Raw genomic sequence first — 1,153,433 nt, 5'->3', positions numbered from 1 at the left:
ACAGCAGCACTTGCAGTGTAGGTCCTCTCCTGTCAAAGGTCAGGTATCGAGTGATTGAACAGAGAGAAAATGGCGGTGACGTCCGCGGCGGTGCGTATCATCACCGCCGGCGCACCTGTTCATTGGCTCCTGGGACCCATAGGGTCTAATGTTAACCAATGCAGCATTGCGCCGCAGTCTACGACCGCCTATCGCGAAGGTGTGCAACGCCAGCGCAGTCACCTCACAATCCCATTGTCCCACTTTAGAGGTCAGGCATCCGCCATTTCAGGGGCCCACATGGCTTCTTTTACTACTGCGTCACACATAGCTAGGCCTACACTCAACACACGTACAGGAAAGGTTTTGTGTTTGGTGTCGTGTTCTGTGTATCTGGGTACATACCTGGAACTTTGTTGACTCTGTGGTCGCTGTTGTCCTTCCTAGGCACCGTCAGCTGGGACATTTGAGAAGATGGCAGAATCCTCCGGTGTTCCGACCGCTGGTGGACCTGTTGACAATGGAGGAGCGACATTTACTCGTCACCTACAGGTTTGACCGTGCCACTATCCAGGAACTATGTACCCAGTTGGAACCAGACCTGATGTCACCAATCCGCCATCCCACTGGAATCCCCACTGACGTGCAGGTGCTGTCAGTGCTCCATTTCCTTGCAAGTGGCTCTTTTCAGACGACAGTGGCCATGGCATCAGGGATGTTTCAGCCTATGTTTTCCAAAGTGCTGTCCAGAGTGTTGGCTGCCCTGCTGGAACATGTAAGGAGATACATAATTTTCCCTGAGGTGGAGGATTTGGCTACAGTGAAAGGTGACTTCTATGCCCTTGGACATATCCCCAACATCATAGGTGCTATTGATGGTCCCCCCCCACAGGAGTGAACAGGTGTACAGGAACCGGAAGAGTTATCATTCCATGAATGTACAGATGGTATGTTTGGTCGACCAGTATATCTCCCAGGTAAATGCTATGTTCCCTGGCTCAGTGCATGATGCCTACATCCTGCGGAATAGCAGCGTCCCTTATATGATGGGTCAACTCCAGAGGCACCGTGTGTGGCTATTAGGGGACTCTGGTTACCCCAACCTTTCCTGGCTATTAACTCCAGTGAGGAATCCCAGGACCAGGGCAGAGGAACGCTACAATGAGGCCCATGGGTGGAATAGGAGGGTGATCGAACGCACCTTCGGCCTCCTGAAGGCCAGGTTCAGGTGCCTCCATATGACAGGTGGATCCCTATTCTACTCACCAAGGAAGGTGTGCCAGATCATCATCGCCTGCTCGATGCTTCACAATCTTGCTTTGCGACGCCAGGTGCCTTTTCTGCAGGAGGATGGTCCAGATGACGGTGTTGTGGCAGCTGTGGAGCCTGTGGACAATGATGAGGAGGAAGCTGAGGAAGAAGACAACGACAACTGGGAGTCAGTCATACAGCAATATTTCCAGTGACACACAGGTGAGAACATTTTCAGTTTTTACCATTACATTCACTGTCATACGTCTTCCTCTATCCTGTGTGTAACTTCATAGCATTATTTGGTAACTGAGTTGTACCTTTCCATTACGGTTTCACAGGTGTGGTTACCAACGTGTGTTATCTGCTTGCATCCTTCAAGGACTTGTGATGTGTGACATAGGTATGTTGGCTTTACAAATAGAAACGCATTTTGACACTGTCATTGATAATACATTTGACCAAATCACAGACTGACTCCAGATTTTTTTGTGGTTCAAGGGTGTTTATTGAAGTGCTCAAAAATGGAGGGGGGTTGTAATATAGTGATGGGAGACGGTGGAGGAATGTCCATGGCAGAGTCCAGTCCATTGGTCACACAGGTGCACTGGCCATATGGGCAAAGGAAGTGGAGCTGGGGCAGTTAAAGTATGGACAGGGTAACAAAGTGGGACAGTGGGAGGACAATCAGGGTGGTCTCATTTCCTGGCGGGGGCCTTGCCATCTTGCTCTGTCCTGTTCCTGGATCTCAGGGACCGCTTGCGTGGTGGTTGTCCGTCTGCAGGGGGTGGGGTGCTGGTGTGGTGGTCCTGTGGCGGGGCGTCCTGTCCACTAGCGCCGGCGGAGGTGGTGGGCAGTTCATCGTCCTGGCTAGTGTCAGGGCCCCTTGGAGTGCCACAGTGTCCCTCAAGGTCTGCTGTATGTCCTTCAGCACCGCTACGATGGTGCCCAGGGCGGAGCTGATGGTCCTGAGCTCCTCCCTGAACCCCAAATACTGTTCCTCCTGCAGGCGCTGGGTGTCCTGAAACTTAGCCATTACCGTCGCCATCGTCTCCTGGGAGTGGTGGTATGCTCCCATGATGGAGGATAGGGCCTCGTGGAGAGTGGGTTCCCTGGGCCTGTCCACTCACAGCAGCCCTCCCAGTTCCCCGGTGTTCCTGTGCCTCCGTCCCCTGGACCGTGTGCCCACTACCACTCCCCCCAGGTCCCTGTTGTTGTTGGGGTGGTGGGTTATTCTGGGTTCCCTGTAGTGGTGGACACACCGCTGATTGACGTGTCCTGGGTAGAAGGTATGGGCCCGCTGGTTGGGTGCTGTGCTGGTGTTACCAGAGGGTGGAAGGTCAGTGTTGGGCTGTGCCTGTGCCAGGGGAACCCACTGTCCAGAGGCCGACGATGGTCCGGGCTGGACCGGGCTGGTCATCAGGATCCAGAAGGGCAGAGCTGCTATCGTCACTGTGGGCCTCTTCTGTGGGTGGAGTGGAGTTGTCTGGACCCTCCGGTGTACTGACAGTCCTTTGTGATTCTGCAGGGGCATAAGTGCATGATTATTGCATGTGTGTGTGTCATGGTGTGCAATGGGTGGCTCACTGTGTACACCAGTGCAAGCATTCCTGTGTGGGGGCTTGTGTGATGATGGTTGGGGGGTTGTTCTGGGTATGTGCAGTGAGCATGCTTTGGTGAGGGGTGACCATGCTTAGTTGTGTCATTGAGGGCTTGGTGTTGGGATGGGTGGTTTGTGTTATTAGTACATTTGTGAGGATTTGGAGTGATAGGGGAGGGTGTGAGGGTGGTGGTGTGTGATAGCATGCAGGTAGGGTGGGGGATCTGATAGTTAAGATTTGACTTACCAGTGTCCATTCCTCCACTGACTCCTCCGAGGCCCTCTGGATGCATGATGGTCAAGACTTGCTCCTCCCATGTTGTTAGTTGTGGGGGAGGAGGTGGGGGTCCGCCGCCAGTCCGCTGAACCGCGATGTTGTGCCTGGAGACCGCTGAACGCACCTTCCCCGTAGGTCGTTCCACCTCTTCCTGATGTCCTCCCGATTTCTTGGATGCTGTCCCACAGCGTTGACCCTGTCGACTATTCTGCGCCATAGCTCCATCTTCCTGGCTATGGATGTGTGTTGCACCTGTGAGCCAAATAGCTGTGGGTCTACCCGTAGGTTTTCCTCCACCATGACCCTGAGCTCCTCTTCGGAAAACCGGGGATGTCTTTGGCGTGACATGGGGTGGTGTAGGTGATGTGTGGGGTGGTGTATGTGGTGATGAGTGTCGTTATGTGTAGTGGTGTGTGGTGTTTTGTGCGTGGATGTTGTGTGGGTGATGGTGTTGTGTGCCTCTGTGTGGTGGGGTTGTCTATTCTGTGCTCTTTCTCTCTTGCATTCGTCTCTATTTTTTATCGTAGGGGTTTGTGGGTAATGTGGGTGTGTGTTTTATATTGTGTTTGGTGTGTGGGAGTGTTGTTTGTATGTGTATCAGGTGTGTGTATTTGGAATTGTCCAATGTTTCAGTGTTTTGGAGATGTGTGTGTATTTTGAGCGTGGAGGTGTGTACCGCCAATGGAATACCGCGGCTGAAAGACCGGCGCGTGGATTCGTAATAGTATGGGCGTGTTTCTGTTGGTGTGGAGGTGGAGGTTTTTTTTTCGCCAGTTTAACACTGACCTTTGTTGTGGCGGACTTGTGTGGGTGTCTGAATTTCGGCGGATTCCGAGAAGTGGGTCATAATAGCTGTGGCGGGATTCCACGGTCGCGGCGGTGTATTGGTGATCTTCTGCACGGCGGTAAGCGCCTATTACCGCTAATGTTGTAATGACCCCCATAGTTATAAAGGAAGAAAACAGAACCACCATTTTCAACCTAACAACATGATGAAATATGATTGGTGGGCAGTACGAGATTTGCAGGAAAACAGTAGTATTGTAATTAAACCATCTGATAAAGGGGGCAACATAGTTGTGATGGACCGGAGCAAATACTGCCAAGAAATCATGAGGCAGTTATTGGATCCAGAAAATTATGAGAGATTCAAAGAGGCTCCAATCAGGAGAATTATGGAGTTCTATGATAGATTGAACTGATGGCATGAAAGAGGATTGTTGGAGGATGAAGAATTGTTGTATTTGAAGAAGACCCATCCGATACAGCGACCATACACATGTTACCAAAAATGCAGAAAATTAGCAGCAATCTCCTGGGACATCCAATAGTTCACTCTTGTGGCTCCTTGCTAGATAATGCCACAAGATTTATTGATATCTTCTTGTTTCTTTACATAGCAGCACTTCCATCCTATACTAGAGATTCCATGGATTTTTTTAGACGAATAAATGGTATACCATGGAAGCGAGAATATATAATGGCAACAGTGGATGTCGTGCCTTTGTACACTTCTATAAAACATGAGGATGGATTGATGGTGTGTGAATACTTTTTACGAAGTAGATCATTGAATTTAAAGGAACAATGCTATTAGAAAAAAATACATTTTGCCTAGCTACTAACATTTTTATTTTTGAGGGACATATTTCATCCAAAAGAAAGGTACAGCTATGGGCATGTCTTTTGCACCAATTTATGACAACTTAGCAAAGGGGCATTGGGAGGCTTAATATGTGTGGACGGAAGAGAAAGGCAAGATACTCAAAAAGGTCATCTTGTGGATCTGCTTTATTGATGACCTGTTCCTAATTTGGGAGGGGGAACAGGATGAGTTGGAGACATTCTTAATTTTTTTAACTCACAATCCATATTTGGGAACAGCATAATGGGGAACATGATGGTTTGAGTTTCTATGGGATCCATCATGTTAGATCTAATGTGAGAGGAGAAGATCAAGAGATGGCCCTGAGAAAATCAGAGTCGAAGTGAATCATCACAATTGGAACAGAAATACTATAGGGGCTGAATGCAGATGTTGAACTTTATGTACATCTTTGAATGCAGGTTTTTTGTGATGTTAAAGTTTAGTATATAGACGTTCAGTGACTGTAATAAAGCAGGATGTGTACTCGTACTCTCTCCCCTCTCTGGTATTCTTCCCCTTTTCTTTCTTTTTTCCAATCTCTTTTTTCTTCTTCTTTTTTCTTTTCTTTCTCTTTGCCCCCTCTTTTAAGTTGAAGACTGTGATTAGTCAGTATTTCACAATGGTGATAGTTCATCTTAGATGGTATGAAGGGGATGCAGATTGAGTGTTTACACATCATTGGCTGTTTTTTTTTCAGATGAAGTGGGTAGTGTGACCATAGAAAGGATGTGATGTTAGATCTGTTTTTTAACATAATAAGAACATGCCAGTACTTTACTGTGTGAATTATAGATATGCATATGGGCATGAAGTGCCACCGACAGATTAAATTTGACCTCAGCTTTAATATCTTATATTGATATTGGTTATTAATATGCATTAAGCATTTTTTATCAGTATGCATTGAGCACTTTATTGCCTATTGCTTCTTGTTATCAATGTCCATCCAGTACTTTACTGTTCTAAGCCATTAACTCTTTATTACCCACTCCTCCCTGCTTTTCGCTATCAATTTGCACTTAGTACTTTACTGATTCTTGCCCTCAATGGGCATCCAGCATTTGTTTTTGTATGGGGAGATTTGATGTAATTATTTCCTGTTTTTTACCTTCATCCTTCATATATATCAACAATGTATATTTTTCAATAATATGATACTATACATTTACTATTGAGGGAATGAATTGGCAAAAATTGGATGAAGCGACTGGCCAGATTTAGTAATATAAAATGACGCTCCATCACGTGATGGCCCAGTCGAAGGCTTCCCGCTGAAATGCGTAAGCCTGTTCATATGTAGCACCTTGCACTTTGCACTTTTGTGATGAAACAATAAGGATAATAATCTTTTGAAAAAGAAGCATCAGGTTTGTACCAGGTTGTGCAGTCTGCTGGTTCTGCCCAAGTGAAATGGATGGAAGACTGAGGCAGTTGATCTCAGGAAGGAGTTTCATATCATATATATGTATGTAGGTTTTAACAAGAACCATTGTTTGAACCCACTTTTTTTTGTTACAGATTTTTAATACACCTAAAAAACAAGATCAAAACATTACAAAAATAACCACAGCAAAAAGGCTTCACAACTCAAAAACATGTGGACAAACGTGGATGCTAAAACCAAAAAAAAGGGTGGTTGTTAATGGTATCTAAACATTCAGCCACTGATGTGGAATTCAAGCCCACTGGCATGTGGCATCTGAGGCAGTCGGTTGTCATATATACAAGGTTGGAACCCACAGCGGGAACTGTGATTATGCCTGAGGTGGAGGATGCAGGCAAAGTGGCAGAAGATGTTGAAGCTCCAACAGAAGTATTCCTTTTGTGAACCATTCTCAGTCAGACAGTGTGAACTGACTGGCGAACCATTCTCAAATAAGATCTTTCATGGATGGTGTTTAATTCCTTCCATATTGAGCTTGTGCCGTGGGAGTACTTCTTACTGGTACCAAGGGATAATTCCTTGCCACATATATTGCACTTTGCAATCTGTGCTGTGACCTTTTTCTCTCCTGAAGGAATGGTGAAAAACCACCACACCTCACTTGCTACCTTGGGAGGAGTGCTGCCATCATTTTCTTCCTCCTGGAGCATCACAGGATCCTCTGATTCCCTGGAAGGGATTGATGCAGCTATTATATCCAGAAGTGCAGTTCTGAACAAGAGAAAAACAGGAGGTATAACTAAAGCTGTCTTCTACTGTGTACTGATCAAAATCAAGAAGAAGGTTTTGGGTTGGGTTTATTTCAAAAATAGGTGTGGTCCTTATGTGGCCAATTATAAGGGAAGGTTTGGGTGTGTCAAAGAGCGAAACAACATCCTAGACACCACCCAATCAGGCTTCAGGTGCAATCACAGCACAGAAACCATCCTCGTCGCTACATATGACATCTGCTTGCTCCTTAACCACAGCCATATAGCAGCCCTCATCCTACTGGACCTATTGACATGGTCTCACACCTCGCCCTCTGCTCCAGGTTCCACGCAACTGCCATCCACGGAAAGGCTCTACAATGGATATGCTCCTTCCTGCCTGTCCAAACAGAGAGAGTCAGACTCCCGCCTTACCTGTCAGAACCTACACAGATCAGCTACGAAGTTCCACTGGGCTCCTCCCTGAGCCTCACACTTTTCAACATGTACATGGCCCCTGTCACATCCATCTTCAGGGACCAAGGACTAAACATTGTCTCATACTCCAACGATACCCAGCTGATCACCTCCCTGACCGAAAACCCAACTACTGACAAGAAGAATTTCCACAACGGATGGAAGCCGTCGCTGCCTGGATGAAGGATAGCTGCCTCAAGTTCAACTCTGGCAAGACCGAGATCCTCATTCGGGGACCATTCACATCAGAATCAGACAACTCCTGGTGGTCTTCTACCCACAACACTCCCCGTCCCCACCTCAACAGACGCAACATCGGCATCATCCTGGACTCATCGTTCACCTTGACCCGCCAAGTCAACTCAGTTGCATCCTCCTGCTTTCACACACTCCGATTCCTCTGGAAGATCTACAAATGGATCCCAAAAGACTGCAACAAAACCGTATCCCATGCCCTGGTTACCAGCGGACTCAAGTATGGCAACACCCTCTACACCGGTACCACCCAGAAGAACCTCAAGAAGTTACAGTGCATCCAAAACGCCTCTGCCAGGCTCATCCTTAACATTCCCTGCCAAGCACATATCTCAAATCATCCAAAGAGACCTCCACTGGCCCTATCAAGAAGAGAATTAACTCCAAGCTCCTCATCCAAGCTTACAATGCCCTCCACGACACAGGATCAGCCTACCTCAACCACCCCATCACCTTCTACTCCCCGGCCAGACCTCTCTGTGCCGCTCAACAAGCACTAGCCACCTTACCTCGCATATGGAAGACCTTGGCTGGTAGACCTTTTGCTGACCAACAGGAAAGAGCTGGATCACCCTGCCCCTGCACCTCAGGCTACCCCAGTTCAGGAAGGACCGTAAAACCTGGCTCTTCAACTAAAGTTCAGAGGACAAACCCCCTTATTGCCTTGAGACCCTTACGGGTGATTAGTTTCACTTTATAAATACTGATTTGATTTAATTTGAATTAAAAACACATAGAAATTCACTTAAAAAAACAAAGGATACAGGGACTATAACTCATGCCCTAAGGTAACTATCACTCACACCCCACCATGCACAGTTTTTTCCTCAATAATTGTACTGCAAATGTTACATTGATATAATCAATGTTGTTATCAAATATTTCATGAGTGTTGTACTATGTGAGGTAATTAGCAGTGCAGGGCAAAGGTGTGAGTTATAGTTACCTTAGGGGAAGAGTTATAATTACTTCAGATAACCATAACTATAGCTGTTGAATTTCTATGGTTTTGTGTGTGTAAATTCAGAACTTAACCATAACGTCCCTGTAACCTTTGTGTTTTTAAGTGAATTTCTGTTTTTTTATTCTATTTTCTAACTATAATGCCCCTTTAACCTTTGTTTTTTTCAGTGAATTTCTATGGTTTTTTTTAACGTAAAATAAATATTAATACAACGCCTGCCATGCAAGACCTTTGGCTTGTGGGCAGGTCCTGTGGCTTACCCCCTGTATGCACCCAACTCTGTGACATACACAGCCTTCAGCTGTGCATGCCAGGGGCTGAGACCTTTACCACTAGACCACAGGTGACTCTTTACCATGGACTGTCCAGACATATGTACAACAATCAACCCAAAGATTTTGAGTAGAAGAAGATGCAAATGTTCCATCACTAGGAATGTATAACATTCAAAACGGGTGTAAATAAACAGACACATTGCCATGAGATATCAGGGTTTGAACCTTCAACATACTGAGTGACAGTCCAAAAGCTTTACCAGTAGGCTAGAGGTGACTCAGTTCTGCTGTGCATCAAAACACAGCTATGAATTTCAAACCTTACATCTTGCTAGTAAGACTCTTTGAAGACATTGTATAGAGACTGTTGCAATAACATGCTCTTTCCCTTGCTCTATTCCATCCCATTATGAGATGAAAGAGAGAGAGAGAGAGAAAGTGAGACATTGAGAAGGGTGGGAGAGAGGCATTTACAGAAAGAGATTGCAGAGAAATTTTGAGAGGCAGAGAGATTTTTAAGACTTTAATGAGTGAGGTACTTAGAATGAGATATTTCTGGACAAAATGAAAAGAAAAAATAATTTTGCAAGTAAAAAAATGGTATGTACCTTACATATTTTAAGTTGAAATTGTATTAAAGCAGGGAAATGACCACTGGCACACCTAAAATAGAACTCTCAACCTTCAGTGAAAGGGTCTGAGATATTAACCATTAGGCTACGAGTGACTCATTATGCTGCAGTGTCCAGACATATCTGTGCCATTCAACCCAAACATCTTGATTGGAAAAACACATAAACGTTACATCATGGGAATGGTTTTACATTCAAAACACTAGTAAATATATAGACACACTACCATAAGATACCAGAATTTGAGCCTTTAATCTATTGTGAGACCGTCCAAGAGCTTCACTAGAAGGCCACAAGTACATCTGTCCGGCTGTGCATAAAAATGTAACTATAACTTTCAATCCAAGTATCTTGCTAGTGTTATGCTTTTCAGTCATTCTATGGATAGATCATTGCAATAAAAATCTCTCTCTCTCTCCCATCCCAGTATGCGACAGAAGAGAGAGAGGGAAAGTGACAGGACAGCGGGTGGAGCCTCAAGGCCCCCGCAGTCCCGGCCTGCTCCTGTGTCCTGCGCGACCCAGCATTGCTCCTGCTTGCCGGAAGCTGCTTTAAATAACAGCTCCCTGCTTACGGGAACAATGTTTTCATCTCTTTCCCTACATGCATGATTGCATGCAGGGAAAGAGACGAAAACTCCAGATTCAGCAAGGAGGAGCTGTTTATCAGCTTCCGCCTGCTGGTTGGGAAGTTAGTGTTTACTTTTGCTTGGAGGTAGTTGTCACAGCTCCTGCCAAGCCAAAGCAAGCACCTAGCTCCCGAGGGTGGATGGCAGTCCCCTGGGCCATAAATGACTCTAAGGGGGGTGGTCACGCTTTTCTGTAGGTGGTAAGGGGTTTATTGGAAATCTTATTGGCTATTACAGAATCACTCTTCAACAGATGCCAATGTTTAGACAAGATTTTCCTGACTAAGTAGTGATCAGTGTTGTATTTGGTGATGAATCTCAATGTACTTTGGCCCTACTTGCACAATTTCTTTGGATGTTTATTAAACAATACCACAGCATGTAAAAGCTTCTCAAATCTTTGATGGGCTGTTTTCGGAATGTTGTTACTATATTTTCTCTGTGTAAATGTGTGGCCCATTTCAGTACTGGTGGTTCTAAAATATATATCCATATTACAAATGTGTCTCGCTCTTGAGTATTCTTCATACTTAATACCTTTTTAGACTATCTTGGTGTCTGCTAGATGCATGCAATGTACAGTTCCCTGCTGTGGGCTTTCTATGTATATTAGGTGTAATCATGCCATTTACTATTGCTAGTGCTACATCTAAAAATCCACAATATGTGGCACTGATCTTACTCATAAAAACTCAAGTTTAACCCATTCCTATTCAATGCGACAACAAATGTTTGTACTTTAACTGGATAACTCTTCCAGATTACAAATAAATCATCAATGAAGTTCACCCCCAACATTAAATGTGAGGTTCACCTTTTATGTTCTAAATAAGCCACTCGGATAGCTTGGTCTTCAATATTTCCTTTAGGAGCCATATTTCACCACCAACCCTCTAAGTAGTAGTCAACTCAACTGTCCCTCATCCTTCAAATCCTAGAATTCTCACTTCTAGAATATACCTAATGCGGTGACATACTAAATTACTTCAGCTGGGTGATAAAGCTGACATTCTTCTACTTCACATTCCATTCCCAAATTTACTTAACAACCACTATAAGGTAATGTGGTACATAACAGCCACCTGATCCTCCCACCATCCCATGCGCAAATTTGCTTAGCTGGGGGCAAATCTGGTCCCCAGCACTGTTCCCTGATGTTGCTCATAAACTTGCCCATCAAAGAAGAATATATTTTTGGTGCGATAATATTCTATCATCTCACAAAGCATAACATTATGCTCATAATACCTTATAGGTCTAGCTCTCAGAAAGTGTTTCACAACGCAAAGTCCATCTCCATGGACTATTCTGGCATAGAGCGTGTGACATATAGCTTCATCATCATAAAGATATCCTTTTCCCACTCAAAGACAAATATTCTTTTAAGGAAGTCTGTTGAGTCCTGAAGGTATGAAAGTAAACTGGCTACAAAGGGCCTTAAATAGAAATCAATAAACTTGGATGTATTTTCTAGTAGGCTTTCTTGGGCCAATATGATCATTCTCCCTTGTGATTTGGTAGAATCCTCATGGTTCTTCGGTACTTAATAGAAGATTGGTAGTCTGCGACAGTCGTTTCTAAGGAATCTCACTTCATCATCATTTAACAGTTCTCTTGCATGCCAACTCTTACGTTTCTTGTGATAATCATTGATAGTATTAGTGTATATTGTCATATTGATTTTATTTCTAGCAGACAATGTCATTGAGGTGGGGATATGCCTCCTCCAAGTACATTTCCTTGGGCCACAGGATGATGTTACCAGACTTATCGGCACTCCTCACCACACAATCAGCATGATTAGTCAATTTAGACATAAGTTTTCTGCTCTCTCTTTCTCTGTTTTATAGCATCTACAAATGTTTTTTTTTTCCTTGGAATGCTTTAAGTCATTGATCACAGCTTCCGAGAAAAGTGTTATGCTATCTGGAATGATATGGGACAAAGGAGGATTTGGGACTAAAGTAGAATTCACCCCTGCCAATAATTCCATACCCATCTGTTCTTCGATAGACGTAACATCAGGTACCACACTTTCACTGCATTCCCCCTCAAGTTCAACTAGTTGTTGAAATAAATCAACATCTTCCACTAATAGATTACTTTCTCGTGCCAGGCTACTCAGGGGTTTGCTAGAAGATGTTATACCCTTTCTTTGTTTTTCTTCAAACATCTTGAGACACCAAAGTTTTTGAATAAAAAACACACATCAATTCTAGATTGGGCGTGATCAAAAATGAAAGTCCCAAAGACAAATGTTGTGTCTCTGCTTCAGAGAACATCATCTCAGTCAAGTTAATTCCTGTATTGGTGTCCCCTTTCCCCTGTTTTCTTTTGTGTTTCTTTTTCCTCTGTGTGAAACCTGACAGCCTTATTGTAGTCTTTCCCCATCTTTTTGCCTTCCTCCTCCAATGTACTTAAAAAGTAGAACATGCACTTTTAAGCTTAACCTGTCCTAGTAGTGAAAAACTCTCTAGTTCGTTTTTCATTTTTGCAGAGCCTATCTCTCCCATAGGTTAGTATTTGGATTACATTATTACAATTTATGTGTGCAATTTCCATTTGGGGCAAGGTAGATATTTTGAGTTTGGTGTCCCTAGACTCACAATTTAAAATCACAACTTATGGTGAAGTTGGATTTTAAGTTGCAAGTCTAAAAATTCCACTTTTAGAAAGTGGAGATTTTCTGTACTTAAACCATTCTGTGCTTTCTGTCTGTCTCCAATACATCTCTTGGGAGGGTGACAGCTACGCTTTGGGCTTTCCCTTCAGTCAGCCACACACAAAGGGAGCTTAGGTGTGCCTGATGTCCCATTCACTTCCTGATGGCCCATCATGGGGCTGATGGGTCTCCCTCCTGCGCTGGATGGGAGGGAGGAGCTGACACTTTCACCTGAAAGGACTCGGCATGTCCCTGCACTGGGCCTGTAGTGAGTTTAGACCCAGGACAGGATAGGAAGAAACCTTGTGCACTTAAAAAAGTCTCCCCCACTTCAAAGGCACTGGGTATAGGTACTGGTCCCCTGATACCACGAACACATATACCTTTGGACCTGTGACTACTCTGCCAGGAAGACGAACTGCTGTGCTGAAAGGACTAGTTCTCTGCTGGACTGCTGTTTTGCTGGACTCTGACTTGCTGTGCTCTTGGCTTGCTGAGCTGTCTTGCTGCCTGGTTTTCCCCTGCCTTGGTGAGAAGGACTAGACATGCACCACTTGACCCCAGAGTGTCTTCAAGGGCTTGCTGGTTTGCCTCCTGTTGCCTAAGTCTCAGAGGCACAAAAGACTAGAAGCCTTGTCTTATAACCCTTGAGCTCATCTGCTGGTGAGTCTGTCCTGCCAAGTGGTGCCACCTCAGTCCTAGGCCTGTGGAAGTGGATCTAGGGTTTTGCGCCAGTGTACCAAACATATCCTCTACAGTGAGAAGTAGAATTAATGCATTGCCTCTTGTTGCGGGAACCGGATTGGTGCATTGCACTCAAAACCACCACTCTGGATATGAGACATTGACACTACCGCATGGAGAAGATCAACGCATTACCTCTACAGCGTGGAGAAAGCTGGTGCATTACATTCAGAACAGCCACACTTTGAAACCAATGCTTGGCTCATGGGCCCAATGCACCACTGCAGATTCATAGAGAAATTCAGTGCAAAACCTCCTCTGCGTGAGGATCAACAACCCATCTTGCTGTTGCGACCAGGATCAAGGTACCCTTGCACCATGGCCTGTGCGGGTCCTGTTTCCGGTCTGTGCACCATCGGGGGAGGCCTAAACTCTTGACTTTGTCCAGATCTAGCTCAACCCATTCATTCTTGGACAGCTATTTGCTTCTAAGCACTGTACTCGCCTTAAATCCTCTTTGTTTTGGCCTTGTTTTATTTATAAATCATAATCTATTTTTCTAACCTAATGTGGAGTGTTGGAAAATGGGTTATTGGTAGGGCAGGTAGGTACCTACACCTAGCAACAAGCCACAAACCTCCACAAAAGTACAGTTAGGTCTCAGTAAATTAATCCCAGCTCTACCCTTGGTAGCTTGGCATCGAGCGTCAAGGCTTAACTTAGGAGACAAAGTGTAAAGCATTCAAATATCACAAAACAGTAATTAAATAAAACACAGGAAACAGTTTAAAAATCCAAAACCAATTTATAAAAATAGCTTATATTTTTATCTTTAAAATGACACAAAAACGATTAAAATCGGTTCAGGGGAACCGGAGATATGAATTTTTAAAGTATTATTATTTTCTAGCGCTTAGAAACGAAAAGCGCCAATCGGGTCATCTGGTTGCACCAGGACCGGGGCAAAGTCAAACTTTCAGGCCGACCGCGATGGAGCCCTCCTCGGCTACAAGTCGCGGGAGGCCTCGGTTAAAAAGTTACCTTCTGACTTAGTCTCTTTTTCGATGTTTTTCTTCCCCGGGACGAACCTGCCAGTTGGATCCGACCTCCTGGAGCCCTTGTCCGGATACGCGAAGTCGGTTTCCTCGGTGGTGATTTTTACCTTCGGACTTAGTCGTTTTTTCGAGATGAAAATCCTTCGACCGGGGTAAACCTGGATCTTGATCCGACGTCCATGGAGCCCTTCTCGGATACGATGGCTGGGAGGTCCCGGTCAACTTTTTACGTTCGGACTTAGTCTCTTTTTCGGATGTTTTTCTTTACCGGGACGAACCACGAAGTCAGGCCGGGTCGCGGTTGAGGCAAGCCGGCTAGAATTTCCGCGTCGGGTCGGTCACTTTATGGAGCTTTTTTCTAAAAATTCTCCAATCTTCTCCAAACTTCTGGGGCTTCACCCAGATGTTCTTTTAAGGTTCTTTTGGGGTCCACAGCTCACCCCAAGGGTCCAGAAGTTCTGTGATGGTCCTTGGGAAGTGCGGACTTCAACTCCCAGAATGCACCTGGCGCAAACTCCTTTTTGGCCACTGGACAGTGGTCAGCTGGTCACTTTTTCAGGAGTTGGTGCAGGGGACTCTGGTTGGCAATTTTTCACCTGTAGCAAACAGGGAGTCCCTCCTTGAACCAGTGGAAGCCAGGCAAAGTCCTTCTTGTGGTGAAGCCCAAGTGTGCAGCTGGTGCAGTCTTTCTGAGTGCAGGGTCCAGGTGCAGGCCAGGGGTCCAGCAGGGCAGTCCTTCTTCTCCTTGTAGTTCTTTCTTCTTGAAATTTGGTGGGGATCTGAGGCGTGGGTGCAGGTCTGCCAGTTTTATCCTTGCTCCTGGGTGAAAAGCAGGGGGGCCCTGGTCCTCCAATCAGGGACAGGGTCGTCCCCCTGTGATGACCACTTCCTGGGAAGTGTGGCAAAAATCCATCCCAGAAGGCAACAGTCTCTAAAAATCCAAAATGGATTAATCTGATTTTTAGAGGAGAGATCTGGCTGAGCCCACCCACTGGTGTGGCTAAAAATCATAAACACACCCCTCTCCTGCCCTCTCCTAATCTAATCAAGGGGGCACCTAGCTGTCTGGGGTTGCAGGATGTGGGGGTGTTGCTGGGTGCTCCAGATGTCCTTCTCTGCCTTTGAAGACCAGTTTGGCAGCCCTCCCCCTTCCTGCTTCCCCATCTGCTGAGGGGAGATTCTCTCCCCCAAGCACATTCCTTTGTGTGAAGTCAGGCCACTTCACACCTCATTAAAGTAGCCTGGCAGAAGCTGCTGCAGGCTGGCCAATCAGAGCACAGCAGCAAAAACAATGCAGAGCTGAAATTGGCAACTTATTAGGTAAAGTCTAAACTTTTTACCTGCACTAGTTATATTAAATCCAACAACTGGAAGTTGTGGGATTTATTATAACAATCAATTTGATACCAAATTCTTGGTATGTAACATTTAAGGAGACTTTAAAATTTAAAATAAAGTCTGCCCATTCTAGCCTATGAAGGCCATTTACTTCAATGAGGGAAAAACGAATTTGGCTGTTTTTACCTCACCAGGGCTTATAAATCTATTTTTATAAAGTCCCTGCTTATAGTTACATGGCACCCAGCCCTAGGGGCACATAGGGCACACCTTAGGGGTGACTTATATGTAAAAATAAGGTAGTTTAAGACTTTGGAAGTACCTTTAATTCCAAAGTCGAATTTGCATATAACTTTAATTTAAAAGCAGCCAGCAAGGCAGGCTTGCTTTTAAAATGACACTGGGCACCTCAGCAATGCACCTAGGTGTGCACCACCTATGCTGTGGTCCCTAAACCTACATGCCCTACCATATACTAGGGACTTATAGGTAGGTTAACTTAGCCAATTATAATTAGCCTAATTTGCATATCCATTTTACACAGAGCACAGGCCCTGGGACTGGTTAGCAGTACCCAGGGCACCATCAGAGTCAGGAAAACACCAGCATAAAGTGGAAAATGGGGGCAAAAAGTTAGGGGGCCTCTGCAATCAGCCCCAGTTTCTCACACAACCCCCCCCCCCAGCCCACACTCCCAGGAGACTCAGCCCAACCCTGGGAGAGTCTTCCTGGCTTGTTAGGCGAGGAAGACAGTGAAGAAAACTGGCTGTCCCTTTGCAGGGCCTACTCTGCCTTATATCCTCCTGTCAGGGTCACTCCCTCTGGGTAGTGAAGCCATCCCAACAGTAAAAGGACCCAACCCAAACTGAAACTTCCCTCTAGGGGGGTCTTCCTCCTCTCTCTCTGCCAACTTGGGTAGTGAGGTGCCCACCTCCCCTACTCCTAACTTTGCTAGGGCAAGACCTAGCTTACCCAAAGAGGTCACCCAACACTTGAGCAACCCCACCATGACCAACAGGGTCAGGGGGCCTACTTTGCTATTGGCCTTGGGGTCTGCCTCCCAGGCCAAGTACAGTGCTGCCAGGAAGGCTAGCACCCAGCAGAGGCTACTGACAGCTGTCAGTACCCAGAACCACACCCTAAGCTCTCCACTGACAGGTGGCTGAGCTGCTTTAGGGGCATCTTTGGGGTCCTGGCACCCCTCTTGCTGTCTAGAGTGGGGGGCTACCACCTCCTGTGGCAGACACCCTCCTTCCACTCTCCCTTCTGTCAGTGCAGGGGCAACACCTTGCATCTGGACAGCTGCCTGACTACTCAGGACTTCCTTGGGGTCAGGTGAGGCCTCACCAGTGCCAACTCTGGGCTCCCCCCCTACTGGGGCAGAAGGCCTTTGGCTCCCTGGAACTCTCTTTAAGAGTGGCCTACCCTTCCTTTTCTTCTTTCCTTTTCTTGGGGACCCCTGTCTCCTAACTGTAGGGACTGACTCCCCAGGACTTTGGGTTGGGGGCGCCCTGGGCGACCACCCCATCTGTGACCAGACTCACCTCTGGGAGGTCATTGCCCAGGATACAATCTAGGGGAAGGTCAGCACTGACTACCACCCTAATCCAGTCAAGGATACCCTCCCTCTCTAGGGGCACTATGGCTATAGGTTTGGAGGTGACCTCCCCTGTGGCTATCCTGACTTTCTTTGTCTTTCCTGGGACATACATGTCTGGGGTCACTAACCGGTCACTCACTACAGTGTGACTGGCACAGGTGTCTCTCAGGCCAGTGGTAGGGATCCCATTCACTTGAATGTGGTGGAAGTGCCTACTCCCACCCTCAGGGATCACCAGCTTACCATCTGGTCCTGTCTCCCAGCACAATGCTAGGAGGACTTCATCATCTGAGGAATCCTCCTCTATGGCTACACTGGACAGCCCAGTGCTAACCACTTTCTTTGGACAGGCTGCATCTCCTCTGAAGTGACCTGTCTGCTGACAGTCAAAGCAAGCCCTACTGTCCAAGAGCTTTTTTAACCCTGGGTCTCCCTGTCTCTGCATGTCAGATTGGGAGTGGGATTTACTCTCCTCCTTCTTAGGGTTCTGGGGTACAGAGGGAGTCTCTGTGGTGGGCTTACCACCTCCCTCCTTAGGTTTTTGGGGACCTGTCCCCCCCTTCTTGGAGTCTCCCCCCTGGGATTTGACAACCACCCTGGTTCTCAACCACTCATCAGCTGCCTCCCCTAGCTCTCTAGGGTTGGTCAGCTTAGAGTCCACTAGATGCTGGCGTAACCTTTCTTGGATACAATTGGTCAAGATGTGCTCTCTCATGATCAGATTGTATAACCCCTCATAAGTATTTACTTTGTTGCCAATAATCCAGCCCTCTAGTGCCTTTAGTGAGGTGTCCACAAAGTCAACCCAAGACTGGGTACTGACCTTCTGGGTGTCCCTGAACTTCATTCTATATTGCTCTGGGGTCAGACCAAACTTCTTGGCTAAGCACCTTTTCATACTAGGGTATGAATCTGCCTCCTCCCCCCTTAAGGTCAGAAGCCTATCCCTCCCTGAGTTGGGGACCAACTCCCACAAAAAGGAACCCCAGTATTGAGGCCTAACCCTTCTCATTTGGAGTGCCCTCTCAAAGGCCTCCAGCCACTTATCTATGTCATCCCCCTCTACATAAGCAGGGACCACCCCCTTGGGTAATCTGGGGCAAACTCCCCCACCCATGGACACCTCAGCTTCTTTATCGCTGCTTCCATCTCTTTTTTTCTTTGTATGCCCACTTTTTCTTTTCTAGGGCCAGCTTCTCTGCTTCCAAAGCTATGTAGGCTAGCTGGGCTTCCAGCTCTCTTTCCCTGATGGATGGGTTCTCTCCTCCTGAAAGGACCCTCTTCCTACCACTAGCTTTGGGTCTGCCCCTAGTGACTGTATCCATTGAGGTCCGTTCCTCCTCTTCCTCACTTGGGGTCTGATGCCTTCCCTCCCCTGAGTGGTTAGAGTTAGCATCTTCCTCTTTTTCTTCCTCCTCTGGAGCTTCCTCTGTCTCTACCTCTTGTGCCTCAGCCCATGCTGTCAGGGATTTAATCAGGATTTGCTTCCTGAGATCAGGGGTTGCAGGCAACCCCCTCTCAATACACAACCCCCTAAGCTGGACTACTGTCAGTGTGGGTAGGCTAGCCAGATCAAGCTCCATGGTTCCCTAGTTTTGTGTCAACAAAAACTTTTTGCAAAAATTGGTAACAAGAATTTAGAAAAATTACAAAAATTCAATAATTGAAATTAATCCCAATTAATTTTAAAAAAAAATTAAAATTAAAAATTAAAAACAATTTTTGCACTAGGACAATTTAAAGGATTTTTAATTTGTTTTATCTAAAACTGTAACGTGATATTGAACACAAGTACAGGATCCCGTCGCTGCTTCCAATTATGTTGGAAAATGGGTTATTGGTAGGGCAGGTAGGTACCTACACCTAGCAACAAGCCACAAACCTCCACAAAAGTACAGTTAGGTCTCAGTAAATTAATCCCAGCTCTACCCTTGGTAGCTTGGCATCGAGCGTCAAGGCTTAACTTAGGAGACAAAGTGTAAAGCATTCAAATATCACAAAACAGTAATTAAATAAAACACAGGAAACAGTTTAAAAATCCAAAACCAATTTATAAAAATAGCTTATATTTATATCTTTAAAATGACACAAAAACGATTAAAATCGGTTCAGGGGAACCGGAGATATGAATTTTTAAAGTATTATTATTTTCTAGCGCTTAGAAACGAAAAGCGCCAATCGGGTCATCTGGTTGCACCAGGACCGGGGCAAAGTCAAACTTTCAGGCCGACCGCGATGGAGCCCTGCTCGGCTACAAGTCGCGGGAGGCCTCGGTTAAAAAGTTACCTTCTGACTTAGTCTCTTTTTCGATGTTTTTCTTCCCCGGGACGAACCTGCCAGTTGGATCCGACCTCCTGGAGCCCTTGTCCGGATACGCGAAGTCGGTTTCCTCGGTGGTGATTTTTACCTTCGGACTTAGTCGTTTTTTCGAGATGAAAATCCTTCGACCGGGGTAAACCTGGATCTTGATCCGACGTCCATGGAGCCCTTCTCGGATACGATGGCTGGGAGGTCCCGGTCAACTTTTTACGTTCGGACTTAGTCTCTTTTTCGGATGTTTTTCTTTACCGGGACGAACCACGAAGTCAGGCCGGGTCGCGGTTGAGGCAAGCTGGCTAGAATTTCCGCGTCGGGTCGGTCACTTTATGGAGCTTTTTTCTAAAAATTCTCCAATCTTCTCCAAACTTCTGGGGCTTCACCCAGATGTTCTTTTAAGGTTCTTTTGGGGTCCACAGCTCACCCCAAGGGTCCAGAAGTTCTGTGATGGTCCTTGGGAAGTGCGGACTTCAACTCCCAGAATGCACCTGGCGCAAACTCCTTTTTGGCCACTGGACAGTGGTCAGCTGGTCACTTTTTCAGGAGTTGGTGCAGGGGACTCTGGTTAGCAATTTTTCACCTGTAGCAAACAGGGAGTCCCTCCTTGAACCAGTGGAAGCCAGGCAAAGTCCTTCTTGTGGTGAAGCCCAAGTGTGCAGCTGGTGCAGTCTTTCTGAGTGCAGGGTCCAGGTGCAGGCCAGGGGTCCAGCAGGGCAGTCCTTCTTCTCCTTGTAGTTCTTTCTTCTTGAAATTTGGTGGGGATCTGAGGCGTGGGTGCAGGTCTGCCAGTTTTATCCTTGCTCCTGGGTGAAAAGCAGGGGGGCCCTGGTCCTCCAATCAGGGACAGGGTCGTCCCCCTGTGATGACCACTTCCTGGGAAGTGTGGCAAAAATCCATCCCAGAAGGCAACAGTCTCTAAAAATCCAAAATGGATGAATCTGATTTTTAGAGGAGAGATCTGGCTGAGCCCACCCACTGGTGTGGCTAAAAATCATAAACACACCCCTCTCCTGCCCTCTCCTAATCTAATCAAGGGGGCACCTAGCTGTCTGGGGTTGCAGGATGTGGGGGTGTTGCTGGGTGCTCCAGATGTCCTTCTCTGCCTTTGAAGACCAGTTTGGCAGCCCTCCCCCTTCCTGCTTCCCCATCTGCTGAGGGGAGATTCTCTCCCCCAAGCACATTCCTTTGTGTGAAGTCAGGCCACTTCACACCTCATTAAAGTAGCCTGGCAGAAGCTGCTGCAGGCTGGCCAATCAGAGCACAGCAGCAAAAACAATGCAGAGCTGAAATTGGCAACTTATTAGGTAAAGTCTAAACTTTTTACCTGCACTAGTTATATTAAATCCAACAACTGGAAATTGTGGGATTTATTATAACAATCAATTTGATACCAAATTCTTGGTATGTAACATTTAAGGAGACTTTAAAATTTAAAATAAAGTCTGCCCATTCTTGCCTATGAAGGCCATTTACTTCAATGAGGGAAAAACGAATTTGGCTGTTTTTACCTCACCAGGGCTTATAAATCTATTTTTATAAAGTCCCTGCTTATAGTTACATGGCACCCAGCCCTAGGGGCACATAGGGCACACCTTAGGGGTGACTTATATGTAAAAATAAGGTAGTTTAAGACTTTGGAAGTACCTTTAATTCCAAAGTCGAATTTGCATATAACTTTAATTTAAAAGCAGCCAGCAAGGCAGGCTTGCTTTTAAAATGACACTGGGCACCTCAGCAATGCACCTAGGTGTGCACCACCTATGCTGTGGTCCCTAAACCTACATGCCCTACCATATACTAGGGACTTATAGGTAGGTTAACTTAGCCAATTATAATTAGCCTAATTTGCATATCCATTTTACACAGAGCACAGGCCCTGGGACTGGTTAGCAGTACCCAGGGCACCATCAGAGTCAGGAAAACACCAGCATAAAGTGGAAAATGGGGGCAAAAAGTTAGGGGGCCTCTGCAATCAGCCCCAGTTTCTCACATGGAGTCTGTGTTATAGTTTAAGTATTGTACATATACTTTACACATTGCCTCTTAAGTTAAACCTGACTGCTCTGCACCAAGCCTCCAGAGGCTGAGCACAGGATCATTTAGGGAGTGTTGTGACTTACCCTGAGTAGGATTGTGGTCCCTGCTTGGACAGAGTGCATGTCTCTCCCAACTGGAGACTCAGGCCCTCATTGTGACCCTGGCAGTAAATCCCGCTTACCGTCACCCTGACAGCCGTCAACTTACCGCGCGGCAGCGGATATCCATTCACCATATTATGACACACACACCGATCTGAAGGAATACAGCCACATACACAAATCCGCCAGCCCAAAGGTCAGTGTAAGTGGCAGTATCAAAACCCACACCATTAAGCTAACAGAACAATGCCCATCACATTAAGACCCTCGAATCACCACGGTGGATATTCAACAGTGGTAAACCATTGGTGGTAAATACTGCTGCGCTCACAATGGACACCCACAAACAAAACAACACTACATTGGACAATTCAAACAACACACACCTGACACCCATACACACACCTCACCTACACCACTATAAAGCACACACACACATTACCCACAACCCTTTACGCATACCAATAAGTGCCACAAGACTGACACCAAGACCACTGTGACAACTAGACACACACACCACATACACTCATACATCCCTCACGCACCTCACTTCACACATTCCAACATATTACCAAACACACCCTCATCAACACACATCACAGATTATCCATGGCACCACAAAGGCACCCCCGTTTCACTGACCAGGAGTTAAGGGTCATGGTGGAGGAAATAGTCAGGGTAGAGCCACAGCTATTTGGAACACAGGTGCAGCAAATATCAATAGCCAGGAAGATGGAGTTATTGTGGAGAATCGTGGACAGAGTCAACGCTGTAGGACAGCACCCAAGAACAAGGGATGACATCAGGAAGAGGTGGAATGACCTACGGGGGAAGGTACGTACCATAGCAGCAAGACACCAGTTCGCTATCCAGAGGACTGGCGGTGGACTCCCACCTCCTTCCTCACAACTCACAGCATGGGAGGCACAAGTCTTGGCAATACTACATCCTGAGGGCCTGGCCGGAGTCGGAGGAGGACTGGGCTCTGGTAAGTCAAATTTCATCAATTATCCCTGCATGCAATCACCTACCCTCACCCTCATTCCCATCACTCCACTCCATCCCACACATTCCACCATCAAATCCCACTTATCCCAATACCAAGCCCTGCATGCTGTACCAATGCATGGACACCCCCTCACAGCTCTGCATGGACACTCACCACTAAAGCATTTACAGCATAGGGAAACTAACAATCCCACCAAACACCAACATACACAAGTAAAAGCTGGCAGAGCAACACCAACCATAGAGGGGAAGCCAGGGATGTACAATATGTCATACACATTAACCATAACACATCATTTACATCCCCACAGGTACCTCTGCCAATGTCACTAGAGAGGAGGTGCCAGCACTATCCAGTCCCCCAACAGAAGAGTCCCACAGTAATGACAGTAACTCTGATCTTCAGGATCTGGATGATCTACTTGGCCCATCAGGGACCACTGGACAGTTGGTTACCCAAGCCCAGTCACAGACCACCACAGAGCCTCCCCCATCAGGAAAAAACACCACTTCACCCACCCAGCGTACCCAAACCTCTGTCCCCAGGACACGTCAATCAGCAGTGTTCCCCTCTGTACAGGGACCCCAGGTTACATCTCGCACACAAGACAATCAGGGACCTAAGGTCTGTGGCAGTGGGCACACGGTTCAGGGGACAGAGGCACAGGCCAACAGGGAAACTGGGAGGAGTGCTGTGCGCCAGGGGAAGGACAGGACCAGGGAACAGACTCTCCAGGAGGCGCTCTCTGAGATTCTGGGAGCCTGTCAATATTCCTAGGACCTGATGCCCCAGATCCTAGACAACGTGCAGGAGAACACGTGGCTGCAGTAGGGACAGTATCAGGGGATCGAGGAAGACTTGCAGGCCATCAACAACATCCTGATCTCCTTAGCAGGGGTGCTGGCAGACATGGCCAACATTATGAGGGAGGCAGTGTCACAGCAGCGGGCCCCTACCACTAGCCAGTCATCTGAACAACCTTCCACTTCTGCCTCTGCTAGTGGACAGGTGGTCCCACCACAGGACCCACAGGCCACCAGCACCCTTCCCACTGCAGAAAGTGAACCACCCTGCAAACGTTCCCTGTGATACAGACAGAAGCCAGAGACACTTGCCAAGACCCCTGCCAGGAAATGAGACTCTCCTGATTGTCCCCCTTGTGTCCCACTCAATCACCCTGTCCACCTTGAACAGCCATTGCTCCTCTTCCTATGTCCCATTGGACAATGCACCTGTGCCACAAACAGACTGGAACAATACCCTGGACTTTCCTCCATCATCACCCCATCCCATTGCACTTCCCCCTCTATATATTATTACTACAATAAACACCTTTTGATATAAATCAATTTTGAGTATGTCATGTATTTCAAATATGAATTGAGTGAAACAGGTACAACCATTGCAAATTAACTGTACATAGAATGAGCACAGAATCAATGACCTGTAGCTGGCTGATGTGATCACACCAGCATCACCAACATCTGCAAAATGAATAGCCAGAGGTACCAGTAAGTGGGCATAGAAGTGGGAAATACCAGCATGCCAATGCCACACAGAATACAGTCAAAGTCATAGAAATGTAAAGTTGCACTGTCTCACCTGTGAATCATTGGAAGTACAGACGGATCACAGATGTTCTGTTGTCCACATCCTCATCCTCTGCCTCCTCATCCTCACTGTCCACAGGGTCCACTGCTGCCACAGAGGCATCTCCAGTCTCCTCCTCCTGCAGAAAAGGTAAATGGCGTCTGAGGGCCAGGTTTTGCAACATGCAGCATGTTACGACTATCTGGCAGACCTTCTTGGGTGAGTAGCACAGGGATCCACCTGTCAGAGGGAGGCACCGGAACCTGGCCTTCAGGAGGCCAAAGGTCCTTTCAATGATCCTTTTGGTTCGCCAATGTGCCTCATTATAATGTTCTTCTGCCCTTGTCCTGGTATTCCTCACAGGGGTCAGCAGCCATGATAGGTTTGGGTAACCAGAGCCACCTGCAAATATTGAGGGACAACATTTAGCCACACACTATCCTATATGGCCCACACCATAGGCATGCACTGACATATAGTGGGTGGGAACCAGGGCTCACCTATTAGCCACAACCTGTGCCTCTGTAGTTGGGCCATCACATTTGGGATGCTGCTATTCCTCAGAATAAAGTCATCATGCACCGACCAAGGATACTTAGCACTGACGTGGGAGATGTATTGGTCCACCAAGCACACCATCTGCACATTCATGGAGTGGAAACTCTTACGATTCCTGAAAACCTGTTCATTCTGGCGGGGGGACAAATGCAATATGTGTTCTGTCAATAGCCCTAATTATATGAGAACATTGGCTGTGACATTCCTGCTGCCAAGCCCACTGTCACTTGGAATTAACCAGTTGCCAGGAAATGGAGAACTGATAGCACTTGCACAAGAGGGGTGGATCCCAGTGGGCTGAAGGATAGCAGATATCAGGTCCGGCTCCAATTGGGCACACAGCTCTGTGATTGTGGCCCTGTCCAGTCTCTAGGTGAGGATAATGTGCCTGTCGTCCAGTGTAGCCAATTCCACCAGGGGTCTGTGTACGGAAGTATGTCTTCATCTCCTATTCATCTGCAGAGGTAGGTATCTAAGGGACAAAAGAGTGAGGAGGCTATCACAAACTGAACAATGGAACCACAACAGTAGTCTGCAATATGTAAACATGTTATGGGACAGTGCAATTTGTCAAATATGTGTCTATTTATCCTGTGATGCAGCGTTATTCCATAGGCCTGTCCCCCCCAAAATGGCGTCCGCCTGTCCTGTGTGGAGGGACAGGTGGAATAGAGGTAATGCCACTGACGTTGTGCGCCGTGGCGGTAGGCGGTCGGGAACTGCCATGCAATTCCACATTGGTTATTATTGGGAACTATGGGGTACAGTGGCCAATGGTGATCTACGCCGGCGGTGATGGTATGCACCGCCGCGGACGTGACCACCATTTCCTATCATATTTCTCACTTGTTTCCTGACCTTCCATAGGAGAGGACCCACACTGCGTGTGCTGCTATTACCTGTGTCTGGAAGCTACCATGGCCCGTGTGACCAGGAAAAGGGCCCCAGCCTTCACTTCTGAGGAGTTGGAGAGACTGGTGGATGGGGTCCTACCCCAGTACGGACTGCTGTATGGGCTGCCAGACCAACAGGTGAGTACACTGTGGGCACGATGTATATGACATGAATGCATGAAGTTGTGTGTGAAGGCATTGTGTAAGGGGAAAGGGATGTCCTCTTGGCTGGGTACACATTGTGTGCTGGGCTATGTGTGTGCCAATGGTGATGGAAAAGGGTATGGTTGGCCATTCGTGTTACTGGATGGACTGTTTGTCTAATGGTGTTGCCCTGTCTGTATTGCCTCTGCAGGTCAGCGCCCATCAAAAGAAGGGTATATGGCATGCCATCGCCAAGGAAGTGCGGACCCTGGGGGGCTATGGCAGGCGGAGCACCCAATGTCGGAAACAGTGGGAGGACCTGTGACGCTGGGCATGGAAGACCGTGGAGGCCCAGCTGGGGATGGCCTCCCAGCGAGGAAGGGGTGCCTGTCGGACCCTGACCCCCCTGATGGCCCGCATACTGGCAGTGGCCTATCCAGAGCTGGATAGGAGTTTGGGGGAATCACAGCAGCCACAAGGGAGTGAGTACAGTGGCCATCATTGAATCTCACGGCTGGAGGGGTGGTATCCAGGTGGTGGTTGTGTGTCAGTGGGTGCCCCTAGGTCAGGCCAGACATAGCAGCGTAGGTCTTCTGGTGGCTAAGGGTTTGAAGGGGAAATACTGCCCACTAGCTTGTTAGCATCCACTACTGGTCAGGGCTGCGTGGGTCCCAGGTGTGCTGCAGTTGGCGGTGTGTGCTCCTCCTCATGCCTTGGTGGCTAGCAATATCACTGATAGTGCAATGCATAGTGCGTAGGCCTGTACCCTGTGTGTGAGGGTGCTATGTACACCAATGGTGGTGTTGGTGCTGACATTGACCCAGTGTATCCTTTGTCTCTCTCTCTCTCCCTTTCTTGTTTTGTCATCCTGTCCTTATGTGCATTACCATCATCTGGCAGAGGAGCAGAGACACCAGCGACAGAAGGAGCTACATGCCACAGGACCCTGGAGGCAGAGTCCACCAACGGTGAGGGCACCAGTGGGATGGAGGGCGAGGGGAGCACCACGGCGAGACTGGATGGGACAACACCGTCTCTGATACCTCCTCCGATGAGAGCTCCCTGGTGGTGGCGGACACTTCTGTGACCACCCCAGCTACAGGTTCAGCCGCCACCCCTGTACCAGCACTGCCCTCCCAGCAGCCCCTCAACGAGTTGCCCGTGCCCACTCACCCAGGAGGGTGGCCATCTCCTTTGCCCCAGGCACCCCGGCCCTGCCCCAGTGAGCCCTGCTGCTCTGAGTGAGGAGGCTATTGACCTCCTGAGATCCATCCCTGTTGAGCAGTTAACCATTGTGAATGCCATCCAGGGGTTGGCAGCCCATATGCAGCATTCTAATGCATTCCTGGAGGGTATTCATGGTGGATTGGCGGCCCAACAGAGATCGATCCAGGCTCTGGCATCCTCTCTGGTGGGAGCCATTGTCCCTATTTCTACCATCCCTACTCCAACTACCTCTTCCCAGTCCCATTCTCCTCAACCCCAACCCACCCCAAGCACACAGGCAGACGAGTATGCACACAAGACAACACCAAAGAGTGTCACAGGCAAACACAATCACCACACTTCGTCCCACAGGCACTCACACAAACACCATCCAGTTGCAGATACAACTACATCCACTATTTTCACTGTCTCCCCCTCTCTCCCCTCCTCCTCCTCCACCTCCCACCTAGTTACGTCCACACTGACACCTGCATGCACTATATCATCATCTACTACCAGCGTCATCCCCACACCAAGCAGAACACACACCTCACTGGCAGACACCTCCACAACATCCATGCACACATCCCCTGTGTCCTCTCCCACACTGTCTGTCCCCCCTCCTAAAGTACACAAACACAAGCACTCAGACACCCAACGGCCATCCACCTCACAACAGCATACAACCCATGCACCCGCACCCAAATCCAGCAGACAAACACCTCCAACAACCACTCCCTCATCCTCCACTCCCAGTACTTCTCCCTCAAGCCCGCCCCAATATATCTAAAAAGCTTTACCTTTCCCAGATTGAGCTCTTCCCTACCCCTCCCCTCCGTCCTGCACATATGGCCAGGGTTTCAAGAACCCAGCCATGCACCTCAGCCAAACAGTCCACGGGCCCAGTTTCAGCAGCCCCTACTGGTGGTGGAAAGGATTCCAGGCCCCAAACACTGAAGGGGAAGGAGCCTGCACCAGCTTCCAAGAAGGGGAAGGAGCCTGCACCAGCCACCAAGAAGGGGAAGGAGCCTGCACCATTACAAATTACACAAGTATATGAGAATGATCAGTAAGGATAACAGTTAGTCCAAGAACACTGAGAACTATGTATAGCTCGAGTTGTCTAGGGTTTTACATGGTATGTTCATTGCAGATTTATATTAAAAATGTGCCATAGTGTAGGTAGCTATCTAGTATGCTAGTGGTATAGATATAGATGTTGTTTCAGTGTCATTTTCATGTCCTGGAGAAAGTGAGACGTCCAAATAGCAGATGGCAAGGAGTTTCAAAATGGCATGGGCCTAGCAGGTGGAAATACTAAAGCTGGAAGAGTTACATGATACCTTTGTTGTGATTAAAAGGTTGTAATTAGTGGATTCGAAGATTACATAACAGAATTACCTTGCCAACGTGTTGGCTACGTAGCTTGGAAACATACTGTTGATTTTGTAAAATTATTTGAGCTCTGTGCAACACTCTCTTTTTGGAGTTTATTCACCCTAATTCGTGACCCTATGGGGATGTAGATGTGTGTCTACGTATACTAAATAAAGTAGAAGGTTAGAAAGTTTAGAGTCGTATCCGAATGAGTATAGGACTAATTAGGTAGATCGATCAGAATATTACTGCTTTATTCCAATTTGCTGACTTCTAATGAGAAGGTGATTGATTCGGCAGTGTTGTGTGCAATAAATACGTGGATGTCATGTATTTGTTTATTTATTCATGCATTCCTCGATAACACTGAAAGCTGAAGTGCATGCACACTTTACATGAAACAACAAAATGCATCATTCAGCTGACATGGAAGTGGTTGGAAGAAAACACAGTTTGAACAAACACAAACCAATAGCAGAGCTAAGATAGTTTGGTTGATTCCAGAATAGACCATGGTGAGACAAGAAGCTAGGTAAAGACAAATTAATGGATGGAAGTGGAGAGGAAGTATGTAATCGTAAAGTGTTTCTACATGTTGCAGCAACAATTAGTCGCAGACTCGCGGTGCATCACACACAACATGAAAACTACAATTTATTTGATACTGCAATCAATAGCCTTGCTCATCTACGCACCAGAAGAGTGGATCCTACCTTATCACTCTTTTAGAGAGCACTTTGAGGCATCAACAAGAGGTACAGAAACCACTATACTGTAGAAATGCTACAATACAGTACATAAATGGACGATACAGTGGAACACAATCCATGGTGAAAAATGTCGTGCCTGCCTCTGTGCCATTTTCTGATACTGTTGCACTCCAATTGTATAACTAAGTTGCTTCTTATGTATACAAGACTCAAAAAAGGTCTTGAAGAAAAGCCATCAGGGCTTACTCCAACAGCTGGTACAGTGTTTGGAACTAAGATAATGAATGACTGAAGCAGTTTCAGTCGATAATCCCAATGTCCTGACAAAAAAACAACTTTTTTAAAAAAAAAAGATCCTTTATTTGCAAGTAAGCAAATAGTACAATTACAATGAGAAGGAACACACAACGATATACGGTCCTACATTACAGTGCTGAGATACTGCCCAAACACAATTATTGAAACTACGCAGTAATGTGCTACGCTAAAGATGTGATGGAGTCAATGTTATCCCGTAATGAAAAGTTGGATATCCTCAGATGTCTTTTGTGAACTCCTAGGTTTAACATGTGCAACGTGTAGTATAGCGTGTCAAATGGGCATACGTACCCAGCACAATGCTACAATATATCAAGCTTAGTACGCTACTACCTTCAAATTATACATATTGAGATATTGACTTCTGAATTCTTTTGCCTACAAGCATAATATCAAACTACTCTATCACACTATTATCCAGTAGTTTAACGTCACATTTTCAGATGGTTGGAAAGCAGTGCTGGGGAGCAGAGCGTTAATGTCCTGTGGGGAAGGAGATGCAAACGGACAGAATTAAGTGATCATGTTATAAAATGCCGTTGTTTGATTATGATTTGGCATCGATATGCACATGCACACACAGAAAATTCATCACAAAGACTGCCTTTAATGAAAGCCTTAAAGGATAAGGTAAATAACATGGCGGAAATGAAAACTGAATAAAATACTAGAAGTTGCACAGAGCTCCCTAAACTTGGCCAATGTTTTCAGTGGGAGCTCAGCGAAGCTGAGTTACTGCACGAGTTGTCTTGCGGCGCTCTTCCAAATTAGCACTGCCCGTAGCAGGATGGACTGCATCCAACATGTCTGTTCGGCATCTCTTGCCTGTCTAACTTTTTCAAACTTTACACAGATTAGTGGAATAAAAATAACCGAGGTAAGAGACAGCCAGTTTCAATTCCTGGGGTCAACTAAATCCTGCAAAAAACACGTCTTCTCTCTTGTGAACCACAACGCACAATTTACTCCAACGACAAAGACGGGAAAGTAAATAAATAAGTAGAAAAGCATCACATTTTAAAGTCAACGTGCTAAGCTTTCTGTACATGACGGAAACATTGAAATCTAATGATTCGTGAAATATGTATTTTGTGGCGTAGCTAGTGTGCCACGGGAGCTAATGCAACGATATTGTGCCTCTTACTTCTAGTTGTTAGAAAAATATATCAATAACTGGGGTGCCGAGGGCCTCTGAGCGCTCTTGAGCTGCAGTGACACTACCCGCGCTGCACTATTTATACTTATGTCCCTAGGAATATCTTCGGCAGAGGCCATCGATTTAACAGAATGCCAAGGAGGGAAGAAGTGGCCTCAAGCCCTCATGGACAGTCCATGACAGAAGTGGAGTGAGGCTTGGTTTAACCTTCCTCCTCACAGCCTTCTATTTACTACCAAGGAGTAGGAGACAGAGCTAGGAAGAGGTCGAAGTTTCCGTGAAATAATGGGAAGAACAGTCCCATGTTTCTTCTATTTTAGAAAAAAACTGCTCAGACACGGCAACAGATGCAGGTGTACCTATTATATTCGCACACTCCTTCTGCATTCCAAAACTTGCCTTTTAGCAGGCACCGCTGTGAGCCTCAGTAGGCATTCTGATGTCCGCAGTCTTCTCATCATTATTACTCAGTTTTTTTTCTTAAACCAATTGTTATTGTTTTTCTTCATAAATCCAGCAGTACGTCTTGCATTCTTACATAGCATAGCAACTTGTGGTTTGAGCCTAGACTGTCTCTTGAGCAGTATACATCTACTTAGAAATTATTCGGGTTGTCAGATACTAATCATTCGATAATACAATGCGCTTCAGTCTGGCAGTTCAAGCATGAAATTAATATCTCATGACTTACTCAGGTTTAAGCACAAATTGTCTTTTAACATTATCCCCAATCCCTCACCCCTACATGACATCTACTACCTGTATGAAGAACACAGCGATTACATACTCTGTTTATGATATTGTATTCTGTGACATGCAGTTGTGTTACGTATCTTCACGCATCGGGGATCTACAGATACATCCCTGGTTGAGGCTCATGTGCACCATAACCTGCTCCTTACCATATTCCCTCATCTTCGGTATCTATGACATTCAGAAGGTTAGTGCTAAACTCAGGATTATGCAGTTGGTGGCATAGGTGGCCTCATCCATTCTCTGTCTCATTATTGGTGGCTGTCTTGAAAGATTCCAAGAGAGTATCCCATTCTAGCACTATGGGGGGTTGTCGCACCCCTCTGTATTCCTCCAGACAAAGGGCGGTGCCCTCAGCTAGACTCCACTCCCCCCCCCTCCGCTCTCCACTGTGCTGCTGACGATACCGTTGCTGCTTTCCAGCGCCTGGTTGGTAAGCGCTTCACCAGCAGCAGGGCTAAATCAGCAAATCGCGATTTCACCTTCCTATTCTTAGTGTGTGAGAAACGACCCAAAAGGCAAGACTCTGCCGTTCACCAGTCATCCCTCCCCGTTACCTCCTCAAGTATCGATCTAGTGTGGGACCAGTAATGGATTATACTAGGGCAATTCCAAAACATGTGAATTAGCGTTGCCTCTACCGCATTGTATCTTGAGCATGCCGATGACACCACTGGTTATAAAGTATGTAGAATATGTGATGTAAGACATGCTCTATGTAGTATTGTGTTTTGTATGAATTTAAATCTGGTGGTTCGTGATACTGCCTTAGGGTATGCCAGTATGGAGGTCCACTCTTTGTCCAGAATATCCAACCTTCTCCCCCATTTGGCTCCCAGGGGCATCAGAAGCCTCGACAGATGTGCTCAGAGACCCTTATAGAGCAATCTTATTAAGTGTTTCCCATGTCCCGTGGTATAAATCGCTTGGATAAATGTATGCATTGGGGGTTCAATTCCATTTAGTGTCCAATGGTCTCTGGTGTAATGTAATAGGTTCACATGTAACAGAAATAGTGAAGTTGGCAAGTTGTGTTCATGGGAGAAGTCTGTGTGCGTGAGCAGTGTACGGTCTCTGAAAAGCTCCTCCACAGTTTCCACTCCTTCCTGTGTCCATACTTGTATCCTATCTTGGGACAGAATCCCAACATTTGTGGGGAGCCCAGTATTGTAGTATTTGGTGCATAGGGCTCTATGTCATGGGTATATCTCAAGGTAAGCTTCCAGTATCGGAGGGCTACTCACAGCAGGAGCAGCAGCCTGTCCCAGGGGGCAAGACCCGGGGCTAATCAGATAATTAAGCTGGACCCTGCAGAGCATTGACTACGTAAATTCTATTTCTTGTAGTTTCCAACCAGCCAGCCAGTATGCTAGCCACTGACATTGTCCAGCTATACAGTAGGCCTTAAGGTTTGGTGCTTCCATTCCCCCTGTTCTGTGGGCATCTGCAATTTCGCTAAACTAATCCGTCGTCTCCCTGACCCCCAATTTAAGTCAATCAAGAGAGAGTGTAGTGATTTAAAATAAGTAGTAGGAAACACAACTGGCAAGTTTACAAAATAATACATTATGCATGGTAACATTACCATTTTTCCCAGTGCCAGCAAACTGGCTATGAACATCGGCAGAGTTATCCAAAACTGAATCTACGATCTAAGTGAAGTTATAACTCTGTAAATTGCCCTCTAGGAGATCTACAGGGGTCCTGAATATATGTGCCGAGATAGCGGAAAGTGTCTAGTGCAACTTGTAAGGTTTTGTTACCAAAGTCAATACTGTTTCCTATATCAGTCTCTCAGAATGTAAATGCAATTGATTTACTGTAATTTATTTTGAGTCCAGATGAGGGCGCAAAGTCTGCAAATATCTGTGCTTATAATACGATCTCCCCAGTGATTTATTATGAGACAGATTTTCAATGGCTTCTCGTATTTCCCCGTGCGTAATCTGTGTCCCCCAGGGCCTGTCTCTCGTTGTCATTGAGCACTGGCAGGGTAAACTCATGTAGGAAAGATCGAAGCTTCGATCGATTCAGTGGTCGGGGAGTAGAATACAGGTCTGTATAAAAGTCTCGGAATGCTGTGTTAATATCTTTCTGAGTGTTAACACTGGATAATTGAGGGGTGAGCATGTGCAAAATGGGAGTGGCAGATGGCGCATCTTTTATCAGTCATGCAAGTAATACGATTGCTTTATCTCCTTCACTATGTGCTCTAGCCCTGTATGCTTTATGATCCACCACGCGCATTCGTTCAAGAAATTGTGCATGTTCAGTCCGGGCCGTCTGCAACATCTGGGCTTGGGGGACGTTGAGCATACCTTCTGTCTCTATGTGGCCTAACCTTTCCTCTAGGCATGCCAACTCCTTCCCTATTGTATCCGAGTGCCTACTCCCATTGTTGCCCTTCTGAACATTTCCTTGAATGCTTCCCAGTCTACTAATGAGAAAGAAGCTGTCCCGGTATTTTCTTTAAAGTAGTTGGTTATTACTATAGCTACCTTGTCTTTAAGCACTGCATCTGCCAGGAGTTGTGGTTGTAACCACCACATAGGGATCAGAGTGGGCAATCTTCCCCCTTGACAGTGTCAATTCTGGCAGGTTTTGATCGGACAATGTTTTTCCCAAGCAGGAGGTGTGGGGCATGTGGGTCTGTAGAGTCGAAGTACAAAGTATATAGTCCAGTCTTACGTGTTAACAATGTGAAAAGGAGTATAATGAGTATTCCCGCATCCCTTCATTCCTTGCACGCGAAATGTCAGTTAGTGTTCAGCCCTGTATCCAACCCCGTAGCACCTCCGCCTGTCTATGTGGACAGGTGCCGGCAGTGGGGGGGGGGTGGAGCGGTCGAGAGATGTGTCCAATACTGCATTATAATCACCCCCCAGCAACCAAGGTAGGTGTGCCCATTGTATTAGGACAGTCAAAAGATGTGCCAGAAAGGTATCTTGTTCGGTGTTTGTGGCGTAGATACTTCCTAGCACCACAGGCTCTCCATTTAAATTGACCCTGAGTAGCATGTACCTGCCATCTTTGTCTCTTTTCGTTTCTGTTATATCAAAGGGGACTCCGGAGCGTAGCCATATGGCTTCTCCATGGGCAAATGCAGAATAGGAAGTGTGGAATAATTGTCCTCTCCATTTTGTATGTAGTTTAGCCGCCTCATGTGTAGTCAGGTGCATCTCTTGTAGATGCACTATATGTACTCTGTGGCGGTTCAATTGAGCCACTATTCTGTGTCTTTCATGTATAGATCCCATTCCGCGTACATTCCAGGTGATCAGATTATAGCTGCATGTGGATGTCATTGTATGTCCCTCATTTACAAGAACTGGCCTCATCACATATATCTCAGCTGTGTGTAGTGTACAGAGTTTGTGGTAAATGTGTAGAAGTCCTAAGAGTAATATCATCAACATTTCCCCCAATTATTTTCAATTCTGGGCTGAGCATGAACTCACTTAGCCAAACTCATAACAAACAAGAAATTCCTAAATCATACTGTAGAACAAGCATTCGCTAATGGGGGGGGTAATAGGCTATGAAGCAGTAGCTTTCGCAGTGATAATAAACAGTTCAACATGGTGTTCTGCTCATAGGGCATGTACAGGCCCACCAGTCAGAGTGAGAATGCACCCTCCTTTGAGGGTAGGGCCAGATTATCCAGTGGAGGGGTCAGCAGTTACAGTTCACAGCAGTGTTTCATTATCTCAGCAGGTTCTGGCTATATCAGTTTCCTGCATGTTGTGTATCGTGGGAGATCAGTATTCCGTGTCTTATCTTGTTTCCTCTGCAGCGTACGCTGATCCAGGCAGGTAGACATCAACATTCGGTATAGCGCCCTTATTGTCTCCTCTATCATCCTATAGTGACTCTCATGTCATAGCGCCATCATGGTCACAATCGTGGGCTGTCTGGAGTGTAATCAATGGGAACAGGCGACACTCCCCTCCGAGTCTGAAACTATGGAATTATCCACAGAGGAAGCGATGATGGGAGGGGGAGATCGGGCTCTCTGTATAGAATATGCAGTTTGTATTGCTGCTTTTTGACTCTCCAAGGCCTGCATGAGTGTGGGCCAGGTACTTTCCTGGCATGGGCGGCGGAGGGACCAATGTTTTCTGCACCGCAGTCTGTGCTTCTTTGGTGGAAAGGAGCTGGAGGACTCCCGGTGTTTCGAGTGAGGGAAGGTCTGGTCTCACCAATCTCATGCCGTCTCAGAAGAGTCAAAGAAGTGGGTTTTTTGATTATGCATTGTTAGACTCTGCGCACTTTACCACTGCTAACCAGTGCTAAAGTGCATATGCTCTCTCCCTTTAAACATGGTAACATTGAATCATACCCAATTGGACTATTTAATTTACTTATAAGTCCCTAGTAATGTGCACTGTATGTGCCCAGGGCATGTAGATTAAATGCTACTAGTGGGCCTGCAGCACTGGGTGTGCCACCCACTTAAGTAGCCCCTTAACCTTGTCTCAGGCCTGCCATTGCAAGGCGTATGTGTGCAGTTTCACTGTCACTTCAACTTGTAATTTAAAAGTACTTGCCAAGCCTAAAACTCCCTTTTTTCTACATATGTCACCCCTAATGTGTGCCCTAGGTAACCCCTAGAGCAGGGTGCTGTGTGGGTAAAAGGCAGGACATGTACCTGTGTAGTTTACATGTCCTGGTAGTGTAAAACTCCTAAATTCATTTTTACACTACTGTGACGCCTGCTCCCTTCATAGGCTAACATTGGGGCTGCCCTCATGCACTGTTGAAGTGGTAGCTGCTGATCTGAAAGGAGTAGGAAGGTCATATTTAGTATGGCCAGAATGGTAATACAAAATCCTGCTGACTGGTGAAGTTGGATTTAGTATCACTATTTTAGAAGCGCCACTTTTAGAAAGTGAGCATTTCTCTGCACTTAAATCTTTCTGTGCCTTACAATCCACATCTGGCTGGGTTTAGTTGACAGCTCCTTGTGCATTCACTCAGACACACCCCAAACACAGGGTACTGAGCCTCACTTGCATACATCTGCATTTTGAATGGGTCTTCCTGTGCTGGGACGGTGGAGGGCCTGCTCTCACACAAAGGACTGCCACACCCCCTACTGGGACCCTGGCAGACAGGATTGAACTGAAAGGGGACCTGGTGCACTTCTAAGCCACTCTTTGAAGTCTCCCCCACTTCAAAGGCACATTTGGGTATAAAACAGGACCTCTGCCTTACCACCTCAGACACTTCCTGGAAAAGAAAACTTGTAACCAGAACCTGCATCCTGCCAAGAACTGCCTGGCTGCCCAAAGGACTCACCTGACTGCTTTCTTCAGAGGACTGCTGCCTTGCTGTTGCCCTGCTGCCTTGCTGAACTCTTGCCTTGCTGCAGAAGTGCTCTCCAAGGGCTTGGATAGAGCTTGCCTCTGTTCCCTGAAGTCTCAGGACCAAAAAGACTTCTTTCTTTCAACTGGACTCCTTGTGCGGCGAAAAATTCGACGAACAGCTTGTTCCGCGGTGAAAAATTCACCACACGCCGACCCGGGACGACGACGCTCGACTTCGCAAGGAAAAGATTGACGCGATGTGGTGCGACCGGAACTTCGACGCATGGCCCGCCTGGACAACGCCGTCCAACTTCCAGAGAGGTAATTGACGCAGCGCCTGCCGTGAGGGAGAAAATTCCCCGCACAGCCCACCGGAACGACGCGCAGCCGGACTACAAGCCCAGGATTCCACGCACAGACCCCGAGGTGTCTGAAAACCCTGAGACCCACAGAGGAGACCTGTCTGCGTGCCAGAAATCGATGCAACGTCTTCCCCGCGTGAAAAATAATGACGCAAGTCCGTGTGTGAAGGGGCGAAAACAACGCACTCCCTTCCAGACCAGGGAGCAGTGTCACTGATCAAGGCCTGACCGCAGAGGAAAGGAGAGAGGAGAGAAAGTTTCAATTGCAAATGGCAAAATTAAAAATTGAAAAGAAAGAGAAGCCAAACAAGCTGAGGCTGAAAGAGCAGCCAAGAAGATTGAAGCTGAGAGAGCTCTGGCTGAAAAAAACTTTTGTTAGCTCATGAACTGAGTCTCAAGTAGCTGGAAATGAAGGCAAGACAGTCTGAGTCCAGCAGTGATGGTGGCAGCATACATACAGGACCTGTTGGAGAAAAAAAGGTTTGTATACCCAAGAGTGTGGTGCCCAGTTTTGTGGTGGGAGATGATATTGACAAGTGGCTGGCTGCCTGTGAAGTTGCACTAAGGGCTCATGGGGTTCCTGAAGGGCAATGGGGGGGCGGCCTTGTGGTTTTATGTACCCCCAAAGGGAAGGGACACCTTCTTACACTAGACCCACGTGACCACTATAACTATCCTGTCATGAAGACTGTTTTACTGGCCAAGTTTGGACTGACCCCTGAGAGATACCGTCAGAGGTTTAGGGACAGTACCAAACTTTCCACACAAACCTGGGTTGACTGTTTTGATTTCTCCAATAAGGCACTGAATGGTTGGGTGCGGGGCAGCAAAGTAGATGATTACAAAGGGTTATATGACTTGATTCTGAGAGAGCATATGCTCAGTATTTCTTTTACAGCGTTGCGCCAGCACTTGGTAGATAGTAAGCTGACTGATCTCAGGAAGCTTGCTGAGGAGGCGGACCTCTGGGTTAGCACCAAAGTGTCCCGAAAGGTATCTGGAGTGGACACCCACAAAGGTGGTCAGGGTTCCCAACAGAAGAAAGAGGGTGGAGATAAACTTACAGATAAGGAACTCTCAAAAGGCCCCCAAAAGAATTCCCAGGGCGGGGGTGGCAACTATTCCTCTTCCAGATTTGGGAAAAAGCCAGGGAATGTTGATAAATCATCAGGGAAATTCAACCCCAAAATGCTTAGAGTGCTACCAGTATGATCACTCTAAGGGCGACTCCCAGTGTTCCAAGAGAGCACCATCCACTACTGGACAGACACCTGAGTTGACTAGTGTAACGTTCAGGGGGGAGACAGACCCAGATAACTTTGGGGAGCAGGCAGAGGTTTCCCTAGTATCCCTGGGAGAAAGAGAAATGATGCCCAAAGCCCATATGCCCCAAAATACTTCAAAGTATAGGCAGTGGGTCACCATTGATGGGCAAAGGGTGGAGGCACTGCGTGACACAGGAGCCAGTATGACTACAGTCAAGAGTCAGCTGGTGTCAATTGAGCAGATAGTCCCTAATACATTCCACCAGGTCATAGTCGCTGACAATCGTGAGAGTCCCTCTGGTTCCCTCTGGTTCCCTTTGAGTGGGGGGGGTCTCTGGTACTCTGAAAGTAGCTGTGAGTCCTGCCATGCTTGTAGATTGTCTGTTAGGCAATGATCTTGACCATACTGCTTGGAAAGAGGTAGAGCTCTGATCCCACCTGGAGATGTTAGGTTTGCCTGAGTGGGTCTGCATGACCACATGGTCCATGGCTGCCCGGGAAGGGAGTCAAGGGCGTCAGGAGCCTGGAACAATGGCCCAGGCAGCTGCAAAGAGGAAGGGCAAGAGGCACGGGAAACCCGCCTCAAATGTTCTCACGGTGGTGTACGGGGCCCCTGAGGAGGAGGAGGCCCCTGAGCCAACTGGGGAGGACATAGCTGACCTGGGTAACCTACCTGAACTTGCTGGCTGGCAAGTAGAGGGTGGGTCAACCAGGGCAGAATTCTGCAAGGCGCAGAAGGAATGCCCCACCCTTGAGGGTCTGAGGCGACAGACCACAACCCAAGCAGCAGGTGCGCCTCTGGCACTCACCATATATACTGGGAGAATGATCTCCTTTACAGTGAGCCTAAGGTTCCAGGTCCTGGGGCAGCCCGTGTACTGATGGTCTCCCAGTGTTACCGGGCCTTCCTACTGGGTCTGGCTCACCACATCCCCCTAGCAGGACACCTGAGCCAAGACAAGACCTTTAACAGGCATGTCACCCACTTCCATTGGCCCAGAATGAGGATAGCCTCAGATAACTTTTGCAGAGCTTGCCCCACCTGCCAGGCTAGTGGGAAGACAGGGAAACAGCTTAAGGCTCCCCTGCTCCTATTCCCGGTTGTTGGCACCCCCTTTGAAAGGGTGGGCATTGACATTGTTGGTCCATTGGACCCCAAAACTGCCTTGGGCAACAGGTTTATCCTGGTTTTGGTGGATCATGCCACGCGCTATCCAGAGGCAATCCCTCAAAGAACAGTGACTGCACCGGTGGTGACCAGAGCCCTGTTGGGAATATTTACCCGTGTGGGATTCCCTAAGGAGGTTGTGTCTGACAGGGGCACAAACTTCATGTCTGCATACATGAAGTCCATGTGGGATGAGTGTGGGGTGACCTACCGGTTTACCACCCCTTATCATCCTCAATCCAATGGGCTTGTTGAGAGATTCAACAAGACCCTGAAGGGCATGATTAGTGGCCTGACTGAAGCCATGAGGCGTAAGTGGGACGTCCTTTTACCATGCCTGTTGTTTGCTTACAGAGAGGTGCCCCAGAAAGGGGTGGGGTTCAGCCCCTTTGAGCTTCTCTATGGTCACCCTGTCAGGGGACTTCTAAGCATTGTTAAAGAGGGCTGGGAGAAATCTCCCAAGACACCTCCCCAGGATGTGGTCAGCTACATGCTGGCCCTCCGCAACCAAACCCAAATCTTCTGGAAGCAGGCCAAGAGTAACCTCGAGGCCAGACAAGAGGTGATGAAGGAGTGGTATGACCGGAAGACCACACTGGTTGAGTTCTCACCTAGAGACAAAGTTTGGGTGATGGAGCCAGTAGAGCCCAGGGCTCTCCAGGATCGCTGGACTGGGCCCTTTGAGATCAAGGAGCGTAAAGAGGAGGCCATTTACGTAGTGGACCTCAAGACCCCTAGCGCTCCCTAAGGGTCCTCCATCACAACCGGCTCAAACCTCACTTTGAGAGGTCTGAGGTCAGTATGCTCCTGGTCACAGATGAGTGCATGGAAGAGGAGAGTGAACCTCTCCCTGACCTCCTCTCTGCCAAAGAAGGTGACGGGTCAGTGGAGGGTGTCATTCTCTCTGATTCCTTGACTCTAAGCCAGAAAGGAGACTGCTATGAGCTGCTGGAGCAGTTCTCCTCCCTGTTTTCCCTTACTCCTGGACTGACCCCCTTCTGTGTTCATGACATTGACACAGGTGACAGTCCCCCTGTGAAGAACAAAATGTACAGGTTACCGGAGAAGGTGAAGGCCAGCATCAAGGAGGAGGTCTCCAAGATGTTGACTTTAGGGGTTATTGAGAAATCCAGTAGTCCCTGGGCCAGCCCTGTGGTTTTGGTTTCTAAGGCTACTGCCCCAGGTGCAAAGCCAGAACTCCGGTTCTGTGTGGACTACCGGGGTCTCAACTCAGTCACACGGACTGATGCTCACCCCATCCCCCGAGCTAATGAGCTCGTTGACAAACTAGACGCTGCCAAGTTCCTTAGTACGTTTGATCTTACTTCAGGGTACTGGCAGATCACCCTAACTGAGGGGGCTAAGGAGAGATCATCATTTTCCACACCTGATGGCCATTACCAGTTCCAGGTGATGCCATTTGGGTTTAAAAATGCCCCCGCTACCTTCCAGCGGTTGGTTAACGGGGTCCTAGCTGGCAAGAATGCCTACTGTGCAGCCTACCTGGACGACATAGCTGTCTACAGTTCCAGCTGGGAGGAACACCTGCTCCACGTCATGGAGGTGCTTCAGGCTCTGCGACAGGCAGGCCTGACCATCAAGGCTAGTAAATGCCAGATTGGGCAGGGTTCCGTGGTGTACTTGGGACACCTAGTAGGTGGTGGCAAGGTGCAGCCACTCCAGGCCAAGATTGAAACTATCAAGGCCTGGCAACCACCTAGAAAAAAAGACTGAGGTGAGAGCCTTTTTAGGCCTCACTGGATACTACTGCAGATTCGTCAAGGGCTACGGTACCATTGTGTCACCCTTGACAGAACTCACTTCCAAGAAACAACCCAGGTTGGTGAATTGGACAGAGGCATGTCAGAAAGCCTTTGATTCTCTGAAGAAGCCATGTGCACGGCCCCCGCCAGGTTGTTCCGCGGTGAAAAATTCACTGCACGCTCACCCGGGACAACGCCGCTTGACTTCGCAAGGAAAAGATCGATGCGGCGCCTGCGGTGCGACCGGAACATCGACGCACGGCCCTCCTGGACAACGCCACCCGACTTCCAGAGAGGAAATCGACGCAGCGCCTGCCGTGTGGGAGTAAATTCCACGCACAGCCCACCGGAATGCCGCGCAGCCAGACTACAAGTCCAGGATTCCACGCACAGAACCCGAGGCATCTGAAAACCCCGCGACCCACAGAGGAGACCTGTCCGCGCACCAGAAAATCGACGCAACGTCTTCCTCGCGTGAAAATAACGACGCAAGTCCGTGTGTGAAGGGGCAAAACCGACGCACACACCATTTTCCACGCATCTCCTCCTCTGCAGCCCTTTGCTGAGATTTTTCACTCCAAACCAGGTACTTTGTGCTTGAAAGAGACTTTGTTTGCTTTTTAAAGACTTAAGGCACTTTATATCACTTTCCAGTGATATCCTTACATTTTCATATTGCATCTTTTATCGTTTTGACCTGTAAATACCCAGATAAATATTATATATTTTTCTAAGCACTGTGTGGCGTATTTTTGTGGTGCTATATTGTGTTATTGTATGATTTATTGCATCATTACTTTATACATTGCCTTCTAAGTTAAGCCTGACTGCTCAGTGCCAAGCTACCAGAGGGTGGGCACATGATAATTTGGATTGTGTGTGACTTACCCTGACTAGAGTGAGGGTCCTTGCTTGGACAGGGGATAACCTGACTGCCAACCAAAGACCCCATTGCTAACAAGCATGATCCGTAACCGGGTCGGAAACAGCAGTGCGTAGGAAAGGCCCTCTCCTCGGAGTCACTCCTTTATGAACTGAAAGGAGGTTATCCGCCTTTGGACTGCCAGTGTATAATCTGGATATAGGGACTCAAGCATTATTAATAATGAGAGGTTCTGCCTCACGCGCTATATGCAGGAGGGAGTCATGATATCTGTGGTTCAGCACACAAGCCACTATTGAACAGGATGGTGCCCCTGGTGGAGGTCTTCTCTTTGGGACTCGGTGTGCTCTCGCCACAATGAAGAAGGCCGATAGACCAGTTGTCACTACGTTTCGCAGCCATGTCTCCCCATACTGTGCGGCATCTTGCCCTTCCTTGCTCTCTGGTAGGCCAATTATGCAGCTATTGCTGTGGCGCGATCTTCCTTCTGCATCTTCCACCCTCTCCTGTAGGGTCTGAACCTGCTTCTGTAATTGTTTGATCACACGCTCACTGTCCTGCTGTCCAGGTACAAGGGCAGCAATGTCCGTCTCCATGATTTTTATCCTGTCCGCCAGTTTTCGGTGTTCATCCTTAAGAAGGCCAAGTTGAGTAGTGATGGACCCCAGTCTTTGCTCTATTGTTAGATGCAACTCTCACATTTCTTTCAGGATCACATCCAGTTTGTCTATAGGGTGGTCCATGAGTGTGGGCTTTACATATTCTTCGGACATTGATACCCTAGAACTTCCCAAATGTGTTGATTGCTGGCCATGTTCTTTTGGGTCTATGTATTTCTCTTTCATGTGACCCATAGCTAAGTGCTTATTCGGCCCCCCAAGTGTTGCAGTCTCAATGCATGGTATACACTTTAAGTGAGAGGACCATACAGTTCCAAATAGTTCCATATATCATGCTCCTCTGATTATCACCTTACCTCAGGCCAATATAATAGGCCTTCAGGGTTAAATATTCAGTCCATTCGAGGGGCGGAGGCGCAGGCCATTCACATGCTGCCCCTCGTGTCCACAGATGCTTAACAATCCCGGTGGGGGGGGGTAAGGCTACAGTCAAGGCCCCCACCGCTGTATCTGGCTCTGATCCACTCACTGCTAGGCTAGAGATTGGTTCGGCTTGTTGCGGCCCCTAGCGGAGTCTGCCTTGTCAGAGGGCTGATTTTGGGCACTCACGGGCCCATCTCCACGCACCACCTGACTCCAGGGCCCCTGCTAGGGATCTTCAGTGGCAATGGGCCATCAGTCCTCTTGTGGCCTCCCAAAACCACCCCCAATGTTCTCTCCTCCTTCCCCCTTTTTGTTCCTCAGTGTGCCATCCTGTCCAGCCTCACAGTCACTCGTAATACAGTCACTCTCAAGCTGCTCTGTCTCACCGTTTCTGTCCTTTGTTTCACGGCTGCACCACACGCCATCTCACTCTGGTATCGTGGGCAGCCTCCAGGGACCGTTGTGGTCAGACAGATTTGCGAGATTTGGCTGGCCCAGATTTGTGCTGCTGGTAGTCTGTCCCGGCAGCGTTTATGGAGTGTCCCTCTGAGCATCGGATGGCCCCTCAATATGCCAAACAATGTGTGGCTGGGGGGCCCTGATCGAGAGCCCCAGGATCAGACTTCTGCCATCTTCGGCGGTTAGCCATGACCCACTATTCCACAGTTTAACATTCCTCAAGCAATGAGGCAGGAGGGTGGTGTGTCTCTGTGCCCCATTGGCACTGTGCACACCTTCTAATTTCTCAATTTTTGCAATCTAAGTATTGTTCCGAAATGTCTTGGCAATTTCTCTAAGCACGTTTCATTCTCATTGGGATTCTTCTGAAAAAGTGAAGTCCATACCTTTTCAGGTGTGTGGCGCTTGCCATTCTGGTCCTGTGGTCTATTTTGGTGCAAATACAAGCCAGGAAATAGGATTATGGCCATCAGTTCACACAAGTCCTTATTTTAATCCCAACATATTATGGCAGCACACTCCTTCAGCACTATAATGCATACCTGTGATCCTCCCTCAGCATTCTGGTCTCAGTTAGGCCTGTGTGGAACTCGCTGAGTTTCACTCCTTTGAATTCCACGGAGTTACAGAAAAACGTTGCAAGATTCCCCAGAGTTCGGTGAGCAGTTGGAATTCATCATGTTGTTCTGCCCTCTCTGATGTTTAGCACTAGAAGATTCTTCCATGCTGTAAAATTGGCACAAGCGACATCACAGAGCATTTTAGATGATAATGCTTCTTTCTGCCATTCAAGTCAATTTTCTGCTTGAGCGGCAGCTTTCACAACATGAACAGTCACGACCTGCAGCGTGCTCCCATATTGAGAAATTTCACTGTGTGTCATCCTAGTGTCTGAAATTCATGCTAGGGGATGCAAAATCTTGCTCATGCTAGCCAACTTAATTTGCAAGCTGCACATGAAAAAAACACCATCATTTTGCAAGTTGACATTGTTTTGCTGGAACTTCACACTTCAAGTGGAAGGGGCAAAACTTTACAAACCCTGCTGGCGGAGCATAATTTTGTACCCACTCCTGTTCTCAGTAGCCCTAGTAGTATTCCACAGTTTGATAGTAATCAAGCGAGGGGGGGGGTTGAAGATGAGGGGATGCCCGGTTACCTTACCTCATTAAATGCATTGCCTAGCTTGCATGTTTCTTCAAGCAGCAGAACTATCACCACATCAGCCTGAGAGCAGGGAATAAAAAAGGTTCTTGAGCCAAGGGCTCTGATATCTTCATGTTGAACCTGCCACCACTGCCATAGGAGCAGTAACATCAGATGTTGAGCTGCAAGACTTACATCACAGGTATCAGAGAGGCACAAAGCAACCTGTTAACACCAGACACTCTTCATCTCATTACTACCACCCACCATTAGAAGATTCCTCAGTGGCTTCTGGTGTAAATGTTTCAAAGTATAAATGCTGTAAGAGGCTTTAAGTCACCCCCCCACAAGCTGGCTAAGCCTTCATTGATTGCCAGATTGTTGCAGTGAGGGGTGCCAACCTTTATTTCTTTTGATTAGATAGACACCAAAACATTGAAAAACACAGTAAACCACAAAACTGCAAAGGATTGATTAAGCCTCTTTCTGTATATGCTTCTAGTGTGTTTCTAATTGCTAAGCCATTTCAGACACATTTCCTAACTTCCTCTTTCCTTGATATATAACTCACCCCCTACAGTGAGTGAAGTAAATCAGGTGGAATTGCTACTGTTTGTCACCACTCCTTGCTACAGTCTTGCCTAAAAGCTACACTGACAGCTCAATAGGAGTTTCTACAGTAATGGTTACAATATACCAACATCTATAACTGTTTATTGATAATTAGGTGTTCATGCCTGTCTGGTAGCTTGAACCGTCAATCTGACAGTATGGACCTCTTTATTTCTGTATGACTGCTACAATCCATTGTCTGTCATAGAGATGACGGGCATAAGGGGGTGAAAGTGTTTAATGTAATGAAGAATCATTATGAATATCATTGGAGGTAGTGGTTGGAGGTGCTACTAGGGTACACCCAACCTACCACTACACTCCTTCACATATGTGGCCTATGTATGTGGCTGAAATAGAGGTTATTGGTTTATTCCGTTGTCAAAGCTCCAGCCCCATCTTTTTAGTGCAGGCTGAGTTGCAAAATAAAGCCCACATCTAAACGCATCCATAACCACAAGGGTGGTTCTAATATATTACCTCAGCCTTGCAACTCATCTGTTAGAAAAGTTAACCTTATACCATCACAAATTCTATCAGATATGTTAATCACACAAGCACCTGCTGTAAAGCTTTGCCGCATCACCAGATGGCTTGAATACCTAGATCAAGATCATGTCTACCAGTATTGACCACTGGTTGGATCACCATCAAAGTGCACCAAGAGATCATAGCAAATCAACCATTGAAACAATCACAGAATTGTCAATTTCCCCTTTGAACAATAACAATGTATAGTCCCAGATGGCTTTAGTGAATAATAACATGACTTCTCTTAGATGCAAAACACACCTTGACTCTATATCTTCGAGAAGAACTGAAAACATTGACTCTATACAACAGAATTCTGACTTCTATTGAATTGCTCAAATAGGCATATCAACAGAAAATATGGAAAATCAGCTTTGACCAAGATATTGCCAATAAAGGTAGAGCCAGGCATCATAAAAACATTCACTATTGAGAAAATTATGGACACAGTATAATTAACACAACTTGAATTTGAAAGTAAACTATTGCTGTCGCAACCCGATCGGAGAATGGACAATCAGGTAATGGATTTACTGCCATTCATTGAAAACATCAGAGACATTAAGGGTCAGATTTAAGTGAAAATGACGGTGTGCATCACTGTGCCAAACTTGGCAGCATCGCACACCATCCTTTTCAAAACACAAGGATGCGCCGTATTTATAATACGGGGCACCCCTGTGTTTCCCTATGTGTCAGCGCATAGTGCAACAATGGCTGTGTTGAGGGGGAGATTATTTTTGCGCAGGGAGGGACACCATCCTCCACAAAAACAATCTTCAATGGCATTTTGCTCCTTCTATGTTGGCTGAAAAATGCACAGCCAGTTTCATTAGCATCACTTCAGAAAAACTAGATAAGATGAATGTTCAAATGGAGAATGTTGCTGCAGCTATATATACACACTAGAAACTCAGCTTTCAGAGATTGAGGACTCACAATTGCAACAGCTAAAAGAGTTATCACATTTCAAATGAGTTTGATCTATCAAAGCTAAAACTAAAAGATGCCAAAAATTGATCTCATAGGTCTAACCTTCGTATAATTGGAGTGCTGAAGAACAATGATGAACGATCTAATCTCATAGAGATTGTCACAAAACTTGTTAAAAAACATTTATTAACTGGGGATCTTCCAGGTTTAACAATTAACATAGCACACTGGTTGCAAAACAAAAACCTGGCATTAACCGCACACAATCCTGATTAATATCATGAATAAAATATTTAAAGGATCACTTTTCTCAAGAATAATTCAAAAACTGGAAATACAAATTGCTGGTCAGCTCCAACTTTCCACATTTCCTAATGCTTCCAATGAGACCTTCAAGAAATTCATGGAATTCCAGCAGTGTGTTGAAAAATGTTAAAATCAAGGTGTCCAAGGACAGTTCCTTCACCAAGGGAGATTGAAAGTTTTGTGGGGTAAAAACTTTCGATACTGTTCAGATACCAAAACGACACAAGCGCATCTGAACTTGGCCCACAAAGCAACTGCCAGCCCAACAGGATGCTGGCTCACTGTTCTACCCATTCCTAGCTGCAGGAACATGATTGAGATTACTTCTAGATGCAAAACAAGGCAACAAGCATGATATTACTTTGGGGTGGTATCAGATGCAGCTCTGAACCTATTCACAGAGGTGGGAGGTTGAACTAGGAATAGGTTAAAACTATTAACCGAGGCCTTCTCACTCGTTTTTTCTCAACAATCTTTTTATCAGATGTTCTTGTCATTGGTGACTTTACCATGAAGAATAAACAGGTAACATTCCTCCCCAAGTCCTGCATGACACCATAGAGTTATAATCCCACTCGCTTCCATTGTAAAATGTTCACATAGCTTAATATCATTTGCCAGTTATAAACTACTTTCAAGGAGACACATACTTACATCTCTTCATCTTGGAAGGCATGAGTCCTGCCGACAACACTCTTTTTAGTTCCTCCAATAAGATACCCCGCTTGCTCACAAAGACTGTGTGTACTGCCTTATACATCTGATGTTCCATATTATTTAGTGGCTACACAGGGGCGAAGCTTGATCAATAAGAATGGAGAGTGAGGGGGAGTGTAAGCATCAGATTTCCCAACAAACACTCTGGCACATAATGTTAAAATACATTATATGACAAGAAGGGCACATGAGAGGAGCTTAAGGGGCAGTGGAAAGGGAGAGGAATGGGGATTTCTAGAGGTACTAACGGAGAGAAAATTAAATATTAACCAACATTTTAAAGTATTTCCGAACAGAGAGAGAGCGTGAGACTGAAAGCACATGCACCCAACTATTTACCACTGAATACATTTATTAGAGGGGTGCAGCACCCCAAACACCCTCTTGAAGCTACAGGGGGGAAGTGACTACAGTCTGTGGTACCTCTGTTCCACGGAAGGAGTTCAATTTTTTTTCCCGTTAAGGGGAAATGTTAATTTCACCACACCAAAACATTGTAAGACTGTATACCATTCTTGTTCACTTGAGCATTTAAACCCGCAGGTCACAGGTCCAATATCAGTATCTTAATGGTTGGGTAACGGATGGCCCAGTATCTGAGTTAAAATTTTCCTAATCTCCTTCGAGAATCACTTTATCGCCAGATAAAGAAGAGCTGTAACCTAAGCGCCATATCTTCTTCAACAGTCTCCCCCTTGTGTTTGAAAGGATATGCTTCAAGGGGGCGGGTGTAGTATGAGCCATACATTACTTTATTATGAATCTCCCTATTTTTTACACTTATCAGTATTTTATGAATCTCCCAGCTACGAATGTCCCACTGTTTGTGTTCTAGTGCCGTTCGTGTTTCCAAATATGCCCTTTGAAGCTCATCTTTTGTTACCATAAGAATTCTGAGCAACCATGTAATCCCTTCTTTCTCACCTATAATTTTCTGAATTTCAGTCTAAAATAGCAGCTCATGTTTTTCTTTTTTTAAAGCAACGCAATGCAGCAAACCACCTTGCTACCCTACGCTGCATGAAAGGACAGGAATGCATAGTATTTAACATTATACAGCACATTTCCTCCCTTTCCTAGTGCTGGCACACTTTTGCCTGCCTGCTTCCAACGCAAGCACCCTTGCGTTATGGTGGAAGAGTGCCTGCATTATAGACAGGATACCTTCCTGCACAAAAACAATCGTCAGAGGTATTTTCCTCTTTCTACATGTCTACAGCACACGTAGAATGATGAACAAACAAGGAAAAATAAATACCTGTCTCCTTGTTATGCCTCACCTTCGGAGGCATAGCAATTTAGACGCATTTCCAGGTCTACCACTAACGGTAAATCTGAGTCCATGGGTGGATGCATGGGAACACCGAAGCTTCAACCATGGAATGCCTCCCTGGGCCAGAGCAACTCAAGGCAGTGATTTGTGTTGCCTTGTGTTACTCTAGATTTATCAATCCACACAGGACCACGCTAGCTGGCCTGACATGGCTTAATAAATCTCACTGAGGTCGCCTTTGTGCCCCCTTGTGTGACACAAAGGTTACACAAAACCTAATAAATCTGGAGCTATTTATTTTCTTTAATGGCTTCTGGTATACATTTTCAAGTTGTAGACCCTAGTGTGTGATATGGTAAATCACTGCCGGGAGGGACAAACCTGGTCTGCCAAGCACCAGCAGAACATTATCAGCATTTAAATAAGTTTGTGCTCATTTGGGCTAAACTGTGTCCCCATAAAATCTTGTGAGTTATATGTATTGCAGGAAAATGGTTTTATGCTCAATGCAAAAAGTAAAAGGGGCAGAGGGTGCCCCTGTCTCAAGCCACTTTCCAGTTGAGCCTCTTTTCAAAGGCCCCATTCAAAGAGATTCTTCCCTTTGATATTCTATAATTTGCTTAAAACTTGTTCACAATTTGGGTCCCATACCACTTGTATTAGCATCCTTATTAAAAAGAACCAACCTCCTGGGTATAAATCTTTCTCTAAATCTAATGGTACGAGAACTGCAGGTATACTTTTGTGCTATTTTTGTGGCCTAGTGGATTGGCCTGTATAGGTTGTCATGTGGCTATCTGCTGGCTACAAATCTGCTCAGAAATAATAAGTTTCAATTGCAACATTTTAGAGTAAAATTTGGCATCTATAATGTGCAATGTAATATAATTGGTCTGTATGAGGAACAAAAATCTTATGAGTTTATCAATTACTGTACTATTCACCTTGAGCATTGAGGGAGTAATCTCTCCTTTATTTGTACAGTAAAGGGCTGTTAATCTCACGCACAGTTTGTTACAGCATGTTTTAATAAAAAATACCCCCAAAAAATTATCTGGTCATGGGGCCCTTGCTTTTTTTTCAAAATCATTATTGCCATTTTCAAATTTGCCTTTGCTAATTTGGGCCTCTAAAAGTTCCCTGTGAATTGGTGACATTTTGGACAACTGTGCTAGCTCAATGTAGGTCTCTTGACATGTAGTTGCACTTTCTAGATAATGCCTCACAAAATGTATGGAATCTCTCAAATTTCTTATCCTTCCTTATCAACTTCACCAATTGTGTTTTATGGATCACTTTAACAAATTTCCTCTATCTCTTGGTGCACAGCAAAGGAGCATAGGGGGGTCCTCACCTTATCCACCATTTTGTACATTCATTGTTATAAATGTAATGACGTCAATCTGGCTTATTAGTATAAGGCATATGTAGTTGATCTCTAATCGCCATCAGTTGGCATTTGAGGGCCAGTGAAGGGGTCATATTTATAGTTTGCTTATTCTTGTATCAAAGGGCATAGCAACTGCTGGTGTGGGGAATGTATCAATTTAAAATCTTAGTTTACTGCTATCAGGGAAAACCCCCGCCACCTATTCTCTTCAGGTCGATGGATCTTTGACGTTGATGCAGATTAATCAGGAGCTGTACATCACCTTAATTAATCAAAACAGTTTCTAGTCTATTTTGTCAATAAAGTGAATTTGGAATGAGTGAAAGGTTTTATAATTCAAATTGTTTTTTTAGAAGTTCATCTTTATTAAAGTCTGAAGATAAAGTTCTTTAATCTCAATCATTTTAGTTTTGTTAGAAATCAATAATCAAATAAGTAATCAATAAATCACAACAATATGCATTCACATTTTCTGTAAAGGAAAGAGCACCTATTCTAAGAATGAGAAGAAAAAGTTGACAGCCTCAGAAACCCATAAGAGTTCTGAACTCCAGGAAATCATAAGGCATAAAGTTTCAGCATCCAAGTTCAATTTAATAATTCAATAACCAATCAAAGTAGAATTTTCATAAAGAGAGGTTCAAGAAACACGTTAGAGATTCCAACATGAATGGCATGGATGGAAAAGGCAAAGAAGGTGTCAAGTGTATGAGGTAATTGTAATATCAGTGTGATATTGAAACCAAAACACGCCTTCAAAGATGCCTCGAGTTATTTATTCATTGAGTTTCACTTCTTCTCTCTAGAAAACATCCCGACCTCCGCCTCTCTCCGCAACCGTCGTCCGCCCCTCCTTCGCACATTCTCATCTCGCTCCAACTCCTCATTCCTCTCCTCGCGCACACACAACACAGACATTCCAAAACTCGCCTTCTCGCGCTCCCACCCGGATCTAGGATATAACACTTCTCCCTTCCTTAACCAAAACAACAGTAACAGAACATAAACCTTTTTTTTTTTTTAACATGCAAACTAATTGTAAATAATTACTGTATTTTGTACAATAGATTCTTCACGACAAGTTATAGTCTTTGAGATATGACGGAGGTTTGACAGATCTGTTCGATCTCCTCACATCTGAACCGCACGGCAACTCTTCAGCGATATCCTTCCGACTACTTGAGTCTGATTTCTGCGTGGAGACTCCAATGGCCTTCTTATGAGACACATTCCTACACAAGGAATTGAGATTTCCTCTAAATTTCACAATTCTATTCAAATTCCAAACTCTATTATCATCTGTTTTCACAGCATTAGTAAACAACTTCACAACCTTCATGGGACCAGAGAGTTTTTTTTTCATTAGAGGATTTCTGATAAGAACATAATCACCAACATGAACTTCCGTTTTCTTCACAGCATGGGTTTTATCAAAATTAATTTTACTCTTCACCTTCTTTGCACACTCCCTGGACCTCCACTCATCATTCACCATCATCCTACCCCTGCCATCAAGTAAATTATTAACCCAAGAAGGTTCCAATTCAGAGTTTACACGCCTCCCTCGAAACAGAGTAAAAGGTGTTTCCCCTGTAGACGTATGAGGGGTATGTCTATAGAGATAAACCTTTTTTAGCACTTCTTCCTTCCAATTCAATTGGTTATCTTTTGCAATTGAAATCGTTTCTTTGAGAACTCGATTGAAACGTTCCACCATACCATTACCCTCGGGATGATACAACGAACAGAGTTTGTGTTTGACACCACACCCATGCAAAAACTCATTCATTTCTCCTGAAACTAACTGCACTCCATTATCTGTGAGAATGGTAGTGGGTAAGCCTTCTTGAATTATTAACTTCTTGATAAATTTAATCACCTTGTTAGTTTCGATACTACCAGTAAAATTTACCTCAGGCCACCTTGAAAACATATCAATAACCACAATCACGTATTCAGCCATACCAGCACTATGAATGGGTCCTAAGATATCAAGTGCAATATCTTGCCACGGTCCTTTTGGAGTTTCCTTAGTGACCATGGGTTGAACACGAGGTTTCAAAGCTTTTTCACTCACCGCACACTGTAGACAATCTCTGACAACCCTTTCAGCTTGCATGTCCATTCCTGGCCACCAATAGGAGGAACGCAACCTCTCTTTGGTTTTAGATATGCCCATGTGACTATCGTGAGCCTGATTCACCAATTGACTCCTCACACTTCTAGGAGGAACCAACCTCGTACCTCTCAATAACAGTCCATCAACACAAACCAATTCATTTCTCACATTCCAAAATTCAGCACTTCCACCACAACTTTTATTTTTAATCCTCCAATCATCTTGTATCAACTTGATGACATCTTGTAGCACCACATCTTTTAAGGTTTCTTCACGCCATTTGACCTCAGGGATTATTTCAAAACTGACTTCACACACTTGATCAAAACATTCTGTATCATCACCCTCCAGACATTCACTCTCATTGTTCTTACCTTCTGTAGAAACCAATCTAGACAAAACATCAGCCGACAAGTTGTGAGAACCAGGAAAATATTCTACAATAAAATCATATTCCTGTAACCCAACAATCCACCTAGTGATTCTACTAGAGACAGCATCAATTCCCTTAGAGTGGAGAACTTGACATAAAGGTTTGTGATCAGTCCGCACGACAAAAGAACATCCCCACAAAAACTTTTTTAACTTCTTAATCGCCCAAAATACCGCCAGTGCTTCCCTCTCTATCACAGAATATTTGCTCTCAGCACCTCTAAGACTCCTAGAAATGAAGACAATGGTATTTTCAGGATTTAAACCACCTTGTTGTAAAACTGCTCCCAACCCTTTGTTACTGGCATCGGTCGTCAAAATAGAACGCATATTAGGATTAAAATTCTTGAGTGCAGGCGCTATCACCAAAGACTCCTTGATACTGCTAAATTCCCTCTCACACTCTTCATCCCACTTGAAATCAGTACCCTTTTTTAGCAAACTTCTCATGTGAAAACATGAACTGGCAAAATTCCTGACAAATTTACCGTAAAATTCAGCCATACCGAGGAATCGCACTAGTTCCTCCTTCGAAGTGGGGGAAGACAAACACCGAATAGAGTCAACCAGTTCTTTCTTGGGTAAAACACCCCCACCAGAAATAGTGTGCCCTAGATAATCAATGGCCTCCACTCCAAACTTGCACTTCTCAGCCTTTATTGTTAGACCACTTTCTGTTAACTTCTTAAGTACCTCTCTGAGTCTTGTCATATGTTCTTTGAAGTCCTTACCATAAACTAGTATGTCATCTTGATATATACATACTCCACACAAACCTTTTAACACACGTTCCATCAACCTTTGAAAAACAGAAGCAGCAGAGATCAGACCAAAAGGTAATCGTACAAATCTGAAGGTGCCATATGGAGTAATGAAGGCTGTGTAGTTTCTACATGATTCATCTAGTTCGACTTGATGATAAGCCGATGTGAGATCTATTGTAGAAAAAAACTTAGCCCCTGAGACTGTAGACAGCAATTCCGTAATGTTAGGAAGAGGATACCTATCCACAACAACACACTTGTTAAGCCTGCGGAGATCCACACAAAGTCTGATCTGGCGATTAGCTTTCCTTGCAATAACAATGGGGGCCAACCATTCTGTGCCCTCCACTTCTTCGATTATTCCTTGATCCTTTAGTTTCATCAACTCCGTTTGAAGATCATCCCTTATGGAAAAAGGTACACTACGAACTTTGCTGCAAACAGGAACAGAACCAGGAACCAATCTGATTTTGTGTGAATAACCTCGCATGCAACCTATCTTGTCACTAAATAGATTTCTGAAGTCTTGACGAAGAGTGGAAATGAAATCTGGAACTACTTCAGTGTTATTTATTTCTCTCACATCCGGCAGATCCTTAAGAACAATAGAAGGAGAACTATTGGGGTCAAGCATCACTCCCAAATCTTTTTGATGCCACCAGCTAATTATGCTATCCCCTTTTTTTGAAACATACACCTTCCCCGTAGCAAATCGTTGAGCATATTCCAGTACACCTACGAAGTAACCATGTAGCTCTATGGGTTCACCCCCATAAGCGCATGGTCTGATGTCAGGTTCGAAAAGTTGAACTTTCCCTTCTAGATGTTCCTGATACAGTTGATTAGATATTATTGTTATTTTGGCGCCAGAGTCAAAAAGCATTAAGGTTCTTGCTCCATCTACTAATACGTAATCTACTGGACCCTTAATTTTGCAGTCAGAAATCTGTAAAACAATCTGACCACACTGGAAGTCATCAACTCTCTGAGTTTCATCAAGGTCAATATCAATGGAGTTGACAGACTTCTTAAACTTCCTTTGGTTGCACACCGCAAAGAAATGACCCTTCTTCTTGCAGTAGGAGCAGGAAGCTTTAGCAGCCGGACATGATTTATCATTGGCAAAATGTCCTTCTTTGCCACATCTAAAACATCTTTTATTGTTAGCAGACCCTTGAAAGGAGTTATTGGGTCTACTATCTTTCCGCACTACAGAAACTTCCTTATACTCTTGTTTCTTCATGACATCAACACACTTTACTGAGTGTTCAATTCTCTTTGCAAGTAAAATGACATCATCTAGATGTGGATCATCTAACAACCATAGTTCGTCGCGTACTTTATCCATTTTGCATCCTAGCATGAACTGATCACGAATCCGTTCATCCAAAGTAGAGCCAAACTTGCATGAGGAGGCCAAACGTCTCAGGTCTGTTAAGTAATTCTCAACTGTTTCTCCTTCAACTTGTAGTCTCCTACCGAAATAGTACCTCTCCAAAATTGTGCTGATTTTCGGTAGATAATGTAAGTCTAATTTTTTAATACAAATTTCATATTCATTTAAGGCAATAGAATCAGTGTCAGGAATATCTGGAAGATGGTCGAAAATCTCTTGACCCTCCGTACCTAGGCAGTGAAGTAACAAAGCAGTCCTCCTTTCAGTACTAAGTGATGTACCACAAACTCTAGAATATCTTTCAAATACCTTCTTCCATTTGCTCCAGCATCTCCATGAGTGGAGAGAAAAAAAGGTGGAGCAGCAATATTCTGCATTGTGTTGGGGAGAAAAACAATAATATATATATAATTAGCTAGTGTAACACTAGAGCAAAGAGGTTTGTTTCTGGCAATATTGCGAGGCAGTCGAAGGAGAGATGGCACGCACGAAGGAACGGCAAAAAAACTGCGTGATGGCAAAGAACTCCGAAATTAGCACTTTATATGACTTCCAACGATAAGAAATAGAATTATCCTGGACATGGGAAACGCTGAAGGATTTAAGTTTCAAAAGCATGTAAGTTGCTTTAAAAAACGGTTAGATATGCGCTGGCATCTGCCTGAGAATCCTTCTGACATCAGCAAGCATTTCTGTTGTCTTAGTAACCGTGAGCTCGAGGAGAGCACCATCTGCGCTCAAATCAAAAGTATGAAAGACGAACGAAACACGTTTGAAAACAAAGAAAACCCTGAACTTGTAGGCAGCTTACGGTTACCGTTCACGCAAGTTCATTGACATCTCCCTTTTCCTTCCGTATATGTCTTCTCCAGTCAGGATGTTTTCCGAAGCTGGCGTGGGAAAAGCCTCTCGTCGCCAGTGTAATATCACTGTGATATTGAAACCAAAACACGCCTTCAAAGATGCCTCGAGTTATTTATTCATTGAGTTTCACTTCTTCTCTCTAGAAAACATCCCGACCTCCGCCTCTCTCCGCAACCGTCGTCCGCCCCTCCTTCGCACATTCTCATCTCGCTCCAACTCCTCATTCCTCTCCTCGCGCACACACAACACAGACATTCCAACACTCGCCTTCTCGCGCTCCCACCCGGATCTAGGATATAACAGTAATCTTCTCTAGGAATACACATTATTAAAGACAGGTAAAATCATTGTTAAGCGTTCCTTTTGAGTCTTTCTTCAGTTAACCAATCAGCTTTGGATGGGCCCATGGGAATGTGTTCAGTCCCTGATTTTTCACAGGGGCACAATATACTTCAGACAGCAACTCTTAAGGCTGCAACTATGTCGTGTTCTGTAAATATTTAGTGGCGTTTCTCATGATTCTTCCTCCCATTCGAGTCCGCATCCCGGTGTGTGAAACTCAATTTCAAACTTTCTAAATGTAAAGTTCATTCATTAGCTAACAGGGGTCTTTTTATAAGTAAGAACATCTGAAAATAATTTGGTGCAACAACTAATCATTGTCAAATACAAGTGTTTTAAAAGTTCAAGCCTTGTGCTGATCCTACAGTTTGTTTTCATTTTAGTTAACTACAACGTGCATTGTTTCAATGTTTCAGGCCTAGCACATTTAAGTATGATTGCCTAATACAATTTTGCATTTAACACACATTTTAAGCATCATTTGCTTTGCATGTTTTTCCAGCCTTATTTCTCAACATTTTTAAAATGTGTCCTCACTACCATTTGACAATTTTACCACCCCAATAGCATTCAAAGGAGCCATTTTCCATGCTTGCACCGGGGCCCATGGCATCCTTGCTAAGCTCCTGCCTGTCTCGATTCCATTTCTAACTCTAATAGTCCATTACCCTGACTTTCTTAAGAAGGGCAGCAAATGCAATGCACTTCTGTCATTTTACCATTTTAAAAGCATCCCATAGTGTTACATTAAGATAGCTCACCTGATTTGTTGTGAGTGAAATAGGCATCAATATGTTAGGAATGCTCCTTCCTGAAATGCCTATCCTGCAACAGAGATGGTTGCAGTAGCCATGACAAATGTTGTACATCTCCATGTATTTTCAGTTTCATGTGAATGGGCCCATGATTAGAGACTGAATTTGAGCCTATGTCAACTGAAATCATCCCGGAAGCTAGGGCATTGTTGATTAGGATGTTGTCTATGTGCAATTGTGACTAGTGAATATGTGACGGAAATGTATATTCTGTGTCGTCAAAATGGAGTTCTCTTCTTATGTCCGATAGGTCCATTTCTCCCATCGATTTCTTAACCATACATGGAGAAGGCCCCCACATGCCGTTCCTTGAATGTTATGTCTAGTTGGGGATCCAACAGGGCATTAAATTCCCCCCAAAAGGGTAATTACTCATTTTGCCTTTGCAAAGTTTGACAATAGCTGTAATATTTTCCCAGGAAGGTATCTTGTGCTACATTAGGTGCAAATATTGTTGCAAGTGTTATTTCCCTAAGGAGCAAATATCTGCCTTTTTTGTCTGTTTTCTTATCCTCATTTACAAAGTGGAAAGGTCTCTTTATTAGGATTGTAAATCCATTATGTTTGGTAGGTTCAGAAGTATAATATGCACAGGGATATGATCTGTTTCTCCTACTATGTTGCTCAGTTCTTTCATATGTGTTTCTTTCATGTAAATCCCATCCGGCTGTGAGACTTTCAGATAGGACCAAATGGCATATCTCTTTGTTGGCTCATTCAGCTCTTTAATGTTGAGGGATGTAAATTTAATTAAATTAAATCATGTGATTAAAGTTGCCTTTTCTTGCTTGAGCAAATGACACTATGAGGACCTCTGTGTATACTGTACAGTAATACTGTATGTTTTATGTTTGGACCACCCAGGATTTCCCCCATCTAATCTTAAAACTTAATACCCAATTAACTAACATTTTCAGAACTGTCCTCACTCTACAAGTAATTCGGGAGGATCTCTCCCTTCCCACTTCCTTCTCAGTATAGCCCATAGGATCCCCTCCTATCAGGCACCTGATTCTTTAACTCTGTGGAACAATTGCAATCCTCTTCATCCCCTTCCCCTGCCACAAACCCTGCAAGCTTCATTGGTGTGCTTTTAGGTCCAAGAAAAACCCAGTTGGGAATTAAAAACATTTCTATTGTCGCTTCCTCTTGGCATTATAATGTACCACTACCCTAGATATTTCATTATTCACTCTGTGAGGGTACAAAGCACTGTCCTAAACCTAAGCCTTAGTCTCCATTTCTCCGGACGTAGTTTCTTGGCCATGCCTTAGTGTGAGTCATGTACATAAGAAGCAAGGTTTAGGTACTTCTAGCTTTAGGATTTTCACAACCTTGTCTCTTTTTGTCACTGCGGTCTGGATTCCTGCCACCTACTGATTGACTCACGTAGTTCTCCTTTCTCTTGTTGGGGTCAGTTTTACACTGTCTGTTCTTGTTCTGTCTCCGTTCATAAGATATTGACTATCTCTTCCTTAGGTTTCACCTTCTGGTCTTACTTTTGTAATCACATGCTTTGCTGCAAGGATAGTCAACTCTATTTTATTTGCTCCTTTCATAAACGTACCATGATATATTTAAATTCTACTCTCTTTAGAAGCATTGTTTGAGCTGTATCTTGAAAATATTTTAATTAGCATCTGGAAAGTTATTTTTTTGTTTCTTCCTGAAGCTTTGTAGTGAATCCTGGTTTGTTTTAATGGGATAACAGGAGTTAGCTTAGCCTTTGGCTTGCAGACTTGTGCCCCCATCACCTAGTGACTTTTAACCTACTTAGCTTGCTCTGTCTTAGCCCATTTAATTATTTAATTCATCTAAGATGGCTGCCTTGTTTATAGTTAGGTCACTTGTTATGCTTTGCATTATCAGTGCAACTGCGCTAAGGCGTCAAGATCAAGCGACAAAGACAAACAAACAGTAGGTGTTCACACTTAGGGATTTTCCCTCTCTATACTTTCGAGGGATTCGTTTATAATAATTGCCGTCCCAAGCATGTCTGTTATCTATTGTTTGGGAACACACCTACGTCAGGGGTCCTGGTAGATCTCTATAAATACATCACACTTTAGACAGATAATGAGAGGGATTCCGACCAGAGGGCATCGCCACCATCGCTGATACCGATGCTGCACATCGTCTTGACGTTGACACAGTCTTCGTGTCCCTGCGGAGTCTGAGATAGAGATCTCATTCCAAGGTAATAAGGGTTGGGGGCTCCTCTCATGGACATGGCATTGGCAGATTAGGTTTAGCAAACCCAGCTCTCCTTTAGGTAGGAGGTTAGGCCTCTCACATTAGGGTATTAGGGCATATTACATCTTGTATGTCTTTTACATGCATTGCAAGACGGTGGGGGTCTTTGTAATAATGATTCTCGTCTTCACAATCCTGTTTCTTGCATTATTCATTATCCTAATCATTGCAGCCCATGCAACATATCGCAAACTGCAGTTGTGTTAAATAAAAACTATTGAAACTTTACTGCACCTTTGTCATTACCTGTGTTTGTATGAGACATGATATATCTGTGAGAAAGGGGTAATCTCCGTTTAACCACAACACTCCCTGAGATGTCTTATTCTCGAGTCCATGCATAAAGCCTGACACAAGTCACCTTTTACTATTGTGTTTCTGGTGAGGTGCTGCTAGTGAGCCGGTAAGGTTGGGACAACAGTTGCGACTTGTAGGATAGGCATAGTCACCTAAAAGCAAAAGAACTGTCATCCTTTAACCAGCAGTCTTGCCTAGAGCAAGAGTCCAAAACTACGACATGGTGCCACCAACAATGGTGTTTAGGCACTAATTTATGGATACCCCAACTATCACTGTCTCACAGACAACAGGTACCCTAAGTACCATTATAGGGAGACGTCCGTGGTCTTTGGGAAATTCCTCCTCAGCTGAAAAGGTAACACTTGATTAAGCTGGGGGTTGTTCGAGCTCGAACTCATAAAAGGACTTATTCTCCGCATTTTTGGTGTTCCATTTGCTAAACAAAATGTCAGATGCCATTGACATTCCTGAAAATGCTAGACAAGGTCTAACGCAACATTTATTAACGCATGGCCTTACAGATGAGGACAGGGATGTTACTGTTATAATAGAGGCTAATGAAGCATACCAAACAGAAACATTTTACTGTTGGGTCACCTTTCCTGAGGTGGACCAAAGAAAAAATACATTTCACACATATGAAATTGCAAACTTACCTCCACAGTACCGAGCATACCAGTATCAAGAAATATCACTCACATACCAAGAGCACCAGAACTGATTTGAAGGCGCCCTATCACATGTACTACAAAGAGTGAGGCTAGGTCCCTTAAGTAATGACGGACCAACGTGGCCTATGTTTGCCACATACACACCTCACCCAGGCATACAAAATATGGCAATAGCCGATCTGCGAGACTTAAATACTGGGCTATACAAAGAAGAGGATGCCTATTGGGGCATCCCCCAGTTAGTGTCAAACAAAAGACCTAGATTGAATAGAATAGCGCACCAAGTTGCTGATATTACACTAACACACGGTCTCCGAGCTTGTAATGGTCGCTCCCGCTCAGACACTAACTTGCACCCCACTTTTAGGTGCAGAGCCCACAGGAGCCAGATTGACTATATTCTACTTGACATCCGATTGTGGGGCCACATGTCTGATATGAGGGTACAAGAGCACGATGAGAGTGACCATGACCCACTGATTTTATCGACCAGAGGCCTACTGCCTTCGCTTGAAGCTCCCCATTCCAAGGCATATGCACAACCGCTCGCCCTTTGATATGGTGCAGCAGGTGCAGTGGCAGTTGTCAGAAATCCACTAAACACTGATTATTGCTATATTTTACCACTAAACAGGCAGCCATAGTTACCTTGCAGTTAAAAGGGACTTGATTTGAATGGCACAGCAGGTGCAGTGGCACCCGGACCAAAAGTTGTCATAACTCCACTAAATACCAAGTATTGCTATATTTTATTACTAAACCAGCAGTAATAAGAGCAGTTATCTAGCAGGTACTAGGGCCATGACTTCAATCGTGCAGCAAGTGCAGTGGCACTGGCAACAAAAGCTTTAGGAACCCAACGTAAAACGATTATTGCTATATTTTACAACTAAACAGGCAGTCACAAGCGCAGTTATTCTACAGGCAACAGGATCACTATTTGAAAGGTGCAGCAAGCCCAGTTGCACCGGGTCTAAAAGGCAGCAACTGCAGAACTCCTCTAAACACCTAATATTGCTATATTTTACAATGAAACAGGCAGTGATAAGTGCAATTACTAGGGTCATGATTTCAATAGTGCAGCAAGTGCAGTGGCACTGGAGCCAAAAGGTGTACCCCCCCCACTAAACACTGATTATTGCTATATTTTCCTGCTAAACAGGCAGTCACAAATGCAGTTATCTTTCAGGCACTAGGGTCATGATCTGAATGGTGCAGCAAGTGCAGCGGCACAGGGCCCAAAAGTTGTCAGAACTCGACTAAACACCGAATATACTATATTTTACTACTAAACAGGCAGTCACAATTGCAGTTACCTTGCAGTTAAAAGGGACTTGATTTGGCACAGCAGGTGCAGTGGCACTAGGACCAAAAGTTGTCACAACTCCACTAAATACCAACTATTGCTATATTTTACAACTAAACAGGCAGTCATCAATGCAGTTATCTTGCAGGCACTAGGGTTATGCTTTGAATTGTGCAGCAGATGCAGTGGCACCAGGCCCAAAAGTTGTCATAACTCATCTAAAAATGTGATTTTCCCATTACATCAATTAATTATATTATTTCCCTCTCAATTCATTTTTCAAACTTTTGCTATTACTTACCCCCACTACACCACTTGTAACAGCACAATATATTGCCTTTTTGTACATAAACAAGCCATAACACTTTAACAGGCTTTCTGTAACTCATATTGTACAAACAGAAAACAGTTTCTTGTTAATCACATAGGCGAAACCTAATGCATTTACCAATGCTTGTTAAGCACTCCAGTAGCTCAGCCCTCTCAGTCATATCTATGAGGCAATGCAAAACCACCCTACGTGGCTTAACATGGCTTCATAGATATGGAGTAAGGCACAACAGCGCAAAGCCTTGCATAGCCATAGTCCACGTCAAGGAGGCATTCCATTTACCTTATGGTGGCTTTTTCAAAACAATACTCGTAGATCGTGGCATATTCCCAGATTCACCAGAATCTGTAAACCTGGGAAGGTGTCATAACTGCATGCCTCCCCAGGGGAGGCATAACAAGGAGAAAAACCTTTATTTCTCATTTGTGTTTTTATGATTTGTATTGGTGCTGCATTCTGCAGCACACATAGCAAAAGGAAAATGTCTGAGTTAATTGTTTTTGTGCATGAAGGTGTCCCTTCCTGCAAAGAAACAATTGTGCTAACAACACAGACACCCTTGCACCATGGTGCAAGTGTGCCTACATTAGTGAAAGGCATCAATTTGTGCACCTACAAAGGCAGAAAGGACAAGAATGCCCTGCATGCCATTAATACCCCCCCCAGCCCCCAGCACCTTGAGACCCTTCCGGGTGAGTAGCGCGCTTAACAAATTATTGATTGATTGAATAAAGACCAGTCCTGCCCTTTGCTCATGATGCAGTGTGCCGCAACAAGAAGCCTTGCTGAACTACGCTGTGCCAAAAATTATGAAATGAGGTCAACAGAGTTTGGCACACACGTTACGTTTGTTTGTCAGTAATGACCTGGAATTCCCAATGGCAACACTACCTACACAGTGCTGGTGGGCAAGAAGCTCCTGTGAGGCTGTCATGCGCTGGCCTGTGTGGGCTAATGCCAGCCCAGTGTTAAAATGCCTCAGTGGCATAGTTCTTCTTCTTAACATAGTTTGGCTGATGAATGACAGTTTGACCCTAAAAAATATGTGACCTGCAGAGTCATTTGCTAAAAGTCATGTACTAGTAAAGGAGACACAGCTATAAACTCACAAGCATAGGTGTACTTACAAGCAGCTCCACCCACATCAGCTCCAAGGTAATCCAGGAGGTCAGCGTCCCGGCAGACCACGTAAGCCCGGCAATGCTTCGGTTGATCCATCGTACATTCAACCTTGAAGATTTGTTGCATGTGCGGCCACACCATCTCCCACGAGTATTCCTGTCTTGGGTTGGGTAGCCCTGGATGACCTGGCTTCACTGGCAATCATGTGTGGGAGGTAGTGGGTTATGAGTCACAGTAACCAACTGAACTCTTGCTCTGGCATGTTACACATGACATGTCCCTCTCCAAAACAAAATTACCCCAAATAACAATAAACTGTCTAAGAAACTAAAACTACCATTAACAATACAGAACTCGAAAAAAACAGACCCCCAACAATACACTGGACTAAACAATACCAATAACAATTACAATATACTAATTCATAATGCAAAAGTTTATTCTGGCAAATAATGCCACAAAAATACAAAATACATCAAAACTGAAAAATGGGTCTCATTTAGTCATCACAATCATTAAAACATATAAAATATCTAATGGTCATTGTGTACATCTCATTAAGCAGTTCTATAGAACAAAAACTAAAAGAACCTTCAACCATAGGGAAGTAATTTGGGGGGACAATACCAAAACAACAACAGCCTTTGCCTGGTATTGAGAACACTTTTCTTCTCATGATCCAAGCTCACCCCAGAAAGTTTGCTACAGTGCAAGCATAAAAAAGGGCAAGCATTAAATCTTAACATTCTGAGCACAATGCAATAATTTTTTATGCCCGGTTGCTTACACAAAGGTTTAGACCAGGTCCGATGAAGGTACACATATGCGTCTCACAACCATGGAGTATATAAGTTAAAGTAGGAACCAAAATTCTTGGGCCCTGATAAGTCCAACTGCACAAGTCCTCATACGGTCAAGGAGCCGTAAAGCCGTCCGGTAACCAGGAAGACAGAGTCAGCTACTTTAACTTATATACTCCATGGTCGTGAGACGCTTGAATTACGAGTCTAAATTCAGATATGAACCCAACACAGTTTTTGGAGTTATTTCATTCTTACCAACTGGCCTAGCGGTCTAGCCTTGAAAAAGTAATCTGTGTGACGAAACATGTGTTGGCTGTGTTTGGTGAACGTTTTTTCTGAATGAAGCAAACTGTGTCTTCAATTAAAGAAACTTCCTTCAATGAATTTGGGATACCTATGTATTTTATCTTCAACTTCATCAGCTTACCTTGGATACTAATTCATGTTATTTGATTGTGTTTTACTTCTGTGTTCTGTGGTCCCATATTGCTTAGAGTTTGAAAGTGCTTGTACATTTAAAATTCAAGAATTCCCTGGTCCAAAATGCATTCGCAGCTGGATGATGAACCATCTGAATTACCCAGCTCCAACAAAGTGTTTTTTTAACTGCTCTTTTGAGGGTGCACAGTAGCTAATCAGAGATTTCCACCAATTTTTAAAATCAAGTAAGAACAGTAGATTTCTAATTTGAGTCAACCAAGAGATTTTACTAAATTTGTCTATCTGCTTGACTTCCAACAAGGCAAAGGCATGGGGAAAGTTCTGGTGTAGTCCAATTCCTCCTCCAAAACAATAACGATTGTAGCCTTGCCTTATAAACTATGGCCCTCATACTCATGTCTAGCATAATGAAAAGTAGTGGGGTGCTGATCATAAGCTGAACCAGGTTCCAGAGAAACTTGTTCTCAGATTTTATTAAGTTTGGGTAACTCAAAACCATAAACGGGCAGTCCCACAGCTTTGGCCTCAAATATTTGGAGAGCAGGGGGAATGGATTTACTAAAGTATATAAGCCGTCATTATGACCTTGGCGATCAGGTGACTTCCACACCGCCGATGGCTATAGTACCATCACCAGGCCGGCGGTAATAACCACCAAATAATGACCATGGCAGTGATCCCTCCCATAGACAGCCAATGTACCACACCAACCGCCAGCGCGGTACGACCACTGAACACGGCGGTAGCCACCTACAGGCCAGCCGAAGACAAGGATCCACCCACCATATTATGAAATAGCATGCCGCAAGGATGTTCGAGGCAGTAGCAACGCCACCAAAAGCCTGGCAGAAACACATCACATAAAAGAAGACCCTCCAGAGATACAGAGGAGTCCACGGCCACCATGGAAACTGAACTGCAAGTCTTCCTGATGCTGTACCGTGCCATGGACGTCCTGGAGCACCAAAGCTGACAATGACGACGACAGTGAGTACAGCCTCCTAGCACACAAAGGAGAGAGGGAGGGAGGATGGGAGGGGAGAGTGGCACACACACACACACACACAATACATACCATACACACACAACACACACCCAGAATAATCTGCAGAGTAAATTTACAGCAACAGAACCCAGGAGCAAAGAAAGATAGGACACATACATCTGGTCCAACTACTGTAATGATGTTGGATAACGAGCGTAATTATAAATAATGTCAAGGTACATATGTACAAGCATATGCTGTAGGAGGCTGGCATGGCTTATAGTGGGTACCTTGTGGTATTTACACCCTGTGCCAGGTCCAGTTATCCCTTATTAGTAGAATAGAGGTGTTTCTAGAAGCTTAGGCTGATAGAAGGGAGCTATGGCAAAGCAGTTTAGGCTGAACTAGGAGACATGCAAAGCTCCTACTATACCACTTATATCATATAGCACAATATCATAAGAACACACAATACTCAGAGTTACTAAAAATAAAGGTAATTTATTTTATGACAATATGCCACAAGTATCTCAGTGAGTACCCTCAGTTAGAAGGTAAGTAATATACACAAGTTATATGTAAACAAACCCAAAACAGGTAAGTAATAGTAAGAAAAGTAATGCAAACAGTGTAGAATTACAATAGAATGCAATAGGTCAACATAGGTCTAGGGGCAACACAAACCATATACTCCAAAAGTGGAATGCGAATCACGAATGGACCCCAGACCTATGGGAGCTTGTAGAGGGTCGCTGGGACTGTAAGAAAAGAGTCAGGGTGTCCAAGATACCCCACCCCAAGACCCTGAAAAGTAGGAGTAAAGTTCCCCCAATACCCCAAAAGGACACAATAGTCGTGATAGGGGGATTCTGCAAGAACCACAAACACCAGCAAAGCACTGAATACGGATTCCTGGACCTGAGGACCTGCAAGGCAAGGGAACCAAGTCCAAGAGTCGCGATTGTGTCCGGGGGGGGCAGGAGCCCAGGAAACCCCAGATGAAGGTGCAAAAGGGCTGCCTCTGGGTGGAAGAAGCCGGAGATTCTGCAACAACAAAAAGGGCTAGGAACTTCTCCTTTGGATGGAAGATGTCCCACGGCGTGCTGGATGTTGCAAAAGTGTTTCTATGCAGAAATATTGCAAACATGCCTTGCTAGCTGCAAGGATTGCTGTAGAGGTGTTTGGGTGCTGCTTGGGACCAGGAAGGACCAGGATATCGACCCTTGGAGGAGGAAACAGAGGGGGCACTCAGCAACTCAGAGAGCCCCCACAGAAGCAGGCAGCACCTGCAGAAGTACCGGAGCAGGCACTTAGAAGATTTGTGAACTGGAGACAACTCAGAGTCACAAAGGAGGGTTCCACGATGTCGGAGTCCAACTCAGAGGGTTGAGCACTGCAGGATGGAGTGCTGGGGACCCAGGCTAGGCTGTGCAAAAAGGAATCCTTGGAGAAGTGCACAGAAGCTGGAGCAGCTGCAAATCATGCAGTACAAAGGTTTGCAGTCTAGCATGGGGAGGCAAGGACTTACCTCCACCAAACTTGGACTGAAGGAAGACTGGACTGTGGGGGTCACTTGGATATAGTTCCTGTGTTCCAGGGACCACGCTCATCGAGATGAAGGGGACCCAGAGGACTGGTGATGCAGGAGTTTGGTGCCTGCGTTAGCAGGGGGAAGACTCTGTCAACCCACAGGAGATTTCTTCTGAATTTCCAGTGCAGGGTGAAGGCAGACAGCCCTCAGAGCATGCACCACCAGGAAGCAGTCGAGAAAGCCAGAAGGATTAGGCGCTACAATGTTGCTGGTAGTCATCTTGCTACTTTGTTGCGGTTTTGCAGGTGTCCTGGAGCAGTCAGCGGTCGATCCTTGGCAGAAGTCGAAGAGGGAAGTGCAGAGGAAATCTGGTGAGCCCTTGCATTTGTTATCTGAAGAATACCACAGAGGAGAGACCCTAAATAGCCAGAAAAGGAGGTTTGGCTACCAAGAAAGGAGGATTGGCTACCAAGAGAGGTAAGAGCCTATCAGAGGGGGTCTCTGACGTCACCTGCTGGCACTGGCCACTCATAGCAGTCCAGTGTGCCCCCAACACCTCTGTTTCTAAGATGGCAGAGGTCTGGGACACACTGGAGGAGCTCTGGGTACCTCCCCTGGGAGGTACTGGTCAGGGGAGTGGTCACTCCCCTTTCCTTTGTCCAGTTTTGCACCAGAGCAGGGCTGGGGGATCCCTGAACCGGTTTAGACTGGCTTATGCAGAGGTGGGCACCATCTGTGCCCATCAAAGCATTTCCAGAGGCTGGGGGAGGCTACTCCTCCCCAGCCCTTCACACCTATTTCGAAAGGGAGATGGTGTAACACCCTCTCTCAGAGGAAATCCTTTGTTCTGCCTTCCTGCGCTGGGGCTGCCCAGAGCCCAGGAGGGCAGAATCCTGTCTGAGGGGTTGGCAGCAGCAGCAGCTGCAGTGGAAACCTCCGGAAAGGCAGTTTGGCAGTACCCGGGTTCTGTGCTACAGACCCGGGGGATCTTGGAATTATTGGGGTGACAATTCAATGATCTTAGACATTTTACATGGCCATATTCAGAGTTACCATTGTGATGCTATACATAGATAGTGACCTATGTATAGTGCACGCATGTAATGGTGTCGCCACACTCACAAAGTCCGGGGAATTTGCCCTGAACGATGTGGGGGCACCTTGGCTAATGCCAGGGTGCCCACACAGCACACACTAAGTAACTTGGCACCCAACCTTCACCAAGTGAGGGTTAGACATATAGGTAACTTATAAGTTACTTATGTGCAGTGAAAAATGGCTGTGAAATAACGTGGAAGTTATTTCACTCAGGCTGCAGTGGCAGGCCTGTGTAAGAATTGTCTGAGCTCCTTATGGGTGGCAAAAGAAATGCTGCAGCCCATAGGGATCTCCTGGAACCCCAATACCCTGGGTACCTCAGTACCATATACAAGGCAATTATATGGGTGCACCAGTGTGCCAATGAGAATTGGTAAATTTAGTCACTAGCCTGCAGTGACAAATTTAGAAAGCAGAGAGGGCATAAACACTGAGGTTCTGGTTAGCAGAGCCTCAGTGATACAGTTAGGCACCACACAGGGAACACTATGAGCACTGGGGTCCTGCCTAGCAGGATCCCAGTGACAAAAGGGCAAAAACACACATACATACAGTGAAAATGGGGGTAACATGCCAGGCAAGATGGTACTTTCCTACATATGCCCATTGGCCAGTCAAAGTACACAAATAGCCACAGGGCAACTTCCAAGGGCCCAACTTGACCTGACAACATTGGCACTCCACTCGGCAGGGGCATCATGTAGATGGCGGGCAGGCACCTCAGGAAACGGGGAGGGTGTGGGTTGTGTGAGGACCTACACATTGGGAGGGGGCTCCTTGCCCACTGGTTCTGAAGGGTGTTCCTTGCCCATTCTTTCTGGAGGGGGCTCCTTGCCCACTGGTTCTGGAGGGGGCTCCTTGCCCTCTGGTTCTGAATGGGACTCCTTGCCTACTGGTTCTGGATGGGGCTCCCTGCCCACTGGTTCTGGAGGGGGTCTTTGCCCAGTGGTTCTGGAGGGGCTCCTTGGCCTCTGGTTCTGGAGAGGTCTCCTTGGCCTTAGTTTTGGGAGGGGTCTCCTTGGCCTTTGTTTTTGGAGGGGTCTTCTTGGCCTTCGTTTTTGGAGGGAGCTCCTTGCCCTCTGGTTCTGGAGGAGGTTCCTTGCCCACTGGTTCTGAGGAGGGCTCCTTGCCCACTGGTTCTTGAGGGGGGTCCTTGCCCACTGGTTCTGGAGGGGGTTCCTTGCCCTCTGGTTCTGGAGGGGCTCCTTGGCCTTTGGTTTTGGAGGGGTCTCCTTGGCCTTCTTTTTGGGAGGGGTCTCCTAGGCCTTCGTTTTGGGAGGAGTATCCTTGTCATTTGTTTTGGGAGGGGTCTCCTTGGCCTTCATTTTTGGAGGGGTCTCCTTGGCCTTCATTTTTGGAGGGGTCTCCTTGGCCTTTGTTTTGGAGGGGTCTCCCTGGCCTTTGGTTTTGGAAGTGACTCCATGGTTTATGGTTTGGTTGTTTGTTTGGGAGGGGGTGGCACTTTAGCCCTCCGTTTTGGGGGCAGAGGAGTGTCCTTAGAGTGTGGAGCCGACTTCCCACTCATGGGCCCCTTAGTAGCAGCTGGAGACTTTGGGAGTGGAACAGTGTCAGACTGGGTGCTGGAGGTACTGGGCTGGGGGATGGGACGGGGGGAGGGAGAGGGAAGAGATCAGGGTGGGAGAGGAAAAGCGTCTTAGGACCAATAGGGTGGGATGTGGGAGGAGGGATGTGAGTGGAGGTAGAGGGACTGGTTGTAGGAGGAGAAGGTGTGCTGGACTTGGGTGCAGGTGCATGGACAGTGTGCATGTGTGAGGTGGCTGGCTGTTGGGGGTCTGAGTGCGAGCGTTTGTGTGTCTATGGAAAGGGAGACAGGGTGGGGAAGGACAAACACAACGTGTGCATGGATGTTGTGGTGGTGTCTGCAAGTGAGGTGGGTGTGCTGCATAAAGTGTTGATGGTGGTGACTATGCATGTGGTGTGTGGGGAGCATGTCTGCAGGTCTGCTGTTGTGGTGACTGTGCAAGGCTGTGCAGGTGGCAGGTTCATGGACTGTTGATGAAGTGCATGGAGGTGTGAGTGTGGATGTGTCTGTGAGGGAGGAGGAGAGGGAGACAGTGGACTCAGTGGATGATGTGTGTGCATCTGTGTGTTGGCTGTGTGAGTACTTGTGGACTGAAGTGTGCTGACTGTGTTTGTCTGTGTGAGTCTTGTGTGATGTTTTGTGTGCATGCTTGTTAGGATGTGTGTGTGGGATGGGTTGGGGTGGGGAGACTGGGACTGGGAAGTGGTGGTTGGAGAGGGAATAGAAGAACCAGGGACACCTGCTGCCGTCAGTGAAGAGGCCAGAGCCAGAAACTATCTCTGTAGGGCCGCCAAGCCACCGTGAATGCCCTCCAGGATGGCATTGCATTGCTGCATCTGTGATGCCAGCCCTTGGATGGCATTCACTATGGTTGACTGCCCTATAGAGATGGATCTCAGGAGGTCTATAGCCTCCTCACTGAGGGCAGCAGGGCTGACTGGGGCAGGGCCTGAGGTGCCTGTGGTGAAGGAGATGCCCGACCTCCTGGGTGAGTGGGCACGAGGAACTCCATAGGGGGCTACTGGGAGGGCGGTGCTGGTACCGGGGTGGCGGTAGAACCTGTAGTTGGAGTGGTTCCAGACGGGTCCACCACCACCAGGTAGCTCCCATTGGAGGAGGAATCAGAGTCAGTGGTATCAGCTCCTGTCCCCGCCAGGGTGCTCCCCTCACCCTCCGTCCCACTGGTCCCCTCAGCATCAGTGGACCCTGACTCCTGGGTCCCGTGGGCTGCAGCTCTCTCACTCGCCTGTGCCCCTGCTCCTCTGCCAGATTATGTTAATGCACACATGGAAAGCATGACAAAAGGGGAGGGGGGAGAAAGAAAGGGAGCACAGGGTCAATCACACAAATGACAGCACAGATGGCATACACATTACTGTCACACACTGAGATTGAGAATGGGCAGTATGGACCACAATGGCATAAATTTGGCCAAGTACCACTGCAGGCAGGAGCCAAACCCTGCCATCTGCACACCAACTGGGACCAACTAAGCCCTGTCTGCAATGGAAAGCCAGTTCCCTAGCTATCAAAACATGCATTTCACCCAATTAACCTAAGCTGGACTATGCAGCAATGTCTAAACTGGCATATTGGGGCATCCACTGACTTGTACCCTGCACCCAAATCCCATGCCAGGCAACAGAGATGGTTCTCAAACACACAGTATTCACTCCCTAGTGGCTACTGTGATGCCCTCAAGAGCCCATCCAGCTCTGGGTATGCCACTGCCAGTATACAGGCCATGAGGGGGGTCAGGTTCTGATGGGCACCCTCATTGGAAAGCTGTCTCCAGCTGGGCCTCCGCGGTCTTCCTGGCCTGGCGTCTCAGGTCCTCCCACCGATTCCTGTAGTGGGTGCAATGCCTGCTATAGAACCCTGGGGTCTGCACGCCCTTGGCGATGGCACGCCACAACCCCTTCTTCTGATGGGCAAAGACCTGTAGAGGAAACACAAACAGAGGGACACCATGAACCAGACTATCCAGCCTGTCACACAAGTGGCCTACAAACTGCATTTGCCCCTCATCAGCCACACACATGACCTGTATCTCTGCATCAACACTGCCACCAGCCATATCCCACCAAATGACACGCTGCCAGCACACACACACATCTCCATGCAGCCATGTAGCATGCAACATACCAATGGTGTACTCACCTGTTGGTCTGGAGGCATATACAACTGCCCATGCAGGGGCAGGGGCAGGACCCTATCCACGAGCCTCTCCAACTCCTCTGACATGAAGGATGGGGCCCTTTCCCCTATCACACAGGACATGGCAGGTTCCAGACACAGGTCACAGCAGCACACGCAGTGCAGATGTCGCCCTGTGGAAAGCCAGGAATTAAGTGAAGAGATAGAAATAAAGTGGCGGTCATATCAGCGGCAGTGAACACCGTCACCACCTCCGTGGATCATCATTGGTTCCCATCTCCACAGAGGGCCATGTTAGCCAATGAGGAACTGCACGATGATGCAGACCGTCTCCCTCCATGACCCGGATGCCGGCAGAGTGTGGTCACTTCCACCTGTCCCTGCATACCGGACAGGCGGTTGCCATTTTCTACTACTAGTACACATGTACAGAATTAAAAGTGTGTTATTGTAGTCAAATGTACACGCCTAGACATTTCCAGTGTCCAACATACAGGCATGTTCTGTGTACACTGTTGTAGTGTGTTCATAGTTCCTGTGTCATTCACTTCTTACTTTTGGGCCCCTTAGGTACCAACCAGTGTGGAGGAGTTGGAGGAGGAGGCAAGCACCCATGTAGAGACCCCTCCTGGACTTGGCTACACTGGAGGACTGACACATCACACTCACCTATCGTCTCGAAGGGCCACAATCATAGAGCTATGTGCACAATTGGAGCCTGATCTGCTACCTACTATCCCTTGCACAACAGTAATACCCTCTCTTGTGCAGGTACTCTCAGTGCTCCATTTCCTGGCAACAGGCTCTTTCCAGGTGACAGTGGGTTTGGCTGCAGGAATGTCACAGCCAATGTTCTCTATTGTGTTTGCAAGGGTTTTGGCAGCATTGCGCACATGTGCAGCTACATTGCATTCCTCCAGGTAGTTGATTTACCCACTGTGAAGGCTGGATTCTATGCAATAGAACATATCCCACATGATATTGGGGTTACTGATGGGACCCATATTGCCTTAGTACCCCCCAGGGCCAATCAACAAGTGTACAGGAATAGGAAGAGTTTCCACTCACTCCATGTCACAATGGTGTGCCTTGCTGACCAGTACATCTCCCACGTCACTGCCAAGTATCCTGGGTCAGTGCATGAAGCCTTTGTTCTGTGGAATAGCAGTGCCCCACAGCTTATGGCACAGTTACAGAGGCACAGAGTGTGGCTTATAGGTGAGCTTGAGTCTCCACCCAATGTATGTCAGTGTATGCCTTCAGAAGTCATACCATATTCCATTATGCAGGGCTAATGTGTGTCCCTCACTTCTTGCAGGTGATTCCGGCTACCCAAACCTGTCCTGGCTCCTGACCCCTGTTAGGAATCCAAGTACAGAGGATGAGAATAGTTACAATGATGCTCATGAGCATACCAGGAGGATTGTTGAAAGGACCTTCGGTCTCCTGGAGGCCAGGTTCAGGTGCCTCCATCTAACAGGTGGATCCCTATGCTACTGCCCTGAGAAGGTCTGCAGGATTGTTGTTGTATGCTGCATGTAGCACAACGTGGCCCTCAGACGGCATATGCCCTATCTGCAGAAGGAAGGGGGTGACAATGCAGTTGTGGCAGCAGTGGACATTAAGGACAGTGAGGAGGAGGAAGAGGAGGAGGGTGTGGACAACAGGACACATATGATTCAGCAGTACTTCAAATGACACGCAGGTAAAACTGTTGAACTAAACATTTCTCAATTTCAGTGTTGTGCTGTGTGGCTGTAGCATAATGCCAGTCCTTACCTTTGCATCCCACCTGACTGTCACCTATGCCTTCCCTTATTGCAGATGTTGCTGTGGTTACAACAGTGTAATGCTGTAATGTTTACAGACTGCTGAGACACATTTGTAGGATGGATCAGGACATTTGCACAGGATCATGCAGCTCATTATAGTACAATACATTGTACATTACCTTCAGATAAAGCACTATTACTCAAGTTGTGTCCAAGGATGTTTATTAAAAATTGGTATACAATGTAAAGTGCAAAAGAGCGGGCTGATGGTTGGTAAAAGTCCATTGTAGTGGGGCAGTCTTTTTGTTGTACAGGTCCAAGGGGAGCAATGACAGTTCTAAGTGGACAAGGTGAGACAGTGTGACACAAGGGGAACAATCAGGAGGGGCTCATTTCCTGAGGGTGGCCTCTGGCATCTGTCTAGGTCACAGGGACCGTTTGCGGTGTGGTTCACCTTCTGCAGGGGGGGGGTGCTGGTGGCCTGTAGGTCCTGTGGCAGGGCCCCCTGTCCACTAGCTGAAGCAGATGTGGAGGGCTGGTTAGTACACTGGCTAGTGTAAAGGGTCTGCTCGTGTGCTGTGTAGTCCCTCATGATGTTGGACATGTCACCCAGCATCCCTGCAATGGAGACAATGGTGGTATTCAGGGCCTGCAATTCTTGCTTGACCTCCTGGTGGTGTTCCCCCTGCAGCTGCTGGTTCTCCTGCACCATGTTTAACATCTGATCCATCTTGTCCTGGGATTGTTGGTAAGCCCCTAGGACATTAGTGAGTGCCTCCTGGCCAGTCGATTCCCTGGGCCTGTCCTCCCCTTAGCGCACAGCTGTCATCTGACTGTCCCAGGCCCCCTGTGCCTGTGTCCCCTGAAAGGTGTGCCCACTTCCACTGACCCCAGGACCCTCATTGACTTGCCTATGAGGTGTGGACTGGGATCCCTGTACAGGTGGGCACACTACTGATTGATGTGTCCTGGGGACAGAGGTATGGGGAGATTGGGTGTCTGTTGTGCTGTTGGATTTTGAGGGGGGAGGCTCTGTAGTGGACTGGGTGTGGGATGAGGTAGCCGACTGACCAGTGGTCCCTGATGGGCCAGGGAATTAATCCAGTTCCAGAGCTCCAAAGTTGCTGTCATCACTGGGGGCATCTTCTGATGGGGGACTGGGTAGACGTGCCACCTCCTCGCTGCTGTGATTGGCTCGGGCACCTGTGGAGATGTAAGTGGTATGTTATGCGACATGTCTGTAACATATTCTGCATTACTAGCTTCCCCTATATTATTGCTGTTACCCTGCCACCTTTGGTTGCGAATGGTGATGGATTGTCAGATTGTCAGTTCTCCATGTTGTGCATGCATTGCTGGTGGGTGTACACGCGGGGCTGGAAGGGATGTGCATGTAGTGGGTATGACATGCAGGGCCTGACATTTCATTTTGGCAATTGTGGTGGTACACTGTGTGGGATGAAGTGGGGTGATAGGTGTCAGGGTGAGGGGTTGTGGTGGCATGCAGGTATGGGGGGGTGATAGGTAGTAAATGTTGACTCATTAGTATCCAGTCCTATGGCTACTCCAGTGAGTCCCTCAGGATGCAGGATTGTCAAGACTTTCTCCTCCCATGCAGTCAGCTGTGGGGGAGGAGGTGGGGGTCCACCGCCAGTCCTCTTGATGGCAAGCTGGTGCCTTGCTGCAATGGAACGCACCTTCCCAAGTAGGTCATTTACCTCTTCCTTATATCGTCCCTTCTGTGTGGATGTAGTCCCACGGTGTTCACCCTGTCCACGATCCTCCGCCATAGCTCCATCTTCCTGGAAATGGATATCTGCTGTACCTGTGCTCCAAACAGCTGTGGTCCTACCCTGACTATTTCCTCAACCATGACCCCCAACTCCTCATCAGTGAAATGGGGGTGCTTTTGTGGGGACATGGGTGTTGTGTGGTGTGCGTACGTTGTGCAGAGGGTGATGTGTGATGTGGTGGGGTGTGTGGTGCGTCGGATGAATTGGTAGTTGTGATATGTGTGTGCAGTTCTCTTTTGGATTAGTGTTGCAAAGTGTAGCTGTCTTGTGTTAGCAAAGAATTGTGAGTGATGTGGGTGTCTGTTTTAAAGTGCTGTTGGTGTGTGTGTGTGGTGTGTGTATTTGTGTTAGGTGTGGGTTTTTTGTTCCTGCCAATGTTGTATTGTTTTGAATTTGGGTAGCCATATCCACCGCGGCGGTGCTCACCATGAATGGTTTACCGCCGTTGAATGTCCACTATGGTGATTCGTGGGTCATTATTTGAAGGGCGTAGTATTGGTGGCATAACGGTATGGGTGGTAGTACCGACAGTTTATCACATTCAGTGGGTCTGGTGGATTTGTAGTTGTGGCTGTTTTCTATCAGTTGTGTATGTATGTTTCATAATCTGGTGGACGGGTGTCCATGGCGGTATGCTGGTGGTGGTCAGCGCAGCGGTATTCGGTATTTACCGCCAGGATCATAATGAGAGCCATTAAACTAAGATGGGCATTTTTGCATCAGCTAACATTGGTGCCTCAGTCGAATGTTGGAGAAGTGACTGAACCACCTCATTCAAAAAGAGAGAGAATAAGGTGGCGGCTATCACACAACCCTGCCTAACTCCATAAACAATACAAAAATGATCACTAAGTTGACTCTGGCTACCCCACACTACTCTAGCATAGCTTCCCTCACTCAAGTGGATAACCAAGGCAAGGATAGCAGGAGGCATGCCCATGTTCCTGAGAACCTCCCATAGTTTATGTCTGGGGACAAGGTCAGAAGCTGACTTAAGGTTGACAAAAGTGACATATGGGCTGCCTGTACTAATTACACTGTCTTCCAATAAATAAGAAAAAAATGATATATTCTCTGGCGAAAGCCAGATTGGAAGGGGATCAGTATGTCATTGTCATCAATCCACACTTGGATTTTATTCCGCAGTACCCTAGAAAATATTTTTTGCACACAATCAGACTGATTGGGTGATACTTAACAAGCAAACATCTGTTGCTCTTCTTATAAATTGGAATTACATCCCCACTTTTCTAAAACTCTGGAATGGGGGCACCCTTAGCAATAGCATTCACCAGTAAATATAGGCAATCTATCCAGCCTATCATGTATGAAAAGATCGACAGGTATGCCATCCAGACCCGCAGCACGACCACTGACTGTGAAATCCAGGGCATTAGCCTTATCCTCATTATCAAAATAACTGGGCAGTCATAAAAATGTATAAGGATAGAATCTCCTTCTCTGGAGTGTATACTACTCACATAATATAGGTGGTCATTACAACCCTGGCCGTCGGTGTTAAAGCGGCTGTAAAACCGCCAACAGGCCGGCGGAAATAAAATGGAATCACGACCGTGGAGGAAACCGCCAACATAGACAGCCACTTTAACACTCCGACCGCCACGGCGGTGCAAACAAACACTGCGGCGGTAACCGCCAATGCCAGGCGGAGGACAATGTACCGCCCACACTATTACAACCGACCAATCCGCCACCTTTTCCGGGGTGGATTCACTGCGAACAAAAACACGGCGGAAACAGGACTTCGAAGAGAAAACACTCACCTCTACACACCCCACGAGGAATCAGGATGCCATGGAACCCGAGCTCCAGATTCTGCCAGCCTTTATCTTCGTGCTCCTCTACCAGGAGCACGAACGCCATCGGCGAAGACCATGGTGAGTACTGCACCTACGACACAGGAGAGGGGGGAGGGAAAAGAGAGTGACACTCACACGCAACACCCCCACCCCCATCCTCACCCACTACAACACACACACTAATACGTCATGATACATTACAGTTACAGCCCCCAACCCCTCCTGGAAGAATGCAAGGACAAAAGGAAATGAGTCGAATAACTGTGGTATATTCAATTACATACATCAAAAATATTTACAAATACTGTATATACATTTATACTATATACAATTATATACACCAAGGACACAAGTCCAAGGGATTCCACCATCATAGTCCGTGGATCACTGGGCCCAAAAGGCATGGACGAGGCCCACACTCAATACCCGAACAAGGCGGAGAGAACACTGCAGGGGCATCAGTTAGAAATAAAACAGGCACCTCGGGGAAGGGAGGGGGGGCACCTCAGCCGGTTAAGTGCACAACGCCAGATCCGCGAGGGGGCTCCATGCCCACAGTTCAATCCTAGGGAGTGCAAAGCCACAGTCTCTCAAGTGGATAACATTCTCCACTGGTTTCTGGAGGGGGCTTTGTGCCCATAGTGCTTCGTCCTGCCAAGGACTGAGGTAGTGGATGTCTTTCTCCACTGGTTCTGGAGGGGGCTTTGTGCCCAGAGTGCTTCATCCTGCCAAGTACTGAGGTAGTGGATGTATCTCTCCAATGGTTCTGGAGGGGGCTTTGTGCCCAGAGTGTTTCATCCTGCCCCTGGCGGACTCAGTAGCGCCGGAATCATTGACGCTCACTGGCCTGCGGTGCTGCTGGTGGCGGTGTCCTGGGCAGCGGTTCAGCTGGTGGCGGTCTTGTCCTGGCCTGCGGTGCTGCTGGCGGCGGTGTCTGGGCAGCGGTTTAGCTGGTGGCGGTGTCCTGGGCAGCGGTTCAGCTGCTGGCGGTGTCCTGGGCAGCGTTTCAGCTGCTGGCAGTCCTCTCATTGGCAGCGGGGCTGCTGGTGGTCGTCTCCTGGGCAACGGGGATGCTGCTGGCGGTCCTGTCTTTCGCACCGGGGCTACTGGTGGTTGCCTCCTGGGCAGCGGGGCTGCTGCTGGCGGTCCTGACTTTGGCAGCGGGGCTGCTGGCGGTCATCTCCTGGGCAGCGGGGCTGCTGCTGGCGGTCCTGTCTTTGGCAGCGTGGCTGCTGCTGGCGGTCCTGTCTTTGGCAGCGGGCTGCTGGCGGTGTTCTCCTGGCCAGCGGGGCTGCTGCTAGCGGTCCTGTCTTTGGCAGCAGGACTGCTGCTGGCGGTCCTGTCTATGGCAGCGGGGCTGCTGGCAGTCTTCTCCTGGGCAGTGGGGCTGCTGGGGGTCTTGTCCGCCGTGCTGATCTTCCCAGACTTGCCGGTTTTACTGTGCCGCTTCCCCACCTTGGATGGTGTTGCAGCTGTCTCCACACTCCCAAATGTACCCCTGGGAGTGGCTTTGGTGGCTGATTTCTTTTCCCTCTCCCCCCGGGCACTGGCCAACTTTTTATTCTTGACAGGTGGGGGACTGTCTATGCTGCTGCCCTGCTGCCTGGTGCACTCCACAATCCGGTGACTACTGGCACCACTGGTCCCGACCGATGTCGTGGCTGAGGTGCTAGGTTGGGACCTCGAGAGTCGAGCCCTAGGAAACTGAAGGGGTGGGGGAGGTGAGGGAAAGAGGTCAAGGCTGGCCAGGAAAAGTTTCTTAGGAACACTGGGATAGGTAGCTGGAGGGGGTTTGGGAGTGGAGGAAGAGGTTGTGGTTGTAGGAGGTGTAAGTTTGATTACTTTGGGTGAAGGTGCATGGGCTGGAGGCTGTTGTGAGGTGAATGGCTGTTGGGTGGGTGTGTGGCTGCGTTTGTGTACCTTGGGAGGTGGCCTCACAGACACACTGGGAGAGGACACAGGGGATGTGTGAATGGTAGTGGGGGTGATGACTGCACGTGAGTGGGGTGTGGTGGTGTGTGTGCTGTGATGGACGTAGTGGCTGAGGATGTAGTGCATGCAGGTGTGAGTGGAGACGAGACAGGGAGGGAGGAGGGAGACGAGGAGGAGGGGACATAGTGGAGGCAGTGGATGTTGTTGTGTCTGCATGTATGTGATGCTTGCGTGAGTGCCTGTGGGATGTGTGGTGCTTATGTTTGCCAGAGCATACCTTGTGTGTTGAGGTGTGTGCATGCTGGTCTGATGGTGTGCTTGGGATAGGCTGAGGTACAGGGGTGTGGGTCTGGGTGGAGGAAGTTGGAGGGGGGAGGCTAGAGACAGGGACGATGGCTGCCATCAGTGCTGAGGCCAGAGTGTGAAAAGCTTGCTGAAGGGCTGCCTGACCAGAGTGAATGCCCTCCAGGTATGCATTGGTTTGTTGCAACTGCCTCTCAACTCCCTGGATGGCATTCAAAATGATAGACTGCCCAACAGTGAGGGACCTGAGGATGTCAATAGCCTCCTCACTGAGGGCAGCAGGGGTGACTGGGGCAGGGTCTGAGGTCCCTGGGGCGATGGTGATGCCCACCCTCCTGGGTGAGCGGGCACGGGGCAAACGCTGAGGGGTTGCTGGGAGGGCAGTGCTGGTGGGGGGGGTGGTGGCTGTACCTGTAGATGCGGGGGGCACAGATGGGGCCACTGCCGCAAGGGAGCTCCCATCAAAGGAGGAGTCTGTATCGCTGGTGTCAGCTCCTGTCCCCGCCGTGGAGCTCCCCTCGCCCTCCGTCCCACTGGTGAATTCGGAGTTCGCAGTCTCGCCCTCCAGGGCCATGTGGGATGCAGCTCCCTCCTGCTCCGGTGCCACTGCTCCTCCGCTGGATGATGCTAATGCACACAAGAACAGGGAGACCACAAAAAGGGGGGGGGGGAGACAGAAGAAAGATATGTTCAGTGCATGCAATACTGCTACCGTTGGCGGACACGACAGACACAGAAGACCCCTGCACCACGCCGCGCACTTGGGGTCCACTATTCAATCCCTGGGACATGGCTTACAAGGCTATGGCTGATTTCTGCACACATGGATGTCACAGGAGCCTGACTAGGTGTAGTTGGCACTGTACACAGGTAGGGTGGGGTGCCACAGGGCCTGCCTGAAGAAGGGAACTTAACTACCAAACTCGCCCTGGCCTAGGGAAACCCACAGCCCACCTCCCCGACCCAAACACCTCCAATGCGCGCTGAATCAGCAGAATGAGAGTGTACTCACCCCCTTGTTGCTGCTGTGATGCCCTCAAGCGCCCATCCAACTCCGGGTATGCCACCGCCAGGATCCTGAACATCAGGAGGGTCATGGTGCGACCGGCACCCCTCCCACGTTGGTAGGCCATCTCAAGCTGGGCCTCGGCCATCTTCCTGCTCCAGTGGCGAATGTCCTCCCATCTTTTCCGGCAGTGGGTGCTCTGTCTGTGGTAGACCCCCAGGATCCGGACTTCCTTGGCGATGGCACGCCAGATGTCCTTCTTCTAGTTGGCACTGACCTACAGGAATTGTACAGGGGAAAAAGAGAAGTAATTACCAACTGCACCGTCATAGTCACTGGCCCGCATCCCTACCCTTGACATGACGCACATGCACTCACCGTTATTTCATGCACGCCTCATTCTCACCCCCCCATCTTTCCTCCACCCCACTCCACACAGGCATTGCCCATACAGCATGCTCACAGTGTACTTACCTGTTTGTCTGGAGGACCATAGAGTAGACTGTACTGGGGGAGGACCCCATCCACGAGTTTCTCCAACTCCTCTGTGCTGAAGGCAGGGGCCCTTTCCCCAGACACACAAGCCATTGTCTCTTCCAGACTGAGGTCACTGCAGCACTTGCAGTGTAGGTCCTCCCCTGTTGAAGATCAGGTATCGAGTGATTGAACAGAGAGAAAATGGTGGTCACGTCCGCGGCGGTGCGTACCGTTACTGCCGGCGTACATCGTCATTGGCTCCTGGGACCCATAGGGGCCAATGTTAACCAATGCAGAATTGCGCCACGGTCTTCGACCGCCTACCGCGACGGTGTACAACGCCAGCGCAGTTACCTCATATCCCCTTGTCCCACCTTACAGGTCAGGCAGCCGCCATTTCAGGGGTCCACATGGCTTTATTTTTTACTGTGTCACACACACCTAGGCCTTGCCTAAACACTCATACAGGCAAATTTCGATTTATGAATATTTTCCGAGTAAGCTGTGTTTACGTACGCTGTTGTCCTCCATAGGCACCGTCGCTGGGGCATGTGAGGAGATGGCGGCATCCTCCGGTGTACAAACCGCTGGTGGACCTGTCGACAATGGAGGAAAGACATGTGATCATCACCTACAGGGTTGATCGTGCCACAATCCAGGAACTGTGTCCCCAGTTGGAGCCAGACCTGATGTCATCTATCCGCCATCCCACAGGAATCCCCCCTCAAGTGCAGGTGCTGTCAGTACTCCATTTCCTAGCAAGTGGGTCTTTTCAAACAACAGTGGCCATAGCATCAGGGATGTCCCAGTCTATGTTTTCCAACGTGTTGTCCAGAGTGTTGTCTGCCCTGCTGAAACACATGCGGAGCTACATTGTTTTCCCTCAGGTGGAGAATTTGCCTACGGTGAATGGTGATTTCTATGCCCTGGGACATATCCCCAACATCATAGTTGCCATTGATGGGACACATGTGGCGTAGGTCCCCCCACGCAGGAGTGAACAGGTGTACAGAAAACGGAAGAGTTATCATTCAATGAATGTGCAGATGGTGCGTTTGGCAGACCAGTACATCTCCCATGTTAATGCAAAATTCCCTGGCTCAGTGCATGACGCTTACATCCTGCAGAATAGCAGCATCCCTTACGTGATGGGGCAACTACAGAGGCACCGGGTGTGGCTATTAGGTGAGCACATGGACCCAAATCAATTAGAATAGTTGTCTGGGTGTGTGGATGTCCCTATGAGTTAGTGTGTGTCTAACAGTTGTCCCTCACCATTTGCAGGTGACTCTGGTTACCCCAACTTGTCATGGCTAGGACAAGGGCAGAGGAAAGCTACAATGAGGCCCATGGGCGAACTAGGAGGATTATAGATCGGACCTTCGGCCTCCTGAAGGCCAGGTTCCGGTGCCTCCATATGACAGGTGGTTCCCTATTCTACTCACCAAAGAAGGTATGCCAGATCATCGTGGCCTGCTGTATGCTTCACAATTTGGCTTTGCGACGACATGTGCCTTTTCTGCAGGAGGATGGTCCAGATGGAGGTGTTGTGGCAGCTGTGGAGCCTGTGGACAGTGAAGACGAGAAAGCCGAAGAAGAGGACATCGACAACAGGAACACGGTGATCCTGCAATACTTCCAGTGAGACACAGGTAAGAAGACAACACTGCCTGCTACATCTAATTTAAATCTAATACCTCTCTACTGTCTGCCCTTTTCACCCAGTGTATGGTTACTGAGTTGTCACTTTCCCTTACGATTTCACAGATGTGGGTCCCACTGTGTGACATCTGCTTTGTTTCCTCATGGACTAGAGCTGTGTGACATAGGTATGTTGACATTACATTTGAAAGAGCCTTTTGGCACTGTAATTGCTAATACACTATTTCGAAATCACAGACAGACTCCAGATTGTTTTGTGCTTTAAGGGAGTTTATTTAAGTGCTCAATATTGGAGGGGGTTGTAAAATGGTGGGGGGTGATGGTGGAGGAATGTCCATGGCAGAGTCCAGTCTATTAGTCTCACAGGTGCATTGTCTAAAGGGGCATAGGAAGTGGAGCTGGGGCAGTTGAAGGATGGACAGGGTGACAAGTTGGGACAAATGGATGACAATCAGGGTTGTCTCATTTCTTGATGGGGGTCTTGGCATCATTCTCTGTCTTTGTCCTGGATCTCAGGGACCGTTTGCGGGGTGGTTCTCCCTCTGCAGGGGGTGGGGTGCTGGTGTGGTGGTCCTGGGGCGGTGCCTCCTGTCCACTAGCGACGGCGGAGGTGGTGGGCAGTTCATCGTCCAGGCTAGTGTCAGGGGCCCCTTGTTGTGCCACAGTGTCCCTCCTGGTGTTGACGAGTTCCTTCAGCACCCCTACAATGGTGCCCAGGGTGGAATTGATGGATTTGAGTTTCTCCCTGAAGCCCAAATACTGTTCCTCCTGCAGCCGCTGGGTCTCCTGAAACTTGGCCAGTACCGTTGCCATCGTCTCTTGGGAATGGTGGTAGGCTCCCATGATGTTGAAGAGGGCCTCGTGGAGAGTGGGTTCCCTGGGCCTGTCCTCCCCCTGTCGCACAGCAGCCCTCCCAGTTCCCCTGTGTTCCTGGGCCTCTGTCCCCTGAACCGTATGCCCACTGCCACTGCCCCTAGGTCCCTGTTGTTGTTGGGGTGGTGGGTTAGCCTGGGTTCCCTGTAGTGGTGGACACACTGCTGCTTGACGTGTCCTGGGGACAGAGGTATGGGCCCGCTGGGTGGGTGCTGTGCTGGTGTTTCCAGAGGGGGGAAGCCCTGTAGTGGCTTGTGCCAGTGTGAGGGGAACCGACTGTCCCAAGGTCCCAGATGGGCCGGCTGGTCATCTAGATCCAGTTGGACAGAACTGCTGTCATCACTGTGGGCCTCTTCTGTGGGTGGAGTGGACATATCTGGACCCTCCTGTCCGGTGACGTTGGGTAGGGGTCCTGCAGGGGTATAAAAGCATGATTATTGCATCTGTGTGTGCCATGGTGTGCTATGGGTGGGTGACCGTGTACCCCAGTTCTTGCATTCCTGTGTAGGATCTTGTGTGATGATGGTTTAGGGGGGTGTATGAGTATGTGCAGTGGCCATGCTTTGTGATGGGTGTCCATGCTTTGGTGTTGCATGCAGGGCTTGGTGTTAGGATGGGTGGTTTGTGATAGTGGGACATGTGTGAGGAGTAGGAGTGATGGGGGTGAGGGCGAGGGTGGGGGTATGTGATGGCATGCAGGTAGGGTGGGGGGATTATAGTAGTAAAGATTTGACTTACCAGAGTCCATTCCTCCAGCTACTCCTGCGAGGCCGTCAGGATGCAGAATAGCCAAGACCTGCTCCTCCCATGTTGTTAGTTGTGGGGGAGGAGGTGGGGGTCCGCCGCCAGTCCTCTGTACCGCAATGTGGTGTCTGGAGACCACGGAATGCACCTTCCCCCGTACGTTGTTCCACCTCTTCCTGATGTCATCCCTATTTCTTGGGTGCTGTCCCACTGCATTGACCCTGTCCACGATTCTTTGCCATAGCTCCATCTTCCTAGCTATGGAGGTATGCTGCAGCTGTGATACGAATAGCTGTGGCTCTACCCGGATGATTTCCTCCACCATGACCCTGAGATCCTCCTCAGAGAACCTGGGGTGTCTTTGCCGTGCCATGGGTAGTGTGGGTGATGTGTGGGGTGGTGTGTGTTGTGATGTGTGGGGTGATATTTAGTGGTGTGTTGTGTGAGGTGTGTGGATGTTATGTGGGTGATGGCGTTGAGTGCCTGTGGATGCTCGTTTGTAGATGGTGGTGTCTCTCTCTGGCCTTCAGTTGCAATTGTTGTCGTAGGGGTTTGTGGGTGATGTGGGTGTTTCTTTTATATTGTATTGGGTGTGTGGGAGTGGTGTGTGCAAGTGTATCACGTGTGTGTATTTCAAATTGTCCAATGTGGATGTGTTTTGTAAATGTGTGTGTATTTTGAGCGCGGTAGTGTGTACCGCCAATGGAATACTGCGGTTGAAAGACCGCTGCGTGGATTCGTGGGTCGTGATAGTGTGGGCGTATTCCTGTTGGTGTTACGGTTGAGGATTTCTTATCACCAGTTTATCACTGACCTTTGGTGTGGCAGACTTGTGTGGGTGTCTAGATTTTGGCGGATTCCGGCCTTTGGGTCATTATGACCATGGCGGAATTCCGTGGCCGATGAGGTGTGTTGGTGGTCTTCTGCATGGCGGTAAGCGGCTTTTACCGCCAATGTTGTAATGACCCCCATAATTTCGAAAAATTATCTACACAATCAGTCAGAGCAATATAATTTATAGAAGGAACAGCCTGTCCATTACCCCCACCAATTTAACCAAAGACAAAATTTTTGCAGAATCCTCTGCTAAGCTGACCTCTGTTAAATTTTGCCATTTTGCATCTTCCCATTCCCTCTTTGCTTTCTCTTGAGCTTTCTTTTATGCTTTTCTCACAATAGCTGCTAATAAATTGCGTGCCATCCTACACATCCTTCATTAAACTAGGAACAAGTTCTGAGGATACTCGCAGGTCTTGTGGGTTTGGGAACAAAACAATGAGACAAAACATGATTGAAAAAGCATTATGAAGTTCAGTGATGAGTTTGGTGTTAACCCCTACATTAGGATCTGCACTCATTGAGGTCAGGATTTCCTCCAAGTCATATTGAATCGTCAGTAAGATCTCAAGGTTGCTAATACCTGGCACCATTTGAGTCTGCATATCTCATTTGTCGAAACCACCACTTTAGGGCAAATATGGAGGAGTGTGTATGCCCAAACCAACCACAATAATGTATCATATTAAGGGACAGGGGTTATGGTCACTTTCCAGTCGACTCCTCACCACCATATCTTCTACCCAATCCAAAAGTCTCAGATCCACTGATATATATACAATGCAACTTGTGAGTAATGGTCTATTAAATATACCCCCCCCCCCCAGGATTCTGACCTGGTCTGTCCATTTGTGGCCCTAAGCTCATATTCTAAGGACAGAGCTTTAAGCTGTAGTGCTGCTTCTGTCTACCTTCGTATAGAGGTTAAATTAAGCATTGGAATTTCTCCCCTTTCATCTCCTTCAGGGACTAAACTATCTTGCGTGTTATCCAACAGCTCATATGCAGTATTAAAGTTTCAAGCTAGAATCAGCAGAGATTGCTGTGAGTGCTTATCTAAATTTCCTCAAGTTGCTGGATAGTCCTTGCAGCCCACCCACCCCAACCCCTCTTGAATATAGATTGTAAATTTCTATAGGAGGAAACTTTCCGTCACCAACTGTATGGCAAGAATATCTGGACAACCTATTTAAATTCTAAAAAATGTGCAACATACGATGGGACTATACCAAATCGATAGCCTCCCTTGAAGATCTACTAGCTAAGTTAGGAAGGGCTGGAATGAAAATATTTAAATAGTCTGGTTTAAAAATGGGCTTCACACTCCATGTTTTCTGGAACAGGCAAAGATCATGCTTTTCAACAAAGGTGTTGCAATCAGGTAAAACCACCTTGGATCTTATGTTCGACAAACGTAATTTTACCTTTTACTTGGTGTTCTTGGGAAGGGTAGACACGTGCGAGGAGGTATCCAGCCTCTTCATGTTGCTGGTATTTAGTCAATGGTCGAAGCCTGACGTAGAATGAAGTACAGCCTGCGTGGTTTTGTGTAGGTCATTTACCCCATTCCTATGGAGCAACATCATTACGAGCAACAATATCAATGTTTCTGAAAAAGAAATCGCTCACTTCATTTTGTGCTTGAAGCTCTAGAGTGGCCAATATAACACCTGGGCATCCTTCACACGGAGGTAGTCAGTCAACAATACGTAGACGTGCCCATTCTGCAGCCGAGTTCCCAAGAGTGTGAGTTGGGTATTGGGAGCTGTCATCCACCCAACGATATTTAAGGTGAATATTTGGGGAAAAAAAGAGATGATGTCCTTAAATCATAAGCAATCAGACTATCCACCAAATCCTTCTCCCTAAAAAACTGTTTGATATTATCAAACTTTGCATGTCTCACAGAGTGCTTTCTGGTGTCCTCCTAAATAACTGAAAGACAAGCCCTCACCTTGCGAAGTCAATGTATTGCTCAGTATGATTCCGGCCCAACGTATATATATATATATCTCCATCAATGTTTAAAACCAAATGATCAAATGCACTAAAAGCTAAAACAAATGCAACTATCTCTAAAAATTGGTCACTTATTAAAGAAATAAAGCATGAACAATCAGTCCAACATGGCCCATGGTCTGTGCAACATAAAACCAGTGCTGCTAGGCATCCATTACATCATGCCTTGAAAGTCCTAACTGCTAGAGCCAGTAGAGGTGGCACAGTCTAACAGCTTCTGGGCCCTGATGGGCGTGTCTTTGTCAGGGCATGTGTCTGGATGTGTTTCATGCCACGGTTATGATGAGACTTTAAGTATGTGTGTTGATGAAGCTCACCTGGGCCCACCTGCTGCAGCGCTTCCTGGTAAGTGTAGTCACCAGCACATCCCAGGCATGATGAAAACAAAGAAATGCCTCATTAGCGAATAGGTTAGGGCAAGTAGAAGTCAGGCTGCAGCCTCAAATGCCCAACCGGTCAGATTGTGTGTTGAATCTGTACGATACTCTAAACAGCAAGAAGAGTGAGAAGATACAGCCTGCCCCTCTTCAATAGCTTCAATTATCATAAAACACAGAACAAGCTTATTATCATGTCTGCCTAGTGTCATCCATGTCAATTAACTATCATTCATGAAAAAAATATGGGTTTTAAGAAGAACCCTCAACATAGTTGGTGGTATGCTTCATCATTGGGTTCCCGCCTAGGAAGTGGAATGCATGTTAGGTGTGCTACAAAGCTTTATTACGGCAGAACTGGTTTTGATCTTCAAGTGAGATGAATGTGTCCGTGAAGGCTTTAAAACTACCTCCAGGATATCCACCCAAAAGGGGTTGAAAATAAATATGTGAAAGGACTCCTCGGGCAGGGTTAAAAACAGTGGTGGATGTCCAGTGAGAATTAAGTAATCTCACACATCCTGATGATTGGTCTAGTGATTGGTCATCATGTTTCAGCCAATAGAATGCGCTAATAAACTCACGTTGGCTTTCTTCAGGGCCATGTTTTTAGGGCTACCTAAGCCCTAAAAAGTGTTCGCACATACTAAGGCATGACACTGTTGGGTGCTCTTTATGTAACTTACTATCTTCACCCTCTTGATTCTTGCATCTGTAAAAGAGTAACTTTGTCATGATGGCTATGATGCATATAGACATGGTGAATAAAGAAAGCATTCCAGAGAAATGCTCTGCATGTGCATTCACAGTGTGGCATGCATCATGCTCCACATGACACAGGCCAAATGTGTTTACGCTTTTTTGCACATGTTTTGTCTTTAAGTGTGCATAGAGTGCTCACTGTGTCAATATGTGCAAATATGTTCGGCCGAAGTGTAATATCTGATTAGAGCGCTCTTTACTTAATAATACACTGAATTGTAGTGACCAATTGTGCTTTGTGGCTCTTAATGACTATTTAATAACAGACATGCCATAAGGCAGAAAACCACTACTATGTGGCATCATGTATCACTCGGAGATGCTGTCACCTCTTCTGATGTCACAACTGACCCACCATTCCCGGTGATTTCAAATAAATGCTCCTAAGATGTGACCTACTAATGTTGCTCCCATTAAGGGCACATGAATCCCACAGGGGGACGACGCCTATAGTCACACTCTGTTGAAAAACAATTGAAGGGCCATTAGTCTAGTATCCCTCTTTAATGAGGCTGTAAAATAATTGGCCTCCTGTCAGGTCCTCCTCCCTTTTCCCTGACTTACTCTGTCAATGTCGACCATCGGTACCCATATCTACTGTGGGTCTGCATGGGATCTGAATCTTGTCTGGTCCCGGGCCGTGTCACATAAGTAGAGGAAAGGAGCCTCCTCTGACTTCCTGTGGCTCACGCATCTGCCTACATGAAGCCAGAAAAACAGCTATTCTGATTGGCTCTCAGAGGTGAACATATGTGGTAATCAAAGAGATCCAACGTATTTTGGTGAAAAGCATGTCTATGTCAGTTTTGAAAATACACTATATATAAATCAAGGTTTCTCTGATAATGGCTTGAACTACCCCATGTCTTGCTCATGTGTAGTTCATAGAGTTATAGTGCCATACGTTTATTTGGTGTACTTGATGCAATTGGGCGTCCAGGCAGAGGGGACCTTTTTTGTGAATCTTTGGGAGTGTCTAAACATATAGTATTCTGGGATTGCGAAGTTGGGCTGCGTCATTCTGGTTCGGCTTGCGGTGAAACTTTCACCGCAGTGAAGGCTGTGCGTCATTTCTGGGAAGCTCTGCGTTGATTTTCACCGCACAAGGAGTCCTTCTTGCAGAGATGAAGTCTTTTTGGTCCTGAGAATTCAGGGAACAGGAGACAAGCTCTATCCGAGCCCTTGGAGAGCACTTCTTCACCACAGCCAGAGAGCAGCAAGGCAGCAGGACAACAGCAAGACAGCAGTCCTTCACAGAAAGCAGACAGGTGATTCCTTTGAGCAGCCAGACAGGTCTTCTTGGCAGGATGCAGGTTCTGGTTCAGGTTCTCTTCTCCAGGAAGTGTCTGAGTTGGTAGGTGAAGAGGCCCTGTTTAAATACCCAAATGTGCCTTTGAAGTGGGGGAGACTTCAAAGAGTGGCTTAGAACTGCACAAAGTCCCCTTTCAGTTCAATCCTGTCTGCCAGGGTCCCAGTAGGGGGTGTGGCAGTCCTTTATGTGAGGGCAGGCTACTGTCCTTTGACATGCAACTGTCAGGCCCTCCACCCTCCCAGCCCAGGAAGACCCATTCAAAATGCAGATGTATGCAAGTGAGGCTGAGTATCCTGTGTTTGGGGTGTGTCTGAGTAAATGCACAAGGGAGCTGTCAACTAAGCCCAGCCAGATGTGGACTGTAAGGCACAGAAAGATTTAGAGCAGAGAAATGCTCACTTTCTAAAATATTAAATCCAACTTAACCAGTCAGCAGGATTTTGTATTACCATTCTGGCCATTCTGGCCATACTAAATATCACCTTCCTACTCTTCACAGATCAGCAGCTACCACTCAAACAATGTAGGAGGGCAGCGCCAATGTTAGCCTCTAAAGGGAGCAGGCCTCACAGAAGTGTAAAAACGAATTTCGAAGTTTTACACTACCAGGACATGTAAACTACATAGGGACATTTCCTGACTTTTGTCTACGCAGCACCCTGCCCTCGGGGTTAACCAGGGCACACCTTAGGGGTGACGTATATGTAGAAAAAGGGGAGTTTTAGGCTTGGCAAGTACTTTTAAATGCTAAGTCGAATTGGCAGTGAAACTGCATACACAGGCCTTGCAATGGCAGGCCTGAGACAAGGTTAAGGGGCTACTGACGTGGGTGGCACAATCAGTACTGCAGGCCCACCAGTAGCATTTAATCTACAGGCCCTGGGCACATATAGTGCACTCTACTAGGGACTAAAAAGTAAATTAAATAGCCCAATTGGGTATGACCCAATGTTACCATTTTTAAAAGGAGAGAGCATATGCACTTTAGCACTGGTTAGCAGTGGTAAATTGCGCAGAGTCTAAAAACCAGCAAAAACAGTATCTGAAAAGTGGAGGGAGGCAGGCAAAAGTTAGGGGTGACCACTCTAAGGTTGTCAGGTCTAACAACCAATGTAATCAATGTATTGCCTGTGAATATTTGCAGTGACATGCTTTATGTGTTTAAATGTGTTGCAAGTGTATGTTAGCAGTACACATATGAATGACTGTGTACATTACTGGCGCCCTAATACACACTTTCTCTGTTTGTGCAATGGCACACCTTACAAGAGGTGTGCAGTGTGAAAACTGAGAAAGTGCACCCTATTAGATTGAATCCAATTCCCCCAGGACTGCTGCAATCTTGCACTGTCCTGGGGGCAGGAGATTCAAGTATAAAATGGAACAGCTTTTGTTCATCTGCTCTGAGTTGCACAGTGCAGGTGTCAACCAGTCTGCAGTTTTATAGGGGATTACAGATCCACTTTCAGGCGAGTGCAGTGAGTGTCTGCACCCACCTGCAAGTGGATGTCTGGATGAGATCATACGACCACCTTCCCCCTACTGAGGGCTGCCTTCAGGGGTCTTACAGTCTGTTCGCCTCCTGACATCTTCTTTGTCACTGCACCCACCTCTTTATTATGGCACAGATGCAGATGCAAAGGGTTCTCGTCACACCTTTGTCACTGCACCCACCTCTTTAATATGCACAGAGGCAGAGGCAAAGGGATGTCCTATTTGCATGGGCCACGCCCCCTGCAAAAGAGGGAACACGTTCTGGTGACAGCGCAGGCACTATAAGTGGCCCAGCATTATTGTTTTTTCATGAGGGTCCACACAAGAATCTGCAGCCCCTTCTGGCATTCCAAAGTACCCCAGGGGCTCACACTGCAGGTGTAAATGCCCGTTGTCCCCTCCTGCACTCCTACAATACAGCCCCTGGTGTAAATCCTGGGGCACACAAAGTAGCAGTTTCACATTATCTAACATGTGAAGGGGCCTATTGACTAATCATCGACACAAACCAGGGCAGCAAGCCAAGTTGATGTGTGGTGTTGCATGAAAGGGAGAGGCCCATATATCTGAAGATGTGGAGCATGGTGCCTGGGTGCCGGCATTGCAAGGAAAATTGTTTCTGTGCAGGAAGGAATACATTCCTGCATAATAGCTAGCTCTGAAGGCATTTCCCTCTTTCTATGTGTGCTGCAGAGGAAATGACAAGGTAACAAACATATTTCTCATATGTTACGCCATCCTCTGTGATGGGAGGAGAAATCACAACGTGGTACAAACCTTAGAAAATCTGGGATTGCATGTATTCCATTGATGGATGCATGGGAATGTCCATGTATCACCCGTGGAACTGACTTGCATTTCCTTATTTTTTAGCCCACACAAGGTGGTGCATATTGCCCCTTGCCTGGCTTTTAAATTGTCTACTGGCTTTTTCTATCATGGAAGGGCAACAACAGTGGTGTAAAGATGGCATGGTATGAAATGTAGCAGGAAATTTCTGTGGTAGGTAACATTAGGAGGCTCATATACAAGGGTTGTGCCTGATAGGAGAGTCACTTTTTTCAAAATTGGGTGGCACAGAAGTCTCACTTATGCTGAAGGTAAAATGCAAAGCCACCATGCATGCCTTGCCATGACCTAATAATTATTGAGTAAGGCAAGGCACTGTAAGGCTGTGCATTGCTTAACTCTGCACCAAGGAGGTGTTGTATGTGCCCTGCAGTGGGTGTTCACATGCAACACCCATGGAGTTTGACACTGAGCCATGTTATCAGACTCAAAAACAGCTGGGGCCGCCCAAAAATATTACACACCCCCAAAAGTGGCGTAGCAAGGAGAATTTTAAAAAACTCTCCTTGGCTTTTCCATTTACATGTGTACTGCATTCTGCAGCAGATAGAACATGCAAAAATAATTGTATGGGTGGTTTATGTGCAGGAAGGTGCAGAGAGAAAGAACTATAATGCAACTTGACATCAGACTGGGTGAAGGTATAGGCCTTTTCTACAGCACCAGGTTTTCATCCATAAATTTACATGAGTCATCCTGAATATTCATTGGTGTTGCCTAGCAACCCCTACCCCCCAACAAGGCCCCTGCAATGCACCCATGACACAGAGTAAACCAACGCAGCCTATTGAGATGCCTTCATTTACTCCATAGCAATGAGGCCAGGAGAACCCATACAGGGTGACTGAGCATGGGCTCATGGATATGGTTGAGAGGCTTGTGCCACCAGATGTCCAAGAGTAGTGGGTCACCAGGGGCACCAGGATGTGGTATGTACATCTCTATACATTGCTATCCTAGGATATCTTGTGGATGCATTACACACTCGGGTAGTGGCACACTGGCTGGTTCAGTCAGTCTATGGTATATGTGCCATTCAGGGGGCAGATTGATTGTCTAGATTTGCAGTGGATGTATCTATGCATATATGACACAAGCTGATATGTGCAAACCAACAGTTACCAGAGAATCATTACTAATGACCACCATATCATGTTGTGGTACACAAACATCTGCTGTATGGGCTTAGGCCTGGAAGGATACGTGTGGCACATGCACAGTGCCAATGCTCATTGGTGCTTGCCCCACATCTGTGTCCACATTTTGGTTATTATGAGGCCAGTTTGTGTAGTCAAAATGAGTCTGATTTATTCCAAAGAGGTATATGTTTGCCATTAACATGCATCACAGTATGTTTAGATATTGAGGGGTTACTTGAACATAGGATGTGGGTGTGCATTCATACAAGATGGTGACTTGAGCATTTATTGACACAATCTGTCACTATGACTTGGAATGCATTAATGCATGGTACCTTGGCTGGAATCACCTTGCACTTAGTCATTGCTTCTGGGAAAATGTTTATTACACTAACTCTTTGTGTTGTTTCTTTAAAAACACACAAAAATGTAGTAAAAATGTAGTCAAAGGAGTGAAGCCATTGTTGGTATGAGTGCATGAGTGCAACTCACCAACATGGTGAGATACATCCTTGCTTGTTCCAGTTGTATCTTTGCCTACTGGGGCAAGTGTGAAACCAGTGATACTAGGTAGCCAATCTTGCACTGGCACATTTGAGTATTTCACATTTATATGTGCACTGTGAGATGTCACAAGGGATTTAATATGTGCTTGCAGACACTGATGTAGCATATGTAGACTTTAGGGTTAGACTGTGCCCCCATGCATATACTATGTGTCTCAGTTCAAAGTCTTTAGACTATGAGTTAACTTTTCTATCCTCCACAAGTATGAGGCTCTACACATGGCTAGCTATATTACACACCCACACAGTTGTTGCATACTATATACTTTAACACATCATTTTGATTGTAGTTGGAAGTCTGATGGTCATTAAACTTCAACAGAACACATTATCATAACCTGTCAAAGCTGTGCCTAACTCCAATCTTTTTTGGTGTCTTCTCAGTGGACCTGCATTTGGCACAGGTTGTTGGCATGCACACATTTGTGGATCTACAAGATGCTGTCCAGCGCTATTTGTTACACATTGGTACATACCTTTGTTGTGTGCCAATTATTAGAAGGTGTGATGGGAGTGTTTTGCAGTTTAGAGTAACTATGAGGCGAAATTGAGAACACAATGGCAGCATTTATAAATTATTTTGCATTTTATTACACTTTTTTCATGTAGTCCATTTATTTGTGATAACTTGATGTGTCTCATGCATCCACATAATTTTTGTGTTTGTTCTCACCTTCCTCATCATCATCCTCTGGGCATTCATAGTCCTCATTTCCCTCATCTTCGGGACATTGGTCTGCACACATATGGTGTGCAAAATGCAGCACACAAGTATTATCTTAAATACCAAAGTGGTGGAGTAGAGCAATCTCCCCCCAGGGATGTTAAGACAGCAAAAGCATGACTTAAGGATTCCAAGAGTCCACTCAACTATGGACCAGCTCATGCACAGTGAATGGTTGTAGCTCCGCTGGGCATATGCCTGGATGACCCACAGCTGCAGACCATATCCTTGGTCAGCTGAAAAGATAGGAGTAGAACAATCAGTCAATGGTCGTGATTGTTGGTGTGCCCACATTCATGTACATTCTGTTATGTGTCCTGAATGACTCATACATTTTGCAACCAGTATAGGGCATGCAGTGACATTGTTTGGCATACATGCACTTTCATTTTTGGTGTGACTGACACTGTACTACACATAAAGTATACTGGCCTGTGTGATACACTTAATATTTCTAATACTTGGGAGTACCAATGCCTTAAATATGGTGAATCTTTCCTAGTAAGGGAAGTCAGTTAGCCATTGAGGAGACACTTCTCTCACAGTCCTCTATTATGTTTGTTTGAGAATACTACTGGCATTTCTGAAGTAATACATGTCCGATGTTACAAAACTTAGCCAGGACAGATGATGATGTCTCATTCATTCACACATATTTGGATGTAACAGTAGTAGTCACTGTTGTTTATTAGCTACTGCCACAGAGAGATTATTGTGTGCATGTCATTGTGGTACATGACATTCTACATATGGCAGTGCATTGTGTCCACCGTGTTGATAGTACACAAGGGGAGAGATGTATGGGAGTCTTGCACTGTACAGTGCAACTGGTAAACTCTCAGAACTGCACTGCCTCACTGATTGAGGACAGTGTAAGACATGAAACAGTGTCAGGTTTGTAGCCTGCATTGGCAGACAATGGGCAGCACTGCACCAAGACAGGCACATTATATGAATGCTGAATGTGTGACTGCCTGTCCTATGAGCTGTACTTTGTGCATGAGGGTCTACCTTGCTGCACAGTCTGAACCTTTGGAGGACTGATAGAGTCTGTTTGTGTGGCAGAAACTGGAGCACACATAGTATGGCACGTGTGTATATCTAATGACCATTGTAATTTGCCATGGTACACATGACCTGGGAAGGAGCAAACATTTTAAACATATCTCAGTTTCACAGGCATTGGATACATGACATTTCTAATGACCATATGAGTGACACCCAGACAACATAAATGAAGGCCCTTCCTTCAACAAAGTATTTTACATTATGTTAAATTGCTGAGGATCTCTACATGATTTTGAAAAACATACAGGGTCTCAATTACAGATTATTGCCACAGGGCAGTACAGGGAGTCACTTAGGTTCAGTGCACTGCATCACAAAAAAAGGGCGTGAATGTGCCATATTAATGAAATACGGTGCATTGGTGTTCCTTCTGCATGTGCGAAATCTCCGATTGGTGACTAGTACCAAGACATGCACTCTTGTACCATAGTGTAGGAGTGTCTGTGCTGTGGGGTCAAGTGTTTTTATGCAGTAAGAGACACCTTCCTGCACAAAAACAAACAATGGAGGCATTTTCCTCTTTGTATGCATACTGCAGAATGCAGCACACATAGAAGGAGTAATTAATGAGGAGAAATTAAGTTAATCTCCTTGTTATACATCCCCTGCAAAGGCACACATCTTTGACACATTTCCAGTTTCCCAGGGCCTTATAATTCTGGGAATGTTTAAATCCCATTGGTGTTGCACATGGAAACCTAGTGTAAGGTTCATGAAACACATCCTTGACACAGAGTAAGGCAAAGCTGCACTTGGCACTTCCTTGGCTTAGTCCATATCTATGAGGCCATGAAAGGGTATGTAGGGTGATTTTGTGCTGCCTCATGGGTATGATTGAGAGACCTACTCCACCGGAGCATCATGAAAATAGATGCTCCAGCATTACAGGCTTCTTGTACCCGAGGCCCACAATGGCTTAACAGGTCTTTACATGTGTGACTTTAAGGGTTGTATTGCACATGTGTCATGTAGTATGGTGCAAGTATGAGGCCCACAACTGCTACTTATGCACTGTCTTATTCACTCAACACAAATATGGCTATTTTATCCAACATAATTTACTGTCATGAGGTCAGTCATGTTCTTGAGATGTACTTACCAGCTAGTAGGCCATTCATATATCTCCCATTCTGGAACCGCTCATTTATTTTGGAATGTCTGAAGATGTATGCACCATGATCACTCCCAGGGTACATTGCCAGCACATTGATGGACATCCCCAGATGGTCCAGTTTTCCATGCACGTTGATGGAATATGTGTGTTTCCGATTGCGATACAGGTGTGATGTAGTAGCAGGAGGCACCAGTTGCACATGAGAGCAGTCCATTTCCCCAAACACATGTGGAAATACAGCAATGGCATAGAATCTTTGCTTGTTTTCCAGTTGTTTTGCTGTTTGTTGGGGAACATGAGGTACTGGGATGTGAGGCTTATGATGGCATTGAGAATGGAGGGTAAACATGTGGAAAGAATGGCTGAGATATTCCTGCCACTCTGTCTGTGGTGGTGTGGAATGAGTTAGAGGCCAGCATGTGGAGTACTGCCATCAGCTTGGCCTGCAGAGGGGTGCTGATGCACCTCTCGGATGTTGTCTGCAGCCTTGGCGCAATCTGGTGCATGAGCTGGAGAATAGACTCCCTCCTGAGCCTCTAATAGGTGATGACCTCCTCCTCCCTAAGGTCAATGAGGGAGTCCTTTGTGGGTATGACCGCTTCTTTCTCCTGCTTTGCCTTCATGTTGCTAGTGGAGGTGGGGGTGGTTGGGGTGGTGGGGTCCGTAGTTGTCATCTTTCTGCTCCCAGCTGCAGTATGAGTAGCTCCATGGTGTTGTTGAAATTACCAAAGTACTTTGAGTAAGTCCTGCTTATGTGCCAGTGCCAATACATTATTTTTATGCCTGGGTTGCAAACATGCAGGAAATTTTGGACTCTGCCCATCATTTGCCAATGGTGCGTCACTTTCCTAAAAACTTGTAAATATGGATGTGTCAGTTCTGCATGGTATTTTAAGGGGGAATGTCTATCTTGCATTTGATTAATATTACCTGACAAAGCCAAATGTAGCACAAGTAAAAAATAGCACATGACATGGGAAAGGGACAGATTATGCCTAATGCGTCACTTTGAAAATATGGAGCACTCAATGCACTGCTGCTGTGTCAAAATAAATGACACAGAAGGAGTGCACGCTCCTTGTAAATATGCACCTTAGTGTTTGTGCCTCTTAGTGGTGGTCTAGTTGGAATTCTCTGCTACTGGTCCCAATGTATGACTACTCCTCAGGGGAAATGATGTCTTCTGAGCTGGAGGCTCGGAGGTGATGACAGGTGTGTGGGAGCTTTGCTGGTCCAATTTATTCTGTTGAGGCTGTGCCGATGGAAATTAAAGAATCTTCATAGAAAGGATTAGACGACTCCCTAATGGCCCTACATGTATCCCTAAAACCACCCTGAACCACCCCCAAAAGGGAATCCTAAGATTGATATCTGGCAGTTCATGAGATCATTGTGCTCTGTCTGCAACTGATGTTGTTACTCCAGGGGGGTAATTGTTTTTTTTGGAGGAGAACTATCATCTGCCCCATCTGCTCATCATGTCTGGAGGCTGCACCAATGATGTTCTAGCCCATAGGTGTGTAAACAATGGAAATCTGTGGGCTCTCTCATCTGAGACAACCCAGGCCTACTCATAACTTCATCCTGTGACCTTGATACAGTGTTTCACCGTACAGTGGGTCCTGGCTCAACAGAAGATGCATTTGTTATAATACATACAGGAGCAAAGGCTTAGGTGTATACTACAGAACAGGTGGTGGTTGAAGGGCAGTAGGGGGTATATGCAACAATAGATTGTTGAGGAGGGGCCTGCAGTCCGATGATAAAAACCTGATGGTCCAGGCTGTTCCTCCTCACAATCAAGTCCAACAGGAGATGTCTGTCCACTAAAGGGTTCTGCAGGCATTGGAATGGTAGGTGGAAGATTATCAGTGTTTTGATGGGGTTCCCCTCTGGCTGATAGCCCTTCAATGATAATGTAATTAACAAAAAACTAACAATGAAAGACAGACATATGCCCACTCACATTTAATACATATCCTGTAGTACTTGTAATACAGTGGAATGGATGCCCATCAAGTTTGTCACTGAGTATGTTGTTTATAAAACTCCATATGTTGGCCAGAGTAATATTTTAAACGACTTAAGTTTTGTATTATACCAACAATATTTTTGTTACACTACAACATTTGCTTTATTACCTGTTTTGGAGATTTGAAAATCATTGCAACATGTTGGTGTAACATGCCAAATGTATCTGCTCTCGCGCTAAATGACAAACCCATTGCCTAATACATGAATGTCACAAGTAGTTTGGCTTACCAGTAATACCTCAGCAAATAAAGGTTTCTCATTTTGTCCATGTGTGTTAAACTTTTATTAGATGGGTACCACCCCTGGTGGTATACCACAGGTGAGACAACAGAGAATGGGACAAAACTACTGTCCTTCAGGCAGGTAAATATCCCATTTAATATTCCAAGATTGTCATGACAAAGTGTTTCTAAATGGCTTAGTGTGGTTATGAGGGTACCCATGAGCGAGCAACTATTTTCAGAATTTTTTTAATTTACTCAGAAATGTAGCATTCCATAGTGACCAGTAAACACATGATTTCCAGAAAAACATTGGAGTCTGTCAGAAGAACTTAAGAAAGTGACACAGTGTTGACATGTTACCCATTTGCAAAGTGTAATATTTACAAAACTGTTTATATAAAACATCCTTAAAACACTTATGTATAGACAATATGGGAGAATAAAGTTAAATAATTTACATTGGAAACATGACCAGCTTCATGGGATCTTTAGTGCTCTCTCAAACCATGACCAAAAAGATGTAGGCCCTAGGGAGAAGGCACACAGGATAAATAAATAGCGGTGTTGTTCAATAAATGTTTTGTTAAATGTAAACACATCACGCCAATTAGAATTTTGTAAAAGAGCTACAAAAGGAACTAGGTTAACAAGTATAAAGATGCAAAAAAAAAAAAAAAATTCCTGCCATGCTAGGTTCCTTTGACAAGATCCCACCCTTAATGGGTCAGACAATATATGTTTTTATTTATGCTTACCATTACTGTTGAGAGTAAAGAAAATGTGGTACTCATAGTACGGTTCTGACATCAACTTGAGGTAGGTTGATTATCACATTATATTGTGAGCATGAATTGAAGATATCTTAACTTCACCCCTTTATTTGTAAACATTGTAGGCCTCAATGCAAAATTGAAACATATACTTTAATTACACTGAACAATATAAATGTTAATGACTGCAATACCACATTTATATAGAAACAACTATAAATAGGAATATGTAAAATCTGTGTGATGACATACAGTGAATTACATACAAGTCTCCACTCCACTAAGAATTCTTGCAAAACCTTCAGTGTGCAGAATTCTATAAACCATCTCCTCTAACAGATAGAGGTTCATGGGCCCTATGTGGGTGGGTTTTAGTCACCAGATTTGCGTAAACCTTCCCTTGTGGTGCCTCTCTTCCCTGAGTACTCCAAGTCATGCTTCCCTTGTGGCGCCTTCCAGTCTCAAGTACTCCATGATTTCCCACCCAGGAAGCCTGAACCAATGACTCTCCAGTTCTGTTGCTATGAAAGTTTAGTCTGTTCTTTGTACCTGCAGATATCACGTTTCGTTTTAGGATAGTTGCGCTTCCACTGTGAACCACTGGATTGAACGATCATGCACTTGGAGTTCTGATGTACTTGTTTATTGTTGCCAATTACCATTTGTACCTGCCACCTGCAAGGCCTCATATTTGTTGTATTTAACACATGATTTTCCCCAGATTCATTGGAATTTTCCACGCTACCAAGTGGGTACATGCCCTTCTAGAGCAACGCAGCTTGGCCCAGTCCCCGTCCTGCATACACATCATCCCTCCACTGACCTACTGAGTCACCAGGCTCTTCCAGTATTCCAGACCTGTGCAAGTTTCACCTCTGCATTCTCCTTCTGAGTCACCTGGAACTTCCAGCACTCTAGTCTTCCAAGCCTTGCTGATGATCCCATGAGCCTGGCTTCGGCAACACTTCTAGTGTCTTTCTGCATGAGCTACCATTCTGCCTTCTCTTAAGCTTATTGCACTGAGCCCCTGGCTGACTTTGGATTTTAGTTAAAGTGCTAGGCAAGGCTAAGTACTTTCTCATCAGTTTAGTGTGCACTAATCCTCCTATAGTATTAAGCAGGTCTGATTTTCAGCCTATTCAAGACTATAGACTTGTCTCTAGTTCCCTTTCCGCGATTTCCTCCAATGCTCCTTTGTTTGTGCTCATTCCAGACTCTCCCTCCAACCTTGACACTTGAACAGTTTTTTGTTCATGGAGTAGAGACTTAGGGGGTCATTCCGACTCCCGCCGGCGGCGGTAACCGCATGCCCGGCGGGAGCCGCCGAATGACCGCACCGCGGTGAAATGACCGCGGCGGCCATTCTGGCTTTCCCGCTGGGCTGGCGGGCGACCGCCAGAAGGCCGCCCGCCGGCCCAGCAGGAAAGCGCCTTCAACGAGGAAGCCGGCTCCGAACGGAGCCGGCGGAGTTGAAGACGTGCGACGGGTGCAGTGGCACCCGTCGCGATTTTCAGTGTCTGCTTGGCAGACACTGAAAATCAATGTGGGGCCCTGTTAGGGGGCCCCTGCCATTGGCATGGACACTGCAGGGGCCCTCAGGGGTCCCACGACACCCGTTACCGCCATCCTGTTCCTGGCGGTGAAAACCGCCAGGAACAGGATGGCGGTAAGGGGGTCGGAATCACCATGGTGGCGCTGCAAGCAGCGCCGCCGTGGAGGATTCCCTGGGGCAGCGGGAAACCAGCGGGACACCGGCGGTTTCCCGTTTCTGACCGCGGCTGTACCGCCGCAGTCAGAATGCCCATGGAAGCACCGCCAGCCTGTTGGCGGTGCTTCCGCGGTCGTTGGCCCTGGCGGTCGGTGACCGCCAGGGTCAGAATCACCCCCTTAGGGCCTGATATAGAGTTTGGAGGACTAGTTACTCCATCATAAACCTGACGGATATCCAGTCAGCCGTATTACGATTCCCATAAGATATAATCATAATCATAATGCAGCAGACAGGATATCTGTCACATTTGTGACTGAGTGACCCAAGCCACAAAACTCTAAATCAGTCTCTAAATTCTGTGTTTCTCTATTAAACAGAAGTATCATGAAAAATGTTCCTTTGGAAGCAATTGATATCTTTATGAACCTTGGACCTGTAATCCGTGTTCTTAGTATAGCTTTGGAGTGTCAGTAACTCCAACCTATATACTAAGTGTAACCTTGTTTCTAACATACCTTGGGGGTGTTTCAAACTCCAGCCTATGTATCAAGTGCAACCTTGGTGGTGCCAGTAACACCAATCTATGTTCCAAATTTACTGCAGGAGAGTCAGAAACTCCAACCTATATACAGAGTGTAATCTTGGGAGTTTCTGTACTTCCAATCTATGTACCAAGTGTAACCTTGGCAGTGTCATTAACTCCAACCTATGTATCAAGAGTATCCTTGGAAGTACCATTAGCTCCAACACATATTTCGAGTACAACTTTGGGAGTGCCAGTAACTCCAACCTACGTACCAAGTGTGAACTTGTTTCTAGCATACATTAAAAGTGTCTCAAAACCTATGTATCGAGTGTAACCTTGGGAGAGTCAGTAAAACCATCAATCTTCCTAGTTTACTTCAGGAGTGTCAGAGGCTGCAATCAGTGTTTCAAATTCTTCCTTGAGGGCCCCAGAAATTATTGTCCAAGAAGTTGGTTATTCAACTCTCATGTTATTGTTTTGAAGAAAACTGAAAGTGTTGGTTGCTGAAGCAATGCATTGTTTGTATGTAAAGGCTTGCAAATGTATTGATCATAATGGCCTGTTCTTGTTGTTCCCAGTGTATGGCATCTTCACAAAGCCAGAGGTGGTAGTCCCATAAACCACTACCTCTGTGAACCAATACACTGGGAACAAAAAGAAGTGGCAGTTAGCATAAATACACTTGTGTTAGAAATGGGGTCTCTAGTTGGCAGAGGTATACACCATTGACCAAGTAGGGACAACAATCTTAGTCAGGGTCAGTCACAACACAATCCAAATCAACCTGTGCCCAACCTCCAGTAGCTTGGCACTGAGCAGTCAGGCTTAACTTAGAAAGCAATGTGTAAAAGTATTTGTGCAGAATTTATACAATAGCACAGTGAAAACACTACAAAAATCCCCCACACAGGTATAGAAAAATAGAGACTCTTTATCTGAATAAAATACCATTGAAAGGATGAAAATCCAAAGTACAAAAGAAAAGTTATGAGTTTTTAAAGATGAAATCCAACTCAAGCACCTAGAAACACAATAGCTCCAACTGAGGCTATTACAGCGTGGTTGACGGAGTCATTCCAAACAATTTAACACCATCAGTGTAGGTCACAGAGTCAAATGGACCCCCAGGTACAGTAGCTTTTGAAAATAAAGAACCAGGGCGTTGCACGGAGTCAGAAAGAAACGTCGTTGGAGTCAGTGTGGCATCAGTCCCTTACAACTTTCGAGGAGATGAGGCCTCGGTTCTATGCAGCAAGGCAGGTGGAGTTGAGGTATTGGATTCGTCTGGATGCAGGGGGAGCTGATGTGGCGTCGTTTGCGATGTGTCGATTCCTTGTGACCCGGTGGGCTTGCTGGTCCGACAAGACATGATGTGTCGACTTCTCAATGTCGCGATGACCCTTAGTGACATCAGTGGAGTCGCGGCAACGTTGATCTTGCGTTGCAGGCCCCAGTCATTGCATGCAGTGAGGTCCATGGAGCAGGCTGCGGCATTGCTTATGCCACTGAAGTTGTTCCGGAGTCGCTGGAGCTGGGAACTAGCAAAAAAACAGTAGTTGAAGTCTTTGCTGTCCCTGAGACTTCATAACAGGGGGCAAGCTCAATCCAATCTCTTGGACAGCACTTTTGGGGGAAGGCAGAGTCCTTCCAGAACAGTCAGAGGCCAGCAGGGCAGCAGGGCAACAGGAGGGCAGCTGTCCTTCTCTGCAAAGCACTTCAGAGAGTAATTTGGGCAGCCAGGCAGGTGTTCTGACAGAATTCAGGTGCAGGTCCAGAAGTGTCTGAGTTGTGGGGCCAGAGGCCCAGTTTATATACCCAGAAATGCCTTTGAAGTGGGGGAGACTTCAAAGAGTGGGTTTAAAGTGTACACGTTCCCCCTTCAGCCCAGTCCTGTTTGCCAGGGTCCCTGTGGGGCGTTATCAGTCCTTTGTGTGAGGGCAGGTGACTGGCCTTTGAAATGTAATGGTCAGGCCCTCTGTTCTTCCAACCCAGAAAGACCCATTAAGTATGCAGATGAATGCAGATGTGACTGAGTGCCCTGTGCTTGTGGTTGTCTGGGTGAAATTCACAAGGGAGCTGTCAATCAGGACCAGACGTTGATAGGAGACAGGCTGTAAGGCACAGATGGTTTTTAAGTGCAGAGAAATGCTCACTTCCTAAAAGTGGCATTTCTACAATAGTAATATAAAATCCAATCTCACCAATAAGCAGGATTTTCTATTACCTTTCTGGCCATACTAAATATGACCTCGTTACCCCTTTCAGATCAGAATATACCACAAAAAGATGTATGAGGGCAGTCGTGTTGCTAGTCTGTGAAAGGAGCAGGCCTCACAGTAGTGGAAAACAAATTTAGGGTTTTTTCACTACCATGACATATAAAACACATAATTACACATCCTGCCTTTTAGCTACATAGCACCCTGCCCTTGGGGTTACCTAAGGCCTACCTAGGGGTGACTTGTATGTAGAAAAAGGGGAGTTTAAGGCTTTGCAAGTATTTTTGAATGCCAAGTCGAAGTGGCAGTGAAACTGCACACAGACCTTGCAATGTCAGGCTGGAGACATGGTTAAGGGGCTACTGATGTGAGAGGCACAATCAGTGCTGCAGGCCCACTAGTAGCATTTAATTTAAAGGACCTGGGCACATGTAGCGAACTTTACTAGGGACTTATTAGTAAATCAAATATGCCAATTGGGGCTGAACCAATGTTACCATGTTTAAGGGAGAGAGCATATGCACGTTAGCACTGGCTAGCAGGGATAAAACCAGCAAAAACAGTTTCAGAAAAGTGGAGGGAGGCAGTCAAAAATGTGGTGGCTGTCCACCCAAAGGCTGTCAGGTCTAACAACTTGCAAGCCTCTACATACAAACAATGCATTGCTGGTCCCTTAAATGTCCACCTTCGTGTACACAGAAGATCTCAGGAGTGAAGCATCCTGTTGAGCAGTGTGGTACCATCGCTGAGCAGATCCTCTACTGCAAGTTTCTGTCCTTCTTATTTTATCCCTTGCCCTTCAGGATGATCTAGGATCTAAGAGTTCTGTCCCAGGATCGTGCATCATCCTGGGAGGGGTTGGAGTTCCAGCGTCTGCTCCAGTGTCATCTATGTAGGTGGGACCAGGTCAGTGTGTGACAAAATAAAACATACAAAATTAAAACTAAGTTTTGAAAAAACTAAGGTCCAGCATTCCTGGATCCATGGCTGTTTGAACATTTGTAAGGCAAAGTATTACTGGTTAGGAAGAGGTCTATTTTACAGTGTGGTCTCCAGGTGTGATTAATTTGTACATCAAACTCAGGTGTGCTTGACGTATACATCTGAAATTAGTATTAATTAGGGCTCTGGCATTTTACTTTAAAAAAATATTTATTGACTGTCCCAATTTTGCAGCATTCAAATGTAGAGTATTTATTTATTGTTTAAACTGATGTTTTTTATCACACTGTGGTAGGCATTTTGCAGTAATCCCAGCAGAGAGGCTAGTAGACTTGGGCCCCTAATCATGGTCACAGGCAAAAGTGTTGCAGAGCTTCCTCTCCTCACACAGCCGGTCTGGCTGCTCAGCAGATGACAAACTTTTGAGGTCTCATACTTCCCAACTTATAGTCCTTTTCCAGGCACAAAATGTAATTTAGTGTCTGGGTATTTGAAGTTTAATGTTAGGGTTCTGCTTCTCTGAAACAGACGTATTTCCCCTTTCTTCTTCCTCATGAAGGATGGCAGTCACAGCAGACAGGACTCCAAAGCTGATGTTCATGGGAGTGACCAGAGTTCACATCTGTATTTCAGCCACAGAGATATGTGCATTAAAAGAATAAATCCAGGGCCATCAGCCCTACTCTTTATTACTTTCTTATCAACCTCCATCTCTCTCTTCCTCCTTGTGATCTATCAGTGAATCAAAGAGCCCCTTGAAATGCATAGAGAGAGCCGGTCTCTCCCATCCTCTAGTGCAGATCCTACCCAGCTTACAGGAATGCAGCAATACCAAAATCTGTCTGGAGGGATTCCTCTACTCCTCATGTTTTACCCAGGAAGCCCTGGGCTTCCCAAGATGCAGCCTAAGATCCTTTATGTAATGTACCAGTACAGCGAGCCTGTAGTGTCACTCCAGTGACACAGAGAAAAATTGACCTTTTTAATACCACTGATCACTACACGGTATACACAGTGTACACCTTATACTGCCAATGGTATTAAGAGTCTCCTTTCCGCCAGGGATTGCCTGGCGGCAACACCACCAGAAAGTCCCTGATGGAAAGGATACTGGTGACAGGAATTAACATTCCTGTTGCCAGTATGTGTCTCCCCCACCTCCCCGAAACAGCCATGGCCCTCCTCACACCCCCTGAACCCTGTAGACACCACCCTCCCCTGCCCCCCGAACCCAGGGTGAGGCCCCATCCACACATGCACACACCACACAAACACTCACACATCCAAGCACACACATTCACACACATCCACACGTCCAGGACACCCCCCATTGACATGCATTCACACATTCACACAGATACATGCACACATACGCACACAAACACCCTCTCCTCCATTCACACACACTTACATCCCCATTCACGCACACAACACTCAACAGCCCCCTCCCCTGTCAGACGAAAACCTTACCTGCTCGCAGTGGGCGTCCAGGAGGGAATGGAGTCCTTGGGGCCTGCTCCACAGGCACCGCCCCATCACCACAAAACCGCCACGCCTATTACAAAGTTGTAATATGGTGGGCGGTGTTGTGATGAAGTGGCGGTGCCAGTGGAGCAATCTCCACTAGACCGCTGATCGCCAGTATGGCTGCTAGCAGCTCTCCGCCTAATTTATGGCGGAGAGCTGCCAGGAGTCATAATATGGCTGTCTCAAAACCACCATCACTGGCGGTCTCCCGGACGGGGTGACTTTGGCGGTCAACTGTTTTGTCCACCGAAGTCATAATGAGGGCCTATGTCTCTTACGGTAGATGGCCTAGTCATCATTGGGTTCAACATCTTTCAGATTCTTTTTTCCATTGTCATGATATCATCTCACACACCTCAATCTGCCTTGACCAAATACATTCTTGAATGAAATTTACAATTCTTAAGAGGAACTCCCTCAAAAAAGTTCCTGCTCCTCATCTATGAACCCAGAAGGATATAGGGGGTCATTCTGACCCTGGCGGTCCATGACCGCCATGGAGGAGGGCGGCAGAAGCACCGCCAACAGGCTGGCGGTGCTTCCTGGGTGATTCTGACCGCTGCGGTAAAGCCGCGGTCAGAAAAGGGGAGCCGGCGGTTTCCCGCCGGTTTCCCGCTGGCCCAGGGTATCCGCCATGGCGGCGCTGCTTGCAGCACCGCCATGGGGATTCCGACCGCCTTCCCGCCAGCCTGTTTCTGGCGGTGTCCACCGCCAGAACCAGGATGGCAGGAACGGGTGCCGTGGGGCCCCTAGGGGCCCCTGCACCGCCCATGCCACTGGCATGGGCAGTGCAGGGGCCCCCTAACAGGGCCCCACAAAGATTTTCACTGTCTGCTTTGCAGACAGTGAAAATCGCGACGGGTGCCACTGCACCCGTCGCACCCCTGCAACTCCGCCGGCTCCATTCCGAGCCGGCTTCATTGTTGAAGGGGCTTTCCCGCTGGGCGGCCGGCGGTCTTCTGGCGGTTGCCCGCCAGCCCCGCGGGAAAGCCAGAATGGCCGCTGCGGTCTTTCGGCGGGAACCGCTTGCCGGGCGGCGACCGCCGACCGCCGCGGTCAGAATGACCGCCATAATCTGCAAAATTGCTCACCTGTTCCAGGCTTCTGCATCTTCGATGAGATCATCACACATGCTAAATCTCTGTGCTTCACCCTTGACAGCAAATTACAATTAGGCTCACCCTTAAAAGTGATGGCAGGAAGTTTCCAGTAATATTTAAAGCTAATCGTCATGTCTTGCCTTGACTAGTGTAAATGCTCACTCCAAGCTCTTCCATCAATTGGCTGTACTCCACTAAGGCAGTCTTCCATGTGGCATCCGGACTCATCTGATCTGCAAAGAAAACTGAACATGTAATAGTTATGCTAAGGTATCTAAAATGAATACCACCAGTGAGAAAGGGCATCATTAAGAGGGAATATATCTCAGGAGTTTATTTTTCTTCTTCAGGGAGTTTATCAGTAGTGGTCTAGGGGCACACACATTAAAATGCCAGAACTTTGTAACATTGATAATGGAACAAGACATTATAAAATGAGCACACCACCAAACATGGGAAATGCCCTCTGTATACAAGGATAAGGAAAAGTGCTATATAAAATAGACTGTTATTACTATTAGAAGTAGTAGTATCACTAACTTCTTTCAAATTCTTGTATTATTTTCATTATTATGATTATTATGATTATTATTATTATTATTATTGTAGCACTAGTACACAACCACAGGACATGCTACTTCACACACTCAGAACAAATGCAGCTTGTGAAATATGATGATGGTTATTATTATTATTAATATTATTATCATCATCAATGATTGGACAATTATACACTAATAGAAAATCCAAGAGAGTTGCAGGAAAATGGACATAACCATTTAATAATAGACACTGACCGGTGGACAGTGATACACAGTTACTGGGGCACTGTTCTAAGGACAATGACACAAAATAAGCACACTATTGATTTATACAGGTGTTGGAAATGGCCCTTACTGCAGGGTTACCCCAAACTTTTTCCTTTCTGCTCTTATTTTTCTGACCCTCCTTTTGTTGGCTTTAGGACTCTTGGTACTTTGCCACTGCTAATCAGTATCAAAGTGCATGTGCTCTCGCCCCTAGAACTTGGTATAAATGGCTTACACCTGTTTGGCTTATTTAGCGTAAGTCCCTTGTAAAGTAGTATACCATGCACCCAGGGCCTGTATATCAAATGCTAATAGTGGGTCTGCAGCGCTGATTGTAGCACCCACAGAAGTAGCCTTTCACATTTGTCTCAAGCATGCCTTTGCAGTGCCGGTGTGCGCAGTTTAGTGCCAAATTGACTTGGCAAATCAAACTACTTGCCAAGGCCTAAACTCCATTTTTACTACACTTAAGTTACCCCTAAGGTAAGCCCTAGATAGCCCTATGGGCAGGGCGCTGTGTATGTGAAGGTAGGACATTTATTTTTATATGTTACTTGTCCTAGTAGTGACAGCCTATTTTGTTTTTCATTACTGTGAGTGCTGCTCCTCTCATAGGTTTGCACTGGGAATTCCCTTATATACGTCTGAGTGGTAAGTTCTGATCTGTAAGGAGTACTTTGGGCATGTTTGGTATGTTTGAAATGGTAGTGAGAAATCCTGCTTACTGGTGTAGGTGGATGTTACATCACTAATTTAGAAATGCCACTTTTAGAAAGTGGACATTTCTATGTGCTTCTAACTCTAGTGCTTTGCAGCCTAACTCCAATCCACGTCTTGGGCAGAGTGACAGCTCCACTTTGTGCATACTCTCCAGACAGCCACCAATCAGGGAGAGTTAGGTGTGACAGGGTTACATCTGAATTCATCTGCACACTGATTGTCTTCCTGGCCTGGGCGAGGCAGAGGCAGTTCACACTTTATACTTGCATAGGCTGTGACCTCCCCTCTCACAAAGGACTTGTTTATCCCCTACTGATGTCTGGAGCCAGAGTATAGGAGGAGGGAAGCACCTGGAACTGGTCAGACCTTGCTGAAACTTCCCCAACCTTGTAGAAGCAGGGCACCAGGGTAGAAGTACAGGGGCTCTAACATCATGATATTTAGATCACTTTTGGAAGTGGGACTGAACCTCTTTCAGAAGGACTGCTGGACTGCATAAAGGACCCATCTGGACCCTTCTTCTGTTGTTGCTCTGCTGCCTGGTATCTGCTGGGTGGCACAAAGGGTCAAATCTGGATTGCTTTTCTGCATGTAGCCCTGCTGCCAGCTGTACCCTGGACTGCCAAAGCTATCAAGGGAGATCACCATTGTAGCTGCTGGTTTTACTGTGCTGGTCTGCCTCACCACTATCGTCTTATTTGTGTCCGCCTACAAATGTTCTCTCAGGGGCCCTTGACTTTGTGGAGTGCTGCATGCTACCTCTTGATTGCCCTCTTCAGTGCCAGAAGAGTGCTACCATCTCCCTGTCTTTGGACCAAGCTACCACGTGGTCAGTGCTTCTCCCAGGCTCCTGAGATATAGCACGTGTTGAGTGCTACCTTTGTTTTCTTCTGGTTAAATTATAGCGCATGGCTTATCTACAAGTACTGCGGGCACCATAGGGCTGAGAGCTGACCTGTCAGGATCCCCCCGGGCACTCCGGAGTAGCCCTGAGAGCTCATGTGATTGCCGGGGGCCGGCAGGACCTCCCCATGATTCGCGTGGGACAAGTGGTGGGTGCTGATTCACTGAGAGCTTTGTGTCTTTCTCCTTCTGGGGGACTGCATGGCACTGAGGCTATACTCTGACCCCCCTCAGCAATCCAGTAGCCAGGGGCACTGTGGCCAGGGGGGAGAGGCCCTCACATTGTGGACCCTCACCAGGACTGCTGAGTGCCAGACAGAGAACATCTTGTGGGTCAAAGCATACACTGGGGAGGCCCTAAACTATTGGCGATCTTGTAGAGTCACTGGTCCCAGGCTGCCTGCCCCTCCTGCCTGCTCTAGGTGCTGTGTACCATGAGTCCCCTGCGGGTGATGCCCCTTTAGAGAATGGATTTGTGGATGTTACAGGGCTGCAGCTCTAGTACTGTGTTTCAGACTGTTGTACTAAGGTGATCGTAATGCATTTAAGAGGTAAGACCACCACTTTTGCATGCTACATAGATATTCCTGGCAGCAACATGAAACCTGCTGTATTACAGGCAGTAGACATGCAAGGGCTTCTGCAGTCTACTCTTTTCCCTAAATAACTTTCCTTCCAACCAGTCTATCAGATAACTATCCTATTACTCCTAATGTGAGTGCAAGTGAGCTGCTCTCGATGTTCAAGTGGGAAACCTTTCCTGACCCATGTCTGTAGTGCAAACTGAAAGGATGCATGGGCTGCATTTCATGCCGCAAGGGTGTGTTGTATATCGTCTTTGGTACCTCACTATCAGAATGGCGGATGCTATTGTAGTCCTTACATGATATGCTCAACCCTTGTGATTTATGTTGCCTTGTAGTGATTGATGTACTTTGTTTGTCTTACCCCAAGGGCTTACTGGTGTTCACTAATATGATGGTATTATGAGACCGCTTTTAATATAACTGTTGGCATTTCATAATATAACATCATGTTCGCTGCATACATTAGTAAGATACTGGGAACTACTCTGTAACTGCACAATCTGCATCATATTTATGACTTGTGTGGTTTTGTGACCTAATGGCATACGTACAAGCTAAAACATATAGTTTTAGATAACCCTGTGTGGAGTCTCTTTTTTGGTGTATTTATTGTGTCACTGGTGTGTTGGGCAAACGGTCTACACATTATCTCTTGTGATAAGCCTGATTGCTTTATGCCCATCTACCAGGGGGTGAGCACAGGTAATCTTTGGTGTGTAACTTATTTGCCCTGACTAGAGTGGTGGGTTCTGCCTTCCTGGGGTGCATACCCTAGCCAACCAGAATCCCCATTTCTAACATCAGGCCTCACCACACATATGCTATGTAAGAGGATAGCTGTACTTAAAATGACCAAACATTAGCTAATCAGTTATATTTACATACTTTTAGAATTCCCAGATTATAATGCCGGTATTGTATGAATTTCAAAAAATATTTATTTCACTTTTATCACTCCATACAGAGAATCACTGTATGTCTTAAAGGTTCTTTGGGCATAGATTCTTCTTCACCCCCATGGAGAGGTGAAGGGGGCACTTCACTATTAATTTAATCTCAATATATTATTTTTGCCCTTCAGTCCTATTATATTCAAAGATTTGAAAACGCGTCAGCCGTAACTGCCTAAACAAAACATGTGTCTGCTGGTACATTTGACTATTGTTCACTTCTTCATGATAAATAAAAGTTTTGAAACCACTTCGAACTGACCCAAGTTGAATTTTATTTTTCTCCATCGTTCTCGGAGTGTGGATTCCACTATAGCTGGCATCTGAGCCCAGGGGTTACAGTTAGTGGTTACCAATCCAGCAGCCACACCCACCCAGGGGAGTCCCCAATTATTCAAGGGCACAAGACCTTCTAAAAGGGATGGGTGATTGGGGACTTGGAACGTTAAGAGAATAAGGAACAAAGGATTCAGAGAATACTCCTTTTTTTGCCATCATATACCTTAGATGTCTGGCTGGATAGAATACATTACTACTCTGGAATACGCAATGTAGTCAATAGTACTGAGAATGTTGTCTCTCTATTGTTTAATCAGAATTTTCTGCTTCTGGGCATACAGTAGGGCTTTCATTTAAAACCAGTGCCTACCTCGAAGTTCTAGACTGCCTACCACCAGGGCCCCACATTTAGAGAGAAGAACCGTGAATACTTTTTATTGAACAGTCATACAATGGTGTCAGTCATATCTGAATAGGAGGCCTTTAATATGATAATCTGAGGACACTTAATGAGCGAAACCATTGGGGTCAGGCGTACCTTGGAATGGGAGTAGACCAGCATAGATAATGCCGTCCATAATCTAGAAATATAACTCTCATGTCCTCCCCCTTCCCCCCAATGAAACCTAAATTGATGGAAAAGAGTATGAAATATGTTGAAACACAGAAACATCTTTGTGCCCTGATGCACAAAGAATCTGTGGTCAGAGATAATGTGGAGATAGGCAGAATAGGAGGTTACTGCCTGGCTAGTACACCCTGAGAACAGATGTTTCAGACACATCAGGAACACATATATACACCCAACAAGGCGTTTATGAGACATTTACACATGACTAAAAGCACGTGTATAGCCCACAGAGTCTGACTGCAGAAGAAGTGATTGAGATTTTCTGGGTACAGCAATACTCACCTACCAAATGAGAATACAACAACATTGGGAGGACCAGTGATGGAGGAATAGGTCTAGGATGCTTTGAATGAATTAGTCAAGGGTAAGGCACTGGGTATGAATGTTCTATTTATTGAATTTTACCAGACTTTTTTCACCGTTGCTGGTATCACTCCTGTTGGAGCTATACACTACTCCCAACATCTCCAGAGACCCAGTATCCATCCTTACCCAGGCAAAAATGCAGAAGATGTGGCCTCTTACAGGCAATTTTTGATGCAGAACCTGGGTTATAAAATCCTTTGCAAGTCGTAGCAAACTGGTGACAGCCTCATCGTCAGCTCTTAACATATATGGACTAAAATGGTTTCATTTCCGAACACCAGAGATTAGTTTCGGATTTTAATGTGATTGTAATGTGAACGGTATGTTTAGAAGCTTTGCATTCATGTTAGAAGAGGACTCACTACCTGACATGCAATTTCTAGTATATGGAGCATTGGATAGTTCGGTGAGACACCTCTGGCTGCTGGGTGGACGACCTTAAGGAATGTTTGGAGCCGAGTGGATACTCATATCTTGGCTTTATAAATCACTTCTATCTATAACTTTAAGGCCCCCTATAGAATTTAAGGGCTTATTAGGATGGTAATTTTGTCCAGGATACTTACAGATAAAGAACAAGAAAAACATTCGGAGCACCTCCTCCTGGTTCTCATTAACACAAAGTTAAAATTCCCTCAATTTAGCTATGTAGATGTGACCTGTGTGACTCCCCAGAAATTACATTTCATAGAAGGAACGAATGACAAAAGCTGAATGACAAAAGCTGCCACAGGTGTAACCTAATACACACTGATATTTTCCATATGGTTTGGGATTGCTTGATGATAGCACATTTTTGGAGAACAGTGGTTCCCAATCTGGAGATGTCCTAGGAAAAGATGCCCTGTACTCTTCTTACATATGTCTCTTGGAGATCTATCCTCACATTAATACGGGTAAAGTTAGTAACAGATCTGGCATTAGTGCTAGCTAGAACGCCAGTTGCGATGCACTGGCATTCTCCTGTGGGACACATGCACTACAAGTGGAAGAAGGAAGTTGAGAGGTGGGCAGTAGCCAAGATCTCCATGTTACGATATGAGAAAAGGTGTGGAGTTTTCAAATGACCCATAGCAAACCAATGGATGGACATTGTGTTTGGATTCCCAAAAACATATTATTAATTGGCACAGTATTATATTTAATGTGGCATTACTCATTTGAGGAGTGTCCCTCCCCTTTTTCCTGTCATACGTTGAAAATTAGTCCACATACTCAGGATAAACTGATGCAGCAGGAGCTGCCCAGAAGTTTGAAGCCTGGAGCCTGTGACAAGGCGCCAGGAGCACATAGGAAGTTCAGGTGCGAAGTGCAGAACGCAGAGTGCAGGACGCAGGGCACTGTTGCCGAGTGGAGCTCGTAGGGATAAGCGAGTCATATGCAAAGCAGGTGAGGCGCAGGGAGGGGAAGCAGCCATGGAAGTCCGGTGCAGCCCGCCTCATCCCCAGCCAGACTCGGCCTGACTCGACCTTCTGCATCTACCTGACCCTAATAGAGTCTTGATCCACCTGCACTTACGCCTGCATCCGGTTCCAACCTGCCCGGCCCGGTCCGGCACTTCATCACTTGAAGAGGGCAGGCAATAGAAGGAGCGTGTGCCCCAAGGCCTGTGGCCTGCAGCTGTCCAGTTGTCCAGCTGCCCTCCCTACATATCAAGGGGAGTTGAAGGTGAGGCAACAGCGGCATGGGTACGGGGGATTGTGGAGTGTGGCATGCAGATGCTTAAGACCCCCACCCTCAGTCAACCACCGACCGTGCCCCAGAAGGGCCAGTGGGCTAGCACAGGCCTTAACATCAACTAGGTGGAGCGTTGAGAGGCACAGTAGCATCTACTTCTGGTTCCTGGTCAGCACAGCATGTCAGGGAGCCGAGCAGAAGCCCAGCGGCAACAGCGTGCGCCATGCAGCACTCTTCATGCCGGAATCCCCAGCCAGCAGGGAGAAGCAGCCCGAGTGCCAGAGAAAGCAGCCCGACCGACGCACTCCGCCAGAGAGCCCGCAGCAGCAGCAGCCCTCTTCCGGGTGAGCTGTTCCGCCCGGTTCTGCCTGCCGGAGCCCCAAAGCACAGCCCTTGCAGCAGCAGCGGCTCCCTCTGTGGCCCCTCTGCGGACCCCTGCGGAAGAGGCCCAATCGTGGATGCGGCTTATGGGAGGCAAGGGGGTGAGGGGGCACAGGGTGCACAGGCACAAGAACACCCCTTCCCCTCTCAACTTGGGAGTGGCCGGAAGAACAGACACGGTGCAGGGGCTGGGCTGGCCTTCTGCTGCTGCCCATGCCCTAAGCCTTAAGCCATCAACTCTCAGCAGGCCCGGCATCTACGAGAGGCAGGTGAGCAGCAGGTGGGGAAAAGAGACGTCTTCAGGTTCCGGGCAGCATTGCCTTGATCACCTTGAGTGCCCGCCCAGCTCCCCAGCTCCCCTGCCATTGCCCTTCAGCCAGACCTTGACCCCATCCCCTGCCCTGCCCAATTTGGACCTGGACCCGGCCTACATCATGACCATGACCTAGGGTCACCCGCAGCCTGTGGAGTGTTGTGCAGGACTGGGTAGGAGCCTGTCAGAGTCACCAGATCCTCAGGGTCTGTGCACGTTCCCAACACATCCACCACAAGACAGCTCCAATACTCTGATTAGAATGTCACAGAGTCTAAGAGAGTCCAAGTGGGGAAAAGGGGATTAGTTAGGGAACAGCTGGGAAGGAGACCTGTAGGAAGCAAAAGGTTAAAACACACAATATCAAGATTATATCATATTAATCATTACTAGGTTATGACTCTAAGCATTGTCATACTGGAAACATGAATAACTTAAGCATGGACTAAAATAACTAGGCCTCAAGATGATTGTTTATCTGTGAGGGAATCAAGAAAGATTAACACAACTTTCCAATGAACCACTCAATGAAATGTTACACATGAATTAGAAAAATCAGAACCTTCTAGAATTACGCTTTCAAATTCAAGTATAGTCTTTTGCATGAGGATCAGGAAATAACCTGAATGATTTCTATAACACCATATGAATTGTACCTTAGGGAATTATTATGCACATACAATATAACATCTAGAATTTTAACACTTTAGTTTTCTTAAAATGCAGGAACATGAATTGCGCACATTGCAGAATTTTCACAAAGGTTTGTAAATGCCAATGAAATGACTGTGCACAATAAATAACATGAGTTAGACTCGAGAAATGAATTGCGCATCTTGCTGATTCGAAGGCCACCAAGTAAATGTCATGAAGTGGTAGCGCACAATGAACATCGTGATTTAAACACAAGAAATGAATCATGCGTATTGCTGATTCGAGTACCACCAAATGAATGCCATGAAATGGTAGCGCACGATGAGTAGCATGGGTTCAACACAAGAACTGAATTGCGCGTTGTGGCGTTTCGAATGTCACCACGCAAATGCCATGAAATGGTAACACACACTGTATATCATGAATTAGACACAAGAAATGAATCGCGCGTCTTGCCGATTCGAATACCACCATATGAATGCCAAGAAATGGTAGCGTACAATGAATAGCACGAATTGAACACAGGAAATGAATCATGTGTCTTGCCGATTCGAATGCTACCTACTAAATGCCATAAAATGGTAGCGCACAATGAATAACATCAATTGTGCACGAGTAAAGAATCGTGTGTTTTGCCGATTCAGGTTTCAGCATGAAAATGCCATAAAACTTCGAGCGCACATTCACACACATAGGAGCAAAATCGTTTTATCTTGCAAATTAGGCCCAAGAACTCGAAAGCCTTCGAGAACGGGGTCAGGGGCCCAGCCCGACCTCCGTCTTACCGCCCTGATCAAGAATCAGCGACAAAGTGAAAGGGCAAGGCCTGGAAGATCAAAGTAGGCCTCCGGAACAGGAGCTCAGGAAGTTGCTGCTGCTCTGCACCGGGACCTCTGAATAGTGAGCACGTGGACCTGGGCTGTCTCCCTTTTATGGAGTCTTGGCCCAGCTCACAAACCACACCCAGGCATGCTGCAGAAAAAGCTTCTAGAAGGCTCTATAAAGGGACCACACCCTGACACACTCTGAAAGCCTGCAGCAATAGATTGCAAATGAACAGTATTTAATAAGCACCTTAAAAATGAGTCCCCAGGATTGAACTCTGCAATGCAAAAGGTTAAATAACAGCATATCAGCACAATGCATAAATTATGTTATCTTGAAAGTGCTGGGTTTTTGTATTCTAGTCGCCCGTAGAGCACGCACTGCCCTGGCGTTGACTGACCCCGCAGCCCCTGGGGGGTTGTGCAGGACTGGGCAGGAGCGGTAACTGGGGCTGTGCTGGTCATCGGTCCCTGGTCCTCAGCCCCCCACGAGCCTGAAGAGGCCTGAAGAGGCGCAGCCATAGTGCAGCGTGTTGTAGAGCACCATTTCAGCAAATGGCAACAGCAGCAAGCAGCAGGAACGCCATGGGACCAGAGCACAGACGAACCACAGACAACTCTAAGCCACCAAGGAACAGGAAGAGGTAAGAGTCAGCCTTGCCAACTCCGTTGAGTGTCAGCACAGGAACCTCAATTCTAATTTTTTACCACAGGCCAGCGGAAATCACAGAATAGCAGGCACTTGGAAAGCCTGCTTACCGGTCTCTACACCTGCTTGACCTTCAAAAACACAAGGAAATAAAGTGTCACGACATTCATAATCCAAGCAGGTTCTGCAAGCTAGCAGCTGGAGAGTACCTTGGGGCAAGTCATCTGCATCAAAAAGACCCATTGAACACTTCCACTGCTTACCCACCTGCCTGCAGCCTGTCCAATATTGAAGGCCCCCCCGAGTAGACTATTCCACCACCCAGGATACAGAAAGACCGATCAGGAAAAGGAGTATGAGGTCAGGCAAAGAACAAAGCAATGTCACCAATCAATGCATAAAGCAAAAAAGAGGAAAAGGAAAAGAGAACTGGCTTTGCATGAAGCAGAAGCAAAAAGGGGAGCGAGTAGCGACTTGTACCACCCCACTCCATGCAGGAGGCAGACCCTAACCAACAAAATAGGCAGGGGTTCGGCAGAGCAAAACTCCAGCGTGGAAGAAAGAAACTGGGGAGAACCGGACTTTTGGAAAATTGGTGCCCCTCTAGATGCCCCACTCAGTCATCACAAGAGAACTGACTACTTCATTGCTGTAAGAACCCATGCCACTGAAAGAAGGTTTGAGTCGCTGGCACCAATCCAACTAAACTTAGGAGGGGGCACATCACCCATCCATGATTTGCAAATGCAAGGAAGCGCCGGAATGAAAACCAGAGTGAATCTACCTGCCTCTCCTCCTCTATCTCCAACAGTAATGATTATGAGAAAGCAGCCTATGAAAGTAGATGCCCAAGCATAGCCCAGGTAGCCTCTAAACCCGTAATAGGAGCCCCCCATATTCTCAGACAAGAGAAAATCATAAGGAACACCTGCCCAGGTCCCGCCAAGTACCACCAGACATCCAGCTCAGCTAAGATACCTATTCTGGACTCAGAGATGGTAGCAATCATGGAAAATCTAGAACAAGATTCCCAGCAAGGCGGATCATTGTGTGAAAGCCCCAAACTCCACTCCTTTCCGATATATGGCTGTGAAAGTGAGGTACAGGAGCTCTAGGATACGGAACCGCTTTTTTCACATAGTACATCAAGGGTAGAAATAGTGAAAGCTTCACAGAATGACCCCCATAAAGCAAACACAATTGAAGGAGCTTCAAGCGGGGACCAAAAGTCTAACTCACAGTCACAAACCCCGGCGGTAAGCAGGGCAGATGAAATGTGGGCTGCAATCCCAAATTCAATGCAAGCAACGGTCATGGCTCTGCAGTTCCACTCAAATAAAATGGACATCTAAGTAGACTTGTTAAATACAATGGCGGTATTTGTTTCCGGAATTGACAGCAAGGTGGGAAAACGAAATGCCATGATAACAAGGGTGCAACCTAAACAAACCAATGATCTCACTCTCTGCTCCTGCAAGGAGGTGGTAGATAAATTATCTCAACTGCTGCTAATCCTAGAAGGAATACTGAAAGAAATTTCCTCTACCCGAAATGATCAACCCCCTCGCTACTATGCTAACATCTGTACCACTTGCGCAGAATCAAGAGGAGATGCTCCACTCCCCTCAAATGCCCTCATCGTCAACCATAGGAGAGAAAACAATTCTGGCTGAAAGTAATACTTCAGCAAGCCTCAGTATGGAAACCTTGGAGAATCATCTTCCGTCACAAGCTGCAAACAAGCCCGGGAACCCTGAGAAACCCATAACGTCAATTTTATCAAAAAGAGAATGAAAACAGGCAAAAAAAGGAAGGAAGTCTGTGCGATCTCACCATCTAACTACCTCAAAAGACACCAAAATCATCCCAAATGAACCAAGCAAGGACCACACGGCATCAAGTGGAAGGTATAATAGAGACATCTCTGTCCATGCAAGTACAAGTACCAACATAAAAGCAGACGCAAAAACTCTCCCTGATTTAGCAGGTGCCATTCAGTCTTTGAGGCTGCCCGCGACAGTTGGCAAATATAAGGACAAAAGAACAAGGCCCCAAAGGGATCAGCAGAGTATAATGCTAAATACCACTATGCCTGGTCATCTCAGCCAACTATCACAGGTCAGTTCAAGAGCAGCAAGAGAAATGAACATGGTACTAGACAGTGTGAAGCTGGCTACAAGGAACAAAACAGGCACGCAGAACAAAAACCAGTCCTTTCAAAACAGGTACGAACAATTACGAACCAAATTACCAGCTGCTTTGGATTCCAGAATTCACCTCAAAGGCCCCCACAGATGTTCTCAATCGCTCTACTATTTTAAGGCTCATAAAAGCACTTCGGGACCTACAGCATGTGGCCTCGGATGACATTGTGACAATAAAATGTATTCAAGCAAGAGGCAACCAACATACAGACCCAACACTTTCTATCTTTTCACCGCCGGACCTCCCCAAACAGATTATGGAGAGGAAGGACCTATTGAAACCCTGGGGTATTGAGGTGGTCATCATTAATGGTGAGCAATATCCAACCCCGCTACGAGGCTCTCAACAGCTGGAAATGCCTAAATGCACATGGTCTGTTTTGCATGGAGCACACACTGCCATCCATCACAGCAGAGTCACTGAAGAAATGATTAGTGACAGGAGACCACCCACGACTTCACTGAGAGTTCAAAAATGGAAAGAAGAAGGGAGGAAAAGAGTGGTTTTAGGTCAAAGATAGCATCCTGAAAGGGAATGGGCAGCGACAGCATCACCCCCAGGAACAATGGGCAACAGCTGAATAGTTAAAGAACAACCTTCACAAGGCGTATTAAACATCTGTTCATGGAACATAGGTGGCCTGCAGGCAAAGATGGAGGATCCAGCAGTAACAAATGTTTTTAGTTCTCTTGATATTATACTCCTACAGGAATCCTGGGTGAATTAAACAATACCTTTAATAGGATTCATGGAATACCTAAGCCCAGCCACAAAAACCAACAGGTCTGGCAGGTCGAATGGAGGCCTAGCAACCTATGTTAGCAAGAGCATCCTGGCAAAGATCTCAGAGCACAAGGAGGAAGATCTACCTTTTCAACTAGTCAGGCTTGATGGATGGGGAGCAAATATACAAGAACCACTGATCTTAGTCAACATATACATATATTAATCCAAAAAATAAAACAGTTGAAGCAAATAAGTTACTAAACCAACTGATAAGGATAAAAAGCACAGTACAATCAGCATACTGACTAATTTTGGGTGACTTCAATCTCTACCTATTCCATAACTCTGGTGAAGATCATATCCAAACAGTGGCAATGGTGCCCGGACAAACCTTCCCAATAAAATGCAGGATAGACAAGTTAGGGGAGAGTTTTATATGCACCTGTGAATCGGTTGGCCTTTTTGTGCTAAATGGTTCGAAGTCGCCCGTCATCTCTCCAGCACGGACAAGATCCTCCGGGAAAACTGTTTCTCACCTAGACTACACACTGGTAACTCCTGCTTTGTACATGTTAGTGATTGACTTCAGCATTATGGACCGCGTGGAAAGTGATCACAAGCCGCAGGGAATCAGGATTTGTTCATCACCATATAAGCCAGAGGAAGCGGTAGCCCCAGATGGGGGGATTGGCACTGAAAATCTAAAGCGACTTAAATGGTCATCCAACACTATTGAAAGCCAAGCAGAAGAGGCTCTACTAAGGCTAGAATCAATGGCCATGAACGGGGCAAAATTGACAATGGTCTGGGAGAACTTTGCCACCAACCTAATAAACAAAGACTCCTCAGGAAATACAAGAAAGGGAGTACAACTGAATTATCGCCAACGTTTACACTTACCACAGCCAGCCCGCAGAAGAAAAGCAGTTGTAAGTAAACTACTAAAGCAACTGTGTAAATTCCCAGGCAATGGATCATTACTGGCTGCTCTGTGAGAGCAAAGGAAACTACTTAAAAGGGACCTATGGACCTTTAAAAAACATCAGCAGGAGACGCTTTGGGACAAACTACACTTTACATCCAAAACATCTGATTCCAAAAGTTTTGGGAAAATTATTAATACAATGGATAAAGGTCCAAAGTCAGCTAATAATGCAAACATATCAGAGGAAGCGTGGGTGTGCCACTTAAAGTCTCATCTAAAAGAGTTGCCCACCAAAGAAGGTCCGTGAACCCAGGGGTTCATTAAAAACCGGGAGCACGATGCTCTGGAAGTTTTGAAGATCATGGCATCAAAATTAACAAAAATCATTGGGAAGTTGCGAACTGACTGTGCACCTGTCCCAAATGGTCTACCCCAGGTACTGTTTAAACAGGAAACAGAAAGATGGGCCAATTTCCTGGCTGCAATGTTCAGTTGTGTGCTCACAACAGGAATTGTTCTGGCAGCCTGGAGAGGCTCTATTATCCCCCCAATGTACAAGGGAGGAATCGCGGCTTCCCCAAGCAATTACAGATTAATCGCTCTCTTAGATGTTGACCTCACACAATTCTCATCTTGTGTGCTAAAACACTTAGAGACTTGGATTGCAGATAAAAACATTCTGCCCTTAAATCAAAGCAGCTTCACCAAGCACCAAGGAACTCTAAAGAACCTTATGGCACTGGGACTGACCACTAAAAGAGCAAAAGCAACCGGGACTCCCATCTACTTCTGCTTTGTTGACTTTAAAGCTGCCTTTGATTGTGTCCCTCGTGGCAAACTGTGGGCCAAACTACAGCTTTGGGGGTTACCACCTACTATTTTAAATACCATTGAAATGATCTACTCTGATACATGGGTGAAGGGTAAACTGGGGGGAGGCTCTAACCTATCTAGGGCAGTTAAAACAACAGTCGGCCCCAAAACTCTTTAACTTGTACATAGCAGATCTTTCTGCCAAGTTAAATGATCAATCATTCCATTCCCCCTCCCTGGGTGCCCGACAGCCATCTAATATGTTATAAGCAGATGACCTATTACTAATTAGCAACACCAGAATAGGCATGCAAAAACTGCTAAACAAATTAGAAGAGTATGCAAGAACAAACAAATTAGAAATCTACTATAACAAATCTAAAATGATTACTCTAAATCGCAGCCCCACTAGCCAGTGTAAATGGTACTTGAATGGAAAGACCTTAGAGGAAGTAAGCTCATACAGATACTTAGGAGTGGTACTCAATGCCAGATGTAACTATGCGCTACAAAAAGAAGCAATAAAAAATAAGGTGCAGGCTCTTGCTCACGCCTTTGGCAAGCTCTCAAATTCAATCTGTGGACATGCTCTGAACCCATTGACAGCCATAATAAGAGCAAAATTACTGCCAACCCTCACCTATGGGGCCACAATGATGAGGGGGATAGAGGTAGCTCTCCTGGATAGGCTTCTGATAAAGACATATAAGTGTGTCTTTCGGTTACCAGGGCATGCCTCCCCAGCCCAGGTCAGACTGGAATTTATGTTGGTCAAGCAGTCACTAGCCCATCCTGCGGCATATATCAAATGCTGTTACAAACTGAGCCACGCTCCAAAAGGGTCATTAGCTAATCTAGTCTGGTAGGAAATTATTTTAGAAAGAGGGAATAGTAAATAACAAAAGATATCCGGAAAAGAGTAAACGTCTTTTGAACTTAAGTGAGGTATGGGACCAGTTCCCTTACTCACGGAAAATCAAGCAGCGCTTTCTAAGGTTCAGGCTGGGTGAAGTTCCAACACGAAACCTCATGCCAAAATGGAAGAAGGGGCCACGAATAGGCACCCATGAGTGCCGCCTATGTCAACTGGCAGAAGAAAACTTGGTGCACGTGGTCTGCATTTGCCCAGCTTTGGCTGTTGAAAGAAAATGTTTACTGAAAAAAGATCTAAATCGCTTAGGGATCAGATCCTTCAGACAAGCATTAACTGAAGCAGTCAGTCCACGAAACACCATATTGAATATCAGGCTGGTTCAATTTTTGGAACTGTTTTCCTCCAAAACTTCATCTGCCGAAACAAGCCAATGATAGGGAGGGTGCCAATTTAAACAAAATCCATCTACTACTTCTGAAATGCATCGCAGAATGGAAGGTTCTTAGGTAACATTGCTGGGTAAACAGCCAGCCCGGGAATAAAGTTGTGTAGCAACAATCGGAATTAAGTAGGTGCAAAACAAATCTATAGAATGTATTAAACTATTTTTACCTCCTAACTTTTATTGTAATATAAATGTCTTATTGCACCAATATTGTTCTGTTAAATTTAATGTAGAAGGAATATTTTTTATGGTTTATATTAATTAATAAAATAAACATTCATTTATTCATTCAACTTGGGAGGTGGTCCAAGTAACTTCACTTACAACATATTCGATAGCTACATTGGACTTCTTAAGGTCGCAAACACCAGACCACTCTAAATATACAAAGATGATAATTGTCAAAACCAGACTGAGTTGTTGCTGTTAACATTTTTAAATCAGTTTCAAAAGTTATTCAATTATTTTTCACGAGATTATGGGGATTGGAGATCTACCATGTAGTGTATATGAAACCATTTATTGCTTTGGAAGTGAACATGTAGACACTGGTAATCGAACTCTCCTTATTCATACGGTAATAACACTACTCACTATACTTACCCGCTTGCAAATTGTGAACAATGTAAAACTCAATAAATATATGTAAAAAATATAACAATTTATTACGATATTAATTGCTGCATTACCTAAAGGTAAATGTCTGCCTTTTGGATTTAAGTTATGTGCCCTACATTTCTCGTGGAAATGCTTATCCATTACATTTTCGAATTGTAAAATGTTTTCATTTAATACAACGCTTACTGCCGCAATAAATCATACATTCCGAAATAACTTACAAAATATATGTCTTCAATAACAGTAACAACGAACCTGTACACCCCTCATTTAAACATTTTCCAGTAAACATTTGCGACAACTGTTTTGACCAATCTACAGCATTTTTTCGTAAATCTGGTTGCCGCATCGCACGTAGGGTGACATTTTGGGCAGGCAGCAGTTTAGCACAGCATTCTACTGCCAGGCTGCACACATTTCTCCCACCACCTCCAGTTAGGTCATTTTTAGGAACATTTAGGTCGCCTTATCACACCATTTCCTCCTGTTGGAGGCTATGTGAATAGGGAGGTAATGCACATATTGTGATGTTTTAGGTTTCTATTGTTCTACACTGCAGGTGGAGTTGCAGGGTGACCCAAAGCACTTTGGGACAGAAGGCAACCACAAGAATGAGCCCGAATGGGTTTCATGCCAATTCCCCATTATGGCAGGATACTGGAATAAAAGGGTGCCGCGTTAGTCCCATGGTCATTTGTAGCTTGAGCAAGTGGGGGCTTGACTGGTAATGCTCATTTTCCTAAACTATGGGATCCAGATGCAGGAAGAACTTCAATAACATAGGGTGAGATATTGTATTTGTCTGGTGTTCATTGGCCAATCAGGTGGGCAGTTGACCTGGGTCATATGGCTGGTTGCCCTTCCATTGCTCGTAAATTCACTCATTACATTACCATATAAACGTGCAACACAATTCTCTCGAAATAAAACTAGGATGGGCGCAGTCATTTGCCTGTACGCTTTTCTTTTCCATACATTTATTCAGGGTATTAGGTGGGTGAACTTGGCTGTGGGATATCGGCGTCATGCTTACGAACAGAGAAGTAGCTCAATGCTTGCTCGGTACTCCCCTCGTAGTTTTCCTAGGCTGAGATTGACTTACAAGTGTGCAACCTTGTGCAGCAATCCAGTACAAAAATAAAGTAACAATAACACAAGGAAGCTAGAAGGTCATATCTGACACCGAGCCTCGGAGGCTGCGTTTATTCCCCTAGAAGTGATCTGCATAACAGTGTCAGGTAAGGTTTCAATGGTGCCTGCACAATGCAAGCGTGTACGTAATTGACACTTAATCATTGTGGCTACATTGCTGCAGCATGTGCCTTCTGTGAATAATTCTAGTCAGACAGTATCAGTCATGTGGTTTTGTGAAGACCGCAGGGACTAGAAACTAAAAATACATCTACCACCTGGCACACCCCACACAAAAATGGAATCAAGAAGACACTGTGGGCTGGTTAATCCCAGTCACTACTGTGACACACGCCTGCTGAAGTCTTCATTTTGAATCTTTGGAATAAGCATGTCGTTGACGTATATTGTATTGCTCCCAAAATGGAATTGAAATCCCTCCCGAAACGCAAAGGCTGCATACCTAAATATACAAGGATTTACTATCTTACACTCTAAGTAACTTTGACACTGGGACTACATTCTGCCCAAATCCCCTCATTAGAATCGTATCAGAAGAAGAAGGAATGCTACTTTACTAGCACAAAAGTATTAAAAGAAACATGATAAAATAGTGGTTCTAGATCAATTTTCGGAGCGAGGGTGCTGCCAGTTTATCTGCACCAGTTTTAAAAAACACAATCTTAATGAATGAATGAGTGTATTAGTGAAACATCTTCAGCCAGACAGCGTGGGAGGTACCAACATTTCTTTTTATACAAATACGTTTTAGTAGTAAATTTCGAAACATTTTTCTAAGTATATTTCTAAATATATTTGCCATCGTGTTTTGATTGAGTCTGGCCATTTTATAGCGAGCACGTTTTCCACTGCAATTGTAATAATCACAACATATAGCCATTGGAGGGCCACCTCGGCCTACATACAGGCCAGGCCTTAATGATAAATTACTGCTCAAGATGATCTGATAGGGGCTTTCAGAATTCATCTACTGTATTACAATTTTCAGCAATGCCAAGGTATTGTAGCTATACACTATAATTGAGTTTATATGCCAATCTCCATTGTTATGTCACGTTTGCAACATATTCCACCAAAAATGCATTTATACAAAGGCCAACTGTATAACATAAATAATGTGTTGCGGCAAAAGTAATGCTCATCACGGGTGTGCAGTCCAAATAAATAATGATCATTGGCAGAGTGTAGTCCTGTTAAAAAATAAAAATAAATGCCTTGCCAAGAAACAGTAATGACATAACATACACTTAGGCACACATTTACAACAAAGTGACGGTGGGCAGCACAGCAAGTGACCTTGCTGCGTTGCCCTGCTCCACAGGGAAAGGGCAGAAATGCACTGTATTTACAAAATACGGTGTATTTCTGTCCTTACCCCCTGCTCTGGTGCCCTTTTGGCTGCCTAGCGCCAAAGCAGGCACTCGTGAGCCACGGCGCAAGAGTGCCTGCTTTGCATGTAGTATTGTTTTTGAAAAGGAAGCAACTTAGGGCCACATGTACGAACGTTTTGCGAGTTGCAAATCGGTCGTAGCTCTATTTGCGACCGTGCAAAAAGGGAAATGGTATGTTCCAATGCCATTTCGGAGTCCCAAATAGCGATGCGACCAATTACCAACTCGCAAAAATTGTGACTTGAAATTGCGACTCGCAATTAAGAAATCGCAGATTGCGAGTCCCAAACCGAATATACAAGGCAGTCGCAAATTGCGAGTAGTCGCAGAAAGCCCGTTTTGCACACTCAGATTAGCACTGATTCCAAACAGTTGGTAACCAGAACCAAAGTATAAAAGGAGACCCAGAAGGCATCAGGGTTTCTCAAAATGGCTGCACTATACGTGATTGCATGGAGGATGCGAGTCCAGGCTGCCCAGCAGAGGAGAAGGAGGCAGAGACAGGAGAGGATATACCGAATCAGGCAGACCCTATTTCAACAAACTGAGGACGAGATTTATGATAAATACAGACTGAGCAACACAGTTATCTTAGAGATTATTGAACTGCTGAAACCTCAGCTAGAACGCCAGGCAATGCGTGGCTGCTCTATCCCCACACATGTGCAAGTGCACTGCTCACTGCACCTCTGGGCCTCGGGTAGCTACCGGGGGTGATTGTTGTTGCTGGTGGGGTGTCCCAAAGTGCCCTGTCACGATTCTTTAGACGGTTCTTAGATGCCATACTCACACACATTTCCAGATACATATACCTTCCCAGGAATGAGTAGGAAATTAACAGCACCAAGTTGGACTTCTACACAATTGCCAACTTCCCCCATGTAATAGGGTGTGTGGACGGGACACATATACCAATTTACCCACCAGCAAATCTGGAATATGTGTTCCGCAATAGGAAATGTACCCACTCACTAAACATCCAGGTGGTATGTGATGCCCATAATATAATTACTGACATAGTGGCTAAATTTCCAGGGAGTACACATGATGCATACGTATTCAGGCATAGTGGGATACACCGACGCCTAGAACGTGAAGAGTTTGGTGAAGGATATTTATTAGGTACTGTGTAGTACACTCCAATATCTTAAATACATGTCACTGCATAACCATGTGAAGCCATGCTCATAATTGCTCTTTTGTCACACAGGTGATGGTGCATATGCTCTGAGGCCATGGTTACTCATCCCATACCTAACATCTGCCAATCTGAATGAGAGGCGCTACAACATAGGACATCAGCAAACCAGAACTATCATTGAGAGGACCTTTGGCTTGTTGAAGTCACGTTTCTGATGCCTGCACAAAAGTGGAGGGGCACTCCAGTATGCCCCAGAGAGTGCATGCAAGATCATGGCAACATGTGCCATCCTCCACAACATCGCCACCAGACGTGGGCTACATCTCACCCTTGACGACACAGATTCGGAGGATGAGGAGCAAGAGCTACCACACCGACAGCCTGGGGATAGTAGCATCGCATTGGAGGGCAGACCGTGACGGGACCACATTGCAACTCACTACTTTGACAAGTACGTGGCAACGTGACAACACTCACAAATGTAAGACACACATAGCCAGGTTGTGCAGTACAAAAAATAATCCCTTTAATGTCAGGAGTGTAATAATGAACTGTTGACGTCTAAACAACAAGAAAAAAGCAAAATGTAATGTCTGACACATTTACATCATGTGCCTCAGGCAAATCCCAGCTTAGCAAAATCACATCCTCCTGCGACTACGGCCACCAGGCCCAATCCTGGTTGGTCCCCTGATCCTTGGCGGGGACTGCTACTCGGCAGGATGCTTGTATCTGAGGCAGAAATGCTGCTCATGCTGGAGATGTCCTCACGATCCTGAGGGGTATCGCCAATGACCCTTGCTGCCTGGGTGGCCTCTACTAGGTCCACTGCATGACTGATGCACCCTAGTCCCCTTGCTACAACACCGCCAAAATGCCCAAGTTCCACCTGTAGCTTTATGGTGCGCCTGGTAGTAGTGGTTGTAAGGCGGCCAGTAGACTGACTCAGCCGGTCCAAACGGGCAGCAGTGTTGCACTCTATGCACCTTGCATGGGCCCTATCTGCCACCATTTCCCTGACCAGGTCATTGATGGAGGTGGAGAGGTTTGCCATGTTGTTATTCATGGTGGTGAATTGTGTGTCAACATTGGCAAAACCCTGTGAGAGGGTCTGTTGCAGTCTGTGCAGGTTCCTGTTCATTAACCGCATATGTTTATTTTGCAGGCGGTGACTGCTCAGTAAGGATGCCTCCAATCCTAGAAATTGTTCACCTGTGACATCCTCCTCCCCTGCTGACTGTGTTTGACATCGCCGTCTCTGCCCAGACCCAGCTGACATATGTGGCTGACTCACACTCATCTGTGGCCCGGTGTTAGGTTGCCTGTCTCAGAGTCCATATCTGTCTCCTTGGTGGTCTCACGTGCATGGTGGACAAGTGGTGTGGTCATGCACTCCCCTGCTGTTACACTGTCTGCCTCATCTGCTGTGATAGTGGCAGATTCTTCTCCCTGCACAGTAGAATCATTGGTGGGTACTTGTGGGAGACCTGTGGGACACCAGGGATACACTGTCAGTGCCTCTCATATGTGTGGTGTATCAAAATAAATATTCCTCAAAAGTTGGACTACTGTACTACATTGTCCATGATGCATTGTTCTGTATGTTGCAATATAGGCATGGAGCAAATCTGGAGGCTGCATGCTTTTGTGTACTGTGGTTGTGTGCATGGTGCATTGAATGGTATAAATAAGTGATCTTTGCCACTTACTTTTGGATGTTCCCGGTGCAGAACTATCCAGGTTTCCAATTCCTACCACCTCCCACTCCAGAGTGGTCTCCACCATGCTCTCAATGGCTGTAAGAGGTGGTACTGTGGATGGTCCTCCTCCAGTTCCGTGCACCTCCCTCATCCGCTCTGTCACCCTTTCTTTGGTCCTGGACCTGAGGTCGCACCACCTTTTGCGGACGTCATCAATGATGCGATGGCAGACTCCAATCGCATTGATTTTACTCAGAATGTCCTGCCAGATCTTCTTTTGTGTGTCAGGGCCACTCATTGATGCCTTCTCGAACAAGACCTCATGGTGCAGGTAGCACTCCTCAGTCAGGACCTCCAGCTCCTTTTCTGAAGACTTTAGTTTCCTCTTCCTCCCAGCAGTGGGTGTCTCCTTGTCCTGAGCTGACATAGCTGTAGTTGCTCCTCTCAGCTGGGTGTGCCTCTGCTGTCTGTGCTGGGTAGACTCCTCCCTGTTCCATGGGGGGTACTTCCTGGTTCGAATGTCATCACTCAGAACCAGGAAGTGTGTTTTCTCCTATTTTATTTGCACCCGCTCGCAATTTGCGACCCAGTATAATTTGCGATATCACAATTTACAATTTCACAAATTGCGGTGCGGCTCTGCACCGAATCTCAAAATGGTATTGCGATTTCTACCAACATCCCGTTTTGTGAATCGGAAATAGCGATTCACAATGAGTCACTATTTCCGACTCGCAATTCTTTAGCTTCGTACGTGTGGCCAAATGTTCCTGCACAAAAACGATTGATGGAGCCATGTTCCTCTTTCTATGTGTGCAGCAGGATGCATCACACATAGAAAGAGGAGACAGTGAGGAGAAATAGCAATATTTCTCCTCGTTACGCTTTCCCATGGGAGGAGTATGGTTCTCTTTTATGTATTTCAATACTTTTTTTATCTGAAAAACGAAGAGCCTGATTCAGATCTTGATGGTACCACTGCCAATCCACATCGGCTGTTGGCCCTAAGAGATCAACAAGTTGGCACTCTTCCGCCCACTGTATTTAGATGCAAAGAGGCTGAGCCCAAGACTGCCATGATGGAGTCCACTCCATTTACCTAGGTGCTTCCTGCAGTCAATGTGGACGAGTAGGCCCTCCGTTGCCATCTTGATGGTGGAATCCAGCAGGGCATATTTAGATTACACAGTTATGCTGACGGTGTTTCAGCAGCGGGTTCATGGCGGTGGGAGTCCATTTGCAGGACCTGTTCAATATAGTACTATGGCCATTGGTTGGATGCTAGCAGACCACACCTGTTCTATATTGAACAGTTGTGAACACCTGCAAAACACTCTATAAAACACACTCCATTTCAGACCATGATCCTTTGCCAACACACTGCAGCAGACCATTTGGATGCAGGAATTTTGCCTACAGAAGCCAGGGTTTACCTCTGTGTTTTTCATCCTCTGTGTCTTTTAATCATATTATTTTTGTGGATTATCCATCGTGTTTTTGGGCACTAGTTTTTTTTCACAATTATTCACTATGGCACAGAGGAGAAATTCACGTTTCACTGAGGGAGAGTTGTTTGTCATGGTGGAAGAAATCATTAGAGTTGAGCCACAATTGTTTGAAGCACAAAAAACACCCAAATCTCAGAAAAGGCAAATGTTGTCCAGAATAGTTGACAAAGTGAATGCTGTATCTAACAATCTGCACACACAGGAGGAGAGTAGGAAGAGGTGGAATGACCTGTGTGGGGAGAGTGCATTCCCTGACCTCAAAGTCACCTAGAGGCCCAAAGGACTGGTAGTGGTTCTCCCAGCCCCTTCTTACAACTCTCGCTGGGAGGAGAAGGTCTTGCACATCATATATCCTGAAAGCTTGGGGGTGTCTGGTAAGTTGCACTTAGCAATGTCTCAACAATCACAATTGGAGTCCTTCCCTTAAGTTAGACATTTCGAATGGTTCAACACCCTTAGCAAAAAACAAATACCTAAACTTGACTCCACAAAATATCTTATTTCAGACCATTTACCAGCATCATGGTTGTGTCACTCTTTTTAAAAATGTGCAATATGTTTAGTCAGATTGAGTGTTGAGCTCCATGGATCATGTAGGAAGCTGGCCTGCCTTGTAGTGGGTACCTTAGGTACTTACACCTTATACCAGGTCCAGTTATCCCTTATTAGTGAAATGTAGTAGTGTTCTAGCAGCTTAGGCTGATAGAGGTAGCTGTAGCATAGCAGCTTAGGCTGAACTAGGAGACATGTAAAGCTCCTGCAATACCACTATAGTTACACAGTATTTATACACAATAAAAGACAATACTCAGTGTTACAAAAAATAAAGGTACTTTATTTTAGTGACACAAAGAGAAAAATATCTTAGAGGCAATACTCCTTCTGGGGGTAAGTTTTATACACAATATATACACTAGAGACCAAAATCAGGAAAGTAAATGGTCACAGAATAGTGCAAACAGTAGAAAATACCACAGAATGCAGTAGGAAGAAAGAGGCCTAGGGGCAACAAAAACCATATACTAAGAAAGTGGAATTTGAATCCCGAATTCCCCCCAGGAAGTGTAGTGTATAGAGAGGTGCTGGGAGTGTAAGAAAACCACAAAGGTGAGTAAAATACCCTTCCCCAGAGCCCAGGAAAGTAGGAGTAAAGTAGTGCAAGTTTCCTCAGGACACATTACAAGTCATGATAAGAGTTATTGCAAAAACCAAGTAAGACTGCAAGCAACAAATGGTGGATTCCTGGACCTGAAGACCTGTGAAGAGAGGAGACCAAGTTCAGAAGTCGCAGAGGATTCCAGGGAGGACAGGAGCCCCTGCCAACCTAGAAGATGGTGCAAAAGAGGATTCTCCGGTTGGAAAAAGTCTGCAGAAGAGCTCCAAGGAAGATGGCTGCGTGTCCCTGCATGATGCAAAGGATGTCCACGTAGAGATGTTGGAAGCAGGTGAGTTGCAGCACTAGATTCGTCCAACAAGCCTTGGTTCAAGCAATGTTGCGGTTTGCATCAAAATCGCGCTGCCTGGCCCCAGGAGGGACCGGGGGCCTCAACTCGGACTGAGGAGGCAGAGGGGGCTCCCAGCACTGGAGGGAACCCACAGATGACCAGGCAGCACCCAAGGAGGTCCCAGATCATGGGGACAAAGAAGGTGCAAATTGCGGTTGCTGCAGCACTACAAAAAAAGGTCCCATGCCGCCAGAGAACAACTCAGCGAGTTGAGCAACACAGGATAGAGTGCTGGGGACCTGGGCCAGGCTATGCATGAAGGAATCTTGCAATTAATGCACAGAGGCCTCTGGAGGTGGAGATGACGTGGTGCAAAGGGGTACTGTCGCAAACGGGGAAGGCAATGATTAACCTCCTCCAAATTTGGACAGCTGGACCTTAGGACAATCTGTGTCGAAGAGGTCCACCACCTGTGTTCCAGGGAACACACTCGTCACCAGGAGAGGAGTCCCAGAGAACCGGTCGTCATCTTAGAAGGTGCCTGCTGGAGCAGGGAAGACTCCGTCACTCCACAGGAGATTTCTTCTGTCCTTCTAGTGCAGGGTGAAGACATGGATTCCTCAGAGCGTGCACAACTTGGAAACTGTTGTAGTTGCTGGCTGGAGCTGAAGTTGCAGAGTCACAGTAGCCTTCTTGGATACTTTGTTGCAGTTACGGTGGTTCCTGGAGCAGTCTGTGGTTGATCTGACGGTCAGAGGATGAAGCAGGAGTTGCAGAGGATTCTTGGTGGAAACTTGCAAGACAAATCTGAAGAGGAACCCACAGGAGAGACCCTAAGTAGCCCTGATAGGGGAATTGGATACCTAACCAGGTATGCACCTATCAGGAAGGGTCTCTAACGTTACCTGCTGGCCCTGACCACTCAGAGATCTCCAGAGTGTCCCCACACCTTGGAAGACAAAATGGCTAATGCTGGGGACACACTGGAGGAGCTCTGGGCACCACCCCTGTGGTGGTGATGGACAGGGGAGTGGTCACTCCCCTTCTCTTTGTCCAGTTTCATGCTAAAGCAGGGACTGGGGGCCCTGATCCAGTGTAGACTGGCTTATGCAAGGAGGGTACCATCTGTACCCTTCAAATCATTTCCAGAGGCTCTGGGAGGCTACCTCTCCCAAGCCTGTAACACCTATTTCCAAAGGGAGAGGGTGTAACACCCTCCTCCCAAAGGAAATGCTTTGTTCTGCCTTCCTGGGACTGAGCTGCTCAGACCCCAGGAGGGCAGAACCCTGTCTGTGGGGGGGCAGCATCTGTAGCTGCAGTGCAAACTTCAGAGAGCTGGTTTCGCAGTACTGGGGGTCCATGGTGGAGCCCCCAGGATGCATGGCATTGGCCCCCCAATACCAGATTTGGAATGGGGGTACAATTCCATGATCTTATACTCCTTACATGGCCATATTCGGAGTTACCATTGTAAAGCTACACATAGGTATTGACCTATATGTAGTGCACACGTGTAATGGTATCCTGCACTCACCAAGTCTGGGGAATTGGCCCTGGACAGCGTGGGGGCACCTTTGCTAGTGCAAGGGTGCCCTCACACTTAGTAACTTTGCATCTAGCCTTCAGTAAATGAAAGTTAGTCATATAGGTGACTTGTAAGTTACTTAAGTGCAGTGAAAATGGCTGTGCACTATTTCACGCAGGCTGCAGTGGCAGTCCTGTGAAAGGGTTTGTCTGAACTCCTTATGGGTGGCAAAAGAACTGCTGCAGCCCATAAGGATCTCTTGGAACCCCAATGCCCTGGGTACCTAGGTACCATATACTAGGAACTTGTAAGGGGTGGGGGGTCCAGTGTGCCAATTGGAACTGGAATATGAAGTCACTGTTTAGCAGAACTCCAGTGACATGTTTCAGCACTACTGACAGCACACATATTAGGACACAAACTATGAGCACTGAGGTCCTATCTAGCAGGATCCCAGTGAGACAGGCAAAACACACTGACAAATAGGCTTTTCACTATGAGCACTGGGGTCCTGGCTAGCAGAATCCCAGTGAGACAGTAAAAACACACTGACACACGCTCACAAACAGGCCAAAAGTGGGGATAACCATGATAGAAAGAGGCTACTTTCTCACAGATCATCCCTTGTGTTTGCTCAGTTCCTTGCTTTCTATCAGTGTATGTTGTTCTACCAAATACAGGTCCAAAAACTCCATCAATTTGCACAGGAAGGTATATTTGTAAGTGGTATTTTCACCTATTCTCATCATACCCATATGTGTGTACATGTTGTAAATGTGTGTTCATCTCCACCATAGTCATTCAAATAGATATGTGTAACTCACCTTTTAAACAAGTATTGTCTATGGTGTGGACAGATGAGTACAACTACCCTAAAGGCCAGTTTTTATGTCTGCAAACCAATAGTATAATGCAATACAATGTTGTAACACCGTCCTTTAGTTCCATGTGTGCACACATCTTAAAAACTTGTACATTTGACAGTTGTCATGTCATGCTCTGGATTAAAATATCACTTCTTGTGTTTCTCAAGTATGTTGCCATCCTCTCATAGCTATGCTGAAGTGATGGAAGCACAATGCATAGTCTTTTGAATCAAAGATTTCAAACACTGTGCTGTGACAGTTTGAATAGAAGTAGTAGCCATACACAATTTGCTTTACACTGCCAATATGATGACAGTGACAGTTTCAATTTGAAGCTGACCCACATTGATACCAATGTTTTGTATCCTGCTAGGTCTTGGAATGGTCCATTATTCCAATGTACTAACAAGTGTGTTAGGTTGAATGTCTGCTACACTTAACGTACAATTCAGAAATAACACTTTTGCATTTCAGGATATCTCAACAAAGGTAGCACTGGGTTTGCCATCTGTGGAAATCAGCCTGGATTTTTAAAACAATGAAAATCACACAAATGCCTAATCAGTCTATCACTCTGTTTTTTTCTTTTTTAGGTTGGCCCATTTGTAGATAAAGACACATAAAATGCACAAACTACATTAATAGCATATTCTCTCATTCCGTCACAGGTCCAAACACCATCTGCCAGCCAATGCTCCGTCACTCCAGACCAGGAGCAAGCCTTCAGTGAGGACTTCACTGCTGCAAGTCCGGATGATCAGGAGCTAGCTGGTCCATCTGGTCTGTCTGGCTAGAGGGCTCCAGTGAGTCACACATGGCCCATGCCTACACCTCCTGCCCCAGCTGCAACACCATTTCAGCATGAGGACACCTCCACTTCCTGTGCACTGAGAAGATATACATCAATCCTGTGCCCCCCACTCCTGGCTGCTGTTGAGCCAACATCAATACCTTCTCCAGTTATACCAGGATGCAATGGGATGGGGTACACTTCCTCAATGTCACAGGGTAGTGCGGGTAGGGGTCATGGGAGGGAATCTGTGGACATTGTCAGCCAGACCACCATTGAACTAGTCTTGGGACCAGTACAACAGTCCCAAGACGTGATGGGCCTAATTGCAACTGAGCTCTGGTAGATCAAGGAGGTGCAGAGGGAGCTCATGTTGGAAATATGCAACCACAATGAGAATATGAGCTGCCTGACTGGGGCTCTTAACGACATCTACCACCATGTGAGCTGAGGTTTTCCCATTCCATCTGCCCCTATCGTATGTATCTCTATATCTGGACCACGTATACTACTGCTAGCCACAGACAGGGAGTCCGTGCCACATGAGGAGTTTTCTCCTCACACCCCAGTCCCTGCACCTGTGCCCCCCTCCTCCGCAGAGGGGATGGACTTCCGGACCACCAGGAGAGGATGGAAAGACCGCCACCACCACCTTCAAGAGAAGCAGATCCTAATTTCTTCCAGTGTGTGTAGCCTTTCGGAGGACAGATAAATTGTATACATAGTCTTCAAACTGTTTTTGGCTCTACTACCATACTTTCATCCATCATGATAGACTTTTTTTGTTCATTTTCTCATTTTATGGTTCACCTTTGTGTTCTTTTGTGCCATGCAAATACATTATATGAAGACAAAGTAAAATACTTGTTGGATTTATACTGGCATTTCATTTGTCATGTCTGTCTTCCATCATCATGTTGTCAAACCTTTCGAACATTTTTTTGCTAGGAAGGGCCATAAACACTTAAATAGACTGGTTTAAAAGTGGGCTCCACGCTCAAAGTTTTCTGGAACAAGCAAGGATCATGCTTTTCAACAAAGGTGTTCCAATCAGGTAGAACCATCTTGGATCTTATGTTCCACAAAAGTAATTCTACCTTTGACTTGGTGTTATTGGGAAGGGTAGTCACTAGCGATGAGGTATCCAGCCTCCCCATAGTGCTGGTCGAGGGTCGAGGCCTGAAGTAGAATGAAGTACAGCCAGGGTGGGTTTGCATAGGTCATTTATGCATTCCTGTGAAGAAACATCATTAGGAGCAACACTTGAAAGGTTTCTGACCAAGAAATCTCTTACTTCACTTTCTGCTTGCAGCTCTACATGGTCAATTTAACACCTGGGCATCCTTCACACGGAGGTAGTCAGTCAACATCACGCAGAGGTGCCCTTTCTGCAGCCGAGTTCCCCAGAGTGCAAGTTGGGGATTGGGAGCTATCATCCACCCACCAATATTTAAGGTGAATATTTGTGGAAAAAAGAAATGACGCCCTTAAATCATAAGCAATCAGACTATCCACCAAATCTTTCTCCCTAAAACATTTTGATACTATCAAACTTTGCATGTCTCACAGAGTGCCTTCTGGCAACAACTATTTCCTGCTGAATAACTGAAAGACAACCCAATGTATTGCTCAGTATGATTTCGGCCCAACGTCATCTATATATGTCTCCCTTAATATTTAAAATCAAATACACTAAAAGCTAAAAGAAATGCAACTATCTCTAAAAATTGGTCACTTATTAAAGAAATAAAGCATAAACAACCAGTCCAACATGATCCATGGTCTGTGCAACATAAAACTAATGCTGCTAGGCTCCCATTAACTCATGCCTTGAATGTCCTAACTGCAAGAGCCAAGAGAGGTGGCCCAGCCCAACCTCTTCTGGGCCCTGATGTGTGGATCTTGGCCTGGGCATGAGCCTGGGTGTGTCCTGTGCCACAATTATGAGGAGGCTTTAAGTATGTGTGTTGAAGAGGCTCACCTGGGTCCACCTGCTGCAGCGCTTCCTGGTAAGTGTAGTCACCAGCATGTCCCAGGCATGAATAAAACAAAGAAATGCTCCATTAGCAAGGAGGTTAAGGCAAGTAAATGACAGACTTCAGTCTGAAATGCCCATCCGATGAGATTGTGTGGTATTTGTACAATACTCTAAACAGCAAGGAGAGTGAGAAGAAACAGTTCCCTCTTCCCTAGCTACCAATGTCATAAAACACAGAACAAGCTTATTATCATGTGTGTCTGGTGTCATCCATGTCAATTAACCATCATTCATGAAAATAAATATGGGTTTTCAAGAAGAACCCTCACCCCTCAACCTAGGTGGTGGCATGCTTCATCACTGGCTTCCCCCCTAAGATGTGGAAGGCATGTTAGGTGTGCTACAATGCTTAATTACAGTAGAGCTGGTTTTGATCTTCAAGTGAGATAAATGTGTCAGTGAAGGCTTTAAAACTACCTCTAGGATAGCCACTCAAAAGGGGTTGAAAATAAATGTATGAAAGGACTCCTGGGGCAAGGTTAAAAACAGTTGTGGATGTCCAGTGAGAATTTAGCAATCTCACACAACCTGGTGCTTGATGTAGCGATTGGTCATCATGTTTCAACCAATAGAATGTGCTAATAAACTCACAGTGGCCGTCTTCAGGGCCACGTTTTTAGGGCTACATAAGCCCTAAACTGTGTGTGCAAATACTAAGGCATGAGTCTCTTAGGTGTTCTTTATGTAACTTACAATCTTCACCCTCTTGATTCTTGTATCTGTAAAAGAGTAAATTTGGCAAGATGGCCATGATGCATAAAGACATGGTGAATAAAGAAAGCATTCCAGAGAAATGCACTGCAGGTACATTCATAGTGTGGCATGCATCATGCTCCACATGACACAGGCCAAGTATGCTTATGCTTTTATGCACATGTTTTGTGTTCAAGCATCCATAGAGTACTCACTGCGTTCCACACCACACCTGTCATACTATGTCGATATGTGCAATTTTGTATGACCGAAAGGTAATATCTGATTGGAGCACTCTTTACTTATTTAATACACTGAATTGTGCTGACCAATTGTGCTTTGTGGCTCTTAATTCCTATTTCATAACCAACATATCATAAGGCAGAAAACCACTACTATGTGGCGTCATAAATCACTCAGAGATGCTGTCACCTCTTCTGATGTCACAACTGACCCACCATTCCATGTGATCTCAAATAAGTGTTCCTAAGATGTGACCTACTAAGGTTGCTCCCATTAAGGGCAATATGGATCCCGCAGGGGAACGACGCCTATAGTCACACTCTTGAAAACATATTGGAAGGCCATTAGTCCAATATCTCTCTTTAATGAGGCTCCAAAATAATTGGACTCCTTTCAGGCCCTCCTGCCTTTTCCGTGACCTACTTGGTCAGGACCGACCATCTGTATCAATACCTACTGTGGTCCTGCATGGGATCTGAATCTTGCCCTGGTACCGTGCTGTGTCGCATAAGTAGAGGAAAGGAGCCTCCTCTGACTTCCAGGGGCTCACTCATCTGCCTACATGAACTGTCATTTGGTGAAAAGCAAGTCTAAATCAGTTTTGAAAATACACCATAAATAAATCAAGGTTTATTTCATAATGGCTTGAACTACCCTGTGTCTCGCTTACATGTAGTTCATGGAGTTATAGTGCCATATATTTATGTGGTGTACCTGATACAATTGGGCATCCAGGTGGTGGGGACCTTTTTTGTGAATCTTTGGTAGTGTGTAAAAATATGCATTCTGGGATTCTTAGCTCAGAGAAATTCTGATTCATGCTTCAAAATATCTCCTCTAGCTTCAACATCTTCCACAAGAGTCATGGACTTGTTCTTCAATTCTGAAGAGGGATCTTTGGCTAAAATTCTGTAGTTCTTTTTATCATCTAAGAGTTTCCTGCACTCTGCTTTGTACTCTTCTTTATTCTATAACACCACTCTCCCCCCTTGTCTGCATGCTTTATGATGATGGTGTCATCCGATTGTAGTTCCTTCAATGTTTTCTTCTCCTCTTTGCAGCAATAATATTTGAGGCCACATGACCATTATAGGACACTGTGGCAGTATCTTGTACAATGACACAACCATTATTTAATGGTGTGCTAAAAAATGCTATCAACTATGAGGAAACACATCAAAGCTACCTTGACTGAACACAAATTGAAGATTTAGCTATTGTGAAGAAAGAACAGTATGCTAGGGCTTGACATACAAATGTAGTTTAAGCAAGGTAAGTGGCACATATTGCCTTGATGGCACCATCTCACAGAAAACAGGTCTGATACAATCTCCTAAACCTCCAATCTATCAGAGTGCAAGTTGTCTGTGTACAATATCTGTCCAATCCAAGTGAGTGTCTGTCCCAGATCAACACATGTTCACTTTGTACTTTCCAACAGCAACATATCACTGCAAATGTCACATATTTGAAATGTCCAAAAAAGATGACATGGTGCAGGAACCTGAAACAGAATATCAAGGGATAATTAATGATTTCACATATTGAATTTGACTCAAATGACAAGTTAGGAGGTCACACATACTTAGCACAAGCACAGTTAATCTATGGCAACAGACACAGTAGTTAATGTAGGGAAACTCTAATCCACTAACATCTTTACCCTGGACTTTCCTATACTGGCCATTCCTATAAAATTACCATTGCAGAGTGATATCTTTCCTATATCACAAGCTGTTCGGACAGTGGAGGTTACAATTTATAAAGGTAAACTTGCAATCAGGTGAAGAAGTGGTCAATCGCATCTTTTAGTAGGTCAGCTCCTTCTTCTTCACCACTGTCACCTTCATTGGGCATTTCAACTTCCTCTTCCGGTAGCTCTTCACTGTCTCCTTCCTCTGTGATTATAAGGACGTTCCATCATAGGGCGATGTTGTAGCGCATGCAGCAAGCAACTGTGATTTGGCACACCTTATCAGTGAGTAGAGGAAGGTTCCACCCATCTTGTCCAGGCACCTAAATCTGGCCTTCAGCAGCCTGGAAGCCCACTCCACTGGCCTCTGTGTTCATCCATGGGCTTCATTGAAACTGACTTCCCCTGGGGTTGGTGGATTCCTCAGCAGCGCCAATAACCATAATCTGTTAGGATATGCTGAGTCTCCTACATGGAAACAATACATCAACTGATTAATAAATATCAAGCCATTGTCCCTTCCTAAACTAGGATTCAGGAAAAGATCCTCAAGTCATATTGTACTTAACAGTAAGCCAGGCCCTCTCTGGTCCACTTTGTGACATTGGCAGGGGCATGGTGCTGTTCTGGAGCACAAATGGATCATGTGTTTACCCAAGAAAGCAAGCACACACTCTTGAGATACATAAATCAGGTAAGTAGACAACTTGCACATTGATGGAAAGGAAGTTCTTCTTCCAATTGTGGTAGACCTGTTTACTTGCATGTGGTGGCACAGAGGCAACATGCATGTCATCTGTTGCTCCAACCACATGTGGTAGTCCACCCAGAGCAGGAAATTCTCCCTCCACAGTGGCCAAATCATGTTGACATGGGAACTGGATGCAGCTGTTGATGTGTTTCATCAAAGAATCTAGGACTTCTTGTAGCATATCCCTGAAAGTTGGTTGGGGCATGACCCAGTATACTGCCATAGTGCATTGAAAAGTGCCAGTTTCCACAAAATGAAGCACTGCCACGAGTTTCACTATTGATGTTATTGCTGTTCAATTCCTATTGTAAGGCAAGAGATCAGACTACAACTGCTTACACAAATCCAGGATAGTTTGCCTATTTAGACAATCTTTGTATTATATCCCTTTTCTCCACTGTGGCAATGTCTGGAAAGGGGCTGAACACCTGAAACCATTGTCTCCTACCTAGGACTGGGTTCAAAGATCTGCATGTATGGAAAATAAAATATCATCTTAAATGGTCACATTGTACTTTGAACATCAAAACACATCTTAAGTCTTGGTAACATTAGGAATTTCATTGTGTAATACATGTACAAACATTGTTATCAAAAGTTTGGAACTTCAAAAAACATTTTTTCAAATGCCTCTGTTATTTTCTTAATTGTGTACAAATAATACATTTGAGATGTATTATTTGCACACCATTTTTTTCAAAACACAACATCGATGCCAAACACAGTCACAGCTCATATATTATTTTGTCATAACTAGCCAAGAACAAGTGTTGTTCATATTTGAGATTTATAAGTACACTAGCCTCAATTGTGAGTGCTAGTGATGCACTAACAATTTAAAAATGCCTAGCTTGACACCTTGAAATTGTGGGCACATGAGCTTCTCATCAGGACATTCGATATACAACAGCCATATGCGGGAGTTGACTGTGTAGTAGGTGGTACTCTCCATGATTCTGGTCCCTGCCTTAAGCTAACATGTGTGACGGCCACGCACAAAAGACAATGGCTGTGTCTGTCTCGGTCACAGATCATGTCCGCTGTGCACTTGTATGCAGCGTATTGAAAAAAAGCTCATTTGCCTCCTAACACTTCAGCCAACAAGACTTCCTTGTTTCCTTGCTGCTGTTACCAACCTCTGGGAGATAGAATGCCAGGCAAAGCAGGTGACAGGGCCGCTGCCTGCAGCATGGAGGAGCTAGAGCTCTTGCCTAGAGGTCCCATCCCTCTACATTCAGCTCTATGGGACCCCAAGAGGAACAGGTACATGTCTGATTAGGAAATGTTTGACTAACTTACTTCTTTTTTTTTTTCCACAACCTACGTTGTCCCTCATTACGACATTGGCGCTAAATCCTGCTTACCGCCGCTGTGACAGCCGCCAACATACCACCGCGGTGGCGAATATCCATTTGCCCTATTATCACACACACACACTTAACCCCCACTCATGATTCCCCCACCACACTCACCACCTGGGCCCCCACCACAGACGAAGAAACCGAAAAAACCATGACCTCCATCCGCTCCGGATCCCCTACGACCCCTGCCCACATTGCATCTGCAACAAAGCCAGCCCAACTATCGCCCCCATACTCCGCGACACAAACAAATCCTCCTTTGACTCTGCCACCTACCCAGACCCCTGGAAGCACGCGGAAATCACTGCTCTCCTAAAAAAAAACAAAGCCGACCCAGAGATCCTCTCCAACTATCGCCCCATGTCCCTCCTCCCCTTCCCCGCCAAGGTCACCGAGAAACTAGTCAACACCCGCCTATCCCACTACCTCAAAGAAAACAACACCCTTGACCCCTCACAATCCATGTTCCGCAAGAACCACAGCACGGATACCGCCCTCATCGCATGCACTGACGACATTGGGACCAAAGTCGACAAAGGTGAGACCGTCGCACTCATCCTCCTAGACCTCTCCGCAGCCTTTGACACTCTCTGCCACCACACACTCCGTACACGCCTCCACAACATTGGAATTCGCCACAAAGCCTTAGACTGGCTCACCTCCTTCCTCACTGACCGGACCCAGAGAGTCAGCCTCCCACCTTTCCACTCCACCACCACCAAGATCATCTGCGGAGTCCCCCAAGGGTCCTCTCTCAGCCCCACACTCTTCAACATTTACATGATCCTCCTAGCCAACATCTCCGATCACACGTTATCACCATCCTCTCCTACGCAGATGACACCCAACTCATCCTCTCCCTCACTCGCAACCCCACCACCGCCAAAACAAACCTACACGCAGCTCTCCGCGACACCGCCAACTGGATGACAACTAACCACCTCAAGCTTAACTCCAACAAAACTGAGATCATCATCTTCGGCCCCAACAAAACCATATGGGATGACTCCTGGTGGCCCACTTCCCTGGGACCCGCACCCACCCCCGCAAACATCCTGGACCCCTCCCTCTCCATGACACAGCAAATCAATGCTCTTACCTCCTCCTGCTTCCTCACACTCCGCACTCTAAAAAAATCCTTCAAATGGATTCCCCCAGAAACCAGGAGGACAGTTACCCATGCACTCATCAGCAGCAGACTAGACTACGGTAACGCCCTCTACGCCGGCACCACACTCAAACTCACACGCAAATTACAGAGAATCCAGAACACAGCCGCGCGCCTCGTCCTTGGCCTCCCCCGCCACAAACAAATCTCACCACACCTCAAAACCCTTCACTGGCTCCCTATAATCAAGAGAATCACATTCAACATCCTCATCCATGCACACACATCCCTCCACAACACCAGCCCTACATACCTCAACGAAAGAGTGAACTTTCACACTCCCACCCGCAACCTCCGATCAGCCAACCTCACCCTAGCCACAGTCCCCCGCATCTAACGCACCACCACAGGAGGCAGGTCATTCTCCTACCTCGCCCCCAAAACCTGGAACTCCCTCCCCACCAACCTCTGCAAAACCAAAGACCTCCTGCTCTTCAGAAAGAACCTCAAAACATGGTTGTTCGAACAGTGACCCTCCTGCCCCTCCTCCCCCCAAGCATCTTGAGACCCTCACAGGTGAGTAGCGCGCTTTATAAATTTTTTTGATTGATTGATTGATTTTGACACACCAATCCGACAGAATACTGCCACATACGCAAATCCGCCAGCCAAAAGGTCAGTGCTAAAGTGGCAGTATGACACCCATACCATTACACCAACAAAACAACGCCCATCACAATATGACCCACGAATCACCATGGCTGACATTCAACAGCGGTAAACGATTGGCAGCACATACCGCCACGCTCAGAATGGACACCCAAATACAAAACAACACTACATTGGTCAAAACTAAAACCACACACCTGACACTCATACACATACGTATCACAAAGAGTACACAGTTCCTAAATACCAGATATAAAGGCACAGGTTCCGATCCGATACTTTTAATATTTAGAAGTGCAGGCCCTCACACGTACTTTGCATACATCCAACGTTGGTTTACTTACAAATTTACATAGTTCACTTGCACTCTTTGTATTCATGGTATGGGCAATATTGATCTGTGTTCAGAGGTCCATCTCTTTACGAATTTCTTTTGAGATGACACTATTGGCTGTTGTGCATAGCCATGCCACATGCCATTATCAGAGTTCTCTTTTTTGATCTGTGCTTGTTTAACAAAACGACCAGTTTATATATATAGATGCAAAATAGGCTGACACCTTCTGTTTTTGTCTTCAGTCCACACTTTTGGGATTAGATCGATATGTACCCCCATTGTTACTAGCCTTTTTAAATTTTGCATGAAGTAAACTTGGGGTAACCATTTTTTATTACAAACCATTAGTGTGATCACTGTTGAGTCAGCATTTTCCTTTGAACAGACCTCACGCAAGCCCATTCTTTCCCTTTGATCTTTTTAGAGTCATGTGAATCCTAAGGTCCGCTTGATCCCAAGGAACCCGTTCCATAGGAGGGGAGGGTAAGGAGTATAACTTCATGCTTAATTGTGCATGGTTTTCATTGGCGACACCTACTGCACTGATGTTCACCACACGATGGGTGTTCTCAATAGATTAACTATGTTTCAGATAACAAATTGTTTTCTTCTCTACACAGGTTCACTTATTTAGGCTTTACACAGTGTAGTGTCTATGTAAGTAATTTTTACTTTTTATGACCCACAATAGGCATACAGCACAGCAGAAAGATTGTTGCATTAATTGGTCCTGATGAAGGGCCGTACGAGCCGTATAGACAACAACGGCGCGAAACATGTTGACCTCATATATGACCATACACTTTAACTAGAGGGAAGAGCATCCCTACTAGCCTTTTGTTCTTTTTTGTGAGTGGGTGATCATTATTCCCGGTCCACTCCAGATTTGTTTTCAATATTGACCAAGGTCCCCCATCTCAATAAAATTCACTGTGAGGAGGCCCTTAAGCCAATTTTAATTCTGTTCTTTTTTCTCTTCTGCTTTTCTAAAGGGTAGGTTTAAAACTTTTTTCTTACCCTGCCTGTTGGCACACGCTCTGGGGGCCCATCAGTCATTGCAGTGCCGGTCTGGTGTGAAGCGGGCCCTATGGTGAAGCATGACATCCAAGGGATTTGTGAGGGCCCGTCCTTTTAAATATTAAAAGTATTGGATCTGAACCTGTGCCTTTATATCTGGTATTTAGGAACTGTGTACTCTTTGTGATCCGTTTAATAGTCTGGGAGGCCGTACACTGGACCTTATTTAATCTCCTCGTCCCTCTTTTCTTCTTTTGATACTCATACACATACCACACCCACCAACCCACAGCACTATAAAACACCCACCCACCTTACCCACAACCCTTTCCAAACAAAAATTACTGCCAGGAGATTGACACGAATAGCGCAGAGACAACTAGACACACACCACCTACACCCATACATCCCTCACGCACCCCACATTACACACCCTACCACATTACTCAACACACTCTCACCAACACACACCAACACCCATATCCCCACAAAGGCACCCCGTTTCACTGATGAGGAGTCAAGGGTCATTGTGGTTGAAATTGTCAGGGTAGAGCCACAGCTGTTTGGAGCAAAGGTACAGCAGATATCCATTGCAAGGAAGATGGAGCTATGGCAGAGAATCGTGGACAGGGTGAACGCCGTGGGACAGCATCCAAGAACAAGGGACAACATCAGGAAGAGGTGTAAATACCTATTGGGTAAGGTACGTTCCATTGCAGCAAGGCACCAGCTCGCCATACAGAGGACTGCCTGTAGACCCCCACCTCCTCCCTCACAGCTCACAGCATGGGAGGAGCAAGTCTTGGCAATACTGCATCCTGAGGGACTCGCTGGAGTAGCCGGAGGACTGGACACTGGTGAGTCAATATTTACTACTTATCACCACCAATACCTGCATGCCATCACTCCCCTTCACCCTCACTCCCATCACTCCACTCCATCCCACACACTGCACCTACACATATGACTAACCCCAATGTCAAGCCCTGCATGCTATACCAATAAATGGACAGCCCTCCCAGCCCTGCATGGACACCCATCACTAAAGCTTGCACAGCATAGGGAAACTAAAAATCACACAATACATCACCATACACAAGCAAAAGGTGACAGGGCAACAGCAACAAAGAGGGGAAGCCAGGGACGTGCAATATGTCACAGACATGAAGCATTATTCATCACTTATATCCCTACAGGTGCCCCATCCAATGCAGGGGTAGAGGAGGTGCCGCAACAAACCAGTTCCCCAACAGAAGATGTCCACAGTGATGACAGTAACTCTGGACTTCAGGATCTGGACCAACAACCTGGCCCATCATGGACCACTGGACAGTCAGTCACACAAGCCACTCACAGTCTACCAAAGAGCCGGCCCCCATCAGTATCCAACACCACAGCACCCACCCAGCACACCCACACCTCTGTCCCCAGGACACGTCAATCAGCAGTGTGCCCACCTGTACAGGGACCCCAGTCCACACCTCATAGCCAAGACAATCAGGGACCTGGGGTCAGTGGAAGTGGGCACACCATTCAGAGGACAGAGGCACAGGTCAACAGGGACACTGGGAGGACTGCTGTGCACCAGGGAGAGGACAGGACCAGGGAACCATCTCTCCAGTAGGCACTCTCTGAGATCCTGGGAGCCTACCAACATTCCCAGGACACGATGGGCCAGATCCTTGACAATGCGCAGGAGAACAGACTGCTGCAGGAGGGACAGTATCAGGGGATCAGGGAGGACTTGCAGGTCATTGACACCACCCTGATTTCCAAAGCAGGGGTGCTGGCAGACATGGTCAACATCATGAGGGAGGTAACAGCACACCAGCGGGCCCCTACCACTCACCAGTCCATTGATCAGCCCTCCACTTCCGCTGCAGCCAGGGGCAGGAAGACCCGCCACGGGACCCACAGGCTACCAGCACCCCTCCCTATGCAGAAGGTGAACTACCCCACAACCGTTCCCTGTGTACCAGCCAGAAGCCAGAGACACTTGCCAAGACCAGCGCCAGGAAATGAGACTCTCCTGATTGTCCCCCTTGTATCTGACACTGTTACCTTGTCCACTTTGAACTGCCTTTGCATCCCTTCCTATGGCCCCTTGGACACTGGATCTGTGCTACAAACAGACTGGAACAATATTTCATTAAAAGAGCTGGTTGACAACAGAAAACCTGATAAAGACCACAATTTCCTATAATGTGAAGTATTGTACAGGTGCTCTATACATTCTGAACATACCTGTTGTCCAGTATGTATAATGGAACAAGAAAACTTGTACCAACGAAGATTTTTTTATGTCTAATATGAGAATGGAGCACACATGTGTAAAGTTCATGAGCTATTGTCTCTATTCACGGATCCTTAGATGTAGAGATTTTAAGCAACACACATATGTAAAGCAAAATGTGGCATCAATGTAACAAGTGATAATTCGTCCAAGCAGTGTATAATTTGGAACTCTGCACTTCGGAGTGGCCGGGAAGCCGCGATTCACACTAATAAGATACTATACATTTTGGACCTTTGACTACTTCTTGACCATACAGGTTGCTTTCATGACTATAAATACCGAACAAATATCAAACTATTCACTTTATTGAAGATTAATAAGCACAGAGTCGTTGTGGTTTCGCAAGAAATTTGGAAATCCCAATTTGAATCGAACTTAACAAACTTAAAAACAGCAAGCCTTGATAAAGTCCTTCAGAGGACGAAACACGTGTCGGCTGAATTTGGTTGAATTTCAAGATCAAATTTCTCATTTGGATGGAAAGACAAAAGATCAAACATCTTACCAACTGAATTGGGTTGGAGTTTCAAGATCAATTATTCTGTTTGGATGGAAAAGAAAAAGATTAAATGTTTTACCATTGATTTAAACATGTAATGTGTGAGGCAACACTGTTTAGTTTAGGTGTAACACTAGCTTTGTATGTATTAGTTTTATCACAATTATTTATACATTACTTTATGAAATTGTGTCATATTTGCATTTTGTACATTAAAATCTGTTAATGAAACAACATATATATTTTTTGCAATTATCACTTGTTACATTGATGCCACATTTGCTTTAGATATGTGTGTTGCTTAAACTCTCTAAATCTAAGGATCCATGAAGAGAGTCAATAGCTCATGAACTTTACTCATGTGTGCTTCATTCTCACATTAGACATAAAAGACTGGAACAATACCCTGGACCTTCCTCCATCATCACCCCATTCCATTGCACTTTTTCCTCAATATCAGAGCACTACAAGAAATACCCTTGAACACAAACTGACTACTAGTATTTTGTTTTGAAAATGTGCATATGTGGAAACAGTCACATCTAGTGCAAATGGTCTTATCACTATGATAGCATAGAAATAAGGACCTTTAGCTGTCTGTAGGTAGCACATCAGTACACAGTTGTTATATCACCCTCATCTGTAAAATGACCAGCCATAGGTGACAGTAAGTTGAGATGCAAAGGACATTAATGCCATCATGCTACAACCACACAGAATACACCAATAGTCATAGGAATGGTCAGTTGCACTGTCTCACCTGTGTGTCATTGGAAGTATTGACGGATAACTGATTTCTGTTGTCCTCATCCTCATCCTCAGCCTCTTCATCCTCACTGTCCGCATGGTCTACTGCTGCCATAGGGGCATCTCCAGTCTCTTCCTCCTGCAGAAAGGGTACATGGTGTCTGAGGGCCAGGTTGTGCAACATGCAGCATGCCACCACTATCTGGGAGACCTTCTCAGGTGTGTAGCAGATGGATCCACATGTCAGATGGAGGCACCTGAACCTGGCCTTCAGGAGGCCGAAGGTCCTCTCAATGATCCATCTGGTTCGCCCATGCGCCTCATTATAACGTTCCTCTGCCCCTGTCCTGGCATTCCTCATAGAAGTCAGCAGCCACAACAGGCCTGGGTAGCCAGAGTCACCTGAAAGTATTGAGGGATCACATTTAGCCTCACAAAATGATTCGGGGATGACACCTGAAGGCATACACTAACATACAGTGGGTGGGAACCAAGACTCACCTATTAGCCACACCCTGTTCCTCTGTAGTTGGGCCATCACATTTGGAATGCTGCTATTCGTCACAATAAAGGCATCATGCACCAACCCAGGATAAGTAGCATTGATGTGGGAGATCTTCTGGTCTGCCAGACACACCATTTGCACATTCAGTGAGTGGAAACTCTTACGATTCTGGAACACCTGTTCATTCTGGCATGAGGGACAAACGCAATATGTGTACCGTCAATCGCCCAATAATATTGGGGATATGTACCATTTCATAGAATCCAGCCTTCACAGTGACCAAATCTTCCACCTGTGGCCAAGCAATGTAGCTGCACATGTGTTTTACCAGAGCAGACAACACTCTTTCCAGCACGATTGAGAGCATTGGCTATGACATTCCTACTGCCAAGCCCACTGTCACTTGGAAAGAACCAGTTGCCAAGAAATGGAGCACTGATAGCACTTGCACATGAGGGGGGATCCCAGTGGGATGAAGGATAGCAGATATCAGGTCTGGCTCCAATTGGGCACACAGCTCTATGATTGTGGCCCTGTCCAATCTATAGGTGAGAATAATGTGCCTGTCCTCCAGTGTAGCCAAGTCCACAAGGGGTCTGTACACGGGGGTGTGTCTCCACCTCCTATTCATCCACAGTGGTAGGTATCTATGGGACACAAGAGTGAGTAGGCTGTCACAATTTGAACAATCGAACCCCAACTTCAGTGTACATAGTGAATTTATGTTATGAGAAACTGGGAATGGCGAAGTATGTGCTAATCTAGTCTGTGACGCAGTTAATGTTGATATGACCGTTGCCCCCCCCATGAAATGGTGACCGCCTGTCCTGTATGTAGGGATAGGTGGAAGTGAGGTAATTCCACTGATGTTAGGCGTAGTGGCGGAAGGCGGTCTTGCACTGCTGTGCAATTCCTCATTGGATAATATGGGGCTCTCTGGAATCGAGTGGCCAATGGGGATCTGAGCCAGCAGTGACGGTGTACACCGCTGTGGACATGACTGCCATTTTCTATCTGATTCCTCACTTGTTTCATGACCTTCAACAGGAGAACACCTACACTGCAAGCTCTGCTGTGACCTGTGTCTGGAACCTACCATGGCCCGTGTGACAGGGGAAAGGGCCCCTGCTTTCACTTTGGAGAAGTTGGAGCGACTGGTGGATGGGGTCTTACCCAGTATGGACTGCTGTATGGGCCTCCAGACCAACAGGTGAGTACACATTGGGCACAATGCATGTGGGAAGGATGCATGGAGATGTGTGTGAAAGCATCGTGTCCTTCAGGAGGCGAGAGGGAATGTCTTGTGGTGGTGTACATGGTGTGCACCTGGTGATGTGTGTGCCAATGGTGATGGAAACGGGATTGGTGGGACATATGTATGACAGGCTGAGTTGTTTGTTTAATGGTGTTCTCCTGTCTGTATTGCCTCTACAGGTCAGCACCATTCAAAAGAAAGGATTATGGCATGCCCATCGCCAAGGACATGCTGACCCTGGGGTTCTATGGCAGGTGGAGCACTCACTGTCGGAAACGGTGAGAGGACCTGAGACTCTGGGCACACAAGACCGCAGAGACAGAGCTGGGGACGGCCTCCAAACGAGGAAGGGGTGCCCATCGGAACCTAACCCGGCTGATGGCCTGCATACTGGTGGTGGCCTATCTAGAGCTGGATGGACACTTGAGGGAATCACAGCAGCCAGAAGGTGGTGAGTACACTGGGTATTATTAAAAAATGAGGCAGGTGGGGTGGGATCCAGGTGGTGGATGTGAGTTAGTGGGTGTCCCTAAGGCCAGGCCAGACATTGCAGCATTGATCAACTCTTGGGTAATGGGTGTATGGCAAATGCAGGTAATCCAGCTTGTTAGCATTCCATTTCAGGCAGGGCTTTGTGGGTACCAGGAAGGGTGCGGTTGGCAGTGTGTGACCCTCATCATGCTGTGGCATCTAGCCAAATCACTGCCAGTACAATGCATAGTGCTCAAGTATGATCCCTGTATGTGACGGTTCTGTGTATACCAACTGTGGTGTTAGTGCAGTAATTGATCCAGTGTTTCCTTTTTCTCTCTCCCCCCCTTTTTCCTTCTGTCATCCTGTCCATGTGGGCATTAGCATCATCTGGTGGAGGAGCAGGGGCACCGGTGACAGAGGGAGCTGCATCCCACAGGACCCTGGAGGCAGAATCCACCGACGCCGAGAGAACCAGTAGGATGGAGGGCAAGGGGAGCACCATGGCGGAGACAAGAGATGACACACACTCAAATACCTTCACCGATGGAAGCTCCCTGGTGGCGGACACCTCTGTGACCACCCCAGTAGCAGTACAGCCACCACCCCGTACCAGCACCACCCTCCCAATAGCCCCTCAGCGAGTTGCCCATGCTGGTTCACCCAGGAGGGTATGCATCTACTTCGCCCCAGGCACCTCAGGCCCTGTTCCAGTGAGCCCTGCTGCCCTGAGTGAGGAGGCTATTGACCTCCTGAGATCCATCTCTGTAGGGCTATCAACTAGGGCCTTCCAGGGGCTGGCATCCCAGATGCAGCAATTCAGTGCATTCCTGGAGGGCATCCACAGTGGATTGGCGGCCCCGACAGAGATTGATTCAAGCTCTGGCCACCTCTCTGATGGCAGCCATTGTCCCTGCCCCTGCGTCCCCCTCCAACTACCACTTCCCAGTCTCCTCAACACCAACCCATCCCATTCACACATACTGACGAGCATGCACACAAGCCAACACCCAAGAGAGGCACAGTCAAACACAGGCATCATACTTCATCCCTCAAGTACTCACGCAAACACCAGACAGTTGCATACACAACCACATTCACTGCCTCCACTGTCTCCCCCCTCCTCCTCCTCCACCTCCCTCCCAGTCACATCCACACTCACACCTGCATGGACCGCACCAGCATCACCACACCAAGCAGCACACATACCTCACTAGCAGACACCTCCGCAACACCCATGCACGCTTCCCCTGTGTCCTCTCCCACCCTGTCTGTCCCATCCACCTCACATCAGCATACTACCCATGCACCTGCACCCAATTCAAGCAGACATACACCTCCTACAACCACTCCCTCAAACTCCACTCCCATCCCCCCTTCTCCCACCCCACCGTCCCTATGAAGCTTTTTCTTGCCCAACTTGAACTCTTCCCTCCCCCTTCCCCCTGTCCTGCCCGTAAGAGGAGGGCCCTAATGACCCAGCCCAGCACCGCAGCCAAACAGTCCACGCGTACAGTGGTGGCACCACCTAGTCATGGTGGTAAGTCAGTGAAGGATGCCACTCCACCAGCCAAGAAGGGGAAGGATCCCACACCTCCTGCCATGAAGGGGAAGGAGCCTGCAGGTCCTGCTTTGAAGGGGAAGAAGCCCTCAACTCCTGCTCGGAAGGCTAAGGAAAACGTACAACCTGCCATGAAGGGGAAAAAGCCCTCAACCCCTGCCAGGAAGGGTAAGGATTCCACGCCCCATGCCATGAAGGGGAAGAAGCCCTCTAATCCAGTGGAAGCTGTCAGGGTGACACCTCCACCAGCACCAGAGGTCCCAGGGCCCCCACCGCCAGCTGAGGAAGTGCATTCCTCACCACCAGCAAAGGCTGCCCAGGAGGCACCTCCATCTTCCACCACAGTGCAGCCCTCGCCACCAGCAGAGGCTGCCCAGGAGGCACCTCCATCTGCCACCACAGTGCAGCCATCACCACCAGAAGAGGCTGCACAGGAGTCACCTCCATCTGCCACCAACGTACAGCCATCACCACTAGAGGAAGCCAAGTATGCTACCCTCCAGGGGCTGCTGTACAAGGGGCCCCCTCCAGAACCAGTGGGAAAGTCACCCACTCGAGTGACTGTGGCCTTCCACTCCCCAGCAGAGAGAAATTGGCATGGAGCCCCTTCCAGAACCAGTGGGCAAGTCACCCACCTCAGAGACTGTGGTCTTACAATCCAGCAGAGAGAAATGGGCATAGGCCCCCTCCAGAACCAGTGGGAAAGTCACCCACCTGAGAGACTGTGGCCTTGCACTCCCCTGGGCAGAGAATTAGGCATGGAGCCCCCTCCAGAACCAGTGGGCTTGTTCCCAACTTCGGCAGAGGTGCCCACCAGCCCCCATCCCCTGAGGTGCCTGCCCACTTGCAAACTGATGCCCCTGCAGAGTTCTATCCGGCTGAAGTCAGGATTCGAGTTGGGCCTTGGACTGTGCCCTGTGGTCATGTGGGCCCTTAGTACATTGGACTGGGCAGTGGCCCTTTGTGTACATTTGTACATATGTGTGTCACTGACAATTCAATTATTTATTAGCTGTTGATATCAATACATTCACCTTGGTGCATTCTTGTTGTCCTTGAATTATTCTGCTATGTATTGGTGCAAATTGTTTTTCGTGTGCAGCTGGTTGTGTTTATGGTGTGTGTGTGTCGGGTGTGTGTTGTGCGTGTGTGTGTGTCACTCTCATTTTCCTCCCTCCCTCCCTTGTGTGCTAGGCGGCTGTACTCACCGTTGTCGTCTTCGCCAGCGTTGGTGTTCCAGGTGGAGCATAACGTAGAAGAGCATTGGAAAGACTTGCAGTTTGGGTTCCATGGCGGCATTGTTCTTCCCTGTGTCTCCGATGGTGAGTCCTTTCTCTTCTGTAACACGTTTCCACCAGGCTTTTGATGGCATTGGTACTGTCCTGAAAAACATGGCGGATTGATGTGTCTTAATATGGTAGGCAGTACTTTGTCTTTCGCCTGGCTGTTGGCGCTATCGCCGCGGTGAGTGTTGTTTCCGCCCTGGCTGTTGGTGTGGTACATTGGCTGTTTATGGGAGTTATCTCCGCCATGGTCATAATTTGGCTGTAGTTGCCGCCAGCCCATTGACGGTACTACCGCCACTTTATCACTCACTGCCAGGGTCATAATGAGGGCCTTTATCCCTGTGTGTTCATGTGTGAGGTGTTGTGGTTAGAGCGTACTGAATTGAATCATTTTGCTGAGCACAGAATGTTGTTTGTCACTGTGCAAAATGTCTGTGCATGGAAATGTAGTCACAAGAAAGGAGAAGCTTTATTATATGTCCACGTAGCACACAATTCCAGTTTTGTCAGACAAACAGCAGGCCCCTTATTACCAGTTACCAGTAGACAGTGTACCAGTAATATTAGTGACAACATACAGTCAATATCAAAATGATAGTGATGTTAAGGGGCAGAAAATGATTTAAAGTAGTGGAGTTATCTAATGCTGTCCTGTCAAGTGGGATTGCAGCCCATATTGTGGAATAGTGTGTTCTGTGTGGTTTCATACATATCATGGTGTCACATATAGACAAACTTATTTCCTGTGTTGCAAGTTCAAATGCCACAGGCTCTTAATCATCAACACAAGTATGTCCCATTCCTACACGCCCCTGTTCATACATTCACCAAATCCCTGCTCTTCCTGACATATAGCTGTCCTTTCATATTAGCTTTAGTCACTGTATGCGATGCAAATTATGGGTTCTGAGTCTTAGAAATGTAGGCCTGAATACAATGTAGCTGTGCGTGGGGTTCTGTGGAAGGATTGTACGGGTTGTTTAGCCTGTAGCAGCTGACAACGATTAGGAGTATTCAGGAGTGAGTCTTGCAACAGTAACTGTTTCAGAGCCATGTCCTAGATGTTGTTTTGGGCCTGAATTAGTGACATGAGGAGATAGACAGTGTTGAAGGTGCTCAAACCCTGTAAATCAGTATTTCCTAGGAACCTCTAAATGTTCTAGGAAAAGGTGGAGTTACTGTTTGGTGAATGCATGTGAGCGATGCTATAAAATTGTGTCACAGCACTACTGACAAAACAAATCAATGAAAACCTCTCTTCTTGTTCTTTTCTAGTATCCATATATGTCAATGCCCATCAAAAGCGGGAATATGAAAGGACATTGTCAAGAAGGTGTATACCATGGAGGAGATTAAGCAGCGCAGCCTGCATGTCAGAAAAGGTGGGAGGACAAGCGACATTCAGCGCGCAAGTCTGCACAAGGCCAGATTGGGCAGCCCTCCCAACAATCCAAGCGAGTGTGCCACACCCTGACCCCGCTAATGGCCCGCATCCTTGCAGTGGCCTTCCCAGAGCTTGATGGGCAGTTGAGGACCCAACAGCAGCATCAAGTGGGTAAGTTGTTGTCTGTTTTTTTGTTTACATTTTTTCATTTCCATCAATGCTGTATGACATCAACATGACGGTTGCTACACATCCAACTCAAATGAGGAATTCTGGAGGTGTAAGTTAATCACATAATATCTGATGCTGTGTCTGGTGTATTGCTTTGTGCTGAAGGTTGCCACGAGATTTCTCATCACAAGCCAAGTACTGTTATGAGCAGAAACATGGCTACATGCAAACAAAGGAGTACCAGTATTTTCTCTATTTCATGAGGGACAGTTGGATCAAACATGCCCCATTAATTGATTAAGTCAGGTGGTATGCTCCATCTCCAAATTGAGTAGGTCATGTAGGTCCTGTTGCTGGTGATAGGGCGAACTGCGTACTTATGATGCCGTTAATGTATCAGACTTGACATTGATAAGTTGGTGCTATAAAACAAAGACAATAAGCATCTACTCCAAAACGAATTCAAACCTGTGTGCAGTGGCATCATTCCTTACATGGAACATGTTTGAAACCTGTTTGTATAGTAAATTTTTATTCAGTTCATGTGGATAGTGGCAGGTTGGCATGACACCTTTGTCCTTTACAAATGTGCATGTAAGGCAGTGTGTGTGAAACAAAGTGAAATTGTATACCAAACTGTACTGATTGCAACAGACAGGAATGTATCCACATTGGTGAGAGAGTTACACATCCCCCAAATAAGATTTTGGTGTCCATAGTTATGTCCAGATGAGAAATCAATCATGGTGAGAAATGTGACTCTTAAAGGGACTAATGTAGATGGAAGGTTACATCACCTAGATGTTGTTGGATCCCATCTTGAGAAGTACATTCAAGGCCAACACATGGTTCTTTTGGATATGTGAATATATTTTAGCTCTGGACTGCAATGGGTTAGAAATGTCTCATGGCCTATGTGTTTACTGATGCTGTTAAAGCCATTTGTCACGGAAGGACTACAAGTGGCTAAGCTATAACAGCATACGTGATATAAGAGCAGGCATGGGGAATTTCTAGACTAAGAGCAAATGTTGTGTGATCAAAGTTCATGTCCAATTGCATTTGCACAGATACCCTCAAACTGTTCTATCTGTCTTTTCAGCATTGTCTGGGCAATGCGAAGGTGACAGCGGTTATGTTAGTGGGAAGGAAGCGGGCCACTGTGCCCCTGGTGTGGACACCATGAACACTGATTGAGCCAGTGGTACAGAGGGCAAGGGGACTGGCACAGAGGCCATTAGTGACTCTACCACTACTTTGGAGGCCTCCAATGAAGACCAGTCCCTAGTGGTGGTGGACCCTGGAGCAACTGTTACACCGGAGTTGTCATCTGCCATCCATGTTTCTTTCTCCACCCTCCCTCTTTCTTACCCCACAGTTGGCCGTAGCAGCCTCACTAAAAAGGGGTGCATCACCTTTTCTGCAGGCCACCCCTGCCCCGGTGTCCCATGCTGCAATCAATCAGGAGGCTGTTGATCTTTCAAGGATAATCGCTGCAGGCCAGATCATATTACTGAATGCCATCCAGGAGCTGGCTGGCAAGAATACCCAGATTCAGTGCACTGTCTGGCCTGCAGCAGTCATTCCAGGATCTTGCTTCAACTTTGAGCACAGCCTCACACCCCAACCTTGTTCCCAGACTCCCACCCCTTCCCAATCCCAAATCCCTCCACCCAGCCCTATCCAAAATACTGTCAAATACTTTCATGCACCCATTACAATGTTCAGAAGCAGCACATTCTCATACTGAAAAAGGAAACACAGACACACACTTGCAGACACCACACACCCCACCACCACAAGCACCACAAGCATATTTGTAGTCAGCACACCCACCACAACACAGAGACACACACCTACCACCAGCACTCCTGCAGACACCGCACACACAATGAATCAGACATCCACATCACCACCAGCACATGCACAGTCAACACACCCACCACTACACTAACACCATCACCCACACACACCGACACAACTAAAACACACACCCTCTCCACAACAGACAAATACACACACATATCGCACACAAACACCCACCCACACTCACCCACCAAACATACAATCAGTAAAAAATGCAAATCAAAACATAGAGCACATCCACCACATTTTTCAGACACCCACTCCTTCAATAGACACAGTCAACACAGACACAGACACTCCATCTTCCTCCCAACTTGTAACAGTAAATATGATACGCCACACAAAAATTCAACATTTTCAAGTGGACATTTGTTAAGAATTTTCATGGAAAATCATTTCCACAAGACTAAAGCAAAAGGCAGGCTTCACATTTTCATTTTTCTGACACTAGTTCCTAAGTTATTTTTTCTTTTAATGGAAAATTACTTTCATTCCCTGTGAAAATTGGGGATTTTCATTTATGCCCGTCCCTTGTTACGTGACCCACTCTAGGATTATATATAATGTGCGTTTAGAAGTGCAGAGAAGGGGTAATTCATTGAAATGCCTGTGATCTCTGACAATGTTTTAACTTTCCCATTGTATTCACCTCTAACATGCTTGAGACCCTGATGTTAGGCTTTCAGGCATTTCTGCACTTAACAAATAAACTACCATAAACTAAACATCCACGTAATTTGCAATTAACTCTGATACTCTCTTGGGAATACCTATTTGATGTCGCTGATAACTGCTTCTTTTCCGCACGTTTTGCAGAAATGCCACAGTTGTAAATCAATCACTTCACTCAAAAATCTTGAAATCCCTATTTTGTGAATTAGAAATGTGAAAATATGGATTCTATATTTTATCTGTATTGCTTTCGCTTACAAGCATTTAATAATCTCCATATTCAGTAAAAAGTAAAACTAACGTGCGACTCTGTGGAGGGAAGAGGGGTGGGAGAGACCCCTATCAGTGCCAGGGAAGGAATTCCCTGGCACTGACAGTGCCTACTGCCATGGATTTTGTGGCGGTTTCAAACCACCCGAAATACATGGCGGTATGCAGGGTCCTGATACCGCCGGTGGTCTGGTGACGGCCGCTGGGTTGGAGACCGAAGTCTCCAGCCCAGCTGTCATCACCGCCCTGGTGGTCAGAGTGGAGAAGTGGTAGATGACCATGGCGGTAACTGCCATGGTCATAATTCCATTTTTTTTCTCGCCGGCCTGTTGGCAGTATTACCACCACTTCTCCCCAGTCCGCCAGGGTTGTAATGAGGGCCATTGTTCGTTTTTTCAGATTTCAAGAACATGCAGACGGCTCTGATGCCAGGGGATTACTCTGGGACCTTCTCCTCATGCAGGCAGGGGTGACACCCCACCCCCCCTTGAAATACAGTGGAGAAACCGAGTGAGCCCCCCCCACACTTGGCCACATCAGAGAGGACATGCCCTCTTATTGCCTGCTTTCTCTGCCATGATCAGGTACCATAACTCCTGACCACAGCCCGTTCCCATGGTCCATACACCCTTGAAGGGCATGAGATTTGCATAGCTGATGACTTCTTGTGGGAGAACGACAAGAGGAAGGCCTTCCAAGCTTTGCTGCCCCAACTACGGAAACCGGACATCAAGTTTGGTCTGTTCGAACCAGCCCACAAGTGGATCACGAAGGATGGCAGGTACATGGACTTTTTTTTATCACAGGGCATAACTCTCCTTCCTGGGCAATCTATCAGGACAAGAGATGGACTACACACCTTTGGATTCACCAACTGAAACTCAGCCTTTAGGCAAATGCCCCCCACCACAGCTGGTGGTCATTGGGGTTGCAGTAAAAGCCGCATTTGAGGCAGGGAGCTGGACCACCTTTTCCTAAGATGGCAAGGACTTGGTCCTAAAAGCAGTGGCTGCTGTTATTCAGGACAGGGGCTGTGACAAATCCTGCTCTCTGATAAAACCCAATCAGCCTGGGATCTAAGACATATTCTGAGAAATATTATTTTCTTGCTGTGTTTGCCCCTGCCACAGCATGAAGAGACCTACTGCACCCGCAGGATGGATGGCTGAATATAATACTACCATCTGCATATCTCTCCTCTGCTCTTTGTGAAAGATGTGTCATATTATGTCTACTTATGATTAGTTGTATTTTGCAGTGCTTGGCTAAGCGTTGCCATGTTCTGCTAAGTTATTCATTGCTGTTCCTTGCAAACAATTTCTTGTCCTTTTTATATACTGCTGCTTGACTTATTGCTACTGTTACATGTTATGCCCCAGGTGTTGTCCCCCTGGTTCTAGGACTTATAGCAGGACCCTCACTTTCCTTTTCCTTTCCCCCCCATTATCTCTATCCATCACCACAACTGCTGTTGTTCATGCTCTCTTCCCCTTTCTTTCCTCCCCCTCTCTCCTTTTTTGGATTGCTGGTCTCCTACACCCTCCCTCTCTCTTCCCAGCAACATGGCTCTATAACTTACCCAATTCATTATCACTTGACCCGTGGTACACAGTAATTGACTTCTCCCGAGGATTCTACTCTTGGTTCGTAGCCGGATTAATCTCCTTTTCTTTTTCCCCTTTTTTCTTGTCTCTCCCTTTACCACCAAATGTAATTTTTTCCCTTCTTCTTTTCTCCTAAATTTTAACGCTCAGCACTTGTTCCTACTTAAGTTTTTCTGCCCCCCTCCTGAACTGGAGGGGGTCCTCCTTTTCATTTTTCTCTTTTTCTTTTCCTTCCCCTTTCCTCAATTTCTTTTCTCTTTTATTTCTAATCCTGTTCTCTTCCATCCCTTCTTTCTCTCCCACCCCATGGTCCCCCAGATGCCACCTAATCACAATAGTCAACATTGTCCCACCGCCCCCCCCTCCCTGCTACAAGTCTTCTCCAGGAATGTTAATGGACTGGCACATTTTTTAAAACTTAAGAAGGTGTTATCCGATCTGCAGTCTAAACAAGTTGATGTGGCCCTCTTTCAGGAAACCCACCACTCTCAAGCAGCTTCTGAAAAGTTGCGCTGTGATTGGGTAGGATGAGTAGTCCCCAGCAGTTGCCCAGCCGCATGAGGAGATGAGCTCAAACAACCTAGTAGGTACTGCATCACAGTTCTTTTATGCAGATCCCTGCCTTTCATTATTACCAAGACATGGATGGATCCAGAACCTTTGCTAAACTTCAGCTTGGAGTGTGGACACTTTGTGTCGCCTCTATGTACACACCTACAGGATCCAGGAGCTAATTCTTTCTTCAGCTCAGCCATCTTCTTATGGAAATTGGGGACTCCCAGTATCTCATGGGAGAGAATTGGAACCTGTCAGCAGAAACAATACTTGACCGCACTGGTTCATCAGATATAGGTGATAATGCAGATTGGGCCCTTCTAAGGAATGTTATTTCTGATCATGGCCTTCTTGATCTCTCATGACTTTCTGATCCAGAGGCCCAGGAGTATACTTTTTATTGCCGTTTCATGGCACTCAGTCCCATCTTGACTACTTCTTGGTCTCTCAGGACTCATGGATCCTGGATGGCATCTGTTCCAACCAATCCCCAATCCTTTTCCTGGACTAAGGATTTTCCCCTTGTGGATATAAGCTGTGGTGTTTAAACATCTTGAACTACTGTACTACCCAGGACAAATCTCAGCTCCGATCCCATGTTGCCACTTACCTTGAAAGTAATAGGTGGTCTGTCACTTCCCGCCAAGTCCTATGGGCGGCTGCTAAAGCAACTATTCACAGCCAGCTCATGAGAGATGCAGCTCTTGTCAGTGCTCTGATGACAACCCAGAAGAGGGCCCTGGACGATGAGATTGTGTCCCTCTCCCGCTTCTAACTCACAATCCTGTGTCCCCTCTTTCACGCTGTTTGGAGAAAGCCCTTATGGACCTCAATGCCCTGTTCACCTCTAAAGCTGTGGATGCACTTCAACGACTTAAAAATTGTCATTCTGAGCAAGGCGAGAAGATGGAATAGTTGTTGGAGGCCCAGCTACACCTACAGGAGACAGCACTTGCCATCTCAGCCATTAAGTCCATGGATGGCACTATCCTCATTTGCCCACAAGACATATTCAACAAGTCTGAGAAATTTTACTGGACCATGCAAACAACAAAGGTGACGGACGACCCTGCCCATCTGGAGGCCTTTTCTGATAGTGGGCACCTTCGTAGCCTCAGTGAGTATGGCAGAGACTAACTAAAGCAGGAAATTAGTAAAACAAAGATTGCACAGGCCATTTCTAAACTCCCTTTTCACAGGGACCCTGGAGAAGACAGCTACCCTTCAGAGCTTGATAAGTGTGTGGGCGAGAAAGTGGTGGACTCTCTAAACAAGTTCTTTTGTGAGGCCCAACAAGCAGGCTATCTCGGGTCCATCTCCAATAGGGTGGTAATAATGGTCCTTCCTCAGCTGGGTAAGACCTCCTACTCTGCGGAAGCTACAGGTTCATTACCCTGCTTAACAGGGACATCAAGATACTTGCCCTGGTGTTGGTGGCTCGCTTCCAAGCGGTGATGCCATCTTTTTTCCTTGAAACACAGGTAGGGTTCGTCCCTGACTGCTCTTTCAGAAATCACCTCAGCACACTTGCTCATGCTCTGTGGTCAGCGAAGGACCTACAGGAAGAAGCCCCTACCTCTCACTGGATGCCAAGAAAGCATTCAATAGGATTGAGCAGGGATACCTTTTTGTGACCCTTCTGCAATATGGTGTGGGGGAGGGCAAAGATTGTTGGCTTCACAAAATCTCTACTACCCAAGATAATGGCTGGGGTTTTCTCTCAGACCCATACCCAGTCCAACGGGGGATCTGACAAGGCTGCCCCCTGTCACCCATGCTGTTCCTTCCTGCCATGCAGCCCCTCATATCCTCTTTTCGCCAATCCCCGCACCTCATCGGAATCACCATTTCTGGTGGGACATTCACCATTTATTTTTACACCGATTACATATTGTTTAACCTCTCTCATTCCTTCTTGGCCCTCCTAGACATTCTCTGTAGATTTGCTCTCTGGGTATTGAGTTTACAAAAGTGAGTCATTACCCATATAACTGCTGACCACTAGTGTGTCAATATCCGCTTGCCCCTTATAAATGGAAGTCCTCATGCCTTAAGTACTTGGGGCTTTACATAAACTTAGGACTGGACGGCATAGTGGTGGATAACCTTGATCCCCTGCTGGCATTTATGAAGTTGGTCTTCAAGAAGTTGACCCACCCCGGACTCTCATTATGGGGCAGTGTACAGGCAGTTCAGATGTGACACTCCCATGATATACCTACGTCCTAGGCATGTTACACCTACTGGTCCCTCTTTCATTGCTGCATTCTGTAGACCGGAATATACAGTCTTTTCCTTATGGGACCTCCTGTCCCCAGTTAGCTAGTAGCAAACTCCTGGCCCACCGATCTTGTGGGGACCTGGGCCTCTCCTGGGATGAGCACTACACTCTGGCCCTGCACTTACCACAGCTCACTTGCATGCTTCCCTGGACTCCGGATCCACTGCAGTGGGTACTAGTGGAGTGCATCCTGCTGAGTTGTCCACAGGGACTGCATCCACTCTACAAGAGTAGTGAATCTATGCCGAGCCCCACCAACCCAATCACTGTAAGCCATGGTCAAATCATGAAGGCGAGCCCACTTCCGCTTAGGAGTGGATCTTCTTCTTCATGACCATGCCCTCCTATGGGGCAACTCTGGCATCTGTATAGGCGGCAAGAAATGAACTGGGTGACGTGGCATTCTGCAGCCATTTGTAGCTCCATCAAGTACTCAAACAAGGTGTCCTTAAATCCTTTGCGTCACTCCACAATGAATTTGGACTCCCATACCATCAGTCCTCAAGATATCTGCAGCTCCAAAATGGCCTCAATTGTCACCGGGGTGTGCAGTCCAGGGTCCTCCAGCCATCTCCTGTAGTATCCTAGCTTGAATGTGGGGCTGTTTCTGTGGGGTGATATCTGGCTTTTATAGACTCTTGAGTGGTCATCTTTTTCTCCACGGCCCTTCTAAATAGCCTCTGCAACACATGACAAGCCAGACTTCAAATAGAACATCACCCGGAGAAATGGGCAGATCCTCTGAAGGCATTGGATCGTGGGGCTCAGGAGGCACGACTGAAGGTCTGTTTCATTAGGTCATTGCATGACTGACTCTGGCCTCCCATGAAACTATGGGCACCGGCCCATTGCCTCATGTGAATTGCTATTGATGTTCCCATGACCAAATGCAATATGATACACATCCTCTGTTATTGCCCTTCGGTACAACCTTTTTGGTAGTCAATCTGTACTATGCTGAGTGAGACACTACCAATCACAACACCCGTGCCTCTTCCCCAGATCCTTCTACATGATTTCACAACCTCCTAGTATCTTTCCTGCTTTCAAGGCCATCTACTGCATACAGTTCTTGCCACAGCTAAGATTTGCATTCTCTGCCACTGACATTCCACCAACTCCGCCTCTCTCATGATGAATGGCTCTCGAAAATATGCCAGACAGCTTCCTATATAACCTACAGGATTAGACAAAGACCACCCTCCTCACCTGGGGGCCTTTCCTTTAGGATGATGTACACTACCGCTTAATTGAGAGCTCCCCTGTTACTAAAAGGGTCACAAGATATTATATCATGATGACACTGCCCTTGAGATACCCCCTGATCATGATCCTTGAGGATGTGTGTCTAATTCCGCCACTATCCTCTCCAACTTCAGCCTTTTTTCTCTTTCCCCTTCTCTCCCTATTTTTTCCACTTCTCCCCCCTCCTGTGGACTTGAGTATGGATCATCTGTGTGTTTTACCCCTATTTGTTTCTTTTTGTTTTGGCACGTTACATTTTTCTGGCCCCCCTCATCCTGCTGACTAATCTGTGTATGAATGTGGACCCATGTGCCTTCCTTGATATTGCCCTTCCTTGTCCTTCAAGAACTCCAGCCTAGTGGGAACACCACAAAATATATACCTAGCACTATGTTTCATCTTGCATTGTTTTATTTCCCTGCAGTATTACTATTCCACATATGGTAACTTATGATCCCCGTCCCTCATTCCACTATACATTGTTTTGTTTCAATCTTCCAGCAAAGAATTGTGAAACAAATAAAAATAATTAGTAATTTCTAAATGCAGCAACACACTGCTTAATTCATGTAATACTGGCACTTTTGGAATGCAAACGTAGGCTGCAAAAGACTACCAGTGAAAGGGCTAGACTCCTGTCCATCATCTTGAGATACTCACTCCGAAACATCTACGGGATAATGCAGCCCCAGCTTCACCCCTACTTCCAACGCTACTGCAGTAAAACAGCTAGCTGTAGAGGATTTGCACCCAAAACCCAACATTAGAAAAATATTTTTTTGTATCAAACCATTACAACTCAGTTAAATATTTAATTTTAATACTTTAGTTGGAACAGAAAAGTCACTGAGTGGTGATGACATGCACCCCTGTCCTTAGTGCCCCAGCTACATGGATATATGGACCACTCGTACTGATTTTTAGATCAAAGCCGTCTGGTTTTCTAACGCATCTTGGGAACATTCGGAAAGTTTCCCTGGGAATGTATTCCTCCCATTGCTTACTATTGGCTTTGTAGTTGTAAATCTCATTTACTTGCTTTCTATTTGCTGGCTTTACATGTTATAGGATATCCAGTTTGGGTTTGTGCCTTCCGTGACGAATACCCTATTTACTGTATTCTTCCACTAGTGCTTGCTTTCTGTAAACAGGCCTTTAAACCTTGTCCTTCTCTTGTCACATTTCTATGCATTCAAAGACAGAGGTCAAATATTAGGATCTGTCTTCCAAAACAGTTTGGTGTTTACTTTTCTTTCTCTCGCTTCAAAGTGAGAGGATTTATGTGAGAATCATACTGGCTACTGGAGGTGTGCTGGTGGAAGGTTGTACAGTATTATTATTTTTTAGCATGTAAAATGTAAACTCCTTTTCTGAGTGCCCCTGCTGCAATAATCTCTGGAACCCTGATGCTGATGTTTGCTGTCATGGGTGAATATGGAAAATGCATGTCAAAGAACTGATGCACAGATTGCAGTCTTGCTGGACAGGCAGACGGGCCCAAAGCGCTACCCTCCTAGTGGTAAAAGGCTACTGCCTTTGCCAGGACATAAGTAGCAGGTGCACAGTAGTGTCCGCATATTATGTTGTGATCTGTAGAAATGAACTGAATTACCTGTGTTCCTGGAGCGAGGCTTATCGACTCACTCGTGTAAAGTTTTGCTGCTGTGTGCTTAACTCACCTTTGGCCTACATCACGTTAGTATGTAGTGCTGTGAAGTGTGTGTGTGTTGTATGCATGTGCTGTGTGTATGTGTGCCTGTTAAGGGTACAATACCTGCAAGATTCTGGCTTCCATGTTGGCGGTAGAGACATCCCTCAGAAAGATTTTTGGATTGCTGCATTCCTGTGAGCTTGGTGTGACACACACAGGAAGAAGGAGAGCCAGGCTTCCAAGGGTGATATTTGATTCAAGGAGACGTCACTGGAAAGAGGCCAGGGCATAACTCAGGAAAGAGATTGGACTGATAAGGAAATCATAAAGAGTAGGGCTGAGTCTCTGGATTAAAGTTTTGATGCATCTATCTCTGTGGCTGCATCCTGGAACAAGGTCACTCCTTCTGTGACTGCTTCCTGGAAAAGGAGCAGGGCAGAGGAGAATGCATTTCCAAAGGAAGCATGTCCCAACACAAACTTCTAAGTCTCAGACATTAAGGGCCAGGTGTAGGTATATTCCAATTTGCGACTTGCAAATTGCGAATCAGAGCAACTTGCAACTTGCGAGTCGCAAATTGGAATGTAGGATGGTGTCCCTGACACCATCTGCGACTCGCAAGGGGGTCGCTAAGGCCCACCTCATTAATATTAATATTCACAACTTGAGACTCGCGGCACTCACAGGGATGGTGGCCTGCTGGAGACAGCAGACCACCATGTCTGTGACTGCTTTTAAATAAAGCAGTTTTTTTTTTGTAATGCAGTCCGTTTTCCTTAAAGGAAAACAAGATGCATTACAAAACTAAAAAATGAAACGTTTTCGTTTCATTTTTTCAGATCAGGCAATGGTCCATAGGACCACTGCCTGCTCTGGAAAAATGTTTTTAATGCCATTCACAAAGGGGAAGGGGTCCCATAGGGACCCCTTCCCTTTTGCGAATGGGTTAGCACCCATTTGAAACGGATGATAACTGTGATTGCTTTGCAACCGCGTTCGTGGTCACAAAGCAATCTGGCATTGCACTGCGACTCGCAATTAGGAAGGGGACTCCCCTTCCTAATTGCGACTTGCAAACCCGTTTTGCGATTCTGTAACCAGGTTACTGAATCGCAAAAGGGGTTTTGTGCATTGCCAAGTGCAGTTTGCTACATCTGGCCCTAAATCACTTTTGTTGTCTGGAAATAGACTATAAAAAGGGGAGCTTGAGGCCCCTAAACTTGTCAGCTGTCAGGAAGACAGATGGGCTGTGCAAGGAGGGGAAGCCCTGAAAGACTTCTGTCTTTGAACAGGGATCAAGGAAAAGGCCTGGCAGTCTCCCAGCTGGATGAGGGGACATCACCCAATGACATCCAGGATCACCTGCCGCTGGAGCCTGGATCACCATTGCCTGCCTGCTTGCCAAGGCCAGTGAGCCATGTGAGGAAGAGATGAGTGCTTGAGGGATTGAGCTCCAGTGGGGGTTCCTGTCAAGTGGATCCTTTCAGGGAGGTTTGAGGAAATGACTGCCGTGCCATTTTAGTAGTTGCTTATGTGCAGGTTCATGTCAGTCACCCCTGTAAGCCACAGGGAGCTGTCGTGAAGTTAGTCATGAGGTTTTCCGTGCAAATCAGCCGCAGCTCATGTGTGGTATGTAAGTCAGTGACCCCGTATGCCAGAGGGGGCTGCCCCGAAGATTGCTATGGAAATTGAGCTGTCCCCCTGTGTGGAGCTGAAAGGAAGAGAGTGAGCCTCTGCCTGGTCTCTTAGCTTCCAAGGAGAAGATGGGTCTGTGGAAGGAATAATCCTTTCCCCTACTCTGACTCCTGAACAGCAGAAGGACTGTCTCCAAGTGTTGGAACAGTGTTCCTCTCTTTTCTCCCTTACTCCAGGGATTATCTACTGGTGTACCCATGATGTGGACACACAAGACAAACTCCCTATCATGAACAAATCTTATAGTTGTTGGATAAGGCGATGGCCACCATCAAGATCGAAGTCTCTAAGATGCTGGAGTTGGGGATGATAGGACCCTAAGGTAGCCCCTAGTCCAGTTCTGTGGTTGTGGTACCAAAAGCTGCTCCTCCGGGCACCATACCTGAACTGAGGTTCTGTGTGGATTAGAGGACTAAACTCTGTTATAAAGACTGATCTTCACCTCATCCCAAGGCCAGATGAGCTCATTGACCTGTTAGGGGCTTCCCAGTGCTTTAGTACCTTTATCTTACATCAGGGTACTGGCAGATGACCCTAACATAAGGATCCAAGGAGAGGCCAGCCTTCTCAACTCCAGAGGGCCACTATCAGTTGAGAGTGATGCCCTTTGGATTAAAGAATGCTCCTGCCACCTTCCGGAGGTTGGTGTACCAGGTCCTGGGAAACATCCTTTATGCCGACTTTTTTATAACGAAGTCCTGGTTAACGAAAGCGGAACAAAGCTTTCTTTAACCACGACTTCGTTATTTTGTGCCTTAACCACGCATGTCCTGAACAACGAACATGCATGGTTAAGGTACAAACAAGGGAGTCGGCTGAGGAGGACGACGCAGATGACGAGGCAACGACTCAGGTAAGTGGGGTTTTTAGGTTTTGGGGAGGGGGTGGGGGGTTTTAGGTTTTGGGGTGGGGTTGGGGGGTGGGGCGTTTTTGGTTTTGGGGAGGGGGTGGGGGGTCGGGGTTTTAGGTTTTGGGGTGGGGTTGGGGGGGTGGGGCGTTTTTGGTTTTGGGGAGGGGGTGGGGGTGGGGGTCCGGGGGTTTAGGTTTTGGGGTGGGGTTGGGGGGGTGGGGCGTTTTAGGTTTTGGGGAGGGGGTGGGGGGTCGGGGTTTTAGGTTTTGGGGTGGGGTTGGGGGGTGGGGTGTTTTAGGTTTTGGGGTGGGGTTGGGGGGGTGGGGCGTTTTTGGTTTTGGGGAGGGGGGTCGGGGTTTTAGGTTTTGGGGTGGGGTTGGAGGGGTGGGGCGTTTTTGGTTTTGGGGAGGGGAGGGGGTGGAGGGTCGGGGTTTTAGGTTTTGGGGTGGGGTTGAGGGGGGTGGGGTGAGGCATGCAGGATCAATGGGTGCCTGTTACTAATGACTTTACCAGGAATGCCTTTACAACGAAATATCGTTGTTAAGGCATTCGTGGTAAAGGCATTAGTAGTAACAACGAGGTCGGTGTTCCGACCTCGTAGTTTAGGCACCCGTTGTTTTGTCAGTCGGCATTCCGTCGTACAACCCCAGGTCCTTGCTGGGTTGAAGGCCTTCTCAGCTGACTATCAAGGCCAGTAAGTGCCGGATAGGGCAGGGGCCAGTGGTGTAGTTGGGACACCAGGTGGATGGGGGTCAGGTGAAGTGCCTCCAGTCCAAGATTGCAACTAATATGGCCTGGTACCCCTCCCACCCCCCCCTAAAAAAACAGGCTGAAGTTAGAGCATACTTGGGCCTCACTGGGTACTATAGAACTATTATCAAGGGATAAGGCACCATTAGTGCCCCCTTGACTGATCCAACCTCTAAGAAGCAGAATTGAAATGTGCTTTAGACAGTGACATGCAAAAAAGCATTTGGCTCTATTAAGCAAGCGATGTGCACAGCCCCTGTGCTCAAGCACTCTGACTTCTCAAAGGAGTTTATCATTTAAACAGATGCCTCAGAACATGGCATAGGGCAGTTTCATCACAGCTCAATGAAGCAGGCCTGGATCAACCTGTAGCCTTCATCTCTAGGAGGTTACTTCCCCAGGAACAGAGGTGAAGTGCTTTAGAAAGAGAAGATTTTTCTGTGGTTTAGGCCATGAAGAAGTTGAGGCCATACCTGTTTGGCACTCGCTTCCTGATTCAGATTAACTGGGGGCTGCTCAAGTTGCTTATGCAAATGAGGGGTGAGAATCTAAAACTGTTTAGGTGGTCCATTTCCCTACATGTTGTGGACTTCAGGGTAGAACACAGACCTGGGGTAGCCCACACCAATGCTGATGGGCTATTTAGGGTTTTCCGCCTTAGTGATGAGAACTCCCTAGAAGATGGGTAGCTCTCCCCACTTTCAGATGGGGGGGGCATGAGTTAGACCTGGCATCCTTAGGTTAGTCCTAGCCAGGACATTTTGCCTTTCACCTCCTTTTTTGTTGCTGTACCTTTTTGTTGGCCCTAGGACTCTGAGCACTTTACCACTTATATAACCATTACTATAGTGCATGTGCTTCTCCTCTAAACATGGTAAGATTTGTCTATCCACAAGTGGCATGTTCAATTTACTTGTAAGTTTTTTGTACAGTGGTATACCTTATACCCACAGCCTATCAATTAAATGCTACTAGTAGGCCTGCAGCATTGAGTGTGTCACCCACCTCAGTAGCCCTTAAACATGTCTCAGGTCTACCATTGGAGAGATGTACATGCAGTTTCACTATCAGTTCAACATTGCATTTCAAAACTCTTGCCAATGCTTAAACTCTCCTTTTCTTACATATAAGTCACCCCTAAGGTGGAACCTAAGTAAGCCAGAGGGCCGGGTGCTATGCCAGTAAAAGGCAGAACATGTACTTTTAAATGATGCATGTCCTAGTAATGAAAAACTCACAAAGTTGTTTTCATTACTGAGAGGTCTGCCCCTCTCATAAACCAGCCTTGGGAATTCCTTCATATACTTTTAAGCTGTATTTCCTGATCAGAAAGGAGTAGCTGCATCATATTTCATGTTATTAGAATGGTAATGATAAATCTTCTTTACGATTAAAGATGGATTCATTATTACTATTTTATAAATGCTGCTTTTAGAAAGTGGGCATGTCTCTGCTCTCACTGCTCTGTGTGCCTGACAGCCTGTCTCCAAAACATATCTGGTCTGGGTGACATCTACAGTTGTGCATTCTCTCCAGACACCCACAACACATGGCACTCAACTGCATCTGCAATCATCTGCATACTCATAGGTCTCCCTAGGCATGGAGGATGGGAAGGGCTCACACTTACAGTTCAAAGGGTAGTAACCCTGGCCCACACAAAGGGTTGATTACCCCCAGCTGATAGTATGGAGCCAGGGCTAGGTTGAAAGAGGGGCCTGTGCACTTCAGAGAAATTCTATGAAATCATCACCCACTTCCCTGGCCCTGACCTTCTGAAATTAGATCACTACTGGACTTGGGAAGAACTCTGCTGGAGTAAATACTACCATGCTGTAAGGATTGCCACTCTCCCAGGACTCACTGTTCTAAGGAACTGCTTCTCTGCATTGCTGAGCTGCCCTGCTGTCTGTTGATCTCTGCTCTGCTGAGGACAAGGACTGGACCCATCCTGCTGAACCAGTGTGTCTTCAAGGGCATGCTGGCTTGTCCGCTGTTCTTGCTCACTCTCTGGGACATCAAAGACTGCTTGTAACTCTCCTGGTGCTGCTGGACTCTGCCATCTGTGAGTCCTACCTTTGCCGCAGGTACCCTTCTCCAGTCCTGGGTCTCAGAAGTGTGTTGTGAAGCTAAAAGATGCAAAAATCAACGCATTTCCCCCAGTGTGGGAAATAAATTGGTGCATCGCTCATCGACAACAACGCAGGGGCTGCCCGACGACACCAGATTCACAGACTGCCCAGCCTGTTGATGATGCTCCGTGCAGCTCAATGGCAACATATCGCATTCACTTCCATAGAGCCCGATTACAAAGCAGTGCCTGAGTGCAGTAGATATATAAATGCATCATGCCCTTGCCGTTGACTCTTTGCTCCATCAAAGGTGCTGTTTCAGTGGCCTCTGACGATTATGTAACCAGTCTGGAGTGACTTCTAACCTCTGTTTTCACATTTAGGGCCAGATGTACGTACCATCTTACTTGTCGCATACAGCCCGATTTGCAGAATCAGGCCATTTGAGACAAGTAAAAAGCATTTAAGTATGTACAGACCCTATTTTGTGATTCGGTAATCTACTTACCGAATCACAAAATAGGTTTGCAAGTCGCAGTTAGGAAGAGGAATTGCTTTCCTAATTGCGAGTCGCAGTGCGATGTAGGATTGTTTTGTGACGGTGAATGCGGTCACAAAACAATTGCAGTTAGCACCAGTTTCAAATTGGTGCTAACCCATTCACAAACAGGAAGGGGTCCCCATGAAACCTCTTCCCCTTTTTGAATGGTAGAAAAAATATTTTTTCAGAGCAGGCAGTGGTCCCACAGAAAGGAAAATGGGCTGCATTTAAAAAAAGAAAAACTGCTTTAATTAAAAGCAGTCACAGACATGGTGGTCTGCTGTCCCCATCAAGTCCCCAACCCTGTGAGGACGGCCATTCTCAATGGGGTCGCAAATTGTGACCTACCTCATTAATATTTATGAGGTAGGTCATTTGCGATCCCATTGGGAATCTCAAACAGTGTCATTGACACTATTGTACATCAGGTTTTGCGACTCACAATTTACGAGTCGTAAAACCTAATATTCGTACATGGCCCATAATCTTTAAAAATTTATATCTCAACTTTTTCTTTCTTTCTGCATTCTTTTTTTCAGCTTTCCACCATAAAAGATTGGCAAATAAATATCTAAAACAATGCATATAATAACAATACAATCTTTAAAACATTTAAAACAGCCAGGTTAAAATGAGTTACCCCATAGCCTGCATGGCTTCAAATCAAAACTCACCTCCCTCTGAACATTTATACATTTCGTAATAAGCTGTAGTTGGAAGGCTGTAAGAATCAACTAATTTCACTCAATTCATTGTAATTTTATATCATGTTGCCTTTCAATGTAGATGACTTATTGCCTGTGCCACGATATTTCACTCAGAAGTAAAATTTCATGTATCTAGATCTGACCAAGCATGTACAGCAACAAGGATTGAATACCATAGATTTTGTTTTGCCCACATTTATTTTCAGTACCCTCTGAGCACAGAAGTTACTAAACGTATCCAAGATCTTCTGAATGCCCATGGGTGACTTGGAGAGGAGAAACGTGTTACCCGCAAACATTGGGTCTGGTACCTTATCAATATTCAGTCTGGAGGGGCATCATTACTGCATGAGTTCAGGTGAGCAACAAGGTCAATTACAAACAGGGTGAAAAGTGTTGGAGCAAGGACACAGCCTTGTCTTTCCTGTCTGTTGTCTTACCCCTCTGCTCATGAAGTCTTTCTATAACTGCAGAAATAGCATGGCACACCCATATTGGACAATACTCCATGACATTTTCCTGGGGACTAAGTCAAAACCAGACACAAAATCTACAACACCAGATATAATCTGCCTCCCTCAAGTGCTACAGGTTCCCAGTAAAGTAGCTACAGCCTACACACTTGATCGATGGTAGAAGTGCCTTGGTAGAAGCCATCTTGCATGGGCCTTAAGATCTCATTGGCCTCCATCCACTCTTGCAGCCTTCCTGAGATAACTGTAGAGTATAGCATTTGTGTGATGTATGTAAGGCTAATAGGCCTGTAATTGATTGGCATCAAGGGGGAAACCTGTTTATAAAGAAGAATTTTTTTAGCCCATGCCCAGGAATATGGATTGGGCATCTGTACTAGGGTGGCACTGGAAACCAACATGAAGTATCCACCCCAGACTTCTATTTCTGCCAGAAATAAATCCCCAGGTATTTTATAAATGCCCAGGGCTTTATGAGGGCCAAGTTTTTTAATGGCCATACGTACTTCATTGATTATGATAGCTGGGTAACCCTTATCACCACAACTCTAGGTTAACTTGACTCCCTACCATCCTTGGGGAAGCAGCATCACCTTGTGCTCAGTGTACATACTTGCAGAGTGTACATTCCAAATATCTGCAGCAATAGTATTCTCTATGGTGCCAACACCCTCTGCATTCCCAGTGGACACAGTATTCCAGAATGAAATATGATCATTACGCTTAGAGGCACTAAGTAAATCTTCCCATCTGCCCTGGTTCCACATGCTTTTGGCACTAGTGGTGTTTTATTTATATGTAATTCTCATAGCTTTAATATGAGTTGTACCCTGGTCCTTAATTGTGCTGATTAAAGACTGTTTGGCTGTTCTGCACTGTTTGTTATACCACATGAAGGGTTGCTTCTGGCCCCCATTTTTTTTACTTCTAAGTAGAAGTGTTGTTTAAGTTTACCAAGTGAGTGAGGCCACTAGAGGGCCTCCTGGCACGATGAGTTCAGGGACCTATAGTCCCTTTCAAGCAGTGCTGGTGTCTTTACGGGCATCCCGTGAGGCACGATCCTTTCTGGTGCAGATCTCCTACCCCTGCAGGCATGGCCACCAGAGCGACTCCTGGCGTAATGACTCCTGGGCCCTGGAGTCCCTCTCAGGCAGTGCTGGTGTCTTTGCGGGTGTCCCATGCAGTTGGATTCCTTCTGGTGCTTTCTAGCACCTGGTGCAGAACTCCTCTCCCCTGCAGGTGTGGTCACTAGAGCGCCTCCTAGTGCGATGAGTCCTGGGACTTGGAGTCCCTTTCAGGCAGTGCTGGTGTTGTCATGGGCATCCCATGCAGCAGGATTCCTTCTGGTGTTTTGTAGCGCCTGGTGCAGATCTCCTCCCCCCTGCAGACATGGCCACCAGAGGGCCTCCTGGAGCAATGAGTCCTGGTACCTGGAGTCCCTTTTAGGCAGTGCTGGTGCCTATGAGGGTGTCTGCTGCAGCAGCATTCCTTCTGGTGCTTTGTAGTGCCTGGTGCAGATTTGCTACCCCCCTGCAGGCTTGGCCACCAGAGAGCTCCTGGCATGATGACTCCTGGGACCTGGAGTCTCTTTCAGACAGTGCTGGTGTCTTTATGGTTGTCCCGTGCAGCTGGATTCCTTCTGGTGCTTTGTTGCACCTAGTGCAGATCTCCTCCACCCTGCAGGCAGGGCCACCAGAGCGCCTCCTAGTGCAATGAGTCCTGGGGCATGGAGTCCCTTTCAGGCAGTGCTCATATCTTTTAAGGGTGTCTCAACCTCTACTTATTGGATTTTTGTCATTTTGGTCTTGTTTTACTCAGGTAAATATTCTCTACTCCTCTAAATGTGTGGAATCATGTTGTGGTGTTTTCATTGAGTTACTGTATTTTAAGCATGTTGCACAAGTACTCTAAACATTGCCTCTTAGGTTAAGCCTGACTGCTCTGTGCCAAGCTACCAGAGGGTGAGCACAGGTTAATTTAAGGAGTGTAACTGACTTACCCTGACTAGGATTGTGGTCCTTACTTGGACAGGGTGCATACCTGCCAACTAGAGACCCAATTTCTAACAAGGCAGGAAAAGATCACTCCACAATCTTTTGCCCAGTCACCAAGAAAATGTAAAATGGCAGCCAAGAACACAGAGGCAACTCAGGACCGCAGAATTCTGAGAGATGTGTGAGCCAGTGGAAAAGACATTCCATTCCTTTCCATAGCTCAGAGCTCACTTCAACCTTTGTTAGATCGGCAAATTAATGTGCAGTTTATTTGGAGCAATGTTAAAAGGGTGTCATATTGCTGCGAACAAATTGCACATTCGCCCACCAATCTGTGACTCTTCTTGCCAAATGCGTGAAGGATTGATATCACTGATGACTTTGTAATCATTATGACACCATACTATAGGGTTTGTGACCTTGAAGTAATTTGACACGCCACACCTGTAGATACATTTCTATTCACCTTAAAGGAATTGAGCTCTTAAAGACTTCACATGACATACAAATGTGTCAAGGGTGATAGCTGTACATTTGCACTGTATAGAAACTTTCTGTCCGGCCCTATGCTCTATACTGTGGTAAAATACACCACATACACCCCTGAGATAGGCATAATAGCATAACACCTTATAGCCAAGCTCACACGACCAGTATAAGATAAAAAGCTCAAAGTGGGAAACCTCTCCCTTCTACAATATACATGAATCTGCAATGCCTCAAAATGTTTAGTGAACTTCTAGAAATAAACCTGTACAGGTTATAGAATGTACCTGCACCACTGGATTACATCTATATAAAATTGTCACATAGACATTTATCTAGTGATGCTTAATGTATTGCCAACGGCAGCTTTTGCCTTTCTCATAGATTTTTGTAGAACAGGCTTTGGCTTTAAGCCACATTGACTTTCAAGCATACTTCTGCAAGCAGCATCAGGTGCACACAGCCTTTACATTGTTTAACATGAAGTGCTTCTTCCACCAAAATCTTTAGTGATTTACAAATGGTGCATCATATAATTTTTCAAATTCACAAGTACACTTGTCTCCAGCGCTTATGTAATTTTCATGCTATCAACATACCTGTATACACTCAGTAACTCTATTTCGTATGTGACTATGTTGTTTTCACTGATGTCATAAGGGATGTCATCAATTACTTCATTTAACATGTCACAAGTGATGTAACATGTGTGTTAATAAGCAGTGCATGGTGGAGTGCAGGGCGCTTTAAGATACTAGTGCGCATTTTTCACCCAATTTGTATCGTACCACTTTCTTGTCTTTCCATACTTGGCCCAGTTTTTAGAGTCTGCAATGGCTCGACAATTGCAAAGATTCTAGGAAGCAAAAACTGCTTGTATTTCTTACACCTAGGTTTCAGACCACGAAAAAACATTGAATCGACTGTTAATGAGCTGTGCTGTTATGCTTTTAGATATCAATTGACACTGTTGAACATGGTTAATTTAATTGGCAGTAGTGTGAAGTAGCCACTAAAGTTTTGGAATTAGGTTTTGACAGATAGAGATGGTATTTTTATTCTTTTTTTGTCTGCCTCCTGCATCCGACCCCGTGTTGCACAACATAACTCATTACTACGCTCAACACCTCTGTTAGCCTCGTTGCTAAATTATTATCTGGTTCTGAATAACTTTTTTTTAACTGGCTGGATGTAACTTAACTTTCTAAAAGTGAATGGTGCTAAGATTAATGTCCTCATCTGTGGGGACAGTTTAAGGAGGGCCTAGAAAATCTGACTGAGAATGCAAGGAGCATTCTGTTTTACTGCCCCATTTCCAGAAAAGCGAGACCACTTCGTTATATCAAACATGAACAGCGGAAAAGGAGTGCCAGTACGAACTTAAAAGTTGCTCTTGCTGCCTGATACAGACTTGTGCTTACTTACCATTGGCTGCCTGTGTATCGGCTCATTACACATAAGGCCTTATGCATATTCCACAAAGTTTGTTCGTGTTTTGTGGCCTCACAGTCAGACTTCTTCACCCTGTAACCACTCTGGTGCACTAGCTTCAGTATGTTGAGACTCGAGGTTACTCATTTGACTAAGCAATGAAATCGCTAAGACAGTTTGTCACCGTTTGGGCTGACTGGTGTTCTAAATAGTTGAAGAGCTGGAGAACTGATATTTCACCAACTTTAACAGTGGCAAATGGAAGCTTGTGAAAGAAACTGTAAATGCATGTGCTCCTTTTGGCTGGAAATATAGAAGCTTGTATTGACATATCTAAAGTAAACAATTGAACATATCTCAATAACATAAACAAAGCGGCGTAATAGCTCAAATAAAACATAACAGGCATATCACAACAAAACAGAACACAACACAACACCACCAGTACAACACAAAAAATTACATTGCAATAATGAGCACAAAAACACAAAAAAGAGTGTACATCACTATAACCAAACTGCAACAGAACAAAAATGCACAAGCATTCTTGTAACACGTTGCTACCTCCTGAATCTTATTTTCACGAAGCGACAGTAAAAGATGTTTGCACCAGGCTCTGCCTTGGAGGCAAAGATGTTTTGTGATTCACCGACCACAGTTTAAACTGTCGAACTTAGAAATTTTACAATTAAATTGAAAAATAATGACATTTGTAACAGTCCGTGTTTCTACGGATAGCCTGCTTTTCAGACAATTTGTAGGAGTAAGAATGAGTTAGTAGACTCGAGTATGCATGTAAAATTTACAGTTCTGTAGTCGGAATTAGGTGAAATTCCTAATGCTGGACTTTTGAAACTGTCATTCTGTGGCGCCTGTAAAGATCACAAGATATTTGCTGCCATTTTCTTAGAGAGATTCTGCCAGCAAACTCTCAAAATAAGTGAAAAAACTCTGTCGTGAAGAAATTCTAAATCAGTAAACAAAACAGGAGTGGGTACAGTGTTCAAATAAACGTACAGCCAAATAAATCACATAGGTAAACAAACGCATGAATGCATATTTAAATATTAGTCTTATTTGAAATTGATGAATTCAAGAAAGAGACAGAGCAGGTGAGATACAATAACACAAAAAACGCATTTTCTGAAAGATGTGTGTGCTCATGAAACTGTTCTCAGGGCCTGTCGCATGATGCCTGTCGTCCATTCAACTGTAATAGATGCACCCAAAATCTTAGCAGGTTTCTGTTTCTGGTGAGCAGAAGGAATTATGCACTTGATATCTTGAATGAAATGCTTACCTCTGCATTAAAAGCGAGCATTCTAAATAAGATAGGCCTTGTTTTATGCACACTATTGCACGAAAATCCATCCTGCCACCAAAAGAAGGAATACTAGGGTTGCTGTCACTGCTTTTGTATGAAGATCATTTAGGGCCTCATTTACAAGGCTTTGGCACAGGGCACACCCCAAGGATTCCTGCTACACAGCCCTACACCAAAAGAAAAGGGCAGGAATGCGCCATATCTCTGAGATATGGTGCATTCCTGACCCTCATCCCTGCACTGGCATACAATGGACTGTCATGCGCTAATGCAGGGACCCTTGCACCATGGTGCTTTTGACACATTACCTGGTGTTCGACATCTTGTAAATCTGGGAATGTGTCAAATGCTATCGTTGTTACATGGGAATACCTGCCTTAAGGCCCATGACACCCCTCCCTATCGCAGTATGAGGCAACACAGCGACTTGCACTGCATTGCCTTTTTCCACATCTACAAGGCCAAGAAAAGCCAAGCAGGGTGGCTTTACGTAGTCTTGTAAACATGGAGCTGCAGTGTGCATCGCAGGAGCATCAAACACATGATATTGCAGTGGCCCACAGTCACTTGTAAATAAGCCCCCTAGTCTTCAGCAGGTATTCCAGTCCTCTCTAGGGTTTGAAAAATTATATCAAACACATAAAAAGGTGATAGGTGAAATGCTTGCAATTTTTCAATTACCAGTGAGTACACTATGCACTTGGATTTTTTCCATCAACTTCTGTGTTGTGATTAATTTGTAAAAGAATGAGTGCCAGAGCTATTAAATATCAGCACTTAAAATACCAAGGTGCGCATGACTTTAATCCACCTCAATCCTCTTTAATCCACCACAGACACCCATTTCCCTTTTATTTCACTAGTTCAGGTTTCTGCTTTCTTCTTTGTGATGACTTTTCTGTCTTTCACTTCATCTGTCTTCCCCCTTTGCATGTTTTTCTTTCTCTTGTTCTCTTGAAAGGTCTTGTGGTACCTAAAAAGAAGTACTGGTGGACCCTACCGACAACCACTTGGTCAAATTAAGCAATGCTTTTGTGTGATTGATCCTTTTGCCCATGGGTATGCCGAGATGTGAGTTCCTTTCTTACTGTGACATAGGAGCTTAGCAATACTTCACTGAGAAGGCTTAATAAGGATAAAACTGGTTTGAGGTTGCTTGTGTTTCCTTCTGGAGGGTCGTCACCTGGCAGTTCAGGATAGACTGTTTCCAAGATGAGAAGAGTATGTACTGATTTACATAAGGCAGGGCTTTGTACAAAGTGGCACAGTGGGTAAAAACATTGGGAATTCCTTCCATCAACGTTCGTGTGATTGTTGAAAAATTATAAACAAGATTCCCGTATTTAACCGGTTCTGTGCCTTGGACGAGATGATCTCGTCCAAGGCTACAGTTCCCCTGTGCCTTGGACGAGATCATCTTGTCCTAGGCACAGGGGAACTTGGGGGAGCGCTAGCGCGCCCCCCGTGCACCCCCCTCCCCCGCCCCCCCCCCACGGCAATCTGAAGACGTCAGCGCGCGCACAGCGCGCTGACGTCATCTATTGTTGCCGAGCGCGCTGGAAGCCATTTGCTTCCAGCGCGTCTTCGGAGAAGGAAGTCTCAGGTGAGTCCTCTCCGTTTTTGGGGGGCGGGGGGTGGTGAAAACAGACACGGGGGAAAGGAAAGTGTTTTTCCTTTCCCCCTGTGCCTGTTTTCATAAGTTTCCTGCTCCACGAACCTAGCCACCAGGGATTTTCTTTTTTGTTTATTTTGGGGGCGACCCCTTGGGCAAGGGTCGCCCCCCCCGGGCAATTATTTTTAGTATTTCGGCCCCCTCGGGGGCAGATCCGCCGATTTTTTGGCGGATCTGCCCCCAGGGGGGGGCGAAAACCACTAGACACCAGGGATATTGTTTTTTATGCTTATTTTGGGGGCGACCCCTTGGGCAAGGGTCGCCCCCCCGGGGCAATTTTTTTTTGTATTTCGCCCCCCCCTGGGGGCAGATCCGCTGATTTTTCGGCGGATCTGCCCCCGGGGGGGGGGGCGAAAACCCCTAGACACCAGGGATGTTTATGTTTGATGTGTATTTTGGGGGCGACCCCTTGGGCAAGGGTCGCCCCCCCCGGGGGCAATTTTTTTTTGTATTTCTCCCCCCCCTGGGGGCAGATCTGCCGATTTTTTGGCGGATCTGCCCCCAGGGGGGGGGGCAAAAACCACTAGACACCAGGGAATTTATTATTTGTGTGTATTTTGGGGGCGACCCCTTGGGCAAGGGTGGCCCCCCCGGGGGCAATTTTCTTTTGTATTTCGCCCCACACTGGGGGCAGATCCACCGATTTTTTGGTGGATCTGCCCCCGGGGGGGGGCAAAAACCACTAGACACCAGGGATTTTATTTTTGTTGTGTATTTTGGGGGTGACCCCTTGGGCAAGGGTGGCCCCCCCCCAGGGGCAATTTTTTTGGGTATTTTGCCGCCCCCTGGGGGCAGATCCGCCGATTTTTTCAGCGGATCTGCCCCCAGGGGGGGCGAAAACCACTAGACACCAGGGATTTATTTTTATTGTAAAGTTTTTTTGGTGGGCGACCCCTTGGGCAAGGGGCGCCCCACTGGGGGGCTATTTTTTAGTATTGTAGGCCCATCTGCCCCCAAGGAGGGCAGAAACCACCAATACGGCAGGGATTTTTTTGTTTTGTGCTGGGGGTGCCCCCTTTGGAAAGGGTCGCCCCCTAAAAGGGGGCACAGAGGTGTTGCCCATTTCTGCCCCCCTTGGGGGCAGATTGGCCAATTTATTTACGCCCATCTACCCCCGAGGGGGGCAGGATCCACTTAGGTACCAGGGACAACTTCTAAGTTCTTGGTGGTGGGGTGTTTGTCAACTGGCAAAGTATTTGTATTTGTGATTATAACAATTTATTTCTTCTTTTTCTTCTAGTTCAACGCTTTTGCTTCCTTTGCTGTGGATCTTTGCGGTTTTGGCAGTAGTTGTCCTGTGGTTTGCATAGTTGCATTTTTTAGATAAGTGAAAGCAATTTACTCCAAAGGAGTATTGTTGACATGCATGAATGACATGTTTGTAGGTGGTGTACTAAATGCAGTATTGTGTGTTTGACATTGTCCTTAGATTTGAGCACAGTGATGTTTGTGTTGTCATATGTCTAATTTGCTTTTTTCTTTTTTCTTTTTAGTGGGATATCATTGGTGATTGCTTTGTCTGTGCTGAGTAGTTGCTTGGTGAGTAGCTATTTCAGGCAACTGAGTGGTATGTTTTTTGTAGTACATAACTCTTTGTGATAAAGCTACACTTTGTTTATTACTTATTTTAGTGCTAGTTGTTGTTGGCAATCCATTTGTTGTTAGGATCATGGCTAGCCGCAAAGTGACCGCTCAGCAGGTTGTTCGCATGCTCTTTGAGTCGTCTTCAGACCATGATTACGACACTGACTCTGCATCTGAGGCAGAGGAGGAAGCAGGAGATTCTGGGAAGTGAGTTTTCTGTCCGAGAGTATTCTTCTGATGAGGAAGCTACTCTCAGTGCAGATGAAGGGCCTGTGTTAGAGGAGGACATTGATGTGCCAAGAGTGCAGCAGCCTGGGGCTGAAGGGTTTCCCATTGGAAGACCTGACACCTGGATTGCCACAAACATGGAGCAGCCACAGTTACCTGCATTTACTGGTCTCCCAGGGTGTAGAGTTAATACGGAAAACTTTCTGCCTGTCCATTTCTTTCACTTGTTTATGGACGATGTATTTTTGGAAGAGATTGTTGAGCAGACAAATGTGTATGCAGAGCAATATTTGCGGAACAACGCTGCCAGACTTAAGCCTCAGTCTAGAGCTACTCATTGGGTTCCCACATATCTGGAAGAGACGAAAAGGTTTTTAGGTTTGTCTTTTTTGATGGGGTTGATCAGGAAGCCGTCACTGGCTTCTTATTGGTCTACTAGTCCCTTGATGGCAACTGCTATATTTCCTGCAACTATGACACGTAATCGGTATTTGCTTCTTCTTCGTATGCTGCATTTTGTAGACAATGCTTTAGCCTTGCCACGAGATCACCCTGATTGTGACCGCCTTTTTAAGATTAGGCCTGTCCTTGATTATTTTGTAGATCGGTTTTCAGAGGTCTATGTTCCAGGCAAAGAGATAAGTGTAGACGAGTCTTTGGTCCTTTTCAAGGGGCGTTTAGTTTTTAAGCAGTACATTCCTAGTAAGAGGGCACGGTATGGGATTAAATTGTATCTGCTGTCAGAAAGCAGTACAGGATATGTGTATAATTTCCGGGTCTACACTGGTAGGGATTCCAGTATTGACCCTCCTGGTTGTCCGGCCTCTTTTGGAATTAGCGAAAAAATTGTGTGGGAACTTGCTAGACGGCTGTTTAACAAAGGTCACCATTTGTACGTAGATAATTTCTACACTGGAGTGCAGTTGTTCAAGGAGTTGTTTAGGGTGGACACTGTAGCTTGTGGCACAATCCGTTCTAACCGGAAAGGCTATCCAAGGGAGCTTGTCTGTAAAAAACTTGAGAGGGGACAGTGCAGTGCCTTGCGGAATAATGAGCTGCTAGCTCTGAAATTTTCAGACAGGAGGGATGTGTACATGCTATCGACCATCCATGATGAGAGTACTTCCCCTGTGGCTGTTTGGGGTCAGGTTGCGGAAGTGCGCAAACCTGCGTGCATTTTGGACTACAATAGGCACATGGGTGGTGTTGATAGAGTAGATCAGAGGTTGGAACCTTACACTGCTCTTCGTAAGTCTTATGTGTGGTATAAAAAGTTGGCCCTACATTTATTTCATTTGGCAACTTTTAATGCCTTTATTGTATACAAGGATTGTTCACCTGAGTCAAGGATGACATTTGTTAAATTTCAGGAGTCGGTGATAGAAAGCCTTATTGTGGTTGAACCGGCAAGAGTTCCTAGAGTAGAAGTGGTGGAGGATGTGGCTAGATTGAAAGATCGGCACTTTCCAGATCACATTCTTCCCACTCCCAAAAAAGACATGCCCACAAAGAAATGTAGAGTATGTGCCCGGAGATTAATCCGGAGGGAGAGCCGGATGTACTGCCCTGAATGCCCTTCAAAGCCTGGGCTGTGTGTTCCCGGCTGTTACAGAAGTTACCATACCCCAAAAAAATTCTGGGAAATACCTTGAGCGTAAGCTGTCTGTTTTATATTTTCATATGTTTCACGGTTGGCATCTCTGTCATGTATTTAGTTAGAGCTTTTGTGTTTGTAGTTTTGTGCTTATTTTATAATTAGTGGTTTCTTTGTTGTTTATAAACAAAAAAAGTGATGGTGGTGTGCTTGGGGTGGCGCTTGGCTGGCGGTGTGCTTGGGGTGGCGCTTGGCTGGCGGTGTGCTTGGGGTGGCGCTTGGCTGGCAGTGTGCTTGGGGTGGCGCTTGGCTGGCGGTGTGCTTGGGGTGGCGCTTGGCTGGCGGTGTGCGTGGGGTGGCGCTTGGCTGGCAGTGTGCTTGGGGTGGTGCTTGGCTGGCGGTGTGCTTGGGGTGGCGCTTGGCTGGCGGTGTGTGTGGGGTTGCGCTTGGCTGGCGGTGTGCGTGGGGTGGCGCTTGGCTGGTGGTGTGCGTGGGGTGGCGCTTGGCTGGCGGTGCCAGCCAAACGCCAGTCCACACTCCCATCAGCTGGTGTGATTCTTGTATCAGGCATGTGGGCGTATGTAAGTGATGGGCCCTTGAGTGGCGCGGTCTGTCGATGTGAGTGTTGTAATGTGCTGGGCCCGTGGCTGGCGGTGTGAATGGTCTTGTCCGTGTCATGTATGAAAGGTGTGTGAATGGACTGTAAAGCGGTTGGTGCCTTGTCGCGGCTTTACAGCTCACGAGCTGTGAGTCATTGGTTCACTTTTTTGCCTTTCAGTTATTAGCAGTGCATTTCATTTTTGTGAAATCTCTTGTTAATAAAATTTGATCCACTGAACCATCACTCACCCTCGTGCCAAATCCAACCAGTATGTGTGGTAAAAATGACAAAACCTGCTCTGCTGTAATCAGGCGTCGCAGCACACCTGTGACACGCTAGGTGCCTCGGGTGGGACCCCAATGATGAAGCATGCCACCAACTTGGTTGGTGGGTGAGGGGTCTTCTTCACATAACCTAAGTGTGTTTCTTTTCACAATTTTAGTGTTTGGCACATCACGGAGGTATGTGCACACATCAATATGATATATTACAAAAATACCTGTTTTTGGGGGGGGAGGGCCCACCTATGTTTTTGGTCCTGGGTGCGGCCTTCATCTAGGGAAACCTACAAAACCCAGATTTTTTTTAAAACTAGACACCCCAAGGAGTCCAGGGAGGTGTTGCTTGCGTGGCTCCCCCAACATTTTCTTACCCAGACTCCTCTGTAAACCTCAAAATTTGCATAAAAAAGCACATTTTGCTGACTTTTCTTAGTAGGATCACCGCTCCAGCAGAAAATTCCTACTCCCCAGTTTTCCCCTCAGTCTCCCAAGTAAAATGACACCTCACTTATGTGGGTCCCCAAAGCAGAGTCTGTCTAAAGATGTATAAAAGAATATGCCTTTATAAACTTGCTGTGCTATCCCTTCTATCTCTTCAAGTTTTGGGCCTTATTCTGTTGCAGGCACCTGGCCCACCCACACAAGTGAGGTATCATTTTTATTGGGAGACTTGGGGAAATGCTGGGTGGAAGGAAATTTGTGGCTCCTCTCAGATTCCAGAACTTTCTGCCACCGAAATGTGAGGAAAATGTGTTTTTTTAGCCAAAGTTTGAGGTTTGTAAAGGATTCTGGGTAACAGAACCTGGTCCAAGCCCCACAAGTCACCCCATCTTGGATTCCCCAAGGTCTTTAGTTTTCAAAAATGCACAGGGTTGGTAGGTTTCCCTAGGTGCCGGCTGAGCTACAGGCCAAAATCCACAGGTAGGCACTGTTTTCTTTCAAAAAATGGGATGTGTCCACGGTGCGTTTTGGGGCATTTCCTGTCGCGGGGCTAGGCCTACCAACACAAGTGAGGTATAATTTTTATCGGGAGACTTGGGGGAACGGTGTGTGGAAGGAAATTTGTGGCTCCTCTCAGATTCCAGAACTTTCTGCCACAGAAATGTGAGGAACATGTGTTTTTTTAGCCAAATTTTGAGGTTTGCAAAGGATTCTGGGTAACAGAACCTGGTCCGAGCCCCGCAAGTCACCCCTCCTTGGATTCCCCTAGATCTCTAGTTTTCAGAAATGCACAGGTTTGGTAGGTTTCCCTAGGTGCCGGCTGAGCTAGAGGCCAAAATCTACAGGTAGGCACTTCGCAAAAAACACCTCTGTTTTCTTCCAAAATTTTGGATGTGTCCACGTTGCCGCTTTGGGGCGTTTCCTGTCACGGGCGTTAGGCCTACCCACACAAGTGAGGTATCATTTTTATCGGGAGACTTGGGGGAACGCTGTGTGGAAGGAAATTTGTGGCTCCTCTCAGATTCCAGAACTTTCTGCCACAGAAATGTGAGGAACATGTGTTTTTTTAGCCAAATTTTGAGGTTTGCAAAGGATTCTGGGTAACAGAACCTGGTCCGAGCCCCGCAAGTCACTCCTCCGTGGATTCCCCTAGGTCTCTAGTTTTCAGAAATGCACAGGTTTGGTAGGTTTCCCTAGGTGCCGGCTGAGCTAGAGGCCAAAATCTACAGGTAGGCACTTCGCAAAAAACACCTCTGTTTTCTTTAAAAAAAATGGGATGTGTCCACGTTGCGTTTTGGGGCGTTTCCTGTCGCGGGCGCTAGGCCTACCCACACAAGTGAGGTATCATTTTTATCGGGAGACTTGGGGGAACATAGATTACCAAAACAAGTGCTATTGCCCCTTGTCTTTCTCCACATTTTTTCCTTCCAAATATAGGAGAGTGTGTAAAAAAGACATCTATTTGAGAAATTCCCTGTAATTCATGTGCTAGTATGGTCACCCCGGAATTCAGAGATGTGCAAATAACCACTGCTCCTCAACACCTTATCTTGTGACCTTTTTGGAAATGCAAAGGTTTTCTTGATAGCAATTTTTTACTCTTTATATTTCAGCAAATTAATTGCTGTATACCCGGTATAGAATGAAAACGCACTGCAGGGTGCAGCTCATTTATTGGCTCTGGGTTCCTCGGGTTCTTGATGAACCTACAAACCCTATATATCCCCGCAACCAGAGGAGTCCAGCAGACGTAACGGTATATTGCTTTCGATAATCTGACATTGCAGGGAAAAGTTACAGAGTAAAATGTAGAGAAAAAGTGATGGTTTTTTCACCTCAATTTCAATATTTTTCTTTTTCAGCTGTTATTTTCTGTAGGAAACCCTTGTAGGATCTACACAAATGACCCCTTGCTGAATTCATAATTTTGTCTACTTTTCAGAAATGTTTAGGTTCCTGGGATCCAGCATTGGCTTCATGCCCATTCCTGTCACTGACTGGAAGGAGGCTGAAAGTACAAAAAATTGCAAAAATGGGGTATGCCCCAGTAAAATGCCAAAATTGTGTTGAAAAATTGGGTTTTCTGATTCAAGTCTGCCTGTTCCTGAAAGCTGGGAAGCTGCTGAGTTTAGCACTGCAAACCCTTTGTTGATGCCATTTTCAGGGGGAAATCCACAAGCCTTCTTCTGCAGCCACTTTTTCCAATTGTTTTGAAAAAAACGAAATTTTCACTGTATTTTGGCCAATTTCTTGGCCTCCTTCAGGGGAACCCACAAAGTCTGGGTACCTCTAGAATCCCTAGGATGTTGGAAAAAAAGGACGCAAATTTGGCTTGGTTAGCTTATGTGGACAAAAAGTTATGAGGGCCTAAGAGCGAACTGCCCCAAATAGGCAAAAAAAGGCCTGGCATAGGAGGGGGAAAAGGCCTGGCAGCAAAGGGGTTAATTTACTGCCCTATTTATTTTAAAGTGTCAAATATGTTACAGAAAAGCACGGTTTATTGTGGTGACTGTAATGCATGCATGTTACATATTCCTAAATTTGTGGCAAGAGTGTAAAAGTGGAAGGAAGTAGTGGCACTGTAGTAGACTCTAAGATTCAAGGGATTATCCATGGTCCACCAGGATACTAACTACCTTTTCATCTCTAGTTTATGATTTTCAAAGACCATCTGGTAGTTCCACAATTTCTGCACCTAGTTACAACAGTTCAACAAGTAATGCGCCACATCACCGCAGCAGAGTGTGTCGTCCACCATGCCATTTCATAGACTAGAGTTTGTTAGGGTCTTTTTTTTCAAGGTTTGTAAAGCTTTACCATTCAATCAGTTGCAGGCTATTATAATTTACAGTTTCATGAATTACCACATTCTATTAATTGTACTCATTTCACTTTTATACCTTATTTTTTATTCTTTTTTCTTTGAATTAGTTGATTTATTGCATGCATGCCATGCAGTCTTCATATGGAACATCATGAAATCAACAAGAGGACGTTTTAAGGCATGGTTAAAATGGTCAATTACCCAGATACCGCATTTTGTAAACAGCCTCATGGGAAATGTGTAATAATATTTTAAGTTGTACTGGACATGGACCGACAGCATATGTCTTGCCCCGGACCCCCAAAATCTTTAAGACGACACTGAGGGGCATATTTATACTCCGTTTGCGCCGGATTTGCGTCGTTTTTTTTAACGCAAATCAGACGCAAAACGAACTCCATGGCATGTGTGCCGTATTTACACTCCCGGGCAAAAATGACGCCCGGGAGTGGGCGGGTCAAAAAAAATGACGTCCAGCCGTTTTAGCGTCGTTTTTTAGCGCCTGGTCAGGGCAGGCGTTAAGGGACCTGTGGGCTCGGAAGGAGCCCAGAGGTGCCCTCCCATGCCCCCAGGGACACCCCCTGTCACCCTTGCCCACCCCAGGAGGACGCACAAAGATGGAGGGACCCATCCCAGGGAACTTAAGGTAAGTTCAGGTAAGTATATATATTTTTTTTTTGTGGCATAGGGGGGCCTGATTTGTGCCCCCCTACATGCCACTATGCCCAATGGCCATGCCCAGGGGACATAAGTCCCCTGGGCATGGCCATTGGGCAAGGGGGCATGACTCCTGTCTTTGCTAAGACAGGAGTCATTTTAATGGGGGTTGGGAGTCAAAAAAAATTGCGCAAATCGGGTTGAGGCGAAAATTTTGCCTCAGCCTGACTTGCCCCATTTTTTGACGCCCAAGCTCCATATTCCCCTACGCCGGCGCTGCCTGGTGTTCGTTATTTTTTTTGACGCACACCAGGCAGCTCCGCCGGCTAACGTCATTGAATAAATACGGCGCCCGCATGGCGCTTCAGAATGGCGTTAGATTTTTTGACGCACAACTGCGTTGGCGCAGTTGTGCGTCGAAAAGTATAAATATGGCCCTGAGTATTCATAAAACTTGGATGAGAGAAGAGAGAGCGGTTGGAAGCCTACCTGACGCTGTCCCATTTACCTTCATGTTGTGCCACAATAAAGCAGGAATGGATGTCTAAGCATTTGTGAAGTACTGTAGTTTCACTTACTCTCTCACAAGAGGCATTCCAATGCAAATGGGCCAATAAGAATGATAAAGTGAGTACACATAGGTAGGCTTTATATGGATTTGTGTCGCTTATGTTGGCCGGGGTGTGAGATAGTCCCAGAGTAACAAAAGTAGAATTTACGAGTAACGTGGTCTTTATAACACTACAGAGCACACATTGTTAGTGCCCATTTGGGAGAAACCCGTCTCACTAATGTTGAAACCTGTGCTATACTAGTTCCAGACAGATAGTAGCATTTGGGGCATTAAATCAATCACTGATCTGTCTAATTGGAACTGGAACCTGTGATCAATATATTATTAAAGAAATAATTGCAGTACATAAAAACATTCAATGCGATTTCTCTCTGGGATTAACATTTTAACATCAGCTCTACTAACAATAAGGGGTGTATTCTGAACTGCATCTTGTAGTGTATTTAGTAGTACTACAACAGTCCCACTCTTGTACTACAAAATGCTATTCATAAACCTACTTGTTGAGGCTCTGGTTCCACTACAGACTCTCCTTTCTTTTCTATGCTGATTTCTCCACCTGAGGAGAAGTGGTGCCCACAAACAGAGATATACATTTTATGGATCAATTCTGTTTATTCATGGCCATAGCAAAGCATGAGCATACACAGCTGTTTGCCTTCAACCCAGAGGGCTGGCAGCGTCAATTAAGAGCAATAAGATCAAAGCCAACACAGCTGTCCACCTACAACCCTGTGGCTTGCAGCGTTGCTAAGACATTTATAAAATAACAAAAGAACACAAATATCCCAAACAACAACCCCCTGCCCCCAGACTCCTTCATGGGAAATATCTGCAGTGGTCTACGTTGGTGGTGTGGCAGACTGAGTAGTGGACATTTACAAGTGCATGTCAGCATATAAAGCTTATGTGGGGGATGAGCAAAGTATTGACTCAGTCACTGGGAGTAAATAGAGCAATTTAAGATAGTTTGGGCAGGTTAACTCATTGAATTCAGAGGGAAGGATATTAGTGAATAATGTCCGCATGTCGTAGCAGGAGTCACTTTTCTGATCAACAGCTAGAGACAGTTTTTCTATTCCTAGTATGAGCCATAGTTTATGGAGCCAATCGGTATAGTCAGGAATCCTATCAGAGCCCCACAAGGAGAGGATCACCTGGTGGGCAGCCCCTAATGCTAGAGCCATTTGCTTCTCTTTCAGTGGCCAAAGTGGGTAGGTGAGGGAATTAGGAAGCACCAAGATAGTATAGGCAGGGAATCTTGGGATCGCATTATTAAAGGCTTTGTCTATGTCATCCAGTATACTCTCCCAATAGCGAACCAGTTTTGGGCAATGCCCAAGAAGGTGAATTAAGGTGACAGTTTGCCCGCATCCCCTCCAACACTCTTGTGAGCAGTCCAGGCTCCATGCCTGAAGTCGTGCCAGAGTAAGGCAGCAGTAGGATACTATCTTGTATGCCGTTTCGGTACTTGCCATGTTGTGACTTGATCGACGGACTCTGCAGTAGATGTCCTCCTAGTCTTTGGCAGAGAGAGTCCTGCCAAGTTCAGCCTCCTATCTGTTGTGCTCATAGGCTCGGATGGTAGTATCCCCCTGTCAAATAGGGTGTAAAGCTCTGTGATGAAATGCTTGTCATCTTTCCTAAGGGATACCCATTTTTCGAAAGGTGTAGGGCCTTCCCTGCGTGAGGTCTTATAAAGGGCTGAATTACCCAGTGTCTTATTTGTAGGTATTGGATGAGGTCTGCCTCTTATAGGTCATAGTCTGATTTTAGTTGTTGAAATAGGATTATCCCTTGTGAGTCAAACATGTACCCTATGCATTTGTGTAGGAGGCTGGCCTGGTTTGTGGCGGGAACCAAAGGTACTTACACCTTATGCCAGGTCCAGCTATCCCTTATTAGTGAAATGTAGTCAGTGTCTAGCAGCTAGGCTGTCTAGAGGTAGCTGTAGCTGAGCAGCCAAGGCTGAACTAGGAAACATGCAAAGCTCGTACAATACCACTGTAGTCACACAGTACTCACACATGAAAGAAAATATTCAGTGTTACAAAAATAAAGGTACTTTATTTTGGTGACACAATTGCCAAAAATACCTTAGAGACTATGGGGGTGATTCTAACCCTGGCGGTCGGTGTTAAAGCGGCGGCCAACCCGCCAACAGGCTGGCGGTAAAAAATATGGGATTCTGACCCTGGCGGGAACCGCCAACACAGACAGCCACTTTAACACTCCGACCGCCACAGCGGTACAAACAAACAGCGCGGCGGTCACTGCCAACAGCCAGGCGGCAGCCAATGTACCGCCCACACTATCACAACTCACCAATCCGCCACCTTTTCCGGGGCGGGAGCACCGCCGATAAAAACACGGCGGAAACAGACTACGGACGGAAAACGCTCACCACTACGCACTCCAGGAGGAAGGAGGACAGCATGGAACCCGAATTAAACATCCTACCTGCTCTCGTCTACCTTCTCATCTACCACGAGTACGAAGTCCGGCGCAGACGACAACGGTGAGTACTGCACCTACGACACACGGGAGGGGGGAGGACGAAAGGTTACGGGCACACACATATGCGACCCCCCCCCCAACTATGTACACACCAATGCAGAGCAACAAGTCACAGTGACACCACCCAAACACCCCAGAAAAATGCTAGGACATAATCAAATTTGGAATAAATATTTATGTACCAAAAAGCTCCTGAAAATTATCGTACAACCATGAAAGATATTCACAACAAAACTAATGACATACACATCAGTGTATAACTGAAGTAACAAGTCCTGCACATCCTACGAATTCATCATGTCCGTGGGCCAAAGTTTTGAGAAACAAGGGCAAAGCCCACACAGGAGACCTGAGTCCTTTGGAGAGAACACTGCAGGGGCATCAGATGTAAAAACTACAGGCACCTCAGGGGGAAGGGAAGGGGGGGGCACCACAGCCACATGAGTCCACGACGCCAGATCCACGAGGAGCCACCATGCCCACTGTACCATCCTGGGGAGTGCAAAGCCACAGTCTCTCAATGTCTCTACAGTGGGTGGGCTGCCCACTGGACCATCCTGGGGAGTGCAAAGCCACAGTCTCTCAATGTCTCTACAGTGGGTGGGCTGGCCACTAGACCATCCTGGGGAGTGCAAAGCCACAGTCTCTCAATGTCTCTACAGTGGGTGGGCTGCCCACTGTACCATCCTGGGGAGTGCAAAGCCACAGTCTCTCAATGTCTCTACAGTGGGTGGGCTGCCCACTGTACCATCCTGGGGAGTGCAAAGCCACAGTCTCTCAATGTCTCTACAGTGGGTGGGCTGCCCACTGGACCATCCTGGGGAGTGCAAAGCCACAGTCTCTCAATGTCTCTACAGTGGGTGGGCTGCCCACTGTACCATCCTGGGGAGTGCAAAGCCACAGTCTCTCAATGTCTCTACAGTGGGTGGGCTGCCCACTGTACCATCCTGGGGAGTGCAAAGCCACAGTCCATCAGGTGGATGACAGTCTCCACTGGTCAAGGAGGAGGCATGGTGGGCACAGTGAACCATAAACAGTGATTGAGACAGCGGTGCCCAGCGGAGCGGTGCTTGAGATGAAGGGCCCAGCGGAGCGGTGTTTGAGACGGCGGTGCCCAGCGGAGCGGTGCTTGAGAAGAAGGGCCCAGCGGTGCTTGAGAAGAAGGGCCCAGCGGAGAGGTGGAGAGACAGCGGTGCCCAGCGGAGAGGTGCTTGAGATGAAGGGCCCAGCAGAGCGGTGCTTGAGACGGCGGTGCCCAGCGGAGCGGTGCATGACAGGAAGGGCCCAGCGGAGCGGTGCTTGAGATGAAGGGCCCAGCGGAGCGGTGCTTGAGATGAAGGGCCCAGCGGAGCGGTGCTTGAGAAGAAGGGCCCAGCGGAGCGGTGCTTGAGATGAAGGGCCCAGCGGAGCGGTGCTTGAGAAGAAGGGCCCAGCGGAGCGGTGCTTGAGATGAAGGGCCCAGCGGAGCGGTGCTTGAGAAGAAGGGCCCAGTGGAGAGGTGGAGAGACAGCGGTGCCCAGCGGAGCGGTGCTTGAGATGAAGGGCCCAGCGGAGCGGTGCTTGAGACGGCGGTGCCCAGCGGAGCGGTGCATGACAGGAAGGGCCCAGCGGAGCGGTGCTTGAGATGAAGGGCCCAGCGGAGCGGTGCTTGAGATGAAGGGCCCAGCGGAGCGGTGCTTGAGAAGAAGGGCCCAGCGGAGCGGTGCCTGAGATGAAGGGCCCAGTGGAGCGGTGCTTGAGATGAAGGGCCCAGCGGAGCGGTGCTTGAGAAGAAGGGCCCAGCGGAGCGGTGCTTGAGATGAAGGGCCCAGCGGAGCGGTGCTTGAGATGAAGGGCCCAGCGGAGCGGTGCTTGAGAAGAAGGGCCCAGCGGAGAGACAGCGGTGCCCAGCGGAGCGGTGCTTGAGATGAAGGGCCCAGCGGAGCGGTGCTTGAGACGGCGGTGCCCAGCGGAGCGGTGCATGACAGGAAGGGCCCAGCGGAGCGGTGCTTGAGATGAAGGGCCCAGCGGAGCGGTGCTTGAGATGAAGGGCCCAGCGGAGCGGTGCTTGAGAAGAAGGGCGCAGCGGAGCGGTGCTTGAGATGAAGGGCCCAGCGGAGCGGTGCTTGAGATGAAGGGCCCAGCAGAGCGGTGCTTGAGAAGAAGGGCCCAGCGGAGAGGTGGAGAGACAGCGGTGCCCAGCGGAGCGGTGCTTGAGACGGCGGGGCCCAGCGGAGCGGTGCTTGAGACGGCGGGGCCCTGTTCAGCGGTGCTCTTCTGCACCGCGGGCCCTGTTCAGCGGTGCTCTTCTCCACAGCGGGCCCTGTTCAGCGGTGCTCTTCTCCACGGCGGGCCCTGTTCAGCGGTGCTCTTCTCCACGGCGGGCCCTGTTCAGCGGTGCCTATCTCCACGGCGGGCCCTGTTCAGCGGTGCCTATCTTCACGGCGGGGCCCTGTTCAGCGGTGCTCTTCTGCACCGCGGGCCCTGTTCAGCGGTGCCTATCTTCACGGCGGGCCCTGTTCAGCGGTGCCTATCTCCACGGCGGGCCCTGTTCAGCGGTGCTCTTCTCCACGGCGGGCCCTGTTCAGCGGTGCTCTTCTGCACCGCGGGCCCTGTTCAGCGGTGCTCTTCTGCACCGCGGGCCCTGTTCAGCGGTGCTCTTCTGCCCCGCGGGCCCTGTTCAGCGGTGCTCATCCAGCAGGTCAAGGGAGCCAGACCTGGCCTGGACTCCCGGCTCAGTCGCCCTCGGACCGTGACGTTTCTGGACCCTTCGGGGACGGACTCCTGGCCTCCTTAGTGTCCTCCTTCCCAGCTGGGATGTGGCATGTGGGGTCCACCTTCTCCGCGCTCCTGCTGCCCTTCCGCTCCTTTGATGGGGCTCTCGGGCCCTTGCCTCCCCTAGATGGTGTGGGTGGTGAAGTGGCCGCACATTGCTCCTTGGGGGCAGCCCTGTCGGTCCTCGCACGGCGGCCCTTGTTTTTGCGGGTCCTCTTGCCGGGGGGGGGGGCTGGACGTGTCCTTGCTGCTGATCGATGTGTCACTGCTGGCAAAGGGTGGGCTCCAGAACCCATGCACAACAGTGACACCCGAAGCTGGGCTGGTGGTGGCTGCGGTGCTCTTGGGACTCTTTGAAGATGGATGGGGGAGCTCATCGGGGGGAAAGAGGTCAAGGTTAGCCAGGAAAAGTTTTTTAGGGCCAAGGTAAAGGGTAGGAGAAGTGGAGATGGAAGTGGAGGTAGAGGAGGTGGTTGTAGGAGAGTCAGGTGTGCTGTCATTGGGTGAAGGTGCTGGTGCTGTAGGCTGTCGTGAGGTGGATGGCTGTTGGGTGGGTGGCTGCCTGCGTTTGTGTGTCTTGGAAGAGGGGGTGACAGACACAGTGGGAGAGGACACAGGGGACGTGTAAATGGCAGTGGGGGTGGTGACTGCACGAGTGTGGACTGTGCTGGAGGGTGAGGTGGTGATGGAAGCACTGGCTGATGTTGGGGTGCATGCAGGTGTGAGTGTAGACGTCACAGGGAGGGAGGAGGGAGACGAGGAGGAGGGGGACACAGGGGTGGCAGTGGCTGTTGGCATGTCTGCATCTGGGTGTTGCTTGGGTGAGTGTTTGTGGGATCTGTGGTGCTTGTGTTTGGATGAGCTGCTCTTGGGTGTTGAGGTGTGTGCAGGCTGGTCTGATGGTGTGGATGGGATAGGCTGAGGAACAGGAGACAGAGAAAGGCTGGAGGCAGTAAGAAGAGGGAGGCTGGAAACAGAGACAATGGCTGCCGTCAGTGCTGAGGCCAGAGCAGTGAACGCTCGTTGATGGGCAGCCTGACCCGAATGAATGCCCTCCAGGTACGCATTGCTCTGTTGCACCTCCCTTTACACACCCTGGATGGCATTCAAAAGGGTCGTCTGCCCAACAATGAGCGTCCTTACCAGGTCAATGAGCTCCGCACTGAGGGCAGCAGGGGCAACAGGGGCAGGGGCTGAGGTGCCTGGGGCGAAGGAGACGCGCGCCTTCCTGGGCGAACCGGCACGGAGCGAAGACTGAGGGGCTGCTGGGAGGGCGGGGCTGGTGCGCTGGGTGGCGGCTGTACCTGTAGAGGCGGGGGGCACGGATGTTGCCGCCACCGCTAGGGAGCTCCCATCCGAGGACGTGTCGCTTTCGCTGCTCTCACCAGCGGTCCCCGTCGTGGTGCTCCCCTCGCCCTCCGGATCACTGGTGCCCTCGGTGTCTGTTCCTGGGCCCACCGGGGCCTTGTGTCCTGCAGCTCCCTCGTGCTCCGATGCCAAATCTCCTCCGCCTGATGATGCTAATGCACACATGCACAAGAAGATGAAGAGAAAGGGTGGGGGGAGAAAAAAGAAGACCAGGTTGAGTGCATGCAATGTCAACACCGTTGGCGGAGAGGACAGACACAGGAGCCTAATGCACTAAGCCGCGCATTCGGGGTACACTACTCAGTACTACTGACTAGGACAACAGGCCAAGAGACGTCAAACGCGCACATGAGAGATGCTGGACCTTCAATGGCTGTACTTGTCACCCTACTGAGGTGGGGGCCGGGGGCACAGGGCCATGCCTAAGGGAGAGGACTACACTACAGAAAGCGCCCTGGCTTAATGTCACCCACAGCCCTCCTCCCCCACCCAGACGCCTCCACTGCGCAGAAAGATAGGAGAATGTGCTGATACTCACCCCCTTGTGTCTGCTGTGATGTCTTAAAGCGCCCATCCAATTCTGGGTAGGCCACCGCCAGGATCCGGGACATCAGGGGGGTCATGGTGCGACTGGCACCCCTCCTAGGTTGGGAGGCCATCCCCAACAGTGTTTCTGCGGTCTTCGTTGTTCCGCGGCGGATGTCCTCCCACCTCTTGCGGCAGTGGGTGCCCCGTCTGTTGTGGACCCCCAAGTTCCGGACTTCCTTGGCGATGGCACGCCAAATCTCGATCTTCTGATGGGCGCTGACCTATTTGACATGTACAGGGTGGAAAGGAGGAAATCATCAATGACCTGCATGTTAGATGTGATTGGCCCCCCCCACCAACTTTGCCATATGGCACATGCTCTCATCTGTCGAGCATTGCACTCCTCATTCGCCCCCCACCCCACCAACTTACATCCACCCCAATCCACACAGGCATAGCCCATTCCATGTGCACCCGGTGTACTCACTTGTTGGTCTGGAGGACCGTAGAGTAGCGCATACTGGGGGAGGACCCCATCCACGAGCTTCTCCAACTCTTCAGACGTGAAGGCAGGGGCCCTTTCCCCAGTCGCAGCAGCTATTGTATCTTCCAGACCGAGGTCACAGCAGCACTTGCAGTATAGGTCCTCTCCTGTGGATGATCAGGTCTCGAGTGATTAAGCAGATAGAAAATGGCGGTCACGCCCGCGGCGGTGCGTACCGCGACCGCCGGCGCACTTCGTCATTGGCTCCTGAAACCCATAGGCTTCAATGTTAACCAATGCGGCTTTGCGCCGCGGTCTTCGACCGCCTACCGCCACGGTGTGCCCCGCCAGCGCATTGACCTTACATCCCATTGTCCCACTTCACAGGTCAGGCAGCCGCCATTTCAAGGGCCTACATGGCTTAATTTTGACTGCGACACACAGGCCTAGGCCTTGCATTGCCACACATACACGCCTTTCAACCCATTGCCATTCTTTAACTGTGCAAGCTGTCTGTACGTACCTGTGGTTTGGCTGACTCTGTGCTCCATGTTGTCCTTCCTAGGCACCGTCCGCTGGGACTTGGGATGAGTAGGAGGAATCCTCGCGTGTACCGACCGCTGGTGGACCTGTCGACAATGGAAGAACGCCATATAATACTTCGATACAGACTTGACTGTGCCACTATCCATGAACTGTGTGCCCAGCTGGAGCCAGCCCTGATGTCCCCCATCCGCCAACCCACAGGGATTCCCCCTCTGGTGCAGGTTTTGTCAGTCCTCCATTTTTTGGCAAGTGGGTCATTCCAGACCACAGTGGCCATGTCATCTGGAATGTCTCAGCCTATGTTTTCAAAGATTTTGAGTAGAGTGTTGTCTGCCCTGATGAAACTAATGCGGAGCTACATCATTTTCCCAGAGGAGGGTGACTTGCCTACAGTGAAGGGTGATTTCTATGCCCTTGGACATATCCCCAACATCATTGGTGCCATTGATGGGAACCATGTGGCTTTGGTACCCCCAAAAGACGATGAGCAGGTGTACCGAAACAGAAAAAGTTATCATTCGATGAATGTCCAGGTGGTCTGTTTGGCTGACCAGTACATCTCCCATGTAAATGCCAAGTTCCCAGGGTCAGTGCATGACGCGTATGTGATGCGAAATAGCAGCATCCCCTATGTGATGGAGCAGCTACAGAGACAACGTGTGTGGCTAATAGGTGACTCTGGTTACCCCAACCTGCCTTGGCTACTGACCCCAGTAAGGAATCCCCGGACCAGGCAGAGGAACGGTACAATGAGGCCCATGGGCGAACTAGGAGGATCATCGAAAGGACCTTTGGCCTCCTGAAGGCCAGGTTTAGGTGCCTGCATATGACTGGGGGATCCCTGATGTACTCACCAAAGAAGGTGTGCCACATCATCGTGGCCTGCTGTATGCTTCACAATCTGGCATTGCGACGTCAGGTTCCTTTCCTGCAGGAGGATGGTGCAGATGGTGGTGTTGAAGTAGCTGTGGAGCCTGCGGAGAGTGAAGAGGAGGAAGACTCAGAGGACGACACAGACAACAGGGACAGAGTAATAGCACAGTATTTCCAGTAGCACACAGGTAATGATCACCCATGCCATTTTACATTTCCTGAAAGCCTCCTGCATCTCAACTTTGTCGGTTTCCCACCAGACCTATGAACATGATGTTTGATTTTCCCTTCCCTTTTCTGTGCTGTATGAGCCACTGCGTGACCTCGGCTTGATTGGCCCATGGACTAATGCTAAGTTACCTCGGTATGTGTAATTCACAATGTTCACAATACCTAATTGATATGTAATGTGTCATACATTTGTAAATAAGACAGGCTGAGTCCTGATTGATTTCAGTGCAATGTGTGATTTATTATTAGTGCATAGATATTGGTACATGATAGTGAAACAGTGATGGGTGGGTGTGGAGTAATGTCCATGGCGGAGTCCAGTTCTCAGTCTCACAGGTGCATTGTCCATATGCCTGTGGCAGGATGGAGCAGGGGCAGTTCAAGGTTTGACAGGGTGGCAATGTGGGACAGTGGGAGGACTTCAGGGGGTATGTGATGCTGGCGGGGGACTTGACATCCTACTCTGTCGGTTTTTTGGATCTCAGGCTCCTTTTGCGGGGCGGTTGTTCTTCAGCAGGAGGTGGGGTTCTGGTGGGCTGTCGTTGTGGTGGGGCCTCCTGTCCACTAGCGCCGGCGGAGGTGGTAGGCTGTTCCTGTTCCTGGCTAGTGACAGGGGCCCTGTGTGATGCCACATGGTCCCGAAACGTGTCCTCTATGCGGTTCAGGGCCTGGACTATGCTCCCCATAGCGGTTGAGATGTTGCTGAGTTGGTCGCTGAACCCCATGTAGCGTTGCTCCTGCTGTGCCTGGATCTCCTGGAACCTGGCCAGTACCGTCGCCATCGTCTCTTGTGAGTGGTGGTAAGCAGCCATGATGGTGGTGAGGGCCTCTTGGAGAGTGGGTTCCCTGGGCCTCTGCTCCCCCCCCTGTCGCACAGCAGCCCGCCGAGTTGCCCTGTTTCCCTGGGCCTCTGTCCCCTGGACGGTGTGCCCACTCCCACTGCCCCCAGGTCCCTGTTGTTGTTGGGTTGGTGGGTTACCCTGGGGGCCCTGTAGTGGTAGACACACCGCTGCTTGACCTGTCCTAGAGACAGAGGCATGGGCCCGCTGGGTGGGAGCTGTGCGGTTGTTCCCAGAGGGGGTTGGGTCTGCAGTGGCCTGTGTCTGGGTGAGGGGAACCGACTGCCCAGAGGTCCCCGATGGTCCGGGCTGGTCGTCAGGTTCCAGGTCGACAGAGCTGCTGTCATCACTAGTGGCCTGTTCCGGGGGTGGGATGGACATTTCTGGTCCCTCCTGACCGGTGTGTTGTCGTTCGGGTCCTGCATGGGGTAAGAGGGTATGGTTATTGTTTCTGTGTGTGCATTAGCTTGCGTTTTATAGGTGCCCTTGTCCCCCAGTGCTGGCATTCCCTTGGGGGAGGTGTTGTGAGGGTGTTTTGTGGGGGGGGGGGTGATGGGTATGTGCAGTGGTCATGCTTAGGTGATGGGTGTCCATAGTTTGGGGGTGGCATGCAGGGGTTGGTGTTGGGTGGGTTGTGCTGGGGAGACATTCTCAGGGAGGATGTGTGCTGGGGGGTTGGGGGTGAGGGTGGGGGTTAGCATGCTGGGGGGGGGTGAAGTGGTTGGCCTTGTACTTACCAGAGTCCATTCCTCCGTGTACTCCAGCGAGGCCATCAGGATGCAGGATGTTGAGTACCTCTTGCTCCCATGTTGTGAATTCGGGTGGAGTGGGTGGGGGTCCCCCGCCAGTCTTCTGCACTGCGATGTTGTGTTGCGAGACCATCGAGCGCACCTTCCCCCGTAGGTCGTTCCATCGTTTGCGGATGTCCTCTCTATTTCTGGGATGCTGTCCCACCGCGTTGACCCTGTCCACGATCCGCTGCCAGAGCTCCGCCTTCCTTGCTATGGTGGTGTGCTGGACCTGTGAGCCGAAGAGCTGGGGTTCCACTCTTATGATCTCCTCCACCATGACCCGGAGTTCTTGGTCCGAAAAGCGTGGGTGCCTTTGTGGTGCCATGGGGTGGTGTGTAAGAGGTGTGGGGTGGTGTATGTGATGATGTGTGTGTTGGTGTGTGGTGCTATGTGCTTCTATGTGGTGTGTGTGATGTTGCGGTGTGCCTCTGTGTGTCTGGCTCTCTATTCTCTGATGTGTCTCTCTCTCTCCTTCGTCTCTGGTTTTTGTTGGTAGGGGTTTGTGGGTGATGTGGGTGTGTGTTTTATATGGTATTGGATGTGTGGGAGTGGTGTGTGTATGTGTTTCAGGTGTGTGCCTTTCAAATTGTCCAATGTGGTAGGGGTTTGTAAAGGTGTGTGTATTTTGACCGCGGCGGTGTGTACCGCCAATGGAATACCGCGGTTGAATGACCGCCGCGTCGATTTGCGGGTCATAATGGGATGGGCGTATTTCTGTTGGCGTGGCGGTGGAGGTTTGGTCTTCTCCAGTTTACCGCTGGCCGCTGATGTGGCGGACTGCAGTGGAGGGCGGATTTTCGGAGGTTTTGCAGTTGTGGGTCAGAATGTCCGTGGCGGCTGACCGCGGCCGCGGCGGTATTGTGGCGGCCTTCTGACCGGCGGTAAGCGGCTTATACCGCCAAGGTCAGAATGACCCCCTATACTCCCTTAGGAGGTAAGTAATATACACAATATATACACCAGTATCTGAAAACAGGTATGTACACAGTCAGAAAACAGTGTAAATAGTGAAAATCACAATAGGTTTCAATGGGCCTAGGGGGAACACAAACCATATACTAAAATAGTGGTATGTGAAAGTCGGTTTCCCCCCTAGGCAAGTGTAGTGTGTAGAGGGGTGCTGGGAGTGTACGAAAACATCAAAGGTAAGTAATAGAACCCAGCCCAGGAAAACAGGAGTAAATCACAGTAAGTTTCTTGAAACACACAAGAAGTCACAATAGATGATTATGCAAGAACCAGAAGAGACTGCAAAACACCAATGATGGATGCCTGGACCTGAAGACCTGTGGAAGAAAGGGACCAAGTCCAAGAAGCACAGAAGAGTCCAGGGAGAACAGGAGCCCCTGCTAACCTGGATGAAGGTGCAAAAGAAGAACCACCGGTGAGAATACAAAGTCAGTTAAGCACCAAAGAAGACAGATGCAGGTTCCTGGTTGGTGCAGAAGTTGTCCCACGCCAGATGGATGATTGCAGTCTGGTTTGCGTTGCTCGATTCAACCAACAAGCCTTGGAACCCCCAAAGCTTACGGTCAAAGGAAAATGGCGCTGCCTGAGACCAGGAGGGACCTGGTGACCTCTACCCAGAAGGGAGAGACAGAGGGTGCTCTCAGCAACTCATAGAGCCCTCAGAAGGCCAGGTAGCATGCACAGGAGTCCAACAGCACGGGGACAAAGAAAGTGTAAATGGAGGCCCACGAAGCATGACACAAAGGGATCCCACGCCACTGGAGAACCACTCAGGAAGATGTGCATCACAGGATGGAGTGCGGGGGCCTGAGCTGAACTTTTTGGAAGGTCACACATTAACCTTGGCAACTGCAAGTCACATGGTGCAAGGGGGTACTGTCTTGAGTGGGGAGGCAAGCTCTTACCTCCACCAAAGTTAGACAGCTGGTTGTTGGGACTGTTAGGATCACTTTGGTCCACAACCCAATTTGCTTGATCCACGCTCGTCGTCTGGAGAGGGGACCCACGCCACCAGTCGTCACTGCAGAGAGGTGCCTTCTGAAGCAGGGAAGTGACTCCGTCTCTCCACTGGAGATTCCTTCTGTTTTTCTGGTGCAGGCTGTAGACTGGCAGTCCTCGGAGGATGCACAACCTGCAAACTGTTTCAGTTACCAGCAGGAGCTGAAGTTACAATGTTGCAGAAGTCGTCTTTGCTTCTTTGTTGCAGTTTGTAGAGTTCCTGGAGGGTTCAGCTGTGGTTCCATTGGTAGAAGATAAAGTAAAGGATGAAGAGGATTCCTGTTGGGGTCTTGCAATCCAAATCTGAAGAAAGACCCAGAGGAGAGACCTTAAATAGCCCTGAAAGGGGGATTGGTCACCTAACCAGGTAAGCACCTACCAGGTAAGGATTCTGAAGTCACCTGCTGGAACTGGCCACTCTGATGCTCCCAGAGTGCCCAACCACCTTGGAATCCACAATGGCAAAACCCAGGGACACTCTGGAGGAGTTCTGGGCACCACCACTGGGGTGATGATGGACAGGGGAGTGGTCACTCCCCTTTCCTTTGTCCAGTTTCATGCCAGAGGAGGGGCTGGGAGTCCCTGGACCGATGTAGACTGGATTATGCAAAGAGGGCACCATCTGTGCCCTTCAAAGCATTTCCAGAGGCTCTGGGAGGCTACCCCTCCCATGCCTGTAACACCTATTTCCAAAGAAAGAGGGTGTAACACCCCTCTCCCAAAGGAAATCCTTTGTTATGCCTTCCTGGGCTTGAGCTGCTCAAGCAACAGGAGGGCAGAAACCTGTCTGTGAGGTGACAGCAGCTGGGGCTGCCTGGAAAACTCAGACGGCTGGTATGTAAGTACTGGGGTGCACTGTGGAGCCCCCAGAGTGCATGGGATTGTACAATCAATACTGAAATCAGTATTGGGGTACAATTCCCAGTTGTTAGACACCTTACATTGCCATATTCAGGGTTACCATTGTGAAGGTGGACATAAGTATTGACCTATGTCCATTGCACCTGTAAAATGGCATGCACGCACTCACGAAGTCTGGGAAAATGATCCTAGATGACGTGGGGGCACCTCTGCTAGTGCAGGGATGCCCTCACACACAGGTACTTTGCACCCAGACTTCAGGATTGGAAGGCCTTACAATGGGGACGTATAAGTGACCTGGTGCAGTGTAAATGGCTGTGAAATGGTGCATGCACTGTTTCACACAGGCTGCAATGGTAGTCCTGTAGAAGCCTTTGCATGGGCGCCCTATGGGTGGCAAAAGAAATGCTGCAGCCCATAGGTATCCCCTGGAACCCTAATGCCCTAGGTACCTATGTACCATATACTAGGGATTTATAAGGGGGCACCAGTATGCCAATTTGGGCTGAAATACTGGGTTACCAGTATGTAGTGACAAATTTGGGAACAGAGAGACCATGAGCACTGGGGTCCTCGTTAGCATGATCCCAGTGACACAGTCAAGCATACTGACAAAAACTGGGAAACATACTGACAAGTAGGCCATGAACCATAAGCACTGGGGTCCTGACTAGCAGAATCCCAGTGACAAAGTCAAACACACTGAGAAAAAGGCCAAAAATGGGGGTAACCATGCTAGAAAGAGGCTACTTTCTCACAATTTGCGGCCGCTTTCTGCCCTTCGCTAAAACCTCTTTTGAGCATTCCTGAAGTAAAATCCGGGTTATGCAGATTAAGGGGGTTATTCTAACTTTGGAGGAGGTGTTAATCCGTCCCAAAAGTGATGGAAAAGTGACGGATTTACCACCAGCCGTATTACGAGTCCATTATATCCTATGGAACTCGTAATACGGCTGGTGGTATATCCGTCACTTTACCGTCACTTTTGGGACGGATTAACACTCCTCCAAAGTTAGAATAACCCCCTAAGTTCATGGGGGAACGGAAGGAAGTCAAGCCAGTTTTGGTCGGTATGGCATTGCATACTCTGAAGGCAAAGACGGTCACTGTAAAGGAATATAGACCCCTTGCCCCGCGCCTACGAGGGAGCCATGGCTCTTTCCATATGTGGGAATCCGCTATGGACTGGTCCATAAAGCACCAGTGTTTCTCAGAGACTGGCCAACTCCATTCCACCAGGAAGCACAACTGAGAGGCATGATAGTAGTATGTTAGCATGGACACAGAAAGTCCATCTTCTTGCATTGTGTGGTAGAGTAGGTGTTTCTGAAGGTGGGGTTTCTTCCCATCCCAGATAAACTTTTTGTGTTCTAATTGCAGGGATTGGAGTGCATGTTTCAGGGGGGCTAGTGAGAGTATCTCAAAGAGGTAAAGAATTTGAGGAAAGAATGTCAGTTTCTGAGCCGATATTCTGCCATCCATGAAAGGAGTAGGTAGTGCCAAGAGGTTAGGTCAGCAAGTATTTTTTAGGTAAGGACATCATAGTTGATTGCTATAGTTTTGGAAACAGAACGAGCCAATGCCTGAGGTTTAGAATCTGGGATTTTTCATGTTGACTTTAAACCCAGACACATTCTCAAAGGCTTGGAGCTCTGCTACAAGTGCAACACTGGGTCATTGAGAGCAAGAATAACATTGTCAGTGTACACGCTGATGAGGTGGTGAGCTCCACCAAAAGGTATCTCAGAGATTGCTGGGTTGGCCCTTATTCTTAGTACCAATGGATCCATTCATAAGGCAAACAAGAGGGGGAGAAAGAGCACCCCTGAAAGAGTTGAGATATCACGCCATTGACACTTACTGACACCCACGCAGTGCTGTAAACGCTGCGGACCCATCTACAGAGTTTGTCTCTGAGTCCGAATGCAAAGTCTCAAACAGGTATGGCCAGTATACTCTATTAAATGCTTTTTTGGCATCGATAGAGAGACAAAGAGCCTCCTTTTGGTATCTCTGGATGTTGTCCATTGGATGGAGAATGTGTTTGGTGTTGTCTCTGCATTGTCGGGTGGATATGAAGCCCACTTGACCCGGGTCGACCAAGCCTGGCATTAGAGGATTGAGGCAATGGGCTAGAATGCTTTCTAAAAGTATGGAATCAATGTTCAGCAGGACGATCGTTCTGTAGGACCTACAGAGGACTGGGTCCTTGCTGGATTTTGGAATAACTGAGATCGAGGCCTCAAGCATGGTATTTGTGAGGTAGCCAGAGTTATAAAGGCATATAAGCAGTGGGGTTAGGTCTTGACAAAGTACATCATAGAACTGTGGCCAATAGCCCTTAGGCCCATGGTATTTCATAAGCGATGGCTGAGATTACCTCCTCAATCCAGATGGGTTTCTCCAGATCTTTAGGGTCATGGTGCGAGAGGGGGGTGAATGAAATTGCCTCACGGTAGCCTGAGGTGTCACCACCAGGTTTATCAGATGCTTTGTATAGTGTGCTATACAAGTTTTGAAAAGCTGATTTGTGCATCACTGCAGGCCTCGGTGTTCGGGCTGGTTCGTATTAGTTGGACAGATCCTGTATGGGTTTTGTCCCAAAGGCGATATGCTAGCATGTGGCCGCAGGATTGCTTCTTAGGTAGAACGTACACTTTAGACATTCCCTGTCTAGGTCCTGGCAATTGAGGAGTAGGCACGCCTTTCCCAGTTCCCTCGATATTCTTGGGGCCCTAGTACATTTGTGTATAGTCTCAAGTTTTAGGACTTTCTGTTCTAGACTTTGATGTTTCTCCTGCCATTGGCAGTTGTCAGCTGCTGATATTGCTATGAATTCCCCCCATAGTACTATTTTAAAATTCTCCCAAATAGAGTAGAAGGATGGCTCCCCAGTTTCATTGCTCTGGAAAAAGTAAGCAATCACTTTGCGCACCAACTCAATTGTGGACTTGTATTGGAGTAGGATATCTCTGAGTCACAAGGGCGAGGTCCAGTCTGACATAAATCAAGCCCTAAAATAAGGGAGAGGGGAGAGTGGTCTGAAAGGGACCTGGGAGCAATAACTATTTCTTGGATGAGACATCCAAGCCCTGGAGTTGGTAGAAAGGGTTTATACAGGCATACATTTTGTGTGCTGTGGAGTAGTATGTGTAGTCTCGTGTGTTGGGGTGGGACAGTCGCCAGACATATTGTAGCCCGCAGTCTGCCAACCAGAAAAGGCCTTGGCTCAAGATGGCAGCGGTTCAGCTGAAGAGTTGGCCAGAGCTGTCCAGGTCAGTGTCCATTATTAGGTTCATATCACCTCTGACCAGTACAGCAGCACCGGGAAAATGGAGCACAGGTGTGAGGGCTCATGTAATAACCATCTCCTGGTGTTTGTTGGGTGCATACATTTTAGAAAGTGTAAAGTGAAAGGTGGCCAACTGAAACCTATAGGCCAGGAGTCATCCCTTAAGTTTGACTACTTTAGACAGAATCTCACCCTTAAAACCTCTAGAAAGAAGAATCGCCACACCCCCTTCTTTGTAGAGCATGAGGACCATAAATGGAGTGGGAACAATCTGGACTGCATCCAAGGTATGTCTTTATAGAGCAAGTAGGCCTCTTGTAGGAGGCATATGTCATTGCCCAATCTTTTGAATAGTGATAAGACAGCAGCTCATTTGGTAGGATTATGGAGGCCTCGCACATTGAGGCTTGTCACTTTAATTTACAGGAAGGCCAGAAATGATAAGGGTCTCTGGTAAGCTGTTCAAAAGTGATGCTATGAGATGGGGAGTAGGAGGCTGGTCTGGCTGGATGCTGTCCATCTCAGTGTACTGCTTGGCACCAACAGCAGGCCATGAGGAGTGAAGGAGTAAAAAACAACAAGAACAATCCCCAGAAAACAATAATAACATAACAGTAACCTTAAGAAATGTGAGAAAAGGCCTCTTTTGACATGGTTAACCCCATGCGTTTTGCCTGGTAAATGATGTAGCCTCAAAGTTGTTAGTGCGCAGGGTCCCTGCTAACCAGGTTCCCTGGGCCAGATCTCTTTTCCCCAAATTGTTGTGATGCATTGGCACAATGGGAGAAATCTTTAGCTGCCACTACACGTCCCTAGTAAATGGTACTTAGGTACCCAGGGCATGTGGTACTAAGGGTAGGCCCCTGAAGACAGCATCTCTGATTGTGCAACCCTCTTGGGCCATTCATTCAGATGCACCCAGCACTGCCATTGCAGACCGAGTGCCCTGATGCAATCCCAAAAGACACACTTGACATGGCACGCTACCTGTATGCCCTGTCCACTGCCCAGTGCATGTAGTATAGGTAAGACATCCTTCAGGTAGGCCTTCCAGCCCTGCGGAAGGGTGCACTACACCATATTTGAGGGCATAGCTGCATGAGTTATATGCCCCCACTGTGTCCTTGTGAAACCTGGGACTTAGTGAGTGAACAGAGCATCCATTTTGAGTTCTTGTGCTGGACACAGGTCAATACGAGTTTCACAGCTACATGATAGTCACTTTGAATGTGGGTTCTTTGGTATCAACCAATTCTTAATGATAAATCCAACCGAGTACCAGTATTGGATTTTTTGCAAAATGTACCCAGGGGTCACCTTAGAAGTGCCCCTTGCAAGAGCTAACTATCCTGGCATGGTTGCTAGCCAGTCACAACCACCCTGCCACCATCAGGAAAGAGTCTGAATCCCTGGGGTGAGGTATCCTGCTCTCTGGGATTTAGAACAAAGCCCTCCCTGGGTGGAGGTGCTAACACCCCCTCCCTCAGGAATATGTGCTTAACTGCTAGCAAGCTTCAAAGGGCTTACCGCACATTGAAACTCAACCCCCAGGCCTGCTGCTAGCAGCAGATCGCTGCCCTTGTTGCAACTCCCACTTTTGGTGGGAGCAATGACGGGAAACCAGACAAAGGACAAAAAGAGTGGTCAGTTCTGGCTTGCACCACCCCTAAGGTGTTGCATGTGAGGTGACCCTTCCATTTAATTTTCTTCCATCTTGCATGGAAAGAAAATAGCCAATTAAGTGTAGGGAAGTGACCACTGCCCACAGGAAATGGTCACTTAGTGGGTGTAGCCACCCTAAGGTAGCCTACCCTTTGTCACTACTAGGTGCCTCCTAAAACGCCCCTTAATTACAGTATTTAGTGGGCCTCGAGAATGCAGCGGGCATCTTTGAGCATTTTAAATTGATGGAGCTGGTTCTCCCAGCAAAAGACCAGCCTGAAGGGGTGTCCCAGCCATAGAACACCTCTTTGGAGACCTGGAACTAAGTGACTGGTTGAAATTCCCTTCAGCGTTGAAGGGAGAGTATTGAAATAGCCTGAAAAAGCCTGATGGTGTGAACGCTGAAGTGTATAGGTTGTTTGGCTTTCTTCAAAATGTCCTCCTTTGTTTGAAAATCATGTACACAGGCTAAAATGTCTGGTGGTTTGGCATTGGGGGCTAGAGGTTGACTAACTAGATGTGCTCTATCTAGCCGCAGGCAGAGCGGAATAGTGCCTGTGTGTATCCTTGGATATATGAGCCCTCAAAACCCACAGGAATCTCTCTGAGGCTCAAATTATTATTTCAAGATTTATCCTTGAAGTCCCCCGTCTGGCCTCAAAGGTCAATGTGGTACTCATTGAGATGGATGCTCTCCTGTTGCAGCATTTCCACCTCCTTGCCTCTCTTGACTATCCTGGGAGAGGTCCTTTTTAAGGTCCTGGATATTGGTCTTCAGTGAGTCGAAGAAGGGGGCTAGGAAGGCCTGAGTCACCAGGGCCTGGTCTGAGTTGGAGGCCTCCTCCTTCTCTGTTTGTGAAGGGTGGTGCGAGGTTGAGGATAGTTGTTTGGAGGAGGCTGATGTGGAGAGGGTGAGCATATCCTGCACTGGGTTTTCTTGTTTGTGTTTGCCTACTCCCATGGCTGGATGTGTGCTCTGTCGTCTATCTGGGCTCACCTCCAGAAAGTCCCTCCTCAGGCAGCTTTACACAGTAAGGACCAGGGGAGTGGTAATCTGGTGGCACCTATAGGTTCAGTGGAGCATGCAATGGTCTTGGGCAGTGGTGGGAATGCAGTGAAGTGCCCTCGATACACATAAGGCCTTTCCAAGCTTCCCTTGTGAGGTTCCCTGCTGAGTACTGTCCCCTAATCTTGGCTTCCGCATTCCCTACACTCACCATGGCAGGTGCCGTATGTCAAAGTCCACCCAGGGTGGGTGGCCCACCTATGTCAACGAGGTTGCATTGCTGTATAATATGCACACACTGAGCCAAGTTCCAGGTACCACCAGGACAGCTTAGACAACAAGCCCATCTGTTTCATGCCCGGGGCCCTCAGCCCCTTCATTGTTGATGGGGGTAATTTTGATGGTAGAGGCCCAACGGGAGCCTCTTGTGGCCTCTGCCACATCCACAAGCGAGTGCCGCTCTCACCAGGGGCCGGAGAATCTGTGGGCCCAGGCTTCCAAGATGCTGCTGTTGAGTGGGACCTGGGCCTCCGTTGCAGCATAGGAGTCACTAGAGTGACTGGGCTGGGCACTGTTAGGTGCTATTTTCTGGGCGGCCGGGCATCATAAGGGCTTGGTAGGTACCTGGAGGCAGTGACGTGCCTCTATTGTGGGCCACATTATGTCTATGGGTGCTGCCGGGGGCCTGCTTGCTTGCCCAACTACAGCACAGTGAGAGGAAGTGGTGTGGTGTGGCCGGCACCTCAGTGCCTAGGTGGTGAACAATACCAGGCATCACAGCAATCAGCAGATGTCCCCAAGGGTCAGCGCATATATATATATGTATGTGTGTGTATATATATATATATATATATATATATATATATATATATATATATATATATATATATTTTCATTCTTAGTGGTGGCTGCCACCAGGTAGTTATAGTTAGGACCTAGTTTCCATAGATGGGATATTTTTTGTTTTGCCAATTACTTTGGTGCCACTTGACAAAATGTATACTTTGGTCAGCTCAGCTCCTGTCTTGAAAGTTTTGAAGTGATCTGTCAAGTGGGGGCCCAGAAAAAAAGGGGGGGGTTCCCAAACGCGTTTTCCCCAATAATCTTTCCATGGAGTCTTTAGATACATCTACAGCCCAAACTGCTGAACGGAATTACACCAAATTTGGTCAGAATCTAGATCCTGTCCTACAGATTGTGCTTTTTGTAAGTTTGGTGTAAATCCATTAAGTAGTTTAGGAGAAACTGAAGGTAAAAAAATATAGATGTCTAAGGATGTGGATCCTCCACAGATCTGACTGTCCCCAGCAGATATCTGATTGGCTGCCAACACTTCAACAAGGAAAACACGGAAAAAAAACACAAAGGTCCAGGGTAGGAACACCCTGAACCCTTAGCTCTGGTGCTGGGGTCCCAGAAGAACCCCTCCAGGGCTTCAAAGCATTTGTGGACTTTTGCGATTTTTTTTTTAAATGGGTGATTCCCCACCCTTTTTGTGAAGCCCCCGGCTGGGCCAAGTCCTGGGGGCATGAGAAAGTTAGGAGTGGGGTGCACAGGGCCCCCTTGCTGTGCCTGTCACAGCCCCGTATAATGCCACCTCCATGGGGCTTCTATCAAATTTGATGTGGGGAGGGGCTGCTCAGCCCTCCTACAGGTATGTGGACCACCACCTCCCTGGGGCTAAAATGAAATAATGAGGGGGTCTGTTTCAGATGCCCCTGCAGTCCTGGGGACCGCCACCTCCTACGACTTAATGTTAGTTGAATATGGAGGGGCACACACCCCCACAGCCCCTGCATCACCACCTCCCCAAGATTTTACATATATATAGTGTGGGTGCCAGTAACACCCTGTAGCCCCAGGGACCATCACCTCCCTGGGGCTTTAAACAAACAGAATGCAGGGGGGTTGCATTCTAAAAGCAGCTCCCGCCTTGTGGGAGCAATGCCGGCTACCACATAATGTGGGGATTCAGCTAAGACCGTGAGGGCCTTCAGGCTCCCCCTTAGTCCTGTCACTCTCTCTCTCCTATCCAGTAATGGAATGAAAGAAAGAGAGAGAGATTGTCATTGCAATGGTCTCTCCATGCAATGACTTGAAAGAGTTAAACTAGCAACAAATGTTATAGTTACTTTTACATGCAGAGTGGAACAGAGTCACTTCTGGCCTAATGGTCATGGTCTTGTGCTATCACTCATTAGGCTGAGGTACAAATCCTAGTATCACTTGGCAGTGTGTTTGTTTATTTGCTGATGTTTTGACTGTTAAACCTTCTTAGTGGTGGAACATTCACGTTTCTTTCCAATCACATGTGTGGGTTGACTGTTATAGGTATGTCTAATGGTTAAGGTCACAGTCCCTCAAACTAAAAGTTCAGGGTTTCACTCCAGGTGTGTGCATGGTTCTTTTCCTTCTTTACTTTCTTTTAAACTTCAAAAGGTTAAGTTCATACTGAAAGGTAATCTCACTTTTTTAATTGACAAATACATTTTTCTTTTCAATTTGTCCAGAAATATCTCATACTAAGTCTATCATATATCAAAGCCTAAACAACTCCCTTACTGTCTTCTCTCTCTCTCAATTTCTCTTTTATAACCTCTTTCTCTCACTCACACACCTATTCAGACCCTTATGTACCCACTCACAGACTTGCTCTCACACTCACATACCCACTCACAGACCCACTCAGACCCTCATGCATCCACTAACAGACCCACTCAGATACTCACACACCCATTCTAAGCCCCATTCAGACACTCACGCACCCACTCACAGACCCACTCAGACTCTCACACACCCACTCTAAGCCCCATTCAGACACTCATGCACCCACTCACAGACCCACTCAAGTTCTCACAGACCCACTGAAACCCTCACCCACCTACTCACAGACCACTGAAACCCTCACCCATCCACTCGCAGACCCACACAGACGCTGATGCATCCACTAAGACACTGATACACCCACTCTCACACCCAGACAAACACTCTCACAGCCACTCTCTCCACCAGATTCAACCTCTCACACCTATTCTCACACCCAGAGAGACAGGCCACCACCAAATCCTGCCACATAAGGCCAAAGGGTCATGTGCAGCGTGGGGTAGGGTGGTTAAGGGGGTTGACCGCAGGGTCTGGCCACTGCTCTGGCCTTGCAGCCAACTCCCAACATGACGGGTGAAGGCCGGTGCTTATAGGGTGTTGACTCCCATGGCCAACCACCACTGTGACACAGCCAAAGGCCGTTCGCAGCGGTGGTTGTATTATTGTATATTAATGAAAATTACTATACAATAAAAAAACATAGAAATTCACTGAAATTATTTGAAATAACTCTAACTATGACAGGTGAATTTCTATGGGTTAGTACATTTGAAATGTGAGCCTAACTATAACGTCCCTGTAACCTTTGTTTTTTTCAGTGAATTGCTGTTTTTTTTTTTTTATTCAATTTCCTAACTATAAAGTCTCTGTAACCTTTGTTTTTTCAATGAATTCTAAATATATACATGTGTATATATATATATATATATATTTTATTTTTTTAGGAAGCCAAAAGTTAAAGTAACTTTATAGTTAGATGGCACGTCTAGTATCAATATAATATTTTAAACTCTAAACATTTACCACTTATAGTCATGATTAATGCCCTTTTAAAAAGTAGGCGCCCCCTTGGGTGGAGTCTCCAGGGCCTAATAAAGCTCAGGGAGGGAAGCTGTGCGGCCTCCTCCCCTTTTATATTGTATTTGGCAGTGGGGGGTGGGGTTCCTGGGTATATTAGGGCTTGTGGTAGGGATGCCACCCGGCCCTTCCCTTTTTTATTGTATTTGTGCTGGGAGAATGGAGCCCCTGGGGCCTATTAGGACTCAGGAAGGAGAGGCTGTTTAATTGTATTTGGCCCTCGGGATAGGGTCTCACATGGCTTTTAAGGCTTGGAAGGGAGGTCACAAATCCCCCTTGCCTTTTTCTTGATACTGGCCCCAGGTATGGGGACCCAAGGGCGAATTAATGGTCGGGGATAAGGCTTGCATGCCCCTTCTCCTTTATATATAAGGTTTATCCATGTCCAAGGTAGGATGTTGGCTTTCTGTATGGTAATAAAATATTACTTTACATTTAAAAAATAATGCAGAAATTTACTGAAAAAAACAAAGGTTAAAGTAACGTTATAGTAAGGTGTGATAAAAAAGATCTGTTTTTGTTTAATAAAAACCCATATACATTCTCTGAAAAAATGAAGGTTAAAGTAGTGGTATAGTCAGTGGCAACATTAATGTTTTGAAGCCAAAAAAGCAAACAGAGCTAACTGTAACTTGCACCCCACCTTGCACTGCTTATGACTTCACATATTGCATCACTCATGACATGTTACATGGCATTATTTATGACATCACTGATGACATCACCGATGGTATCTTTCAAGCTTCTTTTGTATGCATTACTCTAGTAAGAGCTCTACACTCTATGCAACACTTGACAAAAAATACATTATTCTCTTATAATAACCAATATCTAAATGTACTAATTATCATACTACCTGCAGCATTCATACTGACGATCCACTAGCCTATCTTATGAAGCAGAAAAATCACATGTGCATTCGTTAGTACCTGGTGCTCACAGTCTTCCATGTCATGTAGAAAACACTCTTTTGTGATGCTTGGGTGGCACTGTGCACTGCACCATATTTACAAGGGGGGCTCAGCCACTTTATGTAGCCAACGCCACCTTGTATATACAGGCCCCTCCGATGCAGCTATCTGCGGTAGAGGGTTGTGCAATGGGTGTTGCTGTGGGCATCCCACAGCAAGACCAATTGTTTTTGATGCTGCCCAAGGAATTGTAAATCTGAGGCACCACCAAAAACTAACGCCACCCGAGGGGTAGCAAAAAGCAGGGCATGCAGGGAAGGAAACACAGACTCCTTGGAAGAAGAAGAAAATATGGCCAAAAAGGAGAAAAAAAGAAAAGAAAAAGAAAGAAGAAAAAGAAATCCAGGAAGCAGGTGAGCAAACTATGGGGCGGCAAATGAGCGTGGCGTGACCCAGCACTCAAAAAAGGACTCCTAGATCACGTCATGGCCCAAAAAGCAGGTTGCGGCCCAAAAAGTGGCCCGCCGAAGGACCAGCCACCTGAAACGCAGACCGCCAATCCGACCGCGTCCCGCAAGGGGGATGCCGCTAGTCTCCATGGCGTCACACCCCAGTGGTATTCTGCAGCATGCTTACAAAGAGCAAAATGCCATACATGATTGTTTATGTGCAGGAAGGTATCTCTTCCTGCACATAAACAATCATTTCAAAATGACACTTCTGCAGCACCCACAGAAGTGCCAAATCCCATTATTGATTGTTTATGTGCAGGAAGGGACACCTTCCCACACATAAACAATCAAGCCCATCAACGCAGACATCCTTGCACAGTGGTGCAAGGGTGCCTGAGCTGGTGCTAGGCCGTTCAATTTAGCGACAGTGCAGAGGACAGCACAGGGGAGCGCCGTATTCAATTAAATACGGCACATCCCTGCGGTCTGAAAATGACAGAGCGCTGCACTGCCAATTTTGGTGCAGCATGGTGCTCTGTCATTTTCCTTTGAATGTGGGCTCTAGTTTTCTGCCAAATTTGGTATAATTCCAATCAGCCATTTTGGTTATATGCAACAAGAACTCAAAGGTTACAGCTTTGTTTTAGTTAGGAAACTGTACTTATTCTTTCCATCCAAACCAGACTTAAAATAAACAAACAATTAGAATTCTACTGTTATTCCTACAGTACAATAGAGTGGAGTAGAGTCTAGTTACATAAAGTCAAATAGCATAGAGTTAAGTGGTGTAGAGTGTAGTTGTGTACACTGGAACAGCATATAGTGGAGCACCGTAGAGTAGAGTGGGAAGTCACTCTTCATTTGTAGTTAGGATTCCCAGAGATAGCAATTCCTGGGATATTTGCTAGGTAATAACATTCCACATGTTTGATGAATCTCCATGAAACTTTGCAAACGTATTCCTTTTTTTACATTGGTGGATGATGCAAAGGGTTGTGGAGGTTCATTAAGGGCGTACAAAGAAAAAGGGGGGTCCCAAAAAGCGTTTTGGCACCTATACATTTTCCATAGACTTTGTACTCACACATAGTGCGAAAAACTGCAGTGTGGATTTGAGTGAAATTTGGCAGGAATATAGATTAAGGTGAATAGATTACTCTTTTGGGTAGTGCCAGCAAGTAGGGTAAGTCATTTTTATCTTATACATTATTTTAACTTAGTGATATGTTGCAGCGGTCGTTTTGTGGTATTTCACGAAGGTACTGCAGTACTTAGCAATGAAAAGGTATGATGTGATTAGCTAATGCCTTAATTTGCAAAAGTTAAAGGCAGCCACTTTGTTTTAGGGCCACTTTACCTGTGTTCTGGTTTAGGAGCTTTGGTATGGGTAAGCATTAGGTTTTAGGATTTTCCTCTATCAATTACTATTTAATTAAACTGGAAATAGGCAGGGAAATTATATTTAGTTTCTATATATTTTATATATTTTATTAATACTTTCATGGAGTATTGCAGTACTACCAATGAAGTACTGTGGTACTTACATTTTTTTAAATAAATAACATAACTACATTTTTTTTAAAAAGTGTAATACACCATATTTCATAAACATAGTGCACTACTGTGTATTTTTTTTTACATAATTAATTCTGTATATAAAAAGTGCATGTAGAATAGTGCAAATACAAAGAAATCAATGCACAACTTAAAAACAATTTAAAAAAGGTACATTTCGTCAAAGAAAATGGTACATGCTAGATAATAGTTCAGTACTCCATAAACGTTTAAAAAATATATATAAACATATGAATAAATGTCCCTACCTATTAATACTTTTTATAGTGGTAACGGGTAAGGAATAATAAGAAAACATACGTTTTACCTATAATTAAGGTCCTGAACCCAACACAGGTAAAGTTTATTTAAAAGAAATATGCCGCTTTTTAACTTTGTAAAGACAGCCATTAGCCAATTATATACTGCCTTGTCATCTGCATGCACTCCAGTATACAGTGAAGTTACTGTGGTATACCTTGGCATAATATATAACTTAGGGCAAGATGTAGTATTGCATTGTATTACCTTTGCGTCATGCATGACCTCACATGAGCAACACAATACTTAAGTTACATTTACAAAGCAACACAGAGTCACCATGCTTAGCCCTGTTTTGCTTGGCAAATCTGGAGAAATGAAAAATAATGTAAATCACTGTTTTACATTACTCTGCACACCATATTGTACATTCCTGACAAATCTGATGTACATCCATATGACACTACTCTCTACTCTAATCCAGTGTAAGCCACTCCAGTCTATGACACTCCACTGTATATCACTCCACTGTGAACTACTGCACTCTATTCTATTCCACTCCAACCCATTATATTCTTTGCTATTCCACTGTATGCCACCCCACTACACTCTACACTATTCCATTATATGCCACTTCAATTAATCCTATTATACTGTTCACCACGCTACTCTATTCCACTCCACTCTATGTCATTCTACTGTATACTATTCCCCTCTACCCCACTCCTCTCTACTAAACTCCACTGTACACTATTCCAGTTGAGGACCTTCCACTGTAAGCTGCTACACTCTAAGCCACTCCACTGTATGCAACTCCACTCTAAGTCACCCAACTCATTGCTATTTCACCCTACCACATTCCACTGAATGCCATTCTACTGTGTGCCACTCCACTGTATGCTACCTTACTGTACACTATTCCACTCTATGGTGTTCCACTAAATGCCACTCCACTCTCTGCTACTCTACTCCACACTATTCTACTGAATGCCAGTGCACTATAAGCCACACCACTAAACACCACAGCACTGCTACTTCACTGTATGCTACTCCACTCTGCAACATTCGACTGTGATCATCCAGTCTACTCTATTTTACTGTATGCCACTCCACTCTACGCTATACAACTGGAAGAAGACATTTCTTTATTGCCAATTAATTAACATGAAACCAAAATGCATGAGCTAAAACATTGATAAGAATAGCGAGTGATACGTTGAGACAACTGACCATAATAAGAACATTGAGCCGTGATCGCATTAGGCGCTGCATAAGATCAAATTAAGACCAATGGTTAAATTAGAATAATTTGTAATGTTAAAACTGGGCAACAGTAAATGCACAGGTGGTAACACCGAATGACCCAATCATAGTTGGGGGAGCATTTCATGTTTCCGCATACAGAGACTCTCTACTTAGGGTGACCGTGAGATAAAGTGATTAGTGCTTAATCATAAGGAGTGAATCTAATTAATGAAAAACAAAGTGCTGTATTACAAAAGAGACTGGGGATGAGTAGCGTCACAGGCCTGATGTCGAGCAACGACTAAAAATCAAAGAGTATGGACCACATGCTAATCACTGCAGCTTTTGTTTTTCCACTGTATGTTACTTCACTGTATGCTACTCCAATTTGGGCACTCCATTGTACACCACTCCAGTTTAAGCTACTTCACTGTACACCACTCCAATGTATGCCACTCCACTCTACTTCATTTATGGTATTCTACTGTACGCAATTATACTATTGCACTCCACTATATACTATTCAAACTCTATCCCATCTTCACTGTATGCAATGCCACTGTATGGTATCACACTGTATGTCACTCCACTCCAATCTATACTACTCCACACCACTCTACTGTATGCCACTCCACTCCTCTCTATTCTATTCCACTGTATGACACTGCTACTTCACTGTATACCACTACACCAGTCTACTCTACACTGTTCCACCAGTTGCAACTAAACTCTATTTTGCTCCATTTCATACTATTTCACTTTACTCAATTTACTGTACACCACTACAGTGTATGCCGCTTCATTGCATGTGACTCTACTGTACGCTATTCTACTCTACAGGATTCCACCCTGCGCCACTCCACTGTACGACACTCTACTCTGTGTATTCCACTGTATGCCAATCTACTGTATCCCACTCCATTCTATGGTATTACATTCTATGCCACTCCAGTGAATGCCTCTCCACTGTATTACACTCCACTGTACACCACTCCTCTCTATGCTACTCTACTGTGTGCTATTCCACTGTATCCCACTCCACTCTACTCTATTCCTCTGCGCACTATTCCAGTGTATGCCACTCCACTGCATGCTAATCCAGTCTATGTCACTCCACTGTATGCCACTCCACTCTACACCACTTCACTCTTTGCTATTCCACTGTACCCCACTCTATTGTACGTCACACCACTGTACGCCATTCCACCATTCACCACTCCACTCTATACTATTCTACTATATGGAAGTCCATTGTATGCCACCCTACTTTATTCTATTCCACCCTACCTTTTTCCACAGTAAGCCATACCAGTGTATGCCCCTCCATTCTACAGTACTCCACTGTAAAGAAATGGCTCCCTGTTGCAGTTACCCCCCACTTTTTGCCTGATACTGATGCTGACTTGACTGAGAAGTGTGCTGGGACCCTGCTAACCAGGCCCCAGCACCAGTGTTCCTTCACCTAAAATGTACCATTGTATCCACAATTGGCAGACCCTGGCATCCAGATAAGTCCCTTGTAACTGGTACTTCTAGTACCAAGGGCCCTGATGCCAAGGAAGGTCTCTAAGGGCTGCAGCATGTCTTATGCCACCCTGGAGACCCCTCACTCAGCACAGACACACTGCTTGCCAGCTTGTGTGTGCTAGTGAGGACAAAACGAGTAAGTCGACATGGCACTCCCCTCAGGGTGCCATGCCAGCCTCTCACTGCCTATGCAGTATAGGTAAGACACCCCTCTAGCAGGCCTTACAGCCCTAAGGCAGGGTGCACTATACCATAGGTGAGGGTACCAGTGCATGAGCATGGTACCCCTACAGTGTCTAAACAAAACCTTAGACATTGTAAGTGCAGGGTAGCCATAAGAGTATATGGTCTGGGAGTCTGTCAAACACGAACTCCACAGCACCATAATGGCTACACTGAAAACTGGGAAGTTTGGTATCAAACTTCTCAGCACAATAAATGCACACTGATGCCAGTGTACATTTTATTGTAAAATACACCCCAGAGGGCACCTTAGAGGCGCCCCCTGAAACTTAACCGACTATCTGTGTAGGCTGACTAGTTTCAGCAGCCTGCCACAAACCGAGACATGTTGCTGGCCCCATGGGGAGAGTGCCTTTGTCACTCTGAGGCCAGTAACAAAGCCTGCACTGGGTGGAGATGCTAACACCTCTCCCAGGCAGGAATTGTCACACCTGGCGGTGAGCCTCAAAGGCTCACCTCCTTTGTGCCAACCCAGCAGGACACTCCAGCTAGTGGAGTTGCCCGCCCCCTCTGGCCAGGCCCCACTTTTGGCGGCAAGGCCGGAGAAAATAATGAGAATAACAAGGAGGAGTCTCTGGCCAGTCAGGACAGCCCCTAAGGTGTCCTGAGCTGAGGTGACTCTAACTTTTAGAAATCCTCCATCTTGCAGATGGAGGATTCCCCCAATAGGGTTAGGATTGTGACCCCCTCCCCTTGGGAGGAGGCACAAAGAGGGTGTACCCACCCTCCGGGCTAGTAGCCATTGGCTACTAACCCCCCAGACCTAAACACGCCCTTAAATTTAGTATTTAAGGGCTACCCTGAACCCTAGAAAATTAGATTCCTGCAACTACGAGAAGAAGGACTGCCTAGCTGAAAAACCCCTGCAGAGGAAGACCAGAAGACGACAACTGCCTTGGCTCCAGAAACTCACCGGCCTGTCTCCTGCCTTCCAAAGATCCTGCTCCAGCGACGCCTTCCGAAGGGACCAGCGACCTCGACATCCTCTGAGGACTGCCCCTGCTTCGAAAAGACAAGAAACTCCCGAGGACAGCGGACCTGCTCCAAGAAAAGCTGCAACTTTGTTTCCAGCAGCTTTAAAGAACCCTGCAAGCTCCCCGCAAGAAGCGTGAGACTTGCAACACTGCACCCGGCGACCCCGACTCGGCTGGTGGCGATCCAACACCTCAGGAGGGACCCCAGGACTACTCTGATACTGTGAGTACCAAAACCTGTCCCCCCTGAGCCCCCACAGCGCCGCCTGCAGAGGGAATCCCGAGGCTTCCCCTGACCGCGACTCTTTGAACCTAAAGTCCCGACGCCTGGGAGAGACCCTGCACCCGCAGCCCCCAGGACCTGAAGGACCGGACTTTCACTGGAGAAGTGACCCCCAGGAGTCCCTCTCCCTTGCCCAAGTGGAGGTTTCCCCGAGGAATCCCCCCCTTGCCTGCCTGCAGCGCTGAAGAGATCCCGAGATCTCTCATAGACTAACATTGCGAACCCGACGCTTGTTTCCTACACTGCACCCGGCCGCCCCCGCGCCGCTGAGGGTGAAATTTCTGTGTGGACTTGTGTCCCCCCCGGTGCCCTACAAAACCCCCCTGGTCTGCCCTCCGAAGACGCGGGTACTTACCTGCAAGCAGACCGGAACCGGGGCACCCCCTTCTCTCCATTCTAGCCTATGTGTTTTGGGCACCACTTTGAACTCTGCACCTGACCGGCCCTGAGCTGCTGGTGTGGTGACTTTGGGGTTGCTCTGAACCCCCAACGGTGGGCTACCTTGGACCAAGAACTGAACCCTGTAAGTGTCTTACTTACCTGGTAAAACTAACAAATACTTACCTCCCCTAGGAACTGTGAAAATTGCACTAAGTGTCCACTCTTAAAACAGCTATTTGTCAATAACTTGAAAAGTATACATGCAATTTTGATGATTTGAAGTTCCTAAAGTACTTACCTGCAATACCTTTCGAATGAGCTATTACATGTAGAATTTGAACCTGTGGTTCTTAAAATAAACTAAGAAAATATATTTTTCTATATAAAAACCTATTGGCTGGATTTGTCTCTGAGTGTGTGTACCTCATTTATTGTCTATGTGTATGTACAACAAATGCTTAACACTACTCCTTGGATAAGCCTACTGCTCGACCACACTACCACAAAATAGAGCATTAGTATTATCTCTTTTTACCACTATTTTACCTCTAAGGGGAACCCTTGGACTCTGTGCATGCTATTCCTTACTTTGAAATAGCACATACAGAGCCAACTTCCTACATTGGTGGATCAGCGGTGGGGTACAAGACTTTGCATTTGCTGGACTACTCAGCCAATACCTGATCACACGACAAATTCCAAAATTGTCATTAGAAATTGATTTTTGCAATTTGAAAAGTTTTCTAAATTCTTAAAAGACCTGCTAGGGCCTTGTGTTAGATCCTGTTTAGCATTTCTTTTAGAGTTTAAAAGTTTGTTAAAAGTTTGAATTAGATTCTAGAATCAGTTTTAGTTTCTTAAAAAGTATTCCAACTTTTAGAAGCATAATGTCTAGCACAGATGTGAATGTGGTGGAACTCGACACCACACCTTACCTCCATCTACAGATGAGAGAGCTAAGGTCACTCTGTAAACTAAAGAAAATAACAATGGGCCCCAAACCTACCAAAATACAGCTCCAGGAGCTTTTGGCAGAGTTTGAAAAGGCCAACCCCTCTGAGGGTGGCAACTCAGAGGAAGAGGATAGTGACTTGGAGGAAAATTCCCCCCTACCAATCCTATCTAGGGAGAACAGGGTCCCTCAAACCCTGACTCCAAAAATAATAGTCAGAGATGCTGGTTCCCTCACAGGAGAGACCAACACCTCTGAAATCACTGAGGATAGCCCCAGTGAAGAGGACATCCAGTTAGCCAGGATGGCCAAAAGATTGGCTTTGGAAAGACAGATCCTAGCCATAGAAAGGGAAAGACAAGAGATGGGCCTAGGACCCATCAATGGTGGCAGCAACTTAAATAGGGTCAGAGATTCTCCTGACATCCTAAAAATCCCCAAAGGGATTGTAACAAAATATGAAGATGGTGATGACATCACCAAATGGTTCACAGCTTTTGAGAGGGCTTGTGTAACCAGAAAAGTGAACAGATCTCACTGGGGTGCTCTCCTTTGGGAAATGTTCACTGGAAAGTGTAGGGATAGACTCCTCACACTCTCTGGAAAAGATGCAGAATCTTATGACCTCATGAAGGGTACCCTGATTGAGGGCTTTGGATTCTCCACTGAGGAGTATAGAATTAGATTCAGGGGGGCTCAAAAATCCTCGAGCCAGACCTGGGTTGACTTTGTAGACTACTCAGTAAAAACACTAGATGGTTGGTTAACTGGAAATGAAGTGTGTGACTATGTTGGGCTTTATAATTTGTTTATGAAAGAACACATTTTAAGTAACTGCTTCAATGAAAAGTTGCATCAGTATCTGGTAGACCTAGGTCCAATTTCTCCCCAAGAATTGGGAAAGAAGGCAGACCACTGGGTCAAGACTAGGGTAACCAAAACTTCCACTGGGGGTGACCAAAAGAAAGGGGTTACAAAAACTCCCCAGGAGAAAGTGGGTGACACTAGAAACAAAGAAAAAGAGTCCTCTGTAGGCCCCCAAAAACCAGAACAGGTGGGTGGGCCCCAAGACACAACCCAAAACAAAGGTGGGTACCAGGGTAAGAACTGGGATGCCACTAAGGCATGGTGCCACAACTGTAAACAGTCTGGGCACCACACCAAGGACACTTCTTGTCCCAAAAACAAACCCCAGAACAAGATTCCAGGGGTAACCAGTGTAGCCATGGGAGATGACTCCTCAGATGAGGAGGTCTTCATAGCCTTCAACTGGAAACAGGGCCCAACAGGTGAGTTGGAGATTCCAGAGGGAAGTAGACACTTCCACCACCTACTGGTGAATGGAATCCCAACCACTGCCCTGAGAGACACTTGTGCCAGTCACACTATTGTGCATGACAGGCTGGTGCTCTCAAACCAGTACATCCCAGGTGAGACTGCCAGGGTAAGAGTTAGCCTAGACAGGGTCACTAAGAGGCCTGTGGCTTTAGTGCCCATAGAAGTGGGTGGCACTCTTAGCTGGAGAAGGGTAGTAGTCAGTACAGACCTCCCCCTTGATTGTCTCCTTGGAAATGACTACCCAGAGGTTAGTCAGAGCCCAAGAGAGGAACTGGTCCAGTGCCAGTCCTCTCCCAAGGATTCTGGAAGTCCTGCCTCTGCAGTAAATGCAAGCAGGCCCCAGAAGAAGAAGAAAAGAAAACAGAGTAGGAAGGGTGGACAACCTTTAGCCAAGGTTACAGCAAGCCGAGGAGATTCTGCTCCAGTAGGGGAGAACTCCAAAAATGGCCCTGATAAAGTCCAACCTGACCCACAAGAAGTCCTGGCTAGTCAGGCAACTGTTAAACCTGAGTGGGTGGCTCCTCAGCTAACAGAAGAAAGAGTGGAAGAAGGGTGTTTACTACAAGATGTGGTAACCCCCCACTCTAATACAGCAGACAGGCAACCTGAACCCAAAGAAGCCTGTAACTTAGCCCCTTCCCTTTTAGGTGAAGAGCTAAAGGTGTGGTTCTGGGCACTGACAGCTGTCAGTGGCCTCTGCTGGGTGTTAGCCTGTATGGCTGCACTATCCTTGGCATGGTGGTCTGACCCCATGCCAAATAACAAGTTAGGCCCCCTGACCCTGTTGGTCATGGTGGGGTTACTCCAGCTCTGGGTAACCTCTTTGGGTAAGCTAGGGGTGACCCTGGCTAAGATAAGATTAGCAGAGGTGGATACCTCTGACCTCAAAATAGAGAGAATGGGTGAAGACATAAAAAGCACAGACAAGAGGCAGTTCAGACTAGGTCCTATCACTGTGGAAGTGGGTCAGTTCCCCAGAGGGAATGACCTGAACAGGAGGATGTAAGGCAGAGTAGGCCCTGCAACAAACCAGCCATTTCCTCTACTCTTCCTCGCCTGACAGACTAGGAAGACTCTTCCAGCGTTGGCTGAGTCTCCTGGCCTGTGGGCTGGGGGGGGCTTGTGTAAAGAAATGGCTCCCTGTTGCAGTTACCCCCCACTTTTTGCCTGATACTGATGCTGACTTGACTGAGAAGTGTGCTGGGACCCTGCTAACCAGGCCCCAGCACCAGTGTTCCTTCACCTAAAATGTACCATTGTATCCACAATTGGCAGACCCTGGCATCCAGATAAGTCCCTTGTAACTGGTACTTCTAGTACCAAGGGCCCTGATGCCAAGGAAGGTCTCTAAGGGCTGCAGCATGTCTTATGCCACCCTGGAGACCCCTCACTCAGCACAGACACACTGCTTGCCAGCTTGTGTGTGCTAGTGAGGACAAAACGAGTAAGTCGACATGGCACTCCCCTCAGGGTGCCATGCCAGCCTCTCACTGCCTATGCAGTATAGGTAAGACACCCCTCTAGCAGGCCTTACAGCCCTAAGGCAGGGTGCACTATACCATAGGTGAGGGTACCAGTGCATGAGCATGGTACCCCTACAGTGTCTAAACAAAACCTTAGACATTGTAAGTGCAGGGTAGCCATAAGAGTATATGGTCTGGGAGTCTGTCAAACACGAACTCCACAGCACCATAATGGCTACACTGAAAACTGGGAAGTTTGGTATCAAACTTCTCAGCACAATAAATGCACACTGATGCCAGTGTACATTTTATTGTAAAATACACCCCAGAGGGCACCTTAGAGGCGCCCCCTGAAACTTAACCGACTATCTGTGTAGGCTGACTAGTTTCAGCAGCCTGCCACAAACCGAGACATGTTGCTGGCCCCATGGGGAGAGTGCCTTTGTCACTCTGAGGCCAGTAACAAAGCCTGCACTGGGTGGAGATGCTAACACCTCTCCCAGGCAGGAATTGTCACACCTGGCGGTGAGCCTCAAAGGCTCACCTCCTTTGTGCCAACCCAGCAGGACACTCCAGCTAGTGGAGTTGCCCGCCCCCTCCGGCCAGGCCCCACTTTTGGCGGCAAGGCCGGAGAAAATAATGAGAATAACAAGGAGGAGTCTCTGGCCAGTCAGGACAGCCCCTAAGGTGTCCTGAGCTGAGGTGACTCTAACTTTTAGAAATCCTCCATCTTGCAGATGGAGGATTCCCCCAATAGGGTTAGGATTGTGACCCCCTCCCCTTGGGAGGAGGCACAAAGAGGGTGTACCCACCCTCCGGGCTAGTAGCCATTGGCTACTAACCCCCCAGACCTAAACACGCCCTTAAATTTAGTATTTAAGGGCTACCCTGAACCCTAGAAAATTAGATTCCTGCAACTACGAGAAGAAGGACTGCCTAGCTGAAAAACCCCTGCAGAGGAAGACCAGAAGACGACAACTGCCTTGGCTCCAGAAACTCACCGGCCTGTCTCCTGCCTTCCAAAGATCCTGCTCCAGCGACGCCTTCCGAAGGGACCAGCGACCTCGACATCCTCTGAGGACTGCCCCTGCTTCGAAAAGACAAGAAACTCCCGAGGACAGCGGACCTGCTCCAAGAAAAGCTGCAACTTTGTTTCCAGCAGCTTTAAAGAACCCTGCAAGCTCCCCGCAAGAAGCGTGAGACTTGCAACACTGCACCCGGCGACCCCGACTCGGCTGGTGGCGATCCAACACCTCAGGAGGGACCCCAGGACTACTCTGATACTGTGAGTACCAAAACCTGTCCCCCCTGAGCCCCCACAGCGCCGCCTGCAGAGGGAATCCCGAGGCTTCCCCTGACCGCGACTCTTTGAACCTAAAGTCCCGACGCCTGGGAGAGACCCTGCACCCGCAGCCCCCAGGACCTGAAGGACCGGACTTTCACTGGAGAAGTGACCCCCAGGAGTCCCTCTCCCTTGCCCAAGTGGAGGTTTCCACGAGGAATCCCCCCCTTGCCTGCCTGCAGCGCTGAAGAGATCCCGAGATCTCTCATAGACTAACATTGCGAACCCGACGCTTGTTTCCTACACTGCACCCGGCCGCCCCCGCGCCGCTGAGGGTGAAATTTCTGTGTGGACTTGTGTCCCCCCCGGTGCCCTACAAAACCCCCCTGGTCTGCCCTCCGAAGACGCGGGTACTTACCTGCAAGCAGACCGGAACCGGGGCACCCCCTTCTCTCCATTCTAGCCTATGTGTTTTGGGCACCACTTTGAACTCTGCACCTGACCGGCCCTGAGCTGCTGGTGTGGTGACTTTGGGGTTGCTCTGAACCCCCAACGGTGGGCTACCTTGGACCAAGAACTGAACCCTGTAAGTGTCTTACTTACCTGGTAAAACTAACAAATACTTACCTCCCCTAGGAACTGTGAAAATTGCACTAAGTGTCCACTCTTAAAACAGCTATTTGTCAATAACTTGAAAAGTATACATGCAATTTTGATGATTTGAAGTTCCTAAAGTACTTACCTGCAATACCTTTCGAATGAGCTATTACATGTAGAATTTGAACCTGTGGTTCTTAAAATAAACTAAGAAAATATATTTTTCTATATAAAAACCTATTGGCTGGATTTGTCTCTGAGTGTGTGTACCTCATTTATTGTCTATGTGTATGTACAACAAATGCTTAACACTACTCCTTGGATAAGCCTACTGCTCGACCACACTACCACAAAATAGAGCATTAGTATTATCTCTTTTTACCACTATTTTACCTCTAAGGGGAACCCTTGGACTCTGTGCATGCTATTCCTTACTTTGAAATAGCACATACAGAGCCAACTTCCTACATCCACTCTATGCTGTTCCACTCTATGCCAAACCCCTGTACAACACTCCACTTGACCCTATTCCACTGTATGCAGCTCCACTGTACACCACTCCACTGTACCCTATCCCACTGTATGCCACTCCACTGTATACCACTCCACTCTACACCACTCTTTGTAAATCCACTGGAGAACACTCCTCTGTAGGGCACTCGCCTCTACGCCACTCCTTTGTACACTAAACCACTTTATGCTAATCTGCTCTATGCTATTCCACTGTATGCAACTCCACCGTACGATGCTCTCACTCTATGCTATTGTACTTTACCCTATTCTACTGTATGCCACTCAGCTGTATGCCACTCTACTCTACGTTATTCCACTGCGTGTCAATCCATATCTATTCCACTCAATTCTATGTTATTCCATTGTATGCCACTCCATAGAATAATACTCTACTGTATGCCACTCCACCATACGCCACTCCACTCTACACCACTCTACTGTGTGTTATTCAACTCTAATCCACTCTGCTGTACCCAACTCCACTCTACACAACTCCAGTGCACACTATTCAAGTGTATGCCACTCCACTCTATGCTACTACACTCTACATTACTCAACTCTATGTTATTCCACTATAAGACACTCTTCTGTGCATCGGTCCACTGTATGCCACTCCACTGTTCAGCACTCCACTGTACACTAGTACGCTGTCAGCCAATCCAGTCTATGCTATTCCAGCATATGCGACTCCACTCTACGCCACTCCTCTCTCTGCTACCCAACTCTATGGTAGTCTACTCTATGCCGCTCCACTGTACAACACTTCATTCTATGCTATTCCACTATATGCTAATCCAACTCTATACCACTCCACTAAATTCTACTACACTGCCACTTCACTGTATGCTACCCAACTCTATGCCATTCCACTGTACGCCACACCAGTCAGGGCTATTCCACTGTATGTCACTAAGCACTTCACCACTCCTCTCTATGCTTTTCCATTGTATGCCACGTCACTGGACGCTACTCCAGTCTATGCCACTATACTGTTCGCCATTCCACTTTACGCCATTCTACTATATAGTATTCCACTGCACGCTATCCCATCAGTGGCATGCACGTGTACACCACTCCACCGTATGCTTTTCCACAATACCCCATTCTGCTGTATGCCACTCCAATAGAGTGTCGTAGAGTGGGGTACAGTGTTGTAGAGCAGAGTAGTGTACAGTGGCATAAACTGGAGTGGAGAATCATATCGTGGAGTATCGCTGCATACAGTATCATGGGGTAGGTGGTCATGGGGTAGAGGGTCACGGTGTAGAGTGTTGTGGCATACAGTGGAGGGGAATAGAGTGCTATGGTGTAGAGTGCTGTGGCATATAATCATGTGGAATACAGTGAAGTGGCATATACTGGAATGGCATAGAGTGGAGTGGCAGAGAGTGGGGTGACATAGAGTAGACTGGCATACACTGGAATAGCGTACAGTGGAGTGGTGCATAGTGGAGTGGCATAGAGTAGAGATACATACATTTGAATAGCATATAGTGGAGTGGCATCAAATCAAATCAAATCATTAGCATTTGTAAAGCGCGCTACTCACCCGTGCGGGTCTCAAGGCGCTAGGGGGGAAAGGGGGGGTTATCGCTGCTCGAACAGCCAAGTCTTTAGGAGTCTCCGGAAAGCGGAGTGGTCCTGGGTGGTCCTGAGGCTGGTGGGGAGGGAGTTCCAGGTCTTGGCCGCCAGGAAGGAGAAAGATCTCCCACCCGCCGTGGAGCGGCGGGTGCGAGGGACGGCAGCAAGTGCGAGGCCAGCGGAGCGGAGGGGGCGGGTGGGGACGTAGAAGCTGAGGCGTCTGTTGAGGTATTCCGGTCCCTTGTTGTGGAGGGCTTTGTGTGCGTGGGTGAGAAGACGGAAGGTGATCCTTTTGCTGACTGGGAGCCAATGCAGGTGTCTCAGGTGTGCGGAGATGTGGCTGTTGCGGGGTACGTCGAGGATGAGGCGGGCCGAGGCGTTTTGGATGCGTTGCAGGCGGTTTTGGAGTTTGGCGGTGGTCCCGGCGTAGAGGGTGTTGCCGTAGTCCAGGCGACTCGTGACAAGGGCGTGGGTCACGGTTTTTCTGGTGTCGGCGGGGATCCAGCGGAAGATCTTGCGGAGCATGCGGAGAGTGAGGAAGCAGGCGGAGGACACGGCGTTGACTTGCTTGGTCATGGTGAGAAGAGGGTCCAAGATGAAGCCGAGGTTGCGGGCGTGGTCTGCGGGGGTCGGTGCGGTGCCGAGGGCCGTGGGCCACCAGGAGTCGTCCCAGGCGGACGGGGTGTTGCCGAGGATGAGGACTTCCGTTTTTTCAGAGTTCAGCTTTAGGCGGCTGAGCCTCATCCAATCTGCGACGTCCTTCATACCCTCTTGTAGGTTGGTCTTGGCGCTGGCGGGGTCCTTGGTGAGGGAGAGTACAAGTTGGGTGTCGTCGGCGTAGGAGGTGATGATGATGTCGTGCTTGCGTACGATGTCGGCGAGGGGGCTCATGTAGACATTGAAGAGTGTCGGGCTGAGCGATGAGCCTTGAGGTACGCCGCAGATGATCTTGGTGGGTTCTGAGCGAAACGGAGGGAGGTAAACTCTTTGGGAGCGGTTAGCGAGGAAGGAGGCGATCCAGTCCAGGGCCTGGCCTTGGATCCCGGTGGAGCGTAGGCGGGTGATTAGGGTGCGGTGACAGACGGTGTCAAAGGCAGCCGAGAGGTCGAGGAGAATGAGGGCGACTGTTTCACCGTTGTCCATCAGGGTTCTGATGTCGTCTGTGACTGAGATGAGGGCGGTTTCCGTGCTGTGGTTGGTTCGGAATCCGGTTTGTGAAGGGTCGAGCAGGTTGTTGTCTTCCAGGAAGGTGGTCAGCTGTTTGTTGACGGTCTTTTCTATTACCTTGGCTGGGAAAGGTAGAAGAGAGATGGGGCGGAAGTTTTTCAGGTCGCTTGGGTCAGCCGTAGGTTTCTTTAGTAGGGCGTTGACTTCAGCGTGCTTCCAGCATTCGGGGAAGGTAGCAGAAGAAAAAGAAGAGTTGATGACGGTCTGGAGGTGCGGGGCGATGATGTCGTCGGCTTTGTTAAAGATGAAGTGCGGGCAGGGGTCCGAAGGGGCGCCGGAGTGGATAGAGTTCATGATGGATTTGGTTTCTTCCGTGTTGATGTGGGTCCAGTTGTTGAGGGTGATGTCCGGGGAAGCGGGTTCAGTGGTGTATGGTTGGGTCTGGTGTCCGAAGCTGTCGTGGAGGTCGCTGATCTTGCGATGGAAGAAAGTGGCGAGGGATTCGCACAAATCCTGTGAGGGCGTGACGGCGTTGGCGCTGGCGCTGGGGTTGGAGAACTCTTTGACGATGCTGAAGAGTTCTCTGCTGTTGTGGCTGTTTTTGTCTAGTCTGTCGGTGAAAAAGTTCCTTTTGGCAGTGCGGATCAGGTGGTGGTGTTCGCGTGTAGCGTTCTTGAGGGCGGTCATGTTGTCAGCGGTGTGGTCCTTGCGCCAGGCCTTCTCAAGGGCACGACAAGTTTTCTTTGATTCTTTGAGGGTGTCAGAGAACCAGAGAGGTTTTTTGGTGTTGGTCTGTCGATGCGTGCGTTTGAGGGGAGCAAGGTTGTCAGCGCAGTTGGAGATCCAGTTTGTGAGGTTGAGAGCTGCGTCGTTGGGGTCGGTGGTGAGGGTGGGTTGGTTGGCGGCGAGAGCGGAGAAGAGTTGCTCTTCAGGGATCTTGTTCCACTGTCGACGAGGGATGGGTTCAGTGCGGAGGTGGGAGGTCTCGCGTCGGAATGTGAAGTGGACGCAGCTGTGGTCGGTCCAGTGCAGGGCAGAGGTGTGGCTGAAGAAGACGTGTTTGCTGGCGGAGAAGATAGGGTCGAGCGTGTGTCCGGCGATGTGGGTGGCGGTGTTCACCAGTTGTTTGAGGCCGAGGTTGGCGAGGTTGTCGAGCAGGGTGGTGGTGTTGGGGTCGTTGTTTTGTTCCAGATGGAAGTTGAGGTCGCCTAGGAGGATGTAGTCCGGTGAGGCGAGGGCGTGCGGGGAGATGAAGTCGGCGATGGCGTCGCTGAAAGAGGCGCGAGGTCCGGGAGGACGGTAGACGAGGGATCCTCTGAGGGTGGTCCTTGGGTCGGTGCGAATCTGAAAATGCAGGTGTTCAGCGGCGAGGGGGGGGTCTTCGGTGGAGGTGGTGACGCTGATGGAGTCTTTGAAGATGATGGCGACACCTCCTCCTACTTGGTTGGTGCGGTCTTTTCTGGAGATCTTGTAGCCTTCGGGGATGGCGGGTAGCGATGTCTGGAGCAGAGGAGGCGTTCATCCATGTCTCCGTGATGAAGGCGACGTCCGGGGCTGTGGAGTCCAGGAGGTCCCAAAGTTCAACGGCGTGCTTGTGGACGGAACGAGCGTTGACCAGGATGCACTTGAGGTGGTTGATGGCGCGTGGGCTTGTGGTCGTGGTAGTTGCGTGGTGGAAGATGCGTTTGCAGGAGTTGCAGGCGAAGGGTCCATGGGTGCGTTTGGGGTGAGCTAGGAAGCAGGTTTTGGAGCGCCCTGGGTTGAGGGCGTGGAGGGTGGTGGGGTCGTAGCGGATCAGCGGGGCTTGGGGGAGCTGGGGACCAGGGGTCGTGGCGCTGGGCGCGGGCCAGACGCGGACGGGCGCAGACGGGCTTGCCTCTGGCGCGCCTCCGGCACGCCAGCGGTGTGCCCGCTGCGCGCGCCCGCTGCACAGTCGCGCAGCGGCCGCCATAAGAGGTAGGAGGGGGGGGGGGAGGGGTCAGCTGGGGGCGAATGGGAGCTGGGGGGCGGGGGCGTGCAGGAGGTCGCGGCGGGAAAGCGCGAGGGAGGGGGGGGGACAGGTAGAGTGAGAGGAGCTGGGGGAGGGGGTTTAGGGTGGAGGAGGGTGAGTGTTAGGAGGTTTGGAGATTAGGGAGAGAGATAGGAGTAGGGTTGTGAAGATAGGGGAGGGGGGGTTGTAGAGGTGGGTGAGGGAGAGAGGTAGAGTGAGAGGATAGGGAGATAGGTAGTAGAGGGGGTGGCGGGAGGGGGGGAGAGATAGAGAAATAGATAGAGAAAATAGATAGAGAAGTCGATAGATAGGGAAATAGATAGATAGACAGATAGGTAGGTAGGAGGAGGTGGAGAGTGGGGGAGTTAGATAGTGAGATAGGGAGCTAGAGAGATAGGAAGATAGGAGGAGTGAGGGAGGTAGATAGCGAACGGGTTAGCTAGGGGTGAGAGAGGGGGAGGCGAGTGAGGGAGGGGGATGAGGAAGGAGCAGGAGGGCAGGCTCGGGGGAAGAAGACGGAGGATGTAGAAGAGCCGAAGACAGGAGAACAGAAGACAGGAGAACAGAAGACAGAAGAACAGAAGACAGAAGAACAGAAGACCGGAAGAGCAGAAGACAGAAGAACAGAAGACAGAAGAACAGAAGATCGGAAGAGCAGAAGAACAGAGAAGAACAGAGAAGAACAGAGAAGAACAGAGAAGAACACAGAAGAACAGAGAAGAACACAGAAGAACACAGAAGAACACAGAAGAACACAGAAGAACCGAGAAGAAGAACACAGAAGCACAGAGAAGAACAGAGAAGAAGAACACAGAAGACCGGAAGAACACAGAAGAACAGAAGGGAAGAACCGAAGAACAGAAGGGAAGAACAGAAGAACACAGAAGAAGATTGCAGAGGGGGAGCGAGGAGGAAGAGACAGAGAGGAGGAAAAGAAGCAGGAGCAGAAGAGAAGGTGAGTGGCGCGGGGCAGGGCGAGGGGCTGGGAGGAGGGGGGGTACTTACAGTTAGGTGGGTCTCAGGAACACAGGAACTCGGGAACTTGGAGGAGCTGCAGCGGCAGGGGGAGCGACCTACCCTTGGGTCAAGGGTCGCTACCACTGTCGCGCAGCGGCCGCCATAAGAGGTAGGAGGGGGGGGGGGAGGGGTCAGCTGGGGGCGAATGGGAGCTGGGGGGCGGGGGGCGTGCAGGAGGTCGCGGCGGGAAAGCGCGAGGGAGGGGGGGGGACAGGTAGAGTGAGAGGAGCTGGGGGAGGGGGTTTAGGGTGGAGGAGGGTGAGTGTTAGGAGGTTTGGAGATTAGGGAGAGAGATAGGAGTAGGGTTGTGAAGATAGGGGAGGGGGGGTTGTAGAGGTGGGTGAGGGAGAGAGGTAGAGTGAGAGGATAGGGAGATAGGTAGTAGAGGGGGGTGGCGGGAGGGGGGGAGAGATAGAGAAATAGATAGAGAAAATAGATAGAGAAGTCGATAGATAGGGAAATAGATAGATAGACAGATAGGTAGGTAGGAGGAGGTGGAGAGTGGGGGAGTTAGATAGTGAGATAGGGAGCTAGAGAGATAGGAAGATAGGAGGAGTGAGGGAGGTAGATAGCGAACGGGTTAGCTAGGGGTGAGAGAGGGGGAGGAGAGTGAGGGAGGGGGATGAGGAAGGAGCAGGAGGGCAGGCTCGGGGGAAGAAGACGGAGGATGTAGAAGAGCCGAAGACAGGAGAACAGAAGACAGGAGAACAGAAGACAGAAGAACAGAAGACAGAAGAACAGAAGACCGGAAGAGCAGAAGACCGGAAGAGCAGAAGACAGAAGAACAGAAGACAGAAGCACAGAAGATCGGAAGAGCAGAAGAACAGAGAAGAACAGAGAAGAACAGAGAAGAACAGAGAAGAACAGAGAAGAACACAGAAGAACCGAGAAGAAGAACACAGAAGCACAGAGAAGAACAGAGAAGAAGAACACAGAAGACCGGAAGAACACAGAAGAACAGAAGGGAAGAACAGAAGAACAGAAGGGAAGAACAGAAGAACACAGAAGAAGATTGCAGAGGGGGAGCGAGGAGGAAGAGACAGAGAGGAGGAAAAGAAGCAGGAGCAGAAGAGAAGGTGAGTGGCGCGGGGCAGGGCGAGGGGCTGGGAGGAGGGTGGTACTTACAGTTAGGTGGGTCTCAGGAACACAGGAACTCGGGAACTTGGAGGAGCTGCAGCGGCAGGGGGAGCGACCTACCCTTGGGTCAAGGGTCGCTACCACTGTCGCGCAGCGGCCGCCATAAGAGGTAGGAGGGGGGGGGAGGGGTCAGCTGGGGGCGAATGGGAGCTGGGGGGCGGGGGCGTGCAGGAGGTCGCGGCGGGAAAGCGCGAGGGAGGGGGGGGGGACAGGTAGAGTGAGAGGAGCTGGGGGAGGGGGTTTAGGGTGGAGGAGGGTGAGTGTTAGGAGGTTTGGAGATTAGGGAGAGAGATAGGAGTAGGGTTGTGAAGATAGGGGAGGGGGGGTTGTAGAGGTGGGTGAGGGAGAGAGGTAGAGTGAGAGGATAGGGAGATAGGTAGTAGAGGGGGTGGCGGGAGGGGGGGAGAGATAGAGAAATAGATAGAGAAAATAGATAGAGAAGTCGATAGATAGGGAAATAGATAGATAGACAGATAGGTAGGTAGGAGGAGGTGGAGAGTGGGGGAGTTAGATAGTGAGATAGGGAGCTAGAGAGATAGGAAGATAGGAGGAGTGAGGGAGGTAGATAGCGAACGGGTTAGCTAGGGGTGAGAGAGGGGGAGGCGAGTGAGGGAGGGGGATGAGGAAGGAGCAGGAGGGCAGGCTCGGGGGAAGAAGACGGAGGATGTAGAAGAGCCGAAGACAGGAGAACAGAAGACAGGAGAACAGAAGACAGAAGAACAGAAGACAGAAGAACAGAAGACCGGAAGAGCAGAAGACAGAAGAACAGAAGACAGAAGAACAGAAGATCGGAAGAGCAGAAGAACAGAGAAGAACAGAGAAGAACAGAGAAGAACACAGAAGAACACAGAAGAACACAGAAGAACCGAGAAGAAGAACACAGAAGCACAGAGAAGAACAGAGAAGAAGAACACAGAAGACCGGAAGAACACAGAAGAACAGAAGGGAAGAACAGAAGAACACAGAAGAAGATTGCAGAGGGGGAGCGAGGAGGAAGAGACAGAGAGGAGGAAAAGAAGCAGGAGCAGAAGAGAAGGTGAGTGGCGCGGGGCAGGGCGAGGGGCTGGGAGGAGGGGGGTACTTACAGTTAGGTGGGTCTCAGGAACACAGGAACTCGGGAACTTGGAGGAGCTGCAGCGGCAGGGGGAGCGACCTACCCTTGGGTCAAGGGTCGCTACCACTGTCGCGCAGCGGCCGCCATAAGAGGTAGGAGGGGGGGGGGAGGGGTCAGCTGGGGGCGAATGGGAGCTGGGGGGCGGGGGCGTGCAGGAGGTCGCGGCGGGAAAGCGCGAGGGAGGGGGGGGGGACAGGTAGAGTGAGAGGAGCTGGGGGAGGGGGTTTAGGGTGGAGGAGGGTGAGTGTTAGGAGGTTTGGAGATTAGGGAGAGAGATAGGAGTAGGGTTGTGAAGATAGGGGAGGGGGGGTTGTAGAGGTGGGTGAGGGAGAGAGGTAGAGTGAGAGGATAGGGAGATAGGTAGTAGAGGGGGTGGCGGGAGGGGGGGAGAGATAGAGAAATAGATAGAGAAAATAGATAGAGAAGTCGATAGATAGGGAAATAGATAGATAGACAGATAGGTAGGTAGGAGGAGGTGGAGAGTGGGGGAGTTAGATAGTGAGATAGGGAGCTAGAGAGATAGGAAGATAGGAGGAGTGAGGGAGGTAGATAGCGAACGGGTTAGCTAGGGGTGAGAGAGGGGGAGGCGAGTGAGGGAGGGGGATGAGGAAGGAGCAGGAGGGCAGGCTCGGGGGAAGAAGACGGAGGATGTAGAAGAGCCGAAGACAGGAGAACAGAAGACAGGAGAACAGAAGACAGAAGAACAGAAGACCGGAAGAGAAGAAGACAGAAGAACAGAAGACAGAAGAACAGAAGACAGAAGCACAGAAGATCGGAAGAGCAGAAGAACAGAGAAGAACAGAGAAGAACAGAGAAGAACACAGAAGAACAGAGAAGAACACAGAAGAACAGAGAAGAACACAGAAGAACACAGAAGAACACAGAAGAACACAGAAGAACCGAGAAGAAGAACACAGAAGCACAGAGAAGAACAGAGAAGAAGAACACAGAAGACCGGAAGAACACAGAAGAACAGAAGGGAAGAACAGAAGAACAGAAGGGAAGAACAGAAGAACACAGAAGAAGATTGCAGAGGGGGAGCGAGGAGGAAGAGACAGAGAGGAGGAAAAGAAGCAGGAGCAGAAGAGAAGGTGAGTGGCGCGGGGCAGGGCGAGGGGCTGGGAGGAGGGGGGTACTTACAGTTAGGTGGGTCTCAGGAACACAGGAACTCGGGAACTTGGAGGAGCTGCAGCGGCAGGGGGAGCGACCTACCCTTGGGATAACCTTGAGTTGCACACAGTGGAATAGAGTAGAGTGGAGTGGCATAGATTGCTGTGGTGGACAGAGCAATGATGCAGAGTGGAATGGTGTAGAGTGGAGTGGCCTACAATGAAATACCACAGAGTAGAGTGGAGTAGACTTGAGTAGAGTACAGTAGAATGGTGAACAGTCGAATATCATATAGCAGAGTGGCATGGACTGGAGTGGCATACAGTGGAGTGGCATGCTGTAGTGTAGAGTGGAGTGGCTTACAATGGAGTAGCATAGACTGGAATGGCATTGAGTTGAGTATTGTGTTGTAGAGTAGGGTGGAGTGGTGTAAAGGGAGATGGGATGATGTAGAATAGTTGATAGTGGAGTCCCATAGAGTGGAGTGACACACACTGGAATATTATATAGTGGAGTAGCATACAGGGGAGTGGTGTAGAGTAAAGTGGCCTACAGTAGAATAGCTTACAAAGGAGTGCTATAGAGTGGACAGGCATCTAATACAATAACATAAAGTAGAGTGGCATTCAGTGGTGTGGTGTACACTGGAGTGGCGTAGAGTAGAGTAGCATACGTTGGAGTGCCATACAGTGAAATAGCTTACAGTGGATCGGCCTAGAGTTGAGTAGTACACAATGTGGTAGCATAGAGTAAAGTGGCAGGTAGTGTAGTGTCCAAGAACAGTGTCATAGAGTGGAACATGTTTCAGTGGAGTAGCACAGAATGGAGTGGCATAGCGTGGAGTGGTATAGAGTCGAGTTGCATAGAGTGTAATTGGGAGGAGTAGAGTGCCATAGAGCAGAGTAGAGTGGAGTGGAGTTGAGTGGGGTGGAATAGATTGCAGTGCCTTAGATTGGGATGGTGTAGAGTAGAATAGCAAACAGTGGAGTGGTATAGAGTAGAATGGAGTGGGGTGTGTTAGAAGGGAATGGTGAAAGTGTTATAGAGTGGAGTTAACTGTCATAGAGTGGAGTGGTGTGTCGTAGAGTAGAGTGACTTGCCATAGGGTGAAGCACTGTGCTGTAAAGTGAATTGGGGTTGTGTGTCATACAGTGGAGTGTCATGTCATACAGTGGCATGTCATGTTGTAAAGTGTAGTTTAAGACACTCATTGTGTAGTGAATGGGTGTACATTAAATTTTGGAGGAATGCAGAATATAGGCCCAGATTTATAATTGCTTTGCGTCGAATTTGTGTCATTTTTTTACGCAAATTTGGAGCAAAACTAACTCCAAATTAATACTTTGACGTTAGACACATCTTGCGCCAAAGTTTTGGAGTTAAAGTCATTTTTTGCTTGCGGGAAACTACCTTGCGTCAGTGAAATGCAAGGTAGGCGTTCTCATGGAAAAAATGACGATATGGCCATAGCGCCATATCTATCCCCCTGTGCTAAAATCACACACAGGGGAAGGGGGCTTTAAATAATGGTGCTAAGCGTGCTTTGCACCATTATTTAACGCCTTGGTCAGGGCAGGCGTTAGGGGACCTGTGGGCCTATTTCCATGGTCAAAGACCATAGAATGGGCCCAGAGGTGCCCTTCCCTAGCCTCAGGGACATCCCCACCCACACCCACACCAGAGGGACACCACAGGATGGGGGGACCCCATCCAGGTAAGTAAGGTCAGGTAGGTATTTTATATTTTTTTTAAAGTGCCATACGGGGCCCTTTCTTTGGCCCCCCTACATGGCACTGGACCCAGTGGCCATGCCCAGTGGACACATATCCCCTGGGCATGGCCATTGGGGCAGTGGGCATGACTCCTGTCTTTACTAAGACAGGAGTCATGTCCGTGGGGGTTTTACGTCGAAAAATGACGCTAGTCTGATTAGGGGTATTTTTATGCCTGTGACCATACCAGCATCATCCTTTGACGCACAACTTTCAGTTCCCCCTACTCCTCCCCCACGTGGCTAGCATATTTTTCAAGACGCTAGACAGGTCTTTACTCCAGCTACCGTAATTCCATTAATATGACGCCCGGCCTGCGTCTTGGAATGGCGCTAGCCACCGGTATACTATTTCACGGAAAACTGCATTAGCACAATTTTGCATGAAAAAGTATAAATCTGGGCCATAGTGTGCAGAGTAATCTAAGGCTGTGACTTGCACGGACTAGCATTTCTCCATATTGAACAAGCAATGCAGGGTGACACTTGGTGGCCTTACGTTGCTTGGTAAATGTGGCTTAAGTATTCTGTTGTCCTTGTGACCTCATGAGTGATACAAGGGTTATCCATACAATGAAAGATGTGTTCCTTTGCCTTGAATAAGTTAAAAACATTAGGAGGATTTGTCCTTTATAGAAGTGGAGCTTCAACTGGGGTAGCTGCTATGTTTATATCTGTAAGTGCTCCTATTGCGGTTTAATTTCTGTGAAATTAGTATTTGTGTCAGAATGAATCCTCATCTGCTTATTTATCCAGGAAGAATCCACAGTTTTGCGAAAAATGGCTACCCAACTGGAGTACTTTCCATTGGCTAATTAGTAGGTGCTACATAGTTGTGTAAATATATAGTACATCTCCTACACTATAGCTGCATAAAGGACGTTAAGCAAATGTCTCCTGTGACCTTTTGTGTCTGTAACTTTGGCGATGTGATTGTTCCTTGTGTGTCCCCATCAAATAACTTTGAAGGTGGAACTGCAGATCTGCTGTTCCACTTTGAATTCTTTTTTTTTTTTTTTATAATAATTTTAGAGGACCGCGGGGAGCTTTAAGGCCCCTGTAGTCTCAGCCGGCTCCCATCTCTTGTGGCTTTATATGCTCCAGGGAGACTCTTTAGATAGCAGCTCCCTGCTTGCTGGAGCAATGTTTTCATCCCTTTCCCTGCACATATTTTTGCGTGCAGTGAAAGCAGTGAAAGCTCTGCTTTCAGCAAGCGTGAGCTTTTTGACAGCTTTCGATTCCTGAAAGCAGAGTTAAGTTTGCTTTTGCTTGGTGGGAGCTGTAATCTACCATCCAGTAAAAACAAATAGCTACCTCTTGATGGTGCGGTGCACCTTGGCAGGTAGCAGGAGCCAGCCCTGGGGCGTGGCAGTCCCCAGGGGTCTCTATGGCTCCATAGGGGGCTTGCACAGCCTTTCTCCAGCATTTCATTTTAGCCTGTGGGAGGTGGTGGTCCCCAGGGCTGGGGGACCACGATGGATCCCCTTCATTAACTTACTTGAACTCCATCGAGATGGTGGTCCTTTGGGCAAGGAGTGGCTTTGCAACCTCTCATACATTATGTTGATTGCCCCAAAGAGGTGGCAATCCCCAGGGCACTTGGGGGGGGCATGCTGCCCCCCATTCAACATATTAATTGTCCCAGGGAGTGGCGGTCCTGAGGGCATGGGGGCCTGCACTGCCCCCCTTTCAGTATATTCATTGCCCCAAGGAGTGGCAGTTTGCAGGGCATGGAGAGGTCACCCCCCCCATACATTACATTCATTGTCCTGGGGAGGTGGTGATCCCTTGGGCTGCGGAGGGCATTGCAGGCCTCTGCATACTTTTACAAGTTTGCTCCAGCAAGATGGTGTTCCTTGGAGTGTGGGGAGCTGCACAGCCTCCCTGCCTACATTCTATGCAAAGCACAAAGGAGGTAGTGGTCCCCGGGACTTCAGTAAGCCCTGGGAGGGGGCCCCATGCACCCCCTATTTAAAATATATGACCCCAGTGCCTAGTCCACACTGGGGCAGAATAGTTGTACTTTTCACTATGAGTTGTAAAAAAATGATTTTGATCCCTGGGGGGTCCCTAAGAGGCCCTGCACCAAGGGGTTAGGGTCATGGTACCATGCCCCCTTTTCTTCTTTTTCATTTTTTTTACTCCCCCCTTTTTTCTCAGCCCCTGCTTGAAGGATCATCCCAAAACTTTTCATGCACAACAAGATTCTAGGGAGCACTTTTTTTGAAAATTTTGTGAAGATTCGTCAAATGGTGACAAAGACATAGGCAAGTCAAAAACGCTTTTTCATTGGAAATTAGGTCCTACAAATAACTACCTACAGATGACTGCTCTCTCTTTATATATATTTATATCCACTTAAAAGGGCAGAGGTTTCAGGGATGTTATTGTTACGATCTGAACTTACTCTTACAAAACCATAGAAATTTAGCAGGGTATAGTTATATGGTTAGCTCAAGTAAGTATAACTTGTGCCCCAAGGTAACTATAACTTGCGACCCAGCCAAGCACAGTTTTCTTCTTAATAGTTTTATTACAAATGTTGCTATGATAGTATCAGTGATGCCATAAAAGATGTCATGACTGATGTAATATGTGGGCTAATTAGCAGTGCATGGTGAAGCGTACGTTACAGTTACCTTAGGGCACAAGTTATATGTACTTCAGCTAACCATAACCAGAACAATAACTGCTGAATTTGTATGGGTTTCTTTAAATTCTATTACTTAACTATAAAGTCCCTGTAATCTTTGTTTTTAAAAATTTTTTTTACGTAAAGTAATTTTAGTTACTATACATTAATTCAACCACACCCATGCATGGTCTTCAGTTGTGTGCACTGGGGGTTGGCTGCAGTCAATCCCCTATAACTATCCAATACCTGGCCTTGCATGGCTGAAGGGCCTGTGGCCAACCCCTATGTCCACCCAACCCTGCATACATAAGTCTCTGAGTGGGTCTGAGTGTGTGTGCATGAGTACCTCAGTGGGTTTGTCAGTGGGCACATGAGTTTCTGAGCGTGTCTGTGAGTCAAAGCATGAGTCTCTGAGTTGATGTGTGAGTGGATGCATGACTCTTTGAGTAGGTCTATGTGTAGATGCATGACTGTATGAGTGGGTCTCTAAGTAGGCACGTGATTGAGTGAGTCTATGACTGTGTGCATGAGTGTCTGAGTGGGTCTACAAATGGGTGTGTGAGTGTCTGGGTGGGTCTGTGAGTGGGTAGGTGAGTGTGTGAGTGGGTCTGTGAGTGGGTGTGTGAGGGTCTTAGTGGGTCTGTGAGTGGGTGTGTGAGTGTCTGAGTTGGTCTGTGAGCGGGTGCATGAATGTCTAAGAGGGTCTGTGAATGGGTATATGAAGGTCTGAGTATGTCTGTGTGTGGGTCTATGAGTGTCTGGGTGGGTGTGTCAATAGCTGTGTGAGTGACGTGGCTACAAAGGAACCACACCTGCCTGCTTATCTAACAAGAGTCCACAGTTTTGCCGAAAATGTTTGCTCAGCTGAAGTACTTACTACTGGTTAGGTAGTAAGTGCTATCTTGTTAGGTAAATGTCCATTGTGTATTCTACACTACAGCTGCTTAATGGACCATGAGGAAATGTCTCCAGCAACCTTTTGTGCATAAGGTAATGTGGTTTTATCTGGTGCGTCTTTCTCCAGAATTCTGCAATAACAAGAATCCTGCTATAGAGAGGCCAATGAGACTACAAAGACTTAAATCTCCACCAATCCACGGTCCTTTCTTTGATATTAGGTAAGTGCTTTTTAGTTTTGTGGAGGTGTCCTCATATTCCTCGGCATCAAGAACGCCCCACCAAAATTGGCAGAAAACGCACTGGGGGCCCTTTAGTAAGCTGTCCATCATCCTGACAAAATACAGGAACACCTTTGCATACTACTGAGGTGGAAGGACGGGGGCCAAATGGGCACATCTTCCAGATGGTTTGCACATTTGCATCCTCATAGTCATTTAAAGGGAGAACTATGGACTGTGCTATCACCAGGTGAGGACAAGAAATAACTCATTTGTCACAGTCACGCACAGATTGTGTTCCAATAGATCAACAATGCAATGACTTCTAGCAAAGAGTTCAGATTTTAATAGGGGAGGGAGGCTGAGCATCTCCCTCCCCGGGCCAAAATTGGCACTTGCGGGAACCCTATACCCCAGGGCCCATTAATATGGAAGGGGGTTTCATGGTCCCCCTCCCCAGGCTGATTTTGTACCCAGGAACCCCATCTCCCAGGGCCCAGTCTCTGTTTGCCCCCTAGTGCACCCAGTCAGGAAAGCTGGGGACTGTGGAGGGAGCCTGAAAGCCCGCCAGTTCCAGACAGCTCCCCACTTCCTGCTGGAGCCGGCATTGCTCCCACACACAGGGAAATGTGTGTGAGAGCAATCCTTTCTTCTGTTTTCCTGTTCACATCACTGCTGGCAGGGAAGCAAATGAAAACTCCATTCCCAGGTAGTGAGAGCTGTAGACAGCCTCTTGCCTCCTGGGAGCAGACTTTGGGCCATATTTATACTTTTTGACGCAAAACTGCACTAATGCAGTTTTGCGTCAAAAAAATTAGCGCCAGCTAACGCCATTCTGAAGCGCCATGCGGGCGCCGTATTTATTCAATGACGTTAGCCGGCGTTAGCCGCCGGCGCTGCCTGGTGTGCGTGAAAACAAATGACGTACACCAGGCAGCGCCAGCGTAGGGGAATATGGAGCTTGGGTGCCAAAAAATGGGGCAAGTCAGGCTGAGGCAAAATTATCGCCTCAACCCGATTTACGCCATTTTTTTTTACTCCCAACCCCCATTGAAATGACTCCTGTCTTAGCAAAGACAGGAGTCATGCCCCCTTGCCCAATGGCCATGCCCAGGGGACTTCTGTCCCCTGGGCATGGTCATTGGGCATAGTGGCATGTAGGGGAGCACAAATCAGGCCCCCCTATGCCAAAAAAAAAAACAAAAAAAACTTACCTGAACTTACCTTAATGTCCCTGGGATGGGTCCCTCCAGCCTTGGGCGTCCTCCTGGGATGGGCAAGGGTGACAGGGGGGGTCCCTGGGGGCATGGGAGGGCACCTCTGGGCCCCTTCCGAGCCCACAGGTCCCTTAACGCCTGCCCTGACCAGGCGCTAAAAAACGGCGCAAAAGCGGCTGGACGTCATTTTTTTTTACCCGCCCAATCCGGGGCTTGAATTTTGCCCGGGAGTGTAAATACGGCGCACATGCCTCGGAGTCAATTTTTTAGACGGGAACGCCTACCTTGCATATCATTAACGCAAAGTAGGTGTCCACGCTAAAAAATGACGTAAACTCCGTGGACTTTGGCGCTAGACGCGTCTAACGCCAAAGTATAAATATGGAGTTAGTTTTGCGTCGGAATTGCGTCAAAAAAAACGACGCAATTCCGGCGCAAACAGAGTATAAATATGCCCCTTTGTGTTTTCTTTGACTTCGCAGGAGCTATCAAAGCTCTTACCAAGTCAAAGCAAACAGCTATGCCCGTGGGGAAGGCACCCTGGGACATAGAACATGACAGCCCTTTGGGGTGGGGTCCAGAGTGCCATATATGCCTCCAGGACTGGGGTTGTGCAGCCCCCATTCTTTCAGTTTCAAGGGCCTGTCCCAGGGTGGTGGTGGTCCCTGGGCCCGGTAATGTGACCCCCCACACACTGTAAAAAAACTAAAGAAAGCCCTGGGGAAATGATGGCCCCCGGGGCTCTTGCAACCCATGGATGGGGGTCTGCATGGCCAACATCCTCTTTTTTGCATAAAGCCACAGGGAGGTGGTGGTCCCAGGTCATCAATCAGCCCCAGGAGAAGGGCCCATGTGGCCCCACTCCAATATTTAAATAGGGCCCAAGGAAGGTTGTGGCCCCCAGAGCTCAAAGAGCCATAGGAGGAGGACCATGTATGCCCCCCTTCTTTTTTTTAAAAAAAAGGCAATGGGACCTGACCCACCCTGGGGTTCTATTCAAAACAAGCATGGTAGCCTGTGCTTCTTCTTTTTTAATTTCACCGGATTTGCAGATCCACTGTGATTTTCAGTGAAAGTTTTAGAAAATTAGATTTTGCCCTGGTAGGGTCCCTCTGAGACCCCAACACCAGAGCTAAGGGGTCAGGGTGTCCCTACCCCACCCCCTTTTCTTTTTTAAAATATTTTTCTAGATCCCAAGATGGCCACCAACACTTCCTGGTTGAAGTGTTGGCAGCCAATCAGATCTCAGCCCCAGATCGAGAGGGTTTGGGGAGCCTTCGCGTCCTCATATATACAATTTAGTTATCTCAAATAACTATAAATCCTGCCCTAAGGTAACCATAACTAGTGCCCTGGACATGCAGTTTTTTTGGCAAAAATGTTACTGCAAATATTACATTGATACTATCAATGATGCTATCAAAGATGTCATGAGTGCCATAATGTTTTATGGTAATCAGCAATGCATGGTGAGGGTGCAAGCTATAGTTACCTTAGGGCATGAGTTATAGTTGCTTGAACTAATTCTACCTTCAACAGGTGAATTTCTATGGTTTTGTACATTTAAAATATGAGTCTAACTATTATGCCCCTACAGCCTTTGGGTTTTATGTGAATTTCTATGTGTTTTCAATTTTGTATCCTACCTATAACGTTCCTGTAACCTTTGTTTTTTTTTCAGTGAATTTCTATATTTTTTTTAATGTAATCTTCATTACTATAAGCTTATCCAACCAACTGTGGCCAGCCCATGCATCCAACCCCCCTAAAAACCCAACCCTGATAAAGAGAGAGAGTTAGGCTTTGATTAACGATATACTTCGAATGAGAAATTTCTGGACAATTTGAAATGAAAAATGTTTTTCTCAATTTAATAGATCACCTTCCAGTACGTAACTTAAATATGTATAATTGAAAAGAAACTAAAACAGGAAATGACCACACTCTCACTTAGACTGGAACCCTTAACCTTCAGTGTGCGTGTCTGAAACCTACAGACCTAACTATGACATTCAACCCACAGATTTTGAGGGGAAAAAGACGTCAATGTTCCATCACTAGGAATGTTTAAAAGTCAAAACACTAGACAATAAACAGACACAATGTCATGAAATACTAGGATTTGCCCAGTAGCTTAACCTTTAGGCCAGAAGTGACCCTGGTATGCCGTCCATCAAAATATCACTGTCAAACATTGCTACCAGACATTTTACTACTCTGACTCTTTGAAGTCACTGCATGGAGTGGCTATTACAATAACAATCTCTCTCTCTTCCATACCATTATGGGATGGAAGCAAGAGTGAGAGAGTGCAGTATCTCAGCGGGAGCCTGAAGGCCGCCGCAGTCCTAGCTGGCTCCCAGCATCCTGCGGGAGCTGGCGTTGCTCCCAGAAGCAGGGAGCTGCTTTAAATAGCAGCTCTCTGCTTGAGTGAGCACGATTATTATCATGATCTTCATCAAATTTGTGTGCAGAGAAAATTTCACTTTCTCCAAATGGGAGCTGTTTGATAGCTCTCACTTGCAGAAAGTGAAGTGTGAGCTCTGACTTGGCAGGAGCTGTCAAAGCTACTGTCAAGTCAAAGCAAACCGCTATGTCCTGAGGGGTGGGCACACCGGGTTATAGCAAGACTGGGCCTAGGGGGTGGTGGCCCCTAGGGCCATCTATGGATCCACAGTAAAATAGCCCCGGGAAGGTAGTGGTCCCCAGGGATGTGGGCAGGGCTGCAAGCCCCATGTATTGTATTTGATTTCAGCCCCAGGTAGGTGGCTGTCCTTCAGGGCTGCATGGGGGTCAAGCACCCTGCATTATATTTGATAAAAGTCCGGGGGAGGTGGAAGTCCCTGGGGCTGTGAGGGGCCCATATGGCCCCCTGTATTCAATATAAATAAAGCTCTAGGGAGGTGGCAGTCCCTGGGGCATCAAAGTGCCCTAAGAAGAGGTTCCGTGCGGCCCCCTCCTTTATGTCAAATGGACAGAATTACATAACATTTGGTAGAAAAGTAGCTTGTGGTCCAGAAAGTGACCTTTTCCATTTTGGTGTAATTCCATTCAGCAGTTTTTGAGAAATTAAGGGGAAAACAAATTTGTATTTCTATGGACACAGGCCCATCAGGGTTCCAGCGCAGACGGTCGTGATTCTGCAAGCCTCATGGAGGAGTTTGGTTGGCTATGTGCAAGCTCTTCAGAAAGTTGCAGCCACCATTTTCTTGACCATTAACCGTGCGGGGGGATGGATCTTGTTTGTGAAATGGGCATAAGGGATCATAAGGGATCATGATAGAGGTACTCTGACCCCATGGGGATAACGTAGGGGTTTGTAAGGCATATATTATGAGTTTCAAAAAGTAAAAACTTTTTGGGGGAGATCATAAATCTGCGATTCTGTTGCAGTGCTTATCGCAGCCCCCAAGTATAATATCACAACAGAGTCATGAACCCTGCTAATGAAAGAAAAAATATATATTTAATCATATAATGCTGCTCACACTGTCACAGTTAATCACAGAGACCCTGAGAGACTTATTCACCAGCTCACAAACAAACTCAAATCCTCACGAACCCACTTTCAGATCCACTCAGAAGCTCAGGCACCCAGTCAGAGATGCACACAGATATTCCCACACCCACTTACAGACCCATTCAGAGACTGTGACAGCCACTCACAGACCAACTACTACTTAAATTCAATCCTGGCGATTTCTGTTCTTAACTGTGCCAGACTGCAAAACTGTGTCTTTTGAAATATTATTAGAAAAGTGTGATCAAAATAAGATGTGTGCAAATTGCAATTCAAATGTATTCTCTACATTGGTTATACGGAGGACTGGTAAACAATGATGCAGACCTGATAGAACAAAATTGGATAACAAAATTATCAACTTTAAAGCTGGTCATATTTCTATTTCTGGTAGAACATATTGTACTTTGGCTATCATCTTCCATACAGGGATAAACATTACCTATGGACATTAAACTATATATTTGAAGACTCAAAACAGATGGACAGAATGCAATGCTACTGGTCTGCAATTTAAACAAAAACTAACTTTCAAACTTCCTTATTCTTATTTACAGTTTCTTCAACCAAAGTTCTGAGACACACAAGTACGATTCTATTAAATATAATCTTTTTTGCATGTGGATTTTTACTGCTTCAGATAATATTCGGCCTACCAAGGGCAATGTTTTCAAAAACGTTTCATAAACTGTTATCTGCTTAAAATGAATTCTAGTAGGTTTCAGAAAAAAACACAAATACACAGGCTTGTGTGTTCATTATTTATCATTGCTATAATTAGGCCTATCAAATGTGATCTCAAGAACAGCTTTTGAAAAATGTACTGTGGATGAAGTTCTTAATATTCCTTTTAAGAAAAAAAAAGACATTTGAACCAGGTATAATAATTACCAACATGACTGTAGAATCTGTATTTTTCTTAGTATAGTAATTATAGTGTAAGTAAATTGTACTCACAAGTGGTAGAAAGTTAGAGTTGGTATGCATAGTATTGTTGATTTTAAATATCATACTATGGCCCTCATTATGACACTGGTGGTAAATCCCACTTACTGCCACGTTGATGGCAGCCAACATACCACTGTGGTGGCAGATATCCGTTCACCATATTATGACACACACCCCAAACCGACAGAATACAGCCATATACACAAATCCTCCAGCCCAAAGGTCAATGATAAAGTGGCGGTCCCAAAACCACAAAAACCCATACCGTTATGCCAACAAAAACAACACCCACCACATTATGACGTATGAATCACCACGGCAGACATTCAACGGCGGTAAACCATTGGCGGTACATACTGCCGTGCTCAGAATGGATACCCACATTCAAAACAACACATCATTGGACAATACCAAATACACACACCTGACACCACTGTAAAACACACACCCACATCACCCACAACCCTTTGCCAACACCAATTGCCACCAGGAGACTGGGAAGAAGAGCAGAGAGACAACTAGACACAAGTACCAATTGCACCCATATACCCCTCACGCACTCCACATCGTATACCCCACCACATCACCCAACACACCCTCACCAACACACATCACACAACACCCATGGCACCACAAAGGCACCCCCATTTCACTGAGGAGAAGTTAAGGAACATGGTGGAGGAAATTGTCAGGGTAGAGCCACAGCTGTTTGGAGCACAGGTACAGCAAATATCTATAGCAAGGAAGATGGAGCTATGGTGGTGAATCGTGGACAGTGTCAACGCCATGGGACAGCTCCCAAGAACAAGGGACAACATCAGGAAGATGTGGAACGACCTACAGGGGAAGGTACATTCCATAGCAGCAGGGCACCAGCTCGCCAAACAGAGGACTGGGGTGAATCCCCATCTCCTCCCCCACAGCTCACAGCATGAGAAGAGCATGTACTGGCAATACTGCATCCTAAGGTACTCTGGTGTAGCCGGAGGACAAGACACTGGAAAGTAAATATTTACTACCTATAACCCTCCTAATACCTGCATGCAATCTCACACCCACACCCTCACTCCCATCACTCCACTCCATCCCACACACTGCATCTAAACATCTCACTAACCCCAATGCCAAGTCCTGCTTGCCATACCAATGCATGGACACCCTTCATAGCCCTGCATAGACACCCATCACTAAAGCATGCACAGCATAGGGAAAGTAAAACAACCAAAATACATCACCATACACAAGCAAAAGGTGGCAGGGCAACACCAACCATAGAGGGGAAGCTAGGGAAGTACAAATATTGTACACTTGAAGCATAATACATAATTTACATACCCACAGGTACCCCAGCCAATGTCAGTGGAGAGAAGGTGCCACCACTATCCAGTCCCCCAACAGAAGAGGCCCCCAGTGATGACAGTAACTTTGGATGTCTGGATCTGAAGAACCTACCAGGCCCATCAGAGACCACTGGACAGTCGATTACCCAAGCCTACTCACAGACTACCACAGAGCCTCCGCCACTGCACCCACCTAGTGTACCTGCACCTCTGTCACCAGACACGTCAATCAGCAGTGAGCCCACCTGTACAGGGACCCAAGGCCATACCTCCCCCACAAGACAATCAGGAACCTTGGGTCAGTGGCAGTGGGCACACTGTTCAGGGGACAGAGGCACAGGCCAAAAGGGACACTGGGAGGAGTGCTGTGCACCAGGGGGAGGAAATGACCAGGGAACTGACTCTCCAGGAGGCACTCTCCGAGATCCTGGGAAACTACCAACATTCCCAGGTCATGATAGGCTAGATCCTTGAGAACGTGCAGGAGAACAGGCGGCTACAGGAGGGAGAGTATCAGGGGATCAGGGAGGACGTGCAGGCTATTAACAACACCCTGATCTCCATTGCAGGGTTGCTGGCAGACATGGCCAAAATCATGAGGGAGGCAACAGCACATCAGCAGGCCCGACCACTAGCCAGTCAACTGAACAGCCCTCCACTTCCACTGTAGCTAGTGGCCAGGAGACCCTGCCACAGGACCCACAGGCCACGGGCATCCCTCCCACTGCAGAAGGTGAACCCCCCCACAAACATTCCCTGCGACCCAGACAGAAGCCAGAGACACTTGCCAAGACCACTGCCAGGAAATGAGACTCTCCTGATTGTCCCCCTTGTGTCCCACTCAGTCACCTTGTTCACCTTAAACTGCCATTGCTACCCTTCCTATGGCCCCTTGGACACTGCAGCTGTGCTACAAACAGACTGGAACAATACCCTGGACTTTCCTCCATCATCACCCCTTTCCATTGCACTTCCCCTCTATTTTTAGCACTACAATAAACACCCTTGGATACAACTCGACTACTAGTATTTCATGTACAGCAAATTTGTATTGATTGAAACAGATACATCCATTGCAAATGAACTGTACACAGTGAGAGCATAGAATTAATTACCTGTAGCTGGCTGCAGTGATCACATCAGGATATTGTTGTCATATCACCAACATCTGTAAAATGATAATCCGTAGGTGACAGTCAGTAGAGGTAACAAGTGGGTAATGCCAGCATGCCACAGCCACACAGAATACACCAATAGTCATAGAAATGTGAAGTTGCACTGTCTCACCTGTGTGTCATTGGAAGTACTGACGGATCACAAATGTTCTGTTTTCCATATCCTCATCCTCTGCCTCCTTATCCTCACTGTCCTCTGGATCCACTGCTGCCACAGGGGCATCTACAGTCTCCTCCTCCTGCAGAAAAGGTACAAGGTGTTTGAGGGCCAGGTTGTGCAACATGCAGCATACCACTACTATCTGGCAGACCTTCTCTGGTGATTAGCACAGGGATCCACCTGTCAGATGGAGGCACCCGAACCTGGCCTTCAGGAGGCCGAAGGTCCTCTCAATGATCCTTCTGGTTCACCCATGTGCCTCATTATAATGTTCTTCAGCCCTTGTCCTGGCATTCCTCACAGGGGTCAGCAGCCACAATAGGTTGGGTAGGCAGAATCACCTGCAAGTATCGAGGGACAACATTTAGCCACACACTATCTTATTTGGCCAACAGCAGAGGCATACACCAACATACTCTGGGTGGAGACGAAGGCTCACCTATAAGCCACACCCTGTGCCTCTGTAGTTGGGCCATCACATTTGGGATGCTGCAATTCCTTAGAACAAAGGCATCATGCACCGACCCAGGATATTTAGCAATGATGTGGGATATGTACTGGTCTGCCAGGTGCACCATCTGCACATTCATGGAGTGGAAACACTTACGCTTCCTGTACACCTGTTCATTCTGCCGGGGGGGAAGACAAACGCAATATGTGTTCCGTCAATCGCCCCAATAATATTGGGGATGTGTCCTATTGCATAGAATCCGGCCTTCACTGTGGCCAAATCTTCAACTTGGGGGAAATCTATGTAGCTGCACATGTGTTTCACCAGGACAGACAACACTCTTGCACGCACGATTAAGAACATTGGCTGTGACATTCCTGCTGCTACGCCCACTGTCACTTGGAAAGAACATGTTGCCAGGAAATGGAGCACTAATAGAAGCTGCACAAGAGGGGGAATCCCAGTCGGATGACGGATAGCTGAGATCAGGTCAGGTTCCAACTTGGCACACAGCTCTGTGATTGTGGCCATGTCCAGTGTATAGGTGAGTATTTTGTGCCTGTCCTCCAGTGTAGCTAAGTCCACAATGGGTCTGCACACGGGGTTTGTCTCCATCTCCTATTCATCCGCAGTGGTAGGTATCTAAGGGGCACAAGAGTGAGTAGGCTATCACAATTTGAACAACTATTCGACAACAGCCGTCCACATTGTGCAATCATGTATTAGGACAGTGTAATATCAAAGTATGTGCCTATTTCTCCTGTGACGCAGCAATTATCGATAGGCCTGTTCATCCCCCCTGAAATGGAGACCGCCTGTCCTGTGTGGAGGGACAGGTGGAAGTGAGGTAATTCTGCTGACCTTGTGTGCCGTGGCGGTAGGCAGTCGTGAATTGCCGTGCAATTCCTCATTGGATAATATTGGGACCTATGGGGTACAGTGGCCAATGGGGATCTACGCCGGTGGTGACGGTGTACCTGCCATGGACATGACTGCCATTTTCTATCTGATTCCTCACTTGTTTCCTGACCTACCACAGGAGAAGACCAACACTGTATGTGCTGCTGAGACCTGTGTCTGGAACCTACCCTGGCCCGTGTGACCAGGAAAAGTGCCCCAGCCTTCACTTCAGAGAAGTTGGAGCGAGTGGTGAATGGGGTCCTACCCCAGTACGGACTGCTGTATGGGCCTCCAGACCAACAGGTGAGTACACTGTGGGCATGATGCATGTGGCATGGATGCATGGGGATGTGTGTGAAGGCATTGTGATGGGGGAATTATCTGTTGGTGGTGTACCTTTCGTGCGCTGGGCAATGTGTGTGCCAATGGTGATAGAAACAGGCATGGTGGGCCATTTGTGTGACAGCCTGGACTGTTAGTTTAATGGTGTTTTCCTGTTTTTATTGCCTCTGCAGGTCAGCGCCCATGAAAAGAAGGGAATATGGCATGCCATCGCCAAGGAGGTGCGGACCATGGGTGTCAATGGCAGGTGGAGCACCCACTGTCAGAAACAGTGGGAGGACCTGAGACGCTGGGCACAGAAGCTGGCAGAGGCCCAGCTTGGGATGGCCTCCCAACGAGGAAGGGGTGCCCGTCTGACCCTGATGCCCCTGATGGCCCACATACTGGCAGTGGCGTACCCTGAGCTGGATGGACACTTGAGGGAATCACAGCAGACACAAGGGGGTGAGTACAGTGGGTATAAGTACAACTTAAGGCTGGTAGGGTGGTATCCGGGTGGTGGTTGTGTGTTAGTGGGTTCCTCTAAGGCAAGACCAGACATTGCAGGGTGGGCCCCCGAAGGGTAATGGTTGCATGGAAAATAAGGTAACCTAGCTTGTTAGTATTCACTTCTAGGCAGGGCTGCTTGGGGCCCAGGTGTGATGCAGTTGGCGGTGTGTGCTCCTCCTCATGCCTTGGTGACTAGCCATTTCACTGGTAGTGCAATGCATAGTGCGTAGGCCTGTTCCCTGTGTGTGAGGGTGTTATGTACGTCAACGGTAATGTTGGTGCAGTCATTGACCCAGTGTATCCTTTGTCTCTCTCCCCCCTTTCTTGTTTTGTCATCCTGTCCTTGTGTGCATTAGCATCATCTGGTGGAGGAGCAGGGACACCGGCGACAGATAGAGCTGTATCCCACAGGACCCTGGAGGGAGAGTCCAATGACGCAGAGGGAACAAGTGGGACAGAGGGCGAGGGGAGCACCATGGCGCATACTGGAGGAGACAACACAGACTCTGATACTTCCTCCGATGGGAGCTCCTGGGTGGTGGTGGACACCTCTGTAACCACCCAAGCTGATGGTACAGCCGCCACCCCAGTATCAGCACCACCCTCCCAGTAGCCCATCAGCGAGTTGCCCATGCCCGCTCACCCAGGAAGGTGGGCATCTCCTTCACCCTAGGCACCTCAGGCCCTGCCCCAGTGAGCCCTGCTGCCCTGAGTGAGGAGGCTATTGACCTCCTGAGATCCATCTCTGTAGGGCAGTCAACCATAGTGAATGCCACCCAGGGGCTGGCATCCCAGATACAGCAATGCAGTGCATTCCTGGAGGGCATTAATGGTGGTTTGGCGGCCCAACAGAGATCAATTCAGGCTCTGGCCTCCTCTCTGATCATAGCCATTGTCCCTGTTTCTACTGTCCCCCCTCCAACTTCCACTTCCCAGTCCCATTCTCCTCAACCCCAACCCATCCCAAGCACACAGACAGATGAGTATGCACACAAGGCAACACACAAGAGTGGCACCAGCAAACACAAGCACCACACTTCATCCCACAGGCACTCACACAAAGACCATACAGTTGCAGACACAACAACATCCACTGCCTCCACTGTCTCCCCTGCTCCTCCTCCACCTCCCTCCCAGTCACGTCCACACTCATACTTGCATGTATTACATCTACATCTACTATCAGCATCACCACACCAAGCGGAACACACACCTCACTGGCAGAGACCTCCACAACAGCCATGAACACATCCCCTGTGTCCTTTCCCACCCTCTCTGTCCCCCCTGCTAAAGGACATAAACGCAAGCACTCAGACACCCAACAGCCATCCACCTCACATCAGCATACAACCCATGCACCTGCACCCAAATCCAGCAGGCACACACCTCCAACAACCACTCCCTCATCCTCCACTCCCATTACTCCTCCATCCTCCCACCCCAACGTCCCTAAAAAGCTTTTCCTTTCTCAACTTGACCTCTTCCCTACCCTCCCTACCGTCCTGCCCGTATGGGCAGGGCACCAAGGACACAGCCAAGCACCTCAGCTAAACAATCCACGGGGACAGTGGTAGCACCACCTACTCGTGGTGGTAAGGATACCAGACCTACAACACTGAAGGGGAAGGAGACAGCACCACCAGGGAAGAAAGGGAGGAGTCCTGCACCAGCTGTAAGGAAGGGGAAGTGGCCTGCGCCAGCTCTGAAGAAGGGAAAGGAGCCTGCACCAGCTGAGAAGAAGGGAAAGGAGCCTTCAGCAGCTGTGAAGAAGGGGAAGGAGCCTACAACACCAGGCAGAGAGGGGAAGAGCCCATCAAACCCCTACCAGGAAGGGTAAGGAATCCCCGACCCATGAACAGGAGGAGATGAGGCACTCTACACCAGCGGAAGCTGTCAGGCTTACCCCACCACCACCACCACCAGCTGTCACTGGGCCCCCACCGCCAGCTGTGGATGTGCAGCCATCAGGGAGTGCAGGGCTTGTCCAGGAGCCTCCTCCAACCACCACCACAATGCAGCCATCAGTGTGTGCAGGTGTTGTCCCGGAGTCTCCTTCAACCACCACCTCGGTGCCGCCGTCACCGCAGGCGGACGCCATGTAGTCCACCCTCCAGGGGCTACTGTGTGGGCTTCCCCCTCCAGAACCAGTGGGCAAGTCACCCACTCCAGAGACTGTGGCCTTACACACCCCAGGACAAAGCAATGAGCATGTTGCCCCCTCCAGAATCAGTGGGCAAGTCACCCACTTCAGAGACTGTGGCCTTGCACTCCCCAGGACATAGCAATGGGTATGTCACCCCCTCTAGAACCAGTGGGCAAGTCACCCACTCCAGAGACTGTGGCCTTACACTCCCCAGGACAAAGCAAAGAGCATGTTGCCCCCTCCAGAACCATTGGACAAGTCACCCACTTCAGAGACTGTGGCCTTGCACTCCCCAGGACATAACAATGGGCATGTTGCGCTCTGCAGAACCAGTGGGCAAGTCACCCACTCAAGAGACTGAAGCCTTGCACTCCCCAGGACAAAGCAATGGCCATGTTGTCCATCTCCAGAACCAGTGTGCAAGACACCCACTCCAGAGACTGTGGCCTTGCACTCCCCATGACAAAGCAATGGGCATGTTGCCCCCTCCAGAACCAGTGGGCAAGTCATCCACTTCAGAGACTGTGGCCTTGCACTCCCCAGGACAAAGCAATTGGCATGTTGCCCCCTCCAGAACCAGTGGGCAAGTCACCCACTTTAGAGACTGTGGCCTTGCAATGCCCAGGACAAAGCAATGGACATTTTGCCCCCTCCCAGACCACTGGGAACTTTCCTGTATTCGGCTGAGGTGCCTCTACTCCCCCTGAGGTGCCTTCCCACTTGCAAAATGATCCCCCTGCAGTATTCTCTCTGGCTGTGTCAGGGAACATGTTGGGCCTTGAAATGTGACCTGTGACCTTGTATGCCCTCATGACTTTGGACTGGGCATTGGCCCTTTATGGACATTTGTTTATATTTGGTTCGTGTGGTGCATTTTGCTATGCTAATACATTGTTGATGCTCCAGCATTATGGTCTGTGTATTATTCTGCTGTGTGTCTTGTGCGATTGGTTTACGTGTGCAGCTGGTTGTGTGTATGGTGTGTGTGTTTGTCGGGTGTGTGTTGTGCGTGTGTGTGTGTGTCACTGTTGTTTTCCTCCCTCCCTCCCTTGTGTGCTAGGCGGCTGTACTCATTGTCGTCGTCTTCGTCGGCGTTGGTGGTTCTGGTGGAGCATAACGTAGAAGATAATCGGGAAGACTTCAGTTCAGGTTCAATGGCAGCACGGTTCTTCCCTGTGTCTCCAATGGTGAGTCCTTTCACTTCTGAGCCCTGTTTCCTCCAGGCTTTTGTTGGTGTTGATACCACCTCGGAAAAGGTGGTGGATTACAGGGTCATGATATGGTGGGTGGTACTTTGTCTCCCGCCTGGCTGTTGGTGGCTACCGCCGTCGTGGCTGTTGTTTCTGCCATGGCGATTGGTGTGGTACATTGGCTGTCTATGGGAGTTGTCACTGCCATGGTCATAACTTGGTTGTACTTACCGCCAGCCTGTTGCCGGTATTACCGCCACTTTATCACCCACCGCCAGGGTGGTAATGAGGGCCTATGTGCTTTGCGGGGTTTTCCAGTCCATTGGATTGTTTCCCCACACCCCTCACTGTACAATAGTGAGCAGCTATACACACTTCTATCATAGAAAAGAAGTATAGCAGCTGAGAATAGTGGGCAAGGGAGCATAACCTGTCTATATATAGTGTGTTTTTGCTGTATTAAAGATAAAATGATGAATATGTCATGTGTAAGGGAATTAACAGTGCATTACAGGGGTGCAAAGTTTAGTTAGCTAGGTAACTATAACTTTAAAAAAAGAATGTTTTGATACTAACAAGATGCAGACCTAACTATAACGTTTATGTAATATGTAAGAGATGCGGGTGGGGAAAGAGATTGCTCTTGCACACTGGGAGCTGCATGTTTAGCAGCTTCCTTTGTGTCAGAGCAATGTTTGCTCCAGCGGGAGGCAGGGAGCTAACTGGGACTGCGGGAGGCCTTGAGGTTCCCCCATGGTCCCATTGCACAGTGGTTGCCCTGGGGGGCGCCCAGGAGACATGGCTGGGCCCTGGGGGGATGTCCTCTGTCCGTAATTAGCACGGGGATGAGGACCTCGCTGTCCCCTCCCCTACTGAATGAAGGCAAGGCCCCAGGGGTGGGTCCCAATGTTAAAATCAGCATAGCGATGGGGGCTGCGTGCTACCCTCCTTAATTTTTTTATGACTGACCCAGGGGAATGGGTCAGAAGGTCCAAAATCGGCCCCGCTCCCCTAGAGTCCATTGTTCTCCTTTTAAATTCCTATAAGTATGCAAATGTGAAAATCACCTGGAAGCTGCTCCCACTTGCCCCCATTGTCCACCTTAGTAGTATGCATGTCTTCCTATCTCTTTGCCAGGATGATGGACAGCCTACTAAAGGGTCCCCCAGTGCATTTCCCAGTACTTTTAGTGGCGCGTTCTTGATGCCGAGGAATATGAAGACATCTCAACAAACCAGAGAAGCCCTTACATCAATTGGAGGAAGTACTCTGTTTTGGTGAAGATTCATGTCTTGGCAATGTCATTGACCTCTCCATAGGAGGATTAATGTTATCAAAGAATTCTTGAGAAAGACCCAAAAGGGACCAACATGTTGATGAAACGCATCCAGAGTCACTGGTGATATTTCCTTGTGCTCCATTATACAGCTATAGTGTAGAATGCATACTGGACATTTATCCAAGGAGGCAGAAAGAACTCCACTTGGGTAGATGTTTGTGCAGGGCTATGGACTCTTGTTGGACTCTTGTTGGATAAGAAGGCAGCTGAGGTTCTGTTGTGGTCGAGTCACTCACCCAGCTATTGACACACCCACACAGACACTCACACACTCACTCACAGATGCAGTCAGACACTCGCTCAGACACTCATGCATCCACTTACAGACCCACTCAGAGACTCACACACCCACTCAAAGACATATTCAGACACTCACGCACCCACTCACAGATCCACTCAGAAACTCATGCTCTCACTCACAGATCCACTCAGACATTCATGCACCCACTCACAGACCCTCTCAGACATTCATGCACCACTCACAGATCCACTCAGGCTACCACACCCACTCACTAACCCACTCAGAGACTCATGTACTCACTCACAGACCCATTCAGAAACTCATGCACTCACTCACAGATGAACTAAGAGTCTCATGCACCCACTCACAGACCTACTTAGACACTCAGATCCCATAGGCTATAATGGTATCGTAATACGGCAGACAGAATAGCCATCATGTTTGTGATGGAATAACCCCCCTCCGCCAGGATCTAAATCAGGTTCCTGATTTCCATCGAAAAAAGTGTTTTTTGACATGCTTATATCTTTGGAATTCTTTGATGAATCTTCACAAAATCTCCCCAAAAAAAGTGTGAAGTTGGGTCTTGTTGTGCATGGAACGTTTTAGGGTGTTTCACCAAGCAGGGGCTGAGAAAAAGGAGGGTCAAAAAGTATTTTTCACATGTTAACTCTTACAGAAGTTTTAGACACGCCTGCAGTCCCAACCGCTGGACGGAATTACACCAAAACTGGCAGAAGGGTAGCTTTTGGCCCAGGGATCATGCTTTTTGTTATTTGGTGTAAATCTGTTCCCTAGCTTTAGAGAAAATAAATGAAATCCAAATTTGTATATCTGGGCAGAGCCAAAGCACAGATCTCATGGTGAGATCTGATTGGCTACCAGCACTTCTACCAGGAAGTGCTGGCAGCCATCTTATAATCAATATAAATGATACCACCCATTAAAATGCATTGTAGTGAATGGCAGGTTTTGAGAGTCACAAAAAGGAGAATGTATAAATGATGATGACAATTTTTAGTTACAATATAAATGATTTGTTGATGGTAGGAAGTGTTGGGTTCTAAGGTGATTTTACCCTACTGGGATTTCATGAGTCATGTTTTAGAGAAAACTTTTTTTCAGATTGTCCCACAGAGGGGATGAAAGGTGCTCCCGAAGCTAAAATGAGAGCATATTTTCTGCAAATTCACACTTATGATCCTGGGCCAAAAACTACCCTTCTGCAAATTCACACTATCTTTCTCAGCCTTATGAGAATGAAGTCTGACATTCTCAGTAAAACATGTACTTCCAAAAGGAGCAGCCTGTCAGTTAATTCCCTTATGTTCTACTACAGCCTTCCAGAGTGTTCTAAAGAACAACTAGAGAGCTAACAGTCTTACTTATGACAAAAGTGTGGTCACACCTGAAGACATCTTTGTTGAATTAAACCGGTAAAACTTAAAACATATAGGCCCTGATTTATACTTTTTTTGCACTGCATTAGCATCATTTTTTGACGCAAAAGCAGTGTAAACTTACAAAATACAATTGTACTTTCAGGGCCTTAATTTATAAAGGAAGAAAATGAAGGGGTTCATTGTGTCATAGAAATTATGATTAGTGCTGTAGAAAGAACTATGAGGGCATGTTTTAAGTGAGATCTCAAATATCTTCCTCTTCTTTTTTCATTAAAACATTCTAACATGCGGACTGAAACATGCGCCCTCAACACTAGCGGCAGACTGCCAGTTAATTCCCCGGTGATCAGAAGCTTAAAGAGTTCTAATGAGCAACTAGAGTGCTAACATTCTGAATTTATATAAAGAATGTGGCACATGTGAACACCCCACTGATGGAATCAAAGTGGAAAACTGAAAGTGTTTTCTATTGAAGATAAATAAGGAAATTAGGGAGCTTCTTAACCAACAAGTCTCCCAAGATGGCCATCAGAGTAAAAGGAGCCCAAATGTAGCACACATGTCACCCAAATATAGCCAAAGTATAGCCCAATGAGAGAATTGTGTAAAACACCTAGGGGCTCATTTGCACCCTTTACCGCCCCCCTACCGCCACCATGTGTGCACCGTATTTAAAATACAGAGTGCCATGGCGCAGAGTAGGGGGTCTGCTCTGAGCAGGCGTTAAAAGTGGCAAAAAAAATGACACAAGGAAATTTGTTAGATTTCCCTGCACCATTTTTTCACCCCCCCTCCTAATGGGGGAATGCCCCCTTTGCATACATTATGCCTTTTTTTCACCCCCCTCTAATGGGGGAACGCCCCCTTTTCATACATTATGCCTGGCAGCAGGCATAATGTAGCACAAAGTGTTACAAAATGGCGCAGTGCAAACATTGCGGCACGTTGTAAATATGGTGTGGGTATTTTGGCCTTGTTGGCCCACATTAGCATCAAAAAATGACACTAATGGCGCAAGGAGGCACTATGGGCTCTTAAATGTGCCCCTCAGGGTCTGATTTAGATCTTGGAGGTATGACCATCAAGCTGCTTCGGTGGTGGTTCCGAAAAGACAGTCACCCTGGCAGTCTCCCACCCGCCATATTTAAATGCATTGTGGTTAAGCCAAAGACCACCCAGACAGAGAGTACTCCATTGAGCAGGCTGCATCCCACAGCTGACACGGTGGACTCTAATGCCAATGATTAGCACTCCATCGCCACCTTGATGGCGGCATTCTGCCAATCCTATTTAGACCACACAGTTGTGCTGGGTGTGTCAGTGGCGGGCCCATGACAGCAGGAGTCCATTGCGGGATCGGTCAGAATAGTACTATGGCTGGGGCCATTGGCTGGATACTAGTAGCCCACACCTGTTCTAAATTGGACAACTGTGAACACCTGCAAAACACACTATATAACTAATTTCATGTTAGACCATGACCTTTGCCATCACACAGCAGCAGAGTATTTGGATGCAGGAATTGCCACACAGGTGACAGGTTTTTTTCTGTGTTACTCTCCTTCTGTATTTTGTAAAACATATTTAGTTGATTCTCCCTCATCTTTTGGGGCACTAGTTTAGTTGTTCCCAATAATTCACCATGACAGGGAGGAGAAATTCCCATTTTTCCAAAAGTCAAATGTGGACCAGAATATTTGACAGAGTGACTGCTGTAGCTAACAACTTGCGCACAATGAAAGAGTTTAGGAAGAGGTGGAATGACCTGCTGGCGTTAGGTCATTCACTGGCCTCCAAGCATCACCTGGAGACCTAGAATACTGGTGGTGGTTCCCCTCTTCCCCAGTTACAATTCTTTCCCTGGGAGAAGGTCTTCCAAATCCTCCATCCTAAAGGCTTGACTGGAATCCATGGTGGAATGCAGACTGGTAACTCAGACCTATGTGTGTCTCCCTAATTGAGTGCTGCCCTTAAGTTAGATGTTTACAATACTGCAACAACCTTAGCAACACAGAGATAGCTAATTTTGACTAAACAAAATATGTTGTGTCATGCACATTATTAGCAGCATGGTTGTAGCTCTCCTTCTAACATAATGCAATATGTATAGTCAGATTGTGTGTGGTTCCCCATGGATCGCCCCTTTATGGGCTCTGCCCATTACCATGTCTCAATGTATGTTATTGTGCTTATAAAAACAGGGTCAAACTACAACCATTTTCACAGGTTAGTATGGTGTTTCTAAGTGTCATTTGGCAGTGTTTTGTCTCCTTCTCAAATCATCTCTAGAAATTCTTTCCCTGTTTCGTTCTTCCCTCCTTTGATTATTTTTAGCCCTTTTCAATTTAATCTGTTGACACAATTTACATAAACCCCATAATCCTAATATGCAAGCAATCACAATTAATATTCCTGTATGATTTGTAATACTAACCCATTCCAAATGTTACTAAGCCAATTTCCCACTGAAGCAAATCCTTTTCCAACCTTTTCCCAAATGCCTGGTTCCTTCAATTCCTTCAAATCCTTACTTGTGTTAGTCAGGTTAGTAAGTAAGAACCAGATGTAGGAAGCAAAAGAATTGCGAGTCGGAAAATAGCGACTCCTTGTGAATCGCTATTTCCGACTTGCAAAACGAGATGCAGGCAAAAATCACAAAACCAAATTGCGATTCGGTGAGGAGTCGCACCACAATTTGCGAACTCGCAATTTGCGAGGTTGCAAAATGCACAAGGGTGTGGTCCGGAGTCGCAAATTGCGACTGGCTCGCAAATTGCATGCAGGTGCAAAAAAAAATAGGTAAAAACACACTTCCTGGTTCTGAGCGATGACATCAGAACCAGGAAGTACCCCCATGGAACAGGGAGGAGCCTCTCCAGCACAAACAGCAGAGACACACCCAGCTGAGAGGAGCAACTCCAGCCATGTCAGCTCAGGACAAGGAGACACCCACTGCGGGGAGGAAGAGGAAACTGAAGTTTTGTGTAAAGGAGCTGGAGGCCCTAACAGAGGAGTGCTGCCCGCACCATGATGTCTTGTTTGGTAAGGCATCAATGAGTGTCCCTGACACCCAAAGAAAGAAAATATGGCAGGACATCCTTACTAAGATAAATGCTATCGGAGTCAGCCATCGCACCATTGATGAGGTCCACAAAAGGTAGTACGACCTCCGGTCCAGGACCACGGAAAGGGTGGACAAGCGGATAAGGGAGATGCACAGAACTGGAGGAGGACCATCAACAGTACCATCCCCTACAGCCATAGAGACCATGGTGGAGACCACTCTGGAGCCAGAGGCTGTAATAGGAATTGGAGACCTGGATAGTTCTGCTCCGGGAACATCCAAAAGTAAGTACCAAAAATCACTTATTTACACCACTCAATGCACCATGCACACAACCACAGTACACATAAGCATGCATCCTCCAGATTTGCTCCATGCCTATACTGCAATCTACAGAACAATGCATAATGGGCAATGTAGTACAGTAGTCCAACTTTTGAGAAATATTTATTCTGAGACACCAAAAATATGTGAGGCACTGGCAGTGTATCCCCTGTGTCCCACAGGTCTCCCACAAGGACCCACCAACCACCATACTGTGAAGGGAGAAGAACCGGCCACCAACACAGCAGATGAGGCAGCCAGTGTAACTGCAGGGGAGTGCATGACTACACCACTCGTCCAACATGCACGAGATACCACCGACGAGACTGTTCTGGATCTTGAGGCAGGTAACATGACACCGGGGCCACTGATGAGTGAGAGTCGGCCACATAGGTCAGCTGGGTCTGTGAGTAAACGGCAACGTCCAATACAGTCAGCCAGTGAGGAGGATGTCACCTGTGAACAATTTCTAGGACTGGAGGCATTCTTACTGCAAAGTCACCGGCTGCAGAATAAACACATGCGGGTTATGAATAGGAACCTGCACAGACTGCAACAGACCCTCTCCCAGGGTTTTGCCAATGTGGACAACCAATTCACTTCCATGAACAACAACATGGCAAACATCACAAGCTCCATCAATGACTTGGTCAGGGAAATGGTGGCAGATAGGGCCCATGCAAGGCGCAGAGAGCGCAACACTGCTGCCCGTTTGGACCGACTGAGTCAATCAATTGGGCGCCTTGCAACCACAACTACCTGCCTGTCAAGGCGCACCGTAAAACTGCAGGTAGAACTTGGCCATTTTGCTGGTGATGTGGCAAGGGGACTAGGGCACATCAGCCATGCAGTGGACCTAATAGAGACCACCCAGGCAGCAAGGGGCATTGGCAATACCCCTCAGGATAGCGAGGAGATCTCCAGCGTCAGCAGTGTCTCTGCCTCAGATGCACGGATCCTGCAGCGTAGCAGTGCCCGGCAAGGATCAGAGGACCAACCTGGATTGGCCCATGGTGGCCGTAGTCGCAGGAGGCTGTGAGCTACCTAATCTGTGTTTTGACTAAGGCACATGAACTTAATGTGTCAGACGTTACATTTTGCATTTTTTCATGCAGTTGAGTTGACAAAAATGTCTTCATTATATTCCCGACATTAAGGGGATTATTTGTTGTACTACACAACCTGACTATGTGTGTCTTACAATTGTGAGTGTTGTCACGGTTTCCACGTACCTGCAAAAGTAGTGGGTTGCAATGTGGTTCCGTCTCTGTCTGTCCTCCATTGCGATGCTACCATCCCCAGGCTGTCGGTGTGGTAGCCCTTGCTCATCATCCTCTGAATCTGTGTTGTCGAGGGTGAGATATAGGCCACGTCTGGTGGCAATGCTGTGGAGGTTGGCACAAGTTGCAACAATTTTGCATGCAGTTTCGGGGGCATCCTGGAGTGCCCCTCCACTTTTGTGCAGGCATCGGAAACGTGACTTCAACAAGCCGAATGTCCTCTCAATGACAGCTATGGTCCGCCGATGTCCTATGTTGTATCGCCTCTCACTCTGATTGCCAGGTGTTAGGTATGGGGTGAGTATCCATGATCTCAGGGCATATGCACTGTCACCTGTGTGACAAAAGAGCCAAAATTAGCAGGGCATTACAGGGTTACGCAGTGACATGTATTTAAAACATCACAGTGTACTAGACAGTACCTAATAAATATCCTTTGCCAAACTCCCCACGTTCTAAGCGTTGGTGTATCCCACTGTGCCTGAATATGTATGCATCATGTGTACTCCCTGGATATTTAGCCACAATGTCAGTAATGGCATAATGGGCATCACATACCACCTGGATGTTTAGTGAGTGGGTACATTTCCTATTGCGGAACACACATTCCAGATTAGCTGGTGGGCAAATTGGTATATGTGTCCCGTCCACATACCCTATTACATGGGGTAAGTTGGCAATTCGGTACAAGTCCAACTGGTGCTGTTAATTTCTGCCTCATTCCTGGGAAGGTATATATATCTGGACCTGTGTGCCAGTATGGCATCTAGGAAACGTCTGAAGAATCGTGAGAGGGCACTTTGGGATACCCCACCTGCCACAGCAATCACCCCCTGATAGCTACACGAGGCCAAGAGGTGCAGTGAGCAGAGCACTTGCACATGTGTGGGGATGGATCTGACGCGCATTGTCTGGCATTCTAGCTGACGTTTCCGCAGTTTAATGATCGCTTCATAGACCTTACGGCCCTTTCGCTCATGCAGATATTCCTCTTTCTCAGTCTCCCCCATTCTCAAGTAAAATTGGACCCGTAAATTTCACTTTCAGCTGATCAATGGGTCTGTCCTGGTGCACATAGAACTTGCCAAATCTCAGTCGAAAAATTTCCCTTACTCACTTTAACTTACACATCAACTTGTTGACCACGCCTGATCAACCTACTAAACCAGACATATTGCAACATAAACCCAAGTGTCTCCTACACTAGTCAATATACTCCGGAGTCTTAGACCACGCAGGTTTCGTGCATCACCAACAACCACAAGGACAATTTTTGAGCACCAAGCGCCACACACATATGAAGTTTGACTTCCCTACTCTCATACTGCAGAGTACGCACACTCCTACTAAACCTCAACTGGAGTACGCAGACCCCCTATTTTTCCTCACATATGTCACAATTCACCTGCGGTGTGCATAAGCCTTTGCAAGCGCAACGTACCACTTTCACACTACCACAAAGATGCTGAGTACATACCCAACTTTACTAGCAGGATCCAGGACCTGGGAAAGTCATTTCTGGGCTCAAGGGGACATCATCTTTGCTACAATTGCCATTTCAGAAAACAAATTCAAATCTCATAAAATGAATAACTAACCCTAATTTAAACTACCACCATAACCATCGGTCGCCACATAATTAGTTCTCCAAGGAAACTAACCATCAAGCTGCTACCAAAAAATTACAGCGCGCCTGGTCCTTAGTAAGCAAACTTACAAGGGGACGCATATAGGTCGATGAACCTCTTGATTCGCATGGAGTATCCTAGCTATGTAATAATCGATGACCATCAATAATCAATAAAGGGATCAATAATGAATAAGCAAAAACATTAATCATCAGTGAATAGCGTCAACATCTCATGAATAGCCACAACTCAATTATATGTTTTATCAATTTTATTCCCCTATTTGTTACAATTCTAAGTCATAAGGTTAATTCAAACTTTATTCAATTCACTCAAGATGAATTCATTAGTGACCACCAATAACATAATCTAATCAGTACGTGAGAAAACATGCGTTCTAATGCCTTAACATAAGCCAATAAAGAAGAATATGTTAACATGAATAGCAGAGTTCAGCAAATCAGTCCATCAATTATTTGTCACTGTATACGTCAACGTCTCAGAATAGGTGCCCTAACGAACATAGATTAGCACTGGCATGTGGGACTTCATGTGAAAACAGTTTAGAACATGAATTTAGAAAATTTTTTAGCTACAAGAAAAACTATAAAACAGCGCAGTTAGTACCTAGAAATAAAAGACACAAAAGTCAATCAGTCACATTGTCATAGCTACCTATCCACGGTATGGATCAGCAACAACATCAGTCTTCGTCTTCGGGTCATCAATCGATCAATAACGCATCAGGCTCTCAAGAGCATGAGCCCAGTGACAGAATCTCAAATCTCTTCTCCCCCCATCTTGCACCAATTTCGGAATGAGTTTTCTCCCCGATCAGTTCTGAAGTTCTTCCCCTTTGTCATGATATTATATTAAAGTTACCCAGCCTATCTCCCAAAACCTAATTGGTCAATTAGTCACCATATGTGATGCTAGCCAATGACTTTTATTTTACAAATCTGTGAATTCTAATATTTCACCATTCTCAGGGTGTCGCTTGGTTCACTGAACGAAGTCCTCGTCATCCGGCTGATCAGGTATCAAAAATGTTGCATCTTCTTCTTCAGTCAGTGTCTCTATTGTTCGAGTCCTGGGGAAGTACATCTCGACTGGTTTGCACCTGGTTTGATTCCGTCATCTCCTGTCCTTCGGTTCATTGCAGAATATTCTAGCTAAGCAAATTTTATTATACAAGTGGTTCAGGGTCAGTTCAACACATCAGCTTTCTACATTGCATGATTATTCAGCTTCTGCATGAGGCTTGGCAAAACTAGGCCACAACTTTGGCTAAGTTAGCTCCACAATATAATGCAAAAATACGTTATATAGCTCAATAGGACATGTTACTACATTATTAATAGGCATTTTCAATATTTCACACATTTTTAATCATTTTAGTATAACTCCTGTAAAATGGTAACCACTCTTCGTGGGCACATTTTCAAATGTGCAAAGTATTTTTCTACATTAATTTTCTTTACATATCATTATTATTATTATTATTCAAAATGCATAAACACTCATTAACAAGTTTAATTAACATATCTGCGTCAGCAGTTCCATCATATAAATATGTAGGGATATGGATGGATGTATGAAAGAGGTCAATCGGCAGCCCATATGAAATTTCAAAAGGGCTTGGCCCAAGCACTGAATTTTGTTTTTCAAAGACTACTGAAGAATATGTCTGGCCTAGACATAACTGCTCTGGCAAAGGCTATTGAACATAACTGCATGCCAACATTAGCACTTGGGGCAATAGCTTTCTCAACATAATCTTGATAGCTGATTGAGTAAATCCTAGTGCAACTCATCAACTCTTCCTTCTACCTGACTGTATACGTACATCATAAATTTGCCTAGACGTTAGCTTCACAAGAAAACAGCTAATGTTGAATGCAGGATTTTTATTGTTTTGTGTTAACTTGAAGTGGGGGCACTGCTGGTACATTGAAATGTTATATGTGGAAGGCTATAATGAGGAGAAGTTGCCAACTACTTTGGAAAGAAGTTAAACGTGTAACTGGCAGTAAAACTGTACGATCCTTAGAATATCTACCTAAAATACCCACTGATGTTAACACTGATTTTACTAATGAATATTCATGTATTCCGAGAGTTGGATTTGTGTAGAAAATGAAATAACGTAGGGAAAAATAATGCAGGCATTTGAAGATGTGACTACCTGAGTGGCCATCAATGTTCACGAAGTATACTTATTAATGGCTTAATATTATGAAATGATGAGCTTATGTTTGATTAATGTAGTAATATGTAATATTGTGGGTTATGCATTATGTATTAGTTTTATAAATGGTAGGTCTTAACTTAGCAGAGGTCTTGGCCTAGTTGCCCGACCTCATGTCAAGCTGTAACTCTTAGGCATTTATTAAAATGGCTGTGTAGAGAATTAAATTGTGATTTTCCCCTGTGTTGACCAAATGCTTGTAGCTAAAAGTCTTTCTCATGAGAACTGCTTGCTAGGAGATGATGTACTTTCTAATGCAACATTGTTAATGTAATGTGTGTCAGACCGACTTTTTTCCAGGAAAAGACAATGGAGACTCTGACTGGAGTATAAGCTTCAACAATATTGTTACCTGACGAGCCGAATGATGAGAACAGTATGAAAGGAGCCAATCATCGACATGTGAACCATGTACTAGTAGAAATGTAGTTTGAAGTTTTAGTTTTATTGGACAAATTGTGAACATGCAATCCCTTGACCAAAAGGGACTTGGGAAATAGTTTTGGGAAATCTAACTTATCCAGACTGCGGAGAGGGGCGATAACGTCATTACTTTCTTGACTGCCCTGAGAAGAGACGTGCTTAACTCAATTGCTTAAAAGACTTTGCCTTTTCTGAACTTTGATGCTGAATCCTGATGCCTTTGCTGACCAGACTAATGTTCTGAGGGCGGAGACTGTCACAGCTTGCTGATCCATCTGAGATACGTATATTGTTTGCTATGTCTATTTGCTTTTGTTTCTAGGTACCAACCACTATTTTGATAGAGCCATAGTTAGATGTTTTCCACATTTGTGTTGACAAAATTGTTTTGCATGAAGCCCAAACATCCTATTCTAATCTGGTGTTAGTTAGGGACCTGACTAGTGAAGCTCAATTTATGGAGTAACATTTGATGTCTTTTCTTTTCTGAATTTAAATGTATGTAATATCGTTTGCGCAGTTATTCTTGCTATTAATTTGTACTGTAATTTTAGAATGTGTAGTAGGTCAAGCTTTGATTAGATTGCGATTATTTTGTCATTTTTGTCAGCCAGTGTTGTTTCTGTATGTTTATCAATTGATTTTGAGACTAACCTACATTACATTAGCATTGTAATATAGGGGAAAAAACCCTCTAACCTTTACATAAAGGTGTGGTTATTCATGACTGCCAGGTCATGGTGTGTGACAATTACTGACTCCTATTGATTACTAATGTTATTGATTGTTATTGATTGTTGATCTGCATATACGGGATATATGGTGGGAAAACCTTGAAGCGAGTCAAAAGGTTGATTGACCTATTTGCGTCTCCTTGTAAGTTTACTTATTAAGGTCTGACGGCTAACATTGGCTATAGATTGGAAAAAAGCACCTAACTGGCTGAAGTTTGGGCTGATTCCATGGAAAGTGTAATGGTATTGGAAATTGAGTGGCAACACTGATAGACTTTGCAGATTATGCAACACAACTTCTGGACATTAAAGGCCTTATTTAGATACTGGCGGAGTGGTTACTCCATCACAATGTTGATGTCCCGTCTGCCGAAATCTAAATCCAATTGGATGTAATGGGATTTAAATTTCAGGGGATGAGATATCCATCACCGCTGTGACAGAGTAATCCCTCCGCCAATATCTAAGTCAGGCCTTAAGTCATATTCAATGTATTTGTAAGAAACTGCAATTATAGAGCATATCTTGTCTGAACCCAGGGGCCAGATTTATAATAGTGTTGCGTCACCCATGTGCCCTTGCCATGCCAGGGGGTGCAAGGGCGATGTAACACTGAAGTCAGATTTATCAAGCCATGAAAGGCTGACTTGCATAGCTCTGCATTGCTTGATAAATCTGGAGTAATGCAAAGCAGCTCAGACTGCTGCCTTGCGTTACTGTGCCCCAGGAAAGCATTCCATGGGTGGAGAGTGGGTGTTCAAACCCATGGATTTGGGCACATTCCCAGAATTACCATTAGTGGTAGACCGAGGAATCTGTAAAAATGAAACATCTCTCCAGGAGAAGTGTAACAAGGAGAAATATCTTTATTTCTTCCTTTTCTGTGTGAGCTACATTTTGCAGCCCACATAGAAAGAGCAAAATGTCTCTGAAGATTGTTTTTGTGAAGGAAGGAGTCCTTTCCTGCACAAAATCAATTCTGCCTACAATGCACGCACCATGGCACCATGACGAAGTGGTGCCTGGATTGGCGCTTGCAGTCAAAAGTGTGCCAGTGCAAGGAAAGGACAGGAATGAGCTGTATAACGTTAAATGTAATTGCATTCCTGCCCTTTCATGCAGTGTAGTAAGGTAACAGGGACATTATAGTTAGGATCATATTGTAAATGTATAAAACTGTAGAAATTCACCTGTTATAGTTATTTCAAGTAACTATATCTTGTGCCCTATGGTAACTGTAACTTGCGCTCTTGCCATGCACAGTTTTTCATGAATAACTTAACAACAAATGTTATAAAAGGTATCATGAGTGCTGTAAAATCTGCTTACAAAAAGCTACCTTTCTGCCAAATTTGGTGTAATTCCATTCAGTGGTGTGAGCTGTAGTCGTGTCCAAATCTCATATGGTAATTAACATGGGAATTTCACGTTTTTGACCCAACCCCTTTTTTTCTCTGCCCCTGCTTGATGGATTACCTCAAAACTTCCTATGCACAACACGATTCTCCGCACACGTTTGTTTCATCAAACAGTGCAAAAGATATAGGCAAGTCAAAAACACTTTTTCTATTGAAACTAGGACCTAACTATAACTACTTACTGGGGACTGCCAGTAGGTAAAAAGTTCCATTATATCCTATGGAACTTGTAAAATGGCAGGCAGGATTATCCAATCCGCCAAGGCCATAATCAGGCCCATAGAATATTTAAATTTGAACATGGCCTTCGATTGCAGTAAAGAACAATATTTCATTTTATATTACTATGAAAAAGTTAAAGACGAGCACATTTCCAGCCATGCACATACATATAATTTTTTAGAACAGTGAGTTATTATAATTTCTGAACTTATATTGTTTTACTCTGGCTCTTGTCACAATACATCTTCACAGGCTGGAATTGCGCGTTTGTCTTAATTGGAAGAACCAAGCTCGTGCTCATTTTGAACAGATATTGCTGACATTCTCCATTTACCACTAATTGGCTAGTCTTTCCTTGGGCTTCAGTCACACTCCCACCTTTGTGCTCTTAATCATCAGGCATCCCCGGATAATATATCAAACGTGGGATGCAGGATAATGTATGACTTCCAGATGGATTAACTTTGCGTCTCAGTCTTTTTCCAGTGGGCCCGCCTTTTATAGCCCAGTTACATCCATTAGAATAATGGCTTCCAATATTCTGTTATATTTTATGGCTTTCATGAGATGTTTATGGCTCCTGCTTCTTAAGTGGACACTTCTGGAAATGTATCACTTGATTGAGAAGAATGACGGAAATAATTGTTGCCAGTAGTCCGTAGTTTCCTTGCAGTAAAATCTGGGACAAGGATTGCCTTTTTCAGGCTTTATTTCAGGGATTTTCAAATACTAAGGGGCAGATTTAAGAGCCCCTAGTGCTTCCTTGCGCCAGATTAGTGTTATTTTTTTTACGCTAATATGACCCAACGAGGCCAAAATCACAGCGCCAATTTTACAATGTGGCGCAATACATGCATTTGCCACTTTGTAACCCTTTGCGCTACATTATGCCTGCATCAGGCATAATGTATGCAAAGGGGGCATTCCCCCATTTTGGGGGGGGGGCTAAAAAAATGGCGCAGAGAAATCTAAGAGATTTCTTTGAGCCATTTTTTGGGTACTTTTAGCGCCTGCTCAGACCAGGAATTAAAAGGAGGCACACCATTGATTACAATGGGCCTAAATGGGCTTTGCAGGATTAGTGTCAACATTTTTTACACTAACCCTACAAAGCTCTGAACTAGCATAAAGAATGTTGATGTTAGTTCCATAACTACTGCCATGGTGTGCCGTATCCTAGATAGGACACACACATGGTGGCATTAGAGTGGGGGACACTAAGGGCCCAGTTTTCTTAAATCTGGCCCTAACATTTTAGCAGCATTTGGAAGTCTAGCTAGGACAGTAATACTTTTCTCCAAAATTGTATTTAATTCTTGTAGAAGTTGGAGAAGATTCCAAATTTAATGCATTTAAATTTTCATGTGCTAAGGAACACTACTTTAAAAAAAAAAATGAACAGGCTTATTAATTGACATCAAATGTTGAAATTGTTTTGTATTTTTAAGTGAATGTCACTTTGGCCCATATTTATGGATGGTTAGTATCGCTTTAGCACCATTTATTTTGTCGCTACAATGGTGCTAACCTAATTCTATATTTATATTTTGATGCTAGGCCCGTCTAGTGTCAAAATATTGGAGTTTGTGCCATGTTTAGGATGCGCGAAACCACCTTGCGTCAATGAGATGCAAGGTAGGCGTTCCTGTCCTAAACACAACACTAACCCCCTAGTGCCATATTTATCTCCAGGCGCAGAAACAATGCTCAAGGATGAGGCGGACCTTAATAATGGTACTAAGCCCGATAGGCACCATTATTTAATGCCCGGGTCAGACCTGGCATTAGGGTGCAGGTAGGCCCATTTCCATGGTAGAACACCATGGAATGGGCACAAAGATGCCCACCCCAAGCCCCAGGAACACGACCACCCACACCACAGGGACACTACAGGAGAGGGGCCCCATCCCAGGTAAGTCTAGGTAAGTATACTTTCTTTTTGTAAGTGCCATTGGGGGCCCCTTACATGGGGCCCCCGCCAGCCACTTGGTATGTTGGGCTTGCCCAGGGGACACCAGTCCCCTGTGTTGGGCATTGGGGTGGTGGTAATGACGCTTGTCTACACTTAGACTGGAGTCATTTTTTGGCTCCTTGGGCATCAAAAAATGATGCTGGGCTGGTTAGCGGCATATTTTTAGCTGCTAACCTGCCTAACGTCATTTCAGACCCACTAGCACCATTTTCTCTAACACTATCCCTGATCGACAATCATCTTCTTTTTAGACGTTAGCCATTCCTTAGTGCCATCTTGCGTCATTTAATAAATATGGTGCACAGATGGCTCTGAGGAATGGCGTTAGCCGGTGCTAAGAAAAATGACACAAAACTGCATTAGCACAGTTTTTGGCATTTTTCAATATTATGGGCCTTAATGTGCAGTGGAATTGTATGATGCTCATAGTTTAAAATGATCTAATAGCTAGCAGCGTGTGAGTGGAATGGAGATTATCATCTTCCATCAACTCAATGTGTAAACTGGACAATAGGGCCCATCTTTATGGATGGTTAGTGTCCCATTAGCGCAATTTATTTTGGCACTAAAACAGCGCTAACCTAACTCCATATTTATATTTTGATGCTAGCCCTGTCTATATCAAAACATTGGAGTTAGCGCCATGTTTAAAAAGCGTGAACCCACCTTGCGTCAATGAGATGCAAGGTAGACATTAGTGTCCTAAACACAACACTACCCCCTAGTGCCATATTTATCTCCAGGCGCAGAAACGACGCGCAAGGAGGAGGTGGACCTCAATAATGGTGCTAAGCCCACTGAGCGCCATTATTGAACACCTAGGTCAGACCAGGCGTTAGGGTGCAGATAGGCCCATTTCCATGGTTGAAAATCATGGAATGGACACAAAGATGCCCACCCTAAGCCCCAGGAACACCATTACCGACACCATAGGGACACTACAGGAGGAGGACCCCATCCCAGGTAAGTCTTGGTAAGTATACATTTTTCTTCGTAAGTGCGATTGCAGGCCCCTTACATTGGCCCCTCTGCCTGGCACTGGGTATGTTGGGCTTGCCCAGGGGACACTAGTCCCCTGTGGTGGGCATTGGAGTGGTGGTAAATACTCCAGTCTACACTTAGACAGGAGTCATTTTTTGACTGCTTGGTGTCAACAAATGACACTAGGCTGGTTAGTAGCATATGTTTAGTTGCTAACCTGCCTAACTTAATTTCAGACCCACTAGCGCCATTTTCCCTAATGCCATCCCTGAAAAGCTAACGTCTTTCTTTTAGACCTTAGCCATTCCTTAGCGCCATCATGCGTTGTTTCATAAATATGGACCTAAATGCATAGATACTAACTCTCTTCCTGTCGTAAAAGCCACTCTTAATCACTCCCGGCTTTTAGCGAGCTCCATATTAGTTTCCAGTGCTTCTATTTTACATTTTCCCACTACATGAACGGGCATACAAATCCAAAAGTGCAAAGTGCTGTCGACCCAAAAACTGAAGGTCGTAATTAAGGTAATGGCTTATAAATGTTGTCACTGTGTACTGTAATTAACATCACTATTATAGACATACTGGGAATTGCATGGTCTTTCTACAAAGACATTGTTCAGAGAATTACTGACCAAGGTCATTCTTGTGAGTGTTTTACTGCTGATGAGTTTCTGAGCCAACTTGTGATGGCTTATATCATGGTCTTCTATCATGGAATATTCTCATTACATAATAGCAAGTGAAGAATGAACCCTGCCAAGCATTTCTGCACTGTTGCCCATGCCTCACCTGCAGGTACCTGTGAAGGTGTGCACCATACTCTTGTCCCAGTTCTGGCAGACATGTTTCAGACCTGCCAACTTGAAAAAGTATTCCACGTTGTCAAAGAAAGGGGTGTAACCTTGGTATGATGGGTCTTTGTGCCAAGAATAGCCCAAGGAACCTTTACCTGCCCCCCACCAAACAAAAACAGCTTCTGAATCTGTAGCAGATGTACTAAGAATCTTTAGAAATATTTCAGTGCTGGGCAGAGTCTCGAAACACCAACTGAAACTCCACTGGATGCAGGTGCTTTCATCTGACTTGTATCTCACCACATGATTGTGGCTTTTCACCAGGAGACCTTATGAAGGGAGCAGATATAGTGTGACACTCAATGGAACCATGTGCATTAGAAGGTCGTATGTTGGTTCCAATGAATTCTGCACCAACATGGAGGCCTCGAGCAAGTATGCTTCCAGCATAGTGGCACTAAATTTTAACAACAACAAATTTTCAGAAAGATAATTTTGTCTGGCACACCTAAATGACCTCCTAAGAGGGATGAAAGTTATTTACAACACCAGGATGAACATTGCCAGACTCAATTTTATGTTTCACAAATTTCTGAGATGCTCCCAAATACAGAGAGGGAGGAAACAACATCAACAAAGCAGTCAATGCATTCAGTTCTCATTTCAAATCTCAGATAATCATAGATGTAGAGTGGTTCCTACTGAGGCAACAGTTGCAGGAGCTGAGAAAAAAAAGACAATAAGCTTTCAATGCACCATTGCAGAACATGATCATTTGTGTGAAGAGAGAGTGTTTAGATTATACAGGTTTTTTGGTACGTAAAGTTGAAGGAGCTCATAATGAAAGTGCAAAATATGCCACAAAATAACATTGTAGAGATAGACACATTGTTTGATGTCTCATGAATACAATGAATGCACAGTTAAAAGGGTTGTGCAACAGTCAAAAAAATAATTGTAACAAGTGTCATTGTTTGGGTGAACCAGATAAAAGCGAGTGACGGTGCAGCTGGAACAACAATAACAGGGGACATTCCAAATACCAGGCCACATGTTATTGGTGCAGCAAGAAAGCCTTTCAAAAGAAGAATGTCGGCTCACAGATGCTTCACCATAGGATAACATAGCACAAGCAATTCATATTGTCAATTGATCAAAGGATGTGAAGGCATGCCAAAACACCAAGATCTCATCCAAAACCTTCAATCAGATATAAAGACTCTCAACAATCCCACAAAGAACAAGCACTGACAAAGCCAATATCTCACGTTTGGGAACAATTGCCTTTACCAGTGGTTTTTAGTGATACTTTGCAGCATGGCTAAAGAGGAAACCAAAATAATTGGTGCTATGATATGGCTGCAGCAGACATGTCATTTTGTAAGTGCATGCATCACACATGTACATGTCTACAAAATGTGCAACAGTTTTATATCTTTTTATTTTCTGATCCAATTTGGATCGGTAAATAAATATTGTTGTGCCAAAGCTTTTTTTTTTTAAAGTGAGTGCTGGAAGTGACTAGGAGGACGGGGGTGGACACAACATGGAGCACATGTGAGGAGGATCAGGGAGGATGTGGTTGTAAGCAACAACGTGGTGGGTGGCAGGAAGAGTGCACAACACGAGAGAGAGAGCAATGTGGAGTGTGGAGAAACAGAACCACAAGGCGAGCAAGAGCACAAAGTGGAATAGGAAGTGACACACCAGCAAGCCAGCATTGAGGGAGAAGAAGTGCAAAAGATCAACATGGAGCATGATGGAGGGATGAAGAGAATTACACAAGGGAGACCTCTTCAAAGCAAATGCACTCTCTTGATGTGGTTAATCAAATAAAAAAAGGAGTGCCTAAAAAGTAAACAATGGAAGGACACAAGTAATGAAGTCATGCTCCAGGAACGGACAATCACAAGAATAGGAATAAAAGTCCACACAACGAGTCTTTGAAGTAGGTTTCACCGCATTTGTAGGTTGCTTTGTTAAAAACATTCCATGTACGTGATTAGCACAAAGATTTCTCATTCCCACCGCATTGCAATTAAAGTGAGCAAATGTAGGAAAGTACCATCTTGCCTGGCATGTTACCCCCATATTTCACTGTATATATGTTGTTTTAGTGTATGTGTCACTGGGACCCTGCCAGCCAGGGCCCCAGTGCTCATAAGTGTGCCCTGTATGTGTTCCCTTTGTGATGACTAACTGTCTCACTGAGGCTCTGCTAACCAGAACCTCAGTGGTTATGCTCTCTCTGCTTTCTAAATTGTCACTAACAGGCTGGTGACCAATTTCACCAATTCACATTGGCATACTGGAACACCCTTATAATTACCTAGTATATGGTACTGAGGTACCCAGGGTATTGTGGTTCCAGGATATCCCTATGGGCTGCAGCAATTCTTTTGCCACCCATAGGGAGCTCTGACAATTCTAACACAGGCCTGCCACTGCAGCCTGAGTGAAATAACATCCACGTTATTTCACAGCCATTTACCACTGCACTTAAGTAACTTATAAGTCACCTATATGTCTGACCTTTACCTGGTAAAGGTTGGGTGCTAAGTTACTTAGTGTGTGGGCACCCTGGCACTAACCAAGGTGCCCCCACATCGTTCAGGGCAAATTCCCCAGACTTTGTGAGTGCGGGGACACCTTTACACATGTGCACTGAACATAGGTATGTACAGCGTCACAATGGTAACTCCAAACATGGCCATGTAACATGTCTAAGATCATGGAATTGTCACCCCAATGCCATTCTGGCATTGGAGAGACAATTCCATGATCCCCGAGTCTCTTGCACAGACCCGGGTACTGTCAAATTACCTTTCCCGGGGTTTCACTGCAGCTGCTGCTGCTGCTAACCCCTCAGACAGGTTTCTGCCCTCCTGGGGTCCAGCCAGGCCTGGCCCAGGAAGGCAGAACAAAGGAGTTCCTCAGAGAGAGGGTGTTACACCCTCTCCCTTTGGAAAAAGGTGTCAGGACTGGGGAGGAGTAGCCTCCCCCAGCCTCTGGAAATGCTTTCATGGGCACAGATGGTGCCCATCTCTGCATAAGCCAGTCTACACCGGTTCAGGGATCCCCCATCCCTGCTCTGGCGTGAAACTGGACAAAGGAAAGGGGAGTGACCACTCCCCTGACCTGCACCTCCCAGGGGAGGTGCCCAGAGCTCCTCCAGTGTGCTCCAGACCTCTGCCATCTTGGAAACAGAGGTGCTGCTGGCACACTGGACTGCTCTGAGTGGCCAGTGCCAGCAGAGACTCCTCTTGATAGGCTCTTACCTGTGTTGCTAGCCTATCCTCCTTCCTAGGTAGCCAAACCTCCTTTTCTGGCTATTTAGGGTCTCTGCTTTGGGGAATTCTTTAGATAACGAATGCAAGAGCTCATCAGAGTTCCTCTGCATCTCTCTCTTCACCTTCTGCCAAAGGATCGACCGCTGACTGCTCAGGACGCCTGCAAAACCGCAACAAAGATGCAAAGACGACTACTGCACCCTTGTATCGCTGATCCTGCGGCCTTCTCGACTGTTTCCTGGTGGTGCATGCTCTGGGGGTAGCCTGCCTCCTCTCTGCACCAGGAGCTCTGAAGAAATCTCCCGTGGGTCGATGGAATCTTCCCCCTGCAACCGCAGGCAACAAAAGACTGCATCACCGGTCCTCTGGGTCCCCTCTCAGCACGACGAGCGTGGTCCCTGGAACTCAGCAACTCTGTCCAAGTGACTCCCACAGTCCAATGACTCTTCAGTCCAAGTTTGGTGGAGGTAAGTCCTTGCCTCCCCACGCTAGACTGCATTGCTGGGTACCGTGTGATTTGCAGTTGCTCTGGCTCCTGTGCACTCTTCCAGGATTTCCTTTGTGCACAGCCAAGCCTGGGTCCCCGAAACTCTAACCTGCAGTGCACAACCTTCTGAGTTGTCCTCCGGCATCGTGGGACTTCCTTTTGTGTCTTCGGGTGAGCTCCGGCTCACTCCTCTTCGTAATGCCTGTTCCGGCACTTCTGCGGGTGTTGCCTGCTTCTGAGAGGGCTCCCTAACTTGCTGGGCGCCCCCTCTGTCTCCTCATCCAAGTGGTGACATCCTGGTCCCTCCTGGTCCACAGCAGCATCCAAAAACCCTAACAGCGACCCTTGCAGCTAGCAAGGCTTGTTTGCGGTCTTTCTGCGTGGGAACACCTCTGCAAGCTTCTTCACGACGTGGGACATCAATCTTCCAAAGGGGAAGTTCCTAGTCCTCTTCGTTCTTGCAGAATCCACAGCTTCTACCATCCGGTGGCAGCTTCTTTGCACCCTCAGCTGGCATTTCCTGGGCATCTGCCCAATCTCGACTTTGTCGCGACTATTGTACTTGGACCCCTTGTTCCACAGGTACTCTCGTCTGGAAATCCACTTTGGTTGCATTGCTGGTGTTGGTCTTCCTTGCAGAATTTCCCTATCACGACTTCTGTGCTCTCTGGGGAATATAGGTGCACTTTACACCTACTTTTCAGGGTCTTGGGGTGGGATATTTTTGTAACCCTCACTGTTTTCTTACAGTCCAAGCGACCCTCTTAGAGCTCACATAGGTTTGGGGTCCATACGTTATTCGCATTCTACTTTTGGAGTATATGGTTTGTGTTGACCCTATACCTATGTGCTCCTATTGCAATCTACTGTAACTTTACATTGCTTGCATTACTTCCTTTTGCTATTACTAAATATTTTTGGTATTGTGTACATATATCTTGTGTATATTTCTTATCCTCATACTGAGGGTACTCACTGAGATACTTTTGGCATATTGTCATAAAAATAAAGTACCTTTATTTTTAGTATATCTGTGTATTGTGTTTTCTTACGATATTGTGTATATGACACCAGTGGTATAGTAGGAGCTTTGCATGTCTCCTAGTTCAGCCTAAGCTGCTCTGCTATAGCTACCTTCTATCAGCCTAAGCTGCTAGAAACACCTCTTCTACACTAATAAGGGATAACTGGACCTGGTACAGAGTGTAAGTACCCCTTGGTACCCACTACAAGCCAGGCCAGCCTCCTACATTGGTTGTGCAGTGGTGGAATAAGTATTTGCAACTACTTACCACTTTGTCATTGTGTCCTTTTCATAAGAGAATAATATACAAAACAAGTTCAGTGTATGTACACCTAACCAAAACGTTTTGCTTTTCTTCTCTTACCTCTATTTGCTAAGTGCTGAAAAGTACCTCTAAACTTTCAAAAAGTTTCTAAAAAGTTGAAAAAGTTTTTTTTTCTGTTTCCTTAAAAAGTCCTGAAACTTTTTCTTTCTTTTTTCTGTCCCTAAACCCTTTTCTATCATGTCTGGCACAGGTCCTACTCTTGATCTGGCCAGCACAGCTTATGACCACCTTAGATGGAAAGGTTTGAGGAGTCTCTGTATTGATAGAGGTTTAGGGGTAGGGAAGAATCCCTCTAGAGAACTGTTAAATAACATTCTCATTGAAAATGATAAGGCCTTAGCTGGCACATCTGTTGAGAAGTTAGGAGATGGCTCACATTCTGACTCTAGGGTACTCCCAGTAAGAGTGTTAGATGGTAACCTTCCCAATCTGCCCCTTAGCAGACCACCTAGCATAACTGGTACTAATGTGAGCTCTCATCACAGTAGGGATGGTCTTCCGGCAGGCCAGGTTGTTAGAGTGCCTACTGTTAGGGACATTTCACCCTCTGTTCATTCACATCATTCTTCTGTGTCAAAGCATGCCCAACCCACCCACCCTGATGACAGAATGTTAGAAAGGGAGCTCAACAGATTGAGAGTGGAAGAGTGCAGGCTGAAGCTTAAACAGCAACAGCTGGCTCTAGACAGGGAATCTTTAGACTTAGAAATAGAAGGACAGAGGTTGGGGTTTGGACCCCATGGTGGCAGCAGCAGTATTCCAGATAGTAATCCTGTGAAAGAGCATGATTCTAGGAATCTGCATAAGATAGTTCCCCCTTACAAGGAGGGGGATGACATTAACAAGTGGTTTGCTGCACTTGAGAAGGCCTGTGATGTACAGGGGCTCCCTCAAAGGCAGTGGGCTGCTATCCTATGGCTATCTTTCAGTGGAAAGGGTAGGGATAGGCTCCTTACTGTTAAGGAAAGTGATGCCAATAATTTTACAGTTTTGAAGAATGCACTCTTGGATGGATTTGGCTTAACCACTGAACAATACAGGATTAAGGGCCAGATGTAGCAAAAATAAAAATTGCGACTCGCATTTTGCGAGTTGATGCGACTCGCAAAATGCGAGTCGCAAATTGGAATGTAAGAAAAAAAAGCAATCCGATTTTGCGACTCGCAGCCGGAATCGCAACGCTGTGTGCGAGTCCGCAGTTTGCGAGGTCGCTGTTTGCGAGTGTGCAAAAAACGAACTCGCAATTAGCGAGTGGGTGTCGCAAATTGCGATTACCTTCAAAATTGCTTGCAGGTGCAGCAGAACACTCCAGAAAGCATACCAGAACACTCTGGAAACACTTCCTGGCACATGATGATGACATCACTGCCAGGAAGTTAACAAATACACCTGGGAGGAGGGCTCAACAGTGAGCAGTGTCTCTGCCACTGACAGTAGGGTGCTGAGGAGTGGTAGGCACAGCACCATGGACGCAGCAGGGACCAGCCAGGCTGGCAGGAGGGGCAGGAGATCATAGATAACAGCCAGGACAGATTAATGTGGCACATGGCGTTAATGTGCCACATGACTGGTTGGCATTTTCCTGCCCATGGACAATTTCAACTTGTATATAGTTTCTTCATGACATTAATAAAACAGTTATTTTTGTTCCACTCAACAAATGGTTAATAGGTGAGTATGGTGGGAGTTGACACGTACCGTCCAAAATATTGCGTTGCAATGTGGTCCCGTCTCAGTCTGCCTTGATTAGCTAGACTCCTATCCCCATGATGGCGATGTGGTTGTTATTGCTCTTCATCATCAGGATCTGGGTCTGCAGGGGTGAGAGGTAGCCCACGTCGGGTGGCTATGTTGTGGAGGATGGCGCATGCGACCACAATTTTGAAAGCGGTAATGGGGGTGTATTGGAGGGCGCCTCCACTGCGGTGGAGGCATCTGAATCTTGCCTTCAGCAGTCCGAAGGTGCGCTCGATCAGGTTCCTGGTCCTCTTATGCGCACTGTTGTATTGCCTCTCTGATTCAGTTCTGGGTGTTAAAAACGGAGTCATGATCCAAGGCCTGAGAGCATATGCACTGTCACCTGTTGGGCACAAAAGTACACGGTTAGGAAGTCCAGATTGTCGTGCACAGTGACCTGTGTGTATGTTTGCAAGTGTCTGTGGCTCTACCTAGGAGGTAACCGTCTCCAAATTCCCCACGTTCCAGGCGTTGATGTATCCCACTATGCCTAAAAATGTATGAGTCATGGGTACTGCCAGGAAACTTAGCTACGATGTCCGTGATGACATAATGGGCATCACAAACAACCTGTATGTTGAGTGAGTGGGTACACTTCCTGTTGCGGAAAATGTGTTCCAGATTAGCAGGGGGGCATATTTGAATGTGTGTCCCATCTACACACCCTATGACATGAGGAAAGTGGGCAATGCGGTAAAAGTCCAGCTTGGTGCTGTTAATTTCTGCCTCATTCCTTGGTAAGTATATGAAGTGAGACATGTGCGTGACTAAGGCATCTAGGAATGCCCTGAGGAACCTTGACACTGCACTTTGGGATACCCCACCTGCCACGGCAATGACCCCCTGATAGCTTCCTGAGGCCAAGAGGTGCAGTGCGCATAGTACTTGCACATGCGTAGGGATGGCGCAGCCACCCAGAGTCTTGTGTTCTAGCTGTGGTTTCAGTAAATCTATTAATTCTAGAATGGCTGCGCTGCTAAGGCGGTATTTGTCATAGATCTCCTCTTCAGTTTGCTGAATAAGAGTCTGCCTGGTTCTATATATCTTCTCCTGTCTGTGGCCCCTCCTCCTCCTCTGCTGGGCTGCGTAGACTCTCCTCCTCACTGCTATCAGGTATATCTCCGCCATCTTGAGTAACCCAGATGCCTTCTGGGTCCCCTTTTATACTTTGGTAATGGTTACAACCTGCTCTGAGTTAGTGGTAAATGGGACATGCAAACTGGGCTTTTTGCGACTAGTCGCAATTTGCGAGTTGCAATTGCATATGGGTTGCGACTCGCAAATTGCGACTTGCAATTTGCGGGTCGCAAAATGGGGTCGCACCGGATGCGACTCGCAAACGGGTCCCATCGCTTTTTGCGAGTCGGAAATGGGCTTTTTGCATCCCATTTCCGATTTTGCACTGTCGCAAATTGCGATTAGGCCCGTTTGCGAGTCGCAATCGTTTGCTACATCTGGCCCTAAGTTCAGAGAAACCAGAAAAGAGTCCTCACAAGACTGGGTAGACTTTGTTGACTATTCAGTGAAGGCCTTGGAGGGGTGGTTACATGGCAGTAACGTTTCTGACTATTAAAGCCTGAATAATCTGATCCTGAGAGAGCATATTCTGAATAACTGTGTGTCTGATTTGTTACACCAATATCTAGTGGACTCAGATCTGACCTCTCCCCAAGAATTGGGAAAGAAGGCAGACAAATGGGTCAGAACAAGAGTGAACAGAAAAGTTCATACAGGGGGTGACAAGGATGGCAAGAAGAAGGAGGGTAAGTCTTCAGACAAGGGTGGTGACAAATCTAAAAATGAGTCTTCATCAGGCCCACAAAAACACTCTGATGGTGGTGGTGGGTCCAAATCCTCTTCTAATCAAGTAAATAAACCATGGTGCTATTTATGTAAAGTAAAAGGCCATTGGACAACTGATGCCAGTTGTCCAAAGAAAAGCACCAAGCCTCCCACTACCACAACCCCTACTACTACACCTAGTGCCCCTAGTAATAGCAGTGGTGGTGGGAGCAAACCTACTAATAGCCAATCCAACGGAGTAGCTGGGCCCACTTTTGGTAATTTAGTTGGGGTTGGTCTTGTTAGGGAGACCACAGAGGCTGTGGTAGTCTCTGAAGGTGCCATTGATTTGGCCACCTTGGTTGCTTGTCCCCTTAATATGGATAAGTACAAGCAACTTCCCCTAATAAATGGTGTTGAGGTTCAGGCCTACAGGGACACAGGTGCCAGTGTTACCATGGTAATAGAGAAACTGGTACACCCTGAACAACACCTACTTGGTCACCAGTACCAAGTGACTGATGCTCATACCAACTCTCTTAGCCACCCCATGGCTGTTGTAAATCTCAACTGGGGGGGGGGGGGTTACTGGTCCAAAGAAAGTTGTGGTTGCCTCAGATTTACCTGTAGACTGTCTACTAGGGAACGATTTAGAGACATCAGATTGGGCAGAAGTGGAGCTGGAGGCTCATGCAGCAATGCTGGGCATTCCTGGGCATATTTTTGCTTTAACCAGGGCTCAGGCCAAAAAGCAAAAAGGACAGGGTGACTTGGATCCTGGAACAATGGACCAAGTGCTCCCTAAAGCTAGGGTTAGTAAAGGTAAATCCCTACCTACTATCCCTCCCTCTACAGATGATTCTACTTCTGAGGAAGAAGAATTTCCCCCCTGTGCAGAACCTTCACCAGAGGAGCTGAAAGCAGACACTGCTGAGCTTTTGGGTGAAGGGGGGCCTGCCAGGAAGGAGCTGAGTGTGGCACAGCAGACCTGTCCCACACTAGAGGGTCTAAGACAGCAAGCTGTCAAACAGCAAAATGGGGATGTCAGTGACTCACACAGAGTTTACTGGGAGGACAACCTCTTGTATACAGAGGCAAGGGACCCAAAACCTGGAGCAGCCAGGAGATTGGTCATTACCCTGCAATACAGAGAGCTCCTCCTAACTCTAGCCCACGACATTCCCTTGGCTGGACATCTTGGGCAAATTTAAACATGGGAGAGGTTTGTCCCCCTGTTTTTATTGGCCTAGGATGTCAGAGGACACAAAAGATTTTTGTAAGTCCTGTGTCACCTGTCGAGACAGTGGCAAGACTGGTGGCACCCCAAAGGCTCCCCTTATTCCACGACCTGTGGTTGGGGTTCCCTTTGAAAGGGTAGGGGTTGACAAAGTTGGCCCCCTTGACCCTCCTACTGCTTCAGGCAATAGGTTTATCTTGGTGGTAGTGGACCATGCCACAAGATATCCTGAAGCAATTCCTCTAAGGACCACTACAGCACCTGCAGTGGCAAAGGCCCTCCTGGGAATCTTTTCCAGGGTGGGTTTCCCAAAAGAGGTGGTATCAGACAGGGGTAGCAACTTTATGTCTGCATACTTGAAGGCCATGTGAAAGGAATGTGGTGTAACATACAAATTCACCACACCTTATCATCCACAAACAAATGGACTGGTAGAGAGATTTAACAAAACTCTCAAAGGAATGATAATGGGACTCCCTGAAAAACTCAGGAGGAGATGGGATGTCCTGTTACCTTGCCTCCTTTTTGCTTACAGGGAGGTACCCCAGAAAGGAGTGGGCTTCAGCCCCTTTGAACTCCTATTTGGACACCCTGTAAGAGGTCCTCTAACACTTGTGAAGGAGGGTTGGGAACAACCTTTAAAAGCTCCTAAGCAAGACATAGTGGACTATGTACTCGGCCTAAGATACAGAATGGCAGAGTATATGAAAAAGGCCAGTAAAAACCTTCAGGCCAGCCAAGAGCTCCAAAAACAATGGCATGACCAGAAGGCTGTTCTGACTCAGTACCAACCAGGACAGAAGGTGTGAGTCTTAGAGCCTGTGGCCCCAAGAGCACTCCAAGACAAATGGAGTGGACCCCACATAATTGTTGAAAAGAAGGGAGAAGTCACCTACTTGGTTGACTTGGGCACTGCCAGGAGTCCCCTTAGGGTGCTCCATGTCAATCGCCTAAAACCCTACTATGACAGGGCTGATCTCACCCTGCTCATGGCAACAGATGAAGGACAGGAAGAAGAGAGTGACCCTCTCCCTGATCTCTTCTCTTCCACAGAACAAGATGCTCTAGTGGAAGGTGTAGTTTTAGCAGATTGTCTTACTGCTGAGCAGAGAGACCACTGCACAAATCTCCTGGGTCAGTTTATTGAACTCTTTTCTACTGTGCCAGGCACCACTTCTTGGTGTGAGCACACTATAGATACTGGAGACAGCATGCCTGTCAAAAGTAAGATCTATAGGCAGCCTGACCATGTCAGAGACTGCATAAAACAAGAGGTTCAGAAAATGCTTGAACTGGGAGTGGTTGAGCACTCTGAAAGTCCATGGGTCTCTCCTGTGGTACTTGTACCAAAGCCTCACTCTAAAGATGGGAAAAGAGAAATTAGGTTTTGTGTAGACTACAGAGGTCTCAACCAGGTAACTAAAACTGATGCTCACACTATACCCAGGGCAGATGAGCTCATAGATACACTGGTATCTGCCAAGTATCTAAGCACCTTTGATTTGACTGCAGGCTATTGGCAGATCAAGTTATCAGAGGATGCTAAAGCAAAAACCGCAGTCTTATCACAACTCAATTCTGAGGGCACGGATCAACCTGTTGCTTTTATCAGCAGGAGGTTGACCCCTAGAGAAAAGCGTTTGTCTGCCATAGAGAGGGAGGCCTTTGCTGTGGTCTGGGCACTGAAGAAGTTGAGGCCATACCTGTTTGGCATTCACTTCATTGTTTAGACAGACCACAAACCTCTACTTTGGCTAAAACAAATGAAAGGTGAAAACCCTAAATTGTTGGGGTGATCCATATCTCTACAGGGAATGGACTATACAGTGGAACATAGACCTGGGAGTACCCACTCCAATGCAGATGGACTCTCTAGATATTTCCACGTAGACAATGAAGACTCATCAGGTCATGGCTAGTCTTATTGTCCTTCGTTTGGGGGGGGGCTGTGTAGGAAAGTACCATCTTGCCTGGCATGTTACCCCCATATTTCACTGTATATATGTTGTTTTAGTGTATGTGTCACTGGGACCCTGCCAGCCAGGGCCCCAGTGCTCGTAAGTGTGTCCTGTATGTGTTCCCTGTGTGATGACTAACTGTCTCACTGAGGCTCTGCTAACCAGAACCTCAGTGGTTATGTTCTTTCTGCTTTCTAAATTGTCACTAACAGGCTAGTGACCAATTTCACCAATTCACATTGGCATACTGGAACACCCTTATAATTACCTAGTATATGGTACTGAGGTATCCAGGATATTGGGGTTCCAGGAGATCCCTATGGGCTGCAGCAATTCTTTTGCCACCCATAGGGAGCTCTGACAATTCTTTACACAGGCCTGTCACTGCAGCCTGAGTGAAATAACATCCACGTTATTTTACAGCCATTTACCACTGCACTTAAGTAACTTATAAGTCACATATATGTCTAACCTTTACCTGGTAAAGGTTGGGTGCTAAGTTACTTAGTGTGTGGGCACCCTGGCACTAGCCAAGGTGCCCCCACATCGTTCAGGGCAAATTCCCCAGACTTTGTGAGTGCGGGGACACCATTACACGTGTGCACTGTACATAGGTCACTACCTATGTACAGCGTCACGATGGTAACTCCGAACATGGCCATGTAACATGTCTAAGATCATGGAATTGTCACCCCAATGCCATTCTGGCATTGGGGAGACAATTCCATGATCCCCCGAGTCTCTAGCACAGACCCGGGTACTGCCAAACTACCTTTCCCGGGGTTTCACTGCAGCTGCTGCTGCTGCCAACCCCTCAGAAGGTTAATGCCCTCCTGGGGTCCAGCCAGGCCTGGCCCAGGAAGGCAGAACAAAGGACTTCCTCAGAGAGAGGGTGTTATACACTCTTGCATTGGAAAAAGGTATCAGGGCTGGGGAGGAGTAGCCTCCCCCAGCCTCTGGAAATGCTTTGATGGGCACAGATGGTGCCCATCTCTGCATAAGCCAGTCTACACCGGTTCAGAAATCCCCCAGCCCTGCTCTGGCGCGAAACTGGACAAAGGAAAGGAGAGTGACCACTCCCCTGACCTGCACCTCCCAGGGGAGTTGCCCAGAGCTCCTCTAGTGTGCTCCAGACCTCTGCCATCTTGGAAACAGAGGTGCTGCTGGAACACTGGACTGCTCTGAGTGGCCAGTGCCAGCAGGTGACGTCAGAGACTCCTCCTGATAGGCTCTTACCTGTGTTGCTAGCCTATCCTCCTTCCTAGGTAGCCAAACCTCCTTTTCTGGCTTTCTAGGGTCTCTGCTTTGAGGAATTCTTTAAATAACGACTGCAAGAGCTCATCAGAGTTCCTCTGCATCTCTCTCTTTACCTTCTGCCAAAGGATCGACCGCTGACTGCTCAGGACGCCTGCAAAACCGCAACAAAGTAGCAAAGATGACTACTGCACCCTTGTATCGCTGATCCTGCCGCCTTCTCGACTGTTTCCTGGTGGTGCATGCTCTGGGGGTAGCCTGCCTCCTCTCTGCACTAGGAGCTGTAAAGAAATCTCCTGTAAGCCAACAGAATCTTCCCCCTGCAACCGCAGGCAACAAAAGACTGCATCACCGGTCCTCTGGGTCCCCTCTCAGCACAACGAGCGTGGTCCCTGGAACTCACCAACTCTGTCCAAGTGACTCCCACAATCCAGTGACTCTTCAGTCCAAGTTTGGTGGAGGTAAGTCCTTGCCTTCCCACGCTAGACTGCATTGCTGGGTAACGCGTGATTTGCAGTTGCTCCGGCTCCTGTGCACTCTTCCACGATTTCCTTCATGCACAGCCAAGCCTGGGTCCCTGACATTCTAACCTGCAGTGCACAAACTTCTGAGTTGTCCTCCGGCGTCGTGGGACTTCCTTTTGTGTCTTCGGTTGAGCTGCGGTTCACTCCTCTTCGTAGTGCCTGTTCTGGCACTTTTGAGGGTTGCTGCCTGCTTCTGTGAGGGCTCCCTAACTTGCTGGGCGCCCCCTCTGTCTCCTCATCCAAGTGGTGACATCCTGGTCCCTCCTGGGCCACAGCAGCATCCAAAAACCCTAACCGTGACCCTTGCAAGGCTTGTTTGCGGTCTTTCTGTGTGGGAACACCTCTGCAAGCTTCTTCACGACGTGGGACATCCATCCTCCAAAGGGGAAGTTCCTAGTCCTCTTCGTTCTTGCAGAATCCACAGCTTCTACCATCCGGTGGCAGCTTCTTTGCACCCTCAGCTGTCATTTCCTGGGCATGTGCCCAATCTCGACTTTGTTGCGACTCTTTGACTTGGTCCCCTTGTTCCACAGGTACTCTCGTCTGGAAATCCACTTTGGTTGCATTGCTGGTGTTGGTCTTCCTTGCAGAATTTCCCTATCACGACTTCTGTGCTCTCTGGGGAATATAGGTGCACTTTACACCTACTTTACAGGGTTTTGGGGTGGGCTATTTTTCTAACCCTCACTGTTTTCTTACAGTCCCAGCGACCCTCTACGAGCTCACATAGGTTTGGGGTCAATACGTTATTCGCATTCCACTTTTGGAGTATATGGTTTGTGTTGCCCCTATACCTATGTGCTCCTATCGCAGTCTACTGTAACTTTACATTGCTTGCATTACTTCCTTTTGCTATTACTGTATATTTTTGGTATTGTGTACATATATCTTGTGTATATTTCTTATCCTCATACTGAGGGTACTCACTGAGATACTTTTCGCATATTGTCATAAAAATAAAGTACCTTTATTTTTAGTATATCTGTGTATTGTGTTTTCTTATGATATTGTGCATGTGACACCAGTGGTATAGTAGGAGCTTTGCATGTCTCCTAGTTCAGCCTAAGCTGCTCTGCTATAGCTACCTTCTATCAGCCTAAGCTGCTAGAAACACCTCTTCTACACTAATGAGGGATAACTGGACCTGGTACAGAGTGTAAGTACCCCTTGGTACCCACTACAAGCCAGGCCTGCCTCCTACAGCAACGCAATCAAATATGAAGTTTAGGCAAATGTGAATTGGCCCAAGGAGCACTCGTCATTGTGTTCACAGGAACATACTACCGTAGAGATCCTTCTGAACTTTCACGTATGGATCTACAAAGATAGAAGTGACAGGTCAATAGATAGTTACATGCAACTTGCAAATATTTCTTAATCTTTCATGTACCATAGCATTACCCAGATACCTAGATGTATAGTTTCAGGTGAGAACAAGTTAAACAAATGCATACTTAGGCCACAGCTTTCCATGAAAACAATAATCAACTAATGAGTTGAAAATGACTGTAAAAAATGAGGAGCTTCTACAGAAATTCAGAGCCATATTAAGTGTAAGCATAGTAATTGTGAGTGTGTTTGTGGTGGTGGTTAGGGTGGTGGTAGTGAACGTGGTGATGGTGAGGTGTTGGTGATGGCAGTGATAGGATGGTGGTATGTGGTGAGGGTGTTGAGGGGTTGAGGGTGGTGCTGAGGTTGGTGAGTGTGATGGGATGATGGTGGTGGTGAAAATGGTGGTGGTGGTTGGGTGATGAGGTGGTTTACAGTTGTAGTAGTAAGGGTAGTGGTGGTGAGCATCATAGGGGTAAAGTTGTTGATGGTGGTAGGGTAGAGGATGCTGGGTGGTGGAAGTGGTAGGGGAGTCATAGTTAAGGTACGTTAAGTTGGTGGTGCTGGCGGTGGTGGTGGTTAGTATGCTGTGGTTATGGTGATGGTCGTTAGGGTGGTGTGAATATGGTGGTCATGGTTTTGGTCAGGGTGGTGGTTAGGGTGATGTTCTGGTGGGGTTGTGGTTAGGGTAGGGTAGTGGTGTTTAGGTGGTGGTGGTTGTGCTTAGGATGGTACTATTAGTTTGGAGCTGGCAAAAAAGATTGACAGCCAATGAACAGTAAGCAATGGGTGGAATCTAAGCCACTTTTAACTAAACAAAATCTCTTGCAAGCTGTAGCAGATGCAGTGCCTCAGGTGAGACCTAACATTCTCATAAGGAGAACGCGCATATTACGTTTTTGATGCGCAGAACTGTTCCTAAAAGAAGAACACAGGTCCCCCTTGTCCTGATAGATCCGTATTGGCTCCCTTTGTCACTGGCACAATCATCAAAATCAGCTGAATCATTTGCCTAGCCATCATGGCCAGCACCCAGTTTATCTTGCGGTGCTCATCAGTCTCAAATCTAGGGCATCATTAGGCTTTGAACTAAAAACTGTAAAAAAGGAAAAGCTAAGGTAGCAGGACTTTTTCTTTTAGGCACTCAGGATCTCAAACTACAGTGCTGTATCCATATTTGCCACCCCAACTCTGCTTCAATTGAGGAAAGAATTGAAGACACTCTATATTAATAGTCCAAAATTCAACTACCTCGCCTATCACTTGATATTTTCATTTTTGTCTTTGATGCTTTACAGTGTTCCCCTGCATTTGGCTAGATTCAAGCTCTAAAAATACCACATCATACATACATTCATATTCCTGATGAAGATGGGTAGTGGTTCTCATTGACACTCCAACCATTGGAAATGTAGTTGTAGTCAGCCACCTCAAAACCCTGTAGTCGGGCCAAAGCTAGGGACACCTTGGACACATACTTTAGTTGACGTATTCAATGCCTCATGTGAAAGGAATTCATAGTGAAATATATCCAGGTACAAATAGAGGTGCATGTGTTCATCACAAAGTGCAGCAGTGGAACAATTCTGACCTGTTAAGTGGCAGGAGCAGTAGAAATAGAAGATTTTGCTCTAATGTGCAGCTAATGTGCAGTCAAAGACATTCTCACCCAGTTCCCATAGCTGGCATATCTAATAGGCTGCTTGAAGAACAAGAAAGTGAAACTTCCCATTGACTACTCCACTGTAGCACATCACTCTCTAGCACTGGCTAATACCATTACATTGAAAACAGTAGGTACAGTGGAGATTGGAGGGCCAGGTTATTATTGTAAAGTCAAATGTCCCACCCATAGATAATACAGGCACCAACTACTGCTGATATAATGGTGGTCTAATTTGGTGCACACTAGTACTCCAAACTGAGTATGAAAGGCAACTGTCGCTCAAAAAAGCTCCACAAAGGCTCCATATAAAGAGGCACCTTCCCCACTCACAGATTGTGCGAGTACATGCCTCTAAGGCTTGGACTCTGCACTAATATTATTCATTTAGAACATGTCATAGAGGGTTACTGGTGAATCTTCTGTGCTAGTCTTGTTGTCAGCAATGACATACTTCTGTATGTCTGCACTGAAATGAAGCATGAACTGAGATTTTGCAATAGCCTCCAGTAAATTCAAGACAATAGTCTCACCTGCATTGTGAGTAGTCTAAAGTTCTGAAGCTCACCTGGGAATTTTTTGGCAATCTAGTTCTTGATGATGGGTGTGATGGATAATTACCAGAAGGTACAAGTGAAATTAGCACAAGTTCCTCAGAATGTCTCTGAATCCTGCCACATTCGCCTTTAAACATGCTGATGGGTGGAATACAAATTCTTGTCCACCCTATACAGCAACCTGGAAGATGTTGACATCAAAGACATCAATGCCAATCCCAACTCATGCCACGAAGATCTCCTTCTGCTATTTCTGGCTTTTTAGTTAACAGCATTTTTGGTTCTATGGCGTATAGTTTGGCTTTTGCCATTATCGATACATGCCCACAAGTAACAAAAAGTGCTCTATGCTAAAAGAAAGTAAGGCAAACTAAGGCCCATATTTATACTTTTTGACGCTAAACTGCGCTAACGCAGTTTAGCGTCAAAAAGTTTTGCGCCGTCTAACGCCATTCTGAAGCGCCATGCGGGCGCCGTATTTATGGAATGGCGTTAGACGGCGCAAGCAGACCGGCGCTGCCTGGTTTGCGTGGGAAAAAACCACGTAGACCAGACAGCGCCGGCGTAGGGGGAAAATGGCGCATGGGCGTCTTAAAATGGGGCAAGTCAGGTTACGTCGAAAAAATCGTCTTAACCCGACTTGCGCCATTTATTTTCGACGCCCATCCCCCATCAACATGACTCCTATCATTGTAAAGATAGGAGTCATGCCCCCTTGCCCAATGGCCATGCCCAGGGGACTTCTGTCCCCTGGGCATGGTCATTGGGCATAGTGGCATGTAGGGGGGCACAAATCAGGCCCCCCTATGCCACAAAAAATTATTAAAATAAAAAAAAAAAAAACTTACCTGAACTTACCTGGGGTGGGTCCCTCCAGCCTTGGGTGTCCTCCTGGGGTGGCCAAGGGTGGCAGGGGGGGTCCCTGGGGGCAGGGGAGGGCACTCTGGGCTCATTTTGAGCCCACTTGTCCCTTAACGCCATGCCTGACCCAGGCGTTAAAAAGCGGCGCAAATGCGCCGTTTTTAGCCACGCCCACTCCCGGGCGTCACTTTTGCCCGGGAGTATAAATACCACGTAAAGGCCTGGGAGTCATTTTTTAGACGGGAACGCCTCCCTTGCATATCATTAACGCAAGGAAGGGGTTCACGCTAAAAAATGACGCACATTCCGGGAACTTTGGCGCTATTCGCCTCTAACGCCATAGTATAAATATGGCGTTAGTTTGCGTTAGTTTTGCGTCGAAATTGCGTCAAAAAAAACGACGCAATTTCGGCGCAAACGGAGTATAAATATGCCCCCGAGTGTGCCCTTCAATATACTAGCTTTGTTGACAGCTTCTACATATCATTGACTTATTAAGGATTTTGTCATTTGAATATGTTGTTTTTTTCACTTGAAATGTGATATCACACATTCCCAAACTTCTAACACCACTCTATATTGGGTGCCAGCTTTTAGAAAGTTTTAGAGAAAGGACTCACATTGCATCAAGATAGCATTCTAAAGGTGAGCCTGGATATTTTGGCTACATGGTCTTGATGACCACAGGATGTTAATAGCACTGCTTCCAAAGGATTTCGAGCTTCTATGAACACTTTAAATCCAGACCGGTTAACATTTTTACAGCTAGGCACTGTAAATGTTTTGCAGCAAAGACAGGGGTGGCAGTAGTAAAAAGCAAGAACAAGCATTCAGGACGCCACAATTATTTGTTGGTAAAAAACACTTTACCATTGTATGACTAACAAGTGAACAGTCAGGAAAAGTTCAGTTCTGCACAGATGATGAGGAATATCTATTATCTGTGATTAATGCCAGCCAAAACCTAGCTCCCAATAAACAGCACATTGCACTAATAGAAAACTCCCCAATCACCACACTCTGGGACTGCCACCATTTAACATATTCATTTTGATCAACAACTATTCATGGTAGCATAGAGAAATAATCACTATATTATAATGGCTACCAGTTTACTGATTTCTATTGTTGCCTCGGGACTCAAAACACACAGATTACCTCACAACATAATCACAAGTAATAAAGTGGAAATACAAGACAAGGAAAATCCTAAGCATGTGTCCCAGGACCCAGGCATGTGTCCCAGGACCCAGGCAAACAGTTAGGACAAGAAAATATTAACTTTCTAAAAGTGGCATCTTCCTAACAATGACTTAGCATTGAACCATTAAAGAGGGTTTTAAACTACAAATCATTTGAGACCAAACAAAGCATTTCTACTTCTTCTCAATCAAAAGGTAGCAATGTGACGAGTAATGAGTTAACCCAATGTCATCCTATGGGAAATGTAAGCTTTCAAGTAGTGAACATGAATTTAGGAATTTTTCACCATTAGGACATGTAAAACTTAAAAACGCTTATGACTTTTAAAATACAATGCATATTGTGGGCTGTTTAGTGCCTGCATCAGGGGTGCCATATATTTAATACAAAGCAGGATTTAGCCCTGGCAAAAGGTTTATTTGCCAGTTCGAATTGGCAGCTTAAAACTACGCACAGACTGCAGTGGCAGAGCTGGGAGAAGATTTTCATGTGCTAATTTAGTAAGTGGCAAAATAAGTGCTGAGATTCATTAGAAGCATTCAATTTACAGTCCCTGGGTTTATGTCGTACCTTTACTAGGTTAAGCACCTATAAGTCCCTGGTTTTACGTCATACAACTTTACTAGCTTAGGAACTTATAAGTAACTTAAGGTACCAATTGGGTGTAAACCAATTTTACCATGTTTACCATGTTTAAAGAAGAGGCCCCAAAGCAGTTTAGCCTTAGTTAGCAGTGGTAAAGCGCATAGAGTCCGAATGCCAACAAAAACAAAATTCCGACAATAGGAGGAGAGAAGGCAAAGGTTTGCGTGATGACCACACCAATGATTGTCAGGTCTAACAATCTCTTATCAAAAGGATTTCGTACTTTGATTTTCTGAAATAAGACCAGGAAGTCAAATAAATGCCCTTCTCTTTGTATACACTGATGGAACACTATTAGTTTCCACATTCTGCAATAAGTCTGACGAAGAAACTAAAAATTATCAGGAAAGCCTCTTCCAGTCTTTCGCCCCTGAAAGCCAAGAAAATGCCTCCTCAATCTACTCAATAAACCTTCTCCTGAATCCGCTAAGAAATCTGAAACATATTGGTTGGGGATACAGCCTAGATTTAATTACAAAATGCACTAGCCTGCATGGATTTGATTGACTCTCAACTGTAATTCAAGAGCTTTACATGTCCTTTGACATCAATGACATCACAAAAAGTGAAAACATCTATCCTGGACAACAGTACAGAAAGCGGCACAGTGCAACCACTGACAAAGTGGTGCATCTTTCATTGTGGAATCATTATCACACTGAACCTATCAAGCATGAACATTAAGCAGACATACATGCTATTTACAAAAAACACCATATAAATGCATACACCTGTGCAATTTTTACTGCAAAGAATATTGTCAGACAAGCATATAGAGGTCTATTCACAAACTGCACTTTGTCATCCATAAAGTAGTACTACAGTAGTACTACTCACATACTACAAAATACTATTCACAAATCTACAGATGGAAATCTTGTTCTCTCTTCTCTTTTTTGTTTGGGGATCTCTGCCAAGATGGCAGAGAGCTCTGCACAGGTGGGTATGCCTTTTTGTAATTAATGCAGGAGGGACCTAGGCTAGTAGCTGAAAAATAGAAAATAGTTACAATTCCATGGGAGCAAGGTTAGGAAAATGTAAGGATGGATTTTAGTGAAGAACATGCAAACACAAGAACAAACCCACAAAAAAATAGGAAAATTGCTATTCAAAAACTACACTGCTATGATTACACAGCCCTAAAGTTGTCAAAACTCTAAGCTCTAATGAATTCCATCCCAGCCTTGGAATGAGTCAAGCACTACCAACATCTAGTATTACAACACCTAAATATATATTACCCTTCAATAAAAAAGCAATGTTTTGTTTTCTGAATCCTTAATCACTTTAGCACCATTTGACCAATATGCATAAAAGAAATTCATCCATTTAGGGTTCTTCAAGACAGGTTTCATTCAAGTCTGGCAAGAAGGGCCAAGAAAGAGGGCAGGACACTTTAAATCTGATAGGACATTTTGCTCTTCGATACAGAAAAAACAGCAGAACAGAATTCAAGTGTAATAGGTACAAAGATAAAACTTTACTCAAGCATTGTGATTTTCCTTATTTGGTGTTATTGTATTCAGTAGCTTTTGAGAAATGTGTGTTTAAAAAAGGGTCTGAGGTTGCCCATTAAGGGATTAACTATCAGAAAAAAATAGAACTATACTGAGAGTTTATTTGAGGAAGATCAACAAAAAAGTACAGGGATCTTTTTCTCCCATCTGCCAGTTCAGTTTCACTCCCTGAACGAGCTGTTGCTATGAAAGGATATAAATTGCTGTCAACAACATTAGAGAAAATGTTGCTGCTGCCATATTAGGATCTGGAGTCCTGAAAAATACAAGGCATATAATGGGACAGGGTGAGAACACCCCGACCTCCCGGTCCATTATGGGGGATTCAAAGGGACCTGCTGTTGCACAAAAAGACAAAGACACTTGTCACAGGTTCTGCAGATCTACCTGCTAGAATCTCTGATCTTAGAGAAGCCCTCCACTGTTCAATTATCCCATTTTGGGAAAATGAAAGGTAAAAATGTTAACCCCTTCATATCAAACCCCATTGTACAGGTTGTGCAGAGTGGGGCTGGCAATGCAGGTGCTAATACCATCCTCCTGGTACACCACAACTATTTGCAAGCTCAATGGCCTTGAGGGACCTTTCTAGGGAGGTGTATCACCTCGTCTTTAAACCACCGCTGGATGTAATGTCATGAACCCAAGGAGTTTAACTGCAAAGAGGTTGGTACCGTCCACCTATTACACCTCCACCAGGGACACGATTCACAGACTCAAGTGGACCAACTATAGTACCCACTCAGTACCCCAACACTTCGCACAAGCTTTAGGGACTCAAGTGGCCCGGCTGTGGAATTGCAAGTTCCTCCTGATTGGTTCACCACCACCACCAAGAGCATGGTTTAGGACTCAATGCAGATGCAGATGCAGTAGTACTGCTCAGTTGGTACACCACCAACAGCTGCAAGCTACACAGAGTCAATGGAACAGGCAGTAAAGGGGCTAATACCTCCCGGCCTGGCACACCATCACTTGGCTTAAGCTTCACAGACTCACATGTGCAGCTGCAGAGTTGCTAGTACCCTCTGCCCAGTATATTACCAGTGGGCACAAGCTTCACGGACTCAAGGGGACTGGCTGTGGAGGGTCTGGTACAACCACTAAGTATACCACCACATGGTAAAAAGTTCAAAGACTTAGGGGGCCCAGCAACAAAGGGACTAGTAATACTTCACTGGTAAACCACCCCTTGATGCAAGCTTCACCGATTCAACGGGTTGACTGCAAAGGGGCTAGTACCATCCACCTGGTACACCGCCACCAGGTACAGGCTTCACAGACTCAAGGGGCCTGGCTGTGGAAGGGCCAGTACCACCAGCCCAGTACACCACTACTAGGTAAAAAGCTTCACAGTCTCAAGGGGCCTAACTGTGGAGGGGCAAGTACTGCCCACCCACTTTGCCACCACCTGGTACAAGCTTAATGCTGCACCTATCCTGGTGGTGTGGTATAAGGCAGGATCACCAACCTATTGTCCATCTGGCATACAAACACTCAGGAAAGCTTCATAGACTAAAGAGGACTGGCACTGCAAAACCTTGCAGCTGACCCCCACTATATAGTCCACGACAATTACCAACAGAGATCGGATGACTTTAAAGAGTGGAGATCAGGACGTAATAAGGAGTCAGGAACTGCAGCCATCCTCCACTGTGCATAGCTGAAAACTGTTTGAAAAGGAGGGGGTTAAACAGTTGCTGGCACGGGGGCATATGGTGGCCAGAGTCAATGCCCTGTACCCTGCCCATGCATTGTACACATTTGAGACCATTGGTATTATCCTCACTGCAGACAATCAAAGGACGTCCAGAGTGGACGTTAGATACCCACAATGGATTATTTGCAGGGGGTTGCCAGAGATCATTCCCTGTACCTCACTATCCACTGCGCACAGCCAGTGGCTCCCTGTTGGCGCAGGAGTTCAGGTCCTCGTTTGAAGTTTACCCCCATTACATGGAGTTTAAGAAAATACAAGGTGCAGATTAGCTTTTGATGTAGGATTGAGAGCAATTTTTGCATGCACCATTTCCAGTACAGTTAGGATTCAGGGGATTACCATTAAAAATGATATGCAGTCAACCACTGCTTCATATGTCTACAAGCCATGGCCTCTAATGTTTAAGTTGCGTACAAAAGTTTTCTTCAGAGACTGTAGTTATTCCCTACTACTCAGCCAAAATGTATGCACAGCGATGGTTAGAATTCTACTTAGTTTGAGGCACACAATGGACTTCAACATTGAATATGAATCAAAAACAGAAATATATTCAAAACCAAACTTATGGTTATGTTTGCTCATAACACCATAATAAATTTTAAAACAACACTAATATTCACTGAAATACAAAGTTGAAGTGCATTTAAGTTTACAAAACAAAACCTAAAAACCACTGACATTTATTAGTTATGGTTCAATAAACTAACCTCAGATATTACATCACTCATGAGATCGTAAATTACATCATTGATGACATCACTGGTGACATCTGAAATGGCAACATTAATGACAGTCTTTGATGGCATCAATCAATGATTGCACCAATATAACATAGACCTTGAAGTGTGGAGATACCTCACAAAGTTTCACCTGCTACACTTGTAATATTTTAATAAACAAAATTAAACTCTAAATTAAATAAATGTATATATTCAACAATCTTTCTGTCCCACTCTCTACAAATTCAACAACTCATCAAAAGAACCCACATTTAAAACAAAACTCGAATTTTTAAGTACAATAATATTTTTGGTCAATATAAAATGCACACAAATATTACAATAAAATTAATACATAAAATATATACTCACAAATGTGTGTATTAACCGAGACATCTAGGGGCAGATTTATGGAAAGTGTTGCTGCACATGGTGCAGCGCCACTTACCCTGCGCACCTTAGTGCCCCACCTACCGCCACCATGTGCGCACATATTTAAAATACAGAGCACCATGGCGCAGGGTAGGGGGCAATAACATCATTTTTCATGACGCTATTGATGTACTCTGCAGGAGTAGTGCCAAAATATTGACGCTACTCCTGCAGAGTACATAGGGCCCATTATAAATAATGAAAGTCCACTTTTAACGCCTGCTCTGAGCAGGCTTTAAAAGTGCCATATCAAATGACGCAAAGAAATCTCTTAGACTTCCTTCCACCATTTACCCCCCAAATGGGGGAACGCCTCCTGTGCATACATTATGCCTGGCGCAGGCATAATGTTGCGCAAAGGGTTACAAAGTGGTGCAATGCATGCATTGTGCCAATTTGTAAATATGGCACTAGGATTTTGGCCTTGTTGGGCCACATTAGCATAAAAATGTTGATGCTAATGTGGGACAAGGCAGCACTAAGGGCTTATAAATATGCCCCCTATTGTGTCAGGTGTGTGCTTTAATGCCTCATTACAGTGAAGCAGGATTTTACGTGGGTTGACTTTCCAAATGAGAGGAGAAGTGCAATAATAATGTATTGTGGCTACCCACCATTATTTATACACACATATACTGTTTAGATTTGGCATGAGGGTTAATGATGGTTCAATAGATCACATTTTATTAACTAAAGCAATATCAATAAATAGAAGCATCCAAAGCACAAGAAAATACCAGTCATGACTCATGAGTTTCAGGAAATATAACTTTTGCCATCAAGGGACCAATTTGAAGACAGCGATGTCTTCCTTATCAAGCCAATCACAAAACATTACCCAAGAACTTCTTCTACTCAACCAGGTTTGTGTTCACTGGGTAGCTCTAGAGTAGGGCTTAAGTCTGGCACTGTAGTCCTTCAAATACTGTTCAGGATACAAATGAGTGTGCTCAACAATCTAATTAAAAAATACATTTTCCATAAACAACTGAAAGAAAGTTATAGGCAAAACATTTTCAGTATTCACTCTATGCCCTGCGACACCAGTAAACACAGACAGTGCTGACAGCACCATGTTTGGGGAAACCCAGAGTTCAGCTCTTCCAATGTGAAGCCTTTCAGCCCCAGCCTACAATTCAGATGCCTCTGGCTGCATTATCAGCACATCAGTGTCCTCCTATAAGAGAGACACTTCCTCCGCACTGATCAGATGATTCCTCTTGGACAGAAAATTCAGGGGCATATTTACAAGAAACTGACGCATCAGGGGTGTTAAAAATAATGCCAAAAATGGCGCAGTGAAATCTAGCAGACTTCACTGTGCCATTTTTGTGGACCTTCTAATGCCAGAATGCCCCCCTTGCATATATTATGCCTGCCGCAGCCATGATGTGGTGCAAGGGGTTGCAAACTGGCGCAATGCATGCATTGCGCAATGCATGCATTGCAAATATGGTGCTGCAAAAAATGGCTCCTTGAGCCACATTAGCATTAACAAATTATACTAGTGTGGTGCAAGGAGGTGCTAGGGCCTTGCAAATCTGGCCCTCAGTGCCAGAATCTTGCACTTTCTTCTCTGCCTCAGATGCAGAGTCAGTCTCATAATCATGGTCAGAGGAAGATTCAAAAAGCATACCAATAACATGCTGAGGGGTCATCTTGCACCTGGCCATAATCCTTATTAATAAAAGTACCTTGACAAATAAGTCAACAAACACTATGTAAAAGACATAATAAACAAAGTGTGCCTTCATCACAAATACTCAAAAATAATACCACTCACTTGCCTAAGGCACCTAGACTCACCAGCACCTGCTCTGCACAGACACAGCAAGCACCAACGATATCCCCCTACAAAGGAAAAACAAAAGAGCATTACACAAAGGACAAAACAATACACATTGTGCAAAAACCAAAGATAATCTGACACACAATCAAGGAGAAGCTAAATATGCTGTTGTTATTATAGTATTTACAAAAAAGAATTTTTATGCAGCGCAATGATACTCATTGGGAGTAAACAGAACAAAAAAACGTTTTCTCACCAAACACATGCAGATCAACCAGTGCCAAAACTGCAAGCAGGAATCGCAAAAAAGGAAAACAAAAGTTTGCCCTAGAAAATTGAAGAAATAGAATATTATGATCACACATCATGACAAGGAAAAAAACAGTTAACAATAAAAAACAATATTAAGTCCGCCCATCACCATTCAAATGCCAGCCATACGCATTGTCAGGCACATTGTCAGTCCATGCTGAGCGCCAGTACATCAGACAAACTCTAGTTCTCTCACACATACACAGAAACTTTCCCTGGTCTACTGGTTTTCTGCCCCCTCCTAACAATTGGCCAATCTGCCCACAAGAGAGGCAGAAACAGTCAAAATATACGCCCCAAACAAGGGGAGCAACCCTCACCAAAGGGGCCACTCCCTGACATACACATAAATAAAATCCCTGATGTCTAGTGGCGTTCCCCCCAGGGGCAGATGGGCCTACAAATATGGCCAATCTGCCCCTGGGAGGGGCAGAAAATGGGCAAAACATTTCCCCAATAAAGGGGAGCAGCCCTTGCTCAAGGGGGTTGCTCCCCGCAACCATCACCAATATAAACATTCCCTGGCTTCTAGTGGTTTTCAGTCCCCCTAGGGGAATGACCTAAATAATCAGGAAAGAAATCCCTGGTAGCCGAGTGGGGGTGGATTAATGATCCACAATTGGGGCACCACCTGCAATCATGGAGCAGGAATCCACTGTTTATGAGTGCAGGAGGAATGTCCTTTTCCCCTGCATCTGTATAAACCTAACCCTCCCTCCCCAGGAGAAGGACTTACCAAAGCGTCCTCTCCCTAGATACGCTAAAGCAAATGGCTTCCTGAACGTCCCCAGCTGCATCTGATGATGGTGGAGTGCCAACGTCATCAGATCACTGACAGTGGGGTTGGGGATGGCAGTGGAAGTGCTCCCGCTGCCATCCCCTGTGGAGGGGGCGAAGTGGGCTGCCCACGAGGGGAGCTCCAACGCTTTCCCCGTGGGAAGGTACGAGGATAGATGGGTCTGTCTTCAGCACACACCCAGTGGTGTTCATGATGGAACTGTCCTGTCATGAGCACTGAAGGAATTAAGAAATAGTTTACAGAAAAGAGTCTGAATACAATGAAAAGGTGCTCTCGGGGTTGAGATAGTACCTGATGTAGTTATAATAGTTTCACAGAACATTAAAAACAACAAGACAAGCAGCCCAGATGTGACTTCTTTGGAGATAAATAAATTATCAGTTACAAGCCTCATTGGTTCTGATATAGTTACCAATATATAAATTGCATACTTGGACCCTGCCTCATGGGAGGAAGCTATATTTATGATAATATTGGAAGCATGGAGGTGCATGCAGTCTCTGTAAGTTTGTTATTATTATAGAATGTGCATGTGAAACTGTATGCAAACACTTGGACTCTAAATCAAGTTAATCAAAAGGAGTTAGATGGCTGGTCAGTACACATGTTAATTAGAGCAATTGATATCCACATGTATGGACATGCCTTTGGCAATTGTAGAAACTCTAAACTGCTTAACACCACTTACCTAAAAGCTTAAAGGTTCACTAGGTATTCCTTCTTTTTCTTTTCCTTGTTCTGAGAAAACTATTCTGTATGCATATCTAATAGTTTTTATAGTGGTACACTATTATCCTTAGTTTCCTGTAAAAGAGCTAATTGGGACATGTGACTCAATGAGGGAATGGAATAGAAACACATCTCTGTTGCTCCTCCCCAATCTCTCTTTAATTGAATAGCTTTGACACACCAGGAGGATAAGCCTACCTTTATACTAGAAAATGATAGAGATAAGATGCCCATAGCAATGTTTTGGGAGGTGCTAAAGACAGTGCTTTGAGGTTGTTTTATATCATTTGTATCTCAACTATATTTTACATTATTTGAAAGACATACCTCATTATAACAGCTGCTGATAATGACCTAAAGGAGAATCAGCAAGCAGTGGTGATGCAGCCTGGAACTGCTCCAGCATAAGAAGTTTCTTTAACTGAGGAGCAGGTGTCATCTTAATGGTGTGATGTAATGGCACTGTGAATTGTGCAGTTGCAGCTTGAGTACGTCACAAATGTCCATTGTGCCATCTAGTGTTGTTATTCTAGGAATTTGAGCCTTTGCCCAATGATTACCATTGCTGAGGGAAGAAGGCATAACCATAGCCAAAATGCAGTCAGGTGGGAGTAGGTCAGAGAGACACAACCTCCTACACTGAGCACTGAGGCTGTGGAGGCCCTAACCTTAATTATCTATATTGGTAATTGTGGGTGCACACTTATAGAAGTCTCATGTGCCTGAGGTGGCCAAGTAGCTTGAAAAATATCCCAACAATTAATAGCAAGGTGGCTTTCTACCCTGAGGCATTGTAGTGCGGATTGAGTGCTTAGATAATGCTCTTAGTACAAGGGTGACAATGTGATGTAATAATATTCTATGTAGCCTTTTTCTGCTTGAGACTAGAAAGCATACAGAGTCATTAGTTATATCAAGTAGGTAGCTCCTGACCAACATCTGCTGATGTAAGGTGAGTGGCTGTTCTTCCCCCGCTTGAAGTGACTGTCTTTATTACCACATACTGTGAGGTGCCTGGAACACTCACTATGCTATAGACTATGTGTGTACCTTAACCCTTTTAAGTCACTGGTAATTGGAATATGTGGTGGGTGGTGTTTGAAAATAGGGGCAGACGGAAATCATTTGTTAAAAATATGTCCCCAAAAGAAAAAGGAAAAGGATGGTCACTGTTAGAAAATGGGGTCTTTGGTTGGCAGTCAGGTTACCCCCTGTCAAAGCAAGGACCCTCACTCTAGTCAGGGTAAAAGAGAATCACCCTCAGCTAACCCCCGCTAACCCCCTTAGTAGCTTGACACGAGCAGGCAGGCTTAACTTCAGAGTGCTAAGTGTAAAGTATTTGTACAAACACACACAGTAACTTAATGAAAATACTACAAAATGACACAACACAGGTTTAGAAGAATAGAGAATATTTATCTAAACAAAACAAGACCAAAATGACAAAAATCCAAGATACACAAGTTAAGTTATCAATTCAAATGTAAAAAGAGTCTTCATGTTCTTTTAATCACAACGCTAACGCTGTTAGCATGAAAATTTACCTTAGTCGTGTCAAAAATAACCCAGCACGGGTGACTGTGCATAGAACGAAGCCTGCGTTGCGTCGATATCACTCACAAGCGAGACCGTGCGTCGTTTCTGCTTTGGTTGGGTTGGCGTGCATCATTTCTTCTCTCTGCAGGAGAGCGATGCGTCGATCCGGACAAGCACTCTCGGGTTTGGGCAGGCTTTGTGTCGTTGTTACACGCCCAAGGATGTGTCAGAAATCCTGACGCACGGTGATCCAAAAACCCCGCAGTGTGGGATGCGATCTCACCAGCCTCCATCAGCGATGCTGCGCATTGTTTCTCAACCCACATGCGTCAATCTACCAGCTGCGCTGTAGGCGGGGCGTCGATTTCAGCTGCGAAGCCGGCAGTATGTTGTTTTTACAGAGGTTGCGTCAAAATGTTCCCTGCATAGCGGTCTATGCATTGATTTCTAAAACTTGGCATGCCAGCTTCCCCTTTCAAGGCCCCAGGAACTGGATAGGGCACCACTTGGCAGGGCAGGAGTCTCAGCAGAGGCTCCAGGTGCTGGCAGAGAGAAGTCTTCGCTGTCCCTCAGACTCCAACAACAAGAGGCAAGCTCAATTTCAAGCCCTTGGAGAGTTCTTCACCAGCAGGATGGCACACAAAGTCCAGTCTTTGTTCTCTTGCACAGGCAGAAGCAGCAACTGCAGGATAGCTTAACAAAGCACAGTCACGGGCAGGGCAGCTTCCTCAGCTCTACAGCTCTTCTCTAGGCATAAGTTCCTCTTGGTTTCCAGAAGTGATCTAAAGTCTGTGGTTTTGGGTGCCCTTCTTATACCCATTTTGCCCTTTGAAGTAGGCTTACTTCAAAGAACAGTCTCTCTTGTTTGTGAAATCCTGCCTTGCCCAGGCCAGGCCCTAGACACATACCAGGGGGTTGAAGACTGCATTGTGTGAGGGTAGGCACAGCCCTTTCAGGTGTGAGTGACCACTCCTCCCCTCCCTCTAGCACAGATGGCTCATCGGGATCTGCAGGCTACACCCCAGCTCCCTTGTGTCACTGTCTAGAGAGAGGTGCAAACATCCCAACTGTCAAACTGACCTAGACAGGGAATCCACAAACAGGCAGAGTCACAGAATGGTTTAAGTAAGAAAATGCTAATTTTCTAAAAGTGGCATTTTCAAACACACAGGTGGTCATTATGAACATGGCGGTCTGGACCGCCATGCCGGCGGTGGCGGTAATTACCGAGTGGCATTTTCAAACACACAGGTGGTCATTATGAACATGGCGGTCTGGGCCACCGTGCCGGCGGTGGCGGTAATTACCATCACCTGCATGGCATTCCAGACTGCCAAATAATGATGCAGCCTAAATCCCACAGCGGAAAACACCACCACCGCCAACGGTAAGCCTGGCTGTGGTGGTGTTTTCCTGCCCTCCGGATAATGATACCCATTCCGCCAGCCTTTTCCTGGTGGTTTACATCGCCAGGGGAAGACTGGCGGAATGGGTGTCTTGGGGTGATTTGGGGCCCCCCTGGGGGGCTCTGCACTGCCCATGCACTTGGAATGGGCAGTGCAGGGACCCCCATGCAGTGCTCCACATGCAGGTCACTGCCGGATTTACGGGCAGTGATCTGCGCGATGGGTGCTGCTGCACCCGCAGCACACCAACATTGGCCCGTCAGTGTTAGGGCCCTGTTCTCTGCTGGGCTGGCGGGCGGAAACACTGTTTCCGCCCACCGGCCCAGCAGGGAAAACATTATACGGCCAGCGGAGGACGTCATGCTGGCAGTCTTCTGTTGACCGCCAGCGCTGATCTCGGCAGTTTTTGCCGCCAAGATCATAATGAGGGCCACAATCTTAAAATGAACTTTACTAAAAGATGTATTTTTAAATTGTGAGCTCAGAGATCCCAAATTCCACATGTCTATCCGCTCCCAAAGGGAATCTATACTTTAATCATATTTAAAGGCAGCCCCCATGTTAATCTATGAGAGGGATAGGCCTTGCAACAGTGAAAACCGAATTTAGCAGTATTTCACTGTTAGGACATATAAAACACATTAGTACATGTCCTACCTTAAAAATGCACTGCACCCTGCCCATGGGGCTACCTATGGCCTACCTTAGGGGTGCCTTACATGTAAAAAAAAAAAGGGAAGGTTTAGGCCTGGCAAGTGGGTACACTTACCAAGTCGAATTGGCATTTTAAAACTGCACACACAGACACTGTAGTGGCAGGTCTCAGACATGATTACAGGGCTACTAATGTGGGTGGCACAAACTGTGCTGCAGGCCCACTAGTAGCATTTGATTTACATGCCCTGGGCACCTCTAGTGCACTGTACTAGGGACTTACCAGTAAATCAACTATGCCAATCTTGGAAATCCAATCGACAATCGAATTTACACAGAGAGCATATGCACTTTAGCACTGGTTAGCAGTGGTAGAGTGCTCAAAGTTCAAAAGCCAACAACAACAGGTCATATAAAATAGGAGGCAGGAGGCAAAAAGATTGGGGATGACCCTCCATAAGGGAAAAGGTCCATTAGTCACCACTCTGGGTCTTTGTGGCTCACCCATAAATGATATTTTGAACTAAGTTCTGTGATAACATAAGACTACCTACAACTATTTTTTTAAGAAATCGAGTCTGAAGTGGGCACCTAAAAGTAACACCTGAAATCCTCTGGGTTGTGAGGCAGGACACTACAGTTCATTGCACTAGAGTGGATGAATTGCAAAAGACTGTTGATAGCTGACCAGAGGAAGCATGATACTGTCACTGGAAGAAAAGTACACTGAGCTCCAAATTAAACAGACAGGCCTCTAAAATAGAAAGAAGAAGACATAAAAGCCTATCTCTGTAATCTATTGCATTTTCTCAGAGATAGGTCTGAGGGAACAATGTTCAGTGTAGACCACATTCACAAAGTAGATGGCTGATGCTTGAAGAAGCAATGTTCCTGATATAGTGATGCAAATGCATTATTTTGAAGAAAAGAAAGGACTGATGGCATTTGTTTTCACAAAAGGTGTAATCTGCTTCATTGCCATTACATGTAACACTACCAGAATCTGTTGGAAGCCACTATAAGGAAAAAAATAGATTTTCAACCTGTAATGTAATATCTGTATAAAAAATAAATAATTCTAGAAATGGGTCATTCATTTTGACTGTTCTTCAAGTGGGGGGTTGTTAGACCTGAGAGCCTTAGGGTGGTCACCCCTAACTTTTTGCCTGCTTACCTCCACTTTTTGGACACTGTTTTTGCTGGCTATTAGACTCTGCACACTTTACCACTGCTAACCAGTGCTAAAGTGCATATGCTCTCTCCTTTTAAACATGGTAACCTTGGAACATACCTGATTGGACTATTTAATTTACTTATAAGTCCCTAGTAATGTGCACTATATGTGCCTAGGGCTTGTAGATTAAATGCTACTAGTGAGCCTGCAGCACTGGTTGTGCCACCCACTTAAGTAGCCCCTTTACCTTGTCTCAGGCCTGCCATTGCAAGGCCTGTGTGTGCAGTTTCACTGTCACCTCGACTTGGCATTTAAAAGTACTTGCCAAGCCTAAACCTCCCCTTTCTCCACATATAAGTCACCTCTAATGTGTGCCCTAGGTAACCCCTAGAGCAGGGTGCTGTGTGGGTGAAAGGCAGGACATGTACCTGTGTGGTTTACATGTCCTGGTAGTGGAAAACTCCTAAATTCGTTTTTGTACTACTGTGAGGCCTGCTCCCTTCATAGGCTAACATTGGGGCTGCCCTCATACAGTATTGATGTGGTAGCTGCTGATCTGAAAGGAGAAGGAAGGTCATATTTAGTATGGCCAGAATGGTAATACCAAATCCTGCGGACTGGTGAAGTTGGATTTAATATTACTATTCTAGAAATGCCACTTTTAGAAAGTAAGCATTTCTTTGCACTTAAATCTTTGTGTGCCTTTCAATCCACGTCTGGCTGGGCTTGGTTGACAGCTCCTTGTGCATTCACTCAGACACACCCAAACACAGGGTACTCAGCCTCACTTGCATACATCTGCATTTTGAATGGGTCTTCCTGGGCTGGGAGGGTGGAGGGCCTACTCTCACACAAAGGACTGCCACACCCCCTACTGGGACCCTGGCAGACAGGATTGAACTGAAAGGGGACCTGGTGCACTTCTTAGCCACTCTTTGAAGTCTCCCCTAATTCAAATGCACATTTGGGTATAAAACAGGGCCTCTGCACTACCTCATCAGACACTTGCTGGAGAAGAAACTTGAACCAGAACCTGCATCCTGCCAAGAAGAACTGCCTGGTTGCCTAAAGGACTCACCTGACTGCTTTCTACAAAGGACTGCTGCCTTGCTGTTGTCCTGCTGCCTTGCTGAACTCTTGTCTGGCTGTAAAAGTGCTCTCCAAGGGCTTGGATAGAGCTTGCCTCCTGTTCCCTGAAGTCTCAGGACCAAAAATACTTATTTTTTTCACTTGGACTCTTCGTGCGCTGAAAATTTCGACACACAGCTTGCTCCGCGGCGAGAAAATCGCCGCACACCGGCGCTGATCGACGCGACACCTTTGGGGCGACCGGAACTTCGCCGCACAGCCTCGCAAGGACAACGCCGCCCGACTTCCAGAGGGGAAATCGACGCGACGCCTGCCGTGAGACCGAGAATTCCACGCACAGCCTCCCGGAACGACGCGCAGCCGGAAAACAAGCCGAAGAATCCACGCACAGACCCCGGGACATCTGGTAATCCCGCGACCCACAGAAAGAGACTGTCTGCACGCCGGAAAACGACGCCTGACTTCCCTGTGTGAAAAATAACTACGCAAGTCCGTGTGTGTGCAGGGGAGAAATCGACACACACACCATTTTTCCACGTATCTCTTCTTCTGCGGCCCTTTGCGGAGATTTTCCACTTTAAACTAGGTACTTTGTGCTTGAAAGAGACTTTGGGGGTGATTCCAACCCTGGCGGTCGGTGATAAAGCGGCGGCCAACAGGCAGGCGGTCCAAAAAATGGTATTCTGACCCTGGCGGGAACCGCCATCACAGCCCGCCACCTTAACACTCCGACCGCCACGGCGGGACACACAAACAGCGCAGCGGTCACCGCCAACAGGCAGGCGTCAGACAATGTACCGCCCACACTATCACAACTCACCAATCCGCCACCTTTTCCGGGGCGGGAGCCCCGCCGATAAAAACACGGCGGAAACAGACTACGAATGGGAAAACGCTCACCTATACACACTCCACGAGGACGGAGAACAGCATGGAACCCGAATTAAACATCCTACCAGCTATTGTCTACCTGCTCATCTACCACGAGTACGAACGCCGGCGCAGACGACAACGGTGAGTACTGCACCTACGACACAGGGGAGGGGGGAGGAGGAAAGCTAACGGGCACACACATATGCGACCCCCCCCCCAACTATCTACACACCAATGCAGAGCACCAAGTCACAGTGACACCACCCAAACCCCCCGGAATAATGCAAAGACATAATTAAAGTGAGAAACAAAATTTATGTATAAAATAGGTTCTTTGAAGTCATGGTAAAATAGCAATATGAATTGTAAAAAATCAAGTAAGAACATTGCGAAACCGATAAACATAGGCAATAAGTCCTGCACAGTCACTTAAATTTCCACTGTCCGTGGGCCAAAGTGTATCAACACATGGGCAAAGCCCACACAGGAGACCTGAGTCCGTTGGAGAGAACACTGCTGGGGCATCAGATGACAAAACTACAGACACCTCAGGGGGAAGGGAAGGGGGGGCACCTCAGCCACATGAGTCCACGACGCCAGATCTACGAAGGGTCCACCATGCCCACTGTGCCATCCTGGGGAGTGCAAAGCCACAGTCTCACAAGTCTCTACAGTGGGTGGTCTGCCCACTGTGCCATCCTGGGGAGTGCAAAGCCACAGTCTCACAAGTCTCTACAGTGGGTGGTCTGCCCACTGTGCCATCCTGGGGAGTGCAGAGACACAGGCCATCAGGTGGATTACAGACTCCACAGGTAATGGAGGAGGCAGGGTGCCCCGAGTGCAGCGTGAACACTAGCTCGACACAGAACCAGCACTGTCAATGGGCCAGCGGTGCTTGACAGGAAGGGCCCAGCGGAGCGGTGCTTGACAGGAAGGGCCCAGCGGAGCGGTGCTTGAGACGGCGGGGCCCAGCGGAGCGGTGCTTGAGACGGCGGGGCCCAGCGGAGCGGTGCTTGACAGGAAGGGCCCAGCGGAGCAGTGCTTGAGACGGCGGGGCCCAGCGGAGCGGTGCTTGAGACGGCGGGGCCCAGCGGAGCGGTGCTTGACAGGAAGGGCCCAGCGGAGCGGTGCTTGAGACGGCGGGGCCCAGCGGAGCGGTGCTTGAGACGGGGGGCCCAGCGGAGAGGTGCTTGAGACGGTGGGGCCCAGCGGAGCGGTGCTTGAGACGGCGGGTCCCAGCGGAGCGGTGCTTGAGTCGGCGGGGCCCAGCGGAGCGGTGCTTGACAGGAAGGGCCCAGCGGAGCGGTGCTTGAGACGGCGGGGCCCAGCGGAGCGGTGCTTGACAGGAAGGGCCCAGCGGAGCAGTGCTTGAGACGGCGTGGCCCAGCGGAGCGATGCTTGAGACGGCGGGGCCCAGCACAGCAGTGCTTGAGACGGCGGGGCCCTCTTCAGCGGTGCCTTTCTGCACGGCGGGGCCCTTTTCAGCGGTGCCTTTCTGCACGGCGGGGCCCTATTCAGCGGTGCCTTTCTGCACGGCAGGGCCCTATTCAGCGGTGCCTTTCTGCACGGCGGGGCCCTATTCAGTGGTGCCTTTCTTCACGGCGGGGCCCTCTTCAGCGGTGCCTTTCTGCACGGCGGGGCCCTCTTCAGCGGTGCTTGTCCAGTCATTCAAGGGAGCCAGACCTGGCCGGGACTCCCTGCTTAGTCGCCCTCCGATGTGCAGTTGCTGGACCCTTCTGTGACGGAGTCCTGGGCCCGTGGGTGTCCTCCCTCACACCCGGGATGGGGCTTGTGGGGCCCTCCTGGTCCGCGCCCCTGCTGGCTGACTTCTCCACCCTGCTGCCCTTGCCCTCCTTCGATGAGGCTCTCTGGCCCCTGCCTCCTCTGGATGTTGTGGCAGGTGACGGCCCAGGACTTTGCTCCTTGGGGACAGCCGAGTCAGTCTTCTTGCGGCGGCCCTTGATTTTACGGGTCCTCTTTCCAGGGGGGGGCTGGCTGTCCCCTTGCTGCTGGCCGATGTATCAGTGCTGGGAAAGGGTGGACTCCAAAACCCGTGCACAATGGTGACACTTGAAGCAGGGCTGGTGGTGGCTGAGGTGCTCTTGGGACTCTTAACAGATGGAGGGGGTGGGGCAGGTGGGGCAAAGAGGTTAAGTTTGGAGAGGTAAAGTTTTTTAGGACCAATGTAAAGGGTAGGTGTAGTGGGTATGGGAGTGGAGGAAGAGGATGTGGTTGTAGGAGAGTCAGGTGTGCTGTCTTTGGGTGCAGGTGCTTGTGACGTAGGCTGTCGTGAGGTGGTTGGCTGTTGGGTGGGTGGCTGCCTGCATTTGTGTGTTTTGGAAGAGGGGGTGACAGACACAGTGGGAGAGGACACAGGGGACGTGTAAATGGCAGTGGGGGTGGTGACTGCACGTGTGCGGACTGTACTGGAGGGTGTGCTGGTGATGGAAGTACTGGCTGATGGTGGTGTGCATGCAGGTGTGAGTGGAGACATCACAGGGAGGGAGGAGGGAGACGAGGAGGAGGGGGACACAGAGGTGGTAGTGACTGTTGGCATGTCTGCATCTGGGTGTTGCTTGGGTGAATGCTTGTGTGATCTGTGGTGCTTATGTCTGGATGAGCTGCCCTTGGGTGTTGAGGTGTGTGCAGGCTGGTCTGATGGTGTGGATGGGATAGGCTGAGGAACAGGAGACAGAGACAGGGTGGAGGCAGTTAGAAGAGGGAGGCTGGAAACAGGGACAATGGCTGCCGTCAGTGCTGAGGCCAGAGCATTGAACGATCGTTGATGGGCAGCCTGACCCGAATGAATGCCCTCCAGGTATGCATTGCTCCGATGCACCTCCCTCTCTACCCCCTGGATGGCATTCAAAAGGGTAGACTGCCCAACAATGATGGTCTGTAGGAGGTCAATGACCTCCTCACTGAGGGCAGCAGGGGTAACAGGGGCAGGGCCTGAGGTGCCTGGGGTGAAGGAGATGCCCGCCTTCTTGGGCGAGCGGGCACGGAGCGAAGGCTGAGGGGCTGCTGGGAGGGCAGAGCTGGTGCGCTGGGTGGCGGCTGTACCTGTAGAGGCGGGGGGCCCGGATGTTGCCGCCACTGCTAGGAAGCTCCCTTCCGAGGACGTGTCGGTGTCGCTGGTGTCACCACGGGTCCCTGTTGTGGTGCTCCCCTCGCCCTCCGTATCACTGGTGACCTCGGTGTCTGTACCACAGCCCTCCTCCCCCACCCAGACGCCTCCACTGCATGTAAAGATAGCAGAATGTGCTGATACTCACCCCCTTGTGTCTGCTGTGATGTCCTTACGCGCCCATCCAAATTGGGGTAGGCCACCGCCAGGATCCGGGACATCAGGGGGGTCAAGGTACGACTGGCACCCCTCCTACGTTGGGAGGCCATCCCCAGCAGTGACTCGCGGTCTTCCTGGTCCCGCGGCGGATGTCCTCCCACCTCTTTCGGCAGTGGGTGCCCCGTCTGTTGTGGACCCCCAGGGCCCAGACTTCCTTGGCGATGGCACGCCAAATGTCGACTTTCTGATGGGCGCTGACCTATTTGACATGTACAGGGTGGAATAGGAAATATCATCATTTTTCTGCATGTTAGATGTGATTGCCCCCCCTCCCCAACCTTGCCATGTGGCACATGCTCTCATCTGTCGTGCCTTGCACTACTCATTCTCTCCCCACCCCACCATCTTACATCCACCATACACAACCCAGGCATAGCCCATTCAACGTGCACCCAGTGTACTTACCTGTTGGTCTGGAGGACCGTAGAGTAGCGCATACTGGGGGAGGACCCCATCCACAAGTTTCTCCAACTCTTCCGAAGTGAAGGCAGGGGCCCTTTCCCCAGTCGCAGCAGCCATTGTCTCTTCCAGACCGAGGTCACAGCAGCACTTGCAATATAGGTCCTCTCCTGTGGATGATCAGGTCTCGAGTGATTAATCAGATAGAAAATGGCGGTCACGCCCGCGGCGGTGCGTGCCGCGACCGTCGGTGCACCTCGTCATTGGCTCCTGAAACCCATAGGGTTCAATGTTAACCAATGTGGCTTCTCACAGCGGTCTTCGTCCGCCTACCGCCACGGTGTGCCACGCCAGCGCATTGACCTCACATCCCACTGTCACACTTCTCAGGTCAGGCAGCCGCCATTTCAAGGGCCCACATGGCTTAATTTCTACTGCGTCACACAGGCCTAGGCCTTGCATTGCCACTCATACAAGCCATTCAATGCATAGCGATTCGTGTACTGTGCAAGCTGTGGTTACGTACCAGTGGGTTGCTTGACTCTGTACTCCATATTGTCCTTCCTAGGCACCGTCCTCTGGGACTTGCGAGGAGAAGGAGGAATCCTCCCGTGTAGCGACCGCTGGTGGACCTGTCGACAATGGAAGAACGACATATTATACTTTGATACCGACTTGACCGAGCCACTATACCTGAACTGTGTGCCCAGCTGGAGCCAGCCCTGATGTCCCCCATCCGCCAACCCACAGGAATTCCCCCTCTGGTGCAGGTTCTGTCAGTCCTCCATTTTTTGGCAAGTGGGTCTTTTCAGACAACAGTGGCCATGTCATCAGGGATGTCTCAGCCTTTGTTTTCTAAGATTTTGTCCAGAGTGTTGTCTGCCCTGATGAAATACATGCGGAGCTACATTGTTTTCCCTGAGGAGGGTGATTTGGCCACTGTGAAGGGTGATTTCTATGCCCTTGGACATATCCCCAACATCATTGGTGCCATTGATGGGACCCATGTGGCTTTAGTACCCCCAAAAGACAATGAGCAGGTGTACAGAAACAGAAAAAATGACCATTCGATGAATGTGCAGGTGGTCTGTTTGGCTGACCAGTACATCTCCCATGTAAATGCCAAGTTCCCTGGGTCAGTGCATGACGCGTACGTTATGCGAAATAGCAGCATCCCTTATGTGATGGAACAGCTACAGAGACAACGTGTGTGGCTAATAGGTGACTCTGGTTACCCCAACCTGCCTTGGCTATTGACCCCAGTGAGGAATCCCCGGACCAGGGCAGAGGAACGGTACAATGAGGCCCATGGGCGATCTAGGAGGATCATAGAAAGGACCTTCGGCCTCCTGAAGGCCAGGTTTAGGTGCCTGCATATGACAGGGGGATCCCTAATGTACTCACCAAAGAAGGTGTGCCAGATCATCGTGGCCTGCTGTATGCTTCACAATCTTGCATTGCGACGCCAGGTGCCTTTTCCTGCAGGAGGATGGTCCAGATGGTGGTGTTGTAGCAGCTGTGGAGCCTGTGGAGAGTGAAGAGGAGGAAGACGAAGGGGACGACACGGACAACAGGGACACAGTTATACAACAGTACTTTCAGTAGCACACAGGTAAGAATCACCAACGCCATTTTACATTTACTTCAGGCCTCCTGCATCTCTACTTTCTGTGTTTCCCCCCAGTTCCTTTTAACAGATTTTTGACTTTCCCTTCCCTTTTCAGAGCTGTATGACCCACTGCGTGACTTCTGCTTTGTTTGACCATGGACTAAAGCTCATTGACATTAGTATGTTGTCATCACAATGTAAATGAACATTATTGAACCGTTATGCATAATACATTTGTTAAGAATACAAGCAGACTCCAGATTTTTGAAGTGCAATTAGTGATTTATTTTTAGTGCTACATATAGGTCCATGATAGTAAAACGGTGATGGGTGGGGGTGGAGTAATGTCAATGGCAGAGTCCAGTTCTCAGTTTCACAGGTGCATTGTCCATGTGCCTGTGGAAGGATGGAGCAGGGGCTGTTTAAGGTTGGACAGGGTGACAATGTGGGACAGTGGGATGACATCAGGGGGTATCTTATGCTGGCGGGGGTCTTGGCATCCTACTCTGTCTTCTTTTGTGATCTCAGGTTCCTCTTGCGGGGTGGTTGTTCTTCAGCAGGAGGTGGGGTTCTGGTGGCCTGTCGTTGTGTGGGGGCCTCCTGTCCACTAGCGCCGGCGGAGGTGGTAGGCTGTTCCTGGTCCAGGCTAGTGACAGGGGCCCTTTGGGGTGCCACATGGTCCCGCAATGTGGTGACTATCTGGTTGAGGGCCAGGACTATGGTCCCCATTGCGGAACCGATGTTCCTGAGTTCGTCTCTGAACCCCATGTACCGTTCCTCCTGCTGTGCCTGGATCTCCTGGAACCTGGACAGTACCGTCGCCATCGTCTCCTGGGAGTGGTGGTATGCTCCCATGATGGTGGTGAGGGCCTCTTGGAGAGTGGGTTCCCTGGGCCTGTCCTCCCCCCCCTGTCGCACTGCAGCCCTCCCAGTTCCCCTGTTTCCCCGGTCCTCTGTCCCCTGGACGGTGTGCCCACTACCACTGCCCCCAGGTCCCTGTTGTTGTTGGCGTGGTGGGTCAGCCTGGGTGCCCTGTAGTGGCGGACACACCGCTGATTGACGCGTCCTGGAGACAGAGGCATGGGCCCGCTGGGTGGGAGCTGTGCTGATATTCCCAGAGGGGGTTAGGTCTGCTGTGGCCTGTGTCTGTGTGTGGGGAACCGACTGTCCAGAGGTCCCCGATGGTCCGGGCTGGTCATCAGGTTCTAGGTCGACAGAGCTGCTGTCATCACTGGGGGCCTGTTCTGGGGGTGGGATGGACAAATCTGGACCCTCCTGGCCGGTGTGTTCGGGCCCTGCAGGGGTAAAAGAGTATGGTTATTGCTTCTGTGTGTGCCATGGCGTGCGATTTGTGGGTGCCCTTGTCCCCCAGTGCTGGCATTCCCTTGTGGGAGGATATGTGAGGGTGGTTTGTGGGGGGGGATGGGTATGTGCAGTGGTCATGCATAGGTGATGGGTGTCCATGGTTTGTGTTGGCATTCAGGGTTTGGTGTTGGGTTGGGTGGGTTGTGCTGGTGAGACATTGGCAGGGAGGATGTGTGCTGGGGGGTTGGGGGTGAGGGTGGGGGTGTGGGTTGGCATGCTGGTGGTTGGGGGGGGTGAAGTAGTTGAGATTAGACTTACCAGAGTCCATTCCTCCGGCTACTCCAGCGAGGCCGTCAGGATGCAGGATGTTAAAGACCTCTTGCTCCCATGCTGTGAATTCGGGTGGAGTGGGTGGGGGTCCGCCGCCAGTCTTCTGCACAGCGATGTTGTGTCTTGACACCATCGAGCGCACCTTCCCCCGTAGGTCGTTCCAGCGCTTTCGGATGTCTTCCCGATTTCTGGGATGCTGTCCCACAGCGTTGACCCTGTCGACGATCCTTTGCCATAGCTCCGCCTTCCTGGCTATTGTGGTGTGCTGCACCTGTGTGCGAAGAGCTGGGGCTCTACCCTTATTATTTCCTCCACCAAGACCCTGAGTTCTTGGTCCGAGAACCTGGGGTGTCTTTGGGGTGCCATGGGGTGGTGTGGATGAGGTGTGGGGTGCTGTTTGTGGTGATGTGAGTGGTGGTGTGTGGTGATGTGTGCGTAGATGTGGTGTGGGTGATGATGTTGGGTTCCTGTGTGTGTTGTGGTTTGCGTTCCCTGTGCTCTCTCTCTGTGTATTGCGCCTTGTCTCTGAATTTCGATTTGTGGGTGATGTGGGTGTGTGTTTTATATGGTGATGGGTGTATGGGAGTGGTGTGTGTATGTGTATCAGGTGTGTGTATTTTGAATTGTTCAATGTGGCTGTGTTTTGTATGTGTGTGTGTATTTTGAGCGTGGCGGTGTGTACCGCCAATGGAATACCGCGGTTGAAAGACCGCCGCGTGGATTCGTGGGTCGTAATGGCATGGGCGTGTTTGTGTTGGCGTGACGGTGGAGGTTTGGTCATCTCCAGTTTATCGCTGCCCGCTGATGAGGCGGCCTTCCGTGGATGTCGGGTTTTTGGCGGTTTGCCAGTTGGAGGTCAGAATGACCGTGGCGGTTTACCGCGGCCGCGGCGGTATAATGGCGGACTTCTGACCGGCGGTAAGGGCCTTTTACCGCCGAGGTCAGAATGACCCCCTTTGTCTGCTTTTTAAAGACTTAAGACACTTTGGGGGTCATTACAACATTGGCGGCAAAAGGCGCTTACCGCCGTGCAGAAGACCGCCAGTACACCGCCACGGCGGCGGTAGACCGCCACAGCTATTATGACACACATCTCGGAATCCGCTGAAATTCAGACACCCACAAAATCCCGCCACACCAAAGGTCAGCAATAAACATGCGGAAACAAATCCTCCACCTCCACGCCAACAGAAACACGCCCATGCTATTACGACCCAAGAATCCACACGGCGGTCTTTCAACCGCGGTATTCCATTGGCAGTACACACCGCCGCGCTCAAAATACACACACATCTCCAAAACACCGCCACATTGGACAATTACAAATACACACACCTGATACACATACACACACCACTCCCACACATCCAATACAATATAAAACACACACCCACATCACCCACAAACCTCTACAACCAAAAATTCAGAGAGAAGGCGAGAGAGAGAGCACAGAATAGACAACCCCATCACACAGAGGCACACAACACCATCACCCACACAACATCCACGCACAAAACACCACCTACAACTACACTCACCACAACCATCAACACATACACCACCCCACACATCACACACAACACCCCATGTCACGCCAAAGACACCCCCGCTTCTCCGAGGAGGAGCTCAGGGTCATGGTGGAGGAAATCCTACGGGTAGAGCCACAGCTATTTGGCTCACAGGTACAGCACACATCCATAGCCAGGAAGATGGAGCTATGGCAAAGAATAGTGGACAGGGTCAACGCAGTGGGACAGCACCCAAGAAATAGGGAGGACATTAGGAAGAGGTGGAACGACCTACAGGGGAAGGTGCGTTCAACGGTCTCCAGGCACTACATCGCGGTACAGCGGACTGGCGGCAGACCCCCACCTCCTCCCCCTCAACTAACAACATGGGAGGAGCAAGTCTTGTCCATCTTGCATCCTGAGGGCCTCGGAGGAGTCGTTGAAGGAACGGACACTGGTAAGTCAAATCTTTACAATCATATCCCCCACCCTACCTGCATGCTATCACACACCCCCACCCTCACACCCTCCCCTATCACCCAAACTCCTCACTAATGTACCCATAACACCAACTACACATCCCAACCGCAAGACCTGCATGACACAACTAAGCATGGACACCCATCACTAAAGCATGCCCACTGCACATACCCATAACAACCCCTAACCATCATCACACAAGCCCCCACACAGGAATGCTAGCACTGGGGTACACGCTCAAACACCCATTGCATACCATGACACACACAGATGCAATAATCATGAACTTATACCCCCGCAGGAACCCGAAGGAACGTCACCACACCAGAGGGTCCAGACAACACCACTCCACCCCCAGAAGAGGCCCACAGTGACGACAGCAGCTCTACCCTACTGGATCTTGATGACCAGTCCGGACCATTGTGGGCCTCAGGACAGTCGGTTGCCCTTGCCCAGCCACAGCCCAACACTGAGCTTCCACCCTCTGGTAACACCAGCACAGCACCCACCCAGCGGGCCCAAACCTCCCTACCCAGGACAGGTCAATCAGCGGTGTGTCCACCACTACAGGGCACCCAGGCTAACCCAACACCCCAACAACAACAGGGACCTGGGGGCAGTGGTAGTGGGCACACGGTCCAGGGGACGGAGGCACAGGAACACAGGGGAACTGGGAGGGCTGCTGTGCGACAGAGGGAGGACAGGCCAAGGGAACCAACTCTCCACGAGGCCCTCTCCTCCATTATGCAAGCATACCACCACTCCCAGGAGACGATGGCCACGGTCCTGGACAAGTTGCAGGAGACCCTGCGTCTGCAGGAGGAGCAGTATTTGGGGTTCAGGGAGGAGCTCAGGACCATCGGCTCTGCCCTGGGCACCATTGTAGGGGTGCTGACGGACATTCAAAACACCTTGAGGGACACCGTGGCACTCCAAGGGGCCCCTGACACTAGTCAGGACGACGAACTGCCCACCACCTCCGCCGGCGCTAGTGGACAGGATGCCCCGCCACAGGACCACCACACCAGCACCCCACCCCCTGCAGACGGACAACCACCATGCAAGCGGTCCCTGAGATCCAGGAACAGGACAGAGCAAGATGGCAAGACCCCTGCCAGGAAATAAGACCACCCTGATTGTCCCCCCACTGTCCCACTTTGTTACCCTGTCCAAATCGGAACTGCCCCAGCTCCACTTCCAATTGCCAGATGCACAATGTACCTGTGAGACTAATAGACTGGACTCTGCCATGGACATTCCTCCACCATCACCCATCCCCATTTCACAACCCGCCTTCATTTTTTAGCACTTAAATAAACACCCTTGAAACACTAAATAAAATGGACTCAGTCTATGCTTTGTAATTTTGTATTATCAATGACAGTGTCATAATGGGTTACCCATTGGAAGGCTAACATACCAAAGTCACACATCACAACAGGTACAGGATAGAGGTAGACGTGTGAAATTTAATATAATGTTAAACCTGAAAATGTACTAATATTGCTGTATGAGTGACTCCCTGTTGTCGTTTTCTTCTTTCTCAGATTCATCCTCATCACTGTCCACAGGCTCCACAGCTTCTACAACCCCGTCATCTGGATCATCCTCCTGTAGAAAAGGCACCTGGTGTCGCAATGCCAAATTATGGAGCATGGAGCAGGCGATGATGATGTCGCACACCTTCTTCGGTGAATAGAATAGGGACCCACCTGTCATATGGAGGCACCTGATCCTGGCCTTCAGGAGGCCGAAGGTGCGTTCGATCACCCTCCTAGTCCGCCCATGGGCCTCATTGTAGCGTTCCTCTACCCTGGTCCTGGGATTCCTCACTGGGGTCAATAGCCAGGACAGTTTGGGGTAACCAGAGTCCCCCAATAGCCATACACGGTGCCTCTGGAGTTGACCCATCATATCAGGGATGCTGCTATTGCGCAGGATGTAGGCGTCATGCACAGAGCCAAGGAACATAGCATTTACCTGCGAGATGTACTGGTCTGCCAAACAGACCATCTGGACATTCATCGAATGATAACTCTTCCTGTTCCTGTACACCTGTTCACTCCTGCGGGGGGGACCAGAGCTACATGGGTCCCATCAATGGCATCTATGACGTTGGGGATATGTCCAAGGGCATAGAATTCACCTTTCACTGTAGGCAAATCCTCCACCTCAGGGAAAATTATGTATCTCCTTACGTGTTTCAGCAGGGCAGCCAACACTCTGGACAACACGTTGGAAAACATAGGCTGGGACATCCCTGATGCCATGGTCACAGTTGTCTGAAAAGACCCACTTGCAAGGAAATGGAGCACTGACAGCACCTGCCCGTCAGGGGGGATTCCAGTCAGATGGCGGATTGGTGACATCAGGTCTGGCTCCAACTGGGTACATAGTTCCTGGATTGTGGCACGGTCAGACCTGTAGGTGACGATTAAATGTCTCTCTTCCATTGTCAACAGGTCCACCAGCGGTCGGTACACCGGAGGATTCCGCCATCTTCTCATATGTCCCAGCTGACGGTGCCTAAGAAGGACAACAGCGAATAAACAGTCACTATTCCTCCAGGTATGTACCCACAGTCACACACAAGACTACACTAAACAATAAACCCTTCCTGGATGTGTGTTGAGTGTAGGCCTCGGAATGTGTGACGCAGTAGTAAATGAAGCCATGTGGGCCCCTGAAATGGCGACTGCATGACCTCTAAACTGGGACAATGGGATTGTGGGGTAACAGCGCTGGCATTGCACACCGTCGCAGTAGGCGGTCGTAGACCGCGGCGCAATGCTGCATTGGTTAACATTGGATCCTATGGGTCCCAGGAGCCAATGAACAGGTGCGCCGGCGGTGGTGATGCGCACCGCCGCTCACGTCACCGCCGCGGACGTCACCGCCATTTTCTATCTGTTCAATCACTAGATACCTGACCTTCGACAGGAGAGGACCTACACTGCTAGTGCTGCTGTGACCTCGGTCTGGAAGCGACGATGGCTGCTGCGTCTGGGGAAAGGGCCCCTGCCTTCACTGCACAGGAGTTGGAGAAACTTGTGGATGGGGTCCTCCCCCAGTACATGCTACTCTACGGTCCTCCAGACCAACAGGTTAGTACACAGGGAGCACGTTGTATTGGCTAGGCCGGGGTGGACAGGGCTGGGTGGAAGAGGGAAGGGGGCAGAGTTGATACTACACTAAAGCATGGGAATAAAAGGCCCACATGGCCAGAGTAGGGAGGGGGCCACTCACAATGACAGTGCAGTTGGTAATGACTGTTCCTCTTTCCTTGTGCATGTCATGTAGGTCAGCGCCCACCAGAAGAGGGACATTTAGCGTGCCATCGCCAAGGAGGTCCGGACCCTGGGGGCCCACCAGAGACGGGGCACCCACTGCCGTAAGAGATGGGAGGACATTCGCTGCTGCAGCAAGAAGACGGCGGAGGCTCAGCTGGGGATGGCCTCCCAACGTGGGAGGGGTGCCCGTCGCACCATGACCCCCCTGATGTTCCGGATCCTGGCGGTGGTCTACCTGGAGTTGGATGGGCGCTTAAGGACATCACAGCAGACACAAGGGGGTAAGTACAACCTCATTCTGCGGACTTTGCGTGCAGTGGGGGGGTCTGGGTGGGGGAGGTGGGCTGTGTGTGTCCCTAGGCCAGGGCGAGTTAGGTAGGCAAGGCCTCTCCGTAATGTGTGCCATGTGGCACTCTACCCCACATCAGAAGAGTGCCAAGTTGAGGTATAGTTGCCCCTGTGGCATCCATGTGCGCAGATTTCCACCAATGCCATGTAGGCCATATCCCTGAAATTGCATGTGCAGAGGCCAGGAGCACGGCGTAATGCATGGGGCTGCTGCGTCTGTCTTGTCCGCCAACGGTAGCGGTATGCCATGCACTAAAACTCTCTTTGTTCTGTCTCCCCCCCCCTTTCCTGCTCTCCCTGTCCTTTTGTACATCAGCATCATCAGGCGGAGGTACAGTGGCACCGGAGCACGAGGGAACTGCATCCCACATGGCCATGAAGGGCCACACCACAGACTCTGAATGCACCAGTGGGACGGAGGGCGAGGGGAGCTTCAGGTCGGCCACCGGATCACCAAGCAGCGACATGGATTCGTCTGCCGATGGGAGCTCCCCAGTGGTGGCGGCACCATCTGTGCGCCCCACTTCTACAGGTACAGCTGCCACCTCCCCTACCAGCACCGCCCTCCCAGCAGCCCCTCAGCGTTCGCCCCGTGCCCGCTCACCCAGGAGGGTGGGCATCACCTTCGCCCCAGGCACCTCAGGCCCTGGCCCTGTCACCCCTGAGGTCACTCACTGTTGGGCAGTCTACCATTGTGAATGCCATCCAGTGTGTAGAAAGGGAGTTGCAACACGGTAATGCATTCCTGGAGGGCATTCATTCTGGTCAGGCTGCCCTTCAGCGAACCCTGCAATCTCTGGCCTCAACACTAATGTCAGCCATTGTCCCTGTGTCCAGCCTCCCCCCTCCAACTTCCTCCACCCAGAACCAATCCCCTGTACGCCAGCCCATCCCAAGCACACCTACAGACCAGCATGCACACAAGTCAACACACACAAGTAGCTCAAGCAAACATAGGCACCACACACACCACAGGCACTCACGCAAGCCTCACCCACATACAGACGCAGCAACATCCACTGTCTCCACTGTGTCCCCCTCCTCCTCTTCTCCCTCCTCCCTCCCAGTGTCGTCTACACACACACCTGCATGCACCACATCTACAGGCACTAGGACTCGCACCAGGACACCCAGCACCACAAGCCGCTCACCTGCACTCACCACCTCCACTGCCATTTACACGTCCCCTGTGTCCTCTCCCAGTGTGTCTGTGACACCCCCTCCCAAAGTACACAAACGCCGGCAATCACTCACCCAACATCCATCCACCTCACGACAGCCTCCAGTACCTGCACCTGCACCCAAAACACCTAAAGTGACACCTCCTACAACCACCTCCTCTTCCTCCACTCCCAGAGCCCCTCCAGCTACCCATCCCAGTGTCCGTCAGAAACTGTCCCTATGTCAAATTGACCTTTTTGTCCCCCCCCCTCCAATTCATCAGTCCCATCGTAGTGCCTCAGCCAAAAAGCCTCCAGTACCAGTGGTGCGTGTTCCAGGTTTTTGGAGTGCGCCGTCCACCAGGGCGGGCAGTAGGACCCGGAGCCAAGGCACTGGCAGCCCACCCCCTGTAAAGGCTCTGAAATTGGGGAGTGGACGACGGGACCGTGTCAAGACTCCTGGTGGGACAACAAGTGAAATGGGATCCAAGGCGATTGGTGAGTCAGCTGTAACTCCAAAGAAGGTGGGGAAGGTCCAGAGGAAGTCTCCCCAGCCTGTTGTGAGTGTCACGGCGGAGAAGTGCGCCATCATTTCCGGCGGTCCAGACACAATCGCCAGCACCGTCGTCACTGGTCCAGAGACCACCGCCGGAGTCAGTGCCCAGGAGGGCCCAAGTATCGTCACTGGTCAGGAGACCACCGCCACCGCCAGAGTCAGTGCCCAGGAGGGCCCAAGTATCATCACTGGTCAGGAGACCACCACCACCGCCAGAGTCACAGCCCAGGAGGGCCTAAGTATCGTCACTGGTCAGGAGACCACCGCCACCACCAGAGTCACAGCCCAGGAGGGCCCAAGTATCGTCACTGGTCAGGAGACCACCGCCACCGCCAGAGTCACAGCCCAGGAGGGCCTGAGTATCGTCACTGGTCAGGAGACCACCGTCAGAGTCACAGCCCAGGAGGGCCCAGGTATCTTCACTGGTCAGGAGACCACCGCCATCGCCAGAGTCACAGCCCAGGAGGGCCCAAGTATCGTCACTGGTCAGGAGACCACCGCCACCGCCAGAGTCACAGCCCAGGAGGGCCCGAGTATCGTCACTGGTCAGGAGACCACCGCCGGAGTCACAGCCCAGGAGGGCCCGAGTATCGTCACTGGTCACGAGACCACCGCCGGAGTCACAGCCCAGGAGGGCCCAAGTATCGTTACTGGTCCAGAGACCACCGCCGGAGTCACAGCCCAGGAGGGGACAGGATGCCACAGCCCCGCTGGCCCAATGATGGAACATCATGCCACACACCAATGTCCAGTATGGAGATCATCAAGCCACACACCAATGTCCAGCGTGGAGATCGTCATGCCACACACCAATGTCCAGTGTGGAGTTCGTCATGCCACACACCAATGTCCAGTGTGGAGATCGTCATGCCACACACCAATGTCCAGTAAGGAGATCGTCATGCCACACACCAATGTCCAGTATCAGAACCGCCATGGCAAAGCACCGCTGAACAGGGCAGAGACCGCCATGTCAAAGCACCGCTGAACAGTCCTGAACCGCCATGGCAAAGCACCGCTGAACAGGGCAAAGACCGCCATGGCAAAGCACCGCTGAACAGGGCAGAGACCGCCATGTCAAAGCACCGCTGAACAGTCCTGAACCGCTATGGCAAAGCACCGCTGAACAGGGCAAAGACCGCCATGGCAAAGCACCGCTGAATAGGGCAGAGACCGCCATGTCAAAGCACCGTTGAACAGGGCAGAGACCGCCACGGCAAAGCACCGCTGAACAGGGCAAAGACCGCCATGGCAAAGCACCGCTGAACAGGGCAGAGACCGCCATGTTAAAGCACCGCTGAACAGGGCAGAGACCGCCATGTCAAAGCACCGCTGAACAGCGCTGAGACCGACATGTCAAAGCACCGCTGAACAGTCCTGAATCGCCATGGCAAAGCACCGCTGAACAGGGCAAAGACCGCAATGTTAAAGCACCGCTGAACAGTCCAGAACCGCCATGGCTAAGCACCGCTGAACAGGGCAAAGACCGCCATGTCAAAGCACCGCTGAACAGGGCATGCACCGTGTAGGAATGAATGTACCCCCACATCAGGCATCCTTATCCCATGTGCAGCTGGGACAGTGACAGGACAGGAACTTTCACGGGGAGACTCATCCAGTCTGGGCACCAGTCCCCCTCCAGAACCAGTGGAGACCTGCATCTACTTGAGAGACTGTGGCTTTGCACTTCCCAGGATGGCACAGTGGGCAAACCACCCACTGTAGAGACTTGTGAGACTGTGGCTTTGCACTCCCCAGGATGGCACAGTGGGCAACCCACCCACTGTAGAGACTTGAGAGACTGTGGCTTTGCACTCCCCAGGATGGCACAGTGGTCAACCCACCTACTGTAGAGACTTGAGGGACTGTGGCTTTGCACTCCCCAGGATACCTCAATGGGCATGGAGCCCCTTCGTGGATGTGGCTTTGCAGTCACCCAGCTGAGGTGCCCCCCCTTCCCTTCCCCCTGAGGTGCCTGTAGTATTTCTATCTGATGCCCCGGCAGTGTTCTCTCGGATTTTGGTCAGGTGTCTATTGTGGGCCTCGCCCATGCATTTTTGGACTGTTGGTGCACGGACATTGTTGTGTACATATCTGCACCACTTCTTGTATTGTATATATAATTATGAGTGATTTAGAGATATATATCTGTATATTTTTGAATGACATGTATATTGGCACATTACAATGTTTGACCGAAATCCGCATTGTCTTTGCATTCTTCCGGGGGGATTGTGGGTTGTTAATGTGATAGTTTTGACTGCATTGGTGTGTATGTTGTTATATGTGAGGGTGGGGGTGGGGGTGTTTGGTGGGTGTCCCCCTGACTTTTGCCTCCCCCCTCCCCCGTGTCGTAGATGCAGTACTCACCGGTATCTTCTGCGCCTACGTCGCTGTTGATCGTAAACGAGCAGATAGACAAGGGCAGGTAGTATTTGGAGTTCCGGGTCCATGGAGTCGTCGTTCCTCGTGGGATGTGTTGAGGTGAGCGTTTTCCCATAGCAAAAGCTGTTTCCACCGTGTTTTTATCCACAATGAATCCGCCCCGGAAAAGGTGGCGGATTGGCCTGTTGTAATAGTGTGGGCGGTACATTGTCTCCCGCCTGTCTGTTGGCGGTAACCGCCGCGCTGCTTGTCTGTACCGCCGTGGCAGGCGGTGTGTTAAAGTGGCTGTCTTTGTTGGCGGTTTCTGCCAGGGTCATAATTCCATTTTTTGGTCCGCCGGCCTTTTCCACCGTCTGCCAGGGTTGTAATGACCCCCTTTACATCACTTTTTAGTGATATCTCTACAATTTCACATTGCATCTTTATTCGTTTTGACCTACAATTATCCTGATAAATATTATATATTTTTCTAAACACTGTGTGGTATATTTTTGTGGTGCTATATTGTGTTATTGTATGATTTATTGCACAAATACTATACACATTGCCTTCTAAGTTAAGCCTGACTGCTCATGCCAAGCTACCAGAGGGTGGGCACAGGATAATTTTGGATTGTGTGTGACTTACCCTGACTAGAGTGAGGGTTCTTGCTTGGACAGAGGGTAACCTGACTGCCAACCAAAAACCTAATTTCTAACATTGGTGATCAGCGGTGAGGATAGGACTTTATTTGTGCAGTGACATACAGTAGCTAAGTATTTCACTACCTACCCACAGTTGAAGGTCAACTTGATTTTTATCTCTTTTTGCAAATTCGTTCTCCTGACAATTTTCAAAAACTAAATCCTCACTCAACATGTCTCTGGCTGGGTCTCAAGTAGGATATTTGGACCTAGCCCTGTTGGAGACATATACTGTCAAACAACTAAGAGGGTTCTGCAGGGTGTTGAGAGTGGGGGCTCAAACCTCACTTTGAGAGGTCTGAGGTCAGTATGCTCCTGGTCACAGATGAGGGCATGGAAGAGGAGAGTGAACCTCTCCCCGACTTCCTCTCTGTCAAAGAAGGGGATGGGTCAGTGGGGGGTGTCATTCTCTCTGACTCCCTGACTCTAACCCAGAGAGGGGACTGCTATGAGCTGTTAGAGCAGTTCTCCCCCCTGTTCTCCCTTACTCCTGGACTGACCCACCTCTGTGTTCATGACATTGACACAGGTGACAGTCCCCCTGTGAAGAACAAATTTCACAGGTTATCGGATAAGGTGAAGGCCAGCATCAAGGAGGAGGTCTCCAAGATGTTGACTTTAGGGGTTATTGAGTAATTCAGTAGTCCCTGGGCCAGCCCGGTGGTATTGGTTCCTAAGGCTACTGCCCCAGGTGCGAAGCCAGAACTCCGGTTCTGTGTGGACTACCGGGGTCTCAACTCAGTCACACGGACTGATGCTCACCCCATCCCCTGAGCTGATGAGCTCGTTGACAGACTCTGTGCTGCCAAGTTCCTGAGTACGTTCGATCTTACTTCAGGGAACTGGCAGATCGGCATGACTGAGGGGGCTAAAGAAAGATCAGCATTTTCCACCCCTGATGGCCATTACCAATTCCGGGTGATGCCATTTGGACTGAAAAATGCCCCTGCTACCTTCCAACGGTTGGTTAATGGGGTCCTAGCTGGTAAAGATGCCTTCTGTGCAGCTTACCTGGACAACATAGCTGTCTACAGTTCCAGCTGGGAAGGACACCTGATCCACGTCAAGGAGGTGCTTCAGGCTCTGCAACAGGCAGGCCTGACTCTCAAGGCTAGTAAGTGCCAGATTGGGCAGGGTTCCGTGGTGTACTTGGGACACCTAGTAGGTGGTGGCAAGGTGCAGCCACTCCAGGCCAAGATTGAAACCATCGAGGCCTGGCAACCACTTAGAACACAGACTGAGGTGAGAGCCTTTTTGGGCCTCACTAGATACTACCGCAGATTCGTCAAGGGCTATGGTACCATTGTGTCCCCCTTGACAGAACTCACTTCCAAGAAACAACCTAGGTTGGTGAATTGGACAGAAGCTTGTCAGAAAACCTTTGATTCTCTAAAGGAAGCCATGTGCACGGCCCCCGTGCTCAAGGCCCCTGACTACTCCCAGGAATTTATTGTGCAGACAGACCCTTCAGAGCATGGCATAGGGGCTGTTCTAGCACAGCTAAATGAGGAGGGCTCAGACCAACCAGTGGTATTTATTAGCAGAAGACTATTACCACGGGAACAAAGGTGGAGTGCTATTGAGAGAGAAGCATTTGCTGTGGTCTGGGCACTGAAGAAGCTAAGACCCTACCTGTTTGGGATTCACTTCCGGGTTCAGACAGACCACAGGCCCCTCAGATGGCTCATGCAGATGAGGGGTGAGAATCCAAAACTCTTGAGGTGGTCCATTTCCCTACAGGGGATGGACTTTACGGTGGTGCATCACCCAGGGGTTGACCACGCCAATGCTGATGGTCTCTCCAGATACTTCCGCCTTAGCGATGAGAGCTTCCAGGAGGTCGGGTAGCTCTCCCCACTTTCAGCTGGGGGGGACACATGTTAGACCTGACAGCCTTAGGGTGGTCACCCCTAACCTTTAGCCTGTCTACCTGCACTTTTTGGACACTGTTTTTGCTGGCTTTTAGACTTTGCGCACTTTACCACTGCTAACCAGTGCTAAAGTGCATATGCTCTCTCCCTTTAAACATGGTAACCTTGGATCATACCTGATTGGACTATTTAATTTACTTATAAGTCCCTAGGAATGTGCATTATATGTGCCTAGGGCCTGTAGATTAAATGCTACTAGTGGGCCTGCAGCACTGGTTGTGTCACCCACTTAGGTAGCCCCTTTACCTTGTCTCAGGCCTGCCATTGCAAGGCCAGTGTGTGCAGTTTCACTGTCACCTCGACTTGGCATTTAAAAGTACTTGCCAAGCCTAAACCTCCCCTTTCTCCACATATGTCACCTCTAATGTGTGCCCTAGGTAACCCCTAGAGCAGGGTGCTGTGTGGGTGAAAGGCAGGACATGTAGCTGTGTAGTTTACATGTCCTGGTAGTGGAAAACTCCTAAATTCGTTTTTGTACTACTGTGAGGCCTGCTCCCTTCATAGGCTAACATTGGGGCTACCCTCATACAGTATTGAAGTGGTAGCTGCTGATCTGAAAGGTCATATTTAGTATAGTCAGAATGGTTATACCAAATCCTGCTGACTGGTGAAGTTGGATTTAATATTACTATTCTAGAAATGCCACTTTTAGAAAGTAAGCATTTCTTTGCACTTAAATCTTTCTGTGCCTTACGTCTGGCTGGGCTTGGTTGACAGCTCCTTGTGCATTCACTCAGACACACCCCAAACACAGGGTACTCAGCCTCACTTGCATACATCTGCATTTTGAATGGGTCTTCCTGGGCTGGGAGGGTGGAGGACCTGCTCTCAGACAAAGGACTGCCACACCCCTTACTGGGACCCTGGCAGACAGGATTGAACTGAAAGGGGACCTGGTGCACTTCTTAGCCACTCTTTGAAGTCTCCCCCACTTCAAAGGCACATTTGGGTATAAAACAGGGCCTCTGCCCTACCTCATCAGACACTTGCTGGAGAAGAAACCAGAACCTGCATCCTGCCAAGAAGAACTGCCTGGTTGCCTAAAGGACTCACGTGACTGCTTTTTACAAAGGACTGCTGCCTTGCTGTTGCCCTGCTGCCTTGCTGAACTCTTGTCTGGCTGTAAAAGTGCTCTCCAAGGGCTTGGATAGAGCTTGCTTCCTGTTCCCTGAAGTCTCAGGACCACAAAGACTTCTCTTTTTCACTTGGACTCTTCGTGCACTGAAAAGTGCGACACACAGCTTGCTCCGCGGTGAGAAAATCGCCACACACCGATGCTGATCGACGCGACACCTTCGGGGCAACCGGAACTTCGACGCACGGCCTCGCAAGGACAACGCCGCCCGACTTCAAGAGGGGAAATCGACGCGACGCCTGCCGTGAGACCGAGAATTCCACGCACAGCCTCCCGGAACGACGCGCAGCCGGAAAACAAGCTGAAGAATCCACGCACAGACCCCGGGACATCTGGTAATCCCGCGACCCACAGAAAGAGACTGTCCGCGCGCCGTAAAACATCGCCCAACTTCCCCGCGTGAAAAATAACGACGCAAGTCCGTGTGTGCAGGGGAGAAATCGACGGACAGACCATTTTTCCATGTACCTCTTCTTCTGCGGCCCTCTGCGGAGATTTTCCACTTTAAACCAGGTACTTTGTGCTTGAAAGAGACTTTGTTTGCTTTTTAAAAACTTAAGACACTTTATATCACTTTTTAGAGATATCTCTACAAATTCACATTGCATCTTTATTCGTTTTGACCTACAATTATCCTGGTAAAAATTATATATTTTTCTAAACACTGTGTGGTGTATTTTTGTGGTGCTACATTGTGTTATTGTATAATTTATTGCACAAATACTTTACACATTGCCTTCTAAGTTAAGCCTGACTGCTCGTGCCAAGCTACCAGAGGGTGGGCACAGGATAATTTTGGATTGTGTGTGACTTACCCTGACTAGAGTGTGGGTTCTTGCTTGGACAGAGGGTAACCTGACTGCCAACCAAAAACCCCATTTCTAACAGGGGTGAAGAAATATGTGACCCACTTTCTGAAGGAAGCAATGACTATCTTGGGCATCAAAGATGGAAGTGACCAGTCTGAAGCAGAGGGTGGGAACAAGCATCCGTCCTAGGGGACAATGAGACATTCCAAACTCAGGAGACAGCCATCCTTTCCTGATGCTGTCAAGACAAAAGACAAAAATCTCAAACCTTTGAAAAAAGTTAGCGGAGTGCAGACAGTGAAGCATAGGAAGAAAACAATGTAGATCCTCAAGAACCATAAATATTACACAAAATGGTAACTCTTCCACTTTTTGGAAGAATCCACTGCACACAATGGGTCACAAGAGTCTTAGGAGGAGTGAGGGCTCTGTGGGATGACTGTTGATACTTGTCGGTCATATGTCTGACCCACAGGACCTCTTTAGCACAGGTCTTTGTTAGAGCTTTTCTGTTACTGATCTGACTGTGAGGAGGCATTTTGTGGTTGAGGGTTTTGGGTTAAAGGGGTTCACCTGTGACACAGTAGATTCAGGATACATCTCCTGATGTTTGGGGTGATGCATAAGTCAGAGCAAAATGGAACACGCCCTAGGCCCATTAAGACTACTTGCAAAGAACCTATTGACAGAGACAAAGGGAGATATTTACCTTCTTCATGATGCAGAGTACAGAAAAAGTACTGGTTCAGATAGTGCTTTAAGTGGTTTCTGACACACTATTTCCTTTCAGGCCCTTTTTAGTAGGGTGAAATAACTATACTGTGCTCTTGGAAATTTCAAGTTTCCATTAGAAATGTTGTCTCAGATTAAGTTAGTAGGGCATTCTGTCTATTAGGAGATATAGAATCTAGCACATTTGAAATCTCATTCCTGCATTCTGCTAACAGTAGTCAAGAATGGCTTTGCAGATTCTTGATTTCTGACATCTTCTGCATGGATAAGAGTGAATGTTTGGAGTGTAGTGTAGTTTCAGACATAGGACACAGCAGTGGTTAGTGGTTCTGGGACAATGTCCCAGATGGTCAGATACTGGATAACAACTGTGGAGATTCAATGATATTTCGGTGTGTAAAATATTGAAATACACTTTACTGTATATATTAGGGAGCTGCACATAAATTTCATGCCGCAATAGACTGATATTTAGCATTTGAAAAACTACTTGACCAGTCTGTGAACTGTTAAATTGATCATAGAACTTTGTTACATAAGGCCAGATATGAAGCTATTTTACTGGTCGCGACCCGTAAAGGGCTTTTTTGCCATGCACCATCCCTATTTTGTGAGTCAGTAACCTGTTACCGACTCGCAAAATAGGGATTGCGCCTCGCTATTAGGAAGCAGCATGCCAAAGGTGTCCCTTCTTAATAGCTACTCACGGGCCATGTATGACTGTTTTGCGACCAGAGATGCGGACGCAAAACAATTGCAATTACCACCAACTTCAAGTTGGTTGTAATCTATAAGCAAACCCTACTTCTTTGCAAATGGGGGTGCAAACATTTTTTAAGAGCAGGCAGTGGTCCCACAGATCACTGCCTACTTCTAAAAAGTAGAAATAAAACTTGTCAGCTTTCTTTTTGTAATGCAGCCCATTTTCCTTTAAGGCAATGGACCACACACATGCATTTTGGGCATGTATGTGCTCTACAGGTGGACCCCTATTTGTGGGGTGCACCAAGCAGGGCCTTTTCCCCATTGCCACCCTTGTTTTTGCATTTCCTAAATAGCGATTTCCTAATAAGGAATTGCTATTTGGGAAATGTAAAACCAGCCCATTGACTCAAATGCAATGGGGTTTCTTAATAGCGATTTCCTCATAGCGAGTCCTACTTCGTAGGAATCGCTATTAGGAAATCAGTATCTTTGTACAGTGCATTTTGCATTTTTTAAATAGTAATTTCTATGAAGATGCTAATTAAGAAATGCAAAATTACATTTTTACACATCTAGCCCTTAGTCCCTGATTACTGGTTGGTTGTTATATTTTGACTTGTGTGTAAAACCCTGTTTATGTATGGGTTGGAATTACAAGTTGGTGGGAATTTAACAAAATGTAATAGGGGAAAATAATACAGTATTTATCATATGATAGAGATTTTGTTGCGTTAAACACCGAAGTCTGCATGTTATTTCCCACCTACTCGTGATAGGTGTAATTTATTGCAACTAAAAATGTACATATCCCGTGTTATGGTTATTTATCAGGTGCTATAAATAGGTAACTCCTCAACTCGTAATCAGGCCCTAAGGGTCAACGTTTAAGCGAGAGAGTGAAGAATGTCAAATTTGAGACCTTTGGGGTCACAGAGTCATGACTGCCTCTTGTCACCTCTTCTCTTTGCCCTAACTGAGAAACCATTGTTTACATTTTCATTATGAATAAAAATCACAGAAACATTTTTAACTTATAGTCCTAGTGGATGATACCTGCTCTGGGGTATTCAGCCATTATGATATCATACCTTTCTGTGCACACCAGTTTCTTCTTCTTTTTCCTAAAGGAACTCCAGTTCAGATTGAATTTGAGGTTTGGGAGTTGTTAGAGTTGTTCCTAACAATGAATGGCCAGTACTCAATTAGGCAAAGTATTCCTTAGTGTGAAACAATTATTAATTTGCTGCCACATGAGTTTCAATACAGCATAAAGCACTTACAGACCCTGCACAGTGCCGGATAAGATATACAGTGCTATTCAGTAATCCTAGAAGATGCCAGAATGTATTATAAAAATAAAAGATGATTTCCCCCATGACCAATATGCTGCTCCTTAGGACATCTCAGTGGATTGTTAGATCACACACAATTAGACCAGGCTTCAACAATGTGTGTTAATGGAAGTCACTTGTAACCATAAACACATGAAGATTGTCTCTTCTGTTTGACCGCTAACTCCTAAATATAGCCTATCCTTATTAATCCATTGGTGTTGCATTGATTGCCATACCTGTTTTCCTTCTACATCTAATTATCCACTGATTCAAATATTGTATCTTATTTTCATGTTCAATTAACTTTGTGGTTGTTCTAGGATTATTGTTGTTAGTTAATGTGGACATCTGGACTACTTTGTACTGTAGTATGTGTGTTATGGTAGCATTTCTGTCCTTGTGACTTTTTTCGTGCTACTTCTGCAGAGTACATCAATAGCATCAAAAAATGACACTATTGTCCCCTACCCTGCGCAATGGTGTGCTGTATTTTAAATACGGTGCACAAATGTTGGTAGTAGGTGCATCGCCACTTTTCTTAAATCTGCGCCTATATTTGTTGTGTACATATTGTATGCACCTAGCTATTCATGAAATCCTGTCTATGATGCTCTCTTAACACTCCTATCAATTGGCCTTGCTTACATCATGCAAGATTATTCACTTGTCTATATTTTCATTGACGTTTCCCTATGTTGTTCCCTTAAACTTGCCATATGTGTGAAGTATTCAAATCATACAATTTTACCTCATTTGTGTTATGCTATATGTTGTTAATTATCATAATGGCTTTTACATTTATGCCTATTCTGTTATGTAATGTGCTGAATAATTATTTTATATTCAATAGAACACATATGCTGGGGCCATGGGCCTGATTTGCTGTCATAAGTGTCCTCTGAACATATTAAACATTTAGCTGATGGCAGGAGGGAGTTTGGAATAGTTAATGACCCCCTGCTCCCAGGGGAGTTTACTTCCATTGATCAGGGTTGAGTGAATTATTTTATTTTTCTGTTCCTCACCATCAGGTTATCCCTTCCATTCCAGTTTGGACCCAGCCATATGCAAATCTGTCTTGACCCTGTTCCCCATCCTTTTGTGTTGCTAAAGTTGCCCTAAATGGGAAGGGTATGCCCAGACGTGGGTCCCTTGCTCGACGGAGGGCGAGGGGAGCACCACGGCGGGGACAGGAGCTGACACCTGTGACACAGGCTCGTCTTCTGATGGGAGCTCCCTTGTGGTGGCGGCAACATCTGTGCCACCCGCATCTACAGGTACAGCTGCCACCTCCCCTACCAGCGCCGCCCTCCCAGCAGCCCCTCAGCCTTTTCCCCGTGCCCGCTCACCCAGGAGGGTTGGCATCACCTTCGCCCCAGGCACCTCAGGCCCTGCCCCAGTCACTCCTGCTGCCCTCAGTGAGGAGGCCATTGACCTCCTCAGGTCCCTCACTGTTGGTCAGTCTACCATTTTGAATGCCATCCAGGGTGTAGAAAGGCAGTTGCAACAAACAAATGCATTCCTGAAGGGTATTCATTCTGGTCAGGCGGCCCTTCAGCAAGCCTTTCAAACTCTGGCCTCAGCACTGATGGCAGCCATTGTCCCTGTCTCTAGCCTCCCCCTCCAACTTCCTCCACCCAGACCCAATCGCCTCTACCTCAGCCTATCCCAAGCACACCTTCAGACCAGCATGCACACACGTCAGCACACAAGGGAAGCTCAGGCAAACATAAGCACCACACATCCCACAGGCACTCACGCAAGCATCACACACATAAAGACACACCAACATCCACTGCCTCCACTGTGTCCCGCTCCTCCTCGTCTCCCTCCTCCCTCCCAGTCTCATCTCCACTCACATCTGCATGCACTACATTTACAGCCACTACTTCCATCACCAGCATACACACCACCACACCCCACTCACGTGCAGTCACCACCCCCACTGCCATTCACAGGTCCCCTGTGTCCTCTCCCAGTGTGTCTGTGACGCCACCTCCCAAGATACACAAACGCAGGCACACACCCACCCAACAGCCATCCACCTCAAGACAGCCTCCAGCGCATGCACCTTCACCCAAAGTTACAAAAAGTACACCTCCCACAACCACAACCTCTTCCTCCACTCCCAAACCCCCTCCAGCAACCCGTCCCACTGTTCCCAAGAAACTTTTCCTGTCCACCCTTGACCTCTTTCCCTCACCTGCCCCACCCCGTCAGTCTCCTATGGTCAGACTCTCCAGGTCCCAACCTAGCACCTCAGCCACAACATCTCCGGGACCAGTGGTGCCAGTAGTCACCGGATTCTGGAGTGCACCAGGCAGCAGGGCAGCTAGTGTGGCAATGAGCCACAGCACGGTCAGTCCCCCACCTGTCAAGCATCAAAAGTTGGCCAGTGCCCGGCAGGAGAGGGGGAAGACTCCAGCCACCAAAGCCGCTCCCAGGGGTACAGGTAGGAGTGTGTAGTCAGCTGCGACACCTTCCAAGGTGAGAAAGGCCCACAAGAAAGTCAGCAAGTCTGTGAAGAGCAGCACGGCGGAGAAGACCGACATGATCCCCGCTGCCCAGGAGGCCACTGCAGGACAGGACCGCCAGCACCAGCCCCGCTGGGCCATGAAGGACCGCCAGCCCCTCTGTGCCAGACAGGACCACTAGCACCAGCCCCGCTGGGCCATGAAGGACCGCCAGCACCAGCCCTGCTGGTCCATGAAGGACTGCATGCACCAGCCCTGCTGGGTAATGAAGAACTGCAAGCACCTGCCCCGCTGGGCCACGAAGGACCGCCAGCACCAGCCCCGCTGGGCCAGACAGGACCGCCAGCCCCGCTGGGCCAGACATGACCGCCAGCAGCTGAGTCACTGCCAAGGACCCCTCCGCCACAAGCACTGCTGAACAGGGCACCGCTGCCACAAGCACCACTGAACAGGGCACTGCCGCAACAAGCACCACTGCCAATGACACCGCTGCAACAAGCACCGCTGGCCCATGAGCGCCAAGGGCACTGATGCTACTGAGTCCGTCACAAGCAGGATGAAGCACTCTGGGCACAAAGCCCCCTCCAGAACCAGTGGAGAAAAACATCCACTACCTCAGTCCTTGGCAGCACAAAGCACTCTGGGCACAAAGCCCCCTCCAGAACCAGTGGAGACAAGGATCCACTACCTCTGTCCTTGGCAGGATGAAACACTCTGGGCACAATGCCCCCTCCAGAACCAGTGGAGACTGTTATCCACTTGAGAGACTGTGGCTTTGCACTCCCCAGGATGGAACAGTGGGCAAACCACCCACTTGTGAGACTTGAGAGACTGTGGCTTTGCACTCCCCAGGATGGAACAGTGGGCAAACCACCCACTTGTGATACTTAAGAGACTGTGGCTTTGCACTCCCAGGATGGAACAGTGGGCAAACCACCCACTGTAGAGACTTGAGAAACTGTGGCTTTGCACTCCCCAGGATGGAACAGTGGGCAACCTACCCACTGTAGAGACTTGAAAGACTGTGGCTTTGCACTCCTCAGGATGGAACAGTGGGCATGTGGCCCCCTCGTGGATTTGGCATCGTGCACTCAACCCGCTGAGGTGCCCCCCATTTCCCTTCCCCCTGAGGTGCCTGTTTTATTGCTATCTGATGCCCCTGCAGTGTTCTCTCTGTCATTTCGGGGATAGAGTGTGGGCCTCACCCATACCGTGTGGGCCCATTGTTCCACGGACTTCAATGGAGCACTAACTGGACTACTATTCTTGGTGTATATTTTATTTATAGTGTATATATATATATTTTTGCGTACTGGATTTTAATATATTACAATGGTTACACTCATTTCCTTTTATCCTTGCATTCTTCCTGGGGGGGTTTGGGGGGTGTAACTGTTATGTATCATACTGTATTAGTGTGTGTGTTGTCGTGGGTGAGGGTGGGAGTGGGGTTTTTGCGTGTTGCGTGTGTGTGTCACTCTCTTTTCCCTCCCCCCACCTGTGTCGTAGGTGCAGTACTCACAGTGGTCTTCGCCGCTGGTAGAGGAGCAAGAAGATAAGGGCTGTCAGGATGTGGAGTTCGGGTTCCATGGCGTCCGGATTCCTCGTGGGGTGTGTAGAGGTGAGCGTTTTCCCTTCGAAGTCCTGTTTCCGCCGTGTTTTTGTTCACGGTGAATCCGCCCCGGAAAAGATGTCGGATTGGTAGGTTGTGATGCTGTGGGCAGTACATTGTCTTCCGCCTGTCTGTTGGCGGTGACCGCCAAGCTGTTTGTTTGTACCGCCATGGCAGTCAGAGTGTTAAAGTGGCTGTCTCTGTTGGCGGTTTCCGCCACTGTCGTAATTCTGATTTTTTTGCCACCGGCCTGTTGGCGGTCTTACCGCCGCTTTAACACCGACCGCCAGGGTTGTAATGACCACCTATGTGTTGACAACTCCACTCAAGATGTTTCAGGTCAAAGTCTATTAATCTCCTAACACCAGATGTCAGGAGTGTAACCAATATGGTGCAGCCACCAGGTAAATTGTGACTGATGTAGGTCACATCACAGATGCATAAGAAGGCAATGCTTTGTATGTAGCTGGTGCTGTGAGGATATCTGACATGCATCTGCTGATGATGTGAGACGCTCCTGGATACAGTTGCAGCCCACAAAGCTGTGACACAATTGCTGTGGCCTTCAGGGCATCAATAGAGCCACCATGTGCGTGCAATTGAACACACGTAGCACTACATGTCATAAGGTACAGGGCTCCAGTCCTCTAATGTCTTGAGAACAGTGATTGTGCAGGTCAGAATTTGTCCAGCCGTTCTCATATCAAGGTAGCATCAGTTGGACATGTGGCCACAGCATGGGAAATGTAGCTGTGCCCCAGTTATGTAGGCTCAGGGCAGGCTTTACACCTGGACACATGAATGAAGATGTACTACAACATAGAATACCAGCTTAGTAGTTGGAAACCCTCAGAACAATTGGCCCACTCCTACACTCCATGATGAGTGCTCAGGCTGGAAATCCAAACTTGTTGATACACGTGATGCTCAAAGTGTAGATGAGCGTGATGTTGAGCTATCCATTGTTAGTTCTTAACAGATGTGGCCTCTCTTGATTTACAATAAATTGATGTCATCCCACTGAAATGTACAAGATACTGGTGATGACTGGTTGGATATAGAAGCAGATGAGGTGCAATGCAATTCTTTTGAGGCATGTGTGTAGGACTGTATGTGTAATCAGCTGTAGCAGTGAAAGTTACAAATCTGTACACACTTTACCCAATGCTGATACTGATGGTTGCTTGTCTTCATTTTGGAGCTGCCAACATGACCAATGAGGAAAGAGATCAGTTCAAGAGGAGTTCAGAACGCTACTGCCACATTCTGGAGGTGCACACAGGTTACCGCCGAATGTCATGCCATTTCCATTCAGAGAGAGCATCTGGGGAATGGCATTCATTTCCACATGGGGGACCTACTCACCCACCCAAGACAAAGGACGAAGCAGGAACATCTGCAATGCAGGGGATCCCAGCTGCACCCACCCCGTCCACATCTGCAGCACCAGTCGCCAACCCCCACCAGTCTTGCCACCACAAGCTGCTGGGCCATCACAATTGGAAGTGGACTTATGTCAGACATAAACCCGATAATCCAGTGTTTGGACAGGTTGGAGGAGGCACTCGCAGAGGACCGCAAACTCCTCAAGTATATCAAAAGGAAGGTCAAGAAGTCACACAAATTAACTTAGACAGTGATGGACTACCTCCCAGTTTCTTCCCTTCCCTTTTAAAGTTGTACCATGTTTTAGTTTGGGTTTCATGTAGTTAGTGGTAGGTTAGTGTAGTGTAGCCATCAGTTAGTATAAGTGTAATTGGGGAATGGGTTTCCATTCTTAGGTTTTTATTGGTGGGTTGTTGGGTGGGGGGTTCATGTTTGGGTTGATATGTGTTTTATGAAAAATAAAAAATACAAAAAGTACAAAAATAAAAAATAAAAATATATATATACTTGTTGAGGCCATAGGATTAGCTAGTACATGTGTACTTATAGTAATTGTTGTCCTACTTGTTTCTTGTTTCTTAAGGGGGTGGGGGGGCAATGTTTAGAGTGTGGTGTTTAATGTGTAAGTTAGGTTTAGCATAGGTTAGATAGATTTAGTTGTATGATAAGTATAGTTAGTATAGGTTAGTTTAGGATAGGGTAGGTTTTAGTTGTGTTTGAGTAGGTCATTTTTAAAATAAATATCCTTTATCATTGCAAACAGTTTGTGTAATTTGTGTGAGTCTCAGGATTCCGTCCTGTTGTCCTGCCTACAGAAGCCTCATTTACCATATGTTATCCTATTGACAACTGAGCTGTCACATTGACTGCAACATCACATCTACTAGTCCATGTCTCTGCCATCCAGTGTATCCACCACTCATGATGACTATGTATACTTCATATTAGACAGGTAGGTCTGGTACTTCAGGTGTCAGTGTTGGGGTCCTGTAGTAGGAATGTTGGGAACTGTGGCACATCTGACAACAGCCACAATTGGAACTCTATCCTGCAAAACTGAGCACTGGCCATCACTAATGAGGTTAGTTACCTCTGTTCCACACCAATGAGTTCTTCTGGTACTCCCAGCTGACCATATTGCCCTAGACTTGCTTTTCATCCATATCGTGTATTGGGAGGGAACCATATATGTGTCCTTCATTTGTGACATACTCAGTGAATTGCTTGTTTTTTCATGTTAGGAACCTTGTGTGTAGAGTTGTGCCCCAACAGTCCTGCACTCTTGTACTGGTATTCTGTGACCAATGACATAGATTCACACATTACAATCATCTAGCTGAGTCGATGGATCACAATAGACCTAGACATGCTAATTGTGTACAAGGTGTTGATTTACTAGTGGAAGGGCTGTAGTGAGATATTTACAATATCCAGGTCAGTGACCCCATTTGTGAAATCCAGACGTTTGTGACACGATACAAGTCCAGGGTGGAGGGACATACCATGAGACATGCTTTGGAGTAGTGTTGATAAGTGTGGAGGTACGAAAATTGCCAATTAGCAAGTGAAAGACAATGACAGTCCACAGCAGAGAGGTCAACAGTGTGTGGGTGAAGAGTGCACATATCCTACTGTGACAACTCAGGCACAGAAACTAAGGAGAACACTGCCCATCTGGCATAGGCTGGTGCTGCAGGGTACTCTTCCTGGTAAAGGAGATCTGTTCCACATCGTCATCATCCGATGTATTTGGTGTCTCCTTTGCCATTGGTGGTGGTGGTGGGAAGGTGGAGGGGACCACACACACTTCAATGGTTGAAGCTGTGGAGTCACAATTTCCGGCAGCTGCCATTTGTGGTATAACATTTGACATCACTACAGCAAGAAGGAAGTGCTGAGTTTTCAGGATAGCAGCAACATCCCAGGGGTAGGCAGCCGTGTCTGCCCTGAGGGAGGCCACTTCACTCTGACTGGAGTACAGCTTGTTCTCTATCAAGCTGTTCCTAGTTTGGGGGGCAGTTGTTGTAGCATCTCCCTCATGGCAGCATCTATGTCCTTCAGACACCGGTGGACTCCACACAGTGGACAGTGGGGAGTGTGTACCTTGGTTGGCAGCTGTGTGTTCATTAGCTGTCACAAGGCATGTGCACATTCCCTCTAGGCTGGGTGCCATGGTCACCATCTCCACCCACACCTGCTTGGCTAGCTCCCGCTGGACTTCTAACACTATCCTCTGGAAGTTTGTCCCTGGTTCCTCGGAGTACTGAGCTCTGTTAGTGCTGACAGGTTGTAAATGTTAGGTGTTGGGTGGGTCATCTGGGATCGCTGCTACATTGGTTGTCCTCCTTGCAACTGGAGGTGATGTCTGGAGGGATACCAGGACATCCTGGAGAGTCTCTTGGCTAATGGTTGTCATCTGGGTCATCGGGGTCATTGGAGAACTCCAGGACAGGCAGATCGGCAGGAGAGCCATCATCCTCTGCAATGAGATGGTGTAAAATCAATCTTTCTATGTTGTGGCAGTTGACATGTCACATAATTGAATTGCTATTGTCGACTCAGTGACAACTTACAGCCCAGACATTGTTCTTGTACATTATGGGTGCAGTTTATCAGCCCTTTGCCCCACCTGAGTGTCATGTAAAGGGAAGCTCAGGTGGTGCAATAGGCTGCACCATAGTTACAAGGTGTGATGTATTTAGTTTTGGTGGCTTGAGACTATCTTGTTACTGTGGACACTTCTTATGCATCCATTTGCGTGGAAGGGCATTGCAATGGCTGTTGCAGTGGTCAAGCCACAGCAACACACATTGAAATTTGCCCTGTCCCAGTTCTATGTGTTTTTCATACACCAGGGTGGCATCAACAGCTTACATCATGCCACGGATGGCATTACCAAGGCACACTATTGCAGTTTCTATTGATTGCTCCTCATGTTGTTGTATGTGTATGTGTGTTACATTGTGCAGCACACATGGATCTAGCAGATTGCCACTTCAGTTTCTGGTTGTGCTGGAAGGTGCTCTTTCCTACACAACTATGATCTCCCCCTCAATGCAGCCATCCTTGCACTATGGTGCAAGAGATACACCACTGTGGCAGTCAAACTAATTTGACACTGGCACAAGGGTGGACCCAGGGATGGCAGTCATGAGTATAATTTCTTGATGTGAGCATCATTTTCTATATAACAATACCTGATGCCACAAAATAGTGGACATAGCCAGTTGACTAATATTGAACTAAGATCAGGGCATCGAGCTAGTTTGATGGAGATTTTGCAGGTAGTTGTACTGGTGCATACATGGACCCTCATTACAAGTCCGGCAGTCCTATGACCACCAGACTGCCATTGGCAATATGACCACCGCCAACAGCTAAGGTGAAAGTGGCACATGTTGTCCATGGGGAATGCCCCATGGGCCAATGGCCTGGCACTGGCAGGTTGCCGGCAGCTTACAGACTGGCAATGCCACGTGTCTTGTGACACCAGACCAGTATTACTATCAATGCAACCCTACAGTTATGTTTCCACTTTTCCACCAGCCTTTGCATGGTGGTCAAACTACCATACAAGGGTTGGGTGGTAATGTGGTGTGCCCCTGGTTGCCCCTGCACAGCCCATGCACCTAGCATGGGCAGGTCAGGGGGCCCCACGCCCAAGCCCTGTGCGCTTTCCACTGCCTGATTTGCAGTAATAAGTGCAGCCTGGGTTGTCACTCCTCTATTGATCCAACAACAGTGTAGTGGTAAATGCCCCACAGAGCTGACATGAGGAGACAGATTTTCACCCACCATTCCAGCATGTTACTCATAGTGACAACGGTGGAGGGTAAACTGCACTGGCAGTCTTACCAACGCCAGATTTGCCCATGCACCATCCTTTGCCTGTCAATGTGAAATTGTGCACCATGATGTGCACAGACATACACAATATGTTGTAATTGTGTGATTGTTTCCCCATTCCTATGTGGCTCACATGGTTGTGTCAGAGTTTTTGTGGGCTCAGCTTGTATGTGCTGTGACCTACAGATTACAATCTGTAGTGCACATTTTCTCTAGTGGTACAGTTCTGATCAGCGTCAATATGTGTGTCTCCACATGCACCAGGTAAGTTAACCTGGGTAGTGCCATGTTTCCTGTGATACAGGACCACCCTGCAATTCACCCAGCAGCTGCACAGATTACTGCTCCCTGCACCCAGACAGGCATCCTTACTGTATGATACAGAAGTGGCTGCCTTATGAGGATGTGTTGTTTATGTGCGTGGTGGTGGTGCTTCCTGCACATGTCTGAGTAATGTTATCTAAAGTGCCATTTTAATGTGTGCTGTAAGATGCAGAACACATGTGTTTCGGCAATGGAACAAGGCGGTTTCGAAATGTTTCTGTAAGAGGCACCACCATGACGTAACCCCAGGAACGGTATTGACTGACTTCCAAGTCTTTAATGTCTTAGTTGTGATGGTAGAGTATATTTGACTATAAGTAAGGGATGTTGTGATGACACAACGACAGGCACAGTAACTAGACATGCCTCCCATCCTATGTGCTGCATATCTACATGTTGGTATGTAGCCCTGTTGATTAACATATGTCCAGGTTGTGTATGTGTTGTGGTGCATGGCACAACCAAGGCGTGTGTACATGTGTTGCTTATGTTTGAATTGTGCTACTTGATTCATGGGCAATTTGTCCCGCTGCACTCCTTTGCATGCATTGAGTGTGTCCTATGTGGCTCCCCCTTCTTGCATTTGATATATTTGCATTTATTTAGTCCATGCAACTTACTCTGCATTTGTGGTGGTTGTTCTAAGTCTGTGCTGTCCTGTCCTGCTATTCCAGTGACCAGTTCCTCCTGAATGACCTCTGCAGCCATCTCCTCCGGAATGACCTCTGCAGCCACAGGTCCTCCTGTGGTGCTGCCTTTCTGTTCCTTGCCATTTTCTCCTTAGTTTTTCATTTACAATCATGCCAACGTTCCTTGCACTCGGTAGCAGTTCTCCTCACCTCTGCCACACTTTTAATTTTGTCCACTATTTACTGCCATATTGCCTCTCTCCTGCAAATTGGCAATTTTGAGGTTATGAATAGCTGATGTTAGTGCACCGTCACCTCTCTCACAAGGATTTTTATGCCCCTCCGCACTAAACCGACACTCTCTCTTTTTCTTCTCCTTTCCCTTGGACTTCTATGTGTCCTCCTGGCTGGTTCCTGGGTATGTGGGGTCACCCTGGGGTCTCTCCTTGCCTGCTGCTTCAATCTTTCATCTGCTTTGCCAACTTTCCAGCAGTAGCATCTAAAGTTGACGCAAATGCGGGGTTAAAATGGTGCACTTCTGTTTGCGACATGTTTACCTGCCGAACAACGGGTTACAGTCAATTTCGCAGCATTAACGTCAGTTTGCCTTGTGACAGGGTGAAGGGTTAACATCAAAATGTTTCATTCTAACCATTTCTTAGCGCCATCCTGCATCATAGTATAAATTTGACACCGGGTGGCACTAAAAAATGGCACAAGACAGAGCTAAACGTTTTGATGCAAAACTGCATTTGCGCAGTCTTGAGCCAAAAAGTATAAATATGCCCCAGGGTATTTTGGCCTCTTGAAAAGTTACTATTAGATTGGAAGCCCGAAATGCCGAAACTGCCAAATGGAAGTGGCAGGCATTATACACATTTTCTCTTGGTGCCAATAATCAAAGAGAACAAATTTAACCTATCTGTACTGAGATATATTATGGATTTGGGCCCATGCGAGTTGCTGATAAAGGGTGGGGCTGGCCAGCCTGCAGATAGAACAAAGACCTCTGCCACTTTTGTGTCCGTTGATTCGCTTGGTATGCTGCCAGTTTGCCGCCGGCTTAATGGTACTTTGTTGGTCTTTTAAATGGATTTCCTAACTTGATCCTGTTCTTTAGTTTCTCCTTGTGAATCAGCTTCTACTTGAGTTGCCTCGTTTGTGGGTGTCAGCAGAGATGTTTTCTTATTGATGAAGCTGGCTATTTTTGACAGTTTTATTGGCTCGTTTTTGACGGATTGATTTGGAGCGGTTAGGTGGATTGAGCTGTGTGAACAGTTTGTTTGGCTCAGTTTGGTTTATGCACCACACTATTTAATTCCATTTATTCCGTTCCCTTCTTCTCCAGAGCAAAAGCCATGAATAGTGCGGTGGCCAAGCTCATTCATCGGCCGCTAATGTTAAAGAGCTTAAAATTCCTCCGGTGGGCATGTGAGATAGCGCTTCAGGATTCTGCTTGAGTTTCAATCAATACTAGCTTGTATGAGTGAGAGGCACTTTTTCATACATATGTACCTTTTTGATAAATCTTCAGTCCATTCAGCCAAATCACTACAAGGCTGCTGAAATTTGACTTTACCTGCTCAGTTTTGTCCACAACATGTGCACATTAGCACCAAGCTTCTTGCATATAAGAAACCAACCAGGGGTTTCAGGATTCAGATTTGTTCCTTCGTTGCAGATCAAGGGGAAGATTTAAGAAAAGTGGCACTGGATCAAATGAGGTGCCACTTTTCTTGTGTGTCCCCCAACACCACCAAGTGTGTGCGGTATTTAAGATACGGTGCACCATGGCAGTGTTTAGGGAATGGTGCTGGTTTGGCGCTTTGCAGGATTAGCTTAAAAAAATTGACATTAATCCTGAAAAGCGCATTGAGGCCTATTATAAATAATGGTGTTCCTCCTTTTAATGCCTACTCTGTGCAGACGTTAAAAATGCCACAACAAATGGCACAAAGAACTCTTTTAGATTTCTTTTCACCATTGTTTGCCCCCTTTATTGGGGGAACTTCCCCCTTGGATATATTATGCCTGGAGGAGGCATAATGTTGGGCAACCGGTTACAAAGAGGTGCAATGCATGCATTGCGCCACTTTGTAAATCTGGTGCGGTGATTTTGCATGCATTACACCACTTTGTAAATCTGGTCCACTGATTTTGGGCTCGGTGGGCCACATTAGCGTAAAAAATAAAATTACTCAAGTATTGCACAAGGAGGCGCTAGGCCCTCTTAAATATGGGCTAAATTTCATGTTTGGCGCAAATTGGTGGTTTCTCTGAATGAGATGGTTGTACTGAGAACTATAGTACATTTAAGTATGCTTGTTAAGTTATATCCATCTCGGAATCCAGGTTCCACCTTCATCTGATCTGTCAGGTAAGGTCCACAGCAAGCTGTGATCTTGATGCCCTCTGTTTTATAGCATAGCATAGGAAAACACATTTTAAAATTTTCAGAACTTCCTACACTTCCAAAAAGTGGTCAGGGCATAAATTCAAATGGACTTTAGATAAAAGTACTTTTCCATCAGATTGTATTTGATTCTGTTGTTTGGATCTTCCACATTCTTCTTCCCAGAATAGAAGATAGACAGCAAAATACTTAACAGAATGCAGAACACAGAGAAAAAGCAAAAAATGAGAATGGATAAAAGTATTCCTCCTTGTTGGGCCTTGCAAATGCCACCCCTGGCGTTAGATTTGGCTGCTGCCTCAAGTTTACGAAAACCCTTAAATCTGGGGCAGCACCAAAATGCAATGGGTGTTGATGTTGCATGCCCACAGCAACAGCCATTGCACGCCCCTTCCACGCAAAGGACTGCGTGAGAAGGGCAGCATTGCTCCACTGGAGCATCACCAAAAGTGAGAATGGGGCTCATAAATATGCCCCTTCGTCCCTAAAAGATCCTGGGCCTTGGTAGCTTTGCAGGCCTTTAATTGGTTGCCCAAGCCTGCAATCGATTGCCTTCCCCTATCTCGAATACAACTTTTCAGAGTCAATCCTTCTCCAGGCAGACATGAATTAGTGCATGCCAAGCATCTTCTGATAGTCTCACAAGCAGAATTCTGGTTAAAGAGTGGTGTGTTGAAGTATACATAACTCAGAAATGATTATCAATATTTTGTAAATGAGCAATTTTGAAATCCCCACCCTCTCCTCTAATTTTCAGCACTGTGGTCTAGTTGCTGTTTCCCAGACTTTATTTGACAAAACAATGCCACAATGCCTTGTCCTCCCACTTTGTTAAGATTGCAGAATGATATTTTGTCTATGTTGCTGTCAGTTTTCCTTCTGCTCCTTCCAACGTCAACCTGCTCTTGTACTCTATAATCAAATAAAATCATACTTCATTTCGGCATCCCTACCTTCCTTGACATGGGTATTTATGCTCTTTGAAGTCAATGAGAGGCATGAGCTTCAGAGAATGCCAGGGTTGTGGCTTCCTTTTGTCCCTAAGGGCCAGATATACAAGGCCCTAGAGCCACCAGAGTGTCACTTTTTGTGACTCTGCGGTGGCACTGTGCAGTGCACCGTATTTACAAGGTGGCGTTAAGGATTTTCACGGGTGAACTACATGGCTTAACCAGAGACTGGGATTTAAGTTACTAGACTAAAATCGGTTTTCTTTAGATAGAAAAATTGTAACCCTATGAACATCTTTGGTGCAACATATAAAATAAAACTCCACTTTGCCTATTGATTTGTATTTTCACTAACTAGTTAAGTGCTGCTGGAATGGTGTTCCTACCACTTCTTAAATCTATGTTAGAAATAAACAGGCATTTGATGTCATCATTGTGTAAACTGTTGCAGACAGACTTGTAATGAAGACTCTATACACATGATGCACCAAGCCGAAGGTTAACTTTGCAGTTCAACACTCATCATGTCCTACGGTATTATGGCCCATATTTATACTTCAATTGCACTGAATTTGCATCATTTTTTTTTTACACAAATTTGGTGCAAACCTAACTCCATATTTATATTTTGACATTAGACACGTCTAGAGTAAAAATATAGGAGTTTGCACTATTTTTTGGACGCGTGCACCTACCTTGCGTCAATGAGATGCAAGGTAGGCCCCATATTTATCCCCATGCTGAAATGACGCATGGGTGGGAGGAGGGGCTAAATAATGATGCAAAGCTTGCTTTGCACCATTATTTAACGTCTGGGTCAGACCAGGCGTTAGGGGACCTGTGGACCCATTTCCATGGTTAAACACCATAGAATGGGTCCACAGGTGCCCTCCCCAAGCCCCAGGAACACCCCCGCTCACACCAGAGGGACACCAGAGGATGGAGGACCCCATCCCAGGTTAGTAGGGTAAGTATAGATAAGTATTTTTTTATATTTTTTAAAGTGCTGTCGAGGGCCCTAACTTGGGGCCCCCTGCTTGGCACAGGGTGCAATGGCCATGCCCAGGGGACTGTTGTCCTCTGTACTGGCCATTGGTGTGGTGGGCATAACTCTTGACTTTCCTAAGACAGGAGTCATGTTTTTAGTGGTTGTGCACCAGGAAATGGCGCTAGTCTGGTTAGAGGCATTTTGTTTTGCCTCTAACCAGGCTAGCGTCATTTTTTGATGCACAACCCCCTCATTCCCTACTGCCACCCCCACCCGGCTAGCGTCTTTTTTAAAGACGCTAGCCCAAGTTTAGTGCCTGGCTGCACCATTCCTTTTATATAGTGCTGGGCTGGCGCTGTGGAACGGCGTAAGCCAGTGCTATACGTTTTGCAACAAAAGAGCGTTTGCACAGTTTTGTGGCAAAAAGTATAAATCTGGGCCTCTATGCCTGCAATTTAGCTCATGTGTTAGGAGTTGGTTCAGATGTGAAGGAAGAAAGCATCCTACAAGCTCAATGGTAACCTCTGACCTTTAAATAGTGTTTGTGGTCACAGCAGACTAATGAAAGGTAAAATATATCAATTAAATAGTCAAAATGGTTTGCATTCTTTAGAGAAAGACATATACAGTCAGTGATTTCCTTGCGGCCCCTCACTTCTCCTAGGTCCAAACAGCAGCTATGCATGCTCAAATTTACACAAAATCCAGGAAAAACATAATGGAAATATTTATGAGGCCTTCATGGCACATGGAGGAATGGAATCTGTGAGGGTTAGAGGCATAAATTCAATAAAGCCCAAGCTTAATCTGACAGAACTGACCTAAAAGAGACACCGACCCTGATAATTTCATATAATATACAAATTAATTTTACATATTTCTAGTTGTAAAATACTGTTTGTTTTCCTAAACCATTGCAATAGTCCCAGACAGTGCAGGCCAACAAGCTTGGCCTCTATATGCATTACATAACGTGTTTGCCCTCATTTTGAGAGGCAAACGTTCACGCAGACCTGAGAACTCTGGGATACATTTCTGAGCTGGTGTCAGCAGGTTTCTCAAAAATTATTTGGAAAAGCACCTGATATTGAAGGGCAATTTCCTTTTTAGGGTCGAGCCTGCGTTCCATGCGCTTGCGCATGCGTTTCGCTTGCGAGACGCTTTAGGAGTTAGAAAAGGGTTCGGAGCCCCGTCCATGTCACGTCAGTGTCTTTTATTGGTTCGTGGGCTTGCCTGTTAAAAACTGCTTGCTTTCATTAGAGGAAGGCATGCATACCAGTAGTTAGCCCTCCTCAAGCGCAGCGGGCAAATACTGAAAACATACGAGGCTCGCTGTTTCCTCTCAGGTTTGTGGACTACTCTTTATCTTTTGTTCGGAGCGGGATGTCGCTTGGCCGAAGTCGAGCGCTTTGCATAACATCGACCCTGTTACATACGTATTTGCACTTTTGCTGGTTCCGTAGATAATTGCACTTTTGCCAATAGGTTTCACTACAAGTGAACTGTAGCAGCGCGATTGCGCTCTTTTTTTCCATTCAATGTGGCAAGAAAAATCTATTTGGGAGTTTTCAACTGCTAATAGCTGTAAGTCTGAGAAATGCGAGACCCTCGTGCATTGTACATGCCTGTATTCATATGCAGGGGAGAAGGCCGAAATCAGAGATTCTGGTCTGCTGGAATCCCAGCACCAGGTGTCAACATTCTTGTTATGAAGGCTTTTTGGTTTGATCAAAGTGCCTGCAAGGCCATGCACAATACTGACTTGTGCAGTTAGCTGTATTCCTTTGTTGATTTGGACAGGACAAACCTGACCGACTTTCCACTTTATAATTGTCGGTATAAACAAACATAAGACGGTGCAAAGATGTGTGTGTAAATGTGTCAGCAAATAACTAATTTGTGTTCTTGTGTACAATTAATTTTCTCAAATGCTTAAAGCATTCTTGAGTTTTAACAATTGTTTAATCAGTCAAGCAATGCATGTCTGGGTTTTCCTGAAAAATATGTGCAAACCATTGCACAATCTTTGAAGCTGAAAACAATCATATGGGATCTGAACCTTTGGCACTCATACCTGCTGGCCTCATCAAAACCATGCTTAATTTCCTTTCCTAAAGCACGATGGGAGAGACCAATGCACTTGTTATCTAACCTGTATTACTTTATTACTGACTTTCAGCAGTGTGTGAGGAAATTAGACAATTAAGGGCATATTTATAAGCCCCTAGTGCCACCTTGCAACAAGGCCAAAATAATTGCACCATATTTACAAAGTGGTGCAATGCTTGCATTGTGTCACTTTATATCCCTTTGCGTGACATTATGCCTGCACCAGTCATTATTTGTGCAAAGGGGGCATTCCCCCATTAAAGGAGCTGAAATAACGGTGTCATTTTTTATTGGCATGTTTAACGCCTGCTCAGAGCAGGCATTAAAGGTGGGCTTCCATTATTTATAATGGGCTCCAATCTACTCTGCAGGAGTAGTGCCAATATATTGGAGCTACTCCTGCAGAGTACATCAATAGCATCAATGAAAATGGTGCTATTGCCCTCTACCCTATGACATGGTGCACAGTATCTTAGAATTGGCACACAAATGGTGGCGGTAGGGGGGTGTCAAGGAGCACAGAGAAAGTGGTGCTTCACCAGGTGCAGCACCACTTTCCTTAAATATGCTCCTAACTAATTTCTTTCTCTTCCAAACCAAGGACCAATCTTCCTACCAGCAAAGTAAAACTAATGCTTAAACCTGGATTTGTTTCACTCTGCCACCTATGTAAAATGTGCTATATGCAGAAAATTAAAGCATAGGCTGACTGAAAGCAAAACATAACCTAATGTAGCAAATCTAACAGAAACAAAGAAGGGTCTATTCATTTCCCTTTTGTTTGGGGTACTTTGCATCACATGCAGAATGAAACCCTTGCCGCGTTCTTGCCATTTCGCACTTATGTCTGCTTTCTAGAGTCAAGCATGCCTACCTTTAAATAGTACAGCAATTAGTCTGCAGGACTGGGAAATGACTTTAAAGCCAGAATTGGGTGTCAATAAAGACAAGTATTTGAAATACAATAGGTCTCACATTTGCTTGAGTTAGAGCTATTGGCATAGTAAATGTATAACTGGACCTTTCTTGCCACATAAAATGGTCAACCCTTCCTTATAATTTTGTGTTTTTCTTTCATATAGTTCCTCTGGCCTTGCATATAACTAAAACACTACCATTTATCTTCTTCCTCTATCTGTAGCAAAAAATGAAAATGTTGCTATTTAGCATCCTACTTTAAATCTACCATGCTAATTCCAATAGAATTCTATTTTCGCCACCCCACCATCAGAGTTGCTGGCTGGCTAACACAATCCCCCCCAAAAAAACACAAGACAGCCACGGATTAGAATAAACTAGAAGGGTCACCCAAACATATCAAGAGTGTTCAAGCAGTTGTTATGTAATAAGGATGTTAAGTTGGCCTGAATCAGGGTCAGAATTGTAATAAGGGGAGATTATTAAAACATATACAATTGTCATAGAAACCTTTATTAGAAATAAACTTTTGGCATTAGACTGTAATGCTCAAAACAGCCCCTTGAGGGCACCATAACAAAACTATCAATTGTAAGAAACATGATTATGTAACCATAGAGTAAGCCCCTAAAGGGCATAACCCCATGAAAAAACAGGAAACATAAATGCAGTATAAGCATATACTTAGCCCCTAGAGAACATTTTTAGAGTTAGCAGCCCTACTACAATGATATTACAAACAAGGCGTTTAAAACAAAAGTTCTCCCAGCTGTAAAACAAAAGATCAAGCCACGAGAAAGCTTAAAAGACACTGAATGGTGGGAGGGGTTATTATTTTGGGGTCCCCACTAACCTAGAGTCGGGGCCAGAGATGATATAGACAGAAAGAACATTTTGGAGGTGGTCCCATTGTACTAGGACCACCACAGGCTGAGTTATGAGCAAAAAAATGTTTTGTAAATGTAAAACCCTGCAAAGCATTATGGAGAGAGCTTTTGTGCTGCAAATATTATGGTATGTTGACTGCAATGCTCAGAACAGCCCCTAGAGAACACCACAATAAAAATAGCATTTGGAAGAAACATGGTTATGTAACAATACAGTCAGCCCTTAGAGAGCATAAATACATGAAAAAAGAATGGGAGAAAAACCTGCAGCAAAAAAATATATATGTAGCCCCTAGGGGACATAATGCATTACAGATTTTCAAAGCTGACAGACCTATAGCAATGATATTATAAACAAATCCCATAAAACACAACTTCTTCCAGCTAGCAACCAAAAGCTCCAGCCATGCAAGAACTTTAAAAAAAAAAAATATATATATATATATATATGAATTATGATAGGGATTATTATTTTGGAGTCCCCACTTACATAGTGTGGGAACTCCTACATGATATAGACAAAAAGAGCATATTGTGGTCAATGTTTTGAAGGTGGTCCCAATGTCCTAGGACCACCAAAGGTTGAGTTATGAGCAATAATACTTTGTAAAAGTAATGCCCTGCAAAGTATTATGAGGCAAGTTTCCGATCCATAAATATTTTAGTATGTTGCTATGACTGCAATGCTAAGAACAGTCCCTAGAGAACACACCAGTGAAAATACCATTGGCAAGAAACATGGTCCTATAACTATATAGAAAGCCCTTAGAAGGCATAACCACACAGAAAGAAAATGGCAGAACATAATGCACTGTAGCAATATATTTAGCCCCTAAAGAGCACAGTGCATTACACATTTTCAGAAGTGGAAGACTCACTGCAACAATATTGCAAACAAGACCCTTAAACCACTTAGGGCCTGATTTATAAAAAGATAACACCACTTTGCATCATTTTTGGACATAGAGTGGTGCAAACGTACAAAATATAATTACATTTTGTAAGTTTGAACCACCTTTTTGTCAAAAAATGATACAAAGATAGTATTAACTTTTCATGAATCAGGCTTTAACTACACTCTGCTATAAAAACAAAAGTTCAAACCAAAAGAAAGTAAAAATATATTGACTTGTAGGAGGGGTTATTATTTTGAGGTCCCGACTAACATTGTGTGGGACCCAGAGATGGCATAGGCAGAAAGAGTGTGCCGTGCTCAGTATTTTGGTGGTGGTCCCATTGTTCTAGGGCCATCACGGGCTGAGTTATGAGCAAAAATGTTTTATAAAAATAATGCCCTGCAAAGCATTATGGGACTATTTTCCAGAGTGCAGTGAATATTGTAGCAGGAGAGCTGCATTTGCTTTGAGGATTTCTGTTTTACATAAAGCAGTTACCAATTTTAAGTATTTTAGGGGGAGAGCCACAAGAAATTACTCTGATTAGGTAACTGTGAACATTGTGACCAGTGCTGCAATACTGCCAATTGAGTTAACGCTGTTGTGCCTGTTGGTGCCGTGAACACCATGGCTGCCATGGCATGCAGCACGAAAGGGAGAGACAAAAAAAATAGGTCATTCATGCTGAAGTATATCAGCAATCGTGCAATAACCCATGTAACATGAGCAGTCTGCAAGGCATGACAAAAACAGCCTCAAGTTAGGACAAATGTAAAGCATTTACTAAATGACATCAGGTGATTTTTGAAAAGCAAGCCCAGGAACGAATGAAAGTGATGGGTGTGAGATCGGCCGCAATAAAAGCCCACAATACTTACAACAGGTCAAAGCGCTTGTGTGCTCGACCTAAAAATAATGTTTAAAGAAGGACATTCCTTCTGTGCTGCAACTGTGCAAGCCCATTAGCAACTGCAAGACCATGTTGTATGACATTGCATGGCTACTTTAGTTTTTAAGTTAAGACTAGACAGTGCGTGCGCTGTCTCTTCAAGATATGTTGTATATACATTCTGGGCTTTCAGACCTCCCATTGCTTTTCATTTGTTTCGTTCAGTGTCTTTAAAAATCTTTGCTTCCAAGCGGTTAATCTTTCCTGTTTGTTCCACCTGTTTATCAGTTGTTCACTCACATGGAGCAGTGCCCCAATACTTGGAATGATCTACTTGCCCCATTTTAGCAACTGTAAAAGGCATTACTTTTTCTTTTATCCAAGAACACTGCCCACAAGCACCCGATCTTTTCAGTCACTCTTACCTCCGACTTCTGTTTCTGCAAACATGACTGTAATTCTGGTTTTGAGCTCAGAGCTCCACCAGCACTGTAAAACTTTATTTTATTATTCTTTCTGCTTTTTTGAGCTGATTCGCTTATTTATCCTTTCTCTGTTTTAAAGTTAGAATGCTTGTTTATTCTTTCTGTGCATGCTGTTCTAGTCTTCCTTCTGTGTCCTTCAAGCTGTTGCTCATCCTCTTTCATGTGTACTTGGTTGCTTCTGTTTGGTCCCTCATCTCTAATCTGTGAAAACCCGGTTCAGTTCTTTCTCCCTGTCCATACTGCCTCTTCTCCACCATGTTGTGGGTTATGCATGTTCAATCCTGTGGCCATCTCCGAGGCTTGCTGAGGTGCCAGAAGTGTTGAGAGAAGGAACAACAGAGGAGACAGCGAGCCACATCCCTGTGTGGGAATATGAGCCTATGCCCTGGCAACTCCCCTCTCGCTCAGCCCAGTGGTCCAGTGGTGGGACTCGCTCAGCTGGCACCAGGCAGGCTGCAGGACAAGCATTGAGTGAGTGCAGCCTATGAGGAACAGTGCCTCAGAGGACAGGGAGGCTCCCCTGTTGCAGGGGCTTGGGGGGAGCAAAGTGAGCAATCACACACTGAGGACAGCTCTGTTTTTTAGGGGCAGCTTAACTTGTGATTTGATCTTTTGTTTTTCTTTTTTGCTGGATGTGAGTGTCTTGTGGGGTTCAAATGAGAGCTGGAGGTTGTATGTTGGTGTGCTTTATTTCCATTGCTTGTTGACACGTGCATTTGGTAGTCAAATATTTGAAGGGGTGTTGAAATACGGAGGCTGGTGGTTGTTCATTAGTTGAGGAAATGTGGTTGCGGTTAGACACCATGCTGTCTTATCTGTGGTGACTTGTAATGGTCTAACAAAAAAAAAAATCAATACTATTCGATTGTGTACTTTAGTTGGTCATAACTTGCAACTTAATATCACCTTACATCAATGCAATCCCATCTCTCATCCAAATGTAGACAAGTATAACACTAGGCAGTCTTGCAGTCTAGCTTGCAGCCACAAATGTTGTAGTCTGTGTGCCTAAGCATGCCAGAACTTGAAACTCGCACACAAACCTCTAATTGAAGTTTACGTTTTAATACCTCACGGTGCAACCTCTTTCCATGACACATCAAACTGTTGCTTCCCTCTGGCTGATTTCAGTGTTTGACGTTCCTTTGCCAAACATATGCATATCTAGCACAGTTTGTTTCAGTCTTTTCAGGACAAACAAATTGTTAAACCCTTTACCACCATGCCCAGATGGACTCCAAAGGGCTCCCTGGTGAAGTGAAATGGACGCTACATGAAACGTGCTTCAGGCTGTGTCTGTGTACACAGAAATGTGGGCAGTACAGATACTTGTCTTAATAACACTTCAACATACATAATGAAGGACTTCACGCTGTCTGATACATCAACGTTTGGTGAAATGTGGAGTTTTGTGTTGCTCTTCCACCCTACTCTTAACATTTACAATTTTAAGTTTGCTCAAAATCATACTGTTGTTTTCTGTTTTGGGCTCTAAATGCATACTTTTTATTAGTCCTCTTTAATGTACTGTAGCTTCAAGGTTTTTATTTTGTATTTTAGAAGATTGTGGAGTTTTGCTTGAAAAAAAACCTTTTGGTTTTGCACAGTGTGTCATGTTCATTATCATTTTTTCTCAACCATGCCACTGTTTTACTGCTTTGGAAAAATAGAGTTTCTGCCAAAGATTAACTTTATTGGTTTGTTTACATGCCCAGGACCAGACATGCATTTTCGATTGCTGATATTACTGCCAAGGAGTGACGTGAAAGAACTTAGGTTGTAGCATTTATATATATATATATATTTTGTTTTTATAACGTCATTTACGTCATATTTTATTTATCCCAGGATAATGTGCTGCACAGCTAAACACTTATAAGTTCCAAAAGGCAAGACCTATTGGTTATGGCAATGCTTGTTTAGTTTAGTGTGGCCAATGACTTTTGCAGTCTTGAAAATTCCCAAAGTGAGTTAGGTTGGCCCAGAGAACTTTTACCACATTGCTTAAGGGGTGCCTCAAGAGTCATTCTCACTTACTATCTTGTCGCAGTCATAAATGCAGCATCTTCAGGCACCCACTTCAGAACGTTCATGGACCAGTGGAAGATCGGAAGTGGACTGAACCTGCTGTCTGAGACCTGAGAAGAACCTAGAAGACTGGACCTACTCTCCCTCTTGTACCAAGGACAGAGAAATGGACTTCAAGGGGCACATTATGTAAAGTGGAGCTGTACCTAGCGCAGCGCCACTTTTCTTGCGGCCCTTAGCGCCCCTCTAATGCCACCATGGTAGCGCTGTGTTTATAATATGGCACACCATGGCGGTAGTTAGGGTGACTAGCATCATACTTTGTGATGCTAGTATGGCATTTTGCAGGACTAGAATCACAAATTATGATGCTAATACTGCAGAGTCTCTTTTGAACGCCTGCACTTAGCAGGCATTACAAAATGCAGATAAAAATGGTGCAAAGGAATCCCATAGATTCCTTTGCTCCATTTTTACATTCCTCCAGCACTGGAATACCCCCTTGCATAGATTATGCCTGGTGCAGGCATAATGTGGCGAAAGGAGTTACAAAGCGGCGCAACTTTGTAAATATGAAGCATGGGAAATGCCACCTTAATTCCACATTTGCGTTGAAATAAATGCCGCAAATGTGGCGCAAGGTGATGTTAGGGGCTCATAAATATGCCGCCAAGTGTCATAAGACTGATAGTTGAAGCTTCAAGTACAAAACAAGCTACAAGAGGCCTTTTCTTGCGAGTGCTGATCAGTGGCAACTGGAGCTCGATTTTACCCTGCTGTTTCACTTCTGCCTGACACCCTGTGATTCTCATAAGGCCAGATGTATAAAGAAAGTGGTTTGCAATTTCCAAATAGAAAGCTTTGTGATTCGCTATTAGGAAATTGCAAACTGCAATGTGCTATAGTGTCTCAGACACTGTTTACGATTCACAAATGGGTTGCAAAGGACCTACCTCATTAATATTCTTGAGGCTGGTTGCAATTTGGGACCCATTTGGGAATGGCCTCAATCACAGGGATGATAGCCTGCTGGGGTCAGCAGACCACTATGTCTGTGATTGCTTTTGCAATAAAGCAATTTTTTTTTGTAATGCAGCCCGCTTTTCTTAAAATGTTTTCACCCACATTCACAGAGGGGAAGGAGTCCTTTGGAGAACCCTTCTCATTTGACAATGGGTTACCTATAAAGTTGGTAAAATCTGAAAGTTTTGCTTCTGCATTTCGGTCGCTAAACATTCATACATACCAGTGCTATTTGGTATTAGGGAGGGACGCCCTAAACACACCCCTTCCTAGTACTGAATCGGAAAAGCAAAATGGGATTCAGTAACAAGTTAATGAGTCACATTTTGCCTTTTATAAATGGCGAAGTGCATTTCACTGGTTGCAAACGGCCCCATGGACTATTTCCTGGGCGGTCCGACCACAATGAAAAGCCTGGTGGAAATGGTCAGTATAAAAGGATACGCTCACCTCCATGTACACAGACGTGTCCACGGCCGCCATCGAATCCGAACTGGAAGTCTTCCCACTGCTGTAGCTCGCCACATGCCTCCAGGACTAGCGACGAAGATGACAACTGTATATACCCCCGCCTAGCACACACTGGAGGGAGGGCCAGTATTACATAACAGCACACAACAGCACACACACCCGGTATGGATAGTGACAGCAGCACACACTTGCTAACAAACACCCGTATCAGCTCACACATCTACAGACATACACACACACAAAAACTACACAAGCGCATACGGTAAATATACACACCACGGCCAAAAGTCATGTGCCATACACACAGCACACCACACACACACACCACCGTCACTCTCAAACACATCCAAACACAACACCCCACAATCACACAACAACAACAAGATCACAAACACACAAATGCATTCTCAGAAAGGTACATCAAACAACTCCCCTGACAACACATACTGGCAGCAATACATAGCAACAACACACAATCAAAAATATAGTACAGGCATCCAAACATGGCCTCAGGTGACACACAATGTCCAACCAACATACAATAGACATCACAGATGCATCACTATACATATGGACGTACACATCACTACCAAACAACGCCACACATCACCATAACAACACATCACAACAAAAACATGGCACAAGTCATCATCACAGCGCATGCAGCAAAACACAGATACATCCCATACACATACGACACACACACCAATGTACACAGATATAACAACCATGTTGAAGGAAATCCAGGACAATTTCTTAACCTTGACACCAACATCTCAGTGGTGCTGATGTATTGAATGCATTAATACATTTAAAAAAATAACTATATACAACTTAGGCCTACAGGCTTGTCCAGCTTTCACAAGTGCCCAGGCACATTGGGCACAGTCACATGCCCCAACTTGACTCCTGACTACAAATTGGCACCTCAGGGGTAAGGGAGGGTGGTAGTGGTGGGGGATTGTGCTTGGGCTCGGAAGGACGGTCCTTGGTTTAGGTTGGGGGGTTTGCCATTCATTTTGATTCTGGGGAGGGGGTTTGGATCTTGGGATAGGAATAGGGACCCTAGGCTTTGGAGGAGTTGGTTTCTTTGAAGGGGGAAGGTCCAAGGCACTACTAGGGGGGGCCATGGGAGTACTGGGAGGTGGAAGGACTGGGTTGACACAGGGACACATGGCACTTAGGGCCATCACAGGGTGGGACAGAAGCAGGGAACAGGTCAAGACAGGCTAGTAAATGTTTTTTAGGTACACAGAGCGGTCATGCGTAAAAGGTTTAGGCGTGGAGGTAGAGAGAGTGCTTGTAGGAGGTGTTGGTGTGATGGATGTTAATACAGGTGTGTGCAATGTGTGCTTGTGTGTAGTGGGTGTATGTTAGGTGGATGAGTGAGGACATTTATGTTTTTAGGGATGAGGAGGGGAAGATATGAAGGGAGATGGGAGGCAAGATGTGTGAGTGTATGTTGGGGTACAGTCTGCAAGTAAGGTTGATGGGCTGCATGTGGTCATGACAGAGGTCATGGTGAGTACGGATGTGGTATGCGGGATGGATGTCTGCGGATCTGCTCTTGTGGTGTCTGTGGGTATGACATGACTGATGGCAGGATCAGGGAGTGTTGGTGTAGTGATAGCAGGTATGAGTGGTGATATGACTGTGAGGGATGAGATGGTGGGGAGACTGTGTAGTGAGTGCTTGTTGTGTCCATAGGTGTGTGTTGACTGTGTACATGCTTGCGGTGTGTCTTGTGGTGCCTTTGTTTGTCTTTGCGCACCTTGTCTGTTGTAGTGGGTGAATACTGGTCTGAATGTGAGCTCTGGATGGGTGAGGGGAGAGGGGTGTAGGATTGGGCACAGGTAGTTGGAGGGGGGACGGAAGATGAAGGGACACTGGCTGCCGTCAAAGGGGAGGCCAGAGCCTAAAACAATCTTTGCAGGCCAGCTAAGGCACCATGAATGCCTTCCAGGTAGGCATTACTCTATTGCATCTGGGGTGCCAGTCCCTGGATGACATTCACGATGGTTGACTGCCACACAGAGATGGGCCTCAGGAGGTCAATAGACTCCTCATTGAGGGCAGCAGGGCTGGCTGGGGCAGGGGCAGAGGTGCCTGCAGAGAAGGAGACGTCCACCCTCCTGGGTGAGCGGGCAGGGACAACTGGGTGAAGGAGGGCGGTGCTGGTAAGGGGGGTGCCAGCCAATGATCGTACTGAGATGGACTCAGACAGGTTCACCACTGCCAGGGAGCTTCCATCGGAAGAGGAATCCGAAGATGATGTAGCTGTACCTGTCTCTCACATGTTGCTCCCCTCACCCTTCGTCCCACTGGTCCCTTCATCGTCGCTGGACTCTACCTCCTGGGTCCCGTTGGCTGCAGCTTCCCCACTTGCTGATGCCCCTTCTCCTTAGCCTGATGATGCTGATGTACACAAAGATAGAAGAGGACAGGGAGAGAGGGTGGAAAGAAATGAAAGGGAGGAAAGGTTTCATTCCTTCCAATCTAGTACACATACCAACAAGTACTCTACTTCTCTGGCATGGCAAGGAATGGCCATGATAAATTGTCCCCAAATATTGGTCATGTAGACATAACCTAATATCCAAGCTGTTACTTCCTACTTTCCACAACACAACTAGTTGGGACATGCTGAAGTCTCTTCAGTCATTCTACAATGGTAATAACTACCAACTACCCACATATACTTATCAATTTTTGACACGTTTTTAAAATTGTCCTGGATAAGTACATTGCATACAAAATAGAGGACAGATTGGTAAAGGACTCATGATGTACAGAAGTCCATTGACAATGCAATGATTTCACAGTGGAAGTTCCCTGTTCACAGTCCTTATTACCCAATATCAGCCCTGACTAGATGGCGTTGGCTATCTAAAGAAGACTCAGGGATAGAGAATAGAGGTTTGAGAATCACTCAACATAGGAGTGTGTCTAAACTTAACTGGACAAGGAGGTATAGCACCAACATATTACACCCTACATGATGTTGAAAAGCTAACTTAGACCACTTTTAAACAGTGGAAGTAATAGCCAGAGACTATAGTCTGATTTTATGTACTCCCACCTCATTAGTACCTAAGTAATCTAACTGATACAATAGAAGCCCATACAACTGAATTTAAACAGTCTGTACTCACCCCTTGTGGCTGCTGTGCTGCCCTCAAGCACCCATCGATCTCCAGGTAAGCCACCGCCAATATGCGGGCTGTTGGCAGGAAGTCCCCATCTGGGCCTCCGCGGTCTTTCGGGCCCAGCGTCTCAGGTCCTCCCACTGTTTTCTGCAGTGGATGCTCCATCGGCTATGGACCCCCAGGGTCCGCACTTGCTTGGCGATGGCTCTTGACATCCCCTTTTTCTGATGGGCGCTGACCTACGTGGGAGACACAGACAAACAAAGATCATCATGTAGAGTTACAGTACATCTACAGAGGTGACCTACACACAATCTGCACAGCACATGCTCATACCAAGTCCACATTATGCTATTATCAATCATACAACACAACCGCAGCAGTCAATCATGCCATGTCAGTATTCACACACTTTCATCGTCAAATACCACCCCAGCTGATAAGTATTTCAAATTGTAGTGACCTGTTTATCTGGAGCCCTGTACAACTGTATATACAGGGGTAAGACCCCTTCCACCAGTTTCTCCAGTTCTCCAGTGAAGGCTGGGGCACTATCTCCTGCAGGATGTGCCATTGTGGCTTCAAGATTCAGAACACAGCAGCTCATGCATTGGTGGTCTTGCTTGCTCGAGTGGCAGGAGTCAAGTGAGCTGGGCTATAGAAAATAGAGGTCATGGCCAGCCCGGTCATGACCGTCACCGTTGGCGGTGATCATCATTGGCCCCAGTTTTCCCATAGACATCAGTGTTAACCAATGAGGAGTTGCACGGCGGTTCCGACCACCTACCGCCTACCGCCATGATGACTAATGCAGGCGGAATGAGGTCACTTCCATCTGTCCTCTGCATGCAGGACAAGCGGCAGCTATTTTACATATTTTTATGATTTTTATGTCATCCTAGTGCATCATACCTTGATGTTAATCACTAGCTGCTTGATTTACGAGGTCAATTCATGTGAACTCACTAGTGAAGTGAGTGTCACCTGCCAATATTTATGATGTATAATCTTTTCAATGTGTGGATTTTTGATAACTGTATTCGACTTATGGACAATGTTACTATTTCTGACTTCCATCTTTGTACAGACCCCCTGTGACAAGTATAGCATTTACAGCCAGGATGTCGCAGTTGTGTAGCATGTGAGTAACTGATTCCCTGTGTCAGCTATCAAATACCTTACATGAATTGTCCTGTTTGCTATTTCTATGGTGTACTTTTTTTCACAACAGTATAAGAGGTGTCATGAATTTTGTTCTATCCTATACCTAGATACCATATAATTGGGAGAATGAGAAATGCACCAGTCAACCGGCCCCTAGTCGGTCTTGCTACCATGGAAGAAAGACACATTATACAGACATATCGTCTGAACCGTCAGATCATGAAGGAACTGTGTATCCAGTTGGAGCCAGATCTCCTGCTAGCCACACGTAATCCCTATACCATCCTTCCAACAGTAGAGGTGTTATCAATTCTCCACTTCTTAGCCTCTGGCTCTTTTTAGGTGACAGTGGGCTTGACAGCAGGTATGCCGCAGCCCATGTTTAGTTTTGTGTTGGGAGATGTACTCTCTGCTCCGCTGAAACACATGGAGAGCTACATAAGATTCCAACAACTTGCTGACTTACCCACTGTTAAGGCTGACTTCTATAATGTAGCACATATCCCTCATGTGAAAGGGGCCATAGATGACACCCACATTGCTTTGATCCCACCCAGTATCAAAGAACTAGTATTTAGGAACCGGAAAAATTATCATTCTATGAATGTACAGGTGGTGTGTCTCGCTGATCAGTACACACCCCAAGTGACGGCCAAATTCACTGGATCTGTGCATGACTCCTACATTCTGAGGAACAGCAATGTCCCACACATGATGGCACAACAACAGAGCGAGAGGCATTTAATCATTGGTGAGTCCATTCTTTTGTTGTTCCACAGTTAGCTATTCATTCTTCACAGATCACCTTCTGCCACTCTTGGATTGTAATGTGTGGAGATGTCTTCTACACAGGTGACTCTGGGTATCCTAACTTATCATGACTGCTGACACCAATGAGATATCCCAGGTCAGAGGGCGAAAATCGCTATATTGAGGCCCATGGCAGGACAAGAAAGGTGATTAAACACACATTTGGCTTACTGAAAGCAAAATTTTGGTGTTTGCACATCTCTGGAGATTCCCTGCTCTACTCTCTGATAAAGGTCTGACAGATAGTTGTTGCCTGCTGCATGCTACACAATTTGGCCCTGAGAAAACATGTTCCTTTACTGTAGGATTAGGAGGTGGCTGCTGTAGTGGTGGTAGATGAAGGTGCAACTGGCAGTGATGAAGATCATGTTGATGAGGATGGCGTGCACTCAAGAACTCAGCTGATCCTCCAATACTTCTAATGACAGACAAGGTATGAATGCAAAAACGTATCTGAAACTGTTCTGATGAGCAGTGTGTCTGATGAGATGTTACTTCTTGGTATTACGGCTACTATGTAGATGGTGGTTGACATATTGACAGAATGAGAAAACGAGGAATATAATGTATACATTCAGCACCGGTGTTGCAATACAAATTGTCTTACTAGCAAGTTTATGCTAAGAGTTGCACTACCTTGTGTGACAACTTTTATTGGAAACAGTTTACAGTCTTTTCACATGGATTTACCATTTGGGCTTATTGACACAAACATTTTCACAGTTGCAAGGCTCTCCCTGACAGAACTCCCAACCCAGGATGTTAAGAAGCAGTCATTGAAATTGTAACTTTGTATACTGTTTGGATGTGCCAGCTGTGAGGTTCTGGCATATGTTATAGTTTGGGAGATGTCAAGTACAGTAGGCAATGGTCCATTCATCCACACTGAGTAATTCAAATACCATTTTGTAAGGTTGTAATTGAGATCCCAATGTGTCTGATCTCACAGTCTTACACTATTTAGAGGTAATGTTGTGTTAACTCAGTTTCCTGTCTCATCTGCTATGTCCCTGCATTTGAAGAAGAAATCAGATCCTGTGTAAGGAAGCCCTATTTTTTTAACGCTTTCCTCCACCTTTCATCCCCTTCCATGACATGCATTTCTCTGACATTTTTTTACATTTTGGTTTCGGAGTACAAACATTGGTTTATAACTCAATAAGAACACATAAACAGTATATGTGCTCAATGGTGTTTACCGACAATATAGTAGAACGTGAAGAAGAGTGGGGTCATGGTGTTTGAAATCATCAGAGTAGTAGGCACAGCTGTGGGTAGTACAGGTCTAGTATCCAGGGGCCAATGGACAAAAGGGACGATGACAGTGGAGAGTCAATAGGGTGTCTCAGTGGCACACAAGGGAGACAGTTCAGGAGAGGTTCACTTTGTGGCAGTGGGATAGGTCTTGCATTCTTATCCTGCAGGATTTCTGGCTTGACGATCATGTTTGCAGGGGGGTTCCTCAGCTACAGAGGGAGGGGTGCTAGTGGCCTGTGAGTCCTCTGGCAGGGCCTCCATTGCACTAGCAGTAGCAGATGTTGAGGGCTGTGTTGGACTCTGGCTAGTGGAAGGGGCCTGCTGGTGGGTGGAGGACTCATGCAGGGTGGTGGGTAGTTTCTTCTGAACCCCTACAATGGAGGCCAAGGTGGCATTGAGTGTCTGCCACTGCTGCATGGCCTCCGGGTGGTATTACCTCTGCAGCCTTTGGTTCTCCTGCAACTTGAGAGCCTCGCAGGTGAGTAGCCGTGCTTTACAAATACTGAATGATTACAAAATACTGATTGATTGATTGCTATGTGGCAAGTATCTGGCCCATCCTGTTCTGGGATTGCTGGGATGCTCCCAGGGCTTGGAAGATAGCCTCCTGGCCAATAGTTTTCCTGGGTGGCATGACCCCTTGGCCCACAGGTGCCCTCCCACTGGCCCTAGCCGCCTGTGCTCCTGGCACAGTGTGCCCACTCCCACGGACACCAGGACCTTCATTATCTTGGTTGTTAGGGGAAGACTCAAGTACCTGTACTGTTGGGCACACTGCTGTTTGAGCTGTCCTTGGGACACAGGTTTGGGAACATGAATTTGGCTGAGGTGTTGTGGCCACAGGTGTGGGGTCCTCTGCAGTCGGCTGGGTGAGGCTGGTTGTGGGTGATTGATCAGATGTCCCAGATGGGCCAGGTATGTCATCCGGATCAAGATATCCAGGGTTTACTCATCTCTGGGGCTTTCTTCCTGTTAAGGACTGGCAATTTCAATAATGTGATCCCAGGTGACAGTGGCTGTTGTACCTGTGGATGGACCAGACTGTTGTTGGTATCAGATTTATATGATTGCAGCCTGATGCCATGGTGCATGCTGCTGTTTAGGTGCTTCCCAGGGATGACAATGGCAGTTGCTGCTGTTACTGGTACTGTTGCTACATTGCTGGAGTACTTTTTTCACATAGGTTTCAGCTTAGATATGGGATTGTGTCTTTTGTTGTGCATTACTGTCAATGCCATGTCATGGGTTGGAAATGACACCTCATGATTATGTAGCATACGCCTTGCTCACGCATGCAGGTGTTCCAATGTTGAATGTGCACATTTTAGAATACTTCAGTACGTAGTGATTCATTTTGGAAGTAGTAGTCCATCCAGCTGAACATGCTTTCCTTTAACTTGGGCGGGTTGGTTGGTATGGTGTTAGTGGGGTGGTGTGGACATGAATGGGAAGTGTTTTAACTGATAAGGTGTTGAGGATCAGTGTAGGATAAGCTGATGTGGGCCGTGATAGGGGGATGGAATTACATGTGGTACAGGTGTACAGTGTGCCAGGAGAGTTTACATGACTTACCAGTCTCCAGTTCTCTGGATATTCCAGTCACGCCTTCTGGATGCCGGATAGCCCAGACCTTCTCCTCCCATGCTATGAACTGTGGGGGAGGAGGTTGGGGCCCACCGCCAGTCTTGTGATTGGCAATCTGATGTTGTGACATCATGGAACACACCTTCCAACTGTGGGTCATAACACCTCTTCCTGATGTCCTCCCTTGTGTGTGGATAGTTTCCCACTGAGTTTACCCTGTCGACAATCCTCCACCATAACTCCATTTTCCTAGCTATAGATGTTTGCTGGACCTGTGCTCCAAACAGCTGTGGCTCAACCCTGATGATTTAATCTACCATGACCCTCAACTCTTCATCTGTGAAGCGTGAGTGTTTTTGTGGGGACATGGTGATAGTGTAGTGGTTTTTGTGAGTGGGTGATGCAAAGGATGGAGTATTTTTTGGTAAATGGGGCGTGTGGGATGGGTGGTTGTGTGTGGTGGTGTGTTTTTGTGAGTGTGTGCAGTGGTGATGTGCGTGTGTTGTAGATGATGAGGTTATGTGATGTGTGCTGTGTGTGAGGTGTAAATGTGCATATGGTATGTGGGTGCTAAGTGTTGGCTTCCTGGGTCCTCACTGTCTATGAGATCGTGGTTGTGGTTGGGAAGGATTGTGGGATGTGTGGATGTGTTTTTATAGTGGTGTGTGTGCGGTGGGTGTATGCCTATCATGTGTGGGGTACTTGCACTGTCCAATCTAGGGTAGTGTTGTAGTGGAGGTGCTATTTCGACCTCTGTGGTTCACACCACCTATTGTTTTCTGCCGGGCAAAGACCGCTGTGCTGTTTTGTGGGTCATAATTTGGTGGGTGTAATGTTGTCATTGTGGTGGTGGGGATGGTGGGACTGCCTCTCTCCCACTGTCTTTCAGCCTGGAGGTGTCGGATTTGAGCCTGTTTTTTGACGGTTTTGTGTTTGTGACTTGTAATTCGGCAGTCTCGTTTTCGCTATTATGGTGGTCTTGTGGTAGCAGCCACCACAGTGGTCTTACTAAAAGACCGCCAAACTAGAAATGACTACCTAGGTGTCTTCCTTGAGGTCCTGGGGGGCTTTGGAATTGTACTTCTATGGTGAATTGAAACTCAATGGACTAAAGGCATACTGTGACAACTGTGACCATAATGAATCTGGTTGGTTTTATCCAGTCTGCACTCCAACATGTCAGCATCATGTTGCGTCTAGGTTCTGATGTACTGTGACCATTGACTATCATTGGCACTTTGTGCTTCTTTGCGCTTTTCCTACTTAAAACCTTAACATTCAAATCTCCAGTTTACCTTATTAGAATTTCATCATTTTGGTGTAAATATGTTTATTAGATTCTACATTACTTTTGTAATTGAGTTTGGGACTTTCATTTTTTTGCATCCCTACTTTATTAATGTATTGTTATTGCATAAATACTTTGCACATTCCCCCAACTTAACCAGTCTGCTCTGTATCATAGCTACAACGGTGATTGAAATCAGATTTATTTAGTGACTTTGAGTATTCACCCCCAATAAGGGATGTGATTGTCCTTGAGTTGGGTAGTCACCCAACCCAAATAAGTTTCCAATGTTTTATATGTTGAATGAAGTTAAATGCTTGTGTTGCAAATTAATTTCAAAGTGATGCACCATCAAATGTGATATTTGCTAACTATGCATGTAGCTTTTGCACCCATTACAAAAATCACCTTATGAGAGCCTAATTCATGACAGTAGTGTAGATACTACTTGTTACTTTTCACAAGTCAAGTTTACACTGCGGTAAAATATAGAGAAAAGATTAAAAGATTGTTAAAGTTTCAATAAAATCAGAACAGATATTTTTAATGGAAATAATAATTAATTTAAAATATGCATTTAAAGTTAAGATAACATTGAAAACAAAAACTACAGCATTATTAACTTTATTGTGAAATGCAATTGTAATGATTTTGAATATGTTAAATTAAATTAAAATACTTTTCCATAAGATTTCTAAAAATAAAATGACTCTACCTAAAGTTACATTCATTTTTACATTTAAAAATGCTTTTTAACATTTTATTATAAACTAATAATGCTGAATGCACTCCAGCTCTGAGATAGAGTACAATTACTTTTTGGGTCCTTGTTGGCAGTAGTAATTATAGGAATGCTGTTGGTGATTAGCAATGGGCTTACTCTTTTGTAGGTTGGCGCATGTCCTTCCCTAAGCACTTTTGTTCACCTCCCTTAACTGCTTCTGACTCTTCCAAAAACAACCTGCTTTAGTAGTAAGTATTTCCCATTTTCCAGCCTTTCTCTCATGCCTCCCACATTTACTACTAAAACCGATACCTAAGTGTGCAGAGATCTCCATTGTTGTAGCCATGATCTCCACACATAAATGATAGGAGAGGCAGAGGTGTACATTGAGTTTAGGACTAGGCCCGGTGCATTTTCTTCCTGTGGGGGACCTTTCTTGAAATGAATAAGTTCAACTCTTTGGATCGATTTTAACAGAGCAGATATGGAAAAAGGTCTGATGCAGTAACATGTATTGTGAATCGTAAATTGTGTGCTCCCAATTTAATATCATGATATACAAAGAAGCCGGGATTCACAATTCATCATAGTGGTATGTTACTGATTCCTGCATAGAAATTCAGTAACATTTGCAAATGCAGACTTTTACATTTACAGAATGGGCAATTTGCAACCACTGTGCTGGCTTCAACTAATGATCTCACACACAGGGCGTGAGTCACAGCTTCCACTCTTAAGTCCCAAAAGAGCACATGTGTGGAGCAGGGTGCTTCAAAAATTATGATACCTTAACAGGTGGCACCTCAAGAGCCACGACAGGAGTAGGTGAATCATAAAGGAAAACACAAATTCACTGTATAGTAGTTGGCCATATTAGTTAAAGAGTCTGTGCAATGTAATTATTAGCAGGGGCAGGTCCTTCGCAATGTCAGAGAAGCACCGCCCCACTGGCTAAGAGCCAGCAGCAGAACAATAAAACAATATTTCATTATCATTTTATTTTTTCAGCTACTGGCTCAGCAAGCATGTGAAGGGAGGGGTGGGCTGGGCCATCGGAGGAGTGGAGTGCGCTAAGTGTGCATGTGTGTTTGGCCATCCGTATTAGGCTGGCCAAACACACATGCGTAGTTAGATTTCTGCAACCCAGCTGTGTAACACAGCCAGGCTGGAGAAACTACACAGACTCCAGTGCAATGTCTGAGTGGCAGACCAAGCCAAACAGACCAATCCTGACACTGCTCTCATGCTAGGTATCGCATAATGGCAGTGCCAGGATTGCTGGGGAGCCTGTGCTGGTGTCCCAGCAAATGCTGGGACATCAGAAGAGCAGAGGAGTTATGCGGCAGGAGGCGGAGGTGGGAACAGTAGGTGTTTTTTAAAATTATTTGTTTCCCCCGTCACCATTGTCTCCCCCTTTGACATTTGCGCCAACCACCACTGATTATTAACTTTTTGGAAAGACTTTGCTCACAATGCTAGAGTCCCTGAGATGGGGGCTTGTAGCTGAATCCAGAAACAAATGAATGTCTTGAATGCAACCACCACAAGTGTTTAATGAAATCTCTGAAAGATGGTATGATTTATATTCCTGTTGCAAGGACTAATATGGTTATCCAGAGAAAAGAAGCAAGTGGCATTGGAGGGAGGCCATCAACAGAGCTATCACCCCTCTAGTTGCAATAGAGGGTATTTGTTGTCAGAAGCTGTTGCTGAAGTCTTTACCATTAACAGGATTTTTCCTTCAAAGCATTCACAAGGTAAGAGATGCATACAGCAACAAATTCAAATTTGGAAACTGCAACAATGATAATAATGCACAAGTTCCACCTTCCAAGCAACATATGCATATTATTATAAGACAAATATTTAACACATAGATTAGCGACATAAGGCGCAGAAGAACCTTAAGTTTTGGTTGAGGAAGATGAGGGCCAAAAAGATAGTGCTACAGGACACAATACCATAGTACCCACCAGCACCCCCTACACAGTCACCTAGAAAGCATTGCAAAGTCGTCTATTGCAAAAAGCAAAAGCATCAGTGGACAGATAAAACGTCAGAACCTGTGACCCAAAATACTGGAAGGACACAAACATTGACACAGATATTGCTGGAGGGGTCACAGAGCTGAAGTGAGATCTAGGCCTATTTTTGACTGTAGTGTGGTGGTAGGCTGCACTTCGTGTCAGGGAATTTTCATGCCAGGGAGGAACCTATTTTTTCAATGCAGCACCACCAAACTGCAGCAATGCAAATAATTAGAGAAAAATTGAATTGTTGGACACCTAGTCACCAGGGAGTCCAATATTTTGAAGAAAAGGCATAGAGACAATTCACTGAAGCTGTAACAACATTAGGTGCAGTAGTCTCATATACATGATCTGTTCACAAAATAACTACATTCAAATGCCACCACCTTCCTATCTGGATGGACAATATTATTCCTAGGGAAATTGTCAATGTATGTTTTGTCAAATAACTACTGCCCTTGAAGTTTTGCAGATACTATAAACACGAATTGTGAAACAAAGTCAAACGTTAGATGAAGGCGAGGAGGTTATCTTGCCTCAGCAGTGTTTCTGTTGCAGACATAGAAACAGTAGGGAGCAAAAGGGGCCAAAGTGGGGAGCACTGGTGTCATGAACTCAATGCTTTCACAGCTGATGCGGGTGTAGTCTTAACACAGATAGGTAGTCATTATGACAATGGCAGTGACTGTTAAGGTGACAGTAATACCGCCAACAGGCTTGCGGTAATTACCGCCAAATTATGACGGTGATAACTCCCATAGACAGCAAATGTACCACACCAACCGCAAGGGTGTTAGAACCACTGACCACAATGGCAGTCATCAACAGCCAGGTGGAAGCCATGGTTCCGCCGCCCATATTATGACAGCAAACTGCCACGATTTCTGGGGCGGTGCCAACCCCATCAAAAGCCTGGTGTAAACACTGCACAAAAGACAAAAGACTCACCATCAGAGACACAGAGAAGATCAAAGCCGCCACGGAACCCGAACTTCAAGTTTTCCCGATGCTTTTCTACACTACAGTGAGTACTGATACCTAGCACACAAAAGAAGGAGGGAGGAAAAGGAGAGTGACACACACACGCTCAAAACGCATCATTCACACACACAACCAGCTGCAGAGGTAAACCAATGTCACAGGACCCACGTCATAATAATGCAAGGACAGCATAAAGGTATAACTGATATTGTAATTTTATGCCAACAGCCACCATATTGTCCACGTGATAAAAGAAATTGGAGTAAATGCTCAGAGAGGGCCAATGGCCAGTCCAAAGTACAAAAGGCCCATGTGGCCACAGGGCACAGTCCAAGCCCAAACTTGTTCTCTGACAAAATCCGCACTACAGTGTACAGGGGCATCTTGAGGGAAACGGGCAGGCACCTCAGGGGGAAGGTGGGTGGGGGGCACCTTTGCTGAAGTGGGGAACTGGTTCTGGAGGGGGCTCCATGCCCATTCCCCTTTGCTGGGGAGTGCAAGGTCATAGTCCCTGAGGTGGGGAACTTGCTCACTGGTTCTGGAGGGGACTCCATGCCCATTTCCCTTTGCTGGGGAGTGCAAGGTCACATCCTCTGAGGTGGGGAACTTGCCCACTGGTTTTGGGTGGGGCTCCTGGTACAACAGTCCCAGGGTGGGCCACATGCCTTCTACTGGAGGTGAGGGCTGCTGTGTCCCAGCTGGAGGTAAGGGCTCCTTGGCTACTGCTGTTGGAGGTGTTACCCTGCCTGCCTCTGCTAGAGGTGATAGTTCCTTGCTCACTGCTGGTGGAGGTGTTACCCTGCCAACCTCTGCTGGAGGTGACGGCTCCTTGCCCACTCCTGTTGTGGGGAGCCTCTTGCCTCTCTTAGTTGGTGGAGTGGGATCCTTCCCTTTCCTAGGTGGTGGAGTGGGATCCTTCCCTTTCCTGTGTGGGGGAGTGGGATCCTTCCCTTTCTTGGGTGGTGAAGTGGGATCCTTCCCTTTCTTGCCTCCACGACTAGTAGGTGCCTCCACTGTCCCTGTGGACTTTTTGGTTGAGGTGCCTGGCTGGGTCGTTGGGACCCTGCTCTTACAGGCAGGACGGGGGTGGAGGGGCAGGGAAGAGAGCAATTTAGGCAAGGAAAAGCTTCTTAGGGATGGTGGGGCAGGATGAGGGAGGAGGGATGGGAGTGGAGGTTGAGGGAGTGGTTGTTGGAGGTGTACGTCTGCTGGACTTGGGTGCAGGTGCATGGGCAGTGTGCAGATGTGCGGTGGATGGCTGTTGGGAGTCTGAGTGCGTGCGTTTGTGTTCCTTAGGAGGGGGCAGACAGGGTAGGAGAAGGTGCAGGGGACATCTGAATGGATGTTGTGGGGGTGTCTGCAAGTGAGGAGTGTGCACTGCTTGGTGTGGTGATAGTAGTGGTGGCTATTGATTCAGTGCATGCAGGTGTGAGTGCGGATGTGACTATGAGGGAGGAGGAGAAGGTGGAGGCAGTAGACGTTGTTGTGTGTGCAACTGTCTGTTGTTTGTGTGAGTGCTTCTGGCCTGAAGTGTGCTGCCTGGGTTTGTCTGTGCCACTCTTCTGTGATGTTTTATGTGAATGCTTGTCTGTATGTGTACATGGGAGGGATTGGGGTTGAGGACAATAGGAACAATAGCTGCCATCAGAAAGGAGGCCAGAACCTGAAACGATCTCTGTTGGGCCGCCAATCCACTGTGGATGCCCTCTAGGAATGCACGGCATTGCTGCATCTAGGATGCCAGCCCATGGATGGCATTCACATTGGTTGGCTGCCCTACATAGATGGATCTCAGGAGGTCAATCGCCTCCTCAGTGAGGGCAGCAGGGCTGACTGGGGCAGGGCCAGAGGTACCTGGGGCAAAGGAGATGGCCACCCTCCTGGGTGAGTGGGGACAGGCAACTCGGTGAGGAGCTACTGGGAGGGCAGTGCTGGTACGGGGTGGCAGCTGTACCTGTAGCTGGGGTGGTCCCAGAGGTGTCCACCACCACCAGGGAGCTTCCATTGGAAGAGGAATCAAAGTCAGTGTTATCACCTCCTGTCTCCGCCCTCTGTCCCACTGGTTCTATCGGTGTCGGTGGACTCTGGGTCCTGGGTCCTGTGGGACGCAGCTCCCTCTGTTGCCAGTGCCCCCGCTCCTCCGCCAGATGATGCTAATACACACATGGACAGGATGACAGAAGAAAAAGGGGGGAGAGAAAGGGAGCACCGGGTCATTTACATTACCAACACCACAGATGGCATACGCATTACCATCACACACCGGGATCAGGATTGAGTACCATGCATCGCACTGGCATTCCTTTGGCTAGGTACCACAGCAAGAAGAGAGCCAAACACCGCCAACTGCACCCCTCCTGGGACCCACTAAGCCCTGTCTGACATGGAATGCAACCTAGCTAGGTTACTGGATTTTGCAATACACCCATTACCCTTGAGCTGGATCACGCTGCAACGTCTGACCTAACATTAAGGGGCATCCTCTAACTGACACCCACCACCAGGATCCCATGCCACCTACCAATTATAGTTGTAACGCCCACTGTACTCACCCCCTTGTTGCTGCTGTGGTGCCCTCAATTGCCCATCCAGCTCTAGAAAGGCCACCACCAGTATGCGGGCCATCAGGGGGTTAGATTCGACGGGCACCCCGCCCTAACTGGGAGGCCATCCCCAGCTGGACCTCCGCGGTCTTCCAGGCCCAGCATCTCAGGTTCTCCCACCTTTTCCTACAGTGGGTGCTCCGCCTGCTGTAGACACCCAGGGTCCGCAAATCCTTGGCGATGGCATGCCACAATCCCTTCTTCTGATAGGCACTCATCTGCAGAGGTAATACAGACAGGCGGACACCATTTCACATACAATCCAGCCTGTCACACATATAGCCCACAAATCCCATTTCCATCTTCATTGGCACACACATCCCTGCACCCAACATGTACACTACCACCAGACCTACCATCCCCCCAAATGTCACAATGCTTGCACACACACCTCCATGCAACCTTGCCACATGCATCGTACCCATGGTGTACGCACCTGTTGTTCTGGAGGCCCATACAGTTGTCCACACTGGGGTAGGACCCAACCACCAAGCGCTCCAACTCCTCCAAAGTGAAGGCAGGGGCCCTTTGACTGGTCACATGGGCCATGGCAGAATCCAGACACAGGTCACAGCAGCACACACAGTGCAGCTGTTGTCCTGTGGAAAGTCAGGAATCAAGTGAGGTCATAGATAGAAAATGGCAGTCATGTCTGCAACGGTGTACACCCTCACAGCCACTGGTGATCCCCAATGGTCACTGTACTCCGTAGAGCCCCATATTAGCCAATGAGGAATAGCACGGCAGTGCAAGACCGCCTTCTACCATGACGCCCAACGTCGGCGGAGTTACCTCACTTTAACCTGTCCCTACATTCAGGACAGGCATTCGCCATTTTATGGTGGTGGACAACATTCAGATAATCGAGAACTGCGTCATTGCTATGATTCGCACATATATTGCCATTCCCATAGTGCCAACACATAAATGCTCAATGTACACTGAGCTGGCGGTTCCATTGTTCAAATTGTGACACCCTACTCACTCTTCTGTCCCTTAGATACCTACCACTGCAGATTATTAGGAGGAAGAGACAACACCTTGTGTACAGACCCCTGTGGACTTGGCTATACTGGAGGACAGGCACATAATACTCACCTATAGACTGGACAGGGCCACAATCACAGAGCTGTGTGCTTAATTGGAGCCTGATCTGATATAAGCTATCCGTCATCCCACTGGGATCCCTCCTCTTATGAAAATTCTATCTGTGCTCCATTTCCTGGCAACTGGTTCTTTCCAAGTGACAGTGAGCTTGGCAGCAGGAATGTCACAACCAATGTTCTCAATCGTGCTGGCACGGGTTTGTCTGCCTTGGTCAGACACATGTGCAGCTACATTGCTTTCCCCCAGGTGGAAGATCTGGCCACTATGAAGGCAAGATTCTATGCAATGGGACATATACCTAATATTATTGGGGTGACTGACGGAACACATATAGCGATTGTCCCCCCCGCCACAATGAACAGGTGTTCAGGAATTGGAAGAGTTTTCACTCACTCAATGTGCAAATTATGTGCCTGGCTGACCAGTACATCTCCCACATCACTGCCAAATATCCTGGGTCAGTGCATGACGCCTTCATCAAGAGGAACAGCAGCATCCCAAAAGTGATGGCACAACTACAGAGGCACAGGGTGTGGCTAATTGGTGAGCCTGAATCCCCACTCAATGTAGGTCAGTGTATGCCTCCAGGAGTTACCCCATACCATTGTGTAAGGCTAATATTTGTCCCTCAATACTTGCAGGTGACTCTGGCTTCCAAAACCCATCGTGGTTCCTGACCCCTATGAGGAATGCCAGGACAGGGGCTGAGAATCGGTATAATGATGCACATCGTGAACCAGAAGAATTATTAAAAAGACCTTCGGTCTCCTGAAGGCCAGGTTCAGATGCCTCCATCTTACAGGTGATCCCTGTGCTACTCACCCGAGAAGGTCTGCCAGATAGGAGTAGCCTGCTGCATGTTGCACAACCTGGCCCTCAGACGACATGTGCCTTATCTGCAGGAGGAGGAGATTGGAAATGCCCCTGTGGCCGCAGTGGACCCTGAGGACAGTGAGGATGAGGAGGCAGAGGATGAGGATGTGGACAACAGAACTTCAGTTATAGGTCAATACTTCCAATGACACATAGGTGAGACAGTGTAACAAACCATTCCTCTGACTATTGATGTTTTCTGTGTGGCTGTAACAGGATACCACTCACTTCCTCTGCATCTCAACTGACTGTCACCTATGCCTTCTGATTTTGCAGATGTTGGTGTTATAACAACTGCATACCAATGTGATGACTACAGACAGCTACATGTCTTCATTTGTGTGCTATCACAGTGTTCAGATCATTTTCACTAGATGGGACTTTTTCCATAATTGCACATTTTCATGACAGAAAACACTATCACTCATGTTGTGTTCAAGGATGTTTATTGTAGTGCAAATTATAGATGGTAAGGTGCAATGGAATGGGGTGATGGTAGAGGTTAGTCCAGGGCATTGATCCAGTCTGTTTATAGCACAGGTCCAGTGTCTAAGGGGCCATAGGAAGGAGAGAAAAAGCAGTTCAGTGTGGACAAGGTGACAGAGTGGGACACAAGGGGGCAATCAGGAGAGTCTCATTTCCTGACGGTGGTTGTGGTCTTGCCATGTGTCTCTGGCTTCTGTCTGGGTCACAGCAAACATTTGCATGGTGGTTCACCTTCTGCAGGGGGTGGGATGCTGGTGGCCTATGGGTCCTGTGGCAGAAGTGTAGGGCTGGTCAGTAGACTGGCTAGTGGTAGGGGCCCACTGTTGTGCTGTCCATTCCCTCATGATGTTGGCCATATCTGCCAGCACCCCTGCTTTGGATACCATGGTGGTGTTGAGGGCCTGCAAATCTTACCTGATCTCCTGAAGGTGTACCTCCTGCAGCTTCTTGTTCTCCTGCATGTTGGTAAGGATCTGAGCCATCTTGTCCTGGGATTGTTGGTAAGCCCCCAGGACATTAGTGATTGCCTCCCGGAGAGTCGGTTACCTGAGCCTGTCCTCCCCGTGGCGCAGAGCTGTCCTCCCAGTGTCCCTGTTCCCCTGTGCCTGTGTCCCCTGAACGGTGTGCCACTGCCACTGACCCCAGGTCGCTGATTGTCTTGGGGGTGAGGTGTGGAAGGGAATCCCTGTGCGGGTGGCCACACTGCTGATTGATGTGTCCTGGGGACAGAGGTGTGGGGATGTTGGGTGGGTGCTGAGGTGTTAGATACTGATGGGGAGGCTCTGTGGTGGATTGGGAGTGGGCTGGGGTTGCCGACTGATCAGTGGTCCCTGATGGGGCAGGTAGTTCACCCAGATCCTGAAGTCCAGAGTTACTGTCATCACTGGGGGCATCTTCTGTTGGGGGACTGGATAGTCGTGGTACCTCCTCGCCACTGGGATTGGCTGGGGCACCTGTGGGGATGTAAGTGATGTATTATGCTTCATGTCTGTGATGTAGTGTACATCCCTAGTTTCCACTCTATTGTTGCTGTTGTCCTGCCACCTTTGTTTGTGTATGGTGATGTATTGTGTGATTGTTAGTCCTCCATGCTGTGCATGCTTTTGTGATGGGTGTACATGCAGGGCTGGGAGAGCTGTACATGCATTGGTATGGCATGCAGGGCTTGGCATTTGGGTTAGTCATTTGTTTAGGTGCACTGCGTTGGATGGGATGGAGTGATGGGAGTCAGGGTGAGGGGGGAGATGGCATGCAGGTATGGGGGTGATAAGTAGTAAATATTGACTCATCAGTGTCCTGTCCTCCAGCTACTCCAGTGAGTCCCTCAGGAATCAGGATTGACAAGACTTGCTCCTCCCATGGTGTCAGGTGTGGGGGAGGAAGAGGGGGTTCACCACCAGTCCTCTGCATGGCAAGCTGGTGCCTTGCTGCCACGGAATGTACCTTCCTCCGTAGGTCATTCCACCTCTTCCTGATGTCGTCCCTTGTTCTTGGATGCTGTCCCACGGTGTTCACCCTGACCATGATCCTCTGCCATAGCTCCATCTTCCTGGCAATGGATATTTGCTGTACCTGTGTCAGCCGCCAGGGCCATAATGAGGCCCTTATTAATGTAGCATGAACGACTCATTACCAAAGGAGTATCTCATTGCCTTCCCAGAGTCAAGACATGACGTCCAATTAAAATAGCAAGGTCTTTAAAGGTTTTTTAAATTTGCGAAAGTCAGTGCAGGACTGAAGGTGAAGAGGATGTTTATTCCAGTGATGAGGGAAAGGTAAGGGAAAAATGGGCTGCCACATCTTGACGTACGGATCAGTGGTGTAACAAAGGCCCCCGCAGCCATGGCACTGTGGGGGGCTCTGAGCTCAAGAGGGCCCCTTCAGCACAGTACACTGTGCATAGGCGGCAGGCCCCTGGCTGGGTCCAAGAGGGAGGGGGCCTGCTACATATACTTTACAGGGTGACCCCCTCAAGTTTTGGTATGCCGCTGGTGCGGATACGACATGAACTCAGCAAAGCTTTTCCTTAGATATCATATTTCTACAGGGGCATATAGAATGGGCTTCCTTCATAGGTAAGCTTGGCCCTTGCCTGAAAGAGTCTGAAAAATAAGACAAAGTAGCCTAAACAAGGACATCTTTCTGAGCAGTAGTCAATGAACAGTTTTATAGTGGGGGTCGATGGCATACAAGGAAGAAGATTACACACCAGAGGAGCTGCTGGATTTTGTAACACCTGCAGATTAGTAGGAAAAGCTTCACTGGCCACTACCAACAGGGCATTCCCATAGTCAAGACAACTCATGATCAGGGCTTGCATTAGTGCTCTCCTGGACCTCAATGGAAGCCACTGGAACACTTTTTTAATTAAATGTATGGCTGTAAAACAGGTGCCACAAACGGACAGTACATTTTCTTTCATAGAAAGATTCTCGTCGACCATAACACCAGGGCCCTCATTATGAGTGTTGTGGTCTCCGCACCACCAAGCCAGCGGCCGAGTTCGCACCGCCGTGAACCTGACGGAGAGGACTGTCATATTATTATCATGGTGGTGTTCTCATCGGAACACAGCCAATACACTGCCAGTGTGGATGGACCACAACAGACGGTGGTAGGCATCCCCAGAATGTCAGGAACATGTTTCCGCTGCCCGTATTATGAGGGTCGCACCACCACCAAAACCCTGGTGGAAATGAAGAGTATTAAAGGGAACACTCACCTTCAGGAACAGAGACACATCCACAGCTGCGATTGAACTCGAACTTGAAGTCTTCCCAATGCTCCTGCTGGCCATACAACTCCAGAACCAGAGACAAAGACATCCATATGTACACATGCCTAGCAGACACTGGAGAAAAGGTCATTAGTACACACCCAAACACAACACACACACCCAGCACAGATACCGACGGCCACATACACATGCAATCAAAACACTGTACCAATACACACACACCTACATACACACACACAAACATTACACACCATGGCAAATGCACACATGCCATAGACACACCACAATACACATACACATACCACTGTCACCTACAAAACATACATACACAACACCACCGGGTCACACAACGACGACACATACAAGTGAAAGCAAAGGCAGGACAAGTTTGTTAACCTCAACACCAATGGTACTGTGGTGCAAATGTGTTCAACATCATTAAAAATATATAAATAAATAAATGATTTACATCACAGGCCTACTGGCCATTCCAAATCCTGGTAGTTCCCCAGGCACACTGGGCAAGGGTAAAGGCCCCAACTTGACTCCTGACTGCAAAGTGGCCTCCACATGCCAGTAGCATCAACGGGGCAGGTAGGCACCTTAATGGTTAGGGGGGATGACGGTGGTGGGAGCTTAGGTTTGGTGAGGGGGGTCCTTAGGCTTGGGTTTTGGCTTGGGCTGAAGGGGTTGTGTTTGGTTCTTTCTTTCTGGGGAGGGGCTCTGGGCTTTGACTTGGGATGGGTGACCTTGGATTTGGGGGGCCTCAGATGTTGCAGGGGGAGGCGCAGTACAAGGAGGGGCATGGGAGGACTGGAAGGTAGAAGGACTGGGCTTAGGGAGGGAAACAGTGTGCTTGGGGAAAGTATAGGTTGGGTTAGTGGGAGGGAACAGGGCAAACTCTCGGATGAATCATTTTTTAGGGACACAAGGTTGGTCGTGGGAAAAGGGTTTGGGAGTGGAGGAAGAGGTAATGGTAGTGATGTGTGTCTTTGGTTGGCCTTGGGTGCAGGTACCTGCGTGAAAGTCATGTGTGTGCTGGGTGTGTGTTGAATGACTGAGTGTAGGCATTTAGGTGTCATGGGGGTAGGGGGGACGAGATTCAGGGAGAAGCCAGGGTAGATGTGTAATTGTCTGTTGGGGTGATGCCTGCAAGTAAGGTGGATGTGCTGCATGTGATGGTGTTGATAGTCATGATGAGTGCATATGTGTTGAATGGGGTGGATGTATGCGGTTCTGCTGTTGTGGTGATGGTGGATGAGAGGTGACTTGTGGCTGGATTTGGAACTGTTGATGTGCTGATTGCAGGTGTGAGTGGTGAAGTGTCTGTGAGGGAAGGGGTGGTGGGGGAGTCATTGCAGGGCGCAGATGTTGTTGTGTCTGCATGTGTATGTTGACTGTGTGCATGCCAGTGGTGGGTCTTGTGGAACCTGGGTTTGTCTTTGCAAACCATGTCTGTTGTCATGGATGAATGCTGGTCTGACTGTGTGCTTTGGATGGGTGTGGGATTAGGCACAGGTAGCTGGAGGGGGACGAAGAATGAAGGGACACTGGCTACCATCCCTGAGGAGGACAGAGCCTGAAATAATCTCTGGGGGCCAGTCAGGGCACAGTGAATGCCTTCCAGGTAGACATAGCTAGTTGCATTTGTGAAGCCATACCCTGGATGTCATTCACGATGGTTGACTGTCCCACAGAGATGGCCCTCAGAAGGTCAATAGCCACCTCATTGAGGGTAGCAGGGCTGACTGGAGCAGGAGCTGAGGTGCCTGCGGCAAAGGAGACGTCCACCCTCTTGGGTAAGTGGGCACAGGCAACAGGGTCGGGGGCTACAGGGAAGGCGATGTTGGTAATAGGGGTGGTAGACAAGGATGAATCCGACCTGATCCCAGATGGGTCCATCACTACCAGAGTGTTCATCAGAGGAGGAATCCAAAGAGGTTGTAGTTGAACCAGTTTCTCCTGTGGCACTCCCTTCGCCATTAATACCACTGGTCAGCTGGTCTCAGCCTCCTGGGTCCTGTGGGCTGCAGCTTCCCCAATCGCCGGCACCCCTTCTCCTGCACCTGTTGATGCTAATGCAAACAAAGAGAGGAGGAGAGAGATGGAGGCTGGGAGAGACAGAAATGGTAGAATGGGTAAGTAACAACCAATCACTTACAATGGGAAAAGCAAAACTTATTTCCACTCTGATTAAAAGGCATGCAAGTACAAATGCAACTGCACCTGTGGGACTAACATGGCAAACTCAGATTATGCTGATTTGACCCTCAATAAAAGGCAATGTGTCACCAGATGACTAGATGAAGGATGTACCAATGTATAGGTGCCCATAACCTGCCCCAATCCCATTCCAGTTGACCCAGACATGTACTTCACTACCAACACAGATGGCTGTAGCATGTTGATTTTGGATGGCTACCTATCCCTTTTCCCTGTGCATACCCTGTCCTTAGACCACCTGCAGCCATCTACATGATGTGCATGTGGCACCTGTTTGGAAATGCACCTAGCACCACTGTCAAAGTGGCTGAGCAATACCGACGGAAGTGGCCTTAACATTTCACTTTCACTGAGGATGATGGAGGGAACTGCACTAAATACACATATGGAGGGTGTTGAGTGTCAACCAAACATAGAGATAGTGACATCAAATATCACTGTCATCATGTTAATGGCAGAAAAAAAACAGAATGAACCAGACACGGCTACTAACACCTACAGCCGATGTGCAGCTACCAATTGGATACACCTCATCTATCAACTTCTAATTCATGCATAACGCATACAAGACCAAAGAAAAAGAGGTTTATGTCTGCACTGACCCCCCCTTGTGGCTGCTGTGCTGCCTTCAAATACCCATCCACCTCAGGATAGGCTACCAATAAAATGCGGGCCATTTGGGGGGTCAGGGCACCCCTCTCTCGTCGGAATGCTGTCTCCAGCTGGGCCTCTGCAGTCTTTTGGGCCCAACATCTCAGGTTCTCCTACTGCTTCCTGCAGTGGGTGCTCCACTGGCTATGGACCCCCAGGGTCCGCCCTTGCTTGTCGATGGCACGCCAGATCCCTTTCTTTTGATGGGCACTGACCCGCAGGGGAGACACAGACAGTAGGAGAGAGTCATGTAGAGTGGCATCACAGCAACAGCATTGACCTTCACACAACAGACATTTCTCATGCACACGCATACATTTGTCAACAGCACAAACACACTCACTCCTGTGCTACAAATATGCATCCAATTCATGTGTGCCGTCACATTGCCTTCCAGCCTCAGACATGACACAAATTGACAGGACAGTTACATTGGATGTAACTGCTGCTCTGGTGCCCCATACAACCAGTCATACAGGGGTAGGACCTTATCCACCAGCTTGTCTAGTTCTTCTGGTGTGAACGCAGGAGCCCTATCTCCTGCAGGAAGTGGCATTATGGCTCCCAGAGACAGAACACAGCAGTTCATACAGTGGAGGTCTTGCTTGCATGGGTGTCAGGAGTCAAGTGAGAGAGGCAGAAGAAAATGGCGGTCATGGTCGATGAGTAAAAGACCGTCATCTCCGACGGTGATCAACATAGGATGTACTGTGTGCCTTATTCAAACACAAGGATAGCTATATGAGGTTCCCACAACGTACTGATCTGCCCACTGTCAAATCTGACTTTTATGACATGGCTCACATCCCACATGTGATAGGGACCATTGATGGCACCACATCGCTCTGGTTCCTCCCAGGGCCAATAAACAGGTATACAGGAACAGGAAAAACGTCTACTCAGTAAATGTCCAGGTGGAGTGTTTTGCTGACCAGTATATTTTACAAGTGACTGCCAAATATCCTGGATCTGTGCATGATTCTTACATCTTGAGGAACAGCAGTGTCCCACACATAGGGGCATATTTATACTCTGTTTGCAAAAATTTTGACGCACATTCGGCGCAAACCTAACACCATATTTATACTATGACACCTGACCCGTGAACGTCAAAATCCCTCAGTGTGCGTCATTTTCTGGATGCGGGAAACCGCCTTGCATTAATGACATGCAAGGTAGGTGTTCTGGTCAAAAAAATGACTTTCAGGCCTGTGCACCTTATTTACACTCCCGCGTCATTTTGACGCACAGGAGGGGGCGGACCTTAAAAAATGGCGAACAGCCTGATGTGCGCCGTTTTTTAACACCTGGGTGAGGGCAGGCGATAAGGGACCTGTGGTCTCACTTCCATGGTCTCTGACCATGGAAGCAGTCCAGAGGTGCCCTTCCCTGCCCCCAGGGACACCCCCTGCCACCCTCGCCCACCCCTGGAGGACACCCATGGATGGGGTGACCCATCCCAGGTAAGTACAGGTAAGTTGAGGTAAGTATAATTGTGTTATTTTTTTAAAGTGGCATGGGGGCCTAACTTGGGCCCCCTTACATGCCATTGTGCCCAATGGCCATGCCCAGGGAACAGAAGTCCCCTGGGCATGGCCATTGGGCAAGGGGGCATGACTCCTGTCTTTGCTAAGACAGGAGTAATTTCAGTGGAGGTTGTGCATCAAAATATGGCGCAAGTTCGGTTTGAGCCATGATTTTTTACTCTGACCTGACTTACACAATATTTTGACGCACAACCCCCATTTTTCCCTACTTTTTAAATCCTTAAATAAGGTGCCTGTCTGGCGCATAGGAATGGCGTTAGCCGGTGGTAAATTTGTTGGCGCAAATCAGCACCGGTGCTGGTTTGCGTCAAAAAGTGTAAAATATGGGCCATAATGTCTCAACTACAGAAGGAGAGGGCCTGGTTCATTGGTATGTATAACATAGTATGTGTTCAACTGAAATGTAACCTCTCTTCATAATCAGCTCTGTGTCTCTCACAGTTTCATAATCAGTCAAACCTTTGTGCACACAGGTGACTACGGCTACCCCAACATTCCCTGGCTGCTGACATCAGTGAGGTACCCTACAACTGACAGGGAGTTCCGTTACAATGGGGCTCACAGCTGAATGAGCCATGTCATTGAGAGGACCTTTGGGCTACTGAAAGTCAGATTTCTGTGTCTACACACCTCAGGAGGTGCCCTGCTCTGCAGACCCCAGAAAGTCTGCCAGATCGTTGTTGCATGTGGCATGCTACACAATCTTGCCCTGAGGAGAGAAATACTATTGATGGATGTGGAGGAGGTGGCAGCCGAACCAGTAGCTGGTCCTGGTGACATAGTAAGTGATGAGGAGGCAGATGAGGAGGATGCAGCTGACTCTAAGACAGAGTTGATTCAGCAATTCTTCCAATGAATCTCAGGTATGTGTGAACTATATTGTATCTAAGCTGTACCCCTGTCTGCCCTGTGCCATTGCCCCTCCAAGTGTGTGGCATGAATAGAGATATGTGCAATGCAGTCATCCCTCTGTGTGGGTTTGATGGGAAACATACGGGAGGTGTGATTGTTGAAATGCCAGAGCTGTATGGTACATGCTGTTGGCTAGCATCACATCTGCACAGGTTTGGCCATGTTGTGTGGTCCCAGGACTGCAATGTAAATCACTATGGTCTTGCCAACCTCAGTAGTATCTAAAGGACATATATGGTCCCTAACTGTTTTAGACAGTGCAACAGGCCTTTTCTCTGGGTGATGTCAGCTGTGAGGGATAGATCATGGGGGTGCATGTATTGGGAATGTTAACCTACCATGGTGATATGTGGTTACTTTCCACATGCAAAATGGCACCTGTGGAAACATTAATGTACTGTATGTGCATTGGGAGAACAACATTGATTACTAAAGGTTGATTAGAGGTTTTCCCTGTCTAGCTCGAATTGCAGATCAAATCTGTGGTTCTACTCTGTTTCCTGACTTGACTAGTTAGTGGCTCCCTTGGCACAGGATTACAGTACATGTCAGTTGTACGGACACACTTGCTGGACATTGTTGGCCCATCTGTCCATCTGACAGACTTGTTGTGATCTATGTGTGAACTGAAAAGACTTTACACAACATTATATATAACTTGTAAAAATGAAGAGACAGAAGCAGTTCTTGTGCTCAAATGTGTTAATTGTGAATCTTTAGTGCCATAGCTGTTGAGTGGGATCATGGGGTATTAAATCATCAGAGTAGTTGGCCCGGCTGTTGGTAGTATAGGTCCAGTATCAAAGAGCCATGGGAAAATGGAGATTTGTCAACAGGGTGTCTCAGTGGCACACAAGTGAGAATGTTCAGGAGAGAGATCACTTCCTGGTGGTGTGTTTGGTCTTGGCCTCACGTCTGGATGGATGACCTCATTTGCATGGGGGTTCCTCAGCTGAAGGGGCAGGGGTGCTAGTGGCCTATGGGCCCTTTGGCAGGGCCTCCATGCCACTGGCTGAGGCAGATGTGGATTGCACAGGTGGTAAATGGCTGGTGGAATGGGCATGCTGGTGGGTGGAGGGCACATGCAGGATGCTGGTAAATTTAGTTAGCACCCCTCCAATGTAGGCCATGGTGGTATTGTGTGCCTGCCATGGCTACATGGCCTCCTGGCGGTATTCCCTCTGCAGAATCTGGTTCTCCTGCAAGGTTGAGAGGATCTGGCCCATCCTGTCCTGGGATTGCTGGTATGTTCCCAGGACTTTAGAGGTAGCCTCCTGGCCAGTTGTTTCCCTTTGGTGTCTCATCCCTTGGACCATAGATGCCCTCCCAATGCCCCTTGCCCCCTGTGCCTGTGCCCCTGGTACAGGGTGCCCACTCCCACTTAGACCAGGACCTTTATTGTCTTGGATGTGAGGGGTCACTCAGGTCCCTGTACTGTAGGGAACATTGTAGATTGAACAGTTCTTGGGACTCAAGTTCGGGGAAGAGGGATTGCCTGTGCTGTTTGCGCCACAGGGTTGGGGGTTTCAGGTGTAGGCAGGGTGAGGCTGGTGGTGGTGGACTGACCAGTTGTTCCAGATGGGCCAGTTAAGTCATCACTTTCCAGACATCCAAATTTGTAGTCCTCACTTGGGCCTTCTTCCAGGGGATTGCTGTCTCAGCATCCTCTGCAGGGTGTCAGTGGTGTGGGTACCTGTGGATGGGGAGGGAGTGTGTTACATTGTGGAGGTGAACTTGTTGTCATCATAGTATTATGCAAACAGTGCCTTGACTTGCTTTCCAGTGATGGCAATGACAGATGCTGCACTACTGACAATGTCTATGGCCGATGGCTAGTGTAGTTGGTTTCTTGTGGCATAGAAGGTAGTGGATGGCATTGCTGTCATTCCCATGTACTAGTGAGCAGTCGCAGTATCCAGTTGGTCTAGGAGGTGCATTGGTTTCACGTGCAGGTGTTCTAATATGGAGTGGGAACGGCAGGTGTACAGGGGTAGGGAGTGTCGTTTTGTTGGTGTTGCAGTACTTGCCACAGTGGGAGATATCCCTGAACTGGGGTGGTCTGTGTGGTGATGGTGTAAGTCGGGTGGTGTGGCATGCAAGGGAGGGTGTTGGGTTAATGGGGGAGAGGTGTACACTTGGGCGCATTGGCGGGTGATAGGGTGGTGGGGATCTATGATGTTCAGGAGTCGTTGGTGCCTGGGGAGTGTTGGTGACTTACCAGAGTCCAGTCCTCCAGGTATTCCCGTCAAGCCCTCTGGGTGCAGGATGGGCAAGACCTTCTCCTCCCAAGATGTAAACTTTGGGGGAGAAGGTGGAGGCCCACTGCCAGTCTTGTTGATGTCAATGTTGTGCTGTGCTGCCATGGAACGCACCTTTCACTGTAGGTCATTCCACCTCTTCCTGAAGTCCTCACTTGTGCATGGATGGTTGCCCACGGAGTTTACCCTGTCGACGATCCTCTGCCATAACTCCATCTTCCTGGCAATGGATGTTTGCTGGACCTCTGCTCCCAACAGCTGTGGCTCTAACCTGACAATTTCATCGACCAGGATCTTCAGCTCATTGTGAAGTGTGGGTGCTTTTGACGTGCCATGGTGGTTGTGTTGTGGATGGTGGTGTGTATTGTGTGCAAGGGTGCGGTGTTTGGTGGTTGGTGAGGTGAGGGCATTTAGTTATGCGTGATGGTTGTATGTGGCATTTGTGTTCAGAGGTGACGTGTGTATTATATAGTAGGTGCAGTTATGTGGTGTGTGATACGTGTACAGTGTGATGGTGCCTTTGCTATCCAAGTACTGTGTCCTCTATTTGTACACTCTTCGCTCGGTCAATTTTTCTGGTTGCAAAGGATTGTGTGTGTGTTGGGGCGTGTTTTGTAGTGCAGTCATCTGGTGTGTCTATGTGTGTCAGGTGTGGGGTATTGGTACTGTCCAATGAGGTGTTGTGGTCTGGCAGAGCTGGGTTTTTGACTGCTGCAGTTCAGACCACCAATGGATTACCTCCGTCCAATGACCACTGTGCTGATTTGTAGTTGTAAACTGGAGAGCGGGATGTTGTCAGCACAGCAGTGCTGGCAGTGGTACCACCTTTCTCCTGTCCTCGTCAGTCTGGCAGTTTCCCTGATTTGTGACCTGTAATACGGCAGTCGTGATACCGCCAACACTGGTGGTCTTTTGGCACCTCCCCCCCCGGCGGTCTTCTAACAAGACCGCCAAACTCGTAATGAGCACCCAACATTTTTAACTCCCCTCCTGGGACAGGGAGCAGGGCCCAACTTGGATGGCCACCAGTCTGCTGACCAGAGGACCCGTGCCTTTCCAAACAGCAGAATCTCTGTCTTGTCTCCATTGAGCTGTAGACAGTTTAGCATCATCCTAGTGGCTATCTTCCTCATGCAGTTGGAAAATGTGAATTTAACATTATTCAGATCTTGCCCAAATTAGATTACTAGTTGGGTGTCATCTGCATAGGATTTAAACTCAAAACTGCATGATTTGACAATCTGAGCAAGGGGGGCACATAGATATTAAACACAGTATGGCTCAAAGAGGAGCCCTGAGGGACCTCTTTGTTCATGGACATGGTTTGTGATTTAAAGGAACCAAGTGAAATCACCTAGGTCCTATTGCCTGAGAAATCTATGAACCAATGCAAGGCCTTTCCTTAGATGCTGACTCATAAATTATACAGACCAGATTGGGAGGGGAGACTGTATCAAAGGCGGCTGACAGATTAAGAATATGCAGTGGTACAGAAAAAAAAACAAAATGTATGGTAATTGTTATATGAAATGTTGTATGTGTTGTGAAATAATGCCACAAAATAAGAGTTACCTACTATGATGCCATGCCCATATTCATCACTCGCCAAACAATTGTAGAGACTAAAGTGTAACATGTAGAAGTCCTGTACTTCAAGGATACTGTGCGACAACGTCTGCAGTAATTACCTATGCATTGCATTCAACCTGGATGTTTAGTGAGTGTTGGTTTCTATGATTCCTGTACAGAATTTCAGTTGCTGCAGGAGGGCAGATGAGGAAATCCTTACCATCAACATTGCCTATCCAATGAAGAGGTTGTGATATCCTGAGAAAAGCTTTGAGCAGCGCTGGGATGGGAAATGTATTTATATGTCAAATCACACGGCATCCAGAAATTTACATCAAAAGCTAGATAATGCAGTCTTTGCCATGCCGTCTGTTGTGGCAAATTTCCCTAATAATTGCCTGAGGCCAATAGATACACACTAGGTAGGACCCACACATGTGTATGAATAGGCTGAGGTCTTTGTTTCTCTTCTGAGAACTGGATCTAAATCTTATATGAGGTCATATGTAACAACGACATCTCAGTCCATACTTGGTATATGTGTCCTCTTCTTTGTTTTGTTTTTATAAAACATCTTATTGGTCTTCGGTAAATCTGTAGTATGCGGTGAATAAATATACAGTGAAAGTGGATAGGCAGGGTGTCACCATCACCTTCCAAAATAATTCTTAGGCAAATAATATTGACAATACTTATCAACTTCAGAAGAATCTGTATTACATCAACAGAAAGTGAATTCCACATTAGTCTGCTATCCTCGTGGGGGCCACAAGGCAAGTCCCAATTCTGCTTTTCTCCCTTAGCTAATCCCAGTGATATACATCCATCTAAAAGTTGGTTGATTAAGGGATGCAAAGGTCCACCGATTCAGGTGAGTCAGTTGAGCTGCATGACAATATTTTCTAATTTTTGGCAATCCAGTACTGCCTTCATTTGTGGATCTTTGTAGAATTGCCAATGTGATTCTTGGAGAACACACCTTCATAATAGCATTTTTGGCAGGTTCAAGAGCACCGCCATTTTAAGCAGCTCTGCTTGGCCCATGAAAAAGAGAGTGAACCTTCAAAAGTGTGTGATGTTGGTCCCAAAAATCCTGAAGCATGGGGCATAGGTTGTCAGAATAATATGTGTGAACATTCATATATGTCCTTATAAATCCACACTCTGAGATATTTTGAAATGGTCATACTCTACGTTGGAGATGTCCCATCATTTTCCTCTGGCCCACCGGGAACTTAATCCAATTATTGCCAACCCCTGATTACTGTTCATAATTTTCAAAATGTATTTAATTCTTATCAGAGTTTCATCAAGGTCAGCTATGTATAGAAAGATGTCTGCTGCGTACAGTGAGGTCCTTTCTTCATTTTCTGATGGCATTTTTTTACCGCTTGATTTAGGTATCTTCACACATTAAGGCCCATATTTATACTTTTTTAGAGCCGCATTTGCGTCACTTTTTGACGCAAAAACGGCGCAAACTTGCAAAATACAATTGTATTTTGTAAGTGTGCGCCATTTTTACGTCAAAATGCGCCGCAAATGCGGCGCTAAAAAAGTATTAATATGGGCCTAACTCTTCTAGGGCCTCAATAGCTGGCACAAAGAGCAACAAAGACAAAGGTGGTCATTCCGACCTAGGCGGGCGGCGGTTGCCGCCCGCCCGTCGGAATCCGCCTGAATACCGCCCCGCGGTCAATTGACCGCGAGGGGTATTCTGACTTTCCCGCTGGGCCGGCGGGCGATCTGATTCAGATCGCCCGCCGGCCCAGCGGGAAAGCGCCTTCCACAAGGAAGCCGGCTCGGAATCGAGCCGGCGGAGTGGAAGGCGTGCGACGGGTGCAGCAGCACCCGTCGCGCTTTTCAGTGTCTGCATCGCAGACACTGAAAAGCCTAGTTGGGCCCTGTTAGGGGGCCCCTGCCGTGCCCATGCCATGGGCATGGGCACGGCAGGGGCCCCCAGGGGCCCCGCGACCCCCCCTACCGCCATCCTGTTCATGGCGGCTTTCCCGCCATGAACAGGATGGCGGTAGGGGGGGTCAGAATCCCCTCGGCGGCGCAGCGAGCTGCGCCGCCTTGGAGGATTCTAAGGGTCAGTGGAAAACCGGCGGGAGACCGCCGGTTTTCCCGTTCTGACCGCGGCCAAAGCGCCGCGGTCAGAATGACCAAGGGAGCACCGCCGGCCTGTCGGCGGTGCTCCCGCCCCCGTTGGCCCTGGCGGTAGGGAACCGCCAGGGTCAGAATGAGGGCCAAAGTGTATCCAAGTCTTGTCCATTTGAATATTGGAATTCTTACTTTTGGCACAGGAAAACTATACAGCCATGACAGAAAGAAAGGTGCAAAGCCCATTTTGCTCAATAGTTGGAATAACAACCTTGATTCCACTCAGTCGAAGGAGCTCTTCACATCAAATGATACCACTGCTATGGGTTCCTGACTGTTTTGGAGGTTATTAAATAGCATCCTCAGGTATAGTCGGGTGGGTCTACACAGCAAAAACCCTGATTTGTCAGGATGTCCACGTCTGTAATTATCCAGTCTCAATCTATTGGCAAGCTTCTTGTATAGAATCGTTGTGTCACTGTTTAACTAGAAAATTGATTGGTATGACCTACAGTATCCTGCAGTTTTCCTTCTTTGTGAATCCATATTATTGTGGGCATTCACAGGTCATTCTGCACTGTCCCCTTGGAAAGAGACTCCTGGAACATATTCAGCATTGGTTCTACTGTCTCTTCTACTATTTTTTCATGGAAGTCCAGGGGCTCATCATTTGGACCAGAGGTTTCTCGGGGCTGCAATTGTGACACTGGCACTTGTTTTTCTATCTACTCTAATGTCTTCCTCCAGTTGGCCATTGTGTACAGCAGATGAGAAAAATGTTGCAAGTTTGCTGTTGAGACAGTGTAACCTGGTTTTGTAGAAGGTCTGGAGATAATCTGTGAACCACCATTGACATGTCCAGTTCACCCTCCCAAATGGGATCTACTTTCCACTGATTATAACTATATGAGGATCCAGCACTCATGAAATTCAAATTTCTTCTCTTTCAATCCACAATAAAATAAAATAAAAAAAACTTGGCAGAAAAATGTCCAAAGCACAAATCTCATGTGCAATAATCAAACTTTACTTTTGTAGCCTGTACCTGGGAAGTCCTATTTTTAAGAGGCTCAAGAGCATGAACTATACTTACTTTTCCACGCTTTTTCTACAACTCTATTTTACTTTTGCAGTTAGACAAAGGCAGACTTAGAAAAACTAGTCTTCCACCAATTCCATTGAAAACAAAAGCCTATTTGATGGTGAATAACATATTTAATAGGATCTTGGTGAACAGTTCAATGTGTGTTGAAAGACAAAAACCATGATAACACAGCCGTAATATATGTCACAAAATAATGCATAGTTTGCCTTATTTTAACACATTTTGAATAAGTCCTACTGCATAATTTGCCCACTATTGTACTGAATTGATTAGGTGTAGCTGCAATGGTGAATCATTTTGTGGTTTGAAATAATAAATCTATTGCATATTGACAACAGCTAAATTAACCTCTTCAGTGGTAGTGATGGCCGGAAACTGTCCAGCAGTGTGGTTGATGGGTGCTTTGGATGGCCCCGACCGTCCTAGCACACTCCCACAGTGGAAGCACCAGCTCTCCCCTCGCGGGATGACCCCATACACCCCTCCAGCAAGGATGGCAAGGGTTTTCCCTACCTTGGATGTTTCATCGAGTATTGCTGCTGCACAATCGTGATTGTTTGGGGGGCAACCCGTTAAGCAAAGGTTGCTTTTCTTTAGGGAGCATTAACTTTGGCTATTTCTGCCCTTCTTGGGGGCAGGTCTGCTAATTTATGTTAGGCCTGTTTGTCCCCAAGGTGGGCAGAAACCACTAGGCTCTAGGGATTATTTTGTGTATGTTTGTCTTTTGTTTGGGGGGCAGCCCCTTGGGCAAGGTTCGGTCCCCTTTGGGGGGCATTCATTTTGGCCATGTCTACCCCCCCCCTTGAGGGATGATCGGCCTCATTGTTTGGCTCATCTGCCAACAAGGGGGTTAGAAATCATTAGGCACAGGGGATTATTTTTTATATATGTTTGTTTTTTGTTAGGGGTGGCCCCTTGAGAAAGGGTCGCTCCTCTTTGGGCAGCATTATCTTAGGCCATTTCCACCCTGCTTGGTAGCAAATCATCCTCTTTGTTAGGCCCATCTGCCCCCAAGGGGGGGCAGAAACCACTATACACCAAGGAATATTTTTGGGGACAGCCCCTTCAGAAAGGGCCACTCTCCTTGGGGGGGGGGGTATTCATTTTGGCCATTTCTGCCCACCTTGGGGTCAGGTTGGCCTCTTTATGTTAGGCCCAACTGCCCTCAAAGGGTGCAGATAACCACTAGACACCAGGAAAAGTTTCTGAATGTTATGTGGCAGGGTGTTTGTGGACTGGCACATTTGCATGTGTGATGATAATGTTTTATTTCTCTTTTTTACTCTAGTTCAAAGCTTTTGATTCCTTTGCTGTGACTCCTGCTTGAGGTTTTGGCAGTGGTAGACCTGCAGTTTGCGTAGTTACATGTGTAGGAAAAATGTATTTGTCCTGTTTACTCAAAGTCAGTTGTCAAGCATGAATGAGTTTTTGCAAATGTTGTAATGATGGCAGCATATTTAGCTTATGTTTCATTGTGTGTAAAATCCTCCTTAGATCTGTCTACAATGTGAATTTTGTTGTCTTATGTGTAATTTTATTTTGTTTTTTTCCTTTTTTCAGTGGGATATCATTGGTGCTTGCTGTGTCTGTGCAGAGTAGGTGCTGGTGACTCTAGCTGTTTCATGCAAGTGAAATATATCATTTTTGAGTATATAGGTCTTTGTGATGAAGCCACACTTTGTTTATTACTTATTTTACACAGTTATTGTTGTTGTTGACATATTTGTCAAGTTACTTTTATTAGGAAGGATCATGGCTAGCCACAAGATGATCGCTCAGCAGGTTATTGGTATGCTTTTTTAATCTTCCTCTGACTGGGATTATGAGACTGACTCAGAATCTGACCCAGAAGAGGAAGGGCAATATTCTGGTAGGAATGTCCAAGAGGAATCATCTGAAGATGAAGCCACTCCCAGTGCAGATGAAGTGCCTGTTTTAGAGGAGGACACTTATGTGCAGATAGTGCAGCAGCCTGGGGATGAAGGCCTTCTCATTGGAAGATCTGAACTCCTAGTTGGCCCAAACATACTGCAGCCGGTGTTGCCTGCCTTTACTGGTGTCACAGGGTGTAGAGTGAATATTGAAAACGTTTTGCCTATACATTTCTTTGAGTTGTATATGGATGATGTATTTTTGGGTGAAAATGTTGAGCAGACTAATTTGCATGCTGAACAGTATTAGTATTAGAGGGACAACAGTGCCAGACTTGTGCCCCACTCTAGAGCTATCCGGTTAAACTTTTTTGATGAGCTTGATAAGGAATTTGTTGCTGCCTTCATATTGGTCTACCAGTCCCCTAATGGCAACAGCCATATTTCCTTAAGTCGTGATCTGTATTTGCTTCTGCTCTGAATGCTTCATTTTGTTAATGATGCCATAAGATCACCCTGATTGTGACCATCGCTTTTAAGATTTGGCCTGTCCTTGATCACTTTGCAGATTGATTTTCAGAAATCTATGTTCCAGAGAAAGAAATAGCTGTGGACAGGTCTTTGGTTTTGTTCAAGGGCCATTTGGTTTTTAGGGAGTACATTCGTAGCAAGAGGGCACATTATGGAATTAAGATCTATATGCTGCCTGATAGCAGTGCAGGATATGTCTATAATTTCTGGGTCTACAATAATAGGGATTCCAGTATTTACCCACATGGTTGTCCGTCCACTTTTGGAGTTAGTGAGAAGATTGTGTGTGAACTTTATAGAGGACTTTTTACCAAAGGTCACCATTTGTACATAGATAACCCGTACACCGGTGTGCAATTGTTCAGGGAATTTTTCAAAATGGACACTGTTGATTGTGGCACAGTACACTCTAACCGTAGAGGTTATACAAAGGAGCTTGTGTGTAAAAATCTTGAGCAGGGACAATGCAGTTCCTTGCATAATGATGAACTGCTACCTGTGAAATTGGCAGACAGGAGGGATGCCTACATGCTGACTACCATCCATGGTGAAAGTACTTTGTCTATGAATGTTTAGGGTCAGGTTACTGAAGTGCATAAATCTGTATGCCAAGAGGCATGAATAAAGAGAGCTGTATGCACTGACTTGCTTGTCCTTCTGAGCCTGGGCTGTGTGTTTCTGCCTGTTTTCGACAGTAGCCGTAAGTGTTGCCTGGGCTGTATCGTTTTACTGTTGGTATTAGTGTGATTTATTTAGTTATATCTGTGGTGTTTGGAGTTTTGTATTTACTTACAGTTGGTTTGTGTTTTCTTTTCTGTTAAAAAAAAATGTGATGGCGTTGTGCATGGACTGATGCTTGGCTTGTGGTGTGTGTGGATTGGTGCTTGGCTGGCAGTGTGCATGGGCTGGTGCTCGGCTGGCGATGTGCATGGCTGGTGCTTGGCTGATGGTGTGAGTGAGCTGGCACTTGGCTAGCGGTGTGAGTTAATTGGCCCTTGTGTGTGTCACATATGAAAGGTGTGTGAATGGACTGTAAATCAGTTGGTGCCTTGACGCAGCTTTACAGCTCACGAGCTGGTAGTGATTGGTTCAGTTTTTAACCAAACGGTTATTAACAGAGCATTTCATTTTTGTGAAAAGTCTTTTTAATAAAATTTTAAATATTGAACCATCACTCACCCTTGTGCCAAATCCAACCAGTATGTATTTAAGACATCAACAAAGGTCGCTTTTTGTCTAGGGAATATCTCCCAACTCTAGGTATGTTTGAAAACTAGACACCCAGGGTAGTACAGGGTGTTGTGCCCCTCATGGATCCCAGCAAGCTTTCTTACCCACAGTACCCTACAAACCTCAAAATGTGATCAAAATCACACATGTTCATTGCGTTTCTGTGGCAGGTATAATGTTTATCAGGAGACCAAGAGGAAAACTGGTGTGCTGATCCCACACAGAAATGTGAGGCAAATATGATTTTTTTAGTACATTTGAGGTTTGCATGGGTTTATGGGTAAGAACACCTTGTGGGATCCACACAAGCCACACCTCCCTGAACTCCCCTTGGTGTCTAGTTTTTAGAAATGTGATAGACACTTTTGGTGTGTTCACTTTGTGTTTTGGGCCCTTTCTTGTCACCAGCACTTGGCCTATGCACACAAGTGAGGTACCATTTGTATCAGGAGGCTTAGGCGAATAATGAGTGGAAGGAAGTTTGTGTCTCTCCTCAGATTCCAGAACTTTGCATCACTGAATTGTGGGAAAAATGTATTTATTAGTCAAATGTTGAGGTTTGCAAAGGATTCTGGGCAGATGTGGTAAGAGCCCAACAAGTCACCCTATCCTGGATTTCCCTAGGTGTCTAGTTTCAAATGATGTACAGGTTTGCTAGATTTCCCTGGGTACCAACTGAGCTAATGCTCAAAATCTACAGCTAGGCACTTTGCAAAAACACATTCTTTTTCAGTAGAAAAATGTGATGCGTCCACATTGTATTTTGGGGTGTTTCCTGTCGCGGGCACTAGGCCTACCCACACAAGTCAGGTACCATTTTTATTGGGACACTTAAGGTATTAAAGAATAGCAGAACACATGTTACTAACAATTGTATTTCTTTGCATTTGCACCTTTGAAATGTAAGACAGTGTGTAAGAAATAAGTCATTTTGAGAAATGGCCTGTAATTCACATGCTCCTATGGGTACTCTCAACTTCAGAGATGTGCAAATAATCACTGCTTTTAAACTCCATATCCTGTGCCCATTTCAGAAATACATATGTTTCCTTGATATCAATTGTTCACTCTTTATATTTTACCAAATGAATTGCTGTATACGCAGTACACAATGAAAACCGATTGTGAGGTTAAGCTCATTTATTGGCTCTGGGTACCTTGGGTTCTTGGTGAACGTACAAGTCCTATATGTCACCGCAACTAGAAAGGTCCAGTAGACTTAATAGTGTATTGCTTTTGAAAATATAATATAGCTGGTATAGTTACAGATGAAAATGTAGGCAAAAATATCAGTTTTTCAACTCAATTTCAATATTTTGTTATTTCAATTGCTACTTTCTACAGGCAAACCTTTAAGGAGCTACACCAATGACCCCTTGCTGAGTTCAGAACATGGTCTACTTTTCAGAAATGTATAGCTTTCCATAATCCGCCATTTATTTTATACCCTTTTCTATCACTAACTAGAAGGAGTGTCAGGAATAAGGCCAGGCGCGTCCAGGTCTCGCCCAAAACTCGGCTGCGCAACTGCGGTGCTTTATGCACACCACTTGTCATCCCCTCTTGTTCCAAAGGTGACAACCAGCGTCGTCTGCCCTGTGGAAAAGCTCAAAGAGCTACAGGTTCAGGACATTGGTGGACAAGATGCACTTATCAGTGCTATTCTATGAAGGGACTACAATTCCCATGTTTTTAGAGGCAGCAGCCATCTTGGGGTGTGGCAGGCCTATAAAGCCCAGCCACACCCAAGCACGTTGCTCACTATTTTGAAGACTTCAATGGAGCCAGACCTCGTTGAGGTTTCTCTGGAGAAGAGCAGAGTTTCTGAATGGCAGAGTGTCGTCCAACCAAAGTATCCTTGTTTCCATGGTGCATTCAAAAACAAGTAGGTCGTACTCATAGCGGTAAGGCCTTGCTGAATCCAAGTTTGGAGGGAGTCATTACTTCCAAAAGTTAAAGCACCCCTTAGCATAACGAGCAAAGCATTTTCAGTTTCTAGATTACAGCGGCGTTGGCGCAACGATCAAAGGCATTTCAGAGCACAGATGTAAAGCGCTCTTTTACCCAGCAATTCAAAGCGTTTCAGTTCACAGATGTAAAGCACTTTTGTGCACAGCAATTCAAAGCGTTTCCATTCACAGATGTAAAGCGCTTTTGTGCACAGCAATTCAAAGCGTTTCCGTTCACAGATGTAAAGAGCTCTTTGGCACAACAATTGACAGCGTTTTGTTCACAGATGTAAAGCGCTCTTGGCACGACATTTCAGGCGCTTCAGTTCATAGATGTAAAGCGCTCTTGGCCTGGCAATTCAAGCACTTCAGTTCCCAGATGCAAAGCGCTCTTGGCACAGCAATTAAAGCACTTCAGTTCACAGAGGTAAAGCGCTCTTGGCACGACAATTCAGGCGCTTCAGTTCATAGATGTAAAGCGCTCTTAGCACGACAATTCAGGCGCTTCAGTTCACAGATGTAAAGCGCTCTTGGCACGACAATTCAGGTGCTTCAGTTCATAGATGTAAAGCGCTCTTGGCACGGCAATTTGAGCACTTCAGTTCACAGATATAAAAGGCTCTTAGCACGACAATTCAGGCGCTTCAGTTCACAGATGTAAAGTGCTCTTGGCACAGCAATTCAAGTGCTTCAGTCCTCAGGTTTAAAGCGCTCATGGCATGACAATCAAAGGGCTTCAATTCACATGAGTAAAAGATTCTTGCCACAACAATCTAAGTGATTCAGACTACTTGAGTAAAAGCGCTTCCTGGAATTATTAAGTAAAGCGCTTCAAGTTCAATGAGTAAAACATTTTGGCATTTATTGTTGTCAATGTGAAAGTATTTCTGGAGATAAGCAAATCATAGTTTTCATTGTTCTTTGAAAAGCTTAAGATGTGAAAAGCATATTTAATTATTTGAGATTTTCTAAGTCATGATCAAAGGTTTATGTTATGAAGGCATAGATGTAACAGGATTGATATTCTGAGTATAATCGTAGTCCAAATTTTTTGCCATCTCTTGATTCTGAGGTCGTAGTTTACCCTTGTTCCATGTCTCAAAGACGGGGCTTTGGCCTCATTTCAAAAGGGGTCTCCATCTGATATCTCGGAGACGCATTTAGTCAAGAGTCTATTGATGAGCTACATTTCTATGAATGAGTAAATGCATATTTGTTCTAACCTTTACTTTTCAGCTCTCTCTCCCTGCTGTTCCCTACCCTAATTCCCTTCCTCCCGACTGGCTTCATCATAACTCTGTGCTATAATAGCTTTCTGAGTTGGTGACGCAGGAAGGTGGGCCTTTTGTTCAGCAACGTGCAGATCCCGAAGAAATGACACGGTGACAAGGAGGTTGAAAGCACAAAAAATAGCAAACACGGGAAATGCCCCAGTAAAATGCCAAAAATGTGTTGAAAAATGTAGTTTTCTGATTCTAGTCTGCCTGTTCCTGAAACCTGGGAAGATGGTGATTTTAGCACATTAAACCCTTCATTGATGCCATTTGTAGGAGAGAAGACATGCTTTCTTTTGCAACACTCCTTTCCAATTTTTCCCAAAATACCCACATTTTAGCTAATTTCTCGGTCCCCACCAAGGAGATCCACAAACCTTGGGTACCTGTAGAATCCCCAGGATGCTGGAAAAAAAGGATGTAAATTTGATGTGGATAGCTTATGTGAACAAAACATTATGGCGGCCTGAGCGCAAACTACCTCAAACAGCCAAAATATGGCTTAGCACAAGCGGGGGGGAAATGCTTAGTAGTGAAGGGGTTAAATCCAATTGTTTTCAGAACATTAAAACAGCATTGTATTTGGGCACAATACAAAATCACATGCATGCTACTTTTATTTTAAAAGCACCCCCCTGTCTGCTGATAGCATAAATTGTGTTTCAATTTCTTGCAGTGTTTAAGGCTACAGTACCACCACCTACCTACGGGGCAGAGCGAGCAGAAAAAATAAATACACTTTATGAAACACAGGTCCCCACAAGGTAAATTTTTAAAAAGTTGTGAAATTTGGCACATATGTTTGTAAAATATTTGTTTTATTGTTTGGAAGGCATTACCTTGTGGGGACCTGGGTTCAATTCCCCACTGTGCAATCAGTCCCCACGTAGTGAGTGTGTTATTGCCCCCTAGTCCCCACAAGGATAGGCCTTTAATATGAAGTGCGTATCATAACATGCATTAGACACGTCAGGGTGTAACAACTGTCCTATTTAAACCTTTGACCTTGACTTAAATTGCATGATCACTAAATGTCACCTTTTGGTTATAGCCAAACAGGAGAAGAAGTACACATTCACCAACTGACAGACAACTCTAACTCCTGAGGAGGAAGAGCGCAAATAGAAGAAAAATCAGCTTTACCCTCTCATCAGTCTAAAAGAATGTAGTCCCAGCAACTCCTCCTCCACCCATAACTTCATCCAGGAATCATGCATGGATGGAGAGGTGGTGGTAATCCACAATGCACAGAAGCTGGTGAGAATTTTCGGGTGTCATTATCATTTTAGCTAGAGTCCACTTCTCCCATTTTCTGCTGACCTGAACCATTTGGCTACCCTGCTGAAACAGGTAATTGTCCAGCAGTTTCCTTAATGCTGGCATGTCCCTACCTTCTCCCTCCAGGCTTTTCCTCTATTAAACAGAAGGCACAACAAAAAGAAATGGCTCAACATTTTTCAGACCTTTTCAAGGCAAAGAAATAGGCCTAAAGAGCCAAGAAGTCAGTGCCACTACATAGTGCATTTTCCAAATGTGGAAACACTCTACCAGAAACAAGAAGACAGATCTTTCAACAGTGGGAGATATATTTGAACTTGATAAATTTCTTGCTTTGAAATAGGTTTAATTTGCTGGTGTGCCGAAACTTTATGGGTCACATTTATGAAAAGTGATGCTACATTGCATGTAGCGCCACCTTTCTTGCAGGCCCTTGAGCCCCTCTACTGCAACCATGTGTGCCCTATATTTAAAATGCGGTGCACCATGGCGCAGGGTAGGCGAAAATAGCATCAGAATTTCTGATGCTATTGATATACTTTTCAGGGTTAGCACCAACATTTTGGTGCTAATCCTAAACAGTACATAGGGGCCCATTGTAAACAATGGAGTGTCCCCTTTTAATGCCTGCTTTGAGGTTTTAGATTTCTTTGCACCATTGTTTCAGCCCCCCTAATGGGAGAATGCCTCCTTCGCATACATTATGCCTGGCACAGGGATAATATAGCTGAAAGGGTTACAAAGTGGCACAATGCATGCTTTGATCCACTTTGTAAATATGGTGCGGGGAAAAGGCCACCTTAGCGTAAACAAATGAGACTCTGGAAGCGCTATAGTGGCGCTAGGCCCTCTTAAATCAGGGTCTATTTGTATCTAAAACTGTCCCAAAAATCACAAGCTTTAGCTGCAATGACCCGGAATCAGAAGATAATAACTCATCCAATGTGTGCCTTACTTTTGTTATTTCAGAGTCCCCTAACTGATTAGTCTACAAAAACACACACTAACTAGCTGCACTGTCCCCAATCAATACCTCTGTTATGGTATCACTACACTGGGACTCATCTACATTGTCTGGAGTCAACCCCCCAAAAAAGGGGGAGCATTTTGCTCTGGTATTCTGTTCCTTGTAGCCCAAGCCACTCAAGCAGAGAAAGATTTTGAGTAGGCTTCAAAAGCAGGAGAAATTACATCAGGTACTTTTTATCAATGTTTCAAGAATACCCACCTTCTCATAACTTCATATCTCTGCCGCATAAGGTGCCCAGAAAAGTGCAGTGAGGTGGGTGAATTTTCAGATAATCAAATACCTTTTGGAGCCAGTTTTTGCAAATGATCCTGCAACGTGTGCAACAACAGGATCACTTGACTCATGGTACTCTGCTCCTTGCTGCCTTCATGTGTCATAATGACACAAGGGTGTTGCGCAGCGGCACGCTACGCAAGCCAAATGTTCCACTCGGGACGTGGCATGCGGCAGAAGGATGCGCCGCGCCCCTACCCTTTCCTATCTTTGTCAAGGCCCCTAATTGGGCAATGGGGCCTCGCTTCTGCATTGGCGCGGCGCGCCCCCATTAGTTCCTTCCTCTCCCCACTCTCCCTTTTCTGCCCCACTAACCTTCTATTTCTTTTTCCTTCTTTTCTGTCGTCCTCGTTTTCTTCCTAACTTATGCCTTTCTTTCCTACCCATGACTCCCTTCTCTTTCCCTGCATGCTTTGGAGCCTTATTTACTATGGTGCTTTTTCTATAGAATTCTATGATATGATCCCAGTCCAATATGGTGACTTTTACTTCCTGTCGGTCACTTCTTGTTCTTTGGGAATCTAAGGTGTGTGATTCCTCTTCTCTTTGCGCTGCAACACTTCCTTTGGGTGGTGATCTTCACTCCTGTTCTTCTGCGTCAGACATTGATTTTCTGATCCTGTTTCAGCTTTTTCCTGGTTATTTCAGCCTTTTTGTTCTGATTTATTGTTACCTTTGTTTTTGTTTCAGGAGCTCCTTTATGAGGTTTTTCCCCTTTTGGGGTTTTTTCCCTCGGGGACTCCTTTTGGAGCGCATGGACTGCTTTTGGCGTTCCCCTCCGTCAGCAGCACCGTGGCTACCAGAAAGGGTTGCCCCTATTTGGGCAAAGGCAGAACCTACCAGAATAAGAACCTCGCCACACTTCCAGTGTGCCACAGACACAGACTACGAGTAGGTCATGACAAAGGGAGTAACATTTGGATCACGCACTTCACTAGATACTTTTGTCCATCATTATCATTATGGCTTTGCAGTTGCATCCCTTCTTCTTAGAAGTACATAATCATTGCTGCTCATGTGCTGCTCATACAGTTGTTGCAGCATGTAGTTGATTGAGTTCCAATGTGATGCCCCCTTGTATAAAGGCTTTTACTGATAGTCTATTAGCACACTAAATGATACTCTACTGCTATGTCTTTGAACAATTGACTGAGTATGTTGTTGGCTACTCTTTTTTCAATAAGGTCTTGCACAATTAAGTTTAGGCAATGTAGTGGCAACAACTACAATACTGAGACCTCTGGGTTGAAGCCATTCATAGACTTTGGTGTTCAGTTCATCCAAGACGTTACCACCTGTATGCAATTTCTGCATTGCAAACTTTGTAACTGTTGCATGCTGCTGGATGCCCCGAAAAGCATAATCAGTGGAGAGACAAGGAGGTACCTGTTGCTTTTCTTCCTTGAAGAAGATCCAGTGGCTTATTTAGAAGCCCCTTGGCACCACCAGAGCATCACTTTAAAGGCAGCCCGTTGCACATACTGCAGGGCCATATGTACAAGGACATGTAAAGCCACCCTGCGTGGATTTTCATGGCCTTGTAGTTATGGACTGAAGCAAAGCAGTGCAAGTTGCTGCTTTGCCTCACCCTGTGATAGGGAGAACATTTAAGTGGGCATACCCATGTTATACCCAGACATTTGACACATTCCCAGATTTACAGGATTTCATAAACCTTGAATTGCGTCGAAAGTCTGCGCCTCCCTAGGGGAAGCATAAGGGAGGCACAACAAGGAGAAATAACATTATTTCTCCTTGTTTTCCATTTTCCTATAGAAAAAGGAAAACGCCACTCCGGATTTTAGTTTTGCAGGAAGGTGTCCCTTCCTGCACAAAACAATCATCCCTGCAGTGCTGACACCCTTGCACCATGGTAACCCAGCGCAAGGCAAAAGGACAGGAATGTGCCGTATCTCATAGATACAGTGCATTCCTGTCCTTTTCTTTTGGCGCAGGACAGGGCAGCAACAATCCTTGTGGTGCTATCCTGCGCCAGAACCTCATAAATAAGGCTCCTAGTACGCAAAGAGGCACATGTAATCTGTTACGTGACATTTTCTCTTCACAATTTGTTAATATCCTGCCCATTTTCCTCATCACTACCCTCTTCTATCACTAGAACTTATTCTTTCTCATCATCAGCAGCTATGCTGTTAAGGTGCTTAGTCAATATGTTGCCCATTAAGATGGCCTCTAGTCCCATAATGTCCACCTGACTTACTACAAAGAAGTTTTGGGGTCAAATTGAGCATTTTGCTGTTTGCCCACAATGCTGATGCAATTTAAGCATGAAAAAGTCCCAAACAGGAGAGGACAGCGTTCTTATTGAGTCAATGCCTGAAGAATAAGTTGAGGTGAAACTTAGCTGTTAAAATGGCCTTTCTCTAGAATGGGCTGTTACTGAGGTAAGGAAAGGATTTTACGGTCTTCTTGGAATTATGGGAGCAGGCAGTTTGGCAGAGCTCCATGACTCAAAGCAGGATGAATGGAGGTAAGCTGTATTTCCTCTGTGCCACTCTCCGCACAAACAATCACTGGCTCATTATCACCTTACTTGCAAGACTTTCAGGAACCTTTCTTTCTGCTTGTCTCTCATGGCAGGCCTCCATTATGGTTCAATCCATGTCAAGAGCATCAGAACTGTAGGATTCAGCAAAATTGGGGAAGCTCTTTCTTTTGCTTGCAGGAGATCATGAAGGTTATGTGTCCAATGGAAGGACCATCACAACAACATCTTGCTCAGCAGCAAGCTTAACTTCCAACTCTACTGCTACCTCCGGATGACCAGATGCTGTTGACAGTAATTTCTATTGTTGACTTTCCTGTGAAGGTTCAGTTTGCTGTGGGACAAATCAATTTCAGACTCACTGTAGCTTCCGTGCCTGCAGCCACTAAAGTGCTAAGAGACATGGGCTATGATTTTGGTGGTGATACCACTTATCTAGGGACAATAATACTCCTAGCCTCTTCCTGCGCAGAGCAAGGCGCAGCAATTGTCCCATTTCCTGAAAAATAAGGAGGGTTCGATGTCACTGGTGGCGCTGACAACAGATTTCTACTTCTTCCCACTGGTCTGCAGGAACCTCCTCTTTGGGGCCATCTTCTTAACCTTTTGTATGGATTAGCACTTAACTCAAACAGAAGCCCTTAGCAGAGGACTATGGTGTCATAGTCAGTTAATTGGAAGACTAGTCCTCTCACCGTCTCAGTATCTTGTGCAACATCTTGTGCACCTACAGACAACAATAATAACATAGGAACTCAGAGAGACTTAGGCAGTGTAGACAATGTAATTCGAGTCAGCATCAATCATCACAAATGATTAACAATAAAATACCCTGGCAGAAATTAAGTTTCCTATATTTTACATGGGAAAAGTTAAGTTGGTGTTCCTTCAGTGTCCATGGGACCCCTATGGGAGGATGGGAATATTTGAACTAAATAATTAAATATTAGCTGGTGTCCATCCAGGGGCCATGGGACACTATGAGATGAAGGGGATTCTGGAAATAATCCTGTAAATTAGCTAAATAATAATCACTGTCCCCCCAGGATCCAAGAGATACCTTTGGGAGGTAAGCAGAAGCAGGCAGGGATTGAATAAATTAATTAGGTCATAGTCTGTGTACCTCCAAGCCCTGTGGGGATCATATGGCAGGCAGGAAGAGGTTGAAAAAAAGCAAATAAAGTAATTAGATACTAGCAGGTGTTCCTCAGGGCCTATGAGCACCCTATGGAAGGCAGGAAGAGGCACATAAAATCTAATACATTAATTTCAAAATAATATTTGGTATTGAATCCTTGCAGGGTACGTAGGAGGCAGGCAAAATATAATAAATTATTAAAAACTGTACTACAGACTACTACAATCATCCATAAACACATTAAATATATCAGGAAACACAAAAAGATCACAAATATGACACAGACTTCTTCTATAAATGTTACTAGAAAACGGCTTGCAGAAGTGGAAAAAAATGATTGAAATACACACTAGCTGCAAAAAATGTTAGTCGCACAACACCACCATATGGCTAGGAAAAAAGGAGGCAGTGAGAACAAAGGCAAAATGATCAGCACTTATATTTTTGGAAAACTATAGCACAGCAGCAGTGGGAATGTGTAAAATACATTACAAATACATCCAAGGTTTATTGCAGGGTGCACCAGAACCCAAACACTAAAACAGCAGTGCAGTAAAATTATTAACAGATCTATACAAAATCACAAAAACAAAATGGTTTTGAGAAAATGTATATTATAACTCTATGCCTCCACCATCCAAAAATGGTGCAAACATATCCCTTAAAGAAATATTCCCACAAGGACTCCTATTTTAAATTGCAGGTCATCAAACAACAAAGAAATAAAAAAAGAACAAAAATAGGGGTGTCCACCTTTTCTCACACAACAAACAATTTGTAAAGTACTGCATTAAACTTACTTCATTTTACCCAGCAAGTAAAGATTTAAAGCCTGTGTATGTAGCAAAGATTGCAGACAAAAATGAAGTGATCCTTTTCTTCCAAAATCTATATCCAAAATGACCAAACGCTGAACAAAGTAGAGGGTAGATCCTTAGGACAGGAAGAGGAAGTTGCTACTGTATGTACATTAGCCTTCCAGTCTCTATAGCAGTTTCCCCCTGTAAAGAAAGTGTTCATTCTAAAAAAGGACTCAGATGGTCCACTCGGTTAAAAAATCCAACTCGGAAAAGTATATAGGAGTTGATTTATTTTCGTACATCTGCATTAAAAGACTGTTGCTCGCATTTGGAACTGCAATTTTGCACACAACAAATTGCGCGACTAGTCTGCTCAGGTAAAAAATCAACCTGAGGAGGGCGCGCGAGCTGCCAGCCGCCAGCCAAGATGGCCACCTGACATCGGAGCTCCGCGCATCGTCGGACGCATTTTCACTGCCGGAGCCGTTTTTTCGTCAATTTTAATGGGGTTCTCCTCATATTAGCCTGTTGAATGTTTTGGTGAGCATTTTTTATATTTTAAATGCCGCCCAGCTTCTTTTCTTGACTTTTAAAATATGTTTTTACATGTCTCCTCATGAGAGGGGCCATCTTGAATAATTACTGCTCACCAATTTGATGTACTTATTTGTTTGATCTTTGAATCTTTGATGGATTCACTTGCAGTTTTTGCGCAAGCTATGTAATTTATTTTTGCTGTCTCATCAACATATATTTGGAGAACCTCTGTCACTCGTTTCCTTATTGAAGGCTTTTATTTTTATATGGGCAAACTAAAGAAAATAAAAGCTCTGTCACATCAGTTCTCCTCAAGTGATAAACTTTCGCAGTTTTTACAATTGGATACTTCTGCTGCAGCATATTCTTCCACCAAGTCAAAGATGTCTTTCTCATCTTCTTCTTCGCCTAAAGTCTCTCAGAATATTTCTACAACCACTCATAAGAGAGTCAAACAAGACCCACCTTCACCAGTAAAATCTCCCTCACCGATCTCTATAGAACTTGTGCTTGACAAAATACGTGCATTGCGTCCTTTTATTGAAGAAACTAAGTCTCGGATGCAAAATCTTGATACTAAGTGGTCTTAAATGGAAGTAAGAGTCTCTGTTTTGGAGCAAAGGGTCAGCGACGTGCAAGATGAAACACATAAAATTACTAGTTTGGAGAAAGAAGTGGCAACTTTGAAGACACTTGCGGAGGATTTGGAAAACAGAAACAAATGCAATAATCTTCACCTTTATGGATTACCGGCGGGTCTTGAAGGGAGTGACCCAATTTCATTTCTTGCTTCATTCTTTCCAAAGTTAGTGGACCTACCATCTTCTACAATATTGAACATCCAAAGTGCACACTGCATTGGTCATCGTCCTCTGCATTCCTCCATATCTAAACCAAGAGGCGTGATTATTTTCTTTCTTGAATTCACTGATCTATTGAGAGTTCTTAATGCTGCAAAAGCCAAAAAACAAATCTCTTGGCAAGGAAATAAAATCTTCATCTCACAGGATGTGTCAAAAGCTACAGCAAACAGAAGGAAATAATTTTTGGATCTTCGTCCACACCTTCGTGACTTGGGAGCTCGTTTTGGATTATTCCATTTATGTTTGTTCATAGTGACATATCAAAATAAGACCACTTCATATACCTCTCCTGCAGCTCTTTGTGATTTTCTAAGACTATACTCTACAAACCCTATGGAAACGGCTGGTCCTTCTGCACGTTGACTATATGCGTTTCTTAATCTAATATGCCCTTGTTCATTACTATTACGATACAGATGATGGTCCTTCATATGCAGTACATACATTACATTATATTGATGTGACTTTAGGTCCTTTTTATTAATGTACTGTTTTCTTTCCACAGGTTCCTGCTGTTCTATAAATCATTATTCTTGCTCGTATCATTTGTCCATTGGTACTTTCATTTTCCTTGCTGTGCCTTCTTCAGTCTTTACTATCACCAGCCCTGTCCCATTGACCATTCATCTCAGGTATGTTTCTGCAGTCGTCTTTATTTTTCTTGGTGTTTCCCCTTTACTCTTCTCTCTCTCTCTGTTTCTTGTTTTCCTATCCCCATATGTATTTTCGGTTATTTATTGTACAAGATCTTTCATGTACATATATGTTTATGTGACGTGAAAATTCAGAAGTTATTTCTTGGAATGTCAAAGGATTTATTAACCCATTAAAAATGTGGAGAATTATATCCCATTTAGCTAAATATAATTCAGACTTGGTTCTTTTACAAGAGACCCATTTGACGGATTCTGAAGCAATGAAACTTAAAAGAGGTTGGGTGCGCAGTTTTTACTTCTCCTACATCTACAAAGAAAAATGGTGTAATTGTGCTCTGCCATAAAACATTAGCAGTTAATGTTATTTCGCATGACTTGGATTCTGATGGTAGATGGCTCTTTGTGAAGCTAAGTATTAATGGGATTGTAATGACTATTGGTAATATTTATTGTCCTAATCACTCAGATTTGATTTTTTGGCCTAAAATTACTAAACAATGTGTGCATTATAATGAAGATTTTCTTTCTTCTTGGAGAGGATTGCAATCAACTTATTGATCTATTTATAGATAGGCAATCTGTAATAAAACTTTTCTCCACATAAAATGCATTAACAATTTAAGGCATTTCTCTCACAATGTAATTTAATTGATTCATGGAGAACTTGTAATCCTAGGGATTTCTCGTTTTATTCTCCACCACATGGCTCCTTAACTAGACTTGACCGTATTTTTGTTTCAAAATCACTTTCCCAAAATCTTATTAATTCCTCCATTGAACCATGGTGAGATCTGATCATGCTCCAGTAACACAGATTTTGATTTGCTCACGGTGCATCCCAAATCCAATAGGTGGTGATTTAATAATTCATTGTTGCTTGATTCTAAATTTTCCACATCCTTTGTTGCCTTTGCGGAGGAATTTTTCCGAATTAATGATGACTTTCATGTTTCCCCACAATTGTTATGGGATTCGTTTAAGGCTGCGGCTCATGGACATATAATAAATTGTGTCTCTAATAAAAAGACAACTTTTAATGCACATCATCAAGCTCTACTTCTCAAAATTAAATGTTTAGAACATCAATATTATTCTTCCTCTTCTAATATTAATCTACAAGAACTTATTCAAGTAAAATTGCAATTTAACAAAATCTGGATGGATAATGCCTCCTCTTTTCTTCTCCGTAGTAGCGCCCGCTATTCTGGAGGTCAAAATAGATCAGGTAAACTTCTGGCTAATTATTTAAAAGTACGAAAGCAACGCCACACAGTGAAGTTTATAATTACAGATACTGGTGAGTCCCTTTTTAAAGATGATGATATCTTACCTGAATTTGTCAATTATTACCAGACACTTTATACTCCTGAGTCAGTCCCAGCCTCCTTACAGATTGATGAATATTTAAAGAAAATTCCAAACCCTAATAAAACTCTAGTTGATGTTTCTTCACTTGAAGTAGATATTTCTTCGTCAGAAATTTTTAAAGCCCTTCAGTCTCTTAAAAAGGGTAAAAGTCCTGGTCCGGATGGATTCACAGTGGAATTTTTCTACATTTTTCTGACATTTTCCTTCCCAAACTTTTACAGCTTTTTCAATTCTTCACAAGCTCTGGCTGTACAGGAGGAACATTTCAAGAAGCTTTGGTTTGTTTAATTCCAAAGGTAAGGACCATACTTTCTGTAAAACTTATAGGCCAGTTTCTCTGCTCAATACAGATTATAAAATCTTTGCTAAATTGTTAGCCTTACGTCTTGTTCCCCTTTTACCTGTGCTGATAAGTAAGGAACAAACTGGTTTTGTCAAAGGTAGACTTGCTTCTGACAACTCTAGAACATTCTTCAATGTACTCGGCAAAGCTCCCGCTCTTTTGTACTACTTACCAGCAATTTCCATAGATGCTGAGAAAGCGTTTGATTGGTTAGACTGGTCTTTTCTATTAAAAACTTTAGCCTGGCATGGTTTAGGGCCTAATCTCATTTCACTTATCTCTTTGCTTTATCAATCCCCAATGACATCGATATTGGTGAATGGGAAATTGTCCAGATACGTTGTAATAAGTCGAGGCGTTCGTCGAGGGTGTCCGTTCTCTCCACTCCTATTTATTCCAGCTCTAGAGCCTTTTCTATCCTGTATTAGAAATAACATTAAAATTGAGGGTTTCCAGTATGGTGAGAAACACTTAAAATTAACGGCATATGCAGATGATATACTTTTATTCGGATAAAACTGAAATCCTTCCTCCAACAAAATTTTGTTTTAGATCATTGTTTGATTTTGCTGGCTTTCATTGGAATTCTTCCAAGATTAGATATTTAGGTATTTGGTTCACCTCTTCCATTAAAAAGTCCATTGAAGTAAATATCTCTGATGCTATAGAGAAGGTTGATAGATCCCTTTTGTTATGGAATCCCTTATTTTTATCTTGGTGGGGTCGCCTTGACTCTATCATAATGAAGATTTCTCCTAACATTTTATGTATCCTATCCATAATTCCGATTCCTCTTCCTATTACTTTTTTTTAAACAACTGGACTCCAGATTGTCTAAATTCCTTTGGACTTATAAGAAATCTAGAATTTCTCTCAGTCACCTTTGTCATTCTAAACAGTAAGGAGGAGACAATTTTTCAGATTTCAGACTGTTTCACAAATCCTTTTGTTTGCATCAAGCTTCTAGATGGATCTCCTTGTCAAGCTCTGTGTTTGCTCCCTTATGGTTGAATATTGAATGTTCTTTTCTTCTATCTTTTTCTCCTCATGAGGTGGTATCCTTTTCTTATAATATTTAGCTTATCTCCTCCCCGCTTCTTAAACATACTTGTGCTCTTCTGCATTCTCACTATTTATCTCCAAACATCACTTATTCCTCTTTTCTGAACTCCCCTATTTGGCATAATTGTCTCATCACTATCAATAAAAAACCTTAATTTCGGAAATCCTGGAGACAAAGAAATATAGCGTGGGTTAAAGATTTATTTTCCAATGATAATCCACTTTCATTTTCACAATTCCGACTTCTATTTCATTGTCCTAATTCATTTATCCCTACATATCTTCTTCTTATTAATATTATTCTTGATGTACTTTTTTCCTTGCCTTCCCGTCCTTCTTCTTCGGAATTACCCTTTACGTTGTCTTCCTTTCTTACCTCATTTCCTAAGGCATCAAATATTTATAAACTTTTTCATTCTCCTGTTTTGACACGGCCTGAATCCCGAACCCCTCCTCAGAACCCGACATGGCCATAGCCATCCCGGACGGCTATAAGTTCACCCGCAGAGACCACACCAACAGACCGGGAGGAGGGATCGCCATAGTCCACAAGAACACCATCAGTATCTCAACCAACACCGAAGACGCACTTGACGCCACCGAACACTTACATTTCCAGATTCACATCAACGCCAGCACAACCCTCAGAGGAACACTCGTCTACAGACCCCCCCGGCCGTAGTTCAGTGACTCTATCGCCGACATTATCAGCGCTCACGCCCTTGCTTCTACAGACTACATCCTCCTTGGCGACCTGAACTTTCACCTCAAAAACGTCAACGACAGCAACTCCACCGCCCTGCTCAACAACCTCACCAACCTTGGTCTCAAACAACTCATCACGACACCCACCTACTTCGTCTGCCACATGCTCGACCCCGTCTTCTCCGCCAGCAGCCACTTCACCTTCAGCCACACCACCAAACTCCACTGGACCTACCACGTTGTGTCCACTTCACCTTCAAGAAACCCACCACGCACCACCACCCACCACAGATCCCCCGCCGCAACTGGAACAAGGTCACTGAAGACCAACTGATCTCCACCCTTGCCTGAGACCCGCCACCCATCACCACCGACCCCAACACAGCCGCCCGCAACCTCAGACAATGGATAGACAACTGCACCAACACCCTCGCCCCGATCAAGAAACCCTCCAACAACCACACCAGCACTAAGGCCATCTGCTTCACCGCCGACCTTCAGGCCTCCAAACGGGAGTGTAATGCATATGTGCTTATCATTGACAAAATAAATACATGCATTCTCTAGTCACAATAACAGAAACACATTTAATTTTGGCATAAGTGTCCAGTAACAAGATGAATGATTGTCACTAAAATAAACATATCCATTACAAATGTACAACATTAATGTATGCATTTAAAAAAATAACTAGAATCCACAAACTGTGGAGGTCACTGTGACAAATGAGAGAAAGTGCACAGCACATACATTAGCAGAAATAACATCACCAGTAAACAATTAGTAACAATCATTAAATAATTCCAGGGCAAAGGTATTCTCAAAATAAAAATGATTTATGTGATGATATAACTCTCTCATAATGAAAATGTGAAACACAGCAAATAAACAAATAAAGGCAGTAGGCTATCAGTCCACAAAATGAGTTGCATGACCACAAATAGCCTCCTAGGGACACTGCTAAATTAAATCTCCTCAGGAAGGGGCATCTATGGGGCAGAGAGCTGGAACCTCAGTTATGTAACTGGGAGCAGGGGCCCTTGGTTTTCGGAGGGGTAGGCTTGGGAGAGGTGGGTTTGGGTTTATTAGTGTTGAGATTTGGAAGGGGTGGAAATACGTTTGACAAGGATTTACCTTTGGGATGGGAGGTTGGGATATGAAAGGGGTGGTTTGAGGTGTGGAAAGGGTGAAAAGATGTTTGGAAAGGGTGGTTTGGGATGTGGAAGGGGACAGGGCCAGAGGAAAAAGGTAGTCCTTGGGAAAATGGGTAAGGTGGTTGGCAAGGAGTTTGGGTTGGGGGATAGAAGGAGTGGAAGTGTCTGATGTGATGTGTCTGTTGAAGGTGTGGGTGTCTGAGGGTCTGGTGTATGTGCTGTATGTTTTGATTTGTGTTTCTCACTGGGTATCTGTTGGGTGGGTGAGTATGGGTGTTTGTGTTCAGTATGTGTGTGTGGATGTGTCTGTTGAGGAGGTGGTATTTGTTGTTGTGGTATCTGTGGGTGTGCTGGTGATGTGTGTGGGTGCTGGTATAGTTGTGGGTATGCTGACTGTGGGTGTGCTGGTGGTGAGTGTGGATGTTTGTGGCATGGTGGGTGTGGTATCTGCAGGTTTTCTGGTGGTGGGTGGTGTGTGTTTGTGTTATGGTTGGTGTGGTGCCTATAGGTATGCTTGTTGTGGTGGTGGGTGGTATCTGCATGTGTGTGTCTGTGTTTCTTGCTATGTGGGTGTGAGGACGTGCTGTTTGTGTTTATTGTAGTGAGTGCATGCAAATGTTTGACTGTACTTGGGATAGGGCTGGGTGGAGGGATTTTAGATTGTGAAGGGGTAGGAGTCTGAGCACGAGGTTGGGGTGGGTGGGAGTCTACGTTCAAAGAGGAGGCCAGACCCTGAAATGACCCTGGATGACTGCTGTAGGCCAGGCAGGGCACCGTGAATGCCATCCAGATAGGCAGCATCTGGGTATTCTAGCCGGCCAGCCCCTGGATGGTATTCAGTAATACAGTCTTGCCTACAGCGATAGTCCTTAAAAGATCTACAGCCTCCTGATTGAGTGAAGCCTGGAACACGCGGGTGGGGGGGTGGTGTCTGCAGCAAAGGTGATGCCACCCTATTTAGGGGGTAGCTATGGCCAACTGGGGGGGACGCAAGAGGGAGGGTTGCAATAGAAACATGGGTGGCAGACAACGATTCAGGTGTAATAGTCGCTTCAGGGTCCACCACCCCTAGGGACTGGTCTTCATTGTCACTTGTGGCCTTCTTGCCAGTCCCCTCACCCTCCATGCCACTGGCTCCCTCAGTGTCCATGGTGTGCACACTGGAGCCACAGTGGCCAGCTTCCTCCTCACCAACGTGGCAGCTGTCACCTTCGCCTTGCCTAGATGATGCTAAAAAGACAGATATAACAGTTTGAGGTATCTGTGCAAATACAATTGGACATGAACGTTGATCACATAGCATTTGCTCAAAGAATAGAAAATTCCCCATGCTAGGTCCTATATCATGTATCCGTTTGTCTCTTATCTACTTGTAGTCCCCTCCATGGCAAAGGGCTTTGAAAGCATGAGTGAACTAATAGGCCTTGAGACAATTCTAACCCACTGCAGTACAGAGCTAAAATATTTTCTTATTTCAAAAGAGCCATGTGTGGGGCTTGAAATTGACTTCTCAAGATGGGAAACCACAACATCTATGTAATGTAACCTTCCGTCTCCAAATGTTCCTTTAAGTATCACATTTTTCACCATCTTTGATTTCCCATCTGGACAGAACTAAGAGCACCAAATATTGTTCGGGAATGTGTAACTCTCTCACCAATGTGAATACATTCTGTCTGTTGCTGTTAATACAGTTTGGCATAACATTTTACGTTGTTTCACAGACATTTAAGAAGGACTAAAGCATCATGCCAACCTGCTACCGTCTACAGGAATGGATTGGGAATTTGCTGTACAAACAAGTTTCAAACATTCTCCAGATAAGGAATGATGTCGCTGTACACGTTTCCAGTCCTTTTAGAGCAGATGCTCAGTATCATATTGTCATAGCACCAACTTACCAATGTCAAGTCTGATACATCAACTGCATCATAAGTGTGCAGTTTGCCATGTCACGAGTAATAAGAACTACATTGCCTACTCATATTTGTGATGGAGCACCCCACCTGGCCCAATCAAAATGGAGCATGTTTGGTCCAACTGTTCCTCATGACATAGAGATACTGCAGGTACCCCTTTGTTTGCATACAGCCATGTGTCTGCTAGAAACAGTACTTGGCTTGTGATGAGGAATCTAGTGGCTACCTTCAGAATAAAGAAGTACACCAGGTACAGCATCAGACACTCATCTGAACTGGATGTGTGTCAACCATCATGTTGATGCCATACAATGTTGCTGGAAATAAAAAATGCTAAACAGCAAAAACAGCTACAGACAATCACTTACCCCCTTGATGCTGCTGTTATGCCCTCAACTGCCCATCAAGCTCTGGGTAGGCCACCACAAGGATGGGGGCCATTAGGAGGGTCAAGGTGTGGCACACCAGCTTGGATCATTGGAAGGACTGCCTGAGCTGGCCTTTGCAGACTTCTACATCAAGTATTGTAGGTCCTCTCACCTCTTACGACAATGCAGGCTGCACCGCTTATGGATCTCTAGGGTCAGCACCTTCTTAGTGATGGTCATCCATATTTCCTACTTTTGATGGGCATTGATCAGTATGGATGATAGAAAGGAACAAGAAGAGACGTTTAGAGTGATCTGGTTAGTCTGTAGTGCTGTGACACTATTTTGTTGCATTGTTCACATGCTTTTACCAAAGAGTAACTTAATCTTTTCCTAAAACATTTAGAGGTACCTAGGAAATACTGATTTGTAGTGATTGGTTGAGCACACTCAACATTTTCTTTCTCCTCATGTTACCAGTGCAGGCCCAAAACACCATCTATGCCATGGCTATGAAACATTTCCTCTTGTGAGACCCACTGCTGATTACTCACAATCATTGTGAGGCACTAAAGGCTAAACAACTTGCTTGTACATATCCCCATGCACAGCTACATTGGTTTCATGCCTAAACTCCTAAAAGTCAGGACCCATGGTTTGCCCTACATACAGTGATGAAGGGCAGTATGAAAGGGCAGCTATATGTCAGTGAGAGCAGGAATTTGGGAGATATATGAACAAGGGTGTGTAGGAATGGGACGTACTTGTGTGGATGATTAAGAGCCTATGATATGTGAACTTGCAGCACAGGAAATAACTTTTCATATATGTGGCACCATGATATGTATCAAAGCATACAGAGCATCCTATTCCACAATATGTGATGTCATCCAACTTGATAGGACAGCATCCGATATCTCCATAACATGAAAACATTTTGTTTCACTTAACATCACTACCATTTGATATTGGCTGTATGCTGTCACTCATACTATGTGCACTGTCTACTGGTCAATTGTAGTAACTGGCCTGTAGTTTGTCTGATGAAAGTAGGATAATGAGTTACATGGACAGATATTATAACTTCTCTTTTCAGGTGACTTTACATTTCCATACACAGACATGTCTGTGTCCCCAGAAAAATCATTCAAAACACTTAACCCATGAAAAAAAGGGACAAATTAGGCTGTGGACAAAAAAGGAACCAGTTAGTTAGTCAAAACATTTCCAATCAGACGTGTACCTTTTCCTCTGTGGTCCTATAGAGCTTTCTGTACAGGGACAGGACCTCCCTGGCAAGGAGCTCCAGCTCCTCTGTGCTGAAAGCAGGGGCCCTGTCACCTACTTTAGCCAGCATCCTGTCTCCCAGAATTTGGTAGCAGCAGCAAAAAATTACCCGTCACACATGTTGACCTATGGCAGGGATTGCAGCGGAGGGTACTACCTGCTATGCAGTGAATTTCTGTTGACTGCCATTGGGTAGCCAATGTCCTGATGGGAAGGTCAGGCATCTTCCATTTTAGGATATGAAGCTGTGCATTGTTTAAGTGTTAGTGCGTGACCAGCACTCAGAATTGAGGCTAGTCTATTTACAAATGTTAGATACGAATGACACTGTTTTTGGCAAGATACAACACATTAAAAGTCAACCGTAACTGTGCTTGACATCAATAATGCTGCAGTAATATTTTTAAAAAATTGTAAAAAAATAAATAGGGTAAATGTTTTTTTTGCCTTCAGAAAATATTTGGAATCATTGTATCTACATTTCTGTTTACTGGAGGTAGCTTGCGATGTGTCTCCTCACAGTTGATAGAAATTTTTTTATGCACATCACTCAATTGTGATTGGGCCATTGTACCAGACACTGCCCCAGTGCCCTATAATGGTCATGTGGCCTCAAATTGGTATACTGCCATGATGTAGACTTTTGGTGTTATTGATGTAGGATTCCTATTGTGAGGGCAGGACCTATGGCTCCAGCTGATCTCATGCAATATTCCCTTTCTTCCATGGTGTCAATGTTGTGTTGTGTCCATCACTAAATGACACAGACTACTTGGGTTATGCATGGATTGTGAATCCCAGCTCTGATTTCTTCATGAACGTGTTACCTACATATATGTCACCAATAAATTGAAAATTAGCTTTGTTTTGTTTGAATGAAATGGGTAACACCTCTATGTCATTTCTAATTTTCCATTGCAAATACATGTTTGAAATATTTGACAACATGATGGTGGAAGACAGACATGACAAATTAAATGCAACAATAAATTCAACAAGAGACTTGTAGTTTTTGTTCATATCATTTATTTGCATGTCACAAAAGAACAGAAAGGTGAGTCAAAAAATGTGAAAATGAAAAAAACAAGTGCATTATGGTGGATGGAAGTGTGGTAGTAGAGCCAAAAACAGCTTTGAATGCAATGTACAAAATACAATTGTCCTCACAAAATATAAAAAGGGTCCCTGAAATAGTCCTCAGAGTAAATGGTAGACACACATTGGAGGAAATTAGGATTGCGTCTCTTGGAGGTGCTGGTGGAGGTCTTGCCATCCTCTCCTGGTGGTTTGAATGACCGGCCCCTTCGGGGAGGAGGTAAGGTGCAGGGACTGTATTGTGAACAGAAGGCTCCTCATGTGGCAGGGCCTCCCTGTCTGTGGCTGTCAGTGGGGTACTTAGGTCACATGTAGAGAGGATACAGACAGGGGAAGATGGAATGGGATTTTCATTGTTTTACACAAGCAGGATGATTTACGCAGATGCCATCTCTAGTGATGACGTTAAAGAGATGTCCTGAAATACAAAAATGTAATTTCTGAATTGACATCGCATGTAGCAGACATTCAGCCCAACACAGTGTGAGTAGATTAGAATGCCGGGACATTCCAGGGCCTAGCAGGCTATAAACCATTAACAATACAGTGGTTCATCTTAATATTGATTGTTTTATTTTATTAGTTAATTAAAACCATAAAAGTAATCCTTCAACATAAAACGTAAACAAAACCGTGCTCATACATTAAAACATATAAATTGCATACAATTTTAAATAACTGAGAGGAAGTATATTTCACAAAGAAGAAGAATCCCTACTTGACTCCGGGTTTTAATACAGTACTTCATAGTGGTCTGGCCGTGTGGCGAATATTACCAACATACCTTTCTATCTTTGTCGTTTTTTACTCCAAGTGGGTGGACTATGTTTCTATTTGCGCCCTCCCTATCCCAGGCTTCTTTCAGCAAACGTTATTTTACCAGAGTAAATTTCCAAAAATGTAACCAATCTAACATTCAATATGGTGTTTTGTGGGTTGAATGCTTCAATTAGTGCTTGTCTGCAGGATCTAATCCCTAGGCTGTTTATTTCTTTTTTCAATAAACGTTTTCTATCTTCAGCCAGGGCCGGGCAAATGCAGACCACATGCATCAGGTTTTCTACCGCCAGATGACAAAGGCGGCACTCCTGTGCGCCCATTTGTGGCCCTTTCTTCCAAATTGGGAGGAGGTCTGGCGTTGGGACATCGCCCAGCCTAAGCCTTAAAAAGCATTGCTAAATTTTCCGTGAATAGGGGGCGGCCAAGAGTGTAGATTCTTTTAGAGTTTTATACGAATTAAGGGTCAGCCAGCCATGCGACCTTTTGGTCAGAGCCTCTTTGTCTTTTAACCAACTAAGCAGTTTACATGACTTATTGACTGCTTTGTTAAAAGCCGTTGTGGTAAGTGACTGATCCCAAACCCCACCTAGATTCAAGAGGCTCACACTCCTTTCCAGATACCTTTTGTAGTTTCCATTGCCTCTTTCCAGGATGATTTCCTGCCAGACTAGTTTGGCTAGGGACCCTTCTTGGGCGCGGCTCAGTTTGTAACAGCATTTGATGAAAGCTCCCGGTCGAGCCAGTGATTGTTTAACCAACATGAATTCTAGTCTGACCTGGGTAGTGGGAGCGTGCCTTGGTCATCGAAAGATGCACTTGTACGTCTTTATCAAAAGCTTCTCCAAAAGAGTTTCCTCCATACCCCTCATTATTTCTGCCCCATACGAGAGATTTGGCAATAGTTTGGCTCTCATTATGGCTGTTAAGGGATTTAAGGCATGACCTCAGATTGAATTAGCAAGTTTGCAGAATGCGTAAGCAAGGGTCTGCGCCCTGTTTTTTATTGCTTCTTTTTGAGCCGCAAAGTTGCACCTGGCGTCGACCACGACTCCTAGATATCTGTAAGAGTTTACTTCCTCCAGGGTCTTTTCGTTTAGGAGCCATTTACACTGGCCGGTATGCCTGCGATTTATGGTAATCATTTTGGATTTGTTGTGATTGATTTCTAACTCGTTTACCCTTGCAAACTCTCCTAATTCATTTAGCAGTTTCTGCATGCCTATTCTGGTGTTACTAATTAGTAGTAGGTCATCTGCATATAACATATTAGATAATTGCTGGCCGCCCAAAGAGGGGGAGTGGGATGAATCCACTTTTAGCTTTGTAGACAGATCCGCTATATACAGGTTAAAGAGTGTTGGGGCCAATACGCAGCCTTCTTTAACACCAGCTGTTGTTTTAACTGCCCTAGATAAATGAGAGCCACCCCCTAATTTTACCTTCACCCACGTGTCAGAATAAATTAATTCAATGGCTTTTAAAATAGTAGCTGGAAGTCCCCAAAGCTGTAGTTTAACCCATAGTTTACCACGGGGAACATAATCGAAGGCAGCTTTAAAGTCAACAAAACACAGGTAGGTGGGGGTCCTGGTTGCTTTTGCTCTATTTGTGATGAGTCTCAGTGCCATCAGGTTCGTAAGTGTTCCTTGATGTTCGGTAAAACCGCTTTGATTGAATGGCAAAATGTTATTGTCTGTAACCCAAGACTGTAGATGTTTTACCTCACAGGATGAAAAATACTTAAGGTCGACATCTAGGAGAGCTATAAGTCTGTAATTGCTTGGGGAAGCTGTGTTCCCTCCTTTGTAGATGGGATGAATTATTGAGCCTCTCCAGGTTGCTGGGACAATTCCCGTTGTGAGCACGCAGCTGAACATCTCAGCCAGGAAGTTGGCCCATCTTTCTGTTTCCTGTTTAAACAGGGCCTGCGGTAAACCATTAGGCCCTAGGGCGCAATCCGTTTGCGACTTCCCAATGATATTTATTAATTCTGATGCTGAGATCTTTAGGCATTCTGCAACCTCGGGTTCTTGGCTCTCCGAGAACCCTTGGGATTGCGGAGCGATTTCGGTGTCCAATTCCTTTAGATGTGACTTTAGATGGTGTACCCAAGCTTCCTCAGAAATATTTGCGTTATTAGCTGCCACTGGTCCCTTGTCCATTGTGTTTATGATTTTCCAGAATCTTTTGGGGTCAGATGATTTAGATGCGTAATGTAGTTTGGCCCAGAGCATCTCCTGCTGCAGTTTTTTAAAAGACCATAATTCGCTTTTTAAGAGTTTCCTCTGCTCTCGCAGGGCGGCCAATAGTGGACCGTTGTCTGGGAGTTTTCACATTTGCCTTAATAATTTAGCTACAATTGCTTTTCTTCTCCGTATAAGCTGTGGAAGATATAAACGCTTTTGGTGGCTCAATTGCGCTCCCTTTCTTGTGCTTCCTACGTTAACTACATTAATGAGGTTGGTGGCAAAGTTCTCCCAGACCGTTGTCAAATTTGCCCTACCTGTGGCCATTAATTCTAGCCTTAGTTGAGCGTCTTCTGCTTGGGTTATGATGGTATCGAATGACCATTTTTTCGGTGCCAAAAGCCCCTTCCAGGGCTACTGCTTTTTCTGGTTTGAGTGGTGATGAGTAGATCCCTATTACCTGAGGCTTGTGATCACTTTCCAATTGGTCCACAATGCTGAAGTTACTCACTAATATGTACAGGGCAGGGGTTACCAATGTCTAGTCTAGGTAGGAGACTGATTTCCCAGAGGATCTTGTCCATGCTGGAGGAATGTCGAGCAGCTTTCGACCATTTAGTGTGAAGAGGCCTATACCTTCAAAGGTGTGGATGAAACTCTCACCTAATTTGTCTTTCCTGATTTTAGTTAGGAAAGATTGGGCGGGCACTGTTGCCACTGTTTGGATGTGATTTTCGCCAGGCATGTGGAATAGATTGAGATTAAAATCGCCCGATATTAGCCAATATGCTGATTGTACCATGATTTTCATCCTTATCAATTCGGATAGTAACTTATTAGCTTCAATTATTTTAGTTTTTGGATTAATGTATATATTGACTAGGATCATTGGATCCTGTATATTTTTTCCCCATCCGTCGAGCCTGATAAGTTGGAAGGGTAAGTCTTCCTCCTTGTGCTCTGTGATCTTTGCTCAGATGCTCGTGTTAATGTATGTCACTAGACCTCCCCTTGCCGGCCAGGCCTGTTCATTTTTATGGCTGGACTGAAATGTTCAATGAATCCTACTAACGGTATTGAATCCATTGCCCAGGATTCCTGTAAAAGTATAATATCAAAGGTGCTAAAAAACTATGTTACCTATGGGTCCTCTATTTTTGCCCGCAGGCCACCTATATTCCACGAGCAAATATTCAATACTCTTTGTGGGGATAATTCCCCAGCTGTTCAGCTGTTACCCGATGCTCCCAAAAGAAGAGCCGGTGGTACCCGTTCCCTTCCAAGGTGGGATCTCTGAACTTGGACCAGCCTTTTCTTGCCTTCCTGCTTCCATAATTGGACTTGCAACAGGGATTTGGGAAGCCTTTTCTCGAAAATGGTTTTTGCAGGCCCTCTGCTGTCTGGGGTGGCTGCCCATGCACCATGCAAGACGGACCGCATGCCTTTTGGCGTTTCCAGAGGATGAGAAGCTAATAATGGAGGTGGGTATCGTTCACCTTTGTAGATGCCTACCTCAATACCCCAGGTTTTCAGTAGGTCCTTTCTTTCTAAGATCTGCATGGGTAGGGTCGAGTCCACAAAAATACTGAGTGTGGGGTCCGTGTGTTGGCAGCCTCTGGCATGGATAAATTCAATTGCAGGGATGTCATCTGAGCCCACGTGCTGTAGATCTGGGAGAGCTTTTATCAGTCTTAGAATAGAGGAGCGATTGAGAATTTCAGTGGTAGATCTTGGGATGAACTCCGGAACCCACAGCAACTGGGGGGTTGGTTAATCATTTTGGGTGCCTTCGTGAATGGGCTGGAGTTGATCTATGTGGTCGGCATGTTCCATGTAGGCCGCTTCGCCTGGCCTTGTGCCAAGGACATACCTCTTGCCCATCGGATTTGCTTGCGGTGTCTGTTTGTGTTGTTCAGGCTTAGTGGTTTTTAGTTTTATGCTCTGATAGTCCTCTTGGGGTCTACTACGATTATCCAAGGGTTTGCTATACACAGCGTAAGGCCCCATCTGGGGCTTTGTTAGCTGGACCGCTCCTATTATGATAGAGCGGGTCTTGGGTCCTGCTTTTGTGTTACTGCTAGTGCTTGCTGGGACGTAGATATCACCGTTCTGCCTACCACTTGGAACCAGATGCTCCTGACTTTGCTCATGTGAGATGATTTCAGTGGTCTTTGGGATGGATAATTGAAGTGCTCGAGCAGATCGTCTTCCTTTTCTTACCTGTTTGCGTTCTCTTTTAGATAAAATCCATGAAGGGGGTTTGTCGCCATTCCCGGGTTTGATAGTGACTTGCGTTGGGAAATAATTCTCCATATCTTCCATTCTAGGGCTAACTGAAGCAATACTTTCTACCTGAGAGCTTTTCTCTCTTATGCTCGACGGTACAACTGTTTGAGGTGAGCGAGGATTTTCCTCTTGATTTTGTGCAAGCGGGACAGCTGTTAACAAGGTAGCAAGGGGAGTTATGTGAATGTGTTCATCCTTCCGGGCGGAAGCGATTTCTTTAAGTATACCATCTAGGATTTGCGGCAGTTGAGACAGTTTATCTACCACCTCCTTGCAGGAGCAGATGGTAAAGTCATTGGCTTGATTAGTTTGTGCCCTTGTAATTAAGGCATTTAGGTCTTCCAGCTTGCTGTCGATACCGGAGATAAATACTGCCATTGTATTTAACAGGTCTACCTCAATGTCCATTTTATTTGAGTGGAACTGCAGGGCCATAACTGTAGCTTGCATTGAGTTTAGGATTGCAGCCCAGATATCGTCTGCCCTTGCCATGTCCGGGGGACGTGGTTGTAACTGAGGTTGCAGATTGAATTTGTAATTCATGCTAGAGGTACTTCCGGTTTTGGTTACTTTAATTGCTTTGCGGTCATGGATCTGAGCGACTATCTCAGTTTCTTTCTTGGGTGTCCTAGATGGGTAACCCTGTTCCGTATTCCAGTGTTCTAATTCCTCATTTTCACATCCAAGTGCTGGGGAGGAATGGAGTTTGGCGTTTTGGCACAGGGGGGCGTCTTGCCAGGGATTGTGCTCTAGGATTTCCGCAGTTGCTACCATCTCTGAGTCCAGAATTGATTGGTTTGCTGGACTGGATATTCGGTGGTGCATTTCGCGATCTATACTGGCGTTCCTTAAGGATCTCACTAGCCCCGGAGCGGAGGGCGCTCCTGGTGTCAGAGTGCGGGGATCCTGTGCTGCATCTGTGCCATTTGGGTTCAGGGGCTGCTTCCTCACAATTACTATTACTGGTGAAAGTGGAATGGGGATGGGAGCAGGTAAGTTCACTCTGGGATTCTCTCCGCGGGTTTCTGGTATTTGCAAGTCGGGGGTGTGCGATAGTTCCTGCCGTAAGAATTGGTAACTTGGAACCATTGATCCGGTCCTTTTTTTGGCAGCTGGAGTTGTAACCGCAGCAAAGTAGTCGGTTATCTTGCGGAAGTTAGCCTGTGAGTTCCCCACTTCCATAGCGTCTGGATCCCCCCAGATTATTTCTTCCGTGCGGGAGGAATGTTCAGCCTGTACCCCGCCAAGGCCGTGGTCTGTCGGGTGTCTCCTGCATGAGATGGGGTGGTCCGGGTGCTGGCCACTGCCTGCTCTCCTTTTTACTGCTGTGCAGTCCGTGGTTGGTTCTCTTTTCCTTTTTCTCTTCGTTAGATTTATGGGTTGACTTCGGGCCTTGCCTGATCTCATGCTCCTACCCCAGATGAATCCCTGATTGATCAATCTGTTGCTGATTTACTTGTGGAGGGTCTACTCAGATCTTCGGGAGTTTCCAGTTGAGAGAGGCTGTGGTTGCTTTCACTTTTCTTGCTGCGTCGTCAAGTGCGAGAGTCAGTGAGCTCTGTTGCTTGCCACCTGCTACTTGCTGCCCTCTCGCTGTCCGTTACTGACGGAATCTGGACACTGGATGAACGCTTCCACACTTCCTCACTCCCAAACTCTGCTCCGCACTGTCAGTGTGCAGCTGGTCTGGTCCTGGGTGTCAGCGCTGCCTGGTAGGTGTGGTGGTCTGGTCCGGGGTCTGGGGTCTGATCAGGTAGGGCTGTGCAAGTTAGAGCTGAGGCAGACGCTGTAGGAGCTGCTGAGGGGCTGCAGAAGCCACCTGCCAAAGATGACGACGATCTTAAGATCCTGGAGCCACCTCCACCTCCCTACCACTCCCAGTGAAACTTGCCGAACTCAGACAGGCAGGCAGGGTGGGGGTGGGGTGTGGTGGAGCAGAGCTAGCGTTTGGGGTAAGTGGCAAACCCCTTGGAACCCCCTTGGTTTTCCTCGGCCCTTGCACCCCTCGCCCACCGCAAGCCCCACCCACGTTCGGGCCACTTCCGCAGGGGTCCGCGGGGGGTTGCGTGGGGTCGCTTTTGCCTAATGGGGTCTGGGTGGTGTTTGGCTGCTCGTCTGGTCCGCTCACCTCTGGGCTCCCGCCACCGATCTTGATGGCGGCGGTGAGGCCGTCGCGCTCTCCCGTCGCTCTCCATGCGCTCTCACGGCTCCCGACGCCTGCTACCTGAAGCCCGACACCTTATCGAGATTCAGGGGGTCTCGGGGGGGTTCGGGGTTCTTCCCACACCGATTCCAGGTCCCAGCGATCCTGGGAGGGCGATGGACTGGTGGGCTGATGGCTGGAAGTGACGTCGGCCCACAACGTGCGGATAGTGAAACAGTGCCTCAGCCTTCCTGTGCGTAGCTGTCCGGTAGGAAGGCTCAAGAAAGATGCAAACAGCCACAGCTCAATTCGGAAGAAAGAGGTCATCTTAATATTAAAACTGTCATCGGTCACCATATGGACAGTCTAAAGTGAATTGTGTGTGGCTACTGCTTCTATTAAGCAAGCCACATCACATTATAGGAAACCTTGGATTAACAAGACTATGAATTACGTGCACATTTACATCAATTCAATGTAGCTATGAGAAGGTATCAGCATGCTTGAATTACACAAGAGACATTTTAATCTATAGTTTGACATGGTGACTGTCAAATGCACACATTTTAGAGATGTGTGCACATATGGAAGTAAAGTAAGGTGGAGCAACATTACATTGCACCATTGTTTTGTGGATTTAAACACAGGGGGGCATATTTATACTCTGTTTGCGCCGGAATTGCGTCGTTTTTTTTTACGCAATTCCGACGCAAAACTAACTCCATATTTATACTTTGGCGTTAGACGCGTCTAGCGCCAAAGTCCATGGAGTTTGCGTCATTTTTTTGCGTGGACACCTACTTTGCGTTAATGATATGCAAGGTAGGCGTTCCCATCTAAAAAAGTATCTCCGAGGCATGTGCGCCGTATTTACACTCCCGGGCAAAATTCACGCCCGGGAGTGGGCGGGTCAAAAAAAATGACGTCCAGTCACTTTTGCGCCGTTTTTTAGCGCCTGGACAAGGCAGGCGTTAAGGGACCTGTGGGCTCGGAAGGAGCCCAGAGGTGCCCTCCCCTGCCCCCAGGGACCCCCCCTGTCACCCTTGCCCACCCCAGGAGGACACCCAAGGATGGAGGGACCCATCCCAGGGACATTAAGGTAAGTTCAGGTAAGTATTATTTTTTTGTGGCATAGGGGGGCCTGATTTGTGCCCCCCTACATGCCACTATGCCCAATGACTATGCCCAGGGGACAGAAGTCCCCTGGGCATGGCCATTGGGCAAGGGGGCATGACTCCTGTCTTTGCTAAGACAGGAGTCATTTTAATGGGGGTTGGGAGTCGAAATAAATGGCGCAAATCGGGTTGAGGCGATAATTTTGCCTCAGCCTGACTTGCCCCATTTTTTGGCGCCCAAGCTCCATATTCCCCTACGCCGGCGCTGCCTGGTGTACGTAATTTTTTTCCACGCACACCAGGCAGCGCCGGCGGCTAACGCCGGCTAACGTCATTGAATAAATACGGCGCCCGCATGGCGCTTCAGAATAGCGTTAGCCGGCGCTAATTTTTTTGAGGCAAAACTGCGTTAGCGCAGTTTTGCGTCAAAAAGTATAAATATGGCCCTGGGTATCATGGTGGTTGTAGTCATCTATTGACACCATAGACAATTCTTGTTTAAAAGGTGAGTTACACATTGCTATTTCATTGACCAAAATGGAGATGAACACACATTTACAACATCTACACAGATGTGGGGATGATGTGACTAGATAACAATACCATTTACAAACACTATACCTTCATGTGCAATGGATGGAGTTTTGGACCTGTTTGGGAGAACAACAACATTCATTGATAGAAAGCAAGGGACCGAGCAAATGCAAGGAGGTAATCCATGGGCAACAGCGTACAATCTGACTAAACATATCTCTAAAAAGAGAGATGCAACTATGATGCTAATAATTAGTATGGACTAAAATATTTTTTGGAGTCAAGTTTAGGTATATCTGTTTTGCTAAGGGTGTTGAAACATTCTAAACATCTAACCTAAGGTCGGGGCTCCATTTGTGATTGTTGAGACATTGCTAAGTGCAACTTACCAGAATCCACTCCTCCAGGGATTTCAGTCAAGCCTTCAGGATGTAGGATCTGCAAGACCTTTTCCTCCCAGGGAAAAAAGTTATAATGGGGGCTGGGAGAACCATCACCAGTCCTCTGGGCCTCTAGGAGATGCTTTGAGGGCAGGGAATGGACTCTCCCCTGCAGGTCATTCCACATCTTCCTATTCTCCTCCTGTGTACGCAGATTTTTAGATACAGCGTTCTCTCTGTCAACTATTCTGGACCACATTTGCCTTTTATGAGATATGGTTGTATCTTGTACTTCTGCTCCAAATATTTTAGCCCTACTCTAATGATTTCATCCACCATGACAGACTGGTGAAATGGGGATTTCTCCTCCCTGCCATTGTGAATTTTGTCTAAACAAATCTAGTGCCCAAAAATGAAAGATACTAAGAGAAAGTAAAATTAACAAAAACACCGAGAATGAGGAACACAGAAAGAAACCTGTCTCCTGTGTCGTGAATTTGTCCGGCCATCTGCTCTTCTGCAGTGTGATGGCAAAGGATCAAGGTCTGAAATGGATTGTGTTTTATAGTGTATTTTGCAGGTGTTCACAATTGTCCAATATACAACAGGTGTGGGCTACTAACATCAAACCAATGGCCACAGCCACACTACTATACTGAACGGGCCACGCAAGGGACTCTGCAGTCACACAACCAGCATGACTGTTTGATCTAAATAGGTTCTGTGGGAACCTGCCATCAAGACGGCAATGAAGGACCTACTCGTCAGCATTGGAGTTCATAGTGCCGACTTTAAAACGGCCTTTTTCACGTTCGGGAAGGCCTCGTAAGAAAGGGGAGAGTCTCCCCTTTCTTACGAGGCCTTCCTGAAAGTGTTTCCTGGCCCCCGATCGCAGCTGTGCTGCGATCGGGGGCCAGGAAACACTTTCAGGTTTCCTGGCTCCCCCGATCGCAGCACAGCTGCGATCGGGGGGGTCAGGAAACATTTTGAAAAGGCCTCGTAAGAAAGGGGAGACTCTCCCCTTTCTTACGAGGCCTTCTGAAACTGTTTCTGGCCCCCGATCGCAGCTGTGCTGCGATCGGGGGCCAGAAACAGTTTCAGAAGGCCTCGTAAGAAAGGGGAGAGTCTCCCCTTTCTTATGAGGCCTTCTGAAACGGTTTCCTGGCCCCCGATCGCAGCACAGCTGCGATCGGGGGCCAGGAAACCCCACTAGACACCAGGGATTTCACTTTTGGGGGGCAGCCCCCCCCCGGAAAACGGGCCGCCCCCCCCCGGATAATTTTGCCTCTGGCATGGATGAATTTAATTGCAGGGATGTCATCTGAGCCCACGTGCTGTAGATCTGGGAGAGCTTTTATCAGTCTTAGAATAGAGGAGCGATTGAGAATTTCAGTGGTAGATCTTGGGATGAACTCCGGAACCCACAGCAACTGGGGGGTTGGTTAATCATTTTGGGTGCCTTCGTGAATGGGCTGGAGTTGATCTATGTGGTCGGCATGTTCCATGTAGGCCGCTTCGCCTGGCCTTGTGCCAAGGACATACCTCTTGCCCATCGGATTTGCTTGCGGTGTCTGTTTGTGTTGTTCAGGCTTAGTGGTTTTTAGTTTTATGCTCTGATAGTCCTCTTGGGGTCTACTACGATTATCCAAGGGTTTGCTATACACAGCGTAAGGCCCCATCTGGGGCTTTGTTAGCTGGACCGCTCCTATTATGATAGAGCGGGTCTTGGGTCCTGCTTTTGTGTTACTGCTAGTGCTTGCTGGGACGTAGATATCACCGTTCTGCCTACCACTTGGAACCAGATGCTCCTGACTTTGCTCATGTGAGATGATTTCAGTGGTCTTTGGGATGGATAATTGAAGTGCTCGAGCAGATCGTCTTCCTTTTCTTACCCGTTTGCGTTCTCTTTTAGATAAAATCCATGAAGGGGGTTTGTCGCCATTCCCGGGTTTGATAGTGACTTGCGTTGGGAAATAATTCTCCATATCTTCCATTCTAGGGCTAACTGAAGCAATACTTTCTACCTGAGAGCTTTTCTCTCTTATGCTCGACGGTACAACTGTTTGAGGTGAGCGAGGATTTTCCTCTTGATTTTGTGCAAGCGGGACAGCTGTTAACAAGGTAGCAAGGGGAGTTATGTGAATGTGTTCATCCTTCCGGGCGGAAGCGATTTCTTTAAGTATACCATCTAGGATTTGCGGCAGTTGAGACAGTTTATCTACCACCTCCTTGCAGGAGCAGATGGTAAAGTCATTGGCTTGATTAGTTTGTGCCCTTGTAATTAAGGCATTTAGGTCTTCCAGCTTGCTGTCGATACCGGAGATAAATACTGCCATTGTATTTAACAGGTCTACCTCAATGTCCATTTTATTTGAGTGGAACTGCAGGGCCATAACTGTAGCTTGCATTGAGTTTAGGATTGCAGCCCAGATATCGTCTGCCCTTGCCATGTCCGGGGGACGTGGTTGTAACTGAGGTTGCAGATTGAATTTGTAATTCATGCTAGAGGTACTTCCGGTTTTGGTTACTTTAATTGCTTTGCGGTCATGGATCTGAGCGACTATCTCAGTTTCTTTCTTGGGTGTCCTAGATGGGTAACCCTGTTCCGTATTCCAGTGTTCTAATTCCTCATTTTCACATCCAAGTGCTGGGGAGGAATGGAGTTTGGCGTTTTGGCACAGGGGGGCGTCTTGCCAGGGATTGTGCTCTAGGATTTCCGCAGTTGCTACCATCTCTGAGTCCAGAATTGATTGGTTTGCTGGACTGGATATTCGGTGGTGCATTTCGCGATCTATACTGGCGTTCCTTAAGGATCTCACTAGCCCCGGAGCGGAGGGCGCTCCTGGTGTCAGAGTGCGGGGATCCTGTGCTGCATCTGTGCCATTTGGGTTCAGGGGCTGCTTCCTCACAATTACTATTACTGGTGAAAGTGGAATGGGGATGGGAGCAGGTAAGTTCACTCTGGGATTCTCTCCGCGGGTTTCTGGTATTTGCAAGTCGGGGGTGTGCGATAGTTCCTGCCGTAAGAATTGGTAAGTTGGAACCATTGATCCGGTCCTTTTTTTGGCAGCTGGAGTTGTAACCGCAGCAAAGTAGTCGGTTATCTTGCGGAAGTTAGCCTGTGAGTTCCCCACTTCCATAGCGTCTGGATCCCCCCAGATTATTTCTTCCGTGCGGGAGGAATGTTCAGCCTGTACCCCGCCAAGGCCGTGGTCTGTCGGGTGTCTCCTGCATGAGATGGGGTGGTCCGGGTGCTGGCCACTGCCTGCTCTCCTTTTTACTGCTGTGCAGTCCGTGGTTGGTTCTCTTTTCCTTTTTCTCTTCGTTAGATTTATGGGTTGACTTCGGGCCTTGCCTGATCTCATGCTCCTACCCCAGATGAATCCCTGATTGATCAATCTGTTGCTGATTTACTTGTGGAGGGTCTACTCAGATCTTCGGGAGTTTCCAGTTGAGAGAGGCTGTGGTTGCTTTCACTTTTCTTGCTGCGTCGTCAAGTGCGAGAGTCAGTGAGCTCTGTTGCTTGCCACCTGCTACTTGCTGCCCTCTCGCTGTCCGTTACTGACGGAATCTGGACACTGGATGAACGCTTCCACACTTCCTCACTCCCAAACTCTGCTCCGCACTGTCAGTGTGCAGCTGGTCTCGTCCTGGGTGTCAGCGCTGCCTGGTAGGTGTGGTGGTCTGGTCCGGGGTCTGGGGTCTGATCAGGTAGGGCTGTGCAAGTTAGAGCTGAGGCAGACGCTGTAGGAGCTGCTGAGGGGCTGCAGAAGCCACCTGCCAAAGATGACGACGATCTTAAGATCCTGGAGCCACCTCCACCTCCCTACCACTCCCAGTGAAACTTGCCGAACTCAGACAGGCAGGCAGGGTGGGGGTGGGGTGTGGTGGAGCAGAGCTAGCGTTTGGGGTAAGTGGCAAACCCCTTGGAACCCCCTTGGTTTTCCTCGGCCCTTGCACCCCTCGCCCACCGCAAGCCCCACCCACGTTCGGGCCACTTCCGCAGGGGTCCGCGGGGGGTTGCGTGGGGTCGCTTTTGCCTAATGGGGTCTGGGTGGTGTTTGGCTGCTCGTCTGGTCCGCTCACCTCTGGGCTCCCGCCACCGATCTTGATGGCGGCGGTGAGGCCGTCGCGCTCTCCCGTCGCTCTCCATGCGCTCTCACGGCTCCCGACGCCTGCTACCTGAAGCCCGACACCTTATCGAGATTCAGGGGGTCTCGGGGGGGTTCGGGGTTCTTCCCACACCGATTCCAGGTCCCAGCGATCCTGGGAGGGCGATGGACTGGTGGGCTGATGGCTGGAAGTGACGTCGGCCCACAACGTGCGGATAGTGAAACAGTGCCTCAGCCTTCCTGTGCGTAGCTGTCCGGTAGGAAGGCTCAAGAAAGATGCAAACAGCCACAGCTCAATTCGGAAGAAAGAGGTCATCTTAATATTAAAACTGTCATCGGTCACCATATGGACAGTCTAAAGTGAATTGTGTGTGGCTACTGCTTCTATTAAGCAAGCCACATCACATTATAGGAAACCTTGGATTAACAAGACTATGAATTACGTGCACATTTACATCAATTCAATGTAGCTATGAGAAGGTATCAGCATGCTTGAATTACACAAGAGACATTTTAATCTATAGTTTGACATGGTGACTGTCAAATGCACACATTTTAGAGATGTGTGCACATATGGAAGTAAAGTAAGGTGGAGCAACATTACATTGCACCATTGTTTTGTGGATTTAAACACAGGGGGGCATATTTATACTCTGTTTGCGCCGGAATTGCGTCGTTTTTTTTTACGCAATTCCGACGCAAAACTAACTCCATATTTATACTTTGGCGTTAGACGCGTCTAGCGCCAAAGTCCATGGAGTTTGCGTCATTTTTTTGCGTGGACACCTACTTTGCGTTAATGATATGCAAGGTAGGCGTTCCCATCTAAAAAAGTATCTCCGAGGCATGTGCGCCGTATTTACACTCCCGGGCAAAATTCACGCCCGGGAGTGGGCGGGTCAAAAAAAATGACGTCCAGTCACTTTTGCGCCGTTTTTTAGCGCCTGGACAAGGCAGGCGTTAAGGGACCTGTGGGCTCGGAAGGAGCCCAGAGGTGCCCTCCCCTGCCCCCAGGGACCCCCCCTGTCACCCTTGCCCACCCCAGGAGGACACCCAAGGATGGAGGGACCCATCCCAGGGACATTAAGGTAAGTTCAGGTAAGTATTATTTTTTTGTGGCATAGGGGGGCCTGATTTGTGCCCCCCTACATGCCACTATGCCCAATGACTATGCCCAGGGGACAGAAGTCCCCTGGGCATGGCCATTGGGCAAGGGGGCATGACTCCTGTCTTTGCTAAGACAGGAGTCATTTTAATGGGGGTTGGGAGTCGAAATAAATGGCGCAAATCGGGTTGAGGCGATAATTTTGCCTCAGCCTGACTTGCCCCATTTTTTGGCGCCCAAGCTCCATATTCCCCTACGCCGGCGCTGCCTGGTGTACGTAATTTTTTTCCACGCACACCAGGCAGCGCCGGCGGCTAACGCCGGCTAACGTCATTGAATAAATACGGCGCCCGCATGGCGCTTCAGAATAGCGTTAGCCGGCGCTAATTTTTTTGAGGCAAAACTGCGTTAGCGCAGTTTTGCGTCAAAAAGTATAAATATGGCCCTGGGTATCATGGTGGTTGTAGTCATCTATTGACACCATAGACAATTCTTGTTTAAAAGGTGAGTTACACATTGCTATTTCATTGACCAAAATGGAGATGAACACACATTTACAACATCTACACAGATGTGGGGATGATGTGACTAGATAACAATACCATTTACAAACACTATACCTTCATGTGCAATGGATGGAGTTTTGGACCTGTTTGGGAGAACAACAACATTCATTGATAGAAAGCAAGGGACCGAGCAAATGCAAGGAGGTAATCCATGGGCAACAGCGTACAATCTGACTAAACATATCTCTAAAAAGAGAGATGCAACTATGATGCTAATAATTAGTATGGACTAAAATATTTTTTGGAGTCAAGTTTAGGTATATCTGTTTTGCTAAGGGTGTTGAAACATTCTAAACATCTAACCTAAGGTCGGGGCTCCATTTGTGATTGTTGAGACATTGCTAAGTGCAACTTACCAGAATCCACTCCTCCAGGGATTTCAGTCAAGCCTTCAGGATGTAGGATCTGCAAGACCTTTTCCTCCCAGGGAAAAAAGTTATAATGGGGGCTGGGAGAACCATCACCAGTCCTCTGGGCCTCTAGGAGATGCTTTGAGGGCAGGGAATGGACTCTCCCCTGCAGGTCATTCCACATCTTCCTATTCTCCTCCTGTGTACGCAGATTTTTAGATACAGCGTTCTCTCTGTCAACTATTCTGGACCACATTTGCCTTTTATGAGATATGGTTGTATCTTGTACTTCTGCTCCAAATATTTTAGCCCTACTCTAATGATTTCATCCACCATGACAGACTGGTGAAATGGGGATTTCTCCTCCCTGCCATTGTGAATTTTGTCTAAACAAATCTAGTGCCCAAAAATGAAAGATACTAAGAGAAAGTAAAATTAACAAAAACACCGAGAATGAGGAACACAGAAAGAAACCTGTCTCCTGTGTCGTGAATTTGTCCGGCCATCTGCTCTTCTGCAGTGTGATGGCAAAGGATCAAGGTCTGAAATGGATTGTGTTTTATAGTGTATTTTGCAGGTGTTCACAATTGTCCAATATACAACAGGTGTGGGCTACTAACATCAAACCAATGGCCACAGCCACACTACTATACTGAACGGGCCACGCAAGGGACTCTGCAGTCACACAACCAGCATGACTGTTTGATCTAAATAGGTTCTGTGGGAACCTGCCATCAAGACGGCAATGAAGGACCTACTCGTCAGCATTGGAGTTCATAGTGCCGACTTTAGAATGCAGCTTGCTCAACAGAGTGGACTCCATCGAGGTGGTCTTCAACTCAGCCATAATACATCTAAATAAGGCAGGCAGAACACCGTTCACTTGATGGTCTTTTTGGGCCCTCCCCCAATGTGGCTTGGTGGTAACACCTTCAAGATCTAAATCAGGCCCTCAGTGTCTTTCAGCAGTTTGTTGGTTTAACCTCTTAAATGCGGGCGTCGGCCACTGGCCGACGCCCACACACCCTCCCTGGTGCGGGTCACGACCAGTGGCCGACACCAGGAAGGGCATTAATAAATCCTCGGGTGCGTCGCACCCGAGGATTTATTTTTTATTTTTTTTCCCCCCCCGGGAGACACGGAAGCTACCGTGTCTCCCCCCGCCCCCCACCCGCCCCTTTGTGACGTCAGCGCGCCGCGAGGCGCGCTGACGTTGCAAAGGTGTTTTCCCCATGAAAGCAGGAAGCAGCCTTGCGGCCGCTTCCTGCTTTCATGGGGAAAACGGCCTTTTTCACGTTCGGGAAGGCCTCGTAAGAAAGGGGAGAGTCTCCCCTTTCTTACGAGGCCTTCCTGAAAGTGTTTCCTGGCCCCCGATCGCAGCTGTGCTGCGATCGGGGGCCAGGAAACACTTTCAGGTTTCCTGGCTCCCCCGATCGCAGCACAGCTGCGATCGGGGGGGTCAGGAAACATTTTGAAAAGGCCTCGTAAGAAAGGGGAGACTCTCCCCTTTCTTACGAGGCCTTCTGAAACTGTTTCTGGCCCCCGATCGCAGCTGTGCTGCGATCGGGGGCCAGAAACAGTTTCAGAAGGCCTCGTAAGAAAGGGGAGAGTCTCCCCTTTCTTATGAGGCCTTCTGAAACGGTTTCCTGGCCCCCGATCGCAGCACAGCTGCGATCGGGGGCCAGGAAACCCCACTAGACACCAGGGATTTCACTTTTGGGGGGCAGCCCCCCCCCGGAAAACGGGCCGCCCCCCCCCGGATAATTTTCCTAAAAAAATAAAAAGGTAGGTGCCCCCTGGGGAGGGGGGGGGGGCGATCGCGCCCCCCCCCCCCAGGGGATTTTTAAAAAAAAAAAAAAAATGAAATGACAGGGGGTCGCCCGTGGGCAGGGTGACCCCCTGTGGGGGCATTTTTTTTTTTAGATGTTGTAGGGTTTCCCTGGGGGGCATTTTGGCCCCCAAGGAAACCATACAACAACTAAAAAAAAATATATGTATATATCTATATATATATATCTATGTAGATAGATATATCTAGGTACATGGATATATCTATAGATATATCTATGTAGATATATATTTATATATATATATATAGGTAGATCTGTATCAAAGAGATTTATAAAGCGCGCTACTCACCTGTGAGGGTCTCAAGGCGCTGGGGGGGGGGACGGGGGGGAGGGAAAGGGGCTAGGAGGTTCACTGTTCAAAAAGCCAGGTTTTGAGGCCCTTCCTGAAAAGAAGTAGGTTTTGGGTCTTGCGAATGTGGGTTGTGAGTGCGTTCCATGTTTTGGGTGCAATGTAGGAGAAGGATCTGCCCCCGGTGGTGGTGTGTTTGATGCGGGGGTCAGAGGCGAGAGAGAGGTCAGCTGAACGGACGTTTCGTGTGGGGGTGTGGAAGGTGACTCTCGTTGAGGTAGGCAGGGCCTGTGTTGTGGAGTGATTTGTGTGTGAGGATGAGGATCTTGAAGGTGATCCTTTTGTCAATGGGGAGCCAGTGGAGGGATTTGAGGTGTGGAGAGATGTGTTCGTGTCGGTGGAGGTCGAGGATGAGTCGTGCTGCTGAGTTCTGGATGCGTGTAGTTTGCACTTGAGTTTTAGAGTGGTGCCGGTGTAGAGGGCGTTTCTGTAATCAAGCCTGCTGCTGATGAGTGCGTGAGTGACAGTTTTTCTGGTCTCTGTGGGGATCCATTTTAATGTTTTTCAGTATACGGAGTTTGTTGAAGCATGAGGAGGTAAGAGCGTTGATTTGTTGGGTCATAGAGAGGGAGGAGTCTAGGATGATGCTGAGGTTGCGTGCGTAGTTGGCGGGGGTGGGTGCAGGGCCTAGCGTGGTGGGCCACCATGGGGGGTCCCAGTTTTTTTTGGTGAGGGCCAAAGAGGATTATTTCGGTTTTGCTTGAGTTGAGTTTCAGGTGGTTGGCTGTCATATATACATCACTTTTGTCAATATGTGTGTGGTTTCCCTGGGGGGAAAAGGGTCCGACTTGTCTAGTGGCAGTTTTAGTGCCATAAAGAAGCGCAGAAGGTTTATATGCCTACTGCAAAGAGCACATCTGTATTTTATGTAAATAGCTGAGTACATTAGTAAAGTCTATGGAGAGATGAAGGGCACTTTTGCTGGGTGGTAATGAGGGAATCCGAGGAGGAGGGAGTGGGAGCACCAATAATGATTGTTGGACTGGGCGCAGGAGGTGCTAAAGACTGTGACGAATGGTATGTGACAAGGTGTTTTTTGAGTGTCTTGAAAGTACATGCTGATTGAGGGAAGAAGCGCAGGTAAGGTGGCCTCTACTGTTGCACGTATCTCACACACACCATCGATTTTGTGACTGTCTACGTAGGCTAGTGTTTTAGAGCAACAGTTTAGCCAATAGCAGAGATGGCATCTTGATGGATGACTGCTGCCTGCACTCGGGTTATAGAGGACCGCTCTGACATAGGATCAGAGACTGAGACATCAGATACTGAGACAGCATCTGAGGGATAGGACAATGGCGCAGACTCTGGGAGTGATTTTTCAGTCAGAGGAGTCCCATTCGAAAACTCCTCTTCCAGTACATTATGAGGGAGGTGATGAGGACAGTCCTGCTGTCCCTTCGCAAGCTGTTTGTGCAACTGGGTAATAGTGGGTTAGGCCAACCCAGAGAGCAGGTGAATGCGGCGGCAAGCAGAGAGAGAGTGCTCTCTTGGGAGCTCACCAATTTAGTTCAGCCCCAAATTCCACCACCCAAATCATATTGTGGAGACATCAAAATTGTCTATGGCAAAACAAACTGGTTTTGTAAGGCAGGCACCTGTGTTTTTGGTCCTGGATTCGGCGGCCATATAGAGAAACACACTAAACCCAAACATTTCTGGAAACTAGACATTCGGGGGAGTCCACAGAGGTGTGACTTGTGTGGATTCCCCAAAGTTTTCTTACCCAGAATACCCTGCAAAGCTGAAATGTTGAGAAAAAACTCTATTTTTCTCGCATTTCTGTCACACAAACTACAGGAATATGCTGGGATCCACAACATTCCTACCACCCAGTGACTCCTCACCTGTCCTGATAAAAACACTACCCCACTTGAGTGCCTACACCTAGTGCCTGTGTCAGGAATGGATCACCCCAGGGTCAACAGCTGCCTCACGTAAGGACCAACATTGACCGTTGTGTGATCTATTCCTGTCGCAGGCACCAGGCCTACCCACACAAGTGAGGTATCATATTTATCGGGAGACTTGGGGGAACGCTGGGTGGAAGGAAATTTGTGGCTCCCCTCAGATTCCAGAACTTTCTGTCACCGAAATGTGTGGAAAACGTGGTATTTTAGCCACATTTTGAGGTTTGCAAAGGATTCTGGGTAACAGAACCTGGTCCGAGCCCCACAAGTCACCTCATCTTGGATTCTCCTGGGTTTCTAGTTTACAAAAATGTGCTGGTTTGCTAGGTTTCCCCAGGTGCCGGCTGAGCTAGAGGCCAAAATCCACAGGTAGGCACTGTTTTCTATGAAAAAATGTGATGTGTCCACGTTCTGTTTTGGGGCATTTCCTGTCGCGGGCGCTAGGCCTACCCACACAAGTGAGGTATCATTTTTATCGGGAGACTTAGGGGAACGCCGGGTGGAAGGAAATTTGTGGCTCCTCTCAGATTCCAGAACTTTCTGTCACCGAAATGTGAGGAAAACTTGTTTTTTTAGCCACTTTTTGAGGTTTGCAAAGGATTGTGGGTAACAGAACCTGGTCCGAGCCCCGCGAGTCACCCCTCCTTGTATTGCCCTAGGTCTCTAGTTTTCAGAAATGCACAGGTTTGGTAGGTTTCCCTAGGTGCCGGCTGAGCTAGAGGCCAAAATCTACAGGTAGGCACTTCTCAAAAAACACCTCTGTTTTCTTCCAAAAATTTTGATGTGTCCACGTTGCGCTTTGGGGCGTTTCCTGTCGCGGGCTCTAGGCCTACCCACACAAGTGAGGTATCATTTTTATCGGGAGACTTGGGGGAACGCCGGGTGGAAGGAAATTTGTGGCTCCTCTCAGATTCCAGAACTTTCTGTCACCGAAATCTGAGGAAAACTTGTTTTTTTAGCCACTTTTTGAGGTTTGCAAAGGATTCTGGGTAACAGAACCTGGTCCGAGCCCCGCGAGTCACCCCTCCTTGGATTGCCCTAGGTCTCTAGTTTTCAGAAATGCACAGGTTTGGTAGGTTTCCCTAGGTGCCGGCTGAGCTACAGGCCAAAATCTACAGGTAGGCACTTCTCAAAAAACACCTCTGTTTTCTTCCAAAAATTTTGATGTGTCCACGTTGCGCTTTGGGGCGTTTCCTGTCGCGGGCGCTAGGCCTACCCACACAAGTGAGGTATCATTTTTATCGGGAGACTTGGGGGAACGCCGGGTGGAAGGAAATTTGTGGCTCCTCTCAGATTCCAGAACTTTCTGTCACCGAAATCTGAGGAAAACTTGTTTTTTTAGCCACTTTTTGAGGTTTGCAAAGGATTCTGGGTAACAGAACCTGGTCCGAGCCCCGCGAGTCACCCCTCCTTGGATTGCCCTAGGTCTCTAGTTTTCAGAAATGCACAGGTTTGGTAGGTTTCCCTAGGTGCCGGCTGAGCTAGAAGCCAAAATCTACAGGTAGGCACTTCTCAAAAAACACCTCTGTTTTCTTCCAAAAATGTTGATGGGTCCACGTTGCGCTTTGGGGCGTTTCCTGTCGCGGGCGCTAGGCCTACCCACACAAATGAGGTATCATTTTTATCAGGAGACTTGGGGGAACGCCGGGTGGAAGGAAATTTGTGGCTCCTCTCAGATTCCAGAACTTTCTGTCACCGAAATCTGAGGAAAACTTGTTTTTTTAGCCACTTTTTGAGGTTTGCAAAGGATTCTGGGTAACAGAACCTGGTCCGAGCCCCGCGAGTCACCCCTCCTTGGATTGCCCTAGGTCTCTAGTTTTCAGAAATGCACAGGTTTGGTAGGTTTCCCTAGGTGCCGGCTGAGCTACAGGCCAAAATCTACAGGTAGGCACTTCTCAAAAAACACCTCTGTTTTCTTCCAAAAATTTTGATGTGTCCACGTTGCGCTTTGGGGCGTTTCCTGTCGCGGGCGCTAGGCCTACCCACACAAGTGAGGTATCATTTTTATCGGGAGACTTGGGGGAACGCCGGGTGGAAGGAAATTTGTGGCTCCTCTCAGATTCCAGAACTTTCTGTCACCGAAATGTGAGGAAAACTTGTTTTTTTAGCCACTTTTTGAGGTTTGCAAAGGATTCTGGGTAACAGAACCTGGTCCGAGCCCCGCAAGTCACCCCTCCTTGGATTCCCCTAGGTCTCTAGTTTTCAGAAATGCACAGGTTTGGTAGGTTTCCCTATGTGCCGGCTGAGCTAGAGGCCACAATCTACAGGTAGGCACTTTGGAAAAAACAGCTGTGTTTTCTATAAAAAAAATAGGATGTGTCCATGTTGTGTTTTGGGGTATTTCCTGTCGCGGGCACTAGGCCTACCCACACAAGTGAGGTATCATTTTTATCGGGAGACTTGGGGGAACACAGAATAGCAAAACAAGTGTTATTGCCCCTTATCTTTCTCTACATTTTTTCCTTCCAAATATAAGAGAGTGTGTAAAAAAGACGTCTATTTGAGAAATGCCCTGCAATTCACATGCTAGTATGGGCACCTCGGAATTCAGCGATGTGCAAATAACCACTGCTCCTCAAAACCTTATCTTGATCCCATTTTGGAAATGCAAAGGTTTTCTTGATACCTCTTTTTCACTCTTCATATTTCAGCAAATGAATTGCTGTATACCCAGTATAGAATGAAAACCAACTGCAGGGTGCAGCTTATTTATTGGCTCTGGGTACCTAGGGTTCTTGATGAACCTACAAGCCCTTTATATCCCCGCAACCAGAAGAGTCCAGCAGACAAAACGGTATATTGCTTTCAGAAATCTGACATCGCAGGAAAAAGTTACAGAGTAAAACATAAAGAAAAATGGCTGTTGTTTTCAGCTCAATTTCAATATTTTTTTATTTCAGCTGTTATTTTCTGTAGGAAAACCTTGTAGGATCTACACAAATGACCCCTTGCTGAATTCAGAATTTTGTCTAGTTTTCAGAAATGTTTAGCATTCCGGGATGCAGCATTGGTTTCACACCCATTCCTGTCACTAACTGGAAGGAGGCTGAAAGCACCAAATATAGTAGAAATGGGGTATGTCCCAGTAAAATGCCAAATTTGTGTTGAAAAATTCGGTTTTCTGATTCAAGTCTGCCCTTTCCTGAAAGGTGGGAAGATAGTGATTTCAGCACCAGAAACCCTTGGTTGATGGCATTTTCAGGGAAAAAACCACAAGCCTTCTTCGGCAGCCCTTTTTTCCCATTTTTTTGGAAAAAACAAAATTTTCACTGTATTTTGGCTATTTTCTTGGTCTCCTCCAGGGGAAACCACCAACTCTGGGTACCATTAGAATCCCTAGGATGTTGGAAAAAAAGGACGCAAATTTGGCGTGGTTAGCTTATGTGGACAAAAAGTTATGAAGCCCTAAGCGCGAACTACCCCAAATAGCCAAAAAAGGGCTCAGCACTGGGGGGGGAAAGGCCCAGCAGCTAAGAGGTTAATGGTGAATCGAAGATTACATATATACACAGTGTCCAAAGCCTTTTGTAATGCCAAATATTCACAAATTCAGTTTGGATGCCTCATATTTCAGCACTGTCATACTAAGTTTTCGAGACAGGTATCATTTTTACACATTAGAGGTTATCTGTTCCTCCTTTAAAAGTTGGTAAGATAAATGACATGGATTTCAGAGATTATCCATCAATTCACTATCTTTGCATGCTAGATGTTTATTGACAGAAAACCTTTTTGAAGTAGCATAGATGTTTCTTAATACCTTTTACTTAAGACATAGAAAATCCCAACAAACTTGGCGCCATTGCTAGTTCTCTCTATGAGTAAAGAGCAGAATGGAATAGGTGATGCAATGTTTACCTAAAAGTGTTTATATAGTGGCAGAAAAAAGGTTTTGGGGTTTTAGGGTCACCGCCTTATTATAGAGCAAAACCTTTCTATGTATTTGATTTCTACATTTGTAATCCAGTTCTGAAAATGTTTCTTTTATTGCTATTATGGTGGTACCAGTAACCATCATTGATCAAAAGCATCAACAAGACTTCAATCAGAGCAGCAAAATGTTTAATCTCCAAGTGAAATGAATAACCAAGATGCCTTACACCTTCAACGCTCATCATGCTTGTGTTGTTCCTTTACCATGCTCTCACATACTACATCATGCATGGTGCCTGGAGAGAATGGACTGTACGTGAAAGGTTGTAAACACGCCAAAGGATGAGCATACTAGCAATATAGCCACCTAATGGGGCAACTGTATCTGGGCTGGGGCTACAGTATAAATATTTTATAAAAGCACATTTGTTGATGTAAATTTTGGCTTTAGGACTTTGAGGCATTTAGTACCTTTTTACATATTTCTAAAATTGTACAATTTTGTTGAGTAAAACCAACAGCAGTAAGGCGAATGATATAATTAACTACAACAACACTTTTGCCTTTTTTATTTTTCTCAGTGAATTTCTAAGGTTTTCTTAACCATATCTATCTATAAGTCACTTTCATCCTCATTTCTTTTTGTAATTCGGTGAATTTGTGTTTTTTTTATGTACGTCACTGTCAATATATACAAAACAGGTGATTGGCATTGTCAAGGAGTGACTATATCATTCCATTCCACAAGTCCATTGGCTTTATCAAGAGATCACTACGTCAGTGTATAAAAGCAGGGCTATTTGCTCTGTCAAAGTGTCAGGACACCAATATATAAATCTAAGCCTGTTGAATTCATCTAAAGAGCACCACCTTGAAAATAACTGTGACATGCAAGGAATCATTTAAATGTTTGTAGATGGACTCTTAAATATCACATTTGTATTCAAAACAACATTAAACATGGCTCAGTGTCTTCTATTTATATATCCTAGCCCCCCCCAAGGCAGCCCATGAGGATGTGGGCAGAGAGAAACATTTGTGTTCCCAATTGGCAGGAGTCTTTCTGGTCTTATGAGCAAGGAACACTTTTCAGGGCATTGGGTCCCTGTGACACCAGGAGTAAACTAGCCCTGGGGGAAGAAGTTTCCGGGACAAAACCATGACTCTTGCAGTGGGATCTGTACCCCTTCACCAAAATGAAATTCGGTAGGCCCTGCAGGATAGATTTCCTAGGCCAAAATCTGCTCAAGGAGGGGGCCCACACCCCCTCCCCAACAAAAATACAACCGCCTCTGGTGCATGGGTTCCTCAGGGCTACATTCAGCTCAAGGAGGGAGACTCACATCCCTTCCCAAAATTATTGTGATGGGCAAAGGGGGATGGGGGTCTCTGGGGCAAGTGATTGGCGCATGAAGGGAGGCCACATACACACACACCTCTCTCCCCTTCATTTGTTTTAAAGCTAAACAATGCAGCAACCCCTAGGCCCTGGCCTATTACTGGAGGACACTAATAAAAAAAGGTGAGATCATGCCCCATTTCTTATTATTTCTTTTGCCACAGATCCTCCCCAGATCTATTGACCAAATTAGAAAAATAACAATTTTGGCCCCAAGAGTATCTCCTAGTACTCTTCTCATAAGGCTTATGGGGGGGGCAAAATGGCATAATCCTGCCTTTTTAGGGTCGAGCCTGCGTCGCATGTGCTTGCGCATACGTATCACTTGCACGACGCCTTAGTAGTTAGAAAAGGGCTCTGAGCCCCGTCCATGTCATGTCAGTGTCTTTCATTGGTTCGTGGGCTTGCCTTTTAAAATCTGCTTGCTTTCATTAATGGAAGGCATGCATACGTCATGCCTTTTCCAGTGGTTCGCCCTTCTCGAGCGGAGCGATGAGGTACTGAAAACATACGAGGCTCGCTGTTTTCCATCCGGTTTGTGGACTACTTTTTATCTTTTTTCGCAGCCCGATCTCGCTTGGCAGAAGTCGAACGCTTTGCATGACATCGAACCTGTTACATAGTTAATTGCACTTTTGCCGGTTACATAGATAATTGCACTTTTGCCGATAGGTTTCACTACGAGTGAACTGTAGCAGCACGATCACGCTCTTTTTCCATTTAATGTGGCAAGAAAAATCCGGTTGGGAGTTTACAACTGCTAATACATCTAACTCGGAGAAATGCGAGACCCGTTGCATTGCAAATGCTTGTTCTTTCTTATGTCTCTCGCCCTCACAAGAACTACCCTCGGGTAGGTCGCTTCCCCACCACTGCAGCTCTGCCTGCCCAGGCCCCTGCCACACCTTGCTAGGGTATTCAGGTATTTCAGGTATTTCAGGTTCTTCTCTTGACCTTCAACTGTTTCCTGCCTTTTCTCTTTTGCTCTTTACTTTCCACTGTTTCCTGCCATTTCTCTTTTGCTCTTTGCTTTCCACTGTTTCTTGCCATTTCTCTTTTGCTCTTTGCTTTCCACTGTTTCCTGCCATTTCTCTTTTGCTCTTTGCTTTCCACTGTTTTTTTTTTATCTTGCTGTGCGCTTTCCCGCTTTTCCCCACTTTTTCCCGCTTTTTCCGCTTTTCCCGCCGCTGCCACCTGTGCGGCCCCGCCCCCGCTCCCATTCACTGTCCTCCCTCCCACCTCCCGCCTCCCAGCTGACCCCTCCTCCCCTCCTTCCCTCTTATGGCGGCCGCTGCACGTCCACGCCACTGGCGCGCCAAAGGCAAGCCCGTCTGCGCCCGTCCACGCCTGGACCGCACCCATCGCCAGAACTCCTGGCCCCCACTGCGCTCAAAACACCCGACTAAGATATGACGCCGCCTCCCTCAACGCCCTCAACCCCGGACGAACAGCCACCTGCTACCAAGCCAGCGCTAAACGTACTCATGGACCCTTCACCTGTCAAGCCTGCAAGTACACATTCCACCGAGCCTGCAGACCTCCCACCGGCCCTCGCACCAACAACCACCTCAAGTGCATCCTCCTCAACACACGCTCCGTCCACAAGCACGCCATCGAACTATGGGACCTCCTGGACACAACAGCACCAGATGTCGCCTTCATCACAGACACCTGGATGAACGCCTCCTCGGCTCCTGACATCGCCATAGCCATCCCCAACGGCTACAAGATCGCCCGGAAGGACCGCATCAACCAAACCGGTGGAGGAATCACCATCATCTACAGGAACTCCATCAACATCACGACCACCACCGAAGACACCCCCCTCACCGCCGAACACGTACACTTCCAGATCCACACCGACCCCAGAACCACCCTCAGAGGAACTCTCGTCTACAGGCCCCCGGGCCCACACGCCCAATTCAGGGAAACCATCACAGATTTCATCAGCCCGCACGCCCTAGCTTCACCAGACTACATCCTCCTCGGGGACCTGAACTTCCACCTGGAGAAAAATAACAACAACAACACTGCCACCCTGCTCGACAACCTCGCCAATCTCGGACTCAAGCAACTGGTGAACACCACCACCCACACCGCTGGCCACACGCTCGACCCCATCTTCTCCGCCAGCAACCACATATCCTTCAGCCACTCCTCTGAACTACACTGGACCGACCACAGATGCATCCACTTCACCTTCAAACGGGAGACCCACCACCATCGCACACAACAAATCCCCCGCAGACACTGGAGCAAAATCTCCACAGAGCATCTCCTCTCAACACTGAACCAAAACCCACCAGCCATCACCACTGACGCCAACAACGCAGCCCTCAGCCTCACACAGTGGATCACCAACTGTGCCGAAAACTTCGCTCCACTTAAAAGCCACCCAAGCGGGACCAGCATCAGGAAACCCCAGTGCTTTACGGACGCCCTCAAAGAATCCAAGAAATCCTGCCGTACCATCGAAAAAACCTGGCGCAGAGAACGCACCACAGAAAACATGTCAGCCCTCAAGATCGCCACACGTGAACACGACCAGCTGATCTGCTCATCCAAAAGGACATCATTCAAAGAGCGACTAGACAACAACACCCACAACAGCAAAGAACTCTTCAACATCGTCAAAGAGTTCTCCAACCCTAGCGCCAGCTTCAACGTCATCACGCCCTCACAAGAACTCTGCAACTCCCTCGCTACGTTCTTCCACTGAAAGATCGCAGACCTACACGTCAGCTTCGGAACCCAGACCCCGCCGTCCACCACCGAACCAACAGCCCCCACCACTACACTCAACGCCTGGACCCCCATCAGCTCTGAGGAGACCAGAATCACCATGAACACCATCCACTCCGGCTCCCCCTCTGACCCGTGCCGCCATCACATCTTCAACAAAGCCGACTCCATCATCGCCCCCTATCTCCAGAGCATCATCAACAGCTCGTTCTCATCTGCCACCTTCCCTGAGAGCTGGAAACACGCGGAAGTCAACGCCCTCCTGAAAAAACCCACTGCTGACCCCAATGACCTGAAGAACTTCCGCCCCATCTCTCTTCTCCCCTTCCCGGCCAAGGTCATCGAGAAGACCGTCAACAAGCAGCTGACCAATTTTCTTGAAGCTAACAACTCGCTCGACCCTTCCCAATCAGGATTTCTGGCCAACCACAGCACAGAAACCACCCTCATCGCAGTCACCGACGACATCAGAACTCTGATGGACAACGGAGAAACAACCGCCCTCATCCTCCTGGACCTCTCGGCTGCCTTCGACACCGTGTGCCATCGCACCCTAATAACCCGCCTCCGCTTCACTGGAATCCTAGGACAGGCACTTGACTGGATCATCTCGTTCCTCTCCGACAGAACCCAAAGAGTCTTCCTCCCGCCCTTCCGCTCAGAACCCACCGAGATCATCTGCGGCGTACCCCAAGGTTCCTCGCTCAGCCCAACCCTCTTCAATATCTACATGAGCCCCCTCGCCGACATCGCACGCAAACACAACATCAACATCATCTCCTACGCCGACGACACCCAGCTGATACTCTGCCTCACCAAAGACCCAACCACCGCCAAAATCAACCTACAGGAAGGAATGAAAGACGTCGCGGAATGGATGAAGCTCAGCCATCTAAAGCAGAACTCAGACAAGATGGAGGTCCTCATCCTCGGACAATCCCCTTCCGCCTGGGATGACTCCTTGTAGCTCACGGATCTGGGCACCGCACCAACCCCCTCAGACCATGCACGCAACCTCGGATTCATTCTGGACCCCCTCCTCACTATGACCAAGCAAGTCAACGCCGTCTCGTCATCATGCTTCAACACCCTACGCATGCTCCGAAAAATCTTCTGATGGATCCCCGCCGAAACCAGAAAGACAGTTACCCATGCCCTCGTCACAAGCCGTCTGGACTACAGAAACACCCTATACGCAGTGACCACCGCAAAGCTACAGAAACGTCTTTAACGCATACAGAACGCCTCTGCACACCTCATCCTCGACATCCCCCGCCACAGCCACATATCCGCCCACCTGAAACACCTGCACTGGCTCCCTGTCAACAAGAAGATCACCTTCAGGCTCCTCACCCACACACACAAAGCTCTCCACAACATGGGCCCGAATACCTCAACAGCCGCCTCTCGTTCTACACGCCCACCCGTCAGCTTCGCTCAGCCAGCCTCGCCCTCGCCACTGTCCCACGTATCCGCAGAACCACCGCAGGAGGAAAATCCTTCACCTACCTGGCAGTCAAAGCATGGAACTCCCTCCTCGCCTTCAGGAAGCGCCTCAAGACATGGCTTTTCGAGCAGCAGTAACCCACCCCCCCTCCCCAGCGCCTTGAGACCCTCTCAGTGAGTAGCGCGCTCTATAAATGCATTGATTGATTGATGTCTCCCAAGTTGGCCAGGGCCCCAGTGGTTGGTGAAAAATTATTCATCACGGAAAGGGCAGTGCAACCCACCTACCTGAGCCTTTTTTTAGGGCCCAGGTCCATATCCCAAGGGGGTATTTTACTTTTAATGAAGAGGTGTAAGTACAGTCCCTCTCTCTGAACCTTTTTAAAACTACAGGGACTCAATCCCTCAGGGCCAAATTAGTTTTAGGGGGTGAGTGTGCAGTCCTCTCCTCAATCTGTACTACAGCTTCAATGATCCCCTCACCAGGGTCCTATTTCTTCTTTTCAGGAAGGGGGCATATGGCCTTCCCTCCACAAGCCAACTATGGCCTCAGGGACCCCATTTTCAGGGCTCATAGCATGGCTCATGACTCCAGCAAACATTTGTTTTTTTCCTTGACTGTAGGTGCGGGCAGGAAGAAATATTTGCTTTCACTGCTGGAGCAGAATGAAAATATGTTCCCAGAAGGTGGGATCATAGTTGTTTCTGACTCCCACCAGCAGCTTGTCAGGCAGCTGACTTGGGCCATGAGGGCCTGTGGGCTCAGTTGGCTACCCTCAATGAGCAAGCATATTGTGAGTGCCCAGTTTGGGCACAAGGGCTCCTATAAAAAGCAATGGAAAAAAATAATAATAACTCAGAGGCAAAAGCTTATAATGTATTATTCACTGCTCCGTGCAACTCCTGATAATTCCCTAGGGCTTTTCCAAAATATAGTTTTTCTTCTTGGAAGGGGTAGGGGCTGGTGCACCTGTTACATATTTTTTTATGTTGTGTAGCAGCCCTAATCAATATTAAAAATAAACAAATAGCTCTCCTGGGGCATTGAATTCATGATCCCAGGAGAGCTGTCTATATTTTCCTAACGCACTGTGAGCTGGAGCTGTATTCTCTTCAGAGATGCCAGAACCGCTTGTGGTGGGTTGCATTTTGTGATCTGAAAAATGTTTAAAAAATACGCAAAGACATGTTTTTTTTTATTTATTTTTTAGAAAAGCTTTTAATAAATAGCAGCAGCAGCGAGACCAAGTTTTCCGTCAAACTGACGGAGTTCCGACTGCTATAGTTAGATCTATAGCGGTTCATCCTCCGTCCGCGATGACGGAGTGTATGCTGTTGCATGAGCAATATCCTGCAGCCTATGCAGATGACTCAAAAGCTGCCATATAGCGCTCCATCGCCATCAAGATAGCCTGATTGCATCCACCATATTTAGATAACACAGTTGTACTGGCTATGTACCAGTGGTGAATCCCTGACGGTGGGAGTCCATCACAGGACCTGTTCAGTATAGTAGTATGGCTGTGTCTATTGAATGGATGCTAGCAGCTCACACCTGATGCATATTGGACAAAATGTACTCCATTTCAGACCATGATCCTTTGCCATTCCACTAAAGAACACCATTTTGATGCTGAAAATGCCACTAAGGACACATGTGTTTCTTTGTTTTTGTCTCCCTCTTTCATTTCATTGATATTCCAGCAACTATTGGGGCACTAGATATTTTTTGGGGTACTCCCCATGGCAGGGAGAAGGAATCCACATTTTACAGAGAGAAAGTTGTCAGTTGTGGTGGATGAAATTATTAGAGTAGAGCCACAATTGTTCAAGGCACAAATACAAAATACAGCCATATCTCAGAAAAGGCAAATGTGAACAGGATAGGGGATAGAGTGAATGCTGCAGCTAACAATCTGCATACACAAGAGGATATTAGGAAGATGTTGAATGAACTGTGGGGGGAAGTGTATTCACTGGCCTCCAAGAATCACCAGGAGGCCGAGAGGACTAGTGGTGGCTTTCCTAGTACCCCTTACAACTCTTTCTGTGGAGGGAAAAGATCTTGCAGATCCTACATTTGAAGGCTTGACATGAATCTCTGATGGAGTGGAGACTGCTAAGTTCAACCTAGCAATGCCTCACTAATCACAAATTGAGTTTCTGTCCTTATGCTAGTTGTACAGCTTTTTTCAAGACCTTATCCAAACATAAAAATCTAAACTTAAATCTTTAAAATATCTAGTTTCATCCAAACTACTATCATCATGGTTGTATCTCTCCTTTTAGCAATGCTCAATATATTTTGTCAGATTGTGTGATGTTCTCCATGGATCATCCCTTGCATTTACCTAGTCCCTTGCTTTATCCCAATGTATGTTGTTGCGCTAAAAAAAGGTTCCAAACTCCATCTATTTGTTCTTGAAGAAATGGTGATTGTAAGTGGACTTTTCACCTTTTTGCATTATTCACATATGTGTGAATGTGTTGAAAATGTGCGTTGATTTTCACTGTAGTTATTTAAATATGTATATGTAACTCATATTTTAACAAATATTGTCAATGGTGTTAACAAATGTCTACAACTACCATGATGCCCTGTTTTTGTCTCTGGAAAACAATAGTGCAATTTGATGTTGCTCAGCCTCCATTTTCTTCCATATATGCACAGATGTCAAAGTTTTATCTATTTGCCATTCACCATTTCATGCAATGTATGAAAATGTCAATTACTGCGTTGATCTAGTATGCTGTCACCTTCTTTTTACTCCATTAAATTGATGTAATTGCTTACATATTTCATAGTTTGTTAATTCAAAGATTTTCAATCATGTTCTGTGGTGTGCTGAATATCAGTTGTATTAATATACAATTTACTTTGCAGTGTTCATATGATGACCAGTGCCATTAGTCCCAATACACTGCACTGTGCTTTTGAGGCTGCAAGGCCTTGGAGTGAATTACTTCTCAAATATCCTACCTACTGTGTTGGATTGCATTTCTGATACACGTGATGTACACTTTGAAGTTAACATTTTATATTTCCGGACACCTCTCTATCATTGTTGCCAAAGTTTGCATCTGTGTAAATTTATCTGCATGTCTAAAGTGAAAAAAACACAAAATCATTCCATTAATCATAATTTCTACTTTTGGGCTGCTAAAGACACATTTGAGTTACAATCCAAAAATGTAATTTCATTTTATTTATTATTCATATATGGTCCAACACACAGGGCCAGTGGACCATCATCTGTAACTGAAGACACCTCCACTCCAGAGCAGGATCAGGCCTTCAGTGAGGACAGTACACCTGCAAGTCTGGACGATATGGACCTGCCTTGTGCATCTGGTCTGTCGGGGCAGACAGCTCCAGTGAGTCTCACTCAACCCACACCCACACCTCCCACCCCAGCTGCAACAACACCTCAGCCAATGGATATATCCACGTTCTGTATCCAGAGTAACTATCACGTTGGCTCTCATTGTACAAATGAGGCTGATGGATATGGGTGGCAGCATCGCTGAATTGTGGGGAACAGAGTTTGATCCCATACCATGTGACAACTGTTGGCCTAATCCATTTCTGGCTAGTCAGCAGCACCTCACCTATGCCAAAGAGCAAGGGTGATTTTTTGGTAACTGGGGGCACAACATTGTGACTTCTCAAGAAAATCATGGTGGATCAGATCTGATGTTTTTTTCTCAGTTATATTCATTTCACCCATGCAAAGACAAACAGAAGCAGAGAATGGTTCAATAAGATTTATTGAATCAACAGCATCCTAGATAAAATAACACGATCAGCAATAATTAGGGTGATAAAACATACTAGAAGCAAAATGGTGACAAGAAAAGTGAAACACAAGAAACGTTCCACCATGCTGTCACTATGTACAATGTGTGATTCTTACCTATGACACTAATGTTCTATGTTAGAGCACAATAGGATAAGCCCTAATCTGCCCTTCAGGACCCCCCAGGAAGACATCATTCTCCCATACCTGAGTTTGACAGTAGTGAAGGAGCCTGTCATCTATAGAAACACCATCCTCATACAGGCCAGGAAATCAGTAGTCTCAGGGAGCAGCTGTAGCAAAGTCAGACAGCATGCAGTAGCGGTTATCTGGCTGGAACCTCCCTCCAGTGTGCAGGTGACAGAGAGATGTTTTATAACAAAAAAGCTAGTGTTCTGAGAAAAGTGTCCCCACATACAAATATGTATGTTTCTGTGAAATGTTTGAGATGCAGTGTACCACGTGTACTGGCAATCCTATTTTACCGCAGCCTTGGAGAAAGCACAGAGTGAAAGAATGTTTTGCTAAGAAATGTAAATTGATTCCTAAGAGAAAGGACAGCAAGATAAAGGAAAATAAAACATCAGCACAAATGTGATAATTTGTAAAAGAATACAATAAAATAAAATGAAAAATGTTACTATGCTAAACCTGCCCAAGGCCATTACTAAAATGGCATCACAAAAGAATTCAGCAACCATCTTGTGCCCCCCAGTCCTGGCTGTTGTTGATCAACCACCACCACCAACTCCAGTTCTGCCAGGACCCAGTGGGATGGACCACACTTCCTGAAGTGCACAGGGTAGTGGGGCTAGGGGTCGTGGGATGGTATCCGTGGATCAGCAAAGTGAGGTCACTTGGTACACTGTCACCAGACCTCCACTGGACCAAGTCTTGGGAGCACTAGAGCAGTTCCAAGACATGATCGGCCAGATTACAAACAAGCTCTGAGACATAAAGCAGGTGCAGAGGGAGCACAATGTAGAGATGCAGAATCACAACTCTAATTAGTGCTCCCTGACTGGGGTGATGTATGTTATTTAACATAACATGTACAGGCCTTTTCCCATACCATTATCCCCGTCTGTGGTCCTTCAACATCAGGACAAATTAAACCTGCAACAGACATGGAGGCCTGCTACAACAGGAAACTGCTCCACTCACCACAGTCCCAGCAACTGTGGATCCCCCCAGGAGGGGACGTTCCTCTAGACTACCAGGAAAGGAAGGCAAGACTTCACCACCGCCTCCAAGAGACGCCAAATCTAATTTCCTCCAGTGTGTGTTTAATATTCTTTGTGGACAATTTATGGACAAATTTACCTTTATGTTGTACATTGGACTGCAAATGCTTTTTGCTCACCAAATTTAGTTTAATCCACCATTATGGACTTCATTTCTTTTTTCTTGTTACTTTGTTTTCATGTTTGAAAGATTTTTAAGTCATTTTGTATTATGAAAATAAATTCTCAATAGGCAAAATCAAGGACCAGTGTAGTATTTATTGTGGTATTTCCTTTTTTATACATCTTCCTTACACAATCATTGTCTAAACTTATCAGTCAATAAGATTTTTTTTAAAAAGAGGTATGACAATTTGGTTATAATTCCCATTTTAAAAAATGGTAAAAAATTAAATAATCTCAATGTGTTGCTGTTATACATTGGCAGGTAACAATTTGTTGACAAAAACCTAGATGATTTTCACAAACACTACATAATCCAAATAGTCTATGCCATGCAGATTTTGATGCTCCACGACCTTGACACCATGGAAGAAGATGAAAACATCAAAAACCATATTAAATAGGCAAACTATTATTGATTCATGACATCAGTTGGAGCAAGATATCCTGCTTCATAATAGGAATCCTACATCAATAACACCAATAGTCAAATTCTTGGCAGTACTACATTTTGCGGCCATATGATAATTTCAATATACTGAGGCAGTATCTGGTTTAATGTCACAACCACCTTTCTGTGGTGTGTTACATTTGCAAAGGTATATTGCTGTTCGGTACTACAAAGGAATCATGTGTTGACCCTGGGAAATGGGCACGCACAATTGAGATGTACTAATCAGGTAGGCCAACAACTTACACATTGATTGAGTGGAAGTTTTTCTGATTGCAGTAGACCTGTTCCCTGGTGTGAGGTGGCACCAAGGCAATATGCGTGCCATCTATTGCTCCAAACACATTTGGTATGCCACCGAAAGCATAAAAATCTCCATTCACATTGTAAAATCAAGATGTCGTAGAAACTAGGCAAAGTTGTTGATGTGTGTCATCAATGAGGAAATGACTTCTTGTAGCACACCACTGAAAGTTGGTTGTGACATGCCTTCAGATACTGCCACAGTGTATTGGAAAGATCCTGTGGCCACAAAATGAAGTACTGCCTGAGGTTCACTATTGCTGTTATTGCTGTTGTATTCCTATTGTGAAACAGGAGATGAGGCTTCAGCTGCTGACATAAATCCAGAATAGTTTGCCTATTCACTCTAAATATTTTTATTATCTAGTTCCTCCAAGGTGGAAAGGTCTGGAAGAGCTCTGAAGACCTGAGGCTGTCTTCTTCTACCTCTCTCTAGGTTCATATGCCTGCATTTAAGAGAAACACAATATTCACTTGAAATGACCCTACAATACTTAGATAAGCAGCACACATCTCATGTCTTCGCAAAAACGAATCTCTTTTTGTGACATATATGAACACATCATGTTTATGTTATGTTTTGACTTTGAATAACAATTGTATTACATGTCTGATATTTTTGTAAATCATGTGTAAATAATACATTTGAAATGTATTATTTAAACATTATGGCGGTCATTCTGACCGCCCGCCATGCGGTTACCGCCGAATGACCGCCCTGCGGTCAAAAGACCGCGGCGGCCATTCCAAATTTCCCGCTGGGCCGGCGGGCGACCGCCAAAAGGCCGCCCGCCGGCCCAGCGGGAAAGCCCCTGCAACGAGGAAGCCGGCTCCGAATGGAGCCGGCGGAGTTGCAGGGGTGCGACGGGTGCAGTGGCACCCGTCGCGATTTTCACTGTCTGCAAAGCAGACAATGAAAATCTTTATGGGGCCCTGTTAGGGGGCCCCTGCACTGCCCATGCCAGTGGCATAGGCAGTGCAGGGGCCCCCAGGGGCCCCACGACACCCATTCCCACCATCCTGGTTCTGGCGGTGAAAACCGCCAGAAACAGGCTGGCGGGAAGGGGGTCGGAATCCCCATGGCGGCGCTGCAAGCAGCGCCGCCATGGAGGATTCCCTGGGCCAGGGGAAAACCGGCGGGAAACCGGCGGTTCCCCTTTTCTGACCACGGTTTTACCGCCGCGGTCAGAATAGCCTAGGAAGCACCGCCAGCCTGTTGGCGGTGCTTTCGCTGCCCTCTGCCCTGGCGGTCACAGACCGCCAGGGTTGGAATGAGGGCCTATGTTTTGAATCTTTTTTTTCCAAAATCCCTCAACTGAAGTATAAAACACATTGCATCACTATTGATGATAAACACAGTAGCAGTTTACATTTTAACGTGTTAAACTTTGAATAACGTTTCTTACTTTGGTAAACAAACTAGCCATTATTTTGAGTGGTAGTAACAAATTTAAAGATACACTGCTTCACATTCAAAATGGCTGGTGCCTGAACTTGCCATCAGAACATTGATTATCCGACGGTGTAAGTTGACCACGTAGTAGGTGTAACAGTCCACAATTGACACCGCCACAGGCTAATGTGTGTGATGGTTACACATGAAAGCCAATGGCTGTATTCATCTCTGTCGCAGATCACGTATGCCATGTACTTGCAAGAAGAGTCTAGAAAAAAGCTCACTTGCCTTATAACACTGCAGCCAACAACACCGCTTCTCGCTGCTGTTTCTGACCTTTGGGGTCCAGGATGTCAGGCAAAGCAGGTGACAGTGCCCCTAACTTCTCCCCTGAGGAATTGGAACTCCTCATCACGTAGGTTGTGTCCGTGTACAGACAGCTGTATGAGAACCCAGATGAACAGGTACATGTTTAAATGAGAAATGTTTTTCTAACTAACTTGTGTATTCTTCATACATAGGCTATTTTGTCTCTTTTTGTTCATGAGTGAAGTGTTGCGTGGAGTGTAGTGAACTGAACAATGTAGCAGGGGACATGATATTTGATAATGTTTGAAAAGTCTGTAAACTGAAATTACTTCATCCGAATAAATAAGCTGACTTTTCATTTCATTTTAGTCACAAATCATCAAATTATTTGACAAAGTATATGCCCCTTCCTTCCAGTGGCTAGTAGACATTGTACCAGCAGTATCAGTGAAAAAACAGACATGTGTTGAAATGAGAGATATGTAAAGTGCATAAAGAAACGTTCAAGTAATGGAGTTGTCTGATGTTTTTTTTTCAGTTTAAATCCCATTTTCTGAAAGATGAGTGTCTGTTCATACAGCACCCAAAACCATGGTCTCACTGATACAGATGGTGGCCTTTCCATACTGCCCTTAGTCATTGTATGTGTTTCAAACTATAGTATATGCCTCTAAAAGATGTTTACATTAAGCCAATGTGGCTGCGCATGTGTTGTGTGTTATTATTGTACAAGTTGTTTAGCCTTTAAGAGCTAACAATGGGGCAGATTTAATAAAAGTGGTTCTGCACCCAGTGCAGCACCACTTTTCTGGCACCCCTTAGCACCCTCTAGGGCCACCATGTGTGTGCCGTATTTAAAATATAGTGCACCATGGCACAGGGTGAGGGCAATGATGTCAACATTTTAGATGTTATTGATGTACTGACCAGGGTTAGTGCCAAAATGTTGCCGCTAACCCTGAACAGTACATGGGGGCCCATTGTAACCAATGGTGTGCCCCGCTTTAATGCCTGCTCTGAGTCAGTGTTAAAAGTAGCTGCAATGAACAAGGCAGTGGAATCTCTTGTATTCCACTGTGCCATTTTTGCACTCCCCCTAACGGGGGAGCACCACCTTTACGTACATTATGCATGGCGCATGCATAATGTGGTACAAACGGTTACAAAGTGGCACAATGCATGCATTGCCCCACTTTATAAATATGGCCCAGCAATTTTTGAAGCCTACCAGCATATTATTGTCAACAAAAGTGTGCTAAAGTGGTGTTAGAGCTTCATATATCTCGGCCAATGATTTGTCCTAGTCAGAAATGGCTCTCACTACAGGAAAGGTTTCAGACCCCTGCACTTGATGATGCTTGTGGCCCAGATTAGCAGCATGAAGACATTGCCACTGATGAGGGTACTCAACAGGTCAATATAAATTTGTATTTCCTAGGAAAAATTAAATATTGCTAAATAATCTGTACTGATTTGTTAAAAATGCTTGTGAGAGATGTAACAAAATTGTGTCAAGGCAATACAAATAAAACCTCACAAAACATATTATTTCTTATCCATACAGGTCCACGCCCATCAGAAAAAGGCAATATGGAAGGCCATTACCAAGAAGATGTGGACCCTGGGGTCTATCAGCGGTGCAGCGCCCTTTACAGAAAGAGGGGAGAGGACCTAAGATGCTGGATCAGAAAGTCAACCTAAGTCCAGTTCGGCCAGTCCTCCCAATGTGGGAAGCACATGCACCACACCTTCACTCCACTAATGGCCTGCATACTTAGGGTCACCTATCCAGAACCTGATGGGAAGTTGAGAGCCCAGCAGCAGCATCAAAGGGGAAAGTTGTAATGTGAGTTCAACATGTTAAATGACTTATTTTTGTTACAGCCGCTAATTTTGCCATCAGCATTGAGGTTGACATATGTCCAACGTAGAACGGAAGTCCTTGGATGTGTATATTTTTCCCAAGGTGTATGTTGATGTGCTTTGTAAATTATATTTTGGTAAAAGATACCATTTGATGTGTGTTCACTGCTAGTCTGAGCAGGCCCATTCCTGCCTAAACAACAAATATACATCAGGTACTTTGATGGTATAAGGCACAGTAGTAGCAGATAGGCCGTTGGTCTTGATTGTGTGAGGTGTGATGCTCCTTCACTATTGGGAATAATGTTACATTAGCCATGTTATAGGTAACACAGCATAACTTGCTATTATGACACAGTGGATGTTCATCTTGGTAAGTTGGTTTTATAGACAAACAAGAGGGGGCATGTGAGCCACAATGAGTAGGGACATCAGTTTAACTGGCTACACTTTAGATTTGAAACATAACCACGAGGTGTTCTGAAACAAAAATACTTTACTGTTAAAAGTGACCCATTTGCTTTATGTCATACTCCTTCACTAAAATGTGTATGCAAGACAATCTCTTTAGTGATAAATATTCATAATATGCATACGTAGTTTGGTACAACACAGACATGAATGTGTACACATTGTTGACAGAGTACAAATACTGTAAACCATTTTGCAATGCCTTTTGTTATGTCCTTATGATATATGAACAATGGTGAAAAAATGGGAGACTTAAAGAGACTTTTGCAGATGGGAGGTTCTATCCCATATGTGTTGGAGTATCCCATCTGGCAAACTCATTATCAGGCTCAAATCATGATTCATTTTGTAAATGTGTAAATGCATCAAGATGTAATCTGTAGCCTGGTAAATACACTGTACAAATGTATTTTTGGTTTATATCCTTTTTTGTGACATAAGCTCACTATTCTAAAAACAAATCCCACCCTTTCAGAGGTGTTAAAAAGTTCCTGCAGAGAGCTTCTAGAACTTTAAATGGATTTGAGAGTGAAGGTCATACATGCAATGGGAGCTATCATCGGGAACAACAAAACTGTGACCGAATGGTTTCTGAAAATGTTCCCTACATGCATGAGATAATGATAATATAAAACTGGAGTTTGAGAGCCTTGAAGCAGGTGAAATCTGATAATTTGAGAAATATATTTTGATCACCTCACGGGTGAGTAGTGCGCTTTACAAATTCCTGATTGATTGATTGAAGGGGAGATTGGCAATGTAGGTGGGGAAGCAGCTAGCCACTGTGGTTTGGGTGCTGAGACCACTGACAACGAGGGACCCAGTGGTATGGAAGTTGAGGGGACTGGCATGAAGGCCATAAACTTCTGTATATGATTTTCAGAGGCCTCCACAGAAGACAAGTCCCTAATGGTGGGGAACCTTACTGCACCTTTACCACCTGCATCCTTGTCAACCACCTAGAGACCCATCTCCACTCTCCCTCTAGCTCCTCCTAGTTGGCCAACCCTATCCCTCTAAAAGGGGTGGTGTCTCTTTCACTACAGGTACCTTCCCACTACCCCTGTCCCCCTGCACTGAGTAAGGAGGCCATTGACATCCTACAGAACATCTCTGTAGGCCAGACTGTACTTTTGAATGTTATCCAGGGGCTTAGTAGCCAGATGCAACAAAAGGTAGCTTACCTGGAAGGTATTCACAATGCTAGGTATGGCCTACAGAGGTCATTCCAAGGTCTAGCCTCCTCAGACTGCAACCTCCCAACCATCCCAACCTTGTGACCCAGCTCCTGACCCTTACCCATTCCAAATCCCTATTCCTAGCCCTGCCCAAAGCACATGCATTCCTTTGCACGCACCCGCTTCAACACACACAAGCAGCACATCCACACATAAACACAAGGGGTGGGTGGTAAGCTCCGCTCTGCTGGCAGAGTTCCTGGAGTTTTGCCACTCCACACTCCACTTGGAGTTCAGCAAAAACTCCATTAAATGCTGCATGGTGGAGTTTACCGGCACCCACCCTGAAGTTCTCCACACTTCAGCTTACTCAGCTTACCAGTTTGAGCTCATTCAGCTGCCTGAGTCCCTGTGGGCTGATTGATTCAGCTGATTTCCTCATGCAGCTCTGAGTCCCATGCTTTTCTCAACCCCTCCTCTCTCGAATGACATGTTTGATCTCTTTGATCTCACCTGTACCTGTCAGTTAGCTTCTAGACAATACCCAATCCCTGAAAATCTTCTTTTTGGTATTGGACCCGCCCTCTGATCACTCTACAGCTTGCAAATGTCCCGTTAGCTGTAACAGTGCATTTTGGACCCGGTTCCACGCAGCATTGTCAGTGTCAGTTTGGTCTCCACAACATGGCGGTGGCTCAGGGAAGAGAAGGCAGTGGAGGATTTGCAGTAGTGGTGACCCTGCTCCCCCTACTTCCCTGACACTTTACCCACAGCTAAAATGTCATACCTTTAATGACCTGTTGGCCATGGCGGCTACCATATCCTACAATAGCAACACACAGCTCGCAGTCTGGACTGGGCAATGAAGGATGCAGTTATCTCGGGCATCCTCATCCTGATCGGGTGCAAATTGTGTGATTTCCCTGATGGTGGCTATGACCTGAAGGATAGTCAGACCCCACAAACAGTTGCACTCAAAGGTTGTGTATTCATATTTAAATGTTTGAGCCATGCTTTTTGCTTATCACTGAGATTTGTGGTTGCATGAATATTTTGGATTGCCCTGTTTGTGCGCTTCACAGAACAATAAATTGTGGCAGATAACGGATAACAGTGATAGCAGATTGGGTGGTGGTGCTGGGCTTGTTAGCAATTATCAGGCAAAGCACTCCGGCATGAAGGCCATTATGATATCTTCCTATCAGTTGTTTGATGCCATGTCAGTTAGCTTTTGTTTGAACTTTTGAGACTACTTAAAGTGTCCCCATTATATAGCTTTTTATTTACACTGGCCATTAGCAATGTTGGCGCTATTTCAACAGCTATACATTTGAGGGTTTACAAATACACTTAACCTGGTTGGCACCTGACTCCGAAACAGGATGCACTGTCTAGTGTGCAGAAACCACCAGGTTACTCAGGTGACACCTTTAGAAACGATCTGCCCAACATAACAATGTTGACGGTCTGATTTGTGTTTACATGCTCCCAGGGAGGCAGCCCTTATATGTCTATCATGTGGTTACAGGAGGAGTTTCTCAGATCTCCTTGGGGGACTTTGAAGAGTATGCCCTCTGTCAAATCAAGTGAACTGTCAGAGCCTTTGTGCCCTGGAGGACTTTGAAGATCCTGTGCATGCAAGAAAGCCAACCTAGGATTGCCTGTTCAAAAGAGCGGAAGAGGGTTGGTCCTCAGGCTAAAGTGACCGTTAGTTGTTGTGCAGCATGAGCTGCCAATGTGTCACTGTTGTTTAAAGACATCTTAGTCTGTATGGGACCAGGCATCGGTTGAATGAGGAAGGTGATGTGCTGATTCTGAGGGGGGGCTGAACTCCATGGTATCTTTTTTAATTACCTCCATGGACTTCCGTGGAGTGAAACTTCACAAGTTCTGCCCACCCTTAATGAACACAAATACAGGCACACACAAAACAACATACAGACACCATAGCCACTGCTACTGAAACCATAAGCATACCCACAGATACCTCACCTACTACCACACCCACATGAATAGCTACCACTATCACCAGCACACAAAGAGACACCACACCCACCCCCACACACACATGCACAGCCACCACCATAACACGCACAGACACCACTCCCACCTCTGCACCCACATTCACCATTACCACCAGTAGAGACTACACCCACCACCACACTCATATGCACAGCCACCACCAGCACACCCACAGACACCACACCCGCCACACCAACAACCACACCAAAATGCACAGCCACCGTCACATTCACATGCACCACCACATCTACAAGCACCACAACCACATCCAGCACCTCAACAGCACACCCATCCACACACACATTCATTAGACACAACACCCATTGGACACAAACACCCACACTCACCCAAACAACATACACCCAGGAGAAAACATACCCCCAAATGTACATCACATACACCAGACGCACAGGCAACTACACCCTCAACAGACACACTCCCTCTACCTCCCAACCCAACTCTCTGCCAACAATCCTACCCATTTTCCCAAAGAAGATATTTTATTTAACCTGGCCTTGACCCCTTCCACATCCCAAACCACCTTCTCCAAATGTAAAACCACCCCTTCAAAACCCGAACCCACCCATCCCAAACCTGCCCCTCACAAACCGAAACCCATCCTTCTAAAAACCAAGCCCAGCCCTCTCAAACACAAACCTACCTCTCCCAAAACCAAGCCCACCCCTCCTAAACCCCAAATCCTCTCCCAAGTAAGATAATTGAGGTGCCTGCTATGTGCCCAATAGATGGCCCTATCTGGGGAGTTTGTACTTGGCAGTGCAATTAAGTGTCAAGCTCTGGGCCTGCAGCTCACAGTTCACAAGCTGGACTTTTTGGACAGTTATGACAAAATGTAATTTGTCCTTATCTATATATATGAGACAATGATCTCATTGTTTTAATAAAATTTCCTTTATTCTCAATACCTTTGCCCTGGCATTAATTTTCGATTAATGGTAAATGTTTACTGATAATGTTATTTATGCAAATGTGTGTGACATGCATGTATTTTCATTTCTTGCAGTGACAGGCAGAGGTTTTTTTTTTAATATTTATTTACTGCATACTTTAGTGCTGTACATTTGTGATGACATGCTAATTTTGGTGCAAGCATTCATCATGTTGCTGAACAGTTATGTCAAAATTATAAATGTTTCTATTTGGTAACTTTAGAATGCATGTGTGTTTATTTTAACTTGATGTGTTAATGATATATGCATATGCATTACAAAAGGGAAATGGACACTTAAGAATTAAATGACATCCAATGTTTAACAAAAATTGCACATACCAAGAGGACATGTGACTTTTATACCTCTCTGACGTTTGAAGTTTAGAGATAACATTGGTTGTACATTGTGTGTAAACCCACTTGTTGCATTGTGTAATGCAAATAGTACATTATATTGGATTTATGTAGTTCTAATTATGTGTATAGTTTATGGATATGTTATGTTAATTTAGGGAAAATTATTACACACACCTGTATGGACACATTTCGATTTGGGGAATGAAGTGACGTTTTGTGCAGTTAGACATTGGCAGGAAGGCAGTTAGTATCCGACTGTTAAGTGCTAATGTAATATTGAGGCGTGTTTTTTAAAGTTTTTCTAACTACTAAATTACACACATATGCATTACACATCATTGTACTATTGCTTGCAAGTATGTTTTATACATGAGCAAGTCCAGTGCTCATCTACACAGACAATTTCAAGGATTTTACAGTCACTCACCTTTGGTTTCAGTGACATTGTGGATGATTTGTTTTCTTGGTCCAGTAGCAGCATCAAAGTTAGGACTTATAGGATTGGGTTCATTGAGGCAGGAGATGAGAAAACTCAAAATAAGGTACGTTTTGTGCTTATATTCCTCCGAATACCACAACACAGGTGTGGAGGTTTAACCATCACAGTTATGTCGGTGAGAAGGCACATCATAATTGGGCATGAGGTAAAACTGACTGGAGTCCCACCACCAGCTGCATTTGCCTATGGCGCATCGATGCGAGTGTGCAATACTAGTGGTGATGGCAGTTCGTCGACAGACTTTTGGCTAGGGACCAGCCAACATCAAAAAATAGCAGGGGGGCCACCAAATCAGCGGGTGGGAAATCCGATGGAAAATCAACTGCAGGAGCAATTTAGCCAAGATCTAAATCAGACCCTTACTCTGTTTTATATATGTTGATGTGTTGACCCCTTGTCAATAGACCTGCTCTTTATATTTTGGTGTTCTGCCTCTTTGACAAAGTCAGTTGGTCTGGCTTGCTTAAAATGACACCCTTTATATGTCTACATTACAAAGTCAAATGCGTCTGCAGGGGTGGGCACATGGTTTGACCACAGGCCAGGCCCTGATCGCAAACCCATGTGACACTCAGCCAAAGGCTGCATGCAGTGGGTGGTTGGATGCAGTAAAGTGTTGGGTGCAGGAGTGACCGCAGGCCAGGCCCTACAACCAACCCCAGGCCGTGCGCAACTGAAGCCCAAATACTGTGTACCATAGGGGGTTGGAGCCCGCAGGGGGTTGACCCAATGCCACACATGGCAATGAACATCTTACTTTACAATAAAAAATCTTAGAAAGTCGCTGAAAACCAAAAGTTAAAGGGATGTCATGGTTAGGTGAGAATGTCAGTTAAAAGATACTGTTTTACATGAACAAAACTACTGAAATTCACCAGTTACAGTATTCTCAAGTTATCTATAACTTGTTGCCTAATGTAACTATAACTCACACCCTTTCCTTGCCTCACATATTACTTCACTCATGACATATTGTGTGACATCATTTGATAGCATCACTGCACTATCTAAAATAACATCATTGATGAACACACTGTGCATGGTGGAGACGAGAAAAAAGGTTGAGTAAATAGATGTGATAACGAGATGCTGTGTTTATGAAGACGTCTCTCTCTCTCATTAACTTTTTTGAACACCTTCAAAATATATTATGCCTCAAACCCCTATCCCAGAAAATGTGAGTCAGTAAAAAAAATGGAATATCCAAGACAGTATTAACTTAAAAAGACTGATTACCAAAGTACACTGATCACATCTCAAATGACATTATTGATCTTTAATTGAAACTATAACATACCTTTAAACTTTGGGTTTCTTCACTGAATTTCTATTGTGCTTTTATAGTAGTGTGCCATATTCTTGTTTTTTTTTCTAACTATAATGTCCCTTTAACCTTTGCATTTTTCAGTGAATTTAAAAATTAATTGTAATGTAAATTTTAGTTTTATGCTAAAATTTAATTATAATATTGATTTTTAATGATAGATTTTTCAATGTATTTTAAATACTATTGTATTGTAATATATGGTGCGTGTTTTTATGCCTCTTTTTTCATACTGTGGGGCTACTGTAGCCAATGGCATGCCTCAGGTTGTACTAGACGTACTATATGTGAAGTTATCAGTAAATAAATGAGATGCTCTGATAAGACTTCAAGCAGGTTTATTCTGAAACACCTCATCCATAAACAGCGGCTCTAGCCTCTTCCTTCAACCATCTCCGCTCAGCCCCCTTACGTTCTACATTCTAGGGTCTCTGTTGCAGAGTATGATTCTAAAAATAGAATCATTTGCTGAGAACACCACACATCTCCTTTCTACATTTTAATACAAATACTAAAATATAATGTTAGAAAAATATTAAGCTAACTTCTTGAATAACAAAACATTAAAACAAAATAACTCTGCCTTATACTAATTATTTCAAAACACAGGGGGTCATTACGACCCTGGTGAACTGCGCTAATTTGGGGAAAGGTACTGCCAACAGGTTGGAAGTACCTTTTCCCAAATTATGATATTGGCAGTTTTGCTCAAGCCAAACAGCCAATATATCGCTACGTCTGCCAGGGTGGTAACAGCCGCTGGGCTGGAGCCTACCGTCTCCAGCCCCGCGGGTGTCACAGTCCCACGATCTGGATTATGACTCCCCTACCACCGTGGTTTTGGTGGCAATCTTACCCCACGAAAACCATGGCGGTAGGCAAAATCAGTGCCAAGGAATCCTTTCCCTTGCACTGCTAGGGGTCTCCCCTGCCCCCACTCCCACTCCCCAGTGTCCTTCCCCACCCTCCCTCTCCGCCTCCCGACTCCCCGACATACATGCACTTGCAGGCACCATGCACTCATACCCACATTCACCCACACATGCATACATCCATTCACATACACATCCACACACACTGACATACATACAACCACCCACGCATTCACACAACACAACATTCACGCACACTCACATCTACACATGCACACACATACCACACACAACACACACCCACATTCACACCCACCCTCACACACACAACACCCCCCACCCCTCCTCTCCTGTTGGATAACCCGACTTAGCTGCTTGCAGGGGGTCCTACGGCAGGAGACGGGACGCGCCACTGCTGCCGGCAGTGGCATCCACCAGCAATTCACCGGCAGGTCGTATCATGGAACATGATACGGTCATCGGTGTTTTGCTGGCGTGGCGCTGCTGCTGGCAGCATCGCCAACTTACCGCCATCCGCCGCCATGACCATTGACGGAATTCCGCCAGCCTTCTTGGTGTATTCAGTCTACGGTCATAGTACAGTTGGCGGCTGGTATCCACGGCGACGGTATGTTGGCGGCCGTCGCCGTGGCGGTAGGCAGCATTAGCTGCCAATGTCATAATGAGGGTCATAATCTTGAAAATATCCTGGAGTAAATCTTTTCCTATCTCTACTTTCTTCATTCACAACCGCACTCTTATAACAGTTGAATCTACTTTTAGGCCTCACTAATCGTTTAACTTCAATGTTTTCACCTTCTTCTAAATTAATCAATCATCACTTTCACAGGAACCACTCTGAAATTTGATAACTTTCAGAGGTTTAGTATATTTCGACCAACTCGTACAACCAACTGGAGCGTTATTTTTTAGTACATCTCCCACTTTTACTTCCATTTTGCAAACCTTCTTTCTTATATCAAAATCTTGTTTCCTTTTGAACAGCACTCTTTCCTCCCTTTTCCTCCAGTTAGTCTTAACTACATTAAAATTATTATTTTCCCAAACCATCCAACCTGGACACAAATTTGTATTGGGTACCCTTCTTCTGAACAGTTCAAACTGTGATTTCCCAGTTGTCATATGTAGAGAGAGATGATAGGCTGTTATCCTTTTTTGAAGTTCTTTTTTCCAATCTATACAATTTACTCTTGCCAAATGTATGCTCTCTTTTATATATTTGATTAACCTTTCCACAGCACCATTGGTTTCAGGATGATAAACTGCTGATTTTTTTGTGAATTATGCCACAACTTTCCAGATAGTTGTCTATCTCTTTTGAACAGAACTGTGGTCCATTATCAGATATAATAGACTTCTGAAAACTTTCTCTCCTGAAAATGTCTTCTAAAAATGTTTTCACACTGAAAGAAGATATATCTCTTACACTTTTAACTTTTACCCATCTGGAATATAAATCCATTAGCACAATTAGATAAGGAGTGGATTGTTCACCTTGCAAGGGACCTACAATATAAATTCCCACTTCATCCCATGGCTTGTTCAGTAGTTTCCTACAAATCATGGGAACATGGCACGTTTTCAATACTTTGTCACTACACGACCACTGGACACATTCTTGGACCACACGTTCAATTTCTAGATCCATCCCTGACCACCAAAAACTGGCACTCAAATATTCCTTTGTTTTGACAATCCAAGATGACCTTCATACCTAGTTCCTCTTAACAAAGAGACCTGTCCATAGCCAGTTCTCCTTTTATTAAATTCCACACCTTTTCTAAATTGTTGAAGTTTCCATGCTTCAGTGCTTCAATAACCTTCCCAACTCTACATCTTCATCCGGTGCATCTCTCCACTTTTGCTCAGTTATAGCACCACAAGTAATTTCACTCATACTACTGCTAACCTCACACACATCTTCTTCTACTTTTTGTTCCACCTCTTGTTCCTCTCCAGTTTTACTAACATCAACCAACCTTGAAAGACAATCTGCACACACATTCAATGTACCAGGTATATATTCAACCTTAAACTTGAACTCTCGTAGTCCAACTATCCATCTTCTTATCCTGGCAGAAATGCAATTCAATCCTTTATTTCCAAACACCTCCACTAGGGGTTTATGATCTGATAATACTACAAAATGTATTCCCCAAATGAAATGTCTAAACTTTATAGGAGCCTTGAAAATCGCCAAAGACTCTCTTTCTATTACTGAATAATGTTCTTCTGCTACACACAATGTTTTTGACGCACACGCAATCAAAATTTTCTTCCCTTTATCCTCTTGCATAAGCACAGCCCCCAAACCTTTTGTACTCACATCAGTGACAGTAAATGTTTGCCTGCCAGGAATAAACGCTTGTAGACATTGCGCCTCTTTCAACTCTACTTTTATTCCTTGAAACTCCTATTCACACAACATGTCCCACTTAAATGCTTTCACTTTCTTTTTTAACGGACTTCTCATGTTCACAGATTTCCCTGCCAAATTCCTTTCATACCTGCCATAATACTCAACCATACCAAGAAATGAACTCACCTCCTATTTAGTCTGAGGTGTCACTAAATTCTTGATTGTATTAACTAAGTCTGGTTTGGGTCTTACTCCTTCTCATGAGATCATATGTCACAAATATTCAAATTCAGAAATGCCAAACTGACATTTTCTCTTTTTGAGTGTGAGAGCCACCCAACTTAAACACTCCAAAACCATATTCACATGACTAAGATGCTCCTCTGCTGTGTCTCCAAAAATCAAAACATCATATTTATAACATTTCACTTCTTTTACATCTTTCAGGACCTTGCTCATAACACGTTGAAATACTGATGCAGCTGAAACAAGACCAAAAGGCATTCTTTTAAACTTGAACCTGCCAAAAGGTGTTATAAATGCAGTAAGTTCTTGTGAACTTTCCTCCAACTCCACCTGGTGATAGGCAGATGCTAAATCTAAAATGGTGAAATATTTTGCCCAACCTACCATCAAAACTATTTCTTCTATGTTTGGAAGAGGAAACTTATCAACCACTACTTCTTTATTCAATGCCCTGAGGTCCACACACAATCTAATCCCCCCGTCACCCTTCTTGGCAACTACTATGGGAGCTAGCCATTCTGTAGCTTCTACCTCTTCAATCACACCTGACATTTCTAGCCTCCTAAGTTCTGCAACCACTGACTCTGGTAAAGCCAAATGAACCCTTCTCACCTTTGCAACTACAGGTACTGCATCTTTCTTCAACCTGATCTTATGTTGGTACCCTTTGAGACAGCCAAGGAATCAGAGAAGACCTCTGGATACCTATGTACAAATTCCCACTCATCACTTTGTACATCCTGGATCTGTACTTGTGGCTGTGCATTTGGGTTAAGTACAACACCTAACAATCTCTGATGTGTCTAACTAAGAAGATTGTCACCTTTATTAGAAACATATATTTTTCCCACAATATTTCTTCCTCTTAACTCCAAACGTTCTTCAAAGAAGCCCAACGTCTTAATAGGCTGACCTCCATATCCTCCCGGACACACATTAATTTCTTGTAATATGCTGCCCTTTGTGCCTATTGTATCAAAACTCTGTTTCGAAATGATGGTTAACTGTGAACACGAATCAAAACGCATTAACAGTTTTATCCCTTCCACAAGAACAATTTCACTGGAGTGCCCATGTCAACTTAGAAAACGATTTCTTGAGAAATCTCCTATACTTCTTTCATCAGACTATTGTTTTTTTCTTTCTACCATGACAGCACCTGCAAAAATGTCCTTTTTTCCAACACCTGTTGCAGACTATTTCAAAACTGGACAACTACTTGCATCCGCCTTATGTCACTATTACCACACCTAAAACACTCACCTTTGAATTTCTCACATGAATCTGTTTCTTTTCCGCTCATCATCTCTTTGATTCTCACCTCACATACCGCTTCTTCAATCTTCCCTACTTCACTTGAAGCTTTATCTTTAACCAAACTCAGTTCCATGGCACATTTCAACATGTGTTCAACTCTTTTTACTAGCATAACAACCTCTTCTAAAGGTGGCTCATCCTTTAACCACAGCTCTGCTCGAATCTTATCACTACTACACTTCAGCACAAACTGATCATGAATCCTTTCATCCACTAAAGACCCAAACTTGCATGAAGCTGCTAACTTCCTTAAACTTGTTATGTACTCTTCTACAGACTCTTGTTTCCCTTGCTTCCTTTTCCCAAAATAATATCTCTCCATAATCGTGCTTACTCTTAGTAAATAGTATTTATCCAATTTCAAAACACATATTTCAAATTCATTTAAGTTCCTCACTTCCCCACCATTCAGATCTGGTATATTTTTTAACACTTCTTGTCCTTCCCCTCCGAGCTAATGCATTAATAATGCATGTTTTCTCTCTGCACTCAGAGTGGGACCACACACTCTTGCATAGTGAGCAAACATTTTCTTCCATTTGGCCCACGGAAAAACTGTTTCTCCAAGACTACTTAGAAAAAATGGGGGTGGCGTAACATTTTGCATTTTGACTATTTTATTTGTACCATACACAGATCTTATGACAGTTACTACTAATACAGTGTATTTAATTCTAATGTTCTTCTCTTCCCTAGCACATGTAAAATAACATGACCAAAATGACAGGCAGTAGTGTGCCTGTCACCGTTTATTCCCAGGAGTTCCTCAGACGACCAACATGACAGACTGTGGTGTACCTATGGTGTACCTGGTGTTCCCAGGAGTTCCTCAGTTCTTCATAAAACATTATGTTTACTGATGTTTATGATTGTGTCCATATTTTGAAAACTCTTTCTTCCTCTGAATCCTTTATGAAATAGCCACCGCAATCTAAGCTTCCGCTTTCCTAGCAACTGTACACTTCCTCTGCTGTAATGCAATGTGTTCCAATGACTCGAATACCTTAAAACGGCCACTGAATTTTCCTCAGCAACCGTACAAGTTGTCTGTGGTGTAACGCAATGCCGAAACACAATACGTTACCATGACGCAAATAAACGTTGCCAGCACCCTGTTTGAGATCTGTTTCTACAGGAATTTGGAGTCACGGCACAGCCTCCCGCAGCAGACCAATGACATGTACTCTTTCATTTCACTAATATTAACCTTTCAAATCTAGTTGGAAAGCCCAAACCGTGCTGATGAATCACCTTTATTGCCGCTTTCATGTAAGTGTAATTCCATTTTTAATGTGCCGCCATCCGATCTTTCTCCTTTATATGAAAATGCAGTTCAGTTATCCAAACGCACTGCCATCTGTCCCTGCTATGTTGAGGTGTTATCCACACATCGTTTGTCACCAATGTGAAGTCATCAGTAAATAAATGAGATGCACTGATAATACTTTAAGCAGGTTTCTTCTGAAACACCTCAGCCATAAACAGCGTCTCCAGCCTCTTCCTTCAACTGTCTCCACTCAGCCCCCTTACGTTCTACATTCTAGGTTCTCTCTCGCGGCATATGATTCTAAAAATAGAATCATTTGCTGAGAACACCACACTATACACGTCCTATTCTGTGAAAATATATATTTTATGTTTACTAAAATACAGTCATTATTTTTTAACTTTTGGGCTAGAAGTTTGATAAATGGGTCTCATTTTAAGTACCCTCAGTGTGTTTTTATACTAAAAAAAGCTCTTGTGTTTTGTGGTCTTGGCATGGTACAGCCGTAGCCTTGTAAAGTACAGCGAGACCAGTGTCATAGACGTAAAACACTTCTAATTGGTTGAAATTATTGTCATTCATTCTTAATAGACAAACCGCACCCTTTGCAACTCATTCAGCTGTCCTGTATCCATAGTAAAAGGGTTGCCTAACACAATAACCATGCCACAATGTAGTACCAAAGCACACCACTAAACATTTTTGCCTCCAAATTGCATTTGGTGGCTCTAGCTCTTCTGACAAAGGGTAGCCACAAGGTAACCTGAACACTAACCAAGCAAGGGCCTCAGATAGCTTTTACAGGGCTAATCTGATAACAGCAGGGGTCGGTGAAGGAACAGCACCAGATGCAACTGTAGGCCTAGTATATAATCCAATAGTACAAGTGGATGTAGTGGGCAATGCCCAGCCAGCAACATTGGAATCACCTTATATGAGAGCACTGATGGGCAGCTGTCCATTATGGGCAAGACACAGGGATAGCAAGCTTAATACCTATGGCTATAGAAAGAGATGGTTAGGTGAAAGGAATTCATTTTTGAAATTGGAAAATTTTGACTTGCTCAATCATGACAAAATAAAAAGGAGGGAATGAAGGAAAGGAAGTGAGAGGGTAAGAAGAATATTGAGAACTAACTAAATGCCTTTCAGGTAACAGCATACATAGCATTTAAAAAATCCCATATTACGCAGCCAGCCTATGGCTGTACAAATGAAAAATTAATGAGGCCCAAAGATTGTATGAGGGAGATGTGTGGTTACAATATGACCAAGGTTACGGAGTTAAAAAGAAAAACAGGAATGGCCTAAATGGAGTGGGACAATGAAGATGTCTCAGACGATATATGCACAAAATGATTGTAGTAAGGAAAGGGGTGGTTAAGACAGAGCTGCACTTTTAGCCACAGTAAAAAAACTAGCAGGAGAGATTTTGAGTTTACAACAAGCAAAAAGACACATGGTGACAAAGGAGACAGAGATACATGAAGGCCACCACCATCATATGTTGGAGATTCAAGAAAGGTGACTGCCCCAAATCAATTATACAAATTTATACATATATGCTGTGCATGTATGCAACAGCAACCAAACACAAAATGCAAAAGCGACAAGGGAGGTGTGAGAAAGGAAGAGCAAAGCATTAAGAGAATGGACACACACTAGAATGGACCAGGATAGAAAAGATAACAAATCAAGCGAAACTCCAAACAAAGCATTTGATTTCACCCCACCACAGACACCAACAGACAAAGTCAGGCCCAGATATTACCTAACTGAGTAATATAGGCAGAAGGGGGCCAATAGCCTGATGGCAGACTTTGAAGAAGATTTCAGAATCCCACCCGTGGGCCCCTAGAGGAACAAGAAGTCAAATCAGTCATAGAGCATTCTGGCAGAAAATCGCAAAGTTTTTGCATGCGGGCAGAATTGAAGGTTCCTTTAAATGCCCACCCCTCCTCCCCCATCTGTTGTCAGACTTCCTTGTTTTCCTGCTAGGGGTAGTGTCCGAAAACAAAATCCCAGACAGTTAAGGCTTAAACAGCACTTGTCATACCCAGAATGTCATTCAATGAATGACGGCGTAAACCAAGATGAATGTGCAGTCTCTAACAGCTCATTCGATGAGGCAGTAGAGCTGATAAGAGCCAAAGACACAGGGGTGTTAAAGGCAAAGGCAGATATCTAATCAACCTTCAGGTAACTTCCCATTCATCCAAGCAGTATTATCCTATAAGGCTTTAGATTTTAAGGCAAATGCTAATCTTACAAATGCCTACTGATGGACTGAAATCCAGGCCCTATCAACCAACCTGCTGAAGCTTGACAAATAAAAGGCAACATTGACCACAATTCAAGAGGTTCTGAGCAAATTAAAATTATCAGCAAGATGAATGGAAGGTTTAACCAGTGGCTTGAGAAAGAAGCACTACCCTTCAAGACTGGGCAAGGGGGTACAACAGGACATGTTAAATGGGCAATGTTTATAGAAAGGTTAAAATGAGCTCTAATATGGAAGCACAGCATACTATGGAGGTGCAGAATACCTCAATTGCCTCTTCCACTTCTGCAAGCCCACCAGACATCTATGCTTAGCCTCTCTCAGTCTCGATCATACACCCTGCATTCTCAAAAGCAGAACAGGAGGCCCAGATTTCTCATACAATGCATCAAAATGTGGAATGACCTCCCTCTACACTTAAGGACCTCTTCCTTGCTTCTGGAATTCTGCAAGAAGCTGAAGCCCTGGCTCTTCAACTAAGACCCAGGTGATGACTTTCACCCCTTCATCCAGCTTAGGGATACCCCTCAGGTGCCAAGCTGCGCTTTACAAATCCTGATAACATAACATAACCCTGGGATGAAGTCCCAGGAACTGACCTATACACAATGCAGCAGGAATGAGGCTTTGATATAATACTGGACAGAATGTAGTGTGCACAGGTGTGGCTGGAAAGGTGGAGAGCATTGGGTCTAGTAAATAACATTACCCTAGTAAAGCTAATAAATGTGGATTCAGCATGATGCCCTTGGGTGGTGTGGCTCATGATAAATATGGTGAGAGACCAGTTATGGACAAAAGTTGAATTGAGAGCAAGACACATTCAAGGGATAAATAATTCAAGAATAGATGCACTCTCTCATTCCCAGTGCAATAAATTAAGAGGGTTGGTGCCAGAAGCATATTGTCAGATAGCCTAGCTCCTCAGGGCAATGTGGAATTTAATAGATCAGGACTGGACTGTGTGGTAGGAAATTCTGGCACTAATGTTAGGTGCCAGGTATTGCAGAAGTCTGGAGACCTTCAAGGAGGTTTCTGGAATAAGGCAGTTTTAAAACATGGGGGAAGTCTAGCTTGGGGTGGTGCACTTCATTGACTGGGCACTCTGGGGTGACGCTATGTAACGGACATGGGTACACTTGGTTGCAACAGCACAACACTCCAAGATAACTCATGAACAGTTTTTACATTATGAAGGCAATGAAAGGATGCGGACAGCTAGGAACATGTGAAAAGAACAACAGTTTTACTTTGAGCACCTAGCAGCCAGCCTTAATAAAAGCCTTTGCTGAGTATGCACGAACCCATATGAGACAGCAATGTTCAGAACAGCATTTTCAATCAATTTCTTCAGGGCAATGAGGGTAGCAAAGATAATCCCATAATCAAGAACTGTGACAGGAGACTATTGCATAAAATGGTAAAACCTGCAGCTAGAGGAAGACTTCATGGCATTCAATATAGGGAAATCAAACACTAATCAAGTTGAGAGGAATAAGGTGGTTAACGTAAGATGTGTGGCAGTACCTGAGTGCTGACCCAAAAAACACATAAAGTTATGGTGGCTCCTAAATCTCTATTTTTATCATTGTTATGGTACAAATCACTGGTACCTAAATTATCAGGATTCTGGTGTGGATAAGAATAAGCCCAAGAGGAGAAGAAAGACCATCCTTAGTGGAAGAGGAAGGCTTACTCACATGATTTGACATTCTTCATCATAGGTAACCTCTCCCCCAACTTGGTAGGACAATACTACCAGGACGGACTCAACCTCCTTGTGAACCCGATGGAAGGTATTCTTAAATAAGAAAAATTCCTGGACAAAAGAGGGAGATTCAGATAAAGTTCAAAGTACCTAGAAGTAACAAGGTTTTCACCTTTATTAGGGGTGACCTCTGGTGCATCTAAAACTAATTGTGCAGTGACCATTGTCTTATTACCAACATGTTTCTGTCCTATTCTATGTCGCCTATATTGGTTGGGGGCATTTGTCACAGTGAGTGATCCCTAAAGACATAGACTAACAAATATTCAATAGTTAAAAGTTAAAACCATGCACTAGAAAGACCAGAGTGAATCATACTTGGTCTTAGTGCTAGTATATCTAGAACAATACACAAACAAAAATCAGGATGTTTTTATCAGCCAGGTAACATCAATTAGAGGCACATGTTACCTGCATAAAACTGATAAAAATAGTGTTGTAGAAGTCACCATGCCTTTATGCATTTTGGGTCTTTACTTTGGAAGGACCTGTGGTGGCATACAGTCCCCCACTCCTTTTGTGTTTTGAGTACCCAGGTGTTCCACAGCGTGCCTCATAAGGTGTATACACAAATACGGCCATCTGGTAGTATGCCGATCCTAGTCCAAGAAGATGGGTTCTTTATCAGTACCATCCTATTCATGGAGGTCATGTGCAGGCGGCCTGAGACAGGTGGGACTAGTGCCTGTGTGCTTTGTAATCCACTTGTTCAGAATAAGGGCTCCAACAAAAGCAGCCGCACTAAGGGTGGCCAAGACAAGTATCAAGAAAATCAGACGATGGGAATCAAAAGTTTACAAGTGTTACATATTTATAGGAGGAGTATGTGGCTGGAAAACAAATTATGACCATTCTTTCGGCAAGTGATGGAGACAACGTGACAAATATGGCTTGTTGGTTTGTTTGGCACTCATTTGTGGCAAGGTTACAGAGATAGGCAATGAGAGGACTAGTGTGGCAGCAACTTCCCTGCATGACAATAATGTGGAGGAAAGTTACTTGTATGAAATGGGAACAACTTGCTGAGACAGTGTAAGAATTGCAGAACAACAATGGCAGAGCAGATATATTGCTCATACACTTAGGGAGTAACCACTTGATGCTAAGCAGAGGACAGCTTTTGGTCAAGATGAAAAGGGACCTGCTTGCAACGGTAAGGAAGTTAGGAAGAACAAGGTTAATGTGGTGATCAGGGTTCATCCCACGCTATTAATGGAGGAGGGTAAAATCACACAGCAAACTTAAGATGTCCAGAAGAACACAACAAAGAAATAGGCAAGCTGTGCAGAAAAATTGGCTTTTACTTCGTGGGACGTGGTCTCGTTAACTTGAGGGAGCCAGGTTTCTATGAAGTGGATATGATCTACCTTTCGGGGGTGGGAACGCACATATTCATGAATAACGTAACAGGTGCACTGGAGCTAGTGGGTTCCAGTTAAGGAACAAGCAAAAAAGGAGAATGCTGCAAATGAGCAATAACCCCCTTAGTGGTGTGGTGGTAATGAAAGTAACATTTAAACAACTCTGGGCCAGAAGCAGCCCGTAGGAATGGACTCCCTGGGCTCTGGGATGCCAAATGGCAACACAGTAAGTCCATATTGAAGGGGAGTACCCGGCATGGCAAGCTCAGAATTTTCAGCCCATCTGGCCGAAGGACCTGAAATAGAAAACAAGCGGAGTGCTGATGAAACATTGTACGTGAATAAACTGCGGGCAGGCTACTGCATTTAAATGCCTTGAGATATCCTTACTTGGGGATAGAGGAGTCGGCTGGGAGGCCTGACTGCACATATTAGTGGGGAGGCTCGACATACAAAACATGCACCAGCGAGGATGGAGCCATAACCTGGCGGAGGGCCCCCTTGGGTTAATAGTGGGCTGAAAATGATGCACGCTCCTCTTTAGGAATGGAGAATAAATAAAAGAGACTGAGTGTCTCCAAAATGGACCACCGAGGCACATTGTGCAAAAACATGGCGACCTCCCAAGCATGGACCTCAGCCGATTGGGCAAGGTTAGGGCAATTTTTAAACAGACCAAAAACATGCTGAGAAGCTGGAATAGAGGTGGGGATGTCAATTGGGGTAAACTAGATCTTGACCTACCTGCAGGATAGCGCTATGGAAGTTGTCCCACTGACACATGCAGAGAGGAATGCTGAAGCATCAAATAGCTGTTGCTGTGGACTCAAGGCGTTCAAGGCAGTAAAACTTAAAAAAAGATCTGCGGACCTCAAGCAGCCCAAAGTGGGAAGTACATGGACTCTTTGGCTCTGAGATGCCACATGGCAGGGCAAACAGGGTAGACAGATGAGGTGCCCACCATGGAAGACTCTGCAATTGCAGCCCAAATGCCTAAGACAGAAAACTAGCAGTTGGTAGGTACCAAGCTGAAGCCAGGAATCTGCTGCAGTACACAATCCCAGCCCTCATCCTCCCCCCCGCCCCCCCCCCGCAACAAAGTATGTCAACTGAAATGTAAACAATGGCTGAAATATGCGCGTTAATTCTGTTTATTGTGATTTACAGTCATTTCCCGAATGCTTTCAGTGACTAACTATTGTACATGAATAAACTGGGACCACACTACCCCATACAAATGTCCCGAGACATATTTAGGTGGCGGAGGTAGTAGGTTTGATCAGTTATTCTGACTGCACAGGTTTACATGTTTCACAACCGCACTGACTAATTCACACCAGTCGAATCAGGCAGCACTCTACGTTCGCAGGTCCCTTTCGAGCTGTTGCTCGCAGGCTGCCCAGTCCAGACTCGGGTACAAGGTAGCCGAAAACAAAATCAGAAGCCAATGCTTTAAAACTTGTTTTCTCCTCATTCTTCTCAATTACATTGTAAGCCTTCCTTCAAATGCCAACCAAACCAAAACATTCTGAGAGATTACTTTGTACTTTTACAGCAGACACGGCGCTCCCCTTCTCCCCCCACCGCAACGCTGAGAAAACTTAATTAGTCTGGAAGCGTTTTTTTTTCTGAAGGATCACAGCTTTTATCATATACAACTATCACAGGATGCAGCTTAAAATTCTTCGTCTCCTGCTGGTGCTAGGATCCCCTCGGGGGATGACAAGACAAGCAATGGGTCTGAGAGTGCTTGAATATCATTAGAGCCTCAGCAGCACCTGCCTACACGCCATCATTAGCAGTGGCTGCCTTTGATCTCTCTTGTACTGACTTTTTAAACACTGTTCGCTCTGCAAAAGAATGTTGCTTTCAGAGCGCTGAACTCTCTTTTAAGTAAACTTCCTTAAGTGTTACTGGATGCGAAATGCTCTGAAGAAGAAGCTTCGAGAGGCGAGAGGGCGGAGGGTAAAATTATGTACAGTGCGCGATTTAGAGAGTAGTTGAGAAGTCAAAGTACCAATCACCACACAACACAAAGGGCATAACCAGGCGCTAACACTCCCAAGGGCGCCCAACCCTTCCCTGGTCCCCATTTAGCCAAAGACCAATGAATATCTGTGAGATAGGGTGACCACCCATCCTTAATTTTCACGGACTGCCCATAATTTTGCTCTGCCCCTTGTCTGTGATGAAAGGCTTAAAGGACAGCATTTGGCCCTAATTTTAGCCTTTCACCTAAAGGACAAAATATAATTAGGACTGATCAGTTTTCCCAGCTGGATTTAGAGCAAGGGAGTCTCCTGTGCTCTGAGGGAGAGCGGGCAGACAGATAAGAAACAGACCTTGTTGCCAAGGTGTCTCCTTCCCTAAAGAAATGCAAATGTGCATAACTGGTGAATGCAAAGGGGATTGGAAACTTGCATTGACCTTAATCAAATGAGTCACTTGAAGCTTTCTGATGACAAAGATGGTTTCTTTTAGTGAGGTACTGTAAGGGATTTCCAAGGTGAGCTGTGGAGTGTGTGTTTTTAATGGAGTGTTATAAAAAAAATTATTATTGGGTATAAACGGCATATAATTCAAATCTGTATTTTAGAAGGATTTTTTTTGTTGAACCGAAATGTATTTGCGCATTTTGGAGCAGCCTATATTATGATGTGTGTAATGCATGTTTAAAACAAGGATTTACACATTCACAGTTCTTTCAGTGAACCTCAGTACCTCATAGTACTAACAAACATTGGCAAAGCCAATAGTTCTCTTCTACGGAAGAGTTATTGGCTTTGTTAATGTGTTTCATCCATGTTATACACCAGAGTGGCAGCTGTTCAGCATGGCTAAACGTTAGTGGCATAGTGGTGTAGAGTGGAGTAGAGTAGCATAGGTGCAATGTTGTAGAGCACAGTGGTGCAGAGTGCAGTGGGGTAGAGTGGCATACAGTGCAGTGGAGTAGAGTGGCACACAATAGAGTGGCATAGAGTACAGTAGTGTAGAGTGGTGCAGTGGCATAGAGTGCAGAGTAGACTTGCGTGGCATAAAGTGCAGTGGCATAGCGTGGTGCAGAGTGGAGTAGTGTAGAGTGGTGCATTGCAGTGTGAGTTAAGGGAAACACAGGGACTTTCATCACATTCTGTGGGGGTCATCATTTTGCCATACGTTGCTGCATAATGCCATAAATTTAATAATGTTTCAAGGACATTATAAGTGCCCTTACTTTCTATAAGAACGAGCCAACCATTTTAGAAAGCAGCCCATGTTACTACTATATAAGACAACGTCAATTAACAATCGAAGAATTAAGCTAATCACATATATTAATATATAAATGTATGACAGTTTGATAGAAAATGAAGTCGGCTAGTATCAAAACACTAAAAATCATAAACAGAGGTGGAATTGACTGAAGAAAAACTCCAGAACAAGGTGAGATATGGTTGCCAACCTGTCACTTTGACATAGATTAGGAGTCCACCAATAGTAGTCTCTGGCTGTTCGGTAAGCCTCTCCTTCTTCATACACTCTTCTCAGATCACTCGTCCCAAGAAACTGCTGAGTCTGGAAAAACTCTCTCAGTCCATGAAGTCTATCCACCACCACCACTTGTCATAGACGTTTTGTAATAAATAGAAACCCTCTAGCTCAATGGCGTCGCTCCCTTGGAACAATTTTAAGGATGAAATGCTGTAAATCTCAATGCTATTAATTAGGATTGCCTTGATAGGAAGGGACATTACTGATTTTTAGCTCTTATCGCATCCAGTGGGTGTCTAACACTTTTTCTTGCTTTCAGATCATTGCTTCTTCTGAAATGGTACTAATTAGATGTACTTGAGAAATCCACAAAAACAAGTCTCTTAGCACCAGCAATTCGAACATCTGGCACAGTGCAGACATGTATATTCCTTCCGTTGTTTTTTCACAACATTATGTTATGTTGTGTTATGACAACAGCATTAGTATAGCACACAATGTGCCACTGCTTTGCGCTCCTAATGCTATTAAAGTCAGGACACCGTTCCAACCAAGCTGCTGGTTTCTATAGCAAAACATTGCTGGAAAGGATGCTGCCTCTGCCTGGTGACTTAGAACATTAGACACCTGTAGTGTTGTTTTACCACCAGCACATCCATAACTTGAAGCTACACTTTTTCATTCACCATTACCTTCTTTTCAATAAACTCTAGAAATCCCACATGGGCCAACTCTATGTTGCAGCCTGCACATGAGAGTGACGTGTAAATTGATAACCCTTCTCAGTAAATCCATTTTTCTTTGAGACTCACAGTGACTGGCACATATTCAAGACCATAGCTGCCTGCTTTCTGACAACCATGGTACAATTCTTTTGGGCTTTAATTAAGCTTTTACATTTATTCATTTGAATGCTGTGGCTTGAATTGACTACTCGGTTTTGATAGCTTGGTGTAAGGCATTTTCATCTGAAGACATCACAATCCTCTCTCTTCTTTATGCTTTTTATGTTTAGACAAGATGGTGGGTTTGAGGTGCCTTGATGGTTTATTGCCTGAGTTATCCACCCCAAGCTGTTAGTTCACTACAAAACGCCAGTCTTGGGGATGTAACATTAATTTCCCATTCCTGGTGGGTAGATCATGAGCCAGTCCTGACACAATCACTCTAGTGGCTTGTAGTTCATAAATATCTGTCAGGGGTGGGCATTAAAATAATTGCCAAAGTGGCAATATCCCCACCGAATTAACAGAGACTTTGGCCCTCATTCTGACATTGGCGGGCGGCGGTCGCCGCCCGCCAAAATCAGGCCGCCGAAAGACCGCTCCGTGGTCAAAAGACAGCGGTGGCCATTCTGGCTTTCCCGCTGGGCCGGCGGGCGCCCGCCGAAGGAGCGCCCGCCGGCCCAGCGGGAAAGGCCCTGCAACAATGAAGCCGGCTCCAAATGGAGCCGGCGTAGTTGCAGGGGTGTGACGGGTGCAGTTGCACCCGTCGCGATTTTCACTGTCTGCAAAGCAGACAGTGAAAATCTTTATGGGGCCCTGTTAGGGGGCCCCTGCACTGCCCATGCCAGTGGCATGGGCAGTGCAGGGGCCCCCAGGGGCCCCACGACACCCGTTCCCACCATCCTGTTCCTGGCAGTAAAAACCGCCAGAAACAGGGTGGCGGGAAGGGGGTCGGAATCTCCATGCTTGCAGCGCCACCATGGAGATTCAGCCCATGCAGGGGAAATCCGGCGGGAAACCGCCGGATTCCCTTTTCTGACCGCGGCTTTACCGCCGCGGTCAGAATGGGCTGGGAAGCACCGCCAGCCTGTTGGCGGTGCTTCCGTGGTCCCCGGCCCTGGCGGTCTTGGACCGCCAGGGTCGGAATGACCCCCTTTATTTGCTCAAAATCTTCAGCTCATCTCCCTTAAGGATCAATGCCCCTATCTCAGTGGGGATTGCTCCTGAGTATCTCTCCCTTCCTCCTTGTATCAACGTTGGCCTTGGTGGAGTTGGAATTCTCTAGCACCAAAGGCACTCTTGCTTATTGTTTAGATATCCCACTTAAATAAATAACTCTTCTACAAGTCATTCTCTTTGTATGTGCAGTTCCCTAGAGTGTAATTGATGAGCAACTGCTTTTCGGATGAACTTCAACACAAAATTGTGCCTGTTCTGTTGCAGTTATAGAAATCTTTCTATTGTTGAGGAATTGCGGTTTCAAACATGATTGTTTAAAAGAATGGGCATGAGACATTCATAATCAGACTGAAACGAGAGGGAGTAAAAGAAATTAATATGGGCCACCCCTACTTTCCAACTAGGAGTCATCAATCAAACAAAAGGGAGGCAAGCCTCATACAGTATGTGTAAATACTATACTGAACTCACACCAAAGGGCTACCTATATCTCTATAACCACATGGTTTATATTAAAAATGCCTTTTTGAGACAGTGATCAGTCTAGGTACAGAGTAATCACCATACATGCTCTTTGTCACTCATTTTTGCACTTATGCACCCATTAATTCAACCGCTGGCTAACTCTTGCATACACCCCCTCACACAACTGCAGGAAAACACACACTAACTCAACAACATATGCAAGATAAATAAAAAGAGTATAAATAGAAAGAATAAAACACAGAGCCATCTAAACACAGCTGGCATATGCTTGCAATAACAAAGCATAACATATCAGTTGGTGTCCATTTTGCAGTGGTAGTGTATATAGTATATAATTGCTTTCAAGATCCAGCAAGCATGGCCACCACATTTAGAACCATTGCACTGATTATCTTGTTTTGGTAAAATAATAATACACTATGGAGACCAGCACTCCATGATGGTCTCCTGGTTTAGAGTAAGTCATCACATGTTATGCAGAACGCAGCAGATTAAATGAATGACTAGCAAGTAAACGGTTAGCACTTCCTAGTGTAGTATGCGATCAAGAAAAATGAAAATAAAAACAGAATACATTGATCAATGAAAGGGGAACAATAAAAGGAGAAAATTGAAAATGAAAGGGCTGGTGCTCTGATGCTGAAGCACACTCATTTTCACGTGGATGTGAATGTGTTCAGAAACTGACACCATTCATAGGGAAAGCAAGCCAATGACTGATGTGGACTGAAACACTACCCCATGCAATACGCTGTTAGGGATGGAATAAGAGTGTAAATGATAGCAAGACAGACCAATGGCAGAACAAAACTGACCCAAAGGCCCTCTATGTGTCCATATGGGTATATATTTATATGTTGATGTCTGTATTATTTAATGACCTTTTTTACAAGATCTTGACAGACAACAAAGAATAGATTTCAGCAAGAATTATTACAGTGCAAACCTTCTAACCTTAGGGTTTGACAGAGGCAGTAACCTAGACCAATAACCTTCCCCACAGAGGTATTCCTTGACACTAGGGCCCTCATTACGACCCTGGCAGTCAGCGGTAATTTGGGGAAAGGTACTGCCAACAGGCTGGCGGTACCTTTTCACAAATTATGACTTTGGCAGTTTGGCTCAAGTCAAACACCACTGTACCACTCCGACCGCCAAGGTGGTAATGGCCGTTGGGCTGGAGACTTTAGTCTCCAGCCAGGTGGCCATTACAATCCCACCCTCGGGATTATGACCCCGCCTACCGCCATGGTTTTCGTGGCAAGCGTACCGCCACGAAAACCATTGCGGTAGGCACTGATAGGGGTCTCCCCATCCCTCTCTCCCTCCCCAGAGTCCTCCCTCTCATTTACATACCCACACACGCACACATATACACACATCCACACACGCATACCCACATCCACCCATGCATGCTCACATACATACCCACGCACCGCAACACACACCAACATACTTTGTCACACACACGCATTCACAACACACAACATACATGTACATTCACATTCAGTCATTCACGCACTCATTCAACGTGACTCACACCAGCATGCACGCATACAAACACAGATCCCCCTACACACGCAAACAAGACTCCCTACCCCCCTCTCCTGTCGGAGAACCCGATTTACCTGCTTGCAGGGGGTCCTCTGGCTGGAGATGGGACACAGCGCTGCTGTCAGCAGCAGCGTCCGCCAGCAAAACACCGCCAGGTCGTATCATTGTTCATGATACAGTAGGTGGTGTGTTGCTGCTGTGGCGCTGCTGCTGACAGCAGTGCCACCTTACCGCCGTCTGCCGCCATGACCATCAACGGAATTCCGCCAGCCTTCTGGCGGAATTCCGTCGATGGACATAATGCGGGTGGGCGGCTGGTAGGCACAGCGACGGTATGTTGGTGGCCGTCACCGTGGCGGTAGGCGGCAGTTACCGCCAAAGTTGCAATGAGGACCTAGGTAACAAAATACACATCGGTAGGCTTTAATACAGAGAAAAAACGATCCACCCTTGAAATGCCTATTGACTTTAACACATGCTTTCCACAATCAAATGTCAGGCCTACTACCTTTGTCATAACATTTCACAATCAACAAATCAGACCCTTGACATCTAAAATATAATTTTTTAGCTGTTATTATTGGATTGTCAATGTAACTAGCTTAGGGCTTCCGCACTGATTTTAGGCTTTCCCACAATGCTTCTATACCCACAGTTTGTTAGCGGGTGTAACCAGTATCAAAACCATTGACTAGTATGGTATTCTATGATATTTCATGTAACAAAATATCAATCTGTAGGCTTTATTACAGAATAGTAATAACCCACCATTACATTTCTCTTGACTTTAATATATGGTTTTCACAATAAATACATCAGGCTCACTGCCTTTATCATATCCTTTCATTATACACAATCAGGCTCATGACTTTTATCATTGGCTTGTCAACATCCTTAACTCAGACCTACTGTGTTGGTTATAAGCCTGTCCACAAGGTAATGTAATAAAATTCTAAATGTGCACAAACTCATAGTTACCAAACAATATAAAATCCCTCTAAATAAGGCCTAATAATGATCATCATAGTCAAATTATTATGACCCTAAGGTTTGTCCAAGTGGGCCACCAAAGCCAAAACTCATAGTTGCCATGGTAATCTGTGCAATTCTGTGTAACAAAATGCATACAGACTGAAGAACAGTGCAGTAACAATCCACCCTTACATTCCAATTGCCTTTAATACACGCTGTTCAGAATACGTAAATAAGGCATACTTTGTTTTTCATAAATTTTCGTTTTGAACAGGTCACACCTTAGTAAACTGACATCACTTTTCCTAGAGAACCTGTTAGAAATTGGGTTTCTGGTTGGCAGTGGTATGCAACCTATCCAAGCAGGAACCACAAACCTAGTCAGAATAAGATACACACTAAAAGTTAACCTGAGCTCACCCTCTCGTTGCTTCGCATAGAGCAGTCAGGCGTAACTTAAGAGGCAATGTGTAAAGTATTTGTGCAATACTTAAAACAGTAAAATAGTGAAAACACGACACAACTAATCGACTGTGCTTGAAAAATAGAGCTAAATTTAAGTAACAAAACAGACCAAAATAACAAAAATCCAATCAGTGGAAGTCGAGATATGAATTTTTAAAGAATATTTGTCAATGTAATGCTGTGTCAACCATGGGTATCTGGTCACACTCAACCAGGTTAAATCCAAACGTTAGGCCGACTGAGAAAGAGCATGGGCCGGCTACAGGAACCAACCTTGTCCTGCTGAAAGAGTACCTTTTCTGGAGGGTTGCATCAATATCAAAGATCCAATGCGAGGAGCAGGGGGGTGATGCGACTGCGATGCATATGTTCCAATCCACACAGGGATGCGTTATCATTGAAACCGCACAGTTGTTGATGCGATGTCCTCGAGGTGTGGCATCAGTCCCTTTGTGATGAAGGCGATGTGTCACAGTCAAGCTCGAGGAAGGATGCAATGGTTCGGATCAGCACAGTGACAGTGATGCGTGGATTTCTGTTGAGAACAGCTGCAGAACCCACTTCCAAGGGCCCAGGACTGGATTGGCACCACTTGACAGGACAGGACTCACAGTTGGCAGAGTCCAGAAGCTGTAGCAGAGGTGAATGAAGTCTTTGATGTCACTGAAACTTCAGAAGAGGAGGCAAACCTGTAAGCCCTTGGAGTCATTTTGGTTCTGGGGATGGAGAGATGCAGATCCAGTCTTTCTCAGTAATGGGCAAGGAGGACAACAGGCAGCAGGTCAGGCACAGCAAAGCATGAGTCCAGCAAAGTCCAGAAGAGTTTCAGCAAAGTGACAGTCCATTTAGCAGCAGAACAGTCCTTTATCCTTGCAGAGGTGTACTGATGGAGTGGTGTTTGGGGTCTAGTACTTATACCCAATTGTGCCTTTAAAGTGTGGCTTTAAGGAGAGATCTATGAAGTGCACAAAGTTCCTGCCCTTCCTTCCCTGGCTCCCGACACACTACAGGGGTTTTCTCAGCCCTTTGTGAGGGCTCAAGACCCAGCCCATTCAGGTGTAAGTGCCAGCTCCTCCCTTCTATACTGCCCATGATGGCCCATCAGCATGCAGATGGTCACTCAGTCATACCTACTCTCCATGTGTGAACGGCTGTCTTGAAGGAATGCACAAGAGCTCAGCTGTCACCCATCCAGACATGTATTCAGAGACAGACAGAAGGCCCTAAGGACCAGATGTATGACCATTTTTAGTGGTCACAAACAGAGATTCAATGGTAGCAAAAATGTTTTTTAAGAGCCGGCAGTGTTGACACGGACCACTGCCAACTCCTAAAAAATTAAAAGAAAACTTTTCATTTTTCTTTTGGAAAAAAGGTTGCTTTATTTAAAAGCAAACACAGACATGGTGGTCTGTTGTCCCCAGTAGTCCACCATTCCTGTGTTATTGCCTTTTGTCAATGGGTCACAAAGTGCAACCTGCCTCATGAATATTGATGAGGCAGGTAAATGGTAACCCCAAAGGGAATCGCTAAATGTGTCTGTGACACATTAGTACATTTCCTTTTGCGACTCACGACTGGCCCCACGTGATTTAAAGTAAGAAGAGACACACTTTCTAAAAGTGTCATTTTCAGAATTACAATTTAAATTCCAACTTCACCATAAGTTGTGATTTTAAATTGAGATTCCAGAGACACCAAACTTGGGGGTTCCATCTCTTTCCCAACTGGAAATTACACTTAAAAATGTAGTAAGGAAATCCTGATTTTAATCTATGGGAGAGATAGGCCTTGCAGTAGTGAAAAAAAAAGTTTAACAGTTTTTCACTACTGGGACATGTAAAACTTAAAAGTACATGTCCAACGTTTTAAATAAACTACACCATGCCCTTGGGGTTGTTCATGGCCAACCTTAGGGGTGTCATATGTACTAAAAAGCAATGTCAGCAGTGGTAAAGAGCCCAGAGTCCTAAAGCCAACAAAAAGTCAGAAAGCAGGAGGTCAGAAGGCTTAAAAAAAAGGTAGGGGAACCCACGCCAAGGGTGCCCTGTCTAACAGAACCAATACAACCTTTAGCCTTTACCATTGGCTTGATACTATCTCCAACACAGGTCTACTGAAGTGCACGTAAACTGAAAACTGTTAGGCATGCATCTATAAATTACAATTATGTACAAAACTGCAGTTGTGAAAACAAAAATCAACACAATTAAATTTTATTCCCAGGGTTTGTCAGAGTGTATGACCAATACCGAATCTCTTACCTACTTTTGTCATCTATGGGACTACTTTTAAAAAATTTCTACAGTCAGTAGCACAGTGGGACAACAATTTAAAGCTAAAGACGTATTGGCTTTAAAAAATATTTTTTTACAAAAAAATATCGACCTACCTTTTTCATCATTTTTATAATAAATTGACCTGACCTATGGCATCTGGTATTACTTTTTGCTGAGCACTAATAAGCTCCACAACTATTTTCAATGGCTTGTCACTATGTTTAACTCAAGCCTACTATACTGAATGTAAACTTTCTTGGAAGGCAGTCATCATACATACATTCACAAAATTACAAATGTAGACAAAATTGTAGTTGGCGAAGTTAAATACTATCACTCCTAAGAGAGCCTATTAAGGATTGTCAAAGTGCCTATCTTTATATGCCACGTTTTTAGGTCAAAGCGTGCCAGACAGTGCAGCTGTCTGGTTTGCTAAGGATTTCTTGTGGGAATTCTGAGTGCTTCCCTAGGAATGCATTCTGTCCTTTTGCTTATAATTGGTTTGTAACTCATAGTTGCTTGCTTTCTATTTGCTTGATTTATTTGCTTTATGCTGTTGAACTTGAATATGTTGCTCCCATACCCCATAACCTGTTTACTGTGTTCTTCTACAAACTCACTTTCTGTAAACAGGCCTTTAAATCTTATTCTTATTTTTCCACATTTGCTGTGCATTCAAAGACAGAGGTCAAATGTCAGGCATTGCCTTCAAAGGGAGCTTGGTGTTTAATTGTCTTTCTTTGGCTTCAGATTGCAAACATTTATGTGACAATCATCCTGTGGAAGAAAAGCATTTATTTCTAGCACACAACAAGTGTGCTGGAAAGAAATATTTGAGTACGATCAATACACTAGGTGATTCCACATATCGTTAGTGCGCAATAAAACGGTATCTGTGTAAATGTAATGGTCATTTTATTCGAAAATATGCTTTCTGTAATGACAGTGCTTTACCCCACCATGCAAACTCCAATCTTTGCCACTCCACTGAACAATACTCTTTTGTATTCTCTGTCCTCTACGTTACACCACTCCATTATACCTTACATCATTCCACTCTACAGCAATCCACTCCACTCTATGACACTCCATGTCACTCCACTCTACTCTAGTACATCCCCTCCACTCTAAGACACTTGCATGCCGCTCTACAATACTCAACTCCACTAATATACACCCCTCCACTCTACCTCAACACTCCACAGCACTTACCCTACTCAAATCTGCCTGATCTACCCACTCCAATCTACCCCACTCCATTCCACATCAATCTACCCCACTCCACTCCAATCTATCCCACTTCTCTCCACTTCATTCTATTCCACTTAACACCAGTCTAAACCACTCCACTTCAACATACCCCACTCCACTCCAATCTACTCTAAACTTCCCAACTCTACTCCAATCTACCCCACTTCACTCCAATCCATCCTAATTTAACCCACTACAATCTACAGCAGTCCAGTCCAATCTACAACAGCCTACTCCAATCTTCCACAAGTCTCTGTGATGTATCCCACCCATTCCAATCTACTCCACTCCACTGTAGTCTACCCCAATGTTTCCCACTCCACTGTAATCTTTCTCACTCCACTCCACCCACCTCCACCCCACTGCACCCTATCCTACTCCACTTCACCCCACTCCAATCTACCCATGCTCCACTCCCATCTTTCCCACTCCACTCCAATCTACCCCACTCTATCTGACTCAAATCTACCAAGATCTATTACACTCCTATCTACCTCAATCTACTCCACTCCACTCCACCCAACCTACATTATTCCTCTTCAATGTATTGCAACCTATCCCAATTTACCCCAATCCACTCCAATCTACCACACTCAACTCCACTCCAGTCTATCTCACTCTGCTCTACCTCAATCTACCCAACCCCAATCGACCCAACACTGCCTCACTTTACCCCACCCCACTCTATCCCATCCCACTGTACCCCACCTCATTCTACCCCATCCCAATCTATCTCAGTCCAATATATTCCACTGCAGTCTACTCCAATCTACCTCACTCCACTCCAATCTACCACACTCTACTCCACTCCAACCTACCCCACTCCACTCTAATCCAATCTACCCAACTCCTCTCTGGTCTACCCCAATCTACTCCACTCTAGTTCAATCCATTTCACTCTAGACCAATCTGTCCCACTCCACTCCAAACTACCCCTCTCTATTCTACCCTACGCTACCCCAGTCTACCCCACTCCACTACAATCAACCCCACTTCAAACTACCACAATCTACCCCACACCAATGCACCTCACTCCACTATACCAATCTACCACACTCCATCCCAATCTACCCCATTTCACTCCAATCTATCCCATTCCCCTCCACTCTACCCCACTCTACCTCAATCTACCCCATTCTACCCAAATCAATCCCTCTATAATCTACCCCAATCTACTCACTCCAATTTACCCCACTCCACTCTAGTCTAACCCACTCCAGTCTACCTCGCTCTACTGCAAACTACCATATTCTACCACAATCTCCCTTACTACAATCCACCCCAATCTACCCATTCCACTCTACCTCACCCCACCCTAAACTAATTATTTCATGTTACTCCTATCCACCCCACGATTGACTCCAATCATATTTCTCTCACTCCACTCCACCCCAATCTACCCCAGTCCACTCCAATCTACCCCACTCCACTCCAATCTATCCCACTCTATCTGTCTACTCCATTCTACCCAAATCTACCCATCTACAGTCTACCCCAATCTGCTCCACTCCACTCTACCCCAATCTACCCTACTCCACACTAATCTACCCACTCCACAACTCTCCAATCTACCCCACTCCACCCCATCCCACTAACATTTAGCGATGCTGCACAGCAGCCACACTTGTGTACAACATGGCTAGAACACATTGACAAAGCCAATAGCCCTCACATAGGCAAGACCTATTGGTTTTGACAATGTCTGTTTATGGTGGGTCACCAACACCAAAATCCTTGCTTACTATGGTGATCTATGAGATTCCATGTAGCACAATATCTGCATAAAAGCTGTAGTACAGTGTAATAGTAATCCAGTTTTAAAAGTTTAAAGACCTACTGCTTTTAACATACACTTTTCACAATAGGTTGGTCAGGCCTACTGACTTTGTCATTACATTTCATAATAAATAGATCAAACCATACCCTTCACTTCTGGATTTACTCCTCAAGCAACATACTCTGGCAACTGTCATGCATAGTAATACAATTACAACTATGTTGAAAAATACAATTTACAAACAATATACAACCCCTGTAAACAGAACAAGATTCATCATAGTGAAAATGCCATGCTTTGTCAGATATGCCTACTGCTGTACCTGTGAGATAACATGCAATAAAATACTTGTCTATAGCCTGTAACACAATAGGGTAACAACCAACTGTTAAAGTTTTACTGACTTTAACAAATTCTTTTCACAATAAATGATTTAGACCAACTGCATTTGTCATAACGTTTCAGAATAAGCAGAACAGACCTATGGCATTGGACCAAATGCTTGCCAGTACACTAATGAGCTTTATTGCTTGTCACCATAACCATCTCAGGGCTTTTATTTTGAGCGTAAGCGTTTAAACAAGGCTCCCATCAGGCACACAGTGATAACATTTGAAAGGTATACAAAATTACAATTGGCTTAGCAAAATCTCTTTTAAGATGGTATTTATGAGAATTCTCTTAGTGCTAATCTTCTATATCCATGGTTTGGTACAGGGGACAACCAACAATAAAACCTTTGCCTACCTCAGCATTCTGTGAGATTTTGTGGAACAAAACATCTATCTGCTTATATATAGAGTAATAACTATCCACTCTAAAATTCCTATTGACTTAAACATGCATTTAATAATCAATGCGTCAGGCCCAGTACCATTATCGTGAGATTTCATACTAAACATATCAGGCCTTTAGCCAAGCTCATTGGCTTGCCACCACAAGCAACTCAGTCCTGCTATATCAAGTAAAAGGCTTGCCAGATGATAAAATGACCAATACAAGACTTTTTTTAGTGAAAGTGCATCAGATTGGCCTAATTAAATCCTCTATGGGCTGGCACAGCTCTATATTCTTTCATATTCTAATGTTGAAAAAGTCAGATTGTGGCCCATATATTTGCAACAGGATGAGAGCAATCAGCCAGGAATTCACAAGGGTAATGCCTCAAATTGAACTCCGACAAAACTGTGGTACTGATCTTTGGAAAGAACACCTCCTCTTGGGACCACAGCTCATGGCTGGAAGACCTCAAACCCATTCCCACACCAACTGACTTCACTCATAACCTCATCATAATCTTGGACTGTCAACTGACCATAAAACAACAAGTCAACACAGTCGCCTCCTCCTGTTTCCACACCACATGCTCTGCATCCCAGAAAGATCATCGCACATGACCTCATCACCAGCCTCATCGACTAAGGCAATGCACTCTACACTGGTATCTCCTCCCAGCTTCTCAGAAGACTCCAGACAATACAGAACGCAGCAGCCAGAGGCATCCTGGACCTCTCCAAGCTTACCCACATCACTCCACTGGCTCTCTGTCCAGAAAAGATGCCAGTTTAAGGCACTCACACATGCTGACAGAGCCCTCCACAAACTTGGACTGTCCTACATCAACCACTGGCTGAACTTCCATCTTCCCTTGAGACACTTGGCTCCACTTCACTCACACATGTCCCCTGCATCCATCGCACATGCAGCAGGGGTTGTGCATTCTCCTACATCACCGACAATGCCTGCAATGACCTCCCCCTCCACCTCTGAATGTCATCCTTCCTGGCAGACTTCAGAAAGCAACTCAAGACCTGGCTTTTCGATGCAGATGCAATAACCTCTGTGCCCAAATACCCTTAGGGGTGATAGTGTTGCGCTTTCCAAAAGATTGATTGATTGATAACATTGTAAACAGCCTTAATACGGTAAGGGGTGTTTTGATTTTTTTCCTGGTTGGCAGATCTCAAACTTTCATAGTATAATACTGCTAAAGGTAAATTCTATCCTCACAAAAGGGAAGCGTCAGCAGGACAGAACCAATATACTTTACTTTATTTCGGCCAAAAAGCCATAAAAGTGAACAATTAGACACCATGTCATAGTTAAACTACATATCAATTTGTAGAAAAGAAGAATAAACGAATTACCACATTATACATTTAAAAACCGTAAATGAATTTTAAAATCACATAATTTTAAAACAGTACAATACAAGCATTATTATTCTTAAAATCTTAAAGTCCTGTCATGTTAAATGTAAAAAGGTTAATGGCTCATTATCTTTTATTCCAATCAAATCAAATAGCAGGTTATTATAATAAATAACTAAGACCAATATGTTAAAACATACAATTATGACAATTCTCTAGTTCTTATAGCCCATGCACTTTGCAGATATCTTGCAACTGAAAAAACTATTTTATCATTTGTATCAGTTATCATTAAACGTAATCCTATATTCCATTCCCTTATCCCCAGTGACCTGCATAACGGGGCAATCCACTTCTTCCTCGGAGCCAAGTATCTAGGGCAAAAGAACATAAAGTGCGCGAGTGACTCTGTAGTTTTTTTACAAAAATGACAAAATGTAAAATTCTGGTCCTCCTCTCTCCATCTCGCAGTAAATGACTTGAGCGGAAGGATCCCTAACCTGAATAATTAATATAGAGCGCTTTAGTATAGGGGGGATTAACATTATCCATATAGGCCTCAAATTTGGGACTACATTTATGGTCTAGAAACTGCAGGGTCCGACTACCTTTATTATTATACCATGTTTGGACCAAAATATTCTCCCAATAGCACCTATTTATGTGCTCTTTTACTTCCTTGGTCAGATTCTGAGGAGCACTCCACACCTCTTCCATATTAAGGAGTTTACACATATCTCTAATGTGTCTAAACCAAGGGATCTTTAGTGCACAATCATCTACTAAAAACTATTTTAATGCTAAATGGAGAGTGGACAAATGCTCAGAAGTCCAAAGCCGAACCCAATACTTGAGTGGTCTTAATGCAATTACGTTATGTATCTCATTTAGAGCTAAATCAAATCTGAGGGGGATGAGAGGGGTGCTCGTCGGCAGTCGCAAGAAGTTTCTTAAAAAACGATTTTCTACTGTAGTCAAACACCTAGAATTAGTGTGGCCCCAAAGCTCAGCACCATAGATTGAAGCTGCAACTGCTGCTGCTTTATAAACAGTAATAGCAGGTGATATCTCTCCTTCTGAAATATTGGCAATTTTCCTCCCTATAACTGTTGACCTCTGCCTAAGAGCTGTCAAACTCTTTCCAATCTGCGCCGACCATCCTTGGTCATCACTTAGCCTTATCCCCAAATAATCAAATTGACTAACTCTCTCCACTAATTGGCCTGCTATAGCCATTTTCCCCCTAAAAGATTTATGCAGATTAAAAACCATGTACTTTGATTTGGTTGGGTTTATTTCAAGTCCTCTCTTAAAACAGAATTGATAAAAAGCATCCAATTCATTTTGCAAACCCATAGGTGTTCTCGAGATTAATAAAGTGTCGTCAGCGAACATTAAAATGGGAACAGAGGATCCAGCTAGCTTTGGGGCATCATGGTTACAGTTTAGTAGTTAATCCGCCGCGCCATTAATGTAGAGGTTAAACAATGTTGGGGCCAGGATGCTCCCTTGTCTCACCCCCCTATTAACGGGTATCGCTTGTATCAAGTCACCACTTTGGGACCAGCGTACTTTAGCATACGTCCCCTCGTGTAAGTACCTTATCAAACTTAATAGTTCTCCATCGAGTTGATAGCTCTCCAGCACAATCCACAATAGGTCCATTGGGACCGTATCAAAAGCAGCTTTTAAGTCGATGAAGGCTACATACAGGTGACATTTCTTTAGTGACAAGTATTTCAAACAAAGGAGATTGAATCTGAATACCTGGTCTATTGTACTCATTCCTTTTCTAAAGCCTGCCTGGAAGTCGGAGAGAATATGGGATTCCTCTATCCATACCTGTAATCTATTCAATACCTGCTTGCTAAATATTTTTTGACTAACATCAAGCAGGCTGATGGGCCTATAATTAAAAGTTTCTTCCCTTGGTCCTTTCTTATAGATAGGAACTATTATTACTCCTTGCCACGAGGGGGGAAGTCCCCCCCACTCAATATCTCGTTGCTAAGCGCATTTAGATACAGGGACCAAGTTGTAGGTCGGGACAGAAATAGATCACTAGGGATGCCATCCAACCCAGGGGCCTTCCCTTTACAGACTGATTGAAGAGCCCGAGTAGTTTCTTTCAGGGTGAAAAGGTCCAGGGCAAATTTAGGTGATGGAAGTCCCCCAAAAGCTGATGAATTTAATGAATTAGGGCAAGAATCATTAGGTTTTGATAGAGAGATAGTTGCACTACTGGTATGAGGTTTCCTATATACGTTTTTAAAATGTGTCACCCAATTTTCTGGCTGGATTACAGGGTAATTCTCCATGCCTTGAGAGCTACCTTTATCTGCCACTAATTTCCAGAATAATTTGGAGTCCTTCCCATGAAGTGCCTCTACCAACCTATTCCAGTATTTGGTTTCCCACTCTTTTTTTGCATTTTTTAGTACAACTTTATACGCAATCCTAAATTCTCTTATCTCTCTGGGCTTCCCTGCCTTCAGTGCTCCCAATAGTTGTGATCTGGCCTGGCGGCAGGAGTTGGAAAACCAGCTTAACGATCTTGTCCCATTCTGTGTCCGCCTCCTTACTACCTGAAACTGCGATTTTAACCGGTTGGTCAAAGAGCCGTGCAAGTGGATCAAGTCCACCAATAAAATGTTTGCATGCTTCAGTGGGGACAGTGTTTTTACAACTATTTGGTAAATTAATAGTTGAAAATTAACATCGCCCTCCACCCATTCCCATTTCACATTTTTAAAATCATTTTTCTTATCTAGGTCAGAACCAATTTTCTAGGATGTGCCAAGGCTAGACTGAGACATGGCAACCAGCTTTAACTAGTAGGGTGTGTTAGCACGGTTCAGCGTATTAGGATCTTTAATGCTGAGAAAGGCAGATTGCATGTCATATCTCTGCAATGCAAAAGCTCAGCAGAATGTTACCAAGTGCTCCAAAATCATCAAGGCTAAGCCAAGACATAATGGCCAGCTTTAAGGTAGTATGGGATAGTCTCATTTTGTGCTATAAAATGCCCGCATTGCCCAAGACCAAAGCTCTTGAATTATCAAGACAGGTAAAGGCTCAGGCCTCCGAGAACAGACCAAAGCTGCAGTATCCACTAGACACAATTAACACACTCTGCTGTTGGAACCAAATCCAGAGGGGTTGAGTTAGGAGTTGTACAGGACAGGAAATGAGCCTCTTGACTACTGTTTTTTTTAGTTCAAAAGCTTTTGGCTAGAGGTGAGGGCAGATTTAATGGGCAGAGGTGGTATGAAGTGGGATTAAGTCAGGCAAACAAGCTTAGAAGAAAAGTCAACCCATGGAGCTATATTTAAAAAGTATTTTTTACAAGGCTCACGGGTCAGAAAAGAGCTGGGATAAGATCCAGCAAATTGATAACTACCAACTTAGTACCATGCGACTGTCCTAGTCGAAAATATGGAAGCAAATCTCTTTTCTCTACAGTGTCTCTTTTTTACCGTGGAATGTTATTCACTGCTGCTAATGAAGGTAGATGGTGTTTTAGGTGGACATTCTAGAAGGTCTGGAGGATGGGTCATTATGTAAACTAAAAAGAACAGGGGTCTATGGGATCCACACAAAAGTACTGCGTACGCATGAAGGGGTGAGGAAAACAGGATTACACAAAGCATGCGGATTTGCTCTTGGACTGATTAGGAAGCAACAACTAAGCTCTTCTTTTGTGTATGCAGGGTGCCCGCCTAGCTAAGATTGAACTATGACCTGACTAGGGCTTGCCTGACTGGTGGCTGTCTGCATTTGAAAGTCTTCAAAAGGCCAATAGAGGCCTGAAGCGTGAACCCCTGCTCACATTTTGGCTTCCTTCTGTCTAGCAGGGGTAATTGGAATCTGGGTCTTTTAAAGTTAGTGTAGGTTCTACTCAGACTTGGTTGCGCTTCCACTCCTTCCTCCTTCATTCATTATATTTGCTTAGCAGTAGACACTATTAACTAAATAAAATAAAATTGTGCAGGGTGGCTGCTTTTGTCAATAATTCCCATTCTCACTCTTTGGCATCATTTTATTAATTTAACAGCATTTCTGTCTTGTGCATGTCACTGTACGGATTACTGGGCCTTCTCCAATTACCTCTCCCTTTTTTGGTGTATGGACACACAGTATCAAACTACCCTTGTGGATATGCTAGTTAGTTCTTATTCTTAGAATTATAATTTGGGTTTCTTTCTCTCACATACCCTCACCCATCACACCATCAGGCACTGTGCCCCATAACACGATAACCACACCTCAGTGGCCATCTTATATGACCTGACAAATCTTTCCATAAAGGCTCAAAATAAAATCAATGGCCTCCTATATGCACGCCTTACATGGTGTAAAATGATACCTGAGAGGGTGTGTACTTCAGTGCCCCACTTAGGGATAGTAAGTGCTATACAAACAATTCAATACAAATAAATTACAGTGCAATACATAAGGAAACTAACATGGGTAGAACTTAAACACGTCTCCCAGTATTATTCTGAAAGCTCTTTTTTGTTTAACAATAGGATCAAACAACAATGGATATCCCAAACTACTCTCAAGCACACATCTGCTCTCTAAAGACTAATTTTAATGATGGAAGAGGAAGGTGCTGGGCCTGGAAAACAGCAATACGTTCCTCATGACTTCCCTCCTCACATATGTGTAGCTGTCATGGAAAACAAACACTGCAAATCAGCTTATTATGTAAGGCAATTTAACAGTAGTACAGTAAAATGTGTGCGCTCCTGCATTTTCAAGCTCTTTCTCACTTTGAGTTTGACATTTTATTTGTGTCAGTGAGACTTCAGTAGCTAGTCTTACTGCTGCTGGGTCAGGCAGTTGGATAAAGAAACAAAATAAACAGAGCTGTGTGGAGGGAAAGTACTTTTTCTGCGGAAGCACACAGCTCTGTGCAATCTAAACGTACTCTTGTCCTGCAATATATGGATGCAGCCAAAGCACCTCTCCATATTATTCCTTAAGATCTCTTTTTGTAGCTCGATCACATAAGGTATGGTGACCTCTGCTCTGTCAAGCCAGACATAAAAACTATATTAAATGAACTAGGGAAAAGTATGTCTGCCTCTGTTAAAAATATCACAGCTTTGGAATTGCTGAGCAGTCAGTACTTAACCTGGCAGGTAACACAGAGTCAAAGCAGTGAGACAATTGTCAGGTCTATTTTCAATTCCTGGTTTATCTCAATCACTGATTATTGTAAACACACAGTTTATACAGTATATGCAAAAGTACATGTAATTGAACATACAATCACAATTCAATAAAATGCATTTAAACATATAAAACTGTGGACAACATATATCCAGTGCAATCAGGTTAGCATTGCAAACATTTTTCCTGAATATTCAATGGCAGCATTAAACAAAATACAAAATATGGCATCAACATTTTCACACAAAAACATGTATTAGCCACTTCCCCTGGGGTATTGATATAGGAAACACTATAGAAACAACTGTGTTGCCTCCAGTAAAAGCAGAGTTGCAAAATGATTTTCCAAAACAAGTTATGTACTTACTTGTGCACCCAGTAAGACTGACTGCTTAATGACAACATCCCAAGTTAAAATGTCCTAGATAATAAAGAGCTCGACAAAGGTTGTATATTATTGTATTAGAGTTCCATATTATATCCATCTTCAGCTTATATCCCATTGAACAACTTGGTATCCTCTTTTGCAATGCTTTGGAGAAATTACAGCTTTTGGTCCCAACACCTATTTTTCAGCAGCTATCAATTGCTTGTGAATACAGTTCAGTTAGACCAATGATCACTGTAGCCTTGTGATGAGAAGCTTTCTCCGAAGTGCATTAACCATGGCAAACTACCAGCCTCCTCAAGATTCATGAGTTCCCAAGGGACATTTAGGTGAATTATTTCAGTCAAAGGATTAGCCAGAAAAGTTCAGTGTTTCATTTCTAAAAGAATAAATGCTAGTGCCCAAACCTATGCTCAGATTTCCTTGACTGCCATTGTTAAATGTCAGCATACCCAATACCAAGGCTGTGCCTTCTCAAATCCACTCCAGGCCTCTTTAAACTAATGCCAGACGCTCCTTTCCCCTTTATCTCACTATTCAGCTTCCTGCTTTCTCCCCTTCTTACTTTTTTCCACCTTCCACTTCATCCTTCTTTCCCGTTTGTGCATTTTCCCTCCCTTTCTCTCGAGAAATGCCTGAAGAGATTAAATAAGTCCCAACAATGAGTGTTGTTATGATATCTGAACTTATAAGCACATGTCCAATGAGGTCTCATGGTGCTAGAGCTACAGAAGATAACCCTGTTATACACTCTGGCAAATTTAATCATAGGCCAATTTGAAGAGCCAGGTCTTCATGAGTTTCTTGAATCTGTAGTAGCAGGGAGAAACCCTGATGTCAGGAGGGAGGGTGTTCCAGATACCACGGGCAAGTGTAAAACAAACCGGAACCACCCTGCAACTTCCTTTTTTGAAGGGAGGGATAGAGAGAAGATTCAGATAGGTGGATCTTACATTGGGACCAGGTATATATTCATGGATGTGAGCCAAGTGAAGGCCTTGCTGAGACTCTGTAATGATTTAAAGACAGTGCAGCAGGCTTTCAAAATGGAACATTGTTCAATTCATAGCCAATGAAGTAAAAACAACAGGAGAGTGATATTACACCTCCAAGGTAGTTGGTACAAGAGCCTGGCCACCTGATTTCATATTTGTGAGAGTCTAGCCTCTTGGGAAGACCCAAGTTGACGGAGTTAGCATAGTCAACTCTCTAAATGACCAATGCAATAAGAACAAGTGTGAAAGCTTCAAAGGAGCGAAGTCTACCAATCTTCAGAATTTTAGGAAGTTGGAGAAAACATGCTGAGACTATGGCCCTTACACGAGGCTTCATTGACAGCTTCCGGTCAATCAATACTCCCAGATTTGTAACTGTCTACTTAGGCTGGGGAGAAGTGCCCATTGAAGAGGGCCAAAAGGCGGCATTCCAAAGGTTAGATTGTTTTCCAGTGGGGACAATCGCAGTCTTGTCTGAATTCAGTTTAAGTTGGCTACAGTTCTTCCAATCATGGATGTATTACATTGTGTCCTGAAAGGATGACATCGATTCAGGTGAGTTTTTGATGGAAAAAATGAATTGCATGTCATCACCAAGGAACACATATAATAGTAAAAAAACAGATATATAGATCAGTAAATTATACCAAGCATATTTCTATGTTACAGCACTAATTTGTTGTCCAAATTTATTCTCAGGTGATATGGGCTATGCGCTACAGCCTTGGCTGCTAACACAATATGCTAAACCAAAAACACCAACAGAAGAAACTTGTAATGCTGCGCATTGTAGGACCCATAACATCATATATAATCACAGAAGGTGTGGGGTAGTAGGAACAGGGGGTGAGACTGGGTTAGTCTTTTAACCAGTGTCTGGTTATTTAAGGTTGCTGGATAAGGGGTGCTGTGTTGACCTACAGGAATGACGGGGGATTTTCCTTTACGGACTAGGTGGTCTCACACACATAATAGTGTCATGCTTCATCATATGACCACCTAGCCCCACCTAAGTAAGATGATACTACTCAGGCGGACTCGACCTCTGGTTAAAAGAACCAGAGGGAGTGCTGAAATTAAATTGACTGGATAATTACAGTGATCCAGAGGGGGTGAATAATAAAATTACCTAACATGTCACCGGTGGCTCTTATTAATTTTAATAGTGGTGCATGTTGGTAAGACTAAAACTAAGGGGAAAGGCTCGTTAGAGGATAATGTCTCTTGGAGTCTAAAAGGGGTTGTACATGACCAACATGTTTCTGCCCTCACTAAGTGCTGGTAGGTCAGGGGCATTCGTCAGGGTCGGAGCACGTGTAATCAATACGGTGCTCAAAGTAAACGTGTGTGTCCTACCTGAACAGGTAGTTCACGGTGGGGTAGGCCTATAGTGAATAATAAATAGATCACAATTAATTCAGAGTGACAGAAGGGTGGCAAACCACAGCACACAACACAGCAATCAGTGAAAAATTGAAAAGAATGCACTCACATATGCATGCACTTGTGACTTACCCCGGAGCTGGGGGCGTGTTGCCTCTGGTCTGGCTAGAACCGGGGGGGGGGGGTTTCCCTTGTAGTCACACTCTGAGGAGATTAGGTGTTTAGCAAGGGGGGACAGGAGAAAGAGGGGAGCTAAGTACGCTAAGTGCATAAAGGAGGAAACAGCGCAGGGTGCGCTGCAGACAGGGGGAGGCTGGTGAAGCAAGGAAGTGGCAGGAGAAGGGAAGGTAAAGAAAAAAGGTCTATATAGCGTGAGAGAGAGACGGAGCCATCGAAACGAAAGAAATAAGGAAAAAAGGAAAAAAGGGGGAGGATAGAGGGACAGGAACGAAGAGAAAGGAAGGGTGCCCAGGAAGTACAGATAGAGAAGGCTACCAGGTGAAAGGCCGGTAGCAGTTAAAAGAAAGAAAGAATACGTGGACCAAAATTAGCCCACACTTACCACGCCAAAGGGAATACCATGGGGATTACCTACGTGCCGGAGCCAGGCCGCTCTGGTACTGACTGACCGCTAGGCCAGGTCTTTATGAGGAGGTCCAGCCAATTAGTGCGGAGCTGCAGAGGTCGGGGGCGGTGCCCGGTAATTATGCTCAGGTGTACTGGATGTCGAAGCAACAAAGCACAGTTCCCATTGTGTCGTAAAAGAAACGCCCCCTCGGGGGTCGTGCGGGGCGCGGAGCCTCATGGGCCCTGATAGGTCCACACGGAACGCACCGCCCCGCGGGGGCACCCGGTTACGGGGCCCCGTGGGGAAGGTCGCGTCCGGCGACGGTGAGCAGAGACAAGACGCCCCGCCCGCGGCGCGGATGACGCGCACGGGCGGGCATCCTACAGTGACGCGCCGCGCTAAACGCGGCGCGCCCAGTAGTGACGCGTCGCGAAGCGCGGCGCGTCAGATGTACCGTGGGACTCTGGGGGAGCGAGTCCCACGGTGAGAGACCCGGTAGTCGAAAAGAGGGCAACCAGGGATAGATAGTGAATGCGGAAAAAGAAGGAAGGCGGGGGGGCGGGCGCAGTGGTGAAGGGAAGGTGGCAGGAACGAAGGAAACAAGAAAGTGGGGGGGAGGGGGGTGAAGGGGGGGAAAAAAAAGGGGAGAAAAAGATAAGGAAAATGGATGAGGGGGAGAAAAGGAAAACAAGGAGAGGGAGGTGGAAAGGGAAGCATGGGACAAGAAAGGGAAGAAAAAGACTGGGGGAGATGTGATGATAAAAAGATGGGAAGAGAAAGGGAAAGAAAATATATAAGGTATGGTAGGGGGGTATGAAAGCAGGGAAGGGGAGAAAAGGTTCTAGATGGGGAAGGAAGGAAGGATAAGACGAGGGGGGGAGAAGAAGAGGACGAGAATGTTGAAAAGGAAAGAGGGAAATCAACCCCAGAGGCGGGGAGTAGAGGGAATCCAGCAGATGTTTAGAGGATTGAAAAGGAGGAAAAGAAGGGGTGGAAGAGAAGGGAAAGAAAGAAGAAAGGGAAATGGGGGAAGAGGTGGAAAGAGCGACAATGACAGGTGTACTAAGGGAGCTACTCTGGTAGGTAAGGTAGGGTTCTGATATACAAGTATGGAAGATAAGTCCCACAGTGGGGAATAGGCGGGCTCGTTTGAAAAATTATCTAATACTACTTGAGATCCTGGGTGGACGGTCATAAAATGAAGGTATCATTTATGTATTTACAGTCATCAGCCTAGAGCTGACCATTGAATATTGTCATTTAGTCCTAAGGTGTCCGTACGCAACCTCCAAATCCATCTCTGTTCATACATTAGGAGCTTGTGTTTGGCATTGGTTGCTATTGATTTAAGTTGATCCAGTACCACCCACTGCATATCATCAGGATGGTGATTGCTGGAGATGTAGTGCTCTGTGAGTCTCGTAGCATCTCTTTTGCACCGGATGGTGCTTCTATGCTCGCAGATGCGTGTGCCCACTCTTCGTGTCGTCATCCCAATGTATTTCTTGTCACAAGGGCATGTGATCATGTACACCACATTTTTACTGTTGCAGTTCGTTAGTTGCCTAAGCTCCCAGGGCGTTGGTAGTCCCAAGTCAAGTGTGAGGGTTTTCTTAGTAAAGGCGCAAACACTGCAATTGCCGCAAGGGTAATGTCCTTTGGGAGGGGGAAGGTCCCAGAGGGTCTTCTGTCTGCTTGTGGTGGGATTTATCCGAGGGCGGGTATGCACAATCATATCCCGGATACTTTTTGCTTTTCTGTAGGCATTCATGGGGATCTCAAAGGGGAGACCACCAGAGGTGAGGATTTTCCAGTCTTCATTTATTATTTTTTTGATCATGTTGGACGCTGGGTTGAATGTGGTCACACAGATCAAGGGATTTCCTTTACTGCTTCGACTGCTTGGATGCAGTAGAGTCTCTCTGGGGCTCACACGGGCCCGTTTATCTGCTCTCCTCAATAGGTGATCTGGGTATCCTCTTGCTCGAAGTTTGCCACTCAGTAGCTGAGCATGTTTTTTATAGTCCGTTAGTTCCGTACAGTTCCGTCTGAGGCGGAGGTATTGCCCTACAGGGCTACTTGACTCACCGCAAAATTGCCAAATTCCAGAAAGATCTGGACAGGTTCTCCCTAGAGAGAGTACATCCCTACTCCAGGGAAGATTTTGTAGCCCAACCCTCGTTGCCCTCCGATACCTCCTCGGGGGGTTACTCCAGTTCAGACTCCGACTCTAATCGGACGCAACCAATACGACCAAGGCGGGGTAGAAGGGGGAATACCCGGAACAATTGGCCTACACCATTCACAGGCCCACCACCCCCATTGCTCAACATACCTCCCTGGGGATGGCCCTCCCCTTATGGGCCCCCCAACCAATTCCAAGCCCCACTATATCCCCAGTCACAAACGATGTGGTCTTATCCCAATGTTCCTTTTTTTGGGAGAGGCCCTGGACGGGGCAGGGGCAGGAAAAAGGGAGTCAGTTGGAACCTAAACGAAGGACCAACAGACGACGAATGCCCCAGCACCAGCAGAACGTGACTAAGGGGTCCACTACAGTCGTTAACTTAAGCTCACGAGTGCTAAATACTAACGAACTCCAAGCCCTAGAGAAAGGTCTGGGTTTCGTCCCCACCCCAAAACTTGACGTCTTTAAACTAAGGATAGAACTAGCAGAGTTCTTTCGGAAAATCAGGCTTAGAACCTTCTTTCTCCAGAACCCCGAACCCAACCCGGAACGTGACAAAAACACTGGGCTACGTCCCAAATCCAAATTTACTCCCACCTCCCACCTCATGCCACCCGAAGTCTTGGCATTCGAGAAATCGGTGAGCAGGAGGATTGACGATCTTCAGAAGACTCAGAGGGAGTCTTTCCACAACATCAGTACTGAAGAACTCTCAGCCCTCAATGTCCTCAGTAACGACTCTTCCATCACTATTAAACCAGCCGACAAGGGCGGGGCGATAGTAATAATGCCCACAGTGATGTACAATTCTGAGTGCCTACGTCTACTAAACAACGACCATCACTACAAGAGACTATCAAGGGACCATACAGAAGAGGTCAGAGAAGAGATCACCTTCCTTGTAGACAAGGGCATGAGCAACGGGTGGATCACCAAGCATGAGGCCTCCTTCCTCACTCAACCTGATCTTAAAACTCCGTATTTCTATATTCTGCCCAAAATCCACAAGGACAAAAACCCACCCCCAGGGAGACCAATTGTTTCCGGCATTGGTTCTTTGCTGGAACCTTTGTCGCAATTCTGCGACTGGTTTCTTCAACCATTCGTGAAGCAAATCCCCACCTACTTAAAAGACACAACCGACGTGCTCTCCCTTTTAAACACCTTAGAATTTGACAAAGACAGCGAACATCTCATGACATTGGATGTGGAGTCACTATACACTAATATTCCACAAGAAGCAACTCTCGAAGTGATCAATGATCTATTAAATAAGGGTACTTGGAATTACATCACCCCTCCAGAATTCATCCTGGATTTAGCCCATTTAGCTCTCACCAGAAATTTCTTTGAGTTCGACAACAACTTCTTCTTACAGATCCAGGGCACCTCAATGGGGAGCACTTTTGCACCCAGCCTGGCATGCCTCTACGTGGATCACTTCGAGAAAGCAATGGTTATTTCCGAAGAGAACCCCTACATCAACCATATCAGGTTATGGAAAAGATATATCGATGACATCCTGATTATCTGGAGAGGTACAAGGGAAGAAGCAGCCATCTTCATCACGTGGCTAAACACCCTTAATCCCTTTCTAAGATTTACAGCAACAATAGGCAACCCAGCAGTCTCCTTTCTCGACTTACTAATAACTGAGAAAAATGGCTCTCTGATAACAGAAGTGTATTACAAGCCCACTGATAGGAACACTCTCCTCCAATTTCAGAGCTTTCATCCTCGGTCCCTGAGGGAAAACCTCCCTGTAGGGCAATACCTCCGCCTCAGACGGAACTGTACGGAACTAACGGACTATAAAAAACATGCTCAGCTACTGAGTGGCAAACTTCGAGCAAGAGGATACCCAGATCACCTATTGAGGAGAGCAGATAAACGGGCCCGTGTGAGCCCCAGAGAGACTCTACTGCATCCAAGCAGTCGAAGCAGTAAAGGAAATCCCTTGATCTGTGTGACCACATTCAACCCAGCGTCCAACATGATCAAAAAAATAATAAATGAAGACTGGAAAATCCTCACCTCTGGTGGTCTCCCCTTTGAGATCCCCATGAATGCCTACAGAAAAGCAAAAAGTATCCGGGATATGATTGTGCATACCCGCCCTCGGATAAATCCCACCACAAGCAGACAGAAGACCCTCTGGGACCTTCCCCCTCCCAAAGGACATTACCCTTGCGGCAATTGCAGTGTTTGCGCCTTTACTAAGAAAACCCTCACACTTGACTTGGGACTACCAACGCCCTGGGAGCTTAGGCAACTAACGAACTGCAACAGTAAAAATGTGGTGTACATGATCACATGCCCTTGTGACAAGAAATACATTGGGATGACGACACGAAGAGTGGGCACACGCATCTGCGAGCATAGAAGCACCATCCGGTGCAAAAGAGATGCTACGAGACTCACAGAGCACTACATCTCCAGCAATCACCATCCTGATGATATGCAGTGGGTGGTACTGGATCAACTTAAATCGATAGCAACCAATGCCAAACACAAGCTCCTAATGTATGAACAGATATGGATTTGGAGGTTGCGTACGGACACCTTAGGACTAAATGACAATATTCAATGGTCAGCTCTAGGCTGATGACTGTAAATACATAAATGATACCTTCATTTTATGACCGTCCACCCAGGATCTCAAGTAGTATTAGATAATTTTTCAAACGAGCCCTCCTATTCCCCACTGTGGGACTTATCTTCCATACTTGTATATCAGAACCCTACCTTACCTACCAGAGTAGCTCCCTTAGTACACCTGTCATTGTCGCTCTTTCCACCTCTTCCCCCATTTCCCTTTCTTCTTTCTTTCCCTTCTCTTCCACCCCTTCTTTTCCTCCTTTTCAATCCTCTAAACATCTGCTGGATTCCCTCTACTCCCCGCCTCTGGGGTTGATTTCCCTCTTTCCTTTTCAACATTCTCGTCCTCTTCTTCTCCCCCCCTCGTCTTATCCTTCCTTCCTTCCCCATCTAGAACCTTTTCTCCCCTTCCCTGCTTTCATACCCCCCTACCATACCTTATATATTTTCTTTCCCTTTCTCTTCCCATCTTTTTATCATCACATCTCCCCCAGTCTTTTTCTTCCCTTTCTTGTCCCATGCTTCCCTTTCCACCTCCCTCTCCTTGTTTTCCTTTTCTCCCCCTCATCCATTTTCCTTATCTTTTTCTCCCCTTTTTTTTCCCCCCCTTCACCCCCCTCCCCCCCACTTTCTTGTTTCCTTCGTTCCTGCCACCTTCCCTTCACCACTGCGCCCGCCCCCCCGCCTTCCTTCTTTTTCCGCATTCACTATCTATCCCTGGTTGCCCTCTTTTCGACTACCGGGTCTCTCACCGTGGGACTCGCTCCCCCAGAGTCCCACGGTACATCTGACGCGCCGCGCTTCGCGACGCGTCACTACTGGGCGCGCCGCGTTTAGCGCGGCGCGTCACTGCAGGATGCCCGCCCGTGCGCGTCATCCGCGCCGCGGGCGGGGCGTCTTGTCTCTGCTCACCGTCGCCGGATGCGACCTTCCCCACGGGGCCCCGTAACCGGGTGCCCCCGCGGGGCGGTGCGTTCTGTGTGGACCTATCAGGGCCCATGAGGCTCCGCGCCCCGCACGACCCCCGAGGGGGCGTGTCTTTTACGACACAATGGGAACTGTGCTTTGTTGCTTCGACATCCAGTACACCTGAGCATAATTACCGGGCACCGCCCCCGACCTCTGCAGCTCCGCACTAATTGGATGGACCTCCTCATAAAGACCTGGCCTAGCGGTCAGTCAGTACCAGAGCGGCCTGGCTCCGGCACGTAGGTAATCCCCATGGTATTCCCTTTGGCGTGGTAAGTGTGGGCTAATTTTGGTCCACGTATTCTTTCTTTCTTTTAACTGCTACCGGCCTTTCACCTGGTAGCCTTCTCTATCTGTACTTCCTGGGCACCCTTCCTTTCTCTTCGTTCCTGTCCCTCTATCCTCCCCCTTTTTTCCTTTTTTCCTTATTTCTTTCGTTTCGATGGCTCCGTCTCTCTCTCACGCTATATAGACCTTTTTTCTTTACCTTCCCTTCTCCTGCCACTTCCTTGCTTCACCAGCCTCCCCCTGTCTGCAGCGCACCCTGCGCTGTTTCCTCCTTTATGCACTTAGCGTACTTAGCTCCCCTCTTTCTCCTGTCCCCCCTTGCTAAACACCTAATCTCCTCAGAGTGTGACTACAAGGGAAAACCCCCCCCCCGGTTCTAGCCAGACCAGAGGCAACACGCCCCCAGCTCCGGGGTAAGTCACAAGTGCATGCATATGTGAGTGCATTCTTTTCAATTTTTCACTGATTGCTGTGTTGTGTGCTGTGGTTTGCCACCCTTCTGTCACTCTGAATTAATTGTGATCTATTTATTATTCACTATAGGCCTACCCCACCGTGAACTACCTGTTCAGGTAGGACACACACGTTTACTTTGAGCACCGTATTGATTACACGTGCTCCGACCCTGACGAATGCCCCTGACCTACCAGCACTTAGTGAGGGCAGAAACATGTTGGTCATGTACAACCCCTTTTAGACTCCAAGAGACATTATCCTCTAACGAGCCTTTCCCCTTAGTTTTAGTCTTACCAACATGCACCACTATTAAAATTAATAAGAGCCACCGGTGACATGTTAGGTAATTTTATTATTCACCCCCTCTGGATCACTGTAATTATCCAGTCAATTTAATTTCAGCACTCCCTCTGGTTCTTTTAACCAGAGGTCGAGTCCGCCTGAGTAGTATCATCTTACTTAGGTGGGGCTAGGTGGTCATATGATGAAGCATGACACTATTATGTGTGTGAGACCACCTAGTCCGTAAAGGAAAATCCCCCGTCATTCCTGTAGGTCAACACAGCACCCCTTATCCAGCAACCTTAAATAACCAGACACTGGTTAAAAGACTAACCCAGTCTCACCCCCTGTTCCTACTACCCCACACCTTCTGTGATTATATAGTTTCTTTTGGGAAGCGGTGTGGGTTAGCCTTGCTTCCCTTGCTCTCTTTCTGTGTATTTGGACCCATAACATCATCAAATAAACCTTTGGAGTATTGAAGTCTGGGCTCAGATGTTTAGATCTGTCTGGTAGTAGCTCGTACAAACCACATATTGTTGTTAAGATTGTTCTAGTGAATTGTACATTACAAAACATGGCTGTGAAAGGGTCTTTAGATGTACACAAAGAAAGTTGCTGCAATGAAAGTGGTGTTGAAAATGACATCAATCCAAATAAGAATCAAGCCATAGATTTTATGTACACATATTGTACTTTCTTCTGTCCCTCACTGAAGACAAGACAGCCCTCCAGAAAAGGCACCACGGCTGGCTAGTCCTGAACAGCTACATGAGCTTAGCTCCCTAGTCCTATCTGAGTGAAACTTTAACCTACACTACCAAGAGGAAGTTCTTGCTCTACCGCCTTGGGGTCCTCCCAGTAGGAACATATGAGAGGTCATGGGGATGATGACCAAAGGACAGACTCTGCCGGCTGTGTGGGCTAGCACCCAAAACTGTGCACTTTGCCTGTGCCCCAGGAACCTGGAGGAGCATCACAGGCTCCTGAGACTGCTGTGGGTTCAACTGGGGGTCCGTACATTCGGACACGAATCTGTATTCTGCCTTAACTCCACCACCCAAAAACTGATTGTCCATACGGTGAGATCTGGAGCGCGTGGAGCGTGCCCTGGCCAAAGCACTCAAGACCGACAACAAGTCTCTGTAATAAGCCTTCAGCCAGGAAACTAACACTATAACATCCCAGCATCTACGCCACCTGTTTTGAACGGGTCATAACTCCATGGTTTTATTTCTTATGGCTCTATTTTCTTTAGTGATGGTCTGATTTTACTGTTTTACTTTGTATAAGTGCAATGGTTTTCATTAACCAAACGCACTGCTAATAAAACTTGAACCAAGGTATGTGTCATTAAAAATGTGACGTCTATGTTTTGGGCACATGTAAGCACATCAATCCTTGGAAAGCTAATTACGACATTGTTGTCACCACAATGTTGTCAAATGTGTACTTCTGTATGCTATTGCATACAGAAAAAAACACTTAATGTATGTAGCATTAATATTATGTCATCAATAAATAAGGTAATGCTTTTGAAAATCTGGTTGTGTGTCAAACTATGTTGGACAGTGTAATGCTGCATTTCCTGTCCTCACCGAAGTATCAAAATGTGCCTTTTTGGCAGTAAAATGGTTGATATATATATATATATATATATATATGAACATCCAAAATATCAACAAATTGTGGCTGTGTATAGACGGTGCACACTTCCAGAGTTTCTATTGTCCTGAATATCGAAAGTTCATGATGGTATGTCTTATTAGACAGAAAGGAGTGCTCAAGTGGTAGTACATCCAGCCACAGGGTGTGGTAAGCTGTTACCTAAAAGGTCACAGTCCATGTATGAGAAGAAGAAAACCACGGCACATCACAGGATCAAGGTGAAGACACTTTATTCCTTGGTGTTAAATCAGGGCGAAAATCCTCTGATATCATGAAACGCACTAGATACGTAGTATGGAAGCACTGTACAATTTTCATGTTTGTGAAAAAACAGCCGACATGTGTTTCGTCATCATTGACTTTTTCAAGGCTGTAAACATATACAAATAGGATGTATCAATCACAAGACTTGACAATGCATTGAAATCAGATTGGATTTTAGTGTTAAAATGTGAAAACAGTCGGAGTAAGTGAGTTGGAAAAAGAAGCCCAGTGTCATAGGATGGTGTACTGAAAAACTAGCATGAAGAGTGAAGAGGATCCCAACATCTACCCCTGTGTGTATTGACGCCAACTCCAGACTAGAAAAGGCAGTAGGTGGCAGGACAAGAGGAAGCATACAGGTGCTCGTGTGAATAGGAGAAGATAGCAAAGCACAAGAGACCATGCAGAAGCACATTAATACAAAGAAAATAATATTATTTATGGTGTACAAGATGACTAGTAATCATCACCAGCGCTATAAAGTGAAAAACAAAAAATGTACATCTAGAAACCGGTGAGGTTGAACGCAAAATTACAAACATAACATCGATCTCTTTTTACAACCCTTTGTATGCAACCTACCGTCATTCATTAAAGACACGACACACCTTCTCAGTCTTACGGCAGACTACGAATGGACGGAAGGTCATTTTTTGGTCACACTAGATGTCACTTCTCTTTAAACGTGCATACCAAAGAAGGAAGGTATGGCCGCCATCCGGCATTTTCTTGATAAAAGAGAAGCCATGTTTCTGGAACATTCTAATATGTTGATGGATCTTATCAATCTAGTTATGGATAAAAAAAAATTCTTACATGAGGGGTCCTGGTACAGACAACAACAGGGGGTGGCCATGGGGGCTAAATTTTCACCTTCATTTGCCAACCTATGCATGGGACATTTTTTTAACATCATCACCTGTGGACCAAGGGTCCACCGGAACTTACGCAGTGTATCCTATACTGGGGTCGGTACATTGATGATGTCCTCCGCTTCTGGTCGGGGGACCGTATCTCCTTAGATCGGCTCATTCAGTACCTAAATGTTAATTCATATAATATACACTTCACTAGTAACATCAGCTCTGTGAATGTTGACTTCTTGGACGTGACACTGTACACTGATGGCAATCACATCTGTTCCAGGTTATTCAGGAAGGCCACAGCCTCTAACTCCATTTTACACGCTAGCAGTGCTCACCCACATGCCCAAATTAAAGCTATCCCGTTTGGGGAAGCGGTAAGGGTTAGACGTAACTGCCAGGAAGATCTGGAATTTTCTAGACAGTTATACTTACTAGAGCATCGTTTTCTCAATAGAGGCTATTCCAAGAAATTGCTAAGCAACACACGGGATAGGATCATAAAGATCGACAGGACATCTCTTTTTCAGAAAAAAACACAGAAACAGACGCACCACAAAAAGGCACCAGCATTTATAACTACCTTCACATGTGCCAGTTCAGAAGTATTTAAGATTCTTAAGAAAACTTGGCACATTTTACTGTCTGATGAGAGTCTCAGGAAAGGTTTAAAGAACAGACCAGACATGATTCATCGCAGAGGTCGTACCCAAAGGGACAAATTGTGCCATAGCTATCTTCCAATGGTCACTAATGCTAGCTGGTTACCTTCACCACCTCCGGGGTTTTACAAATGTGGTCATTGTAATGTTTGTGAATATGCCTTGGACAAAATTAAGAACTTCTGCCACAACACAAAAATAACACATACCATCAAGCATTTTATGAACTGTAACACCAAGTTCATTGTTTATTGCGTCATTTGTATATGCAAAAAAATTTATGTCGGCAGCACTATCAGACCATTTAAAGAAAGACTGCAAGAACATATCCGGGCAATAAAAAACAATAACAAGGACTATCCTTTTGCTGTGCACTATAACTCAGCACACCCTCTACTTGAGAAACTAGACATACACACACATGGCATTGCCACCCTGGGCAACTGTCCAAGGGGTGGTAATAAGACTCTCTACCTAAGACAACTGGAGAGCAGGTGGATAGTCAAACTGCGCTCTGTGGAGGAGGGGCTCAACTCTGATAAAGACCTTCATGTCTTCCTATAGACCACTACCTGTTACAATACATCTACTGCCAAATGTCACTCGTTTAATGTATCGATGCATCTGTATTATCCGTGTGAGGGGCTTAGTTTTGACAAAGATCTTTATGTTTCTATATAGACCATCTAACCTGTTACAATATAATGATGGTTAAATGTTACTCGTTATCGTATTGCACAATTCACATTAACTGTGATTTTTTTACTACCAATTTTTCACCATACGCTATCTTAATTTTCCTTTATTAAGCGTATCTCTTGCTTACCGGCTCTGTTGGGCTGGCTGTGTATCTACAGTTGATGTTATAACTTATGAGATGATATTTTTTTAGATTTGTGTCCTCTGTAATCTTTTTCATTGTTAAAACAGTACTATTTCTGCTTTGCAACAACTTGTTTCTGAGTCTCAAATTGTAAAATTACACATGTCCATTATTTGGGTTTGTGGTATATGCCCCTGTTTTCAGTTTCCAACATTATGGTTACTGTTTTTCATTAAACATATCGAGTAACATAATTGCCTTTGATGCATGCTCGCCACTTTGCGGGGGGCACGCTATATTTCTTCTCCCTTATTCACTACTTGTAACTCTTTCAGGATGTGTCTCCCGCTTTTTCATGTTCACGTGCACTATTCCTTTCTTTCTACTTTTACATTTATCTGGGTCCCCTTTTCTTCTTCTAAAGATGGCGGCCTCTATTTTCCGGCTCCTTTAGTCCGGTTTCTATTTCCACTCTCAGTCCTCGTTTCACTATAAACACCCGTGTGATGTTGGTGAACGTCTCTGGGGCGACGCCATACACACACGGCTCAGAATAGCACAGACGCTCTGCAGGTAAGAGGACTCTGATACCCATTCTCCGTTTAACCCGCGGACGGTGACAAGCATACTTGCTTGTTTTCCCCAGCGCTCGCCGCCACCGTGTAATTATGTCTTCTTCGCTCTTAAGGGCGGCCGGACGCTTTGTTATTCCGCCGCTTGGTCACACTCGGTGAAAATTCACAGAGCGTTCTCGAGGAGGTTTCCTTTTTCTGTTTATATCCCGAATGGCCCAATAATAAGTGGAGTGATCTCTGGGACCTAGGGCTTTCAGCTTTTTCATACTTAGGCGTATGTCCTTTCTTTTAGTGGACCAGTCTCCACAACTTAAAGAGTTTTTTATATACAATAAACATATACCTTTGTTGTTTGGATTTTTTTCTAAACCTTTTTTACATTTATAACTGTGGAGTAACAGTTCTAGATAATGCTTTAACTAACATTTAATACTACTCCTTTTTTGGTCTAGATTTTTTATATTAGTTGCCATTACTCGCATACCGAGGCCCCTTTTTCCCTTTTTCCCTCCTCTTTTCCTTTTCTCCTTTTTCACATTGCATTTTGCTTGATACTTTTCTAGGTTTACTTTTTCACCCTTTTTCTTCCTTACAGACTTACCATGGTCTCTGGACTCTGAATACATCTATGCTACTATTTGTACCCATTTTTGTACAGTTCTTGACTTTTGGAGTCCTTCCAAACATAACCCTGTAGTCCATATCTAATAAGGTATGTTCGTAATTTTTCGTTCAACCTCACCGGTTTCTAGATGTGCATTTTTTGTTTTTCACTTTATAGCGCTGGTGATGATTACTAGTCATCTTGTACACCATAAATAATATTATTTTCTTTGTATTAATGGGCTTCTGCATGGTCTCTTGTGCTTTGCTATCTTCTCCTATTCACACGAGCGCCTGTATGCTTCCTCTTGTCCTGCCACCTACTGCCTTTTCTAGTCTGGAGTTGGCATCAATATACACAGGGGGAGATGTTGGCATCCTCTTCACTCTTCGTACTAGTTTTTCGGTACACCATCCTATGACACTGGGCTTCTTTTTCCGACTCACTTACTTCGACTGTTTTCACATTTTAACACTAAAATCCAATCTGATTTCAATGCATTGTCAAGTCTTGTGATTGATACATCCTATTTGTATATGTTTGCAGCCTTGAAAAAGTCAATGATGACGAAACACGTCGGCTGTTTTTTCACAAACATGAAAATTGTACAGTGCTTCCATACTACGTATCTAGTGCGTTTCATGATATCAGAGGATTTTCACCCTGATTTAACACCAAGGAATAAAGGGGGTCATTCTGACCCCGGCGGTCATGGACCGCCGGGGCCAGGGTTGGCGGGAGCACCGCCAACAGGCTGGCGGTGCCCCGCAGGGCATTCTGACCGCAGCGGTTTGGCCGCGGTCAGAAGTGGAAAACCGGCGGTCTCCCGCTGGTTTTCCGCTGCCCAAAAGAATCCTCCATGGCGGCGCAGCTCGCTGCGCCGCCATGGGGATTCTGACACCCCATACCGCCATCCTGTTCCTGGCGGCTCTGCCGCCAGGAACAGGATGGCGGTATGGGGTGTCGTGGGGCCCCTGGGGGCCCCTGCAGTGCCCATGCCAATGGCATGGGCACTGCAGGGGCCCCCGTAAGAGGGCCCCACAAAGAATTTCAGTGTCTGCTCAGCAGACACTGAAATTCACGACGGGTGCAACTGCACCCGTCGCACCTTCCCACTCCGCCGGCTCCATTCGGAGCCGGCGTCCTCGTGGGAAGGTTGTTTTCCACTGGGCTGGCGGGCGGCCTTTTGGCGGTCGCCCGCCAGCCCAGTGGAAAACCCAGAATCACCGCAGCGGTCTGACGACCGCGGTTCGGTGTTCTGGCGGGGGTGCCGCCCGCCAAGGTAAGAATCACCCCCAAAGTGTCTTCACCTTGATCCTGTGATGTGCCGTGGTTTTCTTCTTCTCATATCTATATATATATATATATATATATATATATATATATATGTATATATATATACACACATATATATATATATATATATATATATATATATATATATATATATATATATATATATATATATATACATATCCCTTGTATCCTGATCTTGAGTCATGTGAATAGGTGTAGCTGCAAGTTATGCTTTGCACATAACTCACAGACAGCCACATCAGAAACGTATTAGGCATGCCTGAATTCGCCATCAGAGGTTAAGGGAGAAGCTGCCCCAGCCACAATTGCAAGTGAACTGACTGTGACGTGTATTGATGCAAAGGACTTGTCACCTCAGCATTATACTTGCAGGCATTTTGGAGGCAGGGTAGGGTGAGCAGGGATGGCTACTGCTGTGGCCTGCTGTGCACTGAAGAAGACTGTTTTCTTGTAACTGGAAGGACTGCATTTCTGCCTAAAACCTTCATGGAACTCTGATGGCAGCCCTTCTGTCTCAAATAGGTTCTTATGATGAACCTTGACCTACCAAAGTGACTCCAAGGCCTAGCAGGCTGCCTCCTGAAGAAAGCCTTAGGGACACAAAGTATCCAAACATGTGCAAGGTGCACTTGGAGTTAGCCTGAATGAGTCCTAAGTCCCCAATGGTGCCCCTACAAAGCCGGGGCTATGCTGTTGGTGCTAAAGGTGTCAAGATACTCAAAATAAATATATTAATAAAGCATTTCATTTAAAAAATGCTCTGACAACAGAACGGAGACTATCACACACATGTTAGTCTTCATGCCCAAGGTGCATATGCATATCTTACTGTGCAACATCTTCAGCTACATTCAATTACCAGCTGCAAATACTGTCAACCAGTTCTTTGCCATATGCCCGTCCAGTCTTGTGGAACTCTTCTTGGCTACATATCCCAGCAGTCTACTGCTGACTTTTAACAGTTCTAAAAAAGAGAACGTGGGCAAATAAAGAAGTCACTGTCCCACAGCTCCCCAATGAATATACTTCCTTCTTGGACTCTGCCTGCAGCATTGCCCCAATTTACTTTACTCATTCAACCCGATAATCTCCATATTTTGTCTGAATATGAGGGTCAACTCCAAAAGGAAGACATCCATTCCATTTTTGACTTCCCTTCCAAAGCGGATGCACATATCTTAAGCCACTGACTTGGTTAAATGCAACAGGAGGACTGCATCTGGTACTTGGACCTGTAATGCAACAGTCAATGACCCTAAAGTTGTAAAGAATGTTAGTCTTGTCCTACCACCATAATTTTTTGTAGTTGTTCTGTCAAGTAATTTACTACATCTAAAACTATTTCAACTAAATTGTGTTTGGATTTATCTTGTGTTGTACTTCAATACATCACTGCCTGTGTGTTGCATTTAGACCATAGACATTCCATCTATATTGTGAAAGACCGCTTTTGTGTGAAGCTAGAAGGAGGTGAAGTACAGGGTAAATGTTGATACCTTAGTGGGTCATCCAACCCCCTACTCAATCAACAACCCAATTTCTAACAATTATGCCTGGTAGGTACCCACCATATGCTTCCGTAAATGTCCTGTACAAACTGAGACTGGTACGGAGAATATCACATATTAGTGGGATGCTCTAGTGTGACTAAAGTGATGATAAGCAGCACAGACTCTCACATTTTCCTATTTACCTTCCATTGCAAAAATGATTTTGCTCCGGAAACTACCCAAAGACTAATGCCAGGTAGCACTAAGCATTTTTTTGTGTTTTGTACTGCCAAGGGGATGTAACAAGTGTAGTACATAGGCATTCTCATGCAACCACCCATGCTTATTGAATCTGAACCCTATCTACTAATATTAATACACAGAGTTGTTGAAAAAAAGGCTTTTCAAAGCAGACACTAAATGGCTAATTGTTTCCATTCCTCTGCACATTTCAAAATTCATATGTGTGCTGTACTGTGCAGCACACATACTAAATAGGAACAGCTTCAAAACGTTCCTAGGCATAGTATTTTGTACCAGAAGAATACCCTTCCGATGCAAAATCTATGGTAGGATCACACATACACCCTACCTCTGTGGCTCTAAGGTCTGTGCCTGGCACACTGCAGCTACATCATGTACCTGTCATAGGGAGAGGGGAGGAGAGTGCCATATCTCTGTGAATGTGACACTCTCCTTCTCTCTCCTCATCATGCATTGCAGCATTTTTGGCTGCTGTACTGTGCTGTGTGACACCTTTCAGAATTGGGGCCTTCATCTGTTCCTGGTCAACATACATAAAGAGCAAAGCCTTTTAACTATCTCAGACAATAAAGATCAATCTGTGGGTGACTTTTTCGATGCATAATAACAACAACAATGTCAAAAGTCATGCAAGGCAACACAATTACCCACCGTCATGATGCAAGAGATGGGCATGTCCTGACACATGTTCTCCATGTTTGACTCAGTTAGATAGGTAGCAGGAGAATTTCCAAGGATCTCTGAGGAACTGCTAACTGATTTTGCCTCTGAAGGTCAGAGATTTACATTTTTGTGGAGGGCTAGTGGCATGGTGCAGATTTCCTGGGACAGTCTTTTGAAACTATCCAAGCTACATTGCTCATGAGCTCTACCTGGTATCAATATTTACATCATAATGTCTGGTGAGACACAAAGGACAGGAAAGAAGGGACAAACACAAGTTTTATGGCCCATATTTGATTCTGAGGAAATAGGAGTAATGTTGTTTTATGCAATCCATTACCTTCCTAGGATGTTGGCTGCAGGAGGGTGTATTGGTCAGGGATATCCACTAAATGAGAGGAGAAACAGATGGGCACATGTTACCTGTAGGGTATCCCAGACCCATGATGTTGAATGCACCATGAAACAACTCCAGCACCGATGGGCGGACATTGTGGCACGTGAGAAGGATCTGCTGCATCATAATGGCATTGAAGTGAATAGGAATGTAGGTAAGTACAATTCCTGTGTATCATTATGACACAGCCATTAAGAATGTCTAATTTGGTAAGCATTTTATTAATCATATTTTGCAATTAAAGTCGTTGTTCTGTGACGTATATTACATGCAATTCATTTAGGAACTCTTACTGAGATGATTAATCAAATGTTTCAGGACAAAATGTAGGTGTCTCAAATGTGTGTTTCAATCATCCTTTTTCAGCATGATCTGATAGACAGCTTAACTAATTGTTTTTCATCTGCCGTTGCATGTAACTGTCATTTAACTGTTACAATACATATAGGGGTGCCAAATATTGACTCTTTTCTGAGGTTTTATGGGCCAGTGTCTCAAAGGTTTAGCATTGGCTTGGCGTTACTTTTTTTAATGATCAACAGACGCTAAACATTTTGAATAATTGACAAACCAACATAAATTGGTATTTGCTTTGTTTTCTATGGAAAAGGACCACAGAACAGGGCAAAATGTAGCTTAGCATTACTTAGCATTAAGGGGGTATTACATGGGTCTTACATGTGAGTTTCCATGCACACACACATGCTTTTTTATGCAAATCCACGTTCAATAACTTTAGTGGACTGGGATTTGCACATAAATTACCTACGCTGAAAAGCAGGAATCATAAAGAGAAATATGTTCATTTCTCTGTGCTTTCAAACTTTGCATGTTTGCTGCAATGTACAGCACACATACAAGGTGGTAGGAAAATGGTGTTCTCACTTGCCTATGCAGAGTATTTTGTCCTGGAAGGGTACCTTTATTATACAAACCTATGCTAGACTCATGCATACATCCTATCACTGTGGCGCAAAAGTCTGTGCCTGGTGCAGGGCAGCTCAAATAAACTTTAAAGCTAGGGAGAGGGGAACAGCGTGCCATATCAATGTGAATATGTCACTCTCCTGCTCTCTCCTTGTGATGCAACACAGCCCTGCATTTATGCCTGCTGTGCTGCATTTCATGACACCTTTCAGAATCAGGACCTATGTTTTTTATTACCATGTATATTTTAATGAAGTATATAAAGGATTGACCCAATCAAAAATATGTCTTTTTGTTGTTTTCAAGGTGGGCCAGAGCCTATCAATCCTGAGGATTTGAATGTTGATGTCTCTTTAAATGGTAAATATGGTTGTATTTAATCAATTTAATTATTTGTTACATCATACATGTGACCCTTTTTTATGATGGTGCTACCGTTTTCAGTCACATTGTGGTAAACTTGACACATAACTTGGTATGGCTGCCATTCTGTTTTTGGACCATGTGTACTTATTCCAGTCGGTTACTATGCGTATTCCCCTCTATTATTTATGCAAACCATTGTACAATGGTGGTGGGAGCCAATATAGATTTCCTAATTGTAATAGGTTAGAGTTTAGCAGCCATATGCTGGGATATGTGACTGGACAGGTATAGATTTATGTGTGTGTCAGCCTGTTGCTCTACACGTGTAACATAATGTAGTACCAAACTAAACAAAAGTTAGGCTAATGTTTACAATACATGTGTAACACACACCCAGAGCAATTTATGTTTTGGTAATTGCAAACCATCGCATACTAGGGATTTCCTTTTCTTGGTAATAAACAGTTAGGCATGGTAGGGCCATTCACACCTTTGTGCTACTCAGCATACAAGGGTTGTTCCATGGTTGTGAATAGATACATCCAATGCATAAACCCAGAACCTTTGTGTCAAAGCTCAAACAACGAACAACAGAATATATATTATGTAGACATAACTTGAATGCCACTTGAAAGCAGGCATCAAACTGTGACAACTCCCTTGATTTTCGATGATAATTACAGATTTCCATGTGTTCTGCCCTGTATAGTACGTATCCGAAGAGTGAATGAGGTGGGTGTTTGCATAGCCATAGGAAAGTTTATTTGAAGGCCCACTCTCCTGACAACCTCCTGTGTTACACTCTGTCATACACTCTTGCACTGTATTCCCAAGGTGTTTGCTTTGGCTACCTACAAGTATATCATCCTGACTTGTGAAGGAGGTCCCGCTGATCAATCTTGTAGGCCGTTGGAATTGCATTGACAATGTTCAAAAGCTATGTGTGATGGAGAGAATGTTTGTCACTGCTTATCAGGTACCATCTTTTTTGTGTTTGTTCACTGAGTGATATTGTGTTTAGAAATATGTTTGCATGAAAGTGTTTGTTCACATGCAGGTGAGATGTAGTGGGTGGTTTAGGGTTGGCTGTAGGTATTGTTGATGCTTGTGTGGCATGTGTGTTGGAGTGGATGTTACAAACTTTGATGATTTGAAGGGGGATGAGTGAACTGTCACCAGCTGCAAGGTTAAGCTCCTACTCTAGTGTGAGGTACCACTCAGCAGCTGTTGGTGGAACAGTGTCGGTGGTTGAGCATCCTAAGAAGAGCTGGAGAGTATTGCTGGTTCCTGATCAGACCCAGATTCCTTGGGCTGTGCACAGTCTAGGTGCTAATGGGAGCAGACGGGGTTGCCTGCATGGCTGCCACAGTACACATCCCCTGCACACCTGTGTTCCAGTTAAAAAACAGTAGGTCCTGTTAGGGTGGCATAGTGCAGGGTGCGCTGATGTGAATTCCTGGGCTGGTGGGTGATATCATTTAGAGTCCATTCACATGACTTCTTCTCATGCAGAGCATTTGAGAGATGAAAGCAATTTTGTATACAACACGTCTCTTAACCTTTGTCAGCTAATGACATATGTTACTTTTGAAGTATGCAAGGTACCTTAACCACCAAACATGGATACTTACTGAGCATGAGGGGCATATGAGACCTACACTGACCCTTACTGTTAGGTTGCACACAGTTGTACTGTGATCCAAGAATGTTGAATTTCAAGGCATAAGCACATATCAACAGATTGCTCTTGTTATTGAGTTGGGCTTTCTGGATCCATGGTGTTGTGTGCCTGTGGCCATATTGTGAGTCATCATAAGTGTTACACATAGAAATGATGTAACACATATTAGGTACTTAGGTGCCACTGGGCTATGTAAGTGGCATACCTGAAGTTGTTGACCATTATCAATCATTAGGTGTAGACTTGACACTTCATGAAGTATAGTGACAGCAATGTTCCTTTGCTACCTTCACATTTATGTGACAGTAAGTTATGGTGTTTTACCTACGTTTATGATTTAATGTATTTACTAGAACGTTATTACTTTAAAGTCAGCATTATGTAGTGTGAAACCATGTCTCAGAAGGGTACATATATCTTGCTATTGTATTGTGTCCATCTATATGGGAGCTTTCACTTGTATTTTAATGTGATTATGTTTCATTTTGGGGCGAAGTGAATCTTGATGCTAGTGCAAAGCGCACTCTGGAGAAGAAGAAGACACGTCTGCAATATTTGGTGGAGATATCTACATATTTTAAGGCTATGGTTGATGCAAAAATGAAAAAAGGGAACAGAGAGCAGCAGAGTCACAGAATTCTGATGCAACTGGAGGCAAAACGCAAGCCCATGCATCAAAGCACACAATATTTGGAGGCAGGGCACAGATTAGTGCTTCTGGCTCTGGCACTACTGCTGCCAAAGATTAAGAAGTTCCTTCATTATTGAGGATAAACAATAAGGTGTTAGGGCAACTTTTGAAGGAGACAAGGCTGTTGAGAAAATATTTCAGAAAATAACCATCCCAAAGGCACAGAGTGTAATTTTTTATGTTTAGTCAAGGTCTTATTTTGTGTGTTTTCCCAACCTACAGTTGCATGTTTTTTTTTACATACATATTGTGCCAAAGCTGATGTTATCGTTATGGGACACTATGGTTATACATTTTGTCAGATTTGTTCATTAAAATAAACAAACTGTTGTGATGTTGAAGCACTGTTTCAGCCAATAAAAACAGGATACACATTTTGACATTTTGTTTTGTTTTACATTGAGGCTCCTCCTTTAACAACATATGGTATGGACAATTGAACTTGCCTGATTAGACCACATATTTTTGCTGAATCAATGTTGTGCCAAAACATCTGCGGTCACTTTCTAAATGGAAAATCTTACATGTGCATTTTAAATGTGTAACCTAAATGGTTGTACAGTATCCAAGCAGGATAAATGAAATTAATGTTACAGGTGACCTAATCTTCATTATTGTCTCACATTTCTATGAGGAGCTTCCTCTTCCTCAGATGAAACATTTGACATGGCATGAGGAGTTAAACTTTGAGCAAGAATTTTTAATTCATTATTTAACAGACCATATGATAATTCTATATGCTCAAGAGCTGATGCCATTCTTTCCTGAGAGTGGACAATTACAGTGTTAAAGTGATATTTTTTCCTCTTTACGTTTTATGAACTTCAACATATCCTCATGGATGTCCATAAGAGAACCATCCATGCCATGCAAAAAAAAATATGACCCATCCATTTTGTCTGGCAAATCATTATGTAGTATTGATAGTCCTTCCTTCACTACTTCTGCTGTTTTCTCCTGTTTGTAGGGGATATGTATTTCAAATTAATGTAGATTCTCAAAATTCTGAGACTGCAGGTTGAGTGTTCTTGAAGTTGATGATACCACAATAGAGGTTTATGTTGTGTTATGGTCTGTGATTCTATCTTTGTACAATTCGTTTGTATGTGATTTGGTTCTTCAACATCTTGGAGTAGTACAGACAAGCTTTTGTCATCTATACTTAATAAGTACAAATTGTCATTTTTTTGTGCTACTTCAGTATTGTTGTCCTGTTTCTCTGACTTGGATTCACCTACACATGACAGGAAAACATTTCCATCATAATAGGTAATGTGAGTGTGACCTACATTCAGTTTTTCAATTTATACCATGTAACTGATTTTTGAGAAATTATATTAAACTATCTCTAAATTACAAAGGCTTTGGTGTGTGTATGTGTGTTGAGAAAGGCTTAGGTGCTTCATTGAAGCATCTTTTTATTGTCAAAGAGTGTGTATTCAAGTAGATGACGTTAGCACATATTTGCATAGCAACGTGCAACACATTGTGGCCAATTTTCACAAAGATGCCAGAAAATGTAGTACTGCTCCCAAAGGTTCTGCTCCGTGTTGCATGACAGTGAGGGAGCATGACAGCACCATATTGACATCAATATGGCTCTCTCCTCCCTTTTCACTAGTGCCAACACAGATTTTAGCCGACATGCATCACACATATATTTGGCCATAGTGCAAAAGTGTGTGTCTGCCTGTGTGTGTCTAATATGGTTTTTGTACTGGAAGGGTACCCTTGCAGTACAAACTTCTAACCGTGTACGCAATGCTCCAAATTTGTATGTGTGCTGCACAGCAATTCACACATGCAATGTCAGAATTGTAATAAAACCATGTACACATTTATACTTTTTACATCTCATTTAGAACAGCTTGATCTTTTTACACAAAACCCGGTGTAGTAATGTTGATAGACAGGCCTTGGCATCTACACACATGTGTGGTTGCAATTGAAACACGCATCTACCACCCATGTCACGCCCCCATGAAGCAAAATAATGCAAGTCTGCTTTTTGCACAGCTGAGCATTACTTTTCCATACAGACTAATGCAGATAACAATTTGCTTTGGTTTGTTGACCCCCACACTGTTTTGGTGTTTAGTGTGTGTGACAAGAGGAACACCAACTCAATACTGAACATTTTTGAATCTTGATGTCCTGCTGCACAAGCAGCTACATTGCCTTACATGTCTACACAAAGAAATGCACATACATGCTAATAGGCCCTTGCATGGCCTTGTGATTTTTAATGTCCATACATGACACAAGGACAATACAAAAGCTGCATACAAATGGACCTTAGTATGTTTACATCATCACATATCCATTGCAATATACAACGTGGGATATGTGATCCTGCAATGTATGTCTTCTGATTTGTACATATTATTTACATTTCTCAGTACTTCTACATGTGCTAACAGACATTTGTCATCAAACATTGACTGTTAGTAACCATATCTTTAGATTAATGGGAACGTATATTAACTTGCCCTAACACATATTTTCCTTATGCTCTGCAATGTCTGCACCTGCAAAACTGCCAACCAACTCTGGACCAATGACAGCTGCTACTTGCTCCCCCATAGGTGTCAGTTGTATGCTATAGTCAGGTCCTTGTCCTTTTCTCATTACAGCATCCCTACCCCTTTGTACGGCGTTGGTGGTCGTGCCAACACTTCTTGCACTCCTCAACTGTCTTGTTTGCAGGCGCAACTGCATTTATTTTTTGGACTCTGGCATTCCACAGAGTAGTTTTCTTGAACTGAGGTAGTTTTGGTTTGACAAACAGCTGATTTTATGCTTTGTCACTTCTGCTAATAAAATGTCAACCTACTCCTCACTGAATGTGTATTTTCTTTTCCGACTTCTATCCCGCAAGCCTTCAAGGGAGACATTATGGGCAGGATCCTGGGTCACCGGATATGTAGTCTCCTAAGGAGTTTGATTCACTGCCATTCTGCTCAAAGGGTGTGTTCAGACTTCGTCGCTCTGTTTGACGCCATTTTGTGTATGTTTTTGTAGCCAGCGTGACGTATTGACGTTTTGTGCTGCTTTGCAATGTTTTTTTTGTGCACACGTAGCTTTCCGGTGCCTGGCATTGTGAATATGGTGCAACGCTATATTTTTAAAAGGACACAGCACAATGCAAACACTTTTGGGCGCTGTGCTTGCCAACGCAAAGGTTGTGAATCTGGGCAGTGGTACATTGGAGTATTCACTTTTACTGCAAAGCTAAACATAATCATTTTGATAGCAAAATTGATGGAACAAGGCAAATAAATACCTGGCTATCACTAAGGTGAGCATTTTCAACCACTCACAATAGTGTTACTTGATACTAAATCATTTCAATTTCTGCTGGGTCATCCACAGTCACAAAATGTCTTCTTTCCTTCTGTCCTCCACTAGTGGACTACAAAAGGCAAAGCAGATGATCACCTTTAAAAACTAGCATGCCATTAAATTTCAAAATGTTACTAGAAACACATTTCTCACACAAAATCAGTTTGGAACAGAGAAATCACTATCACCATTACGGAGATATCTTTGTATTGAATTCATTAGGCAGGAAAGAAGAACTGCGAATTTTATTTCTGAGTAAGAGCTTGTATTTAAGTTCTTCTTAGTGAGGTCAAAACACACAACATTGACACTATAGGATGAGGGATACACATTGTGTTTTGTGGACTGGTACACTCCACACAACCTCAAACAAATACTCTGTGTTCTATAGCCTCAGTGGGACTTATATCAAAATTCTAAAGGAATAAGGGTTTCTCTTGGTGACTGTAAAGTTTCCCATTTTGTTTTTTCTAAACTGTAAAACGTAGGAATTTTGTATGGTTCCTAAAGCTGTTTGTTAAGGTATTTTGAGTGTTCTTTATGGTTTGCCTGAGACAGCAAATGCACTATCACTTGCGAAGATTGTTTGTTAATGAAATAAAATACCTAAAAGGCCTTTGGGCTCAAGTATAACTTATCATTGGTTGGCTTTATTGTCAATCTCATATTCTTGCTTTTCATTGGTGAGTGTGAGCGAGAGTGAGCCAGCTTACAGTTTGTCTCCATGTGTTTCTTTTTTCCCAGGAGCATAACCAAGTAAATATTGAATCCTTCATTAATATTTTTCTTTGCTTCTTGCGAACAGATTGTGGTCTGTTTTTTGTTTAATTTCCAAGACAAATAGATTAGTTTTATTTTGTATTACTTGAAAGACAACTTCATTTCGGGTTGGTGAGAACTTTAAGTGTCACCTTTTTCGTCCCTAAACCTTTATCTGCCCGAACCCTAAAATTACCCTTTCTTCAATTTGCCCCTACTCACCCTGACCCCTAAAATCACCTCTTCCTCCTTTTACCTTTTCCCAACCTCAAAAACTAAATCACCCTTACCTCCCTTTACCTGTACCCACCTTCAAACCCTAAAATCACCTTTACTTCCCTGAATCCCTACCCTGCCTGAAACCTAAAATTATCTTTAGAGAGATTTATTAAATTAACATATGGCGATATCAGTCTGTTATACTGTTGTCTTTGGTGGCTGTTAGTCTTTTTCTTCTCTCTGCCTTCTATGTGGGCCTTCACGCTTTTCCTCTTGATCTTCTTTCTTTTCCCAAGAGTCAACTCAGGTGGAACATGCAAAGGAAAGAAGAACACAGGCAGTGGGTAAGTATGTTCCTCCTTATTCTCCCACTGTTTTCCCTCTCTAGTTCCCTTTCCTCCTTTCCTCTGTTGCTTTTTGGGGTGGGATTTTCCCCGTTGTCGCTCTTTGTCCCTCTTCTCTGCTGTTGATCTCTCCTTATGGTTTTCTTGCTGCCACTCTCTGCCCTTCCACTATTTTCACTCGATTTTCCTTTCTTCTTTTCTTTTCTCCCTTCTCTCTCTCTCTCTCTCTCTCTCTCTCTCTCTCTCTTTTTTGGTTACAGTTGTTCTTTCTTCTCTGTCTGTCACTGTCTTTACTGCGTTTTCTATCTCTTGCTTTTTTCCTTTGTTTATATATAAATAAGATAGATTGTTACAACTATTGTCTCTTGTGTTTGTTTCCTCTTTATGTTACCTAATGCTTTTCTGGAAAAATAGTTAACCACCAGGCCTTTTCCCCTCCTGTGCCGAGCCTTTTTTTGGCTATTTGGGGCAGTTCACGCTTAGGCCCTCATAACATTTTCTCCACATAAGCTACCCATGCCAAATTTGCGTCCTTTTTTCCAACATCCTAGGGATTCTAGAGGTACCCAGACTTTGTGGGTTTCCCTGAAGGAGACCAAGAAATTAGCCAAAATACAGGAAAAATTTAGTTTCTTTCAAAACAATGGGAAAAAAGGGCTTCAGAAGAAGGCTTGTGTTTTTTTCCCTGAGAATTGCATCAACAAAGGGTTTCCAGTGGTAAAATCACCATCTTCCCAGCTTTCAGGAACAGTCAGACTTGAATTAGAAAACCAAATTTTTCAAAACAATTTTGACATTTTACTGGGACACATCCCATTTTTACTATTTTGTGTGCTTTCAGCCTCCTTCCAGTTAGTGACAGAAATGGGTGAGAAACCAATAATGGATCCCAGAAAACTAAACATTTCAGAAAAGTAGACATAATTCTGAATTCAGCAAGGGGTCATTTGTGTAGATCTACAAGTGTTTCCTACAGAAAATAACAGCTGAAATAAAAGAATATTGAAATTGAGGTGAAAAAAAGCCAATTTTCTCCACATTTTACACTGTAACTTTTTCCTGCGATGTCAGATTTTTGAAAGCAATATACCGTTACGTCAGCTGGACTCTTCTGGTTGTGGAAATATATAGGGCTTGTAAGTTCATCAAGAACCCTAGGTACCCAGAGCCAATAAATGAGCTGCACCTTGCAATGGGTTTTTATTCTATACCAGGTATACAGCAATTAATTTGCTGAAATATAAAAAATGAAAAATAGGTATCAAGAAAACCTTAGTATTTCCAAAATGGCCATAAGATAAGGTGTTGAGAAGCAGTGGTTATTTGCACTTCTCTGAATTCCGGGGTGCCCATACTAGCAGGTGAATTACAGGGCATTTCTCAAATAGAGTCTTTTTTACACACTGTCTTACATTTGAAGGACAAAATTGTAGAGAAAGACAAGGGGCAATAACACTTGTTTTGCTATTCTGTGTTCCCCCAAGTCTGCCGATAAAAATGGCACCTTACTTGTGGGGGTAGGCCTAGGGCCCCCGACAGGAAAAGCCCCAAAACACAACGTGGACACATCTCATTTTCACAAAGAAAACAGAGCTGTTTTTTGCAAAGTGCCTACCTGTGGGTTTTGGCCTCTGGCTCAGCCGGCACCTAGGGAATCCTAGCAAACCTGCGCAGTTTTGAAAACTAGACACCTAGGGGAATCCAAGATGGGGTGACTTGTTGGGTTCTGACCAGGTTCTGTTACCCCGAATCCTTTGCAAACCTCAAAATTTGGCCAACAAAAACACTTTTCCCTATAATTTCAGTGACAGAAAGTTCTGGAATCAGAGAAGAGCCACAAATGTCCTTCCACTCAGCATTCCCCCATGTCTCCCGATAAAAATGGTACCTCAGTTGTGGGGGTAGGCCTACTGCCCGCAAAATGAAATGCCCCAAAACACTATCTGGACACATCAAAATTATCAAATACAAAACTACCTGTTTTTGCGGGGGCACCTGCGTTTTTGTTCCTGGGCTCAGCAGCCTTCTAGGGAAACCTACCAAACCCAGACATTTCTGAAAACTAGACACCCAAGGTAGTCCAGTGAGGTGTGACGTGCGTGGATCCCCCAATGTTTTCTTACCCAGAATCCTCAGCTATCCTCAAATTTAGCTAAAAAATCACATTTTTCCCACATTTCTGTGTGAGATCACCACACTGGGACACATATCATACCACCCAATGTTCCCCTCAGTCTCCCGGTAAAAATGATACCTCATTTGTGTAGGTGGGCCAAGTGCTTGTGAAAGGGAAGTGCCAAAAACATGTTGATATTCAGCGGGAACCAAAGGGGGTCCAAAAGGGCAGTTTGCAAAAAAAAATTTTTAGGCTGACAAGTGCAGCAGAATTTTTATTGGTAATAATGAGACAATGCTGGGTGGTAGGAATTTTGTGGATTTCGGCAGATTCCGGAAGGTTCCATCACAAAAACGTGGGAAAAATGTGTGATTTCCCACAAAGTTGGAGGTTTGCAGGGGATTGTGGGTACAAAAATGGTGCGGGTGCATGTGAAACACACCACCCTGGAATCACCGAGATGTTTAGATTTCAGATGTGTCTAGGTCTTGTGGATTTTTCTACATGGCAGCGTCCCAAAGTCCTTAAAGTGCAGCCCTCAACATTCCAAGTGGGACGATTTGGAGAGTAAGCTAAGCTCTTATGGCCCAAATGTAAAACTAAAACCCAAAATAATCAAATGTCTTCTTGCTTGATGTGGGATAAGATGTTTTAGAGTGCGGGGAGAGCTGAAAGACTGTTACCCCCTTCAGTTGAGGTGAGGGCGTAACCAGACCCATAATGGTTGGTAGCCACCACCCCAATATGTTTTTTTATTTTTTATTCCCTGGCATCTAGTAGACTTTCTGCCCCCCCCCACGGGGTGTGGATCAGGGTTAATTGCCCCATCTGCCCACTGGTGGGCAGAACAACTTTGCCCCTATTTATTTGGGGTGGGGGTATGGCCATACCCCCACCCTCTTATTTTTGGGAAAAAAAAAACTTCCCTGGCCTCTGGTGGTCTTACTGCCCCTCCCCCTTTGGGGCAGATGGGCCTTCCAAAAATAGGCCCATCTGCTCCCAATGGGGGGCAAATATGGCTAACAGTAATGTGCCCCCATGGGGAGTGACCCTTACCCAAGGGGCTGCTGCCCTAAAGACAACACACGCATACACACACACCAATCCCTGGTGTCTAAGTTGTTTCTGCCCCCATGGGGGCAGATTGGCCTAAAAAAAACAAGCCGATTTGCCCCAAAAGGGGGCAGAAATGGTTTAAATACAACGACCCATGACTAAGGGGTCGCGCCCCACCTCTAAAAAACAAAACAAAAAAAAAAAAAATTGTTTTATCCCTGGTGCCTAGAGGTTTCTGCCACACCTGGGGGCAGATCGGCTTAATAACAATAGGCCGGTCTGCCCCCGGGGGGGGGAGAAAAGGGCTCAAATAAATTTGCTCCCCCGTCCCCCGGGGAGCGACCCTTGCCTAAGGGGTCGCTCCCCACCTCTAAAAAACAAAAACCTGTGTCTCTGGCACCTAGAGGCTTCTGCCCCCCCTGGGGGCAGATCAGCCTAATAACAATAGGCCGATCTGCCCCCAGGGGGGGCAGAAACGGCCTAAAATAAATTTGCTCCCCACTTCCCCACATCCCTGGTGAGCGACCCTTGCCTAAGGGGTTGCTCCCCTTGCGTGACATTGGCGCAAAAAAAAAAAACCCAGTGCCTAGTGGGTTCTGCATCCCTCTTGGGGGCAGATTGACCTAACAAAAATTGGACAATCTGCCACCAAAGGGGGCAGAAATAGTCTAAATACAATGTGCTCCCCAGGGGAGTGACCCTTGGCTAAGGGGTCGCTCCCCACCTCTAAAAAACATAACAAAATAAAACAAATCATCCCTGGTGCCTATCGGTCTAATAACAATAGGCCAAACTGCCCTTGGGGGGGCAGAAAAGGCCTATAAAAAATTCGGCCCCCGCCCGGGGAGCAACCCTTGGCTAAGGGGTAGCTCCCCACCTCTAAAAAACAAAAGAAAAAAAAAGAAATGTATCCCTAGTGCCTAGAGGCTTCTGCCCCCTGGGGGCAGATCGGCCTAGTAACAATAGGGGGGGGGGGGCAGAAATGGCCCAAAATAAAATCCCCCCCCGGGGGCAGACTGGCCTCATAAAAATAGGCCAACCTGCCCCCAAGGGTGGCAGAAATGGTCTAAATATCATTTGCCCCCTAGGGAGCGACCCTTGCCTAATGGGTCGCTCCCCAACTAAAAACAAAAACAAAAGAAACACAAAAAAAATAGAAATTATCCCTGACACCAAGTGGATTCTTCTCCGCCCCCCCCCCCCGGGGACAGATCGGCCTAACAATAGGCCTAAAATAAATTTGTACCCCAGGGGAGCGACCCTTGCCTTGGCGGGTCACTCCCCATCTCTAAAAAAACAAACAAAAAAAAAAATTAACCCTGGTGCCTAGAGGTTTCTGCCCCCCCTGGGGGCAGATCGGCCTAATAACATGCCCCTCATGCCAGTTTCAATTTTGAAAGAAATCCCTGGTGTCTAGTGGGCATTTCAAAAGCAGGATTGCTTTACAATCCGGCTTTTGAAATGCTCTGAGAGACTTCAAAGGGAAGGAAATTCCTTTCCTTCCCTTTGAAGCCGCCCAGGCGCCCATCACATGGATGCGATGGGGAAGTGGCCTCTGATGAGGTCAGCGCGCATTTGCATGCTGATGTAGGTAGACGTCACTGGGGGGGTCAAGGGGAGTCGGGGTGGAAGGGGAAGGGCTTCCCCTTCCATCCCTACCTTGGGGGGTGTTGGAGGGAACCCCACGGTGGGAGCGCTAGCTCTCCCTCCGGGCTCTGGGCCGAGGACAGGAGCACTGTGCTGCAGGACGTAACCATTACGTCCGCGGCACAGAAGCAGTTAATTTGAGGCCCCGGTTATAATTTGTGAGTAAAGGAATACAAATCGGGAACAAAACAAATCAATAGGCTTCCTGCCGCTGAGGCCAGAATCCGGTTCTTTGGTATTTGGGTAAAAAAAATAACAATTTAGTTTTATGTTTAACTAAAAGGAAATTGCATTGGATCTGGCAATGTAATGAAACGATAACCCCAGAACCACTAATCCCCAACAAACATGACATCTATAAAAAACAACCTGTTCCCGCCTTCCTACCTCCCCTCCCATCCCGTACCTGGTGTGGCCACGTTTTCCGGAGTGGCCGGTTTCAGCACGTTGCGTCCTCCTGGTTCCTGGACTCGTCCTCCTCCGGTGGTTGCCCCCCTCCCTGGTGGTGTGGGCTCTTAAAAAGCCCCACCGAAACATCTCTGTCGGTCTTACCGGAGATGCCCAAAGCACTTCCCGGTTGGGAAAGCTGTCCCCGGATGTCTCCCTGGGGCCTGCCTGACTCAAGGCCATACCCCCGGGGTACCGAGGGGCGTATTCCGCCGAGGTTGCCCCGTCACACCTCCCTTTACCCCACCCACAACCACATCTGACAACTAAAATCACCCTTATCTCCCTCTATCCATATAAATCCTAAAAGTACCTTTACCTCCCTTTGGAGCTACCCACCCTGAACCCTAAAATAACCCCTGACTCCACTTATCTCTACCTACCCATGAACCCCAAAGGCACCCTTACCTCTCTTTGGGCCAGATGTATCAAAGGATTTTACCCATTCTGTGTCTATGGGAAAATGTGTTCGTACATATGGCCCTTTGTCTTTACCAACTCCTATATGCTAAAATCAATCTTAAGTCCCTTTACCTCCAGCCGAAAGTCACTTTTTAAAAATAATATATAAGGTGTATGATTTTAAAAAAGAGATACCTGTGTGGCAAATTACTGTGTGATTAAGGTACACATAATTAACTGTGTGGTAAAGACTGCATGGTAAAATTCCTTCATTGTGAAAGCTTCATGGTAAAGGCTGTTTCCCCTGAGGCAGGACTCATCCCCACACCCTCCTTAAACACTCTTCTATCTTCACCCTAACGCTCCTAAATGTTATGGGGAACTGTTGGCAATTTTATGCCCTTTGGTGTGTTTGATGTTTGACAGCCATCTTCACCTCATTAACAGTTTGCTTCCGCCCTCTTCCAAACGCTATACTCTAGGCCTTGTCTGAGAGAGTGTATGTGCTGTAGTTTGTGATATATTTAGTTTACTTACATGGGGCTTAGAGTCCACTTATTGCTTACAGTTGGTTGGCTCATCATCACTCTTATTTGCTTGCGTTTTTTTTTTTTCGAAGGGGATCATGTTGACTTCTTCAGAACCAAGTATGGCTTACCTTACCTAGTGTCCTTGCTGCTTTCAGAGGTACCTATTTTCCTTTTTCTTAACACTCCTTCGTCCCTCTCCTCTCCGGCATTGTTGTTTGCCCCACCTCCCTCCTGTGTTGTTGCTTGTCTGGTCTGCCCCTGACTCTACATCATTGTTGCTTGCCCTGTCCATTCTCCACCACTTTTTCCATCACCTACATTTCTTACCCCTCCCATTCCACCAAGGAAAAAACACCCAAAAGTTGAACCAATGCATTGTGAGCTGTCTTCATGCAGTCAATATGGCAAACTTCGGCTTCAATGCAAGTTAATTAAACACATTTTTTTCCTTGAATGCCTTATATTTGTAAGTGTCAGATATTGCAAACATGCCACAATCCTTCTTGCTTTTGTCATCTTCAGAGTGCTTTAATTAGATTGCAGCCTTGCACCCGTTTATAGAGGGCTGTTATCTTTTATTTTTGTTATTATTGCCTAGTTTGTGTTTTGCCCTGCACCCACACCTTTTGGTTAACTTTTCCTGCTTTTCCTGCTCCTATTAAAAAAATTATATTTTAATGTGTATTTTAATTTCTTGATGGTTAATATTTGCTGACAAAATATTCTTGTCATTTGTTCCTGAAACCGTTTTTTGAGAAGGCAGAGAATAACACATTAATAATACATGAATAATTCCTAACTTTCAACCATGCTGCACATCTGCTGCAATGCTGTACAATGTGGCTAAAAGACATTGACAACGCCAAGAACTGTTGCATAGATGTGACCTACTCTCTTTGCCAATGCCTGTGGAGCAGCAAAAATGTTGTGCTCCATAATCTTTATTAATCATAAATTAATCTGTGTGCAAATGTGGGGCTATATATAAGGGCACTATTTATATAACCAAAGTATAGTCATTACTTGTTGTCCTTACCTCTGAGGCATAAAGCTTTAATTGCTGATTTAAAGTTGTTTTTGAAAATGTGCTTTCATGTTTTTCTTTCCCTTGCAATAGAAGTGACAACTGTTAATAGCTCAGAAGAGTAGCTCATTGTTTTGTTTGTGGAGAAGTTAGTCTAATTGATAGTTTGTAGTGAGTTACACAATGCAGTAGGGTGGGAATAAACTGTTGCTATATTTAAGTCTTTGTGAGCCTTTGTTTGGTGATGAGAACATAGGGAGTTTACTTTCACCAAGATTAAGATGAACCTGATTGGCCTTATCTTTGGGGATTACGTAGCACAGAGCTCTTAAAGAATTGCATTATTTTAACGTTGTGTCTTCGTTGAGTTATGATAGATCCTATCATGACTTAACTGAGGGAAGGCCTTTCCCTAATTCTGCCACTGGTGACCCCATATTCCCAGGTTCATGAGTTAAATTCTTGAACATTTCTGTCTTTTACCCTAAATCTTAACTTGGTTCATTTCAGGCTAACACCTTCTGCTTAGGGATTCCGCTTTGCCACTTTCAGATGCGTATTTTACACTACGGCAGTTCCTTCATAGAACTAATTTAGCCTTTATTTTGCATTTTGTACTTTATAATGATTTGCTTTGCCGGAGGATTGATTAACAATACTAATTTTTTGCTCATTTGAATGACTGATTACTGAATAAATAAAGCTTGCATCTTTGACTGATTTAGTAATAAATCTTTATGGTTTGGAACAATCCTCTCTGTTGTCTTGTGGAGCCAATTTGGTTTCACCGTAATTTGAAATTGCTATTCGATGTTAGTACTCACAATAGACTTCCAGCTAATACCAACAGTCCACACAACCAGTGATGCAATCTGTTTGACGACTACCAAAGAGCCTGAAGTTATAGAACATTGTGCTGCATCACTTGTTTTTTAGATTAATTACTTTTTTGGTTTTAGATTTCGCTCATTTTAAAGAAATACTTGTGGTGGCATTTGTATAATACATGTAAGCTATCTAAGAAAAAGAAAATAATGTAATTTGAAAATAAACCACAGATCTCCCTCAACAAACTCAGAACATGTTTTGTTTAATAAATACAAAGTTAATTATGATCATGAAATTACCTCTGTACTACACTCAAGTCCATGTGTTAGTAATATTAGAGTACAAATCCCAGGTTTGTGAGTGAATGAAGGTTCTTGCATACTTTTTGATATGACATAGGGCTCAGCTTCAGCAGCCCTTAATTGGTTACACCCCTCACAATTTCAGCTTGCTATTGTGGCAGTTAGGAACAGCGCAAACAAAATAATTTTAAACTGCTATGGTGAGCAACACCTCTGTTCTCAATATGCTTGATGACTGCACCTCCAAAACCTGACTGCCTCGTCATCTGATTCTATATCTTACACATCAAAATATTCCGCTTGAACTTGCCTGGCACAAGTACCTTTCATAGAATGAACCACTAGGCAACTGCTCTACTTTCAGTTTGTCTCCTCGGAGACCATTCTTCCCCACGCATGCAGGTTTGGACTCAATGATATAGGATTCAGAATGTGTAGAGCTGATTGTACACTAGGGATCATTTTGTTATTGTAGGGAGCATACAGGGTGGCAGTCATATATAGTTGTTGGGGTGTTTTTAGGTCACAACTTACGGGCAGCGCAGCTGTGCAATAAGAAGTAGTTGTCTCAGGGAGTTTCAGAAAGTTGACCCATGAATGCATTCTGCCCATTGCTTGCCATTGTCTTTGTGGTTTGTAACTCACATTTTCTGGCTTTTCCTTTGCTGGCTTTATTTTCTTTGGGCTCCCCAGCTCGAGTTCGTACCTCCCCAAGCTAAAGCCTTGTTTACAGTATTCTTCCACAAACTTGTTTTCTGCAATTATCAGGCCTGTAAATCTTGTTATTATCTTGTCACATTTGCTAGGCATTAAAGATTGAGGTCAGATGTCAAGCTGTGTCTTTGAGGGAGCCTGGTGTTTATTTTGCTTTTGGCTGACTTCAAAGTGAGAGCATTTACAGGAAAGAGGAATGCAGGGCACTTTCCCCATGGAGCCTGCTTCTGCCCTTTTTTAATTATATCTTAGACATAGCCTTTTCAAAAGGTATCTCATTCTTCAGCTGCACAAAACATTTGCCTTTCATGTGTGAGGCATGAAGTTCACTATTGTCATTGTCAGGGTGGGTGGAAGCATGACCTTTTATAAAATCATGTTCCAAAAAACTGGCCCTGATTGAGTCTGATGTACTAGTACCACTAAGATGAAACAGTTCTGCATGTGAATGAAATACATTTTTGGAATTTTTGTAGGGACCTTTTCATATTTAACATGTTTTTTGCAAAATGTCTTTGAAGACGAATGTGGTCCAACAGTTTTAACTTGTAAATAAGTGCTTGCCCATTTTCAATGGGAGACCATGTAAAGTCCAGGAGATTGCTTCTGGCCACACTAATTTAGTCTGATTTACTAGTACTACTAAGATAAAGCAGTTGTGCATTTGAATGAAATATATTTTTTTTTATTCTGTGGAGACTTTTTGATATTTAACACATTTTTTGCAAAATTCCTCTTCTTTTGTGAGTCCATTTAATTTGTGAGGCTGCCTTTTTAGGAACAAAGTACAAAATTGCATTTCAGTTTCGGCTTCAGACAAACATATGGTGATCCTGGGGAATTTACACAGTTTATGGCCCATTCACTGTCAAGTAGAGGATAAAATTGTTTAACAGGAAAGAGCCAGCTCCATTGAAAGACAATTTAACAATGCTTGGTTTTAACATTGATGTTTAAAGCATATGCATTATTTATGACATCTGTGGCAACTCGTTTTGGAGTGAAGGATAAGGTTAAAGGCACTTTTATGAAAGCCTATGCGTTTATGGTTAGCTACACAATAATTATGTATCCTGTTTGCAACTGTGCCTTTCTCGGAACTCATATATTACTGGATATAAAATAATTTCCTTATTTGTCCTTGCAGGCCAGAGAGTCATGATTTCACTGGTGCAGCAGGTGCAGAGACACAGGAATCAAATTGTATAGGAAACCCAATGATTACCAATTATTGCTATATTTTACTACTACACAAGCAGTCAAGTGCAGTTACCTTGCAGGCATTAGGGTAATGATTTGACTGAAGCAGCATGTACAGTGGCACAGTGTCCAAAAGGTCTAGGAAACCCAATGAACACTGATTATTGCTATATTTTACTATTAAACAAGAAGTCAAGCAGAGTTAACCTGCACGCAGTAGGATCATGATTTGAATGGTACATCAGGTGCACTGGCATAGGGGCTAAAAGGTGTACGAAACCACCAGAGCACTGATTATTACTAAACTTTACTACTAAACAAGCAGTCACAAGAGCAGTTACCTTGCAGGCACCAGGGCCATGATTTGATTGGTGCAGCAGGTGCAGCGAGACAGAGGTCATAATAAACAAGCAATTACAAGAGCAGTTACCTTGCAGGCACTATAGTAATGATTTCATTACAGCAATATTTGCAGCCACTCAGGGGCCAAAAGTTTTAGGAAACCCATTGAACACCAATTATTGCTATATGTTATTACTAGACAAGCAGTCAGATGTGCAGCTGCCCTGCAGACACTAGGGCAATGATCTGAAAGGTGCAGCAGATGCAGTGGCACAGAGGCCAAAAGTTCTAGGAAACCCACTAAACACAGATTATTACTATATTTTACTGTTAAACAAACAGTCACAAATGCAATTAACTTGCAGGCCTTTGGGCCATGATTTGATTGTGTAGCAGGTACATTGTCACAGGGGCCAAAAGGTCTAGGAAACCCACTGAACACCGATTACTGCTATAATTTACTACTAAACATGCAATCACAAGAGCAGTTAACTTGCTAGATCCATGATTTGATTGGTGCAGCAGGTGCAGTGGCATGAGGGATAAAAGCTTTAGGAGGCCCATTGAACACTGATTATTCCTATGTCTTATTACTAGACCAGCAGTCAGAAGTGAAGTTACCTTGCAGGCACTAGGGCAATGATTTGGTTGGTGCAGCCATTGCAGTGGCACAGGGACCAAAAGCTCTAGTAAACCCACTGAACACCGAGTACTTCTACACTTTTCTACTAAAGAAACAGTCACAAATACAGTTACCTTGCAGGCACTAGGGCCATGATTTGATTATTGCAGTAGGTGATGTGCAACCAGGCCAAAAGGTCTAGTAACCTTCATAGAACACTGATTACTGCTATACTTTACTACTAAACAAGCAGTCACAAGTGTGGATACCTTGGATGCACTAGGGTCATTATTTGAATGGTGCAGCAGGTGCAGTGGCTAGGGCCAAAAGCACTAGGAACCCAACTGCACACCGAATACTGTTATATTTTTACTACTAAACAAGTAGTCTCAAGTGCAGTTAGTTTGCGGGCACTAAGATCAGGATGTGAATGGTGCAGCAGATGCAGTAGCACAGGGGCTAAAAGCTCAAGAAACCCACTGATCACCGATTACTACTATATTGTTCTACTAAACAAGCAGTTACAAATGCAGTTGCTTTGCAGGCACTAGATCCATGATTTAAATGGTGCAGCAGGTGCTGTGGCAGATTGGCCAAAAGGTCTAGGAAACCTGCTGAACATCTATTATTGCTATATTTCACTTCTACCCCCAGTTCAGAACCAGCTATGACTATTGTCTCCCTGCTCCTTAGTGATTGTTCGCTGCCCCAGTGTTCCCTGTGCTGCCGTATGAGCACTGCCGCCACACCTCCTGAACCTTTCCCTCTCCACTCACGGGCATCCTTCTTAGCAGGCTTCCTCTTCTCCTCACCCAGGACTCTGACACACGTTAAAAGTGTGCAGATCTCCTTTTTCGAAAGTACGGGCAGCTTTTATACAAAGCACTTAAATGTTCAAAAAAGTATTTCAGCACTTTGTAAGAGATCCAGTTATATTGCACTTAGACACTTTTTTATGACACTGTTGAGATTACATGATTTGGACAAGATCAGAGGATGTGCAGCTGATTCCGAGACTGAAGACCGGTTCCCCAAGTTGTCAGCCGTTTCTGTTACTTAACATCTTTAATATAGTCATCTGCAACATGTACAAAAAACATTGACATTGACAAAGATTTTACCTAGGATTTTACCTGGACTTGCACAATGCTTGTTCTTTATTATTACATATAATATGATCTTGAAATACATACCTTCAGGGTGTGCGAGAATGGAAACTTCTCCAACATTTGCTTTTACTAAAATGCTGTCCATGTAGGATAGCAACCTTGGCCTTCCAAAGGGTGCACATAACTGGCTTGCTTGTTGGTTCCCCATTAGCATTGTCAGGTAGGTGGAAGCATGAATGTTTCAAAATTCATGTTTGAAAACGATTCCTTAAATAAACTTGCACTGATTTAGTCTGATGTACCACTACAATAAAACACTTCAGCATGTGAATGAAATACATTTTTGGAATAATTTTTGAAGATACTTTTTCCTATTTTACACGTTTGTTGAAGAAATGTCTAACTGTGCAGGATACCCTAACTCCTTGCTTTCTTTCATATTGATTAAATGATTGCTCATTTTAAACTGTGCATGCAAATGTCAGAAGTGTGTTTTCGTCCCTCAACTATAGATCTACAGAGACATTTTAGCATAGTTTATAGAGCAGCACTGGCTTCAGTGCAGCATAGCGGCAAGTAAAAAAACAAACATGCTAAAACACATGCAAGGCTGACTGAGCCATCAATCTTTTTACCTTTACTCTCAGCCATTTGCAACATGACTAAAAAAACACTGGCAAACCCAATAGATCCTGCATCAGCAAGACCTAGTGGCTGTGCCATGCTTGTATCTGTTTAGGGTAATTATATTACATTTTGGTGTGTGAATCAAGAGATTAGTGCCACAACTCTTGAATAGCAAGGAAAAGTTATTCCATAGTTTTTATGTCCCAGTCTACGGTTTTCCAACAGTAGACTCAACAGCCTGTCGATTCTCTGGAGATGCTCTGTGTTTATTTGATTTTGTTCAGTAGAGCAACAGGTTCTGTGGACCTGGTGGTGCAACAAAAGTGTCTTTAAGAAGGATCCTTATCCTCAGTTGAGATGGACTACTGTCTTCCCATACCAGTTAGAGTGCCATTAACAAAAGTGAATGTTATAGCCTGCAAGCTCAGTTGTTTTGCCTGTGCCTGTGACTCCCTGTATAAGGCTAAACGATGAGAGGAATATACATCCTCTACCTGCAGAAGCATCCGGCAAGCAGTCTTCTGTGAGTTCTTCTGCCTCCTTTAGTTACAATGGGTGGTAGCTAGCAATGGAAAGATGTGCCCTGGGGCGTATTTCTAAGATCTATTGGTAGAACTCACAAATACTGAGCAACTTCTGCATAGATCTATCCCTGATTACAAAACGTTGCATAGAAAACGTGCAAAGAATTCAATTTTCCAGACTGGGGGAGAGGTTAAATTTCAATGAAATGTTGACTTTTGTATGGCAATGCCTTGTATAGCATTGACTCCGACTTAAAATGTGTACTTGCCCCTTTGAGAAGTTCTACTTTATAAAGTCTGCAAGTAGACATGCTGCTTTAACAGCACTGGTGAATATTTGCCAGACATAGCTCTTCATGTTTTGCCTGTTCACCTGCGGACACCATGTACATGCATGCCAAGCCAAGTCTAGGATACCCAAAGAAAAAACATTGGTAGCATAGTCTCGGTAGGAATATGTTTTTGCAAAAGGGAGAAAAAACAACTTGTGAAAGATCTTACAAAGGTGTCATGTTTAAAATGTTCTAAAGATAAACCAGTCAGAGCAAGATATGTCTGGCTGACAAATATGGACTCCTTATGCTGTACATGACTTAAGAATATATATAGTTTTATACTATCCATATAGTCCTAAATTTGATATCTGTTGTCAGATGAACATTGCAACAGAACAGTAATGTAGTTTTGGGATCAACACTAGCCTTTCGTATTTATTGTGCAGGGTACATTCTCTCAGGAAACTCACAGAAATCTGGTTCTGCCAGACTTCAGACATTCATTTCCTCAGTTGGAGTTCCAGGATTTTCCTCAAAATATTGAATTACATTTGTCTCCATGTTTTTCATTATCTCCTGAGATTGTATTGAGATATAGATGCAATATTTACAACAACACATAAACCGGAATGTGTTGATAAAAACATATAGTTTGTATGGGTGAACAATTACATCAAAGAGGTACGTGGGTTTTAACAACCAAATGTCATTTTTTGAAAAACGCTATAGCACAGAGATGCGCAAACGCACTGGCAGCAATAGGTTGCTGAGAATCACTTCAGCTTCGTCAGTCATTCTGCACATCAGTTTCATATCTAGGTTCACGATCCTCCAATCTTTGTTTCAGAACCTAGGGTAACACAGCGATTCAGGAAATGTAGTTTAGAGTTGCAAATATGCTTCCCAAGGACTGGGATTGCTACGGATTTGGTAGTAACGTCATTGGGAGGCAAATTTTATTCTCCAGAGTTTATCTGAGGGAGGATAACCTGCCTCTAGCTGATCGGCCTCTCTACCTCCACAGAAAGTGATTTTATGTTGTGGTTCAGAGAGGACCTGGCTTGGCAGTTTGGACTGAATTGTTCCTGTTTTAGCAGGACTAATACTCATTTGCATATGACTGGGCCTTATCTGAGGAGGCATGGTGGACAAAAGAACGATATGTTGGAATGTTAGCCCTAGCATTTGCCAATGGTCAGACAAATTACAAGTATTCCTCCCTACACTTTCTGGATGTATGAGAGTTGAAAGTTTCTACTTGCACTAGACTAAACCCAGAGATTGATCACGATGCCTACAACATGTTTTGTCTTGTAAGTATACCAGTTCTAAAAAGAAACAGTATGTATCATTGTTTTTTTTACCCCTTTAATAAAGGGCAAGCACCCATGATGGCTACTAAGATGCCTAGGTCCATACCATGATACCACTCAGTGCGGAACACAAACTCAGAAGGGGTGTGTGCATTTGCTTTTATCAAATTATTCTTTCTAGAGCACATACAGAAAGCTGAAAATCATCTGAGTTCATGCATGAGTTTTAGACAGTACAGCTCGGAAACAGGAAGAAGTAATTACAGCTCTGTGACTCCATATTAAGCTGCCTACAGCCCTTGTAGTAACTCAGGGATATTTCTAGTTAATATTTGCACTGTAGATGGGGCACATTCTATAAGAACAAATGCAGAGGCCCCTTTCCCCTCTTCACTCTGCACTGAAGAGCATTATGGTATAGAACCTGATTAATAAGACCTTTGTAGCTGCAGAGTGATTTTTCAAATAAATGTATTATACTCTTGTATATCCATGAATAAATCCCACTTAACTCAGAAGTAAGACACAACTACTCAGTTGGCTTTATGAATCAGGCTCAGAGGAGAAAAACATACACAATGACAAGCGTGATTCACAAGCATATGAAATTTTGTTACAATTTCTTACAATCACAGAGTTCCAAAGGTACAATATTATTCTAGGAAGACTGGGCTCAAATTTTTTATGGAGCAATCATAAGCATATCTATCTATGCACCTGTAAATGGACAACATAAATTCCCACAAACATATGACATTGAAGTGGTAGCAGTAGCAGTTCCTTTACCTATCTTTGGAAATCTGAGAGATTTTGAGGGTTACTCTGTCACCCAACTGAGGCAAGAGAAACAGTGGAGGCTTTCAAGAGGCATCTGAGGAGCTTCACAATAACTGCAAAGACCCTCTCAATGTTCTGCGGCTGGGTGAGTTACTCCGCATAGACTCTCTCAGTGCCATATTGTGGGGCAAGTTACTGTGTGGTGAGTTTCTCAATAGAGGTCGCCATGTGTTGGATTGGCTTCTGTATCCCACTTCCGCTTGATGATGGGATTCACTTGCATTCCACTCTCCCCAGATGTTGCTTCATGGTGGATGGCAACTTCCTGGATAGTCCACTCCCACCCCCTCGTGCCTCCCATTTGAATCTGAGGTGCAAACCTGGTGATGTTCCTGGGGTTCTGGTCATGCTGCCCAGATAAGATTTTAGAGACACTGTGCTCCCAGACTACATGTAGAACTGTGATGTAAGTAAGGAGAAATTGGGTGGCATTAATGCGTGGCCTGTGCAAACTCCCCCGTCCTGGTATCCAGTTGACCCTGGATGTGGTGCTTCTCCTGGAGGCCGCCATGTAGGCCTAGTGGTTGATACAATAAATCTGTGCCACTAATCTGTGGCTAATTGTCCAGGCTATTCAACCCATTGCCCAACTATGGTGCCCAATTTGGATGGAAACATAGCTGCTGGACCCTCTGGACTAGTCTCTCTGGCTCAGGTAACTCAGATGACTCTCATCATAACCATCTCATCATCATTTGGCCTCAAAAACCCCGGACCATCGACAAGGGCTCAAGTTCGTTCACATATAATTAATTTATGTTGAGTCTGCTAAAAAGTGCTACATTGTCAGAATGCTACTCAGCTGGACCCTTTCATGGATTTCATGGATTTCCAAGATCCTGACAGCATGGGCGGAAAATGAGCATGGATAGGAATGGTGGTGTCTATGGTCAGAGGCAGTTCCTGCCTAACGAAAGGCTGCCTGTGTGTGTTTGTGTCTGTGGCTGTCCATATTTTGTACAACATTTGAATGAAGATGTCATAACTGGGAACTTCTTTTTCACCTGTTTTCATCCTAAACCCCGCAAAAAGTAATATAAAGATATAAAAGCACGTATGTATTGTTCTCAGGTAATGCCATCTGTCTACCGTGGATAGCCAGCGGTGCTGTGAACTACCTGCTCAGCACGACCACAATACATTCGATTTCTGCCGTACAGGCCAAAATCAAACAGCCTTCCTGCATTTGAGATTTTAAATGTTACTGGGCTGTAACTGCCACTGTTTAGACTCACCATACTCTTTTAATATGCCGGTCAATCCAATACGGAAGGATGTAAGGGTATAAACCTATTAATGTAAAACACAATGTAAGCAAATATGTGACAAATCCTATGATATGGAGAATCACCCTGCTATTTTATCTAACGATTGTCCTGTTTCGTTTGATAAAATATATTTTTCAAAAATGTTTTCTATATCATGTTTGCTAAGATGCTGCTTTCTGCCTAGATTTGGCTGATCACATAATTGAAGCTAATAAAACATATATTTGGGAGTAGCTTTAAACAAGTGCTTCTTGATGGGGAGAGGTCTTAAAGAAATTAATGCGCTGTGTTATTCTGGGGACCAACTGGCTTGTACCAATGCGTACTCGGTGTGTGTGGTCTTGCTTGGCGTGGCCATCTTTAGTTGTCTCAAACCCAGATCGTTTGCTTAACCACAGCAGAATAATCATCACATTTAATGGAAGGAGGGCCCTAAATCCGAACCTAAGATAAATAGTGAGCAAGTGAGGGCAATTAGAAAGTGAGGAAATACAAGAATAATGAGAGAGCGAAAAAATCCATCTGGCTGACGGTTTCAGGCAAGCTGGGGAGGCCAGAGTGCTGATTTTTAGATGCCAACATAAACAGAATTAGAGGAATCTAAATGGAGAAATAAGGAAAGTGTGAACTGAGGACGCTGAAAGCCGGTCAAAACATTTCCATTATGAATTACGGAGATAAAAAGAGAAAACCTATTTTGATTTTCTTGAATACTTTTAAAGCCACATCAATACTTATTGCTAGTATCGGTAATATTTTTAATTAGATATGAAAATTAGATTACGTTAGTTTATTTTTTTTCATTTACATAGGTATGGCTTATGTTATGTTGCAGGCATTCGTATTCAGCGCAGTCTTTAGTACCTCATTGAAGAGCTGTTGGTTGTCTCAGGGTGCTTGTCCATGTAATTCCTCGGACGCGATCACACACCAGAGTCTAAGGCCCTGATTACGAGAGGGGTGCAGTAGTTGTCCTATGTGGTTTTTCACTCCGCCCGATTACGATTGACTGTTTCTACACCTAGTTTTTCCATTCCGGGTGCATGAAAACCATATGTAGTTTTACTGGCTGGAAAATCTGGAAGTAAAATCGCTTGAGGCTTTGGGTACAATTGCAGCCAGAGCCCTGCTCTCTGACCCATCATCTTTTTATTGCAAGGTGGAGGATTAAAAGACCATCCCCTCGACATGACACTTTTCTTCTTTCCACTCGTACCCTCCTAGTCACCCCTTTCCCTCCGTCCCACCAGCGGCATCCTAAAAATTTCGGGGACACAGGGCCAAACGGATTTTAGGGGGCCCCGTTCACAACAGCCTTGATTTTATGATCACACTTCAGCTTCTTCATGCCCTCTTTGGCCAGGTCACACCCACTGCACAGGCACACTGGTTCAAATTCTAAATAAGGTTCCATCTAGTACTCGGGGACAGTGATGTGTGTTTTCATATTGTAATATAGCAGCAGCTGACGAATATTATCGTAAATAATCTGTGCAACAGTCTGTCATTTCTCATATGTGAGATTTGCAGTAAAATCCCAAACATCACCCATGTTAAATATGATTAAAGGAAAATCGTATTTAAAACAATCAATGTTTAAGAATCCTTCAAGGTCATCAGGACAGGATTGTGTGGAGAGCAGAACTGGCTCTATTAGGGGGGCCCTGAAACGCTCTGGCCCTGGGCCAGTGCCCACTTTGCCAATGTCTTAAAATGTCCCTGCGCATCACTTCCCCTACACCACTAAGAAATCGTTGCTCTGATTTTCCACCTGCAGGCAGGTGGTAAATGGGAGCATGAAAGCCCTCTGAATAGGCAGTACTGCCTAGAATTCTGCATAATAATTCTGTGCCCACACTCTTCTTCCCATTCCAAGTGGTCTATCTCGGTAATGGTGGGGTTTTCCCACACAGTACAGAGAACTACAGGCGTGGAGTTTGCATCGCGGCAGTACAATGCAACTCGTAATCAGGGCCCAATTCATCAAGTGGTCCACATGCTCTTCTGTCATAGGACAATGACGTACACATATATAGGTGTGCAAGAATATGCAAATTCCACACTGTTCTTAACAAAAGAAGGAATGGTGTAAATTTCACTTAGGGTAGTGGGACTTTCTTAAGTATGGTGGATTTTTCACCATCGTAATATTAGGGTTGGTGCAGAAAAGGCAGACTTCCAGAGGGAGCTGGTCCTGTAAAATGCAGTCAAAACTCATCAACTTTTATGTTTGTTCATAGTTACAAACATTTTGTAGGTAGTTTTCACCCTGAAAAGAAACGTAAAATTATTACTGTTGAAGGCAGGTGTATGTCCATGATGGGAAAACGAAGGACAAAACCTATTTCATATATTTGGTTTTCAGCCTATTTGAAAAAAACACTTTCCATGTGGAGGAAAGAAAACGCTTAAATTGGCAAATTTCCTCTTGATACTTTCATGCAGATTTTTTATATTGTGAACATCTGCATGAGTACATTTTGCCTAGAAGTGATATTGGAAATCAACAACTTTTGTAGATTATTTGGACTGTATTTGAGATTATTTGTGAACTCCAACATGTCGGAAATTAATTCCATAAATATGAATAAATATATGGAGCTCTACAGTGCACAATTCATCAGTCCGCTTTGCAGTTATGTATGTGTGTGGCAGACTCCCTTGATAATTAGAGCCCCTTGCTTGTCTGAGACTGTGCAACGTCCTGTTTTCTTTCCTATTCACTGGCATGTGAACTTTAAACCTGAAGTGCTGTTAAACAAACAAGAAAAACACGCCAGTAGAACTTTCTCTTTCACATTTGTTGAAGTTTCTGGCATTTATGATCCCCGAGCGTCAGGGAGGGGGTCTCATTTATATTGTTCCTTTCTATTTCTCTATTTGACTGATTAGGCCCAAAGAAACCGGTCATAAATGTTGCTTTATGGGAAGGCTATGTGTTCCATCTTTGTCACCTACTGAAACACGTCATCGAGGAGCAGCAATGAGGCTAGACTGCTGTTTTCTGTTAAGTTGAAAATCACACAGAAAAAAAGACCAAGACGTTACGTTAACGCTGTTTAATCAACCCCCACAATTTTGTTTTTTTTACAGAATCTTTACTGCAACACCAGGCATAGTAATAGGAAATACAAAAAAATGGAAATATATATTTCGCCAGTACAGACTGCTGAAGGGTCTGTTAACTAACAGTGTGCCCCACGCAAAGAGAAACAAGTGCTGTGTTGTACTTTGTAACAGTCCGATGGTTTCCAGAAGCTCCCATGAATGCTAGGCTCGATATGGTCAACAGGTTCCCGTCCACTCCCGACAGTCCTCTTGCACGACATCGTCGGTTTTTACCCACAGCCACTGCCAAAACGACGAGTACCGAAACAACGTAAATTTAAGGTGACCACCTGGCATTGAGGCAAATTCTGGACAGGATTGTAAAAAATTCAGGACAAAGGGTCAAAATTCAGGACAAAAATTCAGGACAAAGGGTCAAAATTCAGGACAAAAGTTCAAGAACAAATGTCAGTTTTACAGACACACGCAAGAGAGGCCATGCCTCACTATGTTGTCAGTGCATTTATTTACTTTTTTTTAACATAGCACTATTTATTCACTGTGGTCCTTTTGTGATTGCCTCCTGGTATGCCCTTCAGTACTGAGGCAAGGCCATCACCCCTACCCAAATCTACCCGATCTTTCCTGAAGAGAAAGTAACAGCAACATTTTGATTATGTTTCTGAACATTTTAAAACCCCTGGCAAACAGTTTGGGAAACATTAAGGTAATTAACCTTATGCTAGTTTAAACAAATTGAACAAAAACATCTAGCTTATCCCAACCGCCCATGGACTTTCAACCTAATTTTGTTTCAAAGAGGCAGGGCAGATGGTGTGGGCGACAGTCTCACACCTAATGTCAGGATGTGATGTACCCATAACTTGTCTGTAGTCCCACTGCACCAGAGTGTATGTCTGGGACTCGACATTTATCTCAGAAATGGGAGCCCGGACTACCAATCTAAGATAATAAAAGAGGAGGATGAAATCGAGATCAAATGGGAGATCCGGCAAGTGATTCAAAGGGTTGTTGCTAAAAACTGGATAAATAAAGAAGAGAAGAACAAGGTGGGACAGTTCCTAAAATCAGAGAAGATGGGTCCACCAAGACTATTCGAAGGTATTGGGTACCTGGGGAGTTGTCTCTGCACACAGGAGCAAAACAGAAGGGGCACTGTCAAGTGGTTGAACAAGCGACACCCATCCACCTTGGCAAACTCTTCTGGTGCAATGGTCCTCTGTTAGTGCTTTTGAAGGGTGAGCAGGGGCCAGACCCTTTGCAAGGTTGTGCAAGGCAATTGCCCGCTTTGTCCATGTCTTTATATGGTTTTGAAATTGAGCAAAAGGCAAACTAGAGATCTGGGTTATCCCTAAGTGTCAAGTACACATAGAATCTTCAAAATATTTGGGATGTAAATTGCACAAACAAGATTTACAAATTTTAAAATTGAATTAGTGTTTCTTTAACATATGGCACTGTTTACGCCTTCATATACAATTAGATCTCAGATTGAACTGGGAACCAGTTACCTTTTGATACCTAGTGATTAATATCTACCATTCTTACACTGATTTCCAGGATGAAAATCTCGGCAGAGCGAACCGTCCCTCCAAGCCCAGTTTGCTTTTTGGTCTTCTCTTCTGTTTTCTGTAGAGGCCACGTGGAACTAGTGAAGATAGTGTGCTACCCCAATTATAGTATTATTTTTCAAACCTTCCCCTGCTCGTCCTTCATTCCTTCTTCAGACAGGCCACACATCTGATTTGGTCACTGCGGCGCCATCGGGAGCTCTTTCCACTCTAAAGCTAACTGTGACTGCAGGTAGATTAGGTCTTCTGGACTTAGAATGCTATTATTCAGCTGCACAGGTCCAATGGGTGGCTCACTGGCTTTCTGCCCACCTCCCTGCATGAGATGGGGTTTACCAGTAAAGACTTTTAACCCCTTCAATGCGGGCGACGGCCACTGGTCGACGCCCGCACTACCTCCCTGGTGTGGGTCACGACCAGTGGCCGACACCAGGGAGGGTGTTAATAAATCCTCGGGTGCGTCGCACCCGAGGATTTTTTTTTTGTTCTTGCCCCGGGAGACACAGCAGCTTCCGTGTCTCCCCCCCACCCCCACCCGCCTCTTTGTGACGTCAGCGCGCCGCGAGGAACGCTGACATTACAAAGTTGTTTTCCCCATCGAAGCAGGAAGCAGCCTTGCGGCCGCTTCCTGCTTCGATGGGGAAAACGGCCTTCCCCACGTTCGGGAAGGCCTCGTAAGAAAGGGGAGAGTCTCCCCTTTCTTACGAGGCCTTCCTGAAAGTGTTTCCTGGCCCCCGATCACAGCTGTGCTGCGATCGGGGGCCAGGAAACACCACTAGATGCCAGGGATTTCACTTGGGGGGGTCGGCCCCCTCAGAAAACGGGCCGCCCCCCTCCCCCCGGGAATTTCTTTTTTTTAAAAAAATAAATAATTTTTTTTAAAAAAGGACAGGGTGTCGCCCGTGGGCAGGGCGACCCCCTGTGGGGGCAATATTTTTTTTAGATGTTGTAGGGTTTCCCTGGGGGCCATTTTGACCCCCAAGGAAACCATACAACAACTAAAAAAAATAGATCTATATATAGATCTGTATATATAGATATATCTATGTAGATATATCTTTGTACATGGATATATCTATAGATATATCTATGTAGATATATATATATAGAGATAGATCTATATATATCAATCAATCAATCAAAGAGATTTATAAAGCGCGCTACTCACCCGTGAGGGTCTCAAGGCGCTGGGGGGGGATGGGGCGAGGGAAAGGGGCTGGGAGGTTCACTGTTCGAAAAGCCAGGTTTTGAGGCCCTTCCTGAAAAGAAGTAGGTTTTGGGTCTTGCGAAGGTGGGTTGGGAGGGCGTTCCAGGTTTTGGGTGCAAGGTAGGAGAAGGATCTGCCCCCGGTGGTGGTGTGTTTGATGCGGGGGACAGAGGCGAGAGAGAGGTCAGCTGAGCGGAGGTTTCGTGTGGGGGTGTGGAAGGTGACTCTCGTTGAGGTAGGCAGGGCCTGTGTTGTGGAGTGATTTGGGTGCGAGGATGAGGATCTTGAAGGTGATCCTTTTGTCAATGGGGAGCCAGTGGAGGGATTTGAGGTGGGGAGAGATGTGTTCGTGTCGGGGGAGGTCGAGGATGAGTCGTGCTGCTGAGTTCTGGATGCATGTAGTTTGCGCTTGAGTTTTAGAGTGGTGCCGGCGTAGAGGGCGTTTCCGTAATCAAGTCTGCTGCTGATGAGTGCGTGAGTTACAGTTTTTCTGGTCTCTGTGGGGATCCATTTGAATGTTTTTTTCAGTATACGGAGTGTGTTAAAGCATGAGGAGGTGAGAGCGTTGATTTGTTGGGTCATCGAGAGGGAGGAGTCTAGGGTGATGCTGAGGTTGCGTGCGTGGTTGGCGGGGGTGGGTGCAGGGCCTAGCGTGGTGGGCCACCATGAGGGGTCCCAGGTGTTTTTGTGTGGGCCAAAGAGGATTATTTTGGTTTTGCTTGAGTTGAGTTTTAGGTGGTGGGCAGTCATATATATATCACTTTTGTCAATATGTGTGTGGTTTCCCTGGGCGGAAAAGGGTCAGACTTGTCTAGTGGCAGTTTTAGTGCCATAAAGAAGCGCAGAAGGTTTATATGCCTACTGCAAAGAGCAAATCTGTATTTTATGTAAATAGCTGAGTACATTAGTAAAGTCAGCCATTACCTGCGCTATAATACCAATGAAATGTATGTGCGGGGTGGAGGGCGGCTATAGAGAGATGAAGGGCACTTTTGCTGGGTGGTAATGAGGGAATCCGAGGAGGAGGGAGCGGGAGCACCAATAATGATTGTTGGACTGGGTGCAGGAGGTGCTAAAGACTGTGACGAATGGTATGTGACAAGGTGTTTTTTGAGTGTCTTGAAAGAACGTGCTGATTGAGGGAAGAAGCACAGGTAAGGTGGCCTCTACTGTTGCACGTATCTCACACACACCATCGATTTTGTGACTGTCTACGTAGGCTAGTGTTTTAGAGCAACAGTTTAGCCAATAGCAGAGATGGCATCTTGATGGATGACTGCTGCCTGCACTCGGGTTATAGAGGACCGCTCTGACATAGGATCAGAGACTGAGACATCAGATACTGAGACAGCATCTGAGGGATAGGACAATGGCGCAGACTCTGGGAGTGACTTTTCAGTCGGAGGAGTCCCATTCGATAACTCCTCTTCCAGTACATTTTGAGGGAGGTGATGAGGACAGTCATGCTGTCCCTTCGCAAGCTGTTTGTGCAACTGGGTAATAGTGGGTTAGCCCAACCCAGAGAACAGGTGAATATGGCGGCAAGCAGAGAGAGAGAGAGTGCTTTCTGGGGAGCTCCCCAATTTAGTTCAGCCCCAAATTCCCCCACCCAAATCGTATTGTGGAGACATCAAAATTATCTATGGCAAAACAAACTGGTTTTGTAAGGCAGGCACCTGTGTTTTTGGTCCTGGGTTCGGTGGCCATGTAGAGAAACACACTAAACCCAAACATTTCTGGAAACTAGACATTCGGGGGAGTCCACAGAGGTGTGACTTGTGTGGATTCCCCAAAGTTTTCTTATCTAGAATACCCTGCAAAGCTGAAATGTTGAATAAAAACTCTATTTTTCCCGCCTTTCTGTCACACAAACTACAGGAATATGCTGGGATCCACAAAATTCCTACCACCCAGTGACTCCTCACCTGTCCTGATAAAAACACTACCCCACTTGAGTGCCTACACCTAGTGCCTGCGTCAGGAATGGATCACCCCAGGGAAAACAGCTGCCTCATGTAAGGACCAACATTGACCGTTGTGTGATCTATTCCTGTCGCAGGCACCAGGCCTACCCACACAAGTGAGGTACCATTTTTATCGGGAGACTTGGGGGTACTCTGGGTGGAAGGAAATTTGTGGCTCCTCTCAGATTCCAGAACTTTCTGTCACCGAAATGTGAGGAAAATGTGTTTTTTAGCCACTTTTTGAGGTTTGCAAAGGATTCTGGGTAACAGAACCTGGTCAGAGCCCCACAAGTCACCCCATCTTGGATTCCCCTAGGTCTCTAGTTTTCATAAATGCACAGGTTTGGTAGGTTTCCCTAGGTGCCGGCTGATCTAGAGGCCAAAATGTACAGGCAGGCACTTTGGAAAAAACAGCTGTGTTTTCTCTCAAAAAATGGGATGTGTCCACGTTGTGTTTTGGGGCATTTCCTGTTGCGGGCGCTAGGCCTACCCACACAAGTGAGGTATCATTCTTATCGGGACACTTGGGGGAACTCTGGGTGGAAGGAAATTTGTGGCTCCTCTCAGATTCCAGAACTTTCTGTCACCGAAATGTGAGGAAAACTTGTTTTTTAGCCTTTTTTTGAGGTTTGCAAAGGATTCTGGGTAACAGAACCTGGTCAGAGCCCCACAAGTCACCCCATCTTGGATTCCCCTAGGTCTCTAGTTTTAAAAAATGCACAGGTTTGGTAGGTTTCCCTATGTGCCGGCTGAGCTATAGGCCAAAATCCACAGGTAGGCACTGTTTTCTATGAAAAAATTTGATGTGTCCACGTTGTGTTTTGGGGCATTTCCTGTCGCAGGCGCTAGGCCTACCCACATAAGTGAGGTATCATTTTTATCGGGAGACTTGGGGGAACGCTGGGTGGAAGGAAATTTGTGGCTCCTCTCAGATTCCAGAACTTTCTGTCACCGAAATATGAGGAAAACTTTTTTTTTTAGCCACTTTTTGAGGTTTGCAAAGGATTCTGGGTAACAGAACCTGGTCAGAGCCCCACAAGTCACCCCATCTTGGATTCCCCTAGGTCTCTAGTTTTCAAAAATGCACAGGTTTGGTAGGTTTCCCTAGGTGCCGGCTGAGCTAGAGGCCAAAATGTACAGGCAGGCACTTTGGAAAAAACAGCTGTGTTTTCTGTCAAAAAAGGGGATGTGTCCACGTTGTGTTTTGGGGCATTTGATGTCGTGGACGCTAGGCCTACCCACACAAGTGAGGTATCATTTTTATCGGGAGACTCGAGGAAACGCTGGGTGGAAGGAAATTTGTGGCTCCTCTCAGATTCCAGAACTTTCTGTCACCGAAATGTGAGGTAAACGTGTTTTTTTTGCCACTTTTTGAGCTTTGCAAAGGATTCTGGGTAACAGAACCTGGTCAGGGCCCCACAAGTCACCCCATCCTGGATTTCCCTAGGTCTCTAGTTTTTAAAAATGCACAGGTTTGGTAGGTTTCCCTAGGTGCCGGCTGAGCTAGAGGCCAAAATGTACAGGCAGGCACTTTGGAAAAAACAGCTGTGTTTTCTGTCAAAAAATGGGATGTGTCCACGTTGTGTTTTGGGGCATTTCCTGTCGCGGGCGCTAGGCCTACCCACACAAGTGAGGTATCATTTTTATCGGGAGACTTGGGGGAACTCTGGGTGGAAGGAAATGTGTGGCTCCTCTCAGATTCCAGAACTTTCAGTCACCGAAATGTGAGGAAAACGTGTTTTTTTTTAGCCACTTTTTGAGGTTTGCAAAGGATTCTGGGTAACAGAACCTGGTCAGAGCCCCACAAGTCACCCCATCTTGGATTCCCCTATGTCTCTAGTTTTCAAAAATGCACAGGTTTGGTAGGTTTCCCTAGGTGCCGGCTGAGCTAGAGGCCAAAACGTACAGGCAGGCACTTTGGAAAAAACAGGTGTGTTTTCTGTAAAAAAATGGGATGTGTCCACGTTGTGTTTTGGGGCATTTCCTGTCGCGGGCGCTAGGCCTACCCACACAAGTGAGGTATCATTTTTATCGGGAGACTTGGGGGAACTCTGGGTGGAAGGAAATTTGTGGCTCCTCTCAGATTCCAGAACTTTCTGTCACCGAAATGTGAGGAAAACTTGTTTTTTTAGCCACTTTTTGAGGTTTGCAAAGGATTCTGGGTAACAGAACCTGGTCAGAGCCCCACAAGTCACCCCATCTTGGATTCCCCTAGGTCTCTAGTTTTAAAAAATGCACAGGTTTGGTAGGTTTCCCTATGTGCCGGCTAAGCTAGACGCCAAAATCTACAGGTAGGCACTTTGCAAAAAACAGCTCTGTATTCTGTCAAAAAATTTGATGTGTCCATGTTGTGTTTTGGGGAATTTCCTGTCGCGGGCGCTAGGCCTACCCACACAAGTGAGGTATCATTTTTATCGGGAGAGTTGGAGGAACATAGAATAGCAAATCAAGTGTTATTGCCCCTTATCTTTCTCTACATTTTTTCCTTCCAAATACAAGAGAGTGTGTAAAAAAAAACGTCTTTGAGAATTGCCCTGCAATTCACATGCTAGTATGGGCACCCCGGAATTCAGAGATGTGCACATAACCACTTCTCCTCAAAACCTTATCTTGAGCCCATTTTGGAAATGCAAAGGTTTTCTTGATACCTATTTTTCACTCTTCATATTTCAGCAAATGAATTGCTGTATACCCAGTATAGAATGAAAACCAACTGCAGGGTGCAGCTCATTTATTGGCTCTGGGTACCTAGGGTTCTTGATGAACCTACAAGCCCTTTATATCCCCGCAACCAGAAGAGTCCAGCAGACAAAACTATATATTGCTTTCAGAAATCTGACATCGCAGGAAAAAGTTACGGAGTAAAACATAAAGAAAAATGGCTGTTGTTTTCAGCTCAATTTCAATATTTTTTTATTTCAGCTATTATTTTCTGTAGGAAAACCTTGTAGGATCTACACAAATGACCCCTCGCTGAATTCAGAATTTTGTCTAGTTTTCCGAAATGTTTAGCTTTCCGGGATCCAGCACTAACTGGAAGGAGGCTGAAAGCACCAAAAATAGTAAAAATGGGGTATGTCCCAGTAAAATGCCAAATTTGTGTTGAAAAATGTGGTTTTCTGATTCAAGTCTGCTCGTTCCTGAAAGGTGGGAAGATAGTGATTTCAGCACCAGAAACCCTTTGTTGATGGCTTTTTCAGGGAAAAAACCACAAGCCTTCTTCGGCAGCCCTTTTTCCCCATTTTTTTGGAAAAAACGAAATTTTCACTGTATTTTGGCTATTTTCTTGGCGTGGATAGCTTATGTGGACAAAAAGTTATGAAGGCCTAAGCGCGAACTACCCCAAATAGCCAAAAAAGGGCTCAGCACTGGGGGCGAGGGGGAAAGGCCCAGCAGCTAAGAGGTTAAGGAAGGCTTAATGCACTGCTCATTGTTTCCTACTGACCATTCTACGGATCACCATCCGGGGTTATCATGCGCGGCTTTCTCTTGCCTTGCCAGAACCTGTAAACTCACTGACACGAAGAAACCCTATGCTCCTGCTCTACCTTTGCTAAGCCTTCCCACTCGCACAGGATGGCTGTGCTCAGAGCAACTCCATCAGTGACATGTTGCAGGTGTCTTAAAACTGGGGACTTTGTTTCTGAACAGTGTGCTACTAAATTTCCAAACCCTTGTGGCAGACTACCATCTTCACCCCAGTCAACTCCTTACTTAGAACCACCTTAAATAATCATTAAATGCCCTATTTCATGTCTGCCACCTAGCACTAACCCTACAAGATGTGTGCCAGAAGCTCTGCACCATAGGAAATGGTGGAAAACTGATAGAATGGGTGTACAGACCTATCCTGCAACATGGAAACCACTCCAGGTCTTCTCGTCATACTACCTGGGTGATTGATGTGGCCAAACCTCTGCAAGATATGGACTAAAATACTGGACTTTCCCCACAAAGTATTCCACAGCTGTCACTTTAAATAAATTCATAGTGCTTCCTTGTGAATGCATTCTGCCCGTTGCTTGCCATTGGCCTTGTGGTTTGTAACTCACAATTTGTTGCTTTCAATTTGCTGGCTTTATATGTTTTAGGCTATGCAGCTTGAATTCGTCCCTTCCCTTGCCAAAACCTTATTTACAATATCCTGCCGAGCGCTCCCTTTCTGTAAACAGGCCTGTACATCTTGTTCCTGTTTTATCATATTTGCTGTGCATTCAAAGAACAAAGTCAAATGTCAGGCTCTGTCTTCGGTGGGAACTTAGTGTTTACTTTCCTTTCTCTGACTTCAAAGTGAGAGGATTTATGCAACAATCTTGCTGAATACTGGGGTTAGAAAAGAGTTTTTTCTATCACATGACAACATTTAAATAAACTTCTGAATATGTCAGAATTATAAGTACAAATCAAGCACATTTTTGTTAATTCTGAACTGTGCTGGAAACAAATACCTTTACATGATTAAACTAAATCATTGCATTAAGTGATGCAATTTCCACACATCATTGTCTGTGCACAGTACAGTTTGATTTGAAAAACTGTATATCTGTGCAAATTTAATGGTCATTTCAATCAAAAATGTGTTGTCTGCAATGGCAGTGTGTTAGCATATCATCCATAATGCACTCCACTCTGCTCTGCACCACTACACGCCACTGCACCCTATTCTGTATCACTCTACTTTACTCCACTCCATGCCACTGCACTCTTCTCCATTCAGAACCACTCCACATTATGTCACTGCACCCTATGCTACTTCACACTATGCCTCTCTACTCTACTCTGTACCACTCTACTCTATGCCACTGCACTTTACGCCTCTCTACACCACTGCGCTCTGCTCGTCTGCACGCCATACCACTCCAGTCTAGGCAACATTAATCTAATCTGCACAACTCCACTTTCTGCCACTCTGCAACACTGCACTGTACGCCACTGCACTCTAAGCTAATACACTCTCTGCTAATGCACTTTACTCTGTAACACTCAACTCTATGCCCCTGCACTCTACATCAATACACTGTACATCACTCTAATCTACTCTGCACCTCTGCACTCTATGCCAAGGCACTCTACACTACTTTACTCTATGCCATCACACTCTATGCCACTTTATGCAACTCCACTCTAACCTGCACCTCTCCACTCTAAGCCACCTCACTCTACTGTGAAATAATCTATATTATGCCACTGCACTCTGTGCCACTGCATTTTATGCCACTGCACTCTACCCTGCACCTCTCCACTCTATGCAACTGCACTCTACTCTGAAACAATCTATTCTACGCCACTGTACTCTATAACACTCTGACCACTGCACTCTAGTTCAATGCACTCTACACCACTGCAAGCTGACCCTGCAACACTGCTCTGGCCGCCACTATACTCTACACCGCTCTGCTCTGTGCTACTGCATTCTGCGCCAATATTCTCTATTCCACTGCATTCTATGCCACTCTACTCTGCCCAATGCCACTCTATGCAACTGCACTCTACACCAGTGCACTCTAAACAACTGCACTGTATGCCACTGCCCTTTACTCTGCACCACTGCACTCTATGCCACTGTTCTCTCTACCACTCTACACCACTGCACTGACACTCTACTCTGCAACTCTGCACTCTACACCACTCTACTCTATGCCACTGCACTCTAGGCACTATACTCTACTCTACACCACTCTACAATACTCCACTCTGCACCACTCTACACCACTGCACTCTATGCCACATGAGTGTACTCTGCACTCTATGACACTGCACCACTCTGGATTACTGCACTCTCTGCTACTCTATTGTATGCCACTCTACTCCACTGCACTCTATGTTACTCTACCCCATGCCACTCTATGCCACTGCACTCTGCGCCAATGCACTCTAAACAACTGCACTGTACTACACTGCCCTCTACTCTGTACCATTGTACTCTACACCACTGCTCTCTGTGCCACTCTACTCTACATCACTGCACTGACACTCTACTCTGCAGCATTGCACTCTCCACCACTGTACTATACACCAATGTACTATGTACTGCTGCATTCTATGCCTCTGCACTCTAGGCCACTCTACTCTGCATCACTCTACTCTACAGCACTTTGCTCTACTCTGCACCACTCTACACTTCACCATTGCACTCCCTGCAACGTGAGTCTACTCTGCAATCTATGCCACTGCACAACTCTACACTACTGCTCTCTCTGCCACTCTATTGTATGCCACTCTAATCCACAGCACTCTATGCCACTCTACTCTGTCCCACGCCACTCCATGCCACTGCACTCTAAACCACTGCACTCTACGCTAACGCACTCTAAACAACTGCACTGTACCCCACTGCACTGTACTTTGCACCACTGGGCTCTACTCCACTGCTCCTATGCCACTCTACTCCACTCCACACAACTATGCCACTAACTTTAAGCCATGCTGAACAGCAGCTACTCTGGTGTATAACATGGCTAATGGCTAAAACACATTAGCAAAGCCAATAACTCTTTCGTAGATGAGACCTATTGCTTTGCCAATGTTTGTTAGTACTATGAGGTACTGAAGTACCAAAAGAACTGTGAAAAATACAATTACATCATAATAAAGGCTGCTACAAAATGCGCAAATACATTTTCGTTAAATAAAAAAAAAGTGCTTCTCAAATACAGATTTGAATAATATACAGTTTATACCTAGTACAATTTTTTTTATAACACTCCATTAAAACCACACACTCCACAGCTCACCTTGGAACATCATTACAGTACCTCTCTAAAAGAAATATCTTTGGCACCAGAAAACTTAAAGTGACTCCTTTTAGTAAAGTCAATGCAGGTTTTCAAGCCCCTTTGTATTTGCAGATTTACCAGTTGGACACATTTGCATGTCTTTAGGTCAGGAGACCCCTGGCAAGAAGGTCTGATTCTTATCTGTCAATCCCCTCCCTCAGAGCACAGGAGACTCCCTGCCTTCCAGTCCAGCTGGGGAAACTGATCTGCCCGTAATTTCGCCCTGCCTCCGTTGCCCTTTAGGTGAAAGGCTAAAATTACAGACAAATGCCGTCCATTAAAGCTTTCATCATGGACAACGGACAGCAGGGCGAAATTACGGACAGCCCGTGAAATTTACGGACGGGTGGTCACCCTACGTACGTTAACTGTGTGGCTAATAACCTTCAGATAACAACACTAACACACAAACAAGCATTTGCAATGCAACGGGTCTTGCATTTCTCCGAGTTAGAGTTATTAGCAGTTGTAAATTCGCAACCGGACTTTTCTTGCCACATTAAATGGAAAAAAGAGCGCGATCGCGCTGCTACAGTTCACTCATAGTGAAACCAATCGGCAAAAGTGCAATTATCTACGTAACCAGCAAAAGTGCAATTAATTATGTAACAGGGTCGATGTCATGCAAAGCGTTCCACTTCTGCCAAGCGAGATCGCACTGCGAAAAAAGATAAAAAGTAGTCTACAAACTGGATGGAAAACAGTGAGCCTCGTATGTTTTTAGTACTTGGTCGCTGCGCTCGAGGAGGACTAACTACCGGAAAAGGCATGACGTATGCATGCCTTCCACTAATGAAAGCAAGCAGATTTTACAAGGCAAGCCCATGATCCAATGAGAGATACTGACGTGACATGAACGGGGCACTGAGCCCTTTTCTAACTACTAAAGCATCTCGCAAGTGATACGTATGCGCAAGCACATGCTAGCGCAGGCTCAACCCTAAAAACACATCTCCACCACAACAAACTATAATTCAACAAATATGCATAAAGATGCTTATATTTTGATAATGCAATGGCTTTAAGTGGGTCGGATCTAAAAAACGAGCTGAGATGGGGCCCTATCGGGCTCTTCGTTGTTGCCCTCACCCTGGGGGTGATAACAATCGTCACTGGGGCTTGGGGGGATTCTGCACTATCAGCCATCACCAGCCTTTGATGTAAGTCTGGAGAGACTCCTTTGTTATGCATGTCCTTTGTTATGCATGCTGCCATGCAGGAGCTTATCAGAAGATAAAATTACCTACTAGTGATCTGAAAGTGCATGCATGTGGGGATCCACAGCAGGGCACTCAGGTGAGGGGTGGCGTTGAGGCTAATTTAACAAGTCTGCAGTGATAAAGCAGCTTGGATGGGCAGCTGCTGCCAAGTATCACCAGCTTCTAGAATAAAATAATTATAGATTTGAAGCATTTTCTATAATATTTATCACTAGTGATTGTTGTTACTCATTCGTATTCTGCAGTGAACAACCATTGAAAAATCCAATATCCTGGGCTTGTTTTAAGTACATGCCAGTTCTAGTATTCATCTGAATATGCAATAACAGAAAGAGGCAGCAAATTACCTGTCAGACAGCAGAGACTTTTAATGTTTAAGCCACATCCTTAATTACATAGGTTCACCACTTTGAAAGACTGTTATTTATTACCCACTTAAAGCGCTTGATAATATGATTGTAAATGGAGTTTGCACTGAGCACTGCCTTAACTCACAACCAAGGACATTGGCTAGCACCACTCAAAAATGTTTTGTTATCCATCCCCTGAGGCTAAAATGAGTCAAATCCAGCTGTAAAACATTTGCAGTAGGCCAGGGCAGAATTATAAATCTGCTTGCTGAATTGGTGAAATTTGATAACTCTGCATCACTCTTGTAACACAGACTTCCTGCCAAATTCCACCAATCACTGGAATTTTCTGTCACTCGAGCAGTGCAATGGTCACAGGAACAATGCGAGGTTTCATTAAGCCCGCTTGGGAGTGAGAGCAAGATTTGTAGACCCTGGTGTGATTTCCTCAGTAAATTTTTGGAGTAAATCTTCTACTCGAGAAGGAGCCAAATTAACTCAAAAATACCTTTTTGAGTGCATTTTCTACCCAGATGGACTGTTTATTTAGTTTTCTTAGTGCAACCCTCACATTTTTTTATTTCCCATTTTTATTAGCAGGAAGGAAGTGCCACAGAGATTTCAACTTCCAATTCCAGTCTAGAAGGTTCGTTCCAGGTCTTTGTGCACCTCCTGGTCACATTTCACTTGGATTTTGAGATGAAGGGATCACTCTCTTTGTCTGCAATTCCTGCTGCATACACCATTGCGTTTAAACATCTTTGGGCCTGATTTAGAGTTGGCAGATGGGGTTACTCCATTGCAAATGTGATGGATCCCGTCTGCTGTATTATGATTCCATAGTATCCTATGGAAATTGTGATACAGTGGACGGGATATCTGTTACATTTGTGACAGAGTAACCCATCCACGAAACTCTAAATCAGGCCCTTTGTTTTTGTGACATCATAATCAAGAAAGCTAAACAACTTTTGGATAAGGGTGCTGTTTGACAGAGGGCATGCACCAATATATGTTTGTACTTTTTTCATTTGTTATTCAATTTTTTAATTTGATTGATGTTGTCGTTGGTGACATGGAGTTGCAGTGGGGGCCTATTTTTTACATTCACCTTTTTAGCTGTTGTAGGGGAGAAAGGTTGCACAGGTAAGTACTTTTTCTCCATAAAAGGAAATGACTATTTATGCATGTTTACCCCCACATTTTTGGATTGATGCTGTGGGACATTTGGCTCGGAGAGTGCACTGAGACCTGCTAACTAGGCCTTAGTGCTAGTGTTTTAACCCCATAAACATTACATGCCAAATTGGATAAATCCAATTGGCAAGGCTTGACTTACTTATAAGTCCCTAGTATATGGTACCCAGTGTGCCCAGGGCATGTAAGACAGAGTGTCCACTCAGGGCTACAGCACTTTATGTGCCAACCTCCATGTGACAAGGTACAAAATGGCTCCCAGCTTGCCACTGCAGACTGAAAAGGCAGTTTTCCACTGCCAATTGGACTTTGCCTTTGAAACCAAGAGCAAAGTCACCCTATCCCTTAACATTAGATATGAGTCTCCCCTAAGGAAGACATTTGTAGTCCTATGGCAGGGAACAGCACTTTCTTAAGTAAGTCATATGTTTTTTTGGAAATGTCTTAGCAGCATTTTCAAATTGTTGTTTTGGTGTAGGTATAGTTGGTAGCCTCATTGGCAAACACAGAGTAACCGGGTGGAATCATAACCCGGCTAACTTTTGACTGAGACTACCAAACAGTGTCATGTATAAATGTGGCATAAAATGTTCCTTGATGGCCAGGTCAAAATTAATGTCACTATTAAAGTTAGTTGTCAGTCTGTGCTCTGCTCATCCTGCAACCTCACACAGGCGCACCCACACACACATAGACAGCTTTTTGACCATCTTGGGAGATGTGTGAATGACTACCAGGCTCAGGAACAAAGGCAGTGATGCTGCAGTGAGGTGTCACTTCCTCTGCAAGGATGGCCACTCAAGGGGGTTAGCCCAGGGGTGAGCTTCAAAGGGGAAGCTGCCTGTGATGGGCCACCTGGTCCACCACCCCTGCACAGGATACCTTTTGTTCCTGTAGGCAACATGGAGACAGAGCCAGAGTAGGAAAACTCGCCCCCAAACTGGTTTTTATCATGGTTACGTAGCCCCTCAGGTAGCCACACCTTTAGGGTGGACTACGAAGCTCCTGACAACCAAGGAAGGGTTATGCTATCTTGAAAGAGGCAAGAATTTGGCATTCTGGGGTAGCCATATGACACACATCACAGGTACTTCATCACTAGGTAAGAGGAGACCCAGTAGCTTATTGACTAGTGACAACGTGGCCCATTCAGGACATTCTCATTGGATAAATGTGGCACACCTGGAAACTGGACCCTCAGATCAGGCTAGAATCAGAGAGCGGACCAAAGAAGAACTTCCCAGCTGCCCTTGGATCAGTACAAAGAGAGGTTGCACTCTCTGAAAGACTGCACCTGCTGCACGTTGGGCTAGTAAAGATTGAACTGTGCCTACAGCTCCTGTCTTGGGGAAAAGTTGATTTCAGCATCCAACAACAGCAGTGAATCCAACAATCAATCAGCTGATCTCATGGAACCAGCTCCAGGGACACAAGCTGAATTTGCCAAAGTCACAAAGTTGGTAGCCACAGATGAAGTTTTGCCACTACCAATCGCGGGCACCCAAGAGGACATATTCAAGATTACCACAATTTGCACCAGTATCTTCTGAACCTGGGAATGCTATCCATGACTGGATTTGTCATACCCAAGAAACACTAGACCCCGCCACTGGATTTCGCCCCAACTGCAGTGCAGACTGACTAATGACGGAGCATTGGTTGGCCTGCTATTGCAACAGATAGGACTTCAAGTGATCTTGACATCTCTTCCCAAGTTTGCCCCACTCCTCCCGTGGATTGAGGAACACATAAAAAGGCACACCCGTTAACTGCTCCACAACTGGAGCATCATTTGAGCATCTTTTTACCTGCATCTCTCAGCAGCAACAAACTAAAGGCCTGATTTAGATCTTGGAGGGACTCCTGTCGTCCCTCTGTAGCGGAGTTTACAAGCACTCCACCAAGCTGACAGAATCCTGCCCGCTGTATTTAGATGTGTGAAGGCTTAATCTCTGTGTCAGCACAGTGTTTTTCATCGCATAAGCGACTCAATGCTGCTGACGTGGCAGACTCCTCTTCAGACGCATAGTTCTCCATCTCATCAGGGTGGTGGGATTGCACTGAGAATATTTAGATTTCACAGTTGTGCTGGAGCTGTCCTATTAGCAGATTCCTGATGGCAGGATTCCGCCACGGGACTCGTTCAATAATGTACCATTCCTGTGGCAATTGTATGAATGCTAAAATCACACACTTGATGTGTTTTGGCTAATTTAGTTCACCTACATTCAGCCCTATAAAACACACTGCATGTCAGACCATGATCCTTTGCCATTCCACTGCAGCACAACATTTCCAAGCAGAAGTTTTGTCAATGTAGTCAGGTTGTTTTTCTTATTTCTCTGTTTCTTGTCCCTTTTTTCTCTTTTCAGTTATTTATTTGTGGGTTGCATTTTTTATTTTATTTATTTTTCCTGGATTCTGGCAGGGAAGGAAAACCCCCATTTTACAGAGAGGGAATTGTCAGTCATGGTGAATGAAATAATTAGAGTAGAGACACAATTGTTTAGAGCTCAAATACAAAATACAACCATAGCTCAGAAAAGGCAAATGTGGGCCAGAATAAATGACAGAGTGAATGTTGTAGGAACACACACAGGAGAAAATTAGGAAGAGATGGAACTGCCTGTGGGGTACAGTGTGTTCCCTGGCCTCCAAGTATCACCTCTAGCCCCAGAGGACTGATGGTGGTTCTCCCAGCCACCCTGACAATTTTTTTCCCTGGGAGGAGAAGGTCTGGCAGATCCTACATACTCAAAGCTTGTCAGGAATCCTGGGTGTAGTGGAGGCTAGTAAGCTATACTTCTGAATGCCTCACTAAAACTTTGCTGTAGTAAAGATAACAGGTTCCAATCTCTATTTAATATCACATAAAGTTATAGTGCTTGTAAGTGTTTTTTCACCTAATTACATATTTCACATATGTGTTTCATATTGGAAATATCTGTTCATCTTCACTGCATATATACATTAGTAGGTAGCATGTTCAAGTTACAATTTTGTAAGTGTTGTCAATGTTTAATTGAACTGACTACAACTACCATGATGCCTCTTTTTTGTTGTGAAATAATATTGCAGTGTGATGTTCGTCATTCTCTCTTTTCGCACACATATGAACATAAGATAAAGTGCTATGTATTTATTAATCTACATTTTATGCTATGTATTAAAATATCATTATTTTGTTACATATTGTACGTTGTCACTTATTTGTTATTCCATTGAATTGATGTACTTGGTTTCACAAGCCAGAGTATGTTGATTTGAAAAATGTAATTTATGTTATGTTGTATGCTTAATATATTAAGAAATGTAGTTTGCAATGTTTATATAATGACTAATGTTATTTATTCTTCTAAGTTGGTTACTAGTCAGACATTTAGCCTGCTAGGCCTTGGAATTGATTATTTCTTCTCTCTACTGTGCTGTGTTGAATGTTTGGTATATTGTATGTACATTTTCCAGTTAATATCTGTCTTTTCAGGACATCTCTTAAATTGCTTTTTCAAAGTATTTATGTGTGTAATTTAAACTGTGTAATTTATTATGATACCACTAAGGATTCATCATTCCATTAATTATCTTTTTCCTTTCAGATTGCTTCATTTCTAGCTTCAAACTCATTTGATGCAAAATCCACATTTTTACAATTTGGTTTTTGTATATTAGGTCCAGTGACCAGAGTACGTGGACAACTATCTGCCACTGAGGATATCTCCACTCCAGTCCAGAAACTGGCCTTCAATGAGGACTCCACTCCTGGAATGTCCGGATAATGAGGAGCTGCCTGGTCCATATGGTCTGCCTGGAAAGACACCTCCAGTGAGTCTCACTTAGCCCACACCCATACCTCCCATCGCAGCTGTTACGACACCTCTGCCTATGGATATCTCCACTACCTACGTCCAAAGAAACATCAGCCCAGTCATGTGCCCCCATGTGCTGGCTGTTGTTGAGCCAACACCACCACCACCTCGATTTCAGCCAGGACTCAGTGGGATGGGGCACACTGGGTCAAGGGTACAGGTTGGCCGGGTTAGGGTTCGTGGGAGGGAATCTGTGGGGCAGCAAAGTGCGGCCACTGAGTTCTCTGCCACCCAGGCCACCATCAATCAAGTCTTGGGATTCTCTATCAGTCCCAAGACATGATGGGCCATGTTCTTAGAGATCCAGGACTTGAAGCAGTTTCAGGGGGAGCACAATGCACAGATGGATACTCTAAACTCCAATTTTCGCACCCGAACAGGGGTGCTGCATGATACGTTTACACATATGTTCAGGGCTTTCTCAGCAACATCTTCCCCTTTCTGTGGTTCAACAAAACTGAGCCAACTACATCTGCCTGAGCCACAGAAAGGGAGACCCTGCCACAAGAGGAAATAACTGTTCCCACCTAAGTCCTTGCAACTGTGGTCCACTTTCTTCCTCAGGAAGGGCTCTTTATCTGAACCACGAGGAGAGAATGGCAAGACCTCCACCACCACTAGCAAGAGACGCAGAACCTAAATTCCTCCAGTGTGTGACTACCATTCACTCTGTGGACTATTTTCTGGACACATATATTGTTTTGATGCATGTTAGAAATTAGTTCTCTGTTTGGCAGAAGTATGCATCCTGTCCAAGTAGGGATCACAATCTTAGTGAGGTAAAATATTTGTGCAACACACACACAGTAATTACCATGGGCACACCACAAAAAGACTTCATCCAGGAGTAGAAAATAAAGCTGGTTTATCTATGTAAACCAAGAAGACACCAACAACCATCCAATTAATGAATCATGAATTAAGCTGTTTTCACATATATTGTAATGCTTTAGGTGGGACTCTTTTTTGAGCATTTATGGTATTTCCTCTGTATGTAAGTGAAACAATATCAAGATTCTTGTGCGGGAAACAGTGTGTCCCGATTTGGTTGAAGGGGGACGGAAATGCTGGAAGAATCCTTCCCTGCAGTTACTTGCAATATAGTGTGGGAAGCCAGAAGAACAGCACGCCTCCCTCTGCGTTTTCAGTACTTTGTGGTGGATACAGCCACAGATACAGCTGCAGATGCGGCTCTATCAGCGGAGATGTAGCACCCGCTGCTTGGTCTCGTCCAGGTCGGCAAGAGCATGCCCAACTCTTTGTGAGTATCAGGGCAGCCAGGAGGGCATCCACGCTGCACTGGGGCTCCCAACAGCATCTGTGTCAGGCAGCACTGATACATAAGCACTCAGCACCGGGGAAGTGCTCTTCTGCTGTGAGGGGGGGCCCTTCAGTGAAAACAGGTACAATCCTTTCCATCAGTGATGTGGGTGCAGAGATAATGCTCAGTGCTTTCCACTGGGCCCTCAGGGACAAGTGCCAGGGACTTCCTTCTTATAGAGCAATGTGAGGGGCTCAAGGCAGACACTGCACTTGCTTCTTGGTTTTGTCAGCAGAAAACAGATACACTCCAGCAACACGGAGCGCTGAGATGGAGTTGAAAAATCTTTGATGTCCCTGAGACATCCAGAGAGAATGGGGGCAGGCCAGCAATCTCTTGGAGTCACTCTAGAGGATAGTTCTAGGGACCAGCAAATGGGCAGAGGTCAGCAGGTAGCATGGTAGCTCAGTCAGGCAGAGTAGCAGTCCCTTCGAACAGTCAAGCCCAGCATATGGCAATCCTTCAGCACAGCAGCCTTTACTCCAGCATAGATTCTTCTGGGGCCAGAGTGTAATGATTTTGGATTGTCAGAGGCCCAGTACTTATACCACAAAGTACCTTTAATGTAGGAGATGACTTCAAAAGATTTCTGTGAAGTGCACAGGTTCCCCTTGCAGCCCAGCTCCAGACTATTAGCAGGAGGTAATCAGCCCATTTTGTGGGCTCTGGCCACTAACCTTTGAAATGTAAGTGGGAGTCCTTCCCAACCTCCTCCCCAGGAGGACCCATCAGTATGAAGATGAATGAAGATGCAGTTGAGTATCCTGTGTTGTGGGTGTCTGAAGGGAATGCACAAGTGTCGCTGTCACCTAGCCCAGCCCAAATGTGTTTTGTAGACAGGCTGTAGGCACACATTACAACGAGGGCAGAGAAATACCTACTTTCTTAAAGTGACATCTCTAAAATTATAATAATAAATCTGGCCTTACCAGTAAAGAGGATTTCATTACCATTCCAATTATACTAAACATGTTGTAGCTACTCCTTTCTGACCAGGAATTACTGCCTAAAAGTATTTTAAGGAATTGCCAGTGGTGGCCTATGAGAGAAGCAGGCCTCACAGCAATGAATACATGACTTTGGGAGTCTTTCAATACAAGGGCATGTAAAACTAAAAGGTACATGTCCTGTCTTTTACTTACATGGCACCCTGCCTTATGGGATACTTAGGGCCTACCTTAGGGGTGACTTATATGGAAGAAAGGTGAAATTTATAGCTTGGCGAGAGGTTTTGAATGTTAAGTCAAGTTGGCAGTGAGGCTGCACACACAGGCTGTGCAATGGCAGGTCTGAGACATATTTACAGGGCTACTTAAGTGGGTAGCACAATCAGTGCAGCAGGCCCACTAGTAGCATATCATTTACAGGCCCTGGATATATGGTATACCACTTTACAAGGGACTTACATGTAAATTAAATATGCCAATTGTGGATACACCGATGTTACCATGTAGAAGGGAGAAGCACACGCACTTTAGCACTGGTTAGCAGTGGTAAAGTGCACAGAGCACTAAGGTTAACAAAACTGTACAGCAACAAAACAGGAGGTAAAGGCAAAAAGTGTGGGATAAGACCACCCTGAATGTCAAGTATAAATTATGCCCCCACCAGCTGAAAGTAGGGAAAGCTAGTCAGCCTCTAGGAAGTTCTCACCATTAAGGCATAAAAACCTAGATAGACCGTCAGCATTGGGGTGGCCTACCCCAGGTCTGTGTTCTACTCTGAAGTCCATACCCTGTATGAAAATTAACCACCTCAACAGTTTTGGATTTCCATACCTCATGTGCATTAGTCACTGGAGGGACTTGTGGTTGGCCCGAATCAGGAATTGAGAGCCAAACAGGCATGGCCTCAACCTCTTAACTTTTCAGGGCCCAAACAACATACATCAAAAGCTTTTCTTTCTATAGCACTCCACCTCTGTTCCCGGGGAAGTACCTCCTAGAGATGAAGGCTACAGGTTGATCTAGGCCCTCTCCATTGAGCCGTGCCAATCCTGCCCCAGTGCCATTCTCTGAGACATCTGTTTGTACAATGAACTCCTTGGAGAAGTCAGGGGCTTTGAACACAGGAGTTAGGCACATGGCTTGCTTCAGGGAGTCAAATGCTTTTTGGCATGCCTCCATCCAGTTCACATTTCTGGGCTGATTCTTGTAAGTCAGCTCAGTCAAGGGGGCAACAATGGTGCCTTATCCCTTGACAATCCTCCTATAGTACCCAGTGAAGCCCAAGAATGCTCTGACCTTAGTCTTGGTTTTTGGGGCTTCCAGACCATGATAGTCTCAATGTTGGTCTAAAAGGGCTGCACCTTATCCCTGCCCACCAGATGTTCCTAGTACACCACTGACCCCTGCCCTATCTGGCACTTACTGGCCTTAATAGTCAGGCCTGCCTGTTGCAGGGCCTGAAGAAGTTCCCAGGGTTGATGGAGGAGGTTCTGCCAGCTGTTACTGAAGACAGCTATATCCAAGTAAGCAGCAGAGAAGGTCTCCAACCAAGATCAAGTAATTACTTGGTTCACCAGCCTCTGGAAGGTGGCAGGAGTGTTTTTTAAACCAAAGGGCATAGCACTGAGCTGCTAGTGGCCATCCGGAGTGGTGAGGATGACCTCTCCTTGACTCCTTCAGTTAGGGTGATCTGCCAGTACCCTGATGTCAGGTCAAAGCTACTTAAGTAATTGGCAGCCCTTAACCTGTCAATCACCACATCCACCTGAGGGATGGCATGATGACCAGTTGTGGTTACAGAATTGAGCCCTCTATAATCCACATAGAGCCTCAGTTCAGGTGTGGTGTCCAGTAGGCCAGCTTTTGATATGAGAACCACAGGACTGGAGCAGGGGCTACTGGAGTTTTTTATCACCCCCAAATCCAGCATCTTAGCAAGCTCGCCCTTGATGCTATCCAACAACGTGTAAGACTTGTGCTTGACAGGGAGGTTGTCCCCTGTGTCCACAATATGGGTACACTGCTGGGTAATCCCAGGAATAAGGAAAAAAAATAGGAGAACTGTTCCAATACTTGGTGACAGTCCATCTGCTGTCAGGCGTCAGAGTGGGGAAAAGGATCATTCCTTCCACAGACCCATACTTCTCCTTCAAGGCTAAGAGGTCAGGCAGAGGTTCACTCTCCTCCTCATCAGCTCCATCAGTCACCAGCAGTATGGTGACCTCAGACCTCTCAAAGTGTGGTTTGAGGTGATTGATATGAAGCACCTGGTACAGTTACTTTGGGATCTTAAAGTGCACCACATAGGTAGCCTTACCCTTCTTCTCAACCACCTTGTAGGGCCCTGTTCAGCAGTTCTGGAGGGCCCAGGTTCCACAGGTTCCATCACCTACACTTTATGCGCATGCTGGAATTCCAGTGTGGTAGAACTTTGGTCATACCACTTCTTCATTACAGCCTGACTGGCGTCTAAGTTGTCAGAAGCTGACTTCCACACTTTAGCCATTTGGCTACAGAAGGCTGACATGTAGCTTTCTACATCCTAGGGGACTTTCTTGCGAACTTTCTCCCAACTCTATTTCAGCAAACCAAAAGGTCCTCTGACAGAGTGACCGTACAGAAGCTCGAAATGGCTGAAGCCCACTCCCTTCTGTGGTACTGTCGTAGTTGGACTCTTGCTCTAGGCAAGACTGCTGGTTTAAGGATGAAGGTACTTATGTTTGTTTGTGACTATGGCTATCCTACAACAAGTCGCAACTGTAATCCCAACCCTCCTGGCTCACTAGCAGCACCTCACCAAAAATCCAAACAGTTAAAGGTGATTTGTGGCAGCCTTTACGCATGGATTCAAGAGTATGACATCTAAGGGAGTGTCATGGTTAAACGGAGATCACCCCTTTCTCACAGATACATCATGTCTCAACCAAACACAGGCAATAATGAAGATGCAGTAATGTTTCAATAGTTTTTATTTAATACAGTCTGCAATCTGAGGTAAATCGCATGGGCTGCAATGATTAGGATAATGAAAAATGCAAGAGACAGAATTGTAAAAGCAAGCGTCATGATTATAAAGACCCCCATCATCTTGCAGTAACATAGAAAGACATAGAGTATGTAATATGTCCTATTACCCTATTCTGATAGGCCTAACCTTCTACCTTAAGGAAAGCTGGGTATGTTAAACCTAATCTTCCAATGCCATGTCCCTGAGATCAGCCCCCAACCCTTGTTACCTTGGAACGAGGTCTCTAGCTCAGACTCCGTAGGAACACAAAGTCCGGGTCAGCATCAAGGCGAAGTGTAGCATCGATAGCAGCGATGGTATCTGTTCGGAATCTCTCTGATTATCTGTTTAAAGTGAGGTGTATTTATACAGATCTACTTGGACCCCTGACGTAGGTTGTTCCCAAACAATAGATAACACAGCATGCTTGGGACGGTAATTAATATAAACAATTCCCTCAGAAGAGTGAAAGTACCTAATGTGAACACCTACAGTTTGTTTGCCTTTGTCGCTTGATTTGATGCCTTAGCGCGGTGGCACTGATAACATAAACTTAAACAAATGGCCTAATTATAAACACGGCAGCCATCTTAGAAGCATTAATTAAATAAATGAGCTAAGACAGAGCAAGCTAAGTAGGTTAAAAGTCACTAGGTGACGGGGCCATGAGTCTACAAACCAAAGGCTGAGCTGAATCATGTTATCCCATTAAAACAAACTAGGAATCACTACACCCTCCCCATTGCCGTAGCAAGTATAACACCACAACTGGACGCCACCGAATGTGAATGAATTCAAAAGCTAAAAAAAACGCTCTGGACTAAAAGCTAAAAATAAGTTTAAAAACATAATTAAAACTAATAGCTTTAAAAACATACGTAGAGACCTAATGTCGACCATGACAAGGACAACAGGCCAAAGGTAAAGACATCAACTAGGAAGTCATCAAAAAATGAGGCCAAATCGTCAGATCGATCACATGGGTGGATGGATTCATGGAGCAAAAGTGCGCAGTAGTCTCTAGCGCAGGCCACCTGCATTAGTGCCATGTTTCGTATAGTGAAGAGACAACTCATTCAACACAGAGTGTTCGTATGTGGCCTCGCGGATCAGCCTTAGTCTGAGGGACCACGACCATGTATGAACCCTCATCGGGGACATCAGCAGTTCTTGGTCCATAGGAGGCACTGGCGTGACGGCAAGAACACACAGTTGGCAAATGTTCAAAGAAGCACCATACGCAGCGAAAGACAGGCTGCATGCACCAGAGGAGTGGTCGGAACGACAATGACCGATCCCACTCTAGTTCCTCTAGCAAGGAACCATCGAAGATCTGAACCATGCGTTCACGGCACAGTTGTGCTGGTGGTAGCTGCTCCATTACTCCATGTAGCTGTGAAGAAACAACCACTGCAAATCAGAAGAAACAGCAGTAGTATTCTGCCAACCAATGGCAAAATTATAGGAAAGCCACCAAACACACTTGAAAAGAGTGAATGGATGGCCGATGGGATGACTCCAAAGATAGTCTGAAAGATTGACACAAATCCAGACCCGAAAGCCTTAAAAAAATGGACAATTCCAGTAGTGCTTGAGGCGCTGAAAATTATGGATACCAGCTCACCAAAGTGCTTGGGGAAGTTGGTATTTAATAGGGATTGTATCTTGGCTGATGATCTCGCAATCTGGACAGCATACGTCTCTCTAGCTGATGTCAACGTGACCTGTTTTTGAAACAGTAGCGCATTTAGGGGGTGTTAGGAAAGTACCATCTTGCCTGGCATGTTACCCCCATATTTCACTGTATATATGTTGATTTAGTTGTATGTGTCACTGGGACCCTGCCAGCCAGGGCCCCAGAACTCAAAAGTGTGCCCTGTATGTGTTCCCTGTGTGATGACTAACTGTCTCACTGAGGCTCTGCTAACCAGAACCTCAGTGGTTATGCTCTCTCATTTCTTTCCAAATTGTCACTAACAGGCTAGTGACCAATTTCACCAATTTACATTGGCATACCGGAACACCCTTATAATTCCCTAGTATATGGTACTGAGGTACCCAGGGTATTGGGGTTCCAGGAGATCCCTATGGGCTGCAGCATTTCTTTTGCCATCCATAGGGAGCTCTGACAATTCTTACACAGGCCTGCCACTGCAGCCCGAGTGAAATAACGCTCACGTTATTTCACAGCCATTTACCACTGCATTTAAGTAACTTATACTTATAAGTCACCTATATGTCTAACCTTTACCTGGTAAAGGTTGGGTGCTAAGTTACTTAGTGTGTGGGCACCCTGGCACTAGCCAAGGTGCCCCCACATTGTTCAGGGCAAATTCCCCGGACTTTGTGAGTGCGGGTCACCATTACACGTGTGCACTATACATATGTCACGACATATGTATAGCGTCACAATGGTAACTCCGAACATGGCCATGTAACATGTCTAAGATCATGGAATTGTCACCCCAATGCCATTCTGGCATTGGGGAGACAATTCCATGATTCCCCGAGTCTCTAGCACAGACCCGGGTACTGCCAAACTACCTTTCCCGGGGTTTCACTGCAGCTGCTGTCAACCCCTCAGACAGGTTTCTGCCCTCCTGGGGTCCAGCAAGGCTTGGCCCAGGAAGGCATAACAAAGGACTTCCTCAGAGAGAGGGTGTTACACCCTCTCCCTTTGGAAAAAGGTGTCAGGGCTGGGGAGGAGTAGCCTCCCCCAGCCTCTGGAAATGCTTTGATGGGCACAGATGGTGCCCATCTCTGCATAAGCCAGTCTACACCGGTTCAGGGATCCTCCAGCCCTGCTCTGGCACGAAACTGGACAAAGGAAAGGGGAGTGACCACTCCCCTGACCTGCACCTCCCGTGGGGCACCTCCCGTGGGAGGTGCCCAGAGCTCCTCCAGTGTGCCCCAGACCTCTGCCATCTTGGAAACAGAGGTGCTGCTGGCACACTGGACTGCTCTGAGTGGCCAGGGCCAGCAGGTGACGTCAGACACTCCTTCTGATAGGCTCTTACCTGTGTTGCTAGCCTATCCTCCTTCCTAAGTAGCCAAACCTCCTTTTCTGGCTATTTAGGGTCTCTGCTTTGGGGAATTCTTTAGATAACGAATGCAAGAGCTCATCAGAGTCCCTCTGCATCTCTCTCTTCACCTTCTGCCAAGGAATCGACCGCTGACTGCTCTGGAAGCCTGCAAAACTGCAACAAAGTAGCAAAGACGACTACTGCGACCTTGTAACGCTGATCCGGCCGCCTTCTCGACTGTTTTCCTGGTGGTGCATGCTGTGGGGGTAGTCTTCCTCCTCTCTGCACTAGAAGCTCTGAAGAAATCTTCCGTGGGTCGACGGAATCTTCCCCCTGCAACCGCAGGCACCAAAAGACTGCATCACCGGTCCTCTGCGTCCCCTCTCAGCATGACGAGCGTGGTACCTGGAACTCAGCAACTCTGTCCAAGTGACTCCCACAGTCCAGTGACTCTTCAGTCCAAGTTTGGTGGAGGTAAGTCCTTGCCTCCCCACGCTAGACGGCATTGCTGGGTACCGCGTGATTTGCAGCTGCTCCGGCTCCTGTGCACTCTTCCAGGATTTCCTTTGTGCACAGCCAAGCCTGGGTCCCCGACACTCTAACCTGCAGTGCACGACCTCCTGAGTGGTCTTCCGGCGTCGTGGGACCTTCTTTCGTGATTTCGAGTGAGCTCCGGTTCACTCTTCTTCATAGTGCCTGTTACGGCACTTCTGCAGGTGCTGCTTGCTTCTGAGTGGGCTCTTTATCTTGCTGGGCGCCCCCTCTGTCTCCTCACGCAATTGGCGACATCCTGGTCCCTCCTGGACCACAGCAGCATCCAAAAACCTTAACCGCAACCCTTGCAGCTAGCAAGGCTTGTTTGCAGTCTTTCTGCGTGGGAACACCTCTGCAAGCTTCTTTACGATGTGGGACATCCATCCTCCAAAGGGGAAGTTCCTAGTCCTCTTCGTTTTTGCAGAATCTACAGCTTCTACCACCCAGTGGCAGCTTCTTTGCACCCACAGCTGGCATTTCCTGGGCATCTGCCCACTCCCGACTTGATCGTGACTTTTGGACTTGGTCCCCTTGTTCCACAGGTACTTTCGTCTGGAAGTCCATCGTTGTTGCATTGCTGGTGTTGGTCTTCCTTGCAGAATTCCCCTATCACGACGACTTCTGTGCTCTCTGGGGAACTTAGGTGCACTTTGCACCCACTTTTCAGGGTCTTGGGGTGGGCTATTTTTCTAACCCTCACTGTTTTCTTACAGTCCCAGCGACCCTCTACAAGCTCACATAGGTTTGGGGTCCATTTGTGATTCGCATTCCACTTTTGGAGTATATGGTTTGTGTTGCCCCTATACCTATGTGCTCTCATTGCAATCTATTGTGACTGTACATTGCTTGCATTGCTTTCTATTGCTATTACTGCATATTTTTGGTATTGTGTACATATATCTTGTGTATATTTGCTATTCTAATACCGAGGGTACTCACTGAGATACTTTTGGCATATTGTCATAAAAATAAAGTACCTTTATTTTTAGTAGATCTGTGTATTGTGTTTTCTTATGATATTGTGCATATGACACCAGTGGTATAGTAGGAGCTTTACACGTCTCCTAGTTCAGCCTAAGCTGCTCTGCTAAGCTACCCAAAGCTGCTAGACACCTCTTCTACACTAATAAGGGATACCTAGACCTGGTGCAGAGTGTGAGTACCCCTTGGTACTCACTACAAACCAGGCCAGCCTCCTACAGGGGGTCATTACAACATTGGCGGTAAAAGCCGCTTACCGCCGTGCAGAAGACCGCCAATACACCGCCGCGGCCGCGGAATTCCGCCACAGCTATTATGAGCCACATCTCAGAATCCGCCGAAACTCAGACAGCCACACAAGTCCGCCACACCAAAGGTCAGTGATAAACTGGCGAAAACAAATCCTCCACAGTCACGCCAACAGAAACATGCCCATGCTATCATGACCCACGAATCCACACGGCGGTCTTTCAACCGCGGTATTCCATTGGCGGTACACACCACCGCGCTCAAAATACACACACATCTACAAAACACCGCCACAGTGGACAATTCCAAATACACACACCTGATATACATACAAACACCACTCCCACACACCAAACTCAATATAAAGCACACACCCACATCACCCACAAACCCCTACGACCAAAAATTAGAGACGAAGGCGACAGAGATAGCACAGCAATAGGCAACCCCAACACACAGAGGCACACAACACCATCACCCACACAACATCCACGCACAAAATACCACACACCACTACACATCACCACACTCATCACCATATACACCCCACACACATCACCTACACCACCCCATGGCACGCCAAAGACACCCCAGGTTTTCAGAGGAGGAGCTTAGGGTTACCCTGGAGGAAATCGTATGGGTAGAGTCACAGATATTTGGATCACAGGTGCAGCACACCTCTATAGCTAGGAAGATGGAGCTATGGAGGAGAATCGTCGACAGGGTCAACGCAGTGGGACAGCACCCAAGAAATCGGGAGGACATCAGGAAGAGGTGGAACGACCTACGGGGGAAGGTGCGTTCAGTGGTTTCCAGGCACAAACATCGCGATTCAGCGGACTGGCGGCGGACCCCCACCTCCTCCCCCACAACTAACAACATGGGAGGAACAGGTCTTGACCATTATGCATCCAGAGGGCCCCGGAGGAGTCGGTGGAGGAATGGACACTGGTAAGTCTAATCCTAACTATCATATCCCCCACCCTACCTGCATGCTATCACACACCCCTACCCTCACCCCCTCCCCTATCACTCCAACTCCTCACTAATGTACTAATAACACAAACCACCCATCCCAACACCAAGCCCTGCATTACACAACAAAACATCAACACCCATCACTAAAGCATGCCCACTGCACATACCCATAACACCCCCCAACCATCATCACACAAGCCCCCACACAGGAATGCTAGCACTGGGGTACACGCTCACCCACCTATTGCACACCATGACACACACACATGCAATAATCATGCTTTTACACCCCCGCAGGAACACTACCTAACGTCACCAGACAGGAGGGTCCAGACATCTCCACCCCACCCACAGAAGATGCCCACAGTGATGACAGCAGCTCTGGCCAACTGGATCCAGATGACCAGCCCTGACCATCCTGGGCCTCGGGACAGTCGGTTCCCCTCGCACAGGCACAGCCCACCACAGAACTTCCACCCTCTGGTAACACCAGCACAGCACCCACCCAGCGGGCCCATACCTCCGTACCCAGGACACGTCAATCAGCTGTGTGTCCACCACTACAGGGAACCCAGGATAACCCACCACCCCAACAACAACAGGGACCTGGCGGCAGTGGCAGTGGGCACACGGTCCAGGGGACGGAGGCACAGGAACACAGGGGAACTGGGAGGGCTGCTGTGCGACAGGGTGCGGACAGGCCCAGGGAACCCACTCTCCACGAGGCACTCTCCTCCATCATGGGAGCCTACCACCACTCCCAGGAGACGATGGCTATGGTCCTGGCCAAGTTTCAGGATACCCAGCGCCTGCAGGACGAACAGTATTTGGGGTTCAGGGAGGAGCTCAGAACCATCAGCTCCGCCCTGGGCACCATCGTAGGGGTGCTGAAGGACATACAGAAGACCATGAGGGACACCGTGGCACTCCAAGGGGACCCTGACACTAGCCTGGATGATGAACTGCCCACCACCTCCGCCAGTGCTAGTGGACAGGACGCCACGCCACAGGAACACCACACCAGCACCCCACCCCCTGCAGACGGAGAACCACCCCGCAAGCGGTCCCTGAGATCCAGGAACAGGACAGAGCAAGATGGCAAGACCACCACCAGGAAATGAGACCACCCTGATTGTCATCCCATTGTCCCACTTTGTTACCCTGTCCAGATTGGAACTGCCCCAGCTCCACTTCCTATGCCCATATGGGCAGTGCACCTGTGAGACTAATAGACTGGGCTCTGCCATGGACATTCCTCCACCATCACCCATCACCATTTTGCCACCCCCTCCAATAATTAGCACTTCAATAAACACCCTTGAACCACAAAACAATCTGGAGTCAGTCTGTGATTTTGTAAATGTGTATTATCTATGACAATGACAAAATCTGTTTGAAAATGTAATGTCAACATACCTATGTAACACATCACAAGCCCATGAAGGATGCAAGCAGATGACACACGTTGGTAACCACACCTGTGAAATCGTAATGGAAATGTACCACTCAGTTAGCAAATACTGCTTCAAATTGACAGACAGGATAGAAGTAGAAGTGTGAAAGTAAATATAATAGTAAAAAAATTGTTCTCACCTGTGTGTCACTGGAAATATTGCTGTATGACAGAGTCCCTGTTATCAATGTCTTCTTCCTCTGCTTCCTCCTCATCACTGTCCACAGGCTCCACAGCTGCCACAACACCGTCGTCTGGACCATCCTCCTGCAGAAAAGGCACCTGGTGTCGCAAAGCAAGATTGTGCAGCATACAGCAGGCGATGATGATCTAGCACACCTTCCTTGGTGAGTAGAATAGGGAACCACCTTTCATAAGGAGGCACCTGAACCTGGCCTTCAGGAGGCTGAAGGTGCGTTCGATCACCCTCCTAGTCTGCCCATGGGCCTCATTGTAGCGTTCCTCTGCCCTGGTCCTGGGATTCCTCACTGGGGTCAATAGCCATGACAGGTTGGGGTAACCAGAGTCCCCTAATAGCCACACCCGGTGCCTCTGGAGTTGACCCATCACATAAGGGATGCTGCTATTCCACAGGATGTAGGCATCATGCACTGAGCCAGGGAACATAGCATTTGCCTGGGAGATGTACTGGTCTGCCAAACATACCATCTGTACATTCATGGAATGATAACTCTTCTGGTTCCTGTACACCAGTTCACTCTTGTGGGGGGGGGGCAAAGCCACATGGGTACCATCAATGGCACCTATGATGGTAGGGATATGTCTGAGGGCATAGAAGTCACCTTTCACTGTAGCCAAATCCTCCACCTGAGGGAAAACGATGTAGCTCCTCACGTGTTTCAGCAGGGCAGACAACACTCTGGACAATAAGTTAAAAAAACATAGGCTGGGACATCCCTGAAGGCATGGCCACTGTTGTCTGAAATTACCCACTTGCTAGGAAATGGAGTACTGACAGCACCTGCACTTGAGGGGGGATCCCTGTGGGATGGCGGATTGGCGACATCAGATCTGGCTCCAACTGGGTACACAGTTCCTGGATTGTGGCACGGTCAAACCTGTAGGTGTTGATTAAATGTCGCTCCTCCATTGTCAACAGGTCCACCAGCGGTCGGTACACTGGAGGATTCCGCCATCTCCTCACATGTCCCAGCTGACGGTGCCTAGGAAGGACAACAGCGACCACAGAGTCAACCAATTCTGAGGTATGTACCCACAGCTACACAGAACACGACACAAAATACAAAAATCTTCCTGTATGTGTGTTGAGTCCAGACCTAGGTATGTGTGACACATTTGTAAATGAAGCCATGTGGGCCCCTGAAATGGCGGCTGCCTGACCTCTAAAGTGGGACAATTAGATGTGAGGTAACTGCGCTTGCGTTGTACTCCGTCGTGGTAGGCGGTCGAAGACTGCAGCGCAATGCTGCATTGGTTAACATTGGACCCTATGGGTCCCAGGAGCCAATGACGAAGTGCGCCGGCGGTGATGATAGGCACCGCCGCGGACGTCACCGCCGTGGACGTGACCACCATTTTCTATCTATTCAATCACTCGATACCTGATCTTCGACAGGAGAGGACCTACACTGCAAGTGCTGCTGTGACCTCGGTCTGGAAGAGACAATGGCACGTGCGTCTGGGGAAAGGGCCCCTGCCTTCACTGCACAGGAGTTGGAGAAGCTCGTGGACGGGGTCCTCCCCCAGTACACGCTACTCTATGGTCCTCCAGACCAACAGGTGAGTACATAGGGTGCAAGTTGTATGGGCTATGCCTGGGTGGAGAGGGCTGGATGTAAGTTGGAAGGGGGCAGAGTTATGCGAGCATGAAGGACTGTGAATGCATGTGCCACATGGCAAGGGTAGGGTTGTGGGCCACTCACTTTGATGGTGCAGTTGGTAATGACTTCTCTTCTTCCCCTGTACATGTCATGTAGGTCAGAGCCCACCAGAAGAAGGATATTTGGCGTGCCATCGCAAAGGACGTCCGGACCCTGGGGGTCTGCCAGAGACGGAGCACCCACTGCCGTAAAAGATGGGAGGACATTCGCCGCTGGAGTAAGAAGACGGCAGAGGCTCAGCTGGGGATGGCCTCCCAACGTGGGAGGGGTGCCCGTCACACCATGACCCCCCTGATGTTCCGGATCCTGGCGATGGCCTACCCTGAGTTGGATGGGTGCATGAGGGCATCACAACATACACAAGGGGGTGAGTACACTCACATTCTCATGACTTTGAGCGCTGTGGAGGGGTCTGGGTGGGGGAGGAGGGCTGTGGGTTTCCCTAGGCCAGGGCGAGTTCCGTAGGCTACGCCCCTCCGTAATGCAGGCAATGTGCCACTCCACCCCACCTCTGTAGAGTGCCAAACACAGGTATACATGCCGCTGTGTCATCTATGTGGGCAGATGACACTCATAGGCAAGTAGGCCATATCCCAGGAACTGCATCTGTAGAGGCCAAGAGCACGGCGTAGTGCAGGGGGCAGCTGTGTCTGTATTGTCCACCAACGGTAGCGGTAAGCCATGCACTCAACCTGTCTTTCTTCTGTTTCCCCACCCCTTTTTGTGCTCTCCCTGTTCTTTTGTGCATCAGCATCATCAGGCGGAGGTACAGGGGCACTGGAGCACGAGGGGGCTGCGTCCCACATGGCCATGGAGGGCCACACCACGGACTCCGAATACACCAGTGGGACGGAGGGCGAGGAGAGCTTCACGGCGGTCAGCGGATCAGCAAACAGCGACACTGACTCGTCCTCCTATGGGAGCTCCCTCGTGGTGGCGGCTCCATATGTGCCCCCCACTTTTACAGGTACAGCCGCCACTCCCCCTACCAGCACCGGCCTCCCACTAGCCCCTCAGCCTTTGCCCGTGCCCGCTCATCCAGGAGGGTGGGCATCACCTTCGCCCCAGGCACCTCAGCCCCTGCCCCTGCCACCCCTGCTGCCCTCAGTGACGAGGCCATTGACCTCCTCAGGTCACTCACTGTTGGGCAGTCTACCATTGTGAATGCCATCCAGGGTGTAGAGATGGAGTTGCAACACACCAATGCATTCCTGGAGGGCATTCATTCTGGTCAGGCTGCCCATCATCGAACCCTGCAATCTCTGGCCTCAGCACTGATGGCAGCCATTGTCCCTGTGTCTACCCTCCTCCCTCCAACTTCCTCCACCCAGACCCAATCCCCTGTACCTCAACCTATCCCAGGCACACCATCACACCAGCCTGCACACACGTCAACACACAAGGGCAGCTCAGGCAAACATAGGCACCACACATCCCACAGGCACTCACACAAGCATCACCCACATACAGACACAGCAACATCCACTGCCTCCACTGTGTCCCCTCCTCGTCGTCTCCCTCCTCCCCCCCAGTGTCGTCTACACTCTCACCTGCATGCACTACCACAACAGCCACTAGGACTCGCACCAGAACACCCAGCACCACACCCCACTCACCTGCACTCACCACCCCCACCACCATTTACACATCCCCTGTGTCCTCTCCCAGTGTGTCTGTGACGCCCCCTCCCAAAGTACACAAACGCGGGCACACACACACCCAACATCCATCCACCTCACGACAGCCTGCAGAACATGCACCTGCACCCAAATCACCAAAAGTTACACCTCCTACAACCACCTCCTCTTCCTCCACTCCCAGACCCCCTCCAGCTACCCGTCCAGTGTTCGTCAGAAACTTTTCCTGAGCAACCTTGACCTCTGTCCCATCACCCCCCCTCCAATTCATAGGTCCCGTAGTAGCACCTCAGCCAAAAAGATTCCGATACCAGTGGTGCCTGTTCGCGGTATGTGGAGTGCACCGGGCACCAGGCCAGCCAGTGTGACAGGGAGCCAAAGCACTGCCAGTCCACCCCCTGTGAAGCACCAGAAGTTGGACAGTGCCCGACGGGAGAGGGGGAAGACACTTGCCGGCAAAGCCGCCCACAAGGGTCCCGGGGGGAGTGTCGAGTCAGCTGTGACTCCTCCCAAGGTGGTGAAGGGGCAGAAGAAGTCTACAAAGTCTGGGAAGAGCAGCACAGCGGAGAAGGCCGCCATCCTCCCCGCTGCCCAAGACGCCACCCCGAGCCCCATTGTCACTGGTCAGGAGACCACCGCCAGAGTCAGTGCCCAGGAGGGCAGCAATATCGTCACTGGTCAGGAGACCACCGCCGGAGTCAGTGCCCAGGAGGGCAGCACTATCGTCACTGGTCAGGAGACCACCGCCAGAGTCAGTGCCCAGGAGGGCAGCACTATCGTCACTGGTCAGGAGACCACCGCCGGAGTGAGTGCCCAGGAGGGCCCCGGCAGCCACAGCCCCACTGGGCAATGAGGGACCGCCATGGCACACACCGCTGCACAGGTCAGAGACAGCAAAGTCAAGCACCGCTGAACAGGGCAAGCACAGCTGAACAGGGCAAAGACCGCCATGGCAAGCACCGCTGAACAGGTCAGAGACAGCAAAGTCAAGCACCGCTGAACATGGCAAGCACCGCTGAACAGGGCAAGCACCTCCAACTCAAGCACCGCTAGCCCATGAGCGGCAGGGGCAGTGACGCAACAGGGACCGTCACGGGGTGAGTGATGCACACTGGGCACCAGTCCCCCTCTAGGACCAGTGAAGACATGCATCCACTCCATCTATCCTGCACAGGATGAAGCACTCTGGGCACCAGGCCCCCTCCAGAACCAGTGGAGACATGCATCCACTCCATCTATCCTGCACAGGATGAAGCACTCTGGGCACCAGTCCCCCTCCAGAACCAGTGGAGACATGAATCCACTCCATCTATCCTGCACAGAATGAAGCACTCTGGGCACCAGTCCCCCTCCAGAACCAGCGGAGACATGCATCCACTCCATCTATCCTGCACAGGATGAAGCACTCTGGGCACCAGTCCCCCTCCAGAACCAGTGGAGACTGTTATCCACTTGAGAGACTGTGGCTTTGCACTCCCCAGGATGGTACAGTGGGCAACCCACCCACTGGAGAGACATGAGAGACTGTGGCTTTGCACTCCCCAGGATGGTACAGTGGGCAACCCACCCACTGCAGAGACTTGAGAGACTGTGGCTTTGCACTCCCCAGGATGGTACAGTGGGCAACCCACCCACTGCAGAGACTTGAGAGACTGTGGCTTTGCACTCCCCAGGATGGTACAGTGGGCAACCCACCCACTGCAGAGACTTGAGAGACTGTGGCTTTGCACTCCCCAGGATTGAACAGTGGGCAAGCCACCCACTGCAGAGGCTTGAGAGACTGTGGCTTTGCACTCCCCAGGATGGTACAGTGGGCAACCCACCCACTGTAGAGACTTGATAGACTGTGGCTTTGCACTCCCCAGGATACATCAATGGGCATGGAGCCCCGTCGTGGATCTTGCGTGGTGCAGTCATCCGGCTGAGGTGCCCCCCTTCCCTTCCCTCTGAGGTGCCTGTTGTATTTCTATCTGATGCCCATGCAGTGTTCTCTCCGTTCCAGGACAGGTATCTAGTGTGGGCCTCGCCCATGCATTTTGGGCCCAGTGGTCCACGGACATTGAAATGTGCATACCTGTACTACTAATCGGGATGTATATATTTGGAATGTGTATATATTGATGTATATATGTGCTTACTGATTTTTGATACATTACAATGGTTGAACTCATTTCCTTTTGTCTTAGCATTCTTCCGGGGGGGTTGGGGGTTGTTACTGTGATGTTCGGAAATGCATTGGTGTGTGTGTGTTGTAGTGGGTGAGGGTTGGGTTGGGGTTGCGGGTGTTTCATGGGTGTGTCCATAATTTTTGCCTCCCCTATGTCGTAGGTGCAGTACTCACCGTTGTCTTCAGCGCCGCCGTTGCTGATGTTCGTAGAGGAGCAGGAAGACAAGCGCAAGGAGTATTTGGAGTTCCAGCTCCATGGTGCCCTCCTTCCTCGTGGAGTTTGTTCAGGTGAGCGTTTTCCCATTGAAATGTCTGTTTCCGCTGCGTTTTTATCCACGGTGAATCCACCCCGGAAAAGGTAGCGGATTGGCCTGTTGTAATACTGTGGGCGGTACTTTGTCTTCCGCCTGTCTGTTGGCGGTGACCGCCGCGCTGCTTGTCTGTACTGCCGTAGCGGTCGGAGTGTTAAAGTGGCTGTCTTTGTTGGTGGTTTCCGCCACGGTCATAATTCCCTTTTTTTTCTGCCGGCCTGTTTGCGGTATTACCGCCGCTTTAACACCGTCTGCCAGGGTTGTAATGGCCCCCTTAGTCTGCTCAGCTTGTCATAATTTACATTAATAGTATCAATGTGAGGCCACATTCCTGATACCTTTAGCTCTCATGTGGGGGGGGGGAATAAAACATGTCCACAACACGTAACAACCTTAGAGACCAAAATAGTGTAGGCAATTCCTGGACGCATACCGCAACAGCTTTGATCACTCAGCACCAAATAACTTCCATTAGAAAGTACATGAAATGTTGGCCAAATCAAAGAGACTGTAGTACCCTTCAGAAAACAGGCCAAGTTCGTGACCCCTGCATCGCAATGGCCGTGAAGGGACACCTGCTTGCAGATCATTGAATGACTAACAGTAGTCTCATATTCGCTTCCGCTAAGAAAGACCTCTGTTTCGCCGTTCAGACATTTATAATCATAGGGCAACTCCCACTCTTCCTTAATATAGCTATCACCCAGTCGCTCGTACCTGCCCGCGGCAAGATGTTTCAGGCATTTATAAAAAAGAAAAGTGCAAATGGGCAGATTAGTAATGCCATGTAAGAACCAGACCATTGAAGGACTCTCTGCAACCGTGAAAGGCAACTTTTCTAACTTCTCTATGTGCAGCATGGTGAAACTCGCTTCCCTTTTAGCCATTGTCTTTTGTTCACTGGATAAATTAAAATCAGTGAATAATTCACTACTGTTAATGTATCTCCATGTAATACAACCATTTTTCAATGTTTGTAACATCCAACCAAGCTGCATGATGGAACGCAGCTACTTTGTCCATGGTATAAATGGGACATGCCTGTCTGAATGATATCTATCGTAGACGACACTATGGACCTCATTTCAACTTCGCCGATCTTTGACAAAGACCGCTGAAGCTGCGGGCGCCAGTATACCGCCAGTGCTGGTGGTATATCTGGCTCCCTATTTTGACTTTTCTGCTAGGCCAATGGACGGTAACAGTGTTACCATCGGCTGGCCCAGTGGAAAAGTCGCATCAACATTGCAGCCGGCTCGTAATAGAGCCGGCGGCAATGTTGATGTGCAGCAGGTGCAGTAGCACCCGTCGCACATTCCACTGCATGAAATTCGGGCAGTGAAATGCACGATGGGGCTGTGCCTGGGGGCCCGTGCACTGCCCATGCCAAGCGCATGGGCAGTGCAGAGGCCCCCAGGGGCACCTCAAGTGCCGTGGCCAGGCTGGCGGTCGGGGACTCATAATCCCCAGGTGCTTGCAGGGTATAGTGGAGGGGCCGGCGGTATGGCTGTGGCTATTGCGTCATGGTCATAATAGCTGGCGGAACACCACCACTCTGTTGGCGTTGTTACTGCCACGTACCGCCGGCCGCCAGGGTCATAATGAGGCCCTATATTTGTTAGTGAATAAATTCTGTTGGACAGAGTGTTCATGCCGTTATCGACAACTGCTAAAGCCTTTTCTAAGTTTTCCTTACATATTTGCCTTAAACGCGCAGCAGCTTCTATCTGAGAAAGTTTCCATATATCATTGTACATAGCATAGATGAAAATTTTAGAGCGCTTTTTCCTAGGACCTAACAAAAAATCCTGCAAGTCTATATCTTCGGAAAGGTATTCTTTAACTGCGGCTAATGTGTTAGTCTGAACGCATTGTTGGCACAGTTTACCCCCACTGTATGTAGTAACTATCCCCATGTGTTGACCTGAGATAAAGCGAGGATCTGGCCGGCTAACCTTGAAACCCCTTGAGAAATTGAAAAAACGTGCCTGACATCCATTGGTGTCTATTGGCCAAATTAACCAACCGCTGGGACTGGAAAGTGAAGAATTATAGGTACCAGCCTGAATCTTTGCATCTAGCTCTTCCTCAGTAACATTCAGGAAGAATTGCCAATTATTAAATTTAGCCGGTGAGGGTATGCTGGGCATGTTCATATCTTTTATTTTTTCTAACCCCAGGCAAGATTTCTGTTGAATGGTGTCATTTAAAAAGATAATTTGCACAGGAACCAGGCATGCTCTTAACAAAGCTTCCCTACCCTGAATTTGCCAATCTTGTGTTCACCAAACACCTTTTGACTCAATAGTGTTCTTCCAGTAGTTGTAACCTTCAAGTGCAAGGCGGGAAACAAAGGAATCTGAGTAAATCACTTTTGTGTCTGTTAGCAAAATTTTCCTAATTTTGAAGGAGGTAACTTGAAAAAATATGATTATGAACGTTTTGTATCATGCCCAGAAAAATAAGCACATTTCTCTGAATAACTTTTCAGGCTCCCCACTGGTGGTGTTGAAGAATGTTCCCACTGTGGGTAGCTAAGTACCGGTCTGTGTCTAGTTGCACGGTGCTGGTAGTAATGTCCCCAATTGTTATAGCAGAACATCACTCCAAATTCATTGTATTTACACATACATCATCACTTTCAAATACTGAATAGTCGTTCATTTCAGTTAGCATAGAATCAACTGTATGGGCATCCCATTCATCATATACAACACCAGGTGTAATACCATCTGTCATAGATATTTTAAAATACATATGGAATTTAGATGACCTCACTAGGCCCGTATATTTCAAATGGAACTTTGTCCTATACAATCCCATCAGAAATGGGTACAGCTGAAATGTTCACTAGGGACAAGTCTCTTTGGACCTGGACCGAGCAATGGTATGGAGTTAAGACTCCATCTACAGGCTCTACAGAGTAGTGTTCAGGAATGTAATGATCATTTATGAGCAAAAAGAAAACAGTCACGAAACCAATCCATAGAAATAAGGTAGAAAATATCAGGCTGAACCATAGATAGTTCCAGATGTATATTAAGTAATTAATTTTAAGCCATAGATGTAGCTTATGTGTCTGAAACATTTTCAATCACTGGAGTCGATGAGTCTGAAGAAAAGTCATCAATATCGATGAAATAACGAGAGGCAGTCTCTGCAAACATGGGAGCAAGTGCAGTACTTGTAGATGGGTCCACTTCACGTGGAGGCTCATAGTAGATGGTCAGTCTGTGTTGTATTGGTGTATAAAACGGCCAAATCTTGGACAGGTGTTGTCGTTGAAGTGGTAACAGGAACCAGCAAAGCTCATTTTCCACCCTCCCCATATTCGAGGTGGAATTTGTAGCATTGTTGGACATTGTTGCATAGTCCAAAGTAGTGTTGTTCATTCTAGTCTGAAGAGTTATGTCCTGTTGGGTGGTGAGAGGGGATCGGGAACTATCCAAGGGACCTCTGGGTCTACTGTGCAGGATCGGCCACATGGTGAAGTTTGACGTTGTCAATTGAAACAAATCTGTTTCCTCGGGAATCAGGCATTGGTGGCAAGATAACAGTTCTGGTACCTTGTATTCCCAGGACTGAGACCGGTGCTCTGTAGGATGGACCGAATTCCTTCTTCACAGCTATCTTTTCATGAACCAGATCCCTGACTCTAGGAATCCAGCCATTGGAAGTTGTTGGTATATCCCTTATTCCTAAGGTGGCAGCACTGGTGGATGATTTATCATCACTAAATTGCTGAGGCTCCTGTAAGACAGTGAGACAAACCATCAAGATCTGGGACATACATAGGTATCCCAAAGGGGACCTCATAGGGAGTGCGTCCCTCCAAGGACCGTCTTGGCAGATTATTCAGTGCTTTCTGGACCCCATTTAGGTGATGAAGCCAGCTGCGACCAGAACCTAATACTCTAGCTGTTAAGGCCTGCTTTAGATCACAGCTCCGCATCTCCAAGACTAAATTTCCCTCTGGATGGTATGGTAAGGAGTAATGGAGTTCAACACCCATCGTCCCCTTGGTGTCCCTGAATGCCTTAGAGGCAAATGCAGGGCCCTGGCCTGAATGGAATGCTGCAACCGCATGTACCGATAAAGATCAGCAAGTCTTTTATAACATTTCAAGCGTCAGCTGATCGCTGTGGCCATACCCACAGGAATCTAGAACAAGAATCTACAGCTACTAGGATGTATTTGTATGCACCATCTGGTTGAAGTGGGCCACAAAGGTCAAGGTACACACATTGTAGTGGCCTGCCGGACACTACGAGGGATGTCTGTGGTGGGCTTTTGACATTAGAGCCCTTTATTTGCTGGCAAATGTCACAACAAAGGATATATTGTTTTGTCTGTTTGAATAGACCGGGACACCAGAATCTTTTCAGTAACAGTGTTACTGTGGCCGAAATACCAGCATGAGCAGAAGCGACACCCTAATGTGCTGCTTTCACTAAATCTAATCTCTCGTCCTGGTTGGGGATTGCTCGGTCTCCAACCCCAGGAAGTATTGCACAAGCAACATTCTGCACACTAATCTGGTAAGAATACTTTGTAGGGTACCCTTTTGGGAAAGGCTTGCCATCAGCCGAAGCTTTCATGGCAGTGAGAATTTCATTATCCATTCTCATATGGGAACGAGTCACTGCAGCCACAGACGCCGTAGCTACTGCGGATTTGGCTGCTTCGTCAGCCAAAGTATTGACAATAAAGTGTACTCCTACACGTTGGTGGCCCAATGTATGTACTCCATGGACATACAGTAGCTTATCCTTAAGATCAGCCACCCTCCCCCACAATATATGGTATTTTACGGTGTTCCCTTTTGAATCTCTAAACCCGTTCAGCTTCCAATGATTAAGATAATCAGTGTAGGACTAAACACAGTAATATGAGTCGCAGACTATTAAAGTCAGTCGTCCTGTCTCTGTGTGTTCTAGCACTAAAATAAGGGCTTTGAGTTCAGCCAACTGAGCTGTGGAGTCCCCTAGGGTCTGCGTGTAGGTATTGTGAGAGTGGAAGACTCCATCCTTCATTACTCCACTCACAGCTGCGCAAGCGGCTGAGTATTGATGTGTTGTTCCTACAGCAGGTTGCGCTGAATCATCAGTATAAATGACAGTATGGTATTTGTCTAAAGGCAAATTCTTTTGAGGTGCGGGGCATTCCTGTTCGTACTGGAGTAATTCTTGTGTCTGGAGTTTCAGATCAAAGATGTAATCAACATCAGTAGCGGTCAGAGAGGTTGCCCACTGAATCCAATGTGGATGTAATGCTTTAGCGTTAGGAACGCTCACTTTGGTGACGGTATCTAAGGCTGGCACCAGGGTAAAGACAATGATGCGCTTCCCTTGGGCAAGTGGCCTCTCCTTTATGACAGCCATCTGAACTGCAGTTAGAATTTTTTCTGTTGGTGCAAAACGTTGTCTACATTGGAGTGTAAGTGTGATTTATATGCTATGGGCACTGTGTCATTTTCATTGAAGGTGACATAAGTAAACCCAATGGCACCAGCAATTATTCTGATGACCAAATTTGTTTTATTGTCACGTGTGTGCAAATGTTTAGCTTCCAGCATGCCCTGTTGCAATTCCCTAATGATGCATGTGTGTTCAACTGTCCAGTGTCTGCTAGAAAAATCTGGACGTATTAAGTTATAAAGGTCCTCATTACAACCCTTGTGGTAAATGCCGCAGACCGCCGTGCTGACGGCTGCCAACATACCGTGACGGCGGCGGTATACTGTTACGGGTATTGTGACCCACACAGAGAAATCCGCCACTATACAGACACCCACACAAGTCTGCCAGCCCAAAGGTCAGTGATAAACTGGTGGTACCAAAACCCACACCATTACGCCAACAGAAATATGCCCACAGCATTATGACCCACGAATCACCGCGGCGGACATTCAACCATGGTAAACCATTTCTGGTACAAACCGCCGTGCTCAAAATACACACACACTAACAAAACTAAACCACATTGGACAATTCAAACTATACACACCTGACACACATACAAACACCACACCCACACACCCACACCAATATAAAACACAGACCCACAATACCCACAACCCTTTTCAACAAAAGAAATATTGCCAACTGAGAGAGAGACAAGCCAGAAGCACCCACTGAGTCAGAGCCACATAACACCATCACCCATACACCATCCACTCACCTCACAGCACACACCCCAACACATCACCCCACACACCCTCACACATACCACTCAGACTACACCTATGGCACCACAAAGACACCCCAGGTTCTTAGAGGAGGAGCTAAGGGTCATGGTGGAGGAAATCATCCAGGTAGAGCCACAGCTATACGGATCACAGATGCAGCAGACGTCCATTTCAAGGAAGATGGAGCTACGGATGAGAGTCGTGGACAGGGTCAACGCCATGGGACAGCACCTAAGAACAAGGGATGACATCAGGAAGAGGTGGAATGACCTACGGGGGAAGGTGCGTTCCTTGGTAGCAAGACACCAGGTGGCTGTACAGAGGTCTGGCGGTGGACCCCAACTCCTCCCCCACAACTAACAACATTGGAGGAGCAGGTCTTGACGATCATGCATCCTGAGGGCCTCGCAGCAGTAGCAGGAGGACTGGACTCTGATAAGTCAAACCTTTACTACTAAATCCCCCACCCCACCTGCATGTCATCACAGACTCCTAACCCTATCCTCACCTCACCTCATCACTCCACCACCTCACATATACCCCACTATCACAAACCACCCATCCCAATATCAAGCCCTGCATGCAACACCAATGCATGGACACCCATCACAGACCTGCATGGACACCCATCACCACAGCATGCACACTAGTGACAATCACTTAGCCAAACCAATAACATCTCACACAACCCAAACGTGTCTTGCTAATAACAACCATAGAGGGAAACATATCTGTGCACAAGATGGCACACGCAGATACAAAAACACCCCATTTACAACCCCACAGGATCCCCACTCAACGTCACCGGAGAGGAGGTGCCACCAACATCCAGTCCCCCTACAGAAGAGGCCCACGGTGATGACAGCAGTTCTGCACGCCTGGATCACGATGACCAACCCGGCCCATCAGGGACCTCTGGACAGTCAGTTACCCTGCCACAGTCCCAAACCACCACAGAGCCTCCCCCCTCAGGAAACACCAGCATAGCACCCACCCAGCAGGCCCATACCTCTGTCCCCAGGACACATCAATCAGCAGTGTGTCCACAACTGCAGGGACCCCAGGCAACCCCACAAACCCAAGACAATCAGAGACCTGGGGTCAGTGGCAGTGGACACATGGCTTCAGGGGACAGAGGCACAGGACAACAGGGAAGCTGTGAGGACTGCTGTGCGACAGGGGGAGGACAGGCCCTGGGAACCCACTCTCCACGAGGCACTTGCAGGGATCCTGGGAGCATACCACCATTCCTAGGAGACCATGGGCCAGATACTGTACAAGTTGCAGGAGACCCAGTGGCTGCAGGAGGGACAGTACCTGGGAATCAGGGAGGACCTGAAACACATCCACACCACCCTGGTCACCATTGCAGGGGTGCTGGCAAACATGGCCAAAACCATGAGGGAGGCAGTGGCACAACAATGGGCCCCTGACACTAGCCACACTGAAGAACAGCCCTCCACCTCCGCCAGCGCTAGTGGACAGGAGGCCCTGCCACAGGACAGACAGGCCACCAGCACCCCACCCCCTGCAGAAGGAGAACCACCCCTCAAACGGTCCCTGCAATCCAGGCAGAAGCCAGAGAACATTGCCAAGACCCCCGCCAGGAAATAAGACTCTCCTGATTGTCACCCTTCTTTCCCACTCTGTCACCCTGTCCACCTTGAACTGCCATTGCTCCCCTTCCTATGCCCCCTTGTACAATGCACCTGTGATACAAATAGACTAGACTCTACCCTGGACTTTCCTCCATCAGCAACCCAGCCAATTGCAATACCCCCTCCACATATTAGCCCATAAATAAACACCCTTGGAACAAATACAAGTATGGAGTCTGTCAAATGATTGAAATATGTATTAGTTTAACAAGCTGTAAACATTGCATTTCAAATGTGCAGTTATATATACATAGGTATGACTAGTAGTGGGCAGCAGTAAACACACCAGGCGCCAGAGTGGGGCACAGAGATCTTAAAATAGAGATGCCAAAGTGTACAGTAAGTGGCCATAGACATAGGGAAATCAGGCTGCCATGTTCAATGTCAAATACAAAACTGTAACGCAAAGTGAAGTTACAGTGTCTTACCTGTGTTTCACTGGAAGTACTGTTGAATGAGTGAACTTCTGTTGTCTACATCTTCTTCCTCTGCCTCCTCTTCGTCACTGTCCACAGGCTCCACCGCTGCCACAAGACCATCTCCAGGCTCATCCTCCTGCAGAAAAGGCACCTGGCGTCTCAAGGCCAGGTTGTGCAACATGCAACATGCAACGATGATCTGGCACACCTTCTTGGGTGAGTAGTACAGGGATCCGCCAGTCAGATGTAGGCACCGGAATCTGTCCTTCAGGAGGCCAAAGGTTCTCTCAATTATCCTCCTTGTTCACCCATGTGCCTCATTGTAACGTTCCTCTGCCCTTGTCCTGGCATTCCTCACTGGGGCCAGTAGCCATGAGAGGTTGGGTTAACCAGAGTCACCTGTAAATATTGAGGGATACCTGTTAGCCACACACTCACCCTTAGGGACAACCCCACACCCATATATATACATCAACTGGGTGGGGACCATGGGCTCACCTATTAGCCACACCTGGTGCCTCTGGAGTTGAGAGATCACATATGGAATGCTGCTATTCCTCAAGATAAAGGCATCATGCACAGAGCCAGGATACTTGGCATTCACATGGGAGATGTACTGGTCCGCCAAACACACCATCTGCACATTCAGAGAGTGAAAGCTTTTTCTATTCCTGAACACTTGTTCATTTCTCCGGGGCGGGGGACAAATGCAATATGTGTACCATCAATGGCACCAATGATGTTGGGGATATGTCCCAGGGCATAAAAGTCAGCCTTCACTGTGGCCAAATCCTCCACCTGGGGGAATACGATGTAGCTGCGCATGTGTTTCAGCAGGGCAGACAACACTCTTGTCAACATGTTGGAGAACATTGGCTGAGAGATCCCTGATGCCATGGCCACTGTTGCTTGGAAGGAACCACTTTCCAGGAAATGGAGCACTGACAAGACCTGCACTAGAGGGGGGATAACTGTGGTCTGGAGGATAGCTGAAATCAGGTCTGGCTCCAATTGGGCACACAGCTCTTGGATTGTGGCAGGTTCAAGTCTGTAGGTAAGGATAATGTGTCTGTCCTCCATTGTCGCCAGGTCCACCAGGGGTCTGTACACAGGGGGATGTCTCCATCTCCTATTCAACCTCAGCGGTTGAACTCTAGGGTGGAAAACGGTGAGCAAAGGGTCATATTCACACATACGTGAAATAAAAAATGCTTTGATTCCTTTACAGAAACAGTATGTGAATACGAAAGTCAGTTGATGTGTCAATGTCTGCTGTGACGCAGTTATGTGCCATGGCCTGTACCCCCCTGAAATGGCGGATGCCTGACCTGTGAGGAGAGACAAGTGGAAATGAGGTAATTCCACTGGTGTTGTGCGCTGTTGCGGTCGATGACCGCTGCGCAACTTTGCATTGGTTATCATTGGGCCCAATGGGTTCCAGGAGCCAATGGCAATGTACGGCGGCGATGACGGTATGCACTGACACGGATGTGACCGCCATTTTCTATCTGTTCACTCACTTCCTACCTGACCTTCAACAGGAGAGGACCTACACTGCAAGTGCTGCTGTGATCTGTGTCTGGAAGCAACAATGGCTTGAGTGTCTGGGGAAAGGGCCCCCGCCTTCACTTCAGAGGAGTTGGAGAGACTGGTGGATGGGGTCCTACCCCAGTACACTTTTCTCTATGGTCCTCCAGACAAACAGATGAGTACACTGTGAGCAAGATGCGTGGGCCAAGAATGTATGGATTGCTGTGTGTGTAATCCTCGTGTAGGGGGGCGCTGAGGGGTCCTGGACGGAGTACTGCATGTCTGGTGGTCAATGTCTGTGCGTAAGGGGATGGGAGGGATATTGTGGGCCATGAGCGTAGCAGTCCGGATGGTATAACGAATCTTTTTTTTCTATGCATATTTTCCTTCAGGTCAGTGCCTATTAGAAAAAGGGTATTTGGCGTGCCATCACCAAGGAAGTGCGGACCCTTGGGGTCTTTGACAGGCGGAGCACCCACTGCCGCAAACGGTGGGAGGACCTACGCCGCTGGGCAAGGAAGATGGCGGAGGCCCAGCTGGTGCTAGCCTCCCAACGAGGAAGGGGTGCCCGTTGTACCCTGACCCCCCTGTTCCGGATCCTGGCTCGGAGTTGGGTGGGTGCTTGAAGGCATCACAACAGCCACAAGGGGGTGAGTACAGATTCTGAATCATGACTTTGCGCATGTTAAGGTTGTACCTGGGTGGGAGATGTGGGCTGTGGGTGCCCGTAGACTATGACGAACTGGCATGGTAGGTCCCTTGTTGGGCAGGCTCTGAAGCACTCCAACCCCAATAGTGTTAGTGGGCATCTACTACTGGGCAGGGTCCTGTTGGTTTCAGGTGTGCAGCTAATGGTGTTGGGCAATGTACCCCATGGGCTGGTGACTAACTTTGTAACTGGTAGTGCATGGCCTAGTGCATAGGGCTGTTCACTGTGTGTTGTGTATGCCAATGGTAGTGTTGTTGCTAGCATTGACCAAGTGTATCCTCTGTCTCCCCCCCCCTTTTTGTTTTGTCACCCTGTCCTTGTGTGCATTAGCATCATCTGGCGGAAGAACAGAGGCACCGCAATGGAGAGAGTTGCATCCCACATGGGCCTGGAGGCCGAATCCACCGACAGTGAGGGCACCAGTGGGACGGAGGGCGAGGGGAGCACCACGACTGAGATAGGAGGGGACACTACCGACAGTGACTCCTCCTCCAATGGAAGCTCCCTGGCGGTGGTGGAAACGTCTGTGCCCACCCCAACAACAGGTACAGCCACCACCTTCGTACCAGCACCGCCCTCCCAGCAGCCCCTCAGCTTGTTTACTGTGCCTGCTCACCCAGGAGGGTGGGCATCCCCTTCGCCCCAGGCACCTCAGGCCCAGCCACAGTCAGCCCTGCTGCCTTCAGTGAGGAGGCTATTGACCTCCTGAGATCCCTCACTGTTGGGCAGTCAACCATACTGAATGCCATCCAGGGCGTCGAAAGGCATTTGCAACAAACAAATTGATACCTGGAGGGCATTCACTCTGGCTTGGCGGCCCAACAGAGAGCATTTCAGGATCTGGCCTCCACACTGATGGCAGCCATTATCCCTGTCTCCAGCCTCCCCCCTCCAACTTCCTCTACCCAGTCCCAATCCCCTCAACCCCAACCTATCCCAAGCACACCTTCAGACCAGCAGTCACCCAAAATAACACACAGAAGTGTCTCAGGCAAACACAAGCCCCACACTTCATCTCACAGGCACTCACACAAGCACCATCCCATGCAGACACACCAAAAACTACTGCCTCCACTGTGTCCCCCTCCTCCTCTTCGTCCACCTCCCTCCCAGTAGCGTCTCCACTCACACCTGCAAGTACTACATCCTCATCCACTACCTTCATCACCAGCACACCTATCACTACACGTCCCTCACTGGCAGTCACCACCCCCACATCCCTGCACACATCCCCTGTGTCCTCTCCCACTGTATCTGTGACCCCTCCTCCCAAAGTACACAAACGCAAACACACACCCACCCAACAGCCACCCACCTCACAACAGCATCCAGCTCATGCACCTACACCTGCACCCAAACCCAGCAGATTGAAACCTCCCATAAGTACTCCCTCTTCCTCCACTCCCAAACCTTCACCCTCTTCCCTCCCCAATCTCCCTAAGAAGCTTTTCCTAGCCAACATTGACCTCTTCCCTACCCCTCCTCCCGTCCTTCACCTCGGGCCAGGGTAGCCAGACCCCAGCCCAGCACCTCAGCCACCAAGTCCACATCCGCTGTGGTTTCTGCAGCTGTGAGAGGCTCCAAGGAGGCACCCGTCAGCCCAGCCAGTGTGCCACCAACACCTGCCAAGGCCAACTAGGTTCCGCCATTTGGCAAGGGCAAGAAGGGAACAGCATCCAGCAAGGAGAAGGAGGCACAACCAGCCAGCAAGGCAAAGTCAAAGACTCCAGCTGCCAGAAGCAAGGAGGCACCACCATCTGCCAAGGGCAGGAAGGGGCACAGACCACCAGCCTGGGTACTTCAGCTGTCCAAAGCTGGAGGTGAAGGCCTGGAGGCTACCACCACAACCGCCAGCACCGCCAACTGCACCGCGGCCAGCACCGCCACCTGCACCGCCGCTAGCAGCTCCACTGCCAGCATCAGCAGCCCCAGTGGGAAGCCGTCTGAGGCTGCAGGTGAAGGCCTGGAAGCTCCCACTACAACCGCCAGCACCAAGCAATGGGCAAACCACCCACTTGAGAGACTGTGGCTTTGCACTCCCCAGGACCAAGCAGTGGGCAAACCACCCACCTGAGAGACTGTGGCTTTGTACTCCCCAGGACCAAGCAGTGGGCAAACCACCCACTTGAGAGACTCTGGCTTTGCACTCCCCAGGACCAAGCAGTGGGCAAACCACCCACTTGAGAGACTGTGGCTTTGCACTCCGCAGGACCAAGCAGTGGGCATAGAGCCCCATCCAGGAGCAGTGGCATTGTACCATCTTCAGACTGAGGTGCCTGTGTGTTTTTTCGACCTGATGCCCCTGCAGTGTTCTCTCCGTATTGAGGCAGGAGTCAAGTGTGGGCTTGGCCAATGTGTTTTAGCCCAGTGGGCCATGGACATTTTTGAGTGGGCATTGTCCCACCTTTTGTATATATTGTATATGTTGTAAATACTGTTTGTGATTTCTGAACGTTTTCTCAGTATTTCTAATACTACAATCATTTGACTCCATTCCTTTTGTCCTTGTGTTATTCCTGAGGGTTACGGGGTGTATATGTAGTGTTGTTGTATGTGTTTGTGTGTATGGTGTTGGGGGTGAGGGTGGGGGTGTTGCATGTTGCGTGTGAGTGTCACTCTCTTTTTCCTCCCCCCTCCCTCGTCTGCTATGTGCAGTATTCACTGTGGTCGTCGTTGCCGGAGTTGGTGCTCCTGGTGTATGAGCAGATACACCAGCATGGGGAAGACCTGTAGCTTGGGCTCCATGGCGTCCTGGTTCTTCCTTGAGTGTTGAGAGGTGTGTTGTTGCCCTTCAGAACACTGTTTCCGCCGTGCTTTTGATGGTGTTGGTACCTCCCCGGAAAAGGTGGCAAATAGGCCTCTTGTAATACAGTGGGCAGAACCTTGTATTCCGCCTGGCTGTTGGTGGTTATTGCTGCGGTGTTTGTTGCTACCGCCGTGGCAGTTAGAGTGTTAAAGTGGCTGTATGTGTTGGCGGTTTCCGCCGTGGTCATGATTTCATTTTTTCACCGCCGGCCTGTTGGCAGTGTTACCGCCGCTTTCACACCAATGTAATGAGGGCCAAAGTGGCTTGATATGCTGTGCATAGTCAGGAATGTATGTTCCGCTAAAATTGAAGAAACCAAGTAAAGACTGTAGTTTCTTTAGAGTGTTTGGTGGGTGCACTTGTGCACACTTCTCTAGGAAGTGAGGGGCCAGGCTCTTTCCTTCAGTCAATAGCTCGTATCCCAGGAACAATACAATGAGAAAGGCAATCCTACTTTTCTTAAAGTTGAATTTATAACCGTCTTCTGCAAACCCCCAAATTATTCGATCAACCCTTACAAGATGTATGTTCAGGTTGTCGTCTATGAGATAAATTCCGTCCACATAGGATAATGCCTCGGGATCAACATCATGTAATATTGATGTTACTCGGGCTGAGAACAGCCCTGGACTATTCTTATAGCCCTAAGGTAAACGGCAAAAGCGTTTTTGTGAGCCAAATGAGAATGCACTCAGGTCCCGACTTTCTTCCGCTAAATTCTGGCAGAAGAACCCGTTGGAAATATCCAACGTTGTTTTACATTTTTTTGCGCACTATGGGTCAGATGTATGAAAGGATTTTACCCATTCTGTGTCTATGGGAAAAAGCTTTCATACATATGGCCCTATATTGTTTATTAGTGCCGTGCTATGAGAATTTTGTATAGCATATGTACGTGTATGGTTGTTTAAATGTCTGTAACCTAAGGCTATTCTATAGGAATGGTCTGGCTACGCAACAGGGAATAATGGGTTATCCACTGCAGAGGCACAGGGCTCAAATACCCCATGATATTCTAGCTGAGTGAGGATCTACCTCACTGGAGCTTTAGCCTTGTGTTTAACTAGAAATTGTGTCTGAGGCTGGGGTGTAGACCTGATAGGTATTATATGACATGGAGAATCCCTGTCCCAACCTACATGATTACGGTATAACGCAGGTGCCTGCACTAGAGCCCATTTGAAAGCATAGGCTTCCTTTTCCACCTCTGGAACAAGATTAGAGAAAGAAGGAAAAATTACATTTTCCCCATGTGGGAGCTTACGGACGTGTTCGGGTGGCCAATCTCTTTCGGCCAATAGGATGTCACAATTAAGTTTGTCCCAAAAGATCACACCTATGGTGCGTTCTATATTTCCCTCAATTTGAATCTTCAAATCATAAAGTCTATCGGGTGGGAGCACGTGCCCGGCCGCTGTTTCAAATGCAATAAAATCGCTAGTTGCTGTCGCATCCAGATGATCTTTCAGACTCCGGCAACATATTGTGACCTCTGCTGCGCTGTCTAATAGTGTCACTGCCCATGTCTTGTTCTTCAGCAATGTTCTCAAGTGTACTGGCATTTTTAACTGATAGTGCTGCCACCTTTTTCTTTTAAGCTGTGGCTTTTGTTGTGGTCTTCTCTTCGTTTTTGACTGTAGACTGTATGGAGTGTTTCTTTTGTTTCACGTATTCAGGACGTCGGTCAGGTCGGAGGAACGAGAGGGACGTGAATCCATATATCTATCAGGAGTTTTTATATTCTCCCTATTTCTGAGAGTGTATCTCCTTTCGGAGTTCTCCGGATGTGGAGAGTCTGCTCTCTGCTTCTGTCTGTCATTAAATTGTCTTGGCTTATCCCAGCCCTTTTTAGAACCCTCCTGTGTCTGTTTCGTACCTTCCTTAGGGGCGGTACTCAGTACTTCTAGCTTCTTTGGCTTGGCTACCAGACTATCTCGACCTATAGTAGTATAGGTATCGGAAATAATTTTCGGTAGCTGTCTCTCTTGTTCCAAATGTGGAGTTTCTCGGAGACGCTGGCGTATAGCCAGTGCTACTGCTTCCCCTTTAATGTTACTGAGAATAATTGAGGAAACTGCGCCAAAGCTACGCATTAGTTTCATCCCCAAATCTAGGGCAGGTGCTGCCCATGCTCGTTCTGAATTTATTTGAACACTTCCGGTAAATTGGCAAGGTTCGGGGTACCATGTGTGGTGATGTAAATTGCAGCGATGACTGTACCCCATGTGGCACAGTCATCCACTGAGGGAACCATCCTGAGAACCATTGTGAGAATTCTATGTTTCTCCTGTGGTCCCGTATGGGGAAACACAGCTTTGAGCTGATTTGTTTTCTGGGCTATCCAGTACAGTATTTTATCCCGTTCTGTGGGTACTTTACCCATAATAGTATGCACTGTTTGTGGATTAATCCCAATAGCCAATTGGTATCCAGCAGGTGCTGGACATGCTGGTGTTGTGTTCAAAGTCCTCATTACGAACTGAACAAGCCATCTGTAGAGTGTTACTATCTCATCGTATAAATTTTGCAGATCTTCTGCTTCCATATTTTGTATACCTGGATGAGGTGTGTATGCGGCAAACATGGGCCACGTTGGCCCATCATTTCCTTAAGGACCTAATCTCACACATTGTATTACATGTGGTAGGGTGCCTTCAAACCAGTTCTGATGCTCTTGATACATGAGTGGTATTTCATGATACTGGTATGCCTGGTACCGTTGAGGTACATTAGCAATTTTATATGTGTGAAATGTGACTGTTCTGCGGTCTTCCTCTGGAAAGGTGACCCAAGAGTCAAATGTTTCTGTTTGGTAAGGTTCATTAGCTTCTACTATGAAGGTGACATCCCCTCCCTCTTCTGTAACCCCATGTACTACTAAATGTAATGTTAATGCTTGTCTAGCATTTTCAGGAATGTCTATGGCGTTAGCCATATTGTAAAATGGGTGAAGAGATGGCACACCAAGTGTGGAGTAAAGTCCTTTTATGAGTTTGAGCTCGAACAACCTACAGCCTAATCAGGTGTTCCCTGTTCAGCTGAGAGGATCTTCCCAAAGACCACGGATGTCTCCGTATAATGGTACTTGGGGTTCCTGTTGTCTGTGAGACAGTGATAGTCGTGGTGTCCGTAAATTAGTGCCTAACCACCATCGTTGGTGGCGCCATGTCATAGTTGGACTCTTTCTCAAGGCAAGACTGCTGGTTTAAGGAGGACAGTACTTATGTTTGTAGGTGACTATGCCTATCCTACAACAAATCGCAACTGTAGTCCCAACTCTTCTGGCTCACTAGCAGTACCTCACCAAAAACCCAAACAGTTAAAAGTGATATGTGGCAGCCTTTATGCATGGACTCAAGAGTATGACATCTCAGGGAGTGTAGTGGTTAAATGGAGATCGCCCCTTTCTCACAGATACATCATGTCTCAACCAAACACAGGCAATAACGAAGATGCAGTAATTTTTCAATAGTTTCAATAGTTTTTATTTAATATAATCTGCAATCTGCCTTAAATCGCATGGGCTACAATGAGTAGGATAATGAAAAGTGCAAGAGACAGAAGAGTCATGATTATAAAGACCCCCACGATCTTGCAGTAACATAGAAAGACATAGGGTGTGCAATATATCCTATTACCTTATTCTGATAGGCCTAACCTTCTACCTAAGGGAGAGCTGGGTATGTTAAACCTAATAGTCCAATGCCATGTCCCTGAGAAGAGCCCCCAACCCTTGTCACCTTGGAACGAGCTTTCCAGCTCAGAATCCGTAGGAACACAAAGTCCGGGTCAGCGTCAAGGTGACGTGCAGCATCGATAGCAGCGATGGTATCTACTCGGAATCCCTCTGATTATCTGTTTAAAGTGAGGTGTATTTACACAGATCTACTTGGACCACTGCGTAGGTTGTTCCCAAACAATAGATAACACAGCATGCTTGGGACGGTAATTAATATAAACAATTCCCTCAAAAGCATGAAGAGGGAAAGTACCTAATGTGAACACCTACAGTTTGTTTGTCTTTGTCGCTTGATTTGACACCTTAGCGCAGTGGCACTGATAACATAAACTTAAACAAATGGCCTAACTATAAGCACAGCAGCCATCTTAGAAGAATTAGTTAAATTAATGGGCTAAGACAGAGCAAGCTAAGTAGGTTAAAAGTCACTAGGCGACGGGGCATGAGTCTGCAAGCCAAAGGCTGCGCTAACTCCTGCTATCCCATTAAAACAATCTAGGATTCACTACAGTACCTCCCTGTAGGCAAACAACAAACAGGGCAAGATGATATCCCACTTTTTCCTCAGGCCCTCAGGCATACTTCAGGTCATGCCTTTCAGTGTTTTGTTGAATCTTTCAACACCCCTATTAGTTAAGGGGTAGTAAGAGGTGGAGAACTTGTAAGCCACTTAACACATCTTCTACATGGATTACATGTATGCAGACATGAAGTTGGTACCCCTGTCAGGCACCACTTCCTTGGAAACTCTACCCTGATAAAAATCCCCAATGGGGCCCTTGCCAATACAGGCACCGTGGTGGTCCTCAGAGGGATGGCCTCTAGGAACCATGTGGCATGTTTCATCAGAACCAAGATAAACCAGTGACTAAAATTGGTCGGGGATCCATAGTCCCCACAATGTTGATGACCACCCTCTCAAAGGGAGTGCTAATAACTGGTTGTGGTTCCAGAGGAGCTTTCAGCTTCTGTCCTGTCTTCACACTGGTCTGGCAAGTCACACAGGCCCTGCAGAACACGTCTGAGGAAGTCCTGATCTTAGTCCAATTAAAGTTGGGTATGCACCCTGCAAACGTATTGTGTTGGCCCAAGTGTCCTGCCAAGGGTATTTCATGAGCCAGCTCCAGTAGGAAGGACATGTAACATTGGGGGACCACCAGGGCCCTTCTTGTCTTGTGCCCATCAACCTCAGGCTCACTGGAAAGGAGATTGTTCTCCCAGTAAATGTGGTCGCTCCTAGGGATATCATCTGCTGTTTGGGCTTCAGCCTATCTCCTCATGCCCTCAAGAGTTGGACACTCTCTATGTGCCCGACAGATCCCCTCCTTGGTGGTTCCTCCTTTCACATGCAAGTCAGCAGGTATAGGCAGGTCAATCAGAGAAGCAGTGCCCTCCTCAGTGGACTCTGGGGTGGCCACTGCAGGTGCCTCATCCATCTCACTAGGCATTTTTTCTGCCTCTAACCATCCTAATGTAATTTTTTGGTGCAAAACCCCCTTTTACCATTTCTCTACCCTGCTAACGTAATTTTTTCAATTACACTAGTCCACCCTTTTCACCAGCTTGCGGGGTTCCATAAATTCGGCACCCAGCTGGTGCGCTGGAATGATGCAAGCTGGTGCTATACTTTTTGACGTAAACTCCAAATTTGGCATAGTGAATCATATTATTGCAAGAAAGGGAGCTTGTATCAACGTGTAGAAAACCGTAAAGTTGATTAAATCTAACTAACTGTGTCACGTCCTTTGGCAAGAAGCTCAAATGAATATATATGCCCCTTCGCAGCAGTACCTGGTAGCGGCAAATGAAGATTTGGCCGTGCGCCCATTGTGGGAAATGTCCCTGTCTTTTGTGACTTAAAAAAGAAATATTCATGAGCATATGGAAATGTTATCATTACTAAAAGACAAAGAAACATTTTTCGCAGGTCACATGTCTGGGTGATCACACATGAGCATAAGTATCTTAAACCAGTGCCTTGTCTGGAGACCGGCTGATCCAGTGATTTAAACATTGTTTTTAGTAGGTGCCGATTTTGTTTCCTTCGTGGACTTACTCATGTGGTCCCTTGGGCCCTGGCAGTGAAATCTCCTTGCTGCAGACTGTGCAAAATGGGCAATGAAAAAAAAATGCATTTGATTTGCTTACGTCTTGCTTTATTAAATGAAAGAAAGGTGCTGTTAAAAAGACACTTTAATTAGCGAGGAATTCAATCATGTAGGCAAGCCGTGATGGCATATTTTAAGTTATCAGATACTTTATTGAATAGTAATTTTATAAAGTGTTTAGACCTGGCAACTATGTTAAAATAATTGTAATGACTGACATACAATAGTATTGTTAGAAGCAATTTTATTAGTTAGGCACCTTTATAGAAAATTAAGAATGTATTTTAGGATGTTCTTACCCCGCGTGGGTGTGTGTGTTCTCCTGGAGGCCCCCTTTGCAGCGTCCATACTCATCAAACTCATAGAACCTGAGCATTTTGTGCTTCTGACTCTTGTCAGGGAAGTTTTGGTTTCTGTTGGCCAGATTGGGAATGAAAACCAGACCCTTTGCCCTAGGAGCTGTTTTTGCATTTAGAGAATGCTTTATTTTTATCTCTCCCCTTTTTCTTCTGATGGGAACCCTGACCACCCTTTCGAGAGCTCCCCCCAGATAATTTTGTGGACACTCTTGTACTGACCCAGATGTCTGCCTCCTCAGCAAGCCTCCTGGGATCAGTCAGATCCCTTTCCACCAGGTGTTGGTGCAGCTCTGTAAAACAACTATCCTATTAAGCATGTGCTCCTTTAAGAACAAGTTGTACAACCCATCAAAATCATTAACATTGCTGCCCTTCACTCAGCTCTTCAGTCCCTTCCCAGCATAATCTAGAATTTTTGACAGGCCCTGAACTTTTGTCTATATCTTTCAAGTTCTGGACCAAATGTCTTGACTAAAATGGCCTTCATATCAGGGTAGTTAGTCTGCTCCTCCCCCTCTAAAGTAAGAAGGGTGGCTCTCCCCACTATGGGCCTGTATCACCAAAGATTAGCTCCCCAGAACTCCTCTGGGAGCCTGTGCATCCTGAAAGCTACTTAGTAGGCTGACAGCCACTCATCTATGTCATCCCACACACTGAAACTGGGCACAGGTATGCTGGCACCATTTCCATTGCTGGACGCTACTTCCACACCTCTTATGTCCATCTCTCTTAAGCTGAGCTCATGGGCTAACTTCTTCTTCTCAAGAGCCAGTTTCTTTTCCTCACTGACCCGCTCCATTCTAGCAAGCTCCAGCCTGAGTTTTTTTTCCTCCCTTCTGTCAGCCAGCTCCTCCAGTGACAGGTACCTGGAAGAGGCACTTCTTCCTAGTCTGTAAACCACTCTTGCTCCTTGCAAACTGTTGGGTTTTTCAGCAGGTGGTTGCCCTTCCTCATGTGAATCCAAAATCAGGTCATCCTCCTCCTCAGAAATTTACTGCTCCTCTGTGATGTCTTCCCCCACAACCTCGGCCTCCGCCCAGGCCCTCAAAGCCTTCTGTAGTTCCACCTTCCTAGTGAAACCCCGTGTAGACACTTAAATGTCCTAGCAGAAATGCTTCAGCTCTTGCACAGTTCAAGACTTCAACCTGGTGAGCACAAATTCGATACCTGCAGGTGCAGGCGAGGCTTCCCCAGAGTGAGAAATAGTTGAGCAGAAAAACTGAAAAATGAAAAATGCTAATAGTACATGTCAAGCAAAAAAATCAGTAATCAGGAGGAATAGGTTCGAATTGGTCTAAGTATGGAGTTGTATTGAACACTGAGGCCCTCATTACGACTTTGGTGGTCCAAGGACTGCCATGGTGGAGATGGCGGTCGCACTGTTGCCAGACTGGTGGTGAAGACTGCCATATGATGACCATGGCGGTGTTCCCAATAGAACACAGCCAAAACACTGCCAATACCGCCATTACGGGCAGACTGCCGCGGCTGGCGGTAGGCAACTCCAGGCCACCGTGGACCATGTTTCTGCTGACCATATTATGACCCAGCACATGTCCAGGATTTGTGAGGCAGTCACACCGCCATGAAAATGTTGGCGGAACAAGCAACATAAAAGTAGACACTAACCTTGTCCGCAGCCACCATGGAACCCAAACTGGAAGTCTTCCCACTGTTCCTGCTGGCCATACAACTCCAGAACCAGCAACGGCGATGAAGATAACACCTGTAAGTACAACCACCTAGCACACACTGGAGGGAAGGCCTATAGTACACAGTCACACACACACACGTAAACATTCACCTGTACCAAAAAACAAACACATCTACATATGCACACACACACAAACAACACACACCATGTCCAACATACACGTGTCATACACATACCATACCTCACACACACACACCACCACTGTCAGACACATCGACACATAACACCACCTAGTCACACAACCACACCATCATAACCACACAAACACATTGGCAGAGAGGCACAATGCACACCTCCACTGGAAAACACGTACTGCCAGCAACACCTAACAACAGCACACAACCAATATAAACAATAACACTGCCAAACAATGTGTCATATCACACACCACGTCCACCCAACACACAAAGTACATCACAGATGCATCACAACACACACACCACCACCACTCAATGCCACACAACACCAAAAGAACACATCACAACAAGTCCATAGCACAAATCACCCACAAACCAATGGGTGACTGGGGCAGATGTATTAAAATCATGTTCTAATTAAATAAATAACTATATACAATAGATGCCTAATGGCCAGTCCAAAATTATCCATTGGCCCAGACACACTGGCAGAGTTCCAGGCCCCAATTTGACTCCTGACTGCAAAGTGGCTCCCCCATGCAGGGGCATCAATGGGGCATGCAGGCACCTCAGGGGCGTTGGGGGGCGAGGTGGGGGTTTGGGTTTGGGTTTGGGAGGGGAGTCCTTAGGTTTGGGTGGGGGGTCTTAAGGTTTGGATTTTAGAGGGAAGCCTTTAGAATTAGATTTTGAGGTGGGGCTTTCCTCTTTGTATGGCCCTTAGGTGGAGGGCCCTTGCCTTTTGGTATGGTGGTAGTCCTCGTAGGGGAAGGTGCATCGGCACTACCAGGGGGGCATGGGAGGACTGGGAGGTGGAAGGACTGGGAATGGGGAGGACATGAGTATGCAGAGGGGAAACAGGGACAGGGTCAGTGGGAGGGAACAGGGCAAACTTGTAGAGGAATCTTTTTTTAGGAACACAAGGGTGGTCATGGGAAAAACCAGGTAGGAGGGGAGGGAGAGTGTGTGGTTGTGAGGTGTGTCTTGATATGTGCCTTTGGTGCAGGTGCATGGGTGGAAGTCATGTGTATGCTGGGTGTCTGTTGGGTGAGTGAATGTGGGTGTTGAGGTGTTTGGGGGGAGGGAGGAGGAGATGCAGGGAGATGACAGGGTGCATTTGTGAGTGTCTGTTGGTGTGGTACCTGCAGGAAAGGTGGATGTCCTACATGTGGGGGTATGGGGAGTTGTGGTAAGTGTGCAAGTGATGAATGGGGTGCATATATGGGGTCTGCTATTGTGGTAACTGTGGGTTTGATGAGACTTGTGGATGGATGTGGGAGTGTTGATTTGGTGAAAGCAGGTGTGAGTGGCGTTGTGTCTGTGAGGGAGAAGGTGGGGGAGTCTGTGTAGGGAGTGGATGTTGTTGTGTATGCATGACAATGTTGGCTGTATGTATGATGGTGGTGGGACTTTTGAAGCCTGTGTTTGTCTTTGCAAACCATGTCTATTGAGGTGTGTGAACACTGGTTGGACTGTGTGCTTTGAATGGGTGTGGGGAGAGGGTTGTGGGATTGGACACAGGTAGCTGGAGGGGGGACAGATGACGAAGGGACACTGGCTGTCATTCATGAGGAGGCCAGAGCCTGAAAAAATCTCTGCAGGCCAGTCAGGGCACGTGAATGTCTTCCAGGAAGGCATTGGTCTGCTGCATGTGTGATGCCAGACCCCAGATGGCATTCACAATGGTTGACTGTCCCACAGAGATGAACCTAAGGAGGTCAGTAGCCTCCTCACTGAGGGCAGCTGGGCTGACAGGGACAGGAGCAATGGTGCCTGTGAACAGGATGCCCACACTTCTGGGTGAGCAGGCACGGGCCACTGGGTGGGGAGTCCGCCACCACCAGGGAGAGTCCATCGGAGGAGGAATCTAAAGAGGATGTTGTTGATCCAGTTGCCTCCATAGCACTCCCCTCACCCTCCATCCGACTGGTCCCCTCGGCTCTGCTGGTACCAGCCTCCTGGGTCCCATGGGCTGCAGCTTTCCCACTCGCAGGTGCCACTTTTCCTTCACCAGATGATGATGATGATGCACACAAAGACCGAGGCGGAGTAGTTGGGAGGGTAGGAGAGAAAGGAAGGGTGCAGTGGGTCAATACCTACACATCATTCACACAGACTGACAACCAAATTAACTGCTGGGATGTCATGCCATTGCATACCTTTACATTGTAAGGCTAAACGTCAGGTGATCAGAAGGGAATCATAAGTCATGCACTCTAATCCAACTAATGTGGGACCATTGGCACCTTTGACTACAAAAAGGGTCATACTATGCACAGTAGCACAGTTTTTGGCACACTCCCATTCTCGTTTACATAGACCTACCCTGTGCTCCTTACTCTACAGATTCCTGCATGACAAGGGAACATGGCAACAAATCAATCAACAATGTGGCCACTTACATTTTGTCCCCTGCAGCCATCTACACCTACAGTCTGAGGCAGCTGATTTGGATCACACCAATTACCTCTGTCATAGTGACGGACCATTAGTGATGGCAATGCCCTGACACCTCAGGTATACTGATGTTAATGAAAGGAGCTGGTCACCCAAAATATGACAAATGTCAGGAGACAATATCCAATATTTAACTTCCTACCCACATGAGTCACTGTCTGCATGATTCTTGTACATATAACCAATACAATTCCTGCCAGGATGGCTCATAGCCATAGTCGATATACAAATACCAACAGTCTACACAACATCTACCCACTACTAGGCTTCCGAAACCCATACATGCCTAACATTAGGGAGGTGGTTGTGTGTACTTACCCCTGTGGCTGCTGTGTCACCCTCAAGCGCCCATCCACATCAGGGTAGGCCACAGCCAAAATGCAGGCCATTAGGGGGCAGGGTCCAATTAGGAGGATGTCCTTAGTAAGGCCTCTGCATTCTTCTGGACCCAGTGTCTCAGGTCCTCCCACCGCTTTCTGCAGTGGGTTCTCTGCCCGGCATGGACTCTCAAGGTCCGCACTTGCTTGATGATGGCATGCAAAATCTCCTTCTTCTGATGGGCGCTCACCTGCATGGGTGACATAGAAAGTCATGTAGAGTGACATCACACCAACAGCAGTGGACTTCACACATCAGACACATCTCATGACCACACAAACATGTCGTAATGGCACTTCCACACCTACTCCTCTGCCATCTGCATGTATCCACTCTGTGTGCGTCGTCTCCAGGACTTTCAACCCCACACACGTCACCATCAGACAGGACAGGAACATTGGACTCACCTGCTGCTCTGGTGCCCCACACAACTGTCCATACAGAGGTATGACCCCTTCCACGACCTTCTCCATTTCCTCCTGAGTGAAGACAGGGGTCCTATCTCCTGCAGGATGTGGTATAATAGCTCCCAGTGACAGAGCACAGCAGCACACGCAGTGGAGGTCTTGCTTGCACGAGTATCAGGAGTCAAGTGAGCTATGCAACACACAATAGTGGTCACAGCCGCCGCATACATGACCGTCACTGCCGGCGGTGATCATCATTGGCCCTAGTCTCCCATAGGCAACAATGTTAGCCAATGAGGAGTTGCATGGCGGTTGTGACCGCCTACCGCCTTGAAGCCTACTGCCTGTGGAATGAAGTGACTCCCATCTGTCCTGTGCCTTGCTTGCAGGACAGGCAAATGCCATTTTATATTTAGCTAGTGTATTGTAGGTGAATTATACGTGTGTCATGTATAAATTCTAGTGACATATGCATACTTAATCCGTATTTAGCCATCAAAGCAAGGTTTGCACATGTGACATTCAGGGATAGTCAAGTATGTGTACTGAAAACTATGGCATAACATGTGCAGTCACTTGCTGCATTGTACACGGCCTAACCAAATGTGTGTGTTACCCAGCCATATGTATAGTTTTAAGTGACATGTGAATTGTCGACATGAACGTATGGCTATTCCTCCCTCTTATTTCTAGATACCGTGCAATGGTGAGAATTAGAGATGCACCAATGTACCGGCTCATAGTCGACCTTGGTGCACTGGAAGAGAGACACATCATTCAGACCTATCGTCTGGACCGTCAGACCATCATGGAACTGTGTACCCAGTTGGAATTGGATAGCTTGCCAGCCATCAGTAATCCATATGCCATCCTTCCCACAGAACAGATCTTATATGTTCTTCACTTTCTTGCATCAGGCTCATTCCAGTTGACAGAGGGCTTGTAAGCACAATGTCACAGTCTATGTTCAATATAGTGTTGAATGATGTACTGTGCGTTTTCCTGAAACAGCTGGACAGATACATCAGATTCTCCCAACGTGCAGATTTTGCCACTGTTAAATCTGACATCTGGGCTATGGCACCTGTCCCTCATGTGATAGGGCCATAGATGGCACCCACATTGCTTTGGTTCCTCCCAGGATGAATGAACAAGTGTACAGGAACAGGAAAAGCTTTTACTCGATCAATGTCCAGTTGGTGTGTGTTGCTGACCAGTACATCTCACAAGTGATGGCCAAGTTTCCTGTATCTGTGCATGACCCCTACATCCTGAGGAACAGCAGTGATGGCACAACTAGAGGGAGAGAGGGTCTGGCTCATTGGTATGTATACAGCAGTATGTGTGCAACTGTTATGTCACCTCTCACTACATTCTACCCTGTGTCACTACCTGTATTGTGATAGGTCTAACCTTTGTGCACACAGGTGACTCTGGCAATCAAAACCTTCCGTGACTGCTGTCACCAGTGAGAGATCCAACAACAGATGGTGACAACAGTTTCAATGAAGCCCATGGCAGGACAAGGCGTGTCATCGAAAGGACCTTTGGGTTGCTTAAGGCCAGATTTCGGTGTCTACCCGTTTCAGGAGGTACCCTGCTCTACAGGCCACTGGCGGTGTGCCAGATCATAGTTGCCTACTGCATGCTACACAACCTGTCTCTGAGATGTCACATATCATTACTGGATGTTGAGGGGGTGGCAGCTGGACCTGTGGCTGATGATGGTGAAATAGACACTGATGGAGAGGCAGATGATGAGGATGCAGCTGGGTCGAAGACAGAGTTGATCTAACTATACTTCCAGTGATCTACAGGTATGTGTCAAGTGTCTTGTATGTGAACTGTACTCCTGTCTGCCTTATGACATAACTCATCGTGGTGTGTGCCATCAGTGGAGGTGAAAGTGCAGCTCTCCCTCTGTGTATGTTTATGGCAATGCCATATTGCCCATCAGGGAAGGTGTCACTGTTCATATGTCAGTGCTATGTATACTGTGCTGTTGGCTGCCATCACATCTGCAAGGAAATGGCCATGATGTATGGTCCCAGTAATACAGTGTAAATTGCAAAGGGACTGGCAACCAAGGTTGTGTCAACAGTATTGCAACTTGTACTCACTTGACACAATGGACGGATAGGGTAGGTAACGAAGATTGACAGTGGAACTCAGCTTTAGTTTGGTACTGTGAGCTGTAAGGGGTGGACCATTGGGAACAGATGTCCTGAAAATGTGGATCTGATTCTGTCATTTGTGTTCACATGCCACTTGTGTACTAGCACTAGGGAGGATGACAATGTACTGCATGTGTGTTGGCTGGGCAACAGTGACTCCTAACGGGAGGAGGAGAACATGGCGGGCTACGCGGAGGTGGTAGCCCGTTAGAAGCGCTTACCTGCCGTTCCTGAGGGGGCGTGACATGGATGAGTTGGTCGGCTTGCGGATGTGCCTGCCGGCGGCTGAGAGCGGGGGGATCCGGTCGGCTCTGCAGGAAGGAGAGGCACCTGGTGGGAGACTCCGGCACTGGGAGCGTGCCGCGCTGGAGCTCCGTCCGGTGCGCCGAGGTGCAGCAAGGATTCCCCTCCAGGGAAATCCAAGCAGAGCCAGCACAAGCAGGGTTCCTGGGAGGAATCCCCAGGAACCTGGTAGCGTGGCAACGCGCGCTAAACAGGTGGTCAGAAAGGAGGCTACAGCGGCAGCTTAGCTCGTTGGAAGCTCATTTAGGCAGAGTGGAGGGGGTTGGAGCCCCCCTCCCCTCTCTTCTTCAAACCATCTCAGGTAGGGGGGCCAGGGTTGAGGGAGGGAGAGAGGGGTAGCGAGATCTGTGGAATACAGGGCAAGACCTGTGTCAAAGCTTTGGAACCAGTGAGGTACCCTGCAAAGAGAGGAAGTGAGGGAAGGCAAAAAATAAAAAACAAACTTACACCCTCACTAAGAGACTATTTCAGGGCGAGACCGGAGGGCATTGTGCTTATTCCTGGTCAAGGGAAAATGGATGATCACACCGTTAAGGAAAGTGGGAATGGTGTATGCTCTGGTAAGGGGGTGGAAGATAATTATTTCCCTCCAAATGATGATTGGGCTCACCAAGAGGTGACACAAGTGGGTTCTGAAGTTTCCCTGACCAGTCGAAGTAGCAATGTGTCGACCTTGCGGCTGGAGGAAGAAGTCCTGGCTTCGATGGTTTCTAGTCCCCCTCACCCCCAAACCCTGGCCCCTGGTTCAATTTATAGTCCCTCAATGAAGGCTGTGATCCTTTCCATTTCTGAAGATATAAAAAAAGGCTTTGCAAGCTCAGAAAGTAATCAAGGGGAAATTAGAGAGGCCTGTGAGGTATTGGAAAAAAGAATTGACAGCTTGATGGAGAGGATCCCAGTTTTAGAGGAAACGGTGGGGGGGATGAAGGAGGAGTTGAAGCACCATAAAGAGGAGATTCGAGATTTGAATGAAAAGGAGCAAGGATTACAAGTCAGGATGGAGCAATTGGAGAACTATTCAAGAAGGAACAATATAAGACTCTTAAAGGTTCCGGAAGGAGCGGAAGGGGAAAATTTGAAGTCTTATGTGGTATCCTTAATAAAATCTGTATGTGAGTTGGAGGTGAGTAAAGAAGAGATCGAGAAAGATATCCAGAGAGTCCATTGTGACCCTTTCACGAGGCGGCCGAATAGCACTAGACCGTGAAAAATCCTGGTTAACTTTTTAACTTATCAGCTGAAGGAAAAGATTTTGATCAGTGCATTAAGGCAGAAGTCGCTAAGGGTGGAAAATGTGACATTTGAGATTAGGTCTGATTTGTCTAAACTCACTATGGATAGGCAGTGGGAGTTGGGAAAGCGTTTGGAGGAGTTCAAGAAGTTAGGGGCTTCCGTGGAGCTGAAATTCCCTGCATTTCTTCGAATTATGCACACTAATAAAATGTACAATATAAGGGATGTGGGCAGGGCAGACAAATTGTTGGCTTTTATTAGGAGATAGCAGGCTGATCATATGTGAAAGGGGTTTTACCCCAAGTGTATTAAAGTCTCCCAGGTAGGCGGGGCGCTCTAAAATAAGGGCCATGTTGGCCGACAAAGTGGGGGGGTTCTCTACGGGAGGGTTGAGGGAGGGTAGGTTACAAGGAGGGGGGCAATTGGGGGGAAGCAATAAAAATGTTCCTTATTCACTGAGGCTGAGAGATATTTCGCTAGTTAGGAAAGGCTAGTATAGGCAAAGGTCAGGGGAAGGGAAGGTTTACTATGCAATTTCTCTCCTGGAACATCAACGGTCTGAGGACTAGTGCAAGAAGGAATACAATTCTACAATATTTAAGGGACTCGCCAGCACAAATTCTTATCTTACAAGAGACTCACCTGGCGGCAGATGAGTGTAAGGAGTTATTTGAGACGCAAAAATGGGTGCAAACCTGTACTTGTACCAGTCATAATTTTCATACGAGGGGGGTGGCCATTCTGGTCAAACAGGGTTTGCAAATTAGGGTAGAAATACTCAAAGTAAGATCTGATCAAGCAGGGCGTTGGGTCATAGTAAGAGCTCAGGTTGGGGAAATAGTTTTGGTATTGGTTGGATTCTATGGCCCAAATCGTGACGACATTGAGCCTCTTAAGCGGGTGTTCTCTCAGTTAATCGAATTTTCAGACCTGGTTGTTATGATGGGGGATTTTAATGTGGTGTTGGACAATAAATTGGATAGAACGGATACCTGCAGATTTTTAGGCACACCAAAATCTCAGCAATATTTAAGGAGAATGATAAAGGAGCATGGCCTGTATGATATTTGGCGGAAGAGGGGAGGGGATGGTAGGGTCTTCTCCTTTATTAATAAGAAATATAGCCATGCTTCGCATATCGACTATTTTTTAGTTGATAGTAGGTTGCTGGAAAATGTGGATAAGGTGGAATATTTACCGTCTCATTTATCAGACCACACAGCGGTGGCACTGCACTTAACCCTGCCTCAGAGGAGAATGTATAATAGATGGACACTCGAGCGTGCACTGTTAATAGAGGACGATGTGACATCACAACTACGTTGGGAAACAGAAGTCTTCTTTGATATTAATGTAGGCTCGGCATCACTATCTGTGTTATGGGATACTTTCAAGGCCGTTATAAGAGGGAAAATTAAGAGCATTGCATGCTATAAACGTAAATTGTTTAGAAATGAAATAAGCTCTCTAGAACAGGAAATGTTGGAAAAAAGCGAGAAGTTGGTTGGCAAAGAGGAAATGTTTCAGGCAGAGGCAGTGAGGGTGGATTTGGCCGAGCTAAGATATTGTATGGAAAGTATTTTACAAGCAAGAACTGTTAAAAGATGGGAGGCTAGCAAACTAAAGCACTGTGAATATGGTGAGAGTTCGGGAAAGTTGCTTGCCTGGAAGTCTAAATCGGACCAGGTTAGGAATTATATTAAGGAAATCGACTGGGATGAGTCGGGGTGAAACTGACACGAAGTGAGGATATTGAGAATGGGTTTCAGGAATTTTTGCATCTCTGTATACTGAAAGTGTAGAGGGGCGAGAAGAGTTGGTGGATGACTGGTTAGCCCCTGATGTGTTACCGGAAATTACTCTACAGCCCCAGGAGTTTCTTAATGGTCCTATAACTTTTGACGAAGTACAGGTGGTGTTGTTCGGAGGCAAAGACAGGAAAGCCCCGGGTCCTGATGGCATCCCAGTGGAGGTGTATAAAGTATTAGGTGATATAATCATCCCAATCTTGACTGAGTTGTTTGGCAAGATTTTTTTTAAATGAAATAGATATCCCAACTACATGGAATGAGGCGATTATTATGCTGATTTTGAAACCAGGGAAGAACGCGACAAAATGTGCATCGTATAGGCCTATTTCACTATTAAATAGTGATTATAAATTGTTTGCCAAAATAGTGGCGGATAGGTTGAATAGAGTAGTGAATAATTTGATACATCCTGACCAAAAGTGCTTCTCGAAGGGTAGACATTTGTACGAGCTGACTTATGATTTGATTGGGGCTATAGATATGGCAACGTCCTTTGTTTCCCCTTTGGGGGTCATCACTATCGTCGCAGCAAAAGCCTTTGATCAAGTATGTTGGGGCTATCTAAAACCTCTTTTAAAAAGAGCTAATTTGGGAAATAATTTCTGTGGGGTTGTTAATCAGAAATATAGGTCTCCAACAACTAGAATACTCGTGAATGGTAATCTTACTGGAATTTTTGCAATAACCAGGGCTACTAGACAGGGATGTCCATTATCTCCCGCACTATTCAATCTATACATTGAGCCATTTGCTAGAAAGATTCGGCAAAATGCGGTGAGTTCTCCTTTTTGTTGTAGGGGTTGGGAAAGGAAACTTGCTTTGTACGCAGATGATCTTTTGGTGTATACGGATGATTTATCATCTGCAATTCCTGAGATCTTTAGATTAGCCGAAGGATTTGGTAAGGTATCTGGCTATCAGGTAAATGTGGAAAAGACGGAGATTATGGCTTGGAATATGGAATATAAATCTGTTTACAGCAAGAAGGAAATAAGGTACCTGGGAGTCCTGGTGACCCAGGATATCAATCAGTTAGTAGAGAGGAATCAGCAAAAGCTGCTATTGGAATGTAAGGGGTTACTGCAAGGCTGGGCTCATCTTCCCTTAACGATTCTTAGAAGGGTTAATTTGGTAAAAATGTCTATTCTTCCAAAGTGGAATTTTCTGTTTTCTGCTTCTCCACTCCCCATGCAGAAAAAATGTATAGATAAAATGCAGCAGCTCATAAATGATTTTATATGGAGCTCTAAAGGGGTTAGAATTTCTCAGAGAAAGCTGCGTAGGTGTAAGGAAAAGGGTAGTTTGGCACTACCATGATTACAGTATTATGCTTGGGCTTTCCTCTTGAACAATACCAGGATTCTATTTCTCTTTCCAGATTCTACGACAACAGGCCTTATGTTTAAGATGATGGCCTCTACCATCAAGGGTGCGTCAAGTAATTTTATTTTTAAATTTTGTGATCCTAAGTTTTTAAAAAAGGTCAAACTGAAAATTATGCAGGGATTGGCAGAATGCTGGTATCAGCTTAGACAAACTGCAAAAGTTACATATTATAATTGCAACGTACCTATTTGGGATTCCCCCGGTACACCAGAGTGTTTTCAAGATGTTCTAGCCTTACCAATCAAACGGGCAGGTATAGAATACTGGGGAGATCTCTTTCAGGAGGGGGTTCTCCTTCCCTGGGAAGAGTTGATGCAACAAACGGGTGGCTCCCTGACTAGGTGGAAGTTTCTGCAAATAAGGGATTGGGCACAGGGGGTTAAGGGAGGAGTTGGTATGCCTAATGTTCTGGAAGAGATTATCCCGAGTCCATTGGTAGGCCCCCATAGAGTGGCAGCTTGGTATTGGGGGATTCTAGAAGGGGTGGATGGTGAGTTCGAACTTCCCACGGCTTTGTGGAGTGAATTCTTCCCTAAAGAGTTACTTCATATGTGGTGGAAGGAGTCATTAACTTTTCTGTTCGACATTGTTAAGCCAGCCGCTTTGAGGAGGAAACACTACTATACGATTTATAGAACTTATATTTCACCTGAGAAGTTATCTAAAATGAAAGGAGGGCAGGAGGTGAAATGTTTAAAATGTGGTTTAATACAAGCAACTGACATCCATATGTTCTGGGAATGTCCGGGTGTTCATTATTTTTGGGAAAAAGTATGTGAGACTGTCTTGAGTATACTGGAGTGGGAAATTGTAGCATCTCTCCCTTTAGTAATTTTTGGTCAACCACAAGATCAGCAGGGGAGGAGTGGAAGAGGTACAACCCTGAATCTCAAATTTGTATTTTATGTAACTCTGTTGGGGAGAAGGGAAATATGCAGAAAATGGATGTCGACTTCCCCTCCAATATATTCGGAATGGCTTAATGATGTGTTTCATACTGCGGATTTGGATTTAAGGTCACGGGAAAATAACAGGATGGGGGGAATTTTGGGGCACCATTATTGATTTGGAAACATTGATTTGGAAACTTTGATTTAGATAGTGATAAATTGGCAAACATTATGTGTGAATAAGTATCGGTTTCGGTTATTTGTCCAATGATTTTACCCCCTGCTCTGAAATCCTCATGGAATCTAGACAGATCGAGGATTGTTTGAGAGTAAAGGACATCCCCTGGCCTGGATACCTCTACTGCTCTACTATTGGTAAAGTAAGAAGGGTTCTTTAATAGCCACGGTGAATGAGGACAAAAAACAAAACAAAAAAAACAGTGACTCCTAACGTAATGGTTGTCCCTGTCTTGGTGTATTTGCATGTAATTTGGGTGGTGTTACTCTGCTTCCTGCTGTGAATGGTGGCTCCCTTGACACAGGATTTGGTGATGAGTCTGTTCTGCTATCAAACTTACTGCACATGCCTCCCCCTTCTGTTCATCTTACAGACGTTTGCTGGTCAAAGGTTTAAGTAAGCTGACATATTGTACAACAGTTAATTGAACATTTTACAATAAAGACAGGTAAGCGGTAGCGGTGCTCTCTGGTGTTTATTGTTATTTACAAATGCAATAGGTAATGACTGGTGTCATGGTGGTTGAAATAATCAAAGCAGTTGGCCCAGCTGTTGGTAGTACAGGACCAATATCCAAGGACCATTATGGAGGTGTACTTGTTTGTATCATTTTACGATGCATATAGTAGCTTGACTTGCTTCCCCATGATGGCAATGACAGATGCGGCACTGTTAGTGGTTGATGGATTGTGGAATTGGTACCATGCTCCATGAAGGTTTGTGGATTGTGGGTAGGATAGCTGTCATTGTCATGTTGTGATATGCATTGTAGCTGTTGCTATGGTATTACGTGCAGGTGTTCAACTGTTAAGTGGGACTGGCAGTTTTTCATGTCTGGGGAGTCATGCATTGTGGGAGTTGTAGTAACTGCAATTGTGAGTGCTATCAATGCAATTAGGGCAGACTGTGTGGGGATGGTGGCAGTGGGGTGATGTGGCATGCAGGGGAGGGCCATTGGGTGATTCCGTGGGTTGAGGAAGTATGAGGTGGGTTGCATTACGGAGTGATAGGGTGGTGGGGACGCATGCTGGTCAGGAGTCATTGGTGGCAGTGGAGTGTTAGTGACTTACCAGACTCCAGTCCTCTGATTATTCCAGTCAGGCCCTCTGGATGCAGTATGTCCAAGACCTTCTCCCCCCATGATGTTAACTCTGCGGGAGGAGGTGATGGTCTACCGCCTGTCTTGTTGATGGCAATGTGATGTTGTGATGCCATGGTATGCACTTTTCCCCGCAGGTTGTTCCACCTCCTCCTGATATCCTCCCTTATATTGACCCTTTCAATGATCGTCTGCCATAACTCCATTTTGCTGCAATGGATGTATGCTGGACCTGTGCTCTGAACAGTTATGGCTCTACACTGACAATTTCATCGACCATGACCCTCAACTCTTTGTCTGTGAATCGTGGGTGCTTTTGAGGGGACATGGTGGTAGTGAAGTGGATTTGGGTGGGGGAGAGTTGTGCACAAGGCTAATATGTATTGTGCTTTATGGGCTTTGTGGGGTGTTTCGGTTGGTGTGGTGGGTTGTAGTGTTTGTGTGCAGTTGTGCTGTGTCTGACATGTGTGTGTGCCAATGGGGTATGTGTGCTATATATTAGTAATGGCAGTATCTCTAGGTCTGTGTGAATCATTCCTTTTGAGAAGAATTGTGGGATATGTGGGGATGTGTGCTATAGTGGTGTGTGTGGGTGTGTTCGTACCGTCCAATGTGGCTTTGGGTTCTTCAGGAGTTGTATTTTAGAGCGCGATGGGTTGCACCGTCAATGGTTTACCGCCGTGGAAGGACCATTGTGATAATTTGTGGGTCATTATTTGGAGGGCGGTATGTTGTCGGCTTGGCGGTGCTGGTGGTGGAACCGCCTCTCTCCTGCACTCTGCTGGCCTAGCAGTATTGGTGTTTTGACAGTTTTTAGGCAAACGTCTGTCCATGACTTGTAATATGGCAGTCGTGAGACTGCCAACACTGGTGGTCTTTTGGCAGACACCACCAAGGCGGTCTTCAGATGACACCGGCAAACTCAGAATGACGGCCTGTATCACTATGTAGTATTACATAAACACAAGTCCTATCCTCACCACTGATCACCAATGTTAGAAATTGTGTCTCTAGTTGGGAGAGGTATGCATCCTGTCCAAGAAGGGACTAAAATCCTACTCAGGGTAAGTCAAATTCACAACCTAAATGAACCTGTGCTCACTCTCTGGTAGCTTTGCGCAGGCAGGCTTAACTTACAAGGCAATGCGTAAAACAATTGTGCAACATACACACAGTAATCACATTGAGCACACCACAAAACAACTTCACACAAATGTAGAAAAATAAATCTTGTTTATCTGTGTAAATCAAGCCCAAAATGGCAAAAATCAAATTAATGAATCATGAGATATACAGTTTTCACATATATTGTAGCAATACTTTAGGTGGGGCTTGTTTTAGAGCATTTATGGTATTTCCTCAGAAAGTAAGTGAAACAGTATCAAGGTTCATATGTGGGAATCAGGACATCCTGTTGTAGTTGAGACAGGGACTAAAATTCAGCGAAAGCTTTCCTGCAGCTGCCTACAATATCACATGGTCAGATGGAAGAAAAGCACATCCACCATCCGCGTTAGCAGTACTTTTCGATGGGTACAGCTGCTTATGCGGCTCTGTCGGCGAAGATGCACCACCCGCAGCTTGGTCCCATCCAGGTTGACCACAGTGCACTCAACTTGATGTGAGTATTGGGGCAGTTGAGAGGGCATCCATGTTGGACTGGGGCTCCCAGCAGTTTCTGTGTCAGGCAGCATTGATGAGTAAGCTCTCAGCACTGGGAAAGCGCTCCTCTGCTGCGAGCAGGAGCCATTCAGTGAAAACAGGTACAATCCCTTCTGTGAGCAACGTGAGTGCAGAGATGACACTCCGCGCTTTCCACTGGGCCCTCCGGGCCAAATGTCAAAGAGTTCCTTGGCACTCATCCCGAGACAACTATCAAAGTGATTAAACTGAAGTTTGAGAGATTGCATTAAACTTGTTTTCTGTTGAATGTTGCCACCAAGCCAATATGTGCTACTTAAGTAGATCTAAGCACATATGGTAGGTGACTCAAAACATTAAAAAAAACTCCCTTCACCCTGGCAAAATCCTCATTTTGTAGAAACTGTATGAAGCTGCTGATGTGTCTTATCATTGAAGAAAGAACGTCTTTGTGCACACTACTGTAAGTTGGGTGTGAGATTCCATCATATACTGCCAAAGTGTACTGGAATGATCCTGAGGCCACAAAATGTAGCACTGCCATGATTTTCACTACTGGTGTTATCGATGTGGGGTTCCTATTGTGAAGCGCAAGATCTGTCTCCAGCTGATGACATAAATCAATAATAGTTTGCTTATTCAATTTGAAGTTTTTGATGATATACCATTCTTTCATGGTGACAATGGAAATGGTCAAAATAGTTGATGCTGTCGTCTTCTACCTCTCCTTGGGTTCATATACCTGCATTAAAAAATGGAAAAATATTTTATGAAATGTCAGCCCTTTCTTTGATATTTAACACAAATGCCATAAGTTTGTAAAAATTAATTTGGTTTCTTAACACACTTGTGCACAACATTCATTAGTGATTTTGGGCCAGATATAGCAAAGGGTTTTTCCCATTTTGTGTCAATGGGAAAATGTGTTCGCACATATGGCCCTTTGTTATTTAAAATAACATTTTGACATGTCTATTATTTTTTTCATGAAATGTCTAAATAGTACATTTTAAATGTATCATGTACACATTATTTTTCCTACTTTTTTTCTTCAAAAGTTATTTCAACGGAAGTGTAAACAAAACCACACAACTATCAAATTTAACCACAGTAACACACTACATAATAGTGTTTTGTTTAAAAAAAATTGTAACATTAGCATTTCGTGTAGCCACCATTTTGTGTGGAAGTGACTCACTTAACATCCACAAACACACTATTTCGCAATCTAAAATGATGGGCGCCTGACTTTGCATTTAGGACATTTGCAATCAGATAACCAATGGTGGAGAATGATCGGGTAGTGAGTTTAAAACTCCAGGACAGATACAGCCATAGGCTAACAAGTGTGAAAGCCAATGGATGTGGCTGTCTCCGTTGACAATCGTGCATGTAGATGTACGTGGTGTTTGGAAAAAAGCTCACCTGCCTCCTAACACTGCAGCCAACAACATCTCCTCAACTTTTTCTGCTGTTTCCGACCTCTGAGAGCCATTGTGGCAAGGAACGCAGGTGACAAGTCCCTCAGCTTCTCACCAGAGGAGCTGGAGTCGCTAGCTATGGAGGTCCTGTCCCTGTACAGCCAGCTGCATGACTCACCAGAGGAGCAGGTACATGTTTAAGATGTAACAGTAATTCTGACTAACTTGTTTTTTTTAAATTAAAACACAGGCTAGAATGTCCATTTTAGTTCCTGAGTAAAGTGTAGTGTTTAAAGTGAAATTTCAGTTATTTTTTAAATAAATATAAACATTAAGGTGTGTATTTTGAAACACATTGTAATTAGACAACACCACAACATTAGTATGTGTTGTGTGTATTATATTTGCAACACAAATTACCTTAATTATATATTTTTGACATGCCAAATAAAATGTATTGTTGCTATTTGTGCTGTGCCTCTAATCCATCAGCTTAGGTCAGGTGGCTTCAACCAGTCCATTGCAAACTACCAGTAGCTCCCAGACACCTTCATAGAAGCTCACAGCCATGAGTTCAATTTTAAATAAGCACAAGGTAAATTTTTCATTTTCAAGTTAAGGGAAGGCTGTGTTCATTTTACATTATTATCACCAGGCTGCAGATAGCAGGGCCTGATAATGAGCAGTGCTCAGTCAGATGTATGACCCAGGCTGGGTCTGGGTCACAGAGGTGAAAAACTGAAGCACTGAGTTATTTAACTCTTAAATAAAAGTCCTTGTCAACTCATCATCATCATAATCATTTCCTTTATTTTGGTTCATATGAGCCATAAAAGGTACATACATATATTCATATTAAATAATAGAAATTCATAAAAACATAAGTGAAATCACATAAAATTTAATGGGACATAAAATCATTAGGAAACAGAAATGTCTAAAAAAATATGCAATTATAGTTGAGCAATATTAGCAAATATGGCTCCATATTGAGCAAACAATCCTCTTCTCTTAACCAAGAATCTTTACGGACCTAGCATACGATATAGCTGATGAAAATGTAGCTATTGAGAGCACAACTGGGCCACTGGTACTTGTTCTGCAAACCCTAAGCGCTGTTTGGCAGTCTCTGTTCCCCATCAATTTGTACATTTCTTTAACTGCCCTGACCATTTGTGTGAGTTCACAAGTTGCCCAAGTAATCAAACTCAGGCACCCCTCTGAGTAACCCCATCTAGTAGTATAGATCTCTCCATTTTGTTCTTACCATCTCAAAACACCATGTACTTCAGCGTAGAGTTTTTAATTTACAGCTCACGTACCTCACAGTATACTGAAAACGTCTCTGAGAGAATGGATAAGCTGGAGAGAGTTTTGGATAACAGCAAGTTATCATCAGCAAATAATAAATATGGTGTCTTTCTATCTCCTAGCTTGGGGGAATCATTCTTGCAATAGAGCAGATATGGTATGCATTTGTTTATGTATCAAAGAGTTTGCCACCTGTGCCCCATCTAACTTTTGCAAAATTACCAGAGTACAATTTCTGTTTTAAGGACAGCAAGCCTCTTCGTACTTCTATCTTTGACATCATCTCCTACAGTTTAAATCTGAGGACAATGTCAAATGCGGAGCGTAGTTCCACAAAAGCGACAAACAGTGTCCCTGCCTGTGTTGCATGTACAAACAGCAGGTCCTTCACTCGCAGTGGCCAGTAGACACTGTGCCATTAGTATAACGGAAAAATACTGCCATTTGTTTTAGAAGAGAGAAATTTAAAACGCTGAAAAATTTCCCATATTTAGAAATTTTAGGAAAGTGTGGACTGTGGGGGTCTACAAGCAACACAGTATCCATTGCAGGAAGAGATGGGAGGACCTATGATGCTGAACCAAAAAGACAGCTGAAATCCAATTCGGCCAGTCCTTAAAACATGGGAAGTGTGTTCTGCACCCTGACCCCCTTAATGGTCCGCCAGCAGAATCAAGAGGGTAACTTTTGCTTTTGTAGTTTTTTCATGTAAAATAACTATTTTTTGTTACAGCAACAAATTATGGCATCAACATAATGGTTAACACCTGTCCAACGCACAAGAAGAGTTCTTGGTTGTTCACAAGGTGTATGATGATGTAGTTGTATATTCTTTGTGGATAATAGTATCACTATATTTCTGATCAGTACTAAAAGATTGTTCTGAGCAGACACATGCCTGCACAATAAACATACACATTTCTTTGATGTTATAAGGGACAGCTGTATCAAACGGGCCACAATTCATAATTGTGTCAGGTGTGATACTCCATCTCAACTGTGAAGGATGTTACATTGGCCCTATTACACGTGCCTTAGCATAAAATGCACTTATAATACAGTGGATGTTCCAAACTTCACATTGGTGAGTCTGTATTTTAAACAATAGTGAGCATGTGAGCCAAAAAGACTAGAAACGAGAGACTAAATGGCTACAGGTTTATTGAAAACATATTACAAATATGTTTTTACTAAAAAATCCAAATCAATTTATGTTAAAAGTGACAGATTTTCATGATATCTTACTCCTTCACAAATGTGCATGTAAGCAAAATGAATTTGATAAGGAATATGTACACATAGGTGACAGAGTAACACATACCCCAAATCATCATTATGATGTCCTTTGTTATCTTCTCATCATAAGTTAATAATAAATAACAATAGGTTAGTTAAAGGAAATTGGAATGTTCCGTCACATATTTTGAAGTATCCCATCTGTGAAAATCAAATTCAAGCTTTACTCATGACTCAATATGAAATTTGAGAAATGTATCAATGTTTAATCTGATGCATACTATAATTTGCAAATTAATTTTTATTCACAAATTATATGTGAATCAGTGTATTGAATTTTTCCTGTAATGTTATACCATCTTTTGACTACGGTGAAAGCCAGCATATTTTTTTATTTTGTCCACAATGGTACAACAAACTGAAAATAACTCAAGATTTGGTGGAGTTAAATGTAAAATTATGTTTGCTTTGTACTAAAGTGGATTAGAAATGTATCAAGCCCAATGTATGTACTTATGCTGTGGAAATCATTTGCAAGTACCAATAACATTATTTGTGAATTTCTTCAACAGCATAAGTAAAAACAAAGGTCATGATACATTAATAAGCAACTTAAAATCCATAAAACTAATTTTGACATTTGAAAAATATTTAAGTCACTTGAAGTGTTACCATTGTGAAATGCCCAAACAAATGAAACAGACATTAAGTTTATCCAAATATTGGTACAAGATTGCAGTAAATATTAACACACATTGATTCATGTTTTTATTTTTTGGAATATAAATAAATTAACTTTTTTGTTAACTTATGCACACAATGTACGATGGTGTGTTTGTTTTATATTGATTTTTGTGACATAGGTTCACTCATCAAAACAACCAATCAGAACCATTCAGAGGTGTTAAACAGTTCCTGAAAAAATCTGAAAATGATTAAGAGAAATTATCAAAAATAATACAGAAGCTATAATGGGAAATTATAAAACTTTGACGAAATTGGTTCTGTAGATATTCCCTACATGCATGGGATAAAGGCAAATTAATCTTAAGTTTGAAAGCCTTGGAGCATGGTGAAATATAAAAAATTGGAAAATGTTTTGTAATAAAAGTTCATGATCAGTTCTATTTATACAGATACAATACATTTCAACTATTGTATATGTCTTTTTAACATCTTCAGGAGCAGGTGGAGGGGACATTGACCACAAAGGTGGGGAAGCAGCTGATCACTGTGTGTAGAGTGGTGTGACCTCAGACACTGATGGACACAGTGGCATGGACAGTGAGGGGGCTGGGACGGAGGACACCAGCTCATCACCTTCTTCAGAGACCTCTAGAATTGACTAATCCATTTTGGTGGCAGAACCTGCAGGAACTGTACCAATTAAATCCTTGTCAGGCAGCCAGAGACCCATCTTCACCCTCTCTCTTGCTCTCCCCACAGTTGGCCAAACCCGACCCCCTAAAAGGTTGGGGTCCCTTTCACTGCAGGTACCTCCCCCCTACTCCTGTCCCCCGGCTGTGCTGAGTGAGGAGGCTATTGATCTCTTATGCAGCATCTCCGTAAGCCAGACTGTGATCATGAATGGCATTGAGACCCTTAGTTGCCAAATGCAACAAACGGTTGCATTTCTGGATGCCAATTATAGTTCAATGTCTGGCATGCAGAGATTGCTTGCTAAAATAGCCTCCTCACTGACTGCAGCTTCCTAATCATCCCAACCTTGTGCCCCAACTCCAATTACTTCCTCTTCCCAAATCCCAAGTCCCACCCCATCCCAAGCACACTCACGTCTTTACAGGTACCCACTCCAACAGACACAAGCAGCACACTCACATGGAAACACACAAAGAAACCCAAACAACACACACACACTATTGACAACACACTCACAGACACCATGACCACCACCGCACCTACACTGCCATTCCCACCACCACACCCACAAGCACAACAACCACCAGCACACCCCAAAACACCAACATAACCGCAAACACACACAGCCACAGCCACAGCATACCCACAGATACCACAACCACACCAGCCACCTCAACAGTACACTCATCCAAACAAACACACTCACACAAAAGCATGACTAAATGCAAAACAACACCCACCAAACACAAACACACAACTCACCTGAACATAAAACACCTGCCGAACCACATATGCCCAAAAATGCACTAGACCCTCATGCACCTGCAAAACAGAGACATACTCACAACAACCACACTAACCACCTTAACAGCACACTCATCCAAACACACACACATAAAAGCACACCCACAATAACAACCACCAAACCCAAATACACACACTAATCTGAACACCAAACACCTGCCAAATGACAAACACCCTGAAATAAACAACATACACCAGACCCACATGCAACAGCAAAACATACAGATACACACATCACCCACTCCATCTCCCTCTGCCTCCCAAACCCAATCCTCTCCCGCCCCTCCTACCTGTACTCCTCCTCCTGATTTCATGCATTACCTGTCCTTAACCTGTGTGAAGCTGAAACCACCCCCCTCAAGAAAGATCATTGAGATGCCTGTTTTGTGCCTACTAGATGCCCCTTCCTGAGATTGCTGCCCTTTGCCAGTCTGTTTAAGATGCAAGTTCTGGATAACAATCCCACAGGCTGTTTATGTGCATCATGTATATTTTCCCTGGATATTTTAAAAATAAATTTGAGAGAAGTATCTCAATTGAAAATAAAAATTAGTTTTATTTTTACCAACTTTGCACTTCCATTCGTATTAATTTATAAGTCATTGATTAGTAACAATGTTAGTGTTGAAAATATAAGGTACATATTCTTACTTACACTTATGACAGTAAGGACAAAAGCTTTTTTAAATAACATATTTGTATTGTGCAAACACTAGTAACAAAAATTTGTAATGGGCATAGAAAATTTGGCGCAAGCATTCATCATGATAAAGGCCACACACCAAAATTAAACTTATTTTTTAAATTATTGGTACAGATGTGTTTATTGTAACTTGATAAGTGATATAAATAAACACATATCCATTACACCTTAAACCCTTAGCTGCTGCCCACCCCCTCCAGTGGTTAGCCTTTAACTAGCTATTTGGGGTAGTTCATGCTTAGGGCTCCATACCTTTTTTTCCACAGAAGGTATCCACACCAAATGTGTGTCCTTTTTTTCTAACATCCTATGAATTGTAAAGGTATACAGGGCGTATGGATTCCCCTGGAGGGAACTGAGAAAACAGTCAAAATATAGCAACATTTTGGGGGTCATTCCGACCCTGGCGGCCGGCGGTTTGCTGGCGGGAACACCGCCAACAGGCTGGCAGTGTCCTGCCAGCAAGTATGACCGTGGCGCAAAAGCCACGGCCATACCTCCGGCCCCTCCATTTTCCCGCCAGGTTTCCGCCTGGCGGTCATAATCCCCAGGGCAGCGGTGCAAGCACCGCTGCCCTGGGGATTATGAGTCCCCGACTGCCAGCCTGTCCGTGGCGGTAGACACCGCCATGGAAAGGCTGGCGGTAAGGGGACGCACGGAGCCCCTGGGGGCCCCTGCACTGCCCATGCACTTGGCATGGGCAGTGCAGGGGCCCCCAGGCGTAGCCCCGTCACGCATTTCACTGCCCGATTTTCAGGCAGTGAAATGCGCGACGGGTGCTAATGCACCCGCTGCACATCAACATTGCCGCTGGCTCTATTACGAGCCAGCGGCAATGTTGATGTGCCATTTCTGCTGGGCCAGTGGAAATGTCGGAATAGGGAGGCATGAATACCGCCAGCAATGGTGGTATTCTGTCTCCCCCAGCCTCGGCGGTCTGGAAAAAAGACCGGCGAGGTCGGAATGACCACCTTTGTGTTTTTTGAGAAAAATTTAAAAAAGTGTTTCATATAGAAGTGTCTGCTTTTTCTCTAAGAATGGCATTCACAAACAGTTTGTTGTACTAAAGTCAGCATCTTCCCACCTTTTAGGAACATGCAGAGCTAAATCTAAAAATCTAATTTTTTAGAAGAGTTTGGGGATCTTGCTAAGAGGTAGCCTATTTTCCCTATTTTTTGTGCTCTCACCTACTTACAGTTTGTGGTGGAAACCAGCATGAAACCCATGAGTAATACAGAAAAGCTATGCATTTCTAGAAAGTAGATACCACTTTAAATTCAGCACGGAGTCGTATGTGTAGATCCAACAAGGTTTTGTCAAGGAAAAGAAGTGTTGAAATAAGAAATTTTGAAAATGAGTAGGAATAAACAGATATTTGTGACAGTATTTTAATTTGTAACTTTATGTCAAAATGACTGATTGACAAAAGTAGAATACCATTACATCTGCTAGGCCCTTCTTGTTGTGGGGACATGTATGATTAGTAGGTTCTCCATGAACCCAATGTACCAAGAGCAAACAACTGAGGTGCACAGTAAAATCGACTTTTATTGAGTATAGACCAATTCTTACAGCGAAATAGGGAGAGTGAAAAATGGGTAGGAAGGAAACTTATGTATGTCTGAAATGGTCACAAGATGTAGAATTTTGGAGCAGTGGTTGTTTCTACATCTCCAAAATTATGGGTATCAATACTAGAATTTAGTTTTGAGGGTATTTTTTTAAATGCCATCTTTCTGATACACTGGCTTACATTTGAAAGGCACAAATGCAGTGAAAATCAAGAGGTAATAACAAAAAATTATCTTCTATTCTATGTTCCCACAAATCTCATGTTACAAATGGTACCTCACTTGAGTGGGTAGGCCTAGTACCTGTGACAGAAAATGGCCCAAAACACAACATGAACACTCCACATTTTATTACCAAAAACTGGCCCTTTTTTCAAATGTGAGTAGCTTGTGATTTCAGACCCCAGCTCAGCCGGCCCCTAGGGAAACCTATCCAACCCATACATTTTTTTAAACTAGATACTTAGGGGTATTCCGGGTGGGCTAACTTTCATGGCTTTCACCACATTTTTTTTACCTAGAATCTCTTGCCAACCTCAAACTTTGAATAAAAAAACACATTTTCCTCACATTTCTGCGATGGAAAGTTCTGAATCTGCGAGGAGCCACAAACTTCCTTCCCCCGACATTCCCTCAAGTCCCTCAATAAAAATGGTACCTCACTTGTGTGGGTAGGCCAAGTGCTTTCAACAGGAAACAACATTTGTTTGACTTATTATACTTACTGTGGTTCTCGTTGGCAATCAGCGTGGTCTTTGTGTAGCAAGCATAAGTTCCCTGACAAGCACTTTAAAATTTAGTCACACCTTTAACATTTTGCCACACAGGGTACGCTGTGACAATATGGCATATGTTCTGTTCACTAATATGTGCAGTGTGGGGACTATAATGCACGTTAATCGTCAAACAGAACACCTAGCAACTTCTGATGGTGGATAAAGGTGTCAAGCAGGTCAGAAGGAAGTCCATGATTTCCTGAAGTAGATGAACTAAAATGCTGTGGCTGCTTGCCTAATTAAGTGGTGGCCAATGGATTTAAGGTATCAATGCACATCCATTGAAAGGTTTATCCAACGGCGGCTCCACCTCAGTCAATTTCGCAGAAGTTTGCTTTAATATGATACAACATAAACCAAGTAGGAAAACACAAGCCTGGCTGAGATGGGCACTGAGGACAGTAATGAAGACTTTCATGCTGCTTTCCATCCTTCTAGCACACTTTACAACAACAACATGGACAATCCTTTTTAGGTGTTTTAGGAATGTGATCAGCAAAGTGTCACTCTTGCAGCCTTGCCACATCCTCCAGAACACATGAAGTGCATGAAGTGGAGGCTGCTACTTCTGTAGGACCAGTGAGGCTTTCAATCACAGACAACTGAAAATCAAGGAAAGACATAATTCTTCCTGTGGTGGTCTGACGATAAACAACATACCCATTGTATATTGCCATTTGGATCAGGTGGGTAAACAGTTTCTTGTACCAAGTGCAAGATTTATGGCTCACATTGTATGGTTGAATATCTTTTGTCCATTCTGCCCATGTTTTCATTATAGTCAGATACAGGTGGGTTTGTGGACTTTTGCCATCTGAACCCCAAATCGTGATGGAGAAGTGCTCGCATCATTAATTGTAGTCAACATATACACATCATGCTTTTCTGAGAACTTGACTTCGTGCAGATCGTGGGAACACAACGGAGGACTCTGGGACTTCTGGAGCTACTTGTGAAAAAGCTCCTGCGGGAATCCTTTGCAAGGCGATGAACTGTACCACAGGCCACAGTGCCAGCTTTGTAGAGCTTACTGAACATCTCAACTGCTGTAAAGAAATTGTCCACATAAATGTTGTAATCTTTGTGAAGGAGTGGTTATACAGGCTCCCATACAATCTTTCCTGTGACCCCTAGCGTGAGGGGCAACCTACAGGGTTTACCATGGAGTCCCCGTATACACTCTCAAGCTGTACATATAGCCAGTACAGCTCTCACACAGCATGCACAGTTTGATGCCACAGCAAGCTCTTTTGCTCACAATGTACTGCCTAAACAGCACCACCGTTCTAAAAGGATCAAGGACCCATCAACTGCTATATTCTTTCCAGGAGTACAAATCTCTGGAAACCTTGCAGACAAATGTTCCACAACAGGTCAAATTTTGAACAACCTGTCATGATTTGGCTGGCCATGGGGTGCAGAATTGTAATCGAAATGCAACATGCTCTACAATAGCAAAAAAGGATCTCTGCTCATATATGGGGTAAGTTAGGGGTTACCCAAACCGCACTAGCCTCATTTTCAGCATAATACCCAAAAATATCTTCAGCTCCTTCAGCAAAGTGGGTGTCCACTGGCATGTCCTAAAACAGGGCCTTAGAGTGCCTACTGGCTCCCTCAGAAATAGTTTGGCACACAAATTTGTTTGCTGTAAAATTTGCTGAAGGAAGTCAACATCTAAAAAGAGGTGGACTTACTCAATTGGCAAAAAGTTGGCTGTATTATCTTTACATCCAGCGTCACTAGTAAAAAGTGAAATTTGGGGCTGACCTAAATTGGGGGGCTGCCAAGAGAGCACTCTGTTTGTGATTGCCGTTGCACATGCCTGCTCTCTTGGTTGGTCAAGACTGTGCTTGCAAAGGGACAACATGACTGTCCTCATTGTCTCCCTCAGAATTACCCTAGGACACCAATTCTGTATCTTTTACCAAAGCTTCATAAGGATAGTCAGAATCCACAAGGCAGACCAATTGTGTCAGCAATGGGCTCCTTACTTGAAAATACTTCAAGATACATTGATTACTTTCTAAGACCATTTGTAGAGAGTTTACCCTCTTATTTGAAGGATACCACACAGTTTCTAAAACTAATAGATGGTCGGAGTTGGGAAGATTATTTTTTGCTCTTAACTATGAATGTTACAAGTTTATATACTTGCATTCAACATGATTTAGGTCTAATGGCGGTTAGACACTATGGGCCTGATTACAACTTTGGAGGAGGTGTTAATCCGTCCCAAATGTGACGGACATACCACCAGCCGTATTACGAGTTCCATAGGATATAATGGTCTCATAATACGGCTGGTGGTATATCCGTCACTTTACTGTCACTTTTGGGACGGATTAACATCTCCTCCAAAGTTGTAATCAGGCCCTATATGAGAGCTAGATCCATCCCATACCTTAAGCATGCAGAAATGATTTGCAATATGATTTGGTATTGTCTTACTAATAATTTTCTTTCTATTTGATAATAAATTGTACGAACAGCTACAAGGGAGAGCTATGGGTACATGTTTCGCTCCCAGCTATGCAAATCGTTTCATGGGCTGCTGGGAGGAGCAGATATCCATGAATATTACTGATTATGAGGACAAGGTTGTGTTGTGGTGTCGATATATTGATGACATCTTTGTAATATGGAAAGGTGATGAAAATTCAGCAATGAAATTTGTAGCTTCTTTAACTGCAAATGAGTATAATTATAAATTTAGTGAACAACAGAGTAAGACATCAATTCAGTTCTTAGATGTGGAAGTTAGCATTGAAAATGACTGTGTGAAGACGAAACTGTATAGAAAAGCAACAGCCGGCAATAGTCTATTAAATGCTAAGAGTGCTCATCCATCTAATTTGATTAGAAGCATTCCAAATGCAGAACTGTTGCATTCTAAATGTATCTGCAGTTCCAGGGACAATTACCAGCAAGAATGCACTGTTATGTGCAAAAGATTTGGAGAGATGGGCTATAGCAAGCAAATCATCAATACAGCTATTAAGAAGGTAGAGTGTCATTCTAGAACTGACTTACTCTAGCCATCGCACAAAACCAGGGACAATTAACAACAAATGAGATTCATTATGACTTTTTCCAGTCAAGCTTTCAATATAAGTAAGATTCTTATAAGAGTTGGCATATTCTGCAGACAGATCCCCATTTGAGTAATTTTGTTTGTGGTATGCCGTCCAGAACCTTTCGGAGAGGAAGATCCATACGTGATAGCTTGAGCCATAATTTGGTGGTCAGCTCCAATAACAGGAGTCAGGATAGAGCAACTGTTTCAGGGTTCTATTGTTGCCAACAATGTAAGGCTTGCAAATATAGTGCTAATTGCCCAGATGTTATTTGGGGCAGTGGGCGGAATAGGTACAGGATTCTGGGACACTATAATTATAATATAGAATTTTGTGTATATTGTTTGAAGTGCTCATGTGATAAAACATATGTGGGGAGCACTATACATAAAGCAAAGAAGAGAATCCTGGAACATATAAGAGCTATACGCAACAATACCGTAATTACCCTGTAGCAAGACATTTTCAGGAGGTACGTCAGGGGAATGAGAAATTGCTCAGCTACCTGGCTTGTGACCAAATCAGATCCGATGTGCGTGGAGGTGATAGACAGAAGGCATTACTTATATTGGAATCCAAATGCATTATCAGATTCATGACCCTTTCACCTGGGGGTCTTAATCATAGTGAGGAAATGAGTACTCACCTAGGCAATTAACTCTGGGTATTAAATGAGTTTACAGTTAGGTATGTATATTTATGGTGATGACATTAATGATGGTTTTAGATTGTAAGTATTTGTACATTGATAAGGTTTTTATGTGGTGTGGGGTGGTATGGGCACATGCAAACATGGACTTTCCGGCAGTGGTAGATAGTGATTATTAGTATGTCTAATTGAGAGTAAACAATGAGCGACATTGGTTAACTCCAATGTTATGTGCAGGGGATCTCTTAGCTATTATGGGTGTACTTAAGGAGCAATAATGCCTTTTATCCTTATTTATGTGTATTTAAGGAACGTTCTGTGTGACAATAAACCTTTTGCAGCTGCCTGGAAGTGTCCTGACCTTTTCTTCCATTTTGTAAGAATTTTTTTTGCATTATTTGTGGAATTCCCGAATCCATGGTCGGACCCCAATCACGACCCCAAGGGAAACCACACATATATAAAAAATAATTATGTCCCATGGGGTTCAGCCCTTGTCAGGAGGGCTGACCCTTCAGTTTTATTGTGCTTTTTATTTTTATTTATTTTGTTGTTTTTCACCTCAGGGACATAATGCCCCCACGGGGCAGGCTGGCCCACTTACATGGGGGCCAACCCCTCCAAACATGACCCGTTGTGTCTATGGGCGTTTCCTGGCCATGGATCACACTGTCAGGAAATGGTTCCAGGATAGCTCTCCCCTTTCCATTGATGCCTCCCTGGCATCGGGGGAGGCTGTTTTGGCCTTTTCCCCCACTGGAGTGGGGAGAGGACACTCACCTGCTGCTCCGATCCTCCAGTGGGGAAAACTGTGACGGCAGCGTGCCTTGCGGTGTGCTGATGTCACTGATGGGGGAGGGAGGGGTGTGGGGAGATGTGGAAGCTGTTCCACATCTCCCCAGGGTTTTTTTAAAGTCCTCCCTGGTGATGGCCAGTGGTAGTGACACGCACCAAGGAGGGTGTGCATATGACGGCATTGGCAATTAGCTGTTACACGCACTAAAGGGGTTAAACAAACTAAGAGTAAATAAAAATGTACTAATATACAGAAAATGTACTAGACAAGGGAAATGTGACATTAATGAATGAATAGGATATTTTATATTTTGGGTTAACATTGATTTTACATTTATGGTAAACAAACGTTTTGCCTTGTTTATTGCAATTTCAAGGTTTTATTAAATTTAAATTATTCCAATATTGTGTAACACATATGTATATGATTTGATAGTTTATGAAAAACGATGAACCACACCTGTATAGACACATTTTAAATGTAGGATTATTGTCCATTTTTGTGTAGGTGTCTATTATCATGAAGGCAGCTTGCACCAAATTTGAAAAAAAAATAAAATCATATAGATATTTCTTTAAATTTCTGAAACAACCACTTTATACACATATGAATTAAACATTAGTAAAATATTGCTTGTAAGAGTGAATTAAAAATGTACAAGTCCACAGCTAATGTAACTAGACAGATCTAAAAGTAAAATGTAAAAAACGTGGCTCATCTTTAATAACAGCGACAGCGGGGCTGAAATACTTCGTGGTCAAGTGGAATCTTCAAAGGAAGGACTTGAACAATCAGGTTAAAGGCAGAAAGGGAAATAAAAAAAAAGAAAGTTTTGAGCTCATATCTTCCCCTGCCACAGTTACATTGGTGGGAAGGCACATAGGCCCTCATTATGACTTTTGTGGACCGCCGAAGTCCAGCCAGCCTAGAGACCGCCAGGGATGGCCACCATTTTATGATAGCTTGCGGCTCTCCACCATACATTGGGCGGAGAGCCGCCAGACGCCATACTGGTGGTTGGTGGTGCAGTTGAGGTTGCTCCTTTGGCACCCCCATGTCAACACAACACCACCACACCTATTATGACTTAGTAATAGACGTGCGGTGTTGTGTTGGCGGGGCGCTGGCAGCAGAGCAAGCGCTATGGACCCTGTTCCCTCCCAGACGACCACTGCGACCACTAGGTAAAGTGATCGACCGACATGGGAGGGGGAGGAAGGTGTTGAGTGTTGTGTGCATGAATGGGGAGGGGGTTTCTGTGAATGGAGTTTTTTTTTTGTGTGCCTGTGTATGCAAATGTATGTGTGTGTGTGTGAATGCGTGTTTGCGGGGTGGGAGGTGTCGTGGCCATGTGTGTGTAAATGAGTGTGCGTGTATGTGTGCGTGCATGTATGTCTGTGTGATGTGTGCCTGTGTGGATGCATGGGGGTGAGGGCCTTTAGAATGGGGTTTGGGGAGACGGGGGTTTTAATGGGGATCGCGGCTGGGGGATTAGGAATGGGGATCTGGGGCGGAGGGATTTGGAACAGGGATCTGGGGAGGGGGCTTAAGAAAGGGGATTGGTGGGGCCAGGGGTTTGGAATGGGGATCTGGGGTGGGGGAGTTTGGAATGGGGATCGGGGTGGGGGTTTTTGGAATGAGGATTGGGATGCAGGGGGATTTGAAATGGGGATCAGGGTGGGTGGGTTGGAATGGGGATCGGGCGGGGGGTTTGAAATGGGGATGGGACCGGGGTGTCACTGCCTAGGGGGGCTTCAGATGGGGTTTGGGGGTGGGGGATGGTCCTACATGGAGGGGAGGTTGGGGAGCCCTTTGGCGACAGGAATGAGCATTCCTGTCACCAGTATCGTTACCGCCAGTGATTCCGTGGCGGGGCTGCTGCCACAAAATCCCTAGGATTAAGGATGCTCAAAATAGGGGGTGTTAGGTGGACCGCCGGGTCGAAGGTGGTCAACCTTCGGCCAGGCGGTCCTACCCCCTGGCGGTACAGGTGGTGAACTGGCTGCAATACAGCTTGTTCACTTCCATTGACATAATTCGGCGGTCCTGCACTGCCATGCTGTCGGCGGTCTGGCCACTCCTGCTGGCATGGTGGTGCATGACCGCCAGGGTCATAATGACCCCCTTAGTGATTGGCCCGGTGGGAAAACTGGCTGTACTCCCTCTGACAGACAATTTTGGCAATGGGGCCATTGACACAGTAGGAAAATTCTGACAGAGACGGCAGCATTCCAATGGACTTTTATCCATCACCCCACCCACATCTAAATAGAGCAGGCGGACTGCCTATAGGTGGGTGGAGAAGCCGACAGAAAACAGAAAGTAGAATCAGATCCACTAAGATCTAAATCAAGCCCCAACTTTTATAAAGTTTTCAAAAGTGTCCAAACATTTTGTTGGCCAATGCTTGTTTTAAGTTGCTGATCATCATCACAATACTTTATTCTGCTTTAGGACCATAGCATTACATAAAACATACAACAAACAATACGGACAAGCAGAATATAAATACATTAAAATATTCAATCACCGTTTAAAAGGACAATCAGAGGATCATAGTTGTCCATATCATATTAGAACAGTTAAAAAAGTACCATATAAGTCATTCAATACAGTAATAAGTGATATATAAACATCATAATAGATATTAAATAAAAATAGCATAGAGGCATGAGATAGTGTGCTACAATGTGTGTGGGTACACCTGAACTCAGAAAAGCCTGCAGGCAAATGGCCTTACAGATATTGATGGTAGGAGTAGACATCAGGAAGCAAGGGGCATATCTTGTATATGAATATGAGCTTAAAGTTACTTAGTGGCATAACAAATATGGGCAAACAAAACAAATGTCTAAGGTATAATGCACTAGGGTGTAGAAGCTGTGTGCAGGTCCACGTGGGGGAATATCTCAGGAGGCAGTCCTGAAGCTGGCAGAAAATGTATCCCAATGCTTTGGTTCTAATACTTGAACTCTAATGAAGATATTTGGGGACTGCACAACAACTGGCTCCAGTGTCTCAGTGAGCAGGAGCCTAAGTGCTACATAGAGCTACCTACACCAAAGCTGTATACAGATCGGAATAATCCAGCTTTTCCTCTGGCGTGGATATCCCGAACAGAAGAAAATGAAGTGTGGCAGAGGTTGTTCTGCCTGTTGCATACTGGGCAGATGGTGAGCAGATCACTTTGAGGTTTCCACTTCACGCATCAGGGTAAAAGAGGCAGTGTGCCATAGCAGAATTTAAGGTACGACGGTCTGGCATTTGGTGAAATGATGTAGTCTAGAAAGGGTTCACACTCAATTTGGGATTTGAATTTGCTGGTTAGGGAGACTTGATTCATGTTCCTTACTTCACGGTTCAACCTATATACCCAGAAAGCTTCCTTAAGTGTGTTCCTGGATAGTTGTGCCGTACTGACACTTCTAGGCGGAGCTGGGTCAAGGACTCCTTTACGTAACCTACCCACTTGATTTTGACAAATGTATCTAGTGTCTCTATTTCTTTAAAGGCGTCATGACAGTGCTCTAGGGCCGGGGTGCACTTCAGCCTATGCCAGTATAGTAAGGGTCTCAACGGGGCATTATGACCATTTACTTAATTCCCATGTCCTGGCATGGTGGTACTAGGGGTGTTCTTTTGGGGAAGTTAGCCAGAGCTCTTAAGAAAATGTTTTCAGCAACACCAAGTTGGGCCAGACTTGAAGAGCCTTACAATTCTGCCCCTTACAGTGCCTTGCCCTCTGCCTTGACCCTGGGCACTCTTCGAGCAGGAGAGATGTCTGTAACTTGAGAAGACTTGTAGAATGTTACGATGGCTGAGGCCTGGTGAGTTAGATTCAGTGCAAACACTAAGTACAGGTGAGCCTTCTTGAGGACTACTGTCTGCCAGTAGTTGGTCAGGAACCTAAAGGCCTGATGGATAGTGCTTAGCTGGCTCCTAAGCCCTGCTTGCACGTATGACATTAAATGGTGCTCCTCTATCCATTAGTCCAATTTTCTCAGAATCTGCTAACAGAAAACCTTTTCAGCTACATTGATGAAACTTATTGGTTTGTAGTTCAAAGGGGAATCCCTTGTGCCATTCTTGTAAATCAGGACAATTTCTGCTGCCTTCCAGCTGCGTGGGATATCTGCCCCTTTAAATATGGTGATTAACAACTTGTTTATATGTAGGGCCCAGTTATCAATGTCTGAGAGGAAAAGATTACTTGGAACGCCATCAGGCCCTGCAGTTTTACCATCTGCACTGACCTTGATTGTCCACATGGTCTTACTCGTATTGCTCTTTAGTGGGTGGTGGTCTCTTGTCTCTCTTGAATTGGAGGGGGCCCAAGAATCAACTACCTGTACTGGGGGATAATCGTAATGATCAGGAAAATGCTTTGCCAGGTTTCAGGGTGGATAGCGTCTTCTAAGGAATTTGAAGAACTTTGTTCCCTGTCAGCAGCCAGCCACCAAAGCTTGCTAGTATGTCTGAAAAAGCTGCCTCATAAAAGTCTTCCCAGATCTGCATATCCCAGTCATGGTGTGCTTTCATTTGGGCCAGTTTATACTCTTTTGGCTTAGCTCTAACAGGCTAATATCAGTGTGCTCTACAGCTCGGAAATGCTCAACTTTACTATGACTACAATCTTTGTTAAACCAGGTGAAGATATTTTTAGCAGCCATGAAGTTAGACACAAGATGCCGTATAAAACATTGCCTAAGGTATTGAACAATTTCCAATGTGTCAGAAGGATTGTGGATTTTCTATCCTGCATGAGGGTAGGAATGTCTAAATCAGTTATGACATCCATCAAGGCCCTATTCACTTAGTCCTAAGGTGTGGATTGACAGCTACACTGTCCCATATTACCTCAGGCCTTTTATTGGAAGGGATCATACAGATCAGTAGCAAGTGATAATGGGATATTTGCCATATGGTTGAATATACCCTTTAGTGAGCAATGGATTGCGTTGTAGTCACTATCAGTCTTGGTGAGTACCTTCATATCAGCCAAGCTACTCCAGAGAGAATAGAGCTATCAGGATATAATCAATTCTACTGGTATGGCCTAGTCGATTAAAGGTATAGGAAGCTGGTGGGTCCAATTGTATACTGTCTTTACATGCCCTTAGAACGTAGGATAATGTGAAGAACAGTAGCTGGTAGGCAGCGTCTGTCCATCACATCACTGGGGTGGTTGCTGATCAGTACACATTGTAATCAGATTTAGTAAATTGGTGTCTGGGTTGAGTGTGTCATTATTATTGGGATGCTCCTCTTCCCCAGTAGAACACAAAAAGCCCACATCTCCAAGTCAATCCACCGTAGATGTGTCTAAAACCTCCGGTGGGATGCAGGGTATCGAATGATGTGCGACTTGTGGGTTGTTGATAGAGGGTGAGTTAAGTTTAAACTGGATCAGTGTACTGAAAGGAAGCTCCTTGCACAGTTGTAGGCCCACCAGTCCCTCGGTCAGGAAAGTGGACTTCAAATGTTTCCTAATATAGTTAAATACCCCTGCATATTCATTGGGTTTGTGGAACCATCTAGCGTGCAGGATATCAGGGCAGATAATAGAATACCAGTTGCACACTGACCGCATTTGGTGTATGTACTTATTTATTATGGGCTCCTCATCTTCCTGCATTCCCGGGACAGGTTTAGGGACCTTTGTCACGTAGGCATGAGCTAGGTTCCCAGCCTGTAAGTGGGTTTGGCTAGGGACCTAGGATCAGCCACAGCCACTTGGGTTTATCAGGGGCACAAGAGGGGCACAAGAAGAGGTCTTTAGCATTGATCTAGTATTGCATGAATCAGGAGTAGGTCTGTAAATATGCTGTGCCTCAGGATGGTGTGTAACCCTGTCATTCTTCCATCTGTTTCTCTCATCGATTGAGGTCGAGTAGGTGGAATGTAATACTTGTGAAGAATATTTAGTGCTAGATGATTTTATAGAAGAGTTCAGATCCCTTATATCTGACGATAGTGTTGCCAGTTGAGATATATTACCTTGGCCTATAGCCTCCTAACCAAAATACAATATTAGCAATGTCCATGTTAGTATCACTTGGAGCCATTTCAGAGGGAACAGCGCCTCTCTCCTTCTCAGGACCCTTTTCTGTGTTATCGTTGATGGAGATGACCCAAGGATCGAGTATCTATTAGAACATAGAAACGAGGAGAAAGTGGCACAGGATTTTGGCAATTAGTAGCAGTATCAGGAGTAGTGTTATTAAGGGATAGCTAGCAGTCCATTGGTGATCAGAGCAGCATTGATGTTTTTGGTTTTATTTGAAACTGAAGGATTGGATTTCTTCTTCTTAGCAATTATAGGGTCGACTTTTATTCTGTGCTTTATTTGGAATTGGGCCATTGGCTTAATCCCTTCCCAGATTTTTGTCAGCTTTCTCCATTAATGTATTAATGTCCTCTCGTGTTGTTGAAGCTTGCGGTCTACTCAAAGTGGTCATCAGAGTAAGCTTGAATTTTTTGTTCTTCTTTCCAGGTAGTGTGTCTGTGGCTTGTGTTTATCCATTGCAGCTCCCGCTGTATAAACAGAAAGCTAGAGCAGAAAAAAGTAGGAAGGCTTTAGCGCAATCTTGGTGTATTTAGTATGGCAGACGGGCACACTGTAGCATGTAGCCTAGAATATCAGAAATTGCCCTCCTCAAATAAAACTAGACACAGGGCTAAATGAGATTTAGATGTAAAGCTTGAGGCAGGCCCCTCAGATGGAAGTGTGAATCAAATGACACACCTACCACAGGTGTCTCCAGCCCAAGTGCCTGCAGCCTTTTAAGGATAAACAGGCACAACATCTCTACAAAAACAGAAAGTATGCAATAAAAGCTACTCTGCAATTTGGAAATCCACCACTTCAGATGGCACTTGAGGAAAAGCACAAGATCATCAAAAAGGGGCAAATTGCAAGCTTATTACTGTTAGACACACATCACTTGTGGAGCTTGCATCAAATGCAAACCACAGCCCTGTCTATTAAAACGGGAGGCCTCTAAGATCTGGTGGGCTCAAGCCAGCTACTTGTGATGACGCTCAACCTCCTATAAGTAGCCACCATACAAGAATCCCTGAGGGCCGGGTGATCAGACCACCCAGAGGAATTCAATGGCTGTGGTTTTAGAGATAGTTTAGAGGATCTTACCATGTCAGGCTAGTTTTGTCCAAATGTAGAGCCAGGGTGATGGCCTCACCCTCTCTCTTCTGGGCACTGACAGGCGAAGGACAGGCCCTGCTTTGCCCAGCCTTTGCCTGGGCATGGCCTGCATGCATCCTATGCAACAGGATGCAATCTGTGCTTCTTAGCGCTCTCCAGACACAGGTGTTACTGATGGTAGTGCGCCTCCTGGAGACCCCTTTGCACTCTGGAATAGGTAGTCCCTATATACCTCTTCACGAAAAGAGCGTGCACCATGGGATGCAGTCACTGGGCTTTGTAGCACTCTGCAGGCACTGGTGTTACTTATAATAGGGCTCCTCTTGGATGCCCCTCTGCAGGTAGTCCCTGTTTGCCCCTTCACAAAAAAGGCTAGTTGCTGTTGATGTAAAAGTGTTTTATTGATTCTAAAATCTATTTCTCTTGAACCTCCCAGTGGATTTTGATGCTAAAGGTCTTCAAAATTCATAAAAATATAGTCTATGTTTATAAATTCATGTATTTTTCTTTCATGTCATGAGACATTCTTATTCTGTTGTTTGGTAATGTTAAATGTTCAACATTGTTCCTTTTGTAAGCCTTTACTAAGCCTTACTGCTCGCAGCCACAGCTACCCAAGGTTGAGCTTAAGGTTGAGTAAGCATACCTGACTGGACCCAAGATGTTATTTGTGAGTGTACTCTGCGATAAGGTCTCCCAGCCACATCATATAGTAAACCCAAATTCTCCCACTCAATGTTTGTGAAATTTCCACTATTCATTTATTTTACCATGTGGTCTATTCTGTCCATGGGGCATCAAGCCAGTACTAGGCACTGAATTATATGACACAACTATTTCTGTGGTATATGTTGTTCTAAAACAAACATAGATGAGTTAGGGATAGCATTGGATTAACTACAAAATGTGCATTTTTGTATGTCACTTTTTTTCTGCAAAATGTTAAAATAGGGTAATATTTTGATGCCTTGGGAGGATGTGCATTGTTGAAAAATTGTTATAGCACATTTAATTTTCATTTTTGGCAATGCTGAATTAATGGTGAATTAATATGTTTTCTTCTTTGTTTACCATATCTCATTTGTTTGCTAAGTTAAGTCGTTAAGTGGCCATGTTTTGTCTGGCCTGTATGCATGTTTGTGTGAGTGTGTTTGCCATAGGCCAACAGTTTGTCTTTGTTCTCCATCTCATGTGGCTGGTGGCCACTGTGTTTGTCAGTGTCAATAGGCTTCCATGTGTTCTTTTTTGTCCATGCCTCCTTGCTGTTTGTTGTTTGAACATATGGGCGTTTTGTGTATTCAGCTAGTGTGCTGCTGTCATTTTCCCCTACATCCCCTGCCTGCCACAGACACACACCAACATTAAGATTTTAAAGGTTTATCCATTATTTCCTGCACCCCTTGCCTGCTATAGGTGCAAACAGGCATACATTTTTTTAAAGGATTATTAAATTTTTCACAGCACCCCTTGTCTGCCATTCATTTTTCAAGGATTCCAGCATTTATTTGTTAAGGATTATTCCATTATCCCCTGCACACCATGCCTGCCATAGGCAGACACCAGCATTGATTCAGCCCCCTCCTTTATTCAATGAAGGCAAGGGGTCCCTGGGGAGGGAGGAGGTCAAAAGGCCCCTTCCTCTATTCAATAGAGGCTGGGACCCAGGGGCTGGGGCCCCCAGAGCCAAGATCGACCCAGGGAGGGCCCCGTGTGGCCCCCTCCTCTATTAAATGAACTCTGTGTTCCACGGACGGGGGTCCCTGGGGCCGTGATCGGCCAGTGGAGGGGGGGACTCAGCCCCTCTTTCCCATTGAGCTGTATCCAGACCACGGGCAATGGAGCCCTTGTCACAGCAAGCAGCTATATCCCAGAGTGGGACACCCCCGGAACATAGCAGGAGCTGGCATGGGGGGTAGTGGCCCCCTAGGGCCATCAGAGACTCCAAGAAGGGGACCAAACAGCCCCTCTCCAACATGAAGATAGCCCCGGAGGTTGTGGTCCCTGGGGTCTGGGGGTCCAAAACGGACCCCCTTTCAATTGTTTTCTGTTTGCCCTGGGGGGGTTATCCCCCGGGCACAGGGGGACCCCCCTGCTCAAAATTCAGTGTAGCCCAAGGGGGTGGTGGTCCCCAGGGCAGGGGAGGGGGCTGGTGGCCCCCACCAGCATAATCAATATAAGCCCCAGGGAGGTGGCAGTCCCCCAGGCAGCCCGCCGCGCATTTCTAAAATAAATGCCCCCGGGACTTGGCCCACTCAGGTGTTTTACAATAAGGAAGTTTGGGAGACGACGCTTCATTTTTAACATTTTGTTTTTACCATGAATCTGCCACGGATCCAACCATTACATTTTTTTAAATTGCTTTTTAGCCCTGGGAAGTCCCTTTTGTATTTTTTTATATTTTTTTCTGTGACTCGGCTTCAGCCGTGTCCCAAGATGGCTGACAGCACTTCTGTTGTTGAAGTGTCATCAGTCAATCAGATCTCTGCACGAGTTCCGGAGGGACTGCGAATCCTTTGTGTCCCTAAATATACACATTTGGATTTTCTTTAATTTCTCAAAAAACACTAAACTAATTTACACCAATTAACAAAAAGGTGTCGTTCTGGACCAAGAGCTACCTTTCTGCCAAATGTGGTGTAATTCCATCCAGTGGTTTTTGCGCTATCACTATTCAATTTTTACTATGGGATTTAACATTAGAAAAGCTCTAAATTTCACCCCCCCTTTATCTTGGCCCCCACTTGACGGATCACCCCGAAATTTTCCATAATGCAACTCACGTGACTGTCATTTTTTAAAAAATATTTTGGGAAGATTCATGAAGCAGCGCCAAAAACAAGGTCCTAATTATAGCTACCTATACATTTATTTTAGGGATTTTCTGATATCTGTCTATTAATAACTTTACATTCATTTGATGAATCTGTGCAAATCTTTGCAGACCTGCTGCCCCTGTTTCATTTTGGGAAGTCTGAATGTTTTACAATGTTTGGTCAAGAGGGTGCAGAGAAAAACTGGCTTGTCCAATGAATTATACATTGACTTTTGCATTTCAAGTAATGTGAAATTCATCGGTTGGACTTTTATGATATCTGCCAATATTTCATATTAGGGGGCCCAGATGATTCTGTGGGGTAGTGCAGGCAAGCAGAGTAAGTAAATGGTAAGTTATAAGGTAGTTTTTAATGATATCTGTGGCTGGGGCAGTACCAGGGTACTACCCGGCACATAGTAATGACAAGGCATTATCTGATTGATTAGCGTGTTTTTTTCTAAAACAAGAAGGCAGCTATGTTGTTTGTTACAGCACTTTACTTGTGGTTTGTGGTATACCTTAAGAAGAAGTTTATAAATATGTTTTCTGTTCTAGTTTTCATTAGCAAAAGTTTAGTAGAGTGGTGATTGGTAGAGTGAAAATGCCTCTTTTCTCTTTTTAAAAAAAATACAGAGTATTGTAATACTATAGCAAAAGTTTTAGAGAATGTAGCGGTAGCATAACATTTTTTTTTTTAAAAAGAAGCCATACATTTTGACAATTATTTATCTTACTATTAGGTTGGCTCTGAAAGGAATTTGATTTCAAGTGTTTTGTTTGAATTTGGATTAGACCTGGGCAGAGTGGAGGAGTTGCGCATAGCACAACTCCAGGAAGTAGTAAAAAACAGTGCTACTCCCTGTGGGAGGGTCTGTTGCAATGAGCTAGGGTGCGCTGGAGTGTCAGGGCCATCACCCAGGTCCAGTGAACCACCCAGCAACTGGTACACCGCCTGGGCAGATATAATCATCTGCGAGCAGGACCTGCTCCACCTGCTAAGAGTCGAGGTTCCAGGGCTTGGAGAGTATTATATTATTGAGTTTATTTTTCCCTTTTCTTCCTTCCTTTTATCTAAAATTCTTAGTTTGTTACCCAGCACTATGGCAAATCAAGGCGGCGTTCAGGGGAGCGGCAGCATCAGGCCACCCAAGATACCAACTGCCCTCTGCCTTGTGGACAGAGGTGTCGCCAAGTGGTGCAGGCCCAGCCAATCTTTTCAGATGAGGAGGTGGCAGCGCTGGTATTTTATGTGCAGCACCACCTCCCTTCAATGCTGGCAGCAGGCGGCAGGCCTTATAGTGGTTACCCTCTCTGAGAGAGTCAGTTGCAATGGGCTAGGGTACGCCGGAGTGTCAGGGCCATCACCCAGGTCCAGAATACTACCCAGAAGCTGACGCACCGCTGGGCAGACATAATGGGCTACGAGCAGGACCTGCTCAACCTGCTAGGTATCAAGATTCCAGGGCTTGGTGAGGATTATATTATTGTGTTTGTGTTCTACAATGTTAACCTTTTTTCTGAACAGCATGAAGCTTGCACTCAGAGGTAAGTTACGTGTAGTTTATAATAATAATATTATTTATTATGTGATCCAGTCAGAGCTAGGCAGGTGCTCTGCACTATATCATCATACTGATAGGCACTCGCTTTGGCTAATTATTTGAGAAGCATTACAACTCAGACTCCTCTGATCGCCTGTTTCCATAGTAAATTAGTGATAGCAGTGAGTTATCATTCTCTGTAGCATTTATCTGTGTAGCTCGTACAGTCCCAAGCAATTTCACATTGATACAAGTATTCATCTATGCATTGCAAAAAAGGGAGACTGATTTGTTCCATCAATGTGGGGTCGAGAAATGAGAATAGAAACAAAGATCATTCATTGCAATGCATCAGTTACAAATGTAGTTTGGGTTAAGGAAAATTTAGAATAGGGATTTAGGAGTATAGCTAACTCAATGATAGTCGATCATACTAGTATCATAGGCAATCTGATTTAATCACAATGTTATTGCATTTGCCTGTTATAAAATCATTTTGTAGAGATAAAGGGTACAACTAATGTATTTTTTAAAATCTTTTTTATTTCTTGCACCAGCACCAAAGGGCAAGAAGAGGTGCAGTACAGTGAGTCCAGCAGGTGCTGGGGAGGCATCGACCACCAATGCCGATGCTGATGGTTCTGCACATCACAGTAAGTCCTAATATTTAATATTATTATTTCCCTACTTTTTACCTCTCCCCACTATTATACTACTTTTAACTTTGTCTTGTTTACTTTTTTATACTGTCTCCAAGTTTTTTTCCGACTCCCCTATTCAATGTTTGTTTAATTCTTGTTATACGTGCATTATCTTTTTTCTGTCTTTCATTAACCATATTGTATTCTACCCCTTCATGGCACTTCAATGGGTCTGGGTCATCATCATCATAGGCTATAGCTTTGCCTCTCCATTATGTAAAGCTTTTGGTTGGCTGGAATACCTGGCTTTTCTAACATTCCAACAAAAAGCCCAGAGTGATATTTTTGATAGAGTATACTGCAGTGCTAACCAAACTGTAACGCTGTATTGCAGTTTCATTTGTTTGATAAAAAAAATGGGAGGTGTACCTGGCATATAAAAACTGTATATAGTTTTTTCAAGCCACGCCGACCAGTGGAGCCGGCTCAAGTTCCACCACAGTAGGAGCAGATGGAGCACGGGGAGAGACGGGGCCAATGACGGACAACGGTAAGTCATATTGCTTGTTCTTTGACAATTACTATTATTCAATAGCTACAAAAGGCATTGTCATGATTGGATTTGTGACCCCCCAACACCGCATTACAGGGACAGTGGTGGTTGGAGTAGTATGGCCTCTTCTATCTGCAACTCAGGAAAAGCACACATAGGGCCTCATTACAACCCTGGCGGTAAATCCCGATGACCTCCGTGCCGACGGCCATCAACATACAGTGTTCGTGGCGGAAATCTGCAACGGGTATTATGACCCACACAGAGAATTCCGCCACTATACAGACACCCACACAAGTCTGCCAGACCAAAGGTCAGTGATAAACTGGCAGTAGCAAAACCCACATCGTTACGCCAACAGGAATGCACCCACAGTATCACAACCCACTAATCAACGCGGTGGTCTTTCAACCGTTGTAAACCATTGGCGGTACACACTGCTGTGCTCAAAATACACACACACTTACAATACCACACCACATTGGACAATTCAAAATACACACACCTGACACACATACAGACACCACACCCACACACCCAATCCAATATAAAACACACACCCACAATACCCACAACCCCTTACAACAAAGAATTTTGAAGAAGCAGAGAGAGAAAAGCAAAGACCACACCAGCATTTAGAGGAACACAACACCATCACTCATACACTATCCACGCACAACATACCACACACCCCAACACATCACCCCACACATCACATCAAACATCACCTCACTCACACCACATCATGGCACCTCAAAGACACCCCAGGTTTTCTGAGGAGGAGCTCAGGGTCATGGTGGAGGAAATCATCCGGGCAGAGCCACAGCTATTCGAATCACAGGTACAGCATATATCCATATCCAGGAAGATGGAGCTATGGCGGAGAATTGTCGACAGGGTCAACGCAGTGGGACAGCATCCAAGAACAAGGGATGACATCAGGAAGAGGTGGAACGACCTACGGAGGAAGGTACGTTCCGTGGTATCCAGACACCAGGTAGCCGTACAGAGGACTGGCGGTGGACCTACACTTCCTCCCCCACAACTAACAACATGGGAGGAGCAAGTCTTGGCAATAATGCATCCTGAGGGCCTCGCAGGAGTAGCCGGAGGACTGGACTCTGGTAAGTCAAATCTTTACTATTATATCCCTCCACCATACCTGCTTGCCATCACATACTCCCACCTACACCCTCAGTCCCTTGACTCCACCATCTTCCACACACCCCACCATCACACCCCACCACTCTCACAACCAAGTCCTGCATGCAACAACAATGCATGGACATCTATCACAGACATGCATGGCCACCCATCACCAAAGCATGTCCAATAGTGAGACTCACCCAGGGCACACAATCACTGCTCCCACAAGGGCCAAGGCGATAGCACAAGCACAGTAATAGAGGGAAACACACCCAGTGGTGCACAAGATGGCACACACAGATAAAATAACAATGCATTTACATCCCAACAGGACCCCTACCCAACATCACCGGACAGGAGGTGCCAGCCATATCCAGTCTGACCACAGAAGAGGCCCACAATGACAATAGCATCTCTGCACGCCTGGATCAAAATGACCAGCCTGGCCCATCAGGGACCTCTGGACAGTTGGTTCCCCTGCCACAGTCCCAAGCCACCCCAGAACCTCACCCCTCAGGAAACACCATCACAGCACCCACCCAGTGGGTCCATGCCACTGTCCCCAGGACATGTCAATCAGCAGTGTGTCCACCACTACAGGGACCCCAGGCAAACCCACTAACCCAGGACGTTCAGGTACCTGGGGGCAGTGGCAGTGGGCACACGGTTCAGGGGATGGAGGCACAGGACAACAGGGAAGCTGGAGGACTGCTGTGCGACAGGGGGGAGGACAGGCCCAGGGAACTGACCCTCCACGAGGCACTATCAAACATCATGGGAGCTTACCACCATTCCCAGGAGACCATGGGCATGGTACTGGCCAAGTTTCAGGAGACCCAGTGGCTGCAGGAGGGACAATACATGGGGATCAGGGAGGACCTCACCAACATCTACACCATCCTGGTCACCATTGCAGGGGTGCTGGCTGACATAGGCAAGACCATGAGGGAGGCAGTGGCACAACAAGGGGCCCCTCACACTAGCCAAATCGAGGAACAGCCCTCCACCTCTGCCAGTGCGAGTGGAGAGGAGGTGCCACACAGGAACAACAGCCAACCAACCGCCCACCCCCTGCAGAAGGAGAACCACCCCACAAACGGTCCCTGCGATCCAGGCAGAAGACAGAGAACATTGCCAAGACCCCCGCCAGGAAATAAGACTCTCCGGATTGTCACTCTTCTCTCCCACTATGTCACCCTGTCCACCTTGAACTGCCATTACTCCCCTTCCTATGCCCCATTGGACAATGCACCTGTGATACCAAGAGACTGGACTCTACTATGGACCTTCCTCCACCATCACCCCAGCCCCTTCCACATACCCCTATGCACATTAGCCCCTAAATAAACATCCTTGAATCACAAACCAATCTGGAGTCAGTTTATTCTTTCACAAATGTTATATTACAACATCACCAACAAATATCAATGTAAATGTTAATTTGCTCATACCAATGTATGACAGTTGTTGGGCAGCAGTACATATAGCAGAAGGCTGAATGAGGTAACCAGATCTGTAAAATGTCCCACAGTATTCAGAAATGTGAGGAGCAGTGACAGTCTCTTACCTGTGTGTCACTGGAAGTACTGCATGATGATGTGCGTTCAGTTGTCAATGTCTTCTTCCTCTGCCTCTTCTTCCTCACTGTCCACAGGCTCCACCGCTGCCACAAGACCATCATCAGGCCCATCCCCCTGCAGAAAAGGCACCTGGCGTCGCAATGCCAGGTTGTGCAACATGCAGCATGGAGCATGCCACAATTATCTGGCACACCTTCTTCGGTGAGTAGTATAGGGAGCCACCTGTTAGAGGAAGGCACCAGAATCTGGCCTTCAGGAGGACGAACGTCCTCTCAATAATACGCCTAGTTCGCCCATGTGCCTCATTGTAGCAGTCCTCTGCCCTTGTCCTGGCATTCCTCACTGGGGTCAGTAGCCATGAGAGGTTTGGGTAACGAAAGTCACCTGCAAATGTCGAGGGATACCTGTTAGACACACACTAACCCTTAGGGACTACACCATACCCAGACATCTACTCATAATGTGTGGGGACCTTGGGCTCACCTATTAGCCTCACCCAGTGCCTCTGGAGTTGGCCCATCACATAAGGGATACTGCTATTCTTCAAAATGTAGGCGTCATGCACAGAGCCAGGATACTTTCACATGAGAGATGTACTGGTCCGCCAAACACACCATCTGCACATTCATTGAATGGTAGCTTTTTCAATTTCTGTACACTTGTTCATTTCTGCGGGGGGACAAGTGCCACATGTGTACCATAAATGGCACCAATGATGTTGGGGATATGCCCCAGGCATAAAAGTCAGCCTTCACTGTGGGCAAATCCTCCACCTGTGGAAACACGATGTAGCTGCGCATGTGTTTCAGCAGGACAGACAACACTCTGTTCAACATGTTAGAAAACATTGGCTGAGACATCCCAGATGCCATGGCCACTGTAGTTTGAAAGGAGCCACTTGCCAGGAAATGGAGCACTGACAGGACCTGCACTAGAGGGGGTATTCCTGTGGGATGGTGGATAGCTGCCATCAGGTCTGGCTCCTATTGGGCACACAGGTCTTGGATTGTGGCACGATCAAGTCTGTAGGTGAGAATGATGTGTCTGTCTTCCATTGTTGACAGGTCCACCAGGGGTCTGTACACCGGAGGATGACGCCATCTCATCATCTTCCCCAGCGGATGTGTCCTATGGAGGAGAATGGTGAGCAGAGGGTCATGTACCACATTGGTTGCACAAGTGTGTTTGCAGTAATGTGAGTAAATCCGTGTGTGGCGTGGTTTGTCCATATATCTGCCAAATTGTGCTGTGACACAGTTAGGTGCCATGCCATGTGCCCCCCTGAAATTGCAGCTGCTTGAACTGTGAGGAGGGACAAGGCGAAATGAGGTAACTGCAGCAATGGGCAATGCCTGTTTTGAGAGGTGTGGCTGGAAGATACATGTGGGGGGGGCTGAGGCCAGCCTGTGAGGAAGGTGAGTGTGTGTGCGTCAGGGCATGGGTGGGAACTGGTGGGCAATGAGAATGACTGTCCGGACGGGTGAGTAATTTCCTATCCTCCTGTACCTTTCCTCTAGGTCAGTGCCCACCACAAGAAGGGTATTTGGCGTGCCATCGTCAAGGAAGTGTGGACCCTGGGGGTCTATCATCGATGGAGCAGCCACTGCCGCAAGAGACAGGGAGGACCTGCGCCGCTGGAGCAAGCAGATGGCAGAGGCCCAGCTGGGGCTGGCCTTCCAACGTGGAAGGGGTGCACGTCGCACCATGACCCCCCTGATGTTCCGGATCCTGGCGGTGGCATATCCGGAATTGGATGGGCGCTTGAGACCATCACAGCAGCCACAAGGGGGTGAGTACAGTGTCATTGAGCTTTACGAAGTGTCTGGGTGGGGGATGTGGACTGTGGGTTCCCCTAGGGCAGGGTGAACTTGGTAGGGTAGGTCCGTTGTTGGGCAGGCTCTGAGGCACTCCAAACCCCAATATTTGTAGTGGGTATCTACAACTAGGCAGGCTCCTGTGGGTTCCAGGTGTGCAGCAAATGGTGTTAGGCATAGTACCCCATGGACTGGTGAATTTCTTACTAACTGCTAGTGCATGGCCTATTGCATAGGGCTGATCCCTGCGTGTTGTGCCCGCCAACTGTAGTGGAGTTGCTGGCATTGACCATGTGTATTTTCTGTCTCCCCCCTCTTGTTTTGTCACCCTGTCCTTGTGTGCATTAGCATCATCTGGCAGAGGAGCAGAGGCACCGGCGACGGAGGGAGCTGCATCCCACTTGGCCCTGAAGGGTGAATCTACAGGGGGTGAAGGCACCAGTGGGACGGAGGGCGAGGGGAGCTCCACGATGGGGACAGGAGGGGAAACCAGCAACAGCGACTCCTCCTCTGATGGAAGCTCCCTGGCAGTGGCAGACACCTCTGTGCCCACCCCAACAACAGGTGCAGCCGCCACCCCCCCTACCAGCACTGCACTCCCAGCAGCACCTCAGCGTGTTTCCCGTGCCCGCTCACCCAGGAGGGTGGGCATCTCCTTCGCCCCAGGCCCCTCAGGCCCTGCCCCAGTCAGCCATGCTGCCCTCAGTGAGGAGGCTATTGACATCCTGAGATCCCTCACTGTTGGGCAGTCAGCCATTCTGAATGCAATCCAGGGTGACGAGAGGCATTTGCAGCAAACAAATGCATACCTGGAGGGCATTCATTCTGGTGTGGTGGCCCAACAGAGAGCATTTCAGGCTCTGGCCTCAGCACTGACGGCAGCCATTGCCCCTACGTCCAGCATCCCCCCTCCAACTTCCACTACCCAGACCCAATCCCCTCTACCTCAGCCTATCCCAAGCACACCATCAGACCAGCATGCACACACATCAACACACAAGAGTGGCTCAGGCAAACATAAGTACCACACATCCCACAGGCACTCACACAAGCACCATACCCATGCACACATACCAACATCCACTTCCTCCACTGTGTCCCTTCCTCCACGTCCTCCACCTCCCCCCCAGTCTTGTCTCACACCTGAATGCACAACATCATCAGCCACTGCCTCCATCACCAGCATGGCCATCACAACACACCGCTTACGTGCAATCACCATCCCACTACCACTCACACGTCCCCTGTGTCCTCTCCCAGTGTGTCTGTAAGCCCTCCTCCCAAAGTACACAAACACAGGCACTCTCCCACTCAACAGCCATCTACCTCACAACAGCCTCCAACCCATGCACCTTGACCCAAACTCAGCAGAAGTACACCTCCCACAACCACTACCTCTTCCTCCACTCCCACACCCCCTCCATCTTCCCGTCCCAGTGTGTCAAAAAAACTTTTCCTAGCAAACATTAACCTCTTCCCTACACCTCCCCCATCCTTCCCCTAAGGCCAGGATGTCTAGATCCCAGCCCAGCACCTCAGCCACCAAATCTGCATCCGCTGTGGTCCCTGCTACTCCAGTACGGTCTAAGGGGGCACCCGTCAGAGCTGCCAGTGTGCCACCGACAGAAAAGAAGGACCACCCTATTCCACCACCTGCCAAGGTCAAAAAGGGGCCAGCTTCCAGCAGGGGACAGTCACACCACCCACCCAGCAAGGCCTCAGGCAAACACTGAGAGGACAGTGCCAAGGCCCTGCAGCGACTGTCAAGATAGGGAAGGGCCAAAAGGGCACATCACCTCTGGGAACGATATTTCTTGGTGAGGGGCTGATGACCACCATATCATCAGGTATGGCAGCCAAATGCATCACAGTCACCACCGCCGCTCCGACCGCCACCTGCACCGCCGCTGCCACAACTTCAGTGTGCAGCATCCTCCCCAAGGATCAGCCATCCGAAACTGCCGGAGACGGTATGGTGTCTCCATCCACCACAACAGTCACTTGCACCACGGCCTGCACTGGCAGCATCTCAGCAGCAGACACCACCACCTGCACCACCATCAGCCGATGCCACTCTGTCGGATGTCAGCCCCATCCCCAGTGTGCAGCTGTCAGAATCTGCAGGTAACGTCCTGGACCCTGGACACGCCACTTGAGACACCACCTCCAGCACTGACACGAACCAGCAATTGGCAGCCTAAGTAGCCGCAGGATGGAGTGTGGCTCTGACTCCATGGAGTATCATGCTACCTGTTCCAGGTACATCGCGTGGCTGAGACACCCGATTGAGACAAAGTCAACTGCCACACCCCAGGTGCAGCATCACTGGGCACAAAGCCCCCTCCAGAACCAGTGGAGAAAGGCATCCACTCATCCTATCCTTGGCAGGAAGAAGCACTCTGGCCACAAAGCCCCCCCAGAACCAGTGGAGAAAGGCATCCACTCACCCAGTCCTTGGCAGGATGAAGCACTCTGGGCACAAAGCCCCTTCCAGAATCAGTGGAGAAAGGCATCCACTCACCCTTTCCTTGGCAGGATGAAGCACTCTGGGCACAAAGCCCCCTTCAGAACCAGTGGAGAAAGGCATCCATTTGAGAGACTGTGGCTTTGCACTCCCCAGGACCAAGCAGTGGGCAGTGCACCCACTTGAGAGACTTGAGAGACTGTGGCTTTGCACTCCCCAGGACCAAGCAGTGGGCAGTGCACCCACTTGAGAGACTTGAGAGACTGTGGCTTTGCACTCCCCAGGACCAAGCAGTGGGCAGTGCACCCACTTGACAGACATGAGAGACTGTGGCTTTGCACTCCCCAAGGCCAAGCAGTGGGCAGTGCACCCACCTGGGAGACTTGAGAGACTGTGGCTTTGCACTCCCCAGGACCAAGCAGTGGGCAGTGCATCCACTTGAGAGACTGACTGTGGCTTTGCACTCCCCAGGACTAAGCAGTGGACAGTGCACCCACTTGAGAGACTTGAGAGACTGTGGCTTTGCACTCCCCAGGGCCAAGCATTGAGCAATGCACCCACTTGAGAAGCTTGAGAGACTGTGGATTTGCACTCCCCAGGACCAAGCAGTGGGCATGGAGCCCCCTCGAGGAGCAGAGGCGTCGTACCATCATCAGGCTGAGTTGCCCCCTCCCCTTCCCCCTGAGGTGCCTGTTTTTTTTCAACTTGATGCCCCTGTAGTGTTCTCTCCATTTTGAGCCAGGTGTCATGTGTGGGATTCGCCCATGCTTTTTGGGACCACTGGTCCACAGACATTTCATGGGACAGTGTACGGACTTGTGTACTTGCTGTAAATATTTGTGTATACTGATTATTTGCTGTTCTCTTGGTCTATCTGATTGTTTGAATATTACACTAGTTAAACTAATTTTGTTTGGTCCTTGCGTTCTTCCAGGGGGTGACGGAGTGTATCTGTGATGTTATTGGAAATGTGCGTGTGTATGTTGGTGTGGGTGGTGGGGTGCGGGTGTTGCATGTCACATGTGTGTGTCACTCTCTTTTCCCTCCTCCCCTCCCCTGTGTGCTAGGTGTAGTACTCACCGTCGTCGCCGCCGCCATAGCATTCTTTCCACGGCGTGGTGTATTAATAGATACAGCAACATGGGTAGGATCTGCAATTCGGGCTCCATGGCATCCTAGTTCTTCTTTGGGTGTCGAGAGGTGAGTGGTTTCCCTACTGTGTACTGTTTCCACCGTGCTTTTGATGGCATTGGTACCGCCCCGGAAAAGCTGGCAGATTGGTGCCTTGTAATAGTATGGGTGGTACATTGTCTTCCGCCTGTCTGTTGGGGTTACCGCCGCAGTGTTTGTTGCTACCGCCGTGGCGGTCGGAGTGTTAAAGTGGCTGTCTGTGTTGGCGGTTTCCGCCATGGTCGTGATTCCATTTTTTTTACCGCCAGCCTGTTGGCGGTATTACCGCCACTTTAACCCGGCCCACCAGGGTTGTAATGAGGGCCAAAGTGTATGCTAAAAATGATGGCTTGATGGAAACAGGAAAGAACAGAAGGTTAAAAGAAAGGATGGATGAAAAAAGTAAAAGGAAAAGATGCGTGGGTGGATGAAAAAGGATGTATGTGTGAGTATTGGGTAAATGGCTGGATGAATGAAAGGATGATTGAACGGAAGGGTACATAGCGGGTACTGAATGTCTTGATAAAGGATTGTGAATTTGGGTGAAAGACTGGATGAAGTAAAGCCTACATCTTGGTGGCTATGGGTGACTATAGTAGGAAGAATGATAGGATGATTAAATAATTGCTTGGATGAAGAACAGGGGGAGCTCTTCTGAAGAAGGGCATGCTGCTCAACTACTTCGCTTACTTTGTGCTTTATCATTCATGGTTATCAAAGCTATGGTTAAAAGGGGTGATATATTAATTTGTCTTCTGTAGGAGGATGGCCTGGCTTGTAGTGGGTACCAGAGGTACTTACACCTTGTGCCAGGTCCAGTTATCCCTTATTAGTGTAGGTGAGGTGTTTCTAGCAGCTTAGGCTGATAAAAGGTAGCTATGGCAAAGCAGCTTAGGCTGAACTAGGAGACATGTAAAGCTCCTACTATACCACTTATATCATATGCACAATATCATAAGAAAACACAATACACAGAGGGGGTCATTCTGACCCTGGCGGTAATTACCGCCATGGCGGAGGTCGGCGGTAGCACCACCAACAGGCTGGTGGTGCACCGCTGGGCATTCTGACCGCGGCGGTTCAGCCGCGGCCAGAAACGGAAAGTCGGCGGTGTCCCGCCGACTTTCCGCTGCCCTTGAGAATCCTTCATGGCGGCGGAGCGCGCTCCGCCGCCATGGGGATTCTGACACCCCCTACCGCCATCCAGTTCCTGGCGGTTCTCCCGCCGGGAACAGGATGGCTGTAGGGGGTGCCGCGGGGCCCCCGTAAGAGGGCCCCAAAAAGAATTTCAGTGTCTGCCTAGCAGACACTGAAATTCGCGACGGGTGCAACTGCACCCGTCGCACCTTCCCACACCGCCGGCTCAATTCTGAGCCGGCGTCCTCGTGGGAAGGGTGTTTCCCGCTGGGCTGGCGGGCGGACTGTCGGCGGTCGCCCGCCAGCCCAGTGGGAAAGCCAGAATGACCGCTGCGGTCTTTTGACCGTGGAGCGGTCTTTCGGCGGGAACCGCGTGGCGGGCGGCGACCGCCGTCCGCCGCGGTCAGAATGACCCCCACAGTTCCTAAAAATAAAGGTACTTTATTTTTATAACAATATGCCACAAGTACCTCAGTGAGTACCCTCAGTAAGAAGGCAATATACATACACAAGTTATATGTACACAAACCAAAATTAGGTAAGTAATAGCAAGAAAAGTAATGCAAACAGTGTAGAATCACAATAGGTTGTAATAGGAAGATATAGGTATAGGGGCAACACAAACCATATGCTCCAAAAGTGGAATGCGAACCACGAATGAACCCCAGACCTATGTGAGTTTGTAGAGGGTCGCTGGGACTGTAAGAAAACAGTGAGGGTTAGAAAAATACCCCACCCCAAGACCCTGAAAAGTAGAAGTAAAGGGCACCTACTACCCCCAGAGAGCACAGAAGTCGTGATAGGGGGATTCTGAAGGAAGGACACACACCAGCAGTGCACTGACAATGGATTTCCAGACCTGAGTACCTGTAAGACAAGGGGACCAATTCCAATAGTCGCAACAGTGTCGAGGGGGGGGCAGGAGCCCAGGAAATCCCAGCTGAAGGTGCAAGGAAGCTGCCACTGGTTGGAAGAAGCTTGGAGTTCTGTAAGAAAGAAGAGGACTAGGGACTTCTCCTTTGGAAGACTGATGTCCCACGTCACAATGAAGCTTGCAGAGGTGTTCCCATGCGGAAAAACTGCAAACAAGCCTTGCTAGCTGCAAGGGTCATGGTGAAGGTTTTTGGGTGCTGCAGGGGCCCAGGAGGGACCAGGATGTCGCCACTTGGAGGAGGAGACAGAAGGGGCACTCAGCAACTCAGAGAGCCCTCACAGAAGCAGGCAGCACCCTCAGAAGTACCCCAACAGGCACTTAGAAGAAAAGTGAACTGGAGTCAACGTGAAGTCACACAAGGGAGTCCCACGACGCCGGAGGACAACTCAGAAGGTTTTGCACTGCAGGACAGAGTGCTGGGGACCCAGGCTTGGCTGTGCATGAAGGAAATCCTGGAAGAGTGCACAGGAGCTGGAGCAGCTACAAATCACGAGGTACACAGCTTTGAAGTCTAGCGTAGGGAGGCAAGGACTTACCTCCACCAAACTTGGACTGAAGAGTCACTGTACTGTGGGAGTCACTTGGACAGAGTTGCTGTGTTCCAGGTACCACGCTTGTCAGGATGAGAGGGGACCCAGAGGACCAGTGATGCAGTCTTTTGGTGCCTGCATTAGCAGGGGGAAGATTCCGTCGACCCACAGGAGATTTCTTCAGAGCTTCTGGTGCAGGGTGAAGGCAAGCTACTCCCAGAGCATGCACCACCTGGAAACAGTCAAGAAAGCCAGCAGGATTAGGTGCTACAATGTTGCTGGTAGTCGTCTTGCTACTTTGTTGTGGTTTTGCAGACGTCCTGGAGCAGTCAGAGGTCGATCCTTTGGTAGAAGGTGAAGAGGGAGATGCAGAGGAACTCTGGTGAGCTCTTGCATTCGTTATCTGAAGAATTCCCCAAAGCAGAGACCCTAAATTGCCAGAAAAGGAGGTTTGGCTACCAAGTTAGGAGGATTGGCTACCAAGAGAGATACGAGCCTATCAGAAGGAGTCTCTGACGTCACCTGCTGGCACTGGCCACTCAGAGCAGTCCAGTGTGCCCCCAACACCTCTGTTTCCAAGATGGCAGAGTTCTGGGACACACTGGAAGAGCTCTGGGTGCTCCCCTGGGAGGTACTGGTCAGGGGAGTGGTCACCCCCCTTTCCTTTGTCCAGTTTCACGCCAGAGCAGGGCTGGGGGATCCCTGAACTGGTGTGGACTGAGTTATGCAGTGATGGGCACCATCTGTGCCCATCAAAGCATTTCCAGAGGCTGGGGGAGGCTACTCCTCCCCAGCCCTTCACCCCTATTTCCAAAGGGAGAGGGTGTAACACCCTCTCTCAGAGGAAATCCTTTGTTCTGCCTTCCTTGGCCAGGGCTGCCTGGACCCCAGGAGGGCAGAAACCTGTCTGAGGGGTTGGCAGCATCAGCAGCTGCAGTGGAGACCCCGGAAAGGCAGTTTGGCAGTACCCGGGTTCTGTGCTAGAGACCCAGGGGATCATGGAATTGTCCCCCCAATACCAGAATGGTATAGGGGTGACAATTCCATGATCTTAGACATGTTACATGTCCATGTTCGGAGTTACCATTGTGACGTTATACATAGGTAGTGACCTATGTATGGTGCACACGTGTAATGGTGTCCCCGCACTCACAAAGTCCGAGGAATGTGCCCTGAATGATGTGGGAGCACCTTGGCTAGTGCCAGGGTTCCCACACACTAAGTAACTTTGCACCCAACCTTCACCAGGTGAAGGTTAGACATATAGGTGACCTATAAGTTACTTATGTGCAGTGGTAAATGGCTGTGAAATAACGTGGATGTTATTTCACTCAGGCTGCAGTGGCAGGCCTGTGTAAGAATTATGAGAGCTCCCTATGGGTGGCAAAAGAAATGCTGCAGCCCATAAGGTCTCTTGGAACCCCAATACCCTGGGTACCTCACTACCATATACAGGGGGATTATATGGGTGTACCAGTATGCCAATGTGAATTGGTAAATTTAGTCACTAGCCTGTTAGTGACAAATTTGGAAAGCAGAGAGAGCATAACCACTGTGGTTCTGGTTAGCAGAGCCTCAGTGAGATAGTTAGGCATCACACAGGGAACACATACAGGGCACATACTTATTCCCAGTGACACATAGACTAAAACAACATATATACAGTGAAATATGGGGGTAATATGCCAGGCAAGATGGTACTTTCCTACATCTTCTAATCCCTTGACTCCTTTTATTTGTTGAATGAGGGAGATATGTATCTTATCATCATTCATCACCCCCCCACCCATGGCATTATGCCACCCATGACCGAAGAAGTGCAGTGCAGAATTCCTATAAAGGATTTATTTTGTGCCTGTTCAGATTTTTCCCTTTAGACTTTCACTATATAGTTAATTAATAATCCAAAGCTTTGCACATGATGAATCGATAATCAGTGACGTCCCTCTATTCTTTTATAGCAAAAGCTCTATCTACCTGCCTAATCCCTCTGCGGGAAGTCAAGTTTCCTCCCTTTACTGCCCAGTAAACAAACTTGTTGGATAGAATTTGTGATGGTGGGTGATGCCAGCGAGTAAAGTTGGACTAATAGTTGCCTGATTTGATATCAAGTTTGCCCTAGCTGCAGTCGCATTGTACTTTAAGCTAGCATGCCTCCAATAATTTGGCAAGACAATTAGTACTCTATCGTGCATAGTCCCGTACTCATAAATGAGTGGCAATTCATTTTTATTTTTCCAGTCAATATGCCTGTTTAATTACTAGAAAAGCCTTTGAAAGAAAAAAAAAATGAAATCACTGATTTGTTTTCATCTGGTGTTTTTCTGCCTTAATTCTTTTCTAGTAGACAGTCAGTGCCTTTTTACATGAGGCATGCGTTGGTAAACAAAAAAATGGCCTTGTGACTCTCCTAATTATAATCACATCAAATTCCAATGCCCATAAGCGACCAGCAATGTAGTGCTACTCTGCCACCCACTACCTACTTTTGAAGAAGTGTTTGCTTGATTGTTTACTATTTGTCTTTTTTTATTCTTCTTTTTCTCAATATAGCTGCACCTGCTTGATGACCACCACCAACTAGGCAGGAGATAGAGGCCTGAGTATGGTGGCAGAGATTGGGAAATATCCAGGCAGAATATCAGCGGTGGTCCAAGAAGAGGAAGAGGCAGAAACAGCTGTGTCTAACCCAGGATCCAGCACAGTATCATGCCAACCCCCAGCGTCCTGGCCAGTACATCGCTGGCGCTGCTGCCAGCAGTCAGGGTCGCTGACTGCACCTGCTGCTGCACCCCCTGTTCCAACAGGGCATTGTTAAATTGTATCCTGCAACGGATGGACCGCATGGAGAGCTGGCTCACCAGCACTGAGCGGGCTTGGAGCAGCTCCAGATCCATATAGACAGTGCCCTTTGCTATGCCCTTTTTTATTTTTATTTTGTTTTGGTGGGAGGGACTTGTTGGTGGAGAGGGAGGGGAGGGAGTTGGGATGGACTTTGGACTTTTAGTTGGACTTTTTGGGGATGGAGTGATTATTTGTTCAGGGAGGGGGTGGGACTGTTGTGTGTGAAGAGGGAGGGTTTTCTATTTGTAAATAATTAAAGGAGATTTTTTTTAACTTCATTTGCACCTCAAATCTTTATTTTTGTGATTTAGTTTGCACTGCTGTCTTTTAGCGGAGCATGTTTTTTTTTAATCTACTAAAAAAAAGTGTTTTGTTTACTTATAACCTTGCTTTATTGTCCTCTACAACTATATGTTGACTAGGAGGGGATGGTTGCCATTGCTTATTTTGCCTACAAAAACCTAGTATACACAGACAACATCTTCTTCAGTAGGAGTAAATTACTATCTAAACAAGTTCACTTCAATCCATAGTTCTTCTTCTACCTGAAGAGATGAAGCGAGGGAGTCTCCTTACTGCAGGGTTTTTTCTAAGGTGACATCTTAAGGGGTGGTAGGTAGTAGTAGCAGGCTAGCACTCTAACAGTGAAGACAGAAGGTGCCACTTCCACCTATGTGAACTCCTACTACAGGATTAATCACAGCGTTATCCATCACTTTTAATTAGATTGAAAGAAAACAGGGAGTTAGTGGGTCATATATATTAAACTGTAGGAAGACTGGAACCAGACTACCACAATGACAGCATGAGACACACAACAAAGAAGACCTGATATGATAATAAAATTTAGCACTACCAATTTCCTATGAGCAATGGTGGGGAGCTATAAAACTTGTTGGAAAGTGGATTATTGGTAAGGGCAGGTGGGTACATATTCTTAACAATAGGCCAAAAAACATCACTAGGTCCAGTCACGATATAAGTAAATTAATCTTTGCTCAACCCTTGGTAGCTTTGCCCACAAGAAGTAATGCTTAGCTTTTGAGCCAGGTGTGTAAAACATTTAATAGCAACAAAATAATAAATAGGGAAAACACAGCACACAATAAATATCCAACACCAATTTATAAAAATAGAAAACATTTTTACCTCTAAAATGTCACCAAACAGCAAAAATAAAATTTAGGGAACTGGATATATACATTTTTAAAGACTAAATTAAAAAAAAACTTTTTAGCGCATAAAACCAAAAGTGCCAACCGGGGACATCTGGTCACCCTCAATTGGGACAAAATTTTAGGCCGTCCGTGATGGAGCTGCGATGAAGCCCTGCTTGAATACATTGAGAGGAAGGCCTCTGTTAAAGTTTTACCTCAACAGTTAGAACATTTTGAGGAGATTTTCTTCAACCGGGGCAAAGTCAAAAGGTGAGGCCGACTGCAATTTAGCCCTTCTTGGACACACTGCGTGGGAGGCCTAGGTCATACTTTTACCTTCGCACTTAGAAACTTTTCTGGAGCTTTTGTTCCCTGACGTCATACAGTACTCTTCAGGAAGCCGATTTTGATGCAACATTGCTTTTCTGCGAGGCCCCGGTCAAATCCTAGAAGTCTGGGGCTCCGGAGCTTTTCAGAGGGATAAACCTGAAATTCAGGTTGGGTCCACGCAGTGGACGGCTTGACTCTTGATGTCGGGTCAGTCCAATTGTGGAGGTTTTTTTTCAAAGTTGCTCCAAACTTCTCCAAACTTCTGGATCTTCTTCCAGAACTACTTTTTGGGTCCTCAAACTGTCCACAAACTTGCTCCTTGGAAGTTGGGTTTCAGTTCCCATAATGCACCTGTTCAAAATCCTCAAAAGGCCACTGGACACTGGTCAGCTGGGCTATTCATGCAGGACTTGATTCAGGGGACTCTGGTGAGCTCCTTTTTACTTGTTGGTTACAGGGATTCCACTCCTGGAGTTGCAGAATCAAGGCAAAGTCATTTTCTTGTTGAATCCCAAAGTGTGCAGCTGGTGCAGTCCTTGTGATTGCAATGTCCAGGTGCAGGTGAGGGGTCCAGCAGAGCAGTCCTTCTTCTTCCAGTACTTTCTTCCAGCAGGGATCTGAATTGTGGGGCAGCTCTACCATGTTTCTCCTTGCCCCTGGGTTTGGAAAGCAAGGAGATGCTTCTGTCCAATAGAGTGCAAGCCACCACACTCTTGAGTGACCACTTCCTGGGAAGTGTGTTTCAAATCAACCTCAGGGATCAACATTCTTCTAAAATCTAAGATGGCAACAATGTAGTCCTAAAGTTTAGATCTGGCTGAGTCCACCCACTGGTGTGGCTACGTTTCCCTTAACACACCGCTTTCTAGCTCCTCTCTTAATCTAATCAGAGGGCTCCTAGCTGTCTGGGGCTGCAGGAAATGGGGTGGTCTTGTCCCAAGTGGCTTTCCCTCCCTTAAACACTAGTTTTGCTACTCCTCCCCATCCTGTTGAGCCATCTGCTGCAGCAGTTCTCCACCCACCAGCTGCTTTCTGTGTTTCAGCCCAGGCCATTTCAAAGCTCATCAAGGCAGTCTGGCTCAGGCTGCCAGAGGTGGACCAATAAGGAAAGGAGACTACAGGACTGAATTTGGTAACTTTCAGAAAGAGTTCTATAACCCTTTTCTTGTGCTAGTTATATTAAATTAAACTTTGCACGTTATTGGATTCATTATAACATTTAGGGGGTTATTCTAACTTTGGAGGAGTGTTAATCCGTCCCAAAAGTGACGGTAAAGTGACGGTAAAGTGACGGATATACCACCAGCCGTATTACGAGTTCCATAGGGTATAATGGACTCGTAATACGGCTGGTGGTAAATCCGTCACTTTTCCGTCACTTTTGGGACGGATTAACACCTCCTCCAAAGTTAGAATAACCCCCTTAATTTGGTGTCAAACATGCTATATTTAGCTCATCTCTGTTAAAATAAGACTTCATTATTTTATAATAAAGTCTTTCCATGTTAACCTATGGGGCTCAGGGACTACAATGGATAAAAACAAAGTTGACTGTTTTTCCCATTCCAGGGCTTATAAAACATGAGCCCTGCTTATATTTACGCTGCTCCCAACCCTGGGGGCACCTAAAGTAGACCTTAGCAATGACGTATGCAAAAATAAGGTAGTTTGAGACTTTGGAAGCACTTTTAATTCCAAAGTCGAATCTGGGGTTAACTTTAACTTAAAAGCAGCCAGCAAGGCAGGCCTGCCTTTACAATGACACTAGACACCACAGCATTGCACCTATGGGTGCACTATCTATACTGTGGTCTCTAAACCTACATGCCCTTTCATTTACCAGGGACCGATAGGTAGGTGGTCAGAGCCACTTATAATTATGCCTAATTTGCATATACCATTTTACACTGAGCTCTGGCCCTGGCACTGGTTAGCAGTGCCCGTGGCATAGTCAGAGTCAGAAAACACCAGTATCAGTTAAAAATGGGGGCAAAAAGTGAAGGGGCCCAGTTTTCCTACAAATCTAAACTTTGGAAATTAAATCATGGAGTCAGGAGAAGTGGGCTCAGACTCAAGTATGATTGTTCCAGTTTAAATGCTTATGGAAGTCACAAACAAGGCATGAATGATGATGTTGATGGGGCCGGTATGAAATATTGCAATAGAAGGTCAGGCAGTTAGTTTGTGTCACTTTCACCATATCTGCCCCAGCAAGTGTCTGATTCATTTACGATTTAAAAGTAAGTTACACCTCAATAAATTACACAGCCTGGGGAAGAGGTTTAGGGGCTCGATGAATGGATGGGAAAAGGGATTTGGGGAAAGGTGTGACAAAGACAATCACTACACAAAAGAAACAACAAAAATATTCATTGGGACACTGAGCAGCACACCGTCTTCAATCTGTAGTGAATGTAAGTGAAGGGATAAGTATAACACAATTCTGTGAAATGCGTAGCAAAGGGTCCTTCTGCCCCAGAGAGACCACAGATAGTATATCCTAAATTTTATGTCTTTTAGTTTTGAAAAATGCAAATTATGGAAGATTGAAGTTATCCCACCCAGTTCTAAAAATTATGATTATCAAAAGGAAAATGATACTTTATTGCTAACTTGGGTGATGCATCTCCATTCTTCTTGGAAGGTCCGTCACTTGGTTGCCTGTCAGAACCTGTCCAGTAGGTAAGCTGGAGTCTTGAGCTTTCCCCAAATGTTGTTCATGAAGAAGAGGACTGGGACAGGGCTGTCAAATTGAAAAAAACAGCAGCTGTATTATACTCAACAGCATTTCCAAATGAACACACCTTTCCAGTTTACAAAGCTGAGTGAGTACTAGGTCTCAGAGTATTTGCCACCATCATGGTTTCCCTTTGAAGTTGATAACTTTCTCCTTCTAGCTTTTCAGGTAGTCCCGGCATGACTTCTTCCATGCTACTCTTCCAGATTCTAAGTAATTCCATCCCACTCCCAAACCAAGGAAGGTAGGCCTGTGAATTGCACTGCTGTTGAAGAACAAATTGAGAAACAGGGCAATACTGCTGTTGAAGAACAAATAGAGAAACAGAATTGTGTGCATGTTTGTGTTTGGTAACTAAAGTGGCTGATCTGTTATGAGAAACCAGAAAAAAGGAGGGAACTCTGCAAATAAATTTCACTAAAATTGAAAGGCCAATCATTTTCAGGAAAAATGATCACACATAAACCCCAAACATTGCAAATCATCAGAAATAAGTTTACAAATTTGTTGAACTCCCTCCTTCCCTCACTCTCAGCCACCACATACATCAGTCATCACTCACAAATTTGCAATCAAATATCACCAGTCATTGGTACGATAGTTACTTAGTAGTTACCTCTTCCAAATCAAGCATAGTGGATGAGTAAAATATCTCCTCTTTGATGGTATCAACGCATTGGAATTTGGCATTGGCACTGGCAGTCTTTTAATCAATGATCGTTTAGGCCAGCCTGCTAGGTGATTTGAAAAAAATAGGCTTGGCAATGGCATGTGAGGGAGACAGGCATTGTCTCTAATGTCCTGAAGGATTTGTTGGGAATTATTCACTGCACACGGGTCCAACTCCAATCTGGGCTTATATGTGACTATAAAATGGTGGGGCAGCATAAATCTGACACAAACATAATGTTCTACTAGTAGTTTTTTTTTGGAAAGATAAAAGTTAAACAAGAAATAATTAAAACGTTCTATGGTGGCATTGGCAAACTCAGTCCAAGAAGGAGAGTTTGTCCTCAAACTCTGGTGGCTCACCCAGAAGTTGATAAGCTAACACTCTTGATTCTAATCAATCATCCTCTTCCTCTTCCTGTGGTTTTCGGGAATAGTGTAATCAGGTGGTATAAAATGCTGGTTCATTTTGATCATGGTTAATATCTCCATGTTTTGAGGTGAGAGACTGGTTATTCTCACTGTAACAACTGCATCCGCTGCACTGAACACACATTCAGCAGACACAATGGCTACAGGACAAGCCAACAACGTTATTGCCAGCCTGGTGAGCTCTGGCCATTGGTGCATCTTCCAATACTAATATACCAACAGGTTTTGATCCACATACAGCTTTCAGGTCATCCAAATATCCTGGAACATCTTCTGAATGGTCAATGGTGTTGTCACTTGCTTGACTGCTTTTGCCTTCACCTCTACACTGGACTTAACATCTGCCACTTGAAACCAAGCCGAAGCAGAGGTTGGGTCACATTCTTTTGTTGTCCCCAGTTTTCATGCTGGTGGGGTTGGTGGATATGAGACAACAAGACTGCCCTTTCTGGAAGTTGAGGATGGCACCCCAGAACTGTGGAGTGGTACTCTATGTTCCAGTAGTTCATCTTCTAGTTCTCCTGCTTCCTCAACAATCCAACTCTTGTATTGTGTAACATCCCCTTCATAAAAAGGAATGAGAGTGTATTGTGGATCGAGTAGAGTGTCACAGATATCCTCTTTGGAGGAGATAATGTAATTTTTCAACTTTGCATTACAAGTCAAGCGATAGCTTAGGCTCCCAACCAAGGCATGTGCTTCTGGGTTTTCGTTCACACCCCCAAATCAAACCTTTCAGACACCTTCTCTAGCTGCTCATATAGCAGATGCAATAATGGGACAGCTTGGCCCATTGCACTGTCCCCCTTGCTAACTTCCTGCATGAAAACCTCAAAAGGGAGCAGCATTTGTGTGAAGTATTTCACTAGGCCCCATTTGTCTGCATACTTGGTTATAGCTTTCCCATTTGCATCCCCTCCTCTTTAAATAAGATAGTCATTGATCTGTTTGCACTGCTCAAACAAATGTTGCAACAAATAATAGGTTGAATTCCAATGTGTGGGCACCTCCTGTATCAAGGCTTTAACTAGTACTCTGTTTACATGCTGAATAATCTGCACTGTTTCCTGGCTTTAACAGAATGGCTGAAATGAGTGCATATGCATCTGCAAGTGGTCAGTAACTTGCTGACTATGGGCCACCATTTCAAGTGTGGCGGTCAGCGTACTGCTGCAGTGGAGTTGGCGGCTGCACCACCGCGGGCCCAGAGGTGAAGATCGCCACATCACAAGTCCTGGGAAGGTACCTGCAGAACACAGCCAAGTCACCGTTCGGGCCGACACAGTGGAAGGGCTGGCATGCCAGGCAGCAGCCATCTCAAGCCTGGCAGTCAGGCAGCATCCCACGACCATATTGCAAGGTTGCACACCTCCAGGATTTCTGGGGTGGAACCACCGCCACCAAAAGCCTGGCGGAAACTAACAAAATGAAAGGGAACACAGGCACATTTGTAGTGCACCATGGCACGCGAATTGCAACTCCTTCCAATCTTCTACCTGGCCCTGCAACTCCCAGACCAGCGACGGCAACCACAACACCAACTGTAAGTACACCAGCCTAGCACACACTGGAGGGAACAACATTAGTACACACACAATACACACACAACACGGGAAGCCATGTCCACACACACTCAAACAGACACCCGTACCAACACACACACACACACACACACAAAACACAACACTACCCACAATCACCACTGAAAGCCAGGACTAAGTCGTTAACATCAACACCAACGGTGTAGTGCTGCATAAATACAATATATTGCAAAAATGTGCAATTACCAATGTACATACAGGCCCAAGGGCCAGTTCAAAATCCATAGTGCCCCAGAGCACAGTGAGCACAAGATGACATCCCAACTTGACTCCTGACTGCAAAGTGCAGGCCTCCACAGTGCAGGGGCATCAATGGGGAATGCCGGCACCTCAGGGGTAAGGGGGGTGGGTCGGGGGTCCTTGGGATTGGAAGGGGGTTCCTTCTGTCTGGGCCTGGTGAGGGGCCCCTTAAGTGTGCCTTTAGATGGGGGTCCCTGGGCTTTTCCTTGGATGGGGTGGCTTAGAAAGGGGGGATTTGGCTTGGCCTTGGAAGTGGTGGGAGTGGGCTTGGCCTGGGAAGAGGAGGGAGTGGACTAGGGTTTGGGTTTGGTAGCAGGAGCACTGGATGTGACAAGGGTGGAAGTGGCAGGTGATGGAGGGGCATGGGCCGGGACAGCGGCAGACTGGTATGTGGAAGGCAGGGGCATAGGAAGGGTAGCAGTGTGCTTGGGGGGAGCAGGGACTGGGTCAGTGGTGGGGAACAGGGAAAATTTGCACAGGAAACACTTTTTTGGGTACACATGGGAGGTCACTGGAAAGACATTTGGGAGTAGAGACAGTGGGTATGGTTGTGAGGTGTGTATGTGGATGTGCCATGGGTGCAGGTGCCTGGGTGGGTGAAATGTGTGTGCTGGGGGACTGTTGGGCAGGTGTGTGTGTGCAATTAGATGTACTGGAAGGAAGTGGGGAGGAGATGCAGGGAGATGGCAGGGTGAATGCTGGAGTGGTGTCTGCAGGTATGGTGAATATGCTTCATGTGGGTGTGTTGACAGTTGGTGTCTGCACCAGTGGTGTATGGGGTGCATGAATGGGGTCTGAAGATGTCGTGACAGTGGCAGTGAGGGCACATATGGAGGGAATAGTGACTGATGTGATGCTGACTGCAGGTGTGAGTAGTGTATTGACTGTGAGGGGGAGGTGGTTGGGGAGTCGCTGAAGGGTGTGGATGTTGTAATGTCTGCATGTGTGTGTTGAGTGTGTGCATGGTGGTGGTGGCGTCTGTTGTGCTTATGTCCATCCTTGCATACCATGTCTGTTGATGTGGATGCATGTGGGTCAGTAGTTGTGCCTTGAATGGGTGAGAGGTGAGGGATGTGGGATTGGGAACAGGTAGCTGTAAGGGGAAACGAAAGAAGAAGGGACACTGGCTGCCGTCAACAAGGAGGCCAGAGCCTTAAACAATCTCTGTAGGACAGACAAGGCACTGTGAATATCTTCCAGGAACGCATTGCACTGTTGCATCTGGGATGTCAGTCCCTGGATGGCATTCACAGTAGTTGTCTGCTCCACAGAGATGGCAGAAGGGCTGACTGGGGCAGGGGCAGAGGTGCATGTGGTGAAGGAGACGCCCACCCTCCCGGGTGAGCGGGCACAGGCAACTCAGTGGGGAGTTACAGGGGGGGGGGGTGCTGGTAAGGGAGAGGTGGTGGACAAGGATAGTGCTGGGGTGGTCCCAGATGGGTCCGCCACTGCAAGGGAGCCACCATCTGAGGAGGAATCTGTGGATGTAGTGGTCGATCTGGTCTGCTCTGTGGCACTCCCCTACATCCCACTGGTCCCCGCAGCTTTGCTGGTGTCAGCCTCCTGGGTCCCGTGGGCTGCAGCTTCCCACTCACTGGTGCCCCTTCTCCTTCACCAGATGATTCTGATGTACACAAAGACAGAGGGGGACAGGGAGGGAGAGAGAAGGAGACAAGCTGCAATTAGTCAATGCCAGCTCAACAGTCACACAGTGTAGAACTTCTGCATTTGATGCCATGCCATGATACGTTACGCACCCTCTGAACATCCTACAACTGTGGGTGACCGCAACAATGCACATGTCAACTGCTGATGGTCTGACTGTTGCTTAAATATACATGAGGAATGTCATACCTGTCACACCTGTCCAGTACCTGTCCACTACACATGGCTCTTAAGACAAGAATGCAAAGAACTGCACACCCAACAGGATCCTAGCTGGCAGGCCCCCATGGCTATTGTGAAGAAGCACTGTCACCACTTGGTGCACCCACCTCACAATACATGCAGTGCCTGCCAGCTGATTGAGGTAATGTATACACCCCTGGCACAATGGTTGGCCAGGAGCTATCACAATGCCATGACACCCCAGCTCTGAAGGTCCTGTTGCCATGTGCTGGTAAGCAGATCTAGCAAGTAGGTGGCCACACAGTTAGTCATTGAAGGAGTCTGCCCTCCTACCACTGACTGCATGGCATTACTTACACCTGTGATGTGAATCCTACCACGATGGACACAACCAATAATGCACGTCTTTGTACCTAGCATCCACCCCACAGCCTCCCCCTGGTGCCCACCCAGAGCCACCATACCAACACATGTCACAAGTTAGAGTGAGTACTTACCTCCACGTGACTGCTGTGCTGTCCTCAAGTGCCCATTCACCCCAGGGTAGGCCACCACCAATATGCAGGCCATTAGGGGTGTCAGGGTCCAATGGACACCCCTCCTTTATTGGGAGGATGTCTCCAGCTGGGCCTCAGCAGTCTTCAGGGTCCAGCATCTCAGGTCCTCCCACCGCTTTCTGCAGTGGGTGCTCCACCGGGCATGGACCTCCAGAGTTTGCACTTGCTTGGCAATGGCACACCAAATCCCCTTCTTCTGATGGGCACCGACCTGCATGGGTTACACAGACAGAAGAACACAGTCATGTATGGTAGCATGCCTGGAACAGTAGTGGAAAGCACACATCACACTTCCACACCCACACGTCGTCAGCCAACGTAGCCCTCGGCCCCTCACCCATGTCCATGTTCCATTCACACTGCCACCTACCAAGGCTCCCATGCGCACAACTCACATACAAGACAATGACAATGGGCTCACCTGCTGCTCTGGTGCCCCATACAACTGTCCATACAGTACGCAAGCCACTCCAAGTCTTCCAGGGTGAAGGCTGGGGCCCTGTCACCTGCAGGACGCGACATCTAGGCTAACAGAGTCAGTACATAGCAGCACACACAGAGGTCTTCAATGCACGAGGTTCCAGAGTCAAGTGAGCATGAGCACATGAAATGGTGGTCATGGCCGCCACAGACATCACCATCAGCGGCTATCGCCATTGGCTCCTGCCTCACATAGGCAACAGTGTGACCCAATGGTGCGTTGCACGGCGATCGTGACCGCCAACCGCCATGACGCGTTACACCAGTGGGATGAACTCACTTACGCCTGTTCCATGCATGCAATCATTTTACATCTATAATGTGTGATGTTTGTGTAATTTAGTGCACCATAAAATGCTCAGGTGTAAAGGCCCCTAGTCAACCTTGCCACCCTGGAGGAGCGTCACATTATCCAGACCTATCGCCTGAGCCGTGCAACTATCATGGAACTGGTGGCCCAGTTGGAGCCAGATCTGTTGTCTGCCATTGGTCATCCCAATGCCATCCCTCCCACAGTGCAGGTGTTGTCAGTCCTCCACTACCTTGCCTCAGGCTCCTTCCAGGTCACAGTGGGCCTCTCAGCTGGGATATCACAGCCCATGTTCAGCAACGTCCTGAGGGACGTACTGTGTGCTCTGATTAGACATATGTCCAGCTACATCGTGTTGCCCTGACATGCAGAATTGCCCACTGTTAAAACTGCATTCTACCATATGGCACATGTCCCACATGTGATTGGGGCCTTTGATGGTACCCACATTGCCCTGGTGCCACCCAGGAGGAATGAACGGGTGTACAGAAACCGCAAGAACTATCATTCGGTCAATGTGCAGGTGGTGTGTCTCACAGACCAATACATTCCCCAGGTGATGGCCAGGTACCCAGGATCTGTGCATGATTCCTACATCCTGCAGAATGGCAGCATCCCACACCTGATGGCACCACTCTAGAGGGACCGGGCCTGCCTCGTCGGTATGTACCCCATGAAAAGTGTGGCCCTCAGCTCTCTGCACCCTTGTGTCTCTGCCCTATTCCCCCTGGTCTTGACATGTCTCTTCCCTCTATACACACAGGTGACTCTGACTATTGTAACCTGTCCTGGCTAGTGACACCTGTGAGGCATCCAACCTCAGCTGCAGAGTACCACTACAAAGAGGCCCATGGTCATACCAGACGGGTCATTGAGAGATGCTTCAGCCCGCTGGAGGGCAGGTTCCAGTGTTTGCACATCTCCGAGGGTGCCCTGCTCTACAACCCACAGAAGGTGTGCCAGACCATTGTGGCCTGCTGCATGCTGCACAATCTGGCCCTGAGGCATCACATCACATTACTGGATGCAAAGGAGTGGGTAACTCTGCCAGTGGCTGATGAAGGGGACATGGGGAGTGATGGGGGCATCTTGAGCTCTAGGTTGGCAGTGGCACTAAGATGCACAAGCAAAAGAGTTCAGAGTACCAAAATAAGAGTAAGGACTTCTCTTTGGCAGTGCTGCTAATGATGCAGGGCCTCTTCTCTTGTGCACCTAAAAACAAGCATGCAAGAAAAACACGTAGTTTGTGAAATTTATCATTGTTGCAGGTTGAAATGGCACAGACAAATGCATTCTTAAAGCAGTTGGTTACATATCTAATAAATACCAATTTAATCAAACATTGTTAAGTCAAACCACACCACCAGACCATAAAAAATTACATTTCAAATCAGAGAGCACAACATGCAAATCTAGTGCTTTGCATTATTTTCCTCTGTTTTCAAGGAGACACCTGGGGTAATCAGAGAGAGGAGCATGGATAAATGGAATAATTCTTTAGAAAACCTATGGCGGGAAGGTGGTCTAAGGGAAATGGAATAATCATTAACAAAATTAATTTTGCTGTTGATTTGCCTGCACTGCTCTGCATCCATTGTTTCCTGGAAGAAATAGAACCACACCTAAAGAAACAACATGCTGTAGTGCAGCTGTGTGTTTTTGGTGAAGGGATGGAAGAATAGATGGATGTGGATGGATAATGGCAAAATGCAGCCTTAAATAAAAATTATAATAAAAAGAAAAAAATATAAAAAACTAAAATATAAAGATTTAAATAAAAAATTAGCAACAATAAAAAATAGAAAAATGAAATATAAAATGAAATAAAAAAAGTAAAATTAAAATTAAAGTAGAGAATTAAAACAAAAAAGTAAAATAGAAAATTGAAATTTAAATTAAAATATAAAAAAATAAAAATAGAAACTTAAAAATCAAATGATCAATAATCAGTAATGTTTGTATGTAAGTATATGGCAAAGAAACAATGGCTGCATGCACAAAAGGACCGATAACTAGGCATATGGTCAAACAACAACAAAAAGGAGGTATGAGGCATGGCAAGCAAAGAACACATGTAAGCCTATGGTAAAGGGTCACTGGCTGAATGGATAAAAACAGCACTAGCCACATGGTCAAACAACAACGACAAGGAACAAGGAGGCATTGGAAACAGAGGGCACATGCAAGCCTATGGCAAAGACATACTGGCTACATGCACAAAATGGCTGCCAGCCAGAGACATGGTCAATTAACAACAACAAGGAGGAAGAAGGCATGGTAAACAAAGGACACATGCAGCCTATGGTAAAGGGACACTAGCTGCATTCTCAAAATGGCTGCCAGTCAGCCACATGGTCAAACAACAACAACAAGGAGGAAAGAGGCATGGCAAAGAAAGGACACATGCAAGCCTATGGTAAAGTGACACTGGCTGGATGGATTAAATGGAGCAAGAAGGCATAGCAAACAAAGGACGCATGCAAGCCTATGCCAAAGGAACACTGGTGCCATCCACAAAATGGCTGCCATCCACATGATTAAACAACAACAAGGAGCAAGGAGGCGCGGCAAGCAGAAAACACATGCGAGCCTATGGCAAAGGCACACTGGCTGCATGCACAACATGGCTGCCAGTCAGCCACATGGTCAAAGAACAACAACAGGAGCAAGGAGGCATGCCAAGCAAAGGACACATGCAAACATGGGGCAAAGGGTCACTGGCTGCATGCACAAACGTCTGCCAACCAGCCACATGGTCAAACACAACAACAAGGAGGAAGGAGGCATGGTGAACAAAGAACACATGCAAGCCTATGGTGAAGGGACACTGGTTGGATGGTCAAAATGGCAGCCAGCCACATGGTCAAACAACAACTACGAACAAGGAGGCATAGAAAATAAAGAACACATGTAAGCCTATGGACAGAAACTGGCCCCTGGCCACACTGCATGGGGAATAAAGAGAAATGTTGGATGATTACACACGCACACACACACACCCACTGGCCATAAGGAGGCATGTTGGTGGTAACACTGAAGAAAAGTGACCAACATTAATTAAGCAATGCAAAACATGAAACTTCACTGAACTATAAAAATTCCACAACATGTCTTCCTATGCCATCAAAAAGAACCCAGAACATAAACCCTTTTTGCAAATAAAACTATTAAATCAAACAATAGGCAACATTTATAATTAATCCAATGCAATGCCTGTCCTAAATAAAGTTTTAAAAACATATATCACTGAAATATTTGTTTAATTTTCATACACTGATGACTACTAGTGCTGGGTCCTACTGGCTAGATGACCCTGCAGAAACCTAGGCTACACAGTAAAATAATATTGGAATTGTTACAAACATGTAGAAATATTTCTGAGCTGTGCAACAATTTTCCTTTACAAAAGGTGAATAATCAATGAAATGCAAAATAAATAAAAACTAGGCCTATGATAAAACTCCAGGCAACCCCACTATAAAATTTTAAAATGTAATTAAAGTACAACTAAATACTGGTGCTTGCCCAAGCAAACAAACAACAACCTTATACAATAGTTTTTGGAACTTACTTGTGTGATTCAATAAAAAAAGTCCTTAAATCCAAAGGAATATCCAAGAGACAAAGAGAGGGATCCTTCCACATCAGAATCCAAGTGAAAAGTGACAAGGAGATAGACAAAGCACTGGGAGGAGCCTGCTGGACAAAAACAGGAAGTTGGAGTCACTTCCTTCCTGTTTGAAAAAAAGGCTTCTCAATCTGAAACGTAATTTGCAGGGTCCATTGGAGAAGACAGTCTAGTCAAAATGTCTTTTTGACTAGATTTAGTGGCTCTGGAGTAGAAAATCTACTCAAGAAGTGAGTTTGAACTTGTGAGTGGAAATGTTTTGGTTGCTGGTGCAGCCGGAAGACGCGCAAGCGAACACGAAGTCTTGCGCATGCTCACAGTAGTCCAGAAATATTGTCGCACTCACAAGAGCGTTACAAAACCCAATCTCACGAGTGCACACAAACTCCACTCCGCACCGGAGTGCAGAATTTGAGAACTTCGCACTACTCCGCATAGCTCAAAGTGCCCAAATTCTGCAAACTCTGCCGGCAGAGTTTAGTTCTGTCCCCATGCCTAATTTAGATGTGATTTGGGAGCAAATGGGAGATGTTAATAATGAACATATTACTGCCATCTGAAACCAAAGGTAGAGCATCTGCATAATAAATAAAGGTTTTGAAAACACAAAGGGCCATATTTATACTTTTTGACGCAAAACTGCGCTAACACAGTTTTGCGCCAAAAAAATTAGCGCCGGCTAACGCCATTCTGAAGCGCCATGCGGGCGCCGTATTTATTGAATGGCGTTAGCCGGCGTTAGCCGACCGGCGCTGCCTGGTGTGCGTGAAAAAAACCCACGTACACCAGGCAGCGCCGGCGTAGGGAAAAATGGCGTTTGGGCGTCCAAAAATGGGGCAAGTCAGGCTGAGGCAAAAAAATCGTCTTAACCCGAACTGCGCCATTTTTTTTGGGCGCCCAGACGCCATTAACATGACTCCTGTCTTAGCAAAGACAGGAGTCATGCCCCCTTGCCCAATGGCCATGCCCAGGGGACTTCTGTCCCCTGGGCATGGTCATTGGGCATAGTGGCATGTAGGGGGGCACAAATCAGGCCCCCCTATGCCACAATTTTTTTTTTTTTAAAATACTTACCACAACTTACCTTTTCTTCCCTGGGATGGGTCCCTCCATCCTTGGGTGTCCTCCTGGGGTGAGCAAGGGTGGCAGGGTAGAGCACCTCTGGGCTCATTCTGAGCCCACAGGTCCCTTAACGCCTGCCCTGACCCAGGCGTTAAAAAGAGGCGCAAATGTGGGTTTTTTTGCCCCGCCCACTCCCGGGTGTCATTTTTGCCCTGGAGTATAAATACCACGCATATGCATCGCAGTCATTTTTTAAGACGGGAACGCCTACCTTGCATCTCATTAACGCAAGGAAGGTGTTCACGCCAAAAAATTACGCTAACTCCATGAACTTTGGCTCTAGACACGTCTAACGCCAAAGTATAAATATGGAGTTAGTTTTGCATCGAATTTGCGTCGAAAAAAACGACGCAAATTCGGCGCAAACGGAGTATAAATATGCCCCTAAGTTAGGTGATATACGGAAGACATGCTGTGATCTCTTAGGAAGGCAAACACCATTTTGTTTATATGTCAGTGCATTTTCTTTGTACTTTCCAGTATTTGCTAACGAGTACGTCCATGTGATCGTTTGGCAGATATTTAAAAAAACAAAATGAGTGTGAGAAAATAGAGTTATTAAAAAGCTAAAAGTAGCTTTCATCTCTATTTTGATTCAAACATCAGTAAGGTACTGATATTATGCCTCCTTAATGAATAATCATAAAATGGGGATGCTCACAAGCAGTAAGAGATGAAATAAGAGGTAGGATATTATACCACCTTAAAACTCTTTGAGCCACTCATGTTATTTCAAATGTTGCCAAACCGAAATTTTGCTCAATTCAATGCGTCATGGCATACTCTCTAGTCCAAATGTTATAACTGTGTCCAATTATTCACACAATATCCATGTATTTTTTTATTTGAAGACTAGAAAAAGGTTCAAGTAACACTGACTGAATTTAGGAAAGTAATACATGTATGTAATGGGCTACAAAACAGTCCAATTAGATACTATTTAACTTATTACAGCTATGCAAGGAACAGTGTGACTGCTATAGGTAAGATTGGGCTACTAACATAGTTCAAACAATAATAAAGAAACACACCGAAAAGCAAATAGACTAGACTGTATAATTTAGGAATATGATGGTATATGTACAGCTATTTCAGAGATATTGAAGGCCATATGATCATGTAAACCAATAGACTACAGGATTAGAAGGCAAAACAACTACTCATATGTTATGTATTTGGGGATTTATTGAATCCACATATGAAAGAGAGACTAACTTTAATTCATAATAAAATAAACTAAATGTATGCTATCTAAGAAATACAACCAACCTGTAACAAAGATTGGTATTGGCTAATTTATATTTTGCAATATGCTACCGACCTAGCCCAATACTATTAGACGTATGCAAACACTACTTTGATTAGGTGAACTGCTGCACTACAAATGAAATTCAACTAAAGCTTTGAGATAACTGTGTTTATTTCATAATGCTATATTATTTGTAAAAGAATCACAACATTTACCTACATTCAAGGTCATTAGAAATGGAGTTGCCTTATATTTTACTAACAAAACTTGTTATGTTATGTGCATAGCTAATGTGTGATTTATACTTTTCTCTAAATATCACTAACAGAATTGTTGCTTTTTAAAATATTTTTTTAACCAGTTATAGTTCCAGTTAGTATGGTGCAAAATATTACCAGCAAAAAATGTAAATGAAAGTGTATTCTAAACAGATTAGAGAAAACGTTCCCACACCTCAAAAGGAGAAAGTGAGTGTTCCAAAATTTAAAATGATGAGGTTATTCCTACAGTTTTGCAAACAGAGAAAGCACTTTGTGCAGACTACTTAGTTATACATCCAAAAACACTTCCTACAACTGCTAAAATGCCCAGAAAATACACCCACAGAAACAAACAGGACAACTGTTTTATTTATACAGTCATACAATGAGAATATTAGAAATAATTTATCTAAACAGTTCAAAAACAGAGTACTTGGGAATTCACCACAAAATTTTCCCACTTCCAAAAATCTCACTGACAAACGAAACATAAACAATATGTTTAACTGATTTTGGACAAAGCGTTTGCTGTAAAAATATATGTATTAATTTTAGCTATGAATCGAATGAAAGAAGAAGCATGTTTAATTTTAGCATGTAAATGATATGTTAAGAAAATATTGACTGAGTTATTCTTTTCAACTATATTTGATGGTTGTTGGAGACACCTATCCAATACCGGAACATACTTTTAGGAAGAAGCTTACCACACCAATTGGGTCCTATCTGTAAATAATAAAGAACATTGCTATGAAGTTAGGCACAGCTCTGTGGTTGGGTTAGAAAACACAGTTCAAATATAATGGAACACTCAGACCAGGATTTTGAGGAGTAGGCTAGTAACTTTCTGTTTACAAATGGAATTGCATTTTCATATGCAAGATTCAGACTTAGGGCCTGATTATAATCTTGACGGATGGGGTTACTCTCTTTGTCACATTCCGTCCGCCGTATCGCAATCTCATTACATCCTATGGAAATGTTAATACAACTGATGGAATATCTGGCATGTTTAATGGAGTATTCTATCTGCCAAGATCATAATCAGGCCCAAATCTATTGAAAAAATTAAGGACAGTGGCCCTCATTGTGTCCTAGGCGGTAAATGCCGCCTACCGCCATAGGGACGGCCTCCAAAAGACTGTCGCCGTGGTTACCTACCATCTGCCATATTATGACCGTAGCCAGAATTCTGCCACAAGGCTTGCGGAATTCCGGGTACGATCTTGGCGGCGGACAGCGGTAAGGTGCTGTAGAGTAGAGTGGATTGGGGTAAAGTGGAGTATGCACGGTGTGGTAGCACACTGCCCTTATAGACAAAGTATTTTTCAGTGTTAATGACCACTACACTTGCACAAATGTTTAGTGTTACCAATAAAACTATACAGCACACAAACGATAATGTTTGGAAAGGCATCACCCATAGTATTGAGTTGTTTTATTCATACTAAATTATTTGTTTCCAACACACTTCAAAATTAACAAAAAGTGTCCTTCATTTGGGCTTTCTTAGTTCTCATACATTCTAAAGCATTTGCAGTTCTTGTAAATGCCATTGCGTGCTAGAAAAAAAAACACTTCCCTACCCCCAGCATCCAGCAAGATTGTGCCGTAAATCCTCTCACTTTGAAGTCATAGAAAGAAAAGTAAACACCAAACACACCAGAAATCAGAGCCTGACATTTAACCTCTGACTTTCAATACACAGCAAATGTGACATGATAATAACAAGATTTAGGGGGTCATTCCAACCCTGGCGGTAAAAGCTGCTTACCGCTGTCAGAAGACCGCCAACATACCGCCGTGGCCGCGGTAAACCGCCACGGTCATTCTGACCCACAACAGGCAAACCGCCAAAATACAGACATCCACAAAAGTCCGCCACACCAAAGGCCAGCGAGAAACTGGTGATGACCAAACCTCCACCGTCACGCCACCAGAAATCCGCCCACACTATCACGACACACGAATCCACGCGGCGGTCTTTCAACCGCGGTATTCTATTGGCGGTACACACCGCCTCGCTCAAAATACACGCACACTTACAAAACACAGCCACATTGGACAATTCGAAACACACACACCTGATACACATACACACACCACTCCCACACACCCAATTAAATATAAAACACACACCCACATCACCCACAAACCTCCACTCCTAGAGAATCGGGACCACTCACAGAGAAATAGAGAACCGAGCACCCAGACGCGCATATTACATTCACCCAGCAATATTACCACGCATCTCACACAACACACCAATACACATCACCACACTTAGCACCACACAATCCACCCCACACATCACCCACACCACCCCATGGCACCGCAAAGACACCCCAGGTTTTCTGAGGATGAACTCAGGGTCATGGTGGAGGAAATTGTACGGGTAGATCCACAGCTCTTCGGGACACAGGTGCAGCACACCACCATTGCCAGGAAGATGGAGCTATGGAGCAGAATAGTCGACAGGGTCAACGCTGTGGGACAGCACCCAAGAAATAGGGACGACATCAGGAAGCGGTGGAACGACCTACGGGGGAAGGTGCGTTCAATGGTATCCAGGCACAACATCGCAGTGCAGCGGACTGGCGGTGGACCCCCACCTCCTCCCCCAGAATTTACAACATGGGAGGAGCAGGTCTTGGCGATCCTGCATCCTGAGGGCCTCGCAGGAGTATCTGGAGGAATGGACTCTGGTAAGTCTCATCTTCACTACTTCATCCCCCCCACCCCACCAGCATGCCAACTCATACCCCCACCCTCACCCTCACCCCCATCGCACTTACTCCTTGCAAATGTCTCACCATCACAACCCACCCATCCCAACCCCAAGCCCTGCATGCAACCACAAAGCATGGACACCCATCCCCAAAGCATGCCCACTGCACACCCCCACCCCCCCCAAAAGCCCCCACACAGGAATGCCAGCACTGGGGTACACGGGCACCCACCCATTGCATGCTATGGCACACACAGATGCAATAACCATCCATTTATACCCCTGCAGGACCCGAATGCCACATCACCGCGCAGGAGGGTCCACAAATGTCCACTCCACCCCCAGAAGAGGCCCACAGTGATGACAGCACCTCTGTCGACCTGGATCTAGATGACCAGCCCGGCCCATCGGGGACCTCGGGACAGTCGGTTCCCCTCAGACAGCCACAGGCCACAGCAGACCTTCCCCCCTCTGGGAACACCAACACAGCACCCACCCAGCGGGCCCATCCCTCTGATCCCAGGACACGTCAATCAGCGGTGTGTCCACCACTACAGAGCACCCAGGTTAACCCACCACCCCAACAACAACAGGGACCTGGGGGCAGTGGTAGTGGGCACACGGTCCAGGGGACAGAGGCCCAGGGAAACAGGGGAACTGGGAGGGCTGCTGTGCGACAGGGGGGGGACAGGCCCAGGGAACCCACTCTCCACGAGGCCCTCTCCTCCATCATGGGAGCCTACCATCATTCCCAGGAGACGATGGCGACGGTCCTGGCCAGGTTTCAGGAGATCCAGCTCCTGCAGGAGGAACAGTATTTGGGGTTCAGGGAGGAACTACGAACCATCATTTCCGCCCTGGGCACCATTGTAGGGGCTCTGAATCAGGTAGTCACCACATCGCGGGACACTGTGGCACCACAAAGGGCCCCTGACACTAGCATGGACCAAGAACTGCCTACCACCTCTGCCGGCGCTAGTGGACAGGAGGCCCGCCACAGGACCAACAGGCCACCAGCACCCCACCCCCTGCAGAAGGAGAACCACCCCGCAAGCGGGCCCTGAGATCCAGGAAGAAGACAGAGTAAGATGCCAAGACCCCCGCCAGGAAAGGATACCTCCCTGATTGTCATCCCACTGTCCCACATTGTCACCCTGTCCATCCTTAAACTGCCCCTGCTCCACTTTCCACAGCCATTTGGACAATGCACCTGTGATACAAATAGTCTGGACTCTGCCATGGACAATCCTCCACCATCACCCCTCATCGATTTGCAACCACCCACCAATATAGAGCACTGTAATAAACACAGTTATTGCACAAAACAATCAGGAGTCTGGCTGTGATTTTGTACAAATGTATTAGAGATTACTGTGCCAAAATGCATATTTACATTGTGATGCCAACATACCACTGTCACACAGCTGTAGTCCATGGGGAAACAAAGCAGATGTCACGCAGTGGGGCCCACATCTCTGAAATCGGAAGGGAAAGTCACAACTCAGTTACCATACACTGGGGGAAAAGGACAGACAGTAGAGAGGTAGTAGTGTTTAAGTATATGTAATATGCCGGTGTGGATTCTTACCTGTGTGTCATTGAAAATACTGCTGTATTACTGTGTTCCTGTTGTCTATGTCGTCTTCTTCGGCTTCCTCGTCTTCACTCTCCACAGGCTCCACAGCTGCTACAACATCACCATCTGGACCATCCTCCTGCAGAAAAGGCACCTGTGGTCGCAAAGCCAGGTTGTGAAGCATACAGCAGGCCACGATGATCTGGCACACCTTCTTTGGTGAGTAGAATAGGGATCCACCTGTCATATGGAGGCAGCGGAACCTGGCCTTCAGGAGGCCGAAGGTCCGCTCGATCACCCTCCTAGTTCGCCCATGGGCCTCATTGTAGCGTTCCTCTGCCCTTGTCCTGGGATTCCTCACTGGGGTCAGTAGCCATGACAGGTTGGGGTAACCAGAGTCACCAATTAGCCACACACGTTGCCTCTGGAGTTGACCCATCACGTAAGGGATGCTGCTATTCCACATGATGTACGCGTCATGCACTGAGCCAGGGAACTTGGCATTAACATGGGAGATGTACTGGTTTGCCAAACACACCATCTGTACATTCATCGAATGATAACTCTTCCTGTTTCTGTACACCTGTTCACTCCTCTGTGGGGGAACCAAAGCCACATGGGTCCCATCAATGGCACCTATGATGTTGGGGATATGTCCAAGGGCATAGAAATCACCCTTCGCTGTAGGCAAATCCCCCACCTCAGGGAAAACGATGTAGCTGCGCATGTGTTTCAGCAGGGCAGACAACACTCTGGACAACACCTTGGAAAACATAGGCTGGGACATCCCTGATGATATGGCCTCTGTTGTTTGAAATGACCCACTTGCAAAGAAATGGAGCACTGACAGCACCTGCACTTGAGGGGGGATCCCTGTGGGTTGGCGGATTGGTGACATCAGGTCTGGCTCCAGCTGGGCACACAGTTCATGAATAGTGGCTCGGTCAAGCCTGTATGTCAGTATGACATGTCTTTCCTCCATTGTCGACAGGCCCACCAGCGGTCTGTACACGGGAAGATTCCGCCATCTCCTAGTATGTCCCAGCGGACGGTGCCTATGAAGGACAACAGCGAGCACAGAGTCAATCAACCCACAGGTACGTAACCACAGCTTGCACATAACACGATTCTCACTCCATTGAATGGTTTGTATGAGTGTTGATGCAAGGCCTAGATATGTGTGATGCAGTAGAAAGTAAGCCATGTGGGCCCCTGAAATGGCGGCTGCCTGACCTGTGAAGTGCGACAATGGGATGTGAGGTAAATGCGCTGGCGTGGCACATCGTGGTGGTAGGCGGTCAAAGACCGCGGCGCTAAGCAGCATTGGCTAACATTGGACCCTATAGGTCTCAGGAGCCAATGACGATGTGCGCCGGCGGTCGCAGTACGCACCGCCGCGGGCGTGGAAGCCATTTTATATCTGCTTAATCACTCGATACCTGTTCTTCGACAGGAGAGGACCTACACTGCAAGTGCTGCTGTGACCTCGGTCTGGAAGAGACAATGGCTCATGCGACTGGGGAAAGGGCCCCTGCCTTCACTGCTCAGGAATTGGAGAAACTTGTGGATGGGGTCCTCCCCCAGTACGCGCTACTCTACGGTCCTCCAGACCAACAGGTAAGTACACTGGGACCATGCTTTGTGGGCAATGCCTGTGTTGAGTGGGGTGGATGAATGGTGGTGGGGAGGGGAGCGATTGAGGCATGCATCAAACAACGGTGAGAGCATGTGCCACATGGCAAGGGTAGGGATGGGGGGGCCACTCACATTGAGCATGCAGAAGGTGATGACTATTTTTCTCCCCCTGTACATTTCACATAGGTCAGCGCCCACCAGAAGATCGATATTTGGCGTGCCATCGCCAAGGACGTCCGGACCCTGGGGGTCCACCACAGACGGGGCACCCACTGCCGGAAGAGATGGGAGGACATCCGCCGCTGGAGCAGGAAGACGGCGGAGGCTCAGCTGGGGACGGCCTCCCAACGTGGGAGGGGTGCCAGTCGGACTTTGACCCCCCTGATGTCCCGGATCCTGGCGGTGGCCTACCCTGATTTGGATGGGCGCGTGAGGACATCACAGCAGACACAAGGGGGTGAGTACACTCTCATCCTGGTGACTTTGCGTGCAGTGGAGGTGTCTGGGTGGGGGAGGAGGTCTGTGGGTATCCCTAGGCCAGGGCGATTTCTGTTTGGCTAGGCCCCTCCGTTAGGCATGGCCCTGTGCCCCCGCCCCCCACCTCTGTAGGGTGCCAAGTACAGCTATTCATGGCCCTGTGTCATCTATGTGTGCAGATGTCGTCCATAGGCTTGTAGGCCATGTCCCACGGATTGAGTAGTCGACCCAAAGTGCGCGGCGTAGTGCAGGGGGCTTCTGTGTCTGTCCTGTCCGCCAACGGTGTCGCCGATGCATGCACTCAACATGTCTTTATTTTCTCCCCCCCCCTTTTTTGTGGTCTTCCTGTTCATGTGTGCATTAGCATCATCAGGCGGAGGAACAGTGGCATCAGAGCACAAGGGAGCTGCATCCCACATGGCCATGGAGGGCCATGCAACGGACTCCAAATTCACCAGTGGGACAGAGGGCGAGGGGAGCTCCACAGCGGGGACTCGGGCAGACATCAGTGACACGGACTCGTCCTCTGAAGTGAGCTCCCTTGTGGTGGCGGCAACATCTGTGCCCCCCTCAACAACAGGTACAACCGCCACCCACCGCACCAGCACTGCCCTCCCAGCAGCCCCTCAGCGTTTGCCCCGTGCCCGCTCACCCAGGAAGGTGGGCATCTCCTTCGCCCCAGGCACCTCAGGCCCTGCCCCAGTCACCCCTGCTGCCCTCAGTGAGGAGGTCATTGACCTCCTGAGGACGCTCACTGTTGGGCAGTCTACCATTTTGAATGCCATCCAAGGTGTCGAAAGAGAGGTGCACCAGAGTAATGCATACCTGGAGGGCATTCATTCTGGTCAGGCTGCCCTTCAGCGATCGTTCCAGACTCTGGCCTCAGCACTGATGGCAGCCATTGTCCCTGTCTCTAGCCTCCCCCCTCCAACTTCCTCCACCCATACCCTATCACCTGTACATCTGCCTATCCCAGACACACCATCAGACCAGCCTGCACACACCTCAACACCCAAGGGAAGCTCAGCCAGACATAAGCACCACACATCACACAGGCATTCACACAAGCAACATCCACATACAGACATACCAACACCCACTGCCTCCACTGTGTCCCCCTCCTCCTCGTCTCCCTCCTCCCTCCCTATCACGTCTCCACTCACACCTGCATGCACAACATCTTCAGCCACTACGTCCATCACCAGCACACACACCAGCACCCCTGCACACGTGCACTCACCACCCCCACAACCATTTACACGTCCCCTGTGTCCTCTCCCAGTGTGTCTGTGACCCCCTCTTCCAAGATACACAAACGCAGGCAGCCACCCACCCAACAGCCATCCACCTCACGACAGCCTCCAGCCCAAGCACCTGCACCCAAAGACACCAGACTTAAAACTCCTACAACCACAACCTCTTCCTCCACTCCCATACCCACTACACCTACCCGTCCCACTGCTCCTAAAAATCTTTTCCTGTCCAAACTCAACCTCTTTCCACCAAGTCCCCCACCCCGTCCATGTCATAGGACTACAGTCAGCACCTCAGCCACGACAAGACCGGCCCCTGTCATCACAGTCTGCCATGGACTGTGGAGTGCCCCACCCTCCAGGGCAGCCAGTTCGGTACGAAGCCAAGGCATGGGCAGCCCACCCCCAGAGAAACATCCCAAGATAGGCAGTGGCCGGCGCGAGAGGGTGAAAACACCAGGGACTAAAACCCCTACCATGGCTGTGGCAGGAAGTGTGGAGACAGCTGGCACACCGCCCAAGGTGGGGAAGGGCCACAGGCGATCAGGGAAGGCTGGGAAGGGCAGCACGAGCGACAACACTGCCATCAGCCCAGCTGGCCAGGAGGGCCCCGCCAGCCCCATCCCAGGTGGGCTGGAGGCCACCAACAGGCCCGGCACTGCAGCCCAGGAGGGCCCGCCAGCCACAGGACAGATGGGCAGGAGGGCCCCGCCAGCCACAGGACAGGTGGCAAATGACCTCCCTGCCATGGCCGGATCCGCTGAACTGGGCCCTTCATCTCAAGTACCGCTGCTCTGGGCACCGCCGTCTCAAGCACCGCTGAACTGGGCCCTTCATCTCAAGCACCGCTGAACTGGGCCCTTCATCTCAAGCACCGCTGAACTGGGCACCGCCGTTTCAAGCACCGCTGAACTGGGCCCTTCATCTCAAGCACCGCTGAACTGGGCCCTTCATCTCAAGCACCCATGAACTGGGCCCTTCATCTCAAGCACCGCTGCGCTGGGCACCGCCGTCTCAAGCACTGCTGAACTGGGCCCTTCATCTCAAGCACCGCTGAACTGGGCCCTTCATCTCAAGTACCGCTGCACTGGGCACCGCCGTCTCAAGCACCGCTGAACTGGGCCCTTCAACTCAAGCACCGCTGAACTGGGCCCTTCATCTCAAGCACCGCTGAACTGGGCACCGCCGTCTCAAGCACCGCTGAACTGGGCCCTTCATCTCAAGCACCGCTGAACTGGGCCCTTCATCTCAAGCACCGCTGCGCTGGGCACCGCCGTCTCAAGCACCGCTGAACTGGGCCCTTCATCTCAAGCACCGCTGAACTGGGCCCTTCATCTCAAGCACCGCTGAACTGGGCCCTTCATCTCCAGCACCGCTGCGCTGGGCACCGCCGTCTCAAGCACAGCTGAACTGGGCCCTTCATCTCCAGCACCGCTGAACTAGGCCCTTCATCTCAAGCACCGCTGAACTGGGCCCTTTATCTCAAGCACTGCTGCGCTGGGCGGTGTGTTGTTGTGGCGGTCGCTGTTGGCGGTTTCCGCCAGGGTCGAAATTCCATTTTTTTCCCCGCCAGCCTGTTTGCGGTTTGGCCGCAGCTTTAACACCGACCGCCAGGGTTGGAATGACCCCCTTAGTGTCCTGCTTACTGATAGGAGCACTTGTTGAAGAATACAGGGAGAGGTAGTGTGAAAAGTCTTTACTCCTTGGAGGGATCAAAAATAAAGCCAATAAATAGAAAGCCAAGATATGTGAATTACAAACCACAAAGCAAATGGTAAGCAACAGGTTGAATGCATTGCCAGGTAATCTTTCTGACTGTCCCTAATAGCTGTGCGATCTAGTAAGCTTTGACTTAAAAAGGAGTATTTATGTACAATCACAAAGTGAAATACAGCATCACAAACAATACAGACACCCACCTGCAGTCAGGGCTCTAGTTTTCAATAAGCAGGTCCCTGAGTCCACCTTTACTCTCGCTAATGGTAGTGACTATTCCCCATTCACTATAGGTGATTTTCAGGTTAAGCCCCCCTAGCAGTTTGTGTCTCAGAGGTCCCACTTTGACTCTTCCAAACTTCAAAAGAGTTCCAGGGCCTATCCAGCAGAATAAGTTTTCCCAAGGCCTCCTGGCCCTATGATTTCTTTTACCTGCTCCTGCAGGGGTTTCACAACAAAGTTTCCAGACGATTTTCACTTTCAGACATCGTGGAGGACTGCAGCATTTGCTGATGGTGGGTAGCTCTTGCAGCTCTGCAGGAGCATGGGCTGGGCATCCATGTTACTTCCTCTGGTGAGGTGGTACGTTTTCCTGATCCTTCCCACAGGTAGTGTGGAACCACTGTTCTGGTTCCGATCTTCAGTCAGGGCTCAGGAATGCACAGGTGACTATGATGTCCTATCCTCTTGATGATGGTGGAACCAGGTGACATTCATTATTCTTAATAGTGGCCTCCTCTGGTATACAGGATCAATGTTTTTACTCTGCACACAGGTGATGGGCCGATCAGCATGGCAGTAACTTCTTTGTCATGACAGCCCATTCTGGCACATGAGCTAATGACTTCACTCTGTACACGGGCTATTGCCCAGTCGGCATGGCAGTCTTGCAGTCTTTTTGGCAACCTCATCTGCCATACGGGGTTGTTGATTTCACTTGAAACATAAGTTATGACCTAATCTACACAGCAGTCTTGCAGTCTTCACAGTGGCCTCTCTGGTATTCAGGATTGTGAACTTTACTCATCATAGGGCTTTGGCCTAGTCGGCATGGCAGTCTTGCAGTCTTCACAGCAGTCCCCTCTGGCAAAAGGGATTGCCGATTTCACTCTGCTTAAAGGTGCTGGTCTGGTCAGTGCACCTCTTGCTAACTTCAAGATTGAACCCACTGGCATTTGGGGTCACCAACTGAAATCTGCACACAAGCAATCTGTGAATTTACTTGAATGCCTGAAATAGTAGTGTAAATGCAATGGAGACCAATTGAGTACATTAAGTGAATTTAGTACTAGTACGTTACACACTCATAACAGTATCCACTAATCTCTGGCTGAAGATCTATGCCAGGGTCTTCCGCAATCTCTTTTGTGAGGAGTTCACCATCATGAATGTGGAGGACTCCGGGAACAAAGATAAATTTCTGGTGTAAATAGTAGACAAACAAGTGGGAGTTCCTGGAAAGTGGAGAACCTATACTCCTAAATGGGCAGAGTTAAGGAAAAAGTGAGGTCCATACAAGTACAAAAACATACACAAATGCTATTGACTAAAGGTACTCCACATCCACTACAGGACTGCTACAGTCCAAGCAGACTTGAATCTTCTTCAGCAAAGCCCTGGAGTACATCACACACTACACAAAGCCAATCACTGATACTGCAAACTACTTTTATGGAAATGTACGGAGGATTGGAATAACATAAAACACTTTGGCCCTCATTATGACTTTGGCGGTCTACAAACTACCATATTATGACTGCTGGCGGCAGCCAGTTCAATATCGTTTTCATAATTTGGCAGTTCTGTACTGCTGCACTGTCAACGGTCTGGCCCCCAGCGCCCTTGGCGGAGCCGGACCACCAGGATCATAATTACCTCCTTTATAGGGTAAAAAGAAAACAATATTTTTATGTTCTGAAAAATGATCATTTTAATTATTTATGAATAATATAATTCTATTTCTTTGAACAATATAATGCAGGCACATGACACTAAACATAGCTGCAATGACTAGAGAACACATGTTGCAACAAAGCTTACAGTGCAATAACTATCTACGTTGACCATGAAATACCTTTAGGGGCCTGAAGAGCTGCTCAAATTTGCCAGCTTACTGACAACCATAAACTGTGCTTCTGTTACACCTTATCATCCATCACACAGCTAAGCACTGCACGTCATAACATGATAACCTTACCTGGGTGGTCATCACGCCCAATATGGAAACACTTACTATGCATAATCAAAAACAAAGAACAACACACTTCCAACACACACCTTGTACTGATGTGGATTACTGCCTATGTAGGCTAGTGCTTCGGTGTCACACATAGAAGTAGTACGTTCTATAAAGATGCTTCAATACAGTAGGATAAAATACAATAGTAGCCCACATTGTATTGTAAGGACAATAATATAAACACATATATAGGCCCTCATTACAACCCTGGTGGTAAGTCCCGCTTTCCACCGTGCAGAAGATCGCCAACATATCGCTGCAGCCATGGAATTATGCTACAGGTATTACGACCCACAGCCGGAATCCGCCACAATACAGACACCCACACAAGTCCGCTACACCAAAGGTCAGTGATAAACTGACGATACCAAAACCGACACCATCACGCCAACAGGAATACGCCCACACTGTCACGACCCACAAATCAACGCAGCGGTCTTTCAACCGCGGTATTCCATTGGCGGTACACACCACCGCGCTCAAAATACACACACATTTACAAAACACAACCACATTGGACAATTCGAAATACACATACCTGATACACATACACACACCACTCCCACACACCCAATCGAGTATAAAGCAAACGCCCACATCACCCACAAACCCTTACAACCAAAATTTTGAAAGAAGGCCAGAGAGAGAGACTGCCTAAAACAACACCAGCATCCACAGACACACAACACTATCACTTACACAACATCCACGTACCGCAAACAACACACACCAACACATCACCTCACACATCACAACAGACACCCCCTTACACATCACCCACACCACATCATGGCACCTCAAAGACACCCCAGGTTCTCTGAGGAGGAGCTCAGGGTCATGATGAAGGAAATTGTCCGGGCAGAGCCACAGCTATTCGGATCACAGTTGCAGCAGACATCCATTGCAAGGAAGATGGAGCTATGGTGCCGAATTGTTGACAGGGTTAATGCAGTGGGACAGCATCCAAGAACACGGGATGACATCAGGAAGAGGCGGAACGACCTACGGGGGAAGGTACATTCCGTGGTATCCAGAAACCATATTAGTGTACAGAGGACTGGCGGTGGACCCCCACCTCCTCACCCACAACTAACAACATGGGAGGAGCAACTCTTGGCAATTATGCATCCTGAGGGCCTCGCAGGAGTAGCAGGAGGATTGGACTCTGGTAAGTCAAATCTTTACTACTTAATCCCCGACCCCCCACCTGCATGCCATCACATACCGCCACGCTTACCCTCACACCCATCACCCCAACAACCCACAGATACCCCACTAACACAATCCACACATCCCAAAATCAAGCCCTGCATGTAACACCAATGCATGGACACCCATCACCAAAGCATGTCCAGTACAGAGACTCACTCATGCCTCAAAATCACCAATCACACAAGGACCAAGCCAATAATGCAAGCACAGGAGTAGAGGGTCACTCACCCATTGCACAAGATGGCACACACAGATACAATAACTATGCATTTACACCCCAACCGGACCCCTACCCAACGTCACCGGACAGGAGGTGCAATACATATCTAGTCCCCCCACAGAAGAGACCCACAGTGATGACAGCTGCTCTGCACGCCTGGATCAAGATGACCCGCCCGGCCCATCAGGGACCTCAGGACAGTCAGTTCCCCTGACACAGTCACAAACCATCACAGAGCCTCCCCTCTCAGGAAACACCAGCACAGCACCCACCCAGCGGGCCCATCCCTCTGTCCCCAGGACACATCAATCAGCAGTGTGTCCACCACTACAGGGAACCCAGGCAACCCCACTAACACAGGACGATCAGGGACCTGGGAGCAGTGGCAGTGGGCACATGGTTCAGGGGACAGAGGCACAGGATAACAGGGAAGCTGGGAGGACTGCTGTGCGACAGGGGGAGGACAGGCCCAGGGAACCCACTCTCCACAAGGCACTCTCCAACATCATTGGAGCTTACCACCATTCCCAGAAGACCATGGGCACGGTACTGGTCAAGTTTCAGGAGACCCAGCGGTTGCAGGAGGAACACTACCTGGGAATCAGGGAGGACTTGAAGTCCATCAACACCACCCTGGTCACCATTGCAAGGGTGCTGGCAGACCTTCTCAACACCAGGAGGGACACAGAGGTACACCAACGGGCACCTGACACTAACCTGGACAATGAACAGCCCTCCACCTCCGCCGGCGCTAGTGGACAGGAGGCACCGCCACAGGGACAACAGGACACCAGCACCCCACCCCCTGCAGATGGAGAACCACCCGGCAAATGGTCCCTGAGATCCAGGAACAAGACAGAGAACATTGCCAAGATCCCCGTCAGGAAATAAGAACCCCCTGAATGTCACCCTTCAGTCCCACTATGTCACCCTGTCCATCCTTAAACTGCCATTGCTCCACTTCCTTTACCCCTTTGGACAATGCACCTGAAAAAACAAATAGACTGGACTCTGCCATGGACATACCTCCACCATCACCCCAGCCCATTTTACAACCCCCTCCACTTATTTGCACAGGAATAAACACACTTCAATCACAAAACAATCTGGAGTCAGCCTGTGCTTTCACAAATGTGTAATTGCAATATCTATGGAATATAGGAATGTCAACTTACTTGTTCACATACCAATGTAACATAGCTGTAGGCCAGGAGTAAACATAGCAGAGGGCACAAAGTGGGACCCAGATCTGTGAAATGGAAAGCCAAAGTGTCAAGTCAGGGTCCATACACTGAGTGAAAATGACAGACTTATGCTAGCTCCAACAATAGTATGAGATGTGGGAAGCAGTTACATCTTCTTACCTGTGTCTCACTGGAAATATTGCATGATGATGTTGTTTCGGTTGTCGATATCCTCTTCTTCTGTCTCCTCTTATTCACTGTCCACAGGCTCCACAGCTGCCACAAGACCACCATCTGGCCCATCCTCCTGCAGAGAAGGCACCTGGCATCGCAAAGCCAGGTTATGCAGCATACAGCAGGCCACGATGATCTGGCACACCTTCTTCGGTGAGTAATATAGGAAACCACCTGTCATATGGAGGAACCGGAATCTGGCCTTCAGGTGCGTTGGATTATCCTCCTAGTTTGCCCATGTGCCTTATTGTAGCGTTCCTCTGCCCTTGTCCTGGGATTACTCACTGGGGTCAGTGGCCATGACAGGTTTGGGTAACCAGAGTCACCTGCAAATGTCGAGGGACAACTGTTAGACACGTTAGAGAAAATTGGCTGGGACATCCCTAATGCCATGGCCACTGTTGTTTGAAAGGACCAACTGGCCAGGAAATGGAATACAGACAGGACCTGCACTAGAGGGGGTATCCCTGTGGGATGGCGGATAGCTGACATCAGGTCTGGCTCCAACTAGGCACACAGCTCCAGGATTGTTGCACGATCAAGTCTGTATGTGATTATGATGTGTTGCTCTTCCATTTTTGACAGGTCCACCAGGGGTCTGTACACCAGAGGATGCCGCCATCTCATCACCTGCCCCAGCGGACGTGCACTATGGAGGAGAACAGCGAGCAGAGAGTCATCCAAAACTCATGGCGGCTGCCTGACCTGTAAGGTGGGACAAGGGGATATGAGGTAACTGCGCTGGTGTTGTACACCGTCGCGGTGGGAGCTTGAAGACTGTGTTGCAATTCTGCATTGATTAACATTGGGACTCATGGGTCCCAGGAGCCAATGACGATGTACGCCGGCGGTGACGATACGCACCGCGTGGACATGACCGCCATTTTCTGTCTGTTCACTCATTTGATACCTGACCTTCAACAGGAGAGGAACTACACTGCAAATGCTGCTGTGACCTGTGTCTGGAAGCAACGATGGCTACAGTGTCTGGGGAAAGGGCCCCTGCCTTCACTTTGGAGGAGTTGGAGAAACTAGTGAATGGGATCCTCCCCCAGTATACGCAATTGTACGGTCCTCTAGACAAACAGGTGAGTACACTGTGAGCATGCTGCATGGGAAATGCCTGCTTTGAGTGGTGTGGATGGAAGATACATGGGGGGGGCTGAGGCCTGCATGTGCGGATGGTGAGTGTATGTGCATCAGGGAATGGGTGGGAACTGGTGGGCAATGACTATGACGGTCCGGATGGGTGAGTAATTTCCTTTCCCCCTGTACCATTCCTCTAGGTCAGCGACCACCAGAAGAAGGGTATTTGGCGTGCCATCACCAAGGACATCCAGACCCTCGGGGTCTACCACAGACGGAGCACCCACTGCCGTAAAAGATGGGAGGACCTGTGCCGCTGGAGCAAGAAGACAGCGGAGGCCCAGCTGGGGATGGCCTCCCAACGTGGAAGGGGTGCCCGTTGCACCATGACCCCCCTGAGGTCCCGGATCCTGGCGGTGGCGTATCTGGAGTTGAATGAGTGCTTGAGGGCATCACAGCAGCCACAAGGGGGTGAGTACACTCTCATTCAGCTGACTCTGCACGCATAACGAGGTGTCTGGGTGGGGGAGGTGGGCAGTGGGTTCCCCTAGGCCAGGGCGAAGTTGGTAGGCAAGGTCCCTTGTGAGGCAGGCTATGTGGCACCCCAACCCCACTAGTGGTAAGAGCCATCCACATCTAGTCAGGCTCCTGTGACTTCCAGGTGTGCAGCAATTGGGCTTAGGCCTCATACCCCATGGTCAGGTGAAATTGCTAGGAACTGTTAGTGCATTGCGTAGTGCAGAGGGCTGCTCCCTGTGTGTTGTGTCCGCCAACGGTAGTGGTGTTGCATGCATTGAACATGTTTTTCTTCTGTCTTCCCCCCCCTTTTTGTGGTCTCCCTGTTCTTGTGTGCAATAGCATCATCAGGCGGAGGAGCATTGGCACCGGAGCAGGAGGGAGCTGCAACCCACTTGGCCCTGTAGGGTGAAGCAACGGAGTCTGAAGCCACCAGTGGGACGGAGGGCGAGGGGAGCTCCACGACAGGGACAGGAGCACTCACCAGTGACAGTGACGCCTCCTCTGATGGGAGCTCCCTTGCGGTGGTTGGCACCTCTGTACCCACTGCATCAACAGGTACAGCCCCCACCCGCCTACCAGCACCGCCCTCCCAGCAGCCCCTCAGCGTGTGTCCCGTGCCCACTCACCCAGGAGGGTGGGCATCTCCTTCGCCCCAAGCACCTCAGGCTCTGCCCCAGTCAGCCCCGCTGCCCTCAGTGAGGAGGCTATTGACCTCCTGAGATCCCTCACTGTTGGGCAATCTACCATTGTGAATGGCATCCAGGGTGTTGAGATGTATTTGCAACAAACAAATGCATACCTGGAGGGCATTCATTCTGGGCATGCGGCCCAACAGAGAGCATTTCAGGCTCTGGCCTCAGCACTGATGTCAACCATTGTCCCTGTGTCCAGCCTCCCCCCTCCAACTTCCTCCACCCAGACCCAATCCCCTGTACCTCAGCCTATCCCAAGCACACAATCAGACCGGCATGCACACACATCAACACACAAGAGTGGCTCAGGCAAACATAAGCACCACACATCCCACATGCACTCACACAAGCACCATCCCCATGCAGATACACCAACATCCACTGTCTCCACTGTGTCCCCCCTCCACGTCCTCCTCCTCCCTCCCTGTCTCATCTCCACCCACACCTGCATGCACTACATCCTCAGCCACTACCTCCATCACCAGCACGCCCATCACCACACACCGCTCACGTGCACTCACCACCCCATTACCATTCACACATCCCCTGTATCCTCTCTCAGTGTGTCTGTGAGCCCTCCTCCCAAAGTACACAAATGCAGACACACACCCACCCAACAGCCATCCACCTCACAACAGCCTCCGGCCCATGCACCTTCACCCAAATTAAGCAGACGTACACCTCCTACAACTACTACCTCTTCTTCCACTCCCAACCCCCATCCATCTTCCTCTCCCAGTGTGTCTAAAAAACTTTTCCTGGCAAACTTTGATCTCTTCCCTTCACCCCCCCCCATCCTTCCCCTAGGGCCAGGCTTTCCAGGTCCCAGCCCAGCACCTTAGCCACCAAATCCTCATGCACAGTGGTGCCAGCAACTGCAGGGTCAGCGAGTGCTCTAACCATCAGGGCAGCCAGTGTGCCACGTAGTGAGGGCAAGGACATTCCGCCACCTGCCAAGGTGAAAAAGGTGCCCACATCCCGGAGGGAGAAGCCGAAAATACCAGCCACCAAGGGCTAAGCAAAAATAAAAGGGGATAGTGGCAAGACAACTGCGGCACCATCAAAGGTGGGGAAGGGCCAAAAGCAGAAGAGCAGGTCAGGAGAGGGCATGGTGGCACCGACTGATAAACCAGTGTCACAACTTCTGTCCACGACAACACCAACCTGTACGGCGGCAAACACCACTAGCTGCCCTGCCACCACAACCACCATCTGCACTGCCACCTGCACCGCCACCGGCACGTCTACAGCCTCAGCGACAGTCCCCAGCCTCTTTGCCAGTGGGCAGCCATCCGAGGCTGCAGGAGACGTCCTGTTGTGTCCCTCATCAGGTGCTGACCCATGCACTGCCGCCAGCACCGCTGCCACAGACACCGCTGCCAGCACTGCCGCCACAGACACCGCCGCAAGCACCGCCGCCACAGACACCGCCGCAAGCACCGGCCCCGCGACATACTCAGACAGTGGCACCACTGCTGACATGTCTACCATCCCCAGTGGTCAGTTGTCCGAGGCTGGAGGAGAGTTCCTAGACCGTGGGCAGCTTCCATGAGGCATGACTTCTATTACTGTTTGCTCCTGCAGGTGGAAGTTGAAGCCGCAGCAGTGTGGGTTATGTCTCTGCCTCCATGGCGTATCATGCTACCTGTACCTCGCCAATCTCGTGGCACACACACACAGGTGAGGGAATTGTATCGGCCACACTGCACGTGGAGCACTCTGGGCACCAGGCCCCCACCAGAACCAGTGGAGAGATACATCCACTACCTCAGTCCTTGGCAGGATGAAGCACTCTGGGCACAAAGCCCCCTCCAGAACCAGTGGAGAAAGGCATCCACTACCTCATTCCTTGGCTGGATGAAGCACTCTGGGCACAAAGCTCCCTCCAGAACCAGTGGAGAATCGCATCCACTACCTCAATCCTTGGCAGGATGAAGCACTCTGGGCACAAAGCTCCCTCCAGAACCAGTGGAGACTGTTATCCACTTGAAAGACTGTGGCTTTGCACTCCCCAAGATAAAGCAGTGGACAAACCACCCACTAGAGAGACTTGAGAGACTGTGGCTTTGCACTCCCCAGGATGAAGCAGTGGGCAAACCACCCACTAGAGAGATTTGAGAGACTGTGGCTTTGCACTCCCCAGGATAAAGCAGTGGGCAAACCACCCACTGGAAAGACTTGAGAGACTGTGGCTTTGCACTCCCCAGGATAAAGCAGTTGGCAAATCACCCACTGGAAAGACTTGAGAGACTGTGGCTTTGCACTCCCCAGGATAAGGCAGTGGGCAAACCACACACTGCAAAGACTTGAGAGACTGTGGCTTTGAACTCCCCTTGATAAAGCAGTGGGCAAACCACCCACTGGAAAGACTTGAGAGACTGTGGCTTTGTGCGTTAATCTGCTGAGGTGCCCCCCCTCCCCCTGAGGTGCCTGTATATTTTCAGTCTGATGCCCCAGCAATGTTCTCTCCGTTTCGAGTCAGGTATCTAGTGTGGGCTTCGCCCATGCAGTTTGGGCCCAGTGGCCCACGGACAATGATTGGTACACTATCCGGACTTGTGTAGTTGGTGTACATATTTGTATATACTGAATTTTGATTTTTGACTATCTTGTTTTTCATGATTACAATCATTTCCTTTTGTCCTTGCGTTCTTCCAGGGGGTGAGGGGGTGTATATGTAATGTTGCTGCATGTATTTGTGTATATGTTGTTGTGGGTGAGGGTGGGGATGGGGGTATTGCGTGTTGCATGTGTGTGTCATTCTCTTTTCCCCCCCTCCCCTGTGTTATAGGTGCAGTACTTACCGTGGTCGTCGCCGCCGCCGTTCGTACTCCTGATAGATGAGAAGATACACCAACATTGGTAATACCTGCAGTTCAGGCTCCATGGCGTCCTGGTTCCTCGTTGGGTGTCAAGAGGTGAGTGTTTTCCCTTCTGTGTACTGTTTGTGCCGTGCTTTTGATCGCATTAATTCCACCCCCGGAAAAGGTGGGGGCTGGGCATCTTGAAATACAGTGGGCGGTACTTTGTCTTCCGCCTGTCTGTTATCGGTGACTGCTGCATTGTTTGTTTCTACCGCCGTGGCGGTCGGAGTGTTGAAGTGGCTGTATATGTCAGTGGTTTCCACCATGGTCGTAATTCTAATTTTTTGCCGCCGGCCTGTTGGCTGTATTACCCCCGATTTAACCACCAGGGTTGTAATGAGGGCCATAGCATTGTATTTCCACACCTTTACACTCAACAACATCTACTTCTATATAACATTAGAAAATTACTGTGACAGGTTGTTTCGTATACGGCTAGGGATACTTTAATTCCTCTTCATTTTCCATGTATAGCTGACATAATTCATTTCTCGTCCCTCTCTGAGCAGATGGAGAACTCCATAGCAGAGGCAGAGCACTCAGTAGTTCAGTCACAATTCTTGGCCTACTGGAACAACAGAATATGACATACAGGAACAGAAATTAGGGCATTCCTAGAGCCATCCCAAGGCTACAACACAATCCGTCTCCATGCTTCTGCTCCTTTTCTGCAGATAATTCTTAAATGTTAGGCATAATTGTGAGTAAACTGGGCGGATTGCAGAAGCCCCCTAACATTTTGCAGCCAGTTTCACTTTTTGCTGGTGTTTTCCTGATTATGATGGTGCCCTGGGCACTAATACACAGTCCAGGGCCTGTGCTCTTATTAGAGTGGATATGCAAATTCGGCTACTCATAATTGGCAGTATCAATTTACCTATAAGTCCCTAGTATATCGTAGGGCATGTAGGTTTAGGGACCCTAGCACAGGTGCACTGCTGCGGTGCCCACTGTCATTTTAAAGAGAGGCCTGCCTTGCTTGCTGCTTTTAAACTAAAGTTATACACAAATTCAACTTTGTAATTAAAAGTACTTCCAGAGTCTTAAACTACCTTATTATTACATATTAGTATCCCCTAAGGTGTGCCCTAAGTGCCCCTAAGGTTGGTTGCAGTGTAACTCTTAACAGGGACCTTATAAAAGATGTTTTAAAAGCCCTGGTGAGGAAAAGAGTCAAATTTGCTTTCGTTCATTTTAATTAATAAGCTCCATGTGCGAAAATTGGGAGACTTTATTTTATTTAACAACGGCCTCATAAGAGCCAGATATTTTGAATTTGGTATCAAATTATTGTTATAATAAATCCCACAACGTGCCCTTGTTGGATTTCATATAACTAATTCAGGTAAACAGTTTTAAAACTCAACCTGAAAGTTGCCAACTTCAGTTCTGAAGTGCTCTTCTCTGATTGGCCAGCCTCTGGCAGCCTGGCCAGGCTGCCTTGATGAGATGTGAAGTAGCCTGGGCTGAGCGCAAAGGATGTGCCTGGGGGAGAAGATTTGCCTCATCAGATGGATAAACAGGATACGGGGAGAGCAGCCAAACTGGTCTTAAAAGGAAATGAAGGACATTTTTAGCAGCCCAGGACCTCCCAATTTTCCCGCAACCCCAGGCAATTAGTTGTCCTCTTGATTAGATTAGGAGAGCGCAGGAGTGAGGTGTGTTTATACCAGTGGGTGGGCTCAGCCAGACCTAACCACCAAAATCCGTTTTAGCATGTTGGATTTTTGAAGAATGTTGCTCCCTGGGATTGATTTTAGACACACTTCCCAGGAAGTGGTCATCCAAGGGGAAAGGGGCCTGCCTGTGATTGAACAGTCACCTCCCCCCTGCTTTTCACCCAAGGGGCAAGGATAAATACGGCAGACCTGTACACACACCACAGATCCCTACAAGGAAGAGCATCAGAAGAAGAAGGACTGCCCTACTGGACCCCTGTCTTGCACATGGACACTGCACACTGAAGGACTGCATCAGCTGCACACTTGGACTTCACCACAAAAAGGACTTTGGCTGGCTTCAACTGGTTCATGAAAGGACTCCCTGCATGCTACAGGTAACAATAGCCAACCAGAGTCCCCTGCATCAAATCCTGAAGAAACTAATCAGCTGACAAGAGTATAGTGGTCATTTTGGAATTTGAGCCAGGTGCATTCTGGGAGTTGGAGTCCTTACCCCTTAAGGAGCAACTCAGAGCTCCTGGACCCTTAGAGCTTTGGATTCCTAAAGAACCTTCAAAGACCATCTGGAAGAAGATCCAGAAGTTTGGAGAAGATTGGAGTACTTTTGGCAAAAAGCTCCAAAAGGGACCGATCCACTGTCGGAAGTCAAGCCGGTTTACGTAACAGAGACCCGCTCTGGCTTGCAGGTTCGTCCCGCTGAAAAGCTCTGGAGCCCCAGACTTACAGAATTTCACCGGGGGCTCCTGGAAAGGTAATCCAATGACATAGACTCTAAATCGGCTCGCTGTGGAGGGTAGTCAGACGTCGGAGATAAAAAGCTCCAAAAATGTGACTATGTCCAAAGGTAAAAAGTTGACCAGGACTTCCCACGCAGCGCATCTGAGGAGGGCTCCAGGGACATCAAATCAAGATCCAGCCTTGGCTAGGATGAAGATTTTCGTCCTGAAAAATCATCTAAGTCTGAACGTAGAACTCTTCACTGAGCTCTCCTGTGACGCGTATCTGAAGAGGGCCCAAGTGAGGTCCGATCGGATTTGTGGCTATGTTCCACTGAAAAAAATCTTCAAGAAATAGATAAGGCCCTCATTATGACAATGGCAGTAAATGCTGCTTACCGCCGTGGTGATGACCACCAACATACTGTTGCGGAGGCGAACATCCATTTGCCATAATATGACACACACACAGAAAACTGACAGAATACTGCCACAAACACATATCCAACAGACAAAAGGTCAGTGTTAAATTGGTACTACCACCCATACCGTTATGCCAACAAAACAATGCCCACCACATTATGACCCACAAATCACCACGACGGACATTCAACTGTAGTAAACCATTGCCGGGACACACCGGCGCAGTCTCAATGGCCCCCAAAATACAGAACAACACAGCACTGGCCAATACCAAAAACACACACCTGACACTCATACACACTCCACACCCACCCACCCACAGCACTATAAAACACACACCCACATGACCCACAACCCTTTACGACCACCAAACATTGCCACGAGACAGAGACCAATATCACAGAGACAACTACACACACACACCACAAACACCCATTCATTCGTCACACACCCCACATACCACACTCTACCACATTACTCAACACCCTCTGCACAACACACACACCACACAACACCCATGTCCCCACTAAGGCACCCCATTTCACTGATGAGGAGTTGGGGGTCATGGTGGAGGAAATAGTCACGGTAGAGCCACAGCTGTTTGGAGCACAGGTACAGCAGATATCTATTGCAAGAAAGTGGAGCTATGGCAGAGGATCGTGGACAGGGTAAACGCCGTGGGACAGAATCCAACAACAAGAGACAACATCAGGAAGAGGTGGAACAACCTACGGGGAAGGTAATTTCCGTGGAAGCAAGGCACCAGCTCGCCATCAGGAGAACTGGCGGTGGACATCCACCTCATCCATCACAGCTCACAGCATGGGAGGAGCAAGTCTTGGCAATCCTGTATCCTTAGGGACTCACTGGAGTATCCGGAGGACTGGACACTGGTGAGTCAATACTTACTTACTACTTATCACCCACCATACCTGCATGCCATTTCATCCACTCACCCTGACTCCCATCTCTCCAATCCATCACACAGAGTGCACCTACACATGTGATCAACCCTAATGCCAATTCCTGCATGCCATACCAATGCATGGACAGCCCTGTATGCCCATCACCAAAGCATGCACAACATGGAGTACTAACAATCACACAATACATCACCATAAACAAACAAAGGTGTCAGGGCAACAGCAATGATAAAGGGGAAGATGTACAATATGTCAAAGGCATGAAGCATAATACATCACTTACATCCCCACAGGTTGCCCAGCCAATCCTAGAGGCGAGGAAGAGCTACGACTATCCAGTCCCCCAACAGAAGATGCCCCCAGTGATGACAGTTTCTTTGGACTTCAGGATCTGGATGAACTTCCTGGACCATCAGAGACCATTGGTCAGTCGGAAACCCCAGGCCACTCCCAGTCCACCGTCAGTAACCAACACCACAGCACGCACCCAACATCCCCAAACCTCTGTCCCCAGGACACATCAATCAACAGTGTGCCCACCTGTACAGGGACCCCAGTCCACACCTCACACCCACGACAATCAGGGTCCTTGGGTCAGTGGCAGTTGGCACACCGTTCAGGGGACACAGGCACAGAGGGACAGGGACACTTGGAGGACAGCTGTGCGCCAGGGGGAGGACAGGCCCAGGGAACTGACTCTCCAGGAGGCACTCACTAATGTCCCTGGGGGCTTACCAACAATCCCAGGATAAGATGGGCCAGATCCTTACTAAAATGCAGGAGAACAAGCGGCTGCAGGAGGTTCACCATCACGAGATTAGGGAAGATTTGCAGGCTCTCAATACCACCATGGTCTCCATAGTAGGGGTGCTGGCAGATATGGCCAACATCATGAGGGAATGGACAGCACAACAGAGGGTCCCTACCACTAGCCAGTCTACTGACCAGCCCTCTACATCTGCTGCAGTTAATGGACAGGAGGCCCAGCCACAGGACCCACAGGCCCCCAGCACCCCTCCCCCTGAAGAAGGTGAACCACCCTACAAACGTTCCTTGTGACCGAGAAAGAAGTCATAGAACTTGCCAAGACCAAGACCACCGCCAAGAAATGAGACCCTCCTGAATGTCCCCCTTGTGTCCCACCCAGTCACCTTGTTCACTCTGAACTGCCTTTGCTCCCCTTCCTATGGCCCCTTGGACACTGGACCTGTGCTTCAAACAGACTGGAGCAATACCCTGGACTTACCTCTACCATCCCCCTTTTCCATTGCTTTTTTCCGTCTATAATTTGCACTAAAATAAACACCCTTGAACACAACTTGAGAGATAGTGTTTTATGTGATGAAAATGTGCAATTATGAAACAGTCACATCTTGTGCAAATGATCTGAACTGTGATAGCATACAAATAAAATGGCGACCGCCTGTCCTGTATGTAGGGACAGGTGAAGTAAGGTAACTCCACCAGCATTGGGCGTCATGGCGGAAGGCGGTCTTGCACCACCGTGCTATTCCTCATTGGCTAATATGGGGCTCTATGGAGTACAGTGGCCAATGGGGATCTCCGGCGGCGGTGATGGTGTACACCGCCGCAGACGTGACCATCATTTTCTGTCTATAATCTCACTTGATTCCTGACTTTCCATAGGACAAGACCTACACTGTGTGTGCTGCTGTGACCTGCATCTGGATGCTACGATGGCCCATGTGACAGGGGAAAGGGCCCCTTCCTTTAATTCGGAGGAGTTGGAACACTTGGTGGATGGGGTCCCACCCCAGTATGAACAGCTGGATGGGCCTCCAGACCAACAGTACACCTAGGGCACGATGCATGTGACAAGGCTGCATGGAGATGTGTGAGCAAGCATCGTGTCATTTGAGGGGTGGTATGTCTGGTGGTAGTGTACATGGTGGGGGCCGGTTGATGTGTGTGCCAATGGAGATGGAAATGGGATTTGTGGGCCATATGTGTGACAGGCTCGATTGTATATGTAAGAGTGTCCTCCTGTCTGTATTACCTCTGCAGGTCAGTGCCCATCAGAAGAAGAGACTGTGGCGTGCCATCACCAAGGACGTGCGGACCCTCAGGGTCTACAGCAGGCACAGCACCCATTGCAGGAAAAGGTGGGAGGACCTGAGACGCTGGGCCCAGAAGACCTAGGACGCCCAGCTGGGGATGGCCTCCCAACTAGGGCAGGGTGCCCGATGAACCTGAACTGCATGATGGCCCGCATACTGACGGTGACCTACCCAGAGCTGGTTGGGCGCTTGAGGGCATCACAGCAGACACAAGGGGTGAGTACAGTGAGCGTAACAACAATTATTGGTAGGTGGCATGGATCCTAGTAGTGGGTTTCAGCTAGTGGGTGCCTTTTCTCCTCCAATGGAAGCTCCCTGGTGGTGGCAGACACTTCTGGGACAACCCTAGCTACAGGTACAGCCGGCACCCCCATACCAGCACTGCTATCTTAGTAGCCCCTCACCGAGTTGCCTGTGCCCGCTCACCCAGGAGGGTGGGCATCTCCTTTGCCCCAGGCAACTCAGGTCCTGCCCCAGTGAGCCCTGCTCCCCTGAGTGAGGAGGCTATTGACCTCCTACGATCCATCTCTGTAGGGCAGTCAACCATTGTGAATGCCATCCAGGGGCTGGCATGCCAGGTGCTGCAATGCAATGCATTCCTGGAGGGCATCTACGGTGTATTTGTGGCACAATAGAGATCATTTCAGGCTCTGGCCTCCTTTCTGATGGAAGCTAGTGTCCCTGTTCCTAACGTCCCCCCTCCAACTACCACTTCCCAGTCACCTCAACCCATCCCATGCACACATACAGACAAGCATGCACACAAAACGTCACACAAGAGTGGCACAGACAAATACAGGGAGCACACTTCAGGCCACAAGCACTCACTCATACATCAGATAGTTGCACACACAACATCATCCACTGCCTCCACTCACTCCTCCTCTTACTCCTCTTCCTCCCTTACAGTCACATCCGCACTCACACCTGCATGCACTGCATCAACAGCCACCACCACCATCACCACACCAAGCAGCACACACCTCACTTGCAGACACCTCCACAACATCCATTAATGGGTCCCCTGTGTCCTCTCCCACCCTGTCTGCCTTCCCTCCTAAAAGACCCAAAGCAAGCACTTAGACTCCCAACAGCCATCCACCTCACACATGCACACTGCCCATGCATCTGCTCCCAGGTCCAGCAGATGTACACCTCCAACGACCCCTCCCTCAACCTCCACTCCCATCCCTCCTCCCTCATCCCGCCCCACTGTCGCTAAGAAGCTTTTCCTTGCCCAACATGACCTCTTCCCTCCTCCTCCCCCCTCCATCCTGCCCGTAAGAGCAGGGTCAAAACGACCCAGCCCAGCACCTCAGCCAAACAGTCTACCATTGCTCCTATCAAATCAACCCAAATGAAACCTAAGGGACATGAGGTGGGGACAGTGGAGGCACCTCCTAGTCGCGGAGGCAAGAAAGGGAAGGATCCTACTCTACCACCCAAAAAAGGGAAGGATCCCACTTCACCACCCAAGAAAGGGAAGGATCACACTCCATCACCCAAGAAAGGGAAAGATCCCACTCTACCACCCAAAAAAGGGAAGGTTCCCAGTCCACCATCAAAGAGAGGCAAGAGGCCACCTCCACCAGCAGTGGGCAAGGAGCCCTCACCCCCAGCTGAAGCAGGAAGGGTAACACCTCCACCAGCAGTGGCAAGGAGCCCTCACCTCCAGCTGAGGCAGGCAGAGTAACACCTCAACCCTCAGTGGGCAAGGAGGCCTCACCTCCAGCAGGGACACAGCAGCCCTCACCTGTAGCAAAGGGCATGTAGGCCACACTCCAGGGACTGTTATACAAGAAGCCGCTCCAGAACCAGTGAGCAAGTTCCCCACCTCAGAGACTGTGACCTTGCACCCCCAGCAAAAAAGAAAATGGGCATGAAGCCCCCTCCAGAACCAGTGGGCAAGTTCCCCACCACAGAGACTGTGAGCTTGCACTCCCCAGCAAAGAGAAATGGGCATGGAGCCCCCTCCAGAACCAGTGGTCAGGTTCCCCACTTCAGCTGAGGTGCCCCCCACCCTCTTTCATCCTGAGGTGCCTGCCCATTTCCAACATGATGCCCATGCACAGTGTAGTGTGGGTATTTCAGGTAACAAGTTGGGGCTCGAACTGTGCCCTGTGGCCATGAGGGCCTTTTGTACTTTGGACTGGCCATTGACCCTTTCTGGACATTTCCTACCATTTATTTTTTTCACATAGACAATATGGTGGCTGTTGGCATCAAATTACAATACCAGTTATACCTAAATGTAGTCCTTGCATTATTGTGACGTGGGTCCTATGACCTTGCTTTTCCTCTGCAGCTGGTTGTGTTTATGGTGTGAGTGTGAATGGTGTGTGTTGGGCATGTGTGTGTCACTCACCTTTTCCTCCCTCCCTCCCTTGTGTGCTAGGCGGCTGTACTCACCGCTGTCATCTTCGCCGGCATTGGTGTTCCAAGTGGAGCATGGCGTAGAAGAGCATCGAGAAGACTTGTAGTTTCGGTTCCCGCCCCACGACATACACGCACATTCACGCACCATCATACACATGCATACACACACTCATACCCACATACACCCATGCATGCATACAGCCATTTACACACACATCAACACACCCAGACATGCATACACACACACACGCATTCACACAACACAACATACATGCACACTTGCAACCATGCAAGCACACACGCATTCCACATGCCACACACCAACATGCACGCACACACAAACATACACCCACACCCCCCCACACACACACACAACGCCCCCCACACCCCGACTTACCTTTTGTGAGGGGGTCCTCCGGCAGGAGATGGGATGGGGAGCTGCTGCCATCAGCAGCGTCCGCAAGCAGAACACTGCCATTCCATATCATGGGCCATGATACGGTCTGCGGCAGTCTACTGGCTTGGCACCTTACCACTATCCGCCGCTACGGCAGCAGCTGGAATTCGGCCACCCTTCTTGCAGAATTCCGGCTACGGTCAGAGTATGGCAGATGGTAGGTAGCCGCAGCGACGGTGTTTTGGCGGCCGTTGTAGGGGCGGTAGGCAGTCAATACCGCCAATGTTATAATGAGGGCCATATTTTTCTCTCTGCAGACTAACACAACACCCTGCTCAGGCCCTACAATGACTAAACAAGCTTACTGACATCATGTAGCCCATGCTATGGCAACCTGTACTGTGATGTAAGCCACTATGAAAAACAACAGACATATTTAGCTTCTCAAGGGTGAACTTCTTAGGCATGAGTGGACCAACACATTCAGACTCTGTGAGAATGACTCACTGTATACAGTCCCTACAGGCAACTTCCAGAGTATAAACTCAAACATTACACATGAGTAACAATGAAGGTACTGGCATGGCGAGTACAAAAAGTGTCTTTCCTGTCCATGTGTAATAACAAATGCAGACTCATGCCACTTCAAAGGGTGGGGTTATGTGGTATGTACCTGTTCTACAGAAAACTCCTTTGGACATATGTGTCTATCCTACAGAGATGGCATCCAACAAACAAATGCATGCATTGTACAGTTTCTGCTATGTGACCAAGCTACTGAGTCACATTTCAAGGCCTCCCTAGAATCAGCACACTATCTGCACTGTGGGTCTTTCTTTTTTGCAATAAACCTGCACAGGACAAATATGACCTATGGGAAGGTAACAATAGAGCTATGGGAGTAAGGAACCTGTAATGAATAAAACACACACATTGATAATGATGCTAAGTGCACATATGACTTAGAGTAATGACTTACCTCTTCATCCATTTCTAATCTAGTCAAAGGAATGAGGCATTCTGTGCAGGATTTGCCACCAGAGCCTCATATTGGCCACATGACAGGATCTGCCGGGGATGCAGGGAGTAGTCACAATGCCATGCCACAGTTGCATAAACACGGTGACTCTCCCACAGCCTAGACTAGGTCCCACTCTGGAAATTACAGCTAACAGGCCATGCTCTATGCAGGCTGAGTTCACAGAACCTACATGACACTCCATTTCCATCAAGTCCATGCATGACAGAACATCATATAGCCAATAGCAATTTGTCATGTGGTGTGTGTAGCAGCCTGAAGGGCAGAGTGAAGGGCAGAGTGAGTCATGATATGCCTGCCAAGTAACAGTTTAGCTAGGGAAGATGTGTTTAGAAATCTCTGTGGCACAATATCCATTGCTCACATTACACTCAACTGACTTATACAACATGCATACTCAGCTCATGTTGTTGTGCACATGCTGTACAACAATCATGATGAAAGAGATGTCAGTAGAAGGCAGTAAAGTCTCCTTACCTAGTTATGTGCATCCAACACAAGGAGAATATATGACTGAAAAAACCTCACACAACACAATGCGACTAAACCTATGGCACTGGCAACCAATACCTGCACATTGTCCTTTCCATTGATGATGCACAGAGTGCTACAACAGGCACATGATTAGTCAAAGTGGCACACATGGGCACAATATAGCCTGTGAGGAGGGAAAGGATGGTGAAGTACAGAGAAAACTGTGCACATGAGGTACTTGCCTGCTCCTCTGGTGACCTGGACGAGTTATAGTGAGAAGGGATCGTAGCTGGTTTTTCCGCATGGTCACATTTTTTGTTGCAAGAGAGGATGGACTATGATTTAATGTTGTGATGTTGGGACGTTGGGACGATGCAAACCGCGACAGGTGAGACTCAGTGTGACCGAGAGCAGCAGGCCCAGCAGTGAGGGAGCCAGGCAGGCTGCTGCCTGGTGCAAGCATCGTCGGCCTGAAGCAGAGCCAGCCCCTGATACCACCGCAATAATTTGATTTGAGCGGCCGGGAGGCTTGGTTGTCGGCCGCCCATCTTTAAGCCACTCCTACCGCTCCTGACGTGGGGGCTGCCTGACCGCCGTACATCGGCCCCACCAGCCCCACCAGCCTCAGGCTCCTCAGGCTCTTTCTGCACTGCCACTGCATCCGCTGGCCTGAAGCATTGCCGGACAGACCCAAAGTTATTAGATCCGGGTGGTTGAGCGGTTGGGAAGCTTGGCTGATGGCTTCACTGTGTGGCTCTTACGCTATTGCTCTGCGTTTCTTTGTGGAGGCTGCCCGCTGTTTAACGGCCCCACCAGCTCCTCAGACTCATCCTGCTCCACCACTACGCAACACCCATAAAGTTTCGAATCAAGGAGCCAGGCAGTTACCATCACGCTTGGGGCACCCCTGCAGCAAGCCCCCTTTGCAGTGTGGACCTCTTCAGAGGAGGCTGCGCAGATCAGTGTTACCTACGATCAGGATAAGCAGGACAAGCTCAACACAGGGCAGCGTTGGCAAGTATGGGCGAGTGGGCCAGTTGTAGGTGACTGCCGCCAAAGATGAGTCCAGGCCTCCACAGAAGCGGCTCAGCCAGATCTGGGTGCAGCTTGGCGGAAAAAGACCCACTCGCCATCCTGTGTTTCAAGTTGCAAAGCCTCCAAACACATAATTATCAAGCTGTCAAGTACCCAAGTGCCCAAGTGCCCTAGTAGGTCCACCAGGCCTAACAAGAACAGCTAGGCCCAGCCCTCAGGGCCACTCAAAACTACAGCAGACATACAGCAGATTCTCCAGTGGGCCCGGCAAGATTCAGGAGGAGACCAAAAAGGTTTGCACGTGCTCGTGCCCCTCAATAGACGAAGTTTGGCGGCACATCTGCAAGCCGGTGCCAAGGGTTATCTGGAGACTGGTGAAAGCCCTAGCCGGACTCACTGGGACCCCTTAGCCATTCAAGTCATTAGCGGTCTCAGGAGGATCCCACAATAGCATGCTTGTGCCCCTCAACATTGAAGTGTGGGGGTGCGGTATTATATATAAACAAGGAGAAGAAAAACCTCTAGGGTGCTGAAGATGCAATCTGGGAAAGAAAGGGCTATTCAGCCACAAACTAAGAGGAATAAGAAGTATAATAAACCCTCTTCTCAACCTTCAATAATAAAACAGAAACCAAAAATTAGGCAAGAGCAACAGTCTTTAATCCCTCCAATATCTCCAGTTTTTCAAAGGTTTGAGAAATCGGTAAACATCCCCCATAAATTTGATTTCTTGAAGGATCCCATGGACGCGATTCTCACCATACCTAATGGCTCCGTTGTTTTACCCCATCCAATTTCCCCTATAAAAAGTGAAAGCAGTTTGCTATATGAGCAAGGTGGCATAAGGGGGCTCAAGGAGGAGGGGGTGACCAAAAAATCTGCCCCTGGTAATATCCAACCTCCCTTGGAGGTAAATGTAATTAGTAAAAGAGGTATGGACTCCATGCCACGACTATCCACATTGGGCCCACAGGAGGTTGGCCAAGACTGGAAGGAGAATTTCATTCTAGAAATTACTCACACTTCAGACGATATTAATAAACTAGGCTCATTAAATCTAAATCCTAGTTCTCCCTCTCATCTACAATTGGATTTGAGCTCCATGGTACACATCCTTAAAGGACCACTGATGGAAGATATGAGGGGAAATCCACAAGAAGAGCAGCTGGTACCTCAGACACTCAAGTAGACCCCTCTGCCTTTGAAGATAGATCCTCAAATGCCTGTGTCATATCAAAAAACTCAAACATATGATTCCAAAAGTAAGGAGGCTGTAAATGAGAACATACTGCCTTCATGAAACACCCAAAACCAACTGGATCAAAATGCTGTATTGGATATCTTCTTTAAGACCTCACAACTAACTCTCGAAACCCTGTCCTCTCAGTCCTCAAAAATGGATGTCCAGGTGGATATCCTGAATGCCATGGCAAAATCAGTGGCAGGGATATATCAGAAGTTTGCTAACTTAAACATCCTTATAAAGTGGGCTCAGAATTGTGAAGAGATGACAATAACAGACTGCACCTGTGAGCCCTTAATGAACAAGGTGGCCACACTCCCAGAGGCTTTAAATTCAATGATAACAAAACCTAAGGCAAATCTAAATATGACAAAAGTGGGTGGATTTGTAGCCCAAGAATATTCCCAACAACAGGAGGAGGCCAGTCTAAATAAGAATATGGGCAACATAGTAACTCGCTGTCCTGAGAAAATTATTGATAAGGAAATAGAAAATTTTGAAGAACCGGGGTGCGGGTAGGAGGGAGCACTCAGTGAAATAGTATGTCTATTAAAATCCCCTGAGAAGGAGGAAGGGCATCAGTATGAGATTCAAATAAATACACTTCCTTCCCCCTCCCCTAAATTTGCGGTGCACCCACTACAATTACAAAAGCCTCCCACAAAAAGACAAAAGAAAAAACAACAGAAAGCAAGAAATAAAAAAGGGTGTGTCTTAATGGCCCCTCCCACTACAAAGATAAACTCCGCTGTAACCCCTGGCATAGGAAATGAAACATTAATGTCTTATGACCAAAATAAAAATAAAACGAACAGCACAATGATCAACAAGTTATTCCCACTATTCAACACACAAAAGAGGGAGCCTATTCTCTAAAACCATAGGGAGCAGAATGAATCAAATTCCAGTGAGGAGAAAATAAAAATCATGGACCAACAAGATTCGTTAAACTTAAAGCTGAACCGAGTGCTATTCTAGCAATCCACAGGAGGTCATTTGACAATGAACGTATAACTATTACAGTTACCAATTCCAAATATGCTTAACATGAAGGGGCTTAAACCAGGGGCCCAAACGGATCAGCGTCAGGTAAAAAAAGGAAGAGGGTCTACCATCAAACAGTTGGAAAGGGTGAGCTTATGGGCAAAGGGTATGGTGAAATCTCCCAGACCACTCTCGGAGGCAGAGCCCCCAAATAGATCAGATGTGAGGCCAAATCTATCAAATTCAGGACAGACAGGTGAAGACTCTGTGCCACAGGTATGTGTAACAAATCACAATAAGACAGCCCAAGTGGGAGAACAGGATGATTCTAAAAGAATTCCCTACTTCGGTCAACCTGTGGATTGTAAACAACTAACTCTCGTACCACAATATCAATCTGTGGGCCCATATGACATTCTAAATCAAGGAAGCATCTTAAAACGTTTACAAGTTATTCTGGCCCTTAAAGATATAGGGGGTCATTACAACCCTGGCGGACGGTGTTAAAGCTGCGGAAATACCGCAAACAGGCCGGCGGACAAAAAAAGGGAATTATGACCCTGGCGGAAACCGCCAACAAAGACAGCCACTTTAACACACCGCCCGCCACGGCGGTACAGACAAACAGTGTGGCGGTCACCGCCAACAGACAGGCGGGAGACAATGTACCGCCCACACTATCACAACACACCAATCCGCCACCTTTTCCGGGGCGGATTCACCGTGGATAAAAACACAGCAGAAACAGTTACTGCAATGGGAAACCGCTCACCTCAACACATCCCACGAGGAACGACGACTCCATGGAGCCGGAACTCCAAATCCTACCTGCCCTTGTCTTCCTGCTCCTCTACGACCAACAGCGACATAGGCGCAGAACATACCGGTGAGTACTGCATCTATGACACGGGGGAGGGGGGAGACAAAAGTTAGGGGGACACCCACCAAACACCCCCACCCTCGCATATCACAACATACACATCAATGCAGTCACAAAAATCACAGTAACAACCCACAATCCCCCCGGAAGAATGCAAAGACAATGCGAATTGCGGGCAAACATTGTATTGTGCCAATATACATGTCAAACAAAAATATACTGATATATATCACGAAATCTGTCATAACTAAATATACAATACAAGAAGTAGTGCAGATATGTATACAACAATGTCCGTGCACCAACAGTCCAAAAATGCATGGGCGAGGCCCACAATAGATACCTGACCAAAATCCGAGAGAACACTGCCGGGGCATCAGATAGAAACACTACAGGCACCTCAAGGGGAAGGGAAGGGGGGGCACCTCAGCCACATGAATGCGAAGCCAGATCCACGACGGGGCTCCATGCCCATTGATGTATCCTGGGGAGTGCAAAGCCACAGTCTCTCAAGTCTATACAGTGGGTGGGTTGCCCACTGTTACATCCTGGGGAGTGCAAAGCCACAGTCTCTCAAGTCTATACAGTGGGTGGGTTGCCCACTGTTACATCCTGGGGAGTGCAAAGCCACAGTCTCTCAAGTCTATACAGTGGGTGGGATGCCCACTGTTACATCCTGGGGAGTGCAAAGCCACAGTCTCTCAAGTCTATACTGTGGGTGGGTTGCCCACTGTGCCATCCTGGGGAGTGCAAAGCCACAGTCTCTCAAGTCTATACAGTGGGTGGGTTGCCCAATGTTACATCCTGGGGAGTGCAAAGCCACAGTCTCTCAGGTCTATACAGTGGGTGGGTTGCCCACTCTTCAATCCTGGGGAGTGCAAAGCAACATTTTGGCAAGTAGATGCAGTTCTCTACTGGTACTGGGTGGGACTGGTGCCCAGACTGGATGAGTCTCCCCGTGAAAGTTCATGTCCTGTCACTGTCCCAGCTGCACATGGGATAAGGATGCCTGATGTGGCGGCCTATTCATACCCACACGGTGTCTGCCCTGTTCAGCGGTGCTTTGCCCTGTTCAGCGGTCTTCACCATGGCGGTCTTTGCCCTGTTCAGTGGTGCTTTGCAATGGCGGTCTCTGACCTGTTCAGCGGTCTTTGCCCTGTTCAGCGGTGCTTTGCCATGGCGGTCTTTGCCCTGTTCAGCGGTGCTTTGCCATGGCGGTTTTTGCCCTGTTCAGCGGGGCTTTGCCATGGCGGTCTTTGCCCTGTTCAGCGGTGCTTTGCTATGGCGGTCTTTGCCCTGTTCAGCGGTGCTTTGCCATGGCGGTCTTTGCCCTGTTCAGCGGTGCTTTGCCATGGCGGTCTCTGACCTGTTCAGCGGTCTTTGCCCTGTTCAGCGGTGCTTTGCCCTGTTCAGCGGTGCTTTGCCATGGCGGTCTCTGACCTGTTCAGCGGTCTTTGCCCTGTTCAGTGGTGCTTTGCCCTGTTCAGCGGTCTTCACCACGGTGGTCTTTGCCCTGTTCAGCAGTGCTTTGCCATGGCGGTCTATGGACTGTTCAGCGGTGCTCTGACATGGCGGTTCGGATCCTGACATAACTCCACACTGGACATTGGTGTGTGGCATGACGAACTCCACACTGGACATTGGTGTGTGGCATGACGAACTCCACACTGGACATTGGTGTGTGGCATGATGTTCAATCATTTCCCAGCGGGCTGTGGGATCCTGGACCCTCCTGGGCTGTGACTCCGGCAGTGTCGGTGGTCTCCTGACCAGTAACGATACTTGTGCCCTCCTGGGCTGTGACTCCGCCGGTGGCGGTGGTCTCCTGACCAGTAACGATACTTGAGCCCTCCTGGGCTGTGACTCCGGCAGTGGCGGTAGTCTCCTGACCAGTAACGATACTTGAGCCCTCCTGGGCTGTGACTCCAGCGGTGGCGGTGGTCTCCTGTCCAGTAACGATACTTGAGCCCTCCTGGGCTGTGACTCCGGTGGTGACGGTGGTCTCCTGACCAGTAACGATACTTGAGCCCTCCTGGGCTGTGACTCTGGCGGTGGTCTCTGGACCAGTGACGATACTTGGGCCCTCCTGGGCACTGACTCTGGTGGTGGTCTCTGGACCAGTGACGATACTTGGGCCCTCCTGGGCACTGACTCTGGCGGTGGTCTCTGGACCAGTGACGATACTTGGGCCCTCCTGGGCACTGACTCTGGCGGTGGTCTCTGGACCCGTAACGACGGTGCTGGCAGTTGTGTCTGGACCGCCGGAAATGATGGCGCACTTCTCCGCCGTGACACTCACAACAGGTTGGGGAGACTTCCTCTGGACCTTCTCCACCTTCTTTGGAGTTACAGCTGACTCACTAGTCGCCTTGGAGCCCATTTCAGTTGTTGTCCCTCCAGGAGTCTTGACACGGTCCTGTCGTCCACTCTCCAATTTCGGAGCCTGTACAGGGGGTGGGCTGACAGTGCCTTGGCTCCGGGTCCTACTGCCTGCCCTGGTGGACGGGGCACTCCAAAAACCTGGAACACGCACCACTGGTACTGGAGGCTTTTTGGCTGAGGCGCTACGACGGGAATGATGAATTGGAGGGGGGGGGCAAAAAGGTCAATTTGACAGAGGGACAGTTTCTGACGGACACTGGGATGGGTAGCTGGAGGGGGTCTGGGAGTGGAGGAAGAGGAGGTGGTTGTAGGAGGTGTCACTTTAGATGTTTTGGGTGCAGGTGCAGGTACTGGAGGCTGTCGTGAGGTGGATGGATGTTGGGTGAGTGATTGCTGGCGTTTGTGTACTTTGGGAGGGGGCGTCACAGACACACTGGGAGAGGACACAGGGGACATGTAAATGGCAGTGGAGGTGGTGAGTGCAGGTGAGCGGCTTGGGGTGCTGGGTGTCCTGCTGCGAGTCCTAGTGCCTGTAGATGTGGTGCATGCAGGTGTGTGTTTAGACGACACTGGGAGGGAGGAGGGAGAAGAGGAGGAGGGGGACACAGTGGAGACAGTGGATGTTGCTGTGTCTGTATGGGTGTGATGCTTGTGTGAGTGCCTGTGGTGTGTGTGGTGCCTATGTTTGCTTGAGCTACTTTTGGGTGTTGACTTGTGTGCATGCTGGTCTGTAGGTGTGCTTGGGATGGGCTGGGGTACAGGGGATTGGGTCTGGGTGGAGGAAGTTGGAGGGGGGAGGCTGGACACAGGGACAATGGCTGCCATCAGTGCTGAGGCCAGAGATTGCAGGGTTCGCTGAAGGACAGCCTGACCAGAATGAATGCCTTCCAGGAATGCATTACCGTGTTTCAACTCTCATTCTACACCCTGGATGGCATTCGCAATGGTAGACTGCCCAACAGTGAGTGACCTGAGGAGGTCAATGGCCTCCTCACTGAGGGCAGCAGGGGTGACTGGGGCAGGGCCTGAGGTGCCTGGGGCGAAGGTGATGCCCACCCTCCTGGGTGAGCGGGCACGGGGCGAATGCTGAGGGGCTGCTGGGAGGGCGGTGCTGGTAGGGGAGGTGGCAGCTATACCTGTAGAAGTGGGGCACACAGATGGTGCCGCCACCACAGGGGAGCTCCCATCGGCGGACGAGTCCGTGTCGCTGTTTGGTGATCCTGTGGCCGACGTGAAGCTCCCCTCGCCCTCCGTCCCACTGGTGCATTCAGAGTCTGTGGTGTGGCCCTCCATGGCCATGTGGGATGCAGCTCCCTCGTGCTCCGGTGCCACTGTACCTCCGCCTGATGATGCTGATGTACAAAAGGACAGGGAGAGCAGGAAAAGGGGGGTGACAGAAGAAAGAGAGTTTTAGTGCATGGCATACCGCTACCGTTGGTGGACATGGCAGACGCAGCAGCCCCATGCATTACGCCGTGCTCCTGGCCTCTGCACATGCAATTTTGGGGATATGGCCTACATGGCAATGTTAGAAATCTGCGCACATGGATGGCAAAGGGGCAACTATACCTCAACTTGCCACTCTTCTGAGCTGGGGTAGAGTCCCACATGGCCTACATTACGGAGGGGCCTTGCCTACCGAACTCGCCCTGGCCTAGGGACACCCACAGCCCACATCCCCCACCCAGACACCTCCACTGCACGCAAAGTCCCCAGAATGAGGTTGTACTCACCCCCTTGTGTCTGCTGTGATGTCCTTAAGCGCCCATCCAACTCCAGGTAGGCCACCGGCAGGATTCGGAACATCAGGGGGGTCATGGTGAGACGGGCACCCCTCCCACGTTGGGAGGCCATCCCCAGCTGAGCCTCCGCCGTCTTCTTGCTGCAGCGGGGAATGTCCTCCCATCTCTTCCAGCAGTGGGTGCCCCGTCTCTGGTGGGCCCCCAGGGTCCGGACCTCCTTGGCGATGGCACGCCAAATGTCCTTCTTCTGGTGGGCGCTGACCTACATGACATGAACGAGGAAAGAGGAACAGTCATTACCTACTGGATCGTCAATGTGAGTGGCCTCCTCCCAACTCTGGCCATGTGGCCCATTCATCCCCATGCATTTCTGTTCTTAGAACTCTGCCCCCTTCCCTCTCCCACCCAGCCCTGTCCACCCAGGCCTAGCCCATACAACGTGCTCCCTGTGTACTGACCTGTTGGTCTGGAGGACTGTAGAGTAGCATGTACTGGGGGAGAACCCCATCCACAAGTTTCTCCAACTCCTGTGCAGTGAAGGCAGGGGCCCTTTCCCCAGACGCAGCAGCCATCGTCGCTTCCAGAATGAGGTCACAGCAGCACTGGCAGTATAGGTCCTCTCCTGTCGAAGGTCAGGTATCTAGTGATTGAACAGATAGAAAATGGCGGTGACGTCCATGGCGGTGACGTCCGCGGCGGTGCGCATCATCACCGGCGGCGCACCTGTTAATTGGCTCCTGGGACCCATAGGGTCCAATGTTAACCAATGCAGCATACCGCGACGGTGTCCAACGCCAGCGCAGTTACCCCACATTCCTATTGTCCCAGTTCAGAGGTCAGGCAGCTGCCATTTCAGGGGCCCACATGGTTTCATTTGCTACTGCGTCACACATACCGAGGCCTACACTCAAAACATATCCAGGAAGGGTTAATTGTCTGTTGTAGTCTTGTGTGTGACTGTGGGTACATACCTGGAGAAATGGTGACTGTTTATTCGCTGTTGGCCTTCTTAGGCACCGTCAGTTGGGACATATGGGGAGATGGCGGAATCCGCCGGTGTACCGACCGCTGGTGGACCTGTTGACAATGGAAGAGAGACATTTGATCGTGACCTACCGGTTTGACCGTCCCACAATCCAGCAACTATGTACCCAGTTGGAACCAGACCTGATGTCACCAATCCTCCATCCGACTGGAATCCCCCCTGACGTGCAGGTGCTGTCAGTGCCCCATTTCCTTGCAAGTGGGTCTTTTCAGACTACTGTGGCCATGGCATCAGGGATGTCCCAGCCCATGTTTTCCAACGTTTTGTCCAGAGTGTTGTCTGCCCTGCTGAAACACGTAAGGAGATACATAATTTTCCCTGAGGTGGAGGATTTGGCTACAGTGAAAGGTGACTTCTATGCCCTTGGACATATCCCCAACGTCATAGGTGCCATTGATGGGACCCATGTAGCTCTGGTTCCCCCCCGCAGGAGTGAACAGGTGTACAGGAACAGGAAGAGTTATCATTCCATGAATGTCCAGATGGTCTGTTTGGCAGACCAGTACATTTCACAGGTAAATGCTATGTTCCCTGGCTCAGTGCATGACGCCTACATCCTGCGGAATAGCAGCATCCCTGATATGATGGGTCAACTCCAGAGGCACCGTGTATGGCTATTGGGGGACTCTGGTTACCCCAACCTTTCGTGGCTATTGACCCCAGTGAGGAATCCCAGGACCAGGTCAGAGGAACGGTACAATGAGGCCCATGGGCGGACTAGGAGGGTAATCGAGCGGACCTTCGGCCTCCTTAAGGCCAGGTTCAGGTGCCTCCATATGACTGGTGGATCCCTATTCTACTCACCGAAGAAGGTGTGCGACATCATCATCGCCTGCTCCATGCTCCATAATTTGGCATTGCGATGCCAGGTGCCTTTTCTGCAGGAGGATGATCCAGATGACGGTGTTGTAGCAGCGGTGGAGCCTGTGGAGCCTGTGGACAGTGATGAGGAAGAAGCTGAAGATGAAGAAAACGACAACAGGGAGTCAGTCATACAGCAATATTTCCAGTGAGACACAGGTGAGTACATTTTCTGGTTTAACATTACATTAACTTTCACACGTCTACCTCTATCCTGTACCTACATTTCACTCACTATTTGTTAACTGAGTTGTCCCCTTCCATTTCAGTTTCACAAAACTGGTAACCTACGTGTCAACAGCTTGCACCCTTGAAGGGCTTGTGATGTGTGACATTGGTATGTTGGCCTCCCAATGGGTAACCCTTTTTGGCACTGTAATTCACAATACAAAGTTCAAAATCATAGACTGACTCCAGTTTTCTAAGTGTTTCAAGGGTGTTTATTTAAGTGCATAAACATGAAGGGCGGTTGTGAAATGGTGATGGGTTATGGTGGAAGAATGTCCATGGCAGAGTCCAGTCTATTAGTCTCACAGGTAAATTGCACATCTGGCCATTGGAAGTGGAGCTGGGGCAGTTCTGAAATGGACAGGGTAACAAAGGGGGACAGTGGGGGGACAATCAGGGTAGTCTTATTTCCTGGTGGGGGTCTTGCCATCTTGCTCCGTCCTGTTCCTGGATCTCAGGGACCGCTTGCAGGGTGGTTGTCTGTCTGCAGGGGGTGGGGTGCTGGTGTGATGGTCCTGTGGCGGGGCGTCCTGTCCACTAGCGCCGGCGGAGGTGGTGGGCATTTCATCGTCCTGGCTAGTGTCAGGGGCCCCTTGGAGTGCCACGGTGTCCTTTAAGGTCTTTTGAATGTCCGTCAGCACCCCTTCAATGGTGCCCAGGGCGGAGCTGATGGTCCTGAGCTCCTCCCTGAACCCCAAATACAGTTAGTCCTGCAGACGCAGGGTCTCCTGCAACTTGTCCAGGACCTTTGCCATCGTCTCCTGGGAGTGGTGGTATGCTCCCATGATGGAGGATAGGGCCTCGTGGAGAGTGGGTTCCCTTTGCCTGTCCTCTGTCTGTCGCACAGCAGCCCTCCCAGTTCCCTGGTGTTCCAGTGCCTCTGTCCCCTGGACCGTGTGCCCACTACCACTGCCCCCAGGTCCCTGTTGTTGTTGGGGTGGTGGGTTATCCTGGGTTCCCTGTAGTGGTGGACACACCGCTGATTGACCTGTCCTGGGTAGGGAGGTATGGGCCCGTTGGGTGGGTGCTGTGCTGGTGTTCCCAGAGGGTGGCAGCTCGGTGTTGGGCTGTGGCTGGGCAAGGGGAACCGACTGTCCAGAGGCCCACGATTGTCCAGGCTGGTCATCAAGATCCAGTAGGGCAGGGCTGCTGTCGTCACTGTGGGCCTCTTCTGGGGGTGGAGTGGTGTTGTCTGGACCCTCTGGTGTGGTGACGTTCCTTCGGGTTCCTGCCGGGGTATAAGTACATGATTATTGCATGTGTGTGTTTCATGGTGTGCAATGGTTGGGTGTGCGTGTACACCAGTGCTAGCATTCCTGTGTGGGGTTGTGTGCTGATGGTTGGGGGGTGTTCTGGGTCTGTGCAGTGGGCATGCTTTAGTGATGGGTATCCATGCTTAGTTGTGTCATGCAGGTCTTGGTGTTAGGGATGGGTGGTTGGTGTTATGGGTAGATCAGTGAGGAGTTAGGGTGTTAGGGGAGGGTGTGAGGGTGGGGGTATGTGATAGCATGCAGGTAGGGTGGGGGATATGATAGTTAATATTTGACTTACCAGTGTCCGCTCCTCCAACGACTCCTGCGAGGCCCTCAGGATGCAAGATGGACAAGACTTGCTCCTCCCATGTTGTTGGTTGTGGGGGAGGAGGTGGGGGTCCGCCGCCAGTCCGCTGTACCGCAATGTGGTGCCTGGATACCGTGGAATGCACCTTCCCCCATAGGTCGTGCCACCTCTTCCTGATGTCCTCCCTATTTCTTGGGTGCTGTCCCACAGCATTGACCCTGTCAACTATTCTTTGCCATAGCTCCATCTTCCTGGCTATGGATATGTGCTGTACCTGTGAGCCAAATAGCTGTGGCTCTACCCGTAGGATTTCCTCCACCATGACCCTGAGCTCCTCCTCAGAGAAGCGGGGGTGTCTTTGGCGTGACATGGGGTGGTGTGTGTGATGTGTGGGGTGGTGTATGTGTTGATGAGTGTGGTGAGTGTAGTGGTATGTGGTGTTTTGTGCGTGGATGTTGTGTGGGTGACGGTGTTGTGTGCCTCTGTGTGATGCGGTTCTCTATTCTGTGCTTTCTTTCTCTGGCCTTCTCTCTATTTTTTGGTTGTAGGGGTTTGTGGGTGATGTGGGTGTGTGTTTTATATTGTATTGGATGTGTGGAGTGGTGTGTGTATGTGTACCAGGTGTGTGTATTTGGAATTGTCCAATGTGGTGGTGTTTTGGAGCTGTGTGTGTATTTTGAGCGCGGCGGTATGTACCGCCAATGGAATACCGCGGTTGAAAGACCGCCGCGTGGATTCGTGGGTCGTAATGCATGGGCGTGTTTCTGTTGGCGTGGAGGTGGAGGATTTGTTTCCGCATGTTTATCGCTGACCTTTGGTGTGGCGGTATTGTGTGGGTGTCTGAATTTCAGCAGATTCCGTGATGTGTGTCATAATAGCTGTGGCGGTCTCCCGCCGCCGCCGCGGTGTATTGGCGGTCTTCGGCACGGCGGTAAGCGCCTTATACCGCCAATGTTGTAATGACCCCCATAAAGTCTACTGATATTGGGCCTGATTACAACTTTGGAGGAAAGTGTTACTCCGTCCCAAATGTGACGGATATACCACCAGCCGTATTACGAGTCCATTATATCCTATGGAACTCGTAATACGGCTGGTGGTATATCCGTCACATTTAGGACGGATTAACACCTCCTCCAAAGTTGTAATCAGGCCCATTGTTTCTATAGAATTCCTATCAGGGGCTAAAAGCATTGAAGGCAAACTTAACAAATCAACCCTGGTAACTTGGAGGACATCACAAGTGGCATGTAGAGTCGTAAAAGAAAAAAGTTCCTTTTTAAAATGGGGAATTAAATTTAGTATACCCCAACAAATAGGTTATCCCGACCCTCTAAAGGCCCAAAATAAAATGCCCAATTTAAATAAATCAAAAGACTTAAATAAACCTTTTTCAGTCCTTAGATCTGCAATCGGGAACCAAAGTACTGATGATCTATACACAAAGCATCCAATATTCACACCTCACAGCAGCTAGATCTAGGGTAGCTGTTGGATGTAATTCACCAAGAAAATCGTCAGTGACTTCCTAATAGCCGGCCACACTCAGGGTTAGTAACTCCCTACGATAAATCCCTCCAATTCTGTTCTTGCAATATAAATGGGATTACATCGAATATCCAACACAAAGACCTGACTAGTCTATTAAAAAAAAATCCAAATAAGTCTCTTACAGGAGACTTGGGCTACCAACCCATTTACAACTGATGGATTCATTGGCTTTTTCTCCCCCAGCAATTAGGGAAAAATGGTTTGGCCACCCAAGGGGGGACTAGCAATCTTTATCTCAGTAGGTCTAAATATATCATGCATACAAGTAAAGGAGGAAAAGGAAGATTTTCTGTTTGTGAAGTTAGACGGATGGAGCAAAGAGCATTCCAGCTCATTTTTGCTAATTAATTTCTACATCCATCCAGATGCATGCTCCAGAAAACACATATCTTCCAAATTGATAGACACAATATTAACTGCCTATCAGGATCTAGGATCCCCGGAGTTTCTAGTAGGTGGGGACTTCAATATGAAATTACTAAATCCTTTTGAAAGGGATGCTCAAGCCATCTTGAAGATCAGCTGTGGACAGTCCTGCAGCAGTCCCCGGGGTCACAAGAGAAAGGTAAACCTGACACTAAAGCGCCTTCTTTAGTAAATGATCTCAAGGCCCTCGGGATCAGACTCCTAAACTGGAGGTTTCCACAAGATACTCCACTGTTGACTACTTGCTACTTGCTATGTCACTCAACTCACCAGAGTCAAAGTACCAGATTTTAAAGTCAGATAAAAGTGACCATGGTCAACAATGCCTAGAGATTGGTTGTGGCTTTCCTATATTTAATCCTGCTCCAACCACATCAAGGGATGTCACTACAACGAACTATAAGGAACTTTGATGGAATGAAAAATCAATAGACTCTATTGGAGAACGGTCAACTGTGATATTTGACCAATGCCATAACGATATATCCTGTGACCCAATAAGCATCTGGTCGACATTCCTGGACAGATTTGCAGTTGATCTCCTCATGAATACACCACAAAAGAACTATCAAAGCCAGGGGTGAATTAAAACAAAAAAGAATATAAAAATTTCAGCTCATATGACCAAACTAAGAAGACAACGAAACAGACTCTTAAGGCTGTATAAGAAAAACCCAACTGACTGTATATTAAGGCTGACTTAAAAAACGTAAATAATATCTATCGGAAATAAATACAGGATGATAAATTACAGAATAATCACGACTTTTGGACAAAGGCTTTATTTCTGAGTAAAAAAATCAAATGCACAGGGATTCTGGAAAATGGTTAATGAACTGAATTAAAGTCCCAATGACCTTGACTAGATTCAATAGTGCGGAATCTACATGGTCCGATTACCTAACTCACCATTTTGGTGAAAATAAGAAAGACACAAAAAATTCAGACAAGATAACAAATGAGTTAAGCCAAGAAGGAGTTATATCACAGTCCCCAACTCTCCAAAAGGAATCCGCAAATGTAACCTTCTCGATGTCGGAAGTTGTGAATTCAATAAAGAACAGCAGAAGCACAGTGGCTCCAGGTCCAAATGGGATCCCTAATGCATTACTTAAAACAAACCCGGCCTTTTGGGGTGAAAAACTGGAACCCCTGCATAGAATCTGGATGCATTCCTAAATCTTGGAAGGGGGCTATAATCCATCCAATATTTAAAGGAGGTAATAAAGGTCATCCTGAGAATTACCGATTGATTACCTTAATTACTGTAGAGGCTAAATACTATGCTGGGCTATTACTGGAGCATCTCCGCAGTTGGGCAACCGAGAACAATATTATTCCCCCTAATCAGACAGGCTTTGCGATGGGCCCCTGAACGGCTGCAAACATCTTACCTCTTTCCATTGTCATTGACAAATGCAAACAAAAAAATCAACCCTTCTATTTGTGTTTTGTAGACTTCAAATCACCTTTTGATTTGGTACAGCAAAGCCTTCTATGGGAAAAACTAGCAGCCTGGGGCATTCCAGAGAAATTGTTAAAAGCCATTTAGCAGTTATATACTGATACATGGATCCGAGTAAAGATAGGCAACGGATCTTTCCTCTCAAGAAAAATTGAGACAAAACAAGGTCTGAAACAGGGTTCCGTGCTGGCACCATATCTTTTCAATCTCTATCTATCAGATTTGACTGTTAAGCTTAATAAGGTGAACATGCACTCCCCTAAGGATGGTGACATATTTATCTCTAATCTGCTATACGCTGACCATGTAGTACTTCTGAGCCAAACTAAAGTAGGACTATGACGGCTCATTGTCAACTTAATCAAATCAGAAGGGAATGGAAATCAATCCAATAAAACCCAAAGTGATGGAAATCAGTAAAAAAAACTTAGAGATACAAAATGCATATACAAAGGGGAGTCTTAGAGCAAGTCAATCACTATAGATACCTGGGTGTATTATTTGATATCAGGGTTCCTTTCTCCCTCAGAAGCAGGATTTATGTAGAAAAGGAAATGTTCTACTGCTTGCCTTTTGCACTCTGTAAAAGTCGCTAAGCGGCCCAAGCTACCATCCCCTGATACAAGTTGAGGCAGCTAAACTAAATTTGACGATAGGGTACAGTGGTGAAGCCCTGCGTGGGCAAGATGCCGCCATCCTAAACTGTATAATTGGAAAAATATTTAGGTCTCTATTGCAATTACCAGGGTATACTTCCAAGCTCAAATCAGACTGGAGTTTGGTTACTTAAACCAAAATATAGTAAGTGAATGTAGCTATATTAAAATCTGGAAACACCTATAGCTATCAAGGGGAAATCATCTCTGCTAAGCTCTTTTGAAGAAGATTAGTTTGAATCCTACAGCCAAATCCAGACAGCACAGCGATCAGGCATTAGAATATTTGAAAGTACGGAAACTGGGACTCAAACATTTTCTATTATGCATTAAAAAAATGTTTAAACCGAACAGCGAAGAAGAGATCAGTATTACTGGATAAGAAGCTGCTAGCAGCCAGGTTCCACTCTTGGATGGTATAAACTCCTGAAATACCAGCCATATCTGGAGGCTGGGTGGTCAAAAACTGAGAAGGATCTTTTTATTAAACACAGATTTGGCCTTATTCCTGGTGGTGTCCACCAAGCCCCATTGGAACGTACTGCAACAATTCCCCAGTGTAGGCTCTGTGGCTGCGGACTGGAAGTCATTACTCATCTGATCTGCATCTGTAATGGCCTACTGAATGAGCGTAAGACTCTATTAAAAGCAGCAATCAATCAGTGGGGAATACAGTCCTGCAGAGAAGTGTTGATCGCCTGCTTTAAACCTTCTGACTATGGCCCTCATTGCAACCCTGACAGTAAATGCAGTCTACCGCCAACATACCGTGACCGCGGCGGTATTCTGCTACAGGTATTATGACCCACAGTAAGAAATACGCCACTATGCAGACACCCACACAAGTCTGCTAGACCAAATGTCAGTGATAAACTGGCAATAGCAAAACCCAAACCGTTAAGCCAACAGGAATACACCTACAGTATTACGACCCACGAATCACTGCAGCGGTCTTTCAACCGCGGTAAACCATTGGCAGTACACACTGCTGCACTCAAAATACACACACATTTACAAAACACCACAAGATTGGACAATTCAAATGACACACACCTTACACACATACACACTCCCACACACTCACAACACTATAAAACACATACCTACATTACCCACAACCCTTTCAATGAAAAAAAAGATTGCCAACAGAGAGAGACACAAGCCAGGAGCACCCACTCCATCTGAGCAACAGAACACCATCACCCATACACCATACACGCACCTCGCACCACACACCCCAACACAGCACCCCACACATCACCCCACACATCCTCACACATATCACTCACACCACATCCATGGCACCTCAAAGACGCCCCAGGTTTTCAGAGGAGGAGCTAACGGTCATGGTGGAGGAAATCATCTGGGTAGAGCCACAGCTATTCGGATCACAGGTGAAGCAGACGTCCATTGCAAGGAAGATGCAGCTATGGCGGAGGATCGTGGACAGGGTCAACGCCGTGGGACAGCATCCAAGAACAAGGGATGACATCAGGAAGAGGTGGAACGACCTATAGGGTAAGGTGCGTTACTTGGTTGCAAGACACCAGGTAGCTGTACAGAGGACTGACGGTGCATCCCCACCTCCTCCCCCACAACTAACAACATGGGAGGAGCAAGTCTTGGCAATAATGCATCCTAAGGGCCTCGCAAGAGTAGCAGGAGGACTGGACTCTGGTAAGTCAAATCTTTACTACTTTATCTCCCACACCCCACCTGTATGCCATCACAAACTCCTACCCCTACCCCACCCTATCACTCCACCACCTCATACATACCTCACCATCACAACCCACTCATCCCAATACCAAGCCCTGCATGTAACACCAATGCATGGACCCCCAATTCAGACCTGCCTGGACACTCATCACCACAGCATGCCCAGTAGAGAGACTCACCCGGCCCACAAAATCACAACTCACACAAGGCCAGGCTGAGAGGGAAATCACAATCATACAGGGAAACACACCCATGCACAAGATGGCACACGCAGACACACTAACACTGCATTTGCATCCCCACAGGACCCCTACTCAACGTCAATGGAGAGGAGGTACCAGCTACATCCAGTCCCCCCCCTGAAGAGGCCCACAGTGACGACAGCAGCTCTGCAGGCCTGGATCATGATGACCAACCTGGCCCATCCGGGACCTCTGGACAGTCGGTTCCCCTGCCACAGTCCCAACCCACCACAGAACCTCCCCCCTCAGGAAACACCAGCACAGCACCCACCCAGCGGGCCCATGCCACTGTCCCCAGGACACATCAATCAGCAGTGTGTCCACCACTACAGGGACCCCGGGCAACCCCACAAACACAGGACGATCAGGGACCTGGGGTCAGGAGACAGAAGCACAGGACAACAGGGAAGTTGGGAGGACTGCTGTGTGACAGGGGGAGGACAGACCCTGGGAACCCACTCTCCACGAGGCACTCGCCAACATCCTGGGAGCATACTACCATTCCCACGAGACCATGGGCCAGATACCGGCCAAGTTGCAGGAGACCCAGCGGCTGCAGGAGGGACAGTACCTGGGGATCAGGGAGGACCTCAAACACATCTACACCATCCTGGTCACCATTGCAGGGGTGCTGGCTGACATGGGCAAGACCATGAGGGAGGCAGTGGCACACCAACGGGCCCCTGACACTAGCCAAACTGATGAACAGCCTTCCACCTCCGCCGGCACTAGTGGACAGAAGACCCCGCCACAGGACCACAGGCCACCAGTACCCCACCCCCTGCAGAAGGAGAACCACCCCGCAAACGGCCCCTGCGATCCAGGCAGAAGCCAGAGAACATTGCCAAGACCCCCACCAGGAAATAAGACTCTCCTGATTGTCACCCTTCTGTCCCACTCTGTCACCCTGTCCACCTTGAACTGCCATAACTCCCCTTCCAATGCCCCATTGGACAATGCACCTGTGATACCAAGAGACTGGACTCTACCCTGGATTTTCCTCCACCATCAGCCCAACCCATTGCACATCCCCCTCTACATATGAGCACATAAATAAACACCCTTGGAACAAATACTACTCTTGAGTCTGTCAAATGATTCAAATATATATTAGTTCAACATTTTCAAAGCATTGCAAGTCAAATGTACAGTTAAATATACTTTGGAATGACCTTTGGTGGGCAGCAGTACACATAGCAGGAGCCAGAGTGGGCCACAGAGATCTGAAAATAGAGATACCAAAGGGTACAGTAAGTGGTAATAGACATAGGGAAACAGGCTGCCATGAGGGTAAGGACACCAGTGGGACAGAGGGCGAGGGGGAGCACCACGACGGGGACAGAAGGGGAGACCACAGACAACGACTCCTCCTCCGATGGAAGCTCCGTGACAGTGGCGGACACCTCTGTGCCCACCCCAACAACAGGTACAGCCACCACCCTCCCTACCAGCACCTCCCTCCCAGCAGCCCCTCAGCGTGTTTCCTGTTCCTGCTCACCCAGGAGGGTGGGCATCTCCATCACCCCAGGCACTTCAGGCCTGCCCCAGTCAGCCCTGCTGCCCTCAGTGAGGAGGCTATTGACCTCCTGACATCCCTCACTGTTGGGAAGTCAACCACACTGAATGCTATCCAGGGTGTCGAGAGGCATTTGCAACAAACAAATGCATACCTGGAGGGCATTCACTCTGGCGTGGCGGCCCAACAGAGAGCATTTCCGGCTCTGGCCTCAACACTGATGGCAGCCCTTGTCCCTGTCTCTAGCCTCCCCCCTTCAATTTCCTCTACCCAGTCCCAATCCCCTCAATCCCAGACTATCCCAAGCACACCTTCAGACCAACATTCACCCAAATCAACACACAGAAGTGGTTCAGGCAAACACAAGCACCACACTTCACCTCACAGGCACTAACACAAGTACCACCCCCATACAGACACACCAACATCCACCTCCTCCACTGTGTCCCCCTCCTCCTAATCATCCACACTCCTCCAGTAACGTCTCCACTCACACCTGCATGCACTACATCCTCATCCACTACCTCCATCACCAGTATGCCCATCACAACACACCCCTCACGAGCAGTCACCACCCCACATCCATTCACACATCCCCTGTGTCATCTCCCAGTGTGTCTGTGACCCCTCCTCCCAAAGTACACAAACACAAGCACCCACCCAACAGGCATCCACCTCACAACAGCATCCATCTCATGCACCTACACCCAAAGTCAACAGACAGACACCTCCTACAACCACTCCCTCTTTCTCCACTCCAAAACCCTCTCCCTCTTCCCGCCCCAATGTGTCTGAGAAGCTTTTCCTGGCAAACATTGACCTCTTCCCTCCCCCTCCCCCTGTCTTTCCCCTTGGCCAGGGTGTTCAGAACCCAGGCCAGCACCTCAGCCACCAAGTAGACATCCGCTGTTGTACCTGCAACTCACAGAGGCTCAAAGGGGGAACCCGTCAGACCAGACAGTGTACCAGCAAACCCTGCAAGGGACAAAACCATTCCTCCACCTGCCAAGGTGAAGAAGTAGACAGCATGCAGCAAGGCCAATGTGTACGAACCACCCAGCAAGGCCTCCTCAAAAACTCCAGCAGTCAGACCCAAGGTCACACCACTATCTGCCAAGGTGAGGAAGGGGCAGAAAACACCATGCAAGGCACTTCAGCTGTCGGAGCCTGCAGATGAAGGCCTGGTGGCTACCAGCACAACCGACAGCACCGCCACCTGCACCGCGGCCAGCACCGGCAGCAGCCCCGCCGCAGGCCCAGCCACAAGCACCGACACCTGCACCTTTGACAGTAGGACCACTACCAGCAGCAGCATCCCCAGTGAGCAGCCATCCGAGGCTGCAGGAGAAGGGCTGGAGCCTCCCTCCACCACTGGCAGCACCGGCACCTGCACCATGGCCAGCACCGCCACCTGCCCCACCGCTAGCACCGCCGCAGGCCCCGACGAAACCACTGCTACCTGCACCGCTACCAGCAGCAACAGACCCAATGGGCAGCCGTCTGAGGCTGCAGAAGAAGGGCTGGAGCCTCCCTTCACCACAGGCAGCACCTGCACCACGGCCAGGACCGTCAGCTGCCCCACTGCTAGCACTGCCACAGGCCCCGCAGCAACCAACACCACCTGGACCGCTGACAGTAGGACCACTACCAGCAGCAGCAGCCCCAGTAGGCAGCCATCCGAGGCTGCAGGAGGAGGGCTGGAGCCTCCCACCACCACTGGCAGCACCCCCACCAGCACCAGCACCAGCACTACCACCAGTTTGCAGCCTTAGCCGCCACAAGATGGAGTCTAGCCCTGCCTCCATGGACTATCATGCAACCTGTTCCCTGCAAATCTAGTGCCTCAGACACCCAGGTGAGGGAATGTGAACTGCCACACCCCAAGTGTTGCTTCACTGGGCACAAAGCCCTCTTCAGAACCAGTGGAAAAAAGACATCCACTCACCCTATCCCTGTCAGGATGAAGCAGACTGGGCAAAAAGTCCCCTCCAGAACCAGCGGAGAAAGGAGTCCGCTCACACTATCCTTGGCAGGATGAAGCAGACTGGGTACAAAGCCCCCTCCAGAACCAGTGGGCAAACCACCCACTTGAGAGACTGTGGCCTTGCACTCCCCGGGACCAAGCAGTGGGCAAACCACCCACTTGAGGACTGTGGCTTTGCACTCCCCAGGAGCAAGCAGTGAGCAAACCACCCACTTGAGAGACTGTGGCCTTGCACTTCCCAGGACAACGCTGTGGGCATGGAGCACCCTCGGGGAGCAGTGGCGTTATTCCATCTTCCGGCTGAGGTGCCCCCGCATTCCCCGCCCCCCTGAGGTGCCTGTGTGTTTTTGACCTGATGCCCCTGCAGTGATCTCTCCGTATTGAGGCAGGAGTCAAGTGTGGGCTAGGCCCATGATCTTTGGCCCAGTGGCCCAATGACATTTAGAAAGGACAATGGACGGCCTTATGTACATAATGCATATTTTTGTGCATACTGTTTTTCTATTCATTACGTATATCTGCCTATTTCTAATATATCACTAATTTAACTCAATTCCTTTTGTCCTTGCGTTCTTCCAGGGGGTTACGGGGTGTAAAAATAATGTTGATGCATGTGTTTGTGTGTACGGTGTTGTGGGTGAGGGTGGCTGTGGGGGTGTTGCATGCTGCGTGTGTGTGTCACTCTCTTTTTCCTTCCCCTCCCATGTGTACTAGGTGCGGTACTCACTGTGGTCGTTGCCACCACCTTTCGTATTCCTGGTAGATGAGGAGGTAGACCAGCATGGGTAGGACCTGTAACTCGGGCTCCATGGCGTCCTGGTTCTTCGTTCAGTGTCAAGAGGTGAGTGGTTTCCCTTCCAAGTTCTGTTTCCGCCGTGCTTTTGATGGCGTTGGTACCGCCCCGGAAAAGCTGGTAGATAGGCGGGTTGTGATGGGGTGGGCGGTACATTGTCTTCTGCCTGTCTGTTGGCGGTGACCGCTATGGTGTTTGTTGCTAGTGTATAAGTGGCTGTCTTTGTTGGCGGTTTCCGCCATGGTCGTAATCCCATTTTTTTTTCCGGCCGGTCTGTTGGTGGTATTACCGCTGCTTTAACACCGACTGCCACGGTTGTAATGAAGGCCTAAATCTTGAATACCAGATTTACAAAGTTTTTATGCTTGACATATAAAAAACGATTGCAAGCTCATCAATTACTCTAAACATAATATATGTTTCCTCTGGCCTACAAGGCCTCTGCACAGTATCCAGGAAAGTATTTTTAGTTCTGGAGTATTAATTTAATTGTAAATAAATGTAAAACTTATTTTAAAGAAGAGCTATTAGAAATCTTTAAGATACCTTTTTAACATGATTAGAATTGCATACATAAGATGAGGAGAGTGGGATATTGATGCACTTTACAGCAAAACTTATGTGGCTATGACTAAAACGTACTCACTCTAATCAGGAGGTGTTTTGCCAGTAAAAACAATTAACAACAGTAATATTTTATGAATTGTATAATTAGAAGAAAAATTACAGTTAGATATACTGATTTGCATGCTATACATTTAAGAAGAAGTTATTTGCTTTTTAATTTGTATGGGGTGAGAAGTATCTTTTAAAAATGTGTGATGTGTCGTTTTTTATTAACTATGCATTTAAATAAACTTGACTTGACTGGTGACCAATAGAGGTGTACATACAGTGGCGGACCTCATCTACTAGGCTCTGGAGAGAAGGCAGGGGCCCTATCACCTGCTGGGCATGGCATGATTGCTCCCAGAGGTGGTACACAGCAGCTCAGGTCGTGGAGGTCTTGCTGGCAGCAGTTTAGTGAGTCAAGTGAATAAATCTGCAGAACGTGGCAGTCCCGACTGTCGCATACACGGTCATCACCACCAGCAGACACAACCATTGGCCTACGACTGCCACTGGCAACAACGTTGGTCTATGACTGTTTCAGCTGCAGTTATAAGCGCCTACCACCATGACAACTTGTGCTGGCTGTCGCAGGCGGTTCCTAATGTCCAGTGGAGTAGGTCCAGCAGCCGCCATTTTGGCTGCCTGAAATAATGTATTGGGTTTTATAAACTGTGTCAAACCTCAGAAAATTTATTTTGACCTCACAAACCTGCTTATCTTGTCTTGTTATGTGTGTCCTAGTCCTCAACCACCATTGTAGTATATAGTAGGGCACAGATGGCATTTAACCGTGGGACACAGTCCACCCCCACCGATGGTCATTTTAGCGGTAGGGGTATCCAGTCACATTTCGAGGGGCAATTGTGTTGCATATCTTTGAGGTTGGTCCATATACATTTTGTGACCACCTGTGTGGACATCCATGGTGGCCATATATGACCATTGTGTTATTTGTAGCTGTTATTTGTACTGGTGAACCATTCAGAAATGCCTTGTCACATTATATAATTGACATGCCTCATGTATGTTGCTGTGGACACTCTGACTAATGTTAGAAATCATGTTTTGTCATACATAGGTATGCATCCTCCCAGGGAGAGACTGACTTTTATGGTTTTGCATGCATCCCACATATGTTGTGGGCGTCATAGATGGCATACATGTTGGCTTGGTCCCACTGCAGGCCAATGAACAAGTATTCAGCAAGATAAAAAACTTTAATTCCCTCAACGTGCAAGTTGTCTGTTTAGCAGATCTCTACATTTCACAGGTCTGTGCTCATTATTCGAGTTCACCCCATGCTTCTGTTATAATGCAGAAGAGCACCATACCCCAGCTGATATCAAAACTGTATCCAGAGAGAGCCTGGCTGGTTGGTAAGTCACATCTGCCCTTTCTGTGTGTGTGCAATATCTGGGGCTACAATCATTAAGTGAGTGACTAATTGTTGCACATATGTCCCATTACTTAAAAGGGGACTCTGCATATCCAAACCGTCCTTGCTTGTTGTCACCAATAAGAAATCCAACTGCACCAGGGGAAGTCCACTTCAATGAGGCACATGGAAGAACAAGGCGGTAGTGGAGCGGGCTTTTGCACTCCTGGAGGCCAGATTTTGATGTCTGGACCGGACTAGTGGAGCCCTCCTCTACTCACCCAGAAAAGTGTGTTAGATCCCTGTGGAATGCTGCATGCTCAACAACATCGCCCTGAGGAGGAATATCCCGTACATCCCAGAGGAGGGGGAGCCTTCAGTGCCACCTGGTGAGACCCATGAAATGCCAAGTGAGGATGACAGTGGTGAAGAGGAAGGAGCTGACTTGTGGAAAGATCTCATCAATAGCTACTTTTCATGAGTGTAAGTATGTCATGTGATGTAATGAATGCAATGGTAAAACGACTGTAGTTGTGAGAATGTGTGGAGTTGTGTTTTGGTAACAACCAGGGAGATGGTACTATATTCAGTCAAAGGGTTCTTGAAAAGTTAGCCTTTGACATATCCCCACCTTGATGAAGCTGCTTTCTTTTTGTCAGTCTCGTTGCAATGTAATTTCCTTTCTAGATGCTTGCTATGCGATTTGTGTAATATGTATGTTTTCAAGCCCATACTCCTTGTTTTGTCTTTTTACAGGTACCTTCACCATGACATCCTCCTGTGGGTATTTCAGAGTTGTGACATTGGCAGGTATCTGAGGCTGTACTGACATATGAAGTGGGTATAGATTGTTCCAGGTAATGTGGGTCACAGATATGGGGTGTAGAAGACCTGTGCCAAGGTAGCTTGCACAGTGTTTGGGAGGAATGTCAGAAGTGCACATTGTACTTGTTTAGTGCGCTTTGTTGGGCCAATTGGATCATGTGTGTGATCATGTAGGCTTGAAATATGCTGTCATCAATGAAAGCAAGGCATTCATTCTTCACACAGGCTAAACACTGTTCTTGTATGACCTGTATTTAGCTGTAGATGTAGTGCTGCCCTCCGTCTATACCTTGGTTTATGTGATGTTGGATTTCTGTGGTGTGGTATGTGATAAAGTTCAACCTGGTGACACCATCTACCTTTCTGTTAGCCTTTCTATAGGACAATGTCTGACAAGGCCCTTCCTTCCATGGTCCAGGGGGCTGTACCTTGGTATCTGTACCTTGACACAACATGAGTCAGCCATTCTTGGCTATGAAAGTCCAGACTTTTCACAGCCTATGTGTCGTACAGTGTAATACAATGTTTGATGTGACTAGACACTTGTAGCAATGTGTTTATGTGTGTTGGTAGTAATCCTTAGCTAGTCACTGTACCTGTAACATATAACACCTTGCATTAGTATTCTGTGCCTTCCTCATTTGCTTCACATGGTCTTACATCTCTACATAGCAAAATGTGCAACAGAAGCAAGCAGACAATTACTTTGTCATAAGTGGATTTATTGAAAATCTGTGCACAAAATAATATTGGGGAATGATGGAACAGAAAAGTGAAGGGTTCAGACATTGTAGAGGAGATACTTGGAGTAGATGTCACACAATTGGAAGTCCAAAGTCCAGTGTACACCTCTCACCTGAAATGGAAGGTGGTTGAAGAACAGTCAACAGAGTGAATGTGTGACACACAAAGGAGGTCATTTTGGAAGAGGACACTTGTTGGCAGTGGTGGGTGTCTTACCATCCGCACCTCCTGAATTCCTTGCAGGATTTCCTCACTTGCGTGGTGGGGGGATCTGCTGATACAGAGGCAGGGCTGTCTGGGATGGGTTCTTCCCCTGACAGGGCCTCCTTTCAAGTGTCTGGAACCAGTGAACTGCCTGGTGCAGGTGTGCCAAAGAGAGAGGTAGAATGTTGTTGTTGATCCCTAATCAGGGTGGGTTTAATGTCCCTCAGCACCCCTGTTAGGAAGGCCCTGTTGTTATTGTGAGCCTCCTGCTGCTGTCGCATTTCCCAATGGAAATCCCTCTGCAGCTGGTTCATTTCTTGGAGTTCAGCAGGTACTTGGGTCTCCTGATAAGCCCCCAAGATGTAGCTGATGGTGTCCTGGCCAGGAGCAGCCCCAGTCACCTCACCCTACTGGCCCACAGTATCCCTCCCACACACCCTACCCCCATGACCCTATGCCCTTGCCATAGGGTGCCCCCTCCCACTGGTTCCTGGACCATCATTGTCTGTGGTGTTGTGCTTTGACTCAGGATCCGGGACTGGGGGCACACAATGGTTGACTCTGTCCTAGGGACACAGGTTGGGGGGGGCATGGTTGCCTGTGATGTGTAGGCTGGCTTTAAATTCCTTGTCCACGCATACAAGACACTGGACGATCTAGGACCCACCAACCTCAATCATCGCCTTCTACTCCCCCACCAAACCTCTCTATACCACTCAACAAGCAATAGTCACCGTACCCCGCATGCGGAAGACCTCAGCTGTACGAACATCCTTCACTTACCTCACGGCAAAGGGAGCTGGAATACCTTGCCTCTTCGCTTCAGGCAGTCATCATTATTGCCTCAATTCAGGAAGGACCTTAAGACCTGGCTCCTCAACTGAAGCGCAGAGGACTGACCCCCTTTAGCATCTTGATACCGTTACAGGGGCGTAGGTGCACTCTATAAAGATGATTGACTGATTGATTGATTTGAGGCAACCAGGCTGGGTGATGCTATAGTGACCAAAGTGAGACTCACTGTTAGTGTCCGACCAGGTTGTCCAGAGCGGTCAAAATCATCCTCCACGTCCAGATACCCAAGAGTATCTTCATCACTGAGAGGTTTATCCATGGGGTAGTGGCAGTTACTTCTGTGGGCTCTGTGTGGCCAATGGCAGCTCGATCTATTGATGTGAAACATACAATGTTTTTGGTTGTATTGTGACATCTCCCTCCAGAAGTTAACAGTGACATTTCGCAAAGACCTTGTACGTAGTTAATTTGCAGGTAATCCTTTTGTGACAGGTTTACATGGTATTGGTTGTATTGACATGACATTCATTGAGCATGCCTGATCTCCTTGCCTGAAACAGCTACTGAGATGTGTAAAACATTGTCCCTTGGGGGATGGCGTGAGGATGTCATCTTGCCACCAGTGCAGGATAAACAGTGGTTAGACAAAAAAAAATTGGCCCATTTTGAGGCCTAATCGAATGTGATGCAGGCAGACCCAGGAGTTTGCAGTATATGTGACGGGAGTCATCATATGGTTACTGCAGTGCTAATGTGTCTGCTGCCAATACTATTCTAGTGATGCATCTTGAGGCCTTAAGAATTCTTATTGTACACACTGGGTAAGCTGTACTTCCTGTTCTCAATATTTTCATCTGGTGTTATCAGTTCAAGATGGAGCTATGTAGCAAGACACATTTCAGAGCTGAGCATGATCTGTATCCTGGTCACTCCAGGATGAGTAAACCTTAAATGTGACTTAGCGGTGCAAGGGTATTTGATCAAGTGACCACTGGTGTGGTGTTTGGAGTTGGGGATACAGTGCCTCCGGGGAGTACAAGTCATGTCAGTTTTTACTGCACACATTTGACAATTTTTATCCTTCTTCCTCCATGTGTGTAGAGTTCATTTGGGAGTTCTCAACTGGATGGATTTGGGCAGGTGAAACTGGTTTTGTTGTTGGAGTTAGGGAAACAGGGCCAATTGGGATTTGCATTCTGGTCACTACCTCTACTTCCTACCATTTTTCACATGGTATCCTTCAAGGTGTGTGTATTTCAATTAGAATTTCACTGACATGGCTATTTGGGCATATGGATAAAGGAGATGTGCCTGGAATGAGAGATACAGAGCCTCCTGACCTTAGCAGTCATGCCAGTCCCTATACTACACACACTTTACAAATGTTATCCTCACATCTGAGTAAACCTGAATTGTGATTTGCCAAACATTGCTATTTGATCGAATGTACACTGTTCTGATGTTTAGAGTCAGTGAAACAGTGCCTCCTGTGAGTTGCAGTCATGTTATTGACTCTGCTTCACACACTTGAGAAATAGTATCCTCCTAGGTGAGTAAACTTCATTTGTGATTTGACAAACAGGGGTCTCTGGATAAGGGAACGCTGTGCTGCTATTTGGAGTTATGGAAACAGTGCATCCTGGGATTTGCAGTCCTGTCACTCTCTCTGGCACACACACCATACAAACATTACGCCCTCAGGTGAGTATACTTGATTTGTGAGTTACCAAAGCAGGGTAATTGGATAGGAAGACACTGTGCTTCATTTGAAAGTGTACAAACAAGGGTATGTGGACAAGTGTACACTGTGCTGAGGTTTGGGGTCACAGTGACAGTGCCTATTGGGCTTTGCTGCCATATCACTCTCTCTACTGCACACACAAGACAAATGGTGTATTTCCAGATGAGTAAACTTCATTTGAGATGTCACTAACAGGTGTATTTGGGCAAGTGAAAACTGGGTTGGTGTTTGGTTTTGGAGAAACAGGGCCTATTGGGGTTTGCAGTCATGTCACTCCCTCTACTTTCCCATATTTAGCCCATGGTATCGTCCCTGGTGAGTACATTTCAATTGGGATTTGTCAGACAAGCGTATTTGGAGAAGGAAACACTGGGCTGGTGGTTTGAGTTACAGCAACAGTGCCTCCCAGGGAAATAGATGGTACGGGGCACTGGGAAGGCCACCTCCTGTCCTCTTGGTCTGTCACTGTGGCCTGAAGACAAGGGAACGGACCTTGCCCCTGAGGTTGTTCCACCTCTTCCTTTGTACGCAGGGTGGTGCCTACAGCACTCACTCTGTCAACCATCCTGTTCAACATTTCCATTTTCCTACTGAGAGGAGTGTGCTGGACTTCTGCTCCAATCAATTGTGACTCTACTCTTGGGAATTCATCCACCATGACTCTCAACTCATCTTCAGAAAAATGTGGATTTTTAGAACGTGACATGGTAGAAAAATATTGTGACAATGACTTACTAAAGAGGGTAGGTGCAAAAGGGTATGACAGGACAAAAGTGTGTGCTGGGTGTGAAAAGAGATGGTGAGAAAAAAGTGCCTAGTATCTGTTCTGCTATGACTCTGCTATGAGTCATGATGACCTATAGAGCAAAGGCTGCCATGGTTCTGCTGGCACCACCAGGCAGCACAGACCGCTAAGGTCACAAGACAGCGCAAACTGGCCCACAGAGCCTGTGTTGCCGCCGGACACATTACGAGGTTGCACACCTCCATTGTGACTATGGCGGTCCAACAACCACATCCCAGCAGGTGGAAAAGGGGGCTATACAGGGAGATATTAACCTGCATCCAGCTTCATAGGGGTGCAAATGACTGTAAGTACGCACACCTAGATGTGTCATGAACGGTTACAACAGATCCTTGCACCATCAACCACATGGCATAAGGCTCACACTACAGGCATCAAGTACACATCTCATTGTGTACATAGTCGGAATCACACATAAAGATAGACACATTCAGAGACACAATACACCCCTGTTGGGCAGGTCACTCACACTGCATTGCAACACTACACAAAAACACGTCTGACCATTTCAGGCACAGGGACAGTCAAAGGTACACAACATTGTCTCACACAACACCAACAACACACCAACATCACATACAAATACAACTCACACACTCACATTGCACAAATGCCATGGACTGCTGTCACATCCTACAGGATATAGATATGGAATGTAAGACAAACAACACTACCATTAAACAGCCCTGCAATGGCACACACATTAGACACATTACAACACAATGCAGGGACAATGGCATGCACAATAGTCAGAGACATAAAGATCCCAAGCTAACTATGCAAACCATACCTGCTCAATTGGGTTGGGGCCATCAGGAGCACTCTGGGAAGGAGGCAGCACTGGGACACATATCACTATGCACATGCCCCTCAAACAATAATTTCCTAGGAAATGTCCCTACATGGCACTTCGGGCCAGTTTACACTGTCTTGTGACCTTGGCGGTCTGTGCTACCTGGTGGTGCCAGCAGAACCATGGCAGCCTTTACTCTATGGACCATCATGACTCATGTACAAACAATACTAGAGCCAAATGACATGCCTGTCTGCACAACGTGGAAGGACATGTCAACAAAGCAAATACAACTCCAGCTGCATGGGACATACGCCTACAGGAGCTAGCTGCAAGGTACACATAACTAAACAGACACATGCACAGTCAATTGCAAACAAAGGTAGCACAAATGAACACACTCCATGTCTGCACAAACAAAACTCAAGCTGACACACAACAGATGAATACATGATCCTTTTAAGGGAGATAAGTCTAACAAAATAAATGGTCAAATTGGATAACACAAGATGAAATACTTACCATAACAAACAGTACACAATGCTATGGACCTCATTACAACCCTGGCGGTAGGTGGTAAAGCGGCGGTAAAACCGCCATGAAGCCGGCGGTAAAAAAAAGTGGAATTATGACCGTGATGGAAACTGACAACATAGACAGCCACTTTAACACTCTGACTGCCACGGCGGTACAAACAAACAGCGCGTCCGTCACCGCCAACAGACAGACGGAAGACAATGTACCGCCCACACTATTATGAAAGGCCAATCCGCCACCTTTTCCGGGGCGGATTCAACGTGAACAAAAACACTGCGGAAACAGGACTTGGAAGGGAAAACACTCACCTCTACACATTCCACGAGGAACCAGGATGCCATGGAGCCTGAACTCCAAATACTCCCTGCAATTGTCTTCCTGCTCCTCCACCAGCAGCACGACCGATGGCGACAATCACAGTGAGTACTGCACCTATGACACAGGGGAGGGGGGAGGGAAAAGAGAGTGACACACACACGCACCACGCAACACCCCCACCCTTACCTACAACAACACACACACCAATACATGAGTAAACATTACATTTACACCCACCAACCCCCCCTGACAGAACGCAAGGACAAAAGGAAATTATTGTAACCATTGTAATCATTAAACATCCATTAGTCCAAAATTGATATACACTATAAACAAATATGTACACCAAGAATTCAAGTCCAGGTACTGCACCTACATAGTCCATGGACCACTGAGCCCAAAATGCATGGGCGAGGTCCACACAAGATACCCGATTGAAACGGAGAGAACACTGCAGGGGCATCAGATCGAAATAAAACAGGCACCTCAGGGGGAAGGGGAGGGGGTCACCTTAGCCGGATGAGTGCACGACGCCAGCTCCACAAGGGGGCTCCATGCCCATTGATATATCCTGGGGAGTGCAAAGCCACAGTCTCTCAAGTCTCTTCAGTGGGTGGTTTGCCGACTGCTGCATCCTGGGGAGTGCAAAGCCACAGTCTCTCAAGTCTCTCTAGTGGGTGGTTTGCCCACTGCTTTATCCTGGAGAGTGCAAAGCCACAGTCTCTAAAGCCTCTCCAGTGGGTGGTTTGCCCACTGCTTTATCCTGGGGAGTGCAAAGCCACAGTCTCTCAAGCCTCTCCAGTGGGTGGTTTGCCCACTGCTTTATCCTGGGGAGTGCAAAGCCACAGTCTCTCAAGTGGATAACAGTCTCCACTGGTTCTGGAGGGGGCTTTGTGCCCAGAGTGCTTCATCTTGCGAAGGACAGAGGTAGTGGATGCCTTTCTCCACTGGGTCTGGAGGGGGCTTTATGCCCAGAGTGCTTCATCCTGCCAAGGACTGAGGTAGTGGATGTGATACTCCACTGATGGTGGGGCAACATAGAAGCTGCCCAGGCCCCTGGAACTGACCACCAGCCACGTACGGATGACCACTGGGGATGGCAGCCATGTATGCGGTGGTGCCACTGGCTCAGGTTGTCGCGGGCCGCTGGCGGGGCTGGCGGTGGTGTCATTAGCGGCGGCGGTGCTTGCGGCGGTCATTGTGGCAGCGGTACTTGTGGCGGTCATTGTGGCGGCGGTGCTGGTGGCTGGCTCACTGACTGCCATGCTGGTGGCTGGCTCACTGACCGCAGTGCTGGCGGCGGTGTCTGTAATGGCGGTGCTGGTGGCTGGCTCACTGACCGCAGTGCTGGCGGCGGTGTCTGTAATGGACGTGACAGTGGCTGGCTCACTGACCGCGGTGCTGGCGGTGGTGTCTGTAATGGCGGTGCTGGTGGCTGGCTCACTGACCGTGGTGCTGCTGAAGGCCTCTGTATCTGGGCTGCTGGCAGCGGTGTCCTTGGCGGCGGTTCATGTGGCAGTGCCGGTGACGGTCTTGTCCGCTGTGCAGGTTGGCGACGACATTGACTTGCCTTTTGCTTCAGGCCCTTCCCCACCTTGGATGCTCGCGCAGCTGTCTTGCCACTCCCCACACTTGTCTTGGCTGAGCCCTTGGTGACAGGTGTTTTTGCCTTCTCCCTCTGGGATGTGGGCAACTTATTCTGTTTTAGAGGTGGGGGAATGTCCTTGGCCTCGCTCCTTGGGACACTGGCAGCACAGTTGATTGGTGCACTCCAAAAAACGGGTATTGCTGGCACCACTGTGCCCGGTGATGTGGTGGCTGAGGTGCTGGGCTGGGACCTGGAAAGGTGGGCCCTAGGGGACGGACGGGGGGGGGAGGTGTAGGGAAGAGGTCAGCATTTAAGAGGAAACTTTTTTTAACACACTGGGACGGGTAGATGGAGGGGATTTGGGAGTGGAGGAAGAGGTAGTGGTTGTAGGAGGTGTTCGTTTGCTGACTTTGGGTGAAGGTGCATGGGCTGGAGGCTGTTGTGAGGTGGATGACTGTTGGGTGGGTGTGTGACTGCGTTTGTGTAGTTTGGGAGGAGGGCTCACAGACACACTGGTAGAGGACACAGGGGATGTGTGAATGGTAGTGGAGGTGGTGAGTGCACGTGAGCCGTGTGTGGTGATGGGCGTGCTGGTGATGGAGGTAGTGGCTGAAGATGTGGTGCCTGCAGGTGTGAGTGGAGATGTGACAGGGAGGGAGGAGGGAGACGTGGAGGAGGGGGACATAGCGGAGGCAGTGGATGTTGGTATGTGTGCATGGGTATGATGCTTGTGTGAGTGCTTGTGGGATGTGTGGTGCTTATGTTTGCCAGAGCCACCCTTGTGTGTTGAGGTGTGTGCATGCTGGTCTGATGGTGTGCTTGGGATAGGCTGAGGTACAGGGGATTGAATCTGGGTGGAGGAAGTTGGAAGGGAGAGACTGGACACAGGGACAATGGCTGCCATCAGTGCAGAGGCCAGAGCCTGAAATGCTCTCTGTTAGGCTGCCTGGCCAGAATGAATGCCCTCCAGGTATGCATTTGTCCGTTGCAACTGCCTCTCTACACCCTGGATGGCATTCAGAATGGTAGACTGCCCAACAGTGAGGGATCACAGGAGGTCAATAGCCTCCTGATTGAGGGCAGCAGGGCTGACTGTGGCAGGGCCTGAGGTGCCTGGGGCGAAGGAGATGGCCACCCTCCTGGGTGAGCAGCCACGGGACACATGCTGAGGGGCTGCTGGGAGGGCGGTGCTGGTAGGGGGGTGGCGGCTGTACTTGTAGATTCAGTGGGCACAGAGGGGCCCGCCACCACAAAGGAGCTCCCATCAGATGAAGAGTCTGTGTCGCTGATTTCAGCTCCTGTCCCCGCCATGAAGTTCCCCTCGCCCTCTGTCCCACTGGTGAATTCAGACTCCGTTGTCTGGCTCTCCAAGGCCAGGAAGGATGCAGCTCCCTCCTACTCCGGTGGAACAGCTCCTCTGCCTGATGATGTTAATGCACACAAGAACAGGGAGACCACAAAAAGGGGGGGGAGAAAGAAGAAAGACATGTTCAGTGTATACAATACCGCTACTGTTGGCGGACACTACAGACACAGCAGCCCTCTGCACTATGCCATGCACTTGGAGTTCCTTAATTAATCACAGGGACATGGGGTACATGGCCTATGCCCGATTGCTGCACACATGGAAGTCACAGGAGCCTGACTAGGTGTAGATGGCTCTTACCACTGGTGTGGATGGGGTGCCACTTAGCCTGCCTCACAAAGGGTCCTTGCCTACAAAGCTCGCCCTAGCCTATGGGAACCCACTGCCCACCTCCCCCACCCAGACACCTCCAATGCGAGCAGAGTCAGCTGAATGTGAGCATACTCACCCCCTTGTGGCTGTTGTGATGCCCTCAAGCACTCATCCAACTCCAGATACGCCACCGCCAGGATCCTGAACATCAGGGGGGTCATGGTGCGACGGGCACCCCTCCCATGTTGGGAGGCCGTCCCCATCTGGGCCTCCGCCATCTTCTTGCTCCAGCGGTGAAGGTCCTCCCATCTTTTACAGCAGTGGGAGCTCCGTCTGTGGTGGACCCCCAGGGTCCGGACGTCCTTGGTGATGGCACGCCAAATATCCCTCTTCTGGTGGGCGCTGACCTAGAGGAATTGTACAGGGGAAACTTTAACACTTTTACCGTCCAGACCATCATACTCATTGCCCACCAGTTCCCACCCTTGCCCTGACGCACATACACTTACCATCTGATCATGCAGGTCTCATCTCCCCCGTATCTTCCATCCACACCACTCCAAACAGGCATTGGGGGAGGACCCCATCCACTAGTTTGTCCAACTCCTCCGATGTGAAGGCAGGGGCCCTTTTCCCAGACACATGAGCTATCGTCGCTTCCAGACTGAGGTCGCAGCAGCACTTGCAGTGTAGGTCCTCTCCTGTTGAAGATCAGGTATCAAGTGAGTGAACAGAGAGAAAATGTCAGTCACGTCCGCGGCGGTGTGTACCGTCACTGCCGGCGTACATCGTCATTGGCTCCTGGGACCCATGGGGCCCAATGTTAACCAATGCAGGATTGCGCAGCGGTCTTCGACCGCCTACCGCGACGGAGTACAACGCCAGTGCAGTTACCTCATATCCCCTTGTCCCACATTACAGGTCAGGCATCCGCCATTTCAGGTGGCCACATGGCATTATTTTTTAATACGTCACACATATATAGACCTTGCATATACACAGAGACAGGCACATAGCGTCTGACACATGTGTGGAATACTATTGCTTTTTTCCTACCTCAGTGTTGGCTGACTCTGTACTCACTGTTCTCATCCATAGGGCACGTCCGCTGGGGCAGGTGAGGAGATGGCGGCATCCTCCAGTGTACAGACCTCTCGTGGACCTGTCGACAATGGAAGAGCGACATGTAATAGTCACCTACAGACTAGATCGTGCCACAATCCAAGAACTGTGTGCCCAGTTGGAGCCAGACCTGATGTCAGCAATCCACCATCCAACAGGAATCCCCCCTCTAGTGCAGGTCCTGTCAGTACTCCATTTCCTAGCAGGTGGGTCTTTTCAAACAACAGTGGCCATGGCATCAGGGATGTCCCAGTCAATGTTCTCAAACGTGTTGTCCAGAGTGTTATCTGCCCTGCTGAAACACATGCGCAGCTACATCATTTTCCCTCAGGTGGGGATTTGACTACAGTGAAAGGTGATTTTTATGGCCTGGGACATATCCCCAACATCATAGGTACCATTGATGGGACACATGTGGCCTTGGTCCCCCCCCCCCACAGGAGTGAACAGGTGTACAGAAAACGGAAAAGCTATAATTCGATGAATGCGCAGATGGTGTGTTTGGCCGACCAGTACATCTCCCATGTGAACGCCAAGTTTCCTGGCTTAGTGCATGACGCTTACATTCTGAGGAATAGCAGCATTCCTTATGTAATGGGGCAACTCCAGAGGCACCGTGTGTGGCTAATAGGTGAGGACAAGAACCCTATACAGTGTGAGTAGTTGTCTGGGCCTGGGGTTGTCCCTAAGGGTCAGTGTGTGTCTAACAGTTGTCCCTCGACATTTGCAGGCGACTCTGGGTAACCCCAACCTGTCATGGCTACTGACCCCAGTGAGAAATCCCAGGACAAGGGCAGAGGAACGCTACAATGAGGCACATGGGTGAACTAGGAGAGTCATAGAGAGGACCTTCGGCCTCCTGAAGGCCAGGTTCCGGTGCTTCCATATGACAGGTGGTTCCCTCTACTACTCACCAAAGAAGGTGTGCCAGATCATCATGGCTTGCTGTATGCTGCACATCTTGGCTTTGCGACAACAGATGCCTTTTCTGCAGGAGGATGGTCCAGAAAGGGGTCTTGTGGCAGCTGAGGAGCCTGTGGACAGTGAAGAAGAGGAGGCAGAAGAGGCAGAAGAGGAGGCCATAGACAACAGAAACACCATGATCCAGCAATACTTCCAGTGAGACACAGGTAAGAAGACATCACCGCCTTCTACATCTGATAAAATTGTAAGACCTATCATCTGTCTGTCACTTTCACCCAGTGCATGGGCCCTGACTTGTCACTTTGCCTTTCCATTTCACAGATGTGGGTTCCACTGTGTGACCTCTGGTATGTTACCTCATGGACTAGAGCTGTGTGACATAGGTATGTTGACAAATTGAATGGACATTGGTATTTTCCTCAGTTATTGCAAATACACATTTGTGAAAGCACAGACTGACTCCAGATTGTTTTGTGATTCAAGGGTGTTTATTTAAGTGCAAAATGGTGGAGGTGGTATTAAAGTGATCAGGGGTGATGGTTGAGGAATGGCCATGGCAGAGTCCAGTGTATTTGTCTCAAAGGTGCATTGTCCAAAGGGGCATAGGAAGTGAGCAGTTTAAGGATGGACAGGGTGACAAAGTGGGATAGAAGGATGACAATCAGGGTGGTCTAATTTCTTGGCTGGGGTCTTGGCATTGTTCTCTGTCTTTGTCCTGGATCTCAGGGACCGCTTGCGGGGTGGTTCTCCATCTGCAGGGGGTCGGGTGCTGGTGCCGTGGTCCTGTGGCGGTGCCTCCTGTCCACTAGTGCCGGCAGAGGTGGTGGGCAGTTCATCATCCAGGCTAGTGTCAGGGGCCCCTTGTTGTGCCACAGTGTCCCTCCTGGTGTTCACAAGGTCCTTCAGCACCCCTACAATGGTGCCCAGGGTGGTATTGATGGATTTCAGTTCCTCCTTGAACCCCAAATACTGTTCCTCCTGCAGCCGCTGGGTCTCCTGAAATTTGGCCAGTACTGTTGCCATCGCCTCCTGGGAATGATGGCAAGCTCCCATGATGTTGGAGAACGCCTCCCTGGGCCTGTCCTCCCCCTGTCGCACAGCAGACCTCCCAGTTCCCCGGTTTTCCTGGGCCTCTGTCCCCTGAACCGTGTGCCCACTGCCACTGCCCCCAGGTCCCTACTGTTCTTGGGGTGGTGGGTTTGCCTGGGTTCCCTGTAGTGGTGGACACACTGCTGCTTGACGTATCCTGGGGACAGAGGTATGGGCCCACAGGGTGGGTGCTGTGCTGGTGTTTCCTGAGGGGAGAGGCTCTGTGGTGGCCTGTGACTGTGTCAGGGGAACTGACTGTCCTGAGGTCCCAGATGGGCCGGGCTGGTCATCTAGATCCAGTTGGACAGAGCTGCTGTCATCACTGTGGGCCTCTTCTGTGAGGGGAGTGGACATGTCTGGTACCTCCTGTCCAGTGACATTGGGAAGGGGTCCTGCAGGGGTGTAAAACATGATTATTGCATCTGTGTGTGCCATGGTGTGTAATGGGTGGGTGACCCTCTACCCCAGTGCTTACATTCCTGTGTAGGACCTTGTGTGATATTTGGTTTGGGGATCTGTGCGGGTATGTGTAGTGGACATGCATTGGTGATAGGTGTCCATGCTCTGTTGTTGCATGCAGAGCTTGGTGTTAGGATATGTGGTTTGTGATAGTGAGACATGTGTGAGGAGTTGGAGTGATGGGGCGAGGGTGGGGGTATGTGATAGCATGCAGGTAGGGTGGGAGATATGGTAGTTAAAGATTAGACTTACCAGAGTCCATTCCTCCAGCTACTCCTTCAAGGCCCTCAGGATGCAGTATAGCCAAGACCTGCTCCTCCGATGTTGTTAGTTGTGGGGGAGGAGGTAGGGGTCCGCCGCCAGTCCGCTGAACTGCAATGTGGTGTCTTGAGACCACGGAACGCACCTTCCCCCTTAGGTCGTTCCACCTCTTCCTGATGTCATCCCGTGTTCTTGGGTGCTGTCCCACTGCGTTGACCCTGTCCATGATTCTGCGCCATAGCTCCAGCTTCCTAGCTATGGAGGTGTGCTGCACCTGTGATCCGAATAGCTATGGCTCTACCCGGATGATTTCCTCCACCATGACCCTGAGCTCCTCCTCAGAAATCCTGGGGTGTCTTTGCGGTGCCATGGGGTGGTGTGGGTGATGTGTGAGGTGGTGTGTGTTGTGATGTGTGGGGCAATGTTTAGGGGTGTATGGTGTTTTGTGCGTGGATGTGTATGAGTAATGGTGTTGTGTGCCTCTGTATGCTGGTGTGGTCTTTGCTTTTCTGTCTCTCTGCTTCTTCCAAATTTTGGGTTGTAAGGGTTTGTGGGTGATGTGGGTGTGTGTTATATGTTGTATTGGGTGTGCGGAAGTGGTGTGTGTATGTGTATCAGGTGTGTATATTTCGAATTGTCCAATGTGGTTGCGTTTTGTAAATGTGTGTGTATTTTGAGCGCGGCGGTGTGTACCTCCAATGGATTTCCGCGGTTGAAAGACCGCCGTGTGGATTTGTGGGTCGTGATAGTGTGGGCGTATTCCTGTTGGCGTGACGGTGGAGGTTTTGTTATCGCCAGTTTATCACTGACCTTTGGTGTGGCGGACTTGTGTGGGCGTCTAGATTTTGGTGGATTCCGAGCTGTGGGTTGTAATGGCTGTGGCGGAATTCCGCGGCGGTGTGTTGGCGGTCTTCTGCACGGCGGTAAGTGGGATTTACCGCCAATGTTGTAATGAGGGCCTATGACACCACAATTGCATTAACAAACACAGATCCAAACAGTCAACATATAGCCTTGTCTTTGGGGACAACAGCACTGCCTGCAAAGTCACATACTGCAAACAACAGCAAAAGGAACAGCAAGCAGGCTAAACACACACCACAGTAGGAAGTCAACACAAATTGCTCAGGAACAACAGAACTGTAGCAATGGAAATGCAGGACAAAGGTGTACCCAATAAAACAACTCTATGGGTTTATTTAAACTAAATAAATCAGAACAAAAGCCACTGGCCAGTCCATTTTCCTGTCCAAAATAGTATATTATTGTACCAAAATTTGACTCCTAACTGCCATGAAACCTCCTCAGGAACGGACATCAAGTGGGCAGGCCAAGCACCTCAGGGATCATCCTTTGGGTAGGGTTGGACTTTGGAGGGGGGGTTTGGTTCTGGTTATTGCGGCTCATGCCTTGTTATCTGAAATGCAGTAGTTTTATTAAACCAACCTTTAAAACTTAAACTGCCTTTGTCATTTATATGTGAGACCACACTGTGTATGAGAGAACTGGTTGGGACCTGAGTGACCACAACTTCCCTGGGAAGCACTAAGATGTCATGCTCTCGGCTGCCTAATTGTCTCTTCCCTTTGGGAGAGATAAGGCACTGCTAGTTAGCCGGAGCTCAACCCAGATTTGGGGTGACAAGGGTCCTTCGCCGTGGGTTAGACTTAGTCCCCCACACTGTGAACGATCTCGCCGCCCAAAAATCCAGTAGTCTCATTAGGATAATGAGAGCCTACGCAACAGTCTTAGGTTTGGTAGAGGATGTCTGATGTTTGGGAGGGGTGGGCTTCTTCTTGCGGGGAGAGGTATGGGGATTGCAGGGGGCTAGGGAAGGATGTGGAGGTAGAAGGGAGGGGCTGGGAGGTGGGTGGATGCCTCTTGGGTCTGGGACGGTGTGACAGGAACAGGGAAAAAGTCAAGGTCAAACTTAAAAAATGTCTTAGGGATGCAGGGACAGTCAGCAGAAGGATGTTGGGATTTGGAGGTCATGGCAGTGGTTGTCTGCTGTGTAGGTGTTGATGTTGTGGGTGAGTGCTTCTGGGAGGTATGCCTCTGTTTAGTGGGTGTCTGTTGGATGGGTAAGGGAGTGTATTTGTGTGCCTTTGGGGCCTGGGAGGTGGAGGTGCTGGGGGATGAAGTGCTGGATGTGTATGTAGCTATTGGGGTGGTGTCTGCAGGTATGCTGGAAGTGGTGGATGTATGTGGGCCTATTGTTGTGGTATCTGTGGCTATGGTGCTTGTGGTGGATGTCTGGGAGTCTGTTGGGCGGTGTCTGTGTGTATGATGGGTGTGGTGGGTGTGTCACTGACTGTTGGTGTGTGTGTGTACTGGTGGGGGTGGTGGGTAAGCAGGCACAGCCAACTGGGTGGGAAGCAACAGGGAGGGTGGTGATAGAATGGGGGTGGTGGTAAAGGATGGTACGGGGGATGCTCCGATGGTCCACCATCACTAGGGAGTGTCCACTGGAATAAGAGTCCAATGATGAAGAAGATGTTCCAATCTTCCCTGTGGAACTCTCCTTACCCTCCAGGCCACAGGGTCCCTCTCTGAAGGTGGTGTCTTGAGCTGAGACCCTGTGACCAGATGTAGGAGACACCATCACCCTCAAACCTTTGCCACATGGAGCAGACCCCAGTTGCCTGTTTGCATACAATAGTAGGTCAATGACAAATGCATTCTCAGAGATCCCACACAAGGTCATATACACATTCATTTGTCACATACATAATGACTCTCTACTGAGAAATGAAGATACAAAATCCTACCATGTTGATGACAAAAGTAAAATAGCCTGGAGAGAACAAGACATGGAAATACCAATGTCACACTGCAAACATTTCAATAATGTGAACTTCATCAAGTGATATTTCTCCCAACTAGGCCTGGGTGTAAAACTCTGCTCTGCTCGTGGAGTTTGTGGAATTTGGTTACCGATAGACTTTGTACTCTGCAACGGAGCAGAGTTATTTTCCTGTTAGCATGCTCTTGATGTCATTGCATGGTAACTGAGACGAGAGATGTGCCAGGCACTCACAAGCTCAAAGAATCTTTTCTACTCGCCTGCAAGTTCCCACGAGATTTTGTGGCCAGTGACTTCCGGCGCTTCTTTTGTGACATAGGTGAGTGAGAGTGATCGACCGCCGCTGCAACCTGGAGAACATCAAGCAGCTACGTCTCCTCAAAAAGACAATTTGGAGTTAAAAACCTTCTGTAATGGACCATTCATGTTTTTTTTTTGTGCGAGGAGTACTTTGTTTAATTCACTTTTTTTTCAACAAGAGGAAGTGCCCAGCTACTCCAACCTCCTGTTTCCTGTCCAGCAGGCTCTGTCCATTGCTTTATCCACCTCCTGGTCACTTTTCCCAGTCAATCACTTTCGTGCAGCTGGAAAGATCACTCTCTTTGCTGGTGGACATTTTTGTTGTTGCCATGCCTCCTTGCTGGTTGTTGTTGTTGATGTTTGACCATGTGGCTGGTAGCTATTTTGTGTAGGCAGCCAGTGTGCTTTTAGGCCTGCATGTGTTCTTTGTTGTGGCCATACCTCCTTGCTAGTTGTTGTTGTTGTTTGCCCATGTGACTGGTGACCATTTTAAGTAGGCAGCCTATGTGCTTTTAGGCCTGCAGGTGTTCTTTGTTGTGGCCATGCCTTCTTGCTGGTTGTTGTTGTTTGACCATGCGGCTGGTGGCCAATTTTGTGTAGGCGGCCGGTGTGCATTTAGGCCTGCATGTGTTCTTTGTTGTGGCCATGCATCCCTGCTGGTTGTTGTTGTAGCTGTTTGACCATGTGGCTGGTAAGCATTTTTGTTGTGGCGATGCCTCCTTGCTGGTTGTTGTGGTTGATGTTTGACCCTGTGGCTGGCAGCCATTTTGTGTAGGCAGCCAGTGTGCTTTTAGGCCTGCATGTGTTCTTTGTTGTGGCCATCCTTCTTTCTGGTTCTTGTTGTTGCTATTTGACAATCTGGCTGGTGGTCATCTCATATAGGCAGTCAGTGTCCTTTTAGGTCTGCATGTGTTCTTTGTTGTGACCATACCTCCTTTCTGGTTGTTGCTTGACCAGGTGGCTGGTGGCCATTTTGTGTGTTGTGCTTGAGGCCTGTTAGCTCAATGCTCATACTAAATGTACTGTACGAACAGTGTTTTATAATATATCATACTTTTTTTTGCATTTTTCACCTGCACCTCTCTTTGCCTCCAAATCCCCAAAGGTTTCTCATGGTAGTCCCCTGCCCCTACTACATCAGCAATTATATTTTTTCATTTTTGTTTTTTTTAAATGTTTTTTTCACTTTTTTTTTATTTAATTCATTTAATTAATAATAATAATGACTAATTTTTTATTTCATTTTTCTTTTTTTTTTCAATCTTTTTTTTATTTCTATTTTTTAACTTTGGAATAAAAAAAAAAGAAATTAAGACATTTTATTTTACTTTTTGTAAAATGTATTCATTTTTTCCATTGTCCCCATCAGCCTAATTTCTGCCATAGGCACACAGCTGCACAACATTTTCTAAGGATTATTCCATTGTCACCAGCACCTTCCTGAATGCCACATGCCAACTTGATGCACATAAAGTTAACGGTTACATCTGTATGTTTTAGTTGTTGTTCTTTCTTATACTTACTGAGTGTACATGATGATGAAAGTTTTTATTGGTTTGGTTTTACAAATGGATACACTGTATTGGTAACTATTTGTAATTTAAGTAATCACTAAATTATACTGTTTGTACTACTAATTCAACTGCACCAGTGTGATATTTCACTGATGTTCTTGCATTTTTGCTTTTAGGTGCACAAGAGAAGAGAAAGAGGTACCACCCACAGTACTGCCAGACAGAAGGCCTGTGCACGACTTGACGCGTCACCACACTCACAACACGAAGATCTCTTCAAGTTGTGAAGCTAAGTTCTACTACCAACTGACAGCTTCAAGATGGCCCCAAAAAAAAGTGCTACCAATAAAGTAACCAGTGATAAGAAGGAGCTTCCCTCCACTGGAAACCCGTCCCAGACCTTTGTTGGGCAAAAACGTGTACCTGCCACACCTGCCTCCGAGGTTAGGTAGGTTCCCAGCATGACCTATTCTGCCAGCGTTGCTGTGCCAACGTTACATCACGATGTGCTGAAATTAACTGGACAAGCTTTTCATCCACCTGATGACAGACATGTCGACCAGTTGCCAAGCCACTGATTATATGTGCATGTCTGCACACTTGATCTCTTTTGTGGGGGTTAGAGAAATGATACAACAGTAGCTATGTTCCCCATGGAGAAATCCTGTGCAGCTGAAAACATCTTGGATGACTTTAACAACAAAGTCTGTGAATGGATGCACCGCACAGGGCTTAACATTGGATTTGTTGCCTCGGACAATGGCAGTTATATAGTTAAGGCCATGTCAGATGGTGGCTCTTTCAGGGTCCTGATTTTGGCACACTGCATCAAAATCATTGTACAGGACTTTCTTGGAAAAAAACCCTGAGTCAGCAATGTACTGTCCACATGTAGAAGAATCTCCACTCATTTCAGCCATTCTTTTAAAGCCCGGAAGCTGTTGAGGATTATCCAGCGTGATAATAGAATGCCAGTTAAAGCACTCATACAGGAGGTGCAAACATGTTGGAATTCAAATTATTACAAATTGCAATGTTTGTTTGAGCAGTATAGATCGAACAATGAATATGTCACGCAAAGAGGGGATTCAACTGTGAAAGGAATGTTCATTGAGATGGATCAATGGGAGCTGGTCAAATGCCTGACAGAGTTGCTGCTTCCTTTCACGCGGGAAGTCAGCAAGGAGGAAAGTACCATGGGTTAATCTATCCCATTGTTGCATATGCTGCAGGAACAGCTAAAAAAGGTGTCTGAAACGTACATAGGCGTCGATGCACAGGAGTTGTCGGAGAGCTTAATCCTTTGTTTATCTGTTAATACAATGCTGCAAAGAGACATTGGTGGTCATTACAACCCTGGCGGTCGGTGTTAAAGAGGCGGTAAAACTGGCAATAGGCCGGCAGAAAAAAAATGGAGTTACGACCGTGGCAGAAACCGCCAACATAGACAGCCACTTTAACACTCTGACCGCCAAGGTGGTACAAACAAACACTGTGGCGGTAACCACCAACAGACAGGCGGAGGACAATGTACCACCCACAGAATTACACCAGGCCAATCCGCCACCTTTTCCGGGGTGGATTCACCGCAAACAAAAACACGGCGGAAACAGGACTTGGAAGGGGAAACGCTCACCTCTACATATCCCATGAGGAACCAGGACGCCATGGAACCGGAACTTCAGATTCTTCCAGTCTTTATCTTCCTGCTCCTCTACCAAGAGCACGAACGCCGGCGGCGAAGACCACGGTGAGCACTGCACCTACAACACAGGGGAGGAGGGAGGGAAAAAACAGTGACACATGCAACATGCAACACTCCCACCCCCATCCTCAACCACGACAACACACACACTAATACATCATGATACATTAAAGTTACACCCTCCAACCCCCCCAGAAGAATGCAAGGACAAAAGGAAATGAGTTGAATGATTGTAATATATCCAAAGACAGTCATCAAAAATATATACATATATAAAGATATTCACACTATAAACAAATATATACACCAAGAATACAAGTCCAAGGTATTCCACTATCATGGTCCGTGGACCACTGGGCCCAAAAGGCATGGGCGCGGCCCACACTCAATACCCGAACAAGACGGAGAGAACACTGCTGGGGCATCAGATAGAAATAAAACAGGCACCTCAGGGGGAAGGGAAGGGGGGCACCTCAGCCGGATGAGTGCAAGACGCCAGATCCACGAGGGGGTTCCATGCCCACTGTTCAATCCTGGGGAGTGCAAAGCCACAGTCTCTCAAGTCTCTACAGTGGGTGGTTTGCCCACTGTTCGATCCTGGGGAGTGCAAAGCCACAGTCTCTCAAGTCTCTCCAGTGGGTGCTTTCCCAACTGTTCAATCCTGGGGACTGCAATGCCACAGTCTCTCAAGTCTCTACAGTGGGTGGTTTGCCCACTGTTCAATCCTGGGGAGTGCAAAGCCACAGTCTCACAAGTCTTTTCAGTGGGTGGGTTGCCCACTGCTGCATCCTGGGGAGAGCCACAGTCTCTCAAGTGGATGACATTCTCCACTGGTTTCTGGAGGGGGATTTGTTCCCAGAGTGCTTCATCCTGCCAAGAACAGAGGTAGTGGATGTCTTTCTCCACTGGTTCTGGAGGGGGCTTTGTGCCCAGAGTGCTTCATCCTGCCAAGGACTTAGGTAGTTGATGTCTTTCTCCACTGGTTCTGGGAGGGGCTTTGTGCCCTGAGTGTTTCATCCAGCTCGTGGTGGCCTAAGTAGCGTCGGAATCTTTGGGCTCACTGGCCTGCGGTTCTGGTGGCAGCGGTGTCCTGGGCAGCGGTGCTGGTGGCGGTGGTGTCCTGGGCAGCGGTGCTGGTGGCGGAGGTGTCTTGGGCAGCGGTGCTGGTGGCGGCGGTGTCCTGGGCAGTGGTGCTGTTGGCGGCGGCGTCCTGGGCAGCGGTGCTGGTGGCGGCGGTGTCCTGGGCAGCGGGGCTGGAGACGGTCTTGTCCGTCGTGCAGATTTTCCCAGACTTGCCGGTTTTACTGTGCCCCTTCCCCACCCTGGATGGTGGCGCAGCTGTCTCCTCACTCCCAACTGTACCCCTGGGAGCGGCTTTGGTGGCTGATTTCTTTCCTCTCTCCTGCCGGGCACTGGCCAACTTTTTGTGCTTTACAGGTGGGGGCTATCCTTGCTCTGGCTCCTTGCCACACTGGCTGCCCTGCTGCCTGGCGCACTCCAGAAGCCGGTTACCACTGGCACCACTGGTCCCGCAGATGTTGTGGCTGAGGTGCTGGGTTGGGACCTGGAAAGGCGGGCCCTGGGAGACTGAAGGGGTGGGGGAGGTGAGGGGAAGAGGTCAAGGTTGGACAGGAAAAGTCTTTTGGGAACACTGGGTTGGGTAGATGGAGGGGGTTTGGGAGTGGAGGAAGAGGTAGTGGTTGTAGTAGGTGTACGTTTGCTGACTTTGGGTGAAGGTGCATGGGCTGGAGGTTGTCGTGAGGTGCATGGCTGTTGGGTGGGTGTGTGGCTGCATTTGTGTAGTTTGGGAGGAGGGCTCACAGACACACTGGTAGAGGACACAGGGGATGTGTGAATGGTAGTGAGGGTGGTGAGTGCATGTGAGCGGGGTGTGGTGGTGGGTGTGCTGGTGATGGACGGAGTGGCTGAGGATGTAGTGCATGCAGGTGCAAGTGGAGACGAGACAGGGAGGGAGGAGGGAGACGTGGAGGAGGGGGGGACAGTGGAGGCAGTGGATGTTGGTGTGCCTGCATGTGTATGATGCTTGTGTGAGTGCCTGTGGGATGTGTGGTGCTTATGTTTGCCAGAGCTTCCCTTGTGTGTTGAGGTGTGTGCATGCTGGTCTGATGGTGTGCTTGGGAAAGGCTGAGGTACAGGGGTTTGGGTCTGGGTGGAGGAAGTTGGAGGGGGGAGGCTAGAGACAGGGACAATGGCTGCCATCTGTGCTGAGGCAAGAGTCTGAAAAGCTCATTGATGGGCTGCCTGACCAGAATGAATACCCTCCAGGTATGCATTGGTTTGTTGCAACTGCCTCTCTACACCCTGAATGGCATTCAAGATGGTAGACTGCCCAACAGTGAGGGACCTGAAGAGGTCAATGGCGTCCTCACTGAGGGCAGCAGGGGTGACAGGGGCAGGGGCTGAGGTGCCTGGGGTGAAGGAGATGCCTACCTTCCTGGGTGAGCGGGCATGGGAAACACAGTGAGGAGCTGCTGGGAGGGCGGTGCTGAAAGGGGGTGGCGGCTGTACCTGTAGATGTGGTGGGCACAGAGGTGCCCACCACCGCAAGGGAGCTCCCATCAGAGGAGGAGTCCGTACCGCTGGTCTCAGCTCCTGTTCCTGCCGTGGAGCTCCCCTCGCCCTCCATCCCACTGGTGAATTCAGACTCCATTGTGTTGCCCTCCAGGGCTATGTGGGATGTTGATCCCTCCTGCTCCGGTGCCACTGCTCCTCCGCCTGATGATGCTAATACACACAAGAACAGGGAGATCACAAAAAGGGTTGGGGGGAGACAGAAGAAAGACATGTTGAGTGCATGCAATACCGCTACCATTGGCAGACACTACAGACACAGAAGCCCTCTGCACTACGCCATGCACTTGGAGTTCCCTAATCAGTCCCAGGGACATGGGTTACAAGGCCTTGCCCGATTGCTGCACACATGGATATCACAGGAGCCAGACTAGGTGTAGTTGGCACTGTACACAGGTGGGGTGAGGTGCCACAGGGCCTGCCTTAAGAAGGGACCTTGCCTATTAAACTTGCCCTTGCCTAGGGGAACCCACAGCCCACCTCCCCCACCCAGACACCTCCAATGCACGCTGAATCAGCAGAATGATTGTGTACTCACCCCCTTGTGGCTGCTGTAATGCCCTCAAGCGCCCATCCAACTCTGGATACGCCACCACCAGGATCCTGAACATCAGGGGGGTCATGGTGAGACGGGCACCCCTCCCACATTGGAAGGCCATCCCCAGCTGGGCCTCTGCCGTCTTCTTGCTCCAATGGCAAATGTCCTCCCATCTTTTCTGGCAGTGGGTGCTCCGTCTGTGGTAGACCCCCAGGGTCCGGACTTCCTTGGTGATGGCACGCCAAATGTCCTTCTTCTGGTGGGCGCTGACCTACAGGAATTGTAAAGTGGAAAAGGAGAAGATTTAACTGTCCGCACCGTCACAGTCATTGGCCCGCATCCCTACCCTTGCCATGACGCACATGCACTCACCGTCGTTTCATGCACGCCTCATTCTCATCCCCCCATCTTTCATCCACACTACTCCACACAGGCACTGCCCATACAGCATGCTCACAGTGTACTTACCTGTTTGTCTGGAGGACCGTAGAGTAGCGTGTACTGGGGGAGGACCCCATCCACTAGTTTGTCCAACTCCTCCATGCTGAAGGCAGGGGCCCTTTCGCCAGACACATGAGCCATTGTCTCTTCCAGACTGAGGTCACAGCAGCACTTGCAGTGTAGATCCTTTCCTGTCAAAGATCAGGGATCAAGTGATTGAACAGAGAGAAAATGGTGGACACGACTGCGGCAGTGCGTACCATCACCGCCGGCGTACATCGTCATTGGCTCCTGGGACCCATAGGGTCCAATGTTAACCGACGCAGGATTGCGCCGCGGTCTTTGGCCGCGTGCCGCGACGGTGTAAAACGCCAGCGCAGTTACCTCATATCCCCTTGCCCCACTTTACAGGTCAGGCAGCCGCCATTTCAGGGGGCCACATGGCATTATTTTGGACTGCGTCCACATATCTAGGCCTTGCTTAAACACTAATACAGGCATGTGTCGATTTGCTAATATGTTCCAATTAAGCTGTGTTTACGTACCTGAGAGTTGGTTGACTCTCTGCTCGCTGTTCTCCTCCATAAGCACCATCCTCTGGGGCATGTGAGGAGATGGCGGCATCCTCCGGTGTACAGACCGCTGGTGGACCTGTCGACATGTGATCATCACCTACAGACTTGATCGTACCACAATCCTGGAACTGTGTGCCTAGTTGGAGGCAGACCTGATGTCAGCCATCCGCCATCCCACAGGAATCCCCCCTCTAGTGCAGGTGCTGTCAGTACTTCATTTCCTAGCAAGTAGGTCTTTTCAAATTACAGTGGCCATAGCATCAGGGATGTCCCAGCCTATGTTTTCCCGAGTGTTGTCCAGAGTGCTGTCTGCCCTGCTGAAACACATGCGGAGCTACATCATTTTCACTCAGGTGGAGGATTTGCCTACAGTAAAAGGTGATTTCTATGCCCTGGGACATAGCCCCAACATCATAGGTGCCATTGATGAGACACAGATGGCCTTGGTCCCCCCACGCAGGAGTGAAAAGGTGTACAGAAACCGGTAGAGTTACCATTCGATGAATGTGCAGATGGTGTGTTTGGCAGACCAGTACATCTCCCATGTGAATGCCAAATTTCCTGGCTCAGTGCATGACGCTTACATTTTGAGGAATAGCAGCATCCCTTCCGTGATTGGGCAACTCCAGAGGCACCGTGTGTGGCTATTAGGTTAGGACATGGACCCAATACAGTGTGACTAGGTGTCTGGGTCTGGGGATGTCCCTATGAGTTATTCTGTGTCTAACAGTTGTCCCTCAACATTTGCAGGTGACTCTAGTTACCCCGACCTGTCATGGATACTGACCCCAGTGAGGAATCCCAGGACAAGGGCAGAGGAACGCTACAATGAGGCCCATGGGCGAACTAGGAGGATTATAGAGAGAACCTTTGGCATCCTGAAGGCCAGGTTCCGGTGCCTCCGTATGACAGGTGGTTCCCTATTCTACTCACCAAAAAAGGTGTGCCAGATCATCGTGGCCTGCTGTATGCTTCACAACTTGGCTTTGCGATGACAGGTGCCTTTTCTGCAGGAGGATGGTCCAGATGGAGGTGTTGTGGCAGCTGTGGAGCCTGTGGACAGTGAAGACGAGGAAGCAGAAGAAGAGGACATAGACAACAGGAACACGGTGATCCTGCAATACTTCCAGTGAGACACAGGTAAGAAGACAACACTGGCTGCTACATCTGATTTAATTCTACTACCTCTCATCTGTCTGTCATTTTCACCCAGTGTATGGTCCCTGAGTTGTCACTTTCCCTTACGGTTTCACAGATGTGGGTCCCACTGTGTGACATCTGCTTTGTTTCCGCATGGACTAGAGCTGTGTGACATAGGTATGTTGACATTACATTTGAGATAGCATTTTGCCAATGTTATTGCTAATACACATTTTCGAAAGCACAGACAGACTCCTGATTGTTTTGTGATTTAAGGGTGTTTATTTAAGTGCTCAATAGTGGAGGGGGTTGTAAAATGGTCAGGGGTGATGGTGGAGGAATGTCCATGGCAGAGTCCAGTCTATTAGTCTCACAGGTGCATTGTCCAAAGGGGCATAGGAAGTGGAGCTGTGGCAGTTTAAGTATGGACAGGGTGACAAAGTGGGACAGAAGGATGACAATCAGGGTGGTCTAATTTCTTGGTGGGGGTCTTGGCATTGTTCTCTGTCTTTGTCCTGGATCTCAGGGACTGCTTGCGGGGTGGTTCTCCATCTACAGGGGGTGGGGTGCTGGTGTGGTGGTCCTGTGGCGGTGTCTCCTGTCCACTAGCGCCGGCAGAGGTGGTGGGCAGTTCATCGTCCAGGCTAGTGTCAGGGGCCCCTTGTTGTGCCACAGTGTCCCTCCTGGTTTTGACAAGTTCCTTCAGCACCCCTACAATGGTGCCCAGGGTGGAATTGATGGATTTGAGTTCCTCCCTGAACATCAAATACTGTTCCTCCTGCAGCCGCTTGGTCTCCTGAAACTTGGCCAGTACCGTTGCCATTGTCTCCTGCGAATGGTGGTAGGCAACCATGATATTGGAGAGGGCCTCGTGGAGAGTGGGATCCCTGGGCCTGTCCTCCCCCTGTCGCACAGCAGCCCTCCCAGTCCCCTCTGTTCCTGTGCCTCTGTCCACTGAACCGTGTGCCTACTACCACTGCCCCCAGGTCCCTGGTGTTGTTGAGGTGGTGGGTTAGCCTGGGTTCCCTGTAGTGGTGGACACACTGCTGATTAACGTCTCCTGGGGACAGAAGTATGGGCCCGCTGGGTGGGTGCTGTGCTGGTGTTTCCAGAGGGGGAAAGCTCTGTAGTGGCCTGTGCCAGTGTGAGGGGAACCGACTGTCCTGAGGTCCCAGATGGGCCGGGCTGGTCATCTTGATCCAGTTGGACAGAGCTGCTGTCATCACTGTGGGCCTTTTCTGTGGGTGGAGTGGACATATCTGGACCCTCCTGTCCGGTGACGTTGGGTAGGGGTCTTGCAGGGGTGTAAAGGCATGATTATTGCATCTGTGTGTGCCATGGTGTGCAATGGGTGGGTGACCCTGTACCTCAGTGCTTGCATTCCTGTGTAGGACCTTGTGTAATAATGGTTTAGGGGGCTGTATGGGTATGTGCAGTGGCCATGCTTTGGTGATGGGTGTCCATGCTTTGGTGTTACATGCAGGGCTTGTGTTTGGGATGTGTGGTTTGTGATATTGGGACATAAGTGAGGAGTTTGAGTGATGGGGTGAGGGCGAGGGTGGGGGTATGTGATAGCATGCAGGTGGGTGGGGGATGAAGTAGTTAAAGGTTTGACTTACCAGACTCCATTCCTCCTGCTACTCCTGCGAGGCCCTCAGGATGCAGTATAGCCAAGACCTGCTCCTCCCATGTTGTTAGTTGTGGGGGAGGAGGTGGGGATCTGCTGCCAGTCCTCTGAACCGCAAGGTGGTGTCTTGAGACCACGGAACGCACCTTCCCCCGTAGGTCATTCCACCTCTTCCTGATGTCATCCCGTGTTCTTGGGTGCTGTCCCACTGCGTTGACCCTGTCCACGATTCTTCACCATAGCTCCATCTTCCTAGCTATGGTGGTGTGCTGCACCTGTGTTCCGAATAGCTGTGGTTCTACCTGGATGATTTCCTCCACCATGACCCTGAGCTCCTCCTCAGAGAACGTGGGGTGTCTTTGTGGTGCCATGGGGTGGTGTGGGTGATGTGTGGGGTGGTGTGTGTTGTGATGTGTGGGGTGATATTTAGAGGTGTGTTTTGTGAGGTGCTTGGATGTTGTGTGAGTGATAATGTTGACTGCCTGTGGATGCCTGTTTGTATATGGTGGTGTCTCTCTCTGGCCTTCAGTCGCAATTGTTGATGTAAGGGTTTGTGGGTGATGTGGGTGTGTGTTTTATATTGTATTGGATGTGTGGGAGTGGTGTGTGTATGTGTATCAGGTGTGTGTATTTGGAATTTTGGAATTGTACAATGTGGTAGTGTTATGTAAATGTGTGTGTATTTTTAGCGCAGCGGTGTGTACCGCCAATGGAATACCGCAGTTGAAAGACCGCCGCGTGGATTCGTGGGTCGTGATAGTGTGGGCGTATTCCTGTTGGCGTGACGGTGGAGATTTTGTTATCGCCAGTTTATCACTGACCTTTGGTGTGGCAGACTTGTGTGGGTGTCTGGATTTTGGTGGATTCCGAGCTGTGGGTCATAATCACCGTGGTGTAATTCCACGTCCGCGGCGGTGTGTTGGCGGTCTTCTGCACGGCGGTAAGCAGCTTTTACCACCAATGTTGTAATGTCCCCCATTGTGTCTTCTACACATAACATCTACGCCACAATTCTTGACACATGGTACAAACAAATACTGGCCACTTTCATTCCTTTTTCAGACAGGGCTGTTTCAACCTACAAGATGCGGATTGCTGAGCCAGCCAGCGACCTACAAAATAATGGCTGAGAATTAGAGGCCCACTCATAGGCGGACATTCTGGGGTGCAGCCTACAACTTCCATAGAGCCTGGGAGAGTGCTGTTGGCTCACAGCAGCCAAAATCAACACCAGCAATAACAGGAATAACAGCAAGAGGAGCAGCAGCCCCAAAATCTACATTTGATTGGTTTCTAAAGGCAGGGCTTAAGTTCAGTGTAGAGGAGAAGGCAAAAGAGGTCAAACAAAGTTGAGCACCAATGACTATTGAGAGGATGGTCCAGGCCTACCTGGGTGACCCAACTGAGGTCTACTTGGATCAAAACCCATTAATGGATTAGTATGGGAAGAGGTGCCAATGGCTAGTGCTCAGCAGGCTGGCAATAAAGTATCTGGCTTGCCCTGTAGCCAGGGTGTCTGCTGAGTGTGTGTTCAGTGGAGCTGGTGGAGTTGTTGCAGAGAGAAGGACCAGTCTCTTGCCCCAAAACATCGAGAGATTGACCATGATTAAAGTGAATCAGCATTTTATACCCCTGAATTATAGCATACCTGAAGTACAACAAGAGGAGGATGAAGGTGATTGGTCAGACGCAGGTCATGGTAGTGTGTTAGCTGAGCACCTTCTGGGCAAACCACCTGCGTGGGAGGACAAACTCTACTTCCCTGACTACTGAATAACCTGGGCTACCATAGAACTTTCTATCAACAAAATACTTTAAAAAAAGAAAAAAAGGACATAGCTAGCTGGGGGAACATTATTATTTTGTTTGTTTGTGTCTCACTGAACTACCACTGTTTTAGGCACACATGTAGCCAAACTGGAGTTGGACCTGAGTGCCGTGAAGAATCCTCCCCTTCTCAAAGCCCTTGTAGGACATTGGAGAGACAATGCCTGCCTCCATCCCATGCCTATCCTTTCTCCTAGCAGGACTGCCCCAGAATATTTGATTTAGAAGTTAGACTGGACAATGTGTGTTTCATTTTGTGAATCAAAGAGGATCAGCAATATACTGCTGTGCTTGATTGGAACAGTAAGTAAAGCTATGCACCAATGAGTGATACTCCTTTTAATGTTGAGATGATTCACTGTAAACTTCGTACTTGTATAGCACACTACTCACCCGTTAGAGTCTCAAGGTGCTGTACGCATACCACTGTGGAACCCTTCCTGGCTTTTCCCTGTGAGGTGCCCACTCCTGGGTAACCTCCAAGGTGAAGCCAGGCATCCCAGCGCTGTTAGGGCCGTTGTGGAGATTAAGCAAGCTATTGCCCAGAGTTACAGAGTGGGACCCATGAATTAGATTAGGCACCGATGCAAGAATTATCAGGTCCGAGGAAATTGAGCCCAAGATCTGCCGAGGCACGAATTGAACCCTGGTCCCGGGCCAGATTTCTGCATCAGGGTCTGCCGCTCTAACCATTGAGCCACACTTCTCGTAACGTGGTGGCAGACAGTGAGAGTAGGAGAGTTTATTGTTTAACTATAATTATTACACCTGATTGTGTTTGTGATTGATTTACAAAGTTGGTGGGCTAATGGGTGATCATTTTTTTCCAGAATCTAGTAGTCTCATTAGAATAATGAGATCTTACGTGACAGTTTGTCTAGTAGTGAGTCACTGTGGTTGCCAAATATTGAAAGGGAAAAATTTTAACAGACGTAAATCCATTATGGAAGCCAAAATGAAATATATCACTTGGCTAGAAAAATGTGGCACAAGCAAAAAATTGATTTTTCATATTTTTCAGAAGGCTGGGACAGAACTTTAGAAATATTAAAGGATTGAAGTACTAGGAAGTGACTGAGTGGGAACTGGGAGAGGAGGGAACCACAACTTGTATTTGCTTTGCCATGCATTGAAAACTTTGTAAATAAATGGCACATTAACCACTAGGGTGCCTTGAACGAGGTGGTCTCGTCCCAGCACACGCTTCCAGTGTGCCTGGGATGAGACCACCTCGTCCTGCACCGGACCCATGGGGGAAGCGCTAGTGCTGCCACCGTGGGCTCCCCACCCACACCACCCCGTGAGGGATGAAAGGGAAATCGCTTCCCCTTTCACCCCGACCCTACTGGCCTCCCTGTGATGTCTGATGACTTCAGCATGCAACCGCGTGCTTACCTCATCAGAGGTCGCCTCAGCGCGATGCGAAAGAGAAATGCTTAGCATTTCTCTTCTGCACGGGAGGAGGGGGGTGGGATAGACATCGGAAGAAAGGAAAGGCTTTTTCTTTCTTCCAATGTCATTCTGAGCATTTCTGCTGCCCGATCACGATGCGATCGGGCAGCAGAAATGCCCACTAGACACCAGGGAATTTTGTTTTTTTTAAAATTTACGTGAGGGGAGCGGCCCCTTGGGCAAGGGTCACTCCCTAGGGGGGCAAATAATTTTTAGGTCATTTCTGCCCCCCTTTGGGGCAGATCGGCCTAAAATAATTAGGCCAATCTGCCCCCGGGGGGGGGGGGGAATGCCCACTAGACACCAGGGATTTTCTTTTTTTTTTCTTTTATGTGCAGGGAGCGACCCCTTACCAAGGGTCGCTCCCTGGGGGGGCAAATTGTGCTTAGGCCATTTCTGCCTCCGGGGGGGCAGAAATGCCCACTAGACACCAGGGATTTTTTTTTATTTGTGTTTTCTGATAAAAGGAGTGGCCCCTTGGGCAAGGGTCGCTCCCTAGGGGGCCATATTATTTTTAGGCCCTTTCTGCCCCCCCTGGGGGAAGATCGGCCTAATATAATTAGGCCGATCTGCCTCCGGGGGGACAGAAACCTCTAGTCACAAGGTATATATTCATATTTGTATTTACTTTACGTTTTTATGTATGGGGAGCGACCCCTTCGGCAAGGGTCACTCCCCTGGAGGACAATTTGTATTTAGACCATTTCTGCGCCCCTTCCCCCCCCGGGGCAGATCGGCCTATTTTTGCTGGGCCTATCTTCCACCAAGGGGGGCAGAAACCACTAGACACCAGGGATTGCTGTGTGTGTATGTGTGTGTTTTGTTTGGGGGGGCAGATTGGCCTATTTTTGGAAGGCCCATCTGCCCCCAAGGGGGGGCATAAAGCTCACCAGAGACCGGGGAAGATTTTTTTTCCAAAATGAGAGGGTGATGTTATGGCCATACCCCCACCCCAAATAAATGGGGCCAAAGTTGTTCTGCCCACCAGTGGGCAGATGGGGCAATTACCCCAATCCACACCCCAGGGGGCAGAAAATCTACTAGATGCAATTTTATTTAAAACAAAAAAAAAAATAGTGGGGTGGTGACTACCAGCCAGTGTGGGCCTGGTTATGCCCTCACCCGAACTGAAGGGTCTAACAGTCATTCAGCTCAAAATCGACCCACTTGGAATGGTGAGGGCTGCACTTTTTTTTACTCTGGGATGCTGCCATGTAGAAAAATCCACAAGACCTAGACACATCTGAAAACGAAACATCTAGTTGATTCCGGGGTGGTGTGCTTCACATGCACCCCGCACCATTTACTTGCCCACAATGCCCTGCAAACCTGCAACTTTGCTGGAAAGCACACATTTTTCCCACATTTTTGTGATGGAACCTTCCGGAATCTACAGGAATCCACAAAATTCCTACCACCCAGCATTGACTCATTTATACCGATAACATTTCTGCTGCACTTGTCAGCCTAAAAATGTTTTGTTTCAAACTGCCCTTTTGGACCACTTTGGTTCCCCTTCAATTTCAAAGTGTTTTTGGCTCTTCCCTGTCACAAACACTTAGCCCACCTACACAAGTGAGGTATCATTTTGACCGGGAGACTAAGGGGAATGTTGGGTGGTAGGAAATTTGTCCCGGTTCGGTGATCCCACACAGAAATATGTGAAAATTTTGATTTTTTAGATAAATTTGAGGTTTGCTGAGTATTCTGGATAAGAAAACATTGGGGGACCCACGCAAGTCACACCTCCCTTGAATCCCTTGGGTGTCTAGTTTTCAGAAATGTCTGGGTTTGGTAGGTTTCCCTAAATGGTTGCTGAGCCCAGGACCAAAAACGCAGGTGCCCCCCGCAAAAACAGGTAGTTTTCTATTAGATAATTTTGATGTGTCCAGATAGTGTTTTGGGGCATTTCCCATCGCGGGCACTAGTCCTACCCACACAAGTGAGGTACCATTTTTATCGGGAGGCTTGGGGGAACACTGGGTGTAAGGACATTTGTGGCTCATCTCAGATTCCAGAACTTTCTATCACCGAAATATGAGGAAAAAGTGTTTTTTTTGCCACATTTTGAGGTTTGCAAAGGATTCTGGGTAACAGAACCTGGTGAGAGCCCCACAAGTCACTGCATCTTGGATTCCCCTAGGTCTCTAGTTTTCAAAAATGCACAGGTTTGGTAGGTTTCCCTAGGTGGCAGCTGAGCTAGAGGCCTAAATCTGCAGGTAGGCACTTTCCAAAAAACACCTCTGTTTTTTTTGAGAAAATGTGATCAGTCCACTTTGTGTTTTGGGGCATTTCCTGTCGCCGGCACCAGGCCTAACTACCCAAGTGAGGTATCATTCTTATAGGGAGACTTGGGAGAACATAGAATAGCAAAACAAATGTTATTGCACCTTGTCTTTCTCTACATTTTTTCCTTCCAAATATAAGACGGTGTGTAAAAAGACGTCTATTTGAGAAATGCCCTGTAATTCACATGCTAGTATGGGCACCCCAGAATTCAGAGATGTGCAAATAACCACTGCTCCTCAACACCTTATCTTGTGCCCATTTCGAAAATACAAAGGTTTTCTTGACACCTATTTTTCACTCTTTATATTTCAGCAAATGAATTGCTGTATACCCGGTGTAGAATGAAAACCCACTGCAAGGTGCAGCTCATTTATTGGCTCTGGGTACCTAGTGTTCTTGATGAACCTACAAGCCCTATATATCGGTATATTGCTTTAAAAAATCTGACATTGCGGGAAAATGTTACAGAGTAAAACATGGAGAAAAATGGCTTTTTTACCCATTACTGAATTCAGAATATTGACTATGTTTCAGAAATGTTTAGGTTTCTGGGGTCCAGCATTAGTTTAACACCCATTTCCGTCACTGACTGGAAGGAGGCTGAAAGCACAAAAAAACATAAAAATGGGGTATGTCCCAGTAAAATGCCAAAATTGTGTGGAAAATTTGGGTTTTCTGATTCAAGTCTGCCTGTTCCTGAAAGCTGGGAAGCTGGTGATTTTAGCACTGCAAACCCTTTGTTGATACCAATTTCAGGGGAAAAAAACACAAGCCTACTTCTGCAGCCCTTTTTTTTCCATTTTTTTTAACAAAAAACAAATTTTCACTGTATTTTGGCTAATTTTCTGGTCTCCTTCAGAAGAACACACAAAGTCTGGGTACCGCTGGAATCCCTAGGATGTTGGGAAAAAGGGACGCAAATTTGGCTTTGGTAGCTCATGTGGACAAAAAGTTATGAGGGCCTAAGCGTGCCCTGACCCAAATAGCCAAAAATGGCCTGGCAGCGAAGGGGTTAACTTGACTTAAGCAAACACACATTTCACAGCCAACACTGCAGTGCCAAATTGATCCATGCAGCTATTAGGTTATCATGAGTGGCACTGATGAAATGCCAGAGGTAGGGAGGGAGGTGATGATTGATGATGGGTGGGAATCATAATATCTGCCTCGCTTGGCTGTGAGTCAAGAGACTAGTCAGAAATAGCACCCTAACCCTTTAAATAAAGCTTTAATAATACCATTTCAAGCAAGTAAAGTAGGTGAGTAGAACACACCTATCAGAAGAGCTTCTTTGTTTCTTCATTCCAAGCATTTATCCATTTATCATTGCATTGCTCTTCTAGTATTCTTTTTCTTCACACTTAGCTTTGGTACACACAATTTAAGCTACACAGTCTTTCATCCAGTCGTTCACCACTGAAAACCATCCATATCCATCCAAATTCTAAACATGACTCGTATTCACAAGTGAGTCAACACTAGTACACCCTTACAGTGAGTATATTACTAATTGTCAAGCAATCTGACTTGCCATCGCCCGCCACTGCTGCTGTTGAGACTCTCCTTTCAACCACTGCCGCATCTACTCCTGTGCTGGTGTTGCTGGCCCCGGCACTGGTGGTTTGTGCAGCTAAAAAAAACAAAATACTAAGGGGGTCATTGCCAGGGCTAAAGTGGTGTCCGTACCGCCAACAGGCTGGCGGTACAGAGAGCCATATTATGACCGCGGCGGTCGCACCGCCGGGCCGGCGGTTTCCCACCGTTTTAGCCCCGGCGGTGATAATCCTGCAAGCAGCGCTGGCCTGGGGATTATGACTCCCCTACCGCCAGCCTGTTTCTGTTTCGGTTTGCACCGCCAGGAAGAGGCTGGCGGTAAGGGGAGTCCAGGGGCCCCCTAACAGGGCCCGTGCAGCTTTTCACTGTCTGCATAGCAGTGAAAAGCGCTACGGGTGCAACTGCACCCATCGCACGGCCGCAACACCGCCTGCTCCATTAGGAGCCGGCTCCTATGTTGCGGCCGCATCCCCGCTGGGCCGGTGGGCGTAAACTAGGTTTGCACCCGCCGGCCCAGCAGGGATGTTGTAATGGGCACTGCGGGAGTGCGGCCGTGGCGGGCCCGCCAATGTTGTAATGACCCCCTAAATATTTTAGATGCCCGATACGCCTACACCTACTGCTTTTTTTAACAGCAAAATACAACCACAATACATCACTACAATTTGGTTACAGTATCTTTTATTAATATATCAGGTGTGCATTTTGTTGGTTGGCAATTTTTGAAAGCCAGGAAGTCAAGCCAAACAAAAACATTTTGTAATGGAGTGGCACTCTTTTTTAAAATTTTTATTGAGCAGGAGCACAAAAAAGTAAGCCTTTTTAACAAACATTGGTCAGAATACCTCACTTGGGCGTGCAATCTTCACTACAGAGTACTTGACCTAAAATGGGCTCACTGAGCCTTACAGTACCACCAGTCCACAAGATATATAAGGGGTGACGTAAAGCTTACTGACAAAGCAGAAGAAAGGAAGCAGGGCATAGGATCTAGGATATCGGCCGATCAGTGGGTCAGCTGTTGTTTAGTTGTTGTTGAGTGTGCCGGACCCCAGAGCTGCAGCGCAGAACCCCGCACACACACCCTCTCCCATTGCTGCTGGTGCTCTTGGAGGCCGTACCCACACCCCGTCTGTCACCTGCTGCCATTGTGGAGGGGAGCTGGCGCTGCAGATATAAAACTAGTGCTGCCAACTCCACCTCAGAAAAAATGGCACAGGGCTGCACCCCATGGAGGCACTGCTACCCACAAGGAAGGTGGCTGGAGGTTCGGGGGGCCTGGTGCTGCCTCTCACCTGCTCTGCCATGGTGCTGGGCACTGGGAGAGAAGATAGAAGAAAGGAAAAAGAAGGAAGAAAGAACACCAAAATAAGAAAGTAAAGCAAAAATTAAACAAGCACAAAAGTTCCCCAAAAAATAGAAAAAACATAAAATACACAAACACCAAGAGAAAAGTTAAGATAATGAATACAAATGAGGGGAAAAAAGTTTCATAGTTGTAGGATGAAAGAGATCAATGAAGGATTAAAGAAGTAGGTCCAAGCATGATAAACAGAGCAAAAGTTAAGATGGCCGCATACATGCAAACTGTTTATGCAAGAGTTCCAGCGCAATATAACACACTTTGGGGGTTATTACAACTTTGGAGGAGGTGTTAATCCGTCCCAAAAGTGACGGTAAAGTGACGGATATACCACCAGCCGTATTACGAGACTATTATATCCTATGGAACTCGTAATATGGCTGGTGGTATATCTGTCACTTTACCGTCACTTTTGGGACGGATTAACACCTCCTCCAAAGTTGTAATAACCCCCTTTGTGTTGCCACTGATGTAAAATGTCACATGAATGGGCGTGGCAAGAAATTCCGCCCACTCGTGGAACTCCGCATAGTGAACCAGAGTTATTATACCACTTTGCGGACTTCCATGTAGGACAGCTATGTGAACTCTGCCTTAGCCTAGTCCCAACAGCATCATGGAGGTAGTATATATGTTGCTCAGATATGCCAGACATGTGGCATGGAAATAGACACTGTAGACATCATGTGCAATAAGTCAGGGGGAGATGTCCCTAAAATCCACAACACAATGAATCAGCAAGCCCTGGGCCAATCAACACTAATGTTTGGCACCCCTTACAAATGAGTGCATCAATAAATGCCATTAGTCCCTTGGATGTTGGAGAGGCCCTGAGATTTGCAAACACTTGTTGAAGGCACTGGAAATGTTGCCCAATTGGAAGCTACATCATTGTCTCTATTATGGTCATGCAGACCCAGATGAATGGTTGTACTCAACCACATGTGATTCCAAAATAACTGCAAGTCACTCCTTGATGCTGGCCAACGGTCAGGGTACAGACCTTACCCATTACACATGTGCAGTGCACTTTTCATCATGATGCAAAATCAAAGGCAGATATATTAATACTGTGACTTTAAACTCTTGCCCTTCCTGTCATGTCCCTCATTGCCACTGCTATTGTACATGCCAAATGACATGCTATGATGGGTGAGGGTATGTGTCAGACAACAAACATTGTTGTCACACATCTGTCTGTGGCACAACATGAAATTTACCTCCATTGTAAATGTACTATTTCACATATATGTGAAGATTACCAATATCATCCTATCAACATAGATAGACCATGCATGAGACATAAGCTTACACATGTTTTACAAAAGAGAAAGGGACACATGCTGACATGTAGGCACAAGGAATGTTGGAAACCGTGATGGCACAGAAATTATGTCAATTGACATTCCCCACCTTCCAGGGTAAAGTAGTGTCCTAAAGCTGCAGCCAAAGAAGAATGTAAGCTCTGTCACATGTATGTTGGGCATCTTCAAATTACAGACTGCAGAGAGGCAGCAGCATACACTGAAGACAACTGAACCTTTGGCTGCAAGATACCTATATACACATTTACCCAGACACATGGCTGAGGACAGAGATCCATCACCTACTTATCTTTGGCCTATAACATTTAGGAACAGTAGTCTGTTGAGAAGAAATTGCACACAGTACAACAAACAGTAGTTGTATGATCAATGTACCCAGCCATATGTTGTCCCTGGAGAGCAAAATGGTTTGTGGATTCTACCCAGTTGTGTCCTAGGTCCTTGGGCCAATATACAAGGCACATCAGTATCCACTACATAACATGTCTACACAATCATTCATCTACTGTGTGACACACGGCTCATCCCTAGTAGTCAGTGGGAGCTGTCAGAACCAACTTATTCATTTGGCAATGTGACAGGCAGAAATATGTCCTGTACTCACCCTTTTGTTGCAACTGTGCTGCCCTCAAACACACATCAAGCTCTAGATAGGCCACCACCAGAATGCGGGCCATTATGGAGCCATGGTCCAATGGGCACCCCACCCACGTTGGGAGGACAGCCGCAGGTGGATATCCGTGATCTTCCAGTCCCAGGTTCTCAGGTTCTCTTGCATTTTTCTGCAGTTGGCCCTCCGTTGGCTGAGGACCCTCAGGGGCCGCACCGTCTTAGCGATGGCTTTCCATAATCCCTTCTTTTAATGGGTGTTGACCTGCATGGATACAAAAGACAAATCAAAAGATCATGATCACAAGTTTCCTCACAAATGGTTGAGTCATATACATGTCAGAAACATCAAGCAAGGACTTTACTTTTTATCAATACATCCCAAGTGTGACACAAACAAGCCAATAAGTACAGGGACACTATAAACATATATTTCTCCATCTGCAGACTAACATACTACCCTGCCCAGGGCCTAAAATGACTAAGCAAGCTTACTGACATTATATACCCCATGCTATAGCAGCCTGACTGTGATGTAAGCCACCATGAAACACATCACACCTATGTGGCTTCTGAAGGGTAAACTTCTTCAGAATAAATGGATCAACACATTCACACTCTGTGAGATTGACTCTCTGCATACAGCCAACTGCCAGAGTACAAACTCAAACATTACACATGTGGTAACAATGAAGGGACTGGCATGATGGGTACAGAAAGAGACGTCCCTGTCCATGTGTGGACATGTGCCATTACAAATGCAGACTCATGCCACTGCACAGCAAAAGTATGACCTGTGTGAAGGTGGCAATGGGGCTGTGGGAGTAAGGGACCTATCAAGAGCCAAAGACACACTTTGACAATGATGCCAAGTTCACATATGGCTTTGATCAATAACTTATCTCTGCACCCATTCCTAATCTAAATTAAAATATGAGGCATTCTGGGCAGGATTTGCCTCCAGGGCCTCATATTGGCCACATGACAGGATCTGCTAGGATACAGGGAGTGGGCACAGTGCCACAGTTGCATAGCTACAGTGACTCTACCCCAGCCTACACTAGTACCCATAATGAGAGATACATTTGACAGGCCCTCTAAAGGCTGAGCAGACAGAACTTACATAACGCTCCATTCCCATCACTTCCAGGCATGACAGTACATCATGTAGACGACGGCAAATTAGCCTGTGTGACAACCTGAAGGGCAGGCTACCTCATGAAATGCCTTCTAAACAACAGTTTAGAAAGGGCAGATGTGTTAATGAATCTCCTGGGCACCATACACATTTCTCACATTGTTCACAACTGACTCATACAGCATACATACTCAGATCATGCTGTCATGCACATACCTGTTATCTGACATTTACAACAAGAATATATAAAGAATTCAGTGGATGACAGTAATGTCTCCTCCCCTAATTATGTACATCCAACACAAGGAGGATCTTGGAACACAAAAAAGCCACCAACACAATGTGAATGAACCTTACATATGGCAAGGGCCACCAATACCTGCTCATTGTCCATCCCATTTATACCACACTGAGTGCAACAACAGGCACACGAGTAGTCAACCACATTCATCCACATTCTAGCCTGTGAGGAGGGAAAGGATGGTGAAGTACATAGAAAACTGTGCTCATGTTGTACACACCTGCTCCTCTGGTGGCTCATAGAACTGTCCATACAGGGGTAGGATCTCCTCCACTAGCCTCTCCAGCTCCTCTGGAGAGAAGGCAGGGGCCCTATCATCTGCTGGGCATGGCATTACTGCTCCCATTGTAGGTACACAGCAGCTCAGGTATTGGAGATGTTGCTGGCAGCAGTGTTAGGAGTCAAGTGAGTGAATTTGCAAAACATGGGGGGCATGTATTTTATGTACATGGTCGTCACCCAGGCAGACACAGCCATTGGCCTATGACCACCACTGGCAAAATCGTTAGCCTTTGACTGGGTCTGCCATGGTTGCAACCCCCTACCACCATGACGACTTCTGCAGTTGGTCACGGGCAATTCTCAAAGTCCAGTGGAGTAGGGCATGCAGCCGTCATCTTGACATGAAATGCAGGACTGGACTATCTGCACTGTGTCACACCCTAAAAACATGTGATATAAGTTCACATACATCCTTATGTTGTCTTGCTAAGTAGGACCTTCTCATTAAACAACATTGTAGCATGCTGCAGGACAGAGATGGCATTAAACAGCAGTGAATGGTACACCCTGCCAGCAGTCTTTTTTTGCACTTGGAGGAGGCAGTCACATTTTGAGGGGCAATTGTATTGCAGAAAGTCCTAGTTTGGTTCAATACCATGTAGTGGAAACATTTGTGAGAAAACATGTGAGTCACATGTGTCACTTGTGTAGTTGCCAGCTGGGATGTGTACTAGGCATCATGCCTCTGCAGTCTGAAATGCTATGTCACATGATAAACTTGGTATGCATGATGTTTGTTCACTGTCTTGTAACACGTAGGTACCCCTGGAGAGGGAGGAGGCATCAAATTCCTGCCTACCATCCACTGCCAGACCTGCAGACCATGGAGCATCGCCACATCATAATGTTTTACCACTGCGAACAATTGTGGACTTGTGTTGTCAGTTGGAGCCAGATCTGATGGCAGCTATTAATTATCCAACCAGCTTACCACCTCACTGTGTGAGGATTTAGAAAATGTAAAGGGTGACTTTTATGGTTTTGCACACCTACCACATGTGGTGGGAGCCATTGATGGCACATATGTTGGCTTGCTGTCACCGCAGGCCAATGAAGAAATCTATCAGGACAGAAACAACTTCCATTCCATCAACATGCATGTAGTCTGTTTGGTGAATGTCTACCTTTCACATGTGTGTGCCTGTTATCCGGGTTCAGTCCATGACTCCTTCATTATGTACAACAGCACAATACCCCAGCTGATGTCACAACTTAGACCAGAGAGGTCTGTACTGGTTCTGTGTATGCAATGTCAGGTGCTACAATCATGAAGTGTGAGACTCATTGGTGCAAATATGTCCCATTCCTTGGCAGGAGACTCTGCATATGTCAACCGTCCTTGGTTGTCAAAGCCGCAAAGGAATCCAACTAAGCCAGAGGAAGTCTGCTTTGATGAGGGCCACGGAAGAACAAGGTGAGGTGTGGAGTGGGGTTTTGGGTTCCTGAAGGCCAGATTTTGGTGCCTTCATCAGACAGGTGGAACACTCCTCTACTTACCTGAGAAAGTGTGTAAGATCACTGTGGCATGCCGCATACTCCACAACCTTGCCCTGTGTAGGAACATCCCATACATCCCAGAGGAGGGGGAGCCTGTGGTGTCACCGGTGAGATTGCTGAAATGCCAAAAGAGGATGACAGTGGTGAAGATGAAGGGGCTGATTTGCTGGAAGGTCTCATCAATAACTACTTTTCATAAGATAAGTATGTCCTGTGATGATATGACTGCGACTTTAGAATGGACTGTAGTTGGGAGAATGTGTGGTCCTTTGCTAGGCATCCCCACTTGTGGGGAGGGGGAAATCTGCTGCTACAGAGGCAGGGGTGTCTGGGTTTGGTGGTTCTCCTGGCATGGCCTCCCTTCCAGTGGCTGGTGTCGTTGTCAATGGTCCAGGTGTTGCTGTGCCAAAGGAAGTGGTGGAGTGATGTTGAATAGCCCTGCCCAGGGTGGTGCTAATGTCCTTCAATACTCCTGTTTGGGAAGCTATGTTGGTTTTCTGGACCTTCCATTTCTCCAGCATGTCCCAATGGATGTCCCTCTGCAGCTGCTGGATTTTCTGGCATTCATTCAGTACCGAGCCCGTCACTTCTCAGGACTCTTGATAGACTGATGAGTCCTGTCTGACGGCAGCCTCAATGGCCTCACCTCGTTGGCCCACAGCATCCCTCTAGCACACACCCCCCCACAGGCCTATACCCTTGCAACAGGTTGCCCTCTACCACTTGTTCCTGGACCCTCACTGCCCAAAGTGTTGCACCGCAACTTAGGATCCAGGATGTGGGGGGCATGAGATTGCCTGCAATGCTTGGTGCACAGGTTGTGGGTGAGTGCTTGCCTCAGATGTTGAGGCAACTGGACTGGGAGGTGTTTATATGGGCACAGTGGGACTCACTGTAGCCATTTGACTAAGTTGCCCAGATGAGCCAGGGGCATGCTCCATGTCCAGAAGTCCAGGAGTGTTGTCCTCACTGTGGGCTTCATCTGGTGGGTGTGGCAATCTCTTCTGTGGCCTCTGTGTGCCGAGTTGCTGGTCGACCTGTTGATATGAAGCATACAATGTTACTGGTTGTATTGTGACATCTTCCTGCAGCAGTTTAGTGTTACAGTAATCCGAAACCTTCTTCAAAGTTAAGTTGCAGTTGATCCAGTTGTGCCAAGTGACCATAGTATTGGGTGTTTTGACTTATCATGATTGAAGTTTGTCATTTCATTTTGACCCAAGTAGCTAATGTGATGTGCAGCTCATTTGCACTTTGGAGAATGGCTTGGAAATCACATCTTGCAGTCAAGACAGTGGCTGTGCAGGATATGGCTTTGGCTATTTTATGGCCTTATTGATTGAGATGCAGGCAGAGGCATGGATTTGTTGTATATGTGACTGGAGTGATCATGTGGTGAGTGCCTTGTGAATATATGTCCTGCCAATGCCATTCTGGTGATGCATCTTGAGGCCTTGGGGCTGACTGTTTGCCACACTGGGTAAGGTGTCTTTCCTGTTTTCACTATTTTCATCTTGGGTTAGCATGTCAAGATGGAGCTAGGCAGGCAGACACATCTCTAAGTTGTCTATGATATGTATCTTGGTCACTCCCAGGTGAGTAAACTACAATTGAGAGTTAGCAAGCAAGTGCATGTTGACAAGTACCCATTGGTCTGGTGTTTGGAATAACAGTAATCTAACAGATGTCTAGCATCATAATACCACTGTGGTAGTGTTTGTAGTTTCAGGAACACTACCTGCTGGGAGTTGTAGTCATGTCAGTCCCTGTACCACATACACTGTACAGGTGCCATCTCCCTGGTGAGTACACTTTAATTATGATTTGCCAAAAGGTAGTCTTTGGGAAGGTGGACAATGGGCTGGTGAGTGGAGTAACAGGAATTGGGGCAAAAGGTCACTTGTGTTCAAACATGGCATGTCATTTTTGTGACATTTTTAGTTTTGTGACTTACCAAACTCCACTCTTGCAGGTATTCCTGTCGAGTCCTCCGGATGCATGATGGCCAATACTTTCTCTTTCCAGGGTAGTAGCTGTAATGGAGCAATGGTAGGGTCACTGCAGGTCTTCATGGCCTGTGGCTGCAGCCTGAGACCAGGGAATGGACCTTGCCCCTGAGGTAGTTTCACCTCTTCCTGATTTCCTCTCGGGTGTGCACAGTGGAGCCTACAGAATTCACTCTGTTGACTATCCTGTCCCACAGTTCCTTTTTCCTACTGAGAGGATTATGCTGGACCTGTGCTCCAAACAATTGTGGCTCTTCACATATGATTTCTTCCACCATGACTCCTAAACCTTTATCTGTGAAACAGTGATTTTTAAGACGTGACATAGTGGTGAAAAAAATAAAACTGGGGTGCCAGAGACTTGCTTAACAGGGGGGGTGCAATGGGTGTGAATGGTGCAAGGTTTTCTATGAGATGGAGAAATCAATGAGGGTGTCTAATCTTTGTGCTCTCAAGATATATGTGATCTGGTTTCTTGGTGGTGCAATGTAGATGCAAAGGATTGTGGTGTGTGAAGGAGTGTGTTTTATAGTGTCCTTTGCAGGTGTGTCCAGTGTGGCAATGTTTGTCAGCTGTGTTGTTTTCAGAATCATCCAATGACCAGTTGTCTCTCACTTTGCGGACCGTGAACCACAGTGGTTCTTACCACCGCTGGCTGACCACCGTTGAAGCACCACCACAGTTGCTGTGTGCTTGTCATATGCTTGGTGGTTGGTTGCGGGGTTGGCAGGATGGGAGGTTGGACCAGCTTTTTGCCAACTACCACACCGCTGGCAGTCTGCCATTTTTGGTTGGTTGTCGTTGGTCCTGCCTGTTTATATCATAATAGGGGGTATGGGAGACTGCCAACATGGTGGTCTTTCCAGGACCGCAAACATGGCGGTCTGGCTGTCGGACCACCAAATGAGACACTATAACCTGTTCTAAGTTACTTGTCTGTTTTTACTATTTTTAAAACATTTCAATTCGCATTTTTATAATTACTTTAAAAAATTAAATGACTTTCAGGATTCTTACCTGGAGATGTTTTTGTTCTTCGACTCTGTGTGTTTTTTGCAATCCTCTTTTTACCAAGAGTCTTGGGCACTCCAATAATCCAAAGTACAAAATAAATATATTCCATGAATCAACCCAAGTCCCACAAAAATAAAAAGAACCCGTCTCTTCTTTAAATCGACTATCCACTAGATGAAAATCCATCCATACCCATTTTAGCGATGTTCCCAGAAGCAAAAAACAAAATAATACATCAACAAGATATGCAATATAAACAAGTATTACTGAAAAAAGATAAATAAATCCATTAGTCGATCTAGGACATCTGTTTTGTCCTTTCTCCCTTGTGGTATGAATGCCATCATTACTGCACACAAAAAAAAGCACTGGAAAAAAGTAAAGAAATATATATATTGATTTTTTTCAAATTGGTTTAAAAGAATTCCTATTCTCTCTTTTAACATAATTTTTTTAAACCAAATTTGAAAAACAAAACAGTCATCCACATGCGGGCCTACAACCACAACTTGTATTAGAATGAAATAGTGGGTAAAATGTTTGAAACATACAATTTACAACTAGAATAAATCTAACTACCTATACCCTTCCCTTACAAGAAAGTACGCCACCTATAAATGCAATTAAACAAATTAAATTTGTCTTCCCTGGCCGCAGCTATTCTTTGCACACGATCTGAACCATGATGTTCCGCCGACTGTAGAAACAGACACACAACCACATACGTCAAGCATTACCGTAAAAACTAAAATTGGACAATTTCCCCCACTGATTTAAATGAGAAAACATGGAAAAGTACTTTTGTTCTAAAACATGTTCTAATGTTGAAAAAATGGTCAATCACTATTAAAAAAAACTTTACTTAGTGAAATATTTTTATATATGTTTTCATATTTTCCTAAAACTGTTAAACATTTATTAAATATAAAAACATGGCTTTGTCTCTTTTTTATGTTAATAGAATTTATTGAAAATTATTTATATTCATTTATCCAGTAATGGTTTAGTGTTTTTTTTTAAATGTGTTTTATATATTATAGTTTGGGGAGCAAATGACTCCATAAAGAATATCTTTAACTTTCTAAAAATTATTTTAAATGTTATTATACATTAATACTCAGGTTTTAAAATTAGTGCCTGAGTATTAATATACTTTCCCACCCAAAACCCATATTTCCCTCATGTCCTGTGCCTAGTTGATTATGTTACACCTTCGTGTTTATTTTTGAAAAAAATATAAGGATCACCCTAACACATCAAGGATATTAAATTAATACTCAGGTATTAAAATGAATACCTGAGTATTAATGTACTTCCCCACTCACAACTCCTATTGCCCTCACATCCTTTCCCTAAAGGTGTGTATTAAACCCTCACATTATTTATATTCTTTTCAGAATACATTATGATAACATTTATAATATAAATTAATATTCAGGGATTAAAATAAATACCTGAGTATTAATACAATACCCACATAAAATCCCTATTAAAACATTTATAAAAATATGTTAACATTTCTGATTACAATTTTTTTACATTTATTAAAAAACAACAAATATTAGTGTCAGGAATCCCCAAGGTGCCTGCTGTGTTATCTGTCAGCATCCCCAGGGATTAGGGTTAAATCATAACTCTGTTCTTGGTTAAACTTTCATGTTTCTAAGTAAAAATAATGTGCTGTGTTACATAATTGGTTTTATCAATCCTTGTTGTACCAATGCTTGTTTGGTAATGTGAGCAGGTGTAGACATGTGCTTCTAATTGGGTGTGGTGTAGACACGTGCTTCTAATTGGGTGTGGTGACTCATCCACATGTGGAAACTCAACCGCTTTCTTGATTGGCTGTAAATAGCAGAGTGAAGCATGCCTCCCTGCTTGGCTTTGTATGGCTTCCTGATCTCAGCATCTGATTTGGCAGTCCAGCCCCTGCTGTCATCCCCGTATTCAGGACTATTGAGGCACTTCTTTTCTTCGTTCCAGCATCAGCTGACACCAGGCATTCCTCCAGCACTCCGGAAAAGACTGCAGCTAAGTGACTAGTATTCTCCAGGGAGTTTGTTCTTTGAGCGCCGCGCTTTCCTAGAACAGCTGGTGTATTTCAGACCTCGTATTTTGGCAGAGTGCTTATCTTGAACAGACAAATGCATTTCTGAACATTCTACATTATTATTGTAGTTACTTGCCTAAATGTGCTTCAGGAAATCTGCTTGAGCTCAAGGACTACAAAAAGCGACAGTACAATTTTAAAAGAGCATTTACATGACTTTTCTTTCTCTAATAGATTAACTCTTGGATTTAAATTGTGTCATTGATGCCTGTGTTTCAGGTTTGAGGAATTTGCTTTTGAAAGTTTTTTCACACACACAGTGAAACCAAACCAAACTGTGCCAGCCTAACTGTTTAAACCCAGGGCTATATTTATACTTTTTGATGCAGTTTTGCATCAAAACGTTTAATGGCGGTTAACGCCATTTCTTTGCGCCACCCAGGCGTCAATTTATACTTTCACGCTCCGTGGCGCAAACCATGGGTTAGAGCCATTTTTTTACTCAAGCCGTTGTGCCACGTCATAAACAAAAATGACGTTAACGCAGCGAAAATTACTTTTATCTGGTTTACGATGTCGCAAACCGGATATGCGCCTTTTTTCGCCGCAATAGCGTCAAAAAGCGGTGCAAACACAGAAAAACGTGCAAAGGAGACCCAAAACGGATCCCAGAAGCCATGAGAGACCCCTGGAAGACTACAACCAACCAGGAGGCAGCCAGGAGGACCCAGACAAGACCCAGGAGAGGGAGAAGAAGAAAAAGTTCAGTGCAGAGGAGCAGGAAATACTGGTGAAAGAGGTGACGGAACACCAGCATCATCTTTTTGTCACCTCAAAATTGCCAATTGGGAGAAGAGAGGCAATTTGGCAAGAAATTGTTGATAAGATCAACAGTGTGGCAGAAGTACGGAGAGCAGTCACTGAGTGCAAGAAACGCTGGCATGACTGCAATTGCATGACCAAGGAAAAGATGGCAAGGAACAGGAAGGCAGCACTGCAGACTGGAGGTGGGAGTCCAGCACTGCAGGAGGCAATGGACCACATGGAGGAGATGGTGGCAGCCGTCATCCCTGAGGAGATCTTCACAGGGATTCAAGGACAGGACAGCGCAGACTACCAGGAAACAACATGGATGCAGGGTAAGTTGCATTGAGGACAAAAATGCCTAATTGTTAACTGCAAGCGGGGGGGGCATAGCTACTACACAATGCATGTCAGCCATGATAATCAGGTAGTGGAAAGGGCAAAGGGTCACAGCACGGGTGCATGGGCTGTGCAGGGGAAACCTGGGGCACAGCACAACACTACACCAACAACCTTTGCATTGGGGTACTCTGCCATGCCAAGGCTGCTGGAAAGGCAAAGCCAGTTGAGGATGTTAGGGTACAACGTAAAACTGGCCTGCTGTCACACGTTGCTGGTATTGTCGCTACATGAACTAGGGCTCAATTTCCAGTCTCAGGCCATATCTGCAAGTGGTATTTACCATTGACAACAGTTGCCACTACCACCTGTGCTGTGTGTGCAGGTCAAGTAGCCAATAGCAGTTATGTGCCCATTGACCAAACACACCCAAAATAGAGGTTTCAGGATGACGACATTATCAATCCCCTGAAATTACTAACAATGTGCAAATCCCGTCAAATGCTCATGTCCATAGGTGCTATAAACAGCAGGTATTGTTATTAACATTATTAGGTACACAGCAGTCATGTCATACCCATGCTGCACATTTCAGGTTCCACTCCGTGCTAGTTTTACAATAGCTGCAATGCCACCTTGAAACATCCCAACTGTCATACTGCTAAGACAACAGCATTGAGGGTGAGGACATATGTGTCTAGCTAGTGAAACACACCTACACAGTCATAAGAGAAAATGGAACACTGCTAGGGCCATCAGTGCAATCCAATGTAGCACACATTCCCCAACATTAGCAGTACACACTACCAATGCTGACACCTGTATCGTGCCATGCCAATGCTATACATAGTTTATGCTAGGTCTCAGCAACATATAAGTGGATGTGAAATATCAGAGACTGGGTTAGTTCCAGATTGTTAAGTGTGGTGCAAGTGCCATCAGAACACCCACAGCCAGTGCAAGGCCTCAGCGTGATAATGGAAGCAGAAGGAGGGTTGAGTAGGACAAGAAGGTGGCAACATACAATTTGGACAGAACCTACACCTAGAGGATGTGACGCAGACAATTCCCCAAACTACATGTGACATGCAGGTGGGGCATAGGCCTGTGAGAATGCTAATCTTAATGACAGGAACAATGACCAGGAACCATGGTTACAATGTTCAACTAATAGGAAGTCAGGAACGTCACATTACAAATGCCACAATACAGACACACTAATTGTACAATATCTCATTACAGAGGACGAAGGCTCCCCTGGAGATAAGCTTGTCCTGTACTTCCCTGATGACATGGATGATGAGCTGACAAACATTAGCCACCAGACCCTCCAAGATGTCCTTAGAACCCTCCAGACCCCACCTTCAGTTGCAAGGAGGAGCACAGAAGTAGCAGCCATCACAGAGGACCCACCAACTACCCCAATAGTACGACAAGCCAGCTCCAACCCAGCTGAGGACTCTGGGGACACTGGTACCACCTTTGAGAGGACTGTAGTTGGAGTACAGCGGGAGCTGGTCAAGGAGGTGCAGGTGGGGATGCAAAATATGGCAGCCAGCCTTGAGGGGATGCGTACGTGCATGATGTCACCTGCAGAACCGGGATCAGCCATGCAAGCACTAACATCCATCCTGCAAGGACTGCAACAAAGTGTAAGGAAATTCACCACTGCAGTAAGGGAGCTGCCACAACACCTGGTATCCCAAACCCTTCACTGCGTGCAGGAATGCAATCATGACCCCCTCAGGGCCAACCTGGTTGCCTACCACAGTGATGTAGCTGCAATGCTCAAGAACCAGCAGCTCCTCCTTGCTGCAGTAATGCCCTTAATAGCCCCACAGTTGGCAGCTACCGGGAATTCTGACTCCACGTCTTCAAACACTGAAGTGTGTGTTACCCCTTCAAACCCACCACCACCAAGGGAAGAGGACGCGACACACACATCAGAAGATGAATACATGGAACAGATCACCTTCACCTGTAGGAGTACCCGGTAGCACCAGTCTATGCCAATTGGGCACTGATATCCTAGGTCCTGTCCTTGTTAACATGCCAGTCTTGCAACAGTTGCTCACATTCACTGTTCTCCAGCTCACTGTTTACCTTGACACTATGCTCTATGATTGTCTCTCACTACCTCATTGGCAATTCATGTTCTCCTGCACTGTATGACACTTCACCCCAGCATGTCCAATGACATGTCCCATTGCACTTGTGTTGCTTCACAATAGAAGGCATCACACTAATGGACTCACAATCCTGGAATATGTAATTGTTGCACTACAGCACTTTAAAATAAATAGCACTTACACAACCACTTTGTCTCTGTGTAATGTGGCACATCAACTGTGTAGGAGATTAGTGATGTATGTCACATGTCAATGGCCATAGAATGTCAATACAACAGCATTGGCCTAAGGCTGTACTGGCTGATCCCTTCTCACCCTAATTATTGTATTGATAACTGTGTTACATCTTGTTGTCCTCTGATGTTTATTCACAGTACCATGTTGAGTTCAAAGTAAAGTAATTTTTCTTTTATGTAAAAGCACTGACCAGGCAATGAATACAAAGCAAATACAAGCTTAAGAACTGCTTCACCTAAATGCACCTTTGCTCATTATCTATTCTATGGGTTGCTTTCCTCTTCATGTGTTTATCCTTCCTGTGGTATATAGACAGTCCTACATCATTTTGATTTAGCAACTTGTATCCTTCTAATGCTCTCACTTAGGGCACTTATTTTTTCTTTTTCGTTATGCAGTTCATGAATGTCTATGTGTTTGTTTGCTTGCTCTATTTCCCGTTCTGCTTACCCCCTCAAATAACTGTCCCTTATGCTTTTCCCTTGACCCACCTCCTACATTCTCCTTCATTGCTCCCCTAAAGCTTGTGGTCCTTCAAATTTGCTGTTTTGCACATACAAAATTGTATACTTTCAATGTATCGATATTAGTTGCGCTCACCATCTTGTTTTAGTAAATTGTAAGTAAAAAAAAAAAGAAATTGATACCTGCTCCATTCCATAGGCCTGGACATATGAATGCATACATCATCACACAAGCACATGCTGCAGAATAAGGCATATACCAGCAGAGATTGTGTGATTGTACCATTGTTCTCTTCTATTTTACCAATGTTGCACAGCATCAGGAAAAGCATTTTGCTGATGCTTTTGGCAGGATTTGAATGCAGGTTATTACCACCATGATTTCCACCATTACCACCACCACTTTCATTGCCATCATCATCATTACATCCATCACCATTAGCTTCACTATGGCATTTGTACTTGCCTCTGTTAGTATGCTTTACCAAGTACAAACCAGTCCCAGTGGCTTTACAAATACTCGCTTGAAGGCGCAGCCTTCATGACTTCTCTACTCTAAAAGTGCCCTTGGGTTTGAGATTCCAAACTTCCTATGATCACTGTCCATGTGGTGACGAAAAGCACCTCCACAATTTGAGAGCAGCAAAACAAGGTGAGGGGGATCCATCTGGGGAAAGGATACCATCATGAGCTCTTGAATTGGGGATGGTCAGGAAGTTTATTGTCTTTCTGACTCTTTATGGGGTTCAAAAACAGGTATATATTTGTAATCACGATTTATTCTATTTAAGTTGTTTTGCCCCAAATATAGTGTAATTCAAGTTTTACGTTTCGAGTTAATAAACACGGCCTAAGTTATTTTTCTCAAACCACAAATTGACTTAGGGTCTTAGGCTGAGTTCATTGAGTTGCTATTTGTTTTGTGGTCACTTGGCTTGATTGATGGATTACCTCCTTTTTGCTTCAGTGTGCCCAAGTGCAGGCAGCTCCACTCCATAGGAAACACAGTCCCTGTCTTCTGCATAGAAGTGTGTGAGAGCCTTTTCCTGACCCTCTGGTGGCACTAAACACTTCTCCCTATTTAGAAGGAGGCGTGACGCCACTTTTTTTTTATCATTCCAAATGACGCATTGGGACTTCTATGTGTGCTGCATTTTGCAGCGCACATTGAAGTGCCAAATCACCATTATAGATTGTTTATGTGCAGGAAAAAAACCTTCCTGCACATAAACAATCTATCCCCTCAAAGCAGCACCCTAGCACTAAGGTGCAAGGATGCCTGTGTTGGCGCTAGGCAGCTTAATTCAGTGTTAGCACAGTGAGGACCGCAGGGGTGCACTGTATTCCTCTAAATACGGTGCACCCGTGCATTTAAAAAAAAGTGGCGCAGGACCGCGCTGCCCCACTTTTGCATTAATCTGGGCCTAAATTGTTATAAGAGCCAACAAAGACATATTTTATTAATGAAAAAAACAACTTGCATTCAGACACCATTTCAAACTGAACAGGTCTAAACATATTGATACAGAATGATTAACTTTCTTGTATTTTCTGTAATGTTTTACAGTCACAAAGTGAGTTTAGAATCTCTCGAAGGCGAGGTGTTTCTTGGGTTTGAAATAGTGATTTATTTTTTTCATGATAAAAACAACATGTTCAAACTGTGCACTGGGACACGCATTGTTGAAATATCAGTTTTTGCCAAATCAATGCTCAGTCAGTGCAGTATTCGAAATAAAGCTACTTAAAAATAGATTTCTTAAATTCAAGAGGGAAAATACATCTTTATAAACAGTAAATGAGACATATTGTTCGTTGCATTTTCTCTACAAACCAGGCAAAAGGCAAAATGTGGTGCTTGTAGCATGCCTGCGGGTGGGACAGGGAAAACATGACATTTGCCCTACTCTTTGTGTGGACAATAAAGATCAGGGCAAATGTCATGTTGTTACTCGATGCTCATGTTCCAAAAATGAATTGAAGTATTTAGTTAATTTGACTAATATTATCTATACAGATGCCAAACGTGCTCAGAAAGTCAATGTTATTGTAACGCACCATTTTAAAACAGCATCTAGCATCACGTTTTTGAGACTCTTCTACCTTTTTTCCGCACTTAATATTGATCAAAATACATAATTCATTGAAAGGGGCCTTGGCCAGGCAGGATAGCCGAATAGGTGTCTCTTGCTGAGCTCCCATACCTAGCAATTTAAAATGAATCCTCCTTTTGTGCAGCCATCTCCCCACCCCCCCTCCCCTCAAAACTGCCCTGTCCTCAACTGTTTGGACGAGTGTTGGGTCGCCCGCTTTTGGAGGCTCCTGATAGTTTAAGTGTTGCAGCTGGCCCTCGGAGCGGCTGCTGGTCATGATGGCGAGGTGGAGGAGCGGTCACTGCAGAGACACTGAGAACTTGCGGAGGGTTGGCAACGCCCGTGTGTCAGCAAGGGAGCACCCCTGGGGTTGTGACGCTGGCCCTCCAGAGGATCCCATCATCACACGCAGGCCAAGGAGCCCTTTGGCTACATCAAGCCGGGTGGAGGCGCGACCGAGGGCCGAGTAAAACAGGCTGCCAGGACGAGACCCAGAGCTCTTAACTTGGACCAACGAATATAGTGGGGAATTGAAGGAGGGAGCACCGTACCTGCTGTGCAGGGTTCCCCTGCACAGAGAGTGGCCTGCTGCATTCACAGCTGTGGGAGTTGTCCCTCTTGCATCTGAGTCGGGCCTGGATACCAGGAACTGGGGACGCCAAATGTTGATTCATTAGTTGGAGTTCAAAGTGGCAGCTGCCCCGAGGGGATATTCGATGACACAGCCTTGGGGGCAGATGAAGAGTCCCGTCGGATACTGGAGGCGGACCGGGAGGCCTGTTGCTGTGTCATGGGGGCATCGGTGAAGCCCCAGTGCTGACCTTGCTCCCATGCCAAACTGGGGGCCTGAGAGGACTGGCCTGACCCCTGGGCCTTCAGAACACAGTGGGTCGGTCTTGTTCTTCCACTGTTGGGGCAGATGGGGCTGGAATCCCACAGGGGCATGAAGTCATTTGAGCCATAATTAGCTGGAATCCTGCCCGGGCCTGAGGGGACTGGAACCTGGATAAGTTCTGCCTGGGCCTGAGGGGACTGGAACCTGGATGAGTTCACCCTCTTTGGTTTTTGGGGGCTTCTGTGGTCTGACTGGAAAGATGCATGGGGACATCTGTTTTTATGTTGGGCATCAGACCACAAGAGGACTCCCTAACAGGAGGAGGGGTCCACTCTCCACGTACTTTGATCTATAACACATACAGGGCTGCTGGTGGCAAAGGAGGATGCCTTTTACCCGAAAAGACACTGGGTCATTGTTGATCACAGGCTGATCTGTTCGCCAGGGTCTGCCCCCCATGGATCCGCATCCGGTAATGGCATCAGCATTGAGAGTGTCTTTGCGCAACTGGCTCTGGTGTTGGTTCCCTGGGAGGTAGGCATCCGTGCGTGTACTTACCTGACCCCAGTGAATAAGGCTGTTTTGACCGAACTTCTGACATAACCCTTCAATGGGTCAGGTGTTACTAGTGGTTCCTGCTTGGCACCTGTTGGATTGATCCACTGTTGAAAGTTCTAGCCACTATGGTGAAGGATACAAGCTCCAAGACAGGGCAGGTAAACAAAATTGTCAATTATACTCACTCTCTACTGCCACATCCACCAGGTGAGAAGGGAACTACCCGAGACCCTACTGGAACAGGGGTGGGGCTGGTGACTCTACTTCCTCCATGACAGATCTCATGACGGCGATCCAGGGCTCCAAGATTGAAGTGGTCAATAGAATTGAAGCAGTCACCTTTGAGATATACCTATTCCGTGCAGACCTCCATAAAGTGTCTGATGGCTTAGCCAGAGTGGAACATAATCTGGATGCCCTACGACATATGGTCCGTAGCCTATGAACCACTATCCCCAAACTCCAAAAATTGACAGCACAACTAGATGAGCCCGTAGAGGACTCTGAGGATGTTCCCGGGGGAACAACTTTCATTTTGTTGGTTTTCTGGAGAGAGTGGAGGGACTATCCATCAAGCTAATCCTGGAGGGGTAAATAACAACATACCTCCTACCAAAGAAGCTTTCCAAATTTTTCACGGTCAAATGGGACCACAGAGCGATGGCCTCTCCGCCAAAACCTGGGGCCCTTCTGAGGGCCATCATTGCCCACCTTTTCAATTTCCATGAATGTGACGCCATTTTACAGTGGGTCAGAACGCAGGGACCTTCGCAGTTTCAAGGTAAATCAATATCTATATTTCCAGACTATACCAACCGAGCACAAGGCCAGGGAAGACTTCCCTGCCTGTCATTAAGCGAATGAGAGATATGAACTTGAAATATAACTTACTGTTTCCTGCAAAGCCCTGAGTGCAACATGAAGGTTCAGATTTATTTTTCTTTAGTTCAGCAGAAGCTAGTGATTGGCTGGATGTTTTTCCACAGACTGCGGACCACAACGTGGGCCACCTGGAGTGGGGCCCCCCTGCCACTCAACACCAGTCTAATCACCCTTGGAGAGGGAAAGGAAGAAGGAGGAGTTTACATAGCAACCAGCCAATGGAAATAATAAAAGTTTGTTTGGATAGCACCTTACGTGCAACAGCTGAGGTACTTGGTTCTGAGTAGTATTTCCGGCTGCCATGCAGTGCTCCTAATGTTACTAGTGACAGCACTGTCATGGACTGATTCTGGAGTTTTGAAAGCCAATCTGTGAGTACTGATCACCTTGGGGAAGGCTGCGCCATCTGCATTATGCATAGTGAACCGCGTTCTTAGGGTGCACCGCCCGGGGGAACTGCTAAACCCAGTGAACTTTTGACAGTTATGAGCAGCAGTTGGGTTGAACTGATGCTTGAGGAGGGAGCTGCATGGGGCAAAGCTATGTTAAATGTTGATCTCTTCCTACTGATGACCTTATAATACCAGGAGTTTCTAGACGTTAGTTGTGAGATACAGGGTGTGAGCTTGAGTGTGGTTTGTCTAGCACCCTCTGTGGTATCTTCACCACTAGTGTAGCAGACTAGTTTCACTATTTGTTTGGGGTCTTGATATAGTTTTCTTGTTATTTTAGGGTCATGGGGTGGCCAGGGCAAGTTCTTCAGCTGACTGCGAGCTTGGTAAGAGGGCTTGGCACAGCTGCCCATGCGGTGGGTGGAGTTGGATACCTGTTTCTGGCTGAAAGAGTTACATTTTGTGGGTATTATTTATTGCTCTTGTGCAAGGTGGATCCAATTACAGTTTCTGGATCAGAAGTCCAATGAGGTCAGAAGGCTAGAATGTACTTTTTGGGAGATGGGGATAGAATACTAACTCTGATATATTTATGGCAAGAGTCTGTAAATGTGTTTTAAATGGTGACATAGATCGGACCCCACCCCACCAACATACTAAACCCTATGTGACGGATACCCTATGGAATATGATGTATGAACTGCACTTCAGTGGGTCTGGTGGGCCCGACATCCATACACCTAGCAGTTCTCATGTTAAACTCCTAATGCTGGCATCCATAGCCAATTACATTAATACCTGATTTCCGAGGTCCTAGCCCCTCGCATGTCCAATATTGTCTATTTACCATGCTTTTAACTGTAGGGAAAGGTATGGGGAGGACATCGATCTCACTTCGGCGCATGCATTCAGATGTATTGTCGACCCCCCCCCTTTTAACACATAGTTGCAAATACACTAACATTGAATTTCCAAGAAAACTGGAGTACCTGGAATAGCAGGACTGTGGATTCGGAAGCGAAGAGGTCAGTCCTCCGTGGGGTCTGCCTTAAGACGACCTATAGGGTCCAACAGACACTTGAAACAGACATTCAGATACGTGAGCGCGCTCTTGTTGCTATTGAAAAAGACCCACCTACTCACCCCAGGCAACTAGGGGAATGGCATGACACTGGTAAAACTTCATTAGACGACTGGCACAGATCAGAAAAGCACACATGTATGGAGTACAGTCAACGTCTTCATGCAGAGTGAGACAAGACCACAGCCATGTTGGCCAGGCTGGTTAAACTGGATGAATTCTGAACCCCTAGCCTCACTATGACCGACCAAACTGCTCACTTATTCTGGACACAGCAGGCCATAGATGATGTGTTCTGCTCATATCCCATATTGTAGTATGCAAACCTTACACTGATCCGTTCAAGTGAGATCAGGGACTACTTATTGATGGTGTATTTCCCTAGTATTACCCACGAAGCCCTGGATGGCATGGGGAGACCTATTACCCGTTAAGAGATCTTGACAGCGATCTGTGCATTAAAAACATCTAAAACACCAGTGAGTGATGGCTTCCCCACTGAGTTTTTTAGTAGGTATGCAGGCTTGTTGGCAAATAAATTGCTTGAGGTTTATAGGGGGGGTCCCTTCATCGGTGATACCTGCCCCCCACAATTGGAGAAGCTATAATAGTAATGGTCCACAAACCGGGGAAAGACTCCACCGCACCCTCAGTGTATAGGCCTATCTCTCTTTTATACATTGATGTCAAGCTGCTGAGTAGTATACTGACACCAAGCCTTCTTCCTGACGCTCTTCGCTAATACATCCCGATAAGTCTCAGTTTATCCCTAAGAGAAGTACACTACATAATTGACACCAGCTCACCCATGTCTATTATTCCTCACAACACCTTAGTGATGCCAATGCCCTATCATTCTTGGACATCAAAAAAACATTTGACTCCTTGAAGTGGTCATACCTATGGCACATTCTAGTGAAATTTTGGCTTGGTTCCAAATTTATCCAGTGAGTTCAGCTACTATACACAGAACCATGGGCCTGAGTATGAACAGGTAAGGAGGTATCAGATTTATTCAACCTCTGTAGAGGCACTTAACAGGGATGCGCTCTCAGAGTTCCTCTTCATGCTAGCGATGGAACCCTTAACAGATAGGCTTCGCCAGACGTTGAATCCTTGGGGACTCACAATAGGGGAGACAACTCATGTGGTCTCCCTATATGTGGATGATGCCCGGATAAAGCTTAGTCTTCCAACCCATTTGGTTCCCATTCTCATGAATGTAATGTAGGAATTTGGGGAAGTGCCTGGATTGAAGAAAATCATTCTAAATCCAAGCCTTATCCTCTGGGGTCATTGTTTGGATTAATGCAGGAGGCTCTCCCAACGTTGAAATTTCGCTGGGAACAGAATTATGTTCCTTACCTAGGGATTCGGTAAGCAATCAGCTGAGAAAACGTATCTGGACCTGAATGTAGGCTCTATGAAGTTCTGGAGAGCATTACCTCTATCCCTCAGGGGGAGAAGTGCTGTTATAAAAATGATACTACTTCCTTGATGTCTCTATGTACTCCAGGGTCCGTTCTATATCACCCCCAGAATGTATTTCAAAATGATTGATAGCATCATTGTTGACTTACTGTGGGTGGACAAACCCAGACAAGTGGGTCTATCCATGCTACAATGGACGTGGGCCTGGGTTGGGGTGTATGGAGGTCACTAACATGGAGCTATATTGAATGACCACACATTTAAAACATCCCATTCCCTGGCTTGAGCCAGGAGATTCTTGTGAAAAGTCATTCCTAAGGGGGTCTTATGAAGGGGGATGCTCCCTGTGTTACTGATGAGAGGTTCTAGGGTCCCCCTAATACTCCTTATTCGGTCAGACAGGTGGCAGACATTTGGGAGGGTGCAGTTGGGAGAGTGATCTGTCTGGTGCCCTTTGCCCCTGACCTGCCCCTTTGGATTCTGTAACCCTTTCACACGATTGCAGAATCCATGTAAATTCAAAGATGGAAAGATGGAGGTTGCACTACTCTGGGGGATGTGTCCTGGAGGGATGCTTCATAACAGTGGCTGCAGCGATTGAATCATTTCAGCTGGGGCCTGGACAATTCCTAAAATATAGAAAAATCTCAGAAACAGCAAGGAAGCTATGGCTTACCTTCCCTGATGCCCCTCCCTGCTCTGCCACATTAACTGTGCTCTTGGTGATGGCGGGGGCGGAGGGCTAGTATCGCATATTTATAGAGCTTTGTAGGAAGACTTACATGAGAAGCCTTTGCTGGTCCAGTCTAGGTGGGAGAATTTATTGCCGGAACCATTATCAGTGCAAGAATGGAATCACATCCATGATGGGGTATGTCTAGCTAGTTCCAATGCACATTTTAAACTCATACAATACAATTTTATCCATCAAACTTACCTTCGCCCAGGACCCTGGACCAAACTTACCCTGCACGCCCTGACACATGCCCCCAGTGCAATGGGCCAACAGCGTATTTTGTACACATGGTTTGGGAATGCACAGTTCTTTCGATATATTGGAGCTTATTCCTAGAGACTCTTAATAGAGCCCCTAGCTTGTGAATACAATTAGATTTGTGACAATGTATATTAGGCCTTATCCCCTCTCCTTTCAAAAAAGGTTAAGCAGAAAGTTTGTTCTTCAGGGCCTTTCTCTGGCAAAACGTTGATTAGCCATAAAATGGCTAAGCCCGGAGCTCCCCCAGATATCCGGATTTACTGCAGGACATCATCGAGTGGGCCATGGTCCGTATGAAGCATGTCCGTAAAGTGGAGGACGATTTGTGAGGCTGGGCAGCTATGCTCAATGTCCTTAAAAACCCTCCCGCTGAGCTGACTGATCGTGCCATTAATGAAGGACCGTGCCAAAATAGAAACCATTTCCTACCTCAACTGACTCATGCACCAATTTAGGGCTGTGCTTCTTCAGGTCTCCCTAGGGATGATTGGCATGTGAGCATGGGGGTGATGGTGTAGTTATGGATATTAAAGAGTATTTTTTCACGTTTGAATTTCAGTGAATGTGATCTTTTTGTCCTGTGATTTTTCCTATCAGCAACTGACATGTACAGGAATATGTGATGTATTCCTCCATTTATGCCTTTTTTGAAAAATCAATAAAGATCATATATTAAAATACAAATCATTAAAAACTAATATTTCAGTTTGCAACTCTGTTTTTGTATGTCAATGTTTAACTTGTTTTCAGGATCAAACACAGAAAATTGGTTGGTCAGAACTACATATATTTTGGCGATAAAGTCAATAGACAGAACTATTTTATCCATATTGATTGTGGGTATTACGTAACACTCAGAAGGTATGTTAAGTAAGTGCAAATGTTAGCATTTGGTACTTGAAGCACACTAGCACCATTTAGCACAATTTGCATAATCAGACCAAGTCTGCAAGTAACTTTAATGTCCCCAACAACCAAATTCTGTGCAAAAAATAATTTTATGTTAGATTATTATTTGTTTGACTAGTTGAGCATTTGATTTTACTTCAGCTAAATTGTCTGCAGCTGGTGGGAGGATCCATCACAAATCTTTACATTTCTAGAGAGTACACTATGGGCCAGATGTACCAAAGGATTTTACCCATTCTGTGTCTATGGGGAAATGCTTTAGTACATATGGCCCTATGTTGCCTTTTGTTTCATGAAGGGTGGATGCATATAGCATTTTGAAAATCTTGACTATAACTGAAATGGTGATATTGTTGACAAGGCTGAAGGCATGGAGGCTCTCCCCTGAGGTTGCAACCTTTCATATGATTTCCCTTTGCACCGTCACACCAATCTGTACCTGAGTACATCTCACAATCATTTTTAACACCCACTTGTCACCAAAACCATTGAAAGTTCTTGCTTTAAAATAGCCACATATAACATACTTCTCACTTGTGTTCATTTGGTCTGTAAATAACTAACCAGGCAAAAAACATGTTACCAGCCAATCTTAAGTATACATCTACAAATACAGGCCCTCATTATGAACACAGCGGTGTTAACCGCCGTGTTCATGCTGGCGGTCATTCAACTGACCACCAGCCCCCCTGGGACCCTGCCGGCCGCATAAAGAACATTCTGCTGGGCCGGCTGGCAGAAACATTGTTTCCGCCCACCGGCCTAGCAGAATGCATGGTCAGGACATTGCCGTTGGCTCCACATGGAACCGCAGTCAATGCCTCTGTGCGGCGGGTGCAGCTGCACCCGTTGCGCAGATCACTGCCTGTAAATCGGGCAGTGACCTAAGCGGTGGGGCACTGCCAAGTGCATGGGCAGTGCAGGAGCCCCCCCGGGGGTCCCTGGAACACCCCTTCTGCCAGCCTTTCCCTGACAGGGGAACCCGCCAGGGAAGGGCTGATAGCAGTAGGGATCATTATCCCAGGGGCAATGCTGTAGACTGTTTTCTGCTAGGCCAGTGGGCGGAAACTCAGGTTCCTACCCGATGAACTAGCGGGAAACTCTGAATTCAGCCAGCAGGGAGGTAGCCTGTATGGCGGCAACCTCGGGACAGAAGTTCGGCGGACGGTGAAAACCATCCACCAAACTCATAATGACCCCCTAAGTCTTGTGTTGCTTATTTCGGAACAGGTAATTGGTGTTTACAAATTCCTCTCACTTTGCGGGCAGAGAAAGAAAAGTGAAGTGATTTACTTGACAAACCTGCTGTGGTACACGAAGTGTGAAAGGAAGCTGGTGGATATCATTTTTTCCAACACACAACAAAATGTAAATACCTGTAAATGAGCAGTACACATTCAGCAGTGAAAACAGCAAAATGAATCACATATTTTGCAATTCTTTGTGATGGAAACAAAGAGTTTTGTAGGATAAAAGCACACCTAGACACTTGGTGATGCTTAAACAATAAGGCCCATATTTATACTTTTTTAGCGCCGCATTTGCGTCGTTTTTTTACACAAAAGCAGCGCAAACTTCCAAAATACAATTGTATTTTGGAAGTTTGCGCCGATTTTGCGTCAAAAAACGACGCAAATGCAGCGCTAAAAAAGTATAAATATGGGCCTAAGTATTTACTGAGGCCTGATTTCCAGACATTATAATTTGTGTGCAACATAATTTTATCTCTAAAACGGTATGTCTCTGCTAATTTAGTGCCCATTTCAATGGAAAATATGCTGTGTACAAATAAAAAGTGCACTATCACACACTGGAACTCATTAAGACTTTGGCCGTCTTCTATGAAGCCCGCCAATGCAACTGTAGGCAGCATACCACCAGTGCTGGTGGTATGGTTGCCGTCCAATTAGGAGTTTTCCACTGGCCCAGTGGAAAACTCACCACCACATTGACACCGGCTTGTAATCAAGCCGCCAGAAATGTTGTGGTGTTTCGGGTGCGAAAGCACCTGTTGCGCATTTCACTTCCTGTAATTCAGGCACTGAAATGAACGATGGGGCCTGCCATCCCCAACAGCCCCTTTCCCCCAGCCTTTGCCTAGAAGTGAGAATGCCATGAAAAGGCTGGCAGAAAGGGGATTCATAATCCCAAGGGCAGAGCTGCTTGCAGCACTGCCCTGGCAGATTACAACTGCTGAGACTGCCAGGCTGCCATCAGGTGGCAACCTGGAGGTGCCGGCGGTCGGAGCGTGGTACATCTTCCACGGTCATAATTGGGCAGTCGGATGGCCCTGTCTGCGGTGTTCCGACCGCCATCGCGAGTGTGGCAGTATTGAGACCACCACACTGGTAATGAAGGCCAATGTTTTATTTACATTAAAAATTGCCTGCCTCATGTCCATTAAGGCTAAGTGGGTTACAATAGTTTATCGTGATAAAATGTGGATTGTGGTTTTAAAAAGTTTGGTAAACACTGCTCTAGAGTTCAGCGGGAGTCAATACCTACTTTACTCCTTCTATCTTCATTAGCCCCAATAGTGTTTCTCTCTTTGCACTTCACTCCCGATTGCTTATAAAGTAATGTATTTCACTTAAAGCATCATCTTGAAGGAAGGAGAAATGGGTATGTTTTAATGTTCACTTGGCCTAGACCCAACCCAGTTCCACTAGGTGAGTTGAAGATATCGACAGGGTAACACCTATGCAAAGGAATGACTCAAAGTTTGGGCCAAGGCTACATATCTTCTTGACAGCAAAAGCACTAATCACTGCTTTTCTGCATCCTGTGCTTTGAGCTCTAAAAGAAGATGTGGCACGTAAAGCAATGCACATACTTAGGGGTGATCAGAAAAGTTAAACTGACTACTGTATTTTAGACTCCAGACCCTGGGGAGATTTCTGTGATTTTGGGATGGGATAGTGGTCATAACACCCTTGAGTTAATACTGTCCGATGATCTCATCTCATTTATCATTTATCCTTTTCCTTGGCAAAGTCGCAAACAAATTTTTATCTTACTACCATAAGGAGGGGCATCAAATGGTCATCTACAGCTAGCAACCCAGCTTAATTTCCTGAAATGTATACCACTTTTTCATCTATCCTGGCTCAGTTTGAATATTCTTTTAATACTAATGAGCGTTATTGCAAAGCTATCTTCTGTTCTTTCAGTCCATAAAATAACTTTTCTTCAAGGCCATTTCGACAAACCTCTAACAAGTACTCCAAAACCACTCCTTGACATGATACAAAGTGTTGCCAGGTCAAAACTCATCCCATCCCAGTGATTAAATCTCACAATCCTGATGCTGTAAGAGATTTTAGATACTCTTACAAGCAAGTTCTTAGATTCAAATAATGAAGTTGGGACAAAGCTATTTGGCAGGATTTGCTAGATGCTTTCCTGTGCTAAAATGATGCTGTGGTTTGGCAGATTCTATCTCATGGTGGCAATGGTGCCAATACTCATACTGACCATTTTGTCCCATCACTTATAGGGGAAAAGCATTTCTCAGAGCTTTATACAGATACCTCACTAGCTCACACCACTACACATGCTGCAGTTTGCAAGCCTTCTCTAGAAGATAGGTTGTTCCTTACGTTTCATTACATGCAGTTGGCCATAGAGACCTTACACTCAGGAAAGGCCCCAGGGCCGGTTGTCATCCCTGATCACTTTTATGAACCTGAAGTGGATATTTGGACTGCCTATATTATTCGCATTTCAAATTTAATATTACAGGGTGCTGAGATGCCTGCTTCTTGCGCAGGGGCTCTTATTATCCCCATTTATTAGGAAGGTGATAGACGAGATTCTAAGAATTAGAGACCTATAAGTCTTCTTAATAATTTGCAAAAAACATTTTTTTCCCAGCTTTGTGCTAAACTTCAGGAACGGCTAGATGATTTTAAAATATTCTCCCCTTTTTGAGCTGGTTTTCATTGTAAGATCTGTACTATTGATCAAGCGTTGGTTTTCCCTCAGTACGTTGTCCTTTTGAAAGTTCACCTGTACATGACCTTTGTTGACTTGTGGGCTACATTTGATCTGGTCCCCAGACACACTCTTTGGGAAGTCCTCAGTGACTTGGAAGTTCTTCATCACATTCTAAATACCATCATTATGCTTCATCAGTTTGCAATTGTTAAAGTCATATGGACAAGAGGTTGGGAACTGGCAGAGTCCATACCTGTTCATAGAGGTGTCCACCAAGGGTTTGTCTTGGTGCCAACATTATTTTCTTATATCAATGGGTTTGTTGATTACCTTGGTAATAGCAGCATTGATGCCCCGAAACTGTGCAGTAATAAGATCCCCAATCTTCTCTTTGCAGACAATACACTTGCTTTGTCTACAACCTCCTCCAGCCTTCAAAATCTTCTAACCATATTTGAGGAATTTTGCAATCCTAGGGGATCAAAATGAATGTGCAGAGGACTAAATGTATGGTATTTAGACCATTTAAAACCATATAAAAACTACAAGAATATAGTCACCTTAAGTAATATTCCTCTAGAGTCAGTTAAGACCTTCAACAACCTCGGGTTAAGGGTTGCTAATTCAGTTTTTTGGTCCCCACATATCCTTAAAAGCAGTTTGATTATCCAACAAATTTCTTCTAGTATTCTAAAAATGCATAGATATTCTCAACTTCAGGCAGTTTCCCCAGCCTTGAAGGTATATAGGGCTAAAGGCCAGACAGCTGTGCTGTACAGAGCAGAGTTATGAGGTGTTTCTAATCTTAGCCCTTTGATGGCTAAATAACTTAGGCTTGTTAAAGCACTACCAAACATTCTCTCGAGTGAGCCTACCATGCCTATAACTGTTGATACTGCTATCAGGAGAGTTGAAAACCTAGCTCTCCTTAATACTCTGTTATATTGGGCAAGGCTATGGTCTCATCAAGAATTAGACCAATACAGACATAGACATTAAAAATTTAGACACCAGCAACACGATCACATGGTTCTCACATGCAAAGGAATGGTTTTCTGAATTGGGACTCCAGACAATATATATATACCACTAACTATATGACCTAATACAAAAAGTCTCATAATTAAAACTTATTGTGACTATATTGTGAATCAGTGGAACCTTTCTTCCTGACCGGGCTCACTTTTGGATATAGTCCTATCTCACAATACGCTCCCAAAATTAGAAGCAATTTTTGATGCTATATCTTATCTTCGTGCGAAAAGCCTCTTGTGTAAAATTTTGATTTGGTATCTTACCTCTAAATGTGTTTACTAATAAATGGTCCTTAGGTCCTTTGGGCAATGAGTCTGGGTACAATTCCGAGCATAGTGATCATTTTTGTTTTTACACATCTTATGCTGGCCCTAGGCGCAAATGTATCCGGTCTCTGTGCCTTAATGTGGGGTTAAAATGTTTTCAAACTGCCAACAGCATCCTGACATTGGCCACCTTAAGCAGTGTTGTGTTTGCAATTAGCAAATACTTATTCCCAGCGTGCCTTATACAAACGAGATCTCTTCAAACTTGCTGCTATTGTATGCACTTTATCTGTCTTTTTATTGGGCCATTGGTTGCTTCTATTTGCACCGCAAGATTATGATTGCATTAAGTAGCTGTTTACTAATTGATTATTTATAAGGTTATAATTCTTGTTTATTCTGCTAATTATTCATTTTTGCATAGGTCTAGTTTTGAACCTTATCATTTGACATTTCTTAGTTCCTTAAGATTTACATGCGTCTGTCTTTGCTTACCTATATCATAATATTGTAACAGCATGCTGTGATTAATGTAATTTTATGCACTGTATGTTAATGATCATGTTGAAATGTAAACCTACCATATGTTTCATAGACTGTGAATTATGTACTTTTATGGAGGATTGGCTGAAATAAAGTCTTTTACTACAAAACACAAACTCAGAAGGGTTGTTTTTACATTGTCCACAGGAGTTCCCTCACAAGGATTCCAATTAACCTTACTTTTACCCGATTCAGGCTTGGCCACTAGGCCCAGCCACACAAGTGGCACAGCATTTTTATTGGCACAAGTGGAGTAATGCTGAGTGGTAGGTATTCAGTGGATTTCAATTGATTCTGGAAGTTCCCATCTCAAAAATGTAAGGAAACTGCATGATTTCAGGCAAAGATTGAGGTTTGTAGGTTTGCAGGTTATTGTGGGTAAATACATCTCCTGGGATCAATACAAGGCAAACCACCCCGGAATGCCCTGGTTGATAGTTTTAAAAAATATCTGTGGTTCATAGGTTTACATTGGTGGCGCCAGAGCGCAGCCTCAAATACTGCAGCTGCTCTCATTGCTATTTATCAACTGAGCTCTGTAGGGCCTTTTGTGTCATGGTCTTGTGGCCAATCCACATAAGTGGGGTACCATTCTTATCATAGAACATATGGGATTGTCTATCACAGAAAAGTGTGGAATCGTGTATGTTCCTTTATCAATGTTTGACATTTCTAATGACTTCTGGGTAAAATTGCCTAGTGAGAGGCACACAAGAAAACCCACCCTGGATTTTCCAAGGTGTCTAGTTTCAAAAAATGTGTATGTTTGCTAGGTTTACCTAGGTGCTGGCTAAGCTGGGGCCAAAATTCACAACTACCCATTTTGCAAAGAAAGTGTCAGTTTTGAGTGGAAAAATGTGCTATGTTCATTTTGCATTGTGGGCCATTCCAGGTTGTGGGCATGATGTCTACCCATTTTTATCAGAAGACTTAGGGGAATGTTGGGTTGGAAGGAAGTTTCACAGAATTGTATGGAAAATCTGTTGTTGTCAAATTAAGAGGATTGCAAGGGATTCTGGGTATAAAACCCTGATGAGAGCAATGCAAGTGACCCCACCCTTTATTCCCTCAGGGTATACAGTAGGTTTAAAAAATGTGCAAGTTTTCTGGATTTCCCTACAGACCAGATGAACCGGTTGCAAAAACCACAGCTACCCACTTTACAAAAATAGTGTCAGTTCTGAGTTGAAAAATGTGATGTATTCATATTGCGTTTTGGGCCGTTTTCTATCACAGGCACTAGGTCTACCCACACAAGTGAGGTACCATTTTTATTGCAGGACTTAGGGGAATGCTGGGTGGAAGGAAGTTTGTGGATTCCAACAGATTCCAGAACATTCCATGACAGAAATGTGGGGAAAATCTGTGTTTTTAACCATGGTTTGAGGTTTGCAAACGATTTTGTGTAAAAGAAACTGATGGGAGCTATGCAAGTCATCCCACCCTGGATTTCCCCAGGTGTCTAGTTTAAAAAAATTTGCACGTTTGCTAGGTTTCCCAGGGCTTTGGCTGAACTAGTGCCCAAAATCCACAGATACCCACATTAAAAAAAATGGGTCAATTTTCAGTAGAAAAATGTTATCAGTCCATGTTGCGTTTTGACCCTTTCTTGTCACGAGCACTAGGCCTTCCCATCCAAGTGAGATACCATTTTTATTTGAAGACTTGTGGGAGCATAGAGTAGTAGAACATATGTAATTACCAATTGGATTTCACTACATTTGGGCTTTTTAACTGTAAGCCAGATTGTACGAAAAAATATTTTTTGAAGAATAAGCTCTAAATCATATGCTAGTACAGGTACCCACAATTTCAGAAATGTACAAATAACCACTGCTCCTAAATCAGTGCCTATTTCAGAAATGCCCAGGTGCCCTTGATCTACATAGTTCAATCTATATATTTCACCATATGAAATGGTCTATGGTCATTATACAATGATAACCCATTGTACAGTGCAGCTCAGTTGTTGGAAATGAATACCGTGGGTTCTTGGAGAACCTACAAACCCTACATATCCTCACAAGCATAAGTGTCTAGCTGACGTAATGGTATATTGTGCAAACGTTTTCTTAATGCCATTTTTAGGAAAAAAGATAGACACTTTGGGCCTGATTACAACTTTGGCAGAGGGGGTTAATCTGTCCCAAATGTGCCGGATATACTGCCCGCTGTATTATGAGTTCCATAGGATATAATGGACTCGCAATACGGCGGGCGGGATATCCAAAGTTGTAATCAGGCCCTTTGTTCCTAAGAAACTCAAAATTTAGCTATATTTTACCTATTTTATTGGTCCTCTCAAGGGGAATTCACAAACCCTGGGAACCGTTAGAATCTCCAGCATGTTGGGAAAAAAGGGCGCAATTTTGCTGTGAATACCTTAAGTGGAAAAAAAGTTATTGAGCCCTAAGTGCACAGTACACCAAATTGCCAAAAGAGGGCTCTACAAAGGTTTGTAGTTTCCTCAGTGTGTTTTTAGAATACATTTTAGTTTAGTTTAAAGTGAAAAAAAAATGTGTGTGGAGTATGGAGTATTAATTATGTATATAATAGGGATGGGCGAAGAGCTGAGTTTTTTCTTTCACACAGATCGCCAACATTAAGGGCCAGATATAGCAAGCCTTTTGCGCCTCGCAAACTGCGAAAAATGCAGTTTGCGAGGCGCAAAAGGCCAAACGCGATGCACAACCGCAAATTGCGAGTCGGTACCGACTCGCAATTTGAGACTGCAACTCACAAATAGGAATGGGTGTTCCCTTCCTATTTGCGACTGCATCGCCATGCAGAGTTGCTTTGGGACCGCGAATGCGGTCGCAAACCAACTCGCAGTTACCATCCACTTGAAGTGGATGGTAACTCATTCGCAAAAGGGAAGGGGTCCCCATGGGACCCCTTTCCCTTTGTGAATGCCAATAAAAATATTTTTTCAGAGCAGGCAGTGGTCCTATGGACCACTGCCTACTCTGAAAAAAACGAAACTAAATGGTTTGGTATTTTTCTTTTTGCAACTCGTTTTCCTTTAAGGAAAACGGGCTGCAAAAAGAAAAAAAAAATTGCTTTATTCAAAAAGCAGTCACGTACATGGTGGTCTGCTGTCTCCAGCAGGCCACCATCCCTGTGAGTGCCTAGACTCGCTATGGGGTCGCAAACTGCGACCTACCTCATTAATATTCATGAGGTGGGTCTTTGCGACCCCATAGCGAGTCACAGAAGGTGTCTGAGACACCTTTCTGCATTACATTTTGCGAGTTGCAAATTGCGAGTCGCTAGTACTCGCAATTTGCAACTCGCAAAATGTTTTGTTGCTACATCTGGCCCTAAGTTTGAGAAATGGGTATATTGGCAAACGGGTGTGACATTTTTGTATGCAGGCGGTTGCCGCTCGTAATGAGGAAGCTGCTGCTCAAGCAGAAAATCTTCTCAGCAGCTGAAAGAAGTTAGAGCCCTTTTGCACTCTGCGTGATACAATTTGAGCTGAATTTACAGCACAGGAGAAACTCCTGGCACTGAAAATCAGCACTTACCTAACCGCCTCCGCTCGAGGAATTCCGATATATCGCAGCAGAGCTTATTCGTAGCAGAACTCCACAAATTCTTCCCATGCCTAGTATATAAAATGTTTAATTAGTATTATTTTATTGAAAATGTTTTAATTGCAGTGGGAATAGTAAATTATGCCTCTTTAGTGCCCAACACGTTCTTCAAATCAGCTTCTATTGGAGTGGGAATAGTAAATGGGACCCCTTTTTGTCCAACCTCTGAAAATGGCCTGATTGGAATGAGAATGCTAAATGATGCCCCTTCAATGTCCAACACCTTTCTGCCATATGGTTAGATTGTAGTGGGAATACTAGATTTCATCCTTTTAGTGTCTCACAACCCCTATTTGGTAAGATGGGAGTGGTAATAGTAAATGTCACCCGTTTATTGTCCAACACCTTTCCCAGTAAGGTTAAACTGAAGTGGAATAGTAAATGTCACTCGTAGTATCCAAAACCTTCCCCCAATATGGTTAAATTGAAGTGGGATCACAAACATCACCCCTTTAAAATCCAACACCTTCCGCAAATTCTATTAAATTGGAGAGGGAATATTAAATGACATTCCTTTGCAGTCCAACACCTTCCACAAAGTGGTTTTTTACTGGAGTGGGAATAGAAAATGTCACCCTTTTAGTGTCCAACAACTTCTTCATATTGGTATACATTTGAGTGAGAATAGTAAATATTGCCCCTTTAGTGTTCAACACCTTCTCAAAATTGCTATAGGTTGGAATGGAAATAGCAAGTGACAACCTTTTGTGCTCACCCCTTACCCAAAATGGATTAGATTAGAGTGGGAATAGTAAATATCACCCTTCAATCCAACGTCTTTCCCAATTTAGTTTAGATATGCATGGGAATAATAAATATCACCACTTAAGTGTCCAACACCGTCCACAAACTGGTTAAGATTGAAGTGGGAATAGTATTTTAAACCTCTAAAATGTTCAATACCTTTTTCAAATTTGTATAGATTGGACTGGGAATAGTAATTTCTACCTCTTAGAGCCTAATACCTTTACTATATTGGTAAAGGTCGAAGTGGGAATAGTAAATCAAAGCTTTTTAGTGTGCAATGCCTTCTCTAAATAGGTCTAGATTGGAGTGAAAATCGTATTTTTCACCTCTTTAGTGCCCAACACCTTATTTAAATTAATGTGGAGTAGAGCGGGAATAGTGAATGCTACCCTTTCATTGAGCAACATCTTCCCCAAATAGGTATAGGTTGGAGTAGGAATACTAAATAACACCCTTTTAGTGCCCAACAGTGTCCCTGTATTGGATTAGATTGGAGTTGGAATAGTATTTTCACCACATTAGTGTCTTCACCTTCCCCAAATTGGTATAGGTTGAAGTGGGAATAGTAAATAACACCCTCTTAGTGTACAACACATTCCCAAATTGCTTTAGACTGGGGTGGTAATAGTAAATGGTATCCCCTTTAGTGTCCAACACTGCCCCCAAATTGGTTTAGATTGAAGAGGGATTAGTAAATATCACTGCTTTAGTGTACAACACTTTTTAGAAAATGCTTTTTGTTGGAGTGTGATTATTTAATTTGATAACTGTAGTCCAAACTTCTTTGTATTGATTTTATTTGTATGCAGTAGACATGGTTTGTGTTATTTCATTAGTATTTTGCAATGTTTATAAATATAAAAAACTGGGTAATTGTATTGTTGTAAGCAAAATATAACTAATTAAATTTGTTTCAAGAATAAAAACATGTTAAAATGTTTTTCTTGTTATTAATATTTTCAAACTTTAATCAATGTATATTTTTAAATTTTAAATATATATATTTCAACTAAGAATAAAAATGTATACATAGTTAAACAAAAACATTTTTTAATGTTTTTGCATTAGTAAGCAAAATATGTCAATTATAATTACACCACGTTAACCCAGGTTTTTCAGGATATAATAAATAGTTTATATCTTTAATACTATTATACAATTTATACTTTAGCATTTTTTTAACAACATTTCTACATGTTTAATAATGTTTTATATTTTTTTACGCATGTATCCAACATTTTTACATTATTTCCCATTCATTTCTATAGGGAGATAGTCTTTTTTTATTTTAATTTTCCTTTTTTTTACCGCTACCTTTTATTTTGTAATCTATTTGTGTTATGTTTAGTCTATTTTTCTGAAACCAGGTCACAGTAATGTCTGCTATTCAGCAGAACAGGTAAGACCTGTTTTAAGGGACTTCAGGGTAGGGCAAATTTAGGGGGAAGTTAGTATAGTATTGTGTGTTGGGGTTTTGTCTATATTTAGATACATCAAAAGTAGTATTTTTAACTGGTATGAAGTTTGGGGTTTTTGCACACTGCTTTGGTAGCATGCTCTTATGTAATGTTAAATTGAGTTCTGTTACTTATATTGTAATGATTAAGTGTGCTTTTTCTGTATTTTTGGGAATGTAATGTTGTTGGGGTGGGTTTTCTTATTTACTTTTAGCATTTTTGTCTATGAACATGTTCCATGATTTTTTTTTTTAAAGGAAATAAATTTTTGTGATAAAAAAACACTGTTTTTTACTTTTATTTTGTTTTATATTGTGTGAGTTTCTTAGAGTGTTTCTGACTTTTCAACGCATTTTCAGGTGTTTTATGGTTCCTAGATACTGCTGATTGCTTTGTGTGATAAAAATTGAGTTTGCATTTTTTAGGGCTTTTTGGGCAACATATTTCCCTTTTTTTGGTGGATTAATACTTTGGACTACAAGGATACAGGGGAAGATCTGCAGCTACACAACAGTAAGTCATATTTATTTTGTTTCTTTTAGGTGGGAAATGTTATATTTTGTTGTCTGTGTAAATATTATGTGAGTGTGTCATTTATGTCTTGTAAATATTTTATGTGATTAATTTTGTTCGTTTTTTTAGTTGGTGATGGTTCCATATTTTGCTTAAATATTTTATAGGTCATTTTATTATCCATGTCTCCATTAACATAGGACTTTTGTTTAATTTTTAAACTGATGTAATAAAATATTATATGCATCATTTATAAAAAAATGATGTTATGTTGGTTCAGATTTTATGATAGTTTTTTTGGAGTTTGGTAGGTCACTATTTATTTTATAACTTATGAAGAGCTTGATATCAAACTGTAGCATATTTGTGAATTGTTTTGGTTTGTTGGCTAAGTTTAGTGGCAATTTAGACAACAGGTTCTCTATTCATAGTTGATGGTAGCTTTGCTCTTTCTATAATGCTTCTATAAATTTATAGAGTGTACAATGGTTTCTGCTGAGTGTGCATTGGAAGACATTGTGCTAACTTCCACTGTTGTTTGTTTTGGCTTCCTCTGTCAAAGTTCTGTCATAAACATTCCTTCAAGGTATTTGGAATTTGAGTTGGGCAAAGTTGATCAATCAGTGATTCTCAGCGGCTCATCTGCTGCTATCCACTTGGTCCCTTAGTTGCTCTGTTGCATGTCCCAACTAGGTATTAGTGTCAGGATGCTCCTGGTAACTGGCCACAGCCCCTTCATCGGGCACAGAGCTCAAAAGAACGTTGCCATCATTTCAGGATCCATTCTCCATCCTCTTCTGGAAAAATGCTCATTCTCATTTGAAATTCATAAAGCAAAAAAATTGTCAAAAAGTAAACTTGCAACTTAAAGCACTTTACCTACACAAAATATAAAAATGAGTAAATAATTTTGTTGAAAAGAGATAATGCACTTAGACATCCACAAAAACAAACAACCTTTCATCTCTTCTGTAATTTTTACCTGATGTTAATAAAATAATTGTTTGTGGACAAAATATTGAAAACATCTACTTGCAGACCTTCATACTTGGAATTTTTAAACAATACAATTTTCAATATCCTGTCAACTCCTTGGCATATCTATGCAGTGAGAAACCAGTGTAAATTTGAAATAAATATAACACATCTTTCATGAGGGAGAGATAATAGGCATTTATGGGATCGACAGATAGAAAGGGAACTTATACTGCTGTATAGTGGATTATAAACAATAAACTAAATGCAGTTGTGTCTGGTTTCCTCTACAGACTTCTAATCACTTCCATGTTGACATCTGTTAGCGTGTCTGTCCTTATTTGGTCTTCTATAGTTTAAATTATAAGGAGACGCATTAGGGATTCGATAGAACCTTTGACTACGCTTAGAGTGATTCCACCACAAGTCCTTAATTCAATGCAAGTACAACATCATATCCAATAAGCATCATCAAATACATCACTGGACTCAATAACCTTCATGCTCCAAGAACCATTTTGCGATGAATAACCCACCTTAGGTAAAAGCTAGAAAGTTTATTTCCCTATGCTAACAATTCTAATGTCAGGTAAGATAGTCTCAAAACCAAATGGTAAACATACATGAGTAACACTGGTTAACCAAATCTTTTAAAAATCTCAATTTAACTAAAGCATTAGCAACTAAGCATTCAAGAGTGATGGTACAAATTAATAGCATTAATGAATGTGCAATATAAATGACATCTAGAGTCAACAGTAGAACAACATAAAAGCAATTGTTAACATTTCCAGGACTCCCTAACTAACCTTCTGATTAGAATAGCATGTTTGAACTTCATGAAAAACAATTTTAGATAAATCTAAATTGAAAAGCATCTAACTATTCAAAAATAGTGGTTGGTACCTAGAATCAAAAGAACCTGACCTACAACAAGAACAATAGCATTTTGGTATGCCTCTCCTCATGTGGATCAGTCAGTTGAACATCCGTCTGGTCAGCTTCAGTAATCGGCAGTAAAAGGGAATAATTCAGAGATGGGGACTCTAAACTATCTGAACCATTTGGGGCAAAATAACTAAGGCATCAGCATTCAGCATTAGAAAACCTAAGCAATAAAGTCAAAGATAGAAATATATCGTTAGGAGCTGTTCAGCTCCTCAGACAGAACCACTATGGGGAAAATCAGAATGGAATGAGCTTCTCCTCCCTCTATGCAGTGAGGCTAAGTTAGAATTTCCTAAATAACTTCCCATGTTGCCACTGGTCAGAAAATCGTACGCTCACATTGTGTCCAATAGAAATAAAAACCCAAATCTAAGATATAACTAACTGTCTTTCACGTGTCGATGATTGGTTCCTCCTCTATTATTCCCATCGTCAGACTCATCAGGTAACCTTCTTGTAGTCCAGTCTGTGCATCCATTGTTGTTTCCTGGGAACATCGCTGTGTCACACATCAAACTTTACAATGTAGCAACTTCTAAAACAGGACATTCTAACAGGCAGCTCTCATGAGAAAGTTAAAGACATCTACTAAACGTTTGGTCAACACAGTATGAACAATAAATGCATTGATTTCTCTGGACATACATTCCCTTGATTTTATTCAACATTGCAGCTTAATATCAGGCACTGCAGACTAAGCCCAAACCTCGCTAACTTACAGCCTATAATTAATAAAGCTAAGTACATAATGTAAAATTATTAATATGACATAATACTGCAATTTTATTGGCTCCTGCATTTCAACTAATAATATTATGCATTTAATAAAAGTATTGCGTATTAAATGACAGCCACTCAAGTGGGCACATTTTCCAAGTCATACATTATTTTTCTATATTAGTCAAATTCTATGCAAAGGTTTAACCCATAACAAATGAAAATCATTAGTAAGTAATTGAGCTTTCACAATCCCTCCTCTGATGATCAAATATGTCAATAGACCTTACATCATTTCGTACATTTTTGTCCACCTATAATTAGCTTTCCCTGTAACTTTTATTTCCTCTTTCCCTTTTCAAATTTTCTCTAAAGTACTTTTCCATTTTAATATCTTCTTTCCTCTGATCATTTTTCAATTTCTTCATTTTAACCATATAATACAATCTATAAATTCCCCACAGTCGAATTGTACAAGTCACAATAATCAATAATATCTGTAATATTTTCAAAATGATCCCTTTACCCAGGTTGCCCAGCCAATTTCCCATGGAAGCAAAACCATGGCCAATATTTTCTCAAACTCCTTGTTTTTCAACTCTTTCAAATCAGCGCTATCATTAGTTAAATTGTTAGTAAGGCCTCTAAATTCTTTACTATTGTTAATTATAAACGTGCAACAATATTGCAAGTTCAACCTTTTACAAACTCTGCTCTCCTTTGCTAAAAATATGTCTAACACAAGGCAGTTTTGAAGAGTCATAGATCTTATCGCAGCCATTTCTATATCCATTAGGGTCATGGCTCCTGAAAAATTTGTCAGCATGTTATCCACAATAGTAGACAACTTTCTAATTTTAAAAGAATTCAGGATAACTCCCACTGGAGGAATTATTGCTCCACATATGTCTCCAACTATGCCCGAGCAAGATTTTTGCTTTTGTCTAACATTAATTCAGTCATTGTAGGTACTTTATTCATGTTCTTAAGTTGATAAATCTTTCGGAAAACTATCCCCAAGTAACATGTGCCATGCCATCCTCTTGAAAGACGGTAATACTCTTTTGGTCCACAGATGTAATAAACTCCTGGAATTGCTGGCTATTGTCCATTTAACATGAACATCCATTTACTCTGTAACAAAAACAGGTCTTCATTCACTCGTTCCCACAAACAATATGTACGTTTTAGATTTAGGCCTATATACACAAAGCTCCTCTAAATGTTGTGCATCTAAAGCTAATTTCCCTTGTGTCTTTATTTTACAAAACGCATGATCATTGTACCTGTCCTTTTCTCTCTGCCCTTCTCTAACTTCACCTTTAATGCCTTTCTCCTGTCATCAGTCTGATCTAAGGAACTTTTTTTCTATGGGGTAAGCAAGCATTTGAGGTTGTTTCTGTGTGTGTAAGCTGTGCCAAAGATTAATGCAGGCTCAAAGAATCCTTTCACTAATTCTATGGCATTTTCCTTAGCTACTCTACTCAGGTACTTAATTATAGGAACAAATAAAAACACTATGTTGTGATTTGAGTAGAAATACTGAATGTATTGCTGGTTATAGAATCTTGTTAGTAAAAGACTACAACTTATCCCATAGTTAAAAGGCAAACTTTGGTAAGTAACTCCTTCCTCTACTGATGAAGGAATCTGTGTACAGACACAACATTCTCTGGCATTCATCGGCTCAACATACTCACGCAATAAGCAATAGAAACATTAGAAGAAATCTCTTCTTGGTTGCTGTCTACGTACAAATATTCCTCATCTGTCCTAAGCATATTTACTTCTATGAGTATAGAAGTTGTTTCTATAGCAGAGGTATGGTTGGCTACAATTTTGTCAAGAAAAGTCATACTCAAAATCAACACCAGACACAATATCACACATACAAAGGCCAAACCAATACCTATGTATGTACAGCACCTATGCTTCCTCACCTGTTGGATATGGTTACTCATTATCTGTAAAGAATCAGAAAGTAGATGAGAAAAATTATAACTATGCAGAAAAATAAAACCAAAATCTTCAATCTTCTTTAGCAGTTATTTACAGATTTCAGTCTTTCTTCTTTTGTCAAAAATAAGTAGCTTGTTACAATTGGTAATTTGTCAAAATCAGTTTATCAGCTTGTCAAATCAGGTTATTAAAACCTCTTCCTGTTACTTTCAATTGTTTCTTTTCACTTGTCTTAGTTTCACAGTTTCACAAAGTTCAGTTCATTGACCTCTTTTCACGTATCAAAGTATTGACCTTGGATTTTTCAATCAAAACAAACAGACAAATATTCACTCTGCCTTTCGCTTGTCGTTGCATAAGCCCATTCAGGACCTGCGTACCTTCTGCATACCTTCTGCTTGCAATTGTCTTTGTTTTTAACCTTCGATCTCCAATCAACTCCATTCAACTCTCCATCACTCAAGTCTTTTCTTGTGCCTATTTTTTCGTCAATTGTTGTCACTGTAATTGCTTCTTTCCTCTTGGATTGTGATTTTGGCCACTTATCTCCTTTCAGTGGACCTTTTATCAATGCTCTTTTCAGTTTTGGACTTGTAACTTCTCTTTGTTCTGCAGGATTTTCTTTTGACGTACCTGCAACTGGTTCAAAAGGATTCAGATTGTTTTTGCTTTGATCTGCCTCAACTCTTGTCTTTCAAGAGCGTCTGCTTCTGGGGTTGGGTTAACCCTCCTCTGACTAGACTCTCCTGCTACCTCAGTTGAGGTTGTCACTTTCCTGTAGGTCTTCCACTTCATCCCTCACAGGAGTGTTTACACTGGTTTGGGTCTGCTCAGCTCAGATTCAGTCTCTGAATCTCTTGTTTCCTTCTCTGATTCTGGATTTTGTCTGGAAGTTGTTGGTACTTTCAAAACATTGTTCCTCATTGTCCAAAGGACAGGGTACTTACCGATTATGACTGGCATGAATCCAGTTCAGAACTCCAGTGCACTTCACAGTTGTAGTAGTAACCAGTACTATCTGGAATGTCCCTTTCCACTTGGGCTCGAAGCAAGTCTTCCTCACATGTTTTCTGATCACAACCCATACTCCCGCTCTCAGGTTGTGGCTTTGATCTTGAGAGGGATGCAGTGTGGTGGCTTACACCTGATGAGAGAAAGAGCAAACCACATCAGCCAGACCTTTGCAGTAATCCAACACCATATCATCCGTTATGTTTACAAGAGCATTGGCAGGAACCACTGGCAATCTCATTGTTCTGCCCATGAGGATTTAATGTGGCGACAGAATTAACAGCAGTGCATCTTGCCACTTCAGATTCATGGATGCACACATCTTTGCAACTCTTGACTTTAAGGTACCATTCATTTGCTCAACAAGTCCTGATGCTTCAGGATGGTAGCTACAATGCAACTTCTGCTCAATGTTTAAAACTGAAAATAGTAATTGAATTACTTCATTATTGAACTGACTTACTCTATCTGATTCTAAAGAGACCAGGACCCCAAATGAGTCCAGTGAGCTTCAATCCAGTGACTAAATATACAATCACAGCACATATCTCAATCCTCCACACACAGGCATCTCAATAAAATCCATCTGTATTCTGCTAAATGGACCTCTTTCTTTTCCAATGAGGCTCATGTTTACCACAGTCCCATTTCCCACATTCATCTGCTGACAGATGATCCAATGATGGCAAATTGCTTCAGCAGCCTGTCTAAACTTTGGATTGAACCAAAACTGCTTAAATGTGCGAATCATGGTATCCCTTCTATGTGATTGTCCATGATAATATCTAGCCATTTCAGTCAACAAATTGTTTGGTAAAACCACTGGTCCCTCCCTGGATACCCATATGCCATCCTCACGCTGAACACATTTCAATTTTAACCAAGATTTATTTTCATCTTTGTCAACATTATCCTGAAGCGCTTTTAGTTCTTCTCAAGTGTCAATCACATGTAAAGCATAACTAGTACAGTTTTCTTCATCAGGTAACAATTCCCATTTGTCTTTAAACGATATATTGTTCAATGCGAAAACTTTGTGACTTGATCTGCAAATCTATTTCTCATTGACACAAAATCTTGTGATTTCAGTTGTGCACTGCAGTTCACCATAACAATCTTTTCAGGCATTTGTAAAGCTTGAAGCAAATCATGAATCCTTTCACCATTTCTAACCGGTGAACCAAAAGATGTCAGGAAATTTCTCGATGACCATAGTTGGCCAAAGTCATGGACTAATCCAAATCTGTACTGGGTGTCTGTATATATGGTAACTTTAAGCTGTGCAGGACATGGCATGCTCTAGTAAGGGCTCCCAATTCAGCTCCTTGTGCAGAATACACTCCCTGAAGCCAGGATGCTTTGAGTATACCAGAAATTGTGCACACAGCATATCCTGCTCCTAATGTTACCATGTTATCTCTTAAACAGGAACCATCAACAAAAATTATTTGGCCATTTCCTTCCAATCGGGTATTCTTTAATGTTAGGTCTCAGTTTTGTGCACAAATCAGTAACCTCCAGACAGTCATGTTCAACTTCTTTCAATTTGTCATCTTCAACATTTTCTTTTGGAAGCAAAGTTGCAAGGTTAAGCACTGTACACCTTTTCAATGTTACATTGGATGAACCCAGGATGTCAGTCTCATAGCGTGTCAACCTGGCAGTAGTCAAGTGTTGAGTCTTGGTTCTGGTAAGCAAAACTTCAATGGAGTGAGGGACCATAACAGTTAAAGGATGCCCCATCATCATGCTCTCCCTCTGAGTGAGGCTCAGTCCAACTGTGGCAAGTGTACGTAAACAACCTGGTAAAGCTGCTGCAACTGGGTCCAAAGTAGTTGAAAAATATGCTACTGGGCAGTTTACACCACCATGGACTTGTGTGAAAACAGACAAAGAACATGCCCCATGTGCATGACAAAACAACATGGAGGGTTTTGTATAGTTTTGTGTAGTCAGGCATTCCCAAAGCCGGGGCTGTGCACAAACTCTCTCTTAATTCAGTAGACACTTTCATACAAGTTTGGTCTAACACTATGAGACCTGTAACTTCCTTGTGAGTCAACTTCTGCAATGCCTTCGAAATGATGGAAAAGTTGGAAATCCAGTGACGACAATAGCTTACCATGTTCAAAAATATTCTAACATCTCTCTGTGTAGCTGGGGAATTCATCTGCAATATGGCTGTAACCCTCTCTCTGGAAATCTTCCCAGCTCCTTTTTTCAATTTGGTGTCCCAAGTATTTCACTTCTTTCTGACAGTACTGTAATTTAACTGGGGACACTTTGGTCCATATTTATACTTTTTTTAGCACTGCATTTCTGTCACTTTTTGATGCAAAAGCGACACAAACTTACAAATTACAATGTTATTTTGTACGTTTGCGCCGCTTTTGCGTCAAAAAGTGATGCAAATGCGGCACTAGAAAAGTACAAATATGGGCCTTTATGTCTATTCTTCCTAGGTGATTCAGTAAGGCAGTAGTATCATACTTGCATGCTTCTGTCGTCTTTGACACAACCAACAAATCATCAACGTATTGGACTAATGTTGATTGGAAAGGCATTTCCAGTGACTCCAGGTTCTTTTTCGGGATCTGGTTGAAAATGGGCAGTGACTCTGAAAACCCTACAGGAATTCTGCACCAATAGTAGACTCGATCTAAAAATTTTAAACATAAAAGAAATTGACTATTCTCATGAAGAGGTACGACAGGTCCACTACGGTGAACCATTCAGCATTGGATGAGATCTGGAACAATATTACAGATGGGTTTGGCACCACGTGACAACATTTAATCACAATATCAGTTACTTTCCTCAAATCCTGAACAATTTGAAATTTCCTACCTGCCTTTTGCAATCCCATTATTGGTGAATTACATGGACTGCTCAACACTTCTTTTAAAACACCTTGATTTACAAATCCTGCAATTATGTATGCAATCCCTTCAATCGTGTTCCGTACCATGTGGTATTGAGGAATTGGGGTGAAAATTGCATTTGGCTTGACTGGGACCTTAACTAGCTAAACTTAGACCAATATCTTTTACTGTAAAATTTCACACTTTCATTTTAACTGTTCCCTGTAAGTCAGAAGGAAGATCTTGCACTGTGAAAACTGGAAAGAAACTGATCAAGGGATACTCTTCATTCACTGTACCACAATCTGTTTCTGTGGGCAAGTCATCTTCATCATCACTGTTTGTCTGAATGGCAATTCCATCATTTGAGCAAATAATTGAACATCTTGTTTTGCATAACATGCCTCTCCCTAGTAAGGATACCGGACTTGAGTCACAAACTACAAATTTGCATAATCCTTTAAAATAGCCAATTTTAACCTGAACTGGTTCCATAAATGGGTTGGTCAAATATTGATTTGCAACTCCCACAATATGTACTGGTTTCCCTGAAAGGGCAGGTTTGGAACTTCTTCTGTTCTCACTGTAGAGGGTGTAGCTCCTGTGTCAACTAAAAAAGAGACTTTCCGACCCATCAGTTTTCGTTTCATGTATGGACCTTTCTGGTCTACCTCTAATGAAGCTACTAAAACACATTTCTCCTCATATGAACTCTCGCTTACCCAATCATCATTTGCTTTTTCCTCACTGTGTAGTGGGTATTGGTTTATTGTGTTATTACTCTGGTTAAACCTTTGACCTGTGACCTGCTGAGGAAGCATCACCTGCTGCTGCTCCACTGGGGCTTGAGATATTTGAATTTATTGCCTAGGTACCATTTGCACTTGAGGTTGCATTTGCTGTGACTGGGGCATCTGTAAACATGGCATCTCCACTTGCAGCATGGGCTGAAAACTTTGCATTGAGTTCACATTACTTTGGAAATTTGGATTTTGACCTCTCATTCGTGGTCCTATCATATTTAAAAAAGATTTGATTTCATTTGTCTGCTGAACAACCCCTTCCTGACCTAACACTCCAGTTCCCAATGTCCGAGACCTCCGCAAGCTTGACATGGTAAAATCCTTTTCATCCCTTGCACATCATTCTCAATAATGACAGTATTCAAATCAGGTCCACAATTCACATTTCCAATTTCACCACAACCTCTACTTCTTCCTTGATTCTGAAACAACATGTTTATGTGCTGCTGCTGTGGAAAACTTCCTTGCATTCCTGTTTGTGCTGCTTTAATCTGCATCACCATTGCCTTTTCTTTCAACTTTCTGTTTCAACTTGATTTCATCAGTAAAGCACTTTGCATACTTCAATACGTCATCAATCGGCTTTGCTTGCCAACAAATCAAATGACTCTTAATCATCGGGCTAATTTCGGGTTTCAATCCTTCAACAAATCTGAACACAAAATGAATCCTGTCTTTTGGCTCAATTGTCTCTGTACCACTGTAATCTTTAAATACCTTCAGCAATCTCTCGTAGTATGCATGTATCAACTCTTTTTCTTCCTGACCTGTCCTGTTTGTTCTCTGCCAATCAGTATTCTTGGGTGAACATTTTGTTTTAAGAAATTCAATCACTTGGTAGTAATATTTAATTATGTCATGAGACAGTGCGCCTGTTACTGGTTCTCTTGTCGGCCAACCTACACTTCTCTTACACTCCACCCATAAGTCTGCTGGAACTACTATTTCTAACAGGGTGTTCAAATCCTCCCACAGACATTTTGCAAGCTTCACAAACCTATCTGTTTGCTGGTACTACTCTACTGGTTTCTCTCTCAATCTGGGGTAATCATTTCAAAATTACAAAATTTCACTCCTGCTCCAAGGGACATGAACAAAATTCCCTCCGAGAATCTCTCTCATTGGTAAGATTTCCACAGGGTCCTCAACCTGCTGCACATTCACAGTAAGATTTGCAGAATCCCTTTTTCTCTTGTCTCTTTTCTTCACCCATCTGCCTTCCCACTTATCAAATGCTCCACTTGTTTGAATGCTCTGAATTAGTTCTGTAAGGTGAATTTTAATTCCCGCTATTCCCATGTTCTCAAAGTCCTTTAAGTCAAACTCTAATCTGTAACTCCTCTTTAAATGTTTGGTCTTCTCAATGTCTATGTTATATTTTTCTGCCAGGTCTGCTAATTTCTGATATCCCATTCTTCCTTTGTTAGTAATCAGTTTGCACAAATAACGTAACTCATCTTCTCGGTATGCGTCAATTCTGTCTATCCCTGTAGTTCCTTCAATCAAGCCTTTTGCTTCCAGTTTCAAATTCAGGGCACTTCCTCCACTGTAATCTCCTTGGGTGCTGCTCAATTTCTTCAAGCATTCTGTTAACTGCTGAACTGCCAAAACTTGGAATGAAATGCTGTTATTGCTGGCACCGGGCACTTGGTGTAATGATAAACTTGCGGTATCTGGTGTCATTGTAAATGGGTTAGGACCTAATTCCTGTCTTCCCAAATCATTTGGTGGGGTGCTAGGGTAACTCAGAGCAATTAACAGACCTGTACCTTCAAATGTCAGTCTCGTGGGAATCATCATTCTTGCGTTTCCAGTGAATCTCTCCCTTTATATGCTTGGATTCAGGTTTTTCTACTCACTGCTCTTATTGTTTCACTGGGCAAACAATGGTATGATCAGACCTATGGTAACTGGTACTGACACTGTGTCTGGACTTGATTGGGTATTTGGATCTCTAGGGTACATAATTACTGTTTTCTGACTTGTCAAGGCAGACATTTCTATCTGTGACCCTGTTATGAGGGTGTATCTCGGAATCGTCTGTGTCTGTAGTGGGGACATTAAATTTGGGTTAGACTCAATCTGTATTAAAGTCGGCCTCTCATAAACCTTTCCCATGTGGGCAGCTTGTCCTGTCAGCACTACTAAGTTTGTTGCACTGTCTATAATAGGTAGATTTGGATGAATTCTGTGTATATCAGTCTGTTGCATAGGCCTTTGCAGCAGAAGTGACTGGAACATTATGCCCGTATCTGGCTCTGGGTAGGTTCAATTGGTATTAGAGCTGTAGGATCTACACTACTGATTGAACCTCTCTCATGTGCTGCAAGAGGTGGGGGGCGATTTCTCATTAACTGCAAAATAAGTTCATCATCATCTGGCTCTTAATCTCAAGTCAAAGACTTCCTAGACTCTGTGGATTTCTGCTCTGTGTCCTCTGAAGGATAGGACTCCCTCTTCTTGGTACATCTTTTAGCCTAATTTCTGTTCTCTTGTGTAATTGCCGGAAACAACTTAATTCCCTGTAAAGTTAAATTCTCTAATCTTCTGCTCACTATCCCATCTAGCCTCTGCTAGGTATTTCTCAGCTCTCCTCATTCTTCTCTTAAACTTCAGTTGTTGATGCTGTCTAGCTACTAATTCACAAATAGCTAAAGCTTCAAATTGTGCAGGTCTTGGAGGGGGTTTCAAATCATACAGTACTATCCTCAAATTCTCTAAGATCCTCAAATTAAATGTACCATGCGCAGAGGATGCTAAGCTCCCGTCTCTCTCTGTCTCTTCGCACCATTGTTTCAGCCAAAGACATGGTGCAGCACCTTGTCTGTCAAATACAATATAGGCTGGTGTACCTTCCGGCGGTGTAATTTCTCCTGTTCTCATTGGAATAAACATATTTCCCCTTAGGCCATTCTTTAAATCTTTGAAAGATTTCATTTCTGTACATTTACCCAACTTTCAATCAAATCAGGAAGTGAATTTCAATCTCAAAATCCTTTTCGCCTACCTTCTCAACCAATTACGATTCACGTTTGTCCACCAATCCATTTGCAGCTTTTCACACCAACCAACCTATCCCAATGTGGCTCCAAGGAAGTTACACTCACATGTACAACGGCTGGCAAAGCCTTTCGACTTGCCCTCCTAAACTCAGATCTGCGCAAAACTTAATGCAAATATTGCAAGCACTAAATAAAATCAACACACAACTTGTCTGTTTACTACAGGTAAGTAACACAATCACTTCAGAAACCTTACTGATTTTCACTGTGGCATTTCGCTCTTACAGATACTCCTTCTATCTCAGGTTCCCTGACTCGCAAGCAAAATTCGACCAGCAAATTTTACTCTCAACTAATCATTGGATCCTCCTGGAGCACATAGTACTCACCAAAACTCTGTCGAAAAACTATCACTTCTCCAACACACACACTTGAGTTTGTCAACCATGCCTGATTGACCTATTAAACAGACAAATTACAACATAAACCAAGTGTCTCATACACTTTTCAATACTCTGGAGTCGTCGGGCCACACAGGGTCCGTATACCAACAACCATGTGGACAATTTTGAGCACAACGCGCCGCACACATGTGAAGTTCGATGACTTCCCTAATCTCACTGTTCAGAGTACACAAACTCCCTAAACAACTTCATCTGGAGTACGCAAACTCCATAAACATTCTCAAACATCACAATTCACCTGCGATTTGCTTAAGCTGTGCAAGCGCAAAACCTACTTCATTCACACTGTCACTAGAATGTCAAGAGCATCCTCAAACAAGCATTAGCAAGCTCCAAGGTTTTGGGAAAGTCATGATAGGTTCCTAGGGAGACATCTTCTTTTCACTTTGTATCATCGAATCTGGAAACCTCAACCTTTATTACCTTCTCTACCAAGCCTGTGAACTATATTGAGCTCTTACGAGGACTACCCATCCAACTCTTCAAGCACAATCTAAGGAGAAACAGGACCTTATAATGGCCTCCTAAGGAGACAAACCATGGAAGTCGTTAACCTATTTTTAAGGAGGAAAAGGACCTTATGATGGCTTCTTCAGGAGACTAACCATCCTACTCTGCTACCATTTCTGTAAGCTTGTCTGTCCCTATTTGGTCTTTTATCATTTAATTTATAAGGGGACCCGTTAGGAGTTCGATAGACCGTTTGACTACGCTTAGAGTGATTCCACCACAGGTCCTTAATTCAATGCAAGTACAACATCATATCCAATAAACATTATCAAATACATCTCTGGACTCCATAATCTTCACACACCATGACCTTTTTGACCATGAATACCCATACCTTTAGGTAAAAGTTAGAAAGTTTATTTCCCAGTTCTAACAATGCTAATGTCATGTAAATTGTCTCAAAACCAAATGGTAAATATTCATGAATTACACTAGTTGGCCAAATCTTCTAAAGAATTTCAATCTAACTAAAGCATTAACAATTAAGCATTCAAAAGTCATGGTGCAAATTAATAGCAAGGATAATTGTGCAATAGAAATGACATACATCTAGATTCTAAATTTTAAGCGCACCTCAGTCGATATGCTATTAGGTTCACCCAGATTAAAGGAATAACAAACTAACACAATTTCACAGGCACCTCGGTAAAAAGTGTTTGTATTCCATCCTGAGGGCATGGGGTACATCAAGGAAAGTTCACAGACTTCTCAGTCAATGATCTATGGGGCCCAGTCAGAAGCACTGAAGAGAGTCAAATCAAGGAAATTTCATAAACACTTCAGCGTAGATCAATGATGTCTACCCATAATTTGTGAGCGGCAAAGAACATTTTACACATATCTCAGTAAAGGGTTTATCAGATTCAACCAGACATGTCTAATTGAAAAATATTCCCTGCAATAAAAAAATGTTTTGTATACTCTGACAGCCTCAACGTTTAATTTATGCACTGAGCACCATCATATAAAGTTTTAGAAAAGATAGGAGAAAAGGAGGTCAAAGTGATCATGCCATGGTCCTACACAGTTTTTATACATTTATGAGTCTAGCTGAAATCAAGTCAAATCAGGAGAACAAAAGGAGTGGAACCACTTTTGTGGCAGTCTCCTTTGGACGTGCTGTCCCCAGCCTCCTAAGCACCAGACGCCCTCATGGTGGGTGGTTCAATCTTTCACTCCTACTAAAACAATGCTTATTTATATTAAAGAAAGAATTGGTAAGGATTCTTCCAGGGCCTGCTCTGGGCTACGCCTGTAGTGTTTCAAAATGGCTGATTTGTATTATTATTTGTAAGAGTAAAACATGGAAAATTGTAATAGTAAAATTAGCAGAATTTTTGGTTCATTTTGTATACTAAATCACTGTTGAAACAATTGGGCTAAAAGCAGCGTACAATTAATAATAAGCTTGTGCTGTTCATCTCTGTGTATGTGCTAGGTCTAACACTTTAACCTTTTACATACATAATAAATGATTATCAGTCAGTCTCACTCTGTATGGATTGCGCAATTTGTCTACACTGCAGTAGCAAAAAAGACCACCTGGGCATAAAGACTTTGCACCACTGTCACTTTTAGCTATGTTTCTATCCATGTAGTAGTAACTGAGAACTCTTGTAACACTTTGGGAAGGAAGAAGTTTGAGTGAGCCATATTTCTGTGCACAGCAACTTTAACCTTGGAGAAAGAGTAGATGCTTTAATTTGATTTCACATTTCACAAACAATCAGGAGCAATCTAAAACTAGTCGTTCATCTAGCAAATAAATATAGTGACAGCTTATCCCATGTAGGGCATTGCAAGAATTAACAACTCTCAAATACAACAGACAATCCTCACGGTGGGAGACCTCACTTTACTGATATATGCAAGTTATAAAAGGAACAAGGAAGATGTCTTGCTTTGAGCAGCACTGCATAGTAAGCGTAGATTACATCAAGGCTGTATGGCTAAGTTTTCAAGCAGAGTTCAATAATGCACACTGACTCATCATTATTCAGCACTTTCAGAAAAGCAAAAATTTCAGGATGCAAAGTGGTAGAGGGCTTCTAGCACCACGCTATTCTCAAGCACGGAAGTCCCTGTTCCAAAAATGTGCACATATTGAGTCCTGGTTACTAACAGGCCAAAAAAGAATGAGGATTGGGCTACACCTTGAAGATTCCATGCTGTTGTAAATTACCCACAGTCACACAACCACGCTCAAAAACCCTCCAACCAAAGAGAAGCCTACAATTGATTGCACTCCCTGACCCCTGTGCGGAACAGTCAACATGGTTTTATGCTTATCTTTGTGCTAAATTTGGAGGTTTATTAGCTGGATAACTTCTTCTATAATTTGTCAGACCATATCCTGGAAGAAATCTATTGAAAGTTAGTACAACGTTTAGATTGAATAATTATTTAAAGCATTTAGGGAATTAACATCAACAGCAATCTACCATGAAATGCAACACTGCAACAATTAGGGAAAGGATCGACCAATCAATCACTCAACCATTCAGTGAAGCTTTATTTGCTTTTACAACAAAACCATAAAAGCACACAGTTAAAACAATACATAGATAAAGTATTACATAAAATTTTCATTAACGAAGAAGGATACTAAATCATTCAAACATTAACATATGTGGACAATCTGCTGATCATAAAATGAAACTTTAGAAAATATCAGTAAAAAGTATACTGTTCATAACATTTTCTAAAAATAGCATAAGATTGGGCGATAGCATTTGTGTTCTTTGTAATCCCTATAGAGTTTACCTTGATAGTCTTCTCTTTGAAACTTCATTCATATGTTTTCAGAACAATCCTGAAAGTCAGCCAAGCATACAGTATATAAACAAAGCGTAAGTCAATTAATAATACAGACAAACATAAATCATTAAAAAATACTGTCAGAAGAATCAGTATTATTATAACAGTAGTTTTTTCCTGTTACAGAGAGTGGATTTTAAAAAAGAGCAGACTCTTGAACATACAGAGGATGAACTAAGTTGCTGAAGATATAGCATTGGAGGCCTACGGGTGACAAAGCCAGAGCTTCTCAGGATGGGAGTTAAAAATCGCTTAGTAAATGCAACATAAAATTTACAGAAAAGGGTACAATGCAATATGCTTTGGACAGGGGATTCATCACAAATTACAATTAGAGCTCCTGGTTTTATAGTATTTATTTTTTTACATTTCCATCTGTATTCATCCATATATATTTTTTGCTCATTTTATCTGTATTTATCCACATTTATTTTTGTCGCAAGCAAAGGAAGATGCTGCAGCTAGTATTTTTCCACATTTATTTAAACAGACAATGCACACTTGCACTCAGTTGTTATAGGTTTACAAATATTTAAATATACCCCAAATTAAGTAAACACAATAATTTCACTTGAAAGCTTTGATATTGTAGTACAAGCACATATGCATTTCAAGAGACTTTGCAGACATTAATGCTCTTTCTGGTTTGTTGATGAAATGAAGGTCACTGAATACGCATTCAATATTTGCCGATAATACTAGACTGGCCATAATATTCAAGGTAAGATTACACAGTGTTGGCCATTCTTGATTCTGAGAACACCAGTATGTCATTGCACTGATCTCATTGTGTGGAATATTGTGCAATGTATGTTTGTTGAATTCTTCTTCAAAAACATTCATTATGTCATCAGAAGCTCCAACCAACAAGAATACATCTTTGTAATCATTAAAAGCCTGACTATACAACGCTTTCTTGAATGAATCCAGGATTGTGATCCAGTTCCAAAACAAGTTGCAACTCATTTGCCCTGTTATGTTCCTAGCCACAACAGCATTGCACTTGCTTTTCAGTGCATCTTTAAAACTAATCATCTCTTTTATGAGGGCTTGTGCTTTTGTTGGTTCTAACATTTGCAATAAAGTGAAGATCATTGGGTCTTGTGTACAGTCTTGCTCCAATGCCAAAGCTATGTCAACATCTATATCCACATATATTTGATGAACATGTGTTTCTTCTGAATCCAGCTTCTTCTGCACGTTGATGATAGCAGTGAGAATTTTAACAATGAAATGTAATTTCTCATAGAATGGTAGGTGGTTTGCACTATTGGGGCCAAGTAGTTTTCGCAGCTGATCCACTTTGGATCCAGTGGCTTCTTCATTGTTTACAAAAGCAAGGAAGTTTTACCATATTTCCAAAAGTCTTACTGCTCCCGCATACTAGCTGAACCATTGGATCAAAACAACCGGCCTTGGATATTTCATTCTCCCATCTACTTTTCCTTGAGTATAAATGCAGTTTAAGTTTCATACATACTTAAATACTGCACCAGCTTTTATTACAAATTCATATATGTCCCTATTCTTAGGCTGAGACAGAACATGGGAAACTGCAGCATGGATAAGATGACATGGATCTTTTATGTGAATGAAATTGACACTCTGCGTACCGTGCACATCATTTACTGCCTTTGTCATGTAGGATGCAGAATCAGAACCTATAGCATAAGGTCACGCCATGATCTACCCAACTTCTGAAGCATATAGTATACAATTAAGGCAATTTTAAAAGAATTACAGTTTTCAGATACAGTGACGTCAACAAAGGCTGAGCGGCGGCCCTTTTCTGCATCATCCGTGGAACACGTGATCAATGTTCCAATGGCTAGGTCACCAAGCACCTCTGTGGTTTCATCAATTGTTAAAGAGATAAGGACATTTTGCTATAGCCCAGTTTATGTTTGCAATGTGTGTGTCAAACACTTTGGGAAAATATTTCTCATACATTTGGCTAGATTTGCACATTGTCCATGCTGCAGGGCACAGCTGCCTAATAAGCTCTCCAATTGGACCACCGGTCTGGTGAAGTGGAACACCACCTTCACACAGAGCTTTTACAATCATGTGGGATATCAGCAGCCTCTTCAATATTTTGGCGTGTAGGAGTAGTGCATTGGTCCTTGGTCCTTTGCTCAGTATGGGCTTTCTTACGACTGGAGAAGAAAGTCTCCCATGCGTTTTACTCCTCAGGTGAGCTTTCATATTATCTGCTGCCCTGTTCAATGTCAACAGTTGTTCAGCGTGACATGCAGGTGAACATTTTCATGCCTTTAACCCCTCAGGTTGCCGGTATGGGCTGGTCTCGTCCTCGGCCATGGTTGCTGTGTGCCGAGGACAAGACCAGCTCGTCCTGCACCCGGCACAAGGGGGTAGCGCTAGCGCTCCTCCATGGGCCTCCCACCCACCCCCCTCAGGGATAGAAGGGGAATCGCTTCCTCTTCCACCCCTGACCACCCCGCACCCTCTCCAGTGACGTTTTATGACCTCATTAGAGGTCGCCTGAGCATTCCTCTTCCGATCACGGACTGGGGTGGGAGAGGCATCAAAGGAAATGAAAGGCTTTTCCTTTCCTTTAATGTCTCTCTGAGCATTTCTGCAGCCTGATCGTGAAGCGATCAGGGTGCAGAAATGCCCACTAGATACCAGGGAGTTTGTTATTTTATACATTTATGCATTATGGGAGCGGCCCCTTTGGCAAGGGCCTCTCCCCAGGAGGGCAATTCTTTTTAAGGCCTTTCCCCCCACCGGGGTCAGAAACCTCTAGACATCAGGGATTGTTTAATTTCCTTATTTTTTACAGAAGGGGAGTGACCCCATGGGCAATGGTCACTCCCTTGGGGGCAAATAATTTTTTGGCATTTTCTACCCCTCTTGGGGGCAGATCGGCCTATTTTTTTAGACCGAAACCACTGGACAACAGTATTTGTTTATTTTAAAGTCAGTTTCACGCAAGGAGAGTGATCCCTTAGGCAAGGGTCGCTCCCCTGGGAGGTAAATTTATTTTAGGCCATTTCTGTCCCTCTTGGGGGCAGATCAGCCTATTATTCTTAGGCCAATCTGGCCCCAAAGTAGCCAGAAACCACTAGACACCACTAGACACCAGGGATTTTTTAACATCAGTTTTACGCAAGGGGAGCGACCAGTTAGGCAAGGGTCGCTCCACTGGGGGACAATTTTAATTTGGGATATTAGGCTATTTCTGTCCCCCTTGGGGGCAGATTGGCCTATATCTATTAGGCCGTTCTGCCCCCATGGGGGGCAGAAACCACTTAGGCACCAGTGATTGGTGAGTGTGTGTGTTTTGTTTGGGGGGCTGCCCCTTGGACAAGGGTCGCTCCCCATGCGGGCACAATACTGTTGGCTATTTCTACCCTCCTTGGGGGCAGATTGGCCTATTGTTCTAAGGCCTGTCTACCCCCAACGGGGGCAGAAATCCCACCAGAGACCAGGGAAGATTTTTTTCAAAAAAAGAGGACAGGATGGACAAAGTTGTTCTGCCCACCAGTTGGCAGATGAGGCAATTACCTTCAATCCACTCTGCAGGGGGTGGGCAGAAAGCCTACTAGATGCCAGGGAATTAAAAAAAAATAGTGGGGTGGTGGCTACCAACCAGTGACGGCAAGGTTATGCCCCCACCACAACTGAAGGGGGTAATATTCTTTCAGCTCTACCCCTGCACACTAAAACATCTTATCCCACGGCAAGCAAGAGGCCATTTGATTATTTTGGGTTTTAGCTTTACATTTCGGCCATGAGAGCTTGGCTAACTCTCAAAATCATCCCACTGTGAATGGTGAGGGCTGTAGGTTTTGGACTTTTGGATACTGCCATGTAGAAAAATCTATGAGACCTGGACACATCTGAAAACTAAACATCTGGGTGACTCTAGGGTGGTGTGCTTCACGTGCACCCCACATCATTTTCTTACCCACAATGCCCTGCAAACTTTCAACTTTGCTTGAAATCACACATTTTTCCTACAGGACCAGAAATCCAGGACCGAAAACGCAGGTGTCTCTCCCCTCCCCCACAAAAGCAGGTAGTTTTGTATTTGATAATTTTGATGTGTCCACATAGTGTTTTGGGGCATTTCCTGTCACGGGCACGAGGACTACCCACACAAGTGAGGTACCATTTGTATTCTGAGACCTGGGGAAACGCTGGCTAGATAGAAGTTTGTGGCTCCCCTCAGATTCCAGAACTTTGCAGCACCAAGAATTAGGTAAAAGTATTTTTTTGGCCATCAGAACCTGGTAACAGAACCTGGTGAGAGCCCCACAAGTCACCCCATCTTGGATTCCCCTATGTGTATAATTTTCAAAAATGCACAAGTTTGGTAGGTTTTCCTAGGTGCCGGCTGAGGTAGAGACCAAAATCCACAGCTAGGCACTTTCCAAAAACACGTCAGATTTTAGAAGTGAGGTACCATTTTTATGCCCCTTGTCTTTCTCTACATTTTTTTCTTCCAAATGTGTGACAGTGTGTAAAAAAGATGTCTATTTGAGAAATGCCCTGTAATTCACATACTAGTATGGGGACCCCAGAATTCAGAGCTGTGCAAATAACCACTGCTTCTCAACACCTTATCTTGTGCTCATTTTGGAAATACGAAAGTTTCCTTGATACCTATTTTTCATTCTTTATATTTCAGTAAAGAAATTGCTGTATACCCGGTGTAAAATGAAAACCCTTTGCAGGGTGCAGCTAATTTATTGGCTTTGGGTACCTAGGGTTCTTGATGAACCTACAAGCCCTATATATCTCCGCAACCAGAAGAGTCCAGCAGACGTAACAGTATATTGCTTTTGAAAATCTGACAGGAAAAAGTTACAGAGTAAACGTGGAGAAAAATTGCCTTTTTTCACCTCAATTTCAATATTTTTTTATTTTAGCTGAGGGGGGGAAAAGGCCTGGCAGCGAAGGGATTAAGGAACACAACTTCAAATTCTGAATACCAAAGTACGTAATCATTAATGTCCTTATGGTTGCTGCCTATTTCTATACATGTAAGGATTCAACAATTAAGCAGCCAGTGGATTGATATTTAAAATACTGTATGGGACCAGGATGAAACACTCAGTCATTATCAGCACAGCAGAATTGGATACAGATATGTAGAAATTTTACCTCAAAGGAATTTAATAAATATCACTGTTGCTCATTGACATTTGTTAGTTTGTACATCTTTAGTTGTGAATAATTTCATTTTATCTTCTTTATACATTTTTGGGGCTAATGGCTGGGATATGTTGGTCAAAACAACAAGTCCACAAATGCAACCCTGGGTAGATGAATAATTACTTAAATGCAAAGTAGTTTTCCACTCAAAATGGCTCGCTTTGGAAGTTTAAGAAAATATGTCAACACCTTTCAAGATAACTAATTTGGTTTCTGGTTTTCGAAAGGAGAGGGTAACCAACTCACATGGTAATATTGTCTCAGCTCAAAGGCAGGAGTCAGGTTTTAGACTTGTCTTACAACAAGCTGCTGCTTTTTTAACATAGAGTTTAGTCTTTAACCTCCATTTTGCTGTTTGTAATAATCTAGGGATGTGCTGGTAGTTACATCTTAAGGATTTTGGGGGTCCTGGGTCAAACGTATTTTGCGGCCCGGTTCAGAACAGCTTTGGATTTATGCGAAGGGTTCCTGCTTTTTCATGCCCTGCTTGGCCATGTCACTGACAGTGCACATGTCATTGGTGCAAAATTTCAATGTGTTTACATCTAATAATAAGACAGGGAGGCCTCTTTCCAATTGGGAGAGGGGGTGGTTGCAGGTCGCAGCACAGGTAGAAAGGAGGAAAAAGGAAGGTGAGCGCCAATAAATAAAGGGCAAAAAGGTATGAGGGCTGGCCCAGAGAAGTGTTCCCACACCCATGTAGTGAGCCCATATCAAGGTAGGGTTCTGCTCCTATGGACATACAAATAGTGAGATGCTCTAGGTGTGTGCCCTAGAGTTAGGTCCACCGCCTACTTCTCTTCCTTCCTGACAGCAAGAAAATTCACTTTTAGCCAACTTTTATCTTTAAAGATTAAGCTTCAGGGATTTGAAAAATTTGAGAGTTTTTCCAGTTTATTGGCAACTCATTAGATATATGAGAGCGAAGGGATTCAGAGCCCAAGATCGCAAGACAAGCGTTCTTCAGTGATTTTCGTCTTTAGAACCACTTTTGGATTGCCCCAGATTGAACACTATTATAATAACGGGGCAAGATTGATTGAATATTCTACATAAATAAGCCCCTGCTCCTCATGAATAGCAAAAGCTGACAGGCTGGCCCAATGTGCATCTGCAGACTCTGTTCTCCTCCAATTGCAATGCTCTGACATCTTTATAGACCCACACCCCAGAGTCATGTGTTAGAACAGGAAGACACTTCCTGCTGTAAGTTTGTAATAGGGGGCCAATCGGTAAGGTCCATGGGAACGTCAACTGGTCCCAGAGCTTTATTGGCAGTGCTAGCAGAAATAGCCTCAAGTGCCTTTGATAAAGAAAAGGATTTGACAATGGGATAGAGGGAAATATTGCTGTTGATTGATGTAGTAGAAGTGATAGTGGGATTATAATTTTTTGGAAAATGATCTACACGCTGGCCTGGACTAATATACATACACATATTATGCTTATTACCATTCTGCAAATTAATGTTGTTCACAATGCACCGGAACGAATGTAATGTGTTTTGGAAGGGTTTTCTTATTTACTTTCAACGTTTTTGTCTACGAAGATGTCCTATGCTTTTTTTTTTTTTAAGGACATTTATTTTGGTGATAAATTACAATGGTTTTTACTTGATTCTATTTTATTTTGTGTGAGTTTCCTAGAGTGTTTCTGATTGTTTTAACACCTTTTCAGGTGTTTTATGGTTCCTAGATACTGTTGATTGCTTTGTGTGATGTTTGAATGTGTTTTATTTTTTCATTTTTGGGGCTTTTTCAGCTACATATTTCTCTTTTTTGGTGGATTAATACTTTTGAGTACATGAATACAGGGGAAAGTTATTTTGTTTCTTTTGGGTGGGAAATGTTCTACTTTGTTGTTTGTGTAAATATTATGTGATTGTGTCATTTATGTGTTGTGAATATTTTATATGATTAATTGAGTTTGTTTTTTAGTTGGTGATGTTTCCATCTTTTGCTTAAATATTTAATAGGTCATTTTATTATTCCCGTCTTAATTAACATTGGACTTTCATTTAACTTTTAGACTGATGTAAATAATATATGCATTATTTATAAAAAACAACTTATTATGTTGGTCCCCTGGGAATGGCCATTGCACCCTGTGCCATGTATGAGGGCCCATATCTAGGCCCCCTATGGCATTTAAAAAAAAAGGTAAATACTTACCTTTACTTACCTGTACTTACCTGGGATGGGGTCCCTCATCCTCCGCTGTCCCTCTCGTGTGGATGGGGGTGTCCCTGGGGCATGGGGAGGGCACCTGTGGACTCATTCCATGGTTTTTCACCATGGAAATTAGCCCACAGGACCCCTAATGCCTGCTCTGACCGAGGTGTTAAATAATGGTGCTAAGCAAGCTTAGTGCCATAATTTAGGCCTGCCTCCCTCCCGTGCACAATTTTTGCACAGAAGGATAAATAAGGCGCAAGGGCCTTAGAGTCATTTTTTGCCCGGGAACACCTACCTTGCATCTCATTGATGCAAAGTAGTTTTCCACAGGCAAAAAATTACTTTAGCTCCTATACTTTGACACTAGATGGGTCTAGCATCAAAATATAAATATGGAGTTAAGTTTGCGCTTAAATAGGGTCAAAAAATGACTCTATTACAATGCAAACAGATTATAAATATGCCCCTATGTTTTGTAATTGATGATTTACTTTTAACTGTATTGATAAAAGGGACACAGTGCATATTCAGGCACAATTTCTATATATTCTGACTGCCTCAAAGTGTAATTTATGCACTGAGAACCATCATATAAAGACTCAGTAGAGGGTTTATCGGATTCAACCAGACATGTCTAATTGAAAAATCTTCCCTGCAATATAAAACTATGTTTTGTATACTCTGACAGTCTTAAAGTTTCATTTATGCACTGAGCACCATCATATAAAGTTTTAGAAAAGATAGCAGGAAAGGCGGTCAAAGTGATAATGTTGTGATCCTACAAGGTTGTTATACATTTATGAGTCTAGCTGCAATCAAGTCAAATCAGGAGAACATGGGTGGAGCCGCTCCTGTGGCAGACTGCTTTGGACGTGCTGTCCCCAGTCTCCCGAGCACCGGGCACCCTTATGGTGGGTAGTTTAGTCTTTCACTCCTGCTAAAACAATGCTTAATTATATCAAAGAAAGAATTGGTAAGGATGCTTCCTTGAACTTCTCTGGGCAGGGCCTGTAGTGTTTCAAGCTGGCTGCTTTGTATTATTATTTGTGACAGCAAAACATGGAGAATTATAATAGTAAAATTAGCTGAATTTGTGGTTCTTTTTGTACACTAAATCACTGTTGAAACAATTGAGCTAAAGGCAGCGTACAATTATTCATAAACTTGTGCTGTTAATCTCTTTGTATGCTCCAGGTCTAGTACTGTAGACTTTTGCATACATAATAAATGATCATCAACCACTCTCACTCTGCTTGGATTGCGTTATTTGTCTACACTGCAGTAGCAAAAAAGACTACCCAAGACCTGGCCGTAAAGCCATTACAACACTGTCCTTGTTAGCCATGTGTCTAGGCATGAGGTAGTAACTGAGACCTCTTTTCACGTTTTGGGAACTAGGCAGTATGAGTGAACCATTTGTCTGTGCACAGCAACTTCATCCTCAGAAAAAGAGTAGATGCTTTAGTTTGATTTTACATTTCACAAACAATCAGGACCAAGCCAAAACTGGTCTCTCATCTAGTAAATAAATATGGTGACGGCTTATCCCTTGTGGGGCATTGCAAGAATTAGCAACTCTCAAATACAACAAACAATCCTCACAGTGGGAAGTCTCCCTTAACAGATACATGCAAGTTCCAAAAAGAACAAGGATGATGTCTTTCTTTGAGCAGCACTGCATATTAAGCATAGATTACATTGAGGTTCTAGGGCTAAGTTTTCTAGCAGGGTTCAATAATGCACACTGACTCATCACGATTCAGCATTCAGTAAAGCTAAAATTTCAGGATGCAGTTCAGTAGAGGGCTTCTAGCACCACACAAGTCCCTTTTCCAAAAATGCTCACACATTTAGACCTGGTTACTAACAGGCCAAAAAAGAATATGGATTGGACAATGCCTTGATAGTTTCCCTGTTGTTGTGAATTACCCACAGGAAAACAACAACTCTCAAACACCCTCCAACCAAACAAAATCCTACAATTCATTGCACACGTTGGCCATTGTCCCCTGTGTAGAACAGTCAACATGTTTTTCTGCTTACCTTTGTGCTGGGTTTGGAGACTTATTAGTTGGATAACTTCTTCTATAATTTGTCAGACCATGTCCTGTAAAAAAATCTATTGAAATTTAGTACCACGTTTAGATTAAATAATTATTTAAAGCATTTAGGGAATTCAAATCTACAGTGAATCTACCACGAAATGCAACACTGCAGCAATTAATGACAGGATCAATCAAACAATCACTCAACCATTGAGTCAAGCTTGTCTTGGTTTTACAACAAAGCCATAAAAGCAGACTGTTGAAACATTGCATGGATAAAGTACCATCTCAAATACATCTTAGAGAAAATTAAATACAATGTTAATCAATGAAGAAGGATACTAAATCATTTAAAAGTTTAAATATGTGAATAATCTGCTGATCATAAAATGAAGCTTTGGCAGATATCAGTAAAAGGTATACTGTTTAACATTTCCTAAAATTAGCATACAATTGAGCAATAGCATTTTGGTTCTTTGTAATCCATACAGCCTTTACCGTGACAGTCTTCCCTTTGAAACTTTATTCAAATGTTTTCAAAACAATCCTGAAAGTCAGCCACGCATACAGTATATGAACAAAGTGTAAGACAATGAATAATACAGACTTAAATTACATAAATCATTAAACAATACTGTCCGAAGAATCAGTATTATTATAACAGTAGTTTTTTACTGTTACAGAGAACGTTTTAAAAAAAAGAACAGAGTCACCATTATAGAGAGGATGAGCTAATTTGTTGAGGAAATAGCGTAGGAGGACTATGGGTAACAAAGCCAGAGCTTCTCAGAATGGGAGTTACAAATCGTTTAATGAATGCAATATAAAATTTACAGAAAAAGGTACAATGTAATACACTTTGGGTAGAAGATTCATAACAAGGACAAATTTTAATAGATGACAGACAATACTGCGCCAAAGGAAAATACAAGTAACATTGGATGATGTCAAATCTAAATTTAGTAAAGAAGGTCTGGACCCAGCTGTTGGTGACCATATCCAGGAAGGGTTCTGCTCCTATGGTCATACGAATAGTGAGATGCTCTAGGTTAGTACCCTAGGGTTAGGTCCATGGCCAAGTTGTCTTCCCTCCTGACAGCAAGGACATTCACTTTTGGCCCCCTTTTATCTTTAAAGTTTAAGCTTCAGGGATTTGAAAAATTTGAGAGTCTGTCCAGTTTATTGGTCAACTGATTAGATATATGAGAGCCAAGGGATTCAGAGCCCAAGATTGCAAGACAAGTGTTCTTCAATGATTTCCCTCTTCAGAGCCACTTGTGGATTGTCCCATATTGAACGCCATTATAATAACAAAACAAGATTGATTGAATATTCTACATAAGCAAGCCCCAGCTCCTCGTGAATAACAAAAGTCAGAGAGCTGGCAGACTGGCGCAAAATATGTATCTGCAGACTCTGTTCTCCTCCAATTGCAATACTCTCACATCTTTGCAGACCCACACCCGAGAGCCATGTGTTAGAACAGGAAGGCATTACCTGCTGTAGGTTTCTAACAGGGGGCCAATTGGTAAGGTCCATGAAAACGTCAACTGGTCCCAGAGCTTGATTGGCAGGGCTAGTGGAAATAGCCTCAAGTGCCTTCGGTAAAGAAAAAGATATGTCAATGGGCTAGAAGGAATAATGTCTCTTGATTGATTTAGTAGAAGTGATAGTGGGATTATAATTGTTTGAAAATTATCTACACACTGGCCTGGACTAATATTCATACACATTCTATGCTTATTACCCTTCTGCAAATTAATGTTTTTCACAATGCACCTGAATATGGTAGTGTTTCTGTTTTGCATGCAGAAACCAGGTCATGCAAAGTATTGGCCTGCACTTTCAGCTTCCTCTCATGCAGGGATGGTTTGTAAGTCCTTCAACAATCCGCAATCAGATGCCTAGTTTTCAGAGTAGAAAGACGGCCTCAGTAAGCCGTTTATTAGCTAACCTACAGGATCCATGTATATCAGGCTTGGTCTTAGAACGCTTGGTAAATACTTCTGCCAGAGGGCTACTTCTTAAATTACAGAACCCAACCTGACGTAATCCTGTATGCCTGCACTCCTGGACACTCGAAAGACAGCTGAGAATCAAAATCAAAATGTTCTAAGCACAGTTTCTTGATAATCTTGATCATGGTGACTGAGCACCAAAATACTCTTCTGCCATGATCATGTGATAAGTATGCCCCAGACACAGCCCTAGGCTTGTCGTTGCTATTCCATCGCCCCTCTAAGGAGATGGTCAAAGCATGGTCACTATGAACAAAATATTCTGCAGACCCATCAATAACCCAGTTCATAATGGATTGCGAAATAAAGATTTAATCAACAATACTGCCATGCCCCCTTCTCATGTAAATTGCAAAGGACATGAGCGAGCAAATAAGTATAAAGCTCCTGCCCCCCTTTGATCTTGACTTTAGGGTACCCCTCTGACCCAAGAGGGCTCAAACAAGTTAAACCAATTATCCAGGGGAGAATTCCCCAGTTTGGCATTCAAATTACAGCTAGAATGAGATTGAACCCGGAGCCATTCTCTGCTTGTTTGCTAATAATTTAATAAATAATTTAATAATTTCATTCATATAGCATAGTCACGGTTGTTGGTATGATTGAAATTATCTTTATAAAATTGAATATTAAGAACACTAGATTTTCAAGACAACCATAAATAAACAGCTTGGTTCAAGCTGCACCAACAAGTGAATGTGGAGAATGCAACATTGGATGGCCTTCTTGAACCAGGAAGCAAGTGCTGCTTTGACACACCCAGAGGCACCGAGCATAGCAGCAACAGAAAAACAGAAAAAAAAAACACAAAAAAACATTAGTTGTAACCCAAGGTTCCTGCTGAAGGAAAATATCATATGTCTGAATAAATTCCACTCAATTGTCAATGGCTGCTTTCACTTGAATGTTAGCTGTATTCCAACTCAATGATTTGCTTTGCCAGAGGGCTCTGGAACAGCCAGAGTCAAAGACTCCTTCTGCATTACAGATTTGCTCAGGGCCCAAAGGCTGGCAGACACACTGAGATTAAGATTGAGATGACCGTGTTGATCTCAAGCCTCAGAGGACCAGTCCTCCTGAGGTTAGTCAATAGTTGGTAATTTAAGCAATACTGAGTGCCTATTGGTGAGAGGTAAGGCACAGTTGTGGGAGCCTGAGGGAGTGTAACCACTGGTCGATTGGGCTCACATACAGGTTTAGGACTATAATGTTGGTTAAAGAAACCCACTGGCATAACCCTAATCTAAGAAGCTAGCAAGGGGTCAAGGCGTGGAACCTGCAAGATGCTGGCCACAGCGGCTGGGATGATACAGTTCTCAGAAAACTCTTCAGCCAGTAGGCCCACTCAATCCACTCTGTGAGCACAAAGAATATGGTTAAACAGCCTGTCCTTGCATATAAGGTTCGTGTGGCGGCAATGTGTGACCCTATTTATAAGCTGAGCTGTTGTCTCAGTGTTATGTTGGCCCAAACTAGGAACATTAGTCAAAATTACCAAATACGGAAAGGAAACTGGTGGCAAAAGGCAAGCAGAAGGCTATGACCTTTCTCTTTCTTCTTGTCAGACAAACAGCTAGGTGTGCCAAACCTGGACTGACCAATCAAAGAGTTCAGGACTAAGGGGATGCAGTCCTAACATCTATCTTCTTCATTGGTGCCTTCTAATACTGAGCTGATGTCTATTCAGGACCCATGTCAGCGAAGGATTATTTTACTTAAATCATATGTTAATTTTCAACACTGATACAGAAATGTATGAGGATGGATCATTTAATATTTTAATTACCAGAAAGTAGTCCAACCAGAAACAATTTGCATGAACAGTTGATAAACATTCATTCCTGGTGGTGAGAAAAAATTTATAATAATTTAATTGCAATTTGGTTTCCTGACCTACATCTTGCTTGGCGGTATTTTCATTGGTACACAAAAAAAAAAGGAAAATATTTTCTTAGAGTGTGGGGCAATGTGGTTTGTAAAAGACTGTCTTAAAAGAATGTCATGACCAGTTGCCTAAAAAAAGTCTTTCTTCTCCTAGGATTTCTGCTCATATAATTAACCTCCCCAAATTCTCTCTATGCCTGGGAATGCATGATGGCATTAAATGATGTCCTCCTAAGATATTTATTTATCCTGCCTTTTTACAAGTTGGATTCTCTTTATTAGGCACTGCAAGACTTCTGTTGATGATTTTGCAGCTTTGAAAATTAGCTGTTGCTGAAGAGGTGAATCCCTGTGGTGCAACCTAGGCAAAGGAGTGCCTTTACTGGGTATCTATCGGTTGGGAGAGAAAAGTGTGTTTTCATATTCTTAGTAAGGAATAACTTTATAATGAGCAGCAACAGATGAAAAATGTAATATGCCCATTCATGACAGTCATAACACTGTGTATGTGCACAAACTCATGATTAAGCATTTAAATGGCAGAAACATGGCTGCACATGTATGATCACATGCTGTTCATGATACAAACCTACTGGGTTTAACATCCAAAACAATGACGTAGTCCTGAAGGTTTACTGGGCTACTATTGAGTTCTCTATGCAAAGTCATTTGCTTAGACTAATTAATGATTTTTCCTATGTATTGAGGAACGGCAAGTTCCGTGTCAGCTCTCCTGCAAAAGGTCTCCTGACTGTTGTCACAGTCTGCATTCCAGCTGCTGTCCTCCATTTGATCTCTCACTCCATTTATCTCTCTGTACCTATCTCTTCTCTTAGTCCCTTGCCTTGCATTTCTACCTCTTTCACTTAGTTTTTTTCCTTGCTGTTTTTCTCAGCTATCTGCCTTTCATTTCTGCCTTTCATTTTGCCTTTTATTTCTGCCTTCTTTCTCTTAGCTTTTTCCCTCGCCACACGCTTCCAGCCCACCAGCTGCTTGCAGTTGTTTTCTCTCCTCCCATCTCCCAGCACCCAGCCCTCTCTACTTAATGGAAGTCACAGCATGGATGCGCAGAGGGCACATGCAGCGGGTACTCTGTGAGAATGGTAAAGGCAAGCCTGTCTGCAACTGCACTGTGCCCAGCAACAGGAACCCTGGCACTCCTACCACTGACCGCTACACCACCGAGGAGCTCCTAGCCCTGGACCCTGGATACCGCAACAGCAACTGCTGTACCTTCTCCCCTTGAGCAACAAAAGGGCCCTTCACCTGCTGATGTTTCTCTTGCAACCCAGAGTTAGCAACCCACAAAGGACCCCACCTGCCTGGAAGACGATGCACATCCCGAGCCTCTCCAGTGCATCCTGCTCAACACTTGATCACTCTGCAAACATGCCACTGAAACCTCGGACTCCATCACCTCCCCCTCCCATGACGTGGCCTTCATCACCGAAACCTGGCTAAAACCCTCCTTAGACCCCAGCATAGCCACCGCAACACCCGAAGGACGCAAGATGATACACCAAGACGGCACCAAAAAACACAGCGGAGGCATCGCCATCATCTTCATAAACCCTATTCGATGCACCACCACCAATTAGGACCCTACACCCCTCAAGGAACACCTAAATTTCCAACTACAAACTCAAACTGACGTGAAGACAACAGTAAGAAGCACCCCTGTATACAGACCCTTGGATCTTGGCCAGCCTTCTGCACCGCCATCCCCAACATTATCACACCTCTAGGCATCGAATCCAACCACTACATCCTACTCAGTGACCTCAGTTTCCACATCACTGACACAAACTCTGCCACTCTCCTAGAGAACATGATCAACGTAGGCCTTGCCCAATTGGTTACTGAACTCACGCACAAAGCCAGACATACACTCTACACCATCTTAATCTTCATCGACATAGTCAAATTCAGGCACATCACAGAACTCATGTGGTCCGAGCACAGCATCAACCATCTCCAATGCACAGCATACCACCACCAACTACCACAGATCTAAACACCGCAGCTGGGGCAAGGTAACAGAAAGACAGTGGATGCAGGCCCTCAGCACTTCCCAACCCAAGGCCTCATCTGACCTTCAACAGGCCACCCAGAAATACTTTACCTGGATCACAGAACAAAATCGTCCCACTAAAGCCAGCCAGAACCAACAAAGCCTCAGGACATGCCAGGTGGTACACCCAAGAGCTCAGAACCACCAAGCACAGCTGCTACCGACTCATAGAACAATGGCAAGCCTCCAAGAGATTCTCGGACAGAGCCACCCACAAAGCAGACCTCAGCAACTATGACCTGGCAACTCAAGGAAGCCAAGAGACGAACGTCACAGCCTACATCAACACAGCAGCCAACCACATGAAAGAACTATTCAGAGTAGTCAAAGAACGCCTCCACCCAACAGTCACAGAGAACACTATCCACCCTTCCTAAGAACTCTGCGACACCCTCTCCGAACACTTTCACAGCAAGATTGCCACCATCTACAACAACTTCGACCCCCAAACCACAGCTCTTAACCTCTTCTCTCTGGACCACCCAGAACACAGAAACAGAACAGGCAGTGATAGGACCGTTCCTAAAGAAACCATCAGCTGATCCTAGCAAACTCAAAAACTACGGACCTATCTCTCTGCTCCCGTACTCTGCCAAAGTATTTGAGAAGACCTCCAGACAGTCTGAGTGCATCCTGTCAGGAAGGAAGTGATCCATTTAAGGATATCTTCTTGCCATCAATTATTAGCTCACCAAATACCTGGAACAAAACAATCTGCTGAATAATCAGGATTCTGTGCCAATCACAGCACTGAGACTGTACTCATCACAGCCACAGATGGCATCAGAGCACTTTTCCATCACAGGGAAACCACTGCCCTAATCCTCCTTGATGTATAAGCTGCATTCCACACTGTATCCCAAAACACCTTCATCAACAGACTCCACAGAACTCCACAGCATTGGCATACAAGAAGATATCCTTAAATGGATCACTTCCTTCCTGACATGATGTAATGACTGTCTGGCTCTCTCCCTTCCCCTACGAACACAAGAACATCTTACTCCAAGGATCATCCCTCAGCCCCACATTGTTCAACACCTGCATGACCCCCTTGACCAACATCGTTAGATCCCAAAGATTCAACATCTCCTACGCAAATGATACACAGCTCATTCTCTCACTCACTGAAGACCCTTCCACCACCAGAACAAACTTCTGCAATGCCATGGCCAATGTAGCCAACTGGATGAAAGAAAACTGCCTCAAACTCAACTCCGACAATAAAGAAGTGCTGATCTTTGGGAGAAACACATCCATATGGGACCACAGCTGGTGGCTAGCCGGATTCGGAGCCACTTCCAAGACAACAGACCAAGCATGCAACCTCAGCATCATCCTCGACAGTGAACTGACCATGTAGCGACAAATCAACACAGTCACCTCCCCCAGCTTTCTCACACCCTGCATGTTCTGCAGAACCATCAGCTGGATTTCAGTCAACACCAGCAAAACTGTCACCAAAGGCCCTCGTCTCCAGCCATTTCGACTACAGCAGTGCACTCTAAGCTGGCCTCTCTAGCCAACTCCTCAAAAGACTCCAGACCATACAGAACGCAGAAGCCAGACTTGTCCTGCCCCCCAATGAACCCTAACTCCCTCCCCAGAAACCTTCACTGACTCCCCATCCAGAATAGATGTCAGTCTAAGAACCTCAAGCATGCCTACCAAGCATTACACGATCAAGGTTGGGCCTACATCAACACCAGACTGAGCTTCCACCCACCCTCCAGACTCCTGTACTCCTCCTCACGGCCCTCACACATGCCCCAAATCTGTCACAAAGGTGGCCATTCCTTCTCCTACATCACTGATAAGGCCTGAAGAAGCTGCCTTTCCACCTCCCAACAGCATCCTCCTTGTGGACTTCAGAAAGAAACTCAAGACCTGGCTCTTTGACAGAGACCCTGTGCCCAGGGGTGGCAGTGCAGCGCTGTACAAATACTGACTCATTGATTGGTTGATATTTGTGCCACTGAAACGCATGGATCCTGGATTCTATGCATACCTTACAGTGCATCCAAATGCATGACACCACGTAGTGACATTTTGATTCTTGCTGAGATGTAATGTCCTTAGTTAGTCAACATAATATTGTTGCATCTAACAAACTTTCTGTTTTGATTGAACTGGACTCTTTGGAACAGAATGTTGTACATTGAAATAAAAACATATTCTCTAAGTCTATGGTCATGCCTTACTAGTGCAAAAAACAAAAAAGCCATAGATATCCTATGAACAAGCACTACATTTCAAAGAAAAAAAAACAGATAATGAGGGGTGCTTCTGAAGATGACTATTGTTTGACTTCGGAGCTCAGGTGGCAAAATATTCAGTTTCACATGAGAAAAGAGAATAGTAATTGAAAGCTTTGACCTACTTTGAAGATCGAACAAATACTTCCCTGTGACTTCGTCTCTGTCACATCCTCCCTAGCCCGGTAGCATGCACAAGCACATGCCACACATGGAGCTCCTATCTAACATAATTATTCCTCAGTGTACAATATTCAAATAAGTTCTCAATATTCCATAGTTATAAAAGACCACACCTTAACACCTTACAGATTGATTGTGTAATCCCTTTTCTTGAGTCTCCCACGTAGCGGGGAGGTCTTAATGCTCATACTCCTAAGACGTTACATTCCCCCCTTGTCAAACAAAAGATACACAAAGAAACTTGAACAAATGTCAGCATTACAGTTCCTTGATCAGCCGTCTGGGTGCTCACATAGTTTGGCAAAACCGAGTGACATGAGGTAGTTGAGCTGTACTTGGGGTGGACCCCGAGAGCACATGGTTTGATGTCTGATAAGGGCTTTCAGATGGAACGGCTTCCTCTGGGCTTGCAGGGACGATAATCACCTAGAAAGATGTCTGAAGTGGGACAAGTACCTTATAATGGATTTGCGAGGCCAGGTCACTGTTATCATATGTCACTTGCTCTGCACGACTTTCAGAGGTTCAGTGTCAAATGGAGGATCTGTCTTTTGTTTCTGTTTTTGTTTGACAAGAACCCAGTCATCCTCATTGAACACGACTTCCTGAGTCCAATTACATTGATCAGCAGATGTCTCCATCTCCACGCAGTGTCAGTAGCATGAACCTCATCATCTTTCAGAGTTCACTCAGTGGTCCATTGTGGTAATTTGGTTCTTATAACATAGCTCTCCTGAACATCAGGGTGGCAGGACTCTCACCAGTGGTAGATTGAGGAGACACCTGGCACAGAGGGCTTGGCATAATGCTTGACTCAGCTCAATGCCCTCCATCGAAGCACGTTGGATCACTAATTTCAGGATCCCCATGAATCATTCTACAGCACTGTTAGCTTGAGGACCCATGGAGGTGCTTTCTAATACTTGAGATTGAGTCACATCAGAAACTCCTTAAACTCCTTGCTGTTGAACTGCAGAACATTGTCAAATTTGAGACTGTCTGGTATGCCCCACACGGAAAATATATCATCTAGATGCTCAAAAACATTGTAATGAGTTGTCAAATACATATTCTCCACCCGAGGAAACTGGAAATGACCACCATGAGATGATGTCTGTTTGCCAGGGGCCCAAAGAAGCCGGCGGCACTCTCTTTCATGCATGCACCGGAAGATTGGACATCGTTAGAGGAAGCTGGGTCATGGTGGGAGACAGGCAATTGCATGAATAACACTCCTTTAATTCCCTCTCAACCTTCGCATCCAAGTGATATCTCAAGGCCATCTTGGTGGCTACAATACCATAATGTCCTTCAGGAGCAAGTAAATTACTTGCTGTCTCAGACTCGCAAGTATGACAATCGGGGATCCTGTTAGCACAATGCCTTCTTTGTGATAGACAGTTCATCATGGACATTTCACTATTTTTGAAATTCAACATCCTCACTCAGAGGTTGAATGCTGTCTTCATGATTTTGCTGAGATAATGTTTTTAAGGGCCAGTATTTCCTTGTCAGCCTTTGGGGCGGTGATAATCTGCTCAATGGACAGAGCAGCTGGCATGCTAAACTTTACAATGACATTGATGGATTCCTCTGCAGTAATCAAAGTTGAGCTGTGCCACTGCCGGGGCATACATGTGAAATAATCTGCAGGATTTTGATTCTTGCCTAGCTTGTGCACAACTGTCTAGTCGTACTCTCGTAGATGCAACCCTGGCTTTCAATGCAGGGGGGGGCATCTTGGCCTTCAGATTTCCAAAAATGGTGAGCAGCGCCTGATAGTTTGTGATGATCGTGAAATGTTTTCAATACAGAAACACATGAAAATGTTCACAGACCCATACTACAGACAGACTTTCTTCTTCGGGCTGGGAGGAGGCACGTTCTGTGTCATACAAGCTTTAACTGGCAAATGCTGTGATGCATCTCTGAGCATTCAGATGTCCCCTATACTGAGCAAGGATTGCTTACAGCTCCAACTGGCTTACATCAACAGTGATCTCAGTGTGAAATTTAGGATCAAAGTAAGCCACCTCAGTCACATTTGCAATTCCATCAATTGATCAGTTTTTGTGAAGCGTGACTACTCACCTGTGAGGGTCTCAAGGTGCTGGGGTGGCATATCTGAAAAGCCACTTCTTGAGGTTTTTCCTGAAGATTGTGAGCAACGGGCTTGGTCTGAGGTGCAGGTGGAGGTTGTTCCAGATCTTTGCTGCAATGTAGGTGATGGATCGTCCTCCGATGGTAGTTTTGCAGATGCAAGGGATGGCGGCCAGGTCCATCTGGGCAGAGAGGAGGAATCTGGTGGGGATGTGGAAGGAGACTCGGTGGTTCAGATAGGCTTGTTCTGCATTGTGTATGGCCTTGTACGCGCCGATGAGAAGCTTGAAGATGATTCGCTTCTCGACCGGTAGCCAGTGCAGGGTCCTCAGGTGTTGGGAGATTAGTTCTCGGAGTGGGAGGTCCAGTATGAGTCTGGCATCTGTGTTCTGGATGAGTTGCAGTTTTTTTATGTTTCTAGTCGAGGTGACGGTGTAGAGGACATTGCCTCAAGTTTGCTTGTGACTAAGGCGTGGGCGACTGTTCTGTGACAGTCTGCTCGGATCCATCTGAAGATCTTCTGAAGTTTGCAGAGTATGTGCCAGCAGGAGGAGGCAACTGAGTTAACCTGATGGGTCATGGATAGGGAGGAGTCGAGGATGAGGTCTTGGTTGAAGGCTTGTTGAGGGATGTGGGCCACCGGGAGTCATCCCAAGCTGAGCTGGCCTTTCTGAAGATGATGAGCTCAGTCTTATCGGAATTGAGCTTGAGGCAACTTTCTCTCATCCAGGTGCCTATGGCTTCCATTTCTCAGTAGAACTTCCTTTTGGCTGTGTCTGTGTCTTCAGTGAGGGAAATGATGAGCTGTGTGTCATCGGCATATGACACGATGTTCATACTGTGGCTTTCGGACAATGGTTGCAAGAGGGGACATGTATATATTGAACAGTGTGGGGCTCAGTGAGGATTCTTGAGTGACTCTGCAGTTGACTCCTGTGGGTCTTGATGTGTAGGGCGGTAGCCTGACCCTCTGCGTCCTCCCGGAGAGGAAGGAGTGGATCCATTCCAGGGCTGTTCTGCGCATTCTTACGTCATAGAGTCTGGTGCGTAGAGTGCTGTTGGAGACCGTGTTGAAGGCTGCTTAGAGGTCGAGGAGTTTGAGCACTGCAGTGTGGCTGTGGTCTAGGAGTAATCGAATGTCATTGGTGGCTGCCAGGAGGGCTGTCTCCGTGCTGTGGTTCTGTGAAAGCTGGACTGGGAGCTATCCAGTGAGAGGTTGGCCTCAATGAAATTCCGTAGTTGTACAGTGATTGCTTTTTCTAGTACTTTGGCGGGTAGGGTAGCAACGAGATGGGTCTGAAATTCTTTAGTCCTTATTGGTCAGCCGAAGGTTTCTTCAGGAGAGGGCATATTTCAGCGTGTTTCCAGTCCTCGGGGAAGGTGCTAGTGTTGATGGAGCAATTGATTGTGTTCTGGAGCTCCAGGGCGATGGATGCGCTGGCTCTAAAGTGATACATGGTGTAGGCAGCAGTCAGAGGGGGCTCCAGAGTTGGTGCTGTTCATGATTCTGACTGTTTCATCTGTTGTGAGCATGGACCGTCCTTTTGTTCTTGATTTTTCTTCAGTGGGCAGCGGTTGCGGCTTTGAAGGAGGCAGGGTCTTCACTGGTTTGGCTGTTCCTCCATTTTTTCTCAAAAAGTCTGCAGGTACCCTTTGGTTCTTGGAGTTCATTGGTGAACCAGCTGGCTTTCTTACGTATGCATGGCAAAGGATGAGGTGAGCGGCTCGTTAGTGATTTGGGATGGCTGCTAGGTGCGGTGATTGTGAAGGGTATGAAATGGTGGTCAGTCCAGTCTGGGGTGGAGATGGTCTCAATGGTGATCCGGTTGCTTGAGGTGAAGATGGGATCTAATGTGTGTCCTGCGATGTGTGTGGGTACAGAGAACAGCTGTCTGAGGCCGAAGGTAGAGCAGTGCTGTTTGGGTCAGTGCAGTCCTTAAGGTGGAAATTCAGGTCACCGAGGAGCAGGTAGTCATCTGACACCAGGGCCTGGGGGTAGCGATGTTTACAACGTCGTCTATGAAAGCTGGGAGGGGACTGGGTGGCCTATACACCAGGGTGTCATGGATGGAGGAGTTGTGGTTGGAGTGGACCAGGAAGTGAAGGTGTTCCATGGTGGTGCATTGTTCTTCTGGGACAGCCTTGACACGTAGTGAGGACTTGTGTACAATGGAGAGTCCTCCGCCCAGGTGGGAGGACTTGTCCCTCCTTAGGATGCTGTATCCGTGGGGAATGGCAATGGTGATGTCTCGTCCTGAGGTGGGTTTAACAGAGATCCAGGGTTTCTGGTGCTGGGCGAGGTCCAGCCACGGACAGTCACAGATGGGCTTGCGGTTCCATATTTTCAATGTACTATGAACCAAGAAGATCCATAACATGGAGACATCTTGTGGAGGATTGGTGGCAGATAATGCTCGCACGTTATCAGAAGTCATCCCTCCATCAGAAAACAAGTGTCCAAAGAATATGAGTTTTATGAAATTCAGATTTTTCAGAATTTAATGTGAGGCCTGCATCTGTACATAACTGACAGACTTGTTTGAGAGCTTAATCAATTTCTTTTTGCGTTGTGACAAACAGCAGTATGTCATTACTGTAACTGAAGGCATATGTAACAGGCTGAATAATCCTGCATATCACATCTTCAGTATTTCTGCAGCAGATTACACATCAAAGCTCAGTCTTTTGTATCTGAACATACCAACATGAGTCAAAAAAGTGGTAATATACCTGCAGTACTCTTCTACTTCTAGTTGATCGTACCCTTTGTTCAAGTCAAGATAGGAGAAGACTTTGGCTCCATTCAGCTGCATGATCATGTCCATACTGTGTGGATTAGGGTGCCTTTTTTTCTTGATTGCTTTGTTGACCTGGCTCATATCCATGAAGAGGTGAACTTCACTTGTATTATCCTTTTTTGGCACTACCACTATGGGTGACCCGCATGGTGAGAGACTGTTGGACCTGCCCCTTTTTGCAGGGTTATCCCCAAAATGTTTGCCTTCTTCCGCCTATTTTTTCTGACCCATTTGGGTTGGCTTTAAGACTCTGGACACTTTGCCACTGCTCACTAGGGCTAAAGTGCATATATCCTAGGGCAGGCTGCAGTGTATTTAAAAGGTAGTACACATACTTGTGTGTTTTACATGTCCTGATAATGAAACACTCCTAAATTCGTTTTTCACTATTGCAAGGACTATCTCTCCCATAGGGTAACATGGGGATTGCCTTGAAATATCAGATAGAGATGTAGAGTTTGTGGTCTCTGAACTCACTATTAAAAAATCCATCTTTTGGTGAAGTTTGCTTTTAGTTGTAAGTTTGAAAATGCCACTTTTAGAAAGTGGGAATTGTCTTGCTTAACCATTCTGTGCCTCCGCCTGTCTGCCTGCCTACACGTGTGGGTCAGAATGACAGTAGGGCTGTTTGTGTTTTCACTCTAGACAGTCACACAAAGGGAGCTGAGGTGTCCTCTTAATATCCTGATGGCCTATCAAAAGGCTGATGGGACTTACTGAGCTAGAGTGGTGGGAGAAGCTGACACTTGCACCTGAATAGGGCTGTGCCTGTCCTCACACAAATCAGTCTCCAACATGCTGGAGTGTGTTGGTGACCAGGGCAGGGAAGGGCAAAGTCTTGTGTACTCCAATGACTTTTCTTTGAAGTTTACCTACTTAACAAAGGCAGAAATGGGTATAAGGACACCACATAGTTAGAATCCTTCTGGACTAAGGACATTCTGTCAGCAAGAAGAGTTGGATGATGTAGGAGGGTCTAACACTGTCCCTGTTGCTTTGTTGTGCTGGCCTTGTACTTGCTGCTTCTGTCATGGGAGTGAAAGGCCTGGGCTTGGCTTTCTACATCCTGCTTCCAAAGGTTCTCCAAGGGTTTGAACTGAACTAGCTTCCTATTGAGAAGTCTCAGGGACATCATAGATTTCCCCTGCCAGCACCTGGGCTCATTTGATGAGAGTCCTGACTTGCTAAGTGGTGCCAAATCCAGTTCCTGGGCCCTTGGGAGTGAGTTCTGAGGTAACACGTAAGAACTAGTGCGTTGATACCCAGAACAACTTTAGGACTGGCACAGCTCTCTGACTCCGTGCCTCTACCTGCCCTGGAGCCGTGTTTCTCACTGAGTGCAATGGCTGTGACCTCCACCACAGTGTAAATCCAGAGCGCAGTGTCACTGATGTATGTGGCACCTGACTCCATTGCAGCACATGTGGCCCCGTGGTGTGATTGCAATACCACAAAGTTTAGGCCTCACAACCTGACTTGCTAGATCTATTAACCCTGCCTCATTCTAAGGAATCACCACCTTGCCGCCAATTCTGCATCATCTTCCCTGCAGCCCTGAGGATACCATGCCTTACCTCCCTGGTGGCAGTGAGGAACCAACGCTGCACAGGCTCCAGCAACGCCACACCTGCCCGACTCCATGCAACGTCTTTGTTTCCTCATTGTTTCCAAGGCAAGGTACTGTACACAAAGTCTGTGACTGGCCCGCATTGCCTCATGAGTGGCAGTGTTGAAAGTGACTCCGTAAAATGCCACTATAGCCCCAGTTGGAGCTTTTATGTTTCTAAGAGCTATACTAATATTTAGGCCCTCATTATGAACATGGCGGTCTGTTCCGCAGAAACCGCCAACAGAGGAGTGGCCCAGACCGCCAAATAATGAACGAAACGAAACTCTCGCATCCCGCGCACCACCCACCGCCAGAAAAGTAGTCCCGCTGACGACAGCAGAGTCTGCCCACAGGCCGTCGGAAAGGCCCAACCCACCCATCAAGTTATGAACACCATTCTGCCACTAGTTCTGGGGTGGGAACCACTGCCACACTAAGCCAGGCGGAATTGAAACAAATAGAAGGAAACACTCACCGGAGTACCACAAAACGTGCAGCAGCAGCCATGGACAGAGAGCTGCAGATCATGCTAGCCTTGCTCCTTGCCATATATCTACACGACCGAGACCGCCGACGAAGACGACGACGGTAAGTACCGCAACCTACGACACAAGGGAGGAAAGGGCAAACTTACATACCCACCCACTACACCCACCCCGCAAAGCCCCCCCACCCCTTCCCAGCAGCACTAGTCAGACACCCCACACCAAGAGGGACGTACCCGACTGGAGGCCACTGCAACGTGGCCATAGGACATACAATAGCCCCATACACATAAATCATTTAAACTAACACCAGGGTGGAACTGCGTGCAGCCCAAACACAGGCCACACAGAAACTTTATTGACTCGCTCAGTGAGCTAGATGAAGCAAACAGGGTCAATGGCCAGTCCAACAAGATTCAATTGTCCCTGGCCACAACTTGCCACACCTGACTCCCACAAGTGCTGGGTACTCCACAAAACGGGGCACCATGGGAGGGTCCAGGCACCTCACGGAATGGGGGCTGGGAGGGGTGTGGTTCTAGGTGGGTGTGGGTGGGGTGGTGCATGCATTACAGGTATGGTGCATATGGGGTAAATGTAGATGACTTACCCGAGTCCATTCCTCCAGTGAGTCCAGTGAGTCCCTCTGGGTGCAGGATGGCGAGTACCTTCTCCTCCCAGTCGGTGTTGTCGGGTGGTGTTGGTGGCGGCCCTCCCCCAGTCTTCTGCACTGCGTTGTGGTGCCTGGATGCCATGGCCCAGACCTTCCCCCGCTGGTCGTTCCATCTCTTGCGGATGTCGTCCCTGGGGCATGGATGGTGTCCCACTGCATTTACCCTGTTGACGATGGTCTGCCACAGCTCCATTTTCCAGGCGATGGGTGTGTGCTGCACTTCAGAACCGAATATTTGTGGTTCCACTTTTAGGATCTTGTCCACCATGGTCCTTAGCTCCCTTTCGGTGAAGCGTGGATTTTTTTGGGGGGGGACATAGTGAGGGTGGTGGATGGCGTCGGGACTGGGGACGGTGTTTGGGTGCTCCTGTGTGGGTCGATGTGTGGGTCCTGTCTGCTGGCGTTCTCTGTCTGGCTCTGGTGCTCTCCGTCTTCTGGTCCTGGTTTCATTGCAAGGGATTGTAGGGTGTGTCTGGGGGTGTTTTATGGTGTTCTGGATGTGTGTCAGATGTGTGGGTGCTAAGCCTAGCCAATGTGTGCAGTGGTTGCTGTTGGGCCCACTTGCCACCCTTGGCGGTCGCAGCTGCCAATGGTCGTCCGGCATCCACTGTCCACCGAGGTGATTTGTGCATCTTTATTTGGAGGGCGGGATGTGGGTGTGCTTGGCAGTGGCGGGGTGGGGTGGGCCGTGATTCCCGCCGACAGGGTCCTGGCGGGGAGTGGTGGTGTGGGAATGTTTGGCGGTGTTGGGTTTTTTGTTCATTATATGGCGGGTTTCCATTCGCCGCCGCCGGCGGGATTCTGTTCGCCGCTGCCACGGCGGTCGGCAGTCTTTACTGCCATGATCACAATGACCGCCTTAATCTTAAAAAATGTTTATCCTTACTTGTGTATGTTACATTTTTGTTGTTCTGGTCTTGTTTTACTGAGAGAAATATTGGGTATTTTTATAAACTGGTGTGGAGTAATTTTGAGGTGTTTTTACTGTGTTATTGTGTGTGTACAAATACTTTATGCATTGCCTCTGAGATAAGCCTGACTGCTTGTGCCAAGCTACTGAGAAGGTGAGCAGGGGTTATCTTAGCTGTGTGACTCCCTTACCCTGACAAGAGTAAGGGTTCGTATTTGGACAGGGTGCAAATCACTGCCAACTAGAGACCCCATTTCTAACAGGTACTACTATAACTCTCAATAATGTTGAATGATGAATCAAAAAAGCCTTTTGCGATTCAGTAATAGCGATTTTTAAGAAATCGCTATTTCTGAATCGCAAAATGCTATGTATCATATTTGCGATTCGGTAATAGCGATTTCTTAAAAATCGCAAATGCTTTTACCAAATCGCAAATTGTGATACTGGCCCCATTCGCACCTAAGATTTGCACATTTTTTACATTTCCCAAATTGTGAATTCCTAACTGGAATTCGCAAATTTGGGAAATGCAAAACCCAGGGTGCTGGGGGCCTTAGGCCCCCTCTGCTGCACCCCAAGAATTTTTTTAAGGACATGTAAGGCGCACACATGCCAAAGGGGCATGTGTGCGTTACATGTCAATTTTAAAAATGCATTTGTAATATTTGCACGTGGTTACCGCCAAGTTCAACTTGGTGGTAATAGCGATTCCTTAATGCCCAATTCGCATTAAGGAATTGCTTGTTACATGTGTCAGAAACAGGGGTCAGAAATCCAGACCAAAATATGAGCAGTGGGTGTGGCGCAGCGCTCTGTTGAGGGGATACGCAAGCGATGGTATGACTTGCATTCCGGTGCCAAAGGGAGGGTAGCCAGTAGGCTAAAGGATGCGAGGAGCAGCGGAGGAGGACTACCCACCCAGTCACCGTCCACACCAATGAAAGACATGGTGGAGTCCACACTGCTTCCTGAAGCTGTCAGTGGTGTCACTGACATTGACACCTCAGGGACAACCAGCAGCAGCAAAGGTAAGGCCAGCAATGGTGTGCATACCCATATGTGCTTGTACAAATGCTACTTAGAAAATAGCTCTTAGTTTGATGCATTTCGATAAGTAGTCTATGCCATATCTTACATACGACGCAACAATGCCTTATAGGAGTGGTAGTCCACAACCCTAAAGTGCAAATACCACATAATTAGCAAGTTAGTGTTCAGCCACATAGAGAAACAACACACACAACTCACAGTGATATCATGTCAGTGTACATTTATTACTATTGTGCAACATCTTGTGATATATTCATAAACGACATGCTGCACATTGTCGTTGCAGATGTCCCGGGCACAGATGCAGCAGAATGTAGAAATGTGGGGTTGTCGAAACACAGCCACAGTCCGACTCAAACACCAGTGAGTCTTTCAGTATTGCTCCAACTAGACGCAGGGCAAGGGTGCAACCTCTCCCAGAGTACAACCAGGACTCAGATGAAATGCCGGATTAAGTCCCTACACCACCCTCAGAGGCCAGATCCGCAGGAAGACAGCAGTCCCTGCCCTGGTGTCAGTCAACTCCCCTCAGGAGGCATCACTATACAGCAGTCACTATACAGCCACACACACAAGTCCGCCAGCCCAAAGGTCAGCGATAAACTGGCGGTAGCAAAACCAGCACCGTTATGCCAACAGAACTACGCTCACAGCATTATGACTCACGAATCACTGCAGCGGACATTCAATAGTGGTAAACCATTGGCGGAAAATAACGCTGCGCTCAAAATACACACACACAAACAAAACAACACCACATTGGTAATTTCAAACTACACATACCTGACACCCATACACACACCACACCCAAACACCCACACCACTACAAAACACATACCCACACTACCCACAACCCTTTCTGACTAGAAAAAATTGCCACCAGAGAGAGAAAGCAAGAACACACACACAACCAGATCCACATAACACCATCATCTATAAGCCATCCACAAACCTTACATCACACACTCCAACACAGCACCCCACACACCTTCACCCACAACACTACACCCATGGCACCACAATGACACCCGAGATTCTCTGAGGAGGAGCTGAGGGTCATGGTGGAGGAAATCATCCAGGGAGAGCCACAGCTATTTGGTCACAGGTGCAGCAGACATCCATTGTTAGGAAGATGGAGCTATGGCGGAGAATCGTGGACAGGGTCAATGCCGTGGGACAGCACCCCAGAACAAGGGATGACATCAGGAAGAGGTGGAACGACCTACGGGGGAAGGTACGTTCCACAGCAGCAAGACAACAACTAGCTGTACAGAGGACTGGCAGTGGACCTCCCACCTCCTCCCCCACAACTAACAACATGGGAGGAGCAAGCCTTGGCAATCATGCATCCTGAGGGCCTGGCAGGAGTAGGAGGAGGACTGGACTCTGGTAAGTCAAATCTCTATTACTATCACCTTCCCTACCTGCATGACATCACAAACCTCCACCCCTACCCTCACTCCAGTCACTTCACCACCTCCCACATACCCCACCATCACAACCCACTTATCCCAATAACAAGCCATGCATGTAACACCAATGCATGGACACCCCTCACAGACCTGCATGGACACCTATCACCACTGCATGCACACTGGAGAGCATCACCTAGCCCACCAAATAGCTAGTCACTCAAAGGCAAATCTGCCAGGGCAACAACAACCATAGAGGGCAATGCACCCATGCACATGATGTCACACGCAGAAAGAATAACACTTCATTTACATCCCCACAGGTCACCCAGCCAATGTCACCGGAGAAGAGGTGCCAGCAACATCTAGTCCACCACCAGAAGAGGTCCACAGTGATGACAACAACTCTTCTCGTCTGGATCTGGATGACCAGCCTGGCCCATCAAGGATCTCCGGACAGTCGGTTACCCAGTCACACTTACACCACCACAGAGCCTCCCCCTCAGGAAACACCCCCACAGCACCCACCCAGCAGGCCCATACCTCTGCTCCCAGGACACGTCAACAGCAGTGTTTCCACCATTACAGGGACCCCAGGCCACCTCACAAACACAGGACGATCAGGGACCTGGGGTCAGTGGCATTGGGCACACAGTTCAGGGGACAGAGGCACAAGACAACAGGAAAGCTGGGAGGACTGCTGTGCGATAGGGGGAGGATAGGTCCAGGGAACTGACTCTCCAGGAGGCACTCACCGCAATCCTAGGAGCATACCTCCATTCCCAGGAGACGATGGGCCAGATACTGGACAAGTTGCAGGAGAACATGGGGCTGCAGGAGGGACAGTATCTGGGCATCAGGAGATCATCAACACCACCCTGGTCTCCATTGCAGGGGTGCTGGCAGACATGGCCAGCACTATGAAGGAGGCAGTGGCACCCCACTGGGCCCCTGCCACTAGCCAAACAGATGAACAGCCCTCCACCTCCGTTGCCACTAGTGGACAGGAGGCCCCGCCACAGGACCAACAGGCCACCAGCACCCCTCCACCTGCAGAAGGTGAACCACCCCACAAACGTTCCCTGCGATCCAGGCAGAAGCCAGAGACTATTGCCAAAACCCTTGCCAGGAAATAAGACTCTCCTGGTTGTCACCCTTGTGTCCCACTCTGTCACACTGTCCACCTTAAACTGCCATTGCTCCCCTTCCTATGCTGCCTTGGACAATGCACCTGTGATACAAATAGGCTGAACTCCAACCTGGACTTTCCTCCATCATCCCCCCAGCCCATTGCACATTCCCCCTCTACCCCTTAGCACTGAAATAAACACCCTTTGAAAACATACAGGTATGGAGTATGTCAAATGATTTAAGTATGTATTCGTTTAACAAGGTTGAAACATTGAAAATCAACTGTACAGAAATGTATACATAGGAATTACCTGTATTTGGCTGCTTTCAGCACACCAGGAGCAATAGTGGTGCACAATTATCTGCAAATAGAGATGCCAAAGGCTACAGTGAGTGGCCATAGAAGTGGGAAAATCAGCCTGCCAGTGACAATGTCAAACACAAAACTGTCAATTAAATGTGACGTTACACTGTCTTCCCTCTGTGTTATTGGAAGTATTGACAAATTATTGCACTTCTGTTGTCCTAATCCTCATCCTCTGCCTCCTCATTTTCACTGTCCAGAGGATCCACTGCTGCCACACGGCCATCTCCATTCTCATCCTCATGCAGAAAAGGCACCTGGTGACTTAAGGCAGGGTTGTGCAACATAGAGCATGCCACGATGATCTGGCAGACCTTCTTGGGTGAGTAGTACAGGGATCCACCTGTTATATGGAGGAAACAAAACTTGGGCTTCAGGAGGCTAAAGGTCCTCTCTATAGTCCTTCTTGTTCACCCATGTGCCTCATTGTAAAGTTCTGCTGCCCTTGTCCTGGGATTCCTCACAGGGGTTAGTATTCATGAGAGGTCGGGGTAACCAGAGTCACCTGCAAATATCGAGGGACAACTGTTAGCCACAAACCAACCCTTAGGGCCCACACCATACCCATACATAAACATCCACTGGGTGGGAACCAGGGTTCACCTATTAGCCACACCCTGTGCCTCTGGAGTGGAGCCATCAAATATGGGATGCTGCTATTCCTCAGGATAACGGCATCATGCACAGATCCAGGATATTTTGCGTTGGAGATGTACTGGTCCACCAGTACATCCATCTGCACATTCATCGAGTGAAAGCTCTTTCGATTTTTGAACACCTGTTCATTTCGCTCAGGGAGGACAACTGCTATATGTGTACCATCAATTGCCCCAATAATGTTGGGGATATGTCCCATTGCATAGAAATCAACTTTCACTGTGGCCAAATCCTCCACCTGGGGGAAAAACAATGTAGCTGTGCATGTGTTTAATCAGGGCAGACAACACTCTGGTCAGCACTATTGAGAACATTGGCTGAGACATTCCTGAGGCCACCCCCCTGTCACTTGGAAAGAGCCAGTTGCCAGGAAATGGTCACTGATAGCACTTGCACAAGAGGGGGGATCCCGGTGGGGTGACGGATAGCAGAGATTAGGTCAGGCTCCAATTGGGCACACAGCTCTGTGATTGTGGCCCTGTCCAGTCTATGGGTGAGGATAATGTGCCTGTCCTCCATTGTTGTCAAGTCCACCAGAGGTCTCTACACGGGGGGATGTCTCCATCTCCTATTCATCCGCAGCTGTTGCAATCTATGGGGCAAAATAGTGAGCAGCTGGTCAGTATCTCTTATTTCCAACCACTACACTTCAATGCAGGTCATGATTGTAACAGTATTGTTTTGAGGAGGTCCAAATGGTGCATATGTGTACTATGATGCAGTTAGGAGCCATGGCCTGCACCCCCCTGAAATGGCGTCTGCCTGTACTGTGTGGAGGGACAGGTGGAAATTCGATAATTCCACTGACGTTGTGCGGTCGAAAACCGCTGTGCAACTCCTTCATTGATTAACGTTGGGACCTATGGGGTACAGTGTCCGATGGTGATGTACACCAGCGGTGATGGTATGCACCGCCGCGGACATCACCGCCATTTTCTATCTGTTCACTCTCTTGCTACCTGACCTTTAACAGGAGAGGACCTACACTGCAAGTGCTACTGTGACCTGTGTCTGGAACTGACCATGGCTCGTGTCACTGGGGAAAGGGGCCCTGCTTTCACCTCGGCGGAGTTGGAGCGACTGGTGAATGGGGTCCTACCCCAGTACCGAATGCTGTATGGGCCTCCAGATCAACAGGTGTGTACACCGTGAGTACGAAGCATGGGCATGAATGCATGGAGTCCTGTGTGTGAAGGCCTCTTGTATGGGGTGTTGGTAGATGGGCCCTGGGCAGCGTGCTGCATGTATGGTGGGCCATGTCTGTGCTAATGGGGATGGGAAGGGGCATGATGGGCCATGAGTGTAACAGACAGGATAGTCGGACTAATACATTTCCCTGTGTCCATTTCCCTGCAGGTCATTGCCCATCAGAAAAGTGGAATATGGCGTGCCATCACCAAGGACGTGTGGACCCTGGGGGTCTACGACAGGCAGAGCACCCACTGTCGGAAATGGTGGGAGGACCTGAGACGCTGGGCACGGAAGACAGCAGAGGCCTAGCTGGCCTCCAAATGAGGAAGGGGTGCCCGTCAAACCCTGACTCCCTGATGGCCTGCATGCTGGCGGTGGCCTCTCCGGAGCTGGATGGGCACTTGGGATCATCATAGCAGCAACAAGGGGGTGAGTACAGTGCCCCAATATACAAGTTGTGCCTAGTGGGATGGTATCCGGGTGGGGAATGTGGGCCTGTGGGTGCCCCTAGGCCAGGCCCGACATTGCAGAGTAGGTCCATTGTTGGGGAGGGTTCTGATGTAAAATACCTCCAACCAACTTAGTAGGCATCCACTCCTGGGCAGGGATCTGTGGGTCTAAGGTATGCTGCAATTGGCGTTAGGTGTCCCTATCCATGGTCTGGGGACTAGCATTGTGACTGGTAGTGCATTGCCTAGTGCCTAGGGCTGTTCCCTGTCTGTGTGTCTGGAGTGTGCGCCAAAGGTGGTGTTGTTGCCGCAATTGACCAAGTGTATCCTTTGTCTCTTCACCCCACTTTTTGTTTTGTCACCCTGTCCTTATGTGCATTAGCATCACCTGGCGGAGGAGCTGAGGCACCGGTGATGGAGGGAGCTGCATTTCACAGGACCCAGGAGGCTGAATCCACTGACGGTGAGGGCTCCAGTGGGACGGAGGGGGAGGGGAGCACAATGGCTGAGACAGGAGGGGACAGTTCGACATGGATTCCTCCTCTGATGGAAGCTCCCTTGTGGTGGCGGACACCTCTGTGCCCACCTCAGCAACAGGTATAGCCGCCACCCCGAACCAGCACCACCCTCCCAGTAGCCCCTCAGCATGTTTCCCGTGCCCCCTCACCCATGAGGGTGGGCATCTCATTCGCCCCATGCACTTCAGACCCTGCCCCAGTGAGCCCTGCTGCCCTGAGTAGGAGGCTATTGACCTCCTGCAATCCATCTCTGCTTGGCAGTCAACCATTGTGAATGGCATCCAGGGGCTGGCAGCCCAAATGCAACAGACAAATGCATTCCTGAAGGGCATTCACACTGGCATGGTGGCCCAAAAAAGATCAATCCAGGCTCTGGCCTCATCTCTGATGGCAGCCATTGTCCCTGTTTCTAGCCTCCCCCCTCCAACTTTCTCTACCCAATCCCATTCCCCTCAACCCCAACCTATCCCAAGCACACAGGCAGATGAGCAGATGAGCAGGCACCCAGGACAACACACAAGAGCGGAAATGGAAAACACAAGCACCACACTTCATCCCATAGGCACCCACACAAACACCATCCAGATGCAGACATACCAACTTCCACTGCCTCCACTGTGCCCCCTCTTCCTTGTCATCTCCCTCCCTCCCAGTTTCATCTACACTCACACCTGCATGCACCACATCCTCATCCACTACCCCATCACCTGCACACCTATCAGCACACGCCCCCCACTGGCAGTCACCACCCCCGCTTCCATGTGCATGTTCTCTGTGCATTCTCCCACTGTGTCTGTGCCCCTTCCTCGCAAAGTACACAAACGCAAGCACTCAGACACCCAACAGCCACCCACCTCACAACAGTATCTAGCCCATGCACCTGCACCCAAACACAGCAGACAAGACACCTCCTACAACCACTCCCTCTACCTCCACTCCCAAACCATCTCCCTCTTCCCTGCACCAATGTCCCTAAGAAGCTTTTCCTCTCCACCTTCCCTAGCCCTCCCCTGTCCCTCACGTCAGGCCAGGGTGGTCAGAATCCAGCCAAGCACCTAAGCCACCCAGACCAGGGGCAAATTAATGTCCACAGCTACACCATGTGGGAGAGAATCCCGGGCACCTGGCAGCCACACTGATATGGTGCCTGCACCAATTGCTGTAAGGAAGAGCAAGGAGGCACCCCCAGCTGCTGCAAAGAAGGTCAAGGAGGCTCCCCCAGCTGCTGCAAAGAAGGGCAAAGGAGGCACCGCAAGCTGGTCAAAGGAAGGGCAAGGAGCAATCCCCTGCTGCTGCCAAAATGAGCAAGGAGCCATCCCCAGCTGCTGGCAGGAAGGGCAAGGGGCCAGCACCAGCAGTCAAAAAGGACAGGAGGCCTGGTGCTGGGACTGGGTCAGAGCCCCCACCACCAACCATGGTGGTGCAGCTGTCCTACGCTGCAGGGGATGGGCTGGAGCCTCCCCCCACCACTGCTAGTACCGCCCTACCAGCACTGCTACCAGCACTGCCACCAGCACGACTGCCAGGAGTAGCAGCCCAATCGGGCAGCCGTCCGAGGCTGTAGGGGAAGGTCTGGAGCCTCCCCCCACCACTGCCAGCACCAACACCAGCACCACTGCCAGCAGAAGCAGCCCCAGTGGGCAGCCATCAGAGGCTGCAGGGGAAGGGCTGGAGCCTCCCCCCTCCACTGCCAGCACCGACACCAGCACCGCCACTGCCACGACTGAGCAGCCATCACCTCCGGTGGACAGTGTGTAGTCCTGCAGCCATGTGCTGTTGTGCAGCCTGGCCCCTGGAAATCCTGTGGGTGTGACACCCAGGTGAGGAGACTGTGACCTTGCACTCCCCAAGATCTGCATTACAGGGCACAATGCCCCCTCCAGAACCAGTGGAAGAAGCCATCCACTCACCCCATCCTTACCAAGATGAAGCTCACTGGGCACAATGCCCCCTCCAGAACCAGTGGAAGAAGCCATCCACTCACCCCATCCTCCACAGAATGAAGTTCACTGGGTACAATGCCCCCTCCAGAACCAGTCGAGAAGCCATCCTTTTACCCCATCTTTCCCAGGATGAAGCTCACTGGGCACAATGCCCCCTCCAGAACCAGTGGGAGAAGCCATCCAGTCACCCCATCCTGCACAGGATGAAGCTCACTGGGCACAATGCCCCCTCCAGAACCAGTGGAGAAGCAATCCACTCACCCCATCCTTCCCAGGATGAAGCTAACTGGGCAAAGTGCCCCCTCTAGAACCAATGGAAGAAGCCATCCATTCACCCCATCCTTCCCAGGATGAAGCTCACTGGACACAATGCGAGGCTACAGGGGATGGGCTGGAGCCTCCCCCCAACACTGCCAGTACTGCCACCAGCACCACTGCCAGCAGCAGCATCCCCAATGGGTAGCCGCCAGAGGCTGTAGGGGATGGGCTGGAGCCTCCCCCACCACTGCCAGCACTGCCACCAGCACGACTGCCAGCAGCAGCAGCCCCAGTGGGCAGCCGTCTGAGGCTGCAGGGGAAGCGCTAGAGCCTCCCCACACCACTGCCAGCACCGAAACCAGCACTGCCACCACTGAGCAGCTGTCACCACCGGCGGACAGTGTGTAGTCCTGGATCCATGGGCTGTTGTGCGGGCTGGCCCCTGCAAATCTTGTAGGTCTGACACCCATTTGGGAGACTGTGACCTTGCACTCCCCAAGATCTGCATCACAGGGCACAATGCCCCCTCCAGAACCATTGGAGAAGCCATCCACTCACCTCATCCTCCATAGGATGAAGCTCACTGGGCACAATGTCCCCTCCAGATCCAGTGGAGAAGCCATCCACTCACCCCATCCTGTCCAGGATGAAGCTCAGTGGGCACAATGCCCCCTCCAGAACCAGTGGAAGAAGCCATCCAATCACCCCATCCTCCACAGGGTGAAGCTCACTGGGCACAATGCCCCCTCTAGAACCAGTGAGGAAGCCATCCACTCACCCCATTCTTCCCAGGATGAAGCTCACTGGGCACTATGCCCCCTCCAGAACCAGTGGATGTAGTCACCCACTTGAGAGACTGTGGCCTTGCACTCCCCAGGACAAGTCAGTGGGCAAATCACCCACTTGAGAGACTGTGGCCTTGCACTCCCCAGGACCAAGCACAGGGCATGTTGCCCCCTCCAGAGCATGTGGGCAAATCACCCACTAGGGAGACTGGCCTTGTACTCCCCAGGACCAAGCACAGGGCAGGCTGCCCCCTCCAGAGCAGGCAGGCAAATCACCCACTAGAGAGTGTGGCCTTGCACTACCCAGGACCAAGCACAGGGCATGTTGCCCCCTCCAGGACCAATGATGTTCCTTCTTCCGGCTGAGGTGCCCTCCCATTTCCCGTCCTCCTGAGGTGCCTGTCTATTTTCGACCTGATGCCCCTGCAGTGTAATTACTGTGTTGTTGCAGGAGTGAGGTTGGGCCTTGGACTATGTGATGTGGCCCTGTGGCCCACGGACATTGAGGACTGGGCAGTGTCCCTTGCATTGTAAATATGTATATACTTTTTGATTTGGATGCACAAACTTCACCTATATTTATCTGATTACAGCCTTTTTACACTATAGTATTTGTTCTTGCATTATTCCTGAGGGTTACGGGGTGAATATGTAATGTTACTGCATCTGCTTGTGTGTATGGTATTGGGGGTGGGGGTGTTGCATGTTGAATGTGTGTGTCACTCTCTTTTTCCTCCCTCCCTCCCCTGTGTGCTAGGCGGCAGTACTCACCGTGGTCATCTTCACCGGCGCTGGTGTTCGTAATGGAGCAGAAGGTAGAAGAGCATGGGGAAGACATGCCACTCGGGCTCCATGGCGGTGTGGTTCTTCCTTGAGTCTCTAGAGGTGAGTTGTTTCCCTTCTCTGCAGTGTTTCTGCCAGGCTTTTGATGTTGTTGGTACCACCCCAGAAAAGGTGGCGGATTGGACTGTCATTACCCAGTGGGCGGTACATTGTCTTCCGCCTGGCTGTTAGCGGTTTCTGCCATAGTGCCTGTTGGTTTCGCCCTGGCAGTTGGTGTGTTAAAGTGGCTGTTTGTCTGAGCGATTTCTGCCGTGGTCATAATTTAATATTTATTAATGCCGGCCTGTTGGTGGTATTACCGCCTCTTTATCACCGACCAAGAGGTTGTAATGAGGGCCTTAGTATTTTTCTTGAACATTTGCTTCAGTGGAACGAAGTCATCTATCCAATCTGACCTCGCTGGAGCTCTCTCCAGATAGGTGTCGCAGGAGACCTCGGTGAAGAATTCTACCTTTTGACTTAGACAAATTTCCAGGGCGGAAATCTTCTGGGCCAAAGCTGAATCTTGATCTGACATCCCTAGAGCCCTCCTTGAATACACTGCGCGGGAAGTGCCAGTCAACTTTTTACATTCAGACCTTTAAGGAGCTTTTTCTCTCTGACATCGGACGTCCCTCCACAGCAAGCCGATTTTGAGTCAACGTCTTTGGATTGCCTTTCCAGGAGCCCCAGGTGACATTTTGGGTGTCTGGGGCTCTGAAGCTTTTCAGCAAGACAAACCTGCAAGTCAGGCTGAGTCGCAGTCGACGTAAGCTGACTTGACTCCCGACAGCGGTTAATTCCCTTTATGGAGCTTTTTATGAAAAGTTCTCCAATCTTCTTCAAACTTCTAGATCATCTTCCAGAATGTCTTTCAAGGTCCATTAGGAGTCCACAGCTCACCCCAAGGTACCAGAAGCTCCCAATTGCTCCAGGAGGGCTAGGACTCCAACTCCCAGAATGCACCTGGCTCAAACTCCAAAATGACCACTGAACAGAGGTCAGCTGGTCAGTTTCTTCAGGATTTAATGCAGGTGACTCTGGATAACTATTTTTCACCAGTAGCAAGCACGGAGTCCCTTCTTGAACCAGTTGTAGACAGGCAAAGTCCTTTTTGTGGTGAAGCCCAAGTGTGCAGCTGGTGCAATCCTTCAGACTGCAGTGTCCAAGTGCAGGTCAGGGGTCCAGCAGGGCAGTCCTTCTTCTTCTAATGTTGTTCCTTGTAGGGATCTGGGCTGTGGGTGAAGCTCTGCCAAATGTATCCCTGCTCCTGGGGTGAAAAGCAGGGGGGCTGACTGTTCAATCAAATGCAGGCATTACCCCCTTGGATGACCACTTCCTGGGAAGTGTCGCAAAAATCAATCCCAGGGAGCAACATTCTTTAAAAATCCAAAATGGCTAAAACTGAATTTTAGAGGTTGGGTCTGGCTGAGCCCACCCACTGATGTGGCTAAAAATCCTTAACACACCCCTCTCCTGTCCTCTCCTAATCTAATCAAGAGGGCACTTGGTTGTCTGGGTTTGTAGGAAATTAGGGAGGTCCTGAGCTGCTCCAAATGTTCTTCCCTCCTTTCAGGTCCAGTTTGGCTGTGCTCCATCTCATCCTGTTTACTCCATCTGCTGAGGCAGCTCTCCTCCCCCAGGCACATTCTTTGTCTTCAGCCCAGGCCACTTTACACCTCATCAAGGCTCCCTGCCCCGGCTGGCAGAGGCTGGCCAATCAGACAAGGGCACTACAGAGCTGAAGTTGGCAACTTTCAGGTAGAGTTCTAAAACTCTTTCCTTGAACTAGATATATTAAATACAACAATGGCAAGTTGTGGAATTTATTGTAACAATCAGTTTGATACCAAACCTGAAATATCTGGTTCCTGCTGGGACTCTATTAATTAAAATAAAGTTTCCCCATTTCAGCCTTTGGAACCCATTCACTACAGTGAGGAGAAACACATTTGGCTATTTTACCATGCCAGGGTTTGTAAAACAATTTTATAAGGTCCCTGCTTATAGTCACAACGCGCCCAGCCCTAGGGGGAGTTAGGGCACCCCTTAGGGGTGACACATGTAAAAATAAGGTAGTTTAAGACTTTGGAAGTGATTTTAATTCCAAAGTCGAATTTGCATTTAACTTTAATTTAAAAGCAGGCATTAAGCAGGCCTGCCTTTAAAATGACACCGGCCACCTCAGCAGTGCACCTATGAGTGCACTACCTATGCTGGGGTCCCTAAACCTACATTTCCTACCATATACTATGGACTTATAGGTAGGTTGATACTGCCAATTATTATTAGCCTAATTTGCATATCCATTTTACACAGAGCAGTGGCCCTGGGACCGGTAAGCCATACCTAGGGCACAGCCAAGAGTCACTAACCATCAGTATCTGTCAAAAAGTTTGGGGATGACCAGGACAAAAAGGAGGACTTTCCTACACCACTGATGTGGAATTGCACCTTCATTGTCTTGGGTCTTCTTAGGCCATGGAGCAGAGATGGGAACTGATGCACAATGTCAGATTGAGTATTTATGTTATAATTGATAGATATCAGTCCCATGTCAGCAGCAATTGCAAAACTAAGTAAGCAAGCACTATATGGAGTACCTTGAAGAGCGTAGATCGGGTACTGCACAGAGGTCTTCTTGTGCTGCAAGGCTGCTGTGAATGATCCGTGACTTCATAACAGTTTGGAAGCAGCCCATGTATACACCTTTGTATTGGACGCTTCAAGACACTGTACAGGTGTCAAACTGTGAAATTGTTTTGCTGGCATGATGTTGATTGATACACCGTTAACAATTACAAAGGTTATGGGACAACCGTTGACCTTGAGTTTGATCTTTGATCAATGTCAATGAGCTCATTTGCGCTTGTGTTTTCTACTCATTTGTCTTCTTTGCAAGCAGCAAAGGTCCACATATGCATGCTGCTCCTTTTTATTTATCATCATTGCACATTTATTCTCTTTTCTGTCACTCAAATGTGACTTTTAGGAACTTGTGCAGGGCGACTTTGATGACAATCATCCTCATTTGGGTGTCACCTGTCACCGCTGAGGTTGCTTTTTGTCTTTGTGGGCATGCAAGAATGCTTCTGGAACTTTCTTTATTTTCTTGTATCGCTGTGGTGCACTTGGTTTCTCCTTTGCTCTTCTAACAGTTATAAGATGATTCTCCTTTCCACACCCCTCACACTTTTGTCCAATGGCTGAACATTTATCTTCATGTGGAAATGAAAATCCACACTGGAAACACAGTCCTTCTTTCTTTCGGAGGTTTTAGAAATGCAGCTTCCGTGTACTTCACACCTCTTTCTCCTGACGTTGATTGTATGTGCTGTTCAGGTAGCACTCGTTGTGCACCTGTGCGCTCGCCTTTTGGAAGTACCGGCTTCGTGCCTGAGCTTGGGTCACCAGTCTGGCTCAAGGGTAGAGAAAGAGCATGGGTGTGAGAAAGTAGCCTCTTCATAGCATTTTTGGCTGTGTTTGTCAGTGTGTTTTTACTGTGTCACTGGGATCCTGCTAGTCAGGACCCCAGTGCTCATAGGTTGTGGCCTACTTGTCAGTCTGTTTCACTGTTTTTGTCAGCATGCTTAACTGTGTCACTGGAGTCCTGCTAACCAGAACTCCAGTGCTTATGCTCTCTCTGATTCCAAATTTGTACTTACATACTGATAACCCAATATTCCACTCCAAATTGGTATACTGGACCCCTCTTATAGGTCCTTAGTATATGGTACCTAGGTACCCAGGGCATTGGGGTTCCAGGAAATCCCTATGGGCTGCAACATTTCTTTTGCCACCCATAAGGAGCTCATGCAAACACTTCTTCAGGACTGCCATTGCAGCCTGAGTGAAATAGTGTAAGCACTATTTCACAGCCATTTTCACTGCACCTGGTCACTTATAAGTCACCTATATATCTAACCTTCAGACCCTGACGGCTAGGTGCATAGTACCTCTGTGTGAGGGCACCCCTGTACTAGCACAGGTCCCTCCAGGTTGTCCAGGCCCATTTCCCCAGACTTCGTAAGTGCAGGGACTCCATTATAAGGGTGCACTACATATAGGTCAATACCTATATGTAGTTTCACAGTGGTAACTCTGAATATGGCCATGTGAGGTGTCTAGGAACTGGAAATTGTACTCCCATACTGATTCTGGTATTGGGGGTAATTCCATGCATCATGGGAGCTCCACCCTGGACCCCCTGTACTGCCAAACCAGCTCTCTGAGGTTTCCACTGCAGCCCCAGCTGCTGCCACCTCAAAGACAGGCTGCTGCCCTCCTGGGGTCTGGACAGCCCATTCCCAGGAAGGCAGAACAAAGCAATTCCTTTGGGACAGGGATGTTACACCCTCCCCCTTTGGAAATAGGTGTTACAGGCATGGGAGGGGTATCCTCCCAGAGCCCCTAGAAGTGCTTTGAAGGGCACAGATGGTGCCCTCCTTGCATAATCCAGTCTACACCGGTTCAGGGACCCCCAGTCCCTTCTCTAGCATGAAACTGGACAAAGGAAAGGGGAGTGACCACTCCCCTGTCCATCACCACCCCAGGTGTGGTGCCCAGAGCTCCTCCAGAGTGTCCCTGGGTTCTGCCATCTTGTTTTCAGGATGGTCAGTGAACTCTGGGAGCACCTGAGTGGCCAGTGCCAGCAGGTGTTGTCAGAGACCCCTCCTGATACGTGCTTACCTGGTTAGGTGACCAATCCCCCTTCCAAGGGTCCAAGGGTATTTAGGGTCTCTCCTCTGGGTGTTTCCTCAGGTTCAGATTGCAAGACTCCAGCAGGACTCCTCTGCATCCTTTGTTCAACCTCTACCGTCAGATCTACCGCAGAACTGCTCCAGGAACTCTACAACTTGCAACAAAGTAGCTAAGGCGGCTACTGCAACTCTGTAACTCCAGCTCCTGCCAGCAACTGCAACAGTTTCCAGGTTGTGCATGCTCTGAGAACTTTCTGTCTTCATTCTGCACCAGACAAATTGAAGGAATCTCCCGGGGAGTGACAGAGTCACTTCCCTGCTTCAGAAGGCACCTCTCTGCAGTGATGACTGGTATTTTGGGTCCCCTCTCCTGATGAAGAGCGTGAATCCTAGAACACAGGTGGTGGACCACAGTGATCCTGACTGTCCAAAGGTCCAACTGTCCAAATTTAGTGGACGTAAGAGCTTGTCTCCCCGTGCCAGACAGTAACCCTGTGCACTGCATTTTTTGTTGCTCCTAGGGCTTCTGTGCACTTCTCCAAGAAATCCTTCATGCACAGCCTTGCCCAGGTCCCCAGCATTCTATCCTGTGATGCTCAGCTCCCTGAGTTGTTCTCCGGCGGCGTGGGATCCCTTTGTGTAGTGCTGTGATGACTGCGATCTGCAAATCCTTTGTCCCTGTGTTCTGGGGCTCCTGTGGTTGCTGCCTGGTCTTCTGAGGGCTCTCTGAAGTGCTGAGAGCCCCCTTTGTCTCTTCAGTCTGAGTTGAGACCTCAAGGTCCCTCCTGGGCCCGGGCAAAGCCTTTTTCCACCACACACATCACTTACATGAGCCAAGGCTTGTTGGCAAAATCTAACAACGAAAAACAGCCTGCATTCTTCTACTCAATGTGGGACATCTCTTGCACCAAGCAGGAACCTGCTGCTTCTTCTTTGGTGCATTTCTGACTTTTTCTTCTAACTGGAGAATCCACTTTTGCACCTCCCTCTGGGTTAGCAGGGCCTCCTGTTACTTCTGGACTCTTCAGCTGTTCTTGGACTTGGTCTCCTGTCTCCACAGTCTTCGGGTCCAGGAATCTATTGTTGGTGTCTTGCAGTCTTGCTTGATTTTTGCATAATTCTTTATCACGTCTTCTAGTGTTTTCTGATGAAACTTGCTGTACTTTACTCCTGCTTTCCTGGGCTCTAGGGTGGGGTACTTTACTTAACTTTGGTGTTTTCTTACACTTCCAATGCCCCTCTACACACTACCCTTGCCTAGGTGGGAAACTGACATTCGCATTCTACTATTTCAGTATATGGTTTGTGTTCCCCATAGGCCCATTTTCACCAATGGTGATTTTCACTATTCGCACTATTTTATGACTATTTACTTACTTGATTTTGGTTACTAGTGTATATTTTGTGTATAATACTTACCTCCTAAGGGAGTACAGCCTCTAAGATATATTTGGCCCTGTGTCACTAAAATAAAGTACCTTTATTTTTGGTAACACTGAGTATTGTCTTTCTTGTGTGTAAGTACTGTGTGCTGTGTGACTACAGTGGTATTGCAAGAGCTTTGCTTGTCTCCTAGTTCAGCCTTGGCTGCTCTGCCTACAGCTAACTCTAGACAGCCTGCCTTCTAGACACTGACTACATCTCACTAAAAAGGGATAACTAGACCTGGTATAAGGTGTAAGTACCTGTGGTACCCACCACAAACCAGGCCAGTCTCCTACAGTGGGTCTCTTCTTAGGCCAACATAATTGATTTTAAAGGGTGTTGAAAGATTATTGAAATGGCCGAACAAACAAAAATATGGTTTATTTTCCACTGATCTGGTGAATTTATCCTGTTGGTTTCAGCAAGAGATTTGCTTTAATCGGAAATACGAATGCTGCTTTCTGGAAGGATTACTGATAGAATATTTGAAACAGAAATATTGTGGGATCATAATATCTTGTCAATAATATCAAGGGCCAAAATATTGAGAAGGTAATTGCAAATAGGTAAATGTAGATGCACTATTTTTATCTCCACATCTACATACCTTGCAGATATATATTGTCAAAGAACATATAAGTGGAGTTATATAGAATAAAACTTTGCGTACCTGCCGAAATGTACCTTCACAATATTTTTGTCCTCACTATTCTTGACACAATATTTCGGCCCACAATGTTTCTGTTTCCAATATTCAGTCTAAACGTTTCATGAAATTAGCATCACAAGAGAAGATTACTAAAAAGGGACCCAAACTTTCTGGAATCACTCTTGAGCCATCAACCCTCATTCATCATCTTTTATTCCACATTGATCATAGCTCATCCATCAGTGTTCATCCATCATCCTTCATCCATCTCTTCAGCTCCCTGATTCTTCATCTCTCATCTGTCACTCCTCATCCATCATTCCTCAATCCTCACTCCTTACGACTCAGCCTTCTTTCCTCATTACCCCACTCCTCTTTCCTTCCTTTCTAGTGAAAGTGCTGATGTTGCCCAGGATAAACAAGCATTCAATGTTGGAAAAGGTGTACACACATATCAAAGTAAATAAGTTACTTTGTTGTAATGTTTTAATATTTTATGACATAACCTCTTTTAGCAAGAAATTGTTAATTAGGTTTAAAATGCTGAATGATCCAAAGCACATTATTAAATAATTGAAAAAAACATAGTCACTTGAACGGATACCTGTCTTACACAGATTTACCCTCTGCCGTTCTTGCTTTCCTTCCAAACATTTCAATATTTAATGCTCTTCATAGCATAATCAATGTAATCAATGAAAAGATGTACCTGTTTATTTTTTAGTGTAGCTCAAAGGAACCTAGTTACATTGATAATTCTTGTGAATTGTTTTGTATGGCTTCCTATTGTGGATGTACAATGATTGGTAAAAGAAAAGTCTGTATCCTAAAAACTATTTTTTTCTTTCCTGTACAATGTTGGTGTTTTTATGTGTGCTTTTAGGGTCACTGTTGATTGAAAAAGGAAATAATTAACTGACATATTAGAACAGGCATTAGCAATGCCAATAGGTCTTGTTTATGTGAGATATATTGGTTTGTCAATGTTTTTTTAGTCTTGTGGACTGAAAGTAACGAGCATGGGCAAAGCCAATAGTTCTTGCCTACATGAGATTTATTGGTTTTGCTAATGTTTTAAGCTATGTTGCAAATGGATGAAAGCAATGTAAAAAAGCTGTATCTCACAGCCAGCCTTGTCAGCGATATACCATTTTTTTCTTTATTTTCAGTTATGCTGCACTGAAGCTATTGCTGCTGTATAACATGGCTAAAAGAACATTGACAAAGCCAGTAGATCTCACATAGGTGAGACCTATTGGCTTTGCCAATGCTTGGTATGCCAGATGGTAAGTTATAAGGATTTTTATAATGTTTATAATGGCTGAATTGCTAATGTCATAGAATGTACAATGCCCTTGCCAAGGTGTTACTGTGTCCAGATTCAGAAGTATTTTAGGACCATACAAGAGCTGTCAACAGGTGTCATATAAATGCACTGAATGTAACATAAGTTGTAAGTAGACAAAAAAGTCCCAGAGGTTACAGCTTTTGTTACAGTGATAACAATGGTTACAAAAGAATCAAAAACACTACTGACTGCTTGCTCATTACTGAAATATAACAATAATCAGTGTTCAGTGGGTTTCCTAGAGCTTTTGCGACACTGCACCTGCTGCACCATTCAAATTGTGCCTCCTTAGTGCCTGCAAGGTAACTGTGCTGGTGACTGCTTGTTTAGGGGTAACTTATGGCAATAACCTGTGCTCAGTGGGTTTCCTAGAGATTTTGACCCCTGTGCCACTGCAACTGCTTCACCATACAAATCAGAACCTTGTGTTTGCTTCTTCTGCAGTAAAATCTAGAAATAATCAGTGTTCAGTGCATTTCCTAGAGCGTTTCGCTCCTGTGCCAATACACCAGCTGCACCATCCAAACCATGGCCCTAGTGCCTGCAAGGTAACAGCGCTTGTGACTACTTGTTCACTGGCAACATATAGCAATGCACAGTGGGAGAGATTTTGGCCCCTCCCTGTACCACTGTACCTGCTGTCCCATAAAATCATGGTCCTAGCGCCTGCAAGGCAACTGCCCTTGTGACCGGTTGCCTAGTGGTAACATATACAAATATCTGTATTTACTGGGTTTCCTAGAGCTTCCTAGAGCTTTTGGCCCCTGTGTCACTGCACTTGCTGCACCATCCACATCGTGGCCATAGTGCCAGCAAGGTAACTGCGCTTGTGACCGCTTGTTCAGTGGTAACATATAGCAATAATCAGTGCTCAGTGGATTTCCTAGAGCTTTTGGCCCCTGTGCCACTGCACCTTCTGCACCATCCAAATCACAATCCCTAGTGCCTGCAAGGTAACTGTGGCTGGCACCACTTGTTGTTCAGTGCTAAAATGTAGCAGTATTTGGTGCTCAGTGGATTTCCTAGAGCTTTTTGCCCTTCTTCCACAGCACCTGCTGAACCATCTAAATTGTGGCCCTAGTGCCTACAAGGTAACTGTGCTTGAGGCTTCTTGTTCAGTGGCAACACATCGCAATAGTCGGTGTTCGGTGGGTTTCCTAAACCTTTTGGTCTCTGTGCTGCTGCACCTGCTGCACCATACTAATCTTGGGCCCTAGTGCCTGCAAGGTTACTGTTCATGTGACTGCTTGTTCAGTGGCAACATATATAAAAAATCGGTATAGCGATAATAGGTGCTCAGTGGGTTTCCAATAGCTTTTGGCCCCTGTGCCATTGCACCTGCTGCACCATCCAAATCAGAGCCCTTAATGTCTGCAGAGTAACTGAGCTTGTGATCACTTGCTAGTAGTAACATATATCAATAATCGGTGTTCAGTGGGTTTCCTAGACCTTTTGGGCCTTGTGCCTCTGCACCTGCTGCACCATCCAAATTGTGGCCCTGGTGCCTACAAGGTACCTGCACTTGTGGCAGCTTGTTTAGTAGAAAAATATAGCAATAATCAGTGTTCAATAGGGTTCCTACAGCTTTTGACCACTGTGCCACTGAATTAGCTACACCATCCAAATTGTGGCCTTTAGTGCCTGCAAGGTAACTGTGGCTGTGACTGCTTGTTCAGTGGTAACATACAGTAATAATTGGTGCTCCCTTGGTTGTTTTCCTATAGCTTTTGGCCCCTTGTTCCACTGCACCTGCTACATCATCCAAATCATGGCCCTAATTACTTCAAGGTAACTGCGCTTGTGACTGCTTGTTCATTGGCAACAGAGCAATAATTGGTGTTCAATGGGTTTTCTCGAGCTTTTGTCCCTTGTACCACTGCATCTCCTGTACCATCCAAATCAATAACCCCTAATGCCTGGAAGGTAACTGCGCTTGTTCAGTAGTGACATATAGCAATAATCAGTGCTCAGAGGGTTTCCTAGAGCTTTTGGGCTCTTTGCCACTGCACCTGCAGCACCATCCTAATCATGGCCCTAGGGCCTGCCAGGCAACTCTGCTTGGGACTGCTCGTTCAGTGGCAACATATAGTAATAGTCTGTGCTCTGTGGGTTTCCTTGTGCTTTTGGCCCCTGTGTTACTGCACGTGCTGCACCATTAAAATCATGACCGTAGTGTCTGCGCTTGTGATTGCCTGCTTAGTGGTAATATATAGCAATAATCAATGCACGGTCGGGTTCCTAGAGCTTTTGGCCCCTGTGCCAATGCACCTGTTGTACCATTGAAATCATGGCAAGGTAACTGCACTTGTGAGTGCTTGCCTGGTGGTAACAAATAGCAATTATTGGTGTTTGTGGGTTTTCTAGAGCTTTTGGTACCCGTGCCATTGCACCTGCTGCACCATTCAAGTCATGGCCCTAGTACCTGCAAGGTAACATGAAGAAATTTTTATATCCAGTAACATACGTGTCCTGAAAAGGGCACAGTTGCAGATGGAATACATAATTATTTTGTAGGTAAACAAACACTAAAGCTTTCATAAAAAGTGCCTTTAACCTTATTGAACTGTCCAAAATGAGTTACCACAGATGTCATAACTAAAGCATATGCTTTACACGTCAAAGTGAAAACCAAGCATTGTTAAATTGTGTTACAACATGGCTGTTTGAAAAGATCTTATCCTGTGCTTGACAGTGGCTGGGCCATAAACAGTTTAAATTGCCCAGGATCATAATATGTTAAGCTGACGCTGAGACTGAAATGCTATTTTGTACTATGTTCCTAAAAAGGCAGTTTGACAAATTAAATGGACTCAAAAAATAATAATTTTGCAAAAGACGTGCACGTGTTGTGTGCTGTTGAAGAAAAAGATATTCCTTGACTTAGCTATGTCTAAAATAAAATATAAAAGTATACAATAACAGTCTCCATGGAGAAAGGCTGCTTCCCCCTCAGGGCTATCACTTTGAAGTCAGCAGAAAGCAAAACAAAATAACCAGGTTCCCACAAAAACACAGCTTGAAATTTGACCTCAGTCTTTGAACGCCCAGCAAATGTTATAGATAAGAACAAGATTTAGGGCCAGATGTATCAAAGGGTTTTACCCATTCTGTGCCTATGGGAAAATGTGTTCATACAAATGGCCCTTAAAGGCATGTTGACAGAAAATGAGTTTGCGGAAGGATTCCGTGAACATGGCTTTCTCATTGGACAGGATGAACTGAACCTGGCTAGCCTAAAACAAATACAGTCAGCAAATGGGAAGGAAGAAAACAAATGTGAGTTGCAAACCACAAAGCCAATGGCAACGGATGGGCAGAACGCTTTCCTATGTCAACTTTCTGAAAGTCCCCAAGATTTCTTTAGCAAACCAGACAGCTCCACTGTCAGGCTGCAACCTAAAAAATAAGCACTATGGCGTGGTCAACGCTGGCCAAATCAGAGCACAATTTTTTACTTAATCATGCTTTTGTACATCATGCCTAACAGAAATTGACAAAGCCAATAGACCTTGCATAGATGTGAACTATTGGTTTTGTCAATCTCTGCTGAGATTAACATCTTTACTGTGGCATACTCACTGTGAAGTGTGCATTCCTGGTGAAATGAGGATCTTCATTGTGGCATGCTCACTGTGAAGCGATCCATACGAAGGGATTCAAAGAAGTCCACAGGATTTTCCAGTGGCAACAAAGGGGAAAAAGTAATTGTCTCTGACTGGCCATATATTATGCGTTGATGGTGTATGAGTGTAGTCATTCCCTGTTTCAATCTAACTGACTTTTGAGAGAATAAAATCTGAAAAAGAGGGCATAGGAGGGTGAGCTCGAGGGAAGACTGACTTTTTGAACAGTAATGTACTTTCTGGGCAGACCTGACATTACCCGGAAGGTCAGTAGGGTAGGAACAGATGCAGTCACATGTCAAGCCTACTGTATCTGCCATGCCATTCATTCTGTGACCATAGCCATTTCATGGGCTAGTCCACCTCTGTTTGGCTCAGACCCAGGAGAGGCATAAGGGAAAGCAAAGTAATCCATGTTGCTCTCTCCAAAGACCTATAAGACAGTTGCCATTTAGCAGCAGCCCACAAAAAAACACCCTACAGGGAGATGTGATGGAGGGACTAGAATGGCTGCTGTGTAGTCAAGAAACTTGAATTATAATCCCAGTTTATTTGCTTAACCACATGGAATGATCCTCGGCAAATCCCCTAAGAACATTGGTCTCGGTTCCTTTATATGGACAAATGCTGACAGCTTACAGAGCTCTATTACACAGAATGAAGAAAAGCAAAAAGTTGTTAGAAGCAAATCATTAAAACACTATTAAATATATTGTAATACCTTTTTAAAAGAACTTAGGCTGTATTGTAAAAATCTTATTGTTATGCTCTTACAACAAAAGCTGCGTCCTGCTAATGTGGCAATGTAAGAAAGCTGTATTGTTTAATAATATTGGTTTTACATTTATCTTCCCTTTGCTTATTTCTCTTGCACACTTGGCAAAGGAAATAGGGTTATAGATAGAGCCGCCAACAATAGAATTGGGGCACGAGGTATGAGCCCCAGTTCAATATCCTAGAATCCTAGGCGCATCAACTAATCTCCCCGTGCCTACTAAATAAATGTAATTATGTGTAATGTAACTGGTAGCTAGGTAAAGAACTCCAATTCCATTGGGCTGAGTTCTTGCTATATATAAACAAAAGGGGGCACAAAAGTCTGTGCTTCATCGAAGGGACACAGAAAGTGATACCGGACAAGCTGACCAATAAGAAACAACTAAATGACAGTGACAATGAAGTCAACCAATAGTAAGTAATGGTTGGGCTATAAGACCCCTGCAGAATTAACAAAAGACCTTTGCAAGTGACAGCACATGTGCTGTCTCAGGCATGACCTAAAAAGTTGGACTCTTTAAAATGGCATGGCCCTATAAGCATTTGGCATCTGTTTTATTTTAATATAATAATCTTGAAACAGAGTAAATGAATGGCTCCTGGGGTAAGTGCACAGATTAATCTGAAAATAATTTGGATTTATGTAGAAACTGGTATTGCTGTGTTTAAGGTATGTCCTACTTTCTGTCATTTAGGAGGGTCTTTGGGTGGCTTCTCATGAATGAAGCATCAGTTTGGTCAGTAAAAATTGAATTGTATTTTATGCACACCCAATAGTTCAAGTATCCACTTGGTTAATATATTTCACAGCACATTTCTTAATACAGAAGAACATTTTAACTGTTTTAGAAAACACTGGAAATATGTGTACTGTATATACAATATGTATGAAAAAAAAAACAGTGTTGGTCCAATATAGTAGAATATTTTCTACTTTTGTTCAATTGAAGGTACTCAAGCAGCAGCAGCGCCTCCATTAAGACAGGAGCGCCGCCCCACCTGCTGTGCAGCATGTAAACACAGAGTAATAAAATGGTCATTACTATTGAATTATTGTGTGTGCCAAAGGTGGCACAAGTGTGATGGTGGAGGTGGGGCAGATTCATGCGGATTGCAGGATGACATCTAGAGGTACTCAGTCCACATGTCAGATTGGCCAGCTGTCTACAGCTGACCTATCCTACATGAGCCAGCAATCCCAGTGCTGTTAAGCAGATGGGCGATTGCAGGCACAGGCCTCCAGCCTCAAAATAAGTGCTGGGTCAGTCGGCTCCAACCAGTCCTGGAGCTTCTCTCAAGCTGAAAACAGCAGGAGAGCAGCTCCAGGATTGGTTAACTTGGCATGCACAAAGTTAACCCCCTTCCATCCCTTTCCTGCTCCGGGAGAGGAGAGACAGCAGCAGCAGCATCTTGGTGAGTTTTTCAGCACCACTCCCCATCGATTTAATTGGGTAAATTTACTAGCCACACCTGTACTCAAGCAAGGAACAGCTCAAATTTTTAGAAAGAGTGATCCATAAGTGAAAAAGGCCAAACTGGACGAGGCTAGATTTTCCAACTGTAATGTGGGAGAGTCCTAATTTTATTAAAGAAAGAGAGGCTAGTAATATGCTTTTCCTTCTTGCTTCAATACCAAGTGCATACAGAGGAAAATACAGCAGTAGTCGAAGGATGAAAAAAAACAGCCTTCAAAATAATGACTACAATACACAGAAGCCTGGAGTATAAAATTGCAAACTACATAACACAAGGTTATAATTACTCCAATAAATGACCCAAAGAGCAACAGCTCCTCCTCTTTCTCAATGCTGTGCACACTAATGTAAATTGTGAAGAACGGGAAACATGATGAAAAAAAGATATCATCCTAAAATGATTTAGGTAGCTTTTCAAAGAGTTGCTCTAAAAAAGTACAAAATTTAAATTATGGGATTAGATGGAAAGACACATAGGCCCTCATTACAAACCTAGCAGTCGGTAATAAAGCGACGGTAATACTGCCAATAGGCGGGCGGTAATAAATATGAAATTATGACCACAGTGGAAACCGCTCAGAAAGACAGCCACATTAACACACAGACCGCCAGGGCGAAATCAACAGGCACCACGGCAGTAACTGCCAATAGCCAGGTGGAAGACAATGTACCGCCCACCGTATAATGACAGTCCTATCCGCCACCTTTTGCGGGGCGGTACCAACAACATCAAAAGCCTGGCGTAAACACTGCACAGATGGGAAACGACTCACCTCTGGACACTCAAGGAAGAATCACGCTGCCATGGAGCCTGAGTTGCATGTCTTCCCCATGCTCTTCTACCTTCTGCTCCACTACGAACACCAACGGCGGCAAAGATGACCACGGTGAGTACTGCCACCTAGCACACAGGGGAGGGGGGAGGAAAAGAGAGTGACACACACATGCAACATGCAACACCGCCACCCCCAACACCATACACACAAGCAGATGCAGTAACATTAAATATTCACCCCATAACCCTCAGGAATAATGCAAGGACAACTACTATAGTGTAAAAAGGCTGTAATCAGATAAATATACGTGAAATTTGTGCATCCAAATCAAAAAGTATATACATATTTACAATGCAAGGGACACTGCCCAGTCCTCAATGTCCGTGGGACATAGGGCCACATCACAAAGTCCAAGGCCCAACCTCACTCCTGCAACAACACCAGGAGAACACTGCAGGGGCATCAGGTCAAAAATAGACAGGCACCTCAGTGGGATGGGGAATAGGGACAGCTCAGCCGGAAGATGGAACACCACTGGTCCTGGAGGGGGTAACGTGCCCTGTGCTTGGTCCTGGGGAGTGCAAGGCCATAGTCTTGCAAGTGGGTGATTTGCCCATGCTCTAAAGGGGGCAACATGCCCTGTGCTTGGCCTTGGGGGGTGCAAGGCCACAGTCTCTCAAGTGGGTGATTTACCCACATGCTCTGGAGGGGGCAACGTGCCCTGTGCTTGGTCCTGGGGAGTGCAAGGCCACAGTCTCTCTAGTGGGTGAATTGCCCACATGTTCTGGAGGGGGCAACATGCCCTGTGCTTGGTCCTGGGGAGTGCAAGTCAAAGTCTCTCAAGTGGGTGATTTGCCCACATGCTCTGGAGGGGGCAACATGCCCTGTGCTTGGTCCTGGGGAGTGCAAGGCCACAGTGTCTCTAGTGGGTGATTTGCCCACATGCTCTGGAGGGGGTAACATGCCCTGTGCTTGGTCCTGGGGAGTGCAATGCCACAGTCTCTCAAGTGGGTGATTTGCCCTCTGACTTGTCCTGAGAAGTGCAAGGCCACAGTCTCTCAAGTGGGTGATTTGTCCACATGCTCTGGGGGGGGCATTGTGCCCAGTGAGCTTCATGATGTGGAGGATGGAGTGAGTGGATGGCTTCTTCCACTGCTTCTGGAGGGCACATTGTGCCCCGTGAGCTTCATCCAGGGAAGGATGGGGTGAGTGGATGGGTTCTTCCACTGGTTCTGGAGGGGGCACTGTGCCCAGTGAGCTTCAGCCTGGGAAGGATGGGGTGAGTGGATTGCTTCTCCACTGGTTCTGGACGAGGCATTGTACCCAGTGAGCTTCATCCTGTGGAGGATAGGGTGAGTGGATGGCTTCTCCCATTGGTTCTGGAGGGGGCATTGTGCCCAGTGAGCTTCATCCTGGGAAGGATGGGGTGAGTGGATGGCTTCTCGACTGGTTCTGGAGGGGGCATTGTGCCCAATGAGCTTCATTCTGTGGAGGATGGGGTGAGTGGATGGCTTCTTCCACTGATTCTGGAGGGGGCATTGTGCCCAGTGAGCTTCATCTTGGTAAGGTTGGGGTGAGTGGATGGCTTCTTCCACTGGTTCTGGAGGGGGCATTGTGCCCAGTGATGCAGATCTTGGGGAGTGCAAGGTCACAGTCTCCTCACCTGGGTGTCACACCCACAAGATTTCCAGGGGCCAGGCTGCACAACAGGCCATGGCTTCAGGACTACACACTGCCCGCCGGCGGTGATGGCTGCTCAGTGGTGGCAGTGGCGGTGCTGGTGTCGGTGCTGGCAGTGGAGGTTGAAGGCTCCAGCCCTTCCCCTGCAGCCTCGGACGGCTGCCCACTGGGGCTGCTTCTACTGGCAGTGGTGTTGGTGTCAGTGCTGGCAGTGGTGGGGGGGAGGCTCCAGCCCTTCTCCTGCAGCCTTGGATGGCTGCACCACCGTGGTTTGTGGTGGGGGCTCTGACTGAGTCCCAGCACCAGGCCTCCTGTCCTTTTTGCCTGCTGGTGCAGGCCCTTTGCCCTTCCTGTCAGCAGCTGGGGATGGCTCCTTGCTCCTTTTGGCAGCAGCCAGGGATTGCTCCTTGCCCTTCCTTTTACCAGCTTGGGGTTCCTCCTTGCCCTTCTTTGCAGCAGCTGGGGGTGCCTCCTTGCCCTTCTTTGCAGCAGCTGGGAGTGCCTCCTTGCCCTTTCTTACAGCACTTGGTGCAGGCACCCTATCAGTGTGGCTGACTGGTGCCCGGGATCCTTTCCCACCTGGTGTAGCTGTGGACATTACTGTGCCCCTGGACTGGGTGGCTGAGGTGCTTGGCTGGACTCTGCTTGGGATAGGTTGGGGTTGAGGGGAATGGGATTGAGTAGAGGAAGTTGGAAGGGGGAGGCTAGAAACAGGGACAATGGCTGCCATCAGAGAGGAGGCCAGAGCCTGGATTGATCTATGTTGGGCTGCCATGCCAGTGTGAATGCCCTCCAGGAATGTATTAGCCTATTGCATTTGGGCTGCCAGCCCCTGGATGGCATTCACAATTATTGACTGCCCAACAGAGATGGATCGCAGGAGGTCAATAGCCTCCTCACTCAGGGCAGCAGGGCTCACTGGGGCAGGGCCTAAGGTGCCCGGGGTGAAGGAGATGCTCACCCTCCTGAATGAGCGGCCATGGGAAACACGCTGAGGGGCTGCTGGGAGGGGGATGCTGGTATGGAGGGTGGTGGCTGTACCTGTAGCTGGGATGGGCAGAGAGGTGTCCGTCACCACCAGGGAGCTTCCATTGGAGGAGCTGAACTGTCCCCTCCTGTCTCCGCCGTGCTGGACCCCTCGCCCTCCGTCCCACTGGTGCCCTCACCGTTGGTGGATTCTGCCTCCTGGGCCCTGGGGGATGCAGCTCCCTCCGGTTCTGGTGCCTCAGCTCCTCCGCCAGATGGTGCTAATGAACATAAGGACAGGGTGAGAAAACAAAAAGGGGGGGTGGGACAAAGGATACACTTGGTCAATGGCGGCAATAGCACCAACATTGGCCTACACGACACACACACACGCAGGGAACAGCCTACGCACTAGGCAATGCATACCTAACGCCAATTGCATCATACCTGAGACCCCTGCCCAGTAATTGGATGCCTACTACCATGATGGACGTATTTTCCATCAGAACCCTGCCCAGCATGGTACCTACTCTGCAATGTCAGGCCTGGCCTAAGGGCACCCACATCCCCCACCCGGATACCACCCCACCAAGCGCAAGTTGTATATTGGGGCACTGTACTCACCCCCTTGTTGCTGCTGTGATACCCCCAACCGCCCATCCAGCTCTGGATAGGTCATCGCCAGTATGCAGGCCATCAGGGGGTGCAAGGATCGACGGGCACCCCTTTCTCATTGAGATGCCATCCCCAGCTGTGCCTCCAATGTCTTCCATGCCCAGCGTCTCAGGTCCTCCCACCATTTGCGACAGTGGGTACTCCGTCTGCCGTAGACCGTCCGGGTCTGCACGTCATTGGCAGTGGTACGCCATATTCCCTTTTTCTGATGGGCGCTGACCTGCAGGGAAATGGACACAGTGAAAATAATTAGTCCGACCGCCCTGCCTGTTACACTCATGGCCCACCATGCCTCTTCCCATCCCTATTAGCACAGACGTGGCCCACCTTACATGCAGCATGCTGCCAAGGGCTCATCTACCAACCCCCCCCACACGAGGCCTTCACACAGCACTCCATGCATTCACACCCCATGCATCATATTCACGATGTACCCACATGTTGGTCTGGAGGCCGATACAAAATTCGGTATTGGGGTAGGACCCCATTCACCAGTTGCTCCAACACCGCTGAGGTGAAGGCATGGGCCCTATCCCCAGTGACACGAGCCATGGTCAGTTTCAGACACAGGTCACAGTAGCACTTGCAGTGTAGGTCCTCTATTGTAAAAGGTCAGGTAGCAAGTGAGTGAACAGATAGAAAATGGCAGTGACATCCGCGGCGGTGCATACCGTCACCGCTGACGTACATCACCATTGGCCACTGTACCCCATGGGGCCCAATGTTAACCAATGAGATCTTGCACAGCGGTTTTCGACCGCCTCCAGCAACAGCGAACAATGTCAGTGGAAGTACCTAATTTCCACCTGTCCCTCCACACAGGACAGGTGGACGTGATTTCATGGAGGTGCAGGCCATGGTTCCTAACTGCGTCACAGTACACATATGCACCATTTGGGCCTCTCCAAAACAATACTGTTACAATCACAACATGCATTGAAGTGTAGTGGTTGGAAATAAGAGATACTTTCCAGCTGCTCAATATTTTGCCCCATGGATTGCAACTGATGCTGATGAATAGGAGATGGAGACATCCCCAGTGTAGAGACCCCTGATGGTCTTGACAACAATGGAGGACAGGCACATTATCCTCACCTATAGACTAGACAGGGCCACAATCACAGAGCTGTGTGCCCAATTGGAGTCTGACCTATTCTCTGCTATCCACCACCCCAACGGGATCCCCCCTTTTGTGCAAGTGCTATCAGTGCTCCATTTCCTGGCAACTGGCTCCTTCCAAGTGGCAGTGGGCTTGGCAGCAGGAATGTCTCAGCCAATGTTCTCAATAGTGCTGACCAGAGTGTTGTCTGTCCTGATGAAACACATGCGCAGCTACATTGTTTTCCCCCAGGTGGAGGATGTGGCCACAGTGAAAGCTGATTTCTATGCAATGGGACATATCCCCAACATTATTGGGGCTATTGACGGTACACATATAGCGTTGTTACCCCACCGGCGAAATGAACAGCTTTTCAGAAATCGAAAGAGCTTTCACTCGATGAATGTGCGGATGGTGTGCCTGGCGGACCAGTACATCTCCCACGTCAATGCAAAATATCCTGGATCTGTCCATGATGCCTTTATCCTGAGGGATAGCACCATCCAATATGTGATGGCTCAACTCCAGAGGCACAGGGTGTGGCTAATAGGTGAGCCCTGGTTACCACCCAGTGGATGTTGGTGTATGGGTATGGTGTGGGCCCTAAGGGTTAGTGTGTGGCTAACAGTTGTCCCTCGAAATTTGCTGGTGACTCTGGTTACCCCAACCTCTCATGGCTACTGACCCCTGTGAGGAATCCCAGGACAAGGGCAGAGGAACGTTACAATGAGGCACATGGGTGAACAAGAAGGTTTATAGAGAGGACCTTTGGCCTCCTGAAGGCCAGGTTTCATTGCCTCCATCTAACAAGTGGATCCCTGTACTACTCACCCAAGAAGGTCTGCCACATCATCGTGGCATGCTATATGTTGCACAACCTTGCCTTACGTCACTAGGTGCCTTGTCTGCAGGAGGATGAGGCTGGAGATGGCTGTGAGGCAGCAGTGGACCCTCTGGGCAGTGAAGATGAGGAGGCAGAGGATGAGGATGAGGATGAGGACAACAGAAGTGCAATAATTTGTCAATACTTCCAATGACACACAGGTAAGACAGTGTTACTTCACATTTAATTGACAGTTTTGTGTTTGACATTGTCACTGGCAGGCTGATTTTCCCACTTTTATGGCCACTCACTGTAGCCTTTGGCATCTCTATTTGCAGATAATTGTGCCCCACTATCGCTCCTGGTGTGTTGACAGCAGCCAACTACAGGTCATTGCTATGTATACATTTCTGTACAGTTGATTTTCATTGTTTCAACCTTGTTAAATGAATACATACTTAAATCATTTGACATACTCCGTACTTGTATTTTTTCAAAGGGTGTTTATGTCAGTGCTAAGAGGTAGAGGGAGATGTGCAATGGGCCGGGGGGGGGGGGGGAAATGATGAAGGAAAGTCCAGGTTGGAGTCCAGTCTATTTGTATCACAGGTGCATTGTCCAAGGGGACATAGGAAGGGGAGCAATGGCAGTTCAAGGTGGACAGGGTTACAGAGTGGGGCACAGGGGTGACAATCAGGAGAGGCTTATTTCCTGGCAGGGGTCTTGGCAATAGTCTCTGCCTTCTGCCTGGATCACAGGGAATGTTTGCAGGGTGGTTTACCTTCTGCAGGGGGAGGGGTGCTGGTGGCCTGTTGGTCCTGTGGCGGGGCCTCCTGTCCACTAGCGGCAGTGGAGGTGGACGGCTGTTCATCTGTTTGGCTAGTGGCAGGGGCCCGCTATTGCCTCCCTCATAGTGTTGGCCATGTCTGTCAGCACCCCTGCAATGGAGACCAGGGTGGTGTTGATGTCCTTCAAGTCCTCCCTGATCCCCAGATACTGTCCCTCCTGCAGCCGCATGTTCTCCTGCAACTTGTCCAGTATCTGGCCCATCATCTCCTGGGAATGGTGATATGTTGCCAGGGTCACGGTGTGTGCCTCCTGGAGAGTGGGTTCCCTGAGCCTGTCCTCCCCCTGTAGCACAGCAGTCCACTCAGCTTCCCTGTTGTCCTGTGCCTCTGTCCCCTGAACCGTGTGCCCACTGCCACTGACCCCCAGGTCCGTGATTGTCCTGTGTTTGTGGGGTGGCCTGGGTCCCTGTAGTGGTGGACACACTGCTGATTGACATGTCCTGGGAACAGAGGTATGGGCTCGCTGGGTGGGTGCTGTGATGGTGTTTCCTGAGGGGGGAGCCTCTGTGGTGGTGTGAGAGTGTGCCTGTGTAACTGACTGTCCAGAGATCCCTGATGGGCCAGGTTGGTCATCCAGATTCAGACGAGAAGAGTTGTTGTCATCACTGTGGACCTCTTCTGGTGGTGGACTAGATGTTGCTGGCACCTCTTCTCCGGTGACATTGGCTGGGGGACCTGTGGGGATGTAAATGAAGTGTTATTCTTTCTGCGTGTGACATCATGTGCATGGGTGCATTGCCCTCTATGGTTGTTGTTGCCCTGGCAGATTTGCCTATGAGTGACTAGTTATTTGGTGGGCTAGGTCATTCTCTCCAGTGTGAATGCAGTGGTGATAGGTGTCCATGCAGGTCTGGGAGGGGTGTCCATGCATTGGTGTTACATGGAGGGCTTGTTATTGGGATGAGTGGGTTGTGATGGTGGGTATGTGGGAGGTGGTGAAGTGACTGGAGTGAGGGTAGGGGTGGGGGTTTGTGATGTCATGCAGGTAGGGAAGGTGATAGTAATAGAGATTTGACTTACCAGAGTCCAGTCCTCCTCCTACTCCTGCCAGGCCCTCAGGATGCATGATTGCCAAGACTTGCTCCTCCCATGTTGTTAATTGTGGGGGAGGAAGTGGGGGTCCACCCCCAGTCCTCTGTACAGCTAGTTGGTGTCTTGCTGCTTTGGAACGTACCTTCCCCAGTAGGTCGTTCCACCTCTTCCTGATGTTGTCCCTTGTTCTGGGTGCTGTCCCACGGCGTTGACCCTGTCCACGATTCTTCGCCATAGCTCCATCTTCCTAGCAATGGATGTCTGCTGCACCTGTAATTCAAATAGCTTTGGCTCTACCTGGATGATTTCCTCCACCATGACCCTCAGCTCCTCCTCAGGGAATCTGGGGTGTCGTTGTGGTGCCATGGGTGTAGTGTGAGTGGTGTGGGTGAGGGTGTGTGGGGTGATGTGTTGTGGTGTGTGATGTAAGGTGAGTGGATGGTGTATAGGTATGTACCGCCAATGGTTTACCGCCATTGAATGTCTGCCGCGGTGATTCGTGGGTCATAATGCTGTGGACATAGTTCTGTTGGCGTAACAGTGTGGGTTTTGCTACTGCCAGTTTATCGCTGACCTTTGAGCTGGCAGACTTGTGTGTGTGGCTGTATAGTGACGGATTGGTATGTGTGTGTCATAATATGGTTGGTGGTTATCCGCAACAGCGGCATTATGCTGGCTGCTGTCGACATGGCGGTAAGCAGGATATACCGCCAATGTCATAATGGGGGCCATAGTTTTTGTTGCGAGTAACACATGAATTACAATATGGTGGAGGAACAATACTTGCCCTGTGTCTTTAATTAAATTAGGACTTTCCCATAGAAAATCTTGGAACATCTGCATTTTATTGCAAACACAAAATAATCATACTGTGCTAATTAAAAGCATATGTATGACCATGTGAAGATGTATGTAGCACAGGTATGTAATTCAATGTTTTGATTTTTGACCTGAAGATCAGTCAGCTGGCCTCTGCTGTCTTCCAACCTTGAACCTAAATGGAAAGCTTTAGATGCCATAGCTTGCCTAGAGAAATATGCATCAAAAAGTCAAAAATCCATCTCTTCTTGTTGTATGGTCCATTTGAACTTTCTGGCCAGCCTTGCAGAGGACACAGGTAAATAGAGATTCCTGGAGAAGTTGTGAAGCAGAAATTCTTTGAGCTGGTTGGTGTTCCTCATATTTTCCAAAACAGCGTACAATGCAGGAAGTACAGGGTATTCAGTAGAAGTGACTAAGAGTCCAGAGGTACAATTTGCTGGTTGTAAAACACTGGTCAGAATTTGCAGCCATTTTTTGCGACCAGAAAAAATATTATAAGAAAAAGCAGAGGTACTGATAGTTTGGTTCCTAAAATTCTGAATCATAGTGGGTCAGAATCCAACCTAATGCCTGAATATTAATGAGGTAGTGTCACAAATTGTGATTTACAACAATTGGAGGGAATCACTGGGATGGTAGCTTGCTGGGGTCAGCATACCACCATACTTATAATTGTCTTTCGATAAATAAACATTAAAAGAAACTCCTAAAATGGGATCCTTACATAAGAAAAATGATTTTAAATTGATTGTCACAAACACCATTATGGAGCATTTGCAACAGTTCAAATGCTTAGTAGACCTAGCACTAGATCAATGTTCTTTTCGAAAGAGAAAAAAGCATCCTCCAAGGGGTGAACTGTATGGTCAATAAATCCAGGGTTTTGACATTAGAAACCCTCTCAAAGGATAACAGATATAAACAACATTGTCAGATTTGGTGATAAAATATATTCAAAACCAAATTGGCATCACGTAACACAATGGACTTCAGTAAAGGAAGGAGACTTATCTTAATACCCTTCAGTAATGAATGAAACAATGGATATTCACCCATTGGTCTAGTGTCCTCAGATTTACTTCAAATAAAAATGGTCAATCTGTGAGTGTTAAGAATGCTAGCCCACTTACCTGAGGAAACTAGTAAGTTTACAAACTTGACACACAGACGTGTTGAAATGAGATTGCTACCTGATTTCGTACATCAGTGACTATATAATGGCCAGGCTGACATGTAAACTATTTTGGTACTAGTAGCCATGTGTCCCTCGACAAATTAGATAGAGTGTGACAGAAATCTTGTGAAATACAAGGGTGGCCTGAAACTTTCCAGGTTATCAACCTGAAGTTGGCTAAGAATACTGTATCATAGCAGTAACCTGATGGATTGACTAGGATGCACTTTTGCTATGAACTGGGATATCCATAGATGTCTGAGGAAGATCCGGTGTCATACCTGAGAGGACCAAAGCGGTGTTAAAATTACCAAAACCCTAACTTCCCTAGTGAGTTTAAATTGGCAATGAAATATCACTATAAAAGTGGAAATATGAGGGGAGACCTTGATTCCTGGTACAAAGAAAAACAACCATCCCTAGAGCTGTTGGATCTGATCTCCAGTTGTAAATAGTGACTATGCCAAGGGTTGATTCTAGAAGCAAACTGGTCCATTGTGAACAGACCCCAGAGATTTGGAAGATTTTAGGATATGAGAAAGTTGTTTTCAGTTGCTGAAATATCTCAGACAGCAGGAATGCCAAGCAATTACCAAACTGAGAATTCAGTGGAAGTATCGCGCTGCGACTTAAACATGATTTTGCAAGCTCTGTTAGAATCCTTTAATAAATGTCCCTTAAATCATTGATATATTTTATGGCCAGTAAATTGTACATTCGTGACAGCACCGAACAGTGTGCATGCTGTTTCGTTAAAGTATGTAGGCCAAAAGAGTAGACAAACAGCTCTAAACAATTAATGTGCATGGAGAACTTCTGAGACTACAGCCCCAGTCGAGTAATAGCTGTAAAGTATGCCCCACTCTGAAAAATTTGCATTGCGTTCCAGCAATAGATCTGCGGGAGAATTAAAGATGGCTCTGCCATTCCAGGTGCAAAAATGTTCAAGGACCATAAACCTTCTTCTTTCATTTTCAGTCCGAATGGAATTATACATGCATAAGAAACTCTTCCTCTGACACTATCACTTTTGAGGTATTGCAAAGCATGGTAATAGAGTGAGTCTTGATTTAAAAAAATGACTTGAATTGACGATATTAGTAAACCCACTATTCCGGCTAAATGGCATAAAGAAATGTGGGTTAAAGATAAAGAGTGAGACAATTATTTTGGAATTTACAGAATTTTTTCTCGTTTAGTTAAAAAGTGAGAGATAGAGAGTTGACTTGAAAAACCCACATTTCTAAAGACTGAACAAAAAAAAGAATTTTCTCTTGGTTTATGACACTCCCCTAATTCTCCAATATAGAAATGGAAACTGAGGTTGCCGAAGGAGTGCATGTTTTTATTGAGCGGTGATAACAGAGTCATATACCTGGAACTCACGTTTGGACATGCATGGCCTGGCTGCTGGTGCTGAGATACTTCTATTGGTGCAGGATCAAGAGGCATATGCAAATGGGTGGTCACTGACTGGTGGTCTCTGGTGGTCTCTGACTTCACTGGCATAGTGAATGAGCAATGGTGTGCTAGAATGAGGCCTGATCAATCACCAGTGGCTGATATTTATTCACGCACTCTTTCTATTACTTTTTAATTTGGTTCATTGATGTGATTGAGACAGGGATTATATTTACGAATCATTTCTCTGAATTCTGAACATAGGGATGGAGACCTGCGAGGAACAGCAGACGTCGATCTCTACCTTTATATTCTCGGAACGTTAACTTGGTAGCACTTGTTTGTTAAATGGCAAGGGCTGCATTGACATCGGGGACTCTGTACATCCCAGTGGCCCCAGCTGTCATTTACAGAGTGGAAGACGCCAATTACATCATGAGAATTACTGCAGTCTGGCCTGACAGGTCTGTAACCTATCAAGTTGTTGCAAAGACCTTTGATTGCAGAGCACAGACTCTTGCTATTGTGAGCCATATGGAAGTGGCAACATCTCTTTCACCTCTACTTATCCTCACAATCAGTTGCAATTTGAACATTGAGAGTTGGAAAGCTATTTCTGACTCGCAATATGCATTCACCATTGTGAAGTCTTTTTGTGGTCAAAAAGCATACAATTGTTTCAATTACACACTTTGCAACTGTAAAACAATTTCTACATCAACCCCTATGGTTTTTCACCCAACAAATATACTCATTGTTTAGCAAAACAACATGAAGATAAAGAAAACAAATGTAAATGCAACAAATTACATATGCATTTGGCATGTCTGTGATCGGAGATTCAGAGGACTTTTTAGATGATGGGTTAGACCACGTGTTTTCTGCAGCCAAGCAATGATAGTGGTTCCAAGTTGTCTCAATTTTTTTTTTTAACAGGCACGTTTATGAAAGAATTCAATTGTTTTTCTCATATGGAGACTTGAGTCTCTCCTCTTTTTGCTGCAGTTACTATATAAAAGAAAAAATACTTTCTGGACTGGTGTCTTTCTGTCACTTATGGGATCCTCTTCTGTGTGTAAGCTTAGTTTGGTGACACAGCAGGCAAGTCGGAGACCTCTGCACATAAAAATATAGGACAGGTCTATCATTTTGTGTTTAGAATTCTCCTCTCCAGCTGTGAAGTCTCTGTATTTGTAAAGTTACCATTAACTCTTAGTTTGTTAACATAAAAAAAACATAGGTGGTCATTATGACCCTGGCGGTATTATAACCGCAGGGCCAAAACGACGGGAGCACCGCCAACAGGCTGGCGGTGCCTCCTGGCGTATTTTGACCGCGGCGGTAGCGCCGCAGTCGCATCGCCGGGGCCGGCGGTTTACCGCCACAATGGCCCCGGCGGATGTAATCCGTCAGGGCAGCGCTGCTTGCAGCGCTGCCCTGGGGATTACGACCCCCCTACCACCAGCCTGTTTCTGGCAGTTTGCACCGCCAGGAAGAGGCTGGCGGTAAGGGGTGTCCTGGGGCCCCTGGGGGCCCCTGCACTGCCCATGCTACTGGCATGGGCAGTGCAGGGGCCCCCTAACAGGGCCCCGGCCAGCTTTTCACTGTCTGCATAGCAGACAGTGAAAAGCGCGACAGGTGCAACTGCACCCGTCGCACGCCGCAACACCGCCGGCTCCATTAGGAGCCGGCTCCTATTTTGCGGCCTCAGTCCCGCCGGCCCAGCGGGAATGTCATAATGGGGGCCGCCGCCCGCCAAGGTCGTAATGACCCCCATAATCTTACACAAAAGTGTACATTTATCTTTGTGAATCAGGCACTTGGAGTTTTCTAGGATTAGAGGTACAGTTAGTCGTGCTGCCACCCATCATTTCAGAAACCAGATCACTGACTTGTGAAGTTCCACAGGTGTCAGTATCTTTGCACTACCTTCAATATTTGTATGATACCACTAGCATTTCTCATTCAGTATTTGCCCAAATACTGTTCAAGATCTCCGATGATGCATCATCAAGTGCAATAAATTTCCATGTCTGTGTGTAAAATGTTAATGCATGAATAATACAAAAACAAATTCAATTTAACTGCAGCCGAAGGAAGACTCTTCTCCCGTATTAATCCACACCTTTTTGGGAAAGGACTTTCTAACCTGCTTGTTATCAGAAATCAGCAGGGTATCTGAGGTTCTAAAAAGATTTCGATAACAGCAGTGAGATATTTACTTTTAAGTCTGTGGAACACCAGTCTATGATGGCTGGGGTAATATGAATGACTAGCCTGCCAGGACCAAGGACAGACTTATGTGTCATGACAGGCAGTAGCAGTATCTAACATTCAGGAAAGCACTCGGAAACTTCTTGGCAACTTCGTATTATATTGGCTCTTTGCTTGTTGGTAGTTTATCACATGTTTCAGTCCCTCACATTTGTTATTTTCTCACTTTTTAGCTCCTTGAGTCCCTTGACATCCTTGTTTCTTTGGATTGTTTGGCTTTGACTTTCCTCTTACCCAGCTCTTTTCTCTCTTTGACTGTTTATCCTAACCTTGATCTTCAGATCCTGTTTTAACTCTGGTGTTTAACTACAGGATTACCTGCATGACTTGTGACCTATTTTTTTCCTGTTATGCTGACCTTGATCTTTGGACTCTGGTTTTGATGTCTGGATGTGTTCTTCTTCTCCATTTTCCTACTTAAATGCATCTCGAATCCTTGCCTGAGTTTAAAACTTTCCAGCTTCAATTCCCCCTGCCTTCGGTTCACTGTGACCCACCCTGTAGAAGCTGGTGAGAAAAAACATGCTTATAATATGTTTGTTTGGTATATCATGTATTTCTGACTATCTCTAAAATACAGTATGTACCATGATGAACTAATAAGAGGCAGTACCTCCTGAGAGACTTCATGAATACATGCACTGTGACCAGAAAAGTAACACCAAAAAGAGTAATTGAACATGCCGCTCCTCTCTCTCTCTCTCTATCTCTCTCTCTCTCTCTCTTTCTTTCTCTCTCTCGTTGCCTCTCAGGTGCATTCTCCTACCCCTCCAGTGTTTGACCCTGTCTTTTACACTTTAAAGGGTGCTCTTTGATTCAGTGAGAGTTCACAAGAAAGAGGCCTGAACACATCTCAGGAAGGAGATGGGGCGGATAAAGGAATCATAAAGAGTGAGGCTTGAAGCCAAAGATTAACCTTTTGATTACACATATCACTGTGGCTGACTTCCAGGTGTAAGCTCTAGTCACTCCCATGGCATGTGTTTTGACACTATCAGCTGCAGAGTCCCCCTTACTGTTACAGACAGCTTCTCAAGAGGAAGAAGGAGAGGAGAAGTGTGTAGTTCAAAGGAAGCAAAACCACAACATAAAACTTCAAAGACCCAAACCCTAAACCACATTTGATGTTTTGAAGGAAAATGAATATAAAAAAGGGAGGTTAAGAACCCTAAAATTGACAAGCGGACAGATGGTCTGTGTGAGGACAAGAAGCTCTGCAAGACGTCTGCTTTGAACCAGGACTTGGAACCAAGGCCTGCTAGTCTCCCTGCTTGTTTAGGAGCACCACCCAGGGAAACAAAGACCTCTTGCTCAGGCGTCTGGAGCACCAGTGTGTGCCTTCTTGCCAAGACAAGTGTGCCCTGTGAGGAAGAGGAGAGCATTGGTGGGAACGAGGTCCAGTGTGGAGCCCTGTTGAGTGGACTCCTCCTAAGGTGTCAGGAGATGGCTGCTTCTGTGATCGAATCATTGTTCATGTGCAGGACTGAGTAGATGACCCCCCTATGTCAGGACAAGGCTGGCATGAAAATAGCCTCATGAAAAGATTGCTGTGCAATAAAGGCAGAAGTCTGTGCAGCACTGTTGTGGTGACCCTGTGAGTTAGGGGAGGTCACTGTTGAAGAGATTGGCTTAGGATCACAGCCAAAGCCTGTGTGACATTGTAGTGGTGACCCCGTATGCCAGGAGGGGCTGCTGTGGTAAAGACTGCCGTGCAGCAAGGGCCAAAGCCTTGCAAGGCAATGGTGCAGCAACCCTGAATACAAGGTGGGGCTCCCAGGAGTAATTATGCAATGGGAATCGGACAGGAGTCCACGAACTGTGAGCAGCTTTGAGCCATAGGTCACCAGGAGTAATAAGAACTTTAACTCACCCCACCCCGTCGACCAAGTTAGGGTGCCATAGGGGTATCATCACCTCAGTGGGATCAAGATCAGAAGCTTCGAAAGCATCCTCATTTGGAGCATGGAAACTTACCCCACAGTAGGGGGCAACATCTGATCACTGCCAGAGTACAACCGTGTAGGCTAAGGAGAGATCCTCTAAGTCTGTATGCTGCTGACTCATCTGAACAGGATCAAAGTTGTTGAGAGTGCCTGTGTACAGAGCATCCTCCAATATGCTGCACGCTTCCTGCCTGCCAGAACAGGTAAGACTTGTTACAGGCCTACCAGGCTGTGTAAGACTTGCTCCTGAAAGCTCTGTGGTGCTAAGACAATTTTGACAGTATTCAAAGAGCCAGAGTGAGATGAGGCCAGCAAGTGATCAATCCCTGTATGGGGCCAAAAATGAATTGCGAAGAATGGGTGAGACAGGGATTTGTCATTGAGACACGAAAGTCTGATCTCAAGGAGGAGATGTGTTGCTGTTTGTGAATGCTGTTATCTTCTTTTGAATGAGGCAAGTTAGAAATAAAATGCTTCTTTTAATTATAAAAGTAAGTATTTAGCTAGACTTTGATTTATTGCTGCTGCATGCTTTTTGGGTTAAGAGCCGTGTTCACTCATTTGTAGCCACACCTACCCACCAAGGGAGCCTTATAGTGCTTGTTAATGTCTACCACTGAGCGTCAAGTGTAGAAGGATTGCTAGGCCCTGTTGCTCAGAATTCATAGTGGGTCAGGCACTCAGACATCAACTTGCCAACAGTGAGCATGTTTTTTATAAGCTACACAACCAGCTAGACAAATCTGGAGTGACTTTTTCATGGACAAAGACTACACACCCCAGGTAAAGGTACATATGAGGCCTACTCGTTCACGTGATATAGCCTGCAAAGATACATGGTCCTGTAGAAGGCAGGTAGATCAGCCATACCAATCCTGGTAGAACTTAGACACTCAAATGGTGCAAATCGAAAGAAATTGTCCGTTTGCGAATGCAAAAATGGCTTACATGATGTATGAAAGGCATTCACAGTGCAAATATAAGGAATCGCTAAAATAGTGATTCCTTGCAACTGCGACATGAATTTGTGGGTCGCGTCTGCGTATTGCAAATAGCAACATAATTTAGCAAATCACAATCTGCGTAACGCAAATTGTGACCTAGATTTATCACTATTTGCGATACGCAGATTGCGACATACAAATTCTGTCTCGTAATGCTGTGCATCAAAAAGTAGCAAATAGCAATTATGCGCAGAATGGCCTTTTGCACATGCAATTTACCACGAAGTTAAATCAGATAGTAACCTGGTGCAACCTATGTAACGAAGCCTAGAATGACTCAGCCCCTTTTCCACAAAGGCCGTACTCTACGTGATGGCGAGGAGGATGAGGATCCTGGCAGGTTTAAAGATAGGGAAGAGGATACAGGAGTGCCTTTTCAGAGTGCGCATAACCCTTTTTGACCGGACAGAGGAGTAGATATATGAGAAGTACAGGTTAAGCTCAGCCATGATACTTGACCTGATAGCAAATCTACAACCCATATTGCAGCACACCACACACAGGACCAATAGTATACCCACACATGTGCAGGTATTATTCTCCCTGCACCTATTAGCCTCAGGGAGCTATCGAGGGGTTATAGCAGCAGCTGGAGGGGTCTCACAAAGTGCCCTCTCACGATTTTTCAATGCATTTCTCAATGCCATGCTGAGCAAAATTCAACAGCACATGAGATACCCCAACACCCCAAAGGAATTACTACAGACAAAATTCAATTTCTACCAGATTGCCTGATTTCTACATGTAATAGGTGCTGTCAATGGGACACATGTAGCTATCTGTCCACCATCGGCCACAGAGTATGTTTAGCGGAACCATAAAAATTCACATTCCATGAACTTACAAGTAATTAGCAATGCCTTCAACATTATAACCGATCTCGTGGCCAGATATCCAGGTAGCACACATGACTCCTACAACTTTTGGCACAATGGAATTTATGAAAGACTACTAGCTGGGGAGTTTGTCGAAGGATATCTACTGGGTAATGTAATAGTTGACAATGTCGCATTGATGTAAATGTGACGTATTGTATAACAGGTACTGATTTTACTCTCATGTCACTCCAGGAGACAGTGCCTATGCTGTGCGGTCTTTCATACTGCCGCCCTACCTGAGTCCTGCAACGCCAGCTGAAAGGAGGTTAAATGCTGCTCACAGGACAACCCCCAGTGTTGTATAGCAGACCTTTGGCATTGTTGAAGAGCTGCTTCAGATGCATCCACAAGAGTGGTGGTGCACTACAATACAGCCCTGAAACAACATGCAAAATAGTGGCTACATGTGCTATGTTGCACAACATTGCTACAATGAGGGCCATACCTGTGGAACCCAACGAGCCGAACTCAGATGAGGATGGTGATCCATTGCCACCCCTTCACCCAGTAGACAGAAGCAGTGCAGCAGAGGGCAGACAAAGACATGCTGACATCATGCGCAACCTTTTCTGATGTAAGTAATGACAGTAACACGTCTATTATATGTATTGCTATAGGTAGTTTCTTCATTGCCTTGACTTCAGGTAATATATGTGTGATTGGGACATAGCTATGCACTATACACAAACAGGTGCGAATAACAGTGTCACTCTATTAGCATCATATTATAACTGTTTTGCTACATGTTAAGCTAGTCCCCTACGCCCCTCATCATTACTTCCTAGGTCTAGTTGGTGCAATAATGAAGGACTCACTGGTGTTTGAGTCGGACTGTGGCTGTGTTTCGCTATGCCCCCACATATCCACCTTCTACTGCGTCAGGGCCCGGAACATCTACAACGACAATGTGCAGCATGTCATTTTTGAATATTTCACAAATAGTTGCATAATAGTATTAAATGTACACTAACATCGTATCACTAAGAGTCGTTTATGTTGTTTCTCTATTTGGCTGCACACCATCTTGCTATTTATGGGGTAGTTGCACTTTAGGGATGTGGATTACCACTCCCATAAGGCATAGTAGCGTTGTATGTAAGATGTGGCATGGAGTACTTCTCACACTACATCATGCTAAAAGCTATTTTCTAAGGGGCATTTGTACATGCACAAATGGGGAAACACACCCTTACTGCCCTTACTTTTGCTGGTGCTGGGTGTCCCTGAGGTGTCAATGTCAGTGACACCACTGACAGCTTCAAGAAGCAGTGTGGACTCCACCATGTCTTCCATTGGTGTGGACGGTGTCCGGGTGGGAGGTCCTCCTCCGGTGCTCCTTGCCTCCTTTAGCCTGCTGGCTACCCTCTCTTTGGCAAGGGAACGCAAGTCATACCATTGCTTGCGTATCTCCTCAACGGAGCGATGCGCAACGCCCACTGAGCATATTTTGGTCTGGATGTCTGACCACAGTTTCCTCTTCTTACTTTCAGGTAACTGGAGTGAGTTCTTCCCAAAAGGTTTGTTGTGGTTCCTGACCACCTCCTCAGTGAGCACCTTCAATTCCTGCTCACTGAATTTGAGCTTGGGCTTCCTCGGACCTTTCTCCTTTACAATCCCATCAGTGGCCATGTTGCTGTTTGGTCCTGGCTGGCTCACAAGGTTGCCTCCCTGGGGCTGGGCTGTGTCTTTCTGTCTGCTCTTGTGGGTGTGGCTCCTGGAAACAGCATGGGCTGACTCACTTCCTGGTTGTGATGTCATCAGGCTGTTCCAGTTTGCCGTTTTCACAATTTGCGATTTTCAAATACCGATTCGCTATTTTTTTTTGTGAATCGGTATTTGAAACTCACAAATTACGTTTGAGAATTTTAAGAAATTGCTATTACCGACTCGCAATTTTGATACATCCCATTTTGCATTTCTTAAATAGCGATTTCTTTAAATTCGCTATTTAAGAAATGCAAACCGGGATCTAGATACATCTGGCCCCACATGCTTATCCTCCTCAACTCTTAGAATCTTCATGAACCACATGAGAAGCTAAGTGAGATTTTACTTCACTGAGACAAGTCAATGACAATTTGATTAAGATAAGAGACAAGAGGGTCATCCCCACCTAACCTCCTCCCAATTTACCCCGTCCCCATATCTCCTTCAACATTTAGGGGGTGATGCTAAGCTTGGCGGGCGGCGGGAGCCGCCCGCCAAGCGGGAACCGCCAGAAGACCGTACCGCGGTCAAAAGACCGCGGCGGTCATTCTGGGTTTCCCACTGGGCTGGCGGCCGACCGCCAAAAGGCCGCCCGCCAGCCCAGTGGGAAACACCCTTCCACGAGGAAGCCGGCTCCGAATGGAGCCGGCGGAGTGGAAGGGGTGCGACGGGTGCAGTAACACCCGTCGCGAATTTCAGTGTCTGCTAAGCAGACACTGAAATTCTAAGTGGGGCCCTGTTAGGGGGCCCCTGCAGTGCCCATGCCATTGGCATGGGCACTGCAGGGGCTCCCAGGGGCCCCACGACACCCGTTCCCGCCAGCCTGGTTCTGGCGGTCAAAACCGCAAGAACCAGGCTGGCGGGAAGGGGGTCAGAATCCCCATGGCGGAGCTGCCTGCAGCGCCGCCATGGAAGATTCTGCAGCCCAGGGGAAAACCGCCGGGAAACCGCCGGTTTTCCTTTTCTGACCGCGGCTTTACCGCCGCGGTCAGAATGGGCCTGGATGCACCGCCAGCCTGTTGGCGGTGCATCCGCGGTCCCCTACCCTGGCGGTCTCGGACCGCCAGGGTAGGAATGACCCCCTTAGTCTTCATTTTTCATTGCCTTGTTGTTTCAACTGTGAAATACCATACTGAAAGTTGTATTATGTTCCTTGTAATATTACTTACCTCTTTTTGTTAAGATTCTACTAAATTATGACATGCTAGTGTCAACACAGTTTGATATTGTTCTTTTATCTGTATCTTTTTTGGGATTAAATGTTGATTAATAAAAAGTCAAATGAAGCACTTTGTAGTTCATCTGTATCAGCAAATCTTTTGTGCACAAGTATAGACACACTGACTGTAAAGGTGGGTTAGCACTGGTTGAAAACCTATCTTGGTATGATTAAAAACGTTTTCTGTGTTGGGTTTGAATTTTCCATTCTAAATCCCTGTACACAAAGGCCCTCAGTGAAGGGTCATGGTGGTGGAAATAGTCAGAGTCGAGCCACAGCTGTTTGGAGCATAGGTACAGCAGATATCCATTGCAAGGAAGATAGAGCTGTAGTGGAGAATCTTGGACAGGGTGAACGCTGTGAGACAGCACCCAAGAACAAGGGGTGACATCAGGAAGAGGAGGAATGACCTACGGGGGAAGGTACGTTCCATAGCAGCAAGGCACCAGCTCGCCATACAGAGGACTGGCGGGGGCCCACACCTCCTCCGTCACAGCTCACAGCATGGGAGGAGCAAGTCTTGGCAATATTGCATCTTGAGCGACTCACTGGAGTAGCTGGAGGAATGGACCCTGGTAAGTCAACAATTACCACTTATCACCTCCCATAGCTGCATGCCATCTCACACCCTTTTCCTCACTCCCATCACTACACTCCATCCCACATACTGCACCTACACATATGAATGACCACAATGCCAAGCCCTGCATGCTATACCAATGCATGGACAGCCTTCCCAGCCCTGCATGGACACCCTTCACCAAAGCATGCACAGCATAGGGAAACTAACAATCCCACAATACATCACCATACACAAGCAAAAGGTGGCAGGGCAACACCAACGATAGAGGGGAAGCCAGGGATGTACAATATGTCACACATGAAGCATAATACATCACTCACATCTCCACAGGTACCCCAGCCAATGCCAGCGGACAGGAGGTGCCACGACTATCCAGTCCCCCAATAGAAGATGCCTCCAGTGATGACAGTAACTCTGGACTTCTGGATCTGGATGGCCTAAATGGCCCATCAGGGACCACTGGACAGCCGGTTACCCAAGCCCACTCCCAGTCTACCACAGAGCCTCCCCCTTCAGTATCCAACACCACAGCATCCACCCAACATACCCACACCTCTGTATCTGGGTCACATCAATCAGTAGTGTGTCCACCTGTACAGGGACCCCAGGCCACACTTCATACCTAAGGCAATCAGGGACCTGGGGTCAGTGGCAGTGGTCACACGGTTCAGGGAACAGAGGCATAGGCCAACAGGGACATTGGGAGGCTGGCTGTGCACCAGGGGGAGGACAGGACCAGGGAACCAACTCTCCAGGAGGCACTCGCCGAGATCCTGGGAGCCTACCCTCATTCCCAGGACATGATGGACCAGATCCTTGACAACGTGCAGGAGAACAGGAGGCTGCAGGAGGGACAGTATCAGGGGTTCAGGGAGGACTTGCAGGCCATTAACACCACCCTAATCTCCATAGCAGGGGTGCTGGCAGACATGGCCAACATCATGAGGGTGGCAACAGCACACCAGCATCCCTACCACTAGCCAGTCCATTGACCAGCCCTCCACTTCCGCTGCATCTGGTGGGAAGGAGGCCCCGTCACAGGACCCACTGGCCACAGCACCCCTCCCCCTGCTGAAGGTGAACCACCGCACAAACGTTCCCTGCAACCCAGACAGAAGCCAGTGACACTTGCCAAGACCCCCCCCACCAGAAAATGAGACTCTCCTGATTGTCCCCCTAGTGTCCCACTCAGTCACATTGTCCACTTTGTACTGCAGTTGCTACCATTCCTTTGGCCCCTTGGACAATGCACCTGTGCTAAAAACAGACTGGAACAGTACCCTGTACTTTCCTCCATCATCACCCTATTCCATTGCACTTTCCCCTCAATTTCTTAGCACTACAAAAAACACCCTTGAACACAACTTGACTACTAGTATTTTATGGATTGAAAATGTGTATTTATGGAAACAGTCACATCTAGTGCAAATGAACTGTACGCTGTGAGAGCATAGAAATAATGACCTGTAGCTGGCTGTAGTCAGCACATCAGTACACAGTTGTTATATCACCAACATCTCTAAAATGACAAACCATAGGTGACAGTAAGGTGAGATGCAAAGGAAGTTAATGCCATCATGCTACAGCCACACAGAATACCCCAATAGTCATAGGAATGTGCAATTGCCCTGTCTCACCTGTGTGTCATTGGAAGTACTGACGGAAAACTGATGTTCTGTTGTCCACATCCTCAACCTCTTCATCCTCACTGTCATTAGGGTCTACTGCTGCCACAGGGGCATCTCCAGTCTCCTCCTCCTGCAGAAAAGGTACATGAGGTCTGAGGGCCAGCTTGTGCAACATGCAGCATGCCACTGCTATCTGGCAGACCTTCTCAGGTGAGTAGCACAGGGATCCACCTGTCAGATGGAGGCACCTGAACCTGGCCTTCAGGAGGCCGAAGGTCCTCTCGATGACCCGCCTGGTTCACCCATGTGCCTCATTATACGTTCTCAGCCCCTGTCCTGGCATTCCTAACAGGGGTTAGCAGCCATGATAGGTTTGGGTAGCCAGAGTCACCTGCAAGTATTGAGGGAGCACATTTAGCCTCACACAAGCCTATGGGGTTAACACCAGAAGGCATTCAATAACATACAATGGTTGTTGACAAAGGTCACCTATTAGCCACCCCCTGTGCCTCTGTGGTTGGGCCATCACATTTGGGATGCTGCTATTCCTCAGAACAACAGCATCATGCACCGAGCCAGGATATTTTGCATTGACGTGGGAGATGTACTGGTCCGCCAGGCACACAATCTGCACACTCAGGAATCGATTCTATCTGGATGAAGTCAGGATTTGAGTTGAGCCTTGGACTGTGCCCTGTGGCCATGTGGGCCCTTTGAACATTGAACTGGGCAGTGTCCCTTTGTGTACACTGACAATTCGATAATTTATTAGCTGTTGATATTAATACATTCACTTTTGTGCATTCCTGTTGTCCTTGCACCATTCTGCTGTGTATCGGGTGCAAATTGTTTTTCGTGTGTAGCTGGACGTGTGTATGGTGTGTGTGTCGGGTGTGTGTTGTGTGTGTCGGTGTCACTCTCGTTTTCCTCCCTCCTTTCCTTGTGTGCTAGGCGGCTGTACTCACCGTCGTCGTCTTCAAATCAAATCAAATCATTAGCATTTGTAAAGCGCGCTACTCACCCGTGCGGGTCTCAAGGCGCTAGGGGGAAAAGGGGGGGTTATCGCTGCTCGAACAGCCAAGTCTTTAGGAGTCTCCGGAAAGCGGAGTGGTCCTGGGTGGTCCTGAGGCTGGTGGGGAGGGAGTTCCAGGTCTTGGCCGCCAGGAAGGAGAAAGATCTCCCACCCGCCGTGGAGCGGCGGGTGCGAGGGACGGCAGCAAGTGCGAGGCCAGCGGAGCGGAGGGGGCGGGTGGGGACGTAGGAGCTGAGGCGTCTGTTGAGGTATTCCGGTCCCTTGTTGTGGAGGGCTTTGTGTGCGTGGGTGAGAAGACGGAAGGTGATCCTTTTGCTGACTGGGAGCCAATGCAGGTGTCTCAGGTGTGCGGAGATGTGGCTGTTGCGGGGTACGTCGAGGATGAGGCGGGCCGAGGCGTTTTGGATGCGTTGCAGGCGGTTTTGGAGTTTGGCGGTGGTCCCGGCGTAGAGGGTGTTGCCGTAGTCCAGGCGACTCGTGACAAGGGCGTGGGTCACGGTTTTTCTGGTGTCGGCGGGGATCCAGCGGAAGATCTTGCGGAGCATGCGGAGAGTGAGGAAGCAGGCGGAGGACACGGCGATGACTTGCTTGGTCATGGTGAGAAGAGGGTCCAAGATGAAGCCGAGGTTGCGGGCGTGGTCTGCGGGGGTCGGTGCGGTGCCGAGGGCCGTGGGCCACCAGGAGTCGTCCCAGGCGGACGGGGTGTTGCCGAGGATGAGGACTTCCGTTTTTTCAGAGTTCAGCTTTAGGCGGCTGAGCCTCATCCAATCTGCGACGTCCTTCATACCCTCTTGTAGGTTGGTCTTGGCGCTGGCGGGGTCCTTGGTGAGGGAGAGTACAAGTTGGGTGTCGTCGGCGTAGGAGGTGATGATGATGTCGTGCTTGCGTACGATGTCGGCGAGGGGGCTCATGTAGACATTGAAGAGTGTCGGGCTGAGCGATGAGCCTTGAGGTACGCCGCAGATGATCTTGGTGGGTTCTGAGCGAAACGGAGGGAGGTAAACTCTTTGGGAGCGGTTAGCGAGGAAGGAGGCGATCCAGTCCAGGGCCTGGCCTTGGATCCCGGTGGAGCGTAGGCGGGTGATTAGGGTGCGGTGACAGACGGTGTCAAAGGCAGCCGAGAGGTCGAGGAGAATGAGGGCGACTGTTTCACCGTTGTCCATCAGGGTTCTGATGTCGTCTGTGACTGAGATGAGGGCGGTTTCCGTGCTGTGGTTGGTTCGGAATCCGGTTTGTGAAGGGTCGAGCAGGTTGTTGTCTTCCAGGAAGGTGGTCAGCTGTTTGTTGACGGTCTTTTCTATTACCTTGGCTGGGAAAGGTAGAAGAGAGATGGGGCGGAAGTTTTTCAGGTCGCTTGGGTCAGCCGTAGGTTTCTTTAGTAGGGCGTTGACTTCAGCGTGCTTCCAGCATTCGGGGAAGGTAGCAGAAGAAAAAGAAGAGTTGATGACGGTCTGGAGGTGCGGGGCGATGATGTCGTCGGCTTTGTTAAAGATGAAGTGCGGGCAGGGGTCCGAAGGGGCGCCGGAGTGGATAGAGTTCATGATGGATTTGGTTTCTTCCGTGTTGATGTGGGTCCAGTTGTTGAGGGTGATGTCCGGGGAAGCGGGTTCAGTGGTGTATGGTTGGGTCTGGTGTCCGAAGCTGTCGTGGAGGTCGCTGATCTTGCGATGGAAGAAAGTGGTGAGGGATTCGCACAAATCCTGTGAGGGCGTGACGGCGTTGGCGCTGGCGCTGGGGTTGGAGAACTCTTTGACGATGCTGAAGAGTTCTCTGCTGTTGTGGCTGTTTTTGTCTAGTCTGTCGGTGAAAAAGTTTCTTTTGGCAGTGCGGATCAGGTGGTGGTGTTCGCGTGTAGCGTTCTTGAGGGCGGTCATGTTGTCAGCGGTGTGGTCCTTGCGCCAGGCCTTCTCAAGGGCACGACAAGTTTTCTTTGATTCTTTGAGGGTGTCAGAGAACCAGAGAGGTTCACCGGCATTGGTGTTCAGGGTGGAGTATAACATAGAAGATCATCGGGAAAACGTGCAGTTCTTCGCTGTGTCTCCGGTGGTGAGTCTTTTCTCTTCAGTGATGTGTTTCCGCCAGGCTTTTGATGGCATTGGTACCGCCCCGGAAAATGTGGCAGTTTCCTGTGTCATAATATGTTCTGCCTGGCTGTTGGCAGGTACCGCCGTGGTGAGTGTTTTGTCCACCCTGGCAGTTGGTGTGGTACATTGGCTGTCTATGGGAGTTATCACGCCATGGTCATAATTTGGCAGTAATTACCACCAGCCTGTTGGCGGTATTACCGCCACTTCATCACTCATTGCCAGGGTCAGTTTTTAGTTTGTTTTATGTACTGCATTTCAAGTTTCTTTTTTAAAAAGTATTGTGATTGGTTGTATTGGGATTTCTTTTGAATAAGTCTAGGATTCCTGCTAACCAAGGAGATTCTCCACCCCAACTAGTACCCTTACATACAAATGCTCTTGCACCTTGTATTACATACATGCTTGTGACAGTAAAGGTGGGTTAGCACTGGTTGAAAACGTATCTAGGTGTGATTAAAAACTGTTAAGTTCTGTTCCCCTTTTCTGTGGTGGGTTTGATCTTTTCATTCCAAATCCCCGTAGACATACAATTTTTTTTTATGGATTGATGAATTGCGTTTCAAGTATCTTTTTGAAATCGTATTGTGATTGATTGTATTGGGATTTCTTTTGAATAAGTCTGAGATTTCTGCTAACTGAGGAGATCCTCCCCCCCAACTGGTACCCATGCATACAAATGTTCTTACACCATGTATCACATACATGATTGTGGCTTAAATAATGTAATAGAATTAATGCAGACAATAACAATGTACAATTTCTTGTGTATGGTACTTTCGAAGTAAAAAGATTGAGAATTTGAGGTATGCCGTGTTTGAGTTGAAGCTGCAGCCTAGACCTGCACAGCCTGAAGCCCCGAATGAGTAGATTACTTGGTGAAAGAAAGGAAACACCAGAAAATGTTAAAAGGGCAAATTGGTTGGGCTGTCGATCATTGGATGAATGTGAGATTGTGTTTAAGGAAGGAGGCATGGAGACAGCAAGTGTTGGAAACTATAGGTGCGTTCCCTGTTATTCCTGACGAATCAGACACAAAGAAAAAAAAAAGACGGCAAAAATTACAATAAGAATGAGAAGGGAAAGAATGAGAGGCATCCTAAGGGCAAGGGTACGTTTATGGACAGATTGTTGACTGAAATGAGACCAGCTCCCCATAGCAAGGCCCGTATGCAATTGCAGGAAGAAGACATAGGAGCTGGAGAGCCAATTGTCAGGAGTGTTGAGATGGTGTCTAGTTTGTCTTCACCTAGTGAGTCACAAATGGTGGAAACTGATACTTTCAAACTCAAGGATCACTTGGAACTAATGGGGTAATGGGAACGTACATGGAGACATTTCAATGTATAAGAAAAAAAAGGAATTGGCATTTTTGGGTGTAGATGCAGTATATTGTATTCATCGTGCACTTGAGACACATCAGGACTTGGCAAGATAATTAAAATTGGATTTTAAACAAAAGAGAATTTGTGAGAATCATATAATATAAGGATGACTGTGAGTAAATTATTTAAACATAATTCCAAAACATTGCAAGAAACTCCCCCAAAATAATTAAACACAAGTAGAAAATGAGATAATGCAATGATGTCTAAAAAAAATGAACAGAACCACCTGGTGAGCCAGGAGTGTCGAAAAAGAGTAAAGTAAAGAAAATTAGAATGTGAGTGATGTGAACTGATTGTTGAAAAAATAATTTCCATTGAGAGAAGTGCAGGGAAGAATATATATGCATGTACCTTAGTCAAGAAGTTATTGATATACATTTACAAAGAATTTCCTGAACCTTAGAGGAAAGCCTGATAAGTAGTATACTGGGGTGGAAAGTACTGTGACCATTTCAAAAGTACTTTGGATAGATCTGGATGGTTTATTTTCAATTGCTATGGACAAAATGTAAGACCATACTACAAAGATCACTAAAAGAAAATAATTCTCCAATTTGTATGGATAAATATTATTAGGTCATTAAGTATTTAAATGCAAAGCTTCTCCAGAAACAACTAAATTGGGAAAAGATCACAAGAGAAAATCCAAATCCAAGTCAATCCTGTATGGATATATTTTTTTTACTTTTTATTTAGTTTCATAAGCAGGAAGGGGAGATAGAGAGGTTACGTATAATACACTTACATTCTTAATAAATCGACATACACAGACCCACAGGCCCATTAAACCACTGTTTGCCATTTAAATCCTTTCCCCAGATGTTGCAATACTTCTGCATTGCCCCTATTCTCTGAGCATACATTGTTTTCGTCACTTGAACTGCTTGCATGTTACACACCCTAACTTCATTTAATGGGGGTATAGCTGTTCTCCATTGCTGTACAGTTAATATTAATAATGTTCCAATGGCACTGAGCCACCAAAACACTCTTTGCCAGAACTCTGATTCAGCAGGACCTGTAAAGCAGACATGCAGCCAATCTCCCACACTAAATGCACATCTGAAGCATTTCCCTGAAACAGAAGGATACATTTTCTGCACCCGAACTGGTGTATGGTAGAGCATCCACTTTACAATAAAGGTCATCCTTTTAAAATGTGCTCCTCTCATAGCCAGGTTAGAATAAAATTGGACTGCTTCCAAAGTTGTGGGTCAATCCTGCCACCCATCGCTATCATAACATCTGTCAAAGCTTGAGGGATGTGTTTCTCATACAGTTGTTGCTGAAATATTTGATACCAGTTGCCCACCGTCGTTTGTCGCCTTACATAGTATTCCTGAGTTATAGCAGTAGTTAACTCATCCATTTATATCTGCACTGATTGAATTAAGTGGTGGATTTGAAGATAAGAAAAGAAGAGGGAATTAGGGATATTCTGTCCACTGGTTGTGAGATGCCCCTAAGATTTGATTTTCCCTGCCAAAGTGTTGAAAATAGAATATCCATGCCTTTCCCATTCTTTGATATTGTTTATGCCCAGTTGGAGACCCAATGCCTTAGATTCATATAGTGACATAGAAGGGTGAAGCTGACCCAGATGATACTTTCTTTGATATGAAGATATTGTGACCATACTACATGGGGAAGCTTATATCTAGCGTGCTTTGGTATTCTGGGAAACTTAAGAAAGTGAGGGAGTTGGAAATTATCCACAAAGAGCATCTGTTTAAAATAGAAGCTGTCCAGTTTATAGGATGTTGCTGCTCTGACAGCCCAATCTATATAGGCCGCCTCATAACATTTTTCAAGTGCAGTAGTGCTAGATCTCCATCTTTCATAATTAGCTGTAATGTTTTGAGTTTTGTACAAGATTTTTTATTTGCCCATACAAACTGGCGCAATGCCTGCACAATTGCACTGAAAAACCTTTGAGGCGCTTTAATGATGATGTTGGATAATATGAAAAGGAATAATGGGAGAATCATAATTTTAATCAATGCTTTACTGCCGATAATCACTATGGGGAAATTTGGCCATTCTGCAGAAGAACCTGAGTATTCTTGAAGGTAGAAAGACAAGCTCAAATGTTAAAGATCTGCAGCGTCATGGGAGGCATAAACACCCAGATATTTAATAGGCTGTTTGGTTCTAAATTGTGCTCTAATTTCAACTGGCGAGACGACTTCAGTGCTACTAAAAAGAAGTGCCTCTGACTTCGCATGGATGATTACCTAGCCCCCAGGATTTGTCTATACCTTAATTTTGGCGAATGCTCTGTTAACATTCAGGTATAAAATCATGTCATGTGCTAATAGGTTGACATTGGGTGCGTCACACATGGGTGCTTTGATAAAATCGTCTTGCCGAAGTGTGGCCACCAAGGGCTCTATGAATAGCGCAAAAAGTACTGGAGACAAGTGGCATCCTTGCCGGGTCCCATGACTTATGGACACGATTCCTGCAGGGCATGCGTAAGTTAGGATCTTAGCTTCTGCTTTCTGATATAGATTCTGAAATAACCTCACCAACTTCTGTGAAAAGTTGAATTTCAGCAAAACTCAAAATAAAACTTCACATTGAACTAAATTGAAGGCCTTCTCTGTGTCTGGCATAATTACAGCTGTTTTTATCTTGTTCTTTACAAAATCTATATCCTGTATTAAGAAATTCGTATTGATCAACATATTTCCTCCTGGAAGAAATCCACATTGATCACTGTGGACCACTGCTTGGGCCAATGGAGTAATTCTGTCAGCTAACATTTTCATAAATAATTTGTGGTCATTATTCAAAAGGCTAATGAGATAATAGGAACCCGGATTTTCAGGTGGTTTAGCCTTCTTCAAAAAATTGACTATGACAGCCCCGGCAAATGAACTTGGGCCCATATTTATACTCAGTTTGCGCTGAAATAGCGGCATTTTTTACGTTAATTCAGCGCAAAGATAACTCCACATGTATATTTTGGCACTAGACCCATCTAGCGTCAAAATATTGGAGTTAACGTCATTTTCTGTGTGTGTGAAACGACCTCACATCAATGAGATGCAAGGGAGGAGTTCCCATCCAAAAAATGACTCTAAGCCCCATGCCCCATATTTATCCACCTATGGAAAAATGACGCACCAGTGACAGGTGGACCCAAAAAATGACGTTAACCCTATGTGCGTCCAATTTTAACTCCTGTGTCAGACCAGGTGTTAAAATGAGGCCCACACACCGATACTTCAATAAAACACACAGAAGCAACATTGGCAACCCACGGAACAAGATGGAAGTGTTGCCGCTCCAGCTCAGGAGATGACGCAAAGGAAAACAACCACAACAGCAACCACCACCACTACTGCAGTAACCACAACCACAACTAAGCCACCCACAAAGGCAAATCTGAAGGCAGGAGAGAATATTCAGGACCAGGACAACCCTCCTTGGCGTCAGGGAACAAGACCTCATTAGGACACACCGAATCAACCGGCAAGCCATATTACGCCTCCTGTACCACATTGAGCCACAGATCACAGCCAGCCTGCAGACACCACATAATATACCACCTGTCACAAAGCTGCTAGCTGTCCTGCATATGCTGGCAAGGGGCTCATTCCAGACAACGGGTGCACTGGTTGCTGGTGTGTCACAGCCGTCTTTCTCGGTCTTCCTGCTGAAGGTGTTAGATGCAATCATTTCTCTAAAACCCCGTCACATCTGCTTCTCCAACACCCAGCAAAAGGAGCAGGAGATAAAACAGGTATTTTACCAATTTGCTAGCTTCCCACATGTGCTTGGTGCAATGGGCTGCACCCATGTCTCACTTGTCCAACCTGCAGCAACAGAACATTTATACAGAAACCAGAAACATATGCATTCCATAAATGTGCAGGCCATAGTGGACCACCGTGGACTATTCACAAACATTTTTGCCAAATATCCTGGTAGCGTCCATGACGTCTACATATTAAGGCACAGCAGGTTCAACAAACACTTCCAGGATGGCCAATATGACAATGACCTACTTGTGGGTAAGTCAACAAACCTAGCAATATACATACAACACCCCAACCCTGTAGGGCCCACAAGACATACACCACACCAAAAACACATGGCCAGGGTTACACAGATGTGCAGTTAACAATACATATGTATCATGCTGCAGTACAGCGCAATCAGTGCACAGCACAAACACATACATCCACATGTGCGTAACCCACCCACAACTTGACCTCACAACACGTGAATGACAGCTGGAGATTTGTAACCTTTGCTAACAGAAGATGTCCACAAACCACCACAAGTGCCAACATGTTGGCTACTACATACACTTCACACACAAATCACACCAAACAAAAAATAGCACAGCAATGTCAATGGTATACACCATGCTCATGTAAAGAAAGTGACACATAGGCACAGTCCTCTCAAATCATGCTGCACAAGTCTCTGACAGAACAAACATCTAATGCAAGACAATTGGTGCCAATACCAACTACATCTCATCAACATATACCTGACTTACCTGTAGTGTGCATGTACATCTGCCTGATGCATTGGGTCACACACATAGGAATATAACGGTCATCGCATACCATGTGCCAGATTTGTGAGAAGCGGCACCACATCTACTGTAGTGCCACCTCACATGCACCACTTACTGACCCACAACACCATCATGCCTGTACCGTACACAGTCACTTTTAGACAGTGCAGATCATTGATGCTATAGTGGGACCCTGTATGAGTATTTAGGATATCCCTGACCTTACATGCACCATGCTAAGGGACACATTTGCAAAGTACCTAAGCCCCATCCCATAGCCTGCACTGTGAATGTGTTGACAGTACAAATGCTGAATCATGTATTGGAATATAGGAGAGACACTGGTAGTAATGTTGATCATCCAGAAGCAATGTGAAACACACCCTTGGACACCTGATGGCTGACACAAACATCAGCTGCCTTTCAAGATCACTAGGGGACATATGTAAGAGCCCCTAGTGCCATTGTAGTGGCCTGCACTGTATGTACAAGTTGGCGGATGATCACTCTTTTGTCATTTGAAGCCACATTGTAAATAGGGCCCCTTCCCATGTGGCACTTTGTGTGAAAGGGGTATGCAATGTGTGTTGCCATAGGTGTGTCACCACAAAATACACAGCATGATGACGCTGACTCAGATGTAGGTGTCACCTAAAACCTCAGGCAGTAGCAACATCAAACACCACCCCAGGTGTGGCGTTTGCAGGTTGCAATAAGGCAATTGAGTTTTATTTGACCTCTTATAAATGTGCCACCTATGCATGCTGAATACTGCTGCTCACACAGAAAGAGCTAATTACCCATGAAAATAATATATATATAGGAAGGTCACCCTTCGTGCACAGATATATCCACCTCCACAGTCTGTGCCTTTGTGACTGGGTGGTTGTGTATTGGAGCTGGTGGTTGACTCTTGGTTGTGTTTGGAAGTTTGTGGTGTCCCTTGTGTCATGTCCTGTTTTGTGTGCATTTTTTCTCAGAAGTTGTGGTTTTGTATTTGTACTGTGGAGTGTCTGTCTGGGGTTGTTAGACATTTGCGATAGTTGGGATAAGTTAGTGAGGTTAAGGTTCTGGGGGTCAACTCTGACCATCAGTAGACATGTCTGGAAAGTGGAGGATGACCAGAATGTCAGCAGATGAGCTTGGTGGTTTTGTATGGCTGGTATCACACTACCTGCCAATGATGCTTGAGATGGGTGGCCAGGTGATCCTCAGCTTCTGGACTGAGGCCAGGCGGCTGCGGTGGGGCAAGGTGCTCCACCACCTGAAGTGCATTTACAAGACCAGCAGGAATGAGCGCCAGCTGAAGCATTGCTTGGCAGATCTGGTGGCCAGCAAGCATGATCGATTTGTGATCGAGATAAGCGGAACTGTTGGTGAGTCTCCCATTGGCATACTATTGAAGGTTTACTGCTCTTGAATGACAGTAGCAGATGAGTTGAATTTCTGCATGCAGTGTTTGAGGACAGGAAGCATGAAGAGTATCTGCGCCAGTCCAGGCCTGGAGTTCACATGTCTACCAATAATACCCATGCAGGTTAGGTGTCTGATGAGTCCTGCACAACCATCAAAAAGGCACACATTTCAGAGCCCATAACCTCACCTGTGCCCCGGCATAGTGTCATGTATGAAACATTAAGGAACCGCCAGCCTACCATATTTTCCCTGGGTTGTGTCAACAAACTGGCACAATGCATACATAGCACAACTGTGTCAACATTTCTTGCCCATGACCCCTACCATTATGTTAGCAAAGGGGGTTCACCCACCTTAGGGGGCAATGAATATGGGGCGTTTGATACCATTAGACAACTTTGCCACATCAGCCATGAATTAATCAGTGCATGATCATTGCAGACTTACAATTTAGCCACATGTGTAGCACAAACCACCTCTGGGTGGCTTGCAGGACAAGCTTGAGTACCTGAGTAATGTCTTGCAAAGTGCCAGGATAGTGTCATGTTTTTGTTACACAACTCCCCCTTATACCATGTTGTGCCATCTTATATAGATGGCCCACACATGGTGTTGTCAGGGGTGTTCTAAGGGCACACATCCTGTGGGGCAGCTCTAGGGGCCGGAATTATGAGAGGGTAGCACAGCCCGTACATCATTGTGTGACGCATTAGCAGCACAAATTTAACCTCAAACACATTATTTGTAAATTAGCATTGCATATGCATTAGAAAATGATGCAAGAGCAGCCCTCACTTAAGTCCCAGGTGCTGCACCACTGTTGTCCTATTGGCCCCTTGGTGTCATTGGGCAAGGCCATGTAAGGGAAATTGAACATGAATTGGGAAGAGACTACTGGCAGTTCCATGTTCCAGTTCATGTTCTGTCACAGACTACTTCTACCGCCCCAATACCACACACGTGCAGAGTCAGTTCCACTGGCTTATTGCTCCTCACTGAAAGTATGAGGCCGCACTACATCAGCTCCATCTCTGCCACATCATTCACTAACCTGCAACTCCAGATGCATCCTTTGACCATAGAGCAAGTGTGTCTGTGTTGAACGCTATGTCTATGCCTATTTTCTTCTCCCTCACTGGATTGACAATAGTGTACAATGGCAACACTGGCAGGCCAACCAGAATTTGCAATACATACATGTTGTAATGCAGTCAATGTGCAGGTAGACAAAGCAACTGCACATGAGTCCACAGCCATGGCATTTCCTTAAGTGCGTCTGTCCTATGATGGCACACAAATTTAACTCTGTTCATTGCAGGGTTTGTAATTCAAATCCCCAAAACAGCTTGCAATACCCACACAATCCCAGGGTAGTAGTCTACTTCTGTGGCAGGCAGAAATGCCATAGGTGTGACAATGGTCCTGTCACTGCCACAACCATAGCTTGGCTCTCAGATGGAAAATACATGATCAAACAGTCCCATTTGGCAATGGAGGTGTTGTGCCCACAGACAGCTGCATGACAGCTGCAGGGTGTAGCACCCTGCATGACAGTTGCAGGGTGTAGCACTACAGCAGTCACTGGCCCAATGCTAGTGTTCAGATGTGTGGCTCTAACACACCTGAGTGTCTGTGTCATTGTGTGATCGTAGTGGTGTGTCTGTTGCACCGATTTCCACTAGGATGACTAACTCACTGCTCTCAACTAGTTCACATGGAAATTTGTTGTCCACTCGCAGTGACTATGATTTTGACACTAAGCATGATTTACCGTTCATGTCTAACAGGTGGACCAGCCCCTTACACGATTGGTGAAGTGGCACATTTTGAAAACCCAGATGTATCCAGTAAGTGTGATACTGTGTGTCCTGAAAAGTTATCCAGGGTATGGTGTGAGTGAGTCATTTGTTTTGAATTCATTGCCAGATGTGATAAGCTTTCCAGTGATCTGATGTCAAACTAGGTTGGATGGTGACATAATGACCCATTTTAAGGATCCCCAAGCACCACCAGAGGGTCACATTTTGTGAGGCTTGTGGTGCACAATGGCCAGCATTGTGTACACAAGGTGGTAAAAAACCAACACATAGGGCCATATGTGATTAAGAATGACAGAGTGCAATGCTGTAAGAAAATTGGCAGTGGCATACACCATCATTCTCACAACACAGGGATGCACCATATTGAACCTAATTTGGTGCATGCCTGTATTGTCATGAAGATGGAGTACTGGGCTGGCAATTGTCCCCCAGCTCCGTCTTTTGCACACCATGTTTGTTACACTTTTGTGGAATGCAATTTGCTTACATGCAGGTCAAGGTCAAAAGTGTGCTGGCATGGAAGTGGATGTGAAAGGAATAGGAGTGGCAGGTCTTGTATTGATGGGTGTCTACACCTCGACACATGAATGTAGATGTGATAGGCCTATGGATACCAGCTTCCTAGTTGGCAGCCCTCCTAACATATGGTCTATTCCTTGACTCCATGTATGAGTGGGCAGGCCTTGGTGGATGACCATGACAGTTGAGATGATGGATAGCATGGCCATCCCCCCTTAGGCTCCGGGGGAGAGGAATACCAAATTTGTCAGTAGATGTGATTTTCACAGTGTAGGTGACAGTCATTTTGATCAGGCATGCAAGTGTAGCTAGCAGCTCTGACCCCTTATGGTTACCAACAGCATTCCATCCTCCCAATGACATGTCCAAGTTACTGGTGATGTATAGTTGGAAATAGACACAGATGATGAGGAAGTTTGGGCCTGATCTATGTAAAGTTAGCGCCACCTTTGCATTATTTTTTTATGCAAAAGTGGTGCAAACTTCCAAAATGTGGTTATTTTTGTAGATTTGCATCGCTTTAGCGTCAAAAATATGATGCATAGGCAGCATTGACACTACATTTATCAGGGCCATTGTCTCTTCTGGAATGTGAGCTGGAGTGCATGTGTAATTAGTTGTAGCAGTGAAAGATACTAATCTGTACAGACTCCACACAATGCAGACACTGATGGTTACTTTTCTCCATTTGACACCTGCCAACTTGACCAATAATGAACAGCGTTCTTTTCGGAAGAGGGCAGTGAGGTACCACCACATCCTGGCAGTGGAGTCTGGGGACAGACGCATGGCTCACCACTACCATGCAGAGAAGGCAACTGGGAAATGGTGGCCATTCCCACATGGGGCCCCCACACTGCCTAAGAAGGCTCAGCAGACTCCTATCGTATCAGCAGTGTAGGGGGGCACAGTTGGCACCTCACCCACAACATCGGCTGCAACTGTAACCACATCAGCACAACAACCCACACCACCTGCTGCCATTGCCACACAGTTGCTGCAGGATCTGCAGAGGGATGTATCCCTCGTACTAAAACTTTGGCCCTTTTGTGGAAGGAGCAGTGCACGGCCATCCAATATCATTTTTGATTGAGACAGGTGTTACTTGCTCCACAGTTAGAATGGTAGATATTCCCAACTTTTCCCTCTCAGGAAAAGATTCCCAAGTTGTAGGAATATCACATAGAAACATTTAGTAAATAATAAGCTGTCAGCTAATGTCCTGGGACAAATTCGTTCTTTAATGAATGACCATGAATTAATGATCAGTGACACGAGTCCAGCTAATATTTTGGGACAAGAACTCCTGTATAAACTTAATTGTGTAATGTGCAGTACATCGCATGGTGTTGGTATTCAGACACCAGATGAGGATTCTGACTTTAAAATGAAATTGCAAGAACTAACATGTTCCCAGTTCTCACACAAGAAGACTTACCTCCAGATTTAAGACATACCCTGAACAAGAAGGGTTGTTATTTGCAAGAAAAGAAATTGAATTGATCAAAAATGCAAAGCCAGTGCTGAACACTGTAAAACCAAGGGCCAGATATATCAAATGTTTTTGCATTCGCAAACGGTGCGAATCGCTAAATTTGGCAATTTGCGAATGCAAAAACGTGGTCTGTGATGCATGATAGGCATTTGCTGACCAAAAATATGAAATCGCAAAAATTTTGATTTTTTGCGTTGCGACTTGGTTTTGCGAGTCGCATTTTGCATCTCGCAATTTGCGTCATGAAATACCGAATCGCAGTCAGCGATTCGGTATTTCAAGTAGGAAATTGCGAGACGCAAAATGCGACTCGCAGAACCAAGTCGCAATTTGATGCACCAAAAAATTGCAAATTCCGATTTTTCGCAGAATGGCATTTTGCACATGCAAAATACCACTAAGTGAAACCAGGTGGTAACCAGATGCAACCTATATAAAGAGGCCCAGAATGCCTCAGACCCTTTTCCACAATGGCTGCACTCTACGTCATGGCGAGGAGAATGAGGATCTTTGCAGGTTTGAGGAGAGGGGGGAGGAGACAGGAGCGCATTTTCAGAGTGCGCATTACACTTTTTGACCAGACTGAGGAGGAAATATTTGAGAAGTACAGGTTGAACTCAGCCATGATACTTGACCTGATAGCTGAGCTACAACCCATATTGCAGCGCACAACACATAGGACTCATAGCATACCCACCCATGTGCAGGTATTACGCTCCCTTCACCTACTTGCCTCAGGGAGCTATCAAGGGGTCATAGCAGCAGCTGGAGGGGTCTCACCGAGTACCCTCTCCTGATTTTTCAATGCATTTATCAACGCCATGCTGAGCAGAATACACCAGTACATCCGATTCCCCCACACCCACAGGAACTACAGCAGACAAAAATTTAGTTCTACCAAATAGCACAGTTCCCCCACGTCCTAGGTGCCATAGATGGGACGCATGTTGCAATATGTCCACCATCAGCCACAGAGTATGTGTACCGAAACCGTAAATACCAAAATTCCATGAATACACAGGTGATATGCAATGCCTCCTATATCATAACTGATCTCGTGGCCAGGTACCCACGAAGCACACATGATTCGTACATCTTTCGCCACAGCGGGTTTCACACAAGACTGCTAGGTGGGGAGTTTGGTGAAGGATATCTACTAGGTATTGACCCTCTGTACACTGGCGCATTGATGGCGTGCTGATGTCAGATGGCTCAGTTACTCATTATACCCTCTGTTCCTTCTAGGAGACAGTGCCTACGCAGTGCGTACCTACATGATGACGCCCTACCTCAATCCTACAACACCTGCTGAACGGAGATACAATGCAGCACACAAGGCAACCTGCAATGTGGTGGAGCGCACCTTTGGGCTGCTGAAGAGTCGCTTCCGGTGCCTCCACAAAAGTGGAGGGGCACTACAGTACAGCCCAGAGACAACATGTAGAATAGTGGCTACTTGTGCGATCTTGCACAATATAGCTACCACCAGGGGCATATCTGTGGAAATATGTGATTCTGAATCTGATGAGGATGATGATCCCATACCACCCCTACAGCCAGCAGACAGGACCAGTGCAACAGAGGGCAGGCAAAGGCATGCTGACATCACGCACAACCATTTCAGATGTAAGTATGAACAACACAAATCCACTGACCTTTGTACTTGTAGTAAGTAAATTTATTACCTTAATGTCAGGTAATATCAGTTTCACTAGTGGCAACAATAAGTAAATGAAACAATAAACAAAAGCAGATAACAGAATTTCACTATTCCTTCATAGTTTCCTGTATGGCACAAACATTAGCAGTCCCCTGTGGCCAATACTCTCATTTCCTCCGGCCACGCAAGCCACTCGAGTGCGCAGTTGCCTCACTGGCACCTCTGTTTTCTGCCTCAGTGACAGTGCTGTGCCTGGCACTGCAACGTCTAGCATCAGTTGTGGGCACAGCTACGCTGCTGAGGCTAGATGTGTCCTCAGTGTCCCCCAGTTCCAGTTCACTAGGTGTGGCGGAGCGGGTACCCATCATATTGTCTATCACATTTGTGACCTGCACCAGTCCTTGTGCCAAATCCCTACTGCTGTGCGCTGCCTCCACCTGTGCGGCCACAGCACTCCGCGGTATGAGGGTTGTTGAATTTGCCAGCCGATTGACAGAGTGACAAAAACCAACAAACATCCCCATAAAACGTCTCTCCTGCCTGCGGTGGCTAACTCTGTTGTGGCGCAGCTCATGACACAGTTGCCTCACTGCACTAGTCAGCTCCCTGGTGTTCTCCGATGCTTGGATCTGTCCCTCATGCAGTTTATTGAGGTTCGCATTGAGTCACTCCAGCTGGCGATGCAGCCCCCCCCATGTATTTATTGTGTGCCTGCATCTGCCTTTGTAAAGCAGAGATTTTTTTGTTTTGCACCTGCAAACTGCCTGGGACGACTCACTTTCTGATTGTGATGTCATCAGGCTCCTCCAGGTGTGCGTTCCCGCAATTTGTGATTTTCAATTACCGAATCGCAATTTGCGATTCGGTATTTGGACCTCGCAAACCACAAATAGCGATTTTTAAGAAATCGCTAATTCCGATTCGCAATATTGATACATGGCCTTTTGCGACTCGGAAGTAGCGATTTCTTAAAAATCGCTATTTGTGATTTGCAATGCCCTATCATGATACATCTGGCCCCAAATGCAGTGAATCTCTGCACTCCTCAATACAAGCCTACTTGTAAAACAGAGTAGAGATATTAGCTGGTATTGATAAAATAATGGAGTAGGACATCTTAAAAGAAGTATTGTGGGGCTATTTATTTCTTTTATTATTTAATTAGGAATCCTAGTGGAAAACTGAGAATTGTCAGGACGTGCACAAAATTAACAAAATAGTGATCTTATGTTGTCTTGTGTTACTGAATTCTGCTGTACTATTGTTTTGGATTACTGTGGTAGATTTGGGTCAAGCATTTTTCTCAGTCCCTCTTCATGAGTACAATCAGTATCTTTTGCATTAGGAATCAAAATAGAATCCTTGTTTGGCACAGACTACATTATTAGATTGTAAGGGTATATGGAGAGTTCTTCAATTTTTTTCCAAACCCTGAAGGAGGATCCGGAAAGTCTAAATTTGCCCTATGACTCATCGCTAATTCGGTATATTGATGACTTCTTGGTTGCTGCCAAAATGAGAGTGGCCTGTAGGCTTGACACAGTTGTGAGTCTGAAAATGAACCCACCAACAACACCGAGAAAAGTGAGGATATTTCTAGGGATGTTTGGCTATAGTTATCTGTGTATTCCAAACTTTCCTCTGATTGCTCACCTTTACAGAGGCTAGTTCACGGTCATGTGATAGACTCAGGGTCTTGAGATAATAAATGCATGAAACCTTCCTGGAGCTCAGAAACAACTGGTCTAGCGCCCCCACTCTAGAAATGTCAAATTACAAGAAATATTTGTATTTATTTTATCATGAAGGAGAATGGTGTTCACATTCAGTCTTCACACAGCAGCATAGGCTGCAAGGGCCCCATTGCATATTTTTCTGCTAGACTAGATGCAGTGGCCGCCACACTTTCTAGTTGTATGAAGAGCGTTGCTGTAACTTCTTTGGCAGTTGTGCAAAGTGAGAAATCAGACAGTCCCTTCACAAGATTCAGTCTAATGGTTTGAGGTATATTGTAACAGTTCTTTGTTCATTAGGCAGGTGTACCCAACTAGAGGACATGATGTCTTTACTGTAGTCAAGCTTTTGTTAATCCCCAGATTTGGTTTGCCAACTTCTTTAGAATCAAATCTGGAAATGTATTATAAAAATTAAGTCATAAGAGTTCTTTCCATGTCAGTAAAAGTGGGGAAAGAAATTCCATTGTGGGTATCATCTAGAAGCATCAGAAATGGTAGAGAGGGCCAAGGGTACCCTGAAAGTAACACCAAAGCATGTGCATCAACAACTTTGAAATGACCAGTTGCCCTTCCCTCACTTCTGGTGAGTATGACAAACACACCGAACAAGATTATAAGCTTGTCTCCTCATGAAGTCTTAATGAGCCAAGCAATGAGGATTCCTGGTGTTCCTTCAGATGCACTTGTGAATAATATTGATGATCTTATTTTGGATTATTGCAAGAGTTTGGCTGATTTACTGTACTTTATATCTCTTACAAGGTGAATCTGGTTAAAACTTTAGCAAGTGAAGAATCCGGCCATAACGTAAAGTCTACTAATGGAGTTTTAGTGAAAACTCATGTTTGAAAGACATGCTTGGAACCTCAATGAAGAGACCTTACAAAGTGATTTAAATGACGAATACTACAGTGAAGTGTGGAGGTTGGCCACATTGGATCCACACAACTCAAATGAACAGAGTGAAGACTGAAGATGAAGACGTGGTGACACAAAGTCAGATTTGAATTCTCCATGTGGATCCAGAGGGAGAAAACAAAGAGTTCAAGAACAACAAGCACAACAACAAGACGAACTAGAGCAACAACAACAAAAAGAACAACTAAAAGTAAAACATCAAAAAACAAAACCCCAAGAGCAACTTAAGGTGCTCCAGTTGCAAGCTGTGTAAATCATGAAACAAATGAAGATGAAATGAGGCAAGTGGGACAAATCTGACTGAAGATGGCAGCATGATAAAAAATGATTGGACTGAACAAGAGAGAGAAAAAAACATTGCAAAGAGTTGACAGTTTGAACGAAAAGGGAGAGCAATCTGCTGAAACAGTGACAGGTCTGAACAACAGAATTTGTGAAAAGCTTGAGGTCAGGAGACAAACAAGAATAAGAGTACCACACAATAGGTACTCAGTTCTTCAATGGTCAAATTTGTTGAAGACTGAACTAGAAGAAAAATACATTAGTCTGAGAGACAATGGATTTCTGCTGGAGGAACCTCCATTTATTCAAATAACGTGAGAATAAAGATGATCAATTCCGAACAATTCTCTGATGCAGTAATGGAACTGAATTTTTGAATCTTTGAGAAGAATTTTAAAAATAATTGTTATGTTGTTTTTTGCAAGTTAGCAAGTAAAACATAGCAAAACACAGATCTGGAAACCATACGAAATCAAATATACACAGTATTTTGTATAAATAAATGTCTGCAGAGGGATCCTGTAGAACGTACAGTATTATATTAAATAATGTTGTAAACTCGTAATACCTCAGTTTGCATATACATTTCCTCTTCAGTTGATGGACAAGCAGCTATAGCCCATCGGCGTCATGTTCAGAGAAATCATCAAAGTAACTCTCTCAGCCCCTTCAATATTGTCCATGTTTCTAGGACAACCTCTGGCCTCATACATGGGTACCTCAGGCAACCAACACCTATCCATGCTGCACCTCCACTTCACCAGGGTGGCGGGGTGTTCGCCTTCCTTCAGCCCTGGGCTGTATCATGTTCCTCTGTGTCAGTCCAAGGCTCAGCAATGTCTTTTTAGCATCCCTGTAGCCCTCAGCTATGAAGAAGTACAAACGTGGGATTTTAGGTGAGAATTCCAGTGGTCTCCAAAATACGGTGGTGAATATCTGGAAAACACCCCTCCTGAAAGGTTGCAATCTCAGGCACAGCCATACAGTGTGAATAAAATCCCACATTACTGCACTACTTCTTATACATTCAGGCCCTGGGCCTCTCTTAAAGTGCCATAATCATGTTGGGGTGATATAGTTCTATGTAAATACATAAATTCTATAACGATTAGCCTATTGGTGCTTGCCACCTCTTTTAGGGCGATAACGGTGAATAACCATTCTTCATCTTCTAGTGGGCCACTATCTGCCTCCTACTGCAGTTTACAAATAGTGCCACAAGTTGGATAATAAAGTCCCATATAAACAAGGCACATTTCCATCCAAAGAAAGTGGGGACATCATTAGCTTCACCTCTAAGTGGCTGTATTCAGGCACATCATTACAATCTCATAAGATTGAACATTTGCAAGTCACAACTTAAGGTATATATAAAACTACTTACGTAACAAGCCAAATTTGCCGTTCATCTCAGAAAATGCCTTTAATGTCCGAGTAACCACCCCCCCCCCCCAGTGATGAGATATTCAAGGAGTTCTAGCCCATGAAGGCATCCAACAGTGGAGTACCCCACCACCACAGTGTCTGATCAGTGAGCCAATCTTGCCAATCTATTTGCTTATTGGCAGGCTTTCTTGTAGCCGGTATAGTTCACGTGGCTTGGCCACACTCACTGACAATCTGACACCATATAAGATGTGGATTGAGGAACTCTCACCAAATGTCCAGAGCTCAAGGAGTAGGCCAGGTCAACCACACACTCCACCCTGGGAGAGTTTATCCATTTGTTCACCACCATCAGTTGTGTAGAATGATAGCTTGCTTCTGGATCAATCATCACCAAGCCTTGATTAAACTCAGACTTACAACAGTTAGCATAAGAGATCCTAGGATGAATGTCATTCCAGTTTAAGGATCATAACAGAGATTATAAGGTTTTAATGAATGGATGTGGTGTGGGGAAAAAGGAAGTTCTGAAGATTTAAAGAGCAGGCAGCTAGAGGAACAATCTTGAGCAGGACTACTCACCTCATTAAAGAATGCTGAAGCGGCATCCATGTGTGTGTGTCCTTGTGCACCCCGTCCAGTAATTAATTATTTTTTATCTATCCTAGCTTTTTCAGCAATATGTGTGAGTTGTACCCAAACTTCCATATGAAAAGAACATTTTTAATTTTTATTTTTCCGAGTGGGCCTGCATAACCGCTATTAGCTTAGAATCATATACAGAGCCTTTTTTATTTATTCAATTTATAAATACTAATGCCCACTTTGAAGAAGATTTATTTTGTACCCTAGCTATCCATCTGAGGATAGTATGGAGTTAAAATTGAATGTTATGAACTCATCATCTTAAATATATGCCCATATCTACATTTACCAAATTGTTCTGGAAACTGAAAGTGCTTACATCTACATTTCTAACATTTTAAGGGCCTATTTTTTAAAATGGGTGTACCTTTTTAAGAAATGTACTTTCTATTTTGAACAATTTTAGAGAAAGAACATGGCTACTTGCAAACAACATTTTGCCTGGCTATATATTTTTTTACTTTACTAGTTCTAATTGGCATATTTGTGATTCTATATTGTCTGCTTCTGCGTGCTTCAAATAACAAAAATATTTATCTGTTTTAAGGGGAAATTGAAATGTGATTTTGGAAAGAAGGGCACGACCAGAAAAGTAAGAGAGAAGACATTGAGCTTGATGACACCAAATCACACGTTTAAGTTGAAATAAAAGCCTTGGAGAAGAGGAAGTTGAAGAAACCAAGATTTGTGGGTGATTTATTGTAGAGTAGTGCTGTTGGTAATGATTTTAATCATCATCAGAGGAGGATTTTACAGAGTGTTTTAATAATTAGAGCATTATGTTTATTTACACGTGTTCAAAAGCAATATATTTTTTACATGTGTTTAAATATCATAAGTATGCTGCAAAATTAATCTACAGGCCTTTGTCAGCACTGACAGCTGGAGAAAGAATGACTTTTAAAAGTTGCACGAGCAAGCTTCCTAAGTGCATGTTCTCTTTCTTTTAGGTGTAAATAGTCTAAATGGGGTTCGTTTCATTGTGTTTTTTTTCTTGTAGTCCATAAATCAGTTTTCCCAGGAGGAAGCTTTTTTTAGATATTCTCAAATGTTGAAATAAATAAAGCTGTCGCTTCCTGCTGCTACAATGGTATATACAGATATATTCATGTTAATAAGGCTTATTGTTTAGTTTGCTATAGTAGTGCTCTGTCATTTCCCCTGTTTACGGAGAAATGGCGGATCATTATTGGTCAATAATGTATGTAGTCCCTAAAGTAGCCTGTTTTATGTAGCACAATTCCTGCAATGTTGATTGGATTATGTCTTTTATCTCTGCTAGTACAACTTTATGATATGCTATAACCCCTTCACTGCCAGGCCTTTTCCCCCTCAGGTGCCAGGCCTTTTTTTGGCTATATGGGGCAGTTCGCACTTTGGCCCTCATAACTGTTTGACCACATGAGCTACCCATGCCAAATTTGCGTCCTTTTTTTTCCAACATCCTAGGTATTCTAGAGGTACCTAGAGTTTGTGGCATCCCCTGAAGGGCACCAAAAAATTAGCCATCATACAGCAAGAATTTTGTTTTTCTCAAAACAAATGGGAAAAAGGGCTACAGAAGAAGGCTTGTGTTTTTTTTCCCCTGAAAATTGCATTAACTAAGAGTTTGTGGTGCTAAAATCACCATCTTCCCAGATTTCAGTAACAGACAGACTTGAATCAGAAAACCACCCTTTTCAACACAATTTTGGCATTTTACTGGGACATACCACATTTTTACTATTGTTGGTGCTTTTAGCCTCCTTCCTGTTAGTGACAGAAATGGGTGTGAAACCAATGATTGATCCTGGAAAGCTAAAGATTTCTGAACGGTAGACAGAATTCTAAATTCAGCAAGGGGTCATTTGTGTAGATCCTACAAGGTTTCCCTACAGAAAAAAACAGTTGAAATTAAAAAATATTGAAATTGAGCTAAAAAAAATACAGCCATTTTTCTCCACATTTTACTCTGTAACTTTTTCCTGTGATGTCAGATTTTTTTAAAGCAATATACTGTTACGTCTACTGGACACATCTGGTTGTGGGGATATAAAGGGCTTGTAGGTTTATGGAGAACCCAAGGTACAGCAATTCATTTGGTGAAATATAAAGGCTGAAATAAAGATATAAAGGAAACCTTTGTATTTCCAAAATGGGCACGAGATAAGGTGTTGAGAAGCAGTGGTTATTTGCACATCTCTGGATTCCGGAGTCCCCATACTAGCATGTGAATTACAGGGCATTTCTCAAATAGACATCTTTTTTACACACTGTCTTACATTTAGAAGGGAAAAATGCAGAGAAAGAAAAGGGGCAATAACACTTGTTCTGCTCTTCTGTGTTCACCCAAGTGTCCCGATAAAAATGGTACCTAACTTGTGTGGGTAGGCCTAATGCCCGCAACAGGAAACGCGACATGGACACATCACATTTTCACATTGAAATCTGACCTGTTTTTTGCAAAGTGCCTAGCTGTGGATTTTGGCCTCTAGCTCAGCCGGCAACTAGGAAAACCTACCAAACATGTGCATTTTTTAAAACTAGACACTAAGGGGAATCCAAGATGGGGTGACTTGTGTGGCTCTCACCAGGTTCTGTTACCCAGAATCCTTTACAAACCTCAAAGTTTGCATCAAAAAACACTTTTTCCTCAAATTTCGGTGACCGAAAGTTCTGGAATATGAGAGGAGCCACAAATTTCCTTCCACCCAGTGTTCCCCCAAGTCTCCCAATAAAAATGGTACCTCACTTCTGTGGGTAGGCCTAACACCCGCGACAGGAAATGCCCCAAAACACAACGTGGACACATCACATTTTCCCAAAGAAAATAGAGCTGTTTATTGCAAAGTGCCTAGCTGTGGATTTTGGCCTCTAACTCAGCCGGCACCTAGGGAAACCTACCAAACCTGTGCATTTTTGAAAACTAGACACATAGGGGAATCCAAGATGGGGTGACACACACCTGTCCCTGGTGCCTAAGTAGTTTCTGCTCCCCCTGGGGGAAGATCAGCCTAATTACAATAGGCTGATGTGCCCCGAAGGGGGGCAGAAATGGCCTAAAACTAATTTTCTGCCCCAAGGGGAGTGACCCTTGTCTAAGAGGTCACTCCCCCTGCATGAAAATATGAAAATTGACAAATAAATCCCTGGTGTCTAGTGGTTGCTGCCCCCCCTAGGGGCAGATTGACCTAATAAAAATAGGCCGGTCTTCCCCCAAGGAGGGGAGAAATGGCCTAAAAAGATTTTTTCCCACAGGGGACCGACCCTGTGCTAAGGGGTCACTTCCCATGTCTAAAAAACAAAAACAAAAATGATCCCTGGTGCCTAGAGGTTTCTAATTGCAATAGGCTGATGTGTCCCCAAGGGGGGGCAGAAATGGCCTAAAACAAATTTGTCCCCCAAGGGGAGCGACCTTTGCCTAAGAGGTCACTCCCCTTGTGTGAAATTGACAAAAAAAATCCCTGGTGTCTAGTGGTTTCTGCCCCCCTTAGGGGCAGATTGGCCTAATAAAAATAGGCCGATCTGCCCCCAAGGTGGACAAAAATGGCCTAAAAATAATTTCCCCCCCCAGATGAGCGACCCTTGCCTGAGGGGTCGCTCCCCTTATAAAGATAATCAAACAAAAAAAATCCATGGCGTCTAATGGTTTCTGCCCCCCTGGGGGCAGATCGGCCTACTGTAATTAGGAAAGAAAAGGCCTTAAAAAATGCCCCCTAGGGAGCGATCCTTGCCCAAGGGATCGCTCCCCTTACTCATATATATATATATAAATATATAGATATATCCCTGGTGTCAAGTGGTTTCTGCCCCCAAGTGGCCTAATAAAACTAGGCCAATCTGCAATGGCCTAAAGACAATTTGCTCCCCAGGGGAGCGACCCTTGCCTAAGGGGTCGCTCCTCACATATAAAAAAATAAAAAAATAATAATATATATATATATCCCTGGTGTCTAGGGGTTTCTCCCCCGCCTGGGGGCATATCTACCTAATTATAATAGGCCGATCTGCCCCCAGGGGGCAGAAATGGCCTTAAATTAATTTGACCCCCTTGGTGAGCGACCCTTGCCCAAGTGGCTGCTCCCCTTATTCAATTACCTAAAAAACAAAAAATCCCAGGTGTCTAGTGGGCATTTCTGCTGCCTGATCGCATTGCAATCGGGCATCAGAAATGCTGAGAGAGACATGAAAGGAGAGGAAAGCCCTTTCCTCTCCTTTCTTTCCTCTCTCGCCCCGTCCACGTGATGGGAGGAGAAATGCTTTTGCATTTCTCCTCTGCTCAGCTTCCACCACAGAGGGGTAGGCCTTTAATGACGTCAGTGCGCAATCACACGCTGACTTCATCAGATGCCCCTGGGTGTCCAGTGGGGGCGGGGTGGAAGGGGAAGCAATTCCCCTTCCATCCCTGCCAAGGCGAGGGGAGTGCTTGGCCATCAGGGGGAGTGCTAGTGGAGAAGTGTGGCACAATGGTTAGAGCGGCAAACCCTCAAGCAAAGATCTGGCTCAGGACCTGGGTTCAAGTCCCGCCTCGGCAGGTCTTGGGCTCAATTCCCTTGGACCAGATAATTCTTGCCTCAGTGCCTAATCTAATTAATGGGTCCCACTTTGTAACTCTGGGCAATAGCTTGCTTAATCGCCCCAACAGTGCTTGGATGCCTGGCTTCACCCTGGGGGTGCCCAGGAGTGAGCACCTCACAGGGAAAAGTCAGGAGGGGTTCCATAGCGGTATGCGTACAGTGCCTTGAGACCCTAACGGGTGAGTAGTGCGCTATACAAGTGCAAGGTGTACAGTTTTATAGCAGGACGAGCTGGTCTTGTCCTTGGCCCGGGGTTTAAGCTAGGTCAAGAGCGCTGTTTTTCACTTCTCTGACACTATAGAATATGCCTTTTCTATGATGTGTACCACTCTTCTTTGGACTTTCTTTGTTAAGGACCTGGTGCTTGATATTCTTTGCTTGTTTCCATTAAGGCATATTCTCTGTGAGTCAATTATTTGATTTATGCTTGAAAAGCTTTCCTTGCTTCCGTATCAACAGAACCCATGTCGGGCTCTTATTTGACTTTATAAATAGACTTTTGCTTTTAACTGATGGTTTCCATTGTAGACTGTCTACTGATTTGTCTCTTTCCTTTAGCTTATGACCTCTTGCAATTGTTTTTGTATGCATTATTGATTCTGGTTTGAATTTAAGTAGGTAATAAAGGTTTTGTGCCTTTAGTAATGATTCCTATTTTTGAATAAACCTTAATTGTCCTAATCGTTTTGACTTTGAATTTTGTCCTGCCTAGGTTGTGTTTGTTTGCTCTATGGCGCCCATCCTTTTGGACTCATATGACCCCGATCCTGTAAATCAGCCCTTTGAATTTGTTGGTGGAAAACTCTCACTGGAGCGAGGTAGATTGTCATCAGAACACATTGGATAAAACTAGCAAATCCAAGTCAATTGTATAGCCCTAAACCAACAGCACTAAGGGCCATATGTACGAAAGCTTTTTCCCATAGACACAGAATGGGTAAAATCCTTTGGTACATCTGGCCCTAAATTATGTATAAAATCTCAGAATTAATATGGATTCCTCTCTTTTCATTCCACACAAGCTCCTCCTTCTTTATGGTTTCACCTCAGCTGATCTTGTTTGTAATAATGCTATTTACCTAGTTTTGCATAAGTTATAGTTGGTGCAAAGCTCAGCAGCCAGACAGGTTTAACTTTTACAAGCCTAGTCACCACCTCCATTTGGAATCTAGGCTCCTTTGCTCTTTGATTGGAGGCAGAGCTTTTTCTGTTGCACCTGTAGTACATTGGAATTCTCTCCCTCCGACTTTGCAATTACAATTTTCACTTTTGAAATTCAGGAATACTTTGGAAACATGGCTCTTCCTCTCACTAGGAAAGCGGTTTTCTGTTTGCATTGAATACCCCACATTCCATTTTCGTAGCTTTAGCTAGAAGCAGCTCCTAGATTTAATTCCTGATAAACACTGAGCTCTATAAATGATTTATAAAAAAGCCGCTTTAGGGAGTCCTGCAGATGAATATATATGCATTCTTGGTGGGCTAAATATTTGTAGATGCAATGAATGCACATGTCACCAGTCAAAGACATGAGAGTCTACTTTATCCCGTTAGGTTGCATTTTTCCAAGTCAAATACTAAACATTAGAAGTAGAAGGTGGTAGTCGTGGTGGCAGTGTTACTACGTATACTGCTCTGCAGAGAGGAGAATAAAAAGCACACTTCTCCAGTTTCCATGTTTATCTGCAAAAAAGTTCCAATGCCACCATTTTGACTTGTAGTATTTCTGCTAGTATATATACCATGTGATGCTCTTATGCCACTGAATATTTTCCCCATCATAGTACCACCACCAAGAATGGTTGCATTATTCTTTTGACTGGATAGCCCTTATACTCTAGCAATTTGTTTTTCTAGGTCTTTGATACTGGCAGCATTTATATCAGGGACATCATGTAGTTTTTCACTTCTTTGGCTGACTTCAAAGGAGATAATACCAGTCAATTAAATGTTTAAGCTGGTTGTAGAGGTTAGCATATTCATATCAACTCCAGGATTAGGTGCTTAAAATGTAGGTGATGAAGACCATTTAATAAATGTACTAATCCTGAGATGCTTCCAAGCCGCTAACCATCAAAGCTTGAGATCCACCCTAAAACCAAGTGATTGTTGGACACACAAGGCTTGCTAACTTCCCCTGGCGCAATCACTGTGCCATTGTTTCTTATTGACATATTGTGAATCCACTGCAGTGGTGGTGGCTGTGAATGTGGCACAGCAGCAGGTGAGGTTTTGGTCATAGGGGAGGCAGGCAATCAGGAACACAAAGACGGATAAGAACTCAATGACATTTGGTGATCTATTAAATTTGAGTCCCTGACAACCTCGCCATTAAGGATGATAGGGCTTGGCATGGTCAGTCACAAGACAATCTTACTTGCTCTGACATTCCTTAATAAGAAACAAACTGAGTAAAGCTCAAGGAATGTGTAACTGCATCAACTATGGGAATCTTTTTCTGGCAGTAATATAACCTACGAAAGAAATGAATTGTAGAAGCAAGTGATTGAGGACCTCTTTCACAATGGTGCACTTTTAAATCATTTACACTTTGAGTAAGTTTACTTCTTTTTATCTATTCACAAAATCCAAGTAAACATCTACTCTAATGCTTTAACTTACAATTTGAGAGATCTGACTGCAATTCACAAACTCATATTTTGCTGAGCACAGGGCCTAACCATCACACAATGATAGAAAGGATGTTGGAACTGCTGCTCTAGTCCAACTTCTGCCCCCCTTCCTCGTTCTAAAAGGAACAAACTGCTACACAATATAGATGCAACTAGGTGAAATTCAAAATACATTTACTTTATTTAACTGTGACAAGGCCACAACAACAGCCTCAAGAATACTCATCAGCTGAACTGCTGGACCGAAACATGTCAGCTGTGGATGTGACAATACCAAATATTGAATAATTATATTTTCATACAGAATAACGGAGTGGCGAAGTACCAGGCTATCCTTTAGTCCACAACCCTAAAATGCATGACTGCATCTTCCTACTATTACATCTATGTTAAGCAGTATTTCACAACAAACATTAAAGAATGAACAAGATGAACAATGATTAAGGTTGCTACGTTCTTCAAGACTTTTTAGGTATTGGACGGAACATACCTCGTACTTTGAAAATCCAAATAGATTTTTCAAAAAAATGTCTTCTCAATCGTTATGAAGGTGTTATCCAATGGTGCAGAACTAAAACAAAATGTCCTTTACTAACATGCCTTAGTTCGCCATTCAAAATTGTGCATGCACAAAATGTATTGCGTGTACACTAAGTTGCATATGCAGAAAGTCTGTACTGGAGGAATGCAACTGGAGTATTCGAAGCACTCGTGTCAGTGTATTCCTTCATCCCTCAACCAAAGAGAAATGCACTGCTGACACACTTCTTGTTGCCATAAACCAGTCCTGAAATGGCGAAGGGCTGACTCAAGGAGAATGTACAGTGCAGACACTGGATAGGACAGATATGCCCCCTTTCAAATGTGCACACCCTTTCCTCAAACAGTTCTGCAAAGTATGAGCAAAGGTAGCGAGGAACGAATTTCTACTTTTATAGTTTGCTTAGAAATATTTCCCTCTATATGTTCCCTGGACAAGACCTTAACAGTCTGTGCAAAGCAGGGCAGCGCACGCCTTGTATTCCAGCCAGCCTTTCACTGGTGGGCTGGAGCCTTTGGAAGCTGGTTTTTAAGTGCCCAGGGCCACTCCGGCTGCCTCTGTCCTTTCACATGCTCCCCGAGGTTAATTGCAGCAGGCACAAGGAGGCATAGAGAGAGAGACATAGAAAGAGATTGAGAGGGGGAGAAAAGAGAGGGGGGGAGAGAAAGAGAGAGAGGGGGGGGAGAAATTGATGGATGGAAAGAGAGAGATCACACAAGAAGGTGAAGAGAGCAGGACTGGTTTGAGCATTTTTGAACATTTTTGCCAGGGCTGATTTTTATTTCCTAACCCAGCCCTTGTCAAAAAATGCCTTTTCATGCAACCGTGGTTGATGGTCTGCTAGTCATGATCAGGTCTCCGTTCCTCAACCCAAATGCCTTATTGGAGCCCTATTCTGAAATTATGTGTTGTCTCTGTATGAATGTTTCCTGTTTTGTGTCAGCTTCTGGGTATTGGTCATTTTATATGAGTTCCAGGCTATCCCTAATTTGTTCTAGCATCTCTCAGGCAGCCTATCATGATTTTTAATTCTCTGCCAGGATGAGCCCTCAGACTGTTCACTTTGTATGTGAATTTTTATTTCTTCCCCTCACCAGCTTTCTCCTTCCATGACGACCAAAAACCTAAGATATGTTAGCAACACCACACCGTTGTTTTATCTGCAGAGAGATACAAGTGGTCGCAGGCAATCCTTCTATTCACAACGTTCATACCTTATTTATATCGTATTCCTTCTCTGTTCGTCCTTCTCTTCTACTTCACTGTCACTGCTAGGCCTTTGGGGTGTGAGGCATAAAGTGACGTACGCGTGAGTAAAATACGCACGATTCAACATTTGTCTAAAATCTGGGAGCCGAGGTCACATTCTGACCCGTTTCCAATCCAGGTCTGTAATGAAAGTGTATATATTCTCACCACAGTACAGGATGCTAGTGTTCACTGCTGCAAGTAAGAACTAAAACAGGACACAAATGCTCTTTACTTTGTTAGTGGAGGACATGGAGACTGGTTAATGCAATGAAATGCTAATATCAGTTCATACTGCTTCAAATGTGAAATTCTGGCACAGGTGGCATTTACTGATGCCACAAAACACAATCAATCTACAACATTAATACAGCTGTATATGAATTAGAACAGTTTTTCAAAATATAAGAGCACATGGAATGTATGAACTAGCTAGGGCAAACTGATTGGACAGAAAACGTAATTGTTGTATCTAGGTAACAGGAGAATGTGTTTATGGAATGTGGGGTGAAGTTGGAATGTGGGAGGCATGCGGGGATTCGGGACTCGGCTGTTGGAGACCGAAGCAAGCGGATGTTGCTGTTGTTGCTCAAAATAAACTCGAGGATTTATATATAACTTTCCACTGTCATGCTTGGTATTTAACAGTGGCGACGAGGATCTGGAGACAATTTTGTTAGATACAGTGTATTTTTTAGCGGACCTATATGCGTATGGGAAGTTTTTCGATTATTTTTCTTTGGTGTTCTGGAAAGATCGCATTTTAAGAACATACAGCTGAGGAGAAATTCTACGGACTGAATTGGTAACTTTAATGTTAGTTACTGTGTGATTTATGGCATTGAACTTAGCCGTTAACAAGACTAAGTTCAAAACAAGCGGCGCACGCAATATGTTTACCGCGCGCCAGCATTCTCCTTCAGCGATGGAGTAGCGCGTTCAAATAACACGCGCTGCACTGTTCAGTATGCGCGATCAGGTAACACGCGCTGCACTGTCTTCTTCGTGCTGCTTGTATTGATTGGGAGCAACTCGTGCTTCAGTGATATATTTTAAAAGAAGGAATTGTATCAGGACAATAAGACTTACCAGGATTGAAGATGCAATTTGAACCACCATCTAAATTTTTGCAAAACAAAGGTGATCCGCCTATGCATTGGTCCAGGTGGAAGGAAGAATTTTTAACCTATTTGAGTGCGATTGACGTTGAAAATATGTCTCAAGAAAGAAAAAAAAATATTTTGCTGCATTGTTTGGGCTCGGAGGGACAAATGGTGTTCAGAACTTTACCACCTGTGGCTATGTTGGGACAAGGTGAAGGAGATGTAGATGTGTTCAAAGAAGCTTTAATAAGATTGGAAAACAGATTCAAGCCTACACCAAGCGTTGCGTTGAATAGATTCAAGTTTTACACAAGAATGCAGCATCCTGAAGAAACTTTTGATGACTTTTTAACGGCACTCCGGGGTTTATCGATACATTGTAATTTTGGAGAAATAACTGATGAAATGATTAGGGATCAAATTATTGTGCACGTAAAAAGTAGGAAAATTCAGGAACATTTGTGGGTTATGGGAGATCCTAAACTACAAGATGTTATTGCAACGGCTAAAGCTTTAGAACAGTCAGAAAAATGGATAAAAACGATACAAGAATCTGACAAAGCTAGTAGTATGGAATTGGATGTTGTGGGAGCGGTGAGAGGAAATTCCAATAGTAAAATGGGTGATAGCAACAATGTTGTGGAGAGAAAAGAAAGGGTTGGCAGGGTGGATAAATATGCTTGTTTTCGGTGTGGTAGTTTAAATCACTTAGCGTCATCAGCTCAGTGTCCGGCTATTGGGAAGGATTGTAAGAGATGTGGAAGAATGGGACACTTTGCTAGGGTATGCAGGGATGTTAAGAAAAACAATAACATTTTGAGAGGGAAGATGGCGTGTGTGAGTGTTGGAAAATCTAAGGTGGATGGATGGGGCAGTGATGTGAAAAGTGATGAGTATAGTGGGACGGTGTTATCACTGAAAAGTTGCAATGGCGAAAAAGAGAGTGTATCTAAACGACCTATGTGTGAGGTGATGGTGGCAGGAAGAAAGTTAGTACTCATGGCGGATTCGGGGTCGCCGTGGACAATTGTTGTGCAAGATTACTTCAAACTTATGTTTGAAGGTATTTGGGACATGACTGACTTGAGTGGACCTGACATTGTAGCTGAGAGTTTTGAAGGTACGACAATTGATGTTATGGGATTTGTGGAGACGGAAATTGTGTTCAAAGAAAGAAGAGCAAACATTAAATTGTATGTGGCATCGAAAGGCGTGAATGTCTTGGGTTGGAAGGATCAAGGTAAGTTGAATATAATTTTGAACCCCAGGAGCAGAGAACCAGTGTTGGCAGTAGGATGTGAGAAAAACAGGGAGGACATTATTTCCAAATTTCCACAAGTATTCACCAATAATCTGGGTAAATTGGTGAATTACAGCCATAAGATAAAGGTTAAGAATAATGCTATACCTGTAGTGCAGAAACTTCGAAATGTACCCATTTGTGTTAGAGAAGAACTTAAACATATATTGATGGAGATGATAAAAGACAATGTAATAGAAGAAGTAGAATCTTCTGAATGGGTTTCTCCAATTGTGTTGACCCGGAAACCAGACAAATCTTTGAGATTGTGTGTGGATTTGAGGGCGGTGAATGCAAACATTATTGTAAATTGTCATCCTCTGCCTAAGATCAATGAGGTGATCAGTCTGCTAGAGGGAGCAAACATTTTTACCACCCTGGATTTAAGGTCAGCGTATCATCAAATAGAATTGACGGAGGATTCAAGGCATCTTACGGCGTTTATCACCCCACAGGGTTTGTTCCAGTTCAAAAGGATGCCCTTTGGTTTAGTCTCTGCGGCATCAGTTTTTCAAAGGGCAATGTTTCACTTGTTCAAGGACATGGATAAATATGTAAAGTGTTTTCAAGATGACATTTTAATATTTTCCAGTGATGAAGAAGTCCACAAAGAACATGTAGCAAATGTTTGTAAAGTATTAAGGGAAAAAGGATTGACTTTAAAGGAAAACAAATGTAAGTTTTTTGCCGAATCTGTGGAGTATTTGGGGCATAGCATATCTGGCAATGGGGTAGTTCCAAAACAGGCGTTGGTTGATGCTATTGTGAAGGCTCCTGCTCCTGACAATCGGGAGAAACTACTGTCATTTGCTGGATTGTGTGAGTACTATAGTAAATTTATTGACAACTTTGCCACAAAAATGGAACCTTTGAGAGAGCTCACACGGAAAGGGATCCAATATATTTGGACGGAAAGACAAAATGAAGCTTTTGAAGCGATAAAAAGGGAGATAGTGGAGGCTCCAACTTTGAAACCGTTCAGTGTGGGGGCGCAATGTGTGGTGACGGTGGATGCGAGCATGTATGGAATTGGAGGTGTACTATCTCAAAGAAGTGGTAAGGACAGGTGGAATGTTTCGTTTGCCTCACGTACACTCAACGACACAGAAAGAAAATATGCTGTGATTGAAAAGGAGCTGTTAGCATGTACTTGGGCGGTGGAACATTTCAGGGATTATATTTGGGGTACAAAGTTCATTCTTCAAACGGATCATAAACCTTTGGTTGGTATTCTTTCTCCAGGTGGGGGATGGAATGCCACAGCTCGTATTGCAAGGCTGGTGTCGAGATTGCAAGAGTATTGTTTTGATGTTGAATATGTACCGGGGAGGAATAATGCGATGGCAGATTGTCTATCAAGACTTCCACAGAATGAGACTAAGGGGGATGAGGCAGTCCGTGAGATGTTAGAGAATGATGTAATTTCTAATGTGTCAGGATACATGACTGAAGAGTTTGGGAGTATCAAAGAAGAAGATTGGATGGATGGGTTGAAAAATGATAGTGTTTTGCAGGAGGTAATAAAATATGTGAGAAATGGTTGGCCGGGTAAAGGGAGGTTTGCATCAGAACTAGAACCGTTTGCTATGGTTAGGGATGAATTGGAAGTGGTAAATGAGATGTTATTCAAGAAAGGGAAGTGCATTCCTCCCAGTGGATTGATACAGACCATTTTGAGCATAGCCCATGAGGGACATCCGGGTATGTCGTCTATGAAACGTTTGGTACGTACATGTTTCTGGTGGCCAGGATTAGATAAAATGGTAGATAGAGTGGTCAGAGAATGTGATGTTTGTGTAAATGCAGAAAAAATGTTAAGAACTGTGCCTGCCCCGTTGGCACCTGTTTCCTGGCCGACCTCTCCCTGGCAGAAGTTGGGATTTGACATTACTGGTCCATTTTATTCACTTCCAGCTGATGCACGTTATGCTCTGGTTCTTATTGATTATTTTTCCAAATGGCCTGAGGTGAAAATGGTTCCAAGCGTTTCAGCGAGTAGTATAATAGAATTTTTCAAGGAAATTTTTGCAAGAGAGGGCTATCCAGAAGTTGTAGTTACGGACAATGGGGTTCAATTGGTTGCTAGTGAAACACAGAGATTTTTTAGGTACAGCAACGTTAAACATGTTACTACTCCATTGTATGAACCACAAGGCAACGGACAGGTGGAGAGATTTAATCGGGTTCTTAAAGACAGCATAATTTGGGCACGTGGTTTTGGAGGTTTGTGGAAGGAAAAGTTAAGAGAAAGATTATGGCTTTATCGGATTACTCCACAATCCACAACAGAGGTGAGTCCTTTTAGACTGTTAAGGGGAAGACATCCTGTATCAAAATTATGTCCATGGTGGTTCAAGAGGAAGCATGGAAAGGAGGAGTGGGAAAGTGTATCTCTGGAAGAAGTCAGGGAAAGAGTCAAGGGCAAACAGATGAAGATTAAAGAAATTTATGACAGAAAGTGGAATGTGAAAGAACCTAAGTTTGTAGTGGGAGATTGGGTTAAGATACGTAAGCCTGGTTTGGTAAGAAAGACTGAAAGCAGATTTAGCAAGGCTATCAAGGTGGTCAAGGTGTTAAGAAATAGTGTGGTTACGCAGGATGGCAGGGTGTGGAATGTGAGAAGGGTGGCGAAGTGCCGTGGTGACCAAGTTGATGGTAATGAAGGTAATTGTATTGATCAGCTGGTAACAGGGTGGAGTGGTTGTTGTGAAGAAGTTGTACGACCTGTTGAGTGGGCAGGAAGCGAAAGAGAGTACAGACAGTCTGTCTTTGCTGATGCTTCCTCAGATCAAGGGAGTTTTGGGGACAAGATAGGGAATGGAGATTCTGTCGCTTCAAGAGTAAAACTTAATGCGAGGAAACGTTGTCCACCGGGCAAATTTAGAGAGTTTGTGTAATTAGAAATTAAGTGTTAATGTGTATAATAGTTTTGTTGCATTCTCCATCATTATCTATATTTTGTGTTTTTATTTTGTATTTTCTGTGTATTTTGGACTATGCAACACCATTTATTGTGTTTGGTTTCGTTTTATATATTTCTGTTTTAGGAAGGGAAATGTGTTGTATCTAGGTAACAGGAGAATGTGTTTATGGAATGTGGGGTGAAGTTGGAATGTGGGAGGCATGCGGGGATTCGGGACTCGGCTGTTGGAGACCGAAGCAAGCGGATGTTGCTGTTGTTGCTCAAAATAAACTCGAGGATTTATATATAACTTTCCACTGTCATGCTTGGTATTTAACAGTAATAAATATCAAATGTAATTAGGTCAAGCACAGCAGCGCACAGGCGCTATTTTTCCGGCGATTTGTACCTAGGTGGGCTTTTAACCACGCCCACATCATGCCCATCAATTTCAGTCGTTCATGGGCTTGCCTTTCAAAAATCCTTTGTTATCATTGTTAAATGCTTTACCTTTGTCACTCCTAGGGACAGTTTTGTTACTGCCTTGGCCAGCTGCCCTGTTACATGGATAATTGCATGTTTCCTGATATGTTTCACTGTGAGCTAACTGCTTTTTAGGTTGAGCATAACAGCACACAAGCACTGCTTTTCCAACCTGTTGATATTTTTGGGGGCTTTTAACCACACCCACCTCATGCCCATCACTTTCACTGCTCGAGGGCTTGTCTTTTAAAAATCCTTTGATGACATTGGTAATTGCTTTACGTTTGTCCCGTCTTGGGGCGGTTTTGTTAGCTCCTTGGGGACCGAACCTGTTACCTGGATAATTACACATTTGCCGATGTTTGACTGCCAGCGAACTTCTTTTTCCTTTTGTGCCTCTACTTCGTGCTCATAGGGGGTTGTGGCACTTTGAATCGGTTCGCTTATGTCAGCTGTTTTGCTTTACATTTTAAATTTATGTGGCAAAAAAAGTCCAGTTAAGAATTCACAACGCTTATAGCTCTAACTCGAGCAAACGCGAGACCCACTGCATTGTAAATGCTTGTTTTATCTTTGGCACCTTGTTTCTATTTACTTGTCACAGATGCAAAATTGTTATTTAATGTAATGGTGTTTGTAGAAATAACCAGAAATTGTGCTTGTTTGCTTTATACCTAAGCTTCAGATATTCAATATAGTGCGGAATGATGAGATTCTTGGTACGATTTTGTCCTGGTGTTTTTTTATGTCGCAGGAGCGACCGCGAGTTTTCTTCATTTTGTATGTAAATTGTTGACAGCTTGTTTTACTTAAAAACATAGGTCTTTGGAGTTCAACCACAAACCACTAACAAGCGTGGGACCAGCGAACACTCACTGAACTAAATACTGATTATTTAATTTTCAGTGTAACTCGACTATTTGCATTTCCGGTGCCCACCCATGGAGTGCCTCAGTGTTTGCATGTACAACCACAAGTTGCCTTGTTGCAAGTATTCAGAACAATATCGATTAATTCAGGAAACGGCGCATAGAGAATATAACAAATGATCATAACTGTTAAAGATTTTACTTCTCTGAGTAATGAGAAATATGAACATCACTATGTTCTGGCTTTATTCATCTCTCATTCAAATTTAGCATGCTGAGCCATTATCCTTCTCTAACCATAATTGACATTCTTGATTTTATGCTTACTTTGGACTAGGAAATGTACTTTTTATAGTACATGAATTACCAGCATGCCAAAGTCAGTCATGATCAGTTTAGATTTGTTTATATATTGCCTGATTCATGGCTGCTTCAGAAGTAATAAATCATAAGTCTGAAACACAGATGTCTTGTTAAACTGTCTTCTTGATTTAAGCATTCCAAAGTGGAGTCCAGGCAACTTACCTAATCATGTACTTAAATACACCAACAAAATAACTACATGGATACACTGCAATGGGACCCTATTCGTTGAAGAGACACACATAAATACTGAATTGAATTGTAACATAAAATTACAAACACACACACATATATTAACAATGGAGTTCTCCATTTTATTGGTTAGCATTGTTTTCGTTAGATTATCCTGTTGTGAAAGGGGTTTCAGAATAAAGTTAAATGCTCCTAGGTTCACTTAATTTAAATTAGGAATCAGTTAGTGCAGCTTGAAATAGGCTAGATAGATTTAGGAGGGAATGGTGGTTGGCAGCAGGTTGAAAATGTTGGGATACTAACTAGCGCCAGCAGGCTTCTCAGTTATGGTGTTCCTGTGCTGTAAACAGGAGACCAGCTCACTGACCCTTGGAGTCTGCTGGCTTTGGCTGGGCTATGCAGACAGCTTTTCCTCAAACAGGACACGGAAGGCACAGTTCCTCTCCTTTGCTAGTCAGCGGGTTCAGCAGGTGCTGTGCATGCTGATGCAGCCTCTGTTTGCTTGTCCCTTGGGGCAGCAGAGCAGTCCTTCTTCAGTACTCCTTCCGGTCCAGTCAAGAACTGAGTTTGGGGTGCCAGGGGTGTCATACCTATGCTCAGAAATTGCCCTCAAGCAGGATGTGGTTATTAGCCAATGGGCTACCAGGTTGCCTCCCACCTGATGACCACTTCCTGCAAAGTGCAGCATCCGAGCGTCTGACGATCACCCATTCTGCCCACTTCCAATATGGCAGGACTGCTCTTCTGGCATGTGGACCTCTCTACCCCAACTCAAACATGTAGTTGCCAAGGAGTTAAATTGGTTTGACAACTGGTTTCCCCTCTCCTGGCCCAAGCACCTGCCTGCCTGCCTGAACAGTGGAGCAGCCCTTCTCCAAAGTGTTTTCCATTTTCCCTTCAAAGGCAGCTTCTCCTTTGAAACTCGCCTTTTGGGCTGACACGTGTGGCCTCCTGCAAGAGGGAGATGATACCTCCTTCCAGAGCAGGCCCATATTGTAACCTTCCCTAGGAATTATTAGCGCATCTCTTCAGGAGGGCAGAACACTTTCTCAGTTACAGGACACTGTCTGCAACCAGTAAGGGTACAGGGGACTGTAGGCAACAAAGTGACAGTTTTTCTAACGTTGCAAACTGCAACTTGTTACATTAATTTCGACATGGAATCAAATTGGGCTTAATGTAATGAGTTGTTTGATACCCTGGATGACACACTTTGGTCGCACAGTTCCAGAGTTAGCACAGCTGAGGGGTCAGAGGGTAACTCTGCACTCGTCAATTAGGCGACCAAGCTTTTCCCCAGTAAAAATAACAGCTCCGTGGGTGACCATACAAAAAGCACTCCATTGGTGCCGATAACTAGTCAGGTGGATTATTATAACTGATACTCTCAATTATACTCTCAAGGATCTTTCAGTAAAATAAGATAAATCTGCATGGGAAGAACTATAGACTAAAATATGCTATTACACTGTTAAATAAACCTCTGAGTCAACACACACCTCTTACCTTCAAAGTGTGCATACAGCAGACTCATCTAATTCAGTCATTTTACCTCAGTGATGAATTAATTTACTCTCCAATTACTCATGATGAGACAAGTGATAAGTGAAACGGTCAATTAACTAAAGAAACAACCCATGCAAAATATAGACACAAATAGACTTTTTTTTATCAAATGAGGCAGCACTAATCCAAATGGATCCTACTATACTTGATCTGCTGTTTTTGAGAAAGGAATTTATAAACCTATAATTGAAGGAATATAACATTACATGGTAATGCAGCAGGATCTAAGCCAGTTCGAACGTTATTCTAAAGATGATTGGTTACAGAATAAGAATAAGAATTAAAACAAATCTGCTTACATGTTCTAGAACACATACAAAATAAATTTGGGCGTACCAAGATTATTTTATTATACTAAAAAAGTCTACAAATTTCAAAAAGAGAAGCTATCTGCTTTTGAAGTGGGGTATTTCATATAAATCCTGCCTATCATGCCTTGTCAAAAACAAATTGCGGGTCATGGTTCAGCAGTTTACAGACAAATCTTTAAAAAGTAATCATCTGATGGAAGTCATTTAAATAACTTTGTGAAGTCTTCATCTTAATCGCAAATGGCAGTGAAAGCTGAATTTAGGAGGGGCTTGAAAATTCACAGAAAATCACTAAATACAATTGTTTTTTCTCCAAGTAGTATACATGACAAAGTTGCCCTAATTGCATTATGTTTAGATCGATTAGAAAAAATATATCATAAGCAGGGGACAACAGTAAAGACATTAATTCATTGCTAAATCTCAGGCAATTAAGGTTGCAGTGCTAAAATGAAAAACGTTACGGAGCGGATTCACAAAGGTACGCTTACACTTTTGTGTAAGTTTGCGATTCTTTGCAATTCATAAACACATTTTACCAGTAGTATCTTTACAAGTATGTGGTATTTGCATTCGTAGGGGAGACTCCACACATAAAAAGATAGGCAGTCGTAAAAATACTGCTCATAAAATTCCTTTGTTAATTTGTAAACTTTCACAAAAGTGTAAGGCTCATTTATGAAAAGTTTGCAACACCTTTGCGTATTTTTTTTTTGGGCAAAAGTGGCGTTAACCTACCGCCACATTTATATTTTGACATTAGACCCATCTAGTGTCAAAATATCTGTGTTAACGTCATTTTGTGGAAGCACCAATCCACCATGTGTCATTTGGAGACAATGATCTGCAAGGTAGGAGTTCCCTTTAAAAAAATGACGCTAGCCCTCTAGCGACATATTTACACCCCAATGCTAAAACAACGCACAGAAAGGAACTGGTATCAAAAAATGACGCAAAGCCTGGTTTGCATCAAATTTGAATGCCTGGTCAGACCAGGCGTTAAAATGAGGCCCACACACCACTACTTAGGGAAAACACATAGAAGGAGCGTTGGCAATATCTTGAACAACATGAAACTGTTAATGCTCCAGCTTGGCACATGCCGCAGACGACATCGACAACAACAGGTCCCTCCAGCACCAGGAAAGCAACCTAAACACCACCACTGCAGCCACAAAGGCAGTGCAGAAGGTAGGAGAGGACATTCCAGAAGTGCACAACCTTCATTGGGCTCAGAGAACAAGATATCATGAGAACCTACTGTCTGAAGCGGAAGTCCATTGTACGCCTGCTGCACCACATAGCATCAGACATTACTGCAAGGGTGGAAACAAATATTCCACCCATGACCAAACTCCTCGCTGTCCTCCATTTGCTGGTGTCAGGATCATTCCAGACAATGGGTGCACAAGTGGCTAGTATCTTCCAGCCAGCTTTATCGGCTTTCACACCAAAGGTTCTGGATGCAATCATCCACCTCACACCCCACCACAACCGCTTCCCCAACACCCAGCAACTGCATCAGGAGAACAAGCAAGGATTCTATCTAATTGCTAGATTCCACATGTGCTGGGTGCAAAGGACTGCACCCATGTCCAACTTTTGCCACCTTCAGCAACGAATCACCTCCACAGGAACCACAAACACACCCCCATTCTATAAATGTGCAGGCCATTTTTTACCACCGTGAGCTTTTCACAAACATCCTAGGCAAATATCCCGGCAGAGTCCACGATACATACGTATTCCAACATTCCACCATTAACAAGCAATTCCAAGATGGGTAATATGGCAATGGCCTACCCATAGGTAAGCCAACATACCAACCAGTACACAGACAACACGCCAACCTAGTAGGACAAACAAGACATACACTACACTAAAACTACTACAAAAACAGGAACACACACAATATCAGAAGCAAGATGGAGTCACCACTCCACCTAAAACTAACATCTGTCATGGAACATACAAAACCACAAATATGCATTACCAACACATGTTCTCTTATTCCTTTGCAGCTGACGAAGGTAATAGCATATAGCCATGGGTGATGAGTCCTATTGGCAACCCGGCAATGGTGGAAGAGCGTGCATACAATGAAGGGCACAGAAGGACAAGAATGTCGTGGAGAGGACATTTGGGATTCTGAAGTCAGGGTTCAGGTACCTGGCCCTGACAGGAGTAAGCCTATTGATTGCACCACCCCTGGCATGCAAGATGATACTTGTATGTGCTATCTTACAGAACATATGCAAACATATGTAAACAGACCAATGTTCCCTCGGATGAATTGGTAGATGTCCCCAATGAGGAGGAGGATGACAATGGTGCAACACAGTTGGAGGAGGAACTACAAAACACTGCTGATGGAGTTCACAGGAGATAACAAATTGTACAGAACTTCTACACCTAGACACTGTACAAATAATACTACTATGTAAATATCACCAATAAATAAATTTGCACCAGAGTGTCCTTAGTCTACTCATTCTCCACTCCATATACCATTAGAATGTTGCTCATACCTCAGAGAGCAGGAGAGAAACACAACAGTAACAAAGATGGTTGGAACATAGGTTTTGATGTAAGAGGGTCTAGAACCTCCATGCTACCCATCTGTGTCACATAAATCATGTGGCTCTCAAACTAGATCCACGCACCACCAAAATTATGTTGGGTCAAGTGGGCATCGTGAAAATTCCTAACCCTTTCCCCACATCCTCCCCATGCCTGGCAAGATGTTTGCAAGGGAGACATACATAAGGTAGGAGCTGTTTCCAAATGTGCATTTGAAAAATAGGAAAATAACTTTGCCACATCTCAGGACAGCTGCTATGCCAGCACTGAGCACGTTTGACAAGGGGGAAGACCATTGCTATCAAATGACCTTTGTTGACTGTTTAGGGTTAGGAACCAAAGTGTGAGCCTAAGCCTGCACCATATATCAATGGTGTTACATTCCGGCACCATCACTGGGCCCAACCCTGCCACATGGTGTGTTATACCTCAAATATAGCACACACATATTAGCTGTGGAATGCACTAAGGGTTGCTAGACAAGTGAAGCAGCAATGGGGGCTGATCCACTCTCCATATCTATGGCCCACAGCCAAGATTTAACTACAAAGTGGGAGAATGCACCACCAAATTAATGTTTGGGTGGAATGTAGGCAGTCCGTCTCAAATCCTATGTACAATCTAACATACTTGTCTCACAAATCAGCTGTCTTGACACATGCCTGTAACTAATCCAGATTTACATGTGAAGACTGATGTACAGGTGTATGGCCAATGTAGGAAAGGGTTTGCAATTACCTACAATAGTTGACATGTGTCAGCAAAGTTACCCAGTATAGTCTGTATGATACTATCACAAACCACATATGAAAACACACCTCTCATTCACACTCACATGCCTGACCAAGAGAAAGTTACCATCAGTGACAACATTCTCTAAAATGTCGAGGTCTCCAACATGCCACTCAGGTGTGGGATGTGCAAGTATGTCTAGCAATGATCAAACATGTCATAGACCCATCCTAAAATGTATGCCTGAAGAAGGAGACAGATATGTTGCATGTGGTAAATAAATAATACAGCACTGAAATGATTTCACTCACTAACAATGTACACTCATGTTGACACTGACACAGGCTGTAGAATGCAGAACTTAGAGCAATCCCATGTACACTAAAGGATGTGGAAGGACAGCTGAGAAAATTCCACAGATACTTCGAGATACGACATGGAGAGGTCAGTTGGCGACTGCACAAGTGCTGTGGCAGGTATACTCTCTTGTGTGTGTGAAAATCATTTAATCGTGCAAAGCCTGGAAATGGGAGGGAAACTATCATGGAGCTAGTAGTAGAAGATGTGTACATCTTCAAATTACACAAGTCACGTGTTGCATCCTGTCCATGTATGACTGGGCAATGTTGCAGTAGAAGATGTACACAAAGTGTAGCTGCTTAAAGAATTCCAGTATTGTAGGACCTAATCTATTCCAACCAAGAAATGCCATAAATGATGTTGAAGGTACACACAAAGTCCAATACTGTCTGTGCAACACAACGTCACCATGTGATTATCCAACATATGTTCAGAGAGGATGCCTATGTCAGTACATAACCCACTCATGTTTGGTACAACAACAATGCTGTACTTGCCCATCGCATACTATTCTGACAGAAGGCAGTGACAGATGACATAATCTGTCCCCTGGGTCGTACCTAAATTACAAATTACACTAGACATACAGGCCCTAACCAAGCTGTCATATGGAATTTACTAAGTATGTATGACCATGACTGTCAGGCCATGACAAATGATGGGACATGTCCTACATTTACAAGTAGCTAGTTCTCTGTACATGATAAGGCAAGCCTGTCGTCAAGTATCCCAATTGAAAACCCAGGCCATTTGATCACAAATGTTCATCTGTCAGTCTGCAGGGGGCGGTGCATTGCTTTGCTGAGAGCTATCATAAGGAGGCTAGATCCCCACCCAATACCACTTAACCCCAATGCTGAGGCTACATTGACTCTTGACACAGTCAGGGGCCTGATGCATGTGCACAGTGACCTGAGCAGAGTGGTGCACTGTAAACCTGCACCAAAAAATGCAACCATGTGTCTGTGTGGACATAATAAGTCACACAGTACAAATGATCACTAGGCTGCCATCATTGCCTGACTGCAACAGTGCTACACAGTTGTATACTGTTGTATGTGACAGTCATAACAAACATTTTGTGGTTGATTGTAAGTACCTAGTTTGTGGCATGCACACATATGTCCAATATCTCTGCACACATATACCACATAAATGGCACAAGCCCGTTGTTGTGTGTTGGAGTCTGCACAAAAGTCAGCTTTCCACTAATGAAAATGTGTTTGTATCACATGATCATTGACAGACTTAAATGTTCATCAGATGTGTTCCAACATACGGAAACATAGGTGGGACTTATATGACTACAAAGGCATTTAACAAAGTTCAACGTGTGTCCATGCAGGAAGGTAGATTTGTGAGGGTTTGTATCCCATGAACACACCAATGTGGTAAAGTTTGCACAAATTACACTACACATGTCTTTCCACACACACAGCACACACCAACCTTCATTGACGCAAGTGAGTACACCATCTCCTGCATCATAGATACACAGAGAAGTATATGTCATATGTGTAGCAGAGCATCATGAAACCTGAACCTAACAACACACCTCAGTGTAGACACACATGCTCTCACATTGCCAGGTGTAATGTGAAATCAACCCAGCCATTGGCCACTGCATCCTCTGAGTATGATTTGTCATGTGTATCACATGCATTACCATGTATTGGACAGAGCCCATCATATCTACTGTGTTGTTGTTTAATGTTTAATTGGAAATCAGACATTACAATGTGGTAGATCACATATGTACACTCCTAGTACACCTGTGGGAATGTATGTGTACAAAGCTTAGCAACACATGCAAATGATATCAGTCATCGCATGCATCACACACACCTACAAACATAAAGGTAACACATACCAATGTTACAGTTAAGATATGTACGAAAATGGACACACAGGTAGCCAAACCATACTTACTACATACATGCATAGCCATTGTGCTTTGGTATGTGAATCTTGGTGCACTGTCAGCCTTTCCAACAAAATCCATGCATTCTCATTATGCATCAACATTTTTCATGCAAATGGCCATATTCTATACTTCGCTATGCCAAAAATATGACGCCTGGCCCCTGCGCGTCAATCGCAAGACCACAGGCCTTGTCAGACTTAATGGGAAGAAATACCACGCATGACCATCATGCATCAAATCTTTTCACGCAAAAGCCCATACTTCTTACTTTGCTAAGCAAAAAAAGTATGCCTGGCCCCTGCGCATCATTCACAAGTTTTGAGGCCTTATTAGCTTCAATGGGGAAAAAATTGACGCATGACCGTAATGCATCAAAAGAAATTATGCATATCAAAAAACATGAGGCACAGGCCCAGGAAGTGATGAAACAGAACTTCCTGGCTGCATAAAGGGTACAGTGCGTTCACTTTCACTTTCACTTCACAGTCTTTTTGTCTGTGACTGTTTGAGGGTGTGTGGAGCTGGTGTTGGTGAAGGATTGGTGTTGTTGGAGAGTTTAGTGCTGTTTCCTATTGCTGTTGTGTGCTTTTTGTCTTTTTCTTCAGTCTTTTGTAGTATTTTAGTCCTGTATTTGTCATTGTATTGTGAGGTGTTTGTCTAGGGTAGCATAGTTTATTGGGGTAGTTGGTTTTAGGTGGGGTAGTTAAAGGAGCTTAATTTTTAGGGCTGTTACATTTGCAGATTGCACATAATGCATTATGTCTAGGAAAGAGAAGGCAACCCAGATGGTAGTAGATGAACTGGGAGGGTTCATTTGGCTGGTGAAGCATTACCTTCCAATGATGCTAGTTTTGGGTGGCCATGTAATATAGGGCTCCCACATAGAGGCACAGAATCAGTGGTAGGGCAAGGTGCTCCACCACCTACACAGAATATTCAAGGAAGTGCACACCAACCACCAGTTGAAACACTGTTGGGCAGACCTGATAGCACGGAAGCAGGATTTACTGGCTCACCTGGAGATACAGATTGGTGGACCTGTTGGTAAGTACCCCACTTGCATTACAGCGTCCTTATTTGCAGGTGCATGACAGGCAGACATAAGGGTGAGTTCAGCATGTTTTGTCAAGGGTCAGGACAGGTTGTTGTGGGCCATATTTATGAACCACTAGAGCCACTTTAGCACTGCCATTGTGAAATTCATAAATTACGCTAAGGCAGGGCTGAAGTGCCATTTCCCCCCACACCATACCAACAAAGTGGTATGATGCAGGCCTAGCACCACTTTGTTAAGCCTTGCACAACATGATGGCTGCACCAGTCATCATGTATGGGAGGCGGGCCTACCCCTGTAAAGGGGGGGAAATAAACGGGGCAGGGAATAACTTTATATATCTTAGCACCATTTTTCTCGCACTTTGAATGCCTATTCAGAGCAGGAGTTAAAATGGGGAATACCTTTATATATGTTGGCCTCCTATGTACTCTGCAGGAGTAGTGCAAAATTTGTAGTACCCCTCCTGCTGAGTACATAATTTGCATATATATGAAATGACATGATTTCCCCCTACCCTGTGGCATGGTGCACCAGATATTCCATATGGCGCACACCTGGTGGGGGAAGGGGCAATAGGTGCAGCACCACTTTCCTTAAATGTGCCCCTTTGTGTCTTTGGCCAATGGCATTTAAGGGAGCTTAGCTAGACACTGGGTCCAGTTTACCTGCACATTTCTCTTTGTGTACATTGTGTATCACATACACCCCATAATGTTTCTATTATCTGACACACATGTGCTGAAATTGTACCATAGGCCTACCCCATTTTACAGACAGTATGAGCCAGGCCTGCAACTGCAGCAGCACTAGCACATTACTCAGAAGCCTGCACCAAAGCAGGCATACTTGGACCACAGTGCAAGTGCGTCTATGTTGAGGGAAGTGCATATGCGCAGTTTGGTATCCCTTTCTGGACATAAATGGTCTACTATGGCCACAATGGCTGGCCACAGAAAAATGGCAAGACATCCATAATGTAATTCAGTTAATGTGCAGGAAGGGACAACTATGTGAACATTAGGAAACAACTGCCATGGCATTTTAGCTCTAGTGTATGTGCCTTGAAATGGCACACACATAGTATTGACAAGAAATAAGAAACATGGAGGTACCAATGCATTCCTCAATACATTGCTATGCTCACACCATCCCAGGGCAGGTGTTAGACTTTTTGCACTGATAATGAGTAAGATGTCTTTAACATCTGGGGCAGGGTCAAAAGCAATGGGTGTTACAATGGGACGGCCACTGCAACAACTATTGCATACCCCTCTGATACAGAATATTGTGTTGTGCTGTCCATATGGACATGGAGGTGTAACACAACAAAACAGCTGCATGACATATCCATGTACATGTGGTGCAGTGAAATGCACCACAGGAGCATCAGGGAAAGTGTTGCTTTGGTGGTTCCAGGGTCTCCATTATCTGGCCCTTCATCTCACAGACAGATTCTAAATGTTTGGCAGATGTTCTGACCTACCACTAAGTTTACTAGCTTATTCAGCTTCACACGTTGAATCTGAAACTGTTGTCCATGCACAAAAATTAAAAAAAATAATTAGCTACGTTTTCCTGTCATGTATTGCAGGTGGGCCTCCACCATACACCACTGCAGAAGTGTCCCGATTTGAAGACCCCAATGCAGCCAGTAAGTGTCACCTTGTGCACGTGTGCCATCCCAGGGTGTTGTTTCAGAGGGTCTGATATGTGCCATGCAATGATGAAATGTAATGTGTGACCAATGAAATGACGTTATTTGAGTTAGGATAAGTGCCAACTTACGCTGCTATGGAATAGTGGGTGTAAGGAAAAGGAAATGGAAAACATGCCCACATATACATTGATGTCAATGTTTTGACAGCACTGTGTGGCGACGTATCTTTCAGTTACTCAGGAAACGATACAGATGATGTGAATGTTTTGAGATCTCTATGGGGCTTATGTTGCAGAAACGTGCACCACCTGTGCCTCATTATTCTTCAGATTTTAAGTGAGGCATTGGTCATGCAAGAAGCCGTATTGTGCTGGCCAACAGTCAGTTGCGTACACAGTGAGAATACAACTCTGCTCCAGTAGGTTGTAGGACATGTCTACGGTATATAGCAAGCTAGATGTGAGCAGATTTACCAACATGATCTACCTATCTTGATATTTGTGAGTGATCTTGGTCACATCACGCGTGCATAGAATGTGAATGCTGAGTGTGTACCTGGTACTTAGGAGATGTCTGACATGCATGTGCACACGTTGTTCAATAAATAGGAATAATGTAGCTGCACCCAGTGCAGTGGCAATCTTACGGTGCCCCTTAGGGCACCCATACAGCCACCATGTGTGTGCTGCATTACCAAATTTGCACAACATAGGATGGGGGCAATAGGTACAGAATCTGTAGACAACATAGATGCACTGTTCATGCTTTGACCAAACTATATGGGCACTAACCCTGAACTGCACATGTGGGCCCATTGTGAGCAATGGTGTGACCCCCTCGTAACACGTGCTCTGAGCAGGTGTTAATCCAAGGACACATGAATGATGCTTTGCTAAACCTTAGAATTGCCAGTGGGAATTTTCCGGTCCCCATATCAGATAAGATCCATCTTGCATCCATGATGCCTGGCCAAGGCTTGATGTAGCACCAGGCGTGTCAAAGTGGTGGATAGCATACATTGCACAGCTTATTGAAAATGGCACAGGGATTCTGGACTTGTAGGGCCACTTGATCCTCGCAAGTCTGATGGCACAAATGTTGAGCAAGGACGCAGTAGTCCACTTACCTTTGGGTCCTGATGGTCAGCAATGGATAACTGTTACCCCAGTGACATGTACATGATACCCTAGATGGTCGGTAGGAAGTTATGATTGATTTGGAGTTTGTCAGTGTTGTGGAATGTGCCATTTGAGGATGCTGTGTACATTGTATGTCTTTTCTACCTCCACCCAATGCTGTATTTAATGTCATGTTCTCCTCATGTTTCAGCTGCCAATATGACCCCAGCCGAGAAATACACTTTTCAGAAGAGGGCTGATATGTACAGGCATATAATGGCGGTACAGGCCAGGTAACAAAGGATGAAGAGTAAATATAGGAGGGAGAAATCCAATGGGGCTTGGTGTGCTTTTTCTCATGGGACTCCTCCGCTACAGCCCACAACTGTGCAGGCCACATCGGGGAAGGAATCTGGGGTCAGGGGGGCACTGCTGGTCCTACCACCTTCACATCTACTGCACCAATCCATAGCCAGGCACCCCAACAGCCACCAGCTCCAGCCACAACCTCAACCTTTGAAGCTGACATGAGACGGGACATGGCAGCCATGATGACAAGGCTGGATAAGTTGGAAAGAGACAATGCCCGAAATTACAAATTACTTAATTACTGCAAGATGAAACTGAAGAAGTTGTAAACTATTTGTGCCACAGCCTCCCAGTTCCTTTCCTCTCCCTTTTACTAATGTTAACTTTTTAGTGGGTTTTAGGTGGGTAGTGTTAGGATAGCAAAATATTGTGGTTTAGATGTAGGTTAGTTTAAGTATAGTTGGGGGTGGCTTTTAGTACTTTTTTTTTTATTTTGAAGGGTTATGGTGGGGTTTCTATGCTAATAAAAAACATCCCAAAAAACATACAAAAATATATATTTGCTTAGGAAATAGGTTATGTTAGTACATGTGTGGACTTAGTTTATGTTGTCCTACTTGTGTCTTGTCTCTTGAGTGGAGTTCAGGAGGCAATATTTAGAGTGTGGCATTACATGAGTAAGATAAGTTTAGAATAGGACAGATAGGCGTAGGTGTAAGTTAAGATAAGTTTGATTAGGTTAGTTTAGAGTAGCATAGTGTTTAGGTTAGTTTTTGATATGATGGTATTAATATGTTTTAATAAATCCTGTTAATATTAGACAATTATCTCTCCATGTTGATTGAGTGTCTGGGTGTTCTCATGTGTTCACTGGCCAAGTAGGAGGAATGGCTTAGGGAATGTTTTCTATCATTATTTCCATGGATGACCACAATCATCCCCTATGACCAAGGAGTTGTCAGATTGGCTTCTAAATGACATCAGCAACTCAAAAAATTGTCATCCACAGTTCCAGCCATTCACATTGTGTATGTATATGGAATCTTGGACAGGTAAATATGGAACTTCAACTGTCATTGCTGGGGTCTGGCAGTATTATTGGTGGAATGTGTGGCACATATGACATCAGCCATTTAAGGGTCTGTATCCTGCCATGCTTACAGCTGCCCATCACTGATGAGATTCGTCTCTTCTGAACCACACGCATTAGTAGTACTGTTGCTCTCTCTGGGGTAAATTTCCATACACTTAGTTCAGACCCATACATGCCATATGTCAACTTTCATGGATATGTGTTCAATACTTAAGTATTTAAGACTCTGTAAGTTGATTGTAGCCCACAATACCATCATTCACCTTTTTCATGTTAAGATCTTAGCGTGTGTCTTTGTGTCTCACAGTAATGCACACATGTAATTAGGTTCTGTACTCATTGACATAGCTTCACACAATGCACACATTGAGCTGAGTTGATGGATCACAGTAAATGTTGAAAAGTTACATGTGAACAAGGTGATTTATTTACAGATGCAAGTGTATTTTCCAATGCTCTACAATGTCCAGTTTAGAGATCCTGAGTCATTTGTTGTAGAATCAGAGTCCAGGGGTGAGGGACATGCCATGAGGCATGGTTAGGCGGAGTGTGTATTAGTGAGGAGGTGTCCAAATCGACAATATGTGAGATTTGAGACAATGAGAGTACATAGCAGACAAGTCAACAGTGGTTGAGTAAAGAGGACACATTGTCAGCTGTCACAACACCGGTCTGATCTTAAGCACAGAACTAAGGAGATACTGTCCATGTGCCACAGACTGGTGCTACTGTGAATTCCTTGTGAATGTTGTTCCTTCCACATCTTCATCCTCTGGTGTGTGGTGCCTCCTGTGCCATGGGTGGTTCTGTTGTTGAGGTTGAGGGGGCCCGACACACATCAGGGGATAGAGATGTGGAGTCAGAGGTCCCAGCAGCTGCCATTTGGGGGGACACATAAGGAAACACTGCAGCAAGGAGGAACTGCTGATTTCTCAACACTGAAGCAACATCACAGTGGTAGGAAGCCATATTTTCCCTGAGGGAGGCCACTTCCTGCTGTATGGACTCCAGGATATTCTGTATAGCACCCAGCCTGTTATCTATCATGCTGCTGCCACTTTGGAAGGGCAATTGTTGAAGCCACTGCCTCATGAAAGCGGCTATGTTGGCCAGGGACTGCTGGAGTCCACGTAGCGGAAGTGGGTGCCTCTGATGGCAGCTGAGTTGTCCTTAATTGGACTGAGGCACCTCTGTACTCCCTCTAGGCTGCCTGCCATGATCTCCATGCCCATCCGCACCTGCTTGGCCAGCTTCCACTGGACTCCTACCACTGTCCTCTAAAAGGTAATGTCTGGGTCCTCGAAGTCCAGGGCTGTGCCAAGACTGGCTGATCTGTGTGTTGGTAGCTGGGTCATTCATGTGGAGACCCCGCAATGCTGTGTGTCCTCCCTGTGACTGGAGGTGGTGTCTGGAGGGAACTTAGGACATTCTGGAGAGTCTCTTCATTGATGGTAGGCAGCTGGTCACCCATGTCATCTGTAAAATCTGGGACAAGCAGGTCGGCAGGAGGTAAGGCATCATCCTCTGCAATGAGATAGTCACATGTCAATCTTTGACTGTGTTGGCTGTTGACATGGCACATCATTTACTTGCTACTGGAGGCTCAGTGACATGTTACAGACCCCAGGTTGTAGTTGTATATTATGTGTAGCATTGTGCATGACACATGGGGTAACCTTACAAGGTCTTTTGTGCTTTGGTCCCACACCACTAACTTCCTTGCAGGATCCTTGCACCTGCCACTGATAACATGGTGGCAGGTAATTTGTCTTCCTATTCATCATGATGGACATTCCCACAGTAGTGTAATGTGTGCTGTCCCTCTTTTGGTGCTATAATACATTGGCACCATGAATGATGGCACTAGTGTAGCATCGCACAGGTAGGTCCATTGCATACAATGCGCGTGTTACATTCTCATCTGCCTCTACCAAGTCCCAAACATGCTAATTGGAAGGGACAGTCTAACCATTAGGGATTGTCTGCCCCATTAGTTTGTCCCTCCCTACATTTGGGACATTTCCTTGCATACATCATATCTGCCACATGCATATGTTGGGCTAAGGATGTAGAATTTAGATTAATGCATACATTTTGAGACTTTGTTGATGTGGCACAATGGGAATGTGCAGCTTGGGTCCACATGGGCAAATATTTGGTACAGTTGCATTACGGGCCACTGACATTCTGCTGGTAGTGCAACTTTGATGCCACCTGTGCCAGTTCTTACGCATGGTAAATGTCCCATTAAGCAGTTTACCAACCATTCACACAACACACACAATCTTGTTAGATGGTGAGATTGCAGCTACTTGTATTGTATAGCTGCACAAATGATGGTCACAGACATGCCCCATGTGTTGTATGAGTTCACTTTTGTGAATATTCCCAAATGGCACATGGAGGTGTGTGAGAGGTGTGTGAGAGTTGTTGTTGGTCCACCCTGTGTCGTTTGCATTCCACAGGCTGCACACTTAGGGCCTGATTTTGTTTTCAAGTAGTACAGCTCAGTGCAGCAGTGCAGCAGCAATATGTGTTGAACATGGCTGTGCCAGTTTTGAAACACAGGGATGGGCCATGTTTACTGGAATACGGCACACCCATGCCAGTCCCTATGTGCAGATTTGTTCTCCCTGCACCAGTGCAGGCAACGGTGCACCATGATGAAGTGGTGCCTGCATTTTGGGGTTAGATTGTTTCTATGTAGGAAGGTGTCCCTTCCTGCGCATGTACAACCAATTATGGCAAGGTGACTTTTCAATGTGTCCTGCAGGATGCAGCACACATGAGAAGGGCAATGACATGAGGAGGAAGGAAAGCATTTTGCCTCGTTGAGCCACCCTGACACCACCCCTGGGGGGTATTGACTTCAGTACCAGTCTCTGATGAACATGTTGTGTTGGATCTGGGAAATGACAAAATGCAATGGGTGTTGTTGTGGCACAGCCACACTAATTGCATGTCCCTTTTAGGCAATGTGCTGCATATTTACATGTTGGTGCAAAGCCATATCGGTGTGCACTGGGCAACCAGAGCATCACTACAAGTGTGGCTTGAGTGGCACTGAGGCATTTTGATTTTGGGCCTATGTGTCCCAATGCAACCCTTTAGCATACATGAGTGTGTTCTATGTGCCACCACCTTCTGCCAATTGTGAGATTCCAGATAGGCCCCCGTGCAACTTACTCTGCATTTGTGGTTGTTCTTGGTAGTTTGTGCTGTCCTGTACTGCGATGCCAGTGACCAGCTCCTCCGGGATGACCGCTGCGACCATCTCCTCAAGCTCATTCAGGTCCTCCTGTGGTGCGGGACTTCCACCTCCAGTCTGCAGTGCTGCCTTTCGGTTCCTGGCCAGTTTCTTGTTAGTTCTGAGCTTGTAATTGTGCCAGCACTTCTTGCAATTGGTGACAGTCCTTCCCACCTCTGCCACGCTGTTGACTTTGTCTTCTATGGCCTGACACATGGCCTCTCTCCTACCAATTGATAATTTAGAGGTGACGAAGAGCTGGTGTTGCATTATCCTCCTCACCAAAGCGACACTTCCGCTTCCTCTTCTCCTTCTCTTAGGACTTTGCTGACCCCTCCTGCTGGTACTTAGATCTTCCTGGGTCTCTTCTGGCCTGCATTTCCCATCTTGCCTTCCTAAATGTTCAATTAATGCTTGCGCAGTTTTTTAATGCTAATGAGGTTCAACATGGCGTTAACCCGTTTTGCATAAAAAAACGTGCCGCAAAACTGGCTAGCGCCACTTTTACAGCATTAGCCTTATTTTTTCTTACGGCATGCCACAATGGTTAGCATCATTTTTTTTTTTACGCTAACCATTCCTTAGCGCTATCATGCGTCATTTTGTAAATATGGCATACTGATGGCTCTAGGGAATGGCGTTAGCTCGCATTAAAATTTTTGATGTGTGTCATTTTTCATAAATATGGGCCTAAGTTTACTTTTGTGAATCAGGCTCGGTGAGTTTGAAAGCCAGTCACATTGCTGTAATATTTTCATTGCTGAAATAACAGAAGAGAAACAAGAAATATAAGGACTGCAACTTTGAAGTGTAATTATTGAGGTGCAACAGTACACCTGGAGGCAAAATCTTAGACTTTCAGAACAATTGCCATTCATTGCTTACTTTGGTAATTTTTTGCACTGACAGAACTGATTGTCGCATTAACCGATTTAAGAGAATTACTCCAAATACGGACATAAAATTTATTGAAAAGACAGATCACAGTAAGTAGCTGGGGAGAGATCCTGCTTACTTAAGAAATTATTTAGTAAGTCCCAAATCATAGGCCTGTACCTCCAACGTGTCTTATATAATGCAACTTATTTGTAATGGGCTACTTAAGACACAAATGTACCGTTAAGAGAAGTGATTCTATCCACTCAAAATCTATTTCAAATGAGTCATAAGCAAATACTCAAAGGACAGAAATCACACTGCTTTGAAAGCAGAGAATAAGAAATGACTTGTTCAGCTGCTTTAAAAGACTATAACAAGTTGGTTAGCACTTTGTCCTAAGAGTAGTACTTTGATGTGGTTTCTTTTATGCAGCTTAGTGGAACATACACTAATATTGTTAAGCGTTATAATTAAACAAATCACAATGTATGGGAACATACAGGAACATATATGCTCATATGCAACAAGGGCACTATGGGTCCATAGCAGACAGCACCACCTACCCATGCACTGCCTGCAGTTCATGAGAGATAATCTTGTTTAAGGGGAGTATTGAGATGAGGCTTTGGAAACAACAGTTATTGTGGGACATGGGAACGTAAACAGGTGCAAGAAAAATACCAAATATTTGAACACTGAATATAAATGAGCAGGACAGGACCCACAAATTGAATGTTAATACCTATGAAAAACCGTTGCTTACATGTGACAACTCATATACTTTGAAGGCACATTTCTTCTTAGATTTGCATTATGGTTTATGGTGAAAATCCAAAGCCAAATAATAAATGTGTCACTTAATTTATAAAAGCAACCACTCCAAAAATGATTTGCTAATTCATGTAATTTGTTTGCAGTGATTTCATATTGACTTAAATAAAGTGTTCACCGCTGTTATTGTTCGAGAAAACAATTCCAACAAAGTATATTACCCTTTTCTATACTGTGAAAATATAGTTCAGTGGGAATTGTCTACCAAAACAAAAAAATATTATATGTTATGGTGATTTAGTTCTTATTTTAATCATTAGCACAACAAGGAACTGAAACAGAATTTACTGGTAAAGCAAACTCTATTAATATGAGCAAGATGTCCTACTAACGGGAGGAATGTCTTCCATCAAAGGGACAATGTGGGGTAGGAAGCTCCATCAGCAGATTCCCTACCACGTTCAGGACTTTCCAGAAAATCAAAGGATTTTTCATTAATTGCCAACTCTGCATGATTCATTGCCTCCTTTTCTATGATTAAATATCCAGCCAGTTAGACGTTAGTAGATGTTGATATGGATCACTCATGTGACAGGCCTCTTCAAGGAATAGAGCAGAGATTGGAGTAGGCTCACCTGCAATCAGGGAATCCTCTTCATCCATGTGACTGCTCCATATAATGCAACCTGATAAAACTCAGAGAACCCTACACCACATTCTTCCAATACCAACAAACATCCTTATCTAACGGGTTGTTAAGAAAAGTATGTTCTCTTTCCCAGTTATCCAAAGCTATTAGAGAGATAGTTGTGCTAGATAAAGATCCTATTTTCTTTAAGGTCTGTGTTGATTAATCAAATCATGCCTCCCTTTGTAATATGCTGGACAACAGATTTAATAATGATTTGCATTGTCATAAGCCTTAAGGACTGGCGTGAGGTAAGCCATTGCAAAGAACCTCAAACAACTTTAGTCCTTAACTAGGATGTACTGAGTCACACAAAGCCACTTTTGTTGGCTTTGTGTGCTTTATTAATTACAAAGTAATGCAACGCTGCACATAGCACTGCCTTGAGTTACTTTATGTTGGGTGGGTGTTACATGGGTGGAGTATGTGTGTTTCCACATAACCACTCATGTATTTTGATGCAAACCTAGATCTACAAAGGCTTGTAAACCTGGGTTTTTGACAATATGGTGCACATACACATCAGGAGTGGAGCAGGGAGAAATATCTGTATTCCCCTCTTTTATTCCTCTTTTCATGCCTGCTTCATTCTGTAGCACACATAGAAGGAGGAAATGTATCTAAAAGCACTCCTGCCATTAACACTCACCCTGGCACTATGGTGCAATGGTGCCTGGTTTGACGGTAGGCAGCACATATTGCACCAGCACAAGGAGAAAGCAGAAATGTTCTGTATCTTTGTAAGTGTGGAGCATTTCTGGCCTACCCCTTTCGTACAGTGCAGCACAGTTGCTTACTAGTTGCGAAGTATGCCTTCTTGCCCAAGGACAATACTATTAATTTTCTTTTACTCATGTACTTTTCTCCCCTCCTCACCAAAATTGCATCGCCCTTCACTGTATAGCAGCTGGTAGCTGCCTGCGAGCAGTAAGACCTAACGTGATGTTCTCATGTCTAAAGTCATTGGTGATCTATCCACTACTCATTTAAAAAGTTCAGCTCTCATCACTGGAGTTTAATCAATCTGTACAACGTGACGGTATTAGAATCCTTCAGACACACAAAAATCTCTGCCATCAAGACCTGGGCTTGTTGATAAATGCAGTGGGGAAATGTAAAAGTGATTGTGGCATGCAAGCAAAATGAGAATTAATTCCCAGCACGAGTGAGTGGGAACCTGGTACTGCGGTCAAAGTAACATTGAAGAACTTGCCAAAGTTTTGAACAAGGTGAGTTCTGACTCTGCAATGCCACAGGCATATTATTTAAAAATGGTGTGATGATTAAACATGATTACTACGTTGATCTATAGTGCAATAACACAGAGAAACCATTTCACAATTTTTTACCGAGCTGATCACTCATGACTAATTAGTGCACATAAAAGCTTTTCATTGAACCCTGGCAGTTAGGTATGATAAAATATGATTTCATGTGATAGAGGACTCTGCAAGCCATGTTTTTGAGTACTCTAAATAGTAGGCTGTAATGTTTTGTTTCTGAGTAATAGACAATGGGCCTCATTACGAGTTTGGTGGTCTTCAGACTGTCAAACTTGCGGTGGTGGTCGGACCACCAGATTACAATCCTGGTGGTTGGACCATCAGGAGACTCCTGCCACTGCCAGGATTATGGATCCTGAAAGGGTGGCGGTCAAAGTCATGGTCAGCCACTGCGGCACCCATAGCAGCATCGCCATGCTGATTATGACTTCACTTCCAGCCAACCTTTCCATGCCAGTTGACCCGCCATGGAAAGACTGACAAAAAGCCATTGCTGAGGGATATGGGGTGGCCCCTGAACTGCCCAGGACCATCTCGTGGGCAGTGCAGTGACCCCCCTGGCATCAGGCACACTGTCTGCTATGTACTAAACACACACACATTCTCTCTTTCTCGCTATCCCTTTCTCTCTCTCTCTAAACTTCTCCCCTCACACAAGGATTCCACATAATATCAGATACAATAGAAGCACTCAGTGGTAGCCCTTTTGAACAAAAAAACAGGCGTAATGATTCCTGGTGATATTGACTTCTCATCGCAGACAACACAGAATTGAGAGAAAAGGTTAACTCTGATTCCTCAGAAAAGGTTGAACCCATACAAATAAAAGAAATGTGATGTTATAAATTATGGTAAAATAATATAATATAATATTAAAAAACTGAAGTCAACATACCATAACAAACAGTGTTGTTCTGAGTGTTTCATGTGTTTAATAAATAAACTTGCTTGCTCAGTGAAGCAAACTAAAAATGTTATAAGGGCTAAAGGAATTTTTTTTCAACATGAAATGTTCCAATATTGTGTTTTGTATAATTATGGGCTGTATTTTCAAAGAGTTCATGCAATGCAGAGCAGCAAGTGAAGTTGTGGCACTGCATTCCAATTAAGGGAAAGAGGAGGACTGTGCTATATTTTCAAAGAAATGGCACAGTTCTGCTCTCTCAATCTGCTGGAGGATTTTGCAGCTGCCTAGTACCAATAAGTACATTCCTGCACATAATAGTATTCTTTGAGGTTATTTCCTCTTTGTATGGGTGCTCCAGAATGCACCACACATGGGAAAAGGAAATAACGGGGAGAAATAATGATATTTCTCCTTATTATGCTAAATTCCGGCAAGTGCACTATTAAGACACAAACCTTTGTTGACAAGTCTTTGTAAATATGGGTACCCATCATAACCCATGGATGGATGCATGGGAACTCGTGCACCACTCAAGCAACACCACCCTGATGCAAAGTAATGCAGGGCAGCACAATGTGCTGCATTGTATTATTATTATTTTTTTAAACAAAGCAATCCAAATCGACGTTTGCATTGCTTTGTAAATCCCAAGGTAGATTTTGTTTCAGATAGGCATCAAAAAATTGACACAAGCCTGTTGAAAAATAAGTAAATTCCTAAATGATTCAAGAATGTTGACTCACAGCCCTCCTAGTCTGCATATAATTTGAACACTGCGCTTTTCACGCATCGCATAACAGAATAACTTTTAGCTGTCTATAAGCTAAAGTCTCTTGTGGAACATACAAAAACTTTAAATTGGCTGAGTCTGAGTATTAGTAACCATTTCTTGGTTTTATTGTCACTCTCATTTACTTGCTTCTTACTTGAAGGCTTGCCTTCCTCTTCTTGTGTTTGTCCCTGCCCTGAACCACATCTTCCTTACCATCATTTTGATTATGTGACTGGTATGCTACCACTGCTCACATTCAAGAAACTATTTTTTTTCCATTCTCAATGTATGTGCATGTGTTTTCTTTCTCTATCCCTCGTGATGCTGCCCCCTCAAAACATTTGCCCCACGTGTTCTGTGGGGTTCACATGAAAGATAATTGAGGAATAAACCATTCCATTTACAAAGACTGAAAATAATAAATTGAATGAACAGGTTTGAGATATCTCAAGACATCTGTTAGCTTTTCCTCCAGTAGTTCGAAATGTTTTTCATTTTGCTTTTTTCAAATAATGCTTTACAAACAAGCACTGGCAAAACTGATAACTTTCATTCTTATTGGAAAGTTGAGACCTATTGAAAGCCATATTTTCTTTGTTGAATTTCAATGGAGCATTGAGCAAAAAAAAAACAAAGAATTTGTCTATCAACATGGGTCAAGCGTAGATACATGTATATGTATATGTGTTTATATATATATTTATATATATATATATATATATATATATATATATATATATATATTTGGAGATATATATATATATATATATATAAAGCTAGCTAGATAGATACATAGATATATGCTATAAGGAGTTTTTGTTCCATTTATTCTCCGCATCACAGTTTTTCATTTCAAAACTGTTATAATCTGAGTCTGAAAACTGTAGCAATAATTTACCAAAGTGTTTTTGTTTTAAAAACATATACACTTTCTGCTAAATTTGCTAAATAATGAGTGTTGAGGCCGAAAGCACTTCTCAGAGCCCCACGCCCGGTGCTATTAACAGTCAGCGTGTCGAAAACCAAGGCTGCATAGTCTTCAATATACCTCAAGCCTTTTTAATCCACTGCCAGACACTGCCTGCCCCTTTATCGTTCTTGCAGGTTCCTTCTTTCTCCATTGGTGACTTTTTCTGTTTTTATCTTTGTCCTTCTTTCCCATTTGGAAGTATGTTCCACTGATGCTCTCGGCAAACCCTGGCTTAAATTAAGCACTGTTTTTCCCACAGGCACCTTCGAGTACAGGTCCAACAAATATTCTTAAATGTTTATTTTAAGAAGAGCCAGCTTATAAATTAAAACGTTTGAAAGGTATAGAGATGTCCCAGGCCTTAAATCTATTCCAGCTAGAATCCTTTCACCTGATGGAAATCCAGTCTGAATATTAAACCTTTTCTACCCGGCCCCTGGCTGTAATTCTTAGCATTTTTGGTAGCTCTCCAAAGCAATCTTGAGATGAAAATGTAATGGATAAAGGGTACAAAAGGGTAAAAAGGTGAAAAAATAGAATGTTTTTGGCAAGCATTCGGTAGTTTTTTCCAGTTTTCAAACGGTTGCTTATTTATGTTCTTAAAAAGATACAGTTCAATTCATCTATTTTTGACAACTATCCTAAATCAAATTCCATAATAATGGGAATAAACTGTACGCTGTTTTAAACGATATTATTTTAAACGTATGGGGTTTAGTTTCACACCAAATTTTCGATATTTTATCAGGCTTTGGCAAGATATGCTTACGTGCTTACCGTTATTAAATGACCATTGGAAAAATAAATACTACCTTTCAAATTTAAAGAGACGTCCATAAAGGGCGCTTGCATTGGTTTATAATCACTTCCCGGCAGTGTTTTGCATGTGCAGATTTACAGAAAGTTCAATGGCTAGCCTTCAAGGAACTGCGAAAGAAAACTCATCATCTTTAGACATGTATTCTTACAATGACAGGTAAAGCTGTCATGTAATGTTAACGAGCTCAGCAAAAGCAAACGCCTTGAGTCTGACAAATGCTTTAGTTAATCAAGAACAATATTCCTACATGGTTTACATTTATAAGGCCTTAGATTACAGCTTCACCACAAAACCTCTCACTAAGGCAGAGGGAAATGCATGTGCTACTTTAGAACAGCATTGGTAAAGCCAATAGTTCTTACTCTTGTTACCTATTGACTTTGCCAATGCCTTTTGGCGGGTCTATACACTGTCAAGAGGTGTGCAGCACAGCCAAAAGGCATGATGATGCAGGTTCAGTTTCTAGGCGCAAACATGGCTAATGACGCATGCACATGCATACGTCATCACTTATACGTACATCTAAGTAATGACGTGGGCACCGTTTTTTAAATTTTCCAATTCAATACAAATGAGTAAATAACACATTATATATAAGTAGCACAAAGGACCTCTTTATAAACCGGAGAGGACAGAAGCAATTTGCTGCCTTAGCCTTATAATTAAAAAAATTAAAAAATATTAAAAAAATAACTGGGTGGAGATGGGGTGTAAGGAAGCAGCAGGGCAGACAGTGGCGGCTGGTGCCAGGAATGGTCGGAGGGGCAGCGCACATAGCGGGGAGGGGGTGTATTCATAATTTAAAAAAACACTTACCTACCGCTGCTGGATGCCGCCCTGGTGTTCCTCACCACCTCAGTTCTTCTCTTGCTCTTCCCCATCCAATCCAGACGCTTCTTTCATGCTTTTACCCAGCATGAGAGAAATGGTGGGATTGGCCTGAGCGGGCTCAAATGCCACTTAGTTAGGGAGAGGGAGCCTGCTCTTGGTCTTCACCCAGCTGTGAAATACAGCTCGGGTGGAGAGTTCGAAGTGCGCATGTCAGTTTGGCCGGCCTCAGACTACCTGCCAAAGTGACATGCACACTTTTGGCTGCCTTTCATCAGTGGAGCAATGCTTCTCCACTGTAGCAGAGGGGCCGCCACCGACAGAAGGAGTGTGTAAGTGATGGGGAATGGGTGGGAGTTGAAAGCAGATCCCCAAGGAGAGCAACAGGGGCTGGCGTAAGATGCATACAAGCAAGACAGCACCATGGCGCACAGTGTGAGCTTGCAACATGAGGGAAACAGCAACTCAGAGCAGGGGGATGGATATTTGGTGAGATGAAAAGTATAGGAGGGAGAGAGCTGGAAATTGCATGCACTCCCACGGAGTTCTCAAGAAAACAAATAAAAGTGTAGTTCTCTAAAATGAGCACTGGTAAGATACAAGTCAGGTAATTCAATGGATGGTATAAAGGCAATTCTCCATGGGAGGGAAAACCTCAGTCCGGAACAAGATGGACAATTATGAGTGCCATAGTATGTATAAAATTATGTGCAAATGTATATTAATGGTTTTACAATTGCTGCACAACAAATTGCATTTGATCCCTGGTTCGTGAATACAGAATTCCCCCCAGAGGTAGCCTGAGGAAACTGTGCAGGCAAACCAGTATGATGAAAAAGGGATAGTGTATTAAAACAATAGTTGCAGGTTCATTTTCACAAGCTGTTTTCTTGCACAAAACAAATCTTGAAATCAGGTGCAAAACAAGCACTAACACAATCAACAGGCCTGGCCTTTAGAACCAGCCATTTGGCTTTGTCAGTCCCTCTGTCTTTTAGTGGCCTTTGTGACACTTTATTGTTGGGTGAACTTCTGGACTCTCAACAACATTAAAAAGAATATTGCCCTAAAGCACAAATATTCTTTTGTCTCAAAAAGCACACACTGCCATATTAGTCCCTTTGTATGCGTAGGTGCCTATTGTGAGAGATGGTTATCCAATGGCTAACAGTGAAGTTAGCCATTGGATAAAGACGCCTGACCAAGTACCCTAAGCTGTATGCTGTAGAGGGTAGGAGACAAATGTGATCAACACAACAACAGACCAGTAGCTGAGGACAGCGGATTGAAAGTGCCCAAAAGTAAGTATATTACATATTGAATTTCAGTAAAATCAAAGGAACTAGCTAAAATGTGACTGATCCAAATGTGTTCATACAGATTTTTTATGGGCTTTTACTGTGCATAATTCTACCTCTGAGCAGCGAATGATACACTTATGCAGAAAAATCATCTTCCATAAATATAGTATAAAATGCCATAGCATGTGGTCTGTCTAATGTATAACTGACATTAAGCCATGCCTTCATCTCAAGCAGTGTTATGTGGAACAAGAAAATTACAAGAGGCTCTAAGTAGAAAGGAATCTATGCATGCTGTTATACTATTTAATACAAGCTAAGTCAATCTGTAAGAGTTTGTTCAGACTCAAGGCATGTGTCACATGCACATGCCAATTGCATGCATGTACTCTAAGGTGCAGTGTCTTGCAAGTTTTATGACGGAACCCTCTAGGCTCCCAACGGACTCTGTAAAAGTGTGACATAAGTGTTGGAGCAGAATACAATGAAGGCTTGGTTTGTAATGTTGAGGTTGCAGTTACACGCAGAAGAATAAAGACGCGCAAAATTCAGATCTGTATGTGGATAATCATTGGTGGGTACCCAAGCTCGGGAGGACACTACAACTGGGGACAAGATAGATGATAAATGACCCAAAGAATGATCGTGCTCTCCCAGAGAGGTTTCCATGGTCCAAGCAAACTGTGCATGTGTCATGTGTGTCGCTGTTGAAGCAGGAAATCGATGCTTCATGCATGTGAAGTCAAAGTGCAGCTCCAGCTGCTGTAAAGCAGTTGAAGATGATAAAGGCACTGCATAAAATCTACACTTCGTTGACCAACAACCTGCTGGTCATGCCATAAATAAAGGTACTTCACTGCCAAGCAGGATACAATTGTACATAAAACGGAGCACTACTGCAAAAGGCGGTTAAGTACAGATACAGAAAAAAAGTGCTAAAACTGCTGCAGTCAAATACTAACAAAATATATAGAAACACTGGCTGACAGAACAAGTAAGAAGGACGCATACTGTCATTACACTTACCGGAGTCTTGATAAATGGAGCTTAAAAACCTCAGGACAGGGCGAGGAAACCCAAGAAGAAGCATGAAGGTTGTGCTCACTGAGCTGTCCAGTACCTAAAGTGGCACACCACCAAAGCTGCCAGGTTGTGGCTCAGAAAACCTCCTGAGGCCTCCAAAAGTTAAATAGCTCAGATGGAAATCAAAAAGGAGGTCACAGTCCCAAAGACTGTACACAGACCGAACCATCACTGGGCCTCAGGGATAGGGCAGATGACACAGTTCCTAGTAGACAGCTGACAGCCTCTGAAAAAGCTTCACCCTCAATTTCAGACCGATAACAGAAAGATTATCAAGTATCTCAAAAATCTTGCTGGTAATGGTGTGAAAGAAGTCATAAAGAGAATGCAAGTTCAATCCAGTACCAAACATTGATTACGAAGGATACATTTTCACTCAGAAAATGCCAAAAGGTTGGTTAAACCATTGGAGAATTTGTGGAGAGACTCAAAACACTCCTTAAACACTGTAATTTAAATTAATTTAATTTAATGATGAAGAAGCTATGCGTCTTTGAGTTAATGATGGATGCTTGTCAGATTCATTTAGATGACAAATGCTGAGAGAAACTTAGTCTGGAGCAAGTGTTGATGGCTGCCAGAGCTGAAGAGTGTGCTGAAAGACAAGCTGCCACCATGGAGTGAATCAGTCATGAGTGTGAAAAGTAAGACAAAGCAACAGACTGAAGGGCATAAAGTGATGTCTACACATAAAAAGAAGTTATGTTTTAGATGTGGATTTTTTGAATCGTTACTCAAGCATGACATCATTAAGCGTTCTACTGTCCAACACCATGGGTTTCTCCCATAGTAGTAGGGGCCAAATAGGACAGTGAAGGAGCTGTACCCTTTGTGCCAGGCAAACAAGGCAATTGAACAAGAACTACATCTAGGTCCCCACCTTGCTGACATGATAACATAATTAAATGGTGTAACGGTCTTCTCTTGTCTTGATTCAAGTAAAGGTTATCATCAGTTGGAACTCAAAGAAAATTGCAGGTACATTACAACCCTTCCTACACGTATTGGTCTGTTTTGATGCAAAAATACTTAGGCCCATATTTATACTTTTTTGTGCCTCGTTTGCGTCATTTTTTTTACGCAAATTTGGCGCAAACCTAACTCCATATTTATATTTTGATTTTAGACAGGCCTAACATCAAATTATAGGAGTTTGCACCATTTTTTGAATGAGTGGACCTACCTTAAGGCAATGAGAAGCAAGGTTGGCAAAAAATGCTTCTATCCCCATAGCCCCATATTTATCCCTCTGTGCTAAAATGACGCATGGGTGGGAGGGGGGGCAAATAATGGTGCTAAGCTTGCTTAGCACCATTATTTAACACCTGGGTCTGACCAGGCGTTAGGGGACCTGTGGACCCATTTCCATGGATAAACACCATGGAATGGGTCCACAGGTGCTCTCCCCAAGCCTAAAGAACACCCCCACCCCTACCAGTGGGACACCGGAGGATGGACGACCTCATCCCAGGTAAGTCCAGGTAAGTATTTTATTAATTGCTTTTGCCTTCGGGCCCTAACATGGGGCCTCCTGCAAGGCCCCAGGGGAAACTTGTCCCCTGTGCTGGCCATTGGGATGGTGGGCATGACTCCTGTCTTTCCTAAGACAGGAGTCATGTTTCTGCTAGTTGTGCCCCAGGAAATGGCGCTAGTCTGGTTAGATTTTTTTTTTTTGCCTCTAACCAGGCTAGTGTCCTTCTCTGACGCACAACCCCCTCCTTCCCTACTGCCACCCCCACCTGCCTAGCGTCTTTTTATAAGATGCAAGCCCAAGTATAACGCTGGCTTGCGCCATTCAACAAATATGGAGCACGGCTGCCATTGTGAAATGACGCAAGCTGGCGCTAAAACATTTTGACGCAAAACTGTGTTAGCGCAGTTTCGCGACAAAAATTATAAATATGGTTCACAGTTTTGGTGTATCATCAGCTTCAGAACTTTTCAAAGATGGCATATCATACAGTCTATTGTGAGGGTGAGTTGGCTGAGGGAAATGAACGCTGTCTGGGATGAACTGGGTTTTCCCCAATTTTGAGACAACTCTGATTCGATCCCAGCCAATGCTGTTGCATTAGTCAAACAGAGATATTGGGGGAAGGTTACTGAGCATAGTCTCCACTTAAATGGGGTGGGTCGACTAACATTAGAATTTCTGTCTGTTAAGCAGGAGTCATGTCACAAGTAATTTATTGACCTGCCAATTCCCTCCCATACTCACTCCCTATTTCTCCGTTTCAGATATGGCACTTTAACTGTTAATACTTTTACTGCCCGATGGTCGTCAAACAGTCCTGAGACCAACAAATGCAAAATGTGTAAACTCTGCGTGGAGTCAATTGAGCATCTACTTTTTTTCTGTCCCTCATACAAAATCCCCAGGAAAAAATGGATCATTCCCCTTTCAAGACCCTGCTTTTATATGACCCTGCCAATGCCTATAGAATCTGCAAAAACAATACATCTACATTGGTAGTAAGAGGAGTTGCCAAATATCTGTCAGCTGCCTGGTCCATTTGCCGCAAGGCTACCACAACATTATGCTGCAGCATTTAGCCTGTAAGGCTTAAGCTAAGAGCTCTCTAGCCATGTGGTTTGACTAGGGTCATGGGACTAGTCTTTGGGCTGCACCACTTTTCTTAAATTCGGGCCTAAATAACTTGTGCCAGTTAAAGTCAGTGTCCACATTCACACACTCTGTGAGTGAACCATATTAGTGATGCTTCCATCAAAACTTGTGCTAGAATAGCCTTTAAACATGTGATGTAGCACACATGAAGGAGTTCTTACCCTTGGAAGGTACGGAAAAGGCCCCTTGGACAATTGCAAGCCATTGGACTGCTGCAAAACTTCAATAGGTATTATGTGGTTAAGTCTCAACAGTAAAAACCAGAAACATAAAAGAATTAGTATGATGAAATGCCACGGTCTACTGTCTGTGTGATAGAAAAAGAGGGAAGGCACAAATTAAACTAGGCTCATGTTCATGAGGGCAACTTGTGTCGAAAATGCCTAATCGTAGGTCTGCCTACACTAAACTTATACTGTGTGTCATACTGGAGTTCTATGCTCCCCTTTAATAACTGACCTCATTAATAGAGAGGCAAGTTAGAAGTATTTATTTTCAATGCTCAGATGATGGAGGGGCAATGGACCTTTGTCTCTGTCACCACCTCTTAATGTGCTTCTCTATCGATTAACCAAGGTAAAGCTCTTCATGCTTTGCATGGTCGAAATATAGGACATCACAGTAAGACACAGTTGAGTATGATAGTAGCAAACTTGGCTAAACCGTCATCACCCATAGGTTTGAACAAAGGTTATTGCAGCAATCCCACCCAAGTGAGGTTTAGTTTTTCTCCGGCACCATGCATATATATCAGCAGGAGGACTAGCTTGCAGTATAACTCTTTGTGTGAGGGGAATGTAAATAAACACAATATGGAGGAAAGGAGTCAACGTTAGCCCCTTTATATAGATATGACAGCTCCCACCAAGGTTACCAGACATTTTGTACATGATTGGGTGCTTCAAGGTGGTTTAGTTACGCTCGGTCACCATGCATATTAATCTGATGGAGGAAACCCCCACTGTAAAACATACAAAGATCAACATGCAATATGTGGACACAGTGTTGTTGCTAGCCACTATATGCAGATGTGATAGCCCCCACCAAGGTTTCCAAATGTATAATACATGTTCAGATAAAGTAGCATCTTGTAAGAGGCAATCTCCTGCAGAGCTATGTAACTTCAACATTGCCATCATAGAATATTGCCCATACACGTGTGTCGTTCCCTAAGAAATGTGCATGTGCGACCATTCGATGGACCCCGGGGGAGAGCCTAATGTGGAAAAACAAGTTTAGGGCCAGGGGCCAGATGTACAAAAATGCAATTTTGCATTTTTTAAGTAACAATTTCATAGTACTCGCTATTTAACAAATACAAAATGCAATGTACAAAGATACCGATTTCCTAATAGAAAGTAGGAATCATTATTAGAAAATCTCTATTCAGAAATCCTGTTGCATTTGAGTCAGTGGGCCTGTTTTGCATTTCCTAAATAGTGATTTCTTATTAGGAAATGCAAAACCAAGAGTGTCAATGTACAAAAAGCCCCCATTGGTGCACTGCAACAATAGGGGTGCACCTGTAGAGCACACATATGCCGAAAGGGCATGTGTGTGCTCTATTGCAATTTTTTTTAAAAGCACTTTCAGGTACTTTTTTTAAATTGCACCCGGTTATAATCAACTTCAAGTCAATAGTAAATGCCCAGGTCACATTTAGAAAAGTCATGGTACATCAGAATAGGAATCGCAAATAGGAAATCCCTATTTGCGATTTCCTAGTCTGTGCAATTATTTATGTTCCACTTGAGTATAATCAACAAAGGGATGCAGAAATGCATATGCTACTCACATCTAACATACTGGTGTAACACAAAACATACATCTCTCTCTGCAGAAAGTGATGTGGGGCCCTAGAGTCTCCCGGACAGGACAGATATTGATTTGTCTTCAGCCTAATGCCGCCGCCCCAAAGGTTTGATGGCCCTTTTAAGGGCTTGGAGGGCCCCCTAAGACGCAGGTCCTGCAAGAGCATTTGTTTATCCATGCCGTGCCCTTTTGCCAGACCGCTATCTGCCAGCAATATTTACTTAACAGTTTGTTTTTTAATCCTGTTTCTTTCTGCTCAGGAAAGCAGAGTGGTTTTCCCAAGCTTTTACCTATTTCATATTTCATGCCATTGCACACATGCTGCCAGCATGTAATGGCATGGCTTAAGGTCTGAGGAGGCCCCCTCTAAAACAAGGTACCTTGTCCCCCCGTCACTGAGGGTGCTGCGGGGCCTCTGTTACACACCTGATCTAACACAAGGTTATGACTCGGCTCTAGCTTTTATTATGTGCAGCATACTTCTCAGCTTGAAGCCAGCACAATAAGATCGCAGTCTTGAGAGTGGTTTCATTTATATCAATGATATGTAATCCAGTGATTTAGAGTGTGAGGTCAATAGGCAGTTTAATGCACCATACTTATAATTTGACTGAGGAGCATGTCATAGGGACGAAATGTGTATGCACATGTCCTTCACTGACTTGATTTTCTTCCTTTTAGAGCTGGGACGTTACTACCAGTTTGCACTAATGAATTGGGGCCAGCTATGATCACACTTTCTTATTTTGGTAGGTGGACATCTCCAGCATCAAAAGGGCCCTCAGCAGAACCAAGAGGTAAATGTCTCCCAACATTTGTGGACTGCATGGTCTTTAGGATTCCCACAATGCAAAACTTCTGGACAATGGCATCTCAAACCACAATCTTGGCCCTTGTGCCCAGCTGCTCCCCTAATTTCAGGCCCACAGGGAGCTGGAACATTTGAAGGCTGGTGTTTGAAGCTCAAAAGTCACCAACAATTTTCTTCTTCATAACGCCATGGGAAGTGTGGCAGAAGGCAAAGTGGGGGAATAAAGAGACAAAGACAGTTAGAGAATGATTTAGTAAAACAGTGAAAGAGAAACAGTGAAATAAAGCACACAAGAGAGATACATTAAGAGAGAGAGAGTGAATGCGAATGGAAAATAAGAAGAATGGAGAAGAACAGGTTAAGACCTGTTTATTTTCCAAGGCTGCCTTTGGTACACAGTAATTCCATGCCGGACTCTCAGTACTGATAGAATCTCCTTTGCTAGCAGGAGGATGGAAATGAATGGTCTGCTGGGTGCAGGTTTGCTCGTCCAGCACAGCAGAATTTGCAACAGCAATAAAGTCCATGTTGATCTTTCTGAAGGTATGTCCTTTGACCAGACGTTCACAAATGACATCAACAATAACCAGTCCAGACGCCCATCAGAAGTTTTTCTTCATTATTTCCACTTTCAAAACAGTCAATGATGACATTTTTCAGTTGAAACATTTGCAAGGAAAATGTTCATACCAGATACTGTTCTGTACCGAAGATTCTGCATTCCGATGCAGACATCCTGGCCAAAACATCCACAGACATTTTTTATAACAATTTCTGCTTAGAAATGTATTTATAGACTTATGTTTTTTCTTGACTGGCAAGGTATTTTTCAAATACATTGAATAGCCCAATATCATGCTTGACACTTGAAGTCGCTGTTTGGATAACTTTGCTCTCTCTTAGATCTATTGCTGCTGTTGTTAGTATGTGCAGTGAAATGCTGACATGCCAGTTGATGTTGGTAAAAGAATTCAGGGCTGACTCTAGATATCACACCTGACAGAAGGATGCATGCCAGTGCTGTATTTATGACTACCATGTGGACCTTGTGAACAGTGTCAAAGTACATTAAAAAGAAGTCTGCAATTGTGACTTTGAGCATGATGGAGAGGAGTCAGTTTATGTAGGGCAGTGTCAAAGGTGTGGCTAAAAAACAAGATATTCCTTAACTATTTTGTTGATCATTCACCTTCAGGTAACTGAATCTAAAATAACTCACACCTTAAATAAAAAAGTAAATGCTAGATAAATCAGTGGGCCCTACGCTATTTCGGAATATAACATCTTTATTAGGTAATGCAACCACTGCAGATGTCTCCGTGTGTTTCCAGAGCGACACAATTGAATCTTGGTTGGTGCCATAAAAACCACAAAAAGTGTTAGCGTTAACTTAAAAATTGCTTGCGAAAAATACTGATTTAGTAATACTCAAGCAGACAGTACCTAGTGCAAACCATTTTTAGAACTGTCTCTTAAAGGTATGCACTCCACAAGTCAACCAGTAACGCACCTAGAATACCTCTCAAAAAGAATAAATGTGATTCCATTCTTTAAAGCCCCCTACCGGCTTTCAAGCAGCCTTTACATTTGCATGTTAACTAATCTTACACATTTACATGTCTTTTAGGCAAAAGGTACGCTGGTGGGAAGGCTTTTTTATTGTTAGGGTCGAGCCTGCGTTGCATGCGCTCGCGCATGCGTATCGCAGCAAGACTCTTTTGTATTTAGAAAAGGGCTCGGAGCCCTGTCAACTTCACGTCAGCGTTTATTATTGGTTAGTGGGCTTCCCTAATAAAATCTGCTTGCTTTCATTAGTCGAAGGCACGCATATGGTCTTAACTTTTCCGGTGGCTAGCCCTCCTCGAGCGCAGCGACCAAGTACAGAAAACATGCGAGGCTCGCTGCTTTCCATCGGGCTCGTGGACTTTTTTTTCTCTAATTTACGAGCGCGAGCTCGCTTGGCAGAAGTCGAGCGCTTTACATACTTGATTTCACTTTTTCGGGTTATGTACATAAATGCACTTTTGCCCGATAGGTGAAAAGTCGGGTTAAGAGTTTACAACGCGATCAGCTCTAACATGAGCAAACGCGAGACCTGTTGCATTGTAAATGCTTGTTTATCTGTCTGCTCCTTACGCAGCTTCACAGCATAGGAGGCTCCCTCTGTTCTGATAAAGATGAAGCATCTCAACTGTCTGATTTAATCATCCTGGGAAAAAACAAGGGGAAGTGTTATTGTCAAATTAAAAAGTGTGGACACATCAGGCCATATTTATACTTTTTGACGCAAAACTGCGCTAACGCAGTTTTGCGCCAAAAAAATTAGCGCCGGCTAACGCCATTCTGAAGCACCATGCGGGCGCCGTATTTATTCAATGACGGTAGCCGGCGTTAGCCGCCGGAGCTGTCTGGTGTGCGTTAAAAAAAACGACGTACACCAGGCAGCGCCGGCGTAGGGGGAAAATGGCGTATGGGCGTCCACAAATGGTGCAAGTCAGGCTCAGGCAAAAAAATCGCCTCAACCCGATTTGCGCCATTTTTTTACGACGCCCAACCCCCATTGAAATGACTCCTGTCTTAGCAAAGACAGGAGTCATGCCCCCTTGCCCAATGGCCATGCCCAGGGGACTTATGTCCCCTGGGCATGGTCATTGGGCATAGTGGCATGTAGGGGGGCACAAATCAGGCCCCCCTATGCCAGAATTTTTTTTAAAAAAAAATACTTACCTGAACTTACCTTAATGTCCCTGGGGTGGGTCCCTCCATCCTTGGGTGTCCTCCTGGGGTGGGCAAGGGTGGCAGGGGGTGTCCCTGGGGGCAGGGGAGGGCACCTCTGGGCTCATTCTGAGCCCACAGGTCCCTTAACGCCTGCCCTGACCCAGGCGCTAAAATCCGGCGCTAATGCAGGTTTTTTAGACCCGCCCACTCCCGGGCGTCATTTTTGCCCGGGAGTATAAATACGACGCATATGCATCGGAGTCATTTTTTAAGACGGGAACGCCTACCTTGCATATCATTAACGCAAGGAAGGTGTTCACGCAAAAAAATGACGCTAACTCCATGAACTTTGGCGCTAGACGCGACTAACGCCAAAGTATAAATATGGAGTTAGTTTTGCGTCGAATTTGCGTTGAAAAAAACGACGCAAATTCGGCGCAAACGGAGTATAAATATGCCCCATCGTGCCTCACAGATCCCACCCACTTCAACCTCTGCCTGTGAATGTGACTGCGTAGGAAGATGGAGGCAGGTATGACATGTCAAAGAAATGTTCACGTTCCAATTGAAGCCTAAAAGAATTTAATTTAATACCAAAAGAAACATGTTGAAGCTGAAGGGCAGGGTTTTCTTACATGTCTGAAGCAATTCATGAAAGTGCCAAAATAATTATTTTTGTCTTCGATGCTTAGGTTACAGCAACTGCAGGTAGGCTCTTTCTTTCTCCCTCAAACTGTCCCTGTCTCCTAGCTTCCCCTCCAAACCACACACTAACATTCTACTACATTATTCATCCTTACCATTCCAGACACCAGTTCAGATATACAGGAAATGAGAACACAGAGAATACTACAAACCTCTTTTTTTGCAACCATGAAAACAAAGAACACTCATTCTCTTGCACATAAAGTACCGAGACAATCATTCACAATTACTCAGTCTCCAATGCCCTCTGGAGCCTGCACCAGAAAAAATGTGGACGTCGACTGAACACAACGATGAAACCTTCCAGTCGATCCATACTGAAAAATTGGTGCAATGTAACATTCAAACACTATTGCAGTCCAGCAATACCACCAGTGCTGCAGGACCGCATCAGTTGGTTAAAAAACACTCTCCTACCGCACGCCAGAGCTACATTAAACACAACCTGTCAAACACAACACCACAATGCACAACAAAATAATCACAAACATACTCTGTTTCCTGTACAACACACTTGTCAAATCTTCCATTCATACAGAATGATGACTCAGGAGAAAACTAACACAACACTCAAGCAAAACTTGTGTCTGTCATCCATGACATCATGGGTTACTACCCTTCCCTTAATTTTGACTACATGGGGTACTTCCCAATGCACCCTCTTGTAACATGGTACTTTTCTTCTCTCACAGTGCACCCATGGAGTACTCCTCCGTGCATCTGCCCATAACGGGGTACTACTCTTCCTATACTTAGCACAGCATGGGGTATCCCCTAATACAAACTCTAGCGATAGAGTGTTGTTGTTTACCCAGTTCACACCAACACACACACAGGGGTGTAATACACTCATATCTCTTGCAATGGGGTACTACTCTTCCTGAAATCCACAACACGTACAGCCAGACCATATGCACAAAACAAAACACAGATGGGTACTACGCTCTTTTCCGTAAACTGCTAACTAGGGTTCAAACGAAGTTGAATGTAAATGCTCACATAGTACTACAAAACGGATTACTTAAATATCTCAACCTTTCTTGAAGCACTCAAAATTCAACACACCATAACACACCCTGCATTTCTCGATGCAACAGAACTCTAAGGGCCAGATGTATAAATCTGGCCCAGTGCGATTCGGTAATTGCGATTTTGTAGAAATCGCAATTACCGAATCGTAAAGGGCCATGTATCACATTTACGATTCGGTAATTGCGATTTCTTAAAAATCGCAAATGCAATTACCGAATCGCAAATGTGATACAGGCCCCATTCACAGCTATGGGCCTGTTGGCCCATAGCTGCGAATTTTTTGCATTTTCGCAAATTGCGATTTCTGAAACAGAAATCGCAATTTGGGAAAAGCAAAGGGCCAGGGTACTGGGGGCCTAAGGCCCCCTCTCCTGAACCCCGTTTTTTTTTTTCCACATGTAAAGTACACACATGCCAAAAGGGAATGTTTGCTTTACATATCAAATTTAAAAATGCAGTTTTACTGCATTTTTTAATTTTGCACCAGGTTACCACCTGGTTGCAGGTCATGGTATTTTGCACTTGCAAAATACCATTCTGTGAAAAATCGCAATTTGCGATTTTTTGCAGAATTGCATTGCGACCTGGATTTTGCGAATCGCAAATTGCGATTCACAAAATCCAGGTCTCAACGCAGAAAATCAGAATTTTTGCGATTTTCTGTTTTTGGTCTGCGAATGCATTTGATGCATTGCAGACCCTGATTTTGCACTCGCAAACGGCCGATTTCGCTGTTTGCGAGTGCAAAATCAGATGGTACATCTGGCCCTAAATCCTATAGAAAGATAACTTTGACACCTGCATCAAAAACAAGGCATTTATGGAGCATGTCAAAATGTCGGTATTAGAAAATAACATGTTTCCAAACTTAACAAACTTCACAGGTTGTGGGAAACAAGGCACATTTCTTACCGGAAGCACATAGAATATTATGAAATCCAAGTGACAGTGTTGATTAATTAACTGATTGTCATATTGCACATTGCAGGTGGACAAGTGTCAGGCAGGAGATGTTTCAACCTTGCATGAATTCAGGACACACTATACCCACGAAAACACAGTCTCATTTCCATCAACAGTGTCCTTGGTGATAGCCTTACTTCTCTTTCTAAATTAACATTGAGGCCTTGGCTAGACTTTCTTCAGTGTCTCCAGCCCTGCTCAAATCACACATCAACTTACTATTCTCCATCATGATGTTGTAGTCTACATAGCCAGCGCCTCCCCTCCACAATCCAAAACATTGGTGAGGCACTCTTGCGAGTAAGTTGTGCAGATATGCCCCCAAAGACCACACATTTATCTCCCATAGGAGACTGACTCATGCAGGAGAAGAAAGTTCCCATTTACCTAGTTTTGCATATTGTCAACTCCATTTCTTCTAGTCAATCCATGTTGGGCACCATAAACTATCTCCATCAACAAAGGCATGGACTAACCTGTGCCATAGTCACCTTCATTTAGAAATAATACTGCATGATCACCAATACTTCTACTTATGGCACCATTGGTGGTTAAGGAAACTTCCTTCTCCTTTCCATTGTCTCCAAAGAACAATCTTCCCAATGCTGTCCTTGTAACACTGTCCATAGCATTGTCCTTAAGCATAGAACTATACACTGGGACACAACACCTCAGTTTATAACTCTCTCAGCAGGCTCCTTGTCCTTGCCAGACTTTGTTAGACCTTGCCCACCCTCCACATCCTGCCCAGCAGGGATAATAATGAATGATGTGATTAGGCACTGAGTGGGCATGATATGCATTGGTGTATGAGTGCCTCAGTCAGAAAGAATGCATTTCAATGTGTGCACTCACAGACGTTTGTGTATGGTTCTCACTAAACCATATTAGTAGGTTGTACACAATTTAAATATCCATGCATTTGCTTTTCTATTGCTATTTCTGAGGTAGCCATATGTCCTCATGGTTTCCAACTACTGTTCTACCTAAGACAATTGAAAGAAGAGGCTGTCATGTAGTGAACCAGTGAAATTAGTATACATAGGTATTATGTGAAGATGTGCCCCCTATCACCGCCAATGGCTTCTCCACTGAATTCATGTTAGCTGTGGTGAATGTGATATAGATGGTGACATAGGTTGGATGCCTGGGCAGCAAAATGTGTGCTGTCCAGCTTACCAAGTTTATGTGGGAAATGTGTCACAGCATAAAAATACAGTGACATATGTTCCCTTCCCCACAGAGACAGCAGCATCACATGGGAGAGATGGCATGGGAGCAGGCAGTTGGAAATGTGAGCATCCCTTCCAGTACCTAGTCATATGTTATTGGAAAGAAAAGCTCCTGAGCAGCTCGTTGCCAGCCATACTGAAGACCATGGGTGGATCCTGTTGGGGAAAAGCAGTGCGGCGTGGGTGGTCGTACAAATCAAAAAAACATTACAAATGTATATTTTTTTAAACCTGTCTGACCTGCTGCATCGCCGTGGCCTCTCTTTTCCTCCACTCAGTGCAGGCACTGATTCCCAGCCTGCCCTGTGGCTAATCCTAGTGCTGCCCTCATGCTGCTGGCAGCATGACAGCAGCGTTAGGATTGGCCTGGGTGCCTCAGCTTTGCTCTCCCAGGCAGACTGGGAGCCTGTGCCTGCTCTCTTAAGCCTAGCGACTCAATCCTGAGATGGCCGGCCAAACACACATGCGCACTGAGGTGAATACATATCACTCCCCTCCTTCCCTGTCATCCCCCATGGCCCCGCCCCTTGAAAAGAAAAACAATAATAAACAATGTTTATTATCATGTTTTATTTCCAATTTGCAGGTGGTGGGGGGGGAGTTACACTCCTCTGTCATAGCAGAGGAGCCGCCGCTGACAAAGACGTTGAAACTTTGTGTGTAAAGACCCACACTCACCTCTACTTCATTCACCTTATGAATCAAGCCATAGTGATGATGCCTGGCTGTTCTTTTGACTTTCAGCTGCTGTTGGCTCATGCATCCTGTATTAGTACCAAACATTATTGCTTGTCATTAATAGGAGGTTAAATGGTTTGATATGTATGTGCTCCATTCAGTATTATCAGCATTAAGCACTGTCTGGTGAATTTTGCATTGTGCATCATCAGCTGCTAGATACTTATTAATGTCTGTGTGTTTTTTTGTGTTGCAGACTTTTCACTTTTATGGTCTCTGTCTGAAGAAAGACTTACACCTGGGCTGATGTAGTGTAAGATATTACTGGCAGAGATTTTATTAACAAATAAATACATGTGTTGCTCACTGCATGTAAACCAGCATTGATTCTTGTTCACTAATTTATTTGTCTGTGTCCTCTATATTTTCCATTGGACTCCTTGCATTACCAGTTTGTATGAATAAGTAAGATAATGCTAGTAATGCTAGACACAACCTCCATTCTTAATTTGAATTGAACCATGAAGACAGCTTTCTGTCTGTGATACCAGAGAGTGTTGATGAGCTAAAGAACTCAGCACAAGAACTTCACAGTCTAGAGCTACAGTGTCTGTCTCTGTGTGAACATTACCAAGCAAGCAGAAGCAAAACCAATACATCCGGCATTGGCTGCCTGCCTTTTGGCTTGGTTAATGCTTGTTTTGTTTTGTCATTTTTTTGCAAATTGTTGTTGTTTCTGAAGCTGCTAGGCCCTTGTTAGTCTAAAAAACATTGGCTAAAAGTAAAAATATGTTTTGGTCTCGAAAAGGACACTTTAACATAGTAGTCCCTTGCACTAATGAGAACTATTTTGTTTGTGTATATTCTCCTTATGGAAAGACAGAATACTATCACTCACAGAGAAGTAAGAGAAAGGCCAAAGTGGGCTGATCCACTGCCCTAATTTGCAGTGGGTGGAAGACGAATCAATGTGAATGACACAATAATAGACCAATGGATGAAGACGGCCGGCTGAAATCCCCTATTAAAAAGTATATTCTACATATAGTCCCTCATTACAACCCTGGCGGTAAAATGGAGAAGAGTACTGCTAACAGGCTGGCGGTACTTTTCCCCATAATATGACATTGGTGGTTTGGCTCAAGCCAAACCGCCAATGTACCACTCCGTCTGCCATGGAGGCATCAGCCGCGGCGGCCGTTACTAGCCCGTCCATGGGATTATTACCCCGCCTACTGCCATGGTTTTGTTGGCTTCCTTACCGCCACGAAAACCATGGCGGTAGGCACTATCAGTGACAGGGAACCCCTTCCCTATCACTGATAGGGGTCTTCCCCGTCCCCCTCCCCAGGTCCCCCTCCACCCCCCCACTCAAGACCCACCCCCAACATACACGCACCTTCATGCACCATCAGACACACTCATATACACACTCATACCCACATTCACCCACGCATGCATACATCCATTCACACACTGACACACATACAAGCACACACGTATTTACACAACACAACATACACGCACTCACACATCCACATATGCACACTCATACAACACACACTCACCTTCACGCACACACAATCATTCACACACACACCCACACACAACACCCCCCAACCCCCTCCCCTGTCTGAGCACCCGACTTACCTGATTTCAGGGGGTCCTTCGGCAGAAGACGGGACGAGGCGCTGCTGCTAGCAGCAGCGTCCACCAGCAGAACACCGCCAGGCCGTATCATGTGTCATGATACGGTCTGTGGTGGTCTACTGGTGTGGTGCTGCTGCTGGCAGCAGCGTCACCCTACTGCTGTCCGCCGCCATGGCGGCAGCCGGAATTCCGCCATTCTTCTGGTGGAAGTACGGCTATGGTCATAATTTGGCGGATGGCTGGTAACCATGCAGTGGTTTTTTGGCAGCTGTCGCCGTGGCGGTAGGCGGTTTTTACCGCCACTGTTATAATGAGGGCCATAATGTATGTGAAATCAGAAGGACATGGCTAAATGTAGGCTTAAAAACAAAATAAAGCATTTCAAGAGAGGAGGGAAAACACAATGCACTGCATTATGCAGATTGTTCAACATATTACTTGATTTTTGGGACTTTCCTTCTGTGCTGTGGAGGTACACCAACACTTCAAGGAAGTCATATAACCCTACAAATTCCCCAGATGTTTCCCTGCCTGCTGTCATATTGCGAGGATACCTAGCAAGTGATTCCAATCATCTATCATGGAATTATTTTTCCAGGAATTATTTTAACACAATCAAATAAAAAGGCATAAACTGAAAGCCTTTCAGCCACACCGTCCAGTCATTCAGAAGGTGTAATCATTCTTGCTTACCTCGTGGACCAAGTCCCTGACAATGCAAAGATCACATTGTCTTCATTGGTCACTGTTTCCATTTCAGTTCTATACCAGTGGAGGCTGGTTAGTTGTAGTTCATTAATCTCTCTAAATATCTCAACTAGTCAGTTGCACTTTGACCACTAACACAACCTTAATTGTTTTAGGACATCAGAGCCTCTTCTAGCATAATTGACCCATTCTCACCACTCATGACTTGAGAGGAGAAGTGCTTCTTTGGGATGTGATGATTTTCACCACTGTGCCGATTATTATATTAAATTGAAAATAGAATAATTGCAGGAAATTCTCACCCCTCTAGTTTTAAGCAGAAATACTTGCAGGGTGAGACTTCAAAACAAAATTAGCCCACACTATAATGTTCAAATCAGTCCCATGCTACAGGTATCAAAACTAGAACTGGGACATAGAAGCTAACTCGTCTTTGAAAGTAGTCCCTGATCTTGAATCCAAATCGGACAATGACAGAGTGGCAGACTGGTTAGTCCACTTCTCACTAATTGTAGGGAGATTTTACACTCAGTTTTAAACATTTGCTTCATTTCCCCGCACAGAAAGATCTAGAATCAATTTAGAATTGAGCTTTGCATAAACAGGGATTAAAATGTTTTCATTACAGTGCCAGCATTGAGGCAATATGGTTAACTTGGTGGTGTGTAATCTTAATGGTGTCCAAAAGGATTCAAGCAAAAGAAACTGCTACTATGTGTTCCACCCAAGCTTGGCATCCCCAGCCAAAGTGTTGGGAAGGAATGCAATCCCCCTAAGTAGCAATGCTGTAATATCCTGGGAACCAATGATTCCAGTGTTTATAAGCTTAAGGCATTACACAGTCATTTCTGGTAAGGTGATCAGTAGACTCAAACATATTGCATATAAACCAATCAGTCTTGAATGGTCCCAAGGAGGAATTAATTGACTTCTGCATTGCAAGAGATTGAAAAAGTGTTTAGTGCTTGAATCACATTTGACTCAAAGTATGGGTAAAAGTGTATAAACTGCATCCAGAAACATGTCTGCCAGACACTGATGAGATGTCTTTGTTACTGTAGTCCTTCTTAAAGAGGGGCCTGCTCCAGATTATGAATTTGGAGGTGACTCACAGGAAGGTGTCCAATGTGTAACTGGCTTTTATTAATCAATGGAGACCTTAGTCTACTGTAGGGCTTGTGAGTGACTATAAGAACTACAAAACAATTCAAGAGTAGGTGGGAATCTATTATTACAAAAGTTTTAAGTGGTAGAGGGGTTATCATCCCATATTCAGCTTTAACCCCCACTGGGGCATCTGATTAGTTTGGCATCCACTGTAACAATTTTAATCCCTACCTTATAAAAACAAGTAATAGTAAGTTTAGCGATCTGGTAATAATGAAGGCCACCCTGAGTATACACATCACATTGCTAAGGAATTTCCACATCTAAATAAAGCCAGTGATATTCTAATATAAGATTTTGAGGAAAGCAGCTGAAAATGGACAGACAAAGAGGCCAAACTGTAAATTATGATGAGGGAAAATTAATTTTCACAGTTTTTACACATCCCTAGTATGACAGAAAAAGAGGACCAACTCTGCACCAGTAATCCAACAAATGAAAGCCGTTTCAAAGTGTTGATCTGAATGGTTTCCTCAACAGAATTAATGAAGTCAGTATCCAAATTCTTAATGGACAATGGGTTCATTTTATTCCCAATTGTTCTAGCAATGTTTGGGAAGCAAACATTTGTTAAAGGAATGGAGTCACACGTACAGTAAGAAAATTGAGGATGATTAAACGTACATGGCCCTAATTGAATTTTCCAGATCACTGATGCATAGCATGACATCATCTGTGTAAACTTACAGCTTTGCCACATGAATTCCCAATACAATTGTATTAACCCATGTGACATCAGCTGTGCAACATCAACAGGGTAACAAGGCTATTAAAAAGAGTTAAGGTGAGAGCGGGCACCCTTGACAATTCCTTCTAATGAGTCTAAACATCAGAGATATGGTATGGTTAACATAAATACAGGCTTGACATTTAAGGTATGAGATCTTCACTAGATTAATGAAATAGCAACCAAAATGTATTTAATGCATAGACTGGCAGGTAAAGGGTCTCTTCCACTCTGACAAATGCCTTTTCAACATCTAGGGTCAGCAAACCAGTTTATTGGTGCAGGAGTATGTTGCACTCATCATATGAAATAATTCATTAGAGCTGTCTGCAGAATGCAGACCTTTCAGAATGGAGGAGTATCAACTTATTGACACATAATTGTCAGAATTCATATGAACATTCAATCCCATGGATATTAGAAACCACTGATAAGAAAGACTAAAGCCAATGACCAGTGAGACAGCCAAAAGTGATTGGGCCAATCAGCAGGCAGCAATGAAATCTATAGCTGAAAGAATGTTGCTAAACAAGGCAAGGCTACTGGGGTCTATGGGAGGAGGCAGGACATCGGATTGAGGCACTTTTGGGAAAGCTTAGGAAGACAGTATAGTCAAAGGATGGCTCAGAGAGTAGAAAGAGAAGAGTTAGGGTAATAAGCCATGTCTCAAGAAAATCCTTGCCTGCCACCAGCAGTTGGTGTGTTACTCTCACTGTGGTATGTTTTCACCTATTTTGTATCATTGCACCTTTTTTGGTTACATTAAACCTTGCATTACCAGAAATTAATATAAAGTAGGAATCACAGACACCTATACGTCTCTTCTTTTCCCAGTTCAATTACCATATACCTTGTCATCCAGGTAATAAAGATGAAAGGCGAACACTTCACCTTACAATGTAACAAGAAGTCCCAAGTGCAGAGTCTCCCTCCATATTGCCTGTTTAATCTACAAAGATCACAGAAGACACACCTTTTTCATAATTAAAGAACAACAAGCCAATGTGGATGAGGATTTTTGAATGCAGGTGGACACAGGAAAATGAGAAACGAGAGAAGGGCTCTTGTTTCATGCTCATTGTATTTATATACCCTGGATGATAGCCCTCAAAGTTTATTGATTACATTTTGCCTGTGCATTACAAACGAATGGAGCCACCCAACAGATCAAAGGACCTGGGTAAATATTGGTACATATAACAAGTAGTCCCCCGAACATAGCATCAATGTAAACAATATTAGACAAATTGAAGCAATCACATAACAAAAACAGAGAAACAACCAGGGAGAGACATACAGGAAAACAAAGATACTCCAAATCAAAAACACATTTTGATTGTATTGAACATAAATAATCTATACACAAGATATAGTACAATGCACGCTCCTTAATAAAAGACCAAAAGTGCTGGAGAAAGTGCTCATAAAAGAATAAAGAAACAAAACTTATGTTATAATCTTCAACAGTCCTGTGATCCACTGCTTCTTGAAAACTCTAAAATGCTTTTTTAACTTTCACGAGCACTTTCCCCAACATTTGTGGTCTTTTTTTAAAGAGCAGCTATTGTACTATCTATACTGTGTATAGATTATTTATGTTCAATACAATCAAAATGTGTTTATGATTTGGAGTATCTTTGTTTTTCTGTCTATGTCTCTCCCTGGTTGTCCCTCTGTTTTCTTTAAGGGATTGCTTCAATCTCTCTAATATTGAATAAGTTGATGCTTGGTTTGGGGGCCTGCTTGCTGTATGTACCATGAAGATCCTGTGGCCTGACATTCAAGAATCAGGAAGACTTATAACCTAGTATCCTGTCACTGGTGGCAGCTGATGTTAAAGATAGCTTGTAAAACACCTTGTGACAGATTTGAACTGTAGAGAATTCACCTTTTCTGCATAGATACCCCATACTTTTTTAGTGTCCCTCTTAACCAGTAATAAAGTGCTTGTGCTCCCCTTTTAAATATGGTCGAACTGACATATTTTTGATTAGTTAATTTAACTTAGATAAACATCCCTCATATATGGTGCAAAATGTACCAAGGACCTGTAAGTTAAATGCTACTAGTAGACAGCAGAACGTATTGTACCCTCTAATACAGTGGCAGTGCTAACACTGTCTTACTCCTACCCTGTGTAGCCTAACTTGTGGAGTGTAAAAACTGCAATTAATCCTGCCATGATATCAGATCAAAACTCTTTTTTTAAATATTAATAAATCACCCTTGTGTAGGCCTTTTAGTGCACAAGCCACAGTGTGTGGTATTTAAAAGTAGGCCATATAGAAATATAGGGGGTCATTATGACCCCGGTGGACGGCGTGAATATGGAGGAAAGTACTGCCAACAGGCTGGCGGTAGCTTTCTGCATATTAAGACACTGGTGGTTTGGCTAAAGCCAAACCACCAATGTACCACACCGCCGTCACTTGCCCGCCTCCTGGATTATGACCCCGCCTACCGCCATGGTTTTCATGGCAACCTTACCACCACAAAAACCATGGCAGTAGGCACTATCACTGATGGGGCTCTTCCCCGCCCCCTCCCTGTATTCCTTCCCACCCCTCTCCTCCCCAGACCCCCCACTACATACACGCACCTTCATGCACACACAAACACATGCATACACACACTCATACCCACATTGATCCACGCATGCATACATCCATTCACACACACATCCACACACACTGACATACATACAAGCACACACGCATTCACACAACACAACATACACGCACTCACACATCCATACATGCACGCACATACAACATGCATCACACACCCGCATACATGCATTGGTTTCTACATAGGGCAGCTAGGCCTGATACAGTGAAAATAACTTTTGGGTGCTAATCATTACAACGGTATAGGCACTATGGCACTCATTATGATATTGGTGGTAAAAAACACCTACTGCCATGGCGACGGCCTCAAAAGACCGTCGCCATGGCTATCAGCGGTCAGCCGGATTATGACCACAGCTGGATTTCTGCCAGATGGATGGCAGAAATCCGGCTGTGGCCATGTCGTCTGATGGGGGTAAGGTGGCGCTGCTGCCAGAAGCAGCACCACGCCAGTAGACCGACACAGACCGTGTCATAATACACCCTGGCAGTGTTCTGCTGGCGGACGCTGCTGCTGGCAGCAGCACCCTGTCCCATTCCCTGCCAGAGGACCCCCTGACATCAGGTAAGTTGAGTGCTCTGACAGGAGATTAAGAATCTTAATACTGAGAGTATGTAGAAAAAAAACATAAACAACTATTTTTAATAGTTAATAAAAATCTAATTTGATGGTAAAGTATGATTTTTAATAAATATTAAGGAAAAGTAATATTTTGGAAGTTATCTTTTTGCTGCCAAAAGTTCACGAAGGCTGTGTTTCCATTTGATGTCCCACTTCCCCTAGCTAGTAATTAACATTTTAATAGATGCGAAAAAGGTGTGTAAGGCTTCCCAAGGACAAACAATAAGCTGACCTGAATGAGCAGAGATGGCTCTTCTGAACCTGGCAAAATATTTATGGTGGGGCTATACTGTTTTTAATTTACAGTATCGAATTCTGCTTGAATGTCAAATCTGGGCCTGGGAAGAATTTCAAGTATCTGTAATCAGAGTAATCTCACTAATTCAGGTTACTTTGACACAGAACTGTCAATAATTATGGAATTACATCCAGTTGCGTAATTAAGAGTAATTTGGGAACCAAATCCTACAGCTGGAGCACATTCATCAAGCAGCTGCTTGTGCTTGCTATCAGTGTTTGTTGTATTTAGCACTATTTCTTAGAGCAATAATCATTCTCACATCCATTGTCGATGCACAGTGCATTTTGTTCTAAGAAAATAGAACTTACTGCTTGGAGTAAGTTAGAGGGAAATCCTACCCCCAAGTGCAAAATTAGGGATTGCGAGCAGCTGCTTTCACTAACTGTTCATTTTCTGTAGTATTTAATACCATTTCTTGGAGCAAAATGCATCCTCACACCTATTTTGGACAGGATGGGCATTTTTGATGTAAAGAAATAGTACTAAATGCAGAATTACGTTTTTCAAGTAATTCTGCGTAATCTTGCAGATTTTTGGGTAATTCTACACAGAATTATGCATGTTAGACCCACCGCTAGTCAAATCTTGCTTGATGGGTCTTTTGGTTTACAAATGCTTCTTAAGGCACTTTTGAGAAGAAGAGAAACAGGATACCAACATAATTCTTGTCTATGCACTGTCCGGTTTGCCATAAAACCCTACTTTTGTTCTACCAGATTTCTGTTTGTGAGTTTATTGTGGGTACAATGACTGCCTCAAACTTGAGTTTAGTGTTAGATGTAGAATACTAGGATTACCATAATGCACTCCACCAATTCACCCCCAGTGCTCAGAGCCCATGTTTAGAATGTCTGAAGACTTTCACCATCCTAAAAATGTGGGTAGGGTAACATTTATACCATTAGTTAGGGCATTCCCAAGACTCATTCCACACCGAATAGTTCATGCTAGACCATAGTATGGCACCTCCTGGCACCCAATTCAGAACACTCCTGGACCTGAGGAAGATCAGAAGAGGACTGAGTCTTTGACCTGAGAGGATTCCTGAGGGACTGGACTTGCTTTCTCTTGTACCCAGGACAAGGAGGTGGACTACAAAAGTGATATGCCTTACCTCTTGTTAAAGCTCCAAGGATGTTGGAAACTACAAGAGCCCTTTACTGCAACTGTCAGGGGAACGGTGACTGCCTTTTCTGAAGTCCTGGGAAGCTTTAGAAGTGTTCTCCTGTGGTAAGTAGGGATTTAAAGGGCTGAAGTCAGAAGATAAATTCCTTGTCAAGGATGAGCCTGATTGGTGTATTTGGCTGTCATGGTCCAGCTGTGAGCAGGGCTAGACCTGCCTTAGTCATGACTTATTCCACCCCCCCTTATGAGTAGTACTGGAGATGATGTAATTTTCCTTTCATCACACTTTTTCAGTTTGAAACCTTGTGTAACTTGGTAACTCAGTTATAATATAATGGCAATGTTTAAAGCAGACCTAGACCAATGTTTGTTGTCAAGATAACTTTGGAACTCCTGGGCCTCACACAAGCAATCCAGGAAGCACATGTCAACTGTCTACAACCACCTGGACATCACCCAGGTAATCCAAGAAGCCCATATCAACTGTCTACAACTGCTGGTTCTTTAATTGATCCCCCTAGTGGAAAAAAGGCAGTTGTGAAATGTGCAATTACAATTATGACTAACTAGTTCCTCTGTTTCCCTCATCTGTTTCCTTGCACCTGGTTCGAGACGGCTATAAAAGCTGGCATTTCAGGCTAAATCCTGCTTAGCCTCATTTAACTTGGGAGCAACACTTACTTGTCTCCAGTGTTCTGCAGCCTTCCCTTTGCAGCAGCAGTCCTCTCTTCACATCAGCATCCATACCTTTACAGTGATAGGTTTCATCTCGCATCGATGTGCTTCCTGAGTTCCGACCTAGTATTTCCAATCTTCTCCACAGTTAACACAGTACCTGCAAAAGGCGGGCAGCTTGCCGTTCATCTCTCGCATCGGTCTATCTTGTGCTGCCAAAAAGACATGAGTCACCCGAAACATGGTAACACAAGTTTTTCTGTTTAATAAGGAATCTTGATCAGTGCTGATTAATCAAACGCATCTAAAGCCTGCAATATTATTCTGATCAATCTTGTGACTGAAAAGATATTAAAGAAAAGTCATATTTCTTGTAATAGCTGCACCTTCCTAGATCTTCTGCTCATAGTCAGTTTTCATATGTGTTTTTTCAACCAGAATATGATGTTGGTATTCTAAAGACCTTTGGGACAATTGAGAACTATAATCTTATTGCCATCGCATATTTGCATATGAACCTTGAACTCTTGAAACTCTTGAACTACTGAAGAATTTGAAGTAGTTTTGTTTTGATTAACCCATTTATTTTCTCTCAGTGAAATCCATGTACATGATATTTCCAGTTCAATTTATGGATAATTCTTGAATCACACTGGGGAATGTTTCTAGTGTGAAAAAATTGGTATCTTGATTTGACTTTAGTTAATGCCAAAGATCTGCTTTGTTTTTCATGTTTCAAAGTGTGGCTTCATTACAGGGAAATCTGAGTCCAGAACCATGTATCTGAATAATCCTGTTTGCCAGTATCCTGAATCCAGAACCAGAATCTAGTTATTTTTTAGGCTAGTAGTGCCTGGAGTTGACAAATCCGAATAGGCAGAAATCTTAGTATTTCTCTCTTTCTCTCTCATTCCAAACCCCTTGGAAACTCCTAGGGTTGCACTGTGTTCTTTATTGCTGCCCTGTCAGTTCCCATTGGGATTCTGGGATTATCATTGCCCCATCACAACCACCAGGATCTCAGGAGAGAGGCTCGCAACATTGGTCTATGTTCCATCACAGTCAGAGTCAATAGCACCTACGTCCTAGTCTACCAACAGCTGTGACTATCATTGGCACTTTATGGTCTTGGTATTATTCCTATTAACATTTTAAAAATGCATACCTCTAGTTCTCCTTATTGCATGTTTGGCATTTTTGTGCCATTTTCTTTATTAACTTGTATATTGTTTTTCCAATTTGGATTTGGGATTTGAGCAGTCACCCACCCCAAATAATAATCCAATTTTTACACAGACTATGTGTATGAGCAAAGACGAGTCATTCCAAACTCATGGGCTTACTTCAACCTTTACCAGCTCATACCTAACCTTGGTCCTAAATTGCAATGGAATGCATTGTGAACCTCCTAAAATCACAAGATTGTAATCCATCCTGGTTATTATGAACTACCTGACTAAGACTACCCATTTCCCTGGGTTACACAAACTATTTTCTGCTCCCCAGTACTAGCTTTAGTCTTTTCCATTAAAACATCTGATTACATGGATTGCCCAAGGTTTTTATAACAGATAGGGAAGCACAATTCATAGCCTTCTTCTGGTATCACACACTCTTAACCTAAATGTTAACACCCCTTAAATAAATGGGCAAACAGAAAGAGTTAATTAGGCACTCAAACATTACCTCCTATGTTTTTTATGAATCACCAAGGGTCCAGTGGCTCTCTATAGGTGAATGCACCTATAATAATTCCCTTCTTACTGCCCCGGGTTTCCACCCTTCTGTTGCTCCAATACACAGAACATGACTGCAGGGGTGGCTCCTCCACAATGGCGACAGAGCTTCGCCGCACTGGCTAAAAGCCAACAGCTAAAAAAAGAACAATATTTTATTATCTTTTTGTTTTTTAGCTGCTGGCTGAGCCAGCAGGTGCAGGGAGGGGCGGAGCTGGGCAATGGGAGGGGGTGGGAGGAGGAGTGGAGTGCACTTAAGCGTGCATGTCAGTTTGGCCGGCCGTCTTAGGCTGGCCAAATTGACATGCACACTTAAGTTTCTCCAACCTCGCTGTGTTCCACAGCTGGGTTGGAGAAACAGCACAGACTCCAATGCAATGTCTGAGCAGCTGACAAGCCACTCAGACCAACCATGGCTCTGCTCTCCTGCTAGGTATAGCATGAAGGCAGCACCAGGATTGCATGGGGAGCCTCTGTTGGTGTCCCAGGGACTGCTGGGACACCATCAGGAGAGAAGAGGAGCGAGGCGGCTGGAGGCAGCAACAGGACAGGTATGTTTTTTTTTATTTTAATTTTATGATTTCCCTTGGTCCGTCCCACCTGCCCCCGCCCTTGAGATTTGTGGTGGCTGCTACTGCATGACTGTTGATTACATCTCACTACAGATCCCTTTAGCTCAGTTGTCCCTGGAGAGTTTACAGAAGACTCAAAAGACTGCTGTTTAACACTATTTGGAAGAAAAATCTAGCCAAAGAAATTTGATACACAGGGTTCTATTCCCATGGCATTGATGAAGCAGAAAATGAAGGTTTTGATTTATTAACGCTTAAACGTAGTGCTGAAATAATCACGTGTGACATTAACCGAATTAATTAAGATTGTACGGGGACAAAATGTGCCCTCAGAGTAGTTTGCCATCATTTATACGCGTGCTTTATATAACGTGGTGAATTAGAATTGCACTAATCCGACATAATCATAAACGTGTGTTACGATTTGCTTGTTTGAAATATTTTAGCTTAGCATTACTTTAGCGGAGGCTTTGGCCTAGTTGCCTGGTCTCATGGTTTAGATGCTCGTATTTTTCCACTGTGATAATAAACGTGTATTCTTGCTTGAAGCTGTATTTTTCCACAGAAGCCGTTCACATGCTTATCTTAAAGTTAGTGCCAGCCTGGCATATTTTCTCTTAAATTCAAGGTCGATTTGCAGGTGCGGACAATGGAGGCTCTGAGAGTAAGCTAATTGGGAGACAATGTTGCGATCTGCGTACCCATCTCCAAGGATAATGTATGCTTAAGTAAAAGCTTGAGAACTGTCGTTTTTGATTGGTCAATTTGAAGCTAACCTATGAACCCTCCAATGGAAACCCTATTGGACTTGAACTGTTGTCTATAAAACCCAGGTGCACAAGAGGAATCTCTCTCTATCATCGGACATCCCGCCATTTTGCAAACTTCGTAGCTATTATGGCCCACTTTGCTGTGACGCCATTTTGAGAGACTTTGATTCTTTCTCTAATCGAGAGAAAGAGACTTTAAATGATTCTTGCCCTAGAGACTGTAACTTTGATTTGATCCCTTTGCATGAAGTAATAGTTTTACCTTGCCGCCGTGAGGCAATTGCCCCGTTCACCCCTGCCCCTTTGTCCCGTCCCATGCCGATCGAAAGGGTACCCATGATGACCGAAGAACGGTACCTGTGAGACGAAGACTTCCTTGTATGCTGATCGTAATTGGTAAATATGAAGAGAAATTGTAAAATTGCATTGTGATTCTTTTAGGTAACCGACTGCTGATTTTGGTAAGGTCCTTAGTTAGGAGTTTTCTAAATTAATGTTGCTAAATTGTTTTCGCATGAAGTCCCACATGCTGATGCTAATTTGAGGTTAGATGAGAATTCCATATGTCGCACGATGCAATTTGAGATCTTGTTATGCTGACTAAATGTATGCAATTAGTTCATTACAGATTATCGTATTAGTGCTTTGCATTGCTATTATCGAATGCCTTGTGATTCAAATGCTACATAGACTACACTTGTTCCGACGTTATGGACAGCTATTAATGTCCATATATGTTTATCATTTGGTGTTGAGACACATTTACATTGTGCTAGCTTTGTTAATATAGGGAAATAAATTCACTAACTTTGCAATAAACTGGTGTGGTTCTTCCTGACTGAAAGGTCAGGGTTCGCCGAAATGTATTCTGGATTAATTGTAAAGTGTTATGTTGTTCAAGGTGTTGCTTATGTTCGTTATTGATTATTGATTTTGATGAGATTGATCGATTAAGAGTACAGAGAGTTCCCACTAAGTCAAAAGATTCATCGGCCTAAAGAGCGTCCAAACGCAGGCAAATTATTACCGCGTTTCCGCTCTATCAGCATCAGATAAATGATTTGGTATGGTGTCATCTCAGAATTAGACCTGCCCTGGACCTATATCTAAATTAGCTCCTCAGCATGTAGGTTCTTTGGAAAAACTCAAATAGTGGGTGCATCTCCAGTGGAACTGACAAACCCATTATACTGGAAAGGTTATACACAAGGGTTCATTTGTGCCCAAAATGTAATGCTCCACATCCCCCAGTTATACTTGATGTAACAGAGTGCTTGGTCAAGAATGCTTTAAATTCCTGTAGAATAAGATGTCAACTACAACATTTAGGGCATGATTTATATCTGGTCATTAGGGTTACTCTGCTGCAATGGCAATGGAGTATCCTTACCACAAAGATAATAGTCTGTCTGTCTGATTTAAGTGCAGGCAGACCATTGGTGTAATGACAACTTCTTGACCTGGTGGAGTAAGGGCCATTGAAGATTTAACCCTGGGTCTCCACACCTAATTTGGATGGGTTGACATGCTGGTCAGTTTTCTCTGCCCATTACCATCAGGGAAATCCTAACAGTAAGGGGCAGTGGAAATTGTCTAACACCCCCCTTGCCCCTGGGAGATAACTCCCATGGTGAGGGAAGCATTTTTTATTTTGTAAAAGAAAATCCCACTAGAGGATTATTATTATTTTAAGTAAAAAATATGTTTGATGGACGGCCCTGTCATGTTGTGCATCAAGCTTAGCAAACACGCATCGACAGGAACCGCCATGACAGTGGTTCCTGAGAATGCTTAAGAAATGCTGAAGGCTTGGCAGTCATTCATATATTTGGCGGGCAGATACTGCATCAGGGCAAAGGAGTAATTTACTCTGCCATCCTCTCAGCGTAATAGCCAGTTCACCGGATTATAAATCGGGCCCTTAGTCTCCTGGAAAGATTACAGTGGTTCTAAGAAGCATTCTTGGACACTTTCATCCCTTATACATGCCCCTCACTTGTTCTGGAAATGTGATTCTCCATTCCCTAAGAAACTTGGTCCTTCAGAGAGTGTGTATGGTTCTTTAGGAGGAAGTACTGCTATGATAAATAAGAATATTCAGTCCACGTGATACATATTTGTCAAAACATCAATAAAACCAGGGTAGCAAGCAGTGGGGCAGCCAAAGATGAGTGGGTTAATCAGGAGATTGCAATGCAGCCTAAGACATAAGGAAGGAAGGTTGGTGTATCAGTCGATGCTATTGGAAGGGACCACAGATTCTGAGACTTAAGCCCATTGAGGGCAGTTAGGGAAGACCGTTTGGCCCAAAGAAAAGGTCTTGGGTGGGAGGACAAGAATCAGGATAAGAAGCCATGTTTCCAGGAGTATCCTTGCTTGGCAACATTTGTTAGTGAGTTATTCTCACTTCACTCAGTTTATATCTGTTTTGCATCCTTGCACAATTTGTTTACCTTTTGGTGGTTTACCTGGTTAGGCCTTTGTTGTTCATTTCTCTCTGGCTACCAGTTTGATTTTCATGCCGTGTGTTCCTGAGGAAACTTATTTCTTCCTTGCCTTGTTTTCGGTGGCATATGTCTACGTGTTTATTCCAAACATTACTAATCCTCTGTTCAGGGCTCTGACAGTAGCTGGAGCGCTAGTTAGAGTAACTTCCACAACAACAGCGGGTAAGAATCTAACACGTATATTGTGTATATATTGAACTTGCTTATGTTATTTTATAACTAATAGTAGGCCTGGGAGGCATTTTCAATTGGGCAGGAGAAACGGAGGAATGTTGGTAATTCCACGTAACTCATTCTGAAACTGGAGTATGTGTATTCTATCTGGCTTCTGGTTCAATAGAAATTCCTATAACAACTATTTTTTTTGCCTTTTGTCTGCCAAGAGAGGTTTTTTCGTAGTCAACCTAGATAAAAGACTGAAAACGCGATGTTCAGTTTAAAATACTTCAACACCATCACTACTCACGAGCCTTCTTGCACATCACAGACAAGATTGTTTTATTTTTTCTCTGGGAATTTCCAGTTAGGTTGATAACACATGAGCATCCATTGCTTTCTCAAAAAACACCTAGTTCTGCATCAGCAATTGTCTGTATTTTTGGTTTTAAAAGGCTTGCTACAAAGGTAAAAGTTTTGACTCCCTGTATTACTCAAACCAGTTCACCCAAACGATTTCTGCTCCTCAAAGGGAAGCTTGAGCACATTGGTGTTATTGACTGTAAATATTGAATACATGTTCCTAAGCGTATAGCTTCAAACTTCTACCACTTGAGTGGAGTTGCTAAAACTCTGAGTGCGCATAATTTCTGAGTCATATCTTCAAATTAGACAAAATATCATGCATTGCTATTAGTGGTATGTGTCCAATAACAGTTCAGGTATCTTGCATTTAAAGAGAAACACGTGGAACAGTTTTACTGAAGGAACGTGTACAACATGCCAAAACTGAAAGAATTCAGTGGTTAGTCACTATAACATCACACTTTCTCATGTAATTTGCAAACTTGGCAGGACGCATGGCGGTGAAGCGCGCGGGATTAAGGGGAAAGAGGAAACTCAAGAAGAATGTCTGGCTTGATCAACAGTGTTACAGTTGTTAAAAAAAGAATATATATATATTTTTTTTTTTTAACTGATTTTTCAGTTCAACATTTTTGTGGGCTCTCGGGCCTTCAGCACTGTTCATTATTAGTACGTATGACAGACTTCTAAAGGAGTTTATTTCACAAGGAATATGTGTACTCTATGTGGCTTTAGGTTCACAGGATTTTTCCTTTAGTATTATTTTTCATTCCGTTTGTCAATAGGGGGGTTATTTGGTACTCAATCAAATAAAGTCAATCCTCTGACGCTGTATATGACATATTTCTTGAGGTCACTGTTACTTTCCAAATGATGCTATCTACTCTCATCTTTTAAAGGAAAGCGATTCTTAAATCAAAATGTAATACCAATTTATACCTTCAGTAGGTAAACACTGGTATGGAATACGTCTTTGCATCTTACTGACCAAGATTTAATGTCAAATTATTGTGTGGTCCAACGATGAAAAGAAAAGTGAAGAAATACGGCTAATGGCCTTGGCACTAGTGCATTGAATAGTGATCCATACAATTCATAGCTCGGTCACAAATTGCGTTTCAATTCTAGTGGGCTATGTAACTGGTGACATAAGCCCATATTTATACTTTTTGCCGCTGAACTGTATAGCGTTCAGCGTCAAACAGTTTACCATCAGCTAGCGCCATACCAAGATGCCGGCCGGGTGTCATATTTATGGTATGACACTAGCCAGCGGTAAGGTCCGGCTAACGTCCTAGAAAAGGACGCTAGCCGGGTGCGGGAGGCATAGGGGGAACAGGGGCTTTACCATCAGAGGATGACGCTAGTATGGGCAGAGGCAAAAAAAAATGCCTCTGCCCCAACTGGCGTCATTTTTTTACATTAAAACCACATGGACATGACTCCTGTCTCAGTCAAGACAGGAGAAATGCCCCCCAGCCCAACGGCAATGCCCAGGGGACTTATGTCCCCTGGGTGTGGCCATTGGGCACAGTGCCATGTAGGGGGACCCAAGTTAGGCACCCCTATGGCACTTTGAATTTTTTTTTAAAATACTTACCTGGACTTACCTGGGATGAGTCCCCCCATCCTTAGGTGTCCTCCAGGTGTGGGTGTGGGTGAGCGGGGGTGTCCCTGGGGGCAGGGAAGGGCACCTGTGGGCTGTTTCCATGGTCTTTGATCATGGTAAAAGGCCCACAGGTACCCTAAGGCCTGCCCATACCCAGGCGTTAAATAATGGCACTAAACAGGCTTAGCACCATTATTTAAGCTCCTCCTCCTCCTGTGCATGATTTTTGCATGGGAGGATAAATAAGCCGCTAGGACCTTAGAGTCATTTTTTGCCCGGAAATGCCTACCTTGCATCTTGTTGACACAAGGTAGTTTTCCGCTGGCAAAAAATGACTTTAACTGCAATATTTTGGCACTACACATGTCTAGTGCCAAAATATAAATATGGAGTTACGTTTGTGCAGGATTTGCGTAAAAAATAAATTATGCAAATCCCACACAGAATATAAATATGCCCCATAGTTCCCATCAACATTAAAGATTCTGCTTCAACTCTGCAGACCCAAACATTTTACCAGTTGAGCCCACCTGCAACAGGTAGCCTGAGTCTCTGTGTAGACTAGAAAGTGTAACATAAAAAATAATCAAATACATCAGGACAAGAATTACCAATTCCCAAAGCAATTTTTATTTTGAAGTGGATTCCCAGGGTCACACTCGTAATAGTCTGGTAGCTCTTTCCCCTACCCTACCCTACCCTACTCATACTCCGGGTAACTCCGGTGAAGGGGCACAGTTGCCAAACAATCGTCCACAGTACTCATAATGAGGACCAAAATATATCAGTAAATATGCAGCAAGGAAAACATCACTGTTACCAACCTCTCTATTACATGTCTTGCCTGTCTACAAAATTTAGGACACATGCGTGTGTCCTAGGGCAGGGGATATTAATTGAATCTGTAGAAAAAGAGAAAATAAGTTTCAACGCAATATTTGTTTTTTGTGTCCCCCACATTGACTTAGCATGAGAGATATTTTTACGGTGCAAATAGGTATTTGGAATATTTTAACAGAAAGAGAAGAGCAATCGCTTGTTGCTCTTAAAACAACATCACTATTGATTGAGGTCATCTACCAGATTTAAGGATATTAATGTTATACAATGAAGGACCCAAATGGGACCAATATACCGTTTCAATTAAGTTGTTCTTTCCAGTTCCATGAATTATTCTATTAGACAATGTATAAGAGAATGGAAAGTGACTTATTAGTGCAGTCCCATATCACTTTTATCTGTTTTTCTGTTGCCTGTAACCAAGATCAATGGAATTTCATGCAAGGAGAGCAATTATTCGGCATGTCATGTGATCAAAGATACATTATGCAACTCCTTGAGCGTTATGCCTATATAATTTGATATGTTAACACTGTAATCTGAAAGGAACTCCAAAAGTACTGAAAATATGTAGAGTTTATAAACAAAAAAATATCCAGTAATCAAATCATATTCTTTCTTTTTTAAACTTAGGCTGTATTGAATAAAGTAAAACATTAACAAAGTAAAACTTGAACAATATATCTATCATGTGTAATGTCATAGGAATACTACTTACAATCTCATGATTCTTTTTATAGGGCATAAAAAAGTCTGTCCCTGTTCAAGGTCTTCTGGTCTTGTGCCTTCCAAGGAGACTGACTCTTCACCTATTCTGCTGTGCTGACCTTAAGAACCAGTTTTGGAGGGCACCCCTTTTATGACTTCCGGGCATTGATGGCAGCCAGCGGACTATCTGGTCCGACATCCCTCAACAAAGAATGAACAGTGTTAGCCTGCTTATTCATAAAATGCCCTTGAACAGTGCGGTCCTGGCCACTACGTAGAACAGCAACTTGAGAAACAGACCTATACATTCAAGGCAAAATGGAAAGGAAATATTACAATCAAACGGGGAAAGTTTAGGGGTTGACAGCGTGGTAGAAAATGGACTAATTATTATAGTTGTTTTGCCTACTATTTTAAATTAGGGGTTAATGTGGTATGCAGGTGCCACTGAGTTAGGGTTCTCCCAGCCACATCGGCTATGGGAAAGAAAGGTAGGTACTCTCTTAGTACAGTCTTGCATCTGAGTGGTGTGCATTTGTGAGTGGTTTTCTGAATGTTAATTATTTTACTGAATCCTCGAAGCCACTAAAATACTTCCATAATAATTGTTAGATTCATAATAAAAGTAATAAAATCATGGTTAAGCCAGGTGCTTCAAAAAGCCCTGGAGCTGCCTACTTCACCAGATACATTCCGGATAGATCACATAGAATAAGGCACGCTGTTGTCCTTCAGTTTGTCCAGCTTTCATTTATTTTATAGGCAAACCCAGGCTTTGAACACGAGAACTGAAGGAAGTTTTATTCATCTTTTTTATTCCGGGGATGGACATCCACTAATCCTGAATTGCCATGCAACAACTCCACTGTGACTGGAGATCAGGACTGCTTCCGTAACCCTCCTCCTATTACTAGAGAACTATCTGAGTAACTCTGGGGTCACTGGATGAGTGTCACAGCATAGAGCAGCGCTTCAACAGGCAGCCGACGAGGCACTGTCTGAAAGACTGTATGAAAATAGCTTGGTTTAGAACTGTGTAGTTAAAACGTACTGTCACAACATTTAGCTAGATATGAAATGGAGTGTACATATGTCCCTCCCTCATTGTGGCGTGGATCTAAAAGCCATAAAAGTAGGCTTGCATTTTAGCTGATTCCTACCTGACATTCCCCATTAATAAATGTCCTACATGGACAGGTAAGGGCTGCAGCCATAGTATGTTCGTGTTGTTGGAGAGAAGGAACTGATCAGAACCCTGTGTGTGTATGAAATGCACACATTGGTTACGGCCCATTGCACTTTAAAAACATGTTTCAGAGTCACATTACAAAGGGGAGTATTACATTTTGTCATGTTGTGAAAGTAGTTTTCGGACTGCAAAAAACGTATTGGACTGGACAACATCTTATTTTGTATGTTGGTTAACTGTTGCTTGCTGAGTTCTTACCCTCACGACTCCTTCCCTGGGTGGCCTTTAACTGCTTCCTATTGCTATTCATACAGTCGATTGCAGAAAGCGTGCACTTGGCTCAGTTTGCAGAGTCATAGTAGGCTGGAGATGAGGACACCAGTAAGACATGACACCAACCACAATGGTTGCAGCCCAGTAGTCCCATTCTTCCGCTCATTCAGAACCTGTCTGCCCGGCCGCCTCCTGAAGGGGATCAGGCTTATATTTTCCCATGCTCATCAGGCTGCAACCCCAATCCACTGGCAGTTGATTCAGCTCCTAATCTCTTGTATGTCAGCAACCGACGACTTCAACCATTGTCATCTGTTTGTTGCGGTTTATAACACCTTGTGTTTGTCTTCTATGCCTGGGTAATTTTGATTTGAATGCCAATACCTCATTAACTCTTTTTTATCTCTAATTAACAGGCTCCTTCTTTGGCCCTCTGTTTTGCTTTCACGGATCACTAGGCTCTGGCGGTTGCCAATCTTATCACTTTACAGAATTTTTACATTTTCAAGCGCACAAGTAGAGGTCAGTCAAACTATCATGTTACTGTACCATTGTACAACCATGTCTCTAGCCCTTTAATTGTGCTCTCTTGACAATCTGTCCCAATACTTGTTGAAATTGAAAGGTTTTCTATTCTGTACCATACACTGTGCTTGCACTGAAAAAATACTTAATTTATACTGAGTTCAGAAGCTTCTCTGTCTTGCCTCTATGTCTTGAATCTACAAGGTTCTCACACAAGCCTAATGTTACCATTGAATGCACCTAGGTAAGCACTTAATCTATGTGTACAAAGGAGGCTGCATTGAGGTTCTGAATGAGCATAAGAATGGAGCGTACCCCATGGTTCCCATAAATGGATTTAATATCAGATAAACGTTTGGGGTGCTTAAGAATCCATTATAGGTACTCTAGGAACTCTTAGTCAATATTTCTACCACAAGTTACATGAGTCCCTTGACACACTAGGGGGCATATTTATACTCCGTTCGCGCCGGAATTGCGTCGTTTTTTTTTACGCAATTCCGACGCAAAACTAACTCCATCTTTATACTTTGGCGTTAGACGCGTCTAGCGCCAAAGTCCATGGAGTTTGCGTCATTTTTTAGCGTGGACACCTACTTTGCGTTAATGAGATGCAAGGTAGGTGTTCACGTCTAAAAAATTTACTCCGAGGCATGTGCGCCGTATTTACACTCCCGGGCAAAATTCACGCCCGGGAGTGGGCAGGTAAAAAAAAATGACGTACAGCCGCTTTTGCGCCGTTTTTTAGCGCCTGCAAAAGGCAGGCGTTAAGGGACCTGTGGGCTCTGAAGGAGCCCAGAGGTGCCCTCCCCCTGTCACCCTTGCCCACCCCAGGAGGACACCCAAGGCTGGAGGGACCCATCCCAGGGACATTAAGGTAAGTTCAGGTAAGTGTTTTTTTTTTTTTTTTTTTGGCAAAGGGGGGCCTGATTTGTGCCCCCCTACATGCCACTATGCCCAATGACCATGCCCAGGGGACATAAGTCCCCTGGGCATGGCCATTGGGCAAGGGGGCATGACTCCTGTCTTTGCTAAGACAGGAGTCATTTCTATGGGGGTTGGGAGTAAAAAAAAATGGCGCAAATCGGGTTGAGGCGAAAAATTTGCCTCAACCTGACTTGCCCCATTTTTTGACGCCCAAGCCCCATATCCCCCTACGCCGGCGCTGTCTGGTGTACGTTGTTTTTTTCTACGCACACCAGGCAGCGCCGGCGGCTAACGCCGGCTAACGTCATTGATTAAATACGGCGCCCGCATGGCGCTTCAGAATGGCGTTAGCCGGCGCTAATTTTTTTGACGCAAAACTGCATTAGCGCAGTTTTGCGTCAAAAAGTATAAATATGGGCCTAGATGTTTCTCAGCACAAGCATGAGGCAGCTGACACAACGATCTGACCCACAGACAAATAGGGTAAGACTTTGAGCATTTCTAGGAAGAAAGTGTATCGGAATTGAACTCCATCTGTACCAAACTATTTCTGAAGCAGGGCATGGCTAGGGCAACATGGCCCAAAAGACGCATGACTGAAGACCTCCCATTTTACCCGAATAAATCTGGCATAATCCTGATATAGGAATCACAATCACCAAACTCAACATCCTCCCTGGGGACAATAAAGAATCAGGGGCAGTTTTGCAGAATGCAACTTGAACCCACACATACTGTCTCTGAACAGTGAGTGGCAGGCTTAGATCACAAAAAGGTCCGTTTGGGCTCAGCGCAGGCTCAGCGACTTTAGCGACTAAGGCTGGACAGCAGCTATTGCTGAGGTGTGAGCTTTGAAGCTGAAACCAGGGCAAAGGTGGCAGAATAACATCACACACCACACAATGATGAAGCACCACTGGCAGTCTGAGCCAATGAGAGTGACCAACTGCTTCATAGGGCCCAGAAACAACAGGTTGTGGACGTCAGACATCCTACACAAAGAGGGCTGAAGTCATATACCAGGGTTGGGCAGACTGGGGGGCCTGAGCCATGCAGAATAGATCCCCTGACACTCAAGGAGGAACTGTGGTACTGGCCTGACCATGATGGACCAAGGTCTAAACAATGCTGAAGCACCCAGCATGTACGCTGAGGAAAGAGGGGCCATATCATCAATTATAATGGATGAAGGTGGACCGAATAATGGCTGCAGACGTGTGAGGTGGGCACCTGTCAGGTGAGGAGCGTGATTACTGTGAATTGTGGAAGTCAGGCCTGAGGGATCTGGGCCCGCCACTAGTGACAACGAAAGGTCCCAGCTTGGAGGCTGGGAGTAAATTACCACCACAGAAAGGACAGCAACAAAGGGGTGTGAGTCCTCAGCCTGGTGAGCGGGGCACCTTGGAGATACTTACTTGCCCTCACTGGTGGGAGAAGTCTGGAGGCTGATAGGGCCCGTGCCAAGATGCTGCAAGGCAGCAGTGACTTGGATTCCCTCCCTGGTGCCCTTTCCTGCTGCTTGGCAGTCTGAGCATACACAAGACATCCCCTTCAGACAACAGCAGTTCAGGAGAGGCATCTGGCCTCTATTAACCCCTTCACTGCCAGGCCTTTTGCCCCTCCTGTGCCGAGCCTTTTTTTGGCTATTTGGGGCAGTTCACGCTTAGGCCCTCATAACTGTTTGTCCACATAAGCTAGCCAAGCCAAATTTGCGTCCTTTTTTTCCAACATCCAAGGGATTCTAGAGGTACCCAGACTTTGTGGGTTCCCCAGAAGGAGGCCAAGAAATTAGCCAAAATACAGTGAACATTTCGTTTTTTTAAAAAAAATGGGAAAAAGGGGCTGCAGAAGAAGGCTTGTGGTTTTTCCCTGAAAATAGCATCAACAAAGGGTTTATGGTGCTAAAATCACAAGCTTCCCAGCTTTCAGGAACAGGCAGACTTGAATCAGAAAACCCAATTTTTCAACACAATTTTTGCATTTTACTGGGACATACCCCATTTTTACGATTTTTTGTGCTTTCAGCCTCCTTCCAGTCTGTGACAGAAATGGGCATGAAACCAATGCTGGATCCCAGAAACCGCAACACGTCTAAAAAGAAGACAAAATTCTGAATTCAGCAAGGGGTAATTTGTGTAGATCCTATAAGGGTTTCCTACAGAAAATAACAACTGAAAAATAAAAATATTGAAATTGAGGTGAAAAAAACATAAATTTTTCTCTACGTTTTACTCTGTAACTTTTTCCTGCAATGTCAGATTTTTGAAAGCAATATACCGTTACGTCTGCTGGACTCCTCTGGTTGCGGGGATATATAGGGCTTGTAGGTTCATCAAGAACCCTAGCTGCCCAGAGCCAATAAATGAGCTGCACCATGCAGTGCGTTTTCATTCTATACCGGGTATACAGCAATTCCTTTGCTGAAATATAAAGAGTGAAAAATAGCTATCAAGAAAACCTTTGTATTTCCAAAAAGGGCACAAAATAAGGTGTTGAGGAGCAGTGGTTATCTGCATATCTCTGAATTCCGGGGTGACCATACTAGCATGTGAATTACAGGGCATTTCTCAAACAGATGTCTTTTTTACACACTCTCTTATATTTGGAAGGAAAAAATGTAGAGAAAGACAAGGGGTAATAACAGTTGATTTGCTAATCTATGTTCCCCCAAGTCTCCCGATAAAAATGATACCTCACTTGTGTGGGTAGGCCTAGCGCCCGCGACAGGAAACGCCCCAAAACGAAACGTGGACACATCACATTTTTTGAAAGAAAACAGAGGTGTTTTTTGCAAAGTGCCTACCTGTAGATTTTGGCCTCTAGCATAGCCGGCACCTAGTGAAACCTACCAAACCTGTGCATTTTTTAAAACTAGAGACCTAGGGGAATCCAAGATGGGGTGACTTGTGGGGCTCTGACCAGGTTCTGTTACCCAGAATCTTTTGCAAACCTTAAAACTTGGCTAAAAAACACATTTTCCTCAAATTTTGGTGACAGAAAGTTCTGGAATCTGAGAGGAGCCACAAATTTCCTTCCACCCAGCATTCCCCCAAGTCTCCCGATAAAAATGATACCTCACTTGTGTGGGTAGGCCTAGCGCCCGTGACAGGAAATGCCCCAAAACACAACGTGGACACATCACATTTTTTTAAAGAAAACAGAGGTGTTTTTTGCAAAGTGCCTACCTGTAGATTTTGGCCTCTAGCTCAGCCGGCACCTTGAGAAACCTACTAAACCTGTGCATTTTTTTAAACTAGAGGCCAAGGGGAATCCAAGATGGGGTGACTTGTGGGGCTCTGACTAGGTTCTGTTACCCAGAATCCTTTGCAAACCTCAAAATTTGGCTAAAAAAACACATTTTCCTCACATTTCGGTGACAGAAAGTTCTGGAATCTGAGAGGAGCCACAAATTTCCTTCCACCCAGCGTACCCCCAAGTCTCCCGATAAAAATAATACCTCACTTGTGTGGGTAGGCCTAGCGCCCGTGACAGGTAATGCCCCAAAACACAATGTGGACACATCACATTTTTTGAAAGAAAACAGAGGTGTTTTTTGCAAAGTGCCTACCTGTAGATTTTGGCCTCTAACTCAGCCGGCACCTACGGAAACCTACCAAACCTGTGCATTTTTTAAAACTAGAGACCTAGGGGAATCCAAGATGGGGTGACTTGTGGGGCTCTGACCAGGTTCTGCTACCCAGAATCCTTTGCAAACCTCAAAATTTGGCTAAAAAACACATTTTCCTCACATTTCGGTGACAGAAAGTTCTGGAATTTGAGAGGAGCCACAAATTTCCTTCCACCCAGCGTTCCCACAAGACTCCCGATAAAAATGATACCTCACTTGTGTGGGTAGGCGTAGCGCCCGCGACAAGAAATGGCCCAAAACACAAGGTGGACACATCAAATTTTTTCATAGAAAACAGTGCCTACCTGTGGATTTTGGCCTCTAGCTCAGCTGGCACCTGGGTAAACCTAGCAAACCAGCACATTTTTGAAAACTAGACACCTAGGGGAATCCAAGATGGGGTGACTTGTGGGACTCTGACCAGGTTCTGTTACCCAGATTCCTTTGCAAACCTCAAAATTTGGCTAAATAACACGTTTTCCTCACATTTCGGTGACAGAAAGTTCTAGAATCTGAGAGGAGCCACAAATTTCCTTCCACCCAGCGTTCCCACAAGTCTCCCGATAAAAATGATACCTCACTTGTGTGGGTAGGCCTAGCGCCCGCGACAAGAAATGGCCCAAAACACAAGGTGGACAAATCACATTTTTTCATAGAAAACAGTGCCTACCTGTGGATTTTGGCCTCTAGCTCAGCCGGCACCTGGGTAAACCTAGCAAACCAGCGCATTTTTGAAAACTAGACACCTAGGGGAATCCAAGATGAGGTGACTTGTGGGGCTCTGACCAGGTTCTGATACCCAGAATCCTTTGCAAACCTCAAAATATGGCTAAAAAACACATTTTCCTCACATTTCGGTGACAGAAAGTTCTGGAATCTGAGAGGAGCCACAAATTTCCTTCCACCCAGCGTTCCCCCAAGTTTCCCGGTGAAAATGATACCTCACTTGTGTGGGTAGGCCTAGCGCCCGTTATAGGAAATGCCCCAAAACACAACGTGGACACATCACATTTTTTTAAAGAAAACAGAGGTGTTTTTTGCAAAGTGCCTACCTGTAGATTTTGGCTTCTAGCTCAGCCGGCACCTAGGGAAACCTACCAAACCTCTGCATTTTTTAAAACTAGAGACCTAGGGGAATCCAAGATGGTGTGACTTGTGGGGCTCTGACCAAGTCCTGTTACCCAGAATCCTTTGCAAACCTCAAAATGTGGCTAAAAAACAAATTTTCCTCACATTTCGGTGAGAGAAAGTTCTGGAATCTGAGAGGAGCCACAAATTTCCTTCCACCCAGCATTCCCCCAAGTCTCCCGATAAAAATGATACCTCAGTTGTGTGGGTAGGCCTAGCGCCCGCGACAGGAAATGGCCCAAAACACAAGGTGGACACATCACATTTCTTCATAGAAAACAGTGCCTACCTGTGAATTTTGGCCTCTAGCTCAGCCGGCACCTGGGGAAACCTAGCAAACCAGCGCATTTGTGAAAACTAGACACCTAGGGGAATCCAAGATGGGGTGACTTGTGGGGCTCTGACCAGGTTCTGTTACCCAGAATCCTTTGCAAACCACAAAATGTGGCTAAAAAACACATTTTCCTCACATTTCGGTGACAGAAAGTTCTGGAATCTGAGAGGAGCCACAAATTTCCTTCCACCCAGCGTTCCCCCAAGTCTCCCGATAGAAAATGATACCTCACTTTTGTGGGTAGGCCTAGCGCCTGTGACAGGAAATGCCCCAGAACACAACGTGGACACATCACATTTTTTGAAAGAAAACAGAGGTGTTTTTTTGCAAAGTGCCTACCTGTAGATTTTGGCCTCTAGCTCAGCCGGCACTAGGGAAACCTACCAAACCTGTGCATTTTTTTAAACTAGAGACCTAGGGGAATCCAAGCTGGGGTGACTTGTGGGGCTCTGACCAGGTTCTGTTACCCAGAATCCTTTGCAAACCTCAAAATATGGCTAAAAAACACATTTTCCTCACATTTCGGTGACAGAAAGTTCTGGAATCTGAGAGGAGCCACAAATTTCCTTCCACCCAGCGTTCCCACAAGTCTCCCGGTAAAAAATGATACCTCACTTGTGTGGGTAGGCCCAGCGCCCGCGACAAGAAATGGCCCAAAACACAAGGTGGACACATCACATTTTTTCATAGAAAACAGTGCCTACCTGTGGATTTTGGCCTCTAGCTCAGCCGGCACCTGGGTAAACCTAGCAAACCAGCGCATTTATGAAAACTAGAGACCTAGGGGAATCCAAGATGGGGTGACTTGTGGGGCTCTGACCAGGTTCTGTTACCCAGAATCCTTTGCAAACCTCAAAATTTCGCTAAAAAACACATTTTCCTCACATTTCGGTGACAGAAAGTTCTGGAATCTGAGAGGAGCCAGAAATTTCCTTCCACCCAGCGTTCCCCCAAGTCTCCCGATGAAAATGATGCCTCACTTGTGTGGGTAGGCCTAGCACCCGTGACAGGAAATGCCCCAAAACACAATGTGGAAACATCACATTTTTTCAAATAAAACAGAGGTGTTTTTTGCAAAGTGCCTACCTGTAGATTTTTGCCTCTAGCTCAGCCGGCACCTAGGGAAACCTACTAAACCTGTGCATTTTTGAAAACTAGAGGCCTAGGGGAGTCCAAGATGGGGTGACTTGTGGGGCTCTGACCAGGTTCTGTTACCCAGAATCCTTTGCAAACCTCAAAATTTGGCCAAAAAAACATGTTTTCCTCACATTTCAGTGACAGAAAGTTCTGGAATCTGAGAGGAGCAACAAATTTCCTTCCACCCAGCGTTCCCCCAAGTCTCCCGATAAAAATAATACCTCACTTGTGTGGGTAGGCCTAGCGCCCGTGACAGGAAATGCCCCAAAACACAATGTGGACACATCACATTTTTTGAAAGAAAACAGAGGTGTTTTTTGCAAAGTGCCTACCTGTAGATTTTGGCCTCTAGGTCAGCCGGCACCTAGGGAAACCTACCAAACCTGTGCATTTTTTAAAACTAGAGACTTAGGGGAATCCAAGATGGGGTGACTTGTGGGGCTCTGATCAGGTTCTGTTACCCAGAATCCTTTGCAAATCTCAAAATTTGGCTAAAAACACATTTTCCTCACATTTCGGTGACAGAAGGTTCTGGAATCTGAGAGGAGCCACAAATTTCCTTCCATCCACCGTTCCCCCAAGTCTCCCACTAAAAATGATACCTCACTTGTGTGGGTAGGCCTAGCGCCCGTTATAGGAAATGCCCCAAAACACAACATGGACACATCACATTTTTTGAAAGAAAACAGAGGTGTTTTTTGCAAAGTGCCTACCTGTAGATTTTGGCCTCTAGCTCAGCCGGCACTAGGGAAACCTACCAAACCTGTGCATTTTTTAAAACTAGAGACCTAGGGGAATCCAAGATGGGGTGACTTGTGGGGCTCTGACCAGGTTCTGTTACTCAGAATCCTTTGCAAACCTCAAAAATTGGCTAAAAAACACATTTTCCTCTCATTTCGGTGACAGAAAGTTCTGGAATCTGAGAGGAGCCAGAAATTTCCTTCCACCCAACGTTCCCCCAAGTCTCCCGATGAAAATGATGCCTCACTTGTGTGGGTAGGCCTAGCGCCCGTGACAGGAAATGCCCCAAAACACAACGTGGAAACATCACATTTTTTGAAAGAAAACAGAGGTGTTTTTTGCAAAGTGACTACCTGTAGATTTTTGCCTCTAGCTCAGCCGGCACCTAGGGATACCTACTAAACCTGTGCATTTGTTAAAACTAGAGGCCTAGGGGAATCCAAGATGGGGTGACTTGTGGGGCTCTGACCAGGTTCTGTTACCCAGAATCCTTTGCAAACCTCAAAATTTGGCTAAAAAAACATGTTTTCCTCACATTTCAGTGACAGAAAGTTCTGGAATCTGAGAGGAGCCACAAATTTCCTTCCACCCAGCGTTCCCCCAAGTCTCCCGATAAAAATAATACCTCACTTATGTGGGTAGGCCTAGCGCCCGTGACAGGAAATGCCCCAAAACACAATGTGGACACATCACATTTTTTGAAAGAAAACAGAGGTGTTTTTTGCAAAGTGCCTACCTGTAGATTTTGGCCTCTAGCTCAGCCGACACCTAGGGAAACCTACCAAACCTGTGCATTTGTGAAAACTAGAGACTTAGGGGAATCCAAGATGGGGTGACTTGTGGGGCTCTGATCAGGTTCTGTTACCCAGAATCCTTTGCAAACCTCAAAATTTGGCTAAAAACACATTTTCCTCACATTTCGGTGACAGAAGGTTCTGGAATCTGAGAGGAGCCACAAATTTCCTTCCACCCAGCGTTCCCCCAAGTCTCCCAATAAAAATGATACCTCACTTGTGGGGGTAGGCCTAGCGCCCGTTATAGGAAATGCACCCAAAACACAACGTGGATACATCACATTTTTTGAAAGAAAACACAGGTGTTTTTTTGCAAAGTGCCTACCTGTAGATTTTGGCCTTTAGCTCAGCCGGCACCTAGGGAAACCTATCAAACCTGTGCATTTTTTAAAACTAGAGACCTAGGGGAATCCAAGATGGGGTGACTTGTGGGGCTCTGACGAGGTTATGTTACCCAGAATCCTTTGCAAACCTCAAAATTTGGCTAAAAAACACGTTTTCCTCACATTTCGGTGACAGAAAGTTCTGGAATCTGAGAGGAGCCACAAATTTCCTTCCACCCAGCGTTCCCCCAAGTCTCCCGATAAAAATGATACCTCACTTTTGTGGGTAGGCTTAGCGCCCGTGACAGGAAATGCCCCATAACACAGCGTGGACACATTACATTTTTTGAAAGAAAAAAGAGGTGTTTTTTGCAAAGTGCCTACATGTAGATTTTGGCCTCTAGCTCAGCCGGCACTTAGGGAAACCTACCAAACCTCTGCATTTTTTAAAACTAGAGACCTAGGGGAATCCAAGCTGGGGTGACTTGTGGGGCTCTGACCAGGTTCTGTTACCCAGAATCCTTTGCAAACCTCAAAATTTGGCTAAAAAACACATTTTCCTCACATTTCGGTGACAGAAAGTTCTGGAATCTGTGAGGAACCACAAATTTCCTTCCACCCAGCATTCCCCCAAGTCTCCCAATAAAAATTATACCTCACTTGTGTGGGTAGGCCTAGCGCCCGTGACAGGAAATGCCCCAAAACACAGCGTGGACACATTACATTTTTTGAAAGAAAAAAGAGGTGTTTTTTGCAAAGTGCCTACCTGTAGATTTTGGCCTTTAGCTCAGCCGGCACTTAGGGAAACCTACCAAAGCTGTGCATTTTTTAAAACTAAAGACCTAGGGGAATCCAAGATGGGGTGACTTGTGGGGCTCTGACCAGGTTCTGTTACCCAGAATCCTTTGCAAACCTCAAAATTTGGCTAAAAAACACATTTTCCTCCCATTTCGGTGACAGAAAGTTCTGGAATCTGAGAGGAGCCACAAATTTCCTTCCACCCAGCGTTCCCCCAAGTCTTCCGATAAAAATGATACCTCACTTGTGTGGGTAGGCCTAGCGCCCGCGACAGGAAATAGCCCAAAACACAAGGTGGACACATCACATTTTTTCATAGAAAACAGTGCCTGCCTGTGGATTTTGGCCTCTAGCTCAGCTGGCACCTGGGGAAACCTAGCAAACCAGCGCATTTTTGAAAACTAGAGACCTAGGGGAATCCAAGATGGGGTGACTTGTGGGGCTCTGACCAGGTTCTGTTACCCAGAATCCTTTGCAAACCTCAAAATTTGGCTAAAAAACACATTTTCCTCACATTTTGGTGACAGAAAGTTCTGGAATCTGAGAGGAGCCAGAAATTTCCTTCCACCCAGCGTTCCCCCAAGTCTCCCGATGAAAATGATGCCTCACTTGTGTGAGTAGGCCTAGCGCCCGTGACAGGAAATGCCCCAAAACACAACGTGGACACATTACATTTTTTGAAAGAAAAAAGAGGTGTTTTTTGCAAAGTGCCTACCTGTAGATTTTGGCCTCTAGCTCAGCCGGCACTTAGGGAAACCTACCAAACCTCTGCATTTTTTAAAACTAGAGACCTAGGGGAATCCAAGCTGGGGTGACTTGTGGGGCTCTGACCAGGTTCTGTTACCCAGAATCCTTTGCAAACCTCAAAATTTGGCTAAAAAACACATTTTCCGCACATTTCGGTGACAGAAAGTTCTGGAATCTGTGAGGAACCACAAATTTCCTTCCACCCAGCATTCCCCCAAGTCTCCCAATAAAAATTATACCTCACTTGTGTGGGTAGGCCTAGCGCCCGTGACAGGAAATGCCCCAAAACACAGCGTGGACACATTACATTTTTTGAAAGAAAAAAGAGGTGTTTTTTCAAAGTGCCTACCTGTAGATTTTGGCCTTTAGCTCAGCCGGCACTTAGGGAAACCTACCAAAGCTGTGCATTTTTTAAAACTAAAGACCTAGGGGAATCCAAGATGGGGTGACTTGTGGGGCTCTGACCAGGTTCTGTTACCCAGAATCCTTTGCAAACCTCAGAATTTGGCTAAAAAACACATTTTCCTCCCATTTCGGTGACAGAAAGTTCTGGAATCTGAGAGGAGCCACAAATTTCCTTCCACCCAGCGTTCCCCCAAGTCTTCCGATAAAAATGATACCTCACTTGTGTGGGTAGGCCTAGCGCCCGCGACAGGAAATAGCCCAAAACACAAGGTGGACACATCACATTTTTTCATAGAAAACAGTGCCTACCTGTGGATTTTGGCCTCTAGCTCAGCTGGCACCTGGGGAAACCTAGCAAACCAGCACATTTTTAAAAACTAGAGACCTAGGGGAATCCAAGATGGGGTGACTTGTGGGGCTCTGACCAGGTTCTGTTACCCAGAATCCTTTGCAAACCTCAAAATTTGGCTAAAAAACACATTTTCCTCACATTTTGGTGACAGAAAGTTCTGGAATCTGAGAGGAGCCAGAAATTTCCTTCCACCCAGCGTTCCCCCAAGTCTCCCGATGAAAATGATGCCTCACTTGTGTGAGTAGGCCTAGCGCCTGTGACAGGAAATGCCCCAAAACACAACGTGGAAACATCACATTTTTTTAAAGAAAACAGAGGTGTTTTTTGCAAAGTGCCTTTCTGTAGATTTTTGCCTCTAGCTCAGCCGGCACCTAGGGAAACCTACTAAACCTGTGCATTTTTTAAAACTAGAGGCCTAGGGGAATCCAAGATGGGGTGACTTGTGGGGCTCTGACCAGGTTCTGTTACCCATAATCCTTTGCAAACCTCGAAATTTGGCTAAAAAACACATTTTCCTCACATTTCGGTGACAGAAAGTTCTGGAATCTGAGAGGAGCCACAAATTTCCTTCCACCCAGCGTTCCCACAAGACTCCTGATAAAAATGATACCTCACTTGTGTGGGTAGGCCTAGCGCCCGCGACAAGAAATGGCCCAAAACACAAGGTGGACACATCACATTTTTTCATAGAATACAGTGCCTACCTGTGGATTTTGGCCTCTAGCTCAGCCGGCACCTGGGTAAACCTAGCAAACCCGCGCGTTTTTGAAAACTAGACACCTAGGGGAATCCAAGATGGGGTGACTTGTGGGACTCTGACCAGGTTCTGTTACCCAGAATCCTTTCCAAACCTCAAAATTTGGCTAAAAAACACGTTTTTCTCACATTTCGGTGACAGAAAGTTCTGGAATCTGAGAGGAGCCACAAATTTCCTTCCACCCAGCGTTCCCCCAAGTCTCCCGATAAAAATAATACCTCACTTGTGTGGGTAGGCCTAGCGCCCGTGACAGGAAATGCCCCAAAACACAATGTGGACACATCACATTTTTTGAAAGAAAACAGAGGTGTTTCTTGCAAAGTGCCTACCTGTAGATTTTGGCCTCTAGCTCAGCCGGCACCTAGGGAAACCTACCAAACCTGTGCATTTTTTAAAACTAGAGACTTAGGGGAATCCAAGATGGGGTGACTTGTGGGGCTCTGATCAGGTTCTGCTACCCAGAATCCTTTGCAAACGTCAAAATTTGGCTAAAAACACATTTTCCTCACATTTCGGTGACAGAAGGCTCTGGAATCTGAGAGGAGCCACAAATTTCCTTCCATGCAGCGTTCCCCCAAGTCTCCCAATAAAAATGATACCTCACTTGTGTGGGTAGGCCTAGCGCCCGTGACAGGAAATGCCCCAAAACACAATGTGGACACATCACATTTTTTGAAAGAAAACAGAGGTGTTTTTTGCAAAGTGCCTACCTGTAGATTTTGGCCTCTAACTCAGCCGGCACCTACGGAAACCTACCAAACCTCTGCATTTTTTAAAACTAGAGACCTAGGGGAATCCAAGATGGGGTGACTTGTGGGGCTCTGACCAGGTTCTGCTACCCAGAATCCTTTGCAAACCTCAAAATTTGGCTAAAAAACACATTTTCCTCACATTTCGGTGACAGAAAGTTCTGGAATCCGAGAGGAGCCACAAATTTCCTTCCACCCAGCGTTCCCACAAGACTCCCGATAAAAATGATACCTCACTTGTGTGGGTAGGCCTAGCGCCCGCGACAAGAAATGGCCCAAAACACAAGGTGGACACATCACATTTTTTCATAGAAAACAGTGCCTACCTGTGGATTTTGGCCTCTAGCTCAGCTGGCACCTGGGTAAACCTAGCAAACCAGCGCATTTTTGAAAACTAGACACCTAGGGGAATCCAAGATGGGGTGACTTGTGGGACTCTGACCAGGTTCTGTTACGCAGAATCCTTTGCAAACCTCAAAATTTGGCTAAATAACACGTTTTCCTCACATTTCGGTGACAGAAAGTTCTGGAATCTGAGAGGAGCCACAAATTTCCTTCCACCCAGCGTTCCCACAAGTCTCCTGATAAAAATGATACCTCACTTGTGTGGGTAGGCCTAGCGCCCGCGACAAGAAATGGCCCAAAACACAAGGTGGACACATCACATTTTTTCATAGAAAACAGTGCCTACCTGTGGATTTTGGCCTCTAGCTCTGCCGGCACCTGGGTAAACCTAGCAAACCAGCGCATTTTTGAAAACTAGACACCTAGGGGAATCCAAGATGGGGTGACTTGTGGGGCTCTGACCAGGTTCTGATACCCAGAATCCTTTGCAAACCTCAATATTTGGCTAAAAAACACATTTTCCTCACATTTCGGTGACAGAAAGTTCTGGAATCTGAGAGGAGCCACAAATTTCCTTCCACCCAGCGTTCCCCCAAGTTTCCCGATGAAAATGATACCTCAATTGTGTGGGTAGGCCTAGCGCCCGTTATAGGAAATGCCCCAAAACACAACGTGGACACATCACATTTTTTTAAAGAAAACAGAGGTGTTTTTTGCAAAGTGCCTACCTGTAGATTTTGGCCTCTAGCTCAGCCGGCACCTAGGGAAACCTACCAAACCTCTGCATTTTTTAAAACTAGAGACCTAGGGGAATCCAAGATGGGGTGACTTGTGGGGCTCTGACCAAGTCCTGTTACCCAGAATCCTTTGCAAACCTCAAAATGTGGCTAAAAAACAAATTTTCCTCACATTTCGGTGACAGAAAGTTCTGGAATCTGAGAGGAGCCACAAATTTCCTTCCACATGAGCATTCCCCCAAGTCTCCCGATAAAAATGATACCTCAGTTGTGTGGGTAGGCCTAGCGCCCGCGACAGGAAATGGCCCAAAACACAAGGTGGACACATCACATTTCTTCATAGAAAACAGTGCCTACCTGTGAATTTTGGCCTCTAGCTCAGCCGGCACCTGGGGAAACCTAGCAAACCAGCGCATTTGTGAAAACTAGACACCTAGGGGAATCCAAGATGTGGTGACTTGTGGGGCTCTGACAAGGTTCTGTTACCCAGAATCCTTTGCAAACCTCAAAATGTGGCTAAAAAACATGTTTTCCTCACATTTCGGTGACAGAAAGTTCTGGAATCTGAGAGGAGCCACAAATTTCCTTCCACCCAGCGTTCCTCCAAGTCTCCCGATAAAAATAATACCTCACTTGTGTGGGTAGGCCTAGCGCCCGTGACAGGAAATGCCCCAAAACACAATGTGGACACCTCACATTTTTTTAAAGAAAATAGAGGTGTTTCTTGCAAAGTGCCTACCTGTAGATTTTGGCCTCTAGCTCAGCCGGCACCTAGGGAAACCTACCAAACCTGTGCATTTTTTAAAACTAGAGACTTAGGGGAATCCAAGATGGGGTGACTTGTGGGGCTCTGATCAGGTTCTGTTACCCAGAATCCTTTGCAAACCTCAAAATTTGGCTAAAAACACATTTTCCTCACATTTCGGTGACAGAAGGTTCTAGAATCTGAGAGGAGCCACAAATTTCCTTCCATGCAGCGTTCCCCCAAGTCTCCCAATAAAAACGATACCTCACTTGTGTGGGTAGGCCTAGCGCCCGTGACAGGAAATGCCCCAAAACACAACGTGGACACATCACATTTTTTGAAAGAAAACAGAGGTGTTTTTTGCAAAGTGCCTACCTGTAGATTTTGGCCTCTAACTCAGCCGGCACCTACGGAAATCTACCAAACCTCTGCATTTTTTAAAACTAGAGACCTAGGGGAATCCAAGATGGGGTGACTTGTGGGGCTCTGACCAGGTTCTGCTACCCAGAATCCTTTGCAAACCTCAAAATTTGGCTAAAAAACACATTTTCCTCACATTTCGGTGACAGAAAGTTCTGGAATCTGAGAGGAGCCACAAATTTCCTTCCACCCAGCGTTCCCACAAGACTCCCGATAAAAATGATACCTCACTTGTGTGGGTAGGCCTAGCGCCCGCGACAAGAAATGACCCAAAACACAAGGTGGACACATCACATTTTTACATAGAAAACAGTGCCTACCTGTGGATTTTGGCCTCTAGCTCAGCTGGCACCTGGGTAAACCTAGCAAACCAGCGCATTTTTGAAAACTAGACACCTAGGGGAATCCAAGATGGGGTGACTTGTGGGACTCTGACCAGGTTCTGTTACCCAGAATCCTTTGCAAACCTCAAAATTTGGCTAAATAACACGTTTTCCTCACATTTCGGTGACAGAAAGTTCTGGAATCTGAGAGGAGCCACAAATTTCCTTCCACCCAGCGTTCCCACAAGTCTCCTGATAAAAATGATACCTCACTTGTGTGGGTAGGTCTAGCGCCCGCGACAAGAAATGGCCCAAAACACAAGGTGGACACATTACATTTTTTCATAGAAAACAGTGCCTACCTGTGGATTTTGGCCTCTAGCTCTGCCGCCACCTGGGTAAACCTAGCAAACCAGCGCATTTTTGAAAACTAGACACCTAGGGGAATCCAAGATGGGGTGACTTGTGGGGCTCTGACCAGGTTCTGATACCCAGAATCCTTTGCAAACCTCAATATTTGGCTAAAAAACACATTTTCCTTACATTTCGGTGACAGAAAGTTCTGGGATCTGAGAGGAGCCACAAATTTCCTTCCCGCCAGCGTTCACCCAAGTTTCCCGATGAAAATGATACCTCACTTGTGTGGGTAGGCCTAGCGCCCGTTATAGGAAATGCCCCAAAACACAACGTGGACACATAACATTTTTTTAAAGAAAACAGAGGTGTTTTGTGCAAAGTGCCTACCTGTAGATTTTGGCCTCTAGCTCAGCCGGCACCTAGGGAAACCTACCAAACCTCTGCATTTTTTAAAACTAGAGACCTAGGGGAATCCAAGATGGGGTGACTTGTGGGGCTCTAACCAAGTCCTGTTACCCAGAATCCTTTGCAAACCTCAAAATGTGGCTAAAAAACAAATTTTCCTCACATTTCGGTGACAGAAAGTTCTGGAATCTGAGAGGAGCCACAAATTTCCTTCCACCCAGCATTCCCCCAAGTCTCCCGATAAAAATGATACCTCAGTTGTGTGGGTAGGCCTAGCGCCCGCGACAGGAAATGGCCCAAAACACAAGGTGGACACATCACATTTCTTCATAGAAAACAGTGCCTACCTGTGAATTTTGGCCTCTAGCTCAGCCGGCACCTTGGGAAACCTAGCAAACCAGCGCATTTGTGAAAACTAGACACCTAGGGGAATCCAAGATGGGGTGACTTGTGGGGCTCTGACCAGGTTTTGTTACCCAGAATCCTTTGCAAACCTCAAAATGTGGCTAAAAAACACATTTTCCTCACATTTCGGTGACAGAAAGTTCTGGAATCTGAGAGGAGCCACAAATTTCCTTCCACCCAGCGTTCCCCCAAGTCTCCCGATAGAAAATGATACCTCACTTTTGTGGGTAGGCCTAGCGCCTGTGACAGGAAATGCCCCAGAACACAACGTGGACACATCACATTTTTTGAAAGAAAACAGAGGTGTTTTTTTGCAAAGTGCCTACCTGTAGCTTTTGGCCTCTAGCTCAGCCGGCACTATGGAAACCTACCAAACCTGTGCATTTTTTTAATCTAGAGACCTAGGGGAATCCAAGCTGGGGTGACTTGTGGGGCTCTGACCAGGTTCTGTTACCCAGAATCCTTTGCAAACCTCAAAATTTGGCTAAAAAACACATTTTCCTCACATTTCGGTGACAGAAAGTTATGGAATCTGAGAGGAGCCACAAATTTCCTTCCACCCAGCGTTCCCACAAGTCTCCCGGTAAAAAATGATACCTCACTTGTGTGGGTAGGCCTAGCGCCCGCGACAAGAAATGGCCCAAAACACAAGGTGGACACATCAAATTTTTTCATAGAAAACAGTGCCTACCTGTGGATTTTGGCCTCTAGCTCAGCCGGCACCTGGGTAAACCTAGCAAACCAGGGCATTTTTGAAAACTGGAGACCTAGGGGAATCCATGATGGGGTGACTTGTGGGGCTCTGACCAGGTTCTGTTACCCAGAATCCTTTGCAAACCTCAAAATATGGCTAAAAACACATTTTCCTCACATTTCGGTGACAGAAGGTTCTGGAATCTGAGAGGAGCCACAAATTTCCTTCCACCCAGCGTTCCCCCAAGTCTCCCGATGAAAATGATGCCTCACTTGTGTGGGTAGGCCTAGCACCCGTGACAGGAAATGCCCCAAAACACAATGTGGAAACATCACATTTTTTCAAAGAAAACAGAGGTGTTTTTTGCAAAGTGCCTACCTGTAGATTTTTGCCTCTAGCTCAGCCGGCACCTAGGGAAACCTACTAAACCTGTGCATTTTTGAAAACTAGAGGCCTAGGGGAGTCCAAGATGGGGTGACTTGTGGGGCTCTGACCAGGTTCTGTTACCCAGAATCCTTTGCAAACCTCAACATTTGGCCAAAAAAACATGTTTTCCTCACATTTCAGTGACAGAAAGTTCTGGAATCTGAGAGGAGCAACAAATTTCCTTCCACCCAGCGTTCCTCCAAGTCTCCCGATAAAAATAATACCTCACTTGTGTGGGTAGGCCTAGCGGCCGTGACAGGAAATGCCCCAAAACACAATGTGGACACATCACAATTTTTAAAGAAAACAGAGGTGTTTTTTGCAAAGTGCCTACCTGTAGATTTTGGCCTCTAGCTCAGCCGGCACCTAGGGAAACCTACCAAACCTGTGCATTTTGTAAAACTAGAGACTTAGGGGAATCCAAGATGGGGTGACTTGTGGGGCTCTGATCAGGTTCTGTTACCCAGAATCCTTTGCAAACCTCAAAATTTGGCTAAAAACACATTTTCCTCACATTTCGGTGACAGAAGGTTCTGGAATCTGAGAGGAGCCACAAATTTCCTTCCATCCAGCGTTCCCCCAAGTCTCCCAATAAAAATTATACCTCACTTGTGTGGGTAGGCCTAGCGCCCGTTATAGGAAATGCCCCAAAACACAACATGGACACATCACATTTTTTGAAAGAAAACAGAGGTGTTTTTTGCAAAGTGCCTACCTGTAGATTTTGGCCTCTAGCTCAGCCGGCACTAGGGAAACCTACCAAACCTGTGCATTTTTTAAAACTAGAGACCTAGGGGAATCCAAGATGGGGTGACTTGTGGGGCTCTGACCAGGTTCTGTTACCCAGAATCCTTTGCAAACCTCAAAAATTGGTTAAAAAACACATTTTCCTCTCATTTCGGTGACAGAAAGTTCTGGAATCTGAGAGGAGCCAGAAATGTCCTTCCACCCAACGTTCCCCCAAGTCTCCCGATGAAAATGATGCCTCACTTGTGTGGGTAGGCCTAGCGCCCGTGACAGGAAATGCCCCAAAACACAACGTGGAAACATCACATTTTTTGAAAGAAAACAGAGGTGTTTTTTGCAAAGTGCCTACCTGTAGATTTTTGCCTCTAGCTCAGCCGGCACCTAGGGAAACCTACTAAACCTGTGCATTTTTTAAAACTAGAGGCCTAGGGGAATCCAAGATGGGGTGACTTGTGGGGCTCTGACCAGGTTCTGTTACCCAGAATCCTTTGCAAACCTCAAAATTTGGCTAAAAAAACATGTTTTCCTCACATTTCAGTGACAGAAAGTTCTGGAATCTGAGAGGAGCAACAAATTTCCTTCCACCCAGCGTTCCCCCAAGTCTCCCGATAAAAATAATACCTCACTTATGTGGGTAGGCCTAGCGCCCGTGACAGGAAATGCCCCAAAACATAATGTGGACACATCACATTTTTTGAAAGAAAACAGAGGTGTTTTTTGCAAAGTGCCTACCTGTAGATTTTGGCCTCTAGCTCAGCCGGCACCTAGGGAAACCTACCAAACCTGTGCATTTTTGAAAACTAGAGACTTAGGGGAATCCAAGATGGGGTGACTTGTGGGGCTCTGATCAGGTTCTGTTACCCAGAATCCTTTGCAAACCTCAAAATTTGGCTAAAAACACATTTTCCTCACATTTCGGTGACAGAAAGTTCTGGAATCTGAGAGGAGCCACAAATTTCCTTCCACCCAGCGTTCCCCCAAGTCTCCCAATAAAAATGATACCTCACTTGTGGGGGTAGGCCTAGCGCCCGTTATAGGAAATGCACCCAAAACACAACGTGGACACATCACATTTTTTGAAAGAAAACAGAGGTGTTTTTTTGCAAAGTGCCTACCTGTAGATTTTGGCCTCTAGCTCAGCCGGCACCTAGGGAAACCTATCAAACCTGTGCATTTTTTAAAACTAGAGACCTAGGGGAATCCAAGATGGGGTGACTTGTGGGGCTCTGACGAGGTTATGTTACCCAGAATCCTTTGCAAACCTCAAAATTTGGCTAAAAAACACGTTTTCCTCACATTTCGGTGACAGAAAGTTCTGGAATCTGAGAGGAGCCACAAATTTCCTTCCACCCAGCGTTCCCCCAAGTCTCCCGATAAAAATGAAACCTCACTTTTGTGGGTAGGCCTAGCGCCCGTGACAGGAAATGCCCCATAACACAACGTGGACACATTACATTTTTTGAAAGAAAAAAGAGGTGTTTTTTGCAAAGTGCCTACCTGTAGATTTTGGCCTCTAGCTCAGCCGGCACCTAGGGAAACCTACCAAACCTCTGCATTTTTTTAAACTAGAGACCTAGGGGAATCCAAGCTGGGGTGACTTGTGGGGCTCTGACCAGGTTCTGATACCCAAAATCCTTTGCAAACCTCAATATTTGGCTAAAAAACACATTTTCCTCACATTTCGGTGACAGAAAGTTCTGGGATCTGAGAGGAGCCACAAATTTCCTTCCACCCAGCGTTCACCCAAGTTTCCCGATGAAAATGATACCTCACTTGTGTGGGTAGGCCTAGCGCCCGTTATAGGAAATGCCCCAAAACACAACGTGGACACATAACATTTTTTTAAAGAAAACATAGGTGTTTTTTGCAAAGTGCCTACCTGTAGATTTTGGCCTCTAGCTCAGCCGGCACCTAGGGAAACCTACCAAACCTCTGCATTTTTTAAAACTAGAGACCTAGGGGAATCCAAGATTGGGTGACTTGTGGGGCTCTAACCAAGTCCTGTTACCCAGAATCCTTTGCAAACCTCAAAATGTGGCTAAAAAACAAATTTTCCTCACATTTCGGTGACAGAAAGTTCTGGAATCTGAGAGGAGCCAGTAATTTCCTTCCACCCAGCATTCCCCCAAGTCTCCCGATAAAAATTATACCTCAGTTGTGTGGGTAGGCCTAGCGCCCGCGACAGGAAATGGCCCAAAACACAAGGTGGACACATCACATTTCTTCATAGAAAACAGTGCCTACCTGTGAATTTTGGCCTCTAGCTCAGCCGGCACCTGGGGAAACCTAGCAAACCGGCGCATTTGTGAAAACTAGACACCTAGGGGAATCCAAGATGGGGTGACTTGTGGGGCTCTGACCAGGTTCTGTTACCCAGAATCCTTTGCAAACCTCAAAATGAGGCTAAAAAACACATTTTCCTCACATTTCGGTGACAGAAAGTTCTGGAATCTGAGAGGAGCCACAAATTTCCTTCCACCCAGCGTTCCCCCAAGTCTCCCGATAGAAAATGATACCTCACTTTCGTGGGTAGGCCTAGCGCCTGTGACAGGAAATGCCCCAGAACACAACGTGGACACATCACATTTTTTGAAAGAAAACAGAGGTGTTTTTTTGCAAAGTGCCTACCTGTAGCTTTTGGCCTCTAGCTCAGCCGGCACTATGGAAACCTACCAAACCTGTGCATTTTTTCAAACTAGAGACCTAGGGGAATCCAAGATGGGGTGACTTGTGGGGCTCTGACCAAGTCCTGTTACCCAGAATCCTTTGCAAACCTCAAAATGTGGCTAAAAAACAAATTTTCCTCACATTTCGGTGACAGAAAGTTCTGGAATCTGAGAGGAGCCACAAATTTCCTTCCACCCAGCATTCCCCCAAGTCTCCCAATAAAAATGATACCTCAGTTGTGTGGGTAGGCCTAGCGCCTGCGACAGGAAATGGCCCAAAACACAAGGTGGACACATCACATTTCTTCATAGAAAACAGTGCCTACCTGTGAATTTTGGCCTCTAGCTCAGCCGGCACCTGGGGAAACCTAGCAAACCAGCGCATTTGTGAAAACTAGACACCTAGGGGAATCCAAGATGGGGTGACTTGTGGGGCTCTGACCAGGTTCTGTTACCCAGAATCCTTTGCAAACCTCAAAATGTGGCTAAAAAACACATTTTCCTCACATTTCGGTGACAGAAAGTTCTGGAATCTGAGAGGAGCCACAAATTTCCTTCCACCCAGCGTTCCCCCAAGTCTCCCGATAGAAAATGATACCTCACTTTTGTGGGAAGGCCTAGCGCCTGTGACAGGAAATGCCCCAGAACACAACGTGGACACATCACATTTTTTAAAAGAAAACAGAGGTGTTTTTTTGCAAAGTGCCTACCTGTAGCTTTTGGCCTCTAGCTCAGCCGGCACTATGGAAACCTACCAAACCTGTGCATTTTTTTAAACTAGAGACCTAGGGGAATCCAAGCTGGGGTGACTTGTGGGGCTCTGACCAGGTTCTGTTACCCAGAATCCTTTGCAAACCTCAAAATTTGGCTAAAAAACACATTTTCCTCACATTTCGGTGACAGAAAGTTCTGGAATCTGAGAGGAGCCACAAATTTCCTTCCACCCAGCGTTCCCACAAGTCTCCCGGTAAAAAATGATACCTCACTTGTGTGGGTAGGCCTAGCGCCTGCGACAAGAAATGGCCCAAAACACAAGGTGGACACATCACATTTTTTCATAGAAAACAGTGCCTACCTGTGGATTTTGGCCTCTAGCTCAGCCGGCACCTGGGTAAACCTAGCAAACCAGGGCATTTTTGAAAACTAGAGACCTAGGGGAATCCATGATGGGGTGACTTGTGGGGCTCTGACCAGGTTCTGTTACCCAGAATCCTTTGCAAACCTCAAAATATGGCTAAAAACACATTTTCCTCACATTTCGGTGACAGAAGGTTCTGGAATCTGAGAGGAGCCACAAATTTCCTTCCACCCAGCGTTCCCCCAAGTCTCCCGATGAAAATGATGCCTCACTTGTGTGGGTAGGCCTAGCACCCGTGACAGGAAATGCCCCAAAACACAATGTGGAAACATCACATTTTTTTAAAGAAAACAGAGGTGTTTTTTGCAAAGTGCCTACCTGTAGATTTTTGCCTCTAGCTCAGCCGGCACCTAGGGAAACCTACTAAACCTGTGCATTTTTGAAAACTAGAGGCCTAGGGGAGTCCAAGATGGGGTGACTTGTGGGGCTCTGACCAGGTTCTGTTACCCAGAATCCTTTGCAAACCTCAAAATTTGGCCAAAAAAACATGTTTTCCTCACATTTCAGTGACAGAAAGTTCTGGAATCTGAGAGGAGCAACAAATTTCCTTCCACCCAGCGTTCCCCCAAGTCTCCCGATAAAAATAATACCTCACTTGTGTGGGTAGGCCTAGCGGCCGTGACAGGAAATGCCCCAAAACACAATGTGGACACATCACATTTTTTTAAAGAAAACAGAGGTGTTTTTTGCAAAGTGCCTACCTGTAGATTTTGGCCTCTAGCTCAGCCGGCACCTAGGGAAACCTACCAAACCTGTGCATTTTTTAAAACTAGAGACTTAGGGGAATCCAAGATGGGGTGACTTGTGGGGCTCTGATCAGGTTCTGTTACCCAGAATCCTTTGCAAACCTCAAAATTTGGCTAAAAACACATTTTCCTCACATTTCGGTGACAGAAGGTTCTGGAATCTGAGAGGAACCACAAATTTCCTTCCATCCAGCGTTCCCCCAAGTCTCCCAATAAAAATGATACCTCACTTGTGTGGGTAGGCCTAGCGCCCGTTATAGGAAATGCCCCAAAACACAACATGGACACATCACATTTTTTTAAAGAAAACAGAGGTGTTTTTTGCAAAGTGCCTACCTGTAGATTTTGGCCTCTAGCTCAGCCGGCACTAGGGAAACCTACCAAACCTGTGCATTTTTTAAAACTAGAGACCTAGGGGAATCCAAGATGGGGTGACTTGTGGGGCTCTGACCAGGTTCTGTTACCCAGAATCCTTTGCAAACCTCAAAAATTGGCTAAAAAACACATTTTCCTCTCATTTCGGTGACAGAAAGTTCTGGAATCTGAGAGGAGCCAGAAATTTCCTTCCACCCAGCGTTCCCCCAAGTCTCCCGATAAAAATAATACCTCACTTATGTGGGTAGGCCTAGCGCCCGTGACAGGAAATGCCCCAAAACATAATGTGGACACATCACATTTTTTGAAAGAAAACAGAGGTGTTTTTTGCAAAGTGCCTACCTGTAGATTTTGGCCTCTAGCTCAGCCGGCACCTAGGGAAACCTACCAAACCTGTGCATTTTTTAAAACTAGAGACTTAGGGGAATCCAAGATGGGGTGACTTGTGGGGCTCTGATCAGGTTCTGTTACCCAGAATCCTTTGCAAACCTCAAAATTTGGCTAAAAACACATTTTCCTCACATTTCGGTGACAGAAGGTTCTGGAATCTGAGAGGAGCCACAAATTTCCTTCCACCCAGCGTTCCCCCAAGTCTCCCAATAAAAATGATACCTCACTTGTGGGGGTAGGCCTAGCGCCCGTTATAGGAAATGCACCCAAAACACAACGTGGACACATCACATTTTTTGAAAGAAAACAGAGGTGTTTTTTTGCAAAGTGCCTACCTGTAGATTTTGGCCTCTAGCTCAGCCGGCACCTAGGGAAACCTATCAAACCTGTGCATTTTTTAAAACTAGAGACCTAGGGGAATCCAAGATGGGGTGACTTGTGGGGCTCTGACGAGGTTATGTTACCCAGAATCCTTTGCAAACCTCAAAATTTGGCTAAAAAACACGTTTTCCTCACATTTCGGTGACAGAAAGTTCTGGAATCTGAGAGGAGCCACAAATTTCCTTCCACCCAGCGTTCCCCCAAGTCTCCCGATAAAAATGATACCTCACTTTTGTGGGTAGGCCTAGCGCCCGTGACAGGAAATGCCCCATAACACAACGTGGACACATTACATTTTTTGAAAGAAAAAAGAGGTGTTTTTTGCAAAGTGCCTACCTGTAGATTTTGGCCTCTAGCTCAGCCGGCACCTAGGGAAACCTACCAAACCTCTGCATTTTTTTAAACTAGAGACCTAGGGGAATCCAAGCTGGGGTGACTTGTGGGGCTCTGACCAGGTTCTGTTACCCAGAATCCTTTGCAAACCTCAAAATTTGGCTAAAAAACACATTTTCCTCACATTTCGGTGACAGAAAGTTCTGGAATCTGTGAGGAACCACAAATTTCCTTCCACCCAGCATTCCCCCAAGTCTCCCAATAAAAATTATACCTCACTTGTGTGGGTAGGCATAGTGCCCGTGACAGGAAATGCCCCAAAACACAACGTGGACACATCACATTTTTTGAAAGAAAACAGAGGTGTTTTTTGCAAAGTGCCTACCTGTAGATTTTGGCCTCTAGCTCAGCCGGCACCTAGGGAAACCTACCAAAGCTGTGCATTTTTTAAAACTAGAGGCCTAGGGGAATCCAAGATGGGGTGACTTGTGGGGCTCTGACCAGGTTCTGTTACCCAGAATACTTTGGAAACCTCACAATTTGGCTAAAAAACACATTTTCCTCCCATTTCGGTGACAGAAAGTTCTGGAATCTGAGAGGAGCCACAAATTTCCTTCCACCCAGCTTTCCCCCAAGTCTTCCGATAAAAATGATACCTCACTTGTGTGGGTAGGCCTAGCGCCCGCGACAGGAAATAGCCCAAAACACAAGGTGGACACATCACATTTTTTCATAGAAAACAGTGCCTACCTGTGGATTTTGGCCTCTAGCTCAGCTGGCACCTGGGGAAACCTAGCAAACCAGTGCATTTTTTAAAACTAGAGACCTAGGGGAATCCAAGATGGGGTGACTTGTGGGGCTCTGACCAGGTTCTGTTACCCAGAATCCTTTGCAAACCTCAAAATTTGGCTAAAAAACACATTTTCCTCACATTTTGGTGACAGAAAGTTCTGGAATCTGAGAGGAGCCAGAAATTTCCTTCCACCCAGCGTTCCCCCAAGTCTCCCGATGAAAATGATGCCTCACTTGTGTGAGTAGGCCTAGCGCCCGTGACAGGAAATGCCCCAAAACACAACGTGGAAACGTCACATTTTTTTAAGGAAAACAGAGGTGTTTTTTGCAAAGTGCCTTCCTGTAGATTTTGGCCTCTAGCTCAGCCGGCACCTAGGGAAACCTACCAAACCTCTGCATTTTTTTAAACTAGAGACCTAGGGGAATCCAAGCTGGGGTGACTTGTGGGGCTCTGACCAGGTTCTGTTACCCAGAATCCTTTGCAAACCTCAAAATTTGGCTAAAAAACACATTTTCCTCACATTTCGGTGACAGAAAGTTCTGGAATCTGTGAGGAACCACAAATTTCCTTCCACCCAGCATTCCCCCAAGTCTCCCAATAAAAATTATACCTCACTTGTGGGGGTAGGCCTAGCGCCCGTTATAGGAAATGCACCCAAAACACAACGTGGACACATCACATTTTTTGAAAGAAAACAGAGGTGTTTTTTTGCAAAGTGCCTACCTGTAGATTTTGGCCTCTAGCTCAGCCGGCACCTAGGGAAACCTATCAAACCTGTGCATTTTTTAAAACTAGAGACCTAGGGGAATCCAAGATGGGGTGACTTGTGGGGCTCTGACGAGGTTATGTTACCCAGAATCCTTTGCAAACCTCAAAATTTGGCTAAAAAACACGTTTTCCTCACATTTCGGTGACAGAAAGTTCTGGAATCTGAGAGGAGCCACAAATTTCCTTCCACCCAGCGTTCCCCCAAGTCTCCCGATAAAAATGATACCTCACTTTTGTGGGTAGGCCTAGCGCCCGTGACAGGAAATGCCCCATAACACAACGTGGACACATTACATTTTTTGAAAGAAAAAAGAGGTGTTTTTTGCAAAGTGCCTACCTGTAGATTTTGGCCTCTAGCTCAGCCGGCACCTAGGGAAACCTACCAAACCTCTGCATTTTTTTAAACTAGAGACCTAGGGGAATCCAAGCTGGGGTGACTTGTGGGGCTCTGACCAGGTTCTGTTACCCAGAATCCTTTGCAAACCTCAAAATTTGGCTAAAAAACACATTTTCCTCACATTTCGGTGACAGAAAGTTCTGGAATCTGTGAGGAACCACAAATTTCCTTCCACCCAGCATTCCCCCAAGTCTCCCAATAAAAATTATACCTCACTTGTGTGGGTAGGCATAGTGCCCGTGACAGGAAATGCCCCAAAACACAACGTGGACACATCACATTTTTTGAAAGAAAACAGAGGTGTTTTTTGCAAAGTGCCTACCTGTAGATTTTGGCCTCTAGCTCAGCCGGCACCTAGGGAAACCTACCAAAGCTGTGCATTTTTTAAAACTAGAGGCCTAGGGGAATCCAAGATGGGGTGACTTGTGGGGCTCTGACCAGGTTCTGTTACCCAGAATACTTTGGAAACCTCACAATTTGGCTAAAAAACACATTTTCCTCCCATTTCGGTGACAGAAAGTTCTGGAATCTGAGAGGAGCCACAAATTTCCTTCCACCCAGCTTTCCCCCAAGTCTTCCGATAAAAATGATACCTCACTTGTGTGGGTAGGCCTAGCGCCCGCGACAGGAAATAGCCCAAAACACAAGGTGGACACATCACATTTTTTCATAGAAAACAGTGCCTACCTGTGGATTTTGGCCTCTAGCTCAGCTGGCACCTGGGGAAACCTAGAAAACCAGTGCATTTTTTAAAACTAGAGACCTAGGGGAATCCAAGATGGGGTGACTTGTGGGGCTCTGACCAGGTTCTGTTACCCAGAATCCTTTGCAAACCTCAAAATTTGGCTAAAAAACACATTTTCCTCACATTTTGGTGACAGAAAGTTCTGGAATCTGAGAGGAGCCAGAAATTTCCTTCCACCCAGCGTTCCCCCAAGTCTCCCGATGAAAATGATGCCTCACTTGTGTGAGTAGGCCTAGCGCCCGTGACAGGAAATGCCCCAAAACACAACGTGGAAACGTCACATTTTTTTAAAGAAAACAGAGGTGTTTTTTGCAAAGTGCCTTCCTGTAGATTTTTGCCTCTAGCTCAGCCGGCACCTAGGGAAACCTACTAAACCTGTGCATTTTTTAAAACTAGAGGCCTAGGGGAATCCAAGATGGGGTGACTTGTGGGGCTCTGACCAGGTTCTGTTACCCAGAATCCTTTGCAAACCTCAAAATTTGGCTAAAAAACACATTTTCCTCACATTTCGGTGACAGAAAGTTCTGGAATCTGAGAGGAGCCACAAATTTCCTTCCACCCAGCGTTCCCACAAGACTCCTGATAAAAATGATACCTCACTTGTGTGGGTAGGCCTAGCGCCCGCAACAAGAAATGGCCCAAAACACAAGGTGGACACATCACATTTTTTCATAGAATACAGTGCCTACCTGTGGATTTTGGCCTCTAGCTCAGCCGGCACCTGGGTAAACCTAGCAAACCAGCGCATTTTTGAAAACTAGACACCTAGGGGAATCCAAGATGGGGTGACTTGTGGGACTCTGACCAGGTTCTGTTACCCAGAATCCTTTGCAAACCTCAAAATGTGGCTAAAAAACACATTTTCCTCACATTTCGGTGACAGAAAGTTCTGGAATCTGAGAGGAGCCACAAATTTCCTTCCACCCAGCGTTCCCACAAGTCTCCCGGTAAAAAATGATACCTCACTTGTGTGGGTAGGCCTAGCGCCCGCGACAAGAAATGGCCCAAAACACAAGGTGGACACATCACATTTTTTCATAGAAAACAGTGCCTACCTGTGGATTTTGGCCTCTAGCTCAGCCGGCACCTGGGTAAACCTAGCAAACCAGCGCATTTTTGAAAACTAGAGAACTAGGGGAATCCAAGATGGGGTGACTTGTGGGGCTCTGACCAGGTTCTGTTACCCAGAATCCTTTGCAAACCTCAAAATTTGGCTAAAAAACACATTTTCCTCTCATTTCGGTGACAGAAAGTCCTGGAATCTGAGAGGAGCCAGAAATTTCCTTCCACCCAGCGTTCCCCCAAGTCTCCCGATGAAAATGATGCCTCACTTGTGTGGGTAGGCCTAGCACCCGTGACAGGAAATGCCCCAAAACACAATGTGGAAACATCACATTTTTTCAAAGAAAACAGAGGTGTTTTTTGCAAAGTGCCTACCTGTAGATTTTTGCCTCTAGCTCGGCCGGCACCTAGGGAAACCTACTAAACCTGTGCATTTTTGAAAACTAGAGGCCTAGGGGAATCCAAGATGGGGTGACTTGTGGGGCTCTGACCAGGTTCTGTTACCCAGAATCCTTTGCAAACCTCAAAATTGGGCCAAAAAAACATGTTTTCCTCACATTTCAGTGACAGAAAGTTCTGGAATCTGAGAGGAGCAACAAATTTCCTTCCACCCAGCGTTCCCCCAAGTCTCCCGATAAAAATAATACCTCACTTGTGTGGGTAGGCCTAGCGCCCGTGACAGGAAATGCCCCATAACACAATGTGGACACATCACATTTTTTGAAAGAAAACAGAGGTGTTTTTTGCAAAGTGCCTACCTGTAGATTTTGGCCTCTAGCTCAGCCGGCACCTAGGGAAACCTACCAAACCTGTGCATTTTTTAAAACTAGAGACTTAGGGGAATCCAAGATGGGGTGACTTGTGGGGCTCTGATCAGGTTCTGTTACCCAGAATCCTTTGCAAACCTCAAAATTTGGCTAAAAACACATTTTCCTCACATTTCGGTGACAGAAGGTTCTGGAATCTGAGAGGAGCCACAAATTTCCTTCCATCCAGCGTTCCCCCAAGTCTCCCAATAAAAATGATACCTCACTTGTGTGGGTAGGCCTAGCGCCCGTTATAGGAAATGCCCCAAAACACAACATGGACACATCACATTTTTTTAAAGAAAACAGAGGTGTTTTTTGCAAAGTGCCTACCTGTAGATTTTGGCCTCTAGCTCAGCCGGCACTAGGGAAACCTTCCAAACCTGTGCATTTTTTAAAACTAGAGACCTAGGGGAATCCAAGATGGGGTGACTTGTGGGGCTCAGACCAGGTTCTGTTACCCAGAATCCTTTGCAAACCTCAAAAATTGGCTAAAAAACACATTTTCCTCTCATTTCGGTGACAGAAGGTTCTGGAATCTGAGAGGAGCCACAAATTTCCTTCCACCCAGCGTTCCCCCAAGTCTCCCAATAAAAATGATACCTCACTTGTGGGGGTAGGCCTAGCGCCCGTTATAGGAAATGCACCCAAAACACAACGTGGACACATCACATTTTTTGAAAGAAAACAGAGGTGTTTTTTTGCAAAGTGCCTACCTGTAGATTTTGGGCTCTAGCTCAGCCGGCACCTAGGGAAACCTATCAAACCTGTGCATTTTTTAAAACTAGAGACCTAGGGGAATCCAAGATGGGGTGACTTGTGGGGCTCTGACGAGGTTATGTTACCCAGAATCCTTTGCAAACCTCAAAATTTGGCTAAAAAACACGTTTTCCTCACATTTCGGTGACAGAAAGTTCTGGAATCTGAGAGGAGCCACAAATTTCCTTCCACCCAGCGTTCCCCCAAGTCTCCCGATAAAAATGAAACCTCACTTTTGTGGGTAGGCCTAGCGCCCGTGACAGGAAATGCCCCATAACACAACGTGGACACATTACATTTTTTGAAAGAAAAAAGAGGTGTTTTTTGCAAAGTGCCTACCTGTAGATTTTGGCCTCTAGCTCAGCCGGCACCTAGGGAAACCTACCAAACCTCTGCATTTTTTTAAACTAGAGACCTAGGGGAATCCAAGCTGGGGTGACTTGTGGGGCTCTGACCAGGTTCTGATACCCAAAATCCTTTGCAAACCTCAATATTTGGCTAAAAAACACATTTTCCTCACATTTCGGTGACAGAAAGTTCTGGGATCTGAGAGGAGCCACAAATTTCCTTCCACCCAGCGTTCACCCAAGTTTCCCGATGAAAATGATACCTCACTTGTGTGGGTAGGCCTAGCGCCCGTTATAGGAAATGCCCCAAAACACAACGTGGACACATAACATTTTTTTAAAGAAAACAGAGGTGTTTTTTGCAAAGTGCCTACCTGTAGATTTTGGCCTCTAGCTCAGCCGGCACCTAGGGAAACCTACCAAACCTCTGCATTTTTTAAAACTAGAGACCTAGGGGAATCCAAGATGGGGTGACTTGTGGGGCTCTAACCAAGTCCTGTTACCCAGAATCCTTTGCAAACCTCAAAATGTGGCTAAAAAACAAATTTTCCTCACATTTCGGTGACAGAAAGTTCTGGAATCTGAGAGGAGCCAGTAATTTCCTTCCACCCAGCATTCCCCCAAGTCTCCCGATAAATATGATACCTCAGTTGTGTGGGTAGGCCTAGCGCCCGCGACAGGAAATGGCCCAAAACACAAGGTGGACACATCACATTTCTTCATAGAAAACAGTGCCTACCTGTGAATTTTGGCCTCTAGCTCAGCCGGCACCTGGGGAAACCTAGCAAACCAGCGCATTTGTGAAAACTAGACACCTAGGGGAATCCAAGATGGGGTGACTTGTGGGGCTCTGACCAGGTTCTGTTACCCAGAATCCTTTGCAAACCTCAAAATGAGGCTAAAAAACACATTTTCCTCACATTTCGGTGACAGAAAGTTCTGGAATCTGAGAGGAGCCACAAATTTCCTTCCACCCAGCGTTCCCCCAAGTCTCCCGATAGAAAATGATACCTCACTTTCGTGGGTAGGCCTAGCGCCTGTGACAGGAAATGCCCCAGAACACAACGTGGACACATCACATTTTTTGAAAGAAAACAGAGGTGTTTTTTTGCAAAGTGCCTACCTGTAGCTTTTGGCCTCTAGCTCAGCCGGCACTATGGAAACCTACCAAACCTGTGCATTTTTTCAAACTAGAGACCTAGGGGAATCCAAGATGGGGTGACTTGTGGGGCTCTGACCAAGTCCTGTTACCCAGAATCCTTTGCAAACCTCAAAATGTGGCTAAAAAACAAATTTTCCTCACATTTCGGTGACAGAAAGTTCTGGAATCTGAGAGGAGCCACAAATTTCCTTCCACCCAGCATTCCCCCAAGTCTCCCAATAAAAATTATACCTCAGTTGTGTGGGTAGGCCTAGCGCCTGCGACAGGAAATGGCCCAAAACACAAGGTGGACACATCACATTTGTTCATAGAAAACAGTGCCTACCTGTGAATTTTGGCCTCTAGCTCAGCCGGCACCTGGGGAAACCTAGCAAACCAGCGCATTTGTGAAAACTAGACACCTAGGGGAATCCAAGATGGGGTGACTTGTGGGGCTCTGACCAGGTTCTGTTACCCAGAATCCTTTGCAAACCTCAAAATGTGGCTAAAAAACACATTTTCCTCACATTTCGGTGACAGAAAGTTCTGGAATCTGAGAGGAGCCACAAATTTCCTTCCACCCAGCGTTCCCCCAAGTCTCCCGATAGAAAATGATACCTCACTTTTGTGGGTAGGCCTAGCGCCTGTGACAGGAAATGCCCCAGAACACAACGTGGACACATCACATTTTTTAAAAGAAAACAGAGGTGTTTTTTTGCAAAGTGCCTACCTGTAGCTTTTGGCCTCTAGCTCAGCCGGCACTATGGAAACCTACCAAACCTGTGCATTTTTTTAAACTAGAGACCTAGGGGAATCCAAGCTGGGGTGACTTGTGGGGCTCTGACCAGGTTCTGTTACCCAGAATCCTTTGCAAACCTCAAAATTTGGCTAAAAAACACATTTTCCTCACATTTCGGTGACAGAAAGTTCTGGAATCTGAGAGGAGCCACAAATTTCCTTCCACCCAGCGTTCCCACAAGTCTCCCGGTAAAAAATGATACCTCACTTGTGTGGGTAGGCCTAGCGCCTGCGACAAGAAATGGCCCAAAACACAAGGTGGACACATCACATTTTTTCATAGAAAACAGTGCCTACCTGTGGATTTTGGCCTCTAGCTCAGCCGGCACCTGGGTAAACCTAGCAAACCAGGGCATTTTTGAAAACTAGAGACCTAGGGGAATCCATGATGGGGTGACTTGTGGGGCTCTGACCAGGTTCTGTTACCCAGAATCCTTTGCAAACCTCAAAATATGGCTAAAAACACATTTTCCTCACATTTCGGTGACAGAAGGTTCTGGAATCTGAGAGGAGCCACAAATTTCCTTCCACCCAGCGTTCCCCCAAGTCTCCCGATGAAAATGATGCCTCACTTGTGTGGGTAGGCCTAGCACCCGTGACAGGAAATGCCCCAAAACACAATGTGGAAACATCACATTTTTTTAAAGAAAACAGAGGTGTTTTTTGCAAAGTGCCTACCTGTAGATTTTTGCCTCTAGCTCAGCCGGCACCTAGGGAAACCTACTAAACCTGTGCATTTTTGAAAACTAGAGGCCTAGGGGAGTCCAAGATGGGGTGACTTGTGGGGCTCTGACCAGGTTCTGTTACCCAGAATCCTTTGCAAACCTCAAAATTTGGCCAAAAAAACATGTTTTCCTCACATTTCAGTGACAGAAAGTTCTGGAATCTGAGAGGAGCAACAAATTTCCTTCCACCCAGCGTTCCCCCAAGTCTCCCGATAAAAATAATACCTCACTTGTGTGGGTAGGCCTAGCGGCCGTGACAGGAAATGCCCCAAAACACAATGTGGACACATCACATTTTTTTAAAGAAAACAGAGGTGTTTTTTGCAAAGTGCCTACCTGTAGATTTTGGCCTCTAGCTCAGCCGGCACCTAGGGAAACCTACCAAACCTGTGCATTTTTTAAAACTAGAGACTTAGGGGAATCCAAGATGGGGTGACTTGTGGGGCTCTGATCAGGTTCTGTTACCCAGAATCCTTTGCAAACCTCAAAATTTGGCTAAAAACACATTTTCCTCACATTTCGGTGACAGAAGGTTCTGGAATCTGAGAGGAGCCACAAATTTCCTTCCATCCAGCGTTCCCCCAAGTCTCCCAATAAAAATGATACCTCACTTGTGTGGGTAGGCCTAGCGCCCGTTATAGGAAATGCCCCAAAACACAACATGGACACATCACATTTTTTTAAAGAAAACAGAGGTGTTTTTTGCAAAGTGCCTACCTGTAGATTTTGGCCTCTAGCTCAGCCGGCACTAGGGAAACCTACCAAACCTGTGCATTTTTTAAAACTAGAGACCTAGGGGAATCCAAGATGGGGTGACTTGTGGGGCTCTGACCAGGTTCTGTTACCCAGAATCCTTTGCAAACCTCAAAAATTGGCTAAAAAACACATTTTCCTCTCATTTCGGTGACAGAAAGTTCTGGAATCTGAGAGGAGCCAGAAATTTCCTTCCACCCAGCGTTCCCCCAAGTCTCCCGATAACAATAATACCTCACTTATGTGGGTAGGCCTAGCGCCCGTGACAGGAAATGCCCCAAAACATAATGTGGACACATCACATTTTTTGAAAGAAAACAGAGGTGTTTTTTGCAAAGTGCCTACCTGTAGATTTTGGCCTCTAGCTCAGCCGGCACCTAGGGAAACCTACCAAACCTGTGCATTTTTGAAAACTAGAGACTTAGGGGAATCCAAGATGGGGTGACTTGTGGGGCTCTGATCAGGTTCTGTTACCCAGAATCCTTTGCAAACCTCAAAATTTGGCTAAAAACACATTTTCCTCACATTTCGGTGACAGAAGGTTCTGGAATCTGAGAGGAGCCACAAATTTCCTTCCACCCAGCGTTCCCCCAAGTCTCCCAATAAAAATGATACCTCACTTGTGGGGGTAGGCCTAGCGCCCGTTATAGGAAATGCACCCAAAACACAACGTGGACACATCACATTTTTTGAAAGAAAACAGAGGTGTTTTTTTGCAAAGTGCCTACCTGTAGATTTTGGCCTCTAGCTCAGCCGGCACCTAGGGAAACCTATCAAACCTGTGCATTTTTTAAAACTAGAGACCTAGGGGAATCCAAGATGGGGTGACTTGTGGGGCTCTGACGAGGTTATGTTACCCAGAATCCTTTGCAAACCTCAAAATTTGGCTAAAAAACACGTTTTCCTCACATTTCGGTGACAGAAAGTTCTGGAATCTGAGAGGAGCCACAAATTTCCTTCCACCCAGCGTTCCCCCAAGTCTCCCGATAAAAATGATACCTCACTTTTGTGGGTAGGCCTAGCGCCCGTGACAGGAAATGCCCCATAACACAACGTGGAAACATTACATTTTTTGAAAGAAAAAAGAGGTGTTTTTTGCAAAGTGCCTACCTGTAGATTTTGGCCTCTAGCTCAGCCGGCACCTAGGGAAACCTACCAAACCTCTGCATTTTTTTAAACTAGAGACCTAGGGGAATCCAAGCTGGGGTGACTTGTGGGGCTCTGACCAGGTTCTGTTACCCAGAATCCTTTGCAAACCTCAAAATTTGGCTAAAAAACACATTTTCCTCACATTTCGGTGACAGAAAGTTCTGGAATCTGTGAGGAACCACAAATTTCCTTCCACCCAGCATTCCCCCAAGTCTCACAATAAAAATTATACCTCACTTGTGTGGGTAGGCATAGTGCCCGTGACAGGAAATGCCCCAAAACACAACGTGGACACATCACATTTTTTGAAAGAAAACAGAGGTGTTTTTTGCAAAGTGCCTACCTGTAGATTTTGGCCTCTAGCTCAGCCGGCACCTAGGGAAACCTACCAAAGCTGTGCATTTTTTAAAACTAGAGGCCTAGGGGAATCCAAGATGGGGTGACTTGTGGGGCTCTGACCAGGTTCTGTTACCCAGAATACTTTGGAAACCTCACAATTTGGCTAAAAAACACATTTTCCTCCCATTTCGGTGACAGAAAGTTCTGGAATCTGAGAGGAGCCACAAATTTCCTTCCACCCAGCTTTCCCCCAAGTCTTCCGATAAAAATGATACCTCACTTGTGTGGGTAGGCCTAGCGCCCGCGACAGGAAATAGCCCAAAACACAAGGTGGACACATCACATTTTTTCATAGAAAACAGTGCCTACCTGTGGATTTTGGCCTCTAGCTCAGCTGGCACCTGGGGAAACCTAGCAAACCAGTGCATTTTTTAAAACTAGAGACCTAGGGGAATCCAAGATGGGGTGACTTGTGGGGCTCTGACCAGGTTCTGTTACCCAGAATCCTTTGCAAACCTCAAAATTTGGCTAAAAAACACATTTTCCTCACATTTTGGTGACAGAAAGTTCTGGAATCTGAGAGGAGCCAGAAATTTCCTTCCACCCAGCGTTCCCCCAAGTCTCCCGATGAAAATGATGCCTCACTTGTGTGAGTAGGCCTAGCGCCCGTGACAGGAAATGCCCCAAAACACAACGTGGAAACGTCACATTTTTTTAAGGAAAACAGAGGTGTTTTTTGCAAAGTGCCTTCCTATAGATTTTGGCCTCTAGCTCAGCCGGCACCTAGGGAAACCTACCAAACCTCTGCATTTTTTTAAACTAGAGACCTAGGGGAATCCAAGCTGGGGTGACTTGTGGGGCTCTGACCAGGTTCTGTTACCCAGAATCCTTTGCAAACCTCAAAATTTGGCTAAAAAACACATTTTCCTCACATTTCGGTGACAGAAAGTTCTGGAATCTGTGAGGAACCACAAATTTCCTTCCACCCAGCATTCCCCCAAGTCTCCCAATAAAAAATATACCTCACTTGTGGGGGTAGGCCTAGCGCCCGTTATAGGAAATGCACCCAAAACACAACGTGGACACATCACATTTTTTGAAAGAAAACAGAGGTGTTTTTTTGCAAAGTGCCTACCTGTAGATTTTGGCCTCTAGCTCAGCCGGCACCTAGGGAAACCTATCAAACCTGTGCATTTTTTAAAACTAGAGACCTAGGGGAATCCAAGATGGGGTGACTTGTGGGGCTCTGACGAGGTTATGTTACCCAGAATCCTTTGCAAACCTCAAAATTTGGCTAAAAAACACGTTTTCCTCACATTTCGGTGACAGAAAGTTCTGGAATCTGAGAGGAGCCACAAATTTCCTTCCACCCAGCGTTCCCCCAAGTCTCCCGATAAAAATGATACCTCACTTTTGTGGGTAGGCCTAGCGCCCGTGACAGGAAATGCCCCATAACACAACGTGGACACATTACATTTTTTGAAAGAAAAAAGAGGTGTTTTTTGCAAAGTGCCTACCTGTAGATTTTGGCCTCTAGCTCAGCCGGCACCTAGGGAAACCTACCAAACCTCTGCATTTTTTAAAACTAGAGACCTAGGGGAATCCAAGCTGGGGTGACTTGTGGGGCTCTGACCAGGTTCTGTTACCCAGAATCCTTTGCAAACCTCAAAATTTGGCTAAAAAACACATTTTCCTCACATTTCGGTGACAGAAAGTTCTGGAATCTGTGAGGAACCACAAATTTCCTTCCACCCAGCATTCCCCCAAGTCTCCCAATAAAAATTATACCTCACTTGTGTGGGTAGGCATAGTGCCCGTGACAGGAAATGCCCCAAAACACAACGTGGACACATCACATTTTTTGAAAGAAAACAGAGGTGTTTTTTGCAAAGTGCCTACCTGTAGATTTTGGCCTCTAGCTCAGCCGGCACCTAGGGAAACCTACCAAAGCTGTGCATTTTTTAAAACTAGAGGCCTAGGGGAATCCAAGATGGGGTGACTTGTGGGGCTCTGACCAGGTTCTGTTACCCAGAATACTTTGGAAACCTCACAATTTGGCTAAAAAACACATTTTCCTCCCATTTCGGTGACAGAAAGTTCTGGAATCTGAGAGGAGCCACAAATTTCCTTCCACCCAGCTTTCCCCCAAGTCTTCCGATAAAAATGATACCTCACTTGTGTGGGTAGGCCTAGCGCCCGCGACAGGAAATAGCCCAAAACACAAGGTGGACACATCACATTTTTTCATAGAAAACAGTGCCTACCTGTGGATTTTGGCCTCTAGCTCAGCTGGCACCTGGGGAAACCTAGAAAACCAGTGCATTTTTTAAAACTAGAGACCTAGGGGAATCCAAGATGGGGTGACTTGTGGGGCTCTGACCAGGTTCTGTTACCCAGAATCCTTTGCAAACCTCAAAATTTGGCTAAAAAACACATTTTCCTCACATTTTGGTGACAGAAAGTTCTGGAATCTGAGAGGAGCCAGAAATTTCCTTCCACCCAGCGTTCCCCCAAGTCTCCCGATGAAAATGATGCCTCACTTGTGTGAGTAGGCCTAGCGCCCGTGACAGGAAATGCCCCAAAACACAACGTGGAAACGTCACATTTTTTTAAAGAAAACAGAGGTGTTTTTTGCAAAGTGCCTACCTGTAGATTTTTGCCTCTAGCTCGGCCGGCACCTAGGGAAACCTACTAAACCTGTGCATTTTTGAAAACTAGAGGCCTAGGGGAATCCAAGATGGGGTGACTTGTGGGGCTCTGACCAGGTTCTGTTACCCAGAATCCTTTGCAAACCTCAAAATTTGGCCAAAAAAACATGTTTTCCTCACATTTCAGTGACAGAAAGTTCTGGAATCTGAGAGGAGCAACAAATTTCCTTCCACCCAGCGTTCCCCCAAGTCTCCCGATAAAAATAATACCTCACTTGTGTGGGTAGGCCTAGCGCCCGTGACAGGAAATGCCCCATAACACAATGTGGACACATCACATTTTTTGAAAGAAAACAGAGGTGTTTTTTGCAAAGTGCCTACCTGTAGATTTTGGCCTCTAGCTCAGCCGGCACCTAGGGAAACCTACCAAACCTGTGCATTTTTAAAACTAGAGACTTAGGGGAATCCAAGATGGGGTGACTTGTGGGGCTCTGATCAGGTTCTGTTACCCAGAATCCTTTGCAAACCTCAAAATTTGGCTAAAAACACATTTTCCTCACATTTCGGTGACAGAAGGTTCTGGAATCTGAGAGGAGCCACAAATTTCCTTCCATCCAGCGTTCCCCCAAGTCTCCCAATAAAAATGATACCTCACTTGTGTGGGTAGGCCTAGCGCCCGTTATAGGAAATGCCCCAAAACACAACATGGACACATCACATTTTTTTAAAGAAAACAGAGGTGTTTTTTGCAAAGTGCCTACCTGTAGATTTTGGCCTCTAGCTCAGCCGGCACTAGGGAAACCTTCCAAACCTGTGCATTTTTTAAAACTAGAGACCTAGGGGAATCCAAGATGGGGTGACTTGTGGGGCTCAGACCAGGTTCTGTTACCCAGAATCCTTTGCAAACCTCAAAAATTGGCTAAAAAACACATTTTCCTCTCATTTCGGTGACAGAAGGTTCTGGAATCTGAGAGGAGCCACAAATTTCCTTCCACCCAGCGTTCCCCCAAGTCTCCCGATAAAAATGATACCTCACTTTTGTGGGTAGGCCTAGCGCCCGTGACAAGAAATGCCCCATAACACAACGTGGACACATTACATTTTTTGAAAGAAAAAAGAGGTGTTTTTTGCAAAGTGCCTACCTGTAGATTTTGGCCTCTAGCTCAGCCGGCACCTAGGGAAACCTACCAAACCTCTGCATTTTTTTAAACTAGAGACCTAGGGGAATCCAAGCTGGGGTGACTTGTGGGGCTCTGACCAGGTTCTGTTACCCAGAATCCTTTGCAAACCTCAAAATTTGGCTAAAAAACACATTTTCCTCACATTTCGGTGACAGAAAGTTCTGGAATCTGTGAGGAACCACAAATTTCCTTCCACCCAGCATTCCCCCAAGTCTCCCAATAAAAATTATACCTCACTTGTGTGGGTAGGCCTAGCGCCCGTGACAGGAAATGCCCCAAAACACAACGTGGACACATCACATTTTTTGAAAGAAAACAGAGGTGTTTTTTGCAAAGTGCCTACCTGTAGATTTTGGCCTCTAGCTCAGCCGGCACCTAGGGAAACCTACCAAAGCTGTGCATTTTTTAAAACTAGAGGCCTAGGGGAATCCAAGATGGGGTGACTTGTGGGGCTCTGACCAGGTTCTGTTACCCAGAATCCTTTGGAAACCTCAAAATTTGGCTAAAAAACACATTTTCCTCCCATTTCGGTGACAGAAAGTCCTGGAATCTGAGAGGAGCCAGAAATTTCCTTCCACCCAGCGTTCCCCCAAGTCTCCCGATGAAAATGATGCCTCACTTGTGTGGGTAGGCCTAGCACCCGTGACAGGAAATGCCCCAAAACACAATGTGGAAACATCACATTTTTTCAAAGAAAACAGAGGTGTTTTTTGCAAAGTGCCTACCTGTAGATTTTTGCCTCTAGCTCGGCCGGCACCTAGGGAAACCTACTAAACCTGTGCATTTTTGAAAACTAGAGGCCTAGGGGAATCCAAGATGGGGTGACTTGTGGGGCTCTGACCAGGTTCTGTTACCCAGAATCCTTTGCAAACCTCAAAATTTGGCCAAAAAAACATGTTTTCCTCACATTTCAGTGACAGAAAGTTCTGGAATCTGAGAGGAGCAACAAATTTCCTTCCACCCAGCGTTCCCCCAAGTCTCCCGATAAAAATAATACCTCACTTGTGTGGGTAGGCCTAGCGCCCGTGACAGGAAATGCCCCATAACACAATGTGGACACATCACATTTTTTGAAAGAAAACAGAGGTGTTTTTTGCAAAGTGCCTACCTGTAGATTTTGGCCTCTAGCTCAGCCGGCACCTAGGGAAACCTACCAAACCTGTGCATTTTTTTAAACTAGAGACTTAGGGGAATCCAAGATGGGGTGACTTGTGGGGCTCTGATCAGGTTCTGTTACCCAGAATCCTTTGCAAACCTCAAAATTTGGCTAAAAACACATTTTCCTCACATTTCGGTGACAGAAGGTTCTGGAATCTGAGAGGAGCCACAAATTTCCTTCCATCCAGCGTTCCCCCAAGTCTCCCAATAAAAATGATACCTCACTTGTGTGGGTAGGCCTAGCGCCCGTTATAGGAAATGCCCCAAAACACAACATGGACACATCACATTTTTTTAAAGAAAACAGAGGTGTTTTTTGCAAAGTGCCTACCTGTAGATTTTGGCCTCTAGCTCAGCCGGCACTAGGGAAACCTTCCAAACCTGTGCATTTTTTAAAACTAGAGACCTAGGGGAATCCAAGATGGGGTGACTTGTGGGGCTCAGACCAGGTTCTGTTACCCAGAATCCTTTGCAAACCTCAAAAATTGGCTAAAAAACACATTTTCCTCTCATTTCGGTGACAGAAGGTTCTGGAATCTGAGAGGAGCCACAAATTTCCTTCCACCCAGCGTTCCCCCAAGTCTCCCGATAAAAATGATACCTCACTTTTGTGGGTAGGCCTAGCGCCCGTGACAAGAAATGCCCCATAACACAACGTGGACACATTACATTTTTTGAAAGAAAAAAGAGGTGTTTTTTGCAAAGTGCCTACCTGTAGATTTTGGCCTCTAGCTCAGCCGGCACCTAGGGAAACCTACCAAACCTCTGCATTTTTTTAAACTAGAGACCTAGGGGAATCCAAGCTGGGGTGACTTGTGGGGCTCTGACCAGGTTCTGTTACCCAGAATCCTTTGCAAACCTCAAAATTTGGCTAAAAAACACATTTTCCTCACATTTCGGTGACAGAAAGTTCTGGAATCTGTGAGGAACCACAAATTTCCTTCCACCCAGCATTCCCCCAAGTCTCCCAATAAAAATTATACCTCACTTGTGTGGGTAGGCCTAGCGCCCGTGACAGGAAATGCCCCAAAACACAACGTGGACACATCACATTTTTTGAAAGAAAACAGAGGTGTTTTTTGCAAAGTGCCTACCTGTAGATTTTGGCCTCTAGCTCAGCCGGCACCTAGGGAAACCTACCAAAGCTGTGCATTTTTTAAAACTAGAGGCCTAGGGGAATCCAAGATGGGGTGACTTGTGGGGCTCTGACCAGGTTCTGTTACCCAGAATCCTTTGGAAACCTCAAAATTTGGCTAAAAAACACATTTTCCTCCCATTTCGGTGACAGAAAGTTCTGGAATCTGAGAGGAGCCACAAATTTCCTTCCACCCAGCGTTCCCCCAAGTCTTCCGATAAAAATGATACCTCACTTGTGTGGGTAGGCCTAGCGCCCGCGACAGGAAATAGCCCAAAACACAAGGTGGACACATCACATTTTTTCATAGAAAACAGTGCCTACCTGTGGATTTTGGCCTCTAGCTCAGCTGGCACCTGGGGAAACCTAGCAAACCAGCGCATTTTTGAAAACTAGAGACCTAGGGGAATCCACGATGGGGTGACTTGTGGGGCTCTGACCAGGTTCTGTTACCCAGAATCCTTTGCAAACCTCAAAATTTGGCTAAAAAACACATTTTCCTCACATTTTGGTGACAGAAAGTTCTGGAATCTGAGAGGAGCCAGAAATTTCCTTCCACCCAGCGTTCCCCCAAGTCTCCCGATGAAAATGATGCCTCACTTGTGTGAGTAGGCCTAGCGCCCGTGACAGGAAATGCCCCAAAACACAACGTGGAAACATCACATTTTTTTAAAGAAAACAGAGGTGTTTTTTGCAAAGTGCCTTCCTGTAGATTTTTGCCTCTAGCTCAGCCGGCACCTAGGGAAACCTACTAACCCTGTGCAGTTTTTAAAACTAGAGGCCTAGGGGAATCCAAGATGGGGTGACTTGTGGGGCTCTGACCAGGTTCTGTTACCCAGAATCCTTTGCAAACCTCAAAATTTGGCTAAAAAACACATTTTCCTCACATTTCGGTGACAGAAAGTTCTGGAATCTGAGAGGAGCCACACATTTCCTTCCACCCAGCGTTTCCACAAGACTCCTGATAAAAATGATACCTCACTTGTGTGGGTAGGCCTAGCGCCCGCGACAAGAAATGGCCCAAAACACAAGGTGGACACATCACATTTTTTCATAGAATACAGTGCCTACCTGTGGATTTTGGCCTCTAGCTCAGCCGGCACCTGGGTAAACCTAGCAAACCAGCGCATTTTTGAAAACTAGACACCTAGGGGAATCCAAGATGGGGTGACTTGTGGGACTCTGACCAGGTTCTGTTACCCAGAATCCTTTGCAAACCTCAAAATGTGGCTAAAAAACACATTTTCCTCACATTTCGGTGACAGAAAGTTCTGGAATCTGAGAGGAGCCACAAATTTCCTTCCACCCAGCGTTCCCACAAGTCTCCCGGTAAAAAATGATACCTCACTTGTGTGGGTAGGCCTAGCGCCCGCGACAAGAAATGGCCCAAAACACAAGGTGGACACATCACATTTTTTCATAGAAAACAGTGCCTACCTGTGGATTTTGGCCTCTAGCTCAGCCGGCACCTGGGTAAACCTAGCAAACCAGCGCATTTTTGAAAACTAGAGAACTAGGGGAATCCAAGATGGGGTGACTTGTGGGGCTCTGACCAGGTTCTGTTACCCAGAATCCTTTGCAAACCTCAAAATTTGGCCAAAAAAACATGTTTTCCTCACATTTCAGTGACAGAAAGTTCTGGAATCTGAGAGGAGCAACAAATTTCCTTCCACCCAGCGTTCCCCCAAGTCTCCCGATAAAAATAATACCTCACTTGTGTGGGTAGGCCTAGCGCCCGTGACAGGAAATGCCCCAAAACACAATGTGGACACATCACATTTTTTGAAAGAAAACAGAGGTGTTTTTTGCAAAGTGCCTACCTGTAGATTTTGGCCTCTAGCTCAGCCGGCACCTAGGGAAACCTACTAAACCTGTGCATTTTTGAAAACTAGAGGCCTAGGGGAATCCACGATGGGGTGACTTGTGGGGCTCTGACCAGGTTCTGTTACCCAGAATCCTTTGCAAACCTCAAAATTTGGCCAAAAAAACATGTTTTCCTCACATTTCAGTGACAGAAAGTTCTGGAATCTGAGAGGAGCAACAAATTTCCTTCCACCCAGCGTTCCCCCAAGTCTCCCGATAAAAATAATACCTCACTTGTGTGGGTAGGCCTAGCGCCCGTGACAGGAAATGCCCCAAAACACAATGTGGACACATCACATTTTTTGAAAGAAAACAGAGGTGTTTTTTGCAAAGTGCCTACCTGTAGATTTTGGCCTCTAGCTCAGCCGGCACCTAGGGAAACCTACCAAACCTGTGCATTTTTTAAAACTAGAGACTTAGGGGAATCCAAGATGGGGTGACTTGTGGGGCTCTGATCAGGTTCTGTTACCCAGAATCCTTTGCAAACCTCAAAATTTGGCTAAAAACACATTTTCCTCACATTTCGGTGACAGAAGGTTCTGGAATCTGAGAGGAGCCACAAATTTCCTTCCATCCAGCGTTCCCCCAAGTCTCCCAATAAAAATGATACCTCACTTGTGTGGGTAGGCCTAGCGCCCGTTATAGGAAATGCCCCAAAACACAACATGGACACATCACATTTTTTTTAAAGAAAACAGAGGTGTTTTTTGCAAAGTGCCTACCTGTAGATTTTGGCCTCTAGCTCAGCCGGCACTAGGGAAACCTACCAAACCTGTGCATTTTTTAAAACTAGAGACCTAGGGGAATCCAAGATGGGGTGACTTGTGGGGCTCTGACCAGGTTCTGTTACCCAGAATCCTTTGCAAACCTCAAAATTTGGCTAAAAACACATTTTCCTCACATTTCGGTGACAGAAGGTTCTGGAATCTGAGAGGAGCCACAAATTTCCTTCCACCCAGCGTTCCCCAAAGTCTCCCGATAAAAATGATACCTCACTTTTGTGGGTAGGCCTAGCGCCCGTGACAGGAAATGCCCCATAACACAACGTGGACACATTACATTTTTTGAAAGAAAAAAGAGGTGTTTTTTGCAAAGTGCCTACCTGTAGATTTTGGCCTCTAGCTCAGCCGGCACCTAGGGAAACCTACCAAACCTCTGCATTTTTTAAAACTAGAGACCTAGGGGAATCCAAGCTGGGGTGACTTGTGGGGCTCTGACCAGGTTCTGTTACCCAGAATCCTTTGCAAACCTCAAAATTTGGCTAAAAAACACATTTTCCTCACATTTCGGTGACAGAAAGTTCTGGAATCTGTGAGGAACCACAAATTTCCTTCCACCCAGCATTCCCCCAAGTCTCCCAATAAAAATTATACCTCACTTGTGTGGGTAGGCCTAGCGCCCGTGACAGGAAATGCCCCAAAACACAACGTGGACACATCACATTTTTTGAAAGAAAACAGAGGTGTTTTTTGCAAAGTGCCTACCTGTAGATTTTGGCCTCTAGCTCAGCCGGCACCTAGGGAAACCTACCAAAGCTGTGCATTTTTTAAAACTAGAGGCCTAGGGGAATCCAAGATGGGGTGACTTGTGGGGCTCTGACCAGGTTCTGTTACCCAGAATCCTTTGCAAACCTCAAAATTTGGCTAAAAAACACATTTTCCTCCCATTTCGGTGACAGAAAGTTCTGGAATCTGAGAGGAGCCACAAATTTCCTTCCACCCAGCGTTCCCCCAAGTCTTCCGACAAAAATGATACCTCACTTGTGTGGGTAGGCCTAGCGCCCGCGACAGGAAATAGCCCAAAACACAAGGTGGACACATCACATTTTTTCATAGAAAACAGAGCCTACCTGTGGATTTTGGCCTCTAGCTCAGCTGGCACCTGGGGAAACCTAGCAAACCAGCGCATTTTTGAAAACTAGAGACCTAGTGGAATCCAAGATGGGGTGACTTGTGGGGCTCTGACCAGGTTCTGTTACCCAGAATCCTTTGCAAACCTCAAAATTTGGCTAAAAAACACATTTTCCTCACATTTTGGTGACAGAAAGTTCTGGAATCTGAGAGGAGCCAGAAATTTCCTTCCACCCAGCGTTCCCCCAAGTCTCCTGATGAAAATGATGCCTCACTTGTGTGAGTAGGCCTAGCGCCCGTGACAGGAAATGCCCCAAAACACAACGTGGAAACATCACATTTTTTTAAAGAAAACAGAGGTGTTTTTTGCAAAGTGCCTTCCTGTAGATTTTTGCCTCTAGCTCAGCCGGCACCTAGGGAAACCTACTAAACCTGTGCAGTTTTTAAAACTAGAGGCCTAGGGGAATCCAAGATGGGGTGACTTGTGGGGCTCTGACCAGGTTCTGTTACCCAGAATCCTTTGCAAACCTCAAAATTTGGCTAAAAAACACATTTTCCTCACATTTCGGTGACAGAAAGTTCTGGAATCTGAGAGGAGCCACGAATTTCCTTCCACCCAGCGTTCCCACAAGACTCCTGATAAAAATGATACCTCACTTGTGTGGGTAGGCCTAGCGCCCGCGACAAGAAATGGCCCAAAACACAAGGTGGACACATCACATTTTTTCATAGAATACAGTGCCTACCTGTGGATTTTGGCCTCTAGCTCAGCCGGCACCTTGGTAAACCGAGCAAACCAGCGCATTTTTGAAAACTAGACACCTAGGGGAATCCAAGATGGGGTGACTTGTGGGACTCTGACCAGGTTCTGTTACCCAGAATCCTTTGCAAACCTCAAAATGTGGCTAAAAAACACATTTTCCTCACATTTCGGTGAGAGAAAGTTCTGGAATCTGAGAGGAGCCACAAATTTCCTTCCACCCAGCGTTCCCACAAGTCTCCCGGTAAAAAATGATACCTCACTTGTGTGGGTAGGCCTAGCGCCCGCGACAAGAAATGGCCCAAAACACAAGGTGGACACATCACATTTTTTCATAGAAAACAGTGCCTACCTGTGGATTTTGGCCTCTAGCTCAGCCGGCACCTGGGTAAACCTAGCAAACCAGCGCATTTTTGAAAACAAGAGACTTAGGGGAATTCAAGATGGGGTGACTTGTGGGGCTCTGATCAGGTTCTGTTACCCAGAATCCTTTGCAAACCTCAAAATTTGGCTAAAAACACATTTTCCTCACATTTCGGTGACAGAAGGTTCTGGAATCTGAGAGGAGCCACAAATTTCCTTCCACCCAGCGTTCCCCCAAGTCTCCCAATAAAAATGATACCTCACTTGTGGGGGTAGGCCTAGCGCCCGTTATAGGAAATGCACCCAAAACACAACGTGGACACATCACATTTTTTTAAAGAAAACAGAGGTGTTTTTTTGCAAAGTGCCTACCTGTAGATTTTGGCCTCTAGCTCAGCCGGCACCTAGTGAAACCTATCAAACCTGTGCATTTTTTAAAACTAGAGACCTAGGGGAATCCAAGATGGGGTGACTTGTGGGGCTCTGACGAGGTTATGTTACCCAGAATCCTTTGCAAACCTCAAAATTTGGCTAAAAAACACGTTTTCCTCACATTTCGGTGACAGAAAGTTCTGGAATCTGAGAGGATCCACAAATTTCCTTCCACCCAGCCTTCCCCCAAGTCTCCCGATAAAAATGATACCTCACTTTTGTGGGTAGGCCTAGCGCCCGTGACAGGAAATGCCCCATAACAGAACGTGGACACATTACATTTTTTGAAAGAAAAAAGAGGTGTTTTTTGCAAAGTGCCTACCTGTAGATTTTGGCCTTTAGCTCAGCCGGCACCTAGGGAAACCTACCAAACCTCTGCATTTTTTAAAACTAGAGACCTAGGGGAATCCAAGCTGGGGTGACTTGTGGGGCTCTGACCAGGTTCTGTTACCCAGAATCCTTTGCAAACCTCAAAATTTGGCTAAAAAACACATTTTCCTCACATTTCGGTGACAGAAAGTTCTGGAATCTGTGAGGAACCACAAATTTCCTTCCACCCAGCATTCCCCCAAGTCTCCCAATAAAAATTATACCTCACTTGTGTGGGTAGGCCTAGCGCCCGTGACAGGAAATGCCCCAAAACCCAACGTGGACACATCACATTTTTTGAAAGAAAACAGTGGTGTTTTTTGCAAAGTGCCTACCTGTAGATTTTGGCCTCTAGCTCAGCCGGCACCTAGGGAAACCTACCAAACCTGTGCATTTTTTAAAACTAGAGACTTAGGGGAATCCAAGATGGGGTGACTTGTGGGGCTCTGATCAGGTTCTGTTACCCAGAATCCTTTGCAAACCTCAAAATTTGGCTAAAAACACATTTTCCTCACATTTCGGTGACAGAAGGTTCTGGAATCTGAGAGGAGCCACAAATTTCCTTCCATCCAGCGTTCCCCCAAGTCTCCCAATAAAAATGATACCTCACTTGTGTGGGTAGGCCTAGCGCCCGTTATAGGAAATGCCCCAAAACACAACATGGACACATCACATTTTTTTTAAAGAAAACAGAGGTGTTTTTTGCAAAGTGCCTACCTGTAGATTTTGGCCTCTAGCTCAGCCGGCACTAGGGAAACCTACCAAACCTGTGCATTTTTTAAAACTAGAGACCTAGGGGAATCCAAGATGGGGTGACTTGTGGGGCTCTGACCAGGTTCTGTTACCCAGAATCCTTTGCAAACCTCAAAAATTGGCTAAAAAACAAATTTTCCTCTCATTTCGGTGACAGAAGGTTCTGGAATCTGAGAGGAGCCACAAATTTCCTTCCACCCAGCGTTCCCCCAAGTCTCCCGATAAAAATGATACCTCACTTTTGTGGGTAGGCCTAGCGCCCGTGACAGGAAATGCCCCATAACACAACGTGGACACATTACATTTTTTGAAAGAAAAAAGAGGTGTTTTTTGCAAAGTGCCTACCTGTAGATTTTGGCCTCTAGCTCAGCCGGCACCTAGGGAAACCTACCAAACCTCTGCATTTTTTAAAACTAGAGACCTAGGGGAATCCAAGCTGGGGTGACTTGTGGGGCTCTGACCAGGTTCTGTTACCCAGAATCCTTTGCAAACCTCAAAATTTGGCTAAAAAACACATTTTCCTCACATTTCGGTGACAGAAAGTTCTGGAATCTGTGAGGAACCACAAATTTCCTTCCACCCAGCATTCCCCCAAGTCTCCCAATAAAAATTATACCTCACTTGTGTGGGTAGGCCTAGCGCCCGTGACAGGAAATGCCCCAAAACACAACGTGGACACATCACATTTTTTGAAAGAAAACAGAGGTGTTTTTTGCAAAGTGCCTACCTGTAGATTTTGGCCTCTAGCTCAGCCGGCACCTAGGGAAACCTACCAAAGCTGTGCATTTTTTAAAACTAGAGGCCTAGGGGAATCCAAGATGGGGTGACTTGTGGGGCTCTGACCAGGTTCTGTTACCCAGAATCCTTTGCAAACCTCAAAATTTGGCTAAAAAACACATTTTCCTCCCATTTCGGTGACAGAAAGTTCTGGAATCTGAGAGGAACCACAAATTTCCTTCCACCCAGAGTTCCACCAAGTCTTCCGACAAAAATGATACCTCACTTGTGTGGGTAGGCCTAGCGCCCGCGACAGGAAATAGCCCAAAACACAAGGTGGACACATCACATTTTTTCATAGAAAACAGAGCCTACCTGTGGATTTTGGCCTCTAGCTCAGCTGGCACCTGGGGAAACCTAGCAAACCAGCGCATTTTTGAAAACTAGAGACCTAGGGGAATCCAAGATGGGGTGACTTGTGGGGCTCTGACCAGGTTCTGTTACCCAGAATCCTTTGCAAACCTCAAAATTTGGCTAAAAAACACATTTTCCTCACATTTTGGTGACAGAAAGTTCTGGAATCTGAGAGGAGCCAGAAATTTCCTTCCACCCAGCGTTCCCCCAAGTCTCCTGATGAAAATGATGCCTCACTTGTGTGAGTAGGCCTAGCGCCCGTGACAGGAAATGCCCCAAAACACAACGTGGAAACATCACATTTTTTTAAAGAAAACAGAGGTGTTTTTTGCAAAGTGCCTTCCTGTAGATTTTTGCCTCTAGCTCAGCCGGCACCTATGGAAACCTACTAAACCTGTGCAGTTTTTAAAACTAGAGGCCTAGGGGAATCCAAGATGGGGTGACTTGTGGGGCTCTGACCAGGTTCTGTTACCCAGAATCCTTTGCAAACCTCAAAATTTGGCTAAAAAACACATTTTCCTCACATTTCGGTGACAGAAAGTTCTGGAATCTGAGAGGAGCCACGAATTTCCTTCCACCCAGCGTTCCCACAAGACTCCTGATAAAAATGATACCTCACTTGTGTGGGTAGGCCTAGCGCCCGCGACAAGAAATGGCCCAAAACACAAGGTGGACACATCACATTTTTTCATAGAATACAGTGCCTACCTGTGGATCTTGGCCTCTAGCTCAGCCGGCACCTAGGTAAACCGAGCAAACCAGCGCATTTTTGAAAACTAGACACCTAGGGGAATCCAAGATGGGGTGACTTGTGGGACTCTGACCAGGTTCTGTTACCCAGAATCCTTTGCAAACCTCAAAATGTGGCTAAAAAACACATTTTCCTCACATTTCGGTGAGAGAAAGTTCTGGAATCTGAGAGGAGCCACAAATTTCCTTCCACCCAGCGTTCCCACAAGTCTCCTGATGAAAATGATGCCTCACTTGTGTGAGTAGGCCTAGCGCCCGTGACAGGAAATGCCCCAAAACACAACGTGGAAACATCACATTTTTTTAAAGAAAACAGAGGTGTTTTTTGCAACGTGCCTTCCTGTAGATTTTTGCCTCTAGCTCAGCCGGCACCTAGTGAAACCTATCAAACCTGTGCATTTTTTAAAACAAGAGACTTAGGGGAATTCAAGATGGGGTGACTTGTGGGGCTCTGATCAGGTTCTGTTACCCAGAATCCTTTGCAAACCTCAAAATTTGGCTAAAAACACATTTTCCTCACATTTCGGTGACAGAAGGTTCTGGAATCTGAGAGGAGCCACAAATTTCCTTCCACCCAGCGTTCCCCCAAGTCTCCCAATAAAAATGATACCTCACTTGTGGGGGTAGGCCTAGCGCCCGTTATAGGAAATGCACCCAAAACACAACGTGGACACATCACATTTTTTTAAAGAAAACAGAGGTGTTTTTTTGCAAAGTGCCTACCTGTAGATTTTGGCCTCTAGCTCAGCCGGCACCTAGTGAAACCTATCAAACCTGTGCATTTTTTAAAACTAGAGACCTAGGGGAATCCAAGATGGGGTGACTTGTGGGGCTCTGACGAGGTTATGTTACCCAGAATCCTTTGCAAACCTCAAAATTTGGCTAAAAAACACGTTTTCCTCACATTTCGGTGACAGAAAGTTCTGGAATCTGAGAGGATCCACAAATTTCCTTCCACCCAGCCTTCCCCCAAGTCTCCCGATAAAAATGATACCTCACTTTTGTGGGTAGGCCTAGCGCCCGTGACAGGAAATGCCCCATAACAGATCGTGGACACATTACATTTTTTGAAAGAAAAAAGAGGTGTTTTTTGCAAAGTGCCTACCTGTAGATTTTGGCCTTTAGCTCAGCCGGCACCTAGGGAAACCTACCAAACCTCTGCATTTTTTAAAACTAGAGACCTAGGGGAATCCAAGCTGGGGTGACTTGTGGGGCTCTGACCAGGTTCTGTTACCCAGAATCCTTTGCAAACCTCAAAATTTGGCTAAAAAACACATTTTCCTCACATTTCGGTGACAGAAAGTTCTGGAATCTGTGAGGAACCACAAATTTCCTTCCACCCAGCATTCCCCCAAGTCTCCCAATAAAAATTATACCTCACTTGTGTGGGTAGGCCTAGCGCCCGTGACAGGAAATGCCCCAAAACCCAACGTGGACACATCACATTTTTTGAAAGAAAACAGAGGTGTTTTTTGCAAAGTGCCTACCTGTAGATTTTGGCCTCTAGCTCAGCCGGCACCTAGGGAAACCTACCAAAGCTGTGCATTTTTTAAAACTAAAGACCTAGGGGAATCCAAGATGGGGTGACTTGTGGGGCTCTGACCAGGTTCTGTTACCCAGAATCCTTTGCAAACCTCAAAATTTGGCTAAAAAACACATTTTCCTCACATTTCGGTGACAGAAAGTTCTGGAATCTGTGAGGAACCACAAATTTCCTTCCACCCAGCATTCCCCCAAGTCTCCCAATAAAAATGATACCTCACTTGTGTGGGTAGGCCTAGCGCCCGTGACAGGAAATGCCCCAAAACCCAACGTGGACACATCACATTTTTTGAAAGAAAACAGAGGTGTTTTTTGCAAAGTGCCTACCTGTAGATTTTGGCCTCTAGCTCAGCCGGCACCTAGGGAAACCTACCAAAGCTGTGCATTTTTTAAAACTAAAGACCTAGGGGAATCCAAGATGGGGTGACTTGTGGGGCTCTGACCAGGTTCTGTTACCCAGTATCCTTTGCAAACCTCAAAATTTGGCTAAAAAACACATTTTCCTCCCATTTCGGTGACAGAAAGTTCTGGAATCTGAGAGGAGCCACAAATTTCCTTCCACCCAGCGTTCCCCCAAGTCTTCCGATAAAAATGATACCTCACTTGTGTGGGTAGGCCTAGCGCCCGCGACAGGAAATAGCCCAAAACACAAGGTGGACACATCACATTTTTCCATAGAAAACCGTGCCTACCTCTGGATTTTGGCCTCTAGCTCAGCTGGCACCTGGGGAAACCTAGCAAACCAGTGCATTTTTGAAAACTAGAGACCTAGGGGAATCCAAGATGGGGTGACTTGTGGGGCTCTGACCAGGTTCTGTTACCCAGAATCCTTTGCAAACCTCAAAAATTGGCTAAAAAACACATTTTCCGCACTTTTTGGTGACAGAAAGTTCTGGAATCTGAGAGGAGCCAGAAATGTCCTTCCACCCAGCGTTCCCCAAAGTCTCCCGATAAAAATGATGCCTCACTTGTGTGAGTAGGCCTAGCGCCCGTGACAGGAAATGCCCCAAAACACAACGTGGAAACATCACTTTTTTTTTAAAGAAAACAGAGGTGTTTTTTGCAAAGTGCCTTACTGTAGATTTTTGCCTCTAGCTCAGCCGGCACCTATGGAAACCTACTAAACCTGTGCATTTTTTAAAACTAGAGGCCAAGGGGAATCCAAGATGGGGTGACTTGTGGGGCTCTGACCAGGTTCTGTTACCCAGAATCCTTTGCAAACCTCAAAATTTGGCTAAAAAACACATTTTCCTCACATTTCGGTGACAGAAAGTTCTGGAATCTGAGAGGAGCCACAAATTTCCTTCCACCCAGCGTTCCCACAAGACTCCTGATAAAAATGATACCTCACTTGTGAGGGTAGGCCTAGCGCCCGCGACAAGAAATGGCCCAAAACACAAGGTGGACACATCATATTTTTTCATAGAATACAGTGCCTACCTGTGGATTTTGGCCTCTAGCTCAGCCGGCACCTGGGTAAACCTAGCAAACCAGCGCATTTTTTAAAACTAGACACCTAGGGGAATCCAAGATGGGCTGACTTTTGGGACTCTGACCAGGTTCTGTTACCCAGAATCCTTTGCAAACCTCAAAATTTGACTCAAAAACACATTTTCCTCCCATTTCGGTGACAGAAAGTTCTGGAATCTGAGAGGAGCCACAAATTTCCATCCACCCAGCATTCCCCCAAGTCTCCCAATAAAAATTATACCTCACTTGTGTGGGTAGGCCTAGCGCCCGTGACAGGAAATGCCCCAAAACCCAACGTGGACACATCACATTTTTTTAAAGAAAACAGAGGTGTTTTTTGCAAAGTGCCTACCTGTAGATTTTGGCCTCTAGCTCAGCCGGCACCTAGGGAAACCTACCAAAGCTGTGCATTTTTTAAAAGTAAAGACCTAGGTTAATCCAAGATGGGGTGACTTGTGGGGCTCTGACCAGGTTCTGTTACCCAGAATCCTTTGCAAACCTCAAAATTTGGCTAAAAAACACATTTTCCTCACATTTCGGTGACAGAAAGTTCTGGAATCTGTGAGGAACCACAAATTTCCTTCCACCCAGCATTCCCCCAAGTCTCCCAATAAAAATTATACCTCACTTGTGTGGGTAGGCCTAGCGCCCGTGACAGGAAATGCCCCAAAACCCAACGTGGACACATCACATTTTTTTAAAGAAAACAGAGGTGTTTTTTGCAAAGTGCCTACCTGTAGATTTTGGCCTCTAGCTCAGCCGGCACCTAGGGAAACCTACCAAAGCTGTGCATTTTTTAAAACTAAAGACCTAGGGGAATCCAAGATGGGGTGACTTGTGGGGCTCTGACCAGGTTCTGTTACCCAGAATCCTTTGCAAACCTCAAAATTTGGCTAAAAAACACATTTTCCTCCCATTTCGGTGACAGAAAGTTCTGGAATCTGAGAGGAGCCACAAATTTCCTTCCACCCAGCGTTCCCCCAAGTCTTCCGATAAAAATGATACCTCACTTGTGTGGGTAGGCCTAGCGCCCGCGACAGGAAATAGCCCAAAACACAAGGTGGACACATCACATTTTTTCATAGAAAACCGTGCCTACCTCTGGATTTTGGCCTCTAGCTCAGCTGGCACCTGGGGAAACCTAGCAAACCAGCGCATTTTTGAAAACTAGAGACCTAGGGGAATCCAAGATGGGGTGACTTGTGGGGCTCTGACCAGGTTCTGTTACCCAGAATCCTTTGCAAACATCAAAATTTGGCTAAAAAACACATTTTCCTCACTTTTTGGTGACAGAAAGTTCTGGAATCTGAGAGGAGCCAGAAATGTCCTTCCACCCAGCGTTCCCCAAAGTCTCCCGATAAAAATGATGCCTCACTTGTGTGAGTAGGCCTAGCGCCCGTGACAGGAAATACCCCAAAACACAACGTGGACACATCACATTTTTTTAAAGAAAACAGAGGTGTTTTTTGCAAAGTGCCTTACTGTAGATTTTTGCCTCTAGCTCAGCCGGCACCTAGGGAAACCTACTAAACCTGTGCATTTTTTAAAACTAGAGGCCTAGGGGAATCCAAGATGGGGTGACTTGTGGGGCTCTGACCAGGTTCTGTTACCCAGAATCCTTTGCAAACCTCAAAATTTGGCTAAAAAACACATTTTCCTCACATTTCGGTGACAGAAAGTTCTGGAATCTGAGAGGAGCCACAAATTTCCTTCCACCCAGCGTTCCCACAAGACTCCTGATAAAAATGATACCTCACTTGTGAGGGTAGGCCTAGCGCCCGCGACAAGAAATGGCCCAAAACACAAGGTGGACACATCACATTTTTTCATAGAATACAGTGCCTACCTATGGATTTTGGCCTCTAGCTCAGCCGGCACCTGGGTAAACCTAGCAAACCAGCGCATTTTTGAAAACTAGACACCTAGGGGAATCCAAGATGGGGTGACTTGTGGGACTCTGACCAGGTTCTGTTACCCAGAATCCTTTGCAAACCTCAAAATTTGGCTAAAAAACACGTTTTCCTCACATATCGGTGACAGAAAGTTCTGGAATCTGAGAGGAGCCACAAATTTCCTTCCACCCAGCGTTCCCCCAAGTCTCCCGATAAAAATGATACCTCAGTTGTGTGGGTAGGCCTAGCGCCCGCGACAGGAAATGGCCCAAAACACAAGGTGGACACATCACATTTTTTCATAGAAAACAGTGCCTACCTGTGGATTTTGGCATCTAGCTCAGCCGGCACCTGAGGAAACCTAGCAGACCAGCGCATTTTTGAAAACTAGACACCTAGGGGAATCCAAGATGGGGTGACTTGTGGGGCTCTGACCAGGTTCTGTTACCCAGAATCCTTGGCAAACCTCAAAATTTGGCTAAAAAACACATTTTCCTCACATTTCGGTGACAGAAAGTTCTGGAATCTGAGAGGAGCCACAAATTTCCTTCCACCCAGCGTTCCCCCAAGTCTCCCAATAAAAATGATACCTCACTTGTGTGGGTAGGCCTGGCGCCCGTTATAGGAAATGCCCCAAAACACAACATGGACACATCACATTTTTTGAAAGAAAACAGAGGTGTTTTTTGCAAAGTGCCTACCTGTAGATTTTGGCCTCTAGCTCAGCCGGCACAGGGAAACCTACCAAACCTGTGCATTTATTAAAACTAGAGACCTAGTGGAATCCAAGATGGGGTGTCTTGTGGGGCTCTGACCAGGTTCTGTTACCCAGAATCCTTTGCAAACCTCAAAATATGGCTAAAAAACACATTTTCATCACATTTCGGTGACAGAAAGTTCTGGAATCTGAGAGGAGCCAGAAATTTCCTTCCACCCAACGTTTCCCAAAGTCTCCTGATGAAAATGATGCCTCACTTGTGTGGGTAGGCCTAGCGCCCGTGACAGGAAATGCCCCAAAACACAACGTGGAAACATCACATTTTTTTAAAGAAAACAGAGGTGTTTTTTGCAAAGTACCTACCTGTAGATTTTTGCCTCTAGCTCAGCCGGCACCTAGGGAAACCTACTAAACCTGTGCATTTTTTAAAACTAGAGGCCTAGGGGAATCCAAGATGGGGTGACTTGTGGGGCTCTGACCAGGTTCTGTTACCCAGAATCCTTTGTAAACCTCATAATTTGGCTAAAAAAACATGTTTTCCTCACATTTCAGTAACAGAAAGTTCTGGAATCTGAGAGGAGCCACAAATTGCCTTCCACCAAGCGTTCTCCCAAGTCTCCCAATAAAAATAATACCTCACTTGTGTGGGTAGGCCTAGCGCCCGTGACAGGAAATGCCCCAAAACACAATGTGGACACATCACATTTTTTTAAAGAAAACAGAGGTGTTTTTTGCAAAGTGCCTTCCTGTAGATTTTTGCCTCTAGCTCAGCCGGTACCTAGGGAAACCTACTAAACCTGTGCATTTTTTAAAACTAGAGGCCTAGGGGAATCCAAGATGGGGTGACTTGTGGGGCTCTGACCAGGTTCTGTTACCCAGAATCCTTTGCAATCCTCAAAATTTGGCTAAAAAACACATTTTCCTCACATTTCGGTGACAGAAAGTTCTGGAATCTGAGAGGAGCCACAAATTTCCTTCCACCCAGCGTTCCCACAAGACTCCTGATAAAAATGATACCTCACTTGTGTGGGTAGGCCTAGCGCCCGTGACAAGAAATGGCCCAAAACACAATGTGGACACATCACATTTTCTCATAGAATACAGTGCCTACCTGTGGATTTTGGCCTCTAGCTCAGCCGGCACCTGGGTAAACCTAGCAAACCAGCGCATTTTTTAAAACTAGACACCTAGGGGAATCCAAGATGGGGTGACTTGTGGGACTCTGACCAGGTTCTGTTACCCAGAATCCTTTGCAAACCTCAAAATTTGGCTAAAAAACACGTTTTCCTCACATTTCGGTGACAGAAAGTTCTGGAATCTGAGAGGAGCCACAAATTTCCTTCCACCCAGCGTTCCCCCAAGTCTCCCGATAAAAATGATACCTCAGTTGTGTGGGTAGGCCTAGCGCCCGCGACAGGAAATGGCCCAAAACACAAGGTGGACACATCACATTTTTTCATAGAAAACAGTGCCTACCTGTGGATTTTGGCCTCTAGCTCAGCCGGCACCTGAGGAAACCTAGCAAACCAGCGCATTTTTGAAAACTAGACACCTAGGGGAATCCAAGATGGGGTGACTTGTGGGGCTCTGACCAGGTTCTGTTACCCAGAATCCTTTGCAAACCTCAAAATTTGGCTAAAAAACACATTTTCCTCACATTTCGGTGACAGAAAGTTCTGGAATCTGAGAGGAGCCACAAATTTCCTTCCACCCAGCGTTCCCACAAGTCTCCTGATAAAAATGATACCTCACTTGTGTGGGGAGGCCTAGCGCCTGCGACAAGAAATGGCCCAAAACACAAGGTGGACACATCACATTTTGTCATAGAAAACAGTGCCTACCTGTGGATTTTGGCCTCTAGCTCAGCCGGCACCTAGGTAAACCTAGCAAACCAGCGCATTTTTGAAAACTAGACACCTAGGGGAATCCAAGATGGGGTGACTTGTGGGGTTCTGACCAGGTTCTGATACCCAGAATCCTTTGCAAACCTCAAAATTTGGCTAAAAAACACATTTTCCTCACATTTCGGTGACAGAAAGTTCTGGAATCTGAGAGGAGCCACAAATTTCCTTCAACCCAGCGTTCCCCCAAGTTTCCCGATGAAAATGATGCCTCACTTGTGTGGGTAGGCCTAGCGCCCGTTATAGGAAATGCCCAAAACACAACGTGGACACATCACATTTTTTGAAAGAAAACAGAGGTGTTTTTTGCAAAGTGCCTACCTGTAGATTTTGGCCTCTAGCTCAGCCGGCACCTAGGGAAACCTACCAAACCTCTGCATTTTTTAAAACTAGAGACCTAGGGGAATCCAAGATGGGGTGACTTGTGGGGCTCTGACCAAGTCCTGTTACCCAGAATCCTTTGCAAACCTCAAAATGTGGCTAAAAAACAAATTTTCCTCACATTTCGTTGACAGAAAGTTCTGGTATCTAAGAGGAGCCACAAATTTCCTTCCACCCAGCGTTCCCCCAAGTCTCCCGATAAAAATGATACCTCAGTTGTGTGGGTAGGCCTAGCGCCCGCGACAGGAAATGGCCCAAAACACAAGGTGGACACATCAAATTTTTTTCATAGAAAACAGTGCCTACCTGCGAATTTTGGCCTCTAGCTCAGCTGGCACCTGGGGAAACCTAGCAAACCAGCACATTTTTGAAAACTAGACACCTAGGGGAATCCAAGATGGGGTGACTTGTGGGACTCTGACCAGGTTCTGTTACCCAGAATCCTTTGCAAACCTCAAAATTTGGCTAAAAAACAAGTTTTCCTCACATTTCGGTGACAGAAAGTTCTGGAATCTGAGAGGAGCCACAAATTTCCTTCCACCCAGCGTTCCCCCAAGTCTCCCGATAAAAATGATACCTCAGTTGTGTGGGTAGGCCTGGCGCCCGCGACAGGAAATGGCCCAAAACACAAGGTGGACACATCACATTTTTTCATAGAAAACAGTGCCTACCTGTGGATTTTGGCCTCTAGCTCAGCCGGCACCTGAGGAAACCTAGCAAACCAGCGCATTTTTGAAAACTAGTCACCTAGGGGAATCCAAGATGGGGTGACTTGTGGGGCTCTGACCAGGTTCTGTTACCCAGAATCCTTTGCAAACCTCAACATTTGGCTAAAAAACACATTTTCCTCACATTTCGGTGACAGAAAGTTCTGGAATCTGAGAGGAGCCACAAATTTCCTTCCACCCAGCGTTCCCACAAGTCTCCTGATAAAAATGATACCTCACTTGTGTGGGTAGGCCTAGTGCCCGCGACAAGAAATGGCCCAAAACACAAGGTGGACACATCACATTTTTTCATAGAAAACAGAGCCTACCTGTGGATTTTGGCCTCTAGCTCAGCCGGCACCTGGGTAAACTTAGCAAACCAGCGCATTTTTGAAAACTAGACACCTAGGGGAATCCAAGATGGGGTGACTTGTGGGGCTATGGCCATGTTCTGATACCCAGAATCCTTTGCAAACCTCATAATTTGGCTAAAAAACACAGTTTCCTCACATTTCGGTGACAGAAAGTTCTGGAATCTGAGAGGAGCCACAAATTTGCTTCCACCCAGCGTTCCCCCAAGTTTCCCGATGAAAATGATACCTCACTTGTGTGGGTAGGCCTAGCGCCCGTTATAGGAAATGCCCCAAAACACAACGTGGACACATCACAATTTTTTAAAGAAAACAGAGGTGTTTTTTGCAAAGTGCCTACCTGTAGATTTTGGCCTCTAGCTCAGCCGGCACCTAGGGACACCTACTAAACCTCTGCATTTTTTAAAACTAGAGACCTAGGGGAATCCAAGATGGGGTGACTTGTGGGGCTCTGACCAGGTTCTGTTACCCAGAATCCTTTGCAAACCTCAAAATTTGGCTAAAAAAACACATTTTCCTCCCATTTCGGTGACAGAAAGTTCTGGAATCTGAGAGGAGCCACAAATTTCCTTCCACCCAGCGTTCCCACAAGACTCCCGATAAAAATGATACCTCACTTGTGTGGGTAGGCCTAGCGTCCGCGACAAGAAATGGCCCAAAACACAAGGTGGACACATCACATTTTTTCATAGAAAACAGTGCCTACCTGTGGATTTTGGCCTCTAGCTCAGCCGGCACCTAGGGAAACCTAGCAAACCAGCGCATGTTTGAAAACTAGACACCTAGGGGAATCCAAGATGGGGTGACTTGTGGGGCTCTGACCAGGTTCTGTTACCCAGAATCCTTTGCAAACCTCAAAATGTGGCTAAAAACACATTTTCCTCACATTTCGGTGACAGAAAGTTCTGGAATCTGAGAGGAGCCACAAATTTCCTTCCACCCAGCGTTCCCCCAAGTCTCCCGATACAAAATGATACCTCACGTTTGTGGGTAGGCCTAGCGCCTGTGACAGGAAATGCCCCAGAACACAACGTGGACACATCACATTTTTTGAAAGAAAACAGAGGTGTTTTTTGCAAAGTGCCTACCTGTAGATTTTGGCCTCTAGCTCAGCCGGCACTAGGGAAACCTACCAAACCTGTGCATTTTTTAAAACTAGAGACCTAGGGGAATCCAAGATGGGGTGACTTGTGGGGCTCTGACCAGGTTCTGTTACCCAGAATCCTTTGCAAACCTCAAAATGTGGCTAAAAAACACATTTTCCTCACATTTCGGTGATAGAAAGTTCTGGAATCTGAGAGAAGCCACAAATTTCCTTCCACCCAGCGTTCCCACAAGTCTCCCGGTAAAAAAAAGGATACCTCACTTGTGTGGGTAGGCCTAGCGCCCGCGACAAAAAATGGCCCAAAACACAAGGTGGACACATCACATTTTTTCATGGAAAACAGTGCCTACCTGTGGATTTTGGCCTCTAGCTCAGCCGGCACCTGGGTAAACCTAGCAAACCAGCGCATTTTTGAAAACTAGAGACCTAGGGGAATCCAAGATGGGGTGACTTGTGGGGCTCTGACCATGTTCTGTTACCCAGAATCCTTTGCAAACCTCAAAATTTGGCTAAAAAACACATTTTCCTCACATTTCGGTGACAGAAAGTTCTGGAATCAGAGAGGAGCCAGAAATTTCCTTCCACCCAGCGTTCCCCCAAGTCTCCCGATGAAAATGATGCCTCACTTGTGTGGGTAGGCCTAGCGCCCGTGACAGGAAATGCCCCAAAACACAACGTGGAAACATCACATTTTTTTAAAGAAAACAGAGGTGTTTTTTGCAAAGTGCCTACCTGTAGATTTTGGCCTCTAGCTCAGCCGGCACCTAGGGAAACCTACCAAACGTGTGCATTTTTTAAAACTAGAGACTTAGGGGAATCCAAGATGGGGTGACTTGTGGGGCTCTGATCAGGTTCTGTTACCCAGAATCCTTTGCAAACCTCAAAATTTGGCTAAAAACACATTTTCCTCACATTTCGGTGACAGAAGGTTCTGGAATCTGAGAGGAGCCACAAATTTCCTTCCACCCAGCGTTCCCCCAAGTCTCCCAATAAAAACGATACCTCACTTGTGTGGGTAGGCCTAGCGCCCATTATAGGAAATGCCCCAAAACACAACATGGACACATCACATTTTTTGAAAGAAAACAGAAGTGTTTTTTGCAAAGTGCCTACCTGTAGATTTTGGCCTCTAGCTCAGCCGGCACTAGGGAAACCTACCAAACCTGTGCATTTTTTAAAACTAGAGACCTAGGGGAATCCAAGATGGGGTGACTTGTGGGGCTCTGACCAGGTTCTGTTACCCAGAATCCTTTGCAAACCTCAAAATATGGCTAAAAAACACATTTTCCTCACATTTCGGTGACAGAAAGTTCTGGAATCTGAGAGGAGCCAGAAATTTCCTTCCACCCAACGTTTCCCCAAGTCTCCTGATGAAAATGATGCCTCACTTGTGTGGGTAGGCCTAGCGCCCGTGACAGGAAATGCCCCAAAACACAACGTGGAAACATCACATTTTTTTAAAGAAAACAGAGGTGTTTTTTGCAAAGTACCTACCTGTAGGTTTTTGCCTCTAGCTCAGCCGGCACCTAGGGAAACCTACTAAACCTGTGCATTTTTTAAAACTAGAGGCCTAGGGGAATCCAAGATGGGGTGACTTGTGGGGCTCTGACCAGGTTCTGTTACCCAGAATCCTTTGCAAACCTCAAAATTTGGCTAAAAAACACATTTTCCTCACATTTCGGTGACAGAAAGTTCTGGAATCTGAGAGGAGCCACAAATTTCCTTCCACCCAGCGTTCCCACAAGTCTCCCGATAAAAATGATACCTCACTTGGGTGGGTAGGCCTAGCGCCCGCGACAAGAAATGGCCCAAAACACAAGGTGGACACATCAATTTTTTTCACAGAAAACAGTGCCTACCTGTGGATTTTGGCCTCTAGCTCAGCCGACACCTGAGGAAACCTAGCAAACCAGCGCATTTTTGAAAACTACACAACTAGGGGAATCCAAGATGGGGTGACTTGTGGGGCTCTGACCAGGTTCTGTTACCCAGAATCCTTTGCAAACCTCAAAATTTGGCTAAAAAACACATTTTCCTCACATTTCGGTGACAGAAAGTTCTGGAATCAGAGAGGAGCCAGAAATTTCCTTCCACCCAGCGTTCCCCCAAGTCTCCCGATGAAAATGATGCCTCACTTGTGTGGGTAGGCCTAGCGCCCGTGACAGGAAATGCCCCAAAACACAACGTGGAAACATCACATTTTTTTAAAGAAAACAGAGGTGTTTTTTGCAAAGTGCCTACCTGTAGATTTTGGCCTCCAGCTCAGCCGGCACCTAGGGAAACCTACCAAACCTGTGCATTTTTTAAAACTAGAGACTTAGGGGAATCCAAGATGGGGTGACTTGTGGGGCTCTGATCAGGTTCTGTTACCCAGAATCCTTTGCAAACCTCAAAATTTGGCTAAAAACACATTTTCCTCACATTTCGGTGACAGAAGGTTCTGGAATCTGAGAGGAGCCACAAATTTCCTTCCACCCAGCGTTCCCCCAAGTCTCCCAATAAAAACGATACCTCACTTGTGTGGGTAGGCCTAGCGCCCGTTATAGGAAATGCCCCAAAACACAACATGGACACATCACATTTTTTGAAAGAAAACAGAGGTGTTTTTTGCAAAGTGCCTACCTGTAGATTTTGGCCTCTAGCTCAGCCGGCACTAGGGAAACCTACCAAACCTGTGCATTTTTTAAAACTAGAGACCTAGGGGAATCCAAGATGGGGTGACTTGTGGGGCTCTGACCAGGTTCTGTTACCCAGAATCCTTTGCAAACCTCAAAATATGGCTAAAAAACACATTTTCCTCACATTTCGGTGACAGAAAGTTCTGGAATCTGAGAGGAGCCAGAAATTTCCTTCCACCCAACGTTTCCCCAAGTCTCCTGATAAAAATGATACCTCACTTGTGTGGGTAGGCCTAGCGTCCGCGACAAGAAATGGCCCAAAACACAAGGTGGACACATCACATTTTTTCATAGAAAACAGTGCCTACCTGTGGATTTTGGCCTCTAGCTCAGCCGGCACCTAGGGAAACCTAGCAAACCAGCGCATGTTTGAAAACTAGACACCTAGGGGAATCCAAGATGGGGTGACTTGTGGGGCTCTGACCAGGTTCTGTTACCCAGAATCCTTTGCAAACCTCAAAATGTGGTTAAAAAACACATTTTCCTCACATTTCGGTGACAGAAAGTTCTGGAATCTGAGAGGAGCCACAAATTTCCTTCCACCCAGCGTTCCCCCAAGTCTCCCGATACAAAATGATACCTCACGTTTGTGGGTAGGCCTAGCGCCTGTGACAGGAAATGCCCCAGAACACAACGTGGACACATCACATTTTTTGAAAGAAAACAGAGGTGTTTTTTGCAAAGTGCCTACCTGTAGATTTTGGCCTCTAGCTCAGCCGGCACTAGGGAAACCTACCAAACCTGTGCATTTTTTAAAACTAGAGACCTAGGGGAATCCAAGATGGGGTGACTTGTGGGGCTCTGACCAGGTTCTGTTACCCAGAATCCTTTGCAAACCTCAAAATGTGGCTAAAAAACACATTTTCCTCACATTTCGGTGATAGAAAGTTCTGGAATCTGAGAGGAGCCACAAATTTCCTTCCACCCAGCGTTCCCACAAGTCTCCCGGTAAAAAAAGGATACCTCACTTGTGTGGGTAGGCCTAGCGCCCGCGACAAGAAATGGCCCAAAACACAAGGTGGACACATCACATTTTTTCATGGAAAACAGTGCCTACCTGTGGATTTTGGCCTCTAGCTCAGCCGGCACCTGGGTAAACCTAGCAAACCAGCGCATTTTTGAAAACTAGAGACCTAGGGGAATCCAAGATGGGGTGACTTGTGGGGCTCTGACCATGTTCTGTTACCCAGAATCCTTTGCAAACCTCAAAATTTGGCTAAAAAACACATTTTCCTCACATTTCGGTGACAGAAAGTTCTGGAATCAGAGAGGAGCCAGAAATTTCCTTCCACCCAGCGTTCCCCCAAGTCTCCCGATGAAAATGATGCCTCACTTGTGTGGGTAGGCCTAGCGCCCGTGACAGGAAATGCCCCAAAACACAACGTGGAAACATCAAATTTTTTTAAAGAAAACAGAGGTGTTTTTTGCAAAGTGCCTACCTGTAGATTTTGGCCTCTAGCTCAGCCGGCACCTAGGGAAACCTACCAAACGTGTGCATTTTTTAAAACTAGAGACTTAGGGGAATCCAAGATGGGGTGACTTGTGGGGCTCCTATCAGGTTCTGTTACCCAGAATCCTTTGCAAACCTCAAAATTTGGCTAAAAACACATTTTCTTCACATTTCGGTGACAGAAGGTTCTGGAATCTGAGAGGAGCCACAAATTTCCTTCCACCCAGCGTTCCCCCAAGTCTCCCAATAAAAACGATACCTCACTTGTGTGGGTAGGCCTAGCGCCCGTTATAGGAAATGCCCCAAAACACAACATGGACACATCACATTTTTTGAAAGAAAACAGAGGTGTTTTTTGCAAAGTGCCTACCTGTAGATTTTGGCCTCTAGCTCAGCCGGCACTAGGGAAACCTACCAAACCTGTGCATTTTTTAAAACTAGAGACCTAGGGGAATCCAAGATGGGGTGACTTGTGGGGCTCTGACCAGGTTCTGTTACCCAGAATCCTTTGCAAACCTCAAAATATGGCTAAAAAACACATTTTCCTCACATTTCGGTGACAGAAAGTTCTGGAATCTGAGAGGAGCCAGAAATTTCCTTCCACCCAACGTTTCCCCAAGTCTCCTGATGAAAATGATGCCTCACTTGTGTGGGTAGGCCTAGCGCCCGTGACAGGAAATGCCCCAAAACACAACGTGGAAACATCACATTTTTTTAAAGAAAACAGAGGTGTTTTTTGCAAAGTACCTACCTGTAGGTTTTTGCCTCTAGCTCAGCCGGCACCTAGGGAAACCTACTAAACCTGTGCATTTTTTAAAACTAGAGGCCTAGGGGAATCCAAGATGGGGTGACTTGTGGGGCTCTGACCAGGTTCTGTTACCCAGAATCCTTTGCAAACCTCAAAATTTGGCTAAAAAACACATTTTCCTCACATTTCGGTGACAGAAAGTTCTGGAATCTGAGAGGAGCCACAAATTTCCTTCCACCCAGCGTTCCCACAAGTCTCCCGATAAAAATGATACCTCACTTGTGTGGGTAGGCCTAGCGCCCGCGACAAGAAATGGCCCAAAACACAAGGTGGACACATCACATTTTTTCACAGAAAACAGTGCCTACCTGTGGATTTTGGCCTCTAGCTCAGCCGACACCTGAGGAAACCTAGCAAACCAGCGCATTTTTGAAAACTACACAACTAGGGGAATCCAAGATGGGGTGACTTGTGGGGCTCTGACCAGGTTCTGTTACCCAGAATCCTTTGCAAACCTCAAAATTTGGCTAAAAAACACATTTTCCTCACATTTCGGTGACAGAAAGTTCTGGAATCAGAGAGGAGCCAGAAATTTCCTTCCACCCAGCGTTCCCCCAAGTCTCCCGATGAAAATGATGCCTCACTTGTGTGGGTAGGCCTAGCGCCCGTGACAGGAAATGCCCCAAAACACAACGTGGAAACATCACATTTTTTTAAAGAAAACAGAGGTGTTTTTTGCAAAGTGCCTACCTGTAGATTTTGGCCTCCAGCTCAGTCGGCACCTAGGGAAACCTACCAAACCTGTGCATTTTTGAAAACTAGAGACCTAGGGGAATCCAAGATGGGGTGACTTGTGGGGCTCTGACCATGTTCTGTTACCCAGAATCCTTTGCAAACCTCAAAATTTGGCTAAAAAACACATTTTCCTCACATTTCGGTGACAGAAAGTTCTGGAATCAGAGAGGAGCCAGAAATTTCCTTCCACCCAGCGTTCCCCCAAGTCTCCCGATGAAAATGATGCCTCACTTGTGTGGGTAGGCCTAGCGCCCGTGACAGGAAATGCCCCAAAACACAACGTGGAAACATCACATTTTTTTAAAGAAAACAGAGGTGTTTTTTGCAAAGTGCCTACCTGTAGATTTTGGCCTCTAGCTCAGCCGGCACCTAGGGAAACCTACCAAACGTGTGCATTTTTTAAAACTAGAGACTTAGGGGAATCCAAGATGGGGTGACTTGTGGGGCTCTGATCAGGTTCTGTTACCCAGAATCCTTTGCAAACCTCAAAATTTGGCTAAAAACACATTTTCTTCACATTTCGGTGACAGAAGGTTCTGGAATCTGAGAGGAGCCACAAATTTCCTTCCACCCAGCGTTCCCCCAAGTCTCCCAATAAAAACGATACCTCACTTGTGTGGGTAGGCCTAGCGCCCGTTATAGGAAATGCCCCAAAACACAACATGGACACATCACATTTTTTTAAAGAAAACAGAGGTGTTTTTTGCAAAGTGCCTACCTGTAGATTTTGGCCTCTAGCTCAGCCGGCACTAGGGAAACCTACCAAACCTGTGCATTTTTTAAAACTAGAGACCTAGGGGAATCCAAGATGGGGTGACTTGTGGGGCTCTGACCAGGTTCTGTTACCCAGAATCCTTTGCAAACCTCTAAATATGGCTAAAAAACACATTTTCCTCACATTTCGGTGACAGAAAGTTCTGGAATCTGAGAGGAGCCAGAAATTTCCTTCCACCCAACGTTTCCCCAAGTCTCCTGATGAAAATGATGCCTCACTTGTGTGGGTAGGCCTAGCGCCCGTGACAGGAAATGCCCCAAAACACAACGTGGAAACATCACATTTTTTTAAAGAAAACAGAGGTGTTTTTTGCAAAGTACCTACCTGTAGGTTTTTGCCTCTAGCTCAGCCGGCACCTAGGGAAACCTACTAAACCTGTGCATTTTTTAAAACTAGAGGCCTAGGGGAATCCAAGATGGGGTGACTTGTGGGGCTCTGACCAGGTTCTGTTACCCAGAATCCTTTGCAAACCTCAAAATTTGGCTAAAAAACACATTTTCCTCACATTTCGGTGACAGAAAGTTCTGGAATCTGAGAGGAGCCACAAATTTCCTTCCACCCAGCGTTCCCACAAGTCTCCCGATAAAAATGATACCTCACTTGTGTGGGTAGGCCTAGCGCCCGCGACAAGAAATGGCCCAAAACACAAGGTGGACACATCACATTTTTTCACAGAAAACAGTGCCTACCTGTGGATTTTGGCCTCTAGCTCAGCCGACACCTGAGGAAACCTAGCAAACCAGCGCATTTTTGAAAACTACACAACTAGGGGAATCCAAGATGGGGTGACTTGTGGGGCTCTGACCAGGTTCTGTTACCCAGAATCCTTTGCAAACCTCAAAATTTGGCTAAAAAACACATTTTCCTCACATTTCGGTGACAGAAAGTTCTGGAATCAGAGAGGAGCCAGAAATTTCCTTCCACCCAGCGTTCCCCCAAGTCTCCCGATGAAAATGATGCCTCACTTGTGTGGGTAGGCCTAGCGCCCGTGACAGGAAATGCCCCAAAACACAACGTGGAAACATCACATTTTTTTAAAGAAAACAGAGGTGTTTTTTGCAAAGTGCCTACCTGTAGATTTTGGCCTCCAGCTCAGCCGGCACCTAGGGAAACCTACCAAACCTGTGCATTTTTTAAAACTAGAGACTTAGGGGAATCCAAGATGGGGTGACTTGTGGGGCTCTGATCAGGTTCTGTTACCCAGAATCCTTTGCAAACCTCAAAATTTGGCTAAAAACACATTTTCCTCACATTTCGGTGACAGAAGGTTCTGGAATCTGAGAGGAGCCACAAATTTCCTTCCACCCAGCGTTCCCCCAAGTCTCCCAATAAAAACGATACCTCACTTGTGTGGGTAGGCCTAGCGCCCGTTATAGGAAATGCCCCAAAACACAACATGGACACATCACATTTTTTGAAAGAAAACAGAGGTGTTTTTTGCAAAGTGCCTACCTGTAGATTTTGGCCTCTAGCTCAGCCGGCACTAGGGAAACCTACCAAACCTGTGCATTTTTTAAAACTAGAGACCTAGGGGAATCCAAGATGGGGTGACTTGTGGGGCTCTGACCAGGTTCTGTTACCCAGAATCCTTTGCAAACCACAAAATATGGCTAAAAAACACATTTTCCTCACATTTCGGTGACAGAAAGTTCTGGAATCTGAGAGGAGCCAGAAATTTCCTTCCACCCAACGTTTCCCCAAGTCTCCTGATGAAAATGATGCCTCACTTGTGTGGGTAGGCCTAGCGCCCGTGACAGGAAATGCCCCAAAACACAATGTGGACACATCACATTTTTTTAAAGAAAACAGAGGTGTTTTTTGCAAAGTGCCTACCTGTAGATTTTGGCCTCCAGCTCAGCCGGCACCTAGGGAAACCTACCAAACCTGTGCATTTTTTAAAACTAGAGACTTAGGGGAATCCAAGATGGGGTGACTTGTGGGGCTCTGATCAGGTTCTGTTACCCAGAATCCTTTGCAAACCTCAAAATTTGGCTAAAAACACATTTTCCTCACATTTCGGTGACAGAAGGTTCTGGAATCTGAGAGGAGCCACAAATTTCCTTCCACCCAGCGTTCCCCCAAGTCTCCCAATAAAAACGATACCTCACTTGTGTGGGTAGGCCTAGCGCCCGTTATAGGAAATGCCCCAAAACACAACATGGACACATCACATTTTTTGAAAGAAAACAGAGGTGTTTTTTGCAAAGTGCCTACCTGTAGATTTTGGCCTCTAGCTCAGCCGGCACTAGGGAAACCTACCAAACCTGTGCATTTTTTAAAACTAGAGACCTAGGGGAATCCAAGATGGGGTGACTTGTGGGGCTCTGACCAGGTTCTGTTACCCAGAATCCTTTGCAAACCACAAAATATGGCTAAAAAACACATTTTCCTCACATTTCGGTGACAGAAAGTTCTGGAATCTGAGAGGAGCCAGAAATTTCCTTCCACCCAACGTTTCCCCAAGTCTCCTGATGAAAATGATGCCTCACTTGTGTGGGTAGGCCTAGCGCCCGTGACAGGAAATGCCCCAAAACACAACGTGGAAACATCACATTTTTTTAAAGAAAACAGAGGTGTTTTTTGCAAAGTAACCTACCTGTAGGTTTTTGCCTCTAGCTCAGCCGGCACCTAGGGAAACCTACTAAACCTGTGCATTTTTTAAAACTAGAGGCCTAGGGGAATCCAAGATGGGGTGACTTGTGGGGCTCTGACCAGGTTCTGTTACCCAGAATACTTTGCAAACCTCAAAATTTGGCTAAAAAACACATTTTCCTCACATTTCGGTGACAGAAAGTTCTGGAATCTGAGAGGAGCCACAAATTTCCTTCCACCCAGCGTTCCCACAAGACTCCTGATAAAAATGATACCTCACTTGTGTGGGTAGGCCTAGCGCCCGTGACAAGAAATGGCCCAAAACACAATGTGGACACATCACATTTTCTCATAGAATACAGTGCCTACCTGTGGATTTTGGCCTCTAGCTCAGCCGACACCTGAGGAAACCTAGCAAACCAGCGCATTTTTGAAAACTACACAACTAGGGGAATCCAAGATGGGGTGACTTGTGGGGCTCTGACCAGGTTCTGTTACCCAGAATCCTTTGCAAACCTCAAAATTTGGCTAAAAAACACATTTTCCTCACATTTCGGTGACAGAAAGTTCTGGAATCTGAGAGGAGCCACAAATTTCCTTCCACCCAGCGTTCCCACAAGTCTCCCGATAAAAATGATACCTCACTTGTGTGGGTAGGCCTAGCGCCCGCGACAAGAAATGGCCCAAAACACAAGGTGGACACATCACATTTTTTCATAGAAAACAGTGCCTACCTGTGGATTTTGGCACCTAGCTCAGCCGGCACCTGGGTAAACCTAGCAAACCAGCGCATTTTTGAAAACTAGACACCTAGGGGAATCCAAGATGGGGTGACTTGTGGGGCTCTGACCAGGTTCTGATACCCAGAATCCTTTGCAAACCTCAAAATGTGGCTAAAAAACACGTTTTCCTCACATTTCGGTGACAGAAAGTTCTGGAATCTGAGAGGAGCCACAAATTTCCTTCCACCCAGCATTCCCCCAAGTTTCCCGATGAAAATGATACCTCACTTGTGTGGGTAGGCCTAGCGCCCGTTATAGGAAATGCCCCAAAACACAACGTGGACACATCACAATTTTTTAAAGAAAACAGAGGTGTTTTTTGCAAAGTGCCTACCTGTAGATTTTGGCCTCTAGCTCAGCCGGCACCTAGGGACACCTACTAAACCTCTGCATTTTTTAAAACTAGAGACCTAGGGGAATCCAAGATGGGGTGACTTGTGGGGCTCTGATCAGGTTCTGTTACCCAGAATCCTTTGCAAAACTCAAAATGTGGCTAAAAAACACATTTTCCTCACATTTCAGTGACAGAAAGTTCTGGAATCTGAGAGGAGCCACAAATTTCCTTCCACCCAGCGTTCCCCCAAGTCTCCCGATACAAAATGATACCTCACTTTTGTGGGTAGGCCTAGCGCCTGTGACAGGAAATGCCCCAGAACACAACGTGGACACATCACATTTTTTGAAAGAAAACAGAGGTGTTTTTTGCAAAGTGCCTACCTGTAGATTTTGGCCTCTAGCTCAGCCGGCACTAGGGAAACCTACCAAACCTGTGCATTTTTTAAAACTAGAGACCTAGGGGAATCCAAGATGGGGTGACTTGTGGGGCTCTGACCAGGTTCTGTTACCCAGAATCCTTTGCAAACCTCAAAATGTAGCTAAAAAACACATTTTCCTCACATTTCGGTGACAGAAAGTTCTGGAATCTGAGAGGAGCCACAAATTTCCTTCCACCCAGCGTTCCCACAAGTCTCCCGGTAAAAAATGATACCTCACTTGTGTGGGTAGGCCTAGCGCCCGCGACAAGAAATGGCCCAAAACACAAGGTGGACACATCACATTTTTTTAAAGAAAACAGAGGTGTTTTTTGCAAAGTGCCTACCTGTAGATTTTTGCCTCTAGCTCAGCCGGCACCTAGGGAAACCTACTAAACCTGTGCATTTTTTAAAACTAGAGACCTAGGGGAATCCAAGATGGGGTGACTTGTGGGGCTCTGACCAGGTTCTGTTACCCAGAATCCTTTGCAAACCTCAAAATTTGGCTAAAAAACACATTTTCCTCACATTTCGGTGACAGAAAGTTCTGGAATCTGAGAGGAGCCACAAATTTCCTTCCACCCAGCGTTCCCACAAGACTCCCGATAAAAATGATACCTCACTTGTGTGGGTAGGCCTAGCGCCCGCGACAAGAAATGGCCCAAAACACAAGGTGGACACATCACATTTTTTCATAGAAAACAGTGCCTACCTGTGGATTTTGGCCTCTAGCTCAGCCGGCACCTGGGGAAACCTAGCAAACCAGTGCATTTTTGAAAACTAGACACCTAGGGGAATCCAAGATGGGGTGACTTGTGGGGCTCTGACCAGGTTCTGTTACCCAGAATCCTTTGCAAACCTCAAAATGTGGCTAAAAAACACATTTTCCTCACATTTCAGTGACAGAAAGTTCAGGAATCTGAGAGGAGCCACAAATTTCCTTCCACCCAGCGTTCCCCCAAGTCTCCCGATACAAAATGATACCTCACTTTTGTGGGTAGGCCTAGCGCCTGTGACAGGAAATGCCCCAGAACACAACGTGGACACATCACATTTTTTGAAAGAAAACAGAGGTGTTTTTTGCAAAGTGCCTACCTGTAGATTTTGGCCTCTAGCTCAGCCGGCACTAGGGAAACCTACCAAACCTGTGCATTTTTTAAAACTAGAGACCTAGGGGAATCCAAGATGGGGTGACTTGTGGGGCTCTGACCAGGTTCTGTTACCCAGAATCCTTTGCAAACCTCAAAATGTAGCTAAAAAACACATTTTCCTCACATTTCGGTGACAGAAAGTTCTGGAATCTGAGAGGAGCCACAAATTTCCTTCCACCCAGCGTTCCCACAAGTCTCCCGGTAAAAAATGATACCTCACTTGTGTGGGTAGGCCTAGCGCCCGCGACAAGAAATGGCCCAAAACACAAGGTGGACACATCACATTTTTTTAAAGAAAACAGAGGTGTTTTTTGCAAAGTGCCTACCTGTAGATTTTTGCCTCTAGCTCAGCCGGCACCTAGGGAAACCTACTAAACCTGTGCATTTTTGAAAACTAGAGACCTAGGGGAATCCAAGATGGGGTGACTTGTGGGGCTCTGACCAGGTTCTGTTACCCAGAATCCTTTGCAAACCTCAAAATGTGGCTAAAAAACACATTTTCCTCACATTTCGGTGACAGAAAGTTCTGGAATCTGAGAGGAACCAGAAATTTCCTTCCACCCAGCGTTCCCCCAAGTCTCCCGATGAAAATGATGCCTCACTTGTGTGGGTAGGCCTAGCGCCCGTGACAGGAAATGCCCCAAAACACAACGTGGAAACATCACATTTTTTAAGGAAAACAGAGGTGTTTCTTGCAAAGTGCCTACCTGTAGATTTTTGCCTCTAGCTCAGCCGGCACCTAGGGAAACCTACTAAACCTGTGCGTTTTAGAAAACTAGAGGCCTAGGGGAATCCAAGATGGGGTGACTTGTGGGGCTCTGACCAGGTTCTGTTACCCAGAATCCTTTGCAAACCTCAAAATTTGGCTAAAAAAACATGTTTTCCTCACATTTCAGTGACAGAAAGTTCTGGAATCTGAGAGGAGCAACAAATTTCCTTCCACCCAGCTTTTCCCCAAGTCTCCCGATAAAAATAATACCTCACTTGTGTGGGTAGGCCTAGCGCCCGTGACAGGAAATGCCCCAAAACACAATGTGGACACATCACATTTTTTTAAAGAAAACAGAGGTGTTTTTTGCAAAGTACCTACCTGTAGATTTTGGCCTCTAGCTCAGCCGGCACCTAGGGAAACCTACCAAACCTGTGCAGTTTTGAAAACTAGAGACTTAGGGGAATCCAAGATGGGGTGACTTGTGGGGCTCTGATCAGGTTCTGTTACCCAGAATCCTTTGCAAACCTCAAAATTTGGCTAAAAACACATTGTCCTCACATTTCGGTGACAGAAGGTTCTGGAATCTGAGAGGAGCCACAAATTTCCTTCCACCCAGCGTTCCCCCAAGTCTCCCAATAAAAATGATACCTCACTTGTGTGGGTAGGCCTAGCGCCCGTTATAGGAAATGCCCCAAAACACAACATGGACACATCACATTTTTTGAAAGAAAACAGAGGTGTTTTTTGCAAAGTGCCTACCTGTAGATTTTGGCCTCTAGCTCAGCCGGCACTAGGGAAACCTACCAAACCTGTGCATTTTTTAAAACTAGAGACCTAGGGGAATCCAAGATGGGGTGCCATGTGGGGCTCTTACCAGGTTCTGTTACCCAGAATCCTTTGCAAACCTCAAAATTTGGCTAAAAAACACATTTTCCTCACATTTCGGTGACAGAAAGTTCTGGAATCTGAGAGGAGCCAGAAATTTCCTTCCACCCAACGTTCCCCCAAGTCTCCAGATGAAAATGATGCCTCACTTGTGTGGGTAGGCCTAGCGCCCGTGACAGGAAATGCCCCAAAACACAACGTGATACATCACATTTTTTTAAAGAAAACAGAGGTGTTTTTTGCAAAGTACCTACCTGTAGATTTTTGCCTCTAGCTCAGCCGGCACCTAGGGAAACCTACTAAACCTGTGCATTTTATTAAAACTAGAGGCCTAGGGGAATCCAAGATGGGGTGACTTGTGGGGCTCTGACCAGGTTCTGTTACCCAGAATCCTTTGTAAACCTCAAAATTTGGCTAAAAAAACATGTTTTCCTCACATTTCAGTGACAGAAAGTTCTGGAATCTGAGAGGAGCCACAAATTTCCTTCCACCCAGCGTTCCCACAAGTCTCCCGGTAAAAAATGATACCTCACTTGTGTGGGTAGGCCTAGCGCCCGCGACAAGAAATGGCCCAAAACACAAGGTGGACACATCACATTTTTTTAAAGAAAACAGAGGTGTTTTTTGCAAAGTGCCTACCTGTAGATTTTGGCCTCTAGCTCAGCCGGCACCTAGGGAAACCTACTAAACCTGTGCATTTTTGAAAACTAGAGACCTAGGGGAATCCAAGATGGGGTGACTTGTGGGGCTCTGACCAGGTTCTGTTACCCAGAATCCTTTGCAAACCTCAAAATGTGGCTAAAAAACACATTTTCCTCACATTTCGGTGACAGAAAGTTCTGGAATCTGAGAGGAACCAGAAATTTCCTTCCACCCAACGTTCCCCCAAGTCTCCCGATGAAAATGATGCCTCACTTGTGTGGGTAGGCCTAGTGCCCGTGACAGGAAATGCCCCAAAACACAACGTGGAAACATCACATTTTTTAAAGAAAACAGAGGTGTTTCTTGCAAAGTGCCTACCTGTAGATTGTTGCCTCTAGCTCAGCCGGCACCTAGGGAAACCTACTAAACCTGTGCATTTTAGAAAACTAGAGGCCTAGGGGAATCCAAGATGGGGTGACTTGTGGGGCTCTGACCAGGTTCTGTTACCCAGAATCCTTTGCAAACCTCAAAATTTGGCCAAAAAAACATGTTTTCCTCACATTTCAGTGACAGAAAGTTCTGGAATCTGAGAGGAGCCACAAATTTCCTTCCGCCCAGCGTTCCCCCAAGTCTCCCAATAAAAATGATACCTCACTTGTGTGGGTAGGCCTAGCGCCTGTGACAGGAAATGGCCCAAAACACAACGTGGACACATCACATTTTTTCAAAGAAAACAGAGGTGTTTTTTGCAAAGTGCATACCTGTAGATTTTGGCCTCTAGCTCAGCCGGCACCTGGGAAACCTACCAAACCTGTGCATTTTTTAAAACTAGAGACTTAGGGGAATCCAAGATGGGGTGACTTGTGGGGCTCTGTTCATGTTCTGTTACCCAGAATTCTTTGCAAACCTCAAAATTTGGCTAAAAACACATTTTCCTCACATTTCTGTGACAGAAGGTTCTGGAATCTGAGAGGAGCCACAAATTTCCTTCCACACAGCGTTCCCCCAAGTCTCCCAATAAAAATGATACCTCACTTGTGTGGGTAGGCCTAGCGCCCGTTATAGGAAATGCCCCAAAACACAACATGGACACATCACATTTTTTTAAAGAAAACAGAGGTGTTTTTTGCAAAGTGCCTACCTGTAGATTTTGGCCTCTAGCTCAGCCGGCACTAGGGAAACCTACCAAACCTGTGCATTTTTTAAAACTAGAGACCTAGGGGAATCCAAGATGGGGTGCCTTGTGGGGCTCTAACCAGGTTCTGTTACCCAGAATCCTTTGCAAACCTCAAAATTTGGCTAAAAAACACATTTTCCTCACATTTCGGTGACAGAAAGTTCTGGAATCTGAGAGGAGCCAGAAATTTCCTTCCACCCAACGTTCCCCCAAGTCTCCCGATGAAAATGACGCCTCACTTGTGTGGGTAGGCCTAGCGCCCGTGACACGAAATGCCCCAAAACACAACGTGAAACATCACATTTTTTTAAAGAAAACAGAGGTGTTTTTTGCAAAGTACCTACCTGTAGATTTTTGCCTCTATCTCAACCGGCACCTAGGGAAACCTACTAAACCTGTGCATTTTTTAAAACTAGAGGCCTAGGGGAATCCAAGATGGGGTGACTTGTGGGGCTCTGACCAGGTTCTGTTACCCAGAATCCTTTGTAAACCTCAAAATTTGGCTAAAAAAACAGGTTTTCCTCACATTTCAGTGACAGAAAGTTCCGGAATCTGAGAGGAGCCACAAATTTCCTTCCACCCAGCGTTCCCCCAAGTCTCCCGATAAACATAATGCCTCACTTGTGTGGGTAGGCCTAGCGCCCGTGACAGGAAATGCCCCAAAACACAATGTGGACACATCACATTTTTTTAAAGAAAACAGAGGTGTTTTTTGCAAAGTACCTACCTGTAGATTTTGGCCTCTAGCTCAGCCGGCACCTAGGGAAACCTATCAAACCTGTGCAGTTTTGAAAACTAGAGACTTAGGGGAATCCAAGATGGGGTGACTTGTGGGGCTCTGATCAGGTTCTGTTACCCAGAATCCTTTGCAAACCTCAAAATTTGGCTAAAAACACATTGTCCTCACATTTCGGTGACAGAAAGTTCTGGAATCTGAGAGGAGCCACAAATTTCCTTCCACCCAGCGTTCCCCCAAGTCTCCCAATAAAAATGATACCTCACTTGTGTGGGTAGGCCTAGCGCCCGTTATAGGAAATGCCCCAAAACACAACATGGACACATCACATTTTTTTAAAGAAAACAGAGGTGTTTTTTGCAAAGTGCCTACCTGTAGATTTTGGCCTCTAGCTCAGCCGGCACTAGGGAAACCTACCAAACCTGTGCATTTTTTAAAACTAGAGACCTAGGGGAATCCAAGATGGGGTGCCTTGTGGGGCTCTAACCAGGTTCTGTTACCCAGAATCCTTTGCAAACCTCAAAATTTGGCTAAAAAACACATTTTCCTCACATTTCGGTGACAGAAAGTTCTGGAATCTGAGAGGAGCCAGAAATTTCCTTCCACCCAATGTTCCCCCAAGTCTCCCGATGAAAATGACGCCTCACTTGTGTGGGTAGGCCTAGCGCCCGTGACACGAAATGCCCCAAAACACAACGTGAAACATCACATTTTTTTAAAGAAAACAGAGGTGTTTTTTGCAAAGTACCTACCTGTAGATTTTTGCCTCTATCTCAACCGGCACCTAGGGAAACCTACTAAACCTGTGCATTTTTTAAAACTAGAGGCCTAGGGGAATCCAAGATGGGGTGACTTGTGGGGCTCTGACCAGGTTCTGTTACCCAGAATCCTTTGTAAACCTCAAAATTTGGCTAAAAAAACAGGTTTTCCTCACATTTCAGTGACAGAAAGTTCCGGAATCTGAGAGGAGCCACAAATTTCCTTCCACCCAGCGTTCCCCCAAGTCTCCCGATAAACATAATGCCTCACTTGTGTGGGTAGGCCTAGCGCCCGTGACAGGAAATGCCCCAAAACACAATGTGGACACATCACATTTTTTTAAAGAAAACAGAGGTGTTTTTTGCAAAGTACCTACCTGTAGATTTTGGCCTCTAGCTCAGCCGGCACCTAGGGAAACCTATCAAACCTGTGCAGTTTTGAAAACTAGAGACTTAGGGGAATCCAAGATGGGGTGACTTGTGGGGCTCTGATCAGGTTCTGTTACCCAGAATCCTTTGCAAACCTCAAAATTTGGCTAAAAACACATTGTCCTCACATTTCGGTGACAGAAAGTTCTGGAATCTGAGAGGAGCCACAAATTTCCTTCCACCCAGCGTTCCCCCAAGTCTCCCAATAAAAATGATACCTCACTTGTGTGGGTAGGCCTAGCGCCTGTTATAGGAAATGCCCCAAAACACAACGTGGACACATCACATTTTTTGAAAGAAAACATAGGTGTTTTTTGCAAAGTACCTACCTGTAGATTTTGGCCTCTAGCTCAGCCGGCACCTAGGGAAACCTACCAAACCTCTGCATTTTTTAAAACTAGAGACCTAGGGGAATCCAAGATGGGGTGACTTGTGGGGCTCTGACGAGGTTATGTTACCCAGAATCCTTTGCAAACCTCAAAATTTGGCTAAAAAACACGTTTTCCTCACATTTCGGTGACAGAAAGTTCTGGAATCTGAGAGGAGTCACAAATTTCCTTCCACCCAGCGTTCCCCCAAGTCTCCCGATAAAAATGATACCTCACGTTTGTGGGTAGGCCTAGCGCCCGTGACAGGAAATGCCCCATAACACAACGTGGACACATCACATTTTTTTAAAGAAAACAGAGGTGTTTTTTGCAAAGTGCCTACCTGTAGATTTTGGCCTCTAGCTCAGCCGGCACCTAGGGAAACCTACCAAACCTCTGCATTTTTTAAAACTAGAGACCTAGGGGAATCCAAGATGGGGTGACTTGTGGGGCTCTGACCAGGTTCTGTTACCCAGAATCCTTTGCAAACCTCAAAATTTGGCTAAAAAACACATTTTCCTCACATTTCGGTGACAGAAAGTTCTGGAATCTGAGAGGAGCCACAAATTTCCTTCCACCCAGCGTTCCCACAAGTCTCCTGATAAAAATGATACCTCACTTGTGTGGGGAGGCCTAGCGCCCGCGACAAGAAATGGCCCAAAACACAAGGTGGACACATCACATTTTTTCATAGAAAACAGTGCCTACCTGTGGATTTTGGCCTCTAGCTCAGCCGGCACCTAGGTAAACCTAGCAAACCAGCGCATTTTTGAAAACTAGACACCTAGGGGAATCCAAGATGGGGTGACTTGTGGGGCTCTGACCAAGTCCTGTTACCCAGAATCCTTTGCAAACCTCAAAATGTGGCTAAAAAACAAATTTTCCTCACATTTCGGTGACAGAAAGTTCTGGTATCTAAGAGGAGCCACAAATTTCCTTCCACCCAGCGTTCCCCCAAGTCTCCCGATAAAAATGATACCTCAGTTGTGTGGGTAGGCCTAGTGCCCGCGACAGGAAATGGCCCAAAACACAAGGTGGACACATCAAATTTTTTTCATAGAAAACAGTGCCTACCTGCGAATTTTGGCCTCTAGCTCAGCTGGCACCTGGGGAAACCTAGCAAACCAGCACATTTTTGAAAACTAGACACCTAGGGGAATCCAAGATGGGGTGACTTGTGGGACTCTGACCAGGTTCTGTTACCCAGAATCCTTTGCAAACCTCAAAATTTGGCTAAAAAACAAGTTTTCCTCACATTTCGGTGACAGAAAGTTCTGGAATCTGAGAGGAGCAACAAATTTCCTTCCACCCAGCGTTCCCCCAAGTCTCCCGATAAAAATGATACCTCAGTTGTGTGGGTAGGCCTGGCGCCCGCGACAGAAAATGGCCCAAAACACAAGGTGGACACATCACATTTTTTCATAGAAAACAGTGCCTACCTGTGGATTTTGGCCTCTAGCTCAGCCGGCACCTGAGGAAACCTAGCAAACCAGCGCATTTTTGAAAACTAGTCACCTAGGGGAATCCAAGATGGGGTGACTTGTGGGGCTCTGACCAGGTTCTGTTACCCAGAATCCTTTGCAAACCTCAACATTTGGCTAAAAAACACATTTTCCTCACATTTCGGTGACAGAAAGTTCTGGAATCTGAGAGGAGCCACAAATTTCCTTCCACCCAGCGTTCCCACAAGTCTCCTGATAAAAATGATACCTCACTTGTGTGGGTAGGCCTAGTGCCCGCGACAAGAAATGGCCCAAAACACAAGGTGGACACATCACATTTTTTCATAGAAAACAGAGCCTACCTGTGGATTTTGGCCTCTAGCTCAGCCGGCACCTGGGTAAACTTAGCAAACCAGCGCATTTTTGAAAACTAGACACCTAGGGGAATCCAAGATGGGGTGACTTGTGGGGCTATGGCCAGGTTCTGATACCCAGAATCCTTTGCAAACCTCAAAATTTGGCTAAAAAACACAGTTTCCTCACATTTCGGTGACAGAAAGTTCTGGAATCTGAGAGGAGCCACAAATTTCCTTCCACCCAGCGTTCCCCCAAGTTTCCCGATGAAAATGATACCTCACTTGTGTGGGTAGGCCTAGCGCCCGTTATAGGAAATGCCCCAAAACACAACGTGGACACATCACAATTTTTTAAAGAAAACAGAGGTGTTTTTTGCAAAGTGCCTACCTGTAGATTTTGGCCTCTAGCTCAGCCGGCACCTAGGGACACCTACTAAACCTCTGCATTTTTTAAAACTAGAGACCTAGGGGAATCCAAGATGGGGTGACTTGTGGGGCTCTGACCAGGTTCTGTTACCCAGAATCCTTTGCAAACCTCAAAATTTGGCTAAAAAACACATTTTCCTCACATTTCGGTGACAGAAAGTTCTGGAATCTGAGAGGAGCCACAAATTTCCTTCCACCCAGCGTTCCCACAAGACTTCCGATAAAAATGATACCTCACTTGTGTGGGTAGGCCTAGCGTCCGCGACAAGAAATGGCCCAAAACACAAGGTGGACACATCACATTTTTTCATAGAAAACAGTGCCTACCTGTGGATTTTGGCCTCTAGCTCAGCCGGCACCTAGGGAAACCTAGCAAACCAGCGCATTTTTGAAAACTAGACACCTAGGGGAATCCAAGATGGGGTGACTTGTGGGGCTCTGACCAGGTTCTGTTACCCAGAATCCTTTGCAAACCTCAAAATGTGGCTAAAAAACACATTTTCCTCACATTTCGGTGACAGAAAGTTCTGGAATCTGAGAGGAGCCAGAAATTTCCTTCCACCCAACGTTTCCCAAAGTCTCCTGATGAAAATGATGCCTCACTTGTGTGGGTAGGCCTAGCGCCCGTGACAGGAAATGCCCCAAAACACAACGTGGAAACATCACATTTTTTTAAAGAAAACAGAGGTGTTTTTTGCAAAGTACCTACCTGTAGATTTTTGCCTCTAGCTCAGCCGGCACCTAGGGAAACCTACTAAACCTGTGCATTTTTTAAAACTAGAGGCCTAGGGGAATCCAAGATGGGGTGACTTGTGGGTCTCTGACCAGGTTCTGTTACCCAGAATCCTTTGTAAACCTCATAATTTGGCTAAAAAAACATGTTTTCCTCTCATTTCAGTAACAGAAAGTTCTGGAATCTGAGAGGAGCCACAAATTGCCTTCCACCAAGCGTTCTCCCAAGTCTCCCAATAAAAATAATACCTCACTTGTGTGGGTAGGCCTAGCGCCCGTGACAGGAAATGCCCCAAAACACAATGTGGACACATCACATTTTTTTAAAGAAAACAGAGGTGTTTTTTGCAAAGTGCCTTCCTGTAGATTTTTGCCTCTAGCTCAGCCGGCACCTAGGGAAACCTACTAAACCTGTGCATTTTTTAAAACTAGAGGCCTAGGGGAATCCAAGATGGGGTGACTTGTGGGGCTCTGACCAGGTTCTGTTACCCAGAATCCTTTGCAAACCTCAAAATTTGGCTAAAAAACACATTTTCCTCACATTTCGGTGACAGAAAGTTCTGGAATCTGAGAGGAGCCACAAATTTCCTTCCACCCAGCGTTCCCACAAGACTCCTGATAAAAATGATACCTCACTTGTGTGGGTAGGCCTAGCGCCCGTGACAAGAAATGGCCCAAAACACAATGTGGACACATCACATTTTCTCATAGAATACAGTGCCTACCTGTGGATTTTGGCCTCTAGCTCAGCCGGCACCTGGGTAAACCTAGCAAACCAGCGCATTTTTGAAAACTAGACACCTAGGGGAATCCAAGATGGGGTGACTTGTGGGACTCTGACCAGGTTCTGTTACCCAGAATCCTTTGCAAACCTCAAAATTTGGCTAAAAAACACGTTTTCCTCACATTTCGGTGACAGAAAGTTCTGGAATCTGAGAGGAGCCACAAATTTCCTTCCACCCAGCGTTCCCCCAAGTCTCCCGATAAAAATGATACCTCAGTTGTGTGGGTAGGCCTAGCGCCCGCGACAGGAAATGGCCCAAAACACAAGGTGGACACATCACATTTTTTCATAGAAAACAGTGCCTACCTGTGGATTTTGGCCTCTAGCTCAGCCGGCACCTGAGGAAACCTAGCAAACCAGCGCATTTTTGAAAACTAGACACCTAGGGGAATCCAAGATGGGGTGACTTGTGGGGCTCTGACCAGGTTCTGTTACCCAGAATCCTTTGCAAACCTCAAAATTTGGCTAAAAAACACATTTTCCTCACATTTCGGTGACAGAAAGTTCTGGAATCTGAGAGGAGCCACAAATTTCCTTCCACCCAGCGTTCCCACAAGTCTCCTGATAAAAATGATACCTCACTTGTGTGGGGAGGCCTAGCGCCTGCGACAAGAAATGGCCCAAAACACAAGGTGGACACATCACATTTTTTCATAGAAAACAGTGCCTACCTGTGGATTTTGGCCTCTAGCTCAGCCGGCACCTAGGTAAACCTAGCAAACCAGCGCATTTTTGAAAACTAGACACCTAGGGGAATCCAAGATGGGGTGACTTGTGGGGTTCTGACCAGGTTCTGATACCCAGAATCCTTTGCAAACCTCAAAATTTGGCTAAAAAACACATTTTCCTCACATTTCGGTGACAGAAAGTTCTGGAATCTGAGAGGAGCCACAAATTTCCTTCAACCCAGCGTTCCCCCAAGTTTCCCGATGAAAATGATGCCTCACTTGTGTGGGTAGGCCTAGCGCCCGTTATAGGAAATGCCCAAAACACAACGTGGACACATCACATTTTTTTAAAGAAAACAGAGGTGTTTTTTGCAAAGTGCCTACCTGTAGATTTTGGCCTCTAGCTCAGCCGGCACCTAGGGAAACCTACCAAACCTCTGCATTTTTTAAAACTAGAGACCTAGGGGAATCCAAGATGGGGTGACTTGTGGGGCTCTGACCAAGTCCTGTTACCCAGAATCCTTTGCAAACCTCAAAATGTGGCTAAAAAACAAATTTTCCTCACATTTCGGTGACAGAAAGTTCTGGTATCTAAGAGGAGCCACAAATTTCCTTCCACCCAGCGTTCCCCCAAGTCTCCCGATAAAAATGATACCTCAGTTGTGTGGGTAGGCCTAGCGCCCGCGACAGGAAATGGCCCAAAACACAAGGTGGACACATCAAATTTTTTTCATAGAAAACAGTGCCTACCTGCGAATTTTGGCCTCTAGCTCAGCTGGCACCTGGGGAAACCTAGCAAACCTCTGCATTTTTTAAAACTAGAGACCTAGGGGAATCCAAGATGGGGTGACTTGTGGGGCTCTGACCAGGTTCTGTTACCCAGAATCCTTTGCAAACCTCAAAATTTGGCTAAAAAACACATTTTCCTCCCATTTCGGTGACAGAAAGTTCTGGAATCTGAGAGGAGCCACAAATTTCCTTCCACCCAGCGTTCCCACAAGACTCCCGATAAAAATGATACCTCACTTGTGTGGGTAGGCCTAGCGTCCGCGACAAGAAATGGCCCAAAACACAAGGTGGACACATCACATTTTTTCATAGAAAACAGTGCCTACCTGTGGATTTTGGCCTCTAGCTCAGCCGGCACCTAGGGAAACCTAGCAAACCAGCGCATTTTTGAAAACTAGTCACCTAGGGGAATCCAAGATGGGGTGACTTGTGGGGCTCTGACCAGGTTCTGTTACCCAGAATCCTTTGCAAACCTCAAAATGTGGCTAAAAAACACATTTTCCTCACATTTCGGTGACAGAAAGTTCTGGAATCTGAGAGGAGCCACAAATTTCCTTCCACCCAGCGTTCCCACAAGTCTCCTGATAAAAATGATACCTCACTTGTGTGGGTAGGCCTAGTGCCCGCGACAAGAAATGGCCCAAAACACAAGGTGGACACATCACATTTTTTCATAGAAAACAGAGCCTACCTGTGGATTTTGGCCTCTAGCTCAGCCGGCACCTGGGTAAACTTAGCAAACCAGCGCATTTTTGAAAACTAGACACCTAGGGGAATCCAAGATGGGGTGACTTGTGGGGCTCTGACCAGGTTCTGTTACCCAGAATCCTTTGCAAACCTCAAAATTTGGCTAAAAAACACATTTTCCTCACATTTCGGTGACAGAAAGTTCTGGAATCAGAGAGGAGCCAGAAATTTCCTTCCACCCAGCGTTCCCCCAAGTCTCCCGATGAAAATGATGCCTCACTTGTGTGGGTAGGCCTAGCGCCCGTGACAGGAAATGCCCCAAAACACAACGTGGAAACATCACATTTTTTTAAAGAAAACAGAGGTGTTTTTTGCAAAGTGCCTACCTGTAGATTTTGGCCTCCAGCTCAGCCGGCACCTAGGGAAACCTACCAAACCTGTGCATTTTTTAAAACTAGAGACTTAGGGGAATCCAAGATGGGGTGACTTGTGGGGCTCTGATCAGGTTCTGTTACCCAGAATCCTTTGCAAACCTCAAAATTTGGCTAAAAACACATTTTCCTCACATTTCGGTGACAGAAAGTTCTGGAATCTGAGAGGAGCCACAAATTTCCTTCCACCCAGCGTTCCCCCAAGTCTCCCGATACAAAATGATACCTCACTTTTGTGGGTAGGCCTAGCGCCTGTGACAGGAAATGCCCCAGAACACAACGTGGACACATCACATTTTTTTAAAGAAAACAGAGGTGTTTTTTGCAAAGTGCCTACCTGTAGATTTTGGCCTCTAGCTCAGCCGGCACTAGGGAAACCTACCAAACCTGTGCATTTTTTAAAACTAGAGACCTAGGGGAATCCAAGATGGGGTGACTTGTGGGGCTCTGACCAGGTTCTGTTACCCAGAATCCTTTGCAAACCTCAAAATGTGGCTAAAAAACACATTTTCCTCACATTTCGGTGACGGAAAGTTCTGGAATCTGAGAGGAGCCACAAATTTCCTTCCACCCAGCGTTCCCACAAGTCTCCCGGTAAAAAATGATACCTCACTTGTGTGGGTAGGCCTAGCGCCCGCGACAAGAAATGGCCCAAAACACAAGGTGGACACATCACATTTTTTTAAAGAAAACAGAGGTGTTTTTTGCAAAGTGCCTACCTGTAGATTTTTGCCTCTAGCTCAGCCGGCACCTAGGGAAACCTACTAAACCTGTGCATTTTTGAAAACTAGAGACCTAGGGGAATCCAAGATGGGGTGACTTGTGGGGCTCTGACCAGGTTCTGTTACCCAGAATCCTTTGCAAACCTCAAAATGTGGCTAAAAAACACATTTTCCTCACATTTCGGTGACAGAAAGTTCTGGAATCTGAGAGGAACCAGAAATTTCCTTCCACCCAGCGTTCCCCCAAGTCTCCCGATGAAAATGATGCCTCACTTGTGTGGGTAGGCCTAGCGCCCGTGACAGGAAATGCCCCAAAACACAACGTGGAAACATCACATTTTTTAAGGAAAACAGAGGTGTTTCTTGCAAAGTGCCTACCTGTAGATTTTTGCCTCTAGCTCAGCCGGCACCTAGGGAAACCTACTAAACCTGTGCATTTTAGAAAACTAGAGGCCTAGGGGAATCCAAGATGGGGTGACTTGTGGGGCTCTGACCAGGTTCTGTTACCCAGAATCCTTTGCAAACCTCAAAATTTGGCTAAAAAAACATGTTTTCCTCACATTTCAGTGACAGAAAGTTCTGGAATCTGAGAGGAGCAACAAATTTCCTTCCACCCAGCTTTTCCCCAAGTCTCCCGATAAAAATAATACCTCACTTGTGTGGGTAGGCCTAGCGCCCGTGACAGGAAATGCCCCAAAACACAATGTGGACACATCACATTTTTTTTAAAGAAAACAGAGGTGTTTTTTGCAAAGTACCTACCTGTAGATTTTGGCCTCTAGCTCAGCCGGCACCTAGGGAAACCTACCAAACCTGTGCAGTTTTGAAAACTAGAGACTTAGGGGAATCCAAGATGGGGTGACTTGTGGGGCTCTGATCAGGTTCTGTTACCCAGAATCCTTTGCAAACCTCAAAATTTGGCTAAAAACACATTGTCCTCACATTTCGGTGACAGAAGGTTCTGGAATCTGAGAGGAGCCACAAATTTCCTTCCACCCAGCGTTCCCCCAAGTCTCCCAATAAAAATGATACCTCACTTGTGTGGGTAGGCCTAGCGCCCGTTATAGGAAATGCCCCAAAACACAACATGGACACATCACATTTTTTGAAAGAAAACAGAGGTGTTTTTTGCAAAGTGCCTACCTGTAGATTTTGGCCTCTAGCTCAGCCGGCACTAGAGAAACCTACCAAACCTGTGCATTTTTTAAAACTAGAGACCTAGGGGAATCCAAGATGGGGTGCCTTGTGGGGCTCTGACCAGGTTCTGTTACCCAGAATCCTTTGCAAACCTCAAAATTTGGCTAAAAAACACATTTTCCTCACATTTCGGTGACAGAAAGTTCTGGAATCTGAGAGGAGCCAGAAATTTCCTTCCACCCAACGTTCCCCCAAGTCTCCAGATGAAAATGATGCCTCACTTGTGTGGGTAGGCCTAGCGCCCGTGACAGGAAATGCCCCAAAACACAACGTGATACATCACATTTTTTTAAAGAAAACAGAGGTGTTTTTTGCAAAGTACCTACCTGTAGATTTTTGCCTCTAGCTCAGCCGGCACCTAGGGAAACCTACTAAACCTGTGCATTTTATAAAACTAGAGGCCTAGGGGAATCCAAGATGGGGTGACTTGTGGGGCTCTGACCAGGTTCTGTTACCCAGAATCCTTTGTAAACCTCAAAATTTGGCTAAAAAAACATGTTTTCCTCACATTTCAGTGACAGAAAGTTCTGGAATCTGAGAGGAGCCACAAATTTCCTTCCACCCAGCGTTCCCACAAGTCTCCCGGTAAAAAATGATACCTCACTTGTGTGGGTAGGCCTAGCGCCCGCGACAAGAAATGGCCCAAAACACAAGGTGGACACATCACATTTTTTTAAAGAAAACAGAGGTGTTTTTTGCAAAGTGCCTACCTGTAGATTTTGGCCTCTAGCTCAGCCGGCACCTAGGGAAAAATACTAAACCTGTGCATTTTTGAAAACTAGAGACCTAGGGGAATCCAAGATGGGGTGACTTGTGGGGCTCTGACCAGGTTCTCTTACCCAGAATCCTTTGCAAACCTCAAAATGTGGCTAAAAAACACATTTTCCTCACATTTCGGTGACAGAAAGTTCTGGAATCTGAGAGGAACCAGAAATTTCCTTCCACCCAGCGTTCCCCCAAGTCTCCCGATGAAAATGATGCCTCACTTGTGTGGGTAGGCCTAGCGCCCGTGACAGGAAATGCCCCAAAACACAACGTGGAAACATCACATTTTTTAAAGAAAACAGAGGTGTTTCTTGCAAAGTGCCTACCTGTAGATTGTTGCCTCTAGCTCAGCCGGCACCTAGGGAAACCTACTAAACCTGTGCATTTTAGAAAACTAGAGGCCTAGGGGAATCCAAGATGGGGTGACTTGTGGGGCTCTGACCAGGTTCTGTTACCCAGAATCCTTTGCAAACCTCAAAATTTGGCAAAAAAAACATGTTTTCCTCACATTTCAGTGACAGAAAGTTCTGGAATCTGAGAGGAGCAACAAATTTCCTTCCACCCAGCTTTTCCCCAAGTCTCCCGATAAAAATAATACCTCACTTGTGTGGGTAGGCCTAGCGCCCGTGACAGGAAATGCCCCAAAACACAATGTGGACACATCACATTTTTTTAAAGAAAACAGAGGTGTTTTTTGCAAAGTACCTACCTGTAGATTTTGGCCTCTAGCTCAGCCGGCACCTAGGGAAACCTACCAAACCTGTGCAGTTTTGAAAACTAGAGACTTAGGGGAATCCAAGATGGGGTGACTTGTGGGGCTCTGATCAGGTTCTGTTACCCAGAATCCTTTGCAAACCTCAAAATTTGGCTAAAAACACATTGTCCTCACATTTCGGTGACAGAAGGTTCTGGAATCTGAGAGGAGCCACAAATTTCCTTCCACCCAGCGTTCCCCCAAGTCTCCCAATAAAAATGATACCTCACTTGTGTGGGTAGGCCTAGCGCCCGTTATAGGAAATGCCCCAAAACACAACGTGGAAACATCACATTTTTTAAAGAAAACAGAGGTGTTTCTTGCAAAGTGCCTACCTGTAGATTGTTGCCTCTAGCTCAGCCGGCACCTAGGGAAACCTACTAAACCTGTGCATTTTAGAAAACTAGAGGCCTAGGGGAATCCAAGATGGGGTGACTTGTGGGGCTCTGACCAGGTTCTGTTACCCAGAATCCTTTGCAAACCTCAAAATTTGGCAAAAAAAACATGTTTTCCTCACATTTCAGTGACAGAAAGTTCTGGAATCTGAGAGGAGCAACAAATTTCCTTCCACCCAGCTTTTCCCCAAGTCTCCCGATAAAAATAATACCTCACTTGTGTGGGTAGGCCTAGCGCCCGTGACAGGAAATGCCCCAAAACACAATGTGGACACATCACATTTTTTTAAAGAAAACAGAGGTGTTTTTTGCAAAGTACCTACCTGTAGATTTTGGCCTCTAGCTCAGCCGGCACCTAGGGAAACCTACCAAACCTGTGCAGTTTTGAAAACTAGAGACTTAGGGGAATCCAAGATGGGGTGACTTGTGGGGCTCTGATCAGGTTCTGTTACCCAGAATCCTTTGCAAACCTCAAAATTTGGCTAAAAACACATTGTCCTCACATTTCGGTGACAGAAGGTTCTGGAATCTGAGAGGAGCCACAAATTTCCTTCCACCCAGCGTTCCCCCAAGTCTCCCAATAAAAATGATACCTCACTTGTGTGGGTAGGCCTAGCGCCCGTTATAGGAAATGCCCCAAAACACAACATGGACACATCACATTTTTTGAAAGAAAACAGAGGTGTTTTTTGCAAAGTGCCTACCTGTAGATTTTGGCCTCTAGCTCAGCCGGCACTAGGGAAACCTACCAAACCTGTGCATTTTTTAAAACTAGAGACCTAGGGGAATCCAAGATGGGGTGCCTTGTGGGGCTCTGACCAGGTTCTGTTACCCAGAATCCTTTGCAAACCTCAAAATTTGGCTAAAAAACACATTTTCCTCACATTTCGGTGACAGAAAGTTCTGGAATCTGAGAGGAGCCAGAAATTTCCTTCCACCCAACGTTCCCCCAAGTCTCCCGATGAAAATGATGCCTCACTTGTGTGGGTAGGCCTAGCGCCCGTGACAGGAAATGCCCCAAAACACAACGTGATACATCACATTTTTTTAAAGAAAACAGAGGTGTTTTTTGCAAAGTACCTACCTGTAGATTTTTGCCTCTAGCTCAGCCGGCACCTAGGGAAACCTACTAAACCTGTGCATTTTATAAAACTAGAGGCCTAGGGGAATCCAAGATGGGGTGACTTGTGGGGCTCTGACCAGGTTCTGTTACCCAGAATCCTTTGTAAACCTCAAAATGTGGCTAAAAAAACATGTTTTCCTCACATTTCAGTGACAGAAAGTTCTGGAATCTGAGAGGAGCCACAAATTTCCTTCCACCCAGCGTTCCCCCAAGTCTCCTGATAAACATAATGCCTCACTTGTGTGGGTAGGCCTAGCGCCCGTGACAGGAAATGCCCCAAAACACAATGTGGACACATCACATTTTTTTTAAAGAAAACAGAGGTGTTTTTTGCAAAGTACCTACCTGTAGATTTTGGCCTCTAGCTCAGCCGGCACCTAGGGAAACCTACCAAACCTGTGCAGTTTTGAAAACGAGAGACTTAGGGGAATCCAAGATGGGGTGACTTGTGGGGCTCTGATCAGGTTCTGTTACCCAGAATCCTTTGCAAACCTCAAAATTTGGCTAAAAACACATTGTCCTCACATTTCGGTGACAGAAAGTTCTGGAATCTGAGAGGAGCCACAAATTTCCTTCCGCCCAGCGTTCCCCCAAGTCTCCCAATAAAAATGATACCTCACTTGTGTGGGTAGGCCTAGCGCCTGTGACAGGAAATGCCCCAAAACACAACGTGGACACATCACATTTTTTCAAAGAAAACAGAGGTGTTTTTTGCAAAGTGCATACCTGTAGATTTTGGCCTCTAGCTCAGCCGGCACCTGGGAAACCTACCAAACCTGTGCATTTTTTAAAACTAGAGACTTAGGGGAATCCAAGATGGGGTGACTTGTGGGGCTCTGTTCATGTTCTGTTACCCAGAATTCTTTGCAAACCTCAAAATTTGGCTAAAAACACATTTTCCTCACATTTCTGTGACAGAAGGTTCTGGAATCTGAGAGGAGCCACAAATTTCCTTCCACACAGCGTTCCCCCAAGTCTCCCAATAAAAATGATACCTCACTTGTGTGGGTAGGCCTAGCGCCCGTTATAGGAAATGCCCCAAAACACAACATGGACACATCACATTTTTTTAAAGAAAACAGAGGTGTTTTTTGCAAAGTGCCTACCTGTAGATTTTGGCCTCTAGCTCAGCCGGCACTAGGGAAACCTACCAAACCTGTGCATTTTTTAAAACTAGAGACCTAGGGGAATCCAAGATGGGGTGCCTTGTGGGGCTCTAACCAGGTTCTGTTACCCAGAATCCTTTGCAAACCTCAAAATTTGGCTAAAAAACACATTTTCCTCACATTTCGGTGACAGAAAGTTCTGGAATCTGAGAGGAGCCAGAAATTTCCTTCCACCCAACGTTCCCCCAAGTCTCCCGATGAAAATGATGCCTCACTTGTGTGGGTAGGCCTAGCGCCCGTGACAGGAAATGCCCCAAAACACAACGTGAAACATCACATTTTTTTAAAGAAAACAGAGGTGTTTTTTGCAAAGTACCTACCTGTAGATTTTTGCCTCTAGCTCAGCCGGCACCTAGGGAAACCTACTAAACCTGTGCATTTTTTAAAACTAGAGGCCTAGGGGAATCCAAGATGGGGTGACTTGTGGGGCTCTGACCAGGTTCTGTTACCCAGAATCCTTTGTAAACCTCAAAATTTGGCTAAAAAAACAGGTTTTCCTCACATTTCAGTGACAGAAAGTTCTGGAATCTGAGAGGAGCCACAAATTTCCTTCCACCCAGCGTTCCCCCAAGTCTCCCGATAAACATAATGCCTCACTTGTGTGGGTAGGCCTAGCGCCCGTGACAGGAAATGCCCCAAAACACAATGTGGACACATCACATTTTTTTAAAGAAAACAGAGGTGTTTTTTGCAAAGTACCTACCTGTAGATTTTGGCCTCTAGCTCAGCCGGCACCTAGGGAAACCTACCAAACCTGTGCAGTTTTGAAAACTAGAGACTTAGGGGAATCCAAGATGGGGTGACTTGTGGGGCTCTGATCAGGTTCTGTTACCCAGAATCCTTTGCAAACCTCAAAATTTGGCTAAAAACACATTGTCCTCACATTTCGGTGACAGAAAGTACTGGAATCTGAGAGGAGCCACAAATTTCCTTCCACCCAGCGTTCCCCCAAGTCTCCCAATAAAAATGATACCTCACTTGTGTGGGTAGGCCTAGCGCCTGTTATAGGAAATGCCCCAAAACACAACGTGGACACATCAAATTTTTTGAAAGAAAACATAGGTGTTTTTTTGCAAAGTGCCTACCTGTAGATTTTGGCCTCTAGCTCAGCCGGAACCTAGGGAAACCTATCAAACCTGTGCATTTTTTAAAACTAGAGACCTAGGGGAATCCAAGATGGGGTGACTTGTGGGGCTCTGACGAGGTTATGTTACCCAGAATCCTTTGCAAACCTCAAAATTTGGCTAAAAAACACGTTTTCCTCACATTTCGGTGACAGAAAGTTCTGGAATCTGAGAGGAGTCACAAATTTCCTTCCACCCAGCGTTCCCCCAAGTCTCCCGATAAAAATGATACCTCACGTTTGTGGGTAGGCCTAGCGCCCGTGACAGGAAATGCCCCATAACACAACGTGGACACATCACATTTTTTTAAAGAAAACAGAGGTGTTTTTTGCAAAGTGCCTACCTGTAGATTTTGGCCTCTAGCTCAGCCGGCACCTAGGGAAACCTACCAAAACTCTGCATTTTTTAAAACTAGAGACCTAGGGGAATCCAAGATGGGGTGACTTGTGGGGCTCTGACCAGGTTCTATTACCCAGAATCCTTTGCAAACCTCAAAATTTGGCTAAAAAACACATTTTCCTCACATTTCGGTGACAGAAAGTTCTGGAATCTGTGAGGAGCCACAAATTTCCTTCCACCCAGCATTCCCCCAAGTCTCCCAATAAAAATTATACCTCACTTGTGTGGGTAGCCCTAGCGCCCGTGACAGGAAATGCCCCAAAACACAACGTGGACACATCACATTTTTTGAAAGAAAACAGAGGTGTTTTTTGCAAAGTGCCTACCTGTAGATTTTGGCTTCTAGCTCAGCCGGCACCTAGGGAAACCTACCAAAGCTGTGCATTTTTTAAAACTAGAGACCTAGGGGAATCCAAGATGGGGTGACTTGTGGGGCTCTGACCAGGTTCTGTTACCCAGAATCCTTTGCAAACCTCAAAATTTGGCTAAAAAACACATTTTCCTCCCATTTCGGTGACAGAAAGTTCTGGAATCTGAGAGGAGCCACAAATTTCCTGCCACCCAGCGTTCCCCCAAGTCTTCCGATAAAAATGATACCTCACTTGTGTGGGTAGGCCTAGCGCCCGCGACAGGAAATAGCCCAAAACACAAGGTGGACACATCACATTTTTTCATAGAAAACAGTGCCTACCTGTGGATTTTGGCCTCTAGCTCAGCCGGCACCTGGGGAAACCTAGGAAACCAGCGCATTTTTGAAAACTAGAGACCTAGGGGAATCCAAGATGGGGTGACTTGTGTGGCTCTGACCAGGTTCTGTTACCCAGAATCCTTTGCAAACCTCACAATTTGGCTAAAAAACACATTTTCCACACATTTTGGTGACAGAAAGTTCTTGAATCTGAGAGGAGCCAGAAATTTCCTTCCACCCAGCGTTCCCCCAAGTCTCCCGATGAAAATGATGCTTCACTTGTGTGGGTAGGCCTAGCGCCCGTGACAGGAAATGCCCCAAAACACAACGTGGAAACATCACATTTTTTTAAAGAAAACAGAGGTGTTTTTTTGCAAAGTGCCTACCTGTAGATTTTGGCCTCTAGCTCAGCCGGCAGCTAGGGAAACCTATCAAACCTGTGCATTTTTTAAAACTAGAGACCTAGGGGAATCAAAGATGGGGTGACTTGTGGGGCTCTGACGAGGTTATGTTACCCAGAATCCTTTGCAAACCTCAAAATTTGGCTAAAAAACACGTTTTCCTCACATTTCGGTGACAGAAAGTTCTGGAATCTGAGAGGAGCCACAAATTTCCTTCCACCCAGCGGTCCCCCAAGTCTCCCGATAAAAATGATACCTCACTTTTGTGGGTAGGCCTAGCGCCCGTGACAGGAAATGCCCCATAACACAACGTGGACACATCACATTTTTTTAAAGAAAACAGAGGTGTTTTTTGCAAAGTGCCTACCTGTAGATTTTGGCCTCTAGCTCAGCCGGCACCTAGGGAAACCTACCAAACCTCTGCATTTTTTAAAACTAGAGACCTAGGGGAATCCAAGATGGGGTGACTTGTGGGGCTCTGACCAGGTTCTGTTACCCAGAATCCTTTGCAAACCTCAAAATTTGGCTAAAAAACACATTTTCCTCACATTTCGGTGACAGAAAGTTCTGGAATCTGTGAGGAGCCACAAATTTCCTTCCACCCAGCATTCCCCCAAGTCTCCCAATAAAAATTATACCTCACTTGTGTGGGTAGCCCTAGCGCCCGTGACAGGAAATGCCCCAAAACACAACGTGGACACATCACATTTTTTGAAAGAAAACAGAGGTGTTTTTTGCAAAGTGCCTACCTGTAGATTTTGGCTTCTAGCTCAGCCGGCACCTAGGGAAACCTACCAAAGCTGTGCATTTTTTAAAACTAGAGACCTAGGGGAATCCAAGATGGGGTGACTTGTGGGGCTCTGACCAGGTTCTGTTACCCAGAATCCTTTGCAAACCTCAAACTTTGGCTAAAAAACACATTTTCCTCCCATTTCGGTGACAGAAAGTTCTGGAATCTGAGAGGAGCCACAAATTTCCTGCCACCCAGCGTTCCCCCAAGTCTTCCTATAAAAATGATACCTCACTTGTGTGGGTAGGCCTAGCGCCCGCGACAGGAAATAGCCCAAAACACAAGGTGGATACATCACATTTTTTCATAGAAAACAGTGCCTACCTGTGGATTTTGGCCTCTAGCTCAGCCGGCACCTGAGGAAACCTAGCAAACCAGCGCATTTTTGAAAACTAGAGACCTAGGGGAATCCACGATGGGGTGACTTGTGGGGCTCTGACCAGGTTCTGTTACCCAGAATCCTTTGCAAACCTCAAAATTTGGCTAAAAAACACATTTTCCTCACATTTTGGTGACAGAAAGTTCTGGAATCTGAGAGGAGCCAGAAATTTCCTTCCACCCAGCATTCCCCCAAGTCTCTCAATAAAAATTATACCTCACTTGTGTGGGTAGCCCTAGCGCCCGTGACAGGAAATGCCCCAAAACACAACGTGGACACATCACATTTTTTGAAAGAAAACAGAGGTGTTTTTTGCAAAGTGCCTACCTGTAGATTTTGGCTTCTACAGCCGGCACCTAGGGAAACCTACCAAAGCTGTGCATTTTTTAAAACTAGAGACCTAGGGGAATCCAAGATGGGGTGACTTGTGGGGCTCTGATCAGGTTCTGTTACCCAGAATCCTTTGCAAACCTCAAAATTTGGCTAAAAACACATTGTCCTCACATTTCGGTGACAGAAGGTTCTGGAATCTGAGAGGAGCCACAAATTTCCTTCCACCCAGCGTTCCCCCAAGTCTCCCAATAAAAATGATACCTCACTTGTGTGGGTAGGCCTAGCGCCCGTTATAGGAAATGCCCCAAAACACAACGTGGAAACATCACATTTTTTAAAGAAAACAGAGGTGTTTCTTGCAAAGTGCCTACCTGTAGATTGTTGCCTCTAGCTCAGCCGGCACCTAGGGAAACCTACTAAACCTGTGCATTTTAGAAAACTAGAGGCCTAGGGGAATCCAAGATGGGGTGACTTGTGGGGCTCTGACCAGGTTCTGTTACCCAGAATCCTTTGCAAACCTCAAAATTTGGCAAAAAAAACATGTTTTCCTCACATTTCAGTGACAGAAAGTTCTGGAATCTGAGAGGAGCAACAAATTTCCTTCCACCCAGCTTTTCCCCAAGTCTCCCGATAAAAATAATACCTCACTTGTGTGGGTAGGGCCTAGCGCCCGTGACAGGAAATGCCCCAAAACACAATGTGGACACATCACATTTTTTTAAAGAAAACAGAGGTGTTTTTTGCAAAGTACCTACCTGTAGATTTTGGCCTCTAGCTCAGCCGGCACCTAGGGAAACCTACCAAACCTGTGCAGTTTTGAAAACTAGAGACTTAGGGGAATCCAAGATGGGGTGACTTGTGGGGCTCTGATCAGGTTCTGTTACCCAGAATCCTTTGCAAACCTCAAAATTTGGCTAAAAACACATTGTCCTCACATTTCGGTGACAGAAGGTTCTGGAATCTGAGAGGAGCCACAAATTTCCTTCCACCCAGCGTTCCCCCAAGTCTCCCAATAAAAATGATACCTCACTTGTGTGGGTAGGCCTAGCGCCCGTTATAGGAAATGCCCCAAAACACAACATGGACACATCACATTTTTTGAAAGAAAACAGAGGTGTTTTTTGCAAAGTGCCTACCTGTAGATTTTGGCCTCTAGCTCAGCCGGCACTAGGGAAACCTACCAAACCTGTGCATTTTTTAAAACTAGAGACCTAGGGGAATCCAAGATGGGGTGCCTTGTGGGGCTCTGACCAGGTTCTGTTACCCAGAATCCTTTGCAAACCTCAAAATTTGGCTAAAAAACACATTTTCCTCACATTTCGGTGACAGAAAGTTCTGGAATCTGAGAGGAGCCAGAAATTTCCTTCCACCCAGCGTTCCCACAAGTCTCCCGGTAAAAAAAGGATACCTCACTTGTGTGGGTAGGCCTAGCGCCCGCGACAAGAAATGGCCCAAAACACAAGGTGGACACATCACATTTTTTTCATAGAAAACAGTGCCTACCTGTGGATTTTGGCCTCTAGCTCAGCCGGCACCTGAGGAAACCTAGCAAACCAGCGCATTTTTGAAAACTAGAGACCTAGGGGAATCCACGATGGGGTGACTTGTGGGGCTCTGACCAGGTTCTGTTACCCAGAATCCTTTGCAAACCTCAAAATTTGGCTAAAAAACACATTTTCCTCACATTTTGGTGACAGAAAGTTCTGGAATCTGAGAGGAGCCAGAAATTTCCTTCCACCCAGCATTCCCCCAAGTCTCTCAATAAAAATTATACCTCACTTGTGTGGGTAGCCCTAGCGCCCGTGACAGGAAATGCCCCAAAACACAACGTGGACACATCACATTTTTTGAAAGAAAACAGAGGTGTTTTTTGCAAAGTGCCTACCTGTAGATTTTGGCTTCTAGCTCAGCCGGCACCTAGGGAAACCTACCAAAGCTGTGCATTTTTTAAAACTAGAGACCTAGGGGAATCCAAGATGGGGTGACTTGTGGGGCTCTGATCAGGTTCTGTTACCCAGAATCCTTTGCAAACCTCAAAATTTGGCTAAAAACACATTGTCCTCACATTTCGGTGACAGAAGGTTCTGGAATCTGAGAGGAGCCACAAATTTCCTTCCACCCAGCGTTCCCCCAAGTCTCCCAATAAAAATGATACCTCACTTGTGTGGGTAGGCCTAGCGCCCGTTATAGGAAATGCCCCCAAAACACAACGTGGAAACATCACATTTTTTAAAGAAAACAGAGGTGTTTCTTGCAAAGTGCCTACCTGTAGATTGTTGCCTCTAGCTCAGCCGGCACCTAGGGAAACCTACTAAACCTGTGCATTTTAGAAAACTAGAGGCCTAGGGGAATCCAAGATGGGGTGACTTGTGGGGCTCTGACCAGGTTCTGTTACCCAGAATCCTTTGCAAACCTCAAAATTTGGCAAAAAAAACATGTTTTCCTCACATTTCAGTGACAGAAAGTTCTGGAATCTGAGAGGAGCAACAAATTTCCTTCCACCCAGCTTTTCCCCAAGTCTCCCGATAAAAATAATACCTCACTTGTGTGGGTAGGCCTAGCGCCCGTGACAGGAAATGCCCCAAAACACAATGTGGACACATCACATTTTTTTAAAGAAAACAGAGGTGTTTTTTGCAAAGTACCTACCTGTAGATTTTGGCCTCTAGCTCAGCCGGCACCTAGGGAAACCTACCAAACCTGTGCAGTTTTGAAAACTAGAGACTTAGGGGAATCCAAGATGGGGTGACTTGTGGGGCTCTGATCAGGTTCTGTTACCCAGAATCCTTTGCAAACCTCAAAATTTGGCTAAAAACACATTGTCCTCACATTTCGGTGACAGAAGGTTCTGGAATCTGAGAGGAGCCACAAATTTCCTTCCACCCAGCGTTCCCCCAAGTCTCCCAATAAAAATGATACCTCACTTGTGTGGGTAGGCCTAGCGCCCGTTATAGGAAATGCCCCAAAACACAACATGGACACATCACATTTTTTGAAAGAAAACAGAGGTGTTTTTTGCAAAGTGCCTACCTGTAGATTTTGGCCTCTAGCTCAGCCGGCACTAGGGAAACCTACCAAACCTGTGCATTTTTTAAAACTAGAGACCTAGGGGAATCCAAGATGGGGTGCCTTGTGGGGCTCTGACCAGGTTCTGTTACCCAGAATCCTTTGCAAACCTCAAAATTTGGCTAAAAAAACACATTTTCCTCACATTTCGGTGACAGAAAGTTCTGGAATCTGAGAGGAGCCAGAAATTTCCTTCCACCCAACGTTCCCCCAAGTCTCCCGATGAAAATGATGCCTCACTTGTGTGGGTAGGCCTAGCGCCCGTGACAGGAAATGCCCCAAAACACAACGTGATACATCACATTTTTTTAAAGAAAACAGAGGTGTTTTTTGCAAAGTACCTACCTGTAGATTTTTGCCTCTAGCTCAGCCGGCACCTAGGGAAACCTACTAAACCTGTGCATTTTATAAAACTAGAGGCCTAGGGGAATCCAAGATGGGGTGACTTGTGGGGCTCTGATCAGGTTCTGTTACCCAGAATCCTTTGCAAACCTCAAAATTTGGCTAAAAACACATTGTCCTCACATTTCGGTGACAGAAAGTTCTGGAATCTGAGAGGAGCCACAAATTTCCTTCCGCCCAGCGTTCCCCCAAGTCTCCCAATAAAAATGATACCTCACTTGTGTGGGTAGGCCTAGCGCCTGTGACAGGAAATGCCCCAAAACACAACGTGGACACATCACATTTTTTCAAAGAAAACAGAGGTGTTTTTTGCAAAGTGCATACCTGTAGATTTTGGCCTCTAGCTCAGCCGGCACCTGGGAAACCTACCAAACCTGTGCATTTTTTAAAACTAGAGACTTAGGGGAATCCAAGATGGGGTGACTTGTGGGGCTCTGTTCATGTTCTGTTACCCAGAATTCTTTGCAAACCTCAAAATTTGGCTAAAAACACATTTTCCTCACATTTCTGTGACAGAAGGTTCTGGAATCTGAGAGGAGCCACAAATTTCCTTCCACACAGCGTTCCCCCAAGTCTCCCAATAAAAATGATACCTCACTTGTGTGGGTAGGCCTAGCGCCCGTTATAGGAAATGCCCCAAAACACAACATGGACACATCACATTTTTTTAAAGAAAACAGAGGTGTTTTTTGCAAAGTGCCTACCTGTAGATTTTGGCCTCTAGCTCAGCCGGCACTAGGGAAACCTACCAAACCTGTGCATTTTTTAAAACTAGAGACCTAGGGGAATCCAAGATGGGGTGCCTTGTGGGGCTCTAACCAGGTTCTGTTACCCAGAATCCTTTGCAAACCTCAAAATTTGGCTAAAAAACACATTTTCCTCACATTTCGGTGACAGAAAGTTCTGGAATCTGAGAGGAGCCAGAAATTTCCTTCCACCCAACGTTCCCCCAAGTCTCCCGATGAAAATGATGCCTCACTTGTGTGGGTAGGCCTAGCGCCCGTGACAGGAAATGCCCCAAAACACAACGTGAAACATCACATTTTTTTAAAGAAAACAGAGGTGTTTTTTGCAAAGTACCTACCTGTAGATTTTTGCCTCTAGCTCAGCCGGCACCTAGGGAAACCTACTAAACCTGTGCATTTTTTAAAACTAGAGGCCTAGGGGAATCCAAGATGGGGTGACTTGTGGGGCTCTGACCAGGTTCTGTTACCCAGAATCCTTTGTAAACCTCAAAATTTGGCTAAAAAAACAGGTTTTCCTCACATTTCAGTGACAGAAAGTTCTGGAATCTGAGAGGAGCCACAAATTTCCTTCCACCCAGCGTTCCCCCAAGTCTCCCGATAAACATAATGCCTCACTTGTGTGGGTAGGCCTAGCGCCCGTGACAGGAAATGCCCCAAAACACAATGTGGACACATCACATTTTTTTAAAGAAAACAGAGGTGTTTTTTGCAAAGTACCTACCTGTAGATTTTGGCCTCTAGCTCAGCCGGCACCTAGGGAAACCTACCAAACCTGTGCAGTTTTGAAAACTAGAGACTTAGGGGAATCCAAGATGGGGTGACTTGTGGGGCTCTGATCAGGTTCTGTTACCCAGAATCCTTTGCAAACCTCAAAATTTGGCTAAAAACACATTGTCCTCACATTTCGGTGACAGAAAGTTCTGGAATCTGAGAGGAGCCACAAATTTCCTTCCACCCAGCGTTCCCCCAAGTCTCCCAATAAAAATGATACCTCACTTGTGTGGGTAGGCCTAGCGCCTGTTATAGGAAATGCCCCAAAACACAACGTGGACACATCACATTTTTTGAAAGAAAACATAGGTGTTTTTTTGCAAAGTGCCTACCTGTAGATTTTGGCCTCTAGCTCAGCCGGAACCTAGGGAAACCTATCAAACCTGTGCATTTTTTAAAACTAGAGACCTAGGGGAATCCAAGATGGGGTGACTTGTGGGGCTCTGACGAGGTTATGTTACCCAGAATCCTTTGCAAACCTCAAAATTTGGCTAAAAAACACGTTTTCCTCACATTTCGGTGACAGAAAGTTCTGGAATCTGAGAGGAGTCACAAATTTCCTTCCACCCAGCGTTCCCCCAAGTCTCCCGATAAAAATGATACCTCACGTTTGTGGGTAGGCCTAGCGCCCGTGACAGGAAATGCCCCATAACACAACGTGGACACATCACATTTTTTTAAAGAAAACAGAGGTGTTTTTTGCAAAGTGCCTACCTGTAGATTTTGGCCTCTAGCTCAGCCGGCACCTAGGGAAACCTACCAAAACTCTGCATTTTTTAAAACTAGAGACCTAGGGGAATCCAAGATGGGGTGACTTGTGGGGCTCTGACCAGGTTCTATTACCCAGAATCCTTTGCAAACCTCAAAATTTGGCTAAAAAACACATTTTCCTCACATTTCGGTGACAGAAAGTTCTGGAATCTGTGAGGAGCCACAAATTTCCTTCCACCCAGCATTCCCCCAAGTCTCCCAATAAAAATTATACCTCACTTGTGTGGGTAGCCCTAGCGCCCGTGACAGGAAATGCCCCAAAACACAACGTGGACACATCACATTTTTTGAAAGAAAACAGAGGTGTTTTTTGCAAAGTGCCTACCTGTAGATTTTGGCTTCTAGCTCAGCCGGCACCTAGGGAAACCTACCAAAGCTGTGCATTTTTTAAAACTAGAGACCTAGGGGAATCCAAGATGGGGTGACTTGTGGGGCTCTGACCAGGTTCTGTTACCCAGAATCCTTTGCAAACCTCAAAATTTGGCTAAAAAACACATTTTCCTCCCATTTCGGTGACAGAAAGTTCTGGAATCTGAGAGGAGCCACAAATTTCCTGCCACCCAGCGTTCCCCCAAGTCTTCCGATAAAAATGATACCTCACTTGTGTGGGTAGGCCTAGCGCCCGCGACAGGAAATAGCCCAAAACACAAGGTGGACACATCACATTTTTTCATAGAAAACAGTGCCTACCTGTGGATTTTGGCCTCTAGCTCAGCCGGCACCTGGGGAAACCTAGGAAACCAGCGCATTTTTGAAAACTAGAGACCTAGGGGAATCCAAGATGGGGTGACTTGTGTGGCTCTGACCAGGTTCTGTTACCCAGAATCCTTTGCAAACCTCACAATTTGGCTAAAAAACACATTTTCCACACATTTTGGTGACAGAAAGTTCTTGAATCTGAGAGGAGCCAGAAATTTCCTTCCACCCAGCGTTCCCCCAAGTCTCCCGATGAAAATGATGCTTCACTTGTGTGGGTAGGCCTAGCGCCCGTGACAGGAAATGCCCCAAAACACAACGTGGAAACATCACATTTTTTTAAAGAAAACAGAGGTGTTTTTTTGCAAAGTGCCTACCTGTAGATTTTGGCCTCTAGCTCAGCCGGCAGCTAGGGAAACCTATCAAACCTGTGCATTTTTTAAAACTAGAGACCTAGGGGAATCAAAGATGGGGTGACTTGTGGGGCTCTGACGAGGTTATGTTACCCAGAATCCTTTGCAAACCTCAAAATTTGGCTAAAAAACACGTTTTCCTCACATTTCGGTGACAGAAAGTTCTGGAATCTGAGAGGAGCCACAAATTTCCTTCCACCCAGCGGTCCCCCAAGTCTCCCGATAAAAATGATACCTCACTTTTGTGGGTAGGCCTAGCGCCCGTGACAGGAAATGCCCCATAACACAACGTGGACACATCACATTTTTTTAAAGAAAACAGAGGTGTTTTTTGCAAAGTGCCTACCTGTAGATTTTGGCCTCTAGCTCAGCCGGCACCTAGGGAAACCTACCAAACCTCTGCATTTTTTAAAACTAGAGACCTAGGGGAATCCAAGATGGGGTGACTTGTGGGGCTCTGACCAGGTTCTGTTACCCAGAATCCTTTGCAAACCTCAAAATTTGGCTAAAAAACACATTTTCCTCACATTTCGGTGACAGAAAGTTCTGGAATCTGTGAGGAGCCACAAATTTCCTTCCACCCAGCATTCCCCCAAGTCTCCCAATAAAAATTATACCTCACTTGTGTGGGTAGCCCTAGCGCCCGTGACAGGAAATGCCCCAAAACACAACGTGGACACATCACATTTTTTGAAAGAAAACAGAGGTGTTTTTTGCAAAGTGCCTACCTGTAGATTTTGGCTTCTAGCTCAGCCGGCACCTAGGGAAACCTACCAAAGCTGTGCATTTTTTAAAACTAGAGACCTAGGGGAATCCAAGATGGGGTGACTTGTGGGGCTCTGACCAGGTTCTGTTACCCAGAATCCTTTGCAAACCTCAAACTTTGGCTAAAAAACACATTTTCCTCCCATTTCGGTGACAGAAAGTTCTGGAATCTGAGAGGAGCCACAAATTTCCTGCCACCCAGCGTTCCCCCAAGTCTTCCTATAAAAATGATACCTCACTTGTGTGGGTAGGCCTAGCGCCCGCGACAGGAAATAGCCCAAAACACAAGGTGGATACATCACATTTTTTCATAGAAAACAGTGCCTACCTGTGGATTTTGGCCTCTAGCTCAGCCGGCACCTGAGGAAACCTAGCAAACCAGCGCATTTTTGAAAACTAGAGACCTAGGGGAATCCACGATGGGGTGACTTGTGGGGCTCTGACCAGGTTCTGTTACCCAGAATCCTTTGCAAACCTCAAAATTTGGCTAAAAAACACATTTTCCTCACATTTTGGTGACAGAAAGTTCTGGAATCTGAGAGGAGCCAGAAATTTCCTTCCACCCAGCATTCCCCCAAGTCTCTCAATAAAAATTATACCTCACTTGTGTGGGTAGCCCTAGCGCCCGTGACAGGAAATGCCCCAAAACACAACGTGGACACATCACATTTTTTGAAAGAAAACAGAGGTGTTTTTTGCAAAGTGCCTACCTGTAGATTTTGGCTTCTAGCTCAGCCGGCACCTAGGGAAACCTACCAAAGCTGTGCATTTTTTAAAACTAGAGACCTAGGGGAATCCAAGATGGGGTGACTTGTGGGGCTCTGACCAGGTTCTGTTACCCAGAATCCTTTGCAAACCTCAAACTTTGGCTAAAAAACACATTTTCCTCCCATTTCGGTGACAGAAAGTTCTGGAATCTGAGAGGAGCCACAAATTTCCTGCCACCCAGCGTTCCCCCAAGTCTTCCTATAAAAATGATACCTCACTTGTGTGGGTAGGCCTAGCGCCCGCGACAGGAAATAGGCCAAAACACAAGGTGGATACATCACATTTTTTCATAGAAAACAGTGCCTACCTGTGGATTTTGGCCTCTAGCTCAGCCGGCACCTGAGGAAACCTAGCAAACCAGCGCATTTTTGAAAACTAGAGACCTAGGGGAATCCAAGATGGGGTGACTTGTGGGGCTCTGACCAGGTTCTGTTACCCAGAATCCTTTGCAAACCTCAAAATTTGGCTAAAAAACACATTTTCCTCACATTTTGGTGACAGAAAGTTCTTGAATCTGAGAGGAGCCAGAAATTTCCTTCCACCCAGCGTTCCCCCAAGTCTCCCAATAAAAATAATACCTCACTTGTGTGGGTAGGCCTAGCGCCCGTGACAGGAAATGCCCCAAAACACAATGTGGACACATCACATTTTTTGAAAGAAAGCAGAGGTGTTTTTTGCAAAGTGACTACCTGTAGATTTTGGCCTCTAGCTCAGCCGGCACCTAGGGAAACCTACCAAACCTGTGCATTTTTGAAAACTAGAGACTTAGGGGAATACAAGATGGGGTGACATGTGGGGCTCTGATCAGGTTCTGTTACCCAGAATCCTTTGCAAACCTCAAAATTTAGCGAAAAACACATTTTCCTCACATTTCGGTGACAGAAGGTTCTGGAATCTGAGAGGAGCCACAAATTTCCTTCCACCCAGCGTTCCCCCAAGTCTCCCAATAAAAATGATACCTCACTTGTGTGGGTAGGCCTAGCACCCGTTATAGGAAATTCCCCAAAACACAACGTGGACACATCACATTTTTTGAAAGAAAACAGAGGTGTTTTTTGCAAAGTGCCTACCTGTAGATTTTGGCCTCTAGCTCAGCCGGCACTTAGGGAAACCTACCAAACCTCTGCATTTTTTAAAACTAGAGACCTGGGGGAATCCAAGATGGGGTGACTTGTGGGGCTCTGACCAGGTTCTTTTACCCAGAATCCTTTGCAAACCTCGAAATTTGGCTAAAAAACACATTTTCCTCACATTTCGGTGACAGAAAGTTCTGGAATCTGAGAGGAGCCACAAATTTCCTTCCACCCAGCATTCCCCCAAGTCTCCCAATAAAAATTATACCTCACTTGTGTGGGTAGGCCTAGCGCCCGTAACAGGAAATGCCCCAAAACACAACGTGGACACATCACATTTTTTGAAAGAAAACAGAGGTGTTTTTTGCAAAGTGCCTACCTGTAGATTTTGGCCTCTAGCTCAGCCGGCACTTAGGGAAACCTACCAAACCTGTGAATTTTGTTTAAACTAGAGACCTAGGGGAATCAAAGATGGGGTGACTTGTTGGGCTCTGACCAGGTTCTGTTACCCAGAATCCTTTGCAAACCTCAAAATTTGGCTAAAAAACACGTTTTCCTCACATTTCGGTGACAGAAAGTTCTGGAATCTGAGAGGAGCCACAAATTTCCTTCCACCCAGCGTTCCCCCAAGTCTTCCGATAAAAATAATACCTCACTTGTGTGGGTAGGCCTAGCGCCCGTGACAGGAAATGCCCCATAACACAACGTGGACAATTCACATTTTTTTAAAGAAAACATAGGTGTTTTTTGCAAAGTGCCTACCTGTAGATTTTGGCCTCTAGCTCAGCAGGCCTAGCGCCAGTGACAGGAAATGGCCCAAAACCCAAGGTGGACACATCACATTTTTTCATAGAAAACAGTGCCTACCTGTGGATTTTGGCCTCTAGCTCAGCCGGCACCTGAGGAAACATAGCAAACCAGCGCAATTTTGAAAACTAGACACCTAGGGGAATTCAAGATGGGGTGACTTGTGGGGCTCTGACCAGGTTCTGTTACCCAGAATCCTTTGCAAACCTCAAAATTTGGCTAAAAAACTCATTTTCCTCACATTTCGGTGACAGAAAGTTCTGGAATCTGAGAGGATCCACAAATTTCCTTCCACCCAGCGTTCCCCCAAGTCTCCCAATAGAAAATGATACCTCACTTTTGTGGGTAGGCCTAGCGCCCGTGACAGGAAATGCCCCATAACACAACGTGGACAATTCACATTTTTTTAAAGAAAACAGAGGCGTTTTTTGCAAAGTGCCTACCTGTAGATTTTGGCCTCTAGCTCAGCAGGCCTAGCGCCAGTGACAGGAATTGGCCCAAAACACAACGTGGACACATCAAATTTGTTCATAGAAATCAGTGCCTACCTGTGGATTTTGGCCTCTAGCTCAGCCGGCCCCGGGGGGGCAGAAACGGCCTAAAATAAATTTGTCCCCCACCCCCCCCGAACCCTCCCTGGAGCGACCCTTGCCTACGGGGTCGCTCCCCCTGCGTGACATTGGCGCCAAAAAAAAAATCCCCTGTGCCTAGTGGTTTCTGCCCCCTTGGGGGCAGATTGACCTACAATCGGCCAATCTGCCCCCAAGGGGGGGGCAGAAATGGTCTAAATACAATTTGCCCCCGCAGGGGAGCGACCCTTGCCTAATGGGTCGCTCCCCATCTCTAAAAAAACAAACAAACAAAAATAAAACACAAGAAAACAATTTGCCCTTGCGCCTAAAGGTTTCTGCCCCCCCTGGGGCAGATCGGCCTAATAACAATAGGCCGATCTGCCCCCAGGGGAGCAGAAATGGCGTAAAATAAATTTGCCCCCCCTACCCCCCTGGGGGAGCGACCCTTGCCTACAAGGTCGCTCCCCTTGCGTGACGACGCAAAAAAAAAGATCCCTGGTGCCTAGTGGTTTCTGCCCCCTAAAATCGGCCAATCTGACCCCAAAGCGGGCAGAAATGGCCTAAATACAATTTGCCCCTCCAGGGGAGCGACCCTTGTCCAAGGGGTCGCTCCCCATCTGTAAAACAAAAAACAAACAAAAATCCCTGGTGCCTAGTGGTTTCTGCCCCCCTAATCAAAATAGGCTGATCTACCCCCCAGGGGGGCAAAAATGGCCTAAAATAATCCCCCCCCCCGGGAGCGACCCTTGCCTAAGGGGTCGCTCCCCTTGCGTGAAATTCGCGTAAAAAAAAAAAACTCCCTTGTGTCTAGTGGTTTCTGCCCCCCTTGGGGGCAGATTGGCCTTATCAAAATAGTCCAATCTGCCCCCCAGGGGGGCAGAAATGGCATAAATATAATTTGCCCCCTAGGGGAGCGACCCTTGCCTAAGGGGTCGCTCCCCACCTAAAACAGAACCAAAACAAAACAAAAAATAATATATCCCTGGTGCCTAGAGGTTTCTGCCCGCCCTGGGGGCAGAAAAGGCCTTCCCAAAAAAATGCCCCCCCTGGGAGCGACCCTTGCCCAAGGGGTCGCTCCCTTATAGCAATTTCCCCCCCCCAAAAAAATCCCTGGTGTCTAGTGGGGTTTCAAAAGCCGGATTGCAGCATTCCGGCTTTTGAAACCCTGGGAGAGACTTCAAAGGGAAGGAAATACATTTCCTTCCCTTTGAAGCCTCTCTGGGCCTCCTCCACATGATTGAAAGAGAAAATCGGAGACCCTGTGACTAATCAGCGCGCGCTCGCTCGCTGACATCACGGGGGGGGGTTAGGGGAGAAGGAGAAGGGCTTCCCCTTCCATCCCTGACTTCGGGGGGGTGGGGGGAAGCACACAGAGGAAGCGAGAGCGCTCCATCTGGGCTGTGTGCCGAGGACGTAGTGGTTACGTCCTCGGCACAGCAGCACTGTGCCGAAGGACGTAACCACTACGTCCTCGGCACAGAAGGGGTTAAGGAAAAGAAGGGACCAATTGTGAGATCAGACCTGCAGTTTGAAACATCAGATAAGGGTTACTTGCCCATTTCTCTGCCCCATGTAGCTTACTTGATACCCTTTGCCTCAACTTATGCTGAGGGACCAGCAGTCTGTTTCTCCATCTCCAACTGGCACTCACTGGAGGAAAGTGGCGGCCCAACCAGAATATTCCGAATGGGGAAAGACAGAAAAGCTCCACAGTCAGCACAGGGGCAAATAGATACATTTATCAGACTGACCTGCTCCACGGATTGGGGACCCACAAGCAACAGACAACCCTGAACAACACAGCATCAATCTTACATGTGATCCATGAATTCCCCTGCTCCTGGAAGGTGCAGATAGGGGAACTGAGTATGAATCTGTTGTTGCTTCACCAAGACGTGAGCCAAACAGAGAAGAGCATGACTGCAGCTGAAGTGCACATCTCAGGAGGCAGAGAATTCTGTTGGCAGTTTCTGTCCCTAAAGAACAGGCCTCCAAGGGGCAGACTGACAGCTGGAGGCCAGTATCAAGGATGTGGTGCACTGCTCCCATTGCAACAACATCTGTGTTATTGGCATTCCTGAATGGTTTGACAGTACGTCCTCCATACAGTTTATGATGCAGTGATGAAAAATCTGGGTCCTGCCTAAGGACATCTGATTGTGTTTTGTGGTGGAGAGATTGCACAGATTCATCACATGCTGTCATCTGCCTGCAGCCCAGCCATTTCCAATCATCATTAGGATCTTTAATTTTGTGGACAGGGATACATCTTTAGAGCCTCCCACAGAACACCCTCCCTAACATACAAATTCTCCAGGGTCATTGTGTTCCTGGATTATACTTTTAGAGTGCAGCAGCAGTGGCACTCCTTCCTGGAATTCAAACAGAAGATGTGTACCATGCAAATCAAATACATGATGCTCTCCCCAGCACAACTCAAGGTCAGCTTTGAGGACAGAACCTTGTTAATTCGACACCCCGGCGAGGGAGGCGGCTGCTCTGCTAGGTCCGGAGAACAAGACAGAAGAAGAAGTCTGCTGAGGAACTGATTAATAGTTTGTCATAACACTGCCTAGCTGTTGAGGGAATTAGCCCTCCTGGGTTGGGAGTCCCGACCACCTTGAAATTATGAATGTATTGTTCTTATCATCTGCTTCTTTCCCATGGGGCAATAAGGATGGTGATCATGGTTTGGGTCCTTCAAATGGTGGGAAGAGGAGCACTTACATAGGTGTACTTAGTCTCTCTCACTTGGGAATTAATTAATTTCAGTCCTTTTCTTGTTTTGTGCTTTTATTGGATTGCTCTTGAGTTATGGAATGGGGCAGGTTTGGGCAAGTCCACGAAGACCCAGTTGTTGAGGTACTGCCTGGGTGGCAGAAATCCCAAATGTTACTGGCAATAGGTACTTCATGTTCTTGAAGTATAGAGTGTGGGAATGAGGGTAGGTCAGCCTCTTAGAATATCACATACATGACCGGTGCATTACCCTCTCAACACACTATCTCATGCATTTCCGACTCCAGTTTCATGGGCCTTGCATTGGCCACAAGCAGTCCCTTCAATGATGGCCCTAGGGAAAGCTAAGATCAAGGGTGGAGTTCCTATTACCACTTGGAATGTCAATGGGAACCTTGACAGGGTCAAAGAGAGGAGGTTATGAAAAAAGCCACACACCAGGAGACAGGCATCCTTTCTATCCAGGAAACACACCTTGTGAGAAACTGATTCTCATTCCTGGCTCAGAGAGGATTTTTGACTGAGGATCCAGAGGAATGACCATCCTGATTCGAGTTCAGATCCCTTTTAGGGTAGCATGGCTTACACAGAATAGCATAGGGACATACATTATAGTCACTGGCCATCTGCCCATGCCCTTGAGTAATGTATTTGTGCATTTTTCTTGACCATGAGCTTTCAAAAGGCCCTTGGTGACCAGATAATTCAGCTCACACATAGCTGTGGATTTTGGTGCACAATCTCAATGGGGTGGGAGACCAGCACATGAACAGATTGAATAGGAGGGTGAGGAAAACTCATGGCTATTCCCCCTCATTGGATTTGTTGAAGCACTGGGTCACTCCGACATCTAGTGATTACACCTCTATAGAGAGTGTTGAATAGCTATTTTAGCTATGTTTTTAGGCATGTTATTTTAGCAACTAGGCCTGCTGTTGTGCACTTTAGCCCAGTTGCATTGCATTCAGTTTCATTTTATTATTTTAGCACAGGCCACATTTGCAGTGCTGTTTTATTTTCTTTATCTAGTTGTTCTTTTGCCTAGGAAAGCATTGCATTTCTAGCAGGACATTCTTGTCACTTTGTGCTTTCCTCAAAGCTGCAATACACGTTGGAGGGAGATTCCAGCCAGATGACCACGACTGCATGCTGATTGCTGATTGCCTTCGCTACAGCTGCCTGCTTAGACTACCAGATTCCTGGCCTACATGGGGATGGTGTCTTTATAGACAACAGGCTTCCTTTCTCAGCTATGGGGGATGATGTCTTCCCAGGGGGCAAACCTGAAGGGTGGATTTGGGCTTATCGCGCTGTGGTCTAACATAGCTGAGGTGGGAACCGCATGTATTACGCATAGTGACAGTATGGTGGGACTGTTCTTGTGTTTCACTCTTCTTGTCACCATTTTGCTTCTAGAGTGTTTTATCATCCTAGTTATTGTAATTTATGCCATTTTATCTAAGATGCAGTTTATTCAATAAACCTTATTGAACCATTCTCTGCTTCTGTTTGTCATTGCATATGTGAGACTAATGTAACTGAGAGAAGAGGATGAGATCTGATCAACCACAATTCCCCTGAGAAGTCATTTCTGTCTTGCGTCCGGTTTACACAATCATCCCTCCTCTTGTGCAAAGATGAGGGGCTGCTAGTTAGCCGGAAAACCCAGATTAGGCCGACAGTTTTCACATGGTGTGGGATTGGACTCAGTTCCCCACAATTCAGATGATTCTGCTGCCCGAATCCAGTACCCTCATTAGGATAATGAGAGCCTATGCAACAAGAGTATGGGGGTCATTACAACCCTGGCGGAAGGCGGAGAACCGGCGGTAAGACCGCCAACAGGCTGGCGGTCTTACTCTGAGGAATTATGACCATGGCGGTTACCGCCATGGTCATCCGCCGGTTCTCCGTTCTGCCCGCCAGGGCGGAGATGACTGCCGGGCTGGAGACCCGGGTCTCCAGCCCGGCGGCCGTCACTATACCGCCGGCGGTATTTTGACCTGGCTTACCGCCGTGGATTTCCAGCGGTTTGAACCGCCATGAAATCCATGGCAGTAAGCACTATCAGTGCCAGGGAATTCCTTCCCTGGCACTGATAGGGGTCTCCCCCACACTCCACCCTCACCCCAACTCCCTCCCCTACCCCCCACCACCCCTGCCACCCCCCAAAGGTGGCAGGCCCCCCTCCCCACCCCAAACCCCAACATCACTTCACCCATACCCACACGACACGCACACAGGCACCACCTACATACTTCCACGCACACACGCCGACATACATGCCTACATCCACACACACAGTCATACTCGCACACCCACATTCAAACATACACGCACACATCCATACAGACATACCCACAGACATACACGCACTCATTCCCATACACACAACACCCCCGCAGGCATACACGCACTCACACACCCCCTCTGCATACACACGCGCACACCCCCATGCACGCACACAACGCCACCCAAACTCCTCCCCTCATGGACGATCGACTTACCTGGTCTGACGATCCGCCGGGAGGGGACGGGAGCCATGGGGGCAGCTCCGCCGACACCACACCGCCAACAGAACACCGCCACAGCGAATCACAGGACGTGATTCGCTGGGCAGTGTTCTGTTGGCATGGTGGTCGAGGTGGAGCAACCTCCACTTCCCCACCTCCCGCCAGTATGGCTGTTGGCGGCTCTCCATCCGTAAAAGGATGGAGAGCTGCCAACGTTCATAATAGGCTGAGCGGCAAACCGCCACCAATGGCGGTCTTCCGCACGGCGGTCCCTCGGCGGTCTTCAAAAAAGACTGCCGAGGTCAAAATGACCCCCTATATCTTCTACTCTGGGCCCATAGGCTCTTCTTCCAGATAAAATATTGTTAAATGCCGAACTCCAAGACCCACAAACAGAATGACGGCTCAATAATGTCAGTGTCCTATCAGATCACTCCCTGGTGGAACTAAGACTAAGGCTTGGACCAAGGCAGAGATAAAAAGCCTGGTACTTAAGCACATCGTGCCTGGCTAGCAAAATTATGGTTCTGTAAACACAAAGAATCCCTCTGGGAGGTACTTATGCCCACTCTGAGGGGTTGCTATTATTAGTAATCAGGCAGGAGAGAAAAGGTGTATGCAACAACAATTATTGGACTTGGAAGCATGCATCCTACATCTGGAGGCCTACTTTCTACAAACTTGTGAGCCCTTGATTCTAGGCGACTACCTCCACACACAGATGGATTTCAGTTAGGAGCTTCTTCAAGAAGTGAAGAATGTCTGACTGGCTACCTAAAGCTGTACATATGTATAGGAGACAAGTCCAGCAAAACACTCCATTGGCTCAAAATCAACACAATTTAGTGGGATCCCCTCTCTTACATTCTAGATGAGGAGAGCAACAGGATACATGTCAAACTCTGTATAGCCTAATGTTTTGAAGCCTTCTACACCCAGCTATACTCCTGTGCGAAGGTGACCCCAACAGACGACCTTACAGACTTCATACATGATTTCCTGACTAAGGCACAAAGGGCCCGATTCACAAAGGTAAACTTGGACCCAAAGTCTAGGTGTAAACCCAAAGTCTCAGGGACCAATTCACAAAGGTATACTTAGACCTGAAGTCTAAGTTTAGACCTGATGTGCAAGTTTAGACCTGAGGTATAAGTTTAGACCTGAAGTCTAATTTTAATCTTGAAGTCTAAGTTTAGACCTGAAGTCTAACAATATCCCTGAAGTCTAAAGGCCTGATTCACAAATGTAAAGATAGACCAAAAGTCTAACTTTAGACCTGAAGTTTAAGTTTAGACCTAAAGTGTAACTTTACACTGAAGTTTAACTTTACACCTGTAGTCTAGGTTTAGACCAAAAGTCTAACTTAGACCAACAGTCTAAATGTACTACTTTTTGGTATTTAAAAAGGTAAGTTACTACTAGTAAACTTACAAGTAGTAAAACAAAGTTACTAGTAGTAACTTACCTTTGTGAATACCAAAAAGTAGTAAAGTTTTGGTCTCATTCAGACTTTTGGTCTAAATATAGACTTCAGGTCTAAACTTAGACTTCAGGTGAAAAGTTAGACTCTAGGTCTAAACTTAGATTTCAGGTCTAAAGATAGACTTCAGGTCTAAAGTTAGACATCAGGTCTAAAGTTAGACCTGAAGTCTAACCTTAGGGGCACATTTACAAGCCCCTTGCGCTTTTGGTACCTCATTTTTTCTGATGCAACGGCAGCGTATAGCGCAGATCCATATCTACAAGGCCAAATAAAGCCACTTTGTGTGGCTTTTCATGACCTTGTAGATATTTTGTAAGGCCATGCAGCGCAAGTTGCTGCGTTGCCTTACGCTGCAACAGGGAGGCATACCATGGGCATTGTGGTGGGTGTTCTTACGCAACACCCATGGAATTTGATGCATTCCCAGAAGAATCTGTAAACCTGAGAAAGATTCCAATCTGTACACCTTCCCAGGGCAGGCACAACAAGGCAAAATATCTTTATTTCTCCTCAAAGTTTCCTCTTTATTCCTCTGTATTCTGCAGCACACATAGAAAGAGGAAAATGCCAGTGTAGGGGGGAAAACAGAAATGCACTGTATCTTGTAAATATGGTGCATTTCTGCCCTTTCAAATGGGCATAGGGCAGCACAGCAGAATGGCGTGCGGCTCTTCCTAATGTCAATTCCTAGTAAATATGCCCCTTAAACTTCAAATCTAAAGTTAGACTTTAGGTCTAAACTTAGATTTAGGTCTAAGGTTAGACTTTAAGTCTAAACTTAGACTTCAGGTCTAAAGATAGACTTTACAGCTACATTTAGACTTCTGATATAAAGTTATACTTTAGCTCTAAACTTAGACTTCAGGTCATAAGTTGAACTTCAGGTCTAAGTTTACCTTTGTGAGTTAGGCCCTTAGTCAAAAGGAGAGAGGCCTGTTAGAAGAGTCCCTCACAACCAAGATGTTGAGAACTGTTCTAAGCCAATTGCACAGCAGCAATATAACGGCCTCCCAAAAGTTCCTGGTAGAGTTTTTATAAAGGATTCTGGTCAATCATAGGGGTCCCACTGTAGGAGGCTTTTAAATAGGCCCCTGCAGAGCTATACACTTTCCTCAGATATGGGGTAGGCTAATATTGTGAACATCTAAAAAACAGGCCTCCCCTGACCTTTGCTCTTTGTACCAGCAAATCTCACTCCAAATGTAGATATGAAGATCTGGGTCACTGCGGTGGCCAAGAGACTAATTGCGCTCATTGGTTCTCTTGTGCATCCAGATCAAGCAGTCTGCCTGTATGGCTGGGCAACTCAGCAGAACATCAGGTTTGTCGACAGTGCCTTGGTGTTATAGAGGTGTAGATAGATTACCTGGGTTGCAGGCCTTCCTCCTATCGGACATTCACAAGGTATTATTTTTGGGATGGGCTACTTCTTTGTCCTCACCATGATGAATTTTTGACCTTATTTCTTGGAAATGGTCCACTTGCTGTACACAGACCTGAAGGCACAGGTCAGTATTGGGGGCTCAACCACAACACTTTTCTGATACAGAGTGGCACCCGTCAGGGATGTCTCTTGACCACTGTACTGTTTGTGATAGTGACTGAAACCCTAACTGGGTGAGGATGAATGCACAGATCAAGGTGGTGGTGTGGGCTCCTGGCATATCCAACACAGTGGCAGTATATGTGGATGATGTCTCCATATTCTTAGATGAACCCCAGCTTTCAGTTTTTAAGAGCCCTCCATATACTACAAATATTTGGGAAATACTCTGGACTACCGATTAATATAGCTAAAACCTTGATACATGCTGTTAGACATCCACAACAATGAATGGAATGAGCTGGTAGCTTATGCATACAGACGCATGATTTTAAATACTTGGGTGTGTACGTAACCAGCATTACCCAATTAGCATGGACAGAGAACATCCAGCAGCATATTGATTAATGAAGGATCTGGATTTCTGGTCAGTGTTGCCCCTCTCCTTCTTTCAGTGTTCATTTTCAAGATGGTATTCTTCCCCCATCTTTTATATCAGTTGCAAAATGACCCCTACTCCACCCCCCTTTAATTCATTATCCTTGTTACTGCTCCTATTGAGGAGGTTCTTGTGGAACTGTCAGCCTCCATGAATACCCATGTCTAAATGTTTACAATCAATGAATGAAGGGGACCTGGCTATGTTAGATATTGCCTTTGAATATATAACTTCCCAACTGACTGGCCTACACGAGTGGTGGTATAATACCTCAAGAAACCCAACACCCGCCTTAGAGAAGTGGGCTATGCAGAATGTGCAGATTTCCCATTTGCTTTATGGTGGTGCATCCCTTTGGGCTTACCCACAGCCACAAAGGTGGTATGGGAGGAGACCATGGAGGCACTGGGAGCGATATAACACCTAACAAAGAAAAAACATCTGTCGTGGGGCTGGTGGTTGAGACAGGTGTCTGAACTGCAAGGCTTTGAGATATTATGTCAGCAATGGTACCTAAATCCTTCACAGAATTACAGGAGGAATGTTGTTTTCATTACACTCAATTTTTTAGATATCTCCAACTCCAACATGCAGTAATGCCCTACATAAAGAACTTGGAAGACCTCCCCAATTACAACCCACTAGAAGCAAGGGTATTGCTTGGGGAGACGAAATCTCTAAAGATCTCACAAATCTAACGCTCATTAGCAGGGAATATTTGGGACTTATTTGACAAAATACAGGAAGTCTGAAAAAGAGACCTAGTCCTTCTTGATGATAACCTGGACAGCTTTTATGTCCCAGAGGAAGGCCACAATTGCCTTGCAATTACAGCTTTTCACAATTAAAATATCTGCACCATTCCTATTACTCATTGATAAACTTTGGAAGATGGGGGTCATGCCTTCTCCACTATTGCTGAGATGGTTTCACTTCCTGTGTGATCTTCTGCAAGCAGTGTGGATGTGTGTGAGGTTTGCATCCATTTGGGAGGGAGTGCCTCATTGTCTGGTGAAGTGCTGGGTTGAGGGCTGCCCTGAATCTCAAACTGACCCTTCTGCATGCCATGGCAGACATAAACAGCAATAGATGCAAAACAGCATTCCTGTGGTTCTGACTAATAGTGGCTAAGAAGGTCATAGGTAATGTGTGACAGGACCCAAATCCTGCAATGCTGAAGGCTGGAAGAGGAAGCTATATTGGGGCATTACCTCAGAGAGACCAGCGTACATTGCCAGGGGGTACCCGCAGAAACATGCTAAGATCTAGGAAGACTGGTACTACTACTGAGGTATCATCCTCAAACTGTGTTCTGGTTGCCTGTGACAAAGGCTGTTCAGACTGGGTAAAAGGCCTACAGACGGGGGCCTACAGAGACTACTGGTGGTGTTAAGACAAGGGATTCAGCTTATAGCAATTCACCCTGGATGAGAGTGTGACTTAACAGCTTATGGCGGTGTATCTGTCTAGTGTGTCCTTGTTTCCTTTTCTTACCTTTATCTTTTGTGTGCTTATACGATTCAAACTTCAATAAAATTATTTATTAAAAAAACTATAGCCAATGCAATCATTAAAAGCTGCAACTAAGAGATACGAACTGGGATTAGCAAAGATTATGCATGATTTTCACCGAGATACGTACGATTCCAAGATACTGTTGTCTTGGGTATGCTGACACTGTTGCTAATGTGAAGAGCTTTGGCATGTATGTGCCAGCCAGGCAAAGCTATGTTATTATATTTTCTGAAATGGCTATTTACTAAGGGTGGGTGGAAAATGTCATTTTGCTTGTGGAATTGCAGACTTTGGTCTCTCAGTGTTACACTTATAACATGCACTTCCGGAAACATCCCATCACTTGCCTTGTGGTAGACATTTGCTCCTATTTGAGGAACACAATGCCAATGGGAACAATGCAAGGTTCCAGCAAGCAAGCTGTTGAGTCAGAGATTTAGCATCCATAGCACTGTATATGGTCAGAAGGAAGCATTTCAGTGCCATTTACCAAGGGATAGCATTTAGAGATCTGGTTTTCGAGTGGGTTATCCACTCAAGAAGCACCAAAATCAACCTGAAATTTAATTTTCATGTAGCTCTTCTACCCAAAGGGATGATTTAGGTATTTATTTTGCTCAAAACATTTTTTATTTATTTTACTTTTATTTCAACAGGAAGGAAGTGCCAGAGAGACTCCAGCTTGCTCTTCCAGTCCAGAAGGCTCCTCCCAGTGCTTTGTACATCAATTGGTCACTTTTCATTTGGATTCTGAGGGGAAAGGATTACTTTCTTTTTTGTCTGCAATACATGCTGCATATACCATTGGAGTTTTAGTTTTTTTTAATGAGAAATCAAGTAAGTTAAATAATTTTTTAATAAGTTTGTTTTTTGATGAAGGACATGAACCAGCATTTTTTAAAACATGTTTCTTCCATTTTCAAATTAGACTGTGGGTGGCCTAAAGTTGTAGTATGGGGCCCATTTTGTATTAACATTTTTAGTCTTTGTCTAAGGGAAAAGGTTGTGGCCTGGTTTAAAATGTTTAAAGTACTTTTTCTCAATTTCTAGTATACAGTTTGTAAATTTTGCACTATTTGCTGTTACTGCAGGGCCTAGGATGCTCATTGGCCACAGTCAAATAGCCATTACGAGGCATTGGGTATATATTAAACAACAGTTTCTGTGGTATACGTGTTAGTTAAAAGATTGATTGATTTAGGGATGGCCCTTGAATAAAAGCAAAACATTTGTTTGTATTTTATGTTTTTCTGCAACGCATTAAAGTATGTTGGTGATGTTGTTTTTGAATCCTTGAGATGTTTCTGTTTGGTGAATTATTAAAGTTCACATATTTTCTCTTTTTGGCATTGCTGAATTAATGATAAGTGTTTTTTGTTTGTTTACAATGCCTCCTTTCTTTGCTGACTAAGTGGCAATTTTTGTGCGCCACAGTGTGTTCGTATGGTCACTGAATGGTTGCCATAGGCCACCATTTTGTCTTTGTTCTTCGTGTTATGTGGCAGCGTGCCTATTTTTTTTGTTTAGTTAATGTGCTTTATGCCTTACTTTGTTCTCCACTCTTGGTGGCCATGGGCCGGGGCAGCCATTTTGTGTAGCCAAAGTGTTCCTTTTCTTTCACTTTTCAAAGCCATTGTCTATGGACATTGATAGAAGAGGCCTAAGCCTTTTGTTTTTTTGTACATTCTTTTTCTTTTTTCCCTGATGGGAGTTTTATGTATTTGAGAAAAATTGTAGTATGTATGTACAGTGTTTTTACTGCATTTCTACCATTTTCCCCTGCCCCTCCTTAACTCCCATAAGATTTCTCATAGTCCTTAGGGAGACACCAGCAATTTCTTTTTCAGTTATTTGGTTTTTCCCTGCATCCTCTGCCTACCGTAGGTGCACACCAACAATATTTTTTAAGGATTATTATTATATTTTCCCCTGCACACCCAGTCTGCCATAGGAGTCTCATCATACGTGCACACCAGGAATAGTTATTTTATTATGGATTATTCCTTTTTCCCCTGCACCCACTGCCTGCCACAGGTGTCTCAACAGCAAAAATATTGTTGAGGATTATTCCATTTCCCCCTTGCACCTCCTGTCTGCCACAGGTGCACACCAGAAATAATTTTTTAAGGATTATTCAATTTTCTCCCTGGTACTCCCTGCCTGCTAAAGGCCATAGGTGCATGCCAGCATTATTTATTTAATGGATTATTTAATTTTCCCCCTGCATCCCAACCTGCAACAGGCGTCTCATAGGTGAACACCAGCAATCCTTTTTTAAGGATTAGTCATGTTCCCCTGCACCCTCTTCCCATCATAGGCATCTCATAGGCATACACCACCGATAATGTTTTTAAGGATTATTCAACTTTCCCCCTGCTTACCCATGCCGGCCAAAGGTGTCTCATAAGCACACACCAGCAATCATTTTTTAAAGGATTATTCTATTTTCCCCAGCACATCCTGCCTGCCAGAGATGTCTCATAGGTCTTGGAGGCACATCAAGTAAACTTTCCACTCTGTATGGTATTCAAATATCTTGTTACAGTTTGGAATGGATACAGTATTGTTTATTATTTGTGATGTGACCTTGCTTAATTGATTTGTCTATAGATTCAATTCGCAAATGACATGTTTCAGTGTATTTTGTTCCTGTTTGTTTGCTTTTAGGTGCACAAGAGACATCATCACACAAAGTACAGCCAGACAGAAAGCTGTCAGTGACATGCACCACCTGAGTTCTCCTCTGCTTCTGCGTATGCATCGAAGTTGTAACACCTAGGGTTAAGAAAGAACTTGAAGATGGCTTAAAAGAAGGGTGTTACTGCTGTTAAGGTGGGTAGTGAGGAGAAGAAGAACATGGCCATCACTGACGTGCTGCCCTTCACCTTTTTCAGGAAGGTGGTGTGCCTGCTGCACCCTCCTCCTGGTAGCAGCACTTCCACATCATCAACAGTACAACCCAAAGCCTAAGCCCAAGCCCATGTCTCTCAGAGATACACCCACTGCAGCTATGATGACGAGAGGTGAGTCTGAAATGAATTTGTCTTAACCGCAATGTACCCAACCGTTTCAGGAAAGTGGATAACAGGAGATGCAGCCAGCAACAGTGCTTTCTGAAGTAGGAGAAGAACAGGAGGTTGAGCTTCCTGCTGAGCAATTATGTTACAATTCAATCACTGGCTTCATGATCTCCAGCAGGAAAAAGAAAGAGTATGCTTCCATCTTCTCCAAGATCCCATTCTGATGATTTGGACATGGATTTGTCCCCAGCCGAATCAGAGACCAAGGGAAAAGGAAAGTTCCTGAAAGCCTTAGAATTATGGAAAGTGACCGTGATGACGATGAGCCAGTGACTGTCAGTGCTGAGGGTGGCCCAGATGACACAAAGATGACCCCTCCTATTCAACCTGCTCAGAGGGATTTGGCTCCACCACCAACACTGTCAGCTTCCATAGTTGAAGACCCCTGAGACCGGCATCAACTACTATTATAGTTAAAGTACAACCTACAAAGAAGCAAACAACCCAGCCACTAACCTCCAGTTCTTCCTTCTGGCATTCGCAGTGGCACACTTAAAAAGTCCTCCTTCCTAGTTTGGGACTGCTCTACAATTGTCAAGCAAGAAAATAACATTGCAATATGCTCCATTTTCTACACAAGTGTTTGTTGAGGTAAGCCAGGTTCGCTCTACGGTAGTAGAGGCCAAATGTCCCATCTGAGAAAACATCACACAATCCAGAGGAGGAGCACCTTTAAAAAGTAGATGCTGGTGGAGGTGGTGATAAGAGAGAGGAAGCAGCTGAATACAGAGTGATAGAAGAAGGTGGTTATGAGGAAGAAGATGATAACACCATTGCACAAAGCAGCGTTGTTCCTTGTAGTGTGCCATCATCACCTGCATTAGTAACCTTTAAATTGCACAAGACTCAGATGCAGACACCTCAGCCACATACATTTTTCCACCAAGCTGCACCCTGAGTCTACCATCTGCTGGTTCTCTTTGGAAGCCACTTGTGCCAGTGACACTATATAAGAAAAACATCCAAGCCACAATGATGGATATGTTTAATCAGAAGGGTCCTTATGTATACAACCACTTAAAAGCATCTTTGCACAATGGGAAGCTGGTTGAATTGTAACTGTTGGGCCTCCTTCCTTTTTCATTTGTGGAACAAGCAGCTTACCATGTTTCTATGGATCAATAGGATTCAATGCCTTCATAAACTCAGAGATGGTTTTTGCAGTTTGAGGTTTATTTTGTCTACAGGTGCCAGATGAGAAGTCCAGCCGAGGGTTTTGCAAAAAAATTAATTTGCCACTGAGGATTAGCTTACCTGGAATTGTCATTAGTGACTGAAAAGGGATGATGAACGGGGCTGCTTCATCCACTATATGAGCGTAGATTGTAGCTAAAGTTATGCAAACCCTATCATTATCGGTAACAGAGGTGCTAATTTCACACTTAAGATTCTTATAAATGTGTATTGCTACACCCCAATGGGCTGCCCTAACTTTCTAGCTACATTCATATCCTGCCTAGTTTTTAACCATATAAGGCTGCTGCTTTGTGCCTTCCTGAAAATGTGTCTCTTGAATCATAGCTATGTCAGGAGAATGAGATTTCTTCCAGTCTTCAATTTCTCTGGCTTTATGCTTATTATTGAAGTCATTGGCAATACATGAGACTACCTGCATTCCTATTTCATGTCTCCACGTCATCAGGTTATAATCATTTTGCAAGCCAACACTAAAAAAAACCCTGCTATATAACATAGATGAAGAATCAAGTATCAAAGTGACTCAGTACCTGGGAGCTAAAGTGCCAAGACTGTTAAGTGACTAAGGGCATGTACATTGCTGCCCCTGAAGAACAAAAAAAAAGATTATGAATAAAACAGCAAGAACTTTTTTTTTTAAAGTGCAGATTAGTTTGGTAGTGCCCAGCCTCACTTGTGTGATTAAATAGGGCCGATGCATGGATGACCTAAAGTGATGTGTACAAAAAGGGGCATATTTATACTCTGTCTGCGCCGAATGTGCGTCAAACATTTTGACGCACATTCAGCGCAAACGTTGCCCCGTATTTAAACTTTGACGCCTGAGCCCGCGAATGACAAAATTCCACTGTGTGCGTCATTTTTTGGACGCGGCAACCCGCCTTGCGTTAATGATATGCAAGGTAGGCGTTCCCGTCCAAAAAATGACTTAAACGGCTGTGCGTCGTATTTATGCTTTCGGGTAAAAATGACCCACGGCCGGGAGGCGGAGCTGGAAAATGATGCACAGCCCGATTTGCATCAAAATGTAACGCCCGGGTCAGGGCAGGCGTTAAAATGCGGCAAACACACCTGTTTTTAATCAGAACACACAGAAGCAACAGCAGAGCAGCAGAGCAGCAGAGCAGCAACAGGGAGACATGGAGGTGATTCTTATCCAGTGTGCACGCAGACGCAGAGCCCAGCAGCTACAACAGCAGCTACAACAACACCAGCAGGGACCCCAAAGGCAGCGCAGAAGGCAGGAGAGGATATTCCGCCCCAGAACAACCCTTCATGGCCTCAGGGAACACAACATCATCCAGAGGTACAGGTTGAACTGGCAGGCCATTCAGCAGCTGCTGCGAAACATTGAACCGCAGTTGGCACCAACTTTGCTGACATCCCACACCATCCCAACAGAAACCAAGCTCCTTGCCGTACTTCACATGCTGGCAAGTGGCTCTTTTCAAACAACTAGTGCCCTGGTTGCCGGGATATCACAACCATCATCCCCTTTTTGCCCAAAGTACTGGATGCCATAATTGGACTTACACCCCACCACATCTGCTTCCCTAACACACTGCAGAAGCAGCAGGAAACAAAACAGGGGTTCTACCTCATTAGTGGCTTCCCACACGTCCTTGGTGTAATCGACTGCACACATGTACGCCTTGTGCCACCTGCTGCAACTGAACACCTCTACCACAACAGGAAGCACACACATTCCATCAATGTGCAGGCCATTGTCAATCACCAGGGATTGATCACCAACATCGTGTCTAAATATCCTGGGAGTGTCCATGACTCATTCATCTTCCGTCACTGCACCATCAATGAACACTTCCAGGATGGACGGTATGGCAATGGACTACTTGTTGGTAAGTACAAAAACCTACTTATATATACACTGCACAGCAACCCTCTAGGACACACAACACATACACCACAACAGCAACATGTGGACAGGAACACACTGAGGTCATGACACCGCTAGTCATGTTTCATAGGTCCGCAGTGAACCTGTCACACATCTGAAATTAGTGTACAGTCTAATGTGAAGACGTCAATGATCACAACATGTGGAGTGGGTTGTCTAAATGTCACCTTGCAAATTGTAAGTGTCCCAATGATGTTTACATTAATCCATTGCATAAGTCTTAAAGGTATGGGATGTCCAGGGTACATTGATATGAACGTGTTAACAACACTGTAAATTTTAACCTGTGTATGGAACTATCATCTCACCCCCAGTGAAGACACAGGGACACCTGTATCACAAGTCACAATGCTAGGGAGGGCACACTGTACTGCAAATCCCAAAACATACTGCTGACAAACGGTCAGCAGACAAATACTCATTCAGCCAAGGAAACAACACAAATCAGATGGTACATCCTAGAAGCCTAGGATGGGACATTATCACACAAAAGAGTCACAGACAACACAAGGCAACTACTGCCATGAAAGGTAATTTCAATAGGGCCAGCTACATCAACATGATCCCATTCATTTTCTCTTGCAGATGATCAGGGGTATGGCATCCAGCCATGGATAATGACACCTATTGGCAACCCGAGTACTGCAGCAGAGCGTGCCTACAACGACGCACATAGGAGGACACGCATCATAGTTGAGAGGACCTTCCACATCCTCAAGTCAAGGTTCCGGTGCCTCGACATCACTGGTGGTAGCCTCCTATATTCCCCGGAGAAGGTCTGTATGATCATCCTAACATGTGCAATATTGCACAACATTTGCATCAAAAGGAACATTCCCCTCCTGGAACCAGAGCCACACATGCCTGAAGAGGAGGAAGAGGAGGATGGTGGCCTGCAACATGAGGGGGAACTACAGAACACGGCCGCTGTTATACGCAGGCCGCAACATATCGTCAACAATTTCTTTTAAATATAATCACCATCACCACTTTAATGAACTAATTTAAATAAACACCTATAATAATCACCATATCATGGTCTGGCTAATCATTTTTGCACACCTTCATCTCTACTTATCAGAATAAGAGTGTTGCCTCATGGAGCATTGCTGATATACTGATTAGGACACTGAAAATCCCAGAGCTAATGTGATGCGTAACATTCAATGGTCTCACACACACACACACACACACTGTAAATGACATATATCATGTACATTTCTCCTTTGAAGGCCAATAGCAGAGGACCACACCTATTTCACACATACATGCTGAAATCAAAGTCCAACGCAGCATATGGCACACAACTAAGACACCATCGCTCAATAAGGGGAAAACAAGCCTCATAAATGAGGCAGTCGATGTGCTTTTGCATCAGTAACAGGAATGTCTGACCAGACCCTTGACAGCAATAAGTCCAACTGCATCCAATATTTGCGAGGACTATCTGTGACCAGAGTTCCATAGAAGCAGAACATAGACAGCACAAGTGCCACTCATATGAGCAGCATTGCGCACATGACATTCCATGTACATGTCAGCCCATTTCCTAACTCCTGACACACCCATGCACCTGATCACAACCCACCTGTCTGAAGAGGTCCCTGGAATACTAAGATGTGTACCCTGATAGTCCCTCCTCTACACACACAGACTAACAATAGCAATCCAGTGTGCTACACCCTTTCCTATGGTATGCCATTGTCATAGAACATCTGACTGCATGGACGTCAGGTCAATTAATACACTGGCTTCTAGTTTCTAAGCCCTGTTAGCACCTGTAGATTGCTTCCCGTGTGAAAAAGTCTGTTGGCCATTAGAATACAAATCTCACCTACAGGACTTGTGAGAAACAGATGCAGCCCACACCTGTGATCACCACCATGCACACCAACCATTTCAACAAGCACTTCCCCTTCTGATGCCTGGAACTGCATAGGGGTTGCCATTATGTCAAATACACCGTTAAGCATTGATACTAATTAAGCTGTGTAACACAGCCCTTGGGTTCATTTGTCACCTTCAAAAACCCAGGACATACACAGTTTGACATGTCAACTGTCTAGTTCGTCCTCCAAACAGTCTGAGTCAGACCACTGATTATGTAACTTGTCAAACTGCTGGATCCTGATTCACCCTGCAATCTGTCAGCCTGACTGGCATCTGTCTGTGCGTCACACTAAAGTATCCCTGTGTCTACATATGTACCACACTTGTGTTAGCAAACCTCTCATTCATCAGGGGGTATTGGGCATGGGCTTCTTCAATGCATACCCAAAAACATTGTATAGCATCATCTGCCTTTTAATTGTACCATTTGTGTTAAATCCTCTGTGAAAACCAAAATTCATGGCCCATCCCTTGTCTGGGTCTCATTTATGCATGACTGACAAAGTGTGACAGTGTCCCAGGGCCGTATGCAGGGATTGGGTACAGGGCCTTCAGCAGAACCAGCAACCTCTGATAATGTCCATGAAAAATCCACACATGTCAGGACCCTGACAGTTCACACACAGAATCACGGTGCCCATATTGATGGGCCGTGTGTGGTTAATAGCTGCGGGAATAATCAGCACAGAGGCTATGATGTTCCCAGATGCAGTGGGAATTGCAGAGGCTAACCTGTGTACAAATGTTGTAATGACACCTGCCGGAACATGACACATGAGACATTATCTCACTCAGCACACCAAGGTTGCCCTGTTGACTGTCTCATTACACGTCTTTAGTGACAGGTGGGACCATCCCCAGGTAGGTTCACATGTCCTCATCCACTTTACTCACGTTGATCAACCAAGGAAACTCAGTAGATACGAGAATAGCTGCCACTGACTCATGATGAGTCCTGGACCAAACTGTGACAAATTACACCCCAAAAAATATACAGGATCATCATTGGACCACACACATGAACAAGACACCTATGTGCAATTGATCACTGGAAATATGTGGACACGTGCTGCCTCGTCTGATGATCCACCACAGCCACTTGAGAGTTGTGGCTCTCTTCTATGACCTCTACTGTGGTGTCATCATAAATTTGTAATTCACCTTTGTCTGTCTGGGCAAACAACATGGTACCCACTTCCTCAATCCATGTGTATGACTCACTGTGGGATTCACCAACTAGTGCCTAGGAAGCTGTTACCAAAACTCTAGGACATAGGATGTTGAAAATGTGGACCATTGACATGAACAAGCATCTGCCATCTATCTGGTGCATGCTTTGTCACATGTGGAGTCTGCGTTACCCTAAATCTTTGAAGTCCACATTACGGATGTTGCTACATGTATGACTAACACATGTCCTCTTTCATTTCCACAATGACTTGCATCTAAGGATTGGACACATGGACGTCACATTAATACAAGCAAATGTTCAATAATGCTTCATGTGATACACACACACTTGTTCAACAAATATATTACTTGCCAAAGCACACACATTGAGCCAAAGGCATTTAGGTATTGTAAACATGTGCGTCACATTGCTATCCTCTCCTTATGCCAAACATGCCCAATTTGTGCAACACATATATGTAGGCCACACATATGGCCATCTAGTGTGTCAGCCAACCGTAAAAATACTGTGAAGGAAGTAGCGGATCATGGTCCGCTGCAATATGATGTCACACATGTGAACATACACCATCAACACCATAGTGGGTGCAATAAGCCTATCTCTGATGTGTCCCAAATGTAACATAACATAAAAACTGAAAAAATGCCCAAAACCAGTTCATGCACTGAAATGTTGACATTCCTAGCGTCATGCGTCCTTTTTTGTCCAACAATACTGTATTCGCATCATTTTTTTTGACGCACAGGAGTGAACATTAGGCCGCATCCAGATATTTGTACAGGGCATGTACTATTATTTGGATGCAGGCTAATTTTCACTCCTGTGCATCAAAAAAAATGACGCAAATACAGTATTAGTGGACAAAAAAAGACGCATAACGCGAAAAAGGGCAGACATTTCATACAGGAAGTGATGTAATAGGATATCCTGTTTACAGATCATATACAGTGGGTGTACTTTCACTTTCACTTTGCAGTCTATGATTCTTCTATACTGTGTGGCTATGAAGAGAGTGGTGTCCTAAGATTTTGTGCTTTTTTGTCCTGTGTGCTGTCTCTATTGTCAATTTGTGAAATAAATATTGTTGGTGTATACTGTCCTACTGTGTTTTGTGTACATTTGTCCATTTACCTAGTGTTTTTGTTGTTTGTGGGAGTAAGTTGTGGGTAGTGGTAGTTTGGCTCTTTTAGTGGTTAAGTTTACTTTTCTTCTGTATTTGTACCCCTACTTTCCCCCTTTCCCCTTTCTATTTATTTAACCCCTATTCCCTTTCACATTTCTACAATGTCTGGTAGGCCACGTCTTGGCAGGATGGGTGAAGAGGAGTTGGGGGCTTCATATGGATTGTGTGCCATTTCTTGCCACTGATGATCGAGGCAGGGGGCAGGGTGATACAGGGGTATCACACAGAGGCGCGCAGAATCCGGTGGGGAAAGGTGCTGCATCACCTGCAGCGTGTGTATACCAGCCAGAGGAGTGACCACCAGCTGAAGCACCAGTGGACTGACCTCATCACCAGGGAGCAGGATCTCTTGGACCACCTGGGAATTGTGATTGGTGGCCCTGTTGGTGAGTACTAATCATGTAAATGTGCACAATTAAATGCTCTGTAGTGACATCAGATGATTTGTAATACGTCTGCCAGCTAACTTGCTAACTGTGTGTAATGCTGGGGAAACATACAGGGATAATTGATGCACTATGGTAAGGATCACAATTGCTAGCTGTCAGGTAGCACGTGCTCAGCAAACTTACAGGATACTTTTCCATGAAGTAAATTGGTGCGGCCTTTGTGTCAGACAACCAAACAAAATAGGAGCCAATCATGTCTATATAGGGCACTTTTGCCAGAGATGTAAAGATGTACCAACATATTGGCTAACTTTGTTGACGCAACAGCTAGACAGACTTTAGAATCACTACATGATGCAGAAAATGAGTGCTGGCTTCACGTCAATTGATAATAGCAAAGTGGCTCAGACATATGTCTCAGGTGAGTCTGGTAAATGTGGAAGGAAAGCTTTCACGGAAGTACTATGAATGTATGGGATTATTGTGGTCCTTTATCTTTTTAGATACATGTCAGATCTGGATTTGGAAACATCGTGAAAAGGTGTAAGGTGCCCTCAGCTAACAACTTAGAATGTTTGTTGCAGTTAGTTGTGCCACATTCCAATTAGGGATGGCAGTCCAAAGGTATGCACATGGGGTCACATCTCCATGGTTGGTGCTAATCACCATAGCTGGGCCACATCAATTGAATAAACTGCAACAACAGGAGGGCTTACAAAAGTCCCTGCCCCTCCCTCTGTACATTGTACCTTTGTGTCATTAATGTGTCATGGCCACATAGCGTGTTTGACTGGTAATGCAGTCCTTAAGTAACTAGGCTTTGGATGTCTCTCTTGGATGCACACGATGAGATGATTACACTCCATAGTTTTTTCAGGTCACCAATGACGGGGAATGTTTGCCACCACATGATAGTTAGGGCCAATGCATGTGTGCAGCTATGTGTGTAACTGTCACAGGAGACCCATGCTATGTACAAGTTGTCCGTGATATATCAGATGCAGTATCATCATGTCTGAATGGCTGCCATTTCCTTATTCAGCCTACACATTGTATATGTTAGTGAAATTGTTGCTCTGTGCACAGATTTTGAGCACATTTCTTCCTTCCATGCCTTACAGGTGGACCGTCACCCTACACTGTGGGAGAGGTGGCAACATTTGAGGACTCCGACCACTCCAGTAAGTGTTGATATGTCTGCTATGTGTTGTGTTTGCTGGTTATGGACTCGTGTGTGTTGAACGCATAGCAAGGTGTGATGCGTTGGGCAATCATTTCTCTTATTCCATGAGTGGGATTTCAGTTTCTCAAATGTTTTGAGTTGGCCAATGCGTATCCTATGGTATTATCTAGGGATTGTAGGCCATTCCTGTAGGCCCCACAGTGAGTACTGGGGTGAGTCATGTGTATGACACTTGTATCAACAAGAGTCACACTGGAAGTCAGCTCAGATTTAGTCAGCCTGTCAGACCCACATCCTCCAAGATTGGTACAGCAAATTGCTTTCCAATAGACTTCTGCTTCCCTATTTACCAAGGTACTTATTAAACTGTAGGTAGAACCTCCTAGCAGCATGTACTTCCACATGTAGTGCTACAAGTATGTGGAACTTGAGTGCAATGGCCTAGGTGTGCATGCTAATCATGATCATGGGTGTTCTTGCAACTCTGTGTCTGATGTAAGTCAGGCCTTACTGGAAGTATATGTTGTGTACCAAGTTCTGCATTTCCTGACATGTGTGACCCTATGATTGGTCTAGGGTTTGCTGACTCCTAATTGTTGATAGACCTTACCTGTGGTGTGTGTGTAGAGCCAAACACGTGTGGAGTTTTCTATACACTCTTCGGTGGACATGTTGTTGAAAATGAATAGTTGTTGATCCACCCCCCCCACCCTCAAACACGGGCATGGGTTCGTGAACGGGTTACCTAGTACTGATGCTATCAGTATGTTACACATACATGTGAATAAGTGACTGTTTGGTTGGAACCTAGTATACACACTCAGGTTTGGCACTTGGTACTATACTGGCAAGTCCAGTTACAACTTGCAGACCATGTGGCTTTAGTTTTGCATTCCGTACACTGAGATTTGTAGCCCAGGTCTTGGCGGAGGATATGCAGCATGATTGTTAGCTGATAACTGGCAGAACTCAGATGGCAAGTCAAAGCCAGTTGTTGCCCATCTTGTAGGTTATGGATGTGCTATGTGTGATGTGACCTTTGTAGGCTGGCCTGCCATGTACTTCCTCAGGGACATTCAATGATCTGTATTGTGATATGAGCTGTTACAAGTACAGTAGATGTATTTTCTGATTAACTTCTTGTGCCATTTCACACAATGCAGTTACTAATGTAGAATATTTGCATTTGTCTTCACAGCTGCAAACATGACTCCAGACCAGGTCCTTGAATTCCAGCACCGGGCCATGAGATACCAGCACATCCTGCTGGTGGAGTCGGGCTTCAGGAGGATGGCCCGTCGATATCGCCATGAACGGGCCTCTGGGGCATGGAGGGCCTTCCCACAGGGTGGCCCTACTTTGCCCACCACAGCCACCACCAGCACAACCACCACTTCAAGCCAGGAGGCCCCACCCACAGCTGGGACTGTTGGACCTACATCTGCTGGACTTCCAGGCCCCAGCATTGCTACAGGTGAAGGACAGCCCACTGGCCTTGGCTCCACACACACACAGACCTCCTCCACCGGTACTTAGACTGCCCCAGCTTCATCTGTTGATCCTGCAGCCTTCCACAACATGGAACAGAAGATGGACCGTGTGCTGCGCAAGTTAAGCCACCTGAGCCGGGATGTGTGCCACATTAACCGGCGTGTGAAGTCAATCAAGAGGACCCTCCACAGGGCCGACCTCTAGACTGTTTTTGAAATGGGCATGATTCCCTCCCCTCCCTCCTCTTTCCTTGTTTTTATAGTTAGTGGGCTTAGGGGGCTTAGTGTTAGGTTAGTATAGGCTGTTAGTTTAGTTAGTGTTAGTGGGTGGGGGGTTCCGATTCTTTCTATTTGTACTTATTAAGTGTGTGTGGGGCTATGTTGGGGTTCTTGTGTGTTTAAAAAAAAAAAAAAAAAAACATAAAAGAAATAAAATAAAAAAAATATATATATATATTTGTTTAGGATAGTATATTATGTGTTTAGGTTAGTATGTGTTTTCCTCCATGTGTCCCGTCTCATAAGGGGGGTGAGGGGTGGATGTTTAGAACGTTTCGTTACATTTGCTAAGTAAGTGTAGCTTAGGTTAGTTAGGGACAGTTGTGGGTAATGAGTAGTCAGGGTAGATTAGGGTAGGTAAGATTTTTCCCTCAGTTTCCTCTTCTGTGATTAGCATTTAATAAATATTTGGTTAACCCTTAACAGTATGTGTTAAATGGTACTTGATCCTGGGTATGGAATCAGTGTACATGAATTTTATAATATAACATTTGTGTCCTATGCTACAAACAAATCCCACTGAGCTGTACGATTGGCAGCTACCCCAGAGCTACCTTGCAAAGTTTCTACCCTTCGTTGAAACCACCAATCACAGTTAATATGGATGACAATGTGTCTCTGTTGATAAGTGTGTTTTCTACGTCACAAACAGTGCGTCCAGACTTGGTATTGGGTGAACAGTTTTAGGTCTGACTGCAGTGTGATGATCAAGGACACCCTTATAAGATGAGTTCTCATAGGCACTCTTGTATTCTTGTCTTCATGACTCTCATACGTCATTTGTGACACATTTCAGCATGATTACCTATTTGTATGTAAACTCAAACACCTTAATTTATGCAGTTTTTGTAGTGTTTGCTTAGATTAGTGTGCACTGTTATATGTGTTAGTATTGCATGGTGACAACATTTTGCGGCCACTATTTGATGACTTAGATATCCCTTGAGGAAGCATTCTTCTGTCCAACACAGCATGATGGTGTATGGTTTCTCACTTCATCAGATATGTCCCTCAGGATGGGCAGAGTATGATGCAATCATGGGCACTGTGCAGATTTATCTGACTACATAATATTAGGACAGGTGTATTGACAAGCTGCGTAATTTGACAGTAGGCACATTTCAGTTATATACTGCATAGTTGAAATGTCATATTACCCAGAGACAGATTTGTTGTGTAAGTGCTATTTATTGAAAAGTGCTGTAGTGCTATCTGTACATTGTCCATGATTGTGAGTCCATTATAGTGACATCGTACATTGTGATCCTACACAAGGGGTTACGGAAATGCTTTTGACAGGCTGGGGTTGATGTTTCAGACAGTGCAGAGGGACAGGATTTGCCAATGAGTAGGAGAGAAACAATCACTGGGCAGGCTGACAAGATATACAGTGGTAAGCAGAACAGTCATTAAGTAGAGTAGTTGCAAGACTGGCATGTTACAAAGCGCAGGACCTTGGTAATAGTTGTCCATGTGGCAGGGACTAGTGCTTCCGGGTACTTTTCCTTGTGAATGTGATCTGTTCCATGTCTTCGTCTTCTGATGTGTGTGTTGCCTCCTCTGTCCTTGTTGTTGGTGGTTGTGAAGGGGCAACACACACCTCAGTGTTAGAAGACATGGAGTCAGACATCATGGTCGCTGCTCCCTGTGAAGGTCTTAAGGGCAGTACTGCAGCAAGGAGGATCTGCTGGTTCTTGAGAATAGCAGCCACATCATGATGGTAGGCAGCCAGGTCGGCCCTGAGGGGTTCAATGTTGCATTCGTGCATGCATTGACAGGATTGCTGTTGTAGGTGTTGGGTCAACTGTATTACAGCTGTGCTGATTTCCTTCTGCATTTTTTGCTGTTCCTGCAAGATAGATGTTAGGGATTGCATAGCTGCAGCCTGATCTGCAGATGACATCATGCACGAACGCACCCCCTCAAGGCTGGATGCCATAGTTTGCATCCCCACCCACACCTCCTTGGCCAGCTCCTGCTGTACTCTAACTACAGTTCTCTCAAAGCTGGTGCCAGTGTCGTCTGAGTCCTCAGCTTTATTGGAGCTGGCAGGTCTTACAATTGAGGTGGTGGGTGGATCCTCTGCGATGGCTGCTTGTTCTGTGCTCCTCCTTGTGACTGAAGGTGGGGTCTGGAGGGTTTCAAGGACCTTTTGGATAGTCTCCTGGGGAATGTTTATCGGCTCGTCATCCATGTCATCAGGGTAATAGGGGACAGGCATATCCGCAGGAGATCCATCTTCCTCTGCAATGAAACAGGGTACAATTAGTGTGTCTGTGTTGTGGTATGAGTGATGTGACATGCCTGCCTTGTGATGAATTCACATTGTGATCTTGTTTTGTGTTCATTGCTCCAGTCCTTCAGATGGGCATTCTCCCAGGCCTATGGCCCACCTGCATGTCACATGTATGTTATTGAGTTATTAGACTTGTCAGCATCTTCTCTTCTAGGTGTTGGTTTTGGCCAAATAGAGAATTGCCACCTTCTTGTCCTACTCAACCCTCCGTCTACATCCATTCTCATGGTGAGACCTTTCACTGGCTGTGGGTGTTCTGATGGCCCTGGCAGCTCACTTAACAATCTGGACCTGCCCTAATCTCTGATCTTTCACATCCACTTAAATGTATTTGACATGTGGCATATCCTATGCATAGCAATGTTATGACACAATATGGATGTTGGCATTGGTAATGTGTACTGCTGATGTTGGGGAATGCGTGGTACATTGGATTGCCCTGATTGTCGTATCAGTGTCCTATTTCCTCCTCTGACTGGGAAGGTGTATTTCAGCGACCAGTTACATGTGTCCCCCCCTCAATGCTGTTGTCTGAGCAGTATGACATTTGGGATGTTACATTGTGACCCAGGCACAGGATGGACCCTGTCATATGCAGCATGGGTATGGCCTTAGTGCTGTGTAGCTCCTATTGTTGTTTACATTGGCTGATGTTTGCAACAACTATGGGCATAGACACTTGACAGTACTGGGGCCTTTGACTTGTTTCAGGGGATTGTTGAAGTTGTCATCCTCAACCCCCTAATTTAGGTGTGTATGATCCATGGGGAGGTAAGTGCCATTGTCTACTTGAGCTGCGCACAGAGCGGAGGTGGTAGTGGCAACTGTTGTTGCAGTTACATTCCAGTTGTCGGTATGGCTAGAGGTTGTTAATAGGGCCCTTGTTAATGTATGGGGTATGGTGGCTGACGTGTGCCGGGATGTCAGTTTGACTTTGTGGCCTTCCCTCCTGGCGTGGATTTCCCTTTGCTCCATCGTTGGCATGACAGCACGCCCCCATGGGACTGCTGTTGGTGTAGTGTAATGGTGTGCCCCAGCTTCTGTTTGTGCAGGCCATGCCTCCATGCCGTGCCCCTTTACCCATGCCACTCCATGTATATGATGACTTCCATGCATTTTGTGGTTGGTATCCCCCCGCTTACGGTTAACATTAGTGCATTTTGATTCCCCATGCGACTCACCCTGCATGTGCGTTGTCTTCTGGTAGTCTGCGCTGTCCTGTCCTTGAATCCCTGTGACGATCTCCTCAGGGATGACGGCTGCGACCATCTCCTCCATGTGGTCCAGGGCCTCCTGGTGTGCTGGACTCCCACCTCCAGTCTGCAGTGCTGCCTTCCTGTTCCTGGCCATCTTTTCCTTTGTCCTGCGCTTACAGTCATGCTAGCGTTTCTTGCACTCGAAGACTGTTCTGCATACTTCAGCCACACTGTTAATCTTGTCAACAATTTGTTGCCATATAGCCTCTCTCCTACTGATTGGCAACTTTGAGGTGACAAACAGTTGGTGCTGGTGTTCCGTCACCTCTTTAACCAGGATTTCCTGCTCCTCTTCACTGAAGCAACACTTTCTTTTCTTCTTATAAGTGTCCTGGTTCTTGTGTGGGTCCTCCTGGCTGGTTCCTGGTCTGTTGTCATCTTCCTGGGATCTGTAGTGGCATCTGGGATCCATTTTGGCTCTCCTCTGGTGAAATGGCAGTGTTCGCTGGGTTTTTTGATGCTATGGCGTCAAAAAACGGCCATATCCGGTTTGCAGTGTCGTAAATCGACCCACAGTCATTTCTGCCACGTTAACGTCATTTTGCTTTACGACTTGACGCTGCGGTGTGCGTAAAAAATAATGACTCCCACCTGTGGTTTGCGCCGCCGTGCGTCAAAGTATAAATTTGACGCCCGCACGGTGCACCAAAATGGCGTTAGCCGGCGGTAATATTTTTGCCGCAAAACTGCGCCTGCGCAGTTTTGCGTCAAAAAGTATAAATATGGCCCAAAGTTTCTAACAGTAAAGTGCTTAAATGAATGCATTGAACCAGCCTTCGTTGTGTACCATAGTGATCAAAATCTTTTGAGAAAAAACTTTTCTAAAGTAAACTCTTCCTTTTTTATCTCTACAGTGCTCCCCTTCAATCCTACTGTTGCTTCCTCCCCTTCTCACCCAACTGCTGGAAGAGCCACCCACTGTGCCCCTAGCACGCCCCTCAGTTGCGAGTCTGGCACCATGGAATTATGCCTGGTCTCCACACCCCCGCCCTACTGGGGCACCCTTAAACCCTCCACACCTTTCCATTTAAATAATTTAAACAGAGTTTCCTGGGACTTGTGACAGTTCTCTCACAAATTTGTTAGCCTGCTCCTGGGTTGCGAAGACTTAAATAATTACTCTTAGCTTTGCTGGTTGCGTGACAATGGCCTGTGCACCAATTTGATTAAAAAGAGGAATCACTGACTTGAAATCCTTACGTCGGCGTGCAGACTCAATATTCATATCAGAGACGATTTTAATCAAAAACTCTTGGTCATTTTTTAACATTTTCTTTCGAATGGCTTTGCTCAGGATTTTCTCCTTAGTACGATAGTCAGCAAGGTTCACTAATAGAGTGCAGGGGTATTTTGCCTTTGAAGGGGGGTGAAGAGGGACTCAGTGAGCCTGAACAATAGTCAGATCATGAGTGTGTTCCGGGAGGACGAATTCACGGATCAGTTAATTCACATAGTTAAGAGCTCGGGTCGCGTCCTCTCTGTGCTCAGGTATTCCTATGATCCTAAGGTTGGGCGGTGAAGAGTGATTTTCTAAGTCAACCTGCCGACTCAGAAGGATGACCATCTGCTTTTCCATTGGTGTAATTGCCCTTGACTTCTGCAGGAGTGAATCCTCACAGGTTGAGACAAATTGTTCCATTTAGTCCATTCTCTCCAGTGCCTGAGATAACTTATTTTCCATGCTGGAAAAACAATCAGCCATTAGCTTAGCGGCTTACTGCTGGGTTTTCTTAATCTCCTGCCTTTCCCACAGTATTTCTTGTAAAATGTATTGCAGACCCGGTGAGAGCTCACAGTCAGGTGGATCTGCAGTTCTCTAGATTTGATGCTCCCCTCGGTTATGCATGGCCACAAGTGTTGTCAAGGGGACAGATTGCTCGCTGCTGCAATAGGGATTATTCCTCCCATCTGAATCATTTGCTGCTGGTGCCCCCAAGTCTTCTAATGGGGCTCAGTCGTCCCAGACATTTGCTGAGTCAAGAGCCTCGCCAGAACTACCAGGGGAATTTCCTCGGCTGGAGAAAAGAGGAAAAAGCTCCAGAGTCCTATCGATCTTACATGTCCTATTGGTCTTAGATGCTACCACAGGCTCAGTTCTTCTATCATATGGCCTATCGGATGGCTGGCTCGGCTCCACCAAAATTCCCCCACTGCTCCCTGGGGAAGGACTTTGTATCACAGACAAAACTTTGAGGGTGGAAGTCGATTTGAGAGGCTCTTCCTAACGTTATCCTTAGAATTACCCTGGTCCCCCCATCTATTAAAATGTCTTCAGGGCTACCCCCAGAAAGGTGGAGACATTTACCCAAGGAGCTAACTTTGCTCGGTGGGCCCCTCATCAAAGCATCTTTACAGTCTTCCTAAAGAAAATTCATCATGATAAGCAGAGGATTAATTGTAATCAAAGAGGACCCAGCCACCCAACAGTCCCTACACAGACGGCAGCTTGTTTTTAATTTGCTGGATCCATAGAGTTGCAGACCTTTCTAGGACCTAGAAATACAATAGTGACATGGCCCAACCACACTCCAAAAGGCTTCCAAGAAGAGAAATAAAGGAGGTAACAATTAATGTAGCACTAGGCTATACTGTGCCACCTATTGATGAAAAAATGAGTAGTCCAGAGGGGCCTGAGAAGGCCAGATGAATTTACTCAGAGTCCTAATCTTCAGAATGAGTTATCTCAACCCTAAGGGGCCACAACCCTATAGACTAATCAAGGTATACTGTCAGACTTTGGAAACTCTGTAATGGGTAGTGGCTGTTCTTGTCGGCGCTTCGGTGTTCCACGCACAGTGATCGCCAAGCGAGGGAGGAGGCAAGGCAGGCAGGGGGGCCACATGTGATGCACTACTTGTTGTGTCTAGACACCATCTTCCCTGCAGCCCTTTTTTTGTGGAAGGAGTAAGATTTTAAAATTTGTGGGAGCCATCTTCCCAAAATGGAAGTTTTCCATCATGATACACTGCAATTTGTTGGCCAAACTGTGAATGGATAGGTTACAGAGAAAGAAAGAAGAGCTGGAGAGAAAAAAATATATATAATAAAATTGGCTCGGCCACCTAATCGAAAAACAGATTTTATTAATCGAGAAAGGAGCCGGTCAAGATAAAAAAAACAGGCAGAGTGAAAGGGAAATAAGGATCCCGCACTCTACGAAAAGAGAAGAAAAGTACATTTTCTTTAATTGCTACAATAAGTTAAAATGTTTTGCGGCTTAAAGTCTGAACGGATCACTTGGCAGTTCATCAGAACTATATACAATATCCTTCTCCTAAGCTTACAGGTCAAACTACACTCAGTTCATCTATACTAGATATGCAAAAAAAACAAAAAATGGGTAAAAGTTACTCACATCTGTTCTATGTCTAATAGATAAAAACTGAGAGAAACCTGTGAAAACACAAGACAGACATGCCAAATAGTTGCAGGTTCCATCTATATAAAACACAAATTATATAGTCGAAAGAAGGTGACGTAGCACTCAGTGCTGATGTGTTGCTGTGCTGAGTGGTAAAAATCAAATCAGATCGATAGTGCTTACCATCCTTAAAAGTGGGACAGGGCTTTTTATTATATATATTTTTTTCTCTCCAGCTCGTTTTTCTTTCTCTGTAACCTATAGGTTTAAATTTACCCCCTTTTTCCATATTTTGGCACAGATTATCACAAAAGATGTCCGGAAAAGTGCCCCTTTGAGGGGCCCGTCAGACATTGCAGCACCGGTCTGACGTGGAGCAATTCCAATGATGAAGCATGACCTGGTACAGATGTGTGAGGGCTTTTGCTTCTACATTTAGAAGTGCCTGAGAGACCTGGGTTTTCCTTTTTCTTTTGGAACAGTGTACTTTATGTTATTCAAAATAACGATTAGGGAGAGTGTACACTGGACCAGTCAATCTCCCTGTCCCCCTCTCTGTTTTGGTTAGAACAGACATGTGGGCCAGTTGTCAAGGAACTGATTACATGCTTATCACTGTATACTGGACCTCTTTTGTGGAGGTTAGCCAATAACTATTTGCAGGTCGGTCTGAGCTCTGAAGAAAGCTTTAAGGATGTTTAGCAGCATGCAATAGTAGCAATGTACACTTCTACTCGAAAAGTTAATAATGGAAAAGTTACTAGGTGTAAACTTACACTGTAAAAGGAAAGTAACACCAAAAGTGTAACATCCTCTAATCTTTTTCAATTCGGGCTTGTGTTGCTTACAATGTCTATGCAACATGGAGTAAACATCCCTGAGCCCAGACTCCTGACTCAAGGTTTTTGTAAGTTTCATTTTAATTTTGTTTATACATTAAATAGTTACTAGCTAGCCAGATTGCTTAGAAGTTAATACTGCTAGCTATTTGTAATATGACTTTTTTCTCATGATGGTGTAGTCTCAGTCATGGATTAACCACTAAATATGTGCTTTATTTCAGTCTAGTTGCCCATGATGGATAATCCTTCTGAATAATCCTACAGTTGGAGTTCATCTCACAAGCATCTTTGGAATTAAGTAAGAGTTGACCTGTCTTTGTGATGTAACATCTTCCTCATTAGTGTTAGCCTACTATTACCAGCATTAAGAAGGCCCTTTAGGAAGCCCTGTTAAGAGGTTAGAGAAGATTGTGAGAAATAGCAGACATTGCTTAATCTATTCTGGTAGGAACTAGTAAGTAACTTAGTAATGAAGTTGTTCTGTGAAAGGAGAGATAGATAAAATTTAGATTTTTCTGTATGTTGCTGGCAGACTCTATTAACGGCTAATAGTTACAGAGAGGTTTGTTGGACAAGGGCAGTAATTAACTAGTATACAGTATCATTGATATGTGGCTGGATATTGCAAAACCTCATCAAACAGTAAGGTGAATAAGTGCTACTCTGATTATGGTGTATACCGGACTGCAGGAAGAGTAACCTACAGAAGCATAAATAGAATGCATGGGACTTCAGTAGGGAAAGTGTAGGGGCAAAGGAAAATGCACTTTATAATGTATGACAACTTCAAGGGACAGCTTCTCATCTCATCACTGACTAAACCACAATGATATTCTAACTAGCAGTGCAAAGACAGAGAGTGACAAAGAAAAAAGCTCATTCATTATTTTGCATTCAAAACATACCCTCACTACCCATAACAGGCCCAACCCCTCCCCAAGCAAAAAACCCAAATATCCCTATCATCATTTCCCCCACTTCCCTTTCCACCCTCTCTGCCCACAACAAGGCCACCACAAGCAAAAACCCCAAATTTCCCTTTCACCCTTTCCCCAACTTCCCTTCCTAACCACCCCTCCCAAAACAGTCTCTCCTACCAGAAATGTTCAAATTAAAAGGACTTTGAGGGCACCCAGTTCAGTTTTTATGTCTGACACCTCCCCGGCCTGGATCTGATGCCTACTTCTGAGTAGTGCCAGCTCACAAGCGTAGGGTTTGGAGTAAGAGGTGATTTGATGATTACGAGGAGGGTTTTTTTCGTCTTCCGGACAGCAGTAGACCCAGTTGCAGGTGTCAGGGGCACTAGTGTTGACGTGGCCGGGTTGGAGGTGAGCCTGGCTGGCAGCCCAAGGAATTGGCCCAAACCTCTTCTTCCTCCAAGAGCTCTAGCCAGTGATATTCAGATGCCACTGACTCCAACGTTTTGTGCCAGAGCTGGGTGGCTATCTACTGCCGTGATGGTTGCTGACCAGTTCCAGCCAGCAGCAGCAGCTGTATTAAGAAAGTAAAAACAAAAACAGGAATTGTGATGTTCAGTGCAAACACGTGTTTATAATGTATATAGTGGTGCAGTAGTAGAGTATCCTCGGGCCCTTGGAATTTGAATTGGAAGTGATGATTAATCAACGGGTTACGTTTTTTACTGCACGTTCATCACATAATGAAATTGCGCTGAATGCAAGGTATGAAGCCAAATCACCAACTTAATCAAAGGTGATTTTAGCTTAAAGAATTTCATAGTGAAATGAACAGGCACTTTGGGGGGGATTTAAAAACATTTTGTGCTTGATTAGTGTCACAAAAGTGACACTAACCAGCACAAATTGTTTTTCCTAATTTACTTTCCAGCTCAAAGTTTGTTTTGCACTGAAAAGTATTCCAAAAGTCCTGTGAAGCAGCGAGAAGCAATGCTTTGCATTACTTAGCGCTGAGGGGGCGTTACATGGGTGGTACATGGGCGTTCCCATGCAAGCACCCATGCTTTTGACATAAAACTGTATCTGCAAACAATAGTAGACAGGGTTTTGCGGCAAAAGTCAACATCATTTGAAAGCAGGTGTTAAAAGGTGAAATGTTTTAATTTCTCATTTCTTTTCCGATTTTGCATGGGTGCTGTATTGTTTCGCAGGCATATAAAGTAGGAAAAGTTATAAAGTGGGTCTAAGCATTGTATTTTGTACTGAAAGGGTACCCTGTGCATAGATAACCTATGCTAGACTCATACACACACTCTTGCGCTATTGTGGAAAGGTGTGTGTGTTGCACATGGCAGCTGAAATTAATGCTGGCGCTAGTGAGAGGGGAGGAGAGTGCCATATCTTTGTAGATAGGGCACTCTTTTGCTGCCTCCCTGTTAGGCATTGCAGCACAGTGCAGCATTTTCCATTGCTGCACTGCGCTGGGTGACAGTTTTGTAAATCTGCCCCTTTATGGTATGCTTTAGCTATGGAATGGTAGGTTGTCACTGATCATGCACTATGCTTTTTCTTAGTCACAGTGGTTGAAGAGAGGAAAATATTTGAATTGTAAATCTGTAATGAAAGCCATGAAATATAATTTACAAAGCAGAAAAATGTGGCACACATGCTGAAATAGAATTTACATTTTTTGGTAGGCTGGGACAGAAAGAAAGAATGATAAAATGAAGTAGTAACAAGGAACTGAGTGGGTACTAGGAACCACAACTCAACTTCAGTTTGCATACATTTTAGACTTTGACATGCTGCAGCAGATGCATATTTCACTGCCTACACTGCAGTACGGAATTAAACCGTGCTGCAGTTTTAGGTCTTGAAATGCTGTGGGCAGGGAGTGGAGGTGATGGGAAGGATATCTGTCTTGCATAACAAATACAGTATTGTCAATAAGAAAGCAAGGTAACTTACCACTTGCCCCTGCCACCACTGGGACTGCTCTCCCTCCCTAGATGGGCCGCGTCTCCTCTGACTTCCCTGGCTGGCTGTTGATTGCTGTGGCAGCACTGGTGGTCTGTGCACTAGAGAAAAACATAATGCACCTATTATAGGTACCGGATTAGACACCTAAATATTTATTTTGCACAATATACAACAGCATTGACTCACTACAGCTAGGTAAGCTATATATCAGTATCCTGTATCAAAAGTATCACTGGGAGATTTGTTTCTTGGTTGACAACAATTTATGAACCAGGTAATCATTGAGTCAACCAAAAACTGTTTCTACAAACAAAGCTACAAAAGGATAAGAATGAAATGCAATGAATGGGTGGAAGGGAATAAAAAGGACATATGGTATTGGTTAGTAATGATATCTCATTCCTGCCCTGCTGCATTGTCATGGAAAGTGCTAGTATAAGTCAACACTGGGGGTTCATGACCATGACCATTCTATCTCTGTCCCTGTTCTTTTTGAATGTTTTCGCAAAAAATACTTCTCAACCAACATGTTTGGTGAATACTTGAGCCTAGCTTTGATACTCTTTACATTATCAAAAATCTGTTCTCTTAACAGTACTGTACAAGACATATAAAAGAGGGACGAGGAAAAGCTTATTAAAATAGGGAACAGAAAGCTACAGACAGGACTGAGTCAGATGCAGAAACATGGAATGTCCAAAACACAGTGAAATATAGGGATAACGAACATTAGAATGAGAGTTGAAAAGAAGAAATTGGTAAGTATACACATGGTCATAATTTTACTAGAGAGAATACAAAATAAGAAATAATAATAAACTTAACTTACTGGGGTCATCACAACCATCTGCTGTGGAACTGGTGGTGGTCATCCGGCCGACTGTGGATCTGGTGGTGCCCTTTTGCCCTTGGATGCTAATGAAAGTCATAAAGAAGATAAAAAAACAATTGGTGGTGCTCTCTACAAAAACATTTTAACAGACACAGCATTATACTTTTTAAATCAGATAGCCGACTCCTAGTTTTCTAACCTGAATGGTCTTCACTTTTCTGCCCCCATTTTGATGGGTCAAGTTGGTCTCCCTTTGCATACCGTTCATCAAGGAGATTAGGACTGTAAAGAGATGCATAAAGCAACTATAATGAGCTACATAAAACACCTTTAACATACAACTATCGTGAGAGTGAGTGAAATGAATAGGGGTTGGTGATGAACTTTGGGTCTCCGAGCTCTGCTCGGAGTGCAGAGTTTGGCCAAAAACTCTGCTAGCCCAAAACAGTGGAGCAGAGCTCCAGTTCAGTCCAGCAGTCCAGTTTTGGGCCACACAGTGCACGGGCAGACTCACACGCGCAGTCTGCGATTGTGCTGTGTGACCCATAACTGGGCTGTACTTCACACTCTGCCCAAAGAAGACAACATTTGGGCTTTGCTTTCTGCCAGATGGTGGCATGCAGCTGCTGCTGAGGAGTTGCACCAGCACCAGCTCTGGATCCAGGACTCCCTCCTTTCACTGTCTTCAGCAGCCCAGGAGCAGGGGGACGAGGGAGGCAGAGAGCCAGGCTGCTGGCAACCGGGACCCTGGACCCAGGTCAAATCATCGTTTTTCTTTCTTTTCTATGTGGGGAGACGGCACTGGGCATGGATAGTATTTTTATATGAGTGGGGTTTGTGGTCCAAAAAAAGGAAACTTGCAGTCAGAGCTCCACTTGAAAAGAAGTTGTCTCTCCATAGTCCCTGGGAAAGGAAGTGGTGTTATGGGGTACGATGCTGAGGCCAGCAGGGAGAGCTGGAGAACGGCGGAGCATTAGCTGCTGAGTGGTAGTCTGGCAGCCCCTGACAGTAAGGGATATGTGTGGCCTGAGTGGCAAGCAAGGCTAGGCACTCTGTAAAAATACCAGACTGCTGGTGGTGAGCTGGTTTGCTGCTGCTATTGCTGGACCTAAATAAAGGGCAGTCTGAGGCTGTGTATAAGTGCAGAGAACGCAATCCAAATGCTGATCCAAGACAGGGGGTGTGCTTTGCCCTCTGTAGCAAGTTTGTGAAGCAGTGCAGATGGTGAAGGGAAGTGTGCAAGTGTGATTGAGAGCAACAGGCTCCAGGCCAGTGGGCACAAGAGAGGCCTTTCCCTGCCTACGCCATACCACCCTGGCCTGAATGTGCCTGATCTTGGAAGCACTAAGCAGGGTTGGGCCTGGTTACCCAGGCCCGACCCTTCTGAGCACTTCCGAGATTGGGCCCATTCAGGCCACGGTGGAGGTAGCGCAGGTGGCATTCTGCTGCACGGGGAACTCCACAGAATTCCATGGAGTTTTTAGTCAACTCAGCGGAATTCCATGGAGTAGAAATCTATGAGCTCTGCCCACCCTTAGACGTGAATTAACATGCCTTAATTCAGCCCAAGCAAGCACCTGGCCAGCTCACACTGGAACAGAATTCTGACAGTATCACGCACTTGCTGTCCACTCCTCTTCAAGGTTCCTACACTCTTATCAAGGGAGGCTTTGTGTTGCACTTGCCTCTAAGGATTATTTTTGTAAAGGAAGGTGTCTCTTCCTGCACAAAACAATCTGGGGTGCCGTGTAACTTGGCACATTGAGCCATGGTGCAAGGGTCCTTGCACTAATGCTAGTCAGCACTCAATGTGTCATCTCAAGGAGAAAGCAGGAATGTGACGTATCTTGAAAAATAAGTGTTGCATTCCTTTCCTCTTCCTGTGACACAGTGTAGCAAGTTGTCTTGCTGCCCAGCACTTTGTGAAATTTTGATAACTCAGCAAAGTGTATAGATAAACCATGGTGTATTTCGTAACATGATCACTCCCTTTGGATCAAAGACAGAGGATACAACTGCGAAAAATCGCTGATGCAAAAAGTGCATTTATGTATCTGGCACATACTAACAATAAAAAACCTCTTGCGATTCTTGAATATCATGTTGATTAATTGTAGGCCATAAACTGCAATTACTACATTTTTTATATCTCTCTCCCCCTCCCGTCAACCCTCTTTTCTTGTTTATTGTGAAACAAAATGTTTGTGTATTGCTCATGATTTACTCCACACAAATAATTATGGTTTCATCTTTCTGAGTTAATTATTATCAGGAGTATCATTATGTGATATTCATAATACTTCTGGCCTCGCTAGCCTCTTTTCCTCATCGACAAGCACGCGCCCTCCCAGTTCAAAGTTTGAAGTTTAAGGCTTTCAAAAGCTATTCTTCATTGTATGAATGTTTATTGTTGGAAACATACCTGATCATTGTTCATAATTTTGTAGTTTTTGTTTTTTTAGATTAATTCTCATCAACATATCTAATAATATTCTATTTTGTTACCTAGACTCATTGTCTCACACTAATAATATTGTATTTTGCTATATTACCATATTTTATGTTTTTACACAATAATTGCTTTATATTACCACTATTTCTTAATTCTATTAGTTCAATGATGCAATCAGCCCACTTGAAACTGTTTACAATTGTTTCCTTAAATGTACATGGATTGACACACTTCATCCAAAGTAAAAAAGTACTCTCTTATATTCATGATAATAAACAGGCCTTTGCTTTTTTACAAGAAACCCATCTTACTCTCCAAGAATGTGAAAAAGTGAAACTTGCCAGTATTACTTTGAAAAAGAACATTAACTATTGCACTCCCACAAAGAAAATGTGGTGTTGCCATTCTTCTTAACAAACACTTGCCATATAACATTTTACAAATTTGGGAAGATATAGAGGGTTGCTAAACTTCAAATTCATGATACTTTTATAATTGTAGTCTCAATTTATGCTTCAACGGATTCCAAACCTACTTTTATATCCCAACTTGGTAGGTTATTGACTTCCTTCGTTTCCACTCAATTATTACAGGGAGAGACTGGAATATCACCACAGATCAATTTATCAACAGATCAGGCAAACCAGACACACATTATACAAGAGGCAGTCATATGCTGTTAGATTTTATTAAAGATCGCCCACTACAAGAACCATGGAGAGTATTACATCTAACCGAAAGAGACCATACATTCACTTTCTGCCCACATTCATCACAAACCTGAATAGATTACTTTTTGACCTCTTCATCTGTTTTACAATTAATAATCCAGGCAAATATAATTCCAATGCGGTATATCAGATCATGATCTAATTGAAATCTGCTTAGATCTTGGACTCTTTCACTCCTCAAATCTTCCTTGGAGACTTATCCTCTCTTCATATAAGGCCCCGCAACAATAACTTTAACTGTGTACTTACGTGCAACAGTATCTAAAGGATAATGAATTTTCGGTTGCTAATGCTCATACATTGCATTGGGGTGCTTGAAAATCAGTATTGAGAGGTCTAATAATAAAGATACTGCACTTAAAAAGAAACAATTAAATACTACCAGGATTAACCTGGAACAAGAAATCGCAACGCTTGCAGTCACTTATTCTCAAACACGATCACCAGACATATTACAGAAATTACCATTAGTGAAATTTACTCTTAATAATCTATATACTTCTCAAGCTGAAAATGTCTATTTCGTATTCATCAAAGACACTATGAAAGAGGGGACAAAGCTAGGAGACTTGTAGCTTACCAATTATGACAACAAGAATCGTCAAGAGTAGTTCCTGCCATTAGAAATTCCAAAGACGAAATAATTACACACCCATTAGAAGTTTTATCCCAATTTAAAAATGATTATGAATCCTTATACACTTCCATAAATTGCTTGGATAAGTCAGAAAAAGAGAATTGTTCTAAAATCAACATCTCTAAATTAATACAGGAACACAAAGAGGAACTTGAAGAGCAACTGAAAAAATATTAAAGCCATTGTTTGTCTGGCCACTGGTGAAGTCCCATGGGAGGATGGGTTCCCCATTGAATTTTATGAGATTACTAAAAAAATCACTGCCCCAATCCTAAAATCTATTTGTACCGAAGCACTACAACTGGGAAACTTACCAACTGAATTTGTAAGTGCACTGATTATGGTTAGACCATACCCTGGGTTCTAGCTAAAGACCACTTTCCTTAATTAACACAGATGTTAAAATCCTTGCTACGGTCCTAGCCAACCGACTTAACTTGGTTATTACCTCATTAATAGATTTATCTCTGGTTGGATTTGTTCCAGATTATTCCTCTACCAACCTGCTTTGAACTACCGCACATTTATAATGGCCATCAATGAAGGACCAAGAGGGGAATGTCCTTCTTTCATTAGATGCGGAAAATGCTATTGATAGAGTAGAATGGGGATACTTATTTTGCACAATGGAGAGAATGGGTTTTGGTAACACTTTAACAATTCAACTACCCTCACTAGTGGCATGCATCACTCAGCCACAGCAGCTATTACCAGTGGTGGATTCACATCTCAATATTTTAATATTTATCATGGTACTAGACAAGGTTGTCCATTATCACCATTACTGTTTTTCTTAACTTTAGAACCATTAGCTATTGCTATAAGGTCTAACACTGATATTAAAGGAATTGATAAATCCACTGGGGAAATCAAAACATTTTTCTATGCAGATGGTTTTCTTCTGACTCCTTCTCATTCTAAATCATCTACAGTCTCTTTAATCTCTCACCTAAGTACATTTTCAAACCTTTCTGACTATAAGATTACCTGGACTGAATGTTAAGCCCTACCAATGACTCCAACTATTACTTTAGCCTCTATCAATGGTCTCCCTTTTAAGTGGCTGCATTTGAGATTAAAATACTTAGGGCCATATGTACGAACTCATTTTCCCATAGAAACAGAATGGACAAAACTGTTGGGTACATCTGGCCCTTAGTGATAAATCTTAATAGCTGTTTGAAAGACATGAGTGCAGACAATTTGAATCCAATAGTTGAACAGAACAACAAAGATTTTCATTGTTGGTTGCTCTTGAACTTATCATTGTGGGGCACAGTACAGAGCATAAAGATAAATACTGTCCCCTAGTGCAACTATATTTTTTTAGTGATTCAACTCTACATTTCAAAATGATTTTTTAAATCAATGACCTCCATTATATATTGGTTTCTCGGGGGGTGATAAACCCTCCTTAAGTGGTTCGCAACTACATTCATCTTCACCAAAAGGTGGATTACAACTTCCTCAGATAGAGAACTATTAGATTGATCAACAATTAGCACACTCTATATGTTGCCAACCCCTGGGAACACTCGACTTTGGATTAAACTCAAACAATCCCTACTTCATACTAACATGGATTCAGCTATATATCATACTAAAAGCCCATACTTTTCAAACTATGCTAACCCTATCATTTACCTTTCACAGCTAGCTTGAGAGAAGGAGTACACAATTCAGAAATCCCATATTCATCTACACTCTCAAACACCACACTGGAATAATGCTAAGGTTACATATAAAGAAGCCAAACTTCATTGGACCACATGGAATAATCATAAATTAATCACATTATGGATGTGGTCACATATCACCATTCTACAAAAACATTTGTGAGCCTACAACAAGAATTTAATTGTCGTTCATCACAACTTAATAGATATTCTTAACTTTCATCTGCACGTGCTTTATGCATGACAAAAACGCATGACATCAGTTTCCTATCCCCAATTGCCCATCACATTCATGCATGGAAAATCATCAAGGGTATTGATTCAGGCCTTTATGTGATTTTGATAGATTTTTCCTTTTCCTCAGATACCACCCACAATTTATGATTGTGGTGATCATCAAGTTTAAATATAGAATTTACAGATAAATATTGTAAAAGCTTCTTGGAGAATTATAAAAGAGGTCTACAAGATTCCAATTTAAAATATAAATAAATACTTGAAGATCCTTCATTGATGTCATTGTTCCCCAGCTAAATTACATTCAGCAAAACTTATTTCCCTTTGCTGAAGGTATAAGGCCCCAAACAGTGACATAATTCACATACTGTGGGATTGTCCAAACATCTGTACGTTTTGGCATCAGATAGGAGTTTAAAAAAAAAATTAACCTCTCTATCACAAAGCGCATATCACTTTTATATGATACATCAGAATTACCCTCTATGTCCACTGATATGTTAAAATGGCTTTCTACAGCCCTTAGTTTAGCTACGGTTAATATATTATGTTTTTGAAAAAAGCAATGTTATTCTGACGATTCATTCTTGGCGTGAAAATATATTTGAAGTGGCTAAATTAGAAAAAATGATTTATAAACTAAATTACAACTTGCACCATTTTTACCATTTTATAGATTATTTTTTTCTATGCCTGTATTACTGATGAGTGGACAATTATCTTCAGTTTCAAGCTTATTTTCAAACAATTCACAGATTTTCTTTCTCCTTTTATCATCACTTTTGTTGCATATCTTTGCACATTTTGGAGACAATTGAATATTTATGTAAGAAGCTATTGTACTGTGATAGAAGGTTTTTCCTTTATTACTTTTGTCTTCCTTATCTGATTGCTATTCTATGTATAATTATTTGTAATATTGTTATTTTGCATTTGCGTAGTGTTTCCTGATTATTGACGTTATTTTTTTTGTCAGCGGAAAAAAAATAAATAAAATATGTGCTAAAAAAACCTCTCCTTGAACAAGTTACCACACTTACAAAAAAACATTTCATTTTTCACCAGAGGGCATGCCTCGTCACAATCATTACTGTAAAGATAAATATCTAAATATCAATATACCTATATCTATACCCATATCTCTATTCGGTAACAAACCAAAGGTTATATGGAGATTATAGTTTGGTTCAGATTTTACACACACAAAACTACAGAAAATCAGCAGATATAGGCCCTCATTGTAACCTTGACGGGCAACTGCTGGGCGGCCGCCAATGCAGCTGCACTCCAGCGGGGTCTATTTGGAGATCCCCGCCGGCCCAGCGCGGATCTCGGCCGCAACATGGGAGCCGGCTTCAAATGGACGATGCAGTTGCACCCTTCGCGCTTTTCACTGTCTGCAATGCAGACAGTGAAAAGCTGCATGGGGCCATGGAAGGGGGCCCCTACACTGCCCATGCCAGTGGCATGGGCAGTGCAGGAGCCCCCAGTGGCCCAGCGACTCCCCTTTCTGCCAGCCTTTTCATGGGGGTTCAAACCGCCATGAAAAGGTTGGCGGGAGGGGGACTCGTAATCCCCTGGGCAGCGCTGGTTGGGACAAAAGTGGCAGGAAACCGCCGGTCCCTGAGGTGCAACTGCGGCACTTCCGCCGTGGTCATAATTCCTAGGGAAGCACCGCCTGCCTGTTGGTGGTGCTTCCGACAAAACAGCCCTAGCGGTCAAAGACCGCCAGGGTTGTAATGAGGGCCATAGTTATCTAAAAAAACAATAACTTGTGTCTTAAGGTAACTACAACTCGTATCCCCACAATGCACAGTATTCTTATCAATAATTTTATTGCAAATGTTGCAGTGATATTATCAGTGATGTCATAAAAGATGTCATGACTGATGTAATAATATGTGGGGTAATTAGCAGTGCATGGCCAGAGTGAGAGTCATTAGATATTAGTTACTGCCCTAGGGTATGAGGTATGATGGAACATTTTTTACTTGAAGTCCAGGAGGAATCATGTTATTTTTTAAATGTTCTAAAAAAATGCATATGAGAACTTGAGCACGGACTTGGCATTTTTTACTTGTTTTAATTTTTCTACCTTTTTCTGTGTTAGATGGTGTTTCTCTATCTCTGCTCCAAAGTGAAGGGTTTTCTAATAACCTACTTATTTGTTCTTCTGTGTAACTTACAGTTTGGGGTTCAGACTTTTCTTCTAAACTAAATGTGTCCTTAAACCTGAGGCGGGGGCTGCGTTTACTTACCTTACATAGTGCATTAATTCCTTCAAAGTTATTGATCAACTCTTCATACACCTAATATGGTACTAATACACTGTCATTAAAGAAAAGGGTTTGCCCACAGAACCCCACAGCACCTGGGCTACAATACAGCAGAAAACAGATAGTATTTCAAACATGGCACCACAGCAGTAATCGACAAGCAACAAGAAAGAGGGAATCCAGTCAGAAAGGCTTTATCTTGGCCACAGAGGGAGAGATATTTACAGTAGACAATTAGTACTTGGGGCACAAGAGGACACCAAGCAGGTGGACCAGGGCAAAGAGAAAAATGACTTGTTGGAGGAGGACCCAGAGAATTATTCAGGTCAGGAGGACTAGGGTTATTGAGAGCAGGGAACAGGTGGGGTTGGATCAAGTCAAATAGAAAGATCAGCGTAAGCTGGAGCAGGAACACGACCAGGAGGCCCAGAGAGGTCAGAACGAAGGCGACCAGGACCTGATGTTCCAGGTGGAACAGCAGGACTAGTAAATGGGGTTTTAAGACCAGGCTGGGGGATATCAGGGGAACCAGAACAACCAGAAACACAAGGACTACAAGTAGTACTTGGGGCACAGTGCTTTGGGACACTTGCAGGAAGTAAGTTTAGTAAGACACAGAAATGGGAGATCTGTGGAATGGGGAATTGAAAGCAGGAGACAGGTAAGTAAAGAATATGGGTAGTTTACATAGTTTCCTGCTGAGTAAACACGCTTTTCATGCTATGCATCAAGCAGAGTTGGTTTCAGGCATATATGCCAATTGGTCCTAACATATATTCACCTGCACAAAATATCTTGGGAATCGTAATTTTGATTTTTAACACACAAAGCAGTGTTTTAAGACACAAAACTGAGTAACAGGCTTCAAGGCTGTAACTGACTAAAGACTTTGTGTTGGGGTCTAGTGAAGGAAGCAGTAGGATCAGTAGGAGGGTGAGGATGATCAGTAGAAGAATAAGTAGTGGACCATCAGGAGGTCTAGGACAACCAGAGCCACTAGGACCAGGATAAGAAAAAACAGTCCAAGGGAGACATAATCCACGAGGACCAGGTTTACCAAATTCCGAGGGAAAACAGGACTGTGGTTGCAGGAACCAGGGTGAGAAGGATCAGGAGGGCAGGAATATGTGGACAAGGGTAGAAGGAACAGAAGACCCCAGAACATAACAACAAGGAGGGCCAGAATGTACTTAACAAGGCCCAGACGGTTATGGATGACAAGTGCCAGGGATAGCATACCTAGTTAGACAGACCAAAGAGGACAAGGACCAGGAGACCAACAAGAAAAAGGATCAGATACAGAAGACTCAAAACCAGACCAGATCATATCAAGGAAGGCGAAGAGGCCAGAGCAAGTGGACTAGTATTGAGAAGACAGGGACCATAAAAGATTGGAACTAGCGGGATCAGGAGACCCTAGCTCAGAATGACCAGGATGGATATAAATGCCCTAGAAGTCCATGTCCAGTGGTAATATGATCAGAAAGTCTTTGAGGGTCAAACTCACATGGATCCTAAACCAGAGTGACAAGAACTACATGAACCAGTGAGACAGGCAACATGAGAACTAAGATGATAAGTGTCACAAGGATGAGGAAGACCAGAAACTGGAGGACCATTACTAGGAGAACCATGATAGTCGGGACGATGTTCAGTTGGACAAGTGCAAGGTAGGAAAAACAAACCAGGAATACTAATAGGATTAGAATGAAGAGGAGATCCAAAAGGACTAGGAGGGCTAGGAAACCAAAGTAAGTGGGACCAGAACCAGAAGTCCTGATACCAAAGCAGCAGATAATGAGTACCAGAACTACGTCTAGGTCTTCATGGATCAGGGGGACCAGGATCAAAAGGATTAGGAACAAGCAAACCAGGGAACTATTTAAACCAGGGGAACAGGACCAGAAAGACTTATGGATGTGAATTAGGGTGAGGAGGATGAAAAAGTTCAGGAGCAATGTGAAACAGAAGACCTAAGATCCAAAGGACTGAGCACAGGAGTACATGAGAAAGATGTTCAGAAAGATCAGGTCTAGGAAGTACAGGCCTAGGAATTTCATAGACTAGCATGAACTAGAGGTCACGGAACATCATAACTTGGAATGACTCGGATGATCTGTGACAGAACAAGTTATTGTAGAACCTTGTGGACAAGCAGTAGGAGAAAGAAGGGCAGAAGGATCAGGAATATATTGAAGATGACTACAAAGATCAGGATCAGGGGGCACAGGCTAGCATGTCCAGAATGCTAGGATGAGCAGGACAGAAACAAGGATGACTGGGAGGCAGTATCAAAGGCACACAAAAGACCAGAGCAATAGGACTAGGTTAACTAAAAGAATCATGACCAGGAGGATAAGAAACAGGGCTAAGTCGATCATAAAGATCAGGACCTTGGTGACCAGGGCTCATATTATCAAGTGGAGCAGGTCTTTGCACAAAGACCAAGGCCAGAAGGATCACAACCAGATCCAAGAGGACCAGATCAAGGCTACTAGTGCCATGGGGCAGACTAAGCAAGGAGGATAAGGGGGGGGGGGCAGTCCCAAGAATACCAGAAAGCCCGGAGCCAAGAGGACCAGGACCCCAGCAAGTAATATTAGAAGGATTAACACCAAGAGAACAAGGAACAGGCCTAGGAGTGACAGGGGGACAATAACCATAGGGTGAGAGTCCAGAGGACCAAATGGAGCAGATGGACAAGGGTCCTGGAGTAGAAGGACCAGGGTGAGGAATACCAGGAGGACCAGAACTACCAGAGGCATGAACACTAGGGGGACTGGACATGCATGTCCAAGAGAACCTGGACCACAATAACAAGGATCAAAAGGACCCGAACAAAGAGAACCAGGACCAAGAGGGTTCAAACCACTAGGTGCATTACCAGAAGAACCACGAGGGCAAGGCACAGGTCCAGGGGGACAAGGATTATCCAAACTAGGAGGACAAGGCCGAAAAGGGGAAGGCCTAAGAAAGGACCAGGAGGAACAGGAGCTCATAAACAGATCGAATAGGAAAGCATCAAGAGAATCAGGAAAGAAAAGAAAGAGTTAGGAGAAGGGGGTCTGAAAGGACCAGGATGGCTAACAGAACCAGAACCAACAGAATTAGACATACAAAGCCCCAAGTAAGGGGGAACAGGAGTGAAAAGATCTGGTTCAGTGGGCATAAAACCAGTAAGAGAACACAGACTTTGTGGAATAGGAATGAGAAGACCATTCTATGCAAACCCGATTGAGTGTGTGAAAGACTAGAAGAACAGGATCTGAAGAGTCAATAGGAGATGGCCAGACAACCAGAGCAAGCAGGACAAGAGCTAGGAGGACCAGGGAATGAAGGACCAGTGGGACCACAACTAAGGGGAAAAAGAAGCTCAAGTCACAGAAACTCAGGGCCTGGCATGCCAGAACAAGCAGGATGAGGACAGTGAGGTGATTACCAGAACAAGGAAGTCCAGGATGATCTATACAAGGAAGATCAGGACAATTGGACAAGTTAGTCCAAGAGGACACCAAGCAGGTGGACCAGGGCAAAGAGAAAAATGACTTGTTGGAGGAGGACCCAGAGAATTATTCAGGTCAGGAGGACTAGGGTTATTGAGAGCAGGGAACAGGTGGGGTTGGATCAAGTCAAATAGAAAGATCAGCGTAAGCTGGAGCAGGAACACGACCAGGAGGCCCAGAGAGGTCAGAACGAAGGCGACCAGGACCTGATGTTCCAGGTGGAACAGCAGGACTAGTAAATGGGGTTTTAAGACCAGGCTGGGGGATATCAGGGGAACCAGAACAACCAGAAACACAAGGACTACAAGTAGTACTTGGGGCACAGTGCTTTGGGACACTTGCAGGAAGTAAGTTTAGTAAGACACAGAAATGGGAGATCTGTGGAATGGGGAATTGAAAGCAGGAGACAGGTAAGTAAAGAATATGGGTAGTTTACATAGTTTCCTGCTGAGTAAACACGCTTTTCATGCTATGCATCAAGCAGAGTTGGTTTCAGGCATATATGCCAATTGGTCCTAACATATATTCACCTGCACAAAATATCTTGGGAATCGTAATTTTGATTTTTAACACACAAAGCAGTGTTTTAAGACACAAAACTGAGTAACAGGCTTCAAGGCTGTAACTGACTAAAGACTTTGTGTTGGGGTCTAGTGAAGGAAGCAGTAGGATCAGTAGGAGGGTGAGGATGATCAGTAGAAGAATAAGTAGTGGACCATCAGGAGGTCTAGGACAACCAGAGCCACTAGGACCAGGATAAGAAAAAACAGTCCAAGGGAGACATAATCCACGAGGACCAGGTTTACCAAATTCCGAGGGAAAACAGGACTGTGGTTGCAGGAACCAGGGTGAGAAGGATCAGGAGGGCAGGAATATGTGGACAAGGGTAGAAGGAACAGAAGACCCCAGAACATAACAACAAGGAGGGCCAGAATGTACTTAACAAGGCCCAGACGGTTATGGATGACAAGTGCCAGGGATAGCATACCTAGTTAGACAGACCAAAGAGGACAAGGACCAGGAGACCAACAAGAAAAAGGATCAGATACAGAAGACTCAAAACCAGACCAGATCATATCAAGGAAGGCGAAGAGGCCAGAGCAAGTGGACTAGTATTGAGAAGACAGGGACCATAAAAGATTGGAACTAGCGGGATCAGGAGACCCTAGCTCAGAATGACCAGGATGGATATAAATGCCCTAGAAGTCCATGTCCAGTGGTAATATGATCAGAAAGTCTTTGAGGGTCAAACTCACATGGATCCTAAACCAGAGTGACAAGAACTACATGAACCAGTGAGACAGGCAACATGAGAACTAAGATGATAAGTGTCACAAGGATGAGGAAGACCAGAAACTGGAGGACCATTACTAGGAGAACCATGATAGTCGGGACGATGTTCAGTTGGACAAGTGCAAGGTAGGAAAAACAAACCAGGAATACTAATAGGATTAGAATGAAGAGGAGATCCAAAAGGACTAGGAGGGCTAGGAAACCAAAGTAAGTGGGACCAGAACCAGAAGTCCTGATACCAAAGCAGCAGATAATGAGTACCAGAACTACGTCTAGGTCTTCATGGATCAGGGGGACCAGGATCAAAAGGATTAGGAACAAGCAAACCAGGGAACTATTTAAACCAGGGGAACAGGACCAGAAAGACTTATGGATGTGAATTAGGGTGAGGAGGATGAAAAAGTTCAGGAGCAATGTGAAACAGAAGACCTAAGATCCAAAGGACTGAGCACAGGAGTACATGAGAAAGATGTTCAGAAAGATCAGGTCTAGGAAGTACAGGCCTAGGAATTTCATAGACTAGCATGAACTAGAGGTCACGGAACATCATAACTTGGAATGACTCGGATGATCTGTGACAGAACAAGTTATTGTAGAACCTTGTGGACAAGCAGTAGGAGAAAGAAGGGCAGAAGGATCAGGAATATATTGAAGATGACTACAAAGATCAGGATCAGGGGGCACAGGCTAGCATGTCCAGAATGCTAGGATGAGCAGGACAGAAACAAGGATGACTGGGAGGCAGTATCAAAGGCACACAAAAGACCAGAGCAATAGGACTAGGTTAACTAAAAGAATCATGACCAGGAGGATAAGAAACAGGGCTAAGTCGATCATAAAGATCAGGACCTTGGTGACCAGGGCTCATATTATCAAGTGGAGCAGGTCTTTGCACAAAGACCAAGGCCAGAAGGATCACAACCAGATCCAAGAGGACCAGATCAAGGCTACTAGTGCCATGGGGCAGACTAAGCAAGGAGGATAAGGGGGGGGGGGGCAGTCCCAAGAATACCAGAAAGCCCGGAGCCAAGAGGACCAGGACCCCAGCAAGTAATATTAGAAGGATTAACACCAAGAGAACAAGGAACAGGCCTAGGAGTGACAGGGGGACAATAACCATAGGGTGAGAGTCCAGAGGACCAAATGGAGCAGATGGACAAGGGTCCTGGAGTAGAAGGACCAGGGTGAGGAATACCAGGAGGACCAGAACTACCAGAGGCATGAACACTAGGGGGACTGGACATGCATGTCCAAGAGAACCTGGACCACAATAACAAGGATCAAAAGGACCCGAACAAAGAGAACCAGGACCAAGAGGGTTCAAACCACTAGGTGCATTACCAGAAGAACCACGAGGGCAAGGCACAGGTCCAGGGGGACAAGGATTATCCAAACTAGGAGGACAAGGCCGAAAAGGGGAAGGCCTAAGAAAGGACCAGGAGGAACAGGAGCTCATAAACAGATCGAATAGGAAAGCATCAAGAGAATCAGGAAAGAAAAGAAAGAGTTAGGAGAAGGGGGTCTGAAAGGACCAGGATGGCTAACAGAACCAGAACCAACAGAATTAGACATACAAAGCCCCAAGTAAGGGGGAACAGGAGTGAAAAGATCTGGTTCAGTGGGCATAAAACCAGTAAGAGAACACAGACTTTGTGGAATAGGAATGAGAAGACCATTCTATGCAAACCCGATTGAGTGTGTGAAAGACTAGAAGAACAGGATCTGAAGAGTCAATAGGAGATGGCCAGACAACCAGAGCAAGCAGGACAAGAGCTAGGAGGACCAGGGAATGAAGGACCAGTGGGACCACAACTAAGGGGAAAAAGAAGCTCAAGTCACAGAAACTCAGGGCCTGGCATGCCAGAACAAGCAGGATGAGGACAGTGAGGTGATTACCAGAACAAGGAAGTCCAGGATGATCTATACAAGGAAGATCAGGACAATTGGACAAGTTAGTCCAAGAGGACACCAAGCAGGTGGACCAGGGCAAAGAGAAAAATGACTTGTTGGAGGAGGACCCAGAGAATTATTCAGGTCAGGAGGACTAGGGTTATTGAGAGCAGGGAACAGGTGGGGTTGGATCAAGTCAAATAGAAAGATCAGCGTAAGCTGGAGCAGGAACACGACCAGGAGGCCCAGAGAGGTCAGAACGAAGGCGACCAGGACCTGATGTTCCAGGTGGAACAGCAGGACTAGTAAATGGGGTTTTAAGACCAGGCTGGGGGATATCAGGGGAACCAGAACAACCAGAAACACAAGGACTAATGGAACCAAACTAGGACCAATTTGACTAGGCCCTGCCCAAGAGAACATAATAAGGAGGATGAGTGGGAGCAGTATCAGGTGGACCACAAGGAGAAGGACCATGGCAAGGAGAATCAGGATGACCTAAACTAGGAAGATTAGGATTGACCGCCCCAGAAGAACCAGGACAACAGGGCTAGGTGGATAAAGACCCGTTAAACCAGCACGATCGGGATAAGGATTAGAGGTACAAAAGTCAGAATGTCCAGGAATGGCTAATATAAAGATGATCCAAGGGCAGTGACAGGAAGACTAGGGTGAGGAAGGACTACAACCAGGAGCACCAGATTTAATGTGACCAGAATTATTTGGCCCAGGATGAGTATTAGGAAGATAAAAACAACCCAGAAACTGAAGACTTGAAACAGAAGTAGGAAGAGAACAAATACCTAAAGACACAGAGTGGTCCTGAAGAGAAGGAAGCAAAGCAGCAGGACACCTATGTTCTTCTAGGCTATCTGTTTTGGAATATTCCTTTTGTAAATGGTTCTTATTCATATTTTATATACCCCCCAAGTCCCAGAAGCCCCCACCTCTTAAGCCTATAGATTGAACTGGAAATTATTTGCTAAAAAATCAAAGCATGCAAAGTAAATAGAAAGCTGAGGTGGTTGCACTTTGACCTCTGAGTGATAAATGACACTGATGCTGGCACAGTGGTCTGAGGGCAGATCTAAGGGCTTAGGGACTGAAACTTGGCAGAGGAGGTTAAAGGTTGATGAGTGAAAATGAGTGTGGCCTGTAAAAGATGCCAGAACGGGATTGAGAAACTCAAATGGCTAAAGTCAGGTAAATGGTTTGTGGCTAAGAAAGGGAGTCAAAGGGCTTTGGCAATCTGAAAGGAGAGCTCAGGATCATAAGAGGGATCTGATGAGCAGAGGAGGGAGTGATGCAGGTTCCAGCTAGATCTTCTCAAATAGACTAAAGAGAGATTCTGCGTGACCCACCAGATCTTTCACATTCTACGTGCGTATATATGTTCTGTGGGTATGTAGCAAGTGCATAATAGTAAGACTTCTGTGCGGTTAAATCTATGCCCATAGGTAGAAGACATTATGGAGAGTAGATACTACTTCCCTACACGGTGGGCATGAATCATCAGCATGCCTGTGGAGGAGGGTGGATTGCCAGGATTGAAGTTGGGGAGTATAGAGAAAAGGTCCCATTTAAAAGGTGCTGATTAATTCTTACTGAGTAATGACATAGGGTTGATGTAAGGAGCAAAGGGTAAGTCAGAGGTTTCTCTTGACAAACGTGTCATAGTCTCTAAGAAGGGGTGCCCTTTTGTCGGTGCCTGATGACGGCACATAAAGGCTAATGATAGCCTGGTGCTGAGATCTCATCCTTAATTGTGTCCTTGTTTTGGATACTTTTGGTTGGAGCCAGCATTATTGCTACTACTGTGGGAGCCAACACAAAGCACAATGCTGTATCATCCAGATAATGATATTTGAAGGAGAATCACCCCAAATCAGTCCTGATACCTCAATAGTGGATCCACGTCTCCTGTCTGGAAAATGGAAAATGGGTCAAGGTGGAACTATGAAATGATCGTTCTGTTGGTCACAAGAATGGAGTAACAATGTGCCTCTGTTTATTCAATGTCTTATTAATTACAATATCTGTAATAAAGTAAATGAATAAAAATCCATGTGAGTTTATTTTCTTCTATCTTTTTGATGCCCATATGTCTTTGTCTGATTTACTCTGAAAATTAAAATTATATTCCAGTGGCATACATTCAATTATTTAGAGTCCCAATACTTTGTTGTGGCTTCTCAAAGGAATACTTCCTTTGATGGTCAAACTGAAGGGGAAAGGAAGGACTTTATACCATATACCCTATTTAGAGTAAACCTTGCTGTGGAACATATAGAAAAAAATGAACCCATCACCCTAGGAGAAAACTTCCACTGTGTGCGGGACCATTAGGTTTTTTTGTTTCTCGAAGACAAACTCCAGCTTTGAATTTTTTGAAAAATTTGCTGGATGGCCACCAAGGCTGATGTAATTGTTCTTCACTGTTGTCCACAGGGCCAGCAGGCAAATCTAAATGTGGGGGTGTAGGTCCCCAGGATGGAGTGAACTCTGTCCTCAAAACTCTAAATCAGGCTCATAGTTTTTCTTTCTTCTGTCATGAGACTGTAATAAAGCCTCTCAATGATAATGTGTTGGTCACTCTATAAGGAGCCCTATTCAACTGTTTTTATTTTGATAAAATCACTCTAAATATTAGAGGTCTCTATTTTATTGGAATACATCATTTCCAGTTCTAGTTTTTAGTTTTACAAATCATTGTTTTCTGGTGTTTTAGTCAGATTTGTTTAATTGAACTGAACTAGAATGATTAATTCCATAATGCACCAATGTACTGCAAAAAAAGAGGTATTGTGATAAAATGGAGTCGAGGGGATGCTTCTGCTGGGGGAGTCTTAGCCCCACAATTCATCAGGCCAGAGTTGCCTAGCAAGAGGGCTTTGAGGAGAGGAGGAGGAACCTGACCTCCTCTGTGCGATAAAGCTCTCTTTCCTTCCCTGCTCTGTGGGACTCTTCTGCTGCTGGGGAACTCTTAGCCCTACAGCTCATTGTTCTAGATTGTGCCGATAGGCCTTTGAGGAGGAGAAGAGGAGCCTGATCTCCTCTGCGCTATAAAGCACTTCTTCTGTCCCTGCTTCACGGGCCACTGAAGGGTTGTGATTTGGCAAAACCAAGGCCAATGACAGGCCAAAGACAGTCCCATCCAAGCCCATCAGCAACAGGAAAAGGCACGGCAAGGCCATCTCCCTTGACTCTGTGCCTCAAACTCTGTTAGTAAGATCCTTAATCTAGCCATACTTGTTGGAGCTTCAGAATACTCACTTGCCTGCTAAAAGGTTACCATCTAAATTCTGGCTTGGTCTTTGCTTGAATTCCTTCCTGTCACTTGACTTTGTAATTTGCAACAAAGGGTACTATGAGACCAGAGACCCATTTAGCGTTTATCAGTTTCAGTTTATTTTTATTATGTTACAGAACTCTATCCACATATAGAAAACAAATACCTAAAACAAATAAATAACACAATATTATACATACGGAAGCCACCCACTCCCCAGAAGCATGTAATCACATAAAACACACGTTCCTGAACAAACTTCAAAAGACAATTTGAATATTAAATTTAATATAAAGATAAAAAACATTTTTAAAAGTTAAATATTCTATAGCAAAACATTTCATTGGGGAGATCAGAAAAGGCCAGCAGTAGCTCAGAAGTGGTGCGTAAGGAAAGTTTGAGACAGATAGAGCGTATCCACTTACGGTGGAATAACCGCAAGGCTAGACATATGAAAACTACATGGTTCAGGTCTTGATCACCATTATGACAGAGATTACAAATGGCTGAAGATCCGTACCATCTGGCCCACAATGTATTGAGGGGAAGCAGCCCCTGTTGCAGTAGGAGACAGAATCGTCTGATCCCATGAGGCAGGTTCCAGCTGAGGCTCGGCTGGATTTCCCTCAAAAGGATAGAGTCAGTTACAGATTGAAATCCCTGCCTGTGTGCGCAGGCCTTGTTATCCCGGTGAAGGCTTGCGAAACAAGTTACATGTCTAAAAATGGCTTTTAACTGTGACTGGGGAAGTGTAGGAATGGAGGAAGGGTCTAATTGTAGGAGATCCGTGACGTATAAGCAATTCCTGCCAATTGTGTATTTTTTCCTACTGCTGGCCAAGATTTTAACAGTGACCTCAAAGAATCATCACCACAGTTCATCATGCTAACCACCCAGCGTACAACCCCAGCCAGACCTTGAGCAAAAGCGCTTCGCAAGCCCATCTCAACCCTTAAGAATGCAGTGGAGAGGGCCGAGTTCAGAGAAGAAAGTTTCCTCAAAATGCAGCCCTCTAGTTTATCTAAAAAAAAATGCTGAAACATTGACATGCTCTAAGCCATAAAGTAAAGACGATGGTTCTTTGCTATGTACACCTCAAAGAGATGTTTAAAATGTCTCTTGCCGTTAGCCCTATAGAGGGTGTTCAAGCCGTTTGCTTGGGATAGAGTTTTGCATTGGTTTTGTTTTATGTGTGCCCTATTGCTGAGGTTCCCACAAACAATTTTACCCAAAAATGTATAGGAATTTACCCTCTCAAGTTTCTGTGCACCCAGAGACCAACAGAAACTGCCATATTTGAGCCTTTTTCTACCATGAAAACACAGGATTTTACTTTTGGAGCAGTTTATTTTTAGAAAGTGGGCTTCTGTGAAATGCCCCAAGGCCTAAAGACGATTATTTAGCCCTTTTGGTGTATGATCCAATATGATTATATCATCGGCATAGAGCAAACAGCGTATGGGTCGTCCTCCTAATGTAGGGGCGAAAACCTCGCACTGAATGGGTAAGTCAGAGATGTAAAAGGAAAGAAGCATCGGGGGCAACATACAACCTTGTTTTAAACCATTCTGAGTTGGAATTTGAAGGGATAAGTCCCTATTTCCCCCTACCAATACCTACACCAGGTGGGGGAATGCAGGGCAATCACCAGATCTCTCTGTTTAGTACTAGTAGGGGTGGGGTTTTACCTTATGCTTGCCCTGGGACTTTTGACAGGTGATCATAATTAGCTGCTGCATAAACTCTGAAAATTTCTCCAAAACATTTCATGACTAGTTTTCGAGATTGCTTGAGACGGTCTCTAGAATACCTTTGAGCCCCTTAACCCAGTCACAGGACCAATGCGTTTGGCCACTTTTCATTTTAAACTTCGATTTTGACCAATCAAGGCACCAGGAATCAGCAGGGTGAACTGTCAGGTTAATAGATGCAACCAGGATATTATGATCACTGAGTGCTGTCTCTATCACTTTTATGTCCTGTACCACGAAGAATGTCTGATAGTTGGTTATCACATAATCTAGAATGGCAATGCCCCCCAGGGATTTGTGCGTATGGTGGGCTGGCGAGTCGGAGGTGAGTCTAGAATTCGCTATGATACAATCACTCGCCTTCAAGTGTTCAAGGAGAAGCTTCCCACACATATCTGATCTTATTTTCAGGGGAAAGACACCAGTGGGAATTCCAAATGCTTCCTCTTTTTCCTTATCCCAGAAGCGTAAGAAGGCAGGATTATAAACTTTACAGTTTAAGTCCCCAACAATGATAATTCGAGTAGCTGACTCCCTATTGCAAAGCTCATTAATAAAAAGGAATTCCTTAGCTAAGAGGATATCATTGAAAGCACCAGACGGGATATAGGAGTTTACCAGCGCTAGAGGAGCTCCATCAGACCCTTCTCCAGTACTGTATACAATTATGACCAGGAACAGATTACTGGGATCTCTATAACATTCATATTGCCAGCTAAACCTATTAGTCAGCAAAGAGGCTACCCCTCCCTTAGCATGGCCTCTCTTTGAGGGGGTAGCGTTACAGCAAAGTGAGTAATATTTATCATAAGAGAGCTCCTTACTGTGTCTGCGTTTAGAGAGTTCAAAAACTAAATTTTTTTCCCCCTTATTTTTTATGCCAGCAGTGTTCCAGGATATGATAGTAAGCTCATTGCTAGAGTGATGTAACTATTGGACAGGACATTGTAGAGGAGCTACTTAGGGCAGCCGGTAACTAGTTCCAATAGGAGGTGTTGACACTTAATTTTAGTGATGCACTCATCAGGGGTTTCCTAAGTGACATTTCCCTGCCATGTTTCCCTAGAGAATTTGCAAACCCTGTTGATTGAGGGCGTGGTTGTCAGGGCGACATAGGTGTGGAGGAATAGACATATGATTCCCAGCGCCTTCGGGGAGGTATTGTGAGATCTTACCAGCTAGTGCGCGCCCTGCGACCCTCAGGGTGGGGACGACATCAACACCTTTCCATTGCAAACTTTCTGAATCATTCATTCTAATTTTGAAGACTATCAATTTAGAGTAAGAGAACACTCTTTTTATGGGGCCAAGACCCGAGTCCTCCAAAGATATTAAGGCCCATATTTATACTTTTTTAGCGCTGCATTTGCGTCTTTTTTTGACGCAAAAGCGGCGCAAACTTGCAAAATATAATTGCGCCGTTTTTGCTTTAAAAAGCGGCGCAAATGCAGTGCTAAAATAGTATAAATATGGGCCTAAGTGTAAGTCATTACTATCTATTGAACTAAGCAACTCTACCTCTGAGAAACACTGGAGAAGTAGAGATCTGTTTAAAAATGGTTCTGTGTCAAACAGAAGCTTAAGGTCAGTCAGTCAGTCAAAATAACTTTATTCAGCGTTTAGCCATAAAAGTATACATACATATATAAAAGTCATCATAAAATACAGTACTTACGGCATTCATAAAAAGCAAATCTATTAAGTCTAAGCTTACCGCCCAAGCTTACTAAAACAGTATAAGATAATAAATACTTATAAAAGCGTATATAATGATAAGACAATATAGTAATAAGACAATGCCTAATTTCTCTTAATAAATAGTCACATTACCAGTTCATATCGGTTTCTAATGGTGATAGCGGATTTAATAAAACTAAGAATAGAAATGCAGATTTGTTTGGATGAGAGGCTTTGGATGCCAGTCAATCCTTCTTTGTAGGAAGAAGTGTGCAAGTTACGCAAAATGGGTAATAAAAAGGATTTCCTGGGAACTGAGTAAAGTTTACAGAATAAAATAAAGTGGCAAGTACTTTGTTTCGAAAAGTTATCACAAGGGCATGGCGGTAGTGTTTTTTCCCACACACATTTTATCGGGAACGCCACTCTAAAATGGATCAGATTAAATCTAAAAAGTACGAGTAAAGAGTATAAAGAAGGGGTCGGGAACCAAACAAAATAAGGTTCTAGCAAGTCTGATGATAGAATTTGTATGTATGAATTAAAAGAGCTCAATTTCTCTGCCACTTGGTATCTAAGATTCATAACATGCTCTTTATGTCGAAGTTTAACAATTTCTTTCGCATTAGCTGGCAGGAGCTCTGGTTTAAAATACATATACTCCAAATCCAAGTTTCGGAAGCCATTGTGAACAAAATTTAGCCATGGAATTTTGTTACAGTTTGTTAGTGAAATACAATCTTTTACACAATTGTGTGTTAAAGTAGCCGCCGGATTTGACCATACTTTTATCCATAGCAAAAGTGGGGCAATATCTATCAAATCTGTAATGTAGCGGATTCCCAGTTCCTCATGGCATAAAATGTTCGCTATGTTCTTAGGTACCATAAGTAACCGATGAAGGAATTTATTCTCTGCAAGCTGTAAAATGCTTGGACTGGTATATCCCCAAAGGCCACCCCCATAAATCGCCGCCGAAACACATTTAGAGTTGTAGAGCGTGAGGATCTGGTGGACCGGTCTATGCCCTAATCTGCGGGCAAAGCGAAAGATTGCCTCAACATTTCTTGCCAGTTGTTGAAACTTAAAATTCAAATGGAATTTCCAAGACAGAGTGGAACTTAGATACAGACCTAGATAGCAAAAGTCTTTTACCTTTGTCAAAGTATTCCCCCCCATTCTAAAACATCTGGTATGAGTGTTTTTAGGACCGCAGGTCATAACGTGTGATTTTTTAAAATTGACTTTCAAATCAAGCTCTCGTGTGTGTGTTAAAAAAAGATCCAGGAGAGTCTGTAGACCATTGGCCGTGCGGGCAATTAAAACAGCATCATCGGCATATAATAAAATTGGCAATTGTCTAAAACTCATCCTTGGGAAATCCTTACCATTTTGGACCAAACAATTATACAAGCTGTTTATGTACAGTAAAAACAGGAAAGGTGCCAGTGTGCAGCCCTGTCTAACACCTCGATTGGAAACAAGGGGATGGGACCTTTCGCCGTGTTGTCCAAACTGAATTAAAATATAGAGGTCAGAGTATAAGCGTTTGATCAAAACTAACAAATCTTGCTCAATCCCCATTGTATCCATTATGTCCCACAGTTTTGCTCTGTTCACCATATCAAATGCACTAGACAGATCTATAAATGCTAAGTGGATAGGTTCCCTTTTGGCAATAACATATTTACTGAGGATAAGATGTAAATTTAGGGCCTGGTCCACTGTGCCTAATCCAGGCCTAAACCCATATTGAATTGGCGATAAAATGTTTGTCCTTACAACCCAATCCTCGAGCCGGGTCAGAATGACACTCCCCAGTATCTTTGCCGTGGAGTCTATTAAAGAGATGGGTCTATAGCAGAAGGGGTCAAGCCTGTTACCCTTTTTGAAGATCGGAACGATTATTGCCATTAACCATGAGGAGGGGATAGCACTTTGAATAGCACTGTTCAGAACATTTGTGATTAATGGAACCCACAGATCAGGTAGAGATTTAAATATGTCCACCGGTATCCCATCAGGGCCAGGAGCTTTCCTTAGTTTCATTTTAGTTATTGCTGGACTGATCTCATGTGCCTCAAGTAAAATGCCTCTCTTAACTGGAATTGGAGTAGCCGAACGTGGGAGGCCACATACCTCCCCTCTGTCATTGGGATTATTTGCAGATTGAAATACAGATGAAAAATGGTCTACCCAAACCCCCTCTGGTATCAAACAGTCGTCATCCCTATTTTCCTTTCCTGAAAAATATGGGTGATTAACCACCTTCCAAAATTGAGAGGGATCCCGTAGTTCCGTCGCTGCCATAAGGTCTTCCCAAGCGCTAGTGCGTATTTCATTCTTTCTCTCTTCAAGGACTGATTTATATCGGCCCCTGGCCTGTTTAATTAAATCCCGATTACATGGAATAGTTTTGATCGCTGACTTTAGATCTCTATGGGCAGCCGTACAGGCAGAATTGAACCACCGTTGAGGTTTTGCACCTTTGGGATATTGGGCACACATCAGTGCCTGAGAAATAGCACAGCTTAAAGATTCAAAGGCAGTTATAAGGTGGAGTGGAGTGGATTGCAGGGACAAGCAAGTGTTGATGTCAGCCTTATTTTGAGTAATAAGGTTCGTATGGAAAGTGTTAGGGTTTACTCTCTCCCACCTTATGTGAGGGCCAGAATTTCTTTTAAACACCTCTTTCCCTTTATATGCAATCCTAGGTAAGATTACTCTAGTTTTAAAGGATAATTTTATACTCAAAGGGTTATGGTCACTGTCACAGTGAGATTTAATTTTAAAATCCACTATTGAACGTGAAAGTGAAGAGTTAATAAGAATAAAATCAATAATGCTGCCGTTAGTACTTCCTGTATAGGTGGGTGTTTCTCTTATCTGACTGTTTGCCATATCCCTTGCAAAAGCAAGATCAAATTTATAAATAAGGGTATTCAAGGCATTTCCTAAATTAGAGTGAATAAAATGAGTGAGTGACTCTCTGCCTTCTATAGCGGCACCACATAAGTGAGGTAATTCATACTTGCATAACTGAGCATTAAAATCTCCAACCCAGATCGTATCAAATTCCCTGTCCTGAAGTTTCCCGGCTGAGTCTAGTTGGTCTGTAAGCTCTTCGAGACTTCCTGGCAGAGCAACACTTGGAATGTTATTGTAAAAGTTTAAGAGTAAAATGTCTTTCCGTACGGATATTGATAATAAAACTACCAAAAAAAAAGCAGAAGACCAAATCAATGAAACCTCAATTTTTGGGAGTAATAATGACACAAGTACCAGAAGGCCGCCACTTGCTCTGCTGCTCTAGATGGAGTAGCTGGCTGAGATACAGAGTAGTAGCCGTGTAAATGGAAGGGTGCCGTAAGCCAAGTTTCTTGAAAACAAATGATATCAAATGTGGATATAAATTCCAGCCATTCCAAATTTTCAACTTTAGAACGCAACCCAGCAATATTCCAACTAATTAAAGATAACAATGCGTTACTTTGCTGGGGCATTTTCCCAGACTCCTCAGTTATAACCGTGTCTGTTGTAAGATGTGGAAAGCTAACTAACTCGTCAGACCCTATGGGTGATTCCAAAAGTGTATGCACTCCCATCAGCTCTGGTTCCTGTAAATAATCTTTTAGGAGCCCCAAGCCCTCCAATTGTCAATCAATTGCATCAAGGGAAGAGTGATTTTGGGTAACCCCAGAGTCAAGGGTGGGGTTCTGTAAAGGTGCCTTTGTTAGAATATTTTTACCATGGGAAGCCCTCGTAGGAGGAAGTGATAAAGTGGGCGGCCTGTAGAAAAAGCTTAATGGATAGACTTTGATCCCACCTTCCCCTTTTGGACTCGATGGTAGAGACGCCAACAAATGATTAACACAATGAGAATTTGCAAAATTAATCACTATGCAATCGCCTTCATATGCTTTTTTAGACAAGCCTAACCACTTCACCCTTCTAGTCATAATCATTCTATTATTTAAATCATCTTGATGTCTAAGTTTTTGGCTCATGCAATGTGCACATTTCCTTATTAGCGCATGAGTATCTTACTTCTGAGTGCAATCAAGAGGAGGAACGTTTGCTAAGACTAAAACATATGGCAAGCTATCCGGAGGAAGCTGTATAACCTCCTTTGTACTAGTGGAAGATCTAGGTTTAGAAGCAGTTTCAGGCCTCGGTAAGGCAATCGCACCACCAGCCAGAGTAGACAGGGAATCAGTTAATAAGTCATGATGGGAATTGCGGGTAGGTATGCGATGGAACGGGAGTTGGTTGCAATTCATTAAACAGTTAGCCTGCTGAGAGGCATTGGGATCAGACACCAATTTCGGAGTAGAGGGAGGGGAATTTGTACTAGATTTTAGAGTGGACTGCTGAGGCAGATATTTAAAAATAGTTTCTTGTAACTGCTCAAATTTGGAATCAATAAGTAATGTTAGCTTCTCCTCTAAAGCCGAAAAAAAAGGTTTGAGGATCGAGTCTAAGTTGGTCAAATGATTGTCTCTTAGAATCCTGCAGTCTGAGCCTAGTTCGCCCAATAATGGAGTTTCCTTTGGAAAAGGGCCGGCGGGGGTATCCAATGGTGTAGAAATACATTCCTTAGCCTTCGTTGGATATTTGAGTAATTTATTACACTTACGGAGTCCTCCAGCTTTCCTTTTTTTGGGGGGAGGGGGAGTGTCAGCTAAATGTTCGATGTTAGCTGTGTTAAAAGGGCTGTAAAGAATGCGAAGCATTAACGTCATCTTCAGGCAGAGGCAAATTGAACTCACGGGGAGCAATTGAAGAGACTGCAGACTGTATATAAGTCGTAGGTTCTAAAGAGGTTCTTTGAGTCAAGTTATTTGCCACCCCAATTCTTTCTTCCACTTGGACAATTTCAGTTTCAATGGCCCCGATAACTGAAGATAAGTAGCTAGTTATTGATGATTGGATGGGCATAACGTGTGCTCCATCGGCCCCAGGTGTGGTGGTCTTTCTTTTACCCATCGTCTTGCAAATAATAGTGGGGCAAAACGCCAATCTAAGCCGATATGAGTAAAATACAGGGAAGCAGTGGCAGTGTGAAAATAGTAAATGGATAAGTGGAACTGCTCTCTTAGCGGATCTTACTTAGATGCCACTTACTTAGGACCTCCTGAGCCTTGAAACCCAAATAAGGGGGGTTATGGAAGAACAATCACAGGAGAGAAAAATGCAGTACCTCTTAGGAGTCCAATGAGCCTCATCCTGAAATCCCAAGGGAGTTCTCAGGGGGGTGGCCCAGGCCAGCCTCTTCCGGGCGCTGAAGGACGGGCCCGCCCTTGGCCCGGGCTTTGCCCGGGCGCCGCCCGCGCGCGTCCTGCGACAGCGGGAGCGCGAATCAAGTTTAAAGGGCTCCTGCCCTGTGGACGCCTCCTGCCTCCAAAACGCGCTTCCCGTGACAGCGGGAGCGCGAATCAAGCTTAAAGGGCTCCTGCCCTGTGGACCGCCTCCTGCCTCCAAAACGCGCTTCCTGCGACAGCGGGAGCGCGAATCAAGTTTAAAGGGCTCCTGCCCTGTGGACCGCCTCCTGCCTCCTGCCTCCAAAACGCGCTTCCCGCGACAGCGGGAGCGCGAATCAAGTTTAAAGGGCTCCTGCCCTGTGGACCGCCTCCTGCCTCCAAAACGCGCTTCCCGCGACAGCGGGAGTGCGAATCAAGCTTAAAGGGCTCCTGCCCTGTGGACCGCCTCCTGCCTCCAAAACGCGCTTCCCGCGACAGCGGGAGCGCGAATCAAGTTTAAAGGGCTCCTGCCCTGTGGACCGCCTCCTGCCTCCAAAACGCGCTTAAAGTCTAAATCCGAGGTGTCCAGATAATTTGACTCTCCATCCTTCTTAGAGGTGGTGACCTGTCCGGCCGGGGCTTGGACGACATTGGAGTCCCAAACGGTTGCGCTAAATGATTCAATGATAGCATACTTGTTTGTAAAGGAGGACAAATTTGGGGCAAGGTTGGGCCGACCATGCTTGGCCCACTGGCAGTACATAGAGGAGCAACCTGTACATTAGAATTAGAGGATGCGGCATGGTGCTGTGGAACAGGATCCTCCGGGGAAGGGAGTTCTTGTGACGTAAGGAGACCCTCTTGGCAGCGCACCTTTCTCACTTTTCAGCGTTTATCCGCTACACACAATATTAAGACGGGCTTCAGGCATGTTTAATAAGAAGGTGGATGTCCATTTATTGATTGCTGGGAAGTAGCCTAAGCTTCTTAAGAAACATGCAGCTGAAAACTGCACTTTGCAGGACATTGATAATCTTACTGTAGAAGTGGGATGCATTCTCAATAAAGAGAGAAAACAGCATCGAAGACTAAAATAACACAATTTCATAGAGAGAAATTAAATTAGGATTTCCCTAGTTTGAAATCTTCCCCTCCTGTTGTTGCAGTAAATCATGAGGAGAAAATAGTCTCTTACTCCATTATAACATGAAGTGTACCGACAAACCCTACCAATGGCCAATACCAACTGGAAGCAACTACAAATGCCAGTTCAATTGGTTATTCCCTGTGATTTGTTCTAACCGTTATGCTCCTCTTGATATCTTGGAAAAGGAAAGGAATCAGCATCCTACTCCTGAGTTTATTTCCAATACTTCAAGTTTTGAAGTGTTTAATGTCATTGTGAATAGCTTGAAAAAAAGACTTCAATTAAGTGAAAGAAGCAGTCTCTCTTTATTGAATACTAGGCTAACAGACCTCCCGGTAGTCAATAAAAGACTAACTGAGAAATTAATGACTTAACAGGCCTGTGATAATTCTGTCTCTCAAAGGGAATCCTCTAGCTGTCACCCAGGCTTAGCTAACTATGCTGGCACTGCACTGGACAGCGGTGTCTCATGGAATAGTGATCTGCCTTCCCCTTCCTCTGTATCACTTCTATCTACCAACAGTATTGGTGGCAATCGCTCTGGGCCAATGGGTGTTCACAACAATAAGAATATGATGTCTTTCAACTGTCAGGAAGGTGTTAATGCATTTAACCCAAGCTTCAGCAGAGCTACTTCTCACTCTAAACCTCAAAGCAACAGCATGTTTGATCCTAATAGGCAGCACAATGGAAGAGCCAGCATAAATAAACATAGTAATTTAACTCTTGCCCAACACGAAAATCGTGTCCATTCCACATAAGCCATCAGGGAGCCCTTAATATACATGATCAATGTCCCAAGGTTAAGGGAGGGCCAAAGGGAATCCACTGTGTCATTAGTAATCCTATTGGATATGCTTCCAGCATCTCTGCTTCTCCCTAAATCATTCAGATATCATCCACACCCAACGCTTAACCATTTGCAATGCTAATCTTGATGCTGTCAAGCTACTTCTGAGAGATTTTAACTAAGTGTATAGGCTACTGGCTTTGGATGTACATACTATCCTGCCCCCGTGCTCCCATATACAAGTAACAAGAATTTGCAATGTAAGGGGTCTTGCGTATTCTTGAGTTAAAGTTATTAGCATTGTAAACTCCTAACCAGACTTTTCTTGCCACATAAACCGAAAATGAAAAGTAGAACAGTTTCACATAAGTGAGCTGACGGCAGCCATGAGCGCAAAGCAGACATACAAAAGGAAACAGAAGTTCGCTCACAGTGAAACGTATCAGCAAAAATGCAATTATCCATGTAACCAGTAAAAGTTCAATTATCTATGTAACCTGCAAAAGTGCAAATATCCATGTAACAGGGTTGATGTCATGCAAAGCGCTAAACTATTGTCCAGCAAGATCGCACTGCCTATGAAACAAAGAGAAAACGTAGTCCAAAAACCATACGGAAAACATCTAGCCTCATATGTTTTCAGTAATTGGCCGGTGCGCTCGAGGCAGGCTAAACACGGGAAAAGGCATGACTTATGCATGCCTTATGCATGGCTTTAACTAATTAAATCAAGCGAATTTTAAAAGGCAAGCCCACAAACCAACCAAACTGATGGGCATGACATGGGCGTGGTTAAAATCCCACAGAGAGATTACACCAGGGACAGAGCACTTTGCGCGCTCAACCATAAAAAGTGGTTTTAGATCTCCAATATATGTAGAATTACATTCTTTGAGCCTATGCTTGCTCAGCAACCCAGTTCCAACCATCACTGTCAACCTCTCTAGCACCTCAAGCTTTGCCCAAAAAAAAAACTGTTATCAAAGCTTACCCATTATATGAGGCTGGATCATACTCCCCCAGCAGAGGCCAATTAACCCCATATTGCCAAAGAAGGAAATAAATGCATTGGTGCCTTTAGTCAATCCATCTTGTCCCCTAGATTAATATCAGACCATTTAGCTACTTCCATAATAGTCCCCAATTATTTCCCTCATTGTCTTGCTCCTCTTATGAAAATAATGGTAGCCCATTAACCATGAATTCATGTAAACCTGCACAGAAGTTCCCCTGTATTCATCCTAATGACCCCCATCCATTTAAACAGATGTCAGTCACCCATCCAGACTCTATTCTGGAATGCAGCTGGTCTACTAGGAAAAATTATAATGGTAGCGTGAGGGGCTTTTTTCGATCAATTTAACATTATTCCTATGCCGGAGACATGGCTTTTGACCCTTTATTCAGAACAGGATTCTCAAATTATAGGATGGGGGCAGCTTCATCCAGAGCAGGCTGTTTATTTGGAGGGTTGCTTATCTGGGTTAAAAATTCCATTAATTTAATCATAGCAAAACTAGAAATTGATAGCCTAGATATTACAGGGTTGATGTTGAATGGAAGGTGCAAACAAACTTTGTACAACGTGTACAATCACACAGTACATAAAAGTACACAACATAAATGCTAAAATACATATGAATCTTGCTAGTAGGCTTGATAAATCACCTCTCTTGATCACAGGTGACTTTAAAGCTACATTCAAGCCATTAAATGGCATTTCTTATGTCATTGAGTTTGATGATGAAGCCCGGGGAATTCAGACATTGGAATCAGGGCACTTACGATCTTGGTCTGCTTTCACCATGTGTCTACTCTCCCTTAATATAGTTCATGGCTTGCATGCTTCTAATGGGAGATTTAAATCAGATAGACATAAGGCTTTTATGTTTTCCAGAGGAAGCTGTAAGAGCTGTATTGATTATATAATCCTGGATATTGACCTTTGGCATGCTGGATTTCAAAATTGTACCCAGGGCTGATAATGACCATAACGCCTTATAACTAACATTGATAGGTAATTTTTTCACCAATACATTTAATACATACAAATGGTCAGAGGAGGTCTTGTCCAAGTGAAACAATGAAATGGTCAAATTTACACACCAAAACACAACAAATTATTGCAAATTTATAATCAATTTTATAAAGTTCTTGGTCTATTTAAGAACTGTTCCATTAACAAGATCCCTATACTAGATAAGCATTCCTTTTTGGCCAGTGCTTCACAATGTTTATGCCCCCAAAAAACGTCCTCTTCTGATCCATCTTCCTACCAATCTCCCTCTTCCTTTTCTGCTGAATGCTGTATGGCTAAGGGAGCTCTTATCAAGGTTACTAAATCAGGAGACTGTCAGACAATCAGTAAAGCACAAACTCAATATAGACAAACAGAGGCCTCCACTAAATAGGGCTGAATGGATTTTAACTTGAATTCTCTTGTTGAAGCCTATAGACAGAAAGATACCATAACATTTTGGCATATCTTAGTGCATGGAAGTAGGAGTAAGACCACCCCTTAAAGATTTTTGTGCAACCACAACAGTGGGTGAATCACTTTACAGAAATGTGCTTCTTGAAAAACCTAGTATCTGGTATACAATCTACAGTGATTGTTGACACCTGCAATCTAGTATGTACCCCTAATTGGACTGATTATGATCCAATGGACCATGATCCTGTCCAATTTACTTTTGAGGATACATACAGGGCTATTTAATATTTGAACCATGGAACGCCCCAAGACCACATAAGATCTCCGGCAATTTATCACTCTGAGCTTGCTGTGTGGGGCCTTTACATCAATGCACTGTCAAATAGGATTATGACTCAGGAAAAAAGCATTCATGATTCATGGTGCAGTGCTGAGATCATATTGCTATTTAAAAAGGGGGGTAAGACCTTACCCAGAAATTATGGGCCCATTGGCCTTATTGACAATCTACAGAAAGTGTTCTGTCACCAAATTCTGGATAAGCTGCTTGAATTGATAGCAGAATCCCAAATTATTTCTCCCTTGCTGGCAGAATTCAACACCAATGTGAGAACGATTGACCAGATCCTTCGCCTCAACCTTATTCTGCAGAAATACCTGAGGCTTTCCAAATGTCACTTGTAGGTGGCATTTGTGGACTTAAGAGTAGCCTTTGACTTAGTCCCTAGGCAAAGTGTATGGTCTACCCTTGCATCAATGGGAGTCTACCCTGCTTTGCTAGCTATATTTGAACAGACTCCATGAGGAAACTTTACCCAAGTGAGATTGGGAGAGGGGACAAGCTCCCAGCTCAAATACCTGTTGAGCGTGGGGTGTGTCACAGCTCTGTGCTGACCCCTACCTTGTCCTCTCTCACTATATAAATTATGTTATAAAATATCTTTGTCTGTACATACATGATTCCCCTAAGCTAGGAGACTCTCCTGTTCCAGCTATGTTATTTGCTGACTATACCTTTTTGGTCTTGTGTACCCCAACTGGATCACAGACCATGCTCAGTAAATATGTTTACTTTTGTGAAGTACGAGCTTTGGAAGTGAATACTTCACAAACTACGGTCATGGTGTTCAACCCACAGAAATCATTCAGGAGAAGATTCTTGATGAAGGGTTTGATTTTGCAATCTATAGATAACTGTGATTAATTGAATTTCAGAATAGCTACATCATGCATTTGGAGATCACATATATTGAAAAGCAAATTGACTCTTTTGAATGGAGCTTCTGCTATCACTAAAAGATATAAAACTATTGCCCTCGAATCTATCTCTCCAGCCATTGAGGTCAATCATGCAAAGGCACAAACTGCAGCTCTTCATAGGGTAGACATTTGGGAGTAGTGAATACCACTGGGCCAACCTCTAAGGAAAATAGCTTTGTTAAATACTTAGGGGCATATTTATACTCTGTTTGCGCCGAATGTGCGTCAACATTTTTGACGCACAATCGGCGCAAACCCTGCCTCATATTTATACTTTGACGTCCGACCCCGCGGGCGTCAAAATTCCACCATGTGCGTCATTTTTTGGAAGGGGGAACCAGCCTTGCGTTAATTATATGCAAGGTAGGCGTTCCCTTTCAAAAAATGACTTAAAGGCCTGTGCCCCTTATTTATACTCTGGCGTCATTTTGATGCACA

The sequence above is a fragment of the Pleurodeles waltl genome, chromosome 5 (genome assembly GCF_031143425.1).
Source record: "Pleurodeles waltl isolate 20211129_DDA chromosome 5, aPleWal1.hap1.20221129, whole genome shotgun sequence".
Taxonomy (NCBI): Eukaryota; Metazoa; Chordata; class Amphibia; order Caudata; family Salamandridae; genus Pleurodeles; species Pleurodeles waltl.
The sequence above is the reverse complement of the archived record's forward strand: the minus strand, read 5'-3'. Positions refer to the sequence as shown.